Consider the following 1,153,433-nt stretch of genomic DNA (forward strand, 5'->3'; position numbering starts at 1 on the left):
TAAGTCAGAAAGAGAAAAACAAATCTTGTATATTAATGCATATATGTGGAACCTAGAAAAATTGTACAGATGAACCGTTTTGCAAGGCAGAAATAGAGCAATACATGTATACAACAAACGTATGGACAACAAGGGGGGAAAGCTGTTGGGGATGGTGGTGGGAGGAGTTGAGATATTGGGATTGGTATGTATACATTTATATGTATAAAGTAGATAACCAAAAACAACCTGCTGTATAAAAATATAAAATTAAATTCAAAATACAAAAATAAAATTAAAAAAAGTAAAACAGAAAAAATATTCTTCCCTTCACATACATGTATTTATATGAATAAATTATTTCCATGCTTATATCTGTAAATACACAAAAGAGGAATAAAATCTACCTTGAACCAAAAACGAAAAAAAGATAAAAAAGAACAGAACCCACCAGTTACACAGAGGAAAACCGTTTCAGGGCACTTGCTCCAATTGCAAACAATTCTGAAGTTGGTCAGTGGTGGGGAATCATCTCCCATTCAGCCAGCATGCTCCTCGCAACAAGCGTCCTCACTGCAAAGCTGGGGGACCGTGCCGAGGTATCTGTGAGTAAACGTGGGCCGAGCCCCAGGCCAGCTGCTGCTGAAATGTTCCCACCCTTCCAAGGCTAAACACCTGAATATGTACAAGGACTTGAAAACCTAGAGGAAGGGCCATGGAGCCACATGAGGGACAGCATGCCAGCCGACTTGGTGCCTGCAGGCCAGCCAGGATGGTCCTGGCCCTGGGTGCTCTTCTGGAAGCTCTCCATTTCCCTGCCTGAGATACCCCTGCTGTCCCGGCCCCCACTGCTTTCTTCCTTCCTCACCTGTGCCCAGGGAGAAATTCCAGCGGCAGGTGTGGGTGACACATCCTCTTCTTTAGCAGGTAGCATCTTGGAAACTGCTGCAGAAAGTCCAGCAGAGCCCCACTCACACTGGGACACCCACAAAGCCGTGGCCTCTCACTCCCTCCCACCAGCCCAGCCCCGAGACTGCTGACAGGGCAGAGAAAATGGCGTCAGGCACAGCTGCAGGGGCTCTTGCTGCCTGGAGCGGTGTTTATATTGATCTCAACCCAGGCACACCTGGGGAGGGCTGGCCGTCGCGGTCAGGCTTCCCAAGCCAGCCAATAATCACCCCTCAGGGGCTCACAGTTGCTGAAAATGGAACTTGCTGAATTGGCCAGGTCCAAGGAACAGGTGTGGGCTCCTGAGAGTCAGGATAGACAAGGGGCTGCAGCTCTGACTTGTTTTCTAATTATATTATCTGGCCCATGAGTGGGAGACAACTTCAAGAAAACCCTCTCCTAATGAGAGGAACCCAGGAGTCAGGGAGAGGAGGGGTGGGTGGTGGTTGGAGACAGAGGCCTGGTGCCCCGGGTGCAGTGGAAGTCTCTGGAAGACCAGGTGGAGGAGACCGCACAGAGTGATGCCCAGGGTCACAGACCTGTCAGAGCTGCTGTTTGTTAGTTCAAGTCCTGCTCTGAGGTGCTCTGTGTCAGATCTGAGCGACAGGTGAGCTGGGAGTGCTCTGCAATGAGGGCTATGTGCACGGTTCCTGTGTGCCCAGCCCTGCCAAGGTACCTGCAAGGGTAGCTCTGTATCCTGGGAGGGGTCTGACCACGGGAGCCCCATGGACTGCAGAGGACCTGCCCAGGGAATCCCATATCCTGGGAGGGGCCTGAACACGAGAGCCCCGTGGGCTGGGGTGGGGGTAGGGTACCTGCCCAGGTGAGCTCCATATCCTGGGATTGGCCTGACCTCGAGAGCACCATGGGCTGCTGGAGTCCTGGTAAAGGATGTCAGGACAGTCAGTGAAGCCACTGAGGATATACCTCCAGTAGTTCCTAAATCCTACACCCTGCTGGTCATTCTACCAACCACCAGGACTTGGTATTCTGTATTAGTCTTCACTGATGCCTTCTTTTGTATTCCATTAGTCCCAGAGTCACAAGAAATTTTGGCTTGTGAGTGACAGGACTCAACATACAACTAAAACAATACTTCCAGGCTGTCTTGCCCCAAGGGTTCAAAAATTCCCACACCATCTTTGGGGAAAGCTCAGCTAAAGACCTAAAAGTTCTACCTCTGGAAAAGGAAACACTCCTTCAATATTCAGACCACATTCTGATCGCCAGCCCTACTAAGGAGGCCTCAGAACTACCAAGCCAATAAAGGATAGAAGTTGTCCACGAAAAAGCTCAAGTATCACAGACTACGGTGACCTGCCTGGGCTTCATTCTCACAGAAGGTCGGAGAAGCCCATCCCAGGAAAGGGAAGAAACAATTTACAGCCTTACCCCTTTCTGAAACTAGAAGACAGCTTAGGGGTTCCTGGGGAAGCCAGGGTTTCCTGCCTCTGGATCCCTAACTACAGTCTACTAGCTGGGCCTCTATATGAAACACTGAAAGGAAAAGATGATGATCCTTTTGAATAGAATCCAGAAGTGGCCTTTCAAGAATGGAAAGAGCAGTCAATTCAGACCCTTGCCTGTCGGGAGCCATATAAGAAGTGCCTTTGAGTCTCAGCACGGACGAGACCCATAGTGCCTAGCAAAGCTGGTACTATCAGGTACAAAAATGGAGAAGCAAAGCTCTCCCCTGCGTGGTTCCCCTTGGTCTCCCCTGCTTTTGCCTAAGGTAATTTTTATAGGATTACTATTAATGTTAGGAAATATCCCCAGTGCCGACGGAGGGTTTAAGGAAAAACCCCAACTTAGGGTAAAACCAAAAAAGACTCCAGCTCCCCCAATGACTACACCCGAAATCCCCACTCCCAGGCCAGGACATTGGGTGCAGGGAAACACAACAGGAGCATTTGTGTGGCAAGAGCTTACGTTAGAAGAAAAGCTAGATGAACTATGGCCCCCCTGGGGAGTAGTAGATATGCTGGGAAATATTTGGGTAAGGTGGCGAGGAGGATTTATGCTACGTTGGGTGTATTCAAAGCTGGATGAAGTAGGCTACATGGCAAGCTTATACAAGTTACATTGCTCTTTGTGCAGAAATGCTTATAAAGGACAAATTATATATTGTAAGTATTTTGCAAAGGAATTTGCTAATAGGTTTAAGGTAGAATGTCCACCCCCAAAGCCTCCCAAATAATTATAAGGAAAAATGTGCGATGTCTGAAGGATAACGGTGAACGTGTAAAGCCTGTGGGAGAGAATTTTTATTACTGTATGGGTTTGTAATTGTTAAGAGAAGAATGTGCTTAAGTTTTGGGTTTGTAATTGTTAAGAGAAGAATGTGCTTAAGTTTGTACCTTGATTAATGGCCTGATTGAGTAGAATGTGCAAATACAAGAACATCTGCTTTTAAGAAAGGTGAAGAAACCGCAAACAGAATTCCAGACCTAGATGTGACCAAGATATACCTAACCACAGGGGACGAAAGAGACCACAGGAGATAAGAAGATTACCTGATCATAAAACCTGCCTAACCTGCTGATATAATCTTTTGATGTAAATGACCTTTGGTTTTACTGTTGTGTACCTTTATTTTGTGGCTTTGGTATGAGAACTAGAATGTTAAGATTGAAAGTGAGATTGCCTCACAGTATAAAAAGCTTCGGAATTGTAACAATAAATTGGCAGATCCTCGCATCCTCTGAGGTGTCTTGCGTTCTGTCCACGCCGACTCCGTCTCCCCTTTGGGTGAAACCTGTCCGGCTGGGGCTGGTCCCCGGCAAGTGGCGCCCGAACAGGGACCTGAAGGGGTAAGTGTATATATATTTTTCAGACGGATAGGAGTCTCACCATAGGGTGCTGCAGACCCCCAGTTAGAGAAGGACTGGTAAGAGAGGTGAGTAATCGGTGTCAAAATGGGACACGCTGAGTCCAAGGAGAGGCTCTTGTTTATAGATATAGTTAAACATATGATAAATGGAAGAAGAATTAAGGTAACTAATAAGCAATTAACTCAGTTTTTTCAGTTTGTACAGGAACAATGTCCTTGGTTTCCAGAACAAGGAACGGTTAATATAGAAACCTGGCAAAAGGTAGGACAAACTTTGCAGGTTTATTATAATCATTTTGGGCCAGAAAAGGTCCCTGTAGATACTTTTACTTTGTGGAATTTAATAAGAGAAAGTTTGGCCCCGTTACCAGAAGGTCAAAAAAATCCATATAAATATCCTCCGGACGTCAGTGAAACTACACCCTTACTTTCTCCAAAGTCATTTGCGGAGGAAGCTGAGGTTGTAGGGGCAGCTATGAAGGATTGTAATATTTATGATTCTGACTCAGAGGAGGAGGTAAATAAGTCAAAAGGTAAATCTAAGCCTATTTTGTTAAAAGATTCAACCCATGATGAAGAATTAACACCTGCTGATCAAGATGATTTAGATGCAGCAGCTTATGATTATGAGAGAAGAAAGTATGATCTTGGGGCTTTCCCTGTACGAGAAGAAAATTTAACTAAACCACAGTCAAGAAGTTTTAGGGCGTTGGGGCTTCCCCCATTAGCCTCTCAAAATTCTTCTTCTCAATCTAAAAAGTTAGGAAAAGGAGTGACTAACATAAAGGGGCCTCCTCCACCGCCCCCACCTTTTAATAAAATACAAAAAGAAATTATAAAATCCTTTTAACAATTGTGCCAGAGGTTTGGCATTACTCATAATACTGGAATTCCTTATAACCCACAAGGACAAGCTATAATTGAAAGAACTAATCAGGTATTAAAAAATATGATTTATAAATTACAAAATGGAGATTTAAAATATTTTTCTCCTCATCATATTGTAAATCATTCTTTATTTGTAATCAATTGTATAAATATGAATAATGAAGGAAAAACTCCAATGATGATACATTGGGAGGCTAATAACGATAAACCAAAGCCAATGGTTCTTTGGAAAGATGTGTTAACTGGAAAATGGAATGGACCAGACATACTACTAACCAATGGTAGAGGATATGCTTGTGTTTTTCCACAGACCTTTGACTCACCCATCTGGATACCAGATTGTTTAATTAGACATCCGGTGGTAGGGAATTTACCGAAGCGTCTGTCAGGAAATGAGTCTGACACCCGAAATGTCAGAGAAAGAGAAACCGAAGGACTCAATGACAGAAACGCTGGTTCCCCCGCTGCAGCAATTATCATTTAAGTCCACATGTCATAGAGAGACTCAAACTTCTCCTGAGCATTTAGAGCCTAAGCTTCTTGGGACCCAACGCCGGGGAAAAAAGAGGAGATATGCTGCTTCTACTTTAGATGCGCAACGAGTAACGTGGGGAGCTATAAAAAGGCTTTGCCAGGATGCTGAAAATGCTGTAAACACTCAAAAAATACCTTTGACTACCGCTAACTTTTTTGTGGCCATGTTAAGTCTTTTATCAGTACAGGTAAATGCTAACGATACGTACTGGGCTTATTTTCCTGATTTTCCTATACTACATGCTTGTACATGGAAAGATGCTATTATTCCGGTAACTTCCTCATTTCCTGAACTAACTGATGGTGTTCGTGATGTACAAGGCTACGAACAATTTGTTATAAATAATAATTTTTCTTTTAAGGGACAATCGGATTTTCCTCCGATTTGTTTCTTTTTAAATTCTGAGAGGTTAAGAAAATCAGATCGTGTAAAAAAAATGGATGTTTACCGATAGTAAATTCAGCCTTTTTAACTGATTCTCCTAAAGAGGATAATAATGTTAAAAGAAACTTATGGGTGTTATTAGGAAGATTTATGGGACAAAATAAGGTAGATAATAAAGTACAATTTGTTAGCACAAAACATCCTCAAAGATACCCAGATTGTGATAATGCTTTAAGTAAGGCAACAGAGGAATGGAAATGGATTGATGATGGTGGTGGATATCCTTATTGGATATACTGTATGAATAATAAAAAAATTCATATTAATATTCCTGGAACTAAGTATTATGTATCAGATTGGAGTATTAATACCCCTGAAAGTAATTACCGGCAATATCTAAAATATGTTGCAAATTATGCTTGGAATGAATCTATGATTCCCTCATAAATAAAAGTAAATAGATGGAACAGTCATGGATGGGTAGCACCTATATATACATTTACTAATAACAATGAGACTTCCTTTCAACCACAATTATGGAGATTGCCCTTAGCTACAAGTTCAATTATATTAAGAAGGCCTAATGTTCAAGAGAGTAAGTATTTTATCCAGGCTTGTGTGACTTCTCCATATTCCATATTATTGACTAATAAAACTGAGAAATTACAAATTATAAAAAACAATGGAAGGTTTTTTATAACTTGTGATGAATGTGCATTAACAACCTGTGTGAACTCCAATATGAATATAAAAACAATTATGTTATTAAAAAGACCAGCTTATATTATGCTGCCAGTAATGCTTAATGAATCTTGGTATACAGATTTAGGGACAGAAATTATAAAACAGGTTGGAGAACTCATGAGGCCAAAAAGATTTGTAGCTACTTTAATTTTGGGGATTTCCGCATTGATAGGAATATTGAGCTCTTTTACTGTTGCAACGTATGCCTTAGTGAAAGAGGTACAGACAGCACAATATGCTAATGATTTATCAAAAAATATATCCTTGGCTTTAGCTACTCAAGAAGCTATAGATAGAAAATTAGAAACTAAGGTTGATGCCCTTGAGGAAGCAATTTTACATATTGGTCAAGAACTTACTGCTTTAAAAATTCGCTTATCCTTAACTTGCCATAAAAAATACTCCTGGATATGTGTCACTCCCTTAAAAGTAAATCATTCTGAGTATTCCTGGGAAAAAATTCAAATGCATATTTTAAATGTATGGAATTCTAGTGATTTGGGAATTGATTTGGAACATTTGCATAAACAGATTCATGATATTGCAGCCTCACAATATGATATGAATCCCTCTAAGGCTGCTGCAGAATTTTTACAAAATTTACAAAGTTATTTTGATGGTAATTCATTTATGCATATTTTAATAAATTATGGGGCTGCCGGAGTAGTTATAATTTTACTTCTTATTTCTTTTCTAGTCATCATCCGATTAATACAAGCTGCTCTTCAGAGTATACATAGAACCAAAGTGGAATTGCATACTGCCTTTTTAAAAAAAAATAAAAAAGGGGGAGATGTCGGGAGCCATATAAGAAGTGCCTTTGAGTCTCAGCACGGACGAGACCCATAGTGCCTAGCAAAGCTGGTACTATCAGGTACAAAAATGGAGAAGCAAAGCTCTCCCCTGCGTGGTTCCCCTTGGTCTCCCCTGCTTTTGCCTAAGGTAATTTTTATAGGATTACTATTAATGTTAGGAAATATCCCCAGTGCCGACGGAGGGTTTAAGGAAAAACCCCAACTTAGGGTAAAACCAAAAAAGACTCCGGCTCCCCCAATGACTACACCCGAAATCCCCACTCCCAGGCCAGGACATTGGGTGCAGGGAAACACAACAGGAGCATTTGTGTGGCAAGAGCTTACGTTAGAAGAAAAGCTAGATGAACTATGGCCCCCCTGGGGAGTAGTAGATATGCTGGGAAATATTTGGGTAAGGTGGCGAGGAGGATTTATGCTACGTTGGGTGTATTCAAAGCTGGATGAAGTAGGCTACATGGCAAGCTTATACAAGTTACATTGCTCTTTGTGCAGAAATGCTTATAAAGGACAAATTATATATTGTAAGTATTTTGCAAAGGAATTTGCTAATAGGTTTAAGGTAGAATGTCCACCCCCAAAGCCTCCCAAATAATTATAAGGAAAAATGTGCGATGTCTGAAGGATAACGGTGAACGTGTAAAGCCTGTGGGAGAGAATTTTTATTACTGTATGGGTTTGTAATTGTTAAGAGAAGAATATGCTTAAGTTTTGGGTTTGTAATTGTTAAGAGAAGAATGTGCTTAAGTTTTGGGTTTGTAATTGTTAAGAGAAGAATGTGCTTAAGTTTTGGGTTTGTAATTGTTAAGAGAAGAATGTGCTTAAGTTTGTACCTTGATTAATGGCCTGATTGAGTAGAATGTGCAAATACAAGAACATCTGCTTTTAAGAAAGGTGAAGAAACCGCAAACAGAATTCCAGACCTAGATGTGACCAAGATATACCTAACCACAGGGGACGAAAGAGACCACAGGAGATAAGAAGATTACCTGATCATAAAACCTGCCTAACCTGCTGATATAATCTTTTGATGTAAATGACCTTTGGTTTTACTGTTGTGTACCTTTATTTTGTGGCTTTGGTATGAGAACTAGAATGTTAAGATTGAAAGTGAGATTGCCTCACAGTATAAAAAGCTTCGGAATTGTAACAATAAATTGGCAGATCCTCGCATCCTCTGAGGTGTCTTGCGTTCTGTCCACGCCGACTCCGTCTCCCCTTTGGGTGAAACCTGTCCGGCTGGGGCTGGTCCCCGGCACTTGCCCTGGAACTCCCTAATTTAGCTAAACCCTTTGACCTTTACATTCCTGGTGAAAGGTGAATCGCCATTGGAGTATTAGTGCAAAAACTGGGACCACTTGAAATGGAACAATGCAAGAATGCCATCCAGGTAGGATAAACTATGGTCACCAAGGGGCTTGGCCCACCGCCACATCTGGCCAAGATACTGGTGGTATCTGAAAACCTGGAAATCAGCAGCCCAAAAGGCCACCTCCCTTCTAAGGAAACGGACCCCACGTGGTGATCCTAACCCCCAACCATGCCCTGAAGTTGCAGGGTTTGCTCCGTGGGCACACTAACCTCGATTGAGGAGGCCCTCCAACTCCAACCTCCAGAGAGATAACCGGGGGCAACGGGGCACCATGACGACCCGTGTGACCATCACTTGACCTGGAGTTTCTCTCATAAAACAACAAGAGTGTGTCCCAAAAGAGTAGACTACTGCTTGCAGTACTTACTGTACCCAGAGGGGAGCTAATAATCTTGGCGGGGGAACCGTATATCATGCTGTCACCATAGAAAAGCCTACAGACACCCTGATGATGGTGGCCAATAAGACCGGCTGGACTCCTGTTTACTTCCAAAGGCTCTTGACTCAGTGACCATCATGATCCTTCATCACCACTGACCCTGGACTGTCTGGGAGCTGAGCGGGCAGGATCCTGACACCTGGTGCTGTTTTTACGTTAATTCAGGGGCCTAATGGAAGAAAGCGCAGACTGTTGGTCAGAGCATCTAGGCTGGCAGAAACGGTCAGTCAGAGCATCTAGGCTGGCAGAAACGGTCAGCCTAAGGTGGCCGAACAAATGTGGGGCGGAGTGAAACTGGACCTCACAGCGCCACTGCACATCTCCTTTCTGGACCCTTAAAGGTCATTAGAATCTATAACACTTCCAATACTGGTGCTCAGGTGGACGAGCAGGGAGGCAGGAGGCCTGGGGACAATCAACGTCACCTGGAGGCTGCTGGGGAGAAGTTCTGACCCTCGCCCACGGGTATGAAGCCTCCTAACTCAGCACTCAGCAGTTACAGAAGAAGGGTCTGCACCCGCAGCACTCCAAGAATGAGGAAAGGGACAAAAGGCAGAAGAGAAGTTTGTCCCAGGCAAAGCCCCTTAAAAATGCCTGGGAGATAAAAATAGAATCTGGGCAATAAAATAAAGTCTAACCATTTTTATCCTTTGTGCTTTGTCTAATTTCAGGTGCTCCTAGTGTCCCGCATACAGAGGTTCCACACCCGGCACTTCAGACCAGATTTCCTAGAGCAGAATGGCTCGATGACACTTCAGCTCCTGGGGCCCAGTTCAGACTCCGTGACATAGAGCCTGAGCTGCAGCCAACCAGGTCCTCGAGAGCTCAGCCCCCTCCCTCCCAGTGACTCTGACAGGATCTCTACACAGCAGCCCAGCCCACAGCCCACAGGGTAGCACCTCTCCATCCTCTGATCAAAATATAAAGTTTCCTTTGCTTTTGAACCAAACTCAGTCTCGATCTATTGGCTCCAATGACACTGGGCAGGGGGACACTTGTTGGCGTCCACTCTGGAGGATCAGTAACAGAAATTGAGAACATTGTAACTTCAATGAACAGATGTGTGAGCCAAACTGTAATTAACATAGAACAGTGTATAAGGCTCGGGTAAAATAAGATGTTTCTAACACTTCCATTTGATATTTCCATCACTTTCTTATAAGCAAGTTCAGTGAAAAGGTTTGTCTTCTTTGTCAGGTCAATATTAGAGAAACAAAGTGATTTCTTTCCAAGGATGTACATCTAATAATCTTGGTTAAAGCTTCAATCTTGTTTTAAATGCTTTTGCATTGAAAATGATACCTCTCTTTCAGCTCCCCCATTTCTGAGAAGCATAAAATCTTATAATTTATTATTACCAAAGGGAAATGGTAGGAGGAGGGATAAATTAACAGTTTGGGATTAACACATACACACTGCTATGTATGAAATCATCAGCAAGGAACTACTGTATAGCACAGGGAACTACACTCAATATTTTGCAATAACCTATAAGGGGAAATGATCTGAAAAAGAATAGATATTTTTATTGACATCATCCATCAATGACAGTAAAAATGGAATCTAAGGGAAGACAGTGGTGAGTGCTTCTGACCCTGAAGACTTCAATCATCTAAAGTTTGGACTCTGCCTACTTCCCAAGGCCCTTAATGAACATATGTGTAGCCGTAGCTTAAAAAATTCCCCAGTTTGGGTTGCGGAGAGACACTGATATTTAAAATCCCCTGGTGTTCTCCTCACATGAATGGGACCCTTCCTACACCTAAAACATGCCTGTCACACCCAGAGGATGGTATACCGTCTGATCGGGAAAAGTTTGGAAAAGGCATCTCATCTCCTCATCTCTTGGTGCTAGGGTTCACCACTCCAGCGTCTTTACTAACAGTCTCCCCACTTGGAGATGTCAGCACTGTCAACATCCTGTTGCATACAGTTTGGAATTTGTCCAGAGGATGAAGCAGAAGGAGGAGGAACAATGAGAGACAAGTCCTAGGTGTTCGGACAGGCACATGCCACTCTAATTTCCAATCAGGAAGACGAATTGACCAAAGGCTAGGGTTGCCCATGGAAACAGAATAGGGCTTGAGGAATCCTGATGCTTTGTGGCCAGTTCCCATAAACACAAGTTGGAAAATGGAACTCAGGGGCACTAAAATTCACGAAACTGCAGAATTGAAAATATCTATCACTGAAAAATGTCTTGAGGAAAGTCAGAGAAAAGGACTTGTAAGCAACGGAGAATGGCAGGAAAGGGATTGGAAGAGGTAGAAAGGACTCGCCATTAAGCACAAGAAAAGGGGCTGAACATTGCCAACATTGCAGTTGGCCAAAAAGGGTGTATGCGTCTTTTTCTGTATATATTCAAGAAAAGGGCATACACTTTTTCAGCCAACCAAACAGGTGGGCACTGGAAATCAATACTACAAAACATATCACTTTGCATCAGTCAGAAGAGCCGTCCTCATAAAGTGTAAACACCAGAAATGCAGGACAGGGCAAGGAGAAAAGGGAGCCCTGTGAGTCTTATAGTGGAAATGTATATTGCCAACGGTCACTCTGGATAAGTCTATTGTGTTTACTAAAGCATCTAAAAAATGAGCTACCGAGCACAGGGCACTTGCACTCATGGACGTATATCTTGGGAAAAACAAAAATCGAGAGGACACAGGCACCCCAATGTTAACCACCTCTCTGTTTAAAAGATCCTCGACTAGGATATAACTTAAATGTATCTGCAGAGAAAAAACGGACAGAGATGTGGTGCTTATGTAGAGTGGAATATTACTCAGCCTGGAAATCAATGAAATACGGCCAGTTATAACAACTCCAGAGGAGTTACGTGTGATCATTCGAAGTCACATAATTCAAAAAGAAAAAGACATAAGATATCACTAATACATGGAACGTTAACATGGCTACACATGAACTGAATTACAAAAGAGAAGAGGGTTTCAAATTAAGAAAACCAACTTATGCTTACTTAAGGGGAAAGGTGAGTTGGGGTGCTGCATAAAACCAGAGATTGAAATTAGCACAGATACCATTCCATAAGCCAAATATGTAATAGTCAAGACCTACTCCTTGCTCAACGAAATGGACTCAACACGCCATATTCAATGCCTAAGAATATACCGGATTAGTAAGAATCTTAAAACCCATGGACTTATATGTCTCCGTAAGAGAATCAAGCGCGTGTACAGCGGCATAAACGAAGCAGTGAAAATCCGATAAATCCCATTATTAAAAAAAATTTCAAAAACAAAACACAATGACAGTGAAATAGGTAGCAATTCTTAAATAATTCACTCAGGGCATGTGATGCAACCTGGATTTACCACATCTACACCCAGAGCTGGTTGAGACATAAGGCTGGACACTTCAGGCTGATAGCATTGGTGAGTTTCGGTGAACAAATGCAGATCCTTTGAAGTCATACTGCATGGTACCCATTCCAAGGGTCCCAACTCTCCAGGTTCAAGGGATTCTTTCTTCAGCTAAAACATGCGTGGGAAACGCCGAGTATGGTCCACCTTGTGATAAGGAAACAATTTAAAATGCATCTCAGTTTTCGTATCCTGGTCCTAGGGTTCACCATTCCAGACGGTTTACTAACACTCTCCCTGCTTGGAGAGTCAGTGCCTTTAACCTCCTGTTTGGCACAGCTTGCAATTTCTGCACAAGATGAACAGGAATAGGGAGAACCAATGAGAGACTAGCTATAGGTGTCTGCACGGGCAAATGTAAGGCTCATTTCCCACCAGGAAGAGGAATTAACCAAAGGCTCAGCGTGCCCTGCCGGAAACAGATTAGGGCCTGAAGCAATCCTGCGGTTTTGTGCCCAGCTCACAAGAAAGCGAGTTGAAGAAAGGAGCTCAGGGGCACTGTAATTTACAAACGTGCAGAGTTATAAATGACAGCTATCCTCCAAAAATATATTGAAGTAAGCCTGCGAAGGGGACTTGAAAGCGGGACAGAATTTCAGGAAAACGATTGCAGGGGGTAGACTGGAATTGCCCTGAAAGCATAGGAAAAGAGGCAGAACGTCGACAATGGTGCACTTGGCCAAAAAGTGCGTATGCATTTTTTCCTGAATATATTCAGGAAAAAACGCATACGCCCTTTTCCGCAAACCAAGCAAGCCTGTAAAGGAAATCTGCACTACAATGAAGTCTAACTGCCCCCTGGGCAAAAGGGCCATCTGAAAAAAGTGTAAAATCCAGAAAGGTAGGACAGGATATGGAGAACAGTGAGCCTTGTTATGCTGATTGGCAGGATGTAAATTGCCAACAGCCACCCTGGAGAAGTGTATGGTGTTTCCTGAAACCCATAAGAAACAAAGGAACACAGCCCATGGCACTTCCACTTATGGTCCCAAAGATTACGGAAATTAAAATCAAAAACAGACACCCACCCCAATGTTTGGGATGGCTGTGTTCACAAGAAGCTCGTCTACAGTATCAGGTAAATATCCCAGAAAGCAAAAAATGGATAAAGAAGTTGTGGCACGTACGTACAATGCAATATCACTCAGCAATGAAATCTGTGTCATCAGGCCCGTAGCGGCATAGTGAGTGGATGCAGGTACGGTGATTCTACGTGAACTACGTCACACAGAAAAAGAAACATCATAAGATATCACTAATACACGGAATGTAAACTTGACTACACATGAACTGAATTACAAAACAGAACAGGGTCTCAAATTTAGAAAACCAACTAGTGCTTGCTTATGGGGAAAGGTGCCTTGGGGTGCTGCATAAAACCAGAGACTGAAATTAGCACAGATAACTTTCCATAAGCCAAATATGTAATAGACAAGACCTACTCCTTGCTCAACGAAATGGACCCAACACCACATATTCAACGCCTAGGAATATACCTGACTAGGAAGAATCTTAAAACCCATGGATATATATGTCTCCGTAAGAGAATCAAGCGTGTGTACAGCGGCCGAAATGCAGCAGTGAAAATCCGATAAATCCCATTATCAAAATAAATTTCGAAAACAAAACACAAAGACAGTGAAATAGAGAGCAATTCTTAAATAATTCACTCAGGGCATGTGATGCAACTGGGATTGACCACATCTACAGCCAGAGCTGGTTGAGATATAAGGCTGGACACTTCAGGCTGATAGCATTGGTGAGTTTCGGTGAGCAAATGCAGACCCTTTGAAGTCATACTGCATGGTACCCATTCCATGGGTCCCTACTCTCGAGGTTCAAGGGATTCTTCCTCCAGCTAAAACATGCATGGGAAACCCAGAGTATCGTCCACCGTGTGATTGGGAAACGATTTAAAATGGATCTCAGTTTTCGTATCCTTGTTCTCGGGTTCACCATTCCAGATGCTTTACTAACACTCTCCCCGCTTGGAGAGTCAGTGCCTTTAACCTCCTCTTTGGCACAGCTTGCAATTTCTGTGCAAGATGGACAGGAATAGGGAGAACCAATGAGAGACTAGCTGTAGGTGTCTGCACGGGCAAATGTAACACTCATTGCCCACCAGGAAGAGGAATTAAACAAAGGCTCAGTGTGCCCTGCTGGAAACAGATTAGGGCCTGAAGCAATCCTGCGGTTTTGTGCACAGCTCACAAGAAAGCGAGTTGAAGAAAGGAGCTCAGGGGCACTGTAATTCACAAACCTGCAGAGTTATAAATGACAGCTATCCTCCAAAAATATATTGAAGTAAGCCTGCGAAGGGGACTTGAAATCGGGGCAGAATTTCAGGAAAACGATTGCAGGGGGTAGACTGGAATTGCCCTGAAAGCATAGGAAAAGAGGCAGAGCGTCGACAATGATGCACTTGGCCAACAACGGCGTATGCGTTTTTTCCTGAATATATTCAGGATAAAACGCATATGCCCTTTTTGGCCAACTAAGCAAGCCTGTAAAGGAAATCTGCACTACAATGAAGTCTCACTGCCCCCCGGGCAAAAGGGCCATCTGAAAAAAGTGTAAAATCCAGAAAGTTAGGACAGGATATGGAGAACAGGGAGCCTTGTTATGCTGATTGGCAGGATGTAAATTGCCAGCAGCCACCCTGGAGAAGTGTATGGTGTTTCCTGAAACACGTAAGAAATAAAGCAACACAGCCTATGGCACTTCCACTTATGGTCCTATAGCTTACGGAAATTAAAATCAAAAACAAACAGCCACCCCAATATTTGGGACGGCTGTGTTCACAAGAAGCTCGTCTACAGTATCAGGTAAATATCCCAGAAAGCAAAAAATGGATAAAGAAGTTGTGGCACGTACGTACAATGCAATATCACTCAGCAATGAAATCTGTGTCATCAGGCCCGTAGCGGCATAGTAAGTGGATGCAGGTACGGTGATTCTACGTGAACTACGTCACACAGAAAAAGAAACATCATAAGATATCACTAATACACGGAATGTAAACTTGACTACACATGAACTGAATTACAAAACAGAACAGGGTCTCAAATTTAGAAAACCAACTAGTGCTTGCTTATGGGGAAAGGTGCCTTGGGGTGTTGCATAAAACCAGAGACTGAAATTAGCACAGATAACTTTCCATAAGCCAAATATGTAATAGACAAGACCTACTCCTTGCTCAACGAAATGGACCCAACACCACATATTCAACGCCTAGGAATATACCTGACTAGGAAGAATCTTAAACCCCATGGATATATATGTCTCCATAAGAGAATCAAGCGTGTGTACAGCGGCCGAAACGCAGCAGTGAAAATCCGATAAATCCCATTATCAAAATAAATTTCGAAAACAAAACACAAAGTGAAATAGAGAGCAATTCTTAAATAATTCACTCAGGGCATGTGATGCAACCGGGATTGACCACATCTACACCCAGAGCTGGTTGAGACATAAGGCTGGACACTTCAGGCTAATAGCATTGGTGAGTTTCAGTGAGCAAATGCAGACCCTTTGAAGTCATACTGCATGGTACCCATTCCATGGGTCCCAACTCTCCAGGTTCAAGGGATTCTTCCTACAGCTAAAACATGCATGGGAAACACAGAGTATGGTACACTGTGAGATTGGGAAACGATTTAAAATGGATCTCAGTTTTCGTATCCTTGTCCTCGGGTTCACCATTCCAGACGCTTTACTAACACTATCCCCGCTTGGAGAGTCAGTGCCTTTAACCTCCTGTTTGGCACAGTTTGCAATTTCTTTGCAAGATGAACAGGAATAGGGAGAACCAATGAGAGACTAGCTGTAGGAGTCTGCACGGGAAAATATAACAGTCATTGCCCACCAGGAAGAGGAATTAAACAAAGGCTCAGTGTGCCCTGCTGGAAACAGATTAGGGCCTGAAGCAATCCTGCGGTTTTGTGCCCAGCTCACAAGAAAGCGAGTTGAAGAAAGGAGCTCAGGGGCACTGTAATTCCCAAACCTGCAGAGTTATAAATGACAGCTATCCTCCAAAAATATATTGAAGTAAGCCTGCGAAGGGGACTTGAAAGCAGGGCAGAATTTCAGGAAAACGATTGCAGGGGGTAGACTGGAATTGCCCTGAAAGCATAGGAAAAGAGGCAGAACGTCGACAATGATGCACTTGGCCAAAAAGTGCGTATGCGTTTTTTCCTGAATATATTCAGGAAAAAACGCATACGCCATTTTTGGCCAACCAAGCAAGCCTGTAAAGGAAATCTGAACTACAATGAAGTCTCACTGCCCCCCGGGCAAAAGGGCCATCTGAAAAAAGTGTAAAATCCAGAAAGGTAGGACAGGATATGGAGAACAGGGAGCCTTGTTATGCTGATTGGCAGGATGTAAATTGCCAGCAGCCACCCTGGAGAAGTGTATGGTGTTTCCTGAAACACGTAAGAAACAAAGCAACACAGCCTATGGCACTTCCACTTATGGTCCTATAGCTTACGGAAATTAAAATCAAAAACAGACAGCCACCCCAATATTTGGGACGGCTGTGTTCACAAGAAGCTCGTCTACAGTATCAGGTAAATATCCCAGAAAGCAAAAAATGGATAAAGAAGTGGTGGCACGTACATACAATGCAATATCACTCAGCAATGAAATCTGTGTCATCAGGCCCGTAGCGGCATAGTGAGTGGATGCAGGTACGGTGATTCTACGTGAACTACGTCACACAGAAAAAGAAACATCATAAGATATCACTAATACACGGAATGTAAACTTGACTACACATGAACTGAATTACAAAACAGAACAGGGTCTCAAATTTAGAAAAGCAACTAGTGCTTGCTTATGGGGAAAGGTGCGTAGGGGTGCTGCATAAAACCAGAGACTGAAATTAGCACAGATAACTTTCCATAAGCCAAATATGTAATAGACAAGACCTACTCCTTGCTCAACGAAATGGACCCAACACCACATATTCAACGCCTAGGAATATACCTGACTAGGAATAATCTTAAACCCCATGGATATATATGTCTCCATAAGAGAATCAAGCGTGTGTACAGCGGCCGAAACGCAGCAGTGAAAATCCGATAAATCCCATTATCAAAATAAATTTCGAAAACAAAACACAAAGTGAAATAGAGAGCAATTCTTAAATAATTCACTCAGGGCATGTGATGCAACCGGGATTGACCACATCTACACCCAGAGCTGGTTGAGACATAAGGCTGGACACTTCAGGCTGATAGCATTGGTGAGTTTCGGTGAGGAAATGCAGACCCTTTGAAGTCATACTGCATGGTACCCATTCCATGGGTCCCAACTCTCCAGGTTCAAGGCATTCTTCCTCCAGCTAAAACATGCATGGGAAACCCAGAGTATCGTCCACCGTGTGATTGGGAAACGATTTAAAATGGATCTCAGTTTTCGTATCCTGGTCCTCGGGTTCACCATTCCAGATGCTTTACTAAAACTCTCCCCGCTTGGAGAGTCAGTGCCTTTAACCTCCTGTTTGGCACAGCTTGCAATTTCTGTGCAAGATGAACAGGAATAGGGAGAACCAATGAGAGACTAGCTGTAGGTGTCTGCACGGGCAAATGTAACGCTCATTGCCCACCAGGAAGAGGAATTAAACAAAGGCTCAGTGTGCCCTGCTGGAAACAGATTAGGGCCTGAAGCAATCCTGCGGTTTTGTGCCAAGCTCACAAGAACGCGAGTTGAAGAAAGGAGCTCAGGGGCACTATAATTCACAAACCTGCAGAGTTATAAATGACAGCTATCCTCCAAAAATATATTGAAGTAAGCCTGCGAAGGGGACTTGAAAGCGGGGCAGAATTTCAGGAAAACGATTGCAGGGGGTAGACTGGAATTGCCCTGAAAGCATAGGAAAAGAGGCACAACGTCGAAAATGATGCACTTGGCCAACAACGGCGTATGGGTTTTTTCCTGAATATATTCAGGAAAAAACGCATACGCCCTTTTTGGCCAACCAAGCAAGCCTGCAAAGGAAATCTGCACTACAATGAAGTCTCACTGCCCCCCGGGCAAAAGGCCCATCTGAAAAAAGTGTAAAATCCAGAAAGGTAGGACAGGATATGGAGAACACGGAGCCTTGTTATGCTGATTGGCAGGATGAAAATTGCCAGCAGCCACCCTGGAGAAGTGTATGGTGTTTCCTGAAACACGTAAGAAACAAAGCAACACAGCCTATGGCACTTCCACTTATGGTCCTACAGCTTAGGGAAATTAAAATCAAAAACACCCAGCCACCTCAAAGTTTGGGACCTCTCTGTTCACAAGAACCTCGTTTACAGTACCAGGTAAATATCTCAGAGAGCAAACAATGGATAAAGTAGTTGTGGTACGTACGTACAATGGAATATCACTCAGCAATGAAATCTGTGTCATCAGGCCCGTAGCAGCATAGTGAGTGGATTCAGGTATGGTGATTCTACGTGAAATAAGTCACACATAAAAAGAAACATCATAAAATATCACTAATACACAGTATGTAAACTTGACTATACATGAACTGAATTACAAAACAGAACAGTCTCAAATTTAGAAAACCAACTTGTGCTTTCTTATGGAGAAAGGTGCGTTGGAGTGCTGCATAAAACCAGAGACTGAAATTAGCACAGATACCGTTCCATAAGCCAAATATGTAATAGACAAGACCTACTCCTTGCTCAACGAAATGGACTCAACACCACATATTCAACGCCTAGGAATATACCTGACTAGGAAGAATCTTAAAACCCGTGGATATTTATGTCTCCGTAAGAGAATCAAGAGTGTGTACAGCGGCATTAATGCAGCAGTGAAAATCCGATAAATCCCAGTGTCAAAAAAAAATTTCAAAAACAAAACACAATGACAGTGAAATAGAGAGCAATTCTTAAATAACTCACACAGGGCATGTGATGCAACCTGGTTTACCACATCTACACCCAGAGCTGGGTGAGAGATAAGGCTGGACCCTTTGGGGTGATAGCATTGGTGAGGTTCAGTGAGCAAATGCAGACCCTTTGATGTCATACTGCCTGGTACCCATTCCATGGTTCCCAGCTCTCCAGGTTCAAGGGATTCTTCTTTCAGCTAAAATTTGCATGGGAAACCCAGAGTATGCTCCACCGTGTGATTGGGAAACCTTTTTACATGCATGTCTGTTTTCGTCCCCTGGTACTCAGGTTCACCATTCCAGACCCTTTTCTTACACTCTCCCCATTTGGAGAGTCAGTGCCTTTAACCTCCTGTTTGGCACTGTTTGCAATTTCTGCGCAAGATGAACAGGAATACGGAGAACCAATGGGAGATTATCTGTAGGTGTGTGCACGGGCAAATATTTTTTTTAACATCTTTATTGGGGTATAATTGCTTTACAATGATGTGTTAGTTTTTGCTTTATAACAAAATGAATCAGCTATACATATACATATGCTCCCTGTGTCTTCCCTCTTGTGTCTCCCTCCCTCCCTCTCTCCCCCTTCCACCCCTCCAGGCTGTCCCAACGCCCCGAGCTAATATCCCTGTGCCTTGCGGCTGCTTCCCCCTTGCTATCTACCTTACTACATTTGTTAGTGTGTATATGTCCATGACTCTCTCTCGCCCTGTCAAAACTCACCATTCCCCCTCCCCATATCCTCAATTCCGTTCTCCAGTAGGTCTGCGCCTCTATTCCTGTCTTATCCCTAGGTTCTTCATGACATTTTTTTCCTTTAAATTCCATATATATGTGTTAGCATACGCTATTTGTCTTTTTCTTTCTGACTTACTTCACTCTGTATGACAGACTCTAGGTCTATCCATCTCATTACAAATAACTCAGTTTCATTTCTTTTTAAGGCTGAATAATATTCCATTGTGTATATGTGCCACATCTTCTTTATCCATTCATCCGATGATGGGCGCTTAGGTTCTTTCCATCTCCGGGCTATTGTAAATAGAGCTGCAATGAACATTTTGGTACATGACTCTTTTTGAATTTTGGTTTTCTCAGGGTATATGCCCAGTATGCACGGGCAATTTTAACACTCATTTCCCAACAGGAAAAGGAATTAACCAAAGGCTCAGCATGCCGTGCTGGAACAAGATTAGGGCCTGAAGCAATCCTGTGGTTTTGTGGCCAGCTCACAAGAAAGCGAGTTGAGGAAAGGAGCTCAGGGGCACTCTCATTCACATACCTGCAGACTTATAAATGACAGAAATCGTACAAAAATATATTGAATTAAGGCTGCGAAGAGGACTTGAAAGTGGGGCAGAATTGCTGGAATCCGATTTCAGGAGGTAGACGTGAATTGCTCTGAAAGCATAAGAGAAGTGGCAGAACCTCGTCAATGAAGCACTTGGCCAAAAAGGGCATATGCATTTTTTCCAGGGCCATCATTCACGGGAGGAGGAGGCTCCCAGCATGCTCCAGTGGCCAACAGAGGGCCCACGTCGCCAAGGCGATGTGAGCTAGCCAGGCAGGAGTGACCTGACATCAGAGGGCTCACCTCACAGAATGGTAGGGAACCCAGCCAGGATCAGACTTTCCCCAGAGGGCCCACATCACCAAGGTGATGGGAACCAGGCAGGAGTGTCCTCACACCCGTGGGGCCACATCATCAAAAGTTGAGGTACCCAGCACATGTGGCCTCAAACCAGAGGACCCACATCACCATGGGTTTCGGAGTGAGGCAGGCAGGATTAACCTCACAACACATGTCCCATTGTATACAAAAGGTGTGGAAACCAGCAGTTGGATCTTCCTAGCAGGCGGCCCAGAGCACTGAGGCTATGAGATCCAGGCCGGCATGAACTCACAACAGAGGGCCCTCATTGTGATTCTGTAAGCAACCCAGCCGTTGTGACCTCAGAGCAGAAGGCCCACATCCCCATGGGGAAGGGAAACAAGCAGGAGTGTCATCGCAAGAGTGGGCACACAAGAAAAAATGTGGGGAGCCCAGCAATTAGTGCCTGATGCCAGAGGGCCCTCATCACCGAGGGGCGGTGGCTCCCAGCCAGCTCCGACTGCTACCAGAGGGGCGACGTCACCAATGCGGAGTGCGACAACCAGGCAGGAGTGACCTCAGAGCGGAGGGTCAACCTCACAGAAGTGTGAAGAACCAAAGAGGATCAGATTCTCACCAGAGGGCCCACATCACCAAGGGAATGGGAACCAGGCACGAGTGTCCTCACACTAGTGGGGCCACATCACCGAAAAGTGAGGGACCCAGCACACGTGGCCTCAAACCAGAGGACACACATCACAAGGGAGCTGGGATTGAGGCAGGCAGGAGGAGCCTCAAAACAGAGGGACCATAGAATTAAAGAGGTGAAGAATCCCGCAGTTGGAACCTCCCAGCAGGCGGCCAGGAGCAGCGAGACTATGGGATCCAGGCCGGAGTGATCTCACACCAGAGGGCCGTCATCATGAAACTGTGAGCAACCTAGGCGTTGGGATCTCAGAGCAGAAGGCCCACATTCCCATGGGGTTGGGAACCTGTCAGAAGTGTACTCGCACCACAGGGCACACAGCAGAGAATTTAGGGAACCCAGGAGTTAGGGCCTGACGCCAGAGGGCCCTCATTACCAAGGGGAGGAGACTCCAATCAGGCACCAACACCCAACTGAGGTCCCACATCGCCAAGGTGATGTGTGACAGCCAGGTAGGAGTGACCTCACCGCAGAGGGCCTACCTCACAGAAGGGTGAGGAACACAGCCAGGATAAGACTCTCACCAGAGGGCCCACATCACCAAGGTGATCAGAACCAGGCAGGAGAGTCTTCACACCAGTGTGGCCACATCATAGAAAGGTGAGGAACCCAGCACATGTGGCCTAAACCAGAAGACCCACATCTCCAAGGGGCTCGGAATGAGGCAGCCAGGAGTAGCCTCACAACACAGGGCCCATAGAATAAAAAAGCTGAGGAATCCAGCAATGGGAACCTCCCAGCAGGCGGCCAAGAGCACCAAGTCTATGCGATTCAGGCCACAGTAAACTCACAGCAGAGGGTCCACATCATGAAACTGCGAGCAACCCAGCCATTTGGACCTCAGAGCAGAAGGTCCACATCCCCAAGGTTTTGGGAGCATGGCAGGAGTGTCCTCGCACCACTTAGCACATATCAGAAAATGTGGGTACCCAGCAGTTAGGGCCTGACGCCAGAGGGCCCTCATCACTGAGGGGAGGAGGCTCCCAGCATGTTCCAACTACCACAAGAGGGCCCACGTCGCCAAGGCGGGGTGTGCCAGCCAGGCAGGAGTGACCTCACAGCAGACGGCCCACCTCAAAGAAGTGTGAGGAACCCAACCAGGATCAGACTCTCACCAGAGGGCCCATATCACCAAGGGGACGGGAACCAGGCACGAGTGTCCTCACACCAGTGGGGCCACATCACTAAAAGATGAGGAAACTGGCACATGTGGCCACAAACCAGAGGACCTACATCACCAAGGGGCTGGGAGTGACACAGGCAGGAGGAGCCTCCCAACACAGGGCCCAAAGAATAAAAAAGGTGAGGAACCCAGCAGTTGGAACTTCCCAGCAGGCGGCCCAGAGTACAGAGGCTATGGGATCTAGGAATGAGTGAACTAACACCAGAGAGCTAACATCAGGAAACTGTGAGCAACCCAGTCGTTGGAACCTCAGAGCAGAAGGCCCATATCGCCATGGGGATGGGAACATTTCACGAGTGTCCTGGCATCACTGGGCTCACATCAGAAAACCTGGGGAGCCCAGCAGTTAGAGCCTGACGCCAGAGGGACCTCATCACCGAGGACAGGAGTCTCCAAAAGGATCCAACTGCCACCAGAGGGCCGACGTCACCAAGGCAATGGGAGCAAGCCAGGCAGGAGTTACCTCAGAGCACAGGGCCCACCTCACAGAACGGTAAGGAACCCAGCCAGGATCAGACTCTCACCAGAGGGGCCACATCACCAAGGGGCTGGGAAACAGGCACGAGTGTCCTCACACCATTGGGGCCACATCATCGAAAGGTGAGGGACCCAGCACACGTGGCCTCACACCAGAGGACACACATCACAACGGGGCTGGGATTGAGGCAGGCAGGAGGAGCCTCAAAACAGAGGGCCCATAGAATAAAAAAGGTGAGGAATCCCGCAGTTGGAACCTCCCAGCAGGCGCCCAGGAGCAGCAAGCCTATGGGATCTAGGCCGGAATGAACGCACATCAGAGGGCCCTCATCATGAAACTGTGAGCACCCCAGCCGTTGGGACCTCAGAGCAGAAGGTCCAAATTCCCATGGGGTTGGGAACCTGACAGGAGTGTACTCGCACCACAGGTCGCACATCTGCAAATTTTGGGAGCCCAGGAGTTAGGGTCTGACGCAAGAGGGCCCTCATTACTGAGGGACGGAGACTCGCAGCAGACACCAACTCCCAACTGAGGGCCCACGTCACCAAGGTGATGTGTGCCAGCCAGGCAGGAGTGACCTCACCGCAGAGGGCCTACCTCACAGAAGGGTGAGGAAACCAGCCAGGATAAGACTCTCACCAGAGGGCCCACATCACCAAGGGGATCGGAACCAGGCAGGAGGGTCCTCACACCAGTGTGGCCACATTATAGAAAGGTGAGGAACCCAGAACATGTGGCCTAAAACAGGGGACCCACATCTCCAAGGGGCTAGGAGTGAGGCAAGCAGGAGTATCCTCACAAAACAGAGCCCACAGAATAAAAGTTGTGAGGAATCCAGCAGTTGGAACCGGCCAGTAGGCCGCCCAGAGCACAGAGTCTATGGGATCCAGGCCACAGCAAACTCACAGCAGAGGTCCCACATCATGAAACTGTGAGCAACCCAGCGGATGGGACCTCAGAGCAGAAGGCCCACATCCCTATGGGGATGGGAACCTGACAGGAGTGTCCTCGGCCCACTTCCACGAATCAGAAAATGTGGGAACCCAGCAGTTAGGACCTGAGGCCAGAGGACCCTCATCACCGAGGGGAGGAGGCTCCCAGCAGGCTCCAACTGCCACCATAAGACCGATGTCACCAAGGCGGGGTGTGCCAACCAGGCAGGAGTGACCTCAGAGCAGAAAGCCCACCTCACAGAAGTGTGAGGAACCCAACAAGGATCAGACTGTCACCAGAGGGCCAACATCACCAAGGGAATGGGAACCAGGCAGGAGTGTCCTCACACCAGTGGGGCTACATCACCATAATTTGAGGGACCCAGCACACGTGGCCTCAAACCTGAGGACACACATCACCAAGGGGCTGGGAGTGAGGCAGGCCAGAGGATCCTCAAAACAGAGGGACCATAGAATAAAAAAGGTGAGGAATCCCACAGTTGGAACCTCCGGCAGGCAGCCAGGAGCAGCGAGGCTATGGGATCTAGGCAGGAGTGAACTCACACCAGAGGGCCCTCATCATGAAACTGTGAGCAACACAGCCGTTGGGACCTCAGAGCAGAAGGCTCACATCCCCATGGGGATGGGAACCTGGCAGGAGTGTCCTTGCACCACTTAGCACGAATCAGAAAATGTGGGAACCCAGCAGTTAGGGCCTGAGGCCAGAGGGCCCTCATCACCGAGGGGAGGAGGCTCCCAGCAGGCTCCAACTGCCACCATATGGCCGACGTTGCCAAGGCAGGGTGTGCCAGCCAGGCAGGAGTGACCTCAGAGCAGAGGGCCCACCTCACAGAAGGGTGAGGAACCTAACCAGGATCAGACTCTCACCAGAGGGCCAACATCACCAAGGTGATGGGAACCAGGCAAGACTGTCCTAACAGCAGTGGGGCCAACATCACCAAGGGAATGGGAACCAGGCAAGAGTGTCCTCACACCAGTGTGGCCACATTATAGAAAGGTGAGGAACACAGCACATGTGGCCTCAAACAAGGGGACACACATCACGAAGGGGCTGGGAGTGAGGCATGCAGGAGGAGACGCACAACCGAGGGCCCATAGAATAAAAAAGGTGAGGAATCGAGAAGTTGGAAACTCCAAGCTGGAGGCCCAGAGCACTGACACTATGGGATACAGGCCAGAGTGAACACACAGCAAAGGGCCCACATCATGAAACTGTGAGCAACCCAGCAGTTGGGACCACAGAACAGAAGTCCCACATGCCCATGGGGATGGGAACCTGGCAGGAGTGACTCGCACCACTGGGCACACATCAGAAAATGTGTGGAGCCCAGCACTTAGGGCCTGACACCAGAAGGCCCTCATCACTGAGGGGAGGAGGCCCCAGCACGCTCCAACTGCCACCAGAGGGTCCACGTCGCCAAGGCGACGTGCGCCAGCCAGGCAGGATTGACCTCACAGCAGAGGGCCCACATCATGAAAGTGTGAGCAACCCAGCCGTTAGGACCTCAGAACAGAAGGCCCACACGCTCATGAGGATGGGAACCTGGCAGGAGTGCCCTCGTACCACTTAGCACGTATCAGAAAATGTGGGAACCCCGCCATTAGGGTCTGACGCCAGAGGGCCTCATCACCGCGGGAAGGAGGCTCCCAGCAGGCTCCAACTGCCACCAGGGTGCCGAAGTCAACAAGGCGGGTTGTGCCAGCCAGGCAGGAGTGACCTCAGAGAAGAGGGCTCACCTCACGGATGTGTGAGGAACCCAACCAGGATCAGAGTCTCACCAGAGGGCCCACATCACCAAGGGGATGGGAACCAGGCAGGAGTGTCCACACACCAGTGGGGCCACATCATCAAAAGATGAGGAACCCATCACATATGGCCTCAAACCTGAGGACATACATCACCATGTGGCTGGGAGTGAGGCAGGTATCTGGAGGGGCACATTTAACTCTAATTTCCCACCAGGAAGAGGAATTAACCAAAGGCTCAGAGTGCCGTGCCGGACCCTGATTATGGCCTGAAGCAAACCTGCAGTTTTGTGGCCAGCTTACAAGGAAGCGAGTTAAGAAAGGAGCTCAGGGGCACTGTAATTCACAAACCTGCAGAGATAAATGACAGCTATTGGCAAAAATATATCGAAGTAAGTCTGCAAAGAGGACTTGAAAACGAGGCAGAATTGCAGGAATCATATTTCAAGAGGTAGATTGGAATTGCATTTAAAGCATATGAAAAGCGGCAGATCTTTGACAGTGATGCACATGGACAAAAAGTGCGTATACATTTTTCCTGAATATATTCAGGAAAAAACGCATATGAACATTTTGGCCAACCAAGCACTCCAGCAATGGAAATCCACACTACAATGAAGTCACATTTCCCATTCGTCAAAAAGGCCATTTGAATAAAGTGTAAAAACCAGAAACACAGGACAGGCCATGGAGAACAGGGAGCCGTGTTATGCTGATGGGCGGGATGTAAATTGCCAACAGACACTCTGGAGATGTTCATGGTGTATCCTGAAACATCAAAAAACAAAGCTACAGAGCCTAGGGCACTTCCACTTTTGGCCCTATAGCTTAGGAAAATTAAAATCAACAAGACACAGCCAACACAAAATTTATGGCTGCTGTGTTTACAAGAACCTTGTGTCCAGTACAAATTAAATATCCCAGAAAGAAAAAATGGATAAAGAAGTTGTGCTACTTACGTACAACGGAATATCACTCAGCAGTGAAATCAATGTCATCAGGCCTGTAGCAGCAAATTGAGTGGATTTAATTATGATGATTCTAAGAGAAATATGTCACACAAAGAAAGATAATTATCATAAGATATCACTAATAGAGGGAGTGTAAACTTGGCTACACATAAACTGAATTACAAAACCGAACAGAGTCTCACATTTAGATAAAAACCTTATGCTTGCTTAAGGGGAAAGTTGAGTTGGGCTGCTGTATAAAAACAGATTGAAATTAGCACACATACCATTCCATAAGCCAAATACGTAATAAACAAGACCTACTCTTTGCTCAACGAAATAGACTCATCCATGGTGTATCACCTCACACCTATTAGAATGGGCATCATCAGAAAATCTACAAACAACAAATGCTGGAAACGGTGTGGAGATAAGGAATCCTCTTCCACTATTGTTGGGAACGTAAATTGATACAGTCACTGTGGAGAACATTATGGAGTTTCTTATAAAACTAAGAATAGAATTACCATATGATACAGCAATCCCTCTACTGGGCATATACCCAGACAAAACCATAAATCAAAAAGAGACATTCACCACAATGTTCATTGCATCACTATTTACACTATCCAGGAAATGGAAGCAACCTAAATGCCCACAGACAGACGAATGCATAAAGATGTGGTACATATATAAAATGGAATATTACTAAGCCATAAAAAGGAATGAAATTGGGACATTTGTAGAGACGTTGATGGATCTAGAGACTGTCATACAGAGTGAAGTAAGTCAGAAAGAGAAAAACAAATCTTGTATATTAATGCATATATGTGGAACCTAGAAAAATTGTACAGATGAACCGTTTTGCAAGGCAGAAATAGAGCAATACATGTATACAACAAACGTATGGACAACAAGGGGGGAAAGCTGTTGGGGATGGTGGTGGGAGGAGTTGAGATATTGGGATTGGTATGTATACATTTATATGTATAAAGTAGATAACCAAAAACAACCTGCTGTATAAAAATATAAAATTAAATTCAAAATACAAAAATAAAATTAAAAAAAGTAAAACAGAAAAAATATTCTTCCCTTCACATACATGTATTTATATGAATAAATTATTTCCATGCTTATATCTGTAAATACACAAAAGAGGAATAAAATCTACCTTGAACCAAAAACGAAAAAAAGATAAAAAAGAACAGAACCCACCAGTTACACAGAGGAAAACCGTTTCAGGGCACTTGCTCCAATTGCAAACAATTCTGAAGTTGGTCAGTGGTGGGGAATCATCTCCCATTCAGCCAGCATGCTCCTCGCAACAAGCGTCCTCACTGCAAAGCTGGGGGACCGTGCCGAGGTATCTGTGAGTAAACGTGGGCCGAGCCCCAGGCCAGCTGCTGCTGAAATGTTCCCACCCTTCCAAGGCTAAACACCTGAATATGTACAAGGACTTGAAAACCTAGAGGAAGGGCCATGGAGCCACATGAGGGACAGCATGCCAGCCGACTTGGTGCCTGCAGGCCAGCCAGGATGGTCCTGGCCCTGGGTGCTCTTCTGGAAGCTCTCCATTTCCCTGCCTGAGATACCCCTGCTGTCCCGGCCCCCACTGCTTTCTTCCTTCCTCACCTGTGCCCAGGGAGAAATTCCAGCGGCAGGTGTGGGTGACACATCCTCTTCTTTAGCAGGTAGCATCTTGGAAACTGCTGCAGAAAGTCCAGCAGAGCCCCACTCACACTGGGACACCCACAAAGCCGTGGCCTCTCACTCCCTCCCACCAGCCCAGCCCCGAGACTGCTGACAGGGCAGAGAAAATGGCGTCAGGCACAGCTGCAGGGGCTCTTGCTGCCTGGAGCGGTGTTTATATTGATCTCAACCCAGGCACACCTGGGGAGGGCTGGCCGGCGCGGTCAGGCTTCCCAAGCCAGCCAATAATCACCCCTCAGGGGCTCACAGTTGCTGAAAATGGAACTTGCTGAATTGGCCAGGTCCAAGGAACAGGTGTGGGCTCCTGAGAGTCAGGATAGACAAGGGGCTGCAGCTCTGACTTGTTTTCTAATTATATTATCTGGCCCATGAGTGGGAGACAACTTCAAGAAAACCCTCTCCTAATGAGAGGAACCCAGGAGTCAGGGAGAGGAGGGGTGGGTGGTGGTTGGAGACAGAGGCCTGGTGCCCCGGGTGCAGTGGAAGTCTCTGGAAGACCAGGTGGAGGAGACCGCACAGAGTGATGCCCAGGGTCACAGACCTGTCAGAGCTGCTGTTTGTTAGTTCAAGTCCTGCTCTGAGGTGCTCTGTGTCAGATCTGAGCGACAGGTGAGCTGGGAGTGCTCTGCAATGAGGGCTATGTGCACGGTTCCTGTGTGCCCAGCCCTGCCAAGGTACCTGCAAGGGTAGCTCTGTATCCTGGGAGGGGTCTGACCACGGGAGCCCCATGGACTGCAGAGGACCTGCCCAGGGAATCCCATATCCTGGGAGGGGCCTGAACACGAGAGCCCCGTGGGCTGGGGTGGGGGTAGGGTACCTGCCCAGGTGAGCTCCATATCCTGGGATTGGCCTGACCTCGAGAGCACCATGGGCTGCTGGAGTCCTGGTAAAGGATGTCAGGACAGTCAGTGAAGCCACTGAGGATATACCTCCAGTAGTTCCTAAATCCTACACCCTGCTGGTCATTCTACCAACCACCAGGACTTGGTATTCTGTATTAGTCTTCACTGATGCCTTCTTTTGTATTCCATTAGTCCCAGAGTCACAAGAAATTTTGGCTTGTGAGTGACAGGACTCAACATACAACTAAAACAATACTTCCAGGCTGTCTTGCCCCAAGGGTTCAAAAATTCCCACACCATCTTTGGGGAAAGCTCAGCTAAAGACCTAAAAGTTCTACCTCTGGAAAAGGAAACACTCCTTCAATATTCAGACCACATTCTGATCGCCAGCCCTACTAAGGAGGCCTCAGAACTACCAAGCCAATAAAGGATAGAAGTTGTCCACGAAAAAGCTCAAGTATCACAGACTACGGTGACCTGCCTGGGCTTCATTCTCACAGAAGGTCGGAGAAGCCCATCCCAGGAAAGGGAAGAAACAATTTACAGCCTTACCCCTTTCTGAAACTAGAAGACAGCTTAGGGGTTCCTGGGGAAGCCAGGGTTTCCTGCCTCTGGATCCCTAACTACAGTCTACTAGCTGGGCCTCTATATGAAACACTGAAAGGAAAAGATGATGATCCTTTTGAATAGAATCCAGAAGTGGCCTTTCAAGAATGGAAAGAGCAGTCAATTCAGACCCTTGCCTGTCGGGAGCCATATAAGAAGTGCCTTTGAGTCTCAGCACGGACGAGACCCATAGTGCCTAGCAAAGCTGGTACTATCAGGTACAAAAATGGAGAAGCAAAGCTCTCCCCTGCGTGGTTCCCCTTGGTCTCCCCTGCTTTTGCCTAAGGTAATTTTTATAGGATTACTATTAATGTTAGGAAATATCCCCAGTGCCGACGGAGGGTTTAAGGAAAAACCCCAACTTAGGGTAAAACCAAAAAAGACTCCGGCTCCCCCAATGACTACACCCGAAATCCCCACTCCCAGGCCAGGACATTGGGTGCAGGGAAACACAACAGGAGCATTTGTGTGGCAAGAGCTTACGTTAGAAGAAAAGCTAGATGAACTATGGCCCCCCTGGGGAGTAGTAGATATGCTGGGAAATATTTGGGTAAGGTGGCGAGGAGGATTTATGCTACGTTGGGTGTATTCAAAGCTGGATGAAGTAGGCTACATGGCAAGCTTATACAAGTTACATTGCTCTTTGTGCAGAAATGCTTATAAAGGACAAATTATATATTGTAAGTATTTTGCAAAGGAATTTGCTAATAGGTTTAAGGTAGAATGTCCACCCCCAAAGCCTCCCAAATAATTATAAGGAAAAATGTGCGATGTCTGAAGGATAACGGTGAACGTGTAAAGCCTGTGGGAGAGAATTTTTATTACTGTATGGGTTTGTAATTGTTAAGAGAAGAATGTGCTTAAGTTTTGGGTTTGTAATTGTTAAGAGAAGAATGTGCTTAAGTTTGTACCTTGATTAATGGCCTGATTGAGTAGAATGTGCAAATACAAGAACATCTGCTTTTAAGAAAGGTGAAGAAACCGCAAACAGAATTCCAGACCTAGATGTGACCAAGATATACCTAACCACAGGGGACGAAAGAGACCACAGGAGATAAGAAGATTACCTGATCATAAAACCTGCCTAACCTGCTGATATAATCTTTTGATGTAAATGACCTTTGGTTTTACTGTTGTGTACCTTTATTTTGTGGCTTTGGTATGAGAACTAGAATGTTAAGATTGAAAGTGAGATTGCCTCACAGTATAAAAAGCTTCGGAATTGTAACAATAAATTGGCAGATCCTCGCATCCTCTGAGGTGTCTTGCGTTCTGTCCACGCCGACTCCGTCTCCCCTTTGGGTGAAACCTGTCCGGCTGGGGCTGGTCCCCGGCAAGTGGCGCCCGAACAGGGACCTGAAGGGGTAAGTGTATATATATTTTTCAGACGGATAGGAGTCTCACCATAGGGTGCTGCAGACCCCCAGTTAGAGAAGGACTGGTAAGAGAGGTGAGTAATCGGTGTCAAAATGGGACACGCTGAGTCCAAGGAGAGGCTCTTGTTTATAGATATAGTTAAACATATGATAAATGGAAGAAGAATTAAGGTAACTAATAAGCAATTAACTCAGTTTTTTCAGTTTGTACAGGAACAATGTCCTTGGTTTCCAGAACAAGGAACGGTTAATATAGAAACCTGGCAAAAGGTAGGACAAACTTTGCAGGTTTATTATAATCATTTTGGGCCAGAAAAGGTCCCTGTAGATACTTTTACTTTGTGGAATTTAATAAGAGAAAGTTTGGCCCCGTTACCAGAAGGTCAAAAAAATCCATATAAATATCCTCCGGACGTCAGTGAAACTACACCCTTACTTTCTCCAAAGTCATTTGCGGAGGAAGCTGAGGTTGTAGGGGCAGCTATGAAGGATTGTAATATTTATGATTCTGACTCAGAGGAGGAGGTAAATAAGTCAAAAGGTAAATCTAAGCCTATTTTGTTAAAAGATTCAACCCATGATGAAGAATTAACACCTGCTGATCAAGATGATTTAGATGCAGCAGCTTATGATTATGAGAGAAGAAAGTATGATCTTGGGGCTTTCCCTGTACGAGAAGAAAATTTAACTAAACCACAGTCAAGAAGTTTTAGGGCGTTGGGGCTTCCCCCATTAGCCTCTCAAAATTCTTCTTCTCAATCTAAAAAGTTAGGAAAAGGAGTGACTAACATAAAGGGGCCTCCTCCACCGCCCCCACCTTTTAATAAAATACAAAAAGAAATTATAAAATCCTTTTAACAATTGTGCCAGAGGTTTGGCATTACTCATAATACTGGAATTCCTTATAACCCACAAGGACAAGCTATAATTGAAAGAACTAATCAGGTATTAAAAAATATGATTTATAAATTACAAAATGGAGATTTAAAATATTTTTCTCCTCATCATATTGTAAATCATTCTTTATTTGTAATCAATTGTATAAATATGAATAATGAAGGAAAAACTCCAATGATGATACATTGGGAGGCTAATAACGATAAACCAAAGCCAATGGTTCTTTGGAAAGATGTGTTAACTGGAAAATGGAATGGACCAGACATACTACTAACCAATGGTAGAGGATATGCTTGTGTTTTTCCACAGACCTTTGACTCACCCATCTGGATACCAGATTGTTTAATTAGACATCAGGTGGTAGGGAATTTACCGAAGCGTCTGTCAGGAAATGAGTCTGACACCCGAAATGTCAGAGAAAGAGAAACCGAAGGACTCAATGACAGAAACGCTGGTTCCCCCGCTGCAGCAATTATCATTTAAGTCCACATGTCATAGAGAGACTCAAACTTCTCCTGAGCATTTAGAGCCTAAGCTTCTTGGGACCCAACGCCGGGGAAAAAAGAGGAGATATGCTGCTTCTACTTTAGATGCGCAACGAGTAACGTGGGGAGCTATAAAAAGGCTTTGCCAGGATGCTGAAAATGCTGTAAACACTCAAAAAATACCTTTGACTACCGCTAACTTTTTTGTGGCCATGTTAAGTCTTTTATCAGTACAGGTAAATGCTAACGATACGTACTGGGCTTATTTTCCTGATTTTCCTATACTACATGCTTGTACATGGAAAGATGCTATTATTCCGGTAACTTCCTCATTTCCTGAACTAACTGATGGTGTTCGTGATGTACAAGGCTACGAACAATTTGTTATAAATAATAATTTTTCTTTTAAGGGACAATCGGATTTTCCTCCGATTTGTTTCTTTTTAAATTCTGAGAGGTTAAGAAAATCAGATCGTGTAAAAAAAATGGATGTTTACCGATAGTAAATTCAGCCTTTTTAACTGATTCTCCTAAAGAGGATAATAATGTTAAAAGAAACTTATGGGTGTTATTAGGAAGATTTATGGGACAAAATAAGGTAGATAATAAAGTACAATTTGTTAGCACAAAACATCCTCAAAGATACCCAGATTGTGATAATGCTTTAAGTAAGGCAACAGAGGAATGGAAATGGATTGATGATGGTGGTGGATATCCTTATTGGATATACTGTATGAATAATAAAAAAATTCATATTAATATTCCTGGAACTAAGTATTATGTATCAGATTGGAGTATTAATACCCCTGAAAGTAATTACCGGCAATATCTAAAATATGCTGCAAATTATGCTTGGAATGAATCTATGATTCCCTCATAAATAAAAGTAAATAGATGGAACAGTCATGGATGGGTAGCACCTATATATACATTTACTAATAACAATGAGACTTCCTTTCAACCACAATTATGGAGATTGCCCTTAGCTACAAGTTCAATTATATTAAGAAGGCCTAATGTTCAAGAGAGTAAGTATTTTATCCAGGCTTGTGTGACTTCTCCATATTCCATATTATTGACTAATAAAACTGAGAAATTACAAATTATAAAAAACAATGGAAGGTTTTTTATAACTTGTGATGAATGTGCATTAACAACCTGTGTGAACTCCAATATGAATATAAAAACAATTATGTTATTAAAAAGACCAGCTTATATTATGCTGCCAGTAATGCTTAATGAATCTTGGTATACAGATTTAGGGACAGAAATTATAAAACAGGTTGGAGAACTCATGAGGCCAAAAAGATTTGTAGCTACTTTAATTTTGGGGATTTCCGCATTGATAGGAATATTGAGCTCTTTTACTGTTGCAACGTATGCCTTAGTGAAAGAGGTACAGACAGCACAATATGCTAATGATTTATCAAAAAATATATCCTTGGCTTTAGCTACTCAAGAAGCTATAGATAGAAAATTAGAAACTAAGGTTGATGCCCTTGAGGAAGCAATTTTACATATTGGTCAAGAACTTACTGCTTTAAAAATTCGCTTATCCTTAACTTGCCATAAAAAATACTCCTGGATATGTGTCACTCCCTTAAAAGTAAATCATTCTGAGTATTCCTGGGAAAAAATTCAAATGCATATTTTAAATGTATGGAATTCTAGTGATTTGGGAATTGATTTGGAACATTTGCATAAACAGATTCATGATATTGCAGCCTCACAATATGATATGAATCCCTCTAAGGCTGCTGCAGAATTTTTACAAAATTTACAAAGTTATTTTGATGGTAATTCATTTATGCATATTTTAATAAATTATGGGGCTGCCGGAGTAGTTATAATTTTACTTCTTATTTCTTTTCTAGTCATCATCCGATTAATACAAGCTGCTCTTCAGAGTATACATAGAACCAAAGTGGAATTGCATACTGCCTTTTTAAAAAAAAATAAAAAAGGGGGAGATGTCGGGAGCCATATAAGAAGTGCCTTTGAGTCTCAGCACGGACGAGACCCATAGTGCCTAGCAAAGCTGGTACTATCAGGTACAAAAATGGAGAAGCAAAGCTCTCCCCTGCGTGGTTCCCCTTGGTCTCCCCTGCTTTTGCCTAAGGTAATTTTTATAGGATTACTATTAATGTTAGGAAATATCCCCAGTGCCGACGGAGGGTTTAAGGAAAAACCCCAACTTAGGGTAAAACCAAAAAAGACTCCGGCTCCCCCAATGACTACACCCGAAATCCCCACTCCCAGGCCAGGACATTGGGTGCAGGGAAACACAACAGGAGCATTTGTGTGGCAAGAGCTTACGTTAGAAGAAAAGCTAGATGAACTATGGCCCCCCTGGGGAGTAGTAGATATGCTGGGAAATATTTGGGTAAGGTGGCGAGGAGGATTTATGCTACGTTGGGTGTATTCAAAGCTGGATGAAGTAGGCTACATGGCAAGCTTATACAAGTTACATTGCTCTTTGTGCAGAAATGCTTATAAAGGACAAATTATATATTGTAAGTATTTTGCAAAGGAATTTGCTAATAGGTTTAAGGTAGAATGTCCACCCCCAAAGCCTCCCAAATAATTATAAGGAAAAATGTGCGATGTCTGAAGGATAACGGTGAACGTGTAAAGCCTGTGGGAGAGAATTTTTATTACTGTATGGGTTTGTAATTGTTAAGAGAAGAATATGCTTAAGTTTTGGGTTTGTAATTGTTAAGAGAAGAATGTGCTTAAGTTTTGGGTTTGTAATTGTTAAGAGAAGAATGTGCTTAAGTTTTGGGTTTGTAATTGTTAAGAGAAGAATGTGCTTAAGTTTGTACCTTGATTAATGGCCTGATTGAGTAGAATGTGCAAATACAAGAACATCTGCTTTTAAGAAAGGTGAAGAAACCGCAAACAGAATTCCAGACCTAGATGTGACCAAGATATACCTAACCACAGGGGACGAAAGAGACCACAGGAGATAAGAAGATTACCTGATCATAAAACCTGCCTAACCTGCTGATATAATCTTTTGATGTAAATGACCTTTGGTTTTACTGTTGTGTACCTTTATTTTGTGGCTTTGGTATGAGAACTAGAATGTTAAGATTGAAAGTGAGATTGCCTCACAGTATAAAAAGCTTCGGAATTGTAACAATAAATTGGCAGATCCTCGCATCCTCTGAGGTGTCTTGCGTTCTGTCCACGCCGACTCCGTCTCCCCTTTGGGTGAAACCTGTCCGGCTGGGGTTGGTCCCCGGCACTTGCCCTGGAACTCCCTAATTTAGCTAAACCCTTTGACCTTTACATTCCTGGTGAAAGGTGAATCGCCATTGGAGTATTAGTGCAAAAACTGGGACCACTTGAAATGGAACAATGCAAGAATGCCATCCAGGTAGGATAAACTATGGTCACCAAGGGGCTTGGCCCACCGCCACATCTGGCCAAGATACTGGTGGTATCTGAAAACCTGGAAATCAGCAGCCCAAAAGGCCACCTCCCTTCTAAGGAAACGGACCCCACGTGGTGATCCTAACCCCCAACCATGCCCTGAAGTTGCAGGGTTTGCTCCGTGGGCACACTAACCTCGATTGAGGAGGCCCTCCAACTCCAACCTCCAGAGAGATAACCGGGGGCAACGGGGCACCATGACGACCCGTGTGACCATCACTTGACCTGGAGTTTCTCTCATAAAACAACAAGAGTGTGTCCCAAAAGAGTAGACTACTGCTTGCAGTACTTACTGTACCCAGAGGGGAGCTAATAATCTTGGCGGGGGAACCGTATATCATGCTGTCACCATAGAAAAGCCTACAGACACCCTGATGATGGTGGCCAATAAGACCGGCTGGACTCCTGTTTACTTCCAAAGGCTCTTGACTCAGTGACCATCATGATCCTTCATCACCACTGACCCTGGACTGTCTGGGAGCTGAGCGGGCAGGATCCTGACACCTGGTGCTGTTTTTACGTTAATTCAGGGGCCTAATGGAAGAAAGCGCAGACTGTTGGTCAGAGCATCTAGGCTGGCAGAAACGGTCAGTCAGAGCATCTAGGCTGGCAGAAACGGTCAGCCTAAGGTGGCCGAACAAATGTGGGGCGGAGTGAAACTGGACCTCACAGCGCCACTGCACATCTCCTTTCTGGACCCTTAAAGGTCATTAGAATCTATAACACTTCCAATACTGGTGCTCAGGTGGACGAGCAGGGAGGCAGGAGGCCTGGGGACAATCAACGTCACCTGGAGGCTGCTGGGGAGAAGTTCTGACCCTCGCCCACGGGTATGAAGCCTCCTAACTCAGCACTCAGCAGTTACAGAAGAAGGGTCTGCACCCGCAGCACTCCAAGAATGAGGAAAGGGACAAAAGGCAGAAGAGAAGTTTGTCCCAGGCAAAGCCCCTTAAAAATGCCTGGGAGATAAAAATAGAATCTGGGCAATAAAATAAAGTCTAACCATTTTTATCCTTTGTGCTTTGTCTAATTTCAGGTGCTCCTAGTGTCCCGCATACAGAGGTTCCACACCCGGCACTTCAGACCAGATTTCCTAGAGCAGAATGGCTCGATGACACTTCAGCTCCTGGGGCCCAGTTCAGACTCCGTGACATAGAGCCTGAGCTGCAGCCAACCAGGTCCTCGAGAGCTCAGCCCCCTCCCTCCCAGTGACTCTGACAGGATCTCTACACAGCAGCCCAGCCCACAGCCCACAGGGTAGCACCTCTCCATCCTCTGATCAAAATATAAAGTTTCCTTTGCTTTTGAACCAAACTCAGTCTCGATCTATTGGCTCCAATGACACTGGGCAGGGGGACACTTGTTGGCGTCCACTCTGGAGGATCAGTAACAGAAATTGAGAACATTGTAACTTCAATGAACAGATGTGTGAGCCAAACTGTAATTAACATAGAACAGTGTATAAGGCTCGGGTAAAATAAGATGTTTCTAACACTTCCATTTGATATTTCCATCACTTTCTTATAAGCAAGTTCAGTGAAAAGGTTTGTCTTCTTTGTCAGGTCAATATTAGAGAAACAAAGTGATTTCTTTCCAAGGATGTACATCTAATAATCTTGGTTAAAGCTTCAATCTTGTTTTAAATGCTTTTGCATTGAAAATGATACCTCTCTTTCAGCTCCCCCATTTCTGAGAAGCATAAAATCTTATAATTTATTATTACCAAAGGGAAATGGTAGGAGGAGGGATAAATTAACAGTTTGGGATTAACACATACACACTGCTATGTATGAAATCATCAGCAAGGAACTACTGTATAGCACAGGGAACTACACTCAATATTTTGCAATAACCTATAAGGGGAAATGATCTGAAAAAGAATAGATATTTTTATTGACATCATCCATCAATGACAGTAAAAATGGAATCTAAGGGAAGACAGTGGTGAGTGCTTCTGACCCTGAAGACTTCAATCATCTAAAGTTTGGACTCTGCCTACTTCCCAAGGCCCTTAATGAACATATGTGTAGCCGTAGCTTAAAAAATTCCCCAGTTTGGGTTGCGGAGAGACACTGATATTTAAAATCCCCTGGTGTTCTCCTCACATGAATGGGACCCTTCCTACACCTAAAACATGCCTGTCACACCCAGAGGATGGTATACCGTCTGATCGGGAAAAGTTTGGAAAAGGCATCTCATCTCCTCATCTCTTGGTGCTAGGGTTCACCACTCCAGCGTCTTTACTAACAGTCTCCCCACTTGGAGATGTCAGCACTGTCAACATCCTGTTGCATACAGTTTGGAATTTGTCCAGAGGATGAAGCAGAAGGAGGAGGAACAATGAGAGACAAGTCCTAGGTGTTCGGACAGGCACATGCCACTCTAATTTCCAATCAGGAAGACGAATTGACCAAAGGCTAGGGTTGCCCATGGAAACAGAATAGGGCTTGAGGAATCCTGATGCTTTGTGGCCAGTTCCCATAAACACAAGTTGGAAAATGGAACTCAGGGGCACTAAAATTCACGAAACTGCAGAATTGAAAATATCTATCACTGAAAAATGTCTTGAGGAAAGTCAGAGAAAAGGACTTGTAAGCAACGGAGAATGGCAGGAAAGGGATTGGAAGAGGTAGAAAGGACTCGCCATTAAGCACAAGAAAAGGGGCTGAACATTGCCAACATTGCAGTTGGCCAAAAAGGGTGTATGCGTCTTTTTCTGTATATATTCAAGAAAAGGGCATACACTTTTTCAGCCAACCAAACAGGTGGGCACTGGAAATCAATACTACAAAACATATCACTTTGCATCAGTCAGAAGAGCCGTCCTCATAAAGTGTAAACACCAGAAATGCAGGACAGGGCAAGGAGAAAAGGGAGCCCTGTGAGTCTTATAGTGGAAATGTATATTGCCAACGGTCACTCTGGATAAGTCTATTGTGTTTACTAAAGCATCTAAAAAATGAGCTACCGAGCACAGGGCACTTGCACTCATGGACGTATATCTTGGGAAAAACAAAAATCGAGAGGACACAGGCACCCCAATGTTAACCACCTCTCTGTTTAAAAGATCCTCGACTAGGATATAACTTAAATGTATCTGCAGAGAAAAAACGGACAGAGATGTGGTGCTTATGTAGAGTGGAATATTACTCAGCCTGGAAATCAATGAAATACGGCCAGTTATAACAACTCCAGAGGAGTTACGTGTGATCATTCGAAGTCACATAATTCAAAAAGAAAAAGACATAAGATATCACTAATACATGGAACGTTAACATGGCTACACATGAACTGAATTACAAAAGAGAAGAGGGTTTCAAATTAAGAAAACCAACTTATGCTTACTTAAGGGGAAAGGTGAGTTGGGGTGCTGCATAAAACCAGAGATTGAAATTAGCACAGATACCATTCCATAAGCCAAATATGTAATAGTCAAGACCTACTCCTTGCTCAACGAAATGGACTCAACACGCCATATTCAATGCCTAAGAATATACCGGATTAGTAAGAATCTTAAAACCCATGGACTTATATGTCTCCGTAAGAGAATCAAGCGCGTGTACAGCGGCATAAACGAAGCAGTGAAAATCCGATAAATCCCATTATTAAAAAAAATTTCAAAAACAAAACACAATGACAGTGAAATAGGTAGCAATTCTTAAATAATTCACTCAGGGCATGTGATGCAACCTGGATTTACCACATCTACACCCAGAGCTGGTTGAGACATAAGGCTGGACACTTCAGGCTGATAGCATTGGTGAGTTTCGGTGAACAAATGCAGATCCTTTGAAGTCATACTGCATGGTACCCATTCCAAGGGTCCCAACTCTCCAGGTTCAAGGGATTCTTTCTTCAGCTAAAACATGCGTGGGAAACGCCGAGTATGGTCCACCTTGTGATAAGGAAACAATTTAAAATGCATCTCAGTTTTCGTATCCTGGTCCTAGGGTTCACCATTCCAGACGGTTTACTAACACTCTCCCTGCTTGGAGAGTCAGTGCCTTTAACCTCCTGTTTGGCACAGCTTGCAATTTCTGCACAAGATGAACAGGAATAGGGAGAACCAATGAGAGACTAGCTATAGGTGTCTGCACGGGCAAATGTAAGGCTCATTTCCCACCAGGAAGAGGAATTAACCAAAGGCTCAGCGTGCCCTGCCGGAAACAGATAAGGGCCTGAAGCAATCCTGCGGTTTTGTGCCCAGCTCACAAGAAAGCGAGTTGAAGAAAGGAGCTCAGGGGCACTGTAATTTACAAACGTGCAGAGTTATAAATGACAGCTATCCTCCAAAAATATATTGAAGTAAGCCTGCGAAGGGGACTTGAAATCGGGGCAGAATTTCAGGAAAACGATTGCAGGGGGTAGACTGGAATTGCCCTGAAAGCATAGGAAAAGAGGCAGAGCGTCGACAATGATGCACTTGGCCAACAACGGCGTATGCGTTTTTTCCTGAATATATTCAGGATAAAACGCATATGCCCTTTTTGGCCAACTAAGCAAGCCTGTAAAGGAAATCTGCACTACAATGAAGTCTCACTGCCCCCCGGGCAAAAGGGCCATCTGAAAAAAGTGTAAAATCCAGAAAGTTAGGACAGGATATGGAGAACAGGGAGCCTTGTTATGCTGATTGGCAGGATGTAAATTGCCAGCAGCCACCCTGGAGAAGTGTATGGTGTTTCCTGAAACACGTAAGAAATAAAGCAACACAGCCTATGGCACTTCCACTTATGGTCCTATAGCTTACGGAAATTAAAATCAAAAACAAACAGCCACCCCAATATTTGGGACGGCTGTGTTCACAAGAAGCTCGTCTACAGTATCAGGTAAATATCCCAGAAAGCAAAAAATGGATAAAGAAGTTGTGGCACGTACGTACAATGCAATATCACTCAGCAATGAAATCTGTGTCATCAGGCCCGTAGCGGCATAGTAAGTGGATGCAGGTACGGTGATTCTACGTGAACTACGTCACACAGAAAAAGAAACATCATAAGATATCACTAATACACGGAATGTAAACTTGACTACACATGAACTGAATTACAAAACAGAACAGGGTCTCAAATTTAGAAAACCAACTAGTGCTTGCTTATGGGGAAAGGTGCCTTGGGGTGTTGCATAAAACCAGAGACTGAAATTAGCACAGATAACTTTCCATAAGCCAAATATGTAATAGACAAGACCTACTCCTTGCTCAACGAAATGGACCCAACACCACATATTCAACGCCTAGGAATATACCTGACTAGGAAGAATCTTAAACCCCATGGATATATATGTCTCCATAAGAGAATCAAGCGTGTGTACAGCGGCCGAAACGCAGCAGTGAAAATCCGATAAATCCCATTATCAAAATAAATTTCGAAAACAAAATACAAAGTGAAATAGAGAGCAATTCTTAAATAATTCACTCAGGGCATGTGATGCAACCGGGATTGACCACATCTACACCCAGAGCTGGTTGAGACATAAGGCTGGACACTTCAGGCTAATAGCATTGGTGAGTTTCAGTGAGCAAATGCAGACCCTTTGAAGTCATACTGCATGGTACCCATTCCATGGGTCCCAACTCTCCAGGTTCAAGGGATTCTTCCTACAGCTAAAACATGCATGGGAAACACAGAGTATGGTACACTGTGAGATTGGGAAACGATTTAAAATGGATCTCAGTTTTCGTATCCTTGTCCTCGGGTTCACCATTCCAGACGCTTTACTAACACTATCCCCGCTTGGAGAGTCAGTGCCTTTAACCTCCTGTTTGGCACAGTTTGCAATTTCTTTGCAAGATGAACAGGAATAGGGAGAACCAATGAGAGACTAGCTGTAGGAGTCTGCACGGGAAAATATAACAGTCATTGCCCACCAGGAAGAGGAATTAAACAAAGGCTCAGTGTGCCCTGCTGGAAACAGATTAGGGCCTGAAGCAATCCTGCGGTTTTGTGCCCAGCTCACAAGAAAGCGAGTTGAAGAAAGGAGCTCAGGGGCACTGTAATTCCCAAACCTGCAGAGTTATAAATGACAGCTATCCTCCAAAAATATATTGAAGTAAGCCTGCGAAGGGGACTTGAAAGCGGGGCAGAATTTCAGGAAAACGATTGCAGGGGGTAGACTGGAATTGCCCTGAAAGCATAGGAAAAGAGGCAGAACGTCGACAATGATGCACTTGGCCAAAAAGTGCGTATGCGTTTTTTCCTGAATATATTCAGGAAAAAACGCATACGCCATTTTTGGCCAACCAAGCAAGCCTGTAAAGGAAATCTGAACTACAATGAAGTCTCACTGCCCCCCGGGCAAAAGGGCCATCTGAAAAAAGTGTAAAATCCAGAAAGGTAGGACAGGATATGGAGAACAGGGAGCCTTGTTATGCTGATTGGCAGGATGTAAATTGCCAGCAGCCACCCTGGAGAAGTGTATGGTGTTTCCTGAAACACGTAAGAAACAAAGCAACACAGCCTATGGCACTTCCACTTATGGTCCTATAGCTTACGGAAATTAAAATCAAAAACAGACAGCCACCCCAATATTTGGGACGGCTGTGTTCACAAGAAGCTCGTCTACAGTATCAGGTAAATATCCCAGAAAGCAAAAAATGGATAAAGAAGTGGTGGCACGTACGTACAATGCAATATCACTCAGCAATGAAATCTGTGTCATCAGGCCCGTAGCGGCATAGTGAGTGGATGCAGGTACGGTGATTCTACGTGAACTACGTCACACAGAAAAAGAAACATCATAAGATATCACTAATACACGGAATGTAAACTTGACTACACATGAACTGAATTACAAAACAGAACAGGGTCTCAAATTTAGAAAAGCAACTAGTGCTTGCTTATGGGGAAAGGTGCGTAGGGGTGCTGCATAAAACCAGAGACTGAAATTAGCACAGATAACTTTCCATAAGCCAAATATGTAATAGACAAGACCTACTCCTTGCTCAACGAAATGGACCCAACACCACATATTCAACGCCTAGGAATATACCTGACTAGGAATAATCTTAAACCCCATGGATATATATGTCTCCATAAGAGAATCAAGCGTGTGTACAGCGGCCGAAACGCAGCAGTGAAAATCCGATAAATCCCATTATCAAAATAAATTTCGAAAACAAAACACAAAGTGAAATAGAGAGCAATTCTTAAATAATTCACTCAGGGCATGTGATGCAACCGGGATTGACCACATCTACACCCAGAGCTGGTTGAGACATAAGGCTGGACACTTCAGGCTGATAGCATTGGTGACTTTCGGTGAGGAAATGCAGACCCTTTGAAGTCATACTGCATGGTACCCATTCCATGGGTCCCAACTCTCCAGGTTCAAGGCATTCTTCCTCCAGCTAAAACATGCATGGGAAACCCAGAGTATCGTCCACCGTGTGATTGGGAAACGATTTAAAATGCATCTCAGTTTTCGTATCCTGGTCCTCGGGTTCACCATTCCAGATGCTTTACTAAAACTCTCCCCGCTTGGAGAGTCAGTGCCTTTAACCTCCTGTTTGGCACAGCTTGCAATTTCTGTGCAAGATGAACAGGAATAGGGAGAACCAATGAGAGACTAGCTGTAGGTGTCTGCACGGGCAAATGTAACGCTCATTGCCCACCAGGAAGAGGAATTAAACAAAGGCTCAGTGTGCCCTGCTGGAAACAGATTAGGGCCTGAAGCAATCCTGCGGTTTTGTGCCAAGCTCACAAGAACGCGAGTTGAAGAAAGGAGCTCAGGGGCACTATAATTCACAAACCTGCAGAGTTATAAATGACAGCTATCCTCCAAAAATATATTGAAGTAAGCCTGCGAAGGGGACTTGAAAGCGGGGCAGAATTTCAGGAAAACGATTGCAGGGGGTAGACTGGAATTGCCCTGAAAGCATAGGAAAAGAGGCACAACGTCGAAAATGATGCACTTGGCCAACAACGGCGTATGGGTTTTTTCCTGAATATATTCAGGAAAAAACGCATACGCCCTTTTTGGCCAACCAAGCAAGCCTGCAAAGGAAATCTGCACTACAATGAAGTCTCACTGCCCCCCGGGCAAAAGGCCCATCTGAAAAAAGTGTAAAATCCAGAAAGGTAGGACAGGATATGGAGAACACGGAGCCTTGTTATGCTGATTGGCAGGATGAAAATTGCCAGCAGCCACCCTGGAGAAGTGTATGGTGTTTCCTGAAACACGTAAGAAACAAAGCAACACAGCCTATGGCACTTCCACTTATGGTCCTACAGCTTAGGGAAATTAAAATCAAAAACACCCAGCCACCTCAAAGTTTGGGACCTCTCTGTTCACAAGAACCTCGTTTACAGTACCAGGTAAATATCTCAGAGAGCAAACAATGGATAAAGTAGTTGTGGTACGTACGTACAATGGAATATCACTCAGCAATGAAATCTGTGTCATCAGGCCCGTAGCAGCATAGTGAGTGGATTCAGGTATGGTGATTCTACGTGAAATAAGTCACACATAAAAAGAAACATCATAAAATATCACTAATACACAGTATGTAAACTTGACTATACATGAACTGAATTACAAAACAGAACAGTCTCAAATTTAGAAAACCAACTTGTGCTTTCTTATGGAGAAAGGTGCGTTGGAGTGCTGCATAAAACCAGAGACTGAAATTAGCACAGATACCGTTCCATAAGCCAAATATGTAATAGACAAGACCTACTCCTTGCTCAACGAAATGGACTCAACACCACATATTCAACGCCTAGGAATATACCTGACTAGGAAGAATCTTAAAACCCGTGGATATTTATGTCTCCGTAAGAGAATCAAGAGTGTGTACAGCGGCATTAATGCAGCAGTGAAAATCCGATAAATCCCAGTGTCAAAAAAAAATTTCAAAAACAAAACACAATGACAGTGAAATAGAGAGCAATTCTTAAATAACTCACACAGGGCATGTGATGCAACCTGGTTTACCACATCTACACCCAGAGCTGGGTGAGAGATAAGGCTGGACCCTTTGGGCTGATAGCATTGGTGAGGTTCAGTGAGCAAATGCAGACCCTTTGATGTCATACTGCCTGGTACCCATTCCATGGTTCCCAGCTCTCCAGGTTCAAGGGATTCTTCTTTCAGCTAAAATTTGCATGGGAAACCCAGAGTATGCTCCACCGTGTGATTGGGAAACCTTTTTACATGCATGTCTGTTTTCGTCCCCTGGTACTCAGGTTCACCATTCCAGACCCTTTTCTTACACTCTCCCCATTTGGAGAGTCAGTGCCTTTAACCTCCTGTTTGGCACTGTTTGCAATTTCTGCGCAAGATGAACAGGAATACGGAGAACCAATGGGAGATTATCTGTAGGTGTGTGCACGGGCAAATATTTTTTTTAACATCTTTATTGGGGTATAATTGCTTTACAATGATGTGTTAGTTTTTGCTTTATAACAAAATGAATCAGCTATACATATACATATGCTCCCTGTGTCTTCCCTCTTGTGTCTCCCTCCCTCCCTCTCTCCCCCTTCCACCCCTCCAGGCTGTCCCAACGCCCCGAGCTAATATCCCTGTGCCTTGCGGCTGCTTCCCCCTTGCTATCTACCTTACTACATTTGTTAGTGTGTATATGTCCATGACTCTCTCTCGCCCTGTCAAAACTCACCATTCCCCCTCCCCATATCCTCAATTCCGTTCTCCAGTAGGTCTGCGCCTCTATTCCTGTCTTATCCCTAGGTTCTTCATGACATTTTTTTCCTTTAAATTCCATATATATGTGTTAGCATACGCTATTTGTCTTTTTCTTTCTGACTTACTTCACTCTGTATGACAGACTCTAGGTCTATCCATCTCATTACAAATAACTCAGTTTCATTTCTTTTTAAGGCTGAATAATATTCCATTGTGTATATGTGCCACATCTTCTTTATCCATTCATCCGATGATGGGCGCTTAGGTTCTTTCCATCTCCGGGCTATTGTAAATAGAGCTGCAATGAACATTTTGGTACATGACTCTTTTTGAATTTTGGTTTTCTCAGGGTATATGCCCAGTATGCACGGGCAATTTTAACACTCATTTCCCAACAGGAAAAGGAATTAACCAAAGGCTCAGCATGCCGTGCTGGAACAAGATTAGGGCCTGAAGCAATCCTGTGGTTTTGTGGCCAGCTCACAAGAAAGCGAGTTGAGGAAAGGAGCTCAGGGGCACTCTCATTCACATACCTGCAGACTTATAAATGACAGAAATCGTACAAAAATATATTGAATTAAGGCTGCGAAGAGGACTTGAAAGTGGGGCAGAATTGCTGGAATCCGATTTCAGGAGGTAGACGTGAATTGCTCTGAAAGCATAAGAGAAGTGGCAGAACCTCGTCAATGAAGCACTTGGCCAAAAAGGGCATATGCATTTTTTCCAGGGCCATCATTCACGGGAGGAGGAGGCTCCCAGCATGCTCCAGTGGCCAACAGAGGGCCCACGTCGCCAAGGCAATGTGAGCTAGCCAGGCAGGAGTGACCTGACATCAGAGGGCTCACCTCACAGAATGGTAGGGAACCCAGCCAGGATCAGACTTTCCCCAGAGGGCCCACATCACCAAGGTGATGGGAACCAGGCAGGAGTGTCCTCACACCCGTGGGGCCACATCATCAAAAGTTGAGGTACCCAGCACATGTGGCCTCAAACCAGAGGACCCACATCACCATGGGTTTCGGAGTGAGGCAGGCAGGATTAACCTCACAACACATGTCCCATTGTATACAAAAGGTGTGGAAACCAGCAGTTGGATCTTCCTAGCAGGCGGCCCAGAGCACTGAGGCTATGAGATCCAGGCCGGCATGAACTCACAACAGAGGGCCCTCATTGTGATTCTGTAAGCAACCCAGCCGTTGTGACCTCAGAGCAGAAGGCCCACATCCCCATGGGGAAGGGAAACAAGCAGGAGTGTCATCGCAAGAGTGGGCACACAAGAAAAAATGTGGGGAGCCCAGCAATTAGTGCCTGATGCCAGAGGGCCCTCATCACCGAGGGGCGGTGGCTCCCAGCCAGCTCCGACTGCTACCAGAGGGGCGACGTCACCAATGCGGAGTGCGACAACCAGGCAGGAGTGACCTCAGAGCGGAGGGTCAACCTCACAGAAGTGTGAAGAACCAAAGAGGATCAGATTCTCACCAGAGGGCCCACATCACCAAGGGAATGGGAACCAGGCACGAGTGTCCTCACACTAGTGGGGCCACATCACCGAAAAGTGAGGGACCCAGCACACGTGGCCTCAAACCAGAGGACACACATCACAAGGGAGCTGGGATTGAGGCAGGCAGGAGGAGCCTCAAAACAGAGGGACCATAGAATTAAAGAGGTGAAGAATCCCGCAGTTGGAACCTCCCAGCAGGCGGCCAGGAGCAGCGAGACTATGGGATCCAGGCCGGAGTGATCTCACACCAGAGGGCCGTCATCATGAAACTGTGAGCAACCTAGGCGTTGGGATCTCAGAGCAGAAGGCCCACATTCCCATGGGGTTGGGAACCTGTCAGAAGTGTACTCGCACCACAGGGCACACAGCAGAGAATTTAGGGAACCCAGGAGTTAGGGCCTGACGCCAGAGGGCCCTCATTACCAAGGGGAGGAGACTCCAATCAGGCACCAACACCCAACTGAGGTCCCACGTCGCCAAGGTGATGTGTGACAGCCAGGTAGGAGTGACCTCACCGCAGAGGGCCTACCTCACAGAAGGGTGAGGAACACAGCCAGGATAAGACTCTCACCAGAGGGCCCACATCACCAAGGTGATCAGAACCAGGCAGGAGAGTCTTCACACCAGTGTGGCCACATCATAGAAAGGTGAGGAACCCAGCACATGTGGCCTAAACCAGAAGACCCACATCTCCAAGGGGCTCGGAATGAGGCAGCCAGGAGTAGCCTCACAACACAGGGCCCATAGAATAAAAAAGCTGAGGAATCCAGCAATGGGAACCTCCCAGCAGGCGGCCAAGAGCACCAAGTCTATGCGATTCAGGCCACAGTAAACTCACAGCAGAGGGTCCACATCATGAAACTGCGAGCAACCCAGCCATTTGGACCTCAGAGCAGAAGGTCCACATCCCCAAGGTTTTGGGAGCATGGCAGGAGTGTCCTCGCACCACTTAGCACATATCAGAAAATGTGGGTACCCAGCAGTTAGGGCCTGACGCCAGAGGGCCCTCATCACTGAGGGGAGGAGGCTCCCAGCATGTTCCAACTACCACAAGAGGGCCCACGTCGCCAAGGCGGGGTGTGCCAGCCAGGCAGGAGTGACCTCACAGCAGACGGCCCACCTCAAAGAAGTGTGAGGAACCCAACCAGGATCAGACTCTCACCAGAGGGCCCATATCACCAAGGGGACGGGAACCAGGCACGAGTGTCCTCACACCAGTGGGGCCACATCACTAAAAGATGAGGAAACTGGCACATGTGGCCACAAACCAGAGGACCTACATCACCAAGGGGCTGGGAGTGACACAGGCAGGAGGAGCCTCCCAACACAGGGCCCAAAGAATAAAAAAGGTGAGGAACCCAGCAGTTGGAACTTCCCAGCAGGCGGCCCAGAGTACAGAGGCTATGGGATCTAGGAATGAGTGAACTAACACCAGAGAGCTAACATCAGGAAACTGTGAGCAACCCAGTCGTTGGAACCTCAGAGCAGAAGGCCCATATCGCCATGGGGATGGGAACATTTCACGAGTGTCCTGGCATCACTGGGCTCACATCAGAAAACCTGGGGAGCCCAGCAGTTAGAGCCTGACGCCAGAGGGACCTCATCACCGAGGACAGGAGTCTCCAAAAGGATCCAACTGCCACCAGAGGGCCGACGTCACCAAGGCAATGGGAGCAAGCCAGGCAGGAGTTACCTCAGAGCACAGGGCCCACCTCACAGAACGGTAAGGAACCCAGCCAGGATCAGACTCTCACCAGAGGGGCCACATCACCAAGGGGCTGGGAAACAGGCACGAGTGTCCTCACACCATTGGGGCCACATCATCGAAAGGTGAGGGACCCAGCACACGTGGCCTCACACCAGAGGACACACATCACAACGGGGCTGGGATTGAGGCAGGCAGGAGGAGCCTCAAAACAGAGGGCCCATAGAATAAAAAAGGTGAGGAATCCCGCAGTTGGAACCTCCCAGCAGGCGCCCAGGAGCAGCAAGCCTATGGGATCTAGGCCGGAATGAACGCACATCAGAGGGCCCTCATCATGAAACTGTGAGCACCCCAGCCGTTGGGACCTCAGAGCAGAAGGTCCAAATTCCCATGGGGTTGGGAACCTGACAGGAGTGTACTCGCACCACAGGTCGCACATCTGCAAATTTTGGGAGCCCAGGAGTTAGGGTCTGACGCAAGAGGGCCCTCATTACTGAGGGACGGAGACTCGCAGCAGACACCAACTCCCAACTGAGGGCCCACGTCACCAAGGTGATGTGTGCCAGCCAGGCAGGAGTGACCTCACCGCAGAGGGCCTACCTCACAGAAGGGTGAGGAAACCAGCCAGGATAAGACTCTCACCAGAGGGCCCACATCACCAAGGGGATCGGAACCAGGCAGGAGGGTCCTCACACCAGTGTGGCCACATTATAGAAAGGTGAGGAACCCAGAACATGTGGCCTAAAACAGGGGACCCACATCTCCAAGGGGCTAGGAGTGAGGCAAGCAGGAGTATCCTCACAAAACAGAGCCCACAGAATAAAAGTTGTGAGGAATCCAGCAGTTGGAACCGGCCAGTAGGCCGCCCAGAGCACAGAGTCTATGGGATCCAGGCCACAGCAAACTCACAGCAGAGGTCCCACATCATGAAACTGTGAGCAACCCAGCGGATGGGACCTCAGAGCAGAAGGCCCACATCCCTATGGGGATGGGAACCTGACAGGAGTGTCCTCGGCCCACTTCCACGAATCAGAAAATGTGGGAACCCAGCAGTTAGGACCTGAGGCCAGAGGACCCTCATCACCGAGGGGAGGAGGCTCCCAGCAGGCTCCAACTGCCACCATAAGACCGATGTCACCAAGGCGGGGTGTGCCAACCAGGCAGGAGTGACCTCAGAGCAGAAAGCCCACCTCACAGAAGTGTGAGGAACCCAACAAGGATCAGACTGTCACCAGAGGGCCAACATCACCAAGGGAATGGGAACCAGGCAGGAGTGTCCTCACACCAGTGGGGCTACATCACCATAATTTGAGGGACCCAGCACACGTGGCCTCAAACCTGAGGACACACATCACCAAGGGGCTGGGAGTGAGGCAGGCCAGAGGATCCTCAAAACAGAGGGACCATAGAATAAAAAAGGTGAGGAATCCCACAGTTGGAACCTCCGGCAGGCAGCCAGGAGCAGCGAGGGTATGGGATCTAGGCAGGAGTGAACTCACACCAGAGGGCCCTCATCATGAAACTGTGAGCAACACAGCCGTTGGGACCTCAGAGCAGAAGGCTCACATCCCCATGGGGATGGGAACCTGGCAGGAGTGTCCTTGCACCACTTAGCACGAATCAGAAAATGTGGGAACCCAGCAGTTAGGGCCTGAGGCCAGAGGGCCCTCATCACCGAGGGGAGGAGGCTCCCAGCAGGCTCCAACTGCCACCATATGGCCGACGTTGCCAAGGCAGGGTGTGCCAGCCAGGCAGGAGTGACCTCAGAGCAGAGGGCCCACCTCACAGAAGGGTGAGGAACCTAACCAGGATCAGACTCTCACCAGAGGGCCAACATCACCAAGGTGATGGGAACCAGGCAAGACTGTCCTAACAGCAGTGGGGCCAACATCACCAAGGGAATGGGAACCAGGCAAGAGTGTCCTCACACCAGTGTGGCCACATTATAGAAAGGTGAGGAACACAGCACATGTGGCCTCAAACAAGGGGACACACATCACGAAGGGGCTGGGAGTGAGGCATGCAGGAGGAGACGCACAACCGAGGGCCCATAGAATAAAAAAGGTGAGGAATCGAGAAGTTGGAAACTCCAAGCTGGAGGCCCAGAGCACTGACACTATGGGATACAGGCCAGAGTGAACACACAGCAAAGGGCCCACATCATGAAACTGTGAGCAACCCAGCAGTTGGGACCACAGAACAGAAGTCCCACATGCCCATGGGGATGGGAACCTGGCAGGAGTGACTCGCACCACTGGGCACACATCAGAAAATGTGTGGAGCCCAGCACTTAGGGCCTGACACCAGAAGGCCCTCATCACTGAGGGGAGGAGGCCCCAGCACGCTCCAACTGCCACCAGAGGGTCCACGTCGCCAAGGCGACGTGCGCCAGCCAGGCAGGATTGACCTCACAGCAGAGGGCCCACATCATGAAAGTGTGAGCAACCCAGCCGTTAGGACCTCAGAACAGAAGGCCCACACGCTCATGAGGATGGGAACCTGGCAGGAGTGCCCTCGTACCACTTAGCACGTATCAGAAAATGTGGGAACCCCGCCATTAGGGTCTGACGCCAGAGGGCCTCATCACCGCGGGAAGGAGGCTCCCAGCAGGCTCCAACTGCCACCAGGGTGCCGAAGTCAACAAGGCGGGTTGTGCCAGCCAGGCAGGAGTGACCTCAGAGAAGAGGGCTCACCTCACGGATGTGTGAGGAACCCAACCAGGATCAGAGTCTCACCAGAGGGCCCACATCACCAAGGGGATGGGAACCAGGCAGGAGTGTCCACACACCAGTGGGGCCACATCATCAAAAGATGAGGAACCCATCACATATGGCCTCAAACCTGAGGACATACATCACCATGTGGCTGGGAGTGAGGCAGGTATCTGGAGGGGCACATTTAACTCTAATTTCCCACCAGGAAGAGGAATTAACCAAAGGCTCAGAGTGCCGTGCCGGACCCTGATTATGGCCTGAAGCAAACCTGCAGTTTTGTGGCCAGCTTACAAGGAAGCGAGTTAAGAAAGGAGCTCAGGGGCACTGTAATTCACAAACCTGCAGAGATAAATGACAGCTATTGGCAAAAATATATCGAAGTAAGTCTGCAAAGAGGACTTGAAAACGAGGCAGAATTGCAGGAATCATATTTCAAGAGGTAGATTGGAATTGCATTTAAAGCATATGAAAAGCGGCAGATCTTTGACAGTGATGCACATGGACAAAAAGTGCGTATACATTTTTCCTGAATATATTCAGGAAAAAACGCATATGAACATTTTGGCCAACCAAGCACTCCAGCAATGGAAATCCACACTACAATGAAGTCACATTTCCCATTCGTCAAAAAGGCCATTTGAATAAAGTGTAAAAACCAGAAACACAGGACAGGCCATGGAGAACAGGGAGCCGTGTTATGCTGATGGGCGGGATGTAAATTGCCAACAGACACTCTGGAGATGTTCATGGTGTATCCTGAAACATCAAAAAACAAAGCTACAGAGCCTAGGGCACTTCCACTTTTGGCCCTATAGCTTAGGAAAATTAAAATCAACAAGACACAGCCAACACAAAATTTATGGCTGCTGTGTTTACAAGAACCTTGTGTCCAGTACAAATTAAATATCCCAGAAAGAAAAAATGGATAAAGAAGTTGTGCTACTTACGTACAACGGAATATCACTCAGCAGTGAAATCAATGTCATCAGGCCTGTAGCAGCAAATTGAGTGGATTTAATTATGATGATTCTAAGAGAAATATGTCACACAAAGAAAGATAATTATCATAAGATATCACTAATAGAGGGAGTGTAAACTTGGCTACACATAAACTGAATTACAAAACCGAACAGAGTCTCACATTTAGATAAAAACCTTATGCTTGCTTAAGGGGAAAGTTGAGTTGGGCTGCTGTATAAAAACAGATTGAAATTAGCACACATACCATTCCATAAGCCAAATACGTAATAAACAAGACCTACTCTTTGCTCAACGAAATAGACTCATCCATGGTGTATCACCTCACACCTATTAGAATGGGCATCATCAGAAAATCTACAAACAACAAATGCTGGAAACGGTGTGGAGATAAGGAATCCTCTTCCACTATTGTTGGGAACGTAAATTGATACAGTCACTGTGGAGAACATTATGGAGTTTCTTATAAAACTAAGAATAGAATTACCATATGATACAGCAATCCCTCTACTGGGCATATACCCAGACAAAACCATAAATCAAAAAGAGACATTCACCACAATGTTCATTGCATCACTATTTACACTATCCAGGAAATGGAAGCAACCTAAATGCCCACAGACAGACGAATGCATAAAGATGTGGTACATATATAAAATGGAATATTACTAAGCCATAAAAAGGAATGAAATTGGGACATTTGTAGAGACGTTGATGGATCTAGAGACTGTCATACAGAGTGAAGTAAGTCAGAAAGAGAAAAACAAATCTTGTATATTAATGCATATATGTGGAACCTAGAAAAATTGTACAGATGAACCGTTTTGCAAGGCAGAAATAGAGCAATACATGTATACAACAAACGTATGGACAACAAGGGGGGAAAGCTGTTGGGGATGGTGGTGGGAGGAGTTGAGATATTGGGATTGGTATGTATACATTTATATGTATAAAGTAGATAACCAAAAACAACCTGCTGTATAAAAATATAAAATTAAATTCAAAATACAAAAATAAAATTAAAAAAAGTAAAACAGAAAAAATATTCTTCCCTTCACATACATGTATTTATATGAATAAATTATTTCCATGCTTATATCTGTAAATACACAAAAGAGGAATAAAATCTACCTTGAACCAAAAACGAAAAAAAGATAAAAAAGAACAGAACCCACCAGTTACACAGAGGAAAACCGTTTCAGGGCACTTGCTCCAATTGCAAACAATTCTGAAGTTGGTCAGTGGTGGGGAATCATCTCCCATTCAGCCAGCATGCTCCTCGCAACAAGCGTCCTCACTGCAAAGCTGGGGGACCGTGCCGAGGTATCTGTGAGTAAACGTGGGCCGAGCCCCAGACCAGCTGCTGCTGAAATGTTCCCACCCTTCCAAGGCTAAACACCTGAATATGTACAAGGACTTGAAAACCTAGAGGAAGGGCCATGGAGCCACATGAGGGACAGCATGCCAGCCGACTTGGTGCCTGCAGGCCAGCCAGGATGGTCCTGGCCCTGGGTGCTCTTCTGGAAGCTCTCCATTTCCCTGCCTGAGATACCCCTGCTGTCCCGGCCCCCACTGCTTTCTTCCTTCCTCACCTGTGCCCAGGGAGAAATTCCAGCGGCAGGTGTGGGTGACACATCCTCTTCTTTAGCAGGTAGCATCTTGGAAACTGCTGCAGAAAGTCCAGCAGAGCCCCACTCACACTGGGACACCCACAAAGCCGTGGCCTCTCACTCCCTCCCACCAGCCCAGCCCCGAGACTGCTGACAGGGCAGAGAAAATGGCGTCAGGCACAGCTGCAGGGGCTCTTGCTGCCTGGAGCGGTGTTTATATTGATCTCAACCCAGGCACACCTGGGGAGGGCTGGCCGGCGCGGTCAGGCTTCCCAAGCCAGCCAATAATCACCCCTCAGGGGCTCACAGTTGCTGAAAATGGAACTTGCTGAATTGGCCAGGTCCAAGGAACAGGTGTGGGCTCCTGAGAGTCAGGATAGACAAGGGGCTGCAGCTCTGACTTGTTTTCTAATTATATTATCTGGCCCATGAGTGGGAGACAACTTCAAGAAAACCCTCTCCTAATGAGAGGAACCCAGGAGTCAGGGAGAGGAGGGGTGGGTGGTGGTTGGAGACAGAGGCCTGGTGCCCCGGGTGCAGTGGAAGTCTCTGGAAGACCAGGTGGAGGAGACCGCACAGAGTGATGCCCAGGGTCACAGACCTGTCAGAGCTGCTGTTTGTTAGTTCAAGTCCTGCTCTGAGGTGCTCTGTGTCAGATCTGAGCGACAGGTGAGCTGGGAGTGCTCTGCAATGAGGGCTATGTGCACGGTTCCTGTGTGCCCAGCCCTGCCAAGGTACCTGCAAGGGTAGCTCTGTATCCTGGGAGGGGTCTGACCACGGGAGCCCCATGGACTGCAGAGGACCTGCCCAGGGAATCCCATATCCTGGGAGGGGCCTGAACACGAGAGCCCCGTGGGCTGGGGTGGGGGTAGGGTACCTGCCCAGGTGAGCTCCATATCCTGGGATTGGCCTGACCTCGAGAGCACCATGGGCTGCTGGAGTCCTGGTAAAGGATGTCAGGACAGTCAGTGAAGCCACTGAGGATATACCTCCAGTAGTTCCTAAATCCTACACCCTGCTGGTCATTCTACCAACCACCAGGACTTGGTATTCTGTATTAGTCTTCACTGATGCCTTCTTTTGTATTCCATTAGTCCCAGAGTCACAAGAAATTTTGGCTTGTGAGTGACAGGACTCAACATACAACTAAAACAATACTTCCAGGCTGTCTTGCCCCAAGGGTTCAAAAATTCCCACACCATCTTTGGGGAAAGCTCAGCTAAAGACCTAAAAGTTCTACCTCTGGAAAAGGAAACACTCCTTCAATATTCAGACCACATTCTGATCGCCAGCCCTACTAAGGAGGCCTCAGAACTACCAAGCCAATAAAGGATAGAAGTTGTCCACGAAAAAGCTCAAGTATCACAGACTACGGTGACCTGCCTGGGCTTCATTCTCACAGAAGGTCGGAGAAGCCCATCCCAGGAAAGGGAAGAAACAATTTACAGCCTTACCCCTTTCTGAAACTAGAAGACAGCTTAGGGGTTCCTGGGGAAGCCAGGGTTTCCTGCCTCTGGATCCCTAACTACAGTCTACTAGCTGGGCCTCTATATGAAACACTGAAAGGAAAAGATGATGATCCTTTTGAATAGAATCCAGAAGTGGCCTTTCAAGAATGGAAAGAGCAGTCAATTCAGACCCTTGCCTGTCGGGAGCCATATAAGAAGTGCCTTTGAGTCTCAGCACGGACGAGACCCATAGTGCCTAGCAAAGCTGGTACTATCAGGTACAAAAATGGAGAAGCAAAGCTCTCCCCTGCGTGGTTCCCCTTGGTCTCCCCTGCTTTTGCCTAAGGTAATTTTTATAGGATTACTATTAATGTTAGGAAATATCCCCAGTGCCGACGGAGGGTTTAAGGAAAAACCCCAACTTAGGGTAAAACCAAAAAAGACTCCGGCTCCCCCAATGACTACACCCGAAATCCCCACTCCCAGGCCAGGACATTGGGTGCAGGGAAACACAACAGGAGCATTTGTGTGGCAAGAGCTTACGTTAGAAGAAAAGCTAGATGAACTATGGCCCCCCTGGGGAGTAGTAGATATGCTGGGAAATATTTGGGTAAGGTGGCGAGGAGGATTTATGCTACGTTGGGTGTATTCAAAGCTGGATGAAGTAGGCTACATGGCAAGCTTATACAAGTTACATTGCTCTTTGTGCAGAAATGCTTATAAAGGACAAATTATATATTGTAAGTATTTTGCAAAGGAATTTGCTAATAGGTTTAAGGTAGAATGTCCACCCCCAAAGCCTCCCAAATAATTATAAGGAAAAATGTGCGATGTCTGAAGGATAACGGTGAACGTGTAAAGCCTGTGGGAGAGAATTTTTATTACTGTATGGGTTTGTAATTGTTAAGAGAAGAATGTGCTTAAGTTTTGGGTTTGTAATTGTTAAGAGAAGAATGTGCTTAAGTTTGTACCTTGATTAATGGCCTGATTGAGTAGAATGTGCAAATACAAGAACATCTGCTTTTAAGAAAGGTGAAGAAACCGCAAACAGAATTCCAGACCTAGATGTGACCAAGATATACCTAACCACAGGGGACGAAAGAGACCACAGGAGATAAGAAGATTACCTGATCATAAAACCTGCCTAACCTGCTGATATAATCTTTTGATGTAAATGACCTTTGGTTTTACTGTTGTGTACCTTTATTTTGTGGCTTTGGTATGAGAACTAGAATGTTAAGATTGAAAGTGAGATTGCCTCACAGTATAAAAAGCTTCGGAATTGTAACAATAAATTGGCAGATCCTCGCATCCTCTGAGGTGTCTTGCGTTCTGTCCACGCCGACTCCGTCTCCCCTTTGGGTGAAACCTGTCCGGCTGGGGCTGGTCCCCGGCAAGTGGCGCCCGAACAGGGACCTGAAGGGGTAAGTGTATATATATTTTTCAGACGGATAGGAGTCTCACCATAGGGTGCTGCAGACCCCCAGTTAGAGAAGGACTGGTAAGAGAGGTGAGTAATCGGTGTCAAAATGGGACACGCTGAGTCCAAGGAGAGGCTCTTGTTTATAGATATAGTTAAACATATGATAAATGGAAGAAGAATTAAGGTAACTAATAAGCAATTAACTCAGTTTTTTCAGTTTGTACAGGAACAATGTCCTTGGTTTCCAGAACAAGGAACGGTTAATATAGAAACCTGGCAAAAGGTAGGACAAACTTTGCAGGTTTATTATAATCATTTTGGGCCAGAAAAGGTCCCTGTAGATACTTTTACTTTGTGGAATTTAATAAGAGAAAGTTTGGCCCCGTTACCAGAAGGTCAAAAAAATCCATATAAATATCCTCCGGACGTCAGTGAAACTACACCCTTACTTTCTCCAAAGTCATTTGCGGAGGAAGCTGAGGTTGTAGGGGCAGCTATGAAGGATTGTAATATTTATGATTCTGACTCAGAGGAGGAGGTAAATAAGTCAAAAGGTAAATCTAAGCCTATTTTGTTAAAAGATTCAACCCATGATGAAGAATTAACACCTGCTGATCAAGATGATTTAGATGCAGCAGCTTATGATTATGAGAGAAGAAAGTATGATCTTGGGGCTTTCCCTGTACGAGAAGAAAATTTAACTAAACCACAGTCAAGAAGTTTTAGGGCGTTGGGGCTTCCCCCATTAGCCTCTCAAAATTCTTCTTCTCAATCTAAAAAGTTAGGAAAAGGAGTGACTAACATAAAGGGGCCTCCTCCACCGCCCCCACCTTTTAATAAAATACAAAAAGAAATTATAAAATCCTTTTAACAATTGTGCCAGAGGTTTGGCATTACTCATAATACTGGAATTCCTTATAACCCACAAGGACAAGCTATAATTGAAAGAACTAATCAGGTATTAAAAAATATGATTTATAAATTACAAAATGGAGATTTAAAATATTTTTCTCCTCATCATATTGTAAATCATTCTTTATTTGTAATCAATTGTATAAATATGAATAATGAAGGAAAAACTCCAATGATGATACATTGGGAGGCTAATAACGATAAACCAAAGCCAATGGTTCTTTGGAAAGATGTGTTAACTGGAAAATGGAATGGACCAGACATACTACTAACCAATGGTAGAGGATATGCTTGTGTTTTTCCACAGACCTTTGACTCACCCATCTGGATACCAGATTGTTTAATTAGACATCAGGTGGTAGGGAATTTACCGAAGCGTCTGTCAGGAAATGAGTCTGACACCCGAAATGTCAGAGAAAGAGAAACCGAAGGACTCAATGACAGAAACGCTGGTTCCCCCGCTGCAGCAATTATCATTTAAGTCCACATGTCATAGAGAGACTCAAACTTCTCCTGAGCATTTAGAGCCTAAGCTTCTTGGGACCCAACGCCGGGGAAAAAAGAGGAGATATGCTGCTTCTACTTTAGATGCGCAACGAGTAACGTGGGGAGCTATAAAAAGGCTTTGCCAGGATGCTGAAAATGCTGTAAACACTCAAAAAATACCTTTGACTACCGCTAACTTTTTTGTGGCCATGTTAAGTCTTTTATCAGTACAGGTAAATGCTAACGATACGTACTGGGCTTATTTTCCTGATTTTCCTATACTACATGCTTGTACATGGAAAGATGCTATTATTCCGGTAACTTCCTCATTTCCTGAACTAACTGATGGTGTTCGTGATGTACAAGGCTACGAACAATTTGTTATAAATAATAATTTTTCTTTTAAGGGACAATCGGATTTTCCTCCGATTTGTTTCTTTTTAAATTCTGAGAGGTTAAGAAAATCAGATCGTGTAAAAAAAATGGATGTTTACCGATAGTAAATTCAGCCTTTTTAACTGATTCTCCTAAAGAGGATAATAATGTTAAAAGAAACTTATGGGTGTTATTAGGAAGATTTATGGGACAAAATAAGGTAGATAATAAAGTACAATTTGTTAGCACAAAACATCCTCAAAGATACCCAGATTGTGATAATGCTTTAAGTAAGGCAACAGAGGAATGGAAATGGATTGATGATGGTGGTGGATATCCTTATTGGATATACTGTATGAATAATAAAAAAATTCATATTAATATTCCTGGAACTAAGTATTATGTATCAGATTGGAGTATTAATACCCCTGAAAGTAATTACCGGCAATATCTAAAATATGCTGCAAATTATGCTTGGAATGAATCTATGATTCCCTCATAAATAAAAGTAAATAGATGGAACAGTCATGGATGGGTAGCACCTATATATACATTTACTAATAACAATGAGACTTCCTTTCAACCACAATTATGGAGATTGCCCTTAGCTACAAGTTCAATTATATTAAGAAGGCCTAATGTTCAAGAGAGTAAGTATTTTATCCAGGCTTGTGTGACTTCTCCATATTCCATATTATTGACTAATAAAACTGAGAAATTACAAATTATAAAAAACAATGGAAGGTTTTTTATAACTTGTGATGAATGTGCATTAACAACCTGTGTGAACTCCAATATGAATATAAAAACAATTATGTTATTAAAAAGACCAGCTTATATTATGCTGCCAGTAATGCTTAATGAATCTTGGTATACAGATTTAGGGACAGAAATTATAAAACAGGTTGGAGAACTCATGAGGCCAAAAAGATTTGTAGCTACTTTAATTTTGGGGATTTCCGCATTGATAGGAATATTGAGCTCTTTTACTGTTGCAACGTATGCCTTAGTGAAAGAGGTACAGACAGCACAATATGCTAATGATTTATCAAAAAATATATCCTTGGCTTTAGCTACTCAAGAAGCTATAGATAGAAAATTAGAAACTAAGGTTGATGCCCTTGAGGAAGCAATTTTACATATTGGTCAAGAACTTACTGCTTTAAAAATTCGCTTATCCTTAACTTGCCATAAAAAATACTCCTGGATATGTGTCACTCCCTTAAAAGTAAATCATTCTGAGTATTCCTGGGAAAAAATTCAAATGCATATTTTAAATGTATGGAATTCTAGTGATTTGGGAATTGATTTGGAACATTTGCATAAACAGATTCATGATATTGCAGCCTCACAATATGATATGAATCCCTCTAAGGCTGCTGCAGAATTTTTACAAAATTTACAAAGTTATTTTGATGGTAATTCATTTATGCATATTTTAATAAATTATGGGGCTGCCGGAGTAGTTATAATTTTACTTCTTATTTCTTTTCTAGTCATCATCCGATTAATACAAGCTGCTCTTCAGAGTATACATAGAACCAAAGTGGAATTGCATACTGCCTTTTTAAAAAAAAATAAAAAAGGGGGAGATGTCGGGAGCCATATAAGAAGTGCCTTTGAGTCTCAGCACGGACGAGACCCATAGTGCCTAGCAAAGCTGGTACTATCAGGTACAAAAATGGAGAAGCAAAGCTCTCCCCTGCGTGGTTCCCCTTGGTCTCCCCTGCTTTTGCCTAAGGTAATTTTTATAGGATTACTATTAATGTTAGGAAATATCCCCAGTGCCGACGGAGGGTTTAAGGAAAAACCCCAACTTAGGGTAAAACCAAAAAAGACTCCGGCTCCCCCAATGACTACACCCGAAATCCCCACTCCCAGGCCAGGACATTGGGTGCAGGGAAACACAACAGGAGCATTTGTGTGGCAAGAGCTTACGTTAGAAGAAAAGCTAGATGAACTATGGCCCCCCTGGGGAGTAGTAGATATGCTGGGAAATATTTGGGTAAGGTGGCGAGGAGGATTTATGCTACGTTGGGTGTATTCAAAGCTGGATGAAGTAGGCTACATGGCAAGCTTATACAAGTTACATTGCTCTTTGTGCAGAAATGCTTATAAAGGACAAATTATATATTGTAAGTATTTTGCAAAGGAATTTGCTAATAGGTTTAAGGTAGAATGTCCACCCCCAAAGCCTCCCAAATAATTATAAGGAAAAATGTGCGATGTCTGAAGGATAACGGTGAACGTGTAAAGCCTGTGGGAGAGAATTTTTATTACTGTATGGGTTTGTAATTGTTAAGAGAAGAATATGCTTAAGTTTTGGGTTTGTAATTGTTAAGAGAAGAATGTGCTTAAGTTTTGGGTTTGTAATTGTTAAGAGAAGAATGTGCTTAAGTTTTGGGTTTGTAATTGTTAAGAGAAGAATGTGCTTAAGTTTGTACCTTGATTAATGGCCTGATTGAGTAGAATGTGCAAATACAAGAACATCTGCTTTTAAGAAAGGTGAAGAAACCGCAAACAGAATTCCAGACCTAGATGTGACCAAGATATACCTAACCACAGGGGACGAAAGAGACCACAGGAGATAAGAAGATTACCTGATCATAAAACCTGCCTAACCTGCTGATATAATCTTTTGATGTAAATGACCTTTGGTTTTACTGTTGTGTACCTTTATTTTGTGGCTTTGGTATGAGAACTAGAATGTTAAGATTGAAAGTGAGATTGCCTCACAGTATAAAAAGCTTCGGAATTGTAACAATAAATTGGCAGATCCTCGCATCCTCTGAGGTGTCTTGCGTTCTGTCCACGCCGACTCCGTCTCCCCTTTGGGTGAAACCTGTCCGGCTGGGGCTGGTCCCCGGCACTTGCCCTGGAACTCCCTAATTTAGCTAAACCCTTTGACCTTTACATTCCTGGTGAAAGGTGAATCGCCATTGGAGTATTAGTGCAAAAACTGGGACCACTTGAAATGGAACAATGCAAGAATGCCATCCAGGTAGGATAAACTATGGTCACCAAGGGGCTTGGCCCACCGCCACATCTGGCCAAGATACTGGTGGTATCTGAAAACCTGGAAATCAGCAGCCCAAAAGGCCACCTCCCTTCTAAGGAAACGGACCCCACGTGGTGATCCTAACCCCCAACCATGCCCTGAAGTTGCAGGGTTTGCTCCGTGGGCACACTAACCTCGATTGAGGAGGCCCTCCAACTCCAACCTCCAGAGAGATAACCGGGGGCAACGGGGCACCATGACGACCCGTGTGACCATCACTTGACCTGGAGTTTCTCTCATAAAACAACAAGAGTGTGTCCCAAAAGAGTAGACTACTGCTTGCAGTACTTACTGTACCCAGAGGGGAGCTAATAATCTTGGCGGGGGAACCGTATATCATGCTGTCACCATAGAAAAGCCTACAGACACCCTGATGATGGTGGCCAATAAGACCGGCTGGACTCCTGTTTACTTCCAAAGGCTCTTGACTCAGTGACCATCATGATCCTTCATCACCACTGACCCTGGACTGTCTGGGAGCTGAGCGGGCAGGATCCTGACACCTGGTGCTGTTTTTACGTTAATTCAGGGGCCTAATGGAAGAAAGCGCAGACTGTTGGTCAGAGCATCTAGGCTGGCAGAAACGGTCAGTCAGAGCATCTAGGCTGGCAGAAACGGTCAGCCTAAGGTGGCCGAACAAATGTGGGGCGGAGTGAAACTGGACCTCACAGCGCCACTGCACATCTCCTTTCTGGACCCTTAAAGGTCATTAGAATCTATAACACTTCCAATACTGGTGCTCAGGTGGACGAGCAGGGAGGCAGGAGGCCTGGGGACAATCAACGTCACCTGGAGGCTGCTGGGGAGAAGTTCTGACCCTCGCCCACGGGTATGAAGCCTCCTAACTCAGCACTCAGCAGTTACAGAAGAAGGGTCTGCACCCGCAGCACTCCAAGAATGAGGAAAGGGACAAAAGGCAGAAGAGAAGTTTGTCCCAGGCAAAGCCCCTTAAAAATGCCTGGGAGATAAAAATAGAATCTGGGCAATAAAATAAAGTCTAACCATTTTTATCCTTTGTGCTTTGTCTAATTTCAGGTGCTCCTAGTGTCCCGCATACAGAGGTTCCACACCCGGCACTTCAGACCAGATTTCCTAGAGCAGAATGGCTCGATGACACTTCAGCTCCTGGGGCCCAGTTCAGACTCCGTGACATAGAGCCTGAGCTGCAGCCAACCAGGTCCTCGAGAGCTCAGCCCCCTCCCTCCCAGTGACTCTGACAGGATCTCTACACAGCAGCCCAGCCCACAGCCCACAGGGTAGCACCTCTCCATCCTCTGATCAAAATATAAAGTTTCCTTTGCTTTTGAACCAAACTCAGTCTCGATCTATTGGCTCCAATGACACTGGGCAGGGGGACACTTGTTGGCGTCCACTCTGGAGGATCAGTAACAGAAATTGAGAACATTGTAACTTCAATGAACAGATGTGTGAGCCAAACTGTAATTAACATAGAACAGTGTATAAGGCTCGGGTAAAATAAGATGTTTCTAACACTTCCATTTGATATTTCCATCACTTTCTTATAAGCAAGTTCAGTGAAAAGGTTTGTCTTCTTTGTCAGGTCAATATTAGAGAAACAAAGTGATTTCTTTCCAAGGATGTACATCTAATAATCTTGGTTAAAGCTTCAATCTTGTTTTAAATGCTTTTGCATTGAAAATGATACCTCTCTTTCAGCTCCCCCATTTCTGAGAAGCATAAAATCTTATAATTTATTATTACCAAAGGGAAATGGTAGGAGGAGGGATAAATTAACAGTTTGGGATTAACACATACACACTGCTATGTATGAAATCATCAGCAAGGAACTACTGTATAGCACAGGGAACTACACTCAATATTTTGCAATAACCTATAAGGGGAAATGATCTGAAAAAGAATAGATATTTTTATTGACATCATCCATCAATGACAGTAAAAATGGAATCTAAGGGAAGACAGTGGTGAGTGCTTCTGACCCTGAAGACTTCAATCATCTAAAGTTTGGACTCTGCCTACTTCCCAAGGCCCTTAATGAACATATGTGTAGCCGTAGCTTAAAAAATTCCCCAGTTTGGGTTGCGGAGAGACACTGATATTTAAAATCCCCTGGTGTTCTCCTCACATGAATGGGACCCTTCCTACACCTAAAACATGCCTGTCACACCCAGAGGATGGTATACCGTCTGATCGGGAAAAGTTTGGAAAAGGCATCTCATCTCCTCATCTCTTGGTGCTAGGGTTCACCACTCCAGCGTCTTTACTAACAGTCTCCCCACTTGGAGATGTCAGCACTGTCAACATCCTGTTGCATACAGTTTGGAATTTGTCCAGAGGATGAAGCAGAAGGAGGAGGAACAATGAGAGACAAGTCCTAGGTGTTCGGACAGGCACATGCCACTCTAATTTCCAATCAGGAAGACGAATTGACCAAAGGCTAGGGTTGCCCATGGAAACAGAATAGGGCTTGAGGAATCCTGATGCTTTGTGGCCAGTTCCCATAAACACAAGTTGGAAAATGGAACTCAGGGGCACTAAAATTCACGAAACTGCAGAATTGAAAATATCTATCACTGAAAAATGTCTTGAGGAAAGTCAGAGAAAAGGACTTGTAAGCAACGGAGAATGGCAGGAAAGGGATTGGAAGAGGTAGAAAGGACTCGCCATTAAGCACAAGAAAAGGGGCTGAACATTGCCAACATTGCAGTTGGCCAAAAAGGGTGTATGCGTCTTTTTCTGTATATATTCAAGAAAAGGGCATACACTTTTTCAGCCAACCAAACAGGTGGGCACTGGAAATCAATACTACAAAACATATCACTTTGCATCAGTCAGAAGAGCCGTCCTCATAAAGTGTAAACACCAGAAATGCAGGACAGGGCAAGGAGAAAAGGGAGCCCTGTGAGTCTTATAGTGGAAATGTATATTGCCAACGGTCACTCTGGATAAGTCTATTGTGTTTACTAAAGCATCTAAAAAATGAGCTACCGAGCACAGGGCACTTGCACTCATGGACGTATATCTTGGGAAAAACAAAAATCGAGAGGACACAGGCACCCCAATGTTAACCACCTCTCTGTTTAAAAGATCCTCGACTAGGATATAACTTAAATGTATCTGCAGAGAAAAAACGGACAGAGATGTGGTGCTTATGTAGAGTGGAATATTACTCAGCCTGGAAATCAATGAAATACGGCCAGTTATAACAACTCCAGAGGAGTTACGTGTGATCATTCGAAGTCACATAATTCAAAAAGAAAAAGACATAAGATATCACTAATACATGGAACGTTAACATGGCTACACATGAACTGAATTACAAAAGAGAAGAGGGTTTCAAATTAAGAAAACCAACTTATGCTTACTTAAGGGGAAAGGTGAGTTGGGGTGCTGCATAAAACCAGAGATTGAAATTAGCACAGATACCATTCCATAAGCCAAATATGTAATAGTCAAGACCTACTCCTTGCTCAACGAAATGGACTCAACACGCCATATTCAATGCCTAAGAATATACCGGATTAGTAAGAATCTTAAAACCCATGGACTTATATGTCTCCGTAAGAGAATCAAGCGCGTGTACAGCGGCATAAACGAAGCAGTGAAAATCCGATAAATCCCATTATTAAAAAAAATTTCAAAAACAAAACACAATGACAGTGAAATAGGTAGCAATTCTTAAATAATTCACTCAGGGCATGTGATGCAACCTGGATTTACCACATCTACACCCAGAGCTGGTTGAGACATAAGGCTGGACACTTCAGGCTGATAGCATTGGTGAGTTTCGGTGAACAAATGCAGATCCTTTGAAGTCATACTGCATGGTACCCATTCCAAGGGTCCCAACTCTCCAGGTTCAAGGGATTCTTTCTTCAGCTAAAACATGCGTGGGAAACGCCGAGTATGGTCCACCTTGTGATAAGGAAACAATTTAAAATGCATCTCAGTTTTCGTATCCTGGTCCTAGGGTTCACCATTCCAGACGGTTTACTAACACTCTCCCTGCTTGGAGAGTCAGTGCCTTTAACCTCCTGTTTGGCACAGCTTGCAATTTCTGCACAAGATGAACAGGAATAGGGAGAACCAATGAGAGACTAGCTATAGGTGTCTGCACGGGCAAATGTAAGGCTCATTTCCCACCAGGAAGAGGAATTAACCAAAGGCTCAGCGTGCCCTGCCGGAAACAGATTAGGGCCTGAAGCAATCCTGCGGTTTTGTGCCCAGCTCACAAGAAAGCGAGTTGAAGAAAGGAGCTCAGGGGCACTGTAATTTACAAACGTGCAGAGTTATAAATGACAGCTATCCTCCAAAAATATATTGAAGTAAGCCTGCGAAGGGGACTTGAAAGCGGGACAGAATTTCAGGAAAACGATTGCAGGGGGTAGACTGGAATTGCCCTGAAAGCATAGGAAAAGAGGCAGAACGTCGACAATGGTGCACTTGGCCAAAAAGTGCGTATGCATTTTTTCCTGAATATATTCAGGAAAAAACGCATACGCCCTTTTCCGCAAACCAAGCAAGCCTGTAAAGGAAATCTGCACTACAATGAAGTCTAACTGCCCCCTGGGCAAAAGGGCCATCTGAAAAAAGTGTAAAATCCAGAAAGGTAGGACAGGATATGGAGAACAGTGAGCCTTGTTATGCTGATTGGCAGGATGTAAATTGCCAACAGCCACCCTGGAGAAGTGTATGGTGTTTCCTGAAACCCATAAGAAACAAAGGAACACAGCCCATGGCACTTCCACTTATGGTCCCAAAGATTACGGAAATTAAAATCAAAAACAGACACCCACCCCAATGTTTGGGATGGCTGTGTTCACAAGAAGCTCGTCTACAGTATCAGGTAAATATCCCAGAAAGCAAAAAATGGATAAAGAAGTTGTGGCACGTACGTACAATGCAATATCACTCAGCAATGAAATCTGTGTCATCAGGCCCGTAGCGGCATAGTGAGTGGATGCAGGTACGGTGATTCTACGTGAACTACGTCACACAGAAAAAGAAACATCATAAGATATCACTAATACACGGAATGTAAACTTGACTACACATGAACTGAATTACAAAACAGAACAGGGTCTCAAATTTAGAAAACCAACTAGTGCTTGCTTATGGGGAAAGGTGCCTTGGGGTGCTGCATAAAACCAGAGACTGAAATTAGCACAGATAACTTTCCATAAGCCAAATATGTAATAGACAAGACCTACTCCTTGCTCAACGAAATGGACCCAACACCACATATTCAACGCCTAGGAATATACCTGACTAGGAAGAATCTTAAAACCCATGGATATATATGTCTCCGTAAGAGAATCAAGCGTGTGTACAGCGGCCGAAATGCAGCAGTGAAAATCCGATAAATCCCATTATCAAAATAAATTTCGAAAACAAAACACAAAGACAGTGAAATAGAGAGCAATTCTTAAATAATTCACTCAGGGCATGTGATGCAACTGGGATTGACCACATCTACAGCCAGAGCTGGTTGAGATATAAGGCTGGACACTTCAGGCTGATAGCATTGGTGAGTTTCGGTGAGCAAATGCAGACCCTTTGAAGTCATACTGCATGGTACCCATTCCATGGGTCCCTACTCTCCAGGTTCAAGGGATTCTTCCTCCAGCTAAAACATGCATGGGAAACCCAGAGTATCGTCCACCGTGTGATTGGGAAACGATTTAAAATGGATCTCAGTTTTCGTATCCTTGTTCTCGGGTTCACCATTCCAGATGCTTTACTAACACTCTCCCCGCTTGGAGAGTCAGTGCCTTTAACCTCCTCTTTGGCACAGCTTGCAATTTCTGTGCAAGATGGACAGGAATAGGGAGAACCAATGAGAGACTAGCTGTAGGTGTCTGCACGGGCAAATGTAACACTCATTGCCCACCAGGAAGAGGAATTAAACAAAGGCTCAGTGTGCCCTGCTGGAAACAGATTAGGGCCTGAAGCAATCCTGCGGTTTTGTGCACAGCTCACAAGAAAGCGAGTTGAAGAAAGGAGCTCAGGGGCACTGTAATTCACAAACCTGCAGAGTTATAAATGACAGCTATCCTCCAAAAATATATTGAAGTAAGCCTGCGAAGGGGACTTGAAATCGGGGCAGAATTTCAGGAAAACGATTGCAGGGGGTAGACTGGAATTGCCCTGAAAGCATAGGAAAAGAGGCAGAGCGTCGACAATGATGCACTTGGCCAACAACGGCGTATGCGTTTTTTCCTGAATATATTCAGGATAAAACGCATATGCCCTTTTTGGCCAACTAAGCAAGCCTGTAAAGGAAATCTGCACTACAATGAAGTCTCACTGCCCCCCGGGCAAAAGGGCCATCTGAAAAAAGTGTAAAATCCAGAAAGTTAGGACAGGATATGGAGAACAGGGAGCCTTGTTATGCTGATTGGCAGGATGTAAATTGCCAGCAGCAACCCTGGAGAAGTGTATGGTGTTTCCTGAAACACGTAAGAAATAAAGCAACACAGCCTATGGCACTTCCACTTATGGTCCTATAGCTTACGGAAATTAAAATCAAAAACAAACAGCCACCCCAATATTTGGGACGGCTGTGTTCACAAGAAGCTCGTCTACAGTATCAGGTAAATATCCCAGAAAGCAAAAAATGGATAAAGAAGTTGTGGCACGTACGTACAATGCAATATCACTCAGCAATGAAATCTGTGTCATCAGGCCCGTAGCGGCATAGTGAGTGGATGCAGGTACGGTGATTCTACGTGAACTACGTCACACAGAAAAAGAAACATCATAAGATATCACTAATACACGGAATGTAAACTTGACTACACATGAACTGAATTACAAAACAGAACAGGGTCTCAAATTTAGAAAACCAACTAGTGCTTGCTTATGGGGAAAGGTGCCTTGGGGTGTTGCATAAAACCAGAGACTGAAATTAGCACAGATAACTTTCCATAAGCCAAATATGTAATAGACAAGACCTACTCCTTGCTCAACGAAATGGACACAACACCACATATTCAACGCCTAGGAATATACCTGACTAGGAAGAATCTTAAACCCCATGGATATATATGTCTCCGTAAGAGAATCAAGCGTGTGTACAGCGGCCGAAATGCAGCAGTGAAAATCCGATAAATGCCATTATCAAAATAAATTTCGAAAACAAAACACAAAGACAGTGAAATAGAGAGCAATTCTTAAATAATTCACTCAGGGCATGTGATGCAACCGGGATTGACCACATCTACACCCAGAGCTGGTTGAGACATAAGGCTGGACACTTCAGGCTGATAGCATTGGTGAGTTTCGGTGAGCAAATGCAGACCCTTTGAAGTCATACGGCATGGTACCCATTCCATGGGTCCCAACTCTCCAGGTTCAAGGGATTCTTCCTTCAGCTAAAACATGCATGGGAAACACAGAGTATGGTACACCGTGTGATTGGGAAACGATTTAAAATGGATCTCAGTTTTCGTATCCTTGTCCTCGGGTTCACCATTCCAGACGCTTTACTAACACTCTCCCCGCTTGGAGAGTCAGTGCCTTTAACCTCCTGTTTGGCACAGTTTGCAATTTCTTTGCAAGATGAACAGGAATAGGGAGAACCAAAGAGAGACTAGCTGTAGGTGTCTGCACGGGCAAATGTAACACTCATTGCCCACCAGGAAGAGGAATTAAACAAAGGCTCAGTGTGCCCTGCTGGAAACAGATTAGGGCCTGAAGCAATCCTGCGGTTTTGTGCCCAGCTCACAAGAAAGCGAGTTGAAGAAAGGAGCTCAGGGGCACTGTAATTCACAAACCTGCAGAGTTATAAATGACAACTATCCTCCAAAAATATATTGAAGTAAGCCTGCGAAGGGGACTTGAAAGCGGGGCAGAGTTTCAGGAAAACCATTGCAGGGGGTAGACTGGAATTGCCCTGAAAGCATATAAAAAGAGGCAGAACGTCGACAATGATGCACTTGGCCAAAAAGGGCGTATGCGTTTTTTCCTGAATATATTCAGGAAAAAACGCATACGCCCTTTTTGGCCAACCAAGCAAGCCTGTAAAGGAAATCTGCACTACAATGAAATCTCACTGCCCCCCCGGGCAAAAGGGCCATCTGAAAAAAGTGTAAAATCCAGAAAGGTAGGACAGGATATGGAGAACAGGGAGCCTTGTTATGCTGATTGGCAGGATGTAAATTGCCAGCAGCCACCCTGGAGAAGTGTATGGTGTTTCCTGAAACACGTAAGAAACAAAGCAACACAGCCTATGGCACTTCCACTTATGGTCCTATAGCTTACGGAAATTAAAATCAAAAACAGACAGCCACCCCAATATTTGGGACGGCTGTGTTCACAAGAAGCTCGTCTACAGTATCAGGTAAATATCCCAGAAAGCAAAAAATGGATAAAGAAGTTGTGGCACGTACGTACAATGCAATATCACTCAGCAATGAAATCTGTGTCATCAGGCCCGTAGCGGCATAGTGAGTGGATGCAGGTACGGTGATTCTACGTGAACTACGTCACACAGAAAAAGAAACATCATAAGATATCACTAATACACGGAATGTAAACTTGACTACACATGAACTGAATTACAAAACAGAACAGGGTCTCAAATTTAGAAAACCAACTAGTGCTTGCTTATGGGGAAAGGTGCGTTGGGGTGCTGCATAAAACCAGAGACTGAAATTAGCACAGATAACTTTCCTTAAGCCAAATATGTAATAGACAAGACCTACTCCTTGCTCAACGAAATGGACCCAACACCACATATTCAACGCCTAGGAATATACCTGACTAGGAAGAATCTTAAAACCCATGGATATATATGTCTCCGTAAGAGAATCAAGCGTGTGTACAGCGGCCGAAATGCAGCAGTGAAAATCCGATAAATCCCATTATCAAAATAAATTTCGAAACAAAACACAAAGACAGTGAAATAGAGAGCAATTCTTAAATAATTCACTCAGGGAATGTGATGCAACCGGGATTGACCACATCTACACCCAGAGCTGGTTGAGACATAAGGCTGGACACTTCAGGCTGATAGCATTGGTGAGTTTCGGTGAGCAAATGCAGACCCTTTGAAGTCATACTGCATGGTACCCATTCCATGGGTCCCAACTCTCCAGGTTCAAGGGATTCTTCCTTCAGCTAAAACATGCATGGGAAACACAGAGTATGGTACACCGTGTGATTGGGAAACGATTTAAAATGGATCTCAGTTTTCGTATCCTTATCCTCGGCTTCACCATTCCAGACGCTTTACTAACACTCTCCCCGCTTGGAGAGTCAGTGCCTTTAACCTCCTGTTTGGCACACCTTGCAAACTCTGTGCAAGATGAACAGGAATAGGGAGAACCAATGAGAGACTAGCTTTAGGTGTCTGCTCCGGCAAATGTAACACTCATTGCCCACCAGGAAGAGGAATTAAACAAAGGCTCAGTGTGCCCTGCTGGAAAAAGATTAGGGACTGAAGCAATCCTGCGGTTTTGTGCCCAGCTCACAAGAAAGCGAGTTGAAGAAAGGAGCTCAGGGGCACTGTAATTCACAAACCTGCAGAATTATAAATGACAGCTATCCTCCAAAAATATATTGAAATAAGCCTGCGAAGGGGACTTGAAAGCGGGGCAGAATTTCAGCAAAACGATTGCAGGGGGTACACTGGAATTGCCCTGAAAGCATAGGAAAAGAGGCACAACGTCGATAATGATGCACTTGGCCAAAAAGGGCGTATGCGTTTTTTCCTGAATATATTCAGGAGAAAACGCAGACGCCCTTTTTGGCCAACCAAGCAAGCCTGTAAAAGAAATCTGCACTACAATGTAATCTCACTTCCCCCCGGTCAAAAGGGCCATCTGAAAAAAGTGTAAAATCCAGAAAGGTAGAACAGGATATGGAGAACAGGGAGACTTGTTATGCTGTTTGGCAGGATGTAAATTGCCAACAGCCACCCTGGAGAAGTGTATGGTGTTTCCTGAAACATGTAAGAAATAAAGCAACACAGCCTATGGCAATTGCACTTATGGTCTTATTGCTTTGGGAAATTAAAATCAAAAACAGAGAGCCACCCCAAAGTTTGGGACGGCTGTGTTCCCAAGAAGCTCGTCTACAGTACCAGGTAAATATCCCAGAAAGCAAAAAATGGATAAAGAAGTTGTGGCACGTACGTGCAATGCAGTATCACTCAGCAATGAAATCTGTGTCTTCAGGCCCGTAGCGGCATAGTGAGTGGATGCAGGTACGGTGATTCTACGTGAACTACGTCACACAGAAAAAGAAACATCATAAGATATCACTAATACACGGAATGTAAACTTGACTACATATGAACTGAATTACAAAACAGAACAGGGTCTCAAATTTACAAAACCAACTAGTGCTTGCTTATGGGGAAAGGTGCCTTGGGGTGCTGCATAAAACCAGAGACTGAAATTAGCACAGATAACATTCCATAAGCCAAATATGTAATAGACAAGACCTACTCCTTGCTCAACGAAATGGACTCAACACCACATATTCAACGCCTAGGAATATACCTGACTAGGAAGAATCTTAAAACCCATGGATATATATGTCTCCGTAAGAGAATCAAGCGTGTGTACAGCGGCCGAAACGCAGCAGTGAAAATCCGATAAATCCCATTATCAAAATAAATTTCGAAAACAAAACACAAAGACAGTGAAATAGAGAGCAATTCTTAAATAATTCACTCAGGGCATGTGATGCAACCGGGATTGACCACATCTACACCCAGAGCTGGTTGAGACATAAGGCTGGACACTTCAGGCTGATACCATTGGTGAGTTTCGGTGAGCAAATGCAGACCCTATGAATTCATACTGCATGGTACCCATTCCATGGGTCCCAACTCTCCAGGTTCAAGGCATTCTTCCTCCAGCTAAAACATGCATGGGAAACCCAGAGTATCATCCACCGTGTGATTGGGAAACGATTTAAAATGCATCTCAGTTTTCGTATCCTGGTCCTCGGGTTCACCATTCCAGATGCTTTACTAACACTCTCCCCGCTTGGAGAGTCAGTGCCTTTAACCTCCTGTTTGGCACAGCTTGCAATTTCTGTGCAAGATGAACAGGAATAAGGAGAACCAATGAGAGACTAGCTGTAGGTGTCTGCACGGGCAAATGTAACGCTCATTGCCCACCAGGAAGAGGAATTAAACAAAGGCTCAGTGTGCCCTGCTGGAAACAGATTAGGGCCGGAAGCAGTCCTGCGGTTTTGTGCCCAGCTCACAAGAAAGCGAGTTGAAGCAAGGAGCTCAGGGGCACTGTAATTCACAAACCTGCAGAGTTATAAATGACAGCTATCCTCCAAAAATATATTGAAGTAAGCCTGCGAAGGGGACTTGAAAGCGGGGCAGAATTTCAGGAAAACGATTGCAGGGGGTAGACTGGAATTGCCCTGAAAGCATAGGAAAAGAGGCACAACGTCGACAATGATGCACTTGGCCAAAAAGGGCGTATGCGTTTTTTCCTGAATATATTCAGGAAAAAACGCATACGCCCTTTTTGGCCAACCAAGCAAGCCTGTAAAGGAAATCTGCACTACAATGAAATCTCACTGCCCCCCCGGGCAAAAGGGCCATCTGAAAAAAGTGTAAAATCCAGAAAGGTAGGACAGGATATGGAGAACAGGGAGCCTTGTTATGCTGATTGGCAGGATGTAAATTGCCAGCAGCCACCCTGGAGAAGTGTATGGTGTTTCCTGAAACACGTAAGAAACAAAGCAACACAGCCTATGGCACTTCCACTTATGGTCCTATAGCTTACGGAAATTAAAATCAAAAACAGACAGCCACCCCAATATTTGGGACGGCTGTGTTCACAAGAAGCTCGTCTACAGTATCAGGTAAATATCCCAGAAAGCAAAAAATGGATAAAGAAGTTGTGGCACGTACGTACAATGCAATATCACTCAGCAATGAAATCTGTGTCATCAGGCCCGTAGTGGCATAGTGAGTGGATGCAGGTAAGGTGATTCTACGTGAACTACGTCACACAGAAAAAGAAACATCATAAGATATCACTAATACACGGAATGTAAACTTGACTACACATGAACTGAATTACAAAACAGAACAGGGTCTCAAATTTAGAAAACCAACTAGTGCTTGCTTATGGGGAAAGGTGCGTTGGGGTGCTGCATAAAACCAGAGACTGAAATTAGCACAGATAACTTTCCTTAAGCCAAATATGTAATAGACAAGACCTACTCCTTGCTCAACGAAATGGACCCAACACCACATATTCAACGCCTAGGAATATACCTGACTAGGAAGAATCTTAAAACCCATGGATATATATGTCTCCGTAAGAGAATCAAGCGTGTGTACAGCGGCCGAAACGCAGCAGTGAAAATCCGATAAATCCCATTATCAAAATAAATTTCGAAACAAAACACAAAGACAGTGAAATAGAGAGCAATTCTTAAATAATTCACTCAGGGCATGTGATGCAACCGGGATTGACCACATCTACACCCAGAGCTGGTTGAGACATAAGGCTGGACACTTCAGGCTGATAGCATTGGTGAGTTTCGGTGAGCAAATGCAGACCCTTTGAAGTCATACTGCATGGTACCCATTCCATGGGTCCCAACTCTCCAGGTTCAAGGGATTCTTCCTTCAGCTAAAACATGCATGGGAAACACAGAGTATGGTACACCGTGTGATTGGGAAACGATTTAAAATGGATCTCAGTTTTCGTATCCTTATCCTCGGCTTCACCATTCCAGACGCTTTACTAACACTCTCCCCGCTTGGAGAGTCAGTGCCTTTAACCTCCTGTTTGGCACACCTTGCAAACTCTGTGCAAGATGAACAGGAATAGGGAGAACCAATGAGAGACTAGCTTTAGGTGTCTGCTCGGGCAAATGTAACACTCATTGCCCACCAGGAAGAGGAATTAAACAAAGGCTCAGTGTGCCCTGCTGGAAAAAGATTAGGGCCTGAAGCAATCCTGCGGTTTTGTGCCCAGCTCACAAGAAAGCGAGTTGAAGAAAGGAGCTCAGGGGCACTGTAATTCACAAACCTGCAGAATTATAAATGACAGCTATCCTCCAAAAATATATTGAAATAAGCCTGCGAAGGGGACTTGAAAGCGGGGCAGAATTTCAGCAAAACGATTGCAGGGGGTACACTGGAATTGCCCTGAAAGCATAGGAAAAGAGGCACAACGTCGATAATGATGCACTTGGCCAAAAAGTGCGTATGCGTTTTTTCCTGAATATATTCAGGAGAAAACGCAGACGCCCTTTTTGGCCAACCAAGCAAGCCTGTAAAAGAAATCTGCAGTACAATGTAATCTCACTGCCCCCCGGTCAAAAGGGCCATCTGAAAAAAGTGTAAAATCCAGAAAGGTAGGACAGGATATGGAGAACAGGGAGACTTGTTATGCTGTTTGGCAGGATGTAAATTGCCAACAGCCACCCTGGAGAAGTGTATGGTGTTTCCTGAAACATGTAAGAAATAAAGCAACACAGCCTATGGCAATTGCACTTATGGTCTTATTGCTTTGGGAAATTAAAATCAAAAACAGAGAGCCACCCCAAAGTTTGGGACGGCTGTGTTCCCAAGAAGCTCGTCTACAGTACCAGGTAAATATCCCAGAAAGCAAAAAATGGATAAAGAAGTTGTGGCACGTACGAGCAATGCAGTATCACTCAGCAATGAAATCTGTGTCTTCAGGCCCGTAGCGGCATAGTGAGTGGATGCAGGTACGGTGATTCTACGTGAACTACGTCACACAGAAAAAGAAACATCATAAGATATCACTAATACACGGAATGTAAGCTTGACTACATATGAACTGAATTACAAAACAGAACAGGGTCTCAAATTTAGAAAACCAACTAGTGCTTGCTTATGGGGAAAGGTGCCTTGGGGTGCTGCATAAAATCAGAGACTGAAATTAGCACAGATAACATTCCATAAGCCAAATATGTAATAGACAAACCTACTCCTTGCTCAACGAAATGGACTCAACACCACATATTCAACGCCTAGGAATATACCTGACTAGGAAGAATCTTAAAACCCATGGATATATATGTCTCCGTAAGAGAATCAAGCGTGTGTACAGCGGCCGAAACGCAGCAGTGAAAATCCGATAAATCCCATTATCAAAATAAATTTCGAAAACAAAACACAAAGACAGTGAAATAGAGAGCAATTCTTAAATAATTCACTCAGGGCATGTGATGCAACCGGGATTGACCACATCTACACCCAGAGCTGGTTGAGACATAAGGCTGGACACTTCAGGCTGATACCATTGGTGAGTTTTGGTGAGCAAATGCAGACCCTATGAATTCATACTGCATGGTACCCATTCCATGGGTCCCAACTCTCCAGGTTCAAGGCATTCTTCCTCCAGCTAAAACATGCATGGGAAACCCAGAGTATCGTCCACCGTGTGATTGGGAAACGATTTAAAATGCATCTCAGTTTTCGTATCCTGGTCCTCGGGTTCACCATTCCAGATGCTTTACTAACACTCTCCCCGCTTGGAGAGTCAGTGCCTTTAACCTCCTCTTTGGCACAGCTTGCAATTTCTGTGCAAGATGAACAGGAATAAGGAGAACCAATGAGAGACTAGCTGTAGGTGTCTGCACGGGCAAATGTAACGCTCATTGCCCACCAGGAAGAGGAATTAAACAAAGGCTCAGTGTGCCCTGCTGGAAACAGATTAGGGCCTGAAGCAGTCCTGCGGTTTTGTGCCCAGCTCACAAGAAAGCGAGTTGAAGCAAGGAGCTCAGGGGCACTGTAATTCACAAACCTGCAGAGTTATAAATGACAGCTATCCTCCAAAAATATATTGAAGTAAGCCTGTGAAGGGGACTTGAAAGCGGGGCAGAATTTCAGGAAAACGATTGCAGGGGGTAGACTGGAATTGCCCTGAAAGCATAGGAAAAGAGGCACAAGGTCGACAATGATGCACTTGGCCAAAAAGGGCGTATGCGTTTTTTCCTGAATATATTCAGGAAAAAATGCATACGCCCTTTTTGGCCAACCAAGCAAGCCTGTAAAGGAAATCTGCACTACAATGAAATCTCACTGCCCCCCGGGCAAAAGGGCCATCTGAAAAAAGTGTAAAATCCAGAAATGTAGGACAGGATATGGAGAACAGTGAGCCTTGTTATGCTGATTGGCAGGATGTAAATTGCAGCAGCCACCGTGGAGAAATGTATGGTTTTTCCTGAAACACGTAAGAAATAAAGTAACACAGCCTATGGCAATTGCACTTATGGTCCTATTCCTTAGGGAAATTAAAATCAAAAACAGAGAGTCACCCCAAAATTTGGAACGGCTGTGTTCCCAAGAAGCTCGTCTACAGTACCAGGTAAATATCCTAGAAAGCAAAAAATGGATAAAGAAGTTGTGGCACGTACGTGCAATGCAATATCACTCAGCAATGAAATCTGTGTCATCAGGCCCATAGCGGCATAGTGAGTGGATGCAGGTACGGTGATTCTACGTGAACTACATCACACAGGAAAAGAAACATCATAAGATATCACTAATACACGGAATGTATACTTGACTACACATGAACTGAATTACAAAACAGAACAGGGTCTCAAATTTAGAAAACCAACTAGTGCTTTCTTATGGGGAAAGGTGCCTTGGGGTGCTGCATAAAACCAGAGACTGAAATTAGCACAGTTAACATTCCATAAGCCAAATATGTAATAGACAAGACCTACTCCTTGCTCAACGAAATGGAGTCAACACCACATATTCAACGCCTAGGAATATACCTGACTAGGAAGAACCTTAAAACCCATGGATATATATGTCTCTGTAAGAGAATCAAGCGTGTGTACAGTGGCCGAAACGCAGCAGTGAAAATACGATAAATCCCATTATCAAAATAAATTTCGAAAACAAAACACAAAGACAGTGAAATAGAGAGCAATTCTTAAATAATTCACTCAGGGCATGTGATGCAACCGGGATTAACCACATCTACATCCAGAGCTGGTTGAGACATAAGGCTGGACACTTCAGGCTGATAGCATTGGTGAGTTTCGGTGAGCAAATGCAGACCCTTTGAAGTCATACTGCATGGTACCTATTCCAAGGGTCCCAACTCTTCAGGTTCAAGGGTTTCTTCCTCCAGCTAAAACACGCATGGGTAACCCACAGTATGGTCCACAATGTGATTGGGAAATGATTTAAAATGCATCTCAGTTTTCGTATACTGGTCCTCGGTTTCACCATTCCAGATGCTTTACTAACACTCTCCCTGCTTGGAGAGTCAGTGCCTTTAACCTCCTGTTTGGCACAGCTTGCAATTTCTGTGCAAGATGAACAGGAATAGGGAGAACCAATGAGAGACTAGCTGTAGGTGTCTGCACGGGCAAATGTAACGCTCATTTCCCACCAGGAAGAGGAATTAACCAAAGGCTCAGCATGCCCTGCCGGAAACAGATTAGGGCCTGAAGCAATCCTACGGTATTGTGCCCAGCTCACAAGAAAGCGACTTGAAGAAAGGAGCTCAGGGGCACTGTAATTCACAAACCTGCAGAGTTATAAATGACAGCTATCCTCCAAAAATATATTGAAGTAAGCCTGCAAAGGGGACTTGAAATCGGGGCAGAGTTTCAGGAAAACCATTGCAGGGGGTAGACAGGAATTGCCCTGAAAGCATAGGAAAAGTTGCAGAACGTCGACAATGATGCACTTGGCAAAAAAGGGCGTATGCGTTTTTTCCTGAATATATTCAGGAAAAAACGCATACGCCCTTTTTGGCCAACCAAGCAAGCCTGTAAAGGAAATCTGCACTACAATGAAGTCTCCTTGGCCCCCGGGCAAAAGGGCCATCTGAAAACAGTGTAAAATCCAGAAAGGTAGGACAGGATATGGAGAACAGGGAGCCTGGTTATGCTGATTGACAGGATGTAAATTGCCAGCAGCCACCCTGGAGAAGTGTATGGTGTTTCCTGAAACACGTAAGAAACAAAGCAACACAGCCTATTGCACTGCCACTTATGGTCCTATAGCTTACGGAAATTAAAATCAAAAACAGACAGCCACCCCAATATTTGGGACGGCTGTGTTCACAAGAAGCTCGTCTACAGTATCAGGTAAATATCCCAGAAAGCAAAAAATGGATAAAGAAGTTGTGGCACGTACGTACAATGCAATATCACTCAGCAATGAAATCTGTGTTATCAGGCCCGTAGCGGCATAGTGAGTGGATGCAGGTACGGTGATTCTACGTGAACTACGTCACACAGAAAAAGAAACATCATAAGATATCACTAATAAACGGAATGTAAACTTGACTACACATGAACTGAATTACAAAACAGAACAGGGTCTCAAATTTAGAAAACCAACTAGTGCTTGCTTATGGGGAAATGTGCCTTGGGGTGCTGCATAAAACCAGAGACTGAAATTAGCACAGATAACTTTCCATAAGCCAAATATGTAATAGACAAGACCTACTCCTTGCTCAACGAAATGGACCCAACACCACATATTCAACGCCTAGGAATATAACTGACTAGGAAGAATCTTAAAACCCATGGATATATATGTCTCCGTAAGAAAATCAAGCGAGTGTACAGTGGCCGAAACGCAGCAGTGAAAATCCGATAAATCCCATTATCAAAATAAATTTCGAAAACAAAACACAAAGACAGTGAAATAGAGAGCAATTCTTAAATAATTCACTCAGGGCATGTGATTCAACAGGGATTGACAACATCTACACCCAGAGCTGGTTGAGACATAAGGCTGGACACTTCAGGATGATAGCATTGGTGAGTTTCGGTGAGCAAATGCAGACCCTTTGAAGTCAAACTTCATGGTACCCATTCCATGAGTCCCAACTCTCCAGGTTCAAGGGATTCTTCCTTCAGCTAAAACATTCATGGGAAACACAGAGTATGGTACACCGTGAGATTGGGAAACGATTTAAAATGGATCTCATTTTTCGTATCCTTGTCCTCGGGTTCACCATTCCAGACGCATTACTAACACTCTTCCCGCTTGGAGAGTCAGTGCCTTTAACGTCCTGTTTGGCACAGTTTGCAATTTCTGTGCAATATTTACAGTAATAGGGAGAACCAATGAGAGACTAGCTGTAGGTGTCTGCACGGGCAAATGTAACACTCATTGCCGACCAGAAAGAGGAATTAAACAAAGGCTCAGTGTGCCCTGCTGGAAAAAGATTAGGGCCTGAAGCAATCCTGCGGTTTTGTGCCCAGCTCACAAGAAAGCGAGTTGAAGAAAGGAGCTCAGGGGCACTGTAATTCACAAACCTGCAGAGTTATAAATGACAGCTATCCTCCAAAAATATATTGAAGTAAGCCTGAGAAGGGGACTTGAAAGCGGGGCAGAATTTCAGGAAAACGATTGCAGGGGGTAGACAGGAATTGCCCTGAAAGCATAGGAAAAGAGGCAGAACGTCGACAATGATGCACTTGGCCAAAAAGGGCGTATGCGTTTTTTCCTGAATATATTCAGGAAAAAACGCATACGCCCTTTTTGGCCAACCAAACAAGCCTGTAAAGGAAATCTGCACTACAATGAAGTCTCACTGCCCCCCGGGCAAAAGGGCCATCTGAAAAAAGTGTAAAATCCAGAAAGTTAGGACAGAATATGGAGAACAGGGAGCCTTGTTATGCTGATTGGCAGGATGTAAATTGCCAGCAGCCACCCTGGAGAAGTGTATGGTGTTTCCTGAAACACGTAAGAAACAAAGCAACACAGCCTATGGCACTTCCAATTATGGTCCTATAGCTTACGGAAATTAAAATCAAAAACAGACAGCCACCCCAATATTTGGGACGGCTGTGTTCACAAAAGCTCGTCTACAGTATCAGGTAAATATCCCAGAAAGCAAAAAATGGATAAAGAAATTGTGGCACGTACGTACAATGTAATATCACTCAGCAATGAAATCTGTGTCATCAGGCCCATAGCGGCATAATGAGTGGTTGCAGGTACGGTGATTCTACGTGAACTACGTCACACAGAAAAAGAAACATCATAAGATATCACTAATACACGTAATGTAAACTTGACTACACATGAACTGAATTACAAAACAGAACAGGGTCACAAATTTAGAAAACCAACTAGTGCTTGCTTATGGGGAAAGGTGCGTTGGGGTGCTGCATAAAACCAGAGACTGAAATTAGCACAGATAACTTTCCATAAGCCAAATATGTAATAGACAAGACCTACTCCTTGCTCAACGAAATGGACTCAACACCACATATTCAACGCTGAGGAATATACCTGACTAGGAAGAATCTTAAAACCCATGGATATATATGTCTCCGTAAGAGAATCAAGCGTGTGTACAGCGGCCGATACGAAGCAGTGAAAATCCGATAAATCCCATTATCAAAATATATTTCAAAAACAAAACACAAAGACAGTGAAATAGAGAGCAATTCTTAAATAATTCACTCAGGGTATGTGATGCAACCGGGATTGACCACATCTACACCCAGAGCTGGTTGAGACATAAGGCTGGACACTTCAGGCTGATAGCACTGGTGAGGTTCGGTGAGTAAATGCAGACCCTTTGAAGTCATACTGCATGGTACCCATTCCATGGGTCCCAACACTCCAGGTTCAAGGGATTCTTCCTCCAGCTAAAACATGTATGGGAAACCCAGAGTATCGTCCACCATGTGATTGGGAAACGATTTAAAATGCATCTCAGTTTTCGTATCCTGGTCCTCGGGTTCACCATTCCAGATTCTTTACTAACACTCTCCCCGCTTGGAGAGTCAGTGCCTTTAACCTCCTGTTTGCCACAGCTTGCAATTTCTGTGCAAGATGAACAGGAATAGGGAGAACCAATGAGAGACTCGCTGTAGGTGTCTGCACGGGCAAATGTAACGCTCATTGCCCACAAGGAAGAGGAATTAAACAAAGGCTCAGTGTGCCCTGCTGGAAACAGATTAGGGCCTGAAGCAATCCTGCGGTTTTGTGCCCAGCTCACAAGAAAGCGAGTTGAAGCAAGGAGCTCAGGGGCACTGTAATTCACAAACCTGCAGAGTTATAAATGACAGCTATCTTCCAAAAGTATATTGAAGTAAGCCTGTGAAGGGGACTTGAAAGCGGGGCAGAATTTCAGGAAAACGATTGCAGGGGGTAGACTGGAATTGCCCTGAAAGCATATGAAAAGAGGCAGAACGTAGACAATGATGCACTTGGCCAAAAAGGGCGTATGCGTTTTTTCCTGAATATATTCAGGAAAAAACGCATACGCCCTTTTTGGCCAACCAAGCAAGCCTGTAAAGGAAATCTGCACTACAATGAAGTCTCACTGCCCCCCGGGCAAAAGGGCCATCTGAAAAAAGTGTAAAATCCAGAAAGGTAGGACAGGATATGGAGAACAGGGAGCCTTGTTATGCTGATTGGCAGGATGTAAATTGCCAGCAGCCACCCTGGAGAAGTGTATGGTGTTTCCTGAAACACGTAAGAAACAAAGCAACACAGCCTTTGGCACTTCCACTTATGGTCCTATAGCTTACGGAAATTAAAATCAAAAACAGACAGCCACCCCAATATTTGGGACGGCTGTGTTCACAAGAAGCTCGTCTACAGTATCAGGTAAATATCTCAGAAAGCAAAAAATGGATAAAGAAGTTGTGGCACGTACGTACAATGCAATATCACTCAGCAATGAAATGTGTGTCATCAGGCACGTAGCGGCATAGTGAGTGGATGCAGGTACGGTGATTCTACGTGAACTACGTCACACAGAAAAAGAAACATCATAAGATATCACTAATACACGGAATGTAAACTTGACTACACATGAACTGAATTACAAAGCAGAACAGGGTCTCAAATTTAGAAAACCAACTAGTGCTTGCTTATGGGGAAAGGTGCCTTGGGGTGCTGCATAAAACCAGAGACTGAAATTAGCACAGATAACTTTCCATAAGCCAAATATATAATAGACAAGACCTACTCCTTGCTCAACGAAATGGACCCAACACCACATATTCAACGCCTAGGAATATACCTGACTAGGAAGAATCTTAAAACCCATGGATATATATGTCTCCGTAAGAAAATCAAACGTGTGTACATCGGCCGAAACGCAGCAGTGAAAATCCGATAAATCCCATTATCAAAATAAATTTCGAAAACAAAACACAAAGACAGTGAAATAGAGAGCAATTCTTAAATAATTCACTCAGGGCATCTGATGCAACCGGGATTGACCACATCTACACCCAGAGCTGGTTGAGACATAAGGCTGGACACTTCAGGCTGATAGCATTGGTGAGTTTCGGTGAGCAAATGCAGACCCTTTGAAGTCATACTGCATGGTACCTATTCCATGGGTCCCAACTCTTCAGGTTCAAGGGATTCTTCCTCCAGCTAAAACATGCATGGGAAACCCACAGTATGGTCCACCGTCTGATTGGGAAACGATTGAAAATGCATCTCAGTTTTCGTATCCTGGTCCTCGGGTTCACCATTCCAGATGCTTTACCAACACTCTCCCCGCTTGGAGAGTCAGTGCCTTTAACCTCCTCTTTGGCACAGCTTGCAATTTCTGTGCAAGATGAACAGGAATAGGGAGAACCAATGAGAGACAAGCTGTAGGTGTCGGCATGGGCAAATGTAATGCTCATTGCCCACCAGGAAGAGGAATTAACCAAAGGCTCATTGTGCCCTGCCGGAAACAGATTAGGGCCTGAAGCAATCCTGCGGTTTTGTGCCCAGCTCACAAGAAAGCGAGTTGAAGAAAGGAGCTCAGGGGCACTGTAATTCACCAACCTGCAGAGTTATAAATGACAGCTATCCTCCAAAAATATATTGAAGTAAGCCTGCGAAGGGGACTTGAAAGTGGGGCAGAATTTCAGGAAAACGATTGCAGGGCGTAGACTGGAATTGCCCTGAAAGCATAGGAAAAGAGGCACAACGTCGACAATGATGCACTTGGCCAAAAAGGGCGTATGCGTTTTTTCCTGAATATATTCAGGAAAAAACGCATACGCCCTTTTTGGCCAACCAAGCAAGCCTTTAAAGGAAATATGCACTACAATGAAGTCTTACTGCCCCCTGGGCAAAAGGGCCATCTGAAAAAAGTGTAAAGTCCAGAAAGGTTGAAAAGGATATGGAAAACAGGGAGCCTTGTTATGCTGATTGGCAGGATGTAAATTGCCAGCAGCCACCCTGGAGAAGTGTATGGTGTTTCCTGAAACACGTAAGAAACAAAGCAACACAGCCTATGGCACTTCCACTTATGGTCCTGTAGCTTACGGAAATTAAAATCAAAAACAGACAGCCACCCCAATATTTGGGATGGCTGTGTTCACAAGAAGCTCGTCTACAGTATCAGGTAAATATCCCAGAAAGCAAAAAATGGATAAAGAAGTTGTGGCACGTAGGTACAATGCAATATCACTCAGCAATGAAATCTGTGTCATCAGGCCCGTAGCGGCATAGTGAGTGGATGCAGGTACGGTGATTCTACGTGAACTACGTCACACAGAAAAAGAAACATCATAAGATATCACTAATACACGGAATGTAAACTTGACTACACATGAACTGAATTACAAAACAGAACAGGGTCTCAAATTTAGAAAACCAACTAGTGCTTGTTTATGGGGAAAGGTGCGTTGGGGTGCTGCATAAAAGCAGAGACTGAAATTGGCACAGATAACTTTCCATAAGCCAAATATGTAATAGAAAAGACATACTCCTTGCTCAACGAAATGGACCCAACACCACATATTCAACGCCTAGGAATATACCTGACTAGGAAGAATCTTAAAGCCCATTTATATATATGTCTCTGTAAGAGAATCAAGCGTGTGTTTATATCGGCCGAAACGCAGTGGTGAAAATCCGATAAATCCCATTATCAAAATAAATTTCAAAAATAAAACACAAAGACAGTGAAATAGAGAGTAATTCTTAAATAATTCACTCAGGGCATGTGATGCAACCGGGATTGACCACATCTACACCCAGAGCTGGTTGAGACATAAGGCTGGACACTTCAGGCTGATAGCATTGGTGAGGTTCTGTGAGTAAATGCAGACCCTTTGAAGTCATACTGCATGGTACCCATTCCATGGGTCCCAACACTCCAGGTTCAAGGGATTCTTCCTCCAGCTAAAACATGCATGGGAAACCCAGAGTATCATCCACCGTGTGATTGGGAAATGATTTAAAATGCATCTCAGTTTTCGTATCCTGGTCCTCGGGTTCACCATTCCAGACGCTTTACTAACACTCTCCCCGCTTGGAGAGTCAGTGGATTTAACCTCCTGTTTGGCACAGCTTGCAATTTCTGTGCAAGATGAACAGGAATAAGGAGAACCAATGAGAGACTAGCTGTAGGTGTCTGCACGGGCAAATGTAACGCTCATTTCCCTCCAGGAAGAGGAATTAACCAAAGGCTCAGCGTGCCCTGCTGGAAACAGATTAAGGCCTGAAGCAATCCTGCGGTTTTGTGCCCAGCTCACAAGAAAGCGAGTTGAAGAAAGGAGCTCAGGGGCACTGTAATTCACAAACCTGCAGAGTTATAAATGACAGCTATCCTCCAAAAATATATTGAAGTAAGCCTGCGAAGGGGACTTGAATGCGGGGCAGAAGTTTAGGAAAACGATTGCAGGGGTAGACTGGAATTGCCCTGAAAGCATAGGAAAAGAGGCAGAACGTCGACAATGATGCACTTGGCCAAAAAGGGCGTATGCGTTTTTTCCTGAATATATTCAGGAAAAAACGCATACGCCCTTTTTGGCCAACCAAGCAAGCCTGTAAAGGAAATCTGCACTACAATGAAGTCTCACTGCCCCCCGGGCAAAAGGGCCATCTGAAAAAAGTGTAAAATCCAGAAAGGTAGGACAGGATATGGAGAACAGGGAGCCTTGTTATGCTGATTGGCAGGATGTAAATTGCCAACAGCCACCCTGGAGAAGTGTATGGTGTTTACTGAAACACGTAAGAAATAAAGCAACACAGCCTATGGCAATTGCACTTATGGTCCTATTCCTTAGGGAAATTAAAATCAAAAACAGAGAGCCACCCCAAAGTTTGGGACGGCTGTGTTCCCAAGAAGCTCGTCTACAGTACCAGGTAAATATCCCAGAAAGCAAAAAATGCATAAAGAAGTTGTGGCACATACGTGCAATGCAGTATCACTCAGCAATGAAATCTCTGTCATCAGGCCCGTAGCGGCCTAGTGAGTGGATGCAGGTACAGTGATTCTACGTGAACTACGTCACACAGAAAAAGAAACATCATAAGATATCACTAATACATGGAATGTAAACTTGACTACACATGAACTGAATTACAAAACAGAACAGGGTCTCAAATTTAGAAAACCAACTAGTGCTTGCTTCTGGGGAAAGGTGCCTTGGGGTGCTGCATAAAACCAGAGACTGAAATTAGCACAGATAACATACCATAAGCCAAATATGTAATAGACAAGACCTACTCCTTGCTCAACGAAATGGACTCAACACCACATATTCAACGCCTAGGAATATACCTGACTAGGAAGAATCTTAAAACCCATGGATATATATGTCTCCGTAAGAGAATCAAGCGTGTGTACAGAGGCCGAAACGCAGCAGTGAAAATCCGATAAATCCCATTATCAAAATAAATTTCGAAAACAAAACACAAAGACAGTGAAATAGAGAGCAATTCTTAAATAATTCACTCAGGGCATGTGATGCAACCGGGATTGACCACATCTACACCCAGAGCTGGTTGAGACATAAGGCTGGACACTTCAGGCTGATAGCATTGGTGAGTTTCGGTGAGCAAATGCAGACCCTTTGAAGTCATACTGCATGGTACCTATTCCATGGGTCCCAATTCTTCAGGTTCAAGGGATTCTTCCTCCAGCTAAAACATGCATGGGAAACCCACAGTATGGTCCACAGTGTGATTGGGAAATGATTTAAAATGCATTTCAGTTTTCGTATCCTGGTCCTCGTGTTCACCATTCCAGACACTTTACTAACACTCTCCCCGCTTGGAGAGTCAGTGCCTTTAACCTCCTGTTTGGCACAGCTTGCAATTTCTGTGCAAGATGAACAGGAATAGGGAGAACCAATGAGAGACTAGCTGTAGGTGTCGGCACGGGCAAATGTAACGCTCATTGCCCACCAGGAAGAGGAATTAAACAAAGGCTCAGTGTGCCCTCCTGGAAACAGTTTAGGGCCTGAAGCAATCCTGCGGTTTTGTGCCCAGCTCACAAGAAAGCGAGTTGAAGAAAGGAGCTCAGGGGCACTGTAATTCAAAAACCTGCAGAGTTATAAATGACAGCTATCCTCCAAAAATATATTGAAGTAAGCCTGCGAAGGGGACTTGAAAGCGGGGCAGAATTTCAGGAAAACGATTGCAGGGGGTAGACTGGAATTGCCCTGAAAGCATAGGAAAAGAGGCACAACGTCGACAATGATGCACTTGGCCAAAAAGGGCGTATGCGTTTTTTCCTGAATATATTCAGGAAAAAACGCATATGCCCTTTTTGGCCAACCAAGCAAGCCTGTAAAGGAAATCTGCACTACAATGAAGTCTCACTGCCCCCCGGGCAAAAGGGCCATCTGAAAAAAGTGTTAAATCCAGAAAGGTAGGACAGGATATGGAGAACAGGGAGCCTTGTTATGCTGATTGGCAGGATGTAAATTGCCAGCAGCCACCCTGGAGAAGTGTATGGTGTTTCCTGAAACACGTAAGAAACAAAGCAACACAGCCTATGGCACTTCCACTTATGGTCCTATAGCTTACGGAAATTAAAATCAAAAACAGACAGCCACCCCAATATTCGGGACGGCTGTGTTCTCAAGAAGCTCGTCTACAGTATCAGGTAAATATCCCAGAAAGCAAACAATGGATAAAGAAGTTGTGGCACGTACGTACAATGCAATATCACTCAGCAATGAAATCTGTGTCATCAGGCCCGTAGCGGCATAGTGAGTAGATGCAGGTACGGTGATTCTACGTGAACTACGTCACACAGAAAAAGAAACATCATAAGATATCACTAATACACGGAATGTAAACTTGACTACACATGAACTGAATTACAAAACAGAACAGGGTCTCAAATTTAGAAAACCAACTAGTGCTTGCTTATGGGGAAAGGTGCCTTGGGGTGCTGCATAAAACCAGAGACTGAAATTAGCACAGATAACATTCCATAAGCCAAATATGTAACAGACAAGACCTACTCCTTGCTCAAAGAAATGGACTCAACACCACATATTCAACGCCTAGGAATATACCTGACTAGGAAGAATCTTAAAACCCATGGATATATATGTCTCTGTAAGAGAATCAAGCGTGGGTACAGCGGCCGAATCGCAGCAGTGAAAATCCGATAAATCCCATTATCAAAATAAATTTCGAAAACAAAACACAAAGACAGTGAAATAGAGAGCAATTCTTAAATAATTCACTCAGGGCATGTGATGCAACCGGGATTGACCACATCTACACCGAGAGCTGGTTGAGACATAAGGCTGGACACTTCAGGCAGATAGCATTGGTGAGTTTCGGTGAGCAAATGCAGACCCTTTGAAGTCATACTGCATGGTACCCATTCCATGGGTCCCAACACTCCAGGTTCAAGGGATTCTTCCTCCAGCTAAAACATGCATGGGAAACCCAGAGTATCATCCACCGTGTGATTGGGAAACGATTTAAAATGCATCTCAGTTTTCGTATCCTGGTCCTCGGGTTCACCATTCCAGATGCTTTACTAACACTCTCCCCGCTTGGAGAGTCAGTGCCTTTAACCTCCTCTTTGGCACAGCTTGCAATTTCTATGCAAGATGAACAGGAATAGGGAGAACCAATGAGAGACTAGCTGTAGGTGTCTGCACGGGCAAATGTAACGCTCATTGCCGACCAGGAAGAGGAATTAAACAAAGGCTCAGCGTGCCCTGCTGAAAACAGTTTAGGGCCTGAAGCAATCCTGCGGTTTTGTGCCCAGCTCACAAGAAAGCGAGTTGAAGAAAGGAGCTCAGGGGCACTGTAATTCACAAACCTGCAGAGTTATAAATGACAGCTATCCTCCAAAAATATATTGAAGTAAGCCTGCGAAGGGGACTTGAAAGCGGGGCAGAATTTCAGGAAAACGATTGCAGGGGGTAGACTGGAATTGCCCTGAAAGCATAGGAAAAGAGGCACAACGTCGAAAATGATGCACTTGGCCAACAACGGCGTATGGGTTTTTTCCTGAATATGTTCAGGAAAAAACGCATACGCCCTTTTTGGCCAACCAAGCAATCCTGTAAAAGAAATCTGCACTATAATGAAGTCTCACTGCCCCGCGGGCAAAAGGGCCATCTGAAAAAAGTGTAAAATCCAGAAAGGTAGGACAGGATATGGAGAACAGGGAGCCTTGTTTTGCTGATTGGCAGGATGTAAATTGCCAACAGCCACCCTGGAGAAGTGTATGGTGTTTCCTGAAACACGTAAGAAATAAAGCAATACAGCCTATGGCAATTGCACTTATGGTCCGATTCCTTAGGGAAATTAAAATCAAAAACAGAGAGCCACCAGAAAGTTTGGGACGGCTGTGTTCCCAAGAAACTCGTCTACAGTACCAGGTAAATATCCCAGAAAGCAAAAAATGGATAAAGAAGTTGTGGCACTTACGTGCAATGCAATATCACTCAGCAATGAAATCTGTGTCATCAGGCCCGTAGCGGCATAGTGAGTGGATGCAGGTATGGTGATTCTACGTGAACTACGTCACACAGAAAAAGAAACATCATAAGATATCACTAATACACGGAATGTAAACTTGACTACACATGAACTGAATTACAAAACAGAACAGGGTCTCAAATTTAAAAAACCAACTAGTGCTTGCTTATGGGGAAAGGAGCGTTGGGGTGCTGCATAAAACCAGAGACTGAAATTAGCACAGATAACATTCCATAAGCCAAATATGTAATAGAAAAGACCTACTCCTTGCTCAACGAAATGGACCCAACACCACATATTCAACGCCTAGGAATATACCTGACTAGGAAGAATCTTAAAACCCATGGATATATATGTCTCCGTAAGAGAATCAAGCGTGTGTACAGCGGCCGAAACGCAGCAGTGAAAATCCGATAAATCCCATTATCAAAATAAATTTCGAAACCAAAACACAAAGACAGTGAAATAGAGAGCAATTCTTAAATAATTCACTCAGGGCATGTGATGCAACCGGGATTGACCACATCTACACCCAGAGCTGGTTGAGACATAAGGCTGGACATTTCAGGCTGATAGCATTGGTGAGTTTCAGTGAGCAAAGGCAGACCCTTTGAAGTCATACTGCATGGTACCCATTCCATGGGTCCCAACTCTCCAGGTTCAAGGGATTCTTCCTTCAGCTAAAACATGCATGGGAAACACAGAGTATGGTACACCGTGAGATTGGGAAACGATTTAAAATGGATCTCAGTTTTCGTATCCTTGTTCTCGGGTTCACCATTCCAGACGCTTTCCTAACACTCTCCCCGCTTGGAGAGTCAGTGCCTTTAACCCCCTGTTTGGCACAGCTTGCAGTTTCTATGCAAGATGAACAGGAATAGGGAGAACCAATGAGAGACTAGCTGTAGGTGTCTGCACGGGCAAATGTAACGCTCATTTCCCACCAGGAAGAGGAATTAACCAAAGGCTCAGCGTGCCCTGCCGGAAACAGATTAGGGCCTGAAGCAATCCTGCGGTTTTGTGCCCAGCTCACAAGAAAGCGAGTTGAAGAAAGGAGGTCAGGGGCACTGTAATTCACAAACCTGCAGAGTTATAAATGACAGCTATCCTCCAAAAATATATTGAAGTAAGCCTGCGAAGGGGACTAGAAAGCAGGGAAGAATTTCAGGAAAATGATTGCAGAGGGTAGACTGGAATTGCCCTGAAAGCATAGGAAAAGAGGCAGAAGGTCGACAATGATGCACTTGGCCAAAAAGGGCGTATGCGTTTTTTCCTGAATATATTCAGGAAAAAACGCATACGCCCTTTTTGGCCAACCAAGCAAGCCTGTAAAGGAAATCTGCACTACAATGAAATCTCACTGCCCCCCCCCCCCCCCGGGCAAAAGGGCAATCTGAAAAAAGTGTAAAATCCAGAAAGGTAGGAAAGGATATGGAGAACAGGGAGCCTTCTTATGCTGATTGGCAGGATGTAAATTGTGAACAGCCACCCTGGAAAATTGTATGGTGTTTCCTGAAACACGTAAGAAATAAAGCAACACAGCCTATGGCAATTGCACTTATGGTCCTATTCCTTAGGGAAATTAAAATCAAAAACAGAGAGCCACCCCAAAGTTTGGGACGGCTGTGTTCCCAAGAAGCTCGTCTACAGTACCAGGTAAATATCCCAGAAAGCAAAAAATGGATAAAAAAGTTGTGGCACGTACGTGCAATGCAATATCACTCAGCAATGAAATGTGTCATCAGGCCCGTTGCGGCATAGTGAGTGGATGCAGGTACGGTGATTCTACGTGACTACGTCACACAGAAAAAGAAACATCATAAGATATCACTAATACACGGAATGTAAACTTGACTACACATGTACTGAATTACAAAACAGAACAGGGTCTCAAATTTAGAAAACCAACTAGTGCTTGCTTATGGGGAAAGGTGCGTTGGGTTGCTTCATAAAACCAGAGATTGAAATTAGCACAGATAACTTTCCATAAGCCAAATATGTAATAGACAAGACCTACTCCTTGCTCAACGAAATTGACCCAACACCACATATTCAACGCCTAGGAATATACCTGACTAGGAAGAATCTTAAAACCCATGGATATATATGTCTCCGTAAGAGAATCAAGCATGTGTACAGCGGCCGAAACGCAGCAGTGAAAATCCAATAAATCCCATTATCAATATAAATTTCGAAAACAAAACACAAAGACAGTGAAATAGAGAGCAATTCTTAAATAATTCACTCAGGGCATGTGATGCAACCGGGATTGACCACATCTACACCCAGAGCTGGTTGAGACATAAGGCTGGACATTTCAGGCTGATAGCATTGGTGAGTTTCAGTGAGCAAAGGCAGACCCTTTGAAGTCATACTGCATGGTACCCATTCCATGGGTCCCAACTCTCCAGGTTCAAGGGATTCTTCCTTCAGCTAAAACATGCATGGGAAACACAGAGTATGGTACACCGTGAGATTGGGAAACGATTTAATATGGATCGCAGATTTCGTATCCTTGTCCTCGGGTTCACCATTCCAGACGCTTTCCTAACACTCTTCCCGCTTGGAGAGTCAGTGCCTTTAACCTCCTGTTTGGCACAGCTTGCAATTTCTATGCAAGATGAACAGGAATAGGGAGAACCAATGAGACACTGGCTGTAGGTGTCTGCACGGGCAAATGTAACGCTCATTTCCCACCAGGAAGAGGAATTAACCAAAGGCTCAGTGTGCCCTGCCGGAAACAGATTAGGGCCTGAAGCAATCCTGCGGTTTTGTGCCCAGCTCACAAGAAAGCGAGTTGAAGAAAGGAGCTCAAGGGCACTGTAATTCACAAACCTGCACAGTTATAAATGACAGCTATCCTCCAGAAATATATTGAAGTAAGCCTGCGAAGGGGACTTGAAAGTGGGGCAGAATTTCAGGAAAACGATTGCAGGTGGTAGACTGGAATTGCCCTGAAAGCATAGGAAAAGAGGCAGAACGTCGACAATGATGCACTTGGCCAAAAAAGGCGTATGCGTTTTTTCCTGAATATATTCAGGAAAAAACGCATACGCTCTTTTTGGCCAACCAAGCAAGCCTGTAAAGGAAATCTGCACTACAATGAAATCTCACTGCCCCACCACCCCCGGCTAAAGGGCCATCTGAAAAAAGTGTAAAATCCAGAAAGGTAGGACAGGATATGGAGAACAGGGAGCCTTGTTATGCTGATTGGCAGGATGTAAATTGCCAGCAGCCACCCTGGAGAAGTGTATGGTGTTTCCTGAAACACGTAAGAAACAAAGCAACACAGCCTATGGCACTTCCACTTATGGTCCTATAGCTTACGGAAATTAAAATCAAAAAAGACAGCCACCCCAATATTTGGGACAGCTGTGTACACAAGAAGCTCGTCTACAGTACCAGGTAAATATCCCAGAAAGCAAAAAATGGATAAAGAAGTTGTGGCACGTACGTACAATGCAATATCACTCAGCAATGAAATCTGTGTCATCAGGCCCGTAGCGGCATAGTGAGTGGATGCAGGTACGGTGATTCTACGTGAACTACGTCACACAGAAAAAGAAACATCATAAGATATCACTAATACACGGAATGTAAACTTGACTACACATGAACTGAATAACAAAACAGAACAGGGTCTCAAATTTAGAAAACCAACTAGTGCTTGCTTATGGGGAAAGGTGCGTTGGGGTGCTGCATAAAACCAGAGACTGAAATTAGCACAGATAACTTTCAATAAGCCAAATATGTAATAGACAAGACCTACTCCTTGCTCAACGAAATGGACCCAACACCACATATTCAACGCCTAGGAATATACCTGACTAGGAGGAATCTTAAAACCCATGGATATATATGTCTCCGTAAGAGAATCAAGGGTGTGTACAGCGGCCGAAACGCAGCAGTGAAAATCCGCTAAATCCCATTAGCAAAATAAATTTCGAAAACAAAACACAGAGACAGTGAAATAGAGAGCAATTCTTAAATAATTCACTCAGGGCATGTGATGCAACCGGGATTGACCACATGTACACCCAGAGCTGGTTGAGACATAAGGCTGGACACTTCAGGCTGATAGCATTGGTGAGTTTCGGTGAGCAAATGCAGACCCTTTGAAGTCATACTGCATGGTACCCATTCCATGGGTCCCAACTCTCCAGGTTCAAGGGATTCTTCCTCCAGCTAAAACATGCATGGGAAACCCAGAGTATCGTCCACCGTGTGATTGGGAAACGATTTAAAATGCATCTCAGTTTTCGTATCCTGGTCCTCGGGTTCACCATTCCAGATGCTTTACTAACTCTCTCCCCGCTTGGAGAGTCAGTGCCTTTAACCTCCTGTTTGGCACAGCTTGTAATTTCTGTGCAAGATGAACAGGAATAGGGAGAACCAATGAGAGACTAGCTGTAGGTGTCTGCACGGGCAAATGTAACGCTCATTGCCCACCAGGAAGAGGAATTAAACAAAGGCTCAGCCTGCCCTGCCGGAAACAGATTACGGCCTGTGCCATCCTGCGGTTTTGTGCCCAGCTCACAAGAAAGCGAGTTGAAGAAAGGAGCTCAGGGGCACTGTAATTCACAAACCTGAAGAGTTATAATTGACAGCTATCCTCCAAAAATATATTGAAGTAAGCCTGCGAAGGGGACTTGAAAGCGGGGCAGAATTGCAGGAAAACGATTGCAGGGGGTAGACTGGAATTGCCCTGAAAGCATAGGAAAAGAGGCACAACGTCGACAATGATGCACTTGGCCATAAAGGGCGTATGCGTTTTTCCTGAATATATTCAGGAAAAAACGCATACGCCCTTTTTGGCCAACCAAGCAAGCCTGTAAAGGAAATCTGCACTACAATGAAGTCTCACTGCCCCCGTTGCAAAAGGGCCATCTGAAAATAGTGGAAAATCCAGAAAGGTATGGCAGGATATGGAGAACAGTGAGCCTTGTTATGCCGATTGGCAGGATGTAAATTGCCAACAGCCACCCTGGAGAAGTGTATGGTGTTTCCTGCAACACGTAAGAAATAAAGCAACACAGCCTATGGCACTTCCACTTATGGTCCTATAGCTTAGGGAAATTAAAATCAAAAACAGACCGCCATCCCAATGTTTGGGACGGCTGTGTTCACAGGAAGCTCGTCTACAGTACCAGGTAAATATCCCAGAAAGCAAAAAATGGATAAAGAATTTGTGGCACGTACGTACAATGGAATATCACTCAGCAATGAAATCTGTGTCATCAGGCCCGTAGCGGCATAGTGAGTGGATGCAGATATGGTGATTCTACGTGAGCTACGTCACACAGAAAAAGAAACACCATAAGATATCACTAATACACAGAATGTAAATTTAACTACACATGAACTGAATTACAAAACAGAACAGGGTCTCAAATTTAGAAAACCAACTAGTGCTTGCTTATGGGGAAAGGTGTGTTGGGGTGCTGCATAAAACCAGAGACTGAAATTAGTACAGATAACTTTCCATAAGCCAAATATGTAATAGACAAGACCTACTCCTTGCTCAACGAAATGGACCCAACACCACATATTCAACGCCTAGGTATATACCTGACTAGGAAGAATCTTAAAACCCATGGATATATATGTCTCCGTAAGAGAATCAAGCGTGTGTACAGCGGCCGAAACGCAGCAGTGAAAATCGGATAAATCCCATTATCAAAATAAATTTCGAAAACAAAACACAAAGACAGTGAAATAGAGAGCAATTCTTAAATAATTCACTCAGGGCATGTGATGCAACCGGGATTGACCACATCTACAACCACAGCTTTTTGAGACATAAGGCTGGACACTTCAGGCTGATAGCATTGGTGAGTTTCGGTGAGCAAATGCAGACCCTTTGAAGTCATACTGCATGGTACCCATTCCATGGGTCCCAACTCTCCAGGTTCAAGGGATTCTTCCTCCAGCTAAAACATGCATGGGAAACCCAGAGTATCGTCCACCGTGTGATTGGGAAACGATTTAAAATGCATCTCAGTTTTCGTATCCTGGTCCTCGGGTTCACCGTTCCAGATGCTTTACTAACACTCTCCCCGCTTGGAGAGTCAGTGCCTTTAACCTCCTCTTTGGCACAGCTTGCAATTTCTGTGCAAGATGAACAGGAATAGGGAGAACCAATGAGAGACTAGCTGTAGGTGTATGCACGGGCAAATGTAACGCTCATTTCCCACCAGGAAGTGGAATTAACCAAAGGCTCAGCGTGCCCTGCCGGAAACAGATTAGGGCCTGAAGCAATCCTGCAGTTTTGTGCCCAGGTCACAAGAAAGCGAGTTGAAGAAAGGAGCTCAGGGGCACTGTAATTTACAAACCTGCAGAGTTATAAATGACAGCTATCCTCCAAAAATATATAGAAGTAAGCCTGCAAAGGGGACTTGAAAGCGGGGCAGAGTTTCAGGAAAACCATTGCACGGGTAGACTGGTATTGCCCTGAAAGCATAGGAAAAGAGCCACAACGTCGACAATGATGCACTTGGCCAAAAAGGGCGTATGCGTTTTTTCCTGAATATATTCAGGAAAAAACGCATACGCCCTTTTTGGCCAACCAAGCAAGCCTGTAAAGGAAATCTGCACTACAATGAAGTCTCACAGCCTCCCGGGCAAAAGGGCCATCTGAAAAAAGTGTAAAATCCAGAAAGGTAGGACAGGATATGGAGAACAGGGAGCCTTGTTATATTGATTGGCAGGATGTAAATTGCCAGCAGCCACCCTGGAGAAGTGTATGGTGTTTCCTGAAACACGTAAGAAACAAAGCAACACAGCCTATGGCACTTCCACTTATGGTCCTATAGCTTACGGAAATTAAAATCAAAAACAGACAGCCACCCCAATATTTGGGACGGCTGTGTTCACAAGAAGCTCGTCTACAGTATCAGGTAAATATCCCAGAAAGCAAAAAATGGATAAAGAATTTGTGCAACGTACGTACAAGGCAAAATCACTCAGCAATGAAATCTGTGTCATCAGGCCCGTAGCGGCATAGTGAGAGGATGCAGATACGGTGATTCTTCGTGAGCTACGTCACACAGAAAAAGAAACACCATAAGATATCACTAATACACGGAATGTAAAGTTGACTACACATGAACTGAATTACAAAACAGAACAGGGTCTCAAATTTAGAAAACCAACTAGTGCTTGCTTATGGGGAAAGGTGCGTTGGGGTGCTGCATAAAACCAGAGACTGAAATTAGCACAGATAACTTTCCATAAGCCAAATATATAATAGACAAGACCTACTCCTTGCTCAACGAAATGGACCCAACACCACATATTCAATGCCTAGGTATATACCTGACTAGGAAGAATCTTAAAACCCAGGGATATATATGTCTCCGTAAGAGAATCAAGCGTGTGTACAGCGGCCGAAACGCAGCAGTGAAAATCCGATAAATCCCATTATCAAAATAAATTTCGAAAACAAAACACAAAGACAGTGAAATAGAGAGCAATTCTTAAATAATTCACTCAGGGCATGTGATGCAAGCGGGATTGACCACATCTACACCCACAGCTGGTTGAGACATAAGGCTGGACACTTCAGGCTGATAGCATTGGTGAGTTTCGGTGAGCAAATGCAGACCCTTTGAAGTCTTACTGCATGGTACCCATTCCATGGGTCCCAACTCTCCAGGTTCAAGGGTTTCTTCCACCAGCTAAAACACGCATGGGAAACCCAGAGTATCGTCCACCGTGTGATTGGGAAACGATTTAAAATGCATCTCAGTTTTCGTATCCTGGTCCTCGGGTTCAACATTCCAGATGCTTTACTAACACTCTCCCCGCTTGGAGAGTCAGTGCCTTTAACCTCCTCTTTGGCACAGCTTGCAATTTCTGTGCAAGATGAAGAGGAATAGGGAGAACCAATGAGAGACTAGCTGTAGGTGTCTGTACGGGCAAATGTAACGCTCATTGCCCACCAGGAAGAGGAATTAAACAAAGGCTCAGTGTGCCCTGCTGGAAACAGATTAGGGCCTGAAGCAATCCTGCGGTTTTGTTCCCAGCTCACAAGAAAGCGAGTTGAAGAAAGGAGCTCAGGGGCACTGTAATTCACAAACCTGCAGAGTTATAAATGACAGCTATCCTCCAAAAATATATTGAAGTAAGCCTGCGAAGGGGACTTGAAAGCGGGGCAGAATTTCAGGAAAACGATTGCATGGGTAGACTGGAATTGCCCTGAAAGCATAGGAAAAGAGGCAGAACATCGACAATGATGCACTTGGCCAAAAAGGGCGTATGCGTTTTTTCCTGAATATATTCAGGAAAAAACTCATACGCCCTTTTTGGCCAACCAAGCAAGCCTGTAAAGGAAATCTGCACTACAATGAAATCTCACTGCCCCCGGGGCAAAAGGGCCATCTGAAAAAAGTGTAAAATCCAGAAAGGTAGGACAGGATATGGAGAACAGGGAGCCTTGTTTTGCTGATTGGCAGGATGTAAATTGCCAGCAGCCACCCTGGAGAAGTGTATGGTGTTTCCTGAAACACGTAAGAAACAAAGCAACACAGCCTATGGCACTTCCACTTATGGTCCTATAGCTTACAGAAATTAAAATCAAAAACAGACAGCCACCCCAATATTTGGGACGGCTGTGTTCACAAGAAGCTCGTCTACAGTATCAGGTAAATATCCCAGAAAGCAAAAAATGGATAAAGAAGTTGTGGCACGTACGTACAATGCAATATCACTCAGCAATGAAATCTGTGTCATCAGGCCCGTAGCGACATAGTGAGTGGATGCAGGTACGGTGATTCTACGTGAACTACGTCACACAGAAAAAGAAACATCATAAGATATCACTCATACACGGAATGTAAACTTGACTACACATGAACTGAATTACAAAACAGAACAGGGTCTCAAATTTAGAAAACCAACTAGTGCTTGCTTATGGGAAAAGGTGCCTTGGGGTGCTGCATAAACAAGATACTGAAATTAGCACAGATAACTTTCCATAAGCCAAATATGTAATAGACAAGACCTACTCCTTGCTCAACGAAATGGACCCAACACCACATATTCAACGCCTAGGAATATACCTGACTAGGAAGAACCTTAAAACCCATGGATATATATGTCTCCGTAAGAGAATCAAGCGTGTGTACAGCGGCCGAAAAGCAGCAGTGAAAATCCGATAAATCCCATTATCAAAATAAATTTCGAAAACAAAACACAAAGACAGTGAAATAGAGAGCAATTCTTAAATAATTCACTCAGGTCATGTGATACAACCGGGATTCAACACATCTACACCCAGAGCTGGTTGAGACATAAGGCTGGACACTTCAAGGCTGATAGCACTGGTGAGTTTCGGTGAGCAAATGCAGACCCTTTGAAGTCATACTGCATGGTACCTATTCCATGTGTCCCAACTCTTCGGGTTCAAGGGATTCTTACTCCAGCTAAAACATGCATGGGAAACCCACAGTATGGTCCACCGTGTGATTGGGAAACGATTTAAAATGCATCTCAGTTTTCGTATCCTGGTCCTCGGGTTCACCATTCCAGATGCTTTACTAACACTCTCCCCGCTTGGAGAGTCAGTGCCTTTAACCTCCTATTTGGCACAGCTTGCAATTTCTGTGCAAGATGAACAGGAATAGGGAGAACCAATGAGAGAATAGATGTAGGGGTCTGCACGGGCAAATGTAACGCTCATTGCCCACCAGGAAGAGGAATTAAACAAAGGCTCAGCGTGCCCTGCTGACAACAGATTAGGGCCTGAAGCAATCCTGCGGTTTTTTGCCCAGCTCACAAGAAAGCGAGTTGAAGAAAGGAGCTCAGGGGCACTGTAATTCACAAACCTGCAGAGTTATAAATGACAGCTATCCTCCAAAAATATATTGAAGCAAGCCTGCGAAGGGGAATTGAAAGCGGGGCAGAATTTCAGGAATACGATTGCAGGGGGTAGACTGGAATTGCCCTGAAAGCATAGGAAAAGAGGCAGAACGTCGACAATGATGCACTTGGCCAAAAAGGGCGTATGCGTTTTTTCCTGAATATATTCAGGAAAAAACGCATACGCCCTTTTTGGCCAACCAAGCAAGCCTGTAAATGAAATCTGCACTACAATGAAGTCTCACTGCCCCCCGGGCAAGAGGGCCATCTGAAAAAAGTGTGAAATCCAGAAAGGTAGGACAGGATATGGAGAACAGGGAGCCTTGTTATGCTGATTGGCAGGATGTAAATTGCCAACAGCCACCCTGGAGAAGTGTATGGTGTTTCCTGAAAAACGTAAGAAATAAAGCAACACAGCCTATGGCAATTGCACTTATGGTCCTATTCCTTAGGGAAATTAAAATCAAAAACATAGAGCCACCCCAAAGTTTGGGACGGCTGTGTTCCCAAGAAGCTCGTCTACAGTACCAGGTAAATATCCCAGAAAGCAAAAAATGGATAAAGAAGTTGTGGCACGTACATGCAATGCAATGTCACTCAGCAATGAAATCTGTGTCATCAGGCCCGTAGCGGCATAGTGAGTGGATGCAGGTATGGTGATTCTACGTGAACTACGTCACACAGAAAAAGAAACATCATAAGATATCACTAATACACGGAATGTAAACTTGACTACACATGAACTGAATTACAAAACAGAACAGGGTATCAAATTTAGAAAACCAACTAGTGCTTGCTTATGGGGAAAGGAGCCTTGGGGTGCTGCATAAAACCAGAGACTGAAATTAGCACAGATAACTTTCCATAAGCCAAATATATAATAGACAAGACCTACTCCTTCTTCAACGAAATGGACCCAACACCACATATTCAACGCCTAGGAATATACCTGACTAGGAAGAAACTTAAAACCCATGGATATATATGTCTCCGTAACAGAATCAAGCGTGTGTACATCGGCATAAATGCAGCAGTGAAAATCCGATAAATCCCATTATCAAAATAAATTTCAAAAACAAAACACAACGACAGTGAAATAGAGAGCAATTCTTAAATAATTCACTCAGGGCATGTGATGCAACCGGGATTGACCACATCTACACCCAGAGCTGGTTGAGACATAAGGCTGGACACTTCAGGCTGATAGCTTTGGTGAGTTTCTGTGAGCAGATGCAGACCCTTTGAAGTCATACTGCATGGTACCCATTCCATGGGTCCCAACTCTACAGGTTCAAGGGATTCTTCCTCCAGCTAAAACATGCATGGGAAACCCAGAGTATCGTCCACCGTGTGATAGGGAAACGATTTAAAATGCATCTCAGTTTTCGTATCCTGGTCCTCGGGTTCACCATTCCAGATGCATTACTAACACTCTCCCCACTTGGAGAGTCAGTGCCTTTAACCTCCTCTTTGGCACAGCTTGCAATTTCTGTGCAAGATGAACAGGAATAGGGAGAACCAATGAGAGACTAGCTGTAGGTGTCTGCACGGGCAAATGTAACACTCATTGTCCAACAGGAAGAGGAATTAAACAAAGGCTCAGTGTGCCCTGCTGGAAACAGATTAGGGCCTGAAGCAATCCTGCGGTTTTGTGCCCAGCTCACAAGAAAACGAGTTGAAGAAAGGAGCTCAGGGGCACTGTAATTCACAAACCTGCAGAGTTATAAATGACAGCTATCCTCCAAAAATATATTGAAGTAAGCCTGCGAAGGGGACTTGAAAGCGGGGCAGAATTTCAGGAAAACGATTGCAGGGGGTAGACTGGAATTGCCCTGAAAGCATAGGAAAAGAGGCACAACGTCGACAATGATGCACTTGGCCAAAAAGAGCGTATGCGTTTTTTCCTGAATATATTCAGGAAAAAACGCTTACGCCCTTTTTGGCCAACATAGCTAGCCTGTAAGGAAATCTGCACTACAATGAAGTCTCACTGCCCCCCGGGCAAAAGGGCCATCTGAAAAAAGTGTAAATTCCAGAAACGTAGGACAGGATATGGAGAACACGGAGCCTTGTTATGCTGATTGGCAGGATGTAAATTGCCAGCAGCCACCCTGGAGAAGTGTATGGTGTTTCCTGAAACACGTAAGAAACAAAGCAACACAGCCTATGGCACTTCCACTTATGGTCCTATAGCTTACGGAAATTAAAATCCAAAACAGACAGCCACCCCAATATTTGGGACGGCTGTGTTCACAAGAAGCTCGTCAACAGTATCAGGTAAATATCCCAGAAAGCAAAAAATGGATAAAGAAGTTGTGGCACGTATGTACAATGCAATATCACTCAGCAATGAAATCTCTGTCATCAGGCCCGTAGCGGCATAGTGAGTGGATGCAGGTACGGTGATTCTACGTGAACTACGTCACACAGAAAAAGAAACATCATAAGATATCACTAATACACGGAATGTAAACTTGACTACACATGAACTCAATTACAAAACAGAATAGGATCTCAAATTTAGAAAACCAACTAGTGCTTGCTTATGGGGAAAGGTGCCTCGGTGTGCTGCATAAAACCAGAGACTGAAATTAGCACAGATAACTTTTCATAAGCTAAATATGTAATAGACAAGACCTACTCCTTGCTCAACGAAATGGACTCAACACCACATATTCAACGCATAACAATATACCTGACTAGGAAGAATCTTAAAACCCATGGATATATATGTCTCCGTAAGAGAATCAAGCATGTGTACAGCGGCCTAAACGCAGCAGTGAAAATCCGATAAATCCCATTATCAAAATAAATTTCGAAAACAAAACACAATGACAGTGAAATAGAGAGCAATTCTTAAATAATTCACTCAGGGCATGTGATGCAACCGGGATTGACCACATCTACACCCAGAGCTGGTTGAGACATAAGGCTGGACACTTCAGGCTGATAGCATTGGTGAGTTTCGGTGAGCAAATGCAGACCCTTTGAAGTCATACTGCATGGCACCCATTCCATGGGTCCCAACTCTCCAGGTTCAAGGGATTCTTCCTCCAGCTTAATCATGCATGGGAAACCCAGAGTATCGTCCACCATGTGATTGGCAAACGATTTAAAATGCATCTCAGTTTTCGTATCCTGGTCCTCGGGTTCACCATTCCAGATGCTTTACTAAAACTCTCCCCGCTTGGAGAGTCAGTGCCTTTAACCTCCTGTTTGGCACAGCTTGCAATTTCTATGCAAGATGAACAGGAAAAGGGAGAACCAATGAGAGACTAGCTGTAGGTGTCTGCACGGGCAAATGTAACGCTCATTGCCCACCAGGAAGAGGAATTAAACAAAGGCTCAGTGTGCCCTGCTGGAAACAGATTAGGGCCTGAAACAATCCTGCGGTTTTGTGCCCAGCTCACAAGAAAGCGAGTTGAAGAAAGGAGCTCAGGGGCACTGTAATTCACAAACATGCAGAGTTATAAATGACAGCTATCCTCCAAAAATATATTGAAGTAAGACTGCGAAGGGGACTTGAAAGCGGGGCAGAATTTCAGGAAAACGATTGCAGGGGGTAGACTGGAATTGCCCTGAAAGCATAGGAAAACAGGCAGAACGTCGGCAATGATGCACTTGGCCAAAAAGGGCGTATGCGTTTTTTCCTGAATATATTCAGGAAAAAACGCTTACGCCCTTTTTGGCCAACATAGCTAGCCTGTAAGGAAATCTGCACTACAATGAAGTCTCACTGCCCCCCGGGCAAAAGGGCCATCTGAAAAAAGTGTAAATTCCAGAAACGTAGGACAGGATATGGAGAACACGGAGCCTTGTTATGCTGATTGGCAGGATGTAAATTGCCAGCAGCCACCCTGGAGAAGTGTATGGTGTTTCCTGAAACACGTAAGAAGCAAAGCAACACAGCCTATGGCACTTCCACTTATGGTCCTATAGCTTACGGAAATTAAAATCCAAAACAGACAGCCACCCCAATATTTGGGACGGCTGTGTTCACAAGAAGCTCGTCAACAGTATCAGGTAAATATCCCAGAAAGCAAAAAATGGATAAAGAAGTTGTGGCACGTATGTACAATGCAATATCACTCAGCAATGAAATCTCTGTCATCAGGCCCGTAGCGGCATAGTGAGTGGATGCAGGTACGGTGATTCTACGTGAACTACGTCACACAGAAAAAGAAACATCATAAGATATCACTAATACACGGAATGTAAACTTGACTACACATGAACTCAATTACAAAACAGAATAGGATCTCAAATTTAGAAAACCAACTAGTGCTTGCTTATGGGGAAAGGTGCCTCGGTGTGCTGCATAAAACCAGAGACTGAAATTAGCACAGATAACTTTTCATAAGCCAAATATGTAATAGACAAGACCTACTCCTTGCTCAACGAAATGGACTCAACACCACATATTCAACGCATAACAATATACCTGACTAGGAAGAATCTTAAAACCCATGGATATATATGTCTCCGTAAGAGAATCAAGCATGTGTACAGCGGCCTAAACGCAGCAGTGAAAATCCGATAAATCCCATTATCAAAATAAATTTCGAAAACAAAACACAATGACAGTGAAATAGAGAGCAATTCTTAAATAATTCACTCAGGGCATGTGATGCAACCGGGATTGACCACATCTACACCCAGAGCTGGTTGAGACATAAGGCTGGACACTTCAGGCTGATAGCATTGGTGAGTTTCGGTGAGCAAATGCAGACCCTTTGAAGTCATACTGCATGGCACCCATTCCATGGGTCCCAACTCTCCAGGTTCAAGGGATTCTTCCTCCAGCTTAATCATGCATGGGAAACACAGAGTATCGTCCACCATGTGATTGGCAAACGATTTAAAATGCATCTCAGTTTTCGTATCCTGGTCCTCGGGTTCACCATTCCAGATGCTTTACTAAAACTCTCCCCGCTTGGAGAGTCAGTGCCTTTAACCTCCTGTTTGGCACAGCTTGCAATTTCTATGCAAGATGAACAGGAAAAGGGAGAACCAATGAGAGACTAGCTGTAGGTGTCTGCACGGGCAAATGTAACGCTCATTGCCCACCAGGAAGAGGAATTAAACAAAGGCTCAGTGTGCCCTGCTGGAAACAGATTAGGGCCTGAAACAATCCTGCGGTTTTGTGCCCAGCTCACAAGAAAGCGAGTTGAAGAAAGGAGCTCAGGGGCACTGTAATTCACAAACATGCAGAGTTATAAATGACAGCTATCCTCCAAAAATATATTGAAGTAAGACTGCGAAGGGGACTTGAAAGCGGGGCAGAATTTCAGGAAAACGATTGCAGGGGGTAGACTGGAATTGCCCTGAAAGCATAGGAAAACAGGCAGAACGTCGGCAATGATGCACTTGGCCAAAAAGGGCGTATGCGTTTTTTCCTGAATATATTCAGGAAAAAACGCTTACGCCCTTTTTGGCCAACATAGCAAGCCTGTAAGGAAATCTGCACTACAATGAAGTCTCACTGCCCCCCGGGCAAAAGGGCCATCTGAAAAAAGTGTAAAATCCAGAAACGTAGGACAGGATATGGAGAACAGGGAGCCTTGTTATGCTGATTGGCAGGATGTAAATTGCCAGCAGCCACCCTGGAGAAGTGTATGGTGTTTCCTGAAACACGTAAGAAACAAAGCAACTCAGCCTATGGCACTTCGATTTATGGTCCTATAGCTTACGGAAATTAAAATCAAAAACAGACAGCCACCCCAATATTTGGGACGGCTGTGTTCACAAGAAGCTCGTCTACAGTATCAGGTAAATATCCCAGAAACAAAAAATGGATAAAGAAGTTGTGGCACGTACGTACAATGCAATATCACTCAGCAATGAAATCTGTGTCACCAGGCCCGTAGCGGCATAGTGAGTGGATGCAGGTACGGTGATTCTACGAGAACTATGTCACACAGAAAAAGAAACATCATAAGATATCACTAATACACGGAATGTAAACTTGACTACACATGAACTGAATTACAAAACAGAACAGGGTCTCAAATTTAGAAAATCAACTAGTGCTTGCTTATGGGGAAAGGTGCCTTGGGGTGCAGCATAAAACCAGAGACTGAAATTAGAACAGATAACTTTCCATAAGCCAAATATGTAATAGACAAGACCTACTCCTTGTTCAACGAAATGGACCCAAAACCACATATTCAATGCCTAGGAATATACCTGACTAGGAATAACCTTAAAACCCATGGATATATATGTCTCCGTAAGAGAATCAAGCGTGTGTACAGCGGCCGAAAAGCAGCAGTGAAAATCCGATAAATCCCATTATCACAATAAATTTCGAAAACAAAACACAAAGACAGTGAAATACAGAGCAATTCTTAAATAATTAACTCAGGGCATGTGATGCAACCGGGATTGACCACATCTACACCCAGAGCAGGTTGAGACATAAGGCTGGACACTTCAGGCTGATAGCATTGGTGAGTTTCGGTGAGCAAATGCAGACCCTTTGAAGTCATACTGCATGGTACCCATTCCATGGGTCCCAACTCTCCAGGTTCAAGGGATTCTTCCTCCAGCTAAAACATGCATGGGAAACCCAGAGTATCGTCCACCGTGTGATTGGGAAACGATTTAAAATGCATCTGAGTTTTCGTATCCTGGTCCTCGGGTTCACCATTCCAGATGCTTTACTAACACTCTCCCCGCTTGGAGAGTCAGTGCCTTTAACCTCCTGTTTGGCACAGCTTGCTATTTCTGTGCAAGATGAACAGGAATAGGGAGAACCAATGAGAGACTAGCTGTAGGTGTCTGCACGGGCAAATGTAACGCTCATTGCCCACCAGGAAGAGGAATTAAACAAAGGCTCAGCGTGCCCTGCCCGAAAGAGTTTACGGCCTGAAGCAATCCTGCGGTTTTGTGCCCAGCTCACAAGAAAGAGAGTTGAAGAAAGGAGCTCATGGGCACTGTAATTCACAAACCTGAGTAGTTATAAATGACAGCTATCTTCCAAAAGTATATTGAAGTAAGCCTGCGAAGGGGACTTGAAAGCGGGGCAGAATTTCAGGAAAACGATTGCACGGGGTAGACTGGAATTGCCCTGAAAGCATAGGAAAAGAGGCAGAACGTCGACAATGATGCACTTGGCCAAAAAGGGCGTATGCGTTTTTTCCTGAATATATTCAGGAAAAAACGCATACGCCCTTTTTGGCCAACCAAGCAAGCCTGTAAAGGAAATCTGCACTATAATGAAATATCACTGCCCCCCCGGGCAAAAGGGCCATCTCAAAAAAGTGTAAAATCCAGAAAGTTAGGACAAGATATGGAGAAGAGGGAGCCTTATTATGCTGATTGGCAGGATGTAAATTGCCAACAGCCACCCTGGAGAAGTGTATGGTGTTTCCTGAAACACGTAAGTAATAAAGCAACACAGCCTATCGCAATTGCACTTATGGTCCTATTGCTTAGGGAAATTAAAATCAAAAACAGAGAGCCACCCCAAAGTTTGGGACGGCTGTGTTCCCAAGAAGCCCGTCTACAGTACCAGGTAAATATCCCAGAAAGCAAAAAATGGATAAAGAAGTTGTGGCACGTACGTGCAATGCAATATCCCTCAGCAATGAAATCTGTGTCATCAGGCCCATAGCGGCATAGTGAGTGGATGCAGGTACGGTGATTCTACGTGAACTACGTCACACAGAAAAAGAAACATCATAAGATATCACTAATACTCGGAATGTAAACTTGACTACACATGAACTGATTTACAAAACAGAACAGGGTCTCAAATTTAGAAAACCAACTAGTGCTTGCTTATGTGGAAAGGTGCCTTGGGGTGCTGCATAAAACCAGAGACTGAAATTAGCACAGATAACATTCCATAAGCCAAATATGTAATAGACAAGACCTACTCCTTGCTCAACGAAATGGACTCAACACCACATATTCAACGCCTAGGAATATACCTGACTAGGAAGAATCTTAAAACCCATGGATTTATATGTCTCCGTAAGAGAATCAAGCGTGTGTACAGCGGCATAAACGCAGCAGTGAAAATCTGATAAATCTCATTATCAAAATAAATTTCAAAAACAAAACACAAAGACAGTGAAATAGAGAGCAATTCTTAAATAATTCACTCAGGGCATGTGATGCAACCGGGATTGACCACATCTACACCCAGAGCTGGTTGAGACATAAGGCTGGACACTTCAGGCTGATAGCATTGGTGAGTTTCGGTGAGCAAATGCAGACCCTTTGAAGTCATACTGCATGGTACCCATTCCATGGGTCCCAACTCTCCAGGTTCAAGGGATTCTTCCTCCAGCTAAAACATGCATGGGAAACCCAGAGTATCGTCCACCGTGTGATTGGGAAATGATTTAAAATGCATCTCAGTTTTCGTATCCTGGTCCTCGGGTTCACCATTCCAGATGCTTTACTAACACTCTCCCCGCTTGGAGAGTCAGTGCCTTTAACCTCCTCTTTGGCACAGCTTGCAATTTCTGTGCAAGATGAACAGGAATAGGGAGAACCAATGAGAGACTAGCTGTAGGTGTCTGCTCGGGCAAATGTAACGCTCATTTCCCACCAGGAAGAGGAATTAACCAAAGGCTCAGCGTGCCCTGCCGGAAACAGATTAGGGCCTGAAGCAATCCTGCGGTTTTGTGCCCAGCTCACAAGAAAGCGAGTTGAAGAAAGGAGCTCAGGGGCACTGTAATTCACAAACCTGCAGAGTTATAAATGACAGCTATCCTCCAAAAATATATTGAAGTAAGCCTGCGAAGGGGACTTGAAAGCGGGGCAGAGTTTCAGGAAAACGATTGCAGGGGGTAGACTGGAATTGCCCTGAAAGCATAGGAAAAGAGGCAGAACGTCGACATTGATGCACTTGGCCAAAAAGGGCATATGCGTTTTTTCCTGAATATATTCAGGAAAAAACACATATGCCCTTTTTGGCCAACCAAGCAAGCCTGTAAAGAAATCTGCACTACAATGAAATCTCACTGCCCCCCGGGCAAAAGGGCCATCTGAAAAAAGTGTAAAATCCAGAAAGGTAGGATTAGATATGGAGAACAGGGAGCCTTGTTATGCTGATTGGCAGGATGTAAATTGCCAACAGCCACCCTGGAGAAGTGTATGGTGTTTCCTGAAACACGTAAGTAATAAAGCAACACAGCGTATCGCAATTGCACTTATGGTCCTATAGCTTAGGGAAATTAAAATCAAAAACAGAGAGCCACCCCAAAGTTTGGACGGCTGTGTTCCCAAGAAGCCCGTCTACAGTACCAGGTAAATATCCCAGAAAGCAAAAAATGGATAAAGAAGTTGTGGCACGTACGTGCAATGCAATATCACTCAGCAATGAAATCTGTGTCATCAGGCCCATAGCGGCATAGTGAGTGGATGCAGGTATGGTTATTCTACGTGAACTACGTCACACAGAAAAAGAAACATCATAAGATATCACTAATACACGGAATGTAAACTTGAGTACACATTAACTGAATTACAAATCAGAACAGGGTCTCAAATTTAGAAAACCAACTAGTGATTGCTTATGGGGAAAGGTGCCTTGGTGTGCTGCATAAAACCAGAGACTGAAATTAGCACAGATAACTTTCCATAAGCCAAATATGTAATAGAGAAGTCCTACTCCTTGCTCAACGAAATGGACTCAACACCACATATTCAACGCCTAGGAATATACCTGACTAGGAAGAATCTTAAAACCCATGGATTTATATGTCTCTGTAAGAGAATCAAGCATGTGTACAGCGGAATATACGCAGCAGTGAAAATCCGATAAATCCCATTATCAAAATAAATTTCAAAAACAGAACACAAAGACAGTGAAATAGAGAGCACTTCTTAAATAATTCACTCAGGGCATGTGATGCAACCGGGATTGACCACATCTACACCCAGAGCTGGTTGAGACATAAGGCTGGACACTTCAGGCTGATAGCATTGGTGAGTTTCGGTGAGCAAATGCAGACCCTTTGAAGTCATACTGCATGGTACCCATTCCATGGGTCCCAACTCTCCAGGTTCAAAGGATTCTTCCTTCAGCTAAAACATGCATGGGAAACACAGAGTATGGTACACCGTGAGATTGGGAAACGATTTAAAATGCATCTCAGTTTTCGTATCCTTGTCCTCGGGTTCACCATTCCAGATGCTTAACTAACACTCTCCCCGCTTGGAGAGTCAGTGCTTTTAACCTCCTGTTTGGCACAGTTTGCAATTTCTGTGCAAGATGAACAGGAATAAGGAGAACCAATGAGAGACTAGCTGTAGGTGTCTGCACGGGCAAATGTAACACTCATTGCCCAGCAGGAAGAGGAATTAAACAAAGGCTCTGTGTGCCCTGCTGGAAACAGATTAGGGCCTCAAGCAATCCTGCGGTTTTGTGCCCAGCTCACAAGAAAGCGAGTTGAAGAAAGGAGCTCAGGGGCACTGTAATTCACAAACCTGCAGAGTTATAAATGACAGCTATCCTCCAAAAATATATTGAAGTAAGCCTGCGAAGGGGACTTGAAAGCGGGGCAGAATTTCAGGAAAACGATTGCAGGGGGTAGACTGGAATTGCCCTGAAAGCATAGGAAAAGAGGCACAACGTCGACAATGATGCACTTGGCCAAAAAGGGCGTATGCGTTTTTTCCTGAATATATTCAGGAAAAAACGCATACGCCCTTTTTGGCCCACCAAGCAAGCCTGTAAAGAAATTTGCACTACAATGAAGTCTCACTGCCCCCCCGGGCAAAAGGGCCATCTGAAAAAAGTGTAAAATCCAGAAAGGTAGTACAGGATATGGAGAATAGGGAGCCTTGTTATGCTGATTGGCAGGATGTAAATTGCCAGCAGCCACCCTGGAGAAGTGTATGGTGTTTCCTGAAACACGTAAGAAACAAAGCAACACAGCCTATGGCACTTCCACTTATGGTCCTATAGCTTACGGAAATTAAAATCAAAAACAGAGAGCCACCCCAAAGTTTGGGACGGTTGTGTTCCCAAGAAGCCCGTCTACAGTACCAGGTAAATATCCCAGAAAGCAAAAAATGGATAAAGAAGTTGTGGCACGTACGTGCAATGCAATATCACTCAGCAATGAAATCTGTGTCATCAGGCCCGTAGCGGCATAGTGAGTGGATGCAGGTACGGTGATTCTACGTGAACTACGTCACACAGAAAAAGAAACATCATAAGATATCACTAATACACGGAATGTAAACTTGACTACACATGAACTGAATTACAAAACAGAACAGGGTCTCAAATTTAGAAAACCAACTAGTGCTTGCTTATGGGGAAAGGTGCCTTGGGGTGCTGCATAAAACCAGAGACTGAAATTAGCACAGATAACTTTCCATAAGCCAAATATGTAATAGACAAGACCTACTCCTTGCTCAAGGAAATGGACCCAACGCCACATATTCAACGCCTAGGAATATACCTGACTAGGAAGAATCTTAAAACCCATGGATATATATGTCTCCATAAGAGAATCAAGCGTGTGTACTGTGGCCGAAACGCAGCAGTGAAAATCCGATAATTCCCATTATCAAAATAAATTTCGAAAACAAAACACAAAGACAGTGAAATAGAGAGCAATTCTTAAATAATTCACTCAGGGCATGTGATGCAACCGGGATTGACCACATCTACACCCAGAGCTGGTTCAGACATAAGGCTGGACACTTCAGGCTGATAGCATTGTTGAGTTTCGGTGAGCAAATGCAGACCCTTTGAAGTCATACTGCATGGTACCCATTCCATGGGTCCCAACTCTCCAGGTTCAAGGCATTCTTCCTCCAGCTAAAACATGCATGGGAAACCCAGAGTATTGTCCACCGTGTGATTGGGAAACGATTTAAAATGCATCTCAGTTTTTGTATCCTGGTCCTCGGGTTCACCATTCCAGATGCTTTACTAACACTCTCCCCGCTTGGAGAGTCAGTGCCTTTAACCTCCTGTTTGGCACAGCTTGCAATTTCTGTGCAAGATGAACAGGAATAGGGAGAACCAATGAGAGACTAGCTGTAGGTGTCTGCACGGGCAAATGTAACGCTCATTGCTGACCAGGAAGAAGAATTTAAAAAAGGCTCAGCGTGCCCTGCTGAAAACAGATGAGGGCCTGAAGCAATCCTGCGGTTTTGTGCCCAGCTCACAAGAAAGCGAGTTGAAGAAAGGAGCTCAGGGGCACTGTAATTCACAAACCTGCAGAGTTATAAATGACAGCTATCCTCCAAAAATATATTGAAGTAAGCCTGCGAAGGGGACTTGAGAGCGGGGCAGAATTTCAGGAAAACGATTGCAGGGGGTAGACTGGAATTGCCCTGAAAGCATAGGAAAAGAGGCAGAACGTCGACAATGATGCACTTGGCCAAAAAGTGCGTATGCGTTTTTTCCTGAATATATTCAGGAAAAAACGCATACGCCCTTTTTGGCCAACCAAGCAAGCCTCTAAATGAAATCTGCACTACAATTAAGTCTCACTGATCCCCGGGCAAAAGGGCCATCTGAAAAAAGTGTAAAATCCAGAAAGGTAGGACAGGATATGGAGAACAGGGAGCCTTGTTATGCTGATTGGCAGGATGTAAATTGCCAGCAGCCACCCTGGAGAAGTGTATGGTGTTTCCTGAAACACGTAAGAAACAAAGCAACACAGCCTATGGCACTTCCACATATGGTCCTATAGCTTTCGGAAATTAAAATCAAAAACAGACAGCCACCCCAATATTTGGGACGGCTGTGTTCACAAGAAGCTCGTCTACAGTATCAGGTAAATATCCCAGGAAGCAAAAAATGGATAAAGAAGTTGTGGCACGTACGTGCAATGCAATATCACTCAGCAATGAAATCTGTGTCATCAGGCCCGTAGCGGCATAGTGAGTGGATGCAGGTACGGTGATTCTACGTGAACTACGTCACACAGAAAAAGAAACTTCATAAGATATCACTAATACACGGAATGTAAACTTGACTACACATGAACTGAATTACAAAACAGAACAGGGTCTCAAATTGAGAAAACCAACTAGTGCTTGCTTATGGGAAAAGGTGCCTTGGGGTGCTGCATAAAACCAGAGACTGAAATTAGCACAGATAACTTTCCATAAGCCAAATATGTAATAGACAAGACCTAATCCTTGTTCAACGAAATGGACCCAACACCACATATTCAACGCCTAGGAATATAGCTGACTAGGAAGAATCTTAAAATCCATGGATATATATGTCTCCGTAAGAGAATCAAGCGTGTGTACAGCGGCCGAAACGCAGCAGTGAAAATCCGATAAATCCCATTATCAAAATAAATTTTGAAAACAAAACACAAAGACAGTGAAATAGAGAGCAATTCTTAAATAATTCACTCAGGGCATGTGATGCAACCGGGATTGAACACATCTACACCCAGAGCTGGTTGAGACATAAGGCTGGACACTTCAGGCTGATAGCATTGGTGAGTTTCAGTGAGCAAATGCAGACCCTTTGAAGTCATACTGCATGGTACCCATTCCATGGGTCCCAACTCTCCAGGTCCAAGGCATTCTTTCTCCAGCTATAACATGCATGGGAAACCCAGAGTATCATCCACCGTGTGATTGGGAAACGATTTAAAATGCATCTCAGTTTTCGTATCCTGGTCCTCGGGTTCACCATTCCAGATGCTTTACTAACACTCTCCCCGCTGGGAGAGTCAGGGCCTTTAACCTCCTGTTTGGCACAGCTTGCAATTTCTGTGCAAGATAAACAGGAATAGGGAGAACCAATGAGAGACTAGCTGTAGGTGTCTGCACGGGCAAATGTAACGCTCATTGCCCACCAGGCAGAGGAATTAAACAAAGGCTCAGTGTGCCCTGCTGGAAACAGATTAGGGCCTGAAGCAATCCGGCAGTTTTTTGCCCAGCTCACAAGAAAGCGAGTTGAAGAAAGGAGCTCAAGGGCACTGTAATTCACACACCTGCAGAGTTATAAATGACAGCTATCTTCCAAAAGTATATTGAAGTAAGCCTGCGAAGGGGACTTGAAAGCGGGGCAGAATTTCAGGAAAACGATTGCAGGGGGTAGACTGGAATTGCCCTGAAAGCATAGGAAAAGAGGCACAACGTCGACAATGATGCACTTGGCCAAAAAGGGCGTTTGCTTTTTTTCCTGAATATATTCAGGAAAAAACGCATACGCCCTTTTTGGCCAACCAAGCAAGCCTGTAAAGGAAATCTGCACTACAATGAAGTCTCACTGCCCCCCGGACAAAAGGGCCATCTGAAAAAAGTGTAAAATCCAGAAAGGTAGGACAGGATATGGAGAACAGGGAGCCTTGTTATGCTGATTGGCAGGATGTAAATTGCCAGCAGCCACCCTGGAGAATTGTATGGTGTTTCCTGAAACACGTAAGAAACAAAGCAACACACCCTATGGCACTTCCACTTATGGTCCTATAGCTTACGGAAATTAAAATCAAAAACAGACAGCCACCCCAATATTTGGGACGGCTGTGTTCACAAGAAGCTCGTCTACAGTATCAGGTAAATATCCCAGAAAGCAAAAAATGGATAAAGAAGATGTGGCATGTACGTACAATGCAATATCACTCAGCAATGAAATCTGTGTCATCAGGCCCGTAGCGGCATAGTGAGTGGATGCAGGTACGGTGATTCTACGTGAACTACGTCACACAGAAAAAGAAACATCATAAGATATCACTAATACACGGAATGTAAACTTGAGTACACATGAACTGAAATACAAATCAGAACAGTGTCTCAAATTTAGAAAACCAACTAGTGATTGCTTATGGGGAAAGGTGCCTTGGTGTGCTGCATAAAACCAGAGACTGAAATTAGCACAGATAACTTTCCATAAGCCAAATATGTAATAGAGAAGTCCTACTCCTTGCTCAACGAAATGGACTCAACACCACATATTCAACGCCTAGGAATATACCTGACTAGGAAGAATCTTAAAACCCATGGATTTATATGTCTCTGTAAGAGAATCAAGCATGTGTACAGCGGAATATACGCAGCAGTGAAAATCCGATAAATCCCATTATCAAAATAAATTTCAAAACCAGAACACAAAGACAGTGAAATAGAGAGCAATTCTTAAATAATTCACTCAGGGCATGTGATGCAACCGGGATTGACCACATCTACACCCAGAGCTGGTTGAGACATAAGGCTGGACACTTCAGGCTGATAGCATTGGTGAGTTTCGGTGAGCAAATGCAGACCCTTTGAAGTCATACTGCATGGTACCCATTCCATGGGTCCCAACTCTCCAGGTTCAAAGGATTCTTCCTTCAGCTAAAACATGCATGGGAAACACAGAGTATGGTACACCGTGAGATTGGGAAACGATTTAAAATGCATCTCAGTTTTCGTATCCTTGTCCTCGGGTTCACCATTCCAGATGCTTAACTAACACTCTCCCCGCTTGGAGAGTCAGTGCTTTTAACCTCCTGTTTGGCACAGTTTGCAATTTCTGTGCAAGATGAACAGGAATAAGGAGAACCAATGAGAGACTAGCTGTAGGTGTCTGCACGGGCAAATGTAACACTCATTGCCCACCAGGAAGAGGAATTAAACAAAGGCTCTGTGTGCCCTGCTGGAAACAGATTAGGGCCTCAAGCAATCCTGCGGTTTTGTGCCCAGCTCACAAGAAAGCGAGTTGAAGAAAGGAGCTCAGGGGCACTGTAATTCACAAACCTGCAGAGTTATAAATGACAGCTATCCTCCAAAAATATATTGAAGTAAGCCTGCGAAGGGGACTTGAAAGCGGGGCAGAATTTCAGGAAAAAGATTGCAGGGGGTAGACTGGAATTGCCCTGAAAGCATAGGAAAAGAGGCACAACGTTGACAATGATGCACTTGGCCAAAAAGGGCGTATGCGTTTTTTCCTGAATATATTCAGGAAAAAACGCATACGCACTTTTTGGCCCACCAAGCAAGACTGTAAAGAAATTTGCACTACAATTAAGTCTCACTGATCCCCGGGCAAAAGGGCCATCTGAAAAAAGTGTAAAATCCAGAAAGGTAGGACAGGATATGGAGAACAGTGAGCCTTGTTATGCTGATTGGCAGGATGTAAATTGCCAGCAGCCACCCTGGAGAAGTGTATGGTGTTTCCTGAAACACGTAAGAAACAAAGCAACACAGCCTATGGCACTTCCACTTATGGTCCTATAGCTTTCGGAAATTAAAATCAAAAACAGACAGCCACCCCAATATTTGGGACGGCTGTGTTCACAAGAAGCTCGTCTACAGTATCAGGTAAATATCCCAGAAAGCAAAAAATGGATAAAGAAGTTGTGGCACGTACGTGCAATGCAATATCACTCAGCAATGAAATCTGTGTCATCAGGCCCGTAGCGGCATAGTGAGTGGATGCAGGTACGGTGATTCTACGTGAACTACGTCACACAGAAAAAGAAACATCATAAGATATCACTAATACACGGAATGTAAACTTGACTACACATGAACTGAATTACAAAACAGAACAGGGTCTCAAATTGAGAAAACCAACTAGTGATTGCTTATGGGAAAAGGTGCCTTGGGGTGCTGCATAAAACCAGAGACTGAAATTAGCACAGATAACTTTCCATAAGCCAAATATGTAATAGACAAGACCTAATCCTTGTTCAACGAAATGGACCCAACACCACATATTCAACGCCTAGGAATATAGCTGACTAGGAAGAATCTTAAAATCCATGGATATATATGTCTCCGTAAGAGAATCAAACGTGTGTACAGCGGCCGAAACGCAGCAGTGAAAATCCGATAAATCCCATTATCAAAATAAATTTTGAAAACAAAACACAAAGACAGTGAAATAGAGAGCAATTCTTAAATAATTCACTCAGGGCATGTGATGCAACCGGGATTGAACACATCTACACCCAGAGCTGGTTGAGACATAAGGCTGGACACTTCAGGCTGATAGCATTGGTGAGTTTCAGTGAGCAAATGCAGACCCTTTGAAGTCATACTGCATGGTACCCATTCCATGGGTCCCAACTCTCCAGGTTCAAGGCATTCTTCCTCCAGATATAACATGCATGGGAAACCCAGAGTATCATCCACCGTGTGATTGGGAAACGATTTAAAATGCATCTCAGTTTTCGTATCCTGGTCCTCGGGTTCACCATTCCAGATGCTTTACTAACACTCTCCCCGCTGGGAGAGTCAGTGCCTTTAACCTCCTGTTTGGCACAGCTTGCAATTTCTGTGCAAGATGAACAGGAATAGGGAGAACCAATGAGAGACTAGATGTAGGTGTCTGCACGGGCAAATGTAACACTCATTGCTCACCAGGAAGAGGAATTAAACAAAGGCTCCGTGTGCCCAGCTGGAAACTGATTCGGGTCTGAAGCAATCCTGCGGTTTTGTGCCGAGCTCACAAGAAAGCGAGTTGAAGAAAGGAGCTCAGGGGCACGGTAATTCACAAACCTGCAGAATAATAAATGACAGCTATCTTCCAAAAGTATATTGATGTAAGCCTGTGAAGGGGACTTGAAAGCGGGGCAGAATTTCAGCAAAAGGATTGCAGGGGGTAGACTGGAATTGCCCTGAAAGCATAGGAAAAGAGGCACAACGTCGACAATGATGCACTTGGCAAAAAAGGGCGTATGCGTTTTTATCTGAATATATTTAGGAAAAAACGCATACGCCCTTTTTGGCCAACCAAGCAAGCCTGTAAAGGAAATCTGCACTACAATGAAGTCTCATTGCCCCCCGGGCAAGAGGGCCCTCTAAAAAAAGTGTAAAATCAAGAAAGGTAGGACAGGATATGGAGAACACGGAGCCTTGTTATGCTTATTGGCAGGATGTAAATTGCCATCAGCCACCCTGGAGAAGTGTATGTTGTTTCCTGAATCACGTAAGTAATAAAGCAACACAGCCTATGGCAATTGCACTTATGGTCCTATTCGTTAGGGAAATTAAAATCAAAAACAGAGAGCCACCCCAAACTTTGGGACGGCTGTGTTCCCAGGAATTTCGTCTACAGTACCAGGTAATTATCCCAGAAAGCAAAAAATGGATAAAGAATTTGTGGCACGTACGTGCAATGCAATATCACTCAGCAATGAAATCTGTGTCATCAGGCCCGTAGCGGCATAGTGAGTGGATGCAGGTACGGGGATTCTACGTGAACTACGTCACACAGAAAAAGAAACATCATAAGATATCACTAATACACGGAATGTAACCTTGACTACACATGAACTGAATTACAAAACAGAACAGGGTCTCAAATTTAGAAAACCAACTAGTGCTTGCTTATGGGGAAAGGTGCGTTGGGGAGCTGCATAAAACCAGAGACTGAAATTAGCACAGATAACTTTCCATAAGCCAAATATGTAATAGACAAGACCTACTCCTTGCTCAACGAAATGGACCCAACACCACATATTCAACGCCTAGGAATATACCTGACTAGGAAGAATCTTAAAACCCATGGATATATATGTCTCCGTAAGAGAATCAAGCGTGTGTACAGCGGCATAAAGGCAGCAGTGAAAATCCGATAAATCCCATTATCAAAATAAATTTCGAAAACAAAACACAAAGACAGTGAAATAGAGAGCAATTCTTAAATAATTCACTCAAGGCATGTGATGCAACCGGGATTGACCACATCTACACCCGGAGCTGGTTGAGACATAAGGCTGGACACGTCAGGCTGATAGCATTGGTGAGCTTCGGAGAGCAAATGCAGACCCTTTGGAGTCATACTGCATGGTACCCATTCCATGGGTCCCAACTCTCCAGGTTCAAGGGATTCTTCCTCCAGCTAAAACATGCATGGGAAACCAAGAGTATCGTCCACCGTGTGATTGGGAAACGATTTAAAATGCATCTCAGTTTTCATATCCTGTTCCTCGGGTTCACCATTCCAGATGCTTTACTAACACTCTCTCCACTTGGAGAGTCAGTTCCTTTAACCTCTTCTTTGGCACAGCTAGCAATTTCTGTGCAAGATGAACAGGAATAGGGAGAACCAATGAGAGACTAGCTGTAGGTGTCTGCACGAGCAAATGTAACACTAATTGCCCACCAGGAAGAGGAATTAAACAAAGGCTCAGTGTGCCCTCCGGGAAACAGATTAGGGCCTGAAGCAATCCTGCGGTTTTGTGCCCAGCTCACAAGAAAGCGAGTTGAAGAAAGGAGCTCAGGGGAACACTAATTCACAAACCTGCAGAGTTATAATTGACAGCTATCCTCCAAAAATATATTGAAGTAAGCCTGCGAAGGGCACTTGAAAGCGGGGCAGAATTTCAGGGAAACGATTGCAGGGGGTAGACTGGAATTGCCCTGAAAGCATAGGAAAAGAGGCAGAACTTCGACAATGATGCTCTTGGCCAAAAAGGGCGTATGCGTTTTTTCCTGAATATATTCAGGAAAAACGCATACGCCCTTTTTGGCCAACCAAGCAAGCCTGTAAAGGAAATCTGCACTACAATGAAGTCTCACTGCCCCCCTGGCAAAAGGGCCATCTGAAAAAAGTGTAAAATCCAGAAAGTTAGGACAGGATATGGAGAACAGGGAGCCTTGTTATGCTCATTGGCAGGATGTAAATTGCCAGCAGCCACCCTGGAGAAGTGTATGGTGTTTCCTGAAACACGTAAGAAACAAAGCAACACAGCCTATGGCACTTCCACTTATGGTCCTATAGCTTACGGAAATTAAAATCAAAAACAGACAGCCACCCCAATATTTGGGACGGCTGTGTTCACAATAAGCTCGTCTACAGTATCAGGTAAATATCCCAGAAAGCAAAAAATGGATAAACAAGTTGTGGCACGTACATACAATGCAATATCACTCAGCAATGAAATCTGTGTCATCAGGCCCGTAGCGGCATAGTGAGTGGATGCACGTACGGTGATTCTTCGTGAACTACGTCACACAGAAAAAGAAACATCATAAGATATCACTAATACACGGAATATAAACTTGACTACACATGAACTGAACTACAAAACAGAACAGGGTCTCAAATTTAGAAAACCAACTAGTGCTTGCTTATGGGGAAAGGTGCCTTGGGGTGCTGCATAAAACCAGAGACTGAAATTAGCACAGGTAACTTTCCATAAGCCAAATATGTAATAGACAAGACCTACTCCTTGCTCAACGTAATGGACCCAACACCACATATTCAACGCCTAGGAATATACCTGACTAGGAAGAATCTTAAAACCCATGGATATATATGTCTCTGTAAGAGAATCCAGCGTGTGTACAGCGGCCGAAACGCAGCAGTGAAAATCCGACAAATCCCATTATCAAAATAAATTTCAAAAACAAAACACAAAGACAGTGAAATAGAGAGCAATTCTTAAATAATTCACTCAGGGTATGTGATGAAACCGGGATTGACCACATCTACACCCAGAGCTGGTTGAGACTTAAGGCTGGACACTTCAAGCTGATAGCATTGGTGAGGTTCGCTGAGTAAATGCAGACCCTTTGAAGTCATACTGCATGATACCCATTCCATGTGTTCCAACACTCCAGGTTCAAGGGATTCTTCCTCCAGCTAAAACATGCATGGGAAACCCAGAGTATCGTCCACCGTGTGATTGGGAAACGATTTAAAATGCATCTCAGTTTTCGTATCCTGGTCCTCGGGTTCACCATTCCAGACGCTTTACTAACACTCTCCCCGCTTGGAGAGTCAGTGCCTTTAACCTCCTGTTTGGCACAGCTTGCAATTTCTGTGCAAGATGAACAGGAATAGGGAGAACCAAAGAGAGACTAGCAGTAGGTGTCTGCACGGGCAAATGTAACGCTCATTTCCCACCAGGAAGAGGAATTAACCAAAGGCTCAGCGTGCCCTGCTGGAAACAGATTAGTGCCTGAAGCAATCCTGCGGTTTTGTGCCCAGCTCACAAGAAAGCGAATTGAAGAAAGAAGCTCAGGGGCACTGTAATTCACAAACCTGCAGAGTTATAAATGACAGCTATCCTCCAAAAGTATATTGAAGTAAGCCTGCGAAGGAGACTTGAAAGCGGCGCAGAATTTCAGGAAAACGATTGCAGGGGGTAGACTGGAATTGCCCTGAAAGCATAGGAAAAGAGGCACAACGTCGACAATGATGCACTTGGCCAAAAAGGGCGTATGTGTTTTTTCCTACATATATATTCAGGAAAAAACGCATATGCACTTTTTGGCCAACCAAGCAAGCCTGTAAAGGAAATCTGCACTACAATGAAGTCTCACTGCCTCCCGGGCAAAAGGGCCAGCCGAAAAAAGTGTAAAATCCAGAAAGGTAGGACAGGATATGGAGAACAGGGAGCCTTGTTATGCTGATTGGCAGGATGTAAATTGCCAGCAGCCACCCTGGAGAAGTGTATGGTGTTTCCTGAAACACGTAAGAAACAAAGCAACACAGCCTATGGCACTTCCACTTATGGTCCTATACCTTACGGAAATTAAAATCAAAAACAGACAGCCATCCCAATATTTGGGACGGCTGTGTTCACAAGAAGCTCGTCTACAGTATCAGGTAAATATCCCAGAAAGCAAAAAATGGATAAAGAAGTTGTGGCACGTACGTGCAATGCAATATCACTCAGCAATGAAATCTGTGTCATCAGGCCCGTAGCGGCATAGTGAGTGGATGCAGGTACGGTGATTCTACGTGAACTACGTCACACAGAAAAAGAAACATCATAAGATATCACTAATACACGGAATGTAAACTTGACTACACATGAACTGAATTAGAAAACAGAACAGTGTCTCAAATTTAGAAAACCAACTAGTGCTTGTTATGGGGAAAGGTGCGTTGGGGTGCTGCATAAAACCAGAGACTGAAATTAGCACAGATAGCTTTCCATAAGCCAAATATGTAATAGACAAGACCTACTCCTTGCTCAACGAAATGGAACCAACACCACATATTCAACGCCTAGGAATATACCTGACTAGGAAGAATCTTAAAACCCATGGATATATATGTCTCCGTAAGAGAATGAAGCGTGTGTACAGCGGCCGAATGCAGCAGTGAAAATCCGATAAATCCCATTATCAAAATAAATTTCGAAAACAAAACACAAAGACAGTGAAATAGAGAGCAATTCTTAAATAATTCACTCAGGGCATGTGATGCAACCGGGATTGACCACATCTACACCCAGAGCTGGTTGAGACATAAGGCTGGACACTTCAGTCTGATAGCATTGGTGAGTTTCGGTGAGTAAATGCAGACCCTTTGAAGTCATACTGCATGGTACCCATTCCATGGGTCCCAACACTCCAGGTTCAAGGGATTCTTCCTCCAGCTAAAACATGCACGGGAAACCCAGAGTATCCTACACCGTGTGATTGGGAAACGATTTAAAATGCATCTCAGTTTTCGTATCCTGGTCCTCGGGTTCACCATTCCAGACGCTTTACTAACACTCTCCCCGCTTGGAGAGTCAGTGCCTTTAACCTCCTGTTTGGCACAGATTGCAATTTCTGTGCAAGATGAACAGGAATAGGGAGAACCAATGAGAGACTAGCTGTAGGTGTCTGCACGGGCAAATGTAACGCTCATTTCCCACCAGGAAGACGAATTAACCAAAGGCTCAGTGTGCCCTGCCGGAAACAGATTAGGGCCTGAAGCAATCCTGCGGTTTTGTGCCCAGCTCACAAGAAAGCGAGTTGAAGAAAGGAGCTCAGGGGTACTGTAATTCACAAACCTGCAGAGTTATAAAAGACAGCTATCCTCCAAAAATATATTGAAGTAAGCCTGCGAAGGGGGCTTGAAAGCGGGGCAGAATTTCAGGACAACGATTGCAGGGGGTAGACTGGAATTACCCTGAAAGCATAGGAAAAGAGGCAGAACGTCGACAATGATGCACTTGGCCAAAAAGCGCGTATGCGTTTTTTCCTGAATATATTCAGGAAAAAACGCATACGCGCTTTTTGGCCAACCAAGCAAGCCTGTAAAGGAAATCTGCACTACAATGAAGTCTCACTGCCCCTCAGGCAAAGGGGCCATCTGAAAAAAGTGTAAAATCCATAATGGTAGGACAGGATATGGAAAACAGGGAACCTTCTTATGCTGATTGGCAGGATGTAAATTGCCAACAGCCACCCTGGAGAAGTGTATGGTGTTTCCTGAAACACGAAGAAATAAAGCAACACAGCCTATGGCAATTGCCCTTATGGTCCTATTCCTTAGGGAAATTAAAATCAAAAACAGAGAGCCACCCCAAAGTTTGGGACGGCTGTGTTCACAAGAAGCTCGTCTACAGTATCAGGTAAATATCCCAGAAAGCAAAAAATGGATAAAGAACTTGTGTCACGTACGTACAATGCAATATCACTCAGCAATGAAATCTGTGTCATCAGGCCCGAAGCGGCATAGTGAGTGGATGCAGGTACGGTGATTCTACGTGAACTACGTCACACAGAAAAAGAAACATCATAAGATATCACTAATACACGGAATGTAAACTTGACTACACATGAACTGAATTACAAAACAGAACAGGGTCTCAAATTTAGAAAACCAAATAGTGCTTGCTTATGGGGAAATGTGCGTTGGGGTGCTGCATAAAACCAGAGACTGAAATTAGCACAGATAACTTTCCATAAGCCAAATATGTAATAGACAAGACCTACTCCTTGCTCAACGAAATGGACCCAACACCACATATTCAACGCCTAGGAATATACCTGACTAGGAAGAATCTTAAAACCCATGGATATATATGTCTCCGTAAGAGAATCAAGCGTGTGTACAGCGGCCGAAACGCAGCCGTGAAAATCCGATAAATCCCATTATCAAAATAAATTTCGAAAACAAAACACAAAGTCAGTGAAATAGAGAGCAATTCTTAAATAATTCACTCAGGGCATGTGATGCAACCGGGATTGACCACATCTACACCCAGAGCTGGTTGAGACATAAGGCTGGACACGTCAGGCTGATAGCATTGGTGAGTTTCGGTGAGCAAATGCAGACCCTTTGAAGTCATACTGCATGGTACCCATTCCATGGGTCCCAACTCTCCAGATTCAAGGGATTCTTCCTCCAGCTAAAACATGCATGGGAAACCCAGAGTATCGTCCACCGTGTGATTGGGAAACGATTTAAAATGCATCTCAGTTTTCGTATCCTGGTCCTCGGGTTCACCATTCCAGATGCTTTACTAACACTCTCCCCGCTTGGAGAGTCAGTGCCTTTAACCTCCTCTTTGGAACAGCTTCCAATTTCTGAGCAAGATGAACAGGAATAGGGAGAACCAATGAGAGACTAGCTATAGGTGTCTGCACGGGCAAATGTAACGCTCATTTCCCACCAGGAAGAGGAATTAACCAAAGGCTCAGCGTGCCCTGCAGGAAACAGATTAGGGCCTGAAGCAATCCTGCGGTTTTGTGCCCAGCTCACAAGAAAGCGAGTTGAAGAAAGGAGCTCAGGGGCACTGTAATTCACAAACCTGCAGAGTTATAAATGACAGCTATCCTCCAAAAATATATTGAAGTAAGCCTGCGAAGGGAACTTGAAAGCAGGGCAGAGTTTCAGGAAAACCATTGCAGGGGGTAGATTGGAATTTCCCTGAAAGCATAGGAAAAGAGGCAGAACTTCGACAATGATGCACTTGGCCAAAAAGGGCGTATGCGTTTTTTCCTGAATATATTCAGGAAAAAACGCATACGCCCTTTTTGGCCAACCAAGCAAGCCTGTAAATGAAATCTGCACTACAATGAAGTCTCACTGCCCCCCGGGCAAAAGGGCCATCTGAAAAAAGTGTAAAATCCAGAAAGGTAGGACAGGATATGGAGAACAGGGAGCCTTGTTATGCTCATTGGCAGGATGTAAATTGCCAGCAGCCACCCTGGAGAAGTGTATGGTGTTTCCTGAAACACGTAAGAAACAAAGCAACACAGCCTATGGCACTTCCACTTATGGTCCTATAGCTTACGGAAATTAAAATCAAAAACAGACAGCCACCCCAATATTTGGGACGGCTGTGTTCACAAGAAGCTCGTCTACAGTATCAGGTAAATATCCCAGAAAGCAAAAAATGGATAAAGAACTTGTGGCACGTACGTACAATGCAATATCACTCAGCAATGAAATCTGTGTCATCAGGCCCGAAGAGGCATAGTGAGTGGATGCAGGTACGGTGATTCTACGTGAACTACGTCACACAGAAAAAGAAACATCATAAGATATCACTAATACACGGAATGTAAACTTGACTACACATGAACTGAATTACAAAACAGAAAAGGGTCTCAAATTTAGAAAACCAAATAGTGCTTGCTTATGGGGAAAGGTGCGTTGGGGTGCTGCATAAAACCAGAGACTGAAATTAGCACAGATAACTTTCCATAAGCCAAATATGTAATAGACAAGACCTACTCCTTGCTCAACGAAATGGACCCAACACCACATATTCAACGCCTAGGAATATACCTGACTAGGAAGAATCTTAAAACCCATGGATATATATGTCTCCGTAAGAGAATCAAGCGTGTGTACAGCGGCCGAAACGCAGCCGTGAAAATCCGATAAATCCCATTATCAAAATAAATTTCGAAAACAAAACACAAAGACAGTGAAATAGAGAGCAATTCTTAAATAATTCACTCAGGGCATGTGATGCAACCGGGATTGACCACATCTACACCCAGAGCTGGTTGAGACATAAGGCTGGACACGTCAGGCTGATAGCATTGGTGAGTTTCGGTGAGCAAATGCAGACCCTTTGAAGTCATACTGCATGGTACCCATTCCATGGGTCCCAACTCTCCAGATTCAAGGGATTCTTCCTCCAGCTAAAACATGCATGGGAAACCCAGAGTATCGTCCACCGTGTGATTGGGAAACGATTTAAAATGCATCTCAGTTTTCGTATCCTGGTCCTCGGGTTCACCATTCCAGATGCTTTACTAACACTCTCCCCGCTTGGAGAGTCAGTGCCTTTAAACTCCTCTTTGGAACAGCTTCCAATTTCTGAGCAAGATGAACACGAATAGGGAGAACCAATGAGAGACTAGCTATAGGTGTCTGCACGGGCAAATGTAACGCTCATTTCCCACCAGGAAGAGGAATTAACCAAAGGCTCAGCGTGCCCTGCCGGAAACAGATTAGGGCCTGAAGCAATCCTGCGGTTTTGTGCCCAGCTCACAAGAAAGCGAGTTGAAGAAAGGAGCTCAGGGGCACTGTAATTCACAAACCTGCAGAGTTATAAATGACAGCTATCCTCCAAAAATATATTGAAGTAAGCCTGCGAAGGGAACTTGAAAGCAGGGCAGAGTTTCAGGAAAACCATTGCAGGGGGTAGATTGTAATTGCCGTGTAAGCATAGGAAAAGAGGCAAAACTTCGACAATGATGCACTTGGCCAAAAAGGGCGTATGCGTTTTTTCCTGAATATATTCAGGAAAAAACGCATACGCCCTTTTTGGCCAACCAAGCAAGCCTGTAAATGAAATCTGCACTACAATGAAGTCTCACTGCCCCCCGGGCAAAAGGGCCATCTGAAAAAAGTGTAAAATCCAGAAAGGTAGGACAGGATATGGAGAACAGGGAGCCTTGTTATGCTGATTGGCAGGATGTAAATTGCCAACAGCCACCCTGGAGAAGTGTATGGTGTTTCCTGAAACACGTAAGAAACAAAGCAACACAGCCTATGGCACTTCCACATATGGCCCTCTAGCTTACGGAAATTAAAATCAAAAACAGACAGCCACCCCAATATTTGGGACGGCTGTGTTCAAAAGAAGCTCGTCTACAGTATCAGGTAAATATCCCAGAAAGCAAAAAATGGATAAAGAACTTGTGGCACGTACGTACAATGCAATATCACTCAGCAATGAAATCTGTGTCATCAGGCCCGTAGCGGCATAGTGAGTGGATGCAGGTACGGTGATTCTACGTGAACTACGTCACACAGAAAAAGAAACATCATAAGATATCACTAATACACGGAATGTAAACTTGACTACACATGAACTGAATTACAAAACAGAACAGGGTCTCAAATTTAGAAAACCAACTAGTGCTTGCTTATGGGGAAAGGTGCGTTGGGGTGCTGCATAATACCAGAGACTGAAATTAGCACAGATAACTTTCCATAAGCCAAATATGTAATAGACAAGACCTACTCCTTGCTCAACGAAATGGACCCAACACCACATATTCAACGCCTAGGAATTTACCTGACTAGGAAGAATCTTAAAACCCATGGATATATATGTCTCCGTAAGAGAATCAAGCGTGTGTACAGCGGCCGAAACGCAGCCGTGAAAATCCGATAAATCCCATTATCAAAATAAATTTCGAAAACAAAACACAAAGACATTGAAATAGAGAGCAATTCTTAAATAATTCACTCAGGGCATGTGTTGCAACCGGGATTGACCACATCTACACCCAGAGCTGGTTGAGACATAAGGCTGGACACTTCAGGCTGATAGCATTGGTGAGTTTCGGTGAGCAAATGCAGACCCTTTGAAGTCATACTGCATGGTACCCATTCCAAGGGTCCCAACTCTCCAGGTTCAAGGCATTCTTCCTCCAGCTAAAACATGCATGGGAAACCCAGAGTATCGTCCACCGTGTGATTGGGAATCGATTTAAAATGCATCTCAGTTTTCGTATCCTGGTCCTCGGGTTCACCATTCCAGATGCTTTACTAACACTCTCCTCCCTTGGAGAGTCAGTGCCTTTAACCTCCTGTTTGGCACAGCTTGCAATTTCTGTGCAAGATGAACAGGAATAGGGAGAACGAATGAGAGACTAGCTGTAGGTGTCTGCACGGGCAAATGTAATTCTCATTGCCGACCAGGAAGAGGAATTAAACAAAGGCTCAGCGTGCCCTGCTGAAAACAGATTAGGGCCTGAAGCAATCCTGCGGTTTTGTGCCCAGCTCACAAGAAAGCGAGTTGAAGAAAGGAGCTCAGGAGAACTGTAATTCACAAACCTGCAGAGTTATAAATGACAGCTATCCTCCAAAAATATATTGAAGTAAGCCTGCGAAGGGGACTTGAAAGCGGGGCAGAATTTCAGGAAAACGATTGCAGGGGGTAGACTGGAATTGCCCTGAAAGCATAGGAAAAGAGGCACAACGTCGACAATGATGCACTTGGCCAAAAAGGGCGTATGCGTTTTTTCCTGAATATATTCAGGAAAAAACGCATAAGCCCTTTTTGGCCAACCAAGCAAGCCTGTAAAGGAAATCTGCACTACAATGAAGTCTCACTGTCCCCCGGGCAAAAGGGCCATCTGAAAAAAGTGTAAAATCCAGAAAGGTAGGACAGGATATGGAGAACAGGGAGCCTTGTTATGCTGATTGGAAGGATGTAAATTGCCAGCAGCCACCCTGGAGAAGTGTATGGTGTTTCCTGAAACACGTAAGAAACAAAGCAACACAGCCTATGGCACTTCCACTTATGGTCCTATAGCTTACGGAAATTAAAAGCAAAAACAAACAGCCACCCCAATATTTGGGACGGCTGTGTTCACAAGAATCTCGTCTACAGTATCAGGTAAATATCCCAGAAAGCAAAAAATGGATAAAGAACTTGTGGCACGTACGTGCAATGCAGTATCACTCAGCAATGAAATCTGTGTCATCAGGCCCGTAGCGGCATAGTGAGTGGATGCAGGTACGGTGATTCTACGTGAACTACGTCACACAGAAAAAGAAACATCATAAGATATCACTAATACACGGAATTTAAACTTGACTACACATGAACTGAATTACAAAACAGAACAGGGTCTCAAATTTAGAAAACCAACTAGTGCTTGCTTATGGGGAAAGGTGCGCTGGGGTGCTGCATAAAACCAGAGACTGAAATTAGCACAGATAACTTTCCATAAGCCAAATATGTAATAGACAAGACCTACTCCTTGCTCAACGAAATGGACCCAACACCACATATTCAACGCCTAGGAATATACCTGACTAGGAAGAATCTTAAAACCCATGGATATATATGTCTCCGTAAGAGAATCAAGCGTGTGTACAGCGGCCGATACGCAGCAGTGAAAATCCGGTAAATCCCATTATCAAAATAAATTTCGAAAACAAAACACAAAGACAGTGAAATAGAGAGCAATTCTTAAATAATTCACTCAGGGCATGTGATGCAACCGGGATTGACCACATCTACACCCAGAGCTGGTTGAGACATAAGGCTGGACACTTCAGGCTGATAGCATTGGTGAGTTTCGGTGAGCAAATGCAGACCCTTTGAAGTCATACTGCATGGTACCCATTCCATGGGTCCCAACTCTCCAGATTCAAGGGATTCTTCCTCCAGCTAAAACATGCATGGGAAACCCAGAGTATCGTCCACCGTGTGATTGGGAAACGATTTAAAATGCATCTCAGTTTTTGTATCCTGGTCCTCGGATTCACCATTCCAGATGCTTTACTAACACTCTCCCCGCTTGGAGAGTCAGTGCCTTTAACCTCCTCTTTGGCACAGCTTGCAATTTCTGTGCAAGATGAACAGGAATAGGGAGAACCAATGAGAGACTAGCTGTAGGTGTCTGCACGGGCAAATGTAATGCTCATTTCCCACCAGGAAGAGGAATTAACCAAAGGCTCAGCGTGCCCTGCCGGAAACAGATTAGGGCCTGAAGCAATCCTGCGGTTTTGTGCCCAGCTCACAAGAAAGCGAGTTGAAGAAAGGAGCTCAGGGACACTGTAATTCACAAACATGCAGAGTAATAAATGACAGCTATCCTCCAAAAATATATTGAAGTAAGCCTGCGAAGGGGACTTGAAAGCGGGGCAGAGTTTCAGGAAAACGATTGCAGGGGGTAGACTGGAATTGCCCTGAAAGCATAGGAAAAGAGGCAGAACTTCGACAATGATGCACTTGGACAAAAAGGGCGTATGCGTTTTTTCCTGAATATATTCAGGAAAAAACGCATACGCCCTTTTTGGCCAACCAAGCAAGCCTGTAAATGAAATCTGCACTACAATCAAGTCTCACTGCCCCCCGGGCAAAAGGGCCATCTGAAAAAAGTGTAAAATCCAGAAAGGTAGGACAGGATATGGAGAACAGGGAGCCTTGTTATGCTCATTGGCAGGATGTAAATTGCCAGCAGCCACCCTGGAGAAGTGTATGGTGTTTCCTGAAACACGTAAGAAACAAAGCAACACAGCCTATGGCACTTCCACTTATGGTCCTATAGCTTACGGAAATTAAAATCAAAAACAGACAGCCACCCCAATATTTAGGATGGCTGTGTTCACAAGAAGCTCGTCTACAGTATCAGGTAAATATCCCAGAAAGCAAAAAATGGATAAAGAAGTTGTGGCACGTACGTACAATGCAACATCACTCAGCAATGAAATCTGTGTCATCAGGCCCGTAGCGGCATAGTGAGTGGATGCAGGTACGGTGATTCTACGTGAACTACGTCACACAGAAAAAGAAACATCATAAGATATCACTAATACACGGAATGTAAACTTGACTACACATGAACTGAATTACAAAACAGAACAGGGACTCAAATTTAGAAAACCAACTAGTGCTTGCTTATGGGGAAAGGTGCCTTGGGGTGTTGCATAAAATCAGAGACTGAAATTAGCACAGATAACTTTCCATAAGCCAAATATGTAATAGACAAGACCTACTCCTTGCTCAACGAAATGGACCCAATACCACATATTCAACGCCTAGGAATATACCTGACTAGGAAGAATCTTAAAACCCATGGATATATATGTCTCCGTAAGAGAATCAAGCGTGTGTACAGCGGCCGAAACGCAGCAGTGAAAATACGATAAATCCCATTATCAAAATAAATTTCGAAAACAAAACACAAAGACAGTGAAATAGAGTGCAATTCTTAAATAATTCACTCAGGGCATGTGATGCAACCGGGATTGACCTAATCTACACCCAGAGCTGGTTGAGACATAAGGCTGGACACTTCAGGCTGATAGCATTGGTGAGTTTCGGTGAGCAAATGCAGACCCTTTGAAGTCATACTGCATGGTACCCATTCCATGGGTCCCAACTCTCCAGGTTCAAGGCATTCTTCCTTCCGCTAAAACATGCATGGGAAACCCAGAGTATCGTCCACCGTGTGATTGGGAATCGATTTAAAATGCATCTCAGTTTTCGTATACTTGTCCTCGGGTTCACCATTCCAGATGCTTTACTAACACTCTCCCCGCTTGGAGAGTCAGTGCCTTTAACCTCCTCTTTGGCACAGCTTGCAATTTCTGTGCAAGATGAACAGGAATAGGGAGAACCAATGAGAGACTAGCTGTAGGTGTCTGCACGGGCAAATGTAACGCTCATTGCCGACCAGGAAGAGGAATTAAACAAAGGCCCAGCGTGCCCTGCTGAAAACAGATTAGGGCCTGAAGCAATCCTGTGGTTTTGTGCCCAGCTCACAAGAAAGCGAGTTGAAGAAAGGAGCTCAGGGGCACTGTAATTCACAAACCTGCAGAGTTATAAATGACAGCTATCCTCCAAAAATATATTGAAGTAAGCCTGCGAAGGGGACTTGAAAACGGGGCAGAATTTCAGGAAAACGATTGCAGGGGGTAGACTGGAATTGCCCTGAAAGCATAGGAAAAGAGGCACAACGTCGACAATGATGCACTTGGCCAAAAAGGGCGTATGCGTTTTTTCCTGAATATATTCAGGAAAAAACGCATACGACGTTTTTGGCCAACCAAGCAAGCCTGTAAAGGAAATCTTCACTACAATGAAATCTCACTGCCTCCCTGGGCAAAAGGGCCATCTGAAAAAATTGTAAAATCCAGAAATGTAGGACAGGATATGGAGAACAGGGAGCCTTGTTTTGCTGATTGGCAGGATGTAAATTGCCAGCAGCCAACCTGGAGAAGTGTATGGTGTTTCCTGAAACACGTAAGAAACAAAGCAACACAGCCTATGGCACTTCCACTTATGGTCCTATAGCTTACGGAAATTAAAATCAAAAACAGACAGCCACCCCAATATTTGGGACGGCTGTGTTCAAAAGAAGCTCGTCTACAGTATCAGGTAAATATCCCAGAAAGCAAAAAATGGATAAAGAACTTGTGGCACGTACGTACAATGCAATATCACTCAGCAATGAAATCTGTGTCATCAGGCCCGTAGCGGCATAGTGAGTGGATGCAGGTACGGTGATTCTACGTGAACTACGTCACACAGAAAAAGAAACATCATAAGATATCACTAATACACGGAATGTAAACTTGACTACACATGAACTGAATTACAAAACAGAACAGGGTCTCAAATTTAGAAAACCAACTAGTGCTTGCTTATGGGGAAAGGTGCGTTGGGGTGCTGCATAAAACCAGAGAGTGAAATTAGCACAGATAACTTTCCATAAGCCAAATATGTAATAGACAAGACCTACTCCTTGCTCAACGAAATGGACCCAACACCACATATTCAACGCCTAGGAATATACCTGACTAGGAAGAATCTTAAAACCCATGGATATATATGTCTCCGTAAGAGAATCAAGCGTGTGTACAGCGGCCGAAACGCAGCCGTGAAAATCCGATAAATCCCATTATCAAAATAAATTTCGAAAACAAAACACAAAGACAGTGAAATAGAGAGCAATTCTTAAATAATTCACTCAGGGCATGTGATGCAACCGGGATTGACCACATCTACACCCAGAGCTGGTTGAGACATAAGGCTGGACACTTCAGGCTGATAGCATTGGTGAGTTTCGGTGAGCAAATGCAGACCCTTTGAAGTCATACTGCATGGTACCCATTCCAAGGGTCCCAACTCTCCAGGTTCAAGGCATTCTTCCTCCAGCTAAAACATGCATGGGAAACCCAGAGTATCGTCCACCGTGTGATTGGGAATCGATTTAAAATGCATCTCAGTTTTCGTATCCTGGTCCTCGGGTTCACCATTCCAGATGCTTTACTAACACTCTCCCCGCTTGGAGAGTCAGTGCCTTTAACCTCCTGTTTGGCACAGCTTGCAATTTCTGTGCAAGATGAACAGGAATAGGGAGAACCAATGAGAGACTAGCTGTAGGTGTCTGCACGGGCAAATGTAATTCTCATTGCCGACCAGGAAGAGGAATTAAACAAAGGCTCAGCGTGCCCTGCTGAAAACAGATTAGGGCCTGAAGCAATCCTGCGGTTTTGTGCCCAGCTCACAAGAAAGCGAGTTGAAGAAAGGAGCTCAGGGGCACTGTAATTCACAAACCTGCAGAGTTATAAATGACAGCTATCCTCCAAAAATATATTGAAGTAAGCCTGCGAAGGGGACTTGAAAGCGGGGCAGAATTTCAGGAAAACGATTGCAGGGGGTAGACTGGAATTGCCCTGAAAGCATAGGAAAAGAGGCAGAACGTCGACAATGATGCACTTGGCCAAAAAGGGCGTATGCGTTTTTTCCTGAATATATTCAGGAAAAAACGCATACGCCCTTTTTGGCCAACCAAGCAAGCCTGTAAAGGAAATCTGCACTACAATGAAGTCTCACTGCCCCCCGGGCAAAAGGGCCATCTGAAAAAAGTGTAAAATCCAGAAAGGTAGGACAGGATATGGAGAACAGGGATCCTTGTTATGCTGATTGGCAGGATGTAAGTTGCCAGCAGCCACCCTGGAGAAGTGTATGGTGTTTCCTGAAACACGTAAGAAACAAAGCAACACAGCCTATGGCACTTCCACTTATGGTCCTATAGCTTACGGAAATTAAAATCAAAAACAGACAGCCACCCCAATATTTGGGACGGCTGTGTTCTCAAGAAGCTCGTCTACAGTACCAGGTAAATATCCCAGAAAGCAAAAAATGAATAAAGAAGTTGTGGCACATACGTGGAATGGAGTATCACTCAGCAATGAAATCTGTGTCATCAGGCCTGTAGCGGCATAGTGAGTGGATGCAGGTACGGTGATTCTACGTGAACTACGTCACACAGAAAAAGAAACATCATAAGATATCACTAATACACGGAATGTAAACTTGACTACACATGAACTGAATTACAAAACAGAACAGGGTCTCAAATTTAGAAAACCAACTAGTGCTTGCATATGGGGAAAGGTGCCTTGGGGTGCTGCGTAAAACCAGAGACTGAAATTAGCACAGATAACATTCCATAAGCCAAATATGTAATAGAGAAGACCTACTCCTTGCTCAACGAAATGGACTCAACACCACATATTCAACGCCTAGGAATATACCTGACTAGGAAGAATCTTAAAACCCATGGATATATATGTCTCCGTAAGAGAATCAAGCGTGTCTACAGCGGCCGAAAGGCAGCAGTGAAAATCCGATAAATCCCATTATCAAAATAAATTTCGAAAACAAAACACAAAGACAGTGAAATAGAGAGCAATTCTTAAATAATTAACTCAGGGCATGTGATACAACCGAGATTTAACACATCTACACCCAGAGCTGGTTGAGACATAAGGCTGGACACTTCAGGCTGATAGCATTGGTGAGTTTCGGTGAGCGAATGCAGACCCTTTGAAGTCATACTGCATGGTACCCATTCCATGGGTCCCAACTCTCCAGGTTCAAGGGATTCTTCCTCCAGCTAAAACATGCATGGGAAACCCAGAGTATCGTCCACCGTGTGATTGGGAAACGATTTAAAATGCATCTCAGTTTTCATATCCTGGTCCTCGGGTTCACCATTCCAGATGCTTTACTAACGCTCTCCCCGCTTGGAGAGTCAGTGCCTTTAACCTCCTCTTTGGCACAGCTTGCAATTTCTGTGCAAGATGAACAGGAATAGGGAGAACCAATGGGAGACTAGCTTTAGGTGTCTGCACAGGCAAATGTAACGCTCATTGCCCACCAGGAAGAGGAATTAAACAAAGGCTCAGTGTTCCCTGCTGGAAACAGATTAGGGCCTGAAGCAATCCTGCGGTTTTGTGCCCAGCTCACAAGAAAGCGAGTTGAAGAAAGGAGCTCAGGGGCACTGTAATTCACAAACCTGCAGAGTTATAAATGACAGCTATCCTCCAAAAATATATTGAAGTAAGCCTGCGAAGGGGACTTGAAAGCGGGGCAGAATTTCAGGAAAACGATTGCAGGGGGTAGACTGGAATTGCCCTGAAAGCATAGGAAAAGAGGCACAACGTCAACAATGATGCACTTGGCCAAAAAGGGCGTATGCGTTTTTCCTGAATATATTCAGGAAAAAACGCATACGCCCTTTTTGGCCAACCAAGCAAGCCTCTAAAGGAAATCTGCACTACAATGAAGTCTCACTGCCCCCCGGGCAAAAGGGCCATCTGAAAAAAGTGTAAAATCCAGAAAGGTAGGACAGGATATGGAGAACAGGGTGCCTTGTTATGCTGATTGGCAGGATGTAAATTGCCAGCAGCCATCCTGGAGAAGTGTATGGTGTTTCCTGAAACACGTAAGAAACAAAGAAACACAGCCTATGGCATTTCCACTTATGGTCCTATAGCTTACGGAAATTAATATCAAAAACAGACAGCCACCCCAATATTTGGGACGGCTGTGTTCAAAAGAAGCTCGTCTACAGTATCAGGTAAATATCCCAGAAAGCAAAAAATGGATAAAGAAGTTGTGGCACGTATGTACAATGCAATATCACTCAGCAATGAAATCTGTGTCATCAGGCCCGTAGCGGCATAGTGAGTGGATGCAGGTACGGTGATTCTACGTGAACTACGTCACACAGAAAAAGAAACATCATAAGATATCACTAATACACGGAATGTAAACTTGACTACACATGAACTGAATTACAAAACAGAACAGGGTCTCAAATTTAGAAAACCAACTAGTGCTTGCTTATGGGGAAAGGTGCCTTGGGGTGCTGCATAAAACCAGAGACTGAAATTAGCACAGATAACTTTCCATAAGCCAAATATGTAATAGACAAGACCTACTCCTTGCTCAAGGAAATGGACTCAACACCACATATTCAACGCCTAGGAATATACCTGACTAGGAAGAATCTAAAAACCCATGTATTTATATGTCTCCGTAAGAGAATCAAGCGTGTGTACAGCGGCATAAACGCAGCAGTGAAAATCCGATAAATCCCATTATCAAAATAAATTTCGAAAACAAAACACAAAGACAGTGAAATATAGAGCAATTCTTAAATAATTCACTCAGGGCATGTGATGCAACCGGGATTGAACACATCTACACCCAGAGCTGGTTGAGACATAAGGCTGGACACTTCAGGCTGATAGCATTGGTGAGTTTCGGTGAGCAAATGCAGACCCTTTGAAGTCATACTGCATGGTACCCATTCCATGGGTCCCAGCTCTCCAGGTTGAAGGGATTCTTCGTTCCGCTAAAACATGCATGGGAAACACAGAGTATGGTACACCGTGAGATAGGGAAACGATTTAAAATGGATCTCAGTTTTCGTATCCTTGTCTTCGGGTTCACCATTCCAGACGCTTTACTAACACTCTCCCCGCTTGGAGAGTCAGTGCCTTTAACCTCCTCTTTGGCACAGCTTGCAATTTCTGTGCAAGATGAACAGGAATAGGGAGAACCAATGAGAGACTAGCTGTAGGTGTCTGCACCGGCAAATGTAATGCTCATTTCCCACCAGGAAGAGGAATTAACCAAAGGCTCAGCATGCCCTGCCGGAAACAGATTTGGGCCTGAAATAATCCTGCGGTTTTGTGCCCAGCTCACAAGAAAGCGAGTTGAAGAAAGGAGCTCAGGGGCACTGTAATTCACAAACCTGCAGAGTTATAAATGACAGCTATCCTCCAAAAATATATTGAAGTATGCCTGCGAAGGGGATTTGAAAGTGGGGCAGAATTTCAGGAAAACGATTGCAGGGGGTAGACTGGAATTGCCCTGAAAGCATAGGAAAAGAGGCAGAACGTCGACAATGATGCACTTGGCCAAAAATGGCGTATGCGTTTTCCCTGAATATATTCAGGAAAAAACGTATACGCCCTTTTTGGCCAACCAAGAAGCCTGAAAAGGAAATCTGCACTACAATGAAGTCTCACTGCCCCCCGGGTAAAAGGGCCATCTGAAAAAAGTGTAAAATCCAGAAAGGTAGGACAGGATATGGAGAACAGGGAGCCTTGTTATGCTGATTGGCAGGATGTAAATTGCCAGCAGCCACCCTGGAGAAGTGTATGGTGTTTCCTGAAACACGTAAGAAACAAAGCAACACAGCCTATGGCAATTCCACTTATGGTCCTATAGCTTACGGAAATTAAAATCAAAAACAGACAGCCACCCCAAATTTTGGGACGGCTGTGTTTCCAAGAAGCTCGTCTACAGTATCAGCTAAATATCCCAGAAAGCAAAAAATGGATAAAGAAGTTGTGGCACGTACGTGCAATGCAGTATCACTCAGCAAAGAAATCTGTGTCATCAGGCCGGTAGCGGCATAGTGAGTGGATGCAGGTACGGTGATTCTACGTGAACTACGTCACACAGAAAAAGAAACATCATAAGATATCACTAATACACGGAATGTAAACTTGACTACACATGAACTGAATTACAAAACAGAACAGGGTCTCAAATTTAGAAAACCAACTAGAGCTTGCTTATGGGGAAAGGTGCGTTGGGGTGCTGCATAAAACCAGAGACTGAAATTAGCACAGATAACTTTCCATAACCCAAATATGTAATAGACAAGACCTACTCCTTGCTCAACGAAATGGACCCAACAACACATATTCAACGCCTAGGAATATACCTGACTAGGAAGAATCTTAAAACCCATGGATATATATATCTCCGTAAGAGAATCAAGCATGTGTACAGCGGCCGAAACACAGCAGTGAAAATCCGATAAATCCTATTATCAAATTAATTTCGAAAACAAAACACAAAGACAGTGAAATAGAGAGCAATTCTTCAATAATTCACTCAGGGCATGTGATGCAACCGGGATTGACCACATCTACACCCAGAGCTGGTTGAGACATAAGGCTGGACACTTCAGGCTGATAGCATTGGTGAGTTTCGGTGAGCAAATGCAGACCCTTTGAAGTCATACTGCATGGTACCCATTCCATGGGTCCCAACTCTCCAGGTTCAAGCGATTCTTCCTCCAGCTAAAACATGCATGGGAAACCCACTGTATGGTCCACCGTGTGATTGGGAAACGATTTAAAATGCATCTCAGTTTTCGTATCCTGGTCCTCGGGTTCACCATTCCATATGCTTTACTAAAACTCTCCCCGCTTGGTGAGTCAGTGCCTTTAACCTCCTCTTTGGCACAGCTTGCAATTTCTGTGCAAGATGAACAGGAATAGGGAGAACCAATGAGAGACTAGCTGTACGTGTCTGCACGGGCAAATGTAACGCTCATTGCCCACCAGGAAGAGGAATTAACCAAAGGCTCAGCATGCCCTGCTGAAAACAGATTAGGGCCTGAAGCAATCCTGCGGTTTTGTGCCCAGCTCACAAGAAAGCGAGTTGAACAAAGGAGCTCAGGGGCACTGTAATTCACAAACCTGCAGAGTTATAAATGACAGCTATCCTCCAAAAATATATTGAAGTAAGCCTGCGAAGGGGACTTGAAAGCGGGGCAGAATTTCAGGAAAACGATTGCAGGGGGTAGACTGGAATTGCCCTGAAAGCATAGGAAAAGAGGCAGAACGTCGACAATGATGCACTTGGCCAAAAAGGGCGTATGCGTTTTTTCCTAAATATATTCAGGAAAAAACGCATACGCCCTTATTGGCCAACCAAGCAAGCCTGTAAAGGAAATCTGCACTACAATGAAGTCTCACTGCCCCCCGGGCAAAAGGGCCATCTGAAAAAAGTGTAAAATCCAGAAAGGTAGGACAGGATATGGAGAACAGGGAGCCTTGTTATGCTGATTGGCAGGATGTAAATTGCCAGCAGCCACCCTGGAGAAATGTATGGTGTTTCCTGAAACACGTAAGAAACAAAGCAACACAGCCTATGGCACTTCCACTTATGGTCCTATAGCTTACGGAAATTAAAATCAAAAACAGACAGCCACCCCAATATTTGGAACGGCTGTGTTCACAAGAAGCTCGTCTACAGTATCAGGTAAATATCCCAAAAAGCAAAAAATGTATAAAGAAGTTGTGGCACGTACGTACAATGCAATATCACTCAGCAATGAAATCTGTGTCATCAGGGCCGTAGCGGCATAGTGAGTGGATGCAGGTACGGTGATTCTACGTGAACTACGTCACACAGAAAAAGAAACATCATAAGATATCACTAATACACGGAATTTAAGCTTCACTACACATGAACTGAATTACAAAACAGAACAGGGTCTCAAATTTAGAAAACCAACTAGTGCTTGCTTATGGGGAAAGGTGACTTGGGGTGCTGCATAAAACCAGAGACTGAAATTAGCACAGATAACTTTCCATAAGTCAAATACGTAATAGACAAGACCTATTCCTTGCTCAACGAACTGGACCCAACACCACATATTCAACGCCTAGGAATATACCTGACTAGGAAGAATCTTAAAACCCATGGATATATATGTCTCCATAAGAGAATCAAGCGTGTGTACAGCGGCATAAACGCAGCAGTGAAAATCCGATAAATCGCATTATCAAAATAAATTTCAAAATCAAAACACAAAAACAGTGAAATAGAGTGCAATTCTTAAATAATTCACTCAGGGCATGTGATGCAACCGGGATTTAACACATCTACACCCAGAGCTGGTTGAGACATAAGGCTGGACACTTCAGTCTGATAGCATTGGTGAGTTTCGGTGAGCAAATGCAGACCCTTTGAAGTCATACTGCATGGTACCTATTCCATGGGTCCCACCTCTCCAGGGTCAAGGGATTCTTCCTCCAGCTAAAACATGCATGGGAAACCCAGAGTATCGTCCACCGTGTGATTGGGAAACGATTTAAAATGCATCTCAGTTTTCGTATCCTGGTCCTCGGGTTCACCATTCCAGATGCTTTACTAACATTCTCCCCGCTTGGAGAGTCAGTGCCTTTAACCTCCTGTTTGGCACAGCTTGCAATTTCTGTGCAAGATGAACAGGAATAGGGAGAACCAATGAGAGACTAGCTATAGCTGTCTGCACGGGCAAATGTAACGCTCATTTCCCACGAGGAAGAGGAATTAAGCAAAGGCTCAGCGTGCCCTGCCGGAAACAGATTAGAGCCTGAAGCAATCCTGCGGTTTTGTGCCCAGCTCACAAGAAAGCGAGTTGAAAAAAGGAGCTCAGGGGCACTGTAATTCACAAACCTGCAGAGTTATAAATGTCAGCTATCCTCCAAAAGTATATTGAACTAAGCCTGCGAAGGGGACTTGAAAGCGGGGCAGAATTTCAGGAAAACGATTGCAGGGGGTAGACTGGAATTGCCCTGAAAGCAAAGGAAAAGAGGCACAACGTCGACAATGATGCATTTGGCCAAAATGGGCGTATGCGTTTTTTCCTGAATATATTCAGGAAAAAACGCATACGCACTTTTTCGCCAACCAAGAAAGCTTGTAAAGGAAATCTGCACTACAATGAAGTCTCACTACCCCCCGAGCAAAAGGGCCATCTGAAAAAAGTGTAAAGTCCAGAAAGGTAGGACAGGATATGGAGAACAGGGAGCCTTGTTATGCTGATTGGCAGGATGTAAATTGTGAACAGCCACCCTGGAGAAGTGTATGGTGTTTCCTGAAACACGTAAGAAATAAAGCAACACAGCCTATGGCAATTGCACTTATGGTCCTATTGCTTAGGGAAATTAAAATCAAAAACATTGAGCCACCCCAAAATTTGGGACGGCTGTGTTCCAAAGAAGCTCGTCTACAGTACCAGGTAAATATCTCAGAAAGCAAAAAATGGATAAAGAAGTTGTGGCACGTACGTGCAATGCAATATCACTCAGCAATGAAATCTGTGTCATCAGGCCCGTAGCGGCATAGTGAGTGGATGCAGGTACGGTGATTCTACGTGAACTACGTCACACAGAAAAAGAAACATCATAAGATATCACTAATACACGGAATGTAAACTTGACTACACATGAACTGAATTACAAAACAGAACAGGGTCTCAAATTTAGAAAACCAACTAGTGCTTGCTTATGGGGAAAGGTGCCTTGGGGTGCTGCATAAAACCAGAGACTGAAATTAACACAGATAACATTCCATGAGCCAAATATGTAATAGACTAGACCTACTCCTTGCTCAACGAAATGGACTCAACACCACATATTCAACGCCTTGGAATATACCTGACTAGGAAGAATCTTAAAACCCATGAATTTATATGTCTCCGTAAGAGAATCAAGCGTGTGTACAGCGGCATAAATGCAGCAGTGAAAATCCGATAAATCCCATTATCAAAATAAATTTCAAAAACAAAACACAAAGACAGTGAAATAGAGAGCAATTCTTAAATAATTCACTCAGGGCATGTGATGCAACCGGGATTTACCACATCTACACCCAGAGCTGGTTGAGACATAAGGCTGGACACTTCAGGCTGATAGCATTGGTGAGTTTCGGTGAGCAAATGCAGACCCTTTGAAGTCATACTGCATGGTACCTATTCCATGGGGCCCAACTCTCCAGGTTCAAGGGATTCTTCCTCCAGCTAAAACATGCATGGCAAACCCACAGTATGGTCCACCGTGTGATTGGGAAACGATTTAAAATGCATCTCAGTTTTCGTATCCTGGTCCTCGGGTTCACCATTCTAGATGCTTTACTAACACTCTCCCCGCTTGGAGAGTCAGTGCCTTTAACCTCCTCTTTGGCACAGCTTGCAATTTCTGTGCAAGATGAACAGGAATAGGGAGAACCAATGAGAGACTAGCTATAGGTGTCTGCACGGGCAAATGTAATGTTCATTTCCCACCAGGAAGAGGAATTAACCAAAGGCTCAGCGTGCCCTGCCGGAAAGAGATTAGGGCCTGAAGCAATCCTGCGGTTTTGTGCCCAGCTCACAAGAAAGCGAGTTGAAGAAAGGAGCTCAGGGGCACTGTAATTCACAAACCTGCAGAGTTATAAATGACAGCTATCCTCCAAAAATATATTGAAGTAAGCCTGCGAAGGGGACTTGAAAGCGGGGCAGAATTTCAGGAAAACGATTGCAGGGGGTAGACTGGAATTGCCCTGAAAGCATAGGAAAAGAGGCTGAACGTCGACAATGATGCACTTGGCGAAAAAGGGCGTATGCGTATTTTCCTGAATATATTCAGGAAAAAACGCATACGCCCTTTTTGGCCAACCAAGCAAGCCTTTAAAGGAAATCTGCACTACAATGAAGTCTCACTGCCCCCCGGGCAAAAGGGCCATCTAAAAAAAGTGTAAAATCCAGAAAGGTAGGACACTATATGGAGAACAGGGAGCCTTGTTATGCTGATTGGCAGGATGTAAATTGCCAGCAGCCACCCTGGAGAAGTGTATGGTGTTTCCTGAAACACGTAAAAAACAAAGCAACCCAGACTATGGCACTTCCACTTATGGTCCTATAGCTTACGGAAATTAAAATCAAAAACAGACAGCAACCCCAATATTTGGGACGCCTGTGTTCACAAGAAGCTCGTCTACAGTATCAGGTAAATATCCCAGAAAGCAAAAAATGGATAAAGAAATTGTGGCACGTACGTACAATGCAATATCACTCAGCAATGAAATCTGTGTCATCAGGCCCGTAGCGGCATAGTGAGTGGATGCAGGTACGGTGATTCTACGTGAACTACGTCACACAGAAAAAGAAACATCATAAGATATCACTATTACACGGAATGTAAACTTGACTACACATGAACTGAATTACAAAACAGAACAGGGTCTCAAATTTAGAAAACTAACTAGTCCTTGCTTATGGGGAACGGTGCGTTGGGGTGCTGCATAAAACCAGAGACTGAAATTAGCACAGATAACTTTCCATAAGCCAAATATATAATAGACAAGACCTACTCCTTGCTCAACGAAATGGACCCAACACCACATATTCAACGCCTAGGAATATACCTGACTAGGAAGAGTCTTAAAACCCATGGATATATATGTCTCCATAAGAGAATCAAGCGTGTGTACAGCGGCCGAAACGCAGCAGTGAAAATCCGATAAATCCCATTATCAAAATAAATTTCGAAAACAAAACACAGACAGTGAAATAGAGAGCAATTCTTAAATAATTCACTCAGTGCATGTGATGCAACCGGGATTTAACACATCTATACCCAGAGCTGGTTGAGACATAAGGCAGGACACTTCAGGCTGATAGCATTGGTGAGTTTCCGTGAGCAAATGCAGACCCTTTGAAGTCATACTGCATGGTACCCATTCCATGGATCCCAACTCTCCAGGTTCAAGGGATTCTTCCTCCAGCTAAAACATGCATGGGAAACGCAGAGTATCGTCCACCGTGTGATTGGGAAACGATTTAAAATGCATCTCCGATTTCGTATCCTGGTGCTCGGGTTCACCATACCTGATGCTTTACTAACACTCTCCCTGCTTGGAGAGTCAGTGCCTTTAACCTCCTGTTTGGCACAGCTTGCAATTTCTGTGCAAGTTGAACAGGAATAGGGAGAACCAATGAGAGACTAGCTGTAGGTGTCTGTACGGGCAAATATAACGCTCATTTCCCACCAGGAAGAGGAATTAACCAAAGGCTCAGAGTGCCCTGCTGGAAACAGATTAGTGCCTGAAGCAATCCTGCGGTTTTGTGCCCAGCTCACAAGAAAGCGAGTTGAAGAAAGGATCTCAGGGGCACTGTAATTCACAAACCTGCAGAGTTATAAATGACAGCTATCCTCCAAAAATATATTGAAGTAAGCCTGCGAAGGGGACTTGAAAGCGGCGCCGAATTTCAGGAAAATGATTGCAGGGGGTAGACTGGAATTGCCCTTAAGGCATAGGAAAAGAGGCAGAACGTCGACAATGATGCACTTGGCCAAAAAGGGCGTATGCGTTTTTTCCTGAATATATTCAGGATAAAACGCATACGCCCTTTTTGGCCAACCAAGCAAGCCTGTAAAGGAAATCTGCACTACAATGAAACCTCACTGCCCCCTGGGCAAAAGGGCCATCTGAAAAAAGTGTAAAATCCAGAGAGGTAGGACAGGATATGGAGAACAGGGAGCCTTGTTATGCTGATTGGCAGGATGTAAATTGTGAACAGCCAGCCTGGAGAAGTGTATGGTGTTTCCTGAAACACGAAAGAAATAAAGCAACACAGCCTATGGCAATTGCACTTATGGTCCTATTGCTTAGGGAAATTAAAATCAAAAACAGAGAGCCACCCCAAAGTTTGGGACGGCTGTGTTCCCAAGAAGCTCGTCTACAGAACCAGGTAAATATCGCAGAAAGCAAAAAATGGATAAAGAAGTTGTGGCACGTACGTGCAATGCAATATCACTCAGCAATAAAATCTGTGTCATCAGGCCCGTAGCGGCATAGTGAGTGGATGCAGGTACGGTGATTCTACGTGAACTACGTCACACAGAAAAAGAAACATCATAAGATATAAGTAATACACGGAATATAAACTTGACTACACATGAACTGAATTACAAAACAGAACAGGGTCTCAAATTTAGAAAACCAACTAGTGCTTGCTTATTGGGAAAGGTGCCTTGGGGTGCTGCATAAAACCAGAGACTGAAATTAGCACAGATAACATTCCATGAGCCAAATATGTAATAGACAAGACCTACTCCTTGCTCAACGAAAGGGACCCAACACCACATATTCAACGCCTAGGAATATACCTGACTAGGAAGAATCTTAAAACCCATGGATTTGAATGTCTCCGTAAGAGAATCAAGCCTGTGTACAGCGGCATAAACGCAGCAGTGAAAATCCGATAAATCCCATTATCAAAATAAATTACAAAAACCAAACACCAAGACAGTGAAATAGAGAGCAATTCTTAAATAATTCACTATGGGCATGTGATGCAACAGGAATTTAACACATCTACACCCAGAGCTGGTTGAGACATAAGGCTGGACACTTCAGGCTGATAGCATTGGTGAGTTTCGGTGAGCGAATGCAGACCCTTTGAAGTCATACTGCATGGTACCCATTCCATGGGTCCCAACTCTCCAGGTTCAAGGGATTCTTCCTCCAGCTAAAACATGCGTGGGAAACCCACAGTATGGTCCACCGTGTGATTGGGATACGATTTAAAATGCATCTCAGTTTCCGTATCCTGGTCCTCGGGTTCACCACTCCAGATGCTTTACTAACAATCTCCCCACTTGGAGAGTCAGTGCCTTTAACCTCCTGTTTGGCACAGCTTGCAATTTCTGTGTAAGATGAACAGGAATAGGGAGAACCAATGAGAGACTAGCTATAGGTGTCTGCACGGGCAAATGTAACGCTCATTTCCCACCAGGAAGAGGAATTAACCAAAGGCTTAACGTGCCCTGCCGGAAACAGATTAGGGCCTGAAGCAATGCTGCGGTTTTGTGCCCAGGTCACAAGAAAGCGAGTTGAAGAAAGGAGCTCAGGGGCACTGTAATTCACAAACCTGCAGAGTTATAAATGACAGGTATCCTCCAAAAATATATTGAAGTAAGCCTGCGAAGGGGACTTGAAAGCGGGGCAGAATTTCAGGAAAACGATTGCAGGGGGTAGACTGGAATTGCCCTGAAAGCATAGGAAAAGAGGCAGAACGTCGACAATGATGCACTTGGACAAAAAGGGCGTATGCGTTTTTTCCTGAATATATTCAGGAAAAAACGCATACACCCTTTTTGGCCAACCAAGCAAGCCTGTAAAGGAAATCTGCACTACAATGGAGTCTCACTGCCCCCCGGGAAAAAGGGTCATCTGAAAAAAGTGTAAAATCCAGAAAGGTAGGACAGGATATGGAGAACAGGGAGCCTTGTTATGCTGATTGGCAGGATGTAAATTGCCAACAGCCACCCTGGAGAAGTGTATGGTGTTTCCTGAAACACGTAAGAAACAAAGCAACACAGCCTATGGCACTTCCACTTAAGGTCCTATAGCTCACGGAAATTAAAATCAAAAACAGACAGCCACCCCAATATTTGGGACGGCTTTGTTCACAAGAAGCTCGTCTACAGTGTCAGGTAAATATCCCAGAAAGCAAAAAATGGATAAAGAAGTTGGGGCACGTACGTACAATGCAATATCACTCAGCAATGAAATCTGTGTCATCAGGCCCGTAGCGGCATAGTGAGTGGATGCAGGTACGGTGATTCTACGTGAACTACGTCACACAGAAAAAGAAACATCATAAGATATCACTAATACACGGAATGTAAACTTGACTACACATGAACTGAATTACAAAACAGAACAGGGTCTCAAATTTAGAAAACCAACTAGTGCTTGCTTATGGGGAAAGGTCGTTGGGGTGCTGCATAAAACCAGAGACTGAAATTAGCACAGATAACTTTCCATAAGCCAAATATGTAATAGACAAGACCTACTCCTTGCTCAACGAAATGGACCCAACACCACATATTCAACGCCTAGGAATATACCTGACTAGGAAGAATCTTAAAACCCATGGATATATATGTCTCCGTAAGAGAATCAAGCGTGTGTACAGCGGCCGAAACGCAGCAGTGAAAATCCGATAAATCCCATTATCAAAATAAATTTCGAAAACAAAACACAAAGACAGTGAAATAGAGAGCAATTCTTAAATAATTCACTCAGGGCATGTGATGCAACCGGGATTGACCACATCTACACCCAGAGCTGGTTGAGACATAAGGCTGGACACTTCAGGCTGATAGCATTGGTGAGTTTCGGTGAGCAAATGCAGACCTTTTGAAGTCATACTGCATGGTACCTATTCCATGGGTCCCAACTCTCCAGGTCCAAGGGATTCTTCCTCCAGCTAAAACATGCATGGGAACCCCAGAGTATCGTCCACCGTGTGGTTGGGAAACGATTTAAAATGCATCTCAGTTTTCGTAACCTTGTCCTCGGGTTCACCATTCCAGACGCTTTACTAACACTCTCCCCGCTTGGAGAGTCAGTGCCTTTAACCTCCTGTTTGGCACAGCTTGCAATTTCTGTGCAAGATGAACAGGAATAGGGAGAACCAATGAGAGACTAGCTGTAGGTGTCTGCACGGGCAAATGTAATGCTCATTGCCCACCAGGAAGAGGAATTAAACAAAGGCTCAGTGTGCCCTGCTGGAAACAGATTAGGGCCTGAAGCAATCCTGCGGTTTTGTTCCCAGCTCACAAGAAAGCGAGTTGAAGAAAGGAGCTCAGAGGCACTGTAATTCAAACCTGCAGAGATATAAATGACAGCTATCCTCCAAAAATATATTGAAGTAAGCCTGCGAAGGGGACTTGAAAGCGGGGCAGAATTTCAGGAAAACAATTGCAGGGGGTACACAGGAATTGCCCTGAAAGCATAGGAAAAGAGGCACAACTTCGACAATGATGCACTTGGCCAAAAAGGGCGTATGCGTTTTTTCCTGAATATATTCAGGAAAAAACGCATACGCCCTTTTTGGCCAAACAAGCAAGCCTGTAAAGGAAATCTGCACTACAATGATATCTCACTACCCCCCAGGGCAAAAGGGCCATCTGAAAAAAGTCTAAAATCCAGAGAGGTAGGAAAGGATATGGAGAACAGGGAGCCTTGTTATGCTGATTGGCAGGATGTAAATTGTGAACAGCCACCCTGGAGAAGTGTATGGTGTTTCCTGAAACACGTAAGAAATAAAGCAACACAGCCTATGGCAATTGCACTTATGGTCCTATTGCTTAGGGAAATTAAAATCAAAAACAGAGAGCCACCCCAATATTTGGGACGGCTGTGTTCACAAGAAGCTCGTCTAGAGTACCAGGTAAATATCCCAGAAAGCAAAATATGGATAAAGATGTTGTGGCACGTACGTGCAATGCAATATCACTCGGCAATGAAATCTGTGTCATCAGGCCCGTAGCGGCATAGTGAGTGGATGCAGGTACGGTGATTCTACGTGAACTACGTCACACAGAAAAAGAAACATCATAAGATATCACTAATACACGGAATGTAAACTTGACTACACATGAACTGAATTACAAAACAGAACAGGGACTCAAATTTAGAGAACCAGCTAGTGCTTGCTTATGGGGAAAGGGGTGTTGGGGTCCTGCATAAAACAAGAGACTGAAATTAGCACAGATAACTTTCCATAAGCCAAATATATAATAGACAAAACCTACTCCTTGCTCAACGAAATGGACCCAACACCACATATTCAATGCCTCGGAATATACCTGACTAGGAAGAATCTTAAAACCCATGGATATATATGTCTCCATAAGAGAATCAAGCGTGTGTACTGCGGCTGAAACGCAGCAGTGAAAATACGATAAATCGCATTATCAAAATAAATTTCGAAAACAAAACACAAAGACAGTGAAATAGAGAGCAATTCTTAAATAATTCACTCAGGGCATGTGATGCAACCGGGATTGACCACATCTACACCCAGAGCTGGTTGAGACATAAGGCTGGACACTTCAGGCTAATAGCATTGGTGAGTTTCGGTGAGCAAATGCAGACCCTTTGAAGTCATACTACATGGTACCCATTCCATGGGTCCCAACTCTCCAGGTTCAAGGGATTCTTCCTCCAGCTAAAACATGCATGGGAAACGCAGAGTATCGACCACCGTGTGATTGGGAAACGATTTAAAATGCATCTCAGTTTTCGTATCCTGGTCCTCGGGTTCACCATTCCAGATGCTTTACTAACACTCTCCCCGCTTGGAGAGTCAGTGCCTTTAACCTCCTCTTTGGCACAGCTTGCAATTTCTGTGCAAGATGAACAGGAATAGGGAGAACCAATGAGAGACTAGCTGTAGTTGTCTGCACGGGCAAATGTAATGCTCATTTCCCACCAGGAAGAGGAATTAACCAAAGGCTCAGTGTGCCCTGCTGGAAAGAGATTAGGGCCTGAAGCAATCCTGCGTTTTTGTGCCCAGCTCACAAGAAAGCGAGTTGAAGAAAGGAGCTCAGGGGCACTGTAATTCACAAACCTGCAGAGTTATAAATGACAGCTATCCTCCAAAAATATATTGAAGTAAGCCTGCAAAGGGTACTTGAAAGCGGGGCAGAAATTCAGGAAAACGATTGAAGGGTTAAACTGGAATTGCACTTAAAGAATAGGAAAAGAGGCAGAACGTCGATAATGATGCACTTGTCCAAAAAGCGCGGATGCTTTTTTCCCTAAATGTATTCAGGAAAAAACGCATACGCACTTTTTGGCCAACCAAGCAAGCTTGTAAATAAACCTGCACTTCAATGAAGTCTCAGTGCCCCCCAGGGCAAAAGGGCCATTTAAAAAAATTGTAAAATCCAGAAACGGAGGACAGGCAATTGAAAACAGGGATCCTTATTATGCTGATGCATATGATGTAAATTGCCGACAGCCATTCTGGAGAAGTGTTATGTGTTTCCTGAAACACGTAAGAAACAAAGCAACACAGCCTATGGCACTTCCACTTATGGTCCTACAGCTTAGGGAAATTAAAATCAAAAACACCCAGCCACCTCAAAGTTTGGGACCTCTCTGTTCACAAGAACCTCGTTTACAGTACCAGGTAAATATCTCAGAGAGCAAACAATGGATAAAGTAGTTGTGGTACGTACGTACAATGGAATATCACTCAGCAATGAAATCTGTGTCATCAGGCCCGTAGCAGCATAGTGAGTGGATTCAGGTATGGTGATTCTACGTGAAATAAGTCACACATAAAAAGAAACATCATAAAATATCACTAATACACAGTATGTAAACTTGACTACACATGAACTGAATTATAAAACAGAACAGTCTCAAATTTTGAAAACCAACTTGTGCTTTCTTATGGAGAAAGGTGCGTTGGAGTTCTGCATAAAACCAGAGACTGAAATTAGCACAGATACCGTTCCATAAGCCAAATATGTAATAGACAAGACCTACTCCTTGCTCAACGAAATGGACTCAACACCACATATTCAACGCCTAGGAATATACCTGACTAGGAAGAATCTTAAAACCCGTGGATATTTATGTCTCCGTAAGAGAATCAAGAGTGTTTACAGCGGCATTAACACAGCAGTGAAAATCCGATAAATCCCAGTGTCAAAAAAAAATTTCAAAAACAAAACTCAATGACAGTGAAATAGAGAGCAATTCTTAAATAACTCACACAGGGCATGTGATGCAACCTGGTTTACCACATCTACACCCAGAGCTGGGTGAGAGATAAGGCTGGACCCTTTGGGCTGATAGCATTGGTGAGGTTCAGTGAGCAAATGCAGACCCTTTGATGTCATACTGCCTGGTACCCATTCCATGGTTCCCAGCTCTCCAGGTTCAAGGGATTCTTCCTTCTGCTAAAATTTGCATGGGAAACCCAGAGTATGCTCCACCGTGTGACTGGGAAACCTTTTTACATGCATGTCTGTTTTCGTCCCCTGGTACTCAGGTTCACCATTCCAGACCCTTTTCTTACACTCTCCCCATTTGGAGAGTCAGTGCCTTTAACCTCCTGTTTGGCACTGTTTGCAATTTCTGCGCAAGATGAACAGGAATACGGAGAACCAATGGGAGACTATCTGTAGGTGTGTGCATGGGCAAATATTTTTTTTAACATCTTTATTGGGGTATAATTTCTTTACAATGGTGTGTTAGTTTTTGCTTTATAACAAAGTGAATCAGCTATACATATACATATGCTCCCTGTGTCTTCCCTCTTGTGTCTCCCTCCCTCCCTCTCTCCCCCTTCCACCCCTCCAGGCTGTCCCAACGCCCCGAGCTAATATCCCTGTGCCTTGCGGCTGCTTCCCCCTTGCTATCTACCTTACTACATTTGTTAGTGTGTATATGTCCATGACTCTCTCTCGCCCTGTCAAAACTCACCATTCCCCCTCCCCATATCCTCAATTCCGTTCTCCAGTAGGTCTGCGCCTCTATTCCTGTCTTATCCCTAGGTTCTTCATGACATTTTTTTCCTTTAAATTCCATATATATGTGTTAGCATACGCTATTTGTCTTTTTCTTTCTGACTTACTTCACTCTGTATGACAGACTCTAGGTCTATCCATCTCATTACAAATAACTCAGTTTCATTTCTTTTTAAGGCTGAGTAATATTCCATTGTGTATATGTGCCACATCTTCTTTATCCATTCGTCCGATGATGGGCGCTTAGGTTCTTTCCATCTCCGGGCTATTGTAAATAGAGCTGCAATGAACATTTTGGTACATGACTCTTTTTGAATTTTGGTTTTCTCAGGGTATATGCCCAGTATGCACGGGCAATTTTAACACTCATTTCCCAACCGGAAAAGGAATTAACCAAAGGCTCAGCATGCCGTGCTGGAACAAGATTAGGGCCTGAAGCAATCCTGTGGTTTTGTGGCCAGCTCACAAGAAAGCGAGTTGAGGAAAGGAGCTCAGGGGCACTCTCATTCACATACCTGCAGACTTATAAATGACAGAAATCGTACAAAAATATATTGAATTAAGGCTGCGAAGAGGACTTGAAAGTGGGGCAGAATTGCTGGAATCCGATTTCAGGAGGTAGACGTGAATTGCTCTGAAAGCATAAGAGAAGTGGCAGAACCTCGTCAATGAAGCACTTGGTCAAAAAGGGCGTATGAATTTTTTCCAGGGCCATCATTCACGGGAGTAGGAGGCTCCCAGCATGCTCCAGTGGCCAACAGAGGGCCCACGTCGCCAAGGCGATGTGAGCTAGCCAGGCAGGAGTGTCCTGACATCAGAGGGCCCACCTCACAGAATGGTAGGGAACCCAGCCAGGATCAGACTCTCCCCAGAGGGCCCACATCACCAAGGTGATGGGAACCAGGCAGGAGTGTCCTCACACCCGTGGGGCCACATCATCAAAAGTTGAGGTACCCAGCACATGTGGCCTCAAACCAGAGGACCCACATCACCATGGGTTTCGTAGTGAGGCAGGCAGGATTAACCTCACAACACAGGTCCCATTGTATACAAAAGGTGTGGAAACCAGCAGTTGGATCTTCCTAGCAGGCGGCCCAGAGCACTGAGGCTATGAGATCCAGGCCGGCATGAACTCACAACAGAGGGCCCTCATTGTGATTCTGTAAGCAACCCAGCCGTTGTGACCTCAGAGCAGAAGGCCCACATCCCCATGGGGAAGGGAAACAAGCAGGAGTGTCATCACAGGAGTGGGCACACATGAAAAAATGTGGGGAGCCCAGCAATTAGTGCCTGATGCCAGAGGACCCTCATCACCGAGGGGCGGTGGCTCCCAGCCAGCTCCGACTGCTACCAGAGGGGCGACGTCGCCAATGCGGAGTGCGACAACCAGGCAGGAGTGACCTCAGAGCAGAGGGTCAACCTCACAGAAGTGTGAAGAACCAAAGAGGATCAGATTCTCACCAGAGGGCCCACATCACCAAGGGAATGGGAACCAGACAGGAGTGTCCTCACACTAGTGGGGCCACATCACCGAAAAGTGAGGGACCCAGCACACGTGGCCTCAAACCAGAGGACACACATCACAAGGGAGCTGGGATTGAGGCAGGCAGGAGGAGCCTCAAAACAGAGGGACCATAGAATTAAAGAGGTGAAGAATCCCGCAGTTGGAACCTCCCAGCAGGCGGCCAGGAGCAGCGAGACTATGGGATCCAGGCCGGAGTGATCTCACACCAGAGGGCCGTCATCATGAAACTGTGAGCAACCTAGGCGTTGGGATCTCAGAGCAGAAGGCCCACATTCCCATGGGGTTGGGAACCTGTCAGAAGTGTACTCTCACCACAGGGCACACAGCAGAGAAATTAGGGAACCCAGGAGTTAGGGCCTGACGCCAGAGGGCCCTCATTACCAAGGGGAGGAGACTCCAATCAAGCACCAACACCCAACTGAGGTCCCACGTCGCCAAGGTGACGTGTGACAGCCAGGTAGGAGTGACCTCACCGCAGAGGGCCTACCTCACAGAAGGGTGAGGAACACAGCCAGGATAAGACTCTCACCAGAGGGCCCACATCACCAAGGTGATCAGAACCAGGCAGGAGAGTCTTCACACCAGTGTGGCCACATCATAGAAAGGTGAGGAACCCAGCACATGTGGCCTAAACCAGAAGACCCACATCTCCAAGGGGCTCGGAATGAGGCAGGCAGGAGTAGCCTCACAACACAGGGCCCATAGAATAAAAAAGCTGAGGAATCCAGCAATGGGAACCTCCCAGCAGGCGGCCAAGAGCACCAAGTCTATGCGATTCAGGCCACAGTAAACTCACAGCAGAGGGTCCACATCATGAAACTGCGAGCAACCCAGCCATTTGGACCTCAGAGCAGAAGGTCCACATCCCCAAGGTGTTGGGAGCATGGCAGGAGTGTCCTCGCACCACTTAGCACATATCAGAAAATGTGGGTACCCAGCAGTTAGGGCCTGACGCCAGAGGGCCCTCATCACTGAGGGGAGGAGGCTCCCAGCATGTTCCAACTACCACAAGAGGGCCCACGTCGCCAAGGCGGGGTGTGCCAGCCAGGCAGGAGTGACCTCACAGCAGACGGCCCACCTCAAAGAAGTGTGAGGAACCCAACCAGGATCAGACTCTCACCAGAGGGCCCATATCACCAAGGGGACGGGAACCAGGCACGAGTGTCCTCACACCAGTGGGGCCACATCACTAAAAGATGAGGAAACTGGCACATGTGGCCACAAACCAGAGGACCTACATCACCAAGGGGCTGGGAGTGACACAGGCAGGAGGAGCCTCCCAACACAGGGCCCAAAGAATAAAAAAGGTGAGGAACCCAGCAGTTGGAACTTCCCAGCAGGCGGCCCAGAGTACAGAGGCTATGGGATCTAGGAATGAGTGAACTAACACCAGAGAGCTAACATCAGGAAACTGTGAGCAACCCAGTCGTTGGAACCTCAGAGCAGAAGGCCCATATCGCCATGGGGATGGGAACATTTCCTGAGTGTCCTGGCATCACTGGGCTCACATCAGAAAACCTGGGGAGCCCAGCAGTTAGAGCCTGACGCCAGAGGGACCTCATCACCGAGGACAGGAGTCTCCAAAAGGATCCAACTGCCACCAGAGGGCCGATGTCACCAAGGCAATGGGAGCAAGCCAGGCAGGAGTTACCTCAGAGCACAGGGCCCACCTCACAGAACGGTAAGGAACCCAGCCAGGATCAGCCTCTCACCAGAGGGGCCACATCACCAAGGGGCTGGGAAACAGGCACGAGTGTCCTCACACCATTGGGGCCACATCATCGAAAGGTGAGGGACCCAGCACACGTGGCCTCACACCAGAGGACACACATCACAACGGGGCTGGGATTGAGGCAGGCAGGAGGAGCCTCAAAACAGAGGGCCCATAGAATAAAAAAGGTGACGTATCCCGCAGTTGGAACCTCCCAGCAGGCGCTCAGGAGCAGCAAGCCTATGGGATCTAGGCCGGAATGAACGCACATCAGAGGGCCCTCATCATGAAACTGTGAGCACCCCAGCCGTTGGGACCTCAGAGCAGAAGGCCCAAATTCCCATGGGGTTGGGAACCTGACAGGAGTGTACTCGCACCACAGGTCGCACATCTGCAAATTTTGGGAGCCCAGGAGTTAGGGTCTGACGCAAGAGGGCCCTCATTACCGAGGGACGGAGACTCGCAGCAGACACCAACTCCCAACTGAGGGCCCACGTCACCAAGGTGATGTGTGCCAGCCAGGCAGGAGTGACCTCACCGCAGAGGGCCTACCTCACAGAAGGGTGAGGAAACCAGCCAGGATAAGACTCTCACCAGAGGGCCCACATCACCAAGGGGATCGGAACCAGGCAGGAGGGTCCTCACACCAGTGTGGCCACATTATAGAAAGGTGAGGAACCCAGAACATGTGGCCTAAAACAGGGGACCCACATCTCCAAGGGGCTAGGAGTGAGGCAAGCAGGAGTATCCTCACAAAACAGAGCCCACAGAATAAAAGTTGTGAGGAATCCAGCAGTTGGAACCGGCCAGTAGGCCGCCCAGAGCACAGAGTCTATGGGATCCAGGCCACAGCAAACTCACAGCAGAGGTCCCACATCATGAAACTGTGAGCAACCCAGCGGATGGGACCTCAGAGCAGAAGGTCCACATCCCTATGGGGATGGGAACCTGACAGGAGTGTCCTCGGCCCACTTCCACGAATCAGAAAATGTGGGAACCCAGCAGTTAGGACCTGAGGCCAGAGGACCCTCATCACCGAGGGGAGGAGGCTCCCAGCAGGCTCCAACTGCCACCATAAGGCCGATGTCACCAAGGCGGGGTGTGCCAACCAGGCAGGAGTGACCTCAGAGCAGAAAGCCCACCTCACAGAAGTGTGAGGAACCCAACAAGGATCAGACTGTCACCAGAGGGCCAACATCACCAAGGGAATGGGAACCAGGCAGGAGTGTCCTCACACCAGTGGGGCTACATCACCATAATTTGAGGGACCCAGCACACGTGGCCTCAAACCTGAGGACACACATCACCAAGGGGCTGGGAGTGAGGCAGGCCAGAGGATCCTCAAAACAGAGGGACCATAGAATAAAAAAGGTGAGGAATCCCACAGTTGGAACCTCTGGCAGGCAGCCAGGAGCAGCGAGGCTATGGGATCTAGGCAGGAGTGAACTCACACCAGAGGGCCCTCATCATGAAACTGTGAGCAACACAGCCGTTGGGACCTCAGAGCAGAAGGCTCTCATCCCCATGGGGATGGGAACCTGGCAGGAGTGTCCTTGCACCACTTAGCACGAATCAGAAAATGTGGGAACCCAGCAGTTAGGGCCTGAGGCCAGAGGGCCCTCATCACTGAGGGGAGGAGGCTCCCAGCAGGCTCCAACTGCCACCATATGGCCGACGTTGCCAAGGCGGGGTGTGCCAGCCAGGCAGGAGTGACCTCAGAGCAGAGGGCCCACCTCACAGAAGGGTGAGGAACCTAACCAGGATCAGACTCTCACCAGAGGGCCAACATCACCAAGGTGATGGGAACCAGGCAAGACTGTCCTAACAGCAGTGGGGCCACATTATATAAAGGTGAGGAACACAGCACATGTGGCCTCAAACAAGGGGACACACATCACGAAGGGGCTGGGAGTGAGGCATGCAGGAGGAGACGCACAACCGAGGGCCCATAGAATAAAAAAGGTGAGGAATCGAGAAGTTGGAAACTCCAAGCTGGAGGCCCAGAGCACTGACACTATGGGATACAGGCCAGAGTGAACACACAGCAAAGGGCCCACATCATGAAACTGTGAGCAACCCAGCAGTTGGGACCACAGAACAGAAGTCCCACATGCCCATGGGGATGGGAACCTGGCAGGAGTGACTCGCACCACTGGGCACACATCGGAAAATGTGTGGAGCCCAGCACTTAGGGCCTGACACCAGAAGGCCCTCATCACTGAGGGGAGGAGGCCCCAGCACGCTCCAACTGCCACCAGAGGGTCCACGTCGCCAAGGCGACGTGCGCCAGCCAGGCAGGATTGACCTCACAGCAGAGGGCCCACATCATGAAAGTGTGAGCAACCCAGCCGTTAGGACCTCAGAACAGAAGGCCCACACGCTCATGAGGATGGGAACCTGGCAGGAGTGCCCTCGTACCACTTAGCACGTATCAGAAAATGTGGGAACCCCGCCATTAGGGTCTGACGCCAGAGGGCCTCATCACCGCGGGAAGGAGGCTCCCAGCAGGCTCCAACTGCCACCAGGGTGCCGAAGTCAACAAGGCGGGTTGTGCCAGCCAGGCAGGAGTGACCTCAGAGAAGAGGGCTCACCTCACGGATGTGTGAGGAACCCAACCAGGATCAGAGTCTCACCAGAGGGCCCACATCACCAAGGGGATGGGAACCAGGCAGGAGTGTCCACACACCAGTGGGGCCACATCATCAAAAGATGAGGAACCCATCACATATGGCCTCAAACCTGAGGACATACATCACCATGTGGCTGGGAGTGAGGCAGGTATCTGGAGGGGCACATTTAACTCTAATTTCCCACCAGGAAGAGGAATTAACCAAAGGCTCAGAGTGCCGTGCCGGACCCTGATTATGGCCTGAAGCAAACCTGCAGTTTTGTGGCCAGCTTACAAGGAAGCGAGTTAAGAAAGGAGCTCAGGGGCACTGTAATTCACAAACCTGCAGAGATAAATGACAGCTATTGGCAAAAATATATCGAAGTAAGTCTGCAAAGAGGACTTGAAAACGAGGCAGAATTGCAGGAATCATATTTCAAGAGGTAGATTGGAATTGTATTTAAAGCATATGAAAAGCGGCAGATCTTTGACAGTGATGCACATGGACAAAAAGTGCGTATACATTTTTCCTGAATATATTCAGGAAAAAACGCATATGAACATTTTGGCCAACCAAGCACTCCAGCAATGGAAATCCACACTACAATGAAGTCACATTTCCCATTCGTCAAAAAGGCCATCTGAATAAAGTGTAAAAACCAGAAACACAGGACAGGCCATGGAGAACAGGGAGCCGTGTTATGCTGATGGGCGGGATATAAATTGCCAACAGACACTCTGGAGATGTTCATGGTGTATCCTGAAACATCTAAAAAACAAAGCTACAGAGCCTAGGGCACTTCCGCTTTTGGCCCTATAGCTTAGGAAAATTAAAATCAACAAGACACAGCCAACACAAAATTTAGGGCTGCTGTGTTTACAAGAACCTCGAGTCCAGTACAAATTAAATATCCCAGAAAGAAAAAAATGGATAAAGAAGTTGTGCTACTTACGTACAACGGAATATCACTCAGCAGTGAAATCAATGTCATCAGGCCTGTAGCAGCAAATTGAGTGGATTTAATTATGATGATTCTAAGAGAAATATGTCACACAAAGAAAGATAATTATCATAAGATATCACTAATAGGGGGAGTGTAAACTTGGCTACACATAAACTGAATTACAAAACCGAACAGAGTCTCACATTTAGATAAAAACCTTATGCTTGCTTAAGGGGAAAGTTGAGTTGGGCTGCTGTATAAAAACAGATTGAAATTAGCACACATACCATTCCATAAGCCAAATACGTAATAAACAAGACCTACTCTTTGCTCAACGAAATAGACTCATCCATGGTGTATCACCTCACACCTATTAGAATGGGCATCATCAGAAAATCTACAAACAACAAATGCTGGAAACGGTGTGGAGATAAGGAATCCTCTTCCACTACTGTTGGGAACGTAAATTGATACAGTCACTGTGGAGAACATTATGGAGTTTCTTATAAAACTAAGAATAGAATTACCATATGATACAGCAATCCCTCTACTGGGCATATACCCAGACAAAACCATAAATCAAAAAGAGACATTCACCACAATGTTCATTGCATCACTATTTACACTATCCAGGAAATGGAAGCAACCTAAATGCCCACAGACAGACGAATGCATAAAGATGTGGTACATATATAAAATGGAATATTACTAAGCCATAAAAAGGAATGAAATTGGGACATTTGTAGAGACGTTGATGGATCTAGAGACTGTCATACAGAGTGAAGTAAGTCAGAAAGAGAAAAACAAATCTTGTATATTAATGCATATATGTGGAACCTAGAAAAATTGTACAGATGAACCGTTTTGCAAGGCAGAAATAGAGCAATACATGTATACAACAAACGTATGGACAACAAGGGGGGAAAGCTGTTGGGGATGGTGGTGGGAGGAGTTGAGATATTGGGATTGGTATGTATACATTTATATGTATAAAGTAGATAACCAAAAACAACCTGCTGTATAAAAATATAAAATTAAATTCAAAATAAAAAAATAAAATTAAAAAAAGTAAAACAGAAAAAATATTCTTCCCTTCACATACATGTATTTATATGAATAAATTATTTCCATGCTTATATCTGTAAATACACAAAAGAGGAATAAAATCTACCTTGAACCAAAAACGAAAGAAAGATAAAAAAGAACAGAACCCACCAGTTACACAGAGGAAAACCGTTTCAGGGCACTTGCTCCAATTGCAAACAATTCTGAAGTTGGTCAGTGGTGGGGAATCATCTCCCATTCAGCCAGCATGCTCCTCGCAACAAGCGTCCTCACTGCAAAGCTGGGGGACCGTGCCGAGGTATCTGTGAGTAAACGTGGGCCGAGCCCCAGGCCAGCTGCTGCTGAAATGTTCCCACCCTTCCAAGGCTAAACACCTGAATATGTACAAGGACTTGAAAACCTAGAGGAAGGGCCATGGAGCCACATGAGGGACAGCATGCCAGCCGACTTGGTGCCTGCAGGCCGGCCAGGATGGTCCTGGCCCTGGGTGCTCTTCTGGAAGCTCTCCATTTCCCTGCCTGAGATACCCCTGCTGTCCCGGCCCCCACTGCTTTCTTCCTTCCTCACCTGTGCCCAGGGAGAAATTCCAGCGGCAGGTGTGGGTGACACATCCTCTTCTTTAGCAGGTAGCATCTTGGCAACTGCTGCAGAAAGTCCAGCAGAGCCCCACTCACACTGGGACACCCACAAAGCCGTGGCCTCTCACTCCCTCCCACCAGCCCAGCCCCGAGACTGCTGACAGGGCAGAGAAAATGGCGTCAGGCACAGCTGCAGGGGCTCTTGCTGCCTGGAGCGGTGTTTATATTGATCTCAACCCAGGCACACCTGGGGAGGGCTGGCCGGCACGGTCAGGCTTCCCAAGCCAGCCAATAATCACCCCTCAGGGGCTCACAGTTGCTGAAAATGGAACTTGCTGAATTGGCCAGGTCCAAGGAACAGGTGTGGGCTCCTGAGAGTCAGGATAGACAAGGGGCTGCAGCTCTGGCTTGTTTTCTAATTATATTATCTGGCCCATGAGTGGGAGACAACTTCAAGAAAACCCTCTCCTAATGAGAGGAACCCAGGAGTCAGGGAGAGGAGGGGTGGGTGGTGGTTGGAGACAGAGGCCTGGTGCCCCGGGTGCAGTGGAAGTCTCTGGAAGACCAGGTGGAGGAGGCTGCACAGAGTGATGCCCAGGGTCACAGACCTGTCAGAGCTGCTGTTTGTTAGTTCAAGTCCTGCTCTGAGGTGCTCTGTGTCAGATCTGAGCGACAGGTGAGCTGGGAGTGCTCTGCAATGAGGGCTATGTGCACGGTTCCTGTGTGCCCAGCCCTGCCAAGGTACCTGCAAGGGTAGCTCTGTATCCTGGGAGGGGCCTGACCACGGGAGCCCCATGGACTGCAGAGGACCTGCCCAGGGAATCCCATATCCTGGGAGGGGCCTGAACACGAGAGCCCCGTGGGCTGGGGTGGGGGTAGGGTACCTGCCCAGGTGAGCTCCATATCCTGGGATTGGCCTGACCTCGAGAGCCCCATGGGCTGCTGGAGTCCTGGTAAAGGATGTCAGGACAGTCAGTGAAGCCACTGAGGATATACCTCCAGTAGTTCCTAAATCCTACACCCTGCTGGTCATTCTACCAACCACCAGGACTTGGTATTCTGTATTAGTCTTCACTGATGCCTTCTTTTGTATTCCATTAGTCCCAGAGTCACAAGAAATTTTGGCTTGTGAGTGACAGGACTCAACATACAACTAAAACAATACTTCCAGGCTGTCTTGCCCCAAGGGTTCAAAAATTCCCACACCATCTTTGGGGAAAGCTCAGCTAAAGACCTAAAAGTTCTACCTCTGGAAAAGGAAACACTCCTTCAATATTCAGACGACATTCTGATCGCCAGCCCTACTAAGGAGGCCTCAGAACTACCAAGCCAATAAAGGATAGAAGTTGTCCACGAAAAAGCTCAAGTATCACAGACTACGGTGACCTGCCTGGGCTTCATTCTCACAGAAGGTCGGAGAAGCCCATCCCAGGAAAGGGAAGAAACAATTTACAGCCTTACCCCTTTCTGAAACTAGAAGACAGCTTAGGGGTTCCTGGGGAAGCCAGGGTTTCCTGCCTCTGGATCCCTAACTACAGTCTACTAGCTGGGCCTCTATATGAAACACTGAAAGGAAAAGATGATGATCCTTTTGAATAGAATCCAGAAGTGGCCTTTCAAGAATGGAAAGAGCAGTCAATTCAGACCCTTGCCCTGGAACTCCCTAATTTAGCTAAACCCTTTGACCTTTACATTCCTGGTGAAAGGTGAATCGCCATTGGAGTATTAGTGCAAAAACTGGGACCACTTGAAATGGAACAATGCAAGAATGCCATCCAGGTAGGATAAACTATGGTCACCAAGGGGCTTGGCCCACCGCCACATCTGGCCAAGATACTGGTGGTATCTGAAAACCTGGAAATCAGCAGCCCAAAAGGCCACCTCCCTTCTAAGGGAAACGGACCCCACGTGGTGATCCTAACCCCCAACCATGCCCTGAAGTTGCAGGGTTTGCTCCGTGGGCACACTGACCTCGATTGAGGAGGCCCTCCAACTCCAACCTCCAGAGAGATAACCGGGGGCAACGGGGCACCATGACGACCCGTGTGACCATCACTTGACCTGGAGTTTCTCTCATAAAACAACAAGAGTGTGTCCCAAAAGAGTAGACTACTGCTTGCAGTACTTACTGTACCCAGAGGGGAGCTAATAATCTTGGCGGGGGAACCGTATATCATGCTGTCACCATAGAAAAGCCTACAGACACCCTGATGATGGTGGCCAATAAGACCGGCTGGACTCCTGTTTACTTCCAAAGGCTCTTGACTCAGTGACCATCATGATCCTTCATCACCACTGACCCTGGACTGTCTGGGAGCTGAGCGGGCAGGATCCTGACACCTGGTGCTGTTTTTACGTTAATTCAGGGGCCTAATGGAAGAAAGCCACGACTGTTGGTCAGAGCATCTAGGCTGGCAGAAACGGTCAGTCAGAGCATCTAGGCTGGCAGAAACGGTCAGCCTAAGGTGGCCGAACAAATGTGGGGCGGAGTGAAACTGGACCTCACAGCGCCACTGCACATCTCCTTTCTGGACCCTTAAAGGTCATTAGAATCTATAACACTTCCAATACTGGTGCTCAGGTGGACGAGCAGGGAGGCAGGAGGCCTGGGGACAATCAACGTCACCTGGAGGCTGCTGGGGAGAAGTTCTGACCCTCGCCCACGGGTATGAAGCCTCCTAACTCAGCACTCAGCAGTTACAGAAGAAGGGTCTGCACCCGCAGCACTCCAAGAATGAGGAAAGGGACAAAAGGCAGAAGAGAAGTTTGTCCCAGGCAAAGCCCCTTAAAAATGCCTGGGAGATAAAAATAGAATCTGGGCAATAAAATAAAGTCTAACCATTTTTATCCTTTGTGCTTTGTCTAATTTCAGGTGCTCCTAGTGTCCCGCATACAGAGGTTCCACACCCGGCACTTCAGACCAGATTTCCTAGAGCAGAATGGCTCGATGACACTTCAGCTCCTGGGGCCCAGTTCAGACTCCGTGACATAGAGCCTGAGCTGCAGCCAACCAGGTCCTCGAGAGCTCAGCCCCCTCCCTCCCAGTGACTCTGACAGGTTCTCTACACAGCAGCCCAGCCCACAGCCCACAGGGTAGCACCTCTCCATTCTCTGATCAAAATATAAAGTTTCCTTTGCTTTTGAACCAAACTCAGTCTCGATCTATTGGCTCCAATGACACTGGGCAGGGGGACACTTGTTGGCGTCCACTCTGGAGGATCAGTAACAGAAATTGAGAACATTGTAACTTCAATGAACAGATGTGTGAGCCAAACTGTAATTAACATAGAACAGTGTATAAGGCTCGGGTAAAATAAGATGTTTCTAACACTTCCATTTGATATTTCCATCACTTTCTTATAAGCAAGTTCAGTGAAAAGGTTTGTCTTCTTTGTCAGGTCAATATTAGAGAAACAAAGTGATTTCTTTCCAAGGATGTACATCTAATAATCTTGGTTAAAGCTTCAATCTTGTTTTAAATGCTTTTGCATTGAAAATGATACCTCTCTTTCAGCTCCCCCATTTCTGAGAAGCATAAAATCTTATAATTTATTATTACCAAAGGGAAATGGTAGGAGGAGGGATAAATTAACAGTTTGGGATTAACACATACACACTGCTATGTATGAAATCATCAGCAAGGAACTACTGTATAGCACAGGGAACTACACTCAATATTTTGCAATAACCTATAAGGGGAAATGATCTGAAAAAGAATAGATATTTTTATTGACATCATCCATCAATGACAGTAAAAATGGAATCTAAGGGAAGACAGTGGTGAGTGCTTCTGACCCTGAAGACTTCAATCATCTAAAGTTTGGACTCTGCCTACTTCCCAAGGCCCTTAATGAACATATGTGTAGCCGTAGCTTAAAAAATTCCCCAGTTTGGGTTGCGGAGAGACACTGATATTTAAAATCCCCTGGTGTTCTCCTCACATGAATGGGACCCTTCCTACACCTAAAACATGCCTGTCACACCCAGAGGATGGTATACCGTCTGATCGGGAAAAGTTTGGAAAAGGCATCTCATCTCCTCATCTCTTGGTGCTAGGGTTCACCACTCCAGCGTCTTTACTAACAGTCTCCCCACTTGGAGATGTCAGCACTGTCAACATCCTGTTGCATACAGTTTGGAATTTGTCCAGAGGATGAAGCAGAAGGAGGAGGAACAATGAGAGACAAGTCTTAGGTGTTCGGACAGGCACATGCCACTCTAATTTCCAATCAGGAAGACGAATTGACCAAAGGCTAGGGTTGCCCATGGAAACAGAATAGGGCTTGAGGAATCCTGATGCTTTGTGGCCAGTTCCCATAAACACAAGTTGGAAAATGGAACTCAGGGGCACTAAAATTCATGAAACTGCAGAATTGAAAATATCTATCACTGAAAAATGTCTTGAGGAAAGTCAGAGAAAAGGACTTGTAAGCAACGGAGAATGGCAGGAAAGGGATTGGAAGAGGTAGAAAGGACTCGCCATTAAGCACAAGAAAAGGGGCTGAACATTGCCAACATTGCAGTTGGCCAAAAAGGGTGTATGCGTCATTTTCTGTATATATTCAAGAAAAGGGCATACACTTTTTTAGCCAACCAAACAGGTGGGCACTGGAAATCAATACTACAAAACATATCACTTTGCATCAGTCAGAAGAGCCGTCCTCATAAAGTGTAAACACCAGAAATGCAGGACAGGGCAAGGAGAAAAGGGAGCCCTGTGAGTCTTATAGTGGAAATGTATATGGCCAACGGTCACTCTGGATAAGTCTATTGTGTTTACTAAAGCATCTAAAAAATGAGCTACCGAGCACAGGGCGCTTGCACTCATGGACGTATATTTGGGAAAAACAAAAATCGAGAGGACACAGGCACCCCAATGTTTACGACCTCTCTGTTTAAAAGATCCTCGACTAGGATATAACTTAAATGTATCTGCAGAGAAAAAACGGACAGAGATGTGGTGCTTATGTAGAGTGGAATATTACTCAGCCTGGAAATCAATGAAATACGGCCAGTTATAACAACTCCAGAGGAGTTACGTGTGATCATTCGAAGTCACATAATTCAAAAAGAAAAAGACATAAGATATCACTAATACATGGAATGTTAACATGGCTACACATGAACTGAATTACAAAAGAGAAGAGGGTCTCAAATTAAGAAAACCAACTTATGCTTCCTTAAGGGGAAAGGTGAGTTGGGGTGCTGCATAAAACCAGAGACTGAAATTAGCACAGATACCATTCCATAAGCCAAATATGTAACAGTCAAGACCTACTCCTTGCTCAACGAAATGGACTCAACACCACATATTCAACGCCTAAGAATATACCTGACTAGGAAGAATCTTAAAACCCATGGATTTTTGTCTCCGTAAGAGAATCAAGCGTGTGTACAGCGGCATAAACGCAGCAGTGAAAATCCGATAAATCCCATTATCAAAATAAATTTCAAAAACAAAACACAAAGACAGTGAAATAGAGAGCAATTCTTAAATAATTCACTCAGGGCATGTGATGCAACCGGGATTTAACACATCTACACCCAGAGCTGGTTGAGACATAAGGCTGGACACTTCAGGCTGATAGCATTGGTGAGTTTCGGTGAGCAAATGCAGACCCTTTGAAGTCATACTGCATGGTACCCATTCCATGGGTTCCAACTCTCCAGGTTCAAGGGATTCTTCCTCCAGCTAAAACATGCATGGGAAACCCAGAGTAACGTCCACCGTGTGATTGGGAAACGATTTAAAATGCATCTCAGTTTTCGTATCATGATCCTCGGGTTCACCATTTCAGATGCTTTACTAACACTCTCCCCGCTTGGAGAGTCAGTGGCTTTAACCTCCCGTTTGGCACAGCTTGCAATTTCTGTGCAAGATGAACAGGAATAGGGAGAACCAATGAGAGACTAGTTGTAGGTGTCTGCACGGGCAAATGTAACGCTCATTGCCCACCAGTAAGAGGAATTAAACAAAGGCTCAGTGTGCCCTGCTGGAAACAGATTAGGGCCTGAAGCAATCCTGCGGTTTTGCTCCCAGCTCACAAGAAAGCGAGTTGAAGAAAGGAGCTCAGGGGCACTGTAATTCACAAACCTGCAGAGTTATAAATGACAGCTATCCTCCAAAAATATATTGAAGTAAGCCTGCGAAGGGGACTTGAAAGCGGGGCAGAATTTCAGGGACAGGATTGCAGGGGGTAGACTGGAATTGCCCTGAAAGCATAGGAAAAGAGGTACAACGTCGACAATGATGCACTTGGCCGAAAAGGGCGTATGCGTTTTTTCCTGAATATATTCAGGAAAAAACGCATACGCCATTTTTGGCCAACCAAGCAAGCCTGTAAAGGAAATCTGCACTACAATGAAGTCTCACTGCCCCCCGGGCAAAAGGGCCATCTGAAAAAAGTGTAAAATCCAGAAAGGTAGGAGAGGATATGGAGAACAGGGAGCCTTACTATGCTGATTGGCAGGATGTAAATTGCCAGCAGCCACACTGGAGAAGTGTATGGTGTTTCCTGAGACACGTAAGAAATAAAGCAACACAGCCTATGGCAATTGCACTTATGGTCCTATTCCTTAGGGAAATTAAAATCAAAAACAGACAGCCACCCGAAAGTTTGGGACGGCTGTGTTCCCAAGAAGCTCGTCTACAGTACCAGGTAAATATCCCAGAAAGCAAATAATGGATAAAGAAGTTCTGGCACGTACGTGCAATGCAGTATCACTCAGCAATGAAATCTGTGTCATCAGGCCCGTAGCGGCATAGTGAGTGGATGCAGGTACGGTGATTCTACGTGAACTACGTCACACAGAAAAAGAAACATCATAAGATATCACTAATACACGGAATGTAAACTTGACTACACATGAACTGAATTACAAAACAGAACAGGGTCTCAAATTTAGAAAACCAACTAGTGCTTGCTGATGGGGAAAGGTGCCTTGGGGTGCTGCATAAAACCAGAGACTGAAATTAGCACAAATAACATTCCATAAGCCAAATATGTAATAGACAAGACCTACACCTTGCTCAACGAAATGGACTCAACACCACATATTCAACGCCTAGGAATATACCTGACTAGGAAGAATCTTAAAACCCATGTATATATGTCTCCGTAAGAGAATCAAGTGTGTGTACAGCGGCCGAAATGCAGCAGTGAAAATCCGATAAATCCCATTATCAAAATAAATTTCGAAAACAAAACACAAAGACAGTGAAATAGAGAGCAATTCTTAAATAATTCACTCAGGGCATGTGATGCAACCGGGATTGACCACATCTACACCCAGAGCTGGTTGAGACATAAGGCTGGACACTTCAGGCTGATAGCATTGGTGAGTTTCGGTGAGCAAATGCAGACCCTTTGAAGTCATACTGCATGGTACCTATTCCATGGGTCCCAACTCTCCAGGTTCAAGGGATTCTTCCTCCAGCTAAAACATGCATGGGAAACCCAGAGTATCGTCCACCGTGTGATTGGGAAATGATTTAAAATGCATCTCAGTTTTCGTATCCTGGTCCTCGGGTTCACCATTCCAGATGGTTTACTAACACTCTCCCTGCTTGGAGAGTCAGTGCCTTTAAACTCCTGTATGGCACAGCTTGCAATTTCTGTGCAAGATGAACAGGAATAGGGAGAACCAATGAGAGACCAGCTGTAGGTGTCTGCACGGGCAAATGTAACGCTCATTTCCGACCAGGAAGAGGAATTAACCAAAGGCTCAGCGTGCCCTGCCGGAAACAGATTAGGGCCTGAAACAATCCTGTGCTTTTGTGCCCAGCTCACAAGAAAGCGAGTTGAAGAAAAGAGCTCAAGGGCACTGTAATTCATAAACCTGCAGAATTATAAATGACAGCTATCCTCCAAAAATATATTGAAGTAAGTCTGCGAAGGGGACTTGAAAACGGGGCAGAATTTCAGGAAAACGATTGCAGGGGTTAGACTGGAATTGCCCTGAAAGCATAGGAAAAGAGGCAGAACGTCGACAATGATGCACTTGGCCAAAAAGGGCGTATGCGTTTTTTCCTGAATATATTCAGGAAAAAACGCATATGCACTTTTTGGCCAACCAAGCAAGCCTGTAAAGGAAATCTGCACTACAATGAACTCTCACTGCCCCCTGGGCAAAAGGGCCATCTGAAAAAAGTGTAAAATCCAGAGAGGTAGGACAGGATATGGAGAACAGGGAGCCTTGTTATGCTGATTGGCAGGATGTAAATTGCCAGCAGCCACCCTGGAGAAGTGTATGGTGTTTCCTGAAACACGTAAGAAACAAAGCAACACAGCCTATGGCACTTCCACTTATGGTCCTATAGCTTACGGAAATTAAAATCAAAAACAGACAGCCACCCCAATATTTGGGACGGCTGTGTTCACAAGAAGCTCGTCTACAGTATCAGGTAAATAGACCAGAAAGCAAAAAATGGATAAAGAAGTTGTGGCACGTACGTACAATGCAATATCACTCAGCAATGAAATCTGTGTCATCAGGCCCGTAGCGGCATAGTGAGTGGATGCAGGTACGGTGATTCTACGTGAACTACTTCACACAGGAAAAGAAACATCATAAGATATCACTAATACACGGAATGTAATCTTGACTACACATGAACTGAATTACAAAACAGAACAGGGTCTCAAATTTAGAAAACCAACTAGTGCTTGATCATGGGAAAAGGTGCCTTGGGGTGCTGCATAAAACCAGAGACTGAAATTAGCACAGATAACTTTCCATAAGCCAAATATGTAATAGACAAGACCTACTCCTTGCTCAACGAAATGGACCCAACACCACATATTCAACGCCTAGGAATATACCTGACTAGGAAGAATCTTAAAACCCATGGATATATATGTCTCCGTAAGAGAATCAAGCGTGTGTACAGCGGCCGAAACGCAGCAGTGAAAATCCGATAAATCCCATTATCAAAATAAATTTCGAAAACAAAACACAAAGACAGTGAAATAGAGAGCAATTCTTAAATAATTCACTCAGGGCATGTGATGCAACCGGGATTTAACACATCTACACCCAGAGCTCTTTGAGACATAAGGCTGGACACTTCAGGCTGATAGCATTGCTGAGTTTCGGTGAGCAAATGCACACCCTTTGAAGTCATACTGCATGGTACCTTTTCCATGGGTCCCACTCTCTAGGGTCAAGGGATTCTTCCTCCAGCTAAAACATGCATGGGAAACCCACAGAATGGTCCACCGTGTGATTGGGAAACGATTTAAAATGCATCTCAGTTTTCGTATCCTGGTCCTCGGGTTCACCATTCCAGATGCTTTACTAACACTCTCCCCGCTTGGAGAGTCAGTGCCTTTAACCTCCTGTTTGGCACAGCTTGCAATTTCTGTGCAAGATGTACAGGAATAGGGAGAACCAATGAGAGACTAGCTATAGCTGTCTGCACGGGCAAATGTAACGCTCATTTCCCACCAGGAAGAGGAATTAAGCAAAGGCTCAGCGTGCCCTGCCAGAAACAGATTAGGGCCTGAAGCAATCCTGCGGTTTTGTGCCCAGCTCACAAGAAAGCGAGTTGAAGAAAGGAGCTCAGGGGCACTGTAATTCACAAACCTGCAGAGTTATAAATGACAGCTAACCTCCAAAAATATATTGAAGTAAGCCTGCGAAGGGGACTTGAAAGCGGGGCAGAATTTCAGGAAAACGATTGCAGGGGGTAGACTGGAATTGCCCTGAAAGCATAGGAAAAGAGGCAGAACGTCGACAGTGATGCATTTGGCCAAAATGGGCGTATGCGTTTTTTCTTGAATATATTCAGGAAAAAACGCATACGCACTTTTTGGCCAACCAAGCAAGCCTGTAAAGGAAATCTGCACTACAATGAAGTCTCACTGCCCCCCGGGCAAAAGGGCCATCTGAAAAAAGTGTAAAGTCCAGAAAGGTAGGACAGGATATGGAGAACAGGGAGCCTTGTTATGCTGATTGGCAGGATGTAAATTGTGAACAGTCACCCTGGAGAAGTGTATGGTGTTTCCTGAAACACGTAAGAAATAAAGCAACACAGCCTACGGCAATTGCACTTATTGTCCTCTTGCTTAGGGAAATTAAAATCAAAAACAGAGAGCCACCCCAAAGTTTGGGACGGCTGTGTTCCCAAGAAGCTCGTCTACAGTACCAGGTAAATATCCCAGAAAGCAAAAATGGATAAAGAAGTTGTGGCATGTACGTGCAATGCAATATCACTCAGCAATGAAATCTGTGTCATCAGGCCCGTAGCGGCATAGTGAGTGGATGCAGGTACGGTGATTCTACGTGAACTACATCACACAGAAAAAGAAACATCATAAGATATCACTAATACACGGAATGTAAACTTGACTACACATGAACTGAATTACAAAACAGTACAGGGTCGCAAATTTAGAAAACCAACTAGTGCTTGCTTATGGGGAAAGGTGCCTTGGGGGGCTGCATAAAACCAGAGACTGAAATTAGCACAGATAACATTCCATGAGCCAAATATTTAATAGACAAGACCTACTCCTTGCTCAACGAAATGGACTCAACACCACATATTCAACGCCTAGGAATATACCTGACTAGGAAGAATCTTAAAACCCATGTATATATGTCTCCGTAAGAGAATCAAGTGTGTGTACAGCGGCCGAAATGCAGCAGTGAAAATCCGATAAATCCCATTATCAAAATAAATTTCGAAAACAAAACACAAAGACAGTGAAATAGAGAACAATTCTTAAATAATTCACTCAGGGCATGTGATGCAACCGGGATTGACCACATCTACACCCAGAGCTGGTTGAGCCATAAGGCTGGACACTTCAGGCTGATAGCATTGGTGAGTTTCGGTGAGCAAATGCAGACCCTTTGAAGTCATACTGCATGGTACCTATTCCATGGGTCCCAACTCTCCAGGTTCAAGGGATTCTTCCTCCAGCTAAAGCATGCATGGGAAACCCAGAGTATCGTCCACCGTGTGATTGGGAAACGATTTCAAATGCATCTCAGTTTTCGTATCCTGGTCCTCGGGTTCACCATTCCAGATGGTTTACTAACACTCTCCCTGCTTGGAGAGTCAGTGCCTTTAACCTCCTGTATGGCACAGCTTGCAATTTCTGTGCAAGATGAACAGGAATAGGGAGAACCAATGAGAGACCAGCTGTAGGTGTCTGCACGGGCAAATGTAACGCTCATTTCCCACCAGGAAGAGGAATTAACCAAAGGCTCAGCGTGCCCTGCCGGAAACAGATTAGGGCCTGAAGCAATCCTGCGCTTTTGTGCCCAGCTCACAAGAAAGCGAGTTGAAGAAAAGAGCTCAAGGGCACTGTAATTCATAAACCTGCAGAATTATAAATGACAGCTATCCTCCAAAAATATATTGAAGTAAGTCTGCGAAGGGGACTTGAAAGCGGGGCAGAATTTCAGGAAAACGATTGCAGGGGGTAGACTGGAATTGCCCTGAAAGCATAGGAAAAGAGGCAGAACGTCGACAATGATGCACTTGGCCAAAAAGGGCGTATGCGTTTTTTCCTGAATATATTCAGGAAAAAACGCATATGCCCTTTTTGGCCAACCAAGCAAGCCTGTAAAGGAAATCTGCACTACAATGAACTCTCACTGCCCCCTGGGCAAAAGGGCCATCTGAAAAAAGTGTAAAATCCAGAGAGGTAGGACAGGATATGGAGAACAGGGAGCCTTGTTATGCTGATTGGCAGGATGTAAATTGCCAGCAGCCACCCTGGAGAAGTGTATGGTGTTTCCTGAAACACGTAAGAAACAAAGCAACACAGCCTATGGCACTTCCACATATGGTCCTATAGCTTACGGAAATTAAAATCAAAAACAGACAGCCACCCCAATAATTGGGACGGCTGTGTTCACAAGAAGCTCGTCTACAGTATCAGGTAAATATCCCAGAAAGCAAAAAATGGATAAAGAAGTTGTGGCACGTACGTACAATGCAATATCACTCAGCAATGAAATCTGTGTCATCAGGCCCATAGCGGCATAGTGAGTGGATGCAGGTACGGTGATTCTACGTGAACTACGTCACACAGAAAAAGAAACATCATAAGATATCACTAATACACGGAATGTAAACTTGACTACACATGAACTGAATTACAAAACAGAACAGGGTCGCAAATTTAGAAAACCAACTAGTGCTTGCTTATGGGGAAATGTGCCTTGGGGTGCTGCATAAATCCAGAGACTGAAATTAGCACAGATAACATTCCAGAAGCCAAATATGTAATAGACAAGACCTACTCCTTGCTCAACGAAATGAACTCAACACCACATATTTAACGCCTAGGAATATACCTGACTAGGAATAATCTTAAAACCCATGGATTTATATGTCTCCATAAGAGAATCAAGCGTGTGTAAAGCGGCGTAAACGCAGCAGTGAAAATCCGATAAATTCCATTATCAAAATAAATTTCAAAAACACAACACAAAGACAGTGAAATACAGAGCAAATTTTAAATAATTCACTCAGGGCATGTGATGCAACCGGGATTTAACATATCTACAACCAGAGCTGGTTGAGACATAAGGCTGGACACTTCAGGCTGATAGCATTGGTGAGTTTCGGTGAGCAAATGCAGACCCTTTGAAGTCATACTGCATGGTACCTATTCCATGGGTCCCAACTCTCCAGGTTCAAGGGATTCTTCCTCCAGCTAAAACATGCATGGGAAACCCACAGTATGATCCACCATGTGATTGGGAAACGATTTAAAATGCATCTCAGGTTTCGTATACTGGTCCTCGTGTTCACCATTCCAGATGCTTTACTAAAACTCTCCCCGCTTGGAGAGTCAGTGCCTTTAACCTCCTGTTTGGCACAGCTTGCAATTTCTGTGCAAGATGAACAGGAATAGGGAGAACCAATGAGAGACTAGCTATAGGTGTCTGCACGGGCAAATATAACGCTCATTTCCCACCAGGAAGAGGAATTAACCAAAGGCTCAGCGAGCCCTCCTGGAAACAGATTAGGGCCTGAAGCAATCCTGCGGTTTTGTGCCAGGCTCACAAGAAAGTGAGTTGAAGAAAGGAGCTCAGGGGCACTGTAATTTACAAACCTGCACAGTTATAAATGACAGCTATCCTCCAAAAATATATTGAACTAAGCCTGCGAAGGGGACTTGAAAGCGGGGCAGAATTTCAGGAAAAAAATTGCAGGTGGTAGACTGGAATTGCCCTGAAAACATAGGAAAAGAGGCACAACGTCGACAATGATGCACTTGGCCAAAAAGGGCGTATGCGTTTTTTCCTGAATATATTCAGGAAAAAACGCATATGGCCTTTTTGGCCAACCAAGCAAGCCTGTAAAGGAAATCTGCACTACAATGAAGTCTCACTGCCCCCCGGGCAAAAGGGCCATCTGAAAAAAGAGTAAAATCCAGAAAGGTAGGACCGGATATGGAGAACAGGGAGCCTTGTTATGCAGATTGGCAGGATGTAAATTGCCAACAGCCACCCTGGAGAAGTGTATGGTGTTTCATGAAACACGTAAGAAACAAAGCAACACAGCCTATGGCACTTCCACTTATGGTCCTATAGCTTACGGAATTTAAAATCAAAAACAGTCAGCCACCCCAATATTTGGGACGGCTGTGTTCACAAGAAACTCGTCTACAGTACCAGGTAAATATCTCAGAAAGCAAAAAATGGATAAATAAGTTGTGGCACGTACGTGCAATGCAGTATCACTCAGCAATGAAATCTGTGTCATCAGGCCCTTAGCGGCATAGTGAGTGGATGCAGGTACGGTGATTCTACGTGAACTACGTCACACAGAAAAAGAAACATCATAAGATATCACTAATACACGGAATGTAAACTTGACTACACATGAACTGAATTACAAAACAGAACAGGGTCTCAAATTTAGAAAACCAACTAGTGCTTGCTTATGGGGAAAGGTGCGTTGGGGTGCTGCATAAAACCAGAGACTGAAATTAGCACAGATAACTTTCCATAAGCCAAATATGTAATAGACAAGACCTACTCCTTGCTCAACGAAACGGACCCAACACCACATATTCAACGCCTAGGAATATACCTGACTAGGAAGAATCTTAAAACCCATGGATATATATGTCTCCGTAAGAGAATCAAGCGTGTGTACAGCGGCTGAAACGCAGCAGTGAAAATCCGATAAATCCCATTATCAAAATAAATTTCGAAAACAAAACACAAAGACAGTTAAATAGAGAGCAATTCTTAAATAATTCACTCAGGGCATGTGATGCAACCGGGATTGACCACATCTACACCCAGAGCTGGTAGAGACATAAGGCTGGACACTTCAGGCTGATAGCATTGGTGAGTTTCAGTGAGCAAATGCAGACCCTTTGAAGTCATACTGCATGGTACCCATTCCATGGGTCCCAACTCTCCAGGTTCAAGGGATTCTTCCTTCAGCTAAAACATGCATGGGAAACACAGAGTATGGTACACCGTGAGATTGGGAAATGATTTAAAATGGATCTCAGTTTTCGTATCCTGGTCCTCGGGTTCACCATTCCAGACGCTTTACTAACACTCTCCCCGCTTGGAGAGTCAGTGCCTTTAACCTCCTGTTTGGCACAGTTTGCAATTTCTGTGCAAGATGAACAGGAATAGGGAGAACCAATGAGAGACTAGCTGTAGGTGTCTGCACGGGCAAATGTAACACACATTGCCCACCAGGAAGAGGAATTAAACAAAGGCTCAGTGTGCCCTGCTGGAAACAGATTAGGGCCTGAAGCAATCCTGCGGTTTTGTGCCCAGCTCACAAGAAAGCGAGTTAAAGAAAGGAGCTCATGGGCACTGTAATTCACAAACCTGCAGAGTTATAAATGTCAGCTATCCTCCAAAAATATATTGAAGTAAGCCTGCGAAGGGGACTTGAAAGCGGGGCAGAATTTCAGGAAAACGATTGCAGGGGGTAGACTGGAATTGCCCTGCAAGCATAGGAAAAGAGGCAGAACGTCGACAATGATGCACTTGGCCAAAAAGGGCGTATGCGTTTTTTCCTGAATATATTCAGGAAAAAACGCATACGCCCTTTTTGGCCAACCAAGCAAGCCTGTAAAGGAAATCTGCACTACAATGAAGTCTCACTGCCCCCTGGGCAAAAGGGCCGTCTGAAAAAAGTGAAAAATCCAGAAAGGTAGGACAGGATATGGAGAACAGGGAGCCTTGTTATGCTGATTGGCAGGATGTAAATTGCCAGCAGCCACCCTGGAGAAGTGTATGGTGTTTCCTGAAACACGTAAGAAACAAAGCAACACAGCCTATGGCACTTCCACTTATGGTCCTATAGCTTACGGAAATTAAAATCAAAAACAGACAGCCACCCCAATATTTGGGACGGCTGTGTTCACAAGAAGCTCGTCTACAGTACCAGGTAAATATCCCAGAAAGCAAAAAATGGATAAAGAAGTTTTGGCACGTACGTGCAATGCAATGTCACTCAGCAATGAAATCTGTGTCATCAGGCCCATAGCGGCATAGTGAGTGGATGCAGGTACGGTGATTCTACGTGAACTACGTCACACAGAAAAAGAAACATCATAAGATATCACTAATACACGGAATGTAAACTTGACTACACATGAACTGAATTACAAAACAGAACAGGGTCGCAAATTTAGAAAACCAACTAGTGCTTGCTTATGGGGAAATGTGCCTTGGGGTGCTGCATAAAACCAGAGACTGAAATTAGCACAGATAACATTCCAGAAGCCAAATATGTAATAGACAAGACCTACTCCTTGCTCAACGAAATGAACTCAACACCACATATTTAACGCCTAGGAATATACCTGACTAGGAATAATCTTAAAACCCATGGATTTATATGTCTCCATAAGAGAATCAAGCGTGTGTAAAGCGGCATAAACGCAGCAGTGAAAATCCGATAAATTCCATTATCAAAATAAATTTCAAAAACACAACACAAAGACAGTGAAATACAGAGCAAATTTTAAATAATTCACTCAGGGCATGTGATGCAACCGGGATTTAACATATCTACACCCAGAGCTGGTTGAGACATAAGGCTGGACACTTCAGGCTGATAGCATTGGTGAGTTTCGGTGAGCAAATGCAGACCCTTTGAAGTCATACTGCATGGTACCTATTCCATGGGTCCCAACTCTCCAGGTTCAAGGGATTCTTCCTCCAGCTAAAACATGCATGGGAAACCCACAGTATGATCCACCATGTGATTGGGAAACGATTTAAAATGCATCTCAGGTTTCGTATCCTGGTCCTCGTGTTCACCATTCCAGATGCTTTACTAAAACTCTCCCCGCTTGGAGAGTCAGTGCCTTTAACCTCCTGTTTGGCACAGCTTGCAATTTCTGTGCAAGATGAACAGGAATAGGGAGAACCAATGAGAGACTAGCTATAGGTGTCTGCACGCTCAAATATAACGCTCATTTCCCACCAGGAAGAGGAATTAACCAAAGGCTCAGCGAGCCCTGCCGGAAACAGATTAGGGCCTGAAGCAATCCTGCGGTTTTGAGCCAGGCTCACAAGAAAGCGAGTTGAAGAAAGGAGCTCAGGGGCACTGTAATTTACAAACCTGCACAGTTATAAATGACAGCTATCCTCCAAAAATATATTGAAGTAAGCCTGCGAAGGGGACTTGAAAGCGGGGCAGAATTTCAGGAAAACGATTGCAGGGGGTAGACTGGAATTGCCCTGCAAGCATAGGAAAAGAGGCAGAACTTCGACAATGATGCACTTGGCCAAAAAGGGCGTATGCGTTTTTTCCTGAATATATTCAGGAAAAAACGCATACGCCCTTTTTGGCCAACCAAGCAAGCCTGTAAAGGAAATCTGCACTACAATGAAGTCCCACTGCCCCCCGGGCAAAAGGGCCATCTGAAAAAAGTGAAAAATGCAGAAAGGTAGGACAGGATATGGAGAACAGGGAGCCTTGTTATGCTGATTGGCAGGATGTAAATTGCCAGCAGCCACCCTGGAGAAGTGTATGGTGTTTCCTGAAACACGTAAGAAACAAAGCAACACAGCCTATGGCACTTCCACTTATGGTCTTATAGCTTACGGAAATTAAAATCAAAAATAGACAGCCACGCCAATATTTGGGACGGCTGTGTTCACAAGAAGCTCGTCTACAGTATCGGGTAAATATCCCAGAAAGCAAAAAATGGATAAAGAAGTTGTGGCACGTACGTGCAATGCAATATCACTCAGCAATGCAATCTGTGTCAACAGGCCCTTAGCGGCATAGTGAGTGGATGCAGGTACGGTGATTCTACGTGAACTACGTCACACAGCAAAAGAAACATCATAAGATATCACTAATACACGGAATGTAAACTTGACTACACATGAACTGAATTACAAAACAGAACAGGGTCTCAAATTTAGAAAACCAACTAGTGCTTGCTTATGGGGAAAGGTGCGTTCGGGTGCTGCATAAAACCAGAGACTGAAATTAGCACAGATAACTTTCCATAAGCCAAATATGTAATAGACAAGACCTACTCCTTGCTCAACGAAATGGACCCAACACCACATATTCAACGCCTAGGAATATACCTGACTAGGAAGAATCTTAAAACCCATGGATATATATGTCTCCATAAGAGAATCAAGCGTGTGTAAAGTGGCATAAACGCAGCAGTGAAAATCCGATAAATCCCATTATCAAAATAAATTTCGAAAACAAATCACAAAGACAGTGAAATAGAGAGCAATTCTTAAATAATTCACTCAGGGCATGTGATGCAACCGGGATTGACCACATCTACACCCAGAGCTGGTTGAGACATAAGGCTGGACACTTCAGGCTGATAGCATTGGTGAGTTTCGGTGAGCAAATGCAGACCCTTTGAAGTCATACTGCATGGTACCTATTCCATGGGTCCCAACTCTCCAGGTTCAAGGGATTCTTCCTCCAGCTAAAACATGCATGGGAAACCCACAGTATGGTCCACCATGTGATTGGGAAACGACTTAAAATGCATCTCAGGTTTCGTATCCTGGTCCTCGGGTTCACCATTCCAGATGCTTTACTAACACTCTCCCCGCTTGGAGAGTCAGTGCCTTTACCCTCCTCTTTGGCACAGCTTGCAATTTCTGTGCAAGATGAACAGGAATAGGGAGAACCAATGAGAGACTAGCTGTAGGTGTCTGCACGGGCAAATGTAACGCTCATTGCCCACCAGGAAGAGGAATTAAACAAAGGCTCAGTGTGCCGTGTTGGAAACAGATTAGGGCCTGAAGCAATCCTGGGGTTTTGTGCCCAGCTCACAAGAAAGCGAGTTGAAGAAAGGAGCTCAGGGGCACTGTAATTCACAAACCTGCAGAGTTATAAATGACAGCTATCCTCCAAAAATATATTGAAGTAAGCCTGCGAACGGGACTTGAAAGCGGGGCAGAATTTCAGGAAAACGATTGCAGGGGGTAGACTGGAATTGCCCTGAAAGCATAGGAAAAGAGGCACAACGTCGACAATGATGCACTTGGCCAAAAGGGCGTATGCGTATTTTCCTGAATATATTCAGGAAAAAACGCATACGCCCTTTTTGGCCAACCAAGCAAGCCTGTAAAGGAAATCTGCACTACAATGAAATCTCACTGCCCCCCCCCCCAGGGCAAAAGGGCCATCTGAGAAAAGTGTAAAATCCAGATAGGTAGGACAGGATATGGAGATCAGGGAGCCTTGTTATGCTGATTGGCAGGATGTAAATTGCCAGCAGCCACCCTGGAGAAGTGTATGGTGTTTCCTGAAACCCATAAGAAACAAAGCAACACAGCCTATGGCACTTCCACTTATGGTCCCAAAGATTACGGAAATTAAAATCCAAAACAGACAGCCACCCCAATGTTTGGGACGGCTGTGTTCACAAGAAGCTCGTCTACAGTACCAGGTAAATATCCCAGAAAGCAAAATATGGATAAAGAAGTTGTGGCACGTTCGTACAATGGAATATCACTCAGCAATGAAATCTGTGTCATCAGGCCCATAGCGGTTAGTGAGTGGATGCATGTACGGTTATTCTACGTGAACTACGTCACACAGAAATAGAAACATCATAAGATATCACTGATACACGGAATGTAAACTTGACTACACATGAACTGAATTACAAAACAGAACAGGGTCTCAAATTTAGAAAACCAACTAGTGCTTGCTTATGGGAAAAGGTGCCTTGGGGTGCTGCATAAAACCAGAGACTGAAATTGGCACAGATAACTTTCCATAAGCCAAATATATAATAGACAAGACCTACCCCTTGCTCAAAGAAATAGACCCAACACCACATGTTCAACGCCTAGGAATATACATGTCTAAGAAGAATCTTAAAACCCATGGTTATATATGTTTCCGTAAGAGAATCAAGCGTGTGTACAGCGGCCGAAACGCAGCAGAGAAAATCCGATAAATCCCATTATCAAAATAAATTTCGAAAACAAAACACAAAGACAGTGAAATAGAGAGCAATTCTTAAATAATTCACTGAGGGCATGTGATGCAACCGGGATTGACCACATCTACACCCAGAGCTGGTTGAGACATAAGGCTGGACACTTCAGGCTGATAGCATTGGTGAGTTTCGGTGAGCAAATGCAGACCCTTTGAAGTCATACTGCATGATACCCATTCCATGGGTCCCAACTCTCCAGGTTCAAGGGATTCTTCCTCCTGCTAAAACATGCATGGGAAACCCAGAGTATCGTCCACCGTGTGATTGGGAAACGATTTAAAATGCATCTCAGTTTTCATATCCTGGTCCTCGGGTTCACCATTCCAGATGCTTTACTAACACTCTCCCTGCTTGGAGAGTCAGGGCCTTTAACCTCCTGATTGGCACAGCTTGCAAATTCTGTGCAAGATGAACAGGAATAGGGAGAACCAATGAGAGACTAGCTGTAGGTGTCTGCACGGGCAAATGTAACGCTCATTGCCCACCAGGAAGAGGAATTAAACAAAGGCTCAGTGTGCCCTGCCGGAAACAGATTAGGGCCTGAAGCAATCCTGCGGTTTTGTGCCCAGCTCACAAGAAAGCGAGTTGAAGAAAGGAGCTCAGGGGCACTGTAATTCACAAAACTGCAGAGTTATAAATGACAGCTAGCCTCCAAAAATATATTGAAGTAAGCCTGCGAAGGGGACTTGAAAGCGGGGCAGAATTTCAGGAAAACGATTGCAGGGGGTAGACTGGAATTGCCCTGAAAGCATAGGAAAAGAGGCACAACGTCGACAATGATGCACTTGGCCAAAAAGGGCGTATGCGTTTTTTCCTGAATATATTCAGGAAAAAACGCATACGCCCTTTTTGGCCAACCAAGCAAGCCTGTAAAGGAAATCTGCACTACAATGAAGTCTCACTGCCCCCCGGGCAAAAGGGCCATCTGAAAACAGTGTAAAATCCAGAAAGGTAGGACAGGATATGGAGAACAGGGAGCCTTGTTATGCTGATTGGCAGGATGTAAATTGCCAGCAGCCACCCTGGAGAAGTGTATGGTGTTTCCTGAAACACGTAAGAAACAAAGCAACACAGCCTATGGCACTTCCACTTATGGTCCTATAGCGTACGGAAATTAAAATCAAAAACAGACAGCCACCCCATTATTTGGGACGGCTGTGTTCACAAAAGCTCGTCTACAGTATCAGGTAAATATCCCAGAAAGCAAAAAATGGATAAAGAAGTTGTGGCACGTACGTACAATGCAATATCACTCAGCAATGAAATCTGTGTCATCAAGCCCGTAGCGGCATAGTGAGTGGATGCAGGTACGGTGATTCTACGTGAACTACGTCACACAGAAAAAGAAACATCATAAGATATCACTAATACACGGAATGTAAACTTGACTACACATGAACTGAATTACAAAACAGAACAGGGTCTCAAATTTAGAAAACCAACTAGTGCTTGCTTACGGGGAAAGGTGCCTTGGGGTGCTGCATAAAACCAGAGACTGAAATTAGCACAGATAACTTTCCATAAGCCAAATATGGAATAGACAAGACCTACTCCTTGCTCAACGAAATAGACGCAACACCACATATTCAACGCCTAGGAATATACCTGACTAGGAAGAATCTTAAAACCCATGGATATATATGTCTCCGTAAGAGAATCAAGCGTGTGTACAGCGGCCGAAACGCAGCAGTGAAAATCCGATAAATCCCATTATCAAAATAAATTTCGAAAACAAAACACAAAGACAGTGAAATACAGAGCAATTCTTAAATAATTCACTCAGGGCATGTGATGCAACCGGGATTGACCACATCTATACCCAGAGCTGGTTGAGACATAAGGCTGGACACTTCAGGCTGATAGCATTGGTGAGTTTCGGTGAGCAAATGCAGACCCTTTGAAGTCATACTGCATGGTACCCATTCCATGGGTCCCAACTCTCCAGGTTCAAGGGATTCTTCCTCCAGCTAAAACATGCATGGGAAACCCAGAGTATCGTCCACCGTGTGATTGGGAAACGATTTAAAATGCATCTCAGTTTTCATATCCTGGTCCTCGGGTTCACCATTCCAGATGCTTTACTAACACTCTCCCTGCTTGGAGAGTCAGTGCCTTTAACCTCCTCTTTGGCACAGCTTTCAATTTCTGTGCAAGATGAACAGGAATAGGGAGAACCAATGAGAGACTAGCTGTAGGTGTCTGCACGGCCAAATGTAACGCTCATTGCCCACCAGGAAGAGGAATTAACCAAAGGCTCAGTGTGCCCTGCTGGAAACAGATTAGGGCCTGAAGCAATCCTGCGGTTTTGTGCCCAGCTCACAAGAAAGCAAGTTGAAGAAAGGAGCTCAGGGGCACTGTAATTCACAAACCTGCGGAGTTATAAATGACAGCTATCCTCCAAAAATATATTGAAGTAAGCCTGCGAAGGGGACTTGAAAGCGGGGCAGAATTTCAGGAAAACGATTGCAGGGGGTAGACTGGAATTGCCCTGAAAGCATAGGAAAAGAGGCAGAACGTCGACAATGATGCACTTGGCCAAAAAGGGCGTATGCGTTTTTTCCTGAATATATTCAGGAAAAAACGCATACGCACTTTTTGGCTAACCAAGCAAGACTGTAAAGAAATCTGCACTACAATGAAGTCTCACTGCCCCCCTGGCAAAAGGGCCATCTGAAAATAGTGGAAAATCCAGAAAGGTATGGCAGGATATGGAGAACCGTGAGCCTTTTTATGCAGATTGGCAGGATGTAAATTGCCAGCAGCCACCCTGGAGAAGTGTATGGTGTTTCCTGAAACACGTAAGAAAGAAAGCAAAACAGCCTATGGCACTTGCACTTATGGTCCTATAGCTTACGGAAATTAAAATCAAAAACAGACAGCCACCCCAATATTTGGGACGGCTGTGTTCACAAAAGCTCGTCTACAGTATCAGGTAAATATCCCAGAAAGCAAAAATTGGATAAAGAAGTTGTGGCACATACGTACAATGCAATATCACTCAGCAATGAAATCTGTGTCATCAGGCCCGTAGCGGCATAGTGAGTGGATGCAGATACGGTGATTCTACGTGAGCTACATCACACAGAAAAAGAAACACCATAAGATATCACTAATACACGGAATGTAAACTTGACTACACATGAACTGAATTACAAAACAGAACAGGGTCTCAAATTTAGAAAACCAACGAGTGCTTGCTTATGGGGAAAGGTGCGTTGGGGTGCTGCATAAAACCAGAGACTGAAATTAGCACAGATAACTTTCCATAAGCCAAATATGTAATAAACAAGACCTACTCCTTGCTCAACGAAATGGACCCAACACCATATATTCAACGCCTAGTTATATACCTGACTAGGAAGAATCTTAAAACCCATGGATATATATGTCTCCGTAAGAGAATCAAGCGTGTGTACAGCGGCTGAAACGCAGCAGTGAAAATCCGAAAAATCCCATTATCAAAATAAATTTCGAAAACAAAACACAAAGACAGTGAAATACAGAGCAATTCTTAAATAATTCACTCAGGGCATGTGATGCAACCGGGATTGACCACATCTACACCCAGAGCTGGTTGAAACATAAGGCTGGACACTTCAGGCTGATAGCATTGGTGAGTTTCGGTGAGCAAATGCAGACCCTTTGAAGTCATACTGCATGGTACCCATTCCATGGGTCCCAACTCTCCAGGTTCAAGGGATTCTTCCTCCAGCTAAAACATGCATTGGAAACCCAGAGTATCGTCCACCGTGTGATTGGGAAACGATTTAAAATGCATCTCAGTTTTCGAATCCTGGTCCTCGGGTTCACCATTCCAGATGCTTTACTAACACTCTCCCTGCTTGGAGAGTCAGTGCCTTTAACCTCCTCTTTGGCACAGCTTGCAATTTCTGTGCAAGGTGAACAGGAATAGGGAGAACCAATGAGAAACTAGCTGTAGGTGTCTGCACGGGGAAATGTAACGCTCATTGCCCACCAGGAAGTGGAATTAACCAAAGGCTCAGCGTGCCCTGCCAGAAACAGATTAGGGCCTGAAGCAATACTGCGGTTTTGTGCCCAGCTCATAAGAAAGCGAGTTGAGGAAAGGAACTCAGGGGCACTGTAATTCACAAAGCTGCAGAGTTATAAATGACAGCTGTCCTCCAAAAATATATTGAAGTAAGCCTGCGAAGGGGACTTGAAAGCGGGGCAGAGTTTCAGGAAAACCATTGCACGGGGTAGACTGGAATTGCCCTGAAAGCATAGGAAAAGAGGCAGAACGTCGACAATGATGCACTTGGCCAAAAAGGGCGTATGCGTTTTTTCCTGAATATATTCAGGAAAAAACGCATACGCCCTTTTTGGCCAACCAAGCAAGCCTGTAAAGGAAATCTGCACTACAATGAAGTCTCACTGCCCCCCGGGCAAAAGGGCCATCTGAAAAAAGTGTAAAATGCAGAAAGGTAGGACAGGATATGGAGAACAGGGCGCCTTGTTATGCTGATTGGCAGGATGTAAATTGCCTGCAGCCACCCTGGAGAAGTGTATGGTGTTTCCTGAAACACGTAAGAAACAAAGCAACACAGCCTATGGCACTTCCACTTATGGTCCTATAGCTTACGGAAATTAAAATCAAAAACAGACAGCCACCCCAATATTTGGGACGGCTGTGTTCACAAAAGTTCGTCTACAGTATCAGGTAAATATCCCAGAAAGCAAAAAATGGATAAAGAAGTTGTGGCACGTACGTACAATGCAATATCACTCAGCAATGAAATCTGTGTCATCAGGCCCGTAGCGGCATAGTGAGTGGATGCAGATACGGTGATTCTACGTGAGCTACGTCACACAGAAAAAGAAACACCATAAGATATCACTAATACATGGAATGTAAACTTGACTACACATGAACTGAATTACAAAACAGAACAGGGTCTCAAATTTAGAAAACCAACTAGTGCTTGCTTATGGGGAAAGGTGCGTTGGGGTGCTGCATAAAACCAGAGACTGAAATTAGCACAGATAACTTTCCATAAGCCAAATATGTAATAGACAAGACCTACTCCTTGCTCAACAAAATGGACCCAACACCACATATTCAACGCCTAGGTATATACCTGACTAGGAAGAATCTTAAAACCCATGGATATATATGTCTCCGTAAGAGAATCAAGCGTGTGTACAGCGGCTGAAACGCAGCAGTGAAAATCCTATAAATCCCATTATCAAAATAAATTTCGAAAACAAAACTCAAAGACAGTGAAATAGAGAGCAATTCTTAAATAATTCACTCAGGGCATGTGATGCAACCGGGATTGACCACATCTACACCCACAGCTTTTTGAGACATAAGGCTGGACACTTCAGGCAGATAGCATTGGTGAGTTTCAGTGAGCAAATGCAGACCCTGTGAAGTCATACTGCATGGTACCCATTCCATGGGTCCCAACTCTCCAGGTTCAAGGGATTCTTCCTCCAGCTAAAACATGCATGGGAGTCCCAGAGTCTTGTCCACCGTGTGATTGGGAAACGATTTAAAATGCATCTCAGTTTTCGTATCCTGGTCCTCGGGTTCACCATTCCAGATGCTTTACTAACACTCTCGCCACTTGGAGAGTCAGTGCCTTTAACCTCCTGTTTGGCACAGCTTGCAATTTCTGTGCAAGATGAACAGGAATAGGGAGAACCAATGAGAGACTAGCTGTAGGTGTCTGCAAGGGCAAATGTAACGCTCATTTCCCACCAGGAAGAGGAATTAAACAAAGGCTCAGCATGCCCTACTGGAAACAGTTTAGGGCCTGAAGCAATCCTGCGGTTTTGTGCCCAGCTCACAAGAAAGCGAGTTGAAGAAAGGAGCTCAGGGGCACTGTAATTCACAAACCTGCAGAGTTATAAATGACAGCTATCTTCCAAAATTATATTGAAGTAAGCCTGCGAAGGGGACTTGAAAGCGGGGCAGAATTTCAGGAAAACGATTGCAGGGGGTAGACTGGAATTGCCCTGAAAGCATAGGAAAAGAGGCACAACATTGACAATGATGCACTTGGCAAAAAAGGGCGTATGCGTTTTTTCCTGAATATATTCAGGAAAAAACGCATACGCCCTTTTTGGCCAACCAAGCAAGACTGTAAAGGAAATCTGCACTACAATGAAATCTCACTGCCCCCACGGGCAAAAGGGCCATCTGAAAATAGTGTAAAATCCAGAAAGATAGGACAGGATATGGAGAACAGGGAGCCTTGTTATGCTGATTGGCAGGATGTAAATTGTGAACAGCCACCCTGGAGAAATGTATGGTGTTTCCTGAAACACGTAAGAAATAAAGCAACACAGCCTATGGCAATTGCACTTATGGTCGTATTGCTTAGGGAAATTAAAATCAAAAACAGAGAGCCACCCCAAAGTTTGGGACGGCTGTGTTCCCAAGAAGCTCGTCTACAGTACCAGGTAAATATCCCAGAAAGAAAAAATTGATAAAGAACTTGTGGCACGTACATGCAATGCAATATCACTCAGCAATGAAATCTGTGTCATCAGGCCCGTAGCGGCATAGTGAGTGGATGCAGATACGGTGATTCTACGTGAACTACGTCACACAGAAAAAGAAACATCATAAGTTATCACTAATACACGGAATGTAAACTTGACTACACATGAACTGAATTACAAAACAGAACAGGGTCTCAAATTTAGAAAACCAACTAGTCCTTGCTTATGGGGAAAGGTGCGTTGGGGTGTGGCATAAAACCAGAGACTGAAATTAGCACAGATAACTTTCCATAAGCCAAATATGTAATAGACAAGACCTACTCCTTGCTCAACGAAATGGACCCAACACCACATATTCAACGCCTAGGAATATACCTGACTAGGAAGAATCTTAAAACCCATGGATATATATGTCTCCGTAAGAGAATCAAGCATGTGTACACCGGCCGAAATGCAGCAGTGAAAATCCGATAAATCCCATTATCAAAATAAATTTCGAAAACAAAACACAAAGACAGTGAAATAGAGAGCAATTCTTAAATAATTCACTCAGGGCATGTGATGCAACCGGGATTGACCACATCTACACCCAGAGCTGGTTGAGACATAAGGCTGGACACTTCAGGCTGATAGCATTGGTGAGTTTTGGTGAGCAAATGCAGACCCTTTGAAGTCATACTGCATGGTACCCATTCATTGGGTCCCAACTCTCCAGGTTCAAGGGATTCTTCCTCCAGCTAAAACATGCATGGGAAACCCAGAGTATCGTCCACCGTGTGATTGGGAAACGATTTAAAATGCATCTCAGTTTTCGTATCCTGGTCCTCGGGTTCACCATTCCAGATGCTTTACTAACACTCTCCCCGCTTGGAGAGTCAGTGCCTTTAACCTCCTGTTTGGCACAGCTTGTAATTTCTGTGCAAGATGAACAGGAATAGGGAGAACCAATGAGAGACTAGCTGTAGGTGTCTGCACGGGCAAATGTAACGCTCATTGACCACCAGGAAGAGGAATTAAACAAAGGCTCAGCGTGCCCTGCCGGAAACAGATTACGGCCTGAAGCAATCCTGCGGTTTTGTGCCCAGCTCACAAGAAAGCGAGTTGAAGAAAGGAGCTCAGGTGCACTGTAATTCACAAACCTGCAGAGTTATAAATGACAGCTATCCTCCAAAAATATATTGAAGTAAGCCTGCGAAGGGGACTTGAAAGCGGGGCAGAATTTCAGAAAAACGATTGCAGGGGGTAGACTGGAATTGCCCTGCAAGCATAGGAAAAGAGGCAGAACGTCGACAATGATGCACTTGGCCAAAAAGGGCGTATGCGTTTTTTCCTGAATATATTCAGGAAAAAACGCATACGCCCTTTTTGGCCAACCAAGCAAGCCTGTAAAGGAAATCTGCACTACAATGAAGTCTCACTGCCCCCCGGGCAAAAGGGCCATCTGAAAAAAGTGTAAAATCCAGAAAGGTAGGACAGGATATGGAGAACAGGGAGCTTTGTTATGCTGATTGGCAGGATGTAAATTGCCAGCAGCCACCCTGGAGAAGTGTATGGTGTTTCCTGAAACAGGTAAGAAACAAAGCAACAAAGCCTATGGCACTTCCACTTATGGTCCTATAGCTTACGGAAATTAAAATCAAAAACAGACAGCCACCCAAATATTTGGGACGGCTGTGTTCACAAGAAGCTCGTCTACAGTATCAGGTAAATATCCCAGAAAGCAAAAAATGGATAAAGAAGTTGTGGCACGTACGTACAATGCAATATCACTCAGCAATGAAATCTGTGTCATCAGGCCCGTAGCGGCATAGTGAGTGGATGCAGGTACGGTGATTCTACGTGAAATACTTCACACAGAAAAAGAAACATCATAAGATATCACTAATACACGGAATGTAAACTTGACTACACATGAACTGAATTACAAAACAGAACAGGGTCTCAAATTTAGAAAACCAACTAGTGCTTGCTTATCGAGAAAGGTGCGTTGGGGTGCTGCATAAAACCAGAGACTGAAATTAGCACAGATAACTTTCCATAAGCCAAATATGTAATACACAAGACCTACTCCTTGCTCAACGAAATGGACCCAACACCACATATTCAACGCCTAGGAATATACCTGGCTAGGAAGAATCTTAAAACCCATGGATATATATGTCTCCATAAGAGAATCAAGCGTGTGTACAGCGGCCGAAACGCAGCAGTGAAAAACCGATAAATCCCATTATCAAAATAAATTTCGAAAACAAAACACAAAGACAGTGAAATAGAGAGCAATTCTTAAATAATTCACTCAGGGCATGTGATGCAACCGGGATTGACCACATCTACACCCAGAGCTGGTTGAGACATAAGCCTGGACACTTCAGGCTGATAGCATTGGTGGGTTTTGGTGAGCAAATGCAGACCCTTTGAAGTCATACTGCATGGTACCCATTCCAAGGGTCCCAACTCTCCAGGTTCAAGGCATTCTTCCTTCAGCTAAAACATGCATGGGAAACACAGAGTATCGCCCACCATGTGATTGGGAAACAATTTTAAATGCATCTCAGTTTTCGTATCCTGGTCCTCGAGTTCATCACTCCAGATGCTTTACTAACACTCTCCCCGCTTGGAGAGTCAGTGCCTTTAACCTCCTCTTTGGCACAGCTTGCAATTTCTGTGCAAGATGAACAGGAATAGGGAGAACCAATGAGAGCCTAGCTGTAGGTGTCTGCACGGGCAAATGTAACGCCCATTTCCCACCAGGAAGAGGAATTAACCAAAGGCTCAGTGTGCCCTGCCGGAAACAGATTAGGGCCTGAAGCAATCCTGCGGTTTTGTGCCTGGCTCACAAGAAAGCGAGTTGAAGAAAGGAGCTCAGGGGCACTGTAATTCACAAACCTGCAGAGTTATAAATGACAGCAATCCTCCAAAAATATATTGAAGTAAGCCTGCGAAGGGGACTTGAAAGCGGGGCAGAATTTCAGGAAAACGATTGCAGGGTGTAGACTGGAATTGCCGTGAAAGCATAGGAACAGAGGCACAACGTCGACAATGATCTACTAGGCCAAAAAGGGCGTATGCGTTTTTTCCTGAATATATTCAGGAAAAAACGCATATGCCCTTTTTGGCCAACCAAGCAAGCCTGTAAAGGAAATCTGCACTACAATGAAGTCCCACTGCCCCCCGGACAAAAGGGCCATCTGAAAAAAGTGTAAAATCCAGAAAGGTAGGACAGGATATGGAGAACAGGGAGCCTTGTTATGCTGATTGGCAAGATGTAAATTGCCAGCAGCCACCCTGGAGAAGTGTATGGTGTTTCCTGAAACACGTAAGAAACAAAGCAACACAGCCTATGGCACTTCCACTTATGGTCCTATAGCTTACGGAAATTAAAATCAAAAACAGACAGCCACCCCAATATTTGGGACGGCTCTGTTCACAAGAAGCTCGTCTACAGTATCAGGTAAATATCCCAGAAAGCAAAAAATGGATAAAGAAGTTGTGGCACGTACGTTCAATGCAATATCAATCAGCAATGAAATCTGTGTCATCAGGCCCGTAGCGGCATAGTGAGTGGATGCAGGTACGGTGATTCTACGTGAACTACGTCACACAGAAAAAGAAACATCATAAGATATCACTAATACACGGAATGTAAACTTGACTACACATGAACTGAATTACAAAACAGAACAGGGTCTCAAATTTAGAAAACCAACTAGTGCTTGCTTATGGGGAAAGGTGCATTGGGGTGCTGCATAAAACCAGAGACTGAAATTAGCACAGATAACTTTCCATAAGCCAAATATGTAATAGACAAGACCTACTCCTTGCTCAACGAAATGGACCCAACACCACATATTCAACGCCTAGGAATATACCTGACTAGGAAGAATCTTAAAACCCATGGATATATATGTCTCCGTAAGAGAATCAAGCGTGTGTACAGCGGCCGAAACGCAGCAGTGAAAATCCGATAAATCCCATTATCAAAATAAATTTCGAAAACAAAACACAAAGACAGTGAAATAGAGAGCAATTCTTAAATAATTCACTCAGGGCATGTGATGCAACCGCGATTGACCACATCTACACCCAGAGCTGGTTGAGACATAAGGCTGGACACTTCACGCTGATAGCATTGGTGAGTTTCGGTGAGCAAATGCAGACCCTTTGAAGTCATACTGCATGGTACCCATTCCATGGGTCTCAACTCTCCAGGTTCAAGGGATTCTTCCTCCAGCTAAAACATGCATGGGAAACCCAGAGTATGGTCCACCGTGTGATTGGGAAAAGATTTAAAATGCATCTCAGTTTTCGTATCCTGGTCCTCGGGTTCACCATTCCAGATGCTTTACTAACACTCTCCCCACTTGGAGAGTCAGTGCCTTTAACCTCCTCTTTGGCACAGCTTGCAATTTCTGTGCAAGATGAACAGGAATAGGGAGAACTAACGAGAGACTAGCTCTAGGTGTCTGCACGGGCAAATGTAACGCTCATTTCCCACCAGGAAGAGGAATTAACCAAAGGCTCAGTGTGCCCTGCCGGAAACAGATTAGGGCCTGAAGCAATCCTGCGGTTTTGTGCCCAGCTCACAAGAAAGCGAGTTGAAGAAAGGAGCTCAGGGGCACTGTAATTCACAAACCTGCAGAGTTATAAATGACAGCTATCCTCCAATAATATATTGAAGTAAGCCTGCGAAGGGGACTTGAAATCGGGGCAGAATTTCAGGAAAACGATTGCAGGGGGTAGACTGGAATTGCCCTGAAAGCATAGGAAAAGAGGCACAACGTCGACAATGATGCACTTGGCCAAAAAGGGCGTATGCGTTTTTTCCTGAATATATTCAGGAAAAAACGCATACGCCCTTTTTGGCCAACCAAGAAAGCCTGTAAAGGAAATCTGCACTACAATGAAATCTCACTGCCCCCCGGAAAAAAGGGTCATCTGAAAAAAGTGTTAAATCCAGAAAGGTAGGACAGGATATGGAGAACAGGGAGCCTAGTTATGCTGATTGGCAGGATGTAAATTGTGAACAGCCACCCTGGAAAAGTGTATGGTGTTTCCTGAAACATGTAAGAAATAAAGCAACACAGCCTATGGCAATTGCACTTATGGTCCTATTGCTTAGGGAAATTAAAATCAAAATCAGAGAGCCACCCCAAAGTTTGGGACGGCTGTGTTCCCAAGAAGCTCGTCTACAGTACCAGGTAAATATCCCAGAAAGCAAAAAATGGATAAAGAAGTTGTGGCACGTACGTGCAATGCAATATCACTCAGCAATGAAATCTGTGTCATCAGGCACGTAGCGGCATAGTGAGTGGATGCAGGTACGGTGATTCTACGTGAACTACGTCACACAGAAAAAGACACATCATAAGATATCACTAATACACGGAATGTAAACTTGACTACACATGAACTGAATTACAAAACAGAACAGGGTCTCAAATTTAGAAAAGCAACTAGTGCTTGCTTATGGGGAAAGGTGCCTTGTGGTGCTGCATAAAACCAGAGACTGAAATTAGCACAGAAAACATTCCATAAGCCAAATATGTAATAGAAAAGACCTACTCCTTGCTCAACGAAATGGACTCAACACCACATATTCAACGCCTAGGAATATACCTGACTAGGAAGAATCTTAAAACCCATGGATTTATATGTCTCCGTAAGAGAATCAAGCGTGTGTACAGCGGCATAAACGCAGCAGTGAAAATCCGATAAATCCCATTATCAAAATAAATTTCAAAAACAAATCACAAAGACAGTGAAATAGAGAGGAATTCTTAAATAATTCACTCAGGGCATGTGATGCAACCGGGATTGACCACATCTACACCCAGAGCTGGTTGAGACATAAGCCTGGACACTTCAGGCTGATAGCATTGGTGAGTTTCGGTGAGCAAATGCAGACCCTTTGAAGTCATACTGCATGGTACCTATTCCATGGGTCCCAACTCTTCAGGTTCAAGGGATTCTTCCTCCAGCTAAAACATGCATGGGAAAGCCACAGTATGGTCCACCGTGTGATTGGGAAACGATTTAAAATGCATCTCAGTTTTCGTATACTGGTCCTCGGGTTCACCATTCCAGATGCTTTACTAACACTCTCCCTGCTTGGAGAGGCAGTGCCTTTAACCTCCTGTTTGGCACAGCTTGCAATTCCCGTGCAAGATTAACAGGAATAGGGAGAACCTATGAGAGACTAGCTGTAGGTGTCTGCACGGGCAAATGTAAAGCTCATTTCTCACCAGGAAGAGGAATTAACCAAAAGCTGAGCATGCCCTGCCGGAAACAGATTAGGGCCTGAAGCAATCCTGCGGTTTTGTGCCCAGCTCACAAGAAAGCGAGTTGAAGAAAGGAGCTCAGGGGCACTGTAATTCACAAACCTGCAGAGTTATAAATGACAGCTATCCTCCAAAAATATATTGAAGTAAGCCTGCGAAGGGACTTGAAAGCGGGGCAGAATTTCAGGAAAACGATTGCAGGGGGTAGACTGGATTTGCCCTGAAAGCATAGGAAAAGAGGCACAACGTCGACAATGATGCACTTGGCCAAAAAGGGCGTATGCGTTTTTTCCTGAATATATTCAGGAAAAAACGCATACGCCCTTTTTGGCCAAACAAGCAAGCCTGTAAAGGAAATCTGCACTACAATGAAGTCTCACTGCCCCCCGGGCAAAAGGGCCATCTGAAAAAAGTGTAAAATCCAGAAAGGTAGGACAGGATATGGAGAACAGGGAACCTTGTTATGCTGATTGGCAGGATGTAAATTGCCAACAGCCACCCTGGAGAAGTGTATGGTGTTTCCTGAAACACGTAAGAAATAAAGCAACACAGCCTATGGCAATTGCACTTATGGTCCTATTCCTTAGGGAAATTAAAATCAAAAACAGAGAGCCACCCCAAAGTTTGGGACGGCTGTGCTCCCAAGAAGCTCGCCTACAGTACCAGGTAAATATCCCAGAAAGCAAAAAATGGATAAAAAAGTTGTGGCACGTACGTGCAATGCAATATCACTCAGCAATGAAATCTGTGTCATCAGGCCCGTAGCGGCATAGTGAGTGGATGCAGGTACGGTGATTCTACGTGAACTACATCACACAGAAAAAGAAACATCATAAGTTATCACTAATACACGGAATGTAAATTTAACTACACATGAACTTAATTACAAAACAGAACAGGGTCTCAAATTCTGAATACCATCTAGTGCTTGCTTATGGGGAAATGTACGTTGGGATGCTGCATAAAACCAGAGACTGAAATTAGCACAGATAACTTACCATAAACCAAATATGTAATAGACAAGACCTACTCCTTGCTCAACGAAATGGACTCAACACCACATATTCAACGCCTAGGTATATACCTGACTAGGAAGAATCTTAAAACCCATGGATTTATATGTCTCCGTAAGAGAATCAAGCATGTGTACAGCGGCATAAAAGCAGCAGTGAAAATCCGATAAATCCCATTATCAAAATAAATTTCAAAAACAAAACACAAAGACAGTGAAATAGAGAGCAATTCTTAATTCACTCAGGGCATGTGATGCAACTGGGATTGACCACATCTACACCCAGAGCTGGTTGAGACATAAGGCTGGACACTTCAGGCTGATAGCATTGGTGAGTTTCGGTGAGCAAATGCAGACCCTTTGAAGTCATACTGCATGGTACCCATTTCATGGGTCCCAACTCTCCAGGTTCAAGGGATTCTTCCTCCAGCTAAAACATGCATGGGAAACCCAGAGTATCGTCCACCGTGTGATTGGGAAACGATTTAAAATGCATCTCAGTTTTCGTATCCTGGTCCTTGGGTTCACCATTCCAGATGCTTTACTAACACTCTCCCCGCTTTGAGAGTCAGTGCCTTTAACCTCCTCTTTGGCACAGCTTGCAATTTCTGTGCAAGATGAACAGGAATAGGGAGAACCAATGAGAGACTAGCTGTAGTTGTCTGCACGGGCAAATGTAATGCTCATTTCCCACCAGGAAGAGGAATTAACCAAAGGCTCAGCGTGCCCTGCTGGATAGAGATTAGTGCCTGAAGCAATCCTGCGGTTTTGTGCCCAGCTCACAAGAAAGCGAGTTGAAGAAAGGAGCTCAGGGGCACTGTAATTCACAAACCTGCAGAGTTATAAATGACAGCTATCCTCCAAAAATATATTGAAGTAAGCCTGCAAAGGGGACTTGAAAGCGGGGCAGAAATTCAGGAAAACAATTGAAGGGTTAAACTGGAATTGCACTTAAAGAATAGGAAAAGACGCAGAACGTCGATAATGATGCACTTGTCCAAAAAGTGCGGATGCTTTTTGCCCTAAATGTATTCAGGAAAAAACGCATACGCACTTTTTGGCCAACGAAGCAAGCTTGTAAATAAACCTGCACTACAATGAAGTCTCAGTGCCCCCCAGGGCAAAAGGGCCATTTAAAAAAATTGTAAAATCCAGAAACGGAGGACAGGCAATGGAAAACAGGGATCCTTATTATGCTGATGCATATGATGTAAATTTCCGACAGCCATTCTGGAGAAGTGTTATGTGTTTCCTGAAACACGTAAGAAACAAAGCAACACAGCCTATGGCACTTCCACTTATGGTCCTACAGGTTAGGGAAATTAAAATCAAAAACACCCAGCCACCTCAAAATTTGGGACCTCTCTGTTCACAAGAACCTCGTTTACAGTACCAGGTAAATATCTCAGAGAGCAGACAATAGATAAAGAAGTTGTGGTACGTACGTACAATGGAATATCACTCAGCAATGAAATCTGTGTCATCAGGCCCGTAGCGGCATAGTGAGTGGATTCAGGTATGGTGATTCTACGTGAAATAAGTCACACATAAAAAGAAACATCATAAAATATCACTAATACACAGTATGTAAACTTGACTACACATGAACTGAATTACAAAACAGAACAGTCTCAAATTTAGAAAACCAACTTGTGCTTTCTTATGGAGAAAGGTGCGTTGGAGTGCTGCATAAAACCAGAGACTGAAATTAGCACAGATACCGTTCCATAAGCCAAATATGTAATAGACAAGACCTACTCCTTGCTCAACGAAATGGACTCAACACCACATATTCAACGCCTAGGAATATACCTGACTAGGAAGAATCTTAAAACCCGTGGATATTTATGTCTCCGTAAGAGAATCAAGAGTGTGTACAGCGGCATTAACACAGCAGTGAAAATCCGATAAATCCCAGTGTCAAAAAAAAATTTCAAAAACAAAACTCAATGACAGTGAAATAGAGAGCAATTCTTAAATAACTCACACAGGGCATGTGATGCAACCTGGTTTACCACATCTACACCCAGAGCTGGGTCAGAGATAAGGCTGGACCCTTTGGGCTGATAGCATTGGTGAGGTTCAGTGAGCAAATGCAGACCCTTTGATGTCATACTGCCTGGTACCCATTCCATGGTTCCCAACTCTCCAGGTTCAAGGGATTCTTCCTTCAGCTAAAATTTGCATGGGAAACCCAGAGTATGCTCCACCGTGTGACTGGGAAACCTTTTTACATGCATGTCTGTTTTCGTCCCCTGGTACTCAGGTTCACCATTCCAGACCCTTTTCTTACACTCTCCCCATTTGGAGAGTCAGTGCCTTTAACCTCCTGTTTGGCACTGTTTGCAATTTCTGCGCAAGATGAACAGGAATACGGAGAACCAATGGGAGACTATCTTTAGGTGTGTGCACGGGCAAATATTTTTTTTAACATCTTTATTGGGGTATAATTGCTTTACAGTGGTGTGTTAGTTTTTGCTTTATAACAAAGTGAATCAGCTATACATATACATATGCTCCCTGTGTCTTCCCTCTTGTTTCTCCCTCCCTCCCTCTCTCCCCCTTCCACCCCTCCAGGCTGTCCCAACGCCCCGAGCTAATATTCCTGTGCCTTGCGGCTGCTTCCCCCTTGCTATCTACCTTACTACATTTGTTAGTGTGTATATGTCCATGACTCTCTCTCGCCCTGTCAAAACTCACCATTCCCCCTCCCCATATCCTCAATTCCGTTCTCCAGTAGGTCTGCGCCTCTATTCCTGTCTTATCCCTAGGTTCTTCATGACATTTTTTTCCTTTAAATTCCATATATATGTGTTAGCATACGCTATTTGTCTTTTTCTTTCTGACTTACTTCACTCTGTATGACAGACTCTAGGTCTATCCATCTCATTACAAATAACTCAGTTTCATTTCTTTTTAAGGCTGAGTAATATTCCATTGTGTATATGTGCCACATCTTCTTTACCCATTCGTCCGATGATGGGCGCTTAGGTTCTTTCCATCTCCGGGCTATTGTAAATAGAGCTGCAATGAACATTTTGGTACATGACTCTTTTTGAATTTTGGTTTTCTCAGGGTATATGCCCAGTATGCACGGGCAATTTTAACACTCATTTCCCAACAGGAAAAGGAATTAACCAAAGGCTCAGCATGCCGTGCTGGAACAAGATTAGGGCCTGAAGCAATCCTGCGGTTTTGTGGCCAGCTCACAAGAAAGCGAGTTGAGGAAAGGAGCTCAGGGACACTGTCATTCACATACCTGCAGACTTATAAATGACAGAAATCGTACAAAAATATATTGAATTAAGGCTGCGAAGAGGACTTGAAAGTGGGGCAGAATTGCTGGAATCCGATTTCAGGAGGTAGACGTGAATTGCTCTGAAAGCATAAGAGAAGTGGCAGAACCTCGTCAATGGAGCACTTGGTCAAAAAGGGCATATGAATTTTTTCCAGGGCCATCATTCACGGGAGTAGGAGGCTCCCAGCATGCTCCAGTGGCCAACAGAGGGCCCACGTCGCCAAGGCGATGTGAGCTAGCCAGGCAGGAGTGACCTGACATCAGAGGGCCCACCTCACAGAATAGTAGGGAACCCAGCCAGGATCAGACTCTCCCCAGAGGGCCACATCACCAAGGTGATGGGAACCAGGCAGGAGTGTCCTCACACCCGTGGGGCCACATCATCAAAAGTTGAGGTACCCAGCACATGTGGCCTCAAACCAGAGGACCCACATCACCATGGGTTTCGTAGTGAGGCAGGCAGGATTAACCTCACAACACAGGTCCCATTGTATACAAAAGGTGTGGAAACCAGCAGTTGGATCTTCCTAGCAGGCGGCCCAGAGCACTGAGGCTATGAGATCCAGGCCGGCATGAACTCACAACAGAGGGCCCTCATTGTGATTCTGTAAGCAACCCAGCCGTTGTGACCTCAGAGCAGAAGGCCCACATCCCCATGGGGAAGGGAAACAAGCAGGAGTGTCATCACAAGAGTGGGCACACATGAAAAAATGTGGGGAGCCCAGCAATTAGTGCCTGATGCCAGAGGGCCCTCATCACCGAGGGGCGGTGGCTCCCAGCCAGCTCCGACTGCTACCAGAGGGGCGACGTCGCCAATGCGGAGTGCGACAACCAGGCAGGAGTGACCTCAGAGCGGAGGGTCAACCTCACAGAAGTGTGAAGAACCAAAGAGGATCAGATTCTCACCAGAGGGCCCACATCACCAAGGGAATGGGAACCAGGCAGAAGTGTCCTCACACTAGTGGGGCCACATCACCGAAAAGTGAGGGACCCAGCACACGTGGCCTCAAACCAGAGGACACACATCACAAGGGAGCTGGGATTGAGGCAGGCAGGAGGAGCCTCACAACACAGGGTCCATAGAATAAAAAAGCTGAGGAATCCAGCAATGGGAACCTCCCAGCAGGCGGCCAAGAGCACCAAGTCTATGCGATTCAGGCCGCAGTAAACTCACAGCAGAGGGTCCACATCATGAAACTGCGAGCAACCCAGCCATTTGGACCTCAGAGCAGAAGGTCCACATCCCCAAGGTGTTGGGAGCATGGCAGGAGTGTCCTCGCACCACTTAGCACATATCAGAAAATGTGGGTACCCCGCAGTTAGGGCCTGACGCCAGAGGGCCCTCATCACTGAGGGGAGGAGGCTCCCAGCATGTTCCAACTACCACAAGAGGGCCCACGTCGCCAAGGCGGGGTGTGCCAGCCAGGCAGGAGTGACCTCACAGCAGACGGCCCACCTCAAAGAAGTGTGAGGAACCCAACCAGGATCAGACTCTCACCAGAGGGCCCATATCACCAAGGGGACAGAAACCAGGCACGAGTGTCCTCACACCAGTGGGGCCACATCACTAAAAGATGAGGAAACTGGTACATGTGGCCACAAACCAGAGGACCTACATCACCAAGGGGCTGGGAGTGACACAGGCAGGAGGAGCCTCCCAACACAGGGCCCAAAGAATAAAAAAGGTGAGGAACCCAGCAGTTGGAACTTCCCAGCAGGCGGCCCAGAGTACAGAGGCTATGGGATCTAGGAATGAGTGAACTAACACCAGAGAGCTAACATCAGGAAACTGTGAGCAACCCAGTCGTTGGAACCTCAGAGCAGAAGGCCCATATCGCCATGGGGATGGGAACATTTCACGAGTGTCCTGGCATCACTGGGCTCACATCAGAAAACCTGGGGAGCCCAGCAGTTATAGCCTGATGCCAGAGGGACCTCATCACCGAGGACAGGAGTCTCCAAAAGGATCCAACTGCCACCAGAGGGCCGACGTCACCAAGACAATGGGAGCAAGCCAGGCAGGAGTTACCTCAGAGCACAGGGCCCACCTCACAGAACGGTAAGGAACCCAGCCAGGATCAGACTCTCACCAGAGGGGCCACATCACCAAGGGGCTGGGAAACAGGCACGAGTGTCCTCACACCATTGGGGCCACATCATCGAAAGTTGAGGGACCCAGCACACGTGGCCTCACACCAGAGGACACACATCACAACGGGGCTGGGATTGAGGCAGGCAGGAGGAGCCTCAAAACAGAGGGCCCATAGAATCAAAAAGGTGAGGAATCCCGCAGTTGGAACCTCCCAGCAGGCGCCCAGGAGCAGCAAGCCTATGGGATCTAGGCTGGAATGAACGCACATCAGAGGGCCCTCATCATGAAACTGTGAGCACCCCAGCCGTTGGGACCTCAGAGCAGAAGGCCCAAATTCCCATGGGGTTGGGAACCTGACAGGAGTGTACTCGCACCACAGGTCGCCATCTGCAAATTTTGGGAGCCCAGGAGTTAGGGTCTGACGCAAGAGGGCCCTCATTACCGAGGGACGGAGACTCGCAGCAGACACCAACTCCCAACTGAGGGCCCACGTCACCAAGGTGATGTGTGCCAGCCAGGCAGGAGTGACCTCACCGCAGAGGGCCTACCTCACAGAAGGGTGAGGAAACCAGCCAGGATAAGACTCTCACCAGAGGGCCCACATCACCAAGGGGATCGGAACCAGACAGGAGGGTCCTCACACCAGTGTGGCCACATTATAGAAAGGTGAGGAACCCAGAACATGTGGCCTAAAACAGGGGACCCACATCTCCAAGGGGCTAGGAGTGAGGCAAGCAGGAGTATCCTCACAAAACAGAGCCCACAGAATAAAAGTTGTGAGGAATGCAGCAGTTGGAACCGGCCAGTAGGCCGCCCAGAGCACAGAGTCTATGGGATCCAGGCCACAGCAAACTCACAGCAGAGGTCCCACATCATGAAACTGTGAGCAACCCAGCGGATGGGACCTCAGAGCAGAAGACCCACATCCCTATGGGGATGGGAACCTGACAGGAGTGTCCTCGGCCCACTTCCACGAATCAGAAAATGTGGGAACCCAGCAGTTAGGACCTGAGGCCAGAGGACCCTCATCACCGAGGGGAGGAGGCTCCCAGCAGGCTCCAACTGCCACCATAAGGCCGATGTCACCAAGGCGGGGTGTGCCAACCAGGCAGGAGTGACCTCAGAGCAGAAAGCCCACCTCACAGAAGTGTGAGGAACCCAACAAGGATCAGACTGTCACCAGAGGGCCAACATCACCAAGGGAATGGGAACCAGGCAGGAGTGTCCTCACACCAGTGGGGCTACATCACCATAATTTGAGGGACCCAGCACACGTGGCCTCAAACCTGAGGACACACATCACCAAGGGGCTGGGAGTGAGGCAGGCCAGAGGATCCTCAAAACAGAGGGACCATAGAATAAAAAAGGTGAGGAATCCCACAGTTGGAACCTCCGGCAGGCAGCCAGGAGCAGCGAGGCTATGGGATCTAGGCAGGAGTGAACTCACACCAGAGGGCCCTCATCATGAAACTGTGAGCAACACAGCCATTGGGACCTCAGAGCAGAAGGCTCACATCCCCATGGGGATGGGAACCTGGCAGGAGTGTCCTTGCACCACTTAGCACGAATCAGAAAATGTGGGAACCCAGCAGTTAGGGCCTGAGGCCAGAGGGCCCTCATCACCGAGGGGAGGAGGCTCCCAGCAGGCTCCAACTGCCACCATATGGCCGACGTTGCCAAGGCGGGGTGTGCCAGCCAGGCAGGAGTGACCTCAGAGCAGAGGGCCCACCTCACAGAAGGGTGAGGAACCTAACCAGGATCAGACTCTCACCAGAGGGCCAACATCACCAAGGTGATGGGAACCAGGCAAGACTGTCCTAACAGCAGTGGGGCCAACATCACCAAGGGAATGGGAACCAGGCAAGAGTGTCCTCACACCAGTGTGGCCACATTATAGAAAGGTGAGGAACACAGCACATGTGGCCTCAAACAAGGGGACACACATCACGAAGGGGCTGGGAGTGAGGCATGCAGGAGGAGACGCACAACCGAGGGCCCATAGAATAAAAAAGGTGAGGAATCGAGAAGTTGGAAACTCCAAGCTGGAGGCCCAGAGCACTGACACTATGGGATACAGGCCAGAGTGAACACACAGCAAAGGGCCCACATCATGAAACTGTGAGCAACCCAGCAGTTGGGACCACAGAACAGAAGTCCCACATGCCCATGGGGATGGGAACCTGGCAGGAGTGACTCGCACCACTGGGCACACATCAGAAAATGTGTGGAGCCCAGCACTTAGGGCCTGACACCAGAAGGCCCTCATCACTGAGGGGAGGAGGCCCCAGCACGCTCCAACTGCCACCAGAGGGTCCACGTCGCCAAGGCGACGTGCGCCAGCCAGGCAGGATTGACCTCACAGCAGAGGGCCCACATCATGAAAGTGTGAGCAACCCAGCCGTTAGGACCTCAGAACAGAAGGCCCACACGCTCATGAGGATGGGAACCTGGCAGGAGTGCCCTCGTACCACTTAGCACGTATCAGAAAATGTGGGAACCCCGCCATTAGGGTCTGACGCCAGAGGGCCTCATCACCGCGGGAAGGAGGCTCCCAGCAGGCTCCAACTGCCACCAGGGTGCCGAAGTCAACAAGGCGGGTTGTGCCAGCCAGGCAGGAGTGACCTCAGAGAAGAGGGCTCACCTCACGGATGTGTGAGGAACCCAACCAGGATCAGAGTCTCACCAGAGGGCCCACATCACCAAGGGGATGGGAACCAGGCAGGAGTGTCCACACACCAGTGGGGCCACATCATCAAAAGATGAGGAACCCATCACATATGGCCTCAAACCTGAGGACATACATCACCATGTGGCTGGGAGTGAGGCAGGTGTCTGGAGGGGCACATTTAACTCTAATTTCCCACCAGGAAGAGGAATTAACCAAAGGCTCAGAGTGCCGTGCTGGACCCTGATTATGGCCTGAAGCAAACCTGCAGTTTTGTGGCCAGCTTACAAGGAAGCGAGTTAAGAAAGGAGCTCAGGGGCACTGTAATTCACAAACCTGCAGAGATAAATGACAGCTATTGGCAAAAATATATCAAAGTAAGTCTGCAAAGAGGACTTGAAAACGAGGCAGAATTGCAGGAATCATATTTCAAGAGGTAGATTGGAATTGCATTTAAAGCATATGAAAAGCGGCAGAACTTTGACAGTGATGCACATGGACAAAAAGTGCGTATACATTTTTCCTGAATATATTCAGGAAAAAACGCATATGAACATTTTGGCCAACCAAGCACTCCAGCAATGGAAATCCACACTACAATGAAGTCACATTTCCCATTCGTCAAAAAGGCCATCTGAATAAAGTGTAAAAACCAGAAACACAGGACAGGCCATGGAGAACAGGGAGCCGTGTTATGCTGATGGGCGGGATGTAAATTGCCAACAGACACTCCGGAGATGTTCATGGTGTATCCTGAAACATCTAAAAAACAAAGCTACAGAGCCTAGGGCACTTCCACTTTTGGCCCTATAGCTTAGGAAAATTAAAATCAACAAGACACAGCCAACACAAAATTTAGGGCTGCTGTGTTTACAAGAACCCTGTGTCCAGTACAAATTAAATATCCCAGAAAGAAAAAATGGATAAAGAAGTTGTGCTACTTATGTACAACGGAATATCACTCAGCAGTGAAATCAATGTCATCAGGCCTGTAGCAGCAAATTGAGTGGATTTAATTATGATGATTCTAAGAGAAATATGTCACACAAAGAAAGATAATTATCATAAGATATCACTAATAGGGGGAGTGTAAACTTGGCTACACATAAACTGAATTACAAAACCGAACAGAGTCTCACATTTAGATAAAAACCTTATGCTTGCTTAAGGGGAAAGTTGAGTTGGGCTGCTGTATAAAAACAGATTGAAATTAGCACACATACCATTCCATAAGCCAAATACGTAATAAACAAGACCTACTCTTTGCTCAACGAAATAGACTCATCCATGGTGTATCACCTCACACCTATTAGAATGGGCATCATCAGAAAATCTACAAACAACAAATGCTGGAAACGGTGTGGAGATAAGGAATCCTCTTCCACTATTGTTGGGAACGTAAATTGATACAGTCACTGTGGAGAACATTATGGAGTTTCTTATAAAACTAAGAATAGAATTACCATATGATACAGCAATCCCTCTACTGGGCATATACCCAGACAAAACCATAAATCAAAAAGAGACATTCACCACAATGTTCATTGCATCACTATTTACACTATCCAGGAAATGGAAGCAACCTAAATGCCCACAGACAGACGAATGCATAAAGATGTGGTACATATATAAAATGGAATATTACTAAGCCATAAAAAGGAATGAAATTGGGACATTTGTAGAGACGTTGATGGATCTAGAGACTGTCATACAGAGTGAAGTAAGTCAGAAAGAGAAAAACAAATCTTGTATATTAATGCATATATGTGGAACCTAGAAAAATTGTACAGATGAACCGTTTTGCAAGGCAGAAATAGAGCAATACATGTATACAACAAACGTATGGACAACAAGGGGGGAAAGCTGTTGGGGATGGTGGTGGGAGGAGTTGAGATATTGGGATTGGTATGTATACATTTATATGGATAAAGTAGATAACCAAAAACAACCTGCTGTATAAAAATATAAAATTAAATTCAAAATACAAAAATAAAATTAAAAAAAGTAAAACAGAAAAAATATTCTTCCCTTCACATACATGTATTTATATGAATAAATTATTTCCATGCTTATATCTGTAAATACACAAAAGAGGAATAAAATCTACCTTGAACCAAAAACGAAAAAAAGATAAAAAAGAACAGAACCCACCAGTTACACAGAGGAAAACCGTTTCAGGGCACTTGCTCCAATTGCAAACAATTCTGAAGTTGGTCAGTGGTGGGGAATCATCTCCCATTCAGCCAGCATGCTCCTCGCAACAAGCGTCCTCACTGCAAAGCTGGGGGACCGTGCCGAGGTATCTGTGAGTAAACGTGGGCCGAGCCCCAGGCCAGCTGCTGCTGAAATGTTCCCACCCTTCCAAGGCTAAACACCTGAATATGTACAAGGACTTGAAAACCTAGAGGAAGGGCCATGGAGCCACATGAGGGACAGCATGCCAGCCGACTTGGTGCCTGCAGGCCGGCCAGGATGGTCCTGGCCCTGGGTGCTCTTCTGGAAGCTCTCCATTTCCCTGCCTGAGATACCCCTGCTGTCCCGGCCCCCACTGCTTTCTTCCTTCCTCACCTGTGCCCAGGGAGAAATTCCAGCGGCAGGTGTGGGTGACACATCCTCTTCTTTAGCAGGTAGCATCTTGGCAACTGCTGCAGAAAGTCCAGCAGAGCCCCACTCACACTGGGACACCCACAAAGCCGTGGCCTCTCACTCCCTCCCACCAGCCCAGCCCCGAGACTGCTGACAGGGCAGAGAAAATGGCGTCAGGCACAGCTGCAGGGGCTCTTGCTGCCTGGAGCGGTGTTTATATTGATCTCAACCCAGGCACACCTGGGGAGGGCTGGCCGGCGCGGTCAGGCTCCCAAGCCAGCCAATAATCACCCCTCAGGGGCTCACAGTTGCTGAAAATGGAACTTGCTGAATTGGCCAGGTCCAAGGAACAGGTGTGGGCTCCTGAGAGTCAGGATAGACAAGGGGCTGCAGCTCTGACTTGTTTTCTAATTATATTATCTGGCCCATGAGTGGGAGACAACTTCAAGAAAACCCTCTCCTAATGAGAGGAACCCAGGGGTCAGGGAGAGGAGGGGTGGGTGGTGGTTGGAGACAGAGGCCTGGTGCCCCGGGTGCAGTGGAAGTCTCTGGAAGACCAGGTGGAGGAGACCGCACAGAGTGATGCCCAGGGTCACAGACCTGTCAGAGCTGCTGTTTGTTAGTTCAAGTCCTGCTCTGAGGTGCTCTGTGTCAGATCTGAGCGACAGGTGAGCTGGGAGTGCTCTGCAATGAGGGCTATGTGCACGGTTCCTGTGTGCCCAGCCCTGCCAAGGTACCTGCAAGGGTAGCTCTGTATCCTGGGAGGGGTCTGACCACGGGAGCCCCATGGACTGCAGAGGACCTGCCCAGGGAATCCCATATCCTGGGAGGGGCCTGAACACGAGAGCCCCGTGGGCTGGGGTGGGGGTAGGGTACCTGCCCAGGTGAGCTCCATATCCTGGGATTGGCCTGACCTCGAGAGCACCATGGGCTGCTGGAGTCCTGGTAAAGGATGTCAGGACAGTCAGTGAAGCCACTGAGGATATACCTCCAGTAGTTCCTAAATCCTACACCCTGCTGGTCATTCTACCAACCACCAGGACTTGGTATTCTGTATTAGTCTTCACTGATGCCTTCTTTTGTATTCCATTAGTCCCAGAGTCACAAGAAATTTTGGCTTGTGAGTGACAGGACTCAACATACAACTAAAACAATACTTCCAGGCTGTCTTGCCCCAAGGGTTCAAAAATTCCCACACCATCTTTGGGGAAAGCTCAGCTAAAGACCTAAAAGTTCTACCTCTGGAAAAGGAAACACTCCTTCAATATTCAGACGACATTCTGATCGCCAGCCCTACTAAGGAGGCCTCAGAACTACCAAGCCAATAAAGGATAGAAGTTGTCCACGAAAAAGCTCAAGTATCACAGACTACGGTGACCTGCCTGGGCTTCATTCTCACAGAAGGTCGGAGAAGCCCATCCCAGGAAAGGGAAGAAACAATTTACAGCCTTACCCCTTTCTGAAACTAGAAGACAGCTTAGGGGTTCCTGGGGAAGCCAGGGTTTCCTGCCTCTGGATCCCTAACTACAGTCTACTAGCTGGGCCTCTATATGAAACACTGAAAGGAAAAGATGATGATCCTTTTGAATAGAATCCAGAAGTGGCCTTTCAAGAATGGAAAGAGCAGTCAATTCAGACCCTTGCCCTGGAACTCCCTAATTTAGCTAAACCCTTTGACCTTTACATTCCTGGTGAAAGGTGAATCGCCATTGGAGTATTAGTGCAAAAACTGGGACCACTTGAAATGGAACAATGCAAGAATGCCATCCAGGTAGGATAAACTATGGTCACCAAGGGGCTTGGCCCACCGCCACATCTGGCCAAGATACTGGTGGTATCTGAAAACCTGGAAATCAGCAGCCCAAAAGGCCACCTCCCTTCTAAGGGAAACGGACCCCACGTGGTGATCCTAACCCCCAACCATGCCCTGAAGTTGCAGGGTTTGCTCCGTGGGCACACTGACCTCGATTGAGGAGGCCCTCCAACTCCAACCTCCAGAGAGATAACCGGGGGCAACGGGGCACCATGACGACCCGTGTGACCATCACTTGACCTGGAGTTTCTCTCATAAAACAACAAGAGTGTGTCCCAAAAGAGTAGACTACTGCTTGCAGTACTTACTGTACCCAGAGGGGAGCTAATAATCTTGGCGGGGGAACCGTATATCATGCTGTCACCATAGAAAAGCCTACAGACACCCTGATGATGGTGGCCAATAAGACCGGCTGGACTCCTGTTTACTTCCAAAGGCTCTTGACTCAGTGACCATCATGATCCTTCATCACCACTGACCCTGGACTGTCTGGGAGCTGAGCGGGCAGGATCCTGACACCTGGTGCTGTTTTTACGTTAATTCAGGGGCCTAATGGAAGAAAGCGCAGACTGTTGGTCAGAGCATCTAGGCTGGCAGAAACGGTCAGTCAGAGCATCTAGGCTGGCAAAAACGGTCAGCCTAAGGTGGCCGAACAAATGTGGGGCGGAGTGAAACTGGACCTCACAGCGCCACTGCACATCTCCTTTCTGGACCCTTAAAGGTCATTAGAATCTATAACACTTCCAATACTGGTGCTCAGGTGGACGAGCAGGGAGGCAGGAGGCCTGGGGACAATCAACGTCACCTGGAGGCTGCTGGGGAGAAGTTCTGACCCTCGCCCACGGGTATGAAGCCTCCTAACTCAGCACTCAGCAGTTACAGAAGAAGGGTCTGCACCCGCAGCACTCCAAGAATGAGGAAAGGGACAAAAGGCAGAAGAGAAGTTTGTCCCAGGCAAAGCCCCTTAAAAATGCCTGGGAGATAAAAATAGAATCTGGGCAATAAAATAAAGTCTAACCATTTTTATCCTTTGTGCTTTGTCTAATTTCAGGTGCTCCTAGTGTCCCGCATACAGAGGTTCCACACCCGGCACTTCAGACCAGATTTCCTAGAGCAGAATGGCTCGATGACACTTCAGCTCCTGGGGCCCAGTTCAGACTCCGTGACATAGAGCCTGAGCTGCAGCCAACCAGGTCCTCGAGAGCTCAGCCCCCTCCCTCCCAGTGACTCTGACAGGATCTCTACACAGCAGCCCAGCCCACAGCCCACAGGGTAGCACCTCTCCATCCTCTGATCAAAATATAAAGTTTCCTTTGCTTTTGAACCAAACTCAGTCTCGATCTATTGGCTCCAATGACACTGGGCAGGGGGACACTTGTTGGCGTCCACTCTGGAGGATCAGTAACAGAAATTGAGAACATTGTAACTTCAATGAACAGATGTGTGAGCCAAACTGTAATTAACATAGAACAGTGTATAAGGCTCGGGTAAAATAAGATGTTTCTAACACTTCCATTTGATATTTCCATCACTTTCTTATAAGCAAGTTCAGTGAAAAGGTTTGTCTTCTTTGTCAGGTCAATATTAGAGAAACAAAGTGATTTCTTTCCAAGGATGTACATCTAATAATCTTGGTTAAAGCTTCAATCTTGTTTTAAATGCTTTTGCATTGAAAATGATACCTCTCTTTCAGCTCCCCCATTTCTGAGAAGCATAAAATCTTATAATTTATTATTACCAAAGGGAAATGGTAGGAGGAGGGATAAATTAACAGTTTGGGATTAACACATACACACTGCTATGTATGAAATCATCAGCAAGGAACTACTGTATAGCACAGGGAACTACACTCAATATTTTGCAATAACCTATAAGGGGAAATGATCTGAAAAAGAATAGATATTTTTATTGACATCATCCATCAATGACAGTAAAAATGGAATCTAAGGGAAGACAGTGGTGAGTGCTTCTGACCCTGAAGACTTCAATCATCTAAAGTTTGGACTCTGCCTACTTCCCAAGGCCCTTAATGAACATATGTGTAGCCGTAGCTTAAAAAATTCCCCAGTTTGGGTTGCGGAGAGACACTGATATTTAAAATCCCCTGGTGTTCTCCTCACATGAATGGGACCCTTCCTACACCTAAAACATGCCTGTCACACCCAGAGGATGGTATACCGTCTGATCGGGAAAAGTTTGGAAAAGACATCTCATCTCCTCATCTCTTGGTGCTAGGGTTCACCACTCCAGCGTCTTTACTAACAGTCTCCCCACTTGGAGATGTCAGCACTGTCAACATCCTGTTGCATACAGTTTGGAATTTGTCCAGAGGATGAAGCAGAAGGAGGAGGAACAATGAGAGACAAGTCCTAGGTGTTCGGACAGGCACATGCCACTCTAATTTCCAATCAGGAAGACGAATTGACCAAAGGCTAGGGTTGCCCATGGAAACAGAATAGGGCTTGAGGAATCCTGATGCTTTGTGGCCAGTTCCCATAAACACAAGTTGGAAAATGGAACTCAGGGGCACTAAAATTCACGAAACTGCAGAATTGAAAATATCTATCACTGAAAAATGTCTTGAGGAAAGTCAGAGAAAAGGACTTGTAAGCAACGGAGAATGGCAGGAAAGGGATTGGAAGAGGTAGAAAGGACTCGCCATTAAGCACAAGAAAAGGGGCTGAACATTGCCAACATTGCAGTTGGCCAAAAAGTGTGTATGCGTCTTTTTCTGTATCTATTCAAGAAAAGGGCATACACTTTTTTAGCCAACCAAACAGGTGGGCACTGGAAATCAATACTACAAAACATATCACTTTGCATCAGTCAGAAGAGCCGTCCTCATAAAGTGTAAACACCAGAAATGCAGGACAGGGCAAGGAGAAAAGGGAGCCCTGTGAGTCTTATAGTGGAAATGTATATTGCCAACGGTCACTCTGGATAAGTCTATTGTGTTTACTAAAGCATCTAAAAAATGAGCTACCGAGCACAGGGCACTTGCACTCATGGACGTATATCTTGGGAAAAACAAAAATCGAGAGGACACAGGCACCCCAATGTTTACCACCTCTCTGTTTAAAAGATCCTCGACTAGGATATAACTTAAATGTATCTGCAGAGAAAAAACGGACAGAGATGTGGTGCTTATGTAGAGTGGAATATTACTCAGCCTGGAAATCAATGAAATACGGCCAGTTATAACAACTCCAGAGGAGTAACGTGTGATCATTCGAAGTCACATAATTCAAAAATAAAAAGACATAAGATATCACTAATACATGGAATGTTAACATGGCTACACATGAACTGAATTACAAAAGAGAAGAGGGTTTCAATTTAAGAAAACCAACTTATGCTTCCTTAAGGGGAAAGGTGAGTTGGGGTGCTGCATAAAACCAGAGATTGAAATTAGCACAGATACCATTCCATAAGCCAAATATGTAATAGACAAGACCTACTCCTTGCTCAACGAAATGGACTCAACACGGCATATTCAATGCCTAAGAATATACCGGATTAGTAAGAATCTTAAAACCCATGGACTTATATGTCTCCGTAAGAGAATCAAGCGCGTGTACAGAGGCATAAACGAAGCAGTGAAAATCCGATAAATCCCATTATCAAAATAAATTTCAAAAACAAAACACAAAGACAGTGAAATAGGTAGGAATTCTTAAATAATTCACTCAGGGCATGTGATGCAACTTGGATTTACCACATCTACACCCAGAGCTGGTTGAGACATAAGGCTGGACACTTCAGGCTGATAGCATTGGTGAGTTTCGGTGAGCAAATGCAGATCCTTTGAAGTCATACTGCATGGTACCCATTCCAAGGGTCCCAACTCTCCAGGTTCAAGGGATTCTTTCTTTAGCTAAAACATGCGTGGGAAACGCCGAGTATGGTCCACCGTGTGATTAGGAAACGACTTAAAATGCATCTCAGTTTTCGTATCCTGGTCCTCGGGTTCACCATTCCAGACGGTTTACTAACACTCTCCCCGCTTGGAGAGTCAGTGCCTTTAACCTCCTGTTTGGCACAGCTTGCAATTTCTGCGCAAGATGAACAGGAATAGGGAGAACCAATGAGAGACTAGCTATAGGTGTCTGCACGGGCAAATGTAAGGCTCATTTCCCACCAGGAAGAGGAATTAACCAAAGGCTCAGCGTGCCCTGCCAGAAACAGATTAGGGCCTGAAGCAATACTGCGGTTTTGTGCCCAGCTCACAAGAAAGCGAGTTGAAGAAAGGAGCTCAGGGGCACTGTAATTCACAAACCTGCAGAGTTATAAATCACAGCTATCCTCCAAAAATATTTTGAAGTAAGCCTGCGAAGTGGACTTGAAAGCGGGGCAGAATTTCAGGAAAACGATTGCAGGGGGTAGACTGGAATTGCCCAGAAAGCATAGGAAAAGAGGCAGAACGTCGACAATGGTGCACTTGGCCAAAAAGTGCGTATGCATTTTTTCCTGAATATATTCAGGAAAAAACGCATACGCTCTTTTTCGCAAACCAAGCAAGCCTGTAAAAGAAATCTGCACTACAATGATGTCTCACTGCCCCCTGGGCAAAAGGGCCATCTGAAAAAAGTGTAAAATCCAGAAGGGTAGGACAGGATATGGAGAACAGGGAGCCTTGTTATGCTGATTGGCAGGATGTAAATTGCCAACAGCCACCCTGGAGAAGTGTATGGTGTTTCCTGAAACCCATAAGAAACAAAGCAACACAGCCTATGGCACTTCCAATTATGGTCTCAAAGATTACGGAAATTAAAATCAAAAACAGACAGCCACCCCTATGTTTGGGACGGCTGTGTTCACAAGAAGCTCGTCTACAGTACCAGGTAAATATCCCAGAAAGCAAAAAATGGATAAAGAAGTTGTGGCACGTACGTGCAATGCAATATCACTCAGCAATGAAATCTGTGTCATCAGGCCCGTAGCGGCATAGTGAGTGGATGCAGGTACGGTGATTCTACGTGAACTACGTCACACAGAAAAAGAAACATCATAAGATATCACTAATACACGGAATGTAAACTTGACTACACATGAACTGAATTACAAAACAGAACAGGGTCTGAAATTTAGAAAACCAACTAGTGCTTGCTTATGGGGAAAGGTGCCTTGGGGTGTTGCATAAAACCAGAGACTGAAATTAGCACAGATAACTTTCCATAAGCCAAATATGTAATAGACAAGACCTACTCCTTGCTCAACGAAATGGACCCAACACCTCATATTCAAAGCCTAGGAATATACCTGACTAGGAAGAATCTTAAAACCCATGGATATATATGGCTCCGTAAGAGAATCAAGCGTGTGTACAGCGGCCGAAACGCAGCAGTGAAAATCCGATAAATCCCATTATCAAAATAAATTTCGAAAACAAAACACAAAGACAGTGAAATAGAGAGCAATTCTTAAATAATTCACTCAGGGCATGTGATGCAACCGGGATTGACCCCATCTACACCCAGAGCTGGTTGAGACATAAGGCTGGACACTTCAGGCTGATAGCATTGGTGAGTTTCGGTGAGCAAATGCAGACCCTTTGAAGTCATACTGCATGGTACCCATTCCATGGGTCCCAAATCTCCAGGTTCAAGGCATTCTTCCTCCAGCTAAAACATGCATGGGAAACACAGAGTATGGTACACCGTGTGACTGGGAAACGATTTAAAATGGATCTCAGTTTTCGTATCCTTGTCCTCGGGTTCACCATTCCAGACGCTTTACTAACACTCTCCCCGCTTGGAGAGTCAGTGCCTTTAACCTCCTGTTTGGCACAGTTTGCAATTTCTTTGCAAGATGAACAGGAATAAGGAGAACCAATGAGAGACTAGATGTAGGTGTCTGCACGGGCAAATGTAACACTCATTGCCCACCAGGAAGAGGAATTAAACAAAGGCTCAGTGTGCCCTGCTGGAAACAGATTAGGGCCTGAAGCAATCCTGCGGTTTTGTGCCCAGCTCACAAGAAAGCGAGTTGAAGAACGGAGCTCAGGGGCACTGTAATTCACAAACCTGCAGAGTTATAAATGACAGCTATCCTCCAAAAATATATTGAAGTAAGCCTGCGAAGGGGACTTGAAAGCGGGGCAGAATTTCAGGAAAACGATTGCACGGGGTAGACTGGAATTGCCCTGAAAGCATAGGAAAAGAGGCACAACGTCGACAATGATGCACTTGGCCAAAAAGGGCGTATGCGTTTTTTCCTGAATATATTCAGGAAAAAACGCATACGCCCTTTTTGCCCAACCAAGCAAGCCTGTAAAGGAAATCTGCACTACAATGAAGTCTCACTGCCCCCCGGGCAAAAGGGCCATCTGAAAAAAGTTTAAAATCCAGAAAGGTAGGACAGGATATGGAGAACAGGGAGCCTTGTTATGCTGATTGGCAGGATGTAAATTGCCAGCAGCCACCCTGGAGAAGTGTATGGTGTTTCCTGAAACACGTAAGAAACAAAGCAACACAGCCTATGGCACTTTCACTTATGGTCCTATAGCTTACGGAAATTAAAATCAAAAACAGACAGCCACCCCAATATTTGGGACGGCTGTGTTCACAAGAAGCTCGTCTACAGTATCAGGTAAATATCCCAGAAAGCAAAAAATGGATAAAGAAGTTGTGGCACGTACGTACAATGCAATATCACTCAGCAATGAAATCTGTGTCATCAGGCCCGTAGCCGCATAGTGAGTGGATGCAGGTACGGTGATTCTACGTGAACTACGTCACACAGAAAAAGAAACATCATAAGATATCACTAATACACGGAATGTAAACTTGACTACACATGAACTGAATTACAAAACAGAACAGCGTCTCAAATTTAGAAAACCAACTAGTGCTCGCTTATGGGGAAAGGTGCGTTGGGGTGCTGCATAAAACCAGAGACTGAAATTAGCACAGATAACTTTCCATAAGCCAAATATGTAATAGACAAGACCTACTCCTTGCTCAACGAAATGGACCCAACACCATATATTCAACGCCTTGGAATATACCTGACTAGGAAGAATCTTAAAACCCATGGATATATATGTCGCCGTAAGAGAATCAAGCGTGGGTACAGCGGCCGAAACGCAGCAGTGACAATCCGATAAATCCCATTATCAAAATAATTTTCGAAAACAAAACACAAAGACAGTGAAATAGAGAGCAATTCTTAAATAATTCACTCAGGGCATGTGATGCAACCGGGATTGACCACATCTACACCCAGAGCTGGTTGTGACATAAGGCTGGACACTTCAGGCTGATAGCATTGGTGAGTTTCGGTGAGCAAATGCAGACCCTTTGAAGTCATACTGCATGGTACCCATTCCATGGGTCCGAACTCTCCAGGTTCAAGGGATTCTTCCTCTAGCTAAAACATGCATGGGAAACCCAGAGTATCGTCCACCGTGTGATTGGGAAACGATGTAAAATGCATCTCAGTTTTCGTATCCTGGTCCTCGGGTTCACCATTCCAGATGCTTTACTAACACTCTCCCCGCTTGGAGAGTCAGTGACTTTAACCTCCTGTTTGGCACAGCTTGCAAACTCTGTGCAAGATGAACAGGAATAGGGAGAACCAATGAGAGACTAGCTGTAGGTGTCTGCACGGGCAAATGTAACACTCATTGCCCACCAGGAAGAGGAATTAAACAAAGGCTCAGTGTGCCCTGCTGGAAACAGATTAGGGCCTGAAGCAATCCTGCGGTTTTGTGCCCAGCTCACAAGAAAGCGAGTTGAAGAAAGGAGCTCAGGGGCACTGTAATTCACAAACCTGCAGAGTTATAAATGACAGCTATCCTCCAAAAATATATTGAAGTAAGCCTGCGAAGGGGACTTGAAAGCGGGGCAGAATTTCAGGAAAACGATTGCAGGGGGTAGACAGGAATTGCCCTGAAAGCATAGGAAAAGAGGCACAACGTTGACAATGATGCACTTGGCCAAAAAGGGCGTATGCGTTTTTTCCTGAATATATTCAGGAAAAAACGCATACGCCCTTTTTGGCCAATCAAGCAAGCCTGTAAAGGAAATCTGCACTACAATGAAGTCTCACTGCCCCCCGGGCAAAAGGGCCATCTGAAAAAAGTTTAAATCCAGAAAGATAGGACAGGATATGGAGAACAGGGAGCCTTGTAATGCTGATTAGCAGGATGTAAATTGCCAGCAGCCACCCTGGAGAAGTGTATGGTGTTTCCTGAAACACGTAAGAAATAAAGCAACACAGCCTATGGCAATTGCACTTATGGTCCTATTCCTTAGGGAAATTAAAATCAAAAACAGAGAGCCACCCCAAAGTTTTGAACGGCTGTGTTCCCAAGAAGCTCGTCTACAGTACCAGGTAAATATCCCAGAAAGCAAAAAATGGATAAAGAAGTAGTGGCACGTACGTGCAATGCAATATCACTCAGCAATGCAATCTGTGTCAACAGGCCCTTAGCGGCATAGTGAGTGGATGCAGGTACGGTGATTCTACGTGAACTACGTCACACAGAAAAAGAAACATCATAAGATATCACTAATACACGGAATGTAAACTTGACTACACATGAACTGAATTACAAAACAGAACAGGGTCTCAAATTTAGAAAACCAACTAGTGCTTGCTTATGGGGAAAGGTGCGTTGAGGTGCTGCATAAAACCAGAGATTGAAATTAGCACAGATAACTTTCCATAAGCCAAATATGTAATAGACAAGACCTACTCTTTGCTCAACGAAATGGACCCAACACCACATATTCAACGCCTAGGAATATACCTGACTAGGAAGAATCTTAAAACCCATGGATATATATGTCTCCGTAAGAGAATCAAGCGTGTGTACAGCGGCCGAAACGCAGCAGTGAAAATCCGATAAATCCCATTATCAAAATAAATTTCAAAAACAAAACACAAAGACAGTGAAATAGAGAGCAATTCTTAAATAATTCACTCAGGGAATGTGATGCAACCGGGATTGACCACATCTACACCAAGAGCTGGTTGAGACATAAGGCTGGACAGTTCAGGCTGATAGCATTGGTGAGTTTCGGTGAGCAAATGCAGACCCTTTGAAGTCATACTGCATGGTACCCATTCCAAGGGTCCCAACTCTCCGGGTTCAAGGGATTCTTCCTTCAGCTAAATCATGCATGGGAAACACAGAGTATGGTACACCGTGTGATTGGGAAACGATTTAAAATGGATCTCAGTTTTCGTATCCTTGTCCTCGGGTTCACCATTCCAGACGCTTTACTAACACTCTCCCCGCTTGGAGAGTCAGTGCCTTTAACCTCCTGTTTGGCACAGTTTGCAATTTCTTTGCAAGATGAACAGGAATAGGGAGAACCAAAGAGAGACTAGCTGTAGGTGTCTGCACGGGCAAATGTAACACTCATTGCCCACCAGGAAGAGGAATTAAACAAGGGCTCAGTGTGCCCTGCTGGAAACAGATTAGGGCCTGAAGCAATCCTGCGGTTTTGTGCCCAGCTCACAAGAAAGCGAGTTGAAGAAAGGAGCTCAGGGGCACTGTAATTCACAAACCTGCAGAGTTATAAATGACAGCTATCCTCCAAAAATATATTGAAGTAAGCCTGCGAAGGGGACTTGAAAGCGGGGCAGAGTGTCAGGAAAACGATTGCAGGGGGTAGACTGGAATTGCCCTGAAAGCATAGGAAAAGAGGCAGAACGTCGACAATGATGCACTTGGCCAAAAAGGGCGTATGCGTTTTTTCCTGAATATATTCAGGAAAAAACACATACGCCCTTTTTGGCCAACCAAGCAAGCCTGTAAAGGAAATCTGCACTACAATGAAGTCTCACTGCCCCCCGGGCAAAAGGGCCACCTGAAAAAAGTGTAAAATCCAGAGAGGTAGGACAGGATATGGAGAACACGGAGCCTTGTTATGCTGATTGGCAGGATGTAAATTGCCAGCAGCCACCCTGGAGAAGTGTATGGTGTTTCCTGAAACACGTAAGAAACAAAGCAACACAGCCTATGGCACTTCCACTTATGGTCCTATAGCTTACGGAAATTAAAATCAAAAACAGACAGCCACCCCAATATTTGGGATGGCTATGTTCACAAGAAGCTCGTCTACAGTATCAGGTAAATATCCCAGAAAGCAAAAAATGGATAAAGAAGTTGTGGCACGTACGTACAATGCAATATCACTCAGCAATGAAATCTGTGTCATCAGGCCCGTAGCGGCATAGTGAGTGGATGCAGGTACGGTGATTCTACGTGAACTACGTCACACAGAAAAAGAAACATTATAAGATATCACTAATACACGGAATGTAAACTTGACTAAACATGAACTGAATTACAAAACAGAACAGGGTCTCAAATTTAGAAAAGCAACTAGTGCTTGCTTATGGGGAAAGGTGCCTTGGGGTGTTGCATAAAACCAGAGACTGAAATTAGCACAGATAACTTTCCATAAGCCAAATATGTAATAGACAAGACCTACTCCTTGCTCAACCAAATGGACCCAACACCACATATTCAACGCCTAGGATTATACCTGACTAGGAAGAATCTTAAAACCCATGGATATATATGTCTCCGTAAGAGAATCAAGCGTGTGTACAGCGGCCGAAACGCAGCAGTGAAAATCCGATAAATCCCATTATCAAAATGAATTTCGAAAACAAAACACAAAGACAGTGAAATAGAGAGCAATTCTTAAATAATTCACTCAGGGCATGTGATGCAACCGGGATTGACCACATCTACACCCAGAGCTGGTTGAGACATAAGGCTGGACACTTCAGGCTGATAGCATTGGTGAGTTTCGGTGAGCAAATGCAGACCCTTTGAAGTCATACTGCATGGTACCCATTCCATGGGTCCCAAATCTCCAGGTTCAAGGCATTCTTCCTCCAGCTAAAACATGCATGGGAAACCCAGAGTATCGTCCACCGTGTGATTGGGAATCGATTTAAAATGCATCTCAGTTTTCGTATACTGGTCCTTGGGTTCACCATTCCAGATGCTTTACTAACACTCTCCCCGCTTGGAGAGTCAGTGCCTTTAACCTCCTGTTTGGCACAGTTTGCAATTTCTTTGCAAGATGAACAGGAATAGGGAGAACCAAAGAGAGACTAGCTGTAGGTGTCGGCACGGGCAAATGTAACACTCATTGCCCACCAGGAAGAGGAATTAAACAAGGGCTCAGTGTGCCCTGCTGGAAACAGATTAGGGCCTGAAGCAATCCTGCGGTTTTGTGCCCAGCTCACAAGAAAGCGAGTTGAAGAAAGGAGCTCAGGGGCACTGTAATTCACAAACCTGCAGAGTTATAAATGACAGCTATCCTCCAAAAATATATTGAAGTAAGCCTGCGAAGGGGACTTGAAAGCGGGGCAGAGTGTCAGGAAAACGATTGCAGGGGGTAGACTGGAATTGCCCTGAAAGCATAGGAAAAGAGGCAGAACGTCGACAATGATGCACTTGGCCAAAAAGGGCGTATGCGTTTTTTCCTGAATATATTCAGGAAAAAACACATACGCCCTTTTTGGCCAACCAAGCAAGCCTGTAAAGGAAATCTGCACTACAATGAAGTCTCACTGCCCCCCGGGCAAAAGGGCCATCTGAAAAAAGTGTAAAATCCAGAGAGGTAGGACAGGATATGGAGAACACGGAGCCTTGTTATGCTGATTGGCAGGATGTAAATTGCCAGCAGCCACCCTGGAGAAGTGTATGGTGTTTCCTGAAACACGTAAGAAACAAAGCAACACAGCCTATGGCACTTCCACTTATGGTCCTATAGCTTACGGAAATTAAAATCAAAAACAGACAGCCACCCCAATATTTGGGATGGCTATGTTCACAAGAAGCTCGTCTACAGTATCAGGTAAATATCCCAGAAAGCAAAAAATGGATAAAGAAGTTGTGGCACGTACGTACAATGCAATATCACTCAGCAATGAAATCTGTGTCATCAGGCCCGTAGCGGCATAGTGAGTGGATGCAGGTACGGTGATTCTACGTGAACTACGTCACACAGAAAAAGAAACATTATAAGATATCACTAATACACGGAATGTAAACTTGACTAAACATGAACTGAATTACAAAACAGAACAGGGTCTCAAATTTAGAAAACCAACTAGTGCTTGCTTATGGGGAAAGGTGCCTTGGGGTGTTGCATAAAACCAGAGACTGAAATTAGCACAGATAACTTTCCATAAGCCAAATATGTAATAGACAAGACCTACTCCTTGCTCAACCAAATGGACCCAACACCACATATTCAACGCCTAGGAATATACCTGACTAGGAAGAATCTTAAAACCCATGGATATATATGTCTCCGTAAGAGAATCAAGCGTGTGTACAGCGGCCGAAACGCAGCAGTGAAAATCCGATAAATCCCATTATCAAAATGAATTTCGAAAACAAAACACAAAGACAGTGAAATAGAGAGCAATTCTTAAATAATTCACTCAGGGCATGTGATGCAACCGGGATTGACCACATCTACACCCAGAGCTGGTTGAGACATAAGGCTGGACACTTCAGGCTGATAGCATTGGTGAGTTTCGGTGAGCAAATGCAGACCCTTTGAAGTCATACTGCATGGTACCCATTCCATGGGTCCCAAATCTCCAGGTTCAAGGCATTCTTCCTCCAGCTAAAACATGCATGGGAAACCCAGAGTATCGTCCACCGTGTGATTGGGAATCGATTTAAAATGCATCTCAGTTTTCGTATACTGGTCCTTGGGTTCACCATTCCAGATGCTTTACTAACACTCTCCCCGCTTGGAGAGTCAGTGCCTTTAACCTCCTGTTTGGCACAGCTTGCAATTTCTGTGCAAGATGAACAGAAATAGGGAGAACCAATGAGAGACGAGCTGTAGGTGTCTGCACGGGCAAATGTAATGCTCATTGCCGACCAGGAAGAGGAATTAAACAAAGGCTCAGCGTGCCCTGCTGAAAACAGATTAGGGCCTGAAGCAATCCTGCGGTTTTGTGCCCAGCTCACAAGAAAGTGAGTTGAAGAAAGGAGCTCAGGGGCACTGTAATTCACAAACCTGCAGAGTTATAAATGACAGCTATCCTCCAAAAATATATTGAAGTAAGCCTGCGAAGGGGACTTGAAAGCGGGGCAGAATTTCAGGAAAACGATTGCAGGGGGTAGACTGGAATTGCCCTGAAAGCATAGGAAAAGAGGCACAACGTCGACAATGATGCACTTGGCCAAAAAGGGCGTATGCGTTTTTTCCTGAATATATTCAGGAAAAAACGCATACGCCCTTTTTGGCCAACCAAGCAAGCCTGTAAAGGAAATCTGCACTACAATGAAATCTCACTGCCCCACCGGGCAAAAGGGCCATCTGAAAAAAGTGTAAAATCCGGAAAGGTAGGACAGGATATGGAGAACAGGGAGCCTTGTTATGCTGATTGGCAGGATGTAAATTGCCAGCAGCCACCCTGGAGAAGTGTATGGTGTTTCCTGAAACACTTAAGAAACAAAGCAACACAGCCTATGGCACTTCCACTTATGGTCCTATAGCTTACGGAAATTAAAATCAAAAACAGACAGCCACCCCAATATTTGGGACGGCTGTGTTCACAAGAAGCTCGTCTACAGTATCAGGTAAATATCCCAGAAAGCAAAAAATGGATAAAGAAGTTGTGTCACGTACGTACAATGCAATATCACTCAGCAATGAAATCTGTGTCATCAGGCCCGTAGCGGCATAGTGAGTGGATGCAGATACGGTGAATCTACGTGAACTACGTCACACAGAAAAAGAAACATCATAAGATATCACTAATACACGGAATGTAAACTTGACTACACATGAACTGAATTACAAAACAGAACAGGGTCTCAAATTTAGAAAACCAACTAGTGCTTGCTTATGGGGAAAGGCGCGTTGGGGTGCTGCATAAAACCAGAGACTGAAATTAGCACAGATAACTTTCCATAAGCCAAATATGTAATACACAAGACCTACTGCTTGCTCAAAGAAATGGACCCAACACCACATATTCAACGCCTAGGAATATACCTGGCTAGGAAGAAACTTAAAACCCATGGATATATATGTCTCCGTAAGAGAATCAAGCGTGTGTACAGCGGCAGAAACGCAGCAGTGAAAATCCGATAAATCCCATTATCAAAATAAATTTCGAAAACAAAACACAAAGACAGTGAAATAGAGAGCAATTCTTAAATAATTCACTCAGGGCATGTGATGCAACCGGGATTGACCACATCTACACCCAGAGCTGTTTGAGACATAAGGCTGGACAGTTCAGGCTGATAGCATTGGTGAGTTTCGGTGAGCAAATGCAGACCCTTTGAAGTTATACTGCATGGTACCCATTCCATGGGTCCCAACTCTCCAGGTTCAAGGCATTCTTTCTCCAGCTAAAACATGCATGGGAAACCCAGAGTATCGTCCACCGTGTGATTGGGAAACGATTTAAAATGCATCTCAGTTTTCGTATCCTGGTCCTCGGGTTCACCATTCCAGATGCTTTACTAACACTCTCCCCGCTTGGAGAGTCAGTGCCTTTAACCTCCTCTTTGGCACAGCTTGCAATTTCTGTGCAAGATGAACAGGAATAGGGAGAACCAATGAGAGACTAGCTGTAAGTGTCTGCACGGGCAAATGTAACGCTCATTGCCCACCAGGAAGAGGAATTAAACAAAGGCTCAGTGTGCCCTGCTGGAAACAGGTTAGGGCCTGAAGCAGTCCTGCGGTTTTGTGCCCAGCTCACAAGAAAGCGAGTTGAAGAAAGGAGCTCAGGGGCACTGTAATTCACAAACCTGCAGAGTTATAAATGACAGCTATCCTCCAAAAATATATTGAAGTAAGCCTGCGAAGGTGACTTGAAAGCGGGGCAGAATTTCAGGAAAACGATTGCAGGGGGTAGACTGGAATTGCCCTGAAAGCATAGGAAAAGAGGCACAACGTCGACAATGATGCACTTGGCCAAAAAGGGCGTATGCGTTTTTTCCTGAATATATTCAGGAAAAAACGCATATGCCCATTTTGGCCAACCAAGCAAGCCTTTAAAGGAAATCTGCACTACAATGAAATCTCACTGCCCCCCCGGGCAAAAGGGCCATCTGAAAAAAGTGTAAAATCCAGAAAGGTAGGACAGGATATGGAGAACAGGGAGCCTTGTTATGCTGATTGGCAGGATGTAAATTGCCAGCAGCCACCCTGGAGAAGTGTATGGTGTTTCCTGAAACACGTAAGAAATAAAGCAACACAGCCTATGGCAATTGCACTTATGGGCCTATTCCTTAGGGAAATTAAAATCAAAAACAGAGAGCCACCCCAAAGTTTTGAACGGCTGTGTTCCCAAGAAGCTCGTCTACAGTACCAGGTAAATATCCCAGAAAGCAAAAAATGGATAAAGAAGTAGTGGCACGTACGTGCAATGCAATATCACTCAGCAATGAAATCTGTGTCAACAGGCCCTTAGCGGCATAGTGAGTGGATGCAGGTACTGTGATTCTACGTGAACTACGTCACACAGAAAAAGAAACATCATAAGATATCACTAATACACGGAATGTAAACTTGACTACACATGAACTGAATTACAAAACAGAACAGGGTCTCAAATTTAGAAAACCAACTAGTGCTTGCTTATGGGGAAAGGTGCGTTGGGGTGCTGCATAAAACCAGAGACTGAAATTAGCACAGATAACTTTCCATAAGCCAAATATGTAATACACAAGACCTACTCCTTGCTCAACGAAATGGACCCAACACCACATATTCAACGCCTAGGAATATACCTGACTAGGAAGAATCTTAAAACCCATGGATATATATGTCTCCGTAAGAGAATCAAGCGTGTGTACAGCGGCCGAAACGCAGCAGTGAAAATCCGATAAATCCCATTATCAAAATAAATTTCAAAAACAAAACACAAAGACAGTGAAATAGAGAGCAATTCTTAAATAATTCACTCAGGGCATGTGATGCAACCGGGATTGACCACATCTACACCCAGAGCTGGTTGAGACATAAGGCTGGACAGTTCAGGCTGATAGCATTGGTGAGTTTCGGTGAGCAAATGCAGACCCTTTGAAGTCATACTGCATGGTACCCATTCCAAGGGTCCCAACTCTCCGGGTTCAAGGGATTCTTCCTTCAGCTAAATCATGCATGGGAAACACAGAGTATGGTACACCGTGTGATTGGGAAACGATTTAAAATGGATCTCAGTTTTCGTATCCTTGTGCTCGGGTTCACTATTCCAGACGCTTTACTAACACTCTCCCCGCTTGGAGAGTCAGTGCCTTTAACCTCCTGTTTGGCACAGTTTGCAATTTCTTTGCAAGATGAACAGGAATAGGGAGAACCAAAGAGAGACTAGCTGTAGGTGTCTGCACGGGCAAATGTAACACTCATTGCCCACCAGGAAGAGGAATTAAACAAGGGCTCAGTGTGCCCTGCTGGAAACAGATTAGGGCCTGAAGCAATCCTGCGGTTTTGTGCCCAGCTCACAAGAAAGCGAGTTGAAGAAAGGAGCTCAGGGGCACTGTAATTCACAAACCTGCAGAGTTATAAATGACAGCTATCCTCCAAAAATATATTGAAGTAAGCCTGCGAAGGGGACTTGAAAGCGGGGTAGAGTGTCAGGAAAACCATTGCAGGGGGTAGACTGGAATTGCCCTGAAAGCATAGGAAAAGAGGCAGAACGTCGACCATGATGCACTTAGCCAAAAAGGGCTTATGCGTTTTTTCCTGAATATATTCAGGAAAAAACACATACGCCCTTTTTGGCCAACCAAGCAAGCCAGTAAAGGAAATCTGCACTACAATGAAGTCTCACTGCCCCCCGGGCAAAAGGGCCATCTGAAAAAAGTGTAAAATCCAGAAAGGTAGGACAGGATATGGAGAACACGGAGCCTTGTTATGCTGATTGGCAGGATGTAAATTGCCAGCAGCCACCCTGGAGAAGTGTATGGTGTTTCCTGAAACACGTAAGAAACAAAGCAACACAGCCTATGGCACTTCCACTTATTGTCCTATAGCTTACGGAAATTAAAATCAAAAACAGACAGCCCCCCCAATATTTGGGATGGCTGTGTTCACAAGAAGCTCGTCTACAGTATCAGGTAAATATCCCAGAAAGCAAAAAATGGATAAAGAAGTTGTGGCACGTACGTACAATGCAATATCACTCAGCAATGAAATCTGTGTCATCAGGCCAGTAGCGGCATAGTGAGTGGATGCAGGTACGGTGATTCTACGTGAACTACGTCACACAGAAAAAGAAACATCATAAGATATCACTAATACACGGAATGTAAACTTGACTACACATGAACTGAATTACAAAACAGAACAGGGTCTCAAATTTAGAAAACCAACTAGTGCTTGCTTATGGGGAAAGGTGCCTTGGTGTGTTGCATAAAACCAGAGACTGAAATTAGCACAGATAACTTTCCATAAGCCAAATATGTAATAGACAAGACCTACTCCTTGCTCAACCAAATGGACCCAACACCACATATTCAACGCCTAGGAATATACCTGACTAGGAAGAATCTTAAAACCCATGGATATATATGTCTCCGTAAGAGAATCAAGCGTGTGTACAGCGGCCGAAACGCAGCAGTGAAAATCCAATAAATCCCATTATCAAAATAAATTTCGAAAACAAAACACAAAGACAGTGAAATAGAGAGCAATTCTTAAATAATTCACTCAGGGCATGTGATGCAACCGGGATTGACCACATCTACACCCAGAGCTGGTTGAGACATAAGGCTGGACACTTCAGGCTGATAGCATTGGTGAGTTTCGGTGAGCAAATGCAGACCCTTTGAAGTCATACTGCATGGTACCCATTCCATGGGTCCCAAATCTCCAGGTTCAAGGCATTCTTCCTCCAGCTAAAACATGCATGGGAAACCCAGAGTATCGTCCACCGTGTGATTGGGAATCGATTTAAAATGCATGTCAGTTTTCGTATACTGGTCCTTGGGTTCACCATTCCAGATGCTTTACTAACACTCTCCCCGCTTGGAGAGTCTGTGCCTTTAAGCTCCTGTTTGGCACAGCTTGCAATTTCTGTGCAAGATGAACAGAAATAGGGAGAACCAATGAGAGACTAGCTGTAGGTGTCTGCACGGGCAAATGTAACGCTCATTGCCGACCAGGAAGAGGAATTAAACAAAGGCTCAGCGTGCCCTGCTGAAAAGAGATTAGGGCCTGAAGCAATCCTGCGGTTTTGTGCCCAGCCCACAAGAAAGTGAGTTGAAGAAAGGAGCTCAGGGGCATTGTAATTCACAAACCTGCAGAGTTATAAATGACAGCTATCCTCCAAAAATATATTGAAGTAAGCCTGCGAAGGGGACTTGAAAGCGGGGCAGAATTTCAGGAAAACGATTGCAGGGGGTAGACTGGAATTGCCCTGAAAGCATAGGAAAAGAGGCACAACGTCGACAATGATGCACTTGGCCAAAAAGGGCGTATGCGTTTTTTCCTGAATATATTCAGGAAAAAACGCATACGCCCTTTTTGGCCAACCAAGCAAGCCTGTAAAGGAAATCTGCACTACAATGAAATCTCACTGCCCCCCCGGGCAAAAGGGCCATCTGAAAAAAGTGTAAAATCCGGAAAGGTAGGACAGGATATGGAGAACAGGGAGCCTTGTTATGCTGATTGGCAGGATGTAAATTGCCAGCAGCCACCCTGGAGAAGTGTATGGTGTTTCCTGAAACACGTAAGAAACAAAGCAACACAGCCTATGGCACTTCCACTTATGGTCCTATAGCTTACGGAAATTAAAATCAAAAACAGACAGCCACCCCAATATTTGGGACGGCTGTGTTCACAAGAAGCTCGTCTACAGTATCAGGTAAATATCCCAGAAAGCAAAAAATGGATAAAGAAGTTGTGGCACGTACGTACAATGCAATATCACTCAGCAATGAAATCTGTGTCATCAGGCCCGTAGCGGCATAGTGAGTGGATGCAGGTACGGTGATTCTACGTGAACTACGTCACACAGAAAAAGAAACATCATAAGATATCACTAATACACGGAATGTAAACTTGACTACACATGAACTGAATTACAAAACAGAACAGGGTCTCAAATTTAGAAAACCAACTAGTGCTTGCTTATGGGGAAATGTGCCTTGGGGTGCTGCATAAAACCAGAGACTGAAATTAGCACAGATAACTTACCATAAGCCAAATATGTAATAGACAAGACCTACTCCTTGCTCAACCAAATGGACCCAACACCACATATTCAACGCCTAGGAATATACCTGACTAGGAAGGATCTTAAAACCCATGGATATATATGTCTCCGTAAGCGAATCAAGCGTGTGTACAGCGGCCGAAACGCAGCAGTGAAAATGCGATAAATCCCATTATCAAAATAAATTTCGAAACAAAACACAAAGACAGTGAAATAGAGAGCAATTCTTAAATAATTCACTCAGGGAATGTGATGCAACCGGGATTGACCACATCTACACCCAGAGCTGGTTGAGACATAAGGCTGGACAGTTCAGGCTGATAGCATTGGTGAGTTTCGGTGAGCAAATGCAGACCCTTTGAAGTCATATGGCATGGTACCCATTCCATGGGTCCCAACTCTCCAGGTTCTAGGGATTCTTCCTTCAGCTAAAACATGCATGGGAAACACAGAGTATGGTCCCCCGTGTGATTGGGAAACGATTTAAAATGCATCTCAGTTTTCGTATCCTTGTCCTCGGGTTCACCATTCCAGACGCTTTACTAACACTCTCCCCGCTTGGAGAGTCAGTGCCTTTAACCTCCTGTTTGGCACAGTTTGCAATGTCTTTGCAAGATGAACAGGAATAGGGAGAACCAAAGAGAGACTAGCTGTAGGTGTCTGCACGGGCAAATGTAACACTCATTGCCCACCAGGAAGAGGAATTAAACAAAGGCTCAGTGTGCCCTGCTGGAAACAGATTAGGGCCTGAAGCAATCCTGCGGTGTTGTGCCCAGCTCACAAGAAAGCGAGTTGAAGAAAGGAGCTCAGGGGCACTGTAATTCACAAACCTGCAGAGTTATAAATGACAGCTATCCTCCAAAAATATATTGAAGTAAGCCTGCGAAGGGGACTTGAAAGCGTGGCAGAGTTTCAGGAAAACCATTGCAGGGGGTAGACTGGAATTGCCCTGAAAGCACAGGAAAAGAGGCAGAACGTCGACAATGACGCACTTGGCCAAAAAGGGCGTATGCGTTTTTTCCTGAATATATTCAGGAAAAAACGCATACGCCCTTTTTGGCCAACCAAGCAAGCCTGTAAAGGAAATCTGCACTACAATGAAGTCTCACTGCCCCCCGGGCAAAAGGGCCATCTGAAAAAAGTGTAAAATCCAGAAAGGTAGGACAGTATATGGAGAACACGGAGCTTTGTTATGCTGATTGGCAGGATGTAAATTGCCAGCAGCCACCCTGGAGAAGTGTATGGTGTTTCCTGAAACACGTAAGAAACAAAGCAACACAGCCTATGGCAATTCCACTTATGGTCCTATAGCTTACGGAAATTAAAATCAAAAACAGAGAGCCACCCCAAAGTTTGGAACGGCTGTGTTCCCAAGAAGCTCGTCTAGAGTACCAGGTAAATATCCCAGAAAGCAAAAAATGGATAAAGAAGTTGTGGCACGTACGTGCAATGCAATATCACTCAGCAATGAAATGTGTGTCATCAGGCACGTAGCGGCATAGTGAGTGGATGCAGGTACGGTGATTCTACGTGAACTACGTCACACAGGAAAAGAAACATCATAAGATATCACTAATACACGGAATGTAAACTTGACTACACATGAACTGAATTACAAAACAGAACAGGGTCTCAAATTTAGAAAACCAACTAGTGCTTGCTTATGGGGAAAGGTGCCTTGGGGTGCTGCATAAAACCAGAGACTGAAATTAGCACAGATAACTTTCCATAAGCCAAATATGTAATAGACAAGACCTACTCCTTGCTCAACGAAATGGACCCAACACCACATATTCAACGCCTAGGAATATACCTGACTAGGAAGAATCTTAAAACCCATGGATATATATGTCTCCATAAGAGAATCAAGCGTGTGTACTGCGGCTGAAACGCAGCAGTGAAAATCCGATAAATCCCATTATCAAAATAAATTTCGAAAACAAAACACAAAGACAGTGAAATAGAGAGCAATTCTTAAATAATTCACTCAGGGCATGTGATGCAACCGGGATTGACCACATCTACACACAGAGCTGGTTGAGACATAAGGCTGGACACTTCAGGCTGATAGCATTGGTGAGTTTCGGTGAGCAAATGCAGACCCTTTGAAGTCATACTGCATGGTACCCATTCCATGGGTCCCAACACTCCAGGTTCAAGGGATTCTTCCTCCAGCAAAAACATGCATGGGAAACCCACAGTATGGTCCACCGTGCGATTGGGAAACGATTTAAAATGCATCTGAGTTTTCGTATCCTGGTCCTCGGGTTCACCATTCCAGATGCTTTACTAACACTCTCCCCGCTTGGAGAGTCAGTGCCTTTAACCTCCTCTTTGGCACAGCTTGCAATTTCTGTGCAAGATGAAAAGGAATAGGGAGAACCAATGAGAGACTAGCTATAGGTGTCTGCACGGGCAAATGTAATGCTAATTTCCCACCAGGAAGAGGAATTAACCAAAGGCTCAGCGTGCCCTGCCGGAAACAGATTAGGGCCTGAAGCAATAATGCGGTTTTGTGCCCAGCTCACAAGAAAGCGAGTTGAAGAAAGGAGCTCAGGGGCACTGTAATTCACAAACCTGCAGAGTTATAAATGACAGCTATCCTCCAAAAATATATTGAAGTAAGCCTGCGAAGGGGACTTGAAAGCGGGGCAGAGTTTCAGGAAAACCATTGCAGGGGGTAGACTGGAATTGCCCTGAAGGCATAGGAAAAGAGGCAGAACGTCGACAATGATGCACTTGGCCAAAAAGGGCGTATGCGTTTTTTCCTGAATATATTCAGGAAAAAACGCATACGCCCTTTTCGGCCAACCAAGCAAGCCTGTAAAGAAATCTGCACTACAATGAAGTCTCACTGCGCCCCGGGCAAAAGGGCCATCTGAAAAAAGTGTAAAATCCAGAAAGGTAGGACAGGATATGGAGAACACGGAGCCTTGTTATGCTGATTGGCAGGATGTAAATTGCCAGCAGCCACCCTGGAGAAGTGTATGGTGTTTCCTGAAACACGTAAGAAACAAAGCAACACAGCCTATGGCACTTCCACTTATGGTCCTATAGCTTACGGAAATTAAAATCAAAAACAGACAGCCACCCCAATATTTGGGATGGCTGTGTTCACAAGAAGCTCGTCTACAGTATCAGGTAAATATCCCAGAAAGCAAAAAATGGATAAAGAAGTTGTGGCACGTACGTACAATGCAATATCACTCAGCAATGAAATCTGTGTCATCAGGCCCGTAGCGGCATAGTGAGTGGATGCAGGTACGGTGATTCTACGTGAACTACGTCACACAGAAAAAGAAACATCATAAGATATCACTAATACACGGAATGTAAACTTGACTACACATGAACTGAATTAGAAAACAGAAAATGGTCTCAAATTTAGAAAACCAACTAGTGCTTGCCTATGGGGAAAGGTGCCTTGGGGTGTTGCATAAAACCAGAGACTGAAATTAGCACAGATAACTTTCCATAAGCCAAATATGTAATAGACAAGACCTACTCCTTGCTCAACGAAATGGACCCAACACCACATATTCAACGCCTAGGAATATACCTGACTAGGAAGAATGTTAAAACCCATGGATATATATGTCTCCGTTAGAGAATCAAGCGTGTGTACAGCGGCCGAAACGCAGCAGTGAAAATCCGATAAATCCAATTATCAAAATAAATTTCGAAAACAAAACACAAAGACAGTGAAATAGAGAACAATTCTTAAATAATTCACTCAGGGCATGTGTTGCAACCGGGATTGACCACATCTACACCCAGAGCTGGTTGAGACATAAGGCTGGACACTTCAGGCTGATAACATTGGTGAGTTTCGGTGAGCAAAGGCAGACCCTTTGGAGTCATACTGCATGGTACCCATTCCATGGGTCCCAACTCTCCAGGTTCAAGGCATTCTTCCTCCAGCTAAAACATGCATGGGAAACCCAGAGTATCGTCCACCGTGTGATTGGGAATTGATTTAAAATGCATCTCAGTTTTCGTATACTGGTCCTTGGGTTCACCATTCCAGATGCTTTACTAACACTCTCCCCGCTTGGAGAGTCAGTGCTTTTAACCTCCTGTTTGGCAGAGCTTGCAAATTCTGTGCAAGATGAACAGGAATAGGGAGAAACAATGAGAGACTAGCTGTAGGTGTCTGCACGGGCAAATGTAACGCTCATTGCCGACCAGGAAGAGGAATTAAACAAAGGCTCACCGTGCCCTGCTGAAAACAGATTAGGGCCTGAAGCAATCCTGCGGTTTTGTGCCCAGCTCACAAGAAAGCGAGTTGAAGAAAGGAGCTCAGGGGCACTGTAATTCACACACCTGCAGAGTTATAAATGACAGCTATCCTCCAAAAATATATTGAAGTAAGCCTGCGAAGGGGACTTGAAAGCGGGGCAGAATTTCAGGAAAACGATTGCAGGGGTGGACTGGAATTGCCCTGAAAGCATAGGAAAAGAGGCAGAACGTCGACAATGATGCACTTGGCCAAAAAGGGCGTATGCGTTTTTTCCTGAATATATTCAGGAAAATACGCATACGCCCTTTTTGGCCAACCAAGCAAGCCTGAAAACGAAATCTGCACTACAATGTATTCTCACTGCCCCCCGGGCAAAAGGGCCATCTGAAAAAAGTGTAAAATCCAGAAAGGTAGGACAAGATATGGAGAACAGGGAGCCTTGTTATGCTGATTGGCAGGATGTAAATTGCCAGCAGCCACCCTGGAGAAGTGTATGGTGTTTCCTGAAACACGTAAGAAACAAAGCAACACAGCCTATGGCACTTCCACTTATGGTCCTATAGCTTACGGAAATTAAAATCAAAAACAGACAGCCACCCCAATATTTGGGACGGCTGTGTTCACAAGAAGCTCGTCTACAGTATAAGGTAAATATCCCAGAAAGCAAAAAAATGGATAAAGAAGTTGTGGCACGTACGTACAATGCAATATCACTCAGCAATGAAATCTGTGTCATCAGGCCCGTAGCGGCATAGTGAGTGGATGCAGGTACGGTGATTCTATGTGAACTACGTCACACAGAAAAAGAAACATCATAAGATATCACTAATACACGGAATGTAAACTTGACTACACATGAACTGAATTACAAAACAGAACAGGGTCTCAAATTTAGAAAACCAACTAGTGCTTGCTTATTGGGAAAGGTGCGTTGGGGTGCTGCATAAAACCAGAGACTGAAATTAGCACAGATAACTTTCCATAAGCCAAACATGTAATAGACAAGACCTACTCCTTGCTCAACGAAATGGACCCAACACCACATATTCAACGCCTAGGAATATACCCGACTAGGAAGAATCTTAAAACCCATGGATATATATGTCTCCGTAAGAGAAAAAAGTGTGTGTACAGCGGCCGAAACGCAGCAGTGAAAATCCGATAAATCCCATTATCAAAATAAATTTCAAAAACAAAACACAAAGACAGTGAAATAGAGAGCAATTCTTAAATAATTCACTCAGGGCATGTGATGCAACCGCGATTGACCACCTCTACACCCAGAGCTGGTTGAGACATAAGGCTGGACACTTCAGGCTGATAGCATTGGTGAGTTTCGGTAAGCAAATGCAGACATTTGAAGTCATACTGCATGGTACCCATTCCGTGGGTCCCAACTCTCCAGGTTCAAGGGATTCTTCCTCCAGCTAAAACATGTATGGGAAACCCAGAGTATCGTCCACCGTGTGATTGGGAAATGATTTAAAATGCATCTCAGTTTAAGTATCCTGGTCCTCGGGTTCACCATTCCAGATGCTTTACTAACACTCTCCCCGCTTGGGGAGTCAGTGCCTTTAACCTCCTGTTTGGCACAGCTTGCAATTTCTGTGCAAGATGAACAGGAATAGGGAGAACCAATGAGAGACTAGCTGTAGGTGTCTGCACGGGCAAATGTAACGCTCATTGCCGACCACGAAGAGGAATTAAACAAAGGCTCAGCATGCCCTGCTGAAAACAGATTAGGGCCTGAAGCAATCCTGCGGTTTTGTGCCCAGCTCACAAGAAAGCGAGTTGAAGAAAGGAGCTCAGGGGCACTGTAATTCACACACCTGCAGAGATAAATGACAGCTATCCTCCAAAAATATATTGAAGTAAGCCTGCGAAGGGGACTTGAAAGCGGGGCAGAATTTCAGGAAAACGATTGCAGGGGTGGACTGGAATTGCCCTGAAAGCATAGGAAAAGAGGCAGAACGTCGACAATGATGCACTTGGCCAAAAAGGGCGTATGCGTTTTTTCCTGAATATATTCAGGAAAATACGCATACGCCCTTTTTGGCCAACCAAGCAAGCCTGAAAACGAAATCTGCACTACAATGTATTCTCACTGCCCCCCGGGCAAAAGGGCCATCTGAAAAAAGTGTAAAATCCAGAAAGGTAGGACAAGATATGGAGAACAGGGAGCCTTGTTATGCTGATTGGCAGGATGTAAATTGCCAGCAGCCACCCTGGAGAAGTGTATGGTGTTTCCTGAAACACGTAAGAAACAAAGCAACACAGCCTATGGCACTTCCACTTATGGTCCTATAGCTTACGGAAATTAAAATCAAAAACAGACAGCCACCCCAATATTTGGGACGGCTGTGTTCACAAGAAGCTCGTCTACAGTATCAGGTAAATATCCCAGAAAGCAAAAATGGATAAAGAAGTTGTGGCACGTACGTACAATGCAATATCACTCAGCAATGAAATCTGTGTCCTCAGGCCCGTAGCGGCATAGTGAGTGGATGCAGGTACGGTGATTCTACGTGAACTACGTCACACAGAAAAAGAAACATCATAAGATATCACTAATACACGGAATGTAAACTTGACTACACATGAACTGAATTACAAAACAGAACAGGGTCTCAAATTTAGAAAACCAACTAGTGCTTGCTTATGGGGAATGGTGCCTTGGGGTGCTGCATAAAACCAGAGACTGAAATTAGCACAGATAACTTTCCATAAGCCAAATATGTAATAGACAAGACCTACTCCTTGCTCAACGTAATGGACCAACACCACATATTCAACGCCTAGGAATATACCTGACTAGGAAGAATCTTAAAACCCATGGATATATATGTCTCCGTAAGAGAATCAAGCGTGTGTACAGAGGCCGAAACACAGCAGTGAAAATCCGATAAATCCCATTATCAAAATAAATTTCAAAAACAAAACACAAAGACAGTGAAATAGAGAGCAATTCTTAAATAATTCACTCAGGGCATGTGATGCAACCGGGATTTACAACATCTACACCCAGAGCTGGTTGAGACATAAGGCTGGACACTTCAGGCTGATAGCATTGCTGAGTTTTGGTGAGCAAATGCAGACCCTTTGAAGTCATACTGCATGGTACCCATTCCATTGGTCCCAACTTTCGAGGTTCAAGGGATTCTTCCTCCAGCTAAAACATGCATGGGAAACCCAGAGTATCGTCCACCGTGTGATTGGGAAACGATTTAAAATGCCTCTCAGTTTTCGTATCCTGGTCCTCGGGTTCACCATTCCAGATGCTTTACTAACACTCTCCCCGCTTTGAGAGTCAGTGCCTTTAACCTCCTCTTTCGCACAGCTTGCAATTTCTGTGCAAGATGTACAGGAATAGGGAGAACCAATGAGAGACTAGCTGTAGTTGTCTGCACGGGCAAATGTAACGCTCATTTCCCACCAGGAAGAGGAATTAACCAAAGGATCAGCGTGCCCTGCCGGAAACAGAATAGGGCCTGAAGCAATCCTGCGGTTTTTTGCCCAGCTCACAAGAAAGCGAGTTGAAGAAAGGAGCTCAGTGGCACTGTAATTCACAAACCTGCAGAGTTATAAATGACAGCTATCCTCCAAAAATATATTGAAGTAACCCTGCGAAGGGGACTTGAAAGCGGGGCAGAATTTCAGGAAAACGATTGCAGGGGTAGACTGGAATTGCCCTGAAAGCATAGGAAAAGAGGCACAACGTCGACAATGATGCACTTGGCCAAAAAGGGCGTATGCGTTTTTTCCTGAATATATTCAGGAAAAAACGCATACGCCCTTTTTGGCCAACCAAGCAAGCCTGTAAAGAAATCTGCACTACAATGAAGTCTCACTGCCTCCCGGGCAAAAGGGCCATCTGAAAAAAGTGTAAAATCCAGAAAGGTAGTACAGGATATGGAGAACAGGGAGCCTTGTTATGCTGATTGGCAGGATGTAAATTGCCAGCAGCCACCCTGGAGAAGTGTATGGTGTTTCCTTAAACACGTAAGAAACAAAGCAACACAGCCTATGGCACTTCCACTTATGGTCCTATAGCTTACGGAAATTAAAATCAAAAACAGACAGCCACCCCAATATTTGGGATGGCTGTGTTCACAAGAAGCTCGTCTACAGTATCAGGTAAATATCCCAGAAAGCAAAAAATGGATAAAGAAGTTGTGGCACGTACGTACAATGCAATATCACTCAGCAATGAAATCTGTGTCATCAGGCCCATAGCGGCATAGTGAGTGGATGCAGGTACGGTGATTCTACGTGAACTACGTCACACAGAAAAAGAAACATCAAAAGATATCACTAATACACGGAATGTAAACTTAACTACACATGAACTGAATTACAAAACAGAACAGGGTCTCAAATTTAGAAAACCAACTAGTGCTTGCTTATGGGAAAAGGTGCCTTGGGGTGCTGCATAAAACCAGAGACTGAAATTAGCACAGATAACTTTCCATAAGCCAAATATATAATAGACAAGACCTACTCCTTGCTCAACGAAATGGACCCAACACCACATATTCAACGCCTAGGAATATACCTGACTAGGAAGAATCTTAAAACCCATGGATATATATGTCTCCGTAAGAGAATCAAGCGTGTGTACAGCGGCCGAATCGCAGCAGTGAAAATCCGATAAATCCCATTATAAAAATAAATTTCGAAAACAAAACACAAAGACAGTGAAATAGAGAGCAATTCTTAAATAATTCACTCAGGGCATGTGATGCAACCGGGATTGACCACATCTACACCCAGAGCTGGTTGAGACATAAGGCTGGACACTTCAGGCTGATAGCATTGGTGAGTTTCGGTGAGCAAATGCAGACCCTTTGAAGTCATACTGCATGGTACCCATTCCATGGGTCCCAACTCTCCAGGTTCAAGGGATTCTTCCTCCAGCTAAAACATGCATGGGAAACCAGAGTATCGTCCACCGTGTGATTGGGAAACGATTTAAAATGCATCTCAGTTTTCGTATCCTGGTCCTCGGGTTCACCATTCCAGATGCTTAACTAACACTCTCCCCGCTTGGAGAGTCAGTGCCTATAACCTCCAGTTTGGCACAGCTTGCAATTTCTGTGGAAGATGTACAGGAATAGGGAGAACCAATGAGAGACTAGCTGTAGGTGTCTGCACGGGCAAATGTAACGCTCATTGCCGACCAGGAAGAGGAATTAAACAAAGGCTCAGCGTGCCCTGCTGAAAACAGATTAGGCCTGAAGCAATCCTGCCTTTTTGTGCCCAGCTCACAAGAAAGCGAGTTGAAGAAAGGAGCTCAGGGGCACTGTAATTCACAAACCTGCAGAGTTATAAATGACAGCTATCCTCCAAAAATATATTGAAGTAAGCCTGCGAAGGGGACTTGAATGCGGGGCAGAATTTCAGGAAAACGATTGCAGGGGTAGACTGGAATTGCCCTGAAAGCATAGGAAAAGAGGCACAACGTCGACAATGATGCACTTGGCCAAAAAGGGCGTATGCGTTTTTTCCTGAATATATTCAGGAAAAAACGCATACGCCCTTTTTGGCCAACCAAGCAAGCCTGTAAAGGAAATCTGCACTACAATGAAGTCTCACTGCCCCCCGGGCAAAAGGACCATCTGAAAAAAGTGTAAAATCCAGAAAGCTAGGACAGGATATGGAGAACAGGGAGCCTTGTTATGCTGATTGGCAGGATGTAAATTGCCAGCAGCCACCCTGGAGAAGTGTATGGTGTTTCCTGAAACAGGTAAGAAACAAAGCAACACAGCCTATGGCACTTCCACTTATGGTCCTATAGCTTACGGAAATTAAAATCAAAAACAGACAGCCACCCCAATATTTGGGACGGCTGTGTTCACAAAAGCTCGTCTACAGTATCAGGTAAATATCCCAGAAAGCAAAAAATGGATAAAGAAGTTGTGGCACGTACGTACAATGCAATATCACTCAGCAATGAAATCTGTGTCATCAAGCCCGTAGCGGCATAGTGAGTGGATGCAGGTACGGTGATTCTACGTGAACTACGTCACACAGAAAAAGAAACATCATAAGATATCACTAATACACGGAATGTAAACTTGACTACACATGAACTGAATTACAAAACAGAACAGGGTCTCAAATTTAGAAAACCAACTAGTGCTTGCATATGGGAAAAGGTGCCTTGGGTTGCTGCATAAAACCAGAGACAGAAATTAGCACAGATAACTTTCCATAAGCCAAATATGTAATAGACAAGACCTACTCCTTGCTCAACGAAATGGACCCAACACCACATATTCAACGCCTAGGAATATACCTGACTAGGAAGAATCTTAAAACCCATGGATATATATGTCTCCGTAAAGGAATCAAGCGTGTGTACAGCGGCCGAAACGCAGCAGTGAAAATCCGAAAAATCACATTATCAAAATAAATTTCGAAAACAAAACACAAAGACAGTGAAATAGAGAGCAATTCTTAAATAATTCAATCAGGGCATGTGATGCAACCGGGATTGACCACATCTACACCCAGAGCTGGTTGAGACATAAGGCTGGACACTTCAGGCTGACTGCATTGGTGAGTTTCGGTGAGCAAATGCAGACATTTGAAGTCATACTGCATGGTACCCATTCCTTGGGTCCCAACACTCCAGGTTCAAGGGATTCTTCCTCCAGCTAAAACATGTATGGGAAACCCAGAGTATCGTCCACCGTGTGATTGGGAAATGATTTAAAATGCATCTCAGTTTTTGTATCCTGGTCCTCGGGTTCACCATTCCAGATGCTTTACTAACACTCTCCCCGCTTGGAGAGTCAGTGCCTTTAACCTCCTGTTTGGCACATCTTGCAATTTCTGTGCAAGATGAACAGGAATAGGGAGAACCAATGAGAGAGTAGCTGTAGGTTTCTGCACGGGCAAATGTAACGCTCATTGCCCACCAGGAAGAGGAATTAAACAAAGTCTCAGCATGCCCTGCTGAAAACAGCTTAGGGCCTGAAGCAATCCTGCGGTTTTGTGCCCAGCTCACAAGAAAGCGAGTTGAAGAAAGGAGCTCAGGGGCACTGTAATTCACAAACCTGCAGAGTTATAAATGACAGCTATCCTCCAAAAATATATTGAAGTAAGCCTGCGAAAGGGACTTGAAAGCGGGGCAGAATTTCAGGAAAACGTTTGCAGGGGGTAGACTGGAATTGCCCTGAAAGCATAGGAAAAGAGGCAGAACTTCGACAATATTGCACTTGGCCAAAAAGGGCGTATGCGTTTTTTCATGAATATATTCAGGAAAAAACGCATACGCCCTTTTTGGCAAACCAAGCAAGCCTGTAAAGAAATCTGCACTACAATGAAGTCTCACTGCCCCCCGGACAAAAGGGCCATCTGAAAAAAGTGTAAAATCCAGAAAGGTAGGACAGGATATGGAGAACAGGGAGCCTTGTTATGCTGATTGGCAGGATGTAAATTGCCAGCAGCCACCCTGGAGAAGTGTATGGAGTTTCCTGAAACACGTAAGAAATAAAACAACACAGCCTATGGCAATTGCACTTATGGTCCTATTCCTTAGGGAAATTAAGATCAAAAACAGAGAGCCACCCCAAAGTTTGGGACGGCTGTGTTCCCAAGAAGCTCGTCTACAGTACCAGGTAAATAAACCAGAAAGCAAAAAATGGATAAAGAAGTTGTGGCACGTACGTGCAATGCAGTATCACTCAGCAATGAAATCTGTGTCAACAGGCCCGTAGCGGCATAGTGAGTGGATGCAGGTACGGTGATTCTACGTGAACTATGTCACACAGAAAAAGAAACATCATAAGATATCACTAATACACGGAATGTAAACTTGACTACACATGAATTGAATTACAAAACAGAAAAGGGTCTCAAATTTAGAAAACCAACTACTGCTTGCTTATGGGGAAAGGTGCCTTGGGGTGCTGTATAAAACCAGAGACTGAAATTAGCACAGATAACATTCCATAAGCCAAATATGTAATAGACAAGACCTACTCCTTGCTCAACGAAATGGACTCAACACCACATATTCAACGCCTAGGAATATACCTGACTAGGAAGAATCTTAAACCCATGGATATATATGTCTCCGAAAGAGAATCAAGCGTGTGTACAGTGACCGAAACGCAGCAGTGAAAATCCGATAAATCCCATTATCAAAATAAATTTCGAAAACAAAACACAAAGACAGTGAAATAGAGAGCAATTCTTAAATAATTCACTCAGGGCATGTGATGCAACCGGGATTGACCACATCTACACCCAGAGCTGGTTGAGACATAAGGCTGGACACTTCAGGCTGATAGCATTGGTGACTTTCGGTGAGCAAATGCAGACCCTTTGAAGTCATACTGCATGGTACCAATTCCATGGGTCCCAACTCTCCAGGTTCAAGGCATTCTTCCTCCAGCTAAAACATGCATGGGAAACCCAGAGTATCATCCACCGTGTTATTGGGAAACGATTGGAAATGCATCTCAGTTTTCGTATCCTGGTCCCCGTGTTCACCATTCCACATGCTTTACTAACACTCTCCCCGCTTGGAGAGTCAGTGCCTTTAACCTCCTGTTTGGCACAGCTTGCAATTTCTGTGCAAGATGAACAGGAATAGGGAGAACCAATGAGAGACTAGCTGTAGGTGTCTGCACGGGCAAATGTAACGCTCTTTTCCCACCAGGATGAGGAATTAAGCAAAGGCTCAGCATGCCTTGCCGGAAACAGATTAGGGCCTGAAGCAATCCTGCGGTTTTGTGCCCAGCTCACAAGAAAGCGAGTTGAAGAAAGGAGCTCAGGGGCACTGTAATTCACAAACCTGCAGAGTTATAAATGACAGCTATCCTCCAAAAATATATTGAAGTAAGCCTGCGAAAGGGACTTGAAAGCGGGGCAGAATTTCAGGAAAACGATTGCAGGGGGTAGACTGGAATTGCCCTGAAAGCATAGGAAAAGAGGCAGATCGTCGACAATATTGCACTTGGCCAAAAAGGGCGTATGCGTTTTTTCCTGAATATATTCAGGAAAAAACGCATACGCCCTTTTTGGCCAACCAAGCAAGCCTGTAAAGAAATCTGCACTACAATGAAGTCTCACTGCCCCCCGGGCAAAAGGGCCATCTGAAAAAAGTGTAAAATCCAGAAAGGTAGGACAGGATATGGAGAACAGGGAGCCTTGTTATGCTGATTGGCAGGATGTAAATTGCCAGCAGCCACCCTGGACAAGTGTATGGTGTTTCCTGAAACACGTAAGAAACAAAGCAACACAGCCTACGGCACTTCCAATTATGGTCTTATAGCTTACGGAAATTAAAATCAAAAACAGACAGCCACCCCAATATTTGGGATGGCTCTGTTCACAAGAAGCTCGTCTACAGTATCAGGTAAATATCCCAGAAAGCAAAAAATGGATAAAGAAGTTGTGGCACGTACGTGCAATGCAATATCACTCAGCAATGAAATCTGTGTCAACAGGCCCGTAGCGGCATAGTCAGTGGATGCAGATATGGTGATTCTACGTGAACTACGTCACACAGAAAAAGAAACATCATAAGATATCACTAATACACGGAATGTAAACTTGACTACACATGAACTGAATTACAAAACAGAACAGGGTCTCAAATTTAGAAAACCAACTAGTGCTTGCTTATGGGGAAAGGTGCGTTGGGGTGCTGCATAAAACCAGAGACTGAAATTAGCACAGATAACTTTCCATAAGCCAAATATGTAATAGACAAGACTTACTCCTTGCTCAACGAAATGGACCCAACACCACATATTCAACGCCTAGGAATATACCTAACTAGGAAGAATCTTAAAACCCATGGATATATATGTCTCCGTAAGAGAATCAAGCGTGTGTACAGCGGCCGAAACGCAGCCGTGAAAATCCGATAAATCCCATTATCAAAATAAATTTCGAAAACAAAACACAAAGACAGTGAAATAGAGAGCAATTCTTAAATAATTCACTCAGGGCATGTGATGCAACCGGGATTGACCGCATCTACACCCAGAGCTGGTTGAGACATAAGGCTGGACACTTCAGGCTGATAGCATTGGTGAGTTTTGGTGAGCAAATGCAGACCCTTTGAAGTCATACTGCATGGTACCCATTCCATGGGTCCCAACTCTCCAGGTTCAAGGGATTCTTCCTCCAGCTTAAACATGCATGGGAAACCCAGAGTATCGTCCACCGTGTGATTGGGAAACGATTTAAAATGCATCTCAGTTTTCGTATCCTGGTCCTCGGGTTCACCATTCCAGATGCTTTACTAACACTCTCCCCGCTTGGAGAGTCAGTGCCTTTAACCTCCTGTTTGGCACAGCTTGCAATTTCTGTGCAAGATGAACAGGAATAGGGAGAACCAATGAGAGACTAGCTGTAGGTGTCTGCACGGGCAAATGTAACGCTCATTGCCCACCAGGAAGAGGAATTAAACAAAGGCTCAGTGTGCCCTGCTGGAAACAGATTAGGGCCTGAAGCAATCCTGCGGTTTTGTGCCCAGCTCACAAGAAAGCGAGTTGAAGAAAGGAGCTCAGGGGCACTGTAATTCACAAACCTGCAGAGTTATAAATGACAGCTATCTTCCAAAATTATATTGAAGTAAGCCTGCGAAGGGGACTTGAAAGCGGGGCAGAATTTCAGGAAAACGATTGCAGGGGGTAGACTGGAATTGCCCTGAAAGCATAGGAAAAGAGGCACAACGTCGACAATGATGCACTTGTCCAAAAAGGGCGTATGCGTTTTTTCCTGAATATATTCAGGAAAAAACGCATACGCCCTTTTTGGCCAACCAAGCAGCCCTGTACAGGAAATCTGCACTACAATGAAATCTCACTGCCCCCGGGCAAAAGGGCCATCTGAAAAAAGTGTAAAATCCAGAAAGGTACGACAGGATATGGAGAACAGGGAGCCTTGTTATGCTGATTGGCAGGATGTAAATTGCCAACAGCCACCCTAGAGAAGTGTATGGTGTTTCCTGAAACAAGTAAGATACAAAGCAACACAGCCTATGGCAATTCCACTTATGGTCCTATAGCTTACGAAAATTAAAATCAAAAACAGACAGCCACCCCAATATTTGGGACGGCTGTGTTCACAAGAAGCTCGTCAACAGTATCAGGTAAATATCCCAGAAAGCAAAAAATGGATAAAGAAGTTGTGGCACGTACGTACAATGCAATATCACTTAGCAATGATATCTGTGTCATCAGGCCCCTAGCGACATAGTGAGTGGATGCAGGTACTGTGATTCTACGTGAACTACGTCACACAGAAAAAGAAACATCATAAGATATCACTAATACACGGAATGTAAACTTCACTACACATGAACTGAATTACAAAACAGAACAGGGTCTAATATTTAGAAAACCAACTAGTGCTTGCTTATGGGGAAAGGTGCGTTGGGGTGCTGCATAAAACCAGAGACTGAAATTAGCACAGATAACTTTCCATAAGCCAAATATGTAATAGACAAAACCTACTCCTTGCTCAACGAAATGGACCCAACACCACATATTCAACGCCTAGGAATATACCTGACTAGGAAGAATCTTAAAACCCATGGATATATATGTCTCCGTAAGAGAATCAAGCGTGTGTACAGCGGCATAAACGCAGCAGTGAAAATCCGATAAATCCCATTATCAAAATAAATTTCAAAAACAAAACACAAAGACAGTGAAATAGAGAGCAATTCTTAAATAATTCACTCAGGGCATGTGATCCAACCGGGATTGACCACATCTACACCCAGAGCTGGTTGAGACATAAGGCTGGACACTTCAGGCTGATAGCATTGGTGAGTTTCGGTGAGCAAATGCAGACCCTTTGAAGTCATACTGCATGGTTCCCATACCATGGGTCCCAACTCTCCAGGTTCAAGGCATTCTTCCTCCAGCTAAAACATGCATGGGAAACCCAGTGTATCGTCCACCATGTGATTGGGAAACGATTTAAAATGCATCTCAGTTTTCGTATCCTGGTCCTCGGGTTCACCATTCCAGATGCTTTACTAAAACTCTCCCCGCTTGGAGAGTCAGTGCCTTTAACCTGCTGTTTGGCACAGCTTGCAATTTCTGTGCAAGATGAACAGGAATAGGGAGAACCAATGACAGACTAGCTATAGGTGTCTGCACGGGCAAATGTAATGCTCATTTCCCACCAGGAAGAGGAATTAACCAAAGGCTCAGCGTGCCCTGCCGGAAACAGATTAGGGCCTGAAGCAATCCTGAGGTTTTGTGCCCAGCTCACAAGAAAGCGAGTTGAAGAAAGGAGCTCAGGGGCACTGTAATTCACAAACCTGCAGAGTTATAAATGACAGCAATCCTCCAAAAATATATTGAAGTAAGCCTGCGAAGGGGACTTGAAAGCGGGGCTGAATTTCAGGAAAACGATTGCAAGGGGTAGACAGGAATTGCCCTGAAAGCATAGGAAAAGAGGCAGAACGTCGACAATGATGCACTTGGCCAAAAAGGGCGTATGCGTTTTTTCCTGAATATATTCAGGAAAAAACGCATACGACCTTTTTGGCCAACCAAGCAAGCCTGTAAAGGAAATCTGCACTACAATGAAGTCTCACTGCCCCCCGGGCAAAAGGGCCATCTGAAAAAAGTGTAAAATCCAGAAAGTTAGGACAGGATATGGAGAACAGGGAGCCTTGTTATGTTGATTGGCAGGATGTAAATTGCCAGCGGCCACCCTGGAGAAGTGTATGGTGTTTCCTAAAACACGTAAGAAACAAAGCAACACAGCCTATGGCACTTCCACTTATGGTCCTATAGCTTACGGAAATTCAAATCAAAAACAGACAGCCACCCCAATATTTGGGACGGCTGTGTTCACAAGAAGCTCGTCTACAGTATCAGGTAAATATCCCAGAAAGCAAAAAATGGATAAAGAAGTTGTGGCACGTACGTACAATGCAATATCACTCAGCAATGAAATCTGTGTCATCAGGCCCGTAGCGGCATAGTGAGTGGATGCAGGTACGGTGATTCTACGTGAACTACCTCACACAGAAAAAGAAACATCATAAGATATCACTAATACACGGAATGTAAACTTCACTACACATGAACTGAATTACAAAACAGAACAGGGTCTCAAATTTAGAAAACCAACTATTGCATGCTTATGGGGAAAGGTGCCTTGGGGTGCTGCATAAAACCAGAGACTGAAATTAGCACAGAAAACTTTCCATAAGCCAAATATGTAATAGACAAGACCTACTCCTTGCTCAACGAAATGGACTCAACACCACATATTCAACGCCTGGGAATATACCTGACTAGGAAGAATCTTGAAACCCATGGATATATATGTCTCCGTAAGAGAATCAAGCGTGTGTACAGCGGCCGAAAAGCAGCAGTGGAAATCCGATAAATCCCATTATCAAAATAAATTTCGAAAACAAAACACAAAGACAGTGAAATAGAGAGCAATTCTTAAATAATTCACTCAGGGCATGTGATGCAACCGGGATTGACCACATCTACACCCAGAGCCGGTTGAGACATAAGGCTGGACACTTCAGGCTGATAGCATTGGTGAGTTTCGGTGAGCAAATGCAGACCCTTTGAAGTCATACTGCATGGTACCTATTCCATGGGTCCCAATTCTTCGGGTTCAAGGGATTCTTCCTCCAGCTAAAACATGCATGGGAAACCCACAGTATGGTCCACGGTGTGATTGGGAAACGATTTAAAATGCATCTCAGTTTTCATATCCTGGTCCTCGGGCTCATCATTCCAGATGCTTTACTAACACTCTCCCCGCTTGGAGAGTCAGTGCCTTTAACCTAGTGTTTGGCACAGCTTGCAATTTCTGTGCAAGATGAACAGGAATAGGGAGAACCAATGAGAGACTAGCTATAGGTGTCTGCACGGGCAAATGTAACGCTCATTTCCCACCAGGAAGAGGAATTAACCAAAGGCTCAGCGTGCCCTGCTGGAAAGAGATTAGTGCCTGAAGCAATCCTGCGGTTTTGTGCCCAGCTCACAAGAAAGCGAGTTGAAGAAAGGAGATCAGGGGCACTGTAATTCACAAACCTGCAGAGATATAAATGACAGCTATCCTCCAAAAATATATTGAAGTATGCCTGTAAAGGGGACTTGAAAGCGGAACAGAAATTCAGGAAAACGATTGAAGGGTTAAACTGGAATTGCACTTAAAGAATAGGAAAAGAGGCAGAACGTCGAAAATGATGCACTTGTCCAAAAAGTGCGGATGCTTTTTTTCCTAAATGTATTCAGGAAAAAACGCATACGCACTTTTTGGCCAACCAAGCAAGCTTGTAAATAAACCTGCACTACAATGAAGTCTCAGTGCCCCCCAGGGCAAAAGGGCCATTTAAAAAATTTGTAAAATCCAGAAACGGAGGACAGGCAATGGAAAACAGGGATCCTTATTATGCTGATGCATATGATGTAAATTGCCGACAGCCATTCTGGAGAAGTGTTATGTGTTTCCTGAAACACGTAAGAAACAAAGCAACACAGCCTATGGCACTTCCACTTATGGTCCTACAGCTTAGGGAAATTAAAATCAAAAACACCCAGCCACCTCAAAGTTTGGGACCTCTCTGTTCACAAGAACCTCGTTTACAGTACCAGGTAAATATCTCAGAGAGCAAACAATGGATAAAGTAGTTTTGGTACGTACGTACAATGGAATATCACTCAGCAATGAAATCTGTGTCATCAGGCCCGTAGCAGCATAGTGAGTGGATTCAGGTATGGTGATTCTACGTGAAATAAGTCACACATAAAAAGAAACATCATAAAATATCACTAATACACAGTATGTAAACTTGACTATACATGAACTGAATTACAAAACAGAACAGTCTCAAATTTAGAAAACCAACTTGTGCTTTCTTATGGAGAAAGGTGCGTTGGAGTGCTGCATAAAACCAGAGACTGAAATTAGCACAGATACCGTTCCATAAGCCAAATATGTAATAGACAAGACCTACTCCTTGCTCAACGAAATGGACTCAACACCACATATTCAACGCCTAGGAATATACCTGACTAGGAAGAATCTTAAAACCCGTGGATATTTATGTCTCCGTAAGAGAATCAAGAGTGTGTACAGCGGCATTAACGCAGCAGTGAAAATCCGATAAATCCCAGTGTCAAAAAAAAATTTCAAAAACAAAACACAATGACAGTGAAATAGAGAGCAATTCTTAAATAACTCACACAGGGCATGTGATGCAACCTGGTTTACCACATCTACACCCAGAGCTGGGTGAGAGATAAGGCTGGACCCTTTGGGCTGATAGCATTGGTGAGGTTCAGTGAGCAAATGCAGACCCTTTGATGTCATACTGCCTGGTACCCATTCCATGGTTCCCAACTCTCCAGGTTCAAGGGATTCTTCCTTCAGCTAAAATTTGCATGGGAAACCCAGAGTATGCTCCACCGTGTGACTGGGAAACCTTTTTACATGCATGTCTGTTTTCGTCCCCTGGTACTCAGGTTCACCATTCCAGACCCTTTTCTTACACTCTCCCCATTTGGAGAGTCAGTGCCTTTAACCTCCTGTTTGGCACTGTTTGCAATTTCTGCGCAAGATGAACAGGAATACGGAGAACCAATGGGAGATTATCTGTAGGTGTGTGCACGGGCAAATATTTTTTTTAACATCTTTATTGGGGTATAATTGCTTTACAATGGTGTGTTAGTTTTTGCTTTATAACAAAATGAATCAGCTATACATATACATATGCTCCCTGTGTCTTCCCTCTTGTGTCTCCCTCCCTCCCTCTCTCCCCCTTCCACCCCTCCAGGCTGTCCCAACGCCCCGAGCTAATATCCCTGTGCCTTGTGGCTGCTTCCCCCTTGCTATCTACCTTACTACATTTGTTAGTGTGTATATGTCCATGACTCTCTCTCGCCCTGTCAAAACTCACCATTCCCCCTCCCCATATCCTCAATTCCGTTCTCCAGTAGGTCTGCGCCTCTATTCCTGTCTTATCCCTAGGTTCTTCATGACATTTTTTTCCTTTAAATTCCATATATATGTGTTAGCATACGCTATTTGTCTTTTTCTTTCTGACTTACTTCACTCTGTATGACAGACTCTAGGTCTATCCATCTCATTACAAATAACTCAGTTTCATTTCTTTTTAAGGCTGAGTAATATTCCATTGTGTATATGTGCCACATCTTCTTTATCCATTCGTCCGATGATGGGCGCTTAGGTTCTTTCCATCTCCGGGCTATTGTAAATAGAGCTGCAATGAACATTTTGGTACATGACTCTTTTTGAATTTTGGTTTTCTCAGGGTATATGCCCAGTATGCACGGGCAATTTTAACACTCATTTCCCAACCGGAAAAGGAATTAACCAAAGGCTCAGCATGCCGTGCTGGAACAAGATTAGGGCCTGAAGCAATCCTGTGGTTTTGTGGCCAGCTCACAAGAAAGCGAGTTGAGGAAAGGAGCTCAGGGGCACACTCATTCACATACCTGCAGACTTATAAATGACAGAAATCGTACAAAAATATATTGAATTAAGGCTGCGAAGAGGACTTGAAAGTGGGGCAGAATTGCTGGAATCCGATTTCAGGAGGTAGACGTGAATTGCTCTGAAAGCATAAGAGAAGTGGCAGAACCTCGTCGATGAAGCACTTGGCCAAAAAGGGCATATGCATTTTTTCCAGGGCCATCATTCACGGGAGGAGGAGGCTCCCAGCATGCTCCAGTGGCCAACAGAGGGCCCACGTCGCCAAGGCGATGTGAGCTAGCCAGGCAGGAGTGACCTGACATCAGAGGGCCCACCTCACAGAATGGTAGGGAACCCAGCCAGGATCAGACTCTCCCCAGAGGGCCACATCACCAAGGTGATGGGAACCAGGCAGGAGTGTCCTCACACCCGTGGGGCCACATCATCAAAAGTTGAGGTACCCAGCACATGTGGCCTCAAACCAGAGGACCCACATCACCATGGGTTTCGGAGTGAGGCAGGCAGGATTAACCTCACAACACATGTCCCATTGTATACAAAAGGTGTGGAAACCAGCAGTTGGATCTTCCTAGCAGGCGGCCCAGAGCACTGAGGCTATGAGATCCAGGCCGGCATGAACTCACAACAGAGGGCCCTCATTGTGATTCTGTAAGCAACCCAGCCGTTGTGACCTCAGAGCAGAAGGCCCACATCCCCATGGGGAAGGGAAACAAGCAGGAGTGTCATCGCAAGAGTGGGCACACATGAAAAAATGTGGGGAGCCCAGCAATTAGTGCCTGATGCCAGAGGGCCCTCATCACCGAGGGGCGGTGGCTCCCAGCCAGCTCCGACTGCTACCAGAGGGGCGACGTCGCCAATGCGGAGTGCGACAACCAGGCAGGAGTGACCTCAGAGCGGAGGGTCAACCTCACAGAAGTGTGAAGAACCAAAGAGGATCAGATTCTCACCAGAGGGCCCACATCACCAAGGGAATGGGAACCAGGCAGGAGTGTCCTCACACTAGTGGGGCCACATCACCGAAAAGTGAGGGACCCAGCACACGTGGCCTCAAACCAGAGGACACACATCACAAGGGAGCTGGGATTGAGGCAGGCAGGAGGAGCCTCAAAACAGAGGGACCATAGAATTAAAGAGGTGAAGAATCCCGCAGTTGGAACCTCCCAGCAGGCGGCCAGGAGCAGCGAGACTATGGGATCCAGGCCGGAGTGATCTCACACCAGAGGGCCGTCATCATGAAACTGTGAGCAACCTAGGCGTTGGGATCTCAGAGCAGAAGGCCCACATTCCCATGGGGTTGGGAACCTGTCAGAAGTGTACTCGCACCACAGGGCACACAGCAGAGAATTTAGGGAACCCAGGAGTTAGGGCCTGACGCCAGAGGGCCCTCATTACCAAGGGGAGGAGACTCCAATCAGGCACCAACACCCAACTGAGGTCCCACGTCGCCAAGGTGATGTGTGACAGCCAGGTAGGAGTGACCTCACCGCAGAGGGCCTACCTCACAGAAGGGTGAGGAACACAGCCAGGATAAGACTCTCACCAGAGGGCCCACATCACCAAGGTGATCAGAACCAGGCAGGAGAGTCTTCACACCAGTGTGGCCACATCATAGAAAGGTGAGGAACCCAGCACATGTGGCCTAAACCAGAAGACCCACATCTCCAAGGGGCTCGGAACGAGGCAGGCAGGAGTAGCCTCACAACACAGGGCCCATAGAATAAAAAAGCTGAGGAATCCAGCAATGGGAACCTCCCAGCAGGCGGCCAAGAGCACCAAGTCTATGCGATTCAGGCCACAGTAAACTCACAGCAGAGGGTCCACATCATGAAACTGCGAGCAACCCAGCCATTTGGACCTCAGAGCAGAAGGTCCACATCCCCAAGGTGTTGGGAGCATGGCAGGAGTGTCCTCGCACCACTTAGCACATATCAGAAAATGTGGGTACCCAGCAGTTAGGGCCTGACGCCAGAGGGCCCTCATCACTGAGGGGAGGAGGCTCCCAGCATGTTCCAACTACCACAAGAGGGCCCACGTCGCCAAGGCGGGGTGTGCCAGCCAGGCAGGAGTGACCTCACAGCAGACGGCCCACCTCAAAGAAGTGTGAGGAACCCAACCAGGATCAGACTCTCACCAGAGGGCCCATATCACCAAGGGGACGGGAACCAGGCACGAGTGTCCTCACACCAGTGGGGCCACATCACTAAAAGATGAGGAAACTGGCACATGTGGCCACAAACCAGAGGACCTACATCACCAAGGGGCTGGGAGTGACACAGGCAGGAGGAGCCTCCCAACACAGGGCCCAAAGAATAAAAAAGGTGAGGAACCCAGCAGTTGGAACTTCCCAGCAGGCGGCCCAGAGTACAGAGGCTATGGGATCTAGGAATGAGTGAACTAACACCAGAGAGCTAACATCAGGAAACTGTGAGCAACCCAGTCGTTGGAACCTCAGAGCAGAAGGCCCATATCGCCATGGGGATGGGAACATTTCACGAGTGTCCTGGCATCACTGGGCTCACATCAGAAAACCTGGGGAGCCCAGCAGTTAGAGCCTGACGCCAGAGGGACCTCATCACTGAGGACAGGAGTCTCCAAAAGGATCCAACTGCCACCAGAGGGCCGACGTCACCAAGGCAATGGGAGCAAGCCAGGCAGGAGTTACCTCAGAGCACAGGGCCCACCTCACAGAACGGTAAGGAACCCAGCCAGGATCAGACTCTCACCAGAGGGGCCACATCACCAAGGGGCTGGGAAACAGGCACGAGTGTCCTCACACCATTGGGGCCACATCATCGAAAGGTGAGGGACCCAGCACACGTGGCCTCACACCAGAGGACACACATCACAACGGGGCTGGGATTGAGGCAGGCAGGAGGAGCCTCAAAACAGAGGGCCCATAGAATAAAAAAGGTGAGGAATCCCGCAGTTGGAACCTCCCAGCAGGCGCCCAGGAGCAGCAAGCCTATGGGATCTAGGCCGGAATGAACGCACATCAGAGGGCCCTCATCATGAAACTGTGAGCACCCCAGCCGTTGGGACCTCAGAGCAGAAGGCCCAAATTCCCATGGGGTTGGGAACCTGACAGGAGTGTACTCGCACCACAGGTCGCACATCTGCAAATTTTGGGAGCCCAGGAGTTAGGGTCTGACGCAAGAGGGCCCTCATTACCGAGGGACGGAGACTCGCAGCAGACACCAACTCCCAACTGAGGGCCCACGTCACCAAGGTGATGTGTGCCAGCCAGGCAGGAGTGACCTCACCGCAGAGGGCCTACCTCACAGAAGGGTGAGGAAACCAGCCAGGATAAGACTCTCACCAGAGGGCCCACATCACCAAGGGGATCGGAACCAGGCAGGAGGGTCCTCACACCAGTGTGGCCACATTATAGAAAGGTGAGGAACCCAGAACATGTGGCCTAAAACAGGGGACCCACATCTCCAAGGGGCTAGGAGTGAGGCAAGCAGGAGTATCCTCACAAAACAGAGCCCACAGAATAAAAGTTGTGAGGAATCCAGCAGTTGGAACCGGCCAGTAGGCCGCCCAGAGCACAGAGTCAATGGGATCCAGGCCACAGCAAACTCACAGCAGAGGTCCCACATCATGAAACTGTGAGCAACCCAGCGGATGGGACCTCAGAGCAGAAGGCCCACATCCCTATGGGGATGGGAACCTGACAGGAGTGTCCTCGGCCCACTTCCACGAATCAGAAAATGTGGGAACCCAGCAGTTAGGACCTGAGGCCAGAGGACCCTCATCACCGAGGGGAGGAGGCTCCCAGCAGTCTCCAACTGCCACCATAAGACCGATGTCACCAAGGCGGGGTGTGCCAACCAGGCAGGAGTGACCTCAGAGCAGAAAGCCCACCTCACAGAAGTGTGAGGAACCCAACAAGGATCAGACTGTCACCAGAGGGCCAACATCACCAAGGGAATGGGAACCAGGCAGGAGTGTCCTCACACCAGTGGGGCTACATCACCATAATTTGAGGGACCCAGCACACGTGGCCTCAAACCTGAGGACACACATCACCAAGGGGCTGGGAGTGAGGCAGGCCAGAGGATCCTCAAAACAGAGGGACCATAGAATTAAAAAGGTGAGGAATCCCACAGTTGGAACCTCCGGCAGGCAGCCAGGAGCAGCGAGGCTATGGGATCTAGGCAGGAGTGAACTCACACCAGAGGGCCCTCATCATGAAACTGTGAGCAACACAGCCGTTGGGACCTCAGAGCAGAAGGCTCACATCTGCTGGCAGGACCTGGCAGGAGTGTCCTTGCACCACTTAGCACGAATCAGAAAATGTGGGAACCCAGCAGTTAGGGCCTGAGGCCAGAGGGCCCTCATCACCGAGGGGAGGAGGCTCCCAGCAGGCTCCAACTGCCACCATATGGCCGACGTTGCCAAGGCAGGGTGTGCCAGCCAGGCAGGAGTGACCTCAGAGCAGAGGGCCCACCTCACAGAAGGGTGAGGAACCTAACCAGGATCAGACTCTCACCAGAGGGCCAACATCACCAAGGTGATGGGAACCAGGCAAGACTGTCCTAACAGCAGTGGGGCCAACATCACCAAGGGAATGGGAACCAGGCAAGAGTGTCCTCACACCAGTGTGGCCACATTATAGAAAGGTGAGGAACACAGCACATGTGGCCTCAAACAAGGGGACACACATCACGAAGGGGCTGGGAGTGAGGCATGCAGGAGGAGACGCACAACCGAGGGCCCATAGAATAAAAAAGGTGAGGAATCGAGAAGTTGGAAACTCCAAGCTGGAGGCCCAGAGCACTGACACTATGGGATACAGGCCAGAGTGAACACACAGCAAAGGGCCCACATCATGAAACTGTGAGCAACCCAGCAGTTGGGACCACAGAACAGAAGTCCCACATGCCCATGGGGATGGGAACCTGGCAGGAGTGACTCGCACCACTGGGCACACATCAGAAAATGTGTGGAGCCCAGCACTTAGGGCCTGACACCAGAAGGCCCTCATCACTGAGGGGAGGAGGCCCCAGCACGCTCCAACTGCCACCAGAGGGTCCACGTCGCCAAGACGACGTGCGCCAGCCAGGCAGGATTGACCTCACAGCAGAGGGCCCACATCATGAAAGTGTGAGCAACCCAGCCGTTAGGACCTCAGAACAGAAGGCCCACACGCTCATGAGGATGGGAACCTGGCAGGAGTGCCCTCGTACCACTTAGCACGTATCAGAAAATGTGGGAACCCCGCCATTAGGGTCTGACGCCAGAGGGCCTCATCACCGCGGGAAGGAGGCTCCCAGCAGGCTCCAACTGCCACCAGGGTGCCGAAGTCAACAAGGCGGGTTGTGCCAGCCAGGCAGGAGTGACCTCAGAGAAGAGGGCTCACCTCACGGATGTGTGAGGAACCCAACCAGGATCAGAGTCTCACCAGAGGGCCCACATCACCAAGGGGATGGGAACCAGGCAGGAGTGTCCACACACCAGTGGGGCCACATCATCAAAAGATGAGGAACCCATCACATATGGCCTCAAACCTGAGGACATACATCACCATGTGGCTGGGAGTGAGGCAGGTGTCTGGAGGGGCACATTTAACTCTAATTTCCCACCAGGAAGAGGAATTAACCAAAGGCTCAGAGTGCCGTGCCGGACCCTGATTATGGCCTGAAGCAAACCTGCAGTTTTGTGGCCACCTTACAAGGAAGCGAGTTAAGAAAGGAGCTCAGGGGCACTGTAATTCACAAACCTGCAGAGATAAATGACAGCTATTGGCAAAAATATATCAAAGTAAGTCTGCAAAGAGGACTTGAAAACGAGGCAGAATTGCAGGAATCATATTTCAAGAGGTAGATTGGAATTGCATTTAAAGCATATGAAAAGCGGCAGAACTTTGACAGTGATGCACATGGACAAAAAGTGCGTATACATTTTTCCTGAATATATTCAGGAAAAAACGCATATGAACATTTTGGCCAACCAAGCACTCCAGCAATGGAAATCCACACTACAATGAAGTCACATTTCCCATTCGTCAAAAAGGCCATCTGAATAAAGTGTAAAAACCAGAAACACAGGACAGGCCATGGAGAACAGGGAGCCGTGTTATGCTGATGGGCGGGATGTAAATTGCCAACAGACACTCCGGAGATGTTCATGGTGTATCCTGAAACATCTAAAAAACAAAGCTACAGAGCCTAGGGCACTTCCACTTTTGGCCCTATAGCTTAGGAAAATTAAAATCAACAAGACACAGCCAACACAAAATTTAGGGCTGCTGTGTTTACAAGAACCCTGTGTCCAGTACAAATTAAATATCCCAGAAAGAAAAAATGGATAAAGAAGTTGTGCTACTTATGTACAACGGAATATCACTCAGCAGTGAAATCAATGTCATCAGGCCTGTAGCAGCAAATTGAGTGGATTTAATTATGATGATTCTAAGAGAAATATGTCACACAAAGAAAGATAATTATCATAAGATATCACTAATAGGGGGAGTGTAAACTTGGCTACACATAAACTGAATTACAAAACCGAACAGAGTCTCACATTTAGATAAAAACCTTATGCTTGCTTAAGGGGAAAGTTGAGTTGGGCTGCTGTATAAAAACAGATTGAAATTAGCACACATACCATTCCATAAGCCAAATACGTAATAAACAAGACCTACTCTTTGCTCAACGAAATAGACTCATCCATGGTGTATCACCTCACACCTATTAGAATGGGCATCATCAGAAAATCTACAAACAACAAATGCTGGAAACGGTGTGGAGATAAGGAATCCTCTTCCACTATTGTTGGGAACGTAAATTGATACAGTCACTGTGGAGAACATTATGGAGTTTCTTATAAAACTAAGAATAGAATTACCATATGATACAGCAATCCCTCTACTGGGCATATACCCAGACAAAACCATAAATCAAAAAGAGACATTCACCACAATGTTCATTGCATCACTATTTACACTATCCAGGAAATGGAAGCAACCTAAATGCCCACAGACAGACGAATGCATAAAGATGTGGTACATATATAAAATGGAATATTACTAAGCCATAAAAAGGAATGAAATTGGGACATTTGTAGAGACGTTGATGGATCTAGAGACTGTCATACAGAGTGAAGTAAGTCAGAAAGAGAAAAACAAATCTTGTATATTAATGCATATATGTGGAACCTAGAAAAATTGTACAGATGAACCGTTTTGCAAGGCAGAAATAGAGCAATACATGTATACAACAAACGTATGGACAACAAGGGGGGAAAGCTGTTGGGGATGGTGGTGGGAGGAGTTGAGATATTGGGATTGGTATGTATACATTTATATGGATAAAGTAGATAACCAAAAACAACCTGCTGTATAAAAATATAAAATTAAATTCAAAATACAAAAATAAAATTAAAAAAAGTAAAACAGAAAAAATATTCTTCCCTTCACATACATGTATTTATATGAATAAATTATTTCCATGCTTATATCTGTAAATACACAAAAGAGGAATAAAATCTACCTTGAACCAAAAACGAAAAAAAGATAAAAAAGAACAGAACCCACCAGTTACACAGAGGAAAACCGTTTCAGGGCACTTGCTCCAATTGCAAACAATTCTGAAGTTGGTCAGTGGTGGGGAATCATCTCCCATTCAGCCAGCATGCTCCTCGCAACAAGCGTCCTCACTGCAAAGCTGGGGGACCGTGCCGAGGTATCTGTGAGTAAACGTGGGCCGAGCCCCAGGCCAGCTGCTGCTGAAATGTTCCCACCCTTCCAAGGCTAAACACCTGAATATGTACAAGGACTTGAAAACCTAGAGGAAGGGCCATGGAGCCACATGAGGGACAGCATGCCAGCCGACTTGGTGCCTGCAGGCCGGCCAGGATGGTCCTGGCCCTGGGTGCTCTTCTGGAAGCTCTCCATTTCCCTGCCTGAGATACCCCTGCTGTCCCGGCCCCCACTGCTTTCTTCCTTCCTCACCTGTGCCCAGGGAGAAATTCCAGCAGCAGGTGTGGGTGACACATCCTCTTCTTTAGCAGGTAGCATCTTGGCAACTGCTGCAGAAAGTCCAGCAGAGCCCCACTCACACTGGGACACCCACAAAGCCGTGGCCTCTCACTCCCTCCCACCAGCCCAGCCCCGAGACTGCTGACAGGGCAGAGAAAATGGCGTCAGGCACAGCTGCAGGGGCTCTTGCTGCCTGGAGCGGTGTTTATATTGATCTCAACCCAGGCACACCTGGGGAGGTCTGGCCGGCGCGGTCAGGCTTCCCAAGCCAGCCAATAATCACCCCTCAGGGGCTCACAGTTGCTGAAAATGGAACTTGCTGAATTGGCCAGGTCCAAGGAACAGGTGTGGGCTCCTGAGAGTCAGGATAGACAAGGGGCTGCAGCTCTGACTTGTTTTCTAATTATATTATCTGGCCCATGAGTGGGAGACAACTTCAAGAAAACCCTCTCCTAATGAGAGGAACCCAGGAGTCAGGGAGAGGAGGGGTGGGTGGTGGTTGGAGACAGAGGCCTGGTGCCCCGGGTGCAGTGGAAGTCTCTGGAAGACCAGGTGGAGGAGACCGCACAGAGTGATGCCCAGGGTCACAGACCTGTCAGAGCTGCTGTTTGTTAGTTCAAGTCCTGCTCTGAGGTGCTCTGTGTCAGATCTGAGCGACAGGTGAGCTGGGAGTGCTCTGCAATGAGGGCTATGTGCACGGTTCCTGTGTGCCCAGCCCTGCCAAGGTACCTGCAAGGGTAGCTCTGTATCCTGGGAGGGGTCTGACCACGGGAGCCCCATGGACTGCAGAGGACCTGCCCAGGGAATCCCATATCCTGGGAGGGGCCTGAACACGAGAGCCCCGTGGGCTGGGGTGGGGGTAGGGTACCTGCCCAGGTGAGCTCCATATCCTGGGATTGGCCTGACCTCGAGAGCACCATGGGCTGCTGGAGTCCTGGTAAAGGATGTCAGGACAGTCAGTGAAGCCACTGAGGATATACCTCCAGTAGTTCCTAAATCCTACACCCTGCTGGTCATTCTACCAACCACCAGGACTTGGTATTCTGTATTAGTCTTCACTGATGCCTTCTTTTGTATTCCATTAGTCCCAGAGTCACAAGAAATTTTGGCTTGTGAGTGACAGGACTCAACATACAACTAAAACAATACTTCCAGGCTGTCTTGCCCCAAGGGTTCAAAAATTCCCACACCATCTTTGGGGAAAGCTCAGCTAAAGACCTAAAAGTTCTACCTCTGGAAAAGGAAACACTCCTTCAATATTCAGACGACATTCTGATCGCCAGCCCTACTAAGGAGGCCTCAGAACTACCAAGCCAATAAAGGATAGAAGTTGTCCACGAAAAAGCTCAAGTATCACAGACTACGGTGACCTGCCTGGGCTTCATTCTCACAGAAGGTCGGAGAAGCCCATCCCAGGAAAGGGAAGAAACAATTTACAGCCTTACCCCTTTCTGAAACTAGAAGACAGCTTAGGGGTTCCTGGGGAAGCCAGGGTTTCCTGCCTCTGGATCCCTAACTACAGTCTACTAGCTGGGCCTCTATATGAAACACTGAAAGGAAAAGATGATGATCCTTTTGAATAGAATCCAGAAGTGGCCTTTCAAGAATGGAAAGAGCAGTCAATTCAGACCCTTGCCCTGGAACTCCCTAATTTAGCTAAACCCTTTGACCTTTACATTCCTGGTGAAAGGTGAATCGCCATTGGAGTATTAGTGCAAAAACTGGGACCACTTGAAATGGAACAATGCAAGAATGCCATCCAGGTAGGATAAACTATGGTCACCAAGGGGCTTGGCCCACCGCCACATCTGGCCAAGATACTGGTGGTATCTGAAAACCTGGAAATCAGCAGCCCAAAAGGCCACCTCCCTTCTAAGGGAAACGGACCCCACGTGGTGATCCTAACCCCCAACCATGCCCTGAAGTTGCAGGGTTTGCTCCGTGGGCACACTGACCTCGATTGAGGAGGCCCTCCAACTCCAACCTCCAGAGAGATAACCGGGGGCAACGGGGCACCATGACGACCCGTGTGACCATCACTTGACCTGGAGTTTCTCTCATAAAACAACAAGAGTGTGTCCCAAAAGAGTAGACTACTGCTTGCAGTACTTACTGTACCCAGAGGGGAGCTAATAATCTTGGCGGGGGAACCGTATATCATGCTGTCACCATAGAAAAGCCTACAGACACCCTGATGATGGTGGCCAATAAGACCGGCTGGACTCCTGTTTACTTCCAAAGGCTCTTGACTCAGTGACCATCATGATCCTTCATCACCACTGACCCTGGACTGTCTGGGAGCTGAGCGGGCAGGATCCTGACACCTGGTGCTGTTTTTACGTTAATTCAGGGGCCTAATGGAAGAAAGCGCAGACTGTTGGTCAGAGCATCTAGGCTGGCAGAAACGGTCAGTCAGAGCATCTAGGCTGGCAAAAACGGTCAGCCTAAGGTGGCCGAACAAATGTGGGGCGGAGTGAAACTGGACCTCACAGCGCCACTGCACATCTCCTTTCTGGACCCTTAAAGGTCATTAGAATCTATAACACTTCCAATACTGGTGCTCAGGTGGACGAGCAGGGAGGCAGGAGGCCTGGGGACAATCAACGTCACCTGGAGGCTGCTGGGGAGAAGTTCTGACCCTCGCCCACGGGTATGAAGCCTCCTAACTCAGCACTCAGCAGTTACAGAAGAAGGGTCTGCACCCGCAGCACTCCAAGAATGAGGAAAGGGACAAAAGGCAGAAGAGAAGTTTGTCCCAGGCAAAGCCCCTTAAAAATGCCTGGGAGATAAAAATAGAATCTGGGCAATAAAATAAAGTCTAACCATTTTTATCCTTTGTGCTTTGTCTAATTTCAGGTGCTCCTAGTGTCCCGCATACAGAGGTTCCACACCCGGCACTTCAGACCAGATTTCCTAGAGCAGAATGGCTCGATGACACTTCAGCTCCTGGGGCCCAGTTCAGACTCCGTGACATAGAGCCTGAGCTGCAGCCAACCAGGTCCTCGAGAGCTCAGCCCCCTCCCTCCCAGTGACTCTGACAGGATCTCTACACAGCAGCCCAGCCCACAGCCCACAGGGTAGCACCTCTCCATTCTCTGATCAAAATATAAAGTTTCCTTTGCTTTTGAACCAAACTCAGTCTCGATCTATTGGCTCCAATGACACTGGGCAGGGGGACACTTGTTGGCGTCCACTCTGGAGGATCAGTAACAGAAATTGAGAACATTGTAACTTCAATGAACAGATGTGTGAGCCAAACTGTAATTAACATAGAACAGTGTATAAGGCTCGGGTAAAATAAGATGTTTCTAACACTTCCATTTGATATTTCCATCACTTTCTTATAAGCAAGTTCAGTGAAAAGGTTTGTCTTCTTTGTCAGGTCAATATTAGAGAAACAAAGTGATTTCTTTCCAAGGATGTACATCTAATAATCTTGGTTAAAGCTTCAATCTTGTTTTAAATGCTTTTGCATTGAAAATGATACCTCTCTTTCAGCTCCCCCATTTCTGAGAAGCATAAAATCTTATAATTTATTATTACCAAAGGGAAATGGTAGGAGGAGGGATAAATTAACAGTTTGGGATTAACACATACACACTGCTATGTATGAAATCATCAGCAAGGAACTACTGTATAGCACAGGGAACTACACTCAATATTTTGCAATAACCTATAAGGGGAAATGATCTGAAAAAGAATAGATATTTTTATTGACATCATCCATCAATGACAGTAAAAATGGAATCTAAGGGAAGACAGTGGTGAGTGCTTCTGACCCTGAAGACTTCAATCATCTAAAGTTTGGACTCTGCCTACTTCCCAAGGCCCTTAATGAACATATGTGTAGCCGTAGCTTAAAAAATTCCCCAGTTTGGGTTGCGGAGAGACACTGATATTTAAAATCCCCTGGTGTTCTCCTCACATGAATGGGACCCTTCCTACACCTAAAACATGCCTGTCACACCCAGAGGATGGTATACCGTCTGATCGGGAAAAGTTTGGAAAAGGCATCTCATCTCCTCATCTCTTGGTGCTAGGGTTCACCACTCCAGCGTCTTTACTAACAGTCTCCCCACTTGGAGATGTCAGCACTGTCAACATCCTGTTGCATACAGTTTGGAATTTGTCCAGAGGATGAAGCAGAAGGAGGAGGAACAATGAGAGACAAGTCCTAGGTGTTCGGACAGGCACATGCCACTCTAATTTCCAATCAGGAAGACGAATTGACCAAAGGCTAGGGTTGCCCATGGAAACAGAATAGGGCTTGAGGAATCCTGATGCTTTGTGGCCAGTTCCCATAAACACAAGTTGGAAAATGGAACTCAGGGGCACTAAAATTCACGAAACTGCAGAATTGAAAATATCTATCACTGAAAAATGTCTTGAGGAAAGTCAGAGAAAAGGACTTGTAAGCAACGGAGAATGGCAGGAAAGGGATTGGAAGAGGTAGAAAGGACTCGCCATTAAGCACAAGAAAAGGGGCTGAACATTGCCAACATTGCAGTTGGCCAAAAAGGGTGTATGCGTCTTTTTCTGTATATATTCAAGAAAAGGGCATACACTTTTTTAGCCAACCAAACAGGTGGGCACTGGAAATCAATACTACAAAACATATCACTTTGCATCAGTCAGAAGAGCCGTCCTCATAAAGTGTAAACACCAGAAATGCAGGACAGGGCAAGGAGAAAAGGGAGCCCTGTGAGTCTTATAGTGGAAATGTATATTGCCAACGGTCACTCTGGATAAGTCTATTGTGTTTACTAAAGCATCTAAAAAATGAGCTACCGAGCACAGGGCACTTGCACTCATGGAAGTATATCTTGGGAAAAACAAAAATCGAGAGGACACAGGCACCCCAATGTTAACCACCTCTCTGTTTAAAAGATCCTTGACTAGGATATAACTTAAATGTATCTGCAGGGAAAAAACGGACAGAGATGTGGTGCTTATGTAGAGTGGAATATTACTCAGCCTGGAAATCAATGAAATACGGCCAGTTATAACAACTCCAGAGGAGTTACGTGTGATCATTCGAAGTCACATAATTCAAAAAGAAAAAGACATAAGATATCACTAATACATGGAACGTTAACATGGCTACACATGAACTGAATTACAAAAGAGAAGAGGGTTTCAAATTAAGAAAACCAACTTATGCTTCCTTAAGGGGAAAGGTGAGTTGGGGTGCTGCATAAAACCAGAGATTGAAATTAGCACAGATACCATTCCATAAGCCAAATATGTAATAGTCAAGACCTACTCCTTGCTCAACGAAATGGACTCAACACGCCATATTCAATGCCTAAGAATATACCGGATTAGTAAGAATCTTAAAACCCATGGACTTATATGTCTCCGTAAGAGAATCAAGCGCGTGTACAGCGGCATAAACGAAGCAGTGAAAATCCGATAAATCCCATTATTAAAAAAAATTTCAAAAACAAAACACAATGACAGTGAAATAGGTAGGAATTCTTAAATAATTCACTCAGGGCATGTGATGCAACCTGGATTTACCACATCTACACCCAGAGCTGGTTGAGACATAAGGCTGGACACTTCAGGCTGATAGCATTGGTGAGTTTCGGTGAACAAATGCAGATCCTTTGAAGTCATACTGCATGGTACCCATTCCAAGGGTCCCAACTCTCCAGGTTCAAGGGATTCTTTCTTCAGCTAAAACATGCGTGGGAAACGCCGAGTATGGTCCACCGTGTGATTAGGAAACGATTTAAAATGCATCTCAGTTTTCGTATCCTGGTCCTAGGGTTCACCATTCCAGACGGTTTACTAACACTCTCCCCGCTTGGAGAGTCAGTGCCTTTAACCTCCTGTTTGGCACAGCTTGCAATTTCTGCGCAAGATGAACAGGAATACGGAGAACCAATGAGAGACTAGCTATAGGTGTCTGCACGGGCAAATGTAAGGCTCATTTCCCACCAGGAAGAGGAATTAACCAAAGGCTCAGCGTGCCCTGCCGGATACAGATTAGGGCCTGAAGCAATCCTGCGGTTTTGTGCCCAGCTCACAAGAAAGCGAGTTGAAGAAAGGAGCTCAGGGGCACTGTAATTTACAAACGTGCAGAGTTATAAATGACAGCTATCCTCCAAAAATATATTGAAGTAAGCCTGCGAAGGGGACTTGAAAGCGGGACAGAATTTCAGGAAAACGATTGCAGGGGGTAGACTGGAATTGCCCTGAAAGCATAGGAAAAGAGGCAGAACGTCGACAATGGTGCACTTGGCCAAAAAGTGCGTATGCATTTTTTCCTGAATATATTCAGGAAAAAACGCATACGCCCTTTTCCGCAAACCAAGCAAGCCTGTAAAGGAAATCTGCACTACAATGAAGTCTAACTGCCCCCTGGGTAAAAGGGCCATCTGAAAAAAGTGTAAAATCCAGAAAGGTAGGACAGGATATGGAGAACAGTGAGCCTTGTTATGCTGATTGGCAGGATGTAAATTGCCAAGAGCCACCCTGGAGAAGTGTATGGTGTTTCCTGAAACCCATAAGAAACAAAGCAACACAGCCCATGGCACTTCCACTTATGGTCCCAAAGATTACGGAAATTAAAATCAAAAACAGACACCCACCCCAAAGTTTGGGATGGCTGTGTTCACAAGAAGCTCGTCTACAGTATCAGGTAAATATCCCAGAAAGCAAAAAATGGATAAAGAAGTTGTGGCACGTACGTTCAATGCAATATCACTCAGCAATGAAATCTGTGTCATCAGGCCCGTAGCGGCATAGTGAGTGGATGCAGGTACGGTGATTCTACGTGAACTACGTCACACAGAAAAAGAAACATCATAAGATATCACTAATACACGGAATGTAAACTTGACTACACATGAACTGAATTACAAAACAGAACAGGGTCTCAAATTTAGAAAACCAACTAGTGCTTGCTTATGGGGAAAGGTGCCTTGGGGTGCTGCATAAAACCAGAGACTGAAATTAGCACAGATAACTTTCCATAAGCCAAATATGTAATAGACAAGACCTACTCCTTGCTCAACGAAATGGACCCAACACCACATATTCAATGCCTAGGAATATACCTGACTAGGAAGAATCTTAAAACCCATGGATATATATGTCTCCGTAAGAGAATCAAGCGTGTGTACAGCGGCCGAAACGCAGCAGTGAAAATCTGATAAATCCCATTATCAAAATAAATTTCGAAAACAAAACACAAAGACAGTGAAATAGAGAGCAATTCTTAAATAATTCACTCAGGGCATGTGATGCAACCGGGATTGACCACATCTACAGCCAGAGCTGGTTGAGATATAAGGCTGGACACTTCAGGCTGAGAGCATTGGTGAGTTTCGGTGAGCAAATGCAGACCCTTTGAAGTCATACTGCATGGTACCCATTCCATGGGTCCCTACTCTCCAGGTTCAAGGGATTCTTCCTCCAGCTAAAACATGCATGGGAAACACAGAGTATCGTCCACCGTGTGATTGGGAAACGATTTAAAATGGATCTCAGTTTTCGTATCCTTGTTCTCGGGTTCACCATTCCAGATGCTTTACTAACACTCTCCCTGCTTGGAGAGTCAGTGCCTTTAACCTCCTCTTTGGCACAGCTTGCAATTTCTGTGCAAGATGGACAGGAATAGGGAGAACCAATGAGAGACTAGCTGTAGGTGTCTGCACGGGCAAATGTAACGCTCATTGCCCACCAGGAAGAGGAATTAAACAAAGGCTCAGTGTGCCCTGCTGGAAACAGATTAGGGCCTGAAGCAATCCTGCGGTTTTGTGCCCAGCTCACAAGAAAGTGAGTTGAAGAAAGGAGCTCAGGGGCACTGTAATTCACAAACCTGCAGAGTTCTAAATGACAGCTATCCTCCAAAAATATATTGAAGTAAGCCTGCGAAGGGGACTTGAAATCGGGGCAGAATTTCAGGAAAACGATTGCAGGGGGTAGACTGGAATTGCCCTGAAAGCATAGGAAAAGAGACACAACGTCGACAATGATGCACTTGGCCAACAACGGCGTATGCGTTTTTTCCTGAATATATTCAGGAAAAAACGCATATGCCCTTTTTGGCCAACCAAGCAAGCCTGTAAAGGAAATCTGCACTACAATGAAGTCTCACTGCCCCCCGGGCAAAAGGGCCATCTGAAAAAAGTGTAAAATCCAGAAAGTTAGGACAGGATATGGAGAACAGGGAGCCTTGTTATGCTGATTGGCAGGATGTAAATTGCCAGCAGCCACCCTGGAGAAGTGTATGGTGTTTCCTGAAACACGTAAGAAACAAAGCAACACAGCCTATGGCACTTCCACTTATGGTCCTATAGCTTACGGAAATTAAAATCAAAAACAGACAGCCACCCCAATATTTGGGACGGCTGTGTTCACAAGAAGCTCCTCTACAGTATCAGGTAAATATCCCAGAAAGCAAAAAATGGATAAAGAAGTTGTGGCACGTACGTACAATGCAATATCACTCAGCAATGAAATCTGTGTCATCAGGCCCGTAGCGGCATAGTGAGTGGATGCAGGTACGGTGATTCTACGTGAACTACGTCACACAGAAAAAGAAACATCATAAGATATCACTAATACACGGAATGTAAACTTGACTACACATGAACTGAATTACAAAACAGAACAGGGTCTCAAATTTAGAAAAGCAACTAGTGCTTGCTTATGGGGAAAGGTGCGTAGGGGTGCTGCATAAAACCAGAGACTGAAATTAGCACAGATAACTTTCCATAAGCCAAATATGTAATAGACAAGACCTACTCCTTGCTCAACGAAATGGACCCAACACCACATATTCAACGCCTAGGAATTTACCTGACAAGGAATAATCTTAAAACCCTTGGATATATATGTCTCCGTAAGAGAATCAAGCGTGTGTACAGCGGCCGAAACGCAGCAGTGAAAATCCGATAAATCCCATTATCAAAATAAATTTCGAAAACAAAACACAAAGTGAAATAGAGAGCAATTCTTAAATAATTCACTCAGGGCATGTGATGCAACCGGGATTGACCACATCTACACCCAAGGCTGGTTGAGACATAAGGCTGGACACTTCAGGCTGATAGCATTGGTGAGTTTCAGTGAGCAAATGCAGACCCTTTGAAGTCATACTGCATGGTACCCATTCCATGGGTCCCATCTCTCCAGGTTCAAGGGATTCTTCCTTCAGCTAAAACATGCATGGGAAACACAGAGTATGGTACACTGTGAGATTGGGAAACGATTTTAAATGGATCTCAGTTTTCGTATCCTTGTCCTCGGGTTCACCATTCCAGACGCTTTACAAACACTATCCCCGCTTGGAGAGTCAGTGCCTTTAACCTCCTGTTTGGCACAGTTTGCAATTTCTTTGCAAGATGAACAGGAATAGGGAGAACCAATGAGAGACTAGCTGTAGGTGTCTGCACGGGAAAATGTAACACTCATTGCCCACCAGGAAGAGGAATTAAACAAAGGCTCAGTGTGCCCTGCTGGAAACAGATTAGGGCCTGAAGCAATCCTGCGGTTTTGTGCCCAGCTCACAAGAAAGCGAGTTGAAGAAAGGAGCTCAGGGGCACTGTAATTCCCAAACCTGCAGAGTTATAAATGACAGCTATCCTCCAAAAATATATTGAAGTAAGCCTGCGAAGGGGACTTGAAAACGGGGCAGAATTTCAGGAAAACGATTGCAGGGGGTAGACAGGAATTGCCCTGAAAGCATAGGAAAAGAGGCAGAACGTCGACAATGATGCACTTGGCCAAAAAGGGCGTATGCGTTTTTTCCTGAATATATTCAGGAAAAAACGCATACGCCCTTTTTGGCCAACCAAGCAAGCCTGTAAAGGAAATCTGCACTACAATGAAGTCTCACTGCCCCCCGGGCAAAAGGGACATCTGAAAAAAGTGTAAAATCCAGAAAGGTAGGACAGGATATGGAGAACAGGGAGCCTTGTTATGCTGATTGGCAGGATGTAAATTGCCAGCAGCCACCCTGGAGAAGTGTATGGTGTTTCCTGAAACACATAAGAAACAAAGCAACACAGCCTATGGCACTTCCACTTATGGTCCTATAGCTTACGAAAATTAAAATCAAAAACAGACAGCCACCCCAATATTTGGGACGGCTGTGTTAACAAGAAGCTCCTCTACAGTATCAGGTAAATATCCCAGAAAGCAAAAAATGGATAAAGAAGTAGTGGCACGTACGTACAATGCAATATCACTCAGCAATGAAATCTGTGTCATCAGGCCCGTAGCGGCATAGTGAGTGGATGCAGGTACGGTGATTCTACGTGAACTACCTCACACAGAAAAAGAAACATCATAAGATATCACTAATACACGGAATGTAAACTTGACTACACATGAACTGAATTACAAAACAGAACAGGGTCTCAAATTTAGAAAACCAACTAGTGCTTGCTTATGGGGAAAGGTGCCTTGGGGTGTTGCATAAAACCAGAGACTGAAATTAGCACAGATAACTTTCCATAAGCCAAATATGTAATAGACAAGACCTACTCCTTGCTCAACCAAATGGACCCAACACCACATATTCAACGCCTAGGAATATACCTGACTAGGAAGAATCTTAAAACCCATGGATATATATGTCTCCGTTAGAGAATCAAGCGTGTGTACTGCGGCCGAAACGCAGCAGTGAAAATCCGATAAATCCCATTATCAAAATAAATTTCGAAAACAAAACACAAAGACAGTGAAATAGAGAGCAATTCTTAACTAATTCACTCAGGGCATGTGATGCAACCGGGATTGACCACATCTACACCCAGAGCTGGTTGAGACATAAGGCTGGACACTTCAGGCTGATAGCATTGGTGAGTTTCGGTGAGCAAATGCAGACCCTTTGAAGTCATACTGCATGGTACCCATTCCATGGGTCCCAACTCTCCAGGTTCAAGGGATTCTTCCTCCAGCTAAAACATGCATGGGAAACCCAGAGTATCGTCCACCGTGTGATTGGGAAACGATTTAAAATGCATCTCAGTTTTCGTATCCTGGTCCTCGGGTTCACCATTCCAGATGCTTTACTAACACTCTCCCCGCTTGGAGAGTCAGTGCCTTTAACCTCCTCTTTGGCACAGCTTGCAAATTCTGTGCAAGATGAACAGGAATAGGGAGAACCAATGAGAGACTAGCTGTAGGTGTCTGCACGGGCAAATGGAACGCTCATTGCCCACCAGGAAGAGGAATTAAACAAAGGCTCAGTGTGCCCTGCTGGAAAAAATTAGGGCCTGAAGCAATCCTGCGGTTTTGTGCCCAGCTCACAAGAAAGCGAGTTGAAGAAAGGTGCTCAGGGGCATTGTAATTCACAAACCTGCAGAGTTATAAATGACAGCTATCCTCCAAAAATATATTGAAGTAAGCCTGCGAAGGGGACTTGAAAGCGGGGAAGAATTTCAGGAAAACGATTGCAGGGGGTAGACTGGAATTGCCCTGAAAGCATAGGAAAAGAGGCACAACGTCGACAATGATGCACTTGGCCAACAACGGCGTATGCGTTTTTTCCTGAATATATTCAGGAAAAAAAGCATACGCCCTTTTTGGCCAACCAAGCAAGACTGTAAAGGAAATCTGCACTACAATGTAGTCTCACTGCCCCCCAGGCAAAAGGGCCATCTGAAAAAAGTGTAAAATCCAGAAAGGTAGGACAGGATATGGAGAACAGGGAGCCTTGTTATGCTGATTGGCAGGATGTAAATTGCCAGCAGCCACCCTGGAGAAGTGTATGGTGTTTCCTGAAACACGTAAGAAACAAAGCAACACAGCCTATGGCACTTCCACTTATGGTCTTATAGCTTACGGAAATTAAATTCAAAAACAGACAGCCACCCCAATATTTGCGACGGCTGTGTTCACAAGAAGCTCGTCTACAGTATCAGGTAAATATCCCAGAAAGCCAAAAATGGATAAAGAAGTTGTGGCACGTACGTACAATGCAATATCACTCAGCAATGAAATCTGTGTCATCAGGCCCGTAGCGGCATAGTGAGTGGATGCAGGTACGGTGATTCTACGTGAACTACGTCACACAGAAAAAGAAACATCATAAGATATCACTAATACACGGAATGTAAACTTGACTACACATGAACTGAATTACAAAACAGAACAGGGTCTCAAATTTAGAAAACCAACTAGTGCTTGCTTATGGGGAAAGGTGCGTTGGGGTGCTGCATAAAACGAGAGACTGAAATTAGCACAGATAACTTTCCATAAGCCAAATATGTAATAGACAACACCTACTCCTTGCTAAACGAAATGGACCCAACACCACATATTCAACGCCTAGGAATATACCTGACTAGGAAGAATCTTAAAACCCATGGATATATATGTCTCCGTAAGAGAATCAAGCGTGTGTACAATGGCCGAAACGAAGCAGTGAAAATCCGATAAATCCCATTATCAAAATAAATTTCCAAAACAAAACACAAAGACAGTGAAATGGAGACCAATTCTTAAATAATTCACTCAGGGCATGTGATGCAACCGGGATTGACCACATCTACACACAGAGCTGGTTGAGACATAAGGCTGGACACTTCAGGCTGATAGCATTGGTGAGTTTCGGGGAGCAAATGCAGACCCTTTGAAGTCATACTGTATGGTACCCATTCTATGGGTCCCAACTCTCCATGTTCAAGGGATTCTTCCTCCAGCTAAAACATGCATGGGAAACCCAGAGTATCGTCCACCGTGTGATTGGGAAACGATTTAAAATGCATCTCAGTTTTCGTATCCTGGTCCTCGGGTTCACCATTCCAGATGCTTTACTAAAACTCTCCCCGCTTGGAGAGTCGGTGCCTTTAACCTCATGTTTGGCACAGCTTGCAGTTTCTGTGCAAGATGAACAGGAATAGGGAGAACCAATGAGAGACTAGCTGTAGGTGTCTGCACGGGCAAATGTAACGCTCATTGCCCACCAGGAAGAGGAATTAAACAAAGGCTCAGTGTGCCCTGCTGGAAACAGATTAAGGCCTGAAGCAATCCTGCGGTTTTGTGCCCAGCTCACAAGAAAGCGAGTTGAAGAAAGGAGCTCAGGGACACTGTAATTCACAAACCTGCAGAGTTCTAAATGACAGCTATCCTCCAAAAATATATTGAAGTAAGCCTGCGAAGGGGACTTGAAAGCGGGGCAGAATTTCCGGAAAACGATTGCAGGGGGTAGACTGGAATTGCCCTGAAAGCATAGGAAAAGAGGCACAACGTGGAAAATGATGCACTTGGCCAACAACGGCGTATGCGTTTTTTCCTAAATATATTCAGGAAAAAATGCATACGCCAAATTTGTCCAACCAAGCAAGCCTGTAAAGGGAATCTGCACTACAATGAAGTCTCACTGCCTCCCGGGCAAAAGGGCCATCTGAAAAAAGTGTAAAATCCAGAACTGTAGGACAGGATATGGAGAACAGGGAGCCTTGTTATGCTGATTGGCAGGATGTAAATTGCCAGCAGCCACCCTGGAGAAGTGTATGGTGTTTCCTGAAACACGTAAGAAACAAAGCAACACAGCCTATGGCACTTCCACTTATGGTCCTATAGCTTACGGAAATTAAAATCAAAAACAGACAGCCACCCCAATATTTGGGACGGCTGTGTTCACAAGAAGCTCCTCTACAGTATCAGGTAAATATCCCAGAAAGCAAAAAATGGATAAAGAAGTTGTGGCACGTACGTACAATGCAATATCACTCAGCAATGAAATCTGTGTCATCAGGCCCGTAGCGGCATAGTGAGTGGATGCAGGTATGGTGATTCTACGTGAACTACGTCACACAGAAAAAGAAACATCATAAGTTATCACTAATACACGGAATGAAAACTTGACTACACATGAACTGAATTACAAAACAGAACAAGGTCTCAAATTTAGAAAACCAACTAGTGCTTGCTTATGGGGAAAGGTGCCTTGGGGTGCTGCATAAAACCAGAGACTGAAATTAGCACAGATAACTTTCCATAAGCCAAATATGTAATAGACAAGACCTACTCCTTGCTCAACGAAATGGACCCAACACCACATATTCAACGCCTAGGAATATACCTGACTAGGAAGAATCTTAAAACCCATGGATATATATGTCTCCGTTAGAGAATCAAGCGTGTGTACTGCGGCCGAAACGCAGCAGTGAAAATCCGATAAATCCCATTATCAAAATAAATTTCGAAAACAAAACACAAAGACAGTGAAATAGAGAGCAATTCTTAACTAATTCACTCAGGGCATGTGATGCAACCGGGATTGACCACATCTACACCCAGAGCTGGTTGAGACATAAGGCTGGACACTTCAGGCTGATAGCATTGGTGAGTTTCGGTGAGCAAATGCAGACCCTTTGAAGTCATACTGCATGGTACCCATTCCATGGGTCCCAACTCTCCAGGTTCAAGGGATTCTTCCTCCAGCTAAAACATGCATGGGAAACCCAGAGTATCGTCCACCGTGTGATTGGGAAACGATTTAAAATGCATCTCAGTTTTCGTATCCTGGTCCTCGGGTTCACCATTCCAGATGCTTTACTAACACTCTCCCCGCTTGGAGAGTCAGTGCCTTTAACCTCCTGTTTGGCACAGCTTGCAATTTCTGTGCAAGATGAACAGGAATAGGGAGAACCAATGAGAGACTAGCTATAGCTGTCTGCACGGGCAAATGTAATGCTCATTTCCCACCAGGAAGAGGAATTAACCAAAGGCTCAGCGTGCCCTGCCGGAAACAGATTAGGGCCTGAAGCAATCCTGCGGTTTTGTGCCCAGCTCACAAGAAAGCGAGTTGAAGAAAGGAGCTCAGGGGCACTGTAATTCACAAACCTGCAGAGTTATAAATGAGAGCTATCCTCCAAAAATATATTGAAGTAAGCCTGCGAAGGGGACTTGAAAGCGGGGCAGAATTTCAGGAAAACGATTGCAGCGGGTAGACTGGAATTGCCCTGAAAGCATAGGAAAAGAGGCAGAACGTCGACAATGATGCACTTGGCCAAAAAGGGCGTATGCGTTTTTTCCTGAATATATTCAGGAAAAAACGCATACGCCCTTTTTGGCCAACCAAGCAAGCCTGTAAAGGAAATCTGCACTACAATGAAGTCTCACTGCCCCCCGGACAAAAGGGCCATCTGAAAAAAGTGTAAAATCCAGAAAGGTAGGACAGGATATGGATAACAGGGTGCCTTGTTATGCTGATTGGCAGGATGTAAATTGCCAGCAGCCACCCTGGAGAAGTGTATGGTGTTTCCTGAAACACGTAAGAAACAAAGCAACACAGCCTATGGCACTTCCACTTATGGTCCTATAGCTTACGGAAATTAAAATCCAAAACAGACAGCCACCCCAATATTTGGGATGGCTGTGTTCACAAGAAGCTCGTCTACAGTATCAGGTAAATATCCCAGAAAGCAAAAAATGGATAAAGAAGTTGTGGCACGTACGTACAATGCAATATCACTCAGCAATGAAATCTGTGTCATCAGGCCCGTAGCGGCATAGTGAGTGGATGCAGGTACGGTGATTCTACGTGAACTACGTCACACAGAAAAAGAAACATCATAAGATATCACTAATACACGGAATGTAAACTTGACTACACATGAACTGAATTACAAACAGAACAGGGTCTCAAATTTAGAAAACCAACTAGTGCTTGCTTATGGGGAAAGGTGCCTTGGGGTGTTGCATAAAACCAGAGACTGAAATTAGCACAGATAACTTTCCATAAGCCAAATATGTAATAGACAAGACCTACTCCTTGCTCAACCAAATGGACCCAACACCACATATTCAACGCCTAGGAATATACCTGACTAGGAAAAATCTTAAAACCCATGGATATATATGTCTCCGTAAGAGAATCAAGCGTGTGTACAGCGGACGAAACGCAGCAGTGACAATCCGATAAATCCCATTATCAAAATAAATTTCGAAAACAAAACACAAACACAGTGAAATAGAGAGCAATTCTTAAATAATTCACTGAGCGCATGTGATGCAACCGGGATTGACCACATCTACACCCAGAGCTGGTTGAGACATAAGGCTGGACACTTCAGGCTGATAGCATTGGTGAGTTTCGGTGAGCAAATGCAGACCCTTTGAAGTCATACTGCATGGTACCCATTCCATGGGTCCCAACTCTCCAGGTTCAAGGCATTCTTCCTCCAGCTAAAACATGCATGGGAAACCCAGAGTATCGTCCACCGTGTGATTGGGAATCGATTTAAAATGCATCTCAGTTTTCGTATCCTGGTCCTCGGGTTCACCATTCCAGATGCTCTACTAACACTCTCCCCGCTTGGAGAGTCAGTGCCTTTAACCTCCTGTTTGGCACAGCTTGCAATTTCTGTGCAAGATGAACAGAAATAGGGAGAACCAATGTGAGACTAGCTGTAGGTGTCTGCACGGGCAAATGTAACGCTCATTGCCGACCAGGAAGAGGAATTAAACAAAGGCTCAGCGTGCCCTGCTGAAAACAGATTAGGGCCTGAAGCAATCCTGCGGTTTTGTGCCCAGCTCACAAGAAAGTGAGTTGAAGAAAGGAGCTCAGGGGCACTGTAATTCACAAACCTGCAGAGTTATAAATGACAGCTATCCTCCAAAAATATATTGAAGTAAGCCTGCGAAGGGGACTTGAAAGCGGGGCAGAATTTCAGGAAAACGATTGCAGGGGGTAGACTGGAATTGCCCTGAAAGCATAGGAAAAGAGGTACAACGTCGACAATGAGGCACTTGGCCAAAAAGGGCGTATGCGTTTTTTCCTGAATATATTCAGGAAAAAACGCATACGCCCTTTTTGGCCAACCAAGCAAGCCTGTAAAGGAAATCTGCAGTACAATGAAATCTCACTGCCCCCCGGGGCAAAAGGGCCATCTGAAAAAAGTGTAAAATCCAGAAAGGTAGCACAGGATATGGAGAACAGGGAGCCTTGTTATGCTGATTGGCAGGATGTAAATTGCCAGCAGCCACCCTGGAGAAGTGTATGGTGTTTCCTGAAACACGTAAGAAACAAAGCAACACAGCCTATGGCACTTCCACTTATGGTCCTATAGCTTACGGAAATTGAAATCAAAAACAGACAGCCACCCCAATATTTGGGACGGCTGTGTTCACAAGAAGCTCGTCTACAGTATCAGGTAAATATCCCAGAAAGCAAAAAATGGATAAAGAAATTGTGGCACGTACGTACAATGCAATATCACTCAGCAATGAAATCTGTGTCATCAGGCCCTTAGCGGCATAGTGAGTGGATGCAGGTACGGTGATTCTACGTGAACTACGTCACACAGAAAAAGAAACATCATAAGATATCACTAATACACGGAATGTAAACTTGACTACACATGAACTGAATTACAAAACAGAACAGGGTCTCAAATTTAGAAAACAAACTAGTGCTTGCTTATGGGGAAAGGTGCATTGGGGTGCTGCATAAAACCAGAGACTGAAATTAGCACAGATAACTTTCCATAAGCCAAATATGTAATAGACAAGACCTACTCCTTGCTCAACGAAATGGACCCAACACCACATATTCAACGCCTAGGAATATACCTGACTAGGAAGAATCTTAAAACCCATGGATATATATGTCTCCGCAAGAGAATCAAGCGTGTGTACAGCGGCCGAAACGCAGCAGTGAAAATCCGATAAATCCCATTATCAAAATAAATTTCAAAAACAAAACACAAAGACAGTGAAATAGAGAGCAATTCTTAAATAATTCACTCAGGGCATGTGATGCAACCGGGATTGACCACATGTACACCCAGAGCTGGTTGAGACATAAGGCTGGACAGTTCTGGCTGATAGCATTGGTGAGTTTCGGTGAGCAAATGCAGACCCTTTGAAGTCATACTGCATGGTACCCATTCCAAGGGTCCCAACTCTCCGGGTTCAAGGGATTCTTCCTTCAGCTAAAACATACATGGGAAACACAGAGTATGGTACACCGTGTGATTGGGAAACGATTTAAAATGGATCTCAGTTTTCGTATCCTTGTCCTCGGGTTCACCATTCCAGACGCTTTACTAACACTCTCCCCGCTTGGAGAGTCAGTGCCTTTAACCTCCTGTTTGGCACAGTTTGCAATTTCTTTGCAAGATGAACAGGAATAGGGAGAACCAAAGAGAGACTAGCTGTAGGTGTCTGCACGGGCAAATGTAACACTCATTGCCCACCAGGAAGAGGAATTAAACAAAGGCTCAGTGTGCCCTGCTGGAAACAGATTAGGGCCTGAAGCAATCCTGCGGTTTTGTGCCCAGCTCACAAGAAAGCGAGTTGAAGAAAGGAGCTCAGGGGCACTGTAATTCACAATCCTGCAGAGTTATAAATGACAGCTATCCTCCAAAAATATATTGAAGTAAGCCTGCGAAGGGGACTTGAAAGCGGGGCAGAGTTTCAGGAAAACCATTGCAGGGGGTAGACTGGAATTGCCCTGAAAGCATAGGAAAAGAGGCAGAACGTCGACAATGATGCACTTGGCCAAAAAGGGCGTATGCGTTTTTCCCTGAATATATTCAGGAAAAAACACATACGCCCTTTTTGGCCAACCAACAAGCCTGTAAAGGAAATCTGCACTACAATGAAGTCTCACTGCCCCCCGGGCAAAAGGGCCATCTGAAAAAAGTGTAAAATCCAGAAAGGTAGGACAGGATATGGAGAACAGGGAGCCTTGTTATGCTGATTGGCAGGATGTAAATTGCCAGCAGCCACCCTGGAGAAGTGTATGGTGTTTCCTGAAACACGTAAGAAACAAAGCAACACAGCCTATGGCACTTCCACTTATGGTCCTATAGCTTACGGAAATTAAAATCAAAAACAGACAGCCACCCCAATATTTGGGACAGCTGTGTTCACAAGAAGCTCGTCTACAGTATCAGGTAAATATCCCAGAAAGCAAAAAATGGATAAAGAAGTTGTGGCACGTACGTACAATGCAATATCACTCAGCAATGAAATCTGTGTCATCAGGCCCGTAGCGGCATAGTGAGTGGATGCAGGTACGGTGATTCTACGTGAACTACGTCACACAGAAAAAGAAACATCATAAGATATCACTAATACACGGAATGAAAACTTGACTACACATGAACTGAATTACAAAACAGAACAGGGTCTCAAATTTAGAAAACCAACTAGTGCTTGCTTATGGGGAAAGGTGCCTTGGGGTGCTGCATAAAACCAGAGACTGAAATTAGCACAGACAACTTTCCATAAGCGAAATATGTAACAGACAAGACCTACTCCTTGCTCAACGAAATGGACCCAACACCACATATTCAACGCCTAGGAATATACCTGACTAGGAAGAATCTTAGAACCCATGGATATATATGTCTCCGTAAGAGAATCAAGCATGGGTACTGCGGCCGAAACGCAGCAGTGAAAATCCGATAAATCCCATTATCAAAATAAATTACGAAAACAAAACATAAAGACAGTGAAATAGAGAGCAATTCTTAAATAATTCACTCAGGGCATGTGATGCAACCCGGATTGACCACATCTACACCCAGAGCTGGTTGAGACATAAGGCTGGACACTTCAGGCTGATAGCATTGGTGAGTTTCGGTGAGCAAATGCAGACCCTTTGAAGTCATACTGCATGGTACCCATTCCATGGGTCCCAAATCTCCAGGTTCAAGGGATTCTTCCTCCAGCTAAAACATGCATGGGAAACCCAGAGTATCGTCCACCGTGTGATTGGGAAACGATTTAAAATGCATCTCAGTTTTCGTATCCTGGTCCTCGGGTTCACCATTCCAGATGCTTTACTAAAACTCTCCCCACTTGGAGAGTCAGTGCATTTAACCTCCTCTTTGGCACAGCTTGCAATTTCTGTGCAAGATGAACAGGAATAGGGAGAACCAATGAGAGACTAGCTGTAGGTGTCTGCACGGGCAACTGTAACGCTCATTGCCGACCAGGAAGAGGAATTAAACAAAGGCTCAGTGTGCCCTGCTGGAAACAGATTAGGGCCTGAAGCAATCCTGCGGTTTTGTGCCCAGCTCACAAGAAAGCGAGTTGAAGAAAGGAGCTCAGGGGCACTGTAATTCACAAACCTGCAGAGTTATAAATGACAGCTATCCTCCAAAAATATATTGAAGTAAGCCTGCGAAGGGGACTTGAAAGCGGGGCAGAATTTCAGGAAAACGATTGCAGGGGGTAGACTGGAATTGCCCTGAAAGCATAGGAAAAGAGGCAGAACGTCGACAATGATGCACTTGGCCAAAAAGGGCGTATGCGTTTTTTCCTGAATATATTCAGGAAAAAAAGCATACGCCCTTTTTGGCCAACCAAGAAAGCCTGTAAAGGAAATCTGCACTACAATGAAGTCTCACTGCCCCCCGGGCAAAAGGGCCATCTGAAAAATGTGTAAAGTCCAGAAAGGTAGAAAAGGATATGCAAAACAGGGAGCCTTGTTATGCTGATTCGCAGGATGTAAATTGCCAGCAGCCACCCTGGAGAAGTGTATGGTGTTTAGTGAAACACGTAAGAAACAAAGCAACACAGCCTATGGCACTTCCACTTATGGTCCTATAGCTTACGGAAATTAAAATCAAAAACAGACAGCCACCCCAATATTTGGGACTGCTGTGTTCACAAGAAGCTCGTCTACAGTATCAGGTAAATATCCCAGAAAGCAAAAAATGGATAAAGAAGTTGTGGCACGTACGTACAATGCAATATCACTCAGCAATGAAATCTGTGTCATCAGGCCCGTAGCGGCATAGTGAGTGGATGCAGGTACGGTGATTCTACGTGAACTACGTCACACAGAAAAAGTAACATCATAAGGTATCACTAATACACGGAATGTAAACTTGACTACACATGAACTGAATTACAAAACAGAACAGGGTCTCAAATTTAGAAAACCAACTAGTGCTTGCTTATGGGGAAATGTGCCTTTGGGTGCTGCATAAAACCAGAGACTGAAATTAGCACAGATAACTTTCCATAAGCCAAATATGTAATAGACAAGACCTACTCCTTGCTCAACGAAATGGACCCAACACCACATATTCAACGCCTAGGAATATACTTGACTAGGAATAATCTTAAAACCCATGGATATATATGTCTCCATAAGAGAATCAAGCGTTTGTACTGCGGCCGAAACGCAGCAGTGAAAATCCGATAAATCACATTATCAAAATAAATTTCGAAAACAAAACACAAAGACAGTGAAATATAGAGCAATTCTTAAATAATTCACTCAGGGCATGTGATGCAACCGGGATTGACCACATCTACACCCAGAGCTGGTTGAGACATAAGGCTGGACACTTCAGGCTGATAGCATTGGTGAGTTTCGGTGAGCAAATGCAGACCCTTTGAAGTCATACTGCATGGTACCCATTCCATGGGTCCCAACTCTCCAGGTTCAAGGCATTCTTCCTCCAGCTAAAACATGCATGGGAAACCCAGAGTATCGTCCACCGTGTGATTGGGATACGATTTAAAATGCATCTCAGTTTTCGTATCCTGGTCCTCGGGTTCACCATTCCACATGCCTTACTAACACTCTCCCTGCTTGGAGAGTCAGTGCCTTTAACCTCCTGTTTGGCACAGCTTGGAATTTCTGTGCAAGATGAACAGGAATAGGGAGAACCAATGAGAGACTAGCTATAGGTGTCTGCACGGGCAAATGTAACGCTCATTTCCCACCAGGAAGAGGAATTCACCAAAGGCTCAGCGTGCACTGCCGGAAACAGATTAGGGCCTGAAGCAATCCTGCGGTTTTGTGCCCAGCTCACAAGAAAGCGAGTTGAAGAAAGGAGCTCAGGGGCACTGTAATTCACAAACCTGCTGAGTTATAAATGACAGCTATCCTCCAAAAATATATTGAAGTAAGCCTGCGAAGGGGACTTGAAAGCGGGGCAGAGTTTCAGGAAAACGATTGCAGGTGGTAGACTGGAATTGCCCTGAAAGCATAGGAAAAGAGGCACAACGTCGACAATGATGCACTTGGCCAAAAAGGGCGTATGCGTTTTTTCCTGAATATATTCAGGAAAAAACGCATACGCCCTTTTTGGCCAACCAAGCAAGCCTGTAAAGGAAATCTGCACTACAATGAAGTCTCACTGACCCCGGGCAAAAGGGCCATCTGAAAAAAGTGTAAAATCCAGAAAGGTAGGACAGGATATGGATAACAGGGAGCCTTGTTATGCTGATTGGCAGGATGTAAATTGCCAGCAGCCACCCTGGAGAAGTGTATGGTGTTTCCTGAAACACGTAAGAAACAAAGCAACACAGCCTATGGCACTTCCACTTATGGTCCTATAGCTTACGGAAATTAAAATCAAAAACAGACAGCCACCCCAATATTTGGGATGGCTGTGTTCACAAGAAGCTCGTCTACAGTATCAGGTAAATATCCCAGAAAGCAAAAAATGGATAAAGAAGTTGTGGCACGTACGTACAATGCAATATCACTCAGCAATGAAATCTGTGTCATCAGGCCCGTAGCGGCATAGTGAGTGGATGCAGGTACGGTGATTCTACGTGAACTACGTCACACAGAAAAAGAAACATCATAAGATATCACTAATACACGGAATGTAAACTTGACTACACATGAACTGAATTACAAAACAGAACAGGGTCTGAAATTTAGAAAACCAACTAGTGCTTGCTTATGGGGAAAGGTGCCTTGGGGTGTTGCATAAAACCAGAGACTGAAATTAGCACAGATAACTTTCCATAAGCCAAATATGTAATAGACAAGACCTACTCCTTGCTCAACGAAATGGACCCAACACCTCATATTCAAAGCCTAGGAATATACCTGACTAGGAAGAATCTTAAAACCCATGGATATATATGGCTCCGTAAGAGAATCAAGCGTGTGTACAGCGGCCGAAACGCAGCAGTGAAAATCCGATAAATCCCATTATCAAAATAAATTTCGAAAACAAAACACAAAGACAGTGAAATAGAGAGCAATTCTTAAATAATTCACTCAGGGCATGTGATGCAACCGGGATTGACCACATCTACACCCAGAGCTGGTTGAGACATAAGGCTGGACACTTCAGGCTGATAGCATTGGTGAGTTTCGGTGAGCAAATGCAGACCCTTTGAAGTCATACTGCATGGTACCCATTCCATGGGTCCCAAATCTCCAGGTTCAAGGCATTCTTCCTCCAGCTAAAACATGCATGGGAAACCCAGAGTATGGTACACCGTGTGACTGGGAAACGATTTAAAATGGATCTCAGTTTTCGTATCCTTGTCCTCGGGTTCACCATTCCAGACGCTTTACTAACACTCTGCCCGCTTGGAGAGTCAGTGCCTTTAACCTCCTGTTTGGCACAGTTTGCAATTTCTTTGCAAGATGAACAGGAATAGGGAGAACCAATGAGAGACTAGATGTAGGTGTCTGCACGGGCAAATGTAACACTCATTGCCCACCAGGAAGTGGAATTAAACAAAGGCTCAGTGTGCCCTGCTGGAAACAGATTAGGGCCTGAAGCAATCCTGCGGTTTTGTGCCCAGCTCACAAGAAAGCGAGTTGAAGAAAGGAGCTCAGGGTCACTGTAATTCACAAACCTGCAGAGTTATAAATGACAGCTATCCTCCGAAAATATATTGAAGTAAGCCTGCGAAGGGGACTTGAAAGCGGGGCAGAATTTCAGGAAAACGATTGCAGGGGGTAGACTGGAATTGCCCTGAAAGCATAGGAAAAGAGGCAGAACGTCGACAATGATGCACTTGGCCAAAAAGGGCGTATGCGTTTTTTCCTGAATATATTCAGGAAAAAACGCATACGCCCTTTTTGGCCAACCAAGCAAGCCTGTAAAGGAAATCTGCACTACAATGAAGTCTCACTGCCCCCCGGGCAAAAGGGCCATCTGAAAAAAGTTTAAAATCCAGAAAGGTAGGACAGGATATGGAGAACAGGGAGCCTTGTTATGCTGATTGGCAGGATGTAAATTGCCAGCAGCCACCCTGGAGAAGTGTATGGTGTTTCCTGAAACACGTAAGAAACAAAGCAACACAGCCTATGGCACTTCCACTTATGGTCCTATAGCTTACGGAAATTAAAGTCAAAAACAGACAGCCACCCCAATATTTGGGACGGCTGTGTTCACAAGAAGCTCGTCTACAGTATCAGGTAAATATCCTAGAAAGCAAAAAATGGATAAAGAAGTTGTGGCACGTACGTACAATGCAATATCACTCAGCAATGAAATCGGTGTCATCAGGCCCGTAGCCGCATAGTGAGTGGATGCAGGTACGGTGATTCTACGTGAACTACGTCACACAGAAAAAGAAACATCATAAGATATCACTAATACACGGAATGTAAACTTGACTACACATGAACTGAATTACAAAACAGAACAGCATCTCAAATTTAGAAAACCAACTAGTGCTCGCTTATGGGGAAAGGTGCGTTGGGGTGCTGCATAAAACCAGAGACTGAAATTAGCACAGATAACTTTCCATAAGCCAAATATGTAATAGACAAGACCTACTCCTTGCTCAACGAAATGGACCCAACACCATATATTCAACGCCTAGGAATATACCTGACTAGGAAGAATCTTAAAACCCATGGATATATATGTCGCCGTAAGAGAATCAAGCGTGGGTACAGCGGCCGAAACGCAGCAGTGACAATCCGATAAATCCCATTATCAAAATAATTTTCGAAAACAAAACACAAAGACAGTTAAATAGAGAGCAATTCTTAAATAATTTACTCAGGGCATGTGATGCAACCGGGATTGACCACATCTACACCCAGAGCTGGTTGAGACATAAGGCTGGACACTTCAGGCTGATAGCATTGGTGAGTTTCGGTGAGCAAATGCAGACCCTTTGAAGTCATACTGCATGGTACCCATTTCATGGGTCCCAACTCTCCAGGTTCAAGGGATTCTTCCTCTAGCTAAAACATGCATGGGAAACCCAGAGTATCGTCCACCGTGTGATTGGGAAACGATGTAAAATGCATCTCAGTTTTCGTATCCTGGTCCTCAGGTTCACCATTCCAGATGCTTTACTAACACTCTCCCCGCTTTCAGAGTCAGTGCCTTTAACATCCTGTTTGGCACAGCTTGCAAACTCTGTGCAAGATAAACAGGAATAGGGAGAACCAATGAGAGACTAGCTGTAGGTGTCTGCACGGGCAAATGTAATGCTCATTGCTCACCAGGAAGAGGAATTAACCAAAGGCTCAGTGTGCCCTGCCGGAAACAGATTAGGGCCTGAAGCAATCCTGCGGTTTTGTGCCCAGCTCACAAGAAAGCGAGTTGAAGAAACGAGTTCAACAGCACTGTAATTCACAAACCTGCAGAGTTATAAATGACAGCTATCCTCCAAAAATATATTGAAGTAAGCCTGCGATGGGGACTTGAAAGCGGGGCAGAATTTCAGGAAAACGATTGCAGGGTGTAGACTGGAATTGCCCTGAAAGCATAGGAAAAGAAGCACAATGTAGACAATGATGCACTTGGCCAAAAAGGGCGTATGCGTTTTTTCCTGAATATATTCAGGAAAAAACGCATACGCCCTTTTTGGCCAACCAAGCAAGCCTGTAAAGGAAATCTGCACTACAATGAAGTCTCACTGCCCCCCGGGCAAAAGGGCCATCTGAAAAAAGTGTAAAGTCCAGAAAGGTTGAAAAGGATATGGAAAACAGGGAGCCTTGTTATGCTGATTGGCAGGATGTAAATTGCCAGCAGCCACCCTGGAGAAGTGTATGGTGTTTCCTGAAACACGTAAGAAACAAAGCAACACAGCCTATGGCACTTCCACTTATGGTCCTGTAGCTTACGGAAATTAAAATCAAAAACAGACAGCCACCCCAATATTTGGGACGGCTGTGTTCACAAGAAGCTCGTCTACAGTATCAGGTAAATATCCCAGAAAGCAAAAAATGGATAAAGAAGTTGTGGCACGTAGGTACAATGCAATATCACTCAGCAATGAAATCTGTGTCATCAGGCCCGTAGCGGCATAGTGAGCGGATGCAGGTACGGTGATTCTACGTGAACTACGTCACACAGAAAAAGAAACATCATAAGATATCACTAATACACGGAATGTAAACTTGACTACACATGAACTGAATTACAAAACAGAACAGGGTCTCAAATTTAGAAAACCAACTAGTGCTTGCTTATGGGGAAAGGTGCCTTGGGGTGTTGCATAAAACCAGAGACTGAAATTAGCACAGATAACTTTCCATAAGCCAAATATGTAATAGACAAGACCTACTCCTTACTCAACGAAATGGACCCAACACCACATATTCAACGCCTAGGAATATACCTGACTAGGAAGAATCTTAAAACCCATGGATATATATGTCTCCGTAAGAGAATCATGCGTGTGTACAGCGGCCGAAACGCAGCAGTGAAAATCCGATAAATCCCATTATCAAAATAAATTTCGAAAACAAAACACAAAGACAGTGAAATAGAGAGCAATTCTTAAATAATTCACTCAGGGCATGTGATGCAACCGGGATTGACCACATCTACACCCAGAGCTGGTTGAGACATAAGGCTGGACACTTCAGGCTGATAGCATTGGTGAGTTTCGGTGAGCAAATGCAGACCCTTTGAAGTCATACTGCATGGTACCCATTCCATGGTTCCCAACTCTCCAGGATCAAGGCATTCTTCCTCCAGCTAAAACATGCATGGGAAACCCAGAGTATCGTCCACCGTGTGATTGGGAATCGATTTAAAATGCATCTCAGTTTTCGTATACTGGTCCTCGGGTTCACCATTCCAGATGCTTTACTAACACTCTCCCCGCTTGCAGAGTCAGTGCCTTTAACCTCCTGTTTGGCACAGCTTGCAATTTCTGTGCAAGATGAACAGGAATAGGGAGAACCAATGAGAGACTATCTGTAGGTGTCTGCACGGGCAAATGTAACGCTCATTGCCCACCAGGAAGAGGAATTAAACAAAGGCTCTGTGTGCCCTGCTGGAAACAGATTAGGGCCTGAAGCAATCCTGCGGTTTTGTGCCCAGCTCACAAGAAAGCGAGTTGAAGAAAGGAGCTCAGGGGCACTGTAATTCACAAACCTGCAGAGTTATAAATGACAGCTATCCTCCAAAAATATATTGAAGTAAGCCTGCGAAGGGGACTTGAAAGTGGGGCAGAATTTCAGGAAAACGATTGCAGGGGGTAGACTGGAATTGCCCTGAAAGCATAGGAAAAGAGGCACAACGTCGACAATGATGCACTTGGCCAAAAAGGGCGTATGCGTTTTTTCCTGAATATATTCAGGAAAAAACGCATACGCCCTTTTTGGCCAACCAAGCAAGCCTGTAAAGGAAATCTGCACTACAATGAAGTCTCACTGCCCCCCGGGCAAAAGGGCCATCTGAAAAAAGTGTAAAATCCAGAAAGGTAGGACAGGATATGGAGAACAGGGAGCCTTGTTATGCTGATTGGCAGGATGTAAATTGCCAGGAGCCACCCTGGAGAAGTGTATGGTGTTTCCTGAAACACGTAAGAAACAAAGCAACACAGCCTATGGCACTTCCACTTATGGTCCTATAGCTTACGGAAATTAAAATCAAAAACAGACAGCCACCCCAATATTTGGGACGGCTGTGTTCACAAGAAGCTCGTCTACAGTATCAGGTAAATATCCCAGAAAGCAAAAAATGGATAAAGAAGTTGTGGCACGTACGTAAAATGCAATATCACTCAGCAATGAAATCTGTGTCATCAGGCCCGTAGCGGCATAGTGAGTGGATGCAGGTACGGTGATTCTACGTGAACAACGTCACACAGAAAAAGAAACATCATAAGATATCACTAATACACGGAATGTAAACTTGACTACACATGAACTGAATTACAAAACAGAACAGGGTCTCAAATTTAGAAAACCAAGTAGTGCTTGCTTATGGGGAAAGGTGCCTTGGGGTGCTGCATAAAACCAGAGACTGAAATTAGCACAGATAACTTTCCATAAGCCAAATATGTAATAGACAAGACCTACTCCTTGCTCAACGAAATGGACCCAACACCACATATTCAACGCCTAGGAATATACCTGACTAGGAAGAATCTTAAAACCCATGGATATATATGTCTCCGTAAGAGAATCAAGCGTGTGTACAGCGGCCGAAACGCAGCAGTGAAAATCCAATAAATCCCATTATCAAAATAAATTTCAAAAACAAAACACAAAGACAGTGAAATAGAGAGCAATTCTTAAATAATTCACTCAGGGCATGTGATGCAACCGGGATTGACCACATCTACACCCAGAGCTGGTTGAGACATAAGGCTGGACAGTTCAGGCTGATAGCATTGGTGAGTTTCGGTGAGCAAATGCAGACCCTTTGAAGTCATACTGCATGGTACCCATTCCATGGGTCCCAACTCTCCAGGTTCAAGGCATTCTTCCTCCAGCTAAAACATGCATGGGAAACCCAGAGTATCGTCCACCGTGTGATTGGGAATCGATTTAAAATGCATCTCAGTTTTCGTATCCTGGTCCTCGGGTTCACCATTCCAGATGCTTTACTAACACTCTCCCCGCTTGGAGAGTCAGTGCCTTTAACCTCCTGTTTGGCACAGCTTGCAATTTCTGTGCAAGATGAACAGGAATAGGGAGAACCAATGAGAAACTAGCTGTAGGTGTCTGCACGGGCAAATGTAATGCTCATTGCCCACCAGGAAGAGGAATTAACCAAAGGCTCAGTGTGCCCTGCCGGAAACAGATTAGGGCCTGAAGCAATCCTGCGGTTTTGTGCCCAGCTCACAAGAAAGCGAGTTGAAGAAACGAGTTCAACAGCACTGTAATTCACAAACATGCAGAGTTATAAATGACAGCTATCCTCCAAAAATATATTGAAGTAAGCCTGCGAAGGGGACTTGAAAGCGGGGCAGAATTTCAGGAAAACGATTGCAGGGTGTAGACTGGAATTGCCCTGAAAGCATAGGAAAAGAAGCACAATGTCGACAATGATGCACTTGGCCAAAAAGGGCGTATGCGTTTTTTCCTGAATATATTCAGGAAAAAACGCATACGCCCTTTTTGGCCAACCAAGCAAGCCTGTAAAGGAAATCTGCACTACAATGAAGTCTCACTGCCCCCCGGGCAAAAGGGCCATCTGAAAAAAGTGTAAAGTCCAGAAAGGTTGAAAAGGATATGGAAAACAGGGAGCCTTGTTATGCTGATTGGCAGGATGTAAATTGCCAGCAGCCACCCTGGAGAAGTGTATGGTGTTTCCTGAAACACGTAAGAAACAAAGCAACACAGCCTATGGCACTTCCACTTATGGTCCTGTAGCTTACGGAAATAAAAATCAAAAACAGACAGCCACCCCAATATTTGGGACGGCTGTGTTCACAAGAAGCTCGTCTACAGTATCAGGTAAATATCCCAGAAAGCAAAAAATGGATAAAGAAGTTGTGGCACGTAGGTACAATGCAATATCACTCAGCAATGAAATCTGTGTCATCAGGCCCGTAGCGGCATAGTGAGTGGATGCAGGTACGGTGATTCTACGTGAACTACGTCACACAGAAAAAGAAACATCATAAGATATCACTAATACACGGAATGTAAACTTGACTACACATGAACTGAATTACAAAACAGAACAGGGTCTCAAATTTAGAAAACCAACTAGTGCTTGCTTATGGGGAAAGGTGCCTTGGGGTGTTGCATAAAACCAGAGACTGAAATTAGCACAGATAACTTTCCATAAGCCAAATATGTAATAGACAAGACCTACTCCTTACTCAACGAAATGGACCCAACACCACATATTCAACGCCTAGGAATATACCTGACTAGGAAGAATCTTAAAACCCATGGATATATATGTCTCCGTAAGAGAATCATGCGTGTGTACAGCGGCCGAAACGCAGCAGTGAAAATCCGATAAATCCCATTATCAAAATAAATTTCGAAAACAAAACACAAAGACAGTGAAATAGAGAGCAATTCTTAAATAATTCACTCAGGGCATGTGATGCAACCGGGATTGACCACATCTACACCCAGAGCTGGTTGAGACATAAGGCTGGACACTTCAGGCTGATAGCATTGGTGAGTTTCGGTGAGCAAATGCAGACCCTTTGAAGTCATACTGCATGGTACCCATTCCATGGTTCCCAACTCTCCAGGTTCAAGGCATTCTTCCTCCAGCTAAAACATGCATGGGAAACCCAGAGTATCGTCCACCGTGTGATTGGGAATCGATTTAAAATGCATCTCAGTTTTCGTATACTGGTCCTCGGGTTCACCATTCCAGATGCTTTACTAACACTCTCCCCGCTTGCAGAGTCAGTGCCTTTAACCTCCTGTTTGGCACAGCTTGCAATTTCTGTGCAAGATGAACAGGAATAGGGAGAACCAATGAGAGACTATCTGTAGGTGTCTGCACGGGCAAATGTAATGCTCATTGCCCACCAGGAAGAGGAATTAAACAAAGGCTCTGTGTGCCCTGATGGAAACAGATTAGGGCCTGAAGCAATCCTGCGGTTTTGTGCCCAGCTCACAAGAAAGCGAGTTGAAGAAAGGAGCTCAGGGGCACTGTAATTCACAAACCTGCAGAGTTATAAATGACAGCTATCCTCCAAAAATATATTGAAGTAAGCCTGCGAAGGGGACTTGAAAGCGGGGCAGAATTTCAGGAAAACGATTGCAGGGGGTAGACTGGAATTGCCCTGAAAGCATAGGAAAAGAGGCACAACGTCGACAATGATGCACTTGGCCAAAAAGGGCGTATGCGTTTTTTCCTGAATATATTCAGGAAAAAACGCATACGCCCTTTTTGGCCAACCAAGCAAGCCTGTAAAGGAAATCTGCACTACAATGAAGTCTCACTGCCCCCCCGGGCAAAAGGGCCATCTGAAAAAAGTGTAAAATCCAGAAAGGTAGGACAGGATATGGAAAACAGGGAGCCTTGTTATGCTGATTGGCAGGATGTAAATTGCCAGCAGCCACCCTGGAGAAGTGTATGGTGTTTCCTGAAACACGTAAGAAACAAAACAACACAGCCTATGGCACTTCCACTTATGGTCCTATAGCTTACGGAAATTAAAATCAAAAACAGACAGCCACCCCAATATTTGGGACGGCTGTGTTCACAAGAAGCTCGTCTACAGTATCAGGTAAATATCCCAGAAAGCAAAAAATGGATAAAGAAGTTGTGGCACGTAGGTACAATGCAATATCACTCAGCAATGAAATCTGTGTCATCAGGCCCGTAGCGGCATAGTGAGTGGATGCAGGTACGGTGATTCTACGTGAACTACGTCACACAGAAAAAGAAACATCATAAGATATCACTAATACACGGAATGTAAACTTGACTACACATGAACTGAATTACAAAACAGAACAGGGTCTCAAATTTAGAAAACCAACTAGTGCTTGCTTATGGGGAAAGGTGCCTTGGGGTGCTGCATAAAACCAGAGACTGAAATTAGCACAGATAACTTTCCATAAGCCAAATATGTAATAGACAAGACCTACTCCTTGCTCAACGAAATGGACCCAACACCACATATTCAACGCCTAGGAATATACCTGACTAGGAAGAATCTTAAAACCCATGGATATATATGTCTCCATAAGAGAATCAAGCGTGTGTACTGCGGCTGAAACGCTGCAGTGAAAATCCGATAAATCCCATTATCAAAATAAATTTCGAAAACAAAACACAAAGACAGTGAAATAGAGAGCAATTCTTAACTAATACACTCAGGGCATGTGATGCAACCGGGATTGACCACATCTACACCCAGAGCTGGTTGAGACATAAGGCTGGACACTTCAGGCTGATAGCATTGGTGAGTTTCGGTGAGCAAATGCAGACCCTTTGAAGTCACACTGCATGGTACCCATTCCATGGGTCCCAACTCTCCAGGTTCAAGGGATTCTTCCTCCAGCTAAAACATGCATGGGAAACCCAGAGTATGGTCCACCGTGTGATTGGGAAACGATTTAAAATGCATCTGAGTTTTCGTATCCTGGTCCTCGGGTTCACCATTCCAGATGCTTTACTAACACTCTCCCGGCTTGGAGAGTCAGTGCCTTTAACCTCCTTTTTGGCACAGCTTGCAATTTCTGTGCAAGATGAACAGGAATAGGGAGAACCAATGAGAGACTAGCTATAGGTGTCTGCACGGGCAAATGTAATGCTCATTTCCCACCAGGAAGAGGAATTAACCAAAGGCTCAGCGTGCCCTGCCGGAAACAGATTAGGGCCTGAAGCAATCCTGCGGTTTTGTGCCCAGCTCACAAGAAAGCGAGTTGAAGAAAGGAGCTCAGGGGCACTGTAATTCACAAACCTGCAGAGTTATAAATGACAGCTATCCTCCAAAAATATATTGAAGTAAGCCTGCGAAGGGGACTTGAAAGCGGGGCAGAGTTTCAGGAAAACCATTGCAGGGGGTAGACTGGAATTGCCCTGAAAGCATAGGAAAAGAGGCAGAACGTCTACAATGATGCACTTGGCCAAAAAGGGCGTATGCGTTTTTTCCTGAATATATTCAGGAAAAAACGCATACGCCCTTTTTGGCCAACCAAGCAAGCCTGTAAAGAAATCTGCACTACAATGAAGTCTCACTGCCCCCCGGGCAAAAGGGCCATCTGAAAAAAGTGTAAAATCCAGAAAGGTAGGACAGGATATGGAGAACACGGAGCCTTGTTATGCTGATTGGCAGGATGTAAATTGCCAGCAGCCACCCTGGAGAAGTGTATGGTGTTTCCTGAAACACGTAAGAAACAAAGCAACACAGCCTATGGCACTTCCACTTATGGTCCTATAGCTTACGGAAATTAAAATCAAAAACAGACAGCCACCCCAATATTTGGGATGGCTGTGTTCACAAGAAGCTCGTCTACAGTATCAGGTAAATATCCCAGAAAGCAAAAAATGGACAAAGATGTTGTGGCACGTACGTGCAATGGAATATCACTCAGCAATGAAATCTGTGTCATCAGGCCCGTAGCGGCATAGTGAGTGGATGCAGGTACGGTGATTCTACGTGAACTACGTCACACAGAAAAAGAAACATCATAAGATATCACTAATACACGGAATGTAAACTTGACTACACATGAACTGAATTAGAAAACAGAAAAGGGTCTCAAATTTAGAAAACCAACTAGTGCTTGCTTATGGGGAAAGGTGCCTTGGGGTGTTGCATAAAACCAGAGACTGAAATTAGCACAGATAACTTTCCATAAGCCAAATATGTAATAGACAAGACCTACTCCTTTCTCAACGAAATGGACCCAACACCACATATTCAATGCCTAGGAATATACCTGACTAGGAAGAATGTTAAAACCCATGGATATATATGTCTCCGTTAGAGAATCAAGCGTGTGTACAGCGGCCGAAACGCAGCAGTGAAAATCCGATAAATCCCATTATCAAAATAAATTTCGAAAACAAAACACAAAGACAGTGAAATAGAGAGCAATTCTTAAATAATTCACTCAGGGCATGTGATGCAACCGGGATTGACCACATCTACACCCAGAGCTGGTTGAGGCATAAGGCTGGACACTTCAGGCTGATAGCATTGGTGAGTTTCGGTGAGCAAAGGCAGACCCTTTGAAGTCATACTGCATGGTACCCATTCCATGGGTCCCAACTCTCCAGGTTCAAGGCATTCTTCCTCCAGCTAAAACATGCATGGGAAACCCAGAGTATCGTCCACCGTGTGATTGGGAATCGATTTAAAATGCATCTCAGTTTTCGTATACTGGTCCTTGGGTTCACCATTCCAGATGCTTTACTAACACTCTCCCCGCTTGGAGAGTCAGTGCCTTTAACCTCCTGTTTGGCACAGCTTGCAATTTCTGTGCAAGATGAACAGGAATAGGGAGAACCAATGAGAGACTAGCTGTAGGTGTCTGCACGGGCAAATGTAACGCTCATTGCCGACCAGGAAGAGGAATTAAACAAAGGCTCAGCATGCCCTGCTGTAAACAGATTAGGGCCTGAAGCAATCCTGCGGTTTTGTGCCCAGCTCACAAGAAAGCGAGTTGAAGAAAGGAGCTCAGGGGCACTGTAATTCACAAACCTGCAGAGTTATAAATGACAGCTATCCTCCAAAAATATATTGAAGTAAGTCTGCGAAGGGGACTTGAAAGCAGGGCAGAATTTCAGGAAAACGATTGCAGGGGTGGACTGGAATTGCCCTGAAAGCATAGGAAAAGAGGCAGAACGTCGACAATGATGCACTTGGCCAAAAAGGGCGTATGCGTTTTTTCCTGAATATATTCAGGAAAATACGCATACGCCCTTTTTGGCCAACCAAGCAAGCCTGAAAACGAAATCTGCACTACAATGTATTCTCACTGCCCCCCGGGCAAAAGGGCCATCTGAAAAGAGTGTAAAATCCAGAAAGGTAGGACAAGATATGGAGAACAGGGAGCCTTGTTATGCTGATTGGCAGGATGTAAATTGCCAGCAGCCACCCTGGAGAAGTGTATGGTGTTTCGTTAAACAGGTAAGAAACAAAGCAACACAGCCTATGGCACTTCCACTTATGGTCCTATAGCTTACGGAAATTAAAATCAAAAACAGACAGCCACCCCAATATTTGGGACAGCTGTGTTCACAAGAAGCTCGTCTACAGTATCAGGTAAATCTCCCAGAAAGCAAAAAATGGGTAAAGAAATTGTGGCACGTACGTAAAATGCAATATCACTCAGCAATGAAATCTGTGTCATCAGGCCCGTAGCAGCATAGTGAGTGGATGCAGGTACGGTGATTCTACGTGAACTACGTCACACAGAAAAAGAAACATCATAAGATATCACTAATACACGGAATGTAAACTTGACTACACATGAACTGAATTACAAAACAGAACAGGGTCTGAAATTTAGAAAACCAACTAGTGCTTGCTTATGGGGAAAGGTGCGTTCGGGTGCTGCATAAAACAAGAGACTGAAATTAGCACAGATAACTTTCCATAAGCCAAATATGTAATAGACAAGACCTACTCCTTGCTCAACCAAATGGACCCAACACCACATATTCAACGCCTAGGAATATACCTGACTAGGAAGAATCTTAAAACCCATGGATATATATGTCTCCGTAAGAGAATCAAGCGTGTGTACTGCGGCCGAAACGCAGCAGTGAAAATCCGATAAATCCCATTATCAAAATAAATTTCAAAAACAAAACACAAAGACAGTGAAATAGAGAGCAATTCTTAAATAATTCACTCAGGGCATGTGATGCAACCGGGATTGACCACATCTACACCCAGAGCTGGTTGAGACATAAGGCTGGACACTTCAGCCTGATAGCATTGGTGAGTTTCGCTGAGCAAATGCAGACCCTTTGAAGTCATACTGCATGGTACCCATTCCAAGGGTCCCAACTCTCCAGGTTAAAGGGATTCTTCATTCAGCTAAAACATGCATGGGAAACACAGTGTATGGTACACCGTGTGATTGGGAAACGATTTAAAATGGATCTCAGTTTTCGTATCCTTGTCCTCGGGTTCACCATTCCAGACGCTTTACTAACACTCTCCCCGCTTGGAGAGTCAGTGCCTTTAACCTCCTGTTTGGCACAGTTTGCAATTTCTTTGCAAGATGAACAGGAATAGGGAGAACCAATGAGAGACTAGCTGTAGGTGTCTGCACGGGCAAATGTAACACTCATTGGCCACCAGGAAGAGGAATTAAAGAAAGGCTCAGTGTGCCCTGCTGGAAACAGATTAGGGCCTGAAGCAATCCTGCGATTTTGTGCCCAGCTCACAAGAAAGCGAGTTGAAGAAAGGAGCTCAGGGGCACTGTAATTCACAAACCTGCAGAGTTATAAATGACAGCTATCCTCCAAAAATATATTGAAGTAAGCCTGCGAAGGGGACTTGAAAGCGGGGCAGAGTTTCAGGAAAACCATTGCAGGGGGTAGACTGGAATTGCCCTGAAAGCATAGGAAAAGAGGCAGAACGTCGATAATGATGCACTTGGCCAAAAAAGGCGTATGCGTTTTTTCCTGAATATATTCAGGAAAAAACGCATACGCCATTTTTAGCCAACCAAGCAACCTGTAAAGGAAATCTGCACTACAATGAGATCTCACTGCCCCCCCGGGCAAAAGGGCCATCTGAAAAAAGTGTAAAATCCAGAAAGGTAGGACAGGATATGGAGAACAGGGAGCCTTGTTATGCTGATTGGCAGGCAGCCACACTGGAGAAGTGTATGGTGTTTCCTTAAACACGTAAGAAACAAAGCAACACAGCCTATGGCACTTCCACTTATGGTCCTATAGCTTACGGCAATTAAAATCAAAAACAGACAGCCACCCCAATATTTGGGACGGCTGTGTTCACAAGAAGCTCGTCTACAGTATCAGGTAAATATCCCAGAAAGCAAAAAATGGATAAAGAAGTTGTGGCACGTACGTACAATGCAATATCACTCAGCAATGAAATCTGTGTCATCAGGCCCATAGCGGCATAGTGAGTGGATACAGGTACGGTGATTCTATGTGAACTACGTCACACAGAAAAAGAAATATCATAAGATATCACTAATACACGGAATGTAAACTTGACTACACATGAACTGAATTACAAAACAGAACAGGGTCTCAAATTTAGAAAACCAACTAGTGCTTGCTTATGGGGAAATGTGCCTTGGGGTGCTGCATAAAACCAGAGACTGAAATTAGCACAGATAACTTTCCATAAGCCAAATATGTAATAGACAAGACCTACACCTTGTTCAACGAAATGGACCCAACACCACATATTCAACGCCTAGGAATATACCTGACTAGGAAGAATCTTAAAACCCATGGATATATATGTCTCCATAAGAGAATCAAGCGTGTGTACAGGGGCCGAAATGCAGCAGTGAAAATCCGATAAATCCCATTATCAAAATAAATTTCGTAAACAAAACACAAAGACAGTGAAATAGAAAGCAATTCTTAACTAATTCACTCAGGGCATGTGATGCAACCGGGATTGACCACATCTACACCCACAGCTGGTTGAGACATAAGGCTGGACACTTCAGGCTGATAGCATTGGTGACTTTCGGTGAGCAAATGCAGACCCTTTGAAGTCATACTGCATGGTACCCTTTCCATGGGTCCCAACTCTCCAGGTTCAAGGCATTCTTCCTCCAGCTAAAACATGCATGGGAAACCCAGAGTATCATCCACCGTGTGATTGGGAAACGATTTAAAATGCATCTCAGTTTTCGTATCCTGGTCCCCGTGTTCACCATTCCAGATGCTTTACTAACACTCTCCCCGCTTGGAGAGTCAGTGCCTTTAACCTCCTGTTTGGCACAGCTTGCAATTTCTGTGCAAGATGAACAGGAATAGGGAGAACCAATGAGAGACTAGCTGTAGGTGTCTGCACGGGCAAATGTAACGCTCTTTTCCCACCAGGAAGAGGAATTAAGCAAAGGCTCAGCATGCCTTGCCGGAAACAGATTAGGGCCTGAAGCAATCCTGCGGTTTTGTGCCCAGCTCACAAGAAAGCGAGTTGAAGAAAGGAGCTCAGGGGCACTGTAATTCACAAACCTGCAGAGTTATAAATGACAGCTATCCTCCAAAATTATATTGAAGTAAGCCTGCGAAAGGGACTTGAAAGCAGGGCAGAATTTCAGGAAAACGATTGCAGGGGGTAGACTGGAATTGCCCTGAAAGCATAGGAAAAGAGGCAGAACGTCGACAATATTGCACTTGGCCAAAAAGGGCGTATGCGTTTTTTCCTGAATATATTCAGGAAAAAACGCATACGCGCTTTTTGGCCAACCAAGCAAGCCTGTAAAGAAATCTGCACTACAATGAAGTCTCACTGCCCCCCGGGCAAAAGGGCCATCTGAAAAAAGTGTAAAATCCAGAAAGGTAGGACAGGATATGGAGAACAGGGAGCCTTGTTATGCTGATTGGCAGGATGTAAATTGCCAGCAGCCACCCTGGAGAAGTGTATGGTGCTTCCTGAAACAGGTAAGAAATAAAGCAACACAGCCTATGGCAATTGCACTTATGGTCCTATTCCTTAGGGAAATTAAAATCAAAAACAGAGAGCCACCCCAAAGTTTGGGACGGCTGTGTTCCCAAGAAGCTCGTCTACAGTACAAGGTAAATAAACCAGAAAGCAAAAAATGGATAAAGAAGTTGTGGCACGTACGTGCAATGCAGTATCACTCAGCAATGAAATCTGTGTCAACAGGCCCGTAGCGGCATAGTGAGTGGATGAAGGTACGGTGATTCTTCGTGAACTACGTCACACAGAAAAAGAAACATCATAAGATATCACTAATACACGGAATGTAAACTTGACTACACATGAACTGAATTACAAAACAGAACAGGGTCTCAAATTTAGAAAACCAACTAGTGCTTGCTTATGGGGAAAGGTGCCTTGGGGTGCTGCATAAAACCAGAGACTGAAATTAGCACAGATAACATTCCATAAGCCAAATATGTAATAGACAAGACCTACTCCTTGCTCAACGAAATGGACTCAACACCACATATTCAACGCCTAGGAATATACCTGACTAGGAAGAATCTTAAAACCCATGGATATATATGTCTCCGAAAGAGAATCAAGCGTGTGTACAGCGACCGAAACGCAGCAGTGAAAATCCGATAAATCCCATTATCAAAATAAATTTCGAAAACAAAACACAAAGACAGTGAAATAGAGAGCAATTCTTAAATAATTCACTCAGGGCATGTGATGCAACCGGGATTGACCACATCTACACCCAGAGCTGGCTGAGACATAAGGCTGGACACTTCAGGCTGATAGCATTGGTGAGTTTCGGTGAGCAAATGCAGACCCTTTGATGTCATACTGCATGGTACCCATTCCATGGGTCCCAACTCTCCAGGTTCAAGGCATTCTTCCTCCAGCTAAAACATGCATGGGAAACCCAGAGTATCGTCCACCGTGTGATTGGGAAACGATTTAAAATGCATGTCAGTTTTCGTATCCTGGTCCTCGGGTTCACCATTCCAGATGCTTTAATAACACTCTCCCCACATGGAGAGTCAGTGCATTTAACCTCCTCTTTGGCACAGCTTGCAATTTCTGTGCAAGATGAACAGGAATAGGGAGAACCAATGAGAGACTAGCTATAGGTGTCTGCACGGGCAAATGTAAAGCTCATTTCCCACCAAGAAGAGGAATTAACCAAAGGCTCAGCGTGCCCTGCCGGAAACAGAGGAGGGCCTGAAGCAATCCTGCGGTTTTGTGCCCAGCTCACAAGAAAGCGAGTTGAAGAAAGGAGCTCAGGGGCACTGTAATTCACAAACCTGCAGAGTTATAAATGACAGCTATCCTCCAAAAATATATTGAAGTAAGCCTGCGAAGGGGACTTGAAAGCGGGGCAGAATTTCAGGAAAACGATTGCGGGGGGTAGACTGGAATTGCCCTGAAAGCATAGGAAAAGAGGCAGAACGTCGACAATATTGCACTTGGCCAAAAAGGGCGTATGCGTTTTTTCCTGAATATATTCAGGAAAAAACGCATACGCCCTTTTTGGCCAACCAAGCAAGCCTGTAAAGAAATCTGCACTACAATGAAGTCTCACTGCCCCCCGGGCAAAAGGGCCATCTGAAAAAAGTGTAAAATCCAGAAAGGTAGGACAGGATATGGAGAACAGGGAGCCTTGTTATGCTGATTGGCAGGATGTAAATTGCCAGCAGCCCCCCTGGAGAAGTGTATGGTGTTTCCTGAAACACGTAAGAAATAAAGCAACACAGCCTATGGCAATTGCACTTATGGTCCTATTCCTTAGGGAAATTAAAATCAAAAACAGAGAGCCACCCCAAAGTTTGGGACGGCTGTGTTCCCAAGAAGCTCCTCTACAGTACCAGGTAAATAAACCAGAAAGCAAAAAATGGATAAAGAAGTTGTGGCACGTACGTACAATGCAATATCACTCAGCAATGAAATCTGTGTCATCAGGCCCGTAGCGGCATAGTGAGTGGATGCAGGTACGGTGATTCTACGTGAACTACGTCACACAGAAAAAGAAACATCATAAGATATCACTAATACACGGAATGTAAACTTGACTACACATGAACTGAATTACAAAACAGAACAGGGTCTCAAATTTAGAAAATCAACTAGTGCTTGCTTATGGGGAAAGGTGCCTTGGGGTGCTGCATAAAACCAGAGACTGAAATTAGCACAGATAACATTCCATAAGCCAAATATGTAATAGACAAGACCTACTACTTGCTCAACGAAATGGACTCAACACCACATATTCAACGCCTAGGAATATACCTGACTAGGAAGAATTTTAAAACCCATGGATATATATGTCTCCGTAAGAGAATCAAGAATGTGTACAGCGGCCGAAACGCAGCAGTGAAAATCCGATAAATCCCATTATCAAAATAAATTTCGAAAACAAAGCACAAAGACAGTGAAATAGAGAGCAATTCTTAAATAATTCACTCAGGGCATGTGATGAAACCGGGATTGACCACATCTACACCCAGAGCTGGTTGAGACATAAGGCTGGACACTTCAGGCTGATAGCATTGGTGAGTTTCGGTGAGCAAATGCAGACCCTTTGAAGTCATACTGCATGGTACCTATTCCATGGGTCCCAACTCTTTAGGTTCAAGGGATTCTTCCTCCTGCTAAAACATGCATGGGAAACCCACAGTATGGTCCACCGTGTGATTGGGAAACGATTTAAAATGCATCTCAGTTTTCGTATCCTGGTCCTCGGGTTCACCATTCCTGATGGTTTACTAACACTCTCCCTGCTTGGAGAGTCAGTGCCTTTAACCTCCTGTTTGGCACAGCTTGCAATTTCTGTGCAAGATGAACAGGAATAGGGAGAACCATTGAGAGACTAGCTATAGGTGTCTGCACAGGCAAATGTAACGCTCATTTCCGACCAGGAAGAGGAATTAACCAAAGGCTCAGCATGCCCTGCCGGAAACAGTTTAGGGTCTGAAGCAATCCTGCGGTTTTTTGCCCAGCTCACAAGAAAGCGAGTTGAAGAAAGGAGATCAGGGGCACTGTAATTCACAAACCTGCAGAGTTATAAATGACAGCTATCCTCCAAAAATATATTGAAGTAAGCCTGCGAAGGGGACTTGAAAGCGGGGCAGAATTTCAGGAAAACGATTGCAGGGGTAGACTGGAATTGCCCTGAAAGCATAGGAAAAGAGGCAGAACGTCGACAATGATGCACTTGGCCAAAAAGGGCGTATGCGTTTTTTCCTGAATATATTCAGGAAAAAACGCATACGCCCTTTTTGGCCAACCAAGCAAGCCTGTAAAGGAAATCTGCACTACAATGAAGTCTCAAAGCCCCCCGGGCAAAAGGGCCATCTGAAAAAAGTGTAAAATCCAGAAAGGTAGGACAGGATATGGAGAACAGGGAGCCTTGTTATGCTGATTGGCAGGATGTAAATTGCCAGCAGCCCCCCTGGAGAAGTGTATGGTGTTTCCTGAAACACGTAAGAAACAAAGCAACACAGCCTATGGCACTTCCACTTATGGTCCTATAGCTTACGGAAATTAAAATCAAAAACAGACAGCCACCCCAATATTTGGGACGGCTGTGTTCACAAGAAGCTCGTCTACAGTATCAGGTAAATATCCCAGAAAGCAAAAAATGGATAAAGAAGTTGTGGCACGTACGTACAATGCAATATCACTCAGCAATGAAATCTGTGTCATCAGGCCCGTAGCGGCATAGTGAGTGGATGCAGGTACGGTGATTCTACGTGAACTATGTCACACAGAAAAAGAAACATCATAAGATATCACTAATACACGGAATGTAAACTTGACTACACATGAACTGAATTACAAAACAGAACAGGGTCTCAAATTTATTAAACCAACTAGTGCTTGCTTATGGGGAAATGTGCCTTGGGGTGCTGCATAAAACCAGAGACTGAAATTACCACAGATAACTTTCCATAAGCCAAATATGTAATAGACAAGACCTACTCCTTGTTCAACGAAATGGACCCAACACCACATATTCAACGCCTAGGAATATACCTGACTAGGAAGAATCTTAAAACCCATGGATATATATGTCTCTATAAGAGAATCAAGCGTGTGTACAGCGGCCGAAATGCAGCAGTGAAAATCCGATAAATCCCATTATCAAAATAAATTTCGTAAACAAAACACAAAGACAGTGAAATAGAAAGCAATTCTTAACTAATTCACTCAGGGCATGTGATGCAACCGGGATTGACCACATCTATACCCAGAGCTGGTTGAGACATAAGGCTGGACACTTCAGGCTGATAGCATTGGTGACTTTCGGTGAGCAAATGCAGACCCTTTGAAGTCATACTGCATGGTACCCTTTCCATGGGTCCCAACTCTCCAGGTTCAAGGCATTCTTCCTCCAGCTAAAACATGCATGGGAAACCCAGAGTATCATCCACCGTGTGATTGGGAAACGATTTAAAATGCATCTCAGTTTTCGTATCCTGGTCCCCGTGTTCACCATTCCAGATGCTTTACTAACACTCTCCCCGCTTGGAGAGTCAGTGCCTTTAACCTCCTGTTTGGCACAGCTTGCAATTTCTGTGCAAGATGAACAGGAATAGGGAGAACCAATGAGAGACTAGCTGTAGGTGTCTGCACTGGCAAATGTAACGCTCTTTTCCCACCAGGAAGAGGAATTAAGCAAAGGCTCAGCATGCCTTGCCGGAAACAGATTAGGGCCTGAAGCAATCCTGCGGTTTTGTGCCCAGCTCACAAGAAAGCGAGTTGAAGAAAGGAGCTCAGGGGCACTGTAATTCACAAACCTGCAGAGTTATAAATGACAGCTATCCTCCAAAAATATATTGAAGTAAGCCTGCGAAAGGGACTTGAAAGCGGGGCAGAATTTCAGGAAAACGATTGCAGGGGGTAGACTGGAATTGCCCTGAAAGCATAGGAAAAGAGGCAGAACGTTGACAATATTGCACTTGGCCAAAAAGGGCGTATGCGTTTTTTCCTGAATATATTCAGGAAAAAACACATATGCCCTTTTTGGCCAAACAAGCAAGCCTGTAAAGGAAATCTGCCCTACAATGAAGTCTCACTGCCCCCCGGGCAAGAGGGCCATCTGAAAAAAGTGTAAAATCCAGAAAGGTAGGACAGGGTATGGAGAACAGTGAGCCTTGTTATGCTGATTGGCAGGATGTAAATTGCCAACAGCCACCCTGGAGAAGTGTATGGTGTTTCCTGAAACACATAAGAAATAAAGCAACACAGCCTATGGCAATTGCACTTATGGTCCTATTCCTTAGTGAAATTAAAATCAAAAACAGAGAGCCACCCCAAAGTTTGGGACAGCTGTGTTCCCAAGAAGCTCGTCTACAGTACCAGGTAAATATCCCAGAAAGCAAAAAATGGATAAAGAAGTTGTGGCACCTACGTGCAATGCGGTATCACTGAGCAATGAAATCTGTGTCATCAGGCCCGTAGAAGCATAGTGAGTGGATGCAGGTACGGTGATTCTACGTGAACTACGTCACACAGAAAAAGAAACATCATAAGATATCACTAATACACGGAATTTAAACTTGACTACACATGAACTGAATTACAAAACAGAACAGGGTCTCATATTTAGAAAACCAACTAGTGCTTGCTTATGGGGAAAGGTGCCTTGGGGTGCTGCATAAAACCAGAGACTGAAATTAGCACAGATAACATTCCATAAGCCAAATATGTAATAGATAAGACCTACTCCTTGCTCAACGAAATGGACTCAACACCACATATTCAACGCCTAGGAATATACCTGACTAGGAAGAATCTTAAAACCCATGGATATATATGTGTCCGTAACAGAATCAAGCGTGTGTACAGCGGCCGAAACGCAGCAGTGAAAATCCGATAAATCCCATTATCAAAATAAATTTCGAAAACAAAACACAAAGACAGTGAACTAGAGAGCAATTCTTAAATAATTCACTCAGGGCATATGATGCAACCGGGATTGACCACATCTACACCCAGAGATGGTTGAGACATAAGCCTGGACACTTCAGGCTGATAGCATTGGTGAGTTTCGGTGAGCAAATGCAGACCATTTGAAGTTATACTGCATGGTACCTATTCAATGGGTCCCAACTCTTCAGGTTCAAGGGATTCTTCCTCCAGCTAAAACATGCATGGGAAACCCACAGTATGGTCCACAGTGTGATTGGGAAACGATTTGAAATGCATCTCAGTTTTCGTATCCTGGTCCTCGGGTTCACTATTCCAGATGCTTTACTAACACTCTCCCCGCTTGGAGAGTCAGTGCCTTTAACCTCCTGTTTGGCACAGCTTGCAATTTCTGTGCAAAATGAACAGGAATAGGGAGAACCAATGAGAGACTAGCTGTAGGTGTCTGCACGGGCAAATGTAACGCTCATTGCCCACCAGGAAGTGGAATTATACAAAGGCTCAGTGTGCCCTGCTGGAAACAGATTAGGGCCTGAAGCAATCCTGCGGTTTTGTGCCCAGCTCAAAAGAAAGCGAGTTGAAAAAGGAGCTCAGGGGCACTGTGATTCACAAACCTGCAGAGTTATAAACGACAGCTATCCTCCAAAAATATATTGAAGTAAGCCTGCGAAGGGGACTTAAAAGCGGGGCAGAATTTCAGGAAAACGATTGCAGGGGGTAGACTGGAATTGCCCTGAAAGCATAGGAAAAGGGGCAGAACGTCGACAATGACGCACTTGGCCAAAAAGGGCGTATGCGTTTTTTCCTGAATATATTCAGGATAAAACGCATACGCCCTTTTTGGCCAACCAAGCAAGCCTGTAAAGAAATCTGTACTACAATGAAGTCTCAATGCCCACCGGGCAAAAGGGCCATCTGAAAAAAGTGTAAAATCCAGAAAGGTAGTACAGGATATGGAGAACAGGGAGACTTGTTATGCTGATTGGCAGGATGTAAATTACCAGCAGCCACCCTGGAGAAGTGTATGGTGTTTTCTGAAACACGTAAGAAACAAAGCAACACAGCCTATGGCACTTCCACTTATGGTCCTATAGCTTACGGAAATTAAAATCAAAAACAGACAGCCACCCCAATATTTGGGACGGCTGTGTTCACAAGAAGCTCGTCTAGAGTATCAGGTAAATATCCCAGAAAGCAAAAAATGGATAAAGAAGTTTTGGCTCGTACGTACAATGCAATATCACTCAGCAATGAAATCTGTGTCATCAGGCCCGTAGCGGCATAGTGAGTGGATGCAGGTACGGTGATTCTACGTGAACTACGTCACACAGAAAAAGAAACATCATAAGATATCACTAATACACGGAATGTAAACTTGACTACACATGAACTGAATTACAAAACAGAACAGGGTCTCAAATTTAGAAAACCAACTAGTGCTTGCTTATGGGGAAAGGTGCGTTGGGGTGCTGCATAAAACCAGAGACTGAAATTAGCACAGATAACTTTCCATAAGCCAAATATGTAATAGACAAGACCTACTCTTTGCTCAACGAAATGGACCCAACATCACATATTCAACGCCTAGGAATATACCTGACTAGGAAGAATCTTAAAACCCATGGATATATATGTCTCCGTAAGAGAATCAAGAGTGTGTACAGCGGCCGAAACGCAGCAGTGAAAATCCGATAAATCCCATTATCAAAATAAATTTCGAAAACAAAACACAAAGACAGTGAAATAGAGAGCAATTCTTAAATAATTCACTCAGGGCATGTGATGCAACCGGGATTGACCACATCTACACCCAGAGCTGGTTGAGACATAAGGCTGGACACTTCAGGCTGATAGCATTGGTGAGTTTCGGTGAGCAAATGCAGACCCTTTGAAGTCATACTGCATGGTACCCATTCCATGGGTCCCAACTCTCCAAGTTCAAGGGATTCTTCCTCCAGCTAAAACATGCATGGGAAACCCAGAGTATCATCCACCGTGTGATTGGGAAACGATTTAAAATGCATCTCAGTTTTCGTATCCTGGTACTCGGGTTCACCATTCCAGATGCTTTACTAACACTCTCCCCGCTTGGAGAGTCAGTGCCTTTAACTTCCTCTTTGGCACACCTTGCAATTTCTGTGCAAGATGAACAGGAATAGGGAGAACCAATGAGAGACTAGCTGTAGGTGTCTGCACGGGCAAATGTAACGCTCATTGCCCCCCAGGAAGAGGAATTAAACAAAGGCTCAGTGTGCCCAGCTGGAAACAGATTAGGGCCTGAAGCAATCCTGCGGTTTTGTGCCCAGCTCACAAGTAAGTGAGTTGAAGAAAGGAGCTCAGGGGCACTGTAATTCACAAACCTGCAGAGTTATAAATGACAGCTATCCTCCAAAAATATATTGAAGTAAGCCTGCGAAGGGGACTTTAAAGCGGGGCAGAATTTCAGGAAAACGATTGCAGGGGGTAGACAGGAATTGACCTGAAAGCATAGGAAAAGAAGCACAACGTCGACAATGATGCACTTGGCCAAAAAGTGCGTATGCATTTTTTCTTGAATATATTCAGGAAAAAACGCATACGCCCTTTTTGGCCAACCAAGCAAGCCTGTAAAGGCAATCTGCACTACAATGAAGTCTCACTGCCCCCCTGGCAAAAGGGCCATCTGAAAAAAGTGTAAAATCTAGAAAGGTAGGACAGGATATGGAGAAGAGGGAGCCTTGTTATGCTGATTGGTAGGATGTAAATTGCCAGCAGCCACCGTGGAGAAGTGTATGGTGTTTCCTGAAACACGTAAGAAACAAAGCAACACAGCCTATGGCACTTCCACTTATGGTCCTATAGCTTAGGGAAATTAAAATCAAAAACAGAGATCCACCCCAAAGTTTGGGACGGCTGTGTTCCCAAGAAGCTCGTCTACAGTACCAGGTAAATATCCCAGAAAGCAAAAAATGGATAAAGAAGTTGTGGCACGTACGTGCAATGCAATATCACTCAGCAATGTAATTTGTGTCATCAGGCCCGTAGCGGCATAGTGAGTGGATGCAGGTACGGTGATTCTACGTGAACTACATCACACAGAAAAAGAAACATCATAAGATATCACTAATACACGGAATGTAAATTTAACTACACATGAACTGAATTACAAAACAGAACAGGGTCTCAAATTTTGAAAACCAACTAGTGCTTGCTTATGGGGAAATGTGCGTTGGGATGCTGCATAAAACCAGAGACTGAAATTAGCACAGATAACTTTCCATAAGCCAAATATGTAATAGACAAGACCTACTCCTTGCTCAACGAAATGAACTCAACACCACATATTCAACGCCTAGGAATATACCTGACTAGGAAGAATCTTAAAACCCATGGATTTATATGTCTCTGTAAGAGAATCAAGCGTGTGTACAGCGGCATAAACGCAGCAGTGAAAATCTGATAAATCCCATTATCAAAATAAATTTCAAAAACAAAACACAAAGACAGTGAAATAGAGAGCAATTCTTAAACAATTCACTCAGGGCATGTGAGGCAACCGGGATTGACCACATCTACACCCACAGCTGGTAGAGACATAAGGCTGGACACTTCAGGTGATAGCAGTGGTGAGTTTCGGTGAGCAAATGCAGACCCTTTGAAGTCATACTGCATGGTACCCATTCCATGGGTCCCAATTCTCCAGGTTCAAGGGATTCTTCCTCCAGCTAAAACATGCATGGGAAACCCAGAGTATCGTCTACCGTGTGATTGGGAAACGAGTTAAAATGCATCTCAGTTTTCGTATCCTGGTCCTCGGGTTCACCATTCCAGATGCTTTACTAACACTCTCCCCGCTTGGAGAGTCAGTGCCTTTAACCTCCTCTTTGGCACAGCTTGCAATTTCTGTGCAAGATGAACAGCAATAGGGAGAACCAATGAGACACTAGCTGTAGTTGTCTGCACGGGCAAATGTAATGCTCATTTCCCACCAGGAAGAGGAATTAACCAAAGGCTCAGCGTGCCCTGCTGGAAACAGATTAGGGTCTGAAGCAATCCTGCGGTTTTGTGCCCAGCTCACAAGAAAGCGAGTTGAAGAAAGGAGCTCAGGGGCACTGTAATTCACAAACCTGCAGAGTGATAAATGACAGCTATCCTCCAAAAATATATTGAAGTAAGCCTGCAAAGGGGACTTGAAAGCAGGGCAGAAATTCAGGAAAACGATTGAAGGGTTAAACTGGAATTGCACTTAAAGAATAGGAAAAGAGGCAGAACGTCGATAATGATGCACTTGTCCAAAAAGTGTGAATGCTTTTTTCCTTAAATATATTCAGGAAAAAACGCATACGCACTTTTTGGCCAACCAAGCAAGCTTGTAAATAAACCTGCACTACAATGAAGTCTCAGTGCGCCCCAGGGCAAAAGGGCCATTTAAAAAAATTGTAAAATCCAGAAACGGAGGACAGGCAATGGAAAACAGGGATCCATATTATGCTGATGCATATGATGTAAATTGCCGACAGCCATTCTGGAGAAGTGTTATGTGTTTCCTGAAACACGTAGGAAACAAAGCAACACAGCCTATGGCACTTCCACTTATGGTCCTACAGCTTAGGGAAATTAAAATCAAAAACACCCAGCCACCTCAAAGTTTGGGACCTCTCTGTTCACAAGAACCTCGTTTACAGTACCAGGTAAATATCTCAGAGAGCAAACAATGGATAAAGATGTTGTGGTACGTACGTACAATGGAATATCACTCAGCAATGAAATCTGTGTCATCAGGCCCGTAGCGGCATAGTGAGTGGATTCAGGTATGGTGATTCTACGTGAAATAAGTCACACATAAAAAGAAACATCATAAAATATCACTAATACACAGTATGTAAACTTGACTACACATGAACTGAATTACAAAACAGAACAGTCTCAAATTTAGAAAACCAACTTGTGCTTTCTTATGGAGAAAGGTGCGTTGGAGTGCTGCATAAAACCAGAGACTGAAATTAGCAGAGATACCGTTCCATAAGCCAAATATGTAATAGACAAGACCTACTCCTTGCTCAACGAAATGGACTCAACACCACATATTCAACGCCTAGGAATATACCTGACTAGGAAGAATCTTAAAACCCGTGGATATTTATGTCTCCGTAAGAGAATCAAGAGTGTGTACAGCGGCATTAACGCAGCAGTGAAAATCCGATAAATCCCAGTGTCAAAAAAAAATTTCAAAAACAAACACAATGACAGTGAAATAGAGAGCAATTCTTAAATAACTCACACAGGGCATGTGATGCAACCTGGTTTACCACATCTACACCCAGAGCTGGGTGAGAGATAAGGCTGGACCCTTTGGGCTGATAGCATTGGTGAGGTTCAGTGAGCAAATGCAGACCCTTTGATGTCATACTGCCTGCTACCCATTCCATGGTTCCCAACTCTCCAGGTTCAAGGGATTCTTCCTTCTGCTAAAATTTGCATGGGAAACCCAGAGTATGCTCCACCGTGTGACTGGGAAACCTTTTTACATGCATGTCTGTTTTCGTCCCCTGGTACTCAGGTTCACCATTCCAGACCCTTTTCTTACACTCTCCCCATTTGGAGAGTCAGTGCCTTTAACCTCCTGTTTGGCACTGTTTGCAATTTCTGCGCAAGATGAACAGGAATACGGAGAACCAATGGGAGACTATCTGTAGGTGTGTGCACGGGCAAATATTTTTTTAACATCTTTATTGGGGTATAATTGCTTTACAATGGTGTGTTAGTTTTTGCTTTATAACAAAGTGAATCAGCTATACATATACATATGCTCCCTGTGTCTTCCCTCTTGTGTCTCCCTCCCTCCCTCTCTCCCCCTTCCACCCCTCCAGGCTGTCCCAATGCCCCGAGCTAATATCCCTTTGCCTTGTGGCTGCTTCCCCCTTGCTATCTACCTTACTACATTTGTTAGTGTGTATATGTCCATGACTCTCTCTCGCCCTGTCAAAACTCACCATTCCCCCTCCCCATATCCTCAATTCCGTTCTCCAGTAGGTCTGCGCCTCTATTCCTGTCTTATCCCTAGGTTCTTCATGACATTTTTTCCTTTAAATTCCATATATATGTGTTAGCATACGCTATTTGTCTTTTTCTTTCTGACTTACTTCACTCTGTATGACAGACTCTAGGTCTATCCATCTCATTACAAATAACTCAGTTTCATTTCTTTTTAAAGCTGAGTAATATTCCATTGTGTATATGTGCCACATCTTCTTTATCCATTTGTCCGATGATGGGCGCTTAGGTTCTTTCCATCTCCGGGCTATTGTAAATAGAGCTGCAATGAACATTTTGGTACATGACTCTTTTTGAATTTTGGTTTTCTCAGGGTATATGCCCAGTATGCACGGGCAATTTTAACACTCATTTCCCAACAGGAAAAGGAATTAACCAAAGGCTCAGCATGCCGTCCTGGAACAAGATTAGGGCCTGAAGCAATCCTGCGGTTTTGTGGCCAGCTCACAAGAAAGCGAGTTGAGGAAAGGAGCTCAGGGGCACTGTCATTCACATACCTGCAGACTTATAAATGACAGAAATCATACAAAAATATATTGAATTAAGGCTGCGAAGAGGACTTGAAAGTGGGGCAGAATTGCTGGAATCCGATTTCAGGAGGTAGACGTGAATTGCTCTGAAAGCATAAGAGAAGTGGCAGAACCTCGTCAATGAAGCACTTGGCCAAAAAGGGCATATGCATTTTTTCTAGTGCCATCATTCACGGGAGTAGGAGGCTCCCAGCATGCTCCAGTGGCCAACAGAGGGCCCACGTCACCAAGGCGATATGAGCTAGCCAGGCAGGAGTGACCTGACATCAGAGGGCCCACCTCACAGAATGGTAGGGAACCCAGCCAGGATCAGACTCTCCCCAGAGGGCCCACATCACCAAGGTGATGGGAACCAGGCAGGAGTGTCCTCACACCCGTGGGGCCACATCATCAAAAGTTGAGGTACCCAGCACATGTGGCCTCAAACCAGAGGACCCACATCACCATGGGTTTCGGAGTGAGGCAGGCAGGATTAACCTCACAACACATGTCCCATTGTATACAAAAGGTGTGGAAACCAGCAGTTGGATCTTCCTAGCAGGCGGCCCAGAGCACTGAGGCTATGAGATCCAGGCCGGCATGAACTCACAACAGAGGGCCCTCATTGTGATTCTGTAAGCAACCCAGCCGTTGTGACCTCAGAACAGAAGGCCCACATCCCCATGGGGAAGGGAAACAAGCAGGAGTGTCATCGCAAGAGTGGGCACACATGAAAAAATGTGGGGAGCCCAGCAATTAGTGCCTGATGCCAGAGGGCCCTCATCACCGAGGGGCGGTGGCTCCCAGTCAGCTCCGACTGCTACCAGAGGGGCGACGTCGCCAATGCGGAGTGCGACAACCAGGCAGGAGTGACCTCAGAGCAGAGGGTCAACCTCACAGAAGTGTGAAGAACCAAAGAGGATCAGATTCTCACCAGAGGGCCCACATCACCAAGGGAATGGGAACCAGGCAGGAGTGTCCTCACACGAGTGGGGCCACATCACTGAAAAGTGAGGGACCCAGCACACGTGGCCTCAAACCAGAGGACACACATCACAAGGGAGCTGGGATTGAGGCAGGCAGGAGGAGCCTCAAAACAGAGAGACCATAGAATTAAAGAGGTGAAGAATCCCGCAGTTGGAACCTCCCAGCAGGCGGCCAGGAGCAGCGAGACTATGGGATCCAGGCCGGAGTGATCTCACACCAGAGGGCCGTCATCATGAAACTGTGAGCAACCTAGGCGTTGGGATCTCAGAGCAGAAGGCCCACATTCCCATGGGGTTGGGAACCTGTCAGAAGTGTACTCGCACCACAGGGCACACATCAGAGAATTTAGGGAACCCAGGAGTTAGGGCCTGACGCCAGAGGGCCCTCATTACCAAGGGGAGGAGACTCCAATCAGGCACCAACACCCAACTGAGGTCCCACGTCGCCAAGGTGACGTGTGACAGCCAGGTAGGAGTGACCTCACCGCAGAGGGCCTACCTCACAGAAGGCTGAGGGACACAGCCAGGATAAGACTCTCACCAGAGGGCCCACATCACCAAGGTGATCAGAACCAGGCAGGAGAGTCTTCACACCAGTGTGGCCACATCATAGAAAGGTGAGGAACCCAGCACATTTGGCCTAAACCAGAAGACCCACATCTCCAAGGGGCTCGGAATGAGGCAGGCAGGAGTAGCCTCACAACACAGGGCCCATAGAATAAAAAAGCTGAGGAATCCAGCAATGGGAACCTCCCAGCAGGCGGCCAAGGGCACCAAGTCTATGCGATTCAGGCCGCAGTAAACTCACAGCAGAGGGTCCACATCATGAAACTGTGAGCAACCCAGCAATTTGGACCTCAGAGCAGAAGATCCACATCCCCAAGGTGTTGGGAGCATGGCAGGAGTGTCCTCGCACCACTTAGCACATATCAGAAACTGTGGGTACCCAGCAGTTAGGGCCTGACGCCAGAGGGCCCTCATCACTGAGGGGAGGAGGCTCCCAGCATGTTCCAACTACCACAAGAGGGCCCACGTCGCCAAGGTGGGGTGTGCCAGCCACGCAGGAGTGACCTCACAGCAGACGGCCCACCTCAAAGAAGTGTGAGGAACCCAACCAGGATCAGACTCTCACCAGAGGGCCCATATCACCAAGGGGATGCGAACCAGGCACGAGTGTCCTCACACCAGTGGGGCCACATCACTAAAAGATGAGGAAACTGGCACATGTGGCCACAAACCAGAGGACCTACATCACCAAGGGGCTGGGAGTGACACAGGCAGGAGGAGCCTCCCAACACAGGGCCCAAAGAATAAAAAAGGTGAGGAACCCAGCAGTTGGAACTTCCCAGCAGGCGGCCCAGAGTACAGAGGCTATGGGATCTAGGAATGAGTGAACTAACACCAGAGAGCTAACATCAGGAAACTGTGAGCAACCCAGTCGTTGGAACCTCAGAGCAGAAGGCCCATATCGCCATGGGGATGGGAACATTTCACGAGTGTCCTGGCATCACTGGGCTCACATCAGAAAACCTGGGGAGCCCAGCAGTTAGAGCCTGACGCCAGAGGGACCTCATCACCGAGGACAGGAGTCTCCAAAAGGATCCAACTGCCACCAGAGGGCCGACGTCACCAAGGCAATGGGAGCAAGCCAGGCAGGAGTTACCTCAGAGCACAGGGCCCACCTCACAGAACGGTAAGGAACCCAGCCAGGATCAGACTCTCACCAGAGGGGCCACATCACCAAGGGGCTGGGAAACAGGCACGAGTGTCCTCACACCATTGGGGCCACATCATCGAAAGGTGAGGGACCCAGCACACGTGGCCTCACACCAGAGGACACACATCACAACGGGGCTGGGATTGAGGCAGGCAGGAGGAGCCTCAAAACAGAGGGCCCATAGAATAAAAAAGGTGAGGAATCCCGCAGTTGGAACCTCCCAGCAGGCGCCCAGGAGCAGCAAGCCTATGGGATCTAGGCCGGAATGAACACACATCAGAGGGCCCTCATCATGAAACTGTGAGCACCCCAGCCGTTGGGACCTCAGAGCAGAAGGCCCAAATTCCCATGGGGTTGGGAACCTGACAGGAGTGTACTCGCACCACAGGTCGCACATCTGCAAATTTTGGGAGCCCAGGAGTTAGGGTCCGACGCAAGAGGGCCCTCATTACCGAGGGACGGAGACTCGCAGCAGACACCAACTCCCAACTGAGGGCCCACGTCACCAAGGTGATGTGTGCCAGCCAGGCAGGAGTGACCTCACCGCAGAGGGCCTACCTCACAGAAGGGTGAGGAAACAAGCCAGGATAAGACTCTCACCAGAGGGCCCACATCACCAAGGGGATCGGAAGCAGGCAGGAGTGTCCTCACACCAGTGGGGCTACATCACCATAATTTGAGGGACCCAGCACACGTGGCCTCAAACCTGAGGACACACATCACCAAGGGGCTGGGAGTAAGGCAGGCCAGAGGATCCTCAAAACAGAGGGACCATAGAATAAAAAAGGTGAGGAATCCCACAGTTGGAACCTCCGGCAGGCAGCCAGGAGCAGCGAGGCTATGGGATCTAGGCAGGAGTGAACTCACACCAGAGGGCCCTCATCATGAAACTGTGAGCAACACAGCCATTGGGACCTCAGAGCAGAAGGCTCACATCCCCATGGGGATGGGAACCTGGCAGGAGTGTCCTTGCACCACTTAGCACGAATCAGAAAATGTGGGAACCCAGCAGTTAGGGCCTGAGGCCAGAGGGCCCTCATCACCGAGGGGAGGAGGCTCCCAGCAGGCTCCAACTGCCACCATATGGCCGACGTTGCCAAGGCGGGGTGTGCCAGCCAGGCAGGAGTGACCTCAGAGCAGAGGGCCCACCTCACAGAAGGGTGAGGAACCTAACCAGGATCAGACTCTCACCAGAGGGCCAACATCACCAAGGTGATGGGAACCAGGCAAGACTGTCCTAACAGCAGTGGGGCCAACATCACCAAGGGAATGGGAACCAGGCAAGAGTGTCCTCACACCAGTGTGGCCACATTATAGAAAGGTGAGGAACACAGCACATGTGGCCTCAAACAAGGGGACACACATCACGAAGGGGCTGGGAGTGAGGCATGCAGGAGGAGACGCACAACCGAGGGCCCATAGAATAAAAAAGGTGAGGAATCGAGAAGTTGGAAACTCCAAGCTGGAGGCCCAGAGCACTGACACTATGGGATACAGGCCAGAGTGAACACACAGCAAAGGGCCCACATCATGAAACTGTGAGCAACCCAGCAGTTGGGACCACAGAACAGAAGTCCCACATGCCCATGGGGATGGGAACCTGGCAGGAGTGACTCGCACCACTGGGCACACATCAGAAAATGTGTGGAGCCCAGCACTTAGGGCCTGACAACCAGAAGGCCCTCATCACTGAGGGGAGGAGGCCCCAGCACGCTCCAACTGCCACCAGAGGGTCCACGTCGCCAAGGCGACGTGCGCCAGCCAGGCAGGATTGACCTCACAGCAGAGGGCCCACATCATGAAAGTGTGAGCAACCCAGCCGTTAGGACCTCAGAACAGAAGGCCCACACGCTCATGAGGATGGGAACCTGGCAGGAGTGCCCTCGTACCACTTAGCACGTATCAGAAAATGTGGGAACCCCGCCATTAGGGTCTGACGCCAGAGGGCCTCATCACCGCGGGAAGGAGGCTCCCAGCAGGCTCCAACTGCCACCAGGGTGCCGAAGTCAACAAGGCGGGTTGTGCCAGCCAGGCAGGAGTGACCTCAGAGAAGAGGGCTCACCTCACGGATGTGTGAGGAACCCAACCAGGATCAGAGTCTCACCAGAGGGCCCACATCACCAAGGGGATGGGAACCAGGCAGGAGTGTCCACACACCAGTGGGGCCACATCATCAAAAGATGAGGAACCCATCACATATGGCCTCAAACCTGAGGACATACATCACCATGTGGCTGGGAGTGAGGCAGGTGTCTGGAGGGGCACATTTAACTCTAATTTCCCACCAGGAAGAGGAATTAACCAAAGGCTCAGAGTGCCGTGCTGGACCCTGATTATGGCCTGAAGCAAACCTGCAGTTTTGTGGCCAGCTTACAAGGAAGCGAGTTAAGAAAGGAGCTCAGGGGCACTGTAATTCACAAACCTGCAGAGATAAATGACAGCTATTGGCAAAAATATATCAAAGTAAGTCTGCAAAGAGGACTTGAAAACGAGGCAGAATTGCAGGAATCATATTTCAAGAGGTAGATTGGAATTGCATTTAAAGCATATGAAAAGCGGCAGAACTTTGACAGTGATGCACATGGACAAAAAGTGCGTATACATTTTTCCTGAATATATTCAGGAAAAAACGCATATGAACATTTTGGCCAACCAAGCACTCCAGCAATGGAAATCCACACTACAATGAAGTCACATTTCCCATTCGTCAAAAAGGCCATCTGAATAAAGTGTAAAAACCAGAAACACAGGACAGGCCATGGAGAACAGGGAGCCGTGTTATGCTGATGGGCGGGATGTAAATTGCCAACAGACACTCCGGAGATGTTCATGGTGTATCCTGAAACATCTAAAAAACAAAGCTACAGAGCCTAGGGCACTTCCACTTTTGGCCCTATAGCTTAGGAAAATTAAAATCAACAAGACACAGCCAACACAAAATTTAGGGCTGCTGTGTTTACAAGAACCCTGTGTCCAGTACAAATTAAATATCCCAGAAAGAAAAAATGGATAAAGAAGTTGTGCTACTTATGTACAACGGAATATCACTCAGCAGTGAAATCAATGTCATCAGGCCTGTAGCAGCAAATTGAGTGGATTTAATTATGATGATTCTAAGAGAAATATGTCACACAAAGAAAGATAATTATCATAAGATATCACTAATAGGGGGAGTGTAAACTTGGCTACACATAAACTGAATTACAAAACCGAACAGAGTCTCACATTTAGATAAAAACCTTATGCTTGCTTAAGGGGAAAGTTGAGTTGGGCTGCTGTATAAAAACAGATTGAAATTAGCACACATACCATTCCATAAGCCAAATACGTAATAAACAAGACCTACTCTTTGCTCAACGAAATAGACTCATCCATGGTGTATCACCTCACACCTATTAGAATGGGCATCATCAGAAAATCTACAAACAACAAATGCTGGAAACGGTGTGGAGATAAGGAATCCTCTTCCACTATTGTTGGGAACGTAAATTGATACAGTCACTGTGGAGAACATTATGGAGTTTCTTATAAAACTAAGAATAGAATTACCATATGATACAGCAATCCCTCTACTGGGCATATACCCAGACAAAACCATAAATCAAAAAGAGACATTCACCACAATGTTCATTGCATCACTATTTACACTATCCAGGAAATGGAAGCAACCTAAATGCCCACAGACAGACGAATGCATAAAGATGTGGTACATATATAAAATGGAATATTACTAAGCCATAAAAAGGAATGAAATTGGGACATTTGTAGAGACGTTGATGGATCTAGAGACTGTCATACAGAGTGAAGTAAGTCAGAAAGAGAAAAACAAATCTTGTATATTAATGCATATATGTGGAACCTAGAAAAATTGTACAGATGAACCGTTTTGCAAGGCAGAAATAGAGCAATACATGTATACAACAAACGTATGGACAACAAGGGGGGAAAGCTGTTGGGGATGGTGGTGGGAGGAGTTGAGATATTGGGATTGGTATGTATACATTTATATGTATAAAGTAGATAACCAAAAACAACCTGCTGTATAAAAATATAAAATTAAATTCAAAATACAAAAATAAAATTAAAAAAAGTAAAACAGAAAAAATATTCTTCCCTTCACATACATGTATTTATATGAATAAATTATTTCCATGCTTATATCTGTAAATACACAAAAGAGGAATAAAATCTACCTTGAACCAAAAACGAAAAAAAGATAAAAAAGAACAGAACCCACCAGTTACACAGAGGAAAACCGTTTCAGGGCACTTGCTCCAATTGCAAACAATTCTGAAGTTGGTCAGTGGTGGGGAATCATCTCCCATTCAGCCAGCATGCTCCTCGCAACAAGCGTCCTCACTGCAAAGCTGGGGGACCGTGCCGAGGTATCTGTGAGTAAACGTGGGCCGAGCCCCAGGCCAGCTGCTGCTGAAATGTTCCCACCCTTCCAAGGCTAAACACCTGAATATGTACAAGGACTTGAAAACCTAGAGGAAGGGCCATGGAGCCACATGAGGGACAGCATGCCAGCCGACTTGGTGCCTGCAGGCCAGCCAGGATGGTCCTGGCCCTGGGTGCTCTTCTGGAAGCTCTCCATTTCCCTGCCTGAGATACCCCTGCTGTCCCGGCCCCCACTGCTTTCTTCCTTCCTCACCTGTGCCCAGGGAGAAATTCCAGCGGCAGGTGTGGGTGACACATCCTCTTCTTTAGCAGGTAGCATCTTGGCAACTGCTGCAGAAAGTCCAGCAGAGCCCCACTCACACTGGGACACCCACAAAGCCGTGGCCTCTCACTCCCTCCCACCAGCCCAGCCCCGAGACTGCTGACAGGGCAGAGAAAATGGCGTCAGGCACAGCTGCAGGGGCTCTTGCTGCCTGGAGCGGTGTTTATATTGATCTCAACCCAGGCACACCTGGGGAGGGCTGGCCGGCGCGGTCAGGCTCCCAAGCCAGCCAATAATCACCCCTCAGGGGCTCACAGTTGCTGAAAATGGAACTTGCTGAATTGGCCAGGTCCAAGGAACAGGTGTGGGCTCCTGAGAGTCAGGATAGACAAGGGGCTGCAGCTCTGACTTGTTTTCTAATTATATTATCTGGCCCATGAGTGGGAGACAACTTCAAGAAAACCCTCTCCTAATGAGAGGAACCCAGGGGTCAGGGAGAGGAGGGGTGGGTGGTGGTTGGAGACAGAGGCCTGGTGCCCCGGGTGCAGTGGAAGTCTCTGGAAGACCAGGTGGAGGAGACCGCACAGAGTGATGCCCAGGGTCACAGACCTGTCAGAGCTGCTGTTTGTTAGTTCAAGTCCTGCTCTGAGGTGCTCTGTGTCAGATCTGAGCGACAGGTGAGCTGGGAGTGCTCTGCAATGAGGGCTATGTGCACGGTTCCTGTGTGCCCAGCCCTGCCAAGGTACCTGCAAGGGTAGCTCTGTATCCTGGGAGGGGTCTGACCACGGGAGCCCCATGGACTGCAGAGGACCTGCCCAGGGAATCCCATATCCTGGGAGGGGCCTGAACACGAGAGCCCCGTGGGCTGGGGTGGGGGTAGGGTACCTGCCCAGGTGAGCTCCATATCCTGGGATTGGCCTGACCTCGAGAGCACCATGGGCTGCTGGAGTCCTGGTAAAGGATGTCAGGACAGTCAGTGAAGCCACTGAGGATATACCTCCAGTAGTTCCTAAATCCTACACCCTGCTGGTCATTCTACCAACCACCAGGACTTGGTATTCTGTATTAGTCTTCACTGATGCCTTCTTTTGTATTCCATTAGTCCCAGAGTCACAAGAAATTTTGGCTTGTGAGTGACAGGACTCAACATACAACTAAAACAATACTTCCAGGCTGTCTTGCCCCAAGGGTTCAAAAATTCCCACACCATCTTTGGGGAAAGCTCAGCTAAAGACCTAAAAGTTCTACCTCTGGAAAAGGAAACACTCCTTCAATATTCAGACGACATTCTGATCGCCAGCCCTACTAAGGAGGCCTCAGAACTACCAAGCCAATAAAGGATAGAAGTTGTCCACGAAAAAGCTCAAGTATCACAGACTACGGTGACCTGCCTGGGCTTCATTCTCACAGAAGGTCGGAGAAGCCCATCCCAGGAAAGGGAAGAAACAATTTACAGCCTTACCCCTTTCTGAAACTAGAAGACAGCTTAGGGGTTCCTGGGGAAGCCAGGGTTTCCTGCCTCTGGATCCCTAACTACAGTCTACTAGCTGGGCCTCTATATGAAACACTGAAAGGAAAAGATGATGATCCTTTTGAATAGAATCCAGAAGTGGCCTTTCAAGAATGGAAAGAGCAGTCAATTCAGACCCTTGCCCTGGAACTCCCTAATTTAGCTAAACCCTTTGACCTTTACATTCCTGGTGAAAGGTGAATCGCCATTGGAGTATTAGTGCAAAAACTGGGACCACTTGAAATGGAACAATGCAAGAATGCCATCCAGGTAGGATAAACTATGGTCACCAAGGGGCTTGGCCCACCGCCACATCTGGCCAAGATACTGGTGGTATCTGAAAACCTGGAAATCAGCAGCCCAAAAGGCCACCTCCCTTCTAAGGGAAACGGACCCCACGTGGTGATCCTAACCCCCAACCATGCCCTGAAGTTGCAGGGTTTGCTCCGTGGGCACACTGACCTCGATTGAGGAGGCCCTCCAACTCCAACCTCCAGAGAGATAACCGGGGGCAACGGGGCACCATGACGACCCGTGTGACCATCACTTGACCTGGAGTTTCTCTCATAAAACAACAAGAGTGTGTCCCAAAAGAGTAGACTACTGCTTGCAGTACTTACTGTACCCAGAGGGGAGCTAATAATCTTGGCGGGGGAACCGTATATCATGCTGTCACCATAGAAAAGCCTACAGACACCCTGATGATGGTGGCCAATAAGACCGGCTGGACTCCTGTTTACTTCCAAAGGCTCTTGCCTCAGTGACCATCATGATCCTTCATCACCACTGACCCTGGACTGTCTGGGAGCTGAGCGGGCAGGATCCTGACACCTGGTGCTGTTTTTACGTTAATTCAGGGGCCTAATGGAAGAAAGCGCAGACTGTTGGTCAGAGCATCTAGGCTGGCAGAAACGGTCAGTCAGAGCATCTAGGCTGGCAGAAACGGTCAGCCTAAGGTGGCCGAACAAATGTGGGGCGGAGTGAAACTGGACCTCACAGCGCCACTGCACATCTCCTTTCTGGACCCTTAAAGGTCATTAGAATCTATAACACTTCCAATACTGGTGCTCAGGTGGACGAGCAGGGAGGCAGGAGGCCTGGGGACAATCAACGTCACCTGGAGGCTGCTGGGGAGAAGTTCTGACCCTCGCCCACGGGTATGAAGCCTCCTAACTCAGCACTCAGCAGTTACAGAAGAAGGGTCTGCACCCGCAGCACTCCAAGAATGAGGAAAGGGACAAAAGGCAGAAGAGAAGTTTGTCCCAGGCAAAGCCCCTTAAAAATGCCTGGGAGATAAAAATAGAATCTGGGCAATAAAATAAAGTCTAACCATTTTTATCCTTTGTGCTTTGTCTAATTTCAGGTGCTCCTAGTGTCCCGCATACAGAGGTTCCACACCCGGCACTTCAGACCAGATTTCCTAGAGCAGAATGGCTCGATGACACTTCAGCTCCTGGGGCCCAGTTCAGACTCCGTGACATAGAGCCTGAGCTGCAGCCAACCAGGTCCCCGAGAGCTCAGCCCCCTCCCTCCCAGTGACTCTGACAGGATCTCTACACAGCAGCCCAGCCCACAGCCCACAGGGTAGCACCTCTCCATTCTCCGATCAAAATATAAAGTTTCCTTTGCTTTTGAACCAAACTCAGTCTCGATCTATTGGCTCCAATGACACTGGGCAGGGGGACACTTGTTGGCGTCCACTATGGAGGATCAGTAACAGAAATTGAGAACATTGTAACTTCAATGAACAGATGTGTGAGCCAAACTGTAATTAACATAGAACCGTGTATAAGGCTCGGGTAAAATAAGATGTTTCTAACACTTCCATTTGATATTTCCATCACTTTCTTATAAGCAAGTTCAGTGAAAAGGTTTGTCTTCTTTGTCAGGTCAATATTAGAGAAACAAAGTGATTTCTTTCCAAGGATGTACATCTAATAATCTTGGTTAAAGCTTCAATCTTGTTTTAAATGCTTTTGCATTGAAAATGATACCTCTCTTTCAGCTCCCCCATTTCTGAGAAGCATAAAATCTTATAATTTATTATTACCAAAGGGAAATGGTAGGAGGAGGGATAAATTAACAGTTTGGGATTAACACATACACACTGCTATGTATGAAATCATCAGCAAGGAACTACTGTATAGCACAGGGAACTACACTCAATATTTTGCAATAACCTATAAGGGGAAATGATCTGAAAAAGAATAGATATTTTTATTGACATCATCCATCAATGACAGTAAAAATGGAATCTAAGGGAAGACAGTGGTGAGTGCTTCTGACCCTGAAGACTTCAATCATCTAAAGTTTGGACTCTGCCTACTTCCCAAGGCCCTTAATGAACATATGTGTAGCCGTAGCTTAAAAAATTCCCCAGTTTGGGTTGCGGAGAGACACTGATATTTAAAATCCCCTGGTGTTCTCCTCACATGAATGGGACCCTTCCTACACCTAAAACATGCCTGTCACACCCAGAGGATGGTATACCGTCTGATCGGGAAAAGTTTGGAAAAGGCATCTCATCTCCTCATCTCTTGGTGCTAGGGTTCACCACTCCAGCGTCTTTACTAACAGTCTCCCCACTTGGAGATGTCAGCACTGTCAACATCCTGTTGCATACAGTTTGGAATTTGTCCAGAGGATGAAGCAGAAGGAGGAGGAACAATGAGAGACAAGTCCTAGGTGTTCGGACAGGCACATGCCACTCTAATTTCCAATCAGGAAGACGAATTGACCAAAGGCTAGGGTTGCCCATGGAAACAGAATAGGGCTTGAGGAATCCTGATGCTTTGTGGCCAGTTCCCATAAACACAAGTTGGAAAATGGAACTCAGGGGCACTAAAATTCACGAAACTGCAGAATTGAAAATATCTATCACTGAAAAATGTCTTGAGGAAAGTCAGAGAAAAGGACTTGTAAGCAACGGAGAATGGCAGGAAAGGGATTGGAAGAGGTAGAAAGGACTCGCCATTAAGCACAAGAAAAGGGGCTGAACATTGCCAACATTGCAGTTGGCCAAAAAGTGTGTATGCGTCTATTTCTGTATATATTCAAGAAAAGGGCATACACTTTTTTAGCCAACCAAACAGGTGGGCACTGGAAATCAATACTACAAAACATATCACTTTGCATCAGTCAGAAGAGCCGTCCTCATAAAGTGTAAACACCAGAAATGCAGGACAGGGCAAGGAGAAAAGGGAGCCCTGTGAGTCTTATAGTGGAAATGTATATTGCCAACGGTCACTCTGGATAAGTCTATTGTGTTTAATAAAGCATCTAAAAAATGAGCTACCGAGCACAGGGCACTTGCACTCATGGACGTATATCTTGGGAAAAACAAAAATCGAGAGGACACAGGCACCCTAATGTTAACCACCTCTCTGTTTAAAAGATCCTCGACTAGGATATAACTTAAATGTATCTGCAGAGAAAAAACGGACAGAGATGTGGTGCTTATGTAGAGTGGAATATTACTCAGCCTGGAAATCAATGAAATACGGCCAGTTATAACAACTCCAGAGGAGTTACGTGTGATCATTCGAAGTCACATAATTCAAAAAGAAAAAGACATAAGATATCACTAATACATGGAACGTTAACATGGCTACACATGAACTGAATTACAAAAGAGAAGAGGGTTTCAAATTAAGAAAACCAACTTATGCTTCCTTAAGGGGAAAGGTGAGTTGGGGTGCTGCATAAAACCAGAGATTGAAATTAGCACAGATAACATTCCATAAGCCAAATATGTAATAGTCAAGACCTACTCCTTGCTCAACGAAATGGACTCAACACGCCATATTCAATGCCTAAGAATATACCGGATTAGTAAGAATCTTAAAACCCAGGGACTTATATGTCTCCGTAAGAGAATCAAGCGCGTGTACAGCGGCATAAACAAAGCAGTGAAAATCCGATAAATCCCATTATCAAAATAAATTTCGAAAACAAAACACAAAGACAGTGAAATAGAGAGCAATTCTTAAATAATTCACTCAGGTCATGTGATGCAACCTGGATTTACCACATCTACACCCAGAGCTGGTTGAGACATAAGGCTGGACACTTCAGGCTGATAGCATTGGTGAGTTTCGTTGAGCAAATGCAGACCCTTTGAAGTCATACTGCATGGTACCCATTCCATGGGTCCCAACTCTCCAGGTTCAAGGGATTCTTTCTTCAGGGAAATTCCGAGTATGGTCCACCGTGTGATTAGGAAACGATTTAAAATGCATCTCAGTTTTCGTATCCTGGTCCTCGGGTTCACCATTCCAGACGGTTTACTAACACTCTCCCAGCTTGGAGAGTCAGTGCCTTTAACCTCCTGTTTGGCACAGCTTGCAATTTCTGCGCAAGATGTACAGGAATAGGGAGAACCAATGAGAGACTAGCTATAGGTGTCTGCACGGGCAAATGTAAGGCTCATTTCCCACCAGGAAGAGGAATTAACCAAAGGCTCAGCGTGCCCTGCCGGAAACAGATTAGGGCCTGAAGCAATCCTGCGGTTTTGTGCCCAGCTCACAAGAAAGCGAGTTGAAGAAAGGAGCTCAGGGGCACTGTAATTAACAAACATGCAGAGTTATAAATGACAGCTATCCTCCAAAAATATATTGAAGTAAGCCTGCGAAGGGGACTTGAAAGCGGGGCAGAATTTCAGGAAAACGATTGCAGGGCGTAGACTGGAATTGCCCTGAAAGCATAGGAAAAGAGGCAGAACGTCGAAAATGGTGCACTTGGCCAAAAAGTGCGTATGCATTTTTTCCTGAATATATTCAGGAAAAAACGCATAAGCCCTTTTTTGCAAACCAAGCAAGCCTGTAAAGGAAATCTGCACTACAATGAACTCTAACTGTCCCCTGGGCAAAAGGGCCATCTGAAAAAAGTGTAAAATCCAGAAATGTAGGACAGGATATGGAGAACAGGGAGCCTTGTTATTCTGATTGGCAGGATGTAAATTTCCAACAGCCACCCTGGAGAAGTGTATGGTGTTTCCTGAAACCCATAATAAACAAAGCAACACAGCCTATGGCACTTCCAATTATGGTCCCAAAGATTACGGAAATTAAAATCAAAAACAGACAGCCACCCCAATGTTTGGGTCGGCTGTGTTCACAAGAAGCTCGTCTACAGTACCAGGTAAATATCCCAGAAAGCAAAAAATGGATAAAGATGTTGTGGCACGTACGTGCAATGCAATATCGCTCAGCAATGAAATCTGTGCAATCAGGCCTGTAGCGGCATAGTGAGTGGATGCAGGTATGGTGATTCTACGTGAACTACGTCACACAGAAAAAGAAACATCATAAGATATCACTAATACACGGATTGTAAACTTGACTACACATGAACTGAATTACAAAGCAGAACAGGGTCTCAAATTTAGAAAACCAACTAGTGCTTGCTTGTGGGGAAAGGTGCGTTGGGGTGTTGCATAAAACCAGAGACTGAAATTAGCACAGATAACTTTCCATAGGACAAATATATAATAGACAAGACCTACCCCTTGTTCAAAGAAATAGACCCAACACCACATGTTCAACGCCTAGGAATATACCTGACTAGGAAGAATCTTAAAACCCATGGATATATATGTCTCCGTAAGACAATCTAGCGTGTGTACAGCGGCCGAAACGCAGCAGTGAAAATCCGATAAATCCCATTATCAAAATAAATTTCGAAAACAAAACACAAAGACAGTGAAATAGAGAGCAATTCTTAACTAATTCACTCAGGGCATGTGATGCAACCGGGATTGACCACATCTACACCCAGAGCTGGTTGAGACATAAGGCTGGACACTTCAGGCTGATAGCATTGGTGAGTTTCGGTGAGCAAATGCAGACCCTTTGAAGTCATACTGCATGGTACCCATTCCATGGGTCCCAACTCTCCAGGTTCAAGGGATTCTTCCTCCAGCTAAAACATGCATGGGAAACCCAGAGTATCGTCCACCGTGTGATTGGGAAACGATTTAAAATGCATCTCAGTTTTCGTATACTGGTCCCCGGGTTCACCATTCCAGATGCTTTACTAACACTCTCCCCGCTTGGAGAGTCAGTGCCTTTAACCTCCTCTTTGGCACAGCTTGCAATTTCTGTGCAAGATGAACAGGAATAGGGAGAACCAATGAGAGACTAGCTGTAGGTGTCTTCACGGGAAAATGTAACGCTCATTAACCACCAGGAAGAGGAATTAAACAAAGGCTCAGTGTGCCCTGCTGGAAACAGATTAGGGCCTGAAGCAATCCTGCGGTTTTGTGCCCAGCTCACAACAAAGCGAGTTGAAGAAAGGAGCTCAGGGGCACTGTAATTCAAAAACCTGCAGAGTTATAAATGACAGCTATCCTCCAAAAATATATTGAAGTATGCCTGTGAAGGGGACTTGAAAGCGGGACAGAATTTCAGGAAAACGATTGCAGGGGGTAGACTGGAATTGCCCAGAAAGCATAGGAAAAGAGGCAGAACGTCGACAATGGTGCACTTGGCAAAAAGTGCATATGCATTTTTTCCTGAATATATTCAGGAAAAAACGCATACGCCCTTTTTCCCAAACCAAGCAAGCCTGTAAAGGAAATCTGCACTACAATGTAGTCTCACTGCACCCTGGGCAAAAGGGTCATTTGAAAAAAGTGTAAAATCCAGAAAGGTAGGACAGGATATGGAGAACAGGGAGCCTTGTTATGCTGATTGGCAGGATGTAAATTGCCAACAGCCACCCTGGAAAACTGTATGGTGTTTCCTGAAACCCATAAGAAACAAAGCAACACAGCCTATGGCACTTCCACTTATGGTCCCAAAGATTACGGAAATTAAAATCAAAAACAGACAGCCACCCCAATGTTTGGGACGGCTGTGTTCACAAGAAGCTCGTCTACAGTACCAGGTAAATATCCCAGAAAGCAAAAAATGGATAAAGAATTTGTGGCACGTACGTGCAATGCAATATCACTCAGCAATGAAATCTGTGTCATCAGGCCCGTAGCGGCATAGTGAGTGGATGCAGGTACGGTGATTCTACGTCAACTACATCACACAGAAAAAGAAACATCATAAGATATCACTAATACACGGAATGTAAACTTGACTACACATGAACTGAATTACAAAACAGAACAGGGTCTCAAATTTAGAAAACCAACTAGTGCTTGCTTATCGGGAAAGGTGCCTTGGGGTGCTGCATAAAACCAGAGACTGAAATTAGCACAGATAACAATCCATAAGCCAAATATGTAATAGACAAGACCTACTCCTTTCTCAACGAAATGGACTCAACACCACATATTCAACGCCTAGGAATATACCTGACTAGGAAGAATCTTAAAACCCATGGATATATATGTCTCCGTAAGATAATCACGCGTGTGTACAGCGCCATAAACGCAGCAGTGAAAATCCGATAAATCCCATTATCAAAATAAATTTCGAAAACAAAACACAAAGACAGTGAAATAGAGAGCAATTCATAAATAATTCACTCAGGGCATGTGATGCAACCGGGATTGACCACATCAACACCCAGAGCTGGTTGAGACATAAGGCTGGACACTTCAGGCTGATAGCATTGGTGAGTTTCGGTGAGCAAATGCAGACCCTTTGAAGTCATACTGCATGGTAACCATTCCATGGGTCCCAAATCTTCAGGTTCAAGGGATTCTTCCTCCAGCTAAAACATGCACGGGAAACCCAGAGTATCGTCCACCGTGTGATTGGGAAACGATTTAAAATGCATCTCAGTTTTCGTATCCTGGTCTTCGGGTTCACCATTCCAGATGTTTACTAACACTCTCCCCGCTTGGAGAGTCAGTGCCTTTAACCTCCTGTTTGGCACAGCTTGCAATTTCTGTGCAAGATGAATAGGAATAGGGAGAACCAAAGAGAGACTAGCTATAGGTGTCTGCACGGGCAAATGTAACGCTCATTTCCCACCAGGAAGAGGAATTAATCAAAGGCTCAGCGTGCCCTGCCGGAAACAGATTAGGGCCTGAAGCAATCCTGCGGTTTTGTGCCCAGCTCACAAGAAAGCGAGTTGAAGAAAGGAGTTCAGGGGCACTGTAATTCACAAACCTGCAGAGTTATAAATGACAGCTATCCTCCAAAAATATATTGAAGTAAGCCTGCGAAGGGGACTTGAAAGCCGGGCAGATTTTCAGGAAAACCATTGCAGGGGGTAGACTGGAATTGCCCTGAAAGCATAGGAAAAGAGGCAGAACGTCGACAATGATGCACTTGGCCAAAAAGGGCATATGCGTTTTTTCCTGAATATATTCAGGATAAAACGCATACGCACTATTTGGCCAACCAAGCAAGCCTGTAAAGAAATCTGCACTACAATGAAGTCTCACTGCCCCCCGGGCAAAAGGGCCATCTGAAAAAAGTGTAAAATCCAGAAAGGTAGGACAGGATATGGAGAACAGGGAGCCTTGTTATGCTGATTGGCAGGATGTAAATTGCCAGCAGCCACCCTGGAGAAGTGTATGGTGTTTCCTGAAACACGTAAGAAACAAAGCAACACAGCCTATGGCACTTCCACTTATGGTCCTATAGCTTACGGAAATTAAAATCAAAAACAGACAGCCACCCCAATATTTGGGACGGCTGTGTTCACAAGAAGCTCGTCTACAGTATCAGGTAAATATCCCAGAAAGCAAAAAATGGATAAAGAAGTTGTGCCACGTACGTACAATGCAATATCACTCAGCAATGAAATCTGTGTCATCAGGCCCGTAGCGGCATAGTGAGTGGATGCAGGTACGGTGATTCTACGTGAACTACGTCACACAGAAAAAGAAACATCATAAGATATCACTAATACACGGAATGTAAACTTGACTACACATGAACTGAATTACAAACCAGAACAGGGTCTCAAATTTAGAAAACCAACTAGTGCTTGCTTATGGGGAAAGGTGCCTTGGGGTGCTGCATAAAACCAGAGACTGAAATTAGCACAGATAACTTTCCATAAGCCAAATATGTAATAGACAAGACCTACTCCTTGCTCAACGAAATGGACCCAACACCACATATTCAACGCCTAGGAATATACCTGACTAGGAAGAATCTTAAAACCCATGGATATATATGTCTCCGTAAGACAATCTAGCGTGTGTACAGCGGCCGAAACGCAGCAGTGAAAATCCGATAAATCCCATTATCAAAATAAATTTCGAAAACAAAACACAAAGACAGTGAAATAGAGAGCAATTCTTAACTAATTCACTCAGGGCATGTGATGCAACCGGGATTGACCACATCTACACCCAGAGCTGGTTGAGACATAAGGCTGGACACTTCAGGCTGATAGCATTGGTGAGTTTCGGTGAGCAAATGCAGACCCTTTGAAGTCATACTGCATGGTACCCATTCCATGGGTCCCAACTCTCCAGGTTCAAGGGATTCTTCCTCCAGCTAAAACATGCATGGGAAACCCAGAGTATCGTCCACCGTGTGATTGGGAAACGATTTAAAATGCATCTCAGTTTTCGTATCCTGGTCCCCGGGTTCACCATTCCAGATGCTTTACTAACACTCTCCCCGCTTGGAGAGTCAGTGCCTTTAACCTCCTCTTTGGCACAGCTTGCAATTTCTGTGCAAGATGAACAGGAATAGGGAGAACCAATGAGAGACTAGCTGTAGGTGTCTTCACGGGAAAATGTAAAGCTCATTAACCACCAGGAAGAGGAATTAAACAAAGGCTCAGTGTGCCCTGCTGGAAACAGATTAGGGCCTGAAGCAATCCTGCGGTTTTGTGCCCAGCTCACAAGAAAGCGAGTTGAAGAAAGGAGCTCAGGGGCACTGTAATTCAAAAACCTGCAGAGTTATAAATGACAGCTATCCTCCAAAAATATATTGAAGTAAGCCTGCGAAGGGGACTTGAAAGCGGGACAGAATTTCAGGGAAACGATTGCAGGGGGTAGACTGGAATTGCCCAGAAAGCATAGGAAAGGAGGCAGAACATCGACAATGGTGCACTTGGCAAAAAGTGCATATGCATTTTTTCCTGAATATATTCAGGAAAAAACGCATACGCCCTTTTTCCCAAACCAAGCAAGCCTGTAAAGGAAATCTGCACTACAATGTAGTCTCACTGCACCCTGGGCAAAAGGGCCATTTGAAAAAAGTGTAAAATCCAGAAAGGTAGGACAGGATATGGAGAACAGGGAGCCTTGTTATGCTGATTGGCAGGATGTAAATTGCCAACAGCCACCCTGGAAAACTGTATGGTGTTTCCTGAAACCCATAAGAAACAAAGCAACACAGCCTATGGCACTTCCACTTATGGTCCCAAAGATTACGGAAATTAAAATGAAAAACAGACAGCCACCCCAATGTTTGGGACGGCTGTGTTCACAAGAAGCTCGTCTACAGTACCAGGTAAATATCCCAGAAAGCAAAAAATGGATAAAGAATTTGTGGCACGTACGTGCAATGCAATATCACTCAGCAATGAAATCTGTGTCATCAGGCCCGTAGCGGCATAGTGAGTGGATGCAGGTACGGTGATTCTACGTCAACTACGTCACACAGAAAAAGAAACATCATAAGATATCACTAATACACGGAATGTACACTTGACTACACATGAACTGAATTACAAAACAGAACAGGGTCTCAAATTTAGAAAACCAACTAGTGCTTGCTTATGGGAAAAGGTGCCTTGGGGTGCTGCATAAAACCAGAGACTGAAATTAGCACAGATAACTTTCCATAAGCCAAATATGTAATAGACAAGACCTACTCCTTGCTCAACGAAATGGACCCAACACCACATATTCAACGCCTAGGAATATACCTGACTAGGAAGAATCTTAAAACCCATGGATATATATGTCTCCATAAGAGAATCAAGCGTGTGTACTGCGGCCGAAACGCAGCAGTGAAAATCCGATAAATCCCATTATCAAAATAAATTTCGAAAACAAAACACAAAGACAGTGAAATAGAGAGCAATTCTTAAATAATTCACTCAGGGCATGTGATGCAACCGGGATTGACCACATCTACACCCAGAGCTGGTTGAGACATAAGGCTGGACACTTCAGGCTGATAGCATTGGTGAGTTTCGGTGAGGAAATGCAGACCCTTTGAAGTCATACTGCATGGTACCCATTCCATGGGTCCCAACTCTCCAGGTTCAAGGGATTCTTCCTCCAGCTAAAACATGCATGGGAAACCCAGAGTATTATCCACCGTGTGATTGGGAAACAATTTAAAATGCATCTCAGTTTTCGTATCCTGGTCCTCGGGTTCACAATTCCAGATGCTTAACTAACACTCTCCCCGCTTGGAGAGTCAGTGCCTTTAACCTCCTCTTTGGCACAGCTTGCAATTTCTGTGCAAGATGAACAGGAATAGAGAGAACCAATGAGAGACTAGCTGTAGGTGTCTTCACGTGAAAATATAACGCTCATTAACCACCAGGAAGAGGAATTAAACAAAGGCTCAGTGTGCCCTGCTGGAAACAGATTAGGGCCTGAAGCAATCCTGCGGTTTTGTGCCCAGCTCACAAGAAAGCGAGTTGAAGAAAGGAGCTCAGGGGCACTGTAATTCACAAACCTGCAGAGTTATAAATGACAGCTATCCTCCAAAAATATATTGAAGTAAGCCTGCGAAGGGGAATGGAATGCGGGCAGAATTTCAGGAAAACGATTGCAGGGGGTAGACTGGAATTGCCCAGAAAGCATAGGAAAAGAGGCACAACGTCGACAATGATGCACTTGGCCAAAATGGGCGTTTGCTTTTTTTCCTGAATATATTCAGTAAAAAACGCATACGCCCTTTTTGGCCAACCAAGCAAGCCTGTAAACGAAATCTGCACTACAATGAAATCTCACCGCCCCCGGGCAAAAGGGCCTTCTGAAAAAAGTGTAAAATTCAGAAAGGTACGACAGGATATGGAGAACAGGGAGCCTTGTTATGCTGATTGGCAGGATGTAAATTGTCAACAGCCACCCTGGAGAAGTGTATGGTGTTTCCTGAAACACGTAAGAAATAAAGCAACACAGCCTATGGCATTTGCACTTATGGTCCTATTGCTTAGGGAAATTAAAATGAAAAACAGAGAGCCACCCCAAAATTTGGGACGGCTGTGTTCCCAAGAAGCTCGTCTACAGGACCAGGTAAATATGCAAGAAAGCAAAATATGGATAAAGAAGTTGTGGCACGTACGTGCAATGCAATATCACTCAGCAATGAAATCTGTGTCATCAGGCCCGTAGCGGCATAGTGAGTTGATGCAGGTACGGTGATTCTACGTGAACTACGTCACACAGAGAAAGAAACATCATAAGATATCACTAATACACGGAATGTAAACTTGACTACACATGAACTGAATTACAAAACAGAACAGGGTCTCAAATTTAGAAAACCAACTAGTGCTTGCTTATGGGGAAAGGTGCCTTGGGGTGCTGCATAAAACCAGAGACTGGAATTAGCACAGATAACATTCCATAAGCCAAATATGTAATAGACAAGACCTACTCTTTGCTCAACGAAATGGACTCAACACCACATATTCAACGCCTAGGAATATACCTGACTAGGAAAAATCTTAAAACCCATGGGTATATATGTCTCCTTGAGAGAATCAAGCGTGTGTACAGCGGCCGAAACGCAGCAGTGAAAATCCGATAAATCCCATTATCAAAATAAATTTCGAAAACAAAACACAAAGACAGTGAAATAGAGAGCAATTCTTAAATAATTCACTCAGGGCATGTGATGCAACCGGGATTGACCACATCTACACCCAGAGCTGGTTGAGACATAAGGCTGGACACTTCAGGCTGATAGCATTGGTGAGTTTCGGTGAGCAAATGCAGACCCTTTGAAGTCATACTTCATGGTACCCATTCCATGGGTCCCAACTCTCCAGGTTCAAGGCATTCTTCCTCCAGCTGAAACATGCATGGGAAACCCAGAGTATCGTCCACCGTGTGATTGGGAAACGATTTAAAATGCATCTGAGTTTTCGTATCGTGGTCCTCGGGTTCACCATTCCAGATGCTTTACTAACACTCTCCCCGTTTGGAGAGTCAGTGCCTTTAACCTCCTCTTTGGCACAGCTTGCAATTTCTGTGCAAGGTGAACAGGAATAGGGAGAACCAATGAGAGACTAGCTGTAGGTGTCTGCACGGGCAAATGTAACGCTCATTGCCGACCAGGAAAAGGAATTAAACAAAGGCTGAGCGTGCCCTGCTGAAAACAGATTAGGGCCTGAAGCAATCCTGCGGTTTTGTGCCCAGCTCACAAGAAAGCGAGTTGAAGAAAGGAGCTCAGGGGCACCGTAATTCACAAAACTGCAGAGTTATAAATGACAGCTATCCTCCAAAAATATATTGAAGTAAGCCTGCGAAGGGGACTTGAAAGCGGGGCAGAATTTCAGGAAAACGATTGCAGGGGTTAGACTGGAATTGCCCTGAAAGCATAGGAAAAGAGGCAGAACGTCGACAATGATGCACATGGCCAAAAAAGGCGTATGCGTTTTTTCCTGAATATATTCAGGAAAAAATGCATACGCCCTTTTTGGCCAACCAAGCAAGACTGTAAAGGAAATCTGCACTACAATGAAGTCTCACTGCCCCCCGGGCAAAAGGGCCATCTGAAAAAAGTGTAAAATCCAGAAAGGTAGGACAGGATATGGAGAACAGGGGGCCTTGTTATGCTGATTGGCAGGATGTAAATTGCCAGCAGCCACCCTGGAGAAGTGTATGGTGTTTCCTGAAACACGTAAGAAACAAAGCAACACAGCCTATGGCACTACCACTTATGGTCCTATAGCTTACGGAAATTAAAATCAAAAACAGACAGCCACCCCAATATTTGGGACGGCTGTGTTCACAAGAAGCTCGTCTACAGTATCAGGTAAATATCCCAGAAAGCAAAAAATGGATAAAGAAGTTTTGGCACGTACGTACAATGCAATATCACTCAGCAATGAAATCTGTGTAATCAGGCCCGTAGCGGCATAGTGAGTGGATGCAGGTACGGTGATTCTACGTGAACTACGTCACACAGAAAAAGAAACATCATAAGATATCACTAATACACGGAATGTAAACTTGACTACACATGAACTGAATTACAAAACAGAACAGGGTCTCAAATTTAGAAAACCAACTAGTGCTTGCTTATGGGGAAAGGTGCCTTGGGGTGCTGCATGAAAGCAGAGACTGAAATTAGCACAGATAACTTTCCATAAGCCAAATATGTAATAGACAAGACCTACCCTTTGCTCAACGAAATGGACCCAACACCACATATTCAACGCCTAGGAGTATACCTCACTAGGAAGAATCTTAAAACCCATGGATATATATGTCTCCGTAAGAGAATCAAGCGTGTGTACAGCGGCCGAAACGCAGCAGTGAACATCCGATAATTCCCATTATCAAAATAAATTTCAAAAACAAAACACAAAGACAGTGAAATAGAGAGCAATTCTTAAATAATTCACTCAGGGCATGTGATGCAACCGCGATTGACCACATCTACACCCAGAGCTGGTTGAGACATCAGGCTGGACACTTCAGGCTGATAGCATTGGTGAGTTTCGGTGAGCAAATGCAGACCCTTTGAAGTCATACTGCATGGTACCCATTCCATGGGTACCAGCTCTCCAGGTTCAAGGGATTCTTCCTTCAGCTAAAACATGCATGGGAAACACAGAGTATGGTACACCGTGAGATTGGGAAACGATTAAAAATGGATCTCAGTTTTCGTATCCTGGTCCTCGGGTTCACCATTCCAGACGCTTTACTAACACTCTCTCCGCTTGGAGAGTCAGTGCCTTTAACCTCCTGTTTGGCACAGTTTGCAATTTCTGTGCAAGATGAACAGGAATAGGGAGAACCAATGAGAGACTAGCTGTAGGTGTCTGCACGGGCAAATGTAACACTCATTGCCCACCAGGAAGAGGAATTAAACAAAGGCTCAGTGTGCCCTGCTGGAAACAGATTAGGGCCTGAAGCAATCCTGCGGTTTCGTGCCCAGCTCACAAGAAAGCGAGTTGAAGAAAGGAGCTCAGGGCCACTGTAATTCACAAACCTGCAGAGTTATAAATGACAGCTATCCTCCAAAAATATATTGAAGTAAGCCTGCAAAGGGGACTTGAATGCGGGGCAGAAATTCAGGAAAACGATTGAAGGGTTAAACTGGAATTGCACTTAAAGAATAGGAAAAGAGGCAGAACGTCGATAATGATGCACTTGTCCAAAAAGTGCAGATGCTTTTTTCCCTAAATATATTCAGGAAAAAATGCATACGCACTTTTTGGCCAACCAAGCAAGCTTGTAAATAAACCTGCACTACAGTGAAGTCTCAGTGCCCCCCAGGGCAAAAGGGCCATTTAAAAAAATTGTAAAATCCAGAAACGGAGGACAGGCAATGGAAAACAGGGATCCTTATTATGCTGATGCATATGATGTAAATTGCCGAAAACCATTCTGGAGAAGTGTTATGTGTTTCCTGAAACACGTAAGAAACAAAGCAACACAGCCTATGGCACTTCCACTTATGGTCCTACAGCTTAGGGAAATTAAAATCAAAAACACCCAGCCACCTCAAAGTTTGGGACCTCTGTGTTCACAAGAACCTCATTTACAGTACCAGGTAAATATCTCAGAGAGCAAACAATGGATAAAGAAGTTGTGGTACGTACGTACAATGGAATATCACTCAGCAATGAAATCTGTGTCATCAGGCCCGTAGCGGCATAGTGAGTGGATTCAGGTATGGTGATTCTACGTGAAATAAGTCACACATAAAAAGAAACATCATAAAATATCACTAATACACAGTATGTAAACTTGACTACACATGAACTGAATAACAAAACAGAACAGTCTCAAATTTAGAAAACCAACTTGTGCTTTCTTATGGAGAAAGGTGCGTTGGAGTGCTGCATAAAACCAGAGACTGAAATTAGCAGAGATACCGTTCCATAAGCCAAATATGTAATAGACAAGACCTACTCCTTGTTCAACGAAATGGACTCAACACCACATATTCAACGCCTAGGAATATACCTGACTAGGAAGAATCTTAAAACCCATGGATATATATGTCTCCATAAGAGAATCAAGAGTGTGTACAGCGGCATTAAGGCAGCAGTGAAAATCCGATAAATCCCAGTGTCAAAAAAAAATTTCAAAAACAAAACACAATGACAGTGAAATAGAGAGCAATTCTTAAATAACTCACACAGGGCATGTGATGCAACCTGGTTTACCACATCTACACCCAGAGCTGGGTGAGTGATAAGGCTGGACCCTTTGGGCTGATAGCATTGGTGAGTTTCGGTGAGCAAATGCAGACCCTTTGATGTCATACTGCCTGGTACCCATTCCATGGTTCCCAACTCTCCAGGTTCAAGGGATTCTTCCTTCTGCTAAAATTTGCATGGGAAACCCAGAGTATGCTCCACCGTGTGACTGGGAAACCTTTTTACATGCATGTCTGTTTTCGTCCCCTGGTACTCAGGTTCACCATTCCAGACCCTTTTCTTACACTCTCCCCATTTGGAGAGTCAGTGTCTTTAACCTCCTGTTTGGCACTGTTTGCAATTTCTGCGCAAGATGAACAGGAATACGGAGAACCAATGGGAGACTATCTGTAGGTGTGTGCACGAGCAAATATTTTTTTTAACATCTTTATTGGGGTATAATTGCTTTACAATGGTGTGTTAGTTTTTGCTTTATAACAAAGTGAATCAGCTATACATATACATATGCTCCCTGTGTCTTCCCTCTTGTGTCTCCCTCCCTCCCTCTCTCCCCCTTCCACCCCTCCAGGCTGTCCCAATGCCCCAAGCTAATATCCCTGTGCCTTGCGGCTGCTTCCCCCTTGCTATCTACCTTACTACATTTGTTAGTGTGTATATGTCCATGACTCTCTCTCGCCCTGTCAAAACTCACCATTCCCCCTCCCCATATCCTCAATTCCGTTCTTCAGTAGGTCTGCGCCTCTATTCCTGTCTTATCCCTAGGTTCTTCATGACATTTTTTTCCTTTAAATTCCATATATATGTGTTAGCATACGCTATTTGTCTTTTTCTTTCTGACTTACTTCACTCTGTATGACAGACTCTAGGTCTATCCATCTCATTACAAATAACTCAGTTTCATTTCTTTTTAAGGCTGAGTAATATTCCATTGTGTATATGTGCCACATCTTCTTTATCCATTCGTCCGATGATGGGCGCTTAGGTTCTTTCCATCTCCGGGCTATTGTAAATAGAGCTGCAATGAACATTTTGGTACATGACTCTTTTTGAATTTTGGTTTTCTCAGGGTATATGCCCAGTATGCACGGGCAAATTTAACACTCATTTCCCAACAGGAAAAGGAATTAACCAAAGGCTCAGCATGCCGTGCTGGAACAAGATTAGGGCCTGAAGCAATCCTGCGGTTTTGTGGCCAGCTCACAAGAAAGTGAGTTGAGGAAAGGAGCTCAGGGGCACTGTCATTCACATACCTGCAGACTTATAAATGACAGAAATCGTACAAAAATATATTGAATTAAGGCTGCGAAGAGGACTTGAAAGTGGGGCAGAATTGCTGGAATCCGATTTCAGGAGGTAGACGTGAATTGCTCTGAAAGCATAAGAGAAGTGGCAGAACCTCGTCAATGAAGCACTTGGCCAAAAAGGGCATATGCATTTTTTCCAGGGCCATCATTCACGGGAGGAGGAGGCTCCCAGCATGCTCCAGTGGCCAACAGAGGGCCCACGTCGCCAAGGCGATGTGAGCTAGCCAGGCAGGAGTGACCTGACATCAGAGGGCCCACCTCACAGAATGGTAGGGAACCCAGCCAGGATCAGACTCTCCCCAGAGGGCCCACATCACCAAGGTGATGGGAACCAGGCAGGAGTGTCCTCACACCCGTGGGGCCACATCATCAAAAGTTGAGGTACCCAGCACATGTGGCCTCAAACCAGAGGACCCACATCACCATGGGTTTCGGAGTGAGGCAGGCAGGATTAACCTCACAACACATGTCCCATTGTATACAAAAGGTGTGGAAACCAGCAGTTGGATCTTCCTAGCAGGCGGCCCAGAGCACTGAGGCTATGAGATCCAGGCCGGCATGAACTCACAACAGAGGGCCCTCATTGTGATTCTGTAAGCAACCCAGCCGTTGTGACCTCAGAGCAGAAGGCCCACATCCCCATGGGGAAGGGAAACAAGCAGGAGTGTCATCGCAAGAGTGGGCACACATGAAAAAATGTGGGGAGCCCAGCAATTAGTGCCTGATGCCAGAGGGCCCTCATCACCGAGGGGCGGTGGCTCCCAGCCAGCTCCGACTGCTACCAGAGGGGCGACGTCGCCAATGCGGAGTGCGACAACCAGGCAGGAGTGACCTCAGAGTGGAGGGTCAACCTCACAGAAGTGTGAAGAACCAAAGAGGATCAGATTCTCACCAGAGGGCCCACATCACCAAGGGAATGGGAACCAGGCAGGAGTGTCCTCACACTAGTGGGGCCACATCACCGAAAAGTGAGGGACCCAGCACACGTGGCCTCAAACCAGAGGACACACATCACAAGGGAGCTGGGATTGAGGCAGGCAGGAGGAGCCTCAAAACAGAGGGACCATAGAATTAAAGAGGTGAAGAATCCCGCAGTTGGAACCTCCCAGCAGGCGGCCAGGAGCAGCGAGACTATGGGATCCAGGCCGGAGTGATCTCACACCAGAGGGCCGTCATCATGAAACTGTGAGCAACCTAGGCGTTGGGATGTCAGAGCAGAAGGCCCACATTCCCATGGGGTTGGGAACCTGTCAGAAGTGTACTCGCACCACAGGGCACACATCAGAGAATTTAGGGAACCCAGGAGTTAGGGCCTGACGCCAGAGGGCCCTCATTACCAAGGGGAGGAGACTCCAATCTGGCACCAACACCCAACTGAGGTCCCACGTCGCCAAGGTGACGTGTGACAGCCAGGTAGGAGTGACCTCACCGCAGAGGGCCTACCTCACAGAAGGGTGAGGAACACAGCCAGGATAAGACTCTCACCAGAGGGCCCACATCACCAAGGTGATCAGAACCAGGCAGGAGAGTCTTCACACCAGTGTGGCCACATCATAGAAAGGTGAGGAACCCAGCACATGTGGCCTAAACCAGAAGACCCACATCTCCAAGGGGCTCGGAATGAGGCAGGCAGGAGTAGCCTCACAACACAGGGCCCATAGAATAAAAAAGCTGAGGAATCCAGCAATGGGAACCTCCCAGCAGGCGGCCAAGAGCACCAAGTCTATGCGATTCAGGCCGCAGTAAACTCACAGCAGAGGGTCCACATCATGAAACTGCGAGCAACCCAGCCATTTGGACCTCAGAGCAGAAGGTCCACATCCCCAAGGTGTTGGGAGCATGGCAGGAGTGTCCTCGCACCACTTAGCACATATCAGAAAATGTGGGTACCCAGCAGTTAGGGCCTGACGCCAGAGGGCCCTCATCACTGAGGGGAGGAGGCTCCCAGCATGTTCCAACTACCACAAGAGGGCCCACGTCGCCAAGGCGGGGTGTGCCAGCCAGGCAGGAGTGACCTCACAGCAGACGGCCCACCTCAAAGAAGTGTGAGGAACCCAACCAGGATCAGACTCTCACCAGAGGGCCCATATCACCAAGGGGACGGGAACCAGGCACGAGTGTCCTCACACCAGTGGGGCCACATCACTAAAAGATGAGGAAACTGGCACATGTGGCCACAAACCAGAGGACCTACATCACCAAGGGGCTGGGAGTGACACAGGCAGGAGGAGCCTCCCAACACAGGGCCCAAAGAATAAAAAAGGTGAGGAACCCAGCAGTTGGAACTTCCCAGCAGGCGGCCCAGAGTACAGAGGCTATGGGATCTAGGAATGAGTGAACTAACACCAGAGAGCTAACATCAGGAAACTGTGAGCAACCCAGTCGTTGGAACCTCAGAGCAGAAGGCCCATATCGCCATGGGGATGGGAACATTTCACGAGTGTCCTGGCATCACTGGGCTCACATCAGAAAACCTGGGGAGCCCAGCAGTTAGAGCCTGACGCCAGAGGGACCTCATCACCGAGGACAGGAGTCTCCAAAAGGATCCAACTGCCACCAGAGGGCTGACGTCACCAAGGCAATGGGAGCAAGCCAGGCAGGAGTTACCTCAGAGCACAGGGCCCACCTCACAGAACGGTAAGGAACCCAGCCAGGATCAGACTCTCACCAGAGGGGCCACATCACCAAGGGGCTGGGAAACAGGCATGAGTGTCCTCACACCATTGGGGCCACATCATCGAAAGGTGAGGGACCCAGCACACGTGGCCTCACACCAGAGGACACACATCACAACGGGGCTGGGATTGAGGCAGGCAGGAGGAGCCTCAAAACAGAGGGCCCATAGAATAAAAAAGGTGAGGAATCCCGCAGTTGGAACCTCCCAGCAGGCGCCCAGGAGCAGCAAGCCTATGGGATCTAGGCCGGAATGAACGCACATCAGAGGGCCCTCATCATGAAACTGTGAGCACCCCAGCCGTTGGGACCTCAGAGCAGAAGGCCCAAATTCCCATGGGGTTGGGAACCTGACAGGAGTGTACTCGCACCACAGGTCGCACATCTGCAAATTTTGGGAGCCCAGGAGTTAGGGTCTGACGCAAGAGGGCCCTCATTACCGAGGGACGGAGACTCGCAGCAGACACCAACTCCCAACTGAGGGCCCACGTCACCAAGGTGATGTGTGCCAGCCAGGCAGGAGTGACCTCACCGCAGAGGGCCTACCTCACAGAAGGGTGAGGAAACCAGCCAGGATAAGACTCTCACCAGAGGGCCCACATCACCAAGGGGATCGGAACCAGGCAGGAGGGTCCTCACACCAGTGTGGCCACATTATAGAAAGGTGAGGAACCCAGAACATGTGGCCTAAAACAGGGGACCCACATCTCCAAGGGGCTAGGAGTGAGGCAAGCAGGAGTATCCTCACAAAACAGAGCCCACAGAATAAAAGTTGTGAGGAATCCAGCAGTTGGAACCGGCCAGTAGGCCGCCCAGAGCACAGAGTCTATGGGATCCAGGCCACAGCAAACTCACAGCAGAGGTCCCACATCATGAAACTGTGAGCAACCCAGCGGATGGGACCTCAGAGCAGAAGGCCCACATCCCTATGGGGATGGGAACCTGACAGGAGTGTCCTTGGCCCACTTCCACGAAACAGAAAATGTGGGAACCCAGCAGTTAGGACCTGAGGCCAGAGGACCCTCATCACCGAGGGGAGGAGGCTCCCAGCAGGCTCCAACTGCCACCATAAGGCCGATGTCACCAAGGCGGGGTGTGCCAACCAGGCAGGAGTGACCTCAGAGCCGAAAGCCCACCTCACAGAAGTGTGAGGAACCCAACAAGGATCAGACTGTCACCAGAGGGCCAACATCACCAAGGGAATGGGAACCAGGCAGGAGTGTCCTCACACCAGTGGTGCTACATCACCATAATTTGAGGGACCCAGCACACGTGGCCTCAAACCTGAGGACACACATCACCAAGGGGCTGGGAGTGAGGCAGGCCAGAGGATCCTCAAAACAGAGGGACCATAGAATAAAAAAGGTGAGGAATCCCACAGTTGGAACCTCCGACAGGCAGCCAGGAGCAGCGAGGCTATGGGATCTAGGCAGGAGTGAACTCACACCAGAGGGCCCTCATCATGAAACTGTGAGCAACACAGCCGTTGGGACCTCAGAGCAGAAGGCTCACATCCCCATGGGGATGGGAACCTGGCAGGAGTGTCCTTGCACCACTTAGCACGAATCAGAAAATGTGGGAACCCAGCAGTTAGGGCCTGAGGCCAGAGGGCCCTCATCACCGAGGGGAGGAGGCTCCCAGCAGGCTCCAACTGCCACCATATGGCCGACGTTGCCAAGGCGGGGTGTGTCAGCCAGGCAGGAGTGACCTCAGAGCAGAGGGCCCACCTCACAGAAGGGTGAGGAACCTAACCAGGATCAGACTCTCACCAGAGGGCCAACATCACCAAGGTGATGGGAACCAGGCAAGACTGTCCTAACAGCAGTGGGGCCAACATCACCAAGGGAATGGGAACCAGGCAAGAGTGTCCTCACACCAGTGTGGCCACATTATAGAAAGGTGAGGAACACAGCACATGTGGCCTCAAACAAGGGGACACACATCACGAAGGGGCTGGGAGTGAGGCATGCAGGAGGAGACGCACAACCGAGGGCCCATAGAATAAAAAAGGTGAGGAATCGAGAAGTTGGAAACTCCAAGCTGGAGGCCCAGAGCACTGACACTATGGGATACAGGCCAGAGTGAACACACAGCAAAGGGCCCACATCATGAAACTGTGAGCAACCCAGCAGTTGGGACCACAGAACAGAAGTCCCACATGCCCATGGGGATGGGAACCTGGCAGGAGTGACTCGCACCACTGGGCACACATCAGAAAATGTGTGGAGCCCAGCACTTAGGGCCTGACACCAGAAGGCCCTCATCACTGAGGGGAGGAGGCCCCAGCACGCTCCAACTGCCACCAGAGGGTCCACGTCGCCAAGGCGACGTGCGCCAGCCAGGCAGGATTGACCTCACAGCAGAGGGCCCACATCATGAAAGTGTGAGCAACCCAGCCGTTAGGACCTCAGAACAGAAGGCCCACACGCTCATGAGGATGGGAACCTGGCAGGAGTGCCCTCGTACCACTTAGCACGTATCAGAAAATGTGGGAACCCCGCCATTAGGGTCTGACGCCAGAGGGCCTCATCACCGCGGGAAGGAGGCTCCCAGCAGGCTCCAACTGCCACCAGGGTGCCGAAGTCAACAAGGCGGGTTGTGCCAGCCAGGCAGGAGTGACCTCAGAGAAGAGGGCTCACCTCACGGATGTGTGAGGAACCCAACCAGGATCAGAGTCTCACCAGAGAGCCCACATCACCAAGGGGATGGGAACCAGGCAGGAGTGTCCACACACCAGTGGGGCCACATCATCAAAAGATGAGGAACCCATCACATATGGCCTCAAACCTGAGGACATACATCACCATGTGGCTGGGAGTGAGGCAGGTATCTGGAGGGGCACATTTAACTCTAATTTCCCACCAGGAAGAGGAATTAACCAAAGGCTCAGAGTGCCGTGCCGGACCCTGATTATGGCCTGAAGCAAACCTGCAGTTTTGTGGCCAGCTTACAAGGAAGCGAGTTAAGAAAGGAGCTCAGGGGCACTGTAATTCACAAACCTGCAGAGATAAATGACAGCTATTGGCAAAAATATATCGAAGTAAGTCTGCAAAGAGGACTTGAAAACGAGGCAGAATTGCAGGAATCATATTTCAAGAGGTAGATTGGAATTGCATTTAAAGCATATGAAAAGCGGCAGATCTTTGACAGTGATGCACATGGACAAAAAGTGCGTATACATTTTTCCTGAATATATTCAGGAAAAAACGCATATGAACATTTTGGCCAACCAAGCCCTCCAGCAATGGAAATCCACACTACAATGAAGTCACATTTCCCATTCGTCAAAAAGGCCATCTGAATAAAGTGTAAAAACCAGAAACACAGGACAGGCCATGGAGAACAGGGAGCCGTGTTATGCTGATGGGCGGGATGTAAATTGCCAACAGACACTCTGGAGATGTTCATGGTGTATCCTGAAACATCAAAAAACAAAGCTACAGAGCCTAGGGCACTTCCACTTTTGGCCCTATAGCTTAGGAAAATTAAAATCAACAAGACACAGCCAACACAAAATTTAGGGCTGCTGTGTTTACAAGAACCTCGAGTCCAGTACAAATTAAATATCCCAGAAAGAAAAAAATGGATAAAGAAGTTGTGCTACTTACGTACAACGGAATATCACTCAGCAGTGAAATCAATGTCATCAGGCCTGTAGCAGCAAATTGAGTGGATTTAATTATGATGATTCTAAGAGAAATATGTCACACAAAGAAAGATAATTATCATAAGATATCACTAATAGAGGGAGTGTAAACTTGGCTACACATAAACTGAATTACAAAACCGAACAGAGTCTCACATTTAGATAAAAACCTTATGCTTGCTTAAGGGGAAAGTTGAGTTGGGCTGCTGTATAAAAACAGATTGAAATTAGCACACATACGATTCCATAAGCCAAATACGTAATAAACAAGACCTACTCTTTGCTCAACGAAATAGACTCATCCATGGTGTATCACCTCACACCTATTAGAATGGGCATCATCAGAAAATCTACAAACAACAAATGCTGGAAACGGTGTGGAGATAAGGAATCCTCTTCCACTATTGTTGGGAACGTAAATTGATACAGTCACTGTGGAGAACATTATGGAGTTTCTTATAAAACTAAGAATAGAATTACCATATGATACAGCAATCCCTCTACTGGGCATATACCCAGACAAAACCATAAATCAAAAAGAGACATTCACCACAATGTTCATTGCATCACTATTTACACTATCCAGGAAATGGAAGCAACCTAAATGCCCACAGACAGACGAATGCATAAAGATGTGGTACATATATAAAATGGAATATTACTAAGCCATAAAAAGGAATGAAATTGGGACATTTGTAGAGACGTTGATGGATCTAGAGACTGTCATACAGAGTGAAGTAAGTCAGAAAGAGAAAAACAAATCTTGTATATTAATGCATATATGTGGAACCTAGAAAAATTGTACAGATGAACCGTTTTGCAAGGCAGAAATAGAGCAATACATGTATACAACAAACGTATGGACAACAAGGGGGGAAAGCTGTTGGGGATGGTGGTGGGAGGAGTTGAGATATTGGGATTGGTATGTTTACATTTATATGTATAAAGTAGATAACCAAAAACAACCTGCTGTATAAAAATATAAAATTAAATTCAAAATACAAAAATAAAATTAAAAAAAGTAAAACAGAAAAAATATTCTTCCCTTCACATACATGTATTTATATGAATAAATTATTTCCATGCTTATATCTGTAAATACACAAAAGAGGAATAAAATCTACCTTGAACCAAAAACGAAAAAAAGATTAAAAAGAACAGAACCCACCAGTTACACAGAGGAAAACCGTTTCAGGGCACTTGCTCCAATTGAAAACAATTCTGAAGTTGGTCAGTGGTGGGGAATCATCTCCCATTCAGCCAGCATGCTCCTCGCAACAAGCGTCCTCACTGCAAAGCTGGGGGACTGTGCCGAGGTATCTGTGAGTAAACGTGGGCCGAGCCCCAGGCCAGCTGCTGCTGAAATGTTCCCACCCTTCCAAGGCTAAACACCTGAATATGTACAAGGACTTGAAAACCTAGAGGAAAGGCCATGGAGCCACATGAGGGACAGCATGCCAGCCGACTTGGTGCCTGCAGGCCAGCCAGGATGGTCCTGGCCCTGGGTGCTCTTCTGGAAGCTCTCCATTTCCCTGCCTGAGATACCCCTGCTGTCCCGGCCCCCACTGCTTTCTTCCTTCCTCACCTGTGCCCAGGGAGAAATTCCAGCAGCAGGTGTGGGTGACACATCCTCTTCTTTAGCAGGTAGCATCTTGGCAACTGCTGCAGAAAGTCCAGCAGATCCCCACTCACACTGGGACACCCACAAAGCCGTGGCCTCTCACTCCCTCCCACCAGCCCAGCCCCGAGACTGCTGACAGGGCAGAGAAAATGGCGTCAGGCACAGCTGCAGGGGCTCTTGCTGCCTGGAGCGGTGTTTATATTGATCTCAACCCAGGCACACCTGGGGAGGGCTGGCCGGCACGGTCAGGCTTCCCAAGCCAGCCAATAATCACCCCTCAGGGGCTCACAGTTGCTGAAAATGGAACTTGCTGAATTGGCCAGGTCCAAGGAACAGGTGTGGGCTCCTGAGAGTCAGGATAGAGAAGGGGCTGCAGCTCTGGCTTGTTTTCTAATTATATTATCTGGCCCATGAGTGGGAGACAACTTCAAGAAAACCCTCTCCTAATGAGAGGAACCCAGGAGTCAGGGAGAGGAGGGGTGGGTGGTGGTTGGAGACAGAGGCCTGGTGCCCCGGGTGCAGTGGAAGTCTCTGGAAGACCAGGTGGAGGAGGCCGCACAGAGTGATGCCCAGGGTCACAGACCTGTCAGAGCTGCTGTTTGTTAGTTCAAGTCCTGCTCTGAGGTGCTCTGTGTCAGATCTGAGCGACAGGTGAGCCGGGAGTGCTCTGCAATGAGGGCTATGTGCACGGTTCCTGTGTGCCCAGCCCTGCCAAGGTACCTGCAAGGGTAGCTCTGTATCCTGGGAGGGGCCTGACCACGGGAGCCCCATGGACTACAGAGGACCTGCCCAGGGAATCCCATATCCTGGGAGGGGCCTGAACACGAGAGCCCCGTGGGCTGGGGTGGGGGTAGGGTACCTGCCCAGGTGAGCTCCATATCCTGGGATTGGCCTGACCTCGAGAGCACCATGGGCTGCTGGAGTCCTGGTAAAGGATGTCAGGACAGTCAGTGAAGCCACTGAGGATATACCTCCAGTAGTTCCTAAATCCTACACCCTGCTGGTCATTCTACCAACCACCAGGACTTGGTATTCTGTATTAGTCTTCACTGATGCCTTCTTTTGTATTCCATTAGTCCCAGAGTCACAAGAAATTTTGGCTTGTGAGTGACAGGACTCAACATACAACTAAAACAATACTTCCAGGCTGTCTTGCCCCAAGGGTTCAAAAATTCCCACACCATCTTTGGGGAAAGCTCAGCTAAAGACCTAAAAGTTCTACCTCTGGAAAAGGAAACACTCCTTCAATATTCAGACGACATTCTGATCGCCAGCCCTACTAAGGAGGCCTCAGAACTACCAAGCCAATAAAGGATAGAAGTTGTCCACGAAAAAGCTCAAGTATCACAGACTACGGTGACCTGCCTGGGCTTCATTCTCACAGAAGGTCGGAGAAGCCCATCCCAGGAAAGGGAAGAAACAATTTACAGCCTTACCCCTTTCTGAATCTAGAAGACAGCTTAGGGGTTCCTGGGGAAGCCAGGGTTTCCTGCCTCTGGATCCCTAACTACAGTCTACTAGCTGGGCCTCTATATGAAACACTGAAAGGAAAAGATGATGATCCTTTTGAATAGAATCCAGAAGTGGCCTTTCAAGAATGGAAAGAGCAGTCAATTCAGACCCTTGCCCTGGAACTCCCTAATTTAGCTAAACCCTTTGACCTTTACATTCCTGGTGAAAGGTGAATCGCCATTGGAGTATTAGTGCAAAAACTGGGACCACTTGAAATGGAACAATGCAAGAATGCCATCCAGGTAGGATAAACTATGGTCACCAAGGGGCTTGGCCCACTGCCACATCTGGCCAAGGTACTGGTGGTATCTGAAAACCTGGAAATCAGCAGCCCAAAAGGCCACCTCCCTTCTAAGGGATACAGACCCCACGTGGTGATCCTAACCCCCAACCATGCTCTGAAGTTGCAGGGTTTGCTCCGTGGGCACACTGACCTCGATTGAGGAGGCCCTCCAACTCCAACCTCCAGAGAGATAACCGGGGGCAACGGGGCACCATGACGACCCGTGTGACCATCACTTGACCTGGAGTTTCTCTCATAAAACCACAAGAGTGTGTCCCAAAAGAGTAGACTACTGCTTGCAGTACTTACTGTACCCAGAGGGGAGCTAATAATCTTGGCGGGGGAACCGTATATCATGCTGTCACCATAGAAAAGCCTACAGACACCCTGATGATGGTGGCCAATAAGACCGGCTGGACTCCTGTTTACTTCCAAAGGCTCTTGACTCAGTGACCATCATGATCCTTCATCACCACTGACCCTGGACTGTCTGGGAGCTGAGCGGGCAGGATCCTGACACCTGGTGCTGTTTTTACGTTAATTCAGGGGCCTAATGGAAGAAAGCGCAGACTGTTGGTCAGAGCATCTAGGCTGGCAGAAACGGTCAGTCAGAGCATCTAGGCTGGCAGAAACGGTCAGCCTAAGGTGGCCGAACAAATGTGGGGCGGAGTGAAACTGGACCTCACAGCGCCACTGCACATCTCCTTTCTGGACCCTTAAAGGTCATTAGAATCTATAACACTTCCAATACTGGTGCTCAGGTGGACGAGCAGGGAGGCAGGAGGCCTGGGGACAATCAACGTCACCTGGAGGCTGCTGGGGAGAAGTTCTGACCCTCGCCCACGGGTATGAAGCCTCCTAACTCAGCACTCAGCAGTTACAGAAGAAGGGTCTGCACCCGCAGCACTCCAAGAATGAGGAAAGGGACAAAAGGCAGAAGAGAAGTTTGTCCCAGGCAAAGCCCCTTAAAAATGCCTGGGAGATAAAAATAGAATCTGGGCAATAAAATAAAGTCTAACCATTTATATCCTTTGTGCTTTGTCTAATTTCAGGTGCTCCTAGTGTCCCGCATACAGAGGTTCCACACCCGGCACTTCAGACCAGATTTCCTAGAGCAGAATGGCTCGATGACACTTCAGCTCCTGGGGCCCAGTTCAGACTCCGTGACATAGAGCCTGAGCTGCAGCCAACCAGGTCCTCGAGAGCTCAGCCCCCTCCCTCCCAGTGACTCTGACAGGATCTCTACACAGCAGCCCAGCCCACAGCCCACAGGGTAGCACCTCTCCATTCTCTGATCAAAATATAAAGTTTCCTTTGCTTTTGAACCAAACTCAGTCTCGATCTATTGGCTCCAATGACACTGGGCAGGGGGACACTTGTTGGCGTCCACTCTGGAGGATCAGTAACAGAAATTGAGAACATTGTAACTTCAATGAACAGATGTGTGAGCCAAACTGTAATTAACATAGAACAGTGTATAAGGCTCGGGTAAAATAAGATGTTTCTAACACTTCCATTTGATATTTCCATCACTTTCTTATAAGCAAGTTCAGTGAAAAGGTTTGTCTTCTTTGTCAGGTCAATATTAGAGAAACAAAGTGATTTCTTTCCAAGGATGTACATCTAATAATCTTGGTTAAAGCTTCAATCTTGTTTTAAATGCTTTTGCATTGAAAATGATACCTCTCTTTCAGCTCCCCCATTTCTGAGAAGCATAAAATCTTATAATTTATTATTACCAAAGGGAAATGGTAGGAGGAGGGATAAAGTAACAGTTTGGGATTAACACATACACACTGCTATGTATGAAATCATCAGCAAGGAACTACTGTATTGCACAGGGAACTACACTCAATATTTTGCAATAACCTATAAGGGGAAATGATCTGAAAAAGAATAGATATTTTTATTGACATCATCCATCAATGACAGTAAAAATGGAATCTAAGGGAAGACAGTGGTGAGTGCTTCTGACCCTGAAGACTTCAATCATCTAAAGTTTGGACTCTGCCTACTTCCCAAGGCCCTTAATGAACATATGTGTAGCCGTAGCTTAAAAAATTCCCCAGTTTGGGTTGCGGAGAGACACTGATATTTAAAATCCCCTGGTGTTCTCCTCACATGAATGGGACCCTTCCTACACCTAAAACATGCCTGTCACACCCAGAGGATGGTATACCGTCTGATCGGGAAAAGTTTGGAAAAGGCATCTCATCTCCTCATCTCTTGGTGCTAGGGTTCACCACTCCAGCGTCTTTACTAACAGTCTCCCCACTTGGAGATGTCAGCACTGTCAACATCCTGTTGCATACAGTTTGGAATTTGTCCAGAGGATGAAGCAGAAGGAGGAGGAACAATGAGAGACAAGTCCTAGGTGTTCGGACAGGCACATGCCACTCTAATTTCCAATCAGGAAGACGAATTGACCAAAGGCTAGGGTTGCCCATGGAAACAGAATAGGGCTTGAGGAATCCTGATGCTTTGTGGCCAGTTCCCATAAACACAAGTTGGAAAATGGAACTCAGGGGCACTAAAATTCACGAAACTGCAGAATTGAAAATATCTATCACTGAAAAATGTCTTGAGGAAAGTCAGAGAAAAGGACTTGTAAGCAACGGAGAATGGCAGGAAAGGGATTGGAAGAGGTAGAAAGGACTCGCCATTAAGCACAAGAAAAGGGGCTGAACATTGCCAACATTGCAGTTGGCCAAAAAGGGTGTATGCGTCTTTTTCTGTATATATTCAAGAAAAGGGCATACACATTTTTAGCCAACCAAACAGGTGGGCACTGGAAATCAATACTACAAAACATATCACTTTGCATCAGTCAGAAGAGCCGTCCTCATAAAGTGTAAACACCAGAAATGCAGGACAGGGCAAGGAGAAAAGGGAGCCCTGTGAGTCTTATAGTGGAAATGTATATTGCCAACGGTCACTCTGGATAAGTCTATTGTGTTTACTAAAGCATCTAAAAAATGAGCTACCGAGCACAGGGCACTTGCACTCATGGACGTATATCTTGGGAAAAACAAAAATCGAGAGGACACAGGCACCCCAATGTTTACCACCTCTCTGTTTAAAAGATCCTCGACTAGGATATAACTTAAATGTATCTGCCGAGAAAAAACGGACAGAGATGTGGTGCTTATGTAGAGTGGAATATTACTCAGCCTGGAAATCAATGAAATACGGCCAGTTATAACAACTCCAGAGGAGTTACGTGTGATCATTCGAAGTCACATAATTCAAAAAGAAAAAGACATAAGATATCACTAATACATGGAATGTTAACATGGCTACACATGAACTGAATTACAAAAGAGAAGAGGGTTTCAAATTAAGAAAACCAACTTATGCTTCCTTAAGGGGAAAGGTGAGTTGGGGTGCTGCATAAAACCAGAGATTGAAATTAGCACAGATACCATTCCATAAGCCAAATATGTAATAGTGAAGACCTACTCCTTGCTCAACGAAATGGACTCAACACGCCATATTCAATGCCTAAGAATATACCGGATTAGTAAGAATCTTAAAACCCATGGACTAATATGTCTCCTTAAGAGAATCAAGCGTGTGTACAGCGGCATAAACGAAGCAGTGAAAATCCGATAAATCCCATTATTAAAATAAATTTCAAAAACAAAACACAATGACAGTGAAATAGGTAGGAATTCTTAAATAATTCACTCAGGGCATGTGATGCAACCTGGATTTACCACATCTACACTCAGAGCTGGTTGAGACATAAGGATGGACACTTCAGGCTGATAGCATTGGTGAGTTTCGGTGAGCAAATGCAGATCCTTTGAAGTCATACTGCATGGTACCCATTCCAAGGGTCCCAACTCTCCAGGATCAAGGATTCTTTCTTTAGCTAAAACATGCGTGGGAAACGCCGAGTATGGTCCACCGTGTGATTAGGAAACGATTTAAAATGCATCTCAGTTTTCGTATCCTGGTCCTCGGGTTCACCATTCCAGATGGTTTACTAACACTCTCCCCTCATGGAGAGTCATTGCCTTTAACCTCCTGTTTGGCACAGCTTGCAATTTCGGCGCAAGATGAACAGGAATAGGGAGAACCAATGAGAGACTAGCTGTAGGTGTCTGCACGGGCAAATGTTACGCTCATTGCCCACCAGGAAGAGGAATTAAACAAAGGCTCAGTGTGCCCTGCTGGAAACACATTACGGCCTGAAGCAATCCTGCGGTTTTGTGCCCAGCTCACAAGAAAGCGAGTTGAAGAAAGGAGCTCAAGGGCACTGTAATTCAAAAAATGCAGAGTTATAAATGACAGCTATCCTCCAAAAATATATTGAAGTAAGCCTGCGAAGGGGACTTGAAAGCGGGGCAGAATTTCAGGAAAACGATTGCAGGGGGTAGACTGGAATTGCCCAGAAAGCATTGGAAAAGAGGCAGAACGTCGACAATGGTGCACTTGGCCAAAAAGTGGGTATGCATTTTTTCCTGAATATATTCAGGAAAAAACGCATACGCCCTTTTTCGCAAACCAAGCAAGCCTGTAAAGAAATCTGCACTACAATGAAGTCTCACTGCCCCCTGGGCAAAAGGGCCATCTGAAAAAAGTGTAAAATCCAGAAAGGTAGGACAGGATATGGAGAACAGGGAGCCTTGTTATGCTGATTGGCAGGATGTAAATTGCCAACAGCCACCCTGGAGAAGTGTATGGTGTTTCCTGAAACACGTAAGAAATAAAGCAACACAGCCAATGGCACTTGCACTTATGGTACTATAGCTTAGGGAAATTAAAATCAAAAACAGACAGCCACCCCAATGTTTGGGACGGCTGTGTTCACAGGAAGCTCCTCTACAGTACCAGGTAAAAATCCCAGAAAGCAAAAAATGGATAAAGAAGTTGTGGCACGTACGTACAATGGAATATCACTCAGCAATGAAATCTGTGTTATCAGGCCCGTAGCGACATAGTGAGTGGATGCAGATACGGTGATTCTACGTGAACTACGTCACACAGAAAAAGAAACATCATAAGATATCACTAATACACGGAATGTAAACTTGACTACACATGAACTGAATTACAAAACAGAACAGGGTCTCAAATTTAGAAAACCAACTAGTGCTTGTTTATGGGGAAAGGTGCATTGGGGTGCTGCATAAAACCAGAGACTGAAATTAGCACAGATAACTTTCCATAAGCCAAATATGTAATAGACAAGACCTACTCCTTGCTCAACGAAATGGACCCAACACCACATATTCAACGCCTAGGAATATACCTGACTAGGAAGAATCTTAAAACCCATGGATATATATGTCTCCGTAAGAGAATCAAGCGTGTGTACAGCGGCCGAAACGCAGCAGTGAAAATCCGATAAATCCCATTATCAAAATAAATTTCGAAAACAAAACACAAAGAGAGTGAAATAGAGAGCAATTCTTAAATAATTCACTCAGGGCATGTGATGCAACCGGGATTGACCACATCTACACCCAGAGCTGGTTGAGACATAAGGCTGGACACTTCAGGCTGATAGCATTGGTGAGTTTCGGTGAGCAAATGCAGACCCTTTGAAGTCATACTGCATGGTACCCATTCCATGGGTCCCAACTCTCCAGGTTCAAGGGATTCTTCCTCCAGCTAAAACATGCATGGGAAACGCAGAGTATCGTCCACCGTGTGACTGGGAAACGATTTAAAATGCATCTCAGTTTTCGTATCCTGGTCCTCGGGTTCACCATTCCAGATGCTTTACTAACTCTCTCCCCGCTTGGAGAGTCAGTGCCTTTAACCTCCTGTTTGGCACAGCTTGCAATTTCTGTGCAAGATGAACAGGAATAGGGAGAACCAATGAGAGACTAGCTGTAGGTGTCTGCACGGGCAAATGTAACGCTCATTGCCCACCAGGAAGAGGAATTAAACAAAGGCTCAGCGTGCCCTGCCGGAAACAGATTACAGCCTGAAGCAATCCTGCGGGTTTGTGCCCAGCTCACAAGAAAGCGAGTTGAAGAAAGGAGCTCAGGGGCACTGTAATTCACAAACCTGCAGAGTTATAAATGACAGCTATCCTCCAAAAATATATTGAAGTAAGCCTGCGAAGGGGACTTGAATGCGGGGCAGAATTTCAGGAAAACGATTGCACGGCGTAGACTGGAATTTCCCTGAAAGCATAGGAAAAGAGGCAGAACGTTGACAATGATGCACTTGGCCAAAAAGGGCGTATGCGTTTTTTCCTGAATATATTCAGGAAAAAACTCATACGCCCTTTTTGGCCAACCAAGCAAGCCTGTAAAGGAAATCTGCACTACAATGAAGTCTCACTGCCCCCCTGGCAAAAGGGCCATCTGAGAATAGTTGAAAATCCAGAAAGTTTTGGCAGGATATGGAGAACAGTGAGCATTGTTATGCCGATTGGCAGGATGTAAATTGCCAACAGCCACCCTGGAGAACTGTATGGTGTTTCCTGAAACACGTAGGAAATAAAGCAACACAGCCTATGGCACTTGCACTTATGGTCCTATAGCTTAGGGAAATTAAAATCAAAAACAGACAGCCACCCCAACGTTTGGGACGGCTGTGTTCACAGGAAGCTCGTCTACAGTACCAGGTAAATATCCCAGAAAGCAAAAAATGGATAAAGAAGTTGTGGCACGTTCGTACAATGGAATATCACTCAGCAATGAAATCTGTGTCATCAGGCCCATAGCGGTAAGTGAGTGGATGCATGTACGGTGATTCTGCGTGAACTACGTCACACAGAAATAGAAACATCATAAGATATCACTGATACACGGAATGTAAACTTGACTACACATGAACTGAATTACAAAACAGAACAGGGTCTCAAATTTAGAAAACCAACTAGTGCTTGCTTATGGGAAAAGGTGCCTTGGGGTGCTTCATAAAACCAGAGACTGAAATTAGCACAGATAACTTTCCATAAGCCAAATATGTAACAGACAAAACCTACTCCTTGCTCAACGAAATGGACCCAACATCACATATTCAACGCCTAGGAATATACCTGACTAGGAAGAATCTTAAAACCCATGGATATATATGTCTCCGTAAGAGAATCAAGCGTGTGTACAGTGGCCGAAATGCAGCAGTGAAAATCCGATAAATCCCATTATCAAAATAAATTTCGAAAACAAAACACAAAGACAGTGAAATAGAGAGCAATTCTTAAATAATTCACTCAGGGCATGTGATGCAACCGGGATTGACCACATCTATACCCAGAGCTGGTTGAGACATAAGGCTGGACACTTCAGGCTGATAGCATTGGTGAGTTTCGGTGAGCAAATGCAGACCCTATGAAGTCATACTGCATGGTACCCATTCCATGGGTCCCAACTCTCCAGGTTCAAGGGATTCTTCCTCCAGCTTAAACATGCTTGGGAAACCCAGAGTATCGTCCACCGTGTGATTGGGAAACGATTTAAAATGCATCTCAGTTTTCGTATCCTGCTCCTCGGGTTCACCATTCCAGATGTTTAACTAACACTCTCCCTGCTTGGAGAGTCAGTGCCTTTAACCTCCTCTTTGGCACAGCTTGCAATTTCTATACAAGATGAACAGGAATAGGGAGAACCAATGAGAGACTAGCTGTAGGTGTCTGCACGGGCAAATGTAACGCTCATTGCCCACCAGGAAGAGGAATTAAACAAAGGCTCATTGTGCCCTGCTGGAAACAGATTAGGGCCTGAAGCAATCCTGTGGTTTTGTGCCCAGCTCACAAGAAAGCGAGTTGAAGAAAGGAGCTCAGGGGCACTGTAATTCACAAACCTGCAGAGTTATAAATGACAGCTATCCTCCAAAAATATATTGAAGTGAGCCTGCGAAGGGGACTTGAAAGCGGGGCAGAATTTCAGGAAAACGATTGCAGGGGGTAGACAGGAATTGCCTTGAAAGCATAGGAAAAGAGGCAGAACGTCGACAATGATGCACTTGGCCAAAAAGTGCGTATGCGTTTTTTCCTGAATATATTCAGGGAAACATGCATACGCCCTTTTTGGCCAACCAAGCAAGCCTGTAAAGGAAATCTGCACTACAATGTAGTCTCACTGCCCCCCTGGCAAAAGGGCCATCTGAAAATAGTGGAAAATCCAGAAAGTTATGGCAGGATATGGAGAACAGTGAGCCTTGTTATGCCGATTGGCAGGATGTAAATTGCCAGCAGCCACCCTGGAGAAGTGTATGGTGTTTCCTGAAACACGTAAGAAACAAAGCAACACAGCCTATGGCACTTCCACTTATGGTCCTATAGCTTAGGGAAATTAAAATCAAAAACAGACAGCCACCCCAATATTTGGGACGGCTGTGCTCACAAGTAGCTCGTCTACAGTATCAGGTAAATATCCCAGAAAGCAAAAAATGGATAAAGAAGTTGTGGCACGTACGTACAATGCAATATCACTCAGCAATGATATCTGTGTCATCAGGCCCGTAGCGGCATAGTGAGTGGATGCAGGTACGGTGATTCTACGTGAACTACGTCACACAGAAAAAGAAACATCATAAGATATCACTAATACACGGAATGTAAACTTGACTACACATGAACTGAATTACAAAACAGAACAGGGTCTCAAATTTAGAAAACCAACTAGTGCTTGCTTATGGGGAAAGGTGCGTTGGGGTGCTGCATAAAACCAGAGACTGAAATTAGCACAGATAACTTTCCATAAGCCAAATATGTAATAGACAAGACCTACTCCTTACTCAACGAATTGGACCCAACACCACATATTCAACGCCTAGGAATATACCTGACTAGGAATAATCTTAAAACCCATGGATATATATGTCTCCGAAAGAGAATCAATCGTGTGTAGAGCGGCTGAAACGCAGCAGTGAAAATCCGATAAATCCCATTATCAAAATAAATTTCGAAAACAAAACACAAAGACAGTGAAATAGAGAGCAATTCTTAAATAATTCACTCAAAGCATATGATGCAACCGGGATTGAACACATCTACACCCAGAGCTGGTTGAGACATAAGGCTGGACACTTCAGGCTGATAGCATTGGTGAGTTTCGGTGAGCAAATGCAGACCCTTTGAAGTCATACTGCATGGTACCCATTCCATGGGTCCCAACTCTCCAGGTTCAAGGGATTCTTCCTCCAGCTAAAACATGCATGGGAAACCCAGTGTATCATCCACCGTGTGATTGGGAAATGATTTAAAATGCATCTCAGTTTTTGTATTCTGGTCCTCGGGTTCACCATTCCAGATGCTTTACTAACACTCTCCCCGCTTGGAGAGTCAGTGCCTTTAACCTCCTGTTTGGCACAGCTTGCAATTTCTGTGCAAGATGAACAGGAATAGGGAGAACCAATGAGAGACTAGCTGTAGGTGTCTGCACGGGCAAATGTAACGCTCATTGCCCACCAGGAAGAGGAATTAAACAAAGGCTCAGTGTGCCCTGCTGAAAACAGATTAGGGCCTGAAGCAATCCTGCGGTTTTGTGCCCAGCTCACAAGAAAGCGAGTTGAAGAAAGGAGCTCAGGGGCACTGTAATTCACAAACCTGCAGAGTTATAAATGACAGCTATCCTCTAAAAATATATTGAAGTAAGCCTGCGAAGGGGACTTGAAAGCGGGGCAGAATTTCAGGAAAACGATTGCAGGGGTAGATGTAATTGCCCTGAAAGCATAGGAAAAGTGGCAGAACGTCGACAATGATGCACTTGGCCAAAAAGGGCGTATGCGTTTTTTCCTGAATATATTCAGGAAAAAACGCATACGCCCTTTTTGGCCAACCAAGCAAGCCTGTAAAGGAAATCTGCACTACAATGAAGTCTCACTGCCCCACAGGCAAAAGGGCCATCTGAAAAAAGTGTAAAATCCAGAAAGCTAGGACAGGATATGGAGAACAGGGAGCCTTGTTATGCTGATTGGCAGGATGTAAATTGCCAGCAGCCACCCTGGAGAAGTGTATGGTGTTTCCTGAAACACGTAAGAAACAAAGCAACACAGCCTATGACACTTCCACTTATGGTCCTATAGCTTACGGAAATTAAAATCAAAAACAGACAGCCACCCCAATATTTGGGACGGCTGTGTTCACAAGAAGCTCGTCTACAGTATCAGGTAAATATCACAGAAGCAAAAATTGGATAAAGAAATTGTGGCAGGTACGTAGAATGCAATATCACTCAGCAATGAAATCTGTGTCATCAGGCCCGTAGCGGCATAGTGAGTGGATGCAGGTACGGTGATTCTACGTGAACTACGTCACACAGAGAAAGAAACATCATAAGATATCACTAATACAAGGAATGTAAACTTGACTACACATGAACTGAATTACAAAAAAGAACAGGGTCTCAAATTTAGAAAACCAACTAGTGCTTGCTTATGGGGAAAGGTGCCTTGGGGTGCTGCATAAAACCAGAGACTGAAATTAGCACAGATAACTTTCCATAAGCCAAATATGTAATAGACAAGACCTACTCCTTGCTCAACGAAATGGACCCAACACCACATATTCAACGACTAGGAATACACCTGACTAGGAAGAATCTTAAAACCCATGGATATATATGTCTCCATAAGAGAATCAATCGTGTGTACAGCGGCCGAAACGCAGCAGTGAAAATCCGATAAATCCCATTATCCAAATAAATTTCGAAAACAAAACACAAAGACAGTGAAATAGAGAGCAATTCTTAAATAATTCACTCAGGGCATGTGATGCAACCGGGATTGACCACATCTACAACCAGAGCTGGTTGAGACATAAGGCTGGACACTTCAGGCTGATAGCATTGGTGAGTTTCGGTGAGCAAATGCAGACCCTTTGAAGTCATACTGCATGGTACCCATTCCATGGGTCCCAACTCTCCAGGTTCAAGGGATTCTTCCTCCAGCTAAAACATGCATGGGAAACCCAGAGTATCGTCCACCGTGTGATTGGGAAATGATTTAAAATGCATCTCAGTTTTCGTATCCTGGTCCTCGGGTTCACCATTCCAGATGCTTTACTAACACTCTCCCCGCTTGGAGAGTCAGTGCCTTTAACCTCCTGTTTGGCACAGCTTGCAATTTCTGTGCAAGATGAACAGGAATAGGGAGAACCAATGAGAGACTAGCTGTAGGTGTCTGCACGGGCAAATATAACGCTCATTGCCCACCAGGAAGAGGAATTAAACAAAGGCTCAGTGTGCCCTGCTGGAAACAGTTAAGGGCCTGAAGCAATCCTGCGGTTTTGTGCCCAGCTCACAAGAAAGCGAGTTGAAGAAAGGAGCTCAGGGGCACTGTAATTCACAAACCTGCAGAGTTATAAATGACAGCTATCCTCCAAAAATATATTGAAGTTAGCCTGCGAAGGGGACTTGAAAGCGCGGCAGAATTTCAGGAACACGATTGCAGTGGGTAGACTGGAATTGCTCTGAAAGCATAGGAAAAGAGGCACAACATCGACAATGATGCACTTGGCCAAAAAGGGCGTATGCGTTTTTTCCTGAATATATTCAGGAAAAAACGCATACGCCCTTTTTGGCCAACCAAGCAAGCCTGTAAAGGAAATCTTCACTACAATGAAGTCTCACTGCCCCCCGGGCAAAAGGGCCACCTGAAAAAAGTGTAAAATCCAGAAAGGTAGGACAGGATATGGAGAACAGGGAGCCTTGTTATGCTGATTGGCAGTATGTAAATTGCCAGCAGCCACCCTGGAGAAGTGTATGGGGTTTCCTGAAACACATAAGAAACAAAGCAACACAGCCTATTGCACTTCCACTTATGGTCCTATAGCTTACGGAAATTAAAATCAAAAACAGACAGCCACCCAAATATTTGGGACGGTTGTGTTCACAAGAAGCTCGTCTACAGTATCAGGTAAATATCCCAGAAAGCAAAAAATGGATAAAGAAGTTGTGGCACGTACGTACAATGCAATATCACTCAGCAATGAAATCTGTGTCATCAGGCCCGTAGCGGCATAGTGAGTGGATGCAGGTACGGTGATTCTACGTGAACTACGTCACACAGAAAAAGAAACATCATAAGATATCTCTAACACACGGAATGTAAAGTTGACTACACATGAACTGAATTACAAAACAATACAGGGTCTCAATTTTAGAAAACCAACTAGTGCTTGCTTATGGGGAAAGGTGCCTTGGGGTGCTGCATAAAACCAGAGACTGAAATAAGCACAGATAACATTCCATAAGCCAAATATGTAATAGACAAGACCTACTCCTTGCTCAACGAAATGGACTCAACACATATTCAATGCCTAGGAATATACCTGACTAGGAAGAATCTTAAAACCCATGGATATATATGTCTCCGTAAGAGAATCAAGCGTGTGTACAGCGGCCGATACGCAGCAGTGAAAATCTGATAAATCCCATTATCAAAATAAATTTCGAAAACAAATCACAAAGACAGTGAAATACAGAGCAATTCTTAAATAATTCACTCAGGGCATGTGATGCAACCGGGATTGACCATATCTACACCCAGAGCTGGTTGAGACATAAGGCTGGACACTTCAGGCTGATAACATTGGTGAGTTTCGGTGAGCAAATGCAGACCCTTTGAAGTCATACTGCATGGTACCCATTCCATGGGTCCCAATTCTCCAGGTTCAAGGGATTCTTCCTCCAGCTAAAACATGCATGGGAAACACAGAGTATCGTCCACCGTGTGATTGGGAAACGATTTAAAATGCATCTCAGTTTTCGTATCCTGATCCTCGGGTTCACCATTCCAGATGCTTTACTAACACTCTCCTCGCTTGGAGAGTCAGTGCCTTTAACCTCCTCTTTGGCACAGCTTGCAATTTCTGTGCAAGATGAACAGGAATAGGGAGAGCCAATGAGAGACTAGCTGTAGGTGTCTGCACGGGCAAATGTAAAGCTCATTGCCCACCAGGAAGAGGAATTAAACAAAGGCTCACTGTGACCTGATGGAAACAGATTAGGGCCTGAAGCAATCCTGCGGTTTTGTGCCCAGCTCACAAGAAAGCGAGTTGAAGAAAGGAGCTCAGGGGCACTGTAATTCACAAACCTGCAGAGTTATAAATGACAGCTATCTTCCAAAAGTATATTGAAGTAAGCCTGTGAAGGGGACTTGAAAGCCGGGCAGAATTTGAGGAATACAATTGCAGGGGGTAGACTGGAATTGCCCTGAAAGCATAGGAAAAGAGGGAGAACGTCGACAATGATGCACTTGGCCAAAAAGGGCGTATGCGTTTTTTCCTGAATATATTCAGGAAAAAACGCATACGCCCTTTTTGGCCAACCAAGCAAGCCTGTAAAGGAAATCTGCACAACAATGAAGTCTCACTGCCCCCCTGGCAAAAGGGCCATCTGAAGAAAGTGTAAAATCTAGAAAGGTAGGACAGGATATGGAGAAGAGAGAGCCTTGTTATGCTGATTGGCAGGATGTAAATTGCCAACAGCCACCCTGGAGAAGTGTATGGTGTTTCCTGAAACCCATAAGAAACAAAGCAACACAGCCTATGTCACATGCACTTATGGTCCTATAGCTTAGGGAAATTAAAATCAAAAACAGAGATCCACCCCAAAGTTTGGGACGGCTGTGTTCCCAAGTAGCTCGTCTACAGTACCAGGTAAATATCCCAGAAAGCAAAAATGGATAAAGAATTTGTGGCACGTACGTACAATGCAATATCACTCAGCAATGAAATCTGTGTCATCAGGCCCGTAGCGGCATAGTGAGTGGATGCAGGTACGGTGATTCTACGTGAACTACGTCACACAGAAAAAGAAACATCATAAGATATCACTAATACACGGAATGTAAACTTGACTACACATGAACTGAATTACAAAACAGAACAGGGTCTCAAATTTAGAAAACCAACTAGTGCTTGCTTATGGGGAAAGGTGCCTTGGGGTGCTGCATAAAACTAGAGACTGAAATTAGCACAGATAACTTTCCATAAGCCAAATATGTAATAGACAAGACCTACTCCTTGCTCAACGAAATGGACCCAACACCACATATTCAACGCCTAGGAATATACCTGACTAGGAAGAATCTTAAAACCCATGGATATATATGTCTCCGTAAGAGAATCAAGCGTGTGTACAGCGGCCGAAACGCAGCAGTGAAAATCCGATAAATCCCATTATCAAAATAAATTTCGAAAACAAAACACAAAGACAGTGAAATAGAGAGCAATTCTTAAATAATTCACTCAGGGCATGTGATGCAACCGGGATTGACCACATCTACACCCACAGCTGGTTGAGACATAAGGCTGGACACTTCAGGCTGATAGCATTGGTGAGTTTCGGTGAGCAAATGCAGACCCTTTGAAGTCATACTGCATGGTACCCATTCCATGGGTCCCAACTCTCCAGGTTCAAGGGATTCTTCCTCCAGCTTAAACATGCTTGGGAAACCCAGAGTATCATCCACCGTGTGATTGGGAAATGATTTAAAATGCATCTCAATTTTCGTATCCTGGTCCTCGGGTTCACCATTCCAGATGCTTTACTAACACTCTCCCCGCTTGGAGAGTCAGTGCTTTTAACCTCCTGTTTGGAACAGCTTGCAATTTCTGTGCAAGATGAACAGGAATAGGGAGAACCAATGAGAGACTAGCTGTAGGTGTCTGCACGCGCAAATGTTACGCTCATTGCCCACCAGGAAGAGGAATTAAACAAAGGCTCAGTGTGCCCTGCTGGAAACAGATTAGGGCCTGAAGCAATCCTGCGGTTTTGTGCCCAGATCACAAGAAAGCGAGTTGAAGAAAGGAGCTCAGGGGCACTGTAATTCACAAACCTGCAGAGTTATAATTGACAGTTATCCTCCCAAAATATATTGAAGTAAGCCTGCGAAGGGGACTTGAAAGCGGGGCAGAATTTCAGGAAAACGATTGCAGGGGGTAGATTGGAATTGCCCTGAAAGCATAGGAAAAGAGGCACAACGTCGACAATGATGCACTTGGCCAAAAAGGGCGTATGCGTTTTTTCCTGAATATATTCAGGAAAAAACGCATACGTCCTTTTTGGCCAACCAAGCAAGCCTGTAAAGGAAATCTGCACTACAATGAAGTCTCACTGCCCCCCGGGCAAAAGGGCCATCTGAAAAAAGTGTAAAATCCAGAAAGGTAGGACAGGATATGGAGAACAGGGAGCCTTGTTATGCTGATTGGCAGGATGTAAATTGCCAACAGCCACCCTGGAGAAGTGTATGGTGTTTCCTGAATCACGTAAGAAACAAAGCAACACAGCCTATGGCACTTCCACTTATGGTCCTATAGCTTACGAAAATTAAAATCAAAAACAGACAGCCACCCCAATATTTGGGACGGCTGTGTTCACAAGAAGCTCGTCTACAGTATCAGGTAAATATCCCAGAAAGCAAAAAATGGATAAAGAAGTTGTGGCACGTACGTACAATGCAATATCACTCAGCAATGAAATCTGTGTCATCAGGCCCGTAGCGGCATAGTGAGTGGATGCAGGTACGGTGATTCTACGTGAACTACGTCACACAGAAAAAGAAACATCATAAGATATCACTAATACACGGAATGTAAACTTGACTACACATGAACTGAATTACAAAACAGAACAGGGTCTAAAATTTAGAAAACCAACTAGTGCTTGCTTATGGGGAAAGGTGCGTTGGGGTGCTGCATAAAACCAGAGACTGAAATTAGCACAGATAACTTTCCATAAGCCAAATATGTAATAGACAAGACCTACTCCTTGCTCAACGAAATGGACCCAACACCACATATTCAACGCCTAGGAATATACCTGACTAGGAAGAATCTTAAAACCCATGGATATATATGTCTCCATAAGAGAATCAAGCGTGTGTACAGCGGCCTAAACGCAGCAGTGAAAATCCGATAAATCACATTATCAAAATAAATTTCGAAAACAAAACACAAAAACAGTGAAATGGAGAGCAATTCTTAAATAATTCACTCAGGGCATGTGATGCAACCGGGATTGACCACATCTACACCCAGAGCTGGTTGAGACATAAGGCTGGACACTTCAGGCTGATAGCATTGGTGAGTTTCGGTGAGCAAATGCAGACCCTTTGAAGTCATACTGCATGGTACCCATTCCATGGGTCCCAACTCTCCAGGTTCAAGGGATTCTTCCTCCAGCTAAAACATGCATGGGAAACCCAGAGTATCGTCCACCGTGTGATTGGGAAACGATTTAAAATGCATCTCAGTTTTCGTATCCTGGTCCTCGGGTTCACCATTCCAGATGATTTACTAATACTCTCCCCGCTTGGAGAGTCAGTGCCTTTAACCTCCTCTTTCGCACAGCTTGCAATTTCTGTGCAAGATGAACAGGAATAGGGAGAACCAATGAGAGACTAGCTGTAGGTGTCTGCACGGGCATATGTAACGCTCATTGCCCACCAGGAAGAGGAATTAAACAAAGGCTCAGTGTGCCCTGCTGGAAACAGATTAGGGCCTAAAGCAATCCTGCGGTTTTGTGCCCAGCTCACAAGAAAGCGAGTTGAAGAAAGGAGCTCAGGGGCACTGTAATTCACAAACCTGCAGAGTTATAAATGACAGCTATCCTCCAAAAATATATTGAAGTAAGCCTCCAAAAGGGACTTGAAAGCGGGGCAGAATTTCAGGAAAACGATTGCAGGGGGTAGACTGGAATTGCCCTGAAAGCATAGGAAAAGAGGCAGAACGTCGACAATGATGCACTTGGCCAAAAAGAGCGTATGCGTTTTTTCCTGAATATATTCAGGAAAAAATGCATTCGCCCTTTTTGGCCAACCAAGCAAGCCTGTAAAGGAAATCTGCACAACAATGAAGTCTCACTGCCCCCCTGGCAAAAGGGCCATCTGAAAAAAGTGAAAAATCCAGAATCATAGCACAGGATATGGAGAACAGGGAGCCTTGTTATGCTGATTGGCAGGATGTAAATTGCCAGCAGCCACCCTGGAGAAGTGTATGGTGTTTCCTGAAACACGTAAGAAACAAAGCAACACAGCCTATGGCAATTCCACTTATGGTCCTATAGCTTACGGAAATTAAAATCAAAAACAGACAGCCACCCCAATATTTGGGACGGCTGTGTTCACAAGAAGCTCGTTTTCAGTATCAGGTAAATATCCCAGAATGCAAAAAATGGATAAAGAAGTTGTGGCACGTACGTACAATGCAATATCACTCAGCAATGAAATCTGTGTCATCAGGCCCGTAGCGGCATAGTGAGTGGATGCAGGTACGGTGATTCTACGTGAACTACGTCACACAGAAAAAGAAACATCATAAGATATCACTAATACACGGAATGTAAACTTGACTACACATGAACTGAATTACAAAACAGAACAGGGTCTCAAATATAGAAAACCAACTAGTGCTTGTTTATGGGGAAAGGTGCATTGGGGTGCTGCATAAAACCAGAGACTGAAATTAGCACAGGTAACTTTCCATAAGCCAAATATGTAATAGACAAGACCTACTCCTTGCTCAACGAAATGGACCCAACACCACATATTCAACGCCTAGGAATATACATGACTAGGAAGAATCTTAAAACCCATGGATATATATGTCTCTGTAAGAGAATCAAGCGTGTGTACAGCGGCCGAAACGCAGCAGTGAAAATCCGATAAATCCCATTATCAAAATAAATTTCGAAAACAAAACACAAAGAGAGTGAAATAGAGAGCAATTCTTAAATAATTCACTCAGGGCATGTGATGCACCCGGGATTGACCACATCTACACCCAGAGCTGGTTGAGACATAAGGCTGGACACTTCAGGCTGATAGCATTGGTGAGTTTCGGTGAGCAAATGCAGACCCTTTGAAGTCATACTGCATGGTACCCATTCCATGGGTCCCAACTCTCCAGGTTCAAGGGATTCTTCCTCCAGCTAAAACATGCATGGGAAACCCAGAGTATCGTCCACCGTGTGATTGGGAAACGATTTAAAATGCATCTCAGTTTTCGTATCCTGGTCCTCGGGTTCACCATTCCAGATGCTTTACTAACACTCTCCCTGCTTGGAGAGTCAGTGCCTTTAACCTCCTCTTTGGCACAGCTTGCAATTTCTGTGCAAGATGAACAGGAATAGGGAGAACCAATGAGAGACTAGCTGTAGGTGTCTGCACGGGCAAATGTAACGCTCATTTCCCACCAGGAAGAGGAATTAACCAAGGGCTCAGTGTGCCCTACGGGAAACAGATTAGGGCCTGAAGCAATCCTGCGGTTTTGTGCCCAGCTCACAAGAAAGCGAGTTGAAGAAAGGAGCTCAGGGGCACTGTAATTCACAAACCTGCAGAGTTATAAATGACAGCTATCCTCCAAAAATATATTGAAGTAAGCCTGCGAAGGGGACTTGAAAGAAGGGCAGAGTTTCAGGAAAACCATTGCACGGGGTAGACTGGAATTGCCCTGAAAGCATAGGAAAAGAGCCACAACGTCGACAATGATGCACTTGGCCAAAAAGGGCATATGCGTTTTTTCCTGAATATATTCAGGAAAAAACGCATACGCCCTTTTTGGCCAACCAAGCAAGCCTGTAAAGGAAATCTGCACTACAATGAAGTCTCACTGCCCCCCGGGGAAAAGGGCCATCTGAAAAAAGTGTAAAATCCAGAAAGGTAGGACAGGATATGGAGAACAGGGAGCCTTGTTATGCTGATTGGCAGGATGTAAATTGCCAGCAGCCACCCTGGAGAAGTGTATGGTGTTTCCTGAAACACGTAAGAAACAAAGCAACACAGCCTATGGCACTTCCACTTATGGTCCTATAGCTTACGGAAATTAAATTCAAAAACAGACAGCCACCCCAATATTTGGGACAGCTGTGTACACAAGGAGCTCGTCTACAGTATCAGGTAAATATCCCAGAAAGCAAAAAATGGATAAAGAAGTTGTGGCACGTACGTACAATGCAATATCACTCAGCAATGAAATCTGTGTCATCAGGCCCGTAGCGGCATAGTGAGTGGATGCAGGTATGGTTATTCTACGTGAACTACGTCACACAGAAAAAGAAACATCATAAGATATCACTAATACACGGAATGTAAACTTGACTACACATGAACTGAATTACAAAACAGAACAGGGTCTCAAATTTAGAAAACCAACTAGTGCTTGCTTATGGGGAAAGGTGCCTTGGGGTGCTGCATAAAACCCGAGACTGAAATTAGCACAGATAACTTTCCATAAGCCAAATATGTAATAGACAAGACCTACTCCTTGCTCAACGAAATGGACCCAACACCACATATTCAACGCCTAGGAATATACCTGACTAGGAAGAATCTTAAAACCCATGGATATATATGTCTCCGTAAGAGAATCAAGCGTGTGTACAGCGGCCGAAACGCAGCAGTGAAAATCCGATAAATCCCATTATCAAAATAAATTTCGAAAACAAAACACAAAGACAGTGAAATAGAGAGCAATTCTTAAATAATTCACTCAGGGCATGTGATGCAACCGGGATTGACCACATCTACACCCAGAGTTGGTTGAAACATAAGGCTGGACACTTCAGGCTGATAGCATTGGTGAGTTTCAGTGAGCAAAGGCAGACCCTTTGAAGTCATACTGCATGGTACCCATTCCATTGGTCCCAACTCTCCAGGTTCAAGGGATTCTTCCTTCAGCTAAAACATGCATGGGAAACACAGAGTGTGGTACACCGTGAGATTGGGAAACGATTTTAAATGGATCTCAGTTTTCGTATCCTTGTCCTCGGGTTCACCATTCCAGATGCTTTCCTAAAACTCTCCCCGCTAGGAGAGTCAGTGCCTTTAACCTCCTGTTTGGCACAGCTTGCAATTTCTATGCAAGATGCACAGGAATAGGGAGAACCAATGAGAGACTAGCTGTAGGTGTCTGCACGGGCAAATGTAACGCTCATTGCCCACCAGGAAGAGGAATTAAACAAAGGCTCAGTGTGCCCTGCTGGAAACAGATTAGGGCCTGAAGCAATCCTGCGGTTTTGTGCCCAGCTCACAAGAAAGCGAGTTGAAGAAAGGAGCTCAGGGGCACTGTAATTCACAAACCTGCAGAGTTATAAATAACAGCTATCCTCCAAAAATATATTGAAGTAAGCCTGCGAAGGGGACTTGAAAGCGGGGCAGAATTTCAGATAAACGATTGCAGGGGATAGAATGGAATTGCCCTGAAAGCATAGGAAAAGAGGCAGAGCGTCGAAAATGATGAACTTGGCCAAAAAGGGCGTATGCGTTTTTTCCTGAATATATTCAGGAAAAAACGCATACGCCCTTTTTGGCCAACCAAGCAAGCCTGTAAAGGAAATCTGCACTACAATGAAGTCTCTCTGCCCCCCCGGGCAAAAGGGCCATCTGAAAAAAGTGTAAAATCCAGAAAGGTAGGACAGTATATGGAGAACAGGGACCCTTGTTATGCTGATTGGCAGGATGTAAATTGCCAACAGCCACCCTGGAGAAGTGTATGGTGTTTCCTGAAACACATAAGAAACAAAGCAACACAGCCTATGGCACTTCCAATTATGGTCCCACAGATTACGGAAATTAAAATCAAAAACAGACAGCCACCCCAATGTTTGGGACGGCTGTGTTCACAAGAAGTTCGTCTATAGTACCAGGTAAATATCCCAGAAAGCAAAAAATGGATAAAGAAGTTGTGGCACGTACGTGCAATGCAATATCACTCAGCAATGAAATCTGTGTCATCAGGCCCGTAGTGGCATAGTGAGTGGATGCAGGTACGGTGATTTTACGTCAACTACGTCACACAGAAAAAGAAACATCATAAGATATCACTAATACACGGAATGTAAACTTGACTACACATGAACTGAATTACACAACAGAACAGGGTCTCAAATTTAGAAAACCAACTAGTGCTTGCTTATGGGGAAAGGTGCCTTGGGGTGCTGCATAAAACCAGAGACTGAAATTAGAACAGATAACATTCCATAAGCCAAATATGTAATAGACAAGACCTACTCCTTGCTCAACGAAATGGACTCAACACCACATATTCAACGCCTAGGAATATACCTGACTACGAAGAGTCTTAAAACCCATGGATATATATGTCTCCATAAGAGAAACAAGCGTGTGTACTGCGGCCGAAACGCAGCAGTGAAAATCCGATAAATCCCATTATCAAAATAAATTTCAAAAACAAAACTCAAAGACAGTGAAATAGAGAGCAATTCTTAAATAATTCACTAAGGGCATGTGATGCAACCGGGATTTACCACAACTACACCCAGACCAGGTTGAGACATAAGGCTGGACACTTCAGGCTGATAGCATTGGTAAGTTTCGGTGAGTAAATGCACACCCTTTGAAGTCATACTGCATGGTACCCATTCCATGGGTCCCAACTCTCCAGGTTCAAAGGATTCTTCCTCCGGCTAAAACATGCATGAGAAACCCAGAGTATCGTCCACCGTGTGATTGGGAAACGATTTAAAATGCATCTCAGTTTTCGTATCCTGGTCCTCGGGTTCACCATTCCAGATGCTTTACTAACAATCTCCCCGCTTGGAGAGTCAGTGCCTTTAACCTCGTATTTGGCACAGTTTGCAATTTCTGTGCAAGATGAACAGGAATAGGGAGAACCAATGAGAGACTAGCTGTAGGTGTCTGGACGGGCAAATGTAACACTCATTGCGCACCAGGAAGAGGAATTAAACAGAGGCTCAGCGTGCCCTGCCTGAAACAGACTATGGCCTGAAGCAATCCTGCGGTTTTGTGCCCAGCTCAAAAGAAAGCGAGTTGAAGAAAGGAGCTCTGGGTCACTGTAATTCACAAACCTGCAGAGTTATTAATGACAGCTATCCTCCGAAAATATACTGAAGTAAGCCTGCGAAGGGGACTTGAAAGCGGGGCAGAATTTCAGGAAAACGATTGCAGGGGGTAGACTGGAATTGCCCTGAAAGCATAGGAAAAGAGGCAGAACGTCGACAATGATGCACTTGGCCAAAAAGGGCGTATGCGTTTTTTCCTGAATATATTCAGGAAAAAACGCATACGCCCTTTTTGGCCAACCAAGCAAGCCTGTAAAGGAAATCTGCACTACAATGAAGTCTCACTGCCCCCCTGGCAAAAGGGCCATCTGAAAAAAGTGAAAAATCCAGAATGATAGGACAGGATATGGAGAACAGGGAGCCTTGTTATGCTGATTGGCAGGATGTAAATTGCCAGCAGCCACCCTGGAGAAGTGTATGGTGTTTCCTGAAACACGTAAGAAACAAAGCAACACAGCCTATGGCAATTCCACTTATGGTCCTATAGCTTACGGAAATTAAAATCAAAAACAGACAGCCACCCCAATATTTGGGACGGCTGTGTTCACAAGAAGCTCGTTTTCAGTATCAGGTAAATATCCCAGAATGCAAAAAATGGATAAAGAAGTTGTGGCACGTACGTACAATGCAATATCACTCAGCAATGAAATCTGTGTCATCAGGCCCGTAGCGGCATAGTGAGTGGATGCAGGTACGGTGATTCTACGTGAACTACGTCACACAGAAAAAGAAACATCATAAGATATCACTAATACACGGAATGTAAACTTGACTACACATGAACTGAATTACAAAACAGAACAGGGTCTCAAATTTAGAAAACCAACTAGTGCTTGCTTATGGGGAAAGGTGCCTTGGGGTGCTGCATAAAACCAGAGACTGAAATTAGCACAGATAACTTTCCATAAGCCAAATATGTAATAAAAAAGACCTACTCCTTGCTCAACGAAATGGACTCAACACCACATATTCAACGCCTAGGAATATACCTGACTAGGAAGAATCTTAAAACCCATGGATATATATGTCTCCGTAAGAGAATCAAGCGTGTGTACAGCGGCCGAAACGCAGCAGTGAAAATCCGATAAATCCCATTATCAAAATAAATTTCGAAAACAAAACACAAAGACAGTGAAATAGAGAGCAATTCTTAAATAATTCACTCAGGGCATGTGATGCAACCGGGATTGACCACATCTACACCCACAGCTGGTTGAGACATAAGGCTGGACACTTCAGGCTGATAGCATTGGTGAGTTTCGGTGAGCAAATGCAGACCCTTTGAAGTCATACTGCATGGTACCCATTCCATGGGTCCCAACTCTCCAGGTTCAAGGGATTCTTCCTCCAGCTTAAACATGCTTGGGAAACCCAGAGTATCATCCACCGTGTGATTGGGAAATGATTTAAAATGCATCTCAATTTTCGTATCCTGGTCCTCGGGTTCACCATTCCAGATGCTTTACTAACACTCTCCCCGCTTGGAGAGTCAGTGCCTTTAACCTCCTGTTTGGAACAGCTTGCAATTTCTGTGCAAGATGAACAGGAATAGGGTGAACCAATGAGAGACTAGCTGTAGGTGTCTGCACGGGCAAATGTTACGCTCATTGCCCACCAGGAAGAGGAATTAAACAAAGGCTCAGTGTGCCCTGCTGGAAACAGATTAGGGCCTGAAGCAATCCTGCGGTTTTGTGCCCAGATCACAAGAAAGCGAGTTGAAGAAAGGAGCTCAGGGGCACTGTAATTCACAAACCTGCAGAGTTATAATTGACAGTTATCCTCCCAAAATATATTGAAGTAAGCCTGCAAAGGGGACTTGAAAGCGGGGCAGAATTTCAGGAAAACGATTGCAGGGGGTAGATTGGAATTGCCCTGAAAGCATAGGAAAAGAGGCAGAACGTCGACAATGATGCACTTGGCCAAAAAGGGCGTATGCGTTTTGTCCTGAATATATTCAGGAAAAAACGCATATGTCCTTTTTGGCCAACCAAGCAAGCCTGTAAAGGAAATCTGCACTACAATGAAGTCTCACTGCCCCCCGGGCAAAAGGGCTATCTGAAAAAAGTGTAAAATCCAGAAAGGTAGGACAGGATATGGAGAACAGGGAGCCTTGTTATGCTGATTGGCAGGATGTAAATTGCCAACAGCCACCCTGGAGAAGTGTATGGTGTTTCCTGAATCACGTAAGAAACAAAGCAACACAGCCTATGGCACTTCCACTTATGGTCCTATAGCTTACGGAAATTAAAATCAAAAACAGACAGCCACCCCAATATTTGGGACGGCTGTGTTCACAAGAAGCTCGTCTACAGTATCAGGTAAATATCCCAGAAAGCAAAAAATGGATAAAGAAGTTGTGGCACGTACGTACAATGCAATATCACTCAGCAATGAAATCTGTGTCATCAGGCCCGTAGCGGCATAGTGAGTGGATGCAGGTACGGTGATTCTACGTGAACTACGTCACACAGAAAAAGAAACATCATAAGATATCACTAATACACGGAATGTAAACTTGACTACACATGAACTGAATTACAAAACAGAACAGGGTCTAAAATTTAGAAAACCAACTAGTGCTTGCTTATGGGGAAAGGTGCATTGGGGTGCTGCATAAAACCAGAGACTGAAATTAGCACAGATAACTTTCCATAAGCCAAATATGTAATAGACAAGACCTACTCCTTGCTCAACGAAATGGACCCAACACCACATATTCAACGCCTAGGAATATACCTGACTAGGAAGAATCTTAAAACCCATGGATATATATGTCTCCATAAGAGAATCAAGCGTGTGTACAGTGGCCTAAACGCAGCAGTGAAAATCCGATAAATCACATTATCAAAATAAATTTCGAAAACAAAACACAAAAACAGTGAAATGGAGAGCAATTCTTAAATAATTCACTCAGGGCATGTGATGCAACCGGGATTGACCACATCTACACTCAGAGCTGGTTGAGACATAAGGCTGGACACTTCAGGCTGATAGCATTGGTGAGTTTCGGTGAGCAAATGCAGACCCTTTGAAGTCATACTGCATGGTACCCATTCCATGGGTCCCAAATCTCCAGGTTCAAGGGATTCTTCCTCCAGCTAAAACATGCATGGGAAACCCAGAGTATCGTCCACCGTGTGATTGGGAAACGATTTAAAATGCATCTCAGTTTTCGTATCCTGGTCCTCGGGTTCACCATTCCAGATGATTTACTAATACTCTCCCCGCTTGGAGAGTCAGTGCCTTTAACCTCCTCTTTGGCACAGCTTGCAATTTCTGTGCAAGATGAACAGGAATAGGGAGAACCAATGAGAGACTAGCTGTAGGTGTCTGCACGGGCATATGTAACGCTCATTGCCCACCAGGAAGAGGAATTAAACAAAGGCTCAGTGTGCCCTGCTGGAAACAGATTAGGGCCTGAAGCAATCCTGCGGTTTTGTGCCCAGCTCACAAGAAAGCGAATTGAAGAAAGGAGCTCAGGGGCACTGTAATTCACAAACCTGCAGAGTTATAAATGACAGCTATCCTCCAAAAATATATTGAAGTAAGCCTGCAAAAGGGACTTGAAAGCGGGGCAGAATTTCAGGAAAACGATTGCAGGGGGTAGACTGGAATTGCCCTGAAAGCATAGGAAAAGAGGCAGAACGTCGACAATGATGCACTTGGCCAAAAAGGGCATATGCGTTTTTTCCTGAATATATTCAGGAAAAAATGCATTCGCCCTTTTTGGCCAACCAAGCAAGCCTGTAAAGGAAATCTGCACAACAATGAAGTCTCACTGCCCCCCTGGCAAAAGGGCCATCTGAAGAAAGTGTAAAATCTAGAAAGGTAGGACAGGATATGGAGAAGAGAGAGCCTTGTTATGCTGATTGGCAGGATGTAAATTGCCAACAGCCACCCTGGAGAAGTGTATGGTGTTTCCTGAAACCCATAAGAAACAAAGCAACACAGCCTATGTCACATGCACTTATGGTCCTATAGCTTAGGGAAATTAAAATCAAAAACAGAGATCCACCCCAAAGTTTGGGACGGCTGTGTTCCCAAGTAGCTCGTCTACAGTACCAGGTAAATATCCCAGAAAGCAAAAAATGGATAAAGAAGTTGTGGCACGTACGTGCAATGCAATATCACTCAGCAATGAAATCTGTGTCATCAGGCCCGTAGAGGCATAGTGAGTGGATGCAGGTACGGTGATTCTACGTGATCTACATCACACAGAAAAAGAAACATCATAAGATATCACTAATACACGGAATGTAAACTTGACTACACATGAACTGAATTACAAAACAGAACAGGGTCTCAAATTTTGAAAACCAACTAGTGCTTGCTTATGGGGAAATGTCCGTTGGTATGCTGCATAAAACCAGAGACTGAAATTAACACAGATAACTTTCCATAAGCCAAATATGTAATAGACAAGACCTACTCCTTGCTCAACGAAATGGACTCAACACCACATATTCAACGCCTAGGAATATACCTGACTAGGAAGTATCTTAAAACCCATGGATTTATATGTCTCCGTAAGAGAATCAAGCGTGTGTACAGCGGCATAAACGCAGCAGTGAAAATCCGATAAATCCCATTATCAAAATAAATTTCAAAAACCAAACACAAAGACAGTGAAATAGAGAGCAATTCTTAAACAATTCACTCAGGGCATGTGATGCAACCGGGATTGACCACATCTACACCCACAGCTGGTTGAGACATAAGGCTGGACACTTCAGGCTGATAGCATTGGTGAGTTTCGGTGAGCAAATGCAGACCCTTTGAAGTCATACTGCATGGTACCCATTCCATGGGTCCCAACTCTCCAGGTTCAAGGGATTCTTCCTCCAGCTAAAACATGCATAGGAAACCCAGAGTATCGTCCACCATGTGATTGGGAAACGATTTAAAATGGATCTCAGTTTTCGTATCCTGGTCCTCGGGTTCACCATTCCAGATGCTTTACTAACACTCTCCCCGCTTGGAGAGTCAGTGCCTTTAACCTCCTGTTTGCCACAGCTTGCAATTTCTGTGCAAGATGAACAGGAATAGGGAGAACCAATGAGAGACTAGCTGTAGTTGTCTGCACGGGCAAATATAATGCTCATTTCCCACCAGGAAGAGGAATTAACCAAAGGCTCAGCGTGCCCTGCTGGAAAGAGATTAGTGCCTGAAGCAATCCTGCGGTTTTGTGCCCAGCTCACAAGAAAGCGAGTTGAAGAAAGGAGCTCAGGGGCACTGTAATTCACGAACCTGCAGAGTTATAAATGACAGCTATCCTCCAAAAATATATTGAAGTAAGCCTGCACAGGGGACTTGAAAGCGGGGCAGAAATTCAGGAAAACGATTGAAGGGTTAAACTGGAATTGCACTTAAAGAATAGGAAAAGAGGCAGAACGTCGATAATGATGCACTTGTCCAAAAAGTGCAGATGCTTTTTTCCCTAAATATATTCAGAAAAAAACGCATACGCACTTTTTGGCCAACCAAGCAAGCTTGTAAATAAACCTGCACTACAATGAAGTCTCAGTGCCCCCCAGGGCAAAAGGGCCATTTAAAAAAATTGTAAAATCCAGAAACGGAGGACAGGCAATGGAAAACAGGGATCCTTATTATGCTGATGCATATGATGTAAATTGCCGACAACAATTCTGGAGAAGTGTTATGTGTTTCCTGAAACACGTAAGAAACAAAGCAACACAGCCTATGGCACTTCCACTTATGGTCCTACAACTTAGGGAAATTAAAATCAAAAACACCCAGCCACCTCAAAGTTTGGGACCTCTCTGTTCACAAGAACCTCGTTTACAGAACCAGGTAAATATCTCAGAGAGCAAACAATGGATAAAGAAGTTGTGGTACGTACGTACAATGGAATATCACTCAGCAATGAAATCTGTGTCATCAGGCCTGTAGCGGCATAGTGAGTGGATGCAGGTACGGTGATTCTACGTGAACTACGTCACACAGAAAAAGAAACATCATAAGATATCACTAATACACGGAATGTAAACTTGACTACACATGAACTGAATTACAAAACAGAACAGTCTCAAATTTAGAAAACCAACTTGTGCTTTCTTATGGAGAAAGGTGCGTTGGAGTGCTGCATAAAACCAGAGACTGAAATTAGCACAGATACCGTTCCATAAGCCAAATATGTAATAGACAAAACCTACTCCTTGCTCAACGAAATGGACTCAACACCACATATTCAACGCCTAGGAATATACCTGACTAGGAAGAATCTTAAAACCCGTGGATATTTATGTCTCTGTAAGAGAATCAAGAGTGTGTACTGCGGCATTAAGGCAGCAGTGAAAATCCGATAAATCCCAGTGTCAAAAAGAAATTTCAAAAACAAAACACAATGACAGTGAAATAGAGAGCAATTCTTAAATAACTCACACAGGGCATGTGATGCAACCTGGTTTACCACATCTACACCCAGAGCTGGGTGAGTGATAAGGCTGGACCCTTTGGGCTGATAGCATTGGTGAGTTTCGGTGAGCAAATGCAGACCCTTTGATGTCATACTGCCTGGTACCCGTTCCATGGTTCCCAACTCTCCAGGTTCAAGGGATTCTTCCTTCTGCTAAAATTTGCATGGGAAACACAGAGTATGCTCCACCGTGTGACTGGGAAACCTTTTTACATGCATGTCTGTTTTCGTCCCCTGGTACTCAGGTTCACCATTCCAGAACCTTTTCTTACACTCTCCCCATTTGGAGAGCCAGTGCCTTTAACCTCCTGTTTGGCACTGTTTGCAATTTCTGCGCAAGATGAACAGGAATACGGAGAACCAATGGGAGACTATCTGTAGGTGTGTGCACGGGCAAATATTTTTTTTAACATCTTTATTGGGGTATAATTGCTTTACAATGGTGTGTTAGTTTTTGCTTTATAACAAAGTGAATCAGCTATACATATACATATGCTCCCTGTGTCTTCCCTCTTGTGTCTCCCTCCCTCCCTCTCTCCCCCTTCCACCCCTCCAGGCTGTCCCAATGCCCCAAGCTAATATCCCTGTGCCTTGCGGCTGCTTCCCCCTTGCTATCTACCTTACTACAATTGTTAGTGTGTATATGTCCATGACTCTCTCTCGCCCTGTCAAAACTCACCATTCCCCCTCCCCATATCCTCAATTCCGTTCTCCAGTAGGTCTGCGCCTCTATTCCTGTCTTATCCCTAGGTTCTTCATGACATTTTTTTCCTTTAAATTCCATATATATGTGTTAGCATACGCTATTTGTCTTTTTCTTTCTGACTTACTTCACTCTGTATGACAGACTCTAGGTCTATCCATCTCATTACAAATAACTCAGTTTCATTTCTTTTTAAGGCTGAGTAATATTCCATTGTGTATATGTGCCACATCTTCTTTATCCATTCGTCCGATGATGGGCGCTTAGGTTCTTTCCATCTCCGGGCTATTGTAAATAGAGCTGCAATGAACATTTTGGTACATGACTCTTTTTGAATTTTGGTTTTCTCAGGGTATATGCCCAGTATGCACGGGCAAATTTAACACTCATTTCCCAACAGGAAAAGGAATTAACCAAAGGCTCAGCATGCCGTGCTGGAACAAGATTAGGGCCTGAAGCAATCCGGCGGTTTTGTGGCCAGCTCACAAGAAAGTGAGTTGAGGAAAGGAGCTCAGGGGCACTGTCATTCACATACCTGCAGACTTATAAATGACAGAAATCGTACAAAAATATATTGAATTAAGGCTGCGAAGAGGACTTGAAAGTGGGGCAGAATTGCTGGAATCCGATTTCAGGAGGTAGACGTGAATTGCTCTGAAAGCATAAGAGAAGTGGCAGAACCTCGTCAATGAAGCACTTGGCCAAAAAGGGCATATGCATTTTTTCCAGGGCCATCATTCACGGGAGGAGGAGGCTCCCAGCATGCTCCAGTGGCCAACAGAGGGCCCACGTCGCCAAGGCGATGTGAGCTAGCCAGGCAGGAGTGACCTGACATCAGAGGGCCCACCTCACAGAATGGTAGGGAACCCAGCCAGGATCAGACTCTCCCCAGAGGGCCCACATCACCAAGGTGATGGGAACCAGGCAGGAGTGTCCTCACACCCGTGGGGCCACATCATCAAAAGTTGAGGTACCCAGCACATGTGGCCTCAAACCAGAGGACCCACATCACCATGGGTTTCGGAGTGAGGCAGGCAGGATTAACCTCACAACACATGTCCCATTGTATACAAAAGGTGTGGAAACCAGCAGTTGGATCTTCCTAGCAGGCGGCCCAGAGCACTGAGGCTATGAGATCCAGGCCGGCATGAACTCACAACAGAGGGCCCTCATTGTGATTCTGTAAGCAACCCAGCCGTTGTGACCTCAGAGCAGAAGGCCCACATCCCCATGGGGAAGGGAAACAAGCAGGAGTGTCATCGCAAGAGTGGGCACACATGAAAAAATGTGGGGAGCCCAGCAATTAGTGCCTGATGCCAGAGGGCCCTCATCACCGAGGGGCGGTGGCTCCCAGCCAGCTCCGACTGCTACCAGAGGGGCGACGTCGCCAATGCGGAGTGCGACAACCAGGCAGGAGTGACCTCAGAGCAGAGGGTCAACCTCACAGAAGTGTGAAGAACCAAAGAGGATCAGATTCTCACCAGAGGGCCCACATCACCAAGGGAATGGGAACCAGGCAGGAGTGTCCTCACACTAGTGGGGCCACATCACCGAAAAGTGAGGGACCCAGCACACGTGGCCTCAAACCAGAGGACACACATCACAAGGGAGCTGGGATTGAGGCAGGCAGGAGGAGCCTCAAAACAGAGGGACCATAGAATTAAAGAGGTGAAGAATCCCGCAGTTGGAACCTCCCAGCAGGCGGCCAGGAGCAGCGAGACTATGGGATCCAGGCCGGAGTGATCTCACACCAGAGGGCCGTCATCATGAAACTGTGAGCAACCTAGGCGTTGGGATCTCAGAGCAGAAGGCCCACATTCCCATGGGGTTGGGAACCTGTCAGAAGTGTACTCGCACCACAGGGCACACATCAGAGAATTTAGGGAACCCAGGAGTTAGGGCCTGACGCCAGAGGGCCCTCATTACCAAGGGGAGGAGACTCCAATCAGGCACCAACACCCAACTGAGGTCCCACGTCGCCAAGGTGACGTGTGACAGCCAGGTAGGAGTGACCTCACCGCAGAGGGCCTACCTCACAGAAGGGTGAGGAACACAGCCAGGATAAGACTCTCACCAGAGGGCCCACATCACCAAGGTGATCAGAACCAGGCAGGAGAGTCTTCACACCAGTGTGGCCACATCATAGAAAGGTGAGGAACCCAGCACATGTGGCCTAAACCAGAAGACCCACATCTCCAAGGGGCTCGGAATGAGGCAGGCAGGAGTAGCCTCACAACACAGGGCCCATAGAATAAAAAAGCTGAGGAATCCAGCAATGGGAACTTCCCAGCAGGCGGCCAAGAGCACCAAGTCTATGCGATTCAGGCCGCAGTAAACTCACAGCAGAGGGTCCACATCATGAAACTGCGAGCAACCCAGCCATTTGGACCTCAGAGCAGAAGGTCCACATCCCCAAGGTGTTGGGAGCATGGCAGGAGTGTCCTCGCACCACTTAGCACATATCAGAAAATGTGGGTACCCAGCAGTTAGGGCCTGACGCCAGAGGGCCCTCATCACTGAGGGGAGGAGGCTCCCAGCATGTTCCAACTACCACAAGAGGGCCCACGTCGCCAAGGCGGGGTGTGCCAGCCAGGCAGGAGTGACCTCACAGCAGACGGCCCACCTCAAAGAAGTGTGAGGAACCCAACCAGGATCAGACTCTCACCAGAGGGCCCATATCACCAAGGGGACGGGAACCAGGCACGAGTGTCCTCACACCAGTGGGGCCACATCACTAAAAGATGAGGAAACTGGCACATGTGGCCACAAACCAGAGGACCTACATCACCAAGGGGCTGGGAGTGACACAGGCAGGAGGAGCCTCCCAACACAGGGCCCAAAGAATAAAAAAGGTGAGGAACCCAGCAGTTGGAACTTCCCAGCAGGCGGCCCAGAGTACAGAGGCTATGGGATCTAGGAATGAGTGAACTAACACCAGAGAGCTAACATCAGGAAACTGTGAGCAACCCAGTCGTTGGAACCTCAGAGCAGAAGGCCCATATCGCCATGGGGATGGGAACATTTCACGAGTGTCCTGGCATCACTGGGCTCACATCAGAAAACCTGGGGAGCCCAGCAGTTAGAGCCTGACGCCAGAGGGACCTCATCACCGAGGACAGGAGTCTCCAAAAGGATCCAACTGCCACCAGAGGGTCGACGTCACCAAGGCAATGGGAGCAAGCCAGGCAGGAGTTACCTCAGAGCACAGGGCCCACCTCACAGAACGGTAAGGAACCCAGCCAGGATCAGACTCTCACCAGAGGGGCCACATCACCAAGGGGCTGGGAAACAGGCACGAGTGTCCTCACACCATTGGGGCCACATCATCGAAAGGTGAGGGACCCAGCACACGTGGCCTCACACCAGAGGACACACATCACAGCGGGGCTGGGATTGAGGCAGGCAGGAGGAGCCTCAAAACAGAGGGCCCATAGAATAAAAAAGGTGAGGAATCCCGCAGTTGGAACCTCCCAGCAGGCGCCCAGGAGCAGCAAGCCTATGGGATCTAGGCCGGAATGAACGCACATCAGAGGGCCCTCATCATGAAACTGTGAGCACCCCAGCCGTTGGGACCTCAGAGCAGAAGGCCCAAATTCCCATGGGGTTGGGAACCTGACAGGAGTGTACTCGCACCACAGGTCGCACATCTGCAAATTTTGGGAGCCCAGGAGTTAGGGTCTGACGCAAGAGGGCCCTCATTACCGAGGGACGGAGACTCGCAGCAGACACCAACTCCCAACTGAGGGCCCACGTCACCAAGGTGATGTGTGCCAGCCAGGCAGGAGTGACCTCACCGCAGAGGGCCTACCTCACAGAAGGGTGAGGAAACCAGCCAGGATAAGACTCTCACCAGAGGGCCCACATCACCAAGGGGATCGGAACCAGGCAGGAGGGTCCTCACACCAGTGTGGCCACATTATAGAAAGGTGAGGAACCCAGAACATGTGGCCTAAAACAGGGGACCCAAATCTCCAAGGGGCTAGGAGTGAGGCAAGCAGGAGTATCCTCACAAAACAGAGCCCACAGAATAAAAGTTGTGAGGAATCCAGCAGTTGGAACCGGCCAGTAGGCCGCCCAGAGCACAGAGTCTATGGGATCCAGGCCACAGCAAACTCACAGCAGAGGTCCCACATCATGAAACTGTGAGCAACCCAGCGGATGGGACCTCAGAGCAGAAGGCCCACATCCCTATGGGGATGGGAACCTGACAGGAGTGTCCTCGGCCCACTTCCACGAATCAGAAAATGTGGGAACCCAGCAGTTAGGACCTAAGGCCAGAGGACCCTCATCACCGAGGGGAGGAGGCTCCCAGCAGGCTCCAACTGCCACCATAAGGCCGATGTCACCAAGGCGGGGTGTGCCAACCAGGCAGGAGTGACCTCAGAGCAGAAAGCCCACCTCACAGAAGTGTGAGGAACCCAACAAGGATCAGACTGTCACCAGAGGGCCAACATCACCAAGGGAATGGGAACCAGGCAGGAGTGTCCTCACACCAGTGGGGCTACATCACCATAATTTGAGGGACCCAGCACACGTGGCCTCAAACATGAGGACACACATCACCAAGGGGCTGGGAGTGAGGCAGGCCAGAGGATCCTCAAAACAGAGGGACCATAGAATAAAAAAGGTGAGGAATCCCACAGTTGGAACCTCCGACAGGCAGCCAGGAGCAGCGAGGCTATGGGATCTAGGCAGGAGTGAACTCACACCAGAGGGCCCTCATCATGAAACTGTGAGCAACACAGCCGTTGGGACCTCAGAGCAGAAGGCTCACATCCCCATGGGGATGGGAACCTGGCAGGAGTGTCCTTGCACCACTTAGCACGAATCAGAAAATGTGGGAACCCAGCAGTTAGGGCCTGAGGCCAGAGGGCCCTCATCACCGAGGGGAGGAGGCTCCCAGCAAGCTCCAACTGCCACCATATGGCCGACGTTGCCAAGGCGGGGTGTGCCAGCCAGGCAGGAGTGACCTCAGAGCAGAGGGCCCACCTCACAGAAGGGTGAGGAACCTAACCAGGATCAGACTCTCACCAGAGGGCCAACATCACCAAGGTTATGGGAACCAGGCAAGACTGTCCTAACAGCAGTGGGGCCAACATCACCAAGGGAATGGGAACCAGGCAAGAGTGTCCTCACACCAGTGTGGCCACATTATAGAAAGGTGAGGAACACAGCACATGTGGCCTCAAACAAGGGGACACACATCACGAAGGGGCTGGGAGTGAGGCATGCAGGAGGAGACGCACAACCGAGGGCCCATAGAATAAAAAAGGTGAGGAATCGAGAAGTTGGAAACTCCAAGCTGGAGGCCCAGAGCACTGACACTATGGGATACAGGCCAGAGTGAACACACAGCAAAGGGCCCACATCATGAAACTGTGAGCAACCCAGCAGTTGGGACCACAGAACAGAAGTCCCACATGCCCATGGGGATGGGAACCTGGCAGGAGTGACTCGCACCACTGGGCACACATCGGAAAATGTGTGGAGCCCAGCACTTAGGGCCTGACACCAGAAGGCCCTCATCACTGAGGGGAGGAGGCCCCAGCACGCTCCAACTGCCACCAGAGGGTCCACGTCGCCAAGGCGACGTGCGCCAGCCAGGCAGGATTGACCTCACAGCAGAGGGCCCACATCATGAAAGTGTGAGCAACCCAGCCGTTAGGACCTCAGAACAGAAGGCCCACACGCTCATGAGGATGGGAACCTGGCAGGAGTGCCCTCGTACCACTTAGCACGTATCAGAAAATGTGGGAACCCCGCCATTAGGGTCTGACGCCAGTGGGCCTCATCACCGCGGGAAGGAGGCTCCCAGCAGGCTCCAACTGCCACCAGGGTGCCGAAGTCAACAAGGCGGGTTGTGCCAGCCAGGCAGGAGTGACCTCAGAGAAGAGGGCTCACCTCACGGATGTGTGAGGAACCCAACCAGGATCAGAGTCTCACCAGAGAGCCCACATCACCAAGGGGATGGGAACCAGGCAGGAGTGTCCACACACCAGTGGGGCCACATCATCAAAAGATGAGGAACCCATCACATATGGCCTCAAACCTGAGGACATACATCACCATGTGGCTGGGAGTGAGGCAGGTATCTGGAGGGGCACATTTAACTCTAATTTCCCACCAGGAAGAGGAATTAACCAAAGGCTCAGAGTGCCGTGCCGGACCCTGATTATGGCCTGAAGCAAACCTGCAGTTTTGTGGCCAGCTTACAAGGAAGCGAGTTAAGAAAGGAGCTCAGGGGCACTGTAATTCACAAACCTGCAGAGATAAATGACAGCTATTGGCAAAAATATATCGAAGTAAGTCTGCAAAGAGGACTTGAAAACGAGGCAGAATTGCAGGAATCATATTTCAAGAGGTAGATTGGAATTGCATTTAAAGCATATGAAAAGCGGCAGATCTTTGACAGTGATGCACATGGACAAAAAGTGCGTATACATTTTTCCTGAATATATTCAGGAAAAAACGCATATGAACATTTTGGCCAACCAAGCCCTCCAGCAATGGAAATCCACACTACAATGAAGTCACATTTCCCATTCGTCAAAAAGGCCATCTGAATAAAGTGTAAAAACCAGAAACACAGGACAGGCCATGGAGAACAGGGAGCCGTGTTATGCTGATGGGCGGGATGTAAATTGCCAACAGACACTCTGGAGATGTTCATGGTGTATCCTGAAACATCAAAAAACAAAGCTACAGAGCCTAGGGCACTTCCACTTTTGGCCCTATAGCTTAGGAAAATTAAAATCAACAAGATACAGCCAACACAAAATTTAGGGCTGCTGTGTTTACAAGAACCTCGAGTCCAGTACAAATTAAATATCCCAGAAAGAAAAAAATGGATAAAGAAGTTGTGCTACTTACGTACAACGGAATATCACTCAGCAGTGAAATCAATGTCATCAGGCCTGTAGCAGCAAATTGAGTGGATTAAATTATGATGATTCTAAGAGAAATATGTCACACAAAGAAAGATAATTATCATAAGATATCACTAATAGAGGGAGTGTAAACTTGGCTACACATAAACTGAATTACAAAACCGAACAGAGTCTCACATTTAGATAAAAGCCTTATGCTTGCTTAAGGGGAAAGTTGAGTTGGGCTGCTGTATAAAAACAGATTGAAATTAGCACACATACCATTCCATAAGCCAAATACGTAATAAACAAGACCTACTCTTTGCTCAACGAAATAGACTCATCCATGGTGTATCACCTCACACCTATTAGAATGGGCATCATCAGAAAATCTACAAACAACAAATGCTGGAAACGGTGTGGAGATAAGGAATCCTCTTCCACTATTGTTGGGAACGTAAATTGATACAGTCACTGTGGAGAACATTATGGAGTTTCTTATAAAACTAAGAATAGAATTACCATATGATACAGCAATCCCTCTACTGGGCATATACCCAGACAAAACCATAAATCAAAAAGAGACATTCACCACAATGTTCATTGCATCACTATTTACACTATCCAGGAAATGGAAGCAACCTAAATGCCCACAGACAGACGAATGCATAAAGGTGTGGTACATATATAAAATGGAATATTACTAAGCCATAAAAAGGAATGAAATTGGGACATTTGTAGAGACGTTGATGGATCTAGAGACTGTCATACAGAGTGAAGTAAGTCAAAAAGAGAAAAATAAATCTTGTATATTAATGCATATATGTGGAACCTAGAAAAATTGTACAGATGAACCGTTTTGCAAGGCAGAAATAGAGCAATACATGTATACAACAAACGTATGGACAACAAAGGGGGAAAGCTGTTGGGGATGGTGGTGGGAGGAGTTGAGATATTGGGATTGGTATGTATACATTTATATGTATAAAGTAGATAACCAAAAACAACCTGCTATATAAAAATATAAAATTAAATTCAAAATACAAAAATAAAATTAAAAAAAGTAAAACAGAAAAAATATTCTTCCCTTCACATACATGTATTTATATGAATAAATTATTTCCATGCTTATATCTGTAAATACACAAAAGAGGAATAAAATCTACCTTGAACCAAAAACGAAAAAAAGATTTAAAAGAACAGAACCCACCAGTTACACAGAGGAAAACCGTTTCAGGGCACTTGCTCCAATTGCAAAGAATTCTGAAGTTGGTCAGTGGTGGGGAATCATCTCCCATTCAGCCAGCATGCTCCTCGCAACAAGCGTCCTCACTGCAAAGCTGGGGGACCGTGCTGAGGTATCTGTGAGTAAACGTGGGCCGAGCCCCAGGCCAGCTGCTGCTGAAATGTTCCCACCCTTCCAAGGCTAAACACCTGAATATGTACAAGGACTTGAAAACCTAGAGGAAGGGCCATGGAGCCACATGAGGGACAGCATGCCAGCCGACTTGGTGCCTGCAGGCCAGCCAGGATGGTCCTGGCCCTGGGTGCTCTTCTGGAAGCTCTCCATTTCCCTGCCTGAGATACCCCTGCTGTCCCGGCCCCCACTGCTTTCTTCCTTCCTCACCTGTGCCCAGGGAGAAATTCCAGCGGCAGGTGTGGGTGACACATCCTCTTCTTTAGCAGGTAGCATCTTGGCAACTGCTGCAGAAAGTCCAGCAGAGCCCCACTCACACTGGGACACCCACAAAGCCGTGGCCTCTCACTCCCTCCCACCAGCCCAGCCCCGAGACTGCTGACAGGGCAGAGAAAATGGCGTCAGGCACAGCTGCAGGGGCTCTTGCTGCCTGGAGCGGTGTTTATATTGATCTCAACCCAGGCACACCTGGGGAGGGCTGGCCGGCACGGTCAGGCTTCCCAAGCCAGCCAATAATCACCCCTCAGGGGCTCACAGTTGCTGAAAATGGAACTTGCTGAATTGGCCAGGTCCAAGGAACAGGTGTGGGCTCCTGAGAGTCAGGATAGACAAGGGGCTGCAGCTCTGGCTTGTTTTCTAATTATATTATCTGGCCCATGAGTGGGAGACAACTTCAAGAAAACCCTCTCCTAATGAGAGGAACCCAGGAGTCAGGGAGAGGAGGGGTGGGTGGTGGTTGGAGACAGAGGCCTGGTGCCCCGGGTGCAGTGGAAGTCTCTGGAAGACCAGGTGGAGGAGGCCGCACAGAGTGATGCCCAGGGTCACAGACCTGTCAGAGCTGCTGTTTGTTAGTTCAAGTCCTGCTCTGAGGTGCTCTGTGTCAGATCTGAGCGACAGGTGAGCCGGGAGTGCTCTGCAATGAGGGCTATGTGCACGGTTCCTGTGTGCCCAGCCCTGCCAAGGTACCTGCAAGGGTAGCTCTGTATCCTGGGAGGGGCCTGACCACGGGAGCCCCATGGACTGCAGAGGACCTGCCCAGGGAATCCCATATCCTGGGAGGGGCCTGAACACGAGAGCCCCGTGGGCTGGGGTGGGGGTAGGGTACCTGCCCAGGTGAGCTCCATATCCTGGGATTGGCCTGACCTCGAGAGCACCATGGGCTGCTGGAGTCCTGGTAAAGGATGTCAGGACAGTCAGTGAAGCCACTGAGGATATACCTCCAGTAGTTCCTAAATCCTACACCCTGCTGGTCATTCTACCAACCACCAGGACTTGGTATTCTGTATTAGTCTTCACTGATGCCTTCTTTTGTATTCCATTAGTCCCAGAGTCACAAGAAATTTTGGCTTGTGAGTGACAGGACTCAACATACAACTAAAACAATACTTCCAGGCTGTCTTGCCCCAAGGGTTCAAAAATTCCCACACCATCTTTGGGGAAAGCTCAGCTAAAGACCTAAAAGTTCTACCTCTGGAAAAGGAAACACTCCTTCAATATTCAGACGACATTCTGATCGCCAGCCCTACTAAGGAGGCCTCAGAACTACCAAGCCAATAAAGGATAGAAGTTGTCCACGAAAAAGCTCAAGTATCACAGACTACGGTGACCTGCCTGGGCTTCATTCTCACAGAAGGTCGGAGAAGCCCATCCCAGGAAAGGGAAGAAACAATTTACAGCCTTACCCCTTTCTGAAACTAGAAGACAGCTTAGGGGTTCCTGGGGAAGCCAGGGTTTCCTGCCTCTGGATCCCTAACTACAGTCTACTAGCTGGGCCTCTATATGAAACACTGAAAGGAAAAGATGATGATCCTTTTGAATAGAATCCAGAAGTGGCCTTTCAAGAATGGAAAGAGCAGTCAATTCAGACCCTTGCCCTGGAACTCCCTAATTTAGCTAAACCCTTTGACCTTTACATTCCTGGTGAAAGGTGAATCGCCATTGGAGTATTAGTGCAAAAACTGGGACCACTTGAAATGGAACAATGCAAGAATGCCATCCAGGTAGGATAAACTATGGTCACCAAGGGGCTTGGCCCACCGCCACATCTGGCCAAGGTACTGGTGGTATCTGAAAACCTGGAAATCAGCAGCCCAAAAGGCCACCTCCCTTCTAAGGGAAACAGACCCCACGTGGTGATCCTAACCCCCAACCATGCTCTGAAGTTGCAGGGTTTGCTCCGTGGGCACACTGACCTCGATTGAGGAGGCCCTCCAACTCCAACCTCCAGAGAGATAACCGGGGGCAACGGGGCACCATGACGACCCGTGTGACCATCACTTGACCTGGAGTTTCTCTCATAAAACCACAAGAGTGTGTCCCAAAAGAGTAGACTACTGCTTGCAGTACTTACTGTACCCAGAGGGGAGCTAATAATCTTGGCGGGGGAACCGTATATCATGCTGTCACCATAGAAAAGCCTACAGACACCCTGATGATGGTGGCCAATAAGACCGGCTGGACTCCTGTTTACTTCCAAAGGCTCTTGACTCAGTGACCATCATGATCCTTCATCACCACTGACCCTGGACTGTCTGGGAGCTGAGCGGGCAGGATCCTGACACCTGGTGCTGTTTTTACGTTAATTCAGGGGCCTAATGGAAGAAAGCGCAGACTGTTGGTCAGAGCATCTAGGCTGGCAGAAACGGTCAGTCAGAGCATCTAGGCTGGCAGAAACGGTCAGCCTAAGGTGGCCGAACAAATGTGGGGCGGAGTGAAACTGGACCTCACAGCGCCACTGCACATCTCCTTTCTGGAACTTTAAAGGTCATTAGAATCTATAACACTTCCAATACTGGTGCTCAGGTGGACGAGCAGGGAGGCAGGAGGCCTGGGGACAATCAACGTCACCTGGAGGCTGCTGGGGAGAAGTTCTGACCCTCGCCCACGGGTATGAAGCCTCCTAACTCAGCACTCAGCAGTTACAGAAGAAGGGTCTGCACCCGCAGCACTCCAAGAATGAGGAAAGGGACAAAAGGCAGAAGAGAAGTTTGTCCCAGGCAAAGCCCCTTAAAAATGCCTGGGAGATAAAAATAGAATCTGGGCAATAAAATAAAGTCTAACCATTTTTATCCTTTGTGCTTTGTCTAATTTCAGGTGCTCCTAGTGTCCCGCATACAGAGGTTCCACACCCGGCACTTCAGACCAGATTTCCTAGAGCAGAATGGCTCGATGACACTTCAGCTCCTGGGGCCCAGTTCAGACTCCGTGACATAGAGCCTGAGCTGCAGCCAACCAGGTCCTCGAGAGCTCAGCCCCCTCCCTCCCAGTGACTCTGACAGGATCTCTACACAGCAGCCCAGCCCACAGCCCACAGGGTAGCACCTCTCCATTCTCTGATCAAAATATAAAGTTTCCTTTGCTTTTGAACCAAACTCAGTCTCGATCTATTGGCTCCAATGACACTGGGCAGGGGGACACTTGTTGGCGTCCACTCTGGAGGATCAGTAACAGAAATTGAGAACATTGTAACTTCAATGAACAGATGTGTGAGCCAAACTGTAATTAACATAGAACAGTGTATAAGGCTCGGGTAAAATAAGATGTTTCTAACACTTCCATTTGATATTTCCATCACTTTCTTATAAGCAAGTTCAGTGAAAAGGTTGTCTTCTTTGTCAGGTCAATATTAGAGAAACAAAGTGATTTCTTTCCAAGGATGTACATCTAATAATCTTGGTTAAAGCTTCAATCTTGTTTTAAATGCTTTTGCATTGAAAATGATACCTCTCTTTCAGCTCCCCCATTTCTGAGAAGCATAAAATCTTATAATTTATTATTACCAAAGGGAAATGGTAGGAGGAGGGATAAATTAACAGTTTGGGATTAACACATACACACTGCTATGTATGAAATCATCAGCAAGGAACTACTGTATAGCACAGGGAACTACACTCAATATTTTGCAATAACCTATAAGGGGAAATGATCTGAAAAAGAATAGATATTTTTATTGACATCATCCATCAATGACAGTAAAAATGGAATCTAAGGGAAGACAGTGGTGAGTGCTTCTGACCCTGAAGACTTCAATCATCTAAAGTTTGGACTCTGCCTACTTCCCAAGGCCCTTAATGAACATATGTGTAGCCGTAGCTTAAAAAATTCCCCAGTTTGGGTTGCGGAGAGACACTGATATTTAAAATCCCCTGGTGTTCTCCTCACATGAATGGGACCCTTCCTACACCTAAAACATGCCTGTCACACCCAGAGGATGGTATACCGTCTGATCGGGAAAAGTTTGGAAAAGGCATCTCATCTCCTCATCTCTTGGTGCTAGGGTTCACCACTCCAGCGTCTTTACTAACAGTCTCCCCACTTGGAGATGTCAGCACTGTCAACATCCTGTTGCATACAGTTTGGAATTTGTCCAGAGGATGAAGCAGAAGGAGGAGGAACAATGAGAGACAAGTCCTAGGTGTTCGGACAGGCACATGCCACTCTAATTTCCAATCAGGAAGACGAATTGACCAAAGGCTAGGGTTGCCCATGGAAACAGAATAGGGCTTGAGGAATCCTGATGCTTTGTGGCCAGTTCCCATAAACACAAGTTGGAAAATGGAACTCAGGGGCACTAAAATTCACGAAACTGCAGAATTGAAAATATCTATCACTGAAAAATGTCTTGAGGAAAGTCAAAGAAAAGGACTTGTAAGCAACGGAGAATGGCAGGAAAGGGATTGGAAGAGGTAGAAAGGACTCGCCATTAAGCACAAGAAAAGGGGCTGAACATTGCCAACATTGCAGTTGGCCAAAAAGGGTGTATGCGTCTTTTTCTGTATATATTCAAGAAAAGGGCATACACTTTTTCAGCCAACCAAACAGGTGGGCACTGGAAATCAATACTACAAAACATATCACTTTGCATCAGTCAGAAGAGCCGTCCTCATAAAGTGTAAACACCAGAAATGCAGGACAGGGCAAGGAGAAAAGGGAGCCCTGTGAGTCTTATAGTGGAAATGTATATTGCCAACGGTCACTCTGGATAAGTCTATTGTGTTTACTAAAGCATCTAAAAAATGAGCTACTGAGCACAGGGCACTTGCACTCATGGACGTATATCTTGGGAAAAACAAAAATCGAGAGGACACAGGCACCCCAATGTTTACCACCTCTCTGTTTAAAAGATCCTCGACTAGGATATAACTTAAATGTATCTGCCGAGAAAAAACGGACAGAGATGTGGTGCTTATGTAGAGTGGAATATTACTCAGCCTGGAAATCAATGAAATACGGCCAGTTATAACAACTCCAGAGGAGTTACGTGTGATCATTCGAAGTCACATAATTCAAAAAGAAAAAGACATAAGATATCACTAATACATGGAATGTTAACATGGCTACACATGAACTGAATTACAAAAGAGAAGAGGGTTTCAAATTAAGAAAACCAACTTATGCTTCCTTAAGGGGAAAGGTGAGTTGGGGTGCTGCATAAAACCAGAGATTGAAATTAGCACAGATACCATTCCATAAGCCAAATATGTAATAGTGAAGACCTACTCCTTGCTCAACGAAATGGACTCAACACGCCATATTCAATGCCTAAGAATATACCGGATTAGTAAGAATCTTAAAACCCATGGACTTATATGTCTCCTTAAGAGAATCAAGCGCGTGTACAGCGACATAAACGAAGCAGTGAAAATCCGATAAATCCCATTATTAAAATAAATTTCAAAAACAAAACACAATGACAGTGAAATAGGTAGGAATTCTTAAACAATTCACTCAGAGCATGTGATGCAACCTGGATTTACCACATCTACACCCAGAGCTGGTTGAGACATAAGGCTGGACACTTCAGGCTGATAGCATTGGTGAGTTTCGGTGAGCAAATGCAGATCCTTTGAAGTCATACTGCATGGTACCCATTCCAAGGGTCCCAACTCTCCAGGTTCAAGGGATTCTTTCTTTAGCTAAAACAAGCGTGGGAAACGCCGAGTATGGTCCACCGTGTGATTAGGAAACGATTTAAAATGCATCTCAGTTTTGGTATCCTGGTCCTCGGGTTCACCATTCCAGACGGTTTACTAACAATCTCCCCGCTTGGAGAGTCAGTGCCTTTAACCTCCTGTTTGGCACAGCTTGCAATTTCTGCGCAAGATGAACAGGAATAGGGAGAACCAATGAGAGACTAGCTATAGGTGTCTGCACGGGCAAATGTAAGGCGCATTTCCCCCCAGGAAGAGGAATTAACCAAAGACTCAGCGTGCCCTGCCGGAAACAGATTAGGGCCTGAAGCAATCCAGCGGTTTTGTGCCCAGCTCACAAGAAAGCGAGTTGAAGAAAGGAGCTCAGGGGCACTGTAATTCACAAACCTGCAGAGTTATAAATGACAGCTATCCTCCAAAAATATATTGAAGTAAGCCTGCGAAGTGGACTTGAAAGCGGGGCAGAATTTCAGTAAAACGATTGCAGGGGGTAGACTGGAATTGCCCAGAAAGCATAGGAAAAGAGGCAGAACGTCGACAATGGTGCACTTGGCCAAAAAGTGCATATACATTTTTTCCTGAATATACTCAGGAAAAAAGGCATACGCCCTTTTTCGCAAACCAAGCAAGCCTGTAAAGGAAATCTGCACTACAATGAAGTCTAACTGCCCCCTGGGCAGAAGGGCCATCTGAAAAAAGTGTAAAATCCAGAAAGGTAGGACAGGATATGGAGAACAGGGAGCCTTGTTATGCTGATTGGCAGGATGTAAATTGCCAACAGCCACCCTGGAGAAGTGTATGGTGTTTCCTGAAACCCATAAGGAACAAAGCAACACAGCCTATGGCACTTCCACTTATGGTCCCAAAGATTACGGAAATTAAAATCAAAAACAGACAGCCACACCTATGTTTGCGACGGCTGTGTTCACAAGAAGCTCGTCTACAGTACCAGGTAAATATCCCAGAAAGCAAAATATGGATAAAGAAGATGTGGCACGTACGTGCAATGCAATATCACTCAGCAATGAAATCTGTGTCATCAGGCCCGTAGCGGCATAGTGAGTGGATGCAGGTACGGTGATTCTACGTGAACTACGTCACACAGAAAAAGAAACATCATAAGATATCACTAATACACGGAATGTAAACTTGACTACACATGAACTGAATTACAAAACAGAACAGGGTCTCAAATTTTGAAAACCAACTAGTGCTTGCTTATGGGGAAAGGTGCCTTGGGGTGCTGCATAAGACCAGAGACTGGAATTAGCACAGATAACATTCCATAAGCCAAATATGTAATAGACAAAACCTACTCCTTGCTCAACGAAATGGACTCATCACCACATATTCAACACCTAGGTATATACCTGACTAGGAAGAATCTTAAAACCCATGGATTTATATGTCTCCGTAAGAGAATCAAGCGTGTGTACAGCAGCATAAACGCAGCAGTGAAAATCCGATAAATCCCATTATCAAAATAAATTTCAAAAACAAAACACAAAGACAGTCAAATAGAGAGCAATTCTTAAATAATTCACTCAGGGCATGTGATGCAACCGGGATTTACCACAACTACACCCAGAGCTGGTTGAGACATAAGGCTGGACACTTCAGGCTGATAACATTGGTGAGTTTCGGTGAGCAAATGCAGACCCTTTGAAGTCATACTGCATGGTACCCATTCCATGGGTCCCAACTCTCCAGTTTCAAGGGATTCTTCCTTCAGCTAAAACATGCATGGGAAACACAGAGTATGGTACACCGTGAGATTGGAAAGCGATTTAAAATGGATCTCAGTTTTCGTATCCTTGTCCTCGGGAACACCATTCCAGACACTTTACTAACACTCTCCCCGCTTGGAGAGTCAGTGCCTTTAACCTCCTGTTTGGCACAGTTTGCAATTTCTGTGCAAGATGAACAGGAATAGGGAGAACCAATGAGAGACTAGCTGTAGGTGTCTGCACGGGCAAATGTAAGGCTCATTTCCCACCAGGAAGGGGAATTAACCAAAGGCTCAGTGTGCCCTGCCGGAAACAGATTAGGGCCTGAAGCAATCCTGCGCTTTTGTGCCCAGCTCACAAGAAAGCGAGTTGAAGAAAGGAGCTCAGGGGCACTGTAATTCACAAACCTGCAGAGTTATAAATGACAGCTATCCTCCAAAAATATATTGAAGTAAACCTGCGAAGGGGACTTGAAAGCGGGGCAGAATTTCAGGAAAATGATTGCAGAGGGTAGACTGGAATTGCCCTGAAAGCATAGGAAAAGAGGCAGAACGTCGACAATGATGCACTTGGCCAAAAAGGGCGTATGCGTTTTTTCCTGAATATATTCAGGAAAAAACGCATACGCCCTTTTTGGCCAACCAAGCAAGCCTGTAAAGGAAATCTGCACTACAATGAAATCTCACTGCGCCCCCCCCCTGGGCAAAAGGGCCATCTGTAAAAAGTGTAAAATCCAGAAAGGTAGGACAGGATATGGAGAACAGGGAGCCTTGTTATGCTGATTGGCAGGATTTAAATTGTGAACAGCCACCCTGGAGAACTGTATGGTGTTTCCTGAAACACGTAAGAAATAAAGCAACACAGCCTATGGCAATTGCACTTATGGTCCTATTCCTTAGGGAAATTAAAATCAAAAACAGAGAGCCACCCCAAAGTTTGGGACGGCTGTGTTCCCAAGAAGCTCGTCTAGAGTACCAGGTAAATATCCCAGAATGCAAAAAATGGATAAAGAAGTTGTGGCACGTACGTACAATGCAATATCACTCAGCAATGAAATCTGTGTCATCAGGCCCGTAGCGGCATAGTGAGTGGATGCAGGTACGGTGATGCTACGTGAACTACGTCACACAGAAAAAGAAACATCATAAGATATCACTAATACACGGAATGTAAACTTGACTACACATGAACTGAATTACAAAACAGAACACGGTCTCAAATTTAGAAAACCAACTAGCGCTTGCTTATGGGGAAAGGTGCCTTGGGGTGCTGCATAAAAGCAGAGACTGAAATTGTCACAGATAACATTCCATAAGCCAAATATGTAATAGACAAGACCTACTCCTTGCTCAACGAAATGGATTCAACACCACATATTCAATGCCTAGGAATATACCTGACTAGGAAGAATCTTAAAACCCATGGATTTATATGACTCCGTAAGAGAATCAAGCGTGTGTACAGCGGCATAAACGCAGCAGTGAAAATCCGATAAATCCCATTATCAAAATAAATTTCAAAAACAAAAGACAAAGACAGTGAAAGAGAGAGCAATTCTTAAATAATTCACTCAGGGCATGTGATGCAACCGGGATTGACCACATCTACACCCAGAGCTGGTTGAGACATACGGCTGGACACTTCAGGCTGATAGCATTGGTGAGTTTCGGTGAGCAAATGCAGACCCTTTTAAGTCATACTGCATGGTACTCATTCCATGGGTCCCAACTCTCCAGGTTCAAGGGATTCTTCCTCCAGGAAAACATGCATGGGAAACCCAGAGTATCGTCCACAGTGTGATTGGGAAACGATATAAAATGCATCTCAGTTTTCGTATCCTGGTCCTCGGGTTCACCATTCCAGATGCTTTACTAACACTCTCCCCGCTTGGAGAGTCAGTGCCTTTAATCTCCTGTTTGGCACAGCTTGCAATTTCTGTGCAAGATGAACAGGAATAGGGAGAACCAATGAGAGACTAGCTGTAGGTGTCTGCACGGGCAAATGTAACGCTCATTTCCCACCAGGAAGAGGAATTAACCAAAGGCTCAGCGTGCCTTGCCTGAAACAGATTAGGGCCTGAAGCAATCCTGCGGTTTTGGGCCCAGCTCACAAGAAAGCGAGTTGAAGAAAGGAGCTCAGGGGCACTGTAATTCACAAACCTGCAGAGTTATAAATGACAGCTATCCTCCAAAAATATATTGAAGTAAGCCTGCGAAGGGGACTAGAAAGCGGGGAAGAATTTCAGGAAAATGATTGCAGGGGGTAGACTGGAATTGCCCTGAAAGCATAGGAAAAGAGGCAGAACGTCGACAATGATGCACTTGCTCAAAAAGGGCGTATGCGTTTTTTCCTGAATATATTCAGGAAAAAATGAATACGCCCTTTTTGGCCAACCAAGCAAGCCTGTAAAGGAAATCTGCACTACAATGAAATCTCGCTGCCCCCCCCCACGGGCAAAAGGGCCATCTGAAAAAAGTGTAAAATCCAGAAAGGTAGGAAAGGATATGGAGAACAGGGAGCCTTGTTATGCTGATTGGCAGGATGTAAATTGTGAACAGCCACCCTGGAGAAGTGTATGGTGTTTCCTGAAACACGTAAGAAATAAAGCAACACAGCCTATGGCAATTGCACTTATGGTCCTATTCCTTAGGGAAATTAAAATCAAAAACAGAGAGCCACCCCAAAGTTTGGGACGGCTGTGTTCCCAAGAAGCTCGTCTACAGTACCAGGTAAATATCCCAGAAAGCAAAAAATGGATAAAGAAGTTGTGGCACGTACGTGCAATGCAATATCACTCAGCAATGAAATGTGTCATCAGGCCCGTTGAGACATAGTGAGTGGATGCAGGTACGGTGATTCTACGTGAACTACGTCACACAGAAAAAGAAACATCATAAGATATCACTAATACACGGAATGTAAACTTGACTACACATGAACTGAATTACAAAACAGAACAAGGTCTCAAATTTAGAGAACCAACTAGTGCTTGCTTATAGGGAAAGGTGCGTTGGGGTGCTGCATAAAACCAGAGACTGAAATTAGCACAGATAACTTTCCATAAGCCAAATATGTAATAGACAAGACCTACTCCTTGCTCAACGAAATGGACCCAACACCACATATTCAACGCCTAGGAATATACCTGACTAGGAAGAATCTTAAAACCCATGGATATATATGTCTCCGTAAGAGAATCAAGCGTGTGTACAGCGGCCGAAACGCAGCAGTGAAAATCCGATAAATCCCATTATCAAAATAAATTTCGAAAACAAAACACAAAGACAGTGTAATAGAGAGCAATTCTTAAAGAATTCACTCAGGGCATGTGATGCAACCGGGATTGACCACATCTACACCCAGAGCTGGTTGAGACATAAGGCTGGACACTTCAGGCTGATAGCATTGGTGAGTTTCAGTGAGCAAAGGCAGACCCTTTGAAGTCATACTGCATGGTACCCATTCCATGGGTCCCAACTCTCCAGGTTCAAGGGATTCTTCCTTCAGCTAAAACATGCATGGGAAACACAGAGTATGGTACACCGTGAGATTGAGAAACGATTTAAAATGGATCTCAGTTTTCGTATCCTTGTCCTCTGGTTCACCATTCCAGACGCTTTCCTAACACTCTCCCCGCTTGGAGAGTCAGTGCCTTTAACCGCCTGTTTGGCACAGCTTGCAATTTCTATGCAAGATGAACAGGAATAGGGAGAACCAATGAGAGACTAGCTGTAGGTGTCTGCACGGGCAAATGTAACGCTCATTTCCCACCAGGAAGAGGAATTAACCAAAGGATCAGTGTGCCCTGCCGGAAACAGATTAGGGCCTGAAGCAATCCTGCGGTTTTGTGCCCAGCTCACAAGAAAGCAAGTTGAAGAAAGGAGCTCAGGGGCACTGTAATTCACAGACCTGCAGAGTTATAAATGACAGCTATCCTCCAAAAATATATTGAAGTAAGCCTGCGAAGGGGACTTGAAAGCGGGGCAGAATTTCAGGAAAACGATTGCAGGTGGTAGACTGGAATTGCCCTGAAAGCATAGGAAAAGAGGCACAATGTCGACAATGATGCACTTGGCCAAAAAGGGCGTAAGCGTTTTTTCCTGAATATATTCAGGAAAAAACGCATACGCCCTATTTGGCCAACCAAGCAAGCCTGTAAAGGAAATCTGCACTACAATGAAATCTCACTGCCCCCCCCCCCCCCGGCAAAAGGGCCATCTGAAAAAAGTGTAAAATCCAGAAAGGTAGGACAGGATATGGAGAACAGGGAGCCTTGTTATGCTGATTGGCAGGATGTAAATTGCCAACAGCCACCCTGGAGAAGTGTATGGTGTTTCCTGAAACCCATAAGGAACAAAGCAACACAGCCTATGGCACTTCCACTTATGGTCCCAAAGATTACGGAAATTAAAATCAAAAACAGACAGCCACACCTATGTTTGCGACGGCTGTGTTCACAAGAAGCTCGTCTACAGTACCAGGTAAATATCCCAGAAAGCAAAATATGGATAAAGAAGATGTGGCACGTACGTGCAATGCAATATCACTCAGCAATGAAATCTGTGTCATCAGGCCCGTAGCGGCATAGTGAGTGGATGCAGGTACGGTGATTCTACGTGAACTACGTCACACAGAAAAAGAAACATCATAAGATATCACTAATACACGGAATGTAAACTTGACTACACATGAACTGAATTACAAAACAGAACAGGGTCTCAAATTTAGAAAACCAACTAGTGCTTGCTTATGGGGAAAGGTGCCTTGGGGTGCTGCATAAAACCAGAGACTGGAATTAGCACAGATAACATTCCATAAGCCAAATATGTAATAGACAAAACCTACTCCTTGCTCAACGAAATGGACTCATCACCACATATTCAACACCTAGGAATATACCTGACTAGGAAGAATCTTAAAACCCATGGATTTATATGTCTCCGTAAGAGAATCAAGCGTGTGTACAGCAGCATAAACGCAGCAGTGAAAATCCGATAAATCCCATTATCAAAATAAATTTCAAAAACAAAACACAAAGACAGTCAAATAGAGAGCAATTCTTAAATAATTCACTCAGGGCATGTGATGCAACCGGGATTTACCACAACTACACCCAGAGCTGGTTGAGACATAAGGCTGGACACTTCAGGCTGATAACATTGGTGAGTTTCGGTGAGCAAATGCAGACCCTTTGAAGTCATACTGCATGGTACCCATTCCATGGGTCCCAACTCTCCAGTTTCAAGGGATTCTTCCTTCAGCTAAAACATGCATGGGAAACACAGAGTATGGTACACCGTGAGATTGGAAAGCGATTTAAAATGGATCTCAGTTTTCGTATCCTTGTCCTCGGGAACACCATTCCAGACACTTTACTAACACTCTCCCCGCTTGGAGAGTCAGTGCCTTTAACCTCCTGTTTGGCACAGTTTGCAATTTCTGTGCAAGATGAACAGGAATAGGGAGAACCAATGAGAGACTAGCTGTAGGTGTCTGCACGGGCAAATGTAAGGCTCATTTCCCACCAGGAAGGGGAATTAACCAAAGGCTCAGTGTGCCCTGCCGGAAACAGATTAGGGCCTGAAGCAATCCTGCGCTTTTGTGCCCAGCTCACAAGAAAGCGAGTTGAAGAAAGGAGCTCAGGGGCACTGTAATTCACAAACCTGCAGAGTTATAAATGACAGCTATCCTCCAAAAATATATTGAAGTAAACCTGCGAAGGGGACTTGAAAGCGGGGCAGAATTTCAGGAAAATGATTGCAGAGGGTAGACTGGAATTGCCCTGAAAGCGTAGGAAAAGAGGCACAACGTCGACAATGATGCACTTGGCCAAAAAGGGCGTATGCGTTTTTTCCTGAATATATTCAGGAAAAAACGCATACGCCCTTTTTGGCCAACCAAGCAAGCCTGTAAAGGAAATCTGCACTACAATGAAATCTCACTGCGCCCCCCCCCTGGGCAAAAGGGCCATCTGTAAAAAGTGTAAAATCCAGAAAGGTAGGACAGGATATGGAGAACAGGGAGCCTTGTTATGCTGATTGGCAGGATTTAAATTGTGAACAGCCACCCTGGAGAACTGTATGGTGTTTCCTGAAACACGTAAGAAATAAAGCAACACAGCCTATGGCAATTGCACTTATGGTCCTATTCCTTAGGGAAATTAAAATCAAAAACAGAGAGCCACCCCAAAGTTTGGGACGGCTGTGTTCCCAAGAAGCTCGTCTAGAGTACCAGGTAAATATCCCAGAATGCAAAAAATGGATAAAGAAGTTGTGGCACGTACGTACAATGCAATATCACTCAGCAATGAAATCTGTGTCATCAGGCCCGTAGCGGCATAGTGAGTGGATGCAGGTACGGTGATGCTACGTGAACTACGTCACACAGAAAAAGAAACATCATAAGATATCACTAATACACGGAATGTAAACTTGACTACACATGAACTGAATTACAAAACAGAACACGGTCTCAAATTTAGAAAACCAACTAGCGCTTGCTTATGGGGAAAGGTGCCTTGGGGTGCTGCATAAAAGCAGAGACTGAAATTGTCACAGATAACATTCCATAAGCCAAATATGTAATAGACAAGACCTACTCCTTGCTCAACGAAATGGATTCAACACCACATATTCAATGCCTAGGAATATACCTGACTAGGAAGAATCTTAAAACCCATGGATTTATATGACTCCGTAAGAGAATCAAGCGTGTGTACAGCGGCATAAACGCAGCAGTGAAAATCCGATAAATCCCATTATCAAAATAAATTTCAAAAACAAAAGACAAAGACAGTGAAAGAGAGAGCAATTCTTAAATAATTCACTCAGGGCATGTGATGCAACCGGGATTGACCACATCTACACCCAGAGCTGGTTGAGACATACGGCTGGACACTTCAGGCTGATAGCATTGGTGAGTTTCGGTGAGCAAATGCAGACCCTTTTAAGTCATACTGCATGGTACTCATTCCATGGGTCCCAACTCTCCAGGTTCAAGGGATTCTTCCTCCAGGAAAACATGCATGGGAAACCCAGAGTATCGTCCACAGTGTGATTGGGAAACGATATAAAATGCATCTCAGTTTTCGTATCCTGGTCCTCGGGTTCACCATTCCAGATGCTTTACTAACACTCTCCCCGCTTGGAGAGTCAGTGCCTTTAATCTCCTGTTTGGCACAGCTTGCAATTTCTGTGCAAGATGAACAGGAATAGGGAGAACCAATGAGAGACTAGCTGTAGGTGTCTGCACGGGCAAATGTAACGCTCATTTCCCACCAGGAAGAGGAATTAACCAAAGGCTCAGCGTGCCTTGCCTGAAACAGATTAGGGCCTGAAGCAATCCTGCGGTTTTGGGCCCAGCTCACAAGAAAGCGAGTTGAAGAAAGGAGCTCAGGGGCACTGTAATTCACAAACCTGCAGAGTTATAAATGACAGCTATCCTCCAAAAATATATTGAAGTAAGCCTGCGAAGGGGACTAGAAAGCGGGGAAGAATTTCAGGAAAATGATTGCAGGGGGTAGACTGGAATTGCCCTGAAAGCATAGGAAAAGAGGCAGAACGTCGACAATGATGCACTTGCTCAAAAAGGGCGTATGCGTTTTTTCCTGAATATATTCAGGAAAAAATGAATACGCCCTTTTTGGCCAACCAAGCAAGCCTGTAAAGGAAATCTGCACTACAATGAAATCTCGCTGCCCCCCCCCACGGGCAAAAGGGCCATCTGAAAAAAGTGTAAAATCCAGAAAGGTAGGAAAGGATATGGAGAACAGGGAGCCTTGTTATGCTGATTGGCAGGATGTAAATTGTGAACAGCCACCCTGGAGAAATGTATGGTGTTTCCTGAAACACGTAAGAAATAAAGCAACACAGCCTATGGCAATTGCACTTATGGTCCTATTCCTTAGGGAAATTAAAATCAAAAACAGAGAGCCACCCCAAAATTTGGGACGGCTGTGTTCCCAAGAAGCTCGTCTACAGTACCAGGTAAATATCCCAGAAAGCAAAAAATGGATAAAGAAGTTGTGGCACGTACGTGCAATGCAATATCACTCAGCAATGAAATGTGTCATCAGGCCCGTTGAGACATAGTGAGTGGATGCAGGTACGGTGATTCTACGTGAACTACGTCACACAGAAAAAGAAACATCATAAGATATCACTAATACACGGAATGTAAACTTGACTACACATGAACTGAATTACAAAACAGAACAAGGTCTCAAATTTAGAGAACCAACTAGTGCTTGCTTATAGGGAAAGGTGCGTTGGGGTGCTGCATAAAACCAGAGACTGAAATTAGCACAGATAACTTTCCATAAGCCAAATATGTAATAGACAAGACCTACTCCTTGCTCAACGAAATGGACCCAACACCACATATTCAACGCCTAGGAATATACCTGACTAGGAAGAATCTTAAAACCCATGGATATATATGTCTCCGTAAGAGAATCAAGCGTGTGTACAGCGGCCGAAACGCAGCAGTGAAAATCCGATAAATCCCATTATCAAAATAAATTTCGAAAACAAAACACAAAGACAGTGTAATAGAGAGCAATTCTTAAAGAATTCACTCAGGGCATGTGATGCAACCGGGATTGACCACATCTACACCCAGAGCTGGTTGAGACATAAGGCTGGACACTTCAGGCTGATAGCATTGGTGAGTTTCAGTGAGCAAAGGCAGACCCTTTGAAGTCATACTGCATGGTACCCATTCCATGGGTCCCAACTCTCCAGGTTCAAGGGATTCTTCCTTCAGCTAAAACATGCATGGGAAACACAGAGTATGGTACACCGTGAGATTGAGAAACGATTTAAAATGGATCTCAGTTTTCGTATCCTTGTCCTCTGGTTCACCATTCCAGACGCTTTCCTAACACTCTCCCCGCTTGGAGAGTCAGTGCCTTTAACCGCCTGTTTGGCACAGCTTGCAATTTCTATGCAAGATGAACAGGAATAGGGAGAACCAATGAGAGACTAGCTGTAGGTGTCTGCACGGGCAAATGTAACGCTCATTTCCCACCAGGAAGAGGAATTAACCAAAGGATCAGTGTGCCCTGCCGGAAACAGATTAGGGCCTGAAGCAATCCTGCGGTTTTGTGCCCAGCTGACAAGAAAGCAAGTTGAAGAAAGGAGCTCAGGGGCACTGTAATTCACAGACCTGCAGAGTTATAAATGACAGCTATCCTCCAAAAATATATTGAAGTAAGCCTGCGAAGGGGACTTGAAAGCGGGGCAGAATTTCAGGAAAACGATTGCAGGTGGTAGACTGGAATTGCCCTGAAAGCATAGGAAAAGAGGCACAATGTCGACAATGATGCACTTGGCCAAAAAGGGCGTAAGCGTTTTTTCCTGAATATATTCAGGAAAAAACGCATACGCCCTATTTGGCCAACCAAGCAAGCCTGTAAAGGAAATCTGCACTACAATGAAATCTCACTGCCCCCCCCCCCGGCAAAAGGGCCATCTGATAAAAGTGTAAAATCCAGAAAGGTAGGACAGGATATGGAGAACAGGGAGCCTTGTTATGCTGATTGGCAGGATGTAAATTGTGAACAGCCACCCTGGAGAAGTGTATGGTGTTTCCTGAAACACGTAAGAAACAAAGCAACCCAGCCTATGGCACTTCCACTTATGGTCCTATAGCTTACGGAAATTAAAATCAAAAACAGACAGCCACCCCAATATTTGGGACGGCTGTGTTCACAAGACGCTCGTCTACAGTATCAGGTAAATATCCCAGAAAGCAAAAAATGGATAAAGAAGTTGTGGCACGTACGTACAATGCAATATCACTCAGCAATGAAATCTGTGTCATCAGTCCCGTATCGGCATAGTGAGTGGATGCAGGTATGGTGATTCTACGTGAACTATGTCACACAGAAAAAGAAACATCATAAGATATCACTAATACACGGAATGTAAACTTGACTACACATGAACTAAATTACAAAACAGAACAGGGTCTCAAATTTAGAAAACCAACTAGTGCTTGCTTATGGGGAAAGGTGCATTGGGGTGCTGCATAAAACCAGAGACTGAAATTAGCACAGATAACATTCCATAAGCCAAATATGTAATAGACAAGACCTACTCCTTGCTCAACGAAATGGACTAAACACCACATATTCAATGCCTAGGAATATACCTGACTAGGAAGAATCTTAAAACCCATGGATTTATGTGTCTCCGTTAGAGAATCAAGCGTGTGTACAGCGGCATAAACGCAGCAGTGAAAATCCGATAAATCCCATTATCAAAATAAATTTAAAAAAAAAAACACAAAGACAGTGAAATAGAGAGCAATTCTTAAATTATTCACTCAGGGCATGTGATGCAACCGGGATTTAACACATCTAAACCCAGAGCTGGTTGAGACATAAGGCTGGACACTTCAGGCTGATAGCATTGGTGAGTTTCGTTGAGCAAATGCAGACCCTTTTAAGTCATACTGCATGGTACTCATTCCAAGGGTCCCAACTCTCCAGGTTCAAGGGATTCTTCCTCCAGCTAAATCATGCATGGGAAACCCAGAGTATCATCCACCGTGTGATTGGGAAACGATTTAAAATGCATCTCAGTTTTCGTATCCTGGTCCTCGGGTTCACCATTCCAGATGATTTACTAACACTCTCCCCGCTTGGAGAGTCAGTGCCTTTAACCTCCTGTTTGGCACAGCTTGCAATTTCTGTGCAAGATGAACAGGAATAGGGAGAACCAATGAGAGACTAGCTGTAGGTGTCTGCACGGGCAAATGTAACGCTCATTTCCCACCAGGAAGAGGAATTAACCAAAGGCTCAGTGTGCCCTGCCGGAAACAGATTAGGGCCTGAAGCAATCCTGCGGTTTTGTGCCCAGCTCAAAAGAAAGCGAGTTGAAGAAAGGAGCTCTGGGTCACTGTAATTCACAAACCTGCAGAGTTATTAATGACAGCTATCCTCCGAAAATATACTGAAGTAAGCCTGCGAAGGGGACTTGAAGGCGGGGCAGAATTTCAGGAAAACGATTGCAGGGGGTAGACTGGAATTGCCCTGAAAGCATAGGAAAAGAGGCAGAACGTCGACAATGATGCACTTGGCCAAAAAGGGCGTATGCGTTTTTTCCTGAATATATTCAGGAAAAAACGCATACGCCCTTTTTGGCCAACCAAGCAAGCCTGTAAAGGAAATCTGCACTACAATGAAGTCTCACTGCCCCCCGGGCAAAAGGGCCATCTGAAAAAAGTGAAAAATCCAGAATGATAGGACAGGATATGGAGAACAGGGAGCCTTGTTATGCTGATTGGCAGGATGTAAATTGCCAGCAGCCACCCTGGAGAAGTGTATGGTGTTTCCTGAAACACGTAAGAAACAAAGCAACACAGCCTATGGCAATTCCACTTATGGTCCTATAGCTTACGGAAATTAAAATCAAAAACAGACAGCCACCCCAATATTTGGGACGGCTGTGTTCACAAGAAGCTCGTTTTCAGTATCAGGTAAATATCCCAGAATGCAAAAAATGGATAAAGAAGTTGTGGCACGTACATACAATGCAATATCACTCAGCAATGAAATCTGTGTCATCAGGCCCGTAGCGGCATAGTGAGTGGATGCAGGTACGGTGATTCTACGTGAACTACGTCACACAGAAAAAGAAACATCATAAGATATCACTAATACACGGAATGTAAACTTGACTACACATGAACTGAATTACAAAACAGAACAGGGTCTCAAATTTAGAAAACCAACTAGAGCTTGCTTATGGGGAAAGGTGCGTTGGGGTGCTGCATAAAACCAGAGACTGAAATTAGCACAGATAACTTTCCATAAGCCAAATATGTAATAGACAAGACCTACTACTTGCTCAACGAAATGGACCCAACACCACATATTCAACGCCTAGGAATATACCTGACTAGGAAGAATCTTAAAACCCATGGATATATATGTCTCCGTAAGAGAATCAAGCGTGTGTACAGCGGCTGAAACGCAGCAGTGAAAATCCGATAAATCCCATTATCAAAATAAATTTCGAAAACAAAACACAAAGACAGTGAAATAGAGAGCAATTCTTAAATAATTCACTCAGGGCATGTGATGCAACCGGGATTGACCACATCTACACCCAGAGTTGGTTGAAACATAAGGCTGGACACTTCAGGCTGATAGCATCGGTGAGTTTCAGTGAGCAAAGGCAGACCCTTTGAAGTCATACTGCATGGTACCCATTCCATTGGTCACAACTCTCCAGGTTCAAGGGATTCTTCCTTCAGCTAAAACATGCATGGGAAACACAGAGTGTGGTACACCGTGAGATTGGGAAACGATTTTAAATGGATCTCAGTTTTCGTATCCTTGTCCTCGGGTTCACCATTCCAGATGCTTTCCTAAAACTCTCCCCGCTAGGAGAGTCAGTGCCTTTAACCTCCTGTTTGGCACAGCTTGCAATTTCTATGCAAGATGCACAGGAATAGGGAGAACCAATGAGAGACTAGCTGTAGGTGTCTGCACGGGCAAATGTAACGCTCATTGCCCACCAGGAAGAGGAATTAAACAAAGGCTCAGTGTGCCCTGCTGGAAACAGATTAGGGCCTGAAGCAATCCTGCGGTTTTGTGCCCAGCTCACAAGAAAGCGAGTTGAAGAAAGGAGCTCAGGGGCACTGTAATTCACAAACCTGCAGAGTTATAAATAACAGCTATCCTCCAAAAATATATTGAAGTAAGCCTGCGAAGGGGACTTGAAAGCGGGGCAGAATTTCAGATAAACGATTGCAGGGGATAGAATGGAATTGCCCTGAAAGCATAGGAAAAGAGGCAGAGCGTCGAAAATGATGAACTTGGCCAAAAAGGGCGTATGCGTTTTTTCCTGAATATATTCAGGAAAAAACGCATACGCCCTTTTTGGCCAACCAAGCAAGCCTGTAAAGGAAATCTGCACTACAATGAAGTCTCTCTGCCCCCCCGGGCAAAAGGGCCATCTGAAAAAAGTGTAAAATCCAGAAAGGTAGGACAGTATATGGAGAACAGGGACCCTTGTTATGCTGATTGGCAGGATGTAAATTGCCAACAGCCACCCTGGAGAAGTGTATGGTGTTTCCTGAAACACATAAGAAACAAAGCAACACAGCCTATGGCACTTCCAATTATGGTCCCACAGATTACGGAAATTAAAATCAAAAACAGACAACCACCCCAATGTTTGGGACGGCTGTGTTCACAAGAAGTTCGTCTATAGTACCAGGTAAATATCCCAGAAAGCAAAAAATGGATAAAGAAGTTGTGGCACGTACGTGCAATGCAATATCACTCAGCAATGAAATCTGTGTCATCAGGCCCGTAGTGGCATAGTGAGTGGATGCAGGTACGGTGATTCTACGTCAACTACGTCACACAGAAAAAGAAACATCATAAGATATCACTAATACACGGAATGTAAACTTGACTACACATGAACTGAATTACACAACAGAACAGGGTCTCAAATTTAGAAAACCAACTAGTGCTTGCTTATGGGGAAAGGTGCCTTGGGGTGCTGCATAAAACCAGAGACTGAAATTAGAACAGATAACATTCCATAAGCCAAATATGTAATAGACAAGACCTACTCCTTGCTCAACGAAATGGACTCAACACCACATATTCAACGCCTAGGAATATACCTGACTACGAAGAGTCTTAAAACCCATGGATATATATGTCTCCATAAGAGAAACAAGCGTGTGTACTGCGGCCGAAACGCAGCAGTGAAAATCCGATAAATCCCATTATCAAAATAAATTTCAAAAACAAAACTCAAAGACAGTGAAATAGAGAGCAATTCTTAAATAATTCACTAAGGGCATGTGATGCAACCGGGATTTACCACAACTACACCCAGAGCTGGTTGAGACATAAGGCTGGACACTTCAGGCTGATAGCATTGGTAAGTTTCGGTGAGTAAATGCACACCCTTTGAAGTCATACTGCATGGTACCCATTCCATGGGTCCCAACTCTCCAGGTTCAAAGGATTCTTCCTCCGGCTAAAACATGCATGAGAAACCCAGAGTATCGTCCACCGTGTGATTGGGAAACGATTTAAAATGCATCTCAGTTTTCGTATCCTGGTCCTCGGGTTCACCATTCCAGATGCTTTACTAACAATCTCCCCGCTTGGAGAGTCAGTGCCTTTAACCTCGTATTTGGCACAGTTTGCAATTTCTGTGCAAGATGAACAGGAATAGGAGAAGCAATGAGAGACTAGATGTAGGTGTCTGCACGTGCAAATGTAACGCTCATTTCCCACCAGGAAGAGGAATTAACCAAAGGCTCATCGTGCCCTGCTGGAAACAGATTAGGGCCTGAAGCAATTCTGCGGTTTTGGGCCCAGCTCACAAGAAAGCGAGTTGAAGAAAGGAGCTCAGGGGCACTGTAATTCACAAACCTGCAGAGTTATAAATGACAGCTATCCTCCAAAAATATATTGAAGTAAGCCTGCGAAGGGGACTGGAAAGCGGGGCAGAATTACAGGAAAACGATTGCAGGGGGTAGACTGGAATTGCCCTGAAAGCATAGGAAAAGAGGCAGAACGTCGACAATGATGCACTTGGCCATAAAGTGCGTATGCGTTTTTTCCTGAATATATTCAGGAAAAAATGCATACGCACTTTTTGGCCAACCAAGCAAGCCTGTAAAGGAAATCTGCACTACAATGAAGTCTCACTGCCCCCCTGGCAAAAGTGCCATCTGAAAATAGTGGAAAATCCAGAAAGGTATGGCACGATATGGAGAACAGTGAGCCTTGTTATGCCGATTGGCAGGATGTAAATTGCCAACAGCCACCCTGGAGAAGTGTATGGTGTTTCCTGAAACACGTAAGAAATAAAGCAACACAGCCAATGGCACGTGCACTTATGGTCCTATTGCTTAGGGAAATTAAAATAAAAAACAGACAGCCACCCCAATGTTTGGGACGGCTGTGTTCACAGGAAGCTCATCTACAGTACCAGGTAAATATCCCAGAAAGCAAAAAATGGATAAAGAAGTTGTGGCACGTACGTACAATGGAATATCACTCAGCAATGAAATCTGTGTCATCAGGCCCATAGCGGTTAGTGAGTGGATGCATGTACGGTGATTCTACGTGAACTACGTCACACAGAAATAAAAACATCATAAGATATCACTGATACACGGAATGTAAACTTGACTACACATGAACTGAATTACAAAACAGAACAGGGTCTCAAATTTAGAAAACCAACTAGTGCTTGCTTATGGGGAAAGGTGCCTTGGGGTGCTGCATAAAACCAGAGACTGAAATTAGCACAGATAACTTTCCATAAGCCAAATATATAATAGACAAGACCTACCCCTTGCTCAAAGAAATAGACCCAACACCACATTTTCAACGCCTAGGAATATACATGACTAAGAAGAATCTTAAAACCGATGGATATATATGTTTCCATAAGAGAATCAAGCGTGTTTACAGCGGCCGAAACGCAGCAGTGAAAATCCGATAAATCCCATTATCAAAATAAATTTCGAAAACAAAACACAAAGACAGTGTAATAGAGAGCAATTCTTAAATAATTCACTCAGGGCATGTGATGCAACCGGGATTGACCACATCTACACCCAGAGCTGGTTGAGACATAAGGCTGGACACTTCAGGCTGATAGCATTGGTGAGATTCGGTGAGCAAATGCAGACCCTTTGAAGTCATACTGCATGGTACCCGTTCCATGGGTCCCAACTCTCCAGGTTCAAGGGATTCTTCCTTCAGCTAAAACATGCATGGGAAACCCAGAGTATCGTCCACCGTGTGATTGGGAAACGATTTAAAATGCATCTCAGTTTTCGTATCCTGGTCCTCGGGTTCACCATTCCAGATGCTTTACTAACACTCTCCCCGCTTGGAGAGTCAGTGCCTTTAACCTCCTGTTTGGCACAGCTTGCAATTTCTGTGCAAGATGAACAGGAATAGGGAGAAGCAATGAGAGACTAACTGTAGGTGTCTGCACGGGCAAATGTAACGTTCATTTCCCACCAGGAAGAGGAATTAATGAAAGGCTCAGCGTGCCCTGCCGGAAACAGATTAGGGCCTGAAGCAATCCTACGGTTTTGTGCCCAGCTCACAAGAAAGCGAGTTGAAGAAAGGAGCTCAGGGGCACTGTAATTCACAAACCTGCAGAGTTATAAATGACAGCTATCCTCCAAAAATATATTGAAGTAAGCCTGCGAAGGGGACTTGAAAGCGGGGCAGAGTTTCAGGAAATCCATTGCAGGGGGTAGAATGGAATTGCCCTGAAAGCATAGGAAAAGAGGCAGAACGTCGACAATGATGCACTTGGCCAAAAAGGGCGTATGCGTTTTTTCCTGAGTAGATTCAGGAAAAAACGCAGACGCCCTTTTTGTCCAACCAAGCACGCCTGTAAAGGAAATCTGCACTACAATGAAGTCTCACTGCCCCCCGGGCAAAAGGGCCATCTGAAAAAAGTGTAAAATCCAGAAAGGTAGTACAGGATATGGAGAACAGGGAGCCTTGTTATGCTGATTTGCAGGATGTAAATTGCCAGCAGCCACCCTGGAGAAGTGTATGGTGTTTCCTGAAACACGTAAGAAATAAAGTAACACAGCCTATGGCAATTGAACTTATGGTCCTATTCCTTAGGGAAATTAAAATCAAAAACAGAGAGCCACCCCAAAGTTTGGGACGGCTGTGTTCACAAGAAGCTCGTCTACAGTACCAGGTAAATATCCCAGAAAGCAAAAAATGGATAAAGAAGTTGTGGCACGTACGTGCAATGCAATATCAGTCAGCAATGAAATCTGTGTCATCAGGCCCGTAGCGGCATAGTGAGTGGATGCAGGTACGGTGATTCTACGTGAACTACGTCACACAGAAAAAGAAACATCATAAGATATCACTAATACACGGAATGTAAACTTGACTACACATGAACTGAATTACAAAACAGAACAGGGTCTCAAATTTAGAAAACCAACTAGTGCTTGCTTATGGGGAAAGGTGCCTTGGGGTGCTGCATAAAACCAGAGACTGAAATTAGCACAGATAACATTCCATAAGCCAAATATGTAATAGACAAGACCTACTCCTTGCTCAACGAAATGGACTCAACACCACATATTCAACGCCTAGGAATATACCTGACGTGGAAGAATCTTAAAACCCATGGATATATATGTCTCCGTAAGATAATCACGCGTGTGTACAGCGGCCGAAACGCAGCAGTGAAAATCCGATAAATCCCATTATCAAAATAAATTTCGAAAACAAAACACAAAGACAGTGAAATAGACAGCAATTCTTAAATAATTCACTCAGAGCATGTGATGCAACCGGGATTGACCACATCTACACCCAGAGCTGGTTGAGACATAAGGCTGGACACGTCAGGCTGATAGCATTGGTGAGTTTCGGTGAGCACATGCAGACCCTTTGAAGTCATACTGCATGGAACCTATTCCATGGGTCCCAACTCTCCAGCTTCAAGGCATTCTTCCTCCATCTAAAACATGCATGGGAAACACAGAATATTGTACACCGTGAGATTGGGAAACGATTTAAAATGGATTTCAGTTTTCGTATCCTTGTCCTCGGGTTCACCATTCCAGACGCATTACTAACACTCTCCCCGCTTGGAGAGTCAGTGCCTTTAACCTCCTGTTTGTCACAGTTTGCAATTTCTGTGCAAGATGAAGAGGAATAGGGAGAACCAATGAGAGACTAGCTGTAGGTGTCTGGACGGGCAAATGTAACACTCATTGCGCACCAGGAAGAGGAATTAAACAAAGGCTCAGCGTGCCCTGTCGGAAACAGACTACGGCCTGAAGCAATCCTGCGGTTTTGTGCCCAGCTCAAAAGAAAGCGAGTTGAAGAAAGGAGCTCTGGGTCACTGTAATTCACAAACCTGCAGAGTTATTAATGACAGCTATCCTCCGAAAATATACTGAAGTAAGCCTGCGAAGGGGACTTGAAAGCGGGGCAGAATTTCAGGAAAACGATTGCAGGGGGTAGACTGGAATTGCCCTGAAAGCATAGGAAAAGAGGCAGAACGTCGACAATGATGCACTTGGCCAAAAAGGGCGTATGCGTTTTTTCCTGAATATATTCAGGAAAAAACGCATACGCCCTTTTTGGCCAACCAAGCAAGCCTGTAAAGGAAATCTGCACTACAATGAAGTCTCACTGCCCCCCGCGCAAAAGGGCCATCTGAAAAAAGTGAAAAATCCAGAATGATAGGACAGGATATGGAGAACAGGGAGCCTTGTTATGCTGATTGGCAGGATGTAAATTGCCAGCAGCCACCCTGGAGAAGTGTATGGTGTTTCCTGAAACACGAAAGAAACAAAGCAACACAGCCTATGGCAATTCCACTTATGGTCCTATAGCTTAGGGAAATTAAAATCAAAAACAGACAGCCACCCCAATATTTGGGACGGCTGTGTTCACAAGAAGCTCGTTTTCAGTATCAGGTAAATATCCCAGAATGCAAAAAATGGATAAAGAAGTTGTGGCACGTACGTACAATGCAATATCACTCAGCAATGAAATCTGTGTCATCAGGCCCGTAGCGGCATAGTGAGTGGATGCAGGTACGGTGATTCTACGTGAACTACGTCACACAGAAAAAGAAACATCATAAGATATCACTAATACACGGAATGTAAACTTGACTACACATGAACTGAATTACAAAACAGAACAGGGTCTCAAATATAGAAAACCAACTAGTGCTTGTTTATGGGGAAAGGTGCATTGGGGTGCTGCATAAAACCAGAGACTGAAATTAGCACAGGTAACTTTCCATAAGCCAAATATGTAATAGACAAGACCTACTCCTTGCTCAACGAAATGGACCCAACACCACATATTCAACGCCTAGGAATATACATGACTAGGAAGAATCTTAAAACCCATGGATATATATGTCTCCGTAAGAGAATCAAGCGTGTGTACAGCGGCCGAAACGCAGCAGTGAAAATCCGATAAATCCCATTATCAAAATAAATTTCGAAAACAAAACACAAAGAGAGTGAAATAGAGAGCAATTCTTAAATAATTCACTCAGGGAATGTGATGCACCCGGGATTGACCACATCTACACCCAGAGCTGGTTGAGACATAAGGCTGGACACTTCAGGCTGATAGCATTGGTGAGTTTCGGTGAGCAAATGCAGACCCTTTGAAGTCATACTGCATGGTACCCATTCCATGGGTCCCAACTCTCCAGGTTCAAGGGATTCTTCCTCCAGCTAAAACATGCATAGGAAACCCAGAGTATCGTCCACCGTGTGATTGGGAAACGATTTAAAATGCATCTCAGGTTTCGTATCCTGGTCCTCGGGTTCACCATTCCAGATGCTTTACTAACACTCTCCCTGCTTGGAGAGTCAGTGCCTTTAACCTCCTCTTTGGCACAGCTTGCAATTTCTGTGCAAGATGAACAGGAATAGTGAGAACCAATGAGAGACTAGATTTAGGTGTCTGCACGGGCAAATGTAACGCTCATTGCCCACCAGGAAGAGGAATTAAACAAAGGCTCAGTGAGCCCTGCTGGAAACAGATTAGGGCCTGAAGCAATCCTGCGGTTTTGTGCCCAGCTCACAAGAAAGCGAGTTGAAGAAAGGAGCTCAGGGGCACTGTAATTCACAAACCTGCAGAGTTATAAATGACAGCTATCCTCCAAAAATATATTGAAGTAAGCCTGCGAAGGGGACTTGAAAGCGGGGCAGAATTTCAGGAAAACGATTGCAGGGGGTAGACTGGAATTGCCCAGAAAGCATAGGAAAAGAGGCAGAACGTCGACAATGATGCACTTGGCCAAAAAGGGCGTATGCGTTTTTTCCTGAGTAGATTCAGGAAAAAACGCAGACGCCCTTTTTGTCCAACCAAGCACGCCTGTAAAGGAAATCTGCACTACAATGAAGTCTCACTGCCCCCCGGGCAAAAGGGCCATCTGAAAAAAGTGTAAAATCCAGAAAGGTAGGACAGGATATGGAGAACAGGGAGCCTTGTTATGCTGATTTGCAGGATGTAAATTGCCAGCAGCCACCCTGGAGAAGTGTATGGTGTTTCCTGAAACACGTAAGAAATAAAGTAACACAGCCTATGGCAATTGAACTTATGGTCCTATTCCTTAGGGAAATTAAAATCAAAAACAGAGAGCCACCCCAAAGTTTGGGACGGCTGTGTTCCCAAGAAGCTCGTCTACAGTACCAGGTAAATATCTCAGAAAGCAAAAAATGGATAAAGAAGTTGTGGCACGTACGTGCAATGCAATATCAGTCAGCAATGAAATCTGTGTCATCAGGCCCGTAGCGGCATAGTGAGTGGATGCAGGTACGGTGATTCTACGTGAACTACGTCACACAGAAAAAGAAACATCATAAGATATCACTAATACACGGAATGTAAACTTGACTACACATGAACTGAATTACAAAACAGAACAGGGTCTCAAATTTAGAAAACCAACTAGTGCTTGCTTATGGGGAAAGGTGCCTTGGGGTGCTGCATAAAACCAGAGACTGAAATTAGCACAGATAACATTCCATAAGCCAAATATGTAATAGACAAGACCTACTCCTTGCTCAACGAAATGGACTCAACACCACATATTCAACGCCTAGGAATATACCTGACTTGGAAGAATCTTAAAACCCATGGATATATATGTCTCCGTAAGATAATCACGCGTGTGTACAGCGGCCGAAACGCAGCAGTGAAAATCCGATAAATCCCATTATCAAAATAAATTTCGAAAACAAAACACAAAGACAGTGAAATAGACAGCAATTCTTAAATAATTCACTCAGAGCATGTGATGCAACCGGGATTGACCACATCTACACCCAGAGCTGGTTGAGACATAAGGCTGGACACGTCAGGCTGATAGCATTGGTGAGTTTCGGTGAGCAAATGCAGACCCTTTGAAGTCATACTGCATGGAACCTATTCCATGGGTCCCAACTCTCCAGCTTCAAGGCATTCTTCCTCCATCTAAAACATGCATGGGAAACACAGAATATTGTACACCGTGAGATTGGGAAACGATTTAAAATGGATTTCAGTTTTCGTATCCTTGTCCTCGGGTTCACCATTCCAGACGCATTACTAACACTCTCCCCGCTTGGAGAGTCAGTGCCTTTAACCTCCTGTTTGTCACAGTTTGCAATTTCTGTGCAAGATGAAGAGGAATAGGGAGAACCAATGAGAGACTAGCTGTAGGTGTCTGGACGGGCAAATGTAACACTCATTGCGCACCAGGAAGAGGAATTAAACAAAGGCTCAGCGTGCCCTGTCGGAAACAGACTACGGCCTGAAGCAATCCTGCGGTTTTGTGCCCAGCTCACAAGAAAGCGAGTTGAAGAAAGGAGCTCAGGGGCACTGTAATTCACAAACCTGCAGAGTTATAAATTACAGCTATCCTCCAAAAATATATTGAAGTAAGCCTGCGAAGGGGACTTGAAAGTGGGGCAGAATTTCAGGAAAACGATTGCAGGGGGTAGACTGGAATTGACCTGAAAGCATAGGAAAAGAGGCACAACGTTGACAATGATGCACTTGGCCAAAAAGGGCGTATGCATTTTTTCCTGAATATATTCAGGAAAAAACGCATACGCCCTTTTTGGCCAACCAAGCAAGCCTGTAAAGGAAATCTGCACTACAATGAAGTCTCACTGCCCCACGAGCAAAAGGGCCATCTGAAAAAAGTGTAAAATACAGAAAGTTAGGACAGGATATGGAGAACAGGGAGCCTTGTTATGCTGACTGGCAGGATGTGAATTGCCAGCAGCCACCCTGGAGAAGTGTATGGTGTTTCCTGAAACTCGTAAGAAACAAAGCAACACAGCCTATGGCACTTCCACTTATGGTCCTATAGCTTACGGAAATTAAAATAAAAAACAGACAGCCACCCCAATATTTGGGATGGCTGTGTTCACAAGAAGCTCGTCTACAGTATCAGGTAAATATCCCAGAAAGCAAAAAATGGATAAAGAAGTTGTGGTACGTACATACAATGCAATATCACTCAGCAATGAAATCTGTGTCATCAGGCCCGTAGCGGCATAGTGAGTGGATGCAGGTACGGTGATAATACGTGAACTACGTCACACAGAAAAAGAAACATCATACGATATCACTAATACACGGAATGTAAACTTGACTACACATGAACTGAATTACAAAACAGAACAGGGTCTCAAATTTAGAAAACCAACTAGTGCTTGCTTATGGGGAAAGGTGCCTTGGGGTGATGCATAAAACCAGAGACTGAAATTAGCACAGATAACTTTCCATAAGCCAAATATGTAATAGACAAGACCTACTCCTTGCTCAACGAAATGGACCCAACACCACATATTCAACGCCTAGGAATATACCTCACTAGGAATAATCTTAAAACCCATGGATATATATGTCTCCGTAAGAGAATCAAGAGTGTGTACAGAGGCTGAAACGCAGTAGTGAAAATCCGATAAATCCCATTATCAAAATAAATTTCGCAAACGAAACACAAAGACAGTGAAATAGAGAGCAATTCTTAAATAATTCACTCAGGGCATGTGTTGCAACCGGGATTGACCACATCTACACCGAGAGCTGGTTGAGACATAAGGCTGGACACTTCAGGCTGATAGCATTGGTGAGGTTCGGTGAGTAAATGCAGACCCTTTGAAGTCATACTGCATGGTACCCATTCCTTGGGTCCCAACACTCCAGGTTCACGGCATTCTTCCTCCAGCTAAAACATTCATGGGAAACCCAGAGTATCGTCCACCGTGTGATTGGGAAACGATTTAAAATGCATCTCAGTTTTCGTATCCTGGTCCTCGGGTTCACCATTCCAGACGCTTTACTAACACTCTCCCCGTTTGGAGAGTCAGTGTCTTTAACCTCCTGTTTGGCACAGCTTGCAATATCTGTGCAAGATGAACAGGAATAGGGTGAACCAATGAGAGACTAGCTGTAGGTGTCTGCACGGGAAAATGTAACGCTTATTTCCCACCAGGAAGAGGAATTAAACACAGGCTCAGTGTGCCCTGCTGGAAACAGATTAGGGCCTGAAGCAATCCTGCGGTTTTGTGCCCAGCTCACAAGAAAGCGAGTTGAAGAAAGGAGCTCAGGGGCACTGTAATTCACAAACCTGCAGAGTTATAAATGACAGCTATCCTCCAAAAATATATTGAAGTAATCCTGCGAAGGGGACATGAAAGCGGGGCAGAATTTCAGGAAAACGATTGCAGGGGGTAGACTGTAATTGCCCTGAAAGCATAGGAAAAGAGGCACAACGTAGACAATGATGCACTTGGCCAAAAAGGGCGTATGCGTTTTTTCCTGAATATATTCAGGAAAAAACGCATATGCCCTTTTTGGCCAACCAAGCAAGCCTGTAAAGGAAATCTGCACTACAATGAAATCTCACTGCCCCCCCCGGTCAAAAGGGCCATCTGAAAAAAGTGTAAAATCCAGAAAGGTAGGACAGGATATGGAGAACAGGGAGCCTTGTTATGCTGATTGGCAGGATGTAAATTGTGAACAGCCACCCTGGAGAAGTGTATGGTGTTTCCTGAAACACGTAAGAAACAAAGCAACACAGCCTATGGCACTTCCACTTATGGTCCTATAGCTTACGGAAATTAAAATCAAAAACAGACAGCCACCCCAATATTTGGGACGGCTGTGTTCACAAGAAGCTCGTCTACAGTATCAGGTAAATATCCCAGAAAGCAAAAAATGGATAAAGAAGTTGTGGCACGTACGTACAATGCAATATCACTCAGCAATGAAATCTGTATCATCAGGCCCGTAGCGGCATAGTGAGTGGATGCAGGTACGGTGATTCTACGTGAACTACGTCACACAGAAAAAGAAACATCATAAGATATCACTAATACACGGAATGTAAACTTGACTACACATGAACTGAGTTACAAAACAGAACAGGGTCTCAAATTTAGAAAACCAACTAGTGCTTGTTTATGGGGAAAGGTGCCTTGGGGTGCTGCATAAAACCAGAGACTGAAATTAGCACAGATAACTTTCCATAAGCCAAATATGTAATAGACAACACCTACTCCTTGCTCAACGAAATGGACCCAACACCACATATTCAACGCCTAGGAATATACCTGATTAGGAAGAATCTTAAAACCCATGGATATATATGTCTCCATAAGAGAATCAAGCGTGTGTACAGCGCCCGAAACGCAGCAGTGAAAATCCGATAAATCCCATTATCAAAATAAATTTCGAAAACGAAACACAAAGAGAGTGAAATAGAGAGCAATTCTTAAATAATTCACTCAGGGCATGTGATGCAACCGGGATTGACCACATCTACACCCAGAGCTGGTTGAGACATAAGGCTGGACACTTCAGGCTGATAGCATTGGTGAGTTTCGGTGAGCAAATGCAGACCCTTTGAAGTCATACTGCATGGTACCCATTCCATGGGTCCCAACTCTCCAGGTTCAAGGGATTCTACCTCCAGCTAAAACATGCATGGGAAACCCAGAGTATTATCCACCGTGTGATTGGGAAACAATTTAAAATGCATCTCAGTTTTCGTATCCTGGTCCTCGGTTTCACAATTCCAGATGCTATACTAACACTCTCCCCGCTTGGAGAGTCAGTGCCTTTAACCTCCTCTTTGGCACAGCTTGCAATTTCTGTGCAAGATGAACAGGAATAGGGAGAACCAATGAGAGACTAGCTGTAGGTGTCTGCACGGGCAAATGTAACGCTCATTGCCCACCAGGAAGAGGAATTAAACAAAGGCTCAGTGTGCCCTGCTGGAAACAGATTAGGGCCTGAAGCAATCCTGCGGTTTTGTGCCCAGCTCACAAGAAAGCGAGTTGAAGAAAGGAGCTCAGGGGCACTGTAATTCACAAACCTGCAGAGTTATAAATGACAGCTATCCTCCAAAAATATATCGAAGTAAGCCTGCGAAGGGGACTTGAAAGCGGGGCAGAGTTTCAGGAAAACCATTGCACGGTGTGGACTGGAATTGCCCTGAAAGCATAGGAAAAGAGCCACAACGTCGACAATGATGCACTTGGCCAAAAAGGGCGTATGTGTTTTTTCCTGAATATATTCAGGAAAAAACGCATACGCCCTTTTTGGCCAAAAAGCAAGCCTGTAAAGGAAATCTGCACTACAATGAAGTCTCACTGCCCCCCGGGCAAAAGGGCCGTCTGAAAAAAGTGTAAAATCCAGAAAGGTAGGACAGGATATGGAGAACAGGGAGCCTTGTTATGCTGATTGGCAGGATGTAAATTGCCAGCAGCCACCCTGGAGAAGTGTATGGTGTTTCCTGAAACACGTAAGAAACAAAGCAACACAGCCTATGGCACTTCCACTTATGGTCCTATAGCTTACGGAAATTAAAATCAAAAACAGACAGCCACCCCAATATTTGGGACGGCTGTGTTCACAAGAAGCTCGTCTACAGTATCAGGTAAATATACCAGAAAGCAAAAAATGGATAAAGAAGTTGTGGCACGTACGTACAATGCAATATCACTCAGCAATGAAATCTGTGTCATCAGGCCCGTAGTGGCATAGTGAGTGGATGCACATACGGTGATTCTACGTCAGCTACGTCACACAGAAAAAGAAACACCATAAGACATCACTAATACACGGAATGTAAACTTGACTACACATGAACTGAATTACAAAACAGAACAGGGTCTCAAATTTCGAAAACCAACTAGTGCTTGCTTATGGGGAAAGGTGCCTTGGGGTGCTGCATAAAACCAGAGACTGAAATTAGCACAGATAACTTTCCATAAGCCAAATATGTAATAGACAAGACCTACTCCTTGCTCAACGAAATGGACCCAACACCACATATTCAACGCCTAGGAATATACCTGACTAGGAAGAATCTTAAAACCCATGGATATATATGTCTCCGTAAGAGAATCAAGCGTGTGTACAGCGGCCGAAACGCAGCAGTGAAAATCCGATAAATCCCATTATCAAAATAAATTTCGAAAATAAAACACAAAGACAGTGAAATATAGAGCAATTCTTAAATAATTCACTCAGGGCATGTGATGCAACCGGGATTGACCACATCTACACCCACAGCTGGTTGATACATAAGGCTGGACACTTCAGGCTGATAGCATTGGTGAGTTTCGGTGAGCAAATGCAGACCCTTTGAAGTCATACTGCATGGTACCCATTCCATGGGTCCCAACTCTCCAGGTTCAAGGGATTCTTCCTCCAGCTAAAACATGCATGGGAAACCCAGAGTATCGTCCACCGTGTGATTGGGAAACGATTTAAAATGCATCTCAGTTTTCGTATCCTGGTCCTCGGGTTCACCATTCCAGATGCTTTACTAACACTCTCCCTGCTTGGAGAGTCAGTGCCTTTAACCTCCTGTTTGGCACAGCTTGCAATTTTTGTGCAAGATGAACAGGAATAGGGAGAACCAATGAGAGACTAGCTGTATGTGTCTGCACGGGCAAATGTAACGCCCATTGCCCACCAGGAAGAGGAATTAAACAAAGGCTCAGTGTGCCCTGCTGGAAACAGATTAGGGCCTGAAGCAATCCTGCGGTTTTGTGCCCAGCTCACAAGAAATCGAGTTGAAGAAAGGAGCTCAGGGGCACTGTAATTCACAAACCTGCAGAGTTATAAATGACAGCTATCCTCCAAAAATATATTGAAGTGAGCTTGCGAAGGGGACTTAAAACCGGGGCAGAATTTCAGGAAAACGATTGCAGGGGGTAGACAGGAATTGCCTTGATAGCAGAGGAAAAGAGGCAGAACGTCGACAATGATGCACTTGGCCAAAAAGGGCGTATGCGTTTTTTCCTGAATATATTCATGAAAACATGCATACGCACTTTTTGGCCAACCAAGCAAGCCTGTAAATGAAATCTGCACTACAATGAAGTCTCACTGCCCCCCTGGCAAAAGGGCCATCTGAAAATAGTGGAAAATCCAGAAAGGTATGGCAGGATATGGAGAACAGTGAGCCTTGTTATGCCGATTGGCAGGATGTAAATTGCCAGCAGCCACCCTGGAGAAGTGTATGGTGTTTCCTGAAACACGTAAGAAACAAAGCAACACAGCCTATGGCACTTCCACTTATGGTCCTATAGCTTACGGAAATTAAAATCAAAAACAGACAGCCACCCCAATATTTGGGACGGCTGTGTTCACAAGTAGCTCGTCTACAGTATCAGGTAAATATCCCAGAAAGCAAAAAATGGATAATGAAGTTGTGGCACGCACGTACAATGCAATATCACTCAGCAATGAAATCTGTGTCATCAGGCCCGTAGTGGCACAGTGAGTGGATGCAGGTACGGTGATTCTACGTGAACTAAGTCACACAGAAAAAGAAACATCATAAGATATCACTAATACACGGAATGTAAACTTGACTACACATGAACTGAATTACAAAACAGAACAGGGTCTCAAATTTAGAAAACCAATTAGTGCTTGCTTATGGGGAAAGGTGCCTTGAGGTGCTGCATAAAACCAGAGACTGAAATTAGCACAGATAACTTTCCATAAGCCAAATATGTAATAGACAAGACCTACTCCTTGCTCAACAAAATGGACCCAACACCACATATTCAACGCCTAGGAATATACCTGACTAGGAAGAATCTTAAAACCCATGGATATATATGTCTCCGTAAGAGAATAAAGCGTGTGTTCAGCGGCCGAAACGCAGCAGTGAAAATCCGATAAATCCCATTATCAAAATAAATTTCAAAAACAAAACACAAAGACAGTGAAATAGAGAGCATTTCTTACATAATTCACTCAGGGCATGTGATGCAACCGGGATTGACCACATCTACACCCAGAGCTGGTTGAGACATAAGGCTGGACACTTCAGGCTGATAGCATTGGTGAGTTTCGGTGAGCAAATGCAGACCCTTTGAAGTCATACTGCATGGTACCCATTCCATGGGTCCCAACTCTCCAGGTTCAAGGCATTCTTCCTCCAGCTAAAACATGCATGGGAAACCCAGGGTATCGTCCACCGTGTGATTGGGAAACGATTTAAAATGTATCACAGTTTTCGTATCCTGGTCCTCGGGTTCACCATTCCAGATGCTTTACTAACACTCTCCCTGCTTGGAGAGTCAGTGCCTTTAACCTCCTGTTTGGCACAGCTTGCAATTTCTGTGCAAGATGAACAGGAATAGGGAGAACCAATGAGAGACTAGCTGTAGGTGTCTGCACGGGCAAATGTAACGCTCTTTGCCCACCAGGAAGAGGAATTAAACAAAGACTCAGTGTGCCCTGCTGGAAACAGATTAGGGCCTTAAGCAATCCTGCGGTTTTGTGCCCAGCTCACAAGAAAGCGAGTTGAAGAAAGGAGCTCAGGGTCACAGTAATTCACAACCCTGCAGAGTTATAAATGACAGCTGTCCTCCAAAAATATATTGAAGTAAGCCTGCGAAGGGGACTTGAAAGCGGGGCAGAATTTCAGGAAAACGATTGCAGGGGGTAGACTGGAATTGCCCTGAAAGCATAGGAAAAGAGGCACAACGTCGACAATGATGCCCTTGGCCAAAAAGGACGTATGCGTTTTTTCCTGAATATATTCAGGAAAAAAACGCATACGCCCTTTTTGGCCAACCAAGCAAGCCTGTAAAGGAAATCTGCACAACAATGAAATCTCACTGCCCCACTGGCAAAAGGGCCATCTGAAAAAAGTGTAAAATCTAGAAAGGTAGGACAGGATATGGAGAAGAGGGAGCCTTGTTATGCTGATTGGCAGGATGTAAATTGCCAACAGCCACCCTGGAGAAGTGTATGGTGTTTCCTGAAACACGTAAGAAACAAAGCAACACAGCCTATGGCACTTGCACTTATGGTCCTATAGCTTACGGAAATTAAAATCAAAAACAGACAGCCACCCCAATATTTGGGACGGCTGTGTTCACAAGAAGCTCGTCTACAGTATCAGGTAAATATCCCAGAAAGCAAATAATGGATAAAGAAGTTGTGGCACGTACGTACAATACAATATCACTCAGCAATGAAATCTGTGTCATCAGGCCCGTAGCGGCATAGTGAGTGGATGCAGGTACGGTGATTCTACGTGAACTACGTCACACAGAAAAAGAAACATCATAAGATATCACTAATACACGGAATGTAAACTTGACTACACATGAACTGAATTACAAAACAGAACAGGGTCTCAAATTTAGAAAACCAACTAGCGCTTGCTTATGGGGAAAGGTGCCTTGGGGTGCTGCATAAAACCAGAGACTGAAATTAGCACTGATAACATTCCATAAGCCAAATATGTAATAGAAAAGACCTACTCCTTGCTCAACGAAATGGACCCAACACCACATATTCAACGCCTAGGAATATATCTGACTAGGAAGAATCTTAAAATCCATGGATTTATATGTCTCCGTAAGAGAATCAAGCGTGTGTACAGCGGCCGAAACGCAGCAGTGAAAATCGGATAAATCCCATTATCAAATTAAATTTCAAAAACAAAACACAAAGACAGTGAAATAGAGAGCACTTCTTAAATAACTCACTCAGGGCATGTGATGAAACCGGGATTGACCACATCTACACCCAGAGCTGGTTGAGACATAAGGCTGGACACTTCAGGCTGATAGCATTGGTGAGTTTCGGTGAGCAAATGCAGACCCTTTGAAGTCATACTGCATGGTACCCATTCCATGGTTCCCAACTCTCCAGGTTCAAGGGATTCTTCCTCCAGCTAAAACATGCATGGGAAACCCAGAGTATCGTCCACCGTGTGATTGGGAAACGATTTAAAATGCATCTCAGTTTTCGTATTCTGGTCCTCGGGTTCACCATTCCAGATGCTTTACTAACACTCTCCCCGCTTGGAGAGTCAGTGCCTTTAACATCCTGTTTGGCACAGCTTGCAATTTCTGTGCAAGATGAACAGGAATAGGGAGAACCAATGAGAGACTAGCTGTAGGTGTCTGCACGGGCAAATGTAACGCTCATTTCCCACCAAGAAGAGGAATTAACCAAAGGCTCAGCGTGCCCTGCCGGAAACAGATTAGGGCCTGAAGCAATCTTGCAGTTTTGTGCCCAGCTCACAAGAAAGCGAGTTGAAGAAAGGAGCTCAGGGGCACTGTAATTCACAAACCTGCAGAGTTATAAACGACAGCTATCCTCCAAAAATATATTGAAGTAAGCCTGCGAAGGGGACTTGAAAGCGGGGCAGAATTTCAGGAAAACGGTTGCAGGGGGTAGACTGGATTTGCCCTGAAAGCATAGGAAAAGAGGCACAACGTCGACAATGATGCACTTGGCCAAAAAGGGCGTATGCGTTTTTTCCTGAATATATTCAGGAAAAAAGGCATATGCCCTTTTTGGCCAACCAAGCAAGCCTGTAAATGAAATCTGCACTACAATGAAATCTCACTGCCCCCCCGGGCAAAAAGGCCATCTGAAAAAAGTGTAAAATCCAGAAAGGTAGGACAGGATATGGAGAACAGGGAGCCTTGTTATGCTGATTGGCAGGATGTAAATTGCCAGCAGCCACCCTGGAGAAATGTATGGTGTTTCCTGAAACACGTAAGAAACAAAGCAACACAGCCTATGGCACTTCAATTATGGTCCTATAGCTTACGGAAATTAAAATCAAAAACAGACAGCCACCCCAATATTTGGGACGGCTGTGTTCACAAGAAACTCGTCTACAGTACCAGGTAAATATCCCAGAAAGCAAAAAATGGATAAAGAAGTTGTGGCACGTACGTGCAATGCAATATCACTCAGCAATTAAATCTGTGTCATCAGGCCCATAGCGGCATAGTGAGTGGATGCAGGTACGGTGATTCTACGTGAACTACGTCACACAGAAAAAGAAACATCATAAGATATCACTAATACACGGAATGTAAACTTGACTACACATGAACTGAATTACAAAACAGAACAGGGTCTCAAATTTAGAAAACCAACTAGTGCTTGCTTAAGGGGAAATGTGCGTTGGGATGCTGCATAAAACCAGAGCCTGAAATTAGCACAGATAACTTTCCATAAGCCAAATATGTAATAGACAAGTCCTACTCCTTGCTCAACGAAATGGACCCAACACCACTTTTTCAACGCCTAGGAATATACCTGACTAGGAAGAATCTTAAATCCCATGGATATATATGTCTCCGTAAGAGAATTAAGCTTGTGTACAGCGGCCGAAACGCAGCAGTGAAAATCCCATAAATCCCATTATCAAAATAAATTTCGAAAACAAAACACAAAGACAGTGAAATAGAGAGCAATTCTTAAATAATTCACTCAGGGCATGTGATGCAACCGGGATTTACCACATCTACACCCAGAGCTGGTTGAGACATAAGGCTGGACACTTCAGGCTGATAGCATTGGTGAGTTTCGGTGAGCAAATGCAGACCCTTTGAAGTCATACTGCATGGTACCCATTCCATGGGTCCCAACATTCCAGGTTCAAGGCATTCTTCCCCCAGCTGAAACATGCATGGGAAACCCAGAGTATCGTCCACCGTGTGATTGGGACACGATTTAAAATGCACCTCAGTTTTCGTATCCTGGTCCTCGGGTTCACCATTCCAGATGCTTTACTAACACTCTCCCCACTTGGAGAGTCAGTGCCTTTAACCTCATCTTTGGCACAGCTTGCAATTTTTGTGCAAGATGAACAGGAATAGGGAGAACCAATGAGAGACTAGCTGTAGGTGTCTGCACGGGCAAATGTAACGCTCATTTCCCACCAGGAAGAGGAATTAACCGAAGGCTCAGTGTGCCCTGCCGGAAACAGATTAGGGCCTGAAGCAATCCTGCGGTTTTGTGCCCAGCTCACAAGAAAGCGAGTTGAAGAAAGGAGCTCAGGGGCACTGTAATTCACAAACCTGCGGAGTTATAAATGACAGCTATCCTCCAAAAATATATTGAAGTAAGCCTGCGAAGGGGACTTGTAAGCGGGGCAGAATTTCAGGAAAACGATTGCAGGGGGTAGACTGGAATTGCCCTGAAAGCATAGGAAAAGAGGCAGAACGTCGACAATGATGCACTTGGTCAAAAAGGGCGTATGCGTTTTTTCCTGAATATATTCAGGAAAAAACGCATACGCCCTTTTTGGCCAACCAAGCAAGCCTGTAAAGGAAATCTGCACTACAATGAAGTCTCACTGCCCCCCGGGCAAAAGGGCCATCTGAAAAAAGTGTAAAATCCAGAAAGGTAGGACAGGATATGGAGAACAGGGAGCCTTGTTATGCTGATTGGCAGGATGTAAATTGCCAACAGCCACCCTGGAGAAGTGTATGGTGTTTCCTGAAACACGTAAGAAACAAAGCATCACAGCCTATGGCACTTCCACTTATGGTCCTATAGCTTAGGGAAATTAAAATCAAAAACAGACAGCCACCCCAATGTTTGGGACGGCTGTGTTCACAAGAAGCTCGTCTACAGTATCAGGTAAATATCCCAGAAAGCAAAAAATGGATAAAGAAGTTGTGGCACGTACGTACAATGCAATATCACTCAGCAATGAAATCTGTGTCATCAGGCCCGTAGCGGCATAGTGAGTGGATGCAGGTACGGTGATTCTACGTGAACTATGTCACACAGAAAAAGAAACATCATAAGATATCACTAATACACGGAATGTAAACTTGACTACACATGAACTGAATTACAAAACAGAACAGGGTCTCAAATTTTGAAAACCAACTAGTGCTTGCTTATGGGAAAAGGTGCCTTGGGGTGCTGCATAAAACCAGAGACTGAAATTAGCACAGATAACTTTCCATAAGCCAAATATGTAATAGACAAGACCTACTCCTTGCTCAACGAAATGGACCCAACACCACATATTCAACGCCTAGGAATATACCTGACTAGGAAGAATCTTAAAACCCATGGATATCTATGTATCCGTAAGAGAATCAATCGTGTGTACAGCGGCCGAAACGCAGCAGTGAAAATCCGATAAATCCCATTATCAAAATAAATTTCGAAAACAAAACACAAAGACAGTGAAATAGAGAGCAATTCTTAAATAATTCACTCAGGGCATGTGATGCAACCGGGATTTACCACATCTACACCCAGACCTGGTTGAGACATAAGGCTGGACACTTCAGGCTGATAGCATTGGTGAGTTTCGGTGAGCAAATGCAGACCCTTTGAAGTCATACTGCATGGTACCCATTCCATGGGTCCCAACACTCCAGGTTCAAGGCATTCTTCCTCCAGCTAAAACATGCATGGGAAACCCAGAGTATCGTCCACCGTGTGATTTGGAAACGATTTAAAATGCATCTCAGTTTTCGTATCCTGGTCCTCGGGTTCACCATTCCAGACGCTTTACTAACACTCTCCCCGCTTGGAGAGTCAGTGCCTTTAACCTCCTGTTTGGCACAGCTTGCAATTTCTGTGCAAGATGAACAAGAATAGGGAGAACCAATGAGAGACTAGCTGTAGGTGTCTGCATGGGCAAATGTAACGCTCATTTCTCACCATTAAGAGGAATTAACCAAAGGCTCATCGTGCCCTGCTGGAAAGAGATTAGTGCCTGAAGCAATCCTGCGGTTTTGTGCCCAGCTCACAAGAAAGCGAGTTGAAGAAAGGAGCTCAGGGGCACTGTAATTCACAAACCTGCAGAGTTATAAATGACAGCTATCCTCCAAAAATATATTGAAGTAAGTCTGCAAAGGGGACTTGAAAGCGGGGCAGAAATTCAGGAAAACGATTGAAGGGTCAAACTGGAATTGCACTTAAAGAATAGGAAAAGAGGCAGAACGTCGATAATGATGCACTTGTCCAAGAAGTGCGGATGCTTTTTTCCCAAAATGTATTGAGGAAAAAACGCATACGCACTTTTTGGCCAACCAAGCAAGCTTGTAAATAAACCTGCACTACAATGAAGTCTCAGTGCCCCTCAGGGCAAAGGGGCCATTTAAAAAAATTTTAAAATCCAGAAACGGAGGACAGGCAATGGAAAACAAGGATCCTTATTATGCTGATGCATATGATGTAAATTGCCGACAGCCATTCTTGAGAAGTGTTATGTGTTTCCTGAAACACGTAAGAAACAAAGCAACACAGCCTATGGCACTTCCACTTATGGTCCTACAGCTTAGGGAAATTAAAATCAAAAACACCCAGCCACCTCAAAGTTTGGGACCTCTCTGTTCACAAGAACCTCGTTTACAGTACCAGGTAAATATCTCAGAGAGCAAACAATGGATAAAGAAGTTGTGGTACGTACGTACAATGGAATATCACTCAGCAATGAAATCTGTGTCATCAGGCCTGTAGCGGCATAGTTAATGGATTCAGGTATGGTGATTCTACGAGAAATAAGTCACACATAAAAAGAAACATCATAAAATATCACTAATACACAGTATGTAAACTTGACTACACATGAATTGAATTACAAAACAGAACAGTCTCAAATTTAGAAAACCAACTTGTGCTTTCTTATGGAGAAAGTTGCGTTGGAGTGCTGCATAAAACCAGAGACTGAAATTAGCAGAGATACCGTTCCATAAGCCAAATATGTAATAGACAAGACCTACTCCTTGCTCAACGAAATGGACTCAACACCACATATTCAACGCCTAGGAATATACCTGACTAGGAAGAATCTTAAAACCCGTGGATATTTATGTCTCCGTAAGAGAATCAAGAGTGTGTACAGCGGCATTAATGCAGCAGTGAAAATCCGATAAATCCCAGTGTCAAAAAAAAATTTCAAAAACAAAACACAATGACAGTGAAATAGAGAGCAATTCTTAAATAACTCACACAGGGCATGTGATGCAACCTGGTTTACCACATCTACACCAAGAGCTGGGTGAGAGATAAGGCTGGACCCTTTGGGCTGATAGCATTGGTGAGGTTCAGTGAGCAAATGCAGACCCTTTGATGTCATACTGCCTGGTACCCATTCCTTGGTTCCCAACTCTCCAGGTTCAAGGGATTCTTCCTTCTGCTACAATTTGCATGGGAAACCCAGAGTATGCTCCACCGTGTGACTGGGAAACCTTTTTACATGCATGTCTGTTTTCGTCCCCTGGTACTCAGGTTCACCATTCCAGACCCTTTTCTTACACTCTCCCCATTTGGAGAGTCAGTGCCTTTAACCTCCTGTTTGGCACTGTTTGCAATTTCTGCGCAAGATGAACAGGAATACGGAGAACCAATGGGAGACTATCTGTAAGTGTGTGCACGGGCAAACATTTTTTTTAACATCTTTATTGGGGTATAATTGCTTTACAATGGTGTGTTAGTTTTAGCTTTATAACAAAGTGAATCAGCTATACATATACATATGCTCCCTGTGCCTTCCCTCTTGTGTCTCCCTCCCTCCCTCTCTCCCCCTTCCACCCCTCCAGGCTGTCCCAACGCCCCGAGCTAATATCCCTGTGCCTTGCGGCTGCTTCCCCCTTGCTATCTACCTTACTACATTTGTTAGTGTGTATATGTCCATGACTCTCTCTCGCCCTGTCAAAACTCACCATTCCCCCTCCCCATATCCTCAATTCCGTTCTCCAGTAGGTCTGCACCTCTATTCCTGTCTTATCCCTAGGTTCTTCATGACATTTTTTTCCTTTAAATTCCATATATATGTGTTAGCATACGCTATTTGTCTTTTTCTTTCTGACTTACTTCACTCTGTATGACAGACTCTAGGTCTATCCATCTCATTACAAATAACTCAGTTTCATTTCTTTTTAAGGCTGAGTAATATTCCATTGTGTATATGTGCCACATCTTCTTTATCCATTCGTCCGATGATGGGCGCTTAGGTTCTTTCCATCTCCGGGCTATTGTAAATAGAGCTGCAATGAACATTTTGGTACATGACTCTTTTTGAATTTTGGTTTTCTCAGGGTATATGCCCAGTATGCACGGGCAATTTTAACACTCATTTCCCAACAGGAAAAGGAATTAACCAAAGGCTCAGCATGCCGTGCTGGAACAAGATTAGGGCCTGAAGCAATCCTGCGGTTTTGTGGCCAGCTCACAAGAAAGCGAGTTGAGGAAAGGAGCTCAGGGACACTGTCATTCACATACCTGCAGACTTAGAAATGACAGAAATCGTACAAAAATATATTGAATTAAGGCTGCGAAGAGGACTTGAAAGTGGGGCAGAATTGCTGGAATCCGATTTCAGGAGGTAGACGTGAATTGCTCTGAAAGCATAAGAGAAGTGGCAGAACCTCGTCAATGAAGCACTTGGCCAAAAAGGGCATATGCATTTTTTCCAGGGCCATCATTCACGGGAGTAGGAGGCTCCCAGCATGCTCCAGTGGCCAACAGAGTGCCCACGTTGCCAAGGCGATGTGAGCTAGCCAGGCAGGAGTGACCTGACATCAGAGGGCCCACCTCACAGAATGGTAGGGAACCCAGCCAGGATCAGACTCTCCCCAGAGGGCCCACATCACCAAGGTGATGGGAACCAGGCAGGAGTGTCCTCACACCCGTGGGGCCACATCATCAAAAGTTGAGGTACCCAGCACATGTGGCCTCAAACCAGAGGACCCACATCACCATGGGTTTCGGAGTGAGGCAGGCAGGATTAACCTCACAACACATGTCCCATTGTATACAAATGGTGTGGAAACCAGCAGTTGGATCTTCCTAGCAGGCGGCCCAGAGCACTGAGGCTATGAGATCCAGGCCGGCATGAACTCACAACAGAGGGCCCTCATTGTGATTCTGTAAGCAACCCAGCCGTTGTGACCTCAGAGCAGAAGGCCCACATCCCCATGGGGAAGGGAAACAAGCAGGAGTGTCATCGCAAGAGTGGGCACACATGAAAAAATGTGGAGAGCCCAGCAATTAGTGCCTGATGCCAGAGGGCCCTCATCACCGAGGGGCGGTGGCTCCCAGCCAGCTCCGACTGCTACCAGAGGGGCGACGTTGCCAATGAGGAGTGCGACAACCAGGCAGGAGTGACCTCAGAGCAGAGGGTCAACCTCACAGAAGTGTGAAGAACCAAAGAGGATCAGATTCTCACCAGAGGGCCCACATCACCAAGGGAATGGGAACCAGGCAGGAGTGTCCTCACACTAGTGGGGCCACATCACCGAAAAGTGAGGGACCCAGCACACGTGGCCTCAAACCAGAGGACTCACATCACAAGGGAGCTGGGATTGAGGCAGGCAGGAGGAGCCTCAAAACAGAGGGACCATAGAATTAAAGAGGTGAAGAATCCCGCAGTTGGAACCTCCCAGCAGGCAGCCAGGAGCAGCGAGACTATGGGATCCAGGCGGAGTGATCTCACACCAGAGGGCCGTCATCACGAAACTGTGAGCAACCTAGGCGTTGGGATCTCAGAGCAGAAGGCCCACATTCCCATGGGGTTGGGAACCTGTCAGAAGTGTACTCGCACCACAGGGCACACAGCAGAGAACTTAGGGAACCCAGGAGTTAGGGCCTGACGCCAGAGGGCCCTCATTACCAAGGGGAGGAAACTCCAATCAGGCACCAACACCCAACTGAGGTCCCACGTCGCCAAGGTGACGTGTACCAGCCAGGTAGGAGTGACCTCACCGCAGAGGGCCTACCTCACAGAAGGGTGAGGAACACAGCCAGGATAAGACTCTCACCAGAGGGCCCACATCACCAAGGTGATCAGAACCAGGCAGGAGAGTCTTCACACCAGTGTGGCCACATCATAGAAAGGTGAGGAACCCAGCACATGTGGCCTAAACCAGAAGACCCACATCTCCAAGGGGCTCGGAATGAGGCAGGCAGGAGTAGCCTCACAACACAGGGCCCATAGAATAAAAAAGCTGAGGAATCCAGCAATGGGAACCTCCCAGCAGGCGGCCAAGAGCACCAAGTCTATGCGATTCAGGCCGCAGTAAACTCACAGCAGAGGGTCCACATCATGAAACTGCGAGCAACCCAGCCATTTGGACCTCAGAGCAGAAGGTCCACATCCCCAAGGTGTTGGGAGCATGGCAGGAGTGTCCTCGCACCACTTAGCACATATCAGAAAATGTGGGTACCCAGCAGTTAGGGCCTGACGCCAGAGGGCCCTCATCACTGAGGGGAGGAGGCTCCCAGCATGTTCCAACTACCACAAGAGGGCCCACGTCGCCAAGGCGGGGTGTGCCAGCCAGGCAGGAGTGACCTCACAGCAGACGGCCCACCTCAAAGAAGTGTGAGGAACCCAACCAGGATCAGACTCTCACCAGAGGGCCCATATCACCAAGGGGACGGGAACCAGGCACGAGTGTCCTCACACCAGTGGGGCCACATCACTAAAAGATGAGGAAACTGGCACATGTGGCCACAAACCAGAGGACCTACATCACCAAGGGGCTGGGAGTGACACAGGCAGGAGGAGCCTCCCAACACAGGGCCCAAAGAATAAAAAAGGTGAGGAACCCAGCAGTTGGAACTTCCCAGCAGGCGGCCCAGAGTACAGAGGCTATGGGATCTAGGAATGAGTGAACTAACACCAGAGAGCTAACATCAGGAAACTGTGAGCAACCCAGTCGTTGGAACCTCAGAGCAGAAGGCCCATATCGCCATGGGGATGGGAACATTTCACGAGTGTCCTGGCATCACTGGGCTCACATCAGAAAACCTGGGGAGCCCAGCAGTTAGAGCCTGACGCCAGAGGGACCTCATCACCGAGGACAGGAGTCTCCAAAAGGATCCAACTGCCACCAGAGGGCCGACGTCACCAAGGCAATGGGAGCAAGCCAGGCAGGAGTTACCTCAGAGCACAGGGCCCACCTCACAGAACGGTAAGGAACCCAGCCAGGATCAGACTCTCACCAGAGGGGCCACATCACCAAGGGGCTGGGAAACAGGCACGAGTGTCCTCACACCATTGGGGCCACATCATCGAAAGGTGAGGGACCCAGCACACGTGGCCTCACACCAGAGGACACACATCACAACGGGGCTGGGATTGAGGCAGGCAGGAGGAGCCTCAAAACAGAGGGCCCATAGAATAAAAAAGGTGAGGAATCCCGCAGTTGGAACCTCCCAGCAGGCGCCCAGGAGCAGCAAGCCTATGGGATCTAGGCCGGAATGAACGCACATCAGAGGGCCCTCATCATGAAACTGTGAGCACCCCAGCCGTTGGGACCTCAGAGCAGAAGGCCCAAATTCCCATGGGGTTGGGAACCTGACAGGAGTGTACTCGCACCACAGGTCGCACATCTGCAAATTTTGGGAGCCCAGGAGTTAGGGTCTGACGCAAGAGGGCCCTCATTACCGAGGGACGGAGACTCGCAGCAGACACCAACTCCCAACTGAGGGCCCACGTCACCAAGGTGATGTGTGCCAGCCAGGCAGGAGTGACCTCACCGCAGAGGGCCTACCTCACAGAAGGGTGAGGAAACCAGCCAGGATAAGACTCTCACCAGAGGGCCCACATCACCAAGGGGATCGGAACCAGGCAGGAGGGTCCTCACACCAGTGTGGCCACATTATAGAAAGGTGAGGAACCCAGAACATGTGGCCTAAAACAGGGGACCCACATCTCCAAGGGGCTAGGAGTGAGGCAAGCAGGAGTATCATCACAAAACAGAGCCCACAGAATAAAAGTTGTGAGGAATCCAGCAGTTGGAACCGGCCAGTAGGCCGCCCAGAGCACAGAGTCTATGGGATCCAGGCCACAGCAAACTCACAGCAGAGGTCCCACATCATGAAACTGTGAGCAACCCAGCGGATGGGACCTCAGAGCAGAAGGCCCACATCCCTATGGGGATGGGAACCTGACAGGAGTGTCCTCGGCCCACTTCCACGAATCAGAAAATGTGGGAACCCAGCAGTTAGGACCTGAGGCCAGAGGACCCTCATCACCGAGGGGAGGAGGCTCCCAGCAGGCTCCAACTGCCACCATAAGGCCGATGTCACCAAGGCGGGGTGTGCCAACCAGGCAGGAGTGACCTCAGAGCAGAAAGCCCACCTCACAGAAGTGTGAGGAACCCAACAAGGATCAGACTGTCACCAGAGGGCCAACATCACCAAGGGAATGGGAACCAGGCAGGAGTGTCCTCACACCAGTGGGGCTACATCACCATAATTTGAGGGACCCAGCACACGTGGCCTCAAACCTGAGGACACACATCACCAAGGGGCTGGGAGTGAGGCAGGCCAGAGGATCCTCAAAACAGAGGTACCATAGAATAAAAAAGGTGAGGAATCCCACAGTTGGAACCTCCGGCAGGCAGCCAGGAGCAGCGAGGCTATGGGATCTAGGCAGGAGTGAACTCACACCAGAGGGCCCTCATCATGAAACTGTGAGCAACACAGCCGTTGGGACCTCAGAGCAGAAGGCTCACATCCCCATGGGGATGGGAACCTGGCAGGAGTGTCCTTGCACCACTTAGCACGAATCAGAAAATGTGGGAACCCAGCAGTTAGGGCCTGAGGCCAGAGGGCCCTCATCACTGAGGGGAGGAGGCTCCCAGCAAGCTCCAACTGCCACCATATGGCCGACGTTGCCAAGGCGGGGTGTGCCAGCCAGGCAGGAGTGACCTCAGAGCAGAGGGCCCACCTCACAGAAGGGTGAGGAACCTAACCAGGATCAGACTCTCACCAGAGGGCCAACATCACCAAGGTGATGGGAACCAGGCAAGACTGTCCTAACAGCAGTGGGGCCAACATCACCAAGGGAATGGGAACCAGGCAAGAGTGTCCTCACACCAGTGTGGCCACATTATAGAAAGGTGAGGAACACAGCACATGTGGCCTCAAACAAGGGGACACACATCACGAAGGGGCTGGGAGTGAGGCATGCAGGAGGAGACGCACAACCGAGGGCCCATAGAATAAAAAAGGTGAGGAATCGAGAAGTTGGAAACTCCAAGCTGGAGGCCCAGAGCACTGACACTATGGGATACAGGCCAGAGTGAACACACAGCAAAGGGCCCACATCATGAAACTGTGAGCAGCCCAGCAGTTGGGACCACAGAACAGAAGTCCCACATGCCCATGGCGATGGGAACCTGGCAGGAGTGACTCGCACCACTGGGCACACATCAGAAAATGTGTGGAGCCCAGCACTTAGGGCCTGACACCAGAAGGCCCTCATCACTGAGGGGAGGAGGCCCCAGCACGCTCCAACTGCCACCAGAGGGTCCACGTCGCCAAGGCGACGTGCGCCAGCCAGGCAGTATTGACCTCACAGCAGAGGGCCCACATCATGAAAGTGTGAGCAACCCAGCCATTAGGACCTGAGAACAGAAGGCCCACACGCTCATGAGGATGGGAACCTGGCAGGAGTGCCCTCGTACCACTTAGCACGTATCAGAAAATGTGGGAACCCCGCCATTAGGGTCTGACGCCAGAGGGCCTCATCACCGCGGGAAGGAGGCTCCCAGCAGGCTCCAACTGCCACCAGGGTGCCGAAGTCAACAAGGTGGGTTGTGCCAGCCAGGCAGGAGTGACCTCAGAGAAGAGGGCTCACCTCACGGATGTGTGAGGAACCCAACCAGGATCAGAGTCTCACCAGAGGGCCCACATCACCAAGGGGATGGGAACCAGGCAGGAGTGTCCACACACCAGTGGGGCCACATCATCAAAAGATGAGGAACCCATCACATATGGCCTCAAACCTGAGGACATACATCACCATGTGGCTGGGAGTGAGGCAGGTATCTGGAGGGGCACATTTAACTCTAATTTCCCACCAGGAAGAGGAATTAACCAAAGGCTCAGAGTGCCGTGCCGGACCCTGATTATGGCCTGAAGCAAACCTGCAGTTTTGTGGCCAGCTTACAAGGAAGCGAGTTAAGAAAGGAGCTCAGGGGCACTGTAATTCACAAACCTGCAGAGATAAATGACAGCTATTGGCAAAAATATATCGAAGTAAGTCTGCAAAGAGGACTTGAAAACGAGGCAGAATTGCAGGAATCATATTTCAAGAGGTAGATTGGAATTGCATTTAAAGCATATGAAAAGCGGCAGATCTTTGACAGTGATGCACATGGACAAAAAGTGCGTATACATTTTTCCTGAATATATTCAGGAAAAAACGCATATGAACATTTTGGCCAACCAAGCACTCCAGCAATGGAAATCCACACTACAATGAAGTCACATTTCCCATTCGTCAAAAAGGCCATCTGAATAAAGTGTAAAAATCAGAAACACAGGACAGGCCATGGAGAACAGGGAGCCGTGTTATGCTGATGGGCGGGATGTAAATTGCCAACAGACACTCTGGAGATGTTCATGGTGTATCCTGAAACATCTAAAAAACAAAGCTACAGAGCCTAGGGCACTTCCACTTTTGGCCCTATAGCTTAGGAAAATTAAAATCAACAAGACACAGCCAACACAAAATTTAGGGCTGCTGTGTTTACAAGAACCTCGAGTCCAGTACAAATTAAATATCCCAGAAAGAAAAAAATGGATAAAGAAGTTGTGCTACTTACGTACAACGGAATATCACTCAGCAGTGAAATCAATGTCATCAGGCCTGTAGCAGCAAATTGAGTGGATTTAATTATGATGATTCTAAGAGAAATATGTCACACAAAGAAAGATAATTATCATAAGATATCACTAATAGAGGGAGTGTAAACTTGGCTACACATAAACTGAATTACAAAACCGAACAGAGTCTCACATTTAGATAAAAACCTTATGCTTGCTTAAGGGGAAAGTTGAGTTGGGCTGCTGTATAAAAACAGATTGAAATGAGCACACATACCATTCCATAAGCCAAATACGTAATAAACAAGACCTACTCTTTGCTCAACGAAATAGACTCATCCATGGTGTATCACCTCACACCTATTAGAATGGGCATCATCAGAAAATCTACAAACAACAAATGCTGGAAACGGTGTGGAGATAAGGAATCCTCTTCCACTATTGTTGGGAACGTAAATTGATACAGTCACTGTGGAGAACATTATGGAGTTTCTTATAAAACTAAGAATAGAATTACTATATGATACAGCAATCCCTCTACTGGGCATATACCCAGACAAAACCATAAATCAAAAAGAGACATTCACCACAATGTTCATTGCATCACTATTTACACTATCCAGGAAATGGAAGCAACCTAAATGCCCACAGACAGACGAATGCATAAAGATGTGGTACATATATAAAATGGAATATTACTAAGCCATAAAAAGGAATGAAATTGGGACATTTGTAGAGACGTTGATGGATCTAGAGACTGTCATACAGAGTGAAGTAAGTCAGAAAGAGAAAAACAAATCTTGTATATTAATGCATATATGTGGAACCTAGAAAAATTGTACAGATGAACCGTTTTGCAAGGCAGAAATAGAGCAATACATGTATACAACAAACGTATGGACAACAAGGGGGGAAAGCTGTTGGGGATGGTGGTGGGAGGAGTTGAGATATTGGGATTGGTATGTATACATTTATATGTATAAAGTAGATAACCAAAAACAACCTGCTGTATAAAAATATAAAATTAAATTCAAAATACAAAAATAAAATTAAAAAAAGTAAAACAGAAAAAATATTCTTCCCTTCACATACATGTATTTATATGAATAAATTATTTCCATGCTTATATCTGTAAATACACAAAAGAGGAATAAAATCTACCTTGAACCAAAAACGAAAGAAAGATAAAAAAGAACAGAACCCACCAGTTACACAGAGGAAAACCGTTTCAGGGCACTTGCTCCAATTGCAAACAATTCTGAAGTTGGTCAGTGGTGGGGAATCATCTCCCATTCAGCCAGCATGCTCCTCGCAACAAGCGTCCTCACTGCAAAGCTGGGGGACCGTGCCGAGGTATCTGTGAGTAAACGTGGGCCGAGCCCCAGGCCAGCTGCTGCTGAAATGTTCCCACCCTTCCAAGGCTAAACACCTGAATATGTACAAGGACTTGAAAACCTAGAGGAAGGGCCATGGAGCCACATGAGGGACAGCATGCCTGCCGACTTGGTGCCTGCAGGCCAGCCAGGATGGTCCTGGCCCTGGGTGCTCTTCTGGAAGCTCTCCATTTCCCTGCCTGAGATACCCCTGCTGTCCCGGCCCCCACTGCTTTCTTCCTTCCTCACCTGTGCCCAGGGAGAAATTCCAGCGGCAGGTGTGGGTGACACATCCTCTTCTTTAGCAGGTAGCATCTTGGCAACTGCTGCAGAAAGTCCAGCAGAGCCCCACTCACACTGGGACACCCACAAAGCCGTGGCCTCTCACTCCCTCCCACCAGCCCAGCCCCGAGACTGCTGACAGGGCAGAGAAAATGGCGTCAGGCACAGCTGCAGGGGCTCTTGCTGCCTGGAGCGGTGTTTATATTGATCTCAACCCAGGCACACCTGGGGAGGGCTGGCCGGCACGGTCAGGCTTCCCAAGCCAGCCAATAATCACCCCTCAGGGGCTCACAGTTGCTGAAAATGGAACTTGCTGAATTGGCCAGGTCCAAGGAACAGGTGTGGGCTCCTGAGAGTCAGGATAGACAAGGGGCTGCAGCTCTGGCTTGTTTTCTAATTATATTATCTGGCCCATGAGTGGGAGACAACTTCAAGAAAACCCTCTCCTAATGAGAGGAACCCAGGAGTCAGGGAGAGGAGGGGTGGGTGGTGGTTGGAGACAGAGGCCTGGTGCCCCGGGTGCAGTGGAAGTCTCTGGAAGACCAGGTGGAGGAGGCCGCACAGAGTGATGCCCAGGGTCACAGACCTGTCAGAGCTGCTGTTTGTTAGTTCAAGTCCTGCTCTGAGGTGCTCTGTGTCAGATCTGAGCGACAGGTGAGCTGGGAGTGCTCTGCAATGAGGGCTATGTGCACGGTTCCTGTGTGCCCAGCCCTGCCAAGGTACCTGCAAGGGTAGCTCTGTATCCTGGGAGGGGCCTGAACACGGGAGCCCCATGGACTGCAGAGGACCTGCCCAGGGAATCCCATATCCTGGGAGGGGCCTGAACACGAGAGCCCCGTGGGCTGGGGTGGGGGTAGGGTACCTGCCCAGGTGAGCTCCATATCCTGGGATTGGCCTGACCTCGAGAGCCCCATGGGCTGCTGGAGTCCTGGTAAAGGATGTCAGGACAGTCAGTGAAGCCACTGAGGATATACCTCCAGTAGTTCCTAAATCCTACACCCTGCTGGTCATTCTACCAACCACCAGGACTTGGTATTCTGTATTAGTCTTCACTGATGCCTTCTTTTGTATTCCATTAGTCCCAGAGTCACAAGAAATTTTGGCTTGTGAGTGACAGGACTCAACATACAACTAAAACAATACTTCCAGGCTGTCTTGCCCCAAGGGTTCAAAAATTCCCACACCATCTTTGGGGAAAGCTCAGCTAAAGACCTAAAAGTTCTACCTCTGGAAAAGGAAACACTCCTTCAATATTCAGACGACATTCTGATCGCCAGCCCTACTAAGGAGGCCTCAGAACTACCAAGCCAATAAAGGATAGAAGTTGTCCACGAAAAAGCTCAAGTATCACAGACTACGGTGACCTGCCTGGGCTTCATTCTCACAGAAGGTCGGAGAAGCCCATCCCAGGAAAGGGAAGAAACAATTTACAGCCTTACCCCTTTCTGAAACTAGAAGACAGCTTAGGGGTTCCTGGGGAAGCCAGGGTTTCCTGCCTCTGGATCCCTAACTACAGTCTACTAGCTGGGCCTCTATATGAAACACTGAAAGGAAAAGATGATGATCCTTTTGAATAGAATCCAGAAGTGGCCTTTCAAGAATGGAAAGAGCAGTCAATTCAGACCCTTGCCCTGGAACTCCCTAATTTAGCTAAACCCTTTGACCTTTACATTCCTGGTGAAAGGTGAATCGCCATTGGAGTATTAGTGCAAAAACTGGGACCACTTGAAATGGAACAATGCAAGAATGCCATCCAGGTAGGATAAACTATGGTCACCAAGGGGCTTGGCCCACCGCCACATCTGGCCAAGATACTGGTGGTATCTGAAAACCTGGAAATCAGCAGCCCAAAAGGCCACCTCCCTTCTAAGGGAAACGGACCCCACGTGGTGATCCTAACCCCCAACCATGCCCTGAAGTTGCAGGGTTTGCTCCGTGGGCACACTGACCTCGATTGAGGAGGCCCTCCAACTCCAACCTCCAGAGAGATAACCGGGGGCAACGGGGCACCATGACGACCCGTGTGACCATCACTTGACCTGGAGTTTCTCTCATAAAACAACAAGAGTGTGTCCCAAAAGAGTAGACTACTGCTTGCAGTACTTACTGTACCCAGAGGGGAGCTAATAATCTTGGCGGGGGAACCGTATATCATGCTGTCACCATAGAAAAGCCTACAGACACCCTGATGATGGTGGCCAATAAGACCGGCTGGACTCCTGTTTACTTCCAAAGGCTCTTGACTCAGTGACCATCATGATCCTTCATCACCACTGACCCTGGACTGTCTGGGAGCTGAGCGGGCAGGATCCTGACACCTGGTGCTGTTTTTACGTTAATTCAGGGGCCTAATGGAAGAAAGCGCAGACTGTTGGTCAGAGCATCTAGGCTGGCAGAAACGGTCAGTCAGAGCATCTAGGCTGGCAGAAACGGTCAGCCTAAGGTGGCCGAACAAATGTGGGGCGGAGTGAAACTGGACCTCACAGCGCCACTGCACATCTCCTTTCTGGACCCTTAAAGGTCATTAGAATCTATAACACTTCCAATACTGGTGCTCAGGTGGACGAGCAGGGAGGCAGGAGGCCTGGGGACAATCAACGTCACCTGGAGGCTGCTGGGGAGAAGTTCTGACCCTCGCCCACGGGTATGAAGCCTCCTAACTCAGCACTCAGCAGTTACAGAAGAAGGGTCTGCACCCGCAGCACTCCAAGAATGAGGAAAGGGACAAAAGGCAGAAGAGAAGTTTGTCCCAGGCAAAGCCCCTTAAAAATGCCTGGGAGATAAAAATAGAATCTGGGCAATAAAATAAAGTCTAACCATTTTTATCCTTTGTGCTTTGTCTAATTTCAGGTGCTCCTAGTGTCCCGCATACAGAGGTTCCACACCCGGCACCTCAGACCAGATTTCCTAGAGCAGAATGGCTCGATGACACTTCAGCTCCTGGGGCCCAGTTCAGACTCCGTGACATAGAGCCTGAGCTGCAGCCAACCAGGTCCTCGAGAGCTCAGCCCCCTCCCTCCCAGTGACTCTGACAGGATCTCTACACAGCAGCCCAGCCCACAGCCCACAGGGTAGCACCTCTCCATTCTCTGATCAAAATATAAAGTTTCCTTTGCTTTTGAACCAAACTCAGTCTCGATCTATTGGCTCCAATGACACTGGGCAGGGGGACACTTGTTGGCGTCCACTCTGGAGGATCAGTAACAGAAATTGAGAACATTGTAACTTCAATGAACAGATGTGTGAGCCAAACTGTAATTAACATAGAACAGTGTATAAGGCTCGGGTAAAATAAGATGTTTCTAACACTTCCATTTGATATTTCCATCACTTTCTTATAAGCAAGTTCAGTGAAAAGGTTTGTCTTCTTTGTCAGGTCAATATTAGAGAAACAAAGTGATTTCTTTCCAAGGATGTACATCTAATAATCTTGGTTAAAGCTTCAATCTTGTTTTAAATGCTTTTGCATTGAAAATGATACCTCTCTTTCAGCTCCCCCATTTCTGAGAAGCATAAAATCTTATAATTTATTATTACCAAAGGGAAATGGTAGGAGGAGGGATAAATTAACAGTTTGGGATTAACACATACACACTGCTATGTATGAAATCATCAGCAAGGAACTACTGTATAGCACAGGGAACTACACTCAATATTTTGCAATAACCTATAAGGGGAAATGATCTGAAAAAGAATAGATAGTTTTATTGACATCATCCATCAATGACAGTAAAAATGGAATCTAAGGGAAGACAGTGGTGAGTGCTTCTGACCCTGAAGACTTCAATCATCTAAAGTTTGGACTCTGCCTACTTCCCAAGGCCCTTAATGAACATATGTGTAGCCGTAGCTTAAAAAATTCCCCAGTTTGGGTTGCGGAGAGACACTGATATTTAAAATCCCCTGGTGTTCTCCTCACATGAATGGGACCCTTCCTACACCTAAAACATGCCTGTCACACCCAGAGGATGGTATACCGTCTGATCGGGAAAAGTTTGGAAAAGGCATCTCATCTCCTCATCTCTTGGTGCTAGGGTTCACCACTCCAGCGTCTTTACTAACAGTCTCCCCACTTGGAGATGTCAGCACTGTCAACATCCTGTTGCATACAGTTTGGAATTTGTCCAGAGGATGAAGCAGAAGGAGGAGGAACAATGAGAGACAAGTCCTAGGTGTTCGGACAGGCACATGCCACTCTAATTTCCAATCAGGAAGACGAATTGACCAAAGGCTAGGGTTGCCCATGGAAACAGAATAGGGCTTGAGGAATCCTGATGCTTTGTGGCCAGTTCCCATAAACACAAGTTGGAAAATGGAACTCAGGGGCACTAAAATTCACGAAACTGCAGAATTGAAAATATCTATCACTGAAAAATGTCTTGAGGAAAGTCAGAGAAAAGGACTTGTAAGCAACGGAGAATGGCAGGAAAGGGATTGGAAGAGGTAGAAAGGACTCGCCATTAAGCACAAGAAAAGGGGCTGAACATTGCCAACATTGCAGTTGGCCAAAAAGGGTGTATGCGTCTTTTTCTGTATATATTCAAGAAAAGGGCATACACATTTTTAGCCAACCAAACAGGTGGGCACTGGAAATCAATACTACAAAACATATCACTTTGCATCAGTCAGAAGAGCCGTCCTCATAAAGTGTAAACACCAGAAATGCAGGACAGGGCAAGGAGAAAAGGGAGCCCTGTGAGTCTTATAGTGGAAATGTATATTGCCAACGGTCACTCTGGATAAGTCTATTGTGTTTACTAAAGCATCTAAAAAATGAGCTACCAAGCACAGGGCACTTGCACTCATGGACGTATATCTTGGGAAAAACAAAAATCGAGAGGACACAGGCACCCCAATGTTTACCACCTCTCTGTTTAAAAGATCCTCGACTAGGATATAACTTAAATGTATCTGCCGAGAAAAAACGGACAGAGATGTGGTGCTTATGTAGAGTGGAATATTACTCAGCCTGGAAATCAATGAAATACGGCCAGTTATAACAACTCCAGAGGAGTTACGTGTGATCATTCGAAGTCACATAATTCAAAAAGAAAAAGACATAAGATATCACTAATACATGGAATGTTAACATGGCTACACATGAACTGAATTACAAAAGAGAAGAGGGTTTCAAATTAAGAAAACCAACTTATGCTTCCTTAAGGGGAAAGGTGAGTTGGGGTGCTGCATAAAACCAGAGATTGAAATTAGCACAGATACCATTCCATAAGCCAAATATGTAATAGTCAAGACCTACTCTTTGCTCAACGAAATGGACTCAACACGCCATATTCAATGCCTAAGAATATACCGGATTAGTAAGAATCTTAAAACCCATGGACTTATATGTCTCCGTAAGAGAATCAAACGCGTGTACAGCGGCATAAACGAAGCAGTGAAAATCCGATAAATCCCATTATTAAAATAAATTTGAAAAACAAAACACAATGACAGTGAAATAGGTGGCAATTCTTAAATAATTCACTCAGGGCATGTGATGCAACCTGGATTTACCACATCTACACCCAGAGCTGGTTGAGACATAAGGCTGGACACTTCAGGCTGATAGCATTGGTGAGTTTCGGTGAACAAATGCAGATCCTTTGAAGTCATACTGCATGGTACCCATTCCAAGGGTCACAACTCTCCAGGTTGAAGGGATTCTTTCTTCAGCTAAAACATGCGTGGGAAACACCGAGTATGGTCCACCGTGTGATTAGGAAAAGATTTAAAATGCATCTCAGTTTTCGTATCCTGGTCCTCGGGTTCAGCATTCCAGACGGTTTACTAACACTCTCCCCCCTTGGAGAGTCAGTGCCTTAACCTCCTCTTTGGAACAGCTTGCAATTTCTGTGCAAGATGAACAGGAATAGGGAGAACCAATGAGAGACTAGCTGTAGGTGTCTGCACGGGCAAATGTAACGCTCATTGCCGACCACGAAGAGGAATTAAACAAAGGCTCAGCATGCCCTGCTGAAAACAGATTAGGGCCTGAAGCAATCCTGCGGTTTTGTGCCCAGCTCACAAGAAAGCGAGTTGAAGAAAGGAGCTCAGGGGCACTGTAATTCACAAACCTGCAGAGTTATAAATGACAGCTATCCTCCAAAAATATATTGAAGTAAGCCTGCGAAGGGGACTTGAAAGCGGGGCAGAATTTCAGGAGAACGATTGCAGGGTGTAGACTGGAATTGCCCTGAAAGCATAGGAAAAGAGGCAGAACGTCGACAATGATGCACTTGGCCAAAAAGAGCGTATGCGTTTCTTCCTGAATATATTCAGGAAAAAACGCATACGCCCTTTTTGGCCAACCAAGCAAGCCTGTAAAGGAAATCTGCACTACAATGAACTCTCACTGCCCCCTGGGCAAGAGGGCCATCTGAAAAAAGTGGAAAATCCAGAAAGTTATGGCAGGATATGGAGAACAGTGAGCCTTGTTATGCCGATTGGCAGGATGTAAATTGCCAACAGCCACCCTGGAGAAGTGTATGGTGTTTCCTGAAACACGTAAGAAATAAAGCAACACAGCCTATGGCACTTGCACTTATGGTCCTATAGCTTAGGGAAATTAAAATCAAAAACAGACAGCCACCCCAATGTTTGGGACGGCTGTGTTCACAGGAAGCTCGTCTACAGTACCAGGTAAATATCCCAGAAAGCAAAAAATGTATAAAGAAGTTGAGGCACGTACGTACAATGGAATAACACTCAGCAATGAAATCTGTGTCATGAGGCCCGTAGCGGCATAGTGAGTGGATGCAGGTACGGTGATTCTACGTAAACTACGTCACACAGAAATAGAAACTTCATAAGATATCACTGATACACGGAATGTAAACTTGACTACACATGAACTGAATTACAAAACAGAACAGGGTCTCAAATTAAGAAAACCAACTAGTGCTTTCTTATGGGGAAAGGTGCGTTGGGGTGCTGCATAAAACCAGAGACTAAAATTAGCACAGATAACTTTCCATAAGCCAAATATATAATAGACAAGACCTACCCCTTGCTCAAAGAAATAGACCCAACACCACAGGTTCAACGCCTAGGAATATACATGACTAAGAAGAATCTTAAAACACATGGATATATATGTTTCCGTAAGAGAATCAAGCATGTGTACAGCGGCCGAAACGCAGCAGTGAAAATCCGATAAATCCCATTATCAAAATAAATTTCGAAAACAAAACACAAAGACAGTGAAATAGAGAGCAATTCTTAAATAATTCACTCAGGGCATGTGATGCAACCGGGATTGACCACATCTACACCCAGAGCTGGTTGAGACATAAGGCTGGACACTTCAGGCTGATAGCATTGGTGAGTTTCGGTGAGCAAATGCAGACCCTTTGAAGTCATACTGCATGTACCCATTCCATGGGTGACAACTCTCCAATTTCAAGGGATTCTTCTTCCAGCTAAAACATGCATGGGAAACCCAGAGTATGGTCCACTGTGTGATTGGGAAACGATTTAAAATGCATCTCAGTTTTCGTATCTTGGTCCTCGGGTTCTCCATTCCAGATGCTTTACTAACACTCTCCCCGCTTGGAGAGTCAGTGCCTTTAACCTCCTGTATGGCACAGCTTGCAATTTCTGTGCAAGATGAACAGGAATAGGGAGAACCAATGAGAGACTAGCTGTAGGTGTCTGCACGGGCAAATGTAACGCTCATTGCCCACCAGGAAGAGGAATTAAACAAAGGCTCAGTGTGCCCTGCTGGAAACAGATTAGGGCCTGAAGCAATCCTGCGGTTTTGTGCCCAGCTCACAAGAAAGCGAGTTGAAGAAAGGAGCTCAGGGGCACTGTAATTCACAAACCTGCAGAGTTATAAATGACAGCTATCCTCCAAAAATATATTGAAGTAAGCCTGCGAAGGGGACTTGAAAGCGGGGCAGAGTTTCAGGAAAACAATTGCAGGGGGTAGACTGGAATTGCCCTGAAAGCATAGGAAAATATGCAGAACGTCGACAATGATGCACTTGGCCAAAAAGGGCGTATGCGTTTTTTCCTGAATATATACAGGAAAAAAAGCATACGCCCTTTTTGGCCAACCAAGCAAGCCTGTAAAGGAAATCTGCACTACAATGAAGTCTCACTGCCCCCCGGGCAAAAGGGCCATCTGAAAAAAGTGTAAAATCCAGAAAGGTAGGACAGGATATGGAGAACAGGGAGCCTTGTTATGCTGATTGGCAGGATGTATATTGCCAGCAGCCACCCTGGAGAAGTGTATGGTGTTTCCTGAAACACGTAAGAAGCAAAGCAACACAGCCTGTGTCAATTGCACTTATGGTCCTATTGCTTAGGGAAATTAAAATCAAAAACAGAGAGCCACCCCAAAGTTTGGGACGGCTGTGTTCCCAAGAAGCTCGTCTACAGTACCAGGTAAATATCCCAGAAAGCAAAAAATGGATAAAGAAGTTGTGGCACGTACGTGCCATGCAATATCACTCAACAATGAAATCTGTGTCATCAGGTCCGTAGCGGCATAGTGAGTGGATGCAGGTACGGTGATTCTACATGAAATATGTCACACAGAAAAAGAAACATCATAAGATATCACTAATACAAGTAATGTAAACTTGACTACACATGAACTGAATTACAAAACAGAACAGGGTCTCAAATTTAGAAAACCAACTAGTGCTTGCTTATGGGGAAAGGTGCCTTGGGGCGCTGCATAAAATTAGAGACAGAAATTAGCACAGATAACATTCCATAAGCCAAATATGTAATAGACAAGACCTACTCCTTGCTCAACGAAATGGACTCAACACCACATATTCAACGCCTAGGAATATACCTGACTAGGAAGAATCTTAAAACCCATGGATTTATATGTCTCCGTACGAGAATCAAGCGTGTGTACAGTGGAATAAATGCAGCAGTGAAAATCCGATAATTCCCATTATCAAAATAAATTTCAAAAACAATACACAAATACAGTGAAATAGAGAGCAATTCTTAAATAATTCACTCAGGGCATGTGATGCAACCGGGATTGACCACATCTACACCCACAGCTGTTTGAGACATAAGGCTGGACACGTCAGGCTGATAGCATTGGTGAGTTTCGGTGAGCAAATGCAGACCCTTTGAAGTCATACTGCATGGTACCCATTCCATGGGTCCCAACTCTCCAGGTTCAAGGGATTCTTCCTCCAGCTAAAACATGCATGGGAAACCCAGAGTATCGTCCACCATGTGATGGGGAAACGATTTAAAATGCATCTCAGTTTTCATATCCTGGTCCTCGGGTTCACCATTCCAGATGCTTTACGAACACTCGCCCCGCTTCGAGAGTCAGTGCCTTTAACCTCCTCTTTGGCACAGCTTGCAATTTCTGTGCAAGATGTACAGGAATAGGGAGAACCAATGAGAGACTAGCTGTAGGTGTCTGCACGGGCAAATGTAACGCTCATTGCCCACCAGGAAGAGGAATTAAACAAAGGCTCAGTGTGCGCTTCTGGAAACAGATTAGGGCCTGAAGCAATCCTGCGGTTTTGTGCCCAGATCACAAGAAAGCGAGTTTAAGAAAGGAGCTCAGGGGCACTGTAATTCACAAACCTGCAGAGTTATAAATGACAGCTATCCTCCAAAAATATATTGAAGTAAGCCTGCGAAGGGGATTTGAAAGCGGGGCAGAATTTCAGGAAAACGATTGCAGGGGGTAGACTGGAATTGACCTGAAAGCATAGGAAAAGAGGCACAACGTTGACAATGATGCACTTGGCCAAAAAGGGCGTATGCATTTTTTCCTGAATATATTCAGGTAAAAACGCATACGCCCGTTTTGGCCAACCAAGCAAGCCTGTAAAGGAAATCTGCACTACAATGAAATCTCACTGCCATCCCCCCCCCGGCAAAAGGGCCATCTGAGGAAAGTGTAAAATCCAGAAAGGTAGGACAGGATATGGAGAACAGGGAGCGTTGTTATGCTGATTGGCAGGATGTAAATTGTGAGCTGCCACCCGGGAGAAGTGTATGGTGTTTCCTGAAACACGTAAGAAATAAAGCAACACAGCCTATGGCAATTGCACTTATGGCCTATTGCTTAGGGAAATTAAAATCAAAAACAGAGAGCCACCCCAAAGTTTGGGACGGCTGTGTTCCCAAGAAGCTCGTCTAGAGTACCAGGTAAATATCCAGGAAAGCAAAAAATGGATAAAGAAGTTGTGGCACGTACGTGCAATGCAATATCACTCAGCAATGAAATCTGTGTCATCAGGCCCGTAGCGGCATAGTGAGTGGATGCAGGTACGGTGATTCTACGTGAACTACGTCACACAGAAAAAGAAACATCATAAGATATCACTAATACACGGAATGTAAACTTGACTACACATGAACTGAATTACAAAACAGAACAGGGTCTCAAATTTAGAAAACCAACTAGTGCTTGCTTATGGGGAAAGGTGCCTTGGGGTGCTGCATAAAACCAGAGACTGAAATTAGCACAGATAACATTCCAAAAGCCAAATATGTAATAGACAAGACCTACTCCTTGCTCAACGAAATGGACTCAACACCACATATTCAACGCCTAGGAATATACCTGACTAGGAAGAATCTTAAAACCCATGGATTTATGTGTCTCCGTAAGAGAATCAAGCGTGTGTACAGCGGCATAAACGCAGCAGTGAAAATCCGATACATCCCATTATCAAAATAAATTTCAAAAACAAAACACAAAGACAGTGAAATAGAGAGCAATTCTTAAATAATTCACTCAGGGCATGTGATGCAACCGGGATTGACCACATCTACACACAGAGCTGGTTGAGACATAAGGCTGGACACTTCAGGCTGATAGCATTGGTGAGTTTCGGTGAGCAAATGCAGACCCTTTGAAGTCATACTGCATGGTACCCATTCCATGGGTCCCAACTCTCCTGGTTCAAGGGATTCTTCCTCCAGCTAAAACATGCATGGGAAACCCAGAGTATCGTCCACCGTGTGATTGGGAAACGATTTAAAATGCATCTCAGTTTTCGTATCCTGGTCCTCGGGTTCACCATTCCAGATGCTTTACTAACACTCTCCCCGCTTGGAGAGTCAGTGCCTTTAAACTCCTGTTTGGCACAGCTTGCAATTTCTGTGCAACATGAACAGGAATAGGGAGAACCAATGAGAGACTAGCTGTAGGTGTCTGCACGGGCAAATGTAACGCTCATTGCCCACCAGGAAGAGGAATTAAACAAAGGCTCAGTGTGCCCTGCTGGAAACAGATTAGGGCCTGAAGCAATCCTGCGGTTTTGTGCCCAGCTCACAAGAAAGCGAGTTGAAGAAAGGAGCTCAGGGGCACTGTAATTCACAAACCTGCAGAGTTATAAATGACAGCTATCCTCCAAAAATATATTGAAGTAAGCCTGCGAAGGGGACTTGAAAGCGGGGCAGAATTTCAGGAAAACGATTGCAGGGGGTAGACTGGAATTGACCTGAAAGCATAGGAAAACAGGCACAACGTCGACAATGATGCACTTGGCCAAAAATTGCGTATGCGTTTTTTCCTGAATATATTCAGGAAAAAACGCATACGCCCTTTTTGGCCAACCAAGCAAGCCTGTAAAGGAAATATGCACTACAATGAAATCTCACTGCCCCCTGAGCAAAAGGGCCATCTGAGAAAAGTGTAAAATCCAGAAAGGTAGGACAGGATATGGAGAACAGGGAGACATGTTATGCTGATTGGCAGTATGTAAATTGTGAACTGCCACCCTGGAGAAGTGTATGGTGTTTCCTGAAACACGTAAGAAATAAAGCAACACAGCCTATGGCAATTGCACTTATGGCCTATTGCTTAGGGAAATTAAAATCAAAAACAGAGAGCCACCCCAAAGTTTGGGACGGCTGTGTTCCCAAAAAGCTCGTCTACAGTACCAGGTAAATATCCCAGAAAGCAAAAAATGGATAAAGAAGTTGTGGCACGTACGTGCAATGCAATATCACTCAGCAATGAAATCTGTGTCATCAGGCCCGTAGCGGCATAGTGAGTGGATGCAGGTACGGTGATTCTACGTGAACTACGTCACACAGAAAAAGAAACATCATAAGATATCACTAATACACGGAATGTAAACTTGACTACACATGAACTGAATTACAAAACAGAACAGGGTCTCAAATTTAGAAAACCAACTAGTGCTTGCTTATGGGGAAAGGTGCCTTGGGGTGCTGCATAAAACCAGAGACTGAAATTAGCACAGATAACATTCCATAAGCCAAATATGTAATAGACAAGACCTACTCCTTGCGCAAAGAAATGGACTCAACACCACATATTCAACGCCTAGGAATATACCTGACTAGGAAGAATCTTAAAACCCATGGATTTATGTGTCTCCGTAAGAGAATCAAGCGTGTGTACAGCGGCATAAACGCAGCAGTGAAAATCCGATACATCCCATTATCAAAATAAATTTCAAAAACAAAACACAAAGACAGTGAAATAGAGAGCAATTCTTAAATAATTCACTCAGGGCATGTGATGCAACCGGGATTGACCACATCTACACCCAGAGCTGGTTGAGACATAAGGCTGGACACTTCAGGCTGATAGCATTGGTGAGTTTCGGTGAGCAAATGCAGACCCTTTGAAGTCATACTGCATGGTAACCATTCCATGTGTCCCAACACTCCAGGTTCAAGGGATTGTTCCTCCAGCTAAAACATGCATGGTAAACCCAGAGTATCATCCACCGTGTGATTGGGAAACGATTTAAAATGCATCTCAGTTTTCGTATCCTGGTCCTCGGGTTCACCATTCCAGATGCTTTACTAACACTCTCCCTGCTTGGAGAGTCAGTGCCTTTAACTTCCTCTTTGGCACAGCTTGCAATTTCTGTGCAAGATGAACAGGAATAGGGAGAACCAATGAGAGACTAGCTCTAGGTGTCTGCACGGGCAAATGTAACGCTCATTGCCCACCAGGAAGAGGAATTCAACAAAGGCTCAGTGTGCCCTGCTGGAAACAGATTAGGGCCTGAAGCAATCCTGCGGTTTTGTGCCCAGCTCACAAGAAAGCGATTTGAAGAAAGGAGCTCAGGGGCACTGTAATTCACAAACCTGCAGAGTTATAAATGACAGCTATCTTCCAAAAGTGTATTGAAGTAAGCCTGCGAAGGGGACTTGAAAGCAGGGCAGGATTTCAGGAAAAGGATTGCAGGGGGTAGACTGGAATTGCCCTGAAAGCATAGGAAAAGAGGCACAACGTCGACAATGATGCACTTGGCCAAAAAGGGCGTATGCGTTTTTTCCTGAATATATTCAGGAAAAAACGCATACGCCCTTTTTGGCCTAACAAGCAAGCCTGTAAAGGAAATCTGCACTACAATGAAGTCTCACTGCCCCCCGATCAAGAGGGCCATCTGAAAAAAGTGTAAAATCCAGAAAGGTAGGACAGGATATGTAGAACAGTGAGCCTTGTTATGATGATTGGCAGGATGTAAATTGCCAGCAGACACCCTGGAAAAGTGTATGGTGTTTCCTGAAACACGTAAGAGACAAAGCAACACAGCCTATGGCACTTCCACTTATGGTCCTATAGCTTACGGAAATTAAAATGAAAAACAGAGAGCCACCCCAATATTTGGGACGGCTGTGTTCACAAGAAGCTCGTCTACAGTATCAGGTAAATATCCCAGAAAGCAAAAAATGGATAAAGAAGTTGTGGCACGTACGTACAATGCAATATCACTCAGCAATGAAATCTGTGTCATCAGGCCCATAGCGGCATAGTGAGTGGATGCAGGTACGGTGATTCTACGTGAACTACGTCACACAGAAAAAGAAACATCATAAGATATCATTAATACACGGAATGTAAACTTGACTACACATGAACTGAATTACAAAACAGAACAGGGTCTCAAATTTAGAAAACCAACTAGTGCTTGCTTATGGGGAAAGGTGCCTTGGGGTGCTGCATAAAACCAGAGACTGAAATTAGCACAGATAACATTCCATAAGCCAAATATGTAATAGACAAGACGTACTCCTTGCTCAACGAAATGGACTCAACACCACATATTCAACGCCTAGGAATATACCTGACTAGGAAGAATCTTAATACCCATGGATATATATGTCTCCGTAAGAGAATCAAGCGTGTGTACAGTGGCCGAAATGCAGCAGTGAAAATACGATAAATCCCGTTATCAATATAAATTTCGAAAACAAAACACAAAGACAGTGAAATAGAGAGCAATTCTTAAATAATTCACTCAGGGAATGTGATGCAACCGGGATTGACCACATCTACACCCAGAGCTGGTTGAGACATAAGGCTGGACACTTCAGGCTGATAGCACTGGTGAGGTTCGGTGAGCAAATGCAGACCCTTTGAAGTCATACTGCATGGTACCTATTCCATGGGTCCCAACACTTCAGGTTCAAGGGATTCTTCCTCCAGCTAAAACATGCATGGGAAACCCACAGTATGGTCCACCGTGTGATTGGGAAACGATTTAAAATGCATCTCAGTTTTCGTATCCTGGTACTCGGGTTCACCATTCCAGATGCTTTACTAACACTCTCCCCGCTTGGAGAGTCAGTGCCTTTAACCTCCTGTTTGGCACAGCTTGCAATTTCTGTGCAAGATGAACAGGAATAGGGAGAACCAATGAGAGACTAGCTATAGGTGTCTGCACGGGCAAATGTTATGCTCATTTCTCACCAGGAAGAGGAATTAACCAAAGGCTCGGCGTGCCCTGCCGGAAACAGATTAGGGCCTGAAGCAATCCTGCGGTTTTGTGCCCAGCTCACAAGAAAGCGAGTTGAAGAAAGGAGCTCAGGGGCACTGTAATTCACAAACCTGCAGAGTTATAAATGACAGCTATCCTCCAAAAATATATTGAAGTAAGCCTGCGAAGGGGCCTTGAAAGCGGGGCAGAGTTTCAGGAATACCATTGCAGGGGGTAGACTGGAATTTCCCTGAAACCATAGGAAAAGAGGCAGAACGTCGACAATGATGCACTTGGCCAAAAAGGGCGTATGTGTTTTTTCCTGAATATATTCAGGAAAAAACGCATACGCCCTTTCTGGCCAACCAAGCAAGACTGTAAAGGAAATCTGCACTACCTTGAAGTATCACTGCCCACCGGGCAAAAGGGCAATCTGAAAAAAGTGTAAAATCCAAAAAGGTAGGACAGAATATGGAGAACAGGGAGCCTTGTTATGCTGACTGGCAGGATGTAAATTGCCAGCAGCCACCCTGGAGAAGTGTATGGTGTTTCCTGAAACACGTAAGAAACAAAGCAACACAGCCTATGGCACTTCCACTTATGGTCCTATAGCTTACGGAAATTAAAATCAAAAACAGACAGCCACCCCAATATTTGGGACGGCTGTGTTCACAAAAAGCTCGTCTACAGTATCAGGTAAATATCCCAGAGCAAAAAATGGATAAAGAATTTGTGGCACGTACGTACAATGCAATATCACTCAGCAATGAAATCTGTGTCATCAGGCCCGTAGCGGCATAGTGAGTGGATGCAGGTACGGTGATTCTACGTGAACTACGTCACACAGAAAAAGAAACATCATAAGATATCACTAATACACGGAATGTAAACTTGACTACACATGAACTGAATTACAAAACAGAACAGGGTCTCAAATTTAGAAAACCAACTAGTGCTTGCTTATGGGGAAAGGTGCCTTGGGGTGCTGCATAAAACCAGAGACTGAAATTAGCACAGATAACATTCCATAAGCCAAATATGTAATAGACAAGACGTACTCCTTGCTCAACGAAATGGACTCAACACCACATATTCAACGCCTAGGAATATACCTGACTAGGAAGAATCTTAATACCCATGGATATATATGTCTCCGTAAGAGAATCAAGCGTGTGTACAGTGGCCGAAATGCAGCAGTGAAAATACGATAAATCCCGTTATCAATATAAATTTTGAAAACAAAACACAAAGACAGTGAAATAGAGAGCAATTCTTAAATAATTCACTCAGGGAATGTGATGCAACCGGGATTGACCACATCTACACCCAGAGCTGGTTGAGACATAAGGCTGGACACTTCAGGCTGATAGCACTGGTGAGGTTCGGTGAGCAAATGCAGACCCTTTGAAGTCATACTGCATGGTACCTATTCCATGGGTCCCAACACTTCAGGTTCAAGGGATTCTTCCTCCAGCTAAAACATGCATGGGAAACCCACAGTATGGTCCACCGTGTGATTGGGAAACGATTTAAAATGCATCTCAGTTTTCGTATCCTGGTACTCGGGTTCACCATTCCAGATGCTTTACTAACACTCTCCCCGCTTGGAGAGTCAGTGCCTTTAACCTCCTGTTTGGCACAGCTTGCAATTTCTGTGCAAGATGAACAGGAATAGGGAGAACCAATGAGAGACTAGCTATAGGTGTCTGCACGGGCAAATGTTATGCTCATTTCTCACCAGGAAGAGGAATTAACCAAAGGCTCGGCGTGCCCTGCCGGAAACAGATTAGGGCCTGAAGCAATCCTGCGGTTTTGTGCCCAGCTCACAAGAAAGCGAGTTGAAGAAAGGAGCTCAGGGGCACTGTAATTCACAAACCTGCAGAGTTATAAATGACAGCTATCCTCCAAAAATATATTGAAGTAAGCCTGCGAAGGGGCCTTGAAAGCGGGGCAGAGTTTCAGGAATACCATTGCAGGGGGTAGACTGGAATTTCCCTGAAACCATAGGAAAAGAGGCAGAACGTCGACAATGATGCACTTGGCCAAAAAGGGCGTATGTGTTTTTTCCTGAATATATTCAGGAAAAAACGCATACGCCCTTTCTGGCCAACCAAGCAAGACTGTAAAGGAAATCTGCACTACCTTGAAGTATCACTGCCCACCGGGCAAAAGGGCAATCTGAAAAAAGTGTAAAATCCAAAAAGGTAGGACAGAATATGGAGAACAGGGAGCCTTGTTATGCTGACTGGCAGGATGTAAATTGCCAGCAGCCACCCTGGAGAAGTGTATGGTGTTTCCTGAAACACGTAAGAAACAAAGCAACACAGCCTATGGCACTTCCACTTATGGTCCTATAGCTTACGGAAATTAAAATCAAAAACAGACAGCCACCCCAATATTTGGGACGGCTGTGTTCACAAAAAGCTCGTCTACAGTATCAGGTAAATATCCCAGAGCAAAAAATGGATAAAGAATTTGTGGCACGTACGTACAATGCAATATCACTCAGCAATGAAATCTGTGTCATCAGGCCCGTAGCGGCATAGTGAGTGGATGCAGGTACGGTGATTCTACGTGAACTACGTCACACAGAAAAAGAAACATCATAAGATATCACTAATACACGGAATGTAAACTTGACTACACATGAACTGAATTACAAAACAGAACAGGGTCTCAAATTTAGAAAACCAACTACTGCTTGCTTATGGGGAAAGGTGCCTTGGGGTGTTGCATAAAACCAGAGTCTGAAATTAGCACAGATAACTTTCATTAAGCCAAATATGTAATAGACAAGACCTACTCCTTGCTCAACGAAATGGACCCAACACCACATATTCAACGCCTAGGAATATACCTGACTAGGAAGAATCTTAAAACCCATGGATATATATGTCTCCGTAAGAGAATCAAGCGTGTGTACAGCGGCTGAAACGCAGCAGTGAAAATCCGATAAATCCCATTATCAAAATAAATTTCGAAAACAAAACACAAAGACAATGAAATAGAGAGCAATTCTTACCTAATTCACTCAGGGCATGTGATGCAACCGGGATTGACCACATCTACACCCAGTGCTGGTTGAGACATAAGGCTGGACACTTCAGGCTGATAGCATTGGTGAGTTTCGGTGAGCAAATGCAGACCCTTTGAAGTCATACTGCATGGTACACATTCCATGGGTCCCAACTCTCCAGGTTCAAGGCATTCTTCCTCCAGCTAAAACATGCATGGGAAACCCAGAGTATCGTCCACCATGTGATTGGGAAACGATTTAAAATGCATCTCAGTTTTTGTATCCTGGTCCTCGGGTTCACCATTCCAGATGCTTTACTAACACTCTCCCCGCTTGGAGAGTCAGTGCCTTTAACCTCCTGTTTGGCAGAGCTTGCAATTTCTGTGCAAGATGAACAGGAATAGGGAGAACCAATGAGAGACTAGCTGTAGGTTTCTGCACGGGCAAATGTAACGCTCATTGCCGACCAGGAAGAGGAATTAAACAAAGGCTCAGCGTGCCCTGCTGAAAACAGATTAGGGGCTGAAGCCATCCTGCGGTTTTGTGCCCAGCTCACAAGAAAGCGAGTTTAAGAAAGGAGCTCAGGGGCACTGTAATTCACAAATCTGCAGAGTTATAAATGACAGCTATCCTCCAAAAATATATTGAAGTAAGCCTGCGAAGGGGACTTGAAAGCGGGGCAGAATTTCAGGAAAATGATTGCAGGGGGTAGACTGGAATTGCCCTGAAAGCATAGGTAAAGACGCACAAGGTCGACAATGATGCACTTGGCCAAAAAGGGCGTATGCGTTTTTTCCTGAATATATTCAGGAAAAAACGCATACGCCCTTTTTGGCCAACCAAGCAAGCCTGTAAATGAAATCTGCACTACAATGAAATCTCACTGCCCCCCCCCGTGCAAAAGGGCCATCTTAAAAAAGTGTAAAATCCAGAAAGGTAGGACAGGATATGGAGAACAGGGAGCCTTGTTATGCTGATTGGCAGGATGTAAATTGCCAGCAGCCACCCTGGAGAAGTGTATGGTGTTTCCTGAAACACGTAAGAAACAAAGGAACACAGCCTATGGCACTTCCACTTATGGTCCTATAGCTTACGGAAATTAAAATCAAAAACAGACAGCCACCCCAATATTTGGGACGGCTCTGTTCACAAGAAGCTCGTCTACAGTATCAGGTAAATATACCAGAAAGCAAAAAATGGATAAAGAAGTTGTGGCACGTACGTACAATGCAATATCACTCAGCAATGAAATCTGTGTCATCAGGCCCGTAGCGGCATAGTGAGTGGATGCAGGTACGGTGATTCTACGTGAACTACGTCACACAGAAATAGAAACATCATAAGATATCACTAATACACGGAATGTAAACTTGACTACACATGAACTGAATTACAAAACAGAACAGGGTCTCAAATTTAGAAAACCAACTAGTGCTTGCTTATTGGGAAAGGTGGCCTGGGGTGCTGCTTAAAACCAGAGACTGAAATTAGCACAGATAACTTTCCATAAGCCAAATATGTAATAGACAAGACCTACTCCTTGCTCAACGAAATGGACCCAACACCACATATTCAACGCCTAGAAATATACCTGACTAGGAAGAATCTTAAAACCCATGGATATATATGTCTCCGTAAGAGAATCAAGCATGTGTACTGCGGCCGAAACGCAGCAGTGAAAATCCGATAAATCCCATTATCAAAATAAATTTCGAAAACAAAACACAAAGACAGTGAAATAGAGAGCAATTCTTAAATAATTCACTCAGGGCATGTGATGCAACTGGGATTGACCACATCTACACCCAGAGTTGGTTGAGACATAAGGCTGGACACTTCAGGCTGATAGCATTGGTGAGTTTCGGTGAGCAAATGCAGACCCTTTGAAGTCATACTGCATGGTACCCATTCCATGGGTCCCAACTTTCCAAGTTCAAGGGATTCTTCCTTCAGCTAAAACATGCATGGGAATCCCAGAGTATCGTCCACCGTGTGATTGGGAAACGATTTAAAATGCATCTCAGTTTTCATATCCTGGTCCTCGGGTTCACCATTCCAGATGGTTTACTAACACTCTCCCCGCTTGGAGAGTCAGTGCCTTTAACCTCCTGTTTGGCACAGCTTGCAATTTCTGTGCAAGATGAACAGGAATAGGGAGAACAAATGAGAGACTAGCTATAGGTATCTGCACGGGCAAATGTAATGCTCATTTTCCACCAGGAAGAGGAATTAACCAAAGGCTCAGCGTGCCCTGCCGGAAACAGATTAGGGCCTGAAGCAATCCTGCGGTTTTGTGCCCAGCTCACAAGAAAGCGAGTTGAAGAAAGGAGCTCAGGGGCACTGTAATTCACAAACCTGCAGAGTTATAAATGACAGCTATCCTCCAAAAATATATTGAAGTAAGCCTGCGAAGGGGAATTGAAAGCGGGGCAGAGTTTCAGGAAAACCATTGCAGGGGGTAGACTGGAATTGCCCTGAAAGCATAGGAAAAGAGGCAGAACGTCGACAATGATGCACTTGGCCAAAAAGGGCGTATGCGTTTTTTCCTGAATATATTCAGGAAAAAACGCATACGCCCTTTTTGGCCAACCAAGCAAGCCTGTAAAGGAAATCTGCACTACAATGAAGTCTCACTGCCCCCCGGGCAAAAGGGCCATCTGAAAAAAGTGTAAAATCCAGAAAGGTAGGACAGGATATGGAGAACAGGGAGCCTTGTTATGCTGATTGGCAGGATGTAAATTGCCAGCAGCCACCCTGGAGAAGTGTATGGTGTTTCCTGAAACACGTAAGAAACAAAGCAACACAGCCTATGGCACTTCCACTTATGGTCCTATAGCTTACGGAAATTAAAATCAAAAACAGACAGCCACCCCAATATTTGGGACGGCTGTGTTCACAAGAAGCTCGTCTACAGTATCAGGTAAATATCCCAGAAAGCAAAAAATGGATAAAGAAGTTGTGGCACGTACGTACAATGCAATATCACTCAGCAATGAAATCTGTGTCATCAGGCCCGTAGCGGCATAGTGAGTGGATGCAGGTACGGTGATTCTACGTGAACTACGTCACACAGAAAAAGAAACATCATAAGATATCACTAATACACGGAATGTAAACTTGACTACACATGAACTGAATTACAAAACAGAACATTGTCTCAAATTTAGAAAACCAACTAGTGCTTGCTTATTGGGAAAGGTGCCTTGGGGTGCTGCATAAAACCAGAGACTGAAATTAGCACAGATAACTTTCCATAAGCCAAATATGTAATAGACAAGACCTACTCCTTGCTCAACGAAATGGACCCAACACCACATATTCAACGCCTAGAAATATACCCGACTAGGAAGAATCTTAAAACCCAGGGATATATATGTCTCCGTAAGAGAAACAAGCGTGTGTACAGCGGCCGAAACGCAGCAGTGAAAATCCGATAAATCCCATTATCAAAATAAATTTCGAAAACAAAACACAAAGACAGTGAAATAGAGAGCAATTCTTAAATAATTCACTCAGGGCATGTGATGCAACCGGGATTTAACACATCTACACACAGAGCTGGTTGAGACATAAGGCTGGACACTTCAGGCCGATAGCATTGGTGAGTTTCGGTGAGCAAATGCAGACACTTTGAAGTCATACTGCATGGTACCCATTCCATGGGTCCCAACTCTCCAGGTTCAAGGGATTCTTCCTCCAGCTAAAACATGCATGGGAAACCCAGAGTATCGTCCACCGTGTGATTGGGAAATGATTTAAAATGCATCTCAGTTTTCGTATCCTGGTCCTCGGATTCACCATTCCAGATGCTTTACTAACACTCTCCCCGCTTGGAGAGTCAGTGCATTTAACCTCCTGTTTGGCACAGCTTGCAATTTCTGTGCAAGATGAACAGGAATAGGGAGAACCAATGAGAGACTAGCTATAGGTGTCTGCACGGGCAAATGTAATGCTCATTTCCCACCAGGAAGAGGAATTAACCAAAGGCTCAGCGTGCCCTGCCGGAAACAGATTAGGGCCTGAAGCAATCCGGCGGTTTTGTGCCCAGCTCACAAGAAAGCGAGTTGAAGAAAGGAGCTCAGGGGCACTGTAATTCACAAACCTGCAGAGTTATAAATGACAGCTATCCTCCAAAAATATATTGAAGTAAGCCTGCGAAGGGGACTTGAAAGCGGGGCAGAGTTTCAGGAAAACGATTGCAGGGGGTAGACTGGAATTGCCCTGAAAGCATAGGAAAAGAGGCAGAACGTCGACAATGATGCACTTGGCCAAAACGGGCGTATGCGTTTTTTCCTGAATATATTCAGGAAAAAACGCATACGCCCTTTTTGGCCAACCAAGCAAGCCTGTAAAGGAAATCTGCACTACAATGAAGTCGCACTGCCCCCGGGCAAAAGGGCCATCTGAGAAAAGTGTAAAATCCAGAAAGGTAGGACAGGATATGGAGAACAGGGAGCCTTCTTATGCTGATTGGCAGGATGTAAATTGCCAGCAGCCACCCTGGAAAAGTGTATGGTGTTTCCTGAAACACGTAAGAAACAAAGCAACACAGCCTATGGCACTTCCACTTATGGTACTATAGCTTACGGAAATTAAAATCAAAAACAGACAGCCACCCCAATATTTGGGACGGCTGTGTTCACAAGAAGCTCGTCTACAGTATCAGGTAAATATCCCAGAAAGCAAAAAATGGATAAAGAAGTTGTGGCACGTACGTAGAATGCAATATCACTCAGCAATGAAATCTGTGTCATCAGGCCCGTAGCGGCATAGTGAGTGGATGCAGGTACGGTGATTCTACGTGAACTACGTCACACAGAAAAAGAAACATCATAAGATATCACTAATACACGGAATGTAAACTTGACTACACATGAACTGAATTACAAAACAGAACAGGGTCTCAAATTTAGAAAACCAACTAGTGCTTGCTTATGGGAAAAGGTGCGTTGGGGTGCTGCATAAAACCAGAGACTGAAATTAGCACAGATAACTTTCCATAAGCCAAATATGTAATAGAAAAGACCTACTCCTTGCTCAACGAAATGGACCCAAAACCACATATTCAACGCCTAGGAATACACCTGACTAGGAAGAATCTTAAAACCCATGGATATATATGTCTCTGTAAGAGAATCAAGCGTGTGTACAGCGGCCGAAACGCAGCAGTGAAAATCCGATAAATCCCATTATCAAAATAAATTTCGAAAACAAAACACAAAGACAGTGAAATAGAGAGCAATTCTTAAATAATTAACTCAGGGCATGTGATGCAACCGGGATTGACCACATCTACACCCAGAGCTGGTTGAGACTTAAGGCTGGACACTTCAGGCTGATAGCATTGGTGAGTTTCGGTGAGCAAATGCAGACCCTTTGAAGTCATACTGCATGGTACCCATTCCATGGGTCCCAACACTCCAGGTTCAAGGGATTCTTCCTCCAGCTAAAACATGCATGGGAAAACCAGAGTATCGTCCACCGTGTGATTGGGAAACGATTTAAAATGCATCTCAGTTGTCCTATCCTGGTCCTCGGGTTCACCATTCCAGATAGTTTACTAACACTCTCCCCGCTTGGAGAGTCAGTGCCTTTCACCTCCTGTTTGGCACAGCTTCCAATTTCTGTGCAAGATGAACAGGAATAGGGAGAACCAATGAGAGACTAGCTATAGGTGTCTGCACGGGCAAATGTAACGCTCATTTCCCACCAGGAAGAGGAATTAACCAAAGGCTCAGCGTGCCCTGCCGGAAACAGATTAGGGCCTGAAGCAATCCTGCGGTTTTGTGCCCAGCTCACAAGAAAGCGAGTTGAAGAAAGGAGCTCAGGGGCACTGTAATTCACAAACCTGCAGAGTTATAAATGACAGCTATACTCCAAGAATATATTGACGTAAGCCTGCGAAGGGGACTTGAAAGCGGGGCAGAATTTCACGAAAACGATTGCAGGGGGTAGACTGGAATTGCCCTGAAAGCATAGGAAAAGAGGCAGAACGTCGACAATGATGCACTTGGCCAAAAAGTGCGTATGCGTTTTTTCCTGAATATATTCAGGAAAAAACGCATAGGCCCTTTTTGGCCAAACAAGCAAGCCTGTAAAGGAAATCTGCACTATAATGAAGTCTCACTGCCACCCGGGCAAAAGGGCCATTTGAAAAAAGTGTAAAATCCAGAAAGGTAGGACAGGATATGGAGAACAGGGAGCCTCGTTATTCTGATTGGCAGGATGTAAATTGTGAACAGCCACCCTGGAGAAGTGTATGGTGTTTCCTGAAACACGTAAGAAATAAAGCAACACAGCCTATGGCAATTGCAATTATGGTCCTATTGCTTAGGGAAATTAAAATCAAAAACAGAGAGCCACCCCAAAGTTTGGGATGGCTGTGTTCCCAAGAAGCTCGTCTACAGTACCAGGTAAATATCCCAGAAAGCAAAAAATGGATAAAGAAGTTGTGGCACGTACGGGCAATGCAATATCACTCAGCAATGAAATCTGTGTCATCAGGCCCGTAGCGGCATAGTGAGTGGATGCAGGTACGGTGATTCTACGTGAACTACGTCACACAGAAAAAGAAACATCATAAGATATCACTAATACACGGAATGTAAACTTGACTACACATGAACTGAATTACAAAACAGAACAGGGTCTCAAATTTAGAAAACCAACTAGTGCTTGCTTATGGGGAAAGGTGCCTTGGGGTGTTGCATAAAACCAGAGACTGAAATTAGCACAGATAACTTTCCATAAGCCAAATATGTAATAGACAAGACCTACTCCTTGATCAACGAAATGGACCCAACACCACATATTCAACGCCTAGGAATATACCTGACTAGGGAGAATCTTAAAACCCATGGATATATATGTCTCCGTAAGAGAATCAAGCATGTGTACAGCGGCCGAAATGCAGCAGTGAAAATCCCATTATCAAAATAAATTTCGAAAACAAAACACAAAGACAGTGAAATAGAGAGCAATTCTTAAATAATTCACTCAGGGCATGTGATGAAACCGGGATTGACCACATCTACACCCAGAGCTGGTTGAGACATAAGGCTGGACACTTCAGGTTGATAGCATTGGTGAGTTTCAGTGAGCAAATGCAGACCCTTTGAAGTCATACTGCATGGTACCCATTCCATGGGTCCCAACTCTCCAGGTTCAAGGCATTCTTCCTCCAGCTAAAACATGCATGGGAAACCCAGAGTATCGTCCACCGTGTGATTGGGAAACGATTTAAAATGCATCTCAGTTTTCGTATCCTGGTCCTCGGGTTCACCATTCCAGATGCTTTACTAACACTCTCCCCGCTTGGAGAGTCAGTGCCTTTAACCTCCTCTTTGGCACAGCTTGCAATTTCTGTGCAAGATGAACAGGAATAGGGAGAACCAATGAGAGACTAGCTGTAGGTGTCTGCACTGGCAAATGTAACGCTCATTTCCTACCAGGAAGAGGAATTAACCAAAGGCTCAGCCTGCCCTGCCGGAAACAGATTAGGGCCTGAAGCAATCCTGCGGTTTTGTGCCCAGCGCACAAGAAAGCGAGTTGAAGAAAGGAGCTCAGGGGCACTGTAATTCACAAACCTGCAGAGTTATAAATGACAGGTATCCTCCAAAAATATATTGAAGTAAGCCTGTGAAGGGGAGTTGAAAGCGGGGCAGAGTTTCAGGAAAAGCATTGCAGGGGGTAGACTGGAATTGCCCTGAAAGCATAGGAAAAGAGGCAGAACGTCGACAATGATGCACTTGGCCAAAAAGGGCATATGCGTTTTTTTCCTGAATATATTGAGGAAAAAACGCATACGCCCTTTTTGGCCAACCAAGCAAGCCTGTAAAGGAAATCTGCACTACAATGAAGTCTCACTGCCCCCCGGGCAAAAGGGCCATCTTAAAAAAGTGTAAAATCCAGAAAGGTAGGACAGGATATGGAGATCAGGGAGCCTTGTTATGCTGATTGGCAGGATGTAAATTGCCAGCAACCACCCTGGAGAAGTGTATGGTGTTTCCTGAAACACGTAAGAAACAAAGCAACACAGCCTATGGCACTTCCACTTATGGTCCTATAGCTTACGGAAATTAAAATCAAAAACAGACAGCCACCCAAATATTTGGGACGGCTGTGTTCACAAGAAGCTCGTCTACAGTATCAGGTAAATATCCCAGAAAGCAAAAAATGGATAAAGAAGTTGTGGCACGTACGGGCAATGCAATATCACTCAGCAATGAAATCTGTGTCATCAGGCCCGTAGCGGCATAGTGAGTGGATGCAGGTACGGTGATTCTACGTGAACTACGTCACACAGAAAAAGAAATATCATAAGATATCACTAATACACGGAATGTAAACTTGACTACACATGAACTGAATTACAAAACAGAACAGGGTCTCAAATTTAGAAAACCAACTAGTGCTTGCTTATGGGGAAAGGTGCGTTCGGGTGTTGCATAAAACCAGAGACTTAAATTAGCACAGATAACTTTCCATAAGCCAAATATGTAATAGAAAAAACCTACTCCTTGCTCAACGAAATGGACGCAACACCACATATTCAACGCCTAGGAATATACCTGACTAGGGAGAATCTTAAAACCCATGGATATATATGTCTCCTTAAGAGAATCAAGCATGTGTACAGCGGCCGAAACGCAGCAGTGAAAATCCGATAAATCCCATTATCAAAATAAATTTCGAAAACAAAACACAAAGACAGTGAAATAGAGAGCAATTCTTAAATAATTCACTCAGGGCATGTGATGCAACCGGGATTGACCACATCTACACCCAGAGCTGGTTGAGACATAAGGCTGGACACTTCAGGCTGATAGCATTGGTGAGTTTCGGTGAGCAAATGCAGACCCTTTGAAGTCATACTGCATGGTACCCATTCCATGGGTCCCAACTCTCCAGGTTCAAGGGATTCTTCCTCCAGCTAAAACATGCATGGGAAACCCAGAGTATCGTCCACCGTGAGATTGGGAAACGATTTAAATGCATCTCAATTTTCGTATCCTGGTCCTCGGGTTCACCATTCCAGATGCTTTACTAACACTCTCCCCGCTTGGAGAGTCAGTGACTTTGACCTCCTCTTTGGCACAGCTTGCAATTTCTGTGCAAGATGAACAGGAATAGGGAGAACCAGTGAGAGACTAGCTATAGGTGTCTGCACGGGCAAATGTAACGCTCATTGCCCACCAGGAAAAGGAATTAACCAAAGGCTCAGCGTGCCCTGCCGAAAACAGATTAGGGCCTGAAGCAATCCTGCGGTTTTGTGCCCAGCTCACAAGAAAGCGAGTTGAAGAAAGGAGCTCAGGGGCACTGTAATTCACAAACCTGCACAGTTATAAATGACAGCTATCCTCCAAAAATATATTGAAGTAAGCCTGCGAAGGGGACTTGAAAGCGGGGCAGAGTTTCAGGAAAACCATTGCAGGGGGTAGACTGGAATTGCCCTGAAAGCATAGGAAAAGAGGCAGAACGTCGACAATGATGCACTTGGCCAAAAATGGCGTATGCGTTTTTTCCTTAATATATTCAGGAAAAAACGCATACGCCCTTTTTGGCCAACCAAGCAAGCCTGTAAAGGAAATCTGCACTACAATGAAGTCTCACTGCCCCCCGGGCAAAAGGGCCATCTGAAAAAGTGTAAAATCCAGAAAGGTAGGACAGGATATGGAGAACAGGGAGCCTTGTTATGCTGATTGGCAGGATGTAAATTGCCAACAGCCACCCTGGAGAAGTGTATGGTGTTTCCTGAAACACGTAAGAAATAAAGCAACACAGCCTATGGCAATTGCACTTATGGTCCTATTCCTTAGGGAAATTAAAATCAAAAACAGAGAGCCACCCCAAAGTTTGGGACGGCTGTGTTCCCAATAAGCTCGTTAACAGTACCAGTTAAATATCCCAGAAAGCAAAAAATGGATAAAGAAGTTGTGGCACGTACGTGCAATGCAGTATCACTCAGCAATGAAACATGTGTCATCAGGCCCGTAGCGGCATAGTGAGTGGATGCAGGTACGGTGATTCTACGTGAACTACGTCACACAGAAAAAGAAACATCTTAAGATATCACTAATACATGGAATGTAAACTTGACTACACATGAACTGAATTACAAAACAGAACAGGGTCTCAAATTTAGAAAACCAACTAGTGCTTGCTTATGGGAAAAGATGCCTTGGGGTGTTGCATAAAACCAGAGACTGAAGTTAGCACAGATAACTTTCCATAAGCCAAATATGTAATAGACAAGACCTACTCCTTGCTCAACGAAATGGATCCAACACAACATATTCAACGCCTAGGAATATACCTGACTAGGAAGAATCTTAAAACCCATGGATATATATGTCTCCGTAAGAGAATCAAGCGTGTGTACAGCGGCCGAAACGCAGCAGTGAAAATCCGATAAATCCCATTATCAAAATAAATTTCGAAAACAAAACACAAAGACAGTGAAATAGAGAGCAATTCTTAAATAATTCACACAGGGCATGTGATGCAACCGGGATTTACCACATCTACAACCAGAGCTGGTTGAGACATAAGGCTGGACACTTCAGGCTGATAGCATTGGTGAGTTTCGGTGAGCAAATGCAGACCCTTTGAAGTCATACTGCATGGTACCCATTCCATGGGTCCCAACTCTCCAGGTTCAAGGGATTCTTCCTCCAGCAAAAACATGCATGGGAAACCCAGAGTATCGTCCACCGTGTGATTGGGAAACGATTTAAAATGCATCTCAGATTTCATATCCTGGTCCTCGTGTTCACCATTCCAGATGCTTTACTAACACTCTCCCCGCTTGGAGAGTCAGTGCCTTTAACCTCCTCTTTGGCACAGCTTGCAATTTCTGTGCAAGATGAACAGGAATAGGGAGAACCAATGAGAGACTAGCTGTAGGTGTCTGCACGGGCAAATATAACGCTCATTACCGACCAGGAAGAGGAATTAAACAAAGGCTCAGTGTGCCCTGCTGAAAACAGATTAGGGCCTGAAGCAATCCTGCGGTTTTGTGCCCAGCTCACAAGAAAGCGAGTTGAAGAAAGGAGCTCAGGGGCTCTGTAATTCACAAACCTGCAGAGTTATAAATGACAGCTATCCTCCAAAAATATATTGAAGTAAGCCTGCGAAGGGGACTTGAATGCATGGCAGAATTTCAGGAAAACGATTGCAGGGGGTAGACTGGAATTGCCCTGAAAGCATAGGAAAAGAGGCACAACGTCGACAATGATGCACTTGGCCAAAAAGGGCGTATGCGTTTTTTCCTGAATATATTCAGGAAAAAACGCATACGCCCTTTTTGGCCAACCAAGCAAGCCTGTAAAGGAAATCTGCACTACAATGAAGTCTCACTGCCCCCCGGGCAAGAGGGCCATCTGAAAAAAGTGTAAAATCCAGAAAGGTAGGACAGGATATGGAGAACAGGGAGCCTTGTTATGCTGATTGGCAGGATGTAAATTGCCAACAGCCACCCTGGAGAAGTGTATGGTGTTTCCTGAAACACGTAAGTAATAAAGCAACACAGCCTATGGCAATTGCACTTATGGTCCTATTCCTTAGGGAAATTAAAATCAAAAACAGAGAGCCACCCAAAAGTTTGGGACGGCTGTGTTCACAAGAAGCTCTTCTACAGTACCAGGTAAATATCCCAGAAAGCAAAAAATGGATAAAGAAGTTGTGGCACGTACGTGCAATGCAGTATCACTCAGCAATTAAATCTGTGTCATCAGGCCCGTAGCGGCATAGTGAGTGGATGCAGGTACGGTGATTCTACATGAACTACGTCACACAGAAAAAGAAACATCATAAGATATCACTAATACACGGAATGTAAACTTGACTACATATGAACTGAATTACAAAACAGAACAGGGTCTCAAATTTAGAAAACCAACTAGTGCTTGCTTATGGGGAAAGGTGCCTTGGGGAGCTGCATAAAACCAGAGACTGAAAGTAGCACAGATAACATTCCATAAGCCAAATATGTAATAGACAAGACCTACTCCTTGCTCAACGAAATGGACCCAACACCACATATTCAACGCCTAGGAATATACCTGACTAGGAAGAATCTTAAAACCCATGGATATATATGTCTCCGTTAGAGAATCAAGCGTGTGTACAGCGGCCGAAACGCAGCAGTGAAAATCCTATAAATCCCATTATCAAAATAAATTTCTTAAACAAAACACAAAGACAGTGAAATAGAGAGCAATTCTTAAATAATTCACTCAGGGCATGTGATGCAACGGGGATTGACCACATCTACACCCAGAGCTGGTTGAGACATAAGGCTGGACACTTCAGGCTGATAGCATTGGTGAGTTTCGGTGAGCAAATGCAGACCCTTTGAAGTCATACTGCATGGTACCCATTCCATGGGTCCCAACTCTCCAGGTTCAAGGGATTCTTCCTCCAGCTAAAATATGCATGGGAAACCCAGTGTATCGTCCACCGTGTGATTGGGAAACGATTTAAAATGCATCTCAGTTTTCGTATCCTGGTCCTCGGGTTCACCATTCCAGATGCTTTACTAACACTCTCCCCGCTTGGAGAGTCAGTGCCTTTAACCTCCTGTTTGGCACAGCTGGCAATTTCTGTGCAAGATGAACAGGAATAGGGAGAACCAATGAGACACTAGCTGTAGGTGTCTGCACGGGCAAATGTAACGCTCATTGCCCACCAGGAAGAGGAATTAAACAAAGGCTCAGTGTGCCCTGCTGGAAACAGATTAGGGCCTGAAGCATTCCTGCGGTTTTGTGCCTAGCTCACAAGAAAGCGAGTTGAAGAAAGGAGCTCAGGGGCACTGTAATTCACAAACCTGCAGAGTTATAAATGACAGCTATCCTCCAAAAATATATTGAAGTAAGCCTGCGAAGGGGACTTGAAAGCGTGGCAGAATTTCAGGAAAACGATTGCAGGGGGTAGACTGGAATTGCCCTGAAAGCATAGGAAAAGAGGCAGAACGTCGACAATGATGCACTTGGCCAAAAAGTGCGTATGCGTTTTTTCCTGAATATATTCAGGAAAAAACGCATACGCCCTTTTTGGCCAACCAAGCAAGCCTGTAAAGGAAATCTGAACTACAATGCTGTCTCACTGCCCCCCGGGCAAAAGGGCCATCTGAAAACAGTGTAAAATCCAGAAAGGTAGGACAGGATATGGAAAACAGGGAGCCTTGTTATGCTGATTGGCAGTATGTAAATTGCCAGCAGCCACCCTGGAGAAGTGTATGGTGTTTCCTGAAACATGTAAGAAACAAAGCAACACAGCCTATGGCACTTCCACTTATGCTCCTATAGCTTACGGAAATTAAAATCAAAAACAGACAACCACCCCAATATTTGGGAAGGCTGTGTTCACAAGAAGCTCGTCTACAGTATCAGGTAAATATCCCAGAATGCAAAAAATGGATAAAGAAGTTGTGGCACGTACGTACAATGCAATATCACTCAGCAATGATATCTGTGTCATCAGGCCCGTAGCGACATAGTGAGTGGATGCAGGTACGGTGATTCTACGTGAACTACGTCACACAGAAAAAGAAACATCATAAGATATCACTAATACACGGAATGTAAACTTGACTACACATGAACTGAATTACAAAACAGAACAGGGTCTCAAATTTAGAAAACCAACTAGTGCTTACTTATGGGGAAATGTGCGTTGGGATGCTGCATAAAACCAGAGACTGAAATTAGCACAGATAACTTTCCATAAGCCAAATATGTAATAGACAAGACCTACTCCTTGCTCAACGAAATGGACTCAACACCACATATTCAACGCCTAGGAATATACCTGACCAGGAAGAATCTTAAAACCCATGGATTTATATGTCTCCGTAAGAGAATCAAGCGTGTGTACAGCGGCATAAACGCAGCAGTGAAAATCCGATAAATCCCATTATCAAAATAAATTTCAAAAACAAAACACAATGACAGTGAAATAGAGAGCAATTCTTAAACAATTCACACAGAGCATGTGATGCAACCGGGATTGACCACATCTACACCCAGAGCTGGTTGAGACATAAGGCTGGACACTTCAGGCTGATAGCATTTTTGAGTTTCGGTGAGCAAATGCAGACCCTTTGAATTCATACTGCATGGTACCCATTCCATGGGTCCCAACTCTCCAGGTTCAAGGGATTCTTCCTCCAGCTAAAACATGCATGGGAAACCCAGAGTATCGTCCACCGTGTGATTGGGAAATGATTTAAAATGCATCTCAGTTTTTGTATCCTGGTCCTCGGGTTCACCATTCCAGATGCTTTACTAACACTCTCCCCGCTTGGAGAGTCAGTGCCTTTAACCTCCTCTTTGGCACAGCTTGCAATTTCTGTGCAAGATGAACAGGAATAGGGAGAACCAATGAGAGACTAGCTGTAGTTGTCTGCACGGGCAAATATAATGCTCATTTCCCACCAGGAAGAGGAATTAACCAAAGGCTCAGCGTGCCCTGCTGGAAAGAGATTAGTGCCTGAAGCAATCCTGCGGTTTTGTGCCCAGCTCACAAGAAAGCGAGTTGAAGAAAGGAGTTCAGGGGCACTGTAATTCACAAACCTGCAGAGTTATAAATGACAGCTATCCTCCAAAAATATATTGAAGTAAGCCTGCAAAGGGGACTTGAAAGCGGGGCAGAAATTCAGGAAAACGATTGAAGGGTTAAACTGGAATTGCACTTAAAGAATAGGAAAAGAGGCAGAACGTCGATAATGATGCACTTGTCCAAAAGTGCGGATGCTTTTTTCCCTAAATATATTCAGGAAAAAACGCATACGCACTTTTTGGCCAACCAAGCAAGCTTGTAAATAAACCTGCACTACAATGAAGTCTCAGTGCCCCCCAGGGCAAAAGGGTCATTTAAAAAAATTGTAAAATCCAGAAACGGAGGACAGGCAATGGAAAACAGGGATCCTTATTATGCTGATGCATATGATGTAAATTGCTGACAGCCATTCTGGAGAAGTGTTATGTGTTTCCTAAAACACGTAAGAAACAAAGCAACACAGCCTATGGCACTTTCACTTATGGTCCTACAGCTTAGGGAAATTAAAATCAAAAACACGCAGCCACCTCAAAGTTTGGGACCTCTCTGTTCACAAGAACCTCGTTTACAGTACCAGGTAAATATCTCAGAGAGCAAACAATGGATAAAGAAGTTGTGGTACGTACGTACAATGGAATAGCACTCAGCAATGAAATCTGTGTCATCAGGCCCGTAGCGGCATAGTGAGTGGATTCAGGTATGGTGATTCTACGTGAAAAAAGTCACACATAAAAAGAAACATCATAAAATATCACTAATACACAGTATGTAAACATGACTACACATGAACTGAATTACAAAACAGAACAGTCTCAAATTTAGAAAACCAACTTGTGCTTTCTTATGGAGAAAGGTGCGTTGGAGTGCTGCATAAAACCAGAGACTGAAATTAGCACAGATACCGTTCCATAAGCCAAATATGTAATAGACAAGACCTACTCCTTGCTCAACGAAATGGACTCAACACCATATATTCAACGCCTAGGAATATACCTGACTAGGAAGAATCTTAAAACCCGTGGATATTTATGTCTCCGTAAGAGAATCAAGAGTGTGTACAGCGGCATTAACGCAGCAGTGAAAATCCGATAAATCCCAGTGTCAAAAAAAAATTTCAAAAACAAAACACAATGACAGTGAAATAGAGAGCAATTCTTAAATAACTCACACAGGGCATGTGATGCAACCTGGTTTACCACATCTACACCCAGAGCTGGGTGAGAGTTAAGGCTGGACCCTTTGGGCTGATAGCATTGGTGAGGTTCCGTGAGCAAATGCAGACCCTTTGATGTCATACTGCCTGGTACCCATTCCATGGTTCCCAACTCTCCAGGTTCAAGGGATTCTTCCTTCTGCTAAAATTTGCATGGGAAACCCAGAGTATGCTCCACCATGTGACTGGGAAACCTTTTTACATGCATGTCTGTTTTCGTCCCCTGGTACTCAGGTTCACCATTCCAGACCCTTTTCTTACACTCTCCCCATTTGGAGAGTCAGTGCCTTTAACCTCCTGTTTGGCACTGTTTGCAATTTCTGCGCAAGATGAACAGGAATACGGAGAACCAATGGGAGACTATCTGTAGGTGTGTGCACGGGCAAATATTTTTTTTAACATCTTTATTGGGGTATAATTGCTTTACAATGGTGTGTTAGTTTTTGCTTTATAACAAAGTGAATCAGCTATACATATACATATGCTCCCTGTGTCTTCCCTCTTGTGTCTCCCTCCCTCCCTCTCTCCCCCTTCCACCCCTCCAGGCTGTCCCAACGCCCCGAGCTAATATCCCTGTGCCTTGCGGCTGCTTCCCCCTTGCTATCTACCTTACTACATTTGTTAGTGTGTATATGTCCATGACTCTCTCTCGCCCTGTCAAAACTCACCATTCCCCCTCCCCATATCCTCAATTCCGTTCTCCAGTAGGTCTGCGCCTCTATTCCTGTCTTATCCCTAGGTTCTTCATGACATTTTTTTCCTTTAAATTCCATATATATGTGTTAGCATACGCTATTTGTCTTTTTCTTTCTGACTTACTTCACTCTGTATGACAGACTCTAGGTCTATCCATCTCATTACAAATAACTCAGTTTCATTTCTTTTTAAGGCTGAGTAATATTCCATTGTGTATATGTGCCACATCTTCTTTATCCATTCGTCCGATGATGGGCGCTTAGGTTCTTTCCATCTCCGGGCTATTGTAAATAGAGCTGCAATGAACATTTTGGTACATGACTCTTTTTGAATTTTGGTTTTCTCAGGGTATATGTCCAGTATGCACGGGCAAATTTAACACTCATTTCCCAACAGGAAAAGGAATTAACCAAAGGCTCAGCATACCGTGCTGGAAAAAGATTAGGGCCTGAAGCAATCCTGCGGTTTTGTGGCCAGCTCACAAGAAAGCGAGTTGAGGAAAGGAGTTCAGGGGCACTGTCATTCACATACCTGCAGACTTATAAATGACAGAAATCGTACAAAAATATATTGAATTAAGGCTGCGAAGAGGACTTGAAAGTGGGGCAGAATTGCTGGAATCTGATTTCAGGAGGTAGACGTGAATTGCTCTGAAAGCATAAGAGAAGTGGCAGAACCTCGTCAATGAAGCACTTGGCCAAAAAGGGCATATGCATTTTTTCCAGGGCCATCATTCACGGGAGTAGGAGGCTCCCAGCATGCTCCAGTGGCCAACAGAGGGCCCACGTCACCAAGGCGATGTGAGCTAGCCAGGCAGGAGTGACCTGACATCAGAGGGCCCACCTCACAGAATGGTAGGGAACCCAGCCAGGATCAGACTCTCCCCAGAGGGCCCACATCACCAAGGTGATGGGAACCAGGCAGGAGTGTCCTCACACCCGTGGGGCCACATCATCAAAAGTTGAGGTACCCAGCACATGTGGCCTCAAACCAGAGGACCCACATCACCATGGGTTTCGGAGTGAGGCAGGCAGGATTAACCTCACAACACATGTCCCATTGTATACAAAAGGTGTGGAAACCAGCAGTTGGATCTTCCTAGCAGGCGGCCCAGAGCACTGAGGCTATGAGATCCAGGCCGGCATGAACTCACAACAGAGGGCCCTCATTGTGATTCTGTAAGCAACCCAGCCGTTGTGACCTCAGAGCAGAAGGCCCACATCCCCATGGGGAAGGGAAACAAGCAGGAGTGTCATCGCAAGAGTGGGCACACATGAAAAAATGTGGGGAGCCCAGCAATTAGTGTCTGATGCCAGAGGGCCCTCATCACCGAGGGGCGGTGGCTCCCAGCCAGCTCCGACTGCTACCGGAGGGGCGACGTCGCCAATGAGGAGTGCGACAACCAGGCAGGAGTGACCTCAGAGCAGAGGGTCAACCTCACAGAAGTGTGAAGAACCAAAGAGGATCAGATTTTCACCAGAGGGCCCACATCACCAAGGGAATGGGAACCAGGCAGGAGTGTCCTCACACTAGTGGGGCCACATCACCGAAAAGTGAGGGACCCACCACACATGGCCTCAAACCAGAGGACACACATCACAAGGGAGCTGGGATTGAGGCAGGCAGGAGGAGCCTCAAAACAGAGGGACCATAGAATTAAAGAGGTGAAGAATCCCGCAGTTGGAACCTCCCAGCAGGCGGCCAGGAGCAGCGAGACTACGGGATCCAGGCCGGAGTGATCTCACACTAGAGGGCCGTCATCATGAAACTGTGAGCAACCTAGGCGTTGGGATCTCAGAGCAGAAGGCCCACATTCCCATGGGGTTGGGAACCTGTCAGAAGTGTACTCGCACCACAGGGCACACATCAGAGAATTTAGGGAACCCAGGAGTTAGGGCCTGACGCCAGAGGGCCCTCATTACCAAGGGGAGGAGACTCCAATCAGGCACCAACACCCAACTGAGGTCCCACGTCGCCAAGGTGACGTGTGACAGCCAGGTAGGAGTGACCTCACCGCAGAGGGCCTACCTCACAGAAGGGTGAGGAACACAGCCAGGATAAGACTCTCACCAGAGGGCCCACATCACCAAGGTGATCAGAACCAGGCAGGAGAGTCTTCACACCAGTGTGGCCACATCATAGAAAGGTGAGGAACCCAGCACATGTGGCCTAAACCAGAAGACCCACATCTCCAAGGGGCTCGGAATGAGGCAGGCAGGAGTAGCCTCACAACACAGGGCCCATAGAATAAAAAAGCTGAGGAATCCAGCAATGGGAACCTCCCAGCAGGCGGCCAAGAGCACCAAGTCTATGCGATTCAGGCCGCAGTAAACTCACAGCAGAGTGTCCACATCATGAAACTGCGAGCAACCCAGCCATTTGGACCTCAGAGCAGAAGGTCCACATCCCCAAGGTGTTGGGAGCATGGCAGGAGTGTCCTCGCACCACTTAGCACATATCAGAAAATGTGGGTACCCAGCAGTTAGGGCCTGACGCCAGAGGGCCCTCATCACTGAAGGGAGGAGGCTCCCAGCATGTTCCAACTACCACAAGAGGGCCCACGTCACCAAGGCGGGGTGTGTCAGCCAGGCAGGAGTGACCTCACAGCAGACGGCCCACCTCAAAGAAGTGTGAGGAACCCAACCAGGATCAGACTCTCACCAGAGGGCCCATATCACCAAGGGGACGGGAACCAGGCACGAGTGTCCTCACACCAGTGGGGCCACATCACTAAAAGATGAGGAAACTGGCACATGTGGCCACAAACCAGAGGACCTACATCACCAAGGGGCTGGGAGTGACACAGGCAGGAGGAGCCTCCCAACACAGGGCCCAAAGAATAAAAAAGGTGAGGAACCCAGCAGTTGGAACTTCCCAGCAGGCGGCCCAGAGTACAGAGGCTATGGGATCTAGGAATGAGTGAACTAACACCAGAGAGCTAACATCAGGAAACTGTGAGCAACCCAGTCGTTGGAACCTCAGAGCAGAAGGCCCATATCGCCATGGGGATGAGAACATTTCACGAGTGTCCTGGCATCACTGGGCTCACATCAGAAAACCTGGGGAGCCCAGCAGTTAGAGCCTGACGCCAGAGGGACCTCATCACCGAGGATAGGAGTCTCCGAAAGGATCCAACTGCCACCAGAGGGCCGACGTCACCAAGGCAATGGGAGCAAGCCAGGCAGGAGTTACCTCAGAGCACAGGGCCCACCTCACAGAACGGTAAGGAACCCAGCCAGGATCAGATTCTCACCAGAGGGGTCACATCACCAAGGGGTTGGGAAACAGGCACGAGTGTCCTCACACCATTGGGGCCACATCATCGAAAGGTGAGGGACCCAGCACACGTGGCCTCACACCAGAGGACACACATCACAACGGGGCTGGGATTGAGGCAGGCAGGAGGAGCCTCAAAACAGAGGGCCCATAGAATAAAAAAGGTGAGGAATCCCGCAGTTGGAACCTCCCAGCAGGCGCCCAGGAGCAGCAAGCCTATGGGATCTAGGCCGGAATGAACACATATCAGAGGGCCCTCATCATGAAACTGTGAGCACCCCAGCCGTTGGGACCTCAGAGCAGAAGGCCCAAATTCCCATGGGGTTGGGAACCTGACAGGAGTGTACTCGCACCACAGGTCGCACATCTGCAAATTTTGGGAGCCCAGGAGTTAGGGTCTGATGCAAGAGGGCCCTCATTACCGAGGGACGGAGACTCGCAGCAGACACCAACTCCCAACTGAGGGCCCACGTCACCAAGGTGATGTGTGCCAGCCAGGCAGGAGTGACCTCACCGCAGAGGGCCTACCTCACAGAAGGGTGAGGAAACCAGCCAGGATAAGACTCTCACCAGAGGGCCCACATCACCAAGGGGATCGGAACCAGGCAGGAGGGTCCTCACACCAGTGTGGCCACATTATAGAAAGGTGAGGAACCCAGAACATGTGGCCTAAAACAGGGGACCCACATCTCCAAGGGGCTAGGAGTGAGGCAAGCAGGAGTATCCTCACAAAACAGAGCCCACAGAATAAAAGTTGTGAGGAATCCAGCAGTTGGAACCGGCCAGTAGGCCGCCCAGAGCACAGAGTCTATGGGATCCAGGCCACAGCAAACTCACAGCAGAGGTCCCACATCATGAAACTGTGAGCAACCCAGCGGATGGGACCTCAGAGCAGAATGCCCACATCCCTATGGGGATGGGAACCTGACAGGAGTGTCCTTGCACCACTTAGCACGAATCAGAAAATGTGGGAACCCAGCAGTTAGGGCCTGAGGCCAGAGGGCCCTCATCACCGAGGGGAGGAGGCTCCCAGCAGGCTCCAACTGCCACCATATGGCCGACGTTGCCAAGGCGGGGTGTGCCAGCCAGGCAGGAGTGACCTCAGAGCAGAGGGCCCACCTCACAGAAGGGTGAGGAACCTAACCAGGATCAGACTCTCACCAGAGGGCCAACATCACCAAGGTGATGGGAACCAGGCAAGACTGTCCTAACAGCAGTGGGGCCAACATCACCAAGGGAATGGGAACCAGGCAAGAGTGTCCTCACACCAGTGTGGCCACATTATAGAAAGGTGAGGAACACAGCACATGTGGCCTCAAACAAGGGGACACACATCACGAAGGGGCTGGGAGTGAGGCATGCAGGAGGAGACGCACAACCGAGGGCCCATAGAATAAAAAAGGTGAGGAATCGAGAAGTTGGAAACTCCAAGCTGGAGGCCCAGAGCACTGACACTATGGGATACAGGCCAGAGTGAACACACAGCAAAGGGCCCACATCATGAAACTGTGAGCAACCCAGCAGTTGGGACCACAGAACAGAAGTCCCACATGCCCATGGGGATGGGAACCTGGCAGGAGTGACTCGCACCACTGGGCACACATCAGAAAATGTGTGGAGCCCAGCACTTAGGGCCTGACACCAGAAGGCCCTCATCACTGAGGGGAGGAGGCCCCAGCACGCTCCAACTGCCACCAGAGGGTCCACGTCGCCAAGGCGACGTGCGCCAGCCAGGCAGGATTGACCTCACAGCAGAGGGCCCACATCATGAAAGTGTGAGCAACCCAGCCGTTAGGACCTCAGAACAGAAGGCCCACACGCTCATGAGGATGGGAACCTGGCAGGAGTGCCCTCGTACCACTTAGCACGTATCAGAAAATGCGGGAACCCCGCCATTAGGGTCTGACGCCAGAGGGCCTCATCACCGCGGGAAGGAGGCTCCCAGCAGGCTCCAACTGACACCAGGGTGCCGAAGTCAACAAGGCGGGTTGTGCCAGCCAGGCAGGAGTGACCTCAGAGAAGAGGGCTCACCTCACGGATGTGTGAGGAACCCAACCAGGATCAGAGTCTCACCAGAGGGCCCACATCACCAAGGGGATGGGAACCAGGCAGGAGTGTCCACACACCAGTGTGGCCACATCATCAAAAGATGAGGAACATATCACATATGGCCTCAAACCTGAGGACACACATCACCATGTGGCTGGGAGTGAGGCAGGTATCTGGAGGGGCACATTTAACTCTAATTTCCCACCAGGAAGAGGAATTAACCAAAGGCTCAGAGTGCCGTGCCGGACCCTGATTATGGCCTGAAGCAAACCTGCAGTTTTGTGGCCAGCTTACAAGGAAGCGAGTTAAGAAAGGAGCTCAGGGACACTGTAATTCACAAACCTGCAGAGATAAATGACAGCTATTGGCAAAAATATATCGAAGTAAGTCTGCAAAGAGGACTTGAAAACGAGGCAGAATTGCAGGAATCATATTTCAAGAGGTAGATTGGAATTGCATTTAAAGCATATGAAAAGCGGCAGATCTTTGACAGTGATGCACATGGACAAAAAGTGCGTATACATTTTTCCTGAATATATTCAGGAAAAAACGCATATGAACATTTTGGCCAACCAAGCACTCCAGCAATGGAAATCCACACTACAATGAAGTCACATTTCCCATTCGTCAAAAAGGCCATCTGAATAAAGTGTAAAAACCAGAAACACAGGACAGGCCATGGAGAACAGGGAGCCGTGTTATGCTGATGGGCGGGATGTAAACTGCCAACAGACACTCTGGAGATGTTCATGGTGTATCCTGAAACATCTAAAAAACAAAGCTACAGAGCCTAGGGCACTTCCACTTTTGGCCCTATAGCTTAGGAAAATTAAAATCAACAAGACACAGCCAACACAAAATTTAGGGCTGCTGTGTTTACAAGAACCTCGAGTCCAGTACAAATTAAATATCCCAGAAAGAAAAAAATGGATAAAGAAGTTGTGCTACTTACGTACAACGGAATATCACTCAGCAGTGAAATCAATGTCATCAGGCCTGTAGCAGCAAATTGAGTGGATTTAATTATGATGATTCTAAGAGAAATATGTCACACAAAGAAAGATAATTATCATAAGATATCACTAATAGAGGGAGTGTAAACTTGGCTACACATAAACTGAATTACAAAACCGAACAGAGTCTCACATTTAGATAAAAACCTTATGCTTGCTTAAGGGGAAAGTTGAGTTGGGCTGCTGTATAAAAACAGATTGAAATGAGCACACATACCATTCCATAAGCCAAATACGTAATAAACAAGACCTACTCTTTGCTCAACGAAATAGACTCATCCATGGTGTATCACCTCACACCTATTAGAATGGGCATCATCAGAAAATCTACAAACAACAAATGCTGGAAACGGTGTGGAGATAAGGAATCCTCTTCCACTATTGTTGGGAACGTAAATTGATACAGTCACTGTGGAGAACATTATGGAGTTTCTTATAAAACTAAGAATAGAATTACCATATGATACAGCAATCCCTCTACTGGGCATATACCCAGACAAAACCATAAATCAAAAAGAGACATTCACCACAATGTTCATTGCATCACTATTTACACTATCCAGGAAATGGAAGCAACCTAAATGCCCACAGACAGACGAATGCATAAAGATGTGGTACATATATAAAATGGAATATTACTAAGCCATAAAAAGGAATGAAATTGGGACATTTGTAGAGACGTTGATGGATCTAGAGACTGTCATACAGAGTGAAGTAAGTCAGAAAGAGAAAAACAAATCTTGTATATTAATGCATATATGTGGAACCTAGAAAAATTGTACAGATGAACCGTTTTGCAAGGCAGAAATAGAGCAACACATGTATACAACAAACGTATGGACAACAAGGGGGGAAAGCTGTTGGAGATGGTGGTGGGAGGAGTTGAGATATTGGGATTGGTATGTATACATTTATATGTATAAAGTAGATAACCAAAAACAACCTGCTGTATAAAAATATAAAATTAAATTCAAAATAAAAAAATAAAATTAAAAAAAGTAAAACAGAAAAAATATTCTTCCCTTCACATACATGTATTTATATGAATAAATTATTTCCATGCTTATATCTGTAAATACACAAAAGAGGAATAAAATCTACCTTGAACCAAAAACGAAAAAAAGATAAATAAGAACAGAACCCACCAGTTACACAGAGGAAAACCGTTTCAGGGCACTTGCTCCAATTGCAAACAATTCTGAAGTTGGTCAGTGGTGGGGAATCATCTCCCATTCAGCCAGCATGCTCCTCGCAACAAGCGTCCTCACTGCAAAGCTGGGGGACCGTGCCGAGGTATCTGTGAGTAAACGTGGGCCGAGCCCCAGGCCAGCTGCTGCTGAAATGTTCCCACCCTTCCAAGGCTAAACACCTGAATATGTACAAGGACTTGAAAACCTAGAGGAAGGGCCATGGAGCCACATGAGGGACAGCATGCCAGCCGACTTGGTGCCTGCAGGCCAGCCAGGATGGTCCTGGCCCTGGGTGCTCTTCTGGAAGCTCTCCATTTCCCTGCCTGAGATACCCCTGCTGTCCCGGCCCCCACTGCTTTCTTCCTTCCTCACCTGTGCCCAGGGAGAAATTCCAGCGGCAGGTGTGGGTGACACATCCTCTTCTTTAGCAGGTAGCATCTTGGCAACTGCTGCAGAAAGTCCAGCAGAGCCCCACTCACACTGGGACACCCACAAAGCCGTGGCCTCTCACTCCCTCCCACCAGCCCAGCCCCGAGACTGCTGACAGGGCAGAGAAAATGGCGTCAGGCACAGCTGCAGGGGCTCTTGCTGCCTGGAGCGGTGTTTATATTGATCTCAACCCAGGCACACCTGGGGAGGGCTGGCCGGCACGGTCAGGCTTCCCAAGCCAGCCAATAATCACCCCTCAGGGGCTCACAGTTGCTGAAAATGGAACTTGCTGAATTGGCCAGGTCCAAGGAACAGGTGTGGGCTCCTGAGAGTCAGGATAGACAAGGGGCTGCAGCTCTGGCTTGTTTTCTAATTATATTATCTGGCCCATGAGTGGGAGACAACTTCAAGAAAACCCTCTCCTAATGAGAGGAACCCAGGAGTCAGGGAGAGGAGGGGTGGGTGGTGGTTGGAGACAGAGGCCTGGTGCCCCGGGTGCAGTGGAAGTCTCTGGAAGACCAGGTGGAGGAGGCCGCACAGAGTGATGCCCAGGGTCACAGACCTGTCAGAGCTGCTGTTTGGTAGTTCAAGTCCTGCTCTGAGGTGCTCTGTGTCAGATCTGAGCGACAGGTGAGCTGGGAGTGCTCTGCAATGAGGGCTATGTGCACGGTTCCTGTGTGCCCAGCCCTGCCAAGGTACCTGCAAGGGTAGCTCTGTATCCTGGGAGGGGCCTGACCACGGGAGCCCCATGGACTGCAGAGGACCTGCCCAGGGAATCCCATATCCTGGGAGGGGCCTGAACACGAGAGCCCCGTGGGCTGGGGTGGGGGTAGGGTACCTGCCCAGGTGAGCTCCATATCCTGGGATTGGCCTGACCTCGAGAGCCCCATGGGCTGCTGGAGTCCTGGTAAAGGATGTCAGGACAGTCAGTGAAGCCACTGAGGATATACCTCCAGTAGTTCCTAAATCCTACACCCTGCTGGTCATTCTACCAACCACCAGGACTTGGTATTCTGTATTAGTCTTCACTGATGCCTTCTTTTGTATTCCATTAGTCCCAGAGTCACAAGAAATTTTGGCTTGTGAGTGACAGGACTCAACATACAACTAAAACAATACTTCCAGGCTGTCTTGCCCCAAGGGTTCAAAAATTCCCACACCATCTTTGGGGAAAGCTCAGCTAAAGACCTAAAAGTTCTACCTCTGGAAAAGGAAACACTCCTTCAATATTCAGACCACATTCTGATCGCCAGCCCTACTAAGGAGGCCTCAGAACTACCAAGCCAATAAAGGATAGAAGTTGTCCACGAAAAAGCTCAAGTATCACAGACTACGGTGACCTGCCTGGGCTTCATTCTCACAGAAGGTCGGAGAAGCCCATCCCAGGAAAGGGAAGAAACAATTTACAGCCTTACCCCTTTCTGAAACTAGAAGACAGCTTAGGGGTTCCTGGGGAAGCCAGGGTTTCCTGCCTCTGGATCCCTAACTACAGTCTACTAGCTGGGCCTCTATATGAAACACTGAAAGGAAAAGATGATGATCCTTTTGAATAGAATCCAGAAGTGGCCTTTCAAGAATGGAAAGAGCAGTCAATTCAGACCCTTGCCCTGGAACTCCCTAATTTAGCTAAACCCTTTGACCTTTACATTCCTGGTGAAAGGTGAATCGCCATTGGAGTATTAGTGCAAAAACTGGGACCACTTGAAATGGAACAATGCAAGAATGCCATCCAGGTAGGATAAACTATGGTCACCAAGGGGCTTGGCCCACCGCCACATCTGGCCAAGATACTGGTGGTATCTGAAAACCTGGAAATCAGCAGCCCAAAAGGCCACCTCCCTTCTAAGGGAAACGGACCCCACGTGGTGATCCTAACCCCCAACCATGCCCTGAAGTTGCAGGGTTTGCTCCGTGGGCACACTGACCTCGATTGAGGAGGCCCTCCAACTCCAACCTCCAGAGAGATAACCGGGGGCAACGGGGCACCATGACGACCCGTGTGACCATCACTTGACCTGGAGTTTCTCTCATAAAACAACAAGAGTGTGTCCCAAAAGAGTAGACTACTGCTTGCAGTACTTACTGTACCCAGAGGGGAGCTAATAATCTTGGCGGGGGAACCGTATATCATGCTGTCACCATAGAAAAGCCTACAGACACCCTGATGATGGTGGCCAATAAGACCGGCTGGACTCCTGTTTACTTCCAAAGGCTCTTGACTCAGTGACCATCATGATCCTTCATCACCACTGACCCTGGACTGTCTGGGAGCTGAGCGGGCAGGATCCTGACACCTGGTGCTGTTTTTACATTAATTCAGGGGCCTAATGGAAGAAAGCGCAGACTGTTGGTCAGAGCATCTAGGCTGGCAGAAATGGTCAGTCAGAGCATCTAGGCTGGCAGAAACGGTCAGCCTAAGGTGGCCGAACAAATGTGGGGCGGAGTGAAACTGGACCTCACAGCGCCACTGCACATCTCCTTTCTGGACCCTTAAAGGTCATTAGAATCTATAACACTTCCAATACTGGTGCTCAGGTGGACGAGCAGGGAGGCAGGAGGCCTGGGGACAATCAACGTCACCTGGAGGCTGCTGGGGAGAAGTTCTGACCCTCGCCCACGGGTATGAAGCCTCCTAACTCAGCACTCAGCAGTTACAGAAGAAGGGTCTGCACCCGCAGCACTCCAAGAATGAGGAAAGGGACAAAAGGCAGAAGAGAAGTTTGTCCCAGGCAAAGCCCCTTAAAAATGCCTGGGAGATAAAAATAGAATCTGGGCAATAAAATAAAGTCTAACCATTTTTATCCTTTGTGCTTTGTCTAATTTCAGGTGCTCCTAGTGTCCCGCATACAGAGGTTCCACACCCGGCACTTCAGACCAGATTTCCTAGAGCAGAATGGCTCGATGACACTTCAGCTCCTGGGGCCCAGTTCAGACTCCGTGACATAGAGCCTGAGCTGCAGCCAACCAGGTCCTCGAGAGCTCAGCCCCCTCCCTCCCAGTGACTCTGACAGGATCTCTACACAGCAGCCCAGCCCACAGCCCACAGGGTAGCACCTCTCCATTCTCTGATCAAAATATAAAGTTTCCTTTGCTTTTGAACCAAACTCAGTCTCGATCTATTGGCTCCAATGACACTGGGCAGGGGGACACTTGTTGGCGTCCACTCTGGAGGATCAGTAACAGAAATTGAGAACATTGTAACTTCAATGAACAGATGTGTGAGCCAAACTGTAATTAACATAGAACAGTGTATAAGGCTCGGGTAAAATAAGATGTTTCTAACACTTCCATTTGATATTTCCATCACTTTCTTATAAGAAAGTTCAGTGAAAAGGTTTGTCTTCTTTGTCAGGTCAATATTAGAGAAACAAAGTGATTTCTTTCCAAGGATGTACATCTAATAATCTTGGTTAAAGCTTCAATCTTGTTTTAAATGCTTTTGCATTGAAAATGATACCTCTCTTTCAGCTCCCCCATTTCTGAGAAGCATAAAATCTTATAATTTATTATTACCAAAGGGAAATGGTAGGAGGAGGGATAAATTAACAGTTTGGGATTAACACATACACACTGCTATGTATGAAATCATCAGCAAGGAACTACTGTATAGCACAGGGAACTACACTCAATATTTTGCAATAACCTATAAGGGGAAATGATCTGAAAAAGAATAGATATTTTTATTGACATCATCCATCAATGACAGTAAAAATGGAATCTAAGGGAAGACAGTGGTGAGTGCTTCTGACCCTGAAGACTTCAATCATCTAAAGTTTGGACTCTGCCTACTTCCCAAGGCCCTTAATGAACATATGTGTAGCCGTAGCTTAAAAAGTTCCCCAGTTTGGGTTGCGGAGAGACACCGATATTTAAAATCCCCTGGTGTTCTCCTCACATGAATGGGACCCTTCCTACACCTAAAACATGCCTGTCACACCCAGAGGATGGTATACCGTCTGATCGCGAAAAGTTTGGAAAAGGCATCTCATCTCCTCATCTCTTGGTGCTAGGGTTCACCACTCCAGCGTCTTTACTAACAGTCTCCCCACTTGGAGATGTCAGCACTGTCAACATCCTGTTGCATACAGTTTGGAATTTGTCCAGAGGATGAAGCAGAAGGAGGAGGAACAATGAGAGACAAGTCCTAGGTGTTCGGACAGGCACATGCCACTCTAATTTCCAATCAGGAAGACGAATTGACCAAAGGCTAGGGTTGCCCATGGAAACAGAATAGGGCTTGAGGAATCCTGATGCTTTGTGGCCAGTTCCCATAAACACAAGTTGGAAAATGGAACTCAGGGGCACTAAAATTCACGAAACTGCAGAATTGAAAATATCTATCACTGAAAAATGTCTTGAGGAAAGTCAGAGAAAAGGACTTGTAAGCAACGGAGAATGGCAGGAAAGGGATTGGAAGAGGTAGAAAGGACTCGCCATTAAGCACAAGAAAAGGGGCTGAACATTGCCAACATTGCAGTTGGCCAAAAAGGGTGTATGCGTCTTTTTCTGTATATATTCAAGAAAAGGGCATACACTTTTTTAGCCAAGCAAACAGGTGGGCACTGGAAATCAATACTACAAAACATATCACTTTGCATCAGTCAGAAGAGCCGTCCTCATAAAGTGTAAACACCAGAAATGCAGGACAGGGCAAGGAGAAAAGGGAGCCCTGTGAGTCTTATAGTGGAAATGTATATTGCCAACGGTCACTCTGGATAAGTCTATTGTGTTTACTAAAGCATCTAAAAAATGAGCTACCGAGCACAGGGCACTTGCACTCATGGACGTATATCTTGGGAAAAACAAAAATCGAGAGGACACAGGTACCCCAATGTTTACCACCTCTCTGTTTAAAAGATCCTCTACTAGGATATAACTTAAATGTATCTGCCGAGAAAAAACGGACAGAGATGTGGTGCTTATGTAGAGTGGAATATTACTCAGCCTGGAAATCAATGAAATACGGCCAGTTATAACAACTCCAGAGGAGTTACGTGTGATCATTCGAAGTCACATAATTCAAAAAGAAAAAGACATAAGATATCACTAATACATGGAATGTTAACATGGCTACACATGAACTGAATTACAAAAGAGAAGAGGGTCTCAAATTAAGAAAACCAACTTATGCTTCCTTAAGGGGAAAGGTGAGTTGGGGTGCTGCATAAAACCAGAGATTGAAATTAGCACAGATACCATTCCATAAGCCAAATATGTAATAGTTAAGACCTACTCCTTGCTCAAAGAAATGGACTCAACACGCCATATTCAATGCCTAAGAATATACCGGATTAGTAAGAATCTTAAAACCAATGGACTTATATGTCTCCGTAAGAGAATCAAGCGCGTGTACAGCGGCATAAACGAAGCAGTGAAAATCCGATAAATCCCATTATTAAAATAAATTTGAAAAACAAAACACAATGACAGTGAAACAGGTAGCAATTCTTAAATAATTCACTCAGGGCATGTGATTCAACCTGGATTTACCACATCTACACCCAGAGCTGGTTGAGACATAAGGCTGCACACTTCAGGCTGATAGCATTGGTGAGTTTCGGTGAACAAATGCAGATCCTTTGAAGTCATACTGCATGGTACCCATTCCAAGGGTCCCAACTCTCCAGGTTCAAGGGATTCTTTCTTCAGCTAAAACATGCGTGGGAAACGCCGAGTATGGTCCACCATGTGATTAGGAAACGATTTAAAATGCATCTCAGTTTTCGTATCCTGGTCCTCGGGTTCAGCATTCCAGACGGTTTACTAACACTCTCCCCCCTTGGAGACTCAGTGCCTTAACCTCCTCTTTGGCACAGCTTGCAATTTCTGTGCAAGATGAACAGGAATAGGGAGAACCAATGAGAGACTAGCTGTAGGTGTCTGCACGGGCAAATGTAACACTCATTGCCCACCAGGAAGAGGAATTAAACAAAGGCTCAGTGTGCCCTGCTGGAAAGAGATTAGGGCCTGAAGCAATCCTGCGGTTTTGTGCCCAGCTCACAAGAAAGCGAGTTGAAGAAAGGAGCTCAGGGCCACTGTAATTCACAAACCAGCAGAGTTATAAATGACAGCTATCCTCCAAAAATATATTGAAGTAAGCCTGCGAAGGGGACTTGAAAGCGGGGCAGAATTTCAGGAAAACGATTGCAGGGGGTAGACTGGAATTGCCCTGAAAGCATAGGAAAAGAGGCACAACGTCGAAAATGATGCACTTGGCCAAAAAGGGCGTATGCGTTTTTTCCTGAATATATTCAGGAAAAAACGCATACGCCCTTTTTGGCCAACCAAGCAATCCTGTAAAGGAAATCTGCACTACAATGAAGTCTCACTGCCCCCCGGGCAAAAGGGCCATTTGAAAAAAGTGTAAAATCCGGAAAGTTAGGACAGGATATGGAGAACAGGGAGCCTTGTTATGCTGATTGGCAGGATGTAAATTGCCAGCAGCCACCCTGGAGAAATGTATGTTGTTTCCTGAAACACGTAAGAAACAAAGCAACACAGCCTATGGCACTTCCACTTATGGTCCTATAGCTTACGGAAATTAAAATCTAAAACAGACAGCCACCCCAATATTTGGGATGGCTGTGTTCACAAGAAGCTCCTCTACAGTATCAGGTAAATATCCCAGAAAGCAAAAAATGGATAAAGAAGTTGTGGCACGTACGTGCAATGCAATATCACTCAGCAATGAAATCTGTGTCATCAGGCCCGTAGCGGCATAGTGAGTGGATGCAGGTACGGTGATTCTACGTGAACTACGTCACACAGAAAAAGAAACATCATAAGATATCACTAATACACGGAATGTAAACTTGACTACACATGAACTGAATTACAAAACAGAACAGGGTCTCAAATTTAGAAAACCAACTAGTGCTTGCTTATGGGGAAAGGTGCGTTGGGGTGCTGCATAAAACCAGAGACTGAAATTAGCACAGATAACATTCCATAAGCCAAATATGTAATAGAGAAGACCTACACCTTGCTCAACTAAATGGACTCAACACCGCATATTCAACGCCTAGGAATATACCTGACAAGGAAGAATCTTAAAACCCATGGATATATATGTCTCCGTAAGAGAATCAAGCGTGTGTACAGCGGCCGAAACGCAGCAGTGAAAATCCGATAAATCCCATTATCAAAATAAATTTCAAAAACAAAACACAAAGACAGTGAAATAGAGAGCAATTCTTAAATAATTCACTCAGAGCATGTGATGCAACTGGGATTTACCACAACTACACCCAGAGCTGGTTGAGACATAAGGCTGGACACTTCAGGCTGATAACATTGGTGAGTTTCGGTGAGCAAATGCAGACCCTTTGAAGTCATACTGCATGGTACCGATTCCATGCGTCCCAACTCTCGAGGTTCAAAGGATTCTTCCTCCGGCTAAAACATGCATGAGTAACCCAGAGTATCGTCCACCGTGTGATTGGGAAACGATTTAAAATGCATCTCAGTTTTCGTATCCTGGTCTTCGGGTTCACCATTCCAGATGCTTTACTAACAATCTCCCCGCTTGGAGAGTCAGTGCCTTTAACCTCGTATTTGGCACAGCTTGCAATTTCTGTGCAAGATGAACAGGAATAGGGAGAACCAATGAGAGACTAGCTATAGGTGTCTGCACGGGCAAATGTAACGCTCATTTCCCACCAGGAAGAGGAATTAACCAAAGGCTCAGCGTGCCCTGCCGGAAACAGATTAGAGCCTGAAGCAATCCTGCGGTTTTGGGCCCAGCTCACAAGAAAGCGAGTTGAAGAAAAGAGCTCAGGGGCACTGTAATTCACAAACCTGCAGAGTTATAAATGACAGCTATCCTCCAAAAATATATTGAAGTAAGCCTGCGAAGGGGACTTGAAAGCGGGGCAGAATTTCAGGAAAACGATTGCAGGGGGTAGACTGGAATTGCCCAGAAAGCATAGGAAAAGAGGCAGAACGTCGACAATGGTGCACTTCGCCAAAAAGTGCGTATGCATTTTTTCCTGAATATATTCAGGAAAAAACGCATACGCCCTTTTTCGCAAAACAAGCAAGCCTGTAAAGGTAATCTGCACTACAATGAAGTCTAACTGCCCCCTGGGCAAAAGGGCCATCTGAAAAAAGTGTAAAATCCAGAAAGGTAGGACAGGATATGGAGAACAGGGAGCCTTGTTATGCTGATTGGCAGGATGTAAATTGCCAGCAGCCACCCTGGAGAAGTGTATGGTGTTTCCTGAAACCCATAAGAAACAAAGCAACACAGCCTATGGCACTTCCACTTATGGTCCAAAAGATTACGGAAATTAAAATCAAAAACAGACAGCCACCCCAATGTTTGGGACGGCTGTGTTCACAAGAAGCTCGTCTACAGTACCAGGTAAATATCCCAGAAAGCAAAAAATGGATAAAGAAGTTGTGGCACGTACGTACAATGCAATATCACTCAGCAATGAAATCTGTGTCATCAGGCCCGTAGCGGCATAGTGAGTGGATGCAGGTACGGTGATTCTACGGGAACTACGTCACACAGAAAAAGAAACATCATAAGATATCACTAATACACGGAATGTAAACTTGACTACACATGAACTGAATTACAAAACAGAACAGGGTCTCAAATTTAGAAAACCAACTAGTGCTTGCTTATGGGGAAAGGTGCGTTGGCGTGCTGCATAAAAACCAGAGACTGAAATTAGCACAGATAACATTCCATAAGCCAAATATGTAATAGACAAGACCTAGTACTTGCTCCACGAAATGGACTCAACACCACATATTCAACGCCTAGGAATATACCTGACTAGGAAGAATCTTAAAACCCATGGATATATATGTCTCCGTAAGAGAATCAAGCATGTGTACAGCGCCCGAAACGCAGCAGTGAAAATCCGATAAATCCCATTATCCAAATAAATTTGGGAAACAAAACACAAAGACAGTGAAATAGAGAGCAATTCTTAAATAATTCACTCAGGGCATGTGATGCAACAGGGATTGACCACATCTACACCCAGAGCTGGTTGAGACATAAGGCTGGACACTTCAGGCTGATAGCATTGGTGAGTTTCGGTGAGGAAATGCAGACCCTTTGAAGTCATACTGCATGGTACCCATTCCATGGGTCCCAACTCTCCAGGTTCAAGGGATTCTTCCTCCAGCTAAAACATGCATGGGAAACCCAGAGTATCGTCCACCGTGTGATTGGGAAACGATTTAAAATGCATCTCAGTTTTCGTATCCTGGTCCTCGGGTTCACCATTCCAGAGGCTTTACTAACACTCTCCCCGCTTGGAGAGTCAGTGCCTTTAACCTACTCTTTGGCTCAGCTTGCAATTTCTGTGCAAGATGAACAGGAATAGGGAGAACCAATGAGAGACTAGCTGTAGGTGTCTGCACGGGCAAATGTAATGCTCATTGCCCACCAGGAAGAATAATTAAACAAAGGCTCAGCGTGCCCTGCTGAAAACAGATTAGGGCCTGAAGCAATCCTGCGGTTTTGTGCCCAGCTCACAAGAAAGCGAGTTGAAGAAAGGAGCTCAGGGGCACTGTAATTCACAAACCTGCAGAGTTATAAATGACAGCTATCCTCCAAAAATATATTGAAGTAAGCCTGCGAAGGGGACTTGAAAGCGTGGCAGAATTTCAGGAAAACGATTGCAGGGGGTAGACAGGAATTGCCCTGAAAGCATAGGAAAAAAGGCACAACGTCGACAATGATGCACTTGGCCAAAAAGGGCGTATGCGTTTTTTCCTGAATATATTCAGGAATAAAGGCATATGCCCTTTTTGGCCAACCAAGCAAGCCTGTAAAGGAAATCTGCACTACAATGAAGTCTCACTGCCCCCCGGGCAAAAGGGCGATCTGAAAAAAGTGTAAAATCCAGAAAGGTAGGACAGGATATGGAGAACAGGGAGCCTTGTTATGCTGATTGGCAGGATGTAAATTGCCAGCAGCCACCCTTGAGAAGTGTATGATGTTTCCTGAAACACGTAAGAAACAAAGCAACACAGCCTATGGCACTTCCACTTATGGTCTTATAGCTTACGGAAATTAAAATCAAAAACAGACAGCCACCCCAATATTTGGGACGGCTGTGTTCACAAGAAGCTCGTCTACAGTACCAGGTAAATATCCCAGAAAGCAAAAAATGGATAAAGAAGTTGTGGCACGTACGTGCAATGCAATATCACTCAGCAATGAAATCTGTGTCATCAGTCCCGTAGCGGCATAGTGAGTGGATGCAGGTACGGTGATTCTACGTGAGCTACGTCACACAGAAAAAGAAACATCATAAGATATCACTAATACACGGAATGTAAACTTGACTACACATGAACTGAATTACAAAACAGAACAGGGTCTCAAATTCAGAAAACCAACTAGGGCTTGCTTATGGGGAAAGGTGCCTTGGGGTGCTGCATAAAACCAGAGACTGAAATTAGCACAGATAACTTTCCATAAGCCAAATATGTAATAGACAAGACCTACGCCTTGCTCAACGAAATGGACCCAACACCACATATTCAACGTCTAGGAATATACCTGACTAGGAAGAATCTTAAAACCCATGGATATATATGTCTCCTTAAGAGAATCAAGCGTGTGTACAGCGGCCGAAACGCAGCAGTGAAAATCCGATAAATCCCATTATCAAAATAAATTTCGAAAACAAAACACAAAGATAGTGAAATAGAGAGCAATTCTTAAATAATTCACTCAGGGCATGTGATGAAACCGGGATTGACCACATCTACACCCGGAGCTGGTTGAGACATAAGGCTGGACACTTCAGGCTGATAACATTGGTGAGTTTCGGTGAGCAAATGCAGACCCTTTGAAGTCATACTGCATGGTACCCATTCCATGGGTCCCAACTCTCCAGGTTCAAGGGATTCTTCCTCCAGCTAAAACATGCATGGGAAACCCAGAGTATCGTCCACCGTGTGATTGGGAAACGATTTAAAATGCATCTCAGTTTTCGTATCCTGGTCCTCGGGTTCACCATTCCAGATGCTTTACTAACACTCTCCCCGCTTGGAGAGTCAGTGCCTTTAACCTCCTCTTTGGCACAGCTTGCAATTTCTGTGCAAGATGAACAGGAATAGGGAGAACCAATGAGAGATTAGCTGTAGGTGTCTGCACGGGCAAATGTAACGCTCATTGCCCACCAGGAAGAGGAATGAAACAAAGGCTCAGTGTGCCCTCCTTGAAACAGATTAGGGCCTGAAGCAATCCTGCAGTTTTGTGCCCAGCTCACAAGAAAGCGAGTTGAAGAAAGGAGCTCAGGGGCACTGTAATTCACAAACCTGCAGAGTTATAAATGACAGCTATCCTCCAAAAATATATTGAAGTAAGCCTGCGAAGGGGACTTGAAAGCGGGGCAGAATTTCAGGAAAACGATTGCATGGGTTAGACTGGAATTGCCCTGAAAGCATAGGAAAAGAGGCACAACGTCGACAATGACGCACTTGGCCAAAAAGGGCATATGCGTTTTTTCCTGAATATATTCAGGAAAAAACGCATACGCCCATTTTGGCCAACCAAGCAAGCCTGTAAAGGAAATCTGCACTACAATAAAATCTCACTGCCCCCCCGGGGAAAAGGGCCATCTGAAAAAAGTGTAAAATCCAGAAAGGTAGGACAGGATATGGAGAACAGGGAGCCTTGTTATGCTGATTGGCAGGATGTAAATTGTGAACAGCCACCCTGGAGAAGTGTATGGTATTTCCTGAAACACGTAAGAAATAAAGCAACACAGCCTATGGCAATTGCACTTATGGTCCTATTGCTTAGGGAAATTAAAATCAAAAACAGAGAGCCACCCAAAAGTTTGGGACGGCTGTGTTCCCAAGAAGCTCGTCTATAGTACCAGGTAAATATCCCAGAAAGCAAAAAATGGATAAAGAAGTTGTGGCACGTACGTGCAATGCAATATCACTCAGCAATGAAATCTGTGTCATCAGGCCCATAGCGGCATAGTGAGTGGATGCAGATACGGTGATTCTACGTGAACTACGTCACACAGAAAAAGAAACATCATAAGATATCACTAATACACGGAATGTAAACTTGACTACACATGAACTGAATTACAAAACAGAACAGGGTCTCAAATTTAGAAAACCAACTAGTGCTTGCTTATGGGGAAAGGTGCCTTGGGGTGCGGCATAAAACCAGAGACTGAAATTAGCACAGATAACATTCCATAAGCCAAATATATAATAGACAAGACCTACTCCTTGCTCAACGAAATGGACTCAACAAAACATATTCAACGCCTAGGAATATACCTGACTAGGAAGAATCTTAAAACCCATGGATTTATATGTCTCCGTAAGAGAATCAAGCGTGTGTACAGCGGCATAAACGTAGCAGTGAACATCCGATAAATCCCATTATCAAAATAAATTTCAATAACAAAACACAAAGACAGTGAAATAGAGAGCAATTCTTAAATAATTCACTCAGGGCATGTGATGCAACCGGGATTTAACACATCTACACCCAGAGCTGGTTGAGACATAAGGCTGGACACTTCAGGCTGATAGCATTGGTGAGTTTCGGTGAGCAAATGCAGACCCTTTGAATTCATACTGCATGGTACTCATTCCATGTGTCCCAACTCTCCAGGTTCAAGGATTCTTCCTCCAGCTAAAACATGCATGGGAAACCCAGAGTATAGTCCACTGTGTGATTGGGAAACGATTTAAAATACATCTCAGTTTTCGTATCCTGGTCCTCGGGTTCACCATTCCAGATGCTTTACTAACACTCTCCCCGCTTGGAGAGTCAGTGCCTTTAACCTCCTGTTTGGCACAACTTGCAATTTCTGTGCAAGATGAACAGGAATAAGGAGAACCAATGAGAGACTAGCTGTAGGTGTCTGCACGGGCAAATGTAACGCTCATTGCCCACCAGGAAGAGGAATTACACAAAGGCTCAGTGTGCCCTACTAGAAACAGATTAGGGCCTGAAGCAATCCTGCGGTTTTGTGCCCAGCTCACAAGAAAGCGAGTTGAAGAAGGGAGCTCAGGGGCACTGTAATTCACAAACCTGCAGAGTTATAAATGACACCTATCTTCCAAGAGTATGTTGAAGTAAGCCTGCGAAGGGGACTTGAAAGCGGGTCAGAATTTCAGGAAAACGATTGCAGGGGGTAGACTGGAATTGCCCTGAAAGCATAGGAAAAGAGGCACAACGTCGACAATGATGCACTTCGCCAAAAAGGGCATATGCGTTTTTTCCTGAATATATTCAGGAAAAAACGCATACGCCATTTTTGGCCAACCAAGCAAGCCTGTAAAGGAAATCTGCACTACAATGAAATCTCAATGCCCCCCCGGGCAAAAGGGCCATCTGAAAAAAGTGTAAAATCCAGAAAGGTAGGACAGGATATGGAGAACAGGGAGCCTTGTTATGCTGATTGGCAGGATGTAAATTGCCAACAGCCACCATGGAGAAGTGTATGGTGTTTCCTGAAACACGTAAGAAATAAAGCAACACAGCCTATGGCAATTGCACTTATGGTCCTATTGCTTAGGGAAATTAAAATCAAAAACAGAGAGCCACCCCAAAGTTTGGGACGGCTGTGTTCCCAAGAAGCTCGTCTACAATACCAGGTAAATATCCCAGAAAGCAAAAAATGGATAAAGAAGTTGTGGCACGTACGTGCAATGCAGTATCACTCAGCAACGAAATCTGTGTCATCAGGCCCGTAGCGGCATAGTTAGTGGATGCAGGTAGGGTGATTCTACGTGAACTACGTCACACAGAAAAAGAAACATCATAAGATATCACTAATACACGGAATGTAAACTTGACTACACATGAACTGAATTACAAAACAGAACAGGGTCTCAAATTTAGAAAACCAACTAGTGCTTGCTTATGTGGAAAGGTGCCTTGGGGTGCTGCATAAAACCAGAGACTGAAATTAGCACAGATAACATTCCATAAGCCAAATATGTAATAGACAAGACCTACTCCTTGCTCAACGAAATGGACTCAACACCACATATTCAACGCCTAGGAATATACCTGACTAGGAAGAATCTTAAAACCCATGGATATATATGTCTCCGTAAGAGAATCAAGCATGTGTACAGCGCCCGAAACGCAGCAGTGAAAATCCGATAAATCCCATTATCAAAATAAATTTGGGAAACAAAACACAAAGACAGTGAAATAGAGAGCAATTCTTAAATAATTCACTCAGGGCATGTGATGCAACCGGGATTGACCACATCTACATCCAGAGCTGGTTGAGAAATAAGTCTGGACACTTCAGGCTGATAGCATTTGTGAGGTTCGGTGAGCAAATGCAGACCCTTTGAAGTCATACTGCATGGTACCCATTCCATGGGTCCCAACACTCCAGGTTCAAGGGATTCTTCCTCCAGCTAAAACATGCATGGGAAACCCAGAGTATCGTCCACCTTGTGATTGGGAAACGATTTAAAATGCATCTCAGTTTTCGTATCCTGGTCCTCGGGTTCACCATTCCAGATGCTTTACTAACACTCTCCCCGCTTGGAGAGTCAGTGCCTTTAATCTCCTCTTTGGCACAGCTTGCAATTTCTGTGCAAGATGAACAGGAATAGGGAGAACCAATGAGAGACTAGCTGTAGGTGTCTGCACGGGCAAATGTAACGCTCATTTCCCACCAGGAAGAGGAATTATCCAAAGGCTCAGCGTGCCCTGCTGGAAACAGATTAGTGCCTGAAGCAATCCTGCGGTTTTGTGCCCAGCTCACAAGAAAGCGAGTTGAAGAAAGGAGCTCAGGGGCACTGTAATTCACAAACCTGCAGAGTTATAAATGACAGCTATCTTCCAAGAGTATGTTGAAGTAAGCCTGCGAAGGGGACTTGAAAGCGGGGCAGAATTTCAGGAAAACGATTGCAGGGGGTAGACTGGAATTGCCCTGAAAGCATAGGAAAAGAGGCACAACGTCGACAATGATGCACTTGGCCAAAAAGGGCGTATGCGTTTTTTCCTGAATATATTCAGGAAAAAACGCATATGCACTTTTTGGCCAACCAAGCAAGCCTGTAAAGGAAATCTGCACTACAATGAAGTCTCACTGCCCTGCTGGCAAAAGGGCCATCTGAAAAAAGTCTAAAATCCAGAAAGGTAGGACAGGATATGAAGAACAGGGAGCCTTGTTATGCAGATTGGGAGGATGTAAATTGCCAACAGCCACCCTGGAGAAGTGTATGGTGTTTCCTGAAACACGTAAGAAATAAAGGAACACAGCCTATGGCAATTGCACTTATGGTCCTCTTGCCTACGGAAATTAAAATCAATAACAGAGATCCACCCCAAACTTTGGGACGGCTGTGTTCCCAAGAAGCTCGTCTACAGTACCAGGTAAATATCCCAGAAAGCAAAAAATGGATAAAGTAGTTGTGGCACGTACGTGCAATGCAATATCACTCAGCAATGAAATCTGTGTCATCAGGCCCGTAGCGGCATAGTGAGTGGATGCAGGTACGGTGATTCTACGTGAACTACGTCACACAGAAAAAGAAACATCATAAGATATCACTAATACACGGAATGTAAATTTAACTACACATGAACTGAATTACAAAACAGAACAGGGTCTCAAATTTTGAAAACCAACTAGTGCTTGCTTATGGGCAAATGCGTGTTGGGATGCTGCATAAAACCAGAGAGTGAAATTAGCTCAGATAACTTTCCATAAGCCAAATATATAATAGACAAGACCTACCCCTTGCTCAACGAAATGGACTCAACACCACATATTCAACGCCTAGGAATATACCTGACTAGGAAGAATCTTAAAACCCATGGATGTATATGTCTCCGTAAGAGAATCAAGCGTGTGTACAGCGGCCGAAACGCAGCAGTGAAAATCCGATAAATCCCATTATCAAAATAAATTCCGAAAACAAAACACAAAGACAGTGAAATAGAGAGCAATTCTTAAATAATTCACTCAGGGCATGTGATGCAACCGGGATTGACCACATCTACACCCAGAGCTGGTTGAGACATAAGGCTGGACACTTCAGGCTGATAGCATTGGTGAGTTTCGGTGAGCAAATGCAGACCCTTTGCAGTCATACTGCATGGTACCCATTCCATGGAACCCAACTCTTCAGGTTCAAGGGATTCTTCCTCCAGCTAAAACATGCATGGGAAACCCACAGTATGGTCCACCGTGTGATTGGCAAACGATTTAAAATGCATCTCAGTTTTCGTATCCTGGTCCTCGGGTTCACCATTCCAGATGCTTTACTAACACTCTCCCCGCTTGAAGAGTCAGTGCCTTTAACATCCTGTTTAGCACAGCTTGCAATTTCTGTGCAAGATGAACAGGACTAGGGAGAACCAATGAGAGACTAGCTGTAGGTGTCTGCACGGGCAAATGAAACGCTCATTTCCCATCAGGAAGAGGAATTAACCAAAGGCTCAGCGTGCCCTGCCGGAAACAGATTAAGGCCTGAAGCAATCCTGCGGTTTTGTGCCCAGCTCACAAGAAAGCGAGTTGAAGAAAGGAGCTCAGGGGCACTGTAATTCACAAACCTGCAGAGTTATAAATGACAGCTATCCTCCAAAAATATATTGAAGTAAGCCTGCGAAGGGGACTTGAAAGCGGGGCAGAATTTCAGGAAAACGATTGCAGGGGGTAGACTAGAATTGCCCTGAAAGCATAGGAAAAGATGGAGAACGTCGACAATCATGCACTTGGCCAAAAAGGGCGTATGCGTTTTTTCCTGAATATATTCAGGAAAAAACGCATACGCCCTTTTTGGCCAACCAAGCAAGCCTGTAAAGGAAATCTGCACTACAATGAAGTCTCACTGCCCCCCGGGCAAAAGGGCCATCTGAAAAAAGTGTAAAATCCAGAAAGGTAGGACAGGATATGGAGAACAGGGAGCCTTGTTATGCTGATTGGCAGGATGTAAATTGCCAGCAGCCACCCTGGAGAAGTGTATGGTGTTTCCTGAAACACGTAAGAAACAAAGCAACACAGCCTATGGCACTTCCACTTATGGTCCTATAGCTTACGGAAATTAAAATCAAAAACAGACAGCCACCCCAATATTTGGGACGGCTGTGTTCACAAGAAGCTCGTCTACAGTATCAGGTAAATATCCCAGAAAGCAAAAAATGGATAAAGAAGTTGTGGCACGTACGTACAATGCAATATCACTCAGCAATGAAATCTGTGTCATCAGGCCCGTAGCGGCATAGTGAGTGGATGCAGGTACGGTGATTCTACGTGAACTACGTCACACAGAAAAAGAAACATCATAAGATATCACTAATACACGGAATGTAAACTTGACTACACATGAACTGAATTACAAAACAGAACAGGGTCTCAAATTTAGAAAACGAACTAGTGCTTGCTTATGGGAAAAGGTGCCTTGGGGTGCTGCATAAAACCAGAGACTGAAATTAGCACAGATAACTTCCCATAAGCCAAATATGTAATAGACAAGACCTACTCCTTGCTCAACGAAATGGACCCAACACCACATATTCAACGCCTAGGAATATACCTGACTAGGAAGAATCTTAAAACCCATGGATATATATGTCTCCGTAAGAGAATCAAGCGTGTGTACAGCAGCCGAAACGCAGCAGTGAAAATCCGATAAATCCCATTATCAAAATAAATTTCGAAAACAAAACACAAAGACAGTGAAATAGAGAGCAATTCTTAAATAATTCACTCAGGTCATGTGATGCAACCGGGATTTACTACATCTACACCCAGAGCTGCTTGAGACATAAGGCTGGACACTTCAGGCTGATAGCATTGGTGAGTTTCGGTGAGCAAATGCAGACCCTTTGAAGTCATACTGCATGGTACCCATTCCATGGAACCCAACTCTTCAGCTTCAAGGGATTCTTCCTCCAGCTAAAACATGCATGGGAAACCCACAGTATGGTCCACCGTGTGATTGGGAAACGATTTAAAATGCATCTCAGTTTTCGTATCCTGGTCCTCGGGTTCACCATTCCAGATGCTTTACTAACACTCTCCCCGCTTGGAGAGTCAGTGCCTTTAACCTCCTGTTTAGCAGAGCTTGCAATTTCTGTGCAAGATGAACAGGACTAGGGAGAACAAATGAGAGACTAGCTGTAGGTGTCTGCACGGGCAAATGTAACGCTCATTTCCCACCAGGAAGAGGAATTAACCAAAGGCTCACCGTGCCCTGCCGGAAACAGATTAAGGCCTGAAGCAATCCTGCGGTTTTGTGCCCAGCTCACAAGAAAGCGAGTTGAAGAAAGGAGCTCAGGGGCACTGTAATGAACAAACCTGCAGAGTTATAAATGACAGCTATCCTCCAAAAATATATTGAAGTAAGCCTGTGAAGGGGACTTGAAAGCGGGGCAGAATTTCAGGAAAACGATTGCAGGGAGTAGACTAGAATTGCCCTTAAAGCATAGGAAAACATGGAGAACGTCGACAATCATGCACTTGGCCAAAAAGGGCGTATGCGTTTTTTCCTGAATATATTCAGGAAAAAACGCATACGCACTTTTTGGCCAACCAAGCAAGCCTGTAAAGGAAATCTGCACTACAATGAAGTCTCACTGCCCCACGGGCAAAAGGGCCATCTGAAAAAAGTGTAAAATCCAGAAAGGTAGGACAGGATATGGAGAAGAGGGAGCCTTGTTATGCTGATTGGCAGGATGTAAATTGCCAGCAGCCACCCTGAAGAAGTGTATGGTGTTTCCTGAAACACGTAAGAAACAAAGCAACACAGCCTATGGCACTTCCACTTATGGTCCTATAGCTTACGGAAATTAAAATCAAAAACAGACAGCCACCCCAATATTTGGGACGGCTGTGTTCACAAGAAGCTCGTCTACAGTATCAGGTAAATATCCCAGAAAGCAAAAAATGGATAAAGAAGTTGTGGCACGTATGTACAATGCAATATCACTCAGCAATGAAATCTGTGTCATCAGGCCCGTAGCGGCATAGTGAGTGGATGCAGGTACGGTGATTCTACGGGAACTACGTCACACAGAAAAAGAAACATCATAAGATATCACTAATACACGGAATGTAAACTTGACTACACATGAACTGAATTACAAAACAGAACAGGGTCTCAAATTTAGAAAACCAACTAGGGCTTGCTTATGGGGAAAGGTGCCTTGGGGTGCTGCATAAAACCAGAGACTGAAATTAGCACACATAACATTCCATAAGCCAAATATGTAATAGACAAGACCTACTCCTTGCTCAACGAAATGGACTCAACACCACATATTCAACGCCTAGGAATATACCTGACTAGGAAGAATCTTAAAACCCATGGATATATATGTCTCCGTAAGAGAATCAAGCGTGTGTACAGCGGCCGAAACGCAGCAGTGAATATCCGATAAATCCCATTATCAAAATAAATTTCGAAAACAAAACACAAAGACAGTGAAATAGAGAGCAATTCTAAAATAATTCACTCAGGGCATGTGATGCAACCGGGATTGACCACATCTACACCCAGAGCTGGTTGAGACAAAAGGCTGGACACTTCAGGCTGATAGCATTGGTGAGTTTCGGTGAGCAAATGCAGACCCTTTGAAGTTATACTGCATGGTACCCATTCCATGGGTCCCAACTCTCCAGGTTCAAGGGATTCTTCCTCCAGCTAAAACATGCATGGGAAACCCAGAGTATCGTCCACCGTGTGATTGGGAAACGATTTAAAATGCATCTCAGTTTTCGTATCCAGGTCCTCGGGTTCACCATTCCAGATGCTTTACTAACACTCTCCCCGCTTGGAGAGTCAGTGCCTTTAACCTCCTCTTTGGCACAGCTTGCAATTTCTGTGCAAGATGAACAGGAATAGGGAGAACCAATGAGAGACTAGCTGTAGTTGTCTGCACGGGCAAATGTAACGCTCATTGCCCACCAGGAAGAGGAATTAATCAAAGGCTCAGTGTGCCCTGCTGGAAACAGATTAGGGCCTGAAGCAATCCTGCGGTTTTGTGCCCAGCTCACAAGAAAGCGAGTTGAAGAAAGGAGCTCAGGGGCACTGTAATTCACAAACCTGCAGAGTTATAAATGACAGCTATCCTCCAAAAGTATATTGAAGTAAGCCTGCGAAGGGGACTTGAAAGCGGGGCAGAATTTCAGGAAAATGATTGCATGGGGTAGACTGGAATTGCCCTGAAAGCACAGGAAAAGAGGCACAACGTCGACAATGATGCACTTGGCCAAAAAGGGCGTATGCGTTTTTTCCTGAATATATTCAGGAAAAAACGCATACGCCATTTTTGGCCAACCAAGCAAGCCTGTAAAGGAAATCTGCACTACAATGAAGTCTCACTGCCCCCCGGGCAGGAGGGACATCTGAAAAAAGTGAAAAATCCAGAAAGATAGGACAGGATATGGAGAACAGGGAGCCTTGTTATGCTGATTGGCAGGATGTAAATTGCCAACAGCCACCCTGGAGAAGTGTATGGTGTTTCCTGAAACACGTCAGAAATAAAGCAACACAGCCTATGGCAATTGCACTTATGGTCCTATTCCTTAGGGAAATTAAAATCAAAAACAGAGAGCCACCCCCAAGTTTGGGACGGCTGTGTTCCCAAGAAGCTCTTCTACAGTACCAGATAAATATCCCAGAAAGCAAAAAATGGATAAAGAAGTTGTGGAACGTATGTGCAATGCAGTATCACTCAGCAATGAAATCTGTGTCATCAGGCCCGTAGCGGCATAGTGAGTGGATGCAGGTGCAGTGATTCTACGTGAACTACGTCACACAGAAAAAGAAACATCATAAGTTATCACTAATACACGGAATGTAAACTTGACTACACATGGACTGAATTACGAAACAGAACAGGGTCTCAAATTAGGAAAACCAACTAGTGCTTGCTTATGGGGAAAGGTGCATTGGGGTGCTGCATAAAACCAGAGACTGAAATTAGCACAGATAACATTCCATAAGCCAAATATGTAATAGACAAGACCTAATCCTTGCTCAACGAAATGGACTCAACACCACATATTCAACGCCTAAGAATATCCCTGACTAGGAATAATCTTAAAACCCATGTATATCTGTCTCCGTAAGAGAATCAAGCGTGTGTACAGCTGCCGAAACGCAGCAGTGAAAATCCGATAAATCCCATTATCAAAATAAATTTCGAAAACAAAACACAAAGACAGTGAAATAGAGAGCAATTCTTAAATAATTCACTCAGGACATGTGATGAAACCGGGATTGACCACATCTACACCCAGAGCTGGTTGAGACATAAGGCTGGACACTTCTGGCTGATAGCATTGGTGAGTTTCGGTGAGCAAATGCAGACCCTTTGAAGTCATACTGCATGGTACCCATTCCATGGAACCCAACTCTTCAGGTTCAAGGGATTCTTCCTCCAGCTAAAACATGCATGGGAAACCCACAGTATGGTCCACCGTGTGATTGGGAAACGATTTAAAATGCATCTCAGTTTTCGTATCCTGGTCTTCGGGTTCACCATTCCAGATGCTTTACTAACACTCTCCCTGCTTGGAGAGTCAGTGCCTTTAACCTCCTGTTTAACAGAGCTTGCAATTTCTGTGCAAGATGAACAGGACTAGGGAGAACCAATGAGAGACTAGCTGTAGGTGTCTGCACGGGCAAATGTAACGCTCATTTCCCACCAGGAAGAGGAATTAACCAAAGGCTCAGTGTGCCCTGCTGGAAACAGATTAGGGCCTGAAGCAATCCTGTGGTTTTGTACGCAGCTCACAAGAAAGCCAGTTGAAGAAAGGAGCTCAGGGGCACTGTAATTCACAAACCTGCAGAGTTATAATTGACAGTTATCCTCCAAAAATATATTGAAGTAAGCCTGCGAAGGGGACTTGAAAGCGGGGCAGAATTTCAGGAAAACGATTGCAGGGGGTAGACTGGAATTGCCCTGAAAGCATAGGAAAAGAGGCACAACGTCTACAATGATGCACTTGGCCAAAAAGTGCGTATGTGTTTTTTCCTGAATATATTCAGGAAAAAATGCATACGCACTTTTTGGCCAACCAAGCAAGCCTGTAAAGGAAATCTGCACTACAATGAAGTCTCACTGCCCCCCGGGCAAAAGGGCCATCTGAAAAAAGTGTAAAATCCAGAAAGGTAGGACAGGATATGGAGAACAGGGAGCCTTGTTATGCTGATTGGCAGGATGTAAATTGCCAGCAGCCACCCTGGAGAAGTGTATGGTGTTTCCTGAAACACGTAAGAAACAAAGCAACACAGCCTATGGCACTTCCACTTATGGTCCTATAGCTTACGGAAATTAAAATCAAAAACAGACAGCCACCCCAATATTTGGGACGGCTGTGTTCACAAGAAGCTCGTCTACAGTATCAGGTAAATATCCCAGAAAGCAAGAAATGGATAAAGAAGTTGTGGCACGTACGTACAATGCAATATCACTCAGCAATGAAATCTGTGTCATCAGGCCCGTAGCGGCATAGTGAGTGGATGCAGGTACGGTGATTCTACGGGAAATACGTCACACAGAAAAAGAAACATCATAAGATATCACTAATACATGGAATGTAAACTTGACTACACATGAACTGAATTACAAAACAGAACAAGGTCTCAAATTTAGAAAACCAACTAGTGCTTGCTTATGGGGAAAGGTGCCTTGGGGTGCTGCATAAAACCAGAGACTGAAATTAGCACAGATAACTTTCCATAAGCCAAATATGTAATAGACAAGACCTACTCCTTGCTCAACGAAATGGACTCAACACCACATATTCAACGCCTAGGAATATACCTGACTAGGAAGAATCTTAAAACCCATGGATATATATGTCTCCGAAAGAGAATCAAGCATGTGTACAGCGGCCGAAACGCAGCAGTGAATATCCGATAAATCCCATTATCAAAATAAATTTCGAAAACAAAACACAAAGACAGTGAAATAGAGAGCAATTCTTAAATAATTCACTCAGGGCATGTGATGCAACCGGGATTGACCACATCTACACCCAGAGCTGGTTGAGACATAAGGCTGGACACTTCAGGCTGATAGCATTGGTGAGTTTCGGTGAGCAAATGCAGACCCTTTGAAGTTATACTGCATGGTACCCATTCCATGGGTCCCAACTCTCCAGGTTCAAGGGATTCTTCCTCCAGCTAAAACATGCATGGGAAACCCAGAGTATCGTCCACCGTGTGATTGGGAAACGATTTAAAATGCATCTCAGTTTTCGTATCCTGGTCCTCGGGTTCACCATTCCAGATGCTTTACTAACACTCTCCCCGCTTGGAGAGTCAGTGCCTTTAACCTCCTCTTTGGCACAGCTTGCAATTTCTGTGCAAGATGAACAGGAATAGGGAGAACCAATGAGAGACTAGCTGTAGGTGTCTGCACGGGCAAATGTAACGCTCATTGCCCACCAGGAAGAGGAATTAAACAAAGGCTCAGTGTGCCCTGCTGGAAACAGATTAGGGCCTGAAGCAATCCTGCGGTTTTGTGCCCAGCTCACAAGAAAGCGAGTTGAAGAAAGGAGCTCAGGGGCACTGTAATTCACAAACCTGCAGAGTTATAAATGACAGCTATCCTCCAAAAGTATATTGAAGTAAGCCTGCGAAGGGGACTTGAAAGCGGGGCAGAATTTCAGGAAAATGATTGCAGGGGGTAGACTGGAATTGCCCTGAAAGCATAGGAAAAGAGGCACAACGTCGACAATGATGCACTTGGCCAAAAAGGGTATATGCATTTTTTCCTGAATATATTCAGGAAAAAACGCATACGCCCTTTTTGGCCAACCAAGCAAGCCTGTAAAGGAAATCTGCACTACAATGAAGTCTCACTGCCCCCCGGGCAGGAGGGACATCTGAAAAAAGTGTAAAATCCAGAAAGGTAGGACAGGATATGGAGAACAGGGAGCCTTGTTATGCTGATTGGCAGGATGTAAATTGCCAACAGCCACCCTGGAGAAATGTATGGTGTTTCCTGAAACACGTAAGAAATAAAGCAACACAGCCTTTGGCAATTGCACTTATGGTCCTATTCCTTAGGGAAATTAAAAGCAAAAACAGAGAGCCACCCCCAAGTTTGGGACGGCTGTGTTCCCAAGTAGCTCTTCTACAGTACCAGATAAATATCCCAGAAAGCAAAAAATGGATAAAGAAGTTGTGGAACGTACGTGCAATGCAGTATCACTCAGCAATGAAATCTGTGTCATCAGGCCCGTAGCGGCATAGTGAGTGGATGCAGGTGCAGTGATTCTACGTGAACTACGTCACACAGAAAAAGAAACATCATAAGTTATCACTAATACACGGAATGTAAACTTGACTACACATGGACTGAATTACAAAACAGAACAGGGTCTCAAATTAGGAAAACCAACTAGTGCTTGCTTATGGGGAAAGGTGCATTGGGGTGCTGCATAAAACCAGAGACTGAAATTAGCACAGATAACATTCCATAAGCCAAATATGTAATAGACAAGACCTACTCCTTGCTCAACGAAATGGACTCAACACCACATATTCAACGCCTAAGAATATCCCTGACTAGGAAGAATCTTAAAACCCATGTATATATGTCTCCGTAAGAGAATCAAGCGTGTGTATAGCGGCCGAAATGCAGCAGTGAAAATCCGATAAATCCCATTATCAAAATAAATTTCGAAAACAAAACACAAAGACAGTGAAATAGAGAGCAATTCTTAAATAATTCACTCAGGACATGTGATGAAACCAGGATTGACCACATCTACACCCAGAGCTGGTTGAGACATAAGGCTGGACACTTCAGGCTGATAGCATTGGTGAGTTTCGGTGAGCAAATGCAGACCCTTTGAAGTCATACTGCATGGTACCCATTCCATGGGTCCCAACTCTCCAGGTTCAAGACATTCTTCCTCCAGCTAAAACATGCATGGGAAACCCAGAGTATCGTCCACCGTGTGATTGGGAAACGATTTAAAATGCATCTCAGTTTTCGTATCCTGGTCCTCGGGTTCACCATTCCAGATGCTTTACTAACACTCTCCCTGCTTGGAGAGTCAGTGCCTTTAACCTCCTGTTTGGCACAGCTTGCAATTTCTGTGCAAGATGAACAGGAATAGGGAGAACCAATGAGAGACTAGCTGTAGGTGTCTGCACGGGCAAATGTAACGCTCATTGCCCACCAGGAAGAGGAATTAACCAAAGGCTCAGTGTGCCCTGCTGGAAACAGATTAGGGCCGGAAGCAATCTTGTGGTTTTGTACAGAGCTCACAAGAAAGCCAGTTGAAGAAAGGAGCTCAGGGGCACTGTAATTCACAAACCTGCAGAGTTATAATTGACAGCTATCCTCCAAAAATATATTGAAGTAAGCCTGCGAAGGGGACTTGAAAGCGGGGCAGAATTTCAGGAAAACGATTGCAGGGGGTAGACTGGAATTGCCCTGAAAGCATAGGAAAAGAGGCACAACGTCGACAATGATGCACTTGGCCAAAAAGTGTGTATGCGTTTTTTCCTGAATATATTCAGGAAAAAACGCATACGCCCTTTTTGGCCAACCAAGCAAGCCTGTAAAGGAAATCTGCACTACAATGAAGTCTCACTGCCCCCCGGGCAAAAGGGCCATCTGAAAAAAGTGTAAAATCCAGAAAGGTAGGACAGGATATGGAGAACAGGGAGCCTTGTTATGCTGATTGGCAGGATGTAAATTGCCAGCAGCCACCCTGGAGAAGTGTATGGTGTTTCCTGAAACACGTAAGAAACAAAGCAACACAGCCTATGGCACTTCCACTTATGGTCCTATAGCTTACGGAAATTAAAATCAAAAACAGACAGCCACCCCAATATTTGGGACGGCTGTGTTCACAAGAAGCTCGTCTACAGTATCAGGTAAATATCCCAGAAAGCAAAAAATGGATAAAGATGTTGTGGCACGTACGTGCAATGCAGTATCACTCAGCAATGAAATCTGTGTCATCAGGCCCGTAGCGGCATAGTGAGTGGATGCAGGTACGGTGATTCTACGTGAACTATGTCACACAGAAAAAGAAACATCATAAGATATCACTAATACACGGAATGTAAACTTGACTACACATGAACTGAATTACAAAACAGAACAGGGTCTCAAATTTAGAAAACCAACTAGTGCTTGCTTATGGGGAAAGGTGCCTTGGGGTGCTGCATAAAACCAGAGACTGAAATTAGCACAGATAACATACCATAAGCCAAATATGTAACAGACAAGAGCTAATCCTTGCTCACCGAAATGGACTCAACACCATATATTCAACGCCTAGGAATATACCTGACTAGGAAGAATCTTAAAACCCATGGATATATATGTCTCCGTAAGAGAATCAAGCGTGTGTACAGCGGCCGAAACGCAGCAGTGAAAATCCGATAAATCCCATTATCAAAATAAATTTCGAAAACAAAACACAAAGACAGTGAAATAGAGAGCAATTCTTAAATAATTCACTCAGGGCATGTGATGCAACCGGGATTGACCACATCTACACCCAGAGCTGGTTGAGACATAAGGCTGGACACTTCAGGCTGATAGCATTGGTGAGTTTCGGTGAGCAAATGCAGACCCTTTGAAGTCATACTGCATGGTACCCATTCCATGGAACCCAACTCTTCAGGTTCAAGGGATTCTTCCTCCAGCTAAAACATGCATGGGAAACCCACAGTATGGTCCACCGTGTGATTGGGAAATGATTTAAAATGCATCTCAGTTTTTGTATCCTGGTCTTCGGGTTCACCATTCCAGATGCTTTACTAACACTCTCCCCGCTTGGAGAGTCAGTGCCTTTAACCTCCTGTTTAGCAGAGCTTGCAATTTCTGTGCAAGATGAACAGGACTAGGGAGAACCAATGAGAGACTAGCTGTAGGTGTCTGCACGGGCAAATGTAACGCTCATTTCCCACCAGGAAGAGGAATTAACCAAAGGCTCAGCATGCCCTGCCGGAAACAGATTAAGGCCTGAAGCAATCCTGCGGTTTTGTGCCCAGCTCACAAGAAAGCGAGTTGAAGAAAGAGCTCAGGGGCACTGTAATTCACAAACCTGCAGAGTTATAAATGACAGCTATCCTCCAAAAATATATTGAAGTAAGCCTGCGAAGGGGACTTGAAAGCGGGGCAGAATTTCAGGAAAACGATTGCAGGGGGTAGACTGGAATTGCCCTGAAAGCATAGGAAAAGAGGCACAACGTCGACAATGATGCACTTGGCCAAAAAGGGCGTATGCGTTTTTTCCTGAATATATTCAGGAAAAAACGCATGCACCCTTTTTGGCCAACCAAGCAAGCCTGTAAAGGAAATCTGCACTACAATGAAGTCTCACTGCCCCCCAGGCAAAAGGGCCATCTGAAAAAAGTGTAAAATCCAGAAAGGTAGGACAGGATATGGAGAACAGGGAGCCTTGTTATGCTGATTGGCAGGATGTAAATTGCCAGCAGCCACCCTGGAAAAGTGTATGGTGTTTCCTGAAACACGTAAGAAACAAAGCAACACAGCCTATGGCACTTCCACTTATGGTCCTATAGCTTACGGAAATTAAAATCAAAAACAGACAGCCACCCCAATATTTGGGACGGCTGTGTTCACAAGAAGCTCGTCTACAGTATCAGGTAAATATCCCAGAAAGCAAAAAATGGATAAAGATGTTGTGGCACGTACGTGCAATGCAGTATCACTCAGCAATGAAATCTGTGTCATCAGGCCCGTAGCGGCATAGTGAGTGGATGCAGGTACGGTGATTCTACGTGAACTATGTCACACAGAAAAAGAAACATCATAAGATATCACTAATACACGGAATGTAAACTTGACTACACATGAACTGAATTACAAAACAGAACAGGGTCTCAAATTTAGAAAACCAACTAGTGCTTCCTTATGGGGAAAGGTGCCTTGGGGTGCTGCATAAAACCAGAGACTGAAATTAGCACAGATAACATTCCATAAGCCAAATATGTAATAGACAAGACCTACTCCTTGCTCAACGAAATGGACTCAACACCACATATTCAACGCCTAGGAATATACCTGACTAGGAAGAATCTTAAAACCCATGGATATATATGTCTCCGTAAGAGAATCAAGCGTGTGTACAGCGGCCGAAACGCAGCAGTGAATATCCAATAAATCCCATTATCAATATAAATTTCGAAAACAAAACACAAAGACAGTGAAATAGAGAGCAATTCTTAAATAATTCACTCAGGGCATGTGATGCAACCGGGATTGACCACATCTACACCCAGAGCTGGTTGAGACATAAGGCTGGACACTTCAGGCTGATAGCATTGGTGAGTTTCGGTGAGCAAATGCAGACCCTTTGAAGTTATACTGCACGGTACCCATTCCATGGGTCCCAACTCTCCAGGTTCAAGGGATTCTTACTCCAGCTAAAACAGGCATCGGAAACCCAGAGTATCGTCCACCGTGTGATTGGGAAACGATTTAAAATGCATCTCAGTTTTCGTATCCTGGTCCTCGGGTTCACCATTCCAGATGCTTTACTAACACTCTCCCCGCTTGGAGAGTCAGTGCCTTTAACCTCCTGTTTGGCACAGCTTGCAATTTCTGTGCAAGATGAACAGGAATAGGGAGAACCAATGAGAGACTAGCTGTAGGTGTCTGCACGGGCAAATGTAACGCTCATTTCCTACCAGGAAGAGGAATTAAACAAAGGCTCAGTGTGCCCTGCCGGAAACAGATTAGGGCCTGAAGCAATCCTGCGGTTTTGTGCCCAGCTCACAAGAAAGCGAGTTGAAGAAAGGAGCTCAGGGGCACTGTAATTCACAAACCTGCAGAGTTACAAATGACAGCTATCCTCCAAAAGTATATTGAAGTAAGCCTGCGAAGGGGACTTGAAAGCGGGGCAGAATTTCAGGAAAATGATTGCAGGGTGTAGACTGGAATTGCCCTGAAAACATAGGAAAAGCGGCACAACGTCGACAATGATGCACTTGGCCAAAAAGGGCATATGCGTTTTTTCCTGAATATATTCAGGAAAAAACGCATACGCCCTTTTTGGCCAACCAAGCAAGCCTGTAAAGGAAATCTGCACTACAATGAAGTCTCACTGCCCCCCGGGCAGGAGGGACATCTGAAAAAAGTGTAAAATCCAGAAAGGTAGGACAGGATATGGAGAACAGGGAGCCTTGTTATGCTGATTGGCAGGATGTAAATTGCCAACAGCCACCCTGGAGAAGTGTATGGTGTTTCCTGAAACACGTAAGAAATAAAGCAACACAGCCTATGGCAATTGCACTTATGGTCCTATTCCTTAGGGAAATTAAAATCAAAAACAGAGAGCCACCCCCAAGTTTGGGACGGCTGTGTTCCCAAGAAGCTCTTCTACAGTACCAGATAAATATCCCAGAAAGCAAAAAATGGATAAAGAAGTTGTGGAACGTACGTGCAATGCAGTATCACTCAGCAATGAAATCTGTGTCATCAGGCCCTTTGCGGCATAGTGAGTGGATGCAGGTACGGTGATTCTACGTGAGCTACGTCACACAGAAAAAGAAACATCATAAGATATCACTAATACACGGAATGTAAACTTGACTACACATGAACTGAATTACAAAACAGAACAGGGTCTCAAATTTAGAAAACCAACTAGGGCTTGCTTATGGGGAAAGGTGCCTTGGGGTGCTGCATAAAACCAGAGACTGAAATTAGCACAGATAACTTTCCATAAGCCAAATATGTAATAGACAAGACCTACTCCTTGCTCAACGAAATGGACCCAACACCACATATTCAACGCCTAGGAATATACCTGACTAGGAAGAATCTTAAAACCCATGGATATATATGTCTCCGTAAGAGAATCAAGCGTGTGTACAGCGGCCGAAACGCAGCAGTGAATATCCGATAAATCCCATTATCAAAATAAATTTCGAAAACAAAACACAAAGACAGTGAAATAGAGAGCAATTCTTAAATAATTCACTCAGGGCATGTGATGCAACCGGGATTGACCACATCTACAACCAGAGCTGGTTGAGACATAAGGCTGGACACTTCAGGCTGATAACATTGGTGAGTTTCGGTGAGCAAATGCAGACCCTTTGAAGTCACACTGCATGGTACCCATTCCATGGGTCCCAACTCTCCAGGTTCAAGGGATTCTTCCTCCAGCTAAAACATGCATGGGAAACCCAGAGTATCGTCCACCGTGTGATTGGGAAACGATTTAAAATGCATCTCAGTTTTCGTATCCTGGTCCTCGGGTTCACCATTCCAGATGCTTTTCTAACACTCTCCCCGCTTGGAGAGTCAGTGCCTTTAACCTCCTGTTTGGCACAGCTTGCAATTTCTGTGCAAGATGAACAGGAATAGGGAGAATGAATGAGAGACTAGCTGTAGGTGTCTGCACGGGCAAATGTAACGCTCATTGCCCACCAGGAAGAGGAATTACACAAAGGCTCAGTGTGCCCTGCTAGAAACAGATTAGGGCCTGAAGCAATCCTGCGGTTTTGTGCCCAGCTCACAAGAAAGCGAGTTGAAGAAGGGAGCTCAGGGGCACTGTAATTCACAAACCTGCAGAGTTATAAATGACACCTATCTTCCAAGAGTATGTTGAAGTAAGCCTGCGAAGGGGACTTGAAAGCGGGGCAGAATTTCAGGAAAACGATTGCAGGGGGTAGACTGGAATTGCCCTGAAAGCATAGGAAAAGAGGCAGAACGTCGACAATGATGCACTTGGCCCAAAAGGGCGTATGCGTTTTTTCCTGAATATATTCAGGAAAAAACGCATACGCACTTTTTGGCAAACCAAGCAAGCCTGTAAAGGAAATCTGCACTACAATGAAGTCTCTCTGCCCCCCGGGCAAAAGGGCCATCTGAAAAAAGTGTAAAATCCAGAAAGGTAGGACAAGATATGGAGAACAGGGAGCCTTGTTATGCTGATTGGCAGGATTTAAATTGCCAGCAGCCACCCTGGAGAAGTGTATGGTGTTTCCTGAAACACGTAAGAAACAAAGCAACACAGCCTATGGCACTTCCACTTATGGTCCTATAGCTTACGGAAATTAAAATCAAAAACAGACAGCCACCCCAATATTTGGGACGGCTGTGTTCACAAGAAGCTCGTCTACAGTATCAGGTAAATATCCCAGAAAGCAAAAAATGGATAAAGAAGTTGTGGCACGTACGTGCAATGCAGTATCACTCAGCAATGAAATCTGTGTCATTAGGCCCGTAGCGGCATAGTGAGTGGATGCAGGTACGGTGATTCTACGTGAACTATGTCACACAGAAAAAGAAACATCATAAGATATCACTTATACACGGAATGTAAACTTGACTACACATGAACTGAATTACAAAACAGAACAGGGTCTCAAATTTAGAAAACCAACTAGTGCTTGCTTATGGGGAAAGGTGCCTTGGGGGGCTGCATAAAACCAGAGACTGAAATTAGCACAGATAACATACCATAAGCCAAATATGTAATAGACAAGAGCTAATCCTTGCTCAACGAAATGGACTCAACACCACATATTCAACGCCTAGGAATATACCTGACTAAGAAGAATCTTAAAACCCATGGATATATATGTCTCCGTAAGAGAATCAAGCGTGTGTACAGCGGCCGAAACGCAGCAGTGAAAATCCGATAAATCCCATTATCAAAATAAATTTCGAAAACAAAACACAAAGACAGTGAAATAGAGAGCAATTCTTAAATAATTCACTCAGGGCATGTGATGCAACCGGGATTGACCACATCTACACCCAGAGCTGGTTGAGACATAAGGCTGGACACTTCAGGCTGATAGCATTGGTGAGTTTCGGTGAGCAAATGCAGACCCTTTGAAGTCATACTGCATGGTACCCATTCCATGGAACCCAACTCTTCAGGTTCAAGGGATTCTTCCTCCAGCTAAAACATGCATGGGAAACCCACAGTATGGTCCACCGTGTGATTGGGAAACGATTTAAAATGCATCTCAGTTTTCGTATCCTGGTCCTCGGGTTCACCATTCCAGATGCTTTACTAACACTCTCCCCGCTTGGAGAGTCAGTGCCTTTAACCTCCTGTTTAGCACAGCTTGCAATTTCTGTGCAAGATGAACAGGACTAGGGAGAACCAATGAGAGACTAGCTGTAGGTGTCTGCACGGGCAAATGTAACGCTCATTTCCCATCAGGAAGAGGAATTAACCAAAGGCTCAGCGTGCCCTGCCGGAAACAGATTAAGGCCTGAAACAATCCTGCGGTTTTGTGCCCAGCTCACAAGAAAGCGAGTTGAAGAAAGGAGCTCAGGGGCACTGTAATTCACAGACCTGCAGAGTTATAAATGACAGCTATCCTCCAAAAATATATTGAAGTAAGCCTGCGAAGGGGACTTGAAAGCGGGGCAGAATTTCAGGAAAACGATTGCAGGGGGTAGACTAGAATTGCCCTGAAAGCATAGGAAAAGATGGAGAACGTCGACAATCATGCACTTGGCCAAAAAGGGCGTATGCGTTTTTTCCTGAATATATTCAGGAAAAAACGCATACGCACTTTTTGGCCAACCAAGCAAGCCTGTAAAGGAAATCTGCACTACAATGAAGTCTCACTGCCCCACGGGCAAAATGGCCATCTGAAAAAAGTGTAAAATCCAGAAAGGTAGGACAGGATATGGAGAACAGGGAGCCTTGTTATGCTGATTGGCAGGATGTAAATTGCCAGCAGCCACCCTGGAGAAGTGTATGGTGTTTCCTGAAACACGTAAGAAACAAAGCAACACAGCCTATGGCACTTCCACTTATGGTCCTATAGCTTACGGAAATTAAAATCAAAAACAGACAGCCACCCCAATATTTGGGACGGCTGTGTTCACAAGAAGCTCGTCTACAGTATCAGGTAAATATCCCAGAAAGCAAAAAATGGATAAAGAAGTTGTGGCACGTACGTACAATGCAATATCACTCAGCAATGAAAACTGTGTCATCAGGCCCGTAGCGGCATAGTGAGTGGATGCAGGTACGGTGATTCTACGGGAACTACGTCACACAGAAAAAGAAACATCATAAGATATCACTAATACACGGAATGTAAACTTGACTACACATGAACTGAATTACAAAACAGAACAGGGCCTCAAATTTAGAAAACCAACTAGGGCTTGCTTATGGGGAAAGGTGCCTTGGGGTGCTGCATAAAACCAGAGACTGAAATTAGCACAGATAACATTCCATAAGCCAAATATGTAATAGACAATACCTACTCCTTGCTCAACGAAATGGACTCAACACCACATATTCAACGCCTAGGAATATACCTGACTAGGAAGAATCTTAAAACCCATGGATATATATGTCTCCGTAAGAGAATCAAGCGTGTGTACAGCGGCCAAAACGCAGCAGTGAATATCCGATAAATCCCATTATCAAAATAAATTTCGAAAACAAAACACAAAGACAGTGAAATAGAGAGCAATTCTTAAATAATTCACTCAGGGCATGTGATGCAACCGGGATTGACCACATCTACACCCAGAGCTGGTTGAGACAAAAGGCTGGACACTTCAGGCTGATAGCATTGGTGAGTTTCGGTGAGCAAATGCAGACCCTTTGAAGTTATACTGCATGGTACCCATTCCATGGGTCCCAACTCTCCAGGTTCAAGGGATTCTTCCTCCAGCTAAAACATGCATGGGAAACCCAGAGTATCGTCCACCGTGTGATTGGGAAACGATTTAAAATGCATCTCAGTTTTCGTATCCTGGTCCTCGGGTTCACCATTCCAGATGCTTTACTAACACTCTCCCCGCTTGGAGAGTCAGTGCCTTTAACCTCCTCTTTGGCACAGCTTGCAATTTCTGTGCAAGATGAACAGGAATAGGGAGAACCAATGAGAGACTAGCTGTAGGTGTCTGCACGGGCAAATGTAACGCTCATTTCCCACCAGGAAGAGGAATTAACCAAAGGCTCAGTGTGCCCTGCTAGAAACAGATTAGGGCCTGAAGCAATCTTGTGGTTTTGTACAGAGCTCACAAGAAAGCCAGTTGAAGAAAGGAGCTCAGGGGCACTGTAATTCACAAACCTGCAGAGTTATAATTGACAGTTATCCTCCAAAAATATATTGAAGTAAGCCTGCGAAGGGGACTTGAAAGCGGGGCAGAATTTCAGGAAAACGATTGCAGGGGGTAGACTGGAATTGCCCTGAAAGCATAGGAAAAGAGGCACAACGTCGACAATGATGCACTTGGCCAAAATGGGCGAATGTGTTTTTTCCTGCATATATATTCAGGAAAAAACGCATACGCACTTTTTGGCCAACCAAGCAAGCCTGTAAAGGAAATCTGCACTACAATGAAGTCTCACTGCCCCCCGGGCAAAAGGGCCATCTGAAAAAAGTGTAAAATCCAGAAAGGTAGGACAGGATATGGAGAACAGGGAGCCTTGTTATGCTGATTGGCAGGATGTAAATTGCCAGCAGCCACCCTGGAGAAGTGTATGGTGTTTCCTGAAACACGTAAGAAATAAAGCAACACAGCCTATGGCAATTGCACTTATGGTCCTATTCCTTAGGGAAATTAAAATCAAAAACAGAGAGCCACCCCCAAGTTTGGGACGGCTGTGTTCCCAAGAAGCTCTTCTACAGTACCAGATAAATATCCCAGAAAGCAAAAAATGGATAAAGATGTTGTGGAACGTACGTGCAATGCAGTATCACTCAGCAATGAAATCTGTGTCATCAGGCCCGTAGCGGCATAGTGAGTGGATGCAGGTGCAGTGATTCTACGTGAACTACGTCACAAAGAAAAAGAAACATCATAAGTTATCACTAATACACGGAATGTAAACTTGACTACACATGGACTGAATTACAAAACAGAACAGGGTCTCAAATTAGGAAAACCAACTAGTGCTTGCTTATGGGGAAAGGTGCATTGGGGTGCTGCATAAAACCAGAGACTGAAATTAGCACAGATAACATTCCATAAGCCAAATATGTAATAGACAAGACCTACTCCTTGCTCAACGAAATGGACTCAACACCACATATTCAACGCCTAGGAATATACCTGACTTGGAAGAATCTTAAAACCCATGGATATATATGTCTCCGTAAGAGAATCAAGCGTGTGTACAGCGGCCGAAACGCAGCAGTGAATATCCGATAAATCCCATTATCAAAATAAATTTCGAAAACGAAATACAAAGACAGTGAAATAGAGAGCAATTCTTAAATAATTCACTCAGGGCATGTGATGCAACCGGGATTTAACACATCTACACCCAGAGCTGGTTGAGACATAAGGCTGGACACTTCAGGCTGATAGCATTGGTGAGTTTCGGTGAGCAAATGCAGACCCTTTGAAGTTATACTGCATGGTACCCATTCCATGGGTCCCTACTCTCCAGGTTCAAGGGATTCTTCCTCCAGCTAAAACATGCATGGGAAACCCAGAGTATCGTCCACCGTGTGATTGGGAAACGATTTAAAATGCATCTCAGTTTTCGTATCCTGGTCCTCGGGTTCACCATTCCAGATGCTTTACTAACACTCTCCCCGCTTGGAGAGTCAGTGCCTTTAACCTCCTCTTTGGCACAGCTTGCAATTTCTGTGCAAGCTGAACAGGAATAGGGAGAACCAATGAGAGACTAGCTGTAGGTGTCTGCACGGGCAAATGTAATGCTCATTGCCCACCAGGAAGAGGAATTAAACAAAGGCTCAGTGTGCCCTGCTGGAAACAGTTTAGGGCCTGAAGCAATCCTGCGGTTTTGTGCCCAGCTCACAAGAAAGCGAGTTGAAGAAAGGAGCTCAGGGGCACTGTAATTCACAAACCTGCAGAGTTATAAATGACAGCTATCCTCCAAAAGTATATTGAAGTAAGCCTGCGAAGGGGACTTGAAAGCGGGGCAGAATTTCAAGAAAATGATTGCAGGTGGTAGACTGGAATTGCTCTGAAAGCATAGGAAAAGAGGCAGAACGTCGACAATGATGCACTTGGCCAAAAAGGGCGTATGCGTTTTTTCCTGAATATATTCAGGAAAAAACGCATATGCCCTTTTTGGACAACCAAGCAAGCCTGTAAAGGAAATCTGCACTACAATGAAATCTCCCTGCCCCCCGGGCAGGAGGGACATCTGAAAAAAGTGTAAAATCCAGAAAGGTAGGACAGGATATGGAGAACAGGGAGCCTTGTTATGCTGATTGGCAGGATGTAAATTGCCAACAGCCCCCCTGGAGAAGTGTATGGTGTTTCCTGAAACACGTAAGAAATAAAGCAACACAGCCTATGGCAATTGCACTTATGGTCCTATTCCTTAGGGAAATTAAAATCAAAAACAGAGAGCTACCCCAAAGTTTGGGACGGCTGTGTTCCCAAGAAGCTCTTCTACAGTACCAGATAAATATCCCAGAAAGCAAAAAATGGATAAAGAAGTTGTGGAACGTACGTGCCATGCAGTATCACTCAGCAATGAAATCTGTGTCATCAGGCCCGTAGCGGCATAGTGAGTGGATGCAGGTACAGTGATTCTACGTGAACTACGTCACACAGAAAAAGAAACATCATAAGTTATCACTAATACACGGAATGTAAACTTGACTACACATGGACTGAATTACAAAACAGAACAGGGTCTCAAATTAGGAAAACCAACTAGTGCTTGCTTATGGGGAAAGGTGCATTGGGGTGCTGCATAAAACCAGAGACTGAAATTAGCACAGATAACATTCCATAAGTCAAATATGTAATAGACAAGACCTACTCCTTGCTCAACGAAATGGACTCAACACCACATATTCAACGCCTAGGAATATCCCTGACTAGGAAGAATCTTAAAACCCATGTATATATGTCTCCGTAAGAGAATCAAGCGTGTGTACAGCGGCCGAAACGCAGCAGTGAAAATCCGATAAATCCCATTATCAAAATAAATTTCGAAAACAAAACACAAAGACAGTGAAATAGAGAGCAATTCTTAAATAATTCACTCAGGACATGTGATGAAACCGGGATTGACCACATCTACACCCAGAGCTGGTTGAGACATAAGGCTGGACACTTCAGGCTGATAGCATTGGTGAGTTTCGGTGAGCAAATGCAGACCCTTTGAAGTCATACTGCATGGTACCCATTCCATGGGTCCCTACTCTCCAGGTTCAAGGGATTCTTCCTCCAGCTAAAACATGCATGGGAAACCCAGAGTATCGTCCACCGTGTGATTGGGAAACGATTTAAAATGCATCTCAGTTTTCGTATCCTGGTCCTCGGGTTCACCATTCCAGATGCTTTACTAACACTCTCCCCGCTTGGAGAGTCAGTGCCTTTAACCTCCTCTTTGGCACAGCTTGCAATTTCTGTGCAAGCTGAACAGGAATAGGGAGAACCAATGAGAGACTAGCTGTAGGTGTCTGCACGGGCAAATGTAACGCTCATTGCCCACCAGGAAGAGGAATTAAACAAAGGCTCAGTGTGCCCTGCTGGAAACAGATTAGGGCCTGAAGCAATCCTGCGGTTTTGTGCCCAGCTCACAAGAAAGCGAGTTGAAGAAAGGAGCTCAGGGGCACTGTAATTCACAAACCTGCAGAGTTATAAATGACAGCTATCCTCCAAAAGTATATTGAAGTAAGCCTGCGAAGGGGACTTGAAAGCGGGGCAGAATTTCAAGAAAATGATTGCAGGTGGTAAACTGGAATTGCTCTGAAAGCATAGGAAAAGAGGCAGAACGTCGACAATGATGCACTTGGCCAAAAAGGGCGTATGCGTTTTTTCCTGAATATATTCAGGAAAAAACGCATATGCCCTTTTTGGACAACCAAGCAAGCCTGTAAAGGAAATCTGCACTACAATGAAATCTCCCTGCCCCCCGGGCAGGAGGGACATCTGAAAAAATTGTAAAATCCAGAAAGGTAGGACAGGATATGGAGAACAGGGAGCCTTGTTATGCTGATTGGCAGGATGTAAATTGCCAACAGCCACCCTGGAGAAGTGTATGGTGTTTCCTGAAACACGTAAGAAATAAAGCAACACAGCCTATGGCAATTGCACTTATGGTCCTATTCCTTAGGGAAATTAAAATCAAAAACAGAGAGCTACCCCAAAGTTTGGGACGGCTGTGTTCCCAAGAAGCTCTTCTACAGTACCAGATAAATATCCCAGAAAGCAAAAAATGGATAAAGAAGTTGTGGAACGTACGTGCCATGCAGTATCACTCAGCAATGAAATCTGTGTCATCAGGCCCGTAGCGGCATAGTGAGTGGATGCAGGTACAGTGATTCTACGTGAACTACGTCACACAGAAAAAGAAACATCATAAGTTATCACTAATACACGGAATGTAAACTTGACTACACATGGACTGAATTACAAAACAGAACAGGGTCTCAAATTAGGAAAACCAACTAGTGCTTGCTTATGGGGAAAGGTGCATTGGGGTGCTGCATAAAACCAGAGACTGAAATTAGCACAGATAACATTCCATAAGCCAAATATGTAATAGACAAGACCTACTCCTTGCTCAACGAAATGGACTCAACACCACATATTCAACGCCTAGGAATATCCCTGACTAGGAAGAATCTTAAAACCCATGTATATATGTCTCCGTAAGAGAATCAAGCGTGTGTACAGCGGCCGAAACGCAGCAGTGAAAATCCGATAAATCCCATTATCAAAATAAATTTCGAAAACAAAACACAAAGACAGTGAAATAGAGAGCAATTCTTAAATAATTCACTCAGGACATGTGATGAAACCGGGATTGACCACATCTACACCCAGAGCTGGTTGAGACATAAGGCTGGACACTTCAGGCTGATAGCATTGGTGAGTTTCGGTGAGCAAATGCAGACCCTTTGAAGTCATACTGCATGGTACCCATTCCATGGGTCCCTACTCTCCAGGTTCAAGGGATTCTTCCTCCAGCTAAAACATGCATGGGAAACCCAGAGTATCGTCCACCGTGTGATTGGGAAACGATTTAAAATGCATCTCAGTTTTCGTATCCTGGTCCTCGGGTTCACCATTCCAGATGCTTTACTAACACTCTCCCCGCTTGGAGAGTCAGTGCCTTTAACCTCCTCTTTGGCACAGCTTGCAATTTCTGTGCAAGCTGAACAGGAATAGGGAGAACCAATGAGAGACTAGCTGTAGGTGTCTGCACGGGCAAATGTAACGCTCATTGCCCACCAGGAAGAGGAATTAAACAAAGGCTCAGTGTGCCCTGCTGGAAACAGATTAGGGCCTGAAGCAATCCTGCGGTTTTGTGCCCAGCTCACAAGAAAGCGAGTTGAAGAAAAGAGCTCAGGGGCACTGTAATTCACAAACCTGCAGAGTTATAAATGACAGGTATCCTCCAAAAATATATTGAAGTAAGCCTGCCAAGGGGACTTGAAAGCGGGGCAGAATTTCAGGAAAACGATTGCAGGGGGTAGACTGGAATTGCCCTGAAAGCATAGGATAAGAGGCAGAACGTCCACAATGATGCACTTGGCCAAAAAAGGCGTATGCGTTTTTTCCTGAATATATTCAGGAAAAACGCATACGCCTTTTTTGGCCAACAAAGCAAGCCTGTAAAAGAAATCTGCACTACAATGAAGTCTCACTGCCCCCCGGGCAAAAGGGCCATCTGAAATAAGTGTAAAATCCAGAAAGGTAGGACAGGATATGGAGAACAGGGAGCCTTGTTATGCTGATTGGCAGGATGTAAATTGCCAACAGCCACCATGGAGAAGTGTATGGTGTTTCCTGAAACACGTAAGAAATAAAGCAACACAGCCTATGGCAATTGCACTTATGGTCCTATTCCTTAGGGAAATTAAAATCAAAAACAGAGAGCCACCCCAAAGTTTTGGACGGCTGTGTTACCAAGAAGCTCGTCTACAGTACCAGATAAATATCCCAGAAAGCAAAAAATGGATAAAGAAGTTGTGGCACGTACGTGCAATGCAGTATCACTCAGCAATGAAACCTGTGTCATCAGGCCCGTAGTGGCATAGTGAGTGGGTGCAGGTACGGTGATTCTACGTGAACTACGTCACACAGAAAAAGAAACATCATAAGATATCACTAATACACGGAATGTAAACTTGACTACACATGAACTGAATTACAAAACAGAACAGGGTCTCAAATTTAGAGAACCAACTAGTGCTTGCTTATGGGGAAAGGTGCCTTGGGGTGCTGCATAAAACCAGAGACTGAAATTAGCACAGATAACATTCCATAAGCCAAATATGTAATAGACAAGACCTACTCCTTGCTCAACGAAATGGACCCAACACCACATATTCAACGCCTAGGAATATACCTGACTAGGAAGAATCTTAAAACCCATGGATATATATGTCTCCGTAAGAGAATCAAGCGTGTGTACAGCGGCCGAAACACAGCAGTGAAAATCCGATAAATCCCATTATCAAAATAAATTTCGAAAACAAAACACAAAGACAGTGAAATAGAGAGCAATTCTTAAATAATTCACTCAGGGCATGTGATGCAACTGGCATTGACCACATCTACACCCAGAGCTGGTTGAGACATAAGGCTGGACACTTCAGGCTGATAGCATTGGTGAGTTTCGGTGAGCAAATGCAGACCCTTTGAAGTCATACTGCATGGTACCTATTCCATGGTTCCCAACTCTTCAGGTTCAAGGGATTCTTCCTCCAGCTAAAACATGCATGGGAAACCCACAGTATGTTCCACCGTGTGATTGGGAAACGATTTAAAATGCATCTCAGTTTTCGTATCCTGGTCCTCGGGTTCACCATTCCAGATGCTTTACTAACACTCTCCCCGCTTGGAGAGTCAGTGCCTTTAACCTCCTCTTTGGCACAGCTTGCAATTTCTGTGCAAGATGAACAGGAATAAGGAGAACCAATGAGAGACTAGCTGAAGGTGTCTGCACGGGCAAATGTAACGCTCATTGCCGACCAGGAAGAGGAATTAAACAAAGGCTCAGCGTGCCCTGCCGAAAACAGATTAGGGCCTGAAGCAATCCTGCGGTTTTTTGCCCAGATCACAAGAAAGCGAGTTGAAGAAAGGAGCTCAGGGGCACTGTAATTCACAAACCTGCAGAGTTATAAATGACAGCTATCCTCCAAAAATATATTGAAGTAAGCCTGCGAAGGGGACTTGAAAGCGGGGCAGAATTTCAGGAAAACGATTGCAGTGGTAGACTGGAATTGCCCTGAAAGCATAGGAAAAGAGGCAGAACGTCGACAATGATGCACTTGGCCAAAAAGGGTGTATTCGTTTTTTCCTGAATATATTCAGGAAAAAACGCATACGCCCTTTTTGGCCAACCAAGCAAGCCTGTAAAGGAAATCTGCACTACAATGAAGTCTCATTGCCCCCCGGGCAAAAGGGCCATCTGAAAAAAGTGTAAAATCCAGAAAGGTAGGACAGGATATGGAGAACAGGGAGCCTTGTTATGCTGATTGGCAGGATGTAAATTGCCAGCAGCCACCCTGGAGAAATGTATGGTGTTTCCTGAAACACGTAAGAAACAAAGCAACACAGCCTATGGCACTTCCACTTATGGTCCTATAGCTTACGGAAATTAAAATCAAAAATAGACAGCCACCCCAATATTTGGGACGGCTGTGTTCACAAGAAGCTCGTCTACAATATCAGGTAAATATCCCAGAAAGCAAAAAATGGATAAAGTAGTTGTGGCACGTACGTAAAATGCAATATCACTCAGCAAAGAAATCTGTGTCATCAGGCCCGTAGCAGCATAGTGAGTGGATGCAGGTACGTTGATTATACGTGAACTAGGTCACACAGAAAAAGAAACATCATAAGATATCACTAATACACGGAATGTAAACTTGACTACACATGAACTGAATTACAAAACAGAACAGGGTCTCAAATTTAGAAAAGCAACTAGTGCTTGCTTATGGGTAAAGGTGCCTTGGGGTGCTGCATAAAACCAGAGACTGAAATTAGCACAGATAACTTTCCATAAGCCAAATATGTAATAGACAAGACCTACTCCTTGATCAACGAAATGGACCCAACACCACATATTCAACGCCTAGGAATATACCTGACTAGGAAGAATCTTAAAACCCATGGATATATATGTCTCCGTAAGAGAATCAAGCGTGTGTACAGCGGCCGAAACGCAGCAGTGAAAATCCGATAAATCCCATTATCAAAATAAATTTCGAAAACAAAACACAAAGACAGTGAAATAGAGAGCAATTCTTAAATAATTCACTCAGGGCATGTGATGCAACCGGGATTGACCACATCTACACCCAGAGCTGGTTGAGACATAAGGCTGGACACTTCAGTCTGATAGCATTGTTGAGTTTCGGTGAGCAAATGCAGACCCTTTGAAGTCATACTGCATGGTACCCATTCCATGGGTCCCAACTCTCCAGGTTCAAGGCATTCTTCCTCCAGCTAAAACATGCATGGGAAACCCAGAGTATCGTCCACCGTGTGATTGGGAAACGATTTAAAATGCATCTCAGTTTTCGTATCCTGGTCCTCGGGTTCACCATTCCAGATGCTTTACTAACACTCTCCCCGCTTGGAGAGTCAGTGCCTTTAAACTCCTGTTTGGCACAGCTTGCAATTTCTGTGCAAGATGAACAGGAATAAGGAGAACCAATGAGAGACTAGCTATAGGTGTCTGCACGGGCAAATGTAACGCTCATTTCCCACCAGGAAGAGGAATTAACCAAAGGCTCAGCGTGCCCTGCCGGAAACAGATTAGGGCCTGAACCAATCTTGCGGTTTTGTGCCCAGCTAACAAGAAAGCGAGTTGAAGAAAGGAGCTCAGGGGCACTGTAATTCACAAACCTGCAGAGACAGCTATCTTCCAAAAGTATGTTGAAGTAAGCCTGCGAAGGGGACTTGAAAGCGGGGCAGAATTTCAGGAAAACGATTGCAGGGGGTAGACTGGAATTGCCCTGAAAGCATAGGAAAAGAGGCACAACGTCGACAATGATGCACTTGGCCAAAAAGGGCGTATGCGTTTTTTCCTGAATATATTCAGGAAAAAACGCATACGCCCTTTTTGGCCAACCAAGCAAGCCTGTAAAGGAAATCTGCAATACAATGAAGTCTCACTGCCCCCCGGGCAAAAGGGCCATCTGAAAAAAGTGTAAATTCCAGAAAGGTAGGACAGGATATGGAGAATAGGGAGCCTTGTTATGCTGATTGGCAGGATGTAAATTGCCAGCAGCCACCCTGGAGAAGTGTATGGTGTTTCCTGAAACACGTAAGAAACAAAGCAACACAGCCTATGGCACTTCCACTTATGGTCCTATAGCTTATGGAAATTAAAATCAAAAACAGACAGCCACCCCAATATTTGGGACGGCTGTGTTCACAAGAAGCTCGTCTACAGTATCAGGTAAATATCCCAGAAAGCAAGAAATGGATAAAGAAGTTGTGGCACGTACGTACAATGCAATATCACTCAGCAATGAAATCTGTGTCATCAGGCCCGTAGCGCCATAGTGAGTGGATGCAGGTACGGTGATTCTACGTGATCTACGTCACACAGAAATAGAAATATCATAAGATATCACTAATACACGGAATGTAAACTTGACTACACATGAACTGAATTACAAAACAGAACAGGGTCTCAAATTTAGAAAACCAACTAGTGCTTGCTTATGGGAAAAGGTGCCTTGGGGTGCTGTATAAAACCAGAGACTGAAATTAGCACAGATAACTTTCCATAAGCCAAATATGTAATAGACAAGGCCTACTCCTTGCTCAACCAAATGGACCCAACACCACATATTCAACGCCTAGGAATATACCTGACTAGGAAGAATCTTAAAACCCATGGATATATATGTCTCCGTAAGAGAATCAAGCGTGTGTACAGCGGCATAAACGCAGCAGTGAAAATCCGATAAATCCCATTATCAAAATAAATTTCGAAAACAAAACACAAAGACAGTGAAATAGAGAGCAATTCTTAAATAATTCACTCAGGGCATGTGATGCAACCGGGATTGAGCACATCTACACCCAGAGCTGGTTGAGACATAAGGCTGGACACTTCAGGCTGATAGCATTGGTGAGTTTCGGTGAGCAAATGCAGACCCTTTGAAGTCATACTGCATGGTACCCATTCCATGGGTCCCAACTCTCCAGGTTCAAGGGATTCTTTCTCCAGCTAAAACATGCATGGGAAACCCAGAGTATCGTCCACCGTGTGATTGGGAAATGATTTAAAATGCATCTCAGTTTTCGTATCCTGGTCCTCGGGATCACTATTCCAGATGCTTTACTAACACTCTCCCTGCTTGGAGAGTCAGTGCCTTTAACCTCCTGTTTGGCACAGCTTGCAATTTCTGTGCAAGATGAACAGGAATAGGGAGAACCAATGAGAGATTGGCTGTAGGTGTCTGCACGGGCAAATGTAACGCTCATTTCCCACCAGGAAGAGGAATTTACCAAAGGCTCAGCATGCCCTGCCAGAAACAGATTAGGGCCTGAAGCAATCCTGCGGTTTTGTGCCCAGCTCACAAGAAAGCGAGTTGAAGAAAGGAGCTCAGGGGCACTGTAATTCACAAACCTGCAGAGTTATAAATGACAGCTATCCTCCAAAAATATATTGAAGTAAGCCTGCAAAGGGGACTTGAAAGCGGGGCAGAATTTCAGGAAAACGATTGCAGGGGGTAGACTGGAATTGCCCTGAAAGCATAGGAAAAGAGGCAGAACGTCGACAATGATGCACTTGGCCAAAAAGGGTGTATTCGTTTTTTCCTGAATATATTCAGGAAAAAACGCATACGCCATTTTTGGCCAACCAAGCAAGCCTGTAAAGGAAATCCGCACTACAATGAAGTCTCACTGCCCCCCGTGCAAATGGGCCATCTGAAAAAAGTGTAAAATCCAGAAAGGTAGGACAGGATATGGAGAACAGGGAGACTTGTTATGCTGATTGGCAGGATGTAAATTGTGAACAGCCACCCTGGAGAAGTGTATGGTGTTTCCTGAAACATGTAAGAAATAAAGCAACACAGCCTATGGCAATTGAAATTATGGTCCTATTGCTTAGGGAAATTAAAATGAAAAACAGAGAGCCACCCCAAAGTTTGGGATGGCTGTGTTTCCAAGAAGCTCGTCTACAGTACCAGGTAAATATCCCAGAAAGCAAAAAATGGATAAAGATGTTGTGGCACGTACGTGCAATGCAATATCACTCAGCAATTAAATCTGTGTCATCAGGCCCGTAGCGGCATAGTGAGTGGATGCAGGTACGGTGATTCTACGTGAACTACGTCACACAGAAAAAGAAACATCATAAGATATCACTAATACACGGAATGTAAACTTGACTACACATGAACTGAATTACAAAACAGAACAGGGTCTCAAATTTAGAAAACCAACTAGTGCTTGCTTATGGGGAAAGGTGCCTTGGGGTGCTGCATAAAACCAGAGACTGAAATTAGCACACATAACATTCCATAAGCCAAATATGTAATAGACAAGACCTACTCCTTGCTCAACGAAATGGACTCAACACCACATATTCAACGCCTAGGAATATACCTGACTAGGAAGAATCTTAAAACCCATGGATTTATATGTCTCCGTAAGAGAATCAAGCGTGTGTACAGCGGCATAAACGCAGCAGTGAAAATCCGATAAATCCCATTATCAAAATAAATTTCAAAAACAAAACACTAAGACAGTGAAATGGAGAGCAATTCTTAAATAATTCACTCAGGGCATGTGATGCAACCGGGATTTAACACATCTACACCCAGAGCTGGTTGAGCAATAAGGCTGGACACTTCAGGCTGATAGCATTGGTGAGTTTCGCTGAGCAAATGCAGACCCGTTGAAGTCATACTGCATGGTACCCATTCCATGGGTCCCAACTCTCCCGGTGTAAGGGATTCTTCCTTCAGCTAAAACATGCATGGGAAACACAGAGTATGGTACACCATGAGATTGGGAAACGCTTTAAAATGGATCTCAGTTTTCGTATCCTTGTCCTCGGGTTCACCATTCCAGATGCTTTACTAACACTCTCCCCGCTTGGAGAGTCAGTGCCTTTAACCTCCTGTTTGGCACAGTTTGCAATTTCTGTGCAAGATGAACAGGAATAGGGAGAACCAATGAGAGACTAGCTGTAGGTGTCTGCACGGCCAAATGTAACACTCATTGCCCACCAGGAAGAGGAATTAAACAAAGGCTCAGTGTGCCCTGCTGGAAACAGATTAGAGCCTGAAGCAATCCTGCGGATTTGTGCCCAGCTCAGAAGAAAATGAGTTGAAGAAAGGAGCTCAGGGGCACTGTAATTCACAAACCTGCAGAGTTATAAATGACAGCTATCCTCCAAAAATATATTGAAGTAAGCCTGCGAAGGGGACTTGAAAGCGGGGCAGAATTTCAGGAAAACGATTGCAGGGGTAGACTTGAATTGCCCTGAAAGCATAGGAAAAGAGGCAGAACGTCGACAATGATGCACTTGGCCAAAAAGAGCGTATGCGTTTTTTCCTGAATATTTTCAGGAAAAAACGCATACGCCCTTTTTGGCCAACCAAGCAAGCCTGTAAAGGAAATCTGCACTACAAAGAAGTCTCACTGCCCCCCGAGCAAAAGGGCAATCTGAAAAAAGTGTAAAATCCAGAAAGGTAGGACAGGATATGGAGAACAGGGAGCCTTGTTATGCTGATTGGCAGGATGTAAATTGCCAGCAGCCACCCTGGAGAAGTGTATGGTGTTTCCTGAAACACGTAAGAAACAAAGCAACACAGCCTATGGCACTGCCACTTATGGTCTTATAGCTTACGGAAATTAAAATCAAAAACAGACAGCCACCCCAATATATGGGACATCTGTGTTCACAAGAAGCTCGTCTACAGTATCAGGTAAATATCCCAGAAAGCAAAAAATGGATAAAGATGTTGTGGCACGTACGTGCAATGCAATATCACTCAGCAATTAAATCTGTGTCATCAGGCCCGTAGCGGCATAGTGAGTGGATGCAGGTACGGTGATTCTACGTGAACTACGTCACACAGAAAAAGAAACATCATAAGATATCACTAACACGGAATGTAAACTTGACTACACATGAACTGAATTACAAAACAGAACAGGGTCTCAAATTTAGAAAACCAACTAGTGCTTGCTTATGGGGAAAGGTGCCTTGGGGTGCTGCATAAAAACAGAGACTGAAATTAGCACAGATAACTTTCCATAAGCCAAATATGTAATAGACAAGGCCTACTCCTTGCTCAACGAAATGGACCCAACACCACATATTCAACGCCTAGGAATATACCTGACTAGGAAGAATCTTAAAACCCATGGATATATATGTCTCCGTAAGAGAATCAAGCGTGTGTACTGCGGCCGAAACGCAGCAGTGAAAATCCGATAAATCCCGTTATCAAAATAAATTTCGAAAACAAAACACAAAGACAGTGAAATAGAGAGCAATTCTTAAATAATTCACTCAGGGCATGTGATGCAACCGGGATTGACCACATCTACACTCAGAGCTGGTTGAGACATAAGGCTGGACACTTCAGGCTGATAGCATTGGTGAGTTTCGGTGAGCAAATGCAGACCCTTTGAAGTCATACTGCATGGTACCCATTCCATGGGTCCCAACTCTCCAGGTTCAAGGGATTCTTCCTCCAGCTAAAACATGCATGGGAAACCCAGAGTATCGTCCACCGTGTGATTGGGAAACGATTTAAATGCATCTCAATTTTCGTATCCTGTTCCTCGGGTTCACCATTCCAGATGCTTTACTAACACTCTCCCCGCTTGGAGAGTCAGTGCCTTTGACCTCCTCTTTGGCACTGCTTGCAATTTCTGTGCAAGATGAACAGGAATAGGGAGAACCAATGAGAGACTAGCTATAGGTGTCTGCACGGGCAAATGTAACGCTCATTTCCCACCAGGAAGAGGAATTAACCAAAGGCTCAGCGTGCCCTGCCGGAAACAGATTAGGGCCTGAAGCAATCCTGCGGTTTTGTGCCCAGCTCACAAGAAAGCGAGTTGAAGAAAGGAGCTCAGGGGCACTGTAATTCGCAAACCTGCAGAGTTATAAATGACAGCTATCCTCCAAGAATATATTGACGTAAGCCTGCGAAGGGGACTTGAAAGCGGGGCAGAATTTCACGAAAACGATTGCAGGGGGTAGACTGGAATTGCCCTGAAAGCACAGGAAAAGAGGCAGAACGTCGACAATGATGCACTTGGCCAAAAAGGGCGTATGCGTTTTTTCCTGAATATATTCAGGAAAAAACGCATACGCCCTTTTTGGCCAACCAAGCAAGCCTGTAAAGGAAATCTGCACTACAATGAAGTCTCACTGCCCCCCGGGCAAAAGGGCCATCTGAAAAAAGTGTAAAATCCAGAAAGGTAGGACAGGATATGGAGAACAGGGAGCCTTGTTATGCTGATTGGCAGGATGTAAATTGCCAGCAGCCACCCTGGAGAAGTGTATGGTGTTTCCTGAAACACGTAAGAAATAAAGCAACACAGCCTATGGCAATTGCACTTATGGTCCTATTCCTTAGGGAAATTAAAATCAAAAACAGAGAGCCACCCCAAAGTTTGGGACGGCTGTGTTCCCAATAAGCTCGTCTACAGTACCAGTTAAATATCCCAGAAAGCAAAAAATGGATAAAGAAGTTGTGGCACGTACGTGCAATGCAGTATCACTCAGCAATGAAACATGTGTCATCAGGCCCGTAGCGGCATAGTGAGTGGATGCAGGTACGGTGATTCTACGTGAACTACGTCACACAGAAAAAGAAACATCATAAGATATCACTAATACACGGAATGTAAACTTGACTACACATGAACTGAATTACAAAACAGAACAGGGTCTCAAATTTAGAAAACCAACTAGTGCTTGCTTATGGGGAAAGGTGCCTTGGGGTGCTGAATAAAACCAGAGACTGAAATTAGCACAGATAACATTCCATTAGCCAAATATGTAATAGACAAGACCTAATCCTTGCTCAACGAAATAGACTCAACACCACATATTCAACGCCTAGGAATATACCTGACTAGGAAGAATCTTAAAACCCATGGATATATATGTCTCCGTAAGAGAAACAAGCGTGTGTACTGCGGCTGAAACGCAGCAGTGAAAATCAGATAAATCCCATTATCAAAATAAATTTCGAAAACAAATCACAAAGACAGTGAAATAGAGAGCAATTCTTAAATAATTCACTCAGGGCATGTGATGCAACCGGGATTGACCACATCTACACCCAGAGCTGGTTGAGACATAAGGCTGGACACTTCAGGCTGATAGCATTGGTGAGTTTCGGTGAGCAAATGCAGACCCTTTGAAGTCATGCTGCATGGTACCCATTCCATGGGTCCCAACTCTCCAGGTTCAAGGGATTCTTCCTCCAGCTAAAACATGCATGGGAAACCCAGAGTATCGTCCACCGTGTGATTGGGAAACGATTTAAAATGCATCTCAGTTTTCGTATCCTGGTCCTCGGGTTCACCATTCCAGATGCTTTACTAACACTCTCCCCGCTTGGAGAGTCAGTGCCTTTAACCTCCTCTTTGGCACAACTTGCAGTTTCTATGCAAGATGAACAGGAATAGGGAGAACCAATGAGAGACTAGCTGTAGGTGTCTGCACGGGCAAATGTAATTCTAATTTCCCACCAGGAAGAGGAATTAACCAAAGGCTCAGCGTGCCCTGCCGGAAACAGAGTAGGGCCTGAAGCAATCCTGCGGTTTTGTGCCCAGCTCACAAGAAAGCGAGTTGAAGAAAGGAGCTCAGGGGCACTGTAATTCACAAACCTGCAGAGTTATAAATGACAGGTATCCTCCAAAAATATATTGAAGTAAGCCTGCGAAGGGGACTTGAAAGCGGGGCAGAGTTTCAGGAAAACCATTGCAGGGGGTAGACTGGAATTGCCCTGAAAGCCTAGGAAAAGAGGCAGAACGCCGACAATGATGCACTTGGCCAAAAAGGGCGTATGCGTTTTTTCCTGAATATATTCAGGAAAAAACGCATACGCCCTTTTTGGCCAACCAAGCAAGCCTGTAAAGGAAATCTGCACTACAATGAAGTCTCACTGCCCCCCTGGCAAAAGGGCCATCTGAAAAAAGTGTAAAATCCATAAAGGTAGGACAGGATATGGAGAACAGGGAGCCTTGTTATGCTGATTGGCAGGATGTAAATTGTGATCTGCCACCCTGGAGAAGTGTATGGTGTTTCCTGAAACACGTAAGAAACAAAGCAACACAGCGTATGGCACTTCCACTTATGGTCCTATAGCTTACGGAAATTAAAATCAAAAACAGACAGCCACCCCAATATTTGGGACGGCTGTGTTCACAAGAAGCTCGTCTACAGTGTCAGGTAAATATCCCAGAAAGCAAAAAATGGATAAACAAGTTGTGGCACGTACATACAATGCAATATCACTCAGCAATGAAATCTGTGTCATCAGGCCCGTAGCGGCATAGTGAGTGGATGCAGGTACGGTGATTCTTCGTGAACTACGTCACACAGAAAAAGAAACATCATAAGATATCACTAATACACGGAATGTAAACTTGACTACACATGAACTGAATTACAAAACAGAACAGGGTCTCAAATTTAGAAAACCAACTCGTGCTTGCTTATGGGGAAAGGTGCCTTGGGGTGCTGCATAAAACCAGAGACTGAAATTAGCACAGATAACTTTCCATAAGCCAAATATGTAATAGACAAGACCTACTCCTTGCTCAACGTAATGGACCCAACACCACATATTCAACGCCTAGGAATATACCTGACTAGGAAGAATCTTAAAACCCATGGATATATATGTCTCCGTAAGGGAATCCAGCGTGTGTACAGCGGCCGAAATGCAGCAGTGAAAATCCGACAAATCCCATTATCAAAATAAATTTCAAAAACAAAACACAAAGACAGTGAAATAGAGAGCAATTCTTAAATAATTCACTCAGGGTATGTGATGAAACCGGGATTGACCACATCTACACCCAGAGCTGGTTGAGACTTAAGGCTGGACACTTCAGGCTGATAGCATTGGTGAGGTTCGGTGAGTAAATGCAGACCCTTTGAAGTCATACTGCATGATACCCTTTCGATGTGTCCCAACACTCCAGGTTCAAGGGATTCTTCCTCCAGCTAAAACATGCATGGGAAACCCAGAGTATCGTCCACCGTGTGATTGGGAAACGATTTAAAATGCATCTCAGATTTCGTATCCTGGTCCCTGGGTTCACCATTCCAGACGCTTTACTAACAATCTCCCCGCTTGGAGAGTCAGTGCCTTTAACCTCCGCTTTGGCACAGCTTGCAATTTCTGTGCAAGATGAACAGGAATAGGGAGAACCATTGAGAGACTAGCTGTAGGTGTCTGCACGGGCAAATGTAACACTCATTTCCCACCAGGAAGAGGAATTAACCAAAGGCTCAGCGTGCCCTGCTGGAAACAGATTAGTGCCTGAAGCAATCCTGGGGTTTTGTGCCCATCTCACAAGAAAGCGAGTTGAAGAAAGGAGCTCAGGGGCACTGTAATTCACAAACCTGCAGAGTTATAAATGACAGCTATCCTCCAAAAATATATTGAAGTAAGCCTGCGAAGGGGACTTGAAAGCGGGGCAGAATATCAGGAAAACGATTGCAGGGGGTAGACTGGAATTGCCCTGAAAGCATAGGAAAAGAGGCAGAACGTCGACAATGATGCACTTGGCCAAAAAGGGCGTATGCGTTTTTTCCTGAATATATTCAGGAAAAAACGCATACGCCCTTTTTGGCCAACCAAGCAAGGTAAAGGAAATCTGCACTACAATGAAGTCTCACTGCCCCCCGGGCAAAAGGGCCATCTGAAAAAAGTGTAAAATCCAGAAAGGTAGGACAGGATATGGAGAACAGGGAGCCTTGTTATGCTCATTGGCAGGATGTAAATTGCCAGCAGCCACCCTGGAGAAGTGTATGGTGTTTCCTGAAACACGTAAGAAACAAAGCAACACAGCCTATGGCACTTCCACTTATGGTCCTATAGCTTACGGAAATTAAAATCAAAAACAGACAGCCACCCCAATATTTGGGACGGCTGTGTTCACAAGAAGCTCGTCTACAGTGTCAGGTAAATATCCCAGAAAGCAAAAAATGGATAAACAAGTTGTGGCACGTACATACAATGCAATATCACTCAGCAATGAAATCTGTGTCATCAGGCCCGTAGCGGCATAGTGAGTGGATGCAGGTACGGTGATTCTTCGTGAACTACGTCACACAGAAAAAGAAACATCATAAGATATCACTAATACACGGAATGTAAACTTGACTACACATGAACTGAATTACAAAACAGAACAGGGTCTCAAATTTAGAAAACCAACTCGTGCTTGCTTATGGGGAAAGGTGCCTTGGGGTGCTGCATAAAACCAGAGACTGAAATTAGCACAGATAACTTTCCATAAGCCAAATATGTAATAGACAAGACCTACTCCTTGCTCAACGTAATGGACCCAACACCACATATTCAACGCCTAGGAATATACCTGACTAGGAAGAATCTTAAAACCCATGGATATATATGTCTCCGTAAGGGAATCCAGCGTGTGTACAGCGGCCGAAATGCAGCAGTGAAAATCCGACAAATCCCATTATCAAAATAAATTTCAAAAACAAAACACAAAGACAGTGAAATAGAGAGCAATTCTTAAATAATTCACTCAGGGTATGTGATGAAACCGGGATTGACCACATCTACACCCAGAGCTGGTTGAGACTTAAGGCTGGACACTTCAGGCTGATAGCATTGGTGAGGTTCGGTGAGTAAATGCAGACCCTTTGAAGTCATACTGCATGATACCCTTTCGATGTGTCCCAACACTCCAGGTTCAAGGGATTCTTCCTCCAGCTAAAACATGCATGGGAAACCCAGAGTATCGTCCACCGTGTGATTGGGAAACGATTTAAAATGCATCTCAGATTTCGTATCCTGGTCCCTGGGTTCACCATTCCAGACGCTTTACTAACAATCTCCCCGCTTGGAGAGTCAGTGCCTTTAACCTCCGCTTTGGCACAGCTTGCAATTTCTGTGCAAGATGAACAGGAATAGGGAGAACCATTGAGAGACTAGCTGTAGGTGTCTGCACGGGCAAATGTAACACTCATTTCCCACCAGGAAGAGGAATTAACCAAAGGCTCAGCGTGCCCTGCTGGAAACAGATTAGTGCCTGAAGCAATCCTGGGGTTTTGTGCCCATCTCACAAGAAAGCGAGTTGAAGAAAGGAGCTCAGGGGCACTGTAATTCACAAACCTGCAGAGTTATAAATGACAGCTATCCTCCAAAAATATATTGAAGTAAGCCTGCGAAGGGGACTTGAAAGCGGGGCAGAATATCAGGAAAACGATTGCAGGGGGTAGACTGGAATTGCCCTGAAAGCATAGGAAAAGAGGCAGAACGTCGACAATGATGCACTTGGCCAAAAAGGGCGTATGCGTTTTTTCCTGAATATATTCAGGAAAAAACGCATACGCCCTTTTTGGCCAACCAAGCAAGGTAAAGGAAATCTGCACTACAATGAAGTCTCACTGCCCCCCGGGCAAAAGGGCCATCTGAAAAAAGTGTAAAATCCAGAAAGGTAGGACAGGATATGGAGAACAGGGAGCCTTGTTATGCTCATTGGCAGGATGTAAATTGCCAGCAGCCACCCTGGAGAAGTGTATGGTGTTTCCTGAAACACGTAAGAAACAAAGCAACACAGCCTATGGCACTTCCACTTATGGTGCTATAGATTACGGAAATTAAAATCAAAAACAGACAGCCACCCCAATATTTGGGACGGCTGTGTTCACAAGAAGCTCGTCTACAGTATCAGGTAAATATCCCAGAAAGCAAAAAATGGATAAAGAAGTTGTGGCACGTACGTACAATGCAATATAACTCAGCAATGAAATCTGTGTCATCAGGCCCGTAGCGGCATAGTGAGTGGATGCAGGTACGGTGATTCTACGTGAACTACGTCACACAGAAAAAGAAACATCATAAGATATCACTAATACACGGAATGTAAACTTGACTACACATGAACTGAATTACAAAACAGAACAGGGTCTCAAATTTAGAAAACCAACTAGTGCTTGCTTATGGGGAAAGGTGCGTTGGGGTGCTGCATAAAACCAGAGACTGAAATTAGCACAAATAACTTTCCATAAGCCAAATATGTAATAGACAAGACCTACTCCTTGCTCAACGAAATGGACCCAACACCACATATTCAACGCCTAGGAATATACCTGACTAGGAAGAATCTTAAAACCCATGGATATATATGTCTCCGTAAGAGAATCAAGCGTGTGTACAGCGGCCGAAACGCAGCAGTGAAAATCCGATAAATCCCATTATCAAAATAAATTTCAAAAACAAAACACAAAGACAGTGAAATAGAGAGCATTTCTTAAATAATTCACTCAGGGCATGTGACGCAACCGGGATTGACCACATCTACACCCAGAGCTGGTTGAGACATAAGGCTGGACACTTCAGGCTGATAGCATTGGTGAGGTTCAGTGAGTAAATGCAGACCCTTTGAAGTCATACTGCATGGCACCCATTCCATGGGTCCCAACTCTCCAGGTTCAAGGGATTCTTCCTTCAGCTAAAACATGCATGGGAAACACAGAGTATGGTACACCGTGAGATTGGGAAACGACTTAAAATGCATCTCAGTTTTCGTATCCTTGTCCTCGGGTTCACCATTCCAGACGCTTTACTAACACTCTCCCCGCTTGGAGACTCAGTGCCTTTAACCTCCTGTTTGGCACAGATTGCAATTTCTGTGCAAGATGAACAGGAATAGGGAGAACCAATGAGAGACTAGCTGTAGGTGTCTGCACGGGCAAATGTAACGCTCATTTCCCACCAGGAAGAGGAATTAAACAAAGGCTCAGTGTGCCCTGCTGGAAACAGATTAGGGCCTGAAGCAATCCTGCGATATTGTGCCCAGCTCACAAGAAAGCGAGTTGAAGAAAGGAGCTCAGGGGCACTGTAATTCACAAACCTGCAGAGTTATAAATGACAGCTATCCTCCAAAAATATATTGAAGTAAGCCTGCGAAGGGGGCTTGAAAGCGGGGCAGAATTTCAGGAAAACGATTGCAGGGGGTAGACTGGAATTGCCCTGAAAGCATAGGAAAAGAGGCAGAACGTTGACAATGATGCACTTGGCCAAAAAGGGCGTATGCGTTTTTTCCTGAATATATTCAGGAAAAAACGCATACGCCCTTTTTGGCCAAGCAAGCAAGCCTGTAAAGGAAATATGCACTACAATGAAGTCTCACTGCCCCCGGGCAAAAGGGCCATCTGAAATAAGTGTAAAATCCAGAATGGTAGGACAGGATATGGAGAACAGGGAGCCTTGTTATGCTGATTGGCATGATGTAAATTGCCAGCAGCCACCCTGGAGAAGTGTATGGTGTTTCCTGAAACACGTAAGAAACAAAGCAACACAGCCTATGGCACTTCCACTTATGGTCCTATAGCTTACGGAAATTAAAATCAAAAACAGACAGCCATCCCAATATTTGGGACGGCTGTGTTCACAAAAGCTCGTCTACAGTGTCAGGTAAATATCCCAGAAAGCAAAAAATGGATAAAGAAGTTGTGGCACGTACGTGCAATGCAATATCACTCAGCAATGAAATCTGTGTCATCAGGCCCATAGCGGTTAGTGAGTGGATGCATGTACGGTGATTCTACGTGAACTACGTCACACAGAAAAAGAAACATCATAAGATATCACTAATACACGGAATGTAAACTTGACTACACATGAACTGAATTACAAAACAGAACAGTGTCTCAAATTTAGAAAACCAACTAGTGCTTGCTTATCGGGAAAGGTGCGTTGGGGTGCTGCATAAAACCAGAGACTGAAATTAGCACAGATAACTTTCCATAAGCCAAATATGTAATAGATAAGACCTACTCCTTGCTCAACGAAATGGACTCAACACCACATATTCAACGCCTAGGAATATACCTGACTAGGAAGAATCTTAAAACCCATGGATATATATGTCTCTGTAAGAGAATCAAGCGTGTGTACAGTGGCCGAAACGCAGCAGTGAAAATCCTATAAATCCCATTATCAAAATAAATTTCGAAAACAAAACACAAAGACAGTGAAATAGAGAGCAATTCTTAAATAATTCACTCAGGGCATGTGATGCAACCGGGATTGACCACATCTACACCCAGAGCTGGTTGAGACATAAGGCTGGACACTTCAGGCTGATAGCATTGGTGAGTTTCGGTGAGCAAATGCAGACCCTTTGAAGTCATACTGCATGGTACCTATTCCATGGGTCCCAACTCTTCATGTACAAGGGATTCTTCCTCCAGCTAAAACATGCATGGGAAAACCACAGTATGGTCCACCGTGTGATTGGGAAACGATTTAAAATGCATCTCAGTTTTCATATCCTGGTCCTCGGGTTCACCATTGCAGATGCTTTACTAACAATCTCCCCGATTGGAGACTCAGTGCCTTTAACCTCCTCTTTGGCACAGCTTGCAATTTCTGTGCAAGATGAACAGGAATAGGGAGAACCAATGAGAGACTAGCTATAGGTGTCTGCACGGGCAAATGTAACGCTCATTTCCCACCAGGAAGAGGAATGAACCAAAGGCTCAGTGTGCCCTGCCGGAAACAGATTAGGGCCTGAAGCAATCCTGCGCTTTTGTGCCCAGCTCACAAGAAAGCGAGTTGAAGAAAGGAGCTCAGGGGCACTGTAATTCACAAACCTGCAGAGTTATAAATGACAGCTATCCTCCAAAAATATATTGAAGTAAGCCTGCGAAGGGGACTTGAAAGCGGGTCAGAGTTTCAGGAAAACCATTGCACGGGGTAGACTGGAATTGCCCTGAAAGCATAAGAAAAGAGGCACAACGTCGACAATGATACACTTGGCCAAAAAGGGCGTATGCGTTTTTTCCTGAATATATTCAGGAAAAAATGCATACGCACTTTTTGGCCAACCAAGCAAGCCTGTAAAGGAAATCTGCACTACAGTGAAGTCTCACTGCCCCCCGGGCAAAAGGGCCATCTGAAAAAAGTGTAAAATCCAGAAAGGTAGGACAGGATATGGAGAACAGGGAGCCTTGTTATGCTCATTGGCAGGATGTAAATTGCCAGCAGCCACCCTGGAGAAGTGTATGGTGTTTCCTGAAACACGTAAGAAATAAAGCAACACAGCCTATGGCAATTGCACTTAAGGTCCTATTCCTTAGGGAAATTAAAATCAAAAACAGAGAGCCACCCCAAAGTTTGGGACGGCTGTGTTCCCAATAAGCTCGTCTACAGTACCAGTTAAATATCCCAGAAAGCAAAAAATGGATAAAGAAGTTGTGGCACGTACGTGCAATGCAGTATCACTCAGCAATGAAACATGTGTCATCAGGCCCGTAGCGGCATAGTGAGTGGATGCAGGTACGGTGATTCTACGTGAACTACGTCACACAGAAAAAGAAACATCATAAGATATCACTAATACACGGAATGTAAACTTGACTACACATGAACTGAATTACAAAACAGAACAGGGTCTCAAATTTAGAAAACCAACTAGTGCTTGCTTATGGGGAAAGGTGCCTTGGGGTGCTGAATAAAACCAGAGACTGAAATTAGCACAGATAACATTCCATTAGCCAAATATGTAATAGACAAGACCTAATCCTTGCTCAACGAAATAGACTCAACACCACATATTCAACGCCTAGGAATATACCTGACTAGGAAGAATCTTAAAACCCATGGATATATATGTCTCCGTAAGAGAAACAAGCGTGTGTACTGCGGCTGAAACGCAGCAGTGAAAATCAGATAAATCCCATTATCAAAATAAATTTCGAAAACAAATCACAAAGACAGTGAAATAGAGAGCAATTCTTAAATAATTCACTCAGGGCATGTGATGCAACCGGGATTGACCACATCTACACCCAGAGCTGGTTGAGACATAAGGCTGGACACTTCAGGCTGATAGCATTGGTGAGTTTCGGTGAGCAAATGCAGACCCTTTGAAGTCATGCTGCATGGTACCCATTCCATGGGTCCCAACTCTCCAGGTTCAAGGGATTCTTCCTCCAGCTAAAACATGCATGGGAAACCCAGAGTATCGTCCACCGTGTGATTGGGAAACGATTTAAAATGCATCTCAGTTTTCGTATCCTGGTCCTCGGGTTCACCATTCCAGATGCTTTACTAACACTCTCCCCGCTTGGAGAGTCAGTGCCTTTAACCTCCTCTTTGGCACAACTTGCAGTTTCTATGCAAGATGAACAGGAATAGGGAGAACCAATGAGAGACTAGCTGTAGGTGTCTGCACGGGCAAATGTAATTCTAATTTCCCACCAGGAAGAGGAATTAACCAAAGGCTCAGCGTGCCCTGCCGGAAACAGAGTAGGGCCTGAAGCAATCCTGCGGTTTTGTGCCCAGCTCACAAGAAAGCGAGTTGAAGAAAGGAGCTCAGGGGCACTGTAATTCACAAACCTGCAGAGTTATAAATGACAGGTATCCTCCAAAAATATATTGAAGTAAGCCTGCGAAGGGGACTTGAAAGCGGGGCAGAGTTTCAGGAAAACCATTGCAGGGGGTAGACTGGAATTGCCCTGAAAGCCTAGGAAAAGAGGCAGAACGCCGACAATGATGCACTTGGCCAAAAAGGGCGTATGCGTTTTTTCCTGAATATATTCAGGAAAAAACGCATACGCCCTTTTTGGCCAACCAAGCAAGCCTGTAAAGGAAATCTGCACTACAATGAAGTCTCACTGCCCCCCTGGCAAAAGGGCCATCTGAAAAAAGTGTAAAATCCATAAAGGTAGGACAGGATATGGAGAACAGGGAGCCTTGTTATGCTGATTGGCAGGATGTAAATTGTGATCTGCCACCCTGGAGAAGTGTATGGTGTTTCCTGAAACACGTAAGAAACAAAGCAACACAGCGTATGGCACTTCCACTTATGGTCCTATAGCTTACGGAAATTAAAATCAAAAACAGACAGCCACCCCAATATTTGGGACGGCTGTGTTCACAAGAAGCTCGTCTACAGTGTCAGGTAAATATCCCAGAAAGCAAAAAATGGATAAACAAGTTGTGGCACGTACATACAATGCAATATCACTCAGCAATGAAATCTGTGTCATCAGGCCCGTAGCGGCATAGTGAGTGGATGCAGGTACGGTGATTCTTCGTGAACTACGTCACACAGAAAAAGAAACATCATAAGATATCACTAATACACGGAATGTAAACTTGACTACACATGAACTGAATTACAAAACAGAACAGGGTCTCAAATTTAGAAAACCAACTCGTGCTTGCTTATGGGGAAAGGTGCCTTGGGGTGCTGCATAAAACCAGAGACTGAAATTAGCACAGATAACTTTCCATAAGCCAAATATGTAATAGACAAGACCTACTCCTTGCTCAACGTAATGGACCCAACACCACATATTCAACGCCTAGGAATATACCTGACTAGGAAGAATCTTAAAACCCATGGATATATATGTCTCCGTAAGGGAATCCAGCGTGTGTACAGCGGCCGAAATGCAGCAGTGAAAATCCGACAAATCCCATTATCAAAATAAATTTCAAAAACAAAACACAAAGACAGTGAAATAGAGAGCAATTCTTAAATAATTCACTCAGGGTATGTGATGAAACCGGGATTGACCACATCTACACCCAGAGCTGGTTGAGACTTAAGGCTGGACACTTCAGGCTGATAGCATTGGTGAGGTTCGGTGAGTAAATGCAGACCCTTTGAAGTCATACTGCATGATACCCTTTCCATGTGTCCCAACACTCCAGGTTCAAGGGATTCTTCCTCCAGCTAAAACATGCATGGGAAACCCAGAGTATCGTCCACCGTGTGATTGGGAAACGATTTAAAATGCATCTCAGATTTCGTATCCTGGTCCCTGGGTTCACCATTCCAGACGCTTTACTAACAATCTCCCCGCTTGGAGAGTCAGTGCCTTTAACCTCCGCTTTGGCACAGCTTGCAATTTCTGTGCAAGATGAACAGGAATAGGGAGAACCATTGAGAGACTAGCTGTAGGTGTCTGCACGGGCAAATGTAACACTCATTTCCCACCAGGAAGAGGAATTAACCAAAGGCTCAGCGTGCCCTGCTGGAAACAGATTAGTGCCTGAAGCAATCCTGGGGTTTTGTGCCCATCTCACAAGAAAGCGAGTTGAAGAAAGGAGCTCAGGGGCACTGTAATTCACAAACCTGCAGAGTTATAAATGACAGATATCCTCCAAAAATATATTGAAGTAAGCCTGCGAAGGGGACTTGAAAGCGGGGCAGAATATCAGGAAAACGATTGCAGGGGGTAGACTGGAATTGCCCTGAAAGCATAGGAAAAGAGGCAGAACGTCGACAATGATGCACTTGGCCAAAAAGGGCGTATGCGTTTTTTCCTGAATATATTCAGGAAAAAACGCATACGCCCTTTTTGGCCAACCAAGCAAGGTAAAGGAAATCTGCACTACAATGAAGTCTCACTGCCCCCCGGGCAAAAGGGCCATCTGAAAAAAGTGTAAAATCCAGAAAGGTAGGACAGGATATGGAGAACAGGGAGCCTTGTTATGCTCATTGGCAGGATGTAAATTGCCAGCAGCCACCCTGGAGAAGTGTATGGTGTTTCCTGAAACACGTAAGAAACAAAGCAACACAGCCTATGGCACTTCCACTTATGGTCCTATAGATTACGGAAATTAAAATCAAAAACAGACAGCCACCCCAATATTTGGGACGGCTGTGTTCACAAGAAGCTCGTCTACAGTATCAGGTAAATATCCCAGAAAGCAAAAAATGGATAAAGAAGTTGTGGCACGTACGTGCAATGCAATATCACTCAGCAATGAAATCTGTGTCATCAGGCCCGTAGCGGCATAGTGAGTGGATGCAGGTACGGTGATTCTACGTGAACTACGTCACACAGAAAAAGAAACATCATAAGATATCACTAATACACGGAATGTAAACTTGACTACACATGAACTGAATTACAAAACAGAACAGGGTCTCAAATTTAGAAAACCAACTAGTGCTTGCTTATGGGGAAAGGTGCGTTGGGGTGCTGCATAAAACCAGAGACTGAAATTAGCACAAATAACTTTCCATAAGCCAAATATGTAATAGACAAGACCTACTCCTTGCTCAACGAAATGGACCCAACACCACATATTCAACGCCTAGGAATATACCTGACTAGGAAGAATCTTAAAACCCATGGATATATATGTCTCCGTAAGAGAATCAAGCGTGTGTACAGCGGCCGAAACGCAGCAGTGAAAATCCGATAAATCCCATTATCAAAATAAATTTCAAAAACAAAACACAAAGACAGTGAAATAGAGAGCATTTCTTAAATAATTCACTCAGGGCATGTGACGCAACCGGGATTGACCACATCTACACCCAGAGCTGGTTGAGACATAAGGCTGGACACTTCAGGCTGATAGCATTGGTGAGGTTCAGTGAGTAAATGCAGACCCTTTGAAGTCATACTGCATGGCACCCATTCCATGGGTCCCAACTCTCCAGGTTCAAGGGATTCTTCCTTCAGCTAAAACATGCATGGGAAACACAGAGTATGGTACACCGTGAGATTGGGAAATGACTTAAAATGCATCTCAGTTTTCGTATCCTTGTCCTCGGGTTCACCATTCCAGACGCTTTACTAACACTCTCCCCGCTTGGAGACTCAGTGCCTTTAACCTCCTGTTTGGCACAGATTGCAATTTCTGTGCAAGATGAACAGGAATAGGGAGAACCAATGAGAGACTAGCTGTAGGTGTCTGCACGGGCAAATGTAACGCTCATTTCCCACCAGGAAGAGGAATTAAACAAAGGCTCAGTGTGCCCTGCTGGAAACAGATTAGGGCCTGAAGCAATCCTGCGATATTGTGCCCAGCTCACAAGAAAGCGAGTTGAAGAAAGGAGCTCAGGGGCACTGTAATTCACAAACCTGCAGAGTTATAAATGACAGCTATCCTCCAAAAATATATTGAAGTAAGCCTGCGAAGGGGGCTTGAAAGCGGGGCAGAATTTCAGGAAAACGATTGCAGGGGGTAGACTGGAATTGCCCTGAAAGCATAGGAAAAGAGGCAGAACGTTGACAATGATGCACTTGGCCAAAAAGGGCGTATGCGTTTTTTCCTGAATATATTCAGGAAAAAACGCATACGCCCTTTTTGGCCAAGCAAGCAAGCCTGTAAAGGAAATATGCACTACAATGAAGTCTCACTGCCCCCGGGCAAAAGGGCCATCTGAAATAAGTGTAAAATCCAGAATGGTAGGACAGGATATGGAGAACAGGGAGCCTTGTTATGCTGATTGGCATGATGTAAATTGCCAGCAGCCACCCTGGAGAAGTGTATGGTGTTTCCTGAAACACGTAAGAAACAAAGCAACACAGCCTATGGCACTTCCACTTATGGTCCTATAGCTTACGGAAATTAAAATCAAAAACAGACAGCCATCCCAATATTTGGGACGGCTGTGTTCACAAAAGCTCGTCTACAGTGTCAGGTAAATATCCCAGAAAGCAAAAAATGGATAAAGAAGTTGTGGCACGTACGTGCAATGCAATATCACTCAGCAATGAAATCTGTGTCATCAGGCCCATAGCGGTTAGTGAGTGGATGCATGTACGGTGATTCTACGTGAACTACGTCACACAGAAAAAGAAACATCATAAGATATCACTAATACACGGAATGTAAACTTGACTACACATGAACTGAATTACAAAACAGAACAGTGTCTCAAATTTAGAAAACCAACTAGTGCTTGCTTATGGGGAAAGGTGCGTTGGGGTGCTGCATAAAACCAGAGACTGAAATTAGCACAGATAACTTTCCATAAGCCAAATATGTAATAGATAAGACCTACTCCTTGCTCAACGAAATGGACTCAACACCACATATTCAACGCCTAGGAATATACCTGACTAGGAAGAATCTTAAAACCCATGGATATATATGTCTCTGTAAGAGAATCAAGCGTGTGTACAGTGGCCGAAACGCAGCAGTGAAAATCCTATAAATCCCATTATCAAAATAAATTTCGAAAACAAAACACAAAGACAGTGAAATAGAGAGCAATTCTTAAATAATTCACTCAGGGCATGTGATGCAACCGGGATTGACCACATCTACACCCAGAGCTGGTTGAGACATAAGGCTGGACACTTCAGGCTGATAGCATTGGTGAGTTTCGGTGAGCAAATGCAGACCCTTTGAAGTCATACTGCATGGTACCTATTCCATGGGTCCCAACTCTTCATGTACAAGGGATTCTTCCTCCAGCTAAAACATGCATGGGAAAACCACAGTATGGTCCACCGTGTGATTGGGAAACGATTTAAAATGCATCTCAGTTTTCGTATCCTGGTCCTCGGGTTCACCATTGCAGATGCTTTACTAACAATCTCCCCGATTGGAGACTCAGTGCCTTTAACCTCCTCTTTGGCACAGCTTGCAATTTCTGTGCAAGATGAACAGGAATAGGGAGAACCAATGAGAGACTAGCTATAGGTGTCTGCACGGGCAAATGTAACGCTCATTTCCCACCAGGAAGAGGAATGAACCAAAGGCTCAGTGTGCCCTGCCGGAAACAGATTAGGGCCTGAAGCAATCCTGCGCTTTTGTGCCCAGCTCACAAGAAAGCGAGTTGAAGAAAGGAGCTCAGGGGCACTGTAATTCACAAACCTGCAGAGTTATAAATGACAGCTATCCTCCAAAAATATATTGAAGTAAGCCTGCGAAGGGGACTTGAAAGCGGGTCAGAGTTTCAGGAAAACCATTGCACGGGGTAGACTGGAATTGCCCTGAAAGCATAAGAAAAGAGGCACAACGTCGACAATGATACACTTGGCCAAAAAGGGCGTATGCGTTTTTTCCTGAATATATTCAGGAAAAAATGCATACGCACTTTTTGGCCAACCAAGCAAGCCTGTAAAGGAAATCTGCACTACAGTGAAGTCTCACTGCCCCCCGGGCAAAAGGGCCATCTGAAAAAAGTGTAAAATCCAGAAAGGTAGGACAGGATATGGAGAACAGGGAGCATTGTTATGCTCATTGGCAGGATGTAAATTGCCAGCAGCCACCCTGGAGAAGTGTATGGTGTTTCCTGAAACACGTAAGAAACAAAGCAACACAGCCTATGGCACTTCCACTTATGGTCCTATAGCTTACGGAAATTAAAATCAAAAACAGACAGCCACCCCAATATTTGGGACGGCTGTGTTCACAAGAAGCTCGTCTACAGTATCAGGTAAATATCCCAGAAAGCAAAAAATGGATAAAGAAGTTGTGGCACGTACGTACAATGCAATATCACTCAGCAATGAAATCTGTGTCATCAGGCCCGTAGCGGCATAGTGAGTGGATGCAGGTACGGTGATTCTACGTGAACTACGTCACACAGAAAAAGAAACATCATAAGATATCACTAATACACGGAATGTAAACTTGACTACACATGAACTGAATTACAAAACAGAACAGGGTCTCAAATTTAGAAAACCAACTAGTGCTTGCTTATGGGGAAAGGTGCGTTGGGGTGCTGCATAAAACCAGAGACTGAAATTAGCACAGATAACTTTCCATAAGCCAAATATGTAATAGATAAGACCTACTCCTTGCTCAACGAAATGGACTCAACACCACATATTCAACGCCTAGGAATATACCTGACTAGGAAGAATCTTAAAACCCATGGATATATATGTCTCTGTAAGAGAATCAAGCGTGTGTACAGTGGCCGAAACGCAGCAGTGAAAATCCTATAAATCCCATTATCAAAATAAATTTCGAAAACAAAACACAAAGACAGTGAAATAGAGAGCAATTCTTAAATAATTCACTCAGGGCATGTGATGCAACCGGGATTGACCACATCTACACCCAGAGCTGGTTGAGACATAAGGCTGGACACTTCAGGCTGATAGCATTGGTGAGTTTCGGTGAGCAAATGCAGACCCTTTGAAGTCATACTGCATGGTACCTATTCCATGGGTCCCAACTCTTCATGTACAAGGGATTCTTCCTCCAGCTAAAACATGCATGGGAAAACCACAGTATGGTCCACCGTGTGATTGGGAAACGATTTAAAATGCATCTCAGTTTTCGTATCCTGGTCCTCGGGTTCACCATTGCAGATGCTTTACTAACAATCTCCCCGATTGGAGACTCAGTGCCTTTAACCTCCTCTTTGGCACAGCTTGCAATTTCTGTGCAAGATGAACAGGAATAGGGAGAACCAATGAGAGACTAGCTATAGGTGTCTGCACGGGCAAATGTAACGCTCATTTCCCACCAGGAAGAGGAATGAACCAAAGGCTCAGTGTGCCCTGCCGGAAACAGATTAGGGCCTGAAGCAATCCTGCGCTTTTGTGCCCAGCTCACAAGAAAGCGAGTTGAAGAAAGGAGCTCAGGGGCACTGTAATTCACAAACCTGCAGAGTTATAAATGACAGCTATCCTCCAAAAATATATTGAAGTAAGCCTGCGAAGGGGACTTGAAAGCGGGTCAGAGTTTCAGGAAAACCATTGCACGGGGTAGACTGGAATTGCCCTGAAAGCATAAGAAAAGAGGCACAACGTCGACAATGATACACTTGGCCAAAAAGGGCGTATGCGTTTTTTCCTGAATATATTCAGGAAAAAATGCATACGCACTTTTTGGCCAACCAAGCAAGCCTGTAAAGGAAATCTGCACTACAGTGAAGTCTCACTGCCCCCCGGGCAAAAGGGCCATCTGAAAAAAGTGTAAAATCCAGAAAGGTAGGACAGGATATGGAGAACAGGGAGCCTTGTTATGCTCATTGGCAGGATGTAAATTGCCAGCAGCCACCCTGGAGAAGTGTATGGTGTTTCCTGAAACACGTAAGAAACAAAGCAACACAGCCTATGGCACTTCCACTTATGGTCCTATAGCTTACGGAAATTAAAATCAAAAACAGACAGCCACCCCAATATTTGGGACGGCTGTGTTCACAAGAAGCTCGTCTACAGTATCAGGTAAATATCCCAGAAAGCAAAAAATGGATAAAGAAGTTGTGGCACGTACGTACAATGCAATATCACTCAGCAATGAAATCTGTGTCATCAGGCCCGTAGCGGCATAGTGAGTGGATGCAGGTACGGTGATTCTACGTGAACTACGTCACACAGAAAAAGAAACATCATAAGATATCACTAATACACGGAATGTAAACTTGACTACACATGAACTGAATTACAAAACAGAACAGGGTCTCAAATTTAGAAAACCAACTAGTGCTTGCTTATGGGGAAAGGTGCCTTGGGGTGTTGCATAAAATCAGAGACTGAAATTAGCACAGATAACTTTCCATAAGCCAAATATGTAATAGACAAGACCTACTCCTTGCTCAACGAAATGGACCCAACACCACATATTCAACGCCTAGGAATATACCTGACTAGGAAGAATCTTAAAACCCATGGATATATATGTCTCCGTAAGAAAATCAAGCGTGTGTACAGCGGCCGAAACGCAGCAGTGAAAATCCGATAAATCCCATTATCCAAATAAATTTCGAAAACAAAACACAAAGACAGTGAAATAGAGAGCAATTCTTAAATAATTAACTCAGGGCATGTGATGCAACCGGGATTGACCTAATCTACACCCAGAGCTGGTTGAGACATAAGGCTGGACACTTCAGGCTGATAGCATTGGTGAGTTTCGGTGAGCAAATGCAGACCCTTTGAAGTCATACTGCATGGTACCCATTCCATGGGTCCCAACTCTCCAGGTTCAAGGGATTCTTCCTCTAGCTAAAACATGCATGGGAAACCCAGAGTATCGTCCACCGTGTGATTGGGAAACGATTTAAAATGCATCTCAGTGTTCGTATCCTGGTCCTCGGGTTCACCATTCCAGATGCTTTACTAACACTCTCCCCGCTTGGAGAGTCAGTGCCTTTAACCTCCTGTTTGGCACAGCTTGCAATTTCTGTGCAAGATGAACAGGAATAGGGAGAACCAATGAGAGACTAGCTGTAGGTGTCTGCACGGGCAAATGTAACGCTCATTGCCGACCAGGAAGAGGAATTAAACAAAGGCTCAGCGTGCCCTGCTGAAAACAGATTAGGGCCTGAAGCAATCCTGCGGTTTTGTGCCCAGCTCACAAGAAACCGAGTTGAAGAAAGGAGCTCAGTGGCACTGTAATTCACAAACCTGCAGAGTTATAAATGACAGCTATCCTCCAAAAATATATTGAAGTAAGCCTGCGAAGGGGACTTGAAAGCGGGGCAGAATTTCAGGAAAACGATTGCAGGGGGTAGACTGGAATTGCCCTGAAAGCATAGGAAAAGAGGCACAACGTCGACAATGATGCACTTGGCCAAAAAGTGCGTATGCGTTTTTTCCTGAATATATTCAGGAAAAAACGCATACGCCGTTTTTGGCCAACCAAGCAAACCTGTAAAGGAAATCTGCACTACAATGAAATCTCACTGCCCCCCTGGGAAAAAGGGCCATCTGAAAAAATTGTAAAATCCAGAAAGGTAGGACAGGATATGGAGAACAGGGAGCCTTTTTATGCTGATTGGCAGGATGTAAATTGCCAGCAGCCAACCTGGAGAAGTGTATGGTGTTTCCTGAAACACGTAAGAAACAAAGCAACACAGCCTATGGCACTTCCACTTATGGTCCTATAGCTTATGGAAATTAAAATCAAAAACAGACAGCCACCCCAATATTTGGGACGGCTGTGTTCACAAGAAGCTCGTCTACAGTATCAGGTAAATATCCCAGAAAGCAAAAAATGGATAAAGAACTTGTGGAACGTACGTACAATGCAATATCACTCAGCAATGAAATCTGTGTCATCAGGCCCGAAGCGGCATAGTGAGTGGATGCAGGTACGGTGATTCTACGTGAACTACGTCACACAGAAAAAGAAACATCATAAGATATCACTAATACACGGAATGTAAACTTGACTACACATGAACTGAATTACAAAACAGAACAGGGTCTCAAATTTAGAAAACCAACTAGTCCTTGCTTATGGGGAAAGGTGCGTTGGGGTGCTGCATAAAACCAGAGACTGAAATTAGCACAGATAACTTTCCATAAGCCAAATATGTAATAGACAAGACCTACTGCTTGCTCAACGAAATGGACCCAACACCACATATTCAACGCCTAGGAATATACCTGACTAGGAAGAGTCTTAAAACCCATGGATATATATGTCTCCATAAGAGAATCAAGCGTGTGTACAGCGGCCGAAACGCAGCAGTGAAAATCCGATAAATCCCATTATCAAAATAAATTTCGAAAACAAAACACAAAGACAGTGAAATAGAGAGCAATTCTTAAATAATTCACTCAGTGCATGTGATGCAACCGGGATTTAACACATCTATACCCAGAGCTGGTTGAGACATAAGGCTGGACACTTCAGGCTGATAGCATTGGTGAGTTTCCGTGAGCAAATGCAGACCCTTTGAAGTCATACTGCATGGTACCCATTCCATGGATCCCAACTCTCCATGTTCAAGGGATTCTTCCTCCAGCTAAAACATGCATGGGAAACCCAGAGTATCGTCCACCGTGTGATTGGGAAACGATTTAAAATGCATCTCCGTTTTCGTATCCTGGTCCTCGGGTTCACCATTCCTGATGCTTTACTAACACTCTCCCCGCTTGGAGAGTCAGTGCCTTTAACCTCCTCTTTGGCACAGCTTGCAATTTCTGTGCAAGTTGAACAGGAATAGGGAGAACCAATGAGAGACTAGCTGTAGGTGTCTGTACGGGCAAATATAACGCTCATTTCCCACCAGGAAGAGGAATTAACCAAAGGCTCAGCGTGCCCTGCTGGAAACAGATTAGTGCCTGAAGCAATCCTGCGGTTTTGTGCCCAGCTCACAAGAAAGCGAGTTGAAGAAAGGATCTCAGGGGCACTGTAATTCACAAACCTGCAGAGTTATAAATGACAGCTATCCTCCAAAAATATATTGAAGTAAGCCTGCGAAGGGGACTTGAAAGCGGGGCTGAATTTCAGGAAAACGATTGCAGGGGGTAGACTGGAATTGCCCTTAAGGCATAGGAAAAGAAGCACAACGTCGACAATGATGCACTTGGCCAAAAAGGGCGTATGCGTTTTTTACTGAATATATTCAGGAAAAAACGCATACTCCCTTTTAGCCCAACCAAGCAAGCCTGTAAAGGAAATCTGCACTACAATGAAACCTCACTGCCCCCTGGGCAAAAGGGCCATCTGAAAAAAGTGTAAAATCCAGAAAGGTAGGACAGGATATGGAGAACAGGGAGCCTTGTTATGTTGATTGGCAGGATGTAAATTGTGAACAGCCACCCTGGAGAAGTTTATGGTGTTTCCTGAAACACGTAAGAAATAAAGCAACACAGCCTATGGCAATTGCACTTATGGTCCTATTGCTTAGGGAAATTAAAATCAAAAACAGAGAGCCACCCCAAAGTTTGGGACGGCTGTGTTCCCAAGAAGCTCGTCTACAGAACCAGGTAAATATCGCAGAAAGCAAAAAATGGATAAAGAAGTTGTGGCACGTACGTGCAATGCAATATCACTCAGCAATAAAATCTGTGTCATCAGGCCTGTAGCGGCATAGTGAGTGGATGCAGGTACGGTGATTCTACGTGAACTACGTCACACAGAAAAAGAAACATCATAAGATATAAGTAATACACGGAATATAAACTTGACTACACATGAACTGAATTACAAAACAGAACAGGGTCTCAAATTTAGAAAACCAACAAGTGCTTGCTTATGGGGAAAGGTGCCTTGGGGTGCTGCATAAAACCAGAGACTGAAATTAGCACAGATAACATTCCATGAGCCAAATATGTAATAGACAAGACCTACTCCTTGCTCAACGAAATGGACTCAACACCACATATTCAACGCCTAGGAATATACCTGACTAGGAAGAATCTTAAAACCCATGGATTTGAATGTCTCCGTAAGAGAATCAAGCATGTGTACAGCGGCATAAACGCAGCAGTGAAAATCCGATAAATCCCATTATCAAAATAAATTTCAAAAACCAAACACCAAGACAGTGAAATAGAGAGCAATTCTTAAATAATTCACTCAGGGCATGTGATGCAACAGGAATTTAACACATCTAAACCCAGAGCTGGTTGAGACATAAGGCTGGACACTTCAGGCTGATAGCATTGGTGAGTTTCGGTGAGCAAATGCAGACCCTTTGAAGTCATACTGCATGGTACCTATTCCATGGGTCCCAACTCTCCAGGTTCAAGGGATTCTTCCTCCAGCTAAAACATGCGTGGGAAACCCACAGTATGGTCCACCGTGTGATTGGGAAACGATTTAAAATGCATCTCAGTTTTCGTATCCTGGTCCTCGGGTTCACCATTCCAGATGCTTTACTAACACTCTCCCCACTTGGAGAGTCAGTGCCTTTAACCTCCTGTTTGGCACAGCTTGCAATTTCTGTGCAAGATGAACAGGAATAGGGAGAACCAATAAGAGACTAGCTATAGGTGTCTGCACGGGCAAATGTAACGCTCATTTCCCACCAGGAATAGGAATTAACCAAAGGCTTAACGTGCCCTGCCAGAAACAGATTAGGGCCTGAAGCAATGCTGCGGTTTTGTGCCCAGGTCACAAGAAAGTGAGTTGAAGAAAGGAGCTCAGGGGCACTGTAATACACAAACCTGCAGAGTTATAAATGACAGGTATCCTCCAAAAATATGTTGAAGTAAGCCTGCGAAGGGGACTTGAAAGCGGGGCAGAATTTCAGGAAAATGATTGCAGGGGGTAGACTGGAATTGCCCTGAAAGCATAGGAAAAGAGGCAGAACGTCGACAATGATGCACTTGGCCAAAAAGGGCGTATGCGTTTTTTCCTGTATATATTCAGGAAAAAACGCATACGCACTTTTTGGCCAACCAAGCAAGCCTGTAAAGGAAATCTGCACTACAATGGAGTCTCACTGCCCCCCGGGCAAAAGGGCCATCTGAAAAAAGTGTAAAATCCAGAAAGGTAGGACAGGATATGGAGAACAGGGAGCCTTGTTATGCTGATTGGCAGGATGTAAATTGCCAGCAGCCACCCTGGAGAAGTGTATGGTGTTTCCTGAAACACGTAAGAAACAAAGCAACACAGCCTAAGGCACTTCCACTTAAGGTCCTATAGCTTACGGAAATTAAAATCAAAAACAGACAGCCACCCCAATATTTGGGACGGCTTTGTTCACAAGAAGCTCGTCTACAGTGTCAGGTAAATATCCCAGAAAGCAAAAAATGGATAAAGAAGTTGGGGCACGTACGTACAATGCAATATCACTCAGCAATGAAATCTGTGTCATCAGGCCCGTAGCGGCATAGTGAGTGGATGCAGGTACGGTGATTCTACGTGAACTACGTCACACAGAAAAAGAAACATCATAAGATATCACTAATACACGGAATGTAAACTTGACTATACATGAACTGAATTACAAAACAGAACAGGGTCGCAAATTTAGAAAACCAACTAGTGCTTGCTTATGGGGAAATGTGCGTTGGGGTGCTGCATAAAACCAGAGACTGAAATTAGCACAGATAACATTCCAGAAGCCAAATATGTAATAGACAAGACCTACTCCTTGCTCAACGAAATGGACTCAACACCACATATTCAACGCCTAGGAATATACCTGACTAGGAAGAATCTTAAAACCCATGGATTTATATGTCTCCATAAGAGAATCAAGCGTGTGTAAAGCGGCATAAACGCAGCAGAGAAAATCCGATAAATTCCATTATCAAAATAAATTTCAAAAACAAAACACAAAGACAGTGAAATAGAGAGCAATTCTTAAATAATTCACTCAGGGCTTGTGATGCAACCGGGATTTAACACATCTACACCCAGAGCTGGTTGAGACATAAGGCTGGACACTTCTGGCTGATAGCATTGGTGAGTTTCGGTGAGAAAATGCAGACCCTTTTAAGTCATACTGCATGGTACCTATTCCATGGGTCCCAACTCTCCAGGTCCAAGGGATTCTTCCTCCAGCTAAAACATGCATGGGTAACCCACAATATGGTCCACCATGTGATTGGGAAATGATTTAAAATGCATCTCAGTTTTCGTATCCTGGTCCTCGGGTTCACCATTCCAGATGCTTTACTAAAACTCTCCCCGCTTGGAGAGTCAGTGCATTTAACCTCCTGTTTGGCACAGCTTGCAATTTCTATGCAAGATGAACAGGAATAGGGAGAACCAATGAGAGACTAGCTGTAGGTGTTTGCACGGGCAAATGTAACGCTCATTGCCCAAGAGCAAGAGGAAGTAAACAAAGGCTCAGTGTGCCCTGCTGGAAACAGATTAGGGCCTGAAGCAATCCTGCGGTTTTGTGCCCAGCTCACAAGAATGCGAGTTGAAGAAAGGAGCTCAGGGGCACGTTAATTCACAAACCTGCAGAGTTATAATTGACAGCTATTCTCCAAAAATATTTTGAAGTAAGCCTGCGAAGGGGACTTTAAAGCGGGGCAGAATTTCAGGAAAACGATTGCCGGGGGTAGACTGGAATTGCCCTGAAAGCATAGGAAAAGAGGCAGAACGTCGACAATGATGCACTTGGCCAAAAAGTGCGTATGCGTTTTTTCCTGAATATATTCAGGAAAAAACGCATACGCCCTTTTTGGCCAACCAAGCAAGCCTGTAAAGGAAATCTGCACTACAATGAAGTCTCACTGCCCCCCGGGCAAAAGTGCCATCTGAAAAAAGTGTAAAATCCAGAAAGGTAGGACAGGATATGGAGAACAGGGAGCCTTGTTATGCTGATTGGCAGGATGTAAATTGTGAACAGCCACCCTGGATAAGTGTATGGTGTTTCCTGAAACACGTAAGAAATAAAGCAACACAGCCTATGGCAATTGCACTTATGGTCCTATTGCTTAAGAAAATTAAAATCAAAAACAGAGAGCCACCCCTAAGTTTGGGACGGCTGTGTTCCCAAGAAGCTCGTCTACAGTACCAGGTAAATATCCCAGAAAGCAAAAAATGGATAAAGAAGTTGTGGCACGTACGTGCAATGCAATATCACTCAGCACTGAAATCTGTGTCATCAGGCCCGTAGCGGCATAGTGAGTGGAGGCAGGTACGGTGATTCTACGTGAACTACGTCACACAGAAAAAGAAACATCATAAGATATCACTAATACATGGAATGTAATCTTGACTACACATGAACTGAATTACAAAACAGAACAGGGTCTCAAATTTAGAAAACCAACTAATGCTTGCTTATGGGGAAAGGTGCCTTAAGGTGCTGCATAAAACCAGAGACTGAAATTAGCACAGATAACATTCCATAAGCCAAATATGTAATAGACAAGACCTACTCCTTGCTCAACGAAATGGACTGAACACCACATATTCAACGCCTAGGAATATACCTGACTAGGAAGAATCTTAAAACCCATGGATTTATATGTCTCCGTAAGAGAATCAAGTGTGTGTACAGCGGCATAAACGCAGCAGTGAAAATCCGATAAATCCCATTATCAAAATAAATTTCAAAAACAAAACACAAAGACAGTGAAATAGAGAGCAATTCTTAAATAATTCACTCAGGGCATGTGATGCAACCGGGATTGTCCACATCTACACCCAGAGCTGGTTGAGACATAAGGCTGGACACTTCAGGCTGATAGCACTGGTGAGGTTCGGTGAGAAAATGCAGACCCTTTGAAGTCATACTGCATGGTACCCATTCCATGGGTCCCAACTCTCCAGGTTCAAGGGATTCTTCCTTCAGCTAAAACATGCATGGGAAACACAGAGTATGGTACACCGTGAGATTGGGAAATGATTTAAAATGCATCTCAGTTTTCGTATCCTGGTCCTCGGGTTCACCATTCCAGATGCTTTACTAACACTCTCCCCGCTTGGAGAGTCAGTGCCTTTAACCTCCTCTTTGGCACAGCTTGCAATTTCTGTGCAAGATGAACAGGAATAGGGAGAACCAATGAGAGACTAGCTGTAGGTGTCTGCACGGGCAAATGTAATGCTCATTGCCCACCAGGAAGAGGAATTAAACAAAGGCTCAGTGTGCCCTGCTGGAAACAGATTAGGGCCTGAAGCAATCCTGCGGTTTTGTGCCCAGCTCACAAGAAAGCGAGTTGAAGAAAGGAGCTCAGGGGCACTGTAATTCACAAACCTGCAGAGTTATAAATGACAGCTATCTTCCAAAAGTATATTGAAGTAAGCCTGCGAAGGGGACTTGAAAGCGGGGCAGAATTTCAGGAAAACGATTGCAGGGGGTAGACTGGAATTACCCTGAAAGCATAGGAAAAGAGGCAGAACGTCGACAATGATGCACTTGGCCAAAAAGGGCGTATGCGTTTTTTCCTGAATATATTCAGGAAAAAACGCATACGCCCTTTTTGGCCAACCAAGCAAGCCTGTAAAGGAAATCTGCACTACAATGAAATCTCACTGCCCCCCGGGCAAAAGGGACATCTGAAAAAAGTGTAAAATCCAGAAAGGTAGGACAGGATATGGAGAACAGGGAGCCTTGTTATGCTGATTGGCAGGATGTAAATTGTGAACAGCCACCCTTGAGAAGTGTATGGTGTTTCCTGAAACACGTAAGAAATAAAGCAACACAGCCTATGGCAATTGCACTTATGGTTCTATTCCTTAGGGAAATTAAAATCAAAAACAGAGAGCCACCCCAAAGTTTGGGACGGCTGTGTTCCCAAGAAGCTCGTCTACAGTATCAGGTAAATATCCCAGAAAGCAAAAAATGGATAAAGAAGTTGTGGCACGTACGGGCAATGCAGTATCACTCAGCAATGAAATCTGTGTCATCAGGCCCGTAGCGGCATAGTGAGTGGATGCAAGTACGGTTATTCTACGTGAACTACGTCACACAGAAAAAGAAACATCATAAGATATCACTAATACACGGAATGTAAACTTGACTACACATGAACTGAATTACAAAACAGAACGGGGTCTCAAATTTAGAAAACCAACTAATGCTTGCTTATGGGGAAAGGTGCCTTGGGGTGCTGCATAAAACCAGAGACTGAAATTAGCACAGATAACATTCCATAAGCCAAATATGTAATAGATAAGACCTACTCCTTGCTCAACGAAATGGACTCAACACCACATATTCAACGCCTACGAATATACCTGACTAGGAAGAATCTTAAAACCCATGGATATATATGTTTCCGAAAGAGAATCAAGCGTGTGTACAGCGGCCGAAACGCAGCAGTGAAAATCCGATAAATCCCATTATCCAAATAAATTTCGAAAACAAAACACAAAGACAGTGAAATAGAGAACAATTCTTAAATAATTCATTCAGGGCATGTGATGCAACCGGGATTGACCACATCTACACCCAGAGCTGGTTGAGACATAAGGCTGGACACTTCGGGCTGATAGCCTTGGTGAGTTTCGGTGAGCAAATGCAGACCCTTTGAAGTCATACTGCATGGTACACATTCCATGGGGCCCAACTCTCCAGGTTCAAGGGATTTTTCCTCCAGCTAAAACATGCATGGGAAACCCAGAGTATCGTCCACCGTGTGATTGGGAAACGATTTAAAATGCATCTCAGTTTTCGTATCCTGGTTCTCGGGTTCACCATTCCAGATGCTTTACTAACACTCTCCCCGCTTGGAGAGTCAGTGCCTTTAACCTCCTCTTTGGCACAGCTTGCAATTTCTGTGCAAGATGAACAGGAATAGGGAGAACCAATGAGAGACTACCTGTAGGTGTCTGCACGGGCAAATGTAACGCTCATTGCCCACCAAGAAGAGGAATTAACCAAAGGCTCAGCGTGCACTGCCGGAAACAGATTAGGGCCTGAACCAATCCTGCGGTTTTGTGCCCAGCTCACAAGAAAGCGAGTTGCAGAAAGGAGCTCAGGGGCACTGTAATTCACAAACCTGCAGTTATAAATGACAGCTATCCTCCAAAAATATATTGAAGTAAGCCTGCGAAGGGGACTTGAAAGCGGGTCAGAGTTTCAGGAAAACCATTGCAGGGGGTAGACTGGAATTGCCCGGTAAGCATAGGAAAAGAGGCAAAACGTCGACAATGATGCACTTGGCCAAAAAGGGCGTATGCGTTTTTTCCTGAATATATTCAGGAAAAAACGCATACGCTCTTTTTGGCCAACCAAGCAAGCCTGTAAAGGAAATCTGCACTACAATGAAATCTCACTGCCCCCCCCCACCCAGGGCAAAAGGGCCATCTGAAAAAAGTGTAAAATCCAGAAAGGTAGGACAGGATATGGAGAACAGGGAGCCTTGTTATGCTGATTGGCAAGATGTAAATTGCCAGCAGCCACCCTGGAGAAATGTATGGTGTTTCCTGAAACCCATAAGAAACAAAGCAACACAGCCTATGGCACTTCCACTTATGGTCCCAAAGATTACGGAAATTAAAATCAAAAACAGACAGCCACCCCAATGTTTGGGACGGCTGTGTTCACAAGAAGCTCGTCTACAGTACCAGGTAAATATCTCAGAAAGCAAAAATGGATTAAGAAGTTGTGGCACGTACGTGCAATGCAATATCACTCAGCAATGAAATCTGTGTCATCAGGCCCGTAGCGGCATAGTGAGTGGATGCAGGTACGGTGATTCTACGTGAACTACGTCACACAGAAAAAGAAACATCATGAGATATCACTAATACACGGAATGTAAACTTGACTACACATGAACTGAATTACAAAACAGAACAGGGTCTCAAATTTAGAAAACCAACTAGTGCTTGCTTATGGGGAAAGGTGCGTTGGGGTGCTGCATAAAACCAGAGACTGAAATTAGCACAGATAACATTCCATAAGCCAAATATGTAATAGAGAAGACCTACTCCTTGCTCAACGAAATGGACTCAACACCACATATTCAACGCCTAGGAATATACCTGACTAGGAAGAATCTTAAAACCCATGGATATATATGTCTCCGTAAGAGAATCAAGCGTGTGTACAGTGGCCGAAACGCAGCAGTGAAAATCCGATAAATCCCATTATCAAAATAAATTTCGAAAACAAAACACAAAGACAGTGAAATAGAGAGCAATTCTTAAATAATTCACTCAGGGCATGTGATGCAACCGGGATTGACAACATCTACACCCAGAGCTGGTTGAGACATAAGGCTGGACACTTCAGGCTGATAGCATTGGTGAGTTTCGGTGAGCAAATGCAGACCCTTTGAAGTCATACTGCATGGTACCCATTCCATGAGTCCCAACTCTCCAGGTTCAAGGGATTCTTCCTTCAGCTAAAACATGCATGGGAAACGCAGAGTATCATCCACCGTGTGATTGGGAAACGATTTAAAATGCATCTCAGTTTTCGTATCCTGGTCCTCGGGTTCACCATTCCAGATGCTTTACTAACACTCTCTCTGCTTGGAGAGTCAGTGCCTTTAACCTGCTCTTTGGCACAGCTTGCAATTTCTGTGCAAGATGAACAGGAATAGGGAGAACCAATGAGAGACTAGCTGTAGGTGTCTGCACGGGCAAATGTAACGCTCATTGCCCACCAAGAAGAGGAATTAACCAAAGGCTCAGCGTGCCCTGCCGGAAACAGATTAGGGCCTGAACCAATCCTGCGGTTTTGTGCCCAGCTCACAAGAAAGCGAGTTGAAGAAAGGAGCTCAGGGGCACTGTAATTCACAAACCTGCAGTTATAAATGACAGCTATCCTCCAAAAATATATTGAAGTAAGCCTGCGAAGGGGACTTGAAAGCGGGTCAGAGTTTCAGGAAAACCATTGCAGGGGGTAGACTGGAATTGCCCGGTAAGCATAGGAAAAGAGGCAAAACGTCGACAATGATGCACTTGGCCAAAAAGGGCGTATGCGTTTTTTCCTGAATATATTCAGGAATAAACGCATACGCTCTTTTTGGCCAACCAAGCAAGCCTGTAAAGGAAATCTGCACTACAATGAAATCTCACTGCCCCCCCCCACCCAGGGCAAAACGGCCATCTGAAAAAAGTGTAAAATCCAGAAAGGTAGGACAGGATATGGAGAACAGGGAGCCTTGTTATGCTGATTGGCAAGATGTAAATTGCCAGCAGCCACCCTGGAGAAATGTATGGTGTTTCCTGAAACCCATAAGAAACAAAGCAACACAGCCTATGGCACTTCCACTTATGGTCCCAAAGATTACGGAAATTAAAATCAAAAACAGACAGCCACCCCAATGTTTGGGACGGCTGTGTTCACAAGAAGCTCGTCTACAGTACCAGGTAAATATCTCAGAAAGCAAAAATGGATTAAGAAGTTGTGGCACGTACGTGCAATGCAATATCACTCAGCAATGAAATCTGTGTCATCAGGCCCGTAGCGGCATAGTGAGTGGATGCAGGTACGGTGATTCTACGTGAACTACGTCACACAGAAAAAGAAACATCATGAGATATCACTAATACACGGAATGTAAACATGACTACACATGAACTGAATTACAAAACAGAACAGGGTCTCAAATTTAGAAAACCAACTAGTGCTTGCTTATGGGGAAAGGTGCGTTGGGGTGCTGCATAAAACCAGAGACTGAAATTAGCACAGATAACATTCCATAAGCCAAATATGTAATAGAGAAGACCTACTCCTTGCTCAACGAAATGGACTCAACACCACATATTCAACGCCTAGGAATATACCTGACTAGGAAGAATCTTAAAACCCATGGAATTATATGTCTCCGTAAGAGAATCAAACGTGTGTACAGCGGCATGAATGCAGCAGTGAAAATCCGATAAATGCCATTACCAAAATAAATTTCAAAAACAAAACACAAAGACAGTGAAATAGAGAGCAATTCTTAAATAATTCACTCAGGGCATGTGATGCAACCGGGATTTACCACAACTAACCCCAGAGCTGGTTGATACATAAGGCTGGACACTTCAGGCTGATAGCATTGGTGAGTTTCGGTGAGCAAATGCAGACCCTTTGAAGTCATACTGCATGGTACCCATTCCATGGGTCCCAACTCTCCAGGTTCAAGGAATTCTTACTCCAGCTAAAACATGCATGGGAAACCCAGAGTATCGTCCACCGTGTGATTGGGAAACGATTTAAAATGCATCTCAGTTTTCGTATCCTAGTCCTCGGTTTCACCATTCAAGATGCTTTACTAACACTCTCCCCACTTGGAGAGTCAGTGCCTTTAACCTCCTCTTTGGCACAGCTTGCAATTTCTGTGCAAGATGAACAGGAATACGGAGAACCAATGAGAGACTAGCTGTAGGAGTCTGCACGGGCAAATGTGACGCTCATTGCCCACCAGGAAGAGGAATTAAACAAAGGCTCATCGTGCCCTGCTGGAAACAGATTAGGGCCTGAAGCAATCCTGCGGTTTTGTGCCCAGCTCACAAGAAAGCGAGTTGAAGAAAGGAGCTCAGGGGCACTATAATTCACAAACCTGCAGAGTTATAAATGACAGCTATCCTCCAAAAATATATTGAAGTAAGCCTGCGAAGGGGACTTGAAAGAGGGGCAGAATTTTAGGAAAACGATTGCAGGGGCTAGACTGGAATTGCCCTGAAAGCATAGGAAAAGAGGCAGAACGTCGACAATGATGCACTTGGCCAAAAAGGGCGTATGCGTTTTTTCCTCAATATATTCAGGAAAAAACGCATACGCCCTTTTTGGCCAACCAAGCAAGCCTGTAAAGGAAATCTGCACTACAATGAAGTCTCACTGCCCCCCGGGCAAAAGGGGCATCTGATAAAAGTGTAAAATCCAGAAAGGTAGGACAGGATATGGAGAACAGGGAGCCTTGTTATGCTGATTGGCAGGATGTAAATTGCCGGCAGCCACCCTGGAGAAGTGTATGTTGTTTCCTGAAACACGTAAGAAACAAAGCAACACAGCCTATGGCACTTCCACTTATGGTCCTATAGCTTACGGAAATTAAAATCAAAAACAGACAGGCACCCCAATATTTGGGACGGCTGTGTTCACAAGAAGCTCGTCTACAGTATCAGGTAAATATCCCAGAAAGCAAAAAATGGATAAAGAAGTTGTGGCACGTACGTTCAATGCAATATTACTCAGCAATGAAATCTGTGTCAACAGGCCCGTAGCGGCATAGTGAGTGGATGCAGGTACGGTGATTCTACGTGAACTACATCACACAGAAAAAGAAACATCATGAGATATGACTAATACACGGAATGTAAACTTGACTACACATGAACTGAATTACAAAACAGAACAGGGTCTCAAATTTAGAAAACCAACTAGTGCTTGCTTATGGGGAAAGGTGCGTTGGGGTGCTGCATAAAACCAGAGACTGAAATTAGCACAGATAACTTTCCATAAGCCAAATATATAATAGACAAGACCTACCCCTTGCTCAAAGAAATAGACCCAACACCACATGTTCAACGCCTAGGAATATACATGTCTAAGAAGAATCTTAAAACCCATGGTTATATATGTTTCCGTAAGAGAATCAAGCATGTGTACAGTGGCCGAAACGCAGCAGTGAAAATCCGATAAATCTCATTATCAAAATAAATTTCGAAAACAAAACACAAAGACAGTGAAATAGAGAGCAATTCTTAAATAATTCACTCAGGGCATGTGATGCAACCAGGATTGACCACATCTACACCCAGAGCTGGTTGAGACATAAGCCTGGACACTTCAGGCTGATAGCATTGGTGAGTTTCGGTGAGCAAATGCAGACCCTTTGAAGTCATACTGCATGGTACCCATTCCATGGGTCCCAACTCTCCAGGTTCAAGGGATTCTTCCTCCAGCTAAAACATGCATGGGAAACCCAGAGTATCGTCCACCGTGTGATTGGGAAACGATTTAAAATGGATCTCAGTTTTCGTATCCTGGTCCTCGGGTTCACCATTCCAGATGCTTTACTAACACTCTCCCCGCTTGGAGAGTCAGTGCCTTTAACCTCCTGTTTGGCACAGCTTGCAATTTCTGTGCAAGATGAACAGGAATAGGGAGAACCAATGAGACACTAGCTGTAGGTGTCTGCACGGGCAAATGTAACGCTCATTTCCCACCAGGAAGTGGAATTAACCAAAGGCTCAGCGTGCCCTGCCGGAAACAGATTAGGGCCTGAAGCAATCCTGCGGTTTTGTGCCCAGCTCACAAGAAAGCGAGTTGAAGAAAGGAGCTCAGGGGCACTGTAATTCAGAAACCTGCAGAGTTATAAATGACAGCTATCCTCCAAAAATATATTGAAGTAAGCCTGCGAAGGGGACTTGAAAGCGGGGCAGAGTTTCAGGAAAACCATTGCACGGGGTAGACTGGAATTGCCCTGAAAGCATAGGAAAAGAGGCACAACGTCGACAATGATGCACTTGGCCAAAAAGGGCGTATGCGTTCTTTCCTGAATATATTCAGGAAAAAACGCATACACCCTTTTTGGCCAACCAAGCAAGCCTGTAAAGGAAATCTGCACTACAATGAAGTCTCACTGCCCACGGGGCAAAAGGGCCATCTGAAAAAAGTGTAAAATCCAGAAAGTTATGGCAGGATATGGAGAACAGTGAGCCTTGTTATGCCGATTGGCAGGATGTAAATTGCCAACAGCCACCCTGGAGAAGTGTATGGTGTTTCCTGAAACACGTAGGAAATAAAGCAACACAGCCTATGGCACTTGCACTTATGGTCCTATAGCTTAGGGAAATTAAAATCAAAAACAGACAGCCACCCCAATGTTTGGGATGGCAGTGTTCACAGGAAGCTCGTCTACAATACCACGTAAATATCCCAGAAAGCAAAATATGGATAAAGAAGTTGTGGCACGTTCGTACAATGGAATATCACTCAGCAATGAAATCTGTGTCATCAGGCCCATAGCGGTTAGTGAGTGGATGCATGTACGGTGATTCTACGTGAACTACGTCACACAGAAAGAGAAACATCATAAGATATCACTGATACACGGAATGTAAACTTGACTACACATGAACTGAATTACAAAACAGAACAGGGTCTCAAATTTAGAAAAACAACTAGTGCTTGCTTATGGGGAAAGGTGCGTTTGGGTGCTGCATAAAACAAGAGACTGAAATTAGCACAGATAACTTTCCATAAGCCAAATATGTAATAGACAAGACCTACCCCTTGCTCAAAGAAGTAGACCCAACACCACATGTTCAACGCCTAGGAATATACATGTCTAAGAAGAATCTTAAAACCCATGTTTATATATGTTTCCGTAACAGAATCAAGCGTGTGTACAGCTGCCGAAACGCAGCAGTGAAAATCCGATAAATCCCATTATCAAAATAAATTTCGAAAACAAAACACAAAGACAGTGAAATAGAGAGCAATTCTTAAATAATTCACTCAGGGCATGTGATGCAACCTGGATTGACCACATCTACACCCAGAGCTGGTTGAGACATAAGGCTGGACACTTCAGGCTGATAGCATTGGTGAGTTTCGGTGAGCAAATGCAGACCCTTTGAAGTCATACTGCATGGTACCCATTCCATGGGTCCCAATTCTCCAGGTTCAAGGGATTCTTCCTCCAGCTAAAACATGCATGGGAAACCCAGAGTATTGTCCACCGTGTGATTGGGAAACGATTTAAAATGCATCTCAGTTTTCGTATCCTGGTCCTCGGGTTCACCATTCCAGATGCTTTACTAACACTCTCCCCGCTTGGAGAGTCAGGGCCTTTAACCTCCTGTTTGGCACAGCTTGCAAATTCTGTGCAAGATGAACAGGAATAGGGAGAACCAATGACAGACTAGCTGTAGGTGTCTGCACGGGCAAATGTAACGCTCATTTCCCACCAGGAAGAGGAATTAAAAAAAGGCTCAGTGTGCCCTGTCGGAAACTGATTAGGGCCTGAAGCAATCCTGCGGTTTTGTGCCCAGCTCACAAGAAAGCGAGTTGAAGAAAGGAGCTCAGGGGCACTGTAATTCACAAACTTGCAGAGTTATAAATGAAAGCTAGCCTCCAAAAATATATTGAAGTAAGCCTGCGAAGGGGACTTGAAAGCGGGGCAGAGTTTCAGGAAAACCATTGCACGGGGTAGACTGGAATTGCCCTGAAAGCATAGGAAAAGAGCCACAACGTCGACAATGATGCACTTGGCCAAAAATGGCGTATGCGTTTTTTCCTGAATATATTCAGGAAATAAGCATATGCCCTTTTTGGCCAACCAAGCAAGCCTGTAAAGGAAATCTGCACTACAATGAAGTCTCACTGCCCCCCGGGCAAAAGGGCCATCTGAAAAAAGTGTAAAATCCAGAAAGGTAGGACAGGATATGGAGAACAGGGAGCATTGTTATGCTGATTGGCAGGATGTAAATTGCCAGCAGCCACCCTGGAGAAGTGTATGGTGTTTCCTGAAACACGTAAGAAACAAAGAAACACAGCCTATGGCACTTCCACTTATGGTCCTATAGCTTACGGAAATCAAAAACAGACAGCCACCCCAATATTTGGGACGGCTGTGTTCACAAGAAGCTCGTCTACAGTATCAGGTAAATATCCCAGAAAGCAAAAAATGGATAAAGAAGTTGTGGCACGTACGTACAATGCAATATCACTCAGCAATGAAATCTGTGTCATCAGGCCCGTAGCGGCATAGTGAGTGGATGCAGATACGGTGATTCTTCGTGAGCTACATCACACAGAAAAAGAAACACCATAAGATATCCCTCATACATGGAATGTAAACTTGACTACACATGAACTGAATTACAAAACAGAACAGGGTCTCATATTTAGAAAACCGACCAGTGCTTGCTTATGGGGAAAGGTGCGTTGGGGTGCTGCATAAAACCAGAGACTGAAATTAGCACAGATAACTTTCCATAAGCCAAATATGTAATAGACAAGACCTACTCCTTGCTCAACGAAATGGACCCAACACCACATATTCAACGCCTAGGTATATACCTGACTAGGAAGAATCTTAAAACCCATGGATATATATGTCTCCGTAAGAGAATCAAGCGTGTGTATAGCGGCCGAAACGCAGCAGTGAAAATCCGATAAATCCCATTATCAAAATAAATTTCGAAAACAAAACACAAAGACAGTGAAATAGAGAGCAATTCTTAAATAATTCACTCAGGGCATGTGATGCAACCGGGATTGACCACATCTACACCCAGAGCTGGTTGAGACATAAGGCTGGACACTTCAGGCTGATAGCATTGGTGAGTTTCGGTGAGCAAATGCAGACCCTTTGAAGTCATACTGCATGGTACCCATTCCATGGGTCCCAACTCTCCAGGTTCAAGGGATTCTTCCTCCAGCTAAAACATGCATGGGAAACCCAGAGTATCGTCCACCGTGTGATTGGGAAACGATTTAAAATGCATCTCAGTTTTCGAACCCTGGTCCTCGGGTTCACCATTCCAGAAGCTTTACTAACACTCTCCCTGCTTGGAGAGTCAGTGCCTTTAACCTCCTCTTTGGCACAGCTTGCAATTTCTGTGCAAGATGAACAGGAATAGGGAGAACCAATGAGAGACTAGCTGTAGGTGTCTGCACGGGCAAATGTAACACTCATTTCCCACCAGGAAGTGGAATTAACCAAAGGCACAGCGTGCCCTGCCGGAAACAGATTAGGGCCTGAAGCAATCCTGCGGTTTTGTGCCCAGCTCACAAGAAAGCGAGTTGAAGAAAGGAGCTCAGGGGCACTGTAATTCACAAACCTGCAGAGTTATAAATGTCAGCTATCCTCCAAAAATATATTGAAGTAAGCCTGCGAAGGGGACTTGAAAGCGGGGCAGAGTTTCAGGAAAACCATTGCACGGGGTAGACTGGAATTGCCCTGAAAGCATAGGAAAAGAGGCACAACGTCGACAATGATGCACTTGGCCAAAAAGGGCGTATTCGTTTTTTCCTGAATATATTCAGGAAAAAACGCATACGCCCTTTTTGGCCAACCAAGCAAGCCTGTAAAGGAAATCTGCACTACAATGAAGTCTCACTGCCCCCCGGGCAAAAGGGCCATCTGAAAAAAGTGTAAAATCCAGAAAGTTAGGACAGGATATGGAGAACAGGGAGCCTTGTTATGCTGATTTGCAGGATGTAAATTGTCAGCAGCCTCCCTGGAGAAGTGTATGGTGTTTCCTGAAACACGTAAGAAACCAAGCAACACAGCCTATGGCACTTCCACTTATGGTCCTATAGCTTATGGAAATTAAAATCAAAAACAGACAGCCACCCCAATATTTGGGACGGCTGTGTTCACAAAAGCTCGTCTACAGTATCAGGTAAATATCCCAGAAAACAAAAAATGGATAAAGAAGTTGTGGCACGTACATACAATGCAATATCACTCAGCAATGAAATCTGTGTCATCAGGCCCGTAGCGGCATAGTGAGTGGATGCAGATACGGTGATTCTACGTGAGCTACGTCACACAGAAAAAGAAACAACATAAGATATCCCTAATACATGGAATGTAAACTTGACTACACATGAACTGAATTACAAAACAGAACAGGGTCTCAAATTTAGAAAACCAACTAGTGCTTGCTTATGGGGAAAGGTGCGTTGGGGTGCTGCATAAAACCAGAGACTAAAATTAGCACAGATAACTTTCCATAAGCCAAATATGTAATAGACAAGACCTACTCCTTGCTCAACGAAATGGACCCAACACCACATATTCAACGCCTAGGTATATACCTGACTAGGAAGAATCTTAAAACCCATGGATATATATGTCTCCGTAAGAGAATCAAGCGTGTGTACAGCGGGCGAAATGCAGCAGTGAAAATCCGATAAATCCCATTATCAAAATAAATTTCGAAAACAAAACACAAAGACAGTGAAATAGAGAGCAATTCTTAAATAATTCACTCAGGGCATGTGATGCAACAGGGATTGACCACATCTACAACCACAGCTTTTTGAGACATAAGGCTGGACACTTCAGGCTGATAGCATTGGTGAGATTCGGTGAGCAAATGCAGACCCTTTTAAGTCATACTGCATGGTACCCATTCCAAGGGTCCCAACTCTCCAGGTTCAAGGGATTCTTCCTCCAACTAAAACATGCATGGGAAACCCAGAGTATCGTCCACCGTGTGATTGGGAAATGATTTAAAATGCATCTCAGTTTTCGTATCCTGGTCCTCGGGTTCACCATTCCAGATCCTTTACTAACACTCTCCCCACTTGGAGAGTCAGTGCCTTTAACCTCCTCTTTGGCACAGCTTGCAATTTCTGTGCAAGATGAAGAGGAATAGGGAGAACCAATGAGAGACTAGCTGTAGGTGTCTGCATGGGCAAATGTAACGCTCATTGCCCACCAGGAAGAGGAATAAAACAAAGGCTCAGCGTGCCCTGCCGGAAACAGATTAGGGCCTGAAGCAATCCTGCGGTTTTGTGCCCAGCTCACAAGAAAGCGAGTTGAAGAAAGGAGCTCAGGGGCACTGTAATTCACAAACCTGCAGAGTTATAAATGACAGCTATCCTCCAAAAATATATTGAAGTAAGCCTGCGAAGGGGACTTGAAAGCGGGGCAGAATTTCAGGAAAACGATTACAGGGGTTAGACTGGAATTGCCCTGAAAGCATAGGAAAAGAGGCAGAACGTCGACAATGATGCACTTGGCCAAAAAGGGCGTATGCGTTTTTTCCTGAATATATTTAGGAAAAAACGCATACGCCCTTTTTGGCCAACCAAGCAAGCCTGTAAAGGAAATCTGCACTACAATGAAGTCTCACTGCCCCCGGGCAAAAGGGCCATCTGAAAAAAGTGTAAAATCCAGAAAGGTAGGACAGGATATGGAGAACAGGGAGCCTTGTTATGCTGATTGGCAGGATGTAAATTGCCAGCAGCCTCCCTGGAGAAGTTTATGGTGTTTCCTGAAACACATAAGAAACAAAGCAACACAGCCTATGGCACTTCCACTTATGGTCCTATAGCTTACGGAAATTAAAATCAAAAACAGACAGCCACCCCAATATTTGGGACGGCTGTGTTCACAAGAAGCTCGTCTACAGTATCAGGTAAATATCCCAGAAAGCAAAAAATGGATAAAGAAGTTGTGGCACGTACGTACAATGCAATATCACTCAGCAATGAAATCTGTGTTATCAGGCCCGTAGCGGCATAGTGAGTGGATGCAGATACGGTGATTCTACGTGAGCTACGTCACACAGAAAAAGAAACATCATAAGATATCACTAATACACGGAATGTAAACTTGACTACACATGAACTGAATTACAAAATAGAACAGTGTCTCAAATTTAGAAAACCAACTAGTGCTTGCTTATGGGGAATGGTGCGTTGGGGTGCTGCATAAAAGCAGAGACTGAAATTAGCGCAGATAACTTTCCATAAGCCAAATATGTAATAGACAAGACCGACTCCTTGCTCAACGAAATGGACCCAACACCACATATTCAACGCCTAGGTATATACCTGAGTAGGAAGAATCTTAAAACCCATGGATATATATGTCTCCGTAAGAGAATCAAGCGAGTGTACAGCGGCCGAAACGCAGCAGTGAAAATCCGATAAATCCCATTATCAAAATAAATTTCGAAAACAAAACACAAAGACAGTGAAATAGAGAGCAATTCTTAAATAATTCACTCAGGGCATGTGATGCAACCGGGATTGACCACATCTACACCCACAGATTATTGAAACATAAGGCTGGACACTTCAGGTTGATAGCATTGGTGAGTTTCGGTGAGCAAATGCAGACCCTTTGAAGTCATACTGCATGGTACCCATTCCATGGGTCCCAACTCTCCAGGTTCAAGGGATTCTTCCTCCAGCTAAAACATGCATGGGAAACCCAGAGTATCGTCCACCGTGTGATTGGGAAACGATTTAAAATGCATCTCAGTTTTCGTATCCTGGTCCTCGGGTTCACCATTCCAGATGCTTTACTAACACTCTCCCCGCTTGGAGAGTCAGTGCCTTTAACCTCCTCTTTGGCACAGCTTGCAATTTCTGTGCAAGATGAACAGGAATAGGGAGAACCAATGAGAGACTAGCTGTAGGTGTCTGCACGGGCAAATAAAACGCTCATTGCCCACCAGGAAGATGAATTAATCAAAGTCTCAGTGTGCCCTGCTGGAAACAGATTAGTGCCTGAAGCAATCCTGCGGTTTTGTGCCCAGCTCACAATAAAGCGAGTTGAAGAAAGGAGCTCAGGGGCACTGTAATTCACAAACCTGCAGAGTTATAAATGACAGCTATCCTACAAAAATATATCGAAGTATGCCTGCGAAGGGGACTTGAAAGCGGGGCAGAATTTCAGGAAAACGATTGCAGGGGGTAGACTGGAATTGCCCTGAAAGCATAGGAAAAGAGGCAGAACGTCGACAATGATGCACTTGGCCAAAAAGGGCGTATGCGTTTTTTCCTGAATATATTCAGGAAAAAATGCATACGCACTTTTTGGCCAACCAAGCAAGCCTGTAAAGGAAATCTGCACTACAGTGAAGTCTCACTGCCCCCCTGGCAAAAGGGCCATGTGAAAATCGTGGAAAATCCAGAAAGGTATGGCAGGATATGGAGAACAGTGAGCCTTGTTATGCCGATTGGCAGGATGTAAATTGCCAACAGCTACCCTGGAGAAGTGTATGGTGTTTCCTGAAACACGTAAGAAATAAAGCAACACAGCCTATGGCACTTGCACTTATGGTCGTATAGCTTACGGAAATTAAAATAAAAAACAGACTGCCACCCCAATGTTTGGGCCGGCTGTGTTCACAGGAAGCTCGTCTACAGTACCAGGTAAATATCCCAGAAAGCAAAAAATGGATAAAGAAGTTGTGGCACGTACGTACAATGGAATATCACTCAGCAATGAAATCTTTGTCATCAGGCCCGTAGCGGTTAGTGAGTGGATGCATGTACGGTGATTCTACGTGAACTACGTCACACAGAAATAGAAACATCATAAGATATCACTGATACACGGAATGTAAACTTGACTACACATGAACTGAATTACAAAACAGAACAGGGTCTCAAATTTAGAAAACCAACTAGTGCTTGCTTATGGGGAAAGGTGCGTTTGGGTGCTGCATAAAACCAGAGACTGAAATTAGCAAAGATAACTTTCCATAAGCCAAATATATAATAGACAAGACCTACCCCTTGCTCAAAGAAATAGACCCAACACCACATGTTCAACGCCTAGGAATATACATGACTAAGAAGAATCTTAAAACCCATGGTTATATATGTTTCTGTAAGAGAATCAAGCGTGTGTACAGCGGCCGAAACGCAGCAGTGAAAATCCGATAAATCCCATTATCAAAATAAATTTCGAAAACAAAACACAAAGACAGTGAAATAGAGAGCAATTCTTAAATAATTCACTCAGGGCATGTGATGCAACCGGGATTGACCACATCTACACCCAGAGCTGGTTGAGACATAAGGCTGGACACTTCAGGCTGATAGCATTGGTGAGTTTCGGTGAGCAAATGCAGACCCTTTGAAGTCATACTGCATGGTACCCATTCCATGGGTCCCAACTCTCCAGGTTCAAGGGATTCTACCTCCAGCTACAACATGCATGGGAAACCCAGAGTATCGTCCACCGTGTGATTGGGAAACGATTTAAAATGCATCTCAGTTTTCGTATCCTGGTCCTCGGGTTTACCATTCCAGATGCTTTACTAAAACTCTCCCCGCTTGGAGAGTCAGTGCCTTTAACCTCCTCTTTGGCACAGCTTGCACTTTCTGTGCAAGATGAACAGGAATAGGGAGAACCAATGAGAGACTAGCTGTAGGTGTCTGCACGGGCAAATGTAACGCTCATTTCCAACCAGGAAGAGGAATTAACCAAAGGCTCAGTGTGCCCTGCTGAAAACAGATTAGGGCCTGAAGCAATCCTGCGGTTTTGTGCCCAGCTCACAAGAAAGCGAGTTGAAGAAAGGAGCTCAGGGGCACTGTAATTCACAAACTTGCAGAGTTATAAATGAAAGCTAGCCTCCAAAAATATATTGAAGTAAGCCTGCGAAGGGGACTTGAAAGCGGGGCAGAGTTTCAGGAAAACCATTGCACGGGGTAGACTGGAATTGCCCTGAAAGCATAGGAAAAGAGCCACAACGTCGACAATGATGCACTTGGCCAAAAATGGCGTATGCGTTTTTTCCTGAATATATTCAGGAAAAAACGCATATGCCCTTTTTGGCCAACCAAGCAAGCCTGTAAAGGAAATCTGCACTACAATGAAGTCTCACTGCCCCCCGGGCAAAAGGGCCATCTGAAAAAAGTGTAAAATCCAGAAAGGTAGGACAGGATATGGAGAACAGGGAGCATTGTTATGCTGATTGGCAGGATGTAAATTGCCAGCAGCCATCCTGGAGAAGTGTATGGTGTTTCCTGAAACACGTAAGAAACAAAGCAACACAGCCTATGGCACTTCCACTTATGGTCCTATAGCTTACGGAAATCAAAAACAGTCAGCCACCCCAATATTTGGGACGGCTGTGTTCACAAGAAGCTCGTCTACAGTATCAGGTAAATATCCCAGAAAGCAAAAAATGGATAAAGAAGTTGTGGCACGTACGTACAATGCAATATCACTCAGCAATGAAATCTGTGTCATCAGGCCCATAGCGGCATAGTGAGTGGAGGCAGATACGGTGATTCTACGTGAGCTACGTCACACAGAAAAAGAAACACCATAAGATATCACTAATACACGGAATGTAAACTTGACTACACATGAACTGAATTACAAAACAGAACAGGGTCTCAAATTTAGAAAACCAACTAGTGCTTGCTTATGGGGAAAGGTGCATTGGTGTGCTGCATAAAACCAGAGACTGAAATTAGCACAGATAACTTTCCATAAGCCAAATATGTAATAGACAAGACCTACTCCTTGCTCAACGAAATGGACCCAACACCACATATTCAACACCTAGGTATATACCTGACTAGGAAGAATCTTAAAACCCATGGATATATATGTCTCCGTAAAAGAATCAAGCGTGTGTACAGCGGCCGAAATGCAGCAGTGAAAATCCGATAAATCCCATTATCAAAATAAATTTCGAAAACAAAACACAAAGAGAGTGAAATAGAGAGCATTTCTTAAACAATTCACTCAGGGCATGTGATGCAACAGGGATTGACCACATCTACACCCACAGCTGGTTGAGACATAAGCCTGGACACTTCAGGCTGATAGCATTGGTGAGTTTCGGTGAGCAAATGCAGACCCTTTGAAGTCATACTGCATGGTACCCATTCCATGGGTCCCAACTCTCCAGGTTCAAGGGATTCTTCCTCCAGCTAAAACATGCATGGGAAACCCAGAGTATCGTCCACCGTGTGATTGGGAAACGATTTAAAATGCATCTCAGTTTTCGAACCCTGGTCCTAGGGTTCACCATTCCAGAAGCTTTACTAACACTCTCCCTGCTTGGAGAGTCAGTGCCTTTAACCTCCTCTTTGGCACAGCTTGCAATTTCTGTGCAAGATGAACAGGAATAGGGAGAACCAATGAGAGACTAGCTGTAGGTGTCTGCACGGGCAAATGTAACACTCATTTCCCACCAGGAAGTGGAATTAACCAAAGGCACAGCGTGCCCTGCCGGAAACAGATTAGGGCCTGAAGCAATCCTGCGGTTTTGTGCCCAGCTCACAAGAAAGCGAGTTGAAGAAAGGAGCTCAGGGGCACTGTAATTCACAAACCTGCAGAGTTATAAATGTCAGCTATCCTCCAAAAATATATTGAAGTAAGCCTGCGAAGGGGACTTGAAAGCGGGGCAGAGTTTCAGGAAAACCATTGCACGGGGTAGACTGGAATTGCCCTGAAAGCATAGGAAAAGAGGCACAACGTCGACAATGATGCACTTGGCCAAAAAGGGCGTATTCGTTTTTTCCTGAATATATTCAGGAAAAACGCATACGCCCTTTTTGGCCAACCAAGCAAGCCTGTAAAGGAAATCTGCACTACAATGAAGTCTCACTGCCCCCCGGGCAAAAGGGCCATCTGAAAAAAGTGTAAAATCCAGAAAGTTAGGACAGGATATGGAGAACAGGGAGCCTTGTTATGCTGATTTGCAGGATGTAAATTGTCAGCAGCCTCCCTGGAGAAGTGTATGGTGTTTCCTGAAACACGTAAGAAACCAAGCAACACAGCCTATGGCACTTCCACTTATGGTCCTATAGCTTATGGAAATTAAAATCAAAAACAGACAGCCACCCCAATATTTGGGACGGCTGTGTTCACAAAAGCTCGTCTACAGTATCAGGTAAATATCCCAGAAAACAAAAAATGGATAAAGAAGTTGTGGCACGTACATACAATGCAATATCACTCAGCAATGAAATCTGTGTCATCAGGCCCGTAGCGGCATAGTGAGTGGATGCAGATACGGTGATTCTACGTGAGCTACGTCACACAGAAAAAGAAACACCATAAGATATCCCTAATACATGGAATGTAAACTTGACTACACATGAACTGAATTACAAAACAGAACAGGGTCTCAAATTTAGAAAACCAACTAGTGCTTGCTTATGGGGAAAGGTGCGTTGGGGTGCTGCATAAAACCAGAGACTAAAATTAGCACAGATAACTTTCCATAAGCCAAATATGTAATAGACAAGACCTACTCCTTGCTCAACGAAATGGACCCAACACCACATATTCAACGCCTAGGTATATACCTGACTCGGAAGAATCTTAAAACCCATGGATATATATGTCTCCGTAAGAGAATCAAGCGTGTGTACAGCGGGCGAAATGCAGCAGTGAAAATCCGATAAATCCCATTATCAAAATAAATTTCGAAAACAAAACACAAAGACAGTGAAATAGAGAGCAATTCTTAAATAATTCACTCAGGGCATGTGATGCAACCGGGATTGACCACATCAACAACCACAGCTTTTTGAGACATAAGGCTGGACACTTCAGGCTGATAGCATTGGTGAGATTCGGTGAGCAAATGCAGACCCTTTGAAGTCATACTGCATGGTACCCATTCCAAGGGGCCCAACTCTCCAGGTTCAAGGGATTCTTCCTCCAACTAAAACATGCATGGGAAACCCAGAGTATCGTCCACCGTGTGATTGGGAAATGATTTAAAATGCATCTCAGTTTTCGTATCCTGGTCCTCGGGTTCACCATTCCAGATCCTTTACTAACACTCTCCCCGCTTGGAGAGTCAGTGCCTTTAACCTCCTCTTTGGCACAGCTTGTAATTTCTGTGCAAGATGAAGAGGAATAGGGAGAACCAATGAGAGACTAGCTGTAGGTGTCTGCATGGGCAAATGTAACGCTCATTGCCCACCAGGAAGAGGAATAAAACAAAGGCTCAGCGTGCCCTGCCGGAAACAGATTAGGGCCTGAAGCAATCCTGCGGTTTTGTGCCCAGCTCACAAGAAAGCGAGTTGAAGAAAGGAGCTCAGGGGCACTGTAATTCACAAACCTGCAGAGTTATAAATGACAGCTATCCTCCAAAAATATATTGAAGTAAGCCTGCGAAGGGGACTTGAAAGCGGGGCAGAATTTCAGGAAAACGATTACAGGGGTTAGACTGGAATTGCCCTGAAAGCATAGGAAAAGAGGCAGAACGTCGACAATGATGCACTTGGCCAAAAAGGGCGTATGCGTTTTTTCCTGAATATATTTAGGAAAAAACGCATACGCCCTTTTTGGTCAACCAAGCAAGCCTGTAAAGGAAATCTGCACTACAATGAAGTCTCACTGCCCCCCGGGCAAAAGGGCCATCTGAAAAAAGTGTAAAATCCAGAAAGGTAGGACAGGATATGGAGAACAGGGAGCCTTGTTATGCTGATTGGCAGGATGTAAATTTCCAGCAGCCTCCCTGGAGAAGTTTATGGTGTTTCCTGAAACACATAAGAAACAAAGCAACACAGCCTATGGCACTTCCACTTATGGTCCTATAGCTTACGGAAATTAAAATCAAAAACAGACAGCCACCCCAATATTTGGGACGGCTGTGTTCACAAGAAGCTCGTCTACAGTATCAGGTAAATATCCCAGAAAGCAAAAAATGGATAAAGAAGTTGTGGCACGTACGTACAATGCAATATCACTCAGCAATGAAATCTGTGTTATCAGGCCCGTAGCGGCATAGTGAGTGGATGCAGATACGGTGATTCTACGTGAGCTACGTCACACAGAAAAAGAAACATCATAAGATATCACTAATACACGGAATGTAAACTTGACTACACATGAACTGAATTACAAAATAGAACAGTGTCTCAAATTTAGAAAACCAACTAGTGCTTGCTTATGGGGAATGGTGCGTTGGGGTGCTGCATAAAAGCAGAGACTGAAATTAGCGCAGATAACTTTCCATAAGCCAAATATGTAATAGACAAGACCGACTCCTTGCTCAATGAAATGGACCCAACACCACATATTCAACGCCTAGGTATATACCTGAGTAGGAAGAATCTTAAAACCCATGGATATATATGTCTCCGTAAGAGAATCAAGCGAGTGTACAGCGGCTGAAACGCAGCAGTGAAAATCCGATAAATCCCATTATCAAAATAAATTTCGAAAACAAAACACAAAGACAGTGAAATAGAGAGCAATTCTTAAATAATTCACTCAGGGCATGTGATGCAACCGGGATTGACCACATCTACACCCACAGATTATTGAAACATAAGGCTGGACACTTCAGGTTGATAGCATTGGTGAGTTTCGGTGAGCAAATGCAGACCCTTTGAAGTCATACTGCATGGTACCCATTCCATGGGTCCCAACTCTCCAGGTTCAAGGGATTCTTCCTCCAGCTAAAACATGCATGGGAAACCCAGAGTATCGTCCACCGTGTGATTGGGAAACGATTTAAAATGCATCTCAGTTTTCGTATCCTGGTCCTCGGGTTCACCATTCCAGATGCTTTACTAACACTCTCCCCGCTTGGAGAGTCAGTGCCTTTAACCTCCTCTTTGGCAAAGCTTGCAATTTCTGGGCAAGATGAACAGGAATAGGGAGAACTAATGAGAGACTAGCTGTAGGTGTCTGCACGGGCAAATAAAACGCTCATTGCCCACCAGGAAGATGAATTAATCAAAGTCTCAGTGTGCCCTGCTGGAAACAGATTAGGGCCTGAAGCAATCCTGCGGTTTTGTGCCCAGCTCACAATAAAGCGAGTTGAAGAAAGGAGCTCAGGGGCACTGTAATTCACAAACCTGCAGAGTTATAAATGACAGCTATCCTACAAAAATATATCGAAGTATGCCTGCGAAGGGGACTTGAAAGCGGGGCAGAATTTCAGGAAAACGATTGCAGGGGGTAGACTGGAATTGCCCTGAAAGCATAGGAAAAGAGGCAGAACGTCGACAATGATGCACTTGGCCAAAAAGGGCGTATGCGTTTTTTCCTGAATATATTCAGGAAAAAATGCATACGCACTTTTTGGCCAACCAAGCAAGCCTGTAAAGGAAATCTGCACTACAGTGAAGTCTCACTGCCCCCCTGGCAAAAGGGCCATGTGAAAATCGTGGAAAATCCAGAAAGGTATGGCAGGATATGGAGAACAGTGAGCCTTGTTATGCCGATTGGCAGGATGTAAATTGCCAACAGCTACCCTGGAGAAGTGTATGGTGTTTCCTGAAACACGTAAGAAATAAAGCAACACAGCCTATGGCACTTGCACTTATGGTCGTATAGCTTAGGGAAATTAAAATAAAAAACAGACTGCCACCCCAATGTTTGGGACGGCTGTGTTCACAGGAAGCTCGTCTACAGTACCAGGTAAATATCCCAGAAAGCAAAAAATGGATAAAGAAGTTGTGGCACGTACGTACAATGGAATATCACTCAGCAATGAAATCTTTGTCATCAGGCCCGTAGCGGTTAGTGAGTGGATGCATGTACGGTGATTCTACGTGAACTACGTCACACAGAAATAGAAACATCATAAGATATCACTGATACACGGAATGTAAACTTGACTACACATGAACTGAATTACAAAACAGAACAGGGTCTCAAATTTAGAAAACCAACTAGTGCTTGCTTATGGGGAAAGGTGCGTTTGGGTGCTGCATAAAACCAGAGACTGAAATTAGCAAAGATAACTTTCCATAAGCCAAATATATAATAGACAAGACCTACCCCTTGCTCAAAGAAATAGACCCAACACCACATGTTCAACGCCTAGGAATATACATGACTAAGAAGAATCTTAAAACCCATGGTTATATATGTTTCTGTAAGAGAATCAAGCGTGTGTACAGCGGCCGAAACGCAGCAGTGAAAATCCGATAAATCCCATTATCAAAATAAATTTCGAAAACAAAACACAAAGACAGTGAAATAGAGAGCAATTCTTAAATAATTCACTCAGGGCATGTGATGCAACCGGGATTGACCACATCTACACCCAGAGCTGGTTGAGACATAAGGCTGGACACTTCAGGCTGATAGCATTGGTGAGTTTCGGTGAGCAAATGCAGACCCTTTGAAGTCATACTGCATGGTACCCATTCCATGGGTCCCAACTCTCCAGGTTCAAGGGATTCTACCTCCAGCTACAACATGCATGGGAAACCCAGAGTATCGTCCACCGTGTGATTGGGAAACGATTTAAAATGCATCTCAGTTTTCGTATCCTGGTCCTCGGGTTCACCATTCCAGATGCTTTACTAAAACTCTCCCCGCTTGGAGAGTCAGTGCCTTTAACCTCCTCTTTGGCACAGCTTGCAATTTCTGTGCAAGATGAAGAGGAATAGGGAGAACCAATGAGAGACTAGCTGTAGGTGTCTGCATGGGCAAATGTAACGCTCATTGCCCACCAGGAAGAGGAATAAAACAAAGGCTCAGCGTGCCCTGCCGGAAACAGATTAGGGCCTGAAGCAATCCTGCGGTTTTGTGCCCAGCTCACAAGAAAGCGAGTTGAAGAAAGGAGCTCAGGGGCACTGTAATTCACAAACCTGCAGAGTTATAAATGACAGCTATCCTCCAAAAATATATTGAAGTAAGCCTGCGAAGGGGACTTGAAAGCGGGGCAGAATTTCAGGAAAACGATTACAGGGGTTAGACTGGAATTGCCCTGAAAGCATAGGAAAAGAGGCAGAACGTCGACAATGATGCACTTGGCCAAAAAGGGCGTATGCGTTTTTTCCTGAATATATTTAGGAAAAAACGCATACGCCCTTTTTGGCCAACCAAGCAAGCCTGTAAAGGAAATCTGCACTACAATGAAGTCTCACTGCCCCCCGGGCAAAAGGGCCATCTGAAAAAAGTGTAAAATCCAGAAAGGTAGGACAGGATATGGAGAACAGGGAGCCTTGTTATGCTGATTGGCAGGATGTAAATTGCCAGCAGCCTCCCTGGAGAAGTTTATGGTGTTTCCTGAAACACATAAGAAACAAAGCAACACAGCCTATGGCACTTCCACTTATGGTCCTATAGCTTACGGAAATTAAAATCAAAAACAGACAGCCACCCCAATATTTGGGACGGCTGTGTTCACAAGAAGCTCGTCTACAGTATCAGGTAAATATCCCAGAAAGCAAAAAATGGATAAAGAAGTTGTGGCACGTACGTACAATGCAATATCACTCAGCAATGAAATCTGTGTTATCAGGCCCGTAGCGGCATAGTGAGTGGATGCAGATACGGTGATTCTACGTGAGCTACGTCACACAGAAAAAGAAACATCATAAGATATCACTAATACACGGAATGTAAACTTGACTACACATGAACTGAATTACAAAATAGAACAGTGTCTCAAATTTAGAAAACCAACTAGTGCTTGCTTATGGGGAATGGTGCGTTGGGGTGCTGCATAAAAGCAGAGACTGAAATTAGCGCAGATAACTTTCCATAAGCCAAATATGTAATAGACAAGACCGACTCCTTGCTCAACGAAATGGACCCAACACCACATATTCAACGCCTAGGTATATACCTGAGTAGGAAGAATCTTAAAACCCATGGATATATATGTCTCCGTAAGAGAATCAAGCGAGTGTACAGCGGCGGAAACGCAGCAGTGAAAATCCGATAAATCCCATTATCAAAATAAATTTCGAAAACAAAACACAAAGACAGTGAAATAGAGAGCAATTCTTAAATAATTCACTCAGGGCATGTGATGCAACCGGGATTGACCACATCTACACCCACAGATTATTGAAACATAAGGCTGGACACTTCAGGTTGATAGCATTGGTGAGTTTCGGTGAGCAAATGCAGACCCTTTGAAGTCATACTGCATGGTACCCATTCCATGGGTCCCAACTCTCCAGGTTCAAGGGATTCTTCCTCCAGCTAAAACATGCATGGGAAACCCAGAGTATCGTCCACCGTGTGATTGGGAAACGATTTAAAATGCATCTCAGTTTTCGTATCCTGGTCCTCGGGTTCACCATTCCAGATGCTTTACTAACACTCTCCCCGCTTGGAGAGTCAGTGCCTTTAACCTCCTCTTTGGCACAGCTTGCAATTTCTGGGCAAGATGAACAGGAATAGGGAGAACTAATGAGAGACTAGCTGTAGGTGTCTGCACGGGCAAATAAAACGCTCATTGCCCACCAGGAAGATGAATTAATCAAAGTCTCAGTGTGCCCTGCTGGAAACAGATTAGGGCCTGAAGCAATCCTGCGGTTTTGTGCCCAGCTCACAATAAAGCGAGTTGAAGAAAGGAGCTCAGGGGCACTGTAATTCACAAACCTGCAGAGTTATAAATGACAGCTATCCTACAAAAATATATCGAAGTATGCCTGCGAAGGGGACTTGAAAGCGGGGCAGAATTTCAGGAAAACGATTGCAGGGGGTAGACAGGAATTGCCCTGAAAGCATAGGAAAAGAGGCAGAACGTCGACAATGATGCACTTGGCCAAAAAGGGCGTATGCGTTTTTTCCTGAATATATTCAGGAAAAAATGCATACGCCCTTTTTGGCCAACCAAGCAAGCCTGTAAAGGAAATCTGCACTACAGTGAAGTCTCACTGCCCCCCTGGCAAAAGGGCCATGTGAAAATCGTGGAAAATCCAGAAAGGTATGGCAGGATATGGAGAACAGTGAGCCTTGCTATGCCGATTGGCAGGATGTAAATTGCCAACAGCTACCCTGGAGAAGTGTATGGTGTTTCCTGAAACACGTAAGAAATAAAGCAACACAGCCTATGGCACTTGCACTTATGGTCGTATAGCTTAGGGAAATTAAAATAAAAAACAGACTGCCACCCCAATGTTTGGGACGGCTGTGTTCACAGGAAGCTCGTCTACAGTACCAGGTAAATATCCCAGAAAGCAAAAAATGGATAAAGAAGTTGTGGCACGTACGTACAATGGAATATCACTCAGCAATGAAATCTTTGTCATCAGGCCCGTAGCGGTTAGTGAGTGGATGCATGTACGGTGATTCTACGTGAACTACGTCACACAGAAATAGAAACATCATAAGATATCACTGATACACGGAATGTAAACTTGACTACACATGAACTGAATTACAAAACAGAACAGGGTCTCAAATTTAGAAAACCAACTAGTGCTTGCTTATGGGGAAAGGTGCGTTTGGGTGCTGCATAAAACCAGAGACTGAAATTAGCAAAGATAACTTTCCATAAGCCAAATATATAATAGACAAGACCTACCCCTTGCTCAAAGAAATAGACCCAACACCACATGTTCAATGCCTAGGAATATACATGACTAAGAAGAATCTTAAAACCCATGGTTATATATGTTTCTGTAAGAGAATCAAGCGTGTGTACAGCGGCCGAAACGCAGCAGTGAAAATCCGATAAATCCCATTATCAAAATAAATTTCGAAAACAAAACACAAAGACAGTGAAATAGAGAGCAATTCTTAAATAATTCACTCAGGGCATGTGATGCAACCGGGATTGACCACATCTACACCCAGAGCTGGTTGAGACATAAGGCTGGACACTTCAGGCTGATAGCATTGGTGAGTTTCGGTGAGCAAATGCAGACCCTTTGAAGTCATACTGCATGGTACCCATTCCATGGGTCCCAACTCTCCAGGTTCAAGGGATTCTACCTCCAGCTACAACATGCATGGGAAACCCAGAGTATCGTCCACCGTGTGATTGGGAAACGATTTAAAATGCATCTCAGTTTTCGTATCCTGGTCCTCGGGTTCACCATTCCAGATGCTTTACTAAAACTCTCCCCGCTTGGAGAGTCAGTGCCTTTAACCTCCTCTTTGGCACAGCTTGCAATTTCTGTGCAAGATGAACAGGAATAGGGAGAACCAATGAGAGACTAGCTGTAGGTGTCTGCACGGGCAAATGTAACGCTCATTTCCAACCAGGAAGAGGAATTAACCAAAGGCTCAGTGTGCCCTGCTGAAAACAGATTAGGGCCTGAAGCAATCCTGCGGTTTTGTGCCCAGCTCACAAGAAAGCGAGTTGAAGAAAGGAGCTCAGGGGCACTGTAATTCACACACCTGCAGAGTTATAAATGACAGCTATCCTCCAAAAATATATTGAAGTAAGCCTGCGAAGGGGACTTGAAAGCGGGGCAGAATTTCAGGAAAACGATTGCAGGGGGTAGACTGGAATTGCCCTGAAAGCATAGGAAAAGAGGCAGAACGTCGACAATGATGCACTTGGCCAAAAAGGGCGTATGCGTCTTTTCCGGAATATATTCAGGAAAAAACGCATACGCCCTTTTTGGCCAACCAAGCAAGCCTGTAAAGGAAATCTGCACAACAATGAAATCTCACTGTCCCACTGGCAAAAGGGATATCTGAAAAAAGTGTAAAATCTAGAAAGGTAGGATAGGATATGGAGAAGAGGGAGCCTTGTTATGCTGATTGGCAGGATGTATATTGCCAACAGCCACCCTGGAGAAGTGTATGGTGTTTCCTGAAACACGTAAGAAACAAAGCAACACAGCCTATGGCACTTGCACTTATGGTCCTATAGCTTAGGAAAATTAAAATCAAAAACAGACAGCCACACCAATGTTTGGGACGGCTGTGTTCACAAGAAGCTCGTCTACAGGACCAGGTAAATATCCCAGAAAGCAAAAAATGGATAAAGAAGTTGTGGCATGTACGTACAATGGAATATCACTCAGCAATGAAATCTGTGTCATCAGGCCCGTAGCGGCATAGTGAGTGGATGCAGGTACGGTGATTCTACGTGAACTACGTCACACAGAAATAGAAACATCATAAGATATCACTAATACACGGAATGTAAACTTGACTACACATGAACTGAATTACAAAACAGAACAGGGTCTCAAATTTAGAAAACCAACTAGTGCTTGCTTATGGGGAAAGGTGCGTTGCGGTGCTGCATAAAACCAGAGACTGAAATTAGCACAGATAACTTTCCATAAGCCAAATATGTAATAGACAAGACCTACTCCTTGCTCAAAGAAATGGACCCAACACCATATGTTCAACGCCTAGGAATATATCTGACTAGGAAGAATCTTAAAACCCATGGATATATATGTCTCCGTAAGAGAATCAAGCGTGTGTACAGCGGCCGAAACGCAGCAGTGAAAATCCGATAAATCCCATTATCAAAATAAATTTCAAAAACAAAACACAAAGACAGTGAAATAGAGAGCAATTCTTAAATAATTCACTCAGGGCATGTGATGCAACCGGGATTTAACACATCTACACCCAGAGCTGGTTGAGACATAAGGCTGGACACTTCAGGCTGATAGCATTGGTGAGGTTCGGTGAGTAAATGCAGACCCTTTGAAATCATACTGCATGGTACCCATTCCTTGGGTCCCAACACTCCAGGTTCAAGGGATTCTTCCTCCAGCTAAAACATGCATGGGAAACCCAGAGTATCGTCCACCGTGTGATTGGGAAACGATTTAAAATGCATCTCAGTTTTCGTATCCTGGTCCTCGGGTTCACCATTCCAGACACTTTACTAACACTCTCCCCACTTGTAGAGTCAGTGCCTTTAACCTCCTGTTTGGCACAGCTTGCAATTTCTGTGCAAGATGAACAGGAATAGGGAGAACCAATGAGAGACTAGCGTTAGGTGTCTGCACGGGCAAATGTAACGCTCATTGCCCACCAGGAAGAGGAATCAAACAAAGGCTCAGCGTGCCCTGCTGGAAACAGATTAGTGCCTGAAGCAATCCTGCGGTTTTGTGCCCAGCTCACAAGAAAGCGAGTTGAAGAAAGGAGCTCAGGGGCACTGTAATTCACAAACCTGCAGAGTTATAAATGACAGCTATCTTCCAAAAGTATATTGAAGTAAGCCTGCGAAGGGGACTTGAAAGCGGGGCAGAATTTCAGGAAAACGATTGCAGGGGGTAGACTGGAACTGCCTTGAAAGCATAGGAAAAGAGGCACAACGTCGAAAATGATACACTTGGCCGAAAAGGGCGTATGCGTTTTTTCCTGAATATATTCAGGAAAAAACGCATATGCACTTTTGGCCAACCAAGCAAGCCTGTAAAGGAAATCTGCACTACAATGAATTCTCACTGCCCCCCTGTCAAAAGGGCCATCTGAAAAAAGTGTAAAATCCAGAAAGTTAGGACAGGATATGGAGAACAGGGAGCCTTGTTATGCTGATTGGGAGGATGTTAATTGCCAACAGCCACCCTGGAGAAGTGTATGGTGTTTCCTGAAACACGTAAGAAATAAAGGAACACAGCCTATGGCAATTTCACTTATGGTCCTCTTGCTTAGGGAAATTAAAATCAAAAACAGAGATCCACCCCAAAGTTTGGGACGGCTGTGTTCCCAAGAAGCTCGTCTACAGTACCAGGTAAATATCCCAGAACGCAAAAAATGAATAAAGAAGTTGTGGCACGTACGTGCAATGCAATATCACTCAGCAATGAAATCTGTGTCATCAGGCCCGTAGCGGCATAGTGAGTGGATGCAGGTACGGTGATTCTACGTGAACTACATCACACAGAAAAAGAAACATCATAAGATATCACTAATACACGGAATGTAAATTTAACTACACATGAACTGAATTACAAAACTGAAAAGGGTCTCAAATTTTGAAAACCAACTAGTGCTTGCCTATGGGGAAATGTGCGTTGGGATGCTGCATAAAACCAGAGACTGAAATTAGCACAGATAACTTTCCATAAGCTAAATATGTAATAGACAAGACCTACTCCTTGCTCAACGAAATGGACTCAACACCACATATTCAACGCTTAGGAATATACCTGACTAGGAAGAATCTTAAAACCCATGGATTTATATGTCTCCGTAAGAGAATCAAGCGTGTGTACAGCGGCATAAACGCAGCAGTGAAAATCCGATAAATCCCATTATCAAAATAAATTTCAAAAACAAAACACAGAGACAGTGAAATAGGGAGCAATTCTTAAACAGTTCACTCAGGGCATGTGATGCAACCGGGATTGACCACATCTACACCCAAAGCTGTTTGAGACATAAGGCTGGACAGTTCAGGCTGATAGCATTGGTGAGTTTCGGTGAGCAAATGCAGACCCTTTGAAGTCATACTGCATGGTACCCATTCCATGGGTCCCAACTCTCCAGGTTCAAGGGATTCTTCCTCCAGCTAAAACATGCATGGGAAACCCAAATTATCGTCCACCGTGTGATTGGGAAACGATTTAAAATGCATCTCAGTTTTCGTATCCTGGTCCTCGGGTTCACCATTCCAGATGCTTTACTAACACTCTCCCCGCTTGGAGAGTCAGTGCCTTTAACCTCCTGTTTGTCACAGCTTGCAATTTCTGCGAAAGATGAACAGGAATAGGGAGAACCAATGAGAGACTAGCTATAGGTGTCAGCACGGGCAAATGTAACGCTCATTGCCCACCAGGAAGAGGAATTAACCAAAGGCTCAGCGTGCCCTGCCAGAAACAGATTAGGGCCTGAAGCAATCCTGCGGTTTTGTGCCCAGCTCACAAGAAAGCGAGTTGAAGAAAGGAGCTCAGGGTCACGGTAATTCACAAACCTGCAGACTTATAAATGACAGCTATCCTCCAAAAATATATTGAAGTAAGCCTGCAAAGGGGACTTGAAAGCGGGGTAAAATTTCAGGAAAACGATTGCAGGGGGTAGACTGGAACTGACCAGGAAGCATAGGAAAATAGGCAGAAAGTCGACAATGGTGCACTTGGCCAAAAAGTGCGTATGCATTTTTTCCTGAATATATTCAGGAAAAAACGCATACGCCCTCTTTCGCAAACCAAGCAAGCCTGTAAAGGAAATCTGCACTACAATGAAGTCTCACTGCCCCCCGGGCAAAAGGGACATATGAAAAAAGTGTAAAATCCAGAAAGGTAGGACAGGATATGGAGAACATGGAGCCTTGTTATCCTGATTGGCAGGATGTAAATTGCCAGCAGCCACCCTGGAGAAGTGTATGGTGTTTCCTGAAACACGTAAGAAACAAAGCAACACAGCCAATGGCACTTCCACTTATGGTCCTATAGCTTACGGAAATTAAAATTAAAAACAGACAGCCACCCCAATATTTGGGACGGCTGGGTTCACAAGAAGCTCATCTACAGTATCAGGTAAATATCCCAGAGCGCAAAAAATGGATAAAGAAGTTGTGGCACGTACGTACAATGCAATATCACTCAGCAATGAAATGTGTGTCATCAGGCCCGCAGCGGCATAGTGAGTGGATGCAGGTACGGTGATTCTACGTGAACTACGTCACACAGAAAAAGAAACATCATAAGATATCACTAATACACGGAATGTAAACTTGTCTACACATGAACTGAATTACAAAACAGAACAGGGTCTCAAATTTAGAAAACCAACTAGTGCTTGCTTATGGGAAAACGTGCCTTGGGGTGCTGCATAAAACCAGAGACTGAAATTAGCACAGATAACTTTCCATAAGCCAAATATGTAATAGACAAGACCTACTCCTTGCTCAACGAAATGGACCCAACACCACATATTCAACGCCTAGGAATATACCTGACTAGGAAGAATCTTAAAACCCATGGATATATATGTCTCCGTAAGAGAATCAAGCGTGTGTACAGCGGCCGAAACGCAGCAGTGAAAATCCTATAAATCCCTTTATCAAAATAAAGTTCAAAAACAAAACACAAAGACAGTGAAATAGAGAGCAATTCTTAAATAATTCACTCAGGGCATGTGATGCAACCGGGATTTACCACATCTACACCCAGAGCTGGTTGAGACATAAGGCTGGACACTTTAGGCTGATAGCATTGGTGAGTTTCGGTGAGCAAATGCAGACACTTTGAAGTCATACTGCATGGTACCCATTCCATGGGTCCCAACTCTCCAGGTTCAAGGCATTCTTCCTCCAGCTAAAACATGCATGGGAAACCCAGAGTATCGTCCACCGTGTGATTGGGAAACGATTTAAAATGCATCTCAGTTTTCGTATCCTGGTCCTCGGGTTCACCATTCCAGATGCTTTAGTAACACTCTCCCCGCTTGGAGAGTCAGTGCCTTTAATCTCCTGTTTGGCACAGCTTGCAATTTCTGTGCAAGATGAACAGGAATAGGGAGAACCAATGAGAGACTAGCTGTAGGTGTCTGCACGGGCAAATGTAACGCTCATTGCCGACCAGGAAGAGGAATTAAACAAAGGCTCAGCGTGCCCTGCTGAAAACAGATTAGGGCCTGAAGCAATCCTGCGGTTTTGTGCCGAGCTCACAAGAAAGTGAGTTGAAGAAATGAGCTCAGGGGCACTGTAATTCACAAACCTGCAGAGTTATAAATGACAGCTATCCTCCAAAAATATATTGAAGTAAGCCTGCAAAGGGGACTTGAAAGCGGGGTAAAATTTCAGGAAAACGATTGCAGGGGGTAGACTGGAACTGACCAGGAAGCATAGGAAAATAGGCAGAAAGTCGACAATGGTGCACTTGGCCAAAAAGTGCGTATGCATTTTTTCCTGAATATATTCAGGAAAAAACGCATACGCCCTCTTTCGCAAACCAAGCAAGCCTGTAAAGGAAATCTGCACTACAATGAAGTCTCACTGCCCCCCGGGCAAAAGGGACATATGAAAAAAGTGTAAAATCCAGAAAGGTAGGACAGGATATGGAGAACATGGAGCCTTGTTATCCTGATTGGCAGGATGTAAATTGCCAGCAGCCACCCTGGAGAAGTGTATGGTGTTTCCTGAAACACGTAAGAAACAAAGCAACACAGCCAATGGCACTTCCACTTATGGTCCTATAGCTTACGGAAATTAAAATTAAAAACAGACAGCCACCCCAATATTTGGGACGGCTGGGTTCACAAGAAGCTCATCTACAGTATCAGGTAAATATCCCAGAGCGCAAAAAATGGATAAAGAAATTGTGGCACGTACGTACAATGCAATATCACTCAGCAATGAAATGTGTGTCATCAGGCCCGCAGCGGCATAGTGAGTGGATGCAGGTACGGTGATTCTACGTGAACTACGTCACACAGAAAAAGAAACATCATAAGATATCACTAATACACGGAATGTAAACTTGTCTACACATGAACTGAATTACAAAACAGAACAGGGTCTCAAATTTAGAAAACCAACTAGTGCTTGCTTATGGGAAAACGTGCCTTGGGGTGCTGCATAAAACCAGAGACTGAAATTAGCACAGATAACTTTCCATAAGCCAAATATGTAATAGACAAGACCTACTCCTTGCTCAACGAAATGGACCCAACACCACATATTCAACGCCTAGGAATATACCTGACTAGGAAGAATCTTAAAACCCATGGATATATATGTCTCCGTAAGAGAATCAAGCGTGTGTACAGCGGCCGAAACGCAGCAGTGAAAATCCTATAAATCCCTTTATCAAAATAAAGTTCAAAAACAAAACACAAAGACAGTGAAATAGAGAGCAATTCTTAAATAATTCACTCAGGGCATGTGATGCAACCGGGATTTACCACATCTACACCCAGAGCTGGTTGAGACATAAGGCTGGACACTTTAGGCTGATAGCATTGGTGAGTTTCGGTGAGCAAATGCAGACACTTTGAAGTCATACTGCATGGTACCCATTCCATGGGTCCCAACTCTCCAGGTTCAAGGCATTCTTCCTCCAGCTAAAACATGCATGGGAAACCCAGAGTATCGTCCACCGTGTGATTGGGAAACGATTTAAAATGCATCTCAGTTTTCGTATCCTGGTCCTCGGGTTCACCATTCCAGATGCTTTAGTAACACTCTCCCCGCTTGGAGAGTCAGTGCCTTTAATCTCCTGTTTGGCACAGCTTGCAATTTCTGTGCAAGATGAACAGGAATAGGGAGAACCAATGAGAGACTAGCTGTAGGTGTCTGCACGGGCAAATGTAACGCTCATTGCCGACCAGGAAGAGGAATTAAACAAAGGCTCAGCGTGCCCTGCTGAAAACAGATTAGGGCCTGAAGCAATCCTGCGGTTTTGTGCCGAGCTCACAAGAAAGTGAGTTGAAGAAATGAGCTCAGGGGCACTGTAATTCACAAACCTGCAGAGTTATAAATGACAGCTATCCTCCAAAAATATATTGAAGTAAGCCTGCGAAGGGCAATTGAAAGCGGGGCAGAATTTCAGGAAAACGATTGCAGAGGTAGACTGGAATTGCCCTGAAAGCATAGGAAAAGAGGCACAACGTCGACAATGATGCACTTGGCCAAAAAGGGCGTATGCGTTTTTTCCTAAATATATTCAGGAAAAAACGCATACGCCCTTTTTGGCCAAAGAAGCAAGCCTGTAAAGGAAATCTGCACTACAAGGAAGTCTCACTGCCCCCCGGGCAAAACGGCCATGTGAAATAAGTGTAAAATCCAGAAAGGTAGGAGAGGATATGGAGAACAGGGAGGCTTGTTATGCTGATTGGCAGGATGTAAATTGCCAGCAGCCACCCTGGAGAAATGTATGGTGTTTCCTGAAACACGTAAGAAATAAAGCAACACAGCCTATGGCAATTGCACTTATGGTCCTATTCCTTAGGGAAATTAAAATCAAAAACAGAGAGCCACCCCAAAGTTTGGGACGGCTGTGTTCCCAAGAAGCTCGTCTACAGTACGAGGTAAATATCCCAGAAAGCAAAAAATGGATAAAGAAGTTGTGGCACGTACGTGCAATGCAGTATCACTCAGCAATGAAATCTGTGTCATCAGGCCCGTAGCGGCATAGTGAGTGGATGCAGGTACGGTGATTCTACGTGAACTACGTCACACAGAAAAAGAAACATCATAAGATATCACTAATACACGGAATGTAAACTTGACTACACATGAACTGAATTACAAAACAGAACAGGGTCTCAAATTTAGAAAACCAACTAGTGCTTGCTTATGGGGAAAGGTGCCTTGGGGTGCTGCATAAAACCAGAGACTGAAATTAGCACAGATAACATTCCATAAGCCAAATATGTAATAGACAAGACCTACTCCTTGCTCAACGAAATGGACTCAACACCACATATTCAACGCCTAGGAATATACCTGACTAGGAAGAATCTTAAAACCCATGGATTTATATGTCTCCGTAAGAGAATCAAACGTGTGTACAGCGGCATAAACGCAGCAGTGAAAATCCGATAAATCCCATTATCAAAATAAATTTCAAAAACAAAACACAAAGACAGTGAAATAGAGAGCAATTCTTAAATAATACACTCAGGGCATGTGATGCAACCGGGATTGACCACATCTACACCCAGAGCTGGTTGAGACATAAGGCTGGACACTTCAGGCTGATAGCATTGGTGAGTTTCGGTGATCAAATGCAGACCCTTTGAAGTCATACTGCATGGTACCCATTCCATGGGTCCCAACTCTCCAGGTTCAAGGGATTCTTCCTCCAGCTAAAACATGCATGGGAAACCCAGAGTATCGTCCACCGTGTGATTGGGAAACGATTTAAAATGCATCTCAGTTTTCGTATCCTGGTCCTCGGGTTCACCATTCCAGATGCTTTACTAACACTCTCCCCGCTTGGAGAGTCAGTGCCTTTAACCTCGTCTTTGGCACAGCTAGCAATTTCTGTGCAAGATGAACAGGAATAGGGAGAACCAATGAGAGACTAGCTGTAAGTGTCTGCACGGGCAAATGTAAAAGTCATTTCCCACCAGGAAGTGGAATTAACCAAAGGCTCAGCATTCCCTGCCAGAAACAGATTAGGGCCTGAAGCAATCCTGCGGTTTTGTGCCCAGATCACAAGAAAGCGAGTTGAAGAAAGGAGCTCAGGGGCACTGTAATTCACAAACCTGCAGAGTTATAAATGACAGCTGTCCTCCAAAAATATATTGAAGTAAGCCTGCGAAGGGGACTTGAAAGCGGGGCAGAATTTCAGGAAAACGATTGCAGGGGGTAGACTGGAATTGCCCTGAAAGCATAGGAAAAGAGGCAGAACGTCGACAATGATGCACTTGGCCAAAAAGGGCGTATGCGTTTTTTCCTGAATATATTCAGGAAAAAACGCATACGCCCTTTTTGGCCAACCAAGCAAGCCTGTAAAGGAAATCTGCACTACAATGAAGTCTCACTGCCCCCCGGGCAAAAGGGCCATCTGAAAAAAGTGTAAAATCCAGAAAGGTAAGACAGTATATGGAGAACAGGGAGCCTTGTTATGCTGATTGGCAGGATGTAAATTGCCAGCAGCCACCCTGGAGAAGTGTATGGTGTTTCCTGAAACACTTAAGAAACAAAGCAACACAGCCTATGGCACTTCCACTTATGGTCCTATAGCTTACGGAAATTAAAATCAAAAACAGACAGCCACCCCAATATTTGGGACGGCTGTGTTCAAAGGAAGCTCGTCTACAGTATCAGGTAAATATCCCAGAAAGCAAAAAATGGATAAAGAAGTTGTGGCACGTACGTGCAATGCAATATCACTCAGCAATGAAATCTGTGTCATCAGGCCCGTAGCGGCATAGTGAGTGGATGCAGGTACGGTGATTCTACGTGAACTACGTCACACAGAAAAAGAAACATCATAAGATATCACTAATACACGGAATGTAAACCTGACTACACATGAACTGAATTACAAAACAGAACAGGGTCTCAAATTTAGAAAACCAACTAGTGCTTGCTTATGGGGAAAGGTGCCTTGGGGTGCTGCATAAAACCAGAGACTGAAATTAGCACAGATAACATTCCATAAGCCAAATATGTAATAGACAAGACCTACTCCTTGCTCAACGAAATGGACTCAACACCACATATTCAACGCCAAGAATATACCTGAGTAAGAAGAATCTTAAAACCCATGGATATATATGTCTCCGTAAGAGAATCAAGCGTGTGTACAGCGGCGGAAACGCAGCAGTGAAAATCCGATAAATCTCATTATCAATATAAATTTCGAAAACAAAACACAAAGACAGTGAAATAGAGAGCCATTCTTAAATAATTCACTCAGGGCATGTGATGCAACCGTGATTTAACCCATCTATACCCAGAGCTGGTTGAGACATAAGGCTGGACACTTCAGGCTGATAGCATTGGTGAGTTTCGGTGAGCAAATGCAGACCCTTTGAAGTCATACTGCATGGTACCTATTCCATGGGTCCCAACTCTTCAGGTTCAAGGGATTCTTCCTCCAGCTAAAACATGCATGGGAAACCCCAGTATGGTCCACCGTGTGATTGGGAAACGATTTAAAATGCATCTCAGTTTTCGTATCCTGGTCCTCGGGTTCACCATTTCAGATGCTTTACTAACACTCTCCCTGCTTGGAGAGTCAGTGCCTTTAACCTCCTGTTTGGCACAGCTTGCAATTTCTGTGCAAGATGAACAGGAATAGGGAGAACCAATGAGAGACTAGCTGTAGGTGTCTGCACGGGCAAATGTAACGCTCATTTCCCACCAGGAAGAGGAATTAACCAAAGGCTCAGCATGCCCTGCCAGAAACAGATTAGGGCCTGAAGCAATCATGCGGTTTTGTGCCCAGCTCACAAGAAAGCGAGTTGAAGAAAGGAGCTCAGGGGCACTGTAATTCACAAATCTGCAGAGTTATAAATGAAAGCTATCCTCCAAAAATATATTGAAGTAAGCCTGAGAAGGGGACTTGAAAGCGGGGCAGAATTTCAGGAAAACGATTGCAGGGGGCAGACTGGAATTGCCCTGAAAGCATAGGAAAAGAGGCACAACGTCGACAATGATGCAGTTGGCCAAAAAGGGCGTATGCGTTTTTTCCTGAATATATTCAGGAAAAAACGCATACGCACTTTTTGGCCAACCAAGCAAGCCTGTAAAGGAAATCTGCACTACAATGAAGTCTCACTGCCCCCCTGGCAAAAGGGCCATCTGAAAAAAGTGTAAAATCCAGAAAGGTAGGACAGGATATGGAGAACAGGGAGGCTTGTTATGCTGATTGGCAGGATGTAAATTGCCAGCAGCCACCCTGGATAAGTGTATGGTGTTTCCTGAAACACGTAAGAAATAAAGCAACACAGCCTATGGCAATTGCACTTATGGTCCTATTCCTTAGGGAAATTAAAATCAAAAACAGAGAGCCACCCCAAAGTTTGGGACGGCTGTGTTCCCAAGAAGCTCGTCTACAGTACCAGGTAAATATCCCAGAAAGCAAAAAATAGATAAAGATGTTGTGGCATGTACGTACAATGGAATATCACTCAGCAATGAAATCTGTGTCTTCAGGCCCATAGCGGCATAGTGAGTAGATGCAGGTACGGTGATTCTACGTGAACTACGTCACACAGAAAAAGAAACATCATAAGATATCACTAATACACGGAATGTAAACTTGACTACACATGAACTGAATTACAAAACAGAACAGGGTCTCAAATTCAGGAAACCAACTAGTGCTTGCTTATGGGGAAAGGTGCCTTGGGGTGCTGCATAAAACCAGAGACTGAAAGTAGCACAGATAACTTTCCATAAGCCAAATATGTAATAGACAAAACCTACTCCTTGTTCAACGAAATGGACCCAACACCACATATTCAACGCCTAGGAATATACCTGACTAGGAAGAATCTTAAAACCCATGGATATATATGTCTCCGTAAGAAAATCAAGCGTGTGTACAGCGGCCGAAATACAGCAGTGAAAATCCGATAAATCCCATTATCAAAATAAATTTCGAAAACAAAACACAAAGACAGTGAAATACAGAGCAATTCTTAAATAATTCACGCAGGGCATGTGATGCAACAGGGATTGACCACATCTACACCCAGAGCTGGTTGAGACATAAGGCTGGACACTTCAGGCTGATAGCATTGGTGAGTTTCGGTGAGCAAATGCAGACCCTTTGAAGTCATACTGCATGGTACCCATTCCATGGGTCCCAAATCTCCAGGTTCAAGGGATTTTTCCTTCAGCTAAAACATGCATGGGAAACACAGAGTATGGTACACCGTGAGATTGGGAAACGATTTAAAATGGATCTCAATTTTCGTATCCTTGTCCTCGGGTTCACCATTCCAGATGCTTTACTAACACTCTCCCCGCTTGTAGAGTCAGTGCCTTTAACCTCCTGTTTGGCAAAGTTTGCAATTTCTGTGCAAGATGAAAAGGAATAGGGAGAACCAATGAGAGACTAGCTGTAGCTGTGTGCATGCCCAAATGTAACACACATTGCCCACCAGGAAGAGGAATTAAACAAAGGCTCAGTGTGCGCTGCTGGAAACAGATTAGGGCCTGAAGCAATCCTGCGGTTTTGTGCCCAGCTCACAAGAAAGCGAGTTGAAGAAAGGAGCTCAGGGGCACTGTAATTCACAAACCTGCAGAGTTATAATTGACAGCTATCCTCCAAAAATATATTGAAGTAAGCCTGCGAAGGGGACTTGAAAGTGGGGCAGAATTTCAGGAAAACGATTGCAGGGGGTAGACTGGAATTGCCCTGAAAGCATAGGAAAAGAGGCACAACGTCGACAATGATGCACTTGGCCAAAAAGGGCGTATGCGTTTTTTCCTGAATATATTCAGGAAAAAACGCATACGCCCTTTTTGGCCAACCAAGCAAGCCTGTAAAGGAAATCTGCACTACAACGAAGTCTCAATGCCCCCCGAGCAAAATGGCCATCTGAAATAAGTGTAAAATCCAGAAAGGTAGGAGAGGATATGGAGAACAGTGAGCCTTGTTATGCTGATTGGCACGATGTAAATTGCCAGCAGCCACCCTGGAGAAATGTATGGTGTTTCCTGAAACACGTAAGAAATAAAGCAACACAGCCTATGGCAATTGCACTTATGGTCCTATTCTTTAGGGAAATTAAAATCAAAAACAGAGAGCCACCCCAAAGTTTGGGACGGCTGTGTTCCCAGGAAGCTCGTCTACAGTACGAGGTAAATATCCCAGAAAGCAAAAAATGGATAAAGAAGTTGTGGCACGTACATGCAATGCAGTATCACTCAGCAATGAAATCTGTGTCATCAGGCCCGTAGCGGCATAGTGAGTGGATGCAGGTACGGTGATTCTACGTGAACTACGTCACACAGAAAAAGAAACATCATAAGATATCACTAATACACGGAATGTAAACTTGACTACACATGAACTGAATTACAAAACAGAACAGGGTCTCAAATTTAGAAAACCAACTAGTGCTTGCTTATGGGGAAAGGTGCCTTGGGGTGCTGCATAAAACCAGAGACTGAAATTAGCACAGATAACATTCCATAAGCCAAATATGTAATAGACAAGACCTATTCCTTGCTCAACGAAATGGACTCAACACCACATATTCAACGCCTAGGAATATACCTGACTAGGAAGAATCTTAAAACCCATGGATTTATATGTCTCCGTAAGAGAATCAAACGTGTGTACAGCGGCATAAACGCAACAGTGAAAATCCGATAAATCCTATTATCAAAATAAATTTCAAAAACAAAACACAAAGACAGTGAAATAGAGAGCAATTCTTAAATAATACACTCAGGGCATGTGATGCAACCGGGATTGACCACATCTACACCCAGAGCTGGTTGAGACATAAGGCTGGACACTTCAGGCTGATAGCATTGCTGAGTTTCAGTGATCAAATGCAGGCCCTTTGAAGTCATACTGCATGGTACCCAATCCATGGGTCCCAACTCTCCAGGTTCAAGGGATTCTTCCTCCAGATAAAACATGCATGGGAAACCCAGAGTATCGTCCACCGTGTGATTGGGAAACGATTTAAAATGCATCTCAGTTTTCGTATCCTGGTCCTCGGGTTCACCATTCCAGATGCTTTACTAACACTCTCCCCGCTTGGAGAGTCAGTGCCTTTAACCTCCTCTTTGGCACAGCTAGCAATTTCTGTGCAAGATGAACAGGAATAGGGAGAACCAATGAGAGACTAGCTGTAGGTGTCTGCACGGGCAAATGTAAAGGTCATTTCCCACCAGGAAGAGGAATTAACCAAAGCCTCAGCATGCCCTCCCAGAAACAGATTAGGGCCTGAAGCAATCCTGTGGTTTTGTGCCCAGATCACAAGAAAGCGAGTTGAAGAAAGGAGCTCAGGGGCACTGTAATTCACAAACCTGCAGAGTTATAAATGACAGCTGTCCTCCAAAAATATATTGAAGTAAGCCTGCGAAGGGGACTTGAAAGCGGGGCAGAATTTCAGGAAAACGATTGCAGGGGGTAGACTGGAATTGCCCTGAAAGCATAGGAAAAGAGGCAGAACGTCGACAATGATGCACTTGGCCAAAAAGTGCGTATGCGTTTTTTCCTGAATATATTCAGGAAAAAACGCATACGCCCTTTTTGGCCAACCAAGCAAGACTGTAAAGGAAATATGCACTACAATGAAGTCTCACTGCCCCCCGGGCAAAAGGGCCATCTGAAAAAAGTGTAAAATCCAGAAAGGTAGGACAGTATATGGAGAACAAGGAGCCTTGTTATGCTGATTGGCAGGATGTAAATTGCCAGCAGCCACCCTGGAGAAGTGTATGGTGTTTCCTGAAACACTTAAGAAACAAAGCAACACAGCCTATGGCACTTCCACTTATGGTCCTATAGCTTACGGAAATTAAAATCAAAAACAGACAGCCACCCCAATATTTGGGACGGCTGTGTTCAAAAGAAGATCGTCTACAGTATCAGGTAAATATCCCAGAAAGCAAAAAATGGATAAAGAAGTTGTGGCACGTACGTGCAATGCAATATCACTCAGCAATGAAATCTGTGTCATCAGGCCCGTAGCGGCATAGTAAGTGGATGCAGGTACGGTGATTCTACGTGAACTACGTCACACAGAAAAAGAAACATCATAAGATATCACTAATACACGGAATGTAAACCTGACTACACATGAACTGAATTACAAAACAGAACAGGGTCTCAAATTTAGAAAACCAACTAGTGCTTGCTTATGGGGAAAGGTGCCTTGGGGTGCTGCATAAAACCAGAGACTGAAATTAGCACAGATAACATTCCATAAGCCAAATATGTAATAGACAAGACCTACTCCTTGCTCAACGAAATGGACTCAACACCACATATTCAATGCCAGGAATATACCTGACTAAGAAGAATCTTAAAACCCATGGATATATATGTCTCCGTAAGAGAATCAAGCGTGTGTACAGCGGTGGAAACGCAGCAGTGAAAATCCGATAAATCTCATTATCAAAATAAATTTCGAAAACAAAACACAAAGACAGTGAAATAGAGAGCCATTCTTAAATAATTCACTCAGGGCATGTGATGCAACCGTGATTTAACACATCTACACCCAGAGCTGGTTGAGACATAAGGCTGGACACTTCAGGCTGATAGCATTGGTGAGTTTTGGTGAGCAAATGCAGACCCTTTGAAGTCATACTGCATGGTACCTATTCCATGGGTCCCAACACTTCAGGTTCAAGGGATTCTTCCTCCAGCTAAAACATGCATGGGAAACCCACAGTATGGTGCACCGTGTGATTGGGAAACGATTTAAAATGCATCTCAGTTTTCGTATCCTGGTCCTCGGGTTCACCATTCCAGATGCTTTACTAACACTCTCCCCGCTTGGAGAGTCAGTGCCTTTAACCTCCTCTTTGGCACAGCTTGCAATTTCTGTGCAAGATGAACAGGAATAGGGAGAACCAATGAGAGACTAGCTGTAGGTGTCTGCACGGGCAAATGTAACGCTCATTGCCCACCAGGAAGAGGAATTAACCAAAGGATCAGCATACCCTGCCGGAAACAGATTAGGGCCTGAAGCAAACCTGCGGTTTTTTTCCCAGCTCACAAGAAAGCGAATTGAAGAAAGGAGCTCAGGGGCACTGTAATTCACAAACCTGCAGAGTTATAATTGACAGCTATCCTCCAAAAATATATTGAAGTAAGCCTGCGAAGGGGACTTGAATGCGGGGCAGAATTTCAGGAAAACGATTGCAGGGGGTAGACTGGAATTGCCCTGAAAGCATAGGAAAAGAGGCAGAACGTCGACAATGATGCACTTGGCCAAAAAGTGCGTATGCGTTTTTTCCTGAATATATTCAGGAAAAAACGCATACGCCCTTTTTGGCCAACCAAGCAAGACTGTAAAGGAAATCTGCACTACAATGAAGTCTCACTGCCCCCCGGGCAAAAGGGCCATCTGAAAAAAGTGTAAAATCCAGAAAGGTAGGACAGAATATGGAGAACAAGGAGCCTTGTTATGCTGATTGGCAGGATGTAAATTGCCAGCAGCCACCCTGGAGAAGTGTATGGTGTTTCCTGAAACACTTAAGAAACAAAGCAACACAGCCTATGGCACTTCCACTTATGGTCCTATAGCTTACGGAAATTAAAATCAAAAACAGACAGCCACCCCAATATTTGGGACGGCTGTGTTCAAAAGAAGATCGTCTACAGTATCAGGTAAATATCCCAGAAAGCATAAAATGGATAAAGAAGTTGTGGCACGTACGTGCAATGCAATATCACTCAGCAATGAAATCTGTGTCATCAGGCCCGTAGCGGCATAGTAAGTGGATGCAGGTACGGTGATTCTACGTGAACTACGTCACACAGAAAAAGAAACATCATAAGATATCACTAATACACGGAATGTAATCCTGACTACACATGAACTGAATTACAAAACAGAACAGGGTCTCAAATTTAGAAAACCAACTAGTGCTTGCTTATGGGGAAAGGTGCCTTGGGGTGCTGCATAAAACCAGAGACTGAAATTAGCACAGATAACATTCCATAAGCCAAATATGTAATAGACAAGACCTACTCCTTGCTCAACGAAATGGACTCAACACCACATATTCAACGCCAGGAATATACCTGACTAAGAAGAATCTTAAAACCCATGGATATATATGTCTCCGTAAGAGAATCAAGCGTGTGTACAGCGGCGGAAACGCAGCAGTGAAAATCCGATAAATCTCATTATCAAAATAAATTTCGAAAACAAAACACAAAGACAGTGAAATAGAGAGCCATTCTTAAATAATTCACTCAGGGCATTTGATGCAACCGTGATTTAACACATCTACACCCAGAGCTGGTTGAGACATAAGGCTGGACACTTCAGGCTGATAGCATTGGTGAGTTTTGGTGAGCAAATGCAGACCCTTTGAAGTCATACTGCATGGTACCTATTCCATGGGTCCCAACTCTTCAGGTTCAAGGGATTCTTCCTCCAGCTAAAACATGCATGGGAAACCCACAGTATGGTGCACCGTGTGATTGGGAAACGATTTAAAATGCATCTCAGTTTTCGTATCCTGGTCCTCGGGTTCACCATTCCAGATGCTTTACTAACACTCTCCCCGCTTGGAGAGTCAGTGCCTTTAACCTCCTCTTTGGCACAGCTAGCAATTTCTGTGCAAGATGAACAGGAATAGGGAGAACCAATGAGAGACTAGCTGTAGGTGTCTGCACGGGCAAATGTAAAGGTCATTTCCCACCAGGAAGAGGAATTAACCAAAGCCTCAGCATGCCCTCCCAGAAACAGATTAGGGCCTGAAGCAATCCTGTGGTTTTGTGCCCAGATCACAAGAAAGCGAGTTGAAGAAAGGAGCTCAGGGGCACTGTAATTCACAAACCTGCAGAGTTATAAATGACAGCTGTCCTCCAAAAATATATTGAAGTAAGCCTGCGAAGGGGACTTGAAAGCGGGGCAGAATTTCAGGAAAACGATTGCAGGGGGTAGACTGGAATTGCCCTGAAAGCATAGGAAAAGAGGCAGAACGTCGACAATGATGCACTTGGCCAAAAAGTGCGTATGCGTTTTTTCCTGAATATATTCAGGAAAAAACGCATACGCCCTTTTTGGCCAACCAAGCAAGACTGTAAAGGAAATATGCACTACAATGAAGTCTCACTGCCCCCCGGGCAAAAGGGCCATCTGAAAAAAGTGTAAAATCCAGAAAGGTAGGACAGTATATGGAGAACAAGGAGCCTTGTTATGCTGATTGGCAGGATGTAAATTGCCAGCAGCCACCCTGGAGAAGTGTATGGTGTTTCCTGAAACACTTAAGAAACAAAGCAACACAGCCTATGGCACTTCCACTTATGGTCCTATAGCTTACGGAAATTAAAATCAAAAACAGACAGCCACCCCAATATTTGGGACGGCTGTGTTCAAAAGAAGATCGTCTACAGTATCAGGTAAATATCCCAGAAAGCAAAAAATGGATAAAGAAGTTGTGGCACGTACGTGCAATGCAATATCACTCAGCAATGAAATCTGTGTCATCAGGCCCGTAGCGGCATAGTAAGTGGATGCAGGTACGGTGATTCTACGTGAACTACGTCACACAGAAAAAGAAACATCATAAGATATCACTAATACACGGAATGTAAACCTGACTACACATGAACTGAATTACAAAACAGAACAGGGTCTCAAATTTAGAAAACCAACTAGTGCTTGCTTATGGGGAAAGGTGCCTTGGGGTGCTGCATAAAACCAGAGACTGAAATTAGCACAGATAACATTCCATAAGCCAAATATGTAATAGACAAGACCTACTCCTTGCTCAACGAAATGGACTCAACACCACATATTCAATGCCAGGAATATACCTGACTAAGAAGAATCTTAAAACCCATGGATATATATGTCTCCGTAAGAGAATCAAGCGTGTGTACAGCGGTGGAAACGCAGCAGTGAAAATCCGATAAATCTCATTATCAAAATAAATTTCGAAAACAAAACACAAAGACAGTGAAATAGAGAGCCATTCTTAAATAATTCACTCAGGGCATGTGATGCAACCGTGATTTAACACATCTACACCCAGAGCTGGTTGAGACATAAGGCTGGACACTTCAGGCTGATAGCATTGGTGAGTTTTGGTGAGCAAATGCAGACCCTTTGAAGTCATACTGCATGGTACCTATTCCATGGGTCCCAACACTTCAGGTTCAAGGGATTCTTCCTCCAGCTAAAACATGCATGGGAAACCCACAGTATGGTGCACCGTGTGATTGGGAAACGATTTAAAATGCATCTCAGTTTTCGTATCCTGGTCCTCGGGTTCACCATTCCAGATGCTTTACTAACACTCTCCCCGCTTGGAGAGTCAGTGCCTTTAACCTCCTCTTTGGCACAGCTTGCAATTTCTGTGCAAGATGAACAGGAATAGGGAGAACCAATGAGAGACTAGCTGTAGGTGTCTGCACGGGCAAATGTAACGCTCATTGCCCACCAGGAAGAGGAATTAACCAAAGGATCAGCATGCCCTGCCGGAAACAGATTAGGGCCTGAAGCAAACCTGCGGTTTTTTTCCCAGCTCACAAGAAAGCGAATTGAAGAAAGGAGCTCAGGGGCACTGTAATTCACAAACCTGCAGAGTTATAATTGACAGCTATCCTCCAAAAATATATTGAAGTAAGCCTGCGAAGGGGACTTGAATGCGGGGCAGAATTTCAGGAAAACGATTGCAGGGGGTAGACTGGAATTGCCCTGAAAGCATAGGAAAAGAGGCAGAACGTCGACAATGATGCACTTGGCCAAAAAGTGCGTATGCGTTTTTTCCTGAATATATTCAGGAAAAAACGCATACGCCCTTTTTGGCCAACCAAGCAAGACTGTAAAGGAAATCTGCACTACAATGAAGTCTCACTGCCCCCCGGGCAAAAGGGCCATCTGAAAAAAGTGTAAAATCCAGAAAGGTAGGACAGAATATGGAGAACAAGGAGCCTTGTTATGCTGATTGGCAGGATGTAAATTGCCAGCAGCCACCCTGGAGAAGTGTATGGTGTTTCCTGAAACACTTAAGAAACAAAGCAACACAGCCTATGGCACTTCCACTTATGGTCCTATAGCTTACGGAAATTAAAATCAAAAACAGACAGCCACCCCAATATTTGGGACGGCTGTGTTCAAAAGAAGATCGTCTACAGTATCAGGTAAATATCCCAGAAAGCATAAAATGGATAAAGAAGTTGTGGCACGTACGTGCAATGCAATATCACTCAGCAATGAAATCTGTGTCATCAGGCCCGTAGCGGCATAGTAAGTGGATGCAGGTACGGTGATTCTACGTGAACTACGTCACACAGAAAAAGAAACATCATAAGATATCACTAATACACGGAATGTAATCCTGACTACACATGAACTGAATTACAAAACAGAACAGGGTCTCAAATTTAGAAAACCAACTAGTGCTTGCTTATGGGGAAAGGTGCCTTGGGGTGCTGCATAAAACCAGAGACTGAAATTAGCACAGATAACATTCCATAAGCCAAATATGTAATAGACAAGACCTACTCCTTGCTCAACGAAATGGACTCAACACCACATATTCAACGCCAGGAATATACCTGACTAAGAAGAATCTTAAAACCCATGGATATATATGTCTCCGTAAGAGAATCAAGCGTGTGTACAGCGGCGGAAACGCAGCAGTGAAAATCCGATAAATCTCATTATCAAAATAAATTTCGAAAACAAAACACAAAGACAGTGAAATAGAGAGCCATTCTTAAATAATTCACTCAGGGCATTTGATGCAACCGTGATTTAACACATCTACACCCAGAGCTGGTTGAGACATAAGGCTGGACACTTCAGGCTGATAGCATTGGTGAGTTTTGGTGAGCAAATGCAGACCCTTTGAAGTCATACTGCATGGTACCTATTCCATGGGTCCCAACTCTTCAGGTTCAAGGGATTCTTCCTCCAGCTAAAACATGCATGGGAAACCCACAGTATGGTGCACCGTGTGATTGGGAAACGATTTAAAATGCATCTCAGTTTTCGTATCCTGGTCCTCGGGTTCACCATTCCAGATGCTTTACTAACACTCTCCCCGCTTGGAGAGTCAGTGCCTTTAACCTCCTCTTTGGCACAGCTAGCAATTTCTGTGCAAGATGAACAGGAATAGGGAGAACCAATGAGAGACTAGCTGTAGGTGTCTGCACGGGCAAATGTAAAGGTCATTTCCCACCAGGAAGAGGAATTAACCAAAGCCTCAGCATGCCCTCCCAGAAACAGATTAGGGCCTGAAGCAATCCTGTGGTTTTGTGCCCAGATCACAAGAAAGCGAGTTGAAGAAAGGAGCTCAGGGGCACTGTAATTCACAAACCTGCAGAGTTATAAATGACAGCTGTCCTCCAAAAATATATTGAAGTAAGCCTGCGAAGGGGACTTGAAAGCGGGGCAGAATTTCAGGAAAACGATTGCAGGGGGTAGACTGGAATTGCCCTGAAAGCATAGGAAAAGAGGCAGAACGTCGACAATGATGCACTTGGCCAAAAAGTGCGTATGCGTTTTTTCCTGAATATATTCAGGAAAAAACGCATACGCCCTTTTTGGCCAACCAAGCAAGACTGTAAAGGAAATATGCACTACAATGAAGTCTCACTGCCCCCCGGGCAAAAGGGCCATCTGAAAAAAGTGTAAAATCCAGAAAGGTAGGACAGTATATGGAGAACAAGGAGCCTTGTTATGCTGATTGGCAGGATGTAAATTGCCAGCAGCCACCCTGGAGAAGTGTATGGTGTTTCCTGAAACACTTAAGAAACAAAGCAACACAGCCTATGGCACTTCCACTTATGGTCCTATAGCTTACGGAAATTAAAATCAAAAACAGACAGCCACCCCAATATTTGGGACGGCTGTGTTCAAAAGAAGATCGTCTACAGTATCAGGTAAATATCCCAGAAAGCAAAAAATGGATAAAGAAGTTGTGGCACGTACGTGCAATGCAATATCACTCAGCAATGAAATCTGTGTCATCAGGCCCGTAGCGGCATAGTAAGTGGATGCAGGTACGGTGATTCTACGTGAACTACGTCACACAGAAAAAGAAACATCATAAGATATCACTAATACACGGAATGTAAACCTGACTACACATGAACTGAATTACAAAACAGAACAGGGTCTCAAATTTAGAAAACCAACTAGTGCTTGCTTATGGGGAAAGGTGCCTTGGGGTGCTGCATAAAACCAGAGACTGAAATTAGCACAGATAACATTCCATAAGCCAAATATGTAATAGACAAGACCTACTCCTTGCTCAACGAAATGGACTCAACACCACATATTCAATGCCAGGAATATACCTGACTAAGAAGAACCTTAAAACCCATGGATATATATGTCTCCGTAAGAGAATCAAGCGTGTGTACAGCGGTGGAAACGCAGCAGTGAAAATCCGATAAATCTCATTATCAAAATAAATTTCGAAAACAAAACACAAAGACAGTGAAATAGAGAGCCATTCTTAAATAATTCACTCAGGGCATGTGATGCAACCGTGATTTAACACATCTACACCCAGAGCTGGTTGAGACATAAGGCTGGACACTTCAGGCTGATAGCATTGGTGAGTTTTGGTGAGCAAATGCAGACCCTTTGAAGTCATACTGCATGGTACCTATTCCATGGGTCCCAACACTTCAGGTTCAAGGGATTCTTCCTCCAGCTAAAACATGCATGGGAAACCCACAGTATGGTGCACCGTGTGATTGGGAAACGATTTAAAATGCATCTCAGTTTTCGTATCCTGGTCCTCGGGTTCACCATTCCAGATGCTTTACTAACACTCTCCCCGCTTGGAGAGTCAGTGCCTTTAACCTCCTCTTTGGCACAGCTTGCAATTTCTGTGCAAGATGAACAGGAATAGGGAGAACCAATGAGAGACTAGCTGTAGGTGTCTGCACGGGCAAATGTAACGCTCATTGCCCACCAGGAAGAGGAATTAACCAAAGGATCAGCATGCCCTGCCGGAAACAGATTAGGGCCTGAAGCAAACCTGCGGTTTTTTTCCCAGCTCACAAGAAAGCGAATTGAAGAAAGGAGCTCAGGGGCACTGTAATTCACAAACCTGCAGAGTTATAATTGACAGCTATCCTCCAAAAATATATTGAAGTAAGCCTGCGAAGGGGACTTGAATGCTGGGCAGAATTTCAGGAAAACGACTGCAGGGGGTAGACTGGAATTGCCCTGAAAGCATAGGAAAAGAGGCAGAACGTCGACAATGATGCACTTGGCCAAAAAGTGCGTATGCGTTTTTTCCTGAATATATTCAGGAAAAAACGCATACGCCCTTTTTGGCCAACCAAGCAAGACTGTAAAGGAAATCTGCACTACAATGAAGTCTCACTGCCCCCCGGGCAAAAGGGCCATCTGAAAAAAGTGTAAAATCCAGAAAGGTAGGACAGAATATGGAGAACAAGGAGCCTTGTTATGCTGATTGGCAGGATGTAAATTGCCAGCAGCCACCCTGGAGAAGTGTATGGTGTTTCCTGAAACACTTAAGAAACAAAGCAACACAGCCTATGACACTTCCACTTATGGTCCTATAGCTTACGGAAATTAAAATCAAAAACAGACAGCCACCCCAATATTTGGGACGGCTGTGTTCAAAAGAAGATCGTCTACAGTATCAGGTAAATATCCCAGAAAGCATAAAATGGATAAAGAAGTTGTGGCACGTACGTGCAATGCAATATCACTCAGCAATGAAATCTGTGTCATCAGGCCCGTAGCGGCATAGTAAGTGGATGCAGGTACGGTGATTCTACGTGAACTACGTCACACAGAAAAAGAAACATCATAAGATATCACTAATACACGGAATGTAATCCTGACTACACATGAACTGAATTACAAAACAGAACAGGGTCTCAAATTTAGAAAACCAACTAGTGCTTGCTTATGGGGAAAGGTGCCTTGGGGTGCTGCATAAAACCAGAGACTGAAATTAGCACAGATAACATTCCATAAGCCAAATATGTAATAGACAAGACCTACTCCTTGCTCAACGAAATGGACTCAACACCACATATTCAACGCCAGGAATATACCTGACTAAGAAGAATCTTAAAACCCATGGATATATATGTCTCCGTAAGAGAATCAAGCGTGTGTACAGCGGCGGAAACGCAGCAGTGAAAATCCGATAAATCTCATTATCAAAATAAATTTCGAAAACAAAACACAAAGACAGTGAAATAGAGAGCCATTCTTAAATAATTCACTCAGGGCATTTGATGCAACCGTGATTTAACACATCTACACCCAGAGCTGGTTGAGACATAAGGCTGGACACTTCAGGCTGATAGCATTGGTGAGTTTTGGTGAGCAAATGCAGACCCTTTGAAGTCATACTGCATGGTACCTATTCCATGGGTCCCAACTCTTCAGGTTCAAGGGATTCTTCCTCCAGCTAAAACATGCATGGGAAACCCACAGTATGGTGCACCGTGTGATTGGGAAACGATTTAAAATGCATCTCAGTTTTCGTATCCTGGTCCTCGGGTTCACCATTCCAGATGCTTTACTAACACTCTCCCCGCTTGGAGAGTCAGTGCCTTTAACCTCCTCTTTGGCACAGCTAGCAATTTCTGTGCAAGATGAACAGGAATAGGGAGAACCAATGAGAGACTAGCTGTAGGTGTCTGCACGGGCAAATGTAAAGGTCATTTCCCACCAGGAAGAGGAATTAACCAAAGCCTCAGCATGCCCTCCCAGAAACAGATTAGGGCCTGAAGCAATCCTGTGGTTTTGTGCCCAGATCACAAGAAAGCGAGTTGAAGAAAGGAGCTCAGGGGCACTGTAATTCACAAACCTGCAGAGTTATAAATGACAGCTGTCCTCCAAAAATATATTGAAGTAAGCCTGCGAAGGGGACTTGAAAGCGGGGCAGAATTTCAGGAAAACGATTGCAGGGGGTAGACTGGAATTGCCCTGAAAGCATAGGAAAAGAGGCAGAACGTCGACAATGATGCACTTGGCCAAAAAGTGCGTATGCGTTTTTTCCTGAATATATTCAGGAAAAAACGCATACGCCCTTTTTGGCCAACCAAGCAAGACTGTAAAGGAAATATGCACTACAATGAAGTCTCACTGCCCCCCGGGCAAAAGGGCCATCTGAAAAAAGTGTAAAATCCAGAAAGGTAGGACAGTATATGGAGAACAAGGAGCCTTGTTATGCTGATTGGCAGGATGTAAATTGCCAGCAGCCACCCTGGAGAAGTGTATGGTGTTTCCTGAAACACTTAAGAAACAAAGCAACACAGCCTATGGCACTTCCACTTATGGTCCTATAGCTTACGGAAATTAAAATCAAAAACAGACAGCCACCCCAATATTTGGGACGGCTGTGTTCAAAAGAAGATCGTCTACAGTATCAGGTAAATATCCCAGAAAGCAAAAAATGGATAAAGAAGTTGTGGCACGTACGTGCAATGCAATATCACTCAGCAATGAAATCTGTGTCATCAGGCCCGTAGCGGCATAGTAAGTGGATGCAGGTACGGTGATTCTACGTGAACTACGTCACACAGAAAAAGAAACATCATAAGATATCACTAATACACGGAATGTAAACCTGACTACACATGAACTGAATTACAAAACAGAACAGGGTCTCAAATTTAGAAAACCAACTAGTGCTTGCTTATGGGGAAAGGTGCCTTGGGGTGCTGCATAAAACCAGAGACTGAAATTAGCACAGATAACATTCCATAAGCCAAATATGTAATAGACAAGACCTACTCCTTGCTCAACGAAATGGACTCAACACCACATATTCAACGCCAGGAATATACCTGACTAAGAAGAATCTTAAAACCCATGGATATATATGTCTCCGTAAGAGAATCAAGCGTGTGTACAGCGGCGGAAACGCAGCAGTGAAAATCCGATAAATCTCATTATCAAAATAAATTTCGAAAACAAAACACAAAGACAGTGAAATAGAGAGCCATTCTTAAATAATTCACTCAGGGCATTTGATGCAACCGTGATTTAACACATCTACACCCAGAGCTGGTTGAGACATAAGGCTGGACACTTCAGGCTGATAGCATTGGTGAGTTTTGGTGAGCAAATGCAGACCCTTTGAAGTCATACTGCATGGTACCTATTCCATGGGTCCCAACTCTTCAGGTTCAAGGGATTCTTCCTCCAGCTAAAACATGCATGGGAAACCCACAGTATGGTGCACCGTGTGATTGGGAAACGATTTAAAATGCATCTCAGTTTTCGTATCCTGGTCCTCGGGTTCACCATTCCAGATGCTTTACTAACACTCTCCCCGCTTGGAGAGTCAGTGCCTTTAACCTCCTCTTTGGCACAGCTAGCAATTTCTGTGCAAGATGAACAGGAATAGGGAGAACCAATGAGAGACTAGCTGTAGGTGTCTGCACGGGCAAATGTAAAGGTCATTTCCCACCAGGAAGAGGAATTAACCAAAGCCTCAGCATGCCCTCCCAGAAACAGATTAGGGCCTGAAGCAATCCTGTGGTTTTGTGCCCAGATCACAAGAAAGCGAGTTGAAGAAAGGAGCTCAGGGGCACTGTAATTCACAAACCTGCTGAGTTATAAATGACAGCTGTCCTCCAAAAATATATTGAAGTAAGCCTGCGAAGGGGACTTGAATGCTGGGCAGAATTTCAGGAAAACGATTGCAGGGGGTAGACTGGAATTGCCCTGAAAGCATAGGAAAAGAGGCAGAACGTCGACAATGATGCACTTGGCCAAAAAGTGCGTATGCGTTTTTTCCTGAATATATTCAGGAAAAAACGCATACGCCCTTTTTGGCCAACCAAGCAAGACTGTAAAGGAAATCTGCACTACAATGAAGTCTCACTGCCCCCCGGGCAAAAGGGCCATCTGAAAAAAGTGTAAAATCCAGAAAGGTAGGACAGAATATGGAGAACAAGGAGCCTTGTTATGCTGATTGGCAGGATGTAAATTGCCAGCAGCCACCCTGGAGAAGTGTATGGTGTTTCCTGAAACACTTAAGAAACAAAGCAACACAGCCTATGGCACTTCCACTTATGGTCCTATAGCTTACGGAAATTAAAATCAAAAACAGACAGCCACCCCAATATTTGGGACGGCTGTGTTCAAAAGAAGATCGTCTACAGTATCAGGTAAATATCCCAGAAAGCATAAAATGGATAAAGAAGTTGTGGCACGTACGTGCAATGCAATATCACTCAGCAATGAAATCTGTGTCATCAGGCCCGTAGCGGCATAGTAAGTGGATGCAGGTACGGTGATTCTACGTGAACTACGTCACACAGAAAAAGAAACATCATAAGATATCACTAATACACGGAATGTAATCCTGACTACACATGAACTGAATTACAAAACAGAACAGGGTCTCAAATTTAGAAAACCAACTAGTGCTTGCTTATGGGGAAAGGTGCCTTGGGGTGCTGCATAAAACCAGAGACTGAAATTAGCACAGATAACATTCCATAAGCCAAATATGTAATAGACAAGACCTACTCCTTGCTCAACGAAATGGACTCAACACCACATATTCAACGCCAGGAATATACCTGACTAAGAAGAATCTTAAAACCCATGGATATATATGTCTCCGTAAGAGAATCAAGCGTGTGTACAGCGGCGGAAACGCAGCAGTGAAAATCCGATAAATCTCATTATCAAAATAAATTTCGAAAACAAAACACAAAGACAGTGAAATAGAGAGCCATTCTTAAATAATTCACTCAGGGCATTTGATGCAACCGTGATTTAACACATCTACACCCAGAGCTGGTTGAGACATAAGGCTGGACACTTCAGGCTGATAGCATTGGTGAGTTTTGGTGAGCAAATGCAGACCCTTTGAAGTCATACTGCATGGTACCTATTCCATGGGTCCCAACTCTTCAGGTTCAAGGGATTCTTCCTCCAGCTAAAACATGCATGGGAAACCCACAGTATGGTGCACCGTGTGATTGGGAAACGATTTAAAATGCATCTCAGTTTTCGTATCCTGGTCCTCGGGTTCACCATTGCAGATGCTTTACTAACACTCTCCCCGCTTGGAGAGTCAGTGCCTTTAACCTCCTCTTTGGCACAGCTTGCAATTTCTGTGCAAGATGAACAGGAATAGGGAGAACCAATGAGAGACTAGCTGTAGGTGTCTGCACGGGCAAATGTAAAGGTCATTTCCCACCAGGAAGAGGAATTAACCAAAGCCTCAGCATGCCCTCCCAGAAACAGATTAGGGCCTGAAGCAATCCTGTGGTTTTGTGCCCAGATCACAAGAAAGCGAGTTGAAGAAAGGAGCTCAGGGGCACTGTAATTCACAAACCTGCAGAGTTATAAATGACAGCTGTCCTCCAAAAATATATTGAAGTAAGCCTGCGAAGGGGACTTGAAAGCGGGGCAGAATTTCAGGAAAACGATTGCAGGGGGTAGACTGGAATTGCCCTGAAAGCATAGGAAAAGAGGCAGAACGTCGACAATGATGCACTTGGCCAAAAAGTGCGTATGCGTTTTTTCCTGAATATATTCAGGAAAAAACGCATACGCCCTTTTTGGCCAACCAAGCAAGACTGTAAAGGAAATATGCACTACAATGAAGTCTCACTGCCCCCCGGGCAAAAGGGCCATCTGAAAAAAGTGTAAAATCCAGAAAGGTAGGACAGTATATGGAGAACAAGGAGCCTTGTTATGCTGATTGGCAGGATGTAAATTGCCAGCAGCCACCCTGGAGAAGTGTATGGTGTTTCCTGAAACACTTAAGAAACAAAGCAACACAGCCTATGGCACTTCCACTTATGGTCCTATAGCTTACGGAAATTAAAATCAAAAACAGACAGCCACCCCAATATTTGGGACGGCTGTGTTCAAAAGAAGATCGTCTACAGTATCAGGTAAATATCCCAGAAAGCAAAAAATGGATAAAGAAGTTGTGGCACGTACGTGCAATGCAATATCACTCAGCAATGAAATCTGTGTCATCAGGCCCGTAGCGGCATAGTAAGTGGATGCAGGTACGGTGATTCTACGTGAACTACGTCACACAGAAAAAGAAACATCATAAGATATCACTAATACACGGAATGTAAACCTGACTACACATGAACTGAATTACAAAACAGAACAGGGTCTCAAATTTAGAAAACCAACTAGTGCTTGCTTATGGGGAAAGGTGCCTTGGGGTGCTGCATAAAACCAGAGACTGAAATTAGCACAGATAACATTCCATAAGCCAAATATGTAATAGACAAGACCTACTCCTTGCTCAACGAAATGGACTCAACACCACATATTCAATGCCAGGAATATACCTGACTAAGAAGAATCTTAAAACCCATGGATATATATGTCTCCGTAAGAGAATCAAGCGTGTGTACAGCGGTGGAAACGCAGCAGTGAAAATCCGATAAATCTCATTATCAAAATAAATTTCGAAAACAAAACACAAAGACAGTGAAATAGAGAGCCATTCTTAAATAATTCACTCAGGGCATGTGATGCAACCGTGATTTAACACATCTACACCCAGAGCTGGTTGAGACATAAGGCTGGACACTTCAGGCTGATAGCATTGGTGAGTTTTGGTGAGCAAATGCAGACCCTTTGAAGTCATACTGCATGGTACCTATTCCATGGGTCCCAACACTTCAGGTTCAAGGGATTCTTCCTCCAGCTAAAACATGCATGGGAAACCCACAGTATGGTGCACCGTGTGATTGGGAAACGATTTAAAATGCATCTCAGTTTTCGTATCCTGGTCCTCGGGTTCACCATTCCAGATGCTTTACTAACACTCTCCCCGCTTGGAGAGTCAGTGCCTTTAACCTCCTCTTTGGCACAGCTTGCAATTTCTGTGCAAGATGAACAGGAATAGGGAGAACCAATGAGAGACTAGCTGTAGGTGTCTGCACGGGCAAATGTAACGCTCATTGCCCACCAGGAAGAGGAATTAACCAAAGGATCAGCATGCCCTGCCGGAAACAGATTAGGGCCTGAAGCAAACCTGCGGTTTTTTTCCCAGCTCACAAGAAAGCGAATTGAAGAAAGGAGCTCAGGGGCACTGTAATTCACAAACCTGCAGAGTTATAATTGACAGCTATCCTCCAAAAATATATTGAAGTAAGCCTGCGAAGGGGACTTGAATGCGGGGCAGAATTTCAGGAAAACGATTGCAGGGGGTAGACTGGAATTGCCCTGAAAGCATAGGAAAAGAGGCAGAACGTCGACAATGATGCACTTGGCCAAAAAGTGCGTATGCGTTTTTTCCTGAATATATTCAGGAAAAAACGCATACGCCCTTTTTGGCCAACCAAGCAAGACTGTAAAGGAAATCTGCACTACAATGAAGTCTCACTGCCCCCCGGGCAAAAGGGCTATCTGAAAAAAGTGTAAAATCCAGAAAGGTAGGACAGAATATGGAGAACAAGGAGCCTTGTTATGCTGATTGGCAGGATGTAAATTGCCAGCAGCCACCCTGGAGAAGTGTATGGTGTTTCCTGAAACACTTAAGAAACAAAGCAACACAGCCTATGGCACTTCCACTTATGGTCCTATAGCTTACGGAAATTAAAATCAAAAACAGACAGCCACCCCAATATTTGGGACGGCTGTGTTCAAAAGAAGATCGTCTACAGTATCAGGTAAATATCCCAGAAAGCATAAAATGGATAAAGAAGTTGTGGCACGTACGTGCAATGCAATATCACTCAGCAATGAAATCTGTGTCATCAGGCCCGTAGCGGCATAGTAAGTGGATGCAGGTACGGTGATTCTACGTGAACTACGTCACACAGAAAAAGAAACATCATAAGATATCACTAATACACGGAATGTAATCCTGACTACACATGAACTGAATTACAAAACAGAACAGGGTCTCATATTTAGAAAACCAACTAGTGCTTGCTTATGGGGAAAGGTGCCTTGGGGTGCTGCATAAAACCAGAGACTGAAATTAGCACAGATAACATTCCATAAGCCAAATATGTAATAGACAAGACCTACTCCTTGCTCAACGAAATGGACTCAACACCACATATTCAACGCCAGGAATATACCTGACTAAGAAGAATCTTAAAACCCATGGATATATATGTCTCCGTAAGAGAATCAAGCGTGTGTACAGCGGCGGAAACGCAGCAGTGAAAATCCGATAAATCTCATTATCAAAATAAATTTCGAAAACAAAACACAAAGACAGTGAAATAGAGAGCCATTCTTAAATAATTCACTCAGGGCATTTGATGCAACCGTGATTTAACACATCTACACCCAGAGCTGGTTGAGACATAAGGCTGGACACTTCAGGCTGATAGCATTGGTGAGTTTTGGTGAGCAAATGCAGACCCTTTGAAGTCATACTGCATGGTACCTATTCCATGGGTCCCAACTCTTCAGGTTCAAGGGATTCTTCCTCCAGCTAAAACATGCATGGGAAACCCACAGTATGGTGCACCGTGTGATTGGGAAACGATTTAAAATGCATCTCAGTTTTCGTATCCTGGTCCTCGGGTTCACCATTCCAGATGCTTTACTAACACTCTCCCCGCTTGGAGAGTCAGTGCCTTTAACCTCCTCTTTGGCACAGCTTGCAATTTCTGTGCAAGAAGAACAGGAATAGGGAGAACCAATGAGAGACTAGCTGTAGGTGTCTGCACGGGCAAATGTAACGCTCATTGCCCACCAGGAAGAGGAATTAACCAAAGGATAAGCATGCCCTGCCGGAAACAGATTAGGGCCTGAAGCAATCCTGCGGTTTTGTTCCCAGCTCACAAGAAAGCGAATTGAAGAAAGGAGCTCAGGGGCACTGTAATTCACAAACTTGCAGAGTTATAATTGACAGCTATCCTCCAAAAATATATTGAAGTAAGCCTGCGAAGGGGACTTGAATGCGGGGCAGAATTTCAGGAAAACGATTGCAGGGGGTAGACTGGAATTGCCCTGAAAGCATAGGAAAAGAGGCAGAACGTCGACAATGATGCACTTGGCCAAAAAGGGCGTATGCGTTTTTTCCTGAATATATTCAGGAAAAAACGTATACGCCCTCTTTGGCCAACCAAGCAAGCCTGTAAAGGAAATCTGCACTACAATGAAGTCTCACTGCCCCCCGGGCAAAAGGGCCATCTGAAAAAAGTGTAAAATCCAGAAAGGTAGGACAGGATATGGAGAACAGGGAGCCTTGTTATGCTGATTGGCAGGATCTAAATTGCCAACAGCCACCCTGGAGAAGTGTATGGTGTTTCCTGAAACACGTAAGAAATAAAGCAACACAGCCTATGGCAATTGCACTTATGGTCCTATTCCTTAGGTAAATGAAAATCAAAAACAGAGAGCCACCCCAAAGTTTGGGACGGCTGTGTTCCCAAGAAGCTCGTCTACACTACGAGGTAAATATCCCAGAAAGCAAAAAATGGATAAAGAAGTTGTGGCACGTACGTGCAATGCAATATCACTCAGCAATGTAATCTGTGTCATCAGGCCCGTAGCGGCATAGTGAGTGGATGCAGGTACGGTGATTCTACGGGAACTACGTCACACAGAAAAAGAAACATCATAAGATATCACTAATACACGGAATGTAAACTTCACTACACATGAACTGAATTACAAAACAGAACAGGGTCTCAAATTTAGAAAACCAACTAGTGCTTGCTTATGGGGAAAGGCGCCTTGGGGTGCTGCATAAAACCAGAGACTGAAATTAGCACAGATAACATTCCATAAGCCAAATATGTAATAGACAAGACCTACTCATTGCTCAAAGAAATGGACTCAACACCACATATTCAACGCCTAGGAATATACCTGACTAGGAAGAATCTTAAAACCCATGGATATATATGTCTCCGTAAGAGAATCAAGCGTGTGTACAGCGGCCGAAACGCAGCAGTGAAAATCCGATAAATCCCATTATCAAAATAAATTTCGAGAACAAAACACAAAGACAGTGAAATAGAGAGCCATTCTTAAATAATTCACTCAGGGCATGTGATACAACCGTGCTTTAACACATCTAAACCCAGAGCTGTTTGAGACATAAGGCTGGACACTTCAGGCTGATAGCATTGGTGAGTTTCGGTGAGCAAATGCAGACCCTTTGAAGTCATACTTCATGGTACCCATTCCATGGGTCCCAACTCTCCAGGTTCAAGGGATTCTTCCTCCAGCTAAAATATGCATGGGAAACCCAGAGTATCGTCCACCGTGTGATTGGGAAACGATTTAAAATGCATCTCAGTTTTCGTATCCTGGTCCTCGGGTTCACCATTCCAGATGCTTTACTAACACTCTCCCTGCTTGGAGAGTCAGTGCCTTTAACCTCCTCTTTGGCACAGCTTGAAATTTCTGTGCAAGATGAACAGGAATAGGGAGAACCAATGAGAGACTAGTTGTAGGTGTCTGCACGGGCAAATGTAACGCTCATTTCCCACCAGGAAGAGGAATTAACCAAAGGCTCAGCGTGCCCTGCTGGAAAGAGATTAGTGCCTGAAGCCATCCTGCGGTTTTGTGCCCAGCTCACAAGAAAGCGAGTTGAAGAAAGGAGCTCAGGGGCACTGTAATTCACAAACCTGCAGAGTTATAAATGACAGCTATCCTCCAAAAATATATTGAAGTAAACCTGCAAAGGGGACTTGAAAGCGGGGCAGAAATTCAGGAAAACGATTGAAGGATTAAACTGGAATTGCACTTAAAGAATAGGAAAGGAGGCAGAACGTCAACAATGATGCACTTGGCCAAAAAGTGCGGATGCTTTTTTCCCTAAATATATTCAGGAAAAAACGCATACGCACTTTTTCGCCAACCAAGCAAGCTTGTAAATAAACCTGCACTACAATGAAGTGTCAGTGCCCCCCAGGGCAAAAGGGCCATTTAAAAAAATTGTAAAATCCAGAAACGGAGGACAGGCAATGGAAAACAGGGATCCTTATTATGCTGATGCATATGATGTAAATTGCCGACAGCCATTCTGGAGAAGTGTTATGTGTTTCCTGAAACACGTAAGAAACAAAGCAACACAGCCTATGGCACTTCCACTTATGGTACTACAGCTTAGGGAAATTAAAATCCAAAACACCCAGCCACCTCAAAGTTTGGGACCTCTCTGTTCACAAGAACCTCGTTTACAGTACCAGGTAAATATCTCAGAGAGCAAACAATGGATAAAGAAGTTGTGGTACGTACATACAATGGAATATCACTCAGCAATGAAATCTGTGTCATCAGGCCCGTAGCGGCATAGTGAGTGGATTCAGGTATGGTGATTCTATGTGAAATAAGTCACACATAAAAAGAAACATCATAAAATATCACTAATACACAGTATGTAAACTTGACTACACATGAACTGAATTACAAAACAGAACAGTCTCAAATTTAGAAAACCAACTTGTGCTTTCTTATGGAGAAAGGTGCGTTGGAGTGCTGCATAAAACCAGAGACTGAAATTAGCACAGATACCGTTCCATAAGCCAAATATGTAATATACAAGACCTACTCCTTGCTCAACGAAATGGACTCAACACCACATATTCAACGCCTAGGAATATACCTGACTAGGAAAAATCTTAAAACCCGTGGATATTTATGTCTCCGTAAGAGAATCAAGAGTGTGTACAGCGGCATTAACGCAGCAGTGAAAATCCGATAAATCCCAGTGTCAAAAAAAAATTTCAAAAACAAAACACAATGACAGTGAAATAGAGAGCAATTCTTAAATAACTCACACAGGGCATGTGATGCAACCTGGTTTACCACATCTACACCCAGAGCTGGGTGAGAGATAAGGCTGGACCCTTTGGGCTGATAGCATTGGTGAGGTTCAGTGAGCAAATGCAGACCCTTTGATGTCATACTGCCTGGTACCCATTCCATCGTTCCCAACTCTCCAGGTTCAAGGGATTCTTCCTTCTGCTAAAATTTGCATGGGAAACCCAGAGTATGCTCCACCGTGTGACTGGGAAACCTTTTTACATGCATGTCTGTTTTCGTCCCCTTGTACTCAGGTTCACCATTCCAGACCCTTTTCTTACACTCTCCCCATTTGGAGAGTCAGTGCCTTTAACCTCCTGTTTGGCACTGTTTGCAATTTCTGCGCAAGATGAACAGGAATACGGAGAACCAATGGGAGACTATCTGTAGGTGTGTGCACGGGCAAATATTTATTTTAACATCTTTATTGGGGTATAATTGCTTTACAATGGTGTGTTAGTTTTTGCTTTATAACAAAGTGAACCAGCTATACATATACATATGCTCCCTGTGTCTTCCCTCTTGTGTCTCCCTCCCTCCCTCTCTCCCCCTTCCACCCCTCCAGGCTGTCCCAACGCCCCGAGCTAATATCCCTGTGCCTTGCGGCTGCTTCCCCCTTGCTATCTACCTTACTACATTTGTTAGTGTGTATATGTCCATGACTCTCTCTCGCCCTGTCAAAACTCACCATTCCCCCTCCCCATATCCTCAATTCCGTTCTCCAGTAGGTCTGCGCCTCTATTCCTGTCTTATCCCTAGGTTCTTCATGACATTTTTTTCCTTTAAATTCCATATATATGTGTTAGCATACGCTATTTGTCTTTTTCTTTCTGACTTACTTCACTCTGTATGACAGACTCTAGGTCTATCCATCTCATTACAAATAACTCAGTTTCATTTCTTTTTAAGGCTGAGTAATATTCCATTGTGTATATGTGCCACATCTTCTTTATCCATTCATCCGATGATGGGCGCTTAGGTTCTTTCCATCTCCGGGCTATTGTAAATAGAGCTGCAATGAACATTTTGGTACATGACTCTTTTTGAATTTTGGTTTTCTCAGGGTATATGCCCAGTATGCACGGGCAATTTTAACACTCATTTCCCAACAGGAAAAGGAATTAACCAAAGGCTCAGCATGCCGTGCTGGAACAAGATTAGGGCCTGAAGCAATCCTGCGGTTTTGTGGCCAGCTCACAAGAAAGCGAGTTGAGGAAAGGAGCTCAGGGGCACTGTCATTCACATACCTGCAGACTTATAAATGACAGAAATCGTACAAAAATATATTGAATTAAGGCTGCGAAGAGGACTTGAAAGTGGGGCAGAATTGCTGGAATCCGATTTCAGGAGGTAGACGTGAATTGCTCTGAAAGCATAAGAGAAGTGGCAGAACCTCGTCAATGAAGCACTTGGTCAAAAACGGAATATGAATTTTTTCCAGGGCCATCATTCACGGGAGTAGGAGGCTCCCAGCATGCTCCAGTGGCCAACAGAGGGCCCACGTCGCCAAGGTGATGTGAGCTAGCCAGGCAGGAGTGACCTGACATCAGAGGGCCCACCTCACAGAATGGTAGGGAACCCAGCCAGGATCAGACTCTCCCCAGAGGGCCCACATCACCAAGGTGATGGGAACCAGGCAGGAGTGTCCTCACACCCATGGGGCCACATCATCAAAAGTTGAGGTACCCAGCACATGTGGCCTCAAACCAGAGGACCCACATCACCATGGGTTTCGGAGTGAGGCAGGCAGGATTAACCTCACAACACATGTCCCATTGTATACAAAAGGTGTGGAAACCAGCAGTTGGATCTTCCTAGCAGGCGGCCCAGAGCACTGAGGCTATGAGATCCAGGCCGGCATGAACTCACAACAGAGGGCCCTCATTGTGATTCTGTAAACAACCCAGCCGTTGTGACCTCAGAGCAGAAAGCCCACATCCCCATGGGGAAGGGAAACAAGCAGGAGTGTCATCGCAAGAGTGGGCACACTTGAAAAAATGTGGGGAGCCCAGCAATTAGTGCCTGATGCCAGAGGGCCCTCATCACCGAAGGGCGGTGGCTCCCAGCCAGCTCCGACTGCTACCAGAGGGGCGACGTCGCCAATGCGGAGTGCGACAACCAGGTAGGAGTGACCTCAGAGCAGAGGGTCAACCTCACAGAAGTGTGGAGAACCAAAGAGGATCAGATTCTCACCAGAGGGCCCACATCACCAAGGGAATGGGAACCAGGCAGGAGTGTCCTCACACTAGTGGGGCCACATCACCGAAAAGTGAGGGACCCAGCACACGTGGCCTCAAACCAGAGGACACACATCACAAGGGAGCTGGGATTGAGGCAGGCAGGAGGAGCCTCAAAACAGAGGGACCATAGAATTAAAGAGGTGAAGAATCCCGCAGTTGGAACCTCCCAGCAGGCGGCCAGGAGCAGCGAGACTATGGGATCCAGGCCGGAGTGATCTCACACCAGAGGGCCGTCATCATGAAACTGTGAGCAACCTAGGCGTTGGGATCTCAGAGCAGAAGGCCCACATTCCCATGGGGTTGGGAACCTGTCAGAAGTGTACTCGCACCACAGGGCACACATCAGAGAATTTAGGGAACCCAGGAGTTAGGGCCTGACGCCAGAGGGCCCTCATTACCAAGGGGAGGAGACTCCAATCAGGCAACAACACCCAACTGAGGTCCCACTTCGCCAAGGTGACGTGTGACAGCCAGGTAGGAGTGACCTCACCGCAGAGGGCCTACCTCACAGAAGGCTGAGGGACACAGCCAGGATAAGACTCTCACCAGAGGGCCCACATCACCAAGGTGATCAGAACCAGGCAGGAGAGTCTTCACACCAGTGTGGCCACATCATAGAAAGGTGAGGAACCCAGCACATGTGGCCTAAACCAGAAGACCCACATCTCCAAGGGGCTCGGAATGAGGCAGGCAGGAGTAGCCTCACAACACAGGGCCCATAGAATAAAAAAGCTGAGGAATCCAGCAATGGGAACCTCCCAGCAGGCGGCCAAGGGCACCAAGTCTATGCGATTCAGGCCACAGTAAACTCACAGCAGAGGGTCCACATCATGAAACTGCGAGCAACCCAGCCATTTGGACCTCAGAGCAGAAGGTCCACATCCCCAAGGTGTTGGGGGCATGGCAGGAGTGTCCTCGCACCACTTAGCACATATCAGAAAATGTGGGTACCCAGCAGTTAGGGCCTGACGCCAGAGGGCCCTCATCACTGAGGGGAGGAGGCTCCCAGCATGTTCCAACTACCACAAGAGGGCCCACGTCGCCAAGGCAGGGTGTGCCAGCCAGGCAGGAGTGACCTCACAGCAGACGGCCCACCTCAAAGAAGTGTGAGGAGCCCAACCAGGATCAGACTCTCACCAGAGGGCCCATATCACCAAGGGGACGGGAACCAGGCACGAGTGTCCTCACACCAGTGGGGCCACATCACTAAAAGATGAGGAAACTGGCACATGTGGCCACAAACCAGAGGACCTACATCACCAAGGGGCTGGGAGTGACACAGGCAGGAGGAGCCTCCCAACACAGGGCCCAAAGAATAAAAAAGGTGAGGAACCCAGCAGTTGGAACTTCCCAGCAGGCGGCCCAGAGTACAGAGGCTATGGGATCTAGGAATGAGTGAACTAACACCAGAGAGCTAACATCAGGAAACTGTGAGCAACCCAGTCGTTGGAACCTCAGAGCAGAAGGCCCATATTGCCATGGGGATGGGAACATTTCACGAGTGTCCTGGCATCACTGGGCTCACATCAGAAAACCTGGGGAGCCCAGCAGTTAGAGCCTGACGCCAGAGGGACCTCATCACCGAGGACAGGAGTCTCCAAAAGGATCCAACTGCCACCAGAGGGCCGACGTCACCAAGACAATGGGAGCAAGCCAGGCAGGAGTTACCTCAGAGCACAGGGCCCACCTCACAGAACGGTAAGGAACCCAGCCAGGATCAGACTCTCACCAGAGGGGCCACATCACCAAGGGGCTGGGAAACAGGCACGAGTGTCCTCACACCATTGGGGCCACATCATCGAAAGGTGAGGGACCCAGCACACGTGGCCTCACACCAGAGGACACACATCACAACGGGGCTGGGATTGAGGCAGGCAGGAGGAGCCTCAAAACAGAGGGCCCATAGAATAAAAAAGGTGAGGAATCCCGCAGTTGGAACCTCCCAGCAGGCGCCCAGGAGCAGCAAGCCTATGGGATCTAGGCCGGAATGAACGCACATCAGAGAGCCCTCATCATGAAACTGTGAGCACCCCAGCCGTTGGGACCTCAGAGCAGAAGGCCCAAATTCCCATGGGTTTGGGAACCTGACAGGAGTGTACTCGCACCAGAGGTCGCACATCTGCAAATTTTGGGAGCCCAGGAGTTAGGGTCTGACGCAAGAGGGCCCTCATTACTGAGGGATGGAGACTCGCAGCAGACACCAACTCCCAACTGAGGGCCCACGTCACCAAGGTGATGTGTGCCAGCCAGGCAGGAGTGACCTCACCACAGAGGGCCTACCTCACAGAAGGGTGAGGAAACCAGCCAGGATAAGACTCTCACCAGAGGGCCCACATCACCAAGGGGATCGGAACCAGGCAGGAGGGTCCTCACACCAGTGTGGCCACATTATAGAAAGGTGAGGAACCCAGAACATGTGGCCTAAAACAGGGGACCCACATCTCCAAGGGGCTAGGAGTGAGGCAAACAGGAGTATCCTCACAAAACAGAGCCCACAGAATAACAGTTGTGAGGAATCCAGCAGTTGGAACCGGCCAGTAGGCCGCCCAGAGCACAGAGTCTATGGGATCCAGGCCACAGCAAACTCACAGCAGAGGTCCCACATCATGAAACTGTGAGCAACCCAGCGGATGGGACCTCAGAGCAGAAGGCCCACATCCCTATGGGGATGGGAACCTGACAGGAGTGTCCTCGGCCCACTTCCACGAATCAGAAAATGTGGGAACCCAGCAGTTAGGACCTGAGGCCAGAGGACCCTCATCACCGAGGGGAGGAGGCTCCCAGCAGGCTCCAACTGCCACCATAAGGCCGATGTCACCAAGGCAGGGTGTGCCAACCAGGCAGGAGTGACCTCAGAGCAGAAAGCCCACCTCACAGAAGTGTGAGGAACCCAACAAGGATCAGACTGTCACCAGAGGGCCAACATCACCAAGGGAATGGGAACCAGGCAGGAGTGTCCTCACACCAGTGGGGCTACATCACCATAATTTGAGGGACCCAGCACACGTGGCCTCAAACCTGAGGACACACATCACCAAGGGGCTGGGAGTGAGGCAGGCCAGAGGATCCTCAAAACAGAGGGACCATAGAATAAAAAAGGTGAGGAATCCCACAGTTGGAACCTCCGGCAGGCAGCCAGGAGCAGCGAGGCTATGGGATCTAGGCAGGAGTGAACTCACACCAGAGGGCCCTCATCATGAAACTGTGAGCAACACAGCCGTTGGGACCTCAGAGGAGAAGGCTCACATCCCCATGGGGATGGGAACCTGGCAGGAGTGTCCTTGCACCACTTAGCACGAATCAGAAAATGTGGGAACCCAGCAGTTAGGGCCTGAGGCCAGAGGGCCCTCATCACCGAGGGGAGGAGGCTCCCAGCAGGCTCCAACTGCCACCATATGGCCGACGTTGCCAAGGCGGGGTGTGCCAGCCAGGCAGGAGTGACCTCAGAGCAGAGGGCCCACCTCACAGAAGGGTGAGGAACCTAACCAGGATCAGACTCTCACCAGAGGGCCAACATCACCAAGGTGATGGGAACCAGGCAAGACTGTCCTAACAGCAGTGGGGCCAACATCACCAAGGGAATGGGAACCAGGCAAGAGTGTCCTCACACCAGTGTGGCCACATTATAGAAAGGTGAGGAACACAGCACATGTGGCCTCAAACAAGGGGACACACATCACGAAGGGGCTGGGAGTGAGGCATGCAGGAGGAGACGCACAACCGAGGGCCCATAGAATAAAAAAGGTGAGGAATCGAGAAGTTGGAAACTCCAAGCTGGAGGCCCAGAGCACTGACACTATGGGATACAGGCCAGAGTGAACACACAGCAAAGGGCCCACATCATGAAACTGTGAGCAACCCAGCAGTTGGGACCACAGAACAGAAGTCCCACATGCCCATGGGGATGGGAACCTGGCAGGAGTGACTCGCACCACTGGGCACACATCAGAAAATGTGTGGAGCCCGGCACTTAGGGCCTGACACCAGAAGGCCCTCATCACTGAGGGGAGGAGGCCCCAGCACGCTCCAACTGCCACCAGAGGGTCCACGTCGCCAAGGCGACGTGCGCCAGCCAGGCAGGATTGACCTCACAGCAGAGGGCCCACATCATGAAAGTGTGAGCAACCCAGCCGTTAGGACCTCAGAACAGAAGGCCCACACGCTCATGAGGATGGGAACCTGGCAGGAGTGCCCTCGTACCACTTAGCACGTATCAGAAAATGTGGGAACCCCGCCATTAGGGTCTGACGCCAGAGGGCCTCATCACCGCGGGAAGGAGGCTCCCAGCAGGCTCCAACTGCCACCAGGGTGCCGAAGTCAACAAGGCGGGTTGTGCCAGCCAGGCAGGAGTGACCTCAGAGAAGAGGGCTCACCTCACGGATGTGTGAGGAACCCAACCAGGATCAGAGTCTCACCAGAGGGCCCACATCACCAAGGGGATGGGAACCAGGCAGGAGTGTCCACACACCAGTGGGGCCACATCATCAAAAGATGAGGAACCCATCACATATGGCCTCAAACCTGAGGACATACATCACCATGTGGCTGGGAGTGAGGCAGGTATCTGGAGGGGCACATTTAACTCTAATTTCCCACCAGGAAGAGGAATTAACCAAAGGCTCAGAGTGCCGTGCCGGACATTGATTATGGCCTGAAGCAAACCTGCAGTTTTGTGGCCAGCTTACAAGGAAGCGAGTTAAGAAAGGAGCTCAGGGGCACTGTAATTCACAAACCTGCAGAGATAAATGACAGCTATTGGCAAAAATATATCGAAGTAAGTCTGCAAAGAGGAGTTGAAAACGAGGCAGAATTGCAGGAATCATATTTCAAGAGGTAGATTGGAATTGCATTTAAAGCATATGAAAAGCGGCAGATCTTTGACAGTGATGCACATGGACAAAAAGTGCGTATACATTTTTCCAGAATATATTCAGGAAAAGATGCATATGAACATTTTGGCCAACCAAGCACTCCAGCAATGGAAATCCACACTACAATGAAGTCACATTTCCCATTCGTCAAAAAGGCCATCTGAATAAAGTGTAAAATCCAGAAACACAGGACAGGCCATGGAGAACAGGGAGCCGTGTTATGCTGATGGGCGGGATGTAAATTGCCAACAGACACTCTGGAGATGTTCATGGTGTATCCTGAAACATCTAAAAAACAAAGCTACAGAGCCTAGGGCACTTCCACTTTTGGCCCTATAGCTTAGGAAAATTAAAATCAACAAGACACAGCCAACACAAAATTTAGGGCTGCTGTGTTTACAAGAACCTCGAGTCCAGTACAAATTAAATATCCCAGAAAGAAAAAAATGGATAAAGAAGTTGTGCTACTTACGTACAACGGAATATCACTCAGCAGTGAAATCAATGTCATCAGGCCTGTAGCAGCAAATTGAGTGGATTTAATTATGATGATTCTAAGAGAAATATGTCACACAAAGAAAGATAATTATCATAAGATATCACTAATAGAGGGAGTGTAAACTTGGCTACACATAAACTGAATTACAAAACCGAACAGAGTCTCACATTTAGATAAAAACCTTATGCTTGCTTAAGGGGAAAGTTGAGTTGGGCTGCTGTATAAAAACAGATTGAAATTAGCACACATACCATTCCATAAGCCAAATACGTAATAAACAAGACCTACTCTTTGCTCAACGAAATAGACTCATCCATGGTGTATCACCTCACACCTATTAGAATGGGCATCATCAGAAAATCTACAAACAACAAATGCTGGAATCGGTGTGGAGATAAGGAATCCTCTTCCACTATTGTTGGGAACGTAAATTGATACAGTCACTGTGGAGAACATTATGGAGTTTCTTATAAAACTAAGAATAGAATTACCATATGATACAGCAATCCCTCTACTGGGCATATACCCAGACAAAACCATAAATCAAAAAGAGACATTCACCACAATGTTCATTGCATCACTATTTACACTATCCAGGAAATGGAAGCAACCTAAATGCCCACAGACAGACGAATGCATAAAGATGTGGTACATATATAAAATGGAATATTACTAAGCCATAAAAAGGAATGAAATTGGGACATTTGTAGAGACGTTGATGGATCTAGAGACTGTCATACAGAGTGAAGTAAGTCAGAAAGAGAAAAACAAATCTTGTATATTAATGCATATATGTGGAACCTAGAAAAATTGTACAGATGAACCGTTTTGCAAGGCAGAAATAGAGCAATACATGTATACAACAAACGTATGGACAACAAGGGGGGAAAGCTGTTGGGGATGGTGGTGGGAGGAGTTGAGATATTGGGATTGGTATGTATACATTTATATGGATAAAGTAGATAACCAAAAACAACCTGCTGTATAAAAATATAAAATTAAATTCAAAATAAAAAAATAAAATTAAAAAAAGTAAAACAGAAAAAATATTCTTCCCTTCACATACATGTATTTATATGAATAAATTATTTCCATGCTTATATCTGTAAATACACAAAAGAGGAATAAAATCTACCTTGAACCAAAAACGAAATAAAGATAAAAAAGAACAGAACCCACCAGTTACACAGAGGAAAACCGTTTCAGGGCACTTGCTCCAATTGCAAACAATTCTGAAGTTGGTCAGTGGTGGGGAATCATCTCCCATTCAGCCAGCATGCTCCTCGCAACAAGCGTCCTCACTGCAAAGCTGGGGGACCGTGCCGAGGTATCTGTGAGTAAACGTGGGCCGAGCCCCAGGCCAGCTGCTGCTGAAATGTTCCCACCCTTCCAAGGCTAAACACCTGAATATGTACAAGGACTTGAAAACCTAGAGGAAGGGCCATGGAGCCACATGAGGGACAGCATGCCAGCCGACTTGGTGCCTGCAGGCCGGCCAGGACGGTCCTGGCCCTGGGTGCTCTTCTGGAAGCTCTCCATTTCCCTGCCTGAGATACCCCTGCTGTCCCGGCCCCCACTGCTTTCTTCCTTCCTCACCTGTGCCCAGGGAGAAATTCCAGCGGCAGGTGTGGGTGACACATCCTCTTCTTTAGCAGGTAGCATCTTGGCAACTGCTGCAGAAAGTCCAGCAGAGCCCCACTCACACTGGGACACCCACAAAGCCGTGGCCTCTCACTCCCTCCCACCAGCCCAGCCCCGAGACTGCTGACAGGGCAGAGAAAATGGCGTCAGGCACAGCTGCAGGGGCTCTTGCTGCCTGGAGCGGTGTTTATATTGATCTCAACCCAGGCACACCTGGGGAGGGCTGGCCGGCACAGTCAGGCTTCCCAAGCCAGCCAATAATCACCCCTCAGGGGCTCACAGTTGCTGAAAATGGAACTTGCTGAATTGGCCAGGTCCAAGGAACAGGTGTGGGCTCCTGAGAGTCAGGATAGACAAGGGGCTGCAGCTCTGGCTTGTTTTCTAATTATATTATCTGGCCCATGAGTGGGAGACAACTTCAAGAAAACCCTCTCCTAATGAGAGGAACCCAGGAGTCAGGGAGAGGAGGGGTGGGTGGTGGTTGGAGACAGAGGCCTGGTGCCCCGGGTGCAGTGGAAGTCTCTGGAAGACCAGGTGGAGGAGGCCGCACAGAGTGATGCCCAGGGTCACAGACCTGTCAGAGCTGCTGTTTGTTAGTTCAAGTCCTGCTCTGAGGTGCTCTGTGTCAGATCTGAGCGACAGGTGAGCTGGGAGTGCTCTGCAATGAGGGCTATGTGCACGGTTCCTGTGTGCCCAGCCCTGCCAAGGTACCTGCAAGGGTAGCTCTGTATCCTGGGAGGGGCCTGACCACGGGAGCCCCATGGACTGCAGAGGACCTGCCCAGGGAATCCCATATCCTGGGAGGGGCCTGAACACGAGAGCCCCGTGGGCTGGGGTGGGGGGTAGGGTACCTGCCCAGGTGAGCTCCATATCCTGGGATTGGCCTGACCTCGAGAGCCCCATGGGCTGCTGGAGTCCTGGTAAAGGATGTCAGGACAGTCAGTGAAGCCACTGAGGATATACCTCCAGTAGTTCCTAAATCCTACACCCTGCTGGTCATTCTACCAACCACCAGGACTTGGTATTCTGTATTAGTCTTCACTGATGCCTTCTTTTGTATTCCATTAGTCCCAGAGTCACAAGAAATTTTGGCTTGTGAGTGACAGGACTCAACATACAACTAAAACAATACTTCCAGGCTGTCTTGCCCCAAGGGTTCAAAAATTCCCACACCATCTTTGGGGAAAGCTCAGCTAAAGACCTAAAAGTTCTACCTCTGGAAAAGGAAACACTCCTTCAATATTCAGACCACATTCTGATCGCCAGCCCTACTAAGGAGGCCTCAGAACTACCAAGCCAATAAAGGATAGAAGTTGTCCACGAAAAAGCTCAAGTATCACAGACTACGGTGACCTGCCTGGGCTTCATTCTCACAGAAGGTCGGAGAAGCCCATCCCAGGAAAGGGAAGAAACAATTTACAGCCTTACCCCTTTCTGAAACTAGAAGACAGCTTAGGGGTTCCTGGGGAAGCCAGGGTTTCCTGCCTCTGGATCCCTAACTACAGTCTACTAGCTGGGCCTCTATATGAAACACTGAAAGGAAAAGATGATGATCCTTTTGAATAGAATCCAGAAGTGGCCTTTCAAGAATGGAAAGAGCAGTCAATTCAGACCCTTGCCCTGGAACTCCCTAATTTAGCTAAACCCTTTGACCTTTACATTCCTGGTGAAAGGTGAATCGCCATTGGAGTATTAGTGCAAAAACTGGGACCACTTGAAATGGAACAATGCAAGAATGCCATCCAGGTAGGATAAACTATGGTCACCAAGGGGCTTGGCCCACCGCCACATCTGGCCAAGATACTGGTGGTATCTGAAAACCTGGAAATCAGCAGCCCAAAAGGCCACCTCCCTTCTAAGGGAAACGGACCCCACGTGGTGATCCTAACCCCCAACCATGCCCTGAAGTTGCAGGGTTTGCTCCGTGGGCACACTGACCTCGATTGAGGAGGCCCTCCAACTCCAACCTCCAGAGAGATAACCGGGGGCAACGGGGCACCATGACGACCCGTGTGACCATCACTTGACCTGGAGTTTCTCTCATAAAACAACAAGAGTGTGTCCCAAAAGAGTAGACTACTGCTTGCAGTACTTACTGTACCCAGAGGGGAGCTAATAATCTTGGCGGGGGAACCGTATATCATGCTGTCACCATAGAAAAGCCTACAGACACCCTGATGATGGTGGCCAATAAGACCGGCTGGACTCCTGTTTACTTCCAAAGGCTCTTGACTCAGTGACCATCATGATCCTTCATCACCACTGACCCTGGACTGTCTGGGAGCTGAGCGGGCAGGATCCTGACACCTGGTGCTGTTTTTACGTTAATTCAGGGGCCTAATGGAAGAAAGCGCAGACTGTTGGTCAGAGCATCTAGGCTGGCAGAAACGGTCAGTCAGAGCATCTAGGCTGGCAGAAACGGTCAGCCTAAGGTGGCCGAACAAATGTGGGGCGGAGTGAAACTGGACCTCACAGCGCCACTGCACATCTCCTTTCTGGACCCTTAAAGGTCATTAGAATCTATAACACTTCCAATACTGGTGCTCAGGTGGACGAGCAGGGAGGCAGGAGGTCTGGGGACAATCAACGTCACCTGGAGGCTGCTGGGGAGAAGTTCTGACCCTCACCCACGGGTATGAAGCCTCCTAACTCAGCACTCAGCAGTTACAGAAGAAGGGTCTGCACCCGCAGCACTCCAAGAATGAGGAAAGGGACAAAAGGCAGAAGAGAAGTTTGTCCCAGGCAAAGCCCCTTAAAAATGCCTGGGAGATAAAAATAGAATCTGGGCAATAAAATAAAGTCTAACCATTTATATCCTTTGTGCTTTGTCTAATTTCAGGTGCTCCTAGTGTCCCGCATACAGAGGTTCCACACCCGGCACTTCAGACCAGATTTCCTAGAGCAGAATGGCTCGATGACACTTCAGCTCCTGGGGCCCAGTTCAGACTCCGTGACATAGAGCCTGAGCTGCAGCCAACCAGGTCCTCGAGAGCTCAGCCCCCTCCCTCCCAGTGACTCTGACAGGATCTCTACACAGCAGCCCAGCCCACAGCCCACAGGGTAGCACCTCTCCATTCTCTGATCAAAATATAAAGTTTCCTTTGCTTTTGAACCAAACTCAGTCTCGATCTATTGGCTCCAATGACACTGGGCAGGGGGACACTTGTTGGCGTCCACTCTGGAGGATCAGTAACAGAAATTGAGAACATTGTAACTTCAATGAACAGATGTGTGAGCCAAACTGTAATTAACATAGAACAGTGTATAAGGCTCGGGTAAAATAAGATGTTTCTAACACTTCCATTTGATATTTCCATCACTTTCTTATAAGCAAGTTGAGTGAAAAGGTTTGTCTTCTTTGTCAGGTCAATATTAGAGAAACAAAGTGATTTCTTTCCAAGGATGTACATCTAATAATCTTGGTTAAAGCTTCAATCTTGTTTTAAATGCTTTTGCATTGAAAATGATACCTCTCTTTCAGCTCCCCCATTTCTGAGAAGCATAAAATCTTATAATTTATTATTACCAAAGGGAAATGGTAGGAGGAGGGATAAATTAACAGTTTGGGATTAACACATACACACTGCTATGTATGAAATCATCAGCAAGGAACTACTGTATAGCACAGGGAACTACACTCAATATTTTGCAATACCCTATAAGGGGAAATGATCTGAAAAAGAATAGATATTTTTATTGACATCATCCATCAATGACAGTAAAAATGGAATCTAAGGGAAGACAGTGGTGAGTGCTTCTGACCCTGAAGACTTCAATCATCTAAAGTTTGGACTCTGCCTACTTCCCAAGGCCCTTAATGAACATATGTGTAGCCGTAGCTTAAAAAATTCCCCAGTTTGGGTTGCGGAGAGACACTGATATTTAAAATCCCCTGGTGTTCTCCTCACATGAATGGGACCCTTCCTACACCTAAAACATGCCTGTCAAACCCAGAGGATGGTATACCGTCTGATCGGGAAAAGTTTGGAAAAGACATCTCATCTCCTCATCTCTTGGTGTTAGGGTTCACCACTCCAGCGTCTTTACTAACAGTCTCCCCACTTGGAGATGTCAGCACTGTCAACATCCTGTTGCATACAGTTTGGAATTTGTCCAGAGGATGAAGCAGAAGGAGGAGGAACAATGAGAGACAAGTCCTAGGTGTTCGGACAGGCACATGCCACTCTAATTTCCAATCAGGAAGACGAATTGACCAAAGGCTAGGGTTGCCCATGGAAACAGAATAGGGCTTGAGGAATCCTGATGCTTTGTGGCCAGTTCCCATAAACACAAGTTGGAAAATGGAACTCAGGGGCACTAAAATTCACGAAACTGCAGAATTGAAAATATCTATCACTGAAAAATGTCTTGAGGAAAGTCAGAGAAAAGGACTTGTAAGCAACGGAGAATGGCAGGAAAGGGATTGGAAGAGGTAGAAAGGACTCGCCATTAAGCACAAGAAAAGGGGCTGAACATTGCCAACATTGCAGTTGGCCAAAAAGGGCGTATGCGTCTTTTTCTGTATATATTCAAGAAAAGGGCATACACTTTTTTAGCCAACCAAACAGGTGGGCACTGGAAATCAATACTACAAAACATATCACTTTGCATCAGTCAGAAGAGCCGTCCTCATAAAGTGTAAACACCAGAAATGCAGGACAGGGCAAGGAGAAAAGGGAGCCCTGTGAGTCTTTTAGTGGAAATGTATATTGCCAACGGTCACTCTGGATAAGTCTATTGTGTTTACTAAAGCATCTAAAAAATGAGCTACCGAGCACAGGGCACTTGCACTCATGGATGTATATCTTGGGAAAAACAAAAATCGAGAGGACACAGGCACCCCAATGTTTAACACCTCTCTGTTTAAAAGATCCTCGACTAGGATATAACTTAAATGTATCTGCAGAGAAAAAACGGAAAGAGATGTGGTGCTTATGTAGAGTGGAATATTACTCAGCCTGGAAATCAATGAAATACGGCCAGTTATAACAACTCCAGAGGAGTTACGTGTGATCATTCGAAGTCACATAATTCAAAAAGAAAAAGACATAAGATATCACTAATACATGCAATGTTAACATGGCTACACATGAACTGAATTACAAAAGAGAAGAGGGTTTCAAATTAAGAAAACCAACTTATGCTTCCTTAAGGGGAAAGGTGAGTTGGGGTGCTGCATAAAACCAGAGATTGAAATTAGCACAGATACCGTTCCATAAGCCAAATATGTAATAGTCAAGACCTACTCCTTGCTCAACGAAATGGACTTAACACGCCATATTCAATGCCTAAGAATATACCGGATTAGTAGGAATCTTAAAACCCATGGACTTATATGTCTCCGTAAGAGAATCAAGCGCGTGTACAGCGGCATAAACGAAGCAGTGAAAATCCGATAAATACCATCATTAAAATAAATTTCAAAAACAAAACACAATGACAGTGAAATAGGTAGCAATTCTTAAATAATTCACTCAGGGCATGTGATGCAACCTGGATTTACCACATCTACACCCAGAGCTGGTTGAGACATAAGGCTGGACACTTCAGGCTGATAGGATTGGTGAGTTTTGGTGAGCAAATGCAGATCCTTTGAAGTTATACTGCATGGTACCCATTCCAAGGGTCCCAACTCTCCAGATTCAAGGGATTCTACCTTTAGCTAAAACATGCATGGGAAACGCCGAGTATGGTCCACCGTGTGATTAGGAAACGAATTAAAATGCATCTCAGTTTTCGTACCCTGGTCCTCGGGTTCACCATTCCAGACGGTTTACTAACACTCTCCCCGCTTGGAGAGTCAGTGCCTTTAACCTCCTGTTTGGCACAGCTTGCAATTTCTGCGCAAGATGAACAGGAATAGGGAGAAACAATGAGAGACTAGCTATAGGTGTCTGCACGGGCAAATGTAAGGCTCATTTCCCACCAGGAAGAGGAATTAACCGAAGGCTCAGCGTGCCCTGCCGGAAACAGATTAGGGCCTGAAGCAATCCTGCGGTTTTGTGCCCAGCTCACAGGAAAGCGAGTTGAAGAAAGGAGCTCAGGGGCACTGTAATTCACAAACCTGCAGAGTTATAAATGACAGCTATCTTCCAAAAATATATTGAAGTAAGCCTGCGAAGGGGACTTGAAAGCAGGGCAGAATTTCAGGAAAACGATTGCAGGGGGTAGACTGGAATTGCCCAGAAAGCATAGGAAAAGAGGCAGAACGTCAACAATGGTGCACTTGGCCAAAAAGTGAGTATGCATTTTTTCCTGAATATATTCAGGCAAAAATGCATACGCACTTTTTCGCAAACCAAGCAAGCCTGTAAAGGAAATCTGCACTACAATGAAGTCTAACTGCCCCCTGGGCAAAAGGGTCATCTGAAAAAAGTGTAAAATCCAGAAAGGTAGGACAGGATATGGAGAACAGGGAGCCTTGTTATGCTGATTGGCAGGATGTAAATTGCCAGCAGCCACCCTGGAGAAGTGTATGGTGTTTCCTGAAACACGTAAGAAACAAAGCAACACAGCCTATGGCACTTCCACTTATGGTCCTATAGCTTACGGAAATTAAAATCAAAAACAGACAGCCACCCCAATATTTGGGACGGCTGTGTTCACAAGAAGCTTGTCTACAGTATCAGGTAAATATCCCAGAAAGCAAAAAATGGATAAAGAAGTTGTGGCACGTACGTAGAATGCAATATCACTCAGCAATGAAATCTGTGTCATCAGGCCCGTAGCGGCATAGTGAGTGGATGCAGGTACGGTGATTCTACGGGAACTACGTCACACAGAAAAAGAAACATCATAAGATACCACTAATACACGGAAAGTAAACTTGACTACACATGAACTGAATTACAAACAGAACAGGGTCTCAAATATTGAAAACCAACTAGTGCTTGCTTATGGGGTAATGTGCGTTGGGGTGCTGCATAAAACCAGAGACTGAAATTAGCACGGATAACTTTCCATAAGCCAAATATGTAATAGACAAGACCTACTCCTTGCTCAACGAAATGGACTCAACACCACATATTCAATGCCTAGGAATATACCTGACTAGGAAGAATCTTAAAACCCATGGATTTATATGTCTCCATAAGAAAATCAAGCGTGTGTACAGCGGCATAAACGCAGCAGTGATAATCCGATAAATCCCATTATCAAAATAAATTTCAAAAACAAAACACAAAGACAGTGAAATAGAGAGCAATTCTTAAACACTTCACTCAGGGCATGTGATGCAACCGGGTTTGACCACATCTACACCCACAGCTGGTTGAGACATAAGGCTGGACACTTCAGGCTGATAGCATTGGTGAGTTTCGGTGAGCAAATGCAGACCCTTTGAAGTCCTACTGCATGGTACCCATTCCATGGGTCCCAACTCTCCAGGTTCAAGGGATTCTTACTCCAGCTAAAACATGCATGGGAAACCTAGAGTATCGTCTACCGTGTGATTGGGAAACGGTTTAAAATGCATCTCAGTTTTCGTATCCTGTTCCTCGGGTTCACCATTCCAGATGGTTTACTAACACTCTCCCCGCTTGGAGAGTCAGTGCCTTTAACCTGCTCTTTGGCACAGCTTGCAATTTCTGTGCAAGATGAACAGGAATAGGGAGAACCAATGAGAGACTAGCTGTAGGTGTCTGCACGGGCAAATGTAATTCTCATTGCCCACCAGGAAGAGGAATTAAACAAAGGCTCAGTGTGCCCTGCTGGAAACAGATTAGGGCCTGAAGCAATCCTGCGGTTTTGTGCCCTGCTCACAAGAAAGCGAGTTGAAGAAAGGAGCTCAGGGGCACTGTAATTCACAAACCTGCAGAGTTATAATTGACAGCTATCCTCCAAAATTATACTGAAGTAAGCCTGCGAAGGGGACTTGAAAGCGGGGCAGAATTTCAGGAAAACGATTGCAGGGGGTAGACTGGAATTGCCCTGAAAGCATAGGAAAAGAGGCAGAACGTCGACAATGATGCACTTGGCCAAAATGGCGTATGCGTTTTTTCCTGAATATATTCAGGAAAAAACGCATACGCCCTTTTTGGCCAACCAAGCAAGCCTGTAAAGGAAATCTGCACTAAAACGAAGTCTCACTGCCCCCCGGGCAAGAGGGCCATCTGAAAATAGTGTAAAATCCAGAAAGGCAGGACAGGATATGGAGAACAGGGAGCCTTGTTATGCTGATTGGCAGGATGTAAATTGCCAACAGCCACCCTGGAGAAGTGTATGGTGTTTCCTGAAACACGTAAGAAATAAAGCAACACAGCCTATGGCAATTGCACTTATGGTCCTATTCCTTACGGAAATTAAAATCAAAAACAGAGAGCCACCCCAAAGTTTGGGACGGCTGTGTTCCCAGGAAGCTCTCTACAGTACCAGGTAAATATCCCAGAAAGCAAAAAATGGATAAAGAAGTTGTGGCACGTACGTACAATGCAATATCACTCAGCAATGAAATCTGTGTCATCAGGCCCGTAGCGGCATAGTGAGTGGATGCAGGTACGGTGATTCTACGTGAACTACGTCACACAGAAAAAGAAACATCATAAGATATCACTAATACACGGAATGTAAACTTGACTACACATGAACTGAATTACAAAACAGAACAGGGTCTCAAATTTAGAAAACCAACTAGTGCTTGCTTATGGGGAAAGGTGCCTTGGGGTGCTGCATAAAACCAGAGACTGAAATTAGCACAGATAACATTCCATAAGCCAAATATGTAATAGACAAGACCTACTCCTTGCTCAACGAAATGGACCCAACACCACATATTCAACGCCTAGGAATATACCTGACTAGGAAGAATCTTAAAACCCATGGATATATATGACTCCGTAAGAGAATCAAGCGTGTGTACAGCGGCCGAAACGCAGCAGTGAAAATCCGATAAATCCCATTATCAAAATAAATTTCGAAAACAAAACACAAAGACAGTGAAATAGAGAGCAATTCTTAAATAATTCACTCAGGGCATGTGATGCAACCGGGATTGACCACATCTACACCCAGAGCTGGTTGAGACATAAGGCTGGACACTTCAGGCTGATAGCATTGGTGAGTTTCGGTGAGCAAATGCAGACCCTTTGAAGTCATACTGCATGGTACCCATTCCATGGGTCCCAACTCTCCAGGTTCAAGGGATTCTTCCTCCAGCTAAAACATGCATGGTAAACCCAGAGTATCGTCCACCGTGTGATTGGGAAACGATTTAAAATGCATCTCAGTTTTCGTATCCTGGTCCTCGGGTTCACCATTCCAGATGCTTTACTAACACTCTCCCCGCTTTGAGAGTCACTGCCTTTTACCTCCTCTTTGGCACAGCTTGCAATTTCTGTGCAAGATGAACAGGAATAGGGAGAACCAATGAGAGACTAGCTGTAGGTGTCTGCACGGGCAAATGTAACGCTCATTGCCACCCAGGAAGAGGAATTAAACAAAGGCTCAGTGTGCCCTGCTGGAAACAGATTAGGGCCTGAAGCAATGCTGCGGTTTTCTGCCCGGCTCACAGGAAAGCGAGTTGAAGAAAGGAGCTCAGGGGCACTGTAATTCACAAACCTGCAGAGTTATAAATGACAGCTATCCTCCAAAAATATATTGAAGTAAGCCTGCGAAGGGGACTTGAATGCGGGGCAGAATTTCAGGAAAACGATTGCAGGGGGTAGACTGGAATTGCCCTGAAAGCATAGGAAAAGAGGCAGAACGTCGACAATGATGCACTTGGCCAAAAAGTGCGTATGCGTTTTTTCCTGAATATATTCAGGAAAAAACGCATACGCCCTTTTTGGCCAACCAAGCAAGACTGTAAAGGAAATCTGCACTACAATGAAGTCTCACTGCCCCCCGGGCAAAAGGGCCATCTGAAAAAAGTGTAAAATCCAGAAAGGTAGGACAGAATATGGAGAACAAGGAGCCTTGTTATGCTGATTGGCAGGATGTAAATTGCCAGCAGCCACCCTGGAGAAGTGTATGGTGTTTCCTGAAACACTTAAGAAACAAAGCAACACAGCCTATGGCACTTCCACTTATGGTCCTATAGCTTACGGAAATTAAAATCAAAAACAGACAGCCACCCCAATATTTGGGACGGCTGTGTTCAAAAGAAGATCGTCTACAGTATCAGGTAAATATCCCAGAAAGCAAAAAATGGATAAAGAAGTTGTGGCACGTACGTGCAATGCAATATCACTCAGCAATGAAATCTGTGTCATCAGGCCCGTAGCGGCATAGTAAGTGGATGCAGGTACGGTGATTCTACGTGAACTACGTCACACAGAAAAAGAAACATCATAAGATATCACTAATACACGGAATGTAATCCTGACTACACATGAACTGAATTACAAAACAGAACAGGGTCTCAAATTTAGAAAACCAACTAGTGCTTGCTTATGGGGAAAGGTGCCTTGGGGTGCTGCATAAAACCAGAGACTGAAATTAGCACAGATAACATTCCATAAGCCAAATATGTAATAGACAAGACCTACTCCTTGCTCAACGAAATGGACTCAACACCACATATTCAACGCCAGGAATATACCTGACTAAGAAGAATCTTAAAACCCATGGATATATATGTCTCCGTAAGAGAATCAAGCGTGTGTACAGCGGCGGAAACGCAGCAGTGAAAATCCGATAAATCTCATTATCAAAATAAATTTCGAAAACAAAACACAAAGACAGTGAAATAGAGAGCCATTCTTAAATAATTCACTCAGGGCATTTGATGCAACCGTGATTTAACACATCTACACCCAGAGCTGGTTGAGACATAAGGCTGGACACTTCAGGCTGATAGCATTGGTGAGTTTTGGTGAGCAAATGCAGACCCTTTGAAGTCATACTGCATGGTACCTATTCCATGGGTCCCAACTCTTCAGGTTCAAGGGATTCTTCCTCCAGCTAAAACATGCATGGGAAACCCACAGTATGGTGCACCGTGTGATTGGGAAACGATTTAAAATGCATCTCAGTTTTCGTATCCTGGTCCTCGGGTTCACCATTCCAGATGCTTTACTAACACTCTCCCCGCTTGGAGAGTCAGTGCCTTTAACCTCCTCTTTGGCACAGCTTGCAATTTCTGTGCAAGAAGAACAGGAATAGGGAGAACCAATGAGAGACTAGCTGTAGGTGTCTGCACGGGCAAATGTAACGCTCATTGCCCACCAGGAAGAGGAATTAACCAAAGGATAAGCATGCCCTGCCGGAAACAGATTAGGGCCTGAAGCAATCCTGCGGTTTTGTTCCCAGCTCACAAGAAAGCGAATTGAAGAAAGGAGCTCAGGGGCACTGTAATTCACAAACTTGCAGAGTTATAATTGACAGCTATCCTCCAAAAATATATTGAAGTAAGCCTGCGAAGGGGACTTGAATGCGGGGCAGAATTTCAGGAAAACGATTGCAGGGGGTAGACTGGAATTGCCCTGAAAGCATAGGAAAAGAGGCAGAACGTCGACAATGATGCACTTGGCCAAAAAGGGCGTATGCGTTTTTTCCTGAATATATTCAGGAAAAAACGTATACGCCCTCTTTGGCCAACCAAGCAAGCCTGTAAAGGAAATCTGCACTACAATGAAGTCTCACTTCCCCCCGGGCAAAAGGGCCATCTGAAAAAAGTGTAAAATCCAGAAAGGTAGGACAGGATATGGAGAACAGGGAGCCTTGTTATGCTGATTGGCAGGATCTAAATTGCCAACAGCCACCCTGGAGAAGTGTATGGTGTTTCCTGAAACACGTAAGAAATAAAGCAACACAGCCTATGGCAATTGCACTTATGGTCCTATTCCTTAGGTAAATGAAAATCAAAAACAGAGAGCCACCCCAAAGTTTGGGACGGCTGTGTTCCCAAGAAGCTCGTCTACAGTACGAGGTAAATATCCCAGAAAGCAAAAAATGGATAAAGAAGTTGTGGCACGTACGTGCAATGCAATATCACTCAGCAATGTAATCTGTGTCATCAGGCCCGTAGCGGCATAGTGAGTGGATGCAGGTACGGTGATTCTACGGGAACTACGTCACACAGAAAAAGAAACATCATAAGATATCACTAATACACGGAATGTAAACTTGACTACACATGAACTGAATTACAAAACAGAACAGGGTCTCAAATTTAGAAAACCAACTAGTGCTTGCTTATGGGGAAAGGCGCCTTGGGGTGCTGCAAAAAACCAGAGACTGAAATTAGCACAGATAACATTCCATAAGCCAAATATGTAATAGACAAGACCTACTCATTGCTCAAAGAAATGGACTCAACACCACACATTCAACGCCTAGGAATATACCTGACTAGGAAGAATCTTAAAACCCATGGATATATATGTCTCCGTAAGAGAATCAAGCGTGTGTACAGCGGCCGAAACGCAGCAGTGAAAATCCGATAAATCCCATTATCAAAATAAATTTCGAGAACAAAACACAAAGACAGTGAAATAGAGAGCCATTCTTAAATAATTCACTCAGGGCATGTGATACAACCGTGCTTTAACACATCTAAACCCAGAGCTGTTTGAGACATAAGGCTGGACACTTCAGGCTGATAGCATTGGTGAGTTTCGGTGAGCAAATGCAGACCCTTTGAAGTCATACTTCATGGTACCCATTCCATGGGTCCCAACTCTCCAGGTTCAAGGGATTCTTCCTCCAGCTAAAATATGCATGGGAAACCCAGAGTATCGTCCACCGTGTGATTGGGAAACGATTTAAAATGCATCTCAGTTTTCGTATCCTGGTCCTCGGGTTCACCATTCCAGATGCTTTACTAACACTCTCCCTGCTTGGAGAGTCAGTGCCTTTAACCTCCTCTTTGGCACAGCTTGAAATTTCTGTGCAAGATGAACAGGAATAGGGAGAACCAATGAGAGACTAGTTGTAGGTGTCTGCACGGGCAAATGTAACGCTCATTTCCCACCAGGAAGAGGAATTAACCAAAGGCTCAGCGTGCCCTGCTGGAAAGAGATTAGTGCCTGAAGCCATCCTGCGGTCTTGTGCCCAGCTCACAAGAAAGCGAGTTGAAGAAGGGAGCTCAGGGGCACTGTAATTCACAAACCTGCAGAGTTATAAATGACAGCTATCCTCCAAAAATATATTGAAGTAAACCTGCAAAGGGGACTTGAAAGCGGGGCAGAAATTCAGGAAAACGATTGAAGGATTAAACTGGAATTGCACTTAAAGAATAGGAAAGGAGGCAGAACGTCAACAATGATGCACTTGGCCAAAAAGTGCGGATGCTTTTTTCCCTAAATATATTCAGGAAAAAACGCATACGCACTTTTTCGCCAACCAAGCAAGCTTGTAAATAAACCTGCACTACAATGAAGTGTCAGTGCCCCCCAGGGCAAAAGGGCCATTTAAAAAAATTGTAAAATCCAGAAACGGAGGACAGGCAATGGAAAACAGGGATCCTTATTATGCTGATGCATATGATGTAAATTGCCGACAGCCATTCTGGAGAAGTGTTATGTGTTTCCTGAAACACGTAAGAAACAAAGCAACACAGCCTATGGCACTTCCACTTATGGTACTAGAGCTTAGGGAAATTAAAATCCAAAACACCCAGCCACCTCAAAGTTTGGGACCTCTCTGTTCACAAGAACCTCGTTTACAGTACCAGGTAAATATCTCAGAGAGCAAACAATGGATAAAGAAGTTGTGGTACGTACATACAATGGAATATCACTCAGCAATGAAATCTGTGTCATCAGGCCCGTAGCGGCATAGTGAGTGGATTCAGGTATGGTGATTCTATGTGAAATAAGTCACACATAAAAAGAAACATCATAAAATATCACTAATACACAGTATGTAAACTTGACTACACATGAACTGAATTACAAAACAGAACAGTCTCAAATTTAGAAAACCAACTTGTGCTTTCTTATGGAGAAAGGTGCGTTGGAGTGCTGCATAAAACCAGAGACTGAAATTAGCACAGATACCGTTCCATAAGCCAAATATGTAATATACAAGACCTACTCCTTGCTCAACGAAATGGACTCAACACCACATATTCAACGCCTAGGAATATACCTGACTAGGAAAAATCTTAAAACCCGTGGATATTTATGTCTCCGTAAGAGAATCAAGAGTGTGTACAGCGGCATTAACGCAGCAGTGAAAATCCGATAAATCCCAGTGTCAAAAAAAAATTTCAAAAACAAAACACAATGACAGTGAAATAGAGAGCAATTCTTAAATAACTCACACAGGGCATGTGATGCAACCTGGTTTACCACATCTACACCCAGAGCTGGGTGAGAGATAAGGCTGGACCCTTTGGGCTGATAGCATTGGTGAGGTTCAGTGAGCAAATGCAGACCCTTTGATGTCATACTGCCTGGTACCCATTCCATCGTTCCCAACTCTCCAGGTTCAAGGGATTCTTCCTTCTGCTAAAATTTGCATGGGAAACCCAGAGTATGCTCCACCGTGTGACTGGGAAACCTTTTTACATGCATGTCTGTTTTCGTCCCCTTGTACTCAGGTTCACCATTCCAGACCCTTTTCTTACACTCTCCCCATTTGGAGAGTCAGTGCCTTTAACCTCCTGTTTGGCACTGTTTGCAATTTCTGCGCAAGATGAACAGGAATACGGAGAACCAATGGGAGACTATCTGTAGGTGTGTGCACGGGCAAATATTTATTTTAACATCTTTATTGGGGTATAATTGCTTTACAATGGTGTGTTAGTTTTTGCTTTATAACAAAGTGAACCAGCTATACATATACATATGCTCCCTGTGTCTTCCCTCTTGTGTCTCCCTCCCTCCCTCTCTCCCCCTTCCACCCCTCCAGGCTGTCCCAACGCCCCGAGCTAATATCCCTGTGCCTTGCGGCTGCTTCCCCCTTGCTATCTACCTTACTACATTTGTTAGTGTGTATATGTCCATGACTCTCTCTCGCCCTGTCAAAACTCACCATTCCCCCTCCCCATATCCTCAATTCCGTTCTCCAGTAGGTCTGCGCCTCTATTCCTGTCTTATCCCTAGGTTCTTCATGACATTTTTTTCCTTTAAATTCCATATATATGTGTTAGCATACGCTATTTGTCTTTTTCTTTCTGACTTACTTCACTCTGTATGACAGACTCTAGGTCTATCCATCTCATTACAAATAACTCAGTTTCATTTCTTTTTAAGGCTGAGTAATATTCCATTGTGTATATGTGCCACATCTTCTTTATCCATTCATCCGATGATGGGCGCTTAGGTTCTTTCCATCTCCGGGCTATTGTAAATAGAGCTGCAATGAACATTTTGGTACATGACTCTTTTTGAATTTTGGTTTTCTCAGGGTATATGCCCAGTATGCACGGGCAATTTTAACACTCATTTCCCAACAGGAAAAGGAATTAACCAAAGGCTCAGCATGCCGTGCTGGAACAAGATTAGGGCCTGAAGCAATCCTGCGGTTTTGTGGCCAGCTCACAAGAAAGCGAGTTGAGGAAAGGAGCTCAGGGGCACTGTCATTCACATACCTGCAGACTTATAAATGACAGAAATCGTACAAAAATATATTGAATTAAGGCTGCGAAGAGGACTTGAAAGTGGGGCAGAATTGCTGGAATCCGATTTCAGGAGGTAGACGTGAATTGCTCTGAAAGCATAAGAGAAGTGGCAGAACCTCGTCAATGAAGCACTTGGTCAAAAACGGAATATGAATTTTTTCCAGGGCCATCATTCACGGGAGTAGGAGGCTCCCAGCATGCTCCAGTGGCCAACAGAGGGCCCACGTCGCCAAGGTGATGTGAGCTAGCCAGGCAGGAGTGACCTGACATCAGAGGGCCCACCTCACAGAATGGTAGGGAACCCAGCCAGGATCAGACTCTCCCCAGAGGGCCCACATCACCAAGGTGATGGGAACCAGGCAGGAGTGTCCTCACACCCATGGGGCCACATCATCAAAAGTTGAGGTACCCAGCACATGTGGCCTCAAACCAGAGGACCCACATCACCATGGGTTTCGGAGTGAGGCAGGCAGGATTAACCTCACAACACATGTCCCATTGTATACAAAAGGTGTGGAAACCAGCAGTTGGATCTTCCTAGCAGGCGGCCCAGAGCACTGAGGCTATGAGATCCAGGCCGGCATGAACTCACAACAGAGGGCCCTCATTGTGATTCTGTAAACAACCCAGCCGTTGTGACCTCAGAGCAGAAAGCCCACATCCCCATGGGGAAGGGAAACAAGCAGGAGTGTCATCGCAAGAGTGGGCACACTTGAAAAAATGTGGGGAGCCCAGCAATTAGTGCCTGATGCCAGAGGGCCCTCATCACCGAAGGGCGGTGGCTCCCAGCCAGCTCCGACTGCTACCAGAGGGGCGACGTCGCCAATGCGGAGTGCGACAACCAGGTAGGAGTGACCTCAGAGCAGAGGGTCAACCTCACAGAAGTGTGGAGAACCAAAGAGGATCAGATTCTCACCAGAGGGCCCACATCACCAAGGGAATGGGAACCAGGCAGGAGTGTCCTCACACTAGTGGGGCCACATCACCGAAAAGTGAGGGACCCAGCACACGTGGCCTCAAACCAGAGGACACACATCACAAGGGAGCTGGGATTGAGGCAGGCAGGAGGAGCCTCAAAACAGAGGGACCATAGAATTAAAGAGGTGAAGAATCCCGCAGTTGGAACCTCCCAGCAGGCGGCCAGGAGCAGCGAGACTATGGGATCCAGGCCGGAGTGATCTCACACCAGAGGGCCGTCATCATGAAACTGTGAGCAACCTAGGCGTTGGGATCTCAGAGCAGAAGGCCCACATTCCCATGGGGTTGGGAACCTGTCAGAAGTGTACTCGCACCACAGGGCACACATCAGAGAATTTAGGGAACCCAGGAGTTAGGGCCTGACGCCAGAGGGCCCTCATTACCAAGGGGAGGAGACTCCAATCAGGCAACAACACCCAACTGAGGTCCCACTTCGCCAAGGTGACGTGTGACAGCCAGGTAGGAGTGACCTCACCGCAGAGGGCCTACCTCACAGAAGGCTGAGGGACACAGCCAGGATAAGACTCTCACCAGAGGGCCCACATCACCAAGGTGATCAGAACCAGGCAGGAGAGTCTTCACACCAGTGTGGCCACATCATAGAAAGGTGAGGAACCCAGCACATGTGGCCTAAACCAGAAGACCCACATCTCCAAGGGGCTCGGAATGAGGCAGGCAGGAGTAGCCTCACAACACAGGGCCCATAGAATAAAAAAGCTGAGGAATCCAGCAATGGGAACCTCCCAGCAGGCGGCCAAGGGCACCAAGTCTATGCGATTCAGGCCACAGTAAACTCACAGCAGAGGGTCCACATCATGAAACTGCGAGCAACCCAGCCATTTGGACCTCAGAGCAGAAGGTCCACATCCCCAAGGTGTTGGGGGCATGGCAGGAGTGTCCTCGCACCACTTAGCACATATCAGAAAATGTGGGTACCCAGCAGTTAGGGCCTGACGCCAGAGGGCCCTCATCACTGAGGGGAGGAGGCTCCCAGCATGTTCCAACTACCACAAGAGGGCCCACGTCGCCAAGGCAGGGTGTGCCAGCCAGGCAGGAGTGACCTCACAGCAGACGGCCCACCTCAAAGAAGTGTGAGGAACCCAACCAGGATCAGACTCTCACCAGAGGGCCCATATCACCAAGGGGACGGGAACCAGGCACGAGTGTCCTCACACCAGTGGGGCCACATCACTAAAAGATGAGGAAACTGGCACATGTGGCCACAAACCAGAGGACCTACATCACCAAGGGGCTGGGAGTGACACAGGCAGGAGGAGCCTCCCAACACAGGGCCCAAAGAATAAAAAAGGTGAGGAACCCAGCAGTTGGAACTTCCCAGCAGGCGGCCCAGAGTACAGAGGCTATGGGATCTAGGAATGAGTGAACTAACACCAGAGAGCTAACATCAGGAAACTGTGAGCAACCCAGTCGTTGGAACCTCAGAGCAGAAGGCCCATATCGCCATGGGGATGGGAACATTTCACGAGTGTCCTGGCATCACTGGGCTCACATCAGAAAACCTGGGGAGCCCAGCAGTTAGAGCCTGACGCCAGAGGGACCTCATCACCGAGGACAGGAGTCTCCAAAAGGATCCAACTGCCACCAGAGGGCCGACGTCACCAAGACAATGGGAGCAAGCCAGGCAGGAGTTACCTCAGAGCACAGGGCCCACCTCACAGAACGGTAAGGAACCCAGCCAGGATCAGACTCTCACCAGAGGGGCCACATCACCAAGGGGCTGGGAAACAGGCACGAGTGTCCTCACACCATTGGGGCCACATCATCGAAAGGTGAGGGACCCAGCACACGTGGCCTCACACCAGAGGACACACATCACAACGGGGCTGGGATTGAGGAAGGCAGGAGGAGCCTCAAAACAGAGGGCCCATAGAATAAAAAAGGTGAGGAATCCCGCAGTTGGAACCTCCCAGCAGGCGCCCAGGAGCAGCAAGCCTATGGGATCTAGGCCGGAATGAACGCACATCAGAGAGCCCTCATCATGAAACTGTGAGCACCCCAGCCGTTGGGACCTCAGAGCAGAAGGCCCAAATTCCCATGGGTTTGGGAACCTGACAGGAGTGTACTCGCACCAGAGGTCGCACATCTGCAAATTTTGGGAGCCCAGGAGTTAGGGTCTGACGCAAGAGGGCCCTCATTACTGAGGGATGGAGACTCGCAGCAGACACCAACTCCCAACTGAGGGCCCACGTCACCAAGGTGATGTGTGCCAGCCAGGCAGGAGTGACCTCACCACAGAGGGCCTACCTCACAGAAGGGTGAGGAAACCAGCCAGGATAAGACTCTCACCAGAGGGCCCACATCACCAAGGGGATCGGAACCAGGCAGGAGGGTCCTCACACCAGTGTGGCCACATTATAGAAAGGTGAGGAACCCAGAACATGTGGCCTAAAACAGGGGACCCACATCTCCAAGGGGCTAGGAGTGAGGCAAACAGGAGTATCCTCACAAAACAGAGCCCACAGAATAACAGTTGTGAGGAATCCAGCAGTTGGAACCGGCCAGTAGGCCGCCCAGAGCACAGAGTCTATGGGATCCAGACCACAGCAAACTCACAGCAGAGGTCCCACATCATGAAACTGTGAGCAACCCAGCGGATGGGACCTCAGAGCAGAAGGCCCACATCCCTATGGGGATGGGAACCTGACAGGAGTGTCCTCGGCCCACTTCCACGAATCAGAAAATGTGGGAACCCAGCAGTTAGGACCTGAGGCCAGAGGACCCTCATCACCGAGGGGAGGAGGCTCCCAGCAGGCTCCAACTGCCACCATAAGGCCGATGTCACCAAGGCAGGGTGTGCCAACCAGGCAGGAGTGACCTCAGAGCAGAAAGCCCACCTCACAGAAGTGTGAGGAACCCAACAAGGATCAGACTGTCACCAGAGGGCCAACATCACCAAGGGAATGGGAACCAGGCAGGAGTGTCCTCACACCAGTGGGGCTACATCACCATAATTTGAGGGACCCAGCACACGTGGCCTCAAACCTGAGGACACACATCACCAAGGGGCTGGGAGTGAGGCAGGCCAGAGGATCCTCAAAACAGAGGGACCATAGAATAAAAAAGGTGAGGAATCCCACAGTTGGAACCTCCGGCAGGCAGCCAGGAGCAGCGAGGCTATGGGATCTAGGCAGGAGTGAACTCACACCAGAGGGCCCTCATCATGAAACTGTGAGCAACACAGCCGTTGGGACCTCAGAGGAGAAGGCTCACATCCCCATGGGGATGGGAACCTGGCAGGAGTGTCCTTGCACCACTTAGCACGAATCAGAAAATGTGGGAACCCAGCAGTTAGGGCCTGAGGCCAGAGGGCCCTCATCACCGAGGGGAGGAGGCTCCCAGCAGGCTCCAACTGCCACCATATGGCCGACGTTGCCAAGGCGGGGTGTGCCAGCCAGGCAGGAGTGACCTCAGAGCAGAGGGCCCACCTCACAGAAGGGTGAGGAACCTAACCAGGATCAGACTCTCACCAGAGGGCCAACATCACCAAGGTGATGGGAACCAGGCAAGACTGTCCTAACAGCAGTGGGGCCAACATCACCAAGGGAATGGGAACCAGGCAAGAGTGTCCTCACACCAGTGTGGCCACATTATAGAAAGGTGAGGAACACAGCACATGTGGCCTCAAACAAGGGGACACACATCACGAAGGGGCTGGGAGTGAGGCATGCAGGAGGAGACGCACAACCGAGGGCCCATAGAATAAAAAAGGTGAGGAATCGAGAAGTTGGAAACTCCAAGCTGGAGGCCCAGAGCACTGACACTATGGGATACAGGCCAGAGTGAACACACAGCAAAGGGCCCACATCATGAAACTGTGAGCAACCCAGCAGTTGGGACCACAGAACAGAAGTCCCACATGCCCATGGGGATGGGAACCTGGCAGGAGTGACTCGCACCACTGGGCACACATCAGAAAATGTGTGGAGCCCAGCACTTAGGGCCTGACACCAGAAGGCCCTCATCACTGAGGGGAGGAGGCCCCAGCACGCTCCAACTGCCACCAGAGGGTCCACGTCGCCAAGGCGACGTGCGCCAGCCAGGCAGGATTGACCTCACAGCAGAGGGCCCACATCATGAAAGTGTGAGCAACCCAGCCGTTAGGACCTCAGAACAGAAGGCCCACACGCTCATGAGGATGGGAACCTGGCAGGAGTGCCCTCGTACCACTTAGCACGTATCAGAAAATGTGGGAACCCCGCCATTAGGGTCTGACGCCAGAGGGCCTCATCACCGCGGGAAGGAGGCTCCCAGCAGGCTCCAACTGCCACCAGGGTGCCGAAGTCAACAAGGCGGGTTGTGCCAGCCAGGCAGGAGTGACCTCAGAGAAGAGGGCTCACCTCACGGATGTGTGAGGAACCCAACCAGGATCAGAGTCTCACCAGAGGGCCCACATCACCAAGGGGATGGGAACCAGGCAGGAGTGTCCACACACCAGTGGGGCCACATCATCAAAAGATGAGGAACCCATCACATATGGCCTCAAACCTGAGGACATACATCACCATGTGGCTGGGAGTGAGGCAGGTATCTGGAGGGGCACATTTAACTCTAATTTCCCACCAGGAAGAGGAATTAACCAAAGGCTCAGAGTGCCGTGCCGGACATTGATTATGGCCTGAAGCAAACCTGCAGTTTTGTGGCCAGCTTACAAGGAAGCGAGTTAAGAAAGGAGCTCAGGGGCACTGTAATTCACAAACCTGCAGAGATAAATGACAGCTATTGGCAAAAATATATCGAAGTAAGTCTGCAAAGAGGAGTTGAAAACGAGGCAGAATTGCAGGAATCATATTTCAAGAGGTAGATTGGAATTGCATTTAAAGCATATGAAAAGCGGCAGATCTTTGACAGTGATGCACATGGACAAAAAGTGCGTATACATTTTTCCAGAATATATTCAGGAAAAGATGCATATGAACATTTTGGCCAACCAAGCACTCCAGCAATGGAAATCCACACTACAATGAAGTCACATTTCCCATTCGTCAAAAAGGCCATCTGAATAAAGTGTAAAATCCAGAAACACAGGACAGGCCATGGAGAACAGGGAGCCGTGTTATGCTGATGGGCGGGATGTAAATTGCCAACAGACACTCTGGAGATGTTCATGGTGTATCCTGAAACATCTAAAAAACAAAGCTACAGAGCCTAGGGCACTTCCACTTTTGGCCCTATAGCTTAGGAAAATTAAAATCAACAAGACACAGCCAACACAAAATTTAGGGCTGCTGTGTTTACAAGAACCTCGAGTCCAGTACAAATTAAATATCCCAGAAAGAAAAAAATGGATAAAGAAGTTGTGCTACTTACGTACAACGGAATATCACTCAGCAGTGAAATCAATGTCATCAGGCCTGTAGCAGCAAATTGAGTGGATTTAATTATGATGATTCTAAGAGAAATATGTCACACAAAGAAAGATAATTATCATAAGATATCACTAATAGAGGGAGTGTAAACTTGGCTACACATAAACTGAATTACAAAACCGAACAGAGTCTCACATTTAGATAAAAACCTTATGCTTGCTTAAGGGGAAAGTTGAGTTGGGCTGCTGTATAAAAACAGATTGAAATTAGCACACATACCATTCCATAAGCCAAATACGTAATAAACAAGACCTACTCTTTGCTCAACGAAATAGACTCATCCATGGTGTATCACCTCACACCTATTAGAATGGGCATCATCAGAAAATCTACAAACAACAAATGCTGGAATCGGTGTGGAGATAAGGAATCCTCTTCCACTATTGTTGGGAACGTAAATTGATACAGTCACTGTGGAGAACATTATGGAGTTTCTTATAAAACTAAGAATAGAATTACCATATGATACAGCAATCCCTCTACTGGGCATATACCCAGACAAAACCATAAATCAAAAAGAGACATTCACCACAATGTTCATTGCATCACTATTTACACTATCCAGGAAATGGAAGCAACCTAAATGCCCACAGACAGACGAATGCATAAAGATGTGGTACATATATAAAATGGAATATTACTAAGCCATAAAAAGGAATGAAATTGGGACATTTGTAGAGACGTTGATGGATCTAGAGACTGTCATACAGAGTGAAGTAAGTCAGAAAGAGAAAAACAAATCTTGTATATTAATGCATATATGTGGAACCTAGAAAAATTGTACAGATGAACCGTTTTGCAAGGCAGAAATAGAGCAATACATGTATACAACAAACGTATGGACAACAAGGGGGGAAAGCTGTTGGGGATGGTGGTGGGAGGAGTTGAGATATTGGGATTGGTATGTATACATTTATATGGATAAAGTAGATAACCAAAAACAACCTGCTGTATAAAAATATAAAATTAAATTCAAAATAAAAAAATAAAATTAAAAAAAGTAAAACAGAAAAAATATTCTTCCCTTCACATACATGTATTTATATGAATAAATTATTTCCATGCTTATATCTGTAAATACACAAAAGAGGAATAAAATCTACCTTGAACCAAAAACGAAATAAAGATAAAAAAGAACAGAACCCACCAGTTACACAGAGGAAAACCGTTTCAGGGCACTTGCTCCAATTGCAAACAATTCTGAAGTTGGTCAGTGGTGGGGAATCATCTCCCATTCAGCCAGCATGCTCCTCGCAACAAGCGTCCTCACTGCAAAGCTGGGGGACCGTGCCGAGGTATCTGTGAGTAAACGTGGGCCGAGCCCCAGGCCAGCTGCTGCTGAAATGTTCCCACCCTTCCAAGGCTAAACACCTGAATATGTACAAGGACTTGAAAACCTAGAGGAAGGGCCATGGAGCCACATGAGGGACAGCATGCCAGCCGACTTGGTGCCTGCAGGCCGGCCAGGACGGTCCTGGCCCTGGGTGCTCTTCTGGAAGCTCTCCATTTCCCTGCCTGAGATACCCCTGCTGTCCCGGCCCCCACTGCTTTCTTCCTTCCTCACCTGTGCCCAGGGAGAAATTCCAGCGGCAGGTGTGGGTGACACATCCTCTTCTTTAGCAGGTAGCATCTTGGCAACTGCTGCAGAAAGTCCAGCAGAGCCCCACTCACACTGGGACACCCACAAAGCCGTGGCCTCTCACTCCCTCCCACCAGCCCAGCCCCGAGACTGCTGACAGGGCAGAGAAAATGGCGTCAGGCACAGCTGCAGGGGCTCTTGCTGCCTGGAGCGGTGTTTATATTGATCTCAACCCAGGCACACCTGGGGAGGGCTGGCCGGCACAGTCAGGCTTCCCAAGCCAGCCAATAATCACCCCTCAGGGGCTCACAGTTGCTGAAAATGGAACTTGCTGAATTGGCCAGGTCCAAGGAACAGGTGTGGGCTCCTGAGAGTCAGGATAGACAAGGGGCTGCAGCTCTGGCTTGTTTTCTAATTATATTATCTGGCCCATGAGTGGGAGACAACTTCAAGAAAACCCTCTCCTAATGAGAGGAACCCAGGAGTCAGGGAGAGGAGGGGTGGGTGGTGGTTGGAGACAGAGGCCTGGTGCCCCGGGTGCAGTGGAAGTCTCTGGAAGACCAGGTGGAGGAGGCCGCACAGAGTGATGCCCAGGGTCACAGACCTGTCAGAGCTGCTGTTTGTTAGTTCAAGTCCTGCTCTGAGGTGCTCTGTGTCAGATCTGAGCGACAGGTGAGCTGGGAGTGCTCTGCAATGAGGGCTATGTGCACGGTTCCTGTGTGCCCAGCCCTGCCAAGGTACCTGCAAGGGTAGCTCTGTATCCTGGGAGGGGCCTGACCACGGGAGCCCCATGGACTGCAGAGGACCTGCCCAGGGAATCCCATATCCTGGGAGGGGCCTGAACACGAGAGCCCCGTGGGCTGGGGTGGGGGTAGGGTACCTGCCCAGGTGAGCTCCATATCCTGGGATTGGCCTGACCTCGAGAGCCCCATGGGCTGCTGGAGTCCTGGTAAAGGATGTCAGGACAGTCAGTGAAGCCACTGAGGATATACCTCCAGTAGTTCCTAAATCCTACACCCTGCTGGTCATTCTACCAACCACCAGGACTTGGTATTCTGTATTAGTCTTCACTGATGCCTTCTTTTGTATTCCATTAGTCCCAGAGTCACAAGAAATTTTGGCTTGTGAGTGACAGGACTCAACATACAACTAAAACAATACTTCCAGGCTGTCTTGCCCCAAGGGTTCAAAAATTCCCACACCATCTTTGGGGAAAGCTCAGCTAAAGACCTAAAAGTTCTACCTCTGGAAAAGGAAACACTCCTTCAATATTCAGACCACATTCTGATCGCCAGCCCTACTAAGGAGGCCTCAGAACTACCAAGCCAATAAAGGATAGAAGTTGTCCACGAAAAAGCTCAAGTATCACAGACTACGGTGACCTGCCTGGGCTTCATTCTCACAGAAGGTCGGAGAAGCCCATCCCAGGAAAGGGAAGAAACAATTTACAGCCTTACCCCTTTCTGAAACTAGAAGACAGCTTAGGGGTTCCTGGGGAAGCCAGGGTTTCCTGCCTCTGGATCCCTAACTACAGTCTACTAGCTGGGCCTCTATATGAAACACTGAAAGGAAAAGATGATGATCCTTTTGAATAGAATCCAGAAGTGGCCTTTCAAGAATGGAAAGAGCAGTCAATTCAGACCCTTGCCCTGGAACTCCCTAATTTAGCTAAACCCTTTGACCTTTACATTCCTGGTGAAAGGTGAATCGCCATTGGAGTATTAGTGCAAAAACTGGGACCACTTGAAATGGAACAATGCAAGAATGCCATCCAGGTAGGATAAACTATGGTCACCAAGGGGCTTGGCCCACCGCCACATCTGGCCAAGATACTGGTGGTATCTGAAAACCTGGAAATCAGCAGCCCAAAAGGCCACCTCCCTTCTAAGGGAAACGGACCCCACGTGGTGATCCTAACCCCCAACCATGCCCTGAAGTTGCAGGGTTTGCTCCGTGGGCACACTGACCTCGATTGAGGAGGCCCTCCAACTCCAACCTCCAGAGAGATAACCGGGGGCAACGGGGCACCATGACGACCCGTGTGACCATCACTTGACCTGGAGTTTCTCTCATAAAACAACAAGAGTGTGTCCCAAAAGAGTAGACTACTGCTTGCAGTACTTACTGTACCCAGAGGGGAGCTAATAATCTTGGCGGGGGAACCGTATATCATGCTGTCACCATAGAAAAGCCTACAGACACCCTGATGATGGTGGCCAATAAGACCGGCTGGACTCCTGTTTACTTCCAAAGGCTCTTGACTCAGTGACCATCATGATCCTTCATCACCACTGACCCTGGACTGTCTGGGAGCTGAGCGGGCAGGATCCTGACACCTGGTGCTGTTTTTACGTTAATTCAGGGGCCTAATGGAAGAAAGCGCAGACTGTTGGTCAGAGCATCTAGGCTGGCAGAAACGGTCAGTCAGAGCATCTAGGCTGGCAGAAACGGTCAGCCTAAGGTGGCCGAACAAATGTGGGGCGGAGTGAAACTGGACCTCACAGCGCCACTGCACATCTCCTTTCTGGACCCTTAAAGGTCATTAGAATCTATAACACTTCCAATACTGGTGCTCAGGTGGACAAGCAGGGAGGCAGGAGGCCTGGGGACAATCAACGTCACCTGGAGGCTGCTGGGGAGAAGTTCTGACCCTCACCCACGGGTATGAAGCCTCCTAACTCAGCACTCAGCAGTTACAGAAGAAGGGTCTGCACCCGCAGCACTCCAAGAATGAGGAAAGGGACAAAAGGCAGAAGAGAAGTTTGTCCCAGGCAAAGCCCCTTAAAAATGCCTGGGAGATAAAAATAGAATCTGGGCAATAAAATAAAGTCTAACCATTTATATCCTTTGTGCTTTGTCTAATTTCAGGTGCTCCTAGTGTCCCGCATACAGAGGTTCCACACCCGGCACTTCAGACCAGATTTCCTAGAGCAGAATGGCTCGATGACACTTCAGCTCCTGGGGCCCAGTTCAGACTCCGTGACATAGAGCCTGAGCTGCAGCCAACCAGGTCCTCGAGAGCTCAGCCCCCTCCCTCCCAGTGACTCTGACAGGATCTCTACACAGCAGCCCAGCCCACAGCCCACAGGGTAGCACATGCTCTCACCTCTCCATTCTCTGATCAAAATATAAAGTTTCCTTTGCTTTTGAACCAAACTCAGTCTCGATCTATTGGCTCCAATGACACTGGGCAGGGGGACACTTGTTGGCGTCCACTCTGGAGGATCAGTAACAGAAATTGAGAACATTGTAACTTCAATGAACAGATGTGTGAGCCAAACTGTAATTAACATAGAACAGTGTATAAGGCTCGGGTAAAATAAGATGTTTCTAACACTTCCATTTGATATTTCCATCACTTTCTTATAAGCAAGTTGAGTGAAAAGGTTTGTCTTCTTTGTCAGGTCAATATTAGAGAAACAAAGTGATTTCTTTCCAAGGATGTACATCTAATAATCTTGGTTAAAGCTTCAATCTTGTTTTAAATGCTTTTGCATTGAAAATGATACCTCTCTTTCAGCTCCCCCATTTCTGAGAAGCATAAAATCTTATAATTTATTATTACCAAAGGGAAATGGTAGGAGGAGGGATAAATTAACAGTTTGGGATTAACACATACACACTGCTATGTATGAAATCATCAGCAAGGAACTACTGTATAGCACAGGGAACTACACTCAATATTTTGCAATACCCTATAAGGGGAAATGATCTGAAAAAGAATAGATATTTTTATTGACATCATCCATCAATGACAGTAAAAATGGAATCTAAGGGAAGACAGTGGTGAGTGCTTCTGACCCTGAAGACTTCAATCATCTAAAGTTTGGACTCTGCCTACTTCCCAAGGCCCTTAATGAACATATGTGTAGCCGTAGCTTAAAAAATTCCCCAGTTTGGGTTGCGGAGAGACACTGATATTTAAAATCCCCTGGTGTTCTCCTCACATGAATGGGACCCTTCCTACACCTAAAACATGCCTGTCAAACCCAGAGGATGATATACCGTCTGATCGGGAAAAGTTTGGAAAAGACATCTCATCTCCTCATCTCTTGGTGTTAGGGTTCACCACTCCAGCGTCTTTACTAACAGTCTCCCCACTTGGAGATGTCAGCACTGTCAACATCCTGTTGCATACAGTTTGGAATTTGTCCAGAGGATGAAGCAGAAGGAGGAGGAACAATGAGAGACAAGTCCTAGGTGTTCGGACAGGCACATGCCACTCTAATTTCCAATCAGGAAGACGAATTGACCAAAGGCTAGGGTTGCCCATGGAAACAGAATAGGGCTTGAGGAATCCTGATGCTTTGTGGCCAGTTCCCATAAACACAAGTTGGAAAATGGAACTCAGGGGCACTAAAATTCACGAAACTGCAGAATTGAAAATATCTATCACTGAAAAATGTCTTGAGGAAAGTCAGAGAAAAGGACTTGTAAGCAACGGAGAATGGCAGGAAAGGGATTGGAAGAGGTAGAAAGGACTCGCCATTAAGCACAAGAAAAGGGGCTGAACATTGCCAACATTGCAGTTGGCCAAAAAGGGTGTATGCGTCTATTTCTGTATATATTCAAGAAAAGGGCATACACTTTTTTAGCCAACCAAACAGGTGGGCACTGGAAATCAATACTACAAAACATATCACTTTGCATCAGTCAGAAGAGCCGTCCTCATAAAGTGTAAACACCAGAAATGCAGGACAGGGCAAGGAGAAAAGGGAGCCCTGTGAGTCTTATAGTGGAAATGTATATTGCCAATGGTCACTCTGGATAAGTCTATTGTGTTTACTAAAGCATCTAAAAAATGAGCTACCGAGCACAGGGCACTTGCACTCATGGACGTATATCTTGGGAAAAACAAAAATCGAGAGGACACAGGCACCCCAATGTTTAACACCTCTCTGTTTAAAAGATCCTCGACTAGGATATAACTTAAATGTATCTGCAGAGAAAAAACGGACAGAGATGTGGTGCTTATGTAGAGTGGAATATTACTCAGCCTGGAAATCAATGAAATACGGCCAGTTATAACAACTCCAGAGGAGTTACGTGTGATCATTCGAAGTCACATAATTCAAAAAGAAAAAGACATAAGATATCACTAATACATGCAATGTTAACATGGCTACACATGAACTGAATTACAAAAGAGAAGAGGGTTTCAAATTAAGAAAACCAACTTATGCTTCCTTAAGGGGAAAGGTGAGTTGGGGTGCTGCATAAAACCAGAGATTGAAATTAGCACAGATACCGTTCCATAAGCCAAATATGTAATAGTCAAGACCTACTCCTTGCTCAACGAAATGGACTTAACACGCCATATTCAATGCCTAAGAATATACCGGATTAGTAGGAATCTTAAAACCCATGGACTTATATGTCTCCGTAAGAGAATCAAGCGCGTGTACAGCGGCATAAACGAAGCAGTGAAAATCCGATAAATACCATTATTAAAATAAATTTCAAAAACAAAACACAATGACAGTGAAATAGGTAGCAATTCTTAAATAATTCACTCAGGGCATGTGATGCAACCTGGATTTACCACATCTACACCCAGAGCTGGTTGAGACATAAGGCTGGACACTTCAGGCTGATAGGATTGGTGAGTTTTGGTGAGCAAATGCAGATCCTTTGAAGTTATACTGCATGGTACCCATTCCAAGGGTCCCAACTCTCCAGATTCAAGGGATTCTACCTTTAGCTAAAACATGCATGGGAAACGCCGAGTATGGTCCACCGTGTGATTAGGAAACGAATTAAAATGCATCTCAGTTTTCGTACCCTGGTCCTCGGGTTCACCATTCCAGACGGTTTACTAACACTCTCCCCGCTTGGAGAGTCAGTGCCTTTAACTTCCTGTTTGGCACAGCTTGCAATTTCTGCGCAAGATGAACAGGAATAGGGAGAACCAATGAGAGACTAGCTATAGGTGTCTGCACGGGCAAATGTAAGGCTCATTTCCCACCAGGAAGAGGAATTAACCAAAGGCTCAGCGTGCCCTGCCGGAAACAGATTAGGGCCTGAAGCAATCCTGCGGTTTTGTGCCCAGCTCACAAGAAAGCGAGTTGAAGAAAGGAGCTCAGGGGCACTGTAATTCACAAACCTGCAGAGTTTTAAATGACAGCTATCTTCCAAAAATATATTGAAGTAAGCCTGCGAAGGGGACTTGAAAGCAGGGCAGAATTTCAGGAAAACGATTGCAGGGGGTAGACTGGAATTGCCCAGAAAGCATAGGAAAAGAGGCAGAACGTCAACAATGGTGCACTTGGCCAAAAAGTGAGTATGCATTTTTTCCTGAATATATTCAGGCAAAAATGCATACGCACTTTTTCGCAAACCAAGCAAGCCTGTAAAGGAAATCTGCACTACAATGAAGTCTAACTGCCCCCTGGGCAAAAGGGTCATCTGAAAAAAGTGTAAAATCCAGAAAGGTAGGACAGGATATGGAGAACAGGGAGCCTTGTTATGCTGATTGGCAGGATGTAAATTGTGAACTGCCACCCAGGAGAAGTGTATGGTGTTTCCTGAAACACGTAAGAAATAAAGCAACACAGGCTATGGCAATTGCACTTATGGTCCTATTGCTTAGGGAAATTAAAATCAAAAACAGAGAGCCACCCCAAAGTTTGGGACGGCTGTGTTCCCAAGAAGCTCGTCTAGAGTACCAGGTAAATATCCCAGAAAGCAAAAAATGGATAAAGAAGTTGTGGCACTTACGTGCAATGCAATATCACTCAGCAATGAAATCTGTGTCATCAGGCCCGTAGCGGCATAGTGAGTGGATGCAGGTATGGTGATTCTACGTGAACTACGTCACACAGAAAAAGAAACATCATAAGATATCACTAATACACGGAATGTAAACTTGACTACACATGAACTGAATTACAAAACAGAACAGGGTCTCAAATTTAAAAAAACAACTAGTGCTTGCTTATGGGGAAAGGTGCATTGGGGTGCTGCATAAAACCAGAGACTGAAATTAGCACAGATAACATTCCATAAGCCAAATATGTAATAGAAAAGACCTACTCCTTGCTCAACGAAATGGACTCAACACCACATATTCAATGCCTAGGAATATACCTGACTAGGAAGAATCTTAAAACCCATGGATTTATATGTCTCCGTAAGAGAATCAAGAGTGTGTACAGCGGCATAAACGCAGCAGTGAAAATCCGATAAATCCCATTATCAAAATAAATTTCAAAAACAAAACACAAAGACAGTGAAATAGAGAGCAATTCTTAAATAATTCACTCAGGGCATGTGATGCAACCGGGATTGACCACATCTACACCCAGAGCTGGTTGAGACATAAGGCTGGACACTTCAGGCTGATAGCATTGGTGAGTTTCGGTGAGCAAATGCAGACCCTTTGAAGTCATACTGCATGGTACCCATTCCATGGGTCCCAACTCTCCAGGTTCAAGGGATTCTTCCTCCAGCTAAAACATGCATGGGAAACCCAGAGTATCGTCCACCGTGTGATTGGGAAACGATTTAAAATGCATCTCAGTTTTCGTATCCTGGTCCTCGGGTTCACCATTCCAGATGCTTTACTAACACTCTCCCCGCTTGGAGAGTCAGTGCCTTTAACCTCCTCTTTGGCACAGCTTGCAATTTCTGTGCAAGATGAACAGGAATAGGGAGAACCAATGAGAGACTAGGTGTAGGTGTATGCACGGGCAAATGTAACGCTCATTGCCCACCAGGAAGAGGAATTAAACAAAGGCTCAGTGTGCCCTGCTGGAAGCAGATTAGGGCCTGAAGCAATCCTGCGGTTTTGTGCCCAGCTCACAAGAAAGCGAGTTGAAGAAAGGAGCTCGGGGGCACTGTAATTCACAAACCTGCAGTTATAAATGACAGCTATCCTCCAAAAATATATTGAAGTAAGCCTGCGAAGGGGACTTGAAAGCGGGCCAGAATTTTAGGAAAACGATTGCAGGGGGTAGACTGGAATTGCCCTGAAATCATAGGAAAAGAGGCACAACGTCGACAATGATGCATTTGGCCAAAAAGGGTGTATGCGTTTTTTCCTGAATATATTCAGGAAAAAACGCATACGCCCTTTTTGGCCAAACAAGCAAGCCTGTAAAGGAAATCTGCACTGCAATGAAGTCTCACTGCTCACCCGGGCAAAAGGGTCATCTGAAAAAAGTGTAAAATCCAGAAAGGTAGGACAGGATATGGAGAACAGGGAGCCTTGTTATGCTGATTGGCAGGATGTAAATTGCCAGCAGCCACCCTGGAGAAGTGTATGGTGTTTCCTGAAACACGTAAGAAACAAAGCAACACAGCCTATGCCACTTCCACTTATGGTCCTATAGCTTACGGAAATTAAAATCAAAAACAGACAGCCACCCCAATATTTGGGACGGCTGTGTTCACAAGAAGCTCATCTACAGTATCAGGTAAATATCCCAGAAATCAAAAAATGGATAAAGAATTTGTGGCACGTACGTACAATGCAATATCACTCAGCAATGAAATCTGTGTCATTAGGCCCGTAGCGGCATGGTGAGTGGATGCAGATATGGTGAATCTACGTGAACTACGTCACACAGAAAAAGAAACATCATAAGATATCACTAATACACGGAATGTAAACTTGACTACACATGAACTGAATTACAAAACAGAACAGGGTCTCAAATTTAGAAAACCAACAAGTGCTTGCTTATGGGAAAAGGTGCCTTGGGGTGCTGCATAAAACCAGAGACTGAAATTAGCACAAATAACTTTCCATAAGCTAAATATGTAATAGACAAGACCTACTCCTTGCTCAACGAAATGGACCCAACACCACATATTCAACGCCTAGGAATATACCTGACTAGGAAGAATCTTAAAACCTATGGATATATATGTCTCCGTAAGAGAATCAAGCGTGTGTACAGCGGCTGAATCGCAGCAGTGAAAATCCGATAAATCCCATTATCAAAATAAATTTCGAAAACAAAACACAAAGACAGTGAAATAGAGAGCAATTCTTAAATAATTCACTCAGGGCATGTGATGCAACCGGGATTGACCACATCTACACCCAGAGCTGGTTGAGACATAAGGCTGGACACTTCAGGCTGATAGCATTGGTGAGTTTCGGTGAGCAAATGCAGACCCTTTGAAGTCATACTGCATGGTACCCATTCCATGGGTCCCCACTCTCCAGGTTCAAGGGATTCTTCCTCCAGCTAAAACATGCATGGGAAACCGAGAGTATCGTCCACCGTGTGATTGGGAAACGATGTAAAATGCATCTCAGTTTTCGTATCCTGGTCCTCGGTTTCACCATTCCAGATCCTTTATAACACTCTCCCCGCTTGGAGAGTCAGTGCGTTTAACCTCCTGTTTGGCACAGCTTGCAATTTCTGTGCAAGATGAACAGGAATAGGGAGAACCAATGAGAGACTGGCTGTAGGTGTCTGCACGGGCAAATGTAACGCTCATTGCCGACCAGGAAGAGGATTTATACAAAGGCTCAACGTGCCCAGCTGAAAACAGATTAGGGCCTGAAGCAATCCTGCGGTTTTGTGCCCAGCTCACAAGAAAGCGAGTTGAAGAAAGGAGCTCAGGGGCACTGTAATTCACAAACATGCAGAGTTATAAATGACAGCTTTCCTCCAAAAATATATTGAAGTAAGCCTGCGAAGGGCACTTGAAAGCGGGGCAGAATTTCAGGAAAACGATTGCAGTGGGTAGACTGGAATTGCCCTTAAAGCATAGGAAAAGAGGCACAACGTCGACAATGATGCACTTGGACAAAAAGGGCGTATGCGTTTTTTCCTGAATATATTCAGGAAAAAAACGCATACGCCCTTTTTGGCCAAACAAGCAAGCCTGTAAAGGAAATCTGCACTACAATGAAATCTCACTTCCCCCCCCCCCCCCCCGGGCAAAAGGTCCATCTGAAAAAAGTGTAAAATCCAGAAATTTAGGACAGGATATGGAGAACAGGGAGCCTTGTTATGCTGATTGGCAGGATGTAAATTGCCAGCAGCCACCCTGGAGAAGTGTATGGTGTTTCCTGAAACACGTAAGAAACAAAGCAACACAGCCTATGGCACTTCCACTTATGGTCCTATAGCTTACGGAAATTAAAATCAAAAACAGACAGCCACCCCAATATTTGGGACGGCTGTGTTCACAAGAAGCTCGTCTACAGTATCAGGTAAATATCCCAGAAAGCAAAAAATGGATAAAGAAGTTGTGGCACGTACGTGCAATGCAATATCACTCAGCAATGAAATCTGTGTCATCAGGCCCGTAGCGGCATAGTGAGTGGATGCAGGTACAGTGATTCTACGTGAACTACGTCACACAGAAAAAGAAACATCATAAGATATAACTAATACACGGAATGTAAACTTGACTACACATGAACTGATTACAAAACAGAACAGGGTCTCAAATTTAGAAAACCAACTAGTGCTTGCTTATGGGGAAAGGTGCGTTGGGGTGCTGCATAAAACCAGAGACTGAAATTAGCACAGATAACTTTCCATAAGCCAACTATGTAATAGACAAGACCTACTCCTTGCTCAACGAAATGGACCCAACACCACATATTCAACGCCTAGGAATATACCTGACTAGGAAGAATCTTAAAACCCATGGATATATATGTCTCCGTAAGAGAATCAAGCGTGTGTACAGCAGCCGAAACGCAGCAGTGAAAATCCGATAAATCCCATTATCAAAATAAATTTCAAAAACAAAACACAAAGACAGTGAAATAGAGAGCAATTCTTAAATAATTCACTCAGGGCATGTGATGCAACCGGGATTGACCACATCTACACCCAGAGCTGGTTGAGACATAAGGCTGGACATGTCAGGCTGATAGCATTGGTGAGTTTCGGTGAGCAAATGCAGACCCTTTGAAGTCATACTGCATGGTACCCATTCCATGGGTCCCAACTCTCCAGGTTCAAGGGATTCTTCCTCCAGCTAAAACATGCATGGGAAACCCAGAGTATCGTCCACCGTGTGATTGGGAAACGATTTAAAATGCATCTCAGTTTTCGTATCCTGGTCCTCGGGTTCACCATTCCAGATGCTTTACTAACACTCTCCCCGCTTGGAGAGTCAGTGCCTTTAACCTCCTCTTTGGCACAGCTTGCAATTTCTGTGCAAGATGAACAGGAATAGGGAGAACCAATGAGAGACTAGGTGTAGGTGTATGCACGGGCAAATGTAACGCTCATTGCCCACCAGGAAGAGGAATTAAACAAAGGCTCAGTGTGCCCTGCTGGAAGCAGATTAGGGCCTGAAGCAATCCTGCGGTTTTGTGCCCAGCTCACAAGAAAGCGAGTTGAAGAAAGGAGCTCGGGGGCACTGTAATTCACAAACCTGCAGTTATAAATGACAGCTATCCTCCAAAAATATATTGAAGTAAGCCTGCGAAGGGGACTTGAAAGCGGGCCAGAATTTTAGGAAAACGATTGCAGGGGGTAGACTGGAATTGCCCTGAAATCATAGGAAAAGAGGCACAACGTCGACAATGTTGCATTTGGCCAAAAAGGGTGTATGCGTTTTTTCCTGAATATATTCAGGAAAAAACGCATACGCCCTTTTTGGCCAAACAAGCAAGCCTGTAAAGGAAATCTGCACTGCAATGAAGTCTCACTGCTCACCCGGGCAAAAGGGTCATCTGAAAAAAGTGTAAAATCCAGAAAGGTAGGACAGGATATGGAGAACAGGGAGCCTTGTTATGCTGATTGGCAGGATGTAAATTGCCAGCAGCCACCCTGGAGAAGTGTATGGTGTTTCCTGAAACACGTAAGAAACAAAGCAACACAGCCTATGCCACTTCCACTTATGGTCCTATAGCTTACGGAAATTAAAATCAAAAACAGACAGCCACCCCAATATTTGGGACGGCTGTGTTCACAAGAAGCTCATCTACAGTATCAGGTAAATATCCCAGAAATCAAAAAATGGATAAAGAATTTGTGGCACGTACGTACAATGCAATATCACTCAGCAATGAAATCTGTGTCATTAGGCCCGTAGCGGCATGGTGAGTGGATGCAGATATGGTGAATCTACGTGAACTACGTCACACAGAAAAAGAAACATCATAAGATATCACTAATACACGGAATGTAAACTTGACTACACATGAACTGAATTACAAAACAGAACAGGGTCTCAAATTTAGAAAACCAACTAGTGCTTGCTTATGGGAAAAGGTGCCTTGGGGTGCTGCATAAAACCAGAGACTGAAATTAGCACAAATAACTTTCCATAAGCTAAATATGTAATAGACAAGACCTACTCCTTGCTCAACGAAATGGACCCAACACCACATATTCAACGCCTAGGAATATACCTGACTAGGAAGAATCTTAAAACCTATGGATATATATGTCTCCGTAAGAGAATCAAGCGTGTGTACAGCGGCTGAATCGCAGCAGTGAAAATCCGATAAATCCCATTATCAAAATAAATTTCGAAAACAAAACACAAAGACAGTGAAATAGAGAGCAATTCTTAAATAATTCACTCAGGGCATGTGATGCAACCGGGATTGACCACATCTACACCCAGAGCTGGTTGAGACATAAGGCTGGACACTTCAGGCTGATAGCATTGGTGAGTTTCGGTGAGCAAATGCAGACCCTTTGAAGTCATACTGCATGGTACCCATTCCATGGGTCCCCACTCTCCAGGTTCAAGGGATTCTTCCTCCAGCTAAAACATGCATGGGAAACCGAGAGTATCGTCCACCGTGTGATTGGGAAACGATGTAAAATGCATCTCAGTTTTCGTATCCTGGTCCTCGGTTTCACCATTCCAGATCCTTTATAACACTCTCCCCGCTTGGAGAGTCAGTGCGTTTAACCTCCTGTTTGGCACAGCTTGCAATTTCTGTGCAAGATGAACAGGAATAGGGAGAACCAATGAGAGACTGGCTGTAGGTGTCTGCACGGGCAAATGTAACGCTCATTGCCGACCAGGAAGAGGATTTATACAAAGGCTCAACGTGCCCAGCTGAAAACAGATTAGGGCCTGAAGCAATCCTGCGGTTTTGTGCCCAGCTCACAAGAAAGCGAGTTGAAGAAAGGAGCTCAGGGGCACTGTAATTCACAAACATGCAGAGTTATAAATGACAGCTTTCCTCCAAAAATATATTGAAGTAAGCCTGCGAAGGGCACTTGAAAGCGGGGCAGAATTTCAGGAAAACGATTGCAGTGGGTAGACTGGAATTGCCCTTAAAGCATAGGAAAAGAGGCACAACGTCGACAATGATGCACTTGGACAAAAAGGGCGTATGCGTTTTTTCCTGAATATATTCAGGAAAAAAACGCATACGCCCTTTTTGGCCAAACAAGCAAGCCTGTAAAGGAAATCTGCACTACAATGAAATCTCACTTCCCCCCCCCCCCCCCCCGGGCAAAAGGTCCATCTGAAAAAAGTGTAAAATCCAGAAATTTAGGACAGGATATGGAGAACAGGGAGCCTTGTTATGCTGATTGGCAGGATGTAAATTGCCAGCAGCCACCCTGGAGAAGTGTATGGTGTTTCCTGAAACACGTAAGAAACAAAGCAACACAGCCTATGGCACTTCCACTTATGGTCCTATAGCTTACGGAAATTAAAATCAAAAACAGACAGCCACCCCAATATTTGGGACGGCTGTGTTCACAAGAAGCTCGTCTACAGTATCAGGTAAATATCCCAGAAAGCAAAAAATGGATAAAGAAGTTGTGGCACGTACGTGCAATGCAATATCACTCAGCAATGAAATCTGTGTCATCAGGCCCGTAGCGGCATAGTGAGTGGATGCAGGTACAGTGATTCTACGTGAACTACGTCACACAGAAAAAGAAACATCATAAGATATCACTAATACACGGAATGTAAACTTGACTACACATGAACTGATTACAAAACAGAACAGGGTCTCAAATTTAGAAAACCAACTAGTGCTTGCTTATGGGGAAAGGTGCGTTGGGGTGCTGCATAAAACCAGAGACTGAAATTAGCACAGATAACTTTCCATAAGCCAACTATGTAATAGACAAGACCTACTCCTTGCTCAACGAAATGGACCCAACACCACATATTCAACGCCTAGGAATATACCTGACTAGGAAGAATCTTAAAACCCATGGATATATATGTCTCCGTAAGAGAATCAAGCGTGTGTACAGCAGCCGAAACGCAGCAGTGAAAATCCGATAAATCCCATTATCAAAATAAATTTCGAAAACAAAACACAAAGACAGTGAAATAGAGAGCAATTCTTAAATAATTCACTCTGGGCATGTGATGCAACAGGGATTGACCACATCTACACCCAGAGCTGGTTGAGACATAAGGCTGGACACTTCAGGCTGATAGCATTGGTGAGTTTCAGTGAGCAAGTGCAGACCCTTTGAAGTCATACTGCATTGTACCCATTCCATGGGTCCCAACTCTCCAGGTTCAAGGGATTCTTCCTCCAGCTAAAACATGCATGGGAAACCCAGAGTATCTTCCACCGTGTGATTGGGAAACGATTTAAAATGCATCTCAGTTTTCGTATCCTGGTCCTCGGGTTCACCATTCCAGATGCTTTACTAACACTCTCCCCGCTTGGAGAGTCAGAGCCTTTAACCTCCTCTTTGGCACAGCTTGCAATTTCTGTGCAAGATGAACAGGAATAGGGAGAACCAATGACAGACTAGCTATAGGTGTCTGCACGGGCAAATGTAATGCTCATTTCCCACCAGGAAGAGGAATTAACCAAAGGCTCAGCGTGCCCTGCCGGAAACAGATTAGGGCCTGAAGCAATCCTGTGGTTTTCTGCCCAGCTCACAAGAAAGCGAGTTGAAGAAAGGAGCTCAGGGGCACTGTAATTCACAAACCTGCAGAGTTATAAATGACAGCTATCCTCAAAAAATATATTGAAGTAAGCCTGCGAAGGGGACTTGAAAGCGGGACAGAGTTTCAGGAAAACCATTGCATGGGGTAGACTGGAATTGCCCTGATAGCATAGGAAAAGAGGCAGAACGTCGACAATGATGCACGTGGCCAAAAAGCGCGTATGCGTTTTTTCCTGAATATATTCAGGAAAAACCGCATACGCCCTCTTTGGCCAACCAAGCAAGCCTGTAAAGGTAATCTGCACTACAATGAAGTCTCACTGCCCCCCGGGCAAAAGGGCCATCTGAAAAAAGTGTAAAATCCAGAAAGGTAGGACAGGATATGGAGAACAGGGAGCCTTGTTATGCTGATTGGCAGGAAGTAAATTGCCAACAGCCACCCTGGAGAAGTGTATGGTGTTTCCTGAAACACGTAAGAAGCAAAGCAACACAGCCTATGGCACTTCCACTTATGGTCCTATAGCTTACGGAAATTAAAATCAAAAACAGACAGCCACCCCAATATTTGGGACGGCTGTGTTCACAAGAAGCTCGTCTACAGTATCAGGTAAATATCCCAGAAAGCAAAAAATGGATAAAGAAATTGTGGCACGTACGTACAATGCAATATCACTCAGCAATGAAATCTGTGTCAACAGGCCCGTAGTGGCATAGTGAGTGGATGCAGATACGGTGAATCTACGTGAACTACGTCACACAGAAAAAGAAACATCATAAGATATCACTAATACACGGAATGTAAACTTGACTACACATGAACTGAATTACAAAACAGAACAGGGTCTCAAATTTAGAAAACCAACTAGTGCTTGCTTATGGGGAAAGGTGCGTTGGGGTGCTGCATAAAACCAGAGACTGAAATTAGCACAGATAACATTCCATAAGCCAAATATGTAATAGACAAGACCTACTCCTTGCTCAACGAAATGGACCCAACACCACATATTCAACGCCTAGGAATATACCTGACTAGGAAGAATCTTAAAACCCATGGATATATATGTCTCCGTAAGAGAATCAAGCGTGTGTACAGCAGCCGAAACGCAGCAGTGAAAATCCGATAAATCCCATTATCAAAATAAATTTCGAAAACAAAACACAAAGACAGTGAAATAGAGAGCAATTCTTAAATAATTCACTCAGGGCATGTGATGCAACCGGGATTGACCACATCTACACCCAGAGCTGGTTGAGACATAAGGCTGGACACTTCAGGCTGATAGCATTGGTGAGTTTCGGTGAGCAAATGCAGACCCTTTGAAGTCATACTGCATGGTACCCTTTCCATGGGTCCCAACTCTCCAGGTTCAAGGGATTCTTCCTCCAGCTAAAACATGCATGGTAAACCCAGAGTATCGTCCACCGTGTGATTGGGAAACGATTTAAAATGCATCTCAGTTTTCGTATCCTGGTCCTCGGGTTCACCATTCCAGATGCTTTACTAACACTCTCCCCGCTTTGAGAGTCACTGCCTTTTACCTCCTCTTTGGCACAGCTTGCAATTTCTGTGCAAGATGAACAGGAATAGGGAGAACCAATGAGAGACTAGCTGTAGGTCTCTGCACGGGCAAATGTAACGCTCATTGCCGCCCAGGAAGAGGAATTAAACAAAGGCTCAGTGTGCCCTGCTGGAAACAGATTAGGGCCTGAAACAATCCTGCGGTTTTCTGCCCGGCTCACAAGAAAGCGAGTTGAAGAAAGGAGCTCAGGGGCACTGTAATTCACAAACCTGCAGAGTTATAAATGACAGCTATCCTCCAAAAATATATTGAAGTAAGCCTGCGAAGGGGACTTGAAAGCGGGGCAGAATTTCAGGAAAACGATTGCAGGGGGTAGACTGGAATTGCCCTGAAAGCATAGGAAAAGAGGCAGAACGTCGACAATGATGCACTTGGCCAAAAAGGGCGTATGCGTTTTGTCCTGAATATATTCAGGAAAAAACGCATACGCCCTTTTTGGCCAACCAAGCAAGCCTGTAAAGGAAATCTGCACTACAATGAAATCTCACTGCCGGCACCCCCGGGCAAAAGGACCATCTGAGAAAAGTGTAAAATCCAGAAAGGTAGGACAGGATATGGAGAACAGGGAGCCTTGTTATGCTGATTGGCAGGATGTAAATTGTGAACTGCCACCCTGGAGAAGTGTATGGTGTTTCCTGAAACACGTAAGAAATAAAGCAACACAGGCTATGGCAATTGCACTTATGGTCCTATTGCTTAGGGAAATTAAAATTAAAAACAGAGAGCCACCCCAAATTTTGGGACGGCTGTGTTCCCAAGAAGCTCGTCTACAGTACCAGGTAAATATCCCAGAAAGCAAAAAATGGATAAAGAAGTTGTGGCACTTACGTGCAATGCAATATCACTCAGCAATGAAATCTGTGTCATCAGGCCCGTAGCGGCATAGTGAGTGGATGCAGGTATGGTGATTCTACGTGAACTACGTCACACAGAAAAAGAAACATCATAAGATATCACTAATACACGGAATGTAAACTTGACAACACATGAACTGAATTACAAAACAGAACAGGGTCTCAAATTTAAAAAACCAACTAGTGCTTGCTTATGGGGAAAGGTGCCTTGGGGTGCTGCATAAAACCAGAGACTGAAATTAGCACAGATAACATTCCATAAGACAAATATGTAATAGAAAAGACCTACTCCTTGCTCAACGAAATGTTCTCAACACCACATATTCAACGCCTAGGAATATACCTGAATAGGAAGAATCTTCAAACCCATGGATTTATATGTCTCCGTAAGAGAATCAAGCGTGTGTACAGCGGCATAAACGCAGCAGTGAAAATCCGATAAATCCCAGTGTCAAAAAAAATTTCAAAAACAAAACACAATGACAGTGAAATAGAGAGCAATTCTCAAATAACTCACACAGGGCATGTGATGCAACCTGGTTTACCACATCTACACCCAGAGCTGGGTGAGAGATAAGGCTGGACCCTTTGGGCCGATAGCATTGGTGAGGTTCAGTGAGCAAATGCAGACCCTTTGATGTCATACTGCCTGGTACCCATTCCATGGTTCCCAACTCTCCAGGTTCAAGGGATTCTTCCTTCTGCTAAAATTTGCATGGGAAACCCAGAGTATGCTCCACCGTGTGACTGGGAAACCTTTTTACATGCATGTCTGTTTTCGTCCCCTGGTACTCAGGTTCACCATTCCAGACCCTTTTCTTACACTCTCCCCATTTGGAGAGTCAGTGCCTTTAACCTCCTGTTTGGCACGGTTTGTAATTTCTGCGCAAGATGGACAGGAATACGGAGAACCAATGGGAGACTATCTGTAGGTGTGTGCACAGGCAAATATTTTTTTAACATCTTTATTGGGGTATAATTGCTTTACAATGGTGTGTTAGTTTTTGCTTTATAACAAAGTGAATCAGCTATACATATACATATGCTCCCTGTGTCTTCCCTCTTGTGTCTCCCTCCCTCCCTCTCTCCCCCTTCCACCCCTCCAGGCTCTCCCAACGCCCCGAGCTAATATCCCTGTGCCTTGCAGCTGCTTCCCCCTTGCTATCTACCTTACTACATTTGTTAGTGTGTATATGTCCATGACTCTCTCTCGCCCTGTCAAAACTCACCATTCCCCCTCCCCATATCCTCAATTCCGTTCTCCAGTAGGTCTGCGCCTCTATTCCTGTCTTATCCCTAGGTTCTTCATGACATTTTTTTCCTTTAAATTCCATATATATGTGTTAGCATACGCTATTTGTCTTTTTCTTTCTGACTTACTTCACTCTGTATGACAGACTCTAGGTCTATCCATCTCATTACAAATAACTCAGTTTCATTTCTTTTTAAGGCTGAGTAATATTCCATTGTGTATATGTGCCACATCTTCTTTATCCATTCATCCGATGATGGGCGCTTAGGTTCTTTCCATCTCCGGGCTATTGTAAATAGAGCTGCAATGAACATTTTGGTACATGACTCTTTTTGAATTTTGGTTTTCTCAGGGTATATGCCCAGTATGCACTGGCAATTTTAACACTCATTTCCCAACAGGAAAAGGAATTAACCAAAGGCTCAGCATGCCGTGCTGGAACAAGATTAGGGCCTGAAGCAATCCTGCGGTTTTGTGGCCAGCTCACAAGAAAGCGAGTTGAGGAAAGGAGCTCAGGGGCACTGTCATTCACATACCTGCAGACTTATAAATGACAGAAATCGTACAAAAATATATTGAATTAAGGCTGCGAAGAGGACTTGAAAGTGGGGCAGAATTGCTGGAATCCGATTTCAGGAGGTAGACGTGAATTGCTCTGAAAGCATAAGAGAAGTGGCAGAACCTCGTCAATGAAGCACTTGGCCAAAAAGGGCATATGCATTTTATCCAGGGCCATCATTCACGGGAGGAGGAGGCTCCCAGCATGCTCCAGTGGCCAACAGAGGGCCCACGTCGCCAAGGCGATGTGAGCTAGCCAGGCAGGAGTGACCTGACATCAGAGGGCCCACCTCACAGAATGGTAGGGAACCCAGCCAGGATCAGACTCTCCCCAGAGGGCCCACATCACCAAGGTGATGGGAACCAGGCAGGAGTGTCCTCACACCCGTGGGGCCACATCATCAAAAGTTGAGGTACCCAGCACATGTGGCCTCAAACCAGAGGACCCACATCACCATGGGTTTCGGAGTGAGGCAGGCAGGATTAACCTCACAACACATGTCCCATTGTATACAAAAGGTGTGGAAACCAGCAGTTGGATCTTCCTAGCAGGCGGCCCAGAGCACTGAGGCTATGAGATCCAGGCCGGCATGAACTCACAACAGAGGGCCCTCATTGTGATTCTGTAAGCAACCCAGCCGTTGTGACCTCAGAGCAGAAGGCCCACATCCCCATGGGGAAGGGAAACAAGCAGGAGTGTCATCGCAAGAGTGGGCACACATGAAAAAATGTGGGGAGCCCAGCAATTAGTGCCTGATGCCAGAGGGCCCTCATCACCGAGGGGCGGTGGCTCCCAGCCAGCTCCGACTGCTACCAGAGGGGCGACGTCGCCAATGCGGAGTGTGACAACCAGGCAGGAGTGACCTCAGAGCAGAGGGTCAACCTCACAGAAGTGTGAAGAACCAAAGAGGATCAGATTCTCACCAGAGGGCCCACATCACCAAGGGAATGGGAACCAGGCAGGAGTGTCCTCACACTAGTGGGGCCACATCACCGAAAAGTGAGGGACCCAGCACACGTGGCCTCAAACCAGAGGACACACATCACAAGGGAGCTGGGATTGAGGCAGGCAGGAGGAGCCTCAAAACAGAGGGAACATAGAATTAAAGAGGTGAAGAATCCCGCAGTTGGAACCTCCCAGCAGGCGGCCAGGAGCAGCGAGACTATGGGATCCAGGCCGGAGTGATCTCACACCAGAGGGCCGTCATCATGAAACTGTGAGCAACCTAGGCGTTGGGATCTCAGAGCAGAAGGCCCACATTCCCATGGGGTTGGGAACCTGTCAGAAGTGTACTCGCACCACAGGGCACACATCAGAGAATTTAGGGAACCCAGGAGTTAGGGCCTGACGCCAGAGGGCCCTCATTACCAAGGGGAGGAGACTCCAATCAGGCACCAACACCTAACTGAGGTCCCACGTCGCCATGGTGACGTGTGACAGCCAGGTAGGAGTGACCTCACCGCAGAGGGCCTACCTCACAGAAGGGTGAGGAACACAGCCAGGATAAGACTCTCACCAGAGGGCCCACATCACCAAGGTGATCAGAACCAGGCAGGAGAGTCTTCACACCAGTGTGGCCACATCATAGAAAGGTGAGGAACCCAGCACATGTGGCCTAAACCAGAAGACCCACATCTCCAAGGGGCTCGGAATGAGGCAGGCAGGAGTAGCCTCACAACACAGGGCCCATAGAATAAAAAAGCTGAGGAATCCAGCAATGGGAACCTCCCAGCAGGCGGCCAAGAGCACCAAGTCTATGCGATTCAGGCCGCAGTAAACTCACAGCAGAGGGTCCACATCATGAAACTGTGAGCAACCCAGCCATTTGGACCTCAGAGCAGAAGGTCCACATCCCCAAGGTGTTGGGAGCATGGCAGGAGTGTCCTCGCACCACTTAGCACATATCAGAAAATGTGGGTACCCAGCAGTTAGGGCCTGACGCCAGAGGGCCCTCATCACTGAGGGGAGGAGGCTCCCAGCATGTTCCAACTACCACAAGAGGGCCCACGTCGCCAAGGCGGGGTGTGCCAGCCAGGCAGGAGTGACCTCACAGCAGACGGCCCACCTCAAAGAAGTGTGAGGAACCCAACCAGGATCAGACTCTCACCAGAGGGCCCATATCACCAAGGGGACGGGAACCAGGCACGAGTGTCCTCACACCAGTGGGGCCACATCACTAAAAGATGAGGAAACTGGCACATGTGGCCACAAACCAGAGGACCTACATCACCAAGGGGCTGGGAGTGACACAGGCAGGAGGAGCCTCCCAACACAGGGCCCAAAGAATTAAAAAGGTGAGGAACCCAGCAGTTGGAACTTCCCAGCAGGCGGCCCAGAGTACAGAGGCTATGGGATCTAGGAATGAGTGAACTAACACCAGAGAGCTAACATCAGGAAACTGTGAGCAACCCAGTCGTTGGAACCTCAGAGCAGAAGGCCCATATCGCCATGGGGATGGGAACATTTCACGAGTGTCCTGGCATCACTGGGCTCACATCAGAAAACCTGGGGAGCCCAGCAGTTAGAGCCTGACGCCAGAGGGACCTCATCACCGAGGACAGGAGTCTCCAAAAGGATCCAACTGCCACCAGAGGGCCGACGTCACCAAGGCAATGGGAGCAAGCCAGGCAGGAGTTACCTCAGAGCACAGGGCCCACCTCACAGAACGGTAAGGAACCCAGCCAGGATCAGACTCTCACCAGAGGGGCCACATCACCAAGGGGCTGGGAAACAGGCACGAGTGTCCTCACACCATTGGGGCCACATCATCGAAAGGTGAGGGACCCAGCACACGTGGCCTCACACCAGAGGACACACATCACAACGGGGCTGGGATTGAGGAAGGCAGGAGGAGCCTCAAAACAGAGGGCCCATAGAATAAAAAAGGTGAGGAATCCCGCAGTTGGAACCTCCCAGCAGGCGCCCAGGAGCAGCAAGCCTATGGGATCTAGGCCGGAATGAACGCACATCAGAGGGCCCTCATCATGAAACTGTGAGCACCCCAGCCGTTGGGACCTCAGAGCAGAAGGCCCAAATTCCCATGGGGTTGGGAACCTGACAGGAGTGTACTGGCACCACAGGTCGCACATCTGCAAATTTTGGGAGCCCAGGAGTTAGGGTCTGACGCAAGAGGGCCCTCATTACCGAGGGACGGAGACTCGCAGCAGACACCAACTCCCAACTGAGGGCCCACGTCACCAAGGTGATGTGTGCCAGCCAGGCAGGAGTGACCTCACCGCAGAGGGCCTACCTCACAGAAGGATGAGGAAACCAGCCAGGATAAGACTCTCACCAGAGGGCCCACATCACCAAGGGGATCGGAACCAGGCAGGAGGGTCCTCACACCAGTGTGGCCACATTATAGAAAGGTGAGGAACACAGAACATGTGGCCTAAAACAGGGGACCCACATCTCCAAGGGGCTAGGAGTGAGGCAAGCAGGAGTATCCTCACAAAACAGAGCCCACAGAATAACAGTTGTGAGGAATCCAGCAGTTGGAACCGGCCAGTAGGCCGCCCAGAGCACAGAGTCTATGGGATCCAGGCCACAGCAAACTCACAGCAGAGGTCCCACATCATGAAACTGTGAGCAACCCAGCGGATGGGACCTCAGAGCAGAAGGCCCACATCCCTATGGGGATGGGAACCTGACAGGAGTGTCCTCGGCCCACTTCCACGAATCAGAAAATGTGGGAACCCAGCAGTTAGGACCTGAGGCCAGAGGACCCTCATCACCGAGGGGAGGAGGCTCCCAGCAGGCTCCAACTGCCACCATAAGGCCGATGTCACCAAGGCGGGGTGTGCCAACCAGGCAGGAGTGACCTCAGAGCAGAAAGCCCACCTCACAGAAGTGTGAGGAACCCAACAAGGATCAGACTGTCACCAGAGGGCCAACATCACCAAGGGAATGGGAACCAGGCAGGAGTGTCCTCACACCAGTGGGGCTACATCACCATAATTTGAGGGACCCAGCACACGTGGCCTCAAACCTGAGGACACACATCACCAAGGGGCTGGGAGTGAGGCAGGCCAGAGGATCCTCAAAACAGAGGGACCATAGAATAAAAAAGGTGAGGAATCCCACAGTTGGAACCTCCGGCAGGCAGCCAGGAGCAGCGAGGCTATGGGATCTAGGCAGGAGTGAACTCACACCAGAGGGCCCTCATCATGAAACTGTGAGCAACACAGCCGTTGGGACCTCAGAGGAGAAGGCTCACATCCCCATGGGGATGGGAACCTGGCAGGAGTGTCCTTGCACCACTTAGCACGAATCAGAAAATGTGGGAACCCAGCAGTTAGGGCCTGAGGCCAGAGGGCCCTCATCACCGAGGGGAGGAGGCTCCCAGCAGGCTCCAACTGCCACCATATGGCCGACGTTGCCAAGGCGGGGTGTGCCAGCCAGGCAGGAGTGACCTCAGAGCAGAGGGGCCACCTCACAGAAGGGTGAGGAACCTAACCAGGATCAGACTCTCACCAGAGGGCCAACATCACCAAGGTGATGGGAACCAGGCAAGACTGTCCTAACAGCAGTGGGGCCAACATCACCAAGGGAATGGGAACCAGGCAAGAGTGTCCTCACACCAGTGTGGCCACATTATAGAAAGGTGAGGAACACAGCACATGTGGCCTCAAACAAGGGGACACACATCACGAAGGGGCTGGGAGTGAGGCATGCAGGAGGAGACGCACAACCGAGGGCCCATAGAATAAAAAAGGTGAGGAATCGAGAAGTTGGAAACTCCAAGCTGGAGGCCCAGAGCACTGACACTATGGGATACAGGCCAGAGTGAACACACAGCAAAGGGCCCACATCATGAAACTGTGAGCAACCCAGCAGTTGGGACCACAGAACAGAAGTCCCACATGCCCATGGGGATGAGAACCTGGCAGGAGTGACTCGCACCACTGGGCACACATCAGAAAATGTGTGGAGCCCAGCACTTAGGGCCTGACACCAGAAGGCCCTCATCACTGAGGGGAGGAGGCCCCAGCATGCTCCAACTGCCACCAGAGGGTCCACGTCGCCAAGGCGACGTGCGCCAGCGAGGCAGGATTGACCTCACAGCAGAGGGCCCACATCATGAAAGTGTGAGCAACCCAGCCGTTAGGACCTCAGAACAGAAGGCCCACACGCTCATGAGAATGGGAACCTGGCAGGAGTGCCCTCGTACCACTTAGCACGTATCAGAAAATGTGGGAACCCCGCCATTAGGGTCTGACGCCAGAGGGCCTCATCACCGCGGGAAGGAGGCTCCCAGCAGGCTCCAACTGCCACCAGGGTGCCGAAGTCAACAAGGCGGGTTGTGCCAGCCAGGCAGGAGTGACCTCAGAGAAGAGGGCTCACCTCATGGATGTGTGAGGAACCCAACCAGGATCAGAGTCTCACCAGAGGGCCCACATCACCAAGGGGATGGGAACCAGGCAGGAGTGTCCACACACCAGTGGGGCCACATCATCAAAAGATGAGGAACCCATCACATACGGCCTCAAACCTGAGGACATACATCACCATGTGGCTGGGAGTGAGGCAGGTATCTGGAGGGGCACATTTAACTCTAATTTCCCACCAGGAAGAGGAATTAACCAAAGGCTCAGAGTGCCGTGCCGGACCCTGATTATGGCCTGAAGCAAACCTGCAGTTTTGTGGCCAGCTTACAAGGAAGCGAGTTAAGAAAGGAGCTCAGGGGCACTGTAATTCACAAACCTGCAGAGATAAATGACAGCTATTGGCAAAAATATATCGAAGTAAGTCTGCAAAGAGGACTTGAAAACGAGGCAGAATTGCAGGAATCATATTTCAAGAGGTAGATTGGAATTGCATTTAAAGCATATGAAAAGCGGCAGATCTTTGACAGTGATGCACATGGACAAAAAGTGCGTATACATTTTTCCTGAATATATTCAGGAAAAAACGCATATGAACATTTTGGCCAACCAAGCACTCCAGCAATGGAAATCCACACTACAATGAAGTCACATTTCCCATTCGTCCAAAAGGCCATCTGAATAAAGTGTAAAATCCAGAAACACAGGACAGGCCATGGAGAACAGGGAGCCGTGTTATGCTGATGGGCGGGATGTAAATAGCCAACAGACACTCTGGAGATGTTCATGGTGTATCCTGAAACATCTAAAAAACAAAGCTACAGAGCCTAGGGCACTTCCACTTTTGGCCCTATAGCTTAGGAAAATTAAAATCAACAAGACACAGCCAACACAAAATTTAGGGCTGCTGTGTTTACAAGAACCTCGAGTCCAGTACAAATTAAATATCCCAGAAAGAAAAAAATGGATAAAGAAGTTGTGCTACTTACGTACAACGGAATATCACTCAGCAGTGAAATCAATGTCATCAGGCCTGTAGCAGCAAATTGAGTGGATTTAATTATGATGATTCTAAGAGAAATATGTCACACAAAGAAAGATAATTATCATAAGATATCACTAATAGAGGGAGTGTAAACTTGGCTACACATAAACTGAATTACAAAACCGAACAGAGTCTCACATTTAGATAAAAACCTTATGCTTGCTTAAGGGGAAAGTTGAGTTGGGCTGCTGTATAAAAACAGATTGAAATGAGCACACATACCATTCCATAAGCCAAATACGTAATAAACAAGACCTACTCTTTGCTCAACGAAATAGACTCATACATGGTGTATCACCTCACACCTATTAGAATGGGCATCATCAGAAAATCTACAAACAACAAATGCTGGAAACGGTGTGGAGATAAGGAATCCTCTTCCACTATTGTTGGGAACGTAAATTGATACAGTCACTGTGGAGAACATTATGGAGTTTCTTATAAAACTAAGAATAGAATTACCATATGATACAGCAATCCCTCTACTGGGCATATACCCAGACAAAACCATAAATCAAAAAGAGACATTCACCACAATGTTCATTGCATCACTATTTACACTATCCAGGAAATGGAAGCAACCTAAATGCCCACAGACAGACGAATGCATAAAGATGTGGTACATATATAAAATGGAATATTACTAAGCCATAAAAAGGAATGAAATTGGGACATTTGTAGAGACGTTGATGGATCTAGAGACTGTCATACAGAGTGAAGTAAGTCAGAAAGAGAAAAACAAATCTTGTATATTAATGCATATATGTGGAACCTAGAAAAATTGTACAGATGAACCGTTTTGCAAGGCAGAAATAGAGCAACACATGTATACAACAAACGTATGGACAACAAGGGGGGAAAGCTGTTGGAGATGGTGGTGGGAGGAGTTGAGATATTGGGATTGGTATGTATACATTTATATGTATAAAGTAGATAACCAAAAACAACCTGCTGTATAAAAATATAAAATTAAATTCAAAATAAAAAAATAAAATTAAAAAAAGTAAAACAGAAAAAATATTCTTCCCTTCACATACATGTATTTATATGAATAAATTATTTCCATGCTTATATCTGTAAATACACAAAAGAGGAATAAAATCTACCTTGAACCAAAAATGAAAAAAAGATAAAAAAGGACAGAACCCACCAGTTACACAGAGGAAAACCGTTTCAGGGCACTTGCTCCAATTGCAAACAATTCTGAAGTTGGTCAGTGGTGGGGAATCATCTCCCATTCAGCCAGCATGCTCCTCGCAACAAGCGTCCTCACTGCAAAGCTGGGGGACCGTGCCGAGGTATCTGTGAGTAAACGTGGGCCGAGCCCCAGGCCAGCTGCTGCTGAAATGTTCCCACCCTTCCAAGGCTAAACACCTGAATATGTACAAGGACTTGAAAACCTAGAGGAAGGGCCATGGAGCCACATGAGGGACAGCATGCCAGCCGACTTGGTGCCTGCAGGCCAGCCAGGATGGTCCTGGCCCTGGGTGCTCTTCTGGAAGCTCTCCATTTCCCTGCCTGAGATACCCCTGCTGTCCCGGCCCCCACTGCTTTCTTCCTTCCTCACCTGTGCCCAGGGAGAAATTCCAGCGGCAGGTGTGGGTGACACATCCTCTTCTTTAGCAGGTAGCATCTTGGCAACTGCTGCAGAAAGTCCAGCAGAGCCCCACTCACACTGGGACACCCACAAAGCCGTGGTCTCTCACTCCCTCCCACCAGCCCAGCCCCGAGACTGCTGACAGGGCAGAGAAAATGGCGTCAGGCACAGCTGCAGGGGCTCTTGCTGCCTGGAGCAGTGTTTATATTGATCTCAACCCAGGCACACCTGGGGAGGGCTGGCCGGCACGGTCAGGCTTCCCAAGCCAGCCAATAATCACCCCTCAGGGGCTCACAGTTGCTGAAAATGGAACTTGCTGAATTGGCCAGGTCCAAGGAACAGGTGTGGGCTCCTGAGAGTCAGGATAGACAAGGGGCTGCAGCTCTGGCTTGTTTTCTAATTATATTATCTGGCCCATGAGTGGGAGACAACTTCAAGAAAACCCTCTCCTAATGAGAGGAACCCAGGAGTCAGGGAGAGGAGGGGTGGGTGGTGGTTGGAGACAGAGGCCTGGTGCCCCGGGTGCAGTGGAAGTCTCTGGAAGACCAGGTGGAGGAGGCCGCACAGAGTGATGCCCAGGGTCACAGACCTGTCAGAGCTGCTGTTTGTTAGTTCAAGTCCTGCTCTGAGGTGCTCTGTGTCAGATCTGAGCGACAGGTGAGCTGGGAGTGCTCTGCAATGAGGGCTATGTGCACGGTTCCTGTGTGCCCAGCCCTGCCAAGGTACCTGCAAGGGTAGCTCTGTATCCTGGGAGGGGCCTGACCACGGGAGCCCCATGGACTGCAGAGGACCTGCCCAGGGAATCCCATATCCTGGGAGGGGCCTGAACACGAGAGCCCCATGGGCTGGGGTGGGGGTAGGGTACCTGCCCAGGTGAGCTCCATATCCTGGGATTGGCCTGACCTCGAGAGCCCCATGGGCTGCTGGAGTCCTGGTAAAGGATGTCAGGACAGTCAGTGAAGCCACTGAGGATATACCTCCAGTAGTTCCTAAATCCTACACCCTGCTGGTCATTCTACCAACCACCAGGACTTGGTATTCTGTATTAGTCTTCACTGATGCCTTCTTTTGTATTCCATTAGTCCCAGAGTCACAAGAAATTTTGGCTTGTGAGTGACAGGACTCAACATACAACTAAAACAATACTTCCAGGCTGTCTTGCCCCAAGGGTTCAAAAATTCCCACACCATCTTTGGGGAAAGCTCAGCTAAAGACCTAAAAGTTCTACCTCTGGAAAAGGAAACACTTCTTCAATATTCAGACCACATTCTGATCGCCAGCCCTAATAAGGAGGCCTCAGAACTACCAAGCCAATAAAGGATAGAAGTTGTCCACGAAAAAGCTCAAGTATCACAGACTACGGTGACCTGCCTGGGCTTCATTCTCACAGAAGGTCGGAGAAGCCCATCCCAGGAAAGGGAAGAAACAATTTACAGCCTTACCCCTTTCTGAAACTAGAAGACAGCTTAGGGGTTCCTGGGGAAGCCAGGGTTTCCTGCCTCTGGATCCCTAACTACAGTCTACTAGCTGGGCCTCTATATGAAACACTGAAAGGAAAAGATGATGATCCTTCTGAATAGAATCCAGAAGTGGCCTTTCAAGAATGGAAAGAGCAGTCAATTCAGACCCTTGCCCTGGAACTCCCTAATTTAGCTAAACCCTTTGACCTTTACATTCCTGGTGAAAGGTGAATCGCCATTGGAGTATTAGTGCAAAAACTGGGACCACTTGAAATGGAACAATGCAAGAATGCCATCCAGGTAGGATAAACTATGGTCACCAAGGGGCTTGGCCCACCGCCACATCTGGCCAAGATACTGGTGGTATCTGAAAACCTGGAAATCAGCAGCCCAAAAGGCCACCTCCCTTCTAAGGGAAACGGACCCCACGTGGTGATCCTAACCCCCAACCATGCCCTGAAGTTGCAGGGTTTGCTCCGTGGGCACACTGACCTCGATTGAGGAGGCCCTCCAACTCCAACCTCCAGAGAGATAACCGGGGGCAACGGGGCACCATGACGACCCGTGTGACCATCACTTGACCTGGAGTTTCTCTCATAAAACAACAAAAGTGTGTCCCAAAAGAGTAGACTACTGCTTGCAGTACTTACTGTACCCAGAGGGGAGCTAATAATCTTGGCGGGGAAACCGTATATCATGCTGTCACCATAGAAAAGCCTACAGACACCCTGATGATGGTGGCCAATAAGACCGGCTGGACTCCTGTTTACTTCCAAAGGCTCTTGACTCAGTGACCATCATGATCCTTCATCACCACTGACCCTGGACTGTCTGGGAGCTGAGCGGGCAGGATCCTGACACCTGGTGCTGTTTTTACGTTAATTCAGGGGCCTAATGGAAGAAAGCGCAGACTGTTGGTCAGAGCATCTTGGCTGGCAGAAACGGTCAGTCAGAGCATCTAGGCTGGCAGAAACGGTCAGCCTAAGGTGGCCGAACAAATGTGGGGCGGAGTGAAACTGGACCTCACAGCGCCACTGCACATCTCCTTTCTGGACCCTTAAAGGTCATTAGAATCTATAACACTTCCAATACTGGTGCTCAGGTGGACGAGCAGGGAGGCAGGAGGCCTGGGGACAATCAACGTCACCTGGAGGCTGCTGGGGAGAAGTTCTGACCCTCGCCCACGGGTATGAAGCCTCCTAACTCAGCACTCAGCAGTTACAGAAGAAGGGTCTGCACCCGCAGCACTCCAAGAATGAGGAAAGGGACAAAAGGCAGAAGAGAAGTTTGTCCCAGGCAAAGCCCCTTAAAAATGCCTGGGAGATAAAAATAGAATCTGGGCAATAAAATAAAGTCTAACCATTTTTATCCTTTGTGCTTTGTCTAATTTCAGGTGCTCCTAGTGTCCCGCATACAGAGGTTCCACACCCGGCACTTCAGACCAGATTTCCTAGAGCAGAATGGCTCGATGACACTTCAGCTCCTGGGGCCCAGTTCAGACTCCGTGACATAGAGCCTGAGCTGCAGCCAACCAGGTCCTCGAGAGCTCAGCCCCCTCCCTCCCAGTGACTCTGACAGGATCTCTACACAGCAGCCCAGCCCACAGCCCACAGGGTAGCACCTCTCCATTCTCTGATCAAAATATAAAGTTTCCTTTGCTTTTGAACCAAACTCAGTCTCGATCTATTGGCTCCAATGACACTGGGCAGGGGGACACTTGTTGGCGTCCACTCTGGAGGATCAGTAACAGAAATTGAGAACATTGTAACTTCAATGAACAGATGTCTGAGCCAAACTGTAATTAACATAGAACAGTGTATAAGGCTCGGGTAAAATAAGATGTTTCTAACACTTCCATTTGATATTTCCATCACTTTCTTATAAGCAAGTTGAGTGAAAAGGTTTGTCTTCTTTGTCAGGTCAATATTAGAGAAACAAAGTGATTTCTTTCCAAGGATGTACATCTAATAATCTTGGTTAAAGCTTCAATCTTGTTTTAAATGCTTTTGCATTGAAAATGATACCTCTCTTTCAGCTCCCCCATTTCTGAGAAGCATAAAATCTTATAATTTATTATTACCAAAGGGAAATGGTAGGAGGAGGGATAAAGTAACAGTTTGGGATTAACACATACACACTGCTATGTATGAAATCATCAGCAAGGAACTACTGTATAGCACAGGGAACTACACTCAATATTTTGCAATAACCTATAAGGGGAAATGATCTGAAAAAGAATAGATATTTTTATTGACATCATCCATCAATGACAGTAAAAATGGAATCTAAGGGAAGACAGTGGTGAGTGCTTCTGACCCTGAAGACTTCAATCATCTAAAGTTTGGACTCTGCCTACTTCCCAAGGCCCTTAATGAACATATGTGTAGCCGTAGCTTAAAAAATTCCCCAGTTTGGGTTGCGGAGAGACACTGATATTTAAAATCCCCTGGTGTTCTCCTCACATGAATGGGACCCTTCCTACACCTAAAACATGCCTGTCACACCCAGAGGATGGTATACCGTCTGATCGGGAAAAGTTTGGAAAAGGCATCTCATCTCCTCATCTCTTGGTGCTAGGGTTCACCACTCCAGCGTCTTTACTAACAGTCTCCCCACTTGGAGATGTCAGCACTGTCAACATCCTGTTGCATACAGTTTGGAATTTGTCCAGAGGATGAAGCAGAAGGAGGAGGAACAATGAGAGACAAGTCCTAGGTGTTCGGACAGGCACATGCCACTCTAATTTCCAATCAGGAAGACGAATTGACCAAAGGCTAGGGTTGCCCATGGAAACAGAATAGGGCTTGAGGAATCCTGATGCTTTGTGGCCAGTTCCCATAAACACAAGTTGGAAAATGGAACTCAGGGGCACTAAAATTCACGAAACTGCAGAATTGAAAATATCTATCACTGAAAAATGTCTTGAGGAAAGTCAGAGAAAAGGACTTGTAAGCAACGGAGAATGGCAGGAAAGGGATTGGAAGAGGTAGAAAGGACTCGCCATTAAGCACAAGAAAAGGGGCTGAACATTGCCAACATTGCAGTTGGCCAAAAAGGGTGTATGCGTCTTTTTCTGTATATATTCAAGAAAAGGGCATACACTTTTTTAGCCAACCAAACAGGTGGGCACTGGAAATCAATACTACAAAACATATCACTTTGCATCAGTCAGAAGAGCCGTCCTCATAAAGTGTAAACACCAGAAATGCAGGACAGGGCAAGGAGAAAAGGGAGCCCTGTGAGTCTTATAGTGGAAATGTATATTGCCAACGGTCACTCTGGATAAGTCTATTGTGTTTACTAAAGCATCTAAAAAATGAGCTACCGAGCACAGGGCACTTGCACTCATGGAGGTATATCTTGGGAAAAACAAAAATCGAGAGGACACAGGCACCCCAATGTTTACCACCTCTCTGTTTAAAAGATCCTCGACTAGGATATAACTTAAATGTATCTGCAGAGAAAAAACGGACAGAGATGTGGTGCTTATGTAGAGTGGAATATTACTCAGCCTGGAAATCAATGAAATACGGCCAGTTATAACAACTCCAGAGGAGTTACGTGTGATCATTCGAAGTCACATAATTCAAAAAGAAAAAGATATAAGATATCACTAATACATGGAATGTTAACATGGCTACACATGAATTGAATTACAAAAGCGAAGAGGGTTTCAAATTAAGAAAACCAACTTATGCTTCCTTAAGGGGAAAGGTGAGTTGGGGTGCTGCATAAAACCAGAGATTGAAATTAGCACAGATACCATTCCATAAGCCAAATATGTAATAGTCAAGACCTACTCCGTGCTCAACGAAATGGACTCAACACGCCATATTCAATGCCTAAGAATATACCGGATTAGTAAGAATCTTAAAACCCATGGACTTATATGTCTCCGTAAGAGAATCAAGCGCGTGTACAGCGGCATAAACGAAGCAGTGAAAATCCGATAAATCCCATTATTAAAATAAATTTCAAAAACAAAACACAATGACAGTGAAATAGGTAGCAATTCTTAAATAATTCACTCAGGGCATGTGATGCAACCTGGATTTACCACATCTACACCCAGAGCTGGTTGAGACATAAGGCTGGACACTTCAGGCTGATAGCATTGGTGAGTTTCGGTGAACAAATGCAGATCCTTTGAAGTCATACTGCATGGTACCCATTCCAAGGGTCCCAAATCTCCAGGTTCAAGGGATTCTTAGTTCAGCTAAAACATGCGGGGGAAACGCCGAGTATGGTCCACCGTGTGATTACGAAATGATTTAAAATGCATCTCAGATTTCGTATCCTGGTCCTCGGGTTCACCATTCCAGACGGTTTACTAACATTCTACCCGCTTGGAGAGTTAGTGCCTTTAACCTCCTGTTTGGCACAGCTTGCAATTTCTGTGCAAGATTAACAGGAATAGGGAGAACCAATGAGAGACTAGCTGTAGGTGTCTGCACGGGCAAATGTAACGCCCATTTCCCACCAGGAAGAGGAATTAACCAAAGGCTCAGCGTGCCCTGCCGGAAACAGTTTAGGGCCTGAAGCAATCATGCGGATTTGTGCCCAGCTCACAAGAAAGCGAGTTGAAGAAATGAGCTCAGGGGCACTGTAATTCACAAACCTGCAGAGTTATAAATGATAGCTATCCTCCAAAAATATATTGAAGTAAGCCTGCGAAGGGGACTTGAAAGCGGGGCAGAGTTTCAGGAAAACCATTTCAGGGGGTAGACTGGAATTGCCCTGAAAGCATAGGAAAAGAGGAAGAACGTCGATAATGATGCACTTGGCCATAAAGGGCATATGCGTTTTTTCCTGAATATATTCAGGAAAAAACGCATACGCCCTTTTTGGCCAACCAAGCAAGCCTGTAAGAGAAATCTGCACTAAAATAAAGTCTCACTGCCCCCCGGGCAAAAGGGCCATCTGAAAAAAGTGTAAAATCCAGAAAGGTAGGACAGGATATGGAGAACAGGGAGCCTTGTTATGCTGATTGGCAGGATGTAAATTGCCAGCAGCCACCCTGGAGAAGTGTATGGTGTTTCCTGAAACACTTAAGAAACAAAGCAACACAGCCTATGGCACTTCCACTTATGGTCCTATAGCTTACGGAAATTAAAATCAAAAACAGACAGCCACCCCAAAGTTTGGACGGCTGTGTTCCCAAGAAGCCCGTCTACAGTACCAGGTAAATATCCCAGAAAGCAAAAAATGGATAAAGAAGTTGTGGCACGTACGTGCAATGCAATATCACTCAGTAATGAAATCTGTGTCATCAGGCCCGTAGCGGCATAGTGAATGGATGCAGGTACGGTGATTCTACGTGAACTACGTCACACAGAAAAAGAAACATCATAAGATATCACTAATACACGGAATGTAAACTTGACTACACATGAACTGAATTACAAAACAGAACAGGGTCTCAAATTTAGAAAACCAACTAGTGCTTGCTTATGGGGAAAGGAGCGTTGGGGAGCTGCATAAAACCAGAGACTGAAATTAGCACAGATAACTTTCCATAAGCCAAATATATAATAGACAAGACCTACTCCTTGCTCAACGAAATGGAACCAACACCACATATTCAACGCCTAGGAATATACCTGACTAGGAAGAATCTTAAAACCCATGGATATATATGTCTCCATAAGAGAATCAAGCGTGTGTACAGAGGCCGAAAAGCAGCAGTGAAAATCCGATAAATCCCATTATCACAATAAATTTCGAAAACAAAACACAAAGACAGTGAAATACAGAGCAATTCTTAAATAATTCACTCAGGGCATGTGATGCAACCGGGATTGACCACATCTACACCCAGAGCTGGTTGAGACATAAGGCTGGACACTTCAGGCTGATAGCATTGGTGAGTTTCGGTGAGCAAATGCAGACCCTTTGAAGTCATACTGCATGGTACCCATTCCATGGGTCCCAACACTCCAGGTTCAAGGGATTCTTCCTCCAGCTAAAACATGCATGGGAAACCCAGAGTATCGTCCACCGTGTGATTGGGAAACGATTTAAAATGCATCTGAGTTTTCGTATCCTGGTCCTCGGGTTCACCATTCCAGATGCTTTACTAACACTCTCCCCGCTTGGAGAGTCAGTGCCTTTAACCTCCTGTTTGGCACAGCTTGCTATTTCTGTGCAAGATGAACAGGAATAGGGAGAACCAATGAGAGACTAGCTGTAGGTGTCTGCACGGGCAAATGTAACGCTCACTGCCCACCAGGAAGAGGAATTAAACAAAGGCTCAGCGTGCCCTGCCGGAAACAGTTTACGGCCTGAAGCAATCCTGCGGTTTTGTGCCCAGCTCACAAGAAAGCGAGTTGAAGAAAGGAGCTCAGGGGCACTGTAATTCACAAACCTGCAGAGTTATAAATGACAGCTATCTTCCAAAAGTATATTGAAGTAAGCCTGCGAAGGGGACTTGAAAGCGGGGCAGAATTTCAGGAAAACGATTGCAGGGGGTAGACTTGAATTGCCCTGAAAGCATAGGAAAAGAGGCAGAACGTCGACAATGATGCACTTGGCCAAAAAGGGCGTATGCGTTTTTTCCTGAATATATTCAGGAAAAAACGCATACGCACTTTTTGGCCAACCAAGCAAGCCTGTAAAGGAAATCTGCACTACAATGAAGTCTCACTGCCCCCCGGGCAAAAGGGCCATCTGAGAAAAGTGTAAAATCCAGAAAGGTAGGACAGGATATGGAGAACAGGGAGCCTTGTTATGCTGATTGGCAGGATGTTAATTGCCAGCAGCCACCCTGGAGAAGTGTATGGTGTTTCCTGAAACACGTAAGAAACAAAGCAACACACCCTATGGCACTTCGACTTATGGTCCTATAGCTTACGGAAATTAAAATCAAAAACAGAGAGCCACCCCAATATTTGGGACGGCTGTGTTCAGAAGAAGCTCGTCTACTGTATCAGGTAAATATCCCAGAAAGCAAAAAATGGATAAAGAAGATGTGGCACGTACGTACAATGCAATATCACTCAGCAATGAAATCTGTGTCATCAGGCCCATAGCGGCATAGTGAGTGGATGCAGGTACGGTGATTCTACGTGAACTACGTCACACAGAAAAAGAAACATCATAAGATATCACTAATACACGGAATGTAAACTTGACTACACATGAACTGAATTACAAAACAGAACAGGGTCTCAAATTTAGAAAACCAACTAGTGCTTGCTTATGGGGAAAGGTGCCTCGGTGTGCTGCATAAAACCAGAGACTGAAATTAGCACAGATAACTTTTCATAAGCCAAATATGTAATAGACAAGACCTACTCCTTGCTCAACGAAATGGACTCAACACCACATATTCAACGCCTAGGAATATACCTGACTAGGAAGAATCTTAAAACCCATGGATTTATATGTCTCCGTAAGAGAATCAAGCTTGTGTACAGCGGCCGAAACGCAGCAGTGAAAACCCGATAAATCCCATTATCAAAATAAATTTCGAAAACAAAACACAAAGACAGTGAAATAGAGAGCAATTCTTAAATAATTCACTCAGGGCATGTGATGCAACCGGGATTGACCACATCTACACCCAGAGCTGGTTGAGACATAAGCCTGGACACTTCAGGCTGATAGCATTGGTGAGTTTCGGTGAGCAAATGCAGACCCTTTGAAGTCATACTGCATGGTACCCATTCCATGGGTCCCAACTCTCCAGGTTCAAGGGATTCTTCCTCCAGCTAAAACATGCATGGGAAACCCAGAGTATCGTCTACCGTGTGATTGGGAAATGATTTAAAATGCATCTGAGTTTTCGTATCCTGGTCCTCGTGTTCACCATTCCAGATGCTTTACTAACACTCTCCCTGCTTGGAGAGTCAGTGTCTTTAACCTCCTGTTTGGCACAGCTTGCAATTTCTGTGCGAGATGAACAGGAATAGGGAGAACCAATGAGAGACTAGCTGTAGGTGTCTGCACGGGCAAATGTAACGCACATTGCCCACCAGGAAGAGTAATTAAACAAAGGCTCAGCGTGCCCTGCCGGAAACAGTTTACGGCCTGAAGCAATCCTGCGGTTTTGTGCCCAGCTCACAAGAAAGCGAGTTGAAGAAAGGAGCTCAGGGGCACTGTAATTCACAAACCTGCAGAGTTATAAATGACAGCTATCTTCCAAAAGTATATTGAAGTAAGCCTGCGAAGGGGACTTGAAAGCGGGGCAGAATTTCAGGAAAACGATTGCAGGGGGTAGACTTGAATTGCCCTGAAAGCATAGGAAAAGAGGCAGAACGTCGACAATGATGCACTTGGCCAAAAAGGGCGTATGCGTTTTTTCCTGAATATATTCAGGAAAAAACGCATACGCACTTTTTGGCCAACCAAGCAAGCCTGTAAAGGAAATCTGCACTACAATGAAGTCTCACTGCCCCCCGGGCAAAAGGGCCATCTGAGAAAAGTGTAAAATCCAGAAAGGTAGGACAGGATATGGAGAACAGGGAGCCTTGTTATGCTGATTGGCAGGATGTTAATTGCCAGCAGCCACCCTGGAGAAGTGTATGGTGTTTCCTGAAACACGTAAGAAACAAAGCAACACACCCTATGGCACTTCGACTTATGGTCCTATAGCTTACGGAAATTAAAATCAAAAACAGAGAGCCACCCCAATATTTGGGACGGCTGTGTTCAGAAGAAGCTCGTCTACTGTATCAGGTAAATATCCCAGAAAGCAAAAAATGGATAAAGAAGATGTGGCACGTACGTACAATGCAATATCACTCAGCAATGAAATCTGTGTCATCAGGCCCATAGCGGCATAGTGAGTGGATGCAGGTACGGTGATTCTACGTGAACTACGTCACACAGAAAAAGAAACATCATAAGATATCACTAATACACGGAATGTAAACTTGACTACACATGAACTGAATTACAAAACAGAACAGGGTCTCAAATTTAGAAAACCAACTAGTGCTTGCTTATGGGGAAAGGTGCCTCGGTGTGCTGCATAAAACCAGAGACTGAAATTAGCACAGATAACTTTTCATAAGCCAAATATGTAATAGACAAGACCTACTCCTTGCTCAACGAAATGGACTCAACACCACATATTCAACGCCTAGGAATATACCTGACTAGGAAGAATCTTAAAACCCATGGATTTATATGTCTCCGTAAGAGAATCAAGCTTGTGTACAGCGGCCGAAACGCAGCAGTGAAAACCCGATAAATCCCATTATCAAAATAAATTTCGAAAACAAAACACAAAGACAGTGAAATAGAGAGCAATTCTTAAATAATTCACTCAGGGCATGTGATGCAACCGGGATTGACCACATCTACACCCAGAGCTGGTTGAGACATAAGCCTGGACACTTCAGGCTGATAGCATTGGTGAGTTTCGGTGAGCAAATGCAGACCCTTTGAAGTCATACTGCATGGTACCCATTCCATGGGTCCCAACTCTCCAGGTTCAAGGGATTCTTCCTCCAGCTAAAACATGCATGGGAAACCCAGAGTATCGTCTACCGTGTGATTGGGAAATGATTTAAAATGCATCTGAGTTTTCGTATCCTGGTCCTCGTGTTCACCATTCCAGATGCTTTACTAACACTCTCCCTGCTTGGAGAGTCAGTGTCTTTAACCTCCTGTTTGGCACAGCTTGCAATTTCTGTGCGAGATGAACAGGAATAGGGAGAACCAATGAGAGACTAGCTGTAGGTGTCTGCACGGGCAAATGTAACGCACATTGCCCACCAGGAAGAGTAATTAAACAAAGGCTCAGCGTGCCCTGCCGGAAACAGTTTACGGCCTGAAGCAATCCTGCGGTTTTGTGCCCAGCTCACAAGAAAGGGAGTTGAAGAAAGGAGCTCAGGGGCACTGTAATTCACAAACCTGCAGAGTTATAAATGACAGCTATCTTACAAAAGTATATTGAAGTAAGCCTGCGAAGGGGACTTGAAAGCGGGGCAGAATTTCAGGAAAACGATTGCAGGGGGTAGACTGGAATTGCCCTGAAAGCATAGGAAAAGAGCCACAACGTTGACAATGATGCACTTGGCCAAAAAGGGCGTTTTCTTTTTATCCTGAATATATTCAGGAAAAAACGCATACGCCCTTTTTGGCCAACCAAGCAAGCCTGTAAAGGAAATCTGCACTACAATGAAATCTCACTGCCCCCCGGGCAAAAGGGCCATCTGAAAAAAGTGTAAAATCCAGAAAGTTAGGACAAGATATGGAGAACAGGGAGCCTTGTTATGATGATTGGCAGGATGTAAATTGCCAACAGCCACCCTGGAGAAGTGTATGGTGTTTCCTGAAACACGTAAGTAACAAAGCAACACAGCCTATCGAAATTGCACTTATGGTCCTATTGCTTAGGGAAATTAAAATCAAAAACAGAGAGCCACCCCAAAGTATGGACGGCTGTGTTCCCAAGAAGCCCGTCTACAGTACCAGGTAAATATCCCAGAAAGCAAAAAATGGATAAAGAAGTTGTGGCACGTACGTGCAATGCAATATCACTCAGCAATGAAATCTGTGTCATCATGCCCGTAGCGGCATAGTGAATGGATGCAGGTACGGTGATTCTACGTGAACTACGTCACACAGAAAAAGAAACATCATAAGATATCACTAATACACGGAATGTAAACTTGACTACACATGAACTGAATTACAAAACAGAACAGGGTCTCAAATTTAGAAAACCAACTAGTGCTTGCTTATGGGGAAAGGAGCGTTGGGGAGCTGCATAAAACCAGAGACTGAAATTAGCACAGATAACTTTCCATAAGCCAAATATATAATAGACAAGACCTACTCCTTGCTCAACGAAATGGACCCAACACCACATATTCAACGCCTAGGAATATACCTGACTAGGAAGAATCTTAAAACCCATGGATATATATGTCTCCATAAGAGAATCAAGCGTGTGTACAGCGGCCGAAAAGCAGCAGTGAAAATCCGATAAATCCCATTATCACAATAAATTTCGAAACAAAACACAAAGACAGTGAAATACAGAGCAATTCTTAAATAATTCACTCAGGGCATGTGATGCAACCGGGATTGACCACATCTACACCCAGAGCTGGTTGAGACATAAGGCTGGACACTTCAGGCTGATAGCATTGGTGAGTTTCGGTGAGCAAATGCAGACCCTTTGAAGTCATACTGCATGGTACCCATTCCATGGGTCCCAACTCTCCAGGTTCAAGGGATTCTTCCTCCAGCTAAAACATGCATGGGAAACCCAGAGTATCGTCCACCGTGTGATTGGGAAACGATTTAAAATGCATCTGAGTTTTCGTATCCTGGTCCTCGGGTTCACCATTCCAGATGCTTTACTAACACTCTCCCCGCTTGGAGAGTCAGTGCCTTTAACCTCCTGTTTGGCACAGCTTGCTATTTCTGTGCAAGATGAACAGGAATAGGGAGAACCAATGAGAGACTAGCTGTAGGTGTCTGAACGGGCAAATGTAACGCTCATTGCCCACCAGGAAGAGGAATTAAACAAAGGCTCAGCGTGCCCTGCCGGAAACAGTTTACGGCCTGAAGCAATCCTGCGGTTTTGTGCCCAGCTCACAAGAAAGCGAGTTGAAGAAAGGAGCTCAGGGGCACTGTAATTCACAAACCTGCAGAGTTATAAATGACAGCTATCTTCCAAAAGTATATTGAAGTAAGCCTGCGAAGGGGACTTGAAAGCGGGGCAGAATTTCAGGAAAACGATTGCAGGGGGTAGACTTGAATTGCCCTGAAAGCATAGGAAAAGAGGCAGAACGTCGACAATGATGCACTTGGCCAAAAAGGGCGTATGCGTTTTTTCCTGAATATATTCAGGAAAAAACGCATACGCCCTTTTTGGCCAACCAAGCAAGCCTGTAAAGGAAATCTGCACTACAATGAAATCTCACTGCCCCCCCGGGCAAAAGGGCCATCTCAAAAAAGTGTAAAATCCAGAAAGTTAGGACAAGATATGGAGAAGAGGGAGCATTGTTATGCTGATTGGCAGGATGTAAATTGCCAACAGCCACCCTGGAGAAGTGTATGGTGTTTCCTGAAACACGTAAGTAATAAAGCAACACAGCCTATCGCAATTGCACTTATGGTCCTATTGCTTAGGGAAATTAAAATCAAAAACAGAGAGCCACCCCAAAGTTTGGGACGGCTGTGTTCCCAAGAAGCCCGTCTACAGTACCAGGTAAATATCCCAGAAAGCAAAAAATGGATAAAGAAGTTGTGGCACGTACGTGCAATGCAATTTCCCTCAGCAATGAAATCTGTGTCATCAGGCCCATAGCGGCATAGTGAGTGGATGCAGGTACGGTGATTCTACGTGAACTACGTCACACAGAAAAAGAAACATCATAAGATATCACTAATACACGGAATGTAAACTTGACTACACATGAACTGATTTACAAAACAGAACAGGGTCTCAAATTTAGAAAACCAACTAGTGCTTGCTTATGTGGAAAGGTGCCTTGGGGTGCTGCATAAAACCAGAGACTGAAATTAGCAGAGATAACATTCCATAAGCCAAATATGTAATAGACAAGACCTACTCCTTGCTCAACGAAATGGACTCAACACCACATATTCAACGCCTAGGAATATACCTGACAAGGAAGAATCTTAAAACCCATGGATTTATATGTCTCCGTAAGAGAATCAAGCGTGTGTACAGCGGCATAAACGCAGCAGTGAAAATCCGATAAATCTCATTATCAAAATAAATTTCAAAAACAAAACACAAAGACAGTGAAATAGAGAGCAATTCTTAAATAATTCACTCAGGGCATGTGATGCAACCGGGATTGACCACATCTACACCCAGAGCTGGTTGAGACATAAGGCTGGACACTTCAGGCTGATAGCATTGGTGAGTTTCGGTGAGCAAATGCAGACCCTTTGAAGTCATACTGCATGGTACCCATTCCATGGGTCCCAACTCTCCAGGTTCAAGGGATTCTTCCTCCAGCTAAAACATGCATGGGAAACCCAGAGTATCGTCCACCGTGTGATTGGGAAATGATTTAAAATGCATCTCAGTTTTCGTATCCTGGTCCTCGGTTTCACCATTCCAGATGCTTTACTAACACTCTCCCCGCTTGGAGAGTCAGTGCCTTTAACCTCCTCTTTGGCACAGCTTGCAATTTCTGTGCAAGATGAACAGGAATAGGGAGAACCAATGAGAGACTAGCTGTAGGTGTCTGCTCGGGCAAATGTAACGCTCATTTCCCACCAGGAAGAGGAATTAACCAAAGGCTCACCGTGCCCTGCCGGAAACAGATTAGGGCCTGAAGCAATCCTGCGGTTTTGTGCCCAGCTCACAAGAAAGCGAGTTGAAGAAAGGAGCTCAGGGGCACTGTAATTCACAAACCTGCAGAGTTATAAATGACAGCTATCCTCCAAAAATATATTGAAGTAAGCCTGCGAAGGGGAGTTGAAAGCGGGGCAGAGTTTCAGGAAAACGATTGCAGGGGGTAGACTGGAATTGCCCTGAAAGCATAGGAAAAGAGGCAGAACGTCGACAATGATGCACTTGGCCAAAAATGGCATATGCGTTTTTTCCTGAATATATTCAGGAAAAAACGCATATGCCATTTTTGGCCAACCAAGCAAGCCTGTAAAGAAATCTGCACTACAATGAAATCTCACTGCCCCCCGGTCAAAAGGGTCATCTGAAAAAAGTGTAAAATCCAGAAAGGTAGGACAAGATATGGAGAACAGGGAGCCTTGTTATGTTGATTGGCAGGATGTAAATTGCCAACAGCCACCCTGGAGAAGTGTATGGTGTTTCCTGAAACACGTAAGTAATAAAGCAACACAGCGTATCGCAATTGCACTTATGGTCCTATAGCTTAGGGAAATTAAAATCAAAAACAGAGAGCCACCCCAAAGTTTGGACGGCTGTGTTCCCAAGAAGCCCGTCTACAGTACCAGGTAAATATCCCAGAAAGCAAAAAATGGATAAAGAAGTTGTGGCACGTACGTGCAATGCAATATCCCTCAGCAATGAAATCTGTGTCATCAGGCCCATAGCGGCATAGTGAGTGGATGCAGGTACGGTGATTCTACGTGAACTACGTCACACAGAAAAAGAAACATCATAGGATATCACTAATACACGGAATGTAAACTTGACTACACATGAACTGATTTACAAAACAGAACGGGGTCTCAAATTTAGAAAACCAACTAGTGCTTGCTTATGTGGAAAGGTGCCTTGGGGTGCTGCATAAAACCAGAGACTGAAATTAGCACAGATAACATTCCATAAGCCAAATATGTAATAGACAAGACCTACTCCTTGCTCAACGAAATGGACTCAACACCACATATTCAACGCCTAGGAATATACCTGACTAGGAAGCATCTTAAAACACATGGATTTATATGTCTCCGTAAGAGAATCAAGCGTGTGTACAGCGGCATAAACGCAGCAGTGAAAATCCGATAAATCTCATTATCAAAATAAATTTCAAAAACAAAACACAAAGACAGTGAAATAGAGAGCAATTCTTAAATAATTCACTCAGGGCATGTGATGCAACCGGGATTGACCACATCTACACCCAGAGCTGGTTGAGACATAAGGCTGAACACTTCAGGCTGATAGCATTGGTGAGTTTCGGTGAGCAAATGCAGACCCTTTGAAGTCATACTGCATGGTACCCATTCCATGGGTCCCAACTCTCCAGGTTCAAGGGATTCTTCCTCCAGCTAAAACATGCATGGGAAACCCAGAGTATCGTCCACCGTGTGATTGGGAAATGATTTAAAATGCATCTCAGTTTTCGTATCCTGGTCCTCGGGTTCACCATTCCAGATGCTTTACTAACACTCTCCCCGCTTGGAGAGTCAGTGCCTTTAGCCTCCTCTTTGGCACAGCTTGCAATTTCTGTGCAAGATGAACAGGAATTGGGAGAACCAATGAGAGACTAGCTGTAGGTGTCTGCACGGGCAAATGTAACGCTCATTGCCCACCAGGAAGAGGAATTAAACAAAGGCTCAGTGTGCCCTGCTGGAAACAGATTAGGGCCTGAAGCAATCCTGCGGATTTGTGCCCAGCTCACAAGAAAGCGAGTTGAAGAAAGGAGCTCAGGGGCAGTGTAATTCACAAACCTGCAGAGTTATAAATGAAAGCTATCCTCCAAAATTATATTGAAGTAAGCCTGCGAAGGGGAGTTGAAAGCGGGGCAGAGTTTCAGGAAAACCATTGCAGGGGGTAGACTGGAATTGCCCTGAAAGCATAGGAAAAGAGGCAGAACGTCGACAATGATGCACTTGGCCAAAAAGGGCGTATGCGTTTTTTCCTGAATATATTCAGGAAAAAACGCATACGCCCTTTTTGGCCCACCAAGCAAGCCTGTAAAGGAAATCTGCACTACAATGAAGTCTCACTGCCCCCCGGGCAAAAGGGCCATCTGAAAAAAGTGTAAAATCCAGAAAGGTAGGACAGGATATGGAGAACAGGGAGCCTTGTTATGAAGATTGGCAGGATGTAAATTGCCAGCAGCCACCTGGGAGAAGTGTATGGTGTTTCCTGAAACACATAAGAAACAAAGCAACACAGCCTATGGCACTTCCACTTATGGTCCTATAGCTTACGGAAATTAAAATCAAAAACAAACAGCCACCCCAATATTTGGGACGGCTGTGTTCACAAGAAGCTCGTCTACAGTATCAGGTAAATATCCCAGAAAGCAAAAAATGGATAAAGAAGTTGTGGCACGTACGTGCAATGCAATATCACTCAGCAATGAAATCTGTGTCATCAGGCCCGTAGCGGCATAGTGAGTGGATGCAGGTACGGTGATTCTACGTGAACTACGTCACACAGAAAAAGAAACATCATAAGATATCACTAATACACGGAATGTAAACTTGACTACACATGAACTGAATTACAAAACAGAACAGGGTCTCAAATTTAGAAAACCAACTAGTGCTTGCTTATGGGGAAAGGTGCCTTGGGGTGCTGCATAAAACCAGAGACTGAAATTAGCACAGATAACTTTCCATAAGCCAAATATGTAATAGACAAGACCTACTCCTTGCTAAAGGAAATGGACCCAACGCCACATATTCAACGCCTACGAATATACCTGACTAGGAAGAATCTTAAAACCCATGGATATATATGTCTCCGTAAGAGAATCAAGCGTGTGTACAGCGGCCGAAACGCAGCAGTGAAAATCCGATAAATCCCATTATCAAAATAAATTTCGAAAACAAAACACAAAGACAGTGAAATAGAGAGCAATTCTTAAATAATTCACTCAGGGCATGTGATGCAACCGGGATTGACCACATCTACACCCAGAGCTGGTTCAGACATAAGGCTGGACACTTCAGGCTGATAGCATTGTGAGTTTCGGTGAGCAAATGCAGACCCTTTGAAGTCATACTGCATGGTACCCATTCCATCGGTGCCAACTCTCCAGGTTCAAGGCATTCTTCCTCCAGCTAAAACATGCATGGGAAACCCAGAGTATCGTCCACCGTGTGATTGGGAAACGATTTAAAATGCATCTCAGTTTTCGTATCCTGGTCCTCGGGTTCACCATTCCAGATGCTTTACTAACACTCTCCCCGCTTGGAGAGTCAGTGCCTTTAACCTCCTCTTTGGCACAGCTTGCAATTTCTGTGCAAGATGAACAGGAATAGGGAGAACCAATGAGAGACTAGCTGTAGGTGTCTGCACGGGCATAAGTAACGCTTATTGCCGACCAGGAAGAGGAATTAAGCAAAGGCTCAGCGTGCCCTTCTGGAAACAGATTAGGGCCTGAAGCAATCCTGCGGTTTTGTGCCCAGCTCACAAGAAAGCGAGTTGAAGAAAGGAGCTCAGGGGCACTGTAATTCACAAACCTGCAGAGTTATAAATGACAGCTATCCTACAAAAATATATTGCAGTAAGCCTGCGAAGGGGACTTGAAAGCGGGGCAGAATTTCAGGAAAACGATTGCAGGGGGTAGACTGGAATTGCCCTGAAAGCATAGGAAAAGAGGCAGAACGTCGACAATGATGCACTTGGCCAAAAATGGCGAATGCGTTTTTTCCTGAATATATTCAGGAAAAAACGCATACGCCCTTTTTGGCCAACCAAGAAAGCCTGTAAAGGAAATCTGCACTACAATGAAGTCTCACTGCCCCCGGACAAAAGGGCCATCTGAAAAAAGTGTAAAATCCAGAAAGGTAGGACAGGATATGGAGAACAGGGAGCCTTGTTATGCTGATTGGCAGGATGTAAATTGTGAACAGCCACCCTGGAGAAGTGTATGGTGTTTCCTGAAACACGTAAGAAATAAAGCAACACAGCCTATGGCAATTGCAATTATGGTCCTATTGCTTAGGGAAATTAAATTCAAAAACAGAGAGCCACCCCAAAGTTTGGGATGGCTGTGTTCCCAAGAAGCTCGTCTACAATACCAGGTAAATATCCCAGAAAGCAAAAAATGGATAAAGAAGTTGTGGCACGTACGTGCAATGCAATATCACTCAGCAATGAAATCTGTGTCATCAGGCCCGCAGCGGCATAGTGAGTGGATGCAGGTACAGTGATTCTACGTGAACTACGTCACACAGAAAAAGAAACATCATAAGTTATCACTAATACACGGAATGTAAACTTGACTACACATGAACTGAATTACAAAACAGAACAGGGTCTCAAATTTAGAAAACCAACTAGTGCTTGCTTATGGGGAAAGGTGCCTTGGGGTGCTGCATAAAACCAGAGACTGAAATTAGCACAGATAACATTCCATAAGCCAAATATGTAACAGACAAGACCTACTCCTTGCTCAACGAAATGGACCCAACACCACATATTCAACGCCTAGGAATATACCTGACTAGGAAGAATCTTAAAACCCATGGATATATATGTCTCCATAAGAGAATCAAGCGTGTGTACAGCGCGCGAAACGCAGCAGTGAAAATCCGATAAATCCCATTATCAAAATAAATTTCGAAAACAAAACACAAAGACAGTGAAATAGAGAGCAATTCTTAAATAATTCACTCAGGGCATGTGATGCAACCGGGATTGACCACATCTACACCCAGAGCTGGTTGAGACATAAGGCTGGACACTTCAGGCTGATAGCATTGGTGAGTTTCGGTGAGCAAATGCAGACCCTTTGAAGTCATACTGCATGGTACCCATTCCATGGGTCCCAACTCTCCAGGTTCAAGGGATTCTTCCTCCAGCTAAAACATGCATGGGAAACCCAGAGTATCGTCCATGTGTGATTGGGAAACGATTTAAAATGCATCTCAGTTTTCGTATCCTGGTCCTCGGGTTCACCATTCCAGATGCTTTACTAACACTCTCCCCGCTTGGAGAGTCAGTGCCTTTAACCTCCTCTTTGGCACAGCTTGCAATTTCTATGCAAGATGAACAGGAATAGGGAGAACAAATGAGAGACTAGCTATAGGTGTCTGCACGGGCAAATGTAACGCTCATTTCCCACCAGGAAGAGGAATTAAACAAAGGCTCAGCGTGCCCTGCCGGAAAGAGATTAGGGCATGAAGCAATCCTGCGGTTTTGTGCCCAGCTCACAAGAAAGCGAGTTGAAGAAAGGAGCTCAAGGGCACTGTAATTCACAAACCTCCAGAGTTATAAATGTCAGCTATCCTCCAAAAATATATTGAAGTAAGCCTGCGAAGAGGACTTGAAAGCGCGGCAGAGTTTCAGGAAAACCATTGCAGGGGGTAGACTGGAATTGCCCTGAAACATAGGAAAAGAGGCAGAACGTCGACAATGATGCTCTTGGCCAAAAAGGGCGTATGCGTTTTTTCCTGAATATATTCAGGAAAAAACGCATACGCCTTTTTGGCTAACCAAGCAAGCCTGTAAAGGAAATCTGCACTACAATGAAGTCTCACTGCCCCCCGGGCAAAAGGGCCATCTGAAAAAAGTGTAAAATCCAGAAAGGTAGGACAGGATATGGAGAACAGGGATCCTTGTTATGCTGATTGGCAGGATGTAAATTGCTAGCAGCCACACTGGAGAAGTGTATGGTGTTTCCTGAAACACGTAAGAAACAAAGGAACACAGCCTATGGCACTTCCACTTATGGTCCTATAGCTTACGGAAATTAAAATCAAAAACAGACAGCTACCCCAATATTTGGGACGGCTGTGTTCACAAGAAGCTCGTCTACAGTATCAGGTAAATATCCCAGAAAGCAAAAAATGGATAAAGAAGTTGTGGCACGTACGTACAATGCAATATCACTCAGCAATGAAATCTGTGTCATCAGGCCCGTAGCGGCATAGTGAGTGGATGCAGGTACGGTGATTCTGCGTTAACTACGTCACACAGAAAAAGAAACATCATAAGATATCACTAATACACGGAATTTAAACTTGACTACACATGAACTGAATTACAAAACAGAACAGGTTCTCAAATTTAGAAAATCAACTAGTGCTTGCTTATGGGGAAAGGTGCCTTGGGGTGCTGCATAAAACCAGAGACTGAAATTAGCACAGATAACGTTCCATAAGCCAAATATGTAATAGACAAGACCTACTCCTTGCTCAACGAAATGGACTCAACACCACATATTCAACGCCTAGGAATATACCTGACTAGGAAGAATCTTAAAACCCATGGATATATATGTCTCCGTAAGAGAATCAAGCGTGTGTACAGCGGCCGAATCGCAGCAGTGAAAATCCGATAAATCCCATTATCAAAATAAATTTCGAAAACAAAACACAAAGACAGTGAAATAGAGAGCAATTCTTAAATAATTCACTCAGGGCATGTGATGCAACCGGGATTGACAACATCTACACCCAGAGCTGGTTGAGACATAAGGCTGGACTCTTCAGGCTGATAGCATTGGTGAGTTTCGGTGAGCAAATGCAGACCCTTTGAAGTCATACTGCATGGTACCCATTCCATGGGTCCCAACTCTCCAGGTTCAAGGAATTCTTCCTTAAGCTAAAACATGCATGGGAAACACAGAGTATAGTACACCGTGAGATTCGGAAACGATTTAAAATGGATCTCAGTTTTCGTATCCTTGTCCTCGGGTTCACCATTCCAGACGCATTACTAACACTCTCCCCGCTTGGAGAGTCAGTGCCTTTAACCTACTCTTTGGCGCAGTTTGCAATTTCTGTGCAAGATGAACAGGAATAGGGAGAACCAGGGAGAGACTAGCTGTAGGTGTCTGCACGGGCAAATGTAACGCTCATTTCCCACCAGGAAGAGGAATGAACCAAAGGCTCAGCGTGCCCTGCCAGAAACAGATTAGGGCCTGAAGCAATCCTGCGGTTTTGTGCCGAGCTCACAAGAAAGCGAGTTGAAGAAAGGAGCTCAGGGGCACGGTAATTCACAAACCTGCAGAGTAATAAATGACAGCTATCTTCCAAAAGTATATTGATGTAAGCCTGTGAAGGGGACTTGAAAGCGGGGCAGAATTTCAGCAAAAGGATTGCAGGGGGTAGACTGGAATTGCCCTGAAAGCATAGGAAAAGAGGCACAACGTCGACAATGATGCACTTGGTCAAAAAGGGCGTATGCGTTTTTTCCTGAATATATTCTGGAAAAAACGCATACGCCATTTTTGGCCAACCAAGCAAGCCTGTAAAGGAAATCTCCACTACAATGAAGTCTCACTGCCCCCCGGGCAAGAGGGCCATCTAAAAAAAGTGTAAAACCAAGAAAGGTAGGACAGGATATGGAGAACAGGGAGCCTTGTTATGCTGATTGGCAGGATGTAAATTGCCATCAGCCACCCTGGAGAAGTGTATGTTGTTTCCAGAATCACGTAAGTAATAAAGCAACACAGCCTATGGCAATTGCACTTATGGTCCTATTCGTTAGGGAAATTAAAATCAAAAACAGAGAGCCACCCCAAAGTTTGGGACGGCTGTGTTCCCAGGAATTTCGTCTACAGTACCAGGTAAATATCCCAGAAAGCAAAAAATGGATAAAGAAGTTGTGGCACGTACGTGCAATGCAATATCACTCAGCAATGAAATCTGTGTCATCAGGCCCGTAGCGGCATAGTGAGTGGATGCAGGTACGGGGATTCTACGTGAACTACGTCACACAGAAAAAGAAACATCATAAGATATCACTAATATACGGAATGTAAACTTGACTACACATGAACTGAATTACAAAACAGAACAGGGTCTCAAATTTAGAAAACCAACTAGTGCTTGCTTATGGGGAAAGGTGGGTTGGGGTGCTGCATAAAACCAGAGACTGAAATTAGCACAGATAACTTTCCATAAGCCAAATATGTAATAGACAAGACCTACTCCTTGCTCAACGAAATGGACCCAACACCACATATTCAACGCCTAGGAATATACCTGACTAGGAAGAATCTTAAAACCCATGGATATATATGTCTCCGTAAGAGAATCAAGCATGTGTACAGCGGCATAAAGGCAGCAGTGAAAATCCGATAAATCCCATTATCAAAATAAATTTCGAAAACAAAACACAAAGACAGTGAAATAGAGAGCAATTCTTAAATAATTCACTCAAGGCATGTGATGCAACCGGGATTGACCACATCTACACCCAGAGCTGGTTGAGACATAAGGCTGGACACGTCAGGCTGATAGCATTGGTGAGCTTCGGAGAGCAAATGCAGACCCTTTGGAGTCATACTGCATGGTACCCATTCCATGGGTCCCAACTCTCCAGGTTCAAGGGATTCTTCCTCCAGCTAAAACATGCATGGGAAACCAAGAGTATCGTCCACCGTGTGATTGGGAAACGATTTAAAATGCATCTCAGTTTTCGTATCCTGGTCCTCGGGTTCACCATTCCAGATGCTTTACTAACACTCTCCCCGCTTGGAGAGTCAGTGCCTTTAACCTCTTCTTTGGCACAGCTAGCAATTTCTGTGCAAGATGAACAGGAATAGGGAGAACCAATGAGAGACTAGCTGTAGGTGTCTGCACGAGCAAATGTAACACTAATTGCCCACCAGGAAGAGGAATTAAACAAAGGCTCAGTGTGCCCTCCTGGAAACAGATTACGGCCTGAAGCAATCCTGCGGTTTTGTGCCCAGCTCACAAGAAAGCGAGTTGAAGAAAGGAGCTCAGGGGAACAGTAATTCACAAACCTGCAGAGTTATAATTGACAGCTATCCTCCAAAAATATATTGAAGTAAGCCTGCGAAGGGGACTTGAAAGCGGGGCAGAATTTCAGGGAAACGATTGCAGGGGGTAGACTGGAATTGCCCTGAAAGCATAGGAAAAGAGGCAGAACGTCGACAATGATGCACTTGGCCAAAAAGGGCGTATGCGTTTTTTCCTGAATATATTCAGGAAAAAACGCATACGCCCTTTTTGGCCAACCAAGCAAGCCTGTAAAGGAAATCTGCACTACAATGAAGTCTCACTGCCCCCCGGGCAAAAGGGCCATCTGAAAAAAGTGTAAAATCCAGAAAGGTAGGACAGGATATGGAGAACAGGGAGCCTTGTTATGCTGATTGGCAGGATGTAAATTGCCAGCAGCCACCCTGGAGAAGTGTATGGTGTTTCCTGAAACACGTAAGAAACAAAGCAACTCAGCCTATGGCACTTCCACTTATGGTCCTATAGATTACGGAAATTAAAATCAAAAACAGACAGCCACCCCAATATTTGGGACGGCTGTGTTCACAAGAAGCTCGTCTACAGTATCAGGTAAATATCCCAGAAAGCAAAAAATGGATAAAGAAGTTGTGGCACGTACGTACAATGCAATATAACTCAGCAATGATATCTGTGTCATCAGGCCCGTAGCGGCATAGTGAGTGGATGCAGGTACGGTGATTCTACGTGAACTACGTCACACAGAAAAAGAAACATCATAAGATATCACTAATACTCGGAATGTAAACTTGACTACACATGAACTGAATTACAAAACAGAACAGGGTCTCAAATTGAGAAAACCAACTAGTGCTTGCTTATGGGGAAAGGTGCGTTGGGGTGCTGCATAAAACCAGAGACTGAAATTAGCACAGATAACTTTCCATAAGCCAAATATGTAATAGACAAGACCTACTCCTTGCTCAACGAAATGGACCCAACACCACATATTCAACGCCTAGGTATATACCTGAGTAGGAAGAATCTTAAAACCCATGGATATATATGTCTCCGTAAGAGAATGAAGCGTGTGTACAGCGGCCGAACGCAGCAGTGAAAATCCGATAAATCCCATTATCAAAATAAATTTCGAAAACAAAACACAAAGACAGTGAAATAGAGAGCAATTCTTAAATAATTCACTCAGGGCATGTGATGCAACCGGGATTGACCACATCTACACCCAGAGCTGTTTGAGACATAAGGCTGGACACTTCAGGCTGATAGCATTGGTGAGGATCGGTGAGTGTCGGGAGCCATATAAGAAGTGCCTTTGAGTCTCAGCACGGACGAGACCCATAGTGCCTAGCAAAGCTGGTACTATCAGATACAAATATGGAGAAGCAAAGCTCTCCTCTGTGTGGTTCCCCTTGTTTTCCCCTGGTTTTGCTTAAAGTGATTTTTATAGGATTACTATTAATGTTAGGAAAAATCCCCAGTTCCGATGGAGGTTTTAAGGAAAGACCCCAACTTAGGGTAAAACCAAAAAAGACTCCGGCTCCCCCAATGACTACACCCGAAATCCCCACTCCCAGGCCAGGACATTGGGTGCAGGGAAACACAACAGGAGCATTTGTGTGGCAAGAGCTTACGTTAGAAGAAAAGCTAGATGAACTATGGCCCCCCTGGGGAGTAATAGATATGCTGGGAAAATTTGGGTAAGGTGGCGAGGAGGATTTATGCTACGTTGGGTGTATTCAAAGCTGGATGAAGTAGGCTACATGGCAAGCTTATACAAGTTACATTGCTCTTTGTACAGAAATGCTTATAAAGGACAAATTATATATTGTAAGTATTTTGCAAAGGAATTTGCTAATAGGTTTAAGGTAGAATGTCCACCCCCAAAGCCTCCCAAATAATTATAAGGAAAAATGTGCGATGTCTGAAGGATAACGGTGAACGTGTAAAGCCTGTGGGAGAGAATTTTTATTACTGTATGGGTTTGTAATTGTTAAGAGAAGAATGTGCTTAAGTTTTGGGTTTGTAATTGTTAAGAGAAGAATGTGCTTAAGTTTTGGGTTTGTAATTGTTAAGAGAAGAATGTGCTTAAGTTTTGGGTTTGTAATTGTTAAGAGAAGAATGTGCTTAAGTTTGTACCTTGATTAATGGCCTGATTGAGTAGAATGTGCAAATACAAGAACATCTGCTTTTAAGAAAGATGAAGAAACCACAAACAGAGTTCCAGACCTAGATGTGACCAAGATATACCTAACCACAGGGGACGAAAGAGACCACAGGAAATAAGAAGATTACCTGATCATAAAACCTGCCTAACCTGCTGATATAATCTTTTGATGTAAATGACCTTTGGTTTTACTGTTGTGTACCTTTATTTTGTGGCTTTGGTATGAGAACTGGAATGTTAAGATTGAAAGTGAGATTGCCTCACAGTATAAAAAGCTTCGGAATTGTAACAATAAATTGGCAGATCCTCGCATCCTCTGAGGTGTCTTGCGTTCTGTCCACGCCGACTCTGTCTCCCCTTTGGGTGAAACCTGTCCGGCTGGGGCTGGTCCCCGGCAAGTGGCGCCCGAACAGGGACCTGAAGGGGTAAGTGTATATATATTTTTCAGACGGATAGGAGTCTCACCATAGGGTGCTGCAGACCCCCAGTTAGAGAAGGACTGGTAAGAGAGGTGAGTAATCGGTGTCAAAATGGGACACGCTGAGTCCAAGGAGAGGCTCTTGTTTATAGATATAGTTAAACATATGATAAATGGAAGAGGAATTAAGGTAACTAATAAGCAATTAACTCAGTTTTTTCAGTTTGTACAGGAACAATGTCCTTGGTTTCCAGAACAAGGAACGGTTAATATAGAAACCTGGCAAAAGGTAGGACAAACTTTGCAGGTTTATTATAATCATTTTGGGCCAGAAAAGGTCCCTGTAGATACTTTTACTTTGTGGAATTTAATAAGAGAAAGTTTGGCCCCGTTACCAGAAGGTCAAAAAAATCCATATAAATATCCTCCGGACGTCAGTGAAACTACACCCTTACTTTCTCCAAAGTCTTTTGCGGAGGAAGCTGAGGTTGTAGGGGCAGCTATGAAGGATTGTAATATTTATGATTCTGACTCAGAGGAGGAGGTAAATAAGTCAAAAGGTAAATCTAAGCCTATTTTGTTAAAAGATTCAACCCATGATGAAGAATTAACACCTGCTGATCAAGATGATTTAGATGCAGCAGCTTATGATTATGAGAGAAGAAAGTATGATCTTGGGGCTTTCCCTGTACGAGAAGAAAATTTAACTAAACCACAGTCAAGAAGTTTTAGGGCGTTGGGGCTTCCCCCATTAGCCTCTCAAAATTCTTCTTCTCAATCTAAAAAGTTAGGAAAAGGAGTGACTAACATAAAGGGGCCTCCTCCACCGCCCCCACCTTTTAATAAAATACAAAAAGAAATTATAAAATCCTTTTAACAATTGTGCCAGAGGTTTGGCATTACTCATAATACTGGAATTCCTTATAACCCACAAGGACAAGCTATAATTGAAAGAACTAATCAGGTATTAAAAAATATGATTTATAAATTACAAAATGGAGATTTAAAATATTTTTCTCCTCATCATATTGTAAATCATTCTTTATTTGTAATCAATTATATAAATATGAATAATGAAGGAAAAACTCCAATGATGATACATTGGGAGGCTAATAACGATAAACCAAAGCCAATAGTTCTTTGGAAAGATGTGTTAACTGGAAAATGGAATGGACCAGACATACTACTAACCAATGGTAGAGGATATGCTTGTGTTTTTCCACAGACCTTTGACTCACCCATCTGGATACCAGATCGTCTAATTAGACATCCGGTGGTAGGGAATTTACCGAAGCGTCTGTCAGGAAATGAGTCTGACACCCGAAATGTCAGAGAAAGAGAAACCGAAGGACTCAATGACAGAAACGCTGGTTCCCCCGCTGCAACAATTATCACTTAAGTCCACATGTCATAGAGAGACTCAAACTTCTCCTGAGCATTTAGAGCCTAAGCTTCTTGGGACCCAACGCCGGGGAAAAAAGAGGAGATATGCTGCTTCTACTTTAGATGCGCAACGGGTAACGTGGGGAGCTATAAAAAGGCTTTGCCAGGATGCTGAAAATGCTGTAAACACTCAAAAAATACCTTTGACTACCGCTAACTTTTTTGTGGCCATGTTAAGTCTTTTATCAGTACAGGTAAATGCTAACAATACGTACTGGGCTTATTTTCCTGATTTTCCTATACTACATGCTTGTACATGGAAAGATGCTATTATTCCGGTAACTTCCTCATTTCCTGAACTAACTGATGGTGTTCGTGATGTACAAGGCTACGAACAATTTGTTATAAATAATAATTTTTCTTTTAAGGGGCAATCAGATTTTCCTCCGATTTGTTTCTTTTTAAATTCTGAGAGGTTAAGAAAATCAGATCGTGTAAAAAAAATGGATGTTTACCGATAGTAAATTCAGCCTTTTTAACTGATTCTCCTAAAGAGGATAATAATGTTAAAAGAAACTTATGGGTGTTATTAGGAAGATTTATGGGACAAAATAAGGTAGATAATAAAGTACAATTTGTTAGCACAAAACATCCTCAAAGATACCCAGATTGTGATAATGCTTTAAGTAAGGCAACAGAGGAATGGAAATGGATTGATGATGATGGTGGATATCCTTATTGGATATACTGTATGAATAATAAAGAAATTCGTATTAATATTCCTGGAACTAAGTATTATGTATCAGATTGGAGTATTAATACCCCTGAAAGTAATTACCGGCAATATTTAAAATATGCTGCAAATTATGCTTGGAATGAATCTATGATTCCCTCACAAATAAAAGTAAATAGATGGAACAGTCATGGATGGGTAGCACCTATATATACATTCACTAATAACAATGAGACTTCCTTTCAACCACAATTATGGAGATTGCCCTTAGCTACAAGTTCAATTATATTAAGAAGGCCTAATATTCAAGAGAGTGAGTATTTTATCCAGGCTTGTGTGACTTCTCCATATTCCATATTATTGACTAATAAAACTGAGAAATTACAAATTATAAAAAACAATGGAAGGTTTTTTATAACTTGTGATGAATGTGCATTAACAACCTGTGTGAACTCCAATATGAATATAAAAACAATTATGTTATTAAAAAGACCAGCTTATATTATGTTGCCAGTATCTTTATCAGAACCATGGTATACAGATACAGGAGCTGAAATTATAAAACAGGTTAGAGAACTTATGAGGCCAAAAAGATTTGTAGCTACTTTAATTTTGGGGATTTCCGCATTGATAGGAATATTGAGCTCTTTTACTGTTGCAATGTATGCCTTAGTGAAAGAGGTACAGACAGCACAATATGCTAATGATTTATCAAAAAATATATCCTTGGCTTTAGCTACTCAAGAAGCTATAGATAGAAAATTAGAAACTAAGGTTGATGCCCTTGAAGAAGCAGTTTTACATATTGGTCAAGAACTTACTGCTTTAAAAATTCGCTTATCCTTAACTTGCCATAAAAAATACTCCTGGATATGTGTCACTCCCTTAAAAGTAAATCATTCTGAGTATTCCTGGGAAAAAATTCAAATGCATATTTTAAATGTATGGAATTCTAGTGATTTGGGAATTGATTTGGAACATTTGCATAAACAGATTCATGATATTGCAGCCTCACAATATGATATGAATCCCTCTAAGGCTGCTGCAGAATTTTTACAAAATTTACAAAGTTATTTTAATGGTAATTCGTTTATGCATATTTTAATAAATTATGGGGCTGCCGGAGTAGTTATAATTTTACTTCTTATTTCTTTTCTAGTCATCATCCGATTAATACAAGCTGCTCTTCAGAGTATACATAGAACCAAAGTGAAATTGCATACTGCCTTTTTAAAAAAATAAAAAAGGGGGAGATGTCGGGAGCCATATAAGAAGTGCCTTTGAGTCTCAGCACGGACGAGACCCATAGTGCCTAGCAAAGCTGGTACTATCAGGTACAAATATGGAGAAGCAAAGCTCTCCTCTGTGTGGTTCCCCTTGTTTTCCCCTGGTTTTGCTTAAAGTGATTTTTATAGGATTACTATTAATGTTAGGAAATATCCCCAGTTCCGATGGAGGGTTTAAGGAAAGACCCCAACTTAGGGTAAAACCAAAAAAGACTCCGGCTCCCCCAATGACTACACCCGAAATCCCCACTCCCAGGCCAGGACATTGGGTGCAGGGAAACACAACAGGAGCATTTGTGTGGCAAGAGCTTACGTTAGAAGAAAAGCTAGATGAACTATGGCCCCCCTGGGGAGTAATAGATATGCTGGGAAATATTTGGGTAAGGTGGCGAGGAGGATTTATGCTACGTTGGGTGTATTCAAAGCTGGATGAAGTAGGCTACATGGCAAGCTTATACAAGTTACATTGCTCTTTGTACAGAAATGCTTATAAAGGACAAATTATATATTGTAAGTATTTTGCAAAGGAATTTGCTAATAGGTTTAAGGTAGAATGTCCACCCCCAAAGCCTCCCAAATAATTATAAGGAAAAATGTGCGATGTCTGAAGGATAACGGTGAACGTGTAAAGCCTGTGGGAGAGAATTTTTATTACTGTATGGGTTTGTAATTGTTAAGAGAAGAATGTGCTTAAGTTTTGGGTTTGTAATTGTTAAGAGAAGAATGTGCTTAAGTTTTGGGTTTGTAATTGTTAAGAGAAGAATGTGCTTAAGTTTTGGGTTTGTAATTGTTAAGAGAAGAATGTGCTTAAGTTTGTACCTTGATTAATGGCCTGATTGAGTAGAATGTGCAAATACAAGAACATCTGCTTTTAAGAAAGATGAAGAAACCACAAACAGAGTTCCAGACCTAGATGTGACCAAGATATACCTAACCACAGGGGACGAAAGAGACCACAGGAAATAAGAAGATTACCTGATCATAAAACCTGCCTAACCTGCTGATATAATCTTTTGATGTAAATGACCTTTGGTTTTACTGTTGTGTACCTTTATTTTGTGGCTTTGGTATGAGAACTGGAATGTTAAGATTGAAAGTGAGATTGCCTCACAGTATAAAAAGCTTCGGAATTGTAACAATAAATTGGCAGATCCTCGCATCCTCTGAGGTGTCTTGCGTTCTGTCCACGCCGACTCCGTCTCCCCTTTGGGTGAAACCTGTCCGGCTGGGGCTGGTCCCCGGCAGGTGAGTAAATGCAGAACCTTTGAAGTCATACTGCATGGTACCCATTCCATGGGTCCCAACACTCCAGGTTCAAGAGATTCTTCCTCCAGCTAAAACATGCACGGGAAACCCAGAGTATCCTCCACCGTGTGATTGGGAAACGATTTAAAATGCATCTCAGTTTTCGTATCCTGGTCCTCGGGTTCACCATTCCAGACGCTTTACTAACACTCACCCCGCTTGGAGAGTCAGTGCCTTTAACCTCCTGTTTGGCACAGATTGCAATTTCTGTGCAAGATGAACAGGAATAGGGAGAACCAATGAGAGACTAGCTGTAGGTGTCTGCACGGGCAAATGTAACGCTCATTTCCCACCAGGAAGACGAATTAACCAAAGGCTCAGTGTGCCCTGCCGGAAACAGATTAGGGCCTGAAGCAATCCTGCGGTTTTGTGCCCAGCTCACAAGAAAGCGAGTTGAAGAAAGGAGCTCAGGGGTACTGTAATTCACAAACCTGCAGAGTTATAAAAGAGAGCTATCGTCCAAAAATATATTGAAGTAAGCCTGCGAAGGGGGCTTGAAAGCGGGGCAGAATTTCAGGACAACGATTGCAGGGGGTAGACTGGAATTGCCCTGAAAGCATAGGAAAAGAGGCAGAACGTCGACAATGATGCACTTGGCCAAAAAGGGCGTATGCGTTTTTTCCTGAATATATTCAGGAAAAAACGCATACGCGCTTTTTGGCCAAACTAGCAAGCCTGTAAAGGAAATCTGCACTACAATGAAGTCTCACTGCCCCTCGGGCAAAAGGGCCATCTGAAAAAAGTGTAAAATCCAGAAAGGTAGGACAGGATATGGAGAACAGGGAACCTTCTTATGCTGATTGGCAGGATGTAAATTGCCAACAGCCACCCTGGAGAAGTGTATGGTGTTTCCTGAAACACGAAGAAATAAAGCAACACAGCCTATGGCAATTGCACTTATGGTCCTATTCCTTAGGGAAATTAAAATCAAAAACAGAGAGCCACCCCAAAGTTTGGGACGGCTGTGTTCCCAAAAAGCTCGTCTACAGTACCAGGTAAATATCTCAGAAAGCAAAAAATGGATAAAGAAGTTGTGGCACGTACGTTCAATGCAGTATCACTCAGCAATGAAATCTGTGTCATCAGGCCCATAGCGGCATAGTGAGTGGATGCAGGTACGGGGATTCTACGTGAACTACGTCACACAGAAAAAGAAACATCATAAGATATCACTAATACACGGAATTTAAACTTGACTACACATGAACTGAATTACAAAAGAGAACAGGGTCTCAAATTTAGAAAACCAACTAGTGCTTGCTTATGGGGAAAGGTGCCTTGGGGTGCTGCATAAAACCAGAGACTGAAATAAGCACAGATAACATTCCAAAAGCCAAATATGTAATAGATAAGACCTACTCCTTGCTCAACGAAATGGACTCAACACCACATATTCAACGCCTAGGAATATACCTGACTAGGAAGAATCTTAAAACCCATGGATATATATGTCTCTGTAAGAGAATCAAGCGTGTGTACAGCGGCCGAAACGCAACAGTGAAAATCCGATAAATCCCATTATCAAAATAAATTTCGAAAACAAAACACAAAGACAGTGAAATAGAGAGCAATTCTTAAATAATTCACTCAGGGCATGTGATGCAACCGGGATTGACCACATCTACACCCAGAGCAGGTTGAGACATAAGGCTGGACACTTCAGGCTGATAGCATTGGTGAGTTTCGGTGAGCAAATGCAGACCCTTTGAAGTCATACTGCATGGTACCTATTCCATGGGTCCCAACTCTTCAGGTACAAGGGATTCTTCCTCCAGCTAAAACATGCATGGGAAAACCACAGTATGGTCCACCGTGTGATTGGGAAACGATTTAAAATGCATCTCAGTTTTCGTATCCTGGTCCTCGGGTTCACCATTCCAGATGCTTTACTAACAATCTCCCCGCTTGGAGAGTCAGTGCCTTTAACCTCGTATTTGGCACAGCTTGCAATTTCTGTGCAAGATGAACAGGAATACGAGAAGCAAGGAGAGACTAGATGTAGGTGTCTGCACGGGCAAATGTAACGCTCATTTCCCACCAGGAAGAGGAATTAACCAAAGGCTCAGCGTGCCCTGCCGGAAACAGATTAGGGCCTGAAGCAATCCTGCGGTTTTGTGCCCAGCTCACAAGAAAGCGAGTTGAAGAAAGGAGCTCAGGGGCACTGTAATCCACAACCCTGCAGAGTTATAAATGACAGCTATCCTCCAAAAATATATTGAAGTTATCCTGCGAAGGGGACTGGAAAGCGGGGCAGAATTTCAGGAAAACGATTGCAGGGGGTAGACTGGAATTGCCTTGAAAGCATAGGAAAAGAGGCAGAACGTCGACAATGATGCACTTGGCCAAAATGTGCGTATGCGTTTTTTCCTGAATATATTCAGGAAAAAACGCATACGCACTTTTTGGCCAACCAAGCAAGCCTGTAAAGGAAATCTGCACTACAATGAAGTCTCACTTCCCCCCTGGCAAAAGGGCCATCTGAAAATAGTGGAAAATACAGAAAGGTATGGCAGGATATGGAGAACAGTGAGCCTTGTTATGCCGATTGGCAGGATGTAAATTGCCAACAGCCACCCTGGAGAAGTGTATGGTGTTTCCTGAAACACGTTAGAAACAAAGCAACACAGCCTATGGCACTTGCACTCATGGTCCTATAGCTTAGGGAAATTAAAATCAAAAACAGACAGCCACCCCAATGTTTGGGACGGCTGTGTTCACAGGAAGCTCGTCTACAGTACCAGGTAAATATCCCAGAAAGCAAAAAATGGATAAAGAAGTTGTGGCACGTACGTGCAATGCAATATCACTCAGCAATGAAATCAGTGTCATCAGGCCCGCAACGACATAATGAATGGATGCAGGTACGGTGATTCTACGTGAACTACGTCACACAGAAAAAGAAACATCATAAGATATCACTAATACACGGAATGTAAACTTGACTAAACATGAACTGAATTACAAAAGAGAACAGGGTCTCAAATTTAGAAAACCAACTAGTGCTTGCTTATGGGGAAAGGTGCGTTGGGGTGTTGCATAAAACCAGAGACTGAAATTAGCACAGATAACTTTCCATAAGCCAAATATGTAATAGACAAGACCTACTCCTTGCTCAACGAAATGGACCCAACACCACATATTCAACGCCTAGGAATATACCTGACTAGGAAGAATCTTGAAACCCATGGATATATATGTCTCCGTAAGAGAATCAAGCATGTGTACAGCGGCCGAAACGCAGCAGTGAAAATCCGATAAATCCCATTATCAAAATAAATTTCAAAAACAAAACACAAAGACAGTGAAATAGAGAGCATTTCTTAAATAATTCACTCAGGGCATGTGACGCAACCGGGATTGACCACATCTACACCCAGAGCTGGTTGAGACAAAAGGCTGGACACTTCAGGCTGATAGCATTGGTGAGGTTCAGTGAGTAAATGCAGACCCTTTGAAGTCATACTGCATGGTACACATTCCATGGGTCCCAACACTCCAGGTTCAAGGGATTCTTCCTCCAGCTAAAACATGCATGGGAAACCCAGAGTATCATCCAGCGTGTGATTGGGAAACGATTTAAAATGCATCTCAGTTTTCGTATCCTGGTCCTCGGGTTCACCATTCCAGACGCTTTACTAACACTCTCCCCGCTTTGAGAGTCAGTGCCTTTAACCTCCTCTTTGGCACAGCTTGCAATTTCTGTGCAAGATGAACAGGAATAGGGAGAACCAATGAGAGACTAGCAGTAGGTGTCTGCACGGGCAAATGTAACGCTCATTTCCCACCAGGAAGAGGAATTAACCAAAGGCTCAGCGTGCCCTGCTAGAAACAGATTAGTGCCTGAAGCAATCCTGCGGTTTTGTGCCCAGCTCACAAGAAAGCGAATTGAAGAAAGGAGCTCAGGGGCACTGTAATTCACAAACCTGCAGAGTTATAAATGACAGCTATCTTCCAAAAGTATATTGAAGTAAGCCTGCGAAGGAGACTTGAAAGCGAGGCAGAATTTCAGGAAAACGATTGCAGGGGGTAGACTGGAATTGCCCTGAAAGCATAGGAAAAGAGGCACAACGTCGACAATGATGCACTTGGCCAAAAAGGGTGTATGAGTTTTTTCCTGCATATATATTCAGGAAAAAACGCATATGCACTTTTTGGCCAACCAAGCAAGCCTGTAAAGGAAATCTGCACTACAATGAAGTCTCACTGCCCCCCGGGCAAAAGGGCCATCCGAAAAAAGTGTAAAATCCAGAAAGGTAGGACAGGATATGGAGAACAGGGAGCCTTGTTATGCTGATTGGCGGGATGTAAATTGCCAGCAGCCACCCTGGAGAAGTGTATGGTGTTTCCTGAAACACGTTAGAAACAAAGCAACACAGCCTATGGCACTTGCACTCATGGTCCTATAGCTTAGGGAAATTAAAATCAAAAACAGACAGCCACCCCAATGTTTGGGACGGCTGTGTTCACAGGAAGCTCGTCTACAGTACCAGGTAAATATCCCAGAAAGCAAAAAATGGATAAAGAAGTTGTGGCACTTACGTGCAATGCAATATCACTCAGCAATGAAATCAGTGTCATCAGGCCCGCAACGACATAATGAATGGATGCAGGTACGGTGATTCTACGTGAACTACGTCACACAGAAAAAGAAACATCATAAGATATCACTAATACACGGAATGTAAACTTGACTAAACATGAACTGAATTACAAAAGAGAACAGGGTCTCAAATTTAGAAAACCAACTAGTGCTTGCTTATGGGGAAAGGTGCGTTGGGGTGTTGCATAAAACCAGAGACTGAAATTAGCACAGATAACTTTCCATAAGCCAAATATGTAATAGACAAGACCTACTCCTTGCTCAACGAAATGGACCCAACACCACATATTCAACGCCTAGGAATATACCTGACTAGGAAGAATCTTAAAACCCATGGATATATATGTCTCCGTAAGAGAATCAAGCATGTGTACAGCGGCCGAAACGCAGCAGTGAAAATCCGATAAATCCCATTATCAAAATAAATTTCAAAAACAAAACACAAAGACAGTGAAATAGAGAGCATTTCTTAAATAATTCACTCAGGGCATGTGACGCAACCGGGATTGACCACATCTACACCCAGAGCTGGTTGAGACAAAAGGCTGGACACTTCAGGCTGATAGCATTGGTGAGGTTCAGTGAGTAAATGCAGACCCTTTGAAGTCATACTGCATGGTACACATTCCATGGGTCCCAACACTCCAGGTTCAAGGGATTCTTCCTCCAGCTAAAACATGCATGGGAAACCCAGAGTATCATCCAGCGTGTGATTGGGAAACGATTTAAAATGCATCTCAGTTTTCGTATCCTGGTCCTCGGGTTCACCATTCCAGACGCTTTACTAACACTCTCCCCGCTTTGAGAGTCAGTGCCTTTAACCTCCTCTTTGGCACAGCTTGCAATTTCTGTGCAAGATGAACAGGAATAGGGAGAACCAATGAGAGACTAGCAGTAGGTGTCTGCACGGGCAAATGTAACGCTCATTTCCCACCAGGAAGAGGAATTAACCAAAGGCTCAGCGTGCCCTGCTAGAAACAGATTAGTGCCTGAAGCAATCCTGCGGTTTTGTGCCCAGCTCACAAGAAAGCGAATTGAAGAAAGGAGCTCAGGGGCACTGTAATTCACAAACCTGCAGAGTTATAAATGACAGCTATCTTCCAAAAGTATATTGAAGTAAGCCTGCGAAGGAGACTTGAAAGCGAGGCAGAATTTCAGGAAAACGATTGCAGGGGGTAGACTGGAATTGCCCTGAAAGCATAGGAAAAGAGGCACAACGTCGACAATGATGCACTTGGCCAAAAAGGGCGTATGAGTTTTTTCCTGCATATATATTCAGGAAAAAACGCATATGCACTTTTTGGCCAACCAAGCAAGCCTGTAAAGGAAATCTGCACTACAATGAAGTCTCACTGCCCCCCGGGCAAAAGGGCCATCCGAAAAAAGTGTAAAATCCAGAAAGGTAGGACAGGATATGGAGAACAGGGAGCCTTGTTATGCTGATTGGCGGGATGTAAATTGCCAGCAGCCACCCTGGAGAAGTGTATGGTGTTTCCTGAAACACGTAAGAAACAAAGCAACACAGCCTATGGCACTTCCACTTATGGACCTATAGCATACGGAAATTAAAATCAAAAACAGACAGCCATCCCAATATTTGGGACGGCTGTGTTCACAAGAAGCTCGTCTACAGTATCAGGTAAATATCCCAGAAAGCAAAAAATGGATAAAGAAGTTGTGGCACGTACGTGCAATGCAATATCACTCAGCAATGAAATCTGTGTCATCAGGCCCGTAGCGGCATAGTGAGTGGATGCAGGTACGGTGATTCTACGTGAACTACGTCACACACAAAAAGAAACATCATAAGATATCACTAATACACGGAATGTAAACTTGACTACACATGAACTGAATTACAAAACAGAACAGTGTCTCAAATTTAGAAAACCAACTAGTGCTTGCTTATGGGGAAAGGTGCGTTGGGGTGCTGCATAAAACCAGAGACTGAAATTAGCACAGATAACTTTCCATAAGCCAAATATGTAATAGACAAGACCTACTCCTTGCTCAACGAAATGGACCCAACACCACATATTCAACGCCTAGGAATATACCTGACTAGGAAGAATCTTAAAACCCATGGATATATACGTCTCCGTAAGAGAATCAAGCGTGTGTACAGCGGCCGAACGCAGCAGTGAAAATCCGATAAATCCCATTATCAAAATAAATTTCGAAAACAAAACACAAAGACAGTGAAATAGAGAGCAATTCTTAAATAATTCACTCAGGGCATGTGATGCAACCGGGATTGACCACATCTACACCCAGAGCTGTTTGAGACATAAGGCTGGACACTTCAGGCTGATAGCATTGGTGAGGATCGGTGAGTAAATGCAGACCCTTTGAAGTCATACTGCATGGTACCCATTCCATGGGTCCCAACACTCCAGGTTCAAGGGATTCTTCCTCCAGCTAAAACATGCACGGGAAACCCAGAGTATCCTCCACCGTGTCATTGGGAAACGATTTAAAATGCATCTCAGTTTTCGTATCCTGGTCCTCGGGTTCACCATTCCAGACGCTTTACTAACACTCTCCCCGCTTGGAGAGTCAGTACCTTTAACCTCCTGTTTGGCACAGATTGCAATTTCTGTGCAAGATGAACAGGAATAGGGAGAACCAATGAGAGACTAGCTGTAGGTGTCTGCACGGGCAAATGTAACGCTCATTTCCCACCAGGAAGACGAATTAACCAAAGGCTCAGTGTGCCCTGCCGGAAACAGATTACGGCCTGAAGCAATCCTGCGGTTTTGTGCCCAGCTCACAAGAAAGCGAGTTGAAGAAAGGAGCTCAGGGGTACTGTAATTCAAAAACCTGCAGAGTTATAAAAGACAGCTATCGTCCAAAAATATATTGAAGTAAGCCTGCGAAGGGGGCTTGAAAGCGGGGCAGAATTTCAGGACAACGATTGCAGGGGGTAGACTGGAATTGCCCTGAAAGCATAGGAAAAGAGGCAGAACGTCGACAATGATGCACTTGGCCAAAAAGGGCGTATGCGTTTTTTCCTGAATATATTCAGGAAAAAACGCATACGCGCTTTTTGGCCAACCAAGCAAGCCTGTAAAGGAAATCTGCACTACAATGAAGTCTCACTGCCCCTTGGGCAAAAGGGCCATCTGAAAAAAGTGTAATATACAGAAAGGTAGGACAGGATATGGAGAACAGGGAACCTTCTTATGCTGATTGGCAGGATGTAAATTGCCAACAGCCACCCTGGAGAAATGTATGGTGTTTCCTGAAACACGAAGAAATAAAGCAACACAGCCTATGGCAATTGAACTTATGGTCCTATTCCTTAGGGAAATTAAAATCAAAAACAGAGAGCCACCCCAAAGTTTGGGACGGCTGTGTTCCCAAAAAGCTCGTCTACAGTACCAGGTAAACATCTCAGAAAGCAAAAAATGGATAAAGAAGTTGTGGCACGTACGTACAATGCAATATCACTCAGCAATGAAATCTGTGTCATCAGGCCCGTAGCGGCATAGTGTGTGGATACAGGTACGGTGATTCTACGTTAACTACATCACACAGAAAAAGAAACATCATAAGATATCACTAATACACGGAATGTAAACTTGACTACACATGAACTGAATTACAAAACAGAACAGGGTCTCAAATTTAGAAAACCAACTAGTGCTTGCTTATGGGGAAAGGTGCGTTGGAGTGCTGCATAAAACCAGAGACTGAAATTAGCACAGATAACTTTCCATAAGCCAAATATGTAATAGACAACACCTACTCCTTGCTCAACGAAATGGACTCAACAACACATATTCAACGCCTAGGAATATACCTGACTAGGAAGAATCTTAAAACCCATGGATTTATATGTCTCCGTAAGAGAATCAAACGTGTGTACAGCGGCATAAATGCAGCAGTGAAAATCCGATAAATCCCATTATCAAAATAAATTTCAAAAACAAAACACAATGACAGTGAAATAGATAGCAATTCTTAAATAATTCACTCAGGGCATGTGATGCAACCGGGATTTAACACATCTTCACCCAGAGCTGGTTGAGACATAAGGCTGGACACTTCAGGCTGATAGCATTGGTGAGTTTCGGTGAGCAAATGCAGACCCTTTGAAGTCATACTGCATGGTACCTATTCCATGGGTCCCAACTCTCCAGGTTCAAGGGATTCTTCCTCCAGCTAAAACATGCATGGGAAACCCACAGTATGGTTCACCGTGTAATTGGGAAACGATTTAAAATGCATCTCAGTTTTCGTATCCTGGTCCTCGGGTTCACCATTCCAGATGCTTTACTAACACTCTCCCCGCTTGCAGAGTCAGTGCCTTTAACCTCCTGTTTGGCACAGCTTGCAATTTCTGTGCAAGATGAACAGGAATAGGGAGAACCAATGAGAGACTAGCTATAGGTGTCTGCACGGGCAAATGTAACGCTCATTTCCCACCAGGAAGAGAAATTAAGCAAAGGCTAAGCGTGCCCTGCCGGAAGCAGATTAGCGCCAGAAGCAATCCTGCGGTTTTGTGCCCAGCTCACAAGAAAGCGAGTTGAAGAAAGGAGCTCAGGGCCACTATAATTCACAAACCGGCAGAGTTATAAATGACAGCTATCCTCCAAAAATATATTGAAGTAAGCCTGCGAAGGGGACTTGAAAGCGGGGCAGAATTTCAGGAAAACGATTGCAGGGGGTAGACTGGAATTGCCCTGAAAGCATAGGAAAAGAGGCAGAACGTCGACAATGATGCACTTGGCCAAAAAGGGCGTATGCGTTTTTTCCTGAATATATTCAGGAAAAAACGCATATGCACTTTTTGGTCAACCAAGCAAGCCTGTAAAGGAAATCTGCACTACAATGAAGTCTCACTGCCCCCTGGGCAAAAGGGCCATCTGAAAAAAGTGTAAAATCCAGAAAGGTAGGACAGGATATGGAGAACAGGGAGCCTTGTTATGCTGATTGGCAGGATGTAAATTGCCAGCAGCCCCCCTGGAGAAGTGTATGGTGTTTCCTGAAACACGTAAGAAACAAAGCAACACAGCCTATGGCACTTCCACTTATGGTCCTAGAGCTTACGGAAATTAAAATCAAAAACAGACAGCCACCCCAATATTTGGGACGGCTGTGTTCACAAGAAGCTCGTCTACAGTATCAGGTAAATATCCCAGAAAGCAAAAAATGGATAAAGAAGTTGTGGCACGTACGTACAATGCAATATCACTAAGCAATGAAATCTCTGTCATCAGTCCCATAGCGGCATAGTGAGTGGATGCAGGTACGGTGATTCTACGTGAACTACGTCACACAGAAAAAGAAACATCATAAGATATCACTAATACACGGAATGTAAACTTGACTACACATGAACTGAATTACAAAACAGAACAGGGTCTCAAATTTATTAAACCAACTAGTGCTTGCTTATGGGGAAATGTGCCTTGGGGTGCTGCATAAAACCAGAGACTGAAATTAGCACAGATAACTTTCCATAAGCCAAATATGTAATAGACAAGACCTACTCCTTGTTCAACGAAATGGACCCAACACCACATATTCAACGCCTAGGAATATACCTGACTAGGAAGAATCTTAAAACCCATGGATATATATGTCTCTATAAGAGAATCAAGCGTGTGTACAGCGGCCGAAATGCAGCAGTGAAAATCCGATAAATCCCATTATCAAAATAAATTTCGTAAACAAAACACAAAGACAGTGAAATAGAAAGCAATTCTTAACTAATTCACTCAGGGCATGTGATGCAACCGGGATTGACCACATCTACACCCACAGCTGGTTGAGACATAAGGCTGGACACTTCAGGCTGATAGCATTGGTGACTTTCGGTGAGCAAATGCAGACCCTTTGAAGTCATACTGCATGGTACCCTTTCCATGGGTCCCAACTCTCCAGGTTCAAGGCATTCTTCCTCCAGCTAAAACATGCATGGGAAACCCAGAGTATCATCCACCGTGTGATTGGGAAACGATTTAAAATGCATCTCAGTTTTCGTATCCTGGTCCCCGTGTTCACCATTCCAGATGCTTTACTAACACTCTCCCCGCTTGGAGAGTCAGTGCCTTTAACCTCCTGTTTGGCACAGCTTGCAATTTCTGTGCAAGATGAACAGGAATAGGGAGAACCAATGAGAGACTAGCTGTAGGTGTCTGCACGGGCAAATGTAACGCTCTTTTCCCACCAGGAAGAGGAATTAAGCAAAGGCTCAGCATGCCTTGCCGGAAACAGATTAGGGCCTGAAGCAATCCTGCGGTTTTGTGCCCATCTCACAAGAAAGCGAGTTGAAGAAAGGAGCTCAGGGGCACTGTAATTCACAAACCTGCAGAGTTATAAATGACAGCTATCCTCCAAAATTATATTGAAGTAAGCCTGCGAAAGGGACTTGAAAGCGGGGCAGAATTTCAGGAAAACGATTGCAGGGGGTAGACTGGAATTGCCCTGAAAGCATAGGAAAAGAGGCAGAACGTCGACAATATTGCACTTGGCCAAAAAGGGCGTATGCGTTTTTTCCTGAATATATTCAGGAAAAAACGCATACGCCTTTTTTGGCCAACCAAGCAAGCCTGTAAAGAAATCTGCACTACAATGAAGTCTCACTGCCCACCGGTCAAAAGGGCCATCTGAAAAAAGTGTAAAATCCAGAAAGGTAGGACAGGATATGGAGAACAGGGAGCCTTGTTATGCTGATTGGCAGGATGTAAATTGCCAGCAGCCACCCTGGAGAAGTGTATGGTGTTTCCTGAAACACGTAAGAAATAAAGCAACACAGCCTATGGCAATTGCACTTATGGTCCTATTCCTTAGGGAAATTAAAATCAAAAACAGAGAGCCACCCCAAAGTTTGGGACGGCTGTGTTCCCAAGAAGCTCGTCTACAGTACCAGGTAAATAAACCAGAAAGCAAAAAATGGATAAAGAAGTTGTGGCACGTACGTGCAATGCAGCATCACTCAGCAATGAAATCTGTGTCAACAGGCCCGTAGCGGCATAGTGAGTGGATGAAGGTACGGTGATTCTACGTGAACTACGTCACACAGAAAAAGAAACATCATAAGATATCACTAATACACGGAATGTAAACTTGACTACACATGAACTGAATTACAAAACAGAACAGGGTCTCAAATTCAGAAAACCAACTAGTGCTTGCTTATGGGAAAAGGTGCCTTGGGGTGCTGCATAAAACCAGAGACTGAAATTAGCACAGATAACATTCCATAAGCCAAATATGTAATAGACAAGACCTACTCCTTGCTCAACGAAATGGACTCAACACCACATATTCAACGCCTAGGAATATACCTGACTAGGAAGAATCTTAAAACCCATGGATATATATGTCTCCGAAAGAGAATCAAGCGTGTGTACAGCGACCGAAACGCAGCAGTGAAAATCCGATAAATCCCATTATCAAAATAAATTTCGAAAACAAAACACAAAGACAGTGAAATAGAGAGCAATTCTTAAATAATTCACTCAGGGCATGTGATGCAACCGGGATTGACCACATCTACACCCAGAGCTGGCTGAGACATAAGGCTGGACAGTTCAGGCTGATAGCATTGGTGAGTTTCGGTGAGCAAATGCAGACCCTTTGATGTCATACTGCATGGTACCCATTCCATGGGTCCCAACTCTCCAGGTTCAAGGCATTCTTCCTCCAGCTAAAACATGCATGGGAAACCCAGAGTATCGTCCACCGTGTGATTGGGAAACGATTTAAAATGCATCTCAGTTTTCGTATCCTGGTCCTCGGGTTCACCATTCCAGATGCTTTAATAACACTCTCCCCACATGGAGAGTCAGTGCCTTTAACCTCCTCTTTGGCACAGCTTGCAATTTCGGTGCAAGATGAACAGGAATAGGGAGAACCAATGAGAGACTAGCTATAGGTGTCTGCACGGGCAAATGGAAAGCTCATTTCCCACCAAGAAGAGGAATTAACCAAAGGCTCAGCGTGCCCTGCCGGAAACAGAGGAGGGCCTGAAGCAATCCTGCGGTTTTGTGCCCAGCTCACATGAAAGCGAGTTGAAGAAAGGAGCTCAGGGGCACTGTAATTCACAAACCTGCAGAGTTATAAATGACAGCTATCCTCCAAAAATATATTGAAGTAAGCCTGCGAAGGGGACTTGAAAGCGGGGCAGAATTTCAGGAAAACGATTGCGGGGGGTAGACTGGAATTGCCCTGAAAGCATAGGAAAAGAGGCAGAACGTCGACAATATTGCACTTGGCCAAAAAGGGTGTATGCGTTTTTTCCTGAATATATTCAGGAAAAAACGCATACGCCCTTTTTGGCCAACCAAGCAAGCCTGTAAAGAAATCTGCACTACAATTAAGTCTCACTGCCCCCCGGGCAAAAGGGCCATCTGAAAAAAGTGTAAAATCCAGAAAGGTAGGACAGGATATGGAGAACAGGGAGCCTTGTTATGCTGATTGGCAGGATGTAAATTGCCAGCAGCCCCCCTGGAGAAGTGTATGGTGTTTCCTGAAACACGTAAGAAATAAAGCAACACAGCCTATGGCAATTGCACTTATGGTCCTATTCCTTAGGGAAATTAAAATCAAAAACAGAGAGCCACCCCAAAGTTTGGGACGGCTGTGTTCCCAAGAAGCTCGTCTACAGTACCAGGTAAATAAACCAGAAAGCAAAAAATGGATAAAGAAGTTGTGGCACGTACGTACAATGCAATATCACTCAGCAATGAAATCTGTGTCATCAGGCCCGTAGCGGCATAGTGAGTGGATGCAGGTACGGTGATTCTACGTGAACTACGTCACACAGAAAAAGAAACATCATAAGATATCACTAATACACGGAATGTAAACTTGACTACACATGAACTGAATTACAAAACAGAACAGGGTCTCAAATTTAGAAAATCAACTAGTGCTTGCTTATGGGGAAAGGTGCCTTGGAGTGCTGCATAAAACCAGAGACTGAAATTAGCACAGATAACATTCCATAAGCCAAATATGTAACAGACAAGACCTACTCCTTGCTCAACGAAATGGACTCAACACCACATATTCAACGCCTAGGAATATACCTGACTAGGAAGAATTTTAAAACCCATGGATATATATGTCTCCGTAAGAGAATCAAGCATGTGTACAGCGGCCGAAACGCAGCAGTGAAAATCCGATAAATCCCATTATCAAAATAAATTTCGAAAACAAAGCACAAAGACAGTGAAATAGAGAGCAATTCTTAAATAATTCACTCAGGGCATGTGATGAAACCGGGATTGACCACATCTACACACAGAGCTGGTTGAGACATAAGGCTGAACACTTCAGCCTGATAGCATTGGTGAGTTTCGGTGAGCAAATGCAGACCCTTTGAAGTCATACTGCATGGTACCTATTCCATGGGTCCCAACTCTTTAGGTTCAAGGGATTCTTCCTCCTGCTAAAACATGCATGGGAAACCCACAGTATGGTCCACCGTGTGATTGGGAAACGATTTAAAATGCATCTCAGTTTTCGTATCCTGGTCCTCGGGTTCACCATTCCTGATGCTTTACTAACACTCTCCCTGCTTGGAGAGTCAGTGCCTTTAACCTCCTGTTTGGCACAGCTTGCAATTTCTGTGCAAGATGAACAGGAATAGGGAGAACCATTGAGAGACTAGCTATAGGTGTCTGCACAGGCAAATGTAACGCTCATGTCCGACCAGGAAGAGGAATTAACCAAAGGCTCAGCATGCCCTGCCGGAAACAGTTTAGGGTCTGAAGCAATCCTGCGGTTTTGTGCCCAGCTCACAAGAAAGCGAGTTGAAGAAAGGAGATCAGGGGCACTGTAATTCACAAACCTGCAGAGTTATAAATGACAGCTATCCTCCAAAAATATATTGAAGTAAGCCTGCGAAGGGGACTTGAAAGCGGGGCAGAATTTCAGGAAAACGATTGCAGGGGTAGACTGGAATTGCCCTGAAAGCATAGGAAAAGAGGCAGAACGTCGACAATGATGCACTTGGCCAAAAAGGGCGTATGCGTTTTTTCCTGAATATATTCAGGAAAAACGCATATGCCCTTTTTGGCCAACCAAGCAAGCCTGTAAAGGAAATCTGCATTACAATGAAGTCTCACTGCCCCCCTGGCAAAAGGGCCATCTGAAAAAAGTGTAAAATCCAGAAAGGTAGGACAGGATATGGAGAACAGGGAGCTTTGTTATGCTGATTGGCAGGGTGTAAATTGCCAGTAGCCACCCTGGAGAAGTGTATGGTGTTTCCTGAAACACGTAAGAAACAAAGCAACACAGCCTATGGCACTTCCACTTATGGTCCTATAGTTTTCGGAAATTAAAATCAAAAACAGACAGCCACCCCAATATTTGGGCCGGCTGTGTTCACAAGAAGCTCGTCTACAGTATCAGGTAAATATCCCAGAAAGCAAAAAATGGATAAAGAAGTTGTGGCACGTACGTGCAATGCAATATCACTCAGCAATGAAATCTGTGTCATCAGGCCCGTAGCGGCATAGTGAGTGGATGCAGGTACGGTGATTCTATGTGAACTACGTCACACAGAAAAAGAAACATCATAAGATATCACTAATACACGGAATGTAAACTTGACTACACATGAACTGAATTACAAAACAGAACAGGGTCTCAAGTTTAGAAAACCAACTAGTGCTTGCTTATGGGGAAAGGTGCGTTGGGGTGCTGCATAAAACCAGAGACTTAAATTAGCACAGATAACTTTCCATAAGCCATATATGTAATAGACAAGACCTACTCCTTGCTCAACGAAATGGACCCAACACCACATATTCAACGCCTAGGAATATACCTGACTAGGAAGAATCTTAAAACCCATGGATATATATGTCTCCGTAAGAGAATCAAGCGTGTGTACAGCGGCCGAAACGCAGCAGTGAAAATCCGATAAATCCCATTATCAAAATAAATTTCGAAAACAAAACACAAAACAGTGAAATAGAGAGCAATTCTTAAATAATTCACTCAGGGCATGTGATGCAACCGGGATTTAACACATCTACACCCAGAGCTGGTTGAGACATAAGGCTGGACACTTCAGGCTGATAGCATTGGTGAGTTTCGGTGAGCAAATGCAGACCCTTTGAAGTCATACTGCATGGTACCCATTCTATGGGTCCCAACTCTCCAGGTTCAAGGGATTCTTCCTCCAGCTAAAACATGCATGGGAAACCCAGAGTATCGTCCACCGTGTGATTGGGAAACGATTTAAAATGCATCTCAGTTTTCGTATCCTGGTCCTCGGGTTCACCATTCCAGATGCTTTACTAACACTCTCCCCGCTTGGAGAGTTAGTGCCTTTAACCTCCTGTTTGGCACAGCTTGCAATTTCTGTGCAAGATGAACAGGAATAGGGAGAACCAATGAGAGACTAGCTGTAGGTGTCTGCACGGGCAAATGTAACGTTCATTGCACACCAGGAAGAGGAATTAAACAAAGGCTCAGTGTGCCCTGCTGGAAACAGATTAGGGCCTTAAGCAATCCTGCAGTTTTGTGCCCAGCTCACAAGAAAGCGAGTTGAAGAAAGGAGCTCAGGGGCAATGTAATTCACAAACCTGCAGAGTTATAAATGACAGCTATCTTCCAAAAGTATATTGAAGTAAGCCTGCGGAGGGGACACGAAACCGGGGCAGAATTTCAGGAAAACGATTGCAGGGGGTAGACTGGAATTGCCCTGAAAGCATAGGAAAAGAGGCACAACATCGACAATGATGCACTTGGCCAAAAAGGGCGTATGCGTTTTTTCCTGAATATATTCAGGAAAAAACGCATACGCCCTTTTTGGCCAACCAAGCAAGCCTGTAAAGGAAATCTGCACTACAATGAAATCTCACTGCCCCCCGGGCAAAAGGGCCATCTGAAAAAAGTGTAAAATCCAGAAAGGAAGGACAGAATATGGAGAACAGGGAGCCTTGTTATGCTGATTGGCAGGATGTAAATTGCCAGCAGCCACCCTGGAGAAGTGTATGGTGTTTCCTGAAACACGTAAGAAACAAAGCAACACAGCCTATGGCACTTCCACTTATGGTCCTATAGCTTACGGAAATTAAAATCAAAAACAGACAGCCACCCCAATATTTGGGACGGCTGTGTTCACAAGAAGCTCGTCTACAGTATCAGGTAAATATCCCAGAAAGCAAAAAATGGATAAAGAAGTTGTGGCACGTACGTACAATGCAATATCACTCAGCAATGAAATCTGTGTCATCAGGCCCGTAGCGGCATAGTGAGTGGATGCAGGTACGGTGATTCTACGTGAACTGCGTCACACAGAAAAAGAAACATCATAAGATATCACTAATACACGGAATGTAAACTTGACTACACATGAACTGAATTACAAAACAGAACAGGGTCTCAAATTTAGAAAACCAACTAGTGCTTGCTTATGGGAAAAGGTGCCTTGGGGTGCTGCATAAAACCAGAGACTGAAATTAGCACAGATAACTTTCCATAAGTCAAATATGTAATAGACAAGACCTACTCCTTGCTCAACGAAATGGACCCAACACCACATATTCAACGCCTAGGAATATACCTGACTAGGAATAATCTTAAAACCCATGGATTTAAATGTCTCCGTAAGAGAATCAAGCGTGTGTACAGCGGCCGAAACGCAGCAGTGAAAATCCGATAAATCCCATTATCAAAATAAATTTCGAAAACAAAACACAAAGACAGTGAAATAGAGAGCAATTCTTAAATAATTCACTCAGGGCATGTGATGCAACCGGGATTGACCACATCTACACCCAGAGCTGGTTGAGACATAAGGCTGGACACTTCAGGCTGATAGCATTAGTGAGTTTTGGTGAGCAAATGCAGACCCTGTGAAGTCATACTGCATGGTACCTATTCCATGGGTCCCAACTCTCCAGGTTCAAGGGATTCTTCCTCCACCTAAAACATGCATGGGAAACCCAGAGTATCGTCCACCATGTGATTGGGAAACGATTTAAAATGCATCTCAGTTTTCCTATCCTGGTCCTCGGGTTCACCATTCCAGATGCTTTACTAACACTCTCCCCGCTTGGAGACTCAGTGCCTTTAACCTCTTGTTTGGCACAGCTTGCAATTTCTGTGCAAGATGAACAGGAATAGGGAGAACCAATGAGAGACTAGCTGTAGGTGTCTGCACGGGCAAATGTAACGCTCATTGCCCACCAGGAAGAGGAATTGAACAAAGGCTCAGTGTGCCCTGCTTGGAACAGAATAGGGCCTGAAGCAATCCTGCGGTTTTGTGCCCAGCTCACAAGAAAGCGAGTTGAAGAAAGGAGCTCAGGGACACTGTAATTCACAAACCTGCAGAGTTATAAATGACAGCTATTCTCCAAAAATATATTGAAGTAAGCCTGTGAAGGGGACTTGAAAGCGGGGCAGAATTTCAGGAAAACGATTGCAGGGGTTGACTGGAATTGCCCTGAAAGCATAGGAAAAGAGGCACAACGTCGACAATGATGCACTTGGCCAAAAAGGGCGTATGCGTTTTTTCCTGAATATATTCAGGAAAAAACGCATACGCCCTTTGTGGCCAACCAAGCAAGCCTGTAAAGGAAATCTGCACTACAATGAAGTCTCACTTCCCCCCGGGCAAAAGGGCCATCTGAAAAAAGTGTAAAATCCAGAAAGCTAGGACAGGATATGGAGAACAGGGAGCCTTGTTATGCTGATTGGCAGGATGTAAATTGCCAGCTGCCACCCTGGAGTAGTGTATGGTGTTTCCTGAAACACGAAAGAAACAAAGCAACACAGCCTATGGCACTTCCACTTATGGTCCTATAGCTTACGGAACTTAAAATCAAAAACAGACAGCCACCCCAATATTTGGGACGGCTGTGTTCCCAAGAAGCTCGTCTACAGTATCAGGTAAATATCCCAGAAAGCAAAAAATGGATAAAGAAATTGTGGCACGTACGTGCAATGCAATATCACTCAGCAATGAAATCTGTGTCATCAGGCCCGTAGCGGCATAGTGAGTGGATGCAGGTACGGTGATTCTACGTGAACTACGTCACACAGAAAACGAAACATCATAAGATATCACTAATACACGGAATGTAAACTTGACTACACATGAACTGAATTACAAAACAAAACAGGGTCTCGAATTTAGAAAACCAACTAGTGCTTGCTTATGGGGAAAGGTGCGTGGGGGTGCTGCATAAAACCAGAGACTGAAATTAGCACAGATAACTTTCCATAAGCCAAATATGTAATAGACAAGACCTACTCCTTGCTCAACGAAATGGACCCAACACCACATATTCAACGCCTAGGAATATACCTGACTAGGAAGAATCTTAAAACCCATGGATATATATGTCTCCGTAAGAGAATCAAGCGTGTGTACAGCGGCCGAAACGCAGCAGTGAAAATACGATAAATCCCATTATCAAAATAAATTTCGAAAACAAAACACAAAGACAGTGAAATAGAGAGCAATTCTTAAATAATTCACTCAGGGCATGTGATGCAACCGGGATTGACCACATCTACACCCAGAGCTGGTTGAGACATAAGGCTGGACACTTCAGGCTGATAGCATTGGTGAGTTTCGGTGAGCAAATGCAGACCCTTTGAAGTCATACTGCATGGTACCCTTTCCATGGGTCCCAACTCTCCAGGTTCAAGGGATTCTTCCTCCAGCTAAAACATGCATGGGAAACCCAGAGTATCGTCCACCGTGTGATTGGGAAACGATTTAAAATGCATCTCAGTTTTCGTATCCTGGTCTTCGGGTTCACCATTCCAGATGCTTTACTAACACTCTCCCCGCTTGGAGAGTCAGTGCCTTTAACCTCCTGTTTGGCACAGCTTGCAATTTCTGTGCAAGATGAACAGGAATAGGGAGAACCAATGAGAGACTAGCTGTAGGTGTCTGCACGGGCAAAAGTAACGCTCATTGCCGACCAGGAAGAGGAATTAAACAAAGGCTCAGTGTGCCCTGCTGGAAACAGATTAGGGCCTGAAGCAATCCTGCGGTTTTGTGCCCGGCTCACAAGAAATCGAGTTGAAGAAAGGAGCTCAGGGGCACTGTAATTCACAAACCTGCAGAGTTATAAATGAGAGCTATCCTCCAAAAATATATTGAAGTAAGCCTGCGAAGGCGACTTGAAAGCGGGGCAGAATTTCAGGAAAACGATTGCAGGGCGTAGACTGGAATTGCCCTGAAAGCATAGGAAAAGAGGCACAACGTCGACAATGATGCACTTGGCCAACAACGGCGTATGCGTTTTTTCCTGAATATATTCGGGAAAAACTCATACGCCCTTTTTGGCCAACCAAGCAAGCCTGTAAAGGAAATCTGCACTACAATGAAGTCTCACTGCCCCCCGGGCAAAAGGGCCATCTGAAAAAAGTGTAAAATCCAGAAAGGTAGGACAGGATATGGAGAACAGGGAGCCTTGTTATGCTGAATGGCAGGATGTAAATTGCCAGCAGCCACCCTGGAGAAGTGTATGGTGTTTCCTGAAACACGTAAGAAATAAAGCAACACAGCCTATGGCAATTGCACTTATGGTCCTATTGCTTAGGGAAATTAAAATCAAACACAGAGAGCCACCCCAAAGTTTGGGACGGCTGTGTTCCCAAGAAGCTCGTCTACAGTACCAGGTAAATAAACCAGAAAGCAAAAAATGGATAAAGAATTTGTGGCACGTACGTGCAATGCAGTATCATTCAGCAATGAAATCTGTGTCATCAGGCCCGTAGCGGCATATTGAGTGGATGCAGGTACGGTGATTCTACGTGAACTACGTCACAGAGAAAAAGAAACATCATAAGATATCACTAATACACGGAATGTAAACTTGACTACACATGAACTGAATTAAAAAACAGAACAGGGTCTCAAATTTAGAAAACCAACTAGTGCTTGCTTATGGGGAAAGGTGCCTTGGGGTGTTGCATAAAACCAGAGACTGAAATTAGCCCAGATAACATTCCATAAGCCAAATATGTAATAGACAAGACCTACTCCTTGCTCAACGAAATGGACTCAACACCACATATTCAACGCCTAGGAATATACCTGACTAGGAAGAATCTTAAAACCCATATATATATATGTCTCCGTAAGAGAATCAAGCGTGTGTACAGCGGCCGAAACGCAGCAGTGAAAATCCGATAAATCCCATTATCAAAATAAATTGCGAAAACAAAACACAAAGACAGTGAAATAGAGAGCAATTCTTAAATAATTCACTCAGGGCATGTGATGCAACCGGGATTGACCACATCTACACCCAGAGCTGGTTGAGACATAAGGCTGGACACTTCAGGCTGATAGCATTGGTGAGTTTCGGCAAGCAAAGGCAGACACTTTGAAGTCATACTGCATGGTACCCATTCCAAGGGTCCCAACTCTCCAGGTTCAAGGGATTCTTCCTTCAGCTAACACATGCATGGGAAACACAGAGTATGGTACACCGTGAGATTGGGAAACGATTTAAAATGGATCTCAGTTTTCATATCCTTGTCCTCGGGTTCACCATTCCAGACGCTTTACTAACACTCTCCCTGCTTGGAGAGTCAGTGCCTTTAACCTCCTGTTTGGCACCGTTTGCAATTTCTATGCAAGATGAACAGGAATAGGGAGAACCAATGAGAGACTAGCTGTAAGTGTCTTCACGGGCAAATGTAACGCTCATTGCCCACCAGGAAGAGGAATTAAACAAAGGCTCAGTGTGCCCTGCTGGAAACAGATTAGGGCCTGAAGCAATCCTGCGATTTTGTGCCCAGCTCACAAGAAAGCGAGTTGAAGAAAGGAGCTCAGGGGCACTGTAATTCAAAAACCTGCAGAGTTATAATTGACAGTTATCCTCCAAAAATATATTGAAGTAAGCTTGCGAAGGGGACTTGAAAGCGGGGCAGAATTTCAGGAAAACGACTGCAGGGGGTAGACTGGAATTGCCTGAAAGCATAGGAAAAGAGGCACAACGTCGACAATGATGCACTTGGCTAAAAAGGGCGTATGCGTTTTTTCCTGAATATATTCAGGAAAAAACGCATACGCCCTTTTTGGCCAACCAAGCAAGCCTGTAAAGGAAATCTGCACTACAATGAAGTCTCACTGCCCCCCGGGCAAAAGGGCCATCTGAAAAAAGTGTAAAATCCAGAAAGGTAGGACAGGATAAGTAGAACAGGGAGCCTTGTTATGCTGATTGGCAGGATGTAAATTGCCAGCAGCCACCCTGGAGAAGTGTATGGTGTTTCCTGAAACACGTAAGAAACAAAGCAACACAGCCTATGGCACTTCCAATTATGGTCCTATAGCTTACGGAAATTAAAATCAAAAACAGACAGCCACCCCAATATTTGGGACGGCTGTGTTCACAAGAAGCTCGTCTACAGTATCAGGTAAATACCCCAGAAAGCACAAAATGGATAAGAAGTTGTGGCACGTACGTGCAATGAAGTATCACTCAGCAATGAAATCTGTGTCATCAGGCCCGTAGCGGCACAGTGAGTAGATGCAGGTACGGTGATTCTACGTGAACTACGTCACACAGAAAAAGAAACATCATAAGATATCACTAATACACGGAATGTAAACTTGACTGCACATGAACTGAATTACAAAACAGAACAGGGTCTCGAATTTAGAAAACCAACTAGTGCTTGCTTATGGGGAAAGGTGCCTTGGGGTGCTGCATAAAACCAGAGACTGAAATTAGCACAGATAACATTCCATAAGCCAAATATGTAATAGACAAGACCTACTCCTTGCTCAACGAAATGGACTCAACACCACATATTCAACGCCTAGGAATATACCTGACTAGGAAGAATCTTAAAACCCATGGATATATATGTCTCCGTAAGAGAATCAAGCATGTGTACAGCGCCCGAAACGCAGCAGTGAAAATCCAATAAATCCCATTATCAAAATAAATTTCGAAAACAAAACACAAAGACAGTGAAATAGAGAGCAATTCTTAAATAATTCACTCAGGGCATGTGATGCAACCGGGATTGACCACATCTACACCCAGAGCTGGTTGAGACATAAGGCTGGACACTTCAGGCTGATAGCATTGGTGAGTTTCGGTGAGCAAATGCAGACCCTTTGAAGTCATACTGCATGGTACCTATTCCATGGGTCCCAACTCTCCAGGTTCAAGGGATTCTTCCTCCAGCTAAAACATGCATGGGAAACCCACAGTATGGTCCACCGTGTGATTGGGAAACGATTTAAAATGCATCTCAGTTTTCGTATCCTGGTCCTCGGGTTCACCATTCCAGATGCTTTACTAACACTCTCCCCGCTTGGAGAGTCAGTGCCTTTAACCTCCTGTTTGGCACAGCTTGCAATTCCTGTGCTAGATGAAAAGGAATAGGGAGAACCAATGAGAGACTAGCTGTAGGTGTCTGCACGGGCAAATGTAACGCTCATTGCCGACCAGGAAGAGGAATTAAACAAAGGCTCAGCGTGCCCTGCCGAAAACAGAGGAGGGCCTGAAGCAATCCTGCGGTTTTGTGCCCAGCTCACAAGAAAGCGAGTTGAAGAAAGGAGCTCAGGGGCACTGTAATTCACAAACTTGCAGAGTTATAAATGACAGCTTTCCTCCAAAAATATATTGAAGTAAGCCTGCGAAGGGAACTTGAAAGCGGGGCAGAATTTCAGGAAAACGATTGCAGGTGGTAGACTGGAATTGCCCTGAAATCATAGGAAAAGAGGCACAACGTCGACAATGATGCATTTGGCCAAAAAGGGTGTATGCGTTTTTTCCTGAATATATTCAGGAAAAAACGCATACGCCCTTTTTGGCCAACCAAGCAAGCCTGTAAAGGAAATCTGCACTACAATGAAGTCTCACTGCCCCCCGGTCAAAAGGGCCATCTGAAAAAAGTATAAAATCCAGAAAGGTAGGACAGGATATGGAGAACAGGGAGCCTTGTTATGCTGATTGGCAGGATGTAAATTGCCAGCAGCCCCCCTGGAGAAGTGTATGGTGTTTCCTGAAACACGTAAGAAACAAAGCAACACAGCCTATGGCACTTCCACTTATGGTCCTATAGCTTACGGAAATTAAAATCAAAAACAGACAGCCACCCCAATATTTGGGACGGCTGTGTTCACAAGAAGCTCGTCTACAGTATCAGGTAAATATCCCAGAAAGCAAAAAATGGATAAAGAAGTTGTGGCACGTACGTGCAATGCAATATCACTCAGCAATGAAATCTGTGTCATCAGGCCCGTAGCGGCATAGTGAGTGGATGCAGGTACGGTGATTCTACGTGAACTACATCACACAGAAAAAGAAACATCATAAGATATAACTAATACACGGAATGTAAACTTGACTACACATGAACTGAATTACAAAACAGAACAGGGTCTCAAATTTAGAAAACCAACTAGTGCTTGCTTATGGGGAAAGGTGCCTTGGGGTGTTGCATAAAACCAGAGATTGAATTTAGCCCAGATAACATTCCATAAGCCAAATATGTAATAGACAAGACCTACTCCTTGCTCAACGAAATGGACTGAACACCACATATTCAACGCCTAGGAATATACCTGACTAGGAAGAATCTTAAAACCCATGGATATATATGTCTCTATAAGAGAATCAAGCGTGTGTACAGCGGCCGAAACGCAGCAGTGAAAATCCGATAAATCCCATTATCAAAATAAATTGCGAAAACAAAGCACAAAGACAGTGAAATAGAGAGCAATTCTTAAATAATTCACTCAGGGCATGTGATGCAACCGGGATTGACCACATCTACACCCAGAGCTGGTTGAGACATAAGGCTGGACACTTCAGGCTGATAGCATTGGTGAGTTTCGGCAAGCAAAGGCAGACACTTTGAAGTCATACTGCATGGTACCCATTCCAAGGGTCCCAACTCTCCAGGTTCAAGGGATTCTTCCTTCAGCTAACACATGCATGGGAAACACAGAGTATGGTACACCGTGAGATTGGGAAACGATTTAAAATGCATCTCAGTTTTCGTATCCTGGTCCTCGGGTTCACCATTCCAGATGCTTTACTAACACTCTCCCCGCTTGGAGAGTCAGTGCCTTTAACCTCCTGTTTGGCACAGCTTGCAATTCCTATGCTAGATGAAAAGGAATAGGGAGAACCAATGAGAGACTAGCTGTAGGTGCCTGCACGGGCAAATATAACGCTCATTGCCCACCAGGAAGAGGAATTAAACAAAGGCTCAATATGCCCTGCTGGAAACAGATTAGGGCCTGAAGCAATCCTGCGGTTTTGTGCCCAGCTCACAAGAAAGCGAGTTGAAGAAAGGAGCTCAGTGGCACTGTAATTCACAAACCTGCAGAGTTATAAATGACAGCTATCCTCCAAAAATATATTGAAGTAAGCCTGCGAAGGGGACTTGAAAGCGGGGCAGAATTTCAGGAAAACGATTGCAGGGGGTAGACAGGAATTGACCTGAAAGCATAGGAAAAGAGGCACAACGTCGACAATGATGCACTTGGCCAAAAAGTGCGTATGCATTTTTTCTTGAATATATTCAGGAAAAAACGCATACGCCCTTTTTGGCCAACCAAGCAAGCCTGTAAAGGCAATCTGCACTACAATGCAGTCTCACTGCCCCCCTGGCAAAAGGGCCATCTGAAAAAAGTGTAAAATCTAGAAAGGTAGGACAGGATATCGAGAAGAGGGAGCCTTGTTATGCTGATTGGTAGGATGTAAATTGCCAGCAGCCACCCTGGAGAAGTGTATGGTGTTTCCTGAAACACGTAAGAAACAAAGCAAAACAGCCTATGGCACTTCCACTTATGGTCCTATAGCTTAGGGAAATTAAAATCAAAAACAGAGATCCACCCCAAAGTTTGGGACGGCTGTGTTCCCAAGAAGCTCGTCTACAGTACCAGGTAAATATCCCAGAAAGCAAAAAATGGATAAAGAATTTGTGGCACGTACGTGCAATGCAATATCACTCAGCAATGTAATTTGTGTCATCAGGCCCGTAGCGGCATAGTGAGTGGATGCAGGTACGGTGATTCTACGTGAACTACATCACACAGAAAAAGAAACATCATAAGATATCACTAATACACGGAATGTAAATTTAACTACACATGAACTGAATTACAAAACAGAACAGGGTCTCAAATTTTGAAAACCAACTAGTGCTTGCTTATGGGGAAATGTGCGTTTGGATGCTGCATAAAACCAGAGACTGAAATTAGCACAGATAACTTTCCATAAGCCAAATATGTAATAGACAAGACCTACTCCTTGCTCAACGAAATGAACTCAACACCACATATTCAACGCCTAGGAATATACCTGACTAGGAATAATCTTAAAACCCATGGATTTATATGTCTCTGTAAGAGAATCAAGCGTGTGTACAGCGGCATAAACGCAGCAGTGAAAATCCGATAAATCCCATTATCAAAATAAATTTCAAAAACAAAACACAAAGACAGTGAAATAGAGAGCAATTCTTAAACAATTCACTCAGGGCATGTGAGGCAACCGGGATTGACCACATCTACACCCACAGCTGGTAGAGACATAAGGCTGGACACTTCAGGTGATAGCAGTGGTGAGTTTCGGTGAGCAAATGCAGACCCTTTGAAGTCATACTGCATGGTACCCATTCCATGGGTCCCAATTCTCCAGGTTCAAGGGATTCTTCCTCCAGCTAAAACATGCATGGGAAACCCAGAGTATCGTCTACCGTGTGATTGGGAAACGATTTAAAATGCATCTCAGTTTTCGTATCCTGGTCCTCGGGTTCACCATTCCAGATGCTTTACTAACACTCTCCCCGCTTGGAGAGTCAGTGCCTTTAACCTCCTCTTTGGCACAGCTTGCAATTTCTGTGCAAGATGAACAGCAATAGGGAGAACCAATGAGACACTAGCTGTAGTTGTCTGCACGGGCAAATGTAATGCTCATTTCCCACCAGGAAGAGGAAATAACCAAAGGCTCAGCGTGCCCTGCTGGAAACAGATTAGGGTCTGAAGCAATCCTGCAGTTTTGTGCCCAGCTCACAAGAAAGCGAGTTGAAGAAAGGAGCTCAGGGGCACTCTAATTCACAAACCTGCAGAGTGATAAATGACAGCTATCCTCCAAAAATATATTGAAGTAAGCCTGCAAAGGGGACTTGAAAGCAGGGCAGAAATTCAGGAAAACGATTGAAGGGTTAAACTGGAATTGCACTTAAAGAATAGGAAAAGAGGCAGAACGTCGATAATGATGCACTTGTCCAAAAAGTGTGAATGCTTTTTTCCTTAAATATATTCAGGAAAAAACGCATACGCACTTTTTGGCCAACCAAGAAAGCTTGTAAATAAACCTGCACTACAATGAAGTCTCAGTGCCCCCCAGGGCAAAAGGGCCATTTAAAAAAATTGTAAAATCCAGAAACGGGGGACAGGCAATGGAAAACAGGGATCCATATTATGCTGATGCATATGATGTAAATTGCTGACAGCCATTCTGGAGAAGTGTTATGTGTTTCCTGAAACACGTAGGAAACAAAGCAACACAGCCTATGGCACTTCCACTTATGGTCCTACAGCTTAGGGAAATTAAAATCAAAAACACCCAGCCACCTCAAAGTTTGGGACCTCTCTGTTCACAAGAACCTCGTTTACAGTACCAGGTAAATATCTCAGAGAACAAACAATGGATAAAGATGTTGTGGTACGTACGTACAATGGAATATCACTCAGCAATGAAATCTGTGTCATCAGGCCCGTAGCGGCATAGTGAGTGGATTCAGGTATGGTGATTCTACGTGAAATAAGTCACACATAAAAAGAAACATCATAAAATATCACTAATACACAGTATGTAAACTTGACTACACATGAACTGAATTACAAAACAGAACAGTCTCAAATTTAGAAAACCAACTTGTGCTTTCTTATGGAGAAAGGTGCGTTGGAGTGCTGCATAAAACCAGAGACTGAAATTAGCAGAGATACCGTTCCATAAGCCAAATATGTAATAGACAAGACCTACTCCTTGCTCAACGAAATGGACTCAACACCACATATTCAACGCCTAGGAATATACCTGACTAGGAAGAATCTTAAAACCCGTGGATATTTATGTCTCCGTAAGAGAATCAAGAGTGTGTACAGCGGCATTAACGCAGCAGTGAAAATCCGATAAATCCCAGTGTCAAAAAAAAATTTCAAAAACAAACACAATAACAGTGAAATAGAGAGCAATTCTTAAATAACTCACACAGGGCATGTGATGCAACCTGGTTTACCACATCTACACCCAGAGCTGGGTGAGAGATAAGGCTGGACCCTTTGGGCTGATTGCATTGGTGAGGTTCAGTGAGCAAATGCAGACCCTTTGATGTCATACTGCCTGCTACCCATTCCATGGTTCCCAACTCTCCAGGTTCAAGGGATTCTTCCTTCTGCTAAAATTTGCATGGGAAACCCAGAGTATGCTCCACCGTGTGACTGGGAAACCTTTTTACATGCATGTCTGTTTTCGTCCCCTGGTACTCAGGTTCACCATTCCAGACCCTTTTCTTACACTCTCCCCATTTGGAGAGTCAGTGCCTTTAACCTCCTGTTTGGCACTGTTTGCAATTTCTGCGCAAGATGAACAGGAATACGGAGAACCAATGGGAGACTATCTGTAGGTGTGTGCACGGGCAAATATTTTTTTAACATCTTTATTGGGGTATAATTGCTTTACAATGGTGTGTTAGTTTTTGCTTTATAACAAAGTGAATCAGCTATACATATACATATGCTCCCTGTGTCTTCCCTCTTGTGTCTCCCTCCCTCCCTCTCTCCCCCTTCCACCCCTCCAGGCTGTCCCAACGCCCCGAGCTAATATCCCTGTGCCTTGTGGCTGCTTCCCCCTTGCTATCTACCTTACTACATTTGTTAGTGTGTATATGTCCATGACTCTCTCTCGCCCTGTCAAAACTCACCATTCCCCCTCCCCATATCCTCAATTCCGTTCTCCAGTAGGTCTGCGCCTCTATTCCTGTCTTATCCCTAGGTTCTTCATGACATTTTTTTCCTTTAAATACCATATATATGTGTTAGCATACGCTATTTGTCTTTTTCTTTCTGACTTACTTCACTCTGTATGACAGACTCTAGGTCTATCCATCTCATTACAAATAACTCAGTTTCATTTCTTTTTAAAGCTGAGTAATATTCCATTGTGTGTATGTGCCACATCTTCTTTATCCATTTGTCCGATGATGGGCGCTTAGGTTCTTTCCATCTCCGGGCTATTGTAAATAGAGCTGCAATGAACAATTTGGTACATGACTCTTTTTGAATTTTGGTTTTCTCAGGGTATATGCCCAGTATGCACGGGCAATTTTAACACTCATTTCCCAACAGGAAAAGGAATTAACCAAAGGCTAAGCATGCCGTCCTGGAACAAGATTAGGGCCTGAAGCAATCCTGCGGTTTTGTGGCCAGCTCACAAGAAAGCGAGTTGAGGAAAGGAGCTCAGGGGCACTGTCATTCACATACCTGCAGTCTTATAAATGACAGAAATCATACAAAAATATATTGAATTAAGGCTGTGAAGAGGACTTGAAAGTGGGGCAGAATTGCTGGAATCCGATTTCAGGAGGTAGACGTGAATTGCTCTGAAAGCATAAGAGAAGTGGCAGAACCTCGTCAATGAAGCACTTGGCCAAAAAGGGCATATGCATTTTTTCTAGGGCCATCATTCACGGGAGTAGGAGGCTCCCAGCATGCTCCAGTGGCCAACAGAGGGCCCACGTCACCAAGGCGATATGAGCTAGCCAGGCAGGAGTGACCTGACATCAGAGGGCCCACCTCACAGAATGGTAGGGAACCCAGCCAGGATCAGACTCTCCCCAGAGGGCCCACATCACCAAGGTGATGGGAACCAGGCAGGAGTGTCCTCACACCCGTGGGGCCACATCATCAAAAGTTGAGGTACCCAGCACATGTGGCCTCAAACCAGAGGACCCACATCACCATGGGTTTCGGAGTGAGGCAGGCAGGATTAACCTCACAACACATGTCCCATTGTATACAAAAGGTGTGGAAACCAGCAGTTGGATCTTCCTAGCAGGCGGCCCAGAGCACTGAGGCTATGAGATCCAGGCCGGCATGAACTCACAACAGAGGGCCCTCATTGTGATTCTGTAAGCAACCCAGCCGTTGTGACCTCAGAGCAGAAGGCCCACATCCCCATGGGGAAGGGAAACAAGCAGGAGTGTCATCGCAAGAGTGGGCACACATGAAAAAATGTGGGGAGCCCAGCAATTAGTGCCTGATGCCAGAGGGCCCTCAAAACCGAGGGGCGGTGGCTCCCAGTCAGCTCCGACTGCTACCAGAGGGGCGACGTCGCCAATGCGGAGTGCGACAACCAGGCAGGAGTGACCTCAGAGCAGAGGGTCAACCTCACAGAAGTGTGAAGAACCAAAGAGGATCAGATTCTCACCAGAGGGCCCACATCACCAAGGGAATGGGAACCAGGCAGGAGTGTCCTCACACTAGTGGGGCCACATCACTGAAAAGTGAGGGACCCAGCACACGTGGCCTCAAACCAGAGGACACACATCACAAGGGAGCTGGGATTGAGGCAGGCAGGAGGAGCCTCAAAACAGAGGGACCATAGAATTAAAGAGGTGAAGAATCCCGCAGTTGGAACCTCCCAGCAGGCGGCCAGGAGCAGCGAGACTATGGGATCCAGGCCGGAGTGATCTCACACCAGAGGGCCGTCATCATGAAACTGTGAGCAACCTAGGCGTTGGGATCTCAGAGCAGAAGGCCCACATTCCCATGGGGTTGGGAACCTGTCAGAAGTGTACTCGCACCACAGGGCACACATCAGAGAATTTAGGGAACCCAGGAGTTAGGGCCTGACGCCAGAGGGCCCTCATTACCAAGGGGAGGAGACTCCAATCAGGCACCAACACCCAACTGAGGTCCCACGTCGCCAAGGTGACGTGTGACAGCCAGGTAGGAGTGACCTCAACGCAGAGGGCCTACCTCACAGAAGGGTGAGGAACACAGCCAGGATAAGACTCTCACCAGAGGGCCCACATCACCAAGGTGATCAGAACCAGGCAGGAGAGTCTTCACACCAGTGTGGCCACATCATAGAAAGGTGAGGAACCCAGCACATTTGGCCTAAACCAGAAGACCCACATCTCCAAGGGGCTCGGAATGAGGCAGGCAGGAGTAGCCTCACAACACAGGGCCCATAGAATAAAAAAGCTGAGGAATCCAGCAATGGGAACCTCCCAGCAGGCGGCCAAGAGCACCAAGTCTATGCGATTCAGGCCGCAGTAAACTCACAGCAGAGGGTCCACATCATGAAACTGTGAGCAACCCAGCAATTTGGACCTCAGAGCAGAAGATCCACATCCCCAAGGTGTTGGGAGCATGGCAGGAGTGTCCTCGCACCACTTAGCACATATCAGAAACTGTGGGTACCCAGCAGTTAGGGCCTGACGCCAGAGGGCCCTCATCACTGAGGGGAGGAGGCTCCCAGCATGTTCCAACTACCACAAGAGGGCCCACGTCGCCAAGGTGGGGTGTGCCAGCCACGCAGGAGTGACCTCACAGCAGACGGCCCACCTCAAAGAAGTGTGAGGAACCCAACCAGGATCAGACTCTCACCAGAGGGCCCATATCACCAAGGGGACGCGAACCAGGCACGAGTGTCCTCACACCAGTGGGGCCACATCACTAAAAGATGAGGAAACTGGCACATGTGGCCACAAACCAGAGGACCTACATCACCAAGGGGCTGGGAGTGACACAGGCAGGAGGAGCCTCCCAACACAGGGCCCAAAGAATAAAAAAGGTGAGGAACCCAGCAGTTGGAACTTCCCAGCAGGCGGCCCAGAGTACAGAGGCTATGGGATCTAGGAATGAGTGAACTAACACCAGAGAGCTAACATCAGGAAACTGTGAGCAACCCAGTCGTTGGAACCTCAGAGCAGAAGGCCCATATCGCCATGGGGATGGGAACATTTCACGAGTGTCCTGGCATCACTGGGCTCACATCAGAAAACCTGGGGAGCCCAGCAGTTAGAGCCTGACGCCAGAGGGACCTCATCACCGAGGACAGGAGTCTCCAAAAGGATCCAACTGCCACCAGAGGGCCGACGTCACCAAGGCAATGGGAGCAAGCCAGGCAGGAGTTACCTCAGAGCACAGGGCCCACCTCACAGAACGGTAAGGAACCCAGCCAGGATCAGACTCTCACCAGAGGGGCCACATCACCAAGGGGCTGGGAAACAGGCACGAGTGTCCTCACACCATTGGGGCCACATCATCGAAAGGTGAGGGACCCAGCACACGTGGCCTCACACCAGAGGACACACATCACAACGGGGCTGGGATTGAGGCAGGCAGGAGGAGCCTCAAAACAGAGGGCCCATAGAATAAAAAAGGTGAGGAATCCCGCAGTTGGAACCTCCCAGCAGGCGCCCAGGAGCAGCAAGCCTATGGGATCTAGGCCGGAATGAACACACATCAGAGGGCCCTCATCATGAAACTGTGAGCACCCCAGCCGTTGGGACCTCAGAGCAGAAGGCCCAAATTCCCATGGGGTTGGGAACCTGACAGGAGTGTACTCGCACCACAGGTCGCACATCTGCAAATTTTGGGAGCCCAGGAGTTAGGGTCTGACGCAAGAGGGCCCTCATTACCGAGGGACGGAGACTCGCAGCAGACACCAACTCCCAACTGAGGGCCCACGTCACCAAGGTGATGTGTGCCAGCCAGGCAGGAGTGACCTCACCGCAGAGGGCCTACCTCACAGAAGGGTGAGGAAACCAGCCAGGATAAGACTCTCACCAGAGGGCCCACATCACCAAGGGGATCGGAAGCAGGCAGGAGTGTCCTCACACCAGTGGGGCTACATCACCATAATTTGAGGGACCCAGCACACGTGGCCTCAAACCTGAGGACACACATCACCAAGGGGCTGGGAGTAAGGCAGGCCAGAGGATCCTCAAAACAGAGGGACCATAGAATAAAAAAGGTGAGGAATCCCACAGTTGGAACCTCCGGCAGGCAGCCAGGAGCAGCGAGGCTATGGGATCTAGGCAGGAGTGAACTCACACCAGAGGGCCCTCATCATGAAACTGTGAGCAACACAGCCATTGGGACCTCAGAGCAGAAGGCTCACATCCCCATGGGGATGGGAACCTGGCAGGAGTGTCCTTGCACCACTTAGCACGAATCAGAAAATGTGGGAACCCAGCAGTTAGGGCCTGAGGCCAGAGGGCCCTCATCACCGAGGGGAGGAGGCTCCCAGCAGGCTCCAACTGCCACCATATGGCCGACGTTGCCAAGGCGGGGTGTGCCAGCCAGGCAGGAGTGACCTCAGAGCAGAGGGCCCACCTCACAGAAGGGTGAGGAACCTAACCAGGATCAGACTCTCACCAGAGGGCCAACATCACCAAGGTGATGGGAACCAGGCAAGACTGTCCTAACAGCAGTGGGGCCAACATCACCAAGGGAATGGGAACCAGGCAAGAGTGTCCTCACACCAGTGTGGCCACATTATAGAAAGGTGAGGAACACAGCACATGTGGCCTCAAATAAGGGGACACACATCACGAAGGGGCTGGGAGTGAGGCATGCAGGAGGAGACGCACAACCGAGGGCCCATAGAATAAAAAAGGTGAGGAATCGAGAAGTTGGAAACTCCAAGCTGGAGGCCCAGAGCACTGACACTATGGGATACAGGCCAGAGTGAACACACAGCAAAGGGCCCACATCATGAAACTGTGAGCAACCCAGCAGTTGGGACAACAGAACAGAAGTCCCACATGCCCATGAGGATGGGAACCTGGCAGGAGTGACTCGCACCACTGGGCACACATCAGAAAATGTGTGGAGCCCAGCACTTAGGGCCTGACACCAGAAGGCCCTCATCACTGAGGGGAGGAGGCCCCAGCACGCTCCAACTGCCACCAGAGGGTCCACGTCGCCAAGGCGACGTGCGCCAGCCAGGCAGGATTGACCTCACAGCAGAGGGCCCACATCATGAAAGTGTGAGCAACCCAGCCGTTAGGACCTCAGAACAGAAGTCCCACACGCTCATGAGGATGGGAACCTGGCAGGAGTGCCCTCATACCACTTAGCACGTATCAGAAAATGTGGGAACCCCGCCATTAGGGTCTGACGCCAGAGGGCCTCATCACCGCGGGAAGGAGGCTCCCAGCAGGCTCCAACTGCCACCAGGGTGCCGAAGTCAACAAGGCGGGTTGTGCCAGCCAGGCAGGAGTGACCTCAGAGAAGAGGGCTCACCTCACGGATGTGTGAGGAACCCAACCAGGATCAGAGTCTCACCAGAGGGCCCACATCACCAAGGGGATGGGAACCAGGCAGGAGTGTCCACACACCAGTGGGGCCACATCATCAAAAGATGAGGAACCCATCACATATGGCCTCAAACCTGAGGACATACATCACCATGTGGCTGGGAGTGAGGCAGGTATCTGGAGGGGCACATTTAACTCTAATTTCCCACCAGGAAGAGGAATTAACCAAAGGCTCAGAGTGCCGTGCGGGACCCTGATTATGGCCTGAAGCAAACCTGCAGTTTTGTGGCCAGCTTACAAGGAAGCGAGTTAAGAAAGGAGCTCAGGGGCACTGTAATTCACAAACCTGCAGAGATAAATGACAGCTATTGGCAAAAATATATCGAAGTAAGTCTGCAAAGAGGACTTGAAAACGAGGCAGAATTGCAGGAATCATATTTCAAGAGGTAGATTGGAATTGCATTTAAAGCATATGAAAAGCGGCAGATCTTTGACAGTGATGCACATGGACAAAAAGTGTGTATACATTTTTCCTGAATATATTCAGGAAAAAACGCATATGAACATTTTGGCCAACCAAGCACTCCAGCAATGGAAATCCACACTACAATGAAGTCACATTTCCCATTCGTCAAAAAGGCCATCTGAATAAAGTGTAAAAACCAGAAACACAGGACAGGCCATGGAGAACAGGGAGCCGTGTTATGCTGATGGGCGGGATGTAAATTGCCAACAGACACTCTGGAGATGTTCATGGTGTATCCTGAAACATCTAAAAAACAAAGCTACAGAGCCTAGGGCACTTCCACTTTTGGCCCTATAGCTTAGGAAAATTAAAATCAACAAGACACAGCCAACACAAAATTTAGGGCTGCTGTGTTTACAAGAACCTCGAGTCCAGTACAAATTAAATATCCCAGAAAGAAAAAAATGGATAAAGAAGTTGTGCTACTTACGTACAACGGAATATCACTCAGCAGTGAAATCAATGTCATCAGGCCTGTAGCAGCAAATTGAGTGGATTTAATTATGATGATTCTAAGAGAAATATGTCACACAAAGAAAGATAATTATCATAAGATATCACTAATAGAGGGAGTGTAAACTTGGCTACACATAAACTGAATTACAAAACCGAACAGAGTCTCACATTTAGATAAAAACCTTATGCTTGCTTAAGGGGAAAGTTGAGTTGGGCTGCTGTATAAAAACAGATTGAAATGAGCACACATACCATTCCATAAGCCAAATACGTAATAAACAAGACCTACTCTTTGCTCAACGAAATAGACTCATCCATGGTGTATCACCTCACACCTATTAGAATGGGCATCATCAGAAAATCTACAAACAACAAATGCTGGAAACGGTGTGGAGATAAGGAATCCTCTTCCACTATTGTTGGGAACGTAAATTGATACAGTCACTGTGGAGAACATTATGGAGTTTCTTATAAAACTAAGAATAGAATTACCATATGATACAGCAATCCCTCTACTGGGCATATACCCAGACAAAACCATAAATCAAAAAGAGACATTCACCACAATGTTCATTGCATCACTATTTACACTATCCAGGAAATGGAAGCAACCTAAATGCCCACAGACAGACGAATGCATAAAGATGTGGTACATATATAAAATGGAATATTACTAAGCCATAAAAAGGAATGAAATTGGGACATTTGTAGAGACGTTGATGGATCTAGAGACTGTCATACAGAGTGAAGTAAGTCAGAAAGAGAAAATCAAATCTTGTATATTAATGCATATATGTGGAACCTAGAAAAATTGTACAGATGAACCGTTTTGCAAGGCAGAAATAGAGCAATACATGTATACAACAAACGTATGGACAACAAGGGGGGAAAGCTGTTGGGGATGGTGGTGGGAGGAGTTGAGATATTGGGATTGGTATGTATACATTTATATGTATAAAGTAGATAACCAAAAACAACCTGCTGTATAAAAATATAAAATTAAATTCAAAATACAAAAATAAAATTAAAAAAAGTAAAACAGAAAAAATATTCTTCCCTTCACATACATGTATTTACATGAATAAATTATTTCCATGCTTATATCTGTAAATACACAAAAGAGGAATAAAATCTACCTTGAACCAAAAACGAAAAAAAGATAAAAAAGAACAGAACCCACCAGTTACACAGAGGAAAACCGTTTCAGGGCACTTGCTCCAATTGCAAAGAATTCTGAAGTTGGTCAGTGGTGGGGAATCATCTCCCATTCAGCCAGCATGCTCCTCGCAACAAGCGTCCTCACTGCAAAGCTGGGGGACCGTGCCGAGGTATCTGTGAGTAAACGTGGGCCGAGCCCCAGGCCAGCTGCTGCTGAAATGTTCCCACCCTTCCAAGGCTAAACACCTGAATATGTACAAGGACTTGAAAACCTAGAGGAAGGGCCATGGAGCCACATGAGGGACAGCATGCCAGCCGACTTGGTGCCTGCAGGCCAGCCAGGATGGTCCTGGCCCTGGGTGCTCTTCTGGAAGCTCTCCATTTCCCTGCCTGAGATACCCCTGCTGTCCCGGCCCCCACTGCTTTCTTCCTTCCTCACCTGTGCCCAGGGAGAAATTCCAGCAGCAGGTGTGGGTGACACATCCTCTTCTTTAGCAGGTAGCATCTTGGCAACTGCTGCAGAAAGTCCAGCAGAGCCCCACTCACACTGGGACACCCACAAAGCCGTGGCCTCTCACTCCCTCCCACCATCCCAGCCCCGAGACTGCTGACAGGGCAGAGAAAATGGCGTCAGGCACAGCTGCAGGGGCTCTTGCTGCCTGGAGCGGTGTTTATATTGATCTCAACCCAGGCACACCTGGGGAGGGCTGGCCAGCACGGTCAGGCTTCCCAAGCCAGCCAATAATCACCCCTCAGGGGCTCACAGTTGCTGAAAATGGAACTTGCTGAATTGGCCAGGTCCAAGGAACAGGTGTGGGCTCCTGAGAGTCAGGATAGACAAGGGGCTGCAGCTCTGGCTTGTTTTCTAATTATATTATCTGGCCCATGAGTGGGAGACAACTTCAAGAAAACCCTCTCCTAATGAGAGGAACCCAGGAGTCAGGGAGAGGAGGGGTGGGTGGTGGTTGGAGACAGAGGCCTGGTGCCCCGGGTGCAGTGGAAGTCTCTGGAAGACCAGGTGGAGGAGGCCGCACAGAGTGATGCCCAGGGTCACAGACCTGTCAGAGCTGCTGTTTGTTAGTTCAAGTCCTGCTCTGAGGTGCTCTGTGTCAGATCTGAGCGACAGGTGAGCTGGGAGTGCTCTGCAATGAGGGCTATGTGCACGGTTCCTGTGTGCCCAGCCCTGCCAAGGTACCTGCAAGGGTAGCTCTGTATCCTGGGAGGGGCCTGAACACGGGAGCCCCATGGACTGCAGAGGACCTGCCCAGGGAATCCCATATCCTGGGAGGGGCCTGAACACGAGAGCCCCGTGGGCTGGGGTGGGGGTAGGGTACCTGCCCAGGTGAGCTCCATATCCTGGGATTGGCCTGACCTCGAGAGCCCCATGGGCTGCTGGAGTCCTGGTAAAGGATGTCAGGACAGTCAGTGAAGCCACTGAGGATATACCTCCAGTAGTTCCTAAATCCTACACCCTGCTGGTCATTCTACCAACCACCAGGACTTGGTATTCTGTATTAGTCTTCACTGATGCCTTCTTTTGTATTCCATTAGTCCCAGAGTCACAAGAAATTTTGGCTTGTGAGTGACAGGACTCAACATACAACTAAAACAATACTTCCAGGCTGTCTTGCCCCAAGGGTTCAAAAATTCCCACACCATCTTTGGGGAAAGCTCAGCTAAAGACCTAAAAGTTCTACCTCTGGAAAAGGAAACACTCCTTCAATATTCAGACCACATTCTGATCGCCAGCCCTACTAAGGAGGCCTCAGAACTACCAAGCCAATAAAGGATAGAAGTTGTCCACGAAAAAGCTCAAGTATCACAGACTACGGTGACCTGCCTGGGCTTCATTCTCACAGAAGGTCGGAGAAGCCCATCCCAGGAAAGGGAAGAAACAATTTACAGCCTTACCCCTTTCTGAAACTAGAAGACAGCTTAGGGGTTCCTGGGGAAGCCAGGGTTTCCTGCCTCTGGATCCCTAACTACAGTCTACTAGCTGGGCCTCTATATGAAACACTGAAAGGAAAAGATGATGATCCTTTTGAATAGAATCCAGAAGTGGCCTTTCAAGAATGGAAAGAGCAGTCAATTCAGACCCTTGCCCTGGAACTCCCTAATTTAGCTAAACCCTTTGACCTTTACATTCCTGGTGAAAGGTGAATCGCCATTGGAGTATTAGTGCAAAAACTGGGACCACTTGAAATGGAACAATGCAAGAATGCCATCCAGGTAGGATAAACTATGGTCACCAAGGGGCTTGGCCCACCGCCACATCTGGCCAAGATACTGGTGGTATCTGAAAACCTGGAAATCAGCAGCCCAAAAGGCCACCTCCCTTCTAAGGGAAACGGACCCCACGTGGTGATCCTAACCCCCAACCATGCCCTGAAGTTGCAGGGTTTGCTCCGTGGGCACACTGACCTCGATTGAGGAGGCCCTCCAACTCCAACCTCCAGAGAGATAACCGGGGGCAACGGGGCACCATGACGACCCGTGTGACCATCACTTGACCTGGAGTTTCTCTCATAAAACAACAAGAGTGTGTCCCAAAAGAGTAGACTACTGCTTGCAGTACTTACTGTACCCAGAGGGGAGCTAATAATCTTGGCGGGGGAACCGTATATCATGCTGTCACCATAGAAAAGCCTACAGACACCCTGATGATGGTGGCTAATAAGACCGGCTGGACTCCTGTTTACTTCCAAAGGCTCTTGACTCAGTGACCATCATGATCCTTCATCACCACTGACCCTGGACTGTCTGGGAGCTGAGCGGGCAGGATCCTGACACCTGGTGCTGTTTTTACATTAATTCAGGGGCCTAATGGAAGAAAGCGCAGACTGTTGGTCAGAGCATCTAGGCTGGCAGAAACGGTCAGTCAGAGCATCTAGGCTGGCAGAAACGGTCAGCCTAAGGTGGCCGAACAAATGTGGGGCGGAGTGAAACTGGACCTCACAGCGCCACTGCACATCTCCTTTCTGGACCCTTAAAGGTCATTAGAATCTATAACACTTCCAATACTGGTGCTCAGGTGGACGAGCAGGGAGGCAGGAGGCCTGGGGACAATCAACGTCACCTGGAGGCTGCTGGGGAGAAGTTCTGACCCTCGCCCACGGGTATGAAGCCTCCTAACTCAGCACTCAGCAGTTACAGAAGAAGGGTCTGCACCCGCAGCACTCCAAGAATGAGGAAAGGGACAAAAGGCAGAAGAGAAGTTTGTCCCAGGCAAAGCCCCTTAAAAATGCCTGGGAGATAAAAATAGAATCTGGGCAATAAAATAAAGTCTAACCATTTTTATCCTTTGTGCTTTGTCTAATTTCAGGTGCTCCTAGTGTCCCGCATACAGAGGTTCCACACCCGGCACTTCAGACCAGATTTCCTAGAGCAGAATGGCTCGATGACACTTCAGCTCCTGGGGCCCAGTTCAGACTCCGTGACATAGAGCCTGAGCTGCAGCCAACCAGGTCCTCGAGAGCTCAGCCCCCTCCCTCCCAGTGACTCTGACAGGATCTCTACACAGCAGCCCAGCCCACAGCCCACAGGGTAGCACCTCTCCATTCTCTGATCAAAATATAAAGTTTCCTTTGCTTTTGAACCAAACTCAGTCTCGATCTATTGGCTCCAATGACACTGGGCAGGGGGACACTTGTTGGCGTCCACTCTGGAGGATCAGTAACAGAAATTGAGAACATTGTAACTTCAATGAACAGATGTGTGAGCCAAACTGTAATTAACATAGAACAGTGTATAAGGCTCGGGTAAAATAAGATGTTTCTAACACTTCCATTTGATATTTCCATCACTTTCTTATAAGCAAGTTCAGTGAAAAGGTTTGTCTTCTTTGTCAGGTCAATATTAGAGAAACAAAGTGATTTCTTTCCAAGGATGTACATCTAATAATCTTGGTTAAAGCTTCAATCTTGTTTTAAATGCTTTTGCATTGAAAATGATACCTCTCTTTCAGCTCCCCCATTTCTGAGAAGCATAAAATCTTATAATTTATTATTACCAAAGGGAAATGGTAGGAGGAGGGATAAATTAACAGTTTGGGATTAACACATACACACTGCTATGTATGAAATCATCAGCAAGGAACTACTGTATAGCACAGGGAACTACACTCAATATTTTGCAATAACCTATAAGGGGAAATGATCTGAAAAAGAATAGATATTTTTATTGACATCATCCATCAATGACAGTAAAAATGGAATCTAAGGGAAGACAGTGGTGAGTGCTTCTGACCCTGAAGACTTCAATCATCTAAAGTTTGGACTCTGCCTACTTCCCAAGGCCCTTAATGAACATATGTGTAGCCGTAGCTTAAAAAATTCCCCAGTTTGGGTTGCGGAGAGACACTGATATTTAAAATCCCCTGGTGTTCTCCTCACATGAATGGGACCCTTCCTACACCTAAAACATGCCTGTCACACCCAGAGGATGGTATACCGTCTGATCGGGAAAAGTTTGGAAAAGGCATCTCATCTCCTCATCTCTTGGTGCTAGGGTTCACCACTCCAGCGTCTTTACTAACAGTCTCCCCACTTGGAGATGTCAGCACTGTCAACATCCTGTTGCATACAGTTTGGAATTTGTCCAGAGGATGAAGCAGAAGGAGGAGGAACAATGAGAGACAAGTCCTAGGTGTTCGGACAGGCACATGCCACTCTAATTTCCAATCAGGAAGACGAATTGACCAAAGGCTAGGGTTGCCCATGGAAACAGAATAGGGCTTGAGGAATCCTGATGCTTTGTGGCCAGTTCCCATAAACACAAGTTGGAAAATGGAACTCAGGGGCACTAAAATTCACGAAACTGCAGAATTGAAAATATCTATCACTGAAAAATGTCTTGAGGAAAGTCAGAGAAAAGGACTTGTAAGCAACGGAGAATGGCAGGAAAGGGATTGGAAGAGGTAGAAAGGACTCGCCATTAAGCACAAGAAAAGGGGCTGAACATTGCCAACATTGCAGTTGGCCAAAAAGGGTGTATGCGTCTTTTTCTGTATATATTCAAGAAAAGGGCATACACTTTTTTAGCCAACCAAACAGGTGGGCACTGGAAATCAATACTACAAAACATATCACTTTGCATCAGTCAGAAGAGCCGTCCTCATAAAGTGTAAACACCAGAAATGCAGGACAGGGCAAGGAGAAAAGGGAGCCCTGTGAGTCTTATAGTGGAAATGTATATTGCCAACGGTCACTCTGGATAAGTCTATTGTGTTTAATAAAGCATCTAAAAAATGAGCTACCGAGCACAGGGCACTTGCACTCATGGACGTATATCTTGGGAAAAACAAAAATCGAGAGGACACAGGCACCCTAATGTTAACCACCTCTCTGTTTAAAAGATCCTCGACTAGGATATAACTTAAATGTATCTGCAGAGAAAAAACGGACAGAGATGTGGTGCTTATGTAGAGTGGAATATTACTCAGCCTGGAAATCAATGAAATACGGCCAGTTATAACAACTCCAGAGGAGTTACGTGTGATCATTCGAAGTCACATAATTCAAAAAGAAAAAGACATAAGATATCACTAATACATGGAACGTTAACATGGCTACACATGAACTGAATTACAAAAGAGAAGAGGGTTTCAAATTAAGAAAACCAACTTATGCTTCCTTAAGGGGAAAGGTGAGTTGGGGTGCTGCATAAAACCAGAGATTGAAATTAGCACAGATAACATTCCATAAGCCAAATATGTAATAGTCAAGACCTACTCCTTGCTCAACGAAATGGACTCAACACGCCATATTCAATGCCTAAGAATATACCGGATTAGTAAGAATCTTAAAACCCAGGGACTTATATGTCTCCGTAAGAGAATCAAGCGCGTGTACAGCGGCATAAACGAAGCAGTGAAAATCCGATAAATCCCATTATCAAAATAAATTTCGAAAACAAAACACAAAGACAGTGAAATAGAGAGCAATTCTTAAATAATTCACTCAGGGCATGTGATGCAACCTGGATTTACCACATCTACACCCAGAGCTGGTTGAGACATAAGGCTGGACACTTCAGGCTGATAGCATTGGTGAGTTTCGTTGAGCAAATGCAGACCCTTTGAAGTCATACTGCATGTTACCCATTCCATGGGTCCCAACTCTCCAGGTTCAAGGCATTCTTCCTCCAGCTAAAACATGCATGGGAAACCCAGAGTATCATCCACCGTGTGATTGGGAAACGATTTAAAATGCATCTCAGTTTTCGTATCCTGGTCCTCGGGTTCACCATTCCAGATGCTTTACTAACACTGTCCCCGCTTGGAGAGTCAGTGCCTTTAACCTCCTCTTTGGCACAGCTTGCAATTTCTGTGCAAGATGAACAGGAATAGGGAGAACCAATGAGAGAATAGCTGTAGGTGTCTGCACGGGCAAATGTAACGCTCATTGCCGACCAGGAAGAGGAATTAAACAAAGGCTCAGCGTGCCCTGCTAGAAACAGATTAGGGCCTGAAGCAATCCTGCGGTTTTGTGCCCAGCTCACAAGAAATCGAGTTGAAGAAAGGAGCTCAGGGTCACTGTAATTCACAAACCTGCAGAGTTATAAATGACAGCTATCCTCCAAAAATATATTGAAGTAAGCCTGCAAAGGGGACTTGAAAGCGGGGCAGAATTTCAGGAAAACGATTGCAGGGGGTAGACTGGAATTGCCCTGAAAGCATAGGAGAAGAGGCAGAACGTCGACAATGATGCACTTGGCCAAAAAGGGCGTATGCGTTTTTTCCTGAATATATTCAGGAAAAAACGCATACGCCCTTTTAGGCCAACCAAGCAAGCCTGTAAATGAAATCTGCACTACAATGAAGTCTCACAGCCCCCCGGGCAAAAGGGCCATCTGAAAAAAGTGTAAAATCCAGAAAGGTAGGACAGGATATGGAGAACAAGGAGCCTTGTTATGCTGATTGGCAGGATGTAAATTGCCAGCAGCCAACCTGGAGAAGTGTATGGTGTTTCCTGAAACACATAAGAAACAAAGCAACACAGCCTATGGCACTTCCACATATGGTCCTATAGCTTACGGAAATTAAAATCAAAAACAGGCAGCCACCCCAATATTTGGGACGGCTGTGTTCACAAGAAGCTCGTCTACAGTATCAGGTAAATATCCCAAAAAGCAAAAAATGGATAAAGAAGTTGTGGCACGTACGTACAATGCAATATCGCTCAGCAATGAAATCTGTGTCATCAGGCCCGTAGCGGCATAGTGAGTGGATGCAGGTACGGTGATTCTACGTGAACTACGTCACACAGAAAAAGAAACATCATAAGATATCACTAATACACGGAATGTAAACTTGACTACACATGAACTGAATTACAAAACAGAACAGGGTCTCAAATTTAGAAAACCAACTAGTGCTTTCTTATGGGGAAAGGCACGTTGGGGTGCTGCATAAAACCAGAGACTGAAATTAGCACAGATAACTTTCCATAAGCCAAATATGTAATAGACAAGACCTACTCCTTGCTCAAAGAAATGGACCCAACACCACATATTCAACGCCTAGGAATATACCTGACTAGGAAGAATTTTAAAACCCATGGATATATATGTTTCCGTAAGAGAATCAAGTGTGTGTACAGCGGCCGAAACGCAGCAGTGAAAATCCGATAAATCCCATTATCAAAATAAATTTCGAAAACAAAACACAAAGACAGTGAAATAGAGAGGAATTCTTAAATAATTCACTCAGGGCATGTGATGCAACCGGGATTGACCACATCTACACCCAGAGCTGGTTGAGACATAAGGCTGGACACTTCAGGCTGATAGCATTGGTGAGTTTCGGTGAGCAAATGCAGACCCTTTAAAGTCATACTGCATGGTACCCATTCCATGGGTCCCAACTCTCCAGGTTCAAGGGATTCTTCCTCCAGCTAAAACATGCATGGGAAACCCAGAGTATCGTCCACCGTGTGATTGGGAAACGATTTAATATGCATCTCAGTTTTCGTATCCTGGTCCTCGGGTTCACCATTCCAGACGCTTTACTAACACTCTCCCCGCTTGGAGAGTCAGTGCCTTTAACCTCCTGTTGGCAGAGCTTGCAATTTCTGTGCAAGATGAACAGGAATAGGGAGAACCAATGAGAGACTAGCTGTAGGTGTCTGCACGGGCAAATGTAACGCTCATTTCCCACCAGGAAGAGGAATTAACCAAAGGCTCAGCATGCCCTGCTGGAAACAGATTAGTGCCTGAAGCAATCCTGCGGTTTTGAGCCCAGCTCACAAGAAAGCGAGTTGAAGAAAGGAGCTCAGGGGCACTGTAATTCACAAACCTGCAGAGTTATAAATGACAGCTATCTTCCAAAAGTATATTGAAGTAAGCCTGCGAAGGGGACTTGAAAGCGGGGCAGAATTTCAGGAAAACGATTGCAGGGGGGTAGACTGGAATTGCCCTGAAAGCATAGGAAAAGAGGCAGAACGTCGACAATGATGCACTTGGCCAAAAATGGCGTATGCGTTTTTTCCTGAATATATTCAGGAAAAAAACGCATATGCACTTTTTGGCCAACCAAGCAAGCATGTAAAGGAAATCTGCACTACAATGAAGTCTCACTGCCCCCTGGGCAAAAGGGCCATCTGAAAAAAGTGTAAAATCCAGAAACTTAGGACAGGATATGGAGAACAGGGAGCCTTGTTATGCTGATTGGGAAGATGTAAATTGCCAACAGCCACCCTGGAGAAGTGTATGGTGTTTCCTAAAACACGTAAGAAATAAAGGAACACCGCCTATGGCAATTGCCCTTATGGTCCTCTTGCTTAGGGAAATTAAAATCAAAATCAGAGATCCACCCCAAAGTTTGGGACGGCTGTGTTCCCAAGAAGCTCGTCTACAGTATCAGGTAAATATCCCAGAAAGCAAAAAATGGATAAAGAAGTTGTGGCACGTACGTGCAACGCAATATCACTCAGCAATGAAATCTGTGTCATCAGGCCCGTAGCGGCATATTGAGTGGATGCAGGTACGGTGATTCTACGTGAACTGCGTCACACAGAAAAAGAAACATCATAAGATATCACTAATACACGGAATGTAAACTTGACTACACATGAACTGAATTACAAAACAGAACAGGGTCTCAAATTTAGAAAACCAACTAGTGCTTGCTTATGGGAAAAGGTGCCTTGGGGTGCTGCATAAAACCAGAGACTGAAATTAGCACAGATAACTTTCCATAAGCCAAATATGTAATAGACAAGACCTACTCCTTGCTCAACGAAATGGACTCAACACCACATATTCAACGCCTAGGAATATACCTGGCTAGGAAGAAACTTAAAACCCATGGATTTATATGTCTCCGTAAGAGAATCAAGCGTGTGTACAGCGGCATAAACACAGCAGTGAAAATCCGATAAATCCCATTACCAAAATAAATTTCAAAAACAAAACACAAAGACAGTGAAATAGAGAGCAATTCTTAAACAATTCACTCAGGGCATGTGATGCAACCGGGATTTAACACATCTACACCCACAGCTGATTGAGACATAAGGCTGGACACTTCAGGCTGATAGCATTGGTGAGTTTCGGTGAGCAAATGCAGACCCTTTGAAGTCATACTGCATGGTACCCATTCCATGGGTCCGAACTCTCCAGGTTCAAGGGGTTCTTCCTCCAGCTAAAACATGCATGGGAAACCCAGAGTATCGTCCACCGTGTGATTGGGAAACGATTTAAAATGCCTCTCAGTTTTCGTATCCTGGTCCTCGGGTTCACCATTCCAGATGCTTTACTAACACTCTCCCCGCTTGGAGAGTCACTGCCTTTAACCTCCTCTTTGGCACAGCTTGCAATTTCTGTGCAAGATGAACAGGAATAGGGAGACCCAATGAGAGACTAGCTGTAGTTGTCTGCACGGGCAAATGTAATGCTCATTTCCCACCAGGAAGAGGAATTAACCAAAGGCTCAGCGTGCCCTGCTGGAAAGAGATTAGTGCCTGAAGCAATCCTGCGGTTTTGTGCCCAGCTCACAAGAAAGCGAGTTGAAGAAAGGAGCTCAGGGGCACTCTAATTCACAAACCTGCAGAGTTATAAATGACAGCTATCCTCCAAAAATATATTGAAGTAAGCCTGCAAAGGGGACTTGAAAGCGGGGCAGAAATTCAGGAAAACGATTGAAGGGTTAAACTGGAATTGCACTTAAAGAATAGGAAAAGGGGCAGAACGTCGATAATGATGCACTTGTCCAAAAAGTGCGGATGCTTTTTTCTCTAAATATATTCAGGAAAAAACGCATACGCACTTTTTGGCCAATCAAGCAAGCTTGTAAATAAACCTGCACTACAATGAAGTCTCAGTGCCCCCCAGGGCAAAAGGGCCATTTAAAAAAATTGTAAAATCCAGAAACGGAGGACAGGCAATGGAAAACAGGGATCCTTATTATGCTGATGCATATGATGTAAATTACCGACAGCCATTCTGGAGAAGTGTTATGTGTTTCCTGAAACACGTAAGAAACAAAGCAACACAGCCTATGGCACTTCCACTTATGGTCCTACAGCTTAGGGAAATTAAAATCAAAAACACCCAGCCACCTCAAAGTTTGGGACCTCTCTGTTCACAAGAACCTCGTTTACAGTACCAGGTAAATATCTCAGAGAGCAAACAATGGATAAAGAAGTTGTGGTACGTACGTACAATGGAATATCACTCAGCAATGAAATCTGTGTCATCAGGCCCGTAGCGGCATAGTGAGTGGATTCAGGTATGGTGATTCTACGTGAAATAAGTCACACATAAAAAGAAACATCATAAAATATCACTAATACATGGAATGTAAACTTGACTACACATGAACTGAATTACAAAACAGAACAGTCTCAAATTTAGAAAACCAACTTGTGCTTTCTTATGGAGAAAGGTGCGTTGGAGTGCTGCATAAAACCAGAGACTGAAATTAGCACAGATACCGTTCCATAAGCCAAATATGTAATAGACAAGACCTACTCCTTGCTCAACGAAATGGACTCAACACCACATATTCAACGCCTAGGAATATACCTGACTAGGAAGAATCTTAAAACCCGTGGATATTTATGTCTCCGTAAGAGAATCAAGAGTGTGTACAGCGGCATTAACGCAGCAGTGAAAATCCGATAAATCCCAGTGTCAAAAAAAAATTTCAAAAACAAAACACAATGACAGTGAAATAGAGAGCAATTCTTAAATAACTCACACAGGGCATGTGATGCAACCTGGTTTACCACATCTACACCCAGAACTGGGTGAGAGATAAGGCTGGACCCTTTTGGCTGATAGCATTGGTGAGGTTCAGTGAGCAAATGCAGACCCTTTGATGTCATACTGCCTGGTACCCATTCCATGGTTCCCAGCTCTCCAGGTTCAAGGGATTCTTCCTTCTGCTAAAATTTGCATGGGAAACCCAGAGTATGCTCCACCGTGTGACTGGGAAACCTTTTTACATGCATGTCTGTTTTCGTCCCCTGGTACTCAGGTTCACCATTCCAGACCCTTTTCTTACACTCTCCCCATTTGGAGAGTCAGTGCCTTTAACCTCCTGTTTGGCACTGTTTGCAATTTCTGCGCAAGATGAACAGGAATACGGAGAACCAATGGGAGACTATCTGTAGGTGTGTGCACGGGCAAATATTTTTTTTAACATCTTTATTGGGGTATAATTGCTTTACAATGGTGTGTTAGTTTTTGCTTTATAACAAAGTGAATCAGCTATACATATACATATGCTCCCTGTGTCTTCCCTCTTGTGTCTCCCTCCCTCCCTCTCTCCCCCTTCCACCCCTCCAGGCTGTCCCAACGCCCCGAGCTAATATCCCTGTGCCTTGCGGCTGCTTCCCCCTTGCTATCTACCTTACTACATTTGTTAGTGTGTATATGTCCATGACTCTCTCTCGCCCTGTCAAAACTCACCATTCCCCCTCCCCATATCCTCAATTCCGTTCTTCAGTAGGTCTGCGCCTCTATTCCTGTCTTATCCCTAGGTTCTTCATGACATTTTTTTCCTTTAAATTCCATATATATGTGTTAGCATACGCTATTTGTCTTTTTCTTTCTGACTTACTTCACTCTGTATGACAGACTCTAGGTCTATCCATCTCATTACAAATAACTCAGTTTCATTTCTTTTTAAGGCTGAGTAATATTCCATTGTGTATATGTGCCACATCTTCTTTATCCATTCGTCCGATGATGGGCGCTTAGGTTCTTTCCATCTCCGGGCTATTGTAAATAGAGCTGCAATGAACATTTTGGTACATGACTCTTTTTGAATTTTGGTTTTCTCAGGGTATATGCCCAGTATGCACGGGCAATTTTAACACTCATTTCCCAACAGGAAAAGGAATTAACCAAAGGCTCAGCATGCCGTGCTGGAACAAGATTAGGGCCTGAAGCAATCCTGCAGTTTTGTGGCCAGCTCACAAGAAAGCGAGTTGAGGAAAGGAGCTCAGGGGCACTGTCATTCACATACCTGCAGACTTATAAATGACAGAAATCGTACAAAAATATATTGAATTAAGGCTGCGAAGAGGACTTGAAAGTGGGGCAGAATTGCTGGAATCCGATTTCAGGAGGTAGACGTGAATTGCTCTGAAAGCATAAGAGAATTGGCAGAACCTCGTCAATGAAGCACTTGGCCAAAAAGGGCATATGCATTTTTTCCAGGGCCATCATTCACGGGAGTAGGAGGCTCCCAGCATGCCCCAGTGGCCAACAGAGGGCCCACGTCGCCAAGGCGATGTGAGCTAGCCAGGCAGGAGTGACCTGACATCAGAGGGCCCACCTCACAGAATGGTAGGGAACCCAGCCAGGATCAGACTCTCCCCAGAGGGCCCACATCACCAAGGTGATGGGAACCAGGCAGGAGTGTCCTCACACCCGTGGGGCCACATCATCAAAAGTTGAGGTACCCAGCACATGTTGCCTCAAACCAGAGGACCCACATCACCATGGGTTTCGGAGTGAGGCAGGCAGGATTAACCTCACAACACATGTCCCATTGTATACAAAAGGTGTGGAAACCAGCAGTAGGATCTTCCTAGCAGGCGGCCCAGAGCACCAAGGCTATGAGATCCAGGCCAGCATGAACTCACAACGGAGGGTCCTCATTGTGATTCTGTAAGCAACCCAGCCGTTGTGACCTCAGAGCAGAAGGCCCACATCCCCATGGGGAAGGGAAACAAGCAGGAGTGTCATTGCAAGAGTGGGCACACATGAAAAAATGTGGGGAGCCCAGCAATTAGTGCCTGATGCCAGAGGGCCCTCATCACCGAGGGGCGGTGGCTCCCAGCCAGCTCCGACTGCTACCAGAGTGGCGACGTCGCCAATGTGGAGTGTGACAACCAGGCAGGAGTGACCTCAGAGCAGAGGGTCAACCTCACAGAAGTGTGAAGAACCAAAGAGGATCAGATTCTCACCAGAGGGCACACATCACCAAGGGAATGGGAACCAGGCAGGAGTGTCCTCACACTAGTGGGGCCACATCACCGAAAAGTGAGGGACCCAGCACACGTGGCCTCAAACCAGAGGACACACATCACAAGGGAGCTGGGATTGAGGCAGGCAGGAGGAGCCTCAAAACAGAGGGACCATAGAATTAAAGAGGTGAAGAATCTCGCAGTTGGAACCACCCAGCAGGCGGCCAGGAGCAGCGAGACTATGGGATCCAGGCTGGAGTGATCTCACAGCAGAGGGCCGTCATCATGAAACTGTGAGCAACCTAGGCGTTGGGATCTCAGAGCAGAAGGCCCACATTCCCATGGGGTTGGGAACCTGTCAGAAGTGTACTCGCACCACAGGGCACACATCAGAGAATTTAGGGAACCCAGGAGTTAGGGCCTGACGCCAGAGGGCCCTCATTACCAAGGGGAGGAGACTCCAATCAGGCACCAACACCCAACTGAGGTCCCACGTCGCCAAGGTGACGTGTGACAGCCAGGTAGGAGTGACCTCACCGCAGAGGGCCTACCTCACAGAAGGCTGAGGGACACAGCCAGGATAAGACTCTCACCAGAGGGCCCACATCACCAAGGTGATCAGAACCAGGCAGGAGAGTCTTCACACCAGTGTGGCCACATCATAGAAAGGTGAGGAACCCAGCACATGTGGCCTAAACCAGAAGACCCACATCTCCAAGGGGCTCGGAATGAGGCAGGCAGGAGTAGCCTCACAACACAGGGCCCATAGAATAAAAAAGCTGAGGAATCCAGCAATGGGAACCTCCCAGCAGGCGGCCAAGGGCACCAAGTCTATGCGATTCAGGCCACAGTAAACTCACAGCAGAGGGTCCACATCATGAAACTGCGAGCAACCCAGCCATTTGGACCTCAGAGCAGAAGGTCCACATCCCCAAGGTGTTGGGAGCATGGCAGGAGTGTCCTCGCACCACTTAGCACATATCAGAAAATGTGGGTACCCAGCAGTTAGGGCCTGACGCCAGAGGGCCCTCATCACTGAGGGGAGGAGGCTCCCAGCATGTTCCAACTACCACAAGAGGGCCCACGTCGCCAAGGCAGGGTGTGCCAGCCAGGCAGGAGTGACCTCACAGCAGACGGCCCACCTCAAAGAAGTGTGAGGAACCCAACCAGGATCAGACTCTCACCAGAGGGCCCATATCACCAAGGGGACGGGAACCAGGCACGAGTGTCCTCACACCAGTGGGGCCACATCACTAAAAGATGAGGAAACTGGCACATGTGGCCACAAACCAGAGGACCTACATCACCAAGGGGCTGGGAGTGACACAGGCAGGAGGAGCCTCCCAACACAGGGCCCAAAGAATAAAAAAGGTGAGGAACCCAGCAGTTGGAACTTCCCAGCAGGCGGCCCAGAGTACAGAGGCTATGGGATCTAGGAATGAGTGAACTAACACCAGAGAGCTAACATCAGGAAACTGTGAGCAACCCAGTCGTTGGAACCTCAGAGCAGAAGGCCCATATCGCCATGGGGATGGGAACATTTCACGAGTGTCCTGGCATCACTGGGCTCACATCAGAAAACCTGGGGAGCCCAGCAGTTAGAGCTTGACGCCAGAGGGACCTCATCACCGAGGACAGGAGTCTCCAAAAGGATCCAACTGCCACCAGAGGGCCGACGTCACCAAGGCAATGGGAGCAAGCCAGGCAGGAGTTACCTCAGAGCACAGGGCCCACCTCACAGAACGGTAAGGAACCCAGCCAGGATCAGACTCTCACCAGAGGGGCCACATCACCAAGGGGCTGGGAAACAGGCACGAGTGTCCTCACAACATTGGGGCCACATCATCGAAAGGTGAGGGACCCAGCACACGTGGCCTCACACCAGAGGACACACATCACAATGGGGCTGGGATTGAGGCAGGCAGGAGGAGCCTCAAAACAGAGGGCCCATAGAATAAAAAAGGTGAGGAATCCTGCAGTTGGAACCTCCCAGCAGGCGCCCAGGAGCAGCAAGCCTGTGGGATCTAGGCCGGAATGAACGCACATCAGAGGGCCCTCATCATGAAACTGTGAGCACCCCAGCCGTTGGGACCTCAGAGCAGAAGGCCCAAATTCCCATGGGGTTGGGAACCTGACAGGAGTGTACTCGCACCACAGGTCGCACATCTGCAAATTTTGGGAGCCCAGGAGTTAGGGTCTGACGCAAGAGGGCCCTCATTACCGAGGGACGGAGACTCGCAGCAGACACCAACTCCCAACTGAGGGCCCACGTCACCAAGGTGATGTGTGCCAGCCAGGCAGGAGTGACCTCACCGCAGAGGGCCTACCTCACAGAAGGGTGAGGAAACCAGCCAGGATAAGACTCTCACCAGAGGGCCCACATCACCAAGGGGATCGGAACCAGGCAGGAGGGTCCTCACACCAGTGTGGCCACATTATAGAAAGGTGAGGAACACAGAACATGTGGCCTAAAACAGGGGACCCACATCTCCAAGGGGCTAGGAGTGAGGCAAGCAGGAGTATCCTCACAAAACAGAGCCCACAGAATAAAAGTTGTGAGGAATCCAGCAGTTGGAACCGGCCAGTAGGCCGCCCAGAGCACAGAGTCTATGGGATCCAGACCACAGCAAACTCACAGCAGAGGTCCCACATCATGAAACTGTGAGCAACCCAGCGGATGGGACCTCAGAGCAGAAGGCCCACATCCCTATGGGGATGGGAACCTGACAGGAGTGTCCTCGGCCCACTTCCACGAATTAGAAAATGTGGGAACCCAGCAGTTAGGACCTGAGGCCAGAGGACCCTCATCACCGAGGGGAGGAGGCTCCCAGCAGGCTCCAACTGCCACCATAAGGCCGATGTCACCAAGGCGGGGTGTGCCAACCAGGCAGGAGTGACCTCAGAGCAGAAAGCCCACCTCACAGAAGTGTGAGGAACCCAACAAGGATCAGACTGTCACCAGAGGGCCAACATCACCAAGGGAATGGGAACCAGGCAGGAGTGTCCTCACACCAGTGGGGCTACATCACCATAATTTGAGGGACCCAGCACACGTGGCCTCAAACCTGAGGACACACATCACCAAGGGGCTGGGAGTGAGGCAGGCCAGAGGATCCTCAAAACAGAGGGACCATAGAATAAAAAAGGTGAAGAATCCCACAGTTGGAACCTCCGGCAGGCAGCCAGGAGCAGCGAGGCTATGGGATCTAGGCAGTAGTGAACTCACACCAGAGGGCCCTCATCATGAAACTGTGAGCAACACAGCCGTTGGGACCTCAGAGCAGAAGGCTCACATCCCCATGGGGATGGGAACCTGGCAGGAGTGTCCTTGCACCACTTAGCACGAATCAGAAAATGTGGGAACCCAGCAGTTAGGGCCTGAGGCCAGAGGGCCCTCATCACCGAGGGGAGGAGGCTCCCAGCAGGCTCCAACTGCCACCATATGGCCGACGTTGCCAAGGCGGGGTGTGCCAGCCAGGCAGGAGTGACCTCAGAGCAGAGGGCCCACCTCACAGAAGGGTGAGGAACCTAACCAGGATCAGACTCTCACCAGAGGGCCAACATCACCAAGGTGATGGGAACCAGGCAAGACTGTCCTAACAGCAGTGGGGCCAACATCACCAAGGGAATGGGAACCAGGCAAGAGTGTCCTCACACCAGTGTGGCCACATTATAGAAAGGTGAGGAACACAGCACATGTGGCCTCAAACAAGGGGACACACATCACGAAGGGGCTGGGAGTGAGGCATGCAGGAGGAGACGCACAACCGAGGGCCCATAGAATAAAAAAGGTGAGGAATCGAGAAGTTGGAAACTCCAAGCTGGAGGCCCAGAGCACTGACACTATGGGATACAGGCCAGAGTGAACACACAGCAAAGGGCCCACATCATGAAACTGTGAGCAACCCAGCAGTTGGGACCACAGAACAGAAGTCCCACATGCCCATGGGGATGGGAACCTGGCAGGAGTGACTCGCACCACTGGGCACACATCAGAAAATGTGTGGAGCCCAGCACTTAGGGCCTGACACCAGAAGGCCCTCATCACTGAGGGGAGGAGGCCCCAGCACGCTCCAACTGCCACCAGAGGGTCCACGTCGCCAAGGCGACGTGCGCCAGCCAGGCAGGATTGACCTCACAGCAGAGGGCCCACATCATGAAAGTGTGAGCAACCCAGCCGTTAGGACCTCAGAACAGAAGGCCCACACGCTCATGAGGATGGGAACCTGGCAGGAGTGCCCTCGTACCACTTAGCACGTATCAGAAAATGTGGGAACCCCGCCATTAGGGTCTGACGCCAGAGGGCCTCATCACCGCGGGAAGGAGGCTCCCAGCAGGCTCCAACTGCCACCAGGGTGCCGAAGTCAACAAGGCGGGTTGTGCCAGCCAGGCAGGAGTGACCTCAGAGAAGTGGGCTCACCTCACGGATGTGTGAGGAACCCAACCAGGATCAGAGTCTCACCAGAGGGCCCACATCACCAAGGGGATGGGAACCAGGCAGGAGTGTCCACACACCAGTGGGGCCACATCATCAAAAGATGAGGAACCCATCACATATGGCCTCAAACCTGAGGACATACATCACCATGTGGCTGGGAGTGAGGCAGGTATCTGGAGGGGCACATTTAACTCTAATTTCCCACCAGGAAGAGGAATTAACCAAAGGCTCAGAGTGCCGTGCAGGACCCTGATTATGGCCTGAAGCAAACCTGCAGTTTTGTGGCCAGCTTACAAGGAAGCGAGTTAAGAAAGGAGCTCAGGGGCACTGTAATTCACAAACCTGCAGAGATAAATGACAGCTATTGGCAAAAATATATCGAAGTAAGTCTGCAAAGAGGACTTGAAAACGAGGCAGAATTGCAGGAATCATATTTCAAGAGGTAGATTGGAATTGCATTTAAAGCATATGAAAAGCGGCAGATCTTTGACAGTGATGCACATGGACAAAAAGTGCGTATACATTTTTCCTGAATATATTCAGGAAAAAACGCATATGAACATTTTGGCCAACCAAGCACTCCAGCAATGGAAATCCACACTACAATGAAGTCACATTTCCCATTCGTCAAAAAGGCCATCTGAATAAAGTGTAAAAACCAGAAACACAGGACAGGCCATGGAGAACAGGGAGCCGTGTTATGCTGATGGGCGGGATGTAAATTGCCAACAGACACTCTGGAGATGTTCATGGTGTATCCTGAAACATCTAAAAAACAAAGCTACAGAGCCTAGGGCACTTCCACTTTTGGCCCTATAGCTTAGGAAAATTAAAATCAACAAGACACAGCCAACACAAAATTTAGGGCTGCTGTGTTTACAAGAACCTCGAGTCCAGTACAAATTAAATATCCCAGAAAGAAAAAAATGGATAAAGAAGTTGTGCTACTTACGTACAACGGAATATCACTCAGCAGTGAAATCAATGTCATCAGGCCTGTAGCAGCAAATTGAGTGGATTTAATTATGATGATTCTAAGAGAAATATGTCACACAAAGAAAGATAATTATCATAAGATATCACTAATAGAGGGAGTGTAAACTTGGCTACACATAAACTGAATTACAAAACCGAACAGAGTCTCACATTTAGATAAAAACCTTATGCTTGCTTAAGGGGAAAGTTGAGTTGGGCTGCTGTATAAAAACAGATTGAAATTAGCACACATACCATTCCATAAGCCAAATACGTAATAAAGAAGACCTACTCTTTGCTCAACGAAATAGACTCATCCATGGTGTATCACCTCACACCTATTAGAATGGGCATCATCAGAAAATCTACAAACAACAAATGCTGGAAACGGTGTGGAGATAAGGAATCCTCTTCCACTATTGTTGGGAACGTAACTTGATACAGTCACTGTGGAGAACATTATGGAGTTTCTTATAAAACTAAGAATAGAATTACCATATGATACAGCAATCCCTCTACTGGGCATATACCCAGACAAAACCATAAATCAAAAAGAGACATTCACCACAATGTTCATTGCATCACTATTTACACTATCCAGGAAATGGAAGCAACCTAAATGCCCACAGACAGACGAATGCATAAAGATGTGGTACATATATAAAATGGAATATTACTAAGCCATAAAAAGGAATGAAATTGGGACATTTGTAGAGACGTTGATGGATCTAGAGACTGTCATACAGAGTGAAGTAAGTCAGAAAGAGAAAAACAAATCTTGTATATTAATGCATATATGTGGAACCTAGAAAAATTGTACAGATGAACCGTTTTGCAAGGCAGAAATAGAGCAATACATGTATACAACAAACGTATGGACAACAAGGGGGGAAAGCTGTTGGGGATGGTGGTGGGAGGAGTTGAGATATTGGGATTGGTATGTATACATTTATATGTATAAAGTAGATAACCAAAAACAACCTGCTGTATAAAAATATAAAATTAAATTCAAAATACAAAAATAAAATTAAAAAAAGTAAAACAGAAAAAATATTCTTCCCTTCACATACATGTATTTATATGAATAAATTATTTCCATGCTTATATCTGTAAATACACAAAAGAGGAATAAAATCTACCTTGAACCAAAAACGAAAAAAAGATTTAAAAGAACAGAACCCACCAGTTACACAGAGGAAAACCGTTTCAGGGCACTTGCTCCAATTGCAAAGAATTCTGAAGTTGGTCAGTGGTGGGGAATCATCTCCCATTCAGCCAGCATGCTCCTCGCAACAAGCGTCCTCACTGCAAAGCTGGGGGACCGTGCCGAGGTATCTGTGAGTAAACGTGGGCCGAGCCCCAGGCCAGCTGCTGCTGAAATGTTCCCACCCTTCCAAGGCTAAACACCTGAATATGTGCAAGGACTTGAAAACCTAGAGGAAGGGCCATGGAGCCACATGAGGGACAGCATGCCAGCCGACTTGGTGCCTGCAGGCCAGCCAGGATGGTCCTGGCCCTGGGTGCTCTTCTGGAAGCTCTCCATTTCCCTGCCTGAGATACCCCTGCTGTCCCGGCCCCCACTGCTTTCTTCCTTCCTCACCTGTGCCCAGGGAGAAATTCCAGCGGCAGGTGTGGGTGACACATCCTCTTCTTTAGCAGGTAGCATCTTGGCAACTGCTGCAGAAAGTCCAGCAGAGCCCCACTCACACTGGGACACCCACAAAGCCGTGGCCTCTCACTCCCTCCCACCAGCCCAGCCCCGAGACTGCTGACAGGGCAGAGAAAAAGGCGTCAGGCACAGCTGCAGGGGCTCTTGCTGCCTGGAGCGGTGTTTATATTGATCTCAACCCAGGCACACCTGGGGAGGGCTGGCCAGCACGGTCAGGCTTCCCAAGCCAGCCAATAATCACCCCTCAGGGGCTCACAGTTGCTGAAAATGGAACTTGCTGAATTGGCCAGGTCCAAGGAACAGGTGTGGGCTCCTGAGAGTCAGGATAGACAAGGGGCTGCAGCTCTGGCTTGTTTTCTAATTATATTATCTGGCCCATGAGTGGGAGACAACTTCAAGAAAACCCTCTCCTAATGAGAGGAACCCAGGAGTCAGGGAGAGGAGGGGTGGGTGGTGGTTGGAGACAGAGGCCTGGTGCCCCGGGTGCAGTGGAAGTCTCTGGAAGACCAGGTGGAGGAGGCCGCACAGAGTGATGCCCAGGGTCACAGACCTGTCAGAGCTGCTGTTTGTTAGTTCAAGTCCTGCTCTGAGGTGCTCTGTGTCAGATCTGAGCGACAGGTGAGCTGGGAGTGCTCTGCAATGAGGGCTATGTGCACGGTTCCTGTGTGCCCAGCCCTGCCAAGGTACCTGCAAGGGTAGCTCTGTATCCTGGGAGGGGCCTGAACACGGGAGCCCCATGGACTGCAGAGGACCTGCCCAGGGAATCCCATATCCTGGGAGGGGCCTGAACACGAGAGCCCCGTGGGCTGGGGTGGGGGTAGGGTACCTGCCCAGGTGAGCTCCATATCCTGGGATTGGCCTGACCTCGAGAGCCCCATGGGCTGCTGGAGTCCTGGTAAAGATGTCAGGACAGTCAGTGAAGCCACTGAGGATATACCTCCAGTAGTTCCTAAATCCTACACCCTGCTGGTCATTCTACCAACCACCAGGACTTGGTATTCTGTATTAGTCTTCACTGATGCCTTCTTTTGTATTCCATTAGTCCCAGAGTCACAAGAAATTTTGGCTTGTGAGTGACAGGACTCAACATACAACTAAAACAATACTTCCAGGCTGTCTTGCCCCAAGGGTTCAAAAATTCCCACACCATCTTTGGGGAAAGCTCAGCTAAAGACCTAAAAGTTCTACCTCTGGAAAAGGAAACACTCCTTCAATATTCAGACCACATTCTGATCGCCAGCCCTACTAAGGAGGCCTCAGAACTACCAAGCCAATAAAGGATAGAAGTTGTCCACGAAAAAGCTCAAGTATCACAGACTACGGTGACCTGCCTGGGCTTCATTCTCACAGAAGGTCGGAGAAGCCCATCCCAGGAAAGGAAAGAAACAATTTACAGCCTTACCCCTTTCTGAAACTAGAAGACAGCTTAGGGGTTCCTGGGGAAGCCAGGGTTTCCTGCCTCTGGATCCCTAACTACAGTCTACTAGCTGGGCCTCTATATGAAACACTGAAAGGAAAAGATGATGATCCTTTTGAATAGAATCCAGAAGTGGCCTTTCAAGAATGGAAAGAGCAGTCAATTCAGACCCTTGCCCTGGAACTCCCTAATTTAGCTAAACCCTTTGACCTTTACATTCCTGGTGAAAGGTGAATCGCCATTGGAGTATTAGTGCAAAACCTGGGACCACTTGAAATGGAACAATGCAAGAATGCCATCCAGGTAGGATAAACTATGGTCACCAAGGGGCTTGGCCCACCGCCACATCTGGCCAAGATACTGGTGGTATCTGAAAACCTGGAAATCAGCAGCCCAAAAGGCCACCTCCCTTCTAAGGGAAACGGACCCCACGTGGTGATCCTAACCCCCAACCATGCCCTGAAGTTGCAGGGTTTGCTCCGTGGGCACACTGACCTCGATTGAGGAGGCCCTCCAACTCCAACCTCCAGAGAGATAACCGGGGGCAACGGGGCACCATGACGACCCGTGTGACCATCACTTGACCTGGAGTTTCTCTCATAAAACAACAAGAGTGTGTCCCAAAAGAGTAGACTACTGCTTGCAGTACTTACTGTACCCAGAGGGGAGCTAATAATCTTGGCGGGGGAACCGTATATCATGCTGTCACCATAGAAAAGCCTACAGACACCCTGATGATGGTGGCCAATAAGACCGGCTGGACTCCTGTTTACTTCCAAAGGCTCTTGACTCAGTGACCATCATGATCCTTCATCACCACTGACCCTGGACTGTCTGGGAGCTGAGCGGGCAGGATCCTGACACCTGGTGCTGTTTTTACGTTAATTCAGGGGCCTAATGGAAGAAAGCGCAGACTGTTGGTCAGAGCATCTAGGCTGGCAGAAACGGTCAGTCAGAGCATCTAGGCTGGCAGAAACGGTCAGCCTAAGGTGGCCGAACAAATGTGGGGCGGAGTGAAACTGGACCTCACAGCGCCACTGCACATCTCCTTTCTGGACCCTTAAAGGTCATTAGAATCTATAACACTTCCAATACTGGTGCTCAGGTGGACGAGCAGGGAGGCAGGAGGCCTGGGGACAATCAACGTCACCTGGAGGCTGCTGGGGAGAAGTTCTGACCCTCGCCCACGGGTATGAAGCCTCCTAACTCAGCACTCAGCAGTTACAGAAGAAGGGTCTGCACCCGCAGCACTCCAAGAATGAGGAAAGGGACAAAAGGCAGAAGAGAAGTTTGTCCCAGGCAAAGCCCCTTAAAAATGCCTGGGAGATAAAAATAGAATCTGGGCAATAAAATAAAGTCTAACCATTTATATCCTTTGTGCTTTGTCTAATTTCAGGTGCTCCTAGTGTCCCGCATACAGAGGTTCCACACCCGGCACTTCAGACCAGATTTCCTAGAGCAGAATGGCTCGATGACACTTCAGCTCCTGGGGCCCAGTTCAGACTCCGTGACATAGAGCCTGAGCTGCAGCCAACCAGGTCCTCGAGAGCTCAGCCCCCTCCCTCCCAGTGACTCTGACAGGATCTCTACACAGCAGCCCAGCCCACAGCCCACAGGGTAGCACATGCTCTCACCTCTCCATTCTCTGATCAAAATATAAAGTTTCCTTTGCTTTTGAACCAAACTCAGTCTCGATCTATTGGCTCCAATGACACTGGGCAGGGGGACACTTGTTGGCGTCCACTCTGGAGGATCAGTAACAGAAATTGAGAACATTGTAACTTCAATGAACAGATGTGTGAGCCAAACTGTAATTAACATAGAACAGTGTATAAGGCTCGGGTAAAATAAGATGTTTCTAACACTTCCATTTGATATTTCCATCACTTTCTTATAAGCAAGTTGAGTGAAAAGGTTTGTCTTCTTTGTCAGGTCAATATTAGAGAAACAAAGTGATTTCTTTCCAAGGATGTACATCTAATAATCTTGGTTAAAGCTTCAATCTTGTTTTAAATGCTTTTGCATTGAAAATGATACCTCTCTTTCAGCTCCCCCATTTCTGAGAAGCATAAAATCTTATAATTTATTATTACCAAAGGGAAATGGTAGGAGGAGGGATAAATTAACAGTTTGGGATTAACACATACACACTGCTATGTATGAAATCATCAGCAAGGAACTACTGTATAGCACAGGGAACTACACTCAATATTTTGCAATAACCTATAAGGGGAAATGATCTGAAAAAGAATAGATATTTTTATTGACATCATCCATCAATGACAGTAAAAATGGAATCTAAGGGAAGACAGTGGTGAGTGCTTCTGACCCTGAAGACTTCAATCATCTAAAGTTTGGACTCTGCCTACTTCCCAAGGCCCTTAATGAACATATGTGTAGCCGTAGCTTAAAAAGTTCCCCAGTTTGGGTTGCGGAGAGACACCGATATTTAAAATCCCCTGGTGTTCTCCTCACATGAATGGGACCCTTCCTACACCTAAAACATGCCTGTCACACCCAGAGGATGGTATACCGTCTGATCGGGAAAAGTTTGGAAAAGGCATCTCATCTCCTCATCTCTTGGTGCTAGGGTTCACCACTCCAGCGTCTTTACTAACAGTCTCCCCACTTGGAGATGTCAGCACTGTCAACATCCTGTTGCATACAGTTTGGAATTTGTCCAGAGGATGAAGCAGAAGGAGGAGGAACAATGAGAGACAAGTCCTAGGTGTTCGGACAGGCACATGCCACTCTAATTTCCAATCAGGAAGACGAATTGACCAAAGGCTAGGGTTGCCCATGGAAACAGAATAGGGCTTGAGGAATCCTGATGCTTTGTGGCCAGTTCCCATAAACACAAGTTGGAAAATGGAACTCAGGGGCACTAAAATTCACGAAACTGCAGAGTTGAAAATATCTATCACTGAAAAATGTCTTGAGGAAAGTCAGAGAAAAGGACTTGTAAGCAACGGAGAATGGCAGGAAAGGGATTGGAAGAGGTAGAAAGGACTCGCCATTAAGCACAAGAAAAGGGGCTGAACATTGCCAACATTGCAGTTGGCCAAAAAGGGTGTATGCGTCTTTTTCTGTATATATTCAAGAAAAGGGCATACACTTTTTTAGCCAACCAAACAGGTGGGCACTGGAAATCAATACTACAAAACATATCACTTTGCATCAGTCAGAAGAGCCGTCCTCATAAAGTGTAAACACCAGAAATGCAGGACAGGGCAAGGAGAAAAGGGAGCCCTGTGAGTCTTATAGTGGAAATGTATATTGCCAACGGTCACTCTGGATAAGTCTATTGTGTTTACTAAAGCATCTAAAAAATGAGCTACCGAGCACAGGGCACTTGCACTCATGGACGTATATCTTGGGAAAAACAAAAATCGAGAGGACACAGGTACCCCAATGTTTACCACCTCTCTGTTTAAAAGATCCTCGACTAGGATATAACTTAAATGTATCTGCCGAGAAAAAACGGACAGAGATGTGGTGCTTATGTAGAGTGGAATATTACTCAGCCTGGAAATCAATGAAATACGGCCAGTTATAACAACTCCAGAGGAGTTACGTGTGATCATTCGAAGTCACATAATTCAAAAAGAAAAAGACATAAGATATCACTAATACATGGAATGTTAACATGGCTACACATGAACTGAATTACAAAAGAGAAGAGGGTCTCAAATTAAGAAAACCAACTTATGCTTCCTTAAGGGGAAAGGTGAGTTGGGGTGCTGCATAAAACCAGAGATTGAAATTAGCACAGATACCATTCCATAAGCCAAATATGTAATAGTTAAGACCTACTCCTTGCTCAAAGAAATGGACTCAACACGCCATATTCAATGCCTAAGAATATACCGGATTAGTAAGAATCTTAAAACCAATGGACTTATATGTCTCCGTAAGAGAATCAAGCGCGTGTACAGCGGCATAAACGAAGCAGTGAAAATCCGATAAATCCCATTATTAAAATAAATTTGAAAAAAAAAACACAATGACAGTGAAACAGGTAGCAATTCTTAAATAATTCACTCAGGGCATGTGATTCAACCTGGATTTACCACATCTACACCCAGAGCTGGTTGAGACATAAGGCTGGACACTTCAGGCTGATAGCATTGGTGAGTTTCGGTGAACAAATGCAGATCCTTTGAAGTCATACTGCATGGTACCCATTCCAAGGGTCCCAACTCTCCAGGTTCAAGGGATTCTTTCTTCAGCTAAAACATGCGTGGGAAACGCCGAGTATGGTCCACCATGTGATTAGGAAACGATTTAAAATGCATCTCAGTTTTCGTATCCTGGTCCTCGGGTTCAGCATTCCAGACGGTTTACTAACACTCTCCCCCCTTGGAGAGTCAGTGCCTTAACCTCCTCTTTGGCACAGCTTGCAATTTCTGTGCAAGATGAACAGGAATAGGAGAAGCAATGTGAGACTAGATGTAGGTGTCTGCTCGGGCAAATGTAACGCTCATTTCCCACCAGGAAGAGGAATTAACCAAAGGCTCAGCGTGCCCTGCCGGAAACAGATTAGGGCCTGAAGCAATCCTGCGGTTTTGTGCCCAGCTCACAAGAAAGCGAGTTGAAGAAAGGAGCTCAGGGGCAATGTAATTCACAAACCTGCAGAGTGATAAATGACAGCTATCCTCCAAAAATATATTGAAGTAAGCCTGCGAAGGGGACTTGAAAGCGGGGCAGAGTTTCAGGAAAACCATTGCAGGAGGTAGACAGGAATTGCCCTGAAAGCATAGGAAAATAGGCAGAACGTCGACAATGATGCACTTGGCCAAAAAGGGCGTATGTGTTTTTTCCTGAATATATTCAGGAAAAAACGCATACGCCCTTTTTGGCCAACCAAGCAAGCCTGTAAAGGAAATCTGCACTACAATGAAGTCTCACTGCCCCCCGGGCAAAAGGGCCATCTGAAAAAAGTGTAAAATCCAGAAAGGTAGGACAGGATATGGAGAACAGGGAGCCTTGTTATGCTGATTGGCAGGATGTAAATTGCCAGCAGCCACCCTGGAGAAGTGTATGGTGTTTCCTGAAACACTTAAGAAACAAAGCAACACAGCCTATGGCACTTCCACGTATGGTCCTATAGCTTACGGAAATTAAAATCAAAAACAGACAGCCACCCCAATATTTGGGACGGCTGTGTTCACAAGAAGCTCGTCTACAGTATCAGGTAAATATCCCAGAAAGCAAAAAATGGATAAAGAAGTTGTGGCACGTACGTACAATGCAATATCACTCAGCAATGAAATCTGTGTCATCAGGCCCGTAGCGGCATAGTGAGTGGATGCAGGTACGGTGATTCTACGTGAACTACGTCACACAGAAAAAGAAACATCATAAGATATCACTAATACACGGAATGTAAACTTGACTACACAATAACTGAATTACAAAACAGAACAGGGTCTCAAATTTAGAAAACCAACTAGTGCTTGCTTATGGGGAAAGGTGCATTGGGGTGCTGCATAAAACCAGAGACTGAAATTAGCACAGATAACTTTCCATAAGCCAAATATGTAATAGACAAGACCTACTCTTTGCTCAACGAAATGGACCCAACACCACATATTCAACGCCTAGGAATATACATGACTAGGAAGAATCTTAAAACCCATGGATATATATGTCTCCGTAATAGAATCAAGCGTGTGTACAGCGGCCGAAACGCAGCAGTGAAAATCCGATAAATCCCATTATCAATATAAATTTCGAAAACAAAACACAAAGACAGTGAAATAGAGAGCAATTCTTAAATAATTCACTCAGGGCATGTGATGCAACCGGGATTGACCACATCTACACCCAGAGCTGGTTGAGACATAAGGCTGAACACTTCAGGCTGATAGCATTGGTGAGTTTCAGTGAGCAAATGCAGAGCATTTGAAGTCATACTGCATGGTACCCATTCCATGGGTCCCAACTCTCCAGGTTCAAGGCATTCTTCCTCCAGCTAAAACATGCATGGCAAACCCAGAGTATCGTCCACCGTGTGATTGGGAATCGATTAAAAATGCATCTCAGTTTTCGTATCCTGGTCCTCGGGTTCACCATTCCAGATGCTTTACTAACACTCTCCCCGCTTGGAGAGTCAGTGCCTTTAACCTCCTGTTTGGCACAGCTTGCAATTTCTGTGCAAGATGAACAGGAATAGGGAGAACCAATGAGAGACTAGCTCTAGGTGTCTGCACGGGTAAATGTAACGCTCATTGCCGACCAGGAAGAGGAATTAAACAAAGGCTCAGCGTGCCCTGCTGAAAACAGATTAGGGCCTGAAGCAATCCTGCGGTTTTGTGCCCATCTCACAAGAAAGAGAGTTGAAGAAAGTAGCTCAGGGTCACTGTAATTCACAAACCTGCAGAGTTATAAATGACAGCTATCCTCCAAAAATATATTGAAGTAAGCCTGCGAAGGGGACTTGAAAGCGGGTCAGAATTTCAGGAAAACGATTGCAGGGGGTAGACTGGAATTGCCCTGAAAGCATAGGAAAAGAGGCACAACGTCGACAATGATGCACTTGGCCAAAAAGGTTGTATGCGTTTTTTCCTGTATATATTCAGGAAAAAACGCATACGCCCATTGGCCAACCAAGCAAGCCTGTAAAGGAAATCTGCACTACAATGAAATCTCACTGCCCCTCCGGGTAAAAGGGCCATCTGAAAAAAGTGTAAAATCCAGAAAGATAGGACAGGATATGGAGAACAGTGAGCCTTGTTATGCTGATTGGCAGGATGTAAATTGCCAGCAGCCACCCTGGAGAAGTGTATGGTGTTTCCTGAAACACGTAAGAAACAAAGCAACACAGCCTATGGCACTTCCACTTATGGTCCTATAGCTTACGGAAATTAAAATCAAAAACAGACAGCCACCCCAATATTTGGGACGGCTGTGTTCACAAGTGTCGGGAGCCATATAAGAAGTGCCTTTGAGTCTCAGCACGGACGAGACCCATAGTGCCTAGCAAAGCTGGTACTATCAGGTACAAATATGGAGAAGCAAAGCTCTCCTCTGTGTGGTTCCCCTTGTTTTCCCCTGGTTTTGCTTAAAGTGATTTTTATAGGATTACTATTAGTGTTAGGAATTATTCCCAGTGCCGACGGAGGGTTTAAGGAAAAACCCCAACTTAGGGTAAAACCAAAAAAGACTCCGGCTCCCCCAATGACTACACCCGAAATCCCCACTCCCAGGCCAGGACATTGGGTGCAGGGAAACACAACAGGAGCATTTGTGTGGCAAGAGCTTACGTTAGAAGAAAAGCTAGATGAACTATGGCCCCCCTGGGGAGTAATAGATATGCTGGGAAATATTTGGGTAAGGTGGCGAGGAGGATTTATGCTACGATTGGTGTATTCAAAGCTGGATGAAGTAGGCTACATGGCAAGCTTATACAAGTTACATTGCTCTTTGTGCAGAAATGCTTATAAAGGACAAATTATATATTGTAAGTATTTTGCAAAGGAATTTGCTAATAGGTTTAAGGTAGAATGTCCACCCCCAAAGCCTCCCAAATAATTATAAGGAAAAATGTGCGATGTCTGAAGGATAACGGTGAACGTGTAAAGCCTGTGGGAGAGAATTTTTATTACTGTATGGGTTTGTAATTGTTAAGAGAAGAATATGCTTAAGTTTTGGGTTTGTAATTGTTAAGAGAAGAATATGCTTAAGTTTTGGGTTTGTAATTGTTAAGAGAAGAATGTGCTTAAGTTTTGGGTTTATAATTGTTAAGAGAAGAATGTACTTAAGTTTTGGGTTTATAATTGTTAAGAGAAGAATGTACTTAAGTTTTGGGTTTGTAATTGTTAAGAGAAGAATGTACTTAAGTTTTGGGTTTGTAATTGTTAAGAGAAGAATGTGCTTAAGTTTGTACCTTGATTAATGGCCTGATTGAATAGAATGTGCAAATACAAGAACATCTGCTTTTAAGAAAGGTGAAGAAACCGCAAACAGAATTCCAGACCTAGATGTGACCAAGATATACCTAACCACAGGGGATGAAAGAGACCACAGGAGATAAGAAGATTACCTGATCATAAAACCTGCCTAACCTGCTGATATAATCTTTTGATGTAAATGACCTTTGGTTTTACTGTTGTGTACCTTTATTTTGTGGCTTTGGTATGAGAAATAGAATGTTAAGATTGAAAGTGAGATTGCCTCACAGTATAAAAAGCTTCAAAATTGTAACAATAAATTGGCAGACCCTTGCATCCTCTGAGGTGTCTTGCGTTCTGTCCACGCCGACTCCGTCTCCCCTTTGGGAGAAACCTGTTCTGCTGGGGCTGGTCCCCGGCACACAAGAAGCTCGTCTACAGTATCAGGTAAATATCCCAGAAAGCAAAAAATGGATAAAGAAGTTGTGGAACGTACGTACAATGCAATATCACTCAGCAATGAAATCTGTGTCATCAGGCCCGTAGCGGCATAGTGAGTGGATGCAGGTACGGTGATTCTATGTGAACAACGTCACACAGAAAAAGAAACATCATAAGATATCACTAATACACGGAATGTAAACTTGACTACACATGAACTGAATTACAAAACAGAACAGGGTCTCAAATTTAGAAAACCAACTAGTGCTTGCTTATGGGAAAAGTGCCTTGGGGTGCTGCATAAAACAAGAGACTGAAATTAGCACAGATAACTTTCCATAAGCCAAATATGTAATAGAAAAGACCTACTCCTTGCTCAACGAAATGGACCCAACACCACATATTCAACGCCTAGGAATATACCTGACTAGGAAGAATCTTAAAACCCATGGATATATATGTCTCCATAAGAGAATCAAGCGTGTGTACAGCGGCCGAAACGCAGCAGTGAAAATCCGATAAATCCCATTAGCAAAATAAACTTCGAAAACAAAACACAAAGACAGTGAAATAGAGAGCAATTCTTAAATAATTCACTCAGGGCATGTGATGCAACCGGGATTGACCACATCTACACCCAGAGCTGGTTGAGACATAAGGCTGGACAGTTCAGGCTGATAGCATTGGTCAGTTACGGTGAGCAAATGCAGAGCATTTGAAGTCATACTGCATGGTACCCATTCCATGGGTACCAACTCTCCAGGTTCAAGGGATTCTTCCTCCAGCTAAAACATGCATGGTAAACCCAGAGTATCGTCCACCGTGTGATTGGGAAACGATTTAAAATGCATCTCAGTTTTCGTATCCTGGTCCTCGGGTTCACCATTCCAGATGCTTTACTAAAACTCTCCCCACTTGGAGAGTCAGTGCCTTTAACCTCCTGTTTGGCACAGCTTGCAATTTCTGTGCAAGATGAACAGGAATAGGGAGAACCAATAAGAGACTAGCTGTAGGTGTCTGCATGGGCAAATGTAACGCTCATTTCCCACCAGGACGTGGAATTAAACAAAGGCTCAGCATGCCCTGCCAGAAACAAATTAGGGCCTGAAGCAATCCTGCGGTTTTGTGCCCAGCTCACAAGAAAGCGAGTTGAAGAAAGGAGCTCAGGGGCACTGTAATTCACAAACCTGCAGAGTTATAAATGACAGCTATCCTCCAAAAATATATTGAAGTAAGCCTGCGAAGGGGACTTGAAAGCGGGGCAGAATTTAAGGAAAACAATTGCAGGGGGTAGACTGGAATTGCCCTGAAAGCATAGGAAAAGAGGCACAACGTCGACAATGATGCACTTGGCCAAAAAGGGCGTATGCGTTTTTTCCTGAATATATTCAGGAAAAAACGCATACGCCCTTTTTGGCCAACCAAGCAAGCCTGTAAAGGAAATCTGCACTACAATGAAGTCTCACTGCCCGCCGGGCAAAAGGGTCATCTGAAAAAAGTGTAAAATCCAGAAAGGTAGGACAGGATATGGAGAACAGGGAGCCTTGTTATGCTGATTGGCAGGGTGTAAATTGTGAACAGCCACCCTGGAGAAGTGTATGGTGTTTCCTGAAACACGTAAGAAACAAAGCAACACAGCCTATGGCACTTCCACTTATGGTCCTGTAGCTTACGGAAATTAAAATCAAAAACAGACAGCCACCCCAATATTTGGGACGGCTGTGTTCCCAAGAAGCTCGTCTACAGTATCAGGTAAATATCCCAGAAAGCAAAAAATGGATAAAGAAGTTGTGGCACGTACGTGCAATGCAATATCACTCAGCAATGAAATCTGTGTCATCAGGCCCGTAGCGGCATAGTGAGTGGATGCAGGTACGGTGATTCTACGTGAATTACGTCACACAGAAAAAGAAACATCAGAAGATATCACTAATACACGGAATGTAAACTTGACTACACATGAACTGAATTACAAAACAGAACAGGATCTCAAATTTAGAAAACCAACTAGAGCTTGCTTATGGGGAAAGGTGCATTGGGGTGCTGCATAAAACCAAAGACTGAAATTAGCACAGATAACTTTCCATAAGCCAAATATGTAATAGACAAGACCTACCCCTTGCTCAACGAAATGGACCCAACACCACATATTCAACGCCTAGGTATATACCTGACTAGGAAGAATCTTAAAACCCATGGATATATATGTCTCCATAAGAGAATCAAGCGTGTGTACAGCGGCCGAAACGCAGCAGTGAAAATCCGATAAATCCCATTATCAAAATAAATTTCGAAAACAAAACACAAAGACAGTGAAATAGAGAGCAATTTTAAATAATTCATTCAGGGCCTATGATGCAACCGGGATTGACCACAACTACACCCAGAGCTGGTTGAGACATAAGGCTGGACACTTCAGGCTGATAGCATTGGTGAGTTTCGGTGAGCAAATGCAGACCCTTTGAAGTCATACTGCATGGTACCCATTCCATGGGTCCCAACTCTCCAGGTTCAAGGGATTCTTCCTCCAGCTAAAACATGCATGGGAAACCCAGAGTATCGTCCACCGTGTGATTGGGAAATGATTTAAAATGCATCTCAGTTTTCGTATCCTGGTCCTCGGGTTCACCATTCCAGATGCTTTACTAACACTATCCCCGTTGGAGAGTCAGTGCCTTTAACCTCCTGTTTGGCACAGCTTGCAATTTCTGTGCAAGATGAACAGGAATAGGGAGAACCAATGAGAGACTAGCTATAGGTGTCTGCACGGGCAAATGTAACGCTCATTTCCCATCAGAAAGAGGAATTAACCAAAGGCTCAGCGTGCCCTGCTGGAAACAGATTAGGGCCTGAAACAATCTTGCGGTTTTGTGCCCAGCTCACAAGAAAGCAAGTTGAAGAAAGGAGCTCAGGGGCACTGTAATTCACAAACCTGCAGAGTTATAAATGACAGCTATCCTCCAAAAACATATTGAAGTAAGCCTGCGAAGGGGACTTGAAAGCGGGGCAGAATTTCAGGAAAACGATTGCAGGGGTAGACAGGAATTGCCCTGAAAGCATAGGAAAAGAGGCACAACGTCGACAATGATGCACTTGGCCAAAAAGGCATATGCGTTTTTTCCTGAATATATTCAGGAAATAACGCATACGCCCTTTATGGCCAACCAAGCAAGCCTGTAAAGGAAATCTGCACTACAATGAAGTCTCACTGCCCCCCGGGCAAAAGGGCCATCTGAAATAAGTGTAAAATCCAGAAAGGAAGGACAGGATATGGAGAACAGGGAGCCTTGTTATGCTGATGGGCAGGATGTAAATTGCCAGCAGCCACCCTGGAGAAGTGTATGGTGTTTCCTGAAACACGTAAGAAAAAAATCAACACAGCCTATGGCACTTCCACTTATGGTCCTATAGCTTACGGAAATTAAAATCAAAAACCGACAGGCACCTCAATATTTGGGACGGCTGTGTTCACAAGAAGCTCGTCTACAGTATCAGGTAAATATCCCAGAAAACAAAAAATGGATAAAGAAGTTGTGGCACGTACGTACAATGCCATATCACTCAGCAATGAAATCTGTGTCATCAGGCCCGTAGCGGCATAGTGAGTGGATGCAGGTACGGTGATTCTACGTGAACTACGTCACACAGAAAAAGAAACATCATAAGATATCACTAATACACGGAATGTAAACTTGACTACACATGAACTGAATTACAAAACAGAACAGGGTCTCAAATTTAGAAAACCAACTAGTGCTTGCTGATGGGGAAAGGTGCCTTGGGGTGCTGCATAAAACCAGAGACTGAAATTAGCACAGATAACTTTCCATAAGCCAAATATGTAATAGACAAGACCTACTCCTTGTTCAACGAAATGGACCCAACACCACATATTCAACGCCTAGGAATATACCTGACTAGGAAGAATCTTAAAACCCATGGATATATATGTCTCCGTAAGAGAATCAAGCGTGTGTACAGCGGCTGAAACGCAGTAGTGAAAATCCGATAAATACCATTATCAAAATAAATTTCGAAAACAAAACACAAAGACAGTGAAATAGAGAGCAATTCTTAAATAATTCACTCAGGGCATGTGATGCAACCGGGATTGACCACATCTACACCCAGAGCTGGTTGAGACATAAGGCTGGACACTTCAGGCTGATAGCATTGGTGAGTTTCGGTGAGCAAATGCAGACCATTTGTAGTCATACTGCATGGTAACCATTGCATGGGTCCCAACTCTCCGGGTTCAAAGCATTCTTCCTCCAGCTAAAACATGCACGGGAAACCCAGAGTTTCGTCCACCGTGTGATTGGGAAACGATTTAAAATGCATCTCAGTTTTCGTATCCTGGTCTTCGGGTTCACCATTCCAGATGCTTTACTAACACTCTCCCCGCTTGGAGAGTCAGTGCCTTTAACCTCCTGTTTGGCACAGCTTGCAATTTCTGTGCAAGATGAACAGGAATAGGGAGAACCAATGAGAGACTAGCTGTAGGTGTCTGCACGGGCAAATGTAACGCTCATTTCCCACCAGGAAGAGGAATTAACCAAAGGCTCAGCGTGCCCTGCCGGAAACAGATTAGGGCCTGAAGCAATCCTGCGGTTTTGTGCCCAGCTCACAAGAAAGCGAGTTGAAGAAAGGAGCTCAGGGGCACTGTAATTCACAAACCTGCAGAGTTATAAATGACAGCTATCCTCCAAAAATATATTGAAGTAAGCCTGCGAAGGGGACTTGAAAGCGGGGCAGATTTTCAGGAAAACCATTGCAGGGGGTAGAGTGGAATTGCCCTGAAAGCATAGGAAAAGAGGCAGAACGTCGACAATGATGCACTTGGCCAAAAAGGGCGTATGCGTATTTTCCTGAATATATTCAGGAAAAAACGCATACGCCCTTTTTGGCCAACCAAGCAAGCCTGTAAATGAAATCTGCACTACAAGAAGTCTCACTGCCCCCCGGGCAAAAGGGCCATCTGAAAAAAGTGTAAAATCCAGAAAGGTAGGACAGGATATGGAGAACAGGGAGCCTTGTTATGCTGATTGGCAGGATGTAAATTGCCAGCAGCCACCCTGGAGAAGTGTATGGTGTTTCCTGAAACACGTAAGAAACAAAGCAACACAGCCTATGGCACTTCCACTTATGGTCCTATAGCTTACGGAAATTAAAATCAAAAACAGACAGCCACCCCAATATTTGGGACGGCTGTGTTCACAAGAAGCTCGTCTACAGTATCAGGTAAATATCCCAGAAAGCAAAAAATGGATAAAGAAGTTGTGGCACGTACGTACAATGCAATATCACTCAGCAATGAAATCTGTGTCATCAGGCCCGTAGCGGCATAGTGAGTGGATGCAGGTACGGTGATTCTACGTGAACTACGTCACACAGAAAAAGAAACATCATAAGATATCACTAATACACGGAATGTAAACTTGACTACACATGAACTGAATTACAAAACAGAACAGGGTCTCAAATTTAGAAAACCAACTAGTGCTTGCTTATGGGGAAAGGTGCCTTGGGGTGCTGCATAAAACCAGAGACTGAAATTAGCACAGATAACTTTCCATAAGCCAAATATGTAATAGACAAGACCTACTCCTTGCTCAACGAAATGGACCCAACACCACATATTCAACGCCTAGGAATATACCTGACTAGGAAGAATCTTAAAACCCATGGATATATATGTCTCCGTAAGAGAATCAAGCGTGTGTACAGCGGCCGAAACGCAGCAGTGAAAATCCGATAAATCCCATTATCAAAATAAATTTCGAAAACAAAACACAAAGACAGTGAAATAGAGAGCAATTCTTAAATAATTCACTCAGGGCATGTGATGCAACCGGGATTGACCACATCTACACCCAGAGCTGGTTGAGACATAAGGCTGGACACTTCAGGCTGATAGCATTGGTGAGTTTCGGTGAGCAAATGCAGACCCTTTGAACTCATACTGCATGGTACCCATTCCATGGGTCCCAACTCTCCAGGTTCAAGGGATTCTTCCTCCAGCTAAAACATGCATGGGAAACCCAGAGTATCGTCCACTGTGTGATTGGGAAACGATTTAAAATGCATCTCAGTTTTCGTATCTTGGTCCTCGTGTTCACCATTCCAGATGCTTTACTAACGCTCTCCCCACTTGGAGAGTCAGTGCCTTTAACCTCCTGTTTGGCACAGCTTGCAATTTCTGTGCAAGATGAACAGGAATAGGGAGAACCAATGAGAGACTAGCTATAGGTGTCTGCACGGGCAAATGTAACGCTCATGTCCCACCAGGAAGAGGAATTAACCAAAGGCTCAGCGTGCCCTGCTGGAAACAGATTAGGGCCTGAAGCAATCCTGCGGTTTTGTGCCCAGCTTACAAGAAAGCGAGTTGAAGAAAGGAGCTCAGGGCCAGTGTAATTCACAAACCTGCAGAGTTATAAATGACAGCTATCCTCCAAAAATATATTGAAGTAAGCCTGCGAAGGGGACTTGAACGCGGGGCAGAATTTCAGGAAAACGATTGCAGGGGGTAGCCTGGAATTGCCCTGAAAGCATAGGAAAAGAGGCACAACGTCGACAATGATGCACTTGGCCGAAAAGGGCTTATGCGTTTTTTCCTGAATATATTCAGGAAAAAACGCATACGCCCTTTTTGGCCAACCAAGCAAGCCTGAAAAGGAAATCTGCACTACAATGAAGTCTCACTGCCCCCCGGGAAAGAGGGCCATCTGAAAAAAGTGTAAAATCCAGAAAGGTAGGACAGGATATGGAGAACAGGGAGCCTTGTTATGCTGATTGGCAGGATGTAAATTGCCAACAGCCACCCTGGAGAAGTGTATGGTGTTTCGTGAAACACGTAAGAAATAAAGCAACACAGCCTATGGCACTTCCACTTATGGTCCTATAGCTTACGGAAATTAAAATCAAAAACAAACAGCCACACCAATATTTGGGACGGCTGTGTTCACAAGACGCTCGTCTACAGTATCAGGTAAATATCCCAGAAAGCAAAAAATGGATAAAGAAGTTGTGGCACGTACGTACAATGCAATATCACTCAGCAATGAAATCTGTGTCATCAGGCCCGTAGCGGCATAGTGAGTGGATGCAGGTACGGTGATTCTACGTGAACTACGTCACACAGAAAAAGAAACATCATAAGATATCAGTAATACACGGAATGTAAACTTGACTACACATGAACTGAATTACAAAACAGAACAGGGTCTCAAATTTAGAAAACCAACTAGTGCTTGCTTATGGGAAAAGGTGCCTTGGGGTGCTGCATAAAACCAGAGACTGAAATTAGCACAGATAACATTCCATAAGCCAAATATGTAATAGACAAGACCTACTCCTTTCTCAACGATATGGACCCAACACCACATATTCAACGCCTAGGAATATACCTGACTAGGAAGAATCTTAAAACCCATGGATATATATGTCTCCATAAGAGAATCAAGCGTGTGTACAGCGGCCGAAAAGCAGCAGTGAAAATCCGATAAATCCCATTATCAAAATAAATTTCGAAAACAAAACACAAAGACAGTGAAATAGAGAGCAATTCTTAAATAATTCACTCAGGGCATGTGATGCAACCGGGATTGACCACATCTACACCCAGAGCTGGTTGAGACATAAGGCTGGACACTTCAGGCTGATAGCATTGGTGAGTTTCGGTGAGCAAATGCAGACCCTTTGAAGTCATACTGCATGGTACCCATTCCATGGGTCCCAACTCTCCAGGTTCAAGGGATTCTTCCTCCAGCTAAAACATGCATGGGAAACCCAGAGTATCGTCCACCGTGTGATTGGGAAACGATTTAAAATGCATCTCAGTTTTCCTATCCTGGTCCTCGGGTTCACCATTCCAGATGCTTTACTAACACTCTCCCCGCTTGGAGAGTCAGTGCCTTTAACCTCCTCTTTGGCACAGCTTGCAATTTCTGTGCAAGATGAACAGGAATAGGGAGAACCAATGAGAGACTAGCTGTAGGTGTCTGCACGGGCAAATGTAATGCTCATTTCCCACCAGGAAGAGGAATTAACCAAAGGCTCAGCATGCCTTGCCGGAAACAGATTACGGCCTGAAGCAATCCGGCGGTTTTGTGCCCAGCTCACAAGAAAGCGAGTTGAAGAAAGGAGCTCAGGGGCACTCTAATTCACAAACCTGCAGAGTTATAAATGACAGCTATCCTCCAAAAATATATCAAAGTAAGCCTGCGAAGGGGACTTGAATGCGGGGCAGAATTTCAGGAAAACGATTACAGGGGGTAGAGTGGAATTGCCCTGAAAGCATAGGAAAAGAGGCAGAACGTCGACAATGATGCACTTGGCCAAAAAGGGCGTATGCGTTTTTTCCTGAATATATTCAGGAAAAAACGCATACGCCCTTTTTGGCCAACCAAGCAAGCCTGTAAAGAAATCTGCACTACAATGAAGTCTCAATGACCCCCAGGCAAAAGGGCCATCTGAAAAAAGTGTAAAATCCAGAAAGGTAGGACAGGATATGGAGAACAGGGAGCCTTGTTATGCAGATTGGCAGGATGTAAATTGCCAACAGCCACACTGGAGAAGTGTATGGTGTTTCCTGAAACACGTAAGAAACAAAGCAACACAGCCTATGGCACTTCCACTTATGATCCTATAGCTTACGGAAATTAAAATCAAAAACAGACAGCCACCCCAATATTTGGGACGGCTGTGTTCACAAGAAACTCGTCTACAGTATCAGGTAAATATCCCAGAAAGCAAAAAATGGATAAAGAAGTTGTGGCACGTACGTACAATGCCATATCACTCAGCAATGAAATCTGTGTCATCAGACCCGTAGCGGCATAGTGAGTGGATGCAGGTATGGTGATTCTATGTGAACTACGTCACACAGAAAAAGAAACATCATAAGTTATCACTAATACACGGAATGTAAACTTGACTACACATGAACTGAATTACAAAACAGAACAGGGTCTCAAATTTAGAAAACCAACTAGTGCTTGCTTATGGGGAAAGGTGCCTTGGGGTGCTGCATAAAACCAGAGACTGAAATTAGCACAGATAACTTTCCATAAGCCAAATATGTAATAGACAAGACCTACTCCTTGCTCAACGAAATGGACCCAACAACACATAGTCAACGCCTAGGAATATACCTGACTAGGAAGAATCTTAAAACCCATGGATATATATGTCTCCGTAAGAGAATCAAGCGTGTGTACAGCGGCCGAAACGCAGCAGTGAAAATCCGATTAATCCCATTATCAAAATAAATTTCGAAAACAAAACACAAAGACAGTGAAATAGAGAGCAATTCTTAATTCACTCAGGGCATGTGATGCAACCGGGATTGACCACATCTACACCCAGAGGTGGTTGAGACATAAGGCTGGACACTTCAGGCTGATAGCATTGGTGAGTTTCGGTGAGCAAATGCAGACCCTTTGAACTCATACTGCATGGTACCCATTCCATGGGTCCCAACTCTCCAGGTTCAAGGCATTCTTCCTCCAGCTAAAACATGCATGGGAAACCCAGAGTATCGTCCACCGTGTGATTGGGAAACGATTTAAAATGCATCTCAGTTTTCCTATCCTGGTCCTCGGGTTCACCATTCCAGATGCTTTACTAACACTCTCCCCGCTTGGAGAGTCAGTGCCTTTAACCTCCTCTTTGGCACAGCTTGCAATTTCTGTGCAAGATGAACAGGAATAGGGAGAACCAATGAGAGACTAGCTATAGGTGTCTGCACGGGCAAATGTAACGCTCATTTCCCACCAGGAGGAGGAATTAACCAAAGGCTCAGCATGCCCTGCCGGAAACAGATTAGGGCCTGAAGCAATCTTGCGGTTTTGTGCCCAGCTCACAAGAAAGCGAGTTGAAGAAAGGAGCTCAGGGGCACTGTAATTCAAAAACCTGCAGAGTTATAAATGACAGCTATCCTCCAAAAATATATTGAAGTAAGCCTGCGAAGGGGACTTGAAAGCGGGACAGAATTTCAGGAAAACGATTGCAGGGGGTAGACTGGAATTGCCCAGAAAGCATAGGAAAAGAGGCAGAACGTCGACAATTGTGCACTTGGCAAAAAGTGCATATGCATTTTTTCCTGAATATATTCAGGAAAAAACGCATACGCCCTTTTTCCCAAACCAAGCAAGCCTGTAAAGGAAATCTGCACTACAATGTAGTCTCACTGCACCCTGGGCAAAAGGGCCATTTGAAAAAAGTGTAAAATCCAGAAAGGTAGGACAGGATATGGAGAACAGGGAGCCTTGTTATGCTGATTGGCAGGATGTAAATTGCCAACAGCCACCCTGGAAAACTGTATGGTGTTTCCTGAAACCCATAAGAAACAAAGCAACACAGCCTATGGCACTTCCACTTATGGTCCCAAAGATTACGGAAATTAAAATCAAAAACAGACAGCCACCCCAATGTTTGGGACGGCTGTGTTCACAAGAAGCTCGTCTACAGTACCAGGTAAATATCCCAGAAAGCAAAAAATGGATAAAGAATTTGTGGCACGTACATGCTATGCAATATCACTCAGCAATGAAATCTGTGTCATCAGGCCCGTAGCGGCATAGTGAGTGGATGCAGGTACGGTGATTCTACGTCAACTACGTCACACAGAAAAAGAAACATCATAAGATATCACTAGTACACGGAATGTAAACTTGACTACACATGAACTGAATTACAAAACAGAACAGGGTCTCAAATTTAGAAAACCAACTAGTGCTTGCTTATCGGGAAAGGTGCCTTGGGGTGCTGCATAAAACCAGAGACTGAAATTAGCACAGATAACAATCCATAAGCCAAATATGTAATAGACAAGACCTACTCCTTTCTCAACGAAATGGACTCAACACCACATATTCAACGCCTAGGAATATACCTGACTAGGAAGAATCTTAAAACCCATGGATTTATATGTCTCCGTAAGAGAATCAAGTGTGTGTACAGCGGCATAAACGCAGCAGTGAAAATCCGATAAATCCCATTATCAAAATAAATTTCGAAAACAAAACACAAAGACAGTGAAATAGAGAGCAATTCATAAATATTTCACTCAGGGCATGCGATGCAACCGGGATTGACCACATCAACACCCAGAGCTGGTTGAGACATAAGGCTGGACACTTCAGGCTGATAGCATTGGTGAGTTTCGGTGAGCAAATGCAGACCCTTTGAAGTCATACTGCATGGTACCCATTCCATGGGTCCCAACACTCCAGGTTCAAGGGATTCTTCCTCCAGCTAAAACATGCATGGGAAACCCAGAGTATCGTCCACCGTGTGATTGGGAAACGATTTAAAATGCATCTCAGTTTTCGTATCCTGGTCCCCGGGTTCACCATTCCAGATGCCTTACTAACACTCTCCCCGCTTGGAGAGTCAGTGCCTTTAACCTCCTCTTTGGCACAGCTTGCAATTTCTGTGCAAGGTGAACAGGAATAGGGAGAACCAATGAGAGACTAGCTGTAGGTGTCTGCACGGGCAAATGTAACGCTCATTGCCGACCAGGAAGAGGAATTAAACAAAGGCTGAGCGTGCCCTGCTGAAAACAGATTAGGGCCTGAAGCAATCCTGCGGTTTTGTGCCCAGCTCACAAGAAAGCGAGTTGAAGAAAGGAGCTCAGGGGCACCGTAATTCACAAAACTGCAGAGTTATAAATGACAGCTATCCTCCAAAAATATATTGAAGTAAGCCTGCGAAGGGGACTTGAAAGCGGGGCAGAATTTCAGGAAAACGATTGCAGGGGTTAGACTGGAATTGCCCTGAAAGCATAGGAAAAGAGGCAGAACGTCGACAATGATGCACATGGCCAAAAAAGGCGTATGCGTTTTTTCCTGTATATATTCAGGAAAAAATGCATACGCCCTTTTTGGCCAACCAAGCAAGACTGTAAATGAAATCTGCACTACAATGAAGTCTCACTGCCCCCCGGGCAAAAGGGCCATCTGAAAAAAGTGTAAAATCCAGAAAGGTAGGACAGGATATGGAGAACAGGGGGCCTTGTTATGCTGATTGGCAGGATGTAAATTGCCAGCAGCCACCCTGGAGAAGTGTATGGTGTTTCCTGAAACACGTAAGAAACAAAGCAACACAGCCTATGGCACTACCACTTATGGTCCTATAGCTTACGGAAATTAAAATCAAAAACAGACAGCCACCCCAATATTTGGGACGGCTGTGTTCACAAGAAGCTCGTCTACAGTATCAGGTAAATATCCCAGAAAGCAAAAAATGGATAAAGAAGTTTTGGCACGTACGTACAATGCAATATCACTCAGCAATGAAATCTGTGTCATCAGGCCCGTAGCGGCATAGTGAGTGGATGCAGGTACGGTGATTCTACGTGAACTACATCACACAGAAAAAGAAACATCATAAGATATCACTAATACACGGAATGTAAACTTGACTACACATGAACTGAATTACAAAACAGAACAGGGTCTCAAATTTAGAAAACCAACTAATGCTTGCTTATGGGGAAAGGTGCCTTGGGGTGCTGCATGAAAGCAGAGACTGAAATTAGCACAGATAACTTTCCATAAGCCAAATATGTAATAGACAAGACCTACCCTTTGCTCAACGAAATGGACCCAACACCACATATTCAACGCCTAGGAGTATACCTCACTAGGAAGAATCTTAAAACCCATGGATATATATGTCTCCGTAAGAGAATCAAGCGTGTGTACAGCGGCCGAAACGCAGCAGTGAACATCCGATAATTCCCATTATCAAAATAAATTTCTAAAACAAAACACAAAGACAGTGAAATAGAGAGCAATTCTTAAATAATTCATTCAGGGCATGTGATGCAACCGCGATTGACCACATCTACACCCAGAGCTGGTTGAGACATCAGGCTGGACACTTCAGGCTGATAGCATTGGTGAGTTTCGGTGAGCAAATGCAGACCCTTTGAAGTCATACTGCATGGTACCCATTCCATGGGTACCAGCTCTCCAGGTTCAAGGGATTCTTCCTTCAGCTAAAACATGCATGGGAAACACAGAGTATGGTACACCGTGAGATTGGGAAACGATTAAAAATGGATCTCAGTTTTCGTATCCTGGTCCTCGGGTTCACCATTCCAGACGCTTCACTAACACTCTCTCCGCTTGGAGAGTCAGTGCCTTTAACCTCCTGTTTGGCACAGTTTGCAATTTCTGTGCAAGATGAACAGGAATAGGGAGAACCAATGAGAGACTAGCTGTAGGTGTCTGCACGGGCAAATGTAACACTCATTGCCCACCAGGAAGAGGAATTAAACAAAGGCTCAGTGTGCCCTGCTGGAAACAGATTAGGGCCTGAAGCAATCCTGCGGTTTTGTGCCCAGCTCACAAGAAAGCGAGTTGAAGAAAGGAGCTCAGGGCCACTGTAATTCACAAACCTGCAGAGTTATAAATGACAGCTATCCTCCAAAAATATATTGAAGTAAGCCTGCGAAGGGGACTTGAAAGCGGGGCAGAATTTCAGGAAAACGATTGCAGGGGGTAGACTGGATTGCCCTGAAAGCATAGGAAAAGAGGCACAACGTCGACAATGATGCACTTGGCCAAAAAGGGCGTATGCGTTTTTTCCTGAATATATTCAGGAAAAAACGCATACGCCCTTTTTGGCCAACCAAGCAAGCCTGTAAAGGAAATCTGCACTACAATGAAGTCTCACTGCCCCCCGGGCAAAAGGGCCATCTGAAAAAAGTGTAAAATCCCGAAAGGTAGGACAGGATATGGAGAACAGGGAGCCTTGTTATGCTGATTGGCAGGATGTAAATTGCCAGCAGCCACCCTGGAGAAGTGTATGGTGTTTCCTGAAACACTTAAGAAACAAAGCAACACAGCCTATGGCACTTCCACTTATGGTCCTATAGCTTACGGAAATTAAAATCAAAAACAGACAGCCACCCCAATATTTGGGACGGCTGTGTTCACAAGAAGCTCGTCTACAGTATCTGGTAAATATCCCAGAAAGCAAAAAATGGATAAAGAAGTTGTGGCACGTACCTACAATGCAATATCACTCAGCAATGAAATCTGTGTCATCAGGCCCTTAGAGGCATAGTGAGTGGATGCAGGTACCGTGATTCTACGTGAACTACGTCACACAGAAAAAGAAACATCATAAGATATGACTAATACACGGAATGTAAACTTGACTACACATGAACTGAATTACAAAACAGAACAGGGTCTCAAATTTAGAAAACCAACTAGTGCTTGCTTATGGGGAAAGGTGCGTTGGGGTGCTGCATAAAACCAGAGACTGAAATTAGCACAGATAACTTTCCATAAGCCAAATATGTAATAGACAAGACCTACTCCTTGCTCAACGAAATGGACCCAACACCACATATTCAACGCCTAGGAATATACCTGACTAGAAAGAATCTTAAAACCCATGGATATATATGTCTCCATAAGAGAATCAAGCGTGTGTACAGCGGCCGAAACGCAGCAGTGAAAATCCGATAAATCCCATTATCAAAATAAATTTCGAAAACAAAACACAAAGACAGTGAAATAGAGAGCAATTCATAAATATTTCACTCAGGGCATGCGATGCAACCGGGATTGACCACATCAACACCCAGAGCTGGTTGAGACATAAGGCTGGACACTTCAGGCTGATAGCATTGGTGAGTTTCGGTGAGCAAATGCAGACCCTTTGAAGTCATACTGCATGGTACCCATTCCATGGGTCCCAACACTCCAGGTTCAAGGGATTCTTCCTCCAGCTAAAACATGCATGGGAAACCCAGAGTATCGTCCACCGTGTGATTGGGAAACGATTTAAAATGCATCTCAGTTTTCGTATCCTGGTCCCCGGGTTCACCATTCCAGATGCCTTACTAACACTCTCCCCGCTTGGAGAGTCAGTGCCTTTAACCTCCTCTTTGGCACAGCTTGCAATTTCTGTGCAAGGTGAACAGGAATAGGGAGAACCAATGAGAGACTAGCTGTAGGTGTCTGCACGGGCAAATGTAACGCTCATTGCCGACCAGGAAGAGGAATTAAACAAAGGCTGAGCGTGCCCTGCTGAAAACAGATTAGGGCCTGAAGCAATCCTGCGGTTTTGTGCCCAGCTCACAAGAAAGCGAGTTGAAGAAAGGAGCTCAGGGGCACCGTAATTCACAAACCTGCAGAGTTATAAATGACAGCTATCCTCCAAAAATATATTGAAGTAAGCCTGCGAAGGGGACTTGAAAGCGGGGCAGAATTTCAGGAAAACGATTGCAGGGGTTAGACTGGAATTGCCCTGAAAGCATAGGAAAAGAGGCAGAACGTCGACAATGATGCACATGGCCAAAAAAGGCGTATGCGTTTTTTCCTGTATATATTCAGGAAAAAATGCATACGCCCTTTTTGGCCAACCAAGCAAGACTGTAAATGAAATCTGCACTACAATGAAGTCTCACTGCCCCCCGGGCAAAAGGGCCATCTGAAAAAAGTGTAAAATCCAGAAAGGTAGGACAGGATATGGAGAACAGGGGGCCTTGTTATGCTGATTGGCAGGATGTAAATTGCCAGCAGCCACCCTGGAGAAGTGTATGGTGTTTCCTGAAACACGTAAGAAACAAAGCAACACAGCCTATGGCACTACCACTTATGGTCCTATAGCTTACGGAAATTAAAATCAAAAACAGACAGCCACCCCAATATTTGGGACGGCTGTGTTCACAAGAAGCTCGTCTACAGTATCAGGTAAATATCCCAGAAAGCAAAAAATGGATAAAGAAGTTTTGGCACGTACGTACAATGCAATATCACTCAGCAATGAAATCTGTGTCATCAGGCCCGTAGCGGCATAGTGAGTGGATGCAGGTACGGTGATTCTACGTGAACTACATCACACAGAAAAAGAAACATCATAAGATATCACTAATACACGGAATGTAAACTTGACTACACATGAACTGAATTACAAAACAGAACAGGGTCTCAAATTTAGAAAACCAACTAATGCTTGCTTATGGGGAAAGGTGCCTTGGGGTGCTGCATGAAAGCAGAGACTGAAATTAGCACAGATAACTTTCCATAAGCCAAATATGTAATAGACAAGACCTACCCTTTGCTCAACGAAATGGACCCAACACCACATATTCAACGCCTAGGAGTTTACCTCACTAGGAAGAATCTTAAAACCCATGGATATATATGTCTCCGTAAGAGAATCAAGCGTGTGTACAGCGGCCGAAACGCAGCAGTGAACATCCGATAATTCCCATTATCAAAATAAATTTCTAAAACAAAACACAAAGACAGTGAAATAGAGAGCAATTCTTAAATAATTCATTCAGGGCATGTGATGCAACCGCGATTGACCACATCTACACCCAGAGCTGGTTGAGACATCAGGCTGGACACTTCAGGCTGATAGCATTGGTGAGTTTCGGTGAGCAAATGCAGACCCTTTGAAGTCATACTGCATGGTACCCATTCCATGGGTACCAGCTCTCCAGGTTCAAGGGATTCTTCCTTCAGCTAAAACATGCATGGGAAACACAGAGTATGGTACACCGTGAGATTGGGAAACGATTAAAAATGGATCTCAGTTTTCGTATCCTGGTCCTCGGGTTCACCATTCCAGACGCTTTACTAACACTCTCTCCGCTTGGAGAGTCAGTGCCTTTAACCTCCTGTTTGGCACAGTTTGCAATTTCTGTGCAAGATGAACAGGAATAGGGAGAACCAATGAGAGACTAGCTGTAGGTGTCTGCACGGGCAAATGTAACACTCATTGCCCACCAGGAAGAGGAATTAAACAAAGGCTCAGTGTGCCCTGCTGGAAACAGATTAGGGCCTGAAGCAATCCTGCGGTTTTGTGCCCAGCTCACAAGAAAGCGAGTTGAAGAAAGGAGCTCAGGGCCACTGTAATTCACAAACCTGCAGAGTTATAAATGACAGCTATCCTCCAAAAATATATTGAAGTAAGCCTGCGAAGGGGACTTGAAAGCGGGGCAGAATTTCAGGAAAACGATTGCAGGGGGTAGACTGGATTGCCCTGAAAGCATAGGAAAAGAGGCACAACGTCGACAATGATGCACTTGGCCAAAAAGGGCGTATGCGTTTTTTCCTGAATATATTCAGGAAAAAACGCATACGCCCTTTTTGGCCAACCAAGCAAGCCTGTAAAGGAAATCTGCACTACAATGAAGTCTCACTGCCCCCCGGGCAAAAGGGCCATCTGAAAAAAGTGTAAAATCCCGAAAGGTAGGACAGGATATGGAGAACAGGGAGCCTTGTTATGCTGATTGGCAGGATGTAAATTGCCAGCAGCCACCCTGGAGAAGTGTATGGTGTTTCCTGAAACACTTAAGAAACAAAGCAACACAGCCTATGGCACTTCCACTTATGGTCCTATAGCTTACGGAAATTAAAATCAAAAACAGACAGCCACCCCAATATTTGGGACGGCTGTGTTCACAAGAAGCTCGTCTACAGTATCAGGTAAATATCCCAGAAAGCAAAAAATGGATAAAGAAGTTGTGGCACGTACCTACAATGCAATATCACTCAGCAATGAAATCTGTGTCATCAGGCCCTTAGAGGCATAGTGAGTGGATGCAGGTACCGTGATTCTACGTGAACTACGTCACACAGAAAAAGAAACATCATAAGATATGACTAATACACGGAATGTAAACTTGACTACACATGAACTGAATTACAAAACAGAACAGGGTCTCAAATTTAGAAAACCAACTAGTGCTTGCTTATGGGGAAAGGTGTGTTGGGGTGCTGCATAAAACCAGAGACTGAAATTAGCACAGATAACTTTCCATAAGCCAAATATGTAATAGACAAGACCTACTCCTTGCTCAACGAAATGGACCCAACACCACATATTCAACGCCTAGGAATATACCTGACTAGAAAGAATCTTAAAACCCATGGATATATATGTCTCCATAAGAGAATCAAGCGTGTGTACAGCGGCCGAAACGCAGCAGTGAAAATCCGATAAATCCCATTATCAAAATAAATTTCGAAAACAAAACACAAAGACAGTGAAATAGAGAGCAATTCATAAATATTTCACTCAGGGCATGCGATGCAACCGGGATTGACCACATCAACACCCAGAGCTGGTTGAGACATAAGGCTGGACACTTCAGGCTGATAGCATTGGTGAGTTTCGGTGAGCAAATGCAGACCCTTTGAAGTCATACTGCATGGTACCCATTCCATGGGTCCCAACACTCCAGGTTCAAGGGATTCTTCCTCCAGCTAAAACATGCATGGGAAACCCAGAGTATCGTCCACCGTGTGATTGGGAAACGATTTAAAATGCATCTCAGTTTTCGTATCCTGGTCCCCGGGTTCACCATTCCAGATGCCTTACTAACACTCTCCCCGCTTGGAGAGTCAGTGCCTTTAACCTCCTCTTTGGCACAGCTTGCAATTTCTGTGCAAGGTGAACAGGATTAGGGAGAACCAATGAGAGACTAGCTGTAGGTGTCTGCACGGGCAAATGTAACGCTCATTGCCGACCAGGAAGAGGAATTAAACAAAGGCTGAGCGTGCCCTGCTGAAAACAGATTAGGGCCTGAAGCAATCCTGCGGTTTTGTGCCCAGCTCACAAGAAAGCGAGTTGAAGAAAGGAGCTCAGGGGCACCGTAATTCACAAAACTGCAGAGTTATAAATGACAGCTATCCTCCAAAAATATATTGAAGTAAGCCTGCGAAGGGGACTTGAAAGCGGGGCAGAATTTCAGGAAAACGATTGCAGGGGTTAGACTGGAATTGCCCTGAAAGCATAGGAAAAGAGGCAGAACGTCGACAATGATGCACATGGCCAAAAAAGGCGTATGCGTTTTTTCCTGTATATATTCAGGAAAAACTGCATACGCCCTTTTTGGCCAACCAAGCAAGACTGTAAATGAAATCTGCACTACAATGAAGTCTCACTGCCCCCCGGGCAAAAGGGCCATCTGAAAAAAGTGTAAAATCCAGAAAGGTAGGACAGGATATGGAGAACAGGGGGCCTTGTTATGCTGATTGGCAGGATGTAAATTGCCAGCAGCCACCCTGGAGAAGTGTATGGTGTTTCCTGAAACACGTAAGAAACAAAGCAACACAGCCTATGGCACTACCACTTATGGTCCTATAGCTTACGGAAATTAAAATCAAAAACAGACAGCCACCCCAATATTTGGGACGGCTGTGTTCACAAGAAGCTCGTCTACAGTATCAGGTAAATATCCCAGAAAGCAAAAAATGGATAAAGAAGTTTTGGCACGTACGTACAATGCAATATCACTCAGCAATGAAATCTGTGTCATCAGGCCCGTAGCGGCATAGTGAGTGGATGCAGGTACGGTGATTCTACGTGAACTACATCACACAGAAAAAGAAACATCATAAGATATCACTAATACACGGAATGTAAACTTGACTACACATGAACTGAATTACAAAACAGAACAGGGTCTCAAATTTAGAAAACCAACTAATGCTTGCTTATGGGGAAAGGTGCCTTGGGGTGCTGCATGAAAGCAGAGACTGAAATTAGCACAGATAACTTTCCATAAGCCAAATATGTAATAGACAAGACCTACCCTTTGCTCAACGAAATGGACCCAACACCACATATTCAACGCCTAGGAGTATACCTCACTAGGAAGAATCTTAAAACCCATGGATATATACGTCTCCGTAAGAGAATCAAGCGTGTGTACAGCGGCCGAAACGCAGCAGTGAACATCCGATAATTCCCATTATCAAAATAAATTTCTAAAACAAAACACAAAGACAGTGAAATAGAGAGCAATTCTTAAATAATTCACTCAGGGCATGTGATGCAACCGCGATTGACCACATCTACACCCAGAGCTGGTTGAGACATCAGGCTGGACACTTCAGGCTGATAGCATTGGTGAGTTTCGGTGAGCAAATGCAGACCCTTTGAAGTCATACTGCATGGTACCCATTCCATGGGTACCAGCTCTCCAGGTTCAAGGGATTCTTCCTTCAGCTAAAACATGCATGGGAAAAACAGAGTATGGTACACCGTGAGATTGGGAAACGATTAAAAATGGATCTCAGTTTTCGTATCCTGGTCCTCGGGTTCACCATTCCAGACGCTTTACTAACACTCTCTCCGCTTGGAGAGTCAGTGCCTTTAACCTCCTGTTTGGCACAGTTTGCAATTTCTGTGCAAGATGAACAGGAATAGGGAGAACCAATGAGAGACTAGCTGTAGGTGTCTGCACGGGCAAATGTAACACTCATTGCCCACCAGGAAGAGGAATTAAACAAAGGCTCAGTGTGCCCTGCTGGAAACAGATTAGGGCCTGAAGCAATCCTGCGGTTTTGTGCCCAGCTCACAAGAAAGCGAGTTGAAGAAAGGAGCTCAGGGCCACTGTAATTCACAAACCTGCAGAGTTATAAATGACAGCTATCCTCCAAAAATATATTGAAGTAAGCCTGCGAAGGGGACTTGAAAGCGGGGCAGAATTTCAGGAAAACGATTGCAGGGGGTAGACTGGATTGCCCTGAAAGCATAGGAAAAGAGGCACAACGTCGACAATGATGCACTTGGCCAAAAAGGGCGTATGCGTTTTTTCCTGAATATATTCAGGAAAAAACGCATACGCCCTTTTTGGCCAACCAAGCAAGCCTGTAAAGGAAATCTGCACTACAATGAAGTCTCACTGCCCCCCGGGCAAAAGGGCCATCTGAAAAAAGTGTAAAATCCCGAAAGGTAGGACAGGATATGGAGAACAGGGAGCCTTGTTATGCTGATTGGCAGGATGTAAATTGCCAGCAGCCACCCTGGAGAAGTGTATGGTGTTTCCTGAAACACTTAAGAAACAAAGCAACACAGCCTATGGCACTTCCACTTATGGTCCTATAGCTTACGGAAATTAAAATCAAAAACAGACAGCCACCCCAATATTTGGGACGGCTGTGTTCACAAGAAGCTCGTCTACAGTATCAGGTAAATATCCCAGAAAGCAAAAAATGGATAAAGAAGTTGTGGCACGTACCTACAATGCAATATCACTCAGCAATGAAATCTGTGTCATCAGGCCCTTAGAGGCATAGTGAGTGGATGCAGGTACCGTGATTCTACGTGAACTACGTCACACAGAAAAAGAAACATCATAAGATATGACTAATACACGGAATGTAAACTTGACTACACATGAACTGAATTACAAAACAGAACAGGGTCTCAAATTTAGAAAACCAACTAGTGCTTGCTTATGGGGAAAGGTGCGTTGGGGTGCTGCATAAAACCAGAGACTGAAATTAGCACAGATAACTTTCCATAAGCCAAATATGTAATAGACAAGACCTACTCCTTGCTCAACGAAATGGACCCAACACCACATATTCAACGCCTAGGAATATACCTGACTAGAAAGAATCTTAAAACCCATGGATATATATGTCTCCATAAGAGAATCAAGCGTGTGTACAGCGGCCGAAACGCAGCAGTGAAAATCCGATAAATCCCATTATCAAAATAAATTTCGAAAACAAAACACAAAAACAGTGAAATATAGAGCAATTCTTAAATAATTCACTCAGGGCATGTGATGCAACCGGGATTGACCACATCTACACCCAGAGCTGGTTGAGACATAAGGCTGGACACTTCAGGCTGATAGCATTGGTGAGTTTCGGTGATCAAATGCAGACCATTTGAAGTCATACTGCATGGTACCCATTCCATGGGTCCCAACTCTCCAGGTTCAAGGGATTCTTCCTCTGGCTAAAACATGCATGGGAAACCCAGAGTATCGTCCACCGTGTGATTGGGAAAGGATTTAAAATGCATCTCAGTTTTCGTATCCTGGTCCTCGGGTTCACCATTCCAGATGCTTTACTAACACTCTCCCCGCTTGGAGAGTCAGTGCCTTTAACCTCCTCTTTGGCACAGCTTGCAATTTCTGTGCAAGATGAACAGGAATAGGGAGAACCAATGAGAGACTAGCTGTAGGTGTCTGCACGGGCATATGTAACGCTCATTGCCCACCAGGAAGAGGAATTAAACATAGGCTCAGTGTGCCCTGCTGGAAACAGATTAGGGCCTGAAGCAATCCTGCGGTTTTGTGCCCAGCTCACAAGAAAGCGAGTTGAAGAAAGGAGCTCAGGGGCACTGTAATTCACAAACCTGCAGAGTTATAAATGACAGCTATCCTCCAAAAATATATTGAAGTAAGCCTGCAAAAGGGACTTGAAAGTGGGGCAGACTTTCAGGAAAACGATTGCAGGGGGTAGACTGGAATTGCCCTGAAAGCATAGGAAAAGTGGCAGAACGTCGACAATGATGCACTTGGCCAAAAAGGGCGTATGCGTTTTTTCCTGAATATATTCAGGAAAAAACGCATACGCCCTTTTTGGCCAACCAAGCAAGCCTGTAAAGGAAATCTGCACAACAATGAAGTCTCACTGCCCCCCTGGCAAAAGGGCCATCTGAAGAAAGTGTAAAATCTAGAAAGGTAGGACAGGATATGGAGAAGAGGGAGCCTTGTTATGCTGATTGGCAGGATGTTAATTGCCAACAGCCACCCTGGAGAAGTGTATGGTGTTTCCTGAAACCCATAAGAAACAAAGCAACACAGCCTATGGCACATGCACTTATGGTCCTATAGCTTAGGGAAATTAAAATCAAAAACAGAGATCCACCCCAAAGTTTGGGACGGCTGTGTTCCCAAGAAGCTCGTCTACAGTACCAGGTAAATATCCCAGAAAGCAAAAAATGGATAAAGAAGTTGTGGCACGTACGTGCAATGCAATATCACTCAGCAATGAAATCTGTGTCATCAGGCCCGTAGAGGCATAGTGAGTGGATGCAGGTACGGTGATTCTACGTGAACTACATCACACAGAAAAAGAAACATCATAAGATATCACTAATACACGGAATGTAAATTTAACTACACATGAACTGAATTACAAAACAGAACAGGGTCTCAAATTTTGAAAACCAACTAGTGGTTGCTTATGGAGAAATGTCCGTTGGGATGCTGCATAAAACCAGAGACTGAAATTAACACAGATAACTTTCCATAAGCCAAATATGTAATAGACAAGACCTACTCCTTGCTCAACGAATTGGACTCAACACCACATATTCAACGCCTAGGAATATACCTGACTAGGAAAAATCTTAAAACCCATGGATTTATATGTCTCCGTAAGAGAATCAAGCGTGTGTACAGCGGCATAAACGCAGCAGTGAAAATCCGATAAATCCCATTATCAAAATAAATTTCAAAAACCAAACACAAAGACAGTGAAATAGAGAGCAATTCTTAAACAATTCACTCAGGGCATGTGATGCAACCGGGATTGACCACATCTACACCCATAGCTGGTTGAGACATAAGGCTGGACACTTCAGGCTGATAGCATTGGTGAGTTTCGGTGAGCAAATGCAGACCCTTTGAAGTCATGCTGCATGGTACCCATTCCATGGGTCCCAACTCTCCAGGTTCAAGGGATTCTTCCTCCAGCTAAAACATGCATGGGAAACCCAGAGTATCGTCCACCATGTGATTGGGAAACGATTTAAAATGGATCTCAGTTTTCGTATCCTGGTCCTCGGGTTCACCATTCCAGATGCTTTACTAACACTCTCCCCGCTTGGAGAGTCAGTGCCTTTAACCTCCTGTTTGCCACAGCTTGCAATTTCTGTGCAAGATGAACAGGAATAGGGAGAACCAATGAGAGACTAGCTGTAGTTGTCTGCACGGGCAAATATAATGCTCATTTCCCACCAGGAAGAGGAATTAACCAAAGGCTCAGCGTGCCCTGCTGGAAAGAGATTAGTGCCTGAAGCAATCCTGCGGTTTTGTGCCCAGCTCACAAGAAAGCGAGTTGAAGAAAGGAGCTCAGGGGCACTGTAATTCACGAACCTGCAGAGTTATAAATGACAGCTATCCTCCAAAAATATATTGAAGTAAGCCTGCACAGGGGACTTGAAAGCGGGGCAGAAATTCAGGAAAACGATTGAAGGGTTAAACTGGAATTGCACTTAAAGAATAGGAAAAGAGGCAGAACGTCGATAATGATGCACTTTTCCAAAAAGTGCAGATGCTTTTTTCCCTAAATATATTCAGAAAAAAACGCATACGCACTTTTTGGCCAACCAAGCAAGCTTGTAAATAAACCTGCACTACAATGAAGTCTCAGTGCCCCCCAGGGCAAAAGGGCCATTTAAAAAAATTGTAAAATCCAGAAACGGAGGACAGGCAATGGAAAACAAGGATCCTTATTATGCTGATGCATATGATGTAAATTGCCGACAACAATTCTGGAGAAGTGTTATGTGTTTCCTGAAACACGTAAGAAACAAAGCAACACAGCCTATGGCACTTCCACTTATGGTCCTACAGCTTAGGGAAATTAAAATCAAAAACACCCAGCCACCTCAAAGTTTGGGACCTCTCTGTTCACAAGAACCTCGTTTACAGAACCAGGTAAATATCTCAGAGAGCAAACAATGGATAAAGAAGTTGTGGTACGTACGTACAATGGAATATCACTCAGCAATGAAATCTGTGTCATCAGGCCTGTAGCGGCATAGTGAGTGGATGCAGGTACGGTGATTCTACGTGAACTACGTCACACAGAAAAAGAAACATCATAAGATATCACTAATACACGGAATGTAAACTTGACTACACATGAACTGAATTACAAAACAGAACAGTCTCAAATTTAGAAAACCAACTTGTGCTTTCTTATGGAGAAAGGTGCGTTGGAGTGCTGCATAAAACCAGAGACTGAAATTAGCACAGATACCGTTCCATAAGCCAAATATGTAATAGACAAGACCTACTCCTTGCTCAACGAAATGGACTCAACACCACATATTCAACGCCTAGGAATATACCTGACTAGGAAGAATCTTAAAACCCGTGGATATTTATGTCTCTGTAAGAGAATCAAGAGTGTGTACTGCGGCATTAAGGCAGCAGTGAAAATCCGATAAATCCCTGTGTCAAAAAGAAATTTCAAAAACAAAACACAATGACAGTGAAATAGAGAGCAATTCTTAAATAACTCACACAGGGCATGTGATGCAACCTGGTTTACCACATCTACACCCAGAGCTGGGTGAGTGATAAGGCTGGACCCTTTGGGCTGATAGCATTGGTGAGTTTCGGTGAGCAAATGCAGACCCTTTGATGTCATACTGCCTGGTACCCGTTCCATGGTTCCCAACTCTCCAGGTTCAAGGGATTCTTCCTTCTGCTAAAATTTGCATGGGAAACACAGAGTATGCTCCACCGTGTGACTGGGAAACCTTTTTACATGCATGTCTGTTTTCGTCCCCTGGTACTCAGGTTCACCATTCCAGAACCTTTTCTTACACTCTCCCCATTTGGAGAGCCAGTGCCTTTAACCTCCTGTTTGGCACTGTTTGCAATTTCTGCGCAAGATGAACAGGAATACGGAGAACCAATGGGAGACTATCTGTAGGTGTGTGCACGGGCAAATATTTTTTTTAACATCTTTATTGGGGTATAATTGCTTTACAATGGTGTGTTAGTTTTTGCTTTATAACAAAGTGAATCAGCTATACATATACATATGCTCCCTGTGTCTTCCCTCTTGTGTCTCCCTCCCTCCCTCTCTCCCCCTTCCACCCCTCCAGGCTGTCCCAATGCCCCAAGCTAATATCCCTGTGCCTTGCGGCTGCTTCCCCCTTGCTATCTACCTTACTACATTTGTTAGTGTGTATATGTCCATGACTCTCTCTCGCCCTGTCAAAACTCACCATTCCCCCTCCCCATATCCTCAATTCCGTTCTTCAGTAGGTCTGCGCCTCTATTCCTGTCTTATCCCTAGGTTCTTCATGACATTTTTTTCCTTTAAATTCCATATATATGTGTTAGCATACGCTATTTGTCTTTTTCTTTCTGACTTACTTCACTCTGTATGACAGACTCTATGTCTATCCATCTCATTACAAATAACTCAGTTTCATTTCTTTTTAAGGCTGAGTAATATTCCATTGTGTATATGTGCCACATCTTCTTTATCCATTCGTCCGATGATGGGCGCTTAGGTTCTTTCCATCTCCGGGCTATTGTAAATAGAGCTGCAATGAACATTTTGGTACATGACTCTTTTTGAATTTTGGTTTTCTCAGGGTATATGCCCAGTATGCACGGGCAAATTTAACACTCATTTCCCAACAGGAAAAGGAATTAACCAAAGGCTCAGCATGCCGTGCTGGAACAAGATTAGGGCCTGAAGCAATCCGGCGGTTTTGTGGCCAGCTCACAAGAAAGTGAGTTGAGGAAAGGAGCTCAGGGGCACTGTCATTCACATACCTGCAGACTTATAAATGACAGAAATCGTACAAAAATATATTGAATTAAGGCTGCGAAGAGGACTTGAAAGTGGGGCAGAATTGCTGGAATCCGATTTCAGGAGGTAGACGTGAATTGCTCTGAAAGCATAAGAGAAGTGGCAGAACCTCGTCAATGAAGCACTTGGCCAAAAAGGGCATATGCATTTTTTCCAGGGCCATCATTCACGGGAGGAGGAGGCTCCCAGCATGCTCCAGTGGCCAACAGAGGGCCCACGTCGCCAAGGCGATGTGAGCTAGCCAGGCAGGAGTGACCTGACATCAGAGGGCCCACCTCACAGAATGGTAGGGAACCCAGCCAGGATCAGACTCTCCCCAGAGGGCCCACATCACCAAGGTGATGGGAACCAGGCAGGAGTGTCCTCACACCCGTGGGGCCACATCATCAAAAGTTGAGGTACCCAGCACATGTGGCCTCAAACCAGAGGACCCACATCACCATGGGTTTCGGAGTGAGGCAGGCAGGATTAACCTCACAACACATGTCCCATTGTATACAAAAGGTGTGGAAACCAGCAGTTGGATCTTCCTAGCAGGCGGCCCAGAGCACTGAGGCTATGAGATCCAGGCCGGCATGAACTCACAACAGAGGGCCCTCATTGTGATTCTGTAAGCAACCCAGCCGTTGTGACCTCAGAGCAGAAGGCCCACATCCCCATGGGGAAGGGAAACAAGCAGGAGTGTCATCGCAAGAGTGGGCACACATGAAAAAATGTGGGGAGCCCAGCAATTAGTGCCTGATGCCAGAGGGCCCTCATCACCGAGGGGCGGTGGCTCCCAGCCAGCTCCGACTGCTACCAGAGGGGCGACGTCGCCAATGCGGAGTGCGACAACCAGGCAGGAGTGACCTCAGAGCGGAGGGTCAACCTCACAGAAGTGTGAAGAACCAAAGAGGATCAGATTCTCACCAGAGGGCCCACATCACCAAGGGAATGGGAACCAGGCAGGAGTGTCCTCACACTAGTGGGGCCACATCACCGAAAAGTGAGGGACCCAGCACACGTGGCCTCAAACCAGAGGACACACATCACAAGGGAGCTGGGATTGAGGCAGGCAGGAGGAGCCTCAAAACAGAGGGACCATAGAATTAAAGAGGTGAAGAATCCCGCAGTTGGAACCTCCCAGCAGGCGGCCAGGAGCAGCGAGACTATGGGATCCAGGCCGGAGTGATCTCACACCAGAGGGCCGTCATCATGGAACTGTGAGCAACCTAGGCGTTGGGATCTCAGAGCAGAAGGCCCACATTCCCATGGGGTTGGGAACCTGTCAGAAGTGTACTCGCACCACAGGGCACACATCAGAGAATTTAGGGAACCCAGGAGTTAGGGCCTGACGCCAGAGGGCCCTCATTACCAAGGGGAGGAGACTCCAATCAGGCACCAACACCCAACTGAGGTCCCACGTCGCCAAGGTGACCTGTGACAGCCAGGTAGGAGTGACCTCACCGCAGAGGGCCTACCTCACAGAAGGGTGAGGAACACAGCCAGGATAAGACTCTCACCAGAGGGCCCACATCACCAAGGTGATCAGAACCAGGCAGGAGAGTCTTCACACCAGTGTGGCCACATCATAGAAAGGTGAGGAACCCAGCACATGTGGCCTAAACCAGAAGACCCACATCTCCAAGGGGCTCGGAATGAGGCAGGCAGGAGTAGCCTCACAACACAGGGCCCATAGAATAAAAAAGCTGAGGAATCCAGCAATGGGAACCTCCCAGCAGGCGGCCAAGAGCACCAAGTCTATGCGATTCAGGCCGCAGTAAACTCACAGCAGAGGGTCCACATCATGAAACTGCGAGCAACCCAGCCATTTGGACCTCAGAGCAGAAGGTCCACATCCCCAAGGTGTTGGGAGCATGGCAGGAGTGTCCTCGCACCACTTAGCACATATCAGAAAATGTGGGTACCCAGCAGTTAGGGCCTGACGCCAGAGGGCCCTCATCACTGAAGGGAGGAGGCTCCCAGCATGTTCCAACTACCACAAGAGGGCCCACGTCGCCAAGGCGGGGTGTGCCAGCCAGGCAGGAGTGACCTCACAGCAGACGGCCCACCTCAAAGAAGTGTGAGGAACCCAACCAGGATCAGACTCTCACCAGAGGGCCCATATCACCAAGGGGACGGGAACCAGGCACGAGTGTCCTCACACCAGTGGGGCCACATCACTAAAAGATGAGGAAACTGGCACATGTGGCCACAAACCAGAGGACCTACATCACCAAGGGGCTGGGAGTGACACAGGCAGGAGGAGCCTCCCAACACAGGGCCCAAAGAATAAAAAAGGTGAGGAACCCAGCAGTTGGAACTTCCCAGCAGGCGGCCCAGAGTACAGAGGCTATGGGATCTAGGAATGAGTGAACTAACACCAGAGAGCTAACATCAGGAAACTGTGAGCAACCCAGTCGTTGGAACCTCAGAGCAGAAGGCCCATATCGCCATGGGGATGGGAACATTTCACGAGTGTCCTGGCATCACTGGGCTCACATCAGAAAACCTGGGGAGCCCAGCAGTTAGAGCCTGACGCCAGAGGGACCTCATCACCGAGGACAGGAGTCTCCAAAAGGATCCAACTGCCACCAGAGGGCCGACGTCACCAAGGCAATGGGAGCAAGCCAGGCAGGAGTTACCTCAGAGCACAGGGCCCACCTCACAGAACGGTAAGGAACCCAGCCAGGATCAGACTCTCACCAGAGGGGCCACATCACCAAGGGGCTGGGAAACAGGCACGAGTGTCCTCACACCATTGGGGCCACATCATCGAAAGGTGAGGGACCCAGCACACGTGGCCTCACACCAGAGGACACACATCACAACGGGGCTGGGATTGAGGCAGGCAGGAGGAGCCTCAAAACAGAGGGCCCATAGAATAAAAAAGGTGAGGAATCCCGCAGTTGGAACCTCCCAGCAGGCGCCCAGGAGCAGCAAGCCTATGGGGTCTAGGCCGGAATGAACGCACATCAGAGGGCCCTCATCATGAAACTGTGAGCACCCCAGCCGTTGGGACCTCAGAGCAGAAGGCCCAAATTCCCATGGGGTTGGGAACCTGACAGGAGTGTACTCGCACCACAGGTCGCACATCTGCAAATTTTGGGAGCCCAGGAGTTAGGGTCTGACGCAAGAGGGCCCTCATTACCGAGGGACGGAGACTCGCAGCAGACACCAACTCCCAACTGAGGGCCCACGTCACCAAGGTGATGTGTGCCAGCCAGGCAGGAGTGACCTCACCGCAGAGGGCCTACCTCACAGAAGGGTGAGGAAACCAGCCAGGATAAGACTCTCACCAGAGGGCCCACATCACCAAGGGGATCGGAACCAGGCAGGAGGGTCCTCACACCAGTGTGGCCACATTATAGAAAGGTGAGGAACCCAGAACATGTGGCCTAAAACAGGGGACCCACATCTCCAAGGGGCTAGGAGTGAGGCAAGCAGGAGTATCCTCACAAAACAGAGCCCACAGAATAAAAGTTGTGAGGAATCCAGCAGTTGGAACCGGCCAGTAGGCCGCCCAGAGCACAGAGTCTATGGGATCCAGGCCACAGCAAACTCACAGCAGAGGTCCCACATCATGAAACTGTGAGCAACCCAGCGGATGGGACCTCAGAGCAGAAGGCCCACATCCCTATGGGGATGGGAACCTGACAGGAGTGTCCTTGGCCCACTTCCACGAAACAGAAAATGTGGGAACCCAGCAGTTAGGACCTGAGGCCAGAGGACCCTCATCACCGAGGGGAGGAAGCTCCCAGCAGGCTCCAACTGCCACCATAAGGCCGATGTCACCAAGGCGGGGTGTGCCAACCAGGCAGGAGTGACCTCAGAGCCGAAAGCCCACCTCACAGAAGTGTGAGGAACCCAACAAGGATCAGACTGTCACCAGAGGGCCAACATCACCAAGGGAATGGGAACCAGGCAGGAGTGTCCTCACACCAGTGGGGCTACATCACCATAATTTGAGGGACCCAGCACACGTGGCCTCAAACCTGAGGACACACATCACCAAGGGGCTGGGAGTGAGGCAGGCCAGAGGATCCTCAAAACAGAGGGACCATAGAATAAAAAAGGTGAAGAATCCCACAGTTGGAACCTCCGGCAGGCAGCCAGGAGCAGCGAGGCTATGGGATCTAGGAAGGAGTGAACTCACACCAGAGGACCCTCATCATGAAACTGTGAGCAACACAGCCGTTGGGACCTCAGAGCAGAAGGCTCACATCCCCATGGGGATGGGAACCTGGCAGGAGTGTCCTTGCACCACTTAGCACGAATCAGAAAATGTGGGAACCCAGCAGTTAGGGCCTGAGGCCAGAGGGCCCTCATCACCGAGGGGAGGAGGCTCCCAGCAGGCTCCAACTGCCACCATATGGCCGACGTTGCCAAGGCGGGGTGTGTCAGCCAGGCAGGAGTGACCTCAGAGCAGAGGGCCCACCTCACAGAAGGGTGAGGAACCTAACCAGGATCAGACTCTCACCAGAGGGCCAACATCACCAAGGTGATGGGAACCAGGCAAGACTGTCCTAACAGCAGTGGGGCCAACATCACCAAGGGAATGGGAACCAGGCAAGAGTGTCCTCACACCAGTGTGGCCACATTATAGAAAGGTGAGGAACACAGCACATGTGGCCTCAAACAAGGGGACACACATCACGAAGGGGCTGGGAGTGAGGCATGCAGGAGGAGACGCACAACCGAGGGCCCATAGAATAAAAAAGGTGAGGAATCGAGAAGTTGGAAACTCCAAGCTGGAGGCCCAGAGCACTGACACTATGGGATACAGGCCAGAGTGAACACACAGCAAAGGGCCCACATCATGAAACTGTGAGCAACCCAGCAGTTGGGACCACAGAACAGAAGTCCCACATGCCCATGGGGATGGGAACCTGGCAGGAGTGACTCGCACCACTGGGCACACATCAGAAAATGTGTGGAGCCCAGCACTTAGGGCCTGACACCAGAAGGCCCTCATCACTGAGGGGAGGAGGCCCCAGCACGCTCCAACTGCCACCAGAGGGTCCACGTCGCCAAGGCGACGTGCGCCAGCCAGGCAGGATTGACCTCACAGCAGAGGGCCCACATCATGAAAGTGTGAGCAACCCAGCCGTTAGGACCTCAGAACAGAAGGCCCACACGCTCATGAGGATGGGAACCTGGCAGGAGTGCCCTCGTACCACTTAGCACGTATCAGAAAATGTGGGAACCCCGCCATTAGGGTCTGACGCCAGAGGGCCTCATCACCGCGGGAAGGAGGCTCCCAGCAGGCTCCAACTGCCACCAGGGTGCCGAAGTCAACAAGGCGGGTTGTGCCAGCCAGGCAGGAGTGACCTCAGAGAAGAGGGCTCACCTCACGGATGTGTGAGGAACCCAACCAGGATCAGAGTCTCACCAGAGAGCCCACATCACCAAGGGGATGGGAACCAGGCAGGAGTGTCCACACACCAGTGGGGCCACATCATCAAAAGATGAGGAACCCATCACATATGGCCTCAAACCTGAGGACATACATCACCATGTGGCTGGGAGTGAGGCAGGTATCTGGAGGGGCACATTTAACTCTAATTTCCCACCAGGAAGAGGAATTAACCAAAGGCTCAGAGTGCCGTGCCGGACCCTGATTATGGCCTGAAGCAAACCTGCAGTTTTGTGGCCAGCTTACAAGGAAGCGAGTTAAGAAAGGAGCTCAGGGGCACTGTAATTCACAAACCTGCAGAGATAAATGACAGCTATTGGCAAAAATATATCGAAGTAAGTCTGCAAAGAGGACTAGAAAACGAGGCAGAATTGAAGGAATCATATTTCAAGAGGTAGATTGGAATTGCATTTAAAGCATATGAAAAGCGGCAGAACTTTGACAGTGATGCACATGGACAAAAAGTGCGTATACATTTTTCCTGAATATATTCAGGAAAAAACGCATATGAACACTTTGGCCAACCAAGCCCTCCAGCAATGGAAATCCACACTACAATGAAGTCACATTTCCCATTCGTCAAAAAGGCCATCTGAATAAAGTGTAAAAACCAGAAACACAGGACAGGCCATGGAGAACAGGGAGCCGTGTTATGCTGATGGGCGGGATGTAAATTGCCAACAGACACTCTGGAGATGTTCATGGTGTATCCTGAAACATCAAAAAACAAAGCTACAGAGCGTAGGGCACTTCCACTTTTGGCCCTATAGCTTAGGAAAATTAAAATCAACAAGACACAGCCAACACAAAATTTAGGGCTGCTGTGTTTACAAGAACCTCGAGTCCAGTACAAATTAAATATCCCAGAAAGAAAAAAATGGATAAAGAAGTTGTGCTACTTACGTACAACGGAATATCACTCAGCAGTGAAATCAATGTCATCAGGCCTGTAGCAGCAAATTGAGTGGATTTAATTATGATGATTCTAAGAGAAATATGTCACCCAAAGAAAGATAATTATCATAAGATATCACTAATAGAGGGAGTGTAAACTTGGCTACACATAAACTGAATTACAAAACCGAACAGAGTCTCACATTTAGATAAAAACCTTATGCTTGCTTAAGGGGAAAGTTGAGTTGGGCTGCTGTATAAAAACAGATTGAAATTAGCACACATACGATTCCATAAGCCAAATACGTAATAAACAAGACCTACTCTTTGCTCAACGAAATAGACTCATCCATGGTGTATCACCTCACACCTATTAGAATGGGCATCATCAGAAAATCTACAAACAACAAATGCTGGAAACGGTGTGGAGATAAGGAATCCTCTTCCACTATTGTTGGGAACGTAAATTGATACAGTCACTGTGGAGAACATTATGGAGTTTCTTATAAAACTAAGAATAGAATTACCATATGATACAGCAATCCCTCTACTGGGCATATACCCAGACAAAACCATAAATCAAAAAGAGACATTCACCACAATGTTCATTGCATCACTATTTACACTATCCAGGAAATGGAAGCAACCTAAATGCCCACAGACAGACGAATGCATAAAGATGTGGTACATATATAAAATGGAATATTACTAAGCCATAAAAAGGAATGAAATTGGGACATTTGTAGAGACGTTGATGGATCTAGAGACTGTCATACAGAGTGAAGTAAGTCAGAAAGAGAAAAACAAATCTTGTATATTAATGCATATATGTGGAACCTAGAAAAATTGTACAGATGAACCGTTTTGCAAGGCAGAAATAGAGCAATACATGTATACAACAAACGTATGGACAACAAGGGGGGAAAGCTGTTGGGGATGGTGGTGGGAGGAGTTGACATATTGGGATTGGTATGTATACATTTATATGGATAAAGTAGATAACCAAAAACAACCTGCTGTATAAAAATATAAAATTAAATTCAAAATACAAAAATAAAATTAAAAAAAGTAAAACAGAAAAAATATTCTTCCCTTCACATACATGTATTTATATGAATAAATTATTTCCATGCTTATATCTGTAAATACACAAAAGAGGAATAAAATCTACCTTGAACCAAAAACGAAAAAAAGATTAAAAAGAACAGAACCCACCAGTTACACAGAGGAAAACCGTTTCAGGGCACTTGCTCCAATTGCAAACAATTCTGAAGTTGGTCAGTGGTGGGGAATCATCTCCCATTCAGCCAGCATGCTCCTCGCAACAAGCGTCCTCACTGCAAAGCTGGGGGACTGTGCCGAGGTATCTGTGAGTAAACGTGGGCCGAGCCCCAGGCCAGCTGCTGCTGAAATGTTCCCACCCTTCCAAGGCTAAACACCTGAATATGTACAACGACTTGAAAACCTAGAGGAAAGGCCATGGAGCCACATGAGGGACAGCATGCCAGCCGACTTGGTGCCTGCAGGCCAGCCAGGATGGTCCTGGCCCTGGGTGCTCTTCTGGAAGCTCTCCATTTCCCTGCCTGAGATACCCCTGCTGTCCCGGCCCCCACTGCTTTCTTCCTTCCTCACCTGTGCCCAGGGAGAAATTCCAGCAGCAGGTGTGGGTGACACATCCTCTTCTTTAGCAGGTAGCATCTTGGCAACTGCTGCAGAAAGTCCAGCAGATCCCCACTCACACTGGGACACCCACAAAGCCGTGGCCTCTCACTCCCTCCCACCAGCCCAGCCCCGAGACTGCTGACAGGGCAGAGAAAATGGCGTCAGGCACAGCTGCAGGGGCTCTTGCTGCCTGGAGCGGTGTTTATATTGATCTCAACCCAGGCACACCTGGGGAGGGCTGGCCGGCACGGTCAGGCTTCCCAAGCCAGCCAATAATCACCCCTCAGGGGCTCACAGTTGCTGAAAATGGAACTTGCTGAATTGGCCAGGTCCAAGGAACAGGTGTGGGCTCCTGAGAGTCAGGATAGAGAAGGGGCTGCAGCTCTGGCTTGTTTTCTAATTATATTATCTGGCCCATGAGTGGGAGACAACTTCAAGAAAACCCTCTCCTAATGAGAGGAACCCAGGAGTCAGGGAGAGGAGGGGTGGGTGGTGGTTGGAGACAGAGGCCTGGTGCCCCGGGTGCAGTGGAAGTCTCTGGAAGACCAGGTGGAGGAGGCCGCACAGAGTGATGCCCAGGGTCACAGACCTGTCAGAGCTGCTGTTTGTTAGTTCAAGTCCTGCTCTGAGGTGCTCTGTGTCAGATCTGAGCGACAGGTGAGCCGGGAGTGCTCTGCAATGAGGGCTATGTGCACGGTTCCTGTGTGCCCAGCCCTGCCAAGGTACCTGCAAGGGTAGCTCTGTATCCTGGGAGGGGCCTGACCATGGGAGCCCCATGGACTGCAGAGGACCTGCCCAGGGAATCCCATATCCTGGGAGGGGCCTGAACACGAGAGCCCCGTGGGCTGGGGTGGGGGTAGGGTACCTGCCCAGGTGAGCTCCATATCCTGGGATTGGCCTGACCTCGAGAGCCCCATGGGCTGCTGGAGTCCTGGTAAAGGATGTCAGGACAGTCAGTGAAGCCACTGAGGATATACCTCCAGTAGTTCCTAAATCCTACACCCTGCTGGTCATTCTACCAACCACCAGGACTTGGTATTCTGTATTAGTCTTCACTGATGCCTTCTTTTGTATTCCATTAGTCCCAGAGTCACAAGAAATTTTGGCTTGTGAGTGACAGGACTCAACATACAACTAAAACAATACTTCCAGGCTGTCTTGCCCCAAGGGTTCAAAAATTCCCACACCATCTTTGGGGAAAGCTCAGCTAAAGACCTAAAAGTTCTACCTCTGGAAAAGGAAACACTCCTTCAATATTCAGACCACATTCTGATCGCCAGCCCTACTAAGGAGGCCTCAGAACTACCAAGCCAATAAAGGATAGAAGTTGTCCACGAAAAAGCTCAAGTATCACAGACTACGGTGACCTGCCTGGGCTTCATTCTCACAGAAGGTCGGAGAAGCCCATCCCAGGAAAGGGAAGAAACAATTTACAGCCTTACCCCTTTCTGAATCTAGAAGACAGCTTAGGGGTTCCTGGGGAAGCCAGGGTTTCCTGCCTCTGGATCCCTAACTACAGTCTACTAGCTGGGCCTCTATATGAAACACTGAAAGGAAAAGATGATGATCCTTTTGAATAGAATCCAGAAGTGGCCTTTCAAGAATGGAAAGAGCAGTCAATTCAGACCCTTGCCCTGGAACTCCCTAATTTAGCTAAACCCTTTGACCTTTACATTCCTGGTGAAAGGTGAATCGCCATTGGAGTATTAGTGCAAAAACTGGGACCACTTGAAATGGAACAATGCAAGAATGCCATCCAGGTAGGATAAACTATGGTCACCAAGGGGCTTGGCCCACCGCCACATCTGGCCAAGGTACTGGTGGTATCTGAAAACCTGGAAATCAGCAGCCCAAAAGGCCACCTCCCTTCTAAGGGAAACAGACCCCACGTGGTGATCCTAACCCCCAACCATGCTCTGAAGTTGCAGGGTTTGCTCCGTGGGCACACTGACCTCGATTGAGGAGGCCCTCCAACTCCAACCTCCAGAGAGATAACCGGGGGCAACGGGGCACCATGACGACCCGTGTGACCATCACTTGACCTGGAGTTTCTCTCATAAAACCACAAGAGTGTGTCCCAAAAGAGTAGACTACTGCTTGCAGTACTTACTGTACCCAGAGGGGAGCTAATAATCTTGGCGGGGGAACCGTATATCATGCTGTCACCATAGAAAAGCCTACAGACACCCTGATGATGGTGGCCAATAAGACCGGCTGGACTCCTGTTTACTTCCAAAGGCTCTTGACTCAGTGACCATCATGATCCTTCATCACCACTGACCCTGGACTGTCTGGGAGCTGAGCGGGCAGGATCCTGACACCTGGTGCTGTTTTTACGTTAATTCAGGGGCCTAATGGAAGAAAGCGCAGACTGTTGGTCAGAGCATCTAGGCTGGCAGAAACGGTCAGTCAGAGCATCTAGGCTGGCAGAAACGGTCAGCCTAAGGTGGCCGAACAAATGTGGGGCGGAGTGAAACTGGACCTCACAGCGCCACTGCACATCTCCTTTCTGGACCCTTAAAGGTCATTAGAATCTATAACACTTCCAATACTGGTGCTCAGGTGGACGAGCAGGGAGGCAGGAGGCCTGGGGACAATCAACGTCACCTGGAGGCTGCTGGGGAGAAGTTCTGACCCTCGCCCACGGGTATGAAGCCTCCTAACTCAGCACTCAGCAGTTACAGAAGAAGGGTCTGCACCCGCAGCACTCCAAGAATGAGGAAAGGGACAAAAGGCAGAAGAGAAGTTTGTCCCAGGCAAAGCCCCTTAAAAATGCCTGGGAGATAAAAATAGAATCTGGGCAATAAAATAAAGTCTAACCATTTATATCCTTTGTGCTTTGTCTAATTTCAGGTGCTCCTAGTGTCCCGCATACAGAGGTTCCACACCCGGCACTTCAGACCAGATTTCCTAGAGCAGAATGGCTCGATGACACTTCAGCTCCTGGGGCCCAGTTCAGACTCCTTGACATAGAGCCTGAGCTGCAGCCAACCAGGTCCTCGAGAGCTCAGCCCCCTCCCTCCCAGTGACTCTGACAGGATCTCTACACAGCAGCCCAGCCCACAGCCCACAGGGTAGCACCTCTCCATTCTCTGATCAAAATATAAAGTTTCCTTTGCTTTTGAACCAAACTCAGTCTCGATCTATTGGCTCCAATGACACTGGGCAGGGGGACACTTGTTGGCGTCCACTCTGGAGGATCAGTAACAGAAATTGAGAACATTGTAACTTCAATGAACAGATGTGTGAGCCAAACTGTAATTAACATAGAACAGTGTATAAGGCTCGGGTAAAATAAGATGTTTCTAACACTTCCATTTGATATTTCCATCACTTTCTTATAAGCAAGTTCAGTGAAAAGGTTGTCTTCTTTGTCAGGTCAATATTAGAGAAACAAAGTGATTTCTTTCCAAGGATGTACATCTAATAATCTTGGTTAAAGCTTCAATCTTGTTTTAAATGCTTTTGCATTGAAAATGATACCTCTCTTTCAGCTCCCCCATTTCTGAGAAGCATAAAATCTTATAATTTATTATTACCAAAGGGAAATGGTAGGAGGAGGGATAAAGTAACAGTTTGGGATTAACACATACACACTGCTATGTATGAAATCATCAGCAAGGAACTACTGTATAGCACAGGGAACTACACTCAATATTTTGCAATAACCTATAAGGGGAAATGATCTGAAAAAGAATAGATATTTTTATTGACATCATCCATCAATGACAGTAAAAATGGAATCTAAGGGAAGACAGTGGTGAGTGCTTCTGACCCTGAAGACTTCAATCATCTAAAGTTTGGACTCTGCCTACTTCCCAAGGCCCTTAATGAACATATGTGTAGCCGTAGCTTAAAAAATTCCCCAGTTTGGGTTGCGGAGAGACACTGATATTTAAAATCCCCTGGTGTTCTCCTCACATGAATGGGACCCTTCCTACACCTAAAACATGCCTGTCACACCCAGAGGATGGTATACCGTCTGATCGGGAAAAGTTTGGAAAAGGCATCTCATCTCCTCATCTCTTGGTGCTAGGGTTCACCACTCCAGCGTCTTTACTAACAGTCTCCCCACTTGGAGATGTCAGCACTGTCAACATCCTGTTGCATACAGTTTGGAATTTGTCCAGAGGATGAAGCAGAAGGAGGAGGAACAATGAGAGACAAGTCCTAGGTGTTCGGACAGGCACATGCCACTCTAATTTCCAATCAGGAAGACGAATTGACCAAAGGCTAGGGTTGCCCATGGAAACAGAATAGGGCTTGAGGAATCCTGATGCTTTGTGGCCAGTTCCCATAAACACAAGTTGGAAAATGGAACTCAGGGGCACTAAAATTCACGAAACTGCAGAATTGAAAATATCTATCACTGAAAAATGTCTTGAGGAAAGTCAGAGAAAAGGACTTGTAAGCAACGGAGAATGGCAGGAAAGGGATTGGAAGAGGTAGAAAGGACTCGCCATTAAGCACAAGAAAAGGGGCTGAACATTGCCAACATTGCAGTTGGCCAAAAAGGGTGTATGCGTCTTTTTCTGTATATATTCAAGAAAAGGGCATACACTTTTTTAGCCAACCAAACAGGTGGGCACTGGAAATCAATACTACAAAACATATCACTTTGCATCAGTCAGAAGAGCCGTCCTCATAAAGTGTAAACACCAGAAATGCAGGACAGGGCAAGGAGAAAAGGGAGCCCTGTGAGTCTTATAGTGGAAATGTATATTGCCAACGGTCACTCTGGATAAGTCTATTGTGTTTAATAAAGCATCTAAAAAATGAGCTACCGAGCACAGGGCACTTGCACTCATGGACGTATATCTTGGGAAAAACAAAAATCGAGAGGACACAGGCACCCTAATGTTAACCACCTCTCTGTTTAAAAGATCCTCGACTAGGATATAACTTAAATGTATCTGCAGAGAAAAAACGGACAGAGATGTGGTGCTTATGTAGAGTGGAATATTACTCAGCCTGGAAATCAATGAAATACGGCCAGTTATAACAACTCCAGAGGAGTTACGTGTGATCATTCGAAGTCACATAATTCAAAAACACAAAGACATAAGATATCACTAATACATGGAACGTTAACATGGCTACACATGAACTGAATTACAAAAGAGAAGAGGGTTTCAAATTAAGAAAACCAACTTATGCTTCCTTAAGGGGAAAGGTGAGTTGGGGTGCTGCATAAAACCAGAGATTGAAATTAGCACAGATAACATTCCATAAGCCAAATATGTAATAGTCAAGACCTACTCCTTGCTCAACGAAATGGACTCAACACGCCATATTCAATGCCTAAGAATATACCCGATTAGTAAGAATCTTAAAACCCAGGGACTTATATGTCTCCGTAAGAGAATCAAGCGCGTGTACAGCGGCATAAACGAAGCATTGAAAATCCGATAAATCCCATTATCAAAATAAATTTCGAAAACAAAACACAAAGACAGTGAAATAGAGAGCAATTCTTAAATAATTCACTCAGGGCATGTGATGCAACCTGGATTTACCACATCTACACCCAGAGCTGGTTGAGACATAAGGCTGGACACTTCAGGCTGATAGCATTGGTGAGTTTCGGTGAGCAAATGCAGATCCTTTGAAGTCATACTGCATGGTACCCATTCCAAGGGTCCCATCTCTCCAGGATCAAGGATTCTTTCTTTAGCTAAAACATGCGTGGGAAACGCCGAGTATGGTCCACCGTGTGATTAGGAAACGATTTAAAATGCATCTCAGTTTTCGTATCCTGGTCCTCGGGTTCACCATTCCAGACGGTTTACTAACACTCTCCCCTCATGGAGAGTCAGTGCCTTTAACCTCCTGTTTGGCACAGCTTGCAATTTCTGCGCAAGATGAACAGGAATAGGGAGAACCAATGAGAGACTAGCTGTAGGTGTCTGCACGGGCAAATGTTACGCTCATTGCCCACCAGGAAGAGGAATTAAACAAAGGCTCAGTGTGCCCTGCTGGAAACAGATTACGGCCTGAAGCAATCCTGCGGTTTTGTGCCCAGCTCACAAGAAAGCGAGTTGAAGAAAGGAGCTCAAGGGCACTGTAATTCAAAAACCTGCAGAGTTATAAATGACAGCTATCCTCCAAAAATATATTGAAGTAAGCCTGCGAAGGGGACTTGAAAGCGGGGCAGAATTTCAGGAAAACGATTGCAGGGGGTAGACTGGAATTGCCCAGAAAGCATTGGAAAAGAGGCAGAACGTCGACAATGGTGCACTTGGCCAAAAAGTGGGTATGCATTTTTTCCTGAATATATTCAGGAAAAAACGCATATGCCCTTTTTCGCAAACCAAGCAAGCCTGTAAAGAAATCTGCACTACAATGAAATCTCACTGCCCCCTGGGCAAAAGGGCCATCTGAAAAAAGTGTAAAATCCAGAAAGGTAGGACAGGATATGGAGAACAGGGAGCCTTGTTATGCTGATTGGCAGGATGTAAATTGCCAACAGCCACCCTGGAGAAGTGTATGGTGTTTCCTGAAACACGTAAGAAATAAAGCAACACAGCCAATGGCACTTGCACTTATGGTACTATAGCTTAGGGAAATTAAAATCAAAAACAGACAGCCACCCCAATGTTTGGGACGGCTGTGTTCACACGAAGCTCCTCTACAGTACCAGGTAAATATCCCAGAAAGCAAAAAATGGATAAAGAAGTTGTGGCACGTACGTACAATGGAATATCACTCAGCAATGAAATCTGTGTTATCAGGCCCGTAGCGGCATAGTGAGTGGATGCAGATACGGTGATTCTACGTGAACTACGTCACACAGAAAAAGAAACATCATAAGATATCACTAATACACGGAATGTAAACTTGACTACACATGAACTGAATTACAAAACAGAACAGGGTCTCAAATTTAGAGAACCAACTAGTGCTTGTTTATGGGGAAAGGTGCATTGGGGTGCTGCATAAAACCAGAGACTGAAATTAGCACAGATAACTTTCCATAAGCCAAATATGTAATAGACAAGACCTACTCCTTGCTCAACGGAATGGACCCAACACCACATATTCAACGCCTAGGAATATACCTGACTAGGAAGAATCTTAAAACCCATGGATATATATGTCTCCGTAAGAGAATCAAGCGTGTGTACAGGGGCCGAAACGCAGCAGTGAAAATCCGATAAATCCCATTATCAAAATAAATTTCGAAAACAAAACACAAAGAGAGTGAAATAGAGAGCAATTCTTAAATAATTCACTCAGGGCATGTGATGCAACCGGGATTGACCACATCTACACCCAGAGCTGGTTGAGACATAAGGCTGGACACTTCAGGCTGATAGCATTGGTGAGTTTCGGTGAGCAAATGCAGACCCTTTGAAGTCATACTGCATGGTACCCATTCCATGGGTCCCAACTCTCCAGGTTCAAGGGATTCTTCCTCCAGCTAAAACATGCATGGGAAACCCAGAGTATCGTCCACCGTGTGATTGGGAAACGATTTAAAATGCATCTCAGTTTTCGTATCCTGGTCCTCGGGTTCACCATTCCAGATGCTTTACTAACTCTCTCCCCGCTTGGAGAGTCAGTGCCTTTAACCTCCTGTTTGGCACAGCTTGCAATTTCTGTGCAAGATGAACAGGAATAGGGAGAACCAATGAGAGACTAGCTGTAGGTGTCTGCACGGGCAAATGTAACGCTCATTGCCCACCAGGAAGAGGAATTAAACAAAGGCTCAGCGTGCCCTGCCGGAAACAGATTACGGCCTGAAGCAATCCTGCGGTTTTGTGCCCAGCTCACAAGAAAGCGAGTTGAAGAAAGGAGCTCAGGGGCACTGTAATTCACAAACCTGCAGAGTTATAAATGACAGCTATCCTCCAAAAATATATTGAAGTAAGCCTGCGAAGGGGACTTGAAAGCGGGGCAGAATTTCAGGAAAACGATTGCACGGCGTAGACTGGAATTGCCCTGAAATCATAGGAAAAGAGGCAGAACGTCGACAATGATGCACTTGGCCAAAAAGGGCGTATGCGTTTTTTCCTGAATATATTCAGGAAAAAACGCATACGCCCTTTTTGGCCAACCAAGCAAGCCTGTAAATGAAATCTGCACTACAATGAAATCTCACTGCCCCCCCGGGCAAAAAGGCCATCTGAGAAAAGTGTAAAATCCAGAAATGTAGGACAGGATATGGAGAACAGGGAGCCTTGTTATGCTGATTGGCAGGATGTAAATTGCCAGCAGCCACCCTGGAGAAATGTATGGTGTTTCCTGAAACACGTAAGAAACAAAGCAACACAGCCTATGGCACTTCAATTATGGTCCTATAGCTTACGGAAATTAAAATCAAAAACAGACAGCCACCCCAATATTTGGGACGGCTGTGTTCACAAGAAGCTCGTCTACAGTACCAGGTAAATATCCCAGAAAGCAAAAAATGGATAAAGAAGTTGTGGCACGTACGTGCAATGCAATATCACTCAGCAATTAAATCTGTGTCATCAGGCCCGTAGCGGCATAGTGAGTGGATGCAGGTACGGTGATTCTACGTGAACTACGTCACACAGAAAAAGAAACATCATAAGATATCACTAATACACGGAATGTAAACTTGACTACACATGAACTGAATTACAAAACAGAACAGGGTCTCAAATTTAGAAAACCAACTAGTGCTTGCTTAAGGGGAAATGTGCGTTGGGATGCTGCATAAAACCAGAGCCTGAAATTAGCACAGATAACTTTCCATAAGCCAAATATGTAATAGACAAGTCCTACTCCTTGCTCAACGAAATGGACCCAACACCACTTTTTCAACGCCTTGGAATATACCTGACTAGGAAGAATCTTAAAACCCATGGATATATATGTCTCCGTAAGAGAATCAAGCTTGTGTACAGCGGCCGAAACGCAGCAGTGAAAATCCCATAAATCCCATTATCAAAATAAATTTCGAAAACAAAACACAAAGACAGTGAAATAGAGAGCAATTCTTAAATAATTCACTCAGGGCATGTGATGCAACCGGGATTTACCACATCTACACCCAGAGCTGGTTGAGACATAAGGCTGGACACTTCAGGCTGATAGCATTGGTGAGTTTCGGTGAGCAAATGCAGACCCTTTGAAGTCATACTGCATGGTACCCATTCCATGGGTCCCAACACTCCAGGTTCAAGGCATTCTTCCCCCAGCTAAAACATGCATGGGAAACCCAGAGTATCGTCCACCGTGTGATTGGGACACGATTTAAAATGCACCTCAGTTTTCGTATCCTGGTCCTCGGGTTCACCATTCCAGATGCTTTACTAACACTCTCCCCACTTGGAGAGTCAGTGCCTTTAACCTCATCTTTGGCACAGCTTGCAATTTTTGTGCAAGATGAACAGGAATAGGGAGAACCAATGAGAGACTAGCTGTAGGTGTCTGCACGGGCAAATGTAACGCTCATTTCCCACCAGGAAGAGGAATTAACCGAAGGCTCAGTGTGCCCTGCCGGAAACAGATTAGGGCCTGAAGCAATCCTGCGGTTTTGTGCCCAGCTCACAAGAAAGCGAGTTGAAGAAAGGAGCTCAGGGGCACTGTAATTCACAAACCTGCGGAGTTATAAATGACAGCTATCCTCCAAAAATATATTGAAGTAAGCCTGCGAAGGGGACTTGTAAGCGGGGCAGAATTTCAGGAAAACGATTGCAGGGGGTAGACTGGAATTGCCCTGAAAGCATAGGAAAAGAGGCAGAACGTCGACAATGATGCACTTGGTCAAAAAGGGCGTATGCGTTTTTTCCTGAATATATTCAGGAAAAAACGCATACGCCCTTTTTGGCCAACCAAGCAAGCCTGTAAAGGAAATCTGCACTACAATGAAGTCTCACTGCCCCCCGGGCAAAAGGGCCATCTGAAAAAAGTGTAAAATCCAGAAAGGTAGGACAGGATATGGAGAACAGGGAGCCTTGTTATGCTGATTGGCAGGATGTAAATTGCCAACAGCCACCCTGGAGAAGTGTATGGTGTTTCCTGAAACACGTAAGAAACAAAGCATCACAGCCTATGGCACTTCCACTTATGGTCCTATAGCTTACGGAAATTAAAATCAAAAACAGACAGCCACCCCAATGTTTGGGACGGCTGTGTTCACAAGAAGCTCGTCTACAGTATCAGGTAAATATCCCAGAAAGCAAAAAATGGATAAAGAAGTTGTGGCACGTACGTACAATGCAATATCACTCAGCAATGAAATCTGTGTCATCAGGCCCGTAGCGGCATAGTGAGTGGATGCAGGTACGGTGATTCTACGTGAACTACGTCACACAGAAAAAGAAACATCATAAGATATCACTAATACACGGAATGTAAACTTGACTACACATGAACTGAATTACAAAACAGAACAGGGTCTCAAATTTTGAAAATCAACTAGTGCTTGCTTATGGGAAAAGGTGCCTTGGGGTGCTGCATAAAACCAGAGACTGAAATTAGCACAGATAACTTTCCATAAGCCAAATATGTAATAGACAAGACCTACTCCTTGCTCAACGAAATGGACCCAACACCACATATTCAACGCCTAGGAATATACCTGACTAGGAAGAATCTTAAAACCCATGGATATCTATGTCTCCGTAAGAGAATCAATCGTGTGTACAGCGGCCGAAACGCAGCAGTGAAAATCCGATAAATCCCATTATCAAAATAAATTTCGAAAACAAAACACAAAGATAGTGAAATAGAGAGCAATTCTTAAATAATTCACTCAGGGCATGTGATGCAACCGGGATTTACCACATCTACACCCAGAGCTGGTTGAGACATAAGGCTGGACACTTCAGGCTGATAGCATTGGTGAGTTTCGGTGAGCAAATGCAGACCCTTTGAAGTCATACTGCATGGTACCCATTCCATGGGTCCCAACACTCCAGGTTCAAGGCATTCTTCCTCCAGCTAAAACATGCATGGGAAACCCAGAGTATCGTCCACCGTGTGATTTGGAAACGATTTAAAATGCATCTCAGTTTTCGTATCCTGGTCCTCGGGTTCACCATTCCAGACGCTTTACTAACACTCTCCCCGCTTGGAGAGTCAGTGCCTTTAACCTCCTGTTTGGCACAGCTTGCAATTTCTGTGCAAGATGAACAGGAATAGGGAGAACCAATGAGAGACTAGCTGTAGGTGTCTGCATGGGCAAATGTAACGCTCATTTCCCACCATTAAGAGGAATTAACCAAAGGCTCATCGTGCCCTGCTGGAAAGAGATTAGTGCCTGAAGCAATCCTGCGGTTTTGTGCCCAGCTCACAAGAAAGCGAGTTGAAGAAAGGAGCTCAGGGGCACTGTAATTCACAAACCTGCAGAGTTATAAATGACAGCTATCCTCCAAAAATATATTGAAGTAAGTCTGCAAAGGGGACTTGAAAGCGGGGCAGAAATTCAGGAAAACGATTGAAGGGTCAAACTGGAATTGCACTTAAAGAATAGGAAAAGAGGCAGAACGTCGATAATGATGCACTTGTCCAAGAAGTGCGGATGCTTTTTTCCCAAAATGTATTGAGGAAAAAACACATACGCACTTTTTGGCCAACCAAGCAAGCTTGTAAATAAACCTGCACTACAATGAAGTCTCAGTGCCCCTCAGGGCAAAGGGGCCATTTAAAAAAATTTTAAAATCCAGAAACGGAGGACAGGCAATGGAAAACAAGGATCCTTATTATGCTGATGCATATGATGTAAATTGCTGACAGCCATTCTTGAGAAGTGTTATGTGTTTCCTGAAACACGTAAGAAACAAAGCAACACAGCCTATGGCACTTCCACTTATGGTCCTACAGCTTAGGGAAATTAAAATCAAAAACACCCAGCCACCTCAAAGTTTGGGACCTCTCTGTTCACAAGAACCTCGTTTACAGTACCAGGTAAATATCTCAGAGAGCAAACAATGGATAAAGAAGTTGTGGTACGTACGTACAATGGAATATCACTCAGCAATGAAATCTGTGTCATCAGGCCTGTAGCGGCATAGTTAATGGATTCAGGTATGGTGATTCTACGAGAAATAAGTCACACATAAAAAGAAACATCATAAAATATCACTAATACACAGTATGTAAACTTGACTACACATGAATTGAATTACAAAACAGAACAGTCTCAAATTTAGAAAACCAACTTGTGCTTTCTTATGGAGAAAGTTGCGTTGGAGTGCTGCATAAAACCAGAGACTGAAATTAGCAGAGATACCGTTCCATAAGCCAAATATGTAATAGACAAGACCTACTCCTTGCTCAACGAAATGGACTCAACACCACATATTCAACGCCTAGGAATATACCTGACTAGGAAGAATCTTAAAACCCGTGGATATTTATGTCTCCGTAAGAGAATCAAGAGTGTGTACAGCGGCATTAACGCAGCAGTGAAAATCCGATAAATCCCAGTGTCAAAAAAAAATTTCAAAAACAAAACACAATGACAGTGAAATAGAGAGCAATTCTTAAATAACTCACACAGGGCATGTGATGCAACCTGGTTTACCACATCTACACCAAGAGCTGGGTGAGTGATAAGGCTGGACCCTTTGGGCTGATAGCATTGGTGAGGTTCAGTGAGCAAATGCAGACCCTTTGATGTCATACTGCCTGGTACCCATTCCTTGGTTCCCAACTCTCCAGGTTCAAGGGATTCTTCCTTCTGCTACAATTTGCATGGGAAACCCAGAGTATGCTCCACCGTGTGACTGGGAAACCTTTTTACATGCATGTCTGTTTTCGTCCCCTGGTACTCAGGTTCACCATTCCAGACCCTTTTCTTACACTCTCCCCATTTGGAGAGTCAGTGCCTTTAACCTCCTGTTTGGCACTGTTTGCAATTTCTGCGCAAGATGAACAGGAATACGGAGAACCAATGGGAGACTATCTGTAAGTGTGTGCACGGGCAAACATTTTTTTTAACATCTTTATTGGGGTATAATTGCTTTACAATGGTGTGTTAGTTTTTGCTTTATAACAAAGTGAATCAGCTATACATATACATATGCTCCCTGTGCCTTCCCTCTTGTGTCTCCCTCCCTCCCTCTCTCCCCCTTCCACCCCTCCAGGCTGTCCCAACGCCCCGAGCTAATATCCCTGTGCCTTGCGGCTGCTTCCCCCTTGCTATCTACCTTACTACATTTGTTAGTGTGTATATGTCCATGACTCTCTCTCGCCCTGTCAAAACTCACCATTCCCCCTCCCCATATCCTCAATTCCGTTCTCCAGTAGGTCTGCGCCTCTATTCCTGTCTTATCCCTAGGTTCTTCATGACATTTTTTTCCTTTAAATTCCATATATATGTGTTAGCATACGCTATTTGTCTTTTTCTTTCTGACTTACTTCACTCTGTATGACAGACTCTAGGTCTATCCATCTCATTACAAATAACTCAGTTTCATTTCTTTTTAAGGCTGAGTAATATTCCATTGTGTATATGTGCCACATCTTCTTTATCCATTCGTCCGATGATGGGCGCTTAGGTTCTTTCCATCTCCGGGCTATTGTAAATAGAGCTGCAATGAACATTTTGGTACATGACTCTTTTTGAATTTTGGTTTTCTCAGGGTATATGCCCAGTATGCACGGGCAATTTTAACACTCATTTCCCAACAGGAAAAGGAATTAACCAAAGGCTCAGCATGCCGTGCTGGAACAAGATTAGGGCCTGAAGCAATCCTGCGGTTTTGTGGCCAGCTCACAAGAAAGCGAGTTGAGGAAAGGAGCTCAGGGACACTGTCATTCACATACCTGCAGACTTATAAATGACAGAAATCGTACAAAAATATATTGAATTAAGGCTGCGAAGAGGACTTGAAAGTGGGGCAGAATTGCTGGAATCCGATTTCAGGAGGTAGACGTGAATTGCTCTGAAAGCATAAGAGAAGTGGCAGAACCTCGTCAATGAAGCACTTGGCCAAAAAGGGCATATGCATTTTTTCCAGGGCCATCATTCACGGGAGTAGGAGGCTCCCAGCATGCTCCAGTGGCCAACAGAGTGCCCACGTTGCCAAGGCGATGTGAGCTAGCCAGGCAGGAGTGACCTGACATCAGAGGGCCCACCTCACAGAATGGTAGGGAACCCAGCCAGGATCAGACTCTCCCCAGAGGGCCCACATCACCAAGGTGATGGGAACCAGGCAGGAGTGTCCTCACACCCGTGGGGCCACATCATCAAAAGTTGAGGTACCCAGCACATGTGGCCTCAAACCAGAGGACCCACATCACCATGGGTTTCGGAGTGAGGCAGGCAGGATTAACCTCACAACACATGTCCCATTGTATACAAAAGGTGTGGAAACCAGCAGTTGGATCTTCCTAGCAGGCGGCCCAGAGCACTGAGGCTATGAGATCCAGGCCGGCATGAACTCACAACAGAGGGCCCTCATTGTGATTCTGTAAGCAACCCAGCCGTTGTGACCTCAGAGCAGAAGGCCCACATCCCCATGGGGAAGGGAAACAAGCAGGAGTGTCATCGCAAGAGTGGGCACACATGAAAAAATGTGGGGAGCCCAGCAATTAGTGCCTGATGCCAGAGGGCCCTCATCACCGAGGGGCGGTGGCTCCCAGCCAGCTCCGACTGCTACCAGAGGGGCGACGTCGCCAATGAGGAGTGCGACAACCAGGCAGGAGTGACCTCAGAGCAGAGGGTCAACCTCACAGAAGTGTGAAGAACCAAAGAGGATCAGATTCTCACCAGAGGGCCCACATCACCAAGGGAATGGGAACCAGGCAGGAGTGTCCTCACACTAGTGGGGCCACATCACCGAAAAGTGAGGGACCCAGCACACGTGGCCTCAAACCAGAGGACTCACATCACAAGGGAGCTGGGATTGAGGCAGGCAGGAGGAGCCTCAAAACAGAGGGACCATAGAATTAAAGAGGTGAAGAATCCCGCAGTTGGAACCTCCCAGCAGGCGGCCAGGAGCAGCGAGACTATGGGATCCAGGCCGGAGTGATCTCACACCAGAGGGCCGTCATCACGAAACTGTGAGCAACCTAGGCGTTGGGATCTCAGAGCAGAAGGCCCACATTCCCATGGGGTTGGGAACCTGTCAGAAGTGTACTCGCACCACAGGGCACACAGCAGAGAATTTAGGGAACCCAGGAGTTAGGGCCTGACGCCAGAGGGCCCTCATTACCAAGGGGAGGAGACTCCAATCAGGCACCAACACCCAACTGAGGTCCCACGTCGCCAAGGTGACGTGTGACAGCCAGGTAGGAGTGACCTCACCGCAGAGGGCCTACCTCACAGAAGGCTGAGGGACACAGCCAGGATAAGACTCTCACTAGAGGGCCCACATCACCAAGGTGATCAGAACCAGGCAGGAGAGTCTTCACACCAGTGTGGCCACATCATAGAAAGGTGAGGAACCCAGCACATGTGGCCTAAACCAGAAGACCCACATCTCCAAGGGGCTCGGAATGAGGCAGGCAGGAGTAGCCTCACAACACAGGGCCCATAGAATAAAAAAGCTGAGGAATCCAGCAATGGGAACCTCCCAGCAGGCGGCCAAGAGCACCAAGTCTATGCGATTCAGGCCGCAGTAAACTCACAGCAGAGGGTCCACATCATGAAACTGCGAGCAACCCAGCCATTTGGACCTCAGAGCAGAAGGTCCACATCCCCAAGGTGTTGGGAGCATGGCAGGAGTGTCCTCGCACCACTTAGCACATATCAGAAAATGTGGGTACCCAGCAGTTAGGGCCTGACGCCAGAGGGCCCTCATCACTGAGGGGAGGAGGCTCCCAGCATGTTCCAACTACCACAAGAGGGCCCACGTCGCCAAGGCGGGGTGTGCCAGCCAGGCAGGAGTGACCTCACAGCAGACGGCCCACCTCAAAGAAGTGTGAGGAACCCAACCAGGATCAGACTCTCACCAGAGGGCCCATATCACCAAGGGGACGGGAACCAGGCACGAGTGTCCTCACACCAGTGGGGCCACATCACTAAAAGATGAGGAAACTGGCACATGTGGCCACAAACCAGAGGACCTACATCACCAAGGGGCTGGGAGTGACACAGGCAGGAGGAGCCTCCCAACACAGGGCCCAAAGAATAAAAAAGGTGAGGAACCCAGCAGTTGGAACTTCCCAGCAGGCGGCCCAGAGTACAGAGGCTATGGGATCTAGGAATGAGTGAACTAACACCAGAGAGCTAACATCAGGAAACTGTGAGCAACCCAGTCGTTGGAACCTCAGAGCAGAAGGCCCATATCGCCATGGGGATGGGAACATTTCACGAGTGTCCTGGCATCACTGGGCTCACATCAGAAAACCTGGGGAGCCCAGCAGTTAGAGCCTGACGCCAGAGGGACCTCATCACCGAGGACAGGAGTCTCCAAAAGGATCCAACTGCCACCAGAGGGCCGACGTCACCAAGGCAATGGGAGCAAGCCAGGCAGGAGTTACCTCAGAGCACAGGGCCCACCTCACAGAACGGTAAGGAACCCAGCCAGGATCAGACTCTCACCAGAGGGGCCACATCACCAAGGGGTTGGGAAACAGGCACGAGTGTCCTCACACCATTGGGGCCACATCATCGAAAGGTGAGGGACCCAGCACACGTGGCCTCACACCAGAGGACACACATCACAACGGGGCTGGGATTGAGGCAGGCAGGAGGAGCCTCAAAACAGAGGGCCCATAGAATAAAAAAGGTGAGGAATCCCGCAGTTGGAACCTCCCAGCAGGTGCCCAGGAGAAGCAAGCCTATGGGATCTAGGCCGGAATGAACGCACATCAGAGGGCCCTCATCATGAAACTGTGAGCACCCCAGCCGTTGGGACCTCAGAGCAGAAGGCCCAAATTCCCATGGGGTTGGGAACCTGACAGGAGTGTACTCGCACCACAGGTCGCACATCTGCAAATTTTGGGAGCCCAGGAGTTAGGGTCTGACGCAAGAGGGCCCTCATTACCGAGGGACGGAGACTCGCAGCAGACACCAACTCCCAACTGAGGGCCCACGTCACCAAGGTGATGTGTGCCAGCCAGGCAGGAGTGACCTCACCGCAGAGGGCCTACCTCACAGAAGGGTGAGGAAACCAGCCAGGATAAGACTCTCACCAGAGGGCCCACATCACCAAGGGGATCGGAACCAGGCAGGAGGGTCCTCACACCAGTGTGGCCACATTATAGAAAGGTGAGGAACCCAGAACATGTGGCCTAAAACAGGGGACCCACATCTCCAAGGGGCTAGGAGTGAGGCAAGCAGGAGTATCCTCACAAAACAGAGCCCACAGAATAAAAGTTGTGAGGAATCCAGCAGTTGGAACCGGCCAGTAGGCCGCCCAGAGCACAGAGTCTATGGGATCCAGGCCACAGCAAACTCACAGCAGAGGTCCCACATCATGAAACTGTGAGCAACCCAGCGGATGGGACCTCAGAGCAGAAGGCCCACATCCCTATGGGGATGGGAACCTGACAGGAGTGTCCTCGGCCCACTTCCACGAATCAGAAAATGTGGGAACCCAGCAGTTAGGACCTGAGGCCAGAGGACCCTCATCACCGAGGGGAGGAGGCTCCCAGCAGGCTCCAACTGCCACCATAAGGCCGATGTCACCAAGGCGGGGTGTGCCAACCAGGCAGGAGTGACCTCAGAGCAGAAAGCCCACCTCACAGAAGTGTGAGGAACCCAACAAGGATCAGACTGTCACCAGAGGGCCAACATCACCAAGGGAATGGGAACCAGGCAGGAGTGTCCTCACACCAGTGGGGCTACATCACCATAATTTGAGGGACCCAGCACACGTGGCCTCAAACCTGAGGACACACATCACCAAGGGGCTGGGAGTGAGGCAGGCCAGAGGATCCTCAAAACAGAGGGACCATAGAATAAAAAAGGTGAGGAATCCCACAGTTGGAACCTCCGGCAGGCAGCCAGGAGCAGCGAGGCTATGGGATCTAGGCAGGAGTGAACTCACACCAGAGGGCCCTCATCATGAAACTGTGAGCAACACAGCCGTTGGGACCTCAGAGCAGAAGGCTCACATCCCCATGGGGATGGGAACCTGGCAGGAGTGTCCTTGCACCACTTAGCACGAATCAGAAAATGTGGGAACCCAGCAGTTAGGGCCTGAGGCCAGAGGGCCCTCATCACTGAGGGGAGGAGGCTCCCAGCAAGCTCCAACTGCCACCATATGGCCGACGTTGCCAAGGCGGGGTGTGCCAGCCAGGCAGGAGTGACCTCAGAGCAGAGGGCCCACCTCACAGAAGGGTGAGGAACCTAACCAGGATCAGACTCTCACCAGAGGGCCAACATCACCAAGGTGATGGGAACCAGGCAAGACTGTCCTAACAGCAGTGGGGCCAACATCACCAAGGGAATGGGAACCAGGCAAGAGTGTCCTCACACCAGTGTGGCCACATTATAGAAAGGTGAGGAACACAGCACATGTGGCCTCAAACAAGGGGACACACATCACGAAGGGGCTGGGAGTGAGGCATGCAGGAGGAGACGCACAACCGAGGGCCCATAGAATAAAAAAGGTGAGGAATCGAGAAGTTGGAAACTCCAAGCTGGAGGCCCAGAGCACTGACACTATGGGATACAGGCCAGAGTGAACACACAGCAAAGGGCCCACATCATGAAACTGTGAGGAGCCCAGCAGTTGGGACCACAGAACAGAAGTCCCACATGCCCATGGGGATGGGAACCTGGCAGGAGTGACTCGCACCACTGGGCACACATCAGAAAATGTGTGGAGCCCAGCACTTAGGGCCTGACACCAGAAGGCCCTCATCACTGAGGGGAGGAGGCCCCAGCACGCTCCAACTGCCACCAGAGGGTCCACGTCGCCAAGGCGACGTGCGCCAGCCAGGCAGTATTGACCTCACAGCAGAGGGCCCACTCCATGAAAGTGTGAGCAACCCAGCCATTAGGACCTGAGAACAGAAGGCCCACACGCTCATGAGGATGGGAACCTGGCAGGAGTGCCCTCGTACCACTTAGCACGTATCAGAAAATGTGGGAACCCCGCCATTAGGGTCTGACGCCAGAGGGCCTCATCACCGCGGGAAGGAGGCTCCCAGCAGGCTCCAACTGCCACCAGGGTGCCGAAGTCAACAAGGTGGGTTGTGCCAGCCAGGCAGGAGTGACCTCAGAGAAGAGGGCTCACCTCACGGATGTGTGAGGAACCCAACAAGGATCAGAGTCTCACCAGAGGGCCCACATCACCAAGGGGATGGGAACCAGGCAGTAGTGTCCACACACCAGTGGGGCCACATCATCAAAAGATGAGGAACCCATCACATATGGCCTCAAACCTGAGGACATACATCACCATGTGGCTGGGAGTGAGGCAGGTATCTGGAGGGGCACATTTAACTCTAATTTCCCACCAGGAAGAGGAATTAACCAAAGGCTCAGAGTGCCGTGCCGGACCCTGATTATGGCCTGAAGCAAACCTGCAGTTTTGTGGCCAGCTTACAAGGAAGCGAGTTAAGAAAGGAGCTCAGGGGCACTGTAATTCACAAACCTGCAGAGATAAATGACAGCTATTGGCAAAAATATATCGAAGTAAGTCTGCAAAGAGGACTTGAAAACGAGGCAGAATTGCAGGAATCATATTTCAAGAGGTAGATTGGAATTGCATTTAAAGCATATGAAAAGCGGCAGATCTTTGACAGTGATGCACATGGACAAAAAGTGCGTATACATTTTTCCTGAATATATTCAGGAAAAAACGCATATGAACATTTTGGCCAACCAAGCACTCCAGCAATGGAAATCCACACTACAATGAAGTCACATTTCCCATTCGTCAAAAAGGCCATCTGAATAAAGTGTAAAAATCAGAAACACAGGACAGGCCATGGAGAACAGGGAGCCGTGTTATGCTGATGGGCGGGATGTAAATTGCCAACAGACACTCTGGAGATGTTCATGGTGTATCCTGAAACATCTAAAAAACAAAGCTACAGAGCCTAGGGCACTACCACTTTTGGCCCTATAGCTTAGGAAAATTAAAATCAACAAGACACAGCCAACACAAAATTTAGGGCTGCTGTGTTTACAAGAACCTCGAGTCCAGTACAAATTAAATATCCCAGAAAGAAAAAAATGGATAAAGAAGTTGTGCTACTTACGTACAACGGAATATCACTCAGCAGTGAAATCAATGTCATCAGGCCTGTAGCAGCAAATTGAGTGGATTTAATTATGATGATTCTAAGAGAAATATGTCACACAAAGAAAGATAATTATCATAAGATATCACTAATAGAGGGAGTGTAAACTTGGCTACAGATAAACTGAATTACAAAACCGAACAGAGTCTCACATTTAGATAAAAACCTTATGCTTGCTTAAGGGGAAAGTTGAGTTGGGCTGCTGTATAAAAACAGATTGAAATGAGCACACATACCATTCCATAAGCCAAATACGTAATAAACAAGACCTACTCTTTGCTCAACGAAATAGACTCATCCATGGTGTATCACCTCACACCTATTAGAATGGGCATCATCAGAAAATCTACAAACAACAAATGCTGGAAACGGTGTGGAGATAAGGAATCCTCTTCCACTATTGTTGGGAACGTAAATTGATACAGTCACTGTGGAGAACATTATGGAGTTTCTTATAAAACTAAGAATAGAATTACTATATGATACAGCAATCCCTCTACTGGGCATATACCCAGACAAAACCATAAATCAAAAAGAGACATTCACCACAATGTTCATTGCATCACTATTTACACTATCCAGGAAATGGAAGCAACCTAAATGCCCACAGACAGACGAATGCATAAAGATGTGGTACATATATAAAATGGAATATTACTAAGCCATAAAAAGGAATGAAATTGGGACATTTGTAGAGACGTTGATGGATCTAGAGACTGTCATACAGAGTGAAGTAAGTCAGAAAGAGAAAAACAAATCTTGTATATTAATGCATATATGTGGAACCTAGAAAAATTGTACAGATGAACCGTTTTGCAAGGCAGAAATAGAGCAATACATGTATACAACAAACGTATGGACAACAAGGGGGGAAAGCTGTTGGGGATGGTGGTGGGAGGAGTTGAGATATTGGGATTGGTATGTATACATTTATATGGATAAAGTAGATAACCAAAAACAACCTGCTGTATAAAAATATAAAATTAAATTCAAAATACAAAAATAAAATTAAAAAAAGTAAAACAGAAAAAATATTCTTCCCTTCACATACATGTATTTATATGAATAAATTATTTCCATGCTTATATCTGTAAATACACAAAAGAGGAATAAAATCTACCTTGAACCAAAAACGAAAAAAAGATAAAAAAGAACAGAACCCACCAGTTACACAGAGGAAAACCGTTTCAGGGCACTTGCTCCAATTGCAAACAATTCTGAAGTTGGTCAGTGGTGGGGAATCATCTCCCATTCAGCCAGCATGCTCCTCGCAACAAGCGTCCTCACTGCAAAGCTGGGGGACCGTGCCGAGGTATCTGTGAGTAAACGTGGGCCGAGCCCCAGGCCAGCTGCTGCTGAAATGTTCCCACCCTTCCAAGGCTAAACACCTGAATATGTACAAGGACTTGAAAACCTAGAGGAAGGGCCATGGAGCCACATGAGGGACAGCATGCCTGCCGACTTGGTGCCTGCAGGCCAGCCAGGATGGTCCTGGCCCTGGGTGCTCTTCTGGAAGCTCTCCATTTCCCTGCCTGAGATACCCCTGCTGTCCCGGCCCCCACTGCTTTCTTCCTTCCTCACCTGTGCCCAGGGAGAAATTCCAGCGGCAGGTGTGGGTGACACATCCTCTTCTTTAGCAGGTAGCATCTTGGCAACTGCTGCAGAAAGTCCAGCAGAGCCCCACTCACACTGGGACACCCACAAAGCCGTGGCCTCTCACTCCCTCCCACCAGCCCAGCCCCGAGACTGCTGACAGGGCAGAGAAAATGGCGTCAGGCACAGCTGCAGGGGCTCTTGCTGCCTGGAGCGGTGTTTATATTGATCTCAACCCAGGCACACCTGGGGAGGGCTGGCCGGCACGGTCAGGCTTCCCAAGCCAGCCAATAATCACCCCTCAGGGGCTCACAGTTGCTGAAAATGGAACTTGCTGAATTGGCCAGGTCCAAGGAACAGGTGTGGGCTCCTGAGAGTCAGGATAGACAAGGGGCTGCAGCTCTGGCTTGTTTTCTAATTATATTATCTGGCCCATGAGTGGGAGACAACTTCAAGAAAACCCTCTCCTAATGAGAGGAACCCAGGAGTCAGGGAGAAGAGGGGTGGGTGGTGGTTGGAGACAGAGGCCTGGTGCCCCGGGTGCAGTGGAAGTCTCTGGAAGACCAGGTGGAGGAGGCCGCACAGAGTGATGCCCAGGGTCACAGACCTGTCAGAGCTGCTGTTTGTTAGTTCAAGTCCTGCTCTGAGGTGCTCTGTGTCAGATCTGAGCGACAGGTGAGCTGGGAGTGCTCTGCAATGAGGGCTATGTGCACGGTTCCTGTGTGCCCAGCCCTGCCAAGGTACCTGCAAGGGTAGCTCTGTATCCTGGGAGGGGACTGACCACGGGAGCCCCATGGACTGCAGAGGACCTGCCCAGGGAATCCCATATCCTGGGAGGGGCCTGAACACGAGAGCCCCGTGGGCTGGGGTGGGGGTAGGGTACCTGCCCAGGTGAGCTCCATATCCTGGGATTGGCCTGACCTCGAGAGCCCCATGGGCTGCTGGAGTCCTGGTAAAGGATGTCAGGACAGTCAGTGAAGCCACTGAGGATATACCTCCAGTAGTTCCTAAATCCTACACCCTGCTGGTCATTCTACCAACCACCAGGACTTGGTATTCTGTATTAGTCTTCACTGATGCCTTCTTTTGTATTCCATTAGTCCCAGAGTCACAAGAAATTTTGGCTTGTGAGTGACAGGACTCAACATACAACTAAAACAATACTTCCAGGCTGTCTTGCCCCAAGGGTTCAAAAATTCCCACACCATCTTTGGGGAAAGCTCAGCTAAAGACCTAAAAGTTCTACCTCTGGAAAAGGAAACACTCCTGAAGGAACAATATTCAGACGACATTCTGATCGCCAGCCCTACTAAGGAGGCCTCAGAACTACCAAGCCAATAAAGGATAGAAGTTGTCCACGAAAAAGCTCAAGTATCACAGACTACGGTGACCTGCCTGGGCTTCATTCTCACAGAAGGTCGGAGAAGCCCATCCCAGGAAAGGGAAGAAACAATTTACAGCCTTACCCCTTTCTGAAACTAGAAGACAGCTTAGGGGTTCCTGGGGAAGCCAGGGTTTCCTGCCTCTGGATCCCTAACTACAGTCTACTAGCTGGGCCTCTATATGAAACACTGAAAGGAAAAGATGATGATCCTTTTGAATAGAATCCAGAAGTGGCCTTTCAAGAATGGAAAGAGCAGTCAATTCAGACCCTTGCCCTGGAACTCCCTAATTTAGCTAAACCCTTTGACCTTTACATTCCTGGTGAAAGGTGAATCGCCATTGGAGTATTAGTGCAAAAACTGGGACCACTTGAAATGGAACAATGCAAGAATGCCATCCAGGTAGGATAAACTATGGTCACCAAGGGGCTTGGCCCACCGCCACATCTGGCCAAGATACTGGTGGTATCTGAAAACCTGGAAATCAGCAGCCCAAAAGGCCACCTCCCTTCTAAGGGAAACGGACCCCACGTGGTGATCCTAACCCCCAACCATGCCCTGAAGTTGCAGGGTTTGCTCCGTGGGCACACTGACCTCGATTGAGGAGGCCCTCCAACTCCAACCTCCAGAGAGATAACCGGGGGCAACGGGGCACCATGACGACCCGTGTGACCATCACTTGACCTGGAGTTTCTCTCATAAAACAACAAGAGTGTGTCCCAAAAGAGTAGACTACTGCTTAAGTACTTACTGTACCCAGAGGGGAGCTAATAATCTTGGCGGGGGAACCGTATATCATGCTGTCACCATAGAAAAGCCTACAGACACCCTGATGATGGTGGCCAATAAGACCGGCTGGACTCCTGTTTACTTCCAAAGGCTCTTGACTCAGTGACCATCATGATCCTTCATCACCACTGACCCTGGACTGTCTGGGAGCTGAGCGGGCAGGATCCTGACACCTGGTGCTGTTTTTACGTTAATTCAGGGGCCTAATGGAAGAAAGCCACGACTGTTGGTCAGAGCATCTAGGCTGGCAGAAACGGTCAGTCAGAGCATCTAGGCTGGCAGAAACGGTCAGCCTAAGGTGGCCGAACAAATGTGGGGCGGAGTGAAACTGGACCTCACAGCGCCACTGCACATCTCCTTTCTGGACCCTTAAAGGTCATTAGAATCTATAACACTTCCAATACTGGTGCTCAGGTGGACGAGCAGGGAGGCAGGAGGCCTGGGGACAATCAACGTCACCTGGATGCTGCTGGGGAGAAGTTCTGACCCTCGCCCACGGGTATGAAGCCTCCTAACTCAGCACTCAGCAGTTACAGAAGAAGGGTCTGCACCCGCAGCACTCCAAGAATGAGGAAAGGGACAAAAGGCAGAAGAGAAGTTTGTCCCAGGCAAAGCCCCTTAAAAATGCCTGGGAGATAAAAATAGAATCTGGGCAATAAAATAAAGTCTAACCATTTTTATCCTTTGTGCTTTGTCTAATTTCAGGTGCTCCTAGTGTCCCGCATACAGAGGTTCCACACCCGGCACCTCAGACCAGATTTCCTAGAGCAGAATGGCTCGATGACACTTCAGCTCCTGGGGCCCAGTTCAGACTCCGTGACATAGAGCCTGAGCTGCAGCCAACCAGGTCCTCGAGAGCTCAGCCCCCTCCCTCCCAGTGACTCTGACAGGATCTCTACACAGCAGCCCAGCCCACAGCCCACAGGGTAGCACCTCTCCATTCTCTGATCAAAATATAAAGTTTCCTTTGCTTTTGAACCAAACTCAGTCTCGATCTATTGGCTCCAATGACACTGGGCAGGGGGACACTTGTTGGCGTCCACTCTGGAGGATCAGTAACAGAAATTGAGAACATTGTAACTTCAATGAACAGATGTGTGAGCCAAACTGTAATTAACATAGAACAGTGTATAAGGCTCGGGTAAAATAAGATGTTTCTAACACTTCCATTTGATATTTCCATCACTTTCTTATAAGCAAGTTCAGTGAAAAGGTTGTCTTCTTTGTCAGGTCAATATTAGAGAAACAAAGTGATTTCTTTCCAAGGATGTACATCTAATAATCTTGGTTAAAGCTTCAATCTTGTTTTAAATGCTTTTGCATTGAAAATGATACCTCTCTTTCAGCTCCCCCATTTCTGAGAAGCATAAAATCTTATAATTTATTATTACCAAAGGGAAATGGTAGGAGGAGGGATAAAGTAACAGTTTGGGATTAACACATACACACTGCTATGTATGAAATCATCAGCAAGGAACTACTGTATAGCACAGGGAACTACACTCAATATTTTGCAATAACCTATAAGGGGAAATGATCTGAAAAAGAATAGATATTTTTATTGACATCATCCATCAATGACAGTAAAAATGGAATCTAAGGGAAGACAGTGGTGAGTGCTTCTGACCCTGAAGACTTCAATCATCTAAAGTTTGGACTCTGCCTACTTCCCAAGGCCCTTAATGAACATATGTGTAGCCGTAGCTTAAAAAATTCCCCAGTTTGGGTTGCGGAGAGACACTGATATTTAAAATCCCCTGGTGTTCTCCTCACATGAATGGGACCCTTCCTACACCTAAAACATGCCTGTCACACCCAGAGGATGGTATACCGTCTGATCGGGAAAAGTTTGGAAAAGGCATCTCATCTCCTCATCTCTTGGTGCTAGGGTTCACCACTCCAGCGTCTTTACTAACAGTCTCCCCACTTGGAGATGTCAGCACTGTCAACATCCTGTTGCATACAGTTTGGAATTTGTCCAGAGGATGAAGCAGAAGGAGGAGGAACAATGAGAGACAAGTCCTAGGTGTTCGGACAGGCACATGCCACTCTAATTTCCAATCAGGAAGACGAATTGACCAAAGGCTAGGGTTGCCCATGGAAACAGAATAGGGCTTGAGGAATCCTGATGCTTTGTGGCCAGTTCCCATAAACACAAGTTGGAAAATGGAACTCAGGGGCACTAAAATTCACGAAACTGCAGAATTGAAAATATCTATCACTGAAAAATGTCTTGAGGAAAGTCAGAGAAAAGGACTTGTAAGCAACGGAGAATGGCAGGAAAGGGATTGGAAGAGGTAGAAAGGACTCGCCATTAAGCACAAGAAAAGGGGCTGAACATTGCCAACATTGCAGTTGGCCAAAAAGGGTGTATGCGTCTTTTTCTGTATATATTCAAGAAAAGGGCATACACATTTTTAGCCAACCAAACAGGTGGGCACTGGAAATCAATACTACAAAACATATCACTTTGCATCAGTCAGAATAGCCGTCCTCATAAAGTGTAAACACCAGAAATGCAGGACAGGGCAAGGAGAAAAGGGAGCCCTGTGAGTCTTATAGTGGAAATGTATATTGCCAACGGTCACTCTGGATAAGTCTATTGTGTTTACTAAAGCATCTAAAAAATGAGCTACCAAGCACAGGGCACTTGCACTCATGGACGTATATCTTGGGAAAAACAAAAATCGAGAGGACACAGGCACCCCAATGTTTACCACCTCTCTGTTTAAAAGATCCTCGACTAGGATATAACTTAAATGTATCTGCCGAGAAAAAACGGACAGAGATGTGGTGCTTATGTAGAGTGGAATATTACTCAGCCTGGAAATCAATGAAATACGGCCAGTTATAACAACTCCAGAGGAGTTACGTGTGATCATTCGAAGTCACATAATTCAAAAAGAAAAAGACATAAGATATCACTAATACATGGAATGTTAACATGGCTACACATGAACTGAATTACAAAAGAGAAGAGGGTTTCAAATTAAGAAAACCAACTTATGCTTCCTTAAGGGGAAAGGTGAGTTGGGGTGCTGCATAAAACCAGAGATTGAAATTAGCACAGATACCATTCCATAAGCCAAATATGTAATAGTCAAGACCTACTCTTTGCTCAACGAAATGGACTCAACACGCCATATTCAATGCCTAAGAATATACCGGATTAGTAAGAATCTTAAAACCCATGGACTTATATGTCTCCGTAAGAGAATCAAACGCGTGTACAGCGGCATAAACGAAGCAGTGAAAATCCGATAAATCCCATTATTAAAATAAATTTGAAAAACAAAACACAATGACAGTGAAATAGGTGGCAATTCTTAAATAATTCACTCAGGGCATGTGATGCAACCTGGATTTACCACATCTACACCCAGAGCTGGTTGAGACATAAGGCTGGACACTTCAGGCTGATAGCATTGGTGAGTTTCGGTGAACAAATGCAGATCCTTTGAAGTCATACTGCATGGTACCCATTCCAAGGGTCACAACTCTCCAGGTTGAAGGGATTCTTTCTTCAGCTAAAACATGCGTGGGAAACACCGAGTATGGTCCACCGTGTGATTAGGAAAAGATTTAAAATGCATCTCAGTTTTCGTATCCTGGTCCTCGGGTTCAGCATTCCAGACGGTTTACTAACACTCTCCCCCCTTGGAGAGTCAGTGCCTTAACCTCCTCTTTGGCACAGCTTGCAATTTCTGTGCAAGATGAACAGGAATAGGGAGAACCAATGAGAGACTAGCTGTAGGTGTCTGCACGGGCAAATGTAACGATCATTGCCCACCAGGAAGAGGAATTAAACAAAGGCTCAGCGTGCCCTGCTGAAAACAGATTAGGGCCTGAAGCAACCCTGCGGTATTGTGCCCAGCTCACAAGAAAGCGAGTTGAAGAAAGGAGCTCAGGGGCACTGTAATTCACAAACCTGCAGAGTTATAAATGACAGCTATCCTCCAAAAATATATTGAAGTAAGCCTGCGAAGGGGACTTGAAAGCGGGGCAGAATTTCAGGAAAACGATTGCAGGGTGTAGACTGGAATTGCCCTGAAAGCATAGGAAAAGAGGCAGAACGTCGACAATGATGCACTTGGCCAAAAAGAGCGTATGCGTTTCTTCCTGAATATATTCAGGAAAAAACGCATACGCCCTTTTTGGCCAACCAAGCAAGCCTGTAAACGAAATCTGCACTACAATGAACTCTCACTGCCCCCTGGGCAAGAGGGCCATCTGAAAAAAGTGTAAAATCCAGAAAGGTAGGACAGGATATGGAGAACAGGGAGCCTTGTTATGCTGATTGGCAGGATGTAAATTGCCAGCAGCCACCCTGGAGAAGTGTATGGTGTTTCCTGAAACACGTAAGAAACAAAGCAACACAGCCTATGGCACTTCCACTTATGGTCCTATAGCTTACGGAAATTAAAATCAAAAACAGACAGCCACCCCAATATTTGGGATGGCTGTGTTCACAAGAAGCTCCTCTACAGTATCAGGTAAATATCCCAGAAAGCAAAAATGGATAAAGAAGTTGTGGCACGTACGTGCAATGCAATATCACTCAGCAATGAAATCTGTGTCATCAGGCCCGTAGCGGCATAGTGAGTGGATGCAGGTACGGTGATTCTACGTGAACTACGTCACACAGAAAAAGAAACATCATAAGATATCACTAATACACGGAATGTAAACTTGACTACACATGAACTGAATTACAAAACAGAACAGGGTCTCAAATTTAGAAAACCAAGTAGTGCTTGCTTATGGGGAAAGGTGCGTTGGGGTGCTGCATAAAACCAGAGACTGAAATTAGCACAGATAACATTCCATAAGCCAAATATGTAATAGAGAAGACCTACTCCTTGCTCAACTAAATGGACTCAACACCGCATATTCAACGCCTAGGAATATACCTGACTAGGAAGAATCTTAAAACCCATGGATATATATGTCTCCGTAAGAGAATCAAGCGTGTGTACAGCGGCCGAAACGCAGCAGTGAAAATCCGATAAATCCCATTATCAAAATAAATTTCAAAAACAAAACTCAAAGACAGTGAAATAGAGAGGAATTCTTAAATAATTCACTCAGAGCATGTGATGCAACTGGGATTTACCACAACTACACCCAGAGGTGGTTGAGACATAAGGCTGGACACTTCAGGCTGATAGCATTGGTGAGTTTCGGTGAGCAAATGCAGACCCTTTGAAATCATACTGCATGGTACCCATTCCATGGGTCCCAACTCTCGAGGTTCAAGGGATTCTTCCTCCGGCTAAAACATGCATGAGAAACCCAGAATATCGTCCACCATGTGATTGGGAAACGATTTAAAATGCATCTCAGTTTTCGTATCCTGGTCTTCGGGTTCACCATTCCAGATGCTTTACTAACAATCTCCCCGCTTGGAGAGTCAGTGCCTTTAACCTCGTATTTGGCACAGCTTGCAATTTCTGTGCAAGATGAACAGGAATAGAAGAAGCAATGAGAGACTAGATGTAGGTGTCTGCACGGGCAAATGTAACGCTCATTTCCCACCAGGAAGAGGAATTAACCAAAGGCTCAGCGTGCCCTGCCGGAAACAGATTAGGGCCTGAAGCAATCCTGCGGTTTTGTGCCCAGCTCACAAGAAAGCGAGTTGAAGAAATGAGCTCAGGGGCACTGTAATTCACAAACCTGCAGAGTTATAAATGACAGCTATCCTCCAAAAATATATTGAAGTAAGCCTGCGAAGGGGACTTGAAAGCGGGGCAGAGTTTCAGGAAAACGATTGCAGGGGGTAGACTGGAATTGCCCTGAAAGCATAGGAAAAGAGGCAGAACGTCGACAATGATGCACTTGGCCAAAAAGGGCGTATGCGTTTTTTCCTGAATATATTCAGGAAAAAACGTATTCGCCCTTTTTGGCCAACCAAGCAAGCCTGTAAAGGAAATCTGCACTACAATGAAGTCTCACTGCCCCCCGGGCAAAAGGGCCATCTGAAAAAAGTGTAAAATCCAGAAAGGTAGGACAGGATATGGAGAACAGGGAGCCTTGTTATGCTGATTGGCAGGATGTAAATTGCCAGCAGCCACCCTGGAGAAGTGTATGGTGTTTCCTGAAACACGTAAGAAACAAAGCAACACAGCCTATGGCACTTCCACTTATGGTCCTATAGCTTACGGAAATTAAAATCAAAAACAGACAGCCACCCCAATATTTGGGACGGCTGTGTTCACAAGAAGCTCGTCTACAGTATCAGGTAAATATCCCAGAAAGCAAAAAATGGATAAAGAAGTTGTGGCACGTACGTACAATGCAATATCACTCAGCAATGAAATCTGTGTCATCAGGCCCGTAGCAGCATAGTGAGTGGATGCAGGTACGGTGATTCTACGTGAACTACGTCACACAGAAAAAGAAACATCATAAGATATCACTAATACACGGAATGTAAACTTGACTACACATGAACTGAATTACAAAACAGAACAGGGTCTCAAATTTAGAAAACCAACTAGTGCTTGTTTATGGGAAAAGGTGCGTTGGGGTGCTGCATAAAACCGGAGACTGAAATTAGCACAGATAACTTTCCATAAGCCAAATATGTAATAGACAAGACCTACTCCTTGCTCAACGAAATGGACCCAACACCACATATTCAACGCCTAGGAATATACCTGACTAGGAAGAATCTTAAAACCCATGGATATATATGTCCCCGTAAGAGAATCAAGCGTGTGTACAGCGGCCGAAACGCAGTAGTGAAAATCCGATAAATCCCATTATCAAAATAAATTTCGAAAACAAAACACAAAGACAGTGAAATAGAGAGCAATTCTTAAATAATTCACTCAGGGCATGTGATGCAACCGGGATTGACCACATCTACACCCAGAGCTGGTTGAGACATAAGGCTGGACACTTCAGGCTGATAGCATTGGTGAGTTTTGGTGAGCAAATGCAGACCCTTTGAAGTCACACTGCATGGTACCCATTCCATGGGTCCCAACTCTCCAGGTTCAAGGGATTCTTCCTCCAGCTAAAACATGCATGGGAAACACAGAGTATCGTCCACCGTGTGATTGGGAAACGATTTAAAATGCATCTCAGTTTTCGTATCCTGGTCCTCGGTTTCACCATTCCAGATGCTTTACTAACACTCTCCCCGCTTGGAGAGTCAGTGCCTTTAACCTCCTCTTTGGCACATCTTGCAATTTCTGTGCAAGATGAACAGGAATAGGGAGAACCAATGAGAGACTAGCTGTAGGTGTCTGCACGGGCAAATGTAACGCTCATTGCCCACCAGGAAGAGGAATTAAACAAAGGCTCAGTGTGCCCTGCTTGAAACAGATTAGGGCCTGAAGCAATCCTGCGGTTTTGTGCCCAGCTCACAAGAAAGCGAGTTGAAGAAAGGAGCTCAGGGGCACTGTAATTCACAAATCTGCAGAGTTATAAATGCCAGCTATCTTCCAAAAGTATATTGAAGTAAGTCTGCGAAGGGGACTTGAAAGCGGGGCAGAATTTCAGGAAAACGATTGCAGGGGGTAGACTGGAATTGCCCTGAAAGCATAGGAAAAGAGGCACAACGTCGACAATGATGCACTTGGCCAAAAAGTGCGTATGCGTTTTTTCCTGAATATATTCAGGAAAAAACGCATACGCCCTTTTTGGCCAACCAAGCAAACCTGTAAAGGAAATCTGCACTACAATGAAGTCTCACTGCCCCAAGGGCAAGAGGGCCATCTGAAAATAGTGTAAAATCCAGAAAGATAGGCCAGGATATGGAGAACAGGGAGCCTTGTTATGCTGATTGGCAGGATGTAAATTGCCAACAGCCACTCTGGAGAAGTGTATGGTGTTTCCTGAAACACGTAAGAAATAAAGCAACACAGATTATGGCAATTGCACTTATGGTCCTATTCCTTAGGGAAATTAAAATCAAAAACAGAGAGCCACCCCAAAGTTTGGGACGGCTGTGTTCCCAAGAAGCTCGTTTACAGTACCAGGTAAATATCCCAGAAAGCAAAAGATGGATAAAGAAGTTGTGGCACGTACGTGCAATGCAATATCACTCAGCAATGAAATCTGTGTCATCAGGCCCATAGCGGCATAGTGAGTGGATGCAGGTACGGTGATTCTACGTGAACTACGTCACACAGAAAAAGAAACATCATAAGATATCACTAATACACGGAATGTAAACTTGACTACACATGAACTGAATTACAAAACAGAACAGGGTCTCAAATTTAGAAAACCAACTAGTGCTTGCTTATGGGAAAGGTGCCTTGGGGTGCTGCATAAAACCAGAGAGTGAAATTAGCACAGATAACATTCCATAAGCCAAATATGTAATAGACAAGACCTACTCCTTGCTCAACGAAATGGACTCAACACCACATATTCAACGCCTAGGAATATACCTGACTAGGAAGAATCTTAAAACCCATGTATATATATGTCCCCGTAAGAGAAACAAGCGTGTGTACAGCGGCCGAAACGCAGTAGTGAAAATCCGATAAATCCCATTATCAAAATAAATTTCGAAAACAAAACACAAAGACAGTGAAATAGAGAGCAATTCTTAAATAATTCACTCAGGGCATGTGATGCAACCGGGATTGACCACATCTACACCCAGAGCTGGTTGAGACATAAGGCTGGACACTTCAGGCTGATAGCATTGGTGAGTTTTGGTGAGCAAATGCAGACCCTTTGAAGTCACACTGCATGGTACCCATTCCATGGGTCCCAACTCTCCAGGTTCAAGGGATTCTTCCTCCAGCTAAAACATGCATGGGAAACACAGAGTATCGTCCACCGTGTGATTGGGAAACGATTTAAAATGCATCTCAGTTTTCGTATCCTGGTCCTCGGTTTCACCATTCCAGATGCTTTACTAACACTCTCCCCGCTTGGAGAGTCAGTGCCTTTAACCTCCTCTTTGGCACATCTTGCAATTTCTGTGCAAGATGAACAGGAATAGGGAGAACCAATGAGAGACTAGCTGTAGGTGTCTGCACGGGCAAATGTAACGCTCATTGCCCACCAGGAAGAGGAATTAAACAAAGGCTCAGTGTGCCCTGCTTGAAACAGATTAGGGCCTGAAGCAATCCTGCGGTTTTGTGCCCAGCTCACAAGAAAGCGAGTTGAAGAAAGGAGCTCAGGGGCACTGTAATTCACAAATCTGCAGAGTTATAAATGCCAGCTATCTTCCAAAAGTATATTGAAGTAAGACTGCGAAGGGGACTTGAAAGCGGGGCAGAATTTCAGGAAAACGATTGCAGGGGGTAGACTGGAATTGCCCTGAAAGCATAGGAAAAGAGGCACAACGTCGACAATGATGCACTTGGCCAAAAAGTGCGTATGCGTTTTTTCCTGAATATATTCAGGAAAAAACGCATACGCCCTTTTTGGCCAACCAAGCAAACCTGTAAAGGAAATCTGCACTACAATGAAGTCTCACTGCCCCAAGGGCAAGAGGGCCATCTGAAAAAAGTGTAAAATCCAGAAAGATAGGCCAGGATATGGAGAACAGGGAGCCTTGTTATGCTGATTGGCAGGATGTAAATTGCCAACAGCCACTCTGGAGAAGTGTATGGTGTTTCCTGAAACACGTAAGAAATAAAGCAACACAGCCTATGGCAATTGCACTTATGGTCCTATTCCTTAGGGAAATTAAAATCAAAAACTGAGAGCCACCCCAAAGTTTGGGACGGCTGTGTTCCCAAGAAGCTCGTTTACAGTACCAGGTAAATATCCCAGAAAGCAAAAGATGGATAAAGAAGTTGTGGCACGTACGTGCAATGCAATATCACTCAGCAATGAAATCTGTGTCATCAGGCCCGTAGCGGCATAGTGAGTGGATGCAGGTACGGTGATTCTACGTGAACTACGTCACACAGAAAAAGAAACATCATAAGATATCACTAATACACGGAATGTAAACTTGACTACACATGAACTGAATTACAAAACAGAACAGGGTCTCAAATTTAGAAAACCAACTAGTGCTTGCTTATGGGGAAAGGTGCCTTGGGGTGCTGCATAAAACCAGAGTGAAATTAGCACAGATAACATTCCATAAGCCAAATATGTAATAGACAAGACCTACTCCTTGCTCAACGAAATGGACTCAACACCACATATTCAACGCCTAGGAATATACCTGACTAGGAAGAATCTTAAAACCCATGGATATATATGTCTCCGTAAGAGAATCAAGCGTGTGTACAGCGGCCGATACGCAGTTGGGAAAATCCGATAAATCCCATTATCAAAATAAATTTCGAAAACAAAACACAAAGACAGTGAAAGAGAGAGCAATTCTTAAATTATTCACTCAGGGCATGTGATGCAACCGGGATTGACCACATCTACACCCAGAGCTGGTTGAGACTTAAGGCTGGACACTTCAGGCTGATAGCATTGGTGAGTTTCGGTGAGCAAATGCAGACCGTTTGAAGTCATACTGCATGGTACCTATTCCATGGGTCCCAACTCTTCAGGTTCAAGGGATTCTTCCTCCAGCTAAAACATGCATGGGAAACCCACAGTATGGTCCTCCGTGTGATTGGGAAACGATTTAAAATGCATCTCAGTTTTCGTATCCTGGTCCTCGGGTTCACCATTCCAGATGCTTTACTAACACTCTCCCCGCTTGGAGAGTCAGTGCCTTTAACCTCCTGTTTGGCACAGTTTGCAATTTCTGTGCAAGATGAACAGGAATAGGGAGAACCAATGAGAGACTAGCTGTAGGTGTCTGCACGGGCAAATGTAACGCTCATTTCCCACCAGGAAGAGGAATTAACCAAAGGCTCAGCGTGCCCTGCTGAAAACAGATTAGGGCCTGAAGCAATCCTGCGGTTTTGTGCCCAGCTCACAAGAAAGCGAGTTGAAGAAAGGAGCTCCGGGGCACTGTAATTCACAAACCTCCAGAGTTATAAATGACAGCTAACCTCCAAAAATATATTGAAGTAAGCCTGCGAAGGGGACTTGAAAGCGGGGCAGAATTTCAGGAAAACGATTGCAGGGGGTAGACTGGAATTGCCCTGAAAGCATAGGAAAAGAGGCAGGACGTCGACAATGATGCACTTGGCCAAAAAGGGTGCATGCGTTTTTTCCTGAATATATTCAGGAAAAAACGCATGCACCCTTTTTGGCCAACCAAGAAAGCCTGTTAAAGAAATCTGCACTACAATGAAGTCTCACTGCCCCCTGGGCAAAAGGGCCATCTTAAAAAAGTGTAAAATCCAGAAAGGGAGGACAGGATATGGAGAACAGGGAGCCTTGTTATGCTGATTGGCAGGATGTAAATTGCCAGCAGCCACCCTGGAAAAGTGTATAGTGTTTCCTGAAACACGTAAGAAACAAAGCAACAGAGCCTATAGCACTTCCACTTATGGTCCTATAGCTTACGGAAATTAAAATCAAAAACAGACAGCCACCCCAATATTTGGGACGGCTCTGTTCACAAGAAGCTCGTCTACAGTATCAGGTAAATATACCAGAAAGCAAAAAATGGATAAAGAAGTTGTGGGACGTACGTACAATGCAATATCACTCAGCAATGAAATCTGTGTCATCAGGCCCGTAGCGGCATAGTGAGTGGATGCAGGTACGGTGGTTCTACGTGAACTACGTCACACAGAAATAGAAACATCATAAGATATCACTAATACACGGAATGTAAACTTGACTACACATGAACTGAATTACAAAACAGAACAGGGTCTCAAATTTAGAAAACCAACTAGTGCTTGCTTATTGGGAAAGGTGGCTTGGGGTGCTGCTTAAAACCAGAGACTGAAATTAGCACAGATAACTTTCCATAAGCCAAATATGTAATAGACAAGACCTACTCCTTGCTCAACGAAATGGACCCAACACCACATATTCAACGCCTAGAAATATTCCTGACTAGGAAGAATCTTAAAACCCATGGATATATATGTCTCCGTAAGAGAATCAAGCGTGTGTACTGCGGCCGAAACGCAGCAGTGAAAATCCGATAAATCCCATTATCAAAATAAATTTCGAAAACAAAACACAAAGACAGTGAAATAGAGAGCAATTCTTAAATAATTCACTCAGGGCATGTGATGCAACCGGGATTGACCACATCTACACCCAGAGCTGGTTGAGACATAAGGCTGGACACTTCAGGCTGATAGCATTGGTGAGTTTCGGTGAGCAAATGCAGACCCTTTGAAGTCATACTGCATGGTACCCATTCCATGGGTCCCAACTCTCCAGGTTCAAGGGATTCTTCCTCCAGCTAAAACATGCATGGGAAACCCAGAGTATCGTCCACCGTGTGATTGGGAAACGATTTAAAATGCATCTCAGTTTTCGTATCCTGGTCCTCGGATTCATCATTCCAGATGCTTAACTAACACTCTCCCCGCTTGGAGAGTCAGTGCCTTTAACCTCCTGTTTGGCACAGCTTGCAATTTCTGTGCAAGATGAACAGGAATAGGGAGAACCAATGAGAGACTAGCTATAGGTGTCTGCACGGGCAAATGTAACGCTCATTGCCCACCAGGAAGAGGAATTAAACAAAGGCTCAGCGTGCCCTGCTGGAAACAGATTAGGGCCTGATGCAATCCTGCGGTTTTGTGCCCAGCTCACAAGAAAGCGAGTTGAAGAAAGGAGCTCAGGGGCACTGTAATTCACAAACCTGCAGAGTTATAAATGACAGCTATCCTCCAAAAATATATTGAAGTAAGCCTGCGAAGGGGACTTGAAAGCGGGGCAGAATTTCAGGAAAACGATTGCAGGGGGTAGACTGGAATTGCCCTGAAAGCATAGGAAAAGAGGCACAACGTCGACAATGATGCACTTGGCCAAAGAGGGCGTATGCGTTTTTTCCTGAATATATTCAGGAAAAAACACATACGCCCTCTTTGGCCAACCAAGCAAGCCTGTAAAGGAAATCTGCACGACAATGAAGTCTCACTGCCCCCCGGGCAAAAGGGCCATCTGAAAAAAGTATAAAATCCAGAAAGGTAGGACAGGATATGGAGAACAGTGAGCCTTGTTATGCTGATTGGCAGGATGTAAATTGCCAACAGCCACCCTGGAGAAGTGTATGCTGTTTCCTGAAACACGTAAGAAATAAAGCAACACAGCCTATGGCAATTGCACTTATGGTCCTATTGCTTAGGGAAATTAAAATCAAAAACAGAGAGCCACCCCAAAGTTTGGGACGGCTGTGTTCACAAGAAGCTCGTCTACAGTATCAGGTAAATATCCCAGAAAGCAAAAAATGGATAAAGAAGTTGTGGCACGTACGTACAATGCAATATCACTCAGCAATGAAATCTGTGTCATCAGGCCCGTAGCGGCATAGTGAGTGGATGCAGGTACGGTGATTCTACGTGAACTACGTCACACAGAAAAAGAAACATCATAAGATATCACTAATACACGGAATGTAAACTTGACTACACATGAACTGAATTACAAAACAGAACAGGGTCTCAAATTTAGAAAACCAACTAGTGCTTGCTTATGGGGAAAGGTGCGTTGGGGTGCTGCATAAAACCAGAGACTGAAATTAGCACAGATAACTTTCTATAAGCCAAATATGTAATAGACAAGACCTACTCCTTGCTCAACGAAATGGACCCAACACAACATATTCAACGCCTAGGAATATTCCTGACTAGGAAGAATCTTAAAACCCATGGATATATATGTCTCCGTAAGAGAATCAAGCGTGTGTACAGCGGCCGAAACGCAGCAGTGAAAATCTGATAAATCCCATTATCAAAACAAATTTCGAAAACAAAACACAAAGACAGTGAAATAGAGAGCAATTCTTAAATAATTCACTCAGGGCATGTGATGCAACCGGGATTGACCACATCTACACCCAGAGCTGGTTGAGACATAAGGCTGGACACTTCAGGCTGATAGCATTGGTGAGTTTCGGTGAGCAAATGCAGACCCTTTGAAGTCATACTGCATGGTACCCATTCCATGGGTCCCAACTCTCCAGGTTCAAGGGATTCTTCCTCCAGCTAAAACATGCATGGGAAACCCAGAGTATCGTCCACCGTGTGATTGGGAAACGATTTAAAATGCATCTCAGTTTTCGTATCCTGGTCCTCGGATTCATCATTCCAGATGCTTAACTAACACTCTCCCCGCTTGGAGAGTCAGTGCCTTTAACCTCCTGTTTGGCACAGCTTGCAATTTCTGTGCAAGATGAACAGGAATAGGGAGAACCAATGAGAGACTAGCTATAGGTGTCTGCACGGGCAAATGTAACGCTCATTGCCCACCAGGAAGAGGAATTAAACAAAGGCTCAGCGTGCCCTGCTGGAAACAGATTAGGGCCTGATGCAATCCTGCGGTTTTGTGCCCAGCTCACAAGAAAGCGAGTTGAAGAAAGGAGCTCAGGGGCACTGTAATTCACAAACCTGCAGAGTTATAAATGACAGCTATCCTCCAAAAATATATTGAAGTAAGCCTGCGAAGGGGACTTGAAAGCGGGGCAGAATTTCAGGAAAACGATTGCAGGGGGTAGACTGGAATTGCCCTGAAAGCATAGGAAAAGAGGCACAACGTCGACAATGATGCACTTGGCCAAAGAGGGCGTATGCGTTTTTTCCTGAATATATTCAGGAAAAAACACATACGCCCTCTTTGGCCAACCAAGCAAGCCTGTAAAGGAAATCTGCACGACAATGAAGTCTCACTGCCCCCCGGGCAAAAGGGCCATCTGAAAAAAGTATAAAATCCAGAAAGGTAGGACAGGATATGGAGAACAGTGAGCCTTGTTATGCTGATTGGCAGGATGTAAATTGCCAACAGCCACCCTGGAGAAGTGTATGCTGTTTCCTGAAACACGTAAGAAATAAAGCAACACAGCCTATGGCAATTGCACTTATGGTCCTATTGCTTAGGGAAATTAAAATCAAAAACAGAGAGCCACCCCAAAGTTTGGGACGGCTGTGTTCACAAGAAGCTCGTCTACAGTATCAGGTAAATATCCCAGAAAGCAAAAAATGGATAAAGAAGTTGTGGCACGTACGTACAATGCAATATCACTCAGCAATGAAATCTGTGTCATCAGGCCCGTAGCGGCATAGTGAGTGGATGCAGGTACGGTGATTCTACGTGAACTACGTCACACAGAAAAAGAAACATCATAAGATATCACTAATACACGGAATGTAAACTTGACTACACATGAACTGAATTACAAAACAGAACAGGGTCTCAAATTTAGAAAACCAACTAGTGCTTGCTTATGGGGAAAGGTGCGTTGGGGTGCTGCATAAAACCAGAGACTGAAATTAGCACAGATAACTTTCTATAAGCCAAATATGTAATAGACAAGACCTACTCCTTGCTCAACGAAATGGACCCAACACAACATATTCAACGCCTAGGAATATTCCTGACTAGGAAGAATCTTAAAACCCATGGATATATATGTCTCCGTAAGAGAATCAAGCGTGTGTACAGCGGCCGAAACGCAGCAGTGAAAATCTGATTAATCCCATTATCAAAACAAATTTCGAAAACAAAACACAAAGACAGTGAAATAGAGAGCAATTCTTAAATAATTCACTCAGGGCATGTGATGCAACCGGGATTTAACACATCTACAACCAGAGCTGGTTGAGACATAAGGCTGGACACTTCAGGCTGATAGCATTGGTGAGTTTCGGTGAGAAAATGCACACCCTTTGAAGTCATACTGCATGGTACCCATTCCATGGGTCCCAACTCTCCAGGTTCAAGGGATTCTTCCTCCAGCTAAAACATGCATGGGAAACCCAGAGTATCGTCCACCATGTGATTGGGAAACGATTTAAAATGCATCTCAGTTTTCGTATCCTGGTCCTCGGGTTCACCATTCCAGATGCTTTACTAACACTCTCCCCGCTTGGAGAGTCAGTGCCTTTAACCTCCTCTTTGGCACACCTTGCAATTTCTGTGCAAGATGAACAGGAATAGCGAGAATCAATGAGAGACTAGCTGTAGGTGTCTGCACGGGCAAATGTAACGCTCATTGCCCACCAGGAAGAGGAATTAAACAAAGGCTCAGTGTGCCCTGCTGGAAACAGATTAGGGCCTTAAGCAATCCTGCGGTTTTGTGCCCAGGTCACAAGAAAGCGAGTTGAAGAAAGGAGCTCAGGGGCCCTGTAATTCACAACCTGCAGAGTTATAAATTACAGCTATCTTCCAAAAGTATATTGAAGTAAGCCTGCGAAGGGGACTTGAAAGCGGGGCAGAATTTCAGGAAAACGATTGCAGGGGGTAGACTGGAATTGCCCTGAAAGCATAGGAAAAGAGGCACAACATCGACAATGATGCACTTGGCCAAAAAGGGCGTATGCGTTTTTTCCTGAATATATTCAGGAAAAAACGCATACTCCCTTTTTGGCCAAGCAAGCAAGCCTGTAAAGAAATCTGCACTACAAAGAAATCTCACTGCCCCATGGGCAAAAGGGCCATCTGAAAAAAGTGTAAAATCCAGAAAGGAAGGACAGGATATGGAGAACAGGGAGCCTTGTTATGCTGATTGGCAGGATGTAAATTGTGAACAGCCACCCTGGAGAAGTGTATGGTGTTTCCTGAAACACGTAAGAAACAAAGCAACACAGCCTATGGCACTTCCACTTATGGTCCTATAGCTTACGGAAATTAAAATCAAAAACAGACAGCCACCCCAATATTTGGGACGGCTGTGTTCACAAGAAGCTCGTCTACAGTATCAGGTAAATATCCAAGAAAGCAAAAAATGGATAAAGAAGTTGTGGCACGTACGTACAATGCAATATCACTCAGCAATGAAATCTGTGTCATCAGGCCCGTAGCGGCATAGTGAGTGGATGCAGGTACGGTGATTCTACGTGAACTACGTCACACAGAAAAAGAAACATCATAAGATATCACTAATACACGGAATGTAAACTTGACTACACATGAACTGAATTACAAAACAGAACAGGGTCTCAAATTTAGAAAACCAACTAGGGCTTGCTTATGGGGAAAGGTGCCTTGCGGTGCTGCATAAAACCAGAGACTGAAATTAGCACAGATAACATTCCATAAGCCAAATATGTAATAGACAAGACCTACTCCTTGCTCAACGAAATGGACTCAACACCACATATTCAACGCCTAGGAATATACCTGACTAGGAAGAATCTTAAAACCCATGGATATATATGTCTCCATAAGAGAATCAAGCGTGTGTTCAGCGGCCGAAACGCAGCAGTGAAAATCCGATAAATCCCGTTATCAAAATAAATTTCGAAAACAAAACACAAAGACAGTGAAATAGAGAGCAATTCTTAAATAATTCACTCAGGTCATGTGATGCAACCGGGATTGACCACATCTACACCCAGAGCTGGTTGAGACATAAGGCTGGACACTTCAGGCTCATAGCATTGGTGAGTTTCGGTGAGCAAATGCAGACCCTTTGAACTCATACTGCATGGTACCCATTCCATGGGTCCCAACTCTCCAGGTTCAAGGGATTCTTCCTCCAGCTAAAACATGCATGGGAAACCCAGAGTATCGTCCACCGTGTGATTGGGAAACGATTTAAAATGCATCTCAGTTTTCGTATCCTGGTCCTCGGGTTCACCATTCCAGATGCTTTACTAACACTCTCCCCGCTTGGAGAGTCAGTGCCTTTAACCTCCTCTTTGGCACAGCTTGCAATTTCTGTGCAAGATGAACAGGAATAGGGAGAACCAATGAGAGACTAGCTGTAGGTGTCTGCACGGGCAAATGTAACGCTCATTGCCCACCAGGAAGAGGAATTAAACAAAGGCTCAGTGTGCCCTGCTGGAAACAGATTAGGGCCTGAAGCAATCCGGCGGTTTTGTGCCCAGCTCACAAGAAAGCGAGTTGAAGAAAGGAGCTCAGGGGCACTGTAATTCACAAACCTGCAGAGTTATAAATGAAAGCTATCCTCCAAAAATATATTGAAGTAAGCCTGCGAAGGGGACTTGAAAGCGGGGCAGAATTTCAGGAAAACGATTGCAGGGGGTAGACTGGAATTGCCCTGAAAGCATAGGAAAAGAGGCAGAACGTTGACAATGATGCACTTGGCCAAAACGGGTGTATGCGTTTTTTCCTGAATATATTCAGGAAAAAACGCATACGCACTTTTTGGCCAACCAAGCAAGCCTTTAAAGGAAATCCGCACTACAATGAAGTCTCACTGCCCCCCGGGCAAATGGGCCATCTGAAAAAAGTGTAAAATCCAGAAAGGTAGGACAGGATATGGAGAACAGGGAGCCTTGTTATGCTGATTGGCAGGATGTAAATTGCCAGCAGCCACCCTGGAGAAGTGTATGGTGTTTCCTGAAACACGTAAGGAACAAAGCAACACAGCTTATGGCACTTCCACATATGGTCCTATAGCTTACGGAAATTAAAATCAAAAACAGACCGCCACCCCAATATTTGGGACGGCTGTGTTCACAAGAAGCTCGTCTACAGTATCAGGTAAATATCCCAGAAAGCAAAAAATGGATAAAGAAGTTGTGGCACGTACGTACAATGCAATATCACTCAGCAATGAAATCTGTGTCATCAGGCCCGTAGCGGCATAGTGAGTGGATGCAGGTACGGTGATTCTCCATGAACTACGTCACACAGAAAAAGAAACATCATAAGATATCACTAATACACGGAATGTAAACTTGACTACACATGAACTGAATTACAAAACAGAACAGGGTCTCAAATTTAGAAAAACAACTAGTGCTTGCTTATGGGGAAAGGTGCCTTGGGGTGCTGCATAAAACCAGAGACTGAAATTAGCACAGATAACTTTCCATAAGCCAAATATGTAATAGACAAGACCTACTCCTTGCTCAACGAAATGGACCCAACACCACATATTCAACGCCTATGAATATACCTGACTAAGAATAATCTTAAAACCCATGGATATATATGTCTCCGTAAGAGAATCAAGCGTGTGTACAGCGGCCGAAACGCAGCAGTGAAAATCCGATTAATCCCATTATCAAAATAAATTTCGAAAACAAAACACAAAGACAGGGAAATAGAGAGCAATTCTTAAATAATTCACTCAGGGCATGTGATGCAACCGGGATTGACCACATCTACACCCAGAGCTGGTTGAGACATAAGGCTGGACACTTCAGGCTGATAGCATTGGTGAGTTTCGGTGAGCAAATGCAGACCCTTTGAAGTCATACTGCATGGTACCCATTCCATGGGTCCCAACTCTCCAGGTTCAAGGGATTCTTCCTCCAGCTAAAACATGCATGGGAAACCCAGAGTATCGTCCACCGTGTGATTGGGAAACGATTTAAAATGCATCTCAGTTTTCGTATCCTGGTCCTCGGGTTCACCATTCCAGATGCTTTACTAACACTCTCCCTGCTTGGAGAGTCAGTGCCTTTAACCTCCTGTTTGGCACAGCTTGCAATTTCTGTGCAAGATGAACAGGAATAGGGAGAACCAATGAGAGACTAGCTATAGGTGTCTGCACGGGGAAATGTAACGCTCATTTCCCACCAGGAAGAGGAATTAAACAAAGGCTCAGTGTGCCCTGCCGGAAACAGATTAGGACCTGAAGCAATCCTGCGGTTTTGTGCCCAGCTCACAAGAAAGCGAGTTGAAGAAAGGAGCTCAGGGGCACTGTAATTCACAAACCTGCAGAGTTATAAATGACAGCTATCCTCCAAAAATATATTGAAGTAATCCTGCGAAGGGGACTTGAAAGCGGGGCACAGTTTCAGGAAAACCATTGCAGGGGGTAGACTGGAATTGCCCTGAAAGCATAGGAAAAGAGGCACAACGTCGACAATGATGCACTTGGCCAAAAAGGGCATATGCGTTTTTTCCTGAATATATTCAGGAAAAAACGCATACGCCCTTTTTGGCCAACCAAGCAAGCCTGTAAAGGAAATCTGCACTACAATGAAGTCTCACTGCCCCCCGGGCAAAAGGGCCATCTGAAAAAAGTGTAAAATCCAGAAAGGTAGGACAGGATATGGAGAACAGGGAGCCTTGTTATGCTGATTGGCAGGATGTAAATTGCCAGCAGACACCCTGCAGAAGTGTATGGTGTTTCCTGAAACAAGTAAGAAACAAAGCAACACAGCCTATGGCACTTCCACTTATGGTCCTATAGCTTACGGAAATTAAAATGAAAAACAGAGAGCCACCCCAATATTTGGGAAGGCTGTGTTCTCAAGAAGCTCGTCTACAGTATCAGGTAAATATCCCAGAAAGCAAAAAATGGATAAAGAAGTTGTGGCACGTACGCACAATGCAATATCACTCAGCAATGAAATCTGTGTCATCAGGCCCGTAGCGGCATAGTGAGTGGATGCAGGTACGGTGACTCTACGTGAACTACGTCACACAGAAAAAGAAACATCATAAGATATCATTAATACACGGAATGTAAACTTGACTACACATGAACTGAATTACAAAACAGAACAGGGTCTCAAATTTAGAAAACCAACTAGTGCTTGCTTATGGGGAAAGGTGCCTTGGGGTGCTGCATAAAACCAGAGACTGAAATTAGCACAGATAACTTTCCATAAGCCAAATATGTAATAGACAACTCCTACTCCTTGCTCAACGAAATGGACCCAACACCACATATTCAACGCCTAGGAATATACCTGACTAGGAAGAATCTTAAAACCCATGGATATATATGTCTCCATAAGAGAAACAAGCGTGTGTACTGAGGCCGAAACGCAGCAGTGAAAATCCGATAAATCCCATTATCAAAATAAATTTCGAAAACAAAACACAAAGACAGTGAAATAGAGCGCAATTCTTAAATAATTCACTCAGGGCATGTGATGCAACCGGGATTGACCACATCTACACCCAGTGCTGGTTGATACATAAGGCTGGACACTTCAGGCTGATAGCATTGGTGAGTTTCGGTGAGCAAATGCAGACCCTTTGAAGTCATACTGCATGGTACACATTCCATGGGTCCCAACTCTCCAGGTTCAAGGCATTCTTCCTCCAGCTAAAACATGCATGGGAAACCCAGAGTATCGTCCACCATGTGATTGGGAAACGATTTAAAATGCATCTCAGTTTTCGTATCCTGGTCCTCGGGTTCACCATTCCAGATGCTTTACTAACACTCTCCCCGCTTGGAGAGTCAGTGCCTTTAACCTCCTGTTTGGCAGAGCTTGCAATTACTGTGCAAGATGAACAGGAATAGGGAGAACCAATGAGAGACTAGCTGTAGGTTTCTGCACGGGCAAATGTAACGCTCATTGCCGATCAGGAAGAGGAATTAAACAAAGGCTCAGCGTGCCCTGCTGAAAACAAATTAGGGGCTGAAGCAATCCTGCGGTTTTGTGCCCAGCTCACAAGAAAGCGAGTTGAAGAAAGGAGCTCAGGGGCACTGTAATTCACAAATCTGCAGAGTTATAAATGACAGCTATCCTCCAAAAATATATTGAAGTAAGCCTGCGAAGGGGACTTGAAAGCGGGGCAGAATTTCAGGAAAATGATTGCAGGGGGTAGACTGGAATTGCCCTGAAAGCATAGGTAAAGAGGCACAAGGTGTACAATGATGCACTTGGCCAAAAAGGGCGTATGCGTTTTTTCCTGAATATATTGAGGAAAAAACGCATACGCCCTTTTTGGCCAACCAAGCAAGCCTGTAAACGAAATCTGCACTACAATGAAATCTCACTGCCCCCCCCCCCCGTGCAAAAGGGCCATCTTAAAAAAGTGTAAAATCCAGAAAGGTAGGACAGGATATGGAGAACAGGGAGCCTTGTTATGCTGATTGGCAGGATGTAAATTGCCAGCAGCCACCCTGGAGAAGTGTATGGTGTTTCCTGAAACACGTAAGAAACAAAGGAACACAGCCTATGGCACTTCCACTTATGGTCCTATAGCTTACGGAAATTAAAATCAAAAACAGACAGCCACCCCAATATTTGGGACGGCTGTGTTCACAAGAAGCTCGTCTACAGTATCAGGTAAATATCCCAGAAAGCAAAAAATGGATAAAGAAGTTGTGGCACGTACGTACAATGCAATATCACTCAGCAATGAAATCTGTGTCATCAGGCCCGTAGCGGCATAGTGAGTGGATGCAGGGACGGTGATTCTACGTGAACTACGTCACACAGAAAAAGAAACATCATAAGTTATCACTAATACACGGAATGTAAACTTGACTACACATGAACTGAATTACAAAACAGAACAGGGTCTCAAATTTAGAAAATCAACTAGTGCTTGCTTATGGGGAAAGGTGCCTTGGGGTGCTGCATAAAACCAGAGACTGAAATTAACACAGATAACTTTCCATAAGCCAAATATGTAATAGACAAGACCTACTCCTTGCTCAACGAAATGGACCCAACACCACATATTCAACGTCTACGAATATACCTGACTAGGAAGAATCTTAAAACCCATGGATATATATGTCTCCGTAAGAGAATCAAGCGTGTGTACTGCGGCCGAAACGCAGCAGTGAAAATCCGATAAATCCCATTATCAAAATAAATTTCGAAAACAAAACACAAAGACAGTGAAATAGAGAGCAATTCTTAAATAATTCACTCAGGGCATGTGATGCAACCGGGATTGACCACATCTACACCCAGAGCTGGTTGAGACATAAGGCTGGACACTTCAGGCTGATAGCATTGGTGAGTTTCGGTGAGCAAATGCAGACCCTTTGAAGTCATACTGCATGGTACCCATTCCATGGGTCCCAACTCTCAAGGTTCAAGGGATTCTTCCTCCAGCTAAAACATGCATGGGAATCCCAGAGTATCGTCCACCGTGTGATTGGGAAACGATTTAAAATGCATCTCAGTTTTCGTATCCTGGTCCTCGGGTTCACCATTCCAGATGCTTTACTAACACTCTCCCCGCTTGGAGAGTCAGTGCCTTTAACCTCCTGTTTGGCACAACTTGCAATTTCTGTGCAAGTTGAACAGGAATAGGGAGAACCAATGAGAGACTAGCTGTAGGTGTCTGCACGGGCAAATGTAACGCTCATTGCCCACCAGGAAGAGGAATTAAACAAAGGCTCAGTGTGCCCTGCTGGAAACAGATTAGGGCCTGAAGCAATCCTGCGGTTTTGTGCCCAGCTCACAAGAAAGCGAGTTGAAGAAAGGAGCTCACGGGCACTGTAATTCACAAACCTGCAGAGTTATAATAGACAGCTATCCTCCAAAAATATATTGAAGTAAGCCTGCGAAGGGGACTTGAAAGCGGGGCAGAATTTCAGGAAAACGATTGCAGGGGGTACACTGGAATTGCCCTGAAAGCATAGGAAAAGAGGCACAACGTCGGCAATGATGCACTTGGCCAAAAAGGGCGTATGCGTTTTTTCCTGAATATATTCAGGAAAAAAGGCATTCGCCCTTTTTGGCCAACCAAGCAAGCCTGTAAAGAAATCTGCACTACAATGAAATCTCACTGCCCCCCCCCCCCCCCCGAGCAAAAGGGCCATGTGAGAAAAGTGTAAAATCCAGAAAGGTAGGACAGGATATGGAGAACAGGGAGCCTTGTTATGCTGATTGGCAGGATGTAAATTGTTAACTGACACCCTGGAGAAGTGTATGGTGTTTCCTGAAACACGTAAGAAATAAAGCAACACAGCCTATGGCAATTGCACTTATGGCCTATTGCTTAGGTAAATTAAAATCAAAAACAGAGAGCCACCCCAAAGTTTGGGACGGCTGTGTTCCCAAGAAGCTCGTCTACAGTACCAGGTAAATATCCCAGAAAGGAAAAAATGGATAAAGAAGTTGTGGCACGTACGTGCAATGCAATATCACTCAGCAATGAAATCTGTGTCATCAGGCCCGTAGCGGCATAGTGAGTGGATGCAGGTACGGTGATTCTACGTGAACTACGTCACACAGAAAAAGAAACATCATAAGATATCACTAATACAAGGAATGTAAACTTGACTACACATGAACTGAATTACAAAACAGAACAGGGTCTCAAATTTAGAAAACCAACTAGTGCTTGCTTATGGGGAAAGGTGCCTTGGGGTGCTGCATAAAACCAGAGACTGAAATTAGCACAGATAACATTCCATAAGCCAAATATGTAATAGACAAGACCTACTCCTTGCTCAACGAAATGAACTCAACACCACATATTCAACGCCTAGGAATATACCTGACTAGGAAGAATCTTAAAACCCATGGATTTATGTGTCTCCGTAAGAGAATCAAGCGTGTGTACAGCGGCATAAACGCAGCAGTGAAAATCCGATAAATCCCATTATCAAAATAAATTTCGAAAACAAAATACAAAGACAGTGAAATAGAGAGCAATTCTTAAATAATTCACTCAGGGCATGTGATGCAACCGGGATTGACCACATCTACACCCAGAGCTGGTTGAGACATAAGGCTGGACACTTCAGGCTGATAGCATTGGTGAGTTTTGGTGAGCAAATGCAGACCCTTTGAAGTCATACTGCATGGTACCCATTCCATGGGTCCCAACTCTCCTGGTTCAAGGGATTCTTCCTCCAGCTAAAACATGCATGGAAAACCCAGAGTATCGTCCACCGTGTGATTGGGACACGATTTAAAATGCATCTCAGTTTTCGTATCCTGGTCCTCGGGTTCACCATTCCAGATGGTTTACTAACACTCTCCCCGCTTGGAGAGTCAGTGCCTTTAACCTCCTGTTTGGCACAGCTTGCAATTTCTGTGCAAGATGAACAGGAATAGGGAGAACCAATGAGAGACTAGCTGTAGGTGTCTGCACGGGCAAATGTAACGCTCATTGCCCACCAGGAAGAGGAATTAAACAAAGGCTCAGTGTGCCCTGCTGGAAACAGATTAGGGCCTGAAGCAATCCGGCGGTTTTGTGCCCAGCTCACAAGAAAGCGAGTTGAAGAAAGGAGCTCAGGGGCACTGTAATTCACAAACCTGCAGAGTTATAAATGACAGCTATCCTACAAAAATATATTGAAGTAAGCCTGCGAAGGGGACTTGAATGCGGGGCAGAGTTTCAGGAAAACCATTGCAGGGGGTAGACTGGAATTGACCTGAAAGCATAGGAAAAGAGGCACAACGTCGACAATGATGCACTTGGCCAAAAAGGGCGTATGCGTTTTTTCCTGAATATATTCAGGAAAAAACGCATACGCCCTTTTTGGCCAACAAAGCAAGCCTGTAAAGGAAATCTGCACTACAATGAATTCTCACTGCCCTCCCGAGCAAAAGGGCCATCTGAGAAAAGTGTAAAATCCAGAAAGGTAGGACAGGATATGGAGAACAGGGAGCCTTGTTATGCTGATTGGCAGGATGTAAATTGTCAACTGCCACCCTGGAGAAGTGTATGGTGTTTCCTGAAACATGTAAGAAATAAAGCAACACAGCCTATGGCAATTGCACTTATGGCCTATTGCTTAGGGAAATTAAAATCAAAAACAGAGAGCCACCCCAAAGTTTGGGACGGCTGTGTTCCCAAGAAGCTCGTCTACAGTACCAGGTAAATATCCCAGAAAGCAAAAAATGGATAAAGAAGTTGTGGCACGTACGTGCAATGCAATATCACTCAGCAATGAAATCTGTGTCATCAGGCCCGTAGCGGCATAGTGAGTGGATGCAGGTACGGTGATTCTACGTGAACTACGTCACACAGAAAAAGAAACATCATAAGATATCACTAATACACGGAATGTAAACTTGACTACACATGAACTGAATTACAAAACAGAACAGGGTCTCAAATTTAGAAAACCAACTAGTGCTTGCTTATGGGGAAAAGTGACTTGGGGTGCTGCATAAAACCAGAGACTGAAATTAGCACAGATAACTTTCCATAAGCCAAATATGTAATAGACAAGACCTACTCCTTGCTCAACGAAATGGACTCAACACCACATATTCAACGCCTAGGAATATACCTGACTAGGAAGAATCTTAAAACCCATGGATTTATGTGTCTCCATAAGAGAATCAAGCGTGTGTACAGCGGCATAAACGCAGCAGTGAAAATCCGATAAATCCCATTATCAAAATAAATTTCAAAAACAAAACACAAAGACAGTGAAATAGAGAGCAATTCTTAAATAATTCACTCAGGGCATGTGATGCAACCGGGATTGACCACATCTACACCCAGAGCTGGTTGAGACATAAGGCTGGACACTTCAGGCTGATAGCATTGGTGAGTTTTGGTGAGCAAATGCAGACCCTTTGAAGTCATACTGCATGGTACCCATTCCATGGGTCCCAACTCTCCTGGTTCAAGGGATTCTTCCTCCAGCTAAAACATGCATGGGAAACCCAGAGTATCGTCCACCGTGTGATTGGGACACGATTTAAAATGCATCTCAGTTTTCGTATCCTGGTCCTTGGGTTCACCATTCCAGATGCTTTACTAACACTCTCCCCGCTTGGAGAGTCAGTGCCTTTAACCTCCTCTTTGGCACAGCTTGCAATTTCTGTGCAAGATGAACAGGAATAGGGAGAACCAATGAGAGACTAGCTGTAGGTGTCTGCACGGGCAAATGTAACGCTCATTGCCCACCAGGAAGAGGAATTAAACAAAGGCTCAGTGTGCCCTGCTGGAAACAGATTAGGGCCTGAAGCAATCCTGCGGTTTTGTGCCCAGCTCACAAGAAAGCGAGTTGAAGAAAGGAGCTCAAGGGTACTGTAATTCACAAACCTGCAGAATTATAAATGACAGCTATCCTCCAAAAATATATTGAAGTAAGCCTGCGAAGGGGACTTGAAAGCGGGGCAGAATTTCAGGAAAACGATTGCAGGGGTAGACTGGAATTGCCCTGAAAGCATAGGAAAAGAGGCACAACGTCGAAAATGATGCACTTGGCCAAAAAGGGCGTATGCGTTTTTTCCTGAATATATTCAGGAAAAAACGCATACACCATTTTTGGCCAACCAAGCAAGCCTGTAAAGGAAATCTGCACTACAATGAAGTCTCACTGCCCCCCGGGCAAAAGGGCCATCTGAAAAACGTGTAAAATCCAGAAAGGTAGGACAGGATATGGAGAACAGGGAGCCTTGTTATGCTGATTGGCAGGATGTAAATTGTCAGCAGCCACACTGGAGAAGTGTATGGTGTTTCCTGAAACACGTAAGAAACAAAGCAACACAGCCTATGGCACTTCCACTTATGGTCCTATAGCTTACGGAAATTAAAATCAAAAACAGACAGCCACCCCAATATTTGGGACTGCTGTGTTCACAAGAAGCTCGTCTACAGTATCAGGTAAATATCCCAGAAAGCAAAAAATGGATAAAGAAGTTGTGGCACGTATGTACAATGCAATATCACTCAGCAATGAAATCTGTGTCATCAGGCCCGTAGCGGCATAGTGAGTGGATGCAGGTACGGTGATTCTACGTGAACTACGTCACACAGAAAAAGAAACATCATAAGATATCACTAATACACGGAATGTAAACTTGACTACACATGAACTGAATTACAAAACAGAACAGGGTCTCAAATTTAGAAAACCAACTAGTGCTTGCTTATGGGGAAAGGTGCCTTGGGGTGCTGCATAAAACCAGAGACTGAAATTAGCACAGATAACTTTCCATAAGCCAAATATGTAATAGACAAGACCTACTCCTTGCTCAACGAAATGGACTCAACACCACATATTCAACGCCTAGGAATATACCTGACTAGGAAGAATCTTAAAACCCATGGATTTATGTGTCTCCGTAAGAGAATCAAGCGTGTGTACAGCGGCATAAACGCAGCAGTGAAAATCCGATAAATCCCATTATCAAAATAAATTTCAAAAACAAAACACAAAGACAGTGAAATAGAGAGCAATTCTTAAATAATTCACTCAGGGCATGTGATGCAACCTGGATTGACCACATCTACCCCCAGAGCTGGTTGAGACATAAGGCTGGACACTTCAGGCTGATAGCATTGGTGAGTTTTGGTGAGCAAATGCAGACCCTTTGAAGTCATACTGCATGGTACCCATTCCATGGGTCCCAACTCTCCTGGTTCAAGGGATTCTTCCTCCAGCTAAAACATGCATGGGAAACCCAGAGTATCGTCCACCGTGTGATTGGGACACGATTTAAAATGCATCTCAGTTTTCGTATCCTGCTCCTCGGGTTCACCATTCCAGATGCTTTACTAACACTCTCCCCGCTTGGAGAGTCAGTGCCTTTAACCTCCGCTTTGGCACAGCTTGCAATTTCTGTGCAAGATGAACAGGAATAGGGAGAACCAATGAGAGACTAGCTGTAGGTGTCTGCACGGGCAAATGTAACGCTCATTGCCCACCAGGAAGAGGAATTAAACAAAGGCTCAGTGTGCCCTGCTGGAAACAGATTAGGGCCTGAAGCAATCCTGCGGTTTTGTGCCCAGCTCACAAGAAAGCGAGTTGAAGAAAGGAGCTCAGGGGCACTGTAATTCACAAACCTGCAGAATTATAAATGACAGCTATCCTCCAAAAATATATTGAAGTAAGCCTGCGAAGGGGACTTGAACGTGGGGCAGAATTTCAGGAAAACGATTGCAGGGGTAGACTGGAATTGCCCTGAAAGCATAGGAAAAGAGGCACAACGTCGACAATGATGCACTTGGCCAAAAAGGGCGTATGCGTTTTTTCCTGAATATATTCAGGAAAAAACGCATACACCATTTTTGGCCAACCAAGCAAGCCTGTAAAGGAAATCTGCACTACAATGAAGTCTCACTGCCCCCCGGGCAAAAGGGCCATCGGAAAAAAGTGTAAAATCCAGAAAGTTAGGACAGGATATGGAGAACAGGGAGCCTTGTTATGCTGATTGGCAGGATGTAAATTGCCAGCAGCCACACTGGAGAAGTGTATGGTGTTTCCTGAAACACGTAAGAAACAAAGCAACACAGCCTATGCCACTTCCACTTATGGTCCTATAGCTTACGGAAATTAAAATCAAAAACAGACAGCCACCCCAATATTTGGGACGGCTGTGTTCACAAGAAGCTCGTCTACAGTATCAGGTAAATATCCCAGAAAGCAAAAAATGGATAAAGAAGTTGTGGCACGTACGTACAATGCAATATCACTCAGCAATGAAATCTGTGTCATCAGGCCCGTAGCGGCATAGTGAGTGGATGCAGGTACGGTGATTCTACGTGAACTACGTCACACAGAAAAAGAAACATCATAAGATATCACTAATACACGGAATGTAAACTTGACTACACATGAACTGAATTACAAAACAGAACAGGGTCTCAAATTTAGAAAACCAACTAGTGCTTGCTTATGGGGAAAGGTGCGTTGGGGTGCTGCATAAAACCAGAGACTGAAATTAGCACAGATAACTTTCCATAAGCCAAATATGTAATAGACAAGACCTACTCCTTGCTCAACGAAATGGACCCAACACCACATATTCAACGCCTAGGAATATACCTGACTAGGAAGAATCTTAAAACCCATGGATATATATGTCTCCGTAAGAGAATCAAGCGTGTGTACAGCGGCCGAAACGCAGCAGTGAAAATCCGATAAATCCCATTATGAAAACAAATTTCGAAAACAAAACACAAAGACAGTGACATAGAGAGCAATTCTTAAATAATTCACTCAGGGCATGTGATGCAACCGGGATTGACCACATCTACACCCAGAGCTGGTTTAGACATAAGGCTGGACACTTCAGGCTGATAGCATTGGTGAGTTTTGGTGAGCAAATGCAGACCGTTTGAAGTCATACTGCATGGTACCCATTCCATGGGTCCCAACTCTCCAGGTTCAAGGGATTCTCAATCCACCTAAAACATGCGTGGGAAACCAAGAGTATCGTCCACTGTGTGATTGGGAAACGATTTGAAATGCATCTCAGTTTTCGAATCCTGGTTCTCGGGTTCACCATTCCAGATGCTTTACTAACACTCTCCCCGCTTGGAGAGTCAGTGCCTTTAACCTCCTCTTTGGCACAGCTTGCAATTTCTGTGCAAGATGAACAGGAATAGGGAGAACCAATGAGAGACTAGCTGTAGGTGTCTGCACCGGCAAATGTAACGCTCACTGCCCACCAGGAAGAGGAATTAAACAAAGGCTCAGTGTGCCCTGCTGGAAACAGATTAGGGTCTGAAGCAATCCTGCGGTTTTGTGCCCAGCTCACAAGAAAGCGAGTTGAAGAAAGTAGCTCAGGAGCACTGTAATTCACAAACCTGCAGAGTTATAAATGTCAGCTATCCTCCAAAAATATATTGAAGTAAGCCTGCGAAGGGGACTTGAAAGCGGGGCAGAATTTCAGGAAAACGATTGCAGGGGGTAGACTGGAATTGACCTGAAAACATAGGAAAAGAGGCACAACGTCGACAATGATGCACTTGGCCAAAAAGGGCGTATGCGTTTTTTCCTGAATATATTCAGGAAAAAACGCATACGCCCTTTTTGGCCAACCAAGGAAGCCTGTAAAGGAAATCTGCACTACAATGAAATCTCACTGCCCACCCACCGAGCAAAAGGGCCATCTTAAAAAAGTGTAAAATCCAGAAAGTTAGGACAGGATATGGAGAACAGGGAGCCTTGTTATGCTGATTGGCAGGATGTAAATTGCCAACAGCCACCCTGGAGAAGTGTATGGTGTTTCCTGAAACACGTAAGAAATAAAGCAACACAGCCTATGGCAATTGCACTTATGGTCCTATTCCTTAGGGAAATTAAAAATAAAAACAGAGAGCCACCCCAAAGTTTGGGACGGTTGTGTTCCCAGGAAGCTCGTCTACAGTACCAGGTAAATATCCCAGAAAGCAAAAGATGCATAAAGAAGTTGTGGCACGTACGTGCAATGCAATATCACTCAGCAATGAAATCTGTGTCATCAGGCCCGTAGCGGCATAGTGAGTGGATGCAGGTACGGTATTTCTACGTGAACTACGTCACACAGAAAAAGAAACATCATAAGATATCACTAATACAAGGAATGTAAACTTGACTACACATGAACTGAATTACAAAACAGAACAGGGTCTCAAATTTAGAATACAAACTAGTGCTTGCTTATGGGGAAAGGTGCCTTGGGGTGCTGCATAAAACCAGAGACTGAAATTAGCACAGATAACATTCCATAAGCCAAATATGTAATAGACAAGACCTACTCCTTGCTCAACGAAATGGACTCAACACCACATATTCAACGCCTAGGAATGTACCTGACTAGGAAGAATCTTAAAACCCATGGATATATATGTCTCCGTAAGAGAATCAAGCCTGTGTACAGCGGCCGATACGCAGCAGTGAAAATACGATAAATCCCATTATCAAAATAAATTTCGAAAACAAAACACAAAGACAGTGAAATAGAGAGCCATTCTTAAATAATTCACTCAGGGCATGTGATGCAACCGGGATTGACCACATCTACACCCAGAGCTGGTTGAGACATAAGGCTGGACACTTCAGGCTGATAGCATTGGTGACTTTCGGTGAGCAAATGCAGACCCTTTGAAGTCATACTGCATGGTACCTATTCCATAGGTCCCAACTCTTCAGGTTCAAGGGATTCTTCCTCCAGCTAAAACATGCATGGGCAACCCACAGTATGGTCCACCGTGTGATTGGGAAACGATTTAAAATGCATCTCAGTTTTCATATCCTGGTCCTCGGGTTCACCATTCCAGATGCTTTACTAACACTCTCCCCGCTTGGAGAGTCAGTGCCTTTAACCTCCTGTTTGGCACAGCTTGCAAATTCTGTGCAAGATGAACAGGAATAGGGAGAACCAATGAGAGACTAGCTGTAGGTGTCTGCACGGGCAAATGTAATGCTCATTTCCCACCAGGAAGAGGAATTAACCAAAGGCTCAGCGGGCCCTGCCGGAAACAGATTAGGGCCTGAAGCAATCCTGCGGTTTTGTGCCCAGCTCACAAGAAAGCGAGTTGAAGAAAGGAGCTCCGGGGCACTATAATTCACAATCCTCCAGAGTTATAAATGACAGCTAACCTCCAAAAATATATTGAAGTAAGCCTGCGAAGGGGACTTGACTGCGGGGCAGAATTTCAGGAAAACGATTGCAGGGGGTAGACTGGAATTGCCCTGAAAGCATAGGAAAAGAGGCAGGACGTCGACAATGATGCACTTGGCCAAAAAGGGCGTATGCGTTTTTTCCTGAATATATTCAGGAAAAAAAGCATGCACACTTTTTGGCCAAGCAAGCAAGCCTGTAAAGGAAATCTGCACTACAATGAATTCTCACTGCCCCCCGGGCAAAAGGGCCATCTGAAAAAAGTGTAAAATCCGGAAAGTTAGGACAGGATATGGAGAACAGGGAGCCTTGTTATGCTGATTGGCAGGATGTAAATTGCCAGCAGCCACCCTGGAGAAGTGTATGGTGTTTCCTGAAACACGTAAGAAACAAAGCAACACAGCCTATGGCACTTCCACTTATGGTCCTATAGCTTACGGAAATTAAAATCAAAAACAGACAGCCACCCAAATATTTGGGACGGCTGTGTTCACAAGAAGCTCGTCTACAGTATCAGGTAAATATCCCAGAAAGCAAAAAATGGATAAAGAAGTTGTGGCACGTACGTACAATGCAATATCACTCAGCAATGAAATCTGTGTCATCAGGCCCGTAGCGGCATAGTGAGTGGATGCAGGTACGGTGATTCTACGTGAACTACGTCACACAGAAATAGAAACATCATAAGATATCACTAATACACGGAATGTAAACTTGACTACACATGAACTGAATTACAAAACAGAACAGGGTCTCAAATTTAGAAAACCAACTAGTGCTTGCTTATTGGGAAAGTTGCCTTGGGGTGCTGCATAAAACCAGAGACTGAAATTAGCACAGATAACTTTCCATAAGCCAAATATGTAATAGACAAGACCTACTCCTTGCTCAACGAAATGGACCCAACACCACATATTCAACGCCTAGGAATATACCTGACTAGGAAGAATCTTAAAACCCATGGATATATATGTCTCCGTAAGAGAATCAAGCGTGTGTTCAGCGGCCGAAACGCAGGAGTGAAAATCCGATAAATCACATTATCAAAATAAATTTCGAAAACAAAACACAAAGACAGTGAAATAGAGAGCAATTCTTAAATAATTCACTCAGGGCATGTGATGCAACCGGGATTGACCACATCTACACCCAGAGCTGGTTGAGACATAAGGCTGGACACTTCAGGCTGATAGCATTGGTGAGTTTTGGTGAGCAAATGCAGACCCTTTGAAGTCACACTGCATGGTACCCATTCCATGGGTCCCAACTCTCCAGGTTCAAGGGATTCTTCCTCCAGCTAAAACATGCATGGGAAACCCAGAGTATCTTCCACCGTGTGATTGGGAAACGATTTAAAATGCATCTCAGTTTTCGTATCCTGGTCCTCGGTTTCACCATTCCAGATGCTTTACTAACACTCTCCCCGCTTGGAGAGTCAGTGCCTTTAACCTCCTCTTTGGCACAGCTTGCAATTTCTGTGCAAGATGAACAGGAATAGGGAGAACCAATGAGAGACTAGCTGTAGGTGTCTGCACGGGCAAATGTAACGCTCACTGCCCACCAGGAAGAGGAATTAAACAAAGGCTCAGTGTGCCCTGCTGGAAACAGATTAGGGCCTGAAGCAATCCTGCGGTTTTGTGCCCAGCTCACAAGAAAGCGAGTTGAAGAAAGGAGCTCAGGGGCACTGTAATTCACAAACCTGCAGAGTTATAAATGCCAGCTATCTTCCAAAAGTATATTGAAGTAAGCCTGCGAAGGGGACTTGAAAGCGGGGCAGAATTTCAGGAAAACGATTGCAGGGGGTAGACTGGAATTGCCCTGAAAGCATAGGAAAAGAGGCACAACGTCGACAATGATACACTTGGCCAAAAAGTGCGTATGCGTTTTTTCCTGAATATATTCAGGAAAAAACGCATACGCCCTTTTTGGCCAACCAAGCAAACCTGTAAAGGAAATCTGCACTACAATGCAGTCTCACTGCCCCACGGGCAAGAGGGCCATCTGAAAAAAGTGTAAAATCCAGAAAGATGGGACAGGATATGGAGAACAGGGAGCCTTGTTATGCTGATTGGCGGGATGTAAATTGCCAACAGCCACTCTGGAGAAGTGTATGGTGTTTCCTGAAACACGTAAGAAATAAAGCAACACAGCCTATGGCAATTGCACTTATGGTCCTATTCCTTAGGGAAATTAAAATCAAAAACTGAGAGCCACCCCAAAGTTTGGGATGGCTGTGTTCCCAAGAAGCTCGTCTACAGTACCAGGTAAATATCCCAGAAAACAAAAGATGGATAAAGAAGTTGTGGCACATACGTGCAATGCAATATCACTCAGCAATGAAATCTGTGTCATCAGGCCCGTAGCGGCATAGTGAGTGGATGCAGGTACGGTGATTCTACGTGAACTACGTCACACAGAAAAAGAAACATCATAAGATATCACTAATACACGGAATGTAAACTTGACTACACATGAACTGAATTACAAATCAGAACAGGGTCTCAAATTTAGAAAACCAACTAGTGCTTGCTTATGCGGAAAGGTGCCTTGGGGTGCTGCATAAAACCAGAGACTGAAATTAGCACAGATAACATTCCATAAGCCAAATATGTAATAGACAAGACCTACTCCTTGCTCAACGAAATGGACTCAACACCACATATTCAACGCCTAGGAATATACCTGACTAGGAAGAATCTTAAAACCCATGGATATATATGTCTCCGTAAGAGAATCAAGCGTGTGTACAGCGGCCGATACGCAGTTGGGAAAATCCGATAAATCCCATTATCAAAATAAATTTCGAAAACAAAACACAAAGACAGTGAAAGAGAGAGCAATTCTTAAATTATTCACTCAGGGCATGTGATGCAACCGGGATTGACCACATCTACAACCAGAGCTGGTTGAGACTTAAGGCTGGACACTTCAGGCTGATAGCATTGGTGAGTTTCGGTGAGCAAATGCAGACCCTTTGAAGTCATACTGCATGGTACCTATTCCATGGGTCCCAACTCTTCAGGTTCAAGGGATTCTTCCTCCAGCTAAAACATGCATGGGAAACCCACAGTATGGTCCACCGTGTGATTGGGAAACGATTTAAAATGCATCTCAGTTTTCGTATCCTGGTCCTCGGGTTCACCATTCCAGATGCTTTACTAACACTCTCCCTGCTTGGAGAGTCAGTGCCTTTAACCTCCTGTTTGGCACAGTTTGCAATTTCTGTGCAAGATGAACAGGAATAGGGAGAACCAATGAGAGACTAGCTGTAGGTGTCTGCACGGGCAAATGTAACGCTCATTTCCCACCAGGAAGAGGAATTAACCAAAGGCTCAGCGTGCCCTGCTGGAAACAGATTAGGGCCTGAAGCAATCCTGCGGTTTTGTGCCCAGCTCACAAGAAAGCGAGTTGAAGAAAGGAGCTCCGGGGCCCTGTAATTCACAAACCTCCAGAGTTATCAATGACAGCTAACCTCCAAAAATATATTGAAGTAAGCCTGCGAAGGGGACTTGAAAGCGGGGCAGAATTTCAGGAAAACGATTGCAGGGGGTAGACTGGAATTGCCCTGAAAGCATAGGAAAAGAGGCAGGACGTCGACAATGATGCACTTGGCCAAAAAGGGTGCATGCATTTTTTCCTGAATATATTCAGGAAAAAACGCATGCACCCTTTTTGGCCAACCAAGAAAGCCTGTAAAGGAAATCTGCACTACAATGAAGTCTCACTGCCCCCTGGGCAAAAGGGCCATCTGAAAAAAGTGTAAAATCCAGAAAGGTAGGACAGGATATGGAGAACAGGGAGCCTTGTTATGCTGATTGGCAGGATGTAAATTGCCAGCAGCTACCCTGGAAAAGTGTATAGTGTTTCCTGAAACACGTAAGAAACAAAGCAACAGAGCCTATAGCACTTCCACTTATGGTCCTATAGCTTACGGAAATTAAAATCAAAAACAGACAGCCACCCCAATATTTGGGACGGCTCTGTTCACAAGAAGCTCGTCTACAGTATCAGGTAAATATACCAGAAAGCAAAAAATGGATAAAGAAGTTGTGGCACGTACGTACAATGCAATATCACTCAGCAATGAAATCTGTGTCATCAGGCCCGTAGCGGCATAGTGAGTGGATGCAGGTACGGTGATTCTACGTGAACTACGTCACACGGAAATAGAAACATCATAAGATATCACTAATACACGGAATGTAAACTTGACTACACATGAACTGAATTACAAAACAGAACAGGGTCTCAAATTTAGAAAACCAACTAGTGCTTGCTTATTGGGAAAGGTGGCCTGGGGTGCTGCTTAAAACCAGAGAGTGAAATTAGCACAGATAACTTTCCATAAGCCAAATATGTAATAGACAAGACCTACTCCTTGCTCAACGAAATGGACCCAACACCACATATTCAACGCCTAGAAATATACATGACTAGGAAGAATCTTAAAACCCATGGATATATATGTCTCCGTAAGAGAATCAAGCGTGTGTACTGCGGCCGAAACGCAGCAGTGAAAATCCGATAAATCCCATTATCAAAATAAATTTCGAAAACAAAACACAAAGACACTGAAATAGAGAGCAATTCTTAAATAATTCACTCAGGGCATGTGATGCAACCGGGATTGACCACATCTACACCCAGAGCTGGTTGAGACATAAGGCTGGACACTTCAGGCTGATAGCATTGGTGAGTTTCGGTGAGCAAATGCAGACCCTTTGAAGTCATACTGCATGGTACCCATTCCATGGGTCCCAACTTTCCAAGTTCAAGGGATTCTTCCTCCAGCTAAAACATGCATGGGAAACCCAGAGTATCGTCCACCGTGTGATTGGGAAACGATTTAAAATGCATCTCAGTTTTCGTATCCTGGTCCTCGGGTTCACCATTCCAGATGGTTTACTAACACTCTCCCCGCTTGGAGAGTCAGTGCCTTTAACCTCCTGTTTGGCACAGCTTGCAATTTCTGTGCAAGATGAACAGGAATAGGGAGAACAAATGAGAGACTAGCTATAGGTATCTGCACGGGCAAATGTAATGCTCATTTTCCACCAGGAAGAGGAATTAACCAAAGGCTCAGCGTGCCCTGCCGGAAACAGATTAGGGCCTGAAGCAATCCTGCGGTTTTGTGCCCAGCTCACAAGAAAGCGAGTTGAAGAAAGGAGATCAGGGGCACTGTAATTCACAAACCTGCAGAGTTATAAATGACAGCTATCCTCCAAAAATATATTGAAGTAAGCCTGCGAAGGGGAATTGAAAGCGGGGCAGAGTTTCAGGAAAACCATTGCAGGGGGTAGACTGGAATTGCCCTGAAAGCATAGGAAAAGAGGCAGAACGTCGACAATGATGCACTTGGCCAAAAAGGGCGTATGCGTTTTTTCCTGAATATATTCAGGAAAAAACGCATACGCCCTTTTTGGCCAACCAAGCAAGCCTGTAAAGGAAATCTGCACTACAATGAAGTCTCACTGCCCCCCGGGCAAAAGGGCCATCTGAAAAAAGTGTAAAATCCAGAAACGTAGGACAGGATATGGAGAACAGGGAGCCTTGTTATGCTGATTGGCAGGATGTAAATTGCCAGCAGCCACCCTGGAGAAGTGTATGGTGTTTCCTGAAACACGTAAGAAACAAAGCAACACAGCCTATGGCACTTCCACTTATGGTCCTATAGCTTACGGAAATTAAAATGAAAAACAGACAGCCACCCCAATATTTGGGACGGCTGTGTTCACAAGAAGCTCGTCTACAGTATCAGGTAAATATCCCAGAAAGCAAAAAATGGATAAAGAAGTTGTGGCACGTACGTACAATGCAATATCACTCAGCAATGAAATCTGTGTCATCAGGCCCGTAGCGGCATAGTGAGTGGATGCAGGTACGGTGATTCTAGGTGAACTACGTCACACAGAAATAGAAACATCATAAGATATCACTAATACACGGAATGTAAACTTGACTACACATGAACTGAATTACAAAACAGAACAGGGTCTCAAATTTAGAAAAACAACTAGTGCTTGCTTATTGGGAAAGGTGCCTTGGGGTGCTGCATAAAACCAGAGACTGAAATTAGCACAGATAACTTTCCATAAGCCAAATATGTAATAGACAAGACCTACTCCTTGCTCAACGAAATGGACCCAACACCACATATTCAACGCCTAGAAATATACCCGACTAGGAAGAATCTTAAAACCCAGGGATATATATGTCTCCATAAGAGAATCAAGCGTGTGTTCAGCGGCCGAAACACAGCAGTGAAAATCCGATAAATCCCATTATCAAAATAAATTTCGAAAACAAAACACAAAGACAGTGAAATAGAGAGCAATTCTTAAATAATTCACTCAGGGCATGTGATGCAACCGGGATTGACCACATCTACACCCAGAGCTGGTTGAGACATAAGGCTGGACACTTCAGGCTGATAGCATTGGTGAGTTTCGGTGAGCAAATGCAGACCCTTTGAAGTCATACTGCATGGTACCCATTCCATGGGTCCCAACTCTCCAGGTACCAGGGATTCTTCCTCCAGCTAAAACATGCATGGGAAACCCAGAGCATCGTCCACCGTGTGATTGGGAAACGATTTAAAATGCATCTCAGTTTTCGTATCCTGGTCCTCGGGTTCACCATTCCAGATCCTTTACTAACACTCTCCCCGCTTGGATAGTCAGTGCCTTTAACCTCCTGTTTGGCACAGCTTGCAATTTCTGTGCAAGATGAACAGGAATAGGGAGAACCAATGAGAGACTAGCTGTAGGTGTCTGCACGGGGAAATGTAACGCTCATTGCCCACCAGGAAGAGGTATTAAACAAAGGCTCAGCGTGCCCTGCTGGAAACAGATTAGGGCCTGAAGCAATCCTGCGGTTTTGTGCCCAGCTCACAAGAAAGCGAGTTGAAGAAAGGAGCTCAGGGGCACTGTAATTCACAAACCTGCAGAGTTATAAATGACAGCTATCCTCCAAAAATATATTGAAGTAAGCCTGCGAAGGGGAGTTGAAAGCGGGGCAGAATTTCAGGAAATCGAATGCAGGGGTAGACTGGAATTGACCTGAAAGCATAGGAAAAGAGGCAGAACGTCGACAATGATGCACTTGGCCAAAAAGGGCGTATTCGTTTTTTCCTGAATATATTCAGGGAAAAACGCATACGCACTTTTTGGCCAACCAAGCAAGCCTGTAAAGGAAATCTGCACTACAATGAAGTCTCACTGCCCCCCGGGCAAAAGGGCCATCTGAAAAAAGTGTAAAATCCAGAAAGGTAGGACAGGATATGGAGAACAGGGAGCCTTGTTATGCTGATTGGCAGGATGTAAATTGCCAGCAGCCACCCTGGAGAAGTGTAAGGTGTTTCCTGAAACACATAAGAAACAAAGCAACACAGCCTATGGCATTTCCACTTATGGTCCTATAGCTTATGGAAATTAAAATCAAAAACAGACAGCCTCCCCAATATTTGGGACGGCTGTGTTCACAAGAAGCTCGTCTACAGTATCAGGTAAATATCACAGAAAGCAAAAAATGGATAAAGAAGTTGTGGCACGTACGTAGAATGCAATATCACTCAGCAATGAAATCTGTGTCATCAGGCCCGTAGCGGCATAGTGAGTGGATGCAGGTACGGTGATTCTACGTGAACTACGTCACACAGAAAAAGAAACATCATAAGATATCACTAATACACGGAATGTAAACTTGACTACACATGAACTGAATTACAAAACAGAACAGGGTCTCAAATTTAGAAAACCAACTAGTGCTTGCTTATGGGAAAAGGTGCCTTGGGGTGCTGCATAAAACCAGAGACTGAAATTAGCACAGATAACTTTCCATAAGCCAAATATGTAATAGAAAAGACCTACTCCTTGCTCAACGAAATGGACCCAAAACCACATATTCAACGCCTAGGAATACACCTGACTAGGAAGAATCTTAAAACCCATGGATATATATGTCTCTGTAAGAGAATCAAGCGTGTGTACAGCGGCCGAAACGCAGCAGTGAAAATCCGATAAATCCCATTATCAAAATAAATTTCGAAAACAAAACACAAAGACAGTGAAATAGAGAGCAATTCTTAAATAATTAACTCAGGGCATGTGATGCAACCGGGATTGACCACATCTACACCCAGAGCTGGTTGAGACATAAGGCTGGACACTTCAGGCTGATAGCATTGGTGAGTTTCGGTGAGCAAATGCAGACCCTTTGAAGTCATACTGCATGGTACCCATTCCATGGGTCCCAACTCTCCAGGTTCAAGGGATTCTTCCTCCAGCTAAAACATGCATGGGAAAACCAGAGTATCGTCCACCGTGTGATTGGGAAACGATTTAAAATGCATCTCAGTTGTCCTATCCTGGTCCTCGGGTTCACCATTCCAGATAGTTTACTAACACTCTCCCCGCTTGGAGAGTCAGTGCCTTTAACCTCCTGTTTGGCACAGCTTCCAATTTCTGTGCAAGATGAACAGGAATAGGGAGAACCAATGAGAGACTAGCTATAGGTGTCTGCACGGGCAAATGTAACGCTCATTTCCCACCAGGAAGAGGAATTAACCAAAGGCTCAGCGTGCCCTGCCGGAAACAGATTAGGGCCTGAAGCAATCCTGCGGTTTTGTGCCCAGCTCACAAGAAAGCGAGTTGAAGAAAGGAGCTCAGGGGCACTGTAATTCACAAACCTGCAGAGTTATAAATGACAGCTATACTCCAAGAATATATTGACGTAAGCCTGCGAAGGGGACTTGAAAGCGGGGCAGAATTTCACGAAAACGATTGCAGGGGGTAGACTGGAATTGCCCTGAAAGCATAGGAAAAGAGGCAGAACGTCGACAATGATGCACTTGGCCAAAAAGTGCGTATGCGTTTTTTCCTGAATATATTCAGGAAAAAACGCATAGGCCCTTTTTGGCCAAACAAGCAAGCCTGTAAAGGAAATCTGCACTATAATGAAGTCTCACTGCCACCCGGGCAAAAGGGCCATTTGAAAAAAGTGTAAAATCCAGAAAGGTAGGACAGGATATGGAGAACAGGGAGCCTCGTTATTCTGATTGGCAGGATGTAAATTGTGAACAGCCACCCTGGAGAAGTGTATGGTGTTTCCTGAAACACGTAAGAAATAAAGCAACACAGCCTATGGCAATTGCAATTATGGTCCTATTGCTTAGGGAAATTAAAATCAAAAACAGAGAGCCACCCCAAAGTTTGGGATGGCTGTGTTCCCAAGAAGCTCGTCTACAGTACCAGGTAAATATCCCAGAAAGCAAAAAATGGATAAAGAAGTTGTGGCACGTACGGGCAATGCAATATCACTCAGCAATGAAATCTGTGTCATCAGGCCCGTAGCGGCATAGTGAGTGGATGCAGGTACGGTGATTCTACGTGAACTACGTCACACAGAAAAAGAAACATCATAAGATATCACTAATACACGGAATGTAAACTTGACTACACATGAACTGAATTACAAAACAGAACAGGGTCTCAAATTTAGAAAACCAACTAGTGCTTGCTTATGGGGAAAGGTGCCTTGGGGTGTTGCATAAAACCAGAGACTGAAATTAGCACAGATAACTTTCCATAAGCCAAATATGTAATAGACAAGACCTACTCCTTGATCAACGAAATGGACCCAACACCACATATTCAACGCCTAGGAATATACCTGACTAGGGAGAATCTTAAAACCCATGGATATATATGTCTCCGTAAGAGAATCAAGCATGTGTACAGCGGCCGAAATGCAGCAGTGAAAATCCCATTATCAAAATAAATTTCGAAAACAAAACACAAAGACAGTGAAATAGAGAGCAATTCTTAAATAATTCACTCAGGGCATGTGATGCAACCGGGATTGACCACATCTACACCCAGAGCTGGTTGAGACATAAGGCTGGACACTTCAGGTTGATAGCATTGGTGAGTTTCAGTGAGCAAATGCAGACCCTTTGAAGTCATACTGCATGGTACCCATTCCATGGGTCCCAACTCTCCAGGTTCAAGGCATTCTTCCTCCAGCTAAAACATGCATGGGAAACCCAGAGTATCGTCCACCGTGTGATTGGGAAACGATTTAAAATGCATCTCAGTTTTCGTATCCTGGTCCTCGGGTTCACCATTCCAGATGCTTTACTAACACTCTCCCCGCTTGGAGAGTCAGTGCCTTTAACCTCCTCTTTGGCACAGCTTGCAATTTCTGTGCAAGATGAACAGGAATAGGGAGAACCAATGAGAGACTAGCTGTAGGTGTCTGCACTGGCAAATGTAACGCTCATTTCCCACCAGGAAGAGGAATTAACCAAAGGCTCAGCCTGCCCTGCCGGAAACAGATTAGGGCCTGAAGCAATCCTGCGGTTTTGTGCCCAGCGCACAAGAAAGCGAGTTGAAGAAAGGAGCTCAGGGGCACTGTAATTCACAAACCTGCAGAGTTATAAATGACAGCTATCCTCCAAAAATATATTGAAGTAAGCCTGTGAAGGGGAGTTGAAAGCGGGGCAGAGTTTCAGGAAAACCATTGCAGGGGGTAGACTGGAATTGCCCTGAAAGCATAGGAAAAGAGGCAGAACGTCGACAATGATGCACTTGGCCAAAAAGGGCATATGCGTTTTTTTCCTGAATATATTGAGGAAAAAACGCATACGCACTTTTTGGCCAACCAAGCAAGCCTGTAAAGGAAATCTGCACTACAATGAAGTCTCACTGCCCCCCGGGCAAAAGGGCCATCTTAAAAAAGTGTAAAATCCAGAAAGGTAGGACAGGATATGGAGAACAGGGAGCCTTGTTATGCTGATTGGCAGGATGTAAATTGCCAGCAACCACCCTGGAGAAGTGTATGGTGTTTCCTGAAACACGTAAGAAACAAAGCAACACAGCCTATGGCACTTCCACTTATGGTCCTATAGCTTACGGAAATTAAAATCAAAAACAGACAGCCACCCAAATATTTGGGACGGCTGTGTTCACAAGAAGCTCGTCTACAGTATCAGGTAAATATCCCAGAAAGCAAAAAATGGATAAAGAAGTTGTGGCACGTACGGGCAATGCAATATCACTCAGCAATGAAATCTGTGTCATCAGGCCCGTAGCGGCATAGTGAGTGGATGCAGGTACGGTGATTCTACGTGAACTACGTCACACACAAAAAGAAATATCATAAGATATCACTAATACACGGAATGTAAACTTGACTACACATGAACTGAATTACAAAACAGAACAGGGTCTCAAATTTAGAAAACCAACTAGTGCTTGCTTATGGGGAAAGGTGCGTTCGGGTGTTGCATAAAACCAGAGACTTAAATTAGCACAGATAACTTTCCATAAGCCAAATATGTAATAGAAAAAACCTACTCCTTGCTCAACGAAATGGACGCAACACCACATATTCAACGCCTAGGAATATACCTGACTAGGAAGAATCTTAAAACCCATGGATATATATGTCTCCGTAAGAGAATCAAGCATGTGTACAGCGGCCGAAACGCAGCAGTGAAAATCCGATAAATCCCATTATCAAAATAAATTTCGAAAACAAAACACAAAGACAGTGAAATAGAGAGCAATTCTTAAATAATTCACTCAGGGCATGTGATGCAACCGGGATTGACCACATCTACACCCAGAGCTGGTTGAGACATAAGGCTGGACACTTCAGGCTGATAGCATTGGTGAGTTTCGGTGAGCAAATGCAGACCCTTTGAAGTCATACTGCATGGTACCCATTCCATGGGTCCCAACTCTCCAGGTTCAAGGGATTCTTCCTCCAGCTAAAACATGCATGGGAAACCCAGAGTATCGTCCACAGTGAGATTGGGAAACGATTTAAATGCATCTCAATTTTCGTATCCTGGTCCTCGGGTTCACCATTCCAGATGCTTTACTAACACTCTCCCCGCTTGGAGAGTCAGTGCCTTTGACCTCCTCTTTGGCACAGCTTGCAATTTCTGTGCAAGATGAACAGGAATAGGGAGAACCAGTGAGAGACTAGCTATAGGTGTCTGCACGGGCAAATGTAACGCTCATTGCCCACCAGGAAAAGGAATTAACCAAAGGCTCAGCGTGCCCTGCCGAAAACAGATTAGGGCCTGAAGCAATCCTGCGGGTTTGTGCCCAGCTCACAAGAAAGCGAGTTGAAGAACGGAGCTCAGGGGCACTGTAATTCACAAACCTGCACAGTTATAAATGACAGCTATCCTCCAAAAATATATTGAAGTAAGCCTGCGAAGGGGACTTGAAAGCGGGGCAGAGTTTCAGGAAAACCATTGCAGGGGGTAGACTGGAATTGCCCTGAAAGCATAGGAAAAGAGGCAGAACATCGACAATGATGCACTTGGCCAAAAATGGCGTATGCGTTTTTTCCTGAATATATTCAGGAAAAAACGCATACGCCCTTTTTGGCCAACCAAGCAAGCCTGTAAAGGAAATCTGCACTACAATGAAGTCTCACTGCCCCCCGGGCAAAAGGGCCATCTGAAAAAGTGTAAAATCCAGAAAGGTAGGACAGGATATGGAGAACAGGGAGCCTTGTTATGCTGATTGGCAGGATGTAAATTGCCAACAGCCACCCTGGAGAAGTGTATGGTGTTTCCTGAAACACGTAAGAAATAAAGCAACACAGCCTATGGCAATTGCACTTATGGTCCTATTCCTTAGGGAAATTAAAATCAAAAACAGAGAGCCACCCCAAAGTTTGGGACGGCTGTGTTCCCAATAAGCTCGTCTACAGTACCAGTTAAATATCCCAGAAAGCAAAAAATGGATAAAGAAGTTGTGGCACGTACGTGCAATGCAGTATCACTCAGCAATGAAACATGTGTCATCAGGCCCGTAGCGGCATAGTGAGTGGATGCAGGTACGGTGATTCTACGTGAACTACGTCACACAGAAAAAGAAACATCTTAAGATATCACTAATACATGGAATGTAAACTTGACTACACATGAACTGAATTACAAAACAGAACAGGGTCTCAAATTTAGAAAACCAACTAGTGCTTGCTTATGGGAAAAGATGCCTTGGGGTGTTGCATAAAACCAGAGACTGAAATTAGCACAGATAACTTTCCATAAGCCAAATATGTAATAGACAAGACCTACTCCTTGCTCAACGAAATGGACCCAACACAACATATTCAACGCCTAGGAATATACCTGACTAGGAAGAATCTTAAAACCCATGGATATATATGTCTCCGTAAGAGAATCAAGCGTGTGTACAGCGGCCGAAACGCAGCAGTGAAAATCCGATAAATCCCATTATCAAAATAAATTTCGAAAACAAAACACAAAGACAGTGAAATAGAGAGCAATTCTTAAATAATTCACACAGGGCATGTGATGCAACCGGGATTTACCACATCTACAACCAGAGCTGGTTGAGACATAAGGCTGGACACTTCAGGCTGATAGCATTGGTGAGTTTCGGTGAGCAAATGCAGACCCTTTGAAGTCATACTGCATGGTACCCATTCCATGGGTCCCAACTCTCCAGGTTCAAGGGATTCTTCCTCCAGCTAAAACATGCATGGGAAACCCAGAGTATCATCCACCGTGTGATTGGGAAACGATTTAAAATGCATCTCAGATTTCATATCCTGGTCCTCGTGTTTACCATTCCAGATGCTTTACTAACACTCTCCCCGCTTGGAGAGTCAGTGCCTTTAACCTCCTCTTTGGCACAGCTTGCAATTTCTGTGCAACATGAACAGGAATAGGGAGAACCAATGAGAGACTAGCTGTAGGTGTCTGCACGGGCAAATGTAACGCTCATTACCGACCAGGAAGAGGAATTAAACAAAGGCTCAGTGTGCCCTGCTGAAAACAGATTAGGGCCTGAAGCAATCCTGCGGTTTTGTGCCCAGCTCACAAGAAAGCGAGTTGAAGAAAGGAGCTCAGGGGCTCTGTAATTCACAAACCTGCAGAGTTATAAATGACAGCTATCCTCCAAAAATATATTGAAGTAAGCCTGCGAAGGGGACTTGAATGCATGGCAGAATTTCAGGAAAACGATTGCAGGGGGTAGACTGGAATTGCCCTGAAAGCATAGGAAAAGAGGCACAACGTCGACAATGATGCACTTGGCCAAAAAGGGCGTATGCGTTTTTTCCTGAATATATTCAGGAAAAAACGCATACGCCCTTTTTGGCCAACCAAGCAAGCCTGTAAAGGAAATCTGCACTACAATGAAGTCTCACTGCCCCCCGGGCAAGAGGGCCATCTGAAAAAAGTGTAAAATCCAGAAAGGTAGGACAGGATATGGAGAACAGGGAGCCTTGTTATGCTGATTGGCAGGATGTAAATTGCCAACAGCCACCCTGGAGAAGTGTATGGTGTTTCCTGAAACACGTACGTAATAAAGCAACACAGCCTATGGCAATTGCACTTATGGTCCTATTCCTTAGGGAAATTAAAATCAAAAACAGAGAGCCACCCAAAAGTTTGGGACGGCTGTGTTCACAAGAAGCTCGTCTACAGTACCAGGTAAATATCCCAGAAAGCAAAAAATGGATAAAGAAGTTGTGGCACGTACGTGCAATGCAGTATCACTCAGCAATTAAATCTGTGTCATCAGGCCCGTAGCGGCATAGTGAGTGGATGCAGGTACGGTGATTCTACATGAACTACGTCACACAGAAAAAGAAACATCATAAGATATCACTAATACACGGAATGTAAACTTGACTACACATGAACTGAATTACAAAACAGAACAGGGTCTCAAATTTAGAAAACCAACTAGTGCTTGCTTATGGGGAAAGGTGCCTTGGGGAGCTGCATAAAACCAGAGACTGAAAGTAGCACAGATAACATTCCATAAGCCAAATATATAATAGACAAGACCTACTCCTTGCTCAACGAAATGGACCCAACACCACATATTCAACGCCTAGGAATATACCTGACTAGGAAGAATCTTAAAACCCATGGATATATATGTCTCCGTTAGAGAATCAAGCGTGTGTACAGCGGCCGAAACGCAGCAGTGAAAATCCTATAAATCCCATTATCAAAATAAATTTCTTAAACAAAACACAAAGACAGTGAAATAGAGAGCAATTCTTAAATAATTCACTCAGGGCATGTGATGCAACGGGGATTGACCACATCTACACCCAGAGCTGGTTGAGACATAAGGCTGGACACTTCAGGCTGATAGCATTGGTGAGTTTCGGTGAGCAAATGCAGACCCTTTGAAGTCATACTGCATGGTACCCATTCCATGGGTCCCAACTCTCCAGGTTCAAGGGATTCTTCCTCCAGCTAAAATATGCATGGGAAACCCAGTGTATCGTCCACCGTGTGATTGGGAAACGATTTAAAATGCATCTCAGTTTTCGTATCCTGGTCCTCGGGTTCACCATTCCAGATGCTTTACTAACACTCTCCCCGCTTGGAGAGTCAGTGCCTTTAACCTCCTGTTTGGCACAGCTGGCAATTTCTGTGCAAGATGAACAGGAATAGGGAGAACCAATGAGACACTAGCTGTAGGTGTCTGCACGGGCAAATGTAACGCTCATTGCCCACCAGGAAGAGGAATTAAACAAAGGCTCAGTGTGCCCTGCTGGAAACAGATTAGGGCCTGAAGCATTCCTGCGGTTTTGTGCCTAGCTCACAAGAAAGCGAGTTGAAGAAAGGAGCTCACGGGCACTGTAATTCACAAACCTGCAGAGTTATAAATGACAGCTATCCTCCAAAAATATATTGAAGTAAGCCTGCGAAGGGGACTTGAAAGCGTGGCAGAATTTCAGGAAAACGATTGCAGGGGGTAGACTGGAATTGCCCTGAAAGCATAGGAAAAGAGGCAGAACGTCGACAATGATGCACTTGGCCAAAAAGGGCGTATGCGTTTTTTCCTCAATATATTCAGGAAAAAACGCATACGCCCTTTTTGGCCAACCAAGCAAGCCTGTAAAGGAAATCTGAACTACAATGCTGTCTCACTGCCCCCCGGGCAAAAGGGCCATCTGAAAACAGTGTAAAATCCAGAAAGGTAGGACAGGATATGGAAAACAGGGAGCCTTGTTATGCTGATTGGCAGTATGTAAATTGCCAGCAGCCACCCTGGAGAAGTGTATGGTGTTTCCTGAAACATGTAAGAAACAAAGCAACACAGCCTATGGCACTTCCACTTATGCTCCTATAGCTTACGGAAATTAAAATCTAAAACAGACAACCACCCCAATATTTGGGAAGGCTGTGTTCCGAAGAAGCTCGTCTACAGTATCAGGTAAATATCCCAGAATGCAAAAAATGGATAAAGAAGTTGTGGCACGTACGTACAATGCAATATCACTCAGCAATGATATCTGTGTCATCAGGCCCGTAGCGACATAGTGAGTGTATGCAGGTACGGTGATTCTACGTGAACTACGTCACACAGAAAAAGAAACATCATAAGATATCACTAATACACGGAATGTAAACTTGACTACACATGAACTGAATTACAAAACAGAACAGGGTCTCAAATTTAGAAAACCAACTAGTGCTTGCTTATGGGGAAATGTGCGTTGGGATGCTGCATAAAACCAGAGACTGAAATTAGCACAGATAACTTTCCATAAGCCAAATATGTAATAGACAAGACCTACTCCTTGCTCAACGAAATGGACTCAACACCACATATTCAACGCCTAGGAATATACCTGACCAGGAAGAATCTTAAAACCCATGGATTTATATGTCTCCGTAAGAGAATCAAGCGTGTGTACAGCGGCATAAACGCAGCAGTGAAAATCCGATAAATCCCATTATCAAAATAAATTTCAAAAACAAAACACAATGACAGTGAAATAGAGAGCAATTCTTAAACAATTCACACAGGGCATGTGATGCAACCGGGATTGACCACATCTACACCCAGAGCTGGTTGAGACATAAGGCTGGACACTTCAGGCTGATAGCATTTTTGAGTTTCGGTGAGCAAATGCAGACCCTTTGAATTCATACTGCATGGTACCCATTCCATGGGTCCCAACTCTCCAGGTTCAAGGGATTCTTCCTCCAGCTAAAACATGCATGGGAAACCCAGAGTATCGTCCACCGTGTGATTGGGAAATGATTTAAAATGCATCTCAGTTTTTGTATCCTGGTCCTCGGGTTCACCATTCCAGATGCTTTACTAACACTCTCCCAGCTTGGAGAGTCAGTGCCTTTAACCTCCTCTTTGGCACAGCTTGCAATTTCTGTGCAAGATGAACAGGAATAGGGAGAACCAATGAGAGACTAGCTGTAGTTGTCTGCACGGGCAAATATAATGCTCATTTCCCACCAGGAAGAGGAATTAACCAAAGGCTCAGCGTGCCCTGCTGGAAAGAGATTAGTGCCTGAAGCAATCCTGCGGTTTTGTGCCCAGCTCACAAGAAAGCGAGTTGAAGAAAGGAGTTCAGGGGCACTGTAATTCACAAACCTGCAGAGTTATAAATGACAGCTATCCTCCAAAAATATATTGAAGTAAGCCTGCAAAGGGGACTTGAAAGCGGGGCAGAAATTCAGGAAAACGATTGAAGGGTTAAACTGGAATTGCACTTAAAGAATAGGAAAAGAGGCAGAACGTCGATAATGATGCACTTGTCCAAAAGTGCGGATGCTTTTTTCCCTAAATATATTCAGGAAAAAACGCATACGCACTTTTTGGCCAACCAAGCAAGCTTGTAAATAAACCTGCACTACAATGAAGTCTCAGTGCCCCCCAGGGCAAAAGGGTCATTTAAAAAAATTGTAAAATCCAGAAACGGAGGACAGGCAATGGAAAACAGGGATCCTTATTATGCTGATGCATATGATGTAAATTGCCGACAGCCATTCTGGAGAAGTGTTATGTGTTTCCTAAAACACGTAAGAAACAAAGCAACACAGCCTATGGCACTTCCACTTATGGTCCTACAGCTTAGGGAAATTAAAATCAAAAACACCTAGCCACCTCAAAGTTTGGGACCTCTCTGTTCACAAGAACCTCGTTTACAGTACCAGGTAAATATCTCAGAGAGCAAACAATGGATAAAGAAGTTGTGGTACGTACGTACAATGGAATATCACTCAGCAATGAAATCTGTGTCATCAGGCCCGTAGCGGCATAGTGAGTGGATTCAGGTATGGTGATTCTACGTGAAAAAAGTCACACATAAAAAGAAACATCATAAAATATCACTAATACACAGTATGTAAACATGACTACACATGAACTGAATTACAAAACAGAACAGTCTCAAATTTAGAAAACCAACTTGTGCTTTCTTATGGAGAAAGGTGCGTTGGAGTGCTGCATAAAACCAGAGACTGAAATTAGCACAGATACCGTTCCATAAGCCAAATATGTAATAGACAAGACCTACTCCTTGCTCAACGAAATGGACTCAACACCATATATTCAACGCTTAGGAATATACCTGACTAGGAAGAATCTTAAAACCCGTGGATATTTATGTCTCCATAAGAGAATCAAGAGTGTGTACAGCGGCATTAACGCAGCAGTGAAAATCCGATAAATCCCAGTGTCAAAAAAAAATTTCAAAAACAAAACACAATGACAGTGAAATAGAGAGCAATTCTTAAATAACTCACACAGGGCATGTGATGCAACCTGGTTTACCACATCTACACCCAGAGCTGGGTGAGAGTTAAGGCTGGACCCTTTGGGCTGATAGCATTGGTGAGGTTCCGTGAGCAAATGCAGACCCTTTGATGTCATACTGCCTGGTACCCATTCCATGGTTCCCAACTCTCCAGGTTCAAGGGATTCTTCCTTCTGCTAAAATTTGCATGGGAAACCCAGAGTATGCTCCACCATGTGACTGGGAAACCTTTTTACATGCATGTCTGTTTTCGTCCCCTGGTACTCAGGTTCACCATTCCAGACCCTTTTCTTACACTCTCCCCATTTGGAGAGTCAGTGCCTTTAACCTCCTGTTTGGCACTGTTTGCAATTTCTGCGCAAGATGAACAGGAATACGGAGAACCAATGGGAGACTATCTGTAGGTGTGTGCACGGGCAAATATTTTTTTTAACATCTTTATTGGGGTATAATTGCTTTACAATGGTGTGTTAGTTTTTGCTTTATAACAAAGTGAATCAGCTATACATATACATATGCTCCCTGTGTCTTCCCTCTTGTGTCTCCCTCCCTCCCTCTCTCCCCCTTCCACCCCTCCAGGCTGTCCCAACGCCCGGAGCTAATATCCCTGTGCCTTGCGGCTGCTTCCCCCTTGCTATCTACCTTACTACATTTGTTAGTGTGTATATGTCCATGACTCTCTCTCGCCCTGTCAAAACTCACCATTCCCCCTCCCCATATCCTCAATTCCGTTCTCCAGTAGGTCTGCGCCTCTATTCCTGTCTTATCCCTAGGTTCTTCATGACATTTTTTTCCTTTAAATTCCATATATATGTGTTAGCATACGCTATTTGTCTTTTTCTTTCTGACTTACTTCACTCTGTATGACAGACTCTAGGTCTATCCATCTCATTACAAATAACTCAGTTTCATTTCTTTTTAAGGCTGAGTAATATTCCATTGTGTATATGTGCCACATCTTCTTTATCCATTCGTCCGATGATGGGCGCTTAGGTTCTTTCCATCTCCGGGCTATTGTAAATAGAGCTGCAATGAACATTTTGGTACATGACTCTTTTTGAATTTTGGTTTTCTCAGGGTATATGCCCAGTATGCACGGGCAATTTTAACACTCATTTCCCAACAGGAAAAGGAATTAACCAAAGGCTCAGCATGCCGTGCTGGAACAAGATTAGGGCCTGAAGCAATCCTGCGGTTTTGTGGCCAGCTCACAAGAAAGCGAGTTGAGGAAAGGAGTTCAGGGGCACTGTCATTCACATACCTGCAGACTTATAAATGACAGAAATCGTACAAAAATATATTGAATTAAGGCTGCGAAGAGGACTTGAAAGTGGGGCAGAATTGCTGGAATCCGATTTCAGGAGGTAGACGTGAATTGCTCTGAAAGCATAAGAGAAGTGGCAGAACCTCGTCAATGAAGCACTTGGCCAAAAAGGGCATATGCATTTTTTCCAGGGCCATCATTCACGGGAGTAGGAGGCTCCCAGCATGCTCCAGTGGCCAACAGAGGGCCCACGTCACCAAGGCGATGTGAGCTAGCCAGGCAGGAGTGACCTGACATCAGAGGGCCCACCTCACAGAATGGTAGGGAACCCAGCCAGGATCAGACTCTCCCCAGAGGGCCCACATCACCAAGGTGATGGGAACCAGGCAGGAGTGTCCTCACACCCGTGGGGCCACATCATCAAAAGTTGAGGTACCCAGCACATGTGGCCTCAAACCAGAGGACCCACATCACCATGGGTTTCGGAGTGAGGCAGGCAGGATTAACCTCACAACACATGTCCCATTGTATACAAAAGGTGTGGAAACCAGCAGTTGGATCTTCCTAGCAGGCGGCCCAGAGCACTGAGGCTATGAGATCCAGGCCGGCATGAACTCACAACAGAGGGCCCTCATTGTGATTCTGTAAGCAACCCAGCCGTTGTGACCTCAGAGCAGAAGGCCCACATCCCCATGGGGAAGGGAAACAAGCAGGAGTGTCATCGCAAGAGTGGGCACACATGAAAAAATGTGGGGAGCCCAGCAATTAGTGTCTGATGCCAGAGGGCCCTCATCACCGAGGGGCGGTGGCTCCCAGCCAGCTCCGACTGCTACCGGAGGGGCGACGTCGCCAATGAGGAGTGCGACAACCAGGCAGGAGTGACCTCAGAGCAGAGGGTCAACCTCACAGAAGTGTGAAGAACCAAAGAGGATCAGATTTTCACCAGAGGGCCCACATCACCAAGGGAATGGGAACCAGGCAGGAGTGTCCTCACACTAGTGGGGCCACATCACCGAAAAGTGAGGGACCCACCACACATGGCCTCAAACCAGAGGACACACATCACAAGGGAGCTGGGATTGAGGCAGGCAGGAGGAGCCTCAAAACAGAGGGACCATAGAATTAAAGAGGTGAAGAATCCCGCAGTTGGAACCTCCCAGCAGGCGGCCAGGAGCAGCGAGACTACGGGATCCAGGCCGGAGTGATCTCACACTAGAGGGCCGTCATCATGAAACTGTGAGCAACCTAGGCGTTGGGATCTCAGAGCAGAAGGCCCACATTCCCATGGGGTTGGGAACCTGTCAGAAGTGTACTCGCACCACAGGGCACACATCAGAGAATTTAGGGAACCCAGGAGTTAGGGCCTGACGCCAGAGGGCCCTCATTACCAAGGGGAGGAGACTCCAATCAGGCACCAACACCCAACTGAGGTCCCACGTCGCCAAGGTGACGTGTGACAGCCAGGTAGGAGTGACCTCACCGCAGAGGGCCTACCTCACAGAAGGGTGAGGAACACAGCCAGGATAAGACTCTCACCAGAGGGCCCACATCACCAAGGTGATCAGAACCAGGCAGGAGAGTCTTCACACCAGTGTGGCCACATCATAGAAAGGTGAGGAACCCAGCACATGTGGCCTAAACCAGAAGACCCACATCTCCAAGGGGCTCGGAATGAGGCAGGCAGGAGTAGCCTCACAACACAGGGCCCATAGAATAAAAAAGCTGAGGAATCCAGCAATGGGAACCTCCCAGCAGGCGGCCAAGAGCACCAAGTCTATGCGATTCAGGCCGCAGTAAACTCACAGCAGAGTGTCCACATCATGAAACTGCGAGCAACCCAGCCATTTGGACCTCAGAGCAGAAGGTCCACATCCCCAAGGTGTTGGGAGCATGGCAGGAGTGTCCTCGCACCACTTAGCACATATCAGAAAATGTGGGTACCCAGCAGTTAGGGCCTGACGCCAGAGGGCCCTCATCACTGAAGGGAGGAGGCTCCCAGCATGTTCCAACTACCACAAGAGGGCCCACGTCGCCAAGGCGGGGTGTGCCAGCCAGGCAGGAGTGACCTCACAGCAGACGGCCCACCTCAAAGAAGTGTGAGGAACCCAACCAGGATCAGACTCTCACCAGAGGGCCCATATCACCAAGGGGACGGGAACCAGGCACGAGTGTCCTCACACCAGTGGGGCCACATCACTAAAAGATGAGGAAACTGGCACATGTGGCCACAAACCAGAGGACCTACATCACCAAGGGGCTGGGAGTGACACAGGCAGGAGGAGCCTCCCAACACAGGGCCCAAAGAATAAAAAAGGTGAGGAACCCAGCAGTTGGAACTTCCCAGCAGGCGGCCCAGAGTACAGAGGCTATGGGATCTAGGAATGAGTGAACTAACACCAGAGAGCTAACATCAGGAAACTGTGAGCAACCCAGTCGTTGGAACCTCAGAGCAGAAGGCCCATATCGCCATGGGGATGAGAACATTTCACGAGTGTCCTGGCATCACTGGGCTCACATCAGAAATCCTGGGGAGCCCAGCAGTTAGAGCCTGACGCCAGAGGGACCTCATCACCGAGGATAGGAGTCTCCAAAAGGATCCAACTGCCACCAGAGGGCCGACGTCACCAAGGCAATGGGAGCAAGCCAGGCAGGAGTTACCTCAGAGCACAGGGCCCACCTCACAGAACGGTAAGGAACCCAGCCAGGATCAGATTCTCACCAGAGGGGTCACATCACCAAGGGGTTGGGAAACAGGCATGAGTGTCCTCACACCATTGGGGCCACATCATCGAAAGGTGAGGGACCCAGCACACGTGGCCTCACACCAGAGGACACACATCACAACGGGGCTGGGATTGAGGCAGGCAGGAGGAGCCTCAAAACAGAGGGCCCATAGAATAAAAAAGGTGAGGAATCCCGCAGTTGGAACCTCCCAGCAGGCGCCCAGGAGCAGCAAGCCTATGGGATCTAGGCCGGAATGAACACACATCAGAGGGCCCTCATCATGAAACTGTGAGCACCCCAGCCGTTGGGACCTCAGAGCAGAAGGCCCAAATTCCCATGGGGTTGGGAACCTGACAGGAGTGTACTCGCACCACAGGTCGCACATCTGCAAATTTTGGGAGCCCAGGAGTTAGGGTCTGACGCAAGAGGGCCCTCATTACCGAGGGACGGAGACTCGCAGCAGACACCAACTCCCAACTGAGGGCCCACGTCACCAAGGTGATGTGTGCCAGCCAGGCAGGAGTGACCTCACCGCAGAGGGCCTACCTCACAGAAGGGTGAGGAAACCAGCCAGGATAAGACTCTCACCAGAGGGCCCACATCACCAAGGGGATCGGAACCAGGCAGGAGGGTCCTCACACCAGTGTGGCCACATTATAGAAAGGTGAGGAACCCAGAACATGTGGCCTAAAACAGGGGACCCACATTTCCAAGGGGCTAGGAGTGAGGCAAGCAGGAGTATCCTCACAAAACAGAGCCCACAGAATAAAAGTTGTGAGGAATCCAGCAGTTGGAACCGGCCAGTAGGCCGCCCAGAGCACAGAGTCTATGGGATCCAGGCCACAGCAAACTCACAGCAGAGGTCCCACATCATGAAACTGTGAGCAACCCAGCGGATGGGACCTCAGAGCAGAAGGCCCACATCCCTATGGGGATGGGAACCTGACAGGAGTGTCCTTGCACCACTTAGCACGAATCACAAAATGTGGGAACCCAGCAGTTAGGGCCTGAGGCCAGAGGGCCCTCATCACCGAGGGGAGGAGGCTCCCAGCAGGCTCCAACTGCCACCATATGGCCGACGTTGCCAAGGCGGGGTGTGCCAGCCAGGCAGGAGTGACCTCAGAGCAGAGGGCCCACCTCACAGAAGGGTGAGGAACCTAACCAGGATCAGACTCTCACCAGAGGGCCAACATCACCAAGGTGATGGGAACCAGGCAAGACTGTCCTAACAGCAGTGGGGCCAACATCACCAAGGGAATGGGAACCAGGCAAGAGTGTCCTCACACCAGTGTGGCCACATTATAGAAAGGTGAGGAACACAGCACATGTGGCCTCAAACAAGGGGACACACATCACGAAGGGGCTGGGAGTGAGGCATGCAGGAGGAGACGCACAACCGAGGGCCCATAGAATAAAAAAGGTGAGGAATCGAGAAGTTGGAAACTCCAAGCTGGAGGCCCAGAGCACTGACACTATGGGATACAGGCCAGAGTGAACACACAGCAAAGGGCCCACATCATGAAACTGTGAGCAACCCAGCAGTTGGGACCACAGAACAGAAGTCCCACATGCCCATGGGGATGGGAACCTGGCAGGAGTGACTCGCACCACTGGGCACACATCAGAAAATGTGTGGAGCCCAGCACTTAGGGCCTGACACCAGAAGGCCCTCATCACTGAGGGGAGGAGGCCCCAGCACGCTCCAACTGCCACCAGAGGGTCCACGTCGCCAAGGCGACGTGCGCCAGCCAGGCAGGATTGACCTCACAGCAGAGGGCCCACATCATGAAAGTGTGAGCAACCCAGCCGTTAGGACCTCAGAACAGAAGGCCCACACGCTCATGAGGATGGGAACCTGGCAGGAGTGCCCTCGTACCACTTAGCATGTATCAGAAAATGCGGGAACCCCGCCATTAGGGTCTGACGCCAGAGGGCCTCATCACCGCGGGAAGGAGGCTCCCAGCAGGCTCCAACTGCCACCAGGGTGCCGAAGTGAACAAGGCGGGTTGTGCCAGCCAGTCAGGAGTGACCTCAGAGAAGAGGGCTCACCTCACGGATGTGTGAGGAACCCAACCAGGATCAGAGTCTCACCAGAGGGCCCACATCACCAAGGGGATGGGAACCAGGCAGGAGTGTCCACACACCAGTGTGGCCACATCATCAAAAGATGAAGAACATATCACATATGGCCTCAAACCTGAGGACACACATCACCATGTGGCTGGGAGTGAGGCAGGTATCTGGAGGGGCACATTTAACTCTAATTTCCCACCAGGAAGAGGAATTAACCAAAGGCTCAGAGTGCCGTGCCGGACCCTGATTATGGCCTGAAGCAAACCTGCAGTTTTGTGGCCAGCTTACAAGGAAGCGAGTTAAGAAAGGAGCTCAGGGGCACTGTAATTCACAAACCTGCAGAGATAAATGACAGCTATTGGCAAAAATATATCGAAGTAAGTCTGCAAAGAGGACTTGAAAACGAGGCAGAATTGCAGGAATCATATTTCAAGAGGTAGATTGGAATTGCATTTAAAGCATATGAAAAGCGGCAGATCTTTGACAGTGATGCACATGGACAAAAAGTGTGTATACATTTTTCCTGAATATATTCAGGAAAAAACGCATATGAACATTTTGGCCAACCAAGCACTCCAGCAATGGAAATCCACACTACAATGAAGTCACATTTCCCATTCGTCAAAAAGGCCATCTGAATAAAGTGTAAAAACCAGAAACACAGGACAGGCCATGGAGAACAGGGAGCCGTGTTATGCTGATGGGCGGGATGTAAACTGCCAACAGACACTCTGGAGATGTTCATGGTGTATCCTGAAACATCTAAAAAACAAAGCTACAGAGCCTAGGGCACTTCCACTTTTGGCCCTATAGCTTAGGAAAATTAAAATCAACAAGACACAGCCAACACAAAATTTAGGGCTGCTGTGTTTACAAGAACCTCGAGTCCAGTACAAATTAAATATCCCAGAAAGAAAAAAATGGATAAAGAAGTTGTGCTACTTACGTACAACGGAATATCACTCAGCAGTGAAATCAATGTCATCAGGCCTGTAGCAGCAAATTGAGTGGATTTAATTATGATGATTCTAAGAGAAATATGTCACACAAAGAAAGATAATTATCATAAGATATCACTAATAGAGGGAGTGTAAACTTGGCTACACATAAACTGAATTACAAAACCGAACAGAGTCTCACATTTAGATAAAAACCTTATGCTTGCTTAAGGGGAAAGTTGAGTTGGGCTGCTGTATAAAAACAGATTGAAATGAGCACACATACCATTCCATAAGCCAAATACGTAATAAACAAGACCTACTCTTTGCTCAACGAAATAGACTCATCCATGGTGTATCACCTCACACCTATTAGAATGGGCATCATCAGAAAATCTACAAACAACAAATGCTGGAAACGGTGTGGAGATAAGGAATCCTCTTCCACTATTGTTGGGAACGTAAATTGATACAGTCACTGTGGAGAACATTATGGAGTTTCTTATAAAACTAAGAATAGAATTACCATATGATACAGCAATCCCTCTACTGGGCATATACCCAGACAAAACCATAAATCAAAAAGAGACATTCACCACAATGTTCATTGCATCACTATTTACACTATCCAGGAAATGGAAGCAACCTAAATGCCCACAGACAGACGAATGCATAAAGGTGTGGTACATATATAAAATGGAATATTACTAAGCCATAAAAAGGAATGAAATTGGGACATTTGTAGAGACGTTGATGGATCTAGAGACTGTCATACAGAGTGAAGTAAGTCAGAAAGAGAAAAACAAATCTTGTATATTAATGCATATATGTGGAACCTAGAAAAATTGTACAGATGAACCGTTTTGCAAGGCAGAAATAGAGCAACACATGTATACAACAAACGTATGGACAACAAGGGGGGAAAGCTGTTGGAGATGGTGGTGGGAGGAGTTGAGATATTGGGATTGGTATGTATACATTTATATGTAAAAAGTAGATAACCAAAAACAACCTGCTGTATAAAAATATAAAATTAAATTCAAAATAAAAAAATAAAATTAAAAAAAGTAAAACAGAAAAAATATTCTTCCCTTCACATACATGTATTTATATGAATAAATTATTTCCATGCTTATATCTGTAAATACACAAAAGAGGAATAAAATCTACCTTGAACCAAAAACGAAAAAAAGATAAAAAAGAACAGAACCCACCAGTTACACAGAGGAAAACCGTTTCAGGGCACTTGCTCCAATTGCAAACAATTCTGAAGTTGGTCAGTGGTGGGGAATCATCTCCCATTCAGCCAGCATGCTCCTCGCAACAAGCGTCCTCACTGCAAAGCTGGGGGACCGTGCCGAGGTATCTGTGAGTAAACGTGGGCTGAGCCCCAGGCCAGCTGCTGCTGAAATGTTCCCACCCTTCCAAGGCTAAACACCTGAATATGTACAAGGACTTGAAAACCTAGATGAAGGGCCATGGAGCCACATGAGGGACAGCATGCCAGCCGACTTGGTGCCTGCAGGCCAGCCAGGATGGTCCTGGCCATGGGTGCTCTTCTGGAAGCTCTCCATTTCCCTGCCTGAGATACCCCTGCTGTCCCGGCCCCCACTGCTTTCTTCCTTCCTCACCTGTGCCCAGGGAGAAATTCCAGCGGCAGGTGTGGGTGACACATCCTCTTCTTTAGCAGGTAGCATCTTGGCAACTGCTGCAGAAAGTCCAGCAGAGCCCCACTCACACTGGGACACCCACAAACCCGTGGCCTCTCACTCCCTCCCACCAGCCCAGCCCCGAGACTGCTGACAGGGCAGAGAAAATGGCGTCAGGCACAGCTGCAGGGGCTCTTGCTGCCTGGAGCGGTGTTTATATTGATCTCAACCCAGGCACACCTGGGGAGGGCTGGCCGGCACGGTCAGGCTTCCCAAGCCAGCCAATAATCACCCCTCAGGGGCTCACAGTTGCTGAAAATGGAACTTGCTGAATTGGCCAGGTCCAAGGAACAGGTGTGGGCTCCTGAGAGTCAGGATAGACAAGGGGCTGCAGCTCTGGCTTGTTTTCTAATTATATTATCTGGCCCATGAGTGGGAGACAACTTCAAGAAAACCCTCTCCTAATGAGAGGAACCCAGGAGTCAGGGAGAGGAGGGGTGGGTGGTGGTTGGAGACAGAGGCCTGGTGCCCCAGGTGCAGTGGAAGTCTCTGGAAGACCAGGTGGGGGAGGCCGCACAGAGTGATGCCCAGGGTCACAGACCTGTCAGAGCTGCTGTTTTAGTTCAAGTCCTGCTCTGAGGTGCTCTGTGTCAGATCTGAGCGACAGGTGAGCTGGGAGTGCTCTGCAATGAGGGCTATGTGCACGGTTCCTGTGTGCCCAGCCCTGCCAAGGTACCTGCAAGGGTAGCTCTGTATCCTGGGAGGGGCCTGACCACGGGAGCCCCATGGACTGCAGAGGACCTGCCCAGGGAATCCCATATCCTGGGAGGGGCCTGAACACGAGAGCCCCGTGGGCTGGGGTGGGGGTAGGGTACCTGCCCAGGTGAGCTCCATATCCTGGGATTGGCCTGACCTCGAGAGCCCCATGGGCTGCTGGAGTCCTGGTAAAGGATGTCAGGACAGTCAGTGAAGCCACTGAGGATATACCTCCAGTAGTTCCTAAATCCTACACCCTGCTGGTCATTCTACCAACCACCAGGACTTGGTATTCTGTATTAGTCTTCACTGATGCCTTCTTTTGTATTCCATTAGTCCCAGAGTCACAAGAAATTTTGGCTTGTGAGTGACAGGACTCAACATACAACTAAAACAATACTTCCAGGCTGTCTTGCCCCAAGGGTTCAAAAATTCCCACACCATCTTTGGGGAAAGCTCAGCTAAAGACCTAAAAGTTCTACCTCTGGAAAAGGAAACACTCCTTCAATATTCAGACCACATTCTGATCGCCAGCCCTACTAAGCAGGCCTCAGAACTACCAAGCCAATAAAGGATAGAAGTTGTCCACGAAAAAGATCAAGTATCACAGACTACGGTGACCTGCCTGGGCTTCATTCTCACAGAAGGTCGGAGAAGCCCATCCCAGGAAAGGGAAGAAACAATTTACAGCCTTACCCCTTTCTGAAACTAGAAGACAGCTTAGGGGTTCCTGGGGAAGCCAGGGTTTCCTGCCTCTGGATCCCTAACTACAGTCTACTAGCTGGGCCTCTATATGAAACACTGAAAGGAAAAGATGATGATCCTTTTGAATAGAATCCAGAAGTGGCCTTTCAAGAATGGAAAGAGCAGTCAATTCAGACCCTTGCCCTGGAACTCCCTAATTTAGCTAAACCCTTTGACCTTTACATTCCTGGTGAAAGGTGAATCGCCATTGGAGTATTAGTGCAAAAACTGGGACCACTTGAAATGGAACAATGCAAGAATGCCATCCAGGTAGGATAAACTATGGTCACCAAGGGGCTTGGCCCACCGCCACATCTGGCCAAGATACTGGTGGTATCTGAAAACCTGGAAATCAGCAGCCCAAAAGGCCACCTCCCTTCTAAGGGAAACGGACCCCACGTGGTGATCCTAACCCCCAACCATGCCCTGAAGTTGCAGGGTTTGCTCCATGGGCACACTGACCTCGATTGAGGAGGCCCTCCAACTCCAACCTCCAGAGAGATAACCGGGGGCAACGGGGCACCATGACGACCCGTGTGACCATCACTTGACCTGGAGTTTCTCTCATAAAACAACAAGAGTGTGTCCCAAAAGAGTAGACTACTGCTTGCAGTACTTACTGTACCCAGAGGGGAGCTAATAATCTTGGCGGGGGAACCGTATATCATGCTGTCACCATAGAAAAGCCTACAGACACCCTGATGATGGTGGCCAATAAGACCGGCTGGACTCCTGTTTACTTCCAAAGGCTCTTGACTCAGTGACCATCATGATCCTTCATCACCACTGACCCTGGACTGTCTGGGAGCTGAGCGGGCAGGATCCTGACACCTGGTGCTGTTTTTACGTTAATTCAGGGGCCTAATGGAAGAAAGCGCAGACTGTTGGTCAGAGCATCTAGGCTGGCAGAAACGGTCAGTCAGAGCATCTAGGCTGGCAGAAACGGTCAGCCTAAGGTGGCCGAACAAATGTGGGGCGGAGTGAAACTGGACCTCACAGCGCCACTGCACATCTCCTTTCTGGACCCTTAAAGGTCATTAGAATCTATAACACTTCCAATACTGGTGCTCAGGTGGACGAGCAGGGAGGCAGGAGGCCTGGGGACAATCAACGTCACCTGGAGGCTGCTGGGGAGAAGTTCTGACCCTCGCCCACGGGTATGAAGCCTCCAAACTCAGCACTCAGCAGTTACAGAAGAAGGGTCTGCACCCGCAGCACTCCAAGAATGAGGAAAGGGACAAAAGGCAGAAGAGAAGTTTGTCCCAGGCAAAGCCCCTTAAAAATGCCTGGGAGATAAAAATAGAATCTGGGCAATAAAATAAAGTCTAACCATTTTTATCCTTTGTGCTTTGTCTAATTTCAGGTGCTCCTAGTGTCCCGCATACAGAGGTTCCACACCCGGCACTTCAGACCAGATTTCCTAGAGCAGAATGGCTCGATGACACTTCAGCTCCTGGGGCCCAGTTCAGACTCCGTGACATAGAGCCTGAGCTGCAGCCAACCAGGTCCTCGAGAGCTCAGCCCCCTCCCTCCCAGTGACTCTGACAGGATCTCTACACAGCAGCCCAGCCCACAGCCCACAGGGTAGCACCTCTCCATTCTCCGATCAAAATATAAAGTTTCCTTTGCTTTTGAACCAAACTCAGTCTCGATCTATTGGCTCCAATGACACTGGGCAGGGGGACACTTGTTGGCGTCCACTCTGGAGGATCAGTAACAGAAATTGAGAACATTGTAACTTCAATGAACAGATGTGTGAGCCAAACTGTAATTAACATAGAACAGTGTATAAGGCTCGGGTAAAATAAGATGTTTCTAACACTTCCATTTGATATTTCCATCACTTTCTTATAAGCAAGTTCAGTGAAAAGGTTTGTCTTCTTTGTCAGGTCAATATTAGAGAAACAAAGTGATTTCTTTCCAAGGATGTACATCTAATAATCTTGGTTAAAGCTTCAATCTTGTTTTAAATGCTTTTGCATTGAAAATGATACCTCTCTTTCAGCTCCCCCATTTCTGAGAAGCATAAAATCTTATAATTTATTATTACCAAAGGGAAATGGTAGGAGGAGGGATAAATTAACAGTTTGGGATTAACACATACACACTGCTATGTATGAAATCATCAGCAAGGAACTACTGTATAGCACAGGGAACTACACTCAATATTTTGCAATAACCTATAAGGGGAAATGATCTGAAAAAGAATAGATATTTTTATTGACATCATCCATCAATGACAGTAAAAATGGAATCTAAGGGAAGACAGTGGTGAGTGCTTCTGACCCTGAAGACTTCAATCATCTAAAGTTTGGACTCTGCCTACTTCCCAAGGCCCTTAATGAACATATGTGTAGCCGTAGCTTAAAAAATTCCCCAGTTTGGGTTGCGGAGAGACACTGATATTTAAAATCCCCTGGTGTTCTCCTCACATGAATGGGACCCTTCCTACACCTAAAACATGCCTGTCACACCCAGAGGATGGTATACCGTCTGATCGGGAAAAGTTTGGAAAAGGCATCTCATCTCCTCATCTCTTGAAGCTAGGGTTCACCACTCCAGCGTCTTTACTAACAGTCTCCCCACTTGGAGATGTCAGCACTGTCAACATCCTGTTGCATACAGTTTGGAATTTGTCCAGAGGATGAAGCAGAAGGAGGAGGAACAATGAGAGACAAGTCCTAGGTGTTCGGACAGGCACATGCCACTCTAATTTCCAATCAGGAAGACGAATTGACCAAAGGCTAGGGTTGCCCATGGAAACAGAATAGGGCTTGAGGAATCCTGATGCTTTGTGGCCAGTTCCCATAAACACAAGTTGGAAAATGGAACTCAGGGGCACTAAAATTCACGAAACTGCAGAATTGAAAATATCTATCACTGAAAAATGTCTTGAGGAAAGTCAGAGAAAAGGACTTGTAAGCAACGGAGAATGGCAGGAAAGGGATTGGAAGAGGTAGAAAGGACTCGCCATTAAGCACAAGAAAAGGGGCTGAACATTGCCAACATTGCAGTTGGCCAAAAAGGGCGTATGCGTCTTTTTCTGTATATATTCAAGAAAAGGGCATACACTTTTTTAGCCAACCAAACAGGTGGGCACTGGAAATCAATACTACAAAACATATCACTTTGCATCAGTCAGAAGAGCCGTCCTCATAAAGTGTAAACACCAGAAATGCAGGACAGGGCAAGGAGAAAAGGGAGCCCTGTGAGTCTTTTAGTGGAAATGTATATTGCCAACGGTCACTCTGGATAAGTCTATTGTGTTTACTAAAGCATCTAAAAAATGAGCTACCGAGCACAGGGCACTTGCACTCATGGACGTATATCTTGGGAAAAACAAAAATCGAGAGGACACAGGCACCCCAATGTTTACCACCTCTCTGTTTAAAAGATCCTCGACTAGGATATAACTTAAATGTATCTGCAGAGAAAAAACCGACAGAGATGTGGTGCTTATGTAGAGTGGAATATTACTCAGCCTGGAAATCAATGAAATACGGCCAGTTATAACAACTCCAGAGGAGTTACGTGTGATCATTCGAAGTCACATAATTCAAAAAGAAAAAGACATAAGATATCACTAATACATGGAATGTTAACATGGCTACACATGAATTGAATTACAAAAGAGAAGAGGGTTTAAAATTAAGAAAACCAACTTATGCTTCCTTAAGGGGAAAGGTGAGTTGGGGTGCTGCATAAAACCAGAGATTGAAATTAGCACAGATACCATTCCATAAGCCAAATATGTAATAGTCAAGACCTACTCTTTCTCAACGAAATGGACTCAACACGCCATATTCAATGCCTAAGAATATACCGGATTAGTAAGAATCTTAAAACCCATGGACTTATATGTCTCCATAAGAGAATCAAGCGCGTGTACAGCGGCATAAACGAAGCAGTGAAAATCCGATAAATCCCATTATTAAAATAAATTTCAAAAACAAAACACAATGACAGTGAAATAGGTAGCAATTCTTAAATAATTCACACAGGGCATGTGATGCAACCTGGATTTTCCACATCTACACCCAGAGCTGGTTGAGACATAAGGCTGGACACTTCAGGCTGATAGCATTGGTGAGTTTCGGTGAACAAATGCAGATCCTTTGAAGTCATACTGCATGGTACACATTCCAAGTGTCCCAACTCTCCAGGTTCAAGGGATTCTTTCTTCAGCTAAAACATGCGTGGGAAACGCCGAGTATGGTCCACCGTGTGATTAGGAAACGATTTAAAATGCATCTCAGTTTTCGTATCCTGGTCCTCGGTTTCACCATTCCACACGGTTTACTAACACTCTCCCCGCTTGGAGAGTCAGTGCCTTTAACCTCCTGTTTGGCACAGCTTGCAATTTCTGGGCAAGATGAACAGGAATAGGAAGAACCAATGAGAGACTAGCTATAGGTGTCTGCACGGGCAAATGTAAGGCTCATTTCCCACCAGGAAGAGGAATTAACCAAAGACTCAGCATGCCCTGCCGGAAACAGATTAGGGCCTGAAGCAATCCTGCGGTTTTGTGCCCAGCTCACAAGAAAGCGAGTTGAAGAAAGGAGCTCAGGGGCACTGTAATTCACAAACCTGCAGAGTTATAAATGACAGCTATCCTCCAAAAATATATTGAAGTAAGCCTGCGAAGGGGACTTGAAAGCGGGGCAGAATTTAAGGAAAACGATTGCAGGGGGTAGACTGGAATTGCCCAGAAAGCATAGGAAAAGAGGCAGAATGTCGACAATGGTGCACTTGGCCAAAAAGTGCGTATGCATTTTTTCCTGAATATATTCAGGAAAAAACGCATACGCCCTTTTTCGCAAACCAAGCAATCCTGTAAAGGAAATCTGCACTACAATGAAGTCTAACTGCCCCCTGGGCAAAAGGGCCATCTGAAAAAAGTGTAAAATCCATAAAGGTAGGACAGGATATGGAGAACAGGGAGCCTTGTTATGCTGATTGGCAGGATGTAAATTGCCAACAGCCACCCTGGAGTAGTGTATGGTGTTTCTGAATCCCATAAGAAACAAAGCAACACAGCCTATGGCACTTCCACATATGGTCCCAAAGATTACGTAAATTAAAATCAAAAACAGACAGCCACCCCAATGTTTGGGACGGCTGTGTTAACAAGAAGCTCGTCTACAGTACCAGGTAAATATCCCAGAAAGCAAAAAACGGATAAAGAAGTTGTGGCACGTACGTGCAATGCAATATCACTCAGCAATGAAATCTGTGTCATCAGGCCCGTAGCGGCATAGTGAGTGGATGCAGGTACGGTGATTCTACGTGAACTACGTCACACAGAAAAAGAAACATCATAAGATATCACTAATATACGGAATGTAAACTTGACTACACATGAACTGAATTACAAAACAGAACAGGGTCTCAAATTTAGAAAACCAACTAGTGCTTGCTTATGGGGAAAGGTGCGTTGGGGTGCTGCATAAAACCAGAGACTGAAATTAGCACAGATAACATTCCATAAGCCAAATATGTAATAGACAAGACCTACTCATTGCTCAGCGAAATGGACTCAACACCACATATTCATCGCCTAAGAATATACCTGGCTAGGAAGAATCTTAAAACCCATGGATTTATATGTCTCCATAAGAGAATCAAGCGTGTGTACAGCGGCATAAACGCAGCAGTGAAAATCCGATAAATCCCATTATCAAAATAAATTTCAAAAACAAAACACAAAGACAGTGAAATAGAGAGCAATTCTTAAATAATTCACTCAGGGCATGTGATGCAACCAGGATTGACCACATCTACACCCAGAGCTGGTTGAGACATAAGGCTGGACACTTCAGGCTGATAGCATTGGTGAGTTTCGGTGAGCAAATGCAGACCCTTTGAAGTCATACTGCATGGTACCCATTCCATGGGTCCCAACTCTCCAGGTTCAAGGGATTCTTCCTCCAGCTAAAACATGCATGGGAAACCCAGAGTATCGTCCACCGTGTGATTGGGAAACGATTTAAAATGCATCTGAGTTTTCGTATCCTGGTCCTTGGGTTCACCATTCCAGATGCTTTACTAACACTCTCCCCGCTTGGAGAGTCAGTGCCTTTAACCTCCTCTTTGGCACAGCTTGCAATTTCTGTGCAAGATGAACAGGAATAGGGAGAACCAATGAGAGACTAGCTGTAGGTGTCTGCACGGGCAGATGTAACGCTCATTGCCCACCAGGAAGAGGAATTAAACAAAGGCTCAGTGTGGCCTGCTGGAAACAGATTAGGGCCTGAAGCAATCTTGCGGTTTTGTGCCCAGCTCACAAGAAAGCGAGTTGAAGAAAGGAGCTCAGGGGCACTGTAATTCACAAACCTGCAGAGTTATAAATGACAGCTATCTTCCAAAAGTATATTGAAGTAAGCCTGCGAAGGGGACTTGAAAGCGGGGCAGAATTTCAGGAAAACGATTGCAGGGGGTAGACTGGAATTGCCCTGAAAGCATAGGAAATGAGGCACAACGTCGACAATGATGCACTTGGCCAAAAAGGGCGTATGCGTTTTTTCCTGAATATATTCAGGAAAAAACGCATACGCCCTTTATGGCCAACCAAACAAGCCTGTAAAGGAAATCTGCACTACAATGAAGTCTCACTGCCCCCCGGGCAAAAGGGCCATCTGAAAAAAGTGTAAAATCCAGAAAGGTAGGACAGGATATGGAGAACAGGGAGCATTGTTATGCTGATTGGCAGGATGTAAATTGCAAGCAGCCACCCTGGAGAAGTGTATGGTGTTTCCTGAAACACGTAAGAAACAAAGCAACACAGCCTATGGCACTTCCACTTATGGTCCTATAGCTTACGGAAATTAAAATCAAAAACAGACAGCCACCCCAATGTTTGGGACGGCTGTGTTCACAGGAATCTCGTCTACAGTACCAGGTAAATATCCCAGAAAGCAAAAAATGGATAAAGAAGTTGTGGCACGTACGTGCAATGCAATATCACTCAGCAATGAAATCTGTGTCATCAGGCCCGTAGCGGCATAGTGAGTGGATGCAGGTACGGTGATTCTACGTGAACTACGTCACACAGAAAAAGAAACATCATAAGATATCACTAATACACGGAATGTAAACTTGACTACACATGAACTGAATTACAAAACAGAACAGGGTCTGAAATTTAGAAAACCAACTAGTGCTTGCTTATGGGGAAAGGTGCCTTGGGGTGCTGCATAAAACCAGAGACTGAAATTAGCACAGATAACATTCCATAAGCCAAATATGTAATAGACAAGACCTACTCCTTGCTCAACGAAATGGACTCAACACCACATATTCAACGCCTAGGAATATACCTGACTAGGAAGAATCTTAAAACCCATGGATTTATATGTCTCCGTAAGAGAATCAAGCGTGTGTACAGTGGCATAAACGCAGCAGTGAAAATCCGATAAATCCCATTATCAAAATAAATTTCGAAAACAAAACACAAAGACAGTGAAATAGAGAGCAATTCTTAAATAATTCACTCAGGGCATGTGATGCAACCGGGATTGACCACATCTACACCCAGAGCTGGTTGAGACATAAGGCTGTACACTTCAGGCTGATAGCATTGGTGAGTTTCGGTGAGCAAATGCAGACCCTTTGAAGTCATACTGCATGGTACCTATTCCATGGGTCCCAACTCTCCGGGTTCAAGGGATTCTTCCTCCAGCTAAAACATGCATGGGAAACCCACAGTATCGTCCACCGTGTGATTGGGAAACGATTTAAAATGCATCTCAGTTTTCGTATCCTGGTCCTCGGGGTCACCATTCCAGATGCTTTACTAACACTCTCCCCGCTTGGAGAGTCAGTGCCTTTAACCTACTCTTTGGCACAGCTTGCAATTTCTGTGCAAGATGAACAGGAATAGGGAGAACCAATGAGAGACTAGCTGTAGGTGTCTGCACGGGCAAATGTAACGCTCATTGCCCACCAGGAAGAGGAATGAACCAAAGGCTCAGCGTGCCCTGCCGGAAACAGATTAGGGCCTGAAGCAATCCTGCGGTTTTGGGCCCAGCTCACAAGAAAGCGAGTTGAAGAAAGGAGCTCAGGGGCACTGTAATTCACAAACCTGCAGAGTTATAAATGACAGCTATCCTCCAAAAATATATTGAAGTAAGCCTGGGAAGGGGACTTGAACGCGGGGCAGAGTTTCAGGAAAAGCATTGCAGGGGGTAGACTGGAATTGCCCTGAAAGCATAGGAAAAGAGGCACAAGGTCGACAATGATGCACTTGGCAAAAAAGGGCGTATGCGTTTTTTCCTGAATATATTCAGGAAAAAACGCATACGCACTTTTTGGCCAACCAAGCAAGCCTGTAAAGGAAATCTGCACTACAATGAAGTCTCACTGCCCCCCGGGCAAAAGGGCCATCTGAAAAAAGTGTAAAATCCAGAAAGGTAGGACAGGATATGCAGAACAGGGAGCCTTGTTATGCTGATTTGCAGGATGTAAATTGCCAGCAGCCACCCTGGAGAAGTGTATGGTGTTTCCTGAAACACGTAAGAAATAAAGCAACACAGCCTATGGCAATTACACTTATGGTCCTATTCCTTAGGGAAATTAAAATCAAAAACAGAGAGCCACCCCAAAGTTTGGGACGGCTGTGTTCCCAAGAAGCTCGTCTACAGTACGAGGTAAATATCCCAGAAAGCAAAAAATGGATAAAGAAGTTGTGGCACGTACGTGCAATGCAATATCACTCAGCAATGAAATCTGTGTCATCAGGCCCGTAGCGGCATAGTAAGTGGATGCAGGTACGGTGATTCTACATGAACTACGTCACACAGAAAAATAAACATCATAAGATATCACTAATACACGGAATGTAAACTTGACTACACATGAACTGAATTACAAAACAGAACAGTCTCAAATTTAGAAAACCAACTTGTGCTTTCTTATGGAGAAAGTTGCGTTGGAGTGCTGCATAAAACCAGAGACTGAAATTAGCACAGATACCGTTCCGTAAGCCAAATATGTAATAGACAAGACCTACTCCTTGGTCATCGAAATGGACTCAACACCACATATTCAACGCCTAGGAATATACCTTACTAGGAAGAATCTTAAAACCCGTGGATATTTATGTTTCCGTAAGAGAATCAAGAGTGTGTACAGCGGCATTAACGCAGCAGTGAAAATCCGATAAATCCCAGTGTCAAAAAAAAATTTCAAAAACAAAACACAATGACAGTGAAATAGAGAGCAATTCTTAAATAACTCACACAGGGCATGTGATGCAACCTGGTTTACCACATCTACACCCAGAGCTGGGTGAGAGATAAGGCTGGACCCTTTGGGCTGATAGCATTGGTGTGGTTCAGTGAGCAAATGCAGACCCTTTGATGTCATACTGCCTGGTACCCATTCCATGGTTCCCAACTCTCCAGGTTCCAGGGATTCTTCCTTCTGCTAAAATTTGCATGGGAAACCCAGAGTATGCTCCACCGTGTGACTGGGAAACCTTTTTACATGCATGTCTGTTTTCGTCCCCTGGTACTCAGGTTCACCATTCCAGACCCTTTTCTTACACTCTCCCCATTTGGAGAGTCAGTGCCTTTAACCTCCTGTTTGGCACTGTTTGCAATTTCTGCGCAAGATGAACAGGAATACGGAGAACCAATGGGAGACTATCTGTAGGTGTGTGCACGGGCAAATATTTTTTTTAACATCTTTATTGGGGTATAATTGCTTTACAATGGTGTGTTAGTTTTTGCTTTATAACAAAGTGAATCAGCTATACATATACATATGCTCCCTGTGTCTTCCCTCTTGTGTCTCCCTCCCTCCCTCTCTCCCCCTTCCACCCCTCCAGGCTGTCCCAACACCCCGAGCTAATATCCCTGTGCCTTGCGGCTGCTTCCCCCTTGCTATCTACCTTACTACATTTGTTAGTGTGTATATGTCCATGACTCTCTCTCGCCCTGTCAAAACTCACCATTCCCCCTCCCCATATCCTCAATTCCGTTCTCCAGTAGGTCTGCGCCTCTATTCCTGTCTTATCCCTAGGTTCTTCATGACATTTTTTTCCTTTAAATTCCATATATATGTGTTAGCATACGCTATTTGTCTTTTTCTTTCTGACTTACTTCACTCTGTATGACAGACTCTAGGTCTATCCATCTCATTACAAATAACTCAGTTTCATTTCTTTTTAAGGCTGAGTAATATTCCATTGTGTATATGTGCCACATTTTCTTTATCCATTCGTCCGATGATGGGCGCTTAGGTTCTTTCCATCTCCGGGCTATTGTAAATAGAGCTGCAATGAACATTTTGGTACATGACTCTTTTTGAATTTTGGTTTTCTCAGGGTATATGCCCAGTATGCAAGGGCAATTTTAACACTCATTTCCCAACAGGAAAAGGAATTAACCAAAGGCTCAGCATGCCATGCTGGAACAAGATTAGGGCCTGAAGCAATCCTGCGGTTTTGTGGCCAGCTCACAAGAAAGCGAGTTGAGGAAAGGAGCTCAGGGGCACTGTCATTCACATACCTGCAGACTTATAAATGACAGAAATCGTACAAAAATATATTGAATTAAGGCTGCGAAGAGGACTTGAAAGTGGGGCAGAATTGCTGGAATCCGATTTCAGGAGGTAGACGTGAATTGCTCTGAAAGCATAAGAGAAGTGGCAGAACCTCGTCAATGAAGCACTTGGCCAAAAAGGGCATATGCATTTTTTCCAGGGCCATCATTCACGGGAGTAGGAGGCTCCCAGCATGCTCCAGTGGCCAACAGAGGGCCCACGTCGCCAAGGCGATGTGAGCTAGCCAGGCAGGAGTGACCTGACATCAGAGGGCCCACCTCACAGAATGGTAGGGAACCCAGCCAGGATCAGACTCTCCCCAGAGGGCCCACATCACCAAGGTGATGGGAACCAGGCAGGAGTGTCCTCACACCCGTGGGGCCACATCATCAAAAGTTGAGGTACCCAGCACATGTGGCCTCAAACCAGAGGACCCACATCACCATGGGTTTTGGAGTGAGGCAGGCAGGATTAACCTCACAACACATGTCCCATTGTATACAAAAGGTGTGGAAACCAGCAGTTGGATCTTCCTAGCAGGCGGCCCAGAGCACTGAGGCTATGAGATCCAGGCCAGCATGAACTCACAACAGAGGGCCCTCATTGTGATTCTGTAAGCAACCCAGCCGTTGTGACCTCAGAGCAGAAGGCCCACATCCCCATGGGGAAGGGAAACAAGCAGGAGTGTCATCGCAAGAGTGGGCACACATGAAAAAATGTGGGGAGCCCAGCAATTAGTGCCTGATGCCAGAGGGCCCTCATCACCGAGGGGCGGTAGCTCCCAGCCAGCTCCGACTGCTACCAGAGGGGCGACGTCGCCAATGCGGAGTGCGACGACCAGGCAGGAGTGACCTCAGAGCAGAGGGTCAACCTCACAGAAGTGTGAAGAACCAAAGAGGATCAGATTCTCACCAGAGGGCCCACATCACCAAGGGAATGGGAACCAGGCAGGAGTGTCCTCACACTAGTGGGGCCACATCACCGAAAAGTGAGGGACCCAGCACACGTGGCCTCAAACCAGAGGACACACATCACAAGGGAGCTGGGATTGAGGCAGGCAGGAGGAGCCTCAAAACAGAGGGACCATAGAATTAAAGAGGTGAAGAATCCCGCAGTTGGAACCTCCCAGCAGGCGGCCAGGAGCAGCGAGACTACGGGATCCAGGCCGGAGTGATCTCACACTAGAGGGCCGTCATCATGAAACTGTGAGCAACCTAGGCCTTGGGATCTCAGAGCAGAAGGCCCACATTCCCATGGGGTTGGGAACCTGTCAGAAGTGTACTCGCACCACAGGGCACACATCAGAGAATTTAGGGAACCCAGGAGTTAGGGCCTGATGCCAGAGGGCCCTCATTACCAAGGGGAGGAGACTCCAATCAGGCACCAACACCCAACTGAGGTCCCACGTCGCCAAGGTGACGTGTGACAGCCAGGTAGGAGTGACCTCACCACAGAGGGCCTACCTCACAGAAGGGTGAGGAACACAGCCAGGATAAGACTCTCACCAGAGGGCCCACATCACCAAGGTGATCAGAACCAGGCAGGAGAGTCTTCACACCAGTGTGGCCACATCATAGAAAGGTGAGGAACCCAGCACATGTGGCCTAAACCAGAAGACCCACATCTCCAAGGGGCTCGGAATGAGGCAGGCAGGAGTAGCCTCACAACACAGGGCCCATAGAATAAAAAAGCTGAGGAATCCAGCAATGGGAACCTCCCAGCAGGCGGCCAAGAGCACCAAGTCTATGCGATTCAGGCCGCAGTAAACTCACAGCAGAGGGTCCACATCATGAAACTGCGAGCAACCCAGCCATTTGGACCTCAGAGCAGAAGGTCCACATCCCCAAGGTGTTGGGAGCATGGCAGGAGTGTCCTCGCACCACTTAGCACATATCAGAAAATGTGGGTACCCAGCAGTTAGGGCCTGAAGCCAGAAGGCCCTCATCACTGAGGGGAGGAGGTTCCCAGCATGTTCCAACTACCACAAGAGGGCCCACGTCACCAAGGCGGGGTGTGCCAGCCAGGCAGGAGTGACCTCACAGCAGACGGCCCACCTCAAAGAAGTGTGAGGAACCCAACCAGGATCAGACTCTCACCAGAGGGCCCATATCACCAAGGGGACGGGAACCAGGCACGAGTGTCCTCACACCAGTGGGGCCACATCACTAAAAGATGAGGAAACTGGCACATGTGGCCACAAACCAGAGGACCTACATCACCAAGGGGCTGGGAGTGACACAGGCAGGAGGAGCCTCCCAACACAGGGCCCAAAGAATAAAAAAGGTGAGGAACCCAGCAGTTGAAACTTCCCAGCAGGCGGCCCAGAGTACAGAGGCTATGGGATCTAGGAATGAGTGAACTAACACCAGAGAGCTAACATCAGGAAACTGTGAGCAACCCAGTCGTTGGAACCTCAGAGCAGAAGGCCCATATCGCCATGGGGATGGGAACATTTCACGAGTGTCCTGGCATCACTGGGCTCACATCAGAAAACCTGGGGAGCCCAGCAGTTAGAGCCTGACGCCAGAGGGACCTCATCACCGAGGACAGGAGTCTCCAAAAGGATCCAACTGCCACCAGAGGGCCGACGTCACCAAGGCAATGGGAGCAAGCCAGGCAGGAGTTACCTCAGAGCACAGGGCCCACCTCACAGAACGGTAAGGAACCCAGCCAGGATCAGACTCTCACCAGAGGGGCCACATCACCAAGGGGCTGGGAAACAGGCAGGAGTGTCCTCACACCATTGGGGCCACATCATCGAAAGGTGAGGGACCCAGCACACGTGGCCTCACACCAGAGGACACACATCACAACGGGGCTGGGATTGAGGCAGGCAGGAGGAGCCTCAAAACAGAGGGCCCATAGAATAAAAAAGTGAGGAATCCCGCAGTTGGAACCTCCCAGCAGGCGCCCAGGAGCAGCAAGCCTATGGGATCTAGGCCGGAATGAACGCACATCAGAGGGCCCTCATCATGAAACTGTGAGCACCCCAGCCGTTGGGACCTCAGAGCAGAAGGCCCAAATTCCCATGGGGTTGGGAACCTGACAGGAGTGTACTGGCACCACAGGTCGCACATCTGCAAATTTTGGGAGCCCAGGAGTTAGGGTCTGACGCAAGAGGGCCCTCATTACCGAGGGACGGAGACTCGCAGCAGACACCAACTCCCAACTGAGGGCCCACGTCACCAAGGTGATGTGTGCCAGCCAGGCAGGAGTGACCTCACCGCAGAGGGCCTACCTCACAGAAGGGTGAGGAAACCAGCCAGGATAAGACTCTCACCAGAGGGCCCACATCACCAAGGGGATCGGAACCAGGCAGGAGGGTCCTCACACCAGTGTGGCCACATTATAGAAAGGTGAGGAACCCAGAACATGTGGCCTAAAACAGGGGACCCACATCTCCAAGGGGCTAGAAGTGAGGCAAGCAGGAGTATCCTCACAAAACAGAGCCCACAGAATAAAAGTTGTGAGGAATCCAGCAGTTGGAACCAGCCAGTAGGCCGCCCAGAGCACAGAGTCTATGGGATCCAGGCCACAGCAAACTCACAGCAGAGGTCCCACATCATGAAACTGTGAGCAACCCAGCGGATGGGACCTCAGAGCAGAAGGCCCACATCCCTATGGGGATGGGAACCTGACAGGAGTGTCCTCGGCCCACTTCCACGAATCAGAAAATGTGGGAACCCAGCAGTTAGGACCTGAGGCCAGAGGACCCTCATCACCGAGGGGAGGAGGCTCCCAGCAGGCTCCAACTGCCACCATAAGGCCGATGTCACCAAGGCGGGGTGTGCCAACCAGGCAGGAGTGACCTCAGAGCAGAAAGCCCACCTCACAGAAGTGTGAGGAACCCAACAAGGATCAGACTGTCACCAGAGGGCCAACATCACCAAGGGAATGGGAACCAGGCAGGAGTGTCCTCACACCAGTGGGGCTACATCACCATAATTTGAGGGACCCAGCACACGTGGCCTCAAACCTGAGGACACACATCACCAAGGGGCTGGGAGTGAGGCAGGCCAGAGGATCCTCAAAACAGAGGGACCATAGAATAATAAAGGTGAGGAATCCCACAGTTGGAACCTCCGGCAGGCAGCCAGGAGCAGCGAGGCTATGGGATCTAGGCAGGAGTGAACTCACACCAGAGGGCCCTCATCATGAAACTGTGAGCAACACAGCCGTTGGGACCTCAGAGCAGAAGGCTCACATCCCCATGGGGATGGGAACCTGGCAGGAGTGTCCTTGTACCACTTAGCACGAATCAGAAAATGTGGGAACCCAGCAGTTAGGGCCTGAGGCCAGAGGGCCCTCATCACCGAGGGGAGGAGACTCCCAGCAGGCTCCAACTGCCACCATATGGCCGACGTTGCCAAGGCGGGGTGTGCCAGCCAGGCAGGAGTGACCTCAGAGCAGAGGGCCCACCTCACAGAAGGGTGAGGAACCTAACCAGGATCAGACTCTCACCAGAGGGCCAACATCACCAAGGTGATGGGAACCAGGCAAGACTGTCCTAACAGCAGTGGGGCCAACATCACCAAGGGAATGGGAACCAGGCAAGAGTGTCCTCACACCAGTGTGGCCACATTATAGAAAGGTGAGGAACACAGCACATGTGGCCTCAAACAAGGGGACACACATCACGAAGGGGCTGGGAGTGAGGCATGCAGGAGGAGACGCACAACCGAGGGCCCATAGAATAAAAAAGGTGAGGAATCGAGAAGTTGGAAACTCCAAGCTGGAGGCCCAGAGCACTGACACTATGGGATACAGGCCAGAGTGAACACACAGCAAAGGGCCCACATCATGAAACTGTGAGCAACCCAGCAGTTGGGACCACAGAACAGAAGTCCCACATGCCCATGGGGATGGGAACCTGGCAGGAGTGACTCGCACCACTGGGCACACATCAGAAAATGTGTGGAGCCCAGCACTTAGGGCCTGACACCAGAAGGCCCTCATCACTGAGGGGAGGAGGCCCCAGCACGCTCCAACTGCCACCAGAGGGTCCACGTCGCCAAGGCGACGTGCGCCAGCCAGGCAGGATTGACCTCACAGCAGAGGGCCCACATCATGAAAGTGTGAGCAACCCAGCCGTTAGGACCTCAGAACAGAAGGCCCACACGCTCATGAGGATGGGAACCTGGCAGGAGTGCCCTCGTACAACTTAGCACATATCAGAAAATGTGGGAACCCCGCCATTAGGGTCTGACGCCAGAGGGCCTCATCACCGTGGGAAGGAGGCTCCCAGCAGGCTCCAACTGCCACCAGGGTGCCGAAGTCAACAAGGCGGGTTGTGCCAGCCAGGCAGGAGTGACCTCAGAGAAGAGGGCTCACCTCACGGATGTGTGAGGAACCCAACCAGGATCAGAGTCTCACCAGAGGGCCCACATCACCAAGGGGATGGGAACCAGGCAGGAGTGTCCACACACCAGTGGGGCCACATCATCAAAAGATGAGGAACCCATCACATATGGCCTCAAACCTGAGGACATACATCACCATGTGGCTGGGAGTGAGGCAGGTATCTGGAGGGGCACATTTAACTCTAATTTCCCACCAGGAAGAGGAATTAACCAAAGGCTCAGAGTGCCGTGCGGGACCCTGATTATGGCCTGAAGCAAACCTGCAGTTTTGTGGCCAGCTTACAAGGAAGCGAGTTAAGAAAGGAGCTCAGGGGCACTGTAATTCACAAACCTGCAGAGATAAATGACAGCTATTGGCAAAAATATATCGAAGTAAGTCTGCAAAGAGGACTTGAAAACGAGGCAGAATTGCAGGAATCATATTTCAAGAGGTAGATTGGAATTGCATTTAAAGCATATGAAAAGCGGCAGATCTTTGACAGTGATGCACATGGACAAAAAGTGCATATACATTTTTCCTGAATATATTCAGGAAAAAACGCATATGAACATTTTGGCCAACCAAGCACTCCAGCAATGGAAATCCACACTACAATGAAGTCACATTTCCCATTCGTCAAAAAGGCCATCTGAATAAAGTGTAAAAACCAGAAACACAGGACAGGCCATGGAGAACAGGGAGCCGTGTTATGCTGATGGGCGGGATGTAAATTGCCAACAGACACTCTGGAGATGTTCATGGTGTATCCTGAAACATCTAAAAAACAAAGCTACAGAGCCTAGGGCACTTCCACTTTTGGCCCTATAGCCTAGGAAAATTAAAATCAACAAGACACAGCCAACACAAAATTTAGGGCTGCTGTGTTTACAAGAACCTCGAGTCCAGTACAAATTAAATATCCCAGAAAGAATAAAACGGATAAAGAAGTTGTGCTACTTACGTACAACGGAATATCACTCAGCAGTGAAATCAATGTCATCGGGCCTGTAGCAGCAAATTGAGTGGATTTAATTATGATGATTCTAAGAGAAATATGTCACACAAAGAAAGATAATTATCATAAGATATCACTAATAGAGGGAGTGTAAACTTGGCTACACATAAACTGAATTACAAAACCGAACAGAGTCTCACATTTAGATAAAAACCTTATGCTTGCTTAAGGGGAAAGTTGAGTTGGGCTGCTGTATAAAAACAGATTGAAATGAGCACACATACCATTCCATAAGCCAAATACATACTAAACAAGACCTACTCTTTGCTCAACGAAATAGACTCATCCATGGTGTATCACCTCACACCTATTAGAATGGGCATCATCAGAAAATCTACAAACAACAAATGCTGGAAACGGTGTGGAGATAAGGAATCCTCTTCCACTATTGTTGGGAACGTAAATTGATACAGTCACTGTGGAGAACATTATGGAGTTTCTTATAAAACTAAGAATAGAATTACCATATGATACAGCAATCCCTCTACTGGGCATATACCCAGACAAAACCATAAATCAAAAAGAGACATTCACCACAATGTTCATTGCATCACTATTTACACTATCCAGGAAATGGAAGCAACCTAAATGCCCACAGACAGACGAATGCATAAAGATGTGGTACATATATAAAATGGAATATTACTAAGCCATAAAAAGGAATGAAATTGGGACATTTGTAGAGACGTTGATGGATCTAGAGACTGTCATACAGAGTGAAGTAAGTCAGAAAGAGAAAAACAAATCTTGTATATTAATGCATATATGTGGAACCTAGAAAAATTGTACAGATGAACCGTTTTGCAAGGCAGAAATAGAGCAATACATGTATACAACAAATGTATGGACAACAAGGGGGGAAAGCTGTTGGGGATGGTGGTGGGAGGAGTTGAGATATTGGGATTGGTATGTATACATTTATATGTAAAAAGTAGATAACCAAAAACAACCTGCTGTATAAAAATATAAAATTAAATTCAAAATAAAAAAATAAAATTAAAAAAAGTAAAACAGAAAAAATATTCTTCCCTTCACATTCATGTATTTATATGAATAAATTATTTCCATGCTTATATCTGTAAATACACAAAAGAGGAATAAAATCTACCTTGAACCAAAAACGAAAAAAAGATAAAAAAGAACAGAACCCACCAGTTACACAGAGGAAAACCGTTTCAGGGCACTTGCTCCAATTGCAAACAATTCTGAAGTTGGTCAGTGGTGGGGAATCATCTCCCATTCAGCCAGCATGCTCCTCGCAACAAGCGTCCTCACTGCAAAGCTGGGGGACCGTGCCGAGGTATCTGTGAGTAAACGTGGGCCAAGCCCCAGGCCAGCTGCTGCTGAAATGTTCCCACCCTTCCAAGGCTAAACACCTGAATATGTACAAGGACTTGAAAACCTAGAGGAAGGGCCATGGAGCCACATGAGGGACAGCATGCCAGCCGACTTGGTGCCTGCAGGCCAGCCAGGATGGTCCTGGCCCTGGGTGCTCTTCTGGAAGCTCTCCATTTCCCTGCCTGAGATACCCCTGCTGTCCCGGCCCCCACTGCTTTCTTCCTTCCTCACCTGTGCCCAGGGAGAAATTCCAGCGGCAGGTGTGGGTGACACATCCTCTTCTTTAGCAGGTAGCATCTTGGCAACTGCTGCAGAAAGTCCAGCAGAGCCCCACTCACACTGGGACACCCACAAAGCCGTGGCCTCTCACTCCCTCCCACCAGCCCAGCCCCGAGACTGCTGACAGGGCAGAGAAAATGGCGTCAGGCACAGCTGCAGGGGCTCTTGCTGCCTGGAGCGGTGTTTATATTGATCTCAACCCAGGCACACCTGGGGAGGGCTGGCCGGCACGGTCAGGCTTCCCAAGCCAGCCAATAATCACCCCTCAGGGGCTCACAGTTGCTGAAAATGGAACTTGCTGAATTGGCCAGGTCCAAGGAACAGGTGTGGGCTCCTGAGAGTCAGGATAGAGAAGGGGCTGCAGCTCTGGCTTGTTTTCTAATTATATTATCTGGCCCATGAGTGGGAGACAACTTCAAGAAAACCCTCTCCTAATGAGAGGAACCCAGGAGTCAGGGAGAGGAGGGGTGGGTGGTGGTTGGAGACAGAGGCCTGGTGCCCCGGGTGCAGTGGAAGTCTCTGGAAGACCAGGTGGAGGAGGCCGCACAGAGTGATGCCCAGGGTCACAGACCTGTCAGAGCTGCTGTTTGTTAGTTCAAGTCCTGCTCTGAGGTGCTCTGTGTCAGATCTGAGCGACAGGTGAGCTGGGAGTGCTCTGCAATGAGGGCTATGTGCACGGTTCCTGTGTGCCCAGCCCTGCCAAGGTACCTGCAAGGGTAGCTCTGTATCCTGGGAGGGGACTGACCACGGGAGCCCCATGGACTGCAGAGGACCTGCCCAGGGAATCCCATATCCTGGGAGGGGCCTGAACACGAGAGCCCCGTGGGCTGGGGTGGGGGTAGGGTACCTGCCCAGGTGAGCTCCATATCCTGGGATTGGCCTGACCTCGAGAGCCCCATGGGCTGCTGGAGTCCTGGTAAAGGATGTCAGGACAGTCAGTGAAGCCACTGAGGATATACCTCCAGTAGTTCCTAAATCCTACACCCTGCTGGTCATTCTACCAACCACCAGGACTTGGTATTCTGTATTAGTCTTCACTGATGCCTTCTTTTGTATTCCATTAGTCCCAGAGTCACAAGAAATTTTGGCTTGTGAGTGACAGGACTCAACATACAACTAAAACAATACTTCCAGGCTGTCTTGCCCCAAGGGTTCAAAAATTCCCACACCATCTTTGGGGAAAGCTCAGCTAAAGACCTAAAAGTTCTACCTCTGGAAAAGGAAACACTCCTTCAATATTCAGACCACATTCTGATCGCCAGCCCTACTAAGGAGGCCTCAGAACTACCAAGCCAATAAAGGATAGAAGTTGTCCACGAAAAAGCTCAAGTATCACAGACTACGGTGACCTGCCTGGGCTTCATTCTCACAGAAGGTCGGAGAAGCCCATCCCAGGAAAGGGAAGAAACAATTTACAGCCTTACCCCTTTCTGAAACTAGAAGACAGCTTAGGGGTTCCTGGGGAAGCCAGGGTTTCCTGCCTCTGGATCCCTAACTACAGTCTACTAGCTGGGCCTCTATATGAAACACTGAAAGGAAAAGATGATGATCCTTTTGAATAGAATCCAGAAGTGGCCTTTCAAGAATGGAAAGAGCAGTCAATTCAGACCCTTGCCCTGGAACTCCCTAATTTAGCTAAACCCTTTGACCTTTACATTCCTGGTGAAAGGTGAATCGCCATTGGAGTATTAGTGCAAAAACTGGGACCACTTGAAATGGAACAATGCAAGAATGCCATCCAGGTAGGATAAACTATGGTCACCAAGGGGCTTGGCCCACCGCCACATCTGGCCAAGATACTGGTGGTATCTGAAAACCTGGAAATCAGCAGCCCAAAAGGCCACCTCCCTTCTAAGGGAAACGGACCCCACGTGGTGATCCTAACCCCCAACCATGCCCTGAAGTTGCAGGGTTTGCTCCGTGGGCACACTGACCTCGATTGAGGAGGCCCTCCAACTCCAACCTCCAGAGAGATAACCGGGGGCAACGGGGCACCATGACGACCCGTGTGACCATCACTTGACCTGGAGTTTCTCTCATAAAACAACAAGAGTGTGTCCCAAAAGAGTAGGCTACTGCTTGCAGTACTTACTGTACCCAGAGGGGAGATAATAATCTTGGCGGGGGAACCGTATATCATGCTGTCACCATAGAAAAGCCTACAGACACCCTGATGATGGTGGCCAATAAGACCGGCTGGACTCCTGTTTACTTCCAAAGGCTCTTGACTCAGTGACCATCATGATCCTTCATCACCACTGACCCTGGACTGTCTGGGAGCTGAGCGGGCAGGATCCTGACACCTGGTGCTGTTTTTACATTAATTCAGGGACCTAATGGAAGAAAGCGCAGACTGTTGGTCAGAGCATCTAGGCTGGCAGAAATGGTCAGTCAGAGCATCTAGGCTGGCAGAAACGGTCAGCCTAAGGTGGCCGAACAAATGTGGGGCGGAGTGAAACTGGACCTCACAGCGCCACTGCACATCTCCTTTCTGGACCCTTAAAGGTCATTAGAATCTATAACACTTCCAATACTGGTGCTCAGGTGGACGAGCAGGGAGGCAGGAGGCCTGGGGACAATCAACGTCACCTGGAGGCTGCTGGGGAGAAGTTCTGACCCTCGCCCACGGGTATGAAGCCTCCTAACTCAGCACTCAGCAGTTACAGAAGAAGGGTCTGCACCCGCAGCACTCCAAGAATGAGGAAAGGGACAAAAGGCAGAAGAGAAGTTTGTCCCAGGCAAAGCCCCTTAAAAATGCCTGGGAGATAAAAATAGAATCTGGGCAATAAAATAAAGTCTAACCATTTTTATCCTTTGTGCTTTGTCTAATTTCAGGTGCTCCTAGTGTCCCGCATACAGAGGTTCCACACCCGGCACTTCAGACCAGATTTCCTAGAGCAGAATGGCTCGATGACACTTCAGCTCCTGGGGCCCAGTTCAGACTCCGTGACATAGAGCCTGAGCTGCAGCCAACCAGGTCCTCGAGAGCTCAGCCCCCTCCCTCCCAGTGACTCTGACAGGATCTCTACACAGCAGCCCAGCCCACAGCCCACAGGGTAGCACCTCTCCATTCTCTGATCAAAATATAAAGTTTCCTTTGCTTTTGAACCAAACTCAGTCTCGATCTATTGGCTCCAATGACACTGGGCAGGGGGACACTTGTTGGCGTCCACTCTGGAGGATCAGTAACAGAAATTGAGAACATTGTAACTTCAATGAACAGATGTGTGAGCCAAACTGTAATTAACATAGAACAGTGTATAAGGCTCGGGTAAAATAAGATGTTTCTAACACTTCCATTTGATATTTCCATCACTTTCTTATAAGCAAGTTCAGTGAAAAGGTTTGTCTTCTTTGTCAGGTCAATATTAGAGAAACAAAGTGATTTCTTTCCAAGGATGTACATCTAATAATCTTGGTTAAAGCTTCAATCTTGTTTTAAATGCTTTTGCATTGAAAATGATACCTCTCTTTCAGCTCCCCCATTTCTGAGAAGCATAAAATCTTATAATTTATTATTACCAAAGGGAAATGGTAGGAGGAGGGATAAATTAACAGTTTGGGATTAACACATACACACTGCTATGTATGAAATCATCAGTAAGGAACTACTGTATAGCACAGGGAACTACACTCAATATTTTGCAATAATCTATAAGGGGAAATGATCTGAAAAAGAATAGATATTTTTATTGACATCATCCATCAATGACAGTAAAAATGGAATCTAAGGGAAGACAGTGGTGAGTGCTTCTGACCCTGAAGACTTCAATCATCTAAAGTTTGGACTCTGCCTACTTCCCAAGGCCCTTAATGAACATATGTGTAGCCGTAGCTTAAAAAGTTCCCCAGTTTGGGTTGCGGAGAGACACCGATATTTAAAATCCCCTGGTGTTCTCCTCACATGAATGGGACCCTTCCTACACCTAAAACATGCCTGTCACACCCAGAGGATGGTATACCGTCTGATCGGGAAAAGTTTGGAAAAGGCATCTCATCTCCTCATCTCTTGGTGCTAGGGTTCACCACTCCAGCGTCTTTACTAACAGTCTCCCCACTTGGAGATGTCAGCACTGTCAACATCCTGTTGCATACAGTTTGGAATTTGTCCAGAGGATGAAGCAGAAGGAGGAGGAACAATGAGAGACAAGTCCTAGGTGTTCGGACAGGCACATGCCACTCTAATTTCCAATCAGGAAGACGAATTGACCAAAGGCTAGGGTTGCCCATGGAAACAGAATAGGGCTTGAGGAATCCTGATGCTTTGTGGCCAGTTCCCATAAACACAAGTTGGAAAATGGAACTCAGGGGCACTAAAATTCACGAAACTGCAGAATTGAAAATATCTATCACTGAAAAATGTCTTGAGGAAAGTCAGAGAAAAGGACTTGTAAGCAACGGAGAATGGCAGGAAAGGGATTGGAAGAGGTAGAAAGGACTCGCCATTAAGCACAAGAAAAGGGGCTGAACATTGCCAACATTGCAGTTGGCCAAAAAGGGTGTATGCGTCTTTTTCTGTATATATTCAAGAAAAGGGCATACACTTTTTTAGCCAACCAAACAGGTGGGCACTGGAAATCAATACTACAAAACATATCACTTTGCATCAGTCAGAAGAGCCGTCCTCATAAAGTGTAAACACCAGAAATGCAGGACAGGGCAAGGAGAAAAGGGAGCCCTGTGAGTCTTATAGTGGAAATGTATATTGCCAACGGTCACTCTGGATAAGTCTATTGTGTTTACTAAAGCATCTAAAAAATGAGCTACCAAGCACAGGGCACTTGCACTCATGGACGTATATCTTGGGAAAAACAAAAATCGAGAGGACACAGGTACCCCAATGTTTACCACCTCTCTGTTTAAAAGATCCTCGACTAGGATATAACTTAAATGTATCTGCCGAGAAAAAACGGACAGAGATGTGGTGCTTATGTAGAGTGGAATATTACTCAGCCTGGAAATCAATGAAATACGGCCAGTTATAACAACTCCAGAGGAGTTACGTGTGATCATTCGAAGTCACATAATTCAAAAAGAAAAAGACATAAGATATCACTAATACATGGAATGTTAACATGGCTACACATGAACTGAATTACAAAAGAGAAGAGGGTCACAAATTAAGAAAACCAACTTATGCTTCCTTAAGGGGAAAGGTGAGTTGGGGTGCTGCATAAAACCAGAGATTGAAATTAGCACAGATACCATTCCATAAGCCAAATATGTAATAGTTAAGACCTACTCCTTGCTCAAAGAAATGGACTCAACACGCCATATTCAATGCCTAAGAATATACCGGATTAGTAAGAATCTTAAAACCAATGGACTTATATGTCTCCGTAAGAGAATCAAGCGCGTGTACAGCGGCATAAACGAAGCAGTGAAAATCCGATAAATCCCATTATTAAAATAAATTTGAAAAACAAAACACAATGACAGTGAAACAGGTAGCAATTCTTAAATAATTCACTCAGGGCATGTGATGCAACCTGGATTTACCACATCTACACCCAGAGCTGGTTGAGACATAAGGCTGGACACTTCAGGCTGATAGCATTGGTGAGTTTCGGTGAACAAATGCAGATCCTTTGAAGTCATACTGCATGGTACCCATTCCAAGGGTCCCAACTCTCCAGGTTCAAGGGATTCTTTCTTCAGCTAAAACATGCGTGGGAAACGCCGAGTATGGTCCACCATGTGATTAGGAAACGATTTAAAATGCATCTCAGTTTTCGTATCCTGGTCCTCGGGTTCAGCATTCCAGACGGTTTACTAACACTCTCCCCCCTTGGAGAGTCAGTGCCTTAACCTCCTCTTTGGCACAGCTTGCAATTTCTGTGGAAGATGAACAGGAATAGGGAGAACCAATGAGAGACTAGCTGTAGGTGTCTGCACGGGCAAATGTAACGCTCATTTCCCACCAGGAAGAGGAATTAACCAAAGGCTCAGCGTGCCCTGCCGGAAACAGATTAGGGCCTGAAGCAACCCTGCGGTATTGTGCTCAGCTCACAAGAAAGCGAGTTGAAGAAAGGAGCTCAGGGGCACTGTAATTCACAAACCTGCAGAGTTATAAATGACAGCTATCCTCCAAAAATATATTGAAGTAAGCCTGCGAAGGGGACTTGAAAGCGGGGCAGAATTTCAGGAAAACGATTGCAGGGGGTAGACTGGAATTGCCCTGAAAGCATAGGAAAAGAGGCACAACGTCGAAAATGATGCACTTGGCCAAAAAGGGCGTATGCGTTTTTTCCTGAATATATTCAGGAAAAAACGCATACGCCCTTTTTGGCCAACCAAGCAATCCTGTAAAGGAAATCTGCACTACAATGAAGTCTCACTGCCCCCCGGGCAAAAGGGCCATTTGAAAAAAGTGTAAAATCCGGAAAGTTAGGACAGGATATGGAGAACAGGGAGCCTTGTTATGCTGATTGGCAGGATGTAAATTGCCAGCAGCCACCATGGAGAAATGTATGTTGTTTCCTGAAACACGTAAGAAACAAAGCAACACAGCCTATGGCACTTCCACTTATGGTCCTATAGCTTACGGAAATTAAAATCTAAAACAGACAGCCACCCCAATATTTGGGATGGCTGTGTTCACAAGAAGCTCCTCTACAGTATCAGGTAAATATCCCAGAAAGCAAAAAATGGATAAAGAAGTTGTGGCACGTACGTACAATGCAATATCACTCAGCAATGAAATCTGTGTCATCAGGCCCGTAGCGGCATAGTGAGTGGATGCAGGTACGGTGATTCTACGTGAACTACGTCACACAGAAAAAGAAACATCATAAGATATCACTAATACACGGAATGTAAACTTGACTACACATGAACTGAATTACAAAACAGAACAGGGTCTCAAATTTAGAAAACCAACTAGTGCTTGCTTATGGGGAAAGGTGCGTTGGGGTGCTGCATAAAACCAGAGACTGAAATTAGCACAGATAACATTCCATAAGCCAAATATGTAATAGAGAAGACCTACACCTTGCTCAACTAAATGGACTCAACACCGCATATTCAACGCCTAGGAATATACCTGACTAGGAAGAATCTTAAAACCCATGGATATATATGTCTCCGTAAGAGAATCAAGCGTGTGTACAGCGGCCGAAACGCAGCAGTGAAAATCCGATAAATCCCATTATCAGAATAAATTTCAAAAACAAAACACAAAGACAGTGAAATAGAGAGCAATTCTTAAATAATTCACTCAGAGCATGTGATGCAACTGGGATTTACCACAACTACACCCAGAGCTGGTTGAGACATAAGGCTGGACACTTCAGGCTGATAACATTGGTGAGTTTCGGTGAGCAAATGCAGACCCTTTGAAGTCATACTGCATGGTACCCATTCCATGCGTCCCAAATCTCGAGGTTCAAAGGATTCTTCCTCCGGCTAAAACATGCATGAGTAACCCAGAGTATCGTCCACCGTGTGATTGGGAAACGATTTAAAATGCATCTCAGTTTTCGTATCCTGGTCTTCGGGTTCACCATTCCAGATGCTTTACTAACAATCTCCCCGCTTGGAGAGTCAGTGCCTTTAACCTCGTATTTGGCACAGCTTGCAATTTCTGTGCAAGATGAACAGGAATAGAAGAAGCAATGAGAGACTAGATGTAGGTGTCTGCACGGGCAAATGTAACGCTCATTTCCCACCAGGAAGAGGAATTAACCAAAGGCTCAGCGTGCCCTGCCGGAAACAGATTAGAGCCTGAAGCAATCCTGCGGTTTTGGGCCCAGCTCACAAGAAAGCGAGTTGAAGAAAAGAGCTCAGGGGCACTGTAATTCACAAACCTGCAGAGTTATAAATGACAGCTATCCTCCAAAAATATATTGAAGTAAGCCTGCGAAGGGGACTTGAAAGCGGGGCAGAATTTCAGGAAAACGATTGCAGGGGGTAGACTGGAATTGCCCAGAAAGCAGAGGAAAAGAGGCAGAACGTCGACAATGGTGCACTTCGCCAAAAAGTGCGTATGCATTTTTTCCTGAATATATTCAGGAAAAAACGCATACGCCCTTTTTCGCAAAACAAGCAAGCCTGTAAAGGAAATCTGCACTACAATGAACTCTAACTGCCCCCTGGGGAAAAGGGCCATCTGAAAAATGTGTAAAATCCAGAAAGGTAGGACAGGATATGGAGAACAGGGAGCCTTGTTATGCTGATTGGCAGGATGTAAATTGCCAGCAGCCACCCTGGAGAAGTGTATGGTGTTTCCTGAAACCCATAAGAAACAAAGCAACACAGCCTATGGCACTTCCACTTATGGTCCAAAAGATTACGGAAATTAAAATCAAAAACAGACAGCCACCCCAATGTTTGGGACGGCTGTGTTCCCAAGAAGCTCGTCTACAGTACCAGGTAAATATCCCAGAAAGCAAAAAATGGATAAAGTAGTTGTGGCACGTACGTGCAATGCAATATCACTCAGCAATGAAATCTGTGTCATCAGGCCCGTAGCGGCATAGTGAGTGGATGCAGGTACGGTGACTCTACGTGAACTACGTCACACAGAAAAAGAAACATCATAAGATATCACTAATACACGGAATGTAAATTTAACTACACATGAACTGAATTACAAAACAGAACAGGGTCTCAAATTTTGAAAACCAACTAGTGCTTTCTTACGGGGAAATGTGTGTTGGGATGCTGCATAAAACCTGACACTGAAATTAGCTCAGATAACTTTCCATAAGCCAAATATATAATAGACAAGACCTACCCCTTGCTCAACGAAATGGACTCAACACCACATATTCAACGCCTAGGAATATACCTGACTAGGAAGAATCTTAAAATCCATGGATGTATATGTCTCTGTAAGAGAATCAAGCGTGTGTACAGCGGCATAAACGCAGCAGTGAAAATCCGATAAATCCCATTATCAAAATAAATTTGGGGAACAAAACACAAAGACAGTGAAATAGAGAGCAATTCTTAAATAATTCACTCAGGGCATGTGATGCAACAGGGATTGACCACATCTACACCCAGAGCTGGTTGAGACATAAGGCTGGACACTTCAGGCTGATAGCATTGGTGAGTTTCGGTGAGCAAATGCAGACCCTTTGAAGTCATACTGCATGGTACCCATTCCATGGGTCCCAACTCTCCAGGTTCAAGGGATTCTTCCTCCAGCTAAAACATGCATGGGAAACCCAGAGTATCGTCCACCTTGTGATTGGGAAACGATTTAAAATGCATCTCAGTTTTCGTATCCTGGTCCTCGGGTTCACCATTCCAGACGCTTTACAAACACTCTCCCCGCTTGGAGAGTCAGTGCCTTTAATCTCCTCTTTGGCACAGCTTGCAATTTCTGTGCAAGATGAACAGGAATAGGGAGAACCAATGAGAGACTAGCTGTAGGTGTCTGCACGGGCAAATGTAATGCTCATTTCCCACCAGGAAGACGAATTAACCAAAGGCTCAGCATGCCCTGCTGGAAACAGATTAGTGCCTGAAGCAATCATGCGGTTTTGTGCCCAGCTCACAAGAAAGCGAGTTGAAGAAAGGAGCTCAGGGGCACTGTAATTCACAAACCTGCAGAGTTATAAATGACAGCTATCTTCCAAGAGTATGTTGAAGTAAGCCTGCGAAGGGGACTTGAAAGCGGGGCAGAATTTCAGGAAAACGATTGCAGGGGGTAGACTGGAATTGCCCTGAAAGCATAGGAAAAGAGGCACAACGTCGACAATGATGCACTTGGCCAAAAAGGGCGTATGCGTTTTTTCCTGAATATATTCAGGAAAAAACGCATATGCACTTTTTGGCCAACCAAGCAAGCCTGTAAAGGAAATCTGCACTACAATGAAGTCTCACTGCCCCCCTGGCAAAAGGGCCATCTGAAAAAAGTCTAAAATCCAGAAAGGTAGGACAGGATATGAAGAACAGGGAGCCTTGTTATGCTGATTGGGAGGATGTAAATTGCCAACAGCCACCCTGGAGAAGTGTATGGTGTTTCCTGAAACACGTAAGAAATAAAGGAACACAGCCTATGGCAATTGCACTTATGGTCCTCTTGCCTACGGAAATTAAAATCAAAAACAGAGATCCACCCCAAAGTTTGGGACGGCTGTGTTCCCAAGAAGCTCGTCTACAGTACCAGGTAAATATCCCAGAAAGCAAAAAATGGATAAAGTAGTTGTGGCACGTACGTGCAATGCAATATCACTCAGCAATGAAACCTGTGTCATCAGGCCCGTAGCGGCATAGTGAGTGGATGCAGGTACGATGATTCTACGTGAACTACGTCACACAGAAAAAGAAACATCATAAGATATCACTAATACACGGAATGTAAATTTAACTACACATGAACTGAATTACAAAACAGAACAGGGTCTCAAATTTTGAAAACCAACTAGTGCTTGCTTATGGGGAAATGTGTGTTGGGATGCTGCAGAAAACCAGAGACTGAAATTAGCTCAGATAAATTTCCATAAGCCAAATATATAATAGACAAGACCTACCCCTTGCTCAACGAAATGGACTCAACACCACATATTCAACGCCTAGGAATATACCTGACTAGGAAGAAACTTAAAACCCATGGATGTATATGTCTCTGTAAGAGAATCAAGCGTGTGTACAGCGGCATAAATGCAGCAGTGAAAATCCGATAAATCCCATTATCAAAATAAATTTCGAAAACAAAACACAAAGACAGTGAAATAGAGAGCAATTCTTAAACAATTCACTCAGGGCATGTGATGCAACCGGGATTGACCACATATACACCCACAGCTGGTTAAGACATAAGGCTGGACACTTCAGGCTGATAGCATTGGTGAGTTTTGGTGAGCAAATGCAGACCCTTTGAAGTCACACTGCATGGTACCCATTCCATGGGTCCCAACTCTCCAGGTTCAAGGGATTCTTCCTCCAGCTAAAACATGCATGGGAAACCCAGAGTATCGTCCACCGTGTGATTGGGAAACGATTTAAAATGCATCTCACTTTACGTATCCTGGTCCTCGGGTTCACCATTCCAGATGCTTTACTAACACTCTCCCCGCTTGGAGAGTCAGTGCCTTTAACCTCCTGTTTGGCACAGCTTGCAATTTCTGTGCAAGATGAACAGGAATAGGGAGAACCAATGAGAGACTAGCTGTAGGTGTCTGCACGGGCAAATGTAACGCTCATTGCCCACCAGGAAGAGGAATTACACAAAGGCTCAGTGTGCCCTACTAGAAACAGATTAGGGCCTGAAGCAATCCTGCGGTTTTGTGCCCAGCTCACAAGAAAGCGAGTTGAAGAAGGGAGCTCAGGGGCACTGTAATTCACAAACCTGCAGAGTTATAAATGACACCTATCTTCCAAGAGTATGTTGAAGTAAGCCTGCGAAGGGGACTTGAAAGCGGGTCAGAATTTCAGGAAAACGATTGCAGGGGGTAGACTGGAATTGCCCTGAAAGCATAGGAAAAGAGGCACAACGTCGACAATGATGCACTTCGCCAAAAAGGGCATATGCGTTTTTTCCTGAATATATTCAGGAAAAAACGCATACGCCATTTTTGGCCAACCAAGCAAGCCTGTAAAGGAAATCTGCACTACAATGAAATCTCACTGCCCCCCCGGGCAAAAGGGCCATCTGAAAAAAGTGTAAAATCCAGAAAGGTAGGACAGGATATGGAGAACAGGGAGCCTTGTTATGCTGATTGGCAGGATGTAAATTGCCAACAGCCACCATGGAGAAGTGTATGGTGTTTCCTGAAACACGTAAGAAATAAAGCAACACAGCCTATGGCAATTGCACTTATGGTCCTATTGCTTAGGGAAATTAAAATCAAAAACAGAGAGCCACCCCAAAGTTTGGGACGGCTGTGTTCCCAAGAAGCTCGTCTACAATACCAGGTAAATATCCCAGAAAGCAAAAAATGGATAAAGAAGTTGCGGCACGTACGTGCAATGCAGTATCACTCAGCAACGAAATCTGTGTCATCAGGCCCGTAGCGGCATAGTTAGTGGATGCAGGTAGGGTGATTCTACGTGAACTACGTCACACAGAAAATGAAACATCATAAGATATCACTAATACACGGAATGTAATCTTGACTACACATGAACTGAATTACAAAACAGAACAGGGTCTCAAATTTAGAAAACCAACTAGTGCTTGCTTATGTGGAAAGGTGCCTTGGGGTGCTGCATAAAACCAGAGACTGAAATTAGCACAGATAACATTCCATAAGCCAAATATGTAATAGACAAGACCTACTCCTTGCTCAACGAAATGGACTCAACACCACATATTCAACGCCTAGGAATATACCTGACTAGGAAGAATCTTAAAACCCATGGATATATATGTCTCCGTAAGAGAATCAAGCATGTGTACAGCGCCCGAAACGCAGCAGTGAAAATCCGATAAATCCCATTATCAAAATAAATTTGGGAAACAAAACACAAAGACAGTGAAATAGAGAGCAATTCTTAAATAATTCACTCAGGGCATGTGATGCAACCGGGATTGACCACATCTACATCCAGAGCTGGTTGAGACATAAGTCTGGACACTTCAGGCTGATAGCATTTGTGAGGTTCGGTGAGCAAATGCAGACCCTTTGAAGTCATACTGCATGGTACCCATTCCATGGGTCCCAACACTCCAGGTTCAAGGGATTCTTCCTCCAGCTAAAACATGCATGGGAAACCCAGAGTATCGTCCACCTTGTGATTGGGAAACGATTTAAAATGCATCTCAGTTTTCGTATCCTGGTCCTCGGGTTCACCATTCCAGATGCTTTACTAACACTCTCCCCGCTTGGAGAGTCAGTGCCTTTAATCTCCTCTTTGGCACAGCTTGCAATTTCTGTGCAAGATGAACAGGAATAGGGAGAACCAATGAGAGACTAGCTGTAGGTGTCTGCACGGGCAAATATAACGCTCATTTCCCACCAGGAAGAGGAATTATCCAAAGGCTCAGCGTGCCCTGCTGGAAACAGATTAGTGCCTGAAGCAATCCTGCGGTTTTGTGCCCAGCTCACAAGAAAGCGAGTTGAAGAAAGGAGCTCAGGGGCACTGTAATTCACAAACCTGCAGAGTTATAAATGACAGCTATCTTCCAAGAGTATGTTGAAGTAAGCCTGCGAAGGGGACTTGAAAGCGGGTCAGAATTTCAGGAAAACGATTGCAGGGGGTAGACTGGAATTGCCCTGAAAGCATAGGAAAAGAGGCACAACGTCGACAATGATGCACTTGGCCAAAAAGGGCGTATGCGTTTTTTCCTGAATATATTCAGGAAAAAACGCATATGCACTTTTTGGCCAACCAAGCAAGCCTGTAAAGGAAATCTGCACTACAATGAAGTCTCACTGCCCTGCTGGCAAAAGGGCCATCTGAAAAAAGTCTAAAATCCAGAAAGGTAGGACAGGATATGAAGAACAGGGAGCCTTGTTATGCTGATTGGGAGGATGTAAATTGCCAACAGCCACCCTGGAGAAGTGTATGGTGTTTCCTGAAACACGTAAGAAATAAAGGAACACAGCCTATGGCAATTGCACTTATGGTCCTCTTGCCTACGGAAATTAAAATCAAAAACAGAGATCCACCCCAAAGTTTGGGACGGCTGTGTTCCCAAGAAGCTCGTCTACAGTACCAGGTAAATATCCCAGAAAGCAAAAAATGGATAAAGTAGTTGTGGCACGTACGTGCAATGCAATATCACTCAGCAATGAAATCTGTGTCATCAGGCCCGTAGCGGCATAGTGAGTGGATGCAGGTACGGTGATTCTACGTGAACTACGTCACACAGAAAAAGAAACATCATAAGATATCACTAATACACGGAATGTAAATTTAACTACACATGAACTGAATTACAAAACAGAACAGGGTCTCAAATTTTGAAAACCAACTAGTGCTTGCTTATGGGCAAATGCGTGTTGGGATGCTGCATAAAACCAGAGAGTGAAATTAGCTCAGATAACTTTCCATAAGCCAAATATATAATAGACAAGACCTACCCCTTGCTCAACGAAATGGACTCAACACCACATATTCAACGCCTAGGAATATACCTGACTAGGAAGAATCTTAAAACCCATGGATGTATATGTCTCTGTAAGAAAATCAAGCGTGTGTACAGCGGCATAAACGCAGCAGTGAAAATCCGATAAATCCCATTATCAAAATAAATTTCGAAAACAAAACACAAAGACAGTGAAATAGAGAGCAATTCTTAAACAATTCACTCAGGGCATGTGATGCAACCGGGATTGACCACATATACACCCACAGCTGGTTAACACATAAGGCTGGACACTTCAGGCTGATAGCATTGGTGAGTTTCGGTGAGCAAATGCAGACCCTTTGAAGTCATACTGCATGGTACCCATTCCATGGGTCCCAACTCTCCAGGATCAAGGGATTCTTCCTCCAGCTAAAACATGCATGGGAAACCCAGAGTATCATCCACTGTGTGATTGGGAAACGATTTAAAATGCATCTCACTTTACGTATCCTGGTCCTCAGGTTCACCATTCCAGAGGCTTTACTAACACTCTCCCCGCTTGGAGAGTCAGTGCCTTTAACCTCCTGTTTGGCACAGCTTGCAATTTCTGTGCAAGATGAACAGGAATAGGGAGAACCAATGAGAGACTAGTTGTAGGTGTCTGCACGGGCAAATGTAACGCTCATTGCCCACCAGGAAGAGGAATTACACAAAGGCTCAGTGTGCCCTGCTAGAAACAGATTAGGGCCTGAAGCAATCCTGCGGTTTTGTGCCCAGCTCACAAGAAAGCGAGTTGAAGAAAGGAGCTCAGGGGCACTGTAATTCACAAACCTGCAGAGTTATAAATGACAGCTATCCTCCAAAAATATATTGAAGTAAGCCTGCGAAGGGGACTTGAAAGCGGGGCAGAATTTCAGGAAAACGATTGCAGGGGGTAGACTGGAATTGCCCTGAAAGCATAGGAAAAGAGGCACAACGTCGACAATGATGCACTTGGCCAAAAAGTGCGTATGCGTTTTTTCCTGAATATATTCAGGAATAAACGCATACGCCCTTTTTGGCCAACCAAGCAAGCCTGTAAAGGAAATCTGCACTACAATGAAGTCTCACTGCCCCCCGGGCAAAAGGGCCATCTGAAAAACGTGTAAAATCCAGAAAGGTAGGACAGGATATGGAGAACAGGGAGCCTTGTTATGCTGATTGGCAGGATGTAAATTGCCAACAGCCACCCTGGAGAAATGTATGGTGTTTCCTGAAACACGTAAGAAATAAAGCAACACAGCCTTTGGCAATTGCACTTATGGTCCTATTCCTTAGGGAAATTAAAATCAAAAACAGAGAGCCACCCCCAAGTTTGGGACGGCTGTGTTCCCAAGAAGCTCTTCTACAGTACCAGATAAATATCCCAGAAAGCAAAAAATGGATAAAGAAGTTGTGGAACGTACGTGCAATGCAGTATCACTCAGCAATGAAATCTGTGTCATCAGGCCCGTAGCGGCATAGTGAGTGGATGCAGGTGCAGTGATTCTACGTGAACTACGTCACACAGAAAAAGAAACATCATAAGTTATCACTAATACACGGAATGTAAACTTGACTACACATGGACTGAATTACAAAACAGAACAGGGTCTCAAATTAGGAAAACCAACTAGTGCTTGCTTATGGGGAAAGGTGCATTGGGGTGCTGCATAAAACCAGAGACTGAAATTAGCACAGATAACATTCCATAAGCCAAATATGTAATAGACAAGACCTACTCCTTGCTCAACGAAATGGACTCAACACCACATATTCAACGCCTAAGAATATCCCTGACTAGGAAGAATCTTAAAACCCATGTATATATGTCTCCGTAAGAGAATCAAGCGTGTGTATAGCGGCCGAAATGCAGCAGTGAAAATCCGATAAATCCCATTATCAAAATAAATTTCGAAAACAAAACACAAAGACAGTGAAATAGAGAGCAATTCTTAAATAATTCACTCAGGACATGTGATGAAACCAGGATTGACCACATCTACACCCAGAGCTGGTTGAGACATAAGGCTGGACACTTCAGGCTGATAGCATTGGTGAGTTTCGGTGAGCAAATGCAGACCCTTTGAAGTCATACTGCATGGTACCCATTCCATGGGTCCCAACTCTCCAGGTTCAAGACATTCTTCCTCCAGCTAAAACATGCATGGGAAACCCAGAGTATCGTCCACCGTGTGATTGGGAAACGATTTAAAATGCATCTCAGTTTTCGTATCCTGGTCCTCGGGTTCACCATTCCAGATGCTTTACTAACACTCTCCCTGCTTGGAGAGTCAGTGCCTTTAACCTCCTGTTTGGCACAGCTTGCAATTTCTGTGCAAGATGAACAGGAATAGGGAGAACCAATGAGAGACTAGCTGTAGGTGTCTGCACGGGCAAATGTAACGCTCATTGCCCACCAGGAAGAGGAATTAACCAAAGGCTCAGTGTGCCCTGCTGGAAACAGATTAGGGCCTGAAGCAATCTTGTGGTTTTCTACAGAGCTCACAAGAAAGCCAGTTGAAGAAAGGAGCTCAGGGGCACTGTAATTCACAAACCTGCAGAGTTATAATTGACAGCTATCCTCCAAAAATATATTGAAGTAAGCCTGCGAAGGGGACTTGAAAGCGGGGCAGAATTTCAGGAAAACGATTGCAGGGGGTAGACTGGAATTGCCCTGAAAGCATAGGAAAAGAGGCACAACGTCGACAATGATGCACTTGGCCAAAAAGTGTGTATGCGTTTTTTCCTGAATATATTCAGGAAAAAACGCATACGCCCTTTTTGGCCAACCAAGCAAGCCGGTAAAGGAAATCTGCACTACAATGAAGTCTCACTGCCCCCCGGGCAAAAGGGCCATCTGAAAAAAGTGTAAAATCCAGAAAGGTAGGACAGGATATGGAGAACAGGGAGCCTTGTTATGCTGATTGGCAGGATGTAAATTGCCAGCAGCCACCCTGGAGAAATGTATGTTGTTTCCTGAAACACGTAAGAAACAAAGCAACACAGCCTATGGCACTTCCACTTATGGTCCTATAGCTTACGGAAATTAAAATCAAAAACAGACAGCCACCCCAATATTTGGGACGGCTCTGTTCACAAGAAGCTCGTCTACAGTATCAGGTAAATATCCCAGAAAGCAAAAAATGGATAAAGATGTTGTGGCACGTACGTGCAATGCAGTATCACTCAGCAATGAAATCTGTGTCATCAGGCCCGTAGCGGCATAGTGAGTGGATGCAGGTACGGTGATTCTACGTGAACTATGTCACACAGAAAAAGAAACATCATAAGATATCACTAATACACGGAATGTAAACTTGACTACACATGAACTGAATTACAAAACAGAACAGGGTCTCAAATTTAGAAAACCAACTAGTGCTTGCTTATGGGGAAAGGTGCCTTGGGGTGCTGCATAAAACCAGAGACTGAAATTAGCACAGATAACATACCATAAGCCAAATATGTAACAGACAAGAGCTAATCCTTGCTCAACGAAATGGACTCAACACCACATATTCAACGCCTAGGAATATACCTGACTAGGAAGAATCTTAAAACCCATGGATATATATGTCTCCGTAAGAGAATCAAGCGTGTGTACAGCGGCCGAAACACAGCAGTGAAAATCCGATAAATCCCATTATCAAAATAAATTTCGAAAACAAAACACAAAGACAGTGAAATAGAGAGCAATTCTTAAATAATTCACTCAGGACATGTGATGCAACCGGGATTGACCACATCTAAACCCAGAGCTGGTTGAGACATAAGGCTGGACACTTCAGGCTGATAGCATTGGTGAGTTTCGGTGAGCAAATGCAGACCCTTTGAAGTCATACTGCATGGTACCCATTCCATGGAACCCAACTCTTTAGGTTCAAGGGATTCTTCCTCCAGCTAAAACATGCATGGGAAACCCACAGTATGGTCCATCGTGTGATTGGGAAACGATTTAAAATGCATCTCAGTTTTCGTATCCTGTCCTCGGGTTCACCATTCCAGATGCTTTACTAACACTCTCCCCGCTTGGAGAGTCAGTGCCTTTAACCTCCTGTTTAGCAGAGCTTGCAATTTCTGTGCAAGATGAACAGGACTAGGGAGAACCAATGAGAGACTAGCTGTAGGTGTCTGCACGGGCAAATGTAACGCTCATTTCCCACCAGGAAGAGGAATTAACCAAAGGCTCAGCATGCCCTGCCGGAAACAGATTAAGGCCTGAAGCAATCCTGCGGTTTTGTGCCCAGCTCACAAGAAAGTGAGTTGAAGAAAGGAGCTCAGGGGCACTGTAATGAACAAACCTGCAGAGTTATAAATGACAGCTATCCTCCAAAAATATATTGAAGTAAGCCTGCGAAGGGGACTTGAAAGCAGGGCAGAATTTCAGGAAAACGATTGCAGGGGGTAGACTAGAATTGCCCTGAAAGCATAGGAAAAGATGGAGAACGTCGACAATCATGCACTTGGCCAAAAAGGGCGTATGCGTTTTTTCCTGAATATATTCAGGAAAAAACGCATACGCCCTTTTTGGCCAACCAAGCAAGCCTGTAAAGGAAATCTGCACTACAATGAAGTCTCACTGCCCCCCGGGCAAAAGGGCCATCTGAAAAAAGTGTAAAATCCAGAAAGGTAGGACAGGATATGGAGAACAGGGAGCCTTGTTATGCTGATTGGCAGGATGTAAATTGCCAGCAGCCACCATGACGAAGTGTATGGTGTTTCCTGAAACACGTAAGAAACAAAGCAACACAGCCTATGGCACTTCCACTTATGGTCCTATAGCTTACGGAAATTAAAATCAAAAACAGACAGCCACCCCAATATTTGGGACGGCTGTGTTCACAAGAAGCTCGTCTACAGTATCAGGTAAATATCCTAGAAAGCAAGAAATGGATAAAGAAGTTGTGGCACGTACGTACAATGCAATATCACTCAGCAATGAAATCTGTGTCATCAGGCCCGTAGCGGCATAGTGAGTGGATGCAGGTACGGTGATTCTACGGGAACTACGTCACACAGAAAAAGAAACATCATAAGATATCACTAATACACGGAATGTAAACTTGACTACACATGAACTGAATTACAAAACAGAACAGGGTCTCAAATTTAGAAAACCAACTAGTGCTTGCTTATGGGGAAAGGTGCCTTGGGGTGCTGCATAAAACCAGAGACTGAAATTAGCACAGATAACTTTCCATAAGCCAAATATGTAATAGACAAGACCTACTCCTTGCTCAACGAAATGGACTAAACACCACATATTCAACGCCTAGGAATATACCTGACTAGGAAGAATCTTAAAACCCATGGATATATATGTCTCCGTAAGAGAATCAAGCATGTGTACAGCGGCCGAAACGCAGCAGTGAATATCCGATAAATCCCATTATCAAAATAAATTTCGAAAACAAAACACAAAGACAGTGAAATAGAGAGCAATTCTTAAATAATTCACTCAGGGCATGTGATGCAACCGGGATTGACCACATCTACACCCAGAGCTGGTTGAGACATAAGGCTGGACACTTCAGGCTGATAGCATTGGTGAGTTTCGGTGAGCAAATGCAGACCCTTTGAAGTTATACTGCATGGTACCCATTCCATGGGTCCCAACTCTCCAGGTTCAAGGGATTCTGACTCCAGCTAAAACAGGCATGGGTAACCCAGAGTATCGTCCACCGTGTGATTGGGAAACGATTTAAAATGCATCTCAGTTTTCGTATCCTGGTCCTCGGGTTCACCATTCCAGATGCTTTACTAACACTCTCCCCGCTTGGAGAGTCAGTGCCTTTAACCTCCTCTTTGGCACAGCTTGCAATTTCTGTGCAAGATGAACAGGAATAGGGAGAACCAATGAGAGACTAGCTGTAGGTGTCTGCACGGGCAAATGTAATGCTCATTGCCCACCAGGAAGAGGAATTAAACAAAGGCTCAGTGTGCCCTGCTGGAAACAGATTAGGGCCTGAAGCAATCCAGCGGTTTTGTGCCCAGCTCACAAGAAAGCGAGTTGAAGAAAGGAGCTCAGGGGCACTGTAATTCACAAACCTGCAGAGTTATTAATGACAGCTATCCTCCAAAAGTATATTGAAGTAAGCCTGCGAAGGGGACTTGAAAGCGGGGCAGAATTTCAGGAAAATGATTGCAGGGGGTAGACTGGAATTGCCCTGAAAGCATAGGAAAAGAGGCACAACGTCGACAATGATGCACTTGGCCAAAAAAGGCATATGCGTTTTTTCCTGAATATATTCAGGAAAAAACGCATACGCCCTTTTTGGCCAACCAAGCAAGCCTGTAAAGGAAATCTGCACTACAATGAAGTCTCACTGCCCCCCGGGCAGGAGGGACATCTGAAAAAAGTGTAAAATCCAGAAAGGTAGGACAGGATATGGAGAACAGGGAGCCTTGTTATGCTGATTGGCAGGATGTAAATTGCCAACAGCCACCCTGGAGAAGTGTATGGTGTTTCCTGAAACACGTAAGAAATAAAGCAACACAGCCTATGGCAATTGCACTTATGGTCCTATTCCTTAGGGAAATTAAAATCAAAAACAGAGAGCTACCCCAAAGTTTGGGACGGCTGTGTTCCCAAGAAGCTCTTCTACAGTACCAGATAAATATCCCAGAAAGCAAAAAATGGATAAAGAAGTTGTGGAACGTACGTGCCATGCAGTATCACTCAGCAATGAAATCTGTGTCATCAGGCCCGTAGCGGCATAGTGAGTGGATGCAGGTACAGTGATTCTACGTGAACTACGTCACACAGAAAAAGAAACATCATAAGTTATCACTAATACACGGAATGTAAACTTGACTACACATGGACTGAATTACAAAACAGAACAGGGTCTCAAATTAGGAAAACCAACTAGTGCTTGCTTATGGGGAAAGGTGCATTGGGGTGCTGCATAAAACCAGAGACTGAAATTAGCACAGATAACATTCCATAAGCCAAATATGTAATAGACAAGACCTACTCCTTGCTCAACGAAATGGACTCAACACCACATATTCAACGCCTAGGAATATCCCTGACTAGGAAGAATCTTAAAACCCATGTATATATGTCTCCGTAAGAGAATCAAGCGTGTGTACAGCGGCCGAAACGCAGCAGTGAAAATCCGATAAATCCCATTATCAAAATAAATTTCGAAAACAAAACACAAAGACAGTGAAATAGAGAGCAATTCTTAAATAATTCACTCAGGGCATGTGATGCAACCGGGATTTAACACATCTACACCCAGAGCTGGTTGAGACATAAGGCTGGACACTTCAGGCTGAGAGCATTGGTGAGTTTCGGTGAGCAAATGCAGACCCTTTGAAGTTATACTGCATGGTACCCATTCCATGGGTCCCTACTCTCCAGGTTCAAGGGATTCTTCCTCCAGCTAAAACATGCATGGGAAACCCAGAGTATCGTCCATCGTGTGATTGGGAAACGATTTAAAATGCATCTCAGTTTTCGTATCCTGGTCCTCGGGTTCACCATTCCAGATGCTTTACTAACACTCTCCCCGCTTGGAGAGTCAGTGCCTTTAACCTCCTCTTTGGCACAGCTTGCAATTTCTGTGCAAGCTGAACAGGAATAGGGAGAACCAATGAGAGACTAGCTGTAGGTGTCTGCACGGGCAAATGTAATGCTCATTGCCCACCAGGAAGAGGAATTAAACAAAGGCTCAGTGTGCCCTGCTGGAAACAGTTTAGGGCCTGAAGTAATCCTGCGGTTTTGTGCCCAGCTCACAAGAAAGCGAGTTGAAGAAAGGAGCTCAGGGGCACTGTAATTCACAAACCTGCAGAGTTATAAATGACAGCTATCCTCCAAAAGTATATTGAAGTAAGCCTGCGAAGGGGACTTGAAAGCGGGGCAGAATTTCAAGAAAATGATTGCAGGTGGTAGACTGGAATTTCTCTGAAAGCATAGGAAAAGAGGCAGAACGTCGACAATGATGCACTTGGCCAAAAAGGGCGTATGCGTTTTTTCCTGAATATATTCAGGAAAAAACGCATATGCCCTTTTTGGACAACCAAGCAAGCCTGTAAAGGAAATCTGCACTACAATGAAATCTCCCTGCCCCCCGGGCAGGAGGGACATCTGAAAAAAGTGTAAAATCCAGAAAGGTAGGACAGGATATGGAGAACAGGGAGCCTTGTTATGCTGATTGGCAGGATGTAAATTGCCAACAGCCAGCCTGGAGAAGTGTATGGTGTTTCCTGAAACACGTAAGAAATAAAGCAACACAGCCTATGGCAATTGCACTTATGGTCCTATTCCTTAGGGAAATTAAAATCAAAAACAGAGAGCTACCCCAAAGTTTGGGACGGCTGTGTTCCCAAGAAGCTCTTCTACAGTACCAGATAAATATCCCAGAAAGCAAAAAATGGATAAAGAAGTTGTGGAACGTACGTGCCATGCAGTATCACTCAGCAATGAAATCTGTGTCATCAGGCCCGTAGCGGCATAGTGAGTGGATGCAGGTACAGTGATTCTACGTGAACTACGTCACACAGAAAAAGAAACATCATAAGTTATCACTAATACACGGAATGTAAACTTGACTACACATGGACTGAATTACAAAACAGAACAGGGTCTCCAATTAGGAAAACCAACTAGTGCTTGCTTATGGGGAAAGGTGCATTGGGGTGCTGCATAAAACCAGAGACTGAAATTAGCACAGATAACATTCCATAAGCCAAATATGTAATAGACAAGACCTACTCCTTGCTCAACGAAATGGACTCAACACCACATATTCAACGCCTAGGAATATCCCTGACTAGGAAGAATCTTAAAACCCATGTATATATGTCTCCGTAAGAGAATCAAGCGTGTGTACAGCGGCCGAAACGCAGCAGTGAAAATCCGATAAATCCCATTATCAAAATAAATTTCGAAAACAAAACACAAAGACAGTGAAATAGAGAGCAATTCTTAAATAATTCACTCAGGGCATGTGATGCAACCGGGATTTAACACATCTACACCCAGAGCTGGTTGAGACATAAGGCTGGACACTTCAGGCTGAGAGCATTGGTGAGTTTCGGTGAGCAAATGCAGACCCTTTGAAGTTATACTGCATGGTACCCATTCCATGGGTCCCTACTCTCCAGGTTCAAGGGATTCTTCCTCCAGCTAAAACATGCATGGGAAACCCAGAGTATCGTCCATCGTGTGATTGGGAAACGATTTAAAATGCATCTCAGTTTTCGTATCCTGGTCCTCGGGTTCACCATTCCAGATGCTTTACTAACACTCTCCCCGCTTGGAGAGTCAGTGCCTTTAACCTCCTCTTTGGCACAGCTTGCAATTTCTGTGCAAGCTGAACAGGAATAGGGAGAACCAATGAGAGACTAGCTGTAGGTGTCTGCACGGGCAAATGTAATGCTCATTGCCCACCAGGAAGAGGAATTAAACAAAGGCTCAGTGTGCCCTGCTGGAAACAGTTTAGGGCCTGAAGTAATCCTGCGGTTTTGTGCCCAGCTCACAAGAAAGCGAGTTGAAGAAAGGAGCTCAGGGGCACTGTAATTCACAAACCTGCAGAGTTATAAATGACAGCTATCCTCCAAAAGTATATTGAAGTAAGCCTGCGAAGGGGACTTGAAAGCGGGGCAGAATTTCAAGAAAATGATTGCAGGTGGTAGACTGGAATTTCTCTGAAAGCATAGGAAAAGAGGCAGAACGTCGACAATGATGCACTTGGCCAAAAAGGGCGTATGCGTTTTTTCCTGAATATATTCAGGAAAAAACGCATATGCCCTTTTTGGACAACCAAGCAAGCCTGTAAAGGAAATCTGCACTACAATGAAATCTCCCTGCCCCCCGGGCAGGAGGGACATCTGAAAAAAGTGTAAAATCCAGAAAGGTAGGACAGGATATGGAGAACAGGGAGCCTTGTTATGCTGATTGGCAGGATGTAAATTGCCAACAGCCAGCCTGGAGAAGTGTATGGTGTTTCCTGAAACACGTAAGAAATAAAGCAACACAGCCTATGGCAATTGCACTTATGGTCCTATTCCTTAGGGAAATTAAAATCAAAAACAGAGAGCTACCCCAAAGTTTGGGACGGCTGTGTTCCCAAGAAGCTCTTCTACAGTACCAGATAAATATCCCAGAAAGCAAAAAATGGATAAAGAAGTTGTGGAACGTACGTGCCATGCAGTATCACTCAGCAATGAAATCTGTGTCATCAGGCCCGTAGCGGCATAGTGAGTGGATGCAGGTACAGTGATTCTACGTGAACTACGTCACACAGAAAAAGAAACATCATAAGTTATCACTAATACACGGAATGTAAACTTGACTACACATGGACTGAATTACAAAACAGAACAGGGTCTCCAATTAGGAAAACCAACTAGTGCTTGCTTATGGGGAAAGGTGCATTGGGGTGCTGCATAAAACCAGAGACTGAAATTAGCACAGATAACATTCCATAAGCCAAATATGTAATAGACAAGACCTACTCCTTGCTCAACGAAATGGACTCAACACCACATATTCAACGCCTAGGAATATCCCTGACTAGGAAGAATCTTAAAACCCATGTATATATGTCTCCGTAAGAGAATCAAGCGTGTGTACAGCGGCCAAAACGCAGCAGTGAAAATCCGATAAATCCCATTATCAAAATAAATTTCGAAAACAAAACACAAAGACAGTGAAATAGAGAGCAATTCTTAAATAATTCACTCAGGACATGTGATGAAACCGGGATTGACCACATCTACACCCAGAGCTGGTTGAGACATAAGGCTGGACACTTCAGGCTGATAGCATTGGTGAGTTTCGGTGAGCAAATGCAGACCCTTTGAAGTCATACTGCATGGTACCCATTCCATGGGTCCCTACTCTCCAGGTTCAAGGGATTCTTCCTCCAGCTAAAACATGCATGGGAAACCCAGAGTATCGTCCACCGTGTGATTGGGAAACGATTTAAAATGCATCTCAGTTTTCGTATCCTGGTCCTCCAGTTCACCATTCCAGATGCTTTACTAACACTCTCCCCGCTTGGAGAGTCAGTGCCTTTAACCTCCTCTTTGGCACAGCTTGCAATTTCTGTGCAAGCTGAACAGGAATAGGGAGAACCAATGAGAGACTAGCTGTAGGTGTCTGCACGGGCAAATGTAACGCTCATTGCCCACCAGGAAGAGGAATTAAACAAAGGCTCAGTGTGCCCTGCTGGAAACAGATTAGGGCCTGAAGCAATCCTGCGGTTTTGTGCCCAGCTCACAAGAAAGCGAGTTGAAGAAAGGAGCTCAGGGGCACTGTAATTCACAAACCTGCAGAGTTATAAATGACAGCTATCCTCCAAAAGTATATTGAAGTAAGCCTGCGAAGGGGACTTGAAAGCGGGGCAGAATTTCAAGAAAATGATTGCAGGTGGTAGACTGGAATTGCTCTGAAAGCATAGGAAAAGAGGCAGAACGTCGACAATGATGCACTTGGCCAAAAAGGGCGTATGCGTTTTTTCCTGAATATATTCAGGAAAAAACGCATATGCCCTTTTTGGACAACCAAGCAAGCCTGTAAAGGAAATCTGCACTACAATGAAATCTCCCTGCCCCCCGGGCAGGAGGGACATCTGAAAAAAGTGTAAAATCCAGAAAGGTAGTACAGGATATGGAGAACAGGGAGCCTTGTTATGCTGATTGGCAGGATGTAAATTGCCAACAGCCACCCTGGAGAAGTGTATGGTGTTTCCTGAAACACGTAAGAAATAAAGCAACACAGCCTATGGCAATTGCACTTATGGTCCTATTCCTTAGGGAAATTAAAATCAAAAACAGAGAGCTACCCCAAAGTTTGGGACGGCTGTGTTCCCAAGAAGCTCTTCTACAGTACCAGATAAATATCCCAGAAAGCAAAAAATGGATAAAGAAGTTGTGGAACGTACGTGCCATGCAGTATCACTCAGCAATGAAATCTGTGTCATCAGGCCCGTAGCGGCATAGTGAGTGGATGCAGGTACAGTGATTCTACGTGAACTACGTCACACAGAAAAAGAAACATCATAAGTTATCACTAATACACGGAATGTAAACTTGACTACACATGGACTGAATTACAAAACAGAACAGGGTCTCAAATTAGGAAAACCAACTAGTGCTTGCTTATGGGGAAAGGTGCATTGGGGTGCTGCATAAAACCAGAGACTGAAATTAGCACAGATAACATTCCATAAGCCAAATATGTAATAGACAAGACCTACTCCTTGCTCAACGAAATGGACTCAACACCACATATTCAACGCCTAGGAATATCCCTGACTAGGAAGAATCTTAAAACCCATGTATATATGTCTCCGTAAGAGAATCAAGCGTGTGTACAGCGGCCGAAACGCAGCAGTGAAAATCCGATAAATCCCATTATCAAAATATATTTCGAAAACAAAACACAAAGACAGTGAAATAGAGAGCAATTCTTAAATAATTCACTCAGGACATGTGATGAAACCGGGATTGACCACATCTACACCCAGAGCTGGTTGAGACATAAGGCTGGACACTTCAGGCTGATAGCATTGGTGAGTTTCGGTGAGCAAATGCAGACCCTTTGAAGTCATACTGAATGGTACCCATTCCATGGGTCCCAACTGTCCAGGTTCAAGGGATTCTTCCTCCAGCTAAAACATGCATGGGAAACCCAGAGTATCGTCCACCGTGTGATTGGGAAACGATTTAAAATGCATCTCAGTTTTCGTATCCTGGTCCTCGGGTTCACCATTCCAGATGCTTTACTAACACTCTCCCCGCTTGGAGAGTCAGTGCCTTTAACCTCCTGTTTGGCACGACTTGCAATTTCTGTGCAAGATGAACAGGAATAGGGAGAACCAATGAGAGACTAGCTGTAGGTGTCTGCACGGGCAAATGTAACGCTCATAGCCCACCAGGAAGAGGAATTAAACAAAGGCTCAATGTGCCCTGCTGGAAACAGATTAGGGCCTGAAGCAATCCTGCGGTTTTGTGCCCAGCTCACAAGAAAGCGAGTTGAAGAAAGGAGCTCAGGGGCACTGTAATTCACAAACCTGCAGAGTTATAAATGACAGCTATCCTCCAAAAATATATTGAAGTAAGCCTGCCAAGGGGACTTGAAAGCGGGGCAGAATTTCAGGAAAACGATTGCAGGGGGTAGACTGGAATTGCCCTGAAAGCATAGGATAAGAGGCAGAACGTCCACAATGATGCACTTGGCCAAAAAAGGCGTATGCGTTTTTTCCTGAATATATTCAGGAAAAACGCATACGCCCTTTTTGGCCAACAAAGCAAGACTGTAAAAGAAATCTGCACTACAATGAAGTCTCACTGCCCCCCGGGCAAAAGGGCCATCTGAAATAAGTGTAAAATCCAGAAAGGTAGGACAGGATATGGAGAACAGGGAGCCTTGTTATGCTGATTGGCAGGATGTAAATTGCCAACAGCCACCATGGAGAAGTGTATGGTGTTTCCTGAAACACGTAAGAAATAAAGCAACACAGCCTATGGCAATTGCACTTATGGTCCTATTCCTTAGGGAAATTAAAATCAAAAACAGAGAGCCACCCCAAAGTTTGGGACGGCTGTGTTACCAAGAAGCTCGTCTACAGTACCAGATAAATATCCCAGAAAGCAAAAAATGGATAAAGAAGTTGCGGCACGTACGTGCAATGCAGTATCACTCAGCAATGAAACCTGTGTCATCAGGCCCGTAGTGGCATAGTGAGTGGGTGCAGGTACGGTGATTCTACGTGAACTACGTCACACAGAAAAAGAAACATCATAAGATATCACTAATACACGGAATGTAAACTTGACTACACATGAACTGAATTACAAAACAGAACAGGGTCTCAAATTTAGAGAACCAACTAGTGCTTGCTTATGGGGAAAGGTGCCTTGGGGTGCTGCATAAAACCAGAGACTGAAATTAGCACAGATAACATTCCATAAGCCAAATATGTAATAGACAAGACCTACTCCTTGCTCAACGAAATGGACCCAACACCACATATTCAACGCCTAGGAATATACCTGACTAGGAAGAATCTTAAAACCCATGGATATATATGTCTCCGTAAGAGAATCAAGCGTGTGTACAGCGGCCGAAACGCAGCAGTGAAAATCCGATAAATCCCATTATCAAAATAAATTTCGAAAACAAAACACAAAGACAGTGAAATAGAGAGCAATTCTTAAATAATTCACTCAGGGCATGTGATGCAACCGGCATTGACCACATCTACACCCAGAGCTGGTTGAGACATAAGGCTGGACACTTCAGTCTGATAGCATTGTTGAGTTTCGGTGAGCAAATGCAGACCCTTTGAAGTCATACTGCATGGTACCCATTCCATGGGTCCCAACTCTCCAGGTTCAAGGCATTCTTCCTCCAGCTAAAACATGCATGGGAAACCCAGAGTATCGTCCACCGTGTGATTGGGAAACGATTTAAAATGCATCTCAGTTTTCGTATCCTGGTCCTCGGGTTCACCATTCCAGATGCTTTACTAACACTCTCCCCGCTTGGAGAGTCAGTGCCTTTAAACTCCTGTTTGGCACAGCTTGCAATTTCTGTGCAAGATGAACAGGAATAGGGAGAACCAATGAGAGACTAGCTATAGGTGTCTGCACGGGCAAATGTAACGCTCATTTCCCACCAGGAAGAGGAATTAACCAAAGGCTCAGCGTGCCCTGCCAGAAACAGATTAGGGCCTGAACCAATCTTGCGGTTTTGTGCCCAGCTAACAAGAAAGCGAGTTGAAGAAAGGAGCTCAGGGGCACTGTAATTTACAAACCTGCAGAGACAGCTATCTTCCAAAAGTATGTTGAAGTAAGCCTGCGAAGGGGACTTGAAAGCGGGGCAGAATTTCAGGAAAACGATTGCAGGGGGTAGACTGGAATTGCCCTGAAAGCATAGGAAAAGAGGCACAACGTCGACAATGATGCACTTGGCCAAAAAGGGCGTATGCGTTTTGTCCTGAATATATTCAGGAAAAAACGCATACGCCCTTTTTGGCCAACCAAGCAAGCCTGTAAAGGAAATCTGCAATACAATGAAGTCTCACTGCCCCCCGGGCAAAAGGGCCATCTGAAAAAAGTGTAAATTCCAGAAAGGTAGGACAGGATATGGAGAATAGGGAGCCTTGTTATGCTGATTGGCAGGATGTAAATTGCCAGCAGCCACCCTGGAGAAGTGTATGGTGTTTCCTGAAACACGTAAGAAACAAAGCAACACAGCCTATGGCACTTCCACTTATGGTCCTATAGCTTATGGAAATTAAAATCAAAAACAGACAGCCACCCCAATATTTGGGACGGCTGTGTTCACAAGAAGCTCGTCTACAGTATCAGGTAAATATCCCAGAAAGCAAGAAATGGATAAAGAAGTTGTGGCACGTACGTACAATGCAATATCACTCAGCAATGAAATCTGTGTCATCAGGCCCGTAGCGCCATAGTGAGTGGATGCAGGTACGGTGATTCTACGTGATCTACGTCACACAGAAATAGAAATATCATAAGATATCACTAATACACGGAATGTAAACTTGACTACACATGAACTGAATTACAAAACAGAACAGGGTCTCAAATTTAGAAAACCAACTAGTGCTTGCTTATGGGAAAAGGTGCCTTGGGGTGCTGTATAAAACCAGAGACTGAAATTAGCACAGATAACTTTCCATAAGCCAAATATGTAATAGACAAGGCCTACTCCTTGCTCAACCAAATGGACCCAACACCACATATTCAACGCCTAGGAATATACCTGACTAGGAAGAATCTTAAAACCCATGGATATATATGTCTCCGTAAGAGAATCAAGCGTGTGTACAGCGGCCGAAACGCAGCAGTGAAAATCCGATAAATCCCATTATCAAAATAAATTTCGAAAACAAAACACAAAGACAGTGAAATAGAGAGCAATTCTTAAATAATTCACTCAGGGCATGTGATGCAACCGGGATTGAGCACATCTACACCCAGAGCTGGTTGAGACATAAGGCTGGACACTTCAGGCTGATAGCATTGGTGAGTTTCGGTGAGCAAATGCAGACCCTTTGAAGTCATACTGCATGGTACCCATTCCATGGGTCCCAACTCTCCAGGTTCAAGGGATTCTTTCTCCAGCTAAAACATGCATGGGAAACCCAGAGTATCGTCCACCGTGTGATTGGGAAATGATTTAAAATGCATCTCAGTTTTCGTATCCTGGTCCTCGGGATCACTATTCCAGATGCTTTACTAACACTCTCCCTGCTTGGAGAGTCAGTGCCTTTAACCTCCTGTTTGGCACAGCTTGCAATTTCTGTGCAAGATGAACAGGAATAGGGAGAACCAATGAGAGATTGGCTGTAGGTGTCTGCACGGGCAAATGTAACGCTCATTTCCCACCAGGAAGAGGAATTTACCAAAGGCTCAGCATGCCCTGCCAGAAACAGATTAGGGCCTGAAGCAATCCTGCGGTTTTGTGCCCAGCTCACAAGAAAGCGAGTTGAAGAAAGGAGCTCAGGGGCACTGTAATTCACAAACCTGCAGAGTTATAAATGACATCTATCCTCCAAAAATATATTGAAGTAAGCCTGCAAAGGGGACTTGAAAGCGGGGCAGAATTTCAGGAAAACGATTGCAGGGGGTAGACTGGAATTGCCCTGAAAGCATAGGAAAAGAGGCAGAACGTCGACAATGATGCACTTGGCCAAAAAGTGTGTATTCGTTTTTTCCTGAATATATTCAGGAAAAAACGCATACGCCATTTTTGGCCAACCAAGCAAGCCTGTAAAGGAAATCCGCACTACAATGAAGTCTCACTGCCCCCCGGGCAAATGGGCCATCTGAAAAAAGTGTAAAATCCAGAAAGGTAGGACAGGATATGGAGAACAGGGAGACTTGTTATGCTGATTGGCAGGATGTAAATTGTGAACAGCCACCCTGGAGAAGTGTATGGTGTTTCCTGAAACATGTAAGAAATAAAGCAACACAGCCTATGGCAATTGAAATTATGGTCCTATTGCTTAGGGAAATTAAAATGAAAAACAGAGAGCCACCCCAAAGTTTGGGATGGCTGTGTTTCCAAGAAGCTCGTCTACAGTACCAGGTAAATATCCCAGAAAGCAAAAAATGGATAAAGATGTTGTGGCACGTACGTGCAATGCAATATCACTCAGCAATTAAATCTGTGTCATCAGGCCCGTAGCGGCATAGTGAGTGTATGCAGGTACGGTGATTCTACGTGAACTACGTCACACAGAAAAAGAAACATCATAAGATATCACTAATACACGGAATGTAAACTTGACTACACATGAACTGAATTACAAAACAGAACAGGGTCTCAAATTTAGAAAACCAACTAGTGCTTGCTTATGGGGAAAGGTGCCTTGGGGTGCTGCATAAAACCAGAGACTGAAATTAGCACACATAACATTCCATAAGCCAAATATGTAATAGACAAGACCTACTCCTTGCTCAACGAAATGGACTCAACACCACATATTCAACGCCTAGGAATATACCTGACTAGGAAGAATCTTAAAACCCATGGATTTATATGTCTCCGTAAGAGAATCAAGCGTGTGTACAGCGGCATAAACGCAGCAGTGAAAATCCGATAAATCCCATTATCAAAATAAATTTCAAAAACAAAACACAAAGACAGTGAAATGGAGAGCAATTCTTAAATAATTCACTCAGGGCATGTGATGCAACCGGGATTTAACACATCTACACCCAGAGCTGGTTGAGCAATAAGGCTGGACACTTCAGGCTGATAGCATTGGTGAGTTTCGCTGAGCAAATGCAGACCCGTTGAAGTCATACTGCATGGTACCCATTCCATGGGTCCCAACTCTCCCGGTGTAAGGGATTCTTCCTTCAGCTAAAACATGCATGGGAAACACAGAGTATGGTACACCATGAGATTGGGAAACGCTTTAAAATGGATCTCAGTTTTCGTATCCTTGTCCTCGGGTTCACCATTCCAGATGCTTTACTAACACTCTCCCCACTTGGAGAGTCAGTGCCTTTAACCTCCTGTTTGGCACAGTTTGCAATTTCTGTGCAAGATGAACAGGAATAGGGAGAACCAATGAGAGACTAGCTGTAGGTGTCTGCACGGCCAAATGTAACACTCATTGCCCACCAGGAAGAGGAATTAAACAAAGGCTCAGTGTGCCCTGCTGGAAACAGATTAGAGCCTGAAGCAATCCTGCGGATTTGTGCCCAGCTCACAAGAAAATGAGTTGAAGAAACGAGCTCAGGGGCACTGTAATTCACAAACCTGCAGAGTTATAAATGACAGCTATCCTCCAAAAATATATTGAAGTAAGCCTGCGAAGGGGACTTGAAAGCGGGGCAGAATTTCAGGAAAACGATTGCAGGGGTAGACTTGAATTGCCCTGAAAGCATAGGAAAAGAGGCAGAACGTCGACAATGATGCACTTGGCCAAAAAGAGCGTATGCGTTTTTTCCTGAATATTTTCAGGAAAAAACGCATACGCCCTTTTTGGCCAACCAAGCAAGCCTGTAAAGGAAATCTGCACTACAAAGAAGTCTCACTGCCCCCCGAGCAAAAGGGCCATCTGAAAAAAGTGTAAAATCCAGAAAGGTAGGACAGGATATGGAGAACAGGGAGCCTTGTTATGCTGATTGGCAGGATGTAAATTGCCAGCAGCCACCCTGGAGAAGTGTATGGTGTTTCCTGAAACACGTAAGAAACAAAGCAACACAGCCTATGGCACTGCCACTTATGGTCTTATAGCTTACGGAAATTAAAATCAAAAACAGACAGCCACCCCAATATATGGGACATCTGTGTTCACAATAAGCTCGTCTACAGTATCAGGTAAATATCCCAGAAAGCAAAAAATGGATAAAGAAGTTGTGGCACGTACGTACAATGCAGTATCACTCAGCAATGAAATCTGTGTCATCAGGCCCGTAGCGGCATAGTGAGTGGATGCAGGTACGGTGATTCTACGTGAACTACGTCACACAGAAAAAGAAACATCATAAGATATCACTAACACGGAATGTAAACTTGACTACACATGAACTGAATTACAAAACAGAACAGGGTCTCAAATTTAGAAAACCAACTAGTGCTTGCTTATGGGGAAAGGTGCCTTGGGGTGCTGCATAAAAACAGAGACTGAAATTAGCACAGATAACTTTCCATAAGCCAAATATGTAATAGACAAGGCCTACTCCTTGCTCAACGAAATGGACCCAACACCACATATTCAACGCCTAGGAATATACCTGACTAGGAAGAATCTTAAAACCCATGGATATATATGTCTCCGTAAGAGAATCAAGCGTGTGTACTGCGGCCGAAACGCAGCAGTGAAAATCCGATAAATCCCGTTATCAAAATAAATTTCGAAAACAAAACACAAAGACAGTGAAATAGAGAGCAATTCTTAAATAATTCACTCAGGGCATGTGATGCAACCGGGATTGACCACATCTACACCCAGAGCTGGTTGAGACATAAGGCTGGACACTTCAGGCTGATAGCATTGGTGTGTTTTGGTGAGCAAATGCAGACCCTTTGAAGTCATACTGCATGGTACTTATTCCATGGGTCCCAACTCTTCAGGTTCAAGGGATTCTTCCTCCAGCTAAAACATGCATGGGAAACCCACAGTATGGTCCACCGTGTGATTGGGAAACGATTTAAAATGCATCTCAGTTTTCGTATCCTGGTCCTCGGGTTCACCATTCCAGATGCTTTACTAAAACTCTCCCCGCTTGGAGAGTCAGTGCCTTTAACCTCCTGTTTGGCACAGCTTGCAATTTCTGTGCAAGATGAACAGGAATAGGGAGAACCAATTAGAGACTAGTTTTCGGTGTCGGCACGGGCAAATGTAACGCTCATTGCCCACCAGGAAGAGGAATTACCAAAAGTCTCAGCATGCCCTGCTGAAAACAGATTAGGGCCTGAAGCAATCCTGCGGTTTTGTGCCCAGCTCACAAGAAAGCGAATTGAAGAAAGGAGATCAGGGGCACTGTAATTCACAAACCTGCAGAGTTATAAATGACAGCTATCTTCCAAAAGTATATTGAAGTAAGCCTGCGAAGGAGACTTGAAAGCGGGGCAGAATTTCAGGAAAACGATTGCAGGGGGTAGACTGGAATTGCCCTGAAATCATAGGAAAAGAGGCACAACGTCGACAATGATGCACTTGGCCAAAAAGGGCGTATGTATTTTTTCCTGCATATATATTCAGGAAAGAACGCATACGCACTTTTTGGCCAACCAAGCAAGCCTGTAAAGTTAATCTGCACTACAATGAAGTCTCACTGCCCCCCTGGCAAAAGGGCCATCTAAAAAAAGTGTAAAATCCAGAAAGGTAGGACAGGATATGGAGAACAGGGAGCCTTGTTATGCTGATTGGGAGGATGTAAATAGCCAACAGCCACCCTGGAGAAGTGTATGGTGTTTCCTGAAACACGTAAGAAATAAAGGAACACAGCCTATGGCAATTGCACTTATGGTCCAATTGCTTAGGGAAATTAAAATCAAAAACAGAGATCCACCCCAAAGTTTGGGACGGCTGTGTTCCCAAGAAGCTCGTCTACAGTACCAGGTAAATATCCCAGAAAGCAAAAAATGGATAAAGAAGTTGTGGCACGTACGTTCAATGCAATATCACTCAGCAATGAAATCTGTGTCATCAGGCCCGTAGCGGCATAGTGAGTGGATGCAGGTACGGTGATTCTACGTGAACTACGTCACACAGAAAAAGAAACATCATAAGATATCACTAATACACGGAATGTAAACTTGACTACACATGAACTGAATTACAAAACAGAACAGGGTCTCAAATTTAGAAAACCAACTAGTGCTTGCTTATGGGGAAAGGTGCCTTGGGGTGCTGCATAAAACCAGAGACTGAAATTAGCACAGATAACTTTCCATAAGCCTAATAGACAAGACCTACTCCTTGCTCAACGAAATGGACCCAACACCACATATTCAACGCCTAGGAATATACCTGACTAGGAAGAATCTTAAAACCCATGGATATATATGTCTCCGTAAGAGAAACAAGCGTGTGTACTGCGGCTGAAACGCAGCAGTTAAAATCAGATAAATCCCATTATCAAAATAAATTTCGAAAACAAATCACAAAGACAGTGAAATAGAGAGCAATTCTTAAATAATTCACTCAGGGCATGTGATGCAACCGGGATTGACCACATCTACACCCAGAGCTGGTTGAGACATAAGGCTGGACACTTCAGGCTGATAGCATTGGTGAGTTTCGGTGAGCAAATGCAGACCCTTTGAAGTCATGCTGCATGGTACCCATTCCATGGGTCCCAAATCTCCAGGTTCAAGGGATTCTTCCTCCAGCTAAAACATGCATGGGAAACCCAGAGTATCGTCCACCGTGTGATTGGGAAACGATTTAAAATGCATCTCAGTTTTCGTATCCTGGTCCTCGGGTTCACCATTCCAGATGCTTTACTAACACTCTCCCCGCTTGGAGAGTCAGTGCCTTTAACCTCCTCTTTGGCACAACTTGCAGTTTCTATGCAAGATGAACAGGAATAGGGAGAACCAATGAGAGACTAGCTGTAGGTGTCTGCACGGGCAAATGTAATTCTAATTTCCCACCAGGAAGAGGAATTAACCAAAGGCTCAGCGTGCCCTACCGGAAACAGAGTAGGGCCTGAAGCACTCCTGCGGTTTTGTGCCCAGCTCACAAGAAAGCGAGTTGAAGAAAGGAGCTCAGGGGCACTGTAATTCACAAACCTGCAGAGTTATAAATGACAGGTATCCTCCAAAAATATATTGAAGTAAGCCTGCGAAGGGGACTTGAAAGCGGGGCAGAGTTTCAGGAAAACCATTGCAGGGGGTAGACTGGAATTGCCCTGAAAGCCTAGGAAAAGAGGCAGAACGCTGACAATGATGCACTTGGCCAAAAAGGGCGTATGCGTTTTTTCCTGAATATATTCAGGAAAAAACGCATACGCCCTTTTTGGCCAACCAAGCAAGCCTGTAAAGGAAATCTGCACTACAATGAAGTCTCCCTGCCCCCCTGGCAAAAGGGCCATCTGAAAAAAGTGTAAAATCCATAAAGGTAGGACAGGATATGGAGAACAGGGAGCCTTGTTATGCTGATTGGCAGGATGTAAATTGTGATCTGCCACCCTGGAGAAGTGTATGGTGTTTCCTGAAACACGTAAGAAACAAAGCAACACAGCGTATGGCACTTCCACTTATGGTCCTATAGCTTACGGAAATTAAAATCAAAAACAGACAGCCACCCCAATATTTGGGACGGCTGTGTTCACAAGAAGCTCGTCTACAGTGTCAGGTAAATATCCCAGAAAGCAAAAAATGGATAAACAAGTTGTGGCACGTACATTCAATGCAATATCACTCAGCAATGAAATCTGTGTCATCAGGCCCCTAGCGGCATAGTGAGTGGATGCAGGTACGGTGATTCTTCGTGAACTACGTCACACAGAAAAAGAAACATCATAAGATATCACTAATACACGGAATGTTAACTTGACTACACATGAACTGAATTACAAAACAGAACAGGTTCTCAAATTTAGAAAACCAACTCGTGCTTGCTTATGGGGAAAGGTGCCTTGGGGTGCTGCATAAAACCAGAGACTGAAATTAGCACAGATAACTTTCCATAAGCCAAATATGTAATAGACAAGACCTACTCCTTGCTCAACGTAATGGACCCAACACCACATATTCAACGCCTAGGAATATACCTGACTAGGAAGAATCTTAAAACCCATGGATATATATGTCTCCGTAAGGGAATCCAGCGTGTGTACAGCGGCCGAAATGCAGCAGTGAAAATCCGACAAATCCCATTATCAAAATAAATTTCAAAAACAAAACACAAAGACAGTGAAATAGAGAGCAATTCTTAAATAATTCACTCAGGGTATGTGATGAAACCGGGATTGACCACATCTACACCCAGAGCTGGTTGAGACTTAAGGCTGGACACTTCAGGCTGATAGCATTGGTGAGGTTCGGTGAGTAAATGCAGACCCTTTGAAGTCATACTGCATGATACCCTTTCCATGTGTCCCAACACTCCAGGTTCAAGGGATTCTTCCTCCAGCTAAAACATGCATGGGAAACCCAGAGTATCGTCCACCGTGTGATTGGGAAACGATTTAAAATGCATCTCAGATTTCGTATCCTGGTCCTGGGGTTCACCATTCCAGACGCTTTACTAACACTCTCCCCGCTTGGAGAGTCAGTGCCTTTAACCTCCGCTTTGGCACAGCTTGCAATTTCTGTGCAAGATGAACAGGAATAGGGAGAACCAATGAGAGACTAGCTGTAGGTGTCTGCACGGGCAAATGTAACACTCATTTCCCACCAGGAAGAGGAATTAACCAAAGGCTCAGCGTGCCCTGCTGGAAACAGATTAGTGCCTGAAGCAATCCTGGGGTTTTGTGCCCATCTCACAAGAAAGCGAGTTGAAGAAAGGAGCTCAGGGGCACTGTAATTCACAAACCTGCAGAGTTATAAATGACAGCTATCCTCCAAAAATATATTGAAGTAAGCCTGCGAAGGGGACTTGAAAGCGGGGCAGAATATCAGGAAAACGATTGCAGGGGGTAGACTGGAATTGCCCTGAAAGCATAGGAAAAGAGGCAGAACGTCGACAATGATGCACTTGGCCAAAAAGGGCGTATGCGTTTTTTCCTGAATATATTCAGGAAAAAACGCATACGCCCTTTTTGGCCAACCAAGCAAGGTAAAGGAAATCTGCACTACAATGAAGTCTCACTGCCCCCCGGGCAAAAGGGCCATCTGAAAAAAGTGTAAAATCCAGAAAGGTAGGACAGGATATGGAGAACAGGGAGCCTTGTTATGCTGATTGGCAGGATGTAAATTGCCAGCAGCCACCCTGGAGAAGTGTATGGTGTTTCCTGAAACACGTAAGAAACAAAGCAACACAGCCTATGGCACTTCCACTTATGGTCCTATAGATTACGGAAATTAAAATCAAAAACAGACAGCCACCCCAATATTTGGGACGGCTGTGTTCACAAGAAGCTCGTCTACAGTATCAGGTAAATATCCCAGAAAGCAAAAAATGGATAAAGAAGTTGTGGCACGTACGTACAATGCAATATAACTCAGCAATGAAATCTGTGTCATCAGGCCCGTAGCGGCATAGTGAGTGGATGCAGGTACGGTGATTCTACGTGAACTACGTCACACAGAAAAAGAAACATCATAAGATATCACTAATACACGGAATGTAAACTTGACTACACATGAACTGAATTACAAAACAGAACAGGGTCTCAAATTTAGAAAACCAACTAGTGCTTGCTTATGGGGAAAGGTGCGTTGGGGTGCTGCATAAAACCAGAGACTGAAATTAGCACAAATAACTTTCCATAAGCCAAATATGTAATAGACAAGACCTACTCCTTGCTCAACGAAATGGACCCAACACCACATATTCAACGCCTAGGAATATAACTGACTAGGAAGAATCTTAAAACCCATGGATATATATGTCTCCGTAAGAGAATCATGCGTGTGTACAGCGGCCGAAACGCAGCAGTGAAAATCCGATAAATCCCATTATCAAAATAAATTTCAAAAACAAAACACAAAGACAGTGAAATAGAGAGCATTTCTTAAATAATTCACTCAGGGCATGTGACGCAACCGGGATTGACCACATCTACACCCAGAGCTGGTTGAGACATAAGGCTGGACACTTCAGGCTGATAGCATTGGTGAGGTTCAGTGAGTAAATGCAGACCCTTTGAAGTCATACTGCATGGTACCCATTCCATGGGTCCCAACACTCTAGGTTCAAGGGATTCTTCCTCCAGCTAAAACATTCATGGGAAACACAGAGTATCGTCCAGCGTGTGATTGAGAAACGATTTAAAATGCATCTCAGTTTTCGTATCCTGGTCCTCGGGTTCACCATTCCAGACGCTTTACTAACACTCTCCCCGCTTGGAGAGTCAGTGCCTTTAGCCTCTTCTTTGGCACAGCTTGCAATTTCTGTGCAAGATGAACAGGAATAGGGAGAACCAATGAGAGACTAGCAGTAGGTGTCTGCACGGGCAAATGTAACGCTCATTTCCCACCAGGAAGAGGAATTAACCAAAGGCTCAGCGTGCTCTGCTGGAAACAGATTAGTGCCTGAAGCAATCCTGCGGTTTTGTGCCAAGCTCACAAGAAAGCGAATTGAAGAAAGGAGCTCAGGGGCACTGTAATTCACAAACCTGCAGAGTTATAAATGACAGCTATCTTCCAAAAGTATATTGAAGTAAGCCTGCGAAGGAGACTTGAAAGCGGGGCAGAATTTCAGGAAAACGATTGCAGGGGGTAGACTGGAATTGCCCTGAAAGCATAGGAAAAGAGGCACAACGTCGACAATGATGCACTTGGCCAAAAAGGGCGTATGTGTTTTTTCCTGCATATATATTCAGGAAAAAACGCATATGCACTTTTTGGCCAACCAAGCAAGCCTGTAAAGGAAATCTGCACTACAATGAAGTCTCACTGCCCCCCTGGCAAATGGGCCATCTGAAAAAACTGTAAAATCCAGAAAGGTAGGACAGGATATGGAGAACAGGGAGCCTTGTTATGCTGATTGGGAGGATATAAATAGCCAACAGCCACCCTGGAGAAGTGTATGGTGTTTCCTGAAACACGTAAGGAATAAAGGAACACAGCCTATGGCAATTGCACTTATGGTCCTCTTGCTTAGGGAAATTAAAATCAAAAACAGAGATCCACCCCAAAGTTTGGGACGGCTGTGTTCCCAAGAAGCTCGTCTACAGTACCAGGTAAATATCCCAGAAAGCAAAAAATGGATAAAGAAGTTGTGGCACGTACGTTCAATGCAATATCACTCAGCAATGAAATCTGTGTCATCAGGCCCGTAGCGGCATAGTGAGTGGATGCAGGTACGGTGATTCTACGTGAACTACGTCACACAGAAAAAGAAACATCATAAGATATCACTAATACACGGAATGTAAACTTGACTACACATGAACTGAATTACAAAACAGAACAGGGTCTCAAATTTAGAAAACCAACTAGTGCTTGCTTATGGGGAAAGGTGCGTTGGGGTGCTGCATAAAACCAGAGACTGAAATTAGCACAGATAACTTTCCATAAGCCAAATATGTAATAGACAAGACCTACTCCTTGCTCAACGAAATGGACCCAACACCACATATTCAACGCCTAGGAATATACCTGACTAGGAAGAATCTTAAAACCCATGGATATATATGTCTCCGTAAGAGAAACAAGCGTGTGTACTGCGGCTGAAACGCAGCAGTGAAAATCAGATAAATCCCATTATCAAAATAAATTTCGAAAACAAAACACAAAGACAGTGAAATAGAGAGCAATTCTTAAATAATTCACTCAGGGCATGTGATGCAACCGGGATTGACCACATCTACACCCAGAGCTGGTTGAGACATAAGGCTGGACACTTCAGGCTGATAGCATTGGTGAGTTTCGGTGAGCAAATGCAGACCCTTTGAAGTCATGCTGCATGGTACCCATTCCATGGGTCCCAACTCTCCAGGTTCAAGGGATTCTTCCACCAGCTAAAACATGCATGGGAAACCCAGAGTATCGTCCACCGTGTGATTGGGAAACGATTTAAAATGCATCTCAGTTTTCGTATCCTGGTCCTCGGGTTCAACATTCCAGATGCTTCACTATTCCAGATGCTTCACTAACACTCTCCCCGCTTGGAGAGTCAGTGCCTTTAACCTCCTCTTTGGAACAACTTGCAGTTTCTATGCAAGATGAACAGGAATAGGGAGAACCAATGAGAGACTAGCTGTAGGTGTCTGCACGGGCAAATGTAATTCTCATTTCCCACCAGGAAGAGGAATTAACCAAAGGCTCAGCATGCCCTGCCGGAAACAGAGTAGGGCCTGAAGCAATCCTGCGGTTTTGTGCCCAGCTCACAAGAAAGCGAGTTGAAGAAAGGAGCTCAGGGGCACTGTAATTCACAAACCTGCAGAGTTATAAATGACAGCTATCCTCCAAAAATATATTGAAGTAAGCCTGCGAAGGGGACTTGAAAGCGGGGCAGAGTTTCAGGAAAACCATTGCAGGGGGTAGACTGGAATTGCCCTGAAAGCCTAGGAAAAGAGGCAGAACGCCGACAATGATGCACTTGGCCAAAAAGGGCGTATGCGTTTTTTCCTGAATATATTCAGGAAAAAACGCATACGCCCTTTTTGGCCAACCAAGCAAGCCTGTAAAGGAAATCTGCACTACAATGAAGTCTCACTGCCCCCCTGGAAAAAGGGCCATCTGAAAAAAGTGTAAAATCCAGAAAGGTAGGACAGGATATGGAGAACAGGGAGCCTTGTTATGCTGATTGGCAGGATGTAAATTGTGAACTGCCACCCTGGAGAAGTGTATGGTGTTTCCTGAAAAACGTAAGAAATAAAGCAACACAGCCTATGGCAATTTCACTTATGGTCCTATTGCTTAGGGAAATTAAAATCAAAAACAGAGAGCCACCCCAAAGTTTGGGACGGCTGTGTTCCCAAGAAGCTCGCCTACCGTACCAGGTAAATATCCCAGAAAGCAAAAAATGGATAAAGAAGTTGTGGCACGTACGTGCAATGCAATATCACTCAGCAATGAAATCTGTGTCATCAGGCCCGTAGCGGCATAGTGAGTGGATGCAGGTACGGTGATTCTACGTGAACTACGTCACACAGAAAAGGAAACATCATAAGTTATCACTAATACACGGAATGTAAACTTGACTACACATGAACTGAATTACAAAACAGAACAGGGTCTCAAATTTAGAAAACCAACTAGCGCTTGCTTATGGGGAAAGGTGCCTTGGGGTGCTGCATAAAACCAGAGACTGAAATTAGCACAGATAACATTCCATAAGCCAAATATGTAATAGACAAGACCTACACCTTGCTGAACGAAATGGACTCAACACCGCATATTCAACGCCTAGGAATATACCTGAATAGAAAGAATCTTAAGACCCATGGATTTATATGTCTCCGTAAGAGAATCAAGCGTGTGTACAGCGGCATAAACGCAGCAGTGAAAATCTGATAAATCCCATTATCAAAATAAATTTCGAAAACAAAAGACAAAGACAGTGAAATAGAGAGCAATTCTTAAATAATTCAATCATGGCATGTGATGCAACAGTGATTGACCACATCTACACCCAGAGCTGGTTGAGACATAAGGCTGGACACTTCAGGCTGATAGCATTGGTGTGTTTCGTTGAGCAAATGCAGACACTTTGAAGTCATACTGCATGGTACCTATTCCATGGGTCCCAACACTTCAGGTACAAGGGATTCTTCCTCCAGCTAAAACATGCATGGGAAAACCACAGTATGGTCCACCGTGTGATTGGGAAACGATTTAAAATGCATCTCAGTTTTCGTATCCTGGTCCTCGGGTTCACCATTGCAGATGCTTTACTAACAATCTCCCCGATTGGAGACTCAGTGCCTTTAACCTCCTCTTTGGCACAGCTTGCAATTTCTGTGCAAGATGAACAGGAATAGGGAGAACCAATGAGAGACTAGCTATAGGTGTCTGCACGGGCAAATGTAACGCTCATTTCCCACCAGGAAGAGGAATGAACCAAAGGCTCAGTGTGCCCTGCCGGAAACAGATTAGGGCCTGAAGCAATCCTGCGCTTTTGTGCCCAGCTCACAAGAAAGCGAGTTGAAGAAAGGAGCTCAGGGGCACTGTAATTCACAAACCTGCAGAGTTATAAATGACAGCTATCCTCCAAAAATATATTGAAATAAGCCTGCGAAGGGGACTTGAAAGCGGGGCAGAGTTTCAGGAAAACCATTGCACGGGGTAGACTTGAATTGCCCTGAAAGCATAGGAAAAGAGGCACAACGTCGACAATGATGCACTTGGCCAAAAAGGGCGTATGCGTTTTTTCCTGAATATATTCAGGAAAAAACGCATACGCCCTTTTTGGCCAACCAAGCAAGCCTGTAAAGGAAATCTGCACTACAATGAAGTCTCACTGCCCCCCGGGCAAAAGGGCCATCTGAAAAAAGTGTAAAATCCAGAAAGGTAGGACAGGATATGGAGAACAGGGAGCCTTGTTATGCTCATTGGCAGGAGGTAAATTGCCAGCAGCCACCCTGGAGAAGTGTATGGTGTTTCCTGAAACACGTAAGAAACAAAGCAACACAGCCTATGGCACTTCCACTTATGGTCCTATAGCTTACGGAAATTAAAATCAAAAACAGACAGCCACCCCAATATTTGGGATGGCTGTGTTCACAAGAAGCTCGTCTACAGTATCAGGTAAATATCCCAGAAAGCAAAAAATGGATAAAGAAGTTGTGGCACGTACGTACAATGCAATATCACTCAGCAATGAAATCTGTGTCATCAGGCCCGTAGCGGCATAGTGAGTGGATGCAGGTACGGTGATTCTACGTGAACTACGTCACACAGAAAAAGAAACATCATAAGATATCACTAATACACGGAATGTAAACTTGACTACACATGAACTGAATTACAAAACAGAACAGGGTCTCAAATTTAGAAAACCAACTAGTGCTTGCTTATGGGGAAAGGTGCCTTGGGGTGTTGCATAAAATCAGAGACTGAAATTAGCACAGATAACTTTCCATAAGCCAAATATGTAATAGACAAGACCTACTCCTTGCTCAACGAAATGGACCCAACACCACATATTCAACGCCTAGGAATATACCTGACTAGGAAGAATCTTAAAACCCATGGATATATATGTCTCCGTAAGAAAATCAAGCGTGTGTACAGCGGCCGAAACGCAGCAGTGAAAATCCGATAAATCCCATTATCCAAATAAATTTCGAAAACAAAACACAAAGACAATGAAATAGAGAGCAATTCTTAAATAATTAACTCAGGGCATGTGATGCAACCGGGATTGACCTAATCTACACCCAGAGCTGGTTGAGACATAAGGCTGGACACTTCAGGCTGATAGCATTGGTGAGTTTCGGTGAGCAAATGCAGACCCTTTGAAGTCATACTGCATGGTACCCATTCCATGGGTCCCAACACTCCAGGTTCAAGGGATTCTTCCTCTAGCTAAAACATGCATGGGAAACCCAGAGTATCGTCCACCCTGTGATTGGGAAACGATTTAAAATGCATCTCAGTGTTCGTATCCTGGTCCTCGGGTTCACCATTCCAGATGCTTTACTAACACTCTCCCCGCTTGGAGAGTCAGTGCCTTTAACCTCCTGTTTGGCACAGCTTGCAATTTCTGTGCAAGATGAACAGGAATAGGGAGAACCAATGAGAGACTAGCTGTAGGTGTCTGCACGGGCAAATGTAACGCTCATTGCCGACCAGGAAGAGGAATTAAACAAAGGCTCAGCGTGCCCTGCTGAAAACAGATTAGGGCCTGAAGCAATCCTGCGGTTTTGTGCCCAGCTCACAAGAAACCGAGTTGAAGAAAGGAGCTCAGTGGCACTGTAATTCACAAACCTGCAGAGTTATAAATGACAGCTATCCTCCAAAAATATATTGAAGTAAGCCTGCGAAGGGGACTTGAAAGCGGGGCAGAATTTCAGGAAAACGATTGCAGGGGGTAGACTGGAATTGCCCTGAAAGCATAGGAAAAGAGGCACAACGTCGACAATGATGCACTTGGCCAAAAAGTGCGTATGCGTTTTTTCCTGAATATATTCAGGAAAAAACGCATACGCCGTTTTTGGCCAACCAAGCAAACCTGTAAAGGAAATCTGCACTACAATGAAATCTCACTGCCCCCCTGGGCAAAAGGGCCATCTGAAAAAATTGTAAAATCCAGAAAGGTAGGACAGGATATGGAGAACAGGGAGCCTTTTTATGCTGATTGGCAGGATGTAAATTGCCAGCAGCCACCCTGGAGAAGTGTATGGTGTTTCCTGAAACACGTAAGAAACAAAGCAACACAGCCTATGGCACTTCCACTTATGGTCCTATAGCTTATGGAAATTAAAATCAAAAACAGACAGCCACCCCAATATTTGGGACGGCTGTGTTCACAAGAAGCTCGTCTACAGTATCAGGTAAATATCCCAGAAAGCAAAAAATGGATAAAGAAGTTGTGGCACGTACGTACAATGCAATATCACTCAGCAATGAAATCTGTGTCATCAGGCATAGTGAGTGGCGGCATAGTGAGTGGATGCAGGTACGGTGATTCTACGTGAACTACCTCATACAGAAAAAGAAACATCATAAGATATCACTACTACACGGAATGTAAACTTGACTACACATGAACTGAATTACAAAACAGAACAGGGTCTCAAATTTAGAAAACCAACTAGTCCTTGCTTATGGGGAAAGGTGCGTTGGGGTGCTGCATAAAACCAGAGACTGAAATTAGCACAGATAACTTTCCATAAGCCAAATATGTAATAGACAAGACCTACTCCTTGCTCAACGAAATGGACCCAACACCACATATTCAACGCCTAGGAATATACCTGACTAGGAAGAGTCTTAAAACCCATGGATATATATGTCTCCATAAGAGAATCAAGCGTGTGTACAGCGGCCGAAACGCAGCAGTGAAAATCCGATAAATCCCATTATCAAAATAAATTTCGAAAACAAAACACAAAGACAGTGAAATAGAGAGCAATTCTTAAATAATTCACTCAGTGCATGTGATGCAACCGGGATTTAACACATCTATACCCAGAGCTGGTTGAGACATAAGGCTGGACACTTCAGGCTGATAGCATTGGTGAGTTTCCGTGAGCAAATGCAGACCCTTTGAAGTCATACTGCATGGTACCCATTCCATGGATCCCAACTCTCCAGGTTCAAGGGATTCTTCCTCCAGCTAAAACATGCATGGGAAACCCAGAGTATCGTCCACCGTGTGATTGGGAAACGATTTAAAATGCATCTCCGTTTTCGTATCCTGGTCCTCGGGTTCACCATTCCTGATGCTTTACTAACACTCTCCCCGCTTGGAGAGTCAGTGCCTTTAACCTCCTCTTTGGCACAGCTTGCAATTTCTGTGCAAGTTGAACAGGAATAGGGAGAACCAATGAGAGACTAGCTGTAGGTGTCTGTACGGGCAAATATAACGCTCATTTCCCACCAGGAAGAGGAATTAACCAAAGGCTCAGCGTGCCCTGCTGGAAACAGATTAGTGCCTGAAGCAATCCTGCGGTTTTGTGCCCAGCTCACAAGAAAGCGAGTTGAAGAAAGGATCTCAGGGGCACTGTAATTCACAAACATGCAGAGTTATAAATGACAGCTATCCTCCAAAAATATATTGAAGTAAGCCTGCGAAGGGGACTTGAAAGCGGGGCTGAATTTCAGGAAAACGATTGCAGGGGGTAGACTGGAATTGCCCTTAAGGCATAGGAAAAGAAGCACAACGTCGACAATGATGCACTTGGCCAAAAAGGGCGTATGCGTTTTTTACTGAATATATTCAGGAAAAAACGCATACTCACTTTTAGGCCAACCAAGCAAGCCTGTAAAGGAAATCTGCACTACAATGAAACCTCACTGCCCCCTGGGCAAAAGGGCCATCTGAAAAAAGTGTAAAATCCAGAAAGGTAGGACAGGATATGGAGAACAGGGAGCCTTGTTATGTTGATTGGCAGGATGTAAATTGTGAACAGCCACCCTGGAGAAGTGTATGGTGTTTCCTGAAACACGTAAGAAATAAAGCAACACAGCCTATGGCAATTGCACTTATGGTCCTATTGCTTAGGGAAATTAAAATCAAAAACAGAGAGCCACCCCAAAGTTTGGGACGGCTGTGTTCCCAAGAAGCTCGTCTACAGAACCAGGTAAATATCGCAGAAAGCAAAAAATGGATAAAGACGTTGTGGCACGTACGTGCAATGCAATATCACTCAGCAATAAAATCTGTGTCATCAGGCCTGTAGCGGCATAGTGAGTGGATGGAGGTACGGTGATTCTACGTGAACTACGTCACACAGAAAAAGAAACATCATAAGATATAAGTAATACATGGAATATAAACTTGACTACACATGAAGTGAATTACAAAACAGAACAGGGTCTCAAATTTAGAAAACCAACAAGTGCTTGCTTATGGGGAAAGGTGCCTTGGGGTGCTGCATAAAACCAGAGACTGAAATTAGCACAGATAACATTCCATGAGCCAAATATGTAATAGACAAGACCTACTCCTTGCTCAACGAAATGGACTCAACACCACATATTCAACGCCTAGGAATATACCTGACTAGGAAGAATCTTAAAACCCATGGATTTGAATGTCTCCGTAAGAGAATCAAGCGTGTGTACAGCGGCATAAACGCAGCAGTGAAAATCCGATAAATCCCATTATCAAAATAAATTTCAAAAACCAAACACCAAGACAGTGAAATAGAGAGCAATTCTTAAATAATTCACTCAGGGCATGTGATGCAACAGGAATTTAACACATCTAAACCCAGAGCTGGTTGAGACATAAGGCTGGACACTTCACGCTGATAGCATTGGTGAGTTTCGGTGAGCAAATGCAGACCCTTTGAAGTCATACTGCATGGTACCCATTCCATGGATCCCAACTCTCCAGGTTCAAGGGATTCTTCCTCCAGCTAAAACATGCATGGGAAACCCAGAGTATCGTCCACCGTGTGATTGGGAAACGATTTAAAATGCATCTCCGTTTTCGTATCCTGGTCCTCGGGTTCACCATTCCTGAAGCTTTACTAACACTCTCCCCGCTTGGAGAGTCAGTGCCTTTAACCTCCTCTTTGGCACAGCTTGCAATTTCTGTGCAAGTTGAACAGGAATAGGGAGAACCAATGAGAGACTAGCTGTAGGTGTCTGTACGGGCAAATATAACGCTCATTTCCCACCAGGAAGAGGAATTAACCAAAGGCTCAGCGTGCCCTGCTGGAAACAGATTAGTGCCTGAAGCAATCCTGCGGTTTTGTGCCCAGCTCACAAGAAAGCGAGTTGAAGAAAGGATCTCAGGGGCACTGTAATTCACAAACCTGCAGAGTTATAAATGACAGCTATCCTCCAAAAGTATATTGAAGTAAGCCTGCGAAGGGGACTTGAAAGCGGGGCAGAATTTCAGGAAAACGATTGCAGGGGGTAGACTGGAATTGCCCTGAAAGCATAGGAAAAGAGGCACAACGTCGACAATGATGCATTTGGCCAAAATGGGCGTATGCGTTTTTTCCTGAATATATTCAGGAAAAAACGCATATGCACTTTTTGGCCAACCAAGCAAGCCTGTAAAGGAAATCTGCACTACAATGAAGTCTCACTGCGCCCCGGGCAAAAGGGCCATCTGAAAAAAGTGTAAAGTCTAGAAATGTAGGACAGGATATGGAGAACAGGGAGCCTTGTTATGCTGATTGGCAGGATGTAAATTGCCAGCAGCCACCCTGGAGAAGTGTATGGTGTTTCCTGAAACACGTAAGAAACAAAGCAACACAGCCTATGGCACTTCCACTTATGGTCCTATAGCTTACGGAAATTAAAATCAAAAACAGACAGCCACCCCAATATTTGGGACGGCTGTGTTCACAAGAAGCTCGTCTACAGTATCAGGTAAATATCCCAGAAAGCAAAAAATGGATAAAGAAGTTGTGGCACGTACGTACAATGCAATATCACTCAGCAATGAAATCTGTGTCATCAGGCATAGTGAGTGGCGGCATAGTGAGTGGATGCAGGTACGGTGATTCTACGTGAACTACCTCATACAGAAAAAGAAACATCATAAGATATCACTACTACACGGAATGTAAACTTGACTACACATGAACTGAATTACAAAACAGAACAGGGTCTCAAATTTAGAAAACCAACTAGTCCTTGCTTATGGGGAAAGGTGCGTTGGGGTGCTGCATAAAACCAGAGACTGAAATTAGCACAGATAACTTTCCATAAGCCAAATATGTAATAGACAAGACCTACTCCTTGCTCAACGAAATGGACCCAACACCACATATTCAACGCCTAGGAATATACCTGACTAGGAAGAGTCTTAAAACCCATGGATATATATGTCTCCATAAGAGAATCAAGCGTGTGTACAGCGGCCGAAACGCAGCAGTGAAAATCCGATAAATCCCATTATCAAAATAAATTTCGAAAACAAAACACAAAGACAGTGAAATAGAGAGCAATTCTTAAATAATTCACTCAGTGCATGTGATGCAACCGGGATTTAACACATCTATACCCAGAGCTGGTTGAGACATAAGGCTGGACACTTCAGGCTGATAGCATTGGTGAGTTTCCGTGAACAAATGCAGACCCTTTGAAGTCATACTGCATGGTACCCATTCCATGGATCCCAACTCTCCAGGTTCAAGGGATTCTTCCTCCAGCTAAAACATGCATGGGAAACCCAGAGTATCGTCCACCGTGTGATTGGGAAACGATTTAAAATGCATCTCCGTTTTCGTATCCTGGTCCTCGGGTTCACCATTCCTGATGCTTTACTAACACTCTCCCCGCTTGGAGAGTCAGTGCCTTTAACCTCCTCTTTGGCACAGCTTGCAATTTCTGTGCAAGTTGAACAGGAATAGGGAGAACCAATGAGAGACTAGCTGTAGGTGTCTGTACGGGCAAATATAACGCTCATTTCCCACCAGGAAGAGGAATTAACCAAAGGCTCAGCGTGCCCTGCTGGAAACAGATTAGTGCCTGAAGCAATCCTGCGGTTTTGTGCCCAGCTCACAAGAAAGCGAGTTGAAGAAAGGATCTCAGGGGCACTGTAATTCACAAACCTGCAGAGTTATAAATGACAGCTATCCTCCAAAAATATATTGAAGTAAGCCTGCGAAGGGGACTTGAAAGCGGGGCTGAATTTCAGGAAAACGATTGCAGGGGGTAGACTGGAATTGCCCTTAAGGCATAGGAAAAGAAGCACAACGTCGACAATGATGCACTTGGCCAAAAAGGGCGTATGCGTTTTTTACTGAATATATTCAGGAAAAAACGCATACTCCCTTTTAGGCCAACCAAGCAAGCCTGTAAAGGAAATCTGCACTACAATGAAACCTCACTGCCCCCTGGGCAAAAGGGCCATCTGAAAAAAGTGTAAAATCCAGAAAGGTAGGACAGGATATGGAGAACAGGGAGCCTTGTTATGTTGATTGGCAGGATGTAAATTGTGAACAGCCACCCTGGAGAAGTGTATGGTGTTCCCTGAAACACGTAAGAAATAAAGCAACACAGCCTATGGCAATTGCACTTATGGTCCTATTGCTTAGGGAAATTAAAATCAAAAACAGAGAGCCACCCCAAAGTTTGGGACGGCTGTGTTCCCAAGAAGCTCGTCTACAGAACCAGGTAAATATCGCAGAAAGCAAAAAATGGATAAAGAAGTTGTGGCACGTACGTGCAATGCAATATCACTCAGCAATAAAATCTGTGTCATCAGGCCTGTAGCGGCATAGTGAGTGGATGGAGGTACGGTGATTCTACGTGAACTACGTCACACAGAAAAAGAAACATCATAAGATATAAGTAATACATGGAATATAAACTTGACTACACATGAAGTGAATTACAAAACAGAACAGGGTCTCAAATTTAGAAAACCAACAAGTGCTTGCTTATGGGGAAAGGTGCCTTGGGGTGCTGCATAAAACCAGAGACTGAAATTAGCACAGATAACATTCCATGAGCCAAATATGTAATAGACAAGACCTACTCCTTGCTCAACGAAATGGACTCAACACCACATATTCAACGCCTAGGAATATACCTGACTAGGAAGAATCTTAAAACCCATGGATTTGAATGTCTCCGTAAGAGAATCAAGCGTGTGTACAGCGGCATAAACGCAGCAGTGAAAATCCGATAAATCCCATTATCAAAATAAATTTCAAAAACCAAACACCAAGACAGTGAAATAGAGAGCAATTCTTAAATAATTCACTCAGGGCATGTGATGCAACAGGAATTTAACACATCTAAACCCAGAGCTGGTTGAGACATAAGGCTGGACACTTCACGCTGATAGCATTGGTGAGTTTCGGTGAGCAAATGCAGACCCTTTGAAGTCATACTGCATGGTACCCATTCCATGGATCCCAACTCTCCAGGTTCAAGGGATTCTTCCTCCAGCTAAAACATGCATGGGAAACCCAGAGTATCGTCCACCGTGTGATTGGGAAACGATTTAAAATGCATCTCCGTTTTCGTATCCTGGTCCTCGGGTTCACCATTCCTGATGCTTTACTAACACTCTCCCCGCTTGGAGAGTCAGTGCCTTTAACCTCCTCTTTGGCACAGCTTGCAATTTCTGTGCAAGTTGAACAGGAATAGGGAGAACCAATGAGAGACTAGCTCTAGGTGTCTGTACGGGCAAATATAACGCTCATTTCCCACCAGGAAGAGGAATTAACCAAAGGCTCAGCGTGCCCTGCTGGAAACAGATTAGTGCCTGAAGCAATCCTGCGGTTTTGTGCCCAGCTCACAAGAAAGCGAGTTGAAGAAAGGATCTCAGGGGCACTGTAATTCACAAACCTGCAGAGTTATAAATGACAGCTATCCTCCAAAAATATATTGAAGTAAGCCTGCGAAGGGGACTTGAAAGCGGGGCTGAATTTCAGGAAAACGATTGCAGGGGGTAGACTGGAATTGCCCTTAAGGCATAGGAAAAGAAGCACAACGTCGACAATGATGCACTTGGCCAAAAAGGGCGTATGCGTTTTTTACTGAATATATTCAGGAAAAAACGCATACTCCCTTTTAGGCCAACCAAGCAAGCCTGTAAAGGAAATCTGCACTACAATGAAACCTCACTGCCCCCTGGGCAAAAGGGCCATCTGAAAAAAGTGTAAAATCCAGAAAGGTAGGACAGGATATGGAGAACAGGGAGCCTTGTTATGTTGATTGGCAGGATGTAAATTGTGAACAGCCACCCTGGAGAAGTGTATGGTGTTTCCTGAAACACGTAAGAAATAAAGCAACACAGCCTATGGCAATTGCACTTATGGTCCTATTGCTTAGGGAAATTAAAATCAAAAACAGAGAGCCACCCCAAAGTTTGGGACGGCTGTGTTCCCAAGAAGCTCGTCTACAGAACCAGGTAAATATCGCAGAAAGCAAAAAATGGATAAAGAAGTTGTGGCACGTACGTGCAATGCAATATCACTCAGCAATAAAATCTGTGTCATCAGGCCTGTAGCGGCATAGTGAGTGGATGGAGGTACGGTGATTCTACGTGAACTACGTCACACAGAAAAAGAAACATCATAAGATATAAGTAATACATGGAATATAAACTTGACTACACATGAACTGAATTACAAAACAGAACAGGGTCTCAAATTTAGAAAACCAACAAGTGCTTGCTTATGGGGAAAGGTGCCTTGGGGTGCTGCATAAAACCAGAGACTGAAATTAGCACAGATAACATTCCATGAGCCAAATATGTAATAGACAAGACCTACTCCTTGCTCAACGAAATGGACTCAACACCACATATTCAACGCCTAGGAATATACCTGACTAGGAAGAATCTTAAAACCCATGGATTTGAAGGTCTCCGTAAGAGAATCAAGCGTGTGTACAGCGGCATAAACGCAGCAGTGAAAATCCGATAAATCCCATTATCAAAATAAATTTCAAAAACCAAACACCAAGACAGTGAAATAGAGAGCAATTCTTAAATAATTCACTCAGGGCATGTGATGCAACAGGAATTTAACACACCTAAACCCAGAGCTGGTTGAGACATAAGGCTGGACACTTCACGCTGATAGCATTGGTGAGTTTCGGTGAGCAAATGCAGACCCTTTGAAGTCATACTGCATGGTACCTATTCCATGGGTCCCAACTCTCCAGGTTCAAGGGATTCTTCCTCCAGCTAAAACATGCGTGGGAAACCCACAGTATGGTCCACCGTGTGATTGGGAAACGATTTAAAATGCATCTCAGTTTTCGTATCCTGGTCCTCGGGTTCACCATTCCAGACGCTTTACTAACACTCTCCCCACTTGGAGAGTCAGTGCCTTTAACCTCCTGTTTGGCACAGCTTGCAATTTCTGTGCAAGATGAACAGGAATAGGGAGAACCAATGAGAGACTAGCTATAGGTGTCTGCACGGGCAAATGTAACGCTCATTTCCCACCAGGAATAGGAATTAACCAAAGGCTTAACGTGCCCTGCCAGAAACAGATTAGGGCCTGAAGCAATGCTGCGGTTTTGTGCCCAGGTCACAAGAAAGCGAGTTGAAGAAAGGAGCTCAGGGGCACTGTAATTCACAAACCTGCAGAGTTATAAATGACAGGTATCCTCCAAAAATATATTGAAGTAAGCCTGCGAAGGGGACTTGAAAGCGGGGCAGAATTTCAGGAAAATGATTGCAGGGGGTAGACTGGAATTGACCTGAAAGCATAGGAAAAGAGGCAGAACGTCGACAATGATGCACTTGGCCAAAAAGGGCGTATGCGTTTTTTCCTGTATATATTCAGGAAAAAACGCATACGCACTTTTTGGCCAACCAAGCAAGCCTGTAAAGGAAATCTGCACTACAATGGAGTCTCACTGCCCCCCGGGCAAAAGGGCCATCTGAAAAAAGTGTAAAATCCAGAAAGGTAGGACAGGATATGGAGAACAGGGAGCCTTGTTATGCTGATTGGCAGGATGTAAATTGCCAGCAGCCACCCTGGAGAAGTGTATGGTGTTTCCTGAAACACGTAAGAAACAAAGCAACACAGCCTAAGGCACTTCCACTTAAGGTCCTATAGCTTACGGAAATTAAAATCAAAAACAGACAGCCACCCCAATATTTGGGACGGCTGTGTACACAAGAAGCTCGTCTACAGTATCAGGTAAATATCCCAGAAATCAAAAAATGGGTAAAGCAGTTGTGGCACTTACGTACAATGCAATATCACTCAGCAATGAAATCTGTGTCATCAGGCCCGTAGCGGCATAGTGAGTGGATGCAGGTACGGTGATTCTACGTGAACTACGTCATACAGAAAAAGAAACATTATAAGATATCACTAATACACGGAATGTAAACTTGACTATACATGAACTGAATTACAAAACAGAACAGGGTCGCAAATTTAGAAAACCAACTAGTGCTTGCTTATGGGGAAATGTGCGTTGGGGTGCTGCATAAAACCAGAGACTGAAATTAGCACAGATAACATTCCAGAAGCCAAATATGTAATAGACAAGACCTACTCCTTGCTCAACGAAATGGACTCAACACCACATATTCAACGCCTAGGAATATACCTGACTAGGAAGAATCTTAAAACCCATGGATTTATATGTCTCCATAAGAGAATCAAGCGTGTGTAAAGCGGCATAAACGCAGCAGAGAAAATCCGATAAATTCCATTATCAAAATAAATTTCAAAAACAAAACACAAAGACAGTGAAATAGAGAGCAATTCTTAAATAATTCACTCAGGGCTTGTGATGCAACCGGGATTTAACACATCTACACCCAGAGCTGGTTGAGACATAAGGCTGGACACTTCAGGCTGATAGCATTGGTGAGTTTCGGTGAGCAAATGCAGACCCTTTGAAGTCATACTGCATGGTACCTATTCCATGGGTCCCAACTCTCCAGGTCCAAGGGATTCTTCCTCCAGCTAAAACATGCATGGGAAACGCAGAGTATCGTCCACCGTGTGATTGGGAAACGATTTAAAATGCATCTCAGTTTTCGTATCCTGGTCCTCGGGTTCACCATTCCAGATGCTTTACTAACACTCTCTCCGCTTGGAGAGTCAGTGCCTTTAACCTGCTCTTTGGCACAGCTTGCAATTTCTGTGCAAGATGAACAAGAATAGGGAGAACCAATGAGAGACTAGCTGTAGGTGTCTGCACGGGCAAATGTAACGCTCATTGCCCACCAAGAAGAGGAATTAACCAAAGGCTCAGCGTGCCCTGCCGGAAACAGATTAGGGCCTGAACCAATCCTGCGGTTTTGTGCCCAGCTCACAAGAAAGCGAGTTGAAGAAAGGAGCTCAGGGGCACTGTAATTCACAAACCTGCAGTTATAAATGACAGCTATCCTCCAAAAATATATTGAAGTAAGCCTGCGAAGGGGACTTGAAAGCGGGTCAGAGTTTCAGGAAAGCCCTTGCAGGGGGTAGACTGGAATTGCCCGGTAAGCATAGGAAAAGAGGCAAAACGTCGACAATGATGCACTTGGCCAAAAAGGGCGTATGCGTTTTTTCCTGAATATATTCAGGAAAAAACGCATACGCTCTTTTTGGCCAACCAAGCAAGCCTGTAAAGGAAATCTGCACTACAATGAAATCTCACTGCCCCCCCCCACCCAGGGCAAAACGGCCATCTGAAAAAAGTGTAAAATCCAGAAAGGTAGGACAGGATATGGAGAACAGGGAGCCTTGTTATGCTGATTGGCAAGATGTAAATTGCCAGCAGCCACCCTGGAGAAATGTATGGTGTTTCCTGAAACCCATAAGAAACAAAGCAACACAGCCTATGGCACTTCCACTTATGGTCCCAAAGATTACGGAAATTAAAATCAAAAACAGACAGCCACCCCAATGTTTGGGACGGCTGTGTTCACAAGAAGCTCGTCTACAGTACCAGGTAAATATCTCAGAAAGCAAAAATGGATTAAGAAGTTGTGGCACGTACGTGCAATGCAATATCACTCAGCAATGAAATCTGTGTCATCAGGTCCGTAGCGGCATAGTGAGTGGATGCAGGTACGGTGATTCTACGTGAACTACGTCACACAGAAAAAGAAACATCATGAGATATCACTAATACACGGAATGTAAACTTGACTACACATGAACTGAATTACAAAACAGAACAGGGTCTCAAATTTAGAAAACCAACTAGTGCTTGCTTATGGGGAAAGGTGCTTTGGGGTGCTGCATAAAACCAGAGACTGAAATTAGCACAAATAACATTCCATAAGCCAAATATGTAATAGAGAAGACCTACTCCTTGCTCAACGAAATGGACTCAACACCACATATTCAACGCCTAGGAATATACCTGACTAGGAAGAATCTTAAAACCCATGGATATATATGTCTCGTAAGAGAATCAAGCGTGTGTACAGTGGCCGAAACGCAGCAGTGAAAATCCGATAAATCCCATTATCAAAATAAATTTCGAAAACAAAACACAAAGACAGAGAAATAGAGAGCAATTCTTAAATAATTCACTCAGGGCATGTGATGCAACCGGGATTGACCACATCTACACCCAGAGCTGGTTGAGACATAAGGCTGGACACTTCTGGCTGATAGCATTGGTGAGTTTCGGTGAGCAAATGCAGACCCTTTGAAGTCATACTGCATGGTACCCATTCCATGAGTCCCAACTCTCCAGGTTCAAGGGATTCTTCCTTCAGCTAAAACATGCATGGGAAACGCAGAGTATCGTCCACCGTGTGATTGGGAAACGATTTAAAATGCATCTCAGTTTTCGTATCCTGGTCCTCGGGTTCACCATTCCAGATGCTTTACTAACACTCTCTCCGCTTGGAGAGTCAGTGCCTTTAACCTGCTCTTTGGCACAGCTTGCAATTTCTGTGCAAGATGAACAGGAATAGGGAGAACCAATGAGAGACTAGCTGTAGGTGTCTGCACGGGCAAATGTAACGCTCATTGCCCACCAAGAAGAGGAATTAACCAAAGGCTCAGCGTGCCCTGCCGGAAACAGATTAGGGCCTGAACCAATCCTGCGGTTTTGTGCCCAGCTCACAAGAAAGCGAGTTGAAGAAAGGAGCTCAGGGGCACTGTAATTCACAAACCTGCAGTTATAAATGACAGCTATCCTCCAAAAATATATTGAAGTAAGCCTGCGAAGGGGACTTGAAAGCGGGTCAGAGTTTCAGGAAAACCATTGCAGGGGGTAGACTGGAATTGCCCGGTAAGCATAGGAAAAGAGGCAAAACGTCGACAATGATGCACTTGGCCAAAAAGGGCGTATGCGTTTTTTCCTGAATATATTCAGGAAAAAACGCATACGCTCTTTTTGGCCAACCAAGCAAGCCTGTAAAGGAAATCTGCACTACAATGAAATCTCACTGCCCCCCCACACCCAGGGCAAAAGGGCCATCTGAAAAAAGTGTAAAATCCAGAAAGGTAGGACAGGATATGGAGAACAGGGAGCCTTGTTATGCTGATTGGCAAGATGTAAATTGCCAGCAGCCACCCTGGAGAAATGTATGGTGTTTCCTGAAACCCATAAGAAACAAAGCAACACAGCCTATGGCACTTCCACTTATGGTCCCAAAGATTACGGAAATTAAAATCAAAAACAGACAGCCACCCCAATGTTTGGGACGGCTGTGTTCACAAGAAGCTCGTCTACAGTACCAGGTAAATATCTCAGAAAGCAAAAATGGATTAAGAAGTTGTGGCACGTACGTGCAATGCAATATCACTCAGCAATGAAATCTGTGTCATCAGGCCCGTAGCGGCATAGTGAGTGGATGCAGGTACGGTGATTCTACGTGAACTACGTCACACAGAAAAAGAAACATCATGAGATATCACTAATACACGGAATGTAAACTTGACTACACATGAACTGAATTACAAAACAGAACAGGGTCTCAAATTTAGAAAACCAACTAGTGCTTGCTTATGGGGAAAGGTGCGTTGGGGTGCTGCATAAAACCAGAGACTGAAATTAGCACAGATAACATTCCATAAGCCAAATATGTAATAGCGAAGACCTACTCCTTGCTCAACGAAATGGACTCAACACCACATATTCAACGCCTAGGAATATACCTGACTAGGAAGAATCTTAAAACCCATGGATTTATATGTCTCCGTAAGAGAATCAAACGTGTGTACAGCGGCATGAATGCAGCAGTGAAAATCCGATAAATGCCATTACCAAAATAAATTTCAAAAACAAAACACAAAGACAGTGAAATAGAGAGCAATTCTTAAATAATTCACTCAGGGCATGTGATGCAACCGGGATTGACCACATCTACACCCAGAGCTGGTTGAGACATAAGGCTGGACACTTCAGGCTGATAGCATTGGTGAGTTTCGGTGAGCAAATGCAGACCCTTTGAAGTCATACTGCATGGTACCCATTCCATGAGTCCCAACTCTCCAGGTTCAAGGGATTCTTCCTTCAGCTAAAACATGCATGGGAAACGCAGAGTATCGTCCACCGTGTGATTGGGAAACGATTTAAAATGCATCTCAGTTTTCGTATCCTGGTCCTCGGGTTCACCATTCCAGATGCTTTACTAACACTCTCTCCGCTTGGAGAGTCAGTGCCTTTAACCTGCTCTTTGGCACAGCTTGCAATTTCTGTGCAAGATGAACAGGAATAGGGAGAACCAATGAGAGACTAGCTGTAGGTGTCTGCACGGGCAAATGTAACGCTCATTGCCCACCAAGAAGAGGAATTAACCAAAGGCTCAGCGTGCCCTGCCGGAAACAGATTAGGGCCTGAACCAATCCTGCGGTTTTGTGCCCAGCTCACAAGAAAGCGAGTTGAAGAAAGGAGCTCAGGGGCACTGTAATTCACAAACCTGCAGTTATAAATGACAGCTATCCTCCAAAAATATATTGAAGTAAGCCTGCGAAGGGGACTTGAAAGCGGGTCAGAGTTTCAGGAAAGCCCTTGCAGGGGGTAGACTGGAATTGCCCGGTAAGCATAGGAAAAGAGGCAAAACGTCGACAATGATGCACTTGGCCAAAAAGGGCGTATGCGTTTTTTCCTGAATATATTCAGGAAAAAACGCATACGCTCTTTTTGGCCAACCAAGCAAGCCTGTAAAGGAAATCTGCACTACAATGAAATCTCACTGCCCCCCCCACCCAGGGCAAAAGGGCCATCTGAAAAAAGTGTAAAATCCAGAAAGGTAGGACAGGATATGGAGAACAGGGAGCCTTGTTATGCTGATTGGCAAGATGTAAATTGCCAGCAGCCACCCTGGAGAAATGTATGGTGTTTCCTGAAACCCATAAGAAACAAAGCAACACAGCCTATGGCACTTCCACTTATGGTCCCAAAGATTACGGAAATTAAAATCAAAAACAGACAGCCACCCCAATGTTTGGGACGGCTGTGTTCACAAGAAGCTCGTCTACAGTACCAGGTAAATATCTCAGAAAGCAAAAATGGATTAAGAAGTTGTGGCACGTACGTGCAATGCAATATCACTCAGCAATGAAATCTGTGTCATCAGGCCCGTAGCGGCATAGTGAGTGGATGCAGGTACGGTGATTCTACGTGAACTACGTCACACAGAAAAAGAAACATCATGAGATATCACTAATACACGGAATGTAAACTTGACTACACATGAACTGAATTACAAAACAGAACAGGGTCTCAAATTTAGAAAACCAACTAGTGCTTGCTTATGGGGAAAGGTGCGTTGGGGTGCTGCATAAAACCAGAGACTGAAATTAGCACAGATAACATTCCATAAGCCAAATATGTAATAGCGAAGACCTACTCCTTGCTCAACGAAATGGACTCAACACCACATATTCAACGCCTAGGAATATACCTGACTAGGAAGAATCTTAAAACCCATGGATTTATATGTCTCCGTAAGAGAATCAAACGTGTGTACAGCGGCATGAATGCAGCAGTGAAAATCCGATAAATGCCATTACCAAAATAAATTTCAAAAACAAAACACAAAGACAGTGAAATAGAGAGCAATTCTTAAATAATTCACTCAGGGCATGTGATGCAACCGGGATTGACCACATCTACACCCAGAGCTGGTTGAGACATAAGGCTGGACACTTCAGGCTGATAGCATTGGTGAGTTTCGGTGAGCAAATGCAGACCCTTTGAAGTCATACTGCATGGTACCCATTCCATGAGTCCCAACTCTCCAGGTTCAAGGGATTCTTCCTTCAGCTAAAACATGCATGGGAAACGCAGAGTATCGTCCACCGTGTGATTGGGAAACGATTTAAAATGCATCTCAGTTTTCGTATCCTGGTCCTCGGGTTCACCATTCCAGATGCTTTACTAACACTCTCTCCGCTTGGAGAGTCAGTGCCTTTAACCTGCTCTTTGGCACAGCTTGCAATTTCTGTGCAAGATGAACAGGAATAGGGAGAACCAATGAGAGACTAGCTGTAGGTGTCTGCACGGGCAAATGTAACGCTCATTGCCCACCAAGAAGAGGAATTAACCAAAGGCTCAGCGTGCCCTGCCGGAAACAGATTAGGGCCTGAACCAATCCTGCGGTTTTGTGCCCAGCTCACAAGAAAGCGAGTTGAAGAAAGGAGCTCAGGGGCACTGTAATTCACAAACCTGCAGTTATAAATGACAGCTATCCTCCAAAAATATATTGAAGTAAGCCTGCGAAGGGGACTTGAAAGCGGGTCAGAGTTTCAGGAAAGCCCTTGCAGGGGGTAGACTGGAATTGCCCGGTAAGCATAGGAAAAGAGGCAAAACGTCGACAATGATGCACTTGGCCAAAAAGGGCGTATGCGTTTTTTCCTGAATATATTCAGGAAAAAACGCATACGCTCTTTTTGGCCAACCAAGCAAGCCTGTAAAGGAAATCTGCACTACAATGAAATCTCACTGCCCCCCCACACCCAGGGCAAAAGGGCCATCTGAAAAAAGTGTAAAATCCAGAAAGGTAGGACAGGATATGGAGAACAGGGAGCCTTGTTATGCTGATTGGCAAGATGTAAATTGCCAGCAGCCACCCTGGAGAAATGTATGGTGTTTCCTGAAACCCATAAGAAACAAAGCAACACAGCCTATGGCACTTCCACTTATGGTCCCAAAGATTACGGAAATTAAAATCAAAAACAGACAGCCACCCCAATGTTTGGGACGGCTGTGTTCACAAGAAGCTCGTCTACAGTACCAGGTAAATATCTCAGAAAGCAAAAATGGATTAAGAAGTTGTGGCACGTACGTGCAATGCAATATCACTCAGCAATGAAATCTGTGTCATCAGGCCCGTAGCGGCATAGTGAGTGGATGCAGGTACGGTGATTCTACGTGAACTACGTCACACAGAAAAAGAAACATCATGAGATATCACTAATACACGGAATGTAAACTTGACTACACATGAACTGAATTACAAAACAGAACAGGGTCTCAAATTTAGAAAACCAACTAGTGCTTGCTTATGGGGAAAGGTGCGTTGGGGTGCTGCATAAAACCAGAGACTGAAATTAGCACAGATAACATTCCATAAGCCAAATATGTAATAGCGAAGACCTACTCCTTGCTCAACGAAATGGACTCAACACCACATATTCAACGCCTAGGAATATACCTGACTAGGAAGAATCTTAAAACCCATGGATTTATATGTCTCCGTAAGAGAATCAAACGTGTGTACAGCGGCATGAATGCAGCAGTGAAAATCCGATAAATGCCATTACCAAAATAAATTTCAAAAACAAAACACAAAGACAGTGAAATAGAGAGCAATTCTTAAATAATTCACTCAGGGCATGTGATGCAACCGGGATTGACCACATCTACACCCAGAGCTGGTTGAGACATAAGGCTGGACACTTCAGGCTGATAGCATTGGTGAGTTTCGGTGAGCAAATGCAGACCCTTTGAAGTCATACTGCATGGTACCCATTCCATGAGTCCCAACTCTCCAGGTTCAAGGGATTCTTCCTTCAGCTAAAACATGCATGGGAAACGCAGAGTATCGTCCACCGTGTGATTGGGAAACGATTTAAAATGCATCTCAGTTTTCGTATCCTGGTCCTCGGGTTCACCATTCCAGATGCTTTACTAACACTCTCTCCGCTTGGAGAGTCAGTGCCTTTAACCTGCTCTTTGGCACAGCTTGCAATTTCTGTGCAAGATGAACAGGAATAGGGAGAACCAATGAGAGACTAGCTGTAGGTGTCTGCACGGGCAAATGTAACGCTCATTGCCCACCAAGAAGAGGAATTAACCAAAGGCTCAGCGTGCCCTGCCGGAAACAGATTAGGGCCTGAACCAATCCTGCGGTTTTGTGCCCAGCTCACAAGAAAGCGAGTTGAAGAAAGGAGCTCAGGGGCACTGTAATTCACAAACCTGCAGTTATAAATGACAGCTATCCTCCAAAAATATATTGAAGTAAGCCTGCGAAGGGGACTTGAAAGCGGGTCAGAGTTTCAGGAAAGCCCTTGCAGGGGGTAGACTGGAATTGCCCGGTAAGCATAGGAAAAGAGGCAAAACGTCGACAATGATGCACTTGGCCAAAAAGGGCGTATGCGTTTTTTCCTGAATATATTCAGGAAAAAACGCATACGCTCTTTTTGGCCAACCAAGCAAGCCTGTAAAGGAAATCTGCACTACAATGAAATCTCACTGCCCCCCCCACCCAGGGCAAAAGGGCCATCTGAAAAAAGTGTAAAATCCAGAAAGGTAGGACAGGATATGGAGAACAGGGAGCCTTGTTATGCTGATTGGCAAGATGTAAATTGCCAGCAGCCACCCTGGAGAAATGTATGGTGTTTCCTGAAACCCATAAGAAACAAAGCAACACAGCCTATGGCACTTCCACTTATGGTCCCAAAGATTACGGAAATTAAAATCAAAAACAGACAGCCACCCCAATGTTTGGGACGGCTGTGTTCACAAGAAGCTCGTCTACAGTACCAGGTAAATATCTCAGAAAGCAAAAATGGATTAAGAAGTTGTGGCACGTACGTGCAATGCAATATCACTCAGCAATGAAATCTGTGTCATCAGGCCCGTAGCGGCATAGTGAGTGGATGCAGGTACGGTGATTCTACGTGAACTACGTCACACAGAAAAAGAAACATCATGAGATATCACTAATACACGGAATGTAAACTTGACTACACATGAACTGAATTACAAAACAGAACAGGGTCTCAAATTTAGAAAACCAACTAGTGCTTGCTTATGGGGAAAGGTGCGTTGGGGTGCTGCATAAAACCAGAGACTGAAATTAGCACAGATAACATTCCATAAGCCAAATATGTAATAGCGAAGACCTACTCCTTGCTCAACGAAATGGACTCAACACCACATATTCAACGCCTAGGAATATACCTGACTAGGAAGAATCTTAAAACCCATGGATTTATATGTCTCCGTAAGAGAATCAAACGTGTGTACAGCGGCATGAATGCAGCAGTGAAAATCCGATAAATGCCATTACCAAAATAAATTTCAAAAACAAAACACAAAGACAGTGAAATAGAGAGCAATTCTTAAATAATTCACTCAGGGCATGTGATGCAACCGGGATTGACCACATCTACACCCAGAGCTGGTTGAGACATAAGGCTGGACACTTCAGGCTGATAGCATTGGTGAGTTTCGGTGAGCAAATGCAGACCCTTTGAAGTCATACTGCATGGTACCCATTCCATGAGTCCCAACTCTCCAGGTTCAAGGGATTCTTCCTTCAGCTAAAACATGCATGGGAAACGCAGAGTATCGTCCACCGTGTGATTGGGAAACGATTTAAAATGCATCTCAGTTTTCGTATCCTGGTCCTCGGGTTCACCATTCCAGATGCTTTACTAACACTCTCTCCGCTTGGAGAGTCAGTGCCTTTAACCTGCTCTTTGGCACAGCTTGCAATTTCTGTGCAAGATGAACAGGAATAGGGAGAACCAATGAGAGACTAGCTGTAGGTGTCTGCACGGGCAAATGTAACGCTCATTGCCCACCAAGAAGAGGAATTAACCAAAGGCTCAGCGTGCCCTGCCGGAAACAGATTAGGGCCTGAACCAATCCTGCGGTTTTGTGCCCAGCTCACAAGAAAGCGAGTTGAAGAAAGGAGCTCAGGGGCACTGTAATTCACAAACCTGCAGTTATAAATGACAGCTATCCTCCAAAAATATATTGAAGTAAGCCTGCGAAGGGGACTTGAAAGCGGGTCAGAGTTTCAGGAAAGCCCTTGCAGGGGGTAGACTGGAATTGCCCGGTAAGCATAGGAAAAGAGGCAAAACGTCGACAATGATGCACTTGGCCAAAAAGGGCGTATGCGTTTTTTCCTGAATATATTCAGGAAAAAACGCATACGCTCTTTTTGGCCAACCAAGCAAGCCTGTAAAGGAAATCTGCACTACAATGAAATCTCACTGCCCCCCCCACCCAGGGCAAAAGGGCCATCTGAAAAAAGTGTAAAATCCAGAAAGGTAGGACAGGATATGGAGAACAGGGAGCCTTGTTATGCTGATTGGCAAGATGTAAATTGCCAGCAGCCACCCTGGAGAAATGTATGGTGTTTCCTGAAACCCATAAGAAACAAAGCAACACAGCCTATGGCACTTCCACTTATGGTCCCAAAGATTACGGAAATTAAAATCAAAAACAGACAGCCACCCCAATGTTTGGGACGGCTGTGTTCACAAGAAGCTCGTCTACAGTACCAGGTAAATATCTCAGAAAGCAAAAATGGATTAAGAAGTTGTGGCACGTACGTGCAATGCAATATCACTCAGCAATAAAATCTGTGTCATCAGGCCCGTAGCGGCATAGTGAGTGGATGCAGGTACGGTGATTCTACGTGAACTACGTCACACAGAAAAAGAAACATCATGAGATATCACTAATACACGGAATGTAAACTTGACTACACATGAACTGAATTACAAAACAGAACAGGGTCTCAAATTTAGAAAACCAACTAGTGCTTGCTTATGGGGAAAGGTGCGTTGGGGTGCTGCATAAAACCAGAGACTGAAATTAGCACAGATAACATTCCATAAGCCAAATATGTAATAGAGAAGACCTACTCCTTGCTCAACGAAATGGACTCAACACCACATATTCAACGCCTAGGAATATACCTGACTAGGAAGAATCTTAAAACCCATGGATATATATGTCTCCGTAAGAGAATCAAGCGTGTGTACAGTGGCCGAAACGCAGCAGTGAAAATCCGATAAATCCCATTATCAAAATAAATTTCGAAAACAAAACACAAAGACAGTGAAATAGAGAGCAATTCTTAAATAATTCACTCAGGGCATGTGATGCAACCGGGATTGACCACATCTACACCCAGAGCTGGTTGAGACATAAGGCTGGACACTTCAGGCTGATAGCATTGGTGAGTTTCGGTGAGCAAATGCAGACCCTTTGAAGTCATACTGCATGGTACCCATTCCATGAGTCCCAACTCTCCAGGTTCAAGGGATTCTTCCTTCAGCTAAAACATGCATGGGAAACGCAGAGTATCGTCCACCGTGTGATTGGGAAACGATTTAAAATGCATCTCAGTTTTCGTATCCTGGTCCTCGGGTTCACCATTCCAGATGCTTTACTAACACTCTCTCCGCTTGGAGAGTCAGTGCCTTTAACCTGCTCTTTGGCACAGCTTGCAATTTCTGTGCAAGATGAACAGGAATAGGGAGAACCAATGAGAGACTAGCTGTAGGTGTCTGCACGGGCAAATGTAACGCTCATTGCCCACCAAAAAGAGGAATTAACCAAAGGCTCAGCGTGCCCTGCCGGAAACAGATTAGGGCCTGAAACAATCCTGCGGTTTTGTGCCCAGCTCACAAGAAAGCGAGTTGAAGAAAGGAGCTCAGGGGCACTGTAATTCACAAACCTGCAGTTATAAATGACAGCTATCCTCCAAAAATATATTGAAGTAAGCCTGCGAAGGGGACTTGAAAGCGGGTCAGAGTTTCAGGAAAACCATTGCAGGGGGTACACTGGAATTGCCCGGTAAGCATAGGAAAAGAGGCAAAACGTCGACAATGATGCACTTGGCCAAAAAGGGCGTATGCGTTTTTTCCTGAATATATTCAGGAAAAAACGCATACGCTCTTTTTGGCCAACCAAGCAAGCCTGTAAAGGAAATCTGCACTACAATGAAATCTCACTGCCCCCCCCCACCCAGGGCAAAAGGGCCATCTGAAAAAAGTGTAAAATCCAGAAAGGTAGGACAGGATATGGAGAACAGGGAGCCTTGTTATGCTGATTGGCAAGATGTAAATTGCCAGCAGCCACCCTGGAGAAATGTATGGTGTTTCCTGAAACCCATAAGAAACAAAGCAACACAGCCTATGGCACTTCCACTTATGGTCGCAAAGATTACGGAAATTAAAATCAAAAACAGACAGCCACCCCAATGTTTGCGATGGCAGTGTTCACAGGAAGCTCGTCTACAATACCACGTAAATATCCCAGAAAGCAAAATATGGATAAAGAAGTTGTGGCACGTTCGTACAATGGAATATCACTCAGCAATGAAATCTGTGTCATCAGGCCCATAGCGGTTAGTGAGTGGATGCATGTACGGTGATTCTACGTGAACTACGTCACACAGAAATAGAAACATCATAAGATATCACTGATACACGGAATGTAAACTTGACTACACATGAACTGAATTACAAAACAGAACAGGGTCTCAAATTTAGAAAAACAACTAGTGCTTGCTTATGGGGAAAGGTGCGTTTGGGTGCTGCATAAAACAAGAGACTGAAATTAGCACAGATAACTTTCCATAAGCCAAATATGTAATAGACAAGACCTACCCCTTGCTCAAAGAAGTAGACCCAACACCACATGTTCAACGCCTAGGAATATACATGTCTAAGAAGAATCTTAAAACCCATGTTTATATATGTTTCCGTAACAGAATCAAGCGTGTGTACAGCTGCCGAAACGCAGCAGTGAAAATCCGATAAATCCCATTATCAAAATAAATTTCGAAAACAAAACACAAAGACAGTGAAATAGAGAGCAATTCTTAAATAATTCACTCAGGGCATGTGATGCAACCTGGATTGACCACATCTACACCCAGAGCTGGTTGAGACATAAGGCTGGACACTTCAGGCTGATAGCATTGGTGAGTTTCGGTGAGCAAATGCAGACCCTTTGAAGTCATACTGCATGGTACCCATTCCATGGGTCCCAATTCTGCAGGTTCAAGGGATTCTTCCTCCAGCTAAAACATGCATGGGAAACCCAGAGTATTGTCCACCGTGTGATTGGGAAACGATTTAAAATGCATCTCAGTTTTCGTATCCTGGTCCTCGGGTTCACCATTCCAGATGCTTTACTAACACTCTCCCCACTTGGAGAGTCAGGGCCTTTAACCTCCTGTTTGGCACAGCTTGCAAATTCTGTGCAGGATGAACAGGAATAGGGAGAACCAATGAGAGACTAGCTGTAGGTGTCTGCACGGGCAAATGTAACGCTCATTTCCCACCAGGAAGAGGAATTAAAAAAAGGCTCAGTGTGCCCTGTCGGAAACTGATTAGGGCCTGAAGCAATCCTGCGGTTTTGTGCCCAGCTCACAAGAAAGCGAGTTGAAGAAAGGAGCTCAGGGGCACTGTAATTCACAAACTTGCAGAGTTATAAATGAAAGCTAGCCTCCAAAAATATATTGAAGTAAGCCTGCGAAGGGGACTTGAAAGCGGGGCAGAGTTTCAGGAAAACCATTGCACGGGGTAGACTGGAATTGCCCTGAAAGCATAGGAAAAGAGCCACAACGTCGACAATGATGCACTTGGCCAAAAATGGCGTATGCGTTTTTTCCTGAATATATTCAGGAAAAAACGCATACGCCCTTTTTGGCCCACCAAGCAAGCCTGTAAAGGAAATCTGCACTACAATGAAGTCTCACTGCCCCCCGGGCAAAAGGGCCATCTGAAAAAAGTGTAAAATCCAGAAAGGTAGGACAGGATATGGAGAACAGGGAGGATTGTTATGCTGATTGGCAGGATGTAAATTGCCAGCAGCCACCCTGGAGAAGTGTATGGTGTTTCCTGAAACACGTAAGAAACAAAGCAACACAGCCTATGGCACTTCCACTTATGGTCCTATAGCTTACGGAAATCAAAAACAGTCAGCCACCCCAATATTTGGGACGGCTGTGTTCACAAGAAGCTCGTCTACAGTATCAGGTAAATATCCCAGAAAGCAAAAAATGGATAAAGAAGTTGTGGCACGTACGTACAATGCAATATCACTCAGCAATGAAATCTGTGTCATCAGGCCCATAGCGGCATAGTGAGTGGAGGCAGATACGGTGATTCTACGTGAGCTACGTCACACAGAAAAAGAAACACCATAAGATATCACTAATACACGGAATGTAAACTTGACTACACATGAACTGAATTACAAAACAGAACAGGGTCTCAAATTTAGAAAACCAACTAGTGCTTGCTTATGGGGAAAGGTGCGTTGGTGTGCTGCATAAAACCAGAGATTGAAATTAGCACAGATAACTTTCCATAAGCCAAATATGTAATAGACAAGACCTACTCCTTGCTCAACGAAATGGACCCAACACCACATATTCAACACCTAGGTATATACCTGACTAGGAAGAATCTTAAAACCCATGGATATATATGTCTCCGTAAAAGAATCAAGCGTGTGTACAGCGGCCGAAACGCAGCAGTGAAAATCCGATAAATCCCATTATCAAAATAAATTTCGAAAACAAAACACAAAGAGAGTGAAATAGAGAGCATTTCTTAAACAATTCACTCAGGGCATGTGATGCAACAGGGATTGACCACATCTACACCCACAGCTGGTTGAGACATAAGGCTGGACACTTCAGGCTGATAGCATTGGTGAGTTTCGGTGAGCAAATGCAGACCCTTTGAAGTCATACTGCATGGTACCCATTCCATGGGTCCCAACTCTCCAGGTTCAAGGGATTCTTTCTCCAGCTAAAACATGCACGGGAAACCCAGAGTATCGTCCACCGTGTGATTGGGAAACGATTGAAAATGCATCTCAGTTTTCGTATCCTGGTCCTCGGGTTCACCATTCCAGATGCTTTACTAACACTCTCCCTGCTTGGAGAGTCAGTGCCTTTAACCTCCTCTTTGGCACAGCTTGCAATTTCTGTGCAAGATGAACAGGAATACGGAGAACCAATGAGAGACTAGCTGTAGGAGTCTGCACGGGCAAATGTGACGCTCATTGCCCACCAGGAAGAGGAATTAAACAAAGGCTCATCGTGCCCTGCTGGAAACAGATTAGGGCCTGAAGCAATCCTGCGGTTTTGTGCCCAGCTCACAAGAAAGCGAGTTGAAGAAAGGAGCTCAGGGGCACTATAATTCACAAACCTGCAGAGTTATAAATGACAGCTATCCTCCAAAAATATATTGAAGTAAGCCTGCGAAGGGGACTTGAAAGCGGGGCAGAATTTTAGGAAAACGATTGCAGGGGGTAGACTGGAATTGCCCTGAAAGCATAGGAAAAGAGGCAGAACGTCGACAATGATGCACTTGGCCAAAAAGGGCGTATGCGTTTTTTCCTCAATATATTCAGGAAAAAACGCATACGCCCTTTTTGGCCAAACAAGCAAGCCTGTAAAGGAAATCTGCACTACAATGAAGTCTCACTGCCCCCCGGGCAAAAGGGCCATCTGAAAAAAGTGTAAAATCCAGAAAAGTAGGACAGGATATGGAGAACAGGGAGCCTTGTTATGCTGATTGGCAGGATGTAAATTGCCGGCAGCCATCCTGGAGAAGTGTATGGTGTTTCCTGAAACACGTAAGAAACAAAGCAACACAGCCTATGGCACTTCCACTTATGGTCCTATAGCTTACGGAAATTAAAATCAAAAACAGACAGGCACCCCAATATTTGGGACGGCTGTGTTCACAAGAAGCTCGTCTACAGTATCAGGTAAATATCCCAGAAAGCAAAAATGGATAAAGAAGTTGTGGCACGTACGTACAATGCAATATTACTCAGCAATGAAATCTGTGTCATCAGGCCCGTAGCGGCATAGTGAGTGGATGCAGGTACGGTGATTCTACGTGAACTACGTCACACAGAAAAAGAAACATCATGAGATATCACTAATACACGGAATGTAAACTTGACTACACATGAACTGAATTACAAAACAGAACAGGGTCTCAAATTTAGAAAACCAACTAGTGCTTGCTTATGGGGAAAGGTGCGTTGGGGTGCTGCATAAAACCAGAGACTGAAATTAGCACAGATAACTTTCCATAAGCCAAATATATAATAGACAAGACCTACCCCTTGCTCAAAGAAATAGACCCAACACCACATGTTCAACGCCTAGGAATATACATGTCTAAGAAGAATCTTAAAACCCATGGTTATATATGTTTCCGTAAGAGAATCAAGCATGTGTACAGTGGCCGAAACGCAGCAGTGAAAATCCGATAAATCTCATTATCAAAATAAATTTCGAAAACAAAACACAAAGACAGTGAAATAGAGAGCAATTCTTAAATAATTCACTCAGGGCATGTGATGCAACCAGGATTGACCACATCTACACCCAGAGCTGGTTGAGACATAAGCCTGGACACTTCAGGCTGATAGCATTGGTGAGTTTCGGTGAGCAAATGCAGACCCTTTGAAGTCATACTGCATGGTACCCATTCCATGGGTCCCAACTCTCCAGGTTCAAGGGATTCTTCCTCCAGCTAAAACATGCATGGGAAACCCAGAGTATCGTCCACCGTGTGATTGGGAAACGATTTAAAATGGATCTCAGTTTTCGTATCCTGGTCCTCGGGTTCACCATTCCAGATGCTTTACTAACACTCTCCCCGCTTGGAGAGTCAGTGCCTTTAACCTCCTGTTTGGCACAGCTTGCAATTTCTGTGCAAGATGAACAGGAATAGGGAGAACCAATGAGACACTAGCTGTAGGTGTCTGCACGGGCAAATGTAACGCTCATTTCCCACCAGGAAGTGGAATTAACCAAAGGCTCAGCGTGCCCTGCCGGAAACAGATTAGGGCCTGAAGCAATCCTGCGGTTTTGTGCCCAGCTCACAAGAAAGCGAGTTGAAGAAAGGAGCTCAGGGGCACTGTAATTCAGAAACCTGCAGAGTTATAAATGACAGCTATCCTCCAAAAATATATTGAAGTAAGCCTGCGAAGGGGACTTGAAAGCGGGGCAGAGTTTCAGGAAAACCATTGCACGGGGTAGACTGGAATTGCCCTGAAAGCATAGGAAAAGAGGCACAACGTCGACAATGATGCACTTGGCCAAAAAGGGCGTATGCGTTCTTTCCTGAATATATTCAGGAAAAAACGCATACACCCTTTTTGGCCAACCAAGCAAGCCTGTAAAGGAAATCTGCACTACAATGAAGTCTCACTGCCCACCGGGCAAAAGGGCCATCTGAAAAAAGTGTAAAATCCAGAAAGTTATGGCAGGATATGGAGAACAGTGAGCCTTGTTATGCCGATTGGCAGGATGTAAATTGCCAACAGCCACCCTGGAGAAGTGTATGGTGTTTCCTGAAACACGTAGGAAATAAAGCAACACAGCCTATGGCACTTGCACTTATGGTCCTATAGCTTAGGGAAATTAAAATCAAAAACAGACAGCCACCCCAATGTTTGGGATGGCAGTGTTCACAGGAAGCTCGTCTACAATACCACGTAAATATCCCAGAAAGCAAAATATGGATAAAGAAGTTGTGGCACGTTCGTACAATGGAATATCACTCAGCAATGAAATCTGTGTCATCAGGCCCATAGCGGTTAGTGAGTGGATGCATGTACGGTGATTCTACGTGAACTACGTCACACAGAAATAGAAACATCATAAGATATCACTGATACACGGAATGTAAACTTGACTACACATGAACTGAATTACAAAACAGAACAGGGTCTCAAATTTAGAAAAACAACTAGTGCTTGCTTATGGGGAAAGGTGCGTTTGGGTGCTGCATAAAACAAGAGACTGAAATTAGCACAGATAACTTTCCATAAGCCAAATATGTAATAGACAAGACCTACCCCTTGCTCAAAGAAGTAGACCCAACACCACATGTTCAACGCCTAGGAATATACATGTCTAAGAAGAATCTTAAAACCCATGTTTATATATGTTTCCGTAACAGAATCAAGCGTGTGTACAGCTGCCGAAACGCAGCAGTGAAAATCCGATAAATCCCATTATCAAAATAAATTTCGAAAACAAAACACAAAGACAGTGAAATAGAGAGCAATTCTTAAATAATTCACTCAGGGCATGTGATGCAACCTGGATTGACCACATCTACACCCAGAGCTGGTTGAGACATAAGGCTGGACACTTCAGGCTGATAGCATTGGTGAGTTTCGGTGAGCAAATGCAGACCCTTTGAAGTCATACTGCATGGTACCCATTCCATGGGTCCCAATTCTCCAGGTTCAAGGGATTCTTCCTCCAGCTAAAACATGCATGGGAAACCCAGAGTATTGTCCACCGTGTGATTGGGAAACGATTTAAAATGCATCTCAGTTTTCGTATCCTGGTCCTCGGGTTCACCATTCCAGATGCTTTACTAACACTCTCCCCGCTTGGAGAGTCAGGGCCTTTAACCTCCTGTTTGGCACAGCTTGCAAATTCTGTGCAAGATGAACAGGAATAGGGAGAACCAATGACAGACTAGCTGTAGGTGTCTGCACGGGCAAATGTAACGCTCATTTCCCACCAGGAAGAGGAATTAAAAAAAGGCTCAGTGTGCCCTGTCGGAAACTGATTAGGGCCTGAAGCAATCCTGCGGTTTTGTGCCCAGCTCACAAGAAAGCGAGTTGAAGAAAGGAGCTCAGGGGCACTGTAATTCACAAACTTGCAGAGTTATAAATGAAAGCTAGCCTCCAAAAATATATTGAAGTAAGCCTGCGAAGGGGACTTGAAAGCGGGGCAGAGTTTCAGGAAAACCATTGCACGGGGTAGACTGGAATTGCCCTGAAAGCATAGGAAAAGAGCCACAACGTCGACAATGATGCACTTGGCCAAAAATGGCGTATGCGTTTTTTCCTGAATATATTCAGGAAAAAACGCATATGCCCTTTTTGGCCAACCAAGCAAGCCTGTAAAGGAAATCTGCACTACAATGAAGTCTCACTGCCCCCCGGGCAAAAGGGCCATCTGAAAAAAGTGTAAAATCCAGAAAGGTAGGACAGGATATGGAGAACAGGGAGCATTGTTATGCTGATTGGCAGGATGTAAATTGCCAGCAGCCACCCTGGAGAAGTGTATGGTGTTTCCTGAAACACGTAAGAAACAAAGCAACACAGCCTATGGCACTTCCACTTATGGTCCTATAGCTTACGGAAATCAAAAACAGTCAGCCACCCCAATATTTGGGACGGCTGTGTTCACAAGAAGCTCGTCTACAGTATCAGGTAAATATCCCAGAAAGCAAAAAATGGATAAAGAAGTTGTGGCACGTACGTACAATGCAATATCACTCAGCAATGAAATCTGTGTCATCAGGCCCATAGCGGCATAGTGAGTGGAGGCAGATACGGTGATTCTACGTGAGCTACGTCACACAGAAAAAGAAACACCATAAGATATCACTAATACACGGAATGTAAACTTGACTACACATGAACTGAATTACAAAACAGAACAGGGTCTCAAATTTAGAAAACCAACTAGTGCTTGCTTATGGGGAAAGGTGCGTTGGTGTGCTGCATAAAACCAGAGACTGAAATTAGCACAGATAACTTTCCATAAGCCAAATATGTAATAGACAAGACCTACTCCTTGCTCAACGAAATGGACCCAACACCACATATTCAACGCCTAGGTATATACCTGACTAGGAAGAATCTTAAAACCCATGGATATATATGTCTCCGTAAAAGAATCAAGCGTGTGTACAGCGGCCGAAATGCAGCAGTGAAAATCCGATAAATCCCATTATCAAAATAAATTTCGAAAACAAAACACAAAGAGAGTGAAATAGAGAGCATTTCTTAAACAATTCACTCAGGGCATGTGATGCAACAGGGATTGACCACATCTACACCCACAGCTGGTTGAGACATAAGGCTGGACACTTCAGGCTGATAGCATTGGTGAGTTTCGGTGAGCAAATGCAGACCCTTTGAAGTCATACTGCATGGTACCCATTCCATGGGTCCCAACTCTCCAGGTTCAAGGGATTCTTCCTCCAGCTAAAACATGCATGGGAAACCCAGAGTATCATCCACCGTGTGATTGGGAAACGATTTAAAATGCATGTCAGTTTTCGTATCCTGGTCCTCGGGTTCACCATTCCAGATGCTTTACTAACACTCTCCCTGCTTGGAGAGTCAGTGCCTTTAACCTCCTCTTTGGCACAGCTTGCAATTTCTGTGCAAGATGAACAGGAATAGGGAGAACCAATGAGAGACTAGCTGAAGGTGTCTGCACGGGCAAATGTAACGCTCATTGCCCACCAGGAAGAGGAATTAAACAAAGGCTCAGTGTGCCCTGCCGGAAACAGATTAGGGACTGAAGCAATCTTGCGGTTTTGTGCCCAGCTCACAAGAAAGCGAGTTGAAGAAAGGAGCTCAGGGGCACTGTAATTCACAAACCTGCAGAGTTATAAATGACAGCTATCCTCCAAAAATATATTGAAGTAAGCCTGCGAAGGGGACTTGAAAGCGGGGCAGATTTTCAGGAAAACCATTGCACGGGGTAGACTGGAATTGCCCTGAAAGCATAGGAAAAGAGCTACAACGTCGACCATGATGCACTTGGCCAAAAAGTGCGTATGCGTTTTTTCCTGAATATATTCAGGAAAAAACACATACGCCCTTTTTGGCCAACCAAGGAAGCCTGTAAAGGAAATCTGCACTACAATGAAGTCTCACTGCCCCCCGGGCAAAAGGGCCATCTGAAAAAAGTGTAAAATCCAGAAAGTTAGGACAGTATATGGAGAACAGGGAGCCTTGTTATGCTGATTGGCAGGATGTAAATTGCCAGCAGCCACCCTGGAGAAGTGTATGGTGTTTCCTGAAACACGTAAGAAACAAAGCAACACAGCCTATGGCACTTCCACTTATGGTCCTATAGCTTACGGAAATTAAAATCAAAAACAGACAGCCGCCCCAATATTTGGGACGGCTGTGTTCACAAGAAGCTCGTCTACAGTATCAGGTAAATATCCCAGAAAGCAAAAAATGGATAAAGAAGTTGTGGCACATACGTACAATGCAATATCACTCAGCAATGAAATCTGTGTCATCAGGCCCGTAGCGGCATAGTGAGTGGATGCAGATACGGTGATTCTACGAGAGCTACGTCACACAGAAAAAGAAACACCATAAGATATCCCTAATACATGGAATGTAAACTTGACTACACATGAACTGAATTACAAAACAGAACAGGGTCTCATATTTAGAAAACCGACTAGTGCTTGCTTATGGGGAAAGGTGCGTTGGGGTGCTGCATAAAACCAGAGACTGAAATTAGCACAGATAACTTTCCATAAGCCAAATATGTAATAGACAAGACCTACTCCTTGCTCAACGAAATGGACCCAACACCACATATTCAACGCCTAGGTATATACCTGAATAGGAAGAATCTTAAAACCCATGGATATATATGTCTCCGTAAGAGAATCAAGCGTGTGTATAGCGGCCGAAACGCAGCAGTGAAAATCCGATAAATCCCATTATCAAAATAAATTTCGAAAACAAAACACAAAGACAGTGAAATAGAGAGCAATTCTTAAATAATTCACTCAGGGCATGTGATGCAACCGGGATTGACCACATCTACACCCAGAGCTGGTTGAGACATAAGGCTGGACACTTCAGGCTGATAGCATTGGTGAGTTTCGGTGAGCAAATGCAGACCCTTTGAAGTCATACTGCATGGTACCCATTCCATGGGTCCCAACTCTCCAGGTTCAAGGGATTCTTCCTCCAGCTAAAACATGCATGGGAAACCCAGAGTATCGTCCACCGTGTGATTGGGAAACGATTTAAAATGCATCTCAGTTTTCGAACCCTGGTCCTCGGGTTCACCATTCCAGATGCTTTACTAACACTCTCCCTGCTTGGAGAGTCCGTGCCTTTAACCTCCTCTTTGGCACAGCTTGCAATTTCTGTGCAAGATGAACAGGAATAGGGAGAACCAATGAGAGACTAGCTGTAGGTGTCTGCACGGGCAAATGTAACACTCATTTTCCACCAGGAAGTGGAATTAACCAAAGGCACAGCGTGCCCTGCCGGAAACAGATTAGGGCCTGAAGCAATCCTGCGGTTTTGTGCCCAGCTCACAAGAAAGCGAGTTGAAGAAAGGAGCTCAGGTGCACTGTAATTCACAAACCTGCAGAGTTATAAATGTCAGCTATCCTCCAAAAATATATTGAAGTAAGCCTGCGAAGGGGACTTGAAAGCGGGGCAGAGTTTCAGGAAAACCATTGCACGGGGTAGACTGGAATTGCCCTGAAAGCATAGGAAAAGAGGCACAACGTCGACAATGATGCACTTGGCCAAAAAGGGCGTATGCGTTTTTTCCTGAATATATTCAGGAAAAAACGCATACGCCCTTTTTGGCCAACCAAGCAAGCCTGTAAAGGAAATCTGCACTACAATGAAGTCTCACTGCCCCCCGGGCAAAAGGGCCATCTGAAAAAAGTGTAAAATCCAGAAAGTTAGGACAGGATATGGAGAACAGGGAGCCTTGTTATGCTGATTTGCAGGATGTAAATTGTCAGCAGCCTCCCTGGAGAAGTGTATGGTGTTTCCTGAAACACGTAAGAAACCAAGCAACACAGCCTATGGCACTTCCACTTATGGTCCTATAGCTTATGGAAATTAAAATCAAAAACAGACAGCCACCCCAATATTTGGGACGGCTGTGTTCACAAAAGCTCGTCTACAGTATCAGGTAAATATCCCAGAAAACAAAAAATGTATAAAGAAGTTGTGGCACGTACATACAATGCAATATCACTCAGCAATGAAATCTGTGGCATCAGGCCCGTAGCGGCATAGTGAGTGGATGCAGATACGGTGATTCTACGTGAGCTACGTCACACAGAAAAAGAAACACCATAAGATATCCCTAATACATGGAATGTAAACTTGACTACACATGAACTGAATTACAAAACAGAACAGGGTCTCAAATTTAGAAAACCAATTAGTGCTTGCTTATGGGAAAAGGTGCGTTGGGGTGCTGCATAAAACCAGAGACTAAAATTAGCACAGATAACTTTCCATAAGCCAAATATGTAATAGACAAGACCTACTCCTTGCTCAACGAAATGGACCCAACACCACATATTCAACGCCTAGGTATATACCTGACTAGGAAGAATCTTAAAACCCATGGATATATATGTCTCCGTAAGAGAATCAAGCGTGTGTACAGCGGGCGAAATGCAGCAGTGAAAATCCGATAAATCCCATTATCAAAATAAATTTCGAAAACAAAACACAAAGACAGTGAAATAGAGAGCAATTCTTAAATAATTCACTCAGGGCATGTGATGCAACCGGGATTGACCACATCTACAACCACAGCTTTTTGAGACATAAGGCTGGACACTTCAGGCTGATAGCATTGGTGAGATTCGGTGAGCAAATGCAGACCCTTTGAAGTCATACTGCATGGTACCCATTCCAAGGGTCCCAACTCTCCAGGTTCAAGGGATTCTTCCTCCAACTAAAACATGCATGGGAAACCCAGAGTATCGTCCACCGTGTGATTGGGAAATGATTTTAAATGCATCTCAGTTTTCGTATCCTGGTCCTCGGGTTCACCATTCCAGATCCTTTACTAACACTCTCCCCGCTTGGAGAGTCAGTGCCTTTAACCTCCTCTTTGGCACAGCTTGCAATTTCTGTGCAAGATGAAGAGGAATAGGGAGGACCAATGAGAGACTAGCTGTAGGTGTCTGCACGGGCAAATGTAACACTCATTGCCCACCAGGAAGAGGAATAAAACAAAGGCTCAGCGTGCCCTGCCGGAAACAGATTAGGGCCTGAAGCAATCCTGCGGTTTTGTGCCCAGCTCACAAGAAAGCGAGTTGAAGAAAGGAGCTCAGGGGCACTGTAATTCACAAACCTGCAGAGTTATAAATGACAGCTATCCTCCAAAAATATATTGAAGTAAGCCTGCGAAGGGGACTTGAAAGCGGGGCAGAATTTCAGGAAAACGATTACAGGGGTTAGACTGGAATTGCCCTGAAAGCATAGGAAAAGAGGCAGAACGTCGACAATGATGCACTTGGCCAAAAAGGGCGTATGCGTTTTTTCCTGAATATATTCAGGAAAAAATGCATACGCACTTTTTGGCCAACCAAGCAAGCCTGTAAAGGAAATCTGCACTACAATGAAGTCTCACTGCACCCCTGGCAAAAGGGAAATCTGAAAATAGTGGAAAATCCAGAAAGTTATGGCAGGATATGGAGAACAGTGAGCCTTGTTATGCCAATTGGCAGGATGTAAATTGCCAACAGCCACCCTGGAGAAGTGTATGGTCTTTCCTGAAACACGTAAGAAATAAAGCAACACAGCCTATGGCAATTGCACTTATGGTCCTATTGCTTAGGGAAATTAAAATCAAAAACAGACCGCCACCCCAATGTTTGGGACGGCTGTGTTCACAGGAAGCTCGTCTACAGTACCAGGTAAATATCCCAGAAATCAAAAAATGGATAAAGAAGTTGTGGCACGTACGTACAATGCAATATCACTCAGCAATGAAATCTGTGTCATCAGGCCCGTAGCGGCATAGTGAGTGGATGCAGATACGGTGATTCTACGTGAGCTACGTCACACATAAAAAGAAACACCATAAGATATCACTAATACACGGAATGTAAACTTGACTAAACATGAACTGAATTACAAAACAGAACAGGGTCTCAAATTTAGAAAACCAACTAGTGCATGCTTATGGGGAAAGGTGCGTTTGGGTCCTGCATAAAACCAGAGACTGAAATTAGCACAGATAACTTTCCATAAGCCAAATATATAATAGACAAGACCTACCCCTTGCTCAACGAAATGGACCCAACACCACATATTCAACGCCTAGGAATATACCTGACTAGGAAGAATCTTAAAACCCATGGATATATATGTCTCCGTAAGAGAATCAAGCGTGTGTACAGCGGCCGAAATGCAGCAGTGAAAATCCGATAAATCCCATTATCAAAATAAATTTCGAAAACAAAACACAAAGACAGTGAAATAGAGAGCAATTCTTAAATAATTCACTCAGGGCATGTGATGCAACCGGGATTGACCACATCTACACCCACAGCTTTTTGAGACATAAGGCTGGACACTTCAGGCTGATAGCATTGGTGAGTTTCGGTGAGCAAATGCAGACCCTTTGAAGTCATACTGCATGGTACACATTTCATGGGTCCCAACTCTCCAGGTTCAAGGGATTCTTCCTCCAGCTAAAACATGCATGGGAAACCCAGAGTATCGTCCACCGTTTGGTTGGGAAACGATTAAAAATGCATCTCAGTTTTCGTATCCTGGTCCTCGGGTTGACCATTCCAGATGCTTTACTAACCCTCTCCCCGCTTGGAGAGTCAGTGCCTTTAACCTCCTCTTTGGCACAGCTTGCAATTTCTGTGCAAGATGAACAGGAATAGGGAGAACCAATGAGAGACTAGCTGTAGGTGTCTGCACGGGCAAATGTAACGCTCATTTCCCACCAGGAAATGGAATTAACCAAAGGCTCAGCGTGCCCTGCCGGAAACAGATTAGGGCCTGAAGCAATCCTGCGGTTTTGTGCCCAGCTCACAAAAAAGCGAGTTGAAGAAAGGAGCTAAGGGGCACTGTAATTCACAAACCTGCAGAGTTATAAATGACAGCTATCCTCCAAAAATATATTGAAGTAAGCCTGCGAAGGGGACTTGAAAGCGGGTCAGAGTTTCAGGAAAACCATTGCACGGGGTAGACTGGAATTGCCCTGAAAGCATAGGAAAAGAGGCACAACGTCGACAATGATGCACTTGGCCAAAAAGGGTGTATGCGTTTTTTCCTGAATATATATATTTAGGAAAAAACGCATACGCCCTTTTTGGCCAACCAAGCAAGCCTGTAAAGGAAATCTGCACTACAATGAAGTCTCACTGCCCCCCGGGCAAAAGGGCCATCTGAAAAAAGTGTAAAATCCAGAAAGGTAGGACAGGATATGGAGAACAGGGAGCCTTGTTATGCTGATTGGCAGGATGTAAATTGCCAGCAGCCTCCCTGGAGAAGTTTATGGTGTTTCCTGAAACACATAAGAAACAAAGCAACACAGCCTATGGCACTTCCACTTATGGTCCTATAGCTTACGGAAATTAAAATCAAAAACAGACAGCCACCCCAATATTTGGGACGGCTGTGTTCACAAGAAGCTCGTCTACAGTATCAGGTAAATATCCCAGAAAGCAAAAAATGGATAAAGAAGTTGTGGCACGTACGTACAATGCAATATCACTCAGCAATGAAATCTGTGTTATCAGGCCCGTAGCGGCATAGTGAGTGGATGCAGATACGGTGATTCTACGTGAGCTACGTCACACAGAAAAAGAAACATCATAAGATATCACTAATACACGGAATGTAAACTTGACTACACATGAACTGAATTACAAAATAGAACAGTGTCTCAAATTTAGAAAACCAACTAGTGCTTGCTTATGGGGAATGGTGCGTTGGGGTGCTGCATAAAAGCAGAGACTGAAATTAGCACAGATAACTTTCCATAAGCCAAATATGTAATAGACAAGACCGACTCCTTGCTCAACGAAATGGACCCAACACCACATATTCAACGCCTAGGTATATACCTGAGTAGGAAGAATCTTAAAACCCATGGATATATATGTCTCCGTAAGAGAATCAAGCGTGTGTACAGCGGCCGAAACGCAGCAGTGAAAATCCGATAAATCCCATTATCAAAATAAATTTCGAAAACAAAACACAAAGACAGTGAAATAGAGAGCAATTCTTAAATAATTCACTCAGGGCATGTGATGCAACCGGGATTGACCACATCTACACCCACAGATTATTGAAACATAAGGCTGGACACTTCAGGTTGATAGCATTGGTGAGTTTCGGTGAGCAAATGCAGACCCTTTGAAGTCATACTGCATGGTACCCATTCCAAGGGTCCCAACTCTCCAGGTTCAAGGGATTCTTCCTCCAGCTAAAACATGCATGGGAAACCCAGAGTATCGTCCACCGTGTGATTGGGAAACGATTTAAAATGCATCTCAGTTTTCGTATCCTGGTCCTCGGGTTCACCATTCCAGATGCTTTACTAACACTCTCCCCGCTTGGAGAGTCAGTGCCTTTAACCTCCTCTTTGGCACAGCTTGCAATTTCTGTGCAAGATGAACAGGAATAGGGAGAACCAATGAGAGACTAGCTGTAGGTGTCTGCACGAGCAAATGTAACGCTCATTGCCCCCCAGGAATAGGAATTAAACAAAGGCTCATTGTGCCCTGCTGGAAAGAGATTAGGGCCTGAAGCAATCCTGCGGTTTTGTGCCCAGCTCACAATAAAGCGAGTTGAAGAAAGGAGCTCAGGGGCACTGTAATTCACAAACCTGCAGAGTTATAAATGACAGCTATCCTACAAAAATATATCGAAGTATGCCTGCGAAGGGGACTTGAAAGCGGGGCAGAATTTCAGGAAAACGATTGCAGGGGGTAGACTGGAATTGCCCTGAAAGCATAGGAAAAGAGGCAGAACGTCGACAATGATGCACTTGGCCAAAAAGGGCGTATGCGTTTTTTCCTGAATATATTCAGGAAAAAATGCATACGCACTTTTTGGCCAACCAAGCAAGCCTGTAAAGGAAATCTGCACTACAGTGAAGTCTCACTGCCCCCCTGGCAAAAGGGCCATGTGAAAATCGTGGAAAATCCAGAAAGGTATGGCAGGATATGGAGAACAGTGAGCCTTGTTAGGCCGATTGGCAGGATGTAAATTGCCAACAGCTACCCTGGAGAAGTGTATGGTGTTTCCTGAAACACGTAATAAATAAAGCAACACAGCCTATGGCACTTGCACTTATGGTCGTATAGCTTAGGGAAATTAAAATAAAAAACAGACTGCCACCCCAATGTTTGGGACGGCTGTGTTCACAGGAAGCTCGTCTACAGTACCAGGTAAATATCCCAGAAAGCAAAAAATGGATAAAGAAGTTGTGGCACGTACGTACAATGGAATATCACTCAGCAATGAAATCTTTGTCATCAGGCCCCTAGCGGTTAGTGAGTGGATGCATGTACGGTGATTCTACGTGAACTACGTCACACAGAAATAGAAACATCATAAGATATCACTGATACACGGAATGTAAACTTGACTACACATGAACTGAATTACAAAACAGAACAGGGTCTCAAATTTAGAAAACCAACTAGTGCTTGCTTATGGGGAAAGGTGCGTTTGGGTGCTGCATAAAACCAGAGACTGAAATTAGCACAGATAACTTTCCATAAGCCAAATATATAATAGACAAGACCTACCCCTTGCTCAAAGAAATAGACCCAACACCACATGTTCAACGCCTAGGAATATACATGACTAAGAAGAATCTTAAAACCCATGGTTATATATGTTTCTGTAAGAGAATCAAGCGTGTGTACAGCGGCCGAAACGCAGCAGTGAAAATCCGATAAATCCCATTATCAAAATAAATTTCGAAAACAAAACACAAAGACAGTGAAATAGAGAGCAATTCTTAAATAATTCACTCAGGGCATGTGATGCAACCGGGATTGACCACATCTACACCCAGAGCTGGTTGAGACATAAGGCTGGACACTTCAGGCTGATAGCATTGGTGAGTTTCGGTGAGCAAATGCAGACCCTTCGAAGTCATACTGCATGGTACCCATTCCATGGGTCCCAACTCTCCAGGTTCAAGGGATTCTACCTCCAGCTACAACATGCATGGGAAACCCAGAGTATCGTCCACCGTGTGATTGGGAAACGATTTAAAATGCATCTCAGTTTTCGTATCCTGGTCCTCGGGTTCACCATTCCAGATGCTTTACTAAAACTCTCCCCGCTTGGAGAGTCAGTGCCTTTAACCTCCTCTTTGGCACAGCTTGCAATTTCTGTGCAAGATGAACAGGAATAGGGAGAACCAATGAGAGACTAGCTGTAGGTGTCTGCACGGGCAAATGTAACGCTCATTTCCAACCAGGAAGAGGAATTAACCAAAGGCTCAGTGTGCCCTGCTGAAAACAGATTAGGGCCTGAAGCAATCCTGCGGTTTTGTGCCCAGCTCACAAGAAAGCGAGTTGAAGAAAGGAGCTCAGGGGCACTGTAATTCACAAACCTGCAGAGTTATAAATGACAGCTATCCTCCAAAAATATATTGAAGTAAGCCTGCGAAGGGGACTTGAAAGCGGGGCAGAATTTCAGGAAAACGATTGCAGCGGGTAGACTGGAATTGCCCTGAAAGCATAGGAAAAGAGGCAGAACGTCGACAATGATGCACTTGGCCAAAAAGGGCGTATGCGTCTTTTCCTGAATATATTCAGGAAAAAACGCATACGCCCCTTTTGGCCAACCAAGCAAGCCTGTAAAGGAAATCTGCACAACAATCAAATCTCACTGTCCCACTGGCAAAAGGGATATCTGAAAAAAGTGTAAAATCTAGAAAGGTAGGATAGGATATGGAGAAGAGGGAGCCTTGTTATGCTGATTGGCAGGATGTATATTGCCAACAGCCACCCTGGAGAAGTGTATGGTGTTTCCTAAAACACGTAAGAAACAAAGCAACACAGCCTATGGCACTTGCACTTATGGTCCTATAGCTTAGGAAAATTAAAATCAAAAACAGACAGCCACACCAATGTTTGGGACGGCTGTGTTCACAAGAAGCTCGTCTACAGGACCAGGTAAATATCCCAGAAAGCAAAAAATGGATAAAGAATTTGTGGCATGTACGTACAATGGAATATCACTCAGCAATGAAATCTGTGTCATCAGGCCCGTAGCGGCATAGTGAGTGGATGCAGGTACGGTGATTCTACGTGAACTACGTCACACAGAAATAGAAACATCATAAGATATCACTAATACACGGAATGTAAACTTGACTACACATGAACTGAATTACAAAACAGAACAGGGTCTCAAATTTAGAAAACCAACTAGTGCTTGCTTATGGGGAAAGGTGCGTTGCGGTGCTGCATAAAACCAGAGACTGAAATTAGCACAGATAACTTTCCATAAGCCAAATATGTAATAGACAAGACCTACTGCTTGCTCAAAGAAATGGACCCAACACCATATGTTCAACGCCTAGGAATATATCTGACTAGGAAGAATCTTAAAACCCATGGATATATATGTCTCCGTAAGAGAATCAAGCGTGTGTACAGCGGCCGAAACGCAGCAGTGAAAATCCGATAAATCCCATTATCAAAATAAATTTCAAAAACAAAACACAAAGACAGTGAAATAGAGAGCAATTCTTAAATAATTCACTCAGGGCATGTGATGCAACCGGGATTTAACACATCTACACCCACAGCTGGTTGAGACATAAGGCTGGACACTTCAGGCTGATAGCATTGGTGAGGTTCGGTGAGTAAATGCAGACCCTTTGAAATCATACTGCATGGTACCCATTCCTTGGGTCCCAACACTCCAGGTTCAAGGGATTCTTCCTCCAGCTAAAACATGCATGGGAAACCCAGAGTATCGTCCACCGTGTGATTGGGAAACGATTTAAAATGCATCTCAGTTTTCGTATCCTGGTCCTCGGGTTCACCATTCCAGACGCTTTACTAACACTCTCCCCACTTGGAGAGTCAGTGCCTTTAACCTCCTGTTTGGCACAGCTTGCAATTTCTGTGCAAGATGAACAGGAATAGGGAGAACCAATGAGACACTAGCGTTAGGTGTCTGCACGGGCAAATGTAACGCTCATTGCCCACCAGGAAGAGGAATCAAACAAAGGCTCAGCGTGCCCTGCTGGAAACAGATTAGTGCCTGAAGCAATCCTGCGGTTTTGTGCCCAGCTCACAAGAAAGCGAGTTGAAGAAAGGAGCTCAGGGGCACTGTAATTCACAAACCTGCAGAGTTATAAATGACAGCTATCTTCCAAAAGTATATTGAAGTAAGCCTGCGAAGGGGACTTGAAAGCGGGGCAGAATTTCAGGAAAACGATTGCAGGGGGTAGACTGGAACTGCCTTGAAAGCATAGGAAAAGAGGCACAACGTCGAAAATGATACACTTGGCCGAAAAGGGCGTATGCGTTTTTTCCTGAATATATTCAGGAAAAAACGCATATGCACTTTTGGCCAACCAAGCAAGCCTGTAAAGGAAATCTGCACTACAATGAAGTCTCACTGCCCCCCTGTCAAAAGGGCCATCTGAAAAAAGTGTAAAATCCAGAAAGTTAGGACAGGATATGGAGAACAAGGAGCCTTGTTATGCTGATTGGGAGGATGTTAATTGCCAACAGCCACCCTGGAGAAGTGTATGGTGTTTCCTGAAACACGTAAGAAATAAAGGAACACAGCCTATGGCAATTTCACTTATGGTCGTCTTGCTTAGGGAAATTAAAATCAAAAACAGAGATCCACCCCAAAGTTTGGGACGGCTGTGTTCCCAAGAAGCTCGTCTACAGTACCAGGTAAATATCCCAGAACGCAAAAAATGAATAAAGAAGTTGTGGCACGTACGTGCAATGCAATATCACTCAGCAATGAAATCTGTGTCATCAGGCCCGTAGCGGCATAGTGAGTGGATGCAGGTACGGTGATTCTACGTGAACTACATCACACAGAAAAAGAAACATCATAAGATATCACTACTACACGGAATGTAAATTTAACTACACATGAACTGAATTACAAAACTGAAAAGGGTCTCAAATTTAGAAAACCAACTAGTGCTTGCCTATGGGGAAAGGTGCCTTGGGGTGCTGCATAAAACCAGAGACTGAAATTAGCACAGATAACTTTCCATAAGCCAAATATGTAATAGACAAGACCTACTCCTTGCTCAACGAAATGGACCCAACACCACATATTCAACGCCTAGGAATATACCTGATTAGGAAGAATCTTAAAACCCATGGATATATATGTCTCCATAAGAGAATCAAGCGTGTGTACAGCGGCCGAAACGCAGCAGTGAAAATCCGATAAATCCCGTTATCAAAATATATTTCAAAAACAAAACACAAAGACAGTGAAATAGAGAGCAATTCTTAAATAATTGACTCAGGGCATGTGATGCAACCGGGATTGACCACATCTACACCCAGAGCTGGTTGATACATAAGGCTGGACACTTCAGGCTGATAGCATTGGTGAGTTTTGGTGAGCAAATGCAGACCCTTTGAAGTCATACTGCATGGTACCCATTCCATGGGTCCCAACTCTCCAGGTTCAAGGGATTCTTCCTCCAGCTAAAACATGGATGGGATACCCAGAGTATCGTCCACCGTGTGATTGGGAAACGATTTAAAATGCATCTCAGTTTTCGTATCCTGGTCCTCGGGTTCACCATTCCAGATGCTTTACTGACACTCTCCCCGCTTGGAGAGTCAGTGCCTTTAACCTCCTGTTTGTCACAGCTTGCAATTTCTGCGAAAGATGAACAGGAATAGGGAGAACCAATGAGAGACTAGCTGTAGGTGTCTGCACGGGCAAATGTAACACTCATTGCCCACCAGGAAGAGGCATTAAACAAAGGCTCAGTGTGCCCTGCTGGAAACAGATTATGGCCTGAAGCAATCCTGCGGTTTTGTGCCCAGCTCACAAGAAAGCGAGTTGAAGAAAGGAGCTCAGGGTCACGGTAATTCACAAACCTGCAGAGTTATAAATGACAGCTATCCTCCAAAAATATATTGAAGTAAGCCTGCGAAGGGGACTTGAAAGCGGGGCAGAATTTCAGGACAACGATTGCAGGGGGTAGACTGGAATTGCCCTGAAAGCATAGGAAAAGAGGCACAACGTCGACAATGATGCACTTGGCCAAAAAGGGCGTATGCGTTTTTTCCTGAATATATTCAGGAAAAAACGCATACGCCCTTTTTGGCCAACCAAGCAAGCCTGTAAAGGAAATCTGCACTACAATGAAGTCTCACTGCCCCCCGGGCAAAAGGGACATATGAAAAAAGTGTAAAATCCAGAAAGGTAGGACAGGATATGGAGAACATGGAGCCTTGTTATGCTGATTGGCAGGATGTAAATTGCCAACAGCCACCCTGGAGAAATGTATGGTGTTTCCTGAAACACGTAAGAAACAAAGCAACACAGCCTAGGGCACTTCTACTTATGGTCCTATAGCTTACGGAAATTTAAATCAAAAATAGACAGCCACCCCAATATTTGGGACGGCTGTTTTCACAAGAAGCGCGTCTACAGTATCAGGTAAATATCCCAGAAAGCAAAAAATGGATAAAGAAGTTGTGGCACGTACGTACAATGCAATATCACTCATCAATGAAATCTGTGTCATCAGGCCCGTAGCGGCATAGTGAGTGGATGCAGGTACGGTGATTCTACGTGAACTACGTCACACAGAAAAATAAACATCATAAGATATCACTAATACACGGAATGTAAACTTGACTACACATGAACTGAATTACAAAACAGAACAGGGTCTCAAATTTAGAAAACCAAGTAGTGCTTGCTTATGGGGAAAGGTGCATTGGGGTGCTGCAAAAAACCAGAGACTGAAATTAGCACAGATAACTTTCCATAAGCCAAATATGTAATAGACAAGACCTACTCCTTGCTCAACGAAATGGACCCAACACCACATATTCAACGCCTAGGAATATACCTGACTAGGAAGAATCTTAAAACCCATGGATATATATGTCTCCGTAATACAATCAAGCGTGTGTACAGCGGCCGAAACGCAGCAGTGAAAATCCGATAAATCCCATTATCAAAATAAATTTCGAAAACAAAACACAAAGACAGTGAAATAGAGAGCAATTCTTAAATAATTGACTCAGGGCATGTGATGCAACCGGGATTGACCACATCTACACCCAGAGCTGGTTGAGACATAAGGCTGAACACTTCAGGCCTATAGCATTGGTGAGTTTCAGTGAGCAAATGCAGACCATTTGAAATCATACTGCATGGTACCCATTCCATGGGTCCCAACTCTCCAGCTTCAAGGGATTCTTCCTTCAGCTAAAACATGCATGGGAAACACAGAGTATGGTACACCGTGAGATTGGGAAATGATTTAAAATGGATCTCAGATTTCGTATCCTTGTCCTCGGGTTCACCATTCCAGACGCATTACTAACACTCTCCCCGCTTGGAGAGTCAGTGCCTTTAACCTCCTGTTTGGCACAGTTTGCAATTTCTATGCAAGATGAACAGGAATAGGGAGAACCAATGAGAGACCAGCTGTAGGTGTCTGCACGGGCAAATGTAACACTAATTGCCCACCAGGAAGAGGAATTAAACAAAGGCTCAGTGTGCCCTGCTGGAAACAGATTAGGGCCTGAAGCAATCCTGCGGTTTTGTGCCCAGCTCACAAGAAAGCGAGTTGAAGAAAGGAGCTCAGGGGCACTGTAATTCACAAACCTGCAGAGTTATAAATGACAGCTATCTTCCAAAAGTATAATGAAGTAAGCCTGCGAAGGGGACTTGAATGCGGGGCAAAATTTCAGGAAAACGATTGCAGGGGGTAGACTGGAATTGCTCTGAAAGCATAGGAAAAGAGGCACAAAGTCGACAATGATGCACTTGGCCAAAAAGGGTGTATGCGTTTTTTCCTGAATATATTCAGGAAAAAACGCATATGCACTTTTTGGCCAACCAAGCAAGCCTGTAAAGGAAATCTGCACTACAATGAAGTCTCACTGCCCCCCTGGCAAAAGGGCCATCTGAAAAAAGTGTAAAATCCAGAAAGGTAGGACAGGATATGGAGAACAGGGAGCCTTGTTATGCTGATTGGGAGGATGTAAATTGCCAACAGCCACCCTGGAGAAGTGTATGGTGTTTCCTGAAACACGTAAGAAATAAAGGAACACAGCCTATGGCAATTGCACTTATGGTCCTATAGCTTACGGAAATTAAAATCAAAAACAGAGAGCCACCCCAATATTTGGGACGGCTGTGTTCACAAGAAGCTCGTCTACAGTATCAGGTAAATATCCCAGAAAGCAAAAAATGGATAAAGAAGTTGTGGCACGTACGTACAATGCAATATCACTCAGCAATGAAATCTGTGTCATCAGGCCCATAGCGGCATAGTGAGTGGATGCAGGTACGGTGATTCTACGTGAACTACGTCACACAGAAAAAGAAACATCATAAGATATCACTAATACACGGAATGTAAACTTGACTACACATGAACCGCATTACAAAACAGAACAGGGTCTAAAATTGAGAAAACCAACTAGTGCTTGCTTATGGGGAAAGGTGCCTTGGGGTGCTGCATAAAACCAGAGACTGAAATTAGCACAGATAACATTCCATAAGCCAAATATGTAATAGACAAGACCTACTCCTTGCTCAACGAAATGGACTCAACACCACATATTCCACGCCTAGGAATATACCAGACTAGGAAGAATCTTAAAACCCATGGATATATATGTCTCCGTAAGAGAATCAAGCGTGTGTAGAGCGGCCGAAACGCAGCAGTGAAAATCCGATAAATCCCATTATCAAAATAAATTTAGAAAACAAAACACAAAGACAGTGAAATAGAGAGCAATTCTTAAATAATTCACTCAGGTCATGTGATGCAACCGGGATTGACCACATCTACACCCAGAGCTGGTTGAGACATAAGGCTGGACACTTCAGGCTGATAGCATTGGTGAGTTTCGGTGAGCAAATGCAGACACTTTGAAGTCATACTGCATGGTACCCATTCCATGGGTCCCAACTCTCCAGGTTCAAGGGATTCTTCCTCCAGCTAAAACATGCATGGGAAACCCACAGTATGGTCCACCGTGTGATTGGGAAACGATTTAAAATGCATCTCAGCTTTCGTATCCTGGTCCTCGGGTTCACCATTCCAGATGCTTTACTAACACTCTCCCCGCTTGGAGAGTCAGTGCCTTTAACCTCCTGTTTGGCACAGCTTGCAATTTCTGTGCAAGATGAACAGGAATAGGGAGAACCAATGAGAGACTAGCTGTAGGTGTCTGAACGGGCAAATGTAACGCACATTGCCCACCAGGAAGAGGAATTAAACAAAGGCTCAGTGTGCCCTGCTGGAAACAGATTAGAGCCAGAAGCAATCCTGCGGTTTTGTGCCCAGCTCACAAGAAAGCGAGTTGAAGAAAGGAGCTCAGGGGCACTGTAATTCACAATCCTGCAGAGTTGTAAATGACAGCTATCCTCCAAAAATATATTGAAGTAAGCCTGCGAAGGGGACTTGAAGCAGGGCAGAATTTCAGGAAAACGATTGCAGGGGGTAGACTGGAATTGCCCTGAAAGCATAGGAAAAGAGGCACAACGTCGACAATGATGCACTTGGCCAAAAAGGGCGTATGCGTTTTTTCCTGAATATATTCAGGAAAAAGTGCATACGCCTTTTTGGCCAACCAAGCAAGCCTGTAAAGGAAATCTGCACTACAATGAAATCTCACTGCCCCCCCAAGCAAAAGGGCCATCTGAAAAAACTGTAAAATCCAGAAAGTTAGGACAGGATATGGAGAACAGGGAGCCTTGTTATGCTGATTGGCAGGATGTAAATTGCCAACAGCCACCCTGGAGAAATGTATCGGCTTTCCTGAAACACGTAAGAAATAAAGCAACACAGCCTATGGCAATTGAAATTATGGTCCTATTTCTTAGGGAAATTAAAATCAAAAACAGAGAGCCACCCCAAAGTTTGGGATGGCTGTGTTCCCAAGAAGCTCGGCTACAGTACAAGGTAAAAATCCCAGAAAGCAAAAAATGGATAAAGAAGTTGTGGCACGTACGTGCAATGCAGTATCACTCAGCAATGAAATCTGTGTCATCAGGCCCGTAGCAGCATAGTGAGTGGATGCAGGTACGGTGATTCTACGTGAACTACGTCACACAGAAAAAGAAACATCATAAGATATCACTAATACACGGAATGTAAACTTGACTACACATGAACTGAATTACAAAACAGAACAGGGTCTCAAATTTAGAAAACCAACTAGTGCTTGCTTATGGGGAAAGGTGCGTTGGGGTGCTGCATAAAACCAGAGACTCAAATTAGCACAGATAACTTTCCATAAGCCAAATATGTAATAGACAAGACCTACTCCTTGCTCAACGAAATGGACCCAACACCACATATTCAACGCCTAGGAATATACCTGACTAGGAAGAATCTTAAAACCCATGGATATATATGTCTCCGTAAGAGAATCAAGCGTGTGTACTGCGGCCGAAACGCAGCAGTGAAAATCCGATAAATCCCATTATCAAAATAAATTTCGAAAACAAAACACAAAGACAGTGAAATAGAGAGCAATTCTTAAATAATTCACCCAGGGCATGTGATGCAACCGGGATTGACCACATCTACACCCAGAGCTGGTTGAGACATAAGGCTGGACACTTCAGGCTGATAGCATTGGTGAGTTTCGGTGAGCAAATGCAGACCCTTTAAAGTCATACTGCATGGTACCCATTCCATGGGTCCCAACTCTCCAGGTTCAAGGCATTCTTCCTCCAGCTAAAACATGCATGGGAAACCCAGAGTATCGTCCACCGTGTGATTGGGAAACGATTTAAAATGCATCTCAGTTTTCGTATCCTGGTCCTCCGGTTCACCATTCCAGATGCTTTATTAAAAATCTCCCCGCTTGGAGAGTCAGTGCCTTTAACCTCCTCTATGGCACAGCTTGCAATTTCTGTGCAAGATGAACAGGAATAGGGAGAACCAATGAGAGACTAGCTATAGGTGTCTGCACGGGCAAATGTAACGCACATTTCCCACCAGGAAGAGGAATTAACCAAAGGCTCAGCGTGCCCTGCCGGAAACAGATTAGGGCCTGAAGCAATCCTGCGGTTTTGTGCCCAGATCACAAGAAAGCGAGTTGAAGAAAGGAGCTCAGGGGCACTGTAATTCACAAACCTGCAGAGTTATAAATGACAGCTATCCTCCAAAAATATATTGAAGTAAGCCTGCGAAGGGGACTTGAAAGCGGGGCAGAGTTTCAGGAAAACGATTGCAGGGGGTAGACTGGAATTGCCCTGAAAGCATAGGAAAAGAGGCAGAACGCCGACAATGATGCACTTGACCAAAAAGGGCGTATGCGTTTTTTCCTGAATATATTCAGGAAAAAGGGCCATCTGAAAAAAGTGTAAAATCCAGAAAGTTAGGACAGGATATGGAGAACAGGGAGCCTTGTTATGCTGATTGGCAGGATGTAAATTGCCAGCAGCCACCCCAGAGAAGTGTATGGTGTTTCCTGAAACATGTAAGAAACAAAGCAACACAGCCTATGGCACTTCCACTTATGGTCCTATAGCTTACGGAAATTAAAATAAAAAACAGACAGCCACCCCAATATTTGGGACGGCTGTGTTCACAAGAAGCTCGTCTACAGTATCAGGTAAATATCCCAGAAAGCAAAAAATGGATAAAGAAGTTGTGGCACGTACGTGCAATGCAATATCACTCAGCAATGAAATCTGTGTCATCAGGCCCTTAGCGGCATAGTGAGTGGATGCAGGTACGGTGATTCTACGTGAACTACGTCACACAGAAAAAGAAACATCATAAGATATCACTAATACACGGAATGTAAACTTGACTACACATGAACTGAATTACAAAACAGAACAGGGTCTCAAATTTAGAAAACCAACTAGTGCTTGCTTATGGGGAAAGGTGCCTTGGGGTGCTGCATAAAACCAGAGACTGAAATTAGCACAGATAACATTCCATAAGCCAAATATGTAATAGACAAGACCTACTCCTTGCTCAACGAAATGGACCCAACACCACATATTCAACGCCTAGGAATATACCTGACTAGGAAGAATCTTAAAACCCATGGATATATATGTCTCCGTAAGAGAATCAAGCGTGTGTAGAGCGGCCGAAACGCAGCAGTGAAAATCCGATAAATCCCATTATCAAAATAAATTTCGAAAACAAAACACAAAGACAGTGAAATAGAGAGCAATTCTTAAATAATTCACTCAGGGCATGTGATGCAACCGGGATTGACCACATCTACACCCAGAGCTGGTTGAGACATAAGGCTGGACACTTCAGGCTGATAGCATTGGTGAGTTTCGGTAAGCAAATGCAGACCCTTTGAAGTCATACTGCATGGTACCCATTCCATGGGTCCCAACTCTCCAGGTTCAAGGGATTCTTCCTCCAGCTAAAACATGCACGGGAAACCCAGAGTATCGTCCACCGTGTGATTGGGAAACGATTTAAAATGCATCTCAGTTTTCGTATCCTGGTCCTCGGGTTCACCATTCCAGATCCTTTACTTACACTCTCCCCGCTTGGAGAGTCAGTGCCTTTAACCTCCTCCTTGGCACAGCTTGCAATTTCTGTGCAAGATGAACAGGAATAGCGAGAACTAATGAGAGACTAGCTGTAGGTGTCTGCACGGGCAAATGTAACGCTCATTGCCTACCAGGAAGAGGAATTAAACAAAGGTTCAGTGTGCCCTGCTGGAAACAGATTAGGGCCTGAAGCAATCCTGCGGTTTTGTGCCCAGCTCACAAGAAAGCGAGTTGAAGAAAGGAGCTCGGGGGCACTGTAATTCGCAAACCTGCAGAGTTATAAATGACAGTTATCTTCCAAAAGTTTATTGAAGTAAGCCTGCGTAGGGGACTTGAACGCGGGGCAGAATTTCAGGAAAACGATTGCAGGGGGTAGACTGGAATTGCCCTGAAAGCATAGTAAAAGCGGCACTACGTCGACAATGATGCACTTGGCCAAAAAGGGCGTATGCGTTTTTTCCTGAATATATTCAGGAAAAAACGTATACGCCCTTTTTGGCCAACCAAGCAAGCCTGTAAAGGAAATCTGCACTACAATGAAGTCTCACTGCGCCCCGGGCAAAAGGGCCATCTGAAAAAAGTGTAAAATCCAGAAAGGTAGGACAGGATATGGAGAACAGGGAGCCTTGTTATGCTGATTGGCAGGATGTAAATTGCCAGCAGCCACCCTGGAGAAGTGTATGGTGTTTCCTGAAACACGTAAGAAACAAGGCAATACAGCCTATGGCACTTCCACTTATGGTCCTATAGCTTACGGAAATTAAAATCAAAAACAGACAGCCACCCCAATATTTGGGACGGCTGTGTTCACAAGAAGCTCGTCTACAGTATCAGGTAAATATCCCAGAAAGCAAAAAATGGATAAAGAAGTTGTGGCACGTACGTGCAATGCAGTATCACTCAGCAATGAAATCTGTGTCATCAGGCCCGTAGCGGCATAGTGAGTGGATGCAGGTACGGTGATTCTACGTGAACTACGTCACACAGAAAAAGAAACATCATAAGATATCACTAATACACGGAATGTAAACTTGACTACACATGAACTGAATTACAAAACAGAACAGGGTCTCAAATTTAGAAAACCAACTAGTGCTTGCTTATGGGGAAAGGTGCCTTGGGGTGCTGCATAAAACCAGAGACTGAAATTAGCACAGATAACTTTCCATAAGCCAAATATGTAATAGACTAGACCTACTCCTTGCTCAACGAAATGGACCCAACACCACATATTCAACGCCTAGGTATATACCTGACTAGGAAGAATCTTAAAACCCATGGATATATATGTCTCCGTAAGAGAATCAAGCGTGTGTACAGCGGCATAAACGCAGCAGTGAAAATCCGATAAATCCCATTATCAAAATAAATTTCGAAAACAAAACACAAAGACAGTGAAATACAGAGTAATTCTTAAATAATTCACTCAGGGCATGTGATGCAACCGGGATTGCCCACATCTACACCCAGAGCTGGTTGAGACATAAGGCTGGACACTTCAGGCTGATAGCATTGGTGAGTTTCGGTGAGCAAATGCAGACCCTTTGAAGTCATACTGCATGGTACCCATTCCATGGGTCCCTACTCTCCAGGTTCAAGGGATTGTTCCTCCAGCTAAAACATGCACGGGAAACACAGAGTATCGTCCACCGTGTGATTGGGAAACGATTTAAAATGCATCTCAGTTTCGTATCCTGGTCCTCGGGTTCACCATTCCAGATGCTTTACTATCACTCTCCCTGCTTGGAGAGTCAGTGCCTTTAACCTCCTCTTTGGCACAGCTTGCAATTTCTGTGCAAGATGAACAGGAATAGGGAGAACCAATGAGAGACTAGCTGTAGGTGTCTGCACGGGCAAATGTAACGCTCATTGCCTACCAGGAAGAGGAATTAAACAAAGACTCAGTGTGCCCTGCTGGAAACAGATTAGGGCCTGAAGCAATCCTGCGGTTTTGTGCCCAGGTCACAAGAAAGCGAGTTGAAGAAGGAAATCAGGGGCACTGTAATTCACAAACCTGCAGAGTTATAAATGACAGCTATCTTCCAAAAGTATATTGAAGTAAGCCTGCGAAGGGGACTTGAAAGCGGGGCAGAATTTCAGGAAAACGATTGCAGGGGGTAGACTGGAATTGCCCTGAAAGCATAGGAAAAGAGGCACAACGTCGACAATGATGCACTTGGCCAAAAAGGGCGTATGCGTTTTTTCCTGAATATATTCAGGAAAAAACGCATACGCCCTTTTTGGCCAACCAAGCAAGCCTGTAAAGGAAATCTGCACTGCAATGAAGTCTCACTGCCCCCCGGGCAAGAGGGCCATCTGAAAAAAGTGTAAAATCCAGAAAGGTAGGACAGGATATGGAGAACAGGGAGCCTTGTTATGCTGATTGTCAGGATGTAAATTGCCAACAGCCACCCTGGAGAAGTGTATGGTGTTTCCTAAAACACATAAGAAACAAAGCAACACAGCCGATGGCACTTCCACTTATGGTCCTATAGCTTACGGAAATTAAAATCAAAAACAGACAGCCACCCCAATATTTGGGACGGCTGTGTTCACAAGAAGCTCGTCTACAGTATCAGGTAAATATCCCAAAAAGCAAAAAATGGATAAAGAAGTTGTGGCACGTACGTACAATGCAATATCACTCAGCAATGTAATCTGTGTCATCAGGCCCGTAGCGGCATAGTGAGTGGATGCAGGTACGGTGATTCTACGTGAACTACGTCACACAGAAAAAGAAACATCATAAGATATCACTAATACACGGAATGTAAACTTGACTACACATGAACTGAATTACAAAACAGAACAGGGTCTCAAATTTAGAAAACCAACTAGTGCTTGCTTATGGGGAAAGGTGCCTTGGGGTGCTGCATAAAACCAGAGACTGAAATTAGCACAGATAACTTTCCATAAGCCAAATATGTAATAGACAAGACCTACTCCTTGCTCAACGAAATGGACCCAACACCACATATTCAACGCCTAGTAATATACCTGACTAGGAAGAATCTTAAAACCCATGGATATATATGTCTCCGTAAGAGAATCAAGCGTGTGTACAGCGGCCGAAACGCAGCAGTGAAAATCCGATAAATCCCATTATCAAAATAAATTTTGAAAACAAAACACAAAGACAGTGAAATAGAGAGCAATTCTTAAATAATTCACTCAGGGCATGTGATGCAACCGGGATTGACCACATCTACACACAGAGCTGGTTGAGACATAAGGCTGGACACTTCAGGCTGATAGCATTGGTGAGTTTCGGTAAGCAAATGCAGACCCTTTGAAGTCATACTGCATGGTACCCATTCCATGGGTCCCAACTCTCCAGGTTCAAGGGATTCTTCCTCCAGCTAAAACATGCACGGGAAACCCAGAGTATCGTCCACCGTGTGATTGGGAAACGATTGAAAATGCATCTCAGTTTTCGTATCCTGGTCCTCGGGTTCACCATTCCAGATCCTTTACTAACACTCTCCCCGCTTGGAGAGTCAGTGCCTTTAACCTCCTCCTTGGCACAGCTTGCAATTTCTGTGCAAGATGAACAGGAATAGGGAGAACTAATGAGAGACTAGCTGTAGGTGTCTGCACAGGCAAATGTAACGCTCATTGCCTACCAGGAAGAGGAATTAAAACAAAGGTTCAGTGTGCCCTGCTGGAAACAGATTAGGGCCTGAAGCAATCCTGCGGTTTTGTGCCCAGGTCACAAGAAAGCGAGTTGAAGAAAGGAGCTCAGGGGCACTGTAAATCACAAACCTGCAGAGTTATAAATGACAGTTATCTTCCAAAAGTTTATTGAAGTAAGCCTGCGTAGGGGACTTGAACGCGGGGCAGAATTTCAGGAAAACGATTGCAGGGGGTAGACTGGAATTGCCCTGAAAGCATAGTAAAAGCGGCACTACGTCGACAATGATGCACTTGGCCAAAAAGGGCGTATGCGTTTTTTCCGGAATATATTCAGGAAAAAACGTATACGCCCTTTTTGGCCAACCAAGCAAGCCTGTAAAGGAAATCTGCACTACAATGAAGTCTCACTGCGCCCCGGGCAAAAGGGCCATCTGAAAAAAGTGTAAAATCCAGAAAGGTAGGACAGGATATGGAGAACAGGGAGCCTTGTTATGCTGATTGGCAGGATGTAAATTGCCAGCAGCCACCCTGGAGAAGTGTATGGTGTTTCCTGAAACACGTAAGAAACAAGGCAACACAGCCTATGGCACTTCCACTTATGGTCCTATAGCTTACGGAAATTAAAATCAAAAACAGACAGCCACCCCAATATTTGGGACGGCTGTGTTCACAAGAAGCTCGTCTACAGTATCAGGTAAATATCCCAGAAAGCAAAAAATGGATAAAGAAGTTGTGGCACGTACATGCAATGCAGTATCACTCAGCAATGAAATCTGTGTCATCAGGCCCGTAGCGGCATAGTGAGTGGATGCAGGTACGGTGATTCTACGTGAACTACGTCACACAGAAAAAGAAACATCATAAGATATCACTAATACACGGAATGTAAACTTGACTACACATGAACTGAATTACAAACCAGAACAGGGTCTCAAATTTAGAAAACCAACTAGTGCTTGCTTATGGGGAAAGGTGCCTTGGGGTGCTGCATAAAACCAGAGACTGAAATTAGCACAGATAACTTTCCATAAGCCAAATATGTAATAGACTAGACCTACTCCTTGCTCAACGAAATGGACCCAACACCACATATTCAACGCCTAGGTATATACCTGACTAGGAAGAATCTTAAAACCCATGGATATATATGTCTCCGTAAGAGAATCAAGCGTGTGTACAGCGGCATAAACGCAGCAGTGAAAATCCGATAAATCCCATTATCAAAATAAATTTCGAAAACAAAACACAAAGACAGTGAAATACAGAGTAATTCTTAAATAATTCACTCAGGGCATGTGATGCAACCGGGATTGCCCACATCTACACCCAGAGCTGGTTGAGACATAAGGCTGGACACTTCAGGCTGATAGCATTGGTGAGTTTCGGTGAGCAAATGCAGACCCTTTGAAGTCATACTGCATGGTACCCATTCCATGGGTCCCTACTCTCCAGGTTCAAGGGATTGTTCCTCCAGCTAAAACATGCATGGGAAACACAGAGTATCGTCCACCGTGTGATTGGGAAACGATTTAAAATGCATCTCAGTTTCGTATCCTCGTCCTCGGGTTCACCATTCCAGATGCTTTACTATCACTCTCCCTGCTTGGAGAGTCAGTGCCTTTAACCTCCTCTTTGGCACAGCTTGCAATTTCTGTGCAAGATGAACAGGAATAGGGAGAACCAATGAGAGACTAGCTGTAGGTGTCTGCACGGGCAAATGTAATGCTCATTGCCCACCAGGAAGAGGAATTAAACAAAGACTCAGTGTGCCCTGCTGGAAACAGATTAGGGCCTGAAGCAATCCTGCGGTTTTGTGCCCAGGTCACAAGAAAGCGAGTTGAAGAAGGAAATCAGGGGCACTGTAATTCACAAACATGCAGAGTTATAAATGACAGCTATCTTCCAAAAGTATATTGAAGTAAGCCTGCGAAGGGGACTTGAAAGCGGGGCAGAATTTCAGGAAAACGATTGCAGGGGGTAGACTGGAATTGCCCTGAAAGCATAGGAAAAGAGGCAGAACGTCGACAATGATGCACTTGGCCAAAAAGGGCGTATGCGTTTTTTCCTGAATATATTCAGGAAAAAACGCAAACGCCCTTTTTGGCCAACCAAGCAAGCCTGTAAAGAAATCTGCACTGCAATGAAATCTCACTGCCCCCCGGGCAAAATGGCCATCTGAAAAAACTGTAAAATCCAGAAAGGTAGGACAGGATATGGAGAACAGGGAGCCTTGTTATGCTGATTGGTAGGATGTAAATTGCCAACAGCCACCCTGGAGAAGTGTATGGTGTTTCCTGAAACACGTAAGAAATAAAGCAACACAGCCTATGGCAATTGCACTTATGGTCCTATTCCTTAGGGAAATTAAAATCAAAAACAGAGAGCCACCCCAAAGTTTGGGACGTCTGTGTTCCCACGAAGCTCGTCTACAGTACCAGGTAAATATCCCAGAAAGCAAAAAATGGATAAAGAAGTTGTGGCACGTACGTGCAATGCAGTATCACTCAGCAATGAAATCTGTGTCTTCAGGCCCGTAGCGGCATAGTGAGTGGATGCAGGTACGGTGATTCTACGTGAACTACGTCACACAGAAAAAGAAACCTCATAAGATATCACTAATACACGGAATGTAAACTTGACTACACATGAAGTGAATTACAAAACAGAACAGGGTCTCAAATTTAGAAAACCATCTAGTGCTTGCTTATGGGGAAAGGTGCCTTGGGGTGCTGCATAAAACCAGAGACTGAAATTAGCACAGATAACATTCCATAAGCCAAATATGTAATAGACAAGACCTACTCCTTGCTCAACGAAATGGACTGAACACCACATATTCAACGCCTAGGAATATACCTGACTAGGAAGAAACTTAAAACCCATGGATATATATGTCTCCGTAAGAGAATCAAGCGTGTGTACAGCGGCCGAAACGCAGCAGTGAAAATCCGATAAATCCCATTATCAAAATAAATTTCGAAAACAAAACACAGAGACAGTGAAATAGAGAGCAATTCTTAAATAATTCACTCAGGGCATGTGATGCAACCGGGATTGACCACATCTACACCCAGAGCTGGTTTAGACATAAGGCTGGACACTTCAGGCTGATAACATTGGTGAGTTTCGGTGAGCAAATGCAGAGCCTTTGAAGTCATACTGCATGGTACCTATTCCATGGGTCCCAACTCTTCAGGTTAAAGGGATTCTTCCTCCAGCTAAAACATGCATGGGAAACGCACAGTATGGTCCACCGTGTGATTGGGAAACGATTTAAAATGCATCTCAGTTTTTGTATCCTGGTCCTCGGTTTCACCATTCCAGATGCTTTACTAACACTCTCCCTGCTTGGAGTGTCAGTGCCTTTAACCTCCTGTTTGGCACAGCTTGCAATTTCTGTGCAAGATGAACAGGAATAGGGAGAACCAATGAGAGACTAGCTGTAGGTGTCTGCACGGGCAAATGTAACGCTCATTTCCCACCAGGAAGAGGAATTAACCAAAGGCTCAGCATGCCCTGCCGGAAACAGATTAGGGCCTGAAGCAATCCTGCGGTTTTGTGCCCAGCTCACAAGAAAGCGAGTTGAAGAAAGGAGCTCATGGGCACTGTAATTCACAAACCTGCAGAGTTATAAATGACAGCTATCCTCCAAAAATATATTGAAGTAAGCCTGCGAAGGGGACTTGAAAGCGGGGCAGAATTTCAGGAAAACGATTGCAGGGGGTAGACAGGAATTGCCCTGAAAGCATAGGAAAAGAGGCACAAAGTCGACAATGATGCACTTGGCCAAAAAGGGCGTATGCGTTTTTTCCTGAATATATTCAGGAAAAAACGCATACGCCCTTTTTGGCCAACCAAGCAAGCCTGTAAAGGAAATGTGCACTACAATGGAGTCTCACTGCCCCCCGGGCAAAAGGGCCATCTGAAAAAAGTGTAAAATCCAGAAAGGTAGGACAGGATATGGAGAACAGGGAGCCTTGTTATGCTGATTGGCAAGAGGTAAATTGCCAGCAGCCACCCTGGAGAAGTGTATGGTGTTTCCTGAAACACGTAAGAAACAAAGCAACACAGCCTATGGCACTTCCACATATGGTCCTATAGCTTACGGAAATTAAAATCAAAAACAGAGAGCCACCCCAAAGTTTGGAACGGCTGTGTTCCCAAGAAGCTCGTCTACAGTACCAGGTAAATATCCCAGAAAGCAAAAAATGGATAAAGAAGTTGTGGCACGTACGTGCAATGCAATATCACTCAGCAATGAAATCTGTGTCATCAGGCCCTTAGCGGCATAGTGAGTGGATGCAGGTACGGTGATTCTACGTGAACTACGTCACATAGAAAAAGAAACATCATAAGATATCACTAATACACGGAATGTAAACTTGACTACACATGAACTGAATTACAAAACAGAACAGGGTCTCAAATTTAGAAAACCAACTAGTGCTTGCTTATGGGGAAAGGTGCCTTGGGGTGCTGCATAAAACCAGAGACTGAAATTAGCACAGATAACATTCCATAAGCCAAATATGTAATAGACAAGACCTACTCCTTGCTCAACGAAATGGACTCAACACCACATATTCTACGCCAAGAATATACCTGACTAGGAAGAATCTTAAAACCCATGGATATATATGTCTCCGTAAGAGAATCAAGCGTGTGTACAGCGGCCGAAACGCAGCAGTGAAAATCCGATAAATCCCATTATCAAAATAAATTTAGAAAACAAAACACAAAGACAGTGAAATAGAGAGCAATTCTTAAATAATTCACTCAGGGCATGTGATGCAACCGGGATTGACCATATCTACACCCAGAGCTGTTTGAGACATAAGGCTGGACACTTCAGGCTGATAGCATTGGTGAGTTTCGGTGAGCAAATGCAGACCCTTTGAAGTCATACTGCATGGTACCCATTCCATGGGTCCCAACTCTCCAGGTTCAAGGGATTCTTCCTCCAGCTAAAACATGCATGGGAAACCCAGAGTATGGTCCACCGTGTGATTGGGAAACGATTTAAAATGCATCTCAGTTTTCGTATCCTGGTCCTCGGGTTCACCATTCCAGATGCTTTACTAACACTCTCCCCGCTTGGAGAGTCAGTGCCTTTAACCTCCTCTTTGGCACAGCTTGCAATTTCTGTGCAAGATGAACAGGAATAGGGAGAACCAATGAGAGACTAGCTGTAGGTGTCTGCACGGGCAAATGTAACGCTCATTGCCCACCAGGAAGAGGAATTAAACAAAGGCTCAGTGTGCCCTGCTGGAAACAGATTAGGGCCTGAAGCAATCCTGCGGTTTTGTGCCCAGCTCACAAGAAAGCGAGTTGAAGAAAGGAGCTCAGGGGCACTGTAATTCACAAACCTGCAGAGTTATAAATGACAGCTATCTTCCAAAAGTATATTGAAGTAAGCCTGCGAAGGGGACTTGAAAGCGGGGCAGAATTTCAGGAAAACGATTGCAGGGGGTAGACTGGAATTGCCCTGAAAGCATAGGAAAAGAGGCACAACGTCGACAATGATGCACTTGGCCAAAAAGGGCGTATGCGTTTTTTCCTGAATATATTCAGGAAAAAACGCATACGCCCTTTTTGGCCAACCAAGCAAGCCTGTAAAGGAAATCTGCACTGCAATGAAGTCTCACTGCCCCCCGGGCAAGAGGGCCATCTGAAAAAAGTGTAAAATCCAGAAAGGTAGGACAGGATATGGAGAACAGGGAGCCTTGTTATGCTGATTAGCAGGATGTAAATTGCCAACAGCCACCCTGGAGAAGTGTATGGTGTTTCCTGAAAAACGTAAGAAATAAAGCAACACAGCCTATGGCAATTGCACTGATGGTCCTATTCCTTAGGGAAATTAAAATCAAAAACAGAGAGCCCCCGCAAAATTTGGGACGGCTGTGTTCCCAAGAAGCTCGTCTACAGTATCAGGTAAATATCCCAGAAAGCAAAAAATGGATAAAGAAATTGTGGCACGTACGTACAATGCAATATCACTCAGCAATGAAATCTGTGTCATCAGGCCCGTTGCGGCATAGTGAGTGGATGCAGGTACGGTGATTCTACGTGAACTACGTCACACAGAAAAAGAAACATCATAAGATATCACTAATACACGGAATGTAAACTTGACTACACATGAACCGAAATACAAAACAGAACAGGGTCTCAAATTGAGAAAACCAACTAGTGCTTGCTTATGGGGAAAGGTGCCTTGGGGTGCTGCATAAAACCAGAGACTGAAATTAGCACAGATAACATTCCATAAGCCAAATATGTAATAGACAAAACCTACTCCTTGCTCAATGAAATGGACTCAACACCACATATTCAACGCCTAGGAATATACCTGACTAGGAAGAATCTTAAAACCCATGGATATATATGTCTCCATAAGAGAATCAAGCGTGTGTACAGCGGCCGAAACGCAGCAGTGAAAATCCGATAAATCCCATTATCAAAATAAATTTCGAAAACAAAACACAAAGACAGTGATATAGAGAGCAATTCTTAAATAATTCACTCAGTGCATGTGATGCAACCGGGATTGACCATATCTACAACCAGAGCTGGTTGAGACATAAGGCTGGACACTTCAGGCTGATAGCATTGGTGAGTTTCGGTGAGCAAATGCAGACCCTTTGAAGTCATACTGCATGGTACCCATTCCATGGGTCCCAACTCTCCAGGTTCAAGGGATTCTTCCTCCAGCTAAAACATGCATGGGAAACCCAGAGTATGGTCCACCGTGTGATTGGGAAACGATTTAAAATGCATCTCAGTTTTCGTATCCTGGTCCTCGGGTTCACCATTCCAGATGCTTTACTAACACTCTCCCCGCTTGGAGAGTCAGTGCCTTTAACCTCCTCTTTGGCACAGCTTGCAATTTCTGTGCAAGATGAACAGGAATAGGGAGAACCAATGAGAGACTAGCTGTAGGTGTCTGCACGGGCAAATGTAACGCTCATTGCCCACCAGGAAGAGGAATTAAACAAAGGCTCAGTGTGCCCTGCTGGAAACAGATTAGGGCCTGAAGCAATCCTGCGGTTTTGTGCCCAGCTCACAAGAAATCGAGTTGAAGAATGGAGCTCAGGGGCACTGTAATTCACAAACCTGCAGAGTTATAAATGACAGCTATCTTCCAAAAGTATATTGAAGTAAGCCTGCGAAGGGGACTTGAAAGCGGGGCAGAATTTCAGGAAAACGATTGCAGGGGGTAGACTGGAATTGCCCTGAAAGCATAGGAAAAGAGGCACAACGTCGACAATGATCCACTTGGCCAAAAAGGGCGTATGCGTTTTTTCCTGAATATATTCAGGAAAAAACGCATACGCCCTTTTTGGCCAACCAAGCAAGCCTGTAAAGGAAATCTGCACTGCAATGAAGTCTCACTGCCCCCCGGGCAAGAGGGCCATCTGAAAAAAGTGTAAAATCCAGAAAGGTAGGACAGGATATGGAGAACAGGGAGCCTTGTTATGCTGATTGGCAGGATGTAAATTGCCAACAGCCACCCTGGAGAAGTGTATGGTGTTTCCTGAAAAACTTAAGAAATAAATCAACACAACCTATGGCAATTGCACTGATGGTCCTATTCCTTAGGGAAATTAAAATCAAAAACAGAGAGCCCCCGCAAAATTTGGGACGGCTGTGTTCCCAAGAAGCTCGTCTACAGTACCAGGTAAATATCCCAGAAAGCAAAAAATGGATAAAGAAGTTGTGGCACGTACGTACAATGCAATATCACTCAGCAATGAAATCTGTGTCATCAGGCCCGTAGCGGCATAGTGAGTGGATGCAGGTACGGTGATTCTACGTGAACTACGTCACACAGAAAAAGAAACATCATAAGATATCACTAATACACGGAATGTAAACTTGACTACACATGAACTGAATTACAAACCAGAACAGGGTCTCAAATTTAGAAAACCAACTAGTGCTTGCTTATGGGGAAAGGTGCCTTGGGGTGCTGCATAAAACCAGAGACTGAAATTAGCACAGATAACTTTCCATAAGCCAAATATGTAATAGACAAGACGTACTCCTTGCTCAACGAAATGGACCCAACACCACATATTCAACGCCTAGGAATATACCTGACTAGGAAGAATCTTAAAACCCATGGATATATATGTCTCCGTAAGAGAATCAAGCGTGTGTAGAGCGGCCGAAACGCAGCAGTGAAAATCCGATAAATCCCATTATCAAAATAAATTTCGAAAACAAAACACAAAGACAGTGAAATACAGAGCAATTCTTAAATAATTCACTCAGGGCATGTGATGAAACCGGGATTGACCACATCTACACCCAGAGCTGGTTGAGACATAAGGCTGGACACTTCAAGCTGATAGCATTGGTGAGTTTCGGTGAGCAAATGCAGACCCTTTGACGTCATACTGCATGGTACCCATTCCATGGGTCCCAACTCTCCAGGTTCAAGGGATTCTTCCTCCAGCTAAAACATGCACGGGAAACCCAGAGTATCGTCCACCGTGTGATTGGGAAACGATTTAAAATGCATCTCAGTTTTCGTATCCTGGTCCTCGGGTTCACCATTCCAGATGCTTTACTAACACTCTCCCCGCTTGGAGAGTCAGTGCCTTTAACCTCCTCCTTGGCACAGCTTGCAATTTCTGTGCAAGATGAACAGGAATAGGGAGAACTAATGAGAGACTAGCTGTAGGTGTCTGCACGGGCAAATGTAACGCTCATTGCCTACCAGGAAGAGGAATTAAACAAAGGTTCAGTGTGCCCTGCTGGAAACAGATTAGGGCCTGAAGCAATCCTGCGGTTTTGTGCCCAGCTCACAAGAAAGCGAGTTGAAGAAAGGAGCTCAGGGGCACTGTAATTCACAAACCTGCAGAGTTATAAATGACAGCTATCTTCCAAAAGTTTATTGAAGTAAGCCTGCGTAGGGGACTTGAACGCGGGGCAGAATTTCAGGAAAACGATTGCAGGGGGTAGACTGGAATTGCCCTGAAAGCATAGTAAAAGCAGCACTACGTCGACAATGATGCACTTGCCCAAAAAGGGCGTATGCGTTTTTTCCTGAATATATTCAGGAAAAAAGTATACGCCCTTTTTGGCCAAACAAGCAAGCCTGTAAAGGAAATCTGCACTACAATGAAGTCTCACTGCCCCCCGGGCAAAAGGGCCATCTGAAAAAAGTGTAAAATCCAGAAAGGTAGGACAGGATATGGAGAACAGGGAGCCTTGTTATGCTGATTGGCAGGATGTAAATTGCCAGCAGCCACCCTGGAGAAGTGTATGGTGTTTCCTGAAACACGTAAGAAACAAGGCAATACAGCCTATGGCACTTCCACTTATGGTCCTATAGCTTACGGAAATTAAAATCAAAAACAGAGAGCCACCCCAAAGTTTGGGACGGCTGTGTTCCCAAGAAGCTCGTCTACAGTACCAGGTAAATATCCCAGAAAGCAAAAAATGGATAAAGAAGTTGTGGAACGTACGTGCAATGCAATATCACTCAGCAATGAAATCTGTGTCATCAGGCCCTTAGCGGCATAGTGAGTGGATGCAGGTACGGTGATTCTACGTGAACTACGTCACATAGAAAAAGAAACATCATAAGATATCACTAATACACGGAATGTAAACTTGACTACACATGAACTGAATTACAAAACAGAACAGGGTCTCAAATTTAGAAAACCAACTAGTGCTTGCTTATGGGGAAAGGTGCCTTGGGGTGCTGCATAAAACCAGAGACTGAAATTAGCACAGATAACATTCCATAAGCCAAATATGTAATAGACAAGACCTACTCCTTGCTCAACGAAATGGACTCAACAGCACATATTCTACGCCAAGAATATACCTGACTAGGAAGAATCTTAAAACCCATGGATATATATGTCTCCGTAAGAGAATCAAGCGTGTGTACAGCGGCCGAAACGCAGCAGTGAAAATCCGATAAATCCCATTATCAAAATAAATTTAGAAAACAAAACACAAAGACAGTGAAATAGAGAGCAATTCTTAAATAATTCACTCAGGGCATGTGATGCAACCGGGATTGACCATATCTACACCCAGAGCTGTTTGAGACATAAGGCTGTACACTTCAGGCTGATAGCATTGGTGAGTTTCGGTGAGCAAATGCAGACCCTTTGAAGTCATACTGCATGGTACAAATTCCATGGGTCCCAACTCTCCAGGTTCAAGGGATTCTTCCTCCAGCTAAAACATGCATGGGAAACCCAGAGTATGGTCCACCGTGTGATTGGGAAACGATTTAAAATGCATCTCAGTTTTCGTATCCTGGTCCTCGGGTTCACCATTCCAGATGCTTTACTAACACTCTCCCCGCTTGGAGAGTCAGTGCCTTTAACCTCCTCTTTGGCACAGCTTGCAATTTCTGTGCAAGATGAACGGGAATAGGGAGAACCAATGAGAGACTAGCTGTAGGTGTCTGCACGGGCAAATGTAACGCTCATTGCCCACCAGGAAGAGGAATTAAACAAAGGCTCTGTGTGCCCTGCTGGAAACAGATTAGGGCCTGAAGCAATCCTGCGGTTTTGTGCCCAGCTCACAAGAAAGCGAGTTGAAGAAAGGAGCTCAGGGGCACTGTAATTCACAAACCTGCAGAGTGATAAATGACAGCTATCTTCCAAAAGTATATTGAAGTAAGCCTGCGAAGGGGACTTGAAAGCGGGGCAGAATTTCAGGAAAACGATTGCAGGGGGTAGACTGGAATTGCCCTGAAAGCATAGGAAAAGAGACACAACGTCGACAATGATGCACTTGGCCAAAAAGGGCGTATGCGTTTTTTCCTGAATATATTCAGGAAAAAACGCATACGCCCTTTTTGGCCAACCAAGCAAGCCTGTAAAGGAAATCTGCACTGCAATGAAGTCTCACTGCCCCCCGGGCAAGAGGGCCATCTGAAAAAAGTGTAAAATCCAGAAAGGTAGGACAGGATATGGAGAACAGGGAGCCTTGTTATGCTGATTGGTAGGATGTAAATTGCCAACAGCCACCCTGGAGAAGTGTATGGTGTTTCCTGAAAAACGTAAGAAATAAAGCAACACAGCCTATGGCAATTGCACTGATGGTCCTATTCCTTAGGGAAATTAAAATCAAAAACAGAGAGCCCCCGCAAAATTTGGGACGGCTGTGTTCCCAAGAAGCTTGTCTACAGTATCAGGTAAATATCCCAGAAAGCAAAAAATGGATAAAGAAATTGTGGCACGTACGTACAATGCAATATCACTCAGCAATGAAATCTGTGTCATCAGGCCCGTAGCGGCATAGTGAGTGGATGCAGGTACGGTGATTCTACGTGAACTACGTCACACAGAAAAAGAAACATCATAAGATATCACTAATACACGGAATGTAAACTTGACTACACATGAACCGAATTACAAAACAGAACAGGGTCTCAAATTGAGAAAACCAACTAGTGCTTGCTTATGGGGAAAGGTGCCTTGGGGTGCTGCATAAAACCAGAGACTGAAATTAGCACAGATAACATTCCATAAGCCAAATATGTAATAGACAAAACCTACTCCTTGCTCAACGAAATGGACTCAAAACCACATATTCAACGCCTAGGAATATACCTGACTAGGAAGAATCTTAAAACCCATGGATATATATGTCTCCGTAAGAGAATCAAGCGTGTGTACAGCGGCCGATACGCAGCAGTGAAAATCCGATAAATCCCATTATCAAAATAAATTTCGAAAACAAAACACAAAGACAGTGAAATAGAGAGCAATTCTTAAATAATTCACTCAGGGCATGTGATGCAACCGGGATTGACCACATCTACACCCAGAGCTGGTTGAGACATAAGGCTGGACACTTCAGGCTGATAGCATTGGTGAGTTTCGGTGAGCAAATGCAGACCCTTTGAAGTCATACTGCATGGTACCTATTCCATGGGTCCCAACTCTTCAGGTTCAAGGGAATCTTCCTCCAGCTAAAACATGCATGGGAATCCCACAGTATGGTCCACCGTGTGATTGGGAAACGATTTAAAATGCATCTCAGTTTTCGTATCCTGTTCCTCGGGTTCACCATGCCAGATGCTTTACTAACACTCTCCCCGCTTGGAGAGTCAGTGCCTTTAACCTCCTGTTTGGCACAGCTTGCAATTTCTGTGCAAGATGAACAGGAATAGGGAGAACCAATGAGAGACTAGCTGTAGGTGTCTGCACGGGCAAATGTAACGCTCATTGCCCACCAGGAAGAGGAATTATCCAAAGGCTCAGCGTGCCCTGCCGGAAACAGATTAGGGCCTGAAACAATCCTGCGGTTTTGTGCCCAGCTCCCAAGAAAGTGAGTTGAAGAAAGGAGTTCAGGGGCACTGTAATTCACAAATCTGCAGAGTTATAAATGACAGCTATCCTCCAAAAATATATTGAAGTAAGCCTGCGAAGGGGACTTGAAAGCGGGGCAGAATTTCAGGAAAACGATTGCAGGGGGTAGACTGGAATTGCCCTGAAAGCATAGGAAAAGAGGCACAATGTCGACAATGATGCACTTGGCCAAAAAGGGCGTATGCGTTTTATCCTGAATATATTCAGGAAAAAACGCATACGCCCTTTTTGGCCAACCAAGCAAGCCTGTAAAAGAAATCTGCACTACAATGAAGTCTCACAGCCCCCTGGGCAAAAGGGCCATCTGAAAAAAGTGTAAAATCCAGAAAGGTAGGACAGGATATGGAGAACAGGGAGCCTTGTTATGCTGATTGGCAGGATGTAAATTGCCAGCAGCCACACTGGAGAAGTGTATGGTGTTTCCTGAAACACGTAAGAAACAAAGCAACACAGCCTATGGCACTTCCACTTATGGTCCTATAGCTTACGGATATTAAAATCAAAAACAGACAGCCACCCCAATATTTGGGACGGCTGTGTTCACAAGAAGCTCGTCTACAGTTTCAGGTAAATATCCCAAAAAGCAAAAAATGGATAAAGAAGTTGTGGCACGTACGTACAATGCAATATCACTCAGCAATGTAATCTGTGTCATCAGGCCCATAGCGGCATAGTGAGTGGATGCAGGTACGGTGATTCTACGTGAACTACGTCACACAGAAAAAGAAACATCATAAGATATCACTAATACACGGAATGTAAACTTGACTACACATGAACTGAATTACAAAACAGAACAGGGTCTCAAATTTAGAAAACCAACTAGTGCTTGCTTATGGTGAAAGGTGCCTTGGGGTGCTGCATAAAACCAGAGACTGAAATTAGCACAGATAACTTTCCATAAGCCAAATATGTAATAGACAAGACCTACTCCTTGCTCAACGAAATGGACCCAACACCACATATTCAACGCCTAGGAATATACCTGACTAGGAAGAATCTTAAAACCCATGGATATATATGTCTCCGTAAGAGAATCAAGCGTGTGTAGAGCGGCCGAAACGCAGCAGTGAAAATCCGATAAATCCCATTATCAAAATAAATTTAGAAAACAAAACACAAAGACAGTGAAATAGAGAGCAATTCTTAAATAATTCACTCAGGGCATGTGATGAAACCGGGATTGACCACATCTACACCCAGAGCTGGTTGAGACATAAGGCTGGATACTTCATGCTGATAGCCTTGGTGAGTTTCGGTGAGCAAATGCAGACCCTTTGACGTCATACTGCATGGTACCCATTCCATGGGTCCCAACTCTCCAGGTTCAAGGGATTCTTCCTCCAGCTAAAACATGCACGGGAAACCCAGAGTATCATCCACCGTGTGATTGGGAAACGATTTAGAATGCATCTCAGTTTTCGTATCCTGGTCCTCGGGTTCACCATTCCAGATGCTTTACTAACACTCTCCCCGCTTGGAGAGTCAGTGCCTTTAACCTCCTCCTTGGCACAGCTTGCAATTTCTGTGCAAGATGAACAGGAATAGGGAGAACCAATGAGAGACTAGCTGTAGGTGTCTGCACGGGCAAATGTAACGCTCATTGCCTACCAGGAAGAGGAATTAAACAAAGACTCAGTGTGCCCTGCTGGAAACAGATTAGGGCCTGAAGCAATCCTGCGGTTTTGTGCCCAGCTCACAAGAAAGCGAGTTGAAGAAAGGAGCTCAGGGGCACTGTAATTCACAAACCTGCAGAGTTATAAATGACAGCTATCTTCCAAAAGTTTATTGAAGTAAGCCTGCGTAGGGGACTTGAACGCGGGGCAGAATTTCAGGAAAACGATTGCAGGGGGTAGACTGGAATTGCCCTGAAAGCATAGTAAAACCAGCACTACGTCGACAAGATGCAGCTGGCCGAAAAGGGCGTATGCGTTTTTTCCTGAATATATTCAGGAAAAAAGTATACGCCCTTTTTGGCCAAACAAGCAAGCCTGTAAAGGAAATCTGCACTACAATGAAGTCTCACTGCCCCCCGGGCAAAAGGGCCATCTGAAAAAAGTGTAAAATCCAGAAAGGTAGGACAGGATATGGAGAACAGGGAGCCTTGTTATGCTGATTGGCAGGATGTAAATTGCCAGCAGCCACCCTGGAGAAGTGTATGGTGTTTCCTGAAACACGTAAGAAACAAGGCAACACAGCCTATGGCACTTCCACTTATGGTCCTATAGCTTACGGAAATTAAAATCAAAAACAGAGAGCCACCCCAAAGTTTGGGACGGCTGTGTTCCCAAGAAGCTCGTCTACAGTACCAGGTAAATATCCCAGAAAGCAAAAAATGGATAAAGAAGTTGTGGCACGTACGTGCAATGCAATATCACTCAGCAATGAAATCTGTGTCATCAGGCCCGTAGCGGCATAGTGAGTGGATGCAGGTACGGTGATTCTACGTGAACTACGTCACATGAAAAGGAAACATCATAAGATATCACTAATACACGGAATGTAAACTTGACTACACATGAACTGAATTACAAAACAGAACAGGGTCTCAAATTTAGAAAACCAACTAGTGCTTGCTTATGGGGAAAGGTGCCTTGGGGTGCTGCATAAAACCAGAGACTGAAATTAGCACAGATAACATTCCATAAGCCAAATATGTAATAGACAAGACCTACTCCTTGCTCAACGAAATGGACTCAACACCACATATTCTACGCCAAGAATATACCTGACTAGGAAGAATCTTAAAACCCATGGATATATATGTCTCCGTAAGAGAATCAAGCGTGTGTACAGCGGCCGAAACGCAGCAGTGAAAATCCGATAAATCCCATTATCAAAATAAATTTAGAAAACAAAACACAAAGACAGTGAAATAGAGAGCAATTCTTAAATAATTCACTCAGGGCATGTGATGCAACCGGGATTGACCATATCTACACCCAGAGCTGTTTGAGACATAAGGCTGGACACTTCAGGCTGATAGCATTGGTGATTTTCGGTGAGCAAATGCAGACCCTTTGAAGTCATACTGCATGGTACCCATTCCATGGGTCCCAACTCTCCAGGTTCAAGGGATTCTTCCTCCAGCTAAAACATGCATGGGAAACCCAGAGTATGGTCCACCGTGTGATTGGGAAACGATTTAAAATGCATCTCAGTTTTCGTATCCTGGTCCTCGGGTTCACCATTCCAGATGCTTTACTAACACTCTCCCCGCTTGGAGAGTCAGTGCCTTTAACCTCCTCTTTGGCACAGCTTGCAATTTCTGTGCAAGATGAACAGGAATAGGGAGAACCAATGAGAGACTAGCTGTAGGTGTCTGCACGGGCAAATGTAACGCTCATTGCCCACCAGGAAGAGGAATTAAACAAAGGCTCAGTGTGCCCTGCTGGAAACAGATTAGGGCCTGAAGCAATCCTGCGGTTTTGTGCCCAGCTCACAAGAAAGCGAGTTGAAGAAAGGAGCTCAGGGGCACTGTAATTCACAAACCTGCAGAGTGATAAATGACAGCTATCTTCCAAAAGTATATTGAAGTAAGCCTGCGAAGGGGACTTGAAAGCGGGGCAGAATTTCAGGAAAACGATTGCAGGGGGTAGACTGGAATTGCCCTGAAAGCATAGGAAAAGAGGCACAACGTCGACAATGATGCACTTGGCCAAAAAGGGCGTATGCGTTTTTTCCTGAATATATTCAGGAAAAAACGCATACGCCCTTTTTGGCCAACCAAGCAAGCCTGTAAAGGAAATCTGCACTGCAATGAAGTCTCACTGCCCCCCGGGCCAGAGGGCCATCTGAAAAAAGTGTAAAATCCAGAAAGGTAGGACAGGATATGGAGAACAGGGAGCCTTGTTATGCTGATTGGCAGGATGTAAATTGCCAACAGCCACCCTGGAGAAGTGTATGGTGTTTCCTGAAAAACGTAAGAAATAAAGCAACACAGCCTATGGCAATTGCACTGATGGTCCTATTCCTTAGGGAAATTAAAATCAAAAACAGAGAGCCCCCGCAAAATTTGGGACGGCTGTGTTCCCAAGAAGCTTGTCTACAGTATCAGGTAAATATCCCAGAAAGCAAAAAATGGATAAAGAAATTGTGGCACGTACGTACAATGCAATATCACTCAGCAATGAAATCTGTGTCATCAGGCCCGTAGCGGCATAGTGAGTGGATGCAGGTACGGTGATTCTACGTGAACTACGTCACACAGAAAAAGAAACATCATAAGATATCACTAATACACGGAATGTAAACTTGACTACACATGAACCGAATTACAAAACAGAACAGGGTCTCAAATTGAGAAAACCAACTAGTGCTTGCTTATGGGGAAAGGTGCCTTGGGGTGCTGCATAAAACCAGAGACTGAAATTAGCACAGATAACATTCCATAAGCCAAATATGTAATAGACAAAACCTACTCCTTGCTCAACGAAATGGACTCAACACCACATATTCAACGCCTAGGAATATACCTGACTAGGAAGAATCTTAAAACCCATGGATATATATGTCTCCGTAAGAGAATCAAGCGTGTGTACAGCGGCCGATACGCAGCAGTGAAAATCCGATAAATCCCATTATCAAAATAAATTGCGAAAACAAAACACAAAGACAGTGAAATAGAGAGCAATTCTTAAATAATTCACTCAGGGCATGTGATGAAACCGGGATTGACCACATCTACACCCAGAGCTGGTTGAGACATAAGGCTGGACACTTCAGGCTGATAGCATTGGTGAGTTTCGGTTAGCAAATGCAGACCCTTTGAAGTCATACTGCATGGTACCTATTCCATGGGTCCCAACTCTCCAGGTTCAAGGGATTCTTCCTCCAGCTAAAACATGCATGGGAATCCCACAGTATGGTCCACCGTGTGATTGGGAAACGATTTAAAATGCATCTCAGTTTTCGTATCCTGTTCCTCGGTTTCACCATGCCAGATGCTTTACTAACACTCTCCCCGCTTGGAGAGTCAGTGCCTTTAACCTCCTGTTTGGCACAGCTTGCAATTTCTGTGCAAGATGAACAGGAATAGGGAGAACCAATGAGAGACTAGCTGTAGGTGTCTGCACGGGCAAATGTAACGCTCATTGCCCACCAGGAAGAGAAATTAACCAAAGGCTCAGCGTGCCCTGCCGGAAACAGATTAGGGCCTGAAACAATCCTGCGGTTTTGTGCCCAGCTCCCAAGAAAGTGAGTTGAAGAAAGGAGTTCAGGGGCACTGTAATTCACAAATCTGCAGAGTTATAAATGACAGCTATCCTCCAAAAATATATTGAAGTAAGCCTGCGAAGGGGACTTGAAAGCGGGGCAGAATTTCAGGAAAACGATTGCAGGGGGTAGACTGGAATTGCCCTGAAAGCATAGGAAAAGAGGCACAATGTCGACAATGATGCACTTGGCCAAAAAGGGCGTATGCGTTTTATCCTGAATATATTCAGGAAAAAACGCATACGCCCTTTTTGGCCAACCAAGCAAGCCTGTAAAGGAAATCTGCACTACAATGAACTCTCACTGCCCCCCGGGCAAAAGGGCCATCTGAAAAAAGTGTAAAATCCAGAAAGGTAGGACAGGATATGGAGAACAGGGAGCCTTGTTATGCTGATTGGCAGGATGTAAATTGCCAGCAGCCACCCTGGAGAAGTGTATGGTGTTTCCTGAAACACGTAAGAAACAAAGCAACACAGCCTATGGCACTTCCACTTATGGTCCTATAGCTTACGGAAATTAAAATCAAAAACAGACAGGCACCCCAATATTTGGGACGGCTGTGTTCACAAGAAGCTCGTCTACAGTATCAGGTAAATATCCCAAAAAGCAAAAAATGGATAAAGAAGTTGTGGCACGTACGTACAATGCAATATCACTCAGCAATGTAATCTGTGTCATCAGGCCCGTAGCGGCATAGTGAGTGGATGCAGGTACGGTGATTCTACGTGAACTACGTCACATAGAAAAAGAAACATCATAAGATATCACTAATACACGGAATGTAAACTTGACTACACATGAACTGAATTACAAAACAGAACAGGGTCTCAAATTTAGAAAACCAACTAGTGCTTGCTTATGGGGAAAGGTGCCTTGGGGTGCTGCATAAAACCAGAGACTGAAATTAGCACAGATAACTTTCCATAAGCCAAATATGTAATAGACAAGACCTACTCCTTGCTCAACGAAATGGACCCAACACCACATATTCAACGCCTAGGAATATACCTGACTAGGAAGAATCTTAAAACCCATGGATATATATGTCTCCGTAAGAGAATCAAGCGTGTGTAGAGCGGCCGAAACGCAGCAGTGAAAATCCGATAAATCCCATTATCAAAATAAATTTCGAAAACAAAACACAAAGACAGTGAAATACAGAGCAATTCTTAAATAATTCACTCAGGGCATGTGATGCAACCGGGATTGACCACATCTACACCCAGAGCTGGTTGAGACATAAGGCTGGACACTTCAGGCTGATAGCATTGGTGAGTTTCGGTGAGCAAATGCAGACCCTTTGAAGTCATACTGCATGGTACCCATTCCATGGGTCCCAACTCTCCAGGTTCAAGGGATTCTTCTCCAGCTAAAACATGCACGGGAAACCCAGAGTACCGTCCACCGTGTGATTTGGAAACGATTTAAAATGCATCTCAGTTTTCGTATCCTGGTCCTCGGGTTCACCATTCCAGATGCTTTACTAACACTCTCCCCGCTTGGAGAGTCAGTGCCTTTAACCTCCTCCTTGGCACAGCTTGCAATTTCTGTGCAAGATGAACAGGAATAGGGAGAACTAATGAGAGACTAGCTGTAGGTGTCTGCATGGGCAAATGTAACGCTCATTGCCTACCAGGAAGAGGAATTAAACAAAGGTTCAGTGTGCCCTGCTGGAAACAGATTAGGGCCTGAAGCAATCCTGCGGTTTTGTGCCGAGGTCACAAGAAAGCGAGTTGAAGAAAGGAGCTCAGGGGCACTGTAATTCACAAACCTGCAGAGTTATAAATGACAGCTATCTTCCAAAAGTTTATTGAAGTAAGCCTGCGTAGGGGACTTGAACGCGGGGCAGAATTTCAGGAAAACGATTGCAGGGGGTAGACTGGAATTGCCCTGAAAGCATAGTAAAAGCGGCATTACGTCGACAATGATGCACTTGGCCAAAAAGGGCGTATGCGTTTTTTCCTGAATATATTCAGAAAAAAACGCATACGCCCTTTTTGGCCAACCAAGCAAGCCTGTAAAGGAAATCTGCACTACAATGAAGTCTCACTGCGCCCCGGGCAAAAGGGCCATCTGAAAAAAGTGTAAAATCCAGAAAGGTAGGACAGGATATGGAGAACAGGGAGCCTTGTTATGCTGATTGGCAGGATGTAATTTGCCAGCAGCCACCCTGGAGAAGTGTATGGTGTTTCCTGAAACACGTAAGAAACAAGGCAACACAGCCTATGGCACTTCCACTTATGGTCCTATAGCTTACGGAAATTAAAATCAAAAACAGACAGCCACCCCAATATTTGGGACGGCTGTGTTCACAAGAAGCTCGTCTACAGTATCAGGTAAATATCCCAGAAAGCAAAAAATGGATAAAGAAGTTGTGGCACGTGCGTACAATGCAATATCACTCAGCAATGAAATCTGTGTCATCAGGCCCGTAGCGGCATAGTGAGTGGATGCAGGTACGGTGATTCTACGTGAACTACGTCACACAGAAAAAGAAACATCATAAGATATCACTAATACACGGAATGTAAACTTGACTACACATGAACTGAATTACAAAACAGAACAGGGTCTCAAATTTAGAAAACCAACTAATGCTTGCTTATGGGGAAAGGTGCCTTGGGGTGCTGCATAAAACCAGAGACTGAAATTAGCACAGATAACTTTCCATAAGCCAAATATGTAATAGACTAGACCTACTCCTTGCTCAACGAAATGGACCCAACACCACATATTCAACGCCTAGGTATATACCTGACTAGGAAGAATCTTAAAACCCATGGATATATATGTCTCCGTAAGAGAATCAAGCGTGTGTACAGTGGCATAAACGCAGCAGTGAAAATCCGATAAATCCCATTATCAAAATAAATTTCGAAAACAAAACACAAAGACAGTGAAATAGAGAGCAATTCTTAAATAATTCACTCAGGGCATGTGATGCAACCGGGATTGACCACATCTACACCCAGAGCTGGTTTAGACATAAGGCTGGACACTTCAGGCTGATAGCATTGGTGAGTTTCGGTGAGCAAATGCAGACCCTTTGAAGTCATACTGCATGGTACCCATTCCATGGGTCCCAACTCTCCAGGTTCAAGGGATTGTTCCTCCAGCTAAAACATGCACGGGAAACACAGAGTATCGTCCACCGTGTGATTGGGAAACGATTTAAAATGCATCTCAGTTTTCGTATCCTGGTCCTCGGGTTCACCATTCCAGATGCTTTACTAACACTCTCCCCGCTTGGAGAGTCAGTGCCTTTAACCTCCTGTTTGGCACAGCTTGCAATTTCTGTGCAAGATGAACATGAATAGGGAGAACCAATGAGAGACTAGCTGTAGGTGTCTGCACGGGCAAATGTAACGCTCATTGCCTACCAGGAAGAGGAATTAAACAAACGCTCAGTGTGCCCTGCTGGAAACAGATTAGGGCCTGAAGCAATCCTGCGGTTTTGTGCCCAGGTCACAAGAAAGCGAGTTGAAGAAGGAAATCAGGGGCACTGTAATTCACAAACCTGCAGAGTTATAAATGACAGCTATCTTCCAAAAGTATATTGAAGTAAGCCTGCGAAGGGGACTTGAAAGCGGGGCAGAATTTCAGGTAAACGATTGCAGGGGGTAGACTGGAATTGCCCTGAAAGCATAGGAAAAGAGGCAGAACGTCGACAATGATGCACTTGGCCAAAAAGGGCGTATGCGTTTTTTCCTGAATATATTCAGGAAAAAACGCAAACGCCCTTTTTGGCCAACCAAGCAAGCCTGTAAAGGAAATCTGCACTACAATGAAATCTCACTGCCCCCCGGGCAAAAGGGCCATCTGAAAAAACTGTAAAATCCAGAAAGGTAGGACAGGATATGAAGAACAGGGAGCCTTGTTATGTTGATTGGCAGGATGTAAATTGCCAACAGCCACCCTGGAGAAGTGTATGGTGTTTCCTGAAACACGTAAGAAATAAAGCAACACAGCCTATGGCAATTGCACTTATGGTCCTATTCCTTAGGGAAATTAAAATCAAAAACAGAGAGCCACCCCAAAGTTTGGGACGGCTGTGTTCCCACGAAGCTCGTCTACAGTACCAGGTAAATATCCCAGAAAGCAAAAAATGGATAAAGAAGTTGTGGCACGTACGTGCAATGCAGTATCACTCAGCAATGAAATCTGTGTCTTCAGGCCCGTAGCGGCATAGTGAGTGGATGCAGGTACGGTGATTCTACGTGAACTACGTCACACAGAAAAAGAAACATCATAAGATATCACTAATACACGGAATATAAACTTGACTACACATGAACTGAATTACAAAACAGAACAGGGTCTCAAATTTAGAAAACCAACTAGTGCTTGCTTATGGGGAAAGGTGCCTTGGGGTGTTGCATAAAACCAGAGACTGAAATTAGCACAGATAACTTTCCATAAGCCAAATATGTAATAGAAAAGACCTACTCCTTGCTCAACGAAATGGACCCAACACCACATATTCAACGCCTAGGAATATACCTGACTAGGAAGAATCTTAAAACCCATGGATATATATGTCTCCGTAAGAGAATCAAGCGAGTGTACAGCGGCCGAAACGCAGCAGTGAAAATCCGATAAATCCCATTATCAAAATAAATTTCGAAAACAAAACACAAAGACAGTGAAATAGAGAGCATTTCTTAAATAATTCACTCAGGGCATGTGATGCAACCGGGATTGACCACATCTACACCCAGAGCTGGTTGAGACATAAGGCTGGACACTTCAGGCTGATAGCATTGGTGAGTTTCGGTGAGCAAATGCAGACCCTTTGAAGTCATACTGCATGGTACCCATTCCATGGGTCCCAACTCTCCAGGTTCAAGGCATTCTTCCTCCAGCTAAAACATGCATGGGAAACCCAGAGTATCGTCAACCGTGTGATTGGGAATCGATTAAAAATGCATCTCAGTTTTCGTATCCTGGTCCTCGGGTTCACCATTCCAGATGCTTTACTAACACTCTCCCCGCTTGGAGAGTCAGTGCCTTTAACCTCCTGTTTGGCACAGCTTGCAATTTCTGTGCAAGATGAACAGGAATAGGGAGAACCAATGAGAGACTAGCTGTAGGTATCTGCACGGGTAAATGTAACGCTCATTGCCGACCAGGAAGAGGAATTAAACAAAGGCTCAGCGTGCCCTGCTGAAAACAGATTAGGGCCTGAAGCAATCCTGTGGTTTTGTGCCCATCTCACAAGAAAGAGAGTTGAAGAAAGTAGCTCAGGGGCACTGTAATTCAAAAACCTGCAGAGTTATAAATGACAGCTATCCTCCAAAAATATATTGAAGTAAGCCTGCGAAGGGGACTTGAAAGCGGGGCAGAATTTCAGGAAAACGATTGCAGGGGGTAGACTGGAATTGCCCTGAAAGCATAGGAAAAGAGGCAGAACGTCGACAATGATGCACTTGGCCAAAAAGGGCGTATGCGTTTTTTCCTGTATATATTCAGGAAAAAACGCATACGCCCATTGGCCAACCAAGCAAGCCTGTAAAGGAAATCTGCACTACAATGAAGTCTCACTGCCCGCCAGGCAAAAGGGCCATCTGAAAAAAGTGTAAAATCCAGAAAGGTAGGACAGGATATGGAGAACAGGGAGCCTTGTTATGCTGATTGGCAGGGTGTAAATTTTGAACAGCCACCCTGAAGAAGTGTATGGTGTTTCCTGAAACACGTAAGAAACAAAGCAACACAGCCTATGGCAGTTCCACTTATGGTCCTGTAGCTTACGGAAATTAAAATCAAAAACAGACAGCCACCCCAAAGTTTGGGACGGCTGTGTTCCAAAGAAGCTCGTCTACAGTACCAGGTAAATATCCCAGAAAGCAAAAAATGGATAAAGAAGTTGTGGCACGTACGTAAAATGCAATATCACTCAGCAATGAAATCTGTGTCATCAGGCCCGTAGCGGCATAGTGAGTGGATGCAGGTACGGTGATTCTATGTGAATTACGTCACACAGAAAAAGAAACATCATAAGATATCACTAATACACGGAATGTAAACTTGACTACACATGAACTGAATTACAAAACAGAACAGGGTCTCAAAGTTAGAAAACCAATTAGTGCTTGCTTATGGGGAAAGGTGCGTTGGGGTGCTGCATAAAACCAGAGACTGAAATTAGCACAGATAACTTTCCATAAGCCAAATATGTAATAGACAAGACCTACTCCTTGCTCAACGAAATGGACCCAACAACACATATTCAACGCCTAGGAATATACCTGACTAGGAAGAATCTTAAAACCCATGGATATATATGTCTCCGTAAGAGAATCAAGTGTGTGTACAGCGGCCGCAACGCAGCAGTGAAAATCTGATAAATCCCATTATCAAAATAAATTTCGAAAACAAAACACAAAGACAGTGAAATAGAGAGCAATTCTTAAATAATTCACTCAGGGCATGTGATGCAACCGGGATTGACCACATCTACACCCAGAGCTGGTTGAGACATAAGGCTGGACACTTCAGGCTGATAGCATTGGTGAGTTTCGATGAGCAAATGCAGACCCTTTGAAGTCATACTGCATGGTACCCATTCCATGGGTCCCAACTCTCCAGGTTCAAGGCATTCTTCCTCCAGCTAAAACATGCATGGGAAACCCAGAGTATCGTCCACCGTGTGATTGGGAAACGATTTAAAATGCATCTCAGTTTTCGTATCCTGGTCCTCGGGTTCACCATTCCAGATGCTTTACTAACACTCTCCCCGATTGGAGAGTCAGTGCATTTAACCTCCTCTTTGGCACAGCTTGCAATTTCTGTGCAAGATGAACAGGAATAGGGAGAACCAATGAGAGACTAGCTGTAGGTGTCTGCACGGGCAAATGTAACGCTCATTGCCGCCCAGAAAGAGGAATTAAACAAAGGCTCAGTGTGCCCTGCTGGTAACAGATTAGGGCCTGAAGCAATCCTGCGGTTTTCTGCCCGGCTCACAAGAAAGCGAGTTGAAGAATGGAGCTCAGGGGCACTGTAATTCACAAACCTGCAGAGTTATAAATGACAGCTATCCTCCAAAAATATATTGAAGTAAGCCTGCGAAAGGGACTTGAAAGCGGGGCAGAGTTTCAGGAAAACAATTGCAGGGGGTAGACTGGAATTGCCCTGAAAGCATAGGAAAAGAGGCAGAACGTCGACAATGATGCACTTGGCCAAAAAGGGCGTATGCGTTTTTTCCTGAATATATTCAGGAAAAAACGCATACGCCCTTTTTGGCCAAACAAGCAAGCCTGTAAAGAAAATCTGCACTACAATGAAGTCTCACTGCCCCCCGGGCAAAAGGGCCATCTGAAAAAAGTGTAAAATCCAGAAAGGTAGGACAGGATATGGAGAACAGGGAGCCTTGTTATGCTGATTGGCAGGATGTAAATTGCCAGCAGCCACCCTGGAGAAGTGTATGGTGTTTCCTGAAACACGTAAGAAACAAGGCAACACAGCCTATGGCACTTCCACTTATGGTCCTATAGCTTACGGAAATTAAAATCAAAAACAGAGAGCCACCCCAAAGTTTGGGACGGCTGTGTTCCCAAGAAGCTCGTCTACAGTACCAGGTAAATATCCCAGAAAGCAAAAAATGGATAAAGAAGTTGTGGAACGTACGTGCAATGCAATATCACTCAGCAATGAAATCTGTGTCATCAGGCCCTTAGCGGCATAGTGAGTGGATGCAGGTACGGTGATTCTACGTGAACTACGTCACATAGAAAAAGAAACATCATAAGATATCACTAATACACGGAATGTAAACTTGACTACACATGAACTGAATTACAAAACAGAACAGGGTCTCAAATTTAGAAAACCAACTAGTGCTTGCTTATGGGGAAAGGTGCCTTGGGGTGCTGCATAAAACCAGAGACTGAAATTAGCACAGATAACATTCCATAAGCCAAATATGTAATAGACAAGACCTACTCCTTGCTCAACGAAATGGACTCAACACCACATATTCTACGCCAAGAATATACCTGACTAGGAAGAATCTTAAAACCCATGGATATATATGTCTCCGTAAGAGAATCAAGCGTGTGTACAGCGGCCGAAACGCAGCAGTGAAAATCCGATAAATCCCATTATCAAAATAAATTTAGAAAACAAAACACAAAGACAGTGAAATAGAGAGCAATTCTTAAATAATTCACTCAGGGCATGTGATGCAACCGGGATTGACCATATCTACACCCAGAGCTGTTTGAGACATAAGGCTGGACACTTCAGGCTGATAGCATTGGTGAGTTTCGGTGAGCAAATGCAGACCCTTTGAAGTCATACTGCATGGTACCCATTCCATGGGTCCCAACTCTCCAGGTTCAAGGGATTCTTCCTCCAGCTAAAACATGCATGGGAAACCCAGAGTATGGTCCACCGTGTGATTGGGAAACGATTTAAAATGCATCTCAGTTTTCGTATCCTGGTCCTCGGGTTCACCATTCCAGATGCTTTACTAACACTCTCCCCGCTTGGAGAGTCAGTGCCTTTAACCTCCTCTTTGGCACAGCTTGCAATTTCTGTGCAAGATGAACAGGAATAGGGAGAACCAATGAGAGACTAGCTCTAGGTGTCTGCACGGGCAAATGTAACGCTCATTGCCCACCAGGAAGAGGAATTAAACAAAGGCTCAGTGTGCCCTGCTGGAAACAGATTAGGGCCTGAAGCAATCCTGCGGTTTTGTGCCCAGGTCACAAGAAAGCGAGTTGAAGAAAGGAGCTCAGGGGCACTGTAATTCACAAACCTGCAGAGTTATAAATGACAGCTATCTTCCAAAAGTTTATTGAAGTAAGCCTGCGTAGGGGACTTGAACGCGGGGCAGAATTTCAGGAAAACGATTGCAGGGGGTAGACTGGAATTGCCCTGAAAGCATAGTAAAAGCGGCACTACGTCGACAATGATGCACTTGGCCAAAAAGGGCGTATGCGTTTTTTCCTGAATATATTCAGGAAAAAACGCATACGCCCTTTTTGGCCAACCAAGCAAGCCTGTAAAGGAAATCTGCACTACAATGAAGTCTCACTGCGCCCCGGGCAAAAGGGCCAATTGAAAAAAGTGTAAAATCCAGAAAGGTAGGACAGGATATGGAGAACAGGGAGCCTTGTTATGCTGATTGGCAGGATGTAAATTGCCAGCAGCCACCCTGGAGAAGTGTATGGTGTTTCCTGAAACAGGTAAGAAACAAGGCAACACAGCCTATGGCACTTCCACTTATGGTCCTATAGCTTACGGAAATTCAAATCAAAAACAGACAGCCACCCCAATATTTGGGACGGCTGTGTTCACAAGAAGCTCGTCTACAGTATCAGGTAAATATCCCAGAAAGCAAAAAATGGATAAAGAAGTTGTGGCACGTGCGTACAATGCAATATCACTCAGCAATGAAATCTGTGTCATCAGGCCCGTAGCGGCATAGTGAGTGGATGCAGGTACGGTGATTCTACGTGAACTACGTCACACAGAAAAAGAAACATCATAAGATATCACTAATACACGGAATGTAAACTTGACTACACATGAACTGAATTACAAAACAGAACAGGGTCTCAAATTTAGAAAACCAACTAGTGCTTGCTTATGGGGAAAGGTGCCTTGGGGTGCTGCATAAAACCAGAGACTGAAATTAGCACAGATAACTTTCCATAAGCCAAATATGTAATAGACTAGACCCACTCCTTGCTCAACGAAATGGACCCAACACCACATATTCAACGCCTAGGTATATACCTGACTAGGAAGAATCTTAAAACCCATGGATATATATGTCTCCGTAAGAGAATCAAGCGTGTGTACAGCGGCATATACGCAGCAGTGAAAATCCGATAAATACCATTATCAAAATAAATTTCGAAAACAAAACACAAAGACAGTGAAATAGAGAGCAATTCTTAAATAATTCACTCAGGGCATGTGATGCAACCGGGATTGACCACATCTACACCCAGAGCTGGTTGAGACATAAGGCTGGACACTTCAGGCTGATAGCATTGGTGAGTTTCGGTGAGCAAATGCAGACCCTTTGAAGTCATACTGCATGGTACCCATTCCATGGGTCCCAACTCTCCAGGTTCAAGGGATTGTTCCTCCAGCTAAAACATGCACGGGAAACACAGAGTATCGTCCACCGTGTGATTGGGAAACGATTTAAAATGCATCTCAGTTTCGTATCCTGGTCCTCGTGTTCACCATTCCAGATGCTTTACTAACACTCTCCCCGCTTGGAGAGTCAGTGCCTTTAACCTCCTGTTTGGCACAGCTTGCAATTTCTGTGCAAGATGAACATGAATAGGGAGAACCAATGAGAGACTAGCTGTAGGTGTCTGCACGGGCAAATGTAACGCTCATTGCCTACCAGGAAGAGGAATTAAACAAAGGCTCAGTGTGCCCTGCTGGAAACAGATTAGGGCCTGAAGCAATCCTGCGGTTTTGTGCCCAGGTCACAAGAAAGCGAGTTGAAGAAGGAAATCAGGGGCACTGTAATTCACAAACCTGCAGAGTTATAAATGACAGCTATCTTCCAAAACTACATTGAAGTAAGCCTGCGAAGGGGACTTGAAAGCGGGGCAGAATTTCAGGTAAACGATTGCAGGGGGTAGACTGGAATTGCCCTGAAAGCATAGGAAAAGAGGCAGAACGTCGACAATGATGCACTTGGCCAAAAAGGGCGTATGCGTTTTTTCCTGAATATATTCAGGAAAAAACGCAAACGCCCTTTTTGGCCAACCAAGCAAGCCTGTAAAGGAAATCTGCACTACAATGAAATCTCACTGCCCCCCGGGCAAAAGGGCCATCTGAAAAAACTGTAAAATCCAGAAAGGTAGGACAGGATATGAAGAACAGGGAGCCTTGTTATGCTGATTGGCAGGATGTAAATTGCCAACAGCCACCCTGGAGAAGTGTATGGTGTTTCCTGAAACACGTAAGAAATAAAGCAACACAGCCTATGGCAATTGCACTTATGGTCCTATTCCTTAGGGAAATTAAAATCAAAAACAGAGAGCCACCCCAAAGTTTGGGACGGCTGTGTTCCCACGAAGCTCGTCTACAGTACCAGGTAAATATCCCAGAAAGCAAAAAATGGATAAAGAAGTTGTGGCACGTACGTGCAATGCAGTATCACTCAGCAATGAAATCTGTGTCTTCAGGCCCGTAGCGGCATAGTGAGTGGATGCAGGTACGGTGATTCTACGTGAACTACGTCACACAGAAAAAGAAACATCATAAGATATCACTAATACACGGAATATAAACTTGACTACACATGAACTGAATTACAAAACAGAACAGGGTCTCAAATTTAGAAAACCAACTAGTGCTTGCTTATGGGGAAAGGTGCCTTGGGGTGTTGCATAAAACCAGAGACTGAAATTAGCACAGATAACTTTCCATAAGCCAAATATGTAATAGAAAAGACCTACTCCTTGCTCAACGAAATGGACCCAACACCACATATTCAACGCCTAGGAATATACCTGACTAGGAAGAATCTTAAAACCCATGGATATATATGTCTCCATAAGAGAATCAAGCGAGTGTACAGCGGCCGAGACGCAGCAGTGAAAATCCGATAAATCCCATTATCAAAATAAATTTCGAAAACAAAACACAAAGACAGTGAAATAGAGAGCATTTCTTAAATAATTCACTCAGGGCATGTGATGCAACCGGGATTGACCACATCTACACCCAGAGCTGGTTGAGACATAAGGCTGGACACTTCAGGCTGATAGCATTGGTGAGTTTCGGTGAGCAAATGCAGACCCTTTGAAGTCATACTGCATGGTACCCATTCCATGGGTCCCAACTCTCCAGGTTCAAGGCATTCTTCCTCCAGCTAAAACATGCATGGGAAACCCAGAGTATCGTCCACCGTGTGATTGGGAATCGATTAAAAATGCATCTCAGTTTTCGTATCCTGGTCCTCGGGTTCACCATTCCAGATGCTTTACTAACACTCTCCCCGCTTGGAGAGTCAGTGCCTTTAACCTCCTGTTTGGCACAGCTTGCAATTTCTGTGCAAGATAAACAGGAATAGGGAGAACCAATGAGAGACTAGCTGTAGGTGTCTGCACGGGTAAATGTAACGCTCATTGCCGACCAGGAAGAGGAATTAAACAAAGGCTCAGCGTGCCCTGCTGAAAACAGATTAGGGCCTGAAGCAATCCTGCGGTTTTGTGCCCATCTCACAAGAAAGAGAGTTGAAGAAAGTAGCTCAGGGGCACTGTAATTCAAAAACCTGCAGAGTTATAAATGACAGCTATCCTCCAAAAATATATTGAAGTAAGCCTGCGAAGGGGACTTGAAAGCGGGGCAGAATTTCAGGAAAACGATTGCAGGGGGTAGACAGGAATTGCCCTGAAAGCATAGGAAAAGAGGCACAACGTCGACAATGATGCACTTGGCCAAAAGGGCGTATGCGTTTTTTCCTGTATATATTCAGGAAAAAACGCATACGCTCATTGGCCAACCAAGCAAGCCTGTAAAGGAAATCTGCACTACAATGAAGTCTCACTGCCCGCCGGGCAAAAGGGCCATCTGAAAAAAGTGTAAAATCCAGAAAGGTAGGACAGGATATGGAGAACAGGGAGCCTTGTTATGCTGATTGGCAGGGTGTAAATTGTGAACAGCCACCCTGAAGAAGTGTATGGTGTTTCCTGAAACACGTAAGAAACAAAGCAACACAGCCTATGGCAGTTCCACTTATGGTCCTGTAGCTTACGGAAATTAAAATCAAAAACAGACAGCCACCCCAAAGTTTGGGACGGCTGTGTTCCCAAGAAGCTCGTCTACAGTACCAGGTAAATATCCCAGAAAGCAAAAAATGGATAAAGAAGTTGTGGCACGTACGTAAAATGCAATATCACTCAGCAATGAAATCTGTGTCATCAGGCCCGTAGCGGCATAGTGAGTGGATGCAGGTACGGTGATTCTATGTGAATTACGTCACACAGAAAAAGAAACATCATAAGATATCACTAATACACGGAATGTAAACTTGACTACACATGAACTGAATTACAAAACAGAACAGGGTCTCAAAGTTAGAAAACCAATTAGTGCTTGCTTATGGGGAAAGGTGCGTTGGGGTGCTGCATAAAACCAGAGACTGAAATTAGCACAGATAACTTTCCATAAGCCAAATATGTAATAGACAAGACCTACTCCTTGCTCAACGAAATGGACCCAACAACACATATTCAACGCCTAGGAATATACCTGACTAGGAAGAATCTTAAAACCCATGGATATATATGTCTCCGTAAGAGAATCAAGTGTGTGTACAGCGGCCGCAACGCAGCAGTGAAAATCTGATAAATCCCATTATCAAAATAAATTTCGAAAACAAAACACAAAGACAGTGAAATAGAGAGCAATTCTTAAATAATTCACTCAGGGCATGTGATGCAACCGGGATTGACCACATCTACACCCAGAGCTGGTTGAGACATAAGGCTGGACACTTCAGGCTGATAGCATTGGTGAGTTTCGGTGAGCAAATGCAGACCCTTTGAAGTCATACTGCATGGTACCCATTCCATGGGTCCCAACTCTCCAGGTTCAAGGCATTCTTCCTCCAGCTAAAACATGCATGGGAAACCCAGAGTATCGTCCACCGTGTGATTGGGAAACGATTTAAAATGCATCTCAGTTTTCGTATCCTGGTCCTCGGGTTCACCATTCCAGATGCTTTACTAACACTCTCCCCGATTGGAGAGTCAGTGCATTTAACCTCCTCTTTGGCACAGCTTGCAATTTCTGTGCAAGATGAACAGGAATAGGGAGAACCAATGAGAGACTAGCTGTAGGTGTCTGCACGGGCAAATGTAACGCTCATTGCCGCCCAGAAAGAGGAATTAAACAAAGGCTCAGTGTGCCCTGCTGGTAACAGATTAGGGCCTGAAGCAATCCTGCGGTTTTCTGCCCGGCTCACAAGAAAGCGAGTTGAAGAATGGAGCTCAGGGGCACTGTAATTCACAAACCTGCAGAGTTATAAATGACAGCTATCCTCCAAAAATATATTGAAGTAAGCCTGCGAAAGGGACTTGAAAGCGGGGCAGAGTTTCAGGAAAACAATTGCAGGGGGTAGACTGGAATTGCCCTGAAAGCATAGGAAAAGAGGCAGAACGTCGACAATGATGCACTTGGCCAAAAAGGGCGTATGCGTTTTTTCCTGAATATATTCAGGAAAAAACGCATACGCCCTTTTTGGCCAAACAAGCAAGCCTGTAAAGAAAATCTGCACTACAATGAAGTCTCACTGCCCCCCGGGCAAAAGGGCCATCTGAAAAAAGTGTAAAATCCAGAAAGGTAGGACAGGATATGGAGAACAGGGAGCCTTGTTATGCTGATTGGCAGGATGTAAATTGCCAGCAGCCACCCTGGAGAAGTGTATGGTGTTTCCTGAAACACGTAAGAAACAAGGCAACACAGCCTATGGCACTTCCACTTATGGTCCTATAGCTTACGGAAATTAAAATCAAAAACAGAGAGCCACCCCAAAGTTTGGGACGGCTGTGTTCCCAAGAAGCTCGTCTACAGTACCAGGTAAATATCCCAGAAAGCAAAAAATGGATAAAGAAGTTGTGGAACGTACGTGCAATGCAATATCACTCAGCAATGAAATCTGTGTCATCAGGCCCTTAGCGGCATAGTGAGTGGATGCAGGTACGGTGATTCTACGTGAACTACGTCACATAGAAAAAGAAACATCATAAGATATCACTAATACACGGAATGTAAACTTGACTACACATGAACTGAATTACAAAACAGAACAGGGTCTCAAATTTAGAAAACCAACTAGTGCTTGCTTATGGGGAAAGGTGCCTTGGGGTGCTGCATAAAACCAGAGACTGAAATTAGCACAGATAACATTCCATAAGCCAAATATGTAATAGACAAGACCTACTCCTTGCTCAACGAAATGGACTCAACACCACATATTCTACGCCAAGAATATACCTGACTAGGAAGAATCTTAAAACCCATGGATATATATGTCTCCGTAAGAGAATCAAGCGTGTGTACAGCGGCCGAAACGCAGCAGTGAAAATCCGATAAATCCCATTATCAAAATAAATTTAGAAAACAAAACACAAAGACAGTGAAATAGAGAGCAATTCTTAAATAATTCACTCAGGGCATGTGATGCAACCGGGATTGACCATATCTACACCCAGAGCTGTTTGAGACATAAGGCTGGACACTTCAGGCTGATAGCATTGGTGAGTTTCGGTGAGCAAATGCAGACCCTTTGAAGTCATACTGCATGGTACCCATTCCATGGGTCCCAACTCTCCAGGTTCAAGGGATTCTTCCTCCAGCTAAAACATGCATGGGAAACCCAGAGTATGGTCCACCGTGTGATTGGGAAACGATTTAAAATGCATCTCAGTTTTCGTATCCTGGTCCTCGGGTTCACCATTCCAGATGCTTTACTAACACTCTCCCCGCTTGGAGAGTCAGTGCCTTTAACCTCCTCTTTGGCACAGCTTGCAATTTCTGTGCAAGATGAACAGGAATAGGGAGAACCAATGAGAGACTAGCTCTAGGTGTCTGCACGGGCAAATGTAACGCTCATTGCCCACCAGGAAGAGGAATTAAACAAAGGCTCAGTGTGCCCTGCTGGAAACAGATTAGGGCCTGAAGCAATCCTGCGGTTTTGTGCCCAGGTCACAAGAAAGCGAGTTGAAGAAAGGAGCTCAGGGGCACTGTAATTCACAAACCTGCAGAGTTATAAATGACAGCTATCTTCCAAAAGTTTATTGAAGTAAGCCTGCGTAGGGGACTTGAACGCGGGGCAGAATTTCAGGAAAACGATTGCAGGGGGTAGACTGGAATTGCCCTGAAAGCATAGTAAAAGCGGCACTACGTCGACAATGATGCACTTGGCCAAAAAGGGCGTATGCGTTTTTTCCTGAATATATTCAGGAAAAAACGCATACGCCCTTTTTGGCCAACCAAGCAAGCCTGTAAAGGAAATCTGCACTACAATGAAGTCTCACTGCGCCCCGGGCAAAAGGGCCAATTGAAAAAAGTGTAAAATCCAGAAAGGTAGGACAGGATATGGAGAACAGGGAGCCTTGTTATGCTGATTGGCAGGATGTAAATTGCCAGCAGCCACCCTGGAGAAGTGTATGGTGTTTCCTGAAACAGGTAAGAAACAAGGCAACACAGCCTATGGCACTTCCACTTATGGTCCTATAGCTTACGGAAATTCAAATCAAAAACAGACAGCCACCCCAATATTTGGGACGGCTGTGTTCACAAGAAGCTCGTCTACAGTATCAGGTAAATATCCCAGAAAGCAAAAAATGGATAAAGAAGTTGTGGCACGTGCGTACAATGCAATATCACTCAGCAATGAAATCTGTGTCATCAGGCCCGTAGCGGCATAGTGAGTGGATGCAGGTACGGTGATTCTACGTGAACTACGTCACACAGAAAAAGAAACATCATAAGATATCACTAATACACGGAATGTAAACTTGACTACACATGAACTGAATTACAAAACAGAACAGGGTCTCAAATTTAGAAAACCAACTAGTGCTTGCTTATGGGGAAAGGTGCCTTGGGGTGCTGCATAAAACCAGAGACTGAAATTAGCACAGATAACTTTCCATAAGCCAAATATGTAATAGACTAGACCCACTCCTTGCTCAACGAAATGGACCCAACACCACATATTCAACGCCTAGGTATATACCTGACTAGGAAGAATCTTAAAACCCATGGATATATATGTCTCCGTAAGAGAATCAAGCGTGTGTACAGCGGCATATACGCAGCAGTGAAAATCCGATAAATACCATTATCAAAATAAATTTCGAAAACAAAACACAAAGACAGTGAAATAGAGAGCAATTCTTAAATAATTCACTCAGGGCATGTGATGCAACCGGGATTGACCACATCTACACCCAGAGCTGGTTGAGACATAAGGCTGGACACTTCAGGCTGATAGCATTGGTGAGTTTCGGTGAGCAAATGCAGACCCTTTGAAGTCATACTGCATGGTACCCATTCCATGGGTCCCAACTCTCCAGGTTCAAGGGATTGTTCCTCCAGCTAAAACATGCACGGGAAACACAGAGTATCGTCCACCGTGTGATTGGGAAACGATTTAAAATGCATCTCAGTTTCGTATCCTGGTCCTCGTGTTCACCATTCCAGATGCTTTACTAACACTCTCCCCGCTTGGAGAGTCAGTGCCTTTAACCTCCTGTTTGGCACAGCTTGCAATTTCTGTGCAAGATGAACATGAATAGGGAGAACCAATGAGAGACTAGCTGTAGGTGTCTGCACGGGCAAATGTAACGCTCATTGCCTACCAGGAAGAGGAATTAAACAAAGGCTCAGTGTGCCCTGCTGGAAACAGATTAGGGCCTGAAGCAATCCTGCGGTTTTGTGCCCAGGTCACAAGAAAGCGAGTTGAAGAAGGAAATCAGGGGCACTGTAATTCACAAACCTGCAGAGTTATAAATGACAGCTATCTTCCAAAACTACATTGAAGTAAGCCTGCGAAGGGGACTTGAAAGCGGGGCAGAATTTCAGGTAAACGATTGCAGGGGGTAGACTGGAATTGCCCTGAAAGCATAGGAAAAGAGGCAGAACGTCGACAATGATGCACTTGGCCAAAAAGGGCGTATGCGTTTTTTCCTGAATATATTCAGGAAAAAACGCAAACGCCCTTTTTGGCCAACCAAGCAAGCCTGTAAAGGAAATCTGCACTACAATGGAATCTCACTGCCCCCCGGGCAAAAGGGCCATCTGAAAAAACTGTAAAATCCAGAAAGGTAGGACAGGATATGAAGAACAGGGAGCCTTGTTATGCTGATTGGCAGGATGTAAATTGCCAACAGCCACCCTGGAGAAGTGTATGGTGTTTCCTGAAACACGTAAGAAATAAAGCAACACAGCCTATGGCAATTGCACTTATGGTCCTATTCCTTAGGGAAATTAAAATCAAAAACAGAGAGCCACCCCAAAGTTTGGGACGGCTGTGTTCCCACGAAGCTCGTCTACAGTACCAGGTAAATATCCCAGAAAGCAAAAAATGGATAAAGAAGTTGTGGCACGTACGTGCAATGCAGTATCACTCAGCAATGAAATCTGTGTCTTCAGGCCCGTAGCGGCATAGTGAGTGGATGCAGGTACGGTGATTCTACGTGAACTACGTCACACAGAAAAAGAAACATCATAAGATATCACTAATACACGGAATATAAACTTGACTACACATGAACTGAATTACAAAACAGAACAGGGTCTCAAATTTAGAAAACCAACTAGTGCTTGCTTATGGGGAAAGGTGCCTTGGGGTGTTGCATAAAACCAGAGACTGAAATTAGCACAGATAACTTTCCATAAGCCAAATATGTAATAGAAAAGACCTACTCCTTGCTCAACGAAATGGACCCAACACCACATATTCAACGCCTAGGAATATACCTGACTAGGAAGAATCTTAAAACCCATGGATATATATGTCTCCATAAGAGAATCAAGCGAGTGTACAGCGGCCGAGACGCAGCAGTGAAAATCCGATAAATCCCATTATCAAAATAAATTTCGAAAACAAAACACAAAGACAGTGAAATAGAGAGCATTTCTTAAATAATTCACTCAGGGCATGTGATGCAACCGGGATTGACCACATCTACACCCAGAGCTGGTTGAGACATAAGGCTGGACACTTCAGGCTGATAGCATTGGTGAGTTTCGGTGAGCAAATGCAGACCCTTTGAAGTCATACTGCATGGTACCCATTCCATGGGTCCCAACTCTCCAGGTTCAAGGCATTCTTCCTCCAGCTAAAACATGCATGGGAAACCCAGAGTATCGTCCACCGTGTGATTGGGAATCGATTAAAAATGCATCTCAGTTTTCGTATCCTGGTCCTCGGGTTCACCATTCCAGATGCTTTACTAACACTCTCCCCGCTTGGAGAGTCAGTGCCTTTAACCTCCTGTTTGGCACAGCTTGCAATTTCTGTGCAAGATAAACAGGAATAGGGAGAACCAATGAGAGACTAGCTGTAGGTGTCTGCACGGGTAAATGTAACGCTCATTGCCGACCAGGAAGAGGAATTAAACAAAGGCTCAGCGTGCCCTGCTGAAAACAGATTAGGGCCTGAAGCAATCCTGCGGTTTTGTGCCCATCTCACAAGAAAGAGAGTTGAAGAAAGTAGCTCAGGGGCACTGTAATTCAAAAACCTGCAGAGTTATAAATGACAGCTATCCTCCAAAAATATATTGAAGTAAGCCTGCGAAGGGGACTTGAAAGCGGGGCAGAATTTCAGGAAAACGATTGCAGGGGGTAGACAGGAATTGCCCTGAAAGCATAGGAAAAGAGGCACAACGTCGACAATGATGCACTTGGCCAAAAGGGCGTATGCGTTTTTTCCTGTATATATTCAGGAAAAAACGCATACGCTCATTGGCCAACCAAGCAAGCCTGTAAAGGAAATCTGCACTACAATGAAGTCTCACTGCCCGCCGGGCAAAAGGGCCATCTGAAAAAAGTGTAAAATCCAGAAAGGTAGGACAGGATATGGAGAACAGGGAGCCTTGTTATGCTGATTGGCAGGGTGTAAATTGTGAACAGCCACCCTGAAGAAGTGTATGGTGTTTCCTGAAACACGTAAGAAACAAAGCAACACAGCCTATGGCAGTTCCACTTATGGTCCTGTAGCTTACGGAAATTAAAATCAAAAACAGACAGCCACCCCAAAGTTTGGGACGGCTGTGTTCCCAAGAAGCTCGTCTACAGTACCAGGTAAATATCCCAGAAAGCAAAAAATGGATAAAGAAGTTGTGGCACGTACGTAAAATGCAATATCACTCAGCAATGAAATCTGTGTCATCAGGCCCGTAGCGGCATAGTGAGTGGATGCAGGTACGGTGATTCTATGTGAATTACGTCACACAGAAAAAGAAACATCATAAGATATCACTAATACACGGAATGTAAACTTGACTACACATGAACTGAATTACAAAACAGAACAGGGTCTCAAATTTAGAAAACCAACTAGTGCTTGCTTATGGGGAAAGGTGCGTTGGGGTGCTGCATAAAACCAGAGACTGAAATTAGCACAGATAACTTTCCATAAGCCAAATATGTAATAGACAAGACCTACTCCTTGCTCAACGAAATGGACCCAACAACACATATTCAACGCCTAGGAATATACCTGACTAGGAAAAATCTTAAAACCCATGGATATATATGTCTCCGTAAGAGAATCAAGCGTGTGTACAGCGGCCGCAACGCAGCAGTGAAAATCTGATAAATCCCATTATCAAAATAAATTTCGAAAACAAAACACAAAGACAGTGAAATAGAGAGCAATTCTTAAATAATTCACTCAGGGCATGTGATGCAACCGGGATTGACCACATCTACACCCAGAGCTGGTTGAGACATAAGGCTGGACACTTCAGGCTGATAGCATTGGTGAGTTTCGGTGAGCAAATGCAGACCCTTTGAAGTCATACTGCATGGTACCCATTCCATGGGTCCCAACTCTCCAGGTTCAAGGCATTCTTCCTCCAGCTAAAACATGCATGGGAAACCCAGAGTATCGTCCACCGTGTGATTGGGAAACGATTTAAAATGCATCTCAGTTTTCGTATCCTGGTCCTCGGGTTCACCATTCCAGATGCTTTACTAACACTCTCCCCGATTGGAGAGTCAGTGCATTTAACCTCCTCTTTGGCACAGCTTGCAATTTCTGTGCAAGATGAACAGGAATAGGGAGAACCAATGAGAGACTAGCTGTAGGTGTCTGCACGGGCAAATGTAACGCTCATTGCCGCCCAGAAAGAGGAATTAAACAAAGGCTCAGTGTGCCCTGCTGGAAACAGATTAGGGCCTGAAGCAATCCTGCGGTTTTCTGCCCGGCTCACAAGAAAGCGAGTTGAAGAATGGAGCTCAGGGGCACTGTAATTCACAAACCTGCAGAGTTATAAATGACAGCTATCCTCCAAAAATATATTGAAGTAAGCCTGCGAAGGGGACTTGAAAGCGGGGCAGAGTTTCAGGAAAACAATTGCAGGGGGTAGACTGGAATTGCCCTGAAAGCATAGGAAAAGAGGCAGAACGACGACAATGATGCACTTGGACAAAAAGGGCGTATGCGTTTTTTCCTGAATATATTCAGGAAAAAACGCATACGCCCTTTTTGGCCAACCAAGCAAGCCTGTAATGGTAATCTGCACTACAATGAAGTCTCACTGCCCCACGGGCAAAAGGGCAATCTGAAAAAAGTGTAAAATCCTGAGAGGTAGGACAGGATATGGAGAACAGGGAGCCTTGTTATGCTGATTGGCAGGAAGTAAATTGCCAACAGCCACCCTGGAGAAGTGTATGGTGTTTCCTGGAACACGTAAGAAACAAAGCAACACAGCCTATGGCACTTCCACTTATGGTCCTATAGTTTACGGAAATTAAAATCAAAAACAGACAGCCACCCCAATATTTGGGACGGCTGTGTTCACAAGAAGCTCGTCTACAGTATCAGGTAAATATCCCAGAAAGCAAAAAATGGATAAAGGAATTGTGGCACGTACGTACAATGCAATATCACTCAGCAATGAAATCTGTGTCATCAGGCCCGTAGCGGCATAGTGAGTGGATGCAGGTACGGTGATTCTACGTGAACTACGTCACACAGAAAAAGAAACATCATTAGATATCACTAAAACACGGAATGTAAACTTGACTACACATGAACCGAATTACAAAACAGAACAGGGTCTCAAATTGAGAAAACCAACTAGTGCTTGCTTATGGGGAAAGGTGCCTTGGGGTGCTGCATAAAACCAGAGACTGAAATTAGCACAGATAACATTCCATAAGCCAAATATGTAATAGACAAAACCTACTCCTTGCTCAACGAAATGGACTCAACACCACATATTCAACGCCTAGGAATATACCTGACTAGGAAGAATCTTAAAACCCATGGATATATATGTCTCCGTAAGAGAATCAGGCGTGTGTACAGCGGCCGATACGCAGCAGTGAAAATCCGATAAATCCCATTATCAAAATAAATTTCGAAAACAAAACACAAAGACAGTGAAATAGAGAGCAATTCTTAAATAATTCACTCAGGGCATGTGATGCAACCGGGATTGACCACATCTACACCCAGAGCTGGTTGAGACATAAGACTGGACACTTCAGGCTGATAGCATTGGTGAGTTTCGGTCAGCAAATGCAGACCCTTTGAAGTCATACTGCATGGTACCTATTCCATGGGTCCCAACTCTTCAGGTTCAAGGGATTCTTCCTCCAGCTAAAACATGCATGGGAATCCCACAGTATGGTCCACCGTGTGATTGGGAAACGATTTAAAATGCATCTCAGTTTTCGTATCCTGTTCCTCGGGTTCACCATGCCAGATGCTTTACTAACACTCTCCCCGCTTGGAGAGTCAGTGCCTTTAACCTCCTGTTTGGCACAGCTTGCAATTTCTGTGCAAGATGAACAGGAATAGGGAGAACCAATGAGAGACTAGCTGTAGGTGTCTGCACGGGCAAATGTAACGCTCATTGCCCACCAGGAACAGGAATTAACCAAAGGCTCAGCGTGCCCTGCCGGAAACATATTAGGGCCTGAAACAATCCTGCGGTTTTGTGCCCAGCTCCCAAGAAAATGAGTTAAAAAAGGAGTTCAGGGGCACTGTAATTCACAAACCTGCAGAGTTATAAATGACAGCTATCCTCCAAAAATATATTGAAGTAAGCCTGCGAAGGGGACTTGAAAGCGGGGCAGAATTTCAGGAAAACGATTGCAGCGGGTAGACTGGAATTGCCCTGAAAGCATAGGAAAAGAGGCACAACGTCGACAATGATGCACTTGGCCAAAAAGGGCGTATGCGTTTTATCCTGAATATATTCAGGAAAAAACGCATACGCCCTTTTTGGCCAACCAAGCAAGCCTGTAAAAGAAATCTGCACTACAATGAAGTCTCACAGCCCCCTGGGCAAAAGGGCCATCTGAAAAAAGTGTAAAATCCAGAAAGGTAGGACAGGATATGGAGAACAGGGAGCCTTGTTATGCTGATTGGCAGGATGTAAATTGCCAGCAGCCACCCTGGAGAAGTGTATGGTGTTTCCTGAAACACGTAAGAAACAAAGCAACACAGCCTATGGCACTTCCACTTATGGTCCTATAGCTTACGGAAATTAAAATCAAAAACAGACAGCCACCCCAATATTTGGGACGGCTGTGTTCACAAGAAGCTCGTCTACAGTATCAGGTAAATATCCCAAAAAGCAATAAATGGATAAAGAAGTTGTGGCACGTACGTACAATGCAATATCACTCAGCAATGTAATCTGTGTCATCAGGCCCGTAGCGGCATAGTGAGTGGATGCAGGTACGGTGATTCTACGTGAACTACGTCATACAGAAAAACAAACATCATAAGATATCACTAATACACGGAATGTAAACTTGACTACACATGAACTGAATTACAAAACAGAACAGGGTCTCAAATTTAGAAAACCAACTAGTGCTTGCTTATTGGGAAAGGTGCCTTGGGGTGCTGCATAAAACCAGAGACTGAAATTAGCACAGATAACTTTCCATAAGCCAAATATGTAATAGACAAGACCTACTCCTTGCTCAACGAAATGGACCCAACACCACATATTCAACGCCTAGGAATATATCTGACTAGGAAGAATCTTAAAACCCATGGATATATATGTCTCCGTAAGAGAATCAAGCGTGTGTAGAGCGGCCGAAACGCAGCAGTGAAAATCCGATAAATCCCATTATCAAAATAAATTTCGAAAACAAAACACAAAGACAGTGAAATAGAGAGCAATTCTTAAATAATTCACTCAGGGCATGTGATGAAACCGGGATTGACCACATCTACACCCAGAGCTGGTTGAGACATAAGGCTGGATACTTCAGGTTGATAGCATTGGTGAGTTTCGGTGAGCAAATGCAGACCCTTTGAAGTCATACTGCATGGTACCCATTCCATGGGTCCCAACTCTCCAGGTTCAAGGGATTCTTCCTCCAGCTAAAACATGCACGGGAAACCCAGAGTATCGTCCACCGTGTGATTGGGAAACGATTTAAAATGCATCTCAGTTTTCGTATCCTGGTCCTCGGGTTCACCATTCCAGATGCTTTACTAACCCTCTCCCCGCTTGGAGAGTCAGTGCTTTTAACCTCCTCCTTGGCACAGCTTGCAATTTCTGTGCAAGATGAACAGGAATAGGGAGAACCAATGAGAGACTAGCTATAGGTGTCTGCACGGGCAAATGTAACGCTCATTTCCCACCAGGAAGAGGAATTAACCAAAGGCTCAGCGTGCCCTGCTGGAAACAGATTAGGGCCTGAAGCAATCCTGCGGTTTTGTGCCCAGCTCACAAGAAAGCGACTTGAAGAAAGGAGCTCAGGGCCAGTGTAATTCACAAACCTGCAGAGTTATAAATGACAGCTATCCTCCCAAAATATATTGAAGTAAGCCTGCGAAGGGGACTTGAACGCGGGGCAGAATTTCAGGAAAACGATTGCAGGGGGTTGACTGGAATTGCCCTGAAAGCATAGGAAAAGAGGCAGAACGTCGACAATGATGCACTTGGCCGAAAAGGGCGTATGCGTTTTTTCCTGAATATATTCAGGAAAAAACGCATACGCCCTTTTTGGCCAACCAAGCAAGCCTGTAAAGGAAATCTGCACTACAATGAAGTCCCACTGCCCCCCGCGCAAAAGGGCCATCTGAAAAAAGTGTAAAATCCAGAAAGGTAGGACAGGATATGGAGAACAGGGAGCCTTGTTATGCTGATTGGCAGGATGTAAATTGCCAGCAGCCAACCTGGAGAAGTGTATGGTGTTTCCTGAAACACATAAGAAACAAAGCAACACAGCCAATGGCACTTCCACTTATGGTCTTATAGCTTACGGAAATTAAAATCAAAAACAGACAGCCACCCCAATATTTGGGACGGCTGTGTTCACAAGAAGCTCGTCTACAGTATCAGGTAAATATACCAGAAAGCAAAAAATGGATAAAGAAGTTGGGGCACGTACGTACAATGCAATATCACTCAGCAATGAAATCTGTGTCATCAGGCCCGTAGCGGCATAATGAGTGGATGCAGGTACGGTGTTCTACGTGAACTACGTCATACTGAAAAAGAAACATCATATGATATCACTAATACACGGAATGTAAACTTGACTACACATGAACTGAATTACAAAACAGAACAGGGTCTCAAATTTAGAAAACCAACTAGTGCTTGCTTATGGGAAAAGGTGCCTAGGGGTGCTGCATAAAACCAGAGACTGAAATTAGCACAGATAACTTTCCATAAGCCAAATATGTAATAGACAAGACCTACTCCTTGCTCAACGAAATGGACCCAACACCACATATTCAACGCCTAGGAATATACCTGACTAGGAAGAATCTTAAAACCCATGGATATATATGTCTCCGTAAGAGAATCAAGCGTGTGTACAGCGGCTGAAACGCAGCAGTGAAAATCCGATAAATCCCATTATCAAAATAAATTTCGAAAACAAAACACAAAGACAGTGAAATAGAGAGCAATTCTTAACTAATTCACTCAGGGCATGTGATGCAACCGGGATTGACCACATGTACACCCAGAGCTGGTTGAGACATAAGGCTGGACACTTCAGGCTGATAGCATTGGTGAGTTTCGGTGAGCAAATGCAGACCCTTTGAAGTCATACTGCATGGTACCCATTCCATGGGTCCCAACTCTCCAGGTTCAAGGGATTCTTCCTCCAGCTAAAACATGCATGGGAAACCCAGAATATCGTCCACCGTGTGATTGGGAAACGATTTAAAATGCATCTCAGTTTTCGTATCCTGGTCCTCGGGTTCACCATTCCAGATGCTTTACTAACACTCTCTCCGCTTGGAGAGTCAGTGCCTTTAACCTCCTGTTTGGCACAGCTTGCAATTTCTGTGCAAGATGAAGAGGAATAGGGAGAACCAATGAGAGACTATCTATAGGTGTCTGCACGGGCAAATGTAACACTCATTTCCCACCAGGAGGAGGAATTAACCAAAGGCTCAGCATGCCCTGCCGGAAACAGATTAGGGCCTGAAGCAATCTTGCGGTTTTGTGCCCAGCTCACAAGAAAGCGAGTTGAAGAAAGGAGCTCAGGGGCACTGTAATTCACAAACCTGCAGAGTTATAAATGACAGCTATCCTCCAAAAATATATTGAAGTAAGCCTGCGAAGGGGACTTGAAAGCGGGGCAGAATTTCAGGAAAACGATTGCAGGGGGTAGACTGGATTTGCCCTGAAAGCATAGGAAAAGAGGCAGAACGTCGACAATGATGCACTTGGCCAAAAAGGGCGTATGCGTTTTTTCCTGAATATATTCAGGAAAAAACGCATTCGCCCTTTTTGGCCAACCAAGCAAGCCTGTAAAGAAATCTGCACTACAATGAAGTCTCACTGCCCCCGGGGCAAAAGGGCCATCTGAAAAAAATGTAAAATCCATAAAGGTAGGAAAGGATATGGAGAACAGGGAGCCTTGTTATGCTGATTGGCAGGATGTAAATTGCCAACAGCCACCCTGGAGAAGTGTATGGTGTTTCCTGAAACACATAAGAAATAAAGCAACACAGCCTATGGCAATTGCACTTATGGTCCTATTCCTTAGGGAAATTAAAATCAAAAACAGAGAGCTACCCCAAAGTTTGGGACGGCTGTGTTCCCAAGAAGCTCGTCTACAGTACCAGGTAAATATCCCAGAAAGCAAAAAATGGATAAAGAAGTTGTGGCACGTACGTACAATGCAATATCACTCAGCAATGAAATCTGTGTCATCAGGCCCGTAGCGGCATAGTGAGTGGATGCAGGTACGGTGATTCTACGTGAACTACGTCACACAGAAACAGAAACATCATAAGATATCACTAATTCACGGAATGTAAACTTGACTACACATGAACTGAATTACAAAACAGAACAGGGTGTCATATTTAGAAAACCAACTAATGCTTGCTTATGGGGAAAGGTGCCTTGGGGTGCTGCATAAAACCAGAGACTGAAATTAGCACAGATATCTTTCCATAAGCCAAATATGTAATAGACAAGACCTACTCCTTGCTCAACGAAATGGACTCAACACCACATATTCAACGCCTAGGAATATACATGACTAGGAAGAATCTTAAAACCCATGGATATATATGTCTCCGTAACAGAATCAAGCGTGTGTACAGCGGCCGAAACGCAGCAGTGAAAATCCGATAAATCCCATTATGAAAATAAATTTCGAAAACAAAACACAAAGACAGTGAAATAGAGAGCAATTTTTAAATAATTCACTCAGGGCATGTGATGCAACCGGGATTGACCACATCTACACCCAGAGCTGGTTTAGACATAAGGCTGGACACTTCAGGCTGATAGCATTGGTGAGTTTCGGTGAGCAAATGCAGACCCTTTGAAGTCATACTGCATGGTACCTATTCCATGGGTCCCAACTTTTCAGTTTCAAGTGATTCTTCCTCCAGCTAAAACATGCATGGGAAACCCACAGTATGGTCCACCGTGTGATTGGGAAACGATTAAAAATGCATCTCAGTTTCCGTATCCTGGTCCTCGGGTTCACCATTCCAGATGCTTTACTAACACTCTCCCCGCTTGGAGAGTCAGTGCCTTTAACCTCCTCTTTGGCACAGCTTGCAATTTCTGTGCAAAATGAACAGGAATAGGGAGATCCAATGAGAGACTAGCTGTAGGTGTCTGCACGGGCAAATGTAACGCTCATTGCCCACCAGGAAGAGGAATTAAACAAAGGCTCAGTGTGCCCTGCTGGAAACAGATTAGGGCCTGAAGCAATCCTGCGGTTTTGTGCCCAGCTCACAAGAAAGCGAGTTGAAGAAAGGAGCTCAGGGGCACTGTAATTCACAAACCTGCAGAGTTATAAATGACAGCTATCTTCCAAAAGTATATTGAAGTAAGCCTGCGAAGGGGACTTGAAAGCGGAGCAGAATTTCAGGAAAACGTTTGCAGGGGGTACACTGGAATTGCCCTGAAAGCATAGGAAAAGACGCACAACGTCGACAATGATGCACTTGGCCAAAAAGGGCGTATGCGTTTTTTACTGAATATATTCAGGAAAAAACGCATACGCCCTTTTTGGCCAACCAAGCAAGCCTGTAAAGGAAATCTGCACTACAATGAAATCTCACTGCCCCCCGGGAAAAGGGCCATCTGAAAAAACTGTAAAATCCAGAAAGGTAGGACAGGATATGGAGAACAGGGAGCCTTGTTATGCTGATTGGCAGGAGGTAAATTTCCAACAGCCACCCTGGAGAAGTGTATGGTGTTTCCTGAAACACGTAAGAAACAAAGCAACACAGCCTATGGCACTTCCACATATGGTCCTATAGCTTACGGAAATTAAAATCAAAAACAGACAGCCACCCCAATATTTGGGATGGCTGTGTTCACAAGTAGCTCGTCTACAGTATCAGGTAAATATCCCAGAAAGCAAAAAATGGATAAAGACGTTGTGGCACGTACGTACAATGCAATATCACTCAGCAATGAAATCTGTGTCATCAGGCCCGTAGCGGCATAGTGAGTGGATGCAGGTACGGTGATTCTACGTGAACTACGTCACACAGAAAAAGAAACATCATAAGATATCACTAATACACGGAATGTAAACTTGACTACACATGAACTGAATTACAAAACAGAACAGGGTCTCAAATTTAGAAAACCAACTAGTGCTTGCTTATGGGGAAAGGTGCCTTGGGGTGTTGCATAAAACCAGAGACTGAAATTAGCACAGATAACTTTCCATAAGCCAAATATGTAATAGAAAAGACCTACTCCTTGCTCAACGAAATGGACCCAACACCACATATTCAACGCCTAGGAATATACCTGACTAGGAAGAATCTTAAAACCCATGGATATATATGTCTCCGTAAGAGAATCAAGCGTGTGTACAGCGGCCGAAACGCAGCAGTGAAAATCCGATAAATCCCATTATCAAATAAATTTCGAAAACAAAACACAAAGACAGTGAAATAGAGAGCAATTCTTAAATAATTCACTCAGGGCATGTGATGCAACCGGGATTGACCACATCTACACCCAGAGCTGGTTGAGACATAAGGCTGGACACTTCAGGCTGATAGCATTCGTGAGTTTCGGTGAGCAAATGCAGACCCTTTGAAGTCATACTGCATGGTACCCATTCCATGGGTCCCAACTCTCCAGGTTCAAGGCATTCTTCCTCCAGCTAAAACATGCATGGGAAACCCAGAGTATCATCCACCGTGTGATTGGGAATCGATTTAAAATGCATCTCAGTTTTCGTATCCTGGTCCTCGGGTTCACCATTCCAGATGCTTTACTAACACTCTCCCCGCTTGGAGAGTCAGTGCCTTTAACCTCCTGTTTGGCACAGCTTGCAATTTCTGTGCAAGATGAACAGGAATAGGGAGAACCAATGAGAGACTAGCTGTAGGTGTCTGCACGGGCAAATGTAACGCTCATTGCCGACCAGGAAGTGGAATTAAACAAAGGCTCAGCGAGCCCTGCTGAAAACAGATTAGGGCCTGAAGCAATCCTGCGGTTTTGTGCCCAGCTCACAAGAAAGAGAGTTGAAGAAAGTAGCTCAGGGGCACTGTAATTCAAAAACCTGCAGAGTTATAAATGACAGCTATCCTGCAAATATATATTGAAGTAAGCCTGCGAAGGGGACTTGAAAGCGGGGCAGAATTTCAGGAAAACGATTGCAGGGGGTAGACTGCAATTGCCCTGAAAGCATAGGAAAAGAGGCACAACGTCGACAATGATGCACTTGGCCAAAAAGGGCGTATGCGTTTTGTCCTGAATATATTCAGGAAAAAACGCATACGCCCTTTTTGGCCAACCAAGCAAGCCTGTAAAGGAAATCTGCACTACAATGAAGTCTCACTGCCCGCCGGGCAAAAGGGCCATCTGAAAAAAGTGTAAAATCCAGAAAGGGAGGACAGGATATGGAGAACAGGGAGCCTTGTTATGCTGATTGGCAGGATGTAAATTGTGAACAGCCACCCTGGAGAAGTGTATGGTGTTTCCTGAAACACGTAAGAAATAAAGCAACACAGCCTATGGCAATTGCACTTATGGTCCTATTGCTTAGGGAAATTAAAATAAAAAACAGAGAGCCACCCCAAAGTTTGGGACGGCTGTGTTCCCAGGAAGCTCGTCTACCGTACCAGGTAAATATCCCAGAAAGCAAAAAATGGATAAAGAAGTTGTGGCACGTACGTGCAATGCAATATCACTCAGCAATGAAATCTGTGTCATCAGGCCCGTAGCGGCATAGTGAGTGGATGCAGGTACGGTGATTCTACGTGAATTACGTCACACAGAAAAAGAAACATCATAAGATATCACTAATACACGGAATGTAAACTTGACTACACATGAACTGAATTACAAAACAGAACAAGGTCTCAAATTTAGAAAACCAACTAGTGCTTGCTTATGGTGAAAGGTGCATTGGGGTGCTGCATAAAACCAGAGATTGAAATTAGCACAGATAACATTCCATAAGCCAAATATGTAATAGACAAGACCTACTCCTTGCTCAACGAAATGGACTCAACACCACCTATTCATCGCCTAAGAATATACCTGACTAGGAAGTATCTTAAAACGATGGATTTATATTTCTCCATAAGAGAATCAAGCGTGTGTACAGCCGCATAAACGCAGCAGTGAAAATCCGATAAATCCCATTATCAAAATAAATTCCAAAAACAAAACACAAAGACAGTGAAATAGAGAGCAATTCTTAAATAATTCACTCAGGGCATGTGATGCAACCGGGATTTAACACATCTACACCCAGAGCTGGTTGAGACATAAGGCTGGACACTTCAGGCTGATAGCATTGGTGAGTTTCGGTGAGCAAATGCAGACCCTTTGAAGTCATACTGCATGGTACTCATTCCATGGGTCCCAACTCTGCAGGTTCAAGGGATTCTTCCTCCAGCTAAAACATACATGGGAAACCCAGAGTATCATCCACCGTGTGATTGGGAAATGATTTAAAATGCATCTCAGTTTTCGTATCCTGGTCCTCGGGTTCACCATTCCAGATGCTTTACTAACACTCTCCATGCTTAGAGACTCAGTGCCTTTAACCTCCTCTTTGGCACAGCTTGCAATTTCTGTGCAATATGAACAGGAATAGGGAGAACCAATGAGAGACTAGCTGTAGGTGTCTGCACGGGCAAATGTAACGCTCATTTCCCACCAGGAAGAGGAATTAACCAAAGGCTCAGTGTGCCTGCCGGAAACAGATTAGGGCCTGAAGCAATCCTGCGGTTTTGTGCCCAGCTCACAAGAAAGCGAGTTGAAGAAAGGAGCTCAGGGGCACTGTAATTCACAAACCTGCAGAGTTATAAAAGACAGCTATCCTCCAAACATATATTGAAGTAAGCCTGCGAAGGGGACTGAAAAGGGGGGCAGAATTTCAGGAAAACGATTGCAGGGGTAGACTGGAATTGCCCTGAAAGCATAGGAAAAGAGGCAGAACGTCGACAATGATGCACTTGGCCAAAAAGTGCGTATGTGTTTTTTCCTGAATATATTCAGGAAAAAACGCATACGCACTTTTTGGCCAACCAAGCAAGCCAGTAAAGGAAATCTGCACTACAATGAAGTCTCACTGCCCCCCGGGCAAAAGGGCCATCTGAAAAAAGTGTAAAATCCAGAAAGGTAGGACAGGATATGGAGAACAGGGAGCCTTGTTATGCTGATTGGCAGGATGTAAATTGCCAGCAGCCACCCTGGAGAAGTGTATGGTGTTTCCTGAAACACGTAAGAAACAAAGCAACACAGCCTATGGCACTTCCACTTATGGTCCTATAGTTTACGGAAATTAAAATCAAAAACAGACAGCCACCCCAATATTTGGGACGGCTGTGTTCACAAGAAGCTCGTCTACAGTATCAGGTAAATATCCCAGAAAGCAAAAAATGGATAAAGAAGTTGTGGCACGTACGTACAATGCAATATCACTCAGCAATGCAATCTGTGTCATCAGGCCCGTAGCGGCATAGTGAGTGGATGCAGGTACGGTGATTTTACGTGAACTACGTCACACAGAAAAAGAAACATCATAAGATATCACTAATACACGGAATGTAAACTTGACTACACATGAACTGAATTACAAAACAGACCAGGGTCTCAAATTTAGAAAACCAACTAGTGCTTGCTTATGGGAAAAGGTGCCTTGGGGTGCTGCATAAAAACAGAGACTGAAATTAGCACAGATAACTTTCCATAAGCCAAATATGTAATAGAAAAGACCTACTCCTTTCTCAACGATATGGACCCAACACCACATATTCAACGCCTAGGAATATACCTGACTAGGAAGAATCTTAAAACCCATGGATATATATGTCTCCATAAGAGAATCAAGCGTGTGTACAGCGGCCGAAAAGCAGCAGTGAAAATCCGATAAATCCCATTATCAAAATAAATTTCGAAAACAAAACACAAAGACAGTGAAATAGAGAGCAATTCTTAAATAATTCACTCAGGGCATGTGATGCAACCGGGATTTAACACATCTACACCCAGAGCTGGTTGAGACATAAGGCTGGACACTTCAGGCTGATAGCATTGGTGAGTTTCGGTGAGCAAATGCAGACCCTTTGAAGTCATACTGCATGGTACCCATTCCATGGGTCCCAACTCTCCAGGTTCAAGGCATTCTTCCTCCAGCTAAAACATGCATGGGAAACCCAGAGTATCGTCCACCGTGTGATTGGGAAACGATTTAAAATGCATCTCAGTTTTCGAATCCTGGTCCTCGGGTTCACCATTCCAGATGCTTTACTAACACTCTCCCCGCTTGGAGAGTCAGTGCCTTTAACCTCCTCTTTGGCACAGCTTGCAATTTCTGTGCAAGATGAACAGGAATAGGGAGAACCAATGAGAGACTAGCTGTAGGTGTCTGCACGGGCAAATGTAATTCTCATTTCCCACCAGGAAGAGGAATTAACCAAAGGCTCAGCATGCCTTGCCGGAAACAGATTACGGCCTGAAGCAATCCGGCGGTTTTGTGCCCAGCTCACAAGAAAGCGAGTTGAAGAAAGGAGCTCAGGGGCACTTTAATTCACAAACCTGCAGAGTTATAAATGACAGCTATCCTCCAAAAGTATATCAAAGTAAGCCTGCGAAGGGGACTTGAATGTGGGGCAGAATTTCAGGAAAACGATTGCAGGGGGTAGAGTGGAATTGCCCTGAAAGCATAGGAAAAGAGGCAGAACGTCGACAATGATGCACTTGGCCAAAAAGGGCTTATGCGTTTTTTCCTGAATATATTCAGGAAAAAACGCATACGCCCTTTTTGGCCAACCAAGCAAGCCTGTAAAGGAAATCTGCACTACAATGAAGTCTCACTGCCCTCCGGGCAAAAGGGCCATCTGAAAAAAGTGTAAAATCCAGAAAGGTAGGACAGGATATGGAGAACAGGGAGCCTTGTTATGCTGATTGGCAGGATGTAAATTGCCAGCAGCCACCCTGGAGAAGTGTATGGTGTTTCCTGAAACACGTAAGAAACAAAGCAACACAGCCTATGGCACTTCCACTTATGGTCCTATAGCTTACGGAAATTAAAATCAAAAACAGACAGCCACCTCAATATTTGGGACGGCTGTGTTCACAAGAAGCTCGTCTACAGTATCAGGTAAATATCCCAGAAAGGAAAAAATGGATAAAGATGTTGTGGCACGTATGTACAATGCAATATCACTCAGCAATGAAATCTGTGTCATCAGGCCCGTAGCGGCATAGTGAGTGGATGCAGGTACGGTGATTCTATGTGAACTACGTCACACAGAAATAGAAACATCATAAGATATCACTAATACACGGAATGTAAACTTGACTATACATGAACTGAATTACAAAACAGAACAGGGTCTCAAATTTAGAAAACCAACTAGTGCTTGCTTATGGGGAAAGGTGCCTTGGGGTGCTGCATAAAACCAGAGACTGAAATTAGCACAGATAACTTTCCATAAGCCAAATATGTAATAGACAAGACCTACTCCTTGCTCAACGAAATGGACCCAACACCACATATTCAACGCCTAGGAATATACCTGACTAGGAAGAATCTTAAAACCCATGGATATATATGTCTCCGTAAGAGAATCAAGCGTGTGTACAGCGGCTGAAACGCAGCAGTGAAAATCCGATAAATCCCATTATCAAAATAAATTTCGAAAACAAAACACAAAGACAGTGAAATAGAGAGCAATTCTTAACTAATTCACTCAGGGCATGTGATGCAACCGGGATTGACCACATGTACACCCAGAGCTGGTTGAGACATAAGGCTGGACACTTCAGGCTGATAGCATTGGTGAGTTTCGGTGAGCAAATGCAGACCCTTTGAAGTCATACTGCATGGTACCCATTCCATGGGTCCCAACTCTCCAGGTTCAAGGGATTCTTCCTCCAGCTAAAACATGCATGGGAAACCCAGAGTATCGTCCACCGTGTGATTGGGAAACGATTTAAAATGCATCTCAGTTTTCGTATCCTGGTCCTCGGGTTCACCATTCCAGATGCTTTACTAACACTCTCTCCGCTTGGAGAGTCAGTGCCTTTAACCTCCTGTTTGGCACAGCTTGCAATTTCTGTGCAAGATGAAGAGGAATAGGGAGAACCAATGAGAGACTATCTATAGGTGTCTGCACGGGCAAATGTAACACTCATTTCCCACCAGGAGGAGGAATTAACCAAAGGCTCAGCATGCCCTACCGGAAACAGATTAGGGCCTGAAGCAATCTTGCGGTTTTGTGCCCAGCTCACAAGAAAGCGAGTTGAAGAAAGGAGCTCAGGGGCACTGTAATTCACAAACCTGCAGAGTTATAAATGACAGCTATCCTCCAAAAATATATTGAAGTAAGCCTGCGAAGGGGACTTGAAAGCGGGGCAGAATTTCAGGAAAACGATTGCAGGGGGTAGACTGGATTTGCCCTGAAAGCATAGGAAAAGAGGCAGAACGTCGACAATGATGCACTTGGCCAAAAAGGGCGTATGCGTTTTTTCCTGAATATATTCAGGAAAAAACGCATTCGCCCTTTTTGGCCAACCAAGCAAGCCTGTAAAGAAATCTGCACTACAATGAAGTCTCACTGCCCCCGGGGCAAAAGGGCCATCTGAAAAAAATGTAAAATCCATAAAGGTAGGAAAGGATATGGAGAACAGGGAGCCTTGTTATGCTGATTGGCAGGATGTAAATTGCCAACAGCCACCCTGGAGAAGTGTATGGTGTTTCCTGAAACACGTAAGAAATAAAGCAACACAGCCTATGGCAATTGCACTTATGGTCCTATTCCTTAGGGAAATTAAAATCAAAAACAGAGAGCTACCCCAAAGTTTGGGACGGCTGTGTTCCCAAGAAGCTCGTCTACAGTACCAGGTAAATATCCCAGAAAGCAAAAAATGGATAAAGAAGTTGTGGCACGTACGTACAATGCAATATCACTCAGCAATGAAATCTGTGTCATCAGGCCCGTAGCGGCATAGTGAGTGGATGCAGGTACGGTGATTCTACGTGAACTACGTCACACAGAAACAGAAACATCATAAGATATCACTAATTCACGGAATGTAAACTTGACTACACATGAACTGAATTACAAAACAGAACAGGGTCTCAAATTTAGAAAACCAACTAGTGCTTGCTTATGGGGAAAGGTGCGTTGGGGTGCTGCATAAAACCAGAGACTGAAATTAGCACAGATATCTTTCCATAAGCCAAATATGTAATAGACAAGACCTACTCCTTGCTCAACGAAAGGGACTCAACACCACATATTCAACGCCTAGGAATATACATGACTAGGAAGAATCTTAAAACCCATGGATATATATGTCTCCGTAACAGAATCAAGCGTGTGTACAGCGGCCGAAACGCAGCAGTGAAAATCCGATAAATCCCATTATGAAAATAAATTTCGAAAACAAAACACAAAGACAGTGAAATAGAGAGCAATTTTTAAATAATTCACTCAGGGCATGTGATGCAACCGGGATTGACCACATCTACACCCAGAGCTGGTTTAGACATAAGGCTGGACACTTCAGGCTGATAGCATTGGTGAGTTTCGGTGAGCAAATGCAGACCCTTTGAAGTCATACTGCATGGTACCTATTCCATGGGTCCCAACTTTTCAGTTTCAAGTGATTCTTCCTCCAGCTAAAACATGCATGGGAAACCCACAGTATGGTCCACCGTGTGATTGGGAAACGATTAAAAATGCATCTCAGTTTCCGTATCCTGGTCCTCGGGTTCACCATTCCAGATGCTTTACTAACACTCTCCCCGCTTGGAGAGTCAGTGCCTTTAACCTCCTCTTTGGCACAGCTTGCAATTTCTGTGCAAAATGAACAGGAATAGGGAGAACCAATGAGAGACTAGCTGTAGGTGTCTGCACGGGCAAATGTAACGCTCATTGCCCACCAGGAAGAGGAATTAAACAAAGGCTCAGTGTGCCCTGCTGGAAACAGATTAGGGCCTGAAGCAATCCTGCGGTTTTGTGCCCAGCTCACAAGAAAGCGAGTTGAAGAAAGGAGCTCAGGGGCACTGTAATTCACAAACCTGCAGAGTTATAAATGACAGCTATCTTCCAAAAGTATATTGAAGTAAGCCTGCGAAGGGGACTTGAAAGCGGAGCAGAATTTCAGGAAAACGTTTGCAGGGGGTACACTGGAATTGCCCTGAAAGCATAGGAAAAGACGCACAACGTCGACAATGATGCACTTGGCCAAAAAGGGCGTATGCGTTTTTTACTGAATATATTCAGGAAAAAACGCATACGCCCTTTTTGGCCAACCAAGCAAGCCTGTAAAGGAAATCTGCACTACAATGAAATCTCACTGCCCCCCGGGAAAAGGGCCATCTGAAAAAACTGTAAAATCCAGAAAGGTAGGACAGGATATGGAGAACAGGGAGCCTTGTTATGCTGATTGGCAGGATGTAAATTGCCAACAGCCACCCTGGAGAAGTGTATGGTGTTTCCTGAAACACGTAAGAAACAAAGCAACACAGCCTATGGCACTTCCACATATGGTCCTATAGCTTACGGAAATTAAAATCAAAAACAGACAGCCACCCCAATATTTGGGATTCCTGTGTTCACAAGTAGCTCGTCTACAGTATCAGGTAAATATCCCAGAAAGCAAAAAATGGATAAAGACGTTGTGGCACGTACGTACAATGCAATATCACTCAGCAATGAAATCTGTGTCATCAGGCCCGTAGCGGCATAGTGAGTGGATGCAGGTACGGTGATTCTACGTGAACTACGTCACACAGAAAAAGAAACATCATAAGATATCACTAATACACGGAATGTAAACTTGACTACACATGAACTGAATTACAAAACAGAACAGGGTCTCAAATTTAGAAAACCAACTAGTGCTTGCTTATGGGGAAAGGTGCCTTGGGGTGTTGCATAAAACCAGAGACTGAAATTAGCACAGATAACTTTCCATAAGCCAAATATGTAATAGAAAAGACCTACTCCTTGCTCAACGAAATGGACCCAACACCACATATTCAACGCCTAGGAATATACCTGACTAGGAAGAATCTTAAAACCCATGGATATATATGTCTCCGTAAGAGAATCAAGCGTGTGTACAGCGGCCGAAACGCAGCAGTGAAAATCCGATAAATCCCATTATCAAATAAATTTCGAAAACAAAACACAAAGACAGTGAAATAGAGAGCAATTCTTAAATAATTCACTCAGGGCATGTGATGCAACCGGGATTGACCACATCTACACCCAGAGCTGGTTGAGACATAAGGCTGGACACTTCAGGCTGATAGCATTCGTGAGTTTCGGTGAGCAAATGCAGACCCTTTGAAGTCATACTGCATGGTACCCATTCCATGGGTCCCAACTCTCCAGGTTCAAGGCATTCTTCCTCCAGCTAAAACATGCATGGGAAACCCAGAGTATCATCCACCGTGTGATTGGGAATCGATTTAAAATGCATCTCAGTTTTCGTATCCTGGTCCTCGGGTTCACCATTCCAGATGCTTTACTAACACTCTCCCCGCTTGGAGAGTCAGTGCCTTTAACCTCCTGTTTGGCACAGCTTGCAATTTCTGTGCAAGATGAACAGGAATAGGGAGAACCAATGAGAGACTAGCTGTAGGTGTCTGCACGGGCAAATGTAACGCTCATTGCCGACCAGGAAGTGGAATTAAACAAAGGCTCAGCGAGCCCTGCTGAAAAGAGATTAGGGCCTGAAGCAATCCTGCGGTTTTGTGCCCAGCTCACAAGAAAGCGAGTTGAAGAAAGGAGCTCAGGGGCACTGTAATTCACAAACCTGCAGAGTTATAAATGACAGCTATCCTCCAAAAATATATTGAAGTAAGCCTGCGAAGGGGACTTGAAAGCGGGGCAGAATTTCAGGAAAACGATTGCAGGGGGTAGACTGGATTTGCCCTGAAAGCATAGGAAAAGAGGCAGAACGTCGACAATGATGCACTTGGCCAAAAAGGGCGTATGCGTTTTTTCCTGAATATATTCAGGAAAAAACGCATTCGCCCTTTTTGGCCAACCAAGCAAGCCTGTAAAGAAATCTGCACTACAATGAAGTCTCACTGCCCCCGGGGCAAAAGGGCCATCTGAAAAAAATGTAAAATCCATAAAGGTAGGAAAGGATATGGAGAACAGGGAGCCTTGTTATGCTGATTGGCAGGATGTAAATTGCCAACAGCCACCCTGGAGAAGTGTATGGTGTTTCCTGAAACACGTAAGAAATAAAGCAACACAGCCTATGGCAATTGCACTTATGGTCCTATTCCTTAGGGAAATTAAAATCAAAAACAGAGAGCTACCCCAAAGTTTGGGACGGCTGTGTTCCCAAGAAGCTCGTCTACAGTACCAGGTAAATATCCCAGAAAGCAAAAAATGGATAAAGAAGTTGTGGCACGTACGTACAATGCAATATCACTCAGCAATGAAATCTGTGTCATCAGGCCCGTAGCGGCATAGTGAGTGGATGCAGGTACGGTGATTCTACGTGAACTACGTCACACAGAAACAGAAACATCATAAGATATCACTAATTCACGGAATGTAAACTTGACTACACATGAACTGAATTACAAAACAGAACAGGGTCTCAAATTTAGAAAACCAACTAGTGCTTGCTTATGGGGAAAGGTGCGTTGGGGTGCTGCATAAAACCAGAGACTGAAATTAGCACAGATATCTTTCCATAAGCCAAATATGTAATAGACAAGACCTACTCCTTGCTCAACGAAAGGGACTCAACACCACATATTCAACGCCTAGGAATATACATGACTAGGAAGAATCTTAAAACCCATGGATATATATGTCTCCGTAACAGAATCAAGCGTGTGTACAGCGGCCGAAACGCAGCAGTGAAAATCCGATAAATCCCATTATGAAAATAAATTTCGAAAACAAAACACAAAGACAGTGAAATAGAGAGCAATTTTTAAATAATTCACTCAGGGCATGTGATGCAACCGGGATTGACCACATCTACACCCAGAGCTGGTTTAGACATAAGGCTGGACACTTCAGGCTGATAGCATTGGTGAGTTTCGGTGAGCAAATGCAGACCCTTTGAAGTCATACTGCATGGTACCTATTCCATGGGTCCCAACTTTTCAGTTTCAAGTGATTCTTCCTCCAGCTAAAACATGCATGGGAAACCCACAGTATGGTCCACCGTGTGATTGGGAAACGATTAAAAATGCATCTCAGTTTCCGTATCCTGGTCCTCGGGTTCACCATTCCAGATGCTTTACTAACACTCTCCCCGCTTGGAGAGTCAGTGCCTTTAACCTCCTCTTTGGCACAGCTTGCAATTTCTGTGCAAAATGAACAGGAATAGGGAGAACCAATGAGAGACTAGCTGTAGGTGTCTGCACGGGCAAATGTAACGCTCATTGCCCACCAGGAAGAGGAATTAAACAAAGGCTCAGTGTGCCCTGCTGGAAACAGATTAGGGCCTGAAGCAATCCTGCGGTTTTGTGCCCAGCTCACAAGAAAGCGAGTTGAAGAAAGGAGCTCAGGGGCACTGTAATTCACAAACCTGCAGAGTTATAAATGACAGCTATCTTCCAAAAGTATATTGAAGTAAGCCTGCGAAGGGGACTTGAAAGCGGAGCAGAATTTCAGGAAAACGTTTGCAGGGGGTACACTGGAATTGCCCTGAAAGCATAGGAAAAGACGCACAACGTCGACAATGATGCACTTGGCCAAAAAGGGCGTATGCGTTTTTTACTGAATATATTCAGGAAAAAACGCATACGCCCTTTTTGGCCAACCAAGCAAGCCTGTAAAGGAAATCTGCACTACAATGAAATCTCACTGCCCCCCGGGAAAAGGGCCATCTGAAAAAACTGTAAAATCCAGAAAGGTAGGACAGGATATGGAGAACAGGGAGCCTTGTTATGCTGATTGGCAGGATGTAAATTGCCAACAGCCACCCTGGAGAAGTGTATGGTGTTTCCTGAAACACGTAAGAAACAAAGCAACACAGCCTATGGCACTTCCACATATGGTCCTATAGCTTACGGAAATTAAAATCAAAAACAGACAGCCACCCCAATATTTGGGATTCCTGTGTTCACAAGTAGCTCGTCTACAGTATCAGGTAAATATCCCAGAAAGCAAAAAATGGATAAAGACGTTGTGGCACGTACGTACAATGCAATATCACTCAGCAATGAAATCTGTGTCATCAGGCCCGTAGCGGCATAGTGAGTGGATGCAGGTACGGTGATTCTACGTGAACTACGTCACACAGAAAAAGAAACATCATAAGATATCACTAATACACGGAATGTAAACTTGACTACACATGAACTGAATTACAAAACAGAACAGGGTCTCAAATTTAGAAAACCAACTAGTGCTTGCTTATGGGGAAAGGTGCCTTGGGGTGTTGCATAAAACCAGAGACTGAAATTAGCACAGATAACTTTCCATAAGCCAAATATGTAATAGAAAAGACCTACTCCTTGCTCAACGAAATGGACCCAACACCACATATTCAACGCCTAGGAATATACCTGACTAGGAAGAATCTTAAAACCCATGGATATATATGTCTCCGTAAGAGAATCAAGCGTGTGTACAGCGGCCGAAACGCAGCAGTGAAAATCCGATAAATCCCATTATCAAATAAATTTCGAAAACAAAACACAAAGACAGTGAAATAGAGAGCAATTCTTAAATAATTCACTCAGGGCATGTGATGCAACCGGGATTGACCACATCTACACCCAGAGCTGGTTGAGACATAAGGCTGGACACTTCAGGCTGATAGCATTCGTGAGTTTCGGTGAGCAAATGCAGACCCTTTGAAGTCATACTGCATGGTACCCATTCCATGGGTCCCAACTCTCCAGGTTCAAGGCATTCTTCCTCCAGCTAAAACATGCATGGGAAACCCAGAGTATCATCCACCGTGTGATTGGGAATCGATTTAAAATGCATCTCAGTTTTCGTATCCTGGTCCTCGGGTTCACCATTCCAGATGCTTTACTAACACTCTCCCCGCTTGGAGAGTCAGTGCCTTTAACCTCCTGTTTGGCACAGCTTGCAATTTCTGTGCAAGATGAACAGGAATAGGGAGAACCAATGAGAGACTAGCTGTAGGTGTCTGCACGGGCAAATGTAACGCTCATTGCCGACCAGGAAGTGGAATTAAACAAAGGCTCAGCGAGCCCTGCTGAAAAGAGATTAGGGCCTGAAGCAATCCTGCGGTTTTGTGCCCAGCTCACAAGAAAGCGAGTTGAAGAAAGGAGCTCAGGGGCACTGTAATTCACAAACATGCAGAGTTATAAATGACAGCTATCTTCCAAAAGTATATTGAAGTAAGCCTGCGAAGGGGACTTGAAAGCGGGGCAGAATTTCAGGTAAACGATTGCAGGGGGTAGACTGGAATTGCCCTGAAAGCATAGGAAAAGAGGCAGAACGTCGACAATGATGCACTTGGCCAAAAAGGGCGTATGCGTTTTGTCCTGAATATATTCAGGAAAAAACGCATACTCCCTTTTTGGCCAACCAAGCAAGCCTGTAAAGGAAATCTGCACTACAATGAAGTCTCACTGCCCGCCGGGCAAAAGGGCCATCTGAAAAAAGTGTAAAATCCAGAAAGGGAGGACAGGATATGGAGAACAGGGAGCCTTGTTATGCTGATTGGCAGGATGTAAATTGTGAACAGCCACCCTGGAGAAGTGTATGGTGTTTCCTGAAACACGTAAGAAATAAAGCAACACAGCCTATGGCAATTGCACTTATGGTCCTATTGCTTAGGGAAATTAAAATAAAAAACAGAGAGCCACCCCAAAGTTTGGGACGGCTGTGTTCCCAGGAAGCTCGTCTACCGTACCAGGTAAATATCCCAGAAAGCAAAAAATGGATAAAGAAGTTGTGGCACGTACGTGCAATGCAATATCACTCAGCAATGAAATCTGTGTCATCAGGCCCGTAGCGGCATAGTGAGTGGATGCAGGTACGGTGATTCTACGTGAATTACGTCACACAGAAAAAGAAACATCATAAGATATCACTAATACACGGAATGTAAACTTGACTACACATGAACTGAATTACAAAACAGAACAAGGTCTCAAATTTAGAAAACCAACTAGTGCTTGCTTATGGTGAAAGGTGCATTGGGGTGCTGCATAAAACCAGAGATTGAAATTAGCACAGATAACATTCCATAAGCCAAATATGTAATAGACAAGACCTACTCCTTGCTCAACGAAATGGACTCAACACCACCTATTCATCGCCTAAGAATATTCCTGACTAGGAAGAATCTTAAAACGATGGATTTATATTTCTCCATAAGAGAATCAAGCGTGTGTACAGCCGCATAAACGCAGCAGTGAAAATCCGATAAATCCCATTATCAAAATAAATTCCAAAAACAAAACACAAAGACAGTGAAATAGAGAGCAATTCTTAAATAATTCACTCAGGGCATGTGATGCAACCGGGATTTAACACATCTACACCCAGAGCTGGTTGAGACATAAGGCTGGACACTTCAGGCTGATAGCATTGGTGAGTTTCGGTGAGCAAATGCAGACCCTTTGAAGTCATACTGCATGGTACTCATTCCATGGGTCCCAACTCTGCAGGTTCAAGGGATTCTTCCTCCAGCTAAAACATACATGGGAAACCCAGAGTATCATCCACCGTGTGATTGGGAAATGATTTAAAATGCATCTCAGTTTTCGTATCCTGGTCCTCGGGTTCACCATTCCAGATGCTTTACTAACACTCTCCATGCTTAGAGACTCAGTGCCTTTAACCTCCTCTTTGGCACAGCTTGCAATTTCTGTGCAATATGAACAGGAATAGGGAGAACCAATGAGAGACTAGCTGTAGGTGTCTGCACGGGCAAATGTAACGCTCATTTCCCACCAGGAAGAGGAATTAACCAAAGGCTCAGTGTGCCTGCCGGAAACAGATTAGGGCCTGAAGCAATCCTGCGGTTTTGTGCCCAGCTCACAAGAAAGCGAGTTGAAGAAAGGAGCTCCGGGGCACTGTAATTCACAAACCTGCAGAGTTATAAAAGACAGCTATCCTCCAAACATATATTGAAGTAAGCCTGCGAAGGGGACTGAAAAGGGGGGCAGAATTTCAGGAAAACGATTGCAGGGGTAGACTGGAATTGCCCTGAAAGCATAGGAAAAGAGGCAGAACGTCGACAATGATGCACTTGGCCAAAAAGTGCGTATGTGTTTTTTCCTGAATATATTCAGGAAAAAACGCATACGCACTTTTTGGCCAACCAAGCAAGCCAGTAAAGGAAATCTGCACTACAACGAAGTCTCACTGCCCCCCGGGCAAAAGGGCCATCTGAAAAAAGTGTAAAATCCAGAAAGGTAGGACAGGATATGGAGAACAGGGAGCCTTGTTATGCTGATTGGCAGGATGTAAATTGCCAGCAGCCACCCTGGAGAAGTGTATGGTGTTTCCTGAAACACGTAAGAAACAAAGCAACACAGCCTATGGCACTTCCACTTATGGTCCTATAGTTTACGGAAATTAAAATCAAAAACAGACAGCCACCCCAATATTTGGGACGGCTGTGTTCACAAGAAGCTCGTCTACAGTATCAGGTAAATATCCCAGAAAGCAAAAAATGGATAAAGAAGTTGTGGCACGTACGTACAATGCAATATCACTCAGCAATGAAATCTGTGTCATCAGGCCCGTAGCGGCATAGTGAGTGGATGCAGGTACGGTGATTTTACGTGAACTACGTCACACAGAAAAAGAAACATCATAAGATATCACTAATACACGGAATGTAAACTTGACTACACATGAACTGAATTACAAAACAGACCAGGGTCTCAAATTTAGAAAACCAACTAGTGCTTGCTTATGGGAAAAGGTGCCTTGGGGTGCTGCATAAAAACAGAGACTGAAATTAGCACAGATAACTTTCCATAAGCCAAATATGTAATAGAAAAGACCTACTCCTTTCTCAACGATATGGACCCAACACCACATATTCAACGCCTAGGAATATACCTGACTAGGAAGAATCTTAAAACCCATGGATATATATGTCTCCATAAGAGAATCAAGCGTGTGTACAGCGGCCGAAAAGCAGCAGTGAAAATCCGATAAATCCCATTATCAAAATAAATTTCGAAAACAAAACACAAAGACAGTGAAATAGAGAGCAATTCTTAAATAATTCACTCAGGGCATGTGATGCAACCGGGATTTAACACATCTACACCCAGAGCTGGTTGAGACATAAGGCTGGACACTTCAGGCTGATAGCATTGGTGAGTTTCGGTGAGCAAATGCAGACCCTTTGAAGTCATACTGCATGGTACCCATTCCATGGGTCCCAACTCTCCAGGTTCAAGGCATTCTTCCTCCAGCTAAAACATGCATGGGAAACCCAGAGTATCGTCCACCGTGTGATTGGGAAACGATTTAAAATGCATCTCAGTTTTCGAATCCTGGTCCTCGGGTTCACCATTCCAGATGCTTTACTAACACTCTCCCCGCTTGGAGAGTCAGTGCCTTTAACCTCCTCTTTGGCACAGCTTGCAATTTCTGTGCAAGATGAACAGGAATAGGGAGAACCAATGAGAGACTAGCTGTAGGTGTCTGCACGGGCAAATGTAATTCTCATTTCCCACCAGGAAGAGGAATTAACCAAAGGCTCAGCATGCCTTGCCGGAAACAGATTACGGCCTGAAGCAATCCGGCGGTTTTGTGCCCAGCTCACAAGAAAGCGAGTTGAAGAAAGGAGCTCAGGGGCACTTTAATTCACAAACCTGCAGAGTTATAAATGACAGCTATCCTCCAAAAGTATATCAAAGTAAGCCTGCGAAGGGGACTTGAATGTGGGGCAGAATTTCAGGAAAACGATTGCAGGGGGTAGAGTGGAATTGCCCTGAAAGCATAGGAAAAGAGGCAGAACGTCGACAATGATGCACTTGGCCAAAAAGGGCTTATGCGTTTTTTCCTGAATATATTCAGGAAAAAACGCATACGCCCTTTTTGGCCAACCAAGCAAGCCTGTAAAGGAAATCTGCACTACAATGAAGTCTCACTGCCCTCCGGGCAAAAGGGCCATCTGAAAAAAGTGTAAAATCCAGAAAGGTAGGACAGGATATGGAGAACAGGGAGCCTTGTTATGCTGATTGGCAGGATGTAAATTGCCAGCAGCCACCCTGGAGAAGTGTATGGTGTTTCCTGAAACACGTAAGAAACAAAGCAACACAGCCTATGGCACTTCCACTTATGGTCCTATAGCTTACGGAAATTAAAATCAAAAACAGACAGCCACCTCAATATTTGGGACGGCTGTGTTCACAAGAAGCTCGTCTACAGTATCAGGTAAATATCCCAGAAAGCAAAAAATGGATAAAGAAGTTGTGGCACGTACGTACAATGCAATATCACTCAGCAATGAAATCTGTGTCATCAGGCCCGTAGCGGCATAGTGAGTGGATGCAGGTACGGTGATTTTACGTGAACTACGTCACACAGAAAAAGAAACATCATAAGATATCACTAATACACGGAATGTAAACTTGACTACACATGAACTGAATTACAAAACAGACCAGGGTCTCAAATTTAGAAAACCAACTAGTGCTTGCTTATGGGAAAAGGTGCCTTGGGGTGCTGCATAAAAACAGAGACTGAAATTAGCACAGATAACTTTCCATAAGCCAAATATGTAATAGAAAAGACCTACTCCTTTCTCAACGATATGGACCCAACACCACATATTCAACGCCTAGGAATATACCTGACTAGGAAGAATCTTAAAACCCATGGATATATATGTCTCCATAAGAGAATCAAGCGTGTGTACAGCGGCCGAAAAGCAGCAGTGAAAATCCGATAAATCCCATTATCAAAATAAATTTCGAAAACAAAACACAAAGACAGTGAAATAGAGAGCAATTCTTAAATAATTCACTCAGGGCATGTGATGCAACCGGGATTTAACACATCTACACCCAGAGCTGGTTGAGACATAAGGCTGGACACTTCAGGCTGATAGCATTGGTGAGTTTCGGTGAGCAAATGCAGACCCTTTGAAGTCATACTGCATGGTACGCATTCCATGGGTCCCAACTCTCCAGGTTCAAGGCATTCTTCCTCCAGCTAAAACATGCATGGGAAACCCAGAGTATCGTCCACCGTGTGATTGGGAAACGATTGAATATGCATCTCAGTTTTCGAATCCTGGTCCTCGGGTTCACCATTCCAGATGCTTTACTAACACTCTCCCCGCTTGGAGAGTCAGTGCCTTTAACCTCCTCTTTGGCACAGCTTGCAATTTCTGTGCAAGATGAACAGGAATAGGGAGAACCAATGAGAGACTAGCTGTAGGTGTCTGCACGGGCAAATGTAATTCTCATTTCCCACCAGGAAGAGGAATTAACCAAAGGCTCAGCATGCCTTGCCGGAAACAGATTACGGCCTGAAGCAATCCGGCGGTTTTGTGCCCAGCTCACAAGAAAGCGAGTTGAAGAAAGGAGCTCAGGGGCACTTTAATTCACAAACCTGCAGAGTTATAAATGACAGCTATCCTCCAAAAGTATATCAAAGTAAGCCTGCGAAGGGGACTTGAATGTGGGGCAGAATTTCAGGAAAACGATTGCAGGGGGTAGAGTGGAATTGCCCTGAAAGCATAGGAAAAGAGGCAGAACGTCGACAATGATGCACTTGGCCAAAAAGGGCTTATGCGTTTTTTCCTGAATATATTCAGGAAAAAACGCATACGCCCTTTTTGGCCAACCAAGCAAGCCTGTAAAGGAAATCTGCACTACAATGAAGTCTCACTGCCCTCCGGGCAAAAGGGCCATCTGAAAAAAGTGTAAAATCCAGAAAGGTAGGACAGGATATGGAGAACAGGGAGCCTTGTTATGCTGATTGGCAGGATGTAAATTGCCAGCAGCCACCCTGGAGAAGTGTATGGTGTTTCCTGAAACACGTAAGAAACAAAGCAACACAGCCTATGGCACTTCCACTTATGGTCCTATAGCTTACGGAAATTAAAATCAAAAACAGACAGCCACCTCAATATTTGGGACGGCTGTGTTCACAAGAAGCTCGTCTACAGTATCAGGTAAATATCCCAGAAAGCAAAAAATGGATAAAGAAGTTGTGGCACGTACGTACAATGCAATATCACTCAGCAATGAAATCTGTGTCATCAGGCCCGTAGCGGCATAGTGAGTGGATGCAGGTACGGTGATTTTACGTGAACTACGTCACACAGAAAAAGAAACATCATAAGATATCACTAATACACGGAATGTAAACTTGACTACACATGAACTGAATTACAAAACAGACCAGGGTCTCAAATTTAGAAAACCAACTAGTGCTTGCTTATGGGAAAAGGTGCCTTGGGGTGCTGCATAAAAACAGAGACTGAAATTAGCACAGATAACTTTCCATAAGCCAAATATGTAATAGAAAAGACCTACTCCTTTCTCAACGATATGGACCCAACACCACATATTCAACGCCTAGGAATATACCTGACTAGGAAGAATCTTAAAACCCATGGATATATATGTCTCCATAAGAGAATCAAGCGTGTGTACAGCGGCCGAAAAGCAGCAGTGAAAATCCGATAAATCCCATTATCAAAATAAATTTCGAAAACAAAACACAAAGACAGTGAAATAGAGAGCAATTCTTAAATAATTCACTCAGGGCATGTGATGCAACCGGGATTTAACACATCTACACCCAGAGCTGGTTGAGACATAAGGCTGGACACTTCAGGCTGATAGCATTGGTGAGTTTCGGTGAGCAAATGCAGACCCTTTGAAGTCATACTGCATGGTACCCATTCCATGGGTCCCAACTCTCCAGGTTCAAGGCATTCTTCCTCCAGCTAAAACATGCATGGGAAACCCAGAGTATCGTCCACCGTGTGATTGGGAAACGATTGAATATGCATCTCAGTTTTCGAATCCTGGTCCTCGGGTTCACCATTCCAGATGCTTTACTAACACTCTCCCCGCTTGGAGAGTCAGTGCCTTTAACCTCCTCTTTGGCACAGCTTGCAATTTCTGTGCAAGATGAACAGGAATAGGGAGAACCAATGAGAGACTAGCTGTAGGTGTCTGCACGGGCAAATGTAATTCTCATTTCCCACCAGGAAGAGGAATTAACCAAAGGCTCAGCATGCCTTGCCGGAAACAGATTACGGCCTGAAGCAATCCGGCGGTTTTGTGCCCAGCTCACAAGAAAGCGAGTTGAAGAAAGGAGCTCAGGGGCACTTTAATTCACAAACCTGCAGAGTTATAAATGACAGCTATCCTCCAAAAATATATCAAAGTAAGCCTGCGAAGGGGACTTGAATGTGGGGCAGAATTTCAGGAAAACGATTGCAGGGGGTAGAGTGGAATTGCCCTGAAAGCATAGGAAAAGAGGCAGAACGTCGACAATGATGCACTTGGCCAAAAAGGGCTTATGCGTTTTTTCCTGAATATATTCAGGAAAAAACGCGTACGCCCTTTTTGGCCAACCAAGCAAGCCTGTAAAGGAAATCTGCACTACAATGAAGTCTCACTGCCCTCCGGGCAAAAGGGCCATCTGAAAAAAGTGTAAAATCCAGAAAGGTAGGACAGGATATGGAGAACAGGGAGCCTTGTTATGCTGATTGGCAGGATGTAAATTGCCAGCAGCCACCCTGGAGAAGTGTATGGTGTTTCCTGAAACACGTAAGAAACAAAGCAACACAGCCTATGGCACTTCCACTTATGGTCCTATAGCTTACGGAAATTAAAATCAAAAACAGACAGCCACCTCAATATTTGGGACGGCTGTGTTCACAAGAAGCTCGTCTACAGTATCAGGTAAATATCCCAGAAAGCAAAAAATGGATAAAGAAGTTGTGGCACGTATGTACAATGCAATATCACTCAGCAATGAAATCTGTGTCATCAGGCCCGTAGCGGCATAGTGAGTGGATGCAGGTACGGTGATTCTATGTGAACTACGTCACACAGAAATAGAAACATCATAAGATATCACTAATACACGGAATGTAAACTTGACTATACATGAACTGAATTACAAAACAGAACAGGGTCTCAAATTTAGAAAACCAACTAGTGCTTGCTTATGGGGAAAGGTGCCTTGGGGTGCTGCATAAAACCAGAGACTGAAATTAGCACAGATAACTTTCCATAAGCCAAATATGTAATAGACAAGACCTACTCCTTGCTCAACGAAATGGACCCAACACCACATATTCAACGCCTAGGAATATACCTGACTAGGAAGAATCTTAAAACCCATGGATATATATGTCTCCGTAAGAGAATCAAGCGTGTGTACAGCGGCTGAAACGCAGCAGTGAAAATCCGATAAATCCCATTATCAAAATAAATTTCGAAAACAAAACACAAAGACAGTGAAATAGAGAGCAATTCTTAACTAATTCACTCAGGGCATGTGATGCAACCGGGATTGACCACATGTACACCCAGAGCTGGTTGAGACATAAGGCTGGACACTTCAGGCTGATAGCATTGGTGAGTTTCGGTGAGCAAATGCAGACCCTTTGAAGTCATACTGCATGGTACCCATTCCATGGGTCCCAACTCTCCAGGTTCAAGGGATTCTTCCTCCAGCTAAAACATGCATGGGAAACCCAGAGTATCGTCCACCGTGTGATTGGGAAACGATTTAAAATGCATCTCAGTTTTCGTATCCTGGTCCTCGGGTTCACCATTCCAGATGCTTTACTAACACTCTCTCCGCTTGGAGAGTCAGTGCCTTTAACCTCCTGTTTGGCACAGCTTGCAATTTCTGTGCAAGATGAAGAGGAATAGGGAGAACCAATGAGAGACTATCTATAGGTGTCTGCACGGGCAAATGTAACACTCATTTCCCACCAGGAGGAGGAATTAACCAAAGGCTCAGCATGCCCTACCGGAAACAGATTAGGGCCTGAAGCAATCTTGCGGTTTTGTGCCCAGCTCACAAGAAAGCGAGTTGAAGAAAGGAGCTCAGGGGCACTGTAATTCACAAACCTGCAGAGTTATAAATGACAGCTATCCTCCAAAAATATATTGAAGTAAGCCTGCGAAGGGGACTTGAAAGCGGGGCAGAATTTCAGGAAAACGATTGCAGGGGGTAGACTGGATTTGCCCTGAAAGCATAGGAAAAGAGGCAGAACGTCGACAATGATGCACTTGGCCAAAAAGGGCGTATGCGTTTTTTCCTGAATATATTCAGGAAAAAACGCATTCGCCCTTTTTGGCCAACCAAGCAAGCCTGTAAAGAAATCTGCACTACAATGAAGTCTCACTGCCCCCGGGGCAAAAGGGCCATCTGAAAAAAATGTAAAATCCATAAAGGTAGGAAAGGATATGGAGAACAGGGAGCCTTGTTATGCTGATTGGCAGGATGTAAATTGCCAACAGCCACCCTGGAGAAGTGTATGGTGTTTCCTGAAACACGTAAGAAATAAAGCAACACAGCCTATGGCAATTGCACTTATGGTCCTATTCCTTAGGGAAATTAAAATCAAAAACAGAGAGCTACCCCAAAGTTTGGGACGGCTGTGTTCCCAAGAAGCTCGTCTACAGTACCAGGTAAATATCCCAGAAAGCAAAAAATGGATAAAGAAGTTGTGGCACGTACGTACAATGCAATATCACTCAGCAATGAAATCTGTGTCATCAGGCCCGTAGCGGCATAGTGAGTGGATGCAGGTACGGTGATTCTACGTGAACTACGTCACACAGAAACAGAAACATCATAAGATATCACTAATTCACGGAATGTAAACTTGACTACACATGAACTGAATTACAACACAGAACAGGGTGTCATATTTAGAAAACCAACTAATGCTTGCTTATGGGGAAAGGTGCCTTGGGGTGCTGCATAAAACCAGAGACTGAAATTAGCACAGATATCTTTCCATAAGCCAAATATGTAATAGACAAGACCTACTCCTTGCTCAACGAAAGGGACTCAACACCACATATTCAACGCCTAGGAATATACATGACTAGGAAGAATCTTAAAACCCATGGATATATATGTCTCCGTAACAGAATCAAGCGTGTGTACAGCGGCCGAAACGCAGCAGTGAAAATCCGATAAATCCCATTATGAAAATAAATTTCGAAAACAAAACACAAAGACAGTGAAATAGAGAGCAATTCTTAAATAATTCACTCAGGGCATGTGATGCAACCGGGATTGACCACATCTACACCCAGAGCTGGTTTAGACATAAGGCTGGACACTTCAGGCTGATAGCATTGGTGAGTTTCGGTGAGCAAATGCAGACCCTTTGAAGTCATACTGCATGGTACCTATTCCATGGGTCCCAACTTTTCAGTTTCAAGTGATTCTTCCTCCAGCTAAAACATGCATGGGAAACCCACAGTATGGTCCACCGTGTGATTGGGAAACGATTAAAAATGCATCTCAGTTTCCGTATCCTGGTCCTCGGGTTCACCATTCCAGATGCTTTACTAACACTCTCCCCGCTTGGAGAGTCAGTGCCTTTAACCTCCTCTTTGGCACAGCTTGCAATTTCTGTGCAAAATGAACAGGAATAGGGAGAACCAATGAGAGACTAGCTGTAGGTGTCTGCACGGGCAAATGTAACGCTCATTGCCCACCAGGAAGAGGAATTAAACAAAGGCTCAGTGTGCCCTGCTGGAAACAGATTAGGGCCTGAAGCAATCCTGCGGTTTTGTGCCCAGCTCACAAGAAAGCGAGTTGAAGAAAGGAGCTCAGGGGCACTGTAATTCACAAACCTGCAGAGTTATAAATGACAGCTATCTTCCAAAAGTATATTGAAGTAAGCCTGCGAAGGGGACTTGAAAGCGGAGCAGAATTTCAGGAAAACGTTTGCAGGGGGTACACTGGAATTGCCCTGAAAGCATAGGAAAAGACGCACAACGTCGACAATGATGCACTTGGCCAAAAAGGGCGTATGCGTTTTTTACTGAATATATTCAGGAAAAAACGCATACGCCCTTTTTGGCCAACCAAGCAAGCCTGTAAAGGAAATCTGCACTACAATGAAATCTCACTGCCCCCCGGGAAAAGGGCCATCTGAAAAAACTGTAAAATCCAGAAAGGTAGGACAGGATATGGAGAACAGGGAGCCTTGTTATGCTGATTGGCAGGATGTAAATTGCCAACAGCCACCCTGGAGAAGTGTATGGTGTTTCCTGAAACACGTAAGAAACAAAGCAACACAGCCTATGGCACTTCCACATATGGTCCTATAGCTTACGGAAATTAAAATCAAAAACAGACAGCCACCCCAATATTTGGGATTCCTGTGTTCACAAGTAGCTCGTCTACAGTATCAGGTAAATATCCCAGAAAGCAAAAAATGGATAAAGACGTTGTGGCACGTACGTACAATGCAATATCACTCAGCAATGAAATCTGTGTCATCAGGCCCGTAGCGGCATAGTGAGTGGATGCAGGTACGGTGATTCTACGTGAACTACGTCACACAGAAAAAGAAACATCATAAGATATCACTAATACACGGAATGTAAACTTGACTACACATGAACTGAATTACAAAACAGAACAGGGTCTCAAATTTAGAAAACCAACTAGTGCTTGCTTATGGGGAAAGGTGCCTTGGGGTGTTGCATAAAACCAGAGACTGAAATTAGCACAGATAACTTTCCATAAGCCAAATATGTAATAGAAAAGACCTACTCCTTGCTCAACGAAATGGACCCAACACCACATATTCAACGCCTAGGAATATACCTGACTAGGAAGAATCTTAAAACCCATGGATATATATGTCTCCGTAAGAGAATCAAGCGTGTGTACAGCGGCCGAAACGCAGCAGTGAAAATCCGATAAATCCCATTATCAAATAAATTTCGAAAACAAAACACAAAGACAGTGAAATAGAGAGCAATTCTTAAATAATTCACTCAGGGCATGTGATGCAACCGGGATTGACCACATCTACACCCAGAGCTGGTTGAGACATAAGGCTGGACACTTCAGGCTGATAGCATTCGTGAGTTTCGGTGAGCAAATGCAGACCCTTTGAAGTCATACTGCATGGTACCCATTCCATGGGTCCCAACTCTCCAGGTTCAAGGCATTCTTCCTCCAGCTAAAACATGCATGGGAAACCCACAGTATCATCCACCGTGTGATTGGGAATCGATTTAAAATGCATCTCAGTTTTCGTATCCTGGTCCTCGGGTTCACCATTCCAGATGCTTTACTAACACTCTCCCCGCTTGGAGAGTCAGTGCCTTTAACCTCCTGTTTGGCACAGCTTGCAATTTCTGTGCAAGATGAACAGGAATAGGGAGAACCAATGAGAGACTAGCTGTAGGTGTCTGCACGGGCAAATGTAACGCTCATTGCCGACCAGGAAGTGGAATTAAACAAAGGCTCAGCGAGCCCTGCTGAAAAGAGATTAGGGCCTGAAGCAATCCTGCGGTTTTGTGCCCAGCTCACAAGAAAGCGAGTTGAAGAAAGGAGCTCAGGGGCACTGTAATTCACAAACATGCAGAGTTATAAATTACAGCTATCCTCCAAAAATATATTGAAGTAAGCCTGCGAAGGGGACTTGAAAGCGGGGCAGAATTTCAGGAAAACGTTTGCAGGGGGTACACTGGAATTGCCCTGAAAGCATAGGAAAAGAGGCACAACGTCGACAATGATGCACTTGGCCAAAAAGGGCGTATGCGTTTTTTCCTGAATATATTCAGGAAAAAACGCATACTCCCTTTTTGGCCAACCAAGCAAGCCTGTAAAGGAAATCTGCACTACAATGAAGTATCACTGCCCGCCGGGCAAAAGGGCCATCTGAAAAAAGTGTAAAATCCAGAAAGGGAGGACAGGATATGGAGAACAGGGAGCCTTGTTATGCTGATTGGCAGGATGTAAATTGTGAACAGCCACCCTGGAGAAGTGTATGGTGTTTCCTGAAACACGTAAGAAATAAAGCAACACAGCCTATGGCAATTGCACTTATGGTCCTATTGCTTAGGGAAATTAAAATAAAAAACAGAGAGCCACCCCAAAGTTTGGGACGGCTGTGTTCCCAGGAAGCTCATCTACCGTACCAGGTAAATATCCCAGAAAGCAAAAAATGGATAAAGAAGTTGTGGCACGTACGTGCAATGCAATATCACTCAGCAATGAAATCTGTGTCATCAGGCCCGTAGCGGCATAGTGAGTGGATGCAGGTACGGTGATTCTACGTGAACTACGTCACACCGAAAAAGAAACATCATAAGATATCACTAATACACGGAATGTAAACTTGACTACACATGAACTGAATTACAAAACAGAACAAGGTCTCAAATTTAGAAAACCAACTAGTGCTTGCTTATGGTGAAAGGTGCATTGGGGTGCTGCATAAAACCAGAGATTGAAATTAGCACAGATAACATTCCATAAGCCAAATATGTAATAGACAAGACATACTCCTTGCTCAACGAAATGGACTCAACACCACCTATTCAACGCCTAAGAATATACCTGACTAGGAAGAATCTTAAAACGATGGATTTATATTTCTCCATAAGAGAATCAAGCGTGTGTACAGCCGCATAAACGCAGCAGTGAAAATCCGATAAATCCCATTATCAAAATAAATTCCAAAAACAAAACACAAAGACAGTGAAATAGAGAGCAATTCTTAAATAATTCACTCAGGGCATGTGATGCAACCGGGATTTAACACATCTACACCCAGAGCTGGTTGAGACATAAGGCTGGACACTTCAGGCTGATAGCATTGGTGAGTTTCGGTGAGCAAATGCAGACCCTTTGAAGTCATACTGCATGGTACTCATTCCATGGGTCCCAACTCTGCAGGTTCAAGGGATTCTTCCTCCAGCTAAAACATACATGGGAAACCCAGAGTATCATCCACCGTGTGATTGGGAAATGATTTAAAATGCATCTCAGTTTTCGTATCCTGGTCCTCGGGTTCACCATTCCAGATGCTTTACTAACACTCTCCATGCTTAGAGACTCAGTGCCTTTAACCTCCTCTTTGGCACAGCTTGCAATTTCTGTGCAATATGAACAGGAATAGGGAGAACCAATGAGAGACTAGCTGTAGGTGTCTGCACGGGCAAATGTAACGCTCATTTCCCACCAGGAAGAGGAATTAACCAAAGGCTCAGTGTGCCTGCCGGAAACAGATTAGGGCCTGAAGCAATCCTGCGGTTTTGTGCCCAGCTCACAAGAAAGCGAGTTGAAGAAAGGAGCTCAGGGGCACTGTAATTCACAAACCTGCAGAGTTATAAAAGACAGCTATCCTCCAAACATATATTGAAGTAAGCCTGCGAAGGGGACTTGAAAGGGGGGCAGAATTTCAGGAAAACGATTGCAGGGGTAGACTGGAATTGCCCTGAAAGCATAGGAAAAGAGGCAGAACGTCGACAATGATGCACTTGGCCAAAAAGTGCGTATGCGTTTTTTCCTGAATATATTCAGGAAAAAACGCATACGCACTTTTTGGCCAACCAAGCAAGCCAGTAAAGGAAATCTGCACTACAATGAAGTCTCACTGCCCCCCGGGCAAAAGGGCCATCTGAAAAAAGTGTAAAATCCAGAAAGGTAGGACAGGATATGGAGAACAGGGAGCCTTGTTATGCTGATTGGCAGGATGTAAATTGCCAGCAGCCACCCTGGAGAAGTGTATGGTGTTTCCTGAAACACGTAAGAAACAAAGCAACACAGCCTATGGCACTTCCACTTATGGTCCTATAGTTTACGGAAATTAAAATCAAAAACAGACAGCCACCCCAATATTTGGGACGGCTGTGTTCACAAGAAGCTCATCTACAGTATCAGGTAAATATCCCAGAAAGCAAAAAATGGATAAAGAAGTTGTGGCACGTACGTACAATGCAATATCACTCAGCAATGAAATCTGTGTCATCAGGCCCGTAGCGGCATAGTGAGTGGATGCAGGTACGGTGATTTTACGTGAACTACGTCACACAGAAAAAGAAACATCATAAGATATCACTAATACACGGAATGTAAACTTGACTACACATGAACTGAATTACAAAACAGACCAGGGTCTCAAATTTAGAAAACCAACTAGTGCTTGCTTATGGGAAAAGGTGCCTTGGGGTGCTGCATAAAAACAGAGACTGAAATTAGCACAGATAACTTTCCATAAGCCAAATATGTAATAGAAAAGACCTACTCCTTTCTCAACGATATGGACCCAACACCACATATTCAACGCCTAGGAATATACCTGACTAGGAAGAATCTTAAAACCCATGGATATATATGTCTCCATAAGAGAATCAAGCGTGTGTACAGCGGCCGAAAAGCAGCAGTGAAAATCCGATAAATCCCATTATCAAAATAAATTTCGAAAACAAAACACAAAGACAGTGAAATAGAGAGCAATTCTTAAATAATTCACTCAGGGCATGTGATGCAACCGGGATTTAACACATCTACACCCAGAGCTGGTTGAGACATAAGGCTGGACACTTCAGGCTGATAGCATTGGTGAGTTTCGGTGAGCAAATGCAGACCCTTTGAAGTCATACTGCATGGTACCCATTCCATGGGTCCCAACTCTCCAGGTTCAAGGCATTCTTCCTCCAGCTAAAACATGCATGGGAAACCCAGAGTATCGTCCACCGTGTGATTGGGAAACGATTTAAAATGCATCTCAGTTTTCGAATCCTGGTCCTCGGGTTCACCATTCCAGATGCTTTACTAACACTCTCCCCGCTTGGAGAGTCAGTGCCTTTAACCTCCTCTTTGGCACAGCTTGCAATTTCTGTGCAAGATGAACAGGAATAGGGAGAACCAATGAGAGACTAGCTGTAGGTGTCTGCACGGGCAAATGTAATTCTCATTTCCCACCAGGAAGAGGAATTAACCAAAGGCTCAGCATGCCTTGCCGGAAACAGATTACGGCCTGAAGCAATCCGGCGGTTTTGTGCCCAGCTCACAAGAAAGCGAGTTGAAGAAAGGAGCTCAGGGGCACTTTAATTCACAAACCTGCAGAGTTATAAATGACAGCTATCCTCCAAAAATATATCAAAGTAAGCCTGCGAAGGGGACTTGAATGTGGGGCAGAATTTCAGGAAAACGATTGCAGGGGGTAGAGTGGAATTGCCCTGAAAGCATAGGAAAAGAGGCAGAACGTCGACAATGATGCACTTGGCCAAAAAGGGCTTATGCGTTTTTTCCTGAATATATTCAGGAAAAAACGCATACGCCCTTTTTGGCCAACCAAGCAAGCCTGTAAAGGAAATCTGCACTACAATGAAGTCTCACTGCCCTCCGGGCAAAAGGGCCATCTGAAAAAAGTGTAAAATCCAGAAAGGTAGGACAGGATATGGAGAACAGGGAGCCTTGTTATGCTGATTGGCAGGATGTAAATTGCCAGCAGCCACCCTGGAGAAGTGTATGGTGTTTCCTGAAACACGTAAGAAACAAAGCAACACAGCCTATGGCACTTCCACTTATGGTCCTATAGCTTACGGAAATTAAAATCAAAAACAGACAGCCACCTCAATATTTGGGACGGCTGTGTTCACAAGAAGCTCGTCTACAGTATCAGGTAAATATCCCAGAAAGCAAAAAATGGATAAAGAAGTTGTGGCACGTACGTACAATGCAATATCACTCAGCAATGAAATCTGTGTCATCAGGCCCGTAGCGGCATAGTGAGTGGATGCAGGTACGGTGATTTTACGTGAACTACGTCACACAGAAAAAGAAACATCATAAGATATCACTAATACACGGAATGTAAACTTGACTACACATGAACTGAATTACAAAACAGACCAGGGTCTCAAATTTAGAAAACCAACTAGTGCTTGCTTATGGGAAAAGGTGCCTTGGGGTGCTGCATAAAAACAGAGACTGAAATTAGCACAGATAACTTTCCATAAGCCAAATATGTAATAGAAAAGACCTACTCCTTTCTCAACGATATGGACCCAACACCACATATTCAACGCCTAGGAATATACCTGACTAGGAAGAATCTTAAAACCCATGGATATATATGTCTCCATAAGAGAATCAAGCGTGTGTACAGCGGCCGAAAAGCAGCAGTGAAAATCCGATAAATCCCATTATCAAAATAAATTTCGAAAACAAAACACAAAGACAGTGAAATAGAGAGCAATTCTTAAATAATTCACTCAGGGCATGTGATGCAACCGGGATTTAACACATCTACACCCAGAGCTGGTTGAGACATAAGGCTGGACACTTCAGGCTGATAGCATTGGTGAGTTTCGGTGAGCAAATGCAGACCCTTTGAAGTCATACTGCATGGTACCCATTCCATGGGTCCCAACTCTCCAGGTTCAAGGCATTCTTCCTCCAGCTAAAACATGCATGGGAAACCCAGAGTATCGTCCACCGTGTGATTGGGAAACGATTTAAAATGCATCTCAGTTTTCGAATCCTGGTCCTCGGGTTCACCATTCCAGATGCTTTACTAACACTCTCCCCGCTTGGAGAGTCAGTGCCTTTAACCTCCTCTTTGGCACAGCTTGCAATTTCTGTGCAAGATGAACAGGAATAGGGAGAACCAATGAGAGACTAGCTGTAGGTGTCTGCACGGGCAAATGTAATTCACATTTCCCACCAGGAAGAGGAATTAACCAAAGGCTCAGCATGCCTTGCCGGAAACAGATTACGGCCTGAAGCAATCCGGCGGTTTTGTGCCCAGCTCACAAGAAAGCGAGTTGAAGAAAGGAGCTCAGGGGCACTTTAATTCACAAACCTGCAGAGTTATAAATGACAGCTATCCTCCAAAAATATATCAAAGTAAGCCTGCGAAGGGGACTTGAATGTGGGGCAGAATTTCAGGAAAACGATTGCAGGGGGTAGAGTGGAATTGCCCTGAAAGCATAGGAAAAGAGGCAGAACGTCGACAATGATGCACTTGGCCAAAAAGGGCTTATGCGTTTTTTCCTGAATATATTCAGGAAAAAACGCATACGCCCTTTTTGGCCAACCAAGCAAGCCTGTAAAGGAAATCTGCACTACAATGAAGTCTCACTGCCCTCCGGGCAAAAGGGCCATCTGAAAAAAGTGTAAAATCCAGAAAGGTAGGACAGGATATGGAGAACAGGGAGCCTTGTTATGCTGATTGGCAGGATGTAAATTGCCAGCAGCCACCCTGGAGAAGTGTATGGTGTTTCCTGAAACACGTAAGAAACAAACCAACACAGCCTATGGCACTTCCACTTATGGTCCTATAGCTTACGGAAATTAAAATCAAAAACAGACAGCCACCTCAATATTTGGGACGGATGTGTTCACAAGAAGCTCGTCTACAGTATCAGGTAAATATCCCAGAAAGCAAAAAATGGATAAAGAAGTTGTGGCACGTACGTACAATGCAATATCACTCAGCAATGAAATCTGTGTCATCAGGCCCGTAGCGGCATAGTGAGTGGATGCAGGTACGGTGATTCTATGTGAACTACGTCACACAGAAATAGAAACATCATAAGATATCACTAATACACGGAATGTAAACTTGACTACACATGAACTGAATTACAAAACAGAACAGGGTCTCAAATTTAGAAAACCAACTAGTGCTTGCTTATGGGGAAAGGTGCCTTGGGGTGCTGCATAAAACCAGAGACTGAAATTAGCACAGATAACTTTCCATAAGCCAAATATGTAATAGACAAGACCTACTCCTTGCTCAACGAAATGGACCCAACACCACATATTCAACGCCTAGGAATATACCTGACTAGGAAGAATCTTAAAACCCATGGATATATATGTCTCCGTAAGAGAATCAAGCGTGTGTACAGCGGCTGAAACGCAGCAGTGAAAATCCGATAAATCCCATTATCAAAATAAATTTCGAAAACAAAACACAAAGACAGTGAAATAGAGAGCAATTCTTAACTAATTCACTCAGGGCATGTGATGCAACCGGGATTGACCACATGTACACCCAGAGCTGGTTGAGACATAAGGCTGGACACTTCAGGCTGATAGCATTGGTGAGTTTCGGTGAGCAAATGCAGACCCTTTGAAGTCATACTGCATGGTACCCATTCCATGGGTCCCAACTCTCCAGGTTCAAGGGATTCTTCCTCCAGCTAAAACATGCATGGGAAACCCAGAGTATCGTCCACCGTGTGATTGGGAAACGATTTAAAATGCATCTCAGTTTTCGTATCCTGGTCCTCGGGTTCACCATTCCAGATGCTTTACTAACACTCTCTCCGCTTGGAGAGTCAGTGCCTTTAACCTCCTGTTTGGCACAGCTTGCAATTTCTGTGCAAGATGAAGAGGAATAGGGAGAACCAATGAGAGACTATCTATAGGTGTCTGCACGGGCAAATGTAACACTCATTTCCCACCAGGAGGAGGAATTAACCAAAGGCTCAGCATGCCCTGCCGGAAACAGATTAGGGCCTGAAGCAATCTTGCGGTTTTGTGCCCAGCTCACAAGAAAGCGAGTTGAAGAAAGGAGCTCAGGGGCACTGTAATTCACAAACCTGCAGAGTTATAAATGACAGCTATCCTCCAAAAATATATTGAAGTAAGCCTGCGAAGGGGACTTGAAAGCGGGGCAGAATTTCAGGAAAACGATTGCAGGGGGTAGACTGGATTTGCCCTGAAAGCATAGGAAAAGAGGCAGAACGTCGACAATGATGCACTTGGCCAAAAAGGGCGTATGCGTTTTTTCCTGAATATATTCAGGAAAAAACGCATTCGCCCTTTTTGGCCAACCAAGCAAGCCTGTAAAGAAATCTGCACTACAATGAAGTCTCACTGCCCCCGGGGCAAAAGGGCCATCTGAAAAAAATGTAAAATCCATAAAGGTAGGAAAGGATATGGAGAACAGGGAGCCTTGTTATGCTGATTGGCAGGATGTAAATTGCCAACAGCCACCCTGGAGAAGTGTATGGTGTTTCCTGAAACACGTAAGAAATAAAGCAACACAGCCTATGGCAATTGCACTTATGGTCCTATTCCTTAGGGAAATTAAAATCAAAAACAGAGAGCTACCCCAAAGTTTGGGACGGCTGTGTTCCCAAGAAGCTCGTCTACAGTACCAGGTAAATATCCCAGAAAGCAAAAAATGGATAAAGAAGTTGTGGCACGTACGTACAATGCAATATCACTCAGCAATGAAATCTGTGTCATCAGGCCCGTAGCGGCATAGTGAGTGGATGCAGGTACGGTGATTCTACGTGAACTACGTCACACAGAAACAGAAACATCATAAGATATCACTAATTCACGGAATGTAAACTAGACTACACATGAACTGAATTACAAAACAGAACAGGGTGTCATATTTAGAAAACCAACTAATGCTTGCTTATGGGGAAAGGTGCCTTGGGGTGCTGCATAAAACCAGAGACTGAAATTAGCACAGATATCTTTCCATAAGCCAAATATGTAATAGACAAGACCTACTCCTTGCTCAACGAAAGGGACTCAACACCACATATTCAACGCCTAGGAATATACATGACTAGGAAGAATCTTAAAACCCATGGATATATATGTCTCCGTAACAGAATCAAGCGTGTGTACAGCGGCCGAAACGCAGCAGTGAAAATCCGATAAATCCCATTATGAAAATAAATTTCGAAAACAAAACACAAAGACAGTGAAATAGAGAGCAATTTTTAAATAATTCACTCAGGGCATGTGATGCAACCGGGATTGACCACATCTACACCCAGAGCTGGTTTAGACATAAGGCTGGACACTTCAGGCTGATAGCATTGGTGAGTTTCGGTGAGCAAATGCAGACCCTTTCAAGTCATACTGCATGGTACCTATTCCATGGGTCCCAACTTTTCAGTTTCAAGTGATTCTTCCTCCAGCTAAAACATGCATGGGAAACCCACAGTATGGTCCACCGTGTGATTGGGAAACGATTAAAAATGCATCTCAGTTTCCGTATCCTGGTCCTCGGGTTCACCATTCCAGATGCTTTACTAACACTCTCCCCGCTTGGAGAGTCAGTGCCTTTAACCTCCTCTTTGGCACAGCTTGCAATTTCTGTGCAAAATGAACAGGAATAGGGAGAACCAATGAGAGACTAGCTGTAGGTGTCTGCACGGGCAAATGTAACGCTCATTGCCCACCAGGAAGAGGAATTAAACAAAGGCTCAGTGTGCCCTGCTGGAAACAGATTAGGGCCTGAAGCAATCCTGCGGGTTTGTGCCCAGCTCACAAGAAAGCGAGTTGAAGAAAGGAGCTCAGGGGCACTGTAATTCACAAACCTGCAGAGTTATAAATGACAGCTATCTTCCAAAAGTACATTGAAGTAAGCCTGCGAAGGGGACTTGAAAGCGGAGCAGAATTTCAGGAAAACGTTTGCAGGGGGTACACTGGAATTGCCCTGAAAGCATAGGAAAAGACGCACAACGTCGACAATGATGCACTTGGCCAACAAGGGCGTATGCGTTTTTTACTGAATATATTCAGGGAAAAACGCATACGCACTTTTTGGCCAACCAAGCAAGCCTGTAAAGGAAATCTGCACTACAATGAAATCTCACTGCCCCCCGGGAAAAGGGCCATCTGAAAAAACTGTAAAATCCAGAAAGGTAGGACAGGATATGGAGAACAGGGAGCCTTGTTATGCTGATTGGCAGGATGTAAATTGCCAACAGCCACCCTGGAGAAGTGTATGGTGTTTCCTGAAACACGTAAGAAACAAAGCAACACAGCCTATGGCACTTCCACATATGGTCCTATAGCTTACGGAAATTAAAATCAAAAACAGACAGCCACCCCAATATTTGGGATGGCTGTGTTCACAAGTAGCTCGTCTACAGTATCAGGTAAATATCCCAGAAAGCAAAAAATGGATAAAGACGTTGTGGCACATACGTACAATGCAATATCACTCAGCAATGAAATCTGTGTCATCAGGCCCGTAGCGGCATAGTGAGTGGATGCAGGTACGGTGATTCTACGTGAACTACGTCACACAGAAAAAGAAACATCATAAGATATCACTAATACACGGAATGTAAACTTGACTACACATGAACTGAATTACAAAACAGAACAGGGTCTCAAATTTAGAAAACCAACTAGTGCTTGCTTATGGGGAAAGGTGCCTTGGGGTGTTGCATAAAACCAGAGACTGAAATTAGCACAGATAACTTTCCATAAGCCAAATATGTAATAGAAAAGACCTACTCCTTGCTCAACGAAATGGACCCAACACCACATATTCAACGCCTAGGAATATACCTGACTAGGAAGAATCTTAAAACCCATGGATATATATGTCTCCGTAAGAGAATCAAGCGTGTGTACAGCGGCCGAAACGCAGCAGTGAAAATCCGATAAATCCCATTATCAAATAAATTTCGAAAACAAAACACAAAGACAGTGAAATAGAGAGCAATTCTTAAATAATTCACTCAGGGCATGTGATGCAACCGGGATTGACCACATCTACACCCAGAGCTGGTTTAGACATAAGGCTGGACACTTCAGGCTGATAGCATTGGTGAGTTTCGGTGAGCAAATGCAGACCCTTTCAAGTCATACTGCATGGTACCTATTCCATGGGTCCCAACTCTCCAGGTTCAAGGCATTCTTCCTCCAGCTAAAACATGCATGGGAAACCCAGAGTATCATCCACCGTGTGATTGGGAATCGATTTAAAATGCATCTCAGTTTTCGTATCCTGGTCCTCGGGTTCACCATTTCAGATGCTTTACTAACACTCTCCCCGCTTGGAGAGTCAGTGCCTTTAACCTCCTGTTTGGCACAGCTTGCAATTTCTGTGCAAGATGAACAGGAATAGGGAGAACCAATGAGAGACTAGCTGTAGGTGTCTGCACGGGCAAATGTAACGCTCATTGCCGACCAGGAAGTGGAATTAAACAAAGGATCAGCGAGCCCTGCTGAAAACAGATTAGGGCCTGAAGCAATCCTGCGGTTTTGTGCCCAGCTCACAAGAAAGCGAGTTGAAGAAAGGAGCTCAGGGGCACTGTAATTCACAAACATGCAGAGTTATAAATTACAGCTATCCTCCAAAAATATATTGAAGTAAGCCTGCGAAGGGGACTTGAAAGCGGGGCAGAATTTCAGGAAAACGTTTGCAGGGGGTACACTGGAATTGCCCTGAAAGCATAGGAAAAGAGGCACAACGTCGACAATGATGCACTTGGCCAAAAAGGGCGTATGCGTTTTGTCCTGAATATATTCAGGAAAAAACGCATACTCCCTTTTTGGCCAACCAAGCAAGCCTGTAAAGGAAATCTGCACTACAATGAAGTCTCACTGCCCGCCGGGCAAAAGGGCCATCTGAAAAAAGTGTAAAATCCAGAAAGGGAGGACAGGATATGGAGAACAGGGAGCCTTGTTATGCTGATTGGCAGGATGTAAATTGTGAACAGCCACCCTGGAGAAGTGTATGGTGTTTCCTGAAACACGTAAGAAATAAAGCAACACAGCCTATGGCAATTGCACTTATGGTCCTATTGCTTAGGGAAATTAAAATAAAAAACAGAGAGCCACCCCAAAGTTTGGGACGGCTGTGTTCCCAGGAAGCTCGTCTACCGTACCAGGTAAATATCCCAGAAAGCAAAAAATGGATAAAGAAGTTGTGGCACGTACGTGCAATGCAATATCACTCAGCAATGAAATCTGTGTCATCAGGCCCGTAGCGGCATAGTGAGTGGATGCAGGTACGGTGATTCTACGTGAATTACGTCACACAGAAAAAGAAACATCATAAGATATCACTAATACACGGAATGTAAACTTGACTACACATGAACTGAATTACAAAACAGAACAAGGTCTCAAATTTAGAAAACCAACTAGTGCTTGCTTATGGTGAAAGGTGCATTGGGGTGCTGCATAAAACCAGAGATTGAAATTAGCACAGATAACATTCCATAAGCCAAATATGTAATAGACAAGACATACTCCTTGCTCAACGAAATGGACTCAACACCACCTATTCAACGCCTAAGAATATACCTGACTAGGAAGAATCTTAAAACGATGGATTTATATTTCTCCATAAGAGAATCAAGCGTGTGTACAGCCGCATAAACGCAGCAGTGAAAATCCGATAAATCCCATTATCAAAATAAATTCCAAAAACAAAACACAAAGACAGTGAAATAGAGAGCAATTCTTAAATAATTCACTCAGGGCATGTGATGCAACCGGGATTTAACACATCTACACCCAGAGCTGGTTGAGACATAAGGCTGGACACTTCAGGCTGATAGCATTGGTGAGTTTCGGTGAGCAAATGCAGACCCTTTGAAGTCATACTGCATGGTACTCATTCCATGGGTCCCAACTCTGCAGGTTCAAGGGATTCTTCCTCCAGCTAAAACATACATGGGAAACCCAGAGTATCATCCACCGTGTGATTGGGAAATGATTTAAAATGCATCTCAGTTTTCGTATCCTGGTCCTCGGGTTCACCATTCCAGATGCTTTACTAACACTCTCCATGCTTAGAGACTCAGTGCCTTTAACCTCCTCTTTGGCACAGCTTGCAATTTCTGTGCAATATGAACAGGAATAGGGAGAACCAATGAGAGACTAGCTGTAGGTGTCTGCACGGGCAAATGTAACGCTCATTTCCCACCAGGAAGAGGAATTAACCAAAGGCTCAGTGTGCCTGCCGGAAACAGATTAGGGCCTGAAGCAATCCTGCGGTTTTGTGCCCAGCTCACAAGAAAGCGAGTTGAAGAAAGGAGCTCAGGGGCACTGTAATTCACAAACCTGCAGAGTTATAAAAGACAGCTATCCTCCAAACATATATTGAAGTAAGCCTGCGAAGGGGACTTGAAAGGGGGGCAGAATTTCAGGAAAACGATTGCAGGGGTAGACTGGAATTGCCCTGAAAGCATAGGAAAAGAGGCAGAACGTCGACAATGATGCACTTGGCCAAAAAGTGCGTATCTGTTTTTTCCTGAATATATTCAGGAAAAAACGCATACGCACTTTTTGGCCAACCAAGCAAGCCAGTAAAGGAAATCTGCACTACAATGAAGTCTCACTGCCCCCCGGGCAAAAGGGCCATCTGAAAAAAGTGTAAAATCCAGAAAGGTAGGACAGGATATGGAGAACAGGGAGCCTTGTTATGCTGATTGGCAGGATGTAAATTGCCAGCAGCCACCCTGGAGAAGTGTATGGTGTTTCCTGAAACACGTAAGAAACAAAGCAACACAGCCTATGGCACTTCCACTTATGGTCCTATAGTTTACGGAAATTAAAATCAAAAACAGACAGCCACCCCAATATTTGGGACGGCTGTGTTCACAAGAAGCTCATCTACAGTATCAGGTAAATATCCCAGAAAGCAAAAAATGGATAAAGAAGTTGTGGCACGTACGTACAATGCAATATCACTCAGCAATGAAATCTGTGTCATCAGGCCCGTAGCGGCATAGTGAGTGGATGCAGGTACGGTGATTCTACGTGAACTACGTCACACAGAAAAAGAAACATCATAAGATATCACTAATACACGGAATGTAAACTTGACCACACATGAACTGAATTAAAAAACAGAACAGGGTCTCAAATTTAGAAAAGCAACTAGTGCTTGCTTATGGGAAAAGGTGCCTTGGGGTGCTGCATAAAAACAGAGACTGAAATTAGCACAGATAACTTTCCATAAGCCAAATATGTAATAGAAAAGACCTACTCCTTTCTCAACGATATGGACCCAACACCACATATTCAACGCCTAGGAATATACCTGACTAGGAAGAATCTTAAAACCCATGGATATATATGTCTCCATAAGAGAATCAAGCGTGTGTACAGCGGCCGAAAAGCAGCAGTGAAAATCCGATAAATCCCATTATCAAAATAAATTTCGAAAACAAAACACAAAGACAGTGAAATAGAGAGCAATTCTTAAATAATTCACTCAGGGCATGTGATGCAACCGGGATTTAACACATCTACACCCAGAGCTGGTTGAGACATAAGGCTGGACACTTCAGGCTGATAGCATTGGTGAGTTTCGGTGAGCAAATTCAGACCCTTTGAAGTCATACTGCATGGTACCCATTCCATGGGTCCCAACTCTCCAGGTTCAAGGCATTCTTCCTCCAGCTAAAACATGCATGGGAAACCCAGAGTATCGTCCACCGTGTGATTGGGAAACGATTTAAAATGCATCTCAGTTTTCGTATCCTGGTCCTCGGGTTCACCATTCCAGATGCTTTACTAACACTCTCCCCGCTTGGAGAGTCAGTGCCTTTAACCTCCTCTTTGGCACAGCTTGCAATTTCTGTGCAAGATGAACAGCAATAGGGAGAACCAATGAGAGACTAGCTGTAGGTGTCTGCACGGGCAAATGTAATTCTCATTTCCCACCAGGAAGAGGAATTAACCAAAGGCTCAGCATGCCTTGCCGGAAACAGATTACGGCCTGAAGCAATCCGGCGGTTTTGTGCCCAGCTCACAAGAAAGCGAGTTGAAGAAAGGAGCTCAGGGGCACTTTAATTCACAAACCTGCAGAGTTATAAATGACAGCTATCCTCCAAAAATATATCAAAGTAAGCCTGCGAAGGGGACTTGAATGTGGGGCAGAATTTCAGGAAAACGATTGCAGGGGGTAGAGTGGAATTGCCCTGAAAGCATAGGAAAAGAGGCAGAACGTAGACAATGATGCACTTGGCCAAAAAGGGCTTATGCGTTTTTTCCTGAATATATTCAGGAAAAAACGCATACGCCCTTTTTGGCCAACCAAGCAAGCCTGTAAAGGAAATCTGCACTACAATGAAGTCTCACTGCCCTCCGGGCAAAAGGGCCATCTGAAAAAAGTGTAAAATCCAGAAAGGTAGGACAGGATATGGAGAACAGGGTGCCTTGTTATGCTGATTGGCAGGATGTAAATTGCCAGCAGCCACCCTGGAGAAGTGTATGGTGTTTCCTGAAACACGTAAGAAACAAAGCAACACAGCCTATGGCACTTCCACTTATGGTCCTATAGCTTACGGAAATTAAAATCAAAAACAGACAGCCACCTCAATATTTGGGACGGCTGTGTTCACAAGAAGCTCGTCTACAGTATCATGTAAATATCCCAGAAAGCAAAAAATGGATAAAGAAGTTGTGGCACGTACGTACAATGCAATATCACTCAGCAATGAAATCTGTGTCATCAGGCCCGTAGCGGCATAGTGAGTGGATGCAGGTACGGTGATTCTATGTGAACTACGTCACACAGAAATAGAAACATCATAAGATATCACTAATACACGGAATGTAAACTTGACTACACATGAACTGAATTACAAAACAGAACAGGGTCTCAAATTTAGAAAACCAACTAGTGCTTGCTTATGGGGAAAGGTGCCTTGGGGTGCTGCATAAAACCAGAGACTGAAATTAGCACAGATAACTTTCCATAAGCCAAATATGTAATAGACAAGACCTACTCCTTGCTCAACGAAATGGACCCAACACCACATATTCAACGCCTAGGAATATACCTGACTAGGAAGAATCTTAAAACCCATGGATATATATGTCTCCATAAGAGAATCAAGCGTGTGTACAGCGGCCGAAACGCAGCAGTGAAAATCCGATAAATCCCATTATCAAAATAAATTTCGAAAACAAAACACAAAGACAGTGAAATAGAGAGCAATTCTTAAATAATTCACTCAGGGCATGTGATGCAACCGGGATTGACCACATCTACACCCAGAGCTGGTTGAGACATAAGGCTGGACACTTCAGGCTGATAGCATTGGTGAGTTTCGGTGAGCAAATGCAGACCCTTTGAAGTCATACTGCATGGTACCCATTCCATGGGTCCCAACTCTCCAGGTTCAAGGGATTCTTCCTCCAGCTAAAACATGCACGGGAACCCCAGAGTATCGTCCACCGTGTGATTGGGAAACGATTTAAAATGCATCTCAGTTTTCGTATCCTGGTCCTCGGGTTCACCATTCCAGATGCTTTACTAACACTCTCCCCGCTTGGAGAGTCAGTGCCTTTAACCTCCTGTTTGGCACAGCTTGCAATTTCTGTGCAAGATGAACAGGAATAGGGAGAACCAATGAGAGACTAGCTATAGGTGTCTGCACGGGCAAATGTAACGCTCATTTCCCACCAGGAGGAGGAATTAACCAAAGGCTCAGCATGCCCTGCCGGAAACAGATTAGGGCCTTAAGCAATCTTGCGGTTTTGTGCCCAGCTCACAAGAAAGCGAGTTGAAGAAAGGAGCTCAGGGGCACTGTAATTCACAAACCTGCAGAGTTATAAATGACAGCTATCCTCCAAAAATATATTGAAGTAACCCTGCGAAGGGGACTTGAAAGCGGGGCAGAATTTCAGGAAAACGATTTCAGGGGGTAGACTGGATTTGCCCTGAAAGCATAGGAAAAGAGGCAGAACGTCGACAATGATGCACTTGGCCAAAAAGTGCGTATGCGTTTTTTCCTGAATATATTCAGGAAAAAACACATATGCCCTTTTTGGCTAACCAAGCAAGCCTGTAAAGGAAATCTGCACTACAATGAAGTCTCACTGCTCCCCGGGCAAAAGGGCCATCTGAAAAAAGTGTAAAATCCAGAAAGGTAGGACAGGATATGGAGAACAGGGAGCCTTGTTATGCTGATTGGCAGGATGTAAATTGCCAGCAGCCACCCTGGAGAAGTGTATGGTGTTTCCTGAAACACGTAAGAAACAAAGCAACACAGCCTAAGGCACTTCCACTTATGGTCCTATAGCTTACGGAAATTAAAATCAAAAACAGACAGACACCCCAATATTTAGGACGGCTGTGTTCACAAGAAGCTCGTCTACAGTATCAGGTAAATATCCCAGAAAGCAAAAAATGGATAAAGAAGTTGTGGCACGTACGTACAATGCAATATCACTCAGCAATGAAATCTGTGTCATCAGGCCCTTAGCGGCATAGTGAGTGGATGCAGGTACGGTGATTCTACGTGAACTACGTCACACAGAAAAAGAAACATCATAAGATATCACTAATACACGGAATGTAAACTTGACTACACATGAACTGAATTACAAAACAGAACAGGGTCTCAAATTTAGAAAACCAACTAGTGCTTGCTTATGGGGAAAGGTGCCTTGGGGTGCTGCATAAAACCAGAGACTGAAATTAGCACAGATAACTTTCCATAAGCCAAATATGTAATAGAGAAGACCTACTCCTTGTTCAACGAAATGGACTAAACACCACATATTCAACGCCTAGGAATATACCTGACTAGGAAGAATCTTAAAACCCATGGATATATATGTCTCCGTAAGAGAATCAAGCGTGTGTACAGCGGCCGAAACGCAGCAGTGAAAATCCGATAAATCCCATTATCAAAATAAATTTCGAAAACAAAACACAAAGACAGTGAAATAGAGAGCAATTCTTAAATAATTCACTCATGGCATGTGATGCAACCGGGATTTAACACATCTACACCCAGAGCTGGTTGAGACATAAGGCTGGACACTTCACGCTGATAGCATTGGTGAGTTTCGGTGAGCAAATGCAGACCCTTTGAAGTCATACTGCATGGTACCCATTCCATGGGTCCCAACTCTCCACGTTCAAGGGATTCTTCCTCCAGCTAAAACATGCATGGGAAACCCAGAGTATCGTCCACCGTGTGATTGGGAAACGATTTAAAATGCATCTCAGTTTTCGTATCCTGGTCCTCGGGTTCACCATTCCAGATGCTTTACTAACACTCTCCGCGCTTGGAGAGTCAGTGCCTTTAACCTCCTCTTTGGCACAGCTTGCAATTTCTGTGCAAGATGAACAGGAATAGGGAGAACCAATGAGAGACTAGCTGTAGGTGTCTGCACGGGCAAATGTAACGCTCATTGCCGACCAGGAAGAGGAATTAAACAAAGGCTCAGCGTGCCCTGCTGGAAACAGATTAGGGCCTGAAGCAATCCTGCGGTTTTCTGCCCAGCTCACAACAAAGCGAGTTGAAGAAAGGAGCTCAGGGGCACTGTAATTCACAAACCTGCAGAGTTATAAATGACAGCTATCCTCCAAAAATATATTGAAGTAAGCCTGTGAAGGGGACTTGAAAGCGGGGCAGAATTTCAGGAAAACGATTGCAGGGGTAGACTGGAATTGCCCTGAAAGCATAGGAAAAGAGGCAGAACGTCGACAATGATGCACTTGGCCAAAAAGGGCGTATGCGTTTTTTCCTGAATATATTCAGGAAAAAACGCATACGCCCTTTTTGGCCAACCAAGCAAGCCAGTAAAGGAAATCTGCACTACAAGAAGTCTCACTGCCCCCCGGGCAAAAGGGCCATCTGAAAAAAGTGTAAAATCCAGAAAGGTAGGACAGGATATGGAGAACAGGGAGCCTTGTTATGCTGATTGGCAGGATGTAAATTGCCAGCAGCCACCCTGGAGAAGTGTATGGTGATTCCTGAAACACGTAAGAAACAAAGCAACACAGCCTAAGGCACTTCCACTTATGGTCCTATAGGTTACGGAAATTAAAATCAAAAACAGACAGCCACCCCAATATTTGGGACGGCTGTGTTCACAAGAAACTCGTCAACAGTATCAGGTAAATATCCCAGAAAGCAAAAAATGGATAAAGAAGTTGTGGCACGTACGTACAATGCAATATCACTCAGCAATGAAATCTGTGTCATCAGGCCCGTAGCGGCATAGTGAGTGGATGCAGGTATGGTGATTCTATGTGAACTACGTCACACAAAAAAAGAAACATCATAAGATATCACTAATACACGGAATGTAAACTTGACTACACATGAACTGAATTACAAAACAGAACAGGGTCTCAAATTTAGAAAACCAAATAGTGCTTGCTTATGGGGAAAGGTGCCTTGGGGTGCTGCATAAAACCAGAGACTGAAATTAGCACAGATAACTTTCCATAAGCCAAATATGTAATAGACAAGACCTACTCCTTGCTCAACGAAATGGACCCAACACCACATATTCAACGCCTAGGAATATACCTGACTAGGAAGAATCTTAAAACCCATGGATATATATGTCTCCGTAAGAGAATCAAGCGTGTGTACAGGGGCCGAAACGCAGCAGTGAAAATCCGATAAATCCCATTATCAAAATAAATTTCCAAAACAAAACACAAAGACAGTGAAATAGAGAGCAATTCTTAACTAATTCACTCAGGGCATGTGATGCAACCGGGATTGACCACATCTACACCCAGAGCTGGTGGAGACATAAGGCTGGACACTTCAGGCTGATAGCATTGGTGAGTTTCGGTGAGCAAATGCAGACCCTTTAAGTCATACTGCATGGTACCCATTCCATGGGTCCCAACTCTCCAGGTTCAAGGCATTCTTCCTCCAGCTAAAACATGCATGGGAAACCCAGAGTATCGTCCACCGTGTGATTGGGAAACGATTTAAAATGCATCTCAGTTTTCATATCCTGGTCCTCGGGTTCACCATTCCAGACGCTTTACTAACACTCTCACCACTTGGAGAGTCAGTGCCTTTAACCTTCTCTTTGGCACAGCTTGCAATTTCTGTGCAAGATGAACAGGAATAGGGAGAACCAATGAGAGACTAGCTGTAGTTGTCTGCACAGGCAAATGTAATGCTCATTTCCCACGAGGAAGAGGAATTAACCAAAGGCTCAGCGTGCCCTGCTGGAAAGATATTAGTGCCTGAATCAATCCTGCGGTTTTGTGCCCAGCTCACAAGAAAGCGAGTTGAAGAAAGGAGCTCAGGGGCACTGTAATTCACAAACCTGCAGAGTTATAAATGACAGCTATCCTCCAAAAATATATTGAAGTAAGCCTGCAAAGGGGACTTGAAAGCGGGCAGAAATTCAGGAAAACGATTGTAGGGTTAAACTGGAATTGCACTTAAAGAATAGGAAAAGAGGCAGAACGTCGATAATGATGCACTTGTCCAAAAAGTGCGGATGCTTTTTCCCCTAAATGTATTCAGGAAAAAACGCATACGCACTTTTTGGCCAACCAAGCAAACTTGTAAATAAACCTGCACTATAATGAAGTCTCAGTGCCCCCCAGGGCAAAAGGGCCATTTAAATAATTGTAAAATCCGAAACGGATGACAGGCAATGGAAAACAGGGATCCTTATTATGCTGATGCATATGATGTAAATTTCCGACAGCCATTCTGGAGAAGTGTTATGTGTTTCCTGAAACACGTAAGAAACAAAGCAACACAGCCTATGGCACTTCCAATTATGGTCCTACAGCTTAGGGAAATTAAAATCAAAAACACCCAGCCACTTCAAAGTTTGGGACCTCTCTGTTCACAAGAACCTCGTTTACAGTACCAGGTAAATATCTCAGAGAGCAAACAATGGATAAAGAAGTTGTGGTACGTACGTACAATGGAATATCACTCAGCAATGAAATCTGTGTCATCAGGCCCGTAGCGGCATAGTGAGTGGATTCAGGTATGGTGATTCTACGTGAAATAAGTCACACATAAAAAGAAACATCATAAAATATCACTAATACACAGTATGTAAACTTGACTACACATGAACTGAATTACAAAACAGAACAGTCTCAAATTTAGAAAACCAACTTGTGCTTTCTTATGGAGAATGGTGCGTTGGAGTGCTGCATAAAACCAGAGACTGAAATTAGCACAGATACCGTTCCATAAGCCAAATATGTAATAGACAAGACCTACTCCTTGCTCAACGAAATGGACTCAACACCACATATTCAACGCCTAGGAATATACCTGACTAGGAAGAATCTTAAAACCCGTGGATATTTATGTCTCCGTAAGAGAATCAAGAGTGTGTACAGTAGCGTTAACGCAGCAGTGAAAATCCGATAAATCCCAGTGTCAAAAAAAAATTTCAAAAACAAAACACAATGACAGTGAAATAGAGAGCAATTCTTAAATAACTCACACATGGCATGTGATGCAACCTGGTTTACCACATCTACACCCAGTGCTGGGTGAGAGATAAGGCTGGACCCTTTGGGCTGATAGCATTGGTGAGGTTCAGTGAGCAAATGCAGACCCTTTGATGTCATACTGCCTGGTACCCATTCCATGGTTCCCAACTCTCCAGGTTCAAGGGATTCTTCCTTCTGCTAAAATTTGCATGGGAAACCCAGAGTATGCTCCACCGTGTGACTGGGAAACCTTTTTACATGCATGTCTGTTTTCGTCCCCTGGTACTCAGGTTCACCATTCCAGACCCTTTTCTTACACTCTCCCCATTTGGAGAGTCAGTGCCTTTAACCTCCTGTTTGGCACTGTTTGCAATTTCTGCGCAAGATGGACAGGAATCCGGAGAACCAATGGGAGACTATCTGTAGGTGTGTGCACGGGCAAATATTTTTTTTAACATCTTTATTGGGGTATAATTGCTTTACAATGGTGTGTTAGTTTTTGCTTTATAACAAAGTGAATCAGCTATACATATACATATGCTCCCTGTGTCTTCCCTCTTGTGTCTCCCTCCCTCCCTCTCTCCCCCTTCCACCCCTCCAGGCTGTCCCAATGCCCCGAGCTAATATCCCTGTGCCTTGCGGCTGCTTCCCCCTTGCTATCTACCTTACTACATTTGTTAGTGTGTATATGTCCATGACTCTCTCTCGCCCTGTCAAAACTCACCATTCCCCCTCCCCATATCCTCAATTCCGTTCTCCAGTAGGTCTGCGCCTCTATTCCTGTCTTATCCCTAGGTTCTTCATGACATTTTTTTCCTTTAAATTCCATATATATGTGTTAGCATACGCTATTTGTCTTTTTCTTTCTGACTTACTTCACTCTGTATGACAGACTCTAGGTCTATCCATCTCATTACAAATAACTCAGTTTCATTTCTTTTTAAGGCTGAGTAATATTCCATTGTGTATATGTGCCACATCTTCTTTATCCATTCGTCCGATGATGGGCGCTTAGGTTCTTTCCATCTCCGGGCTATTGTAAATAGAGCTGCAATGAACATTTTGGTACATGACTCTTTTTGAATTTTGGTTTTCTCAGGGTATATGCCCAGTATGCACGGGCAATTTTAACACTCATTTCCCAACAGGAAAAGGAATTAACCAAAGGCTCAGCATGCCGTGCTGGAACAAGATTAGGGCCTGAAGCAATCCTGCGGTTTTGTGGCCAGCTCACAAGAAAGCGAGTTGAGGAAAGGAGCTCAGGGGCACTGTCATTCACATACCTGCAGACTTATAAATGACAGAAATCGTACAAAAATATATTGAATTAAGGCTGCGAAGAGGACTTGAAAGTGGGGCAGAATTGCTGGAATCCGATTTCAGGAGGTAGACGTGAATTGCTCTGAAAGCATAAGAGAAGTGGCAGAACCTCGTCAATGAAGCACTTGGCCAAAAAGGGCATATGCATTTTTTCCAGGGCCATCATTCACGGGAGTAGGAGGCTCCCAGCATGCTCCAGTGGCCAACACAGGGCCCACGTCGCCAAGGCGATGTGAGCTAGCCAGGCAGGAGTGACCTGACATCAGAGGGCCCACCTCACAGAATGGTAGGGAACCCAGCCAGGATCAGACTCTCCCCAGAGGGCCCACATCACCAAGGTGATGGGAACCAGGCAGGAGTGTCCTCACACCCGTGGGGCCACATCATCAAAAGTTGAGGTACCCAGCACATGTGGCCTCAAACCAGAGGACCCACATCACCATGGGTTTCGGAGTGAGGCAGGCAGGATTAACCTCACAACACATGTCCCATTGTATACAAAAGGTGTGGAAACCAGCAGTTGGATCTTCCTAGCAGGCGGCCCAGAGCACTGAGGCTATGAGATCCAGGCCGGCATGAACTCACAAAAGAGGGCCCTCATTGTGATTCTGTAAGCAACCCAGCCGTTGTGACCTCAGAGCAGAAGGCCCACATCCCCATGGGGAAGGAAAACAAGCAGGAGTGTCATCGCAAGAGTGGGCACACATGATAAAATGTGGGGAGCCCAGCAATTAGTGCCTGATACCAGAGGGCCCTCATCACCGAGGGGCGGTGGCTCCCAGCCAGCTCCGACTGCTACCAGAGGGGCGACGTCGCCAATGCGGAGTGCGACAACCAGGCAGGAGTGACCTCAGAGCAGAGGGTCAACCTCACAGAAGTGTGAAGAACCAAAGAGGATCAGATTCTCACCAGAGGGCCCACATCACCAAGGGAATGGGAACCAGGCAGGAGTGTCCTCACACTAGTGGGGCCACATCACCGAAAAGTGAGGGACCCAGCACACGTGGCCTCAAACCAGAGGACACACATCACAAGGGAGCTGGGATTGAGGCAGGCAGGAGGAGCCTCAAAACAGAGGGACCATAGAATTAAAGAGGTGAAGAATCCCGCAGTTGGAACCTCCCAGCAGGCGGCCAGGAGCAGCGAGACTATGGGATCCAGGCCGGAGTGATCTCACACCAGAGGGCCGTCATCATGAAACTGTGAGCAACCTAGGCGTTGGGATCTCAGAGCAGAAGGCCCACATTCCCATGGGGTTGGGAACCTGTCAGAAGTGTACTCGCACCACAGGGCACACAGCAGAGAATTTAGGGAACCCAGGAGTTAGGGCCTGACGCCAGAGGGCCCTCATTACCAAGGGGAGGAGACTCCAATCAGGCACCAACACCCAACTGAGGTCCCACGTCGCCAAGGTGACGTGTGACAGCCAGGTAGGAGTGACCTCACCACAGAGGGCCTACCTCACAGAAGGGTGAGGAACACAGCCAGGATAAGACTCTCACCAGAGGGCCCACATCACCAAGGTGATCAGAACCAGGCAGGAGAGTCTTCACACCAGTGTGGCCACATCATAGAAAGGTGAGGAACCCAGCACATGTGGCCTAAACCAGAAGACCCACATCTCCAAGGGGCTCGGAATGAGGCAGGCAGGAGTAGCCTCACAACACAGGGCCCATAGAATAAAAAAGCTGAGGAATCCAGCAATGGGAACCTCCCAGCAGGCGGCCAAGAGCACCAAGTCTATGCGATTCAGGCCGCAGTAAACTCACAGCAGAGGGTCCACATCATGAAACTGCGAGCAACCCAGCCATTTGGACCTCAGAGCAGAAGGTCCACATCCCCAAGGTGTTGGGAGCATGGCAGGAGTGTCCTCGCACCACTTAGCACATATCAGAAAATGTGGGTACCCAGCAGTTAGGGCCTGACGCCAGAGGGCCCTCATCACTGAGGGGAGGAGGCTCCCAGCATGTTCCAACTACCACAAGAGGGCCCACGTCGCCAAGGCGGGGTGTGCCAGCCAGGCAGGAGTGACCTCACAGCAGACGGCCCACCTCAAAGAAGTGTGAGGAACCCAACCAGGATCAGACTCTCACCAGAGGGCCCATATCACCAAGGGGACGGGAACCAGGCACGAGTGTCCTCACACCAGTGGGGCCACATCACTAAAAGATGAGGAAACTGGCACATGTGGCCACAAACCAGAGGACCTACATCACCAAGGGGCTGGGAGTGACACAGGCAGGAGGAGCCTCCCAACACAGGGCCCAAAGAATAAAAAAGGTGAGGAACCCAGCAGTTGGAACTTCCCAGCAGGCGGCCCAGAGTACAGAGGCTATGGGATCTAGGAATGAGTGAACTAACACCAGAGAGCTAACATCAGGAAACTGTGAGCAACCCAGTCGTTGGAACCTCAGAGCAGAAGACCCATATCGCCATGGGGATGGGAACATTTCACGAGTGTCCTAGCATCACTGGGCTCACATCAGAAAACCTGGGGAGCCCAGCAGTTAGAGCCTGACGCCAGAGGGACCTCATCACCGAGGACAGGAGTCTCCAAAAGGATCCAACTGCCACCAGAGGGCCGACGTCACCAAGGCAATGGGAGCAAGCCAGGCAGGAGTTACCTCAGAGCACAGGGCCCACCTCACAGAACGGTAAGGAACCCAGCCAGGATCAGACTCTCACCAGAGGGGCCACATCACCAAGGGGCTGGGAAACAGGCACGAGTGTCCTCACACCATTGGGGCCACATCATCGAAAGGTGAGGGACCCAGCACACGTGGCCTCACACCAGAGGACACACATCACAACGGGGCTGGGATTGAGGCAGGCAGGAGGAGCCTCAAAACAGAGGGCCCATAGAATAAAAAAGGTGAGGAATCCCGCAGTTGGAACCTCCCAGCAGGCGCCCAGGAGCAGCAAGCCTATGGGATCTAGGCCAGAATGAACGCACATCAGAGGGCCCTCATCATGAAAGTGTGAGCACCCCAGACGTTGGGACCTCAGAGCAGAAGGCCCAAATTCCCATGGGGTTGGGAACCTGACAGGAGTGTACTCGCACCACAGGTCGCACATCTGCAAATTTTGGGAGCCCAGGAGTTAGGGTCTGACGCAAGAGGGCCCTCATTACCGAGGGACGGAGACTCGCAGCAGACACCAACTCCCAACTGAGGGCCCACGTCACCAAGGTGATGTGTGCCAGCCAGGCAGGAGTGACCTCACCGCAGAGGGCCTACCTCACAGAAGGGTGAGGAAACCAGCCAGGATAAGACGCTCACCAGAGGGCCCACATCACCAAGGGGATCGGAACCAGGCAGGAGGGTCCTCACACCAGTGTGGCCACATTATAGAAAGGTGAGGAACCCAGAACATGTGGCCTAAAACAGGGGACCCACATCTCCAAGGGGCTAGGAGTGAGGCAAGCAGGAGTATCCTCACAAAACAGAGCCCACAGAATAAAAGTTGTGAGGAATCCAGCAGTTGGAACCGGCCAGTAGGCCGCCCAGAGCACAGAGTCTATGGGATCCAGGCCACAGCAAACTCACAGCAGAGGTCCCACATCATGAAACTGTGAGCAACCCAGCGGATGGGACCTCAGAGCAGAAGGCCCACATCCCTATGGGGATGGGAACCTGACAGGAGTGTCCTCGGCCCACTTCCACGAATCAGAAAATGTGGGAACCCAGCAGTTAGGACCTGAGGCCAGAGGACCCTCATCACCGAGGGGAGGAGGCTCCCAGCAGGCTCCAACTGCCACCATAAGGCCGATGTCACCAAGGCGGGGTGTGCCAACCAGGCAGGAGTGACCTCAGAGCAGAAAGCCCACCTCACAGAAGTGTGAGGAACCCAACAAGGATCAGACTGTCACCAGAGGGCCAACATCACCAAGGGAATGGGAACCAGGCAGGAGTGTCCTCACACCAGTGGGGCTACATCACCATAATTTGAGGGACCCAGCACACGTGGCCTCAAACCTGAGGACACACATCACCAAGGGGCTGGGAGTGAGGCAGGCCAGAGGATCCTCAAAACAGAGGGACCATAGAATAAAAAAGGTGAGGAATCCCACAGTTGGAACCTCCAGCAGGCAGCCAGGAGCAGCGAGGCTATGGGATCTAGGCAGGAGTGAACTCACACCAGAGGGCCCTCATCATGAAACTGTGAGCAACACAGCCGTTGGGACCTCAGAGCAGAAGGCTCACATCCCCATGGGGATGGGAACCTGGCAGGAGTGTCCTTGCACCACTTAGCACGAATCAGAAAATGTGGGAACCCAGCAGTTAGGGCCTGAGGCCAGAGGGCCCTCATCACCGAGGGGAGGAGGCTCCCAGCAGGCTCCAACTGCCACCATATGGCCGACGTTGCCAAGGCGGGGTGTGCCAGCCAGGCAGGAGTGACCTCAGAGCAGAGGGCCCACCTCACAGAAGGGTGAGGAACCTAACCAGGATCAGACTCTCACCAGAGGGCCAACATCACCAAGGTGATGGGAACCAGGCAAGACTGTCCTAACAGCAGTGGGGCCAACATCACCAAGGGAATGGGAACCAGGCAAGAGTGTCCTCACACCAGTGTGGCCACATTATAGAAAGGTGAGGAACACAGCACATGTGGCCTCAAACAAGGGGACACACATCACGAAGGGGCTGGGAGTGAGGCATGCAGGAGGAGACGCACAACCGAGGGCCCATAGAATAAAAAAGGTGAGGAATCGAGAAGTTGGAAACTCCAAGCTGGAGGCCCAGAGCACTGACACTATGGGATACAGGCCAGAGTGAACACACAGCAAAGGGCCCACATCATGAAACTGTGAGCAGCCCAGCAGTTGGGACCACAGAACAGAAGTCCCACATGCCCATGGGGATGGGAACCTGGCAGGAGTGACTCGCACCACTGGGCACACATCAGAAAATGTGTGGAGCCCAGCACTTAGGGCCTGACACCAGAAGGCCCTCATCACTGAGGGGAGGAGGCCCCAGCACGCTCCAACTGCCACCAGAGGGTCCACGTCGCCAAGGCGACGTGCGCCAGCCAGGCAGGATTGACCTCACAGCAGAGGGCCCACATCATGAAAGTGTGAGCAACCCAGCCGTTAGGACCTCAGAACAGAAGGCCCACACGCTCATGAGGATGGGAACCTGGCAGGAGTGCCCTCGTACCACTTAGCACGTATCAGAAAATGTGGGAACCCCGCCATTAGGGTCTGACGCCAGAGGGCCTCATCACCGCAGGAAGGAGGCTCCCAGCAGGCTCCAACTGCCACCAGGGTGCCGAAGTCAACAAGGCGGGTTGTGCCAGCCAGGCAGGAGTGACCTCAGAGAAGAGGGCTCACCTCACGGATGTGTGAGGAACCCAACCAGGATCAGAGTCTCACCAGAGGGCCCACATCACCAAGGGGATGGGAACCAGGCAGGAGTGTCCACACACCAGTGGGGCCACATCATCAAAAGATGAGGAACCCATCACATATGGCCTCAAACCTGAGGACATACATCACCATGTGGCTGGGAGTGAGGCAGGTATCTGGAGGGGCACATTTAACTCTAGTTTCCCACCAGGAAGAGGAATTAACCAAAGGCTCAGAGTGCCGTGCCGGACCCTGATTATGGCCTGAAGCAAACCTGCAGTTTTGTGGCCAGCTTACAAGGAAGCGAGTTAAGAAAGGAGCTCAGGGGCACTGTAATTCACAAACCTGCAGAGATAAATGACAGCTATTGGCAAAAATATATCGAAGTAAGTCTGCAAAGAGGACTTGAAAACGAGGCAGAATTGCAGGAATCATATTTCAAGAGGTAGATTGGAATTGCATTTAAAGCATATGAAAAGCGGCAGATCTTTGACAGTGATGCACATGGACAAAAAGTGCGTATACATTTTTCCTGAATATATTCAGGAAAAAACGCATATGAACATTTTGGCCAACCAAGTACTCCAGCAATGGAAATCCACACTACAATGAAGTCACATTTCCCATTCGTCAAAAAGGCCATCTGAATAAAGTGTAAAATCCAGAAACACAGGACAGGCCATGGAGAACAGGGAGCCGTGTTATGCTGATGGGCGGGATGTAAATTGCCAACAGACACTCTGGAGATGTTCATGGTGTATCCTGAAACATCTAAAAAACAAAGCTACAGAGCCTAGGGCACTTCCACTTTTGGCCCTATAGCTTAGGAAAATTAAAATCAACAAGACACAGCCAACACAAAATTTAGGGCTGCTGTGTTTACAAGAACCTCGAGTCCAGTACAAATTAAATATCCCAGAAAGAAAAAAATGGATAAAGAAGTTGTGCTACTTACGTACAACGGAATATCACTCAGCAGTGAAATCAATGTCATCAGGCCTGTAGCAGCAAATTGAGTGGATTTAATTATGATGATTCTAAGAGAAATATGTCACACAAAGAAAGATAATTATCATAAGATATCACTAATAGAGGGAGTGTAAACTTGGCTACACATAAACTGAATTACAAAACCGAACAGAGTCTCACATTTAGATAAAAACCTTATGCTTGCTTAAGGGGAAAGTTGAGTTGGGCTGCTGTATAAAAACAGATTGAAATTAGCACACATACCATTCCATAAGCCAAATACGTAATAAACAAGACCTACTCTTTGCTCAACGAAATAGACTCATCCATGGTATATCACCTCACACCTATTAGAATGGGCATCATCAGAAAATCTACAAACAACAAATGCTGGAAACGGTGTGGAGATAAGGAATCCTCTTCCACTATTGTTGGGAACGTAAATTGATACAGTCACTGTGGAGAACATTATGGAGTTTCTTATAAAACTAAGAATAGAATTACCATATGATACAGCAATCCCTCTACTGGACATATACCCAGACAAAACCATAAATCAAAAAGAGACATTAACCACAATGTTCATTGCATCACTATTTGCACTATCCAGGAAATGGAAGCAACCTAAATGCCCACAGACAGACGAATGCATAAAGATGTGGTACATATATAAAATGGAATATTACTAAGCCATAAAAAGGAATGAAATTGGGACATTTGTAGAGACGTTGATGGATCTAGAGACTGTCATACAGACTGAAGTAAGTCAGAAAGAGAAAAACAAATCTTGTATATTAATGCATATATGTGGAACCTAGAAAAATTGTACAGATGAACCGTTTTGCAAGGCAGAAATAGAGCAATACATGTATACAACAAACGTATGGACAACAAGGGGGGAAAGCTGTTGGGGATGGTGGTGGGAGGAGTTGAGATATTGGGATTGGTATGTATACATTTATATGTATAAAGTAGATAACCAAAAACAACCTGCTGTATAAAAATATAAAATTAAATTCAAAATAAAAAAATAAAATTAAAAAAAGTAAAACAGAAAAAATATTCTTCCCTTCACATACATGTATTTATATGAATAAATTATTTCCATGCTTATATCTGTAAATACACAAAAGAGGAATAAAATCTACCTTGAACCAAAAATGAAAAAAAGATAAAAAAGTACAGAACCCACCAGTTACACAGAGGAAAACCGTTTCAGGGCACTTGCTCCAATTGCAAACAATTCTGAAGTTGGTCAGTGGTGGGGAATCATCTCCCATTCAGCCAGCATGCTCCTCGCAACAAGCGTCCTCACTGCAAAGCTGGGGGACCGTGCCGAGGTATCTGTGAGTAAACGTGGGCCGAGCCCCAGGCCAGCTGCTGCTGAAATGTTCCCACCCTTCCAAGGCTAAACACCTGAATATGTACAAGGACTTGAAAACCTAGAGGAAGGGCCATGGAGCCACATGAGGGACAGCATGCCAGCCGACTTGGTGCCTGCAGGCCAGCCAGGATGGTCCTGGCCCTGGGTGCTCTTCTGGAAGCTCTCCATTTCCCTGCCTGAGATACCCCTGCTGTCCCAGCCCCCACTGCTTTCTTCCTTCCTCACCTGTGCCCAGGGAGAAATTCCAGCAGCAGGTGTGGGTGACACATCCTCTTCTTTAGCAGGTAGCATCTTGGCAACTGCTGCAGAAAGTCCAGCAGAGCCCCACTCACACTGGGACACCCACAAAGCCGTGGCCTCTCACTCCCTCCCACCAGCCCAGCCCCGAGGCTGCTGACAGGGCAGAGAAAATGGCGTCAGGCACAGCTGCAGTGGCTCTTGCTGCCTGGAGCGGTGTTTATATTGATCTCAACCCAGGCACACCTGGGGAGGGCTGGCCGGCACGGTCAGGCTTCCCAAGCCAGCCAATAATCACCCCTCAGGGGCTCACAGTTGCTGAAAATGGAACTTGCTGAATTGGCCAGGTCCAAGGAACAGGTGTGGGCTCCTGAGAGTCAGGATAGACAAGGGGCTGCAGCTCTGGCTTGTTTTCTAATTATATTATCTGGCCCATGAGTGGGAGACAACTTCAAGAAAACCCTCTCCTAATGAGAGGAACCCAGGAGTCAGGGAGAGGAGGGGTGGGTGGTGGTTGGAGACAGAGGCCTGGTGCCCCGGGTGCAGTGGAAGTCTCTGGAAGACCAGGTGGAGGAGGCCGCACAGAGTGATGCCCAGGGTCACAGACCTGTCAGAGCTGCTGTTTGTTAGTTCAAGTCCTGCTCTGAGGTGCTCTGTGTCAGATCTGAGCGACAGGTGAGCTGGGAGTGCTCTGCAATGAGGGCTATGTGCATGGTTCCTGTGTGCCCAGCCCTGCCAAGGTACCTGCAAGGGTAGCTCTGTATCCTGGGAGGGGCCTGACCACGGGAGCCCCATGGACTGCAGAGGACCTGCCCAGGGAATCCCATATCCTGGGAGGGGCCTGAACACGAGAGCCCCGTGGGCTGGGGTGGGGGTAGGGTACCTGCCCAGGTGAGCTCCATATCCTGGGATTGGCCTGACCTCGAGAGCCCCATGGGCTGCTGGAGTCCTGGTAAAGGATGTCAGGACAGTCAGTGAAGCCACTGAGGATATACCTCCAGTAGTTCCTAAATCCTACACCCTGCTGGTCATTCTACCAACCACCAGGACTTGGTATTCTGTATTAGTCTTCACTGATGCCTTCTTTTGTATTCCATTAGTCCCAGAGTCACAAGAAATTTTGGCTTGTGAGTGACAGGACTCAACATACAACTAAAACAATACTTCCAGGCTGTCTTGCCCCAAGGGTTCAAAAATTCCCACACCATCTTTGGGGAAAGCTCAGCTAAAGACCTAAAAGTTCTACCTCTGGAAAAGGAAACACTCCTTCAATATTCAGACGACATTCTGATCGCCAGCCCTACTAAGGAGGCCTCAGAACTACCAAGCCAATAAAGGATAGAAGTTGTCCACGAAAAAGCTCAAGTATCACAGACTACGGTGACCTGCCTGGGCTTCATTCTCACAGAAGGTCGGAGAAGCCCATCCCAGGAAAGGGAAGAAACAATTTACAGCCTTACCCCTTTCTGAAACTAGAAGACAGCTTAGGGGTTCCTGGGGAAGCCAGGGTTTCCTGCCTCTGGATCCCTAACTACAGTCTACTAGCTGGGCCTCTATATGAAACACTGAAAGGAAAAGATGATGATCCTTCTGAATAGAATCCAGAAGTGGCCTTTCAAGAATGGAAAGAGCAGTCAATTCAGACCCTTGCCCTGGAACTCCCTAATTTAGCTAAACCCTTTGACCTTTACATTCCTGGTGAAAGGTGAATCGCCATTGGAGTATTAGTGCAAAAACTGGGACCACTTGAAATGGAACAATGCAAGAATGCCATCCAGGTAGGATAAACTATGGTCACCAAGGGGCTTGGCCCACCGCCACATCTGGCCAAGATACTGGTGGTATCTGAAAACCTGGAAATCAGCAGCCCAAAAGGCCACCTCCCTTCTAAGGGAAACGGACCCCACGTGGTGATCCTAACCCCCAACCATGCCCTGAAGTTGCAGGGTTTGCTCCGTGGGCACACTGACCTCGATTGAGGAGGCCCTCCAACTCCAACCTCCAGAGAGATAACCGGGGGCAACGGGGCACCATGACGACCCGTGTGACCATCACTTGACCTGGAGTTTCTCTCATAAAACAACAAGAGTGTGTCCCAAAAGAGTAGACTACTGCTTGCAGTACTTACTGTACCCAGAGGGGAGCTAATAATCTTGGCGGGGGAACCGTATATCATGCTGTCACCATAGAAAAGCCTACAGACACCCTGATGATGGTGGCCAATAAGACCGGCTGGACTCCTGTTTACTTCCAAAGGCTCTTGACTCAGTGACCATCATGATCCTTCATCACCACTGACCCTGGACTGTCTGGGAGCTGAGCGGGCAGGATCCTGACACCTGGTGCTGTTTTTACGTTAATTCAGGGGCCTAATGGAAGAAAGCACAGACTGTTGGTCAGAGCATCTTGGCTGGCAGAAACGGTCAGTCAGAGCATCTAGGCTGGCAGATACGGTCAGCCTAAGGTGGCCGAACAAATGTGGGGCGGAGTGAAACTGGACCTCACAGCGCCACTGCACATCTCCTTTCTGGACCCTTAAAGGTCATTAGAATCTATAACACTTCCAATACTGGTGCTCAGGTGGACGAGCAGGGAGGCAGGAGGCCTGGGGACAATCAACGTCACCTGGAGGCTGCTGGGGAGAAGTTCTGACCCTCGCCCACGGGTATGAAGCCTCCTAACTCAGCACTCAGCAGTTACAGAAGAAGGGTCTGCACCCGCAGCACTCCAAGAATGAGGAAAGGGACAAAAGGCAGAAGAGAAGTTTGTCCCAGGCAAAGCCCCTTAAAAATGCCTGGGAGATAAAAATAGAATCTGGGCAATAAAATAAAGTCTAACCATTTTTATCCTTTGTGCTTTGTCTAATTTCAGGTGCTCCTAGTGTCCCACATACAGAGGTTCCACACCCGGCACTTCAGACCAGATTTCCTAGAGCAGAATGGCTCGATGACACTTCAGCTCCTGGGGCCCAGTTCAGACTCCATGACATAGAGCCTGAGCTGCAGCCAACCAGGTCCTCGAGAGCTCAGCCCCCTCCCTCCCAGTGACTCTGACAGGATCTCTACACAGCAGCCCAGCCCACAGCCCACAGGGTAGCACCTCTCCATTCTCTGATCAAAATATAAAGTTTCCTTTGCTTTTGAACCAAACTCAGTCTCGATCTATTGGCTCCAATGACACTGGGCAGGGGGACACTTGTTGGCGTCCACTCTGGAGGATCAGTAACAGAAATTGAGAACATTGTAACTTCAATGAACAGATGTGTGAGCCAAACTGTAATTAACATAGAACAGTGTATAAGGCTCGGGTAAAATAAGATGTTTCTAACACTTCCATTTGATATTTCCATCACTTTCTTATAAGCAAGTTCAGTGAAAAGGTTTGTCTTCTTTGTCAGGTCAATATTAGAGAAACAAAGTGATTTCTTTCCAAGGATGTACATCTAATAATCTTGGTTAAAGCTTCAATCTTGTTTTAAATGCTTTTGCATTGAAAATGATACCTCTCTTTCAGCTCCCCCATTTCTGAGAAGCATAAAATCTTATAATTTATTATTACCAAAGGGAAATGGTAGGAGGAGGGATAAATTAACAGTTTGGGATTAACACATACACACTGCTATGTATGAAATCATCAGCAAGGAACTACTGTATAGCACAGGGAACTACACTCAATATTTTGCAATAACCTATAAGGGGAAATGATCTGAAAAAGAATAGATATTTTTATTGACATCATCCATCAATGACAGTAAAAATGGAATCTAAGGGAAGACAGTGGTGAGTGCTTCTGACCCTGAAGACTTCAATCATCTAAAGTTTGGACTCTGCCTACTTCCCAAGGCCCTTAATGAACATATGTGTAGCCGTAGCTTAAAAAATTCCCCAGTTTGGGTTGCAGAGAGACACTGATATTTAAAATCCCCTGGTGTTCTCCTCACATGAATGGGACCCTTCCTACACCTAAAACATGCCTGTCACACCCAGAGGATTGTATACCGTCTGATCGGGAAAAGTTTGGAAAAGGCATCTCATCTCCTCATCTCTTGGTGCTAGGGTTCACCACTCCAGCGTCTTTACTAACAGTCTCCCCACTTGGAGATGTCAGCACTGTCAACATCCTGTTGCATACAGTTTGGAATTTGTCCAGAGGATGAAGCAGAAGGAGGAGGAACAATGAGAGACAAGTCCTAGGTGTTCGGACAGGCACATGCCACTCTAATTTCCAATCAGGAAGACGAATTGACCAAAGGCTAGGGTTGCCCATGGAAACAGAATAGGGCTTGAGGAATCCTGATGCTTTGTGGCCAGTTCCCATAAACACAAGTTGGAAAATGGAACTCAGGGGCACTAAAATTCACGAAACTGCAGAATTGAAAATATCTATCACTGAAAAATGTCTTGAGGAAAGTCAGAGAAAAGGACTTGTAAGCAACGGAGAATGGCAGGAAAGGGATTGGAAGAGGTAGAAAGGACTCGCCATTAAGCACAAGAAAAGGGGCTGAACATTGCCAACATTGCAGTTGGCCAAAAAGGGTGTATGCGTCTTTTTCTGTATATATTCAAGAAAAGGGCATACACTTTTTTAGCCAACCAAACAGGTGGGCACTGGAAATCAATACTACAAAACATATCACTTTGCATCAGTCAGAAGAGCCGTCCTCATAAAGTGTAAACACCAGAAATGCAGGACAGGGCAAGGAGAAAAGGGAGCCCTGTGAGTCTTATAGTGGAAATGTATATTGCCAACGGTCACTCTGGATAAGTCTATTGTGTTTACTAAAGCATCTAAAAAATGAGCTACCGAGCACAGGGCACTTGCACTCATGGACGTATATCTTGGGAAAAACAAAAATCGAGAGGACACAGGCACCCCAATGTTTACCACCTCTCTGTTTAAAAGATCCTCGACTAGGATATAACTTAAATGTATCTGCCGAGAAAAAACGGACAGAGATGTGGTGCTTATGTAGAGTGGAATATTACTCAGCCTGGAAATCAATGAAATACGGCCAGTTATAACAACTCCAGAGGAGTTACATGTGATCATTCGAAGTCACATAATTCAAAAAGAAAAAGACATAAGATATCACTAATACATGGAATGTTAACATGGCTACACATGAACTGAATTACAAAAGAGAAGAGGGTTTCAAATTAAGAAAACCAACTTATGCTTCCTTAAGGGGAAAGGTGAGTTGGGGTGCTGCATAAAACCAGAGATTGAAATTAGCACAGATACCATTCCATAAGCCAAATATGTAATAGTGAAGACCTACTCCTTGCTCAACGAAATGGACTCAACACGCCATATTCAATGCCTAAGAATATACCGGATTATAAGAATCTTAAAACCCATGGACTTATATGTCTCCTGAAGAGAATCAAGCGCGTGTACAGCGGCATAAACAAAGCAGTGAAAATCCGATAAATCCCATTATTAAAATAAATTTCAAAAACAAAACACAATGACAGTGAAATAGGTAGGAATTCTTAAATAATACACTCAGGGCATGTGATGCAACCTGGATTTACCACATCTACACCCAGAGCAAGTTGAGACATAAGGCTGGACACTTCAGGCTGATAGCATTGGTGAGTTTCGGTGAGCAAATGCAGATCCTTTGAAGTCATACTGCATGGTACCCATTCCAAGGGTCCCAACTCTCCAGGTTCAAGGGATTCTTTCTTTAGCTAAAACATGCGTGGGAAACGCCGAGTATGGTCCACCGTGTGATTAGGAAACGATTTAAAATGCATCTCAGTTTTGGTATCCTGGTCCTCGGGTTCACCATTCCAGACGGTTTACTAACAATCTCCCCGCTTGGAGAGTCAGTGCCTTTAACCTCCTGTTTGGCACAGCTTGCAATTTCTGCGCAAGATGAACAGGAATAGGGAGAACCAATGAGAGACTAGCTATAGGTGTCTGCATGGGCAAATGTAAGGCGCATTTCCCACCAGGAAGAGGAATAAACCAAAGGCTCAGCGTGCCCTGCCGGAAACATATTAGGGCCTGAAGCAATCCTGCGGTTTTGTGCCCAGCTCAAAAGAAAGCGAGTTGAAGAAAGGAGCTCAGGGGCACTGTAATTCAGAAACCTGCAGAGTTATAAATGACAGCTATCCTCCAAAAATATATTGAAGTAAGCCTGCGAAGTGGACTTGAAAGCGGGGCAGAATTTCAGGAAAACGATTGCAGGGGGTAGACTGGAATTGCCCAGAAAGCATAGGAAAAGAGGCAGAACGTCGACAATGGTGCACTTGGCCAAAAAGTGCATATGCATTTTTTCCTGAATATATTCAGGAAAAAACGCATACGCCCTTTTTCGCAAACCAAGCAAGCCTGTAAAGGAAATCTGCACTACAATGAAGTCTAACTGCCCCCTGGGCAAAAGGGCCATCTGAAAAAAGTGTAAAATCCAGAAAGGTAGGACAGGATATGGAGAACAGGGAGCCTTGTTATGCTGATTGGCAGGATGTAAATTGCCAACAACCACCCTGGAGAAGTGTATGGTGTTTCCTGAAACCCATAAGAAACAAAGCAACACAGCCTATGGCACTTCCACTTATGGTCCCAAAGATTACGGAAATTAAAATCAAAAACAGACAGCCACCCCTATGTTTGGGACGGCTGTGTTCACAAGAAGCTCGTCTACAGTACCAGGTAAATATCCCAGAAAGCAAAATATGGATAAAGAAGTTGTGGCACGTACGTGCAATGCAATATCACTCAGCAATGAAATCTGTGTCATCAGGCCCGTAGCGGCATAGTGAGTGGATGCAGGTACGGTGATTCTACGTGAACTACGTCACACAGAAAAAGAAACATCATAAGATATCACTAATACACGGAATGTAATCTTGACTACACATGAACTGAATTACAAAACAGAAGAGGGTCTCAAATTTAGAAAACCAACTAGTGCTTGCTTATGGGGAAAGGTGCCTTGGGGAGCTGCATAAAACCAGAGACTGAAATTAGCACAGATAACTTTCCATAAGCCAAATATGTAATAGACAAGACCTACTCCTTGCTCAACGAAATGGACCCAACACCACATATTCAACGCCTAGGAATATACCTAACTAGGAGGAATCTTAAAACCCATGGATATATATGTCTCCGTAAGAGAATCAAGCGTGTGTACAGCGGCCGAAACGCAGCAGTGAAAATCCGATAAATCCCATTATCAAAATAAATTTCGAAAACAAAACACAAAGACAGTGAAATAGAGAGCAATTCTTAAATAATTCACTCAGGGCATGTGATGCAACCGGGATTTAACACATCTACAACCAGAGCTGGTTGAGACATAAGGCTGGACACTTCAGGCTGATAGCATTGGTGAGTTTCGGTGAGCAAATGCAGACCCTTTGAAGTCATACTGCATGGTACTCATTCCATGAGTCCCAAATCTCCAGGTTCAAGGGATTCTTCCTCCAGCTAAAACATGCATGGGAAACCCAGAGTATCATCCACCGTGTGATTGGGAAACGATTTAAAATGCATCTCAGTTTTCGTATCCTGGTCCTCATGTTCACCATTCCAGATGCTTTACTAACACTCTCCCCGCTTGGAGAGTCAGTGCCTTTAACCGCCTGTTTGGCACAGCTTGCAATTTCTGTGCAAGAAGAACAGGAATAGGGAGAACCAATGAGAGACTAGCTGTAGGTGTCTGCACGGGCAAATGTAACGCTCATTGCCGACCAGGAAGAGGAATTAAACAGAGGCTCAGCGTGCCCTGCCGGAAACAGATTAGGGCCTGAAGCAATCATGCGGATTTGTGCCCAGCTCACAAGAAAGCGAATTGAAGAAATGAGCTCAGGGGCACAGTAATTCACAAACCTGCAGAGTTATAAATGACAGCTATCCTCCAAAAATATATTGAAGTAAGCCTGCGAAGGGGACTTGAAAGTGGGGCAGAGTTTCAGGAAAACCATTGCAGGGGTTAGACTGGAATTGCCCTGAAAGCATAGGAAAAGAGGCAGAACGTCGATAATCATGTACTTGGCCATAAAGGGCGTATGCGTTTTTTCCTGAATATATTCAGGAAAAAACGCATACGCCCTTTTTGGCCAACCAAGCAAGCCTGTAAAGGAAATCTGCACTACAATAAAGTCTCACTGCCCCCCGGGCAAAAGGGCCATCTGAAAAATGTGTAAAATCCAGAAAGGTAGGACAGGATATGGAGAACAGGGAGCCTTGTTATGCTGATTGGCAGGATGTAAATTGCCAGCAGCCACCCTGGAGAAGTGTATGGTGTTTCCTGAAACACTTAAGAAACAAAGCAACACACCCTATGGCACTTCCACTTATGGTCCTATAGCTTACGGTTTTAAAATCAAAAACAGACAGCCACCCCAATATTTGGGACGGCTGTGTTCACAAGAAGCTCGTCTACAGTATCAGGTAAATATCCCAGAAAGCAAAAAATGGATAAAGAAGATGTGGCATGTACGTACAATGCAATATCACTCAGCAATGAAATCTGTGTCATCAGGCCCGTAGCGGCATAGTGAGTGGATGCAGGTACGGTGATTCTACGTGAACTACGTCACACAGAAAAAGAAACATCATAAGATATCACTAATACACGGAATGTAAACTTGACTACACATGAACTGAATTACAAAACAGAACAGGGTCTCAAATTTAGAAAACCAACTAGTGCTTGCTTATGGGGAAAGGTGCGTTAGGGTGCTGCATAAAACCAGAGACTGAAATTAGCACAGATAACTTTCCATAAGCCAAATATGTAATAGACAAGACCTACTCCTTGCTCAACGAAATGGACCCAACACCACATATTCAACGCCTAGGAATATACCTGACTAGGAAGAATCTTAAAACCCATGGATATATATGTCTCCGTAAGAGAATCAAGCGTGTGTACAGCGGCCGAAAAGCAGCAGTGAAAATCCGATAAATCCCATTATCAAAATAAATTTCGAAAACAAAACACAAAGACAGTGAAATACAGAGCAATTCTTAAATAATTCACTCAGGGCATGTGATGCAACCGGGATTGACCACATCTACACCCAGAGCTGGTTGAGACATAAGGCTGGACACTTCAGGCTGATAGCATTGGTGAGTTTCGGTGAGCAAATGCAGACCCTTTGAAGTCATACTGCATGGTACCCATTCCATGGGTCCCAACTCTCCAGGTTCAAGGGATTCTTCCTTCAGCTAAAACATGCATGGGAAACCCAGAGTATCGTCCACCGTGTGATTGGGAAACGATTTAAAATGCATCTGAGTTTTCGTATCCTGGTCCTCGGGTTCACCATTCCAGATGCTTTACTAACACTCTCCCCGCTTGGAGAGTCAGTGCCTTTAACCTCCTCTTTGGCACAGCTTGCAATTTCTGGGTAAGATGAACAGGAATAGGGAGAACAAATGAGAGACTAGCTGTAGGTGTCAGCACGGGCAAATGTAACGATCATTGCCCACCAGGAAGAGGAATTAAACAAAGGCACAGTGTGCCCTGCTGGAAACAGATTAGGGCCTGAAGCAATCCTGCGATTTTGTACCCAGCTCACAAGAAAGCGAGTTGAAGAAAGGAGCTCAGGGACAGTGTAATTCACAAACCTGCAGAGTTATAAATGACAGCTATCCTCCAAAAATATATTGAAGTAAGCCTGCGAAGGGGACTGGAATGCGGGCAGAATTTCAGGAAAACGATTGCAGGGGGTAGACTGGAATTGCCCTGAAAGCATAGGAAAAGAGGCACAACGTTGACAATGATGCACTTGGCCAAAAAGGGTGTTTGCTTTTTTTCCTGAATATATTCAGGAAAAAACGCATACGCCCTTTTTGGCCAACCAAGCAAGCCTGTAAAGGAAATCTGCACTACAATGAAGTCTCACTGCCCCCCGCGCAAAAGGGTCATCTGAAAAAAGTGTAAAATCCAGAAAGGTAGGACAGTATATGTAGAACAGGAGGCCTTGTTATGCTGATTGGCAGGATGTAAATGGCCAGCAGCCACCCTGGAGAAGTGTATGGTGTTTCCTGAAACACGTAAGAAACAAAGCAACACAGCCTATGGCACTACCACTTATGGTCCTATAGCTTACGGAAATTAAAATCAAAAACAGACAGCCACCCCAATATTTGGGACGGCTGTGTTCACAAGAAGCTCGTTTACAGTATCAGGTAAATATCCCAGAAAGCAAAAAATGGATAAAGAAGTTTTTGCACGTACGTACAATGCAATATCACTCAGCAATGAAATCTGTGTCATCAGGCCCGTAGCGGCATAGTGAGTGGATGCAGGTACGGTGATTCTATGTGAACTACGTCACACAGAAAAAGAAACATCATAAGATATCACTAATACACGGAATGTAAACTTGACTACACATGAACTGAATTACAAAACAGAACAGGGTCTCAAATTTAGAAAACCAACTAGTGCTTGCTTATGGGGAAAGGTGCCTTGGGGTGCTGCATAAAACCAGAGACTGAAATTAGCACAGATAACATTCCATAAGCCAAATATGTAATAGACAAGACCTACTCCTTGCTCAACGAAATGGACTCAACACCACATATTAAACGCCTAGGAATATACCTGACTAGGAAGAATCTTAAAACCCATGGATTTATATGTCTCCATAAGAGAATCAAGCGTGTGTACAGCGGCATAAACGCAGCAGTGAAAATCCGATAAATCCCATTATCAAAATAAATTTCAAAAAAAAACACAAAGACAGTGAAATAGAGAGCAATTCTTAAATAATTCACTCAGGGCATGTGATGCAACCGGGATTTAACACATCTACACCCAGAGCTGGTTGAGACATAAGCCTGGACACTTCAGGCTGATAGCATTGGTGAGTTTCGGTGAGCAAATGTAGACCCTTTGAAGTCATACTGCATGGTACTCATTCCATGGGTCCGAAATCTCCAGGTTCAAGGGATTCTTCCTCCAGCTAAAACATGCATGGGAAACCCAGAGTATCATCCACCGTGTGATTGGGAAACGATTTAAAATGCATCTCAGTTTTCGTATCCTGGTCCTCGTGTTCACCATTCCAGATGCTTTACTAACACTCTCCCCGCTTGGAGAGTCAGTGCCTTTAACCTACTCTTTGGCACAGCTTGCAATTTCTGTGCAAGAAGAACAGGAATAGGGAGAACCAATGAGAGACTAGCTGTAGGTGTCTGCACGGGCAAATGTAACGCTCATTTCCCACCAGGAAGAGGAATTAACCAAAGGCTCAGTGTGCCCTGCCGGAAACAGATTAGGGCCTGAATCAATCCTGCAGTTTTGTGCCCAGGTCACAAGAAAGCGAGTTGAAGAAAGGAGCTCAGGGGCACTGTAATTCACAAACCTGCAGAGTTATAAATGACAGCTATCCTCCAAAAATACATTGAAGTAAGCCTGCGAAGGGGACTTGAAACTGGGGCAGAATTTCAGGAAAACGATTGCAGGGGGTAGACTGGAATTGCCCTGAAAGCATAGGAAAAGAGACACAACGTCGACAATGATGCACTTGGCCAAAAAGGGCGTATGCGTTTTTTCCTGAATATATTCAGGAAAAAACGCATACGCACTTTTTGGCCAACCAAGCAAGCCTTTAAAGGAAATCTGCACTACAATGAAGTCTCACTGCCCCCCGGGCAAAAGGGCCATCTGAAAAAAGTGTAAAATCCAGAAAGGTAGGACAGGATATGGAGAACAGGAGGCCTTGTTATGCTGATTGGCAGGATGTAAATTGCCAGCAGCCAGCCTGGAGAAGTGTATGGTGTTTCCTGAAACACGAAAGAAACAAAGCAACACAGCCTATGGCACTACCACTTATGGTCCTATAGCTTACGGAAATTAAAATCAAAAACAGACAGCCACCCCAATATTTGGGACGGCTGTGTTCACAAGAAGCTCGTTTACAGTATCAGGTAAATATCCCAGAAAGCAAAAAATGGATAAAGAAGTTTTGGCACGTACGTACAATGCAATATCACTCAGCAATGAAATCTGTGTCATCAGGCCCGTAGCGGCATAGTGAGTGGATGCAGGTACGGTGATTCTACGTGAACTACGTCACACAGAAAAAGAAACATCATAAGATATCACTAATACACGGAATGTAAACTTGACTACACATGAACTGAATTACAAAACAGAACAGGGTCTCAAATTTAGAAAACCAACTAGTGCTTGCTTATGGGGAAAGGTGCCTTGGGGTGCTGCATGAAACCAGAGACTGAAATTAGCACAGATAACTTTCCATAAGCCAAATATGTAATAGACAAGACCTACTCCTTGCTCAACGAAATGGACCCAACACCACATATTCAACGCCTAGGAGTATACCTCACTAGGAAGAATCTTAAAACCCATGGATATATATGTCTCCGTAAGAGAATCAAGCGTGTGTACAGCGGCCGAAACGCAGCAGTGAAAATCCGATAAATCCCATTATCAAAATAAATTTCGAAAACAAAACACAAAGACAGTGAAATACAGAGCTATTCTTAAATAATTCACTCAGGGCATGTGATGCAACCGGGATTGACCACATCTACACCCAGAGCTGGTTGAGACATAAGGCTGGACACTTCAGGCTGATAGCATTGGGGAGTTTCGGTGAGCAAATGCAGACCCTTTGAAGTCATACTGCATGGTACCCATTCCATGGGTCCCAACTCTCCAAGTTTAAGGGATTCTTTCTCCAGCTAAAACATGCATGGGAAACCCAGAGTATCGTCCACCGTGTGATTGGGAAACGATTTAAAATGCATCTCAGTTTTCGTATCCTGGTCCTCGGGTTCACCATTCCAGATGCTTTACTAACACTCTCCCCGCTTGGAGAGTCAGTGCCTTTAACCTCCTCTTTGGCACAGCTTGCAATTTCTGTGCAAGATGAACAGGAATAGGGAGAACCAATGGGAGACTAGCTGTAGGTGTCTGCACGGGCAAATGTAAGGCTCATTGCCTACCAGGAAGAGGAATTAAACAAAGGCTCAGTGTGCCCTGCTGGAAACAGATTAGGGCCTGAAGCAATCCTGCGGTTTTGTGCCCAGATCAAAAGAAAGCGAGTTGAAGAAAGGAGCTCAGGGGCACTGTAATTCACAAACCTGCAGAGTTATAAATGACAGCTATCTTCCAAAAGTATATTGAAGTAAGCCTGCGAAGGGGACTTGAAAGCGGGGCAGAATTTCAGGAAAACAGTTGGAGGGGATAGACTGGAATTGCCCTGAAAGCATAGGAAAAGCGGCACAACGTCGACAATGATGCACTTGGCCAAAAAGGGCGTATGCGTTTTTTCCTGAATATATTCAGGAAAAAAAGCATACGCCCTTTTTGGCCAACCAAGCAAGCCTGTAAACGAAATCTGCACTACAATGAAATCTCACTGCCCCCCGGGCAAATGGGCCATCTGAGAAAAGTGTAAAATCCAGAAAGGTAGGACAGGATATGGAGAACAGGGAGCCTTGTTATGCTGATTGGCAGGATGTAAATTGCCAACAGCCACCCTGGAGAAGTGTATGGTGTTTCCTGAAACACGTAAGAAATAAAGCAACACAGCCTATGGAAGTTGCACTTATGGTCCTATTGCTTAGGGAAATTAAAATCAAAAACAGAGAGCCACCCCAAAGTTTGGGACGGCTGTGTTCCCAAGAACCTCGTCTATAGTACCAGGTAAATATCCCAGAAAGCAAAAAATGGATAAAGAAGTTGTGGCACGTACGTGCAATGCAATATCACTCAGCAATGAAATCTGCGTCATCAGGCCCGTAGCGGCATAGTGAGTGGATGCAGGTACGGTGATTCTATGTGAACTACGTCACACAGAAAAAGAAACATCATAAGATATCACTAATACACGGAATGTAAACTTGACTACACATGAACTGAATTACAAAACAGAACAGGGTCTCAAATTTAGAAAACCAACTAGTGCTTGCTTATGGGGAAAGGTGCCTTGGGGTGCTGCATAAAACCAGAGACTGAAATTAGCACAGATAACATTCCATAAGCCAAATATGTAATAGACAAGACCTACTCCTTGCTCAACGAAATGGACTCAACACCACATATTCAACGCCTAGGATTATACCTGACTAGGAAGAATCTTAAAACCCATGGATTTATATGTCTCCATAAGAGAATCAAGCGTGTGTACAGCGGCATAAACGCAGCAGTGAAAATCCGATAAATCCCATTATCAAAATAAATTTCAAAAAAAAACACAAAGACAGTGAAATAGAGAGCAATTCTTAAATAATTCACTCAGGGCATGTGATGCAACCGGGATTTAACACATCTACACCCAGAGCTGGTTGAGACATAAGCCTGGACACTTCAGGCTGATAGCATTGGTGAGTTTCGGTGAGCAAATGTAGACCCTTTGAAGTCATACTGCATGGTACTCATTCCATGGGTCCGAAATCTCCAGGTTCAAGGGATTCTTCCTCCAGCTAAAACATGCATGGGAAACCCAGAGTATCATCCACCATGTGATTGGGAAACGATTTAAAATGCATCTCAGTTTTCGTATCCTGGTCCTCGTGTTCAACATTCCAGATGGTTTACTAACACTCTCCCCGCTTGGAGAGTCAGTGCCTTTAACCTCCTCTTTGGCACAGCTTGCAATTTCTGTGCAAGATGAACAGGAATAGGGAGAACCAATGAGAGACTAGCTGTAGGTGTCTGCACGGGCAAATGTAACGCTCATTTCCCACCAGGAAGAGGAATTAACCAAAGGCTCAGCATGCCCCACGGGAAACAGATTAGGGCCTGAAGCAATCCTGTGGTTTTGGGCACAGCTCACAGGAAAGCGAGTTGAAGAAAGGAGCTCAGGGGCACTGTAATTCACAAACCTGCAGAGTTATTAATGACAGCTATCCTCCAAAAATATATTGAAGTAAGCCTGCGAAGGGGACTTGAAAGCGGGGCAGAATTTCAGGAAAACGATTGCAGGGGGTAGACTGGAATTTCCCTGAAAGCATAGGAAAAGAGGCAGAACATCGACAATGATGCAGTTGGCCAAAAAGGGCGTATGCGTTTTTTCCTGAATATATTCAGGAAAAAACGCATACGCCCTTTTTGGCCAACCAAGCAAGCCTGTAAAGGAAATCTTCACTACAATGAAGTCTCACTGCCCCCCGGGCAGAAGGGCCACCTGAAAAAAGTGTAAAATCCAGAAAGGTAGGACAGGATATGGAGAACAGGGAGCCTTGTTATGCTGATTGGCAGGGTGTAAATTGCCAACAGCCACCCTGGAGAAGTGTATGGTGTTTCCTGAAACACGTAAGAAATAAAGCAACACAGCCTATGGCAATTGCACTTATGGTCCTATTCCTTAGGGAAATTAAAATCAAAAACAGAGAGCCACCCCAAAGTTTGGGACGGCTGTGTTCCCAAGAAGCTCGTCTACAGTACCAGGTAAATATCCCAGAAAGCAAAAAATGGATAAAGAAGTTGTGGCACATACGTGCAATGCAATGTCACTTAGCAATGAAATCTGTGTCATCAGGCCCGTAGCGGCATAGTGAGTGGATGCAGGTACGGTGATTCTACGTGAACTATGTCACACAGAAAAAGAAACATCATAAGATATCACTAATACTCGGATTGTAAACTTGACTACACATGAACTGAATTACAAAACAGAACAGGGTCTCAAATTTAAAAACCAACTAGTGCTTGCTTATGGGGAAAGGTGCCTTGGGGTGCTCCATAAAACCAGAGACTGAAATTAGCACAGATAACATTCCATAAGCCAAATATGTAATAGACAAGACCTACTCCTTGCTCAACGAAATGGACTCAACACCACATATTCAACGCCTAGGAATATACCTGACTAGGAAGAATCTTAAAACCCATGGATATATATGTCTCCATAAGAGAATCAAGCGTTTGTACAGCGGCCGATACGCAGCAGTGAAAATCCGATAAATCCCATTATCAAAATAAATTTCGAATACAAAACACAAAGACAGTGAACTAGAGAGCAATTCTTAAATAATTCACTCAGGACATGTGACGCAACTGGGATTGACCACATCTACACCCAGAGCTGGTTGAGACATAAGGCTGGACACTTCAGGCTGATAGCATTGGTGAGTTTCGGTGAGCAAATGCAGACCCTTTGAAGTCATACTGCATGGTAACTATTCCATGGGTCCGAACTCTTCAGGTTAAAGGGATTCTTCCTCCAGGTAAAACATGCATGGGAAACCCACAGTATGGTCCACCGTGTGATTGGGAAATGATTTAAAATGCATCTCAGTTTTCGTATCCTGGTCCTCGGGTTCACCATTCCAGATGCTTTCCTAACACTCTCCCCGCTTGGAGAGTAAGTTCCTTTAACCTCCTCTTTGGCACAGCTTGCAATTTCTGTGCAAGATGAACAGAAATAGGGAGAACCAATGAGAGCCTAGCTATAGGTGTCTGCACGGGCAAATATAATGCTCATTTCCCACCAGGAAGAGGAATTAAACAAAGGCTCACCGTGCCCTGCAGGAAACAGATTAGGGCCTGAAGCAATCCTGCGGTTTTGTGACCAGATCACAAGAAAGAGAGTTGAAGAAAGGAGCTCAGGGGCACTGTAATTCACAAACCTGCAGAGTTATAAATGACAGCTATCCTCCAAAAATATATTGAAGTAAGCCTGCGAAGGGGACTTGAAAGGGGGGCAGAGTTTCAAGAAAACCATTGCAGGGGGTAGACTGGACTTGCCCTGAAAGCATAGGAAAAGAGGCAGAACGTCGACAATGATGCACTTGGCCAAAAAGGGCGTATGAGTTTTTTCATGAATATATTCAGGAAAAAACGCATACGCCCTTTTTGGCCAACCAAGCAAGCCTGTAAAGGAAATCTGCACTACAATGAAGTCTCACTGCCCCTCGGGCAAAAGGGCCATCTGAAAAAAGTGTAAAATCCAGAAAGGTAGGACAGGATATGGAGAACAGGGAGCCTTGTTATGCTGATTGGCAGGATGTAAATTGCCAGCAGCCACCCTGGAGAAGTGTATGGTGTTTCCTGAAACACGTAAGAAACAAAGCAACACAGCCTATAGCACTTCCACTTATGGTCTTATAGCTTACGGAAATTAAAATCAAAAACAGACAGCCACCCCAATATTTGGGACGGCTGTGTTCACAAGAAGCTCGTCTACAGTATCAGGTAAATATCCCAGGAAGCAAAAAATGGATAAAGAAGTTGTGGCACGTACGTACAATGCAATATCACTCAGCAATGAAATCTGTGTCATCAGGCCCGTAGCGGCATAGTGAGTGGATGCAGGTACGGTGATTCTACGTGAACTACGTCACACAGAAATAGAAACATCATAAGATATCACTAATACACGGAATGTAAACTTGACTACACATGAACTGAATTACAAAACAGAACAGGGTCTCAAATTTAGAAAACCAACTAGTGCTTGCTTATGGGGAAAGGTGCCTTGGGGTGCTGCATAAAACCAGAGACTGAAATTAGCACAGATAACTTTCCATAAGCCAAATATGTAATAGAGAAGACCTACTCCTTGTTCAACGAAATGGACTAAACACCACATATTAAACGCCTAGGAATATACCTGACTAGGAAGAATCTTAAAACCCATGGAAATATATGTCTCCTTAAGAGAATCAAGCATGTGTACAGCGGCCGAAACGCAGCAGTGAAAATCCGATAAATCCCATTATCAAAATAAATTGCGAAAACAAAACACAAAGACAGTGAAATAGAGAGCAATTATTAACTAATTCACTCAGGGTATGTGATGCAACCGGGATTGACCACATCTACACCCAGAGCTGGTTGAGACATAAGGCTGGACACTTCAGGCTGATAGCATTGGTGAGTTTCGGTGAGCAAATGTAGACTATTTGAAGTCATACTGCATGGTACCTCTTCCATGGTTCCCAACTCTTCAGGTTCAAGGGATTCTTCCTCCAGCTAAAATATGCTTGGGAAACAAAGAGTATCGTCCACCGTGTGATTGGGGAACGATTTAAAATGCATCTCAGTTTTCGTATCCTGGTCCTCGGGTTCACCATTCCAGATGCTTTACTAACACTCTCCCCGCTTGGAGAGTCAGTGCCTTTAACCTCCTGTTTGGCACAGCTTGCAAATTCTGTGCAAGATGAACAGGATTAGGGAGAACCAATGAGAGCCTAGCTATAGGTGTCTGCACGGGCAAATGTAACGCTCATTGCCCACCAGGAAGAGGAATTAAACAAAGGCTCAGTGTGCCCTGCTGGAAACAGATTAGGGCCTGAAGCAATCCTGCGGTTTTGTGCCCAGCTCACAAGAAATCGAGTTGAAGAAAGGAGCTCAGGGGCACTGTAATTCACAAACCTGCAGAGTTATAAATGACAGCTATCCTCCAAATATATATTGAATTAAGCCTGCGAAGGGGACTTGAAAGCGGGGCAGAATTTCAGTAAAACGATTGCAGGGGGTAGACTGGAATTGCCCTGAAAGCATAGGAAAATAGGCACAACGTCGACAATGATGCACTTGGCCAAAGAGGGCGTATGAGTTTTTTCCTGAATATATTCAGGAAAAAAAGCATACGCCCTTTTTGGCCAACCAAGCAAGCCTGTAAAGGAAATCTGCACTACAATGAAGTCTCACTGCCCCCAGGGCAAAAGGGCCATCTGAAAAAAGTGTAAAATCCAGAAAGTTAGGACAGGATATTGAGAACAGGGAGCCTTGTTATGCTGATTGGCAGGATGTAAATTGCCAGCAGCCACCCTGGAAAATTGTATGGTGTTTCCTGAAACACATAAGAAACAAAGCAACACAGCCTATGGCACTTCCACTTATGGTCCTATAGCTTACGGAAATTAAAATCAAAAACAGACAGCCACCCCAATATTTGGGACGGTTGTGTTCACAAGAAGCTCGTCTACAGTATCAGGTAAATATCCCAGAAAGCAAAAAATGGATAAAGAAGTTGTGGCACGTACGTACAATGCAATATCACTCAGCAATGAAATCTGTGTCATCAGGCCCGTAGCGGCATAGTGTGTGGATGCAGGTACGGTGATTCTACGTGAACTACGTCACACAGAAAAAGAAACATCATAAGATATCACTAATACACGGAATGTAAACTTGACTACACATGAACTGAATTACAAAACAGAACAGTGTCTCAAATTTAGAAAACCAACTAGTTCTTGCTTATGGGGAAAGGTGCCTTGGGGTGCTGCATAAAACCAGAGACTGAAATTAGCACAGATAACTTTCCATAAGCCAAATATGTAATAAAAAAGACCTACTCCTTGCTCAACGAAATGGACCCAACACCACATATTCAACGCCTAGGAATATACCTGACTAGGAAGAATCTTAAAACCCATGGATATATATGTCTCCGTAAGAGAATCAAGCGTGTGTACAGCGGCCGAAACGCAGCAGTGAAAATCCGATAAATCCCATTATCAAAATAAATTTCGAAAACAAAACACAAAGACAGTGAAATAGGGAGCAATTCTTAAATAATTCACTCAGGGCATGTGATGCAACCGGGATTGACCACATCTACACCGAGAGCTGGTTGAGACATAAGGCTGGACACTTCAGGCTGATAGCATTGGTGAGTTTCGGTGAGCAAATGCAGACCCTTTGAAGTCATACTGCATGGTACCCATTCCATGGGTCCCAACTCTCCAGTTTCAAGGGATTCTTCCTCCAGCTTAAACATGCTTGGGAAACCCAGAGTATCATCCACCGTGTGATTGGGAAATGATTTAAAATGCATCTCAATTTTCGTATCCTGGTCCTCGGGTTCACCATTCCAGATGCTTTACTAACACTCTCCCCACTTGGAGAGTCAGTGCCTTTAACCTCCTGTTTGGAACAGCTTGCAATTTGTGTGCAAGATGAACAGGAATAGGGAGAACCAATGAGAGACTAGCTATAGGTGTCTGAACGGGCAAATGTAACGCTCATTGCCCACCAGGAAGAGGAATTAAACAAAGGCTCAGTGTGCCCTGCTGGAAACAGATTAGGGCCTGAAGCAATCCTGCGGTTTTGTGCCCAGATCACAAGAAAGCGAGTTGAAGAAAGGAGCTCAGGGGCACTGTAATTCACAAACCTGCAGAGTTATAATTGACAGTTATCCTCCCAAAATATATTGAAGTAAGCCTGCGAAGGGGACTTGAAAGCGGGGCAGAATTTCAGGAAAACGATTGCAGGGGGTAGATTGGAATTGCCCTGAAAGCATAGGAAAAGAGGCACAACGTCGACAATGATGCACTTGGCCAAAAAGGGTGTATGCGTTTTTTCCTGAATATATTCAGGAAAAAACGCATATGTCCTTTTTGGCCAACCAAGCAAGCCTGTAAATAAATCTGCACTACAATGAAGTCTCACTGCCCCCCGGGCAAAAGGGCCATCAGAAAAAAGTGTAAAATCCAGAAAGGTAGGACAGGATATGGAGAACAGGGAGCCTTGTTATGCTGATTGGCAGGATGTAAATTGCCAACAGCCACCCTGGAGAAGTGTATGGTGTTTCCTGAATCACGTAAGAAACAAAGCAACACAGCCTATGGCACTTCCACTTATGGTCCTATAGCTTACGGAAATTAAAATCAAAAACAGACAGCCACCCCAATATTTGGGACGGCTGTGTTCACAAGAAGCTCGTCTACAGTATCAGGTAAATATCCCAGAAAGCAAAAAATGGATAAAGAATTTGTGGCACGTACGTACAATGCAATATCACTCAGCAATGAAATCTGTGTCATCAGGCCCGTAGCGGCATAGTGAGTGGATGCAGGTACGGTGATTCTACGTGAACTACGTCACACAGAAAAAGAAACATCATAAGATATCACTAATACACGGAATGTAAACTTGACTACACATGAACTGAATTACAAAACAGAACAGGGTCTCAAATTTAGAAAACCAACTAGTGCTTGCTTATGGGGAAAGGTGCGTTGGGGTGCTGCATAAAACCAGAGACTGAAATTAGCACAGATAACTTTCCATAAGCCAAATATGTAATAGAGAAGTCCTACTCCTTGCTCAACGAAATGGACCGAACACCACATATTCAACGCCTAGGAATATACCTGACTAGGAAGAATCTTAAAACCCATGGATATATATGTCTCCATAAGATAATCAAGCGTGTGTACAGCGGCCGAAACGCTGCAGTGAAAATCCGATACATCCCATTATCAAAATAAATTTCGAAAACAAAACACAAAAACAGTGAAATGGAGAGCAATTCTTAAATAATTCACTCAGGGCATGTGATGCAACCGGGATTGACCACATCTACACCCAGAGCTGGTTGAGACATAAGGCTGGACACTTCAGGCTGATAGCATTGGTGAGTTTCGGTGAGCAAATGCAGACCCTTTGAAGTCATACTGCATGGTACCCATTCCATGGGTCCCAACTCTCCAGGTTCAAGGGATTCTTCCTCCAGCTAAAACATGCATGGGAAACCCAGAGTATCGTCCACCGTGTGATTGGGAAACGATTTAAAATGCATCTCAGTTTTCGTATCCTGGTCCTCGGGTTCACCATTCCAGATGCTTTACTAACACTCTCCCCGCTTGGAGAGTCAGTGCCTTTAACCTCCACTTTGGCACAGCTTGCAATTTCTGTGCAAGATGAACAGGAATAGGGAGAACCAATGAGAGACTAGCTGTAGGTTTCTGCACGGGCATATGTAACGCTCATTGCCCACCAGGAAGAGGAATTAAACAAAGGCTCAGTGTGCCCTGCTGGAAACAGATTAGGGCCTGAAGCAATCCTGAGGTTTTGTGCCCAGCTCACAAGAAAGCGAGTTGAAGAAAGGAGCTCAGGGGCACTGTAATTCACAAACCTGCAGAGTTATAAATGACAGCTATCCTCCAAAAATATATTGAAGTAAGCCTGCAAAAGGGACTTGAAAGCGGGGCAGAATTTCAGGAAAACGATTGCAGGGGGTAGACTGGAATTGCCCTGAAAGCATAGGAAAAGAGGCAGAACGTCGACAATGATGCACTTGGCCAAAAAGGGCGTATGCGTTTTTTCCTGAATATATTCAGGAAAAAATGCATTCGCTCTTTTTGGCCAACCAAGCAAGCCTGTAAAGGAAATCTGCACAACAATGAAGTCTCACTGCCCCCCTGGCAAAAGGGCCATCTGAAGAAAGTGTAAAATCTATTAAGGTAGGACAGGATATGGAGAAGACAGAGCCTTGTTATGCTGATTGGCAGGATGTAAATTGCCAACAGCCACCCTGGAGAAGTGTATGGTGTTTCCTGAAACTCATAAGAAACAAAGCAACACAGCCTATGGCACATGCACATATGGTCCTATAGCTTAGGGAAATTAAAATCAAAAACAGAGATCCACCCCAAAGTTTGGGACGGCTGTGTTCCCAAGTAGCTCGTCTACAGTACCAGGTAAATATCCCAGAAAGCAAAAAATGGATAATGAAGTTGTGGCACGTACGTGCAATGTAATATCACTCAGCAATGAAATCTGTGTCATCAGGACCGTAGAGGCATAGTGAGTGGATGCAGGTACGGTGATTCTACGTGATCTACATCACACAGAAAAAGAAACATCATAAGATATCACTAATACACGGAATGTAAACTTGACTACACATGAACTGAATTACAAAACAGAACAGGGTCTCAAATTTTGAAAACCAACTAGTGCTTGCTTATGGGGAAATGTCCGTTGGGATGCTGCATAAAACCAGAGACTGAAATTAACACAGATAACTTTACATAAGCCAAATATGTAATAGACAAGACCTACTCCTTGCTCAACGAAATGGACTCAACACCACATATTCAACGCCTAGGAATATACCTGACTAGGAAGAATCTTAAAACCCATGGATTTATATGTCTCCGTAAGAGAATCAAGCGTGTGTACAGCGGCATAAACGCAGCAGTGAAAATCCGATAAATCCCATTATCAAAATAAATTTCAAAAACCAAACACAAAGACAGTGAAATAGAGAGCAATTCTTAAACAATTCACTCAGGGCATGTGATGCAACCGGGATTGACCACATCTACACCCACAGCTGGTTGAGACATAAGGCTGGACACTTCAGGCTGATAGCATTGGTGAGTTTCGGTGAGCAAATGCAGACCCTTTGAAGTCATACTGCATGGTAACTATTCCATGGGTCCGAACTCTTCAGGTTAAAGGGATTCTTCCTCCAGGTAAAACATGCATGGGAAACCCACAGTATGGTCCACCGTGTGATTGGGAAATGATTTAAAATGCATCTCAGTTTTCGTATCCTGGTCCTCGGGTTCACCATTCCAGATGCTTTCGTAACACTCTCCCCGCTTGTAGAGTAAGTTCCTTTAACCTCCTCTTTGGCACAGCTTTCAATTTCGGTGCAAGATGAACAGAAATAGGGAGAACCAATGAGAGACTAGCTATAGGTGTCTGCACGGGCAAATATAATGCTCATTTCCCACCAGGAAGAGGAATTAAACAAAGGCTCACCGTGCCCTGCAGGAAACAGATTAGGGCCTGAAGCAATCCTGCGGTTTTGTGACCAGATCAAAAGAAAGAGAGTTGAAGAAAGGAGCTCAGGGGCACTGTAATTCACAAACCTGCAGAGTTATAAATGACAGCTATCCTCCAAAAATATATTGAAGTAAGCCTGCGAAGGGGACTTGAAAGTGGGGCAGAGTTTCAGGAAAACCATTGCAGGGGGTAGACTGGACTTGCCCTGAAAGCATAGGAAAAGAGGCAGAACGTCGACAATGATGCACTTGGCCAAAAAGGGCGTATGAGTTTTTTCATGAATATATTCAGGAAAAAACGCATACGCCCTTTTTGGCCAACCAAGCAAGCCTGTAAAGGAAATCTGCACTACAATGAAGTCTCACTGCCCCCCGGGCAAAAGGGCCATCTGAAAAAAGTGTAAAATCCAGAAAGGTAGGACAGGATATGGAGAACAGGGAGCCTTGTTATGCTGATTGGCAGGATGTAAATTGCCAGCAGCCACCCTGGAGAAGTGTATGGTGTTTCCTGAAACACGTAAGAAACAAAGCAACACAGCCTATAGCACTTCCACTTATGGTCTTATAGCTTACGGAAATTAAAATCAAAAACAGACAGCCACCCCAATATTTGGGACGGCTGTGTTCACAAGAAGCTCGTCTACAGTATCAGGTAAATATCCCAGGAAGCAAAAAATGGATAAAGAAGTTGTGGCACGTACGTACAATGCAATATCACTCAGCAATGAAATCTGTGTCATCAGGCCCGTAGCGGCATAGTGAGTGGATGCAGGTACGGTGATTCTACGTGAACTACGTCACACAGAAAAAGAAACATCATAAGATATCACTAATACACGGAATGTAAACTTGACTACACATGAACTGAATTACAAAACAGAACAGGGTCTCAAATTTAGAAAACCAACTAGTGCTTGCTTATGGGGAAAGGTGCCTTGGGGTGCTGCATAAAACCAGAGACTGAAATTAGCACAGATAACTTTCCATAAGCCAAATATGTAATAGAGAAGACCTACTCCTTGTTCAACAAAATGGACTAAACACCACATATTCAACGCCTAGGAATATACCTGACTAGGAAGAATCTTAAAACCCATGGAAATATATGTCTCCTTAAGAGAATCAAGCGTGTGTACAGCGGCCGAAACACAGCAGTGAAAATCCGATAAATCCCATTATCAAAATAAATTGCGAAAACAAAACACAAAGACAGTGAAATAGAGAGCAATTCTTAACTAATTCACTCAGGGTATGTGATGCAACCAGGATTGACCACATCTACACCCAGAGCTGGTTGAGACATAAGGCTGGACACTTCAGGCTGATAGCATTGGTGAGTTTCGGTGAGCAAATGTAGACTATTTGAAGTCATACTGCATGGTACCTCTTCCATGGTTCCCAACTCTTCAGGTTCAAGGGATTCTTCCTCCAGCTAAAACATGCTTGGGAAACCAAGAGTGTCGTCCACCGTGTGATTGGGGAACGATTTAAAATGCATCTCAGTTTTCGTATCCTGGTCCTCGGGTTCACCATTCCAGATGCTTTACTAACACTCTCCCCGCTTGGAGAGTCAGTGCCTTAAACCTCCTGTTTGGCACAGCTTGCAAATTCTGTGCAAGATGAACAGGATTAGGGAGAACCAATGAGAGACTAGCTGTAGGTGTCTGCACGGGCAAATGTAACGCTCATTGCCCACCAGGAAGAGGAATTAAACAAAGGCTCAGTGTGCCCTGCTGGAAACAGATTAGGGCCTGAAGCAATCCTGCGGTTTTGTGCCCAGCTCACAAGAAAGTGAGTTGAAGAAAGGAGCTCAGGGGCACTGTAATTCACAAACCTGCAGAGTTATAAATGACAGCTATCCCCCAAATATATATTGAAGTAAGCCTGCGAAGGGGACTTGAAAGCGGGGCAGAATTTCAGTAAAACGATTGCAGGGGGTAGACTGGAATTGCCCTGAAAGCATAGGAAAATAGGCACAACGTCGACAATGATGCACTTGGCCAAAGAGGGCGTATGAGTTTTTTCCTGAATATATTCAGGAAAAAAAGCATACGCCCTTTTTGGCCAACCAAGCAAGCCTGTAAAGGAAATCTGCACTACAATGAAGTCTCACTGCCCCCCGGGCAAAAGGGCCATCTGAAAAAAGTGTAAAATCCAGAAAGGTAGGACAGGATATGGAGAACAGGGAGCCTTGTTATGCTGATTGGCAGGATGTAAATTGCCAGCAGCCACCCTGGAAAATTGTATGGTGTTTCCTGAAACACGTAAGAAACAAAGCAACACAGCCTATGGCACTTCCACTTATGGTCCTATAGCTTACAGAAATTAAAATCAAAAACAGACAGCCACCCCTATATTTGGGACGGTTGTGTTCACAAGAAGCTCGTCTACAGTATCAGGTAAATATCCCAGAAAGCAAAAAATGGATAAAGAATTTGTGGCACGTACGTACAATGCAATATCACTCAGCAATGAAATCTGTGTCATCAGGCCCGTAGCGGCATAGTGAGTGGATGCAGGTACGGTGATTCTACGTGAACTACGTCACACAGAAAAAGAAACATCATAAGATATCACTAATACACGGAATGTAAACTTGACTACACATGAACTGAATTACAAAACAGAACAGGGTCTCAAATTTAGAAAACCAACTAGTGCTTGCTTATGGGGAAAGGTGCCTTGGGGTGCTGCATAAAACCAGAGACTGAAATTAGCACAGATAACTTTCCATAAGCCAAATATGTAATAGAGAAGACCTACTCCTTGTTCAACAAAATGGACTAAACACCACATATTCAACGCCTAGGAATATACCTGACTAGGAAGAATCTTAAAACCCATGGAAATATATGTCTCCTTAAGAGAATCAAGCGTGTGTACAGCGGCCGAAACACAGCAGTGAAAATCCGATAAATCCCATTATGAAAATAAATTTCGAAAACAAAACACAAAGACAGTGAAATAGAGAGCAATTCTTAAATAATTCACTCAGGGCATGTGATGCAACCGGGATTGACCACATCTACACCCAGAGCTGGTTGAGACATATGGCTGGACACTTCAGGCTGATAGCATTGGTGAGTTTCGATGAGCAAATGCAGACCCTTTGAAGTCATACTGCATGGTACCCATTCCATGGGTCCCAACTCTCCAGGTTCAAGGGATTCTTCCTCCAGCTTAAACATGCTTGGGAAACCCAGAGTATCATCCACCGTGTGATTGGGAAATGATTTAAAATGCATCTCAATTTTCGTATCCTGGTCCTCGGGTTCACCATTCCAGATGCTTTACTAACACTCTCCCCGCTTGGAGAGTCAGTGCCTTTAACCTCCTGTTTGGAACAGCTTGCAATTTGTGTGCAAGATGAACAGGAATAGGGAGAACCAATGAGAGACTAGCTGTAGGTGTCTGAACGGGCAAATGTAACGCTCATTGCCCACCAGGAAGAGGAATTAAACAAAGACTCAGTGTGCCCTGCTGGAAACAGATTAGGGCCTGAAGCAATCCTGCGGTTTTGTGCCCAGCTCACAAGAAAGCGAGTTGAAGAAAGGAGCTCAGGGGCACTGTAATTCACAAACCTGCAGAGTTATAATTGACAGTTATCCTCCCAAAATATATTGAAGTAAGCCTGCGAAGGGGACTTGAAAGCGGGGCAGAATTTCAGGAAAACGATTGCAGGGGGTAGATTGGAATTGCCCTGAAAGCATAGGAAAAGAGGCACAACGTCGACAATGATGCACTTGGCCAATAAGGGCGCATGCGTTTTTTCCTGAATATATTCAGGAAAAAACGCATATGTCCTTTTTGGCCAACCAAGCAAGCCTGTAAAGGAAATCTGCACTACAATGAAGTCTCACTGCCCCCCGGGCAAAAGGGCCATCTGAAAAAAGTGTAAAATCCAGAAAGGTAGGACAGGATATGGAGAACAGGGAGCCTTGTTATGCTGATTGGCAGGATGTAAATTGCCAACAGCCACCCTGGAGAAGTGTATGGTGTTTCCTGAAACACGTAAGAAACAAAGCAACACAGCCTATGGCACTTCCACTTATGGTCCTATAGCTTACGGAAATTAAAATCAAAAACAGACAGCCACCCCAATATTTGGGACGGCTGTGTTCAGAAGAAGCTCGTCTACAGTATCAGGTAAATATCCCAGAAAGCAAAAAATGGATAAAGAAGTTGTGGCACGTACGTACAATGCAATATCACTCAGCAATGAAATCTGTGTCATCAGGCCCGTAGCGGCATAGTGAGTGGATGCAGGTACGGTGATTCTACGTGAACTACGTCACACAGAAAAAGAAACATCATAAGATATCACTAATACACGGAATGTAAACTTGACTACACATGAACTGAATTACAAAACAGAACAGGGTCTCAAATTTAGAAAACCAACTAGTGCTTGCTTATGGGGAAAGGTGCGTTGGGGTGCTGCCTAAAACAAGAGACTGAAATTAGCACAGATAACTTTCCATAAGCCAAATATGTAATAGACAAGACCTAATCCTTGCTCAACGAAATGGACCCAACACCACATATTCAACGCCTAGGAATATACCTGACTAGGAAGAATCTTAAAACCCATGGATATATATGTCTCCATAAGATAATCAAGCGTGTGTACAGCGGCCGAAACGCAGCAGTGAAAATCCGATACATCCCATTATCAAAATAAATTTCGAAAACAAAACACAAAAACAGTGAAATGGAGAGCAATTCTTAAATAATTCACTCAGGGCATGTGATGCAACCGGGATTGACCACATCTACACCCAGAGCTGGTTGAGACATAAGGCTGGACACTTCAGGCTGATAGCATTGGTGAGTTTCGGTGAGCAAATGCAGACCCTTTGAAGTCATACTGCATGGTACCCATTCCATGGGTCCCAACTCTCCAGGTTCAAGGGATTCTTCCTCCAGCTAAAACATGCATGGGAAACCCAGAGTATCGTCCACCGTGTGATTGGGAAAGGATTTAAAATGCATCTCAGTTTTCGTATCCTGGTCCTCGGGTTCACCATTCCAGATGCTTTACTAACACTCTCCCCACTTGGAGAGTCAGTGCCTTTAACCTCCACTTTGGCACAGCTTGCAATTTCTGTGCAAGATGAACAGGAATAGGGAGAACCAATGAGAGACTAGCTGTAGGTGTCTGCACGGGCAAATGTAACGCTCATTGCCCACCAGGAAGAGGAATTAAACAAAGGCTCAGCGTGCCCTGCTGGAAAAAGATTAGGGCCTGAAGCAATCCTGCGGTTTTGTGCCCAGCTCACAAGAAAGCGAGTTGAAGAAAGGAGCTCAGGGGCACTGTAATTCACAAACCTGCAGAGTTATAAATGACAGCTATCCTCCAAAAATATATTGAAGTAAGCCTGCAAAAGGGACTTGAAAGCGGGGCAGAATTTCAGGAAAACGATTGCAGGCGGTAGACTGGAATTACCCTGAAAGCATAGGAAAAGAGGCAGAACGTCGACAATGATGCACTTGGCCAAAAAGGGCGTATGCGTTTTTTCCTGAATATATTCAGGAAAAAATGAATTCGCCCTTTTTGGCCAACCAAGCAAGCCTGTAAAGAAATCTGCACAACAATGAAGTCTCACTGCCCCCCTGGCAAAAGGGCCATCTGAAGAAAGTGTAAAATCTAGAAAGGTAGGAGAGGATATGGAGAAGAGAGAGCCTTTTTATGCTGATTGGCAGGATGTAAATTGCCAACAGCCACCCTGGAGAAGTGTATGGTGTTTCCTGAAACCCATAAGAAACAAAGCAACACAGCCTATGGCACATGCACTTATGGTCCTATAGCTTAGGGAAATTAAAATCAAAAACAGAGATCCACCCCAAAGTTTGGGACGGCTGTGTTCCCAAGTAGCTCGTCTACAGTACCAGGTAAATATCCCAGAAAGCAAAAAATGGATAAAGAAGTTGTGGCACGTACGTGCAATGCAATATCACTCAGCAATGAAATCTGTGTCATCAGGCCCGTAGAGGCATAGTGAGTGGATGCAGGTACGGTGATTCTACGTGATCTACATCACACAGAAAAAGAAACATCATAAGATATCACTAATACACGGAATGAAAACTTGACTACACATGAACTGAATTACAAAACAGAACAGGGTCTCAAATTTTGAAAACCAACTAGTGCTTGCTTATGGGGAAATGTCCGTTGGGATGCTGCATAAAACCAGAGACTGAAATTAACACAGATAACTTTCCATAAGCCAAATATGTAATAGACAAGACCTACACCTTGCTCAACGAAATGGACTCAACACCACATATTCAATGCCTAGGAATATACCTGACTAGGAACAATCTTAAAACCCATGGATTTATATGTCTCCGTAAGAGAATCAAGCGTGTGTACAGCGGCATAAACGCAGCAGTGAAAATCCGATAAATCCCATTATCAAAATAAATTTCAAAAACCAAACACAAAACAGTGAAATAGAGAGCAATTCTTAAACAATTCACTCAGGGCATGTGATGCAACTGGGATTGACCACATCTACACCCACAGCTGGTTGAGACATAAGGCTGGACACTTCAGGCTGATAGCATTGGTGAGTTTCGGTGAGCAAATGCAGACCCTTTGAAGTCATACTGCATGGTACCCATTCCATGGGTCCCAACTCTCCAGGTTCAAGGGATTCTTCCTCCAGCTAATACATGCATGGGAAACCCAGAGTATCGTCCACCGTGTGATTGGGAAACGATTTAAAATGCATCTCAGTTTTCGTATCCTGGTCCTCGGGTTCACCATTCCAGATGCTTTACTAACACTCTCCCCGCTTGGAGAGTCAGTGCCTTTAACCTCCTGTTTGCCACAGCTTGCAATTTCTGGGCAAGATGAACAGGAATAGGGAGAACCAATGAGAGACTAGCTGTAGTTGTCTGCACGGGCAAATATAATGCTCAATTCCCACCAGGAAGAGGAATTAACCAAAGGCTCAGCGTGCCCTGCTGGAAAGAGATTATTGCCTGAAGCAATCCTGCGGTTTTGTGCCCAGCTCACAAGAAAGCGAGTTGAAGAAAGGAGCTCAGGGGCACTGTAATTCACGAACCTGCAGAGTTATAAATGACAGCTATCCTCCAAAAATATATTGAAGTAAGCCTGCACAGGGGACTTGAAAGCGGGGCAGAAATTCAGGAAAACGATTGAAGGGTTAAACTGGAATTGCACTTAAAGAATAGGAAAAGAGGCAGAACGTCGATAATGATGCACTTGTCCAAAAAGTGCAGATGCTTTTTTCCCTAAATATATTCAGAAAAAAACGCATACGCACTTTTTGGCCAACCAAGCAAGCTTGTAAATAAACCTGCACTACAATGAAGTCTCAGTGCCCCCCAGGGCAAAAGGGCCATTTGAAAAAATTGTAAAATCCAGAAACGGAGGACAGGCAATGGAAAACAGGGATCCTTATTATGCTGATGCATTGATGTAAATTGCCGACAACAATTCTGGAGAAGTGTTATGTGTTTCCTGAAACACGTAAGAAACAAAGCAACACAGCCTATGGCACTTCCACTTATGGTCCTACAGCTTAGGGAAATTAAAATCAAAAACACCCAGCCACCTCAAAGTTTGGGACCTCTCTGTTCACAAGAACCTCGTTTACAGTACCAGGTAAATATCTCAGAGAGCAAACAATGGATAAAGAAGTTGTGGTACGTACGTACAATGGAATATCACTCAGCAATGAAATCTGTGTCATCAGGCCCATAGCGGCATAGTGAGTGGATGCAGGTATGGTGATTCTACGTGAACTACGTCACACAGAAAAAGAAACATCATAAGATATCACTAATACACGGAATGTAAACTTGACTACACATGAACTGAATTACAAAACAGAACAGGGTCTCAAATTTAGAAAACCAACTAGTGCTTGCTTATGGGGAAAGGTGCCTTAGGGTGCTGCATAAAACCAGAGACTGAAATTAGCACAGATAACTTTCCATAAGCCAAATAAGTATTAGACAAGTGTGTACAGCAGCGTTAACGTAGCAGTGAAAATCCGATAAATCCCAGTGTCAAAAAAAAATTTCAAAAACAAAACACAATGACAGTGAAATAGAGAGCAATTCTTAAATAACTCACACATGGCATGTGATGCAACCTGGTTTACCACATCTACACCCAGTGCTGGGTGAGAGATAAGGCTGGACCCTTTGGGCTGATAGCATTGGTGAGGTTCAGTGAGCAAATGCAGACCCTTTGATGTCATACTGCCTGGTACCCATTCCATGGTTCCCAACTCTCCAGGTTCAAGGGATTCTTCCTTCTGCTAAAATTTGCATGGGAAACCCAGAGTATGCTCCACCGTGTGACTGGGAAACCTTTTTACATGCATGTCTGTTTTCGTCCCCTGGTACTCAGGTTCACCATTCCAGACCCTTTTCTTACACTCTCCCCATTTGGAGAGTCAGTGCCTTTAACCTCCTGTTTGGCACTGTTTGCAATTTCTGCGCAAGATGGACAGGAATACGGAGAACCAATGGGAGACTATCTGTAGGTGTGTGCACGGGCAAATATTTTTTTTAACATCTTTATTGGGGTATAATTGCTTTACAATGGTGTGTTAGTTTTTGCTTTATAACAAAGTGAATCAGCTATACATATACATATGCTCCCTGTGTCTTCCCTCTTGTGTCTCCCTCCCTCCCTCTCTCCCCCTTCCACCCCTCCAGGCTGTCCCAACGCCCCAAGCTAATATCCCTGTGCCTTGCGGCTGCTTCCCCCTTGCTATCTACCTTACTACATTTGTTAGTGTGTATATGTCCATGACTCTCTCTCGCCCTGTCGAAACTCACCATTCCCCCTCCCCATATCCTCAATTCCGTTCTTCAGTAGGTCTGCGCCTCTATTCCTGTCTTATCCCTAGGTTCTTCATGACATTTTTTTCCTTTAAATTCCATATATATGTGTTAGCATACGCTATTTGTCTTTTTCTTTCTGACTTACTTCACTCTGTATGACAGACTCTAGGTCTATCCATCTCATTACAAATAACTCAGTTTCATTTCTTTTTAAGGCTGAGTAATATTCCATTGTGTATATGTGCCACATCTTCTTTATCCATTCGTCCGATGATGGGCGCTTAGGTTCTTTCCATCTCCGGGCTATTGTAAATAGAGCTGCAATGAACATTTTGGTACATGACTCTTTTTGAATTTTGGTTTTCTCAGGGTATATGCCCAGTATGCACGGGCAATTTTAACACTCATTTCCCAACAGGAAAAGGAATTAACCAAAGGCTCAGCATGCCGTGCTGGAACAAGATTAGGGCCTGAAGCAATCCTGCGGTTTTGTGGCCAGCTCACAAGAAAGTGAGTTGAGGAAAGGAGCTCAGGGGCACTGTCATTCACATACCTGCAGACTTATAAATGACAGAAATCGTACAAAAATATATTGAATTAAGGCTGCGAAGAGGACTTGAAAGTGGGGCAGAATTGCTGGAATCCGATTTCAGGAGGTAGACGTGAATTGCTCTGAAAGCATAAGAGAAGTGGCAGAACCTCGTCAATGAAGCACTTGGCCAAAAAGGGCATATGCATTTTTTCCAGGGCCATCATTCACGGGAGGAGGAGGCTCCCAGCATGCTCCAGTGGCCAACAGAGGGCCCACGTCGCCAAGGCGATGTGAGCTAGCCAGGCAGGAGTGACCTGACATCAGAGGGCCCACCTCACAGAATGGTAGGGAACCCAGCCAGGATCAGACTCTCCCCAGAGGGCCCACATCACCAAGGTGATGGGAACCAGGCAGGAGTGTCCTCACACCCGTGGGGCCACATCATCAAAAGTTGAGGTACCCAGCACATGTGGCCTCAAACCAGAGGACCCACATCACCATGGGTTTCGGAGTGAGGCAGGCAGGATTAACCTCACAACACATGTCCCATTGTATACAAAAGGTGTGGAAACCAGCAGTTGGATCTTCCTAGCAGGCGGCCCAGAGCACTGAGGCTATGAGATCCAGGCCGGCATGAACTCACAACAGAGGGCCCTCATTGTGATTCTGTAAGCAACCCAGCCGTTGTGACCTCAGAGCAGAAGGCCCACATCCCCATGGGGAAGGGAAACAAGCAGGAGTGTCATCGCAAGAGTGGGCACACATGAAAAAATGTGGGGAGCCCAGCAATTAGTGCCTGATGCCAGAGGGCCCTCATCACCGAGGGGCGGTGGCTCCCAGCCAGCTCCGACTGCTACCAGAGGGGCGACGTCGCCAATGCGGAGTGCGACAACCAGGCAGGAGTGACCTCAGAGCTGAGGGTCAACCTCACAGAAGTGTGAAGAACCAAAGAGGATCAGATTCTCACCAGAGGGCCCACATCACCAAGGGAATGGGAACCAGGCAGGAGTGTCCTCACACTAGTGGGGCCACATCACCGAAAAGTGAGGGACCCAGCACACGTGGCCTCAAACCAGAGGACACACATCACAAGGGAGCTGGGATTGAGGCAGGCAGGAGGAGCCTCAAAACAGAGGGACCATAGAATTAAAGAGGTGAAGAATCCCGCAGTTGGAACCTCCCAGCAGGCGGCCAGGAGCAGCGAGACTATGGGATCCAGGCCGGAGTGATCTCACACCAGAGGGCCGTCATCATGAAACTGTGAGCAACCTAGGCGTTGGGATCTCAGAGCAGAAGGCCCACATTCCCATGGGGTTGGGAACCTGTCAGAAGTGTACTCGCACCACAGGGCACACAGCAGAGAATTTAGGGAACCCAGGAGTTAGGGCCTGACGCCAGAGGGCCCTCATTACCAAGGGGAGGAGACTCCAATCAGGCACCAACACCCAACTGAGGTCCCACGTCGCCAAGGTGACGTGTGACAGCCAGGTAGGAGTGACCTCACCGCAGAGGGCCTACCTCACAGAAGGGTGAGGAACACAGCCAGGATAAGACTCTCACCAGAGGGCCCACATCACCAAGGTGATCAGAACCAGGCAGGAGAGTCTTCACACCAGTGTGGCCACATCATAGAAAGGTGAGGAACCCAGCACATGTGGCCTAAACCAGAAGACCCACATCTCCAAGGGGCTCGGAATGAGGCAGGCAGGAGTAGCCTCACAACACAGGGCCCATAGAATAAAAAAGCTGAGGAATCCAGCAATGGGAACCTCCCAGCAGGCGGCCAAGAGCACCAAGTCTATGCAATTCAGGCCGCAGTAAACTCACAGCAGAGGGTCCACATCATGAAACTGCGAGCAACCCAGCCATTTGGACCTCAGAGCAGAAGGTCCACATCCCCAAGGTGTTGGGAGCATGGCAGGAGTGTCCTCGCACCACTTAGCACATATCAGAAAATGTGGGTACCCAGCAGTTAGGGCCTGACGCCAGAGGGCCCTCATCACTGAGGGGAGGAGGCTCCCAGCATGTTCCAACTACCACAAGAGGGCCCACGTCACCAAGGCGGGGTGTGCCAGCCAGGCAGGGGTGACCTCACAGCAGACGGCCCACCTCAAAGAAGTGTGAGGAACCCAACCAGGATCAGACTCTCACCAGAGGGCCCATATCACCAAGGGGACGGGAACCAGGCACGAGTGTCCTCACACCAGTGGGGCCACATCACTAAAAGATGAGGAAACTGGCACATGTGGCCACAAACCAGAGGACCTACATCACCAAGGGGCTGGGAGTGACACAGGCAGGAGGAGCCTCCCAACACAGGGCCCAAAGAATAAAAAAGGTGAGGAACCCAGCAGTTGGAACTTCCCAGCAGGCGGCCCAGAGTACAGAGGCTATGGGATCTAGGAATGAGTGAACTAACACCAGAGAGCTAACATCAGGAAACTGTGAGCAACCCAGTCGTTGGAACCTCAGAGCAGAAGGCCCATATTGCCATGGGGATGGGAACATTTCACGAGTGTCCTGGCATCACTGGGCTCACATCAGAAAACCTGGGGAGCCCAGCAGTTAGAGCCTGACGCCAGAGGGACCTCATCACCGAGGACAGGAGTCTCCAAAAGGATCCAACTGCCACCAGAGGGCCGACGTCACCAAGGCAATGGGAGCAAGCCAGGCAGGAGTTACCTCAGAGCACAGGGCCCACCTCACAGAACGGTAAGGAACCCAGCCAGGATCAGACTCTCACCAGAGGGGCCACATCACCAAGGGGCTGGGAAACAGGCACGAGTGTCCTCACACCATTGGGGTCACATCATCAAAAGGTGAGGGACCCAGCACACGTGGCCTCACACCAGAGGACACACATCACAACGGGGCTGGGATTGAGGCAGGCAGGAGGAGCCTCAAAACAGAGGGCCCATAGAATAAAAAAGGTGAGGAATCCCGCAGTTGGAACCTCCCAGCAGGCGCCCAGGAGCAGCAAGCCTATGGGATCTAGGCCGGAATGAACGCACATCAGAGGGCCCTCATCATGAAACTGTGAGCACCCCAGCCGTTGGGACCTCAGAGCAGAAGGCCCAAATTCCCATGGGGTTGGGAACCTGACAGGAGTGTACTCGCACCACAGGTCGCACATCTGCAAATTTTGGGAGCCCAGGAGTTAGGGTCTGACGCAAGAGGGCCCTCATTACCGAGGGACGGAGACTCGCAGCAGACACCAACTCCCAACTGAGGGCCCACGTCACCAAGGTGATGTGTGCCAGCCAGGCAGGAGTGACCTCACCGCAGAGGGCCTACCTCACAGAAGGGTGAGGAAACCAGCCAGGATAAGACTCTCACCAGAGGGCCCACATCACCAAGGGGATCGGAACCAGGCAGGAGGGTCCTCACACCAGTGTGGCCACATTATAGAAAGGTGAGGAACCCAGAACATGTGGCCTAAAACAGGGGACCCACATCTCCAAGGGGCTAGGAGTGAGGCAAGCAGGAGTATCCTCACAAAACAGAGCCCACAGAATAAAAGTTGTGAGGAATCCAGCAGTTGGAACCGGCCAGTAGGCCGCCTAGAGCACAGAGTCTATGGGATCCAGGCCACAGCAAACTCACAGCAGAGGTCCCACATCATGAAACTGTGAGCAACCCAGCGGATGGGACCTCAGAGCAGAAGGCCCACATCCCTATGGGGATGGGAACCTGACAGGAGTGTCCTCGGCCCACTTCCACGAATCAGAAAATGTGGGAACCCAGCAGTTAGGACCTGAGGCCAGAGGACCCTCATCACCGAGGGGAGGAGGCTCCCAGCAGGCTCCAACTGCCACCATAAGGCCGATGTCACCAAGGCGGGGTGTGCCAACCAGGCAGGAGTGACCTCAGAGCAGAAAGCCCACCTCACAGAAGTGTGAGGAACCCAACAAGGATCAGACTGTCACCAGAGGGCCAACATCACCAAGGGAATGGGAACCAGGCAGGAGTGTCCTCACACCAGTGGGGCTACATCACCATAATTTGAGGGACCCAGCACACGTGGCCTCAAACCTGAGGACACACATCACCAAGGGGCTGGGAGTGAGGCAGGCCAGAGGATCCTCAAAACAGAGGGACCATAGAATAAAAAAGGTGAGGAATCCCACAGTTGGAACCTCCGGCAGGCAGCCAGGAGCAGCGAGGCTATGGGATCTAGGCAGGAGTGAACTCACACCAGAGGGCCCTCATCATGAAACTGTGAGCAACACAGCCGTTGGGACCTCAGAGGAGAAGGCTCACATCCCCATGGGGATGGGAACCTGGCAGGAGTGTCCTTGCACCACTTAGCACGAATCAGAAAATGTGGGAACCCAGCAGTTAGGGCCTGAGGCCAGAGGGCCCTCATCACCGAGGGGAGGAGGCTCCCAGCAGGCTCCAACTGCCACCATATGGCCGACGTTGCCAAGGCGGGGTGTGCCAGCCAGGCAGGAGTGACCTCAGAGCAGAGGGCCCACCTCACAGAAGGGTGAGGAACCTAACCAGGATCAGACTCTCACCAGAGGGCCAACATCACCAAGGTGATGGGAACCAGGCAAGACTGTCCTAACAGCAGTGGGGCCAACATCACCAAGGGAATGGGAACCAGGCAAGAGTGTCCTCACACCAGTGTGGCCACATTATAGAAAGGTGAGGAACACAGCACATGTGGCCTCAAACAAGGGGACACACATCACGAAGGGGCTGGGAGTGAGGCATGCAGGAGGAGACGCACAACCGAGGGCCCATAGAATAAAAAAGGTGAGGAATCGAGAAGTTGGAAACTCCAAGCTGGAGGCCCAGAGCACTGACACTATGGGATACAGGCCAGAGTGAACACACAGCAAAGGGCCCACATCATGAAACTGTGAGCAACCCAGCAGTTGGGACCACAGAACAGAAGTCCCACATGCCCATGGGGATGGGAACCTGGCAGGAGTGACTCGCACCACTGGGCACACATCAGAAAATGTGTGGAGCCCAGCACTTAGGGCCTGACACCAGAAGGCCCTCATCACTGAGGGGAGGAGGCCCCAGCACGCTCCAACTGCCACCAGAGGGTCCACGTCGCCAAGGCGATGTGCGCCAGCCAGGCAGGATTGACCTCACAGCAGAGGGCCCACATCATGAAAGTGTGAGCAACCCAGCCGTTAGGACCTCAGAACAGAAGGCCCACACGCTCATGAGGATGGGAACCTGGCAGGAGTGCCCTCGTACCACTTAGCACGTATCAGAAAATGTGGGAACCCCGCCATTAGGGTCTGACGCCAGAGGGCCTCATCACCGCGGGAAGGAGGCTCCCAGCAGGCTCCAACTGCCACCAGGGTGCCGAAGTCAACAAGGCGGGTTGTGCCAGCCAGGCAGGAGTGACCTCAGAGAAGAGGGCTCACCTCACGGATGTGTGAGGAACCCAACCAGGATCAGAGTCTCACCAGAGGGCCCACATCACCAAGGGGATGGGAACCAGGCAGGAGTGTCCACACACCAGTGGGGCCACATCATCAAAAGATGAGGAACCCATCACATATGGCCTCAAACCTGAGGACATACATCACCATGTGGCTGGGAGTGAGGCAGGTATCTGGAGGGGCACATTTAACTCTAGTTTCCCACCAGGAAGAGGAATTAACCAAAGGCTCAGAGTGCCGTGCCGGACCCTGATTATGGCCTGAAGCAAACCTGCAGTTTTGTGGCCAGCTTACAAGGAAGCGAGTTAAGGAAGGAGCTCAGGGGCACTGTAATTCACAAACCTGCAGAGATAAATGACAGCTATTGGCAAAAATATATCGAAGTAAGTCTGCAAAGAGGACTTGAAAACGAGGCAGAATTGCAGGAATCATATTTCAAGAGGTAGATTGGAATTGCATTTAAAGCATATGAAAAGCGGCAGATCTTTGACAGTGATGCACATGGACAAAAAGTGCGTATACATTTTTCCTGAATATATTCAGGAAAAAACGCATATGAACATTTTGGCCAACCAAGCACTCCAGCAATGGAAATCCACACTACAATGAAGTCACATTTCCCATTCGTCAAAAAGGCCATCTGAATAAAGTGTAAAAACCAGAAACACAGGACAGGCCATGGAGAACAGGGAGCCGTGTTATGCTGATGGGCGGGATGTAAATTGCCAACAGACACTCTGGAGATGTTCATGGTGTATCCTGAAACATCTAAAAAACAAAGCTACAGAGCCTAGGGCACTTCCACTTTTGGCCCTATAGCTTAGGAAAATTAAAATCAACAAGACACAGCCAACACAAAATTTAGGGCTGCTGTGTTTACAAGAACCTCGAGTCCAGTACAAATTAAATATCCCAGAAAGAAAAAAATGGATAAAGAAGTTGTGCTACTTACGTACAACGGAATATCACTCAGCAGTGAAATCAATGTCATCAGGCCTGTAGCAGCAAATTGAGTGGATTTAATTATGATGATTCTAAGAGAAATATGTCACACAAAGAAAGATAATTATCATAAGATATCACTAATAGAGGGAGTGTAAACTTGGCTACACATAAACTGAATTACAAAACCGAACAGAGTCTCACATTTAGATAAAAACCTTATGCTTGCTAAAGGGGAAAGTTGAGTTGGGCTGCTGTATAAAAACAGATTGAAATTAGCACACATACCATTCCATAAGCCAAATACGTAATAAACAAGACCTACTCTTTGCTCAACGAAATAGACTCATCCATGGTGTATCACCTCACACCTATTAGAATGGGCATCATCAGAAAATCTACAAACAACAAATGCTGGAAACGGTGTGGAGATAAGGAATCCTCTTCCACTATTGTTGGGACCGTAAATTGATACAGTCACTGTGGAGAACATTATGGAGTTTCTTATAAAACTAAGAATAGAATTACCATATGATACAGCAATCCCTCTACTGGGCATATACCCAGACAAAACCATAAATCAAAAAGAGACATTCACCACAATGTTCATTGCATCACTATTTACACTATCCAGGAAATGGAAGCAACCTAAATGCCCACAGACAGACGAATGCATAAAGATGTGGTACATATATAAAATGGAATATTACTAAGCCATAAAAAGGAATGAAATTGGGACATTTGTAGAGACGTTGATGGATCTAGAGACTGTCATACAGAGTGAAGTAAGTCAAAAAGAGAAAAATAAATCTTGTATATTAATGCATATATGTGGAACCTAGAAAAATTGTACAGATGAACCGTTTTGCAAGGCAGAAATAGAGCAATACATGTATACAACAAACGTATGGACAACAAAGGGGGAAAGCTGTTGTGGATGGTGGTGGGAGGAGTTGAGATATTGGGATTGGTATGTATACATTTATATGTATAAAGTAGATAACCAAAAACAACCTGCTATATAAAAATATAAAATTAAATTCAAAATAAAAAAATAAAATTAAAAAAAGTAAAACAGAAAAAATATTCTTCCCTTCACATACATGTATTTATATGAATAAATTATTTCCATGCTTATATCTGTAAATACACAAAAGAGGAATAAAATCTACCTTGAACCAAAAACGAAAAAAAGATAAAAAAGAACAGAACCCACCAGTTACACAGAGGAAAACCGTTTCAGGGCACTTGCTCCAATTGCAAACAATTCTGAAGTTGGTCAGTGGTGGGGAATCATCTCCCATTCAGCCAGCATGCTCCTCGCAACAAGCGTCCTCACTTTAAAGCTGGGGGACCGTGCCGAGGTATCTGTGAGTAAACGTGGGCCGAGCCCCAGGCCAGCTGCTGCTGAAATGTTCCCACCCTTCCAAGGCTAAACACCTGAATATGTACAAGGACTTGAAAACCTAGAGGAAGGGCCATGGAGCCACATGAGGGACAGCATGCCGGCCGACTTGGTGCCTGCAGGCCAGCCAGGATGGTCCTGGCCCTGGGTGCTCTTCTGGAAGCTCTCCATTTCCCTGCCTGAGATACCCCTGCTGTCCCGGCCCCCACTGCTTTCTTCCTTCCTCACCTGTGCCCAGGGAGAAATTCCAGCGGCAGGTGTGGGTGACACATCCTCTTCTTTAGCAGGTAGCATCTTGGCAACTGCTGCAGAAAGTCCAGCAGAGCCCCACTCACACTGGGACACCCACAAAGCCGTGGCCTCTCACTCCCTCCCACCAGCCCAGCCCCGAGACTGCTGACAGGGCAGAGAAAATGGCGTCAGGCACAGCTGCAGGGGCTCTTGCTGCCTGGAGCGGTGTTTATATTGATCTCAACCCAGGCACACCTGGGGAGGGCTGGCCGGCACGGTCAGGCTTCCCAAGCCAGCCAATAATCACCCCTCAGGGGCTCACAGTTGCTGAAAATGGAACTTGCTGAATTGGCCAGGTCCAAGGAACAGGTGTGGGCTCCTGAGAGTCAGGATAGACAAGGGGCTGCAGCTCTGGCTTGTTTTCTAATTATATTATCTGGCCCATGAGTGGGAGACAACTTCAAGAAAACCCTCTCCTAATGAGAGGAACCCAGGAGTCAGGGAGAGGAGGGGTGGGTGGTGGTTGGAGACAGAGGCCTGGTGCCCCGGGTGCAGTGGAAGTCTCTGGAAGACCAGGTGGAGGAGGCCGCACAGAGTGATGCCCAGGGTCACAGACCTGTCAGAGCTGCTGTTTGTTAGTTCAAGTCCTGCTCTGAGGTGCTCTGTGTCAGATCTGAGCGACAGGTGAGCTGGGAGTGCTCTGCAATGAGGGCTATGTGCACGGTTCCTGTGTGCCCAGCCCTGCCAAGGTACCTGCAAGGGTAGCTCTGTATCCTGGGAGGGGCCTGACCACGGGAGCCCCATGGACTGCAGAGGACCTGCCCAGGGAATCCCATATCCTGGGAGGGGCCTGAACACGAGAGCCCCGTGGGCTGGGGTGGGGGTAGGGTACCTGCCCAGGTGAGCTCCATATCCTGGGATTGGCCTGACCTCGAGAGCACCATGGGCTGCTGGAGTCCTGGTAAAGGATGTCAGGACAGTCAGTGAAGCCACTGAGGATATACCTCCAGTAGTTCCTAAATCCTACACCCTGCTGGTCATTCTACCAACCACCAGGACTTGGTATTCTGTATTAGTCTTCACTGATGCCTTCTTTTGTATTCCATTAGTCCCAGAGTCACAAGAAATTTTGGCTTGTGAGTGACAGGACTCAACATACAACTAAAACAATACTTCCAGGCTGTCTTGCCCCAAGGGTTCAAAAATTCCCACACCATCTTTGGGGAAAGCTCAGCTAAAGACCTAAAAGTTCTACCTCTGGAAAAGGAAACACTCCTTCAATATTCAGACGACATTCTGATCGCCAGCCCTACTAAGGAGGCCTCAGAACTACCAAGCCAATAAAGGATAGAAGTTGTCCACGAAAAAGCTCAAGTATCACAGACTACGGTGACCTGCCTGGGCTTCATTCTCACAGAAGGTCGGAGAAGCCCATCCCAGGAAAGGGAAGAAACAATTTACAGCCTTACCCCTTTCTGAAACTAGAAGACAGCTTAGGGGTTCCTGGGGAAGCCAGGGTTTCCTGCCTCTGGATCCCTAACTACAGTCTACTAGCTGGGCCTCTATATGAAACACTGAAAGGAAAAGATGATGATCCTTTTGAATAGAATCCAGAAGTGGCCTTTCAAGAATGGAAAGAGCAGTCAATTCAGACCCTTGCCCTGGAACTCCCTAATTTAGCTAAACCCTTTGACCTTTACATTCCTGGTGAAAGGTGAATCGCCATTGGAGTATTAGTGCAAAAACTGGGACCACTTGAAATGGAACAATGCAAGAATGCCATCCAGGTAGGATAAACTATGGTCACCAAGGGGCTTGGCCCACCGCCACATCTGGCCAAGGTACTGGTGGTATCTGAAAACCTGGAAATCAGCAGCCCAAAAGGCCACCTCCCTTCTAAGGGAAACAGACCCCACGTGGTGATCCTAACCCCCAACCATGCTCTGAAGTTGCAGGGTTTGCTCCGTGGGCACACTGACCTCGATTGAGGAGGCCCTCCAACTCCAACCTCCAGAGAGATAACCGGGGGCAACGGGGCACCATGACGACCCGTGTGACCATCACTTGACCTGGAGTTTCTCTCATAAAACAACAAGAGTGTGTCCCAAAAGAGTAGACTACTGCTTGCAATACTTACTGTACCCAGAGGGGAGCTAATAATCTTGGCGGGGGAACCGTATATCATGCTGTCACCATAGAAAAGCCTACAGACACCCTGATGATGGTGGCCAATAAGACCGGCTGGACTCCTGTTTACTTCCAAAGGCTCTTGACTCAGTGACCATCATGATCCTTCATCACCACTGACCCTGGACTGTCTGGGAGCTGAGCGGGCAGGATCCTGACACCTGGTGCTGTTTTTACGTTAATTCAGGGGCCTAATGGAAGAAAGCCACGACTGTTGGTCAGAGCATCTAGGCTGGCAGAAACGGTCAGTCAGAGCATCTAGGCTGGCAGAAACGGTCAGCCTAAGGTGGCCGAACAAATGTGGGGCGGAGTGAAACTGGACCTCACAGCGCCACTGCACATCTCCTTTCTGGACCCTTAAAGGTCATTAGAATCTATAACACTTCCAATACTGGTGCTCAGGTGGACGAGCAGGGAGGCAGGAGGCCTGGGGACAATCAACGTCACCTGGAGGCTGCTGGGGAGAAGTTCTGACCCTCGCCCACGGGTATGAAGCCTCCTAACTCAGCACTCAGCAGTTACAGAAGAAGGGTCTGCACCCGCAGCACTCCAAGAATGAGGAAAGGGACAAAAGGCAGAAGAGAAGTTTGTCCCAGGCAAAGCCCCTTAAAAATGCCTGGGAGATAAAAATAGAATCTGGGCAATAAAATAAAGTCTAACCATTTATATCCTTTGTGCTTTGTCTAATTTCAGGTGCTCCTAGTGTCCCGCATACAGAGGTTCCACACCCGGCACTTCAGACCAGATTTCCTAGAGCAGAATGGCTCGATGACACTTCAGCTCCTGGGGCCCAGTTCAGACTCCGTGACATAGAGCCTGAGCTGCAGCCAACCAGGTCCTCGAGAGCTCAGCCCCCTCCCTCCCAGTGACTCTGACAGGATCTCTACACAGCAGCCCAGCCCACAGCCCACAGGGTAGCACCTCTCCATTCTCTGATCAAAATATAAAGTTTCCTTTGCTTTTGAACCAAACTCAGTCTCGATCTATTGGCTCCAATGACACTGGGCAGGGGGACACTTGTTGGCGTCCACTCTGGAGGATCAGTAACAGAAATTGAGAACATTGTAACTTCAATGAACAGATGTGTGAGCCAAACTGTAATTAACATAGAACAGTGTATAAGGCTCGGGTAAAATAAGATGTTTCTAACACTTCCATTTGATATTTCCATCACTTTCTTATAAGCAAGTTCAGTGAAAAGGTTGTCTTCTTTGTCAGGTCAATATTAGAGAAACAAAGTGATTTCTTTCCAAGGATGTACATCTAATAATCTTGGTTAAAGCTTCAATCTTGTTTTAAATGCTTTTGCATTGAAAATGATACCTCTCTTTCAGCTCCCCCATTTCTGAGAAGCATAAAATCTTATAATTTATTATTACCAAAGGGAAATGGTAGGAGGAGGGATAAATTAACAGTTTGGGATTAACACATACACACTGCTATGTATGAAATCATCAGCAAGGAACTACTGTATAGCACAGGGAACTACACTCAATATTTTGCAATAACCTATAAGGGGAAATGATCTGAAAAAGAATAGATATTTTTATTGACATCATCCATCAATGACAGTAAAAATGGAATCTAAGGGAAGACAGTGGTGAGTGCTTCTGACCCTGAAGACTTCAATCATCTAAAGTTTGGACTCTGCCTACTTCCCAAGGCCCTTAATGAACATATGTGTAGCCGTAGCTTAAAAAATTCCCCAGTTTGGGTTGCGGAGAGACACTGATATTTAAAATCCCCTGGTGTTCTCCTCACATGAATGGGACCCTTCCTACACCTAAAACATGCCTGTCACACCCAGAGGATGGTATACCGTCTGATCGGGAAAAGTTTGGAAAAGGCATCTCATCTCCTCATCTCTTGGTGCTAGGGTTCACCACTCCAGCGTCTTTACTAACAGTCTCCCCACTTGGAGATGTCAGCACTGTCAACATCCTGTTGCATACAGTTTGGAATTTGTCCAGAGGATGAAGCAGAAGGAGGAGGAACAATGAGAGACAAGTCCTAGGTGTTCGGACAGGCACATGCCACTCTAATTTCCAATCAGGAAGACGAATTGACCAAAGGCTAGGGTTGCCCATGGAAACAGAATAGGGCTTGAGGAATCCTGATGCTTTGTGGCCAGTTCCCATAAACACAAGTTGGAAAATGGAACTCAGGGGCACTAAAATTCACGAAACTGCAGAGTTGAAAATATCTATCACTGAAAAATGTCTTGAGGAAAGTCAGAGAAAAGGACTTGTAAGCAATAGAGAATGGCAGGAAAGGGATTGGAAGAGGTAGAAAGGACTCGCCATTAAGCACAAGAAAAGGGGCTGAACATTGCCAACATTGCAGTTGGCCAAAAAGGGTGTATGCGTCTTTTTCTGTATATATTCAAGAAAAGGGCATACACTTTTTTAGCCAACCAAACAGGTGGGCACTGGAAATCAATACTACAAAACATATCACTTTGCATCAGTCAGAAGAGCCGTCCTCATAAAGTGTAAACACCAGAAATGCAGGACAGGGCAAGGAGAAAAGGGAGCCCTGTGAGTCTTATAGTGGAAATGTATATTGCCAACGGTCACTCTGGATAAGTCTATTGTGTTTACTAAAGCATCTAAAAAATGAGCTACCGAGCACAGGGCACTTGCACTCATGGACGTATATCTTGGGAAAAACAAAAATCGAGAGGACACAGGCACCCCAATGTTTACCACCTCTCTGTTTAAAAGATCCTCGACTAGGATATAACTTAAATGTATCTGCCGAGAAAAAACGGACAGAGATGTGGTGCTTATGTAGAGTGGAATATTACTCAGCCTGGAAATCAATGAAATACGGCCAGTTATAACAACTCCAGAGGAGTTACATGTGATCATTCGAAGTCACATAATTCAAAAAGAAAAAGACATAAGATATCACTAATACATGGAATGTTAACATGGCTACACATGAACTGAATTACAAAAGAGAAGAGGGTTTCAAATTAAGAAAACCAACTTATGCTTCCTTAAGGGGAAAGGTGAGTTGGGGTGCTGCATAAAACCAGAGATTGAAATTAGCACAGATACCATTCCATAAGCCAAATATGTAATAGTGAAGACCTACTCCTTGCTCAACGAAATGGACTCAACACGCCATATTCAATGCCTAAGAATATACCGGATTAGTAAGAATCTTAAAACCCATGGACTTATATGTCTCCTGAAGAGAATCAAGCGCGTGTACAGCGGCATAAACGAAGCAGTGAAAATCCGATAAATCCCATTATTAAAATAAATTTCAAAAACAAAACACAATGACAGTGAAATAGGTAGGAATTCTTAAATAATACACTCAGGGCATGTGATGCAACCTGGATTTACCACATCTACACCCAGAGCTGGTTGAGACATAAGGCTGGACACTTCAGGCTGATAGCATTGGTGAGTTTCGGTGAGCAAATGCAGATCCTTTGAAGTCATACTGCATGGTACCCATTCCAAGGGTCCCAACTCTCCAGGTTCAAGGGATTCTTTCTTTAGCTAAAACATGCGTGGGAAACGCCGAGTATGGTCCACCGTGTGATTAGGAAACGATTTAAAATGCATCTCAGTTTTGGTATCCTGGTCCTCGGGTTCACCATTCCAGACGGTTTACTAACAATCTCCCCGCTTGGAGAGTCAGTGCCTTTAACCTCCTGTTTGGCACAGCTTGCAATTTCTGCGCAAGATGAACAGGAATAGGGAGAACCAATGAGAGACTAGCTATAGGTGTCTGCATGGGCAAATGTAAGGCGCATTTCCCACCAGGAAGAGGAATAAACCAAAGGCTCAGCGTGCCCTGCCGGAAACATATTAGGGCCTGAAGCAATCCTGCGGTTTTGTGCCCAGCTCAAAAGAAAGCGAGTTGAAGAAAGGAGCTCAGGGGCACTGTAATTCAGAAACCTGCAGAGTTATAAAAGACAGCTATCCTCCAAAAATATATTGAAGTAAGCCTGCGAAGTGGACTTGAAAGCGGGGCAGAATTTCAGGAAAACGATTGCAGGGTGTAGACTGGAATTGCCCTGAAAGCATAGGAAAAGAGGCAGAACGTCGACAATGGTGCACTTGGCCAAAAAGTGCATATGCATTTTTTCCTGAATATATTCAGGAAAAAACGCATACGCCCTTTTTCGCAAACCAAGCAAGCCTGTAAAGGAAATCTGCACTACAATGAAGTCTAACTGCCCCCTGGGCAAAAGGGCCATCTGAAAAAAGTGTAAAATCCAGAAAGGTAGGACAGGATATGGAGAACAGGGAGCCTTGTTATGCTGATTGGCAGGATGTAAATTGCCAACAACAAACCTGGAGAAGTGTATGGTGTTTCCTGAAACCCATAAGAAACAAAGCAACACAGCCTATGGCACTTCCACTTATGGTCCCAAAGATTACGGAAATTAAAATCAAAAACAGACAGCCACCCCTATGTTTGGGACGGCTGTGTTCACAAGAAGCTCGTCTACAGTACCAGGTAAATATCCCAGAAAGCAAAATATGGATAAAGAAGTTGTGGCACGTACGTGCAATGCAATATCACTCAGCAATGAAATCTGTGTCATCAGGCCCGTAGCGGCATAGTGAGTGGATGCAGGTACGGTGATTCTACGTGAACTACGTCACACAGAAAAAGAAACATCATAAGATATCACTAATACACGGAATGTAAACTTGACTACACATGAACTGAATTACAAAACAGAACAGGGTCTCAAATTTAGAAAACCAACTAGTGCTTGCTTATGGGGAAAGGTGCCTTGGGGTGCTGCATAAAACCAGAGACTGGAATTAGCACAGATAACATTCCATAACCGAATATGTAATAGACAAATCCTACTCCTTGCTCAACGAAATGGACTCATCACCACATATTCAACACCTAGGAATATACCTGACTAGGAAAAATCTTAAAACCCATGGATTTATATGTCTCCGTAAGAGAATCAAGCATGTGTACAGCAGCATAAACGCAGCAGTGAAAATCCGATAAATCCCATTATCAAAATAAATTTCAAAAACAAAACACAAAGACAGTGAAATAGAGAGCAATTCTTAAATAATTCACTCAGGGCATGTGATGCAACCGGGATTTACCACAACTACACCCAGAGCTGGTTGAGACATAAGGCTGGACACTTCAGGCTGATAACATTGGTGAGTTTCGGTGAGCAAATGCAGACCCTTTGAAGTCATACTGCATGGTACCCATTCCATGGGTCCCAACTCTCCAGTTTCAAGGGATTCTTCCTTCAGCTAAAACATGCATGGGAAACACAGAGTATGGTACACCGTGAGATTGGGAAACGATTTAAAATGGATCTCAGTTTTCGTATCCTTGTCCTCGGGATCACCATTCCAGACACTTTACTAACACTATCCCCACTTGGAGAGTCAGTGCCTTTAACCTCCTGTTTGGCACAGTTTGCAATTTCTGTGCAAGATGAACAGGAATAGGGAGAACCAATGAGAGACTAGCTGTAGGTGTCTGCACGGGCAAATGTAAGGCTCATTTCCCACCAGGAAGGGGAATTAAACAAAGGCTCAGTGTGCCCTGCCGGAAACAGATTAGGGCCTGAAGCAATCCTGCGGTTTTGTTCCCAGCTCACAAGAAAGCGAGTTGAAGAAATGAGCTCAGGGGCACTGTAATTCACAAACCTGCAGAGTTATAAATGACAGCTATCCTCCAAAAATATATTGAAGTAAACCTGCGAAGGGGACTTGAAAGCGGGGCAGAATTTCAGGAAAATGATTGCAGAGGGTAGACTGGAATTGCCCTGAAAGCATAGGAAAAGAGGCACAACGTCGACAATGATGCACTTGGCCAAAAAGGGCGTATGCGTTTTTTCCTGAATATATTCAGGAAAATACGCATACGCCCTTTTTGGCCAACCAACCAAGCCTGTAAAGGAAATCTGCACTACAATGAAATCTCACTGCACCCCCCCCCCCGGGTAAAAGGGCCATCTGTAAAAAGTGTAAAATCCAGAAAGGTAGGACAGGATATGGAGAACAGGGAGCATTGTTATGCTGATTGGCAGGATGTAAATTGTGAACAGCCACCCTGGAGAAGTGTATGGTGTTTCCTGAAACACGTAAGAAACAAAGCAACACAGCCTATGGCACTTCCACTTATGGTCCTATAGCTTACGGAAATTAAAATCAAAAACAGACAGCCACCCCAATATTTGGGACGGCTGTGTTCACAAGACGCTCGTCTACAGTATCAGGTAAATATCCCAGAAAGCAAAAAATGGATAAAGAAGTTTTGGCACGTACGTACAATGCAATATCACTCAGCAATGAAATCTGTGTCATCAGGCCCGTAGCGGCATAGTGAGTGGATGCAGGTACGGTGATTCTACGTGAACTATGTCACACAGAAAAAGAAACATCATAAGATATCACTAATACACGGAATGTAAACTTGACTACACATGAACTAAATTACAAAACAGAAGAGGGTCTCAAATTTAGAAAACCAACTAGTGCTTGCTTATGGGGAAAAGTGCATTGGGGTGCTGCATAAAACCAGAGACTGAAATTAGCACAGATAACATTCCATAAGCCAAATATGTAATAGACAAGACCTACTCCTTGCTCAACGAAATGGACTAAACACCACATATTGAACGCCTAGGAATATACATGACTAGGAAGAATCTTAAAACCAATGGATTTATGTGTCTCCGTAAGAGAATCAAGCGTGTGTACAGAGGCATAAACGCAGCAGTGAAAATCCGATAAATCCCATTATCAAAATAAATTTAAAAAAAAAACACAAAGACAGTGAAATAGAGAGCAATTCTTAAATAATTCACTCAGGGCATGTGATGCAACCGGGATTTAACACATCTAAACCCAGAGCTGGTTGAGACATAAGGCTGCACACTTCAGGCTGATAGCATTGGTGAGTTTCGTTGAGCAAATGCAGACCCTTTTAAGTCATACTGCATGGTACTCATTCCATTGGTCCCAACTCTCCAGGTTCAAGGGATTCTTCCTCCAGCTAAAACATGCATGGGAAACCCAGAGTATCATCCACCGTGTGATTGGGAAACGATTTAAAATGCATCTCACTTTTCGTATCCTGGTCCTCGGGTTCACCATTCCAGATGATTTACTAACACTCTCCCCGCTTGGAGAGTCAGTGCCTTTAACCTCCTGTTTGGCACAGCTTGCAATTTCTGTGCAAGATGAACAGGAATAGGGAGAACCAATGAGAGACTAGCTGTAGGTGTCTGCACGGGCAAATGTAACGCTCATTTCCCACCAGGAAGAGGAATTAACCAAAGGCTCAGTGTGCCCTGCCGGAAACAGATTAGGGCCTGAAGCAATCCTGGGGTTTTCTGCCCAGCTCACAAGAAAGCGAGTTGAAGAAAGGAGCTCAGGGGCACTGTAATTCACAAACCTGCAGAGTTATAAATGACAGCTATCCTCCAAAAATATATTGAAGTAAGCCTGCGAAGCGGACTTGAAAGCAGGGCAGAATTTCAGGAAAACAATTGCAGGGGGTAGACTAGAATTGCCCTGAAAGCATAGGAAAAGAGGCACAACGTCGACAATGATGCACTTGGCCAAAAAGGGCATATGTGTTTTTTCCTGAATATATTCAGGAAAAAACGCATACGCACTTTTTGGCCAACCAAGCAAGCCTGTAAAGGAAATCTGCACTACAATGAAGTCTCACTGCCCCCCGGGGAAAAGGGCCATCTGAAAAAAGTGTAAAATCCAGAAAGGTAGGACAGGATATGGAGAACAGGGAGCCTTGTTATGCTGATTGGCAGGATGTAAATTGCCAGCAGCCACCCTGGAGAAGTGTATGGTGTTTCCTGAAACACGTAAGAAACAAAGCAACACAGCCTATGGCACTTCCACTTATGGTCCTATAGCTTACGGAAATTAAATTCAAAAACAGACAGCCACCCCAATATTTGGGACAGCTGTGTACACAAGGAGCTCGTCTACAGTATCAGGTAAATATCCCAGAAAGCAAAAAATGGATAAAGAAGTTGTGGCACGTACGTACAATGCAATATCACTCAGCAATGAAATCTGTGTCATCAGACCCGTAGCGGCATAGTGAGTGGATTCAGGTATGGTTATTCTACGTGAACTACGTCACACAGAAAAAGAAACATCATAGGATATCACTAATACACGGAATGTAAACTTGACTACACATGAACTGAATAACAAAACAGAACAGGGTCTCAAATTTAGAAAACCAACTAGTGCTTGCTTATGGGGAAAGGTGCGTTGGGGTGCTGCATAAAACCAGAGACTGAAATTAGCACAGATAACTTTCCATAAGCCAAATATGTAATAGACAAGACCTACTCCTTGCTCAACGAAATGGACCCAACACCACATATTCAACGCCTAGGAATATACCTGACTAGGAAGAATCTTAAAACCCATGGATATATATGTCTCCGTAAGAGAATCAAGCGTGTGTACAGCGGCCGAAACGCAGCAGTGAAAATCCGATAAATCCCATTATCAAAATAAATTTCGAAAACAGAACACAAAGACAGTGAAATAGAGAGCAATTCTTAAATAATTCACTCAGGGCATGTGATGCAACCGAGATTTACCACATCTACACCCAGAGTTGGTTGAAACATAAGGCTGGACACTTCAGGCTGATAGCATTGGTGAGTTTCAGTGAGCAAAGGCAGACCCTTTGAAGTCATACTGCATGGTACCCATTCCATTGGTCCCAACTCTCCAGGTTCAAGGGATTCTTCCTTCAGCTAAAACATGCATGGGAAACACAGAGTGTGGTACACCGTGAGATTGGGAAACGATTTAAAATGGATCTCAGTTTTCGTATCCTTGTCCTCGGGTTCACCATTCCAGACGCTTTCCTAAAACTCTCCCCGCTAGGAGAGTCAGTGCCTTTAACCTCCTGTTTGGCACAGCTTGCAATTTCTATGCAAGATGCACAGGAATAGGGAGAACCAATGAGAGAGTAGCTGTAGGTGTCTGCACGGGCAAATGTAACGCTCATTGCCCACCAGGAAGAGGAATTGAACAAAGGCTCAGTGTGCCCTGCTGGAAACAGATTAGGGCCTGAAGCAATCCTGCGGTTTTGTGCCCAGCTCACAAGAAAGCGAGTTGAAGAAAGGAGCTCAGGGGCACTGTAATTCACAAACCTGCAGAGTTATAAATGACAGCTATCCTCCAAAAATATATTGAAGTAAGCCTGCGAAGGGGACTTGAAAGCGGGGCAGAATTTCAGATAAACGATTGCAGGGGATAGAATGGAATTGCCCTGAAAGCATAGGAAAAGAGGCAGAGCGTCGACAATGATGCACTTGGCCAAAAAGGGCGTATGCGTTTTTTCCTGAATATATTCAGGAAAAAACGCATACGCCCTTTTTGGCCAACCAAGCAAGCCTGTAAAGGAAATCTGCACTACAATGAAGTCTCTCTGCCCCCCCAGGCAAAAGGGCCATCTGAAAAAAGTGTAAAATCCAGAAAGGTAGGACAGTATATGGAGAACAGGGAGCCTTGTTATGCTGATTGGCAGGATGTAAATTGCCAGCAGCCACCCTGGAGAAGTGTATGGTGTTTCCTGAAACACATAAGAAACAAAGCAACACAGCCTATGGCACTTCCAATTATGTTCCCACAGATTACGGAAATTAAAATCAAAAACAGACAGCCACCCCAATGTTTGGGACGGCTGTGTTCACAAGAAGTTCGTCTATAGTACCAGGTAAATATCCCAGAAAGCAAAAAATGGATAAAGATGTTGTGGCACGTACGTGCAATGCAATATCACTCAGCAATGAAATCTGTGTCATCAGGCCCGTAGCGGCATAGTGAGTGGATGCAGGTACGGTGATACTACGTGAACTACGTCACACAGAAAAAGAAACATCATAAGATATCACTAATACACGGAATGTAAACTTGACTACACATGAACTGAATTACACAACAGAACAGGGTCTCAAATTTAGAAAACCAACTAGTGCTTGCTTATGGGGAAAGGTGCGTTTGGGTGCTGCATAAAACCAGAGACTGAAATTAGAACAGATAACATTCCATAAGCCAAATATGTAATAGACAAGACCTACTCCTTGCTCAACGAAATGGACTCAACACCACATATTCAACACCTAGGAATATACCTGACTACGAAGAATCTTAAAACCCATGGATATATATGTCTCCGTAAGAGAAACAAGCGTGTGTACTGCGGCCGAAACGCAGCAGTGAAAATCCGATAAATCCCATTATCAAAATAAATTTCAAAAACAAAACTCAAAGACAGTGAAATAGAGAGCAATTCTTAAATAATTCACTAAGGGCATGTGATGCAACCGGGATTTACCACAACTACACCCAGAGCTGGTTGAGACATAAGGCTGGACACTTCAGGCTGATAGCATTGGTAAGTTTCGGTGAGTAAATGCAGACCCTTTGAAGTCATACTGCATGGTACCCATTCCATGGGTCCCAACTCTCCAGGTTCAAAGGATTCTTCCTCCGGCTAAAACATGCATGAGAAACCCAGAGTATCGTCCACCGTGTGATTGGGAAACGATTTAAAATGCATCTCAGTTTGCGTATCCTGGTCCTCGGATTCACCATTCCAGATGCTTTACTAACACTCTCCCCGCTTGGAGAGTCAGTGCATTTAACCTCGTATTTGGCACAGCTTGCAATTTCTGTGCAAGATGAACAGGAATAGGGAGAACCAATGAGAGACTAGCTGTAGGTGTCTGCACGGGCAAATGTAACACTCATTGCGCACCAGGAAGAGGAATTAAACAAAGGCTCAGCGTGCCCTGCTGGAAACAGACTACGGCCTGAAGCAATCCTGCGGTTTTGTGCCCAGCTCACAAGAAAGCGAGTTGAAGAAAGGAGCTCAGGGGCACTGTAATTCACAAACCTGCAGAGTTATAAATGACAGTTATCCTCCAAAAATATATTGAAGTAAGCCTGCGAAGGGGACTTGAAAGCAGGGCAGAGTTTCAGGAAAACCATTGCACGGGGTAGACTGGAATTGCCCTGAAAGCATAGGAAAAGAGCCACAACGTCGACAATGATGCACTTGGCCAAAAAGGGCATATGCGTTTTTTCCTGAATATATTCAGGAAAAAACGCATACGCCGTTTTTGGCCAAAAAGCAAGCCTGTAAAGAAATCTGCACTACAATGAAGTCTCCCTGCCCCCCGGGCAAAAGGGCCATCTGAAAAAAGTGTAAAATCCAGAAAGGTAGGACAGGATATGGAGAACAGGGAGCCTTGTTATGCTGATTGGCAGGATGTAAATTGCCAGCAGCCACCCTGGAGAAGTGTATGGTGTTTCCTGCAACACGTAAGAAACAAAGCAACACAGCCTATGGCACTTCCACTTATGGTCCTATAGCTTACGGAAATTAAAATCAAAAACAGACAGCCACCTCAATATTTGGGACGGCTGTGTTCACAAGAAGCTCGTCTACAGTATCAGGTAAATATCCCAGAAAGCAAAAAATGGATAAAGAAGTTGTGGCACGTACGTACAATGCAATATCACTCAGCAATGAAATCTGTGTCATCAGGCCCGTAGCGGCATAGTGAGTGGATGCAGATACGGTGATTCTACGTGAGCTACGTCACACAGAAAAAGAAACACCATAAGATATCACTAATACACGGAATGTAAACTTGACTACACATGAACTGAATTACAAAACAGAACAGGGTCTCAAATTTAGAAAACCAACTAGTGCTTGCTTATGGGGAAAGTTGCGTTGGGGTGCTGCATAAAACCAGAGACTGAAATTAGCACAGATAACTTTCCATAAGCCAAATATGTAATAGACAAGACCTACTCCTTGCTCAACGAAATGGACCCAACACCACATATTCAACGCCTAGGTATATACCTAACTAGGAAGAATCTTAAAACCCATGGATTTATATGTCTCCGTAAGAGAATCAAGCGTGTGTACAGCGGCCGAAACGCAGCAGTGAAAATCCGATAAATCCCATTATCAAAATAAATTTCGAAAATAAAACACACAGACAGTGAAATATAGAGCAATTCTTAAATAATTCACTCAGGGCATGTGATGCAACCGGGATTGACCACATCTACACCGACAGCTGGTTGAGACATAAGGCTGGACACTTCAGGCTGATAGCATTGGTGAGTTTCGGTGAGCAAATGCAGACCCTTTGAAGTCATACTGCATGGTACCCATTCCATGGGTCCCAACTCTCCAGGTTCAAGGGATTCTTCCTCCAGCTAAAACATGCATAGGAAACCCAGAGTATCGTCCACCGTGTGATTGGGAAACGATTTAAAATGCATCTCAGTTTTCGTATCCTGGTCCTCGGGTTCACCATTCCAGATGCTTTACTAACACTCTCCCTGCTTGGAGAGTCAGTGCCTTTAACCTCCTCTTTGGCACAGCTTGCAATTTCTGTGCAAGATGAACAGGAATAGGGAGAACCAATGAGAGACTAGATTTAGGTGTCTGCACGGGCAAATGTAACGCTCATTGCCCACCAGGAAGAGGAATTAAACAAAGGCTCAGTGAGCCCTGCTGGAAACAGATTAGTGCCTGAAGCAATCCTGCGGTTTTGTGCCCAGCTCACAAGAAAGCGAGTTGAAGAAAGGAGCTCAGGGGCACTGTAATTCACAAACATGCAGAGTTATAAATGACAGCTATCCTCCAAAAATATATTGAAGTAAGCCTGCGAAGGGGACTTTAAAGCGGGGCAGAATTTCAGGAAAACGATTGCAGGGGGTAGACTGGAATTGCTCTGAAAGCATAGGAAAAGAGGCACAACGTCGACAATGATGCACTTGGCCAAAAAGGGCGTATGCGTTTTTTCCTGAATATATTCTGGAAAAAACGCATACGCCCTTTTTGGCCAACCAAGCATGCCTTTAAAGGAAATCTGCACTACAATGAAGTCTCACTGCCCCCCGAGCAAAAGGGCCATCTGAAAAAAGTGTAAAATCCAGAAAGGTAGGACAGGATATGGAGAACAGGGAGCCTTGTTATGCTGATTTGCAGGATGTAAATTGCCAGCAGCCACCCTGGAGAAGTGTATGGTGTTTCCTGAAACACGTAAGAAATAAAGCAACACAGCCTATGGCAATTGCACTTATGGTCCTATTCCTAAGGGAAATTAAAATCAAAAACAGAGAGCCACCCCAATGTTTGGGACGGCTGTGTTCACAAGAAGCTCGTCTACAGTACCAGGTAAATATTCCAGAAAGCAAAATATGGATAAAGAAGTTGTGGCACGTACGTGCAATGCAATATCACTCAGCAATGAAATCTGTGTCATCAGGCCCGTAGCGGCATAGTGAGTGGATGCAGGTACGGTGATTCTACGTGAACTACGTCACACAGAAAAAGAAACATCATAAGATATCACTAATACACGGAATGTAAACTTGACTACACATGAACTGAATTACAAAACAGAACAGGGTCTCAAATTTAGAAAACCAACTAGTGCTTGCTTATGGGGAAAGGTGCCTTGGGGTGCTGCATAAAACCAGAGACTGAAATTAGCACAGATAACATTCCATGAGCCAAATATGTAATAGACAAGACCGACTCCTTGCTCAACGAAATGGACTCAACACCACATATTCAACGCCTAGGAATATACCTGACTAGGAAGAATCTTAAAACCCATGGATATATATGTCTCCGTAAGAGAATCAAGCGTGTGTACAGCGGCCGAAACGCAGCAGTGAAAATCCGATAAATCCCATTATCAAAATAAATTTCGAAAACAAAACACAAAGACAGTGATATAGACAGCAATTCTTAAATAATTCACTCAGAGCATGTGATGCAA

Source organism: Phocoena phocoena, chromosome 4 (genome assembly GCF_963924675.1).
Source record: "Phocoena phocoena chromosome 4, mPhoPho1.1, whole genome shotgun sequence".
Classification (NCBI taxonomy): Eukaryota; Metazoa; Chordata; class Mammalia; order Artiodactyla; family Phocoenidae; genus Phocoena; species Phocoena phocoena.